The sequence below is a fragment of the Wyeomyia smithii genome, chromosome 3, assembly GCF_029784165.1.
Source record: "Wyeomyia smithii strain HCP4-BCI-WySm-NY-G18 chromosome 3, ASM2978416v1, whole genome shotgun sequence".
Classification (NCBI taxonomy): domain Eukaryota; kingdom Metazoa; phylum Arthropoda; class Insecta; order Diptera; family Culicidae; genus Wyeomyia; species Wyeomyia smithii.
The window spans coordinates 259771187-260870485 of NC_073696.1; the positions used below are offsets into that span (position 1 = coordinate 259771187).

General features: G+C 38.9%; 14 protein-coding genes and 1 long non-coding RNA gene across 21 annotated transcripts; 7 read left to right on the forward strand and 8 right to left on the reverse strand.

The window, feature by feature from the left end:
* The first annotated feature begins 90306 nt into the window (after nt 1–90306).
* Nucleotides 90307–91427, forward strand: LOC129727913 (RNA transcription, translation and transport factor protein). The gene is made up of 3 exons (XM_055686194.1): nt 90307–90520; nt 90588–90920; nt 90977–91427. The coding sequence occupies exons 1-3, from the start codon at nt 90460–90462 to the stop codon at nt 91330–91332; spliced, it is 750 nt and encodes a 249-aa protein (XP_055542169.1). The 5' UTR covers nt 90307–90459; the 3' UTR covers nt 91333–91427.
* An 859-nt stretch (nt 91428–92286) lies between these two features.
* On the forward strand, nt 92287–93972 carry LOC129731264 (NADH-cytochrome b5 reductase-like). 2 transcript variants are annotated; one of them, XM_055691120.1, is made up of 3 exons: nt 92287–92480; nt 92611–92659; nt 92729–93972. In XM_055691120.1, exon 3 carries the CDS (start codon nt 92912–92914, stop codon nt 93941–93943), a length of 1032 nt encoding a protein of 343 aa, XP_055547095.1. In that variant the 5' UTR covers nt 92287–92480; nt 92611–92659; nt 92729–92911; the 3' UTR covers nt 93944–93972. The 2 variants fall into 2 exon arrangements, with proteins under 2 accessions (XP_055547095.1, XP_055547096.1); XM_055691121.1 differs by having other exon boundaries at nt 92299–92422; nt 92611–93972.
* LOC129731262 (cytosolic carboxypeptidase 6) lies at nt 93816–115568 on the reverse strand. The gene is made up of 6 exons (XM_055691119.1): nt 115363–115568; nt 115209–115274; nt 95421–95914; nt 94994–95362; nt 94628–94943; nt 93816–94573 (listed from the first exon to the last, which is right to left on the reverse strand). Exons 1-6 carry the CDS (start codon nt 115421–115423, stop codon nt 93981–93983), a joined length of 1899 nt encoding a protein of 632 aa, XP_055547094.1. The 5' UTR covers nt 115424–115568; the 3' UTR covers nt 93816–93980.
* A 1386-nt stretch (nt 115569–116954) lies between these two features.
* On the forward strand, nt 116955–119365 carry LOC129729219 (ionotropic receptor 75a-like). Its single transcript, XM_055687715.1, has 8 exons — nt 116955–116985; nt 117062–117270; nt 117329–117810; nt 117874–118001; nt 118090–118263; nt 118340–118748; nt 118804–118957; nt 119016–119365. The coding sequence occupies exons 1-8, from the start codon at nt 116966–116968 to the stop codon at nt 119363–119365; spliced, it is 1926 nt and encodes a 641-aa protein (XP_055543690.1). The 5' UTR covers nt 116955–116965.
* A 9813-nt stretch (nt 119366–129178) lies between these two features.
* On the forward strand, nt 129179–131256 carry LOC129729220 (ionotropic receptor 75a-like). The gene is made up of 5 exons (XM_055687717.1): nt 129179–129805; nt 129860–129924; nt 130053–130620; nt 130672–130825; nt 130886–131256. The coding sequence occupies exons 1-5, from the start codon at nt 129179–129181 to the stop codon at nt 131254–131256; spliced, it is 1785 nt and encodes a 594-aa protein (XP_055543692.1).
* A 241-nt stretch (nt 131257–131497) lies between these two features.
* On the reverse strand, nt 131498–133865 carry LOC129729221 (glutamate receptor ionotropic, delta-1-like). Its single transcript, XM_055687718.1, is given in 9 exon segments — nt 131498–131995; nt 132052–132263; nt 132325–132551; nt 132605–132778; nt 132837–132964; nt 133026–133516; nt 133585–133647; nt 133682–133766; nt 133857–133865. Coding segments are annotated over 9 exon segments (1887 nt in total).
* A 9467-nt stretch (nt 133866–143332) lies between these two features.
* Nucleotides 143333–145490, forward strand: LOC129729223 (ionotropic receptor 75a-like). Its single transcript, XM_055687721.1, has 6 exons — nt 143333–143468; nt 143534–144024; nt 144077–144204; nt 144264–144437; nt 144488–144714; nt 144772–145490. The coding sequence occupies exons 1-6, from the start codon at nt 143333–143335 to the stop codon at nt 145488–145490; spliced, it is 1875 nt and encodes a 624-aa protein (XP_055543696.1).
* An 8520-nt stretch (nt 145491–154010) lies between these two features.
* LOC129731810 (dnaJ homolog subfamily B member 1) lies at nt 154011–156197 on the forward strand. The gene is made up of 6 exons (XM_055692133.1): nt 154011–154420; nt 154491–154662; nt 154720–155116; nt 155183–155298; nt 155362–155525; nt 155675–156197. Exons 1-6 carry the CDS (start codon nt 154294–154296, stop codon nt 155782–155784), a joined length of 1086 nt encoding a protein of 361 aa, XP_055548108.1. The 5' UTR covers nt 154011–154293; the 3' UTR covers nt 155785–156197.
* A 24165-nt stretch (nt 156198–180362) lies between these two features.
* Nucleotides 180363–182367, reverse strand: LOC129729873 (intraflagellar transport protein 56). The gene is made up of 3 exons (XM_055688742.1): nt 182227–182367; nt 182034–182174; nt 180363–181971 (listed from the first exon to the last, which is right to left on the reverse strand). Exons 1-3 carry the CDS (start codon nt 182227–182229, stop codon nt 180457–180459), a joined length of 1659 nt encoding a protein of 552 aa, XP_055544717.1. The 5' UTR covers nt 182230–182367; the 3' UTR covers nt 180363–180456.
* A 57728-nt stretch (nt 182368–240095) lies between these two features.
* LOC129731909 (relaxin receptor 2-like) lies at nt 240096–422340 on the forward strand. Of its 2 annotated transcripts, XM_055692281.1 has the most exons (23): nt 240096–240880; nt 269359–269437; nt 269887–270062; nt 270115–270247; nt 306756–307010; nt 307239–307325; nt 307594–307705; nt 331223–331294; nt 332269–332337; nt 344384–344455; nt 344746–344817; nt 344945–345016; nt 345074–345286; nt 345447–345518; nt 345707–345778; nt 345958–346074; nt 346391–346576; nt 346683–347156; nt 368668–368741; nt 398755–398867; nt 398930–399006; nt 401446–401506; nt 418388–422340. In XM_055692281.1, the coding sequence occupies exons 4-23, from the start codon at nt 270172–270174 to the stop codon at nt 418427–418429; spliced, it is 2388 nt and encodes a 795-aa protein (XP_055548256.1). In that variant the 5' UTR covers nt 240096–240880; nt 269359–269437; nt 269887–270062; nt 270115–270171; the 3' UTR covers nt 418430–422340. The 2 variants fall into 2 exon arrangements, with proteins under 2 accessions (XP_055548256.1, XP_055548255.1); XM_055692280.1 differs by having other exon boundaries at nt 269359–270056.
* LOC129729224 (odorant receptor Or2-like) lies at nt 255163–256283 on the reverse strand. Its single transcript, XM_055687722.1, has 4 exons — nt 256157–256283; nt 255849–256087; nt 255576–255785; nt 255163–255517 (listed from the first exon to the last, which is right to left on the reverse strand). Exons 1-4 carry the CDS (start codon nt 256281–256283, stop codon nt 255416–255418), a joined length of 678 nt encoding a protein of 225 aa, XP_055543697.1. The 3' UTR covers nt 255163–255415.
* Nucleotides 256295–256701, reverse strand: LOC129731911 (uncharacterized). Its single transcript, XR_008729121.1, has 3 exons — nt 256568–256701; nt 256420–256503; nt 256295–256364 (listed from the first exon to the last, which is right to left on the reverse strand). It is a non-coding gene; the product is annotated as an uncharacterized LOC129731911 (long non-coding RNA).
* A 13741-nt stretch (nt 422341–436081) lies between the features above and the next one.
* LOC129731910 (uncharacterized) lies at nt 436082–963481 on the reverse strand. 5 transcript variants are annotated; one of them, XM_055692283.1, is made up of 8 exons: nt 961525–963481; nt 826955–826968; nt 770739–770808; nt 706019–706149; nt 641432–641520; nt 593639–593711; nt 495264–495777; nt 436082–440128 (listed from the first exon to the last, which is right to left on the reverse strand). In XM_055692283.1, the coding sequence occupies exons 7-8, from the start codon at nt 495529–495531 to the stop codon at nt 438687–438689; spliced, it is 1710 nt and encodes a 569-aa protein (XP_055548258.1). In that variant the 5' UTR covers nt 495532–495777; nt 593639–593711; nt 641432–641520; nt 706019–706149; nt 770739–770808; nt 826955–826968; nt 961525–963481; the 3' UTR covers nt 436082–438686. The 5 variants fall into 5 exon arrangements, with proteins under 5 accessions (XP_055548258.1, XP_055548261.1, XP_055548257.1 ...); XM_055692286.1 differs by lacking the exon at nt 641432–641520 and having other exon boundaries at nt 593692–593711; nt 706021–706149; XM_055692282.1 differs by lacking the exon at nt 641432–641520 and having other exon boundaries at nt 706021–706149.
* Nucleotides 932642–934015, reverse strand: LOC129729226 (uncharacterized). Its single transcript, XM_055687723.1, has one exon. It carries the CDS (start codon nt 934013–934015, stop codon nt 932642–932644), a length of 1374 nt encoding a protein of 457 aa, XP_055543698.1.
* Nucleotides 963482–1086229: 122748 nt separating the features above from the next.
* Nucleotides 1086230–1087330, reverse strand: LOC129730646 (uncharacterized). Its single transcript, XM_055690152.1, has 2 exons — nt 1087219–1087330; nt 1086230–1087126 (listed from the first exon to the last, which is right to left on the reverse strand). Exon 2 carries the CDS (start codon nt 1087088–1087090, stop codon nt 1086269–1086271), a length of 822 nt encoding a protein of 273 aa, XP_055546127.1. The 5' UTR covers nt 1087091–1087126; nt 1087219–1087330; the 3' UTR covers nt 1086230–1086268.
* Nucleotides 1087331–1099299: the final 11969 nt, after the last annotated feature.

Genomic DNA, 1099299 nt, shown 5'->3' on the forward strand with positions numbered 1-1099299 from the left:
TTGAGATGAGTGGTCGCTTACAAAAACGCGTGTTTAATGTTGTACATCCTTTGAACAACGCTGTCTAGTAAACTAACAGAAGTTGAGAACAAAAAACTAAGTTTTAAATAACTTTTTATAATAAAATGCAGCATAACTCCATACCTTATGAGAACAGAAATTTTATTTATTTAGCAGTTTCAGATTTTTACAAGATTTAAAACAACCTTCCAGATGGTCTCGAGGTACGATGCTGGCCTAACAAGCCAGTCGTCGTAGCTCTCGGCTCGGGGGAGACTGTTAGTGTCAGTAGGATCGTAGCGCTAGCCCCGCAATTGTTTAGTGTACAGGAACTAAACAGTCGGCTGCGAAGTCTGTGTATAAATAAACAGAAGGTCAAGTTCCGAATCGGAATATAGAACCAAGGCTTTGCTTTTCTATAAAAGTGTTTTCAAATAAACCATTTCTTTATCTCTTAACACAGAAAAAATATTTTTTTATTTTCATCATAGAAAGCTTTAAATAACTTTCGACACTTTGAGAATATGCGGGTTATTAATACAAATGATTGTTCCGAAGACATAATTCAGCTAGGATGAATTTAAAAGGTGCTAACGAGTTAAGTTCCTCTTTTTGTTGGACTACAGTGGATTGGTACTGGAAATTGAGGTGACACTTTGACTGAAATGAGGATTGGAATTGAGATTAAGATTAGGATAAAGATTGGGATTAGGATTGGAATTGGGATTGGGAGTGGGATGAGAATGGTAATAGGTATTGTAATACGAATTGTAATCAGAATGGAATGGAATAGGTATTGGGTTGAAGTAAGATTTGGGATTATGAATCTAAGCTGGATTGAGTTTGAATTCGGGATTAGGGTTTGGATTTGTATTGGGACTGAGTCCGCCATAGGGAGCTGCGTAGCCGCAAGGTTACAGAGTCCGCTTTGTCAAGCGGATAGTCATGGGTTCGAATCTTAGTAGAATCAGGCCATCCGATGTCAAAAAGGACTTAAGCATGGGTTTATTCTCAGGCTCTCCACCAGTTACCCTTCCTTTACGCTGAAACCTACAAATACCTTTGCGTGACTTCCTCTTAACAAAAAATAAGTCCCTCTTATGAATAAAACTGGCCAGAAGGACGCACGACGAAACTTCTCCAGGGAATTATAATTGGTGATATTTGGCAAGAGGAACGAGTATCGGTATAGTAGAACAGTAAGCGTGTAAGGAAGAGTAGCGCATTACACACAAGCACTGATGAACAATAATAATAAGCATGCCACTTCTCAATAGAGGTATTGCTATTAACAGAAGTGCGGGATACAGCAGACACCCGGGCATATCTCACAATAGATCTACGATTCTGGTCGCAGTGAGGAAGCCCATACAGAAAAAAAAGAGTCCGCCATAGAAATTGGAATTAGCATTCATATTGAACTTGGAATTAAGATAGGGATTGCGATTTGAATTAAAACCAAAACTAAAATTTAACTGGAATCAGAGATAAGACTAGGACTGGTGTTGGAATGGTGATTATAATTGAAAATACAATTATAATTGGGATTGGAATTGTCATTAAGATTGAATTGGAATTGGATTGAATTGGAATTGAATTCGGAGATGAAAAAAGTGTTAAGATTGGAATGGGGGTTATGTGTGAAAGTTGGATTGAATTTCGATTCGGAATTAAGGTTTGGATTTATAGTGAGACTTGAACTGAAACTGGAACTCGGAGCTAGGACTGAATATCAGTTAGAATTCAAATTTAGATCGGGACTGGATTGGGATTAGGATTGGAAATAAAATTGAATTGGGATTAGGTTGGGTCGAGTTTCGGATTGGGATAAAAATAGTGATTGGAATTGGAGTTTGAATTGTTATTTAGATTGATATTGGGAAATGGGACTTAAAATGAAATTGGAATTGTGAAAAGAAGAACTGGAATTCGGATATAATACACAAATAGAACTGGAATTGGAAATGAACTTTAAATTGATATCGTATTCGATCATAAGCGAAGTTGAGATTATCAATGTGCTGGGACATGGCTGGAAATAGGAATTGATTTTGTGATTCGGCTCGGGACCTTTGGATTGGGATTACAATCGGAACTAGTATAAAATTATAAGATTTGGTGTGAAATCGAATCGAATTTTTGGTAAGCGTTTATATTACATTTTTTCATCTTGAAATTTTTACCAAAATATAATTCCTTTAACATGAAATTCAATTTTTATTTGATAAATTACTAAACTAATAATTTGTATTTAGTCATGAGTCCTGATAAGTGATGGCCCTTATTGAATTCGGCTTTGTAAGCTGCGTATTCTTAAGGCTATTCAAATCATTTCCAATTAAAAACTGACTGGAATCAATTATCTTATTAAATAAAAATCATTTGGTGTCCGTACGAAAACGTACAACAAGAGATATAGTGAACGGACTTGAATAATTCCTTCTGTGATTGTTTTGTATTTTTCTGGGTCAGGTTATTATACCGTAAAAATAACGAAAATCAACCGAAAAAGATGAAAAATCCTTAAAATAAATTTTGGTTTTCCAAACCAAACTAAAAGTAATTGCTTGCTCTATGTGATAAAAACCAGGTCTTTTCAAATTAAAATGTGACACAAAGTGCACACATTTACCAACCAGAACCATAATGTCAAAACCATTCCACACTGACGAGTCATTGAACTGAACGGAATTTTAAGTCTCGCGTCCATAAAGCGACGGGACATCTGACAAACCTGTCACTGGACGAACAAATACCATCAGATGACAAAAGGAAACAGGATTACCATCCTCCCCATAGTTCGTGTCTACCTTCACGAAAACGGGTTTTGTTTATCGTGGCCCTAAACCTCAATTTATGGCTCCTTCCAAAATCATTTCCCGTATTTGTGCCCTTTGATCGGTTTTTAATTGCCTTTACCTCTCACCAAAACACGGCCGCCGTGTTGGTATGCATCAGGATGAGACATCCAGAGATGATCTTTGATGCACGTCAGGATCTGCTGCATCAATTCGAAGACTAGTAAAGTTATACAAATTGATTTTTTTCAACTCTGAAAGATCATTAATTACTGTAGCGCGTTGCGGTCGGAAGATTTTAAAACTTACTTGCGGTTTATGTTTGGTTATAAGCAAATATCCTCCCTCATGTTGCTTAGAAAAGTTCCGCTGTTGATCAATCAATCATAAGCGTGCTTTCGCTTTGATTACTCGAACTCAGCGTGAACGATTGTAAGGTTTTCAACAAACCAAGCATCCAAGGACCACAGGACGGGATTCCGCGTGGGAAAGTAAGCGGGTAAGAATGATTCAACACTGCTTCGGCAATTATCTTATAACAGTGGGTGGCTGTCGACAGTGATGATTGTGTTTATTTCTTTGTTTTAGGGATCGAATTGAAACGGGAAATTTTCAAAATCGATTGATTTGATTTCGCAACGCGTAAAGTAAAACTCGATCAGTCAAACAAAAAACTTAATTGAAAGTGAAAGAGCTAGAGAACAATATTATTCGTTTCGCTTTTTTCAGTAAAGTAAAAGTCGATCAGTGAAACAGAAGGCTCAATTGAAAGTGAACGTTTAAGAACAATATTTTCCATCTTTTCGGTCGAAAAGCAAAACTTTTCCTTTTGGTTTGATTTCGCAATTTTCTGCAAAGCAGAAGTCGATCAGTAAAACAAAGATCTTAATTGAGAGTGAACGCCAGAGAATAATATTTTCCATTTTTTCGCTCGAAAAACAAAAATATTCTTTTGATTTGATTTCGCAATTTTCTACTAACCGAATTCGATCAGTGAAACGAAGGTTTCAATAGAGAGTGAACGCTAGAGAGCAATATTTCCCATCTTGTCGATCAAAAAATAAAACAGTTCGACACTGACGATCGAAGGCACTTAGGAAAACCCATTGCAATGGAAGTACCTTCGAATTGAATCAATATAATTGCATTATCTTGCCTGTTTACCCTTTCACACAATCTCTATTTTGGCATCCAGCCCAATCGCCGTAACTGTCAACACAAAAAGGCCGTAGACTGCTTCTTTGCACCCACCCCCTCTCGATTTGAAATCTTCATAAGCCGCCGGAGACGATGATCTGTGATTTTCACTTTCTTCGCTTCTCACCTTTCTCGAACTGTTCGCAGCGAGGCGCACCGGAATGAGAATTACTAATTGCGACAGGGTGCATTTAAAGGAGAAGAAAACCTAAAAGTCTCAATGACTTTGTTGCGTTTGCTGTCCAACACAACAACCGAAAAGTATTGTATAGGAAAGGAAGAAGCAGTCCAGAAAGCGGAGATAATTAAGCCCACAATCTCATCAACTTATCTTGTCGATCTAGCCTTGGGCCGTTCGATGGTGTGGTCTGTCACAAGTACGAAATGCGGGTGCCCCTGCTAATTGTTTCGTGCAACACGTGCAGTGAGTGGTTTGTTACTTCAGATAGGCCAATCTTCGTTTGTCGATCTACAGTGTTGCGTAAGGAAGTTTGGCTGGTTAATTTGAACGGTAGCGTTAGCAAACGTGACAATGTGAAATTTTTTTTGTATCACAGCCTGCGGCTAATTATGTTATTTTACACTGTTAGTTTGGTAATTTGAACTGTATCTTATTTTTTTTTCGTAAAAGAGAAGCTCTTAATAGGAAATTAATGCTTTGGTAAAATAATGAGAAACAGGTTACTTCACTGCATTTTGCTCATTACTGTTCATCATGAAAGACAGCGAAGCGTATCATGTAACGATATCCCTTTCACAACCTTTGGTTTTTCATTGACACATTTTTGTTCACTAGAGAAATTCGAGAAAATCTTACTTACTTTAGTCACATAAGTCTTATTTAAGGCTTGTAATAATGATTGGTAGAGGTAGGCATTGAAGCGATTACGCTTAATAACTGTACTAATAAATACTAATAAACCAAATCAATAAATGAAGGTTATTTATTTTTGATAGAATTTCTTGTAACTAATTAACATTTCGAATTTACAAATCCCTTAGGAGGATTTTAGCTTTATGGAGTGCTCTGATTTCTGTACTTTACTTGGAGATTTAGTTTCTACGAAAGCTTTTCTCAGATTTGCAGAAAGATTATCATGTTTTATCTTTTTAGCATCATGTTAGTCTATCTGAACTGTGATTTTTCTTCACGCTAGTTGTTCTCAAAACATTCAGTTTTTGAAACACTTCTTAGTTTTCAAACCATCACAACATTTGTAGAAAAGAAATATAGTACTGAATTCATTTTGTTATGTATGAAAACTATATTCTTGCACATTTTCCACGTGCATATAATTTCAAATTGGCCTTCAATCGTATTGAAACACTTCGAAAAGCATCAAAAAAGTAAATAAGGCTTCAAAATTAACTGAAAATGGATTGACGTGGTTCTAGACGATAGAGAAGAGGGGCAAAAAAAGAAACCAAATTAAGTCAAAAAATAACAAGGGCTGCGTGCGAAGTCAAGTTTCTTGATTTCCTGACTGCTGTAGAAAATCCCTGACTTTTCCAGGTTCTTCTGGATAAAACAGTATTTTCTGATAATTCCTGGTTTTCTACGTTTTTCCAGGTGCTAGGCGTAGCAAACCAAATTGATCAGGCAATTCAACCCTATCGCAGTAAAACGTTAACGTCTGTTGCTGTTGTTGTATGAATCAATGTATCGCTATTGCATGTAGCGATGCTATATATTTTAAAATTTTTGAGTAAACAAGATGTTGTGAACTGCTACCGAATTTTAAATTACACCCAAAAATACGGTATCACTGACTGAACAGGAATGGAACAAACACTATAACTATGTTTAATCTTCAATCAATTATTCGTTTTGTCCTGAAAAGAATAATTGTGGTAAAATTTGAATCGAATATGATACACAGAATCCTGTTTTTACGTGATTTTATTTTACACGATTTCTTTGAACCAAGATATAACACACACATACATACACACATACATACATACACACATACACACATACATACATACATACATACACACATACATACACACATACATACACACATACACTCACACGCAAAAATACACACACATACACACATACACACACACTAACCACGTAGCGAAAGATTTTGTCAAAACGACACGATATTTTTTTACACGATTTGTTCAAAATTACATGATCTTTTATTAAAAGATTTGTTCGAAATCACGCGATTTATTCACGCATTTTTTTGTGCGGATGCATCAATCGCGTGAAAAAGAATCCACTGTATACTGATAGCATTTCTGTGGTACATCCCGACAGTGGGAATAAGGCACTCTGACAATACAATGGAAAACGGTTTTCGAACTAAAGACTAGATTGTCAAGATCTAGAATGCTTGTGTTGTTGCCAAAACAAGGCAGGGCTTCACCGAAGGGACCGTTCATCTCACCATTCGATGGCAAAATGATTTGTTCAAGCCTGTGGCTACCCGCAGCTGCTACTAGATACTACTAAGTTAGAACCGTCTTTTTCACCGTCCACTAGCAAAATGATTAGTTTGTGCAGAAGCAGTCTTCTATCTAGCCCAAAGAGTGCATCCCCGCTTAACTAGCTAGAATATCCTGTCGACCGTGTTAGGAAATTTATTTAAAATTCACTTGAAACGACAAACATTCAAATAAGAGCGTTTGCATTAAAAAAATTAACTTTTTCCGGATGGTGATAAAAAACACTAAGACAGATTATTGAGTTGGATGAATTTTTCGTGGAAGGTATTTATATCAGCTTACTTGCGAAAAAGTTCTACGCTGGGGACGTTGGACGGTTTCCCCGACTTGGGCACCATATTGATATTCAGCCGCTTCATCTTCTCCAACGATCGCTTCGAGTAGTGGACAGACGCCAGATCCGGTCAGAACACCGCGTTTTCGCCCTAATGGTATTTCTTGTTGGATGACTATGACGTACTATAAATTTTTTCACTGGTCGTGAAGTTCGGAGCGAAAGAAGCGCGGCTTTAACACCCCGTTTTCGCTGATTGTCAGCCACAGCAGCTTAGGGAACTTGGTGTGTGAAATGAACTTCCCCTCGGAGCTTACTTTCCTTGTAGGAGAAGTAAAATACGAAGTGCCTTGACATGTGGGACTTGACATAAAATGAACATAAAATTTGTATCGAAGCTATTGTGTATGGGTCATTCCATCTCAAGTGTGCAAAAAAAGAGACAAACGTATCACCGACCTCCTCAGATTTTGCTTAAATTTTGTGGAATGGTGGTACATAATGACCTCATTATGTGAAAAAAAATAAAAAAAAAATATTTTGTGAAAAGAAGCAATTTTTCGTTAAAAAGTCTTTTTTTCTGTTAATTATAGCTTCAAAAGCATAATGTCTAGAAATAAATTGATACATGAATTTTGGAGAAAACTAGTTGAGGTTTCCAAAAAAAAAACAACTTTGAGCGACAGTGCACAGTGGTCCAGAAAGACAAGTTAGGCGGACATGAGCTTTTCGATGCAATTTTGAGGTTTTAGAGACATAGTTGCTTCTGAGAAGTTGTTTGTTATAGTTGGGAACTTATTTTGATATCAACGTAAAATAGGGTGGTCCCAAAATCAACGAATTAGAAAAAGTAACTTTTATATTTGAAGAGATAATTATAGTTGATATAGTTGCTTCTGAGAAATTGGTAAAATGTATCTAAATCACTCAAATTTAGAGATAGAAAATTTTTTTTTCAGCAAAGTTGCTTAGAATTTCTTCTGCTACAACTTTGTCAAAGGACGCGTATAATTATCTCTTCTTTTCCTAATTCGTTGCTTTTGGGACCACCCTATTTTACGTTGATACCAAAATAAGGTCTCAACTATAACAAACAACCTCTCAAAAGCAACTAAGTCTCTCAAACTTCAAAATGGCATCGAAAAGCTAATGTCCGCCTAAATTGTCTTTCTGGACCACTGTGCAGTGTTGCCAGATCTGTTGGTTTTGCATTTGAAAAATGAAACTGCATTTCCATCGTGTTGCTGAGAAAATTTTACCCTAAAAACACCTATTACGTAGAGGCAGCGTTGCTAAACGAGCGAGAAGCAAAACATTTCTACTCCTTTCTGCTTGTGATTGAGATGTGTGCTACGCTTCTCCAGTCGTTCGCACACACACTTTCGAGAAACTCTTTATTTTTCACGCACTTGCCAGAGCAGCAGCCAGCATCATCAGCTCGCAAATTCTCTTTTGTCTCATTACTCACGCTTGAAAAAATGTACTCGAAAACGAAAATGCCTTCTTCACCGACTCAGGCATGCGATTTGTTAATTGCTGAACTGATGCCAAGCAGTTTTGCTTCGTGCACCGACAGCCGAAAGTGGGGTAATAAATCTATATAAAATCGCATGCTTGAACGTGTAGGGTATCGGACTACCTACTCGCAGTGATGCCACAATTTCATATGTATTTCGAAGCTCAGAAAACCAGTTTGGTGACATTTCGATCTGTATAAAAATCTGCATACAGTCATGGAGAAAAAAATACACTTGCAGCGCTGGATGATTTTTCGTATTAGCGCAGTGATTTTAATTGTTGTATGATGTTATGTTACGCCATTAAGATCTGCAGACACTCTTTTTGAAAGAAGAACGGAGAAATAACTGGAGAAATTTCTTTGTCGGTGATTTCGAAATTTTTTTGCGAGAGTTAGTGTTTTTAAAGTGGCGCCAAAAATAAATACACTATTGAAATATATATATACATAACAATCCAAATTAGCTTTATTTCTCTACATATTGTTAGCAAAGTGATTTTTTACGTTACAAAACTCAGTTTCAAAATTTTGTGGCCTGTTTTTTGTTTTGTAAAGCCATTTTAAATCTTCGTGGAATGTTTACCCGCAGGTTTTCACGAGTAGAAGCTGAACTAGCATTTCACGCTGCCTGTTCGACGTTCCATAAGTCTGTTTTATTCTTTGGCTGATGCTTTGCAACCTAGACTTTTCCAATCTTTCATAGAATTTCTAATGGATTTAAATTAGGAGTCTGCGCTGGTCAAACTAATAATTTTATGTTTTCGTTTGAAAATCATTTTCGTGTTTTCAATACTGTATGTTTAGTACGAGACTTACGTGATGGGTTCTTAGCATTTTGTTTTTTCGTTTGTGTACGCTGATCCGATAACACTTTGCAGATGAATTTCTCTGATGAGCTGAACACTGTTTTCATAGTTATGGAGTCGATACCAAAAGGGATTGCAGCATGCATAGATCGAATGCCTGGGATCGATGCTGCTTCATTGAACCGGCTTTGTAAGAACATTTTGTTTTGTATTCATTAAGGATGAATACTATAAGAGCATCTATAACGGCTCGCTTCTAAAATAGGAATTCAAATTTAAAAATAAAAAGTTTCTTAAGAATGCTGTAACTCGAGTTTTTCTCATAATACCTCTACATGATAGATGTTTTAGGGTAAAATTTTTTCAGCAACACGATGCGATTGTCGATTTGCCGAAAAAATGCAATTTAATTTTTTAACTGTAAAAATAATATATCTGGCGACACTGCCAGGCAAAATTGTTTTTTTTTATTTCTTGAATAATTTTCTTCAAATTTTATTATTCAAAATGTCTATAATCATGCCAGTTTTGAAGATATTAGCAGAATAATAATAAGAAATGCAATGCGTTATTGCATGTGAGTTTTGCTCATCATACTTCGGGGTGATAGTGTTTTTTATGTAAAATTTTCTCTGCAATACGATGGAATTGTTAAATTTCATTCGCCGAAAAATGTAATTTCTAAACCATTCCACAAAATTTGAGTCAAATCTGAGAAAGTCGCATACATGAGGTGTGCACACTTGAGATGGAATGACCCATATTTTGACCCGGATTATCCTGCTCTGGATGTGACGGTAACTGAGAAAGTGCCTATTGTCCTTGAAATAGCATCAGAATGTCGTGATTTCGATTTTCGGCGGGTTGATTACGATGTGCTGAACGAAGCGTGATCAGCAATTGACCGGTAGTTTTTGAACTCGCAACGGGATCTGACAGATATTGTCGACATGTTCAACACAGAGACACAAAGTAATCGAAGTAGCAATCGAAGCTTTCGTCTCATTCCAAGTAATCACCTTGGACTAATCGACATCTCCGTGAATTGAAGCATCATAGACGAACTGGTCAGTGAAACTATAAAAATCGCACGTTTCCAGCAAAGAATCAGTTCAGAGTTGAAACGATTTCCTGTATTCTCGTTATATTGAGCAAACTCAAAGAACTTTACATCGACACCCAAGAAAGTTCTGATCTTTTGTTCGGTCTAAACGTAATGAACATGGACTAACAGATTGGATGTTTTTCGGTAATTTATCTGCTAAGCTTCGTCCATGTGCGAGCTATTTGCTATTTCGTCTGCAGTTTCTGCACCAGATCGATCGATGTTGAATTACGTGATACTCTGCAAGACAGCTTTAATTGCGAAGTATTCCGAGTCACGTTTTGAGCGCAATACAAAAGCTGAAAAAAACAGACGGGATCCCGCCATCAATGTTGAACAAGTGATCGAACGAACTGGTGGAGCCTCTTGTCAAGTTGTGAAGATTGTTTCCTGTACAATGGAAAAAATCAATGCTCACGCCGATTTATAACAAAAGAGCGAGCAATCTGAAATAGCCAACTATTGTGTGCTTGGGCTAAAGATTTCGAGAGTAGTCAAAACAGTGCTGTTTGGATCTTTTTAAAATTTACATCTTTTTGTGACCAACACGGATCTCACCCCAAAAAATCCGTTGCAGTTCTCCTCGTTGTGTACTCGCTGTATGAATGCTAGCTTGCAAGTAGATACTGTGCCTACAGACATCAAGGCAGCGTTCGATCGTGTAAATCATGACATCCTTCTGCGAAAGCTGAATAAACTAGGGCTCTCTGTCGTGCTTGTGAGATGTTTTCGATCATACCTGACAGACAGAGTTGTTTGTGTTCGCATTGGGTCGTCACATTCTGAGCCATTCATTACTTCTTCTGGAGTGCTGCAAGGAAGCAATCTGGGTCCACTTGTGTTCTCACTTTTCATCAACGACGTTACCGATATATTACCGCGAGGTACACGGCTCTTCTTTGCGGACGGTGTGAAAATTTTTAATAACTATAGCCAGCCTTGATGACTGTCTGGAACTACAAAAGTTGCTTGATGCCTTCGAGGAGGAGGAACCACTACGAGGGAGTCTCTCAAGAGCCGACAAGCAGCTGGAATTCACCTTCAGAATTGCCGATGTTGTACTGCGCCCCGGTACATTCGATGCTTGTATCTGTTGTTGTTGCTTGGTATCCATTGACCAACATTTAGATTGACCACATAGAAACTGTCCTTTGACCTAAAAACGCCACGGAACCGCCTCGTTATGAGCACCGATGCATGCTATTAGGGATTGAGACGTTGGAAAGGAGGAGATCCAAAGCACGGGTCGTTTTTGTTGGGAAAGTCCTCATCAACGAAATTGATTGCCTGCTATTCTCGCGGAATTGAGCGTGTTTGCTCCGGAAAGGAATCTGCGAAGACGTCAGCTTCTGCAGTACAGAATCTGCACACAGAGGCAAGGTATAGTCGGTACGGCCAGTATGGTCCAGTTCATGTTCATTAGGTTCAACAAGGCTGCAGATTTATCCGATTTCAGGTAACCTATCAACACGTTTTCGCGTCGTCTAAGAATCCGATAAAGATAATTGTCTTTTTGTTGATTGTAGTTTTAGTCATTAATTTTATTCATTAAGACGAAACATTGTCAGATGAAATTCTAACTATGCTCTTGTAATCGCCAGCTGACTGACAAACCATGAGTCACCTCGGCTTAAGGCCACATAACATAACATAGCAAAAGTTAAGATCGTACCGAAAATTGAAAAGAAAATACTCCTGAATATAACTTCAATTGACTAAAAACATGTTAAAATATAACTGGAAAACCGAATGACGCAAACTATTCTGAATCGACTAAAAATGTTCGAAAACAGTTTTGGAATATAGATTAAAAAAAATTCTAACTTGGTTCAAATTAATGAAGTAATTCTAACGAGAAAGTGATTTAATTTCGGACTAATGAATAAGAAGGTTTTTAAAGGATTTCCGGGTTAAAATACGCACCTACTCGAGTTGCATTAATGTTTGATCCATTGTGTCAAATTAATTGAAATTTTGAGTAGAGATAGTTTAGCGTGCAAATATCGTAGACATCGAAAGAAAGTTGGGAAACGGTTTCTGGTATCATGAAACGGTCCGAAGAACATCTGACTGCCGATCGGAAGCCATGACCCGGAAAAAGGATCGCAAGGATCATATCCGTTGAATATGTCGTTGAAACTGATTTTGAGCAAGATGCAGGATGCCAAAACTCGAGCTGAATTCCGTACGTTTAGGGTTTAAAAGATCCCCAACCTTGACGAGAAACAGAATACGGAACCTGACGAAACCACACAGCTGCGAAATGGACAACGAGATTTATGTTAAGGTCCTCCACCTTAAGTCCTTAACAGGACTTCAAACAGATCCCAGCTAATCTGAGTGTCACAACCTTTGAAATGTCCAAGCTTCCCAAAAGTTCTTGATTCGGCAAACGATTAGTTCTTGCAGAATACGGAGTACACCTTTCTAGCACCATGAATGGACTGGAGAATTTGGGAGAGTGTCTCCAAAAGCAGCTGCATCCTCTCATGAAGGCTCACAACGGTTCATCGGAGTTGCACCGGAAAAAAATACTGAACTATTATGATTATGAACCTCCTAAAATACTCATCAATCTTTTAGTAGTAGACCCTTCAAATGACAAAACAGGGCAAAGCAGAAATTGATTACAAATTTAGCTTGAAGTGTTTTCATAAATGGATAACACTAAATACAGAAAAAAATCCCACTTTAAATTATAGCTTAATTGAAAGTGCCTCAAAGCATCAAAATAAAGTTAAGGAAAAATGATTTTAAATTTGCCTTCAACAATTAGAAGTTCCTCTACCAATGAGAGGAAACAAATACAAATATCTTATTTTATCTGAAAATTTTGAATGTACAAAACATGCTGAAGAATTTTCAAAAAAAAAAAAAAAAAAAAAAAACGTGGGGTTCACAAAAGAAATGATTCGAAGTTTATCTCGCACACCGGAGCAACTAGAGCATTTTCATATATTTTTTTGCAGACTTCCAAAATTATCGTGTCCACGTGGACTTCTCGTATCAAGTAATAATCATAAACGCCCTTGTTGAATTTGTATTTATGCTCGAGTTTCTCACATTTTAAATCTGCACTTTCGCACTGCACTGCGGAGAGTTGCTTTCAATATTGCATCCCAATTTGCAGATTTACCGGATCCAAATTATTGTCAGACGGATTTAAAAAATGTGCCCACCCATAGTGAATCTGCCTATATTTTACCTTGTGTAGTGCGTCATGCGACACACTTTGGCGTGTTTTTACCCACCCGTCCGAAATAGATGATTCGTCACCCATCGATTTCCCTTTCGTAAGGCATCGCATCAGCTGCCGGATTAAGTAATCTACGGCGTTGGTTCGCATTGCGGTCAGTCAAAAAAACATCCTGACTTTCGCAAGCTCCCACGCAGTGACTATCGCCATTCAATGTTCCACTTAAGCCTAACGATTACGGATGTATGAGCAGCCAATTGTTGCGGGGTGCAATTACCTCAATTTGTACATCCTTGTTGACGCAGCTGTGACCTGAATGTGTGTTACTAGATCGAGAAGTTACAGATGTTACACTCACAATCACAAATTAATCAGTCTGAACACTAAAAATATTTACCGTATTTCATCCTCTCGTGACGCATTGCTGCAACGTTTTCCAAATATCTGCACAGCTGACGGTATCCGGTTTGCTGCCAACTTGAATTATGCAAGTTCCTCCCCGTTGGCGTCAGTTGGTGGTAATGTTCGTACAATTTCAACACTACGGCCTGCTGCTCAGATCCGTGATGACAATTTCAAGGGCGTTCAATGTCTAGCCGCATGGCACGGATGGTAAATTAAAAAAAAACCGCAGCCAGTAAATCTTCGTTTGTGGCTGCCTGGAAAGCTCATCGTTGCGCAGCAAAGGCTCATGATTTGCACTACAACGTGTATTGGAGCTCCACTTGGGGATGGGGAAGAAATAACGAGCGAAAGCATCCGGTTAGCCGAGCGTCTGCTGCATAGTCCAATTAACACCCTCGTATTCATCGCACGGCTCCGAGCGGAACCGGCTCCAGGGAGACACACTTTCCAAAGGTGTACGATTTGACAAAGGAAGTTAGTTCGAATGGTTTAGTAATCGGATCAGAATGCAATCGTTAATGCAGGTTGATTTGTGGGAAGGAACATGTTTCATTTCAGGTTCGGAAGCCGCGGTGAGAAAATACAATTTAATAATTCGTGGAAAAATCGAATAATAATTAAATCAACCATTCTGTGGAGAAATGTTGGCATATTATGTCAGCTTTATCAATAGAAAATAAATGAACGAAAAAACATTGGACTTGAAGGGACCGTTATCATTAAGCGACGAGCTCGTTCCAAGTGCGATAGCATGATTTACCAACAGAGGTTATCGTCTCTCGTATAATGATTATTTTCGACAAATACATGCTCGATATCTGTTCCGTATTTGTCCCGACTATTTGGAGGATGCAACAAGTGCAACTGCACCGGACACAGGCAGCCATTGGAAGAGCGGCGGGCGGAGCGGTTGACTATTGATCAAATGGATCTTGTCTTCGTTTTCACTTTGATTGCTATACGGCATTAAACCACAGCCAGCTGCCGCTTCACACATCGGGAACCGATCCGGTGGTAATTAATACAAATAGTCGTCGCGGTCTGAAAATCAATCAGCAGATGTGAGAAAGTGGAAAATCATTGTGGCTTAATAGTTTTTGTTGGGTCCATTTCGTATCCGTAGTTTTTATCGATACCATGATTAGAGCAAAACCACTCAACAAAGATTCTTTAATAAATTAGAAATTCATTTCCAATTTTTACACCTCTTGACATTTACGTCAGCAAATGTTTAACAGAACTAAAAACGGCGGGTGAAATTTTCTGAGCAATTTGATTCGATTTTAATTGAAAGTTCAAAGCCCCTTGCTTACGTACGGTCATGGCCAAGTAGCTTCTCTTCTCTGGTGTATCATAAAATCGTATTCATTATGCTGGAAAGGCCAACGCACGCCACTGGACCACACCCCAATCCGAGCTGTGCACTTGGCTCTTCTTTTGCGGCTATTTTTCCTCTCCTCCTCAATTCTCCACGTTCACATTAAATGACTTTCAAATTACAAACCTCTCCGGTTGGAAAGACCGCGAAAATGTATTTTCATTGATCCATTATCGTGAAAAATATTGTTTTCACGAGTCATCGATTCCGTCCCCGCTGGGGGGAGATTATTGACCGCGTGCGTCGTTTGGTTGTGTGGTTAGTAGAAACAACAGGAAAAAAACAGCACCACCCGTATTTGTTCGGAGCACTTTCGATTTAATTTCTACTCTTTTAACGATAGAAAAATTTGTCATTAAAATTAATTATTTGTGAGTTCAGAAGCCTTTCTAGCAAGTCGAACTAAAAATGATTCTAATTATTAACAGTAGGAAATCAACTTTTTTTGATTTTTGATCTTGCTTCTCCAGCAATAATCAAACTGGTTTATGCTCCTCACACTGATTTGACTCATCGCTCGTCGGATTCATGCGATGACAGAAGCTCAGAACACTGACTGAATGACGAAAACACACACAAAAAATCTAAACAGTACAATCAGAAGAAAACAGAAAAAAGGACAATTAGATCCACAGAGCAATTAGGTGAACCCTAGAAACCGAATATGATTTACTTTCCTGCCAGGCATTATTGGTTCCAAATTGTTATCCAATTTATGTAATGCCATAATAATAACGCTGTAAAATGATTGGCTTGTCAGAGTTTTTTTGTTTCTCTTCAAATTAAAACAGTATAAGGTAGGTACTGCACTCCGGTTCGTAACACGTTTTGTTCTACGCGGTCCTAGGGTCTGAAATGCGCCGAGAGGAAGCGAACAGGTTCCGATAAGGCAGACGAATGTCAGATTTGACAGCAGGGAAACTTTCGGTCAGGAAATGAATGCCGACTTCCATTTATTTTTCATTTTTTTTCTTCCCTTCGATGCGGTCGCGGCGTTAGGCATGAAAAAGCATTAAGCTTTGAATTCCGATCCGGTTTGTGCTGAACGATTGAAGGGTTTGATTGGGCCAACACGCGGGGAGGGGAATGTCTTTGATAGAATAGTGGCACCAGACAAAATGAGGTCATTGATGTGTGCGTTCCATTCAAGCTATGTATGTATAAATGAGGCGGCTGCTGGTGCAGTTGAAAGGATTGCCCGTAATGTTTACTGATGGAGGTCCAATTCATTGCGTGCTTCCTTTGAAGCAGCTGACCGCGGCCGGAATGCTTAAGTTAGGAATCGACGGCGAAAAGTGCAACCTCACTTTGGGTTACTTACGACACCGGCCACGATGCGAGTGTAGGAATTCTCACGAGTCAAATGAAGCGAAATGGAAAGTTTCTCATCGATTAGGTTGATCGATTTCCTCTGCCGATTCAAATTGACCGATTACGTCAATCCGTGCAGTTCATTAGCATACGGCCTCCGGCCGAAATACATGGTTTTGAAGATTTGACGTTATTTGAAGCTTATTTGTTTAGTGTGAACTGTGTGTCTATTAATATGAAACTAATAATCAATGGTTTGAGAATTTGTAGTTGATTGTTTAGAACCAAATTGCAATTGTAAATTGAAATCCACAATTTTCCAGGAATGTTAGCAAAAACAAACAGTTTATGTTAATTATGACGTAGGACTTCGGCTCACAATTAATCAGATAGGTCCATTGCACAGTGGTTTAATCTCGAAAAATCGTGGTCGTTTTAGATTTCACCATGAAATATTGATTTTATGTATTCAGTGTCTTCAGCAAGTTTATTCTATAAAACAAGGCTTTACTTTTGACGTTTTCCATTCTTTTATCTATCCCCCTAACAGTTAGATATAAAGTTTATTAATTAAATATACTTTCATTCGTTGTCGAGAAAGACTCTGGCAGCACGGATATCGTCAGAACGTGTGAATTATCTACTTAGTAAAAGCTTACATTTCAAGTGTTTCTTAATCAGTTTTCTTGCTGACACTAGTGTGTTTGGTGCTGGAGTTTGCTGGAGGCTCTAGAAGCGCTCGAATTTGCAACAATTTCAATGAATTTAGTAAGATAAGTGAAAAATATTGTTTCGGTTTTGTAATGTGTTGATATTCGAGCTAATATCCAGTAAAAAATATTCGACGCATTATTTTACGTTGCACTGAAAGTGCAGGAAAATTTCGCGTGTGTGGATTGCAATATCCGGTTTTTTTCCTGCTGTTTTTTTTTGATTTTCACCATACAATGCTTATGAAGATAAGTGACAATTCCGGTACATATACTGGCAAACGTGTATAAGCAATTTTTAAACCGGTAGGAAAGGATACACGGTATTTGCTGTTCCATGTTTTTTGTTGAAATTTTATTCATGAATTGAGTTCTGAAACAGCTCGTGGAATGGTTTATAGCCGTGTAGGGTCGTTCCTGTTTCATTCAACCTGTGAATCGTCGCATCTCGGTGCTCCGATTTTTCTGGTTTTTGCGTAAACGTGTGGATGATCTGTTTGAATGACTTTATGCGGTGAATGGTTGTAGAAAAGAGCGATAAATCTGTGCAAGCGCTGCAATGTTGTTGTAATAACTTATTTCAATTCATGTTTTCAGTCGCAAAAAGGAGCCCATATATGGGGCAACTAGACCTTTCATTTGAGAATAATTTTGTGAAAATCGGTCCAGCTATCTCTGAGAAAATCGAGTGAGATTGAAAAGTTGCACATACACACACATACAGAAAATGCTCAGCTCGACGAACCGAGTCGAGTGATATATGCCATTCGGCCCTTTGGAGCACTTTGATACCTTCGGTCTTGCCCGTGATTGCTATACCTTTCTAGGAGAAAGGCCAAAACAACCTGTAGTTAAATTTTGCAGCGCTTCTTCCTGCCAATAAAATTAGCGAAGATAAGCTAAACCACTTATCTCACAGCGCCGTACCTTTCCAGTAAAAAATTAGAACACGGAAAGTGCAATCGACTGCTGGTTCTCGCTTTCATTACTCGGCATATAGATCTATACTCTCGCGAATATGATGGTGCGATGTGTCGCCGCAAGTAACAACTCATGGCCTGCTGCAGTAGCATGTTTGTTAGACCTTTTTATGCAACCAACCACTTTTCCGTTCAATGGCCCCAAATGACTTCAACAACCGCAAAGAAATAATAAAACAAAATTGACAACGATGACGACAGTGAAGTCACTCCAACCGAAACCCGCATCCTCGTCCACGTCCGCGTTGTACCGACAATAAAACAATAGAGCGCACCTTATAGGGCCTCATATTGCAATCTATTGTTTTTGGCCCATTAACTGTGACGAATAAAAGAAAAAGGGAAAATGGTGGCACATGACTTGCACGGTGTCCTAAAGACAATTGAAATTAATGCGTTGATAGGCACGTTTTTTGATACGAAGACAAGCTTCCGGAAACGTAACGTTTGACACTTTTTGTTTAACTTGCGGCAGTAGCGGTTTGATTTTGCGTAATACACTTAGTAATCAGTGCAGTGTCTTTTGATGGCGTTTTTTAATATCAGTATGCATAACTTGTCGGAAAGTCAAACATAATGCCGTTTATGCAATGCTCCAACAACAATCAGGTTGGTTACACAAGTAGAGACAAAGAGTTTGATTTTGGAGTCATAATTTCAACAATTAGCAGCAGCTCTGCTTTGCTAGATGCCCTTCAATGTGAAAGTTTGGAAGAATCGTAACAATAAACAGGAAAAATCTCGCACCTAAATCTATCGCAGCTCGGCTCATAAATTGCATTCCGCTCGAGAGTACTATAAAAATTCAACCTGTTTGAGTTCAATGCACCCTTCACGTCGAACCTCCCGCTGCTAGTCAGGTTGGGCAATTTCCCGGAGCGTTTTGCTGTTTTATTGGACTATTCTTTATTGCTGCTGGTCAGGGTTGTTTATCGCTCATATACTTTCCATTGGGTTTCTAAGTTGCCCGAGAGACGGTGGGTGCGTATGAAACATACAATGAGCTAATGTTCTTCATGGCAACGGTTGTCGTTACTACAGCTGGGACGGATTATAAATTATTTTTAATCGTTTAGCAATTTCTGTTTATTCCAACGCACACTTCGGTGTCGTTCTTTGGTTTGAAATTATTTCACAAACAACTCCGACTCGAAACACCGTCTAGCAAAACATTTTCAACTGTTGCTCCCCTTCTGCAGTCTGGCTGGTTTCTCAACATGCTGGAGAAGCACACCGTGCGGGGGAGAACAGGTTGAAAGGAAAAGTGAAAAGCAAATTATCTACACTTTACTGACTTACTGTTGGCCGCCCGGCAGGCACTTCCCTCGGGAGCTTTTTTTTTGTTTTATTTTGTGCAGGTATACTATTAGAGGAACATTCCTCGCTCGGTGTTACGCTACGATGATTGTGCTGGTGAAATCGGCGGGCGCTCCCCCGTTCGAGAACTGGGGGAAGGCTATCGAAGGTCACTCACGCTTCTGAAGTTGATAAATAGTGGCATTAGATTTCCAGTACGCTGAAGTCTAGTGTTGTGCAACGTGACGATTAACACTACGGGAGGCCGCTTCGTTTGGCTGAAAGTGAAAACGATCTGAGATGAGAAAGAACAGTTCTTTTGTTGATGATAGCGATTAACGCTAACAGCTGAAAGCTGGAACTAATCGCGTTTATTTGGAGATATTATGACAAAGTGCTTGATACGTCAACGCTGAAGTTCTGGTAAATGTAGATTCCTGGCTTGAATTTTTTATGGTTCCGTTTACGTTTATTTCATAGCTATTGTGGATTTTGTGATGTTCTTGCATTTTTTATAATTTACACCCAATATTGAAATCCAATATTAGTCAACCTACATCTCACTTTGGATAGAGCCACAGTTTCTCAACAGAAAACCCTCAGTTATGAAAACCAATCAAAACCTAAAAACTAGCTCTACCAAAGCACGGTTAGCTCAAAGGTAAGATTAGGATTATTTAAAACCATACCCTACACCAGTGCCTGCAACCAAACATCTTTCGGGCCTTTGACCAGACAAGGCCAAACATTCGACGGCTGGTCAGTTTTTTACGACTGCTTTATTATCGTGCTTTATTAGACACCACATGCGGCATTTTATTGATTCAGATAATTAGAAAAATTTAAGATTATAACGGCAATCGTGACGCCAACGAGAAAATATAGGAACGGTAGAATTCGGGTTGATATTTTAATACGTTCTTGACATTTTGATTAACTTGCGGTCTTCTTACCTATATCTCAACAAACTATATGATGAAACTACTCTGAATTAGGATGCTTTTAGATTTTTTTTTCGACGGCAAAATCCTGTTTGGCCGGATAAAAGCCCAAAATGCAATTGTGCAATTGTTTTTGGACTAGAAAACTCCGATTTACAGTAAATGAGCTGCTTGTTTTTAAGGGGTTATATACTCTTTTCTGAAAAGTTTGAAATTTCCTCAAATCGCCATAAAAATTTGAGCGATAGCAAGAAACTTACAGTGTTCACGTTTTTAAACGCGCTTCGTTACCGCCCTATACGCTATATTTAAAACTTTAAACGCGATTATCTTGAACTAGTGTTTTTCAAAATATAACTTTGCCGTTATTATATTTGCAGAAAAGCTACTTAAGTGTTTATCCTTCATTAAAAAGTTCGTTTTACCGTTGTCTGTCCTTAAATGGTGCCTAAAAAATTAGCCTAAAAAATTTATGTTGCTAAAAATTTTTTGGATACAATTTGAAGCACTCAAAAACTGAGTGTCTGTAAAAAAGGGGAATGCAGATATGCGTATGCAGTATGCAGAAGAAACAAAACATTCATACAAATGATCGATCACGGACTCGAAGTAACCGCAAAACAATGAAGTTTTTTTTGGATTTTATGATTTCATCAGCGTGTTTGTATACTTCGTACAACTTAGAATTCATGCATCTTTGTCACACTCCGTTTCCTAGTTTACCACAGAATTCGACGCTAGGAGACACTATGCGCTCGCTGATCGACCTCCTTCTACGTCCACGATTCATGTCTGTAAAGCGCCACCGTGAGGATCAGCGTTCTATAGAGCCCAAAATTTGTTCGGATCTGTAGGTTGCGGAGCCTAAGCTGTTCTTCGTTGGCGTAATTTGTGCCGTCACGTCACGATTAAACTCGTTATCACACATTACGAATGCAGTGAGACAAACACAAAATTTCGAAAGTATCCCTATCCATCACTACCGCAGCATCAAAACCCGTAGGACTTTAAAAACGTCGGATTAGATAGAATAAAAAGTACTTAGAGAAATGTGAAATCGAATGTCTTTTGAGAACTAAATTGCAATTTTCTCTCTGAAATGTGAGATAAACTTGGGTTTTATTGTAAACTGAATTGAACATTGAAGTCTACTCTACAAATTGTTCTTTGACACCAAGCGTCTAACTCTTTTAGTTTGGCTGCTGTTTCACTTCAAAAGCGATAAGCTGCGCCTTCATTGAGTGTTGTAAGGTTCACAATTTTCTGTTCCATTGAGCTCCTTAACACCCTGTATAACATCTTAAAACCGTATTAATAGATTCCTGAAGGCGTCGATACTATATCTAATTCGCAATTAGCTCTCGGTTGACTGCGTCCCATAGCTGAAATTTTCAATTTTTTAACATGGAAAACGCAAAAACTAATGAAAATGTCCGTTATATTATGTTCCCAAAAACAGAGATGAACTTCTTGAAACTACTTCATGACATATCAATTGTTGTTGTTGTGCTCCTAGCAGCGCACACTGGGAAAAAATGAACGCAATAATATGAGTAAAAAAAATGCAGGTCGCAACTTCTCCATGGACACCTCAACGGTCTCGCTTTCCTATCCACTAACAGAAGGCGCTGCGAGCGTACTCTATTCGTCGGTATTTTTTGTGCGTCTCGATTAACCGACTCCAAAACAAACAACATATTTCGAAAATAAAATGTTACTTAGCTTGCTCATAATGTCATGGTGACTCCTTTCTTCACTGTTCCGGTAACCATTAGAACTTAAATCACGAAGCTCACTGAATATACTGATATTATTTGGGGTTAAACAGCTCAAATTAGTTAAACTTCACGTAGAGATAAAACACACACAACACACAGTGGGCCTTGTTGCCAGTTCCCGGTAAACTCAATTCTTGTGGGTGATGATTGTTGAAGCGATCGTGTGATGGAAGAAAACACGGTCTTGACAAATATTTTCGAAAAAATCGTTAGGCACAGTTTCCCAGCACAACTGACAATAGAAGATCAAGGTATATTAAACAAAATAAAAAATACTGATTTTCGGGTATTACAGACATAATAATAATCCCATTCTTGCTATATGATAAAATGTTCCTAAAAAAAATACGTGCCTATTATGGTGTCCTAAAAAATCAATGTTGAAAAATCAAGAGGTTGGCAAATGGCTGGGCACGTGTAACTTGAGACCCTGATGTGGCCATTCACCTCTGTCCAGCAACTCTTATCCCAACCTCCACGTGGTGCCGACCGGAATACGAGTAACCTTAGCGGAGATCGGGTAACCAACCCCGGTGGAAACTATGGTCGTATGCTGACTGGGAAGGGGGTCGTACGCGGCTGTAGCCCCATAGGGGCGGCGTACAACAGCGTCTGACCCGGAGCGGGCGGCTGAATTATGGAATGCTGTATCCCGCCAGCTACACCTAAGATGGCAGCCCCATCAGCAGGATGTAGGTATCGCGACCCTGGTAAGGTAGCATACCGAAACCTTCCATCAACCACGAACAACGATTTTAGCAATACGGAACGGATCAATCGGCAAAGACCTAGGCTACGAACACGGAAAAAGATTAAGGTAAACGATTGGAAATTGGGTACTTGGAACGTCCGATCTCTCAATGAACCGGCGCGGGCTGGCTTGCTTGCTCGAGAACTACAGCGGCAGGGAGTCGAAATCGCAGCGATTCAGGAGGTTCGGTGGCCAAATTCCGGAGAAAGGGAATTCCGTGCAGTAGACCCTATTGCATGCACTTCTTTCAAGTACCACATCTACTACAGTGGCGGCAAAGCAGTGGAACGGGGCGTCGGTTTCGTAGTGCTGGGAAATCAGAAAACAAGAGTCATCCGGTGGGGGCCCGTAGATGACCGTATATGCGTGTTGAGGATTAAGGGCAAATTCTTCAACTACAGTTTAATCAACACCTACGCACCGACAAACGACAAATCCGATGAAGTCAAAGATGAGTTCTATGACAAGCTTGAGCGAATCTATGACGAGTGCTCAAAACACGACGTAAAAGTCGTCGTCGGAGACGCAAACGCACAGGTTGGGAGGGAGGAATTCTTCCGTCCGGTCATTGGAAGGCATAGCCTCCACTCGTCAACCAATGAAAACGGCCTGAGGTTGATAAACTTTGCCGCGGCCAGAGGAATGGCCATATGTAGCTCCTATTTTCCACGTTTGAATATTCGGAAACACACCTGGAGGCATCCAAATGGAGAAGCCTGCTCCCAGATCGATCACGTACTGATTGACGGTCGGCACTTTTCGGATGTTACTGATGTTAGGTCTTTTCGGGGACCAAACATTGACTCTGACCATTATCGTTTATTGTTATTATCGTTTGTAAGATCCGCGCACGGTTGTCGAACGTGCTGAAATCTCGCACAGAGAGGACGACGCGTTCCAACATTCAGCGGTTGAAAGCTGTTGGCGTGGCAGCAGAATACGCCAGAGAGCTGGATCAACGGATCGCAGAACAGAAGGAGGAAGGAGTGGAAGACATAAATGGGCTGTGGAGCAGTATTCACGGCGCCATCGAAACGACTGCGAGAGAGGTGGTAGGTACGACGCGTGGAAGGCAGCCTAACGGCTGGTTCGATGCCGAGTGCCAGAGAGCGACAGATGAGAAGAACCGTGCCAGGAGCCGCATGCTCACTGCGGCTACGCGTCAGAACAGAGAGAGAGGTACAGGGTGGCAAGAGCTGCTGAAAATAGAACCCACCGTCGGAAGAAGCGCGAGTACGAGGAGCAGGTGCTCGCCAGCGCAGAGGACAGCTATGCTCAAAACGACGTGCGGAAATTCTATAGAACTGTCAACAGAGTCAGAAGCAGGAATTTCCCGGTGCTGGTCATGTGTAATGACAAGGACGGCAACCTGCTTACTGATAAACCGATGGTTGCAGCCAGGTGGAAGGAGCATTTTCAGGCGCTAGCGAACGGTGAGGAGCCGGATGAGCAGAGCAGGAACAGGATGACGATTATGAGTGACGAACAAGCTGTGGAGCCACCAACACAGGAGGAGGTGAAAAAGGCGATTAGTGAGCTGAAAAACGGCAAGGCCGCTGGGAAGGACGGTATCCCGGCCGAACTTCTAAAAGCGGGAAGCGAGCGGCTGTACTATGCGGTCCACCAGATAATACTAAGAATCTGGGCGGACGAACAAATGCCGAACGACTAGTTGGAAGGCCTCATATGCCCTATCTATAAGAAGGGCCATCGATTGGATTGTGGCAACTATCGAGGGATAACGTTGCTCAACTCCGCATATAAAGTGCTCTCCCGTATCCTGTTCTTCAGATTGAGACATCAGCCGCGTTCGTAACGTTGGATGGACTGAAGCAGGGGGATGCGCTCTCCAACCTACTGTTTAACATCGCTCTTGAGGGTGCAGTACGAAGAGCAAACGTCGAAAGAAACGGTACGATCATCACAAAATCTCACATGCTTCTTGGCTTTGCGGACGACGTCGATATCATCGGTATCAACCGTCAGGCCGTGGAGGAGGCCTTCGTACCTTTTAAGAGAGAAGCAGCGAGATTGGGACTTGTCATTAACTCTGCCAAAACGAAGTACATGGTAGCTGGCAGAGAGCGTGGGAGTCCCCGTGGTGTTGGTGCTGAGGTGGAGATAGAGGGGGAACGATTTGAAGTGGTTGACGAATTCGTTTATCTTGGTACGCTTGTGACATGTGACAACGATATGAGCCGTGAAGTGAAACAACGAGTTGCAGCTGCGAACGGGGCTTTCTACGGACTGCGTAACCAGCTAGGGTCCCGTAGTTTGCAAACTCGCACAAAACTAGCGCTGTATAGGACGCTGATACTCCCGGTGGCCCTTTACGGACATGAAGCATGGACGCTGAAGGAAGCTGATCGACGAGTGCTCGGAGTTTTTGAGCGTAAAGTTCTGCGATCGATAATTGGCGGTAAACTGGAAGACGGAGTGTGGCGCAGACGCATGAATCGCGAGTTGTACCAGGTATACAAACATGCTGATATAGTGAAGGTAATACAGCGGGGCAGGCTGCAGTGGGCTGGGCATGTAGCCAGGATGCCTGACGAGAGAGCCGCCAAAACTATCTTCAGTAGAGAACCAGGAAGAGGCCGTCGACTCCGTGGTAGGCCTCGCACGCGGTGGATGTGCGCGGTGGAAGAAGATGCACGATCTGCTGGTGTACGGGGAGACTGGAGAACGGCTGCTCAAGACAGAAGAAGATGGACATCTCTAATTCGTTCGGCCCTGGACCGGTGAACGGTCCGTTAGCCAAAAAAGTAAAGTAATTAAGAAAAATCAAGATGCTCAGACTTTCTAAAAAACTGTTTACAGGTTGCCCAAACGTGATTAATATAAAAATTCTTTTTCAAGCAAAAAACCGTTTTTACACTTTCTGTAAAACTTTTCGATTCTCACATTTTTCGTATATTATTTTATTTTTTTAGGAGTATTTTTGAATATGTATTTTGCATGGTTTAGTTCAGCATCTCGTTCAGTTATTTGACTCACAGAGCTCATTAACATCACAAAAAAGTGAAAAAAAAATTTTAGTCAAGAACTGAAACTTTATTGCAAAGCGGAATTCATGACAAAAATTTACATGGATAATGTTTCCTGTTATCTTACCGGGGAGCTGAGATATTGGCATTTTTAGATGTGATGAAGAATTAAGAATTTTCACAAAAATGCTACCAAAGCTCAACATCTGCATTGCATAGTGTTTATTTTTACCGTTTTTGTGCGATTAATTAGATAGTTAAGTTAATTATAGCCATACTTTATGTGTTGTCTATTGTAATAATTTTCAAATCCCATATATGCTTTCTAAAACACAGTCATATCGAATTTCATAACTTGAATAGAAAACTCCAATGTTCAAATTTTAAACTGGTTTCTTTGAACATGTGAACCAGTAAACAACCTATCAGCTTTTGCTAGCGCTTCGAACAGAAAAAAAAAATCTCACGCACCTGAAAAATTGCCCACGGCTAGATCGTGTCTCCAGTAGCGTCGGAGGTTAATAATACTCATCTGCATACCCCTTTTTCGTCCCTGCTGGACCAACAGTCCAGTGAGCCTCGTCCAATCCAGCGCACGAAAGGAAACACCGTTCATATTTTCCCAATAAACTATCACTTTATCAGCGACAAAACATCTGTGATTCGTGCAGCAGGGTAAAGACCCTAAGGTCACCGTGCCGTTGCCGTTACATTTACGGAATACTGGCCCTGGCCCTACGCACAGCAATCGATGTCGAATATTGGAGGAAAAAATTTACTCACATACATGCAGACAATGGTTTTACCGCAGAGCGGAAGGTTACAGGGTGATTCACTTTCTCTTTCGTCGACACTTTGGAATGTTTTCAATTAGGACCCGAAGGGGACCTTAGCCGGAGCGAACAGCTAGGTGGGGAAGCACAGTAATTAACAGAACTTTGCACCAGGGTCTAGGGAGTTTGATTTACTGTTTGCGATAACGATCGACTACAGTGCTAAGCAATAGCGATAGGCTAACCTGTAAGATTTATTAACCTATTGAACCACGATGGGAGGTGAGAAATTAATGACTTTCGCTCGAGCGTAATAAATCAATATGACTTCTGACTGATCCGTGCGCGTGATGCCGAAAGGTCAACGACAGTAGCGTTCGGTCGGATGCTTTGATGAGTGATGTGCTGTCATGTCTATAAGTAATACTGTTTTGTTATGTTGTTAGAATCGGATAAGATAAACAGAATACTTGTTAAATGCCTCTTAGGTTGAATCGTACCGATGGTAGTTTAACAAGTCAGTCGTCGTGTTTACGAAACTCGACTTGGCAGAGATTGACAGTGTCAGTAGAACCGTAGTACTAGGCCATGATACTCAATGCTACAAAAGACACTCAAAAATTCATAACTCTAAGTAATGCATTTTTCAAGCACAGAAAGTTTATTCAAAAAATTCGCACTTTCAAGGTTCCATTCTGATCGCACTCTTCCTGGGCTGTAGTAGATCACTTCTGATCAGATTTTTTATTAATCGTATTAATTACTAAATTTATTTTTTTCTTCGTAACCTGTTCATCTTGCACAAAACATGCGATTTCTGGTTCGTTGGATTTTTTACCGCAGGCATCTCAAGCGGCATTTTCAGAGAGATTATAAGCTATAATTATAATTATTTTTTTTGGAGAAAGCTCCGGTTTTGTTGGCTGTGGCTCGTGTTGTTTTTTTTACGTGTGAGATACGAAAGTGTACGTTCATTCCACGACTGATAATGACATTTACGTGTAAAGTGATAAAATGTTAATCAAGTAAATTGGATATTCGATATCGAAATAATGGAGATAATCTGATAGGCTTTAAAACATAAGCAGATGTGCGCTACAGGAGCCAACTCTTCAAGAATGAATTCATCGGAAAATTGTAATTTTCTTTCAAACCACTCGACAGGTGAAACTCAAACCCGTCAACGGGGAAGAGCAATAATCCCCACCGAGCAACATTAACAGGCTTCACGTTAACACTTGTTACAGCGCCGAAAGAATGCACGATGACTGGCTTATAATATCGCGACGGAATGGGTCCGAGTCAAATCGTGATGGATTATCAACTCGGCTCGGTTGATTGTCCAGCCGATTTTTATTAGGTGTTACATTCTACATCGTCACACTGCAACGGCACAAAAAGGGTAGCCGCTTTTGTATTTTGTTCCCGCTTCAAACCGATCATATGTATAGAAGCAAAACATTTAATGTCATTAGATCTTGTGTTTTGCTTCTTCACCTGCCAACGTCCAGACCCCGAGCCCCTTTCTTGTTGGCCTCCCGCCGACAGATTCTTTCTTGTGGTCGCCTCTTGAAGGTGAAAGTTGTTTTCAACGTTTGCGCAGGGGTTCTCCCCTTCATGTCGGCTCACTCTCCAGCTGTATCCAAACATGGTCAAAGAAAGCTGCCAACTCATTCCGCTTTGGGTAAATCTGACTGCCGGTTCGCAGCGAACCCGTGTCGCATTAGGAGAGCTCGTTTTGGCGGCTTCGAGTAGACCCTGTTTATAACGTACACAGTAAGTAATGCCTAATGCTAATGCCTTCATCTTCCGTCGGAAAGCTTCCAGTTTATTAATAGTTTAGATGCATTCACCTCACACAATGGACCCGAATCGGAAAGAAAAACAGATTTTTTACGGTGTTTCTGAGCGATGATGCTTTTTATTACTATTGATATAATTTCCACAGATTCGTCAGTTTGGAGTAGACCCCATGGATTTGGAGCTGTCGAGAAGTCACACCGCAAGAACTTTATGTATGACCGCGCTCGGTGATTGATGCTCTCATCTTGTGCCGTTGAATGGGAGCAGCCTCGATGAGCTCTGAAGGCGAGATAATTAAATCCGACATTTTTAGCCTTCCATTCTTTCCGCTCTGTTTTGGTGCGGTCGAAGATTCTCTACAAAACCGAAATGAAAAGTGAGCCCTACACGGTTGCTGCCCTTTCCTTTCATCTTTTTCTTCGCAATTGAACGAAAATCGTCATTATGTAAATTTTGGATTATGTTGTAATTGCTTTTTCCTTGTCTTTCAACTTCATTCTTCTATGGGTTTCCGTCTAATTTTCCCTAAAGATCCACCAGCTCATGCGTATCTCCCTTCGCTGTGCCAGAACTCGTCCCATCTGCTCGCTTGGGATCCAACGCGAATGACCTTGGTTTGCACTGGTTTCGCCCCGCATCACCGGGCTGCTGACTGCCGATTCGAGGGAATCGGAGAAATCGAGAGTGTGTTGAACTTGGTCAGGTTTGCCGCTTCTCGGCCTTATCTTCAGCGTTGAATGGACAGCGGCTGGTGAGCGAGTTTTCGAGTGTGTAAAATGGCGCCTTCGGAGACAGATGAAAAGTTTTATAGATTTGTAGAAAGTACCTTAATATTTTTGTTTTTAAAATATTAAAAATTTAGAAATTTAAAGAACTATTTTATTTTGCAATGAAGTAAGTTTATTGTAACTCATTTATTCACAAAATGAGAAAACAAGAAAGAGTGATATAATTTCTTTAATGAATGAAAAACAGACCGAAAACTATATAAAACGCGGCAGAAAAACAATTCGGAGAGAAAGAAATTCAAAACGACAGATGAAGTTGAGAAAAACCACAAAAAAAACAACAATTAAACACACAACAAAACAAAATATTGAAAAGTTAAATAAAATTGAAAAGGCAGAAAAAGTGAAACAATCAAAACAAAAGGTGACCTATTACCAATTGCTGGAAGTGCAAAAGCAAACATCAAATGAAGAAAAGAGCGAGAAAAAGGAACATGTAGACAAAAATTTAATATAAAAATACAAAAGACAGGACAACAGGATGTAATACAAATCATAACAAAATTTAACTTAAGTGAAAATAGAAAGAAAACATGATAACAGAAAAAAGATGAAATAAAGGAAACAAAACAAGGGGTAAAAACGAAAATGCTAAACGATGAATGATCCTAACCCGAATTAAAATCTTAAAATAAAAAAAAAATAAACGAAATCAATTCATTGGATTGCGGAATAAAAGTTAAACAAAAACAAAATAACAGACCCAAAAAACCCAAAAAGCTATATATTGAAAAAAAAAAAGAAACAATAACATAAAAAACATAAAACTAAGGACAATCAAACTAAATAAAAAAACAGCTAAATAAAAACAAATAACAAGTTTAATATCTTTAAAATCAATATGTGCAAAATATTAAAAATCTATCCCAAAATTCAGGATCAGAAGACACGAGCAAAACTAGCAAAGAATTTGAAAACAAAAATTTCAAAAAAAAGAATAACAAACCAAGAGGAAATGTTTTCTTCTCAATATCGTTTCTTTATGAAAAGAGGAAACAAGATAGACTGAAATAATTTCTTTGAAAAATGGAAGATAAATACTAATTTTACAACTGATCAGATATAAAAAAATAAAACGGTAAATGACAGATGAAAAAACCAGATAAAAACTAACAAACGAACAAAATCAGGAAAACATAGAAAAGCTGAATAAAACAGAAAAAGGCAGAAATAAAAGGGAAAACAGGAATGGACCGTATTATTGATGTCGTAATATTTCTGCTAAGGGGTCTTGTAATGTTTTTTGATTTTGTCCAACGTTTCGACACCGGTTGGTGTCTTCCTCAGGGAACCTAAACTATTCAAATAACGTTGGACAAAATCGAATAACTTGTTCTGAAATTGCTAGACAGCTTTACCGTAATATCCCAAAAAAAAAAAAAAAGAATAGGAATTGAACACTAAATTGTGAAAGTGCACCAGCAAATATCATATAAATAAAGGGAAAACCTAATGACAAGGGAGAAGACAAATTAAAGATAATGATTTTTTAATATTTATTTTTTCTTCTATCCATTTTTTTAAACTGGTCTCGGGGTACGATGCTGGCCTAACAAGCCAGTTGTCGTAGGTTTGAGTCTCGGCTCAGGAGAGACTGTAATGTAGGATCGTAGCGCTAGCCCCGCAGTTGTTCTGTACCAAAGGTCAAGTTCTGAATCGGAATGTATCACCAAGGCTTTGCTTTTTTCTAATACTATTTGGAAAACAACGAAGTTGAAAAGATATACCAAGTTATAAATGAAAAGACTAGGAAAATTAAAACGAGTAGCAAAGCAAAGCCTTGGTGCTACATTCCGATTCGGAACTTGACCTTTTGTTATATTTATACACAGACTTCGCAGCCGACTGTTTAGTGTACAGGACAATTGCGGGGCTAGCGCTACGATCCTACTGACACTAACAGTCTCTCCCGAGCCGAGACTCGAACCCACGACGAAAAATACAAATCGAAAATAATAGGAAATAAGAAACAATAGAAGAAAAGAAATCAAAATAAAGACAAAGCAAAATAATATCTAAACAACAAAATATTTAAACAGCAAAAGTATAAGAAGGGAAAGAAACAACAGCAACAAAACGAATTGAAAAAAAAATAAAAGAAAGAAGAAAAGCCAAAATCAAAGCCCAGCGAATATATTCCTCCTGGAATTTAACCTTCTGTTTATTCGACACGAACTTCGCAGCAAACCGTTAGTGCACAGGACAATTGCGGGACTGAATATTATATCATAAATAAAAATAAGTGTTTAAAAAAGAAGTTAATACAAAAATAATGGAAAAATAGCAGAAAAAAAAACAATCGCAGTAAGTTTTTTTACATTTTTTACAATAACATGGTTCACGATTTTTCAAGTACCGCGGTTTTTCTACGACGTTTTCAAAATAACTATTTTTTTGGCCGGGATGAGTAACCAAGGAGCATGTGTTTATACACGAATAACAAAAAAACAGAGAAACCCAGGAGGACCAACTAACAAATAAAATCAGAAAAATACATAAAAGTTAAAAAGATAAAAAAGCAAAGAAAAGGGGTAACGAAAATAAACGATAGCAAATACCGAATAAAAAAGACAAAGCAAAATATAGACCAAGCAAAAAAAAAAAATATCTGAACGAAGCAATAGAATATTTGAACAACAAAAAGTATAAAAAAATAACAACAGACAAAAAACGAGATAAAAAATGAACAGGAAATAAACAAAAATGGTTAAAAGGTGTAAAAAGTAAATAAAAAAAGGAAACAATGAGCGGAGAAGAAAAAAACAACAAAAAGTAAACTAGTCGTAAGAAGGATAAACAAACCGGAAGCGAAAAAAATAGAAAATTATAGAAAAAGGAATCTTAAAATAAATATTACATCATAATCAAACAAAACTGTTACCAAATAAATAAAAGGAAGAAATACTGAAAAACAATTCAAGTTAGGTCTTTTTATCACTTTTGCAATGGTTTTTACGACGTTTTTCTAAATAACGCGGTGATTTTTCACGAAGATTTGTCAAGAGCCGCCTTTTTTGACAATTTTCTCAATGGATGAAAGATGAGAAAACCTGGAAAACAATGGAGAAACAGAAAAAAGGGAAGAACAAAAATAAAAGATAATACAAAAGAGAAAACATAATTTACCCCAAAGCTTAAACTGAAAAAAATTAAGAATCATAGCTTTTTAACCGAAATTCAAAGTAATGGTTAAAAACTACAATTTTTTATTTTAATTTTTTTAATTTGTGCTTAAGGGCCACACCTGTGTTAACCAGTGGAATTGAACATAAAATTGTGAAAGTGCAAAAGTAAATAATATCAAATGAAGAAAATAACGTGAAAATGGAAAACTTAATGAAAAGAGAGAAAACAAATGAAATATATTTGCGTACACACTGAAGTCGCTTTTCAAGCGGGGGGTACGTGCCGCGTACAAAGAAACCACGTAGAAAAATCGCGAAAATTCCGGAATCCGCGTAAGTTCTGGAATCCACGTAAAAAAACGCGTGAATTCCGGATTCCGAGTAAAGAAATTCTGCGATTCGCGTAAGAAAAAATAATCGCGTAAACTCCGGAATCCGCGTAAAAAAACAAACGCGTAAATTCCGCAGCCCGAGTAAAAAAGCCACGAAAAAAAACCCGCGTAAATAGCAACCTTAGTGTATGTTTTTTCTATCGATTATTTTTTTATGCCATAACGTAAGAAAATGAAAAAATTAAACGAAATAATATCATTAGGAAAACCAAAAACTTTGTAATATGCTATCAGAGAAGAAAAGAAAAATTTTAACGAGATAAAACAATAAATAAAACAAACGGCAAACAAAAAATTTAAAGCCAAAATGATAGGAGGTAAGAAATGAGAAAAGCTACGCACTCAATAAAATACTAAAAAAAGTAGAAAGAACAACAGATGTGACAAAAACTGAAACATTGCAAACAAATCGAAACTGAAATAATTTCTTAGGAAAATAAATAGCGTAAAGAAAAATAAAAGTAAAAAAAATCAGTTAACGCCGCCGGAGAAATGGAACAGAAAAAACGAAAATTGAAAATGAAGACCAACAAGCGAACAAAATCAGGAAAATTTGGGCCAGAAAAATATAATAGAAAAAGAAGGAAAAAGGGAAGGAATAGAAAAGGAAGCTAATCAAAACAAAGGAGTGAAAGTGCAAAAGCAAATAGAAAATAAAGGAAAATTAGTGAAGAAAAAAAAAACAAATACAATTTGATGATTTTTTTCGATCGTTTTACTTTCGTTTTTTACAAAGTTATATTGTTGTTATGTATAAAATGAGAAAACCTAACGAAATAATATTGCAAGGATATCAAAAAAATAGTAAAAGTAAAAGAAAAAAAAAAGAAAATTAAAACAGAAGAAGAAAACAAAAAATTTCATAGACGAAAAAAAAATAGAAAAGGAAAGATTCAAAGAAGGTAAGGAATATGAGCTTAAGCTTGACGACCGTAGCTGCTCCTCCGTGATCGATCTGAGTTAGGGAAGTTGGTCACCGTGGTATATGTTAATTCACTGCGGAGACGAACGATAAGTATCTTTTTTGTCAGACCCTGCGATATAGAAGGTTTTTTTACGAGAAGGTACAAGAGAAGGAGGAAAAACCAGAATATAAAAAGGCAAAGTGAAATAAATATCTGAACGAAAGATTAAAATATTTGGAAATAAAAAAACATAGCAAGAAAACAAATTTTAAAAACCGAAAGAACGATATTTAATGTAGGTAATAGAAAAGAGTAATAAAAAAACAAATAGGTAGAATATCGCTTTAGTTAAAGTAAATATTCCAAAATCTTCAAAGTAAAGAAACGAGAAATGTTGTTTTAATCACACTTCGTCTATTATGGTTAGAGTTTTTACAACATATTGTAGTTTGCTGAAACAATAAACTGACTTTTTTATATTCTTTAGCTTAGCAAAACACGTCCACAGAACTCCTTTTTGCTTCTTATCTACAACCTATGTCCTACAAACACCCATTACAGTACAAACGAGATCAAGGTTCTGTTCGGTTATGCAACTCCAAGCCATCTATTCAAATAAAGCCACATTTTTACTGTCCCTTCTAAACCACACCAAGAATGTCTTTCGTAAATATGCGTGTTCGCGATTTGAATATTGCTCGGTAAAGCGGCCAACTACAGCAAATATGCAAGACAACAGAAGTGTCAATATTTATGTGCAAATTACTGCTCACAAGCCGCTGCTGCCATCTCTCTATCATTGCTATAGTATCCCGACTTTCGCAATGTGTTTTTTTTCTCTGCGAAACGACATACAGCGACCACCAGCTGCGCGCGGTGGCTATAAATGAAAGTGTTGACCCAATTCTGAAACCCTGGGTTAGCTAAAACAAGGTACGCTGCCGCGAGCGGATCTTATCGACCCGCGCCACCAGTTCGCTGATTTGCATATTTGTTTTGTTGTTTCCTCTTTCTCATACTTACATGCGAAAGAAAACTATTGACACATCGCTTCCACCGCTTGGATGACTTGACTAGACTTGTTCGCGAAGGTGAACCCATAGCGGTACCTGGGTGATGCGATATGTGCCAATTCCGAAAGATGGATTTTTTGTTAGATTTAACTAAATTATCGAAGATAACTTTTCCCTTCAAAAACCAAAAAGTTTTGATAGTTGCACTTTTCCTCATCATCGGCAATAAACCTACAACAGTACTGGCAGAGGAAGGTGCATTGCGCTGCATCGAGGCTAATTAGAAGGAGCGCAAACTGTTTTCCCACTTTCCCTTTCACCGATTCTTTTGATTGCTGTATTTTCACACACCGTTTCAGAGGAAAAAAAATGTAGACTGTGTTGTCAGTCTGTGAACTGCAACTCTAAACTAAATCAATGAGATTAATGAAATATGGTAGTAAAACCTTCGACCTTCGGTTTGTTGGATTGAGGAAATATAAGCTTCCGTCGACATAATCAATTCAAAATAAAAGCGTAGATAAATGAAAACGAAAGCGGTAAGTACCGGAAGACTTCATTACGAAACAGCCTCCTTATCTGGAGGGCATTTAAAGTGTGCTTGGTTCGCGAGTGGGCCTGTGCTGGACCACATCGAAATTTACATCGAACGGTAACTTCTGCAGTGGGTGATTTAAAGATGTAACGTTAAATCGAGTGCTTGTGGGTGGCTACAAAAAATAAAATCGGATGCGTCAGTGAACACAGTGGTTGATGGTAATTTTTTGAAAGTGGTACGCTGTGCGGAACGAGAAAAAAAAATGCATGATCCGGGTGGAAATCGACAACATGCTAAATTGAATTAAACAGTAACAACATCAGTTGTATAAACGTTGAACCCGAAATATGCCATTGTAAGCTTCTTAACGATTATTGTTCGCCTCACAGGATATTAAATATGAATATATTATCGATTGTCTGAGCCACTTTTGCAGACTTTCAAGTTTTTGAAATGGTAAATAATAGCCAAAACAAGTTTACCTCTATAATCCAGATCAATTGAGTCAAAATTACTATTTTTTGTCGTTGTTGTGTTTACTGTTCAGCCTTCGGGTGACATTTTTATGGCTTTTATATCGAAGAAAGCGAACCATTTCACATACACGGATGTCGACCGGTAACGCAAAACTCGTAAAAATAGCATATCCGGGGCTGCAGAATGAAATCGAAACCATGCGATCTTAATCCTTTTGGAACCGTGCACTCCTCGGACTCGTTTTGCATTTCTGTTTTCTTAAACGACTTCTTTACGTCAAAGAATGGTTGCGATCGCTTACCTAACGGTTTGGAGCTTTCGCTTTCATCACTCGAATCGTGCCTCCCGGATCTGCTCGGTTTGCACCAGTAGCACCGCACACCGCAGTATCTGTTTGTGGGTAGAGGTGAACGGAAGGGACTGCATCGGTTCTGAGCTGGTGGGGTCGGAGCCAACATAATCATCAACTTGTGCTTGGTAACCGATATCAGTTGCGGGTTTGCGTACTTGAGTGAAATTATTTTTACTTTGAATTTTATATGCACATCCACAATTCAAAAACGTTAATAATTGTTGGAAAATGTCAAAAATGTCAAATATATTAAAAGGTGTCGAAGCCACACCAAGGCACAGTACCAGAATATCGGCGTTGTTGCTCCCCTGGGTACTGTTGAAATGGGTAGCGAAAATAAAAAAAAAATCAACCGCTCGAGTTCCGTTTGGCTTGGCCCGCAGCCGGCTGGCGGGCAGGGTGACTCGTACGGAGCCGGGACTGTAATAATACGGGCTTATAATAAAAGAGAAAGTTTTTGCGCAAGGTTTTTTTCTGCTTCTGCTGCTGGCCATGTGTTCGCCACGTTCGAGACCCGACAGATTCGAGTGGCGCTGACTGGCGGCTGGCAGGCGCAGAGGTGAGCTAAGAGGTTATTAAACCGAACAGCGCCGAGTATTAGCTCATTGTTTGCAGCAAAATAGTGGGAGGTATGTAGCAACGGACCCCAGCTACCAGTGCCAACACAGGAGAGCGTGATTTAAGACTTTTGTCTGCCGCGCTCGAATTCACGGGTATCAGGCGGACACGGTATGCTAACCATAGGTTACGAGACGGGTGAAATTGTTATTTTGCCACTTCGTGAAGGCCAACTGTAATCAGTGCGGATGATGACATAGGATTGCGTTCAACTCGCGAATAGAAGCACAAACGAAGGATTCCTGTGTGATGACCACAATATGAAGCGGATATGTTGTAATCAATATTTGAACTTTTACAAATTGAAAGGAAATATCAATCGCATAATCGTCTACTATCAGGCACACTTTCGAGAGTGAGAAAGAATAATTAAACAATAGATTTCTCCCCACCCTTAGACGACGAACCTCCCATACACGTCATGCAACAATGCCACACGTACTGATATCAAGAGGCAGAGCAATCGCAAAAGCTCAATATTAAATAGCCCATAACTCATCTGTGCCACAATTAACCAATCAACCGGGCCCCTGGGGGAACCGTGTTTGATGTTGATGGCGTACACCTTGCCTCACCCGCAGATAGACACCAAATAGACACGTACACGTTCCGGCTGTGCAAGTTGAATTGCATTTTAAACATGTACTGTTTTCTCGCACCCCGATAGTGCGGACGTGCATGTATCTTGGTCATCGAATTTCCACCGTGTGTGCTAGACCATTTTCTTGCCAGATCCAGACGTCGATCGGCGCTCGCCCAACCGGGGATACAAACTCGTTTCCGACTAATAACAAGCAATTAAAAATTACTACAAACTGTTTGGCTTAATTTTTCCGACTCACTGATTATCAGCCAATGGGCTGCCTATTCATCAAAACCACATTTATCTAACTACCGTGGATCTTTCCTAGAAGGACGTCGTTTGAATCCGGAACTGAGTTGGTCTGCACGAACTAGGGAAATTTTGAGTTCTGTTCGTGCACTATCATTGTTTCACTGGCACATTCAGGAGTACTCACGGCAAGCTGTGGCTGATTGAAGCTGGCGTTAATTCCCTTGTGCCAGATAAAATCATTTTCCATTGTTTTCTGACAGTGCTGCTGCAGCCGAAAATAATGCCTGTCTCTTGCCCGCTCCACGCTGGCTGCGGGACTCAATTATGTGGAACTGAAGCACGGCCACCCGTATGTGCGCACGCCGCTGGCTGATGAGCCCTCCGAAGAGATATTTCACTGCCTGCATAACAACAACGCATTGCTACGGTTTTGCGGTGGTGAGGTGAAAGTTTTTCCACTTCACTCGGATGCAACAAGCATACACAATAGCAGCGCAGTATGTACGTAGCTCAAATAGTGCGCATTGCACATGACTTTGGCAGCATGATCTCGCGGGTGACATACCCGAGTGGAAGGAAGATGATTATACGTTTGACGATATGGTTTTAGGTGTATCGTGAAAGTGTCGAGGTGGGTGCGATACTGGAATGCTATTTTTCAATCTTCTAGAATGTTACAATGCATTATTAAAATGGAATTATCTGATTATCCATGCTTAGTTGTCACGAAGCAAAACTGAGAGCGTTTGGAGACAACAGTTCGGAAGTTTTCTCCGAGATCAGAACTGTTGCAATGGCCAGGTTGTTATTACTACAACTAGTATCACTGCTTTTTATAGGCGTTTTTTTGTTTGTGTTTTTTGGCGTAAGTGATGATGCCTTATCTCGCCAAAGCACATACCTTCCATCGACATGTTGAAGAAATGGAAACAATTTTTTTTTCGTACTGGTACGCATCTTTATTGATATTTTTACCACTGGGCTTGAGCCATGATTTTGACAAGAAGAACGAAACCCTTTTTTCTCCATTATTTTGACTGTTTTTCCACCATCTTCCTGCCGGATTATTGTTGAGTTTTGCTGGAAATTATACACAGTGGAAACTGAAAGATTTTCGATTTATAATTGTTTGTCGTGACCTTTTTTTAAGATTTTGAAGCAGTTCAGTTAGAATTGTACAATACGCTTGCGCAATGCTTCTTGTTTCTACAGTATTTAACCAGAACTGAGCATGCATAAACAAAACAAAAAAATAATAGCATCTAAACAGTTTGTTTGATCGGTATAATATCGAAGCCCGGTTACAAAAAGTAGAACGACTGATTGTATACTGTCCGACGTTTCGTCACTGATCAGTGATATCTTCAAGGGAAACTGTAAGGATTTCTTTACCGATTAGAGACTTTTTACATAATAAACTGGTTAAAAAATATGGAATACTAGCTGACCCGGCAAACTTTGTCTCGCCCATTTTTGTGTTTAATTTAATAATTTTAAACATTTCAAATCCATTGATTCCTTGCGATTTGTTTATAGTCTGCAAATGCACCACGAATCGTCCATAGGATATGATCAAAGGCAATAGGCAAATTGTTTGAAATGATTCATGATTCATTCATGATGACATCCTCGACTTTCCATACCACAAAAGATCAACACAATGGTCGCAGTGGTCCAAATCTTACAAAAAAAAATCCTCGACTTTTGGCTTACGTACATCACCTCTTTTCTGAAAATATTCATATTGAGTGGTATTCGATTATTTTCAGTTGTTTTTCTGGCATCAATCTGATTCCGGAAATACCCATATTAGGAGGTATTCAGTAATTTTGTTGTTTTCCAGAAACTGAAAGTGGTCATCTTTGAATCCAAAATGAATTTATTTTGAATTCAAAATTTTTGGCCTCTGAGTGTCATTCTGGCTAAAGAAATACCCATATTGGGTGGTATTAGGTCATTTTCGGCTGTTTCCCAGACACCGGTAATCGTCATCTTAGAATTCACAATGGTGTCCGTGAATGATTTCTTGCTTCTGTGCATCATTCTGGTTCCGAGAGTACTCATATTGGACAGAAATCGGTAATTTTCGGCTGTTTTCCAGAAACCGGAAGTTTCCATCTTACAATTCAAAATGTTGTCTAAGGTAGACTTGTGGCTTTAGTACACCATTACGATTCCGGAAACACCCATATTGAAAACCGGAAGTTTCCATCTTAAATTAAAAAATAACGCCTGGAATCGAGTTTTGGCTCCTGTGCATCGACCCGATCATTGTAGATTGTTTTCCGGAAAACCTGGTTGAAATATCTGTTTATTTTGTATGGGAGATCTGCCTCTCCTTCCAGAGTACGAAGGAGTATGAAACCACCATAGAAATTTATATTTGATTGTTATAAGAGCCCTCCCATCCAGGATTGGGAGGGGTATAAAACCACCACTAAAATATTTTTTGCCAACAAAAACCATCACATGCTAAATTTGGTTCCATTTACTCGATTAGCTATGATTAGTTATGAAAAAAATTGAGTTTCAATTGAAGTAAGGGTGTCAAACTATTATGGACATATTTGTCACCCCTAAAAACATTCACCTGCCAAATTTGGTTTCATTTACTTGGTTAGTTCTCGATATGTGCAGAAATTTGTGTTTAATTTTCATGGAACCCCTTCCTTCCAGAAGAGAGAGGGGTGTCGAACCATTTTGGACATATTTGTTACCACTGAAGACATCCATATATCAAATTTGGTTCCATTTACTTGGTCAGTTTTCGAGATGTGCAGGAATTTGTTTCATATGTATGGGACCCCTCCCTTCCAGAAAAGGGAGGGGTCTCGAACTATCTCAGTCATCTTTCTCGGCCCCTGTAACCCCAATATACAAAATTTCACGCCTATCAGTTCAGTATTTTCCAAGCCAATATGAATCAGATGGACTAAGCTGCTTTTTTATATGTTTAGATGGTTCAACCTATTACCGTAACGGTAGCCACCAGTCGAGCGTACTTCTATTTGTATTTAATTTTCGGTGGAAGCTTTTAAAAGATGACTATAAAATAACTGTCGAGAGTCACCTGTTTTGAATTGCTGTCGTATTATTGTTGTTTATTGCGCCTTCTGCGATCTCATTTCTTCGTTGTATGGAAATTCTATTTTCGTGAACTCTACCATTTTCCTATAAATTTTCCTAGTTTTCACGCCGTAACAATTTGCCTTGGGCGAAGACGAATACAACAAAACAAAGCCAGCTCAAATCAGACATTCCGTTGTAAAGTTATGGGCGGTCGCACATATATGTAACTTTATTTTATATATAAGAAAAGTCTAGCTAATGGTATTTTGTATGTGGTACTCATTAACCACTGTACCCGGACGAACACATAGGATTCGCATGGATTCCCTAGGATTTCTCACATTGGAATCGTGAATCGTCCTTGATAAGGAATCCTGAAAAGAAATCTTCAAGACTGCTCTGTCTATGGGGTTAGGATTCTTGAATGAGAATCGTGTAATGAGAATCTTTCGGATTCCCTAGGTTTCCTCATATTGAAATCGTGAAGCATCCTTGATGAGGAATTCTGAAAAAGGAATCATCAGGAATGCCCTGTCTATGGGGCTAGGATTCTTGAACAAGAATCGTGTTAGGAGAATTCTTAGGATACGAAACCTTTCACTTCAATCATTATGTGCTCGGCGGGGTTCTTGAGTACCCCAAATTAAAGTAACTTTTGCAATTTTCATTCGATACTTGATACTGCTGATTGATTTGCTACTTGTAGCACAAAAAGATTCAGTAACTTATCTACTTGCAAATCAGCGTTAGCAGTGCCCCGAAAAATTCTCTCATAGCCGGATATCCGGTTTGTCAGGGATATATTCCGAAACTGGGGAATTATATGTGTATTTGAACAGAATCTTACAATTAATGGTTCAAAGTTCTTAAAATTACTTCCACAAGCCGTTTGCTAGCTTTTGAGTGTTTAAGTTATATGGCTTTAAAATGGTCCGTTCGGAACAGATTTCAGAGGGGCTTCTGTTGCCGATAGAAACCATTAAATAAAACGAGGTTTTATACCATCCAAGATGAGTATTTTCAGGACCGGGATGATGCGCCGAGACCGGAAAACGACCTCAGACGCCATTCTGATTTCCTTAATGGTGACTTCCGGTGTCTGAAAAATAATAAAATCTGGTCGAATACCTCCCAAAATGAGTATTTCCGGATGCGTAATGATGCCCAGAGACCGTAAATCAACTCCAGACGCAAGTTTGAATTCAATATTCATATATTGAATTGAATTTCAATATTCATATATTTTCAGAATACAAAATGGCGTCTGAAGTCGTGTTTCGGTCGGGGGGCAACATCCCGGTTCCGAATATACCAATATTGGATGGTATTTAACCTTGTTTTATTTGTTTCCATGGCTACCAGGAGCCACTGTGGAATCTATTCCGGAAGGACCATTTCGAGGGCATGTCACCAAAATACCCAAAACCATACAAATGACCTGTTTGAGTAATTTTATGTATCTTGAACTAATAATTGTTAGATTTTGTCCAAATTTTCATGAAATTCCTCAGTTTTCGGAATAACGGATTCGCGGGAATAAGAGAATTCTTGGGCACCACTGACGCTTATTTGAAAGTAGATAGGTTACTGGATCTTTTGGTGCCATCGAAATCAAATGAAAATCACAACAGATATAAGAATTTCGACCACAAAACGGTTAAAGTCAAAAGTTTTGTATCCGAAAAATTCTCATAACACGATTTTCACTCAAGAATCCCAGTCCTATATACAAGGCATTCTTGAGGATTCATTCGTCAGGATTCCTTATTGCGGACGCTTTACGATTCCAATGTGAGGAATCCTAGGGAATCTATGCGAAACCTATTGATGCGACTAACGTATATATGAGTTTATTCTAACCAGGACGTCAATCATGTCGAATAGTCTGTCCTTGTTAGAGTCAGTTGTTCAAATTTGTAATTCTTTATTCGCATATTCAAAGGAGTTTGTTCGCATTCTAATAGGTTGAAACAATTTCGGCTGGATGCTAGAAGGACGCATAGTCCATGTACAGTCGCAGTGTTCAGTTTACCTTGGTGATACATATATATAGGTATCACCAAAGTAAACTTTATTTGATTTCTGGTCTTTCTGAATCATATCATTTGAGGTTCAGTTCAGATGAAGCCAAAAAAAGGGGAATCTAGTTTGGCTGAAATACAATAAATTTTACATTGAACGTCTTAGTAGAATAGAATTAGATATTGAGAATATGCAATGTTTCCATTTAATTCTACTAGTACAACAAAAAATCGAATACCGCTGAAATCGTCCGCAGATACATTTTTCCGTTATTACTTATAACCATCATCAGTGCCTATGTGGACTGATGAAAAAGAATCCTTTTGAGAGAGAAATTTTCATTTGTTAACCATCAGTTACACGATTTTTTGGTCAATATCAATTCCAGACATAGGTTTTGTATACTTTTAAAGTAGAATTACCAAGTTACAGGATTAAATTAGGAAGTAGAACACTCTGAGAAAGAAATAACTAACTTTCTCAAAAACGCAATTCGATCCAAAACGGGAGCAAGTTTACCGTCTCTTATGATGAGTATAATATACTTTATGATGTTGGTTAGATTCTTCAATTTCATCTGGAAAAGAGATAGACACATTACGACACGTTTTCCTCAGTCTTATGCTATACACTCAGATTTTTTACGCTGGGAATACGTACCTCGTAAAAAAACCACGTTAAATACGTGGAAATCAAATCTGCGTTGAAAAACCGCGGTAATTTGAAGTCCTGCGTAAGAAACATGGTTGATTCGAAAATGCGCCTAAAAATACGCGTTCATTCAAAATACCGCGTAAAAAATATCCTCGTAAAACCGCGTAAAAATATTCTGTCCGGATCGCAGAGACGATTCCTCTCACGATTCATTTGGATTCTGTAGGATTCTTGAAAAGGTTTTCCTTATGCGATTCGTGTAGATTTTGTCCGTATCGCAGAAACGATTCCTCTCACGATTCCGTCACCGAGTTATAGGAATCCTGGGAATTCTTACTCAGGATTCTCAGCGTGTTAGTTAGGGAAGGCTAACACATTATAATATTCGCTTCAGTCTATTTTTAAAAGTACACGCAAAAGTTGAAGTGTGCGTAACCATATCATTTATGAGCGAAATTAGCGCATTTACTGATTAAATTTGGAACCAGTACAACGCATGTGCGTTGGGCATAACGCATTTGATGCTCTAGGGTATTTTGAATGTATTGCGTAGCTCCTAACCACTACACTTATAAAGCATCAACCGATGTTCAGTAAGCTGGCATCGTTAAAGCAGTGCAACCAACAAGCAATACTGATAAGTTGGGTACTGACTAAATTGAAGGTATTATCATCTGATCGATTCACTTTCATAAATCAGGTAATTTGAAAACATCATTCAATCATTAACAATAAACAAAAACATTAGATTTGTCCAAAACATTTTGCATTTATTCATGACTCTGATTTCATTCACATGCGTTCGGTTCTGCGTTACTGGCACCAGCGTCAATAACTTCTGCGGCAACAAGGCTTGCTATTGGCTGTTTCGGTTGCTGATGATTTTTAGGGATGCACGAGCCGTTGATACGCACCGGCTCGCGAAAGTAAAGAACGGAGCCGAAGTTTACCGAGACATTACGAGTTTTTGTCTCTGTCAATGTATTCCTTGTACAACGTTTGCGTTATGCGTATCACGCATTGGTTGTGTGAAGTCAGGGCAAATTCTGTGCGAATTGAAAGAACACATTGGATGATTAAAGCTTTAACTTTTGCGTGTAACACTTGATTCATTGAAGTCAAACAATTCAAACACATTATTACACATCCCCCTCTATGGGTTCGTTTGAACCATATTCAGTACGTTTGAATGGAAGGCGCAGGAAGTGTCGTGATCTCAGATTTTTGTAGGGCACATTTTATTTGAATTTCAGATAGAATATTTGAAGCGTCTAATTCGCCGATCAGTAATTTTCCTACAAATACGGCCCTGGGCACATCTTTTCTCTTTACCAGTGTGTCAATACCAAGTAATTGGCATCGATTGGAATATGGTGGCAACTGATCAGGATTCCGCCATGGGAGTGATCTAAAAGCATAACGAAGAAATTTGACCTATACTGATTCAATTCGTTTGATTCAAATGTCAGTGTAGGGACTCCATACTATAGCCAATGTTTCCAGAATGGAATGAACTGGGGAAACATAATAGCGTGCGCAATGATATGAGAGTAGTGGTGCCTGAAGGATAGTTATGAATCAAGCAGTACACCTAAGTCTTTGACTACCGATACTCTTTCGAGATTTCAGATTTCCAGATACATTATAGGTCCACGAAAACGGATTTTATTTCCGCGTGTAGGAAATTGCAAAACATTTTGAAACACTGATTGTCAGTAAATTACGCTTACACCAGACAGAAAAATTATCCAGATGTTGTTGCAGTCCTCTACAGTCTGCTATAGTACGAATTACGCGAAAAAGTTTTAAGTTGTCAGCATAGATAAGTTTACAGCCTGGTGGAATGACGTTGCAAACATCATTGAAAAAAAATATGCAAACAGCAGTGGTCCAAGGTTGCTCCCTTGAGGCACACCCGACAAGTTAACAAAATTATCTGATGCGGTGTTGCCTAGCTTTACGCAGAGTGTACGGTCAACGAGGTACGATTTCAGCCACTTGATGAAATGGTGTGAAGCACCAAGTCGTTCAATTCAATATTGCAGAGAAGCCAAAAAAAAGTATTTCTGAACTCATTTATACCGTTTAATCTTGTGAAACAGGTCGGAACGATCGGAAAGCTAACAGCCTATGGGAAATTTATTGCACTTTTCAGATTTTTGGGTCCCGTTTTGCAAATCGCTGCTCATATGGAGATATTTTGAAAAACAAAAACTATGGAGACGTATGGTGGTCTGTAGTAAAATATTCAGTTTTCTATATTTGAAGTAGAATGATTGACTGGGAAGTATACATGAAGTTTTCAGTAGTCTCAAGCTTTCTTATGTGGACTTGTAAACCTTTTTCGGTACTACAGGATTTATGAAAAGAGGAAAAATTGAGGATGAGAAAAAATATACCGTCTTTTATATTTCCAATGACGGTAAAATAAACTAGAACGTAGAAGAATTTTAAATTGGTCAAATTTTTTTAAATAAAATAATTCAAAATATGTCGCTTTTTCGACCACCCTAATTCACACAGGAGTACCCTTAGAACCAAACACAAAAATACGAGTCTAAAGTGTTTCGATGAAGAACAAGTCGGGGAATCACTGCGATATTCATCGGAGCACCTATATTCATCTCATCGCTCTTATTTGTGTAATTTACCGTTAAATTTTACTATTTTTCTGCAAAGTAAAACTTCCGACTACCCGATTGAATCGAGAGATAAAATTTAAATTGCTATTACTTGGAAAAATAAACGTTATGTTTAAAGAGAATTGCACAAATAAGAGAGTTGAGATGGAATTAGGTATTGAGATGAGTAAGGTTTCATATTCAATTTTAAGGTACTTCTTTGCCGCGTGTCGATAGCTCGCTCCACAAGTACAATTTTGAGAAACAATGTATGACAAACTTGTAGTCCCTAAGTAGTACTACAAGTTTGTCTAATAGTGCAATGCTCTAACTCTTATACCTGAAGTGTGAGGGCCCATATTCAGTGCGAAATTCGGCCAATATATAAAAATATTCACCGCGAGTATTGGCTGAATATCCCACTGAATATTGGCTCTCACACTTTAGGCGTAAGAGTTAGAGAGCTGCTTTCTTCGAAAAACTTGTAGTATTACTTATGGACTGCAAGTTTGCCGTACATCATATTTCAAAATTGTACTTGTGGAACGAGTTATCGGCACGCGGCTAATTGAATGGAATTGACACCCCAAAATTGAACATGCAACCTTGGAGATGAGTATAAGAGCGGCCCCCCAAACCAATTTTATTAAGCATGATCGGAGTAAAAAAACTGATTGTGAAAAAGTCTTACAGCACTTGAGGTGCGTGGACTTTTGTTCAGAGACCTGCCACTGTGCACTGGTGTGACAACAGCAGAAGCTATGTGCAGCTAAACCGCATAGCCACTCGCCGCCGTATTCAGAACAAGAATGAAGTGGAATTGTTGCTGTTTAAGTTTATCTGTCATCTTATGAATTTATTGGATATCTAACATGTCTTTCAATAACTTCACATAACTGTTTTCATCTTTGGTGCGTGTTTTGATTGCTGTTTTACTTTACTTTCGAATCACAGAGAATTTCCTTCAGGATTGTCCACTTTGGTGGCACTTGTTTGAGAAGCGGCTTCCAATTACAACTGTAGCTTATTAAAAAAAAAATTATGCTCTTCGAAATACATGGTGTAGCCTTGAAAAAGGCCGATTAATGCAGTTGATTCATTCAATTATCGCATAAATGCACCAGGGTCATATCGCGTACGATATCCGTACTAACATAATAAAATTGGCCACGCCATTGTTTCATGTTCTCTCATTTCCCTATTTGCGTATAATTTTGTTTCGTATGTTGGAATACTAGTAACACTACACTACTAGTAACAAAAATGTGCGAACAGCAAAAACGTCCGGACAATGCAACAAAAGATCAAAAAACTGCTGGTCGCTGGACCCCATGCAAAAAAATGTACGAAAACTAAATCTCCTTTCATTCTGTTTTAGAGCTATCTTCTGAACAGCTCCGCCTTTATTTCAAGTTCCCACAGTTCCAGTTACGCAATACAGATGTACAAAAAACGATTCTTTGTGGGCATCCAGACGAGCCGGACCGATAGAGCTCTTACGAACGCAACGCTGGAGGGTCGAAGGGCGAGCGTTCTGGCTTCATCCCTAGCGTAGCTGTTTTACAGGTATACCGCGTACCTGCGCTTTTGTGCGTTGGAGAGACGCTTCGCTCTCTCCTTGCGGGGTAGGCAGTACTAGAAGGTGTGTCTGCGTCTGTCTTCTTTGGGAAGCCTTGAAGCGACTCGCTGTCAAGGTTAAACCCTGCCTTCACGTCCTGAACGAGAAGTGTTCGTTCGACCACTTCCTCCTTCTGGCTATTGTAGTTTTTGAGAATGTTTGTTTTGTTTGTATTCCATGTCCATGTGAATCCCACGAGAAGCTTGGGAAATATAGGTCCACTGCGCCAGAGCCACGCTTAACGCAGTAAGAGCAGAAGTACAGTGGAGGGTGCCCTGGTACTCTACTGGCTCCATTCAGAACTGGGACATTTGTTAAACCTCCCCTTCCATTCACGGGTTGGCACGGGTCGCGTGGCACTTTGGATTATGGGTTTTCGTGCATTCTTTTTTCGTAATAGCCATGGATAGTAGCTATTACATCCATCTTCCTTTACAGGGGCTTTGGACCCTTTGCTTTGGTTATCAATAGTTCAAGTTCATTCGTACGAGCACTAATCGATCAATCACAGGCAGGTGCTTGAGCAGCAACGCGCCCAGCCACAAATTGAGCTTTTCTTTCTTCGCCACGATCAGCTCCGTATGGATGAATTTCCAATCGATTTCTGTATGCATGGAGGATATCGGTTGAAAACTGACTGAGTTTTAAACGTTTGAAAGTGAATAATTTTCGTGACGCTCTCGATGTTTTCGGTTTTTAAAATTGGACCCCTGTATATGTTTCCGTAAAACGTATTCTACGTCAAAAGTAAAGATCGTATAATTTCATATAAAAACGTACGCGGAGAAGTGCCAAAAAACCATTATTATTTGTATCACGTGTTTTATAGACTTTTTACGTATTTTATATTATATTATTAATTACTGTTATGTCCAACATCTATTCAGTTCAACTGTAAAGCGGCTATTACACGAAGCAAATATTTGTTATTTTTAATACCGGATTTATTTGCGCAAATTTTTTCTACGAGCAAATATATTTGTTATGGTATTACACTACAGCAAATATTTACCTCAAAATTGCTTGAATGCTAGCAAAGTCTCTTTGTTCACTTTATGGTAAATTTGTTTGCTATGCAATTACACGATGCGAAAAATATGAAGCAAATCTAGTTTTCATTCGCATTCGCATTTCTGCCGGTGGAACGCTAGCTCTCACATTGCGCTTTGTTGCAACAGGTGATAGTTTCATGTCGTTACAATATCTTTTTCGTATCCCACAATCAACAATAATTCCCGAAGTTTGTGACGCAATATACAAAGCTTTGAAGCCTGATTTTTTAAGGTAAAATTTTCTCAAACATCTTTTAGCTCAACAATTAACGATGTTATTTATGTCATAGTTTCCATAAACTGAAGAAAATTAGCTGAAAATTACAACAATAGATGGAATTTTTCTCATTGCATCGGCCTATAGATGGAAAGCACATCGTGATGAAAGCCCCAGGACATTAAGGTAGTGTTTATTATAATTATAAAGGTTAGAAATCATTCCAATACTTTATGAGAATCACAATATTGCTTGCTGCGCTCTCCACAACTAGGTACCTTATGATGCGAAGCAGAATTTATTTTAATCCTACGATGGTCGATCGCTACGACGATCAAAGAAGTGTCATTGATGGTGATTGGCGTAGAGTTAACAATATGATGAATAGCTTTTACCCACTCGAAGTATGTCGCACTTTTGTAGGTATCTGTTACCTAACAAACAAATACGTGATGGATCCCAATATTTTGTACATGAAAGGGGAGGTTAATTTTCAATATGGTCGTATATGAATAAATTATTGAAATTTCGTGTAATAATTGTTTTGTTGATGACTTGTATTTTTTTTTAATATTTGTAATATTAATAATTAGTATTTAAAATACAAAACGACAATAAAACTACCACTAATCTTCAAGTTGACCCGATGTCAAACAAAACTATGTCATTGGCGGACTGGTTTTCGGAATTAATGCAGTCCAATCAATGGCAGCAGTGAATTCAAAATTACAAAATAAACACACGAAGGTTTTCACGTTGCTATCACAGACACAAACCATAGACAATCCCGTAAATTACAGTCTCAAAAATTATTAATTAGTTTTTTTTTGCACATCAACACTATTTATCGTTTTGAGTGCACAAAATTTTTCGTATTAAGTGAATAATTTTTCAAGCATATCATAAAATATCGCACTGGCTAGTCTGCTACGTGATAAACTGATTTGACACATTGATACTCATTTGCTGTAGTTTGCTCATACCCAATTTCAGTTTGACCAAAGAAAAAATTCAACCAAATATTCGCTCAGTCGTGAATTCACTAGCAAAGAAAGACATAAGACGAAGCAAACCTTTGCTAATATTTTATTTAGCAAATACAACAGCAAATTATTTTTCGCAAATAATATTTTGATATAACACGGACAAACAAATTGTCATCGTATGCAAACATTTGATTCGTGTAATAGCCGCTTAAGCAAGGCCCAAAGGGATTGAATAAGTCGTTCACGTAATCATAATCTATATTAACAGCAGTTTTCCTTCGAATTCCTAGACAATTTATAGGTACATACCTCCATTTCTCCAAAGAGTCACTTTCAACCGAAATACCTTCCGGTTGCCGTGATTTTATCTAGCGTACAGCAGCATATAGTGAAAGCAATGCCGAAGACATCGTGACGTCTCTGCAAACGTGTTATTTAATTCGTTGAGGACACGTAAATGTTTTTAAGAAGCACTGCGTGCTTTTCACCATTTTTCTACTCCTCAGTATTGTGACTTTCCTACGACGACTAGTGCGGCCGGTTTTCCGCATTTGCTCTATTTACGGTGCATCCACTATAACTTCTTTCGTTAGCGGTGGTAGCCAGACGTAAATTGTCGCAATAATGGCGTATACTTACGAGAGTTTGGTTGCTTTTAGACCGTTTGGGACTATCGTATCGGTGTAGTGCATCCAGCACTAGCTACTGATTGTGGCGTGGAATCGTTTTTATTTGTTCATTTCGTTTAGTTCGCCTCGTACTGATGACTAATGTTTTATGCATTGGAACGGCCTCGCTTAGCGTTAGGCTCTTTGCTAGGCTCTGCTGGAGACGGGTTTCACGTGAAAGAAAGCATAGTTTATGTTGCACACTCTACCAAGTCTAAGAGTATTATTTATCACAAATGAATTTTTTTCTCTCCTGCAAAATGTTGATAGCAATCGTGGCAGTAGCTTTCTATTCACTTTTTTTTCCTGGGTAGCAGTTAACACTTATTTAGCTCTTCAACTAAAGATAATTTCATTGATTTACTGAAAATTTATGATGATTAGCTTAAAGTCGTTTTTTCGTTAACGTCACTATGAAAAATTATTGCGTCCCATGAACTGCGATGAACTTCCTCTCATCAATCAAGCATTACCTAACCACATGCACTGTGAATTGATTTTCCAACTTGTTTTCCTCTTTTTCGTCTGTTAAACTTTCCATTACCTTAATAACACCACGTAAAATTTCTCCGTTTAGTAACTTAATTATAATCACATTGTTTAGGCGTACACCAATCAAAGTGAAAATTTTAAACAGCTATTATCTAATGAACAACTTACCGCTTATCTAACGTTTGGGCTGCGTTCGGTCTGCTCCTCAGCCGGCACAGCCTTACTTAATCGGGAAAGCCGCGAAGCGCTTTATTCCGAAAATAATCACTGATTTTGGTAAACCACTGGCAAGAGCGCGAGCGTGAAGATGCAATGCACTACACATTGGCACAATTGAAGCGATCCATCAAGCTATTTTTGGAAGGGGCTGTCGTAATCGACCACCTCCTGAGGTGTTGCCACTTAAGTGAATCAGATATGCTTTTACTTTTGTTGTAATGCTGATTAACTACATGCTAGTACACGCAAGGGTGCCTTACGAAGTCGTAACTAAGTTTGGGCCGAAAAAATCACCAGTGTCAAGCGTGCATCATTTTAGCTGAGGTCAAAAGAAATGTTTAAATGATGTCTTATTTACGAGTGAATTAAACTCATGATGAAAATTGTACTCTAAGAGCAGATGATTTTGATTGCAGCAAATATTTGGGAATGACAGGAATTTTCAAAGGTCCTTGAAGAACTCACATCTATTGAGACTTCCACCAGCGCCTAAAAATTGCAGTCTGTATATACAAAATTCTTTCAACAAAGTCCAAATTTTGAGCAATCTTCCGATTGTAGCGAAATTGGTCTCATTCGTCGGCGTCCTACTCGGAAGCGGATCTTGCGTAATAGCAACATTTTCTTTCAGATCCATTAACTTACATTACAAAGTCGAAAGTTTTCCGAAACCCTAAGCCCGTCATGCAGGTCGTGAAATTCAGCCCATATTCATTTTATATATTTGGGAAACCGTTTAAAATATACGCTCTTATTTTTTATTCATTCATCCATCAATTGCTGATACACTGGTTTGTTTTCATGAATGAAAAGAATCTCAAATATTTCCAGTGACAGGTTTTAAGATTTGAAGATGTGGGTTGCCATTTAAAGGTTTACGAAATGAATAAAAAGAATTTAATAAATGAGAAATGGCTAGTTGGATAAAATCACTAGTCGTTTTGTGTAAAAAATATTTTATTATAGAATTTTCTACACTGTAATTTCAGACAACATAACAGAATAAGTAATGTTCCTAAAGCGTCTAAATCCCTGTTCGGAGTTCCGGTTTCGTCCATACTCCTTTCACCATTTATACCCCGTGATCACCACCGGCAACGGTCATTCACCTTGGCCTAGTCTGGCAAAAGCGTGAGTGTTGTGCTAGTCAAGACCCCCAGCCTCATCCAGTTCCGTTCGGAAACGCCGATCACGAAATTTACACCGGCGCAGATAATTATTAGAAATGAAGACGGAGCGAAGTGTAAAGCAATAAAAACAATCTCAGTCGCTTGATTTATACAATAGCACCGCTCATACTCGATCTCGATCCGTGCTCCCCCGCCTCAGGGCATAACTCGACCGACAGCCAGTGAATGTCGCCGCAACTCACGTCACTCATCGGGCACACCACCACCGCAAACACGTAAACACGAAGGCAACCGAGGGTGCTGCTTGCGAGATCGCAACAAGTTCCTCTCTTCATAGGCGAAAACCACATCACCACCAGCTTCAACGCGATGATCCAACCTGGGGATGTGGAAAGGTACAGAAAGAAAGATATTCGGTCAACTTTCTCCTGCCGCGTTTCTCAAGCATAACCAACAAACAACCGGCCGCTGCTGCAGCCCCGTAACGATGACAGCCAGTGCTGCCACTAAGCCACAGCTGGGGAGCTGAGATCATGGTAAAAATGAGTTGAATCCGCCAACGCTGCTACCAAGCTGTTTTTGGGATTAACCCTTTAAAGAATTGTTTATTATTATGACAACAATTGTCAATAGAACAGAACCTTTCACAACTGAACAGGTTTTTAAGTCCTGTCATCTAAACATTCCTGCAAAAAAAAAATGTTTCACTTCATTGACAGCAACCGTCGCGCATGGGTTAACAGCAGAGGGATGGCGGTTCCGGCCGGAGTGTCAAGGCCACATTGAATCCGTAAAGCCGGTCTAGCGGACGATCGCGCGGACTTTTACGGAAGAGGTGATTGGCATACGCGCCTTTCATTGGCGGGATGGTTTATGGTTGTGGTCATGTGTAAATTCACTTTTATTTCTGGTGAGATTTAAACGACACGCGCCCGCATTAATGACACCCAACGCACCGCACCGGAGCCGGAAAGCTGTCAGGGAGAACTAATGGTTTTAAGCTGAGAGTGAGTAATTATGCTGGCATATTGCGCGGTCATCGTGTTGACTTGCTCTCTATTTTGACCTGAAATGTTGGTTGTTATTCGACGGGAATGCAAAACGAATAATGATTGATGGTGGGTACTGTCAAGTCGAGTTGTTTGTTGCATAGTTTGGTCGTGATGATCGTAGAGTTTCAAAACTTTTTAAATATTAAAATACTAAAACTAGGTTAATTACTCTTTAATTTTTTGAAAGGACAATCAGGATTTTTCCAAATCTCAGTTTTAAGCAGTCTATGTGTACTAAACAAGCAATCAAATTATCTGCACGAATGCAAAAATATTAACAGTAAACTTTCACTTTTAAATGTAAAAGGTTATTTCTCGTATAAATAGAGCAGATGCTTACCAAATGTATGACTTGGAAAAACACATGAACATTAATAAAAACACACGATACCTGCTTAAATCAAACATTATCATGTAGTGTCGCTGGGTTTGGATTTTATTTTGGATCAACAAAATTCTCTTCAGGAAAAGCAAATCTTTCACCTTTGCATTTGATTACGGCCCGTAAACACTTGGCTTTGAACGGCATTCCATCCCAGACTTTCACCAAGCGGTTCTTAAAAGTGTTTTAAGTTTCCCAGTCGATGAATAGCGGTTGCAACTTTCCTCTGTTGGATATTGCTTCCCAAACTATCACAGCTGAAGCATTCTGGAATCGTTCCACTCCTGTTTATCGGCTGGAGTATCATGAAGACATGCTCCATATATACGATCATTCTGCTTGATCAAAGCAACCACCAACGTAAACAATTTTTCATCTGAAAAAAATTTGCTGTGAGCAACGTGCGTCTTCAGTAACAATCGAGATCTGGCAACCCTGCCGACAATATTTCTGCGCGATAATCCGTGAATCTTTTGCTACTCGGAAACCCCGTATCCAAGGCCATTTTTGATTAAAAAAAAAATGGACAAAAATTGCCGATTTTTCATGGGTTCACCTTCACACGTACTGATGAAACTACCCATGCAGCATCAATCATAGTAACCCATGAGTCAGCAGAAAAAAATTGACAGCTCTATCAGTCGAACTTTAACTGCAAAAACATTGAAGCTACTTCGTTCAGAAGTGTGCGCGTTCGAAGAACCGTCAAAAACGGACATTGTGCTGCAGTTCGTGGACACCGGATACGCCCGTTCCGGCATCTACAACATCTTGGCACTATTGAACAACAGTCCGAACATCGAAAGAACGTCCGGTTCCGGACGGCCGAGGACCCTGAGCGACAAGAACCTCCAAAGGATGCTGAAGAGGAAAACCGAGGGAAAAGTGGCTACATCGCTGCGTTCGCTTAGCCAGGAGGTCCGTGCAGTAGGCCAAACAGTGACAAAGTATCTGGTGAACATGGACTTACATGTTAAAAAGCGGTAGTCCTGTCCACTGGTCTCGGAGCTGCAGGCAATTACGACACGACAGGACCTAAATAAGATGGTTATGTCGATTTTCCCGGCAAATCACGACGTGGTGGTAGTGATGGACGACGAGACCTGTTTCGTCCTGGGGTTCGCCACAGAAGGCGGAATCACAAAAGGCAGAAGCACAAAAGGCAGAATCCTGAAAGGCATAATTCTGTGGCCGTACACAGCAGGCAGAATATTTCAAAAGGCGGAAATATGAAAGGCAGAATTTCGAAGGGCACGAAAGGCAGAACCACTGAAAGCAAAACCTGACACACGATAGCCAAGTGCGTGATGGCAAATTGGTGCGAATCCTGGTCACGGTACCAAAGCTGCTGCTCTACATTTACTATTTTTTTGGTAACTAGGCTTAATACCTGGACGCAAGCAATGACCAGTTTTGGCGGAAGGTTTGCACCTAATCTGGTCAAGCCTCAATTACACTAAGGTCGCTTTTTACGCGGTTTATTTTACGCGGCTTTTTTTACACGGATTCCGGAATTTACGCGGTATTTGTTTTTGCCCGGATTTTGGTTTCCCTTCACTCGAAATGCAAAATTAACGATGGTTTTTTTTTTACGCGGATTCCGGAATTTACGCGGTATAGATCCGAAACGCGCAAACTGGTTTGGCTTAGGTCCTCAAAACTTTCACTGCGTCACGGAGAGTAATTTTGCGATTCTACACGCAAAAGTTGAAGTCTTGTACAATCATTGTGTCTTCCCGATTCGCACAAATGTTGCACAGAAATCGCACAATAAATGTGTGAAACGCATAACGCAACAGTTGTACTGCGAATACATTGACATAGAATGAAATCAAAATATGTATCATATACCGACACTTCATTTCTCACGTCGAGTGTATTGGTGACTGCTACTCATGGAGCAGTGCGAGCAGCAAGCAACAACTTGTGGACTCACTAGATTTGAATAGCTATAATTCTCGATCGATTTTTTCGATGGATTTGGTCATTAAAAAGTACCATTGAATGATTTGCAAAAAACGAAACAAAATTCTGTTCACAACATTTTGTAGCTTCACCGCAAAACTAGCAAAACCCTGCATTCCACAAAGCCACAAAAGCGTTGCTGATTTTTTATGGCAACACTTGTAAATTGTGAATAATTATTATTTGTCATTCTTCTCTTTCGGTTCGGATTGCGACGCGCAAGGCGATATCTCGTTGCTTCAGGAAATGAGCGAGACACCCGTGCTGTACATACTTGATACCAGTGTTGTTGGTCTCACTCATACTGTCGGTGCGTGCTTGCTGCTATTCAGAGGAATGCATGAAGAAGAAAAAGTATCTCGAAAGCGTGTGTGCAAAAGACTTGAAAAGCGTAGCATATGTCTCGTCCTCAAGCAGAAAGGAGGAGAATGGTTTTGCTTCTCGCTCGCTTTGCAATGCTGCTTGATACCAGTTGTAACTGTTTAGGTGTAGTAGTTTGGAGCTGCCAAATACATTGAAGAAACGCTAGTGCATTAATTGCGTTATGCCCAACACGCAATCATTGTACTGGTTCCGAATTACATCAACAATTGCGCTAAAAACGCACAATTTTGTACTGGTTTCGCATCATCCAACTTTTGCGTGTAGGTATAACTTACACAGTACATAACCAAAATCGAATCTGCCATTTTGTGATTCTGCCATTCGTGCTCTTTGTGATTCTGCCTTATGAAATATTCTGCCTTTCGTAATTCCACTTTTCGTGATTCCGCCTTTTGATTTTGCGCCTTTCGTAGGAGTCCCCTCGCCCTGGATGGCAACGACTGGCAGTGCACATCGCATTGTACTTCCCCCACGAAGGAAGGGGTCTCCTACGAAAGGCAGAAAATCAAATCACGAAAAACAGAATTATAAAAGGCAGAATATTTCATAAGGCAGAATAACGAATGGCAGAATCACAAAGAGCACGAATGGTAGAATCAAAAAATGGTCTATGTTCTTTTTAACAACACACATTCGCGGCCTTTGGCCGACTCTATTATCCAAGTGTATGCTGTCCTTACTCGCTACTGCTCGTTCGGACTACTAATGGATAGAAAACCTGTTTGAATAATCCTAGAAAACCATTAGATCAGTTGTTTGCATGCGAGAGGTCGCCGCTTCCGACGGCGGGTCGGTCGCCGGCTCGGACCGCGGAAACCACGGCGGCTTTGTGCCGCCTCGGTTTCTTGCCCTCGATTATGCGTTTTCGCAGCATGAATTGTTTTATGTTAATTATAACCAACAAGCCGTTGAGACTGGTGTAAGTTATACCTAACATCGAAAAAATACTCTCTGCGATGCCGTGAGAGTTTTAAGGACCTGAGCCAAACCAGTTTGCGCGTTTCGGATCTCATAATTAGGCTTGGTTTGCACCTCCCATCAAAACTGGTCATTTCTGTGTGACCAGTTATTATGTCTGGTTAGCAAATAATATTAAATAATAAATGTAGCGTAGCAGCTTTGATACCGTGACCAGAAATCGCACCAATTTGCCATCACGCACTTGGCTATCGTGAGTCAGGTTCTGCTACCAGTGATTCTGCCTTTCGTGCCCTTAGAAGTTCTGCCTTTCGGAATATTCTGCCTTTCGTGCTTCTGCCTTCTGTGGCGAACCCGAAGGAAGTGAGCACCGAGATGAAGTTCATTTCACATACCAAGTTCCCCAAGAAGGTGTTGCTATGGCTGACAATCAGCGAGAAAGGGATGCGAAAGCCGCTCTTCTTTCGCTACGGATTGGTCGTAAACAAGGAAATTTATAATTCGAAGTGCCTGTCGGCAGTTGCGTCACTCATCAAGAAATACCATAAGCGCCAATTATTATAGCGCCAAGGCTTTGCTTTACGTTGCTCAAGCTAACATAGTTACCTTTCATGGTAAATTTATTAAACTCAATTATCTGTTTTTGTTATTTTTTTCCCACCATCCGAAAAAAGTCCATTTTTTCACCGCTAATGTTATATATGCTTCTTAGGGTGAGTGTCAGGCATAGCACATCATCCCCTTTTATAGAATGATGTAGTGGAATTTAAATGTAACGAAATCATTCATAGGATGGCTGTCCCAGAGGACTTTATTGATTTGGTTGATATTTTTTGTGTATGTTTTTGCAACATTTATTTCTGAATTTTTTTTTAACGGTAAGATCTAACCGGATTTTGCACTTTCTCCTTCCTTATCTATACATTATTTATTTTTGTTCTACTTTAATTTTTTTGTGAAGTAAGCTCTCGTTTTTTTACTTCTTACTTGTTTTTACACGCTTTAATTAATCATATTTTGTTTTGATTAATATAGCTTTTGCGAAACTATGTGTTTTATTTCGCAATTTGGTTCTGATATTGACATAACCTAAAAAGGTTTTATAGGATAGGTATATATTCTTTTTCAGTTCTCATTTTCAATTTTAATCCAATTGCTCTTTTCATTTCATCTAGATTATTTATTTTCGCTATTTTTGTAATTTCTATTGAAATTTAGTTTTATAACCTTCAAAATTATATACTGGATTGTTTGTTTTTTCTAATATATGTTGTAGAAGGTTTAATTTATTCACATCATCATCATCATCATATCGTATCATAAGCGCCATGGAAATCTTTGGAACTATCAACGGTCTACCAGATCGATCCTAACTGTCATTTCTAACAACAAGACGAACAAACGACGAAACCATTTTTCTGCTCCGAAATTCTCTTACCCAGTTACATGATTTCTCTTTCGTGTTGATCTTAATCAAGCCACCCGCCGCTAATACGTTAAGACGATCTTGAAGCAACGTGAACAGATTCAGATTTGTCAAGTTATATATCGATATATCGCGGTGGGGCGTTATTACGTTACGACTCAGGAATGTATATACCAGACACCGAAGCCACTGGCCACATTTTTACCCTCAGACTGCTGGTACTTACTTAAATTTATTTGCGAATGAAACGAATGCGTCGCAATCGTTGCCCGTGCGGAGAAATGTGGATCAATAGACATATTAATTGACAGTATCAATAAAACCACCGACGCGAAAAGTGGAGAAAGTGTCTCAAACTGTTCGCTGCTACCAGCGCTGCTGGCATCCATATCAGCTGGGTTGACCCAGCCTGTAAGACTTGTTATACCTTACTTCGGTTTGTGAAGCAGGCTTGACTGGTGGATATTATATCGCACTGCCAGGTGTGCAAATCCATTAAAAAGAACTACTTTTTAATGGCAGGAAACAACTCGCATATTTTTATTTGCTTAGATTAAAGCGTTCAATAAAACATCGATAATGTCACAAAAATATTTGGTTAGTTTAGTTAGCTATTAGCGAAATTGTATCGATACAAACAATCAATCAAAAACGTTGTGTAATCCTCATCACGCGCTCGATGCTCATGGGTAACATCCAACCATCACGTGCGTACCTATTACTGCATCAAGTCTGACCGGGGCTATGACTAATCACTGTTTCCCACCCAGTAGCTTCCACACGCAATGCCCCTCGCGGTTGAGACTTATCGCATCCTACACCGTGCAGTGCAGAAGAAATCGGGTATAAAATCGAAATTTGATACAGTGTCGAACCGTACCGAATAGCGCTTACGTGCAAGTTGAAAAGCGAAACTGTAATTATTTTTTGGAACATTTAATCGATACTTTCATGCCGGTGCAACAGCATGGCTGCAAAAAAAATAAATGAGGATAACAACAGATCGTAGCATCAGTGGGTAAAGCAGCGCTTCGAAAAATGGAATCTGTTTCGTAATTGTCGATCAATGGTGGCCAATATTGGAGCATGCAACCGCTAGCTTTGTAACCGCCAACAGACGTGACCAACAAAGTGGCCAAAAGCACTACCGGGGCACAAATAAATGTTACCAAAAGTAGCCTTGTTATGGCATTTTGTTTTTTTCTTTTCCTTTGGTGCTCACGTACATGCTGAATATCATTTATAGGTTTTAGTTCAGTTCACAGCTGTCCGCACAAGGGAGGTTTTTGGGGTTGAAATCTCCCCAGAGGCAAAGCTGAAAGAAAAAACGCTGTTGATGAGCAAATGGGGAAGTAGCTTAGGAGAAGCTAATTTATTATAAATAATTATTATAAATATGTACAGGCTATGGCCTGCGACAAGCCTGTCCTAATTGTATGCCTCTAGCGCTTACAATTAGTAAGCAATTCAACACAATTTTTAAAATTCATACGAATCTTCAAGATACTGTGAAATAGAAAGCTGAGACTTAAGTTCGGATGAATAGAATATTGTCCAGTACAAGAATATTTTTGTGAATATTTTGTCCAGCAGTTTTCATCATCTTATTCTGATTTCTGAAAATGTGTTCTTTCCTAGAGACATTTTCATTACATTACTTCATTTTTTGTCTTTAATTTTAAAGGAAACTTTCGTTCCACAATGTCCTCAAATATTCTTCATACCATTCTTCAAAATCGCTGTCGTGCATATCTTCTCAACCAACTTTCGTCATAATTAGCCCATTTATCTCACGCCTAGGCTTTCACTTTCGACCAAACGAGGAAAAAAAAAGATAAAACAAAATCAAACAGAAATTATCGGATTTTGACCATTTCCAAAAGAAAGCGAAAAATTTGTCAGCTAAAAAGATTGCGCGTGCGATGCCCCCAACGCCGTGTGCGTCGATCCATCCGGCCGGGGGCCACTCAACTGGGCCCCGCACGAACACGCTTCGGGTGTTTGCTGGTTTTCCGCTGCCCCGCGAACAGGTGGCCAAAAACGGCAGCATCCTCTCTCTCTCTCCCTGGCTGTCTCTGTCTCAACTACCGCAGCATGCACACTCTCGTGACTTGCCAGATTGATGGCTGTTTGTATTGATACACTTTCTTCGCTTGTAGGAAAACGCACATATCTTATCACGCAGCTTGGTCGGTTTGGATTAGGAGAAATGAAGCTGTCGCTTCCGCGGTTGATGACTGTGGCCTGTAGCATTCGGGCCAATGCCAGCTGGGGGGATGAGGAAGTGCGGAAGCTCACATGCATCGGAGCGAAGTAAAACCTCGAGAAAACTAAGTCAAATATGCAATCATGCTCTGATGCATTTGCAGCCGCCCCGTCAGCTTTCGTTGCTGCTAACGAACGGAAAAAGAGAAAATTCAATCAAGCAGATAAACAAACATGCTTGGTCACTGTATAATGACTTCGCCGTCAGTCGATCGAACTAAAGCGCTCCACCGTCGCAGATCACGGTCATCGTATATGTATAAAACTTCACACTTACTAATAAGTGACGATTGATATTGCATGTCTGACGTTGATTTGACAATAAAAGTTACTTTTGAAATTTCACAATAATCTGTCGGTTTTACTGTCGAATTATCAGAGCTTCGTCGCTTGTTCACATCTTAAGCCACAGGTTGATAAGAGTATAGTGAAAATGTGCAGCTATCGACCGAAAAACCTTGTACCACCGTACTCTTCAACGGCAAAATTTTAATCATTGATTTTAACCACCGGGCAGTACAGTCGGATGATTTACAAACTGCCTAGAGTATTGCTTTGCATCACGGTACTAACGTGGCACCTTGTTTATAAACTGGTGGCGCTACAGGCTCTGGGTATCTGTTTTGCATACGTGGTCCGCCGAGAGGAAACTTTGTCAACTCGGATGTAATTGCTCTAGCAGCCCTTCAGCAACGCGTATCGTTTGCAACAGGATGATACTATTATCACTCCATAATAACCACGGGCGAGTTTCAAGCGGTTAAGTTTTTATGAATGAAACTGACAAGCATGAAGTTTCGTAAAACTTACTATCATTTATAAGATATTATTAATATTTTTGCCTATGCACAGTGGTCTAAACTCGAAAAATCGTGATCGTTTCATTTGCTGTGAAATATTGATTTATGTACCCAGTGTCTTCAGCAAGTTTATTCCATATAATAAGGCCTTTCTTTTGGCGTTTTCGGTTTTTTGATAAATCCCCCTATTAGTTAGATATAAAAACAATTTTTTCTAATTTTTAAAATACCAGATTGCTTTCATCAGCAATCTGGTATTTTGAAAATTTGAAAAAATAGTTTTTATATCTTACTACTTGGGGGGAAAATCTATAAGAAAAAGAATTGCTGAACACTGTAATCTTCTATCTGTACGTCTGATATGACGAAAAAGAGTTTTACGAGGAACACTCCTCAAAATTAGTTTTTCGTTCATAACTTTTTCTGTAATCGTTGAACGCGAACGGACGCAATTTTTCGCTGTGTCACAATTTGCTCGTTGAATATACTTAAATTTATTGTTCTCGGATAGTGTTTCATAAATGTAATCGTAAACTGAATCAAATCAAAGGTAAAGTTGCTAGTCGAGCAAAAATCAGCCCGGAAATTGTGAATTCAGACTTCAAGTGACTAATAAGCAACTAACTGTGACAATTCTGGTCTATCAGCACCAGGAAAGAGGAAGAAAATTGTGTATGTTATGTAATGGTGTCGAGTTTAGTGCGCTGGACAAGGGTGCTTTTTGGTGCGGCCTCAATTTCAGCTGCAGCCAGGAGCCAGCTCAATTCAAGTGTTTGTTAGAAGTTGAGATCGGTTGTGAAATTTCCGCCTAATCAAACACAGTGTCGGTTAAATATTGTGTGAGAAAAAGTAAGGACAGGCAACAGCCTAAACTTATTCCCAATCTGATCCGGATGATATAGGTGAGAGCGTTCCTTTTATATTTAATTATATTTTTCTTTAAATGCTGGAGGATTCGATCAATGGGATAGTGAACAAGCAGTCTATGCGTGTTCGCGTGCATTTAATATTTAGAAGTAGCCATTTTGGGATAAAATTCATGGAGTCGAAACTAAACCACGGTTAGAAGTAGAGTTTGAATACCCGGCTTCACGCGTATTGTTCTACACAAAATAGCGTTAGTGATAGAGCCCCTCATTGGATCATAATTTGTTACCAGTAACTAAACAAAATAGCTAAAGTTGTTTTGGAAAACGTGCACATGGATTATGAGAGTTTGAAATGTAAGTTTTGCTACTAACCAGAATCGATGCTAACTATTTTTCGATTTTTCTAGCTTTTGAATAGTCGTTTTGAATATTATTTTATAATTATGGCTAGTTTGGCGTTTTGTTCGCAAATTTGAGACCAAGTTTTGGCAAATATGTGTACCTGCATTTTTCAAATTATTAGGGCTTTGGATGCATGGAATTTCGCCAAATTTTGTATTTGAAAGGCGACTCTTGCGTAGACAAACAAAAGAAAATCGACGTGAAACGCCGCGTCCATACGCGTCCACATCGGTAGAAAGGAATAGAGCGGTCGTGCATGATGCTTTGGTTCTGCCTTAAAGTCAGGAAATCGCTTTTTAAAAACAGACGAATGTCGTTAGTCGACCTGTTAAGCAGAAAGCCATATCTCCGGGTGACCGAATATCTACCGTTATAATTTTCGGTATAAAGAGGGTCCTTCACGAAGAAACGATAGAAGTGGCGAGACGTTAACGTGGACTCAACTCCAGTAGTTTTCGTAAAATCGTGTAGTCAGCTGAGATAAATCAATGGGAGATACGTTTCGGTAGTTGTATAAGGACTTCATAAACAGATGTCCGAATGTCACGTCGATACCTTCCATGAGTTCGTGTTTTCTACAGATAGATTATCAACGCGATGTAGTTTTCGGTATAACCTCTTGGAGGAAACAATAGAAGTGTCGAGACGTTAACGTGGATAGAACTTTCGTAGCTCTCGTAACATTGTGTAGTCTGCTGAGATACACCAATGGGAGACTCTCTTCGGTAGTTGCATGATGATTTGTTGAGGGAAGGTTCGAATATTTTAGTCTGTATTAATTTAATCGCAGTTCCGGTATTCTCGCGTGCCCTTTTTTCGGTGGTATATCAAACAGAACGAGTTCGAATCGCGTAATAATTTTCGCGGAGGTTAATATGAACTTGTAGGCGCGATATTTGCTATGAATCCGGTACCCGAATTCAGCGCATCGTTTACCAAAACGAAATCTGCTGCAAACCCTACCCTTTTCTCCAACATCCCAGTGATTTCTCGTGGAAGTGCAGAGGTGTTCTCGGCTTCCAATAAAGCGAGTATCACGTCAACATATTCCCATACACACTCCTTCTTTGACCTGCATTCGGATGCGGCCGGCGCTGGTATTGCCTAACATAAAGATAAGATCACCAGTTTTTACACATTGAGGATGAATGTTAGTCCCAAACATCACTCATTGGTTCTCTGTGTGATTACAGCTGATCTGGCAATAACGGAGTAGCAACCGCGGGCGGTCAATCATGCTCATGCTCATGCTCATGCTCATAACTTTTTCTGTAATCGTCGAATAATTCAAGATGTTCTAAGATTTTATTCATTATGCTAAATCTCGCATTTTTGTAGAATATATCGGTTTGATATTTTTAGTTGTTGTAAAGATATTTCTAGTTTTTGCTGAAAATAACCAAAAGTTTGTCAAAAGAACTGCAGAAAAAGAGTTCAACTCAAAAGAGTTCAACTGTTTCTAGTTGTATCCATCCGAGTACTGAATGAAAGAAAAACACCCCTCAAAATTATTTTTGGTCCATAACTTTTTCTGTAATCGTCAAAATAATTCAAGATGTTCTAAGATTTTGTTCATTCTGATAAACCTCGCATTTTTGTAGAATATATTGGTTTGATATTTTCATTTGTTGTAAAGCATTTATCTTCAGATCAGATACTTGAAAACAATAACATATACAAGTAATTTAGAACTAATGAGGAAACCCACAATAATTTTTATCTTTTATTTTATACAGTCTTAAAATATTATTAAATTATTCATTCATGCAAGGCTGTTTTATAGATCTTGTGTGAAATTCCCATTCCTCAAATGCGGCAATATTACCTTTTAGAGGTGTCACAATATGTGAAATATTTTCGACTCTATGCACGTTGGGTTAATTGTAACTGTTTTGAATGTACACCATTCAGAGAGTGAAGTTAAGCAATTTGATCATAACCGAATATCGCGTCGTTTGTTAACGACAATTAGAAGAGAACAGCTCTCTATTGTAATGTTGGATATTCTACGCGATAAATCCAGCTCAGCGATGTTGTCTCCAAGGAACAAACTCGGAACAGCATTCCGTTAGAACTTACGCGTGCTGTTTGTTAAATGAAACCAGATCTGCATAAGCGGCAAGAACTGATTCTAGTTTTTATTTGACTTCCAGAAAAGATTTGATTTGACAATCTGGAGGTGGATATAATTCTGCACAACCGACGATTTTTGTTGTAATCGTGAGGAACCGTGAAAATTATTCTATTAGTTAGTTATAATGCGAGTCATACGTGAGTTGAGAATACACTTTTACAAAACTGAAGCTGTACTTACGTTTGCATTGAAAAAATAGACTTTTTCGGATGGTAATAAAAAAAATTAAGACAGAAAATTGAGTTCGATAAAGTTCCCATGGAAGGTAATTATATTCAGGGTCGGATTTAAGTATTCTCTTTTCTTAAATATTGAATATTGAAATTCACGAAGGTCACGAGTAAAAAAACCACTACCACTCTGTCTTCACGGCTGGCGCAGGACTATGGGGGGGGGGGGGCTCGTGTCGAAAGGCCCGAGGCATTTGCCCCCTTTGCCCTCCCCCCCACAAATCTGGGCCTGATTATATTAGCTAACTTGCAAAAAAAATATACGCCCTTGCGAGCGGCCTTCTGGCGGATAACCAGAACATTCGCCATGGCGGACAAGAACATGCGTGTAGGCATGTTTTTGAGTGTTTTCTTCGTTTCATTTATGAATTCCTCCTCAGTTTTTGTGACAAAATTGTTGGAGTAGGTTTTACACTTCAGATTTGCCAGAAATTCTCGATAGATCGTCCAACACCACCACCACGTCGCGATTCGCCGGGAAAATCGACTTGACCATCTTATTCAGCCGCTGCCGTTGTGTCATTGCCTGCAGCTCCAAGACCAGTGCACGGGACTGCTGCTTTCTGACATGTATGCCATGTTCGCCAGGTTGGCCGCTTGCATCGACCTCCCAGCCAAGCGCACGCAGCGATGTAGCCACTTTTCCGTTGGTTCTTTCAACATCCTTTGGAGCTACTCGTCGCTCAGGATAGTCGGCGGTCCGGAACCGGGCTTTCTTTTGATGCTCTGATTGTTGTCCAATAGTGCCAAGATGTTCTAGATGCCGGAGCGAGTACACCTGCCGTCCACAATAGGCCGCACGATGTTAGAGTTCGACTGTTACAGCTGTCAAATTTTTTCTGCTCACTCCATTGGGGAATTCAGTGACCCTTCGCTCGTCTCGCTTATCGATCCGGATCCAAATGACTTTGCTGACTGACGTACTGTCTACGCTTGGTGTTGATGGTAAAGATGGCGTAGCTTGTAGGTCGATCGCTCGGGGGGCTTGCACGTGGTTAATGTACTACCCCTGCAATGAACATAAATGGCTCAGTTAATTGCTTACAATTGCTAGCAACTCAATATTCTGTCTTAGGTTATACGGAGCTAGATAGGCTTACCTGATTCACTATCCTCATCCACTATCCAGGTGCTCAAACACTAGCCCTTTCTAGGCTTTTCTGGGTTTTAATTTCTCAAATAAACTGAACAGGTCTTATCAAGCGATCAATTTACAATGGCTGTCGATAGCTCGCCAATATCGGATGTGCCTGATGATCCGCTGAACTTCGCCACTGCTTCGGGTTTTATCGGTTTTGATCATATCATCGCTGTTCTGAATATAGGTGTTGCGGCAGTGCGATATTCCAATGCCTCCTGTGGTAACTTTAGCACTTATCTCCGACGGCTTCTAACCGAAACGGTTACAACTTTCATTCCATACAAACCTTGCAGAATTGCCACTGTCGCATGACGAAACAGGAGCCGCATTTAGCTTCAGATCAGATACTTGAAAACAATAAGTTAGTAACAGTGGCGTAGCTGTGGTTTGGTGGGCCTGGTGCGGTAACAAAAATGGGGGCCTCCCATGAAAATGACTGGGCAGTTTTTTTTTTTCATAAAAGGAATTGAGACAAACAAAAAAAAGATTTTTCTACTTATTTATTCCGTTTACCGCAAAATCAAAAATTAGGTTGATTAAGATACTCACTTTCCGTGCTTTTTGATTGGCAAAATCAGAAGTTTCAGATTTAAAATCAATGGAATCAGTGATTTCACGTTCGATTGATAAAATGACAGGGTTTGTTAATCTCAAGTTACTCATCGTTGACCTCAAATAGTTATAGAGTTCATTAATCTGTTGAGAACTTGTGGCAATTTCCTTTCCTCTTCACCTGGCATTCTCTTTTTTCGACGAAGACGTTTTTATGGTTTTGGGCCAAGTTCTAGTTCAGTACACTTTTCTTCTGCATACTTTAGATCACATTCCTCAATTTCTTCTCGCTTATTGGTCAAAAATTAATGTGCCATTAACTTCTTAGCCCACTCCAGTATATAAGAGTGGAGCTCATTTTCAAAAATGTTTGCGGGACCTGTTTTTCCAGGCAAAAAGACCTCCTTGGGGTTCAATGAGCAACATGTAAAAAATTTAACATGGTTAAATTTCATGAAGGTCTAGAGGTGATGCAGAGAGCCTGAAACGAAAGCATTTTTTCTAACAAACGAAGGAACAATGATGCCTGTTGTAAGAATATATTCGAGGACCGGGCGTGTTCACTTATACAGGCACCTTCTGCATTTCCTCATAATCGCATACCCCGAGATTACAAGGGTGCGTACACTGAAATTACGAATATCTCAAGAGCGGTTAGATATAACGCAAAACTGACAAAATTTACGCCCAAAGGGTCACAAAATCACTATGTTTGCCTATATAGGTATATGTTTTGTTGAAAAATTGCTTTCGTATCACATATGACCTTTAGATCTTTTGCGCCGCCAGGTCCCGGAAACATTATTGAAAATAAACCCCACCCTAGTATCATGTTTACTCTGTACGTGTGGAATCACAACCCAAGTAACAATTCTATAGCTACTTGGTTTTCTAACGGTTTTATCACAGCAATAAATATTACCAACGGTTTTATGGCGGTTAAACCTATTGCCAAAAATAGCAAGTCGTAATGAATACTGATAGCTGTCAATAAAATTCTAATAAAACTTACAATAAAACCGGCAAGAGTCAATGCGATTTTGCTTTATTATTGGTTTTATTATTACTATCTATTGCCCCATAAAACCACTCCAGCTTACTGTCAAATAACATAGAAACCAGTTTTATTGCGATCATTCAAAATCTAAAAAACTACTAGTTGACTATGAAAAATATCTCATGAAAATGTAATAAGTGCCATAGGTGTAGCCAGAGGGGGGCAGGGGGACCCTTGCCCCCCCCCTAAATGTTGACATTGGTGCAGAATTTTGTTTTCAATAATTCTAATAGCACAAAACGACATCTTTTTAGCCCATAGAAACATCTGTGTAAAGTAACAGCCAGATTAAAAATAATTGATTGAAATGCTTGCGCGTGGAATTGCACAGGTTTTTCAGTTGATCCACCAAGGATATTGAAGCGGCAAAATTACCGGGCAAATCCGCCTGCATCAACTAACTTGGAGTATTGAAACCGAGCTGTGACAATTCCTTACCTTGATTCTCTTGTAACCTCACTGGAAACACGGTTCGATGAAGATTGTGCACCTGTCTACGCGTTATCCCTGCTTCCCGCTTATCCCGCTAACGTAATACGCATGTCGCTGGAAGAGTTCAAGCGCAAAACCGAAAATTTCGTAATTTTTTATGAAGTTTACAATTTTGTTGGAGAGGTGGAATTTTTGTATTACTATGCAGTAGTATGAGAGCAGATCGTAATAACTTAGAAGAGTTAAAATTGCACTTGCTCTACCATGGAAAAATGCACGATTGAACGCCCGTTCAGCACATTACGTCGAGTGAAAACCTGGCTGAGGTCAACAATATTTGAACAGCGGTTGAGTGCTCTCTGCTTGCTGAGTGTTCATCGGCAGATGGCCTACAACAAAACTGAAAAGACACATGAACCGCTTCCGGAACGTTTGACGTTTGATACCCAAAGATTTTATTGAGAATCTTGACTGTGTCTTCAATCTTCACGTCCTTGGGAAGCTTTGATAGGATGTAGTTGAGATAGCGGCTGTGCGAATGGGTGTCCAGCTTCCGGAGGAGTAAACGTACCTTCGCCGCATCATTCAACTGGCCTGCATCGTTCTCAAAGAGATCCTGGTAGCGGTTAAACAACAACGTCCGAATGTAACTCCGTTTTCTTCGTCGAAGACAAACTCGATGATGTTCGAAGAGAGGGAATCCAAAATCTTCCGTATCAAAATACTACGCTGCTGCTGCTGAACCGCTATCCGCTGTAAAATTTGGGCCATCTTGTGAATCATATCTTGAATTCCCGATTGCGGCTGCTGATCAACTTTATCTTCTGCCATGTTCGTGGATTCTTGAGATCTTCGTCGCCAAAATAATATGTCCAAAGGTTTAAATTAACTTAAGAGTTTTTAAGTGAAGAACATCTATTGTCAAGGACAACTTTTCACTGGTTGCCTTGATGTAACAATTACTAAAGACTAGTATTTATTTCTATTTTTCATAACACACTAAAGTCGCCTTTTACGCGGGGGATACGCGCCGCGTAAAAAAACGCGTAAATTCCGGAATCCGCGTAAAAAAACGCGTAAATTTTGTGATCCGCGTAAAAAAACCCGGTAAATTTCGGAATCCGCGTAAAAAAAATCCGCGTAAAAACAACCACGTAAAAAGCGACCTTAGTGTACCATTTTTTTACTTCTAAAATTTTGGAAAGCTTGCCCCTCCCTATTTGAAATTCTGGCTACGCCTATGATAAGTGCCCAGTTTTAACTATAAACACTATTTATATAGACCTGCGGAGTGGAAGGCAGCAACCGTAGCAACGCTGGTTTTTCATATTGTTGTTATTTGTTTGATACACATTTTTCATTATGTTCATTTTGGCTCGCTGCGATTCAGTCCGCAGGTCTATATATATATATATATATATATACATAGTGTCTATAGTTTTAACCTGTCAAACTTGTAAACAAATATATGTAGGCAATGATATACATACAGGTGGGACAAAACCGGCTTATTCGGTTTAGTGTGATGCAGAATTCTGTCGCAGTCTCCGTAAGATGTGTGTAAAATGCTTTAGAGCATCTTGCAGCGCATTTGTGAACATTTATGACGTAGAACTCCAAAAATCTAATGAAGTAACAGGGCAAACTTAGTACTGTTCGGTAGTATTTTTTAAATTTTATCGCCAGTTTGTCTTGTTTCGGTTGAAAAGAATTTCCTATGTCGTTAAATTATGCGTCGTTAAAAATAAGGTAGGGGCAAGACACTATTGATATATTTCGAAATATATTCAATATTCAATTAAACTAAGTATGTATCGTTGCATTTTTGTGCACCTCTCTATTTATATCAAAGCTTGTTGATTCCTCATTATCGTCGGGGTGATGTCAGATTTTTCATAAAAATAAAGTTGTCTAGGTCCCAGGGATTTACCATATTTTTCTCTAATAATACAGGCATCCAACCTTTGCCGCACCTTACAACATATATATCATTGAACTAGGCTTATTGCGGTTACGATTGATACCAACTAATTACCAACCGCGCCATATTGATCTTTTGAAACTTTTTATGATCTTGAAACGAAAATCGAATCGTCGTCTGACTAACAAGTAAATTGAACATCCAAAGTTGATTTTGATCTATCTCTGTATTGAAGAACACGGCTAGATTTTTTTTCTGAAAACCTGAGCTAAAACAATCCAATTCATTTTTGCTAACAATGAGATCATTTTTGTAAGCCCGTACTATTTTGACAAATTTTCATGCGCATATGCTTGAGAGCTACAAAACCTACCAAAAACCCCTTTTTATTTCTTATCTTTTTACAATATTACCATCAAATGAAATCGATTGCACAATGATAACCAACACAGGTGAAACATTTCTCCCGCGACGAAATATTTCCTTATTAAAAACCTAAATTAATCCACCTAGCGGTCAGACTCAGCCTTTCTCATTCAAACTTATTATTTATAAAAATAGATTTACATGAATGCTTAAATCCAATAAAGGTATATTCACTCTTTGGGTTCTAAAATATTGATGTTGTAATTGAAGTATAAAATATGAAATTTGACGTAATGTTAGTGCTTAAGAAATAGCGAAATAAAATAAATGACTCTCAATTTCGAACAATTTATTCACGAGCGATACCGGGAACGTTCAGATAGTACGATACCACATTTAAATTATGTTGAAGCCACATATATCGATCGAAGCAGGTATAGTTTTGAATAGTCTTTGAATTTCTTTTCTTTCCAAAACTTTTGAACAGCATATCAAATTGTTATGAAGTTGTTATTTGTAAGTTTGAGAAATGACTCGTTTGTATGACACTAGTTATGTTCAAATAAGTCGTGCAATACTTGAGATAATAGACTTTCGTTGTTTTACAAATTAAAACATAACGTTTGCCTAAGTTGGATTACAATCAAATGAGAAGGTAACGTATAGGGCAGCCAAACTTTGAAACCACGTGTTCAATCATAATTCATCAGTTAACCCTTAACTAGCCCGTTCATCTGATATCAGTATTGTTCAAATCAACGTTTGCTTAAGTTGGATTACAACCAAATGAGAAGGTAACGTATAGGGCAGCCAAACTTTGAAACCACGTGTTCAATCATTAACTTAACTTAACCCTTAACTAGCCCGTTCATCTGATATCAGTATTGTTCAAATCGGTTTTGTAGTTTCTAAGATAATGAAGTTTCGTGATTTTCACATTTCGATACATTTCAGACGAAGTTACAGTCCGATTACAGCAAAATTCAGTAGGGTGTTATGAAGCAGCTAGACCTTTCATTTGATACTAATTCTGTGGAAATCGGGTCAGCCATCTCTGAGAAACATGAGTGAGATTAAATAGTCTCCAGAACACGTTTCTTTCCATAACTTCTGAACCACATGTTCAATCTCCATAAAATGCAAAAGTTAAGGGTTGTTTAGGTAGCCCGTTCATTTGAAACTAATTTTGTACAAATCGGTAGAATAGTTTCTGAGATATTGATGTTTCATGGTTTTTACATTTTGATACATAACCTCTAAACTAGAAATCAGATTACAATAAAATTCAATAGGGTCTTATAGGGCAACTAGACCTTTCATTTGCAATTAATTTCATTGAAATCGGTCCAGCCATCTCTGAGAAAATCGAGTGAGATTGGGAGAGCGTTACACACACATGCAGAAAATGCTCAGTTCGTCGAACTGAGTCGAGTGATTAACGACATTCGGCCCTTTTGAGCACTTTTATACCTTTAGTTTTTGCAGTGATTTCTATACCTTTCTAGGAGAAAGGCAAAAAGTGAAATGATAGAAATGACTTTTAATTTCAACTTCAATCCCGAGCGAGGCCGCAAACATTGAAATAGTTCATTATCGAATTTAAATGATGTTGTGGCTATATATTTTGATCGTAGCTATAGTTTTAAACAGTCTGCGGATTGCGTTTCTTTCTATTCATAACTTTCAAACCACATGTTTAAACTTTATGAAATTCATTGTTTAAGGGTTTAAAAGCCCATTAATTTGAATACAACTATGTTCATAGCTTCCGAGATATAAGTGCGTTTTTCACATTCTGACGCAGCGCAAAAACTAAAAGTTTGATTACAATGAAATTCAATAGCAACCTTAGCGGCAAATAGACCCTTCATTTGACACCAAGATAGAAAGAATCGGTCAGACCATCTCTGAGAAAAGTGAGTGCGAAACAAAAGGTGCACATACACACGTACACACCCACACTTAAACATATACACCAGTACATGCATATATGCAGAAAATGCTCGATTCGACGAACTGAGTTGAGTAGTATATGACATTCGGCCATTGGGATCACTGGCTGTAAAGCAAACTTACAGCGGTTATCAGAAGGTTCTGATAGTATTTCTAGTTTTAACAGCAGTTTTGCGAAATTGGTCATGAAAACCGCTAAAAGAATGCAATTGCTTAATAAAAATGCTAGGTTTTGAGAGGCTCTCCAGAGATTTTTTGTTACGTAACGCTGATCTTACCTCCCCCCTCCCCTATGTAACAAATAGTAACGCTCAAGGATACTAGCCCTCCCCCATATGAGCGTTACGTAATTTATGGATGCCGCCTTAAGTGTTGCCTACCCAGTAGCGTAGCTAGGGGGGTGCTGTTGGTGCGGTCCGCACCAGGCCGGCCACTCAAGGGGGCCCCAAAAGCTTGCGAACACCGAACCGGTCAACATGTCCATCTGAACTCAACCCCATGTATTTGTTCTCGCCACTCTGCTCTCGTGATCCACACGTACAAAGTATACGTGATACCGATGCTCATTTTTACCATAATTCGTGATTCGAATGACACCGAAGTTGAATGTTTTGCGATCGCAGAAAACATTCGATGCAACGTGGAAACTCGCAACGAAGGAGCTATTTTTTGCAATGCTGAAAACCAGACTTGGTAAAGCTCGCACCGCACTAGAAGCGGAAAGGCCCAAGCACAATGGATACGTTTGCGTTGCGTTGACGTTAATTTGACAGAAAATGTATGGGCTAACTGTCAAATTGCCGCAAACGCAGCCGCAACGTATCAATTGTGTTTAAACCTGAACAAAAATTGAGCTCTTGCTTGCTAGGTATCTTGCACTTGAGCTGAGTGCTTTGAATACCACCACAGAGCGGATATCTCTTCGTTGGTATTTTTCTAAAGTTACAGAGAGCGCACGGTGTAACCCCGAATCATTTTGCTTGCTGTTTTGCTTCGTGGCATCTCCGTCTGCTTGTACTCTGCTTCTCTTTGCTATGTATATCACACGTTACAGCTAGTGCAGAAGGTGAGCGCTGACGACGTATGCGGGTAAGTGGGTGACTATATATTTGTGTTGTTTTTAAAATAATTGTCATGAATTCAATGAAATGAAATTTAATGTAATGAAGCAGCAAAATATTGCTCTGTTTAATAGTTTCAAAAGAACATACTGTGAAAATTTTTTACTTACAACACTTACAACACTTACAACAATTACTTGGATTTGTTTGTTTTGTTTAAAGAAAGCATGCGTTTCGGTAAATTTTTTCTGTAATATGAGGTTTAAATTGCTTTATATTTTTTTGCCTTCAGCCAGAAAATACAGTGGAATCAAGGCACTATTTTGATTTTGAAAAGCATCACACAGCAAATATCTCTTCACGGATCAAAACAAAACGAAAAAGAAAAAAACGCTCAACGTGCCTCCAGGTGACGAACACAGGATTATCGCACTGCATTCGTAGCTTTTCTAGCCCTTGCGCCGAGCTTATGCTTGCTACGAATGTCACATAAGACGGTAACACGCTCGTGGTGCTTGGTGTCTATAATATGGCGATGTCACCGAGCGGCTCGGAGCGGTGCTTTTACCAAGTCTGGAAAAAGCTGTCTGTCTGTGTTGCTTTGCTGTGGCTAACTTGGAAACATGAAACAGAGCGCGTTAACGCGAGACTATATGCACCCGAAAACAGTTGGCTTTAAGTTAAAGTTGATCAAGTTTCTCTAAGTTTAAGTTGATCAAGAACTATTTGAGGTCAACGATAAGTAACTTGAGATCAGCAAACCTTTTTATCAATCGAACGTGAAATCACTGATTCCATTGATTTTGAATCTGTTATTTCTGATTTTGCCAACCAAACGGACCGGAAAGTGAGTATCTAAATACCCAATTATTATTTTTCGGGTAACGGAATAAATAAGTAGAAAAATCTAAGTTTTTTGTTAGTCTCAATTCCTTTTAAGGAAGAAAAAACTGCCCAGTCACTTTCATTGGGGGCCCTCATTTTTCTTACCGCACCAGGCCCACCAAACCATAGCTACGCCACTGTGCCTACCTCGTTTATTTTGTATGTACCTATGTCTCATTTCGTTTAAAAAGTGAAGCCCAGGTGTTACAAATGAATGTAAAATTCGACCTTTGGTTACTTTGATACAGACTTCGCAGCGAACTGTTAGTGTAGGGGACAAATGGGGGGGGGGGGGGGGGGGTAACGTTCTATTGACTCTAACGGTACTTCCTAAGCGAGATCAAAGACATTACGTTTGGTTTGTTAGACCAATTTATTTTGTTTAAAACATAATCTGTTTAGGGTAATCGCTCCAGATGAATATCTCAACAGCTAGCTGCACGTATATTCATCTTATTTATCTAATTTTTCCATTTACCGTCAAATTTCTACAAATTTTTGGAAGTAAATCTATTTGCTTCTCGATCCTGTCAAGTGGTTGAAAGTTTTTCGTTGAAAATATGGTAAAATTTTAGGATGAATTGATCAAAGAGGTGTGATGAGATGAATATAGGTACTGAGATGAATATAGGAGCGATTCCCCAATTTGCTTGAAATTTTGTAGTTTTCAAGTTGTAACGCCAACTTATATGGTACTATTTTGCCCATCACCCTAACATTGTACCTATATGAGATAAAAAACAAATTAGCGTCGCAATGATTGCTTTTGATCGGGTAATACCGTCACTTCCTGTGCTAGTGATCAACGTTACCTAAAGGCTAAATAACAATGCATGTGTGTCATATTATATATTCCAGTCTCGGGATATACAATTGAATTGAGCACGTTCAAAAAAGGTGTGGCGTGACACACTTTATTAATCGAGATTCTTCTTATAGCCTGAATATTCTACGAGTGTTGAACTTACAAGAGGCTACATTCTGGAGTTGATAACTGCAACCACCAAAAAGTTAGGCTAGCTGATTTTTTATACATTTGATGCAAGAAACATTTCAAGGTGTGAAATATTTCCGAAACATCGTCTATGAGGAACTTGAATGAAATTGAAGCCGATTTTAAAATTAACTTCGTAACAGCTATGTTACTATTGAATTTTCGTTAAATGAAGCTAAAAGAAACTTCAAAAGCAGTAAACAATCTTAATTTTGCACAGCGTCCGAGCCACTCCACACCATCGGCAAAATCGCAACAGTGTGCATCGAAGCGAGTTGTACAATCATCGAATCAGAAATTGCATTCCATTCAATTTACCGCGAGGCGTCTCATCAGCGGATCAATTAAGTTAAAAGTATAACGACCCCCTCGGACGAAAGTGAAAGAATCGAAATTAAATTACGAACTACCTGCGCGTGTGAATTCGCAACTGACCGAGTGTCATTTGGACTGCGGGAGGCGAAAAGACTCGACCACGAGCGACGATGACGACGGCAGCACGCAAGCGGACGCGGACGCATTTATTCAAGGAACCTATCATGATCCCCCCAGCTGCCGAGCTGCAGACCGCCGTATTATCAATGATCATAAAATAAAATTGCTTTGTTTTCACTTTGGCAACATTTCTTCTTTTGGCCATTTCTGTTTTCATATTCATCGTAGAGCTGGAGATGGTTTCGCAAAAAAGGCAGCAAAAGGTCGTGCTGGATTCGGTTATGGTATGGCTTTCAGCTCGATTTTACCCTTAAAAAGTCTTAATGTTATAGTTTCGAGCAATTCGGTTTACGCAAATCGGTCCAATCGTTTATTTGCCAGCAGATGATATTTTTTCTGTTAATGTATTACTACTTTTATTTATCTGTCGTGATTGAGAATTTCCACGCCAGTTCACCAAGCCGTTGATAGCAATTTCTCAAATTTCTTGCATATCTGAGTGGATTTTGCTAACTCCACAGACATGTTGGCATGGAATCCCTCAACTACGAAACGGGAATGCTAGTCCAGTTCAGTTACTCTCGCTCCATGAGCTGCAGTATGTCCACATACTGCATTCCAAAATAAATACGCTCGCGCAACAGGCCTCATTAAGTTGAGTTGATTAACCCCGTCCGATGACGGCAGTCGGCGGAAAAACTAGTACCTATTATATTGTAATGAACTTGACTGCACTCCAAACATGTCCCGAACGCCAACAGTCCCAAACTGGGAGCTCCATTAACGATTTGGTAAACTTTCGCTATTGAAACGCGGCTTAAATCAATGTAACGATAAGTGAATGACGGTAAACTGCACCATGCTGCGAACGACTGCTATCGAGTGAATGCGTTAAACTGTAAGTAAACCTTTGTGCATCATCGCAGAACCTAACATACCTACTCATCTAATCGCGACCAAATGTTAGTGCTACACATATCCAATACTTAGCGACTGCCCGCCCAGACTCCGGTGGCCATTCATTATCTACCGCGGCGGGGATTTCGCGAGCCAGCGATGCCGCTACCTACTAGAGATGGTCGGGTTTCGGGTTTTCAAACCCGAAACCCGAGCCCGACCCGTACCCGACGGGTTAGGGTTTGAAAATTTTTGAAAATGTCGGGTACGGGTCGGGTTCGGGTTTTGTGAAAAAAATATTTTCGGGTTCGGGTCGGGTTCGGGTTTGAAAATGTCGGGTCCAGGTCGGGTTTCGGTATGAAAACCCGAAACCCGACTATAAAATCTATGAAATTTTGGGTTCGGGTTTCACAATTTCGGGTTCGGGTCGGGTTCGGGTTTCAAAGAAATAAAATTTTCGGGTTCGGGTTTGAACGAAAAGAAAAGTTTCGGGCTCGGGTTTCGACCGAAAAAAAATTCGGGTTCGGGTCGGGTACGGGTTTGAAAAACATCAAACCCGACCATCTCTACTATCTACCTACTTGCTCTGGTCGTAATTTTGCAAGCAACCACCGTCATCGAATCGGACTTCAGTTCTTCGCTACTGGACAGCATAAAACATACGAAGAAAGAGAGAGCGAAAATAGACGGAGGAAAGTGAAGAAACTAAACTGGATGATTGAGATAAAACAATAATAAATCTCGACTGTCGCAGTCCAACAACCCCGGTATCACTAAACTGGACGGTCGGACAGATTTCACGATAGTAATATATTTTCCCGACGCCAAATTGTACACGGGTAAGACTAGCACGAAACATTATCGGTCGGAGATCGCGACAACGACGACGAAGACCACGACGCTGTGCTTTTCCGCAGAGATCTACGTAAATATAAATGGACAGGGGTGACTCTTCGCGGCATGCCACATGATGCTCGACTCGAAACGCAAGTTTATCCAGATCTGTCCCAAACGATTTGCGACCATTAACGGAATGTACCACTTGGAAAAGCACACATACACACACGAAAGTGGTCAGGGCAGAGCGTTGGAAGAGTCACTGAACCGCCATTTTTAGTAGTAGTGTGTAGTAGCTGAACTGAAACTAAAAATGTGATATTTTCTATAAATTATTTGTTCTGTGAAATAGTGCGTGCATTGTGATAAATAGCATCCTAATTTCTCTTACAACTGATATGTTTAATGACCAGGATCCAGCGTATAGGCAGACATTTCCAACCGTATTCCTGCTACAAATTTACACACCACATATACGGTTCACTTGGTAGTTGTTATGCTGGGCAATCATTGTGGGAGCAGGCTAATGTACAACTGCGCAGTCTGAAATGAAATTACTGAAATAAAATGAAAAAGGGTTTACGTTCTGATGAAAAACTTTGATAGATTAGCAAGTTAATTCTTTTCAATTCATGAGGTGTGCTGTCGATGCAGTTATGTAACACCTTTTTGGTTTTTTTTTTATTTTGTAAGGAACCGTACACATTCCATGTGGACAACTTAACTTTGTGACAGTTTGTTCGTTATTAGTTTTCTAAAGTTACTGCGAACCAATCACGGGTGCTGTATTTTCTTAGTTTCCACAAAACTGGGGAAATGCCTGCTTGTCGATGGTGCTTCCCACACAGAAGGGGGACCCGAAATCTCGCACTGTGGAAGGAGCTGTTTACTCTATTGGTCCGTTAGAAATGGAGCGATATGCAGCGAGATGTTTGAAATCGTCTTTTTTTTTGCAGCTTCGCTTGCTGCTGGTCGATCCAGTTCCTAGAAAATTATCATTTTTCAACAGTGATATAACGCTGCCGCTGCCGCTACCATTACTGCTACCCGCTGCTGCTACTAAGTTGCGACCGTTCTTCCCACCATCCATTAGTAAAATGATTGGTTTGAGCAGAAGCAGGCTTTTATATAGCTCAAAAAGTGCATTTCCGGTAATATTACCGAGCTATCGCTACCGAGATGTCAGATATTTTGGGTCAGAATTACAGCTAAGTGAACCGAGGTTAAAGAAAAAATGTGATGTGTTTTTTTAACCGAGCACTCAGTGGTGTCGTTCAAAGCAAAAATTACCAAGAACCGGCAATAAATTTAACGTGTGTATAGTAGTTCGAATAATCAAATTACATCTTCTGTATTTGAGCGAGTGCATAGATGATTTTCCAATCGATTGCTGTGAAAACGAAGCAAATCGGTTGGAAACTGACTGAGTTTTAAGCATCTGAAAGTGGACAATTTTCGATGTTTCCGATTTTCCAATTTGATCTCCAGTATATATTGTCGTAAGACGTAATTCTACGTGAAAAATTAAACCTCTCATCACAAAAAATCAAGAAAATGCTGTGTACCAGCTCAAAATGGTCTCGATTTTCCATTTTGGTAATAACGTGAAACTATATTCTCAAGAGAAAGAAAATGGCAGCCGAATCGACAAAAACTGTCTTTCTGTTCTGACCTGACACAGGAATTGTAGTACCTTTCGCTTTCATGAAGCTAATATCCAGCTTTCCACGAGTGGTAATGGCGGACAGGGCACGCAGCCGACTTCTGGAGGTCAGGTAATTTTCTATCGCAGTAATGAAGTAGAAAATATAACAACGTCGTAACGTAGCATAGCAACTAGAGCAATCGTGTGGGTAGTGGAAATGCTGCTCATTTTAAAATTGTTCCCAATATGCTGGCATCTCAAACACTACGTTTAAACGGCATTCTGATCACGATTAAAATGATCTGCTGAAATCGTTAACAAAACAGCATCGCCCTGGGGTAAACAAAGTTATCAGTATCTGTTAATTTGATATGCGTGACGTTACTGTGCGATAGTCTATTTATGGGCGTTTTGTCAATTATGTTTCGTTTTACGCAACAAAATTGTTTATTAAAGTTGCTATGCCTCGTTACAATGTTTTCATGTTTCTCACTACTCGCGTCTACGAAGGTGCTGATATTTGTTTGGTTTTTGCATGAAAAAAAGGAAGGAAATACTTTTGCTTTTGTCATCACACACATTTTGACAATTGCATATAAGAGTTCGCCTAGGTGCGAACAGCCTTTAAAATCTCTTTCAACTTCGTAGTCGCGAACTGTGAGCTTGTTCAAGCTAACGGTTTGTGCGGTTTGTGCCGTAACTATGTTTTTACGTCGTTTGTTGTTGTACCAGCATGTTTATAATATCAGTTGACATAATGGGTGACAACTATGAATTTGAAATTTTCATCTACACGAAAAAAATGTTGCCCTCAAGCTCAAAATAGTTGCCGTCGAAAGATTACAGCTTTTTAACCATTCCTGTGAAATTTTGCGCCTCTAGCTAGTGTAGAAACACATCAACTTATGTCTAAGTGTCGCATATTAATTCGTCCATTCAACGTTATGTTCACGAGAACACTCATTTAAGTCTCTGAAAACAAAAAAACTGATGGTGGCTAGGGGCATTAAAATTAACAGGAATGGTTAAAAAGCTACATATTTTTTCAGTTTGAGCTTCAGTGACACAACTGTGTTGACCAGTATACACTAAAGTCGCTTTTTACGCGGGAGATACGTGCCGCGTAAAAAAAAACCGCATAAATTCCGTGAAAAAAACCAGCGTCAAAAGCAATCTTAGTGTATTAGAAATGTCGCAATAGACGTTTACTATAATATACTTCATTAAAGCTGCAAAAAACGTCTTTTAAAAACAGCTACCTGGTTTGCCATGGTTCGTTAACGCTTCCATAGGAAATGGCTTTAACAAAAACTGTACTGAAATCACACTTTCCGATCAAAAATAATAAGATTTTCGATAAACGGGTAGAAAATAAAATAGATAAGCAATAAATTTCACTAAAAAAATACTTATAATATTGAAAAAAAAAAAAAAAAAATAGTGGCCCAATTAAGGGTGGAAATAATACTGTTTTCCTTATTCCGGCATGTTTCATTTCGAACAAGAGTTATCATCGAAATAACGCCGCGAATCATAGTGACCATAGTTACCATAAATTTGTTATGATCGTGTTATTGTATAAAATTGCTGCTAAAATGGGAAAAACGCCGGAAATTGGTAAAAAATATACTGAAGCAGCTGTTACTGAGTGTCTTCAAGCAATAAAAAGTGGTGTTTCGACTAGAGAAGCTTGCAGGCGCTCCAATGTTCCACGATCCACCGTAATGTTTCGTGCAAGCAGCAAGTGGTCAGGAAAACCACGAAAGGTAAACAAACTGCATTGACTGCCGCGGAAGAGGATTCAATTGTTCGCTGGATAACTCGGATGGCACGTAAAGGATTCCCTATTACGAAAGAACGGGTGCAGTCTACAATTGATCCAGATCCAGAACTCTCAGTGCGTAAGCCAGAGTTAGTTTCATCAGCGGCAGCTACGGTTAAAGAGATGTATTATTTAGACCCTTTAGACCTGGTCCAAATTGAGAAATTGTTGTGGTCCAAATAAGGAAACGGTGGCCCATTAAAGGAAACTGAAACGATGATTTGTTTCTTTTATTATAAGAAAATAGAGGTATTATCTAGTTGTTTTTCATGCAGAAAAGATGATGAATATGTTACTTCATGTTTATACATAATGAAATTATTAATTCAGTTCAGATATTTACACTTTTTCATGCAAAATTTGCAGCTACGCTACTAAATGGTCCATTCAAGGCAGTTATACCCTAATCGATTTTGACGCGCTGCTGCAGTGCCGTTCTGCCGCTGGCTTGGAAAAATGGTTCGATTACGACGACGCTAGAGAAAAATCGCCATTTCGCAGTGAACCTTTGCTTTCGTTATCTCAACTTCGCAGCAAAATCTGTGTGTTGCCACTGAAACGAGCCTTGAAAACCGCAAATCGGAGGAGTTGGTGAGTACTGATGTTGGTAAGTTGTTAATTAAATTTCTTTCTTATAATTGTATCGCATTAGTTCTATTTTTAAGTTTCAATTGTTCTGTTAACGTCACACGCAAAACATAACGTCAGCCTCAACTCGTAGCTTGACGCGGAATGCGGTCGTCACGCGCTCTCCGGAAATTGAGCGGTGTAAATGTTGAGCGGCTTTTGGGGATTTTAGAGTACCCTCCTGATTACGATGTTATTACTTTCATTTCAGCTGAAATCAGCTCTGTCTTAAAACGCCATTAGCTATAGTCAGAGTGGCCAAGAATTTGTTGTCGCTTCTATGGAGCAATCCTTTACCGAAATGCTTGGGGAGATGCAGCAATCACCCACAAATCCTCTACTGGGATTATTTAGAACCGGCTCATTCATGCCAAGAAACACCAAGACTAAAGACGTCGTTTTCGAGAAAGTACAAGACCTTGCAGTGAATCAACATGGAACCCTGAGGAGCTATCTTGATTACAAGGGAAGAAGTCTGCCGACGTCAGCGTACCGAAGAGTTCATCTACCGGCAGAAACAGACGTCAACGTTTCGGATTCTGAAGACAGCTGATAGGAAAAGCAGATATTTACAAGCAGAAATCTTTGGAGAGAAGTGAACAAGCGGCTGAGTAAGAAGTGCGTTAAGCAGCAGGAAGATATTCAGAAATAAATACGTAAGCTAGAGGCCAGAACACTGGGAACGCAAAATTCAAGGACCAACTCGTTCACGCCGTTGAAGAATCGAAGACACACATTCTGATCAGGTAAGTGGTATCTAACTTCTTACGTTAGCATAAGATAGAAAATATAGTGATACCGTAAGGCTTTTTTTCCTTTGTGTGGACTCATCACTGCGACAAGAGACATTTGATCTATTGTGATAATGCCCAGGTGTTTTTTGTACTCCACGGTTCATATTATTGGCAGTATCACTATTGAAGTGAATGATACGCTTTTTCATTTTGTTTTTATATCCGTGCTTGAGTGTAAGAGTTTACCCTTTCGTTTCAAGCTTACTGCTCTACTATACCGAGCCTTTTTCTATTCTACCAATATCGCCAAATTACAATTCCCTGAACTGAGGCTACACTTAACGTTCCTCTCTGGCCAGGTTTATTCTAAGAGGAACTTATTATGTCAAGAGTAAGGGGTCTTATCGAAACCTCGTTCCTCCAGCCAAGACCGCGCCATAATTACAATTCCCTGAAGAGAATTATTATACGTTACTCAGAACTGTCTTATTATATAAGCGGCTTTTTTGTTAGGATGAAAGTCAGCAAGGGTACTATAGAATTCAGCTTGAAAGAATGTATGTAGTGGAGAACCTGAGAATAAACCCATGTTAAAGTCCTTTGACAACCAAATGGCCTGATTCTACCAAGATTCGAACCCACGACCACTCGTTTATCAAATCGGACTCTGTAACCTTGCGGCTACGTAGCTCCCACCGTGAAATAACGTGAAGCCCGTTGTGACATCAAAAACATAATCGTTGTTTTCCAGTTTATTTTGTATTTCCAGCAGATGGCACCACTGCGACCGTTAATTGGTCTATCGTGGTGTAATTAATGGTCATAGAAGATGTTTCAATAAAATACAGCATGATTGGTTCTGATACCCACCTCCACAATCCCACGTCTATCCAACTTAAATATACACCGTGAAGATTTATGAACATTTCTCCAACGAACGACCGTCCATAAAGAACCACCGCCAAACGCTAATGTCCATCTCATCACCCATCCGAGCGCGACGAGCGGTCCGGCGAAAATTTTCACTTTTACTTTCGACAAAATTTCCACCTTACAGGTGTCTCGGCGAGGTCTTTTACCACCCAGCTTCCGTCGCCGTTTCGGACCGGTTCCGCTACAAGAAAACAGAGTGCAGAGAAAAATAACTCCCCTGCATCGACCGGCGCTCTCAGGTTTGCTAAATGCTGGATTTTCTTCCATTATAATTCATATTGTTTTCGGCTCTAAATTGCTTCATTTCGTCCCGATAATCGTCTGCTTTACACGGAGACTTTCGCACTTTCCAATAGGCTAATGGGATTTATGTTAATTTTTACGATTATTATCATTGGGGGATTTGTGTCTCTGCTTGCTGACCGGATGCGGGCAATAATCCGGCGTCACTCGTGAACGAGTTCCGTCCCTGCCGTGCCAACTGAAGTAACCGATAATTGTAATAGTAAACAGCTGATGAAATCTAAAATAAATTCACTTCGCATGCAAATTTCCATTTGCCATCGGAAAATCTCATTAGTGAAAGCGGCACTTGTTTTCTGTGGCGTTGAAGCTGTGCTAGAAGGCCTACGGACTGGTGCGTTTAATTTTCAACTCTTCATTAGGTGATTGTTTATGATAATGAACCTATGAAAACCTTGCACTCAATATTGGCGCAATTCTTTGCGAAAGACGTTGCCATTGATAGAGCGAAAACATATGATAGACTTTTAACAGAATAGATGAATTGAAATTAAATGATCTAAATTTTTGATTGTTGGGTTGTTAATACAATTGATACAAGATGTGAAAAGCTACCAACAAATGTTTGTTTGAAAAGCAAACAAAGCTTAAAATATACCAAAATTACTACCGTTGCTAATGAACACAATAACTTTTACCTCCCAGTTTACCAAGCTGCCTCACAAGAGACAGCTGAACAAATAGTTACTGAGCCGCGGCAACTGCTTCGGAGGACCAAAAATACCGCACCATGAAACATTCGTCAATAAATTTTGCGAAATCAATCCGGACGTAATTGGTGAGATTGTTTACGTTTATTGGAAACGTCTGGCAGCCATTGAGAAAACGGTTCGAAAGCTCGGTGACCTCAATTTCGGTAATTGCCGGCCGCAGAAGTCAACAGCCACTTTCGGTGTCTTCCGATTTGAGTGACAACAATTTTTCATTACAACCGGTACGTGCTCATGGGAATAATTGCATTATTTTTGGGGGACATTCCGAAAAAATGATTCAGATATGAGTTCATAGGCCTTTCAAGCCACACACTATTTGACACTCATCTGCTAGCGTGGGCTGAATCGACTTTAGTCAATTTATGGCACTTTCGTATCATATTTTCGCCATATTATTGTACGTCACTGATTATACGTTATCCGGAAGTAAACAAAAGGGAAGCATTCATTTCCAATAAAATATGGTTCGAAACATATTGACATACAAACTAATAGGGGAGAACCGTACAAGACGCACCAGTTGGGTAAGATGGCCCATGCTATTAATTCCCCAAAATACTTACACATGTGGCTTTTTATGACGAAATTCTTCGCTTTTCTCATAAAAACCCAGCTTCTCTACAGTTCTCATATAAAGACGTGTGCCATAATGACTAAAATACTCAAAAAACTGTGCAATTGGCTGTGGCTCTGTCCAACATGTAATTATTCATGAATTTTATTTAAGCTTTTATGAAACTGACTTGTAAATAATACGAAAAACTATGGTTCCCCTAACCTTTACACTTTTGGCTTTTGTAATACTATGAGTATTTCAAATTATTTCACTAACTTTCGTCAACTTTTACCTAAAAACAATCAAAATTAAAATTGGGGCAGAATGCACTATGAAGAGCTTGCAGGAGATTGCTTGACAACTTAGAGCATGTTCCTTTATTTTTTATTTTACTTTCGAGACTTCAAGCGCTTCTTACTTCGCGTGCTGATTTCTGCTAGTGGCATATTAGCCAACTGCTTTGGAGCATACTGACCTTTGTTGTGGTGCGTTTTGGTCACGAGCTTGTTTGGCGGCAATGGTAATTTTTACCAAAAAAGACATTGAAATCAAGTATTTTATAATAAACTTCGTCATAAACATAAAATAAATAGATACTACAATCATCCTACATGTGCAATGTCGCTTTGAAATGATTTGAAGCGCTGTAAATGGCGCAAATGCTTAACTGGTGCGTTTTGTACAATCCTCCCCTATGTAAGAAACCGACGAAACCAGACGAGTAGGGGGAGCTGCAGCGTTGCCAGGTCATTTTTTAAAAAATCTGGAAAAGGCAAAATAAAAATCTGGAAAAAATCTGGCGGTCATTTCGTGGTGTGAAAGGTTAATTTTTCGGATAAAAGTCTTGAGGTACGCAAAATTTGAGGTGACAAAATTGCAAAATTTCGCGCCAAAATTGAAGTGATGACCTTTTTGCGGAACAGAGAAAATAAAATCTGGATCATCCATGAAAAATCTGGATAATTGGACATCAAAGCTGTCTACCTGGATACATGTTCAAAAATCTGGATAATCCAGCTAAATCTGGATACCTGGCAACGCTGGGGAGCTGTTAAAAACTAATGTCTCCTGTTGTGAAGCGGGTGCAGCCGCCAGTAGCGGTTGTTTGTGGGGGACACGGAGAACTGGAGCGCTGTGCATGTGCAAGAATACATCCTACTAGGTGGAATAAGAGGAGCAGAATGCAAGATGGTTAACGATTCGTCCTGTCGCACAGTGGTTTAAAACGCGAAAATCGTGATCGTCAGCCTTTTGAGTATAAAACTGCCATTTAAATGCTGCATTCGATGAAGTTTTGTAGATCTTAAGGGGTAACTTATAATGCAAATGAATTGATGATTATTTCACCTAAAAGTGAGATAAAAATTTTTTTTAATTACTTGTCAAAATGAAGTTTTCAGCAAAGTTATAGACAATCTTATGTTGATAAACTTTGTTGGAGACACTTTGGTTCTATCTCCTGAAAATCAACCACATACAGGTAGTTTTATATACAAACATTCTTACAATTCCTACAAATCAAACGATACCAAATAACTTTTCTGATGTGATTATACAGGCCTACTATGTAATAAAAAGCGTGCTTTTCGTTTGGAGATTCAACTGTAAGAGAGCCTTTGTTTATAATCAAACTTATATCTCCACTCGATCAGCACTCATTTCTCTGTGGCTGTCCATGCTCTTAATCGATCGGCTCCATTAGGCCATGATACTACAGTTCTATGTTTTTTTGGGATTTCTGATAATATAGAGATTTTCAACTATATGTATATTTATTACTAACGTAAACTTTCTAAATTGAATAGGGTTCGAATGCTAATAATTTTAGCTAGTTTCATACAATGTTTTTACACATTCGCTAATTCGACAGCCTGTGGCCCTGCGGTTGATTGGTTATGTAAATTAGTTTGTTTTTCTATTCCTGCTCGTTTTAATGTCTCTGAATGCCTGACAATTGGGTTAATGATTTTTTTTTGGAACCTTCAGTTGCGTATCCATTTAACGATATGTATGTATGTATGCCTTAAGCGGAGAGATGCTGAATACCATTTTTGCTGTGTTACTTCATGTTTGCAAAGTAGTGTCAGTTTTGAACCAAATATTGTGGAGCAAAGTTCACGGTTTTGAGAGTTAGGTTACTACAGTACGTAACTAAAGTGAAAATATTCTAGGACAAAATGGGCTGTTCGATTTGAGTATTCTTGAAAGAAAATGCACAGCCAGTGTGCTTCGTACATCTCAACAATACTCTAGTTATGAATGAATCTGTTTGGTGTGCCAAAATTCCTTAATATTTGCGATAAACACATAATCACACAAAAAAATTGTCCAAAAAGTGAACTGTTGTTTTGCATATTGTTTTTGATGTTGAGTTACGTCTTGCGGTAATATACATATATAGGGGGATAAATTGAAAAACCCAGAACATCGAGAGTGTCACGAATGACCAGATGCTTAAGACTCAGTAAGTTTCAAAAAATTTCTTCATTCATTCTTATAGCAATCGATTGGAAAATTTGCTGTGTATCCACCAAAATGCGGCTAATTGTGATTTTGTGCTGTCAATTATTGTACTGCTGCAAAATGTAGAGCCTTGTGGAACGCATGTTTTGCTTTTGTAATTGTCCTATCCTCTCTAGTCCACAAAGACACGCCTACCGGAAGTTTAACTCTCAGTAGTCACGTATAAAAGTATGTTAATACCGTAATTGATTCCTCACCGCGTCTCCAAGGAAACTCGTCCGGAAAGACTCTCCCAACCTGCAGCTGGCCAAATAATACAACCAGTGCTTATGTAGTATGTAGTAGTTATGTAGGTTGGTATAAGAGGGTATTTGATCTTTTGGCAGTAGAATTAAATGGAAACATGACCCACAGACTAACAGACGTAACACTGAAACCTAGCTCCAGCATCGTCACAAAAAACGATCAATTCAAATTCCCAATCCAATAACAGTCTTCGCGTGACAACGTATTCAGCGAAGCGTTACTTTGCACCTGTCAAACATGTGTGTCACACATGTAAAATTGCGTTACGTGGGGGTGGGTGGGTATTGAAAATTGGCAAATTCCGCGTTATGTAATATTTGAATGGTTCCCAAGCGCACCAAGAACATGTAGGCCGCAGTATCGATGATGTCCTCAACCATGCGTTGCTTGAGTCGAGTCTTCCACAACACCTGGCAGCTGTCTTTATTAATTTCTGGAGCTTAGATACTTTACGTCTCGCGGGAAGTTAGCTACAACGATTCACATCCACAAACCCGGTAAAGACCCTACCAGCGCTAAAAGCTATCGCCCCATCAGCCTATTATCAATTATCTCGAAGTTGTTCGAGAAGCAGATTCTCAGCCGTTTACTGGAGTTCGTAAGCCAGAATAACATATTCCTCCCAGAACAGTTTGGGTTTAGGCAGGGTCACTCCACGGTTTACCAATTTTGCAAAATATCTGCCATGGCATTGCTGGACGTCGAAAAGGCGTTCGATAATGGCTGGCATGATGACCTGGTGTTCGAAAACACTCCCTCTGATACGTTTAACGTAAATACTGGGGTTCTACAGGCAGTGGAGTAGCGTGACCGGGTGACGTCCGGGGCGGAAAATTTAGGTGTCACCCCTTTTCTTCTGGGTGTCACCCCCACCAGGTTACAGCGAAATCATTTTGTTATCAAAAATTGTGAGAGAAGATTCGTTTCCAATTGCACTAAATCTACCCATTTTTGAAAATTGGTTGAGATTATACTGTTAGGAGCAAATTTATATAATTTTCCAGGGTGAGGGTTTCATCGCGACCTCCACCTACCTAATTGATATTGAATCTCACGGATATCACCCTGTTGAAGGTGACACGTATGGAAATTTCCCTCATGGGTGTCACCGCCCCCGCCGCCTCCACCACGCTACGCCAGTGTCTACAGGGTAGCCTTTTTAGTCCTATCCTGCTCAACATCTTTACCTCAGACGCTCCCCCCCCCCTCCGGGTGGCAGCATCTTGTCTATGTTCGCAGACGATACTGCCATTATCTACTAGGGTTAAGTGATTAGAGCTCTGACGCGTAGACTACCGGAAAGCCTACATGTTCTGCCCGACTATTTCATCAGCTGGAAGATCTGCATCAATGCAGCTAAGACGCAGGCTATTATATTCCCGCACTCGAATTTAACTAGACTTTTCGACTTGTCCACCTCGGTAACACTCTCATCGAAACTCCCTGGACCGAAAGCTCCTATTTCTTTCACACGTAGAGAAAACAGTTACCAAGTGCAACATTTTCATCAAATTCCTCTATCCTCTCATTAACAGAAAAACCACCCTTTCCCTAACCAACAAGCATACCGTTCACAAGAAAATAATTTTACCGGTCATAGAGTACGCTTTACCTGTTTGGGAGGTTTACGCTAGAACCCACCATCTTAAACTCCAGACTGTCCATAATAAAAACTTGCGGATTCTAAGCAGCCATCGTCTGGCTGGTCTTCATGTGCTGGAGGAACGCAGAACAACATCCTAACACTAGCACTGTCTGCTGTCGTGTTCACGCTACGTCATGTATTTCGACATCAGCCCCAGCGTTACTGCATGTGTCAAATGGGGAACTACAAAATATGTATGAGATTGCATAACAGCGCCCAGACGACGTTTTCGCGCGATGACTGTTATTCTATTGAAAATTTGAAATGAACGTTTTTTGTGGCGATGGAGCTAGGTTCCAGTGTTACGTATGTTAGCCTGTGGTTTACGTGTCCTCAAATACAATTTGTACTAGTTTTGCGTATCTCTCAAAGTTAACCCTTGAATTTCCGGAGCAATTTATTATATTTTCGAAAAATTTTAATAACACTCTTCAAATAGAATGCAAATATTTTATGGACAATCAATTCCACCCGAATTATTCCATAGGACTTTATATACTAGTAATTGTTTTATCGAATTTTCGAATTTATTTCATAAAGTCAATGAAAGAAATTTCATTAACAACCATAGGGGATCTCTTGAAATAAGTACAGATCCAGTACTTATTTTAAATATATAGGGTATCGAGCGTCTTGTCAGTGGTTTTCTTCGGCAGTTTTTCTGCAGCAATCTTATGCAAAAGGGGGCCGAAGAAAACCACTGACGAAGACGTTCGATAGCCTACTTTTTAGTAGAATTTTATGAAGCAAGTTTTTTGGCAAATATTAAAATAATATTTACAGTTGAGTAGTTTTTAAGGTTTAAAATGAAAACTCAGCCACTTCCACCTTTTGACACATTCACTGGCAGGTTATTGCGTTAACTGATATATATTGAAATAAAATACCTTGTTTTAACATGCTTTGTTTTTTAGATAGGTAAGCAGCGTGACTAGCGTTACGAAAACTACTACCTACTGAATCACCGAAATCCCCGGAGTCGCTTGCATTGCAAAGCGAACTTCAGATTTAGAACCTTCAAATTGTGAAATAGTGTTTGCGGAAGATAAACAACTTTAACCGGCAGTAATTTGATTGCGACATTTATTACAATAGATCATGTTCGAACGTTATCTGGCTGCCTTGGAGTATCCCGCAGAAGGAGGTATCAACATAGATGGTAACTACAATATAATGTTTTAAATAAGTTTAAGAGGCATGCATTAGTTTTTCATTTCCAATCCCAGATCCGAAGGAATTCCGTAACATTATCCTGTGGTTAGAGGATCAGAAAATTCGCCATTACACAATCGAAGATCGGGCCAACCTTAGGAAAACAAACTCGGCAGCCGAGTGGGATCCGGCCTACGAAAAATACAAGCTAGATTTAAAGTTTCCCAGAAACTTGCAGTCCAAAGCCGAAGAGTTAACGTGGCTTTTTCTATATGCCATAAAACTCGAATATTCGGACAATGTCGATCGTTATCGACCGATGACCGCTGCCCGTAAGCTGGATGAGGAGAAAAAGGCCACAGCTGCACCGGAAATCAAATCCACAAATCCGTTCGACAATATCGATTGTAAGGTAGAAATGATTGTTGCGTTGATTAAAAGTAAATTTTTTTTTTCGAAATAGTCACCAGTAAGGATTTCGAGGAAGGCTCACGAAAGTTGGCGGAAAAGCTAGGAGTCGCGTATCATCCCGATCATTTAGTGTCGCTGAGGGCGTCTGGTCGCGTTATCTCTACCATGTTAAACAAGGATGTGCTGAAAGAACCGATTATCACGGGGAAACCGTTTCCAATTGACGAGGGTATCGGTATGGGGTACGAGAAAGACCCGGACTTGGAGAAGGCAGCCCGCATTCTGCGGTTGTTGCAGATTCAAAGTCTTCGGAAGCTGCAAACTGCTATCAATGAAACAATTGTTTCAGTGCAGAATATCACCGCAGATCCACGGACAGATACTACTTTGGGTAAAGTAGGAAAGTAAGGGGCATTTTCAAATTGATAAGAGCATGTGTTCCTGAGCATCTATTTCTAATTTATCACTGCAGTCATCAACAATAAAATCTATAACTTTATTAATCTTTTTCTGTAACTTTTGGTTTACTAAATGGATATACGCCTAGCAGTCGAGTAATTCCAATAGTACCAGCCACTAAGGAAGAGAATGATTGGTAATCTCTTGCTTTAACACTAAATTAACAAATGTTACTCACCAGCGGCTACTCCGTACATCGCAAATCTGTTGATGGTTTGTGGTCGTTTCTTCGCTTGAATCCAAACGTAGATGCCCATTCCTATCACGCCGGTGCCACTTACTATTCGACAGAGGAGGCAGTCCTTGTGACGCCCTGCGACTGCTGATTCAGTCATAATGGCACTTTGATGGTTTATCGGAGTAATTCACTAAATATTTATTAAGCTACAAAAAATAGGTATGAAACATTCGCGTAGAATTTTGAAACTATCTGATCAAGGGGTTATTTACAGAGCCCGTCAGTATTTTTAGGTTTTCAATCAGTCGTCGTTCCGAACTCTCTTTATGTCCCTTTGCTAATTCAATGGCAGTGTCCGTTCAACCCCACTTTCCAGCAGATGTTCTTTGTGAATGACGCCATACATGATAAACACAAAACTCGCTACGTTGCTAAAAAAATCATTGTGTAGATCAGCGTTACGTTTTTTTTGTACGGTTTGTTTTAAAGTACGCTACTAGATCAATCAAAGAAATAGTTATCGGTTTCCGTTGGGGCTCATTCAAATAATACATAACCCTCTCAGGGGTGGGGGGGTATTCAGCGAAGCGTTACATTGCGTGTGGCAAACATGTAAAATTGCGTTACGTGGGGGTGGGTGGGTATTGAAAAATGCCAAATTACGCGTTATGTAATATTTGAATGGTTCCTTATACTCTACTAAATTTTTTGGAAATATATATTGAAATTCAGTCCGCAAATATATATTTCGACTGTGACATACAGTCTTCCTCAGTGCTGAGAGTATAACGGAAACCGATAACTATTTCTTTGATTGATCTCAATCACTCTGCTAAGACGCTCGTTATAGATTTTCTAAAGGTACGCCACTAGATAATGGTCAAAATCGCGAGTTTGTAACTTTACTTATTGGATTCAGGTTTGTATCGTAGAAATAATAGTTAAAGAAAACATGTCGCTATGAGATGCTACTTGTTTGGAAACAAGCAATATATCTATTTATATATAGATAAATCTGATTTTTCATTAATCAATTTTCCCTCTTTTAGATTGTCTAGATTTCAGAAATGGCCCCTTACCCTGAAGCCTATAGGAAATGTATTACCGTTATTTCAAAATAAAGAAATGAGGTGAATAAAATATATAATTTTCATCCGTTGTAACAAGCTCATGAAAGCGGAACTGTAAATTGTAAAATACAAATCATATGCATTTTTCTTCGGGACATGGATAATGAGAAAGAGTGATGTTCAGAATATTTCGCCTAAAAACAAATAAAGTTACTTATATTAGAACGTGTCACTGGTAAATGGAACATTTTACTTCTGTAATCAGTGCGACAAGTGTACTATGGATACGGAGAGTGAGTCTCCTGTGTGCTGTGGTTCCGGCTGTACAAATTGCATACTCGATCAAGAGAACCGAAAACGGAAAATACCGAGCAACTTCGATGGACCGAATGTACTATCTACTGGACACTACCATCAATTCCGGTGCACCCACATCGAACCGGTAACAAACAGCACCTACCTGATGCGATTCCAGTTTGTTGCTTCGGAAGAAACTACTCAGGAGGTGAAACTTTTAATTCCCCCCGGCAGTCATTTGATGTTGCGTGTAGAGCGAAACTGGCGTAACACGCCTCGACCTGTTAATGAATTATTTTCAAAATGGTGCGTTGAAACGTCTCGAGCTGATGCGCATCAAGCACGTGTTCATCGCCAGGTGAGGCCCACAATTGAAAAGTACGACAAAACTGAACGTGATTTGTATTTTAGTCGACCTTATACGCCAATCGTGGTCAATCAAACCGAACGGTCCTTTGATGTTCTGATAAAGTTCGAAACTGGCGGAGAAATGTCCCAGTATCTGCTAACTTCTAACGTTGGTGACGTTCAGGAATGGAAAGGTGTTTATACTGGATTTTGTTGGACACGGAACCTGTTCAGCCATCTGATAGGTTTTGTACAGGGCGTTGGTTTAGCTCCGGTTTATTCCATAATGAAAAGCATTCTGCAGGACGAGGAAGATTATACTAGACTTTGCTTATGCTCGTGTTTTTCGGACATTAGCGGGATTATATTGAGAGACGACCTGTACAGCATGACGAAGTTTTGGAATTTTGAATCTAAAATATACCTCTCCCGGGAGTCTTGCACCTGTGATGATGAATCCCGCCGAACCTGTTCGTGTTTGTCATCGAGAAAAAAATACAACGAGCAAATATTCAATCACAGATTGGAAAGTATCGACGTAGAAAATTTATTGCAAAAATTCGCTCCGAATTCGTTTCAGGTCCTAATCTGTGGAACCGAAGCTTTTGTGGCGTTTATAGAAACCTGTATTTCGAAGTTAAATGTAAGCAATTGGTATAAATTTTGACAATAAAAAACGAGTTTTAAAAATTGAGTTTCTTAGATTACGCTTTTCTTGAGCTCGAGGCTTTGACCGTGTGGCGCCGAATTTTTTCCTTTTCCCTCTCGAACGATCGCCCGGAAGTTGCCGCTTCGAGGCCACCGCGGGTTAACTGATTGAAGTCTATTATGGTAAGGCAGGGTTTTGGCGGAACGTTCAGAATCTCAATTGGAGGCATCTTATGTTCGACGGTTGTTTTCGGTTTGGATGTAACCTTGAATCGATAGTCGCTACTGAAATCCAGATTGCTAAAGCGAGCCGCCTGGATGCTGGATAGCGAATACTGATCCGGTGGCCCAGGGGGCCGCATACGAAAACCTCCGTAGGTAGAGTACATGTACCGAATGGGCGATCCCTCTGGAGAGCTTGAACTATCGTAACAGATCGAAAGATCTGTGTAGCTTATGGGGGCATAAGTGCGAACCGTTTTTGGGCGCGTGCGCACTTCACTTCGCGTCCTCGAACGAGTTCTAGATCGATGCGTACGAGGTCTTCCCTTGCGAGTTCGCAGCTCGTCTACTGGCGGAATTGGGAGGATGTTCGTAAAGCGATAGTACTCTAGGAACGTTCGTGCCAAGTTCCGCCCGATTCGCATATCTGTAAATAAAAAGTAAAGTTTAGCTGCCACACCATTAAACTTGAATAACTTACATCCATCTTCGGTATACTGCGTTAGAATATTTGTACCATTCAAATAGTACCCGCACATGGACACCTCTAGTGTGTAGGTGTTGACGTTATCGCTAAGCGCATCAACGAAAAATCGTCTTGCCGTCCCGGACTTTCGGTCGTCTGCGTTGAACATCATATGCTCCTGGCAAAAATCCTCGCATTTGGAAGCGAACAGTTTAGGAAACACCAGGTGCCTCTCATATCGGTAGACATTGTCGTACGTGCTGCCATAGATGAATGTTCCCGTTAATGTAGAATGAGCATGAATATCGATCACAAAATCTACCTGATAACACTGAAGAAAAATTAAAGTTAGACGAGAAATGAAGGTATTGTTTAACTTACACTAGAATTATCATACTCCTTCAACATCTTCATGGCAGCCGCCAGTGTCGGGTGTGTGTATTGAGATAATTTGTTCCAGGTTCGGTTCAAATCGTGTCCAATAACGTTACATCGATTATTTCCAAGGAAGACTCCGTCTGGATTGAGCATTGGAATGATTTTGAACACTACATTCTCCCGCAATGCCTTCGAAATGGGTTGATTAGCCGCTGCAAGATATTCGATAAGACCTTGCACAACGTACGAAGCGGGAGACTCGCCCGGGTGTATCCTTGCCAGTATAACAACCATGTGGATCAGGTTTTTCTGATCGACTTTTTCTGGTTTTTTCACGTCATCGAACGTGATGAGCTCCAGTTTGCGATTTTGCTGTAAGTTATAGGAGAAACTTAAAATTAAGTTGTCAATTATCATCTGAAAACCTCACAATAGTCATTCCGAGTGTGGCCCGCTCGAAAGATTCGGGGAACTTCGTTTCCAGCGCATTCAGGTAGGCTTGCAGCTTCGAGTAGGAATACGGAAACGTTAGCGCAAACTGGTACACTTCGTCTTCCTTGTCGAATCCGAACGCGAAGCTCAGCACGTAGTGATTCTGGTGGACAGCCGACTTATAGTAGAAAACTTCACACCGCGGGAGTCGTTGCCATTTGGGTCGGCTGGACGATTTCACTAGTGGCGTCATACCGTCCTTGAACAGGCTGCGGCTCTTGTTGATGTTAACGATGTTGAAAATCACCCGCTGGTCCTGTTTGACGTTGTCTACGGTGAAGTTGAACCAGAACCGGTACCTCGGGTTGCAGGTGTCCGGCCGCAGAAACAAATCGTACTCAAACTCACCCACCAGGTCCACCCGGCCCAGGTTGCCGGTTTCGAAGGCAGCATCGAAGCACAGGTGACCACGTTTCGCTTTGCCGCTGTGGCCTGCAAAAACAAGGGTCACAGTATGATTATTCCTCTTAAAGCAAACAGGTATGTTTTAACACACACCACGTTTTATTTGTATTTTTGTCCAATTTGATTAGGAGTCTAAAATAAATCAGGTAATGGAAATATTTCTTGTTTCTAGGAACGTTATTGAACATGCTCGCGAGTGTGGCTGATGCTTATTTACCGCGCTAAGAGAAGCTCTATCACCATCCCCGCAGTTAAGACCACCTTAAAGCATTGTAAAAAAAAAAACAAAAATTTTCTTTGAACAACATAATTAGGTGTCGTTCTCTCCCTCTTTCATAAAACGTTTTTTTACTCTCTGATCCCGTTTTTCTTTTCTCTCTTTTTCCTTTTCTTCCAATTTTTATTTTTTCCGTTTTGTCTGGTTTGTTCTCTCTTCTTTACTTGGTCGCTTACCCTTCACGGAGGAAAAACTAACTGGTTTGTTTTCAACATATTTTTGGTTGATGTATGAACGAAAAAAAAATGTTGCTTCAAATTAGGATTGTATGATTACAAATTATTATTCTAGTTTGAAACTAATCTAATCAGCCGTTTCAAATTAAGTGCACAGTTTTTGTTGAATCGATATAGAATGTTTATTGTTATTACCTAAGAATTTGTTTATTTTGAATTGAAATTAATTTTGATACAACAATAAAACGGTGTTTTTCAATCTGTTGTAAATAATATCTTTTTTCAGATTAAAACAAACCGTCATTGTTGTTTGTTTTCATTTGGCTTTGTAAGTTACCGATACTAAAATACTCGATATCTTGAAAAAAAAAAAAACACAGGAGGGTTGTGGGCAAAGCCACGACCGCAAGGTTGAAGTAGAATACTTTTACAAGAAAGATAACCCGACTGCTTGCGTGTCAGTCATTTTGAAATCGGATTTGTTTCGTATATACCGCTTGTTAAGCACAGTATCAACAAATCGTAATAAACATCACACTCCTGTGCATTTGCAGCAGCATCAAACCTTAGTTGCAGTTTATTAATAACCATTCATTATGCTCTTCTAAAAACATTTAGTAGCCCTAAAAAAGCCGATTGCTGCAATTGCAATTTTCATTCAATTATTGCATAAATGCTTCATGGTCAGATAGCGTGCGATATCCGCTCTGACATAATAAATTTTTCGAACATTGTGGAATGATATAACTGGAAAAACAGGTGTGGCTAAATTATTTCCAGTTATACCATTCTACAACGTTCGAAAAATTTTATTTCGTATGTCGTAATACTCATGTACGAAAAATACATCTCATTCATTCTGGACCCGCCTTTATTTTCAGTTCCTACAGCTTCAGTTTCGTAAGACGGATGTACAAAAACGATTTCTTGTGGACATTCTGTCGAGCCGGACCGATAGAGCTCTCATTAGGGCAACAAAATAATATGTATTGCGTCGCGTTGTGCGGCTTGGAAGTAAAAAATGTTTCCGTCCCCGTGTCGCATGGAAGCAAATTGTTGCGTGTTTGATATTGCCGATGGTAGACATGAGTATGAAGGTCGAAATTCTGCTGTGATGTCTTACCATAACCGTCATATTCAAGGCGTTACATCCTTGTTAATAAAGTGTTGTGAATTTTTTTAAACAGACTCAGCATCGTGAGCAGAACGTGCCGAACTTTTCTGTTTGAAATCGGATTTGTTTCGTATATAACGCTTGTTATGCACAGTATTAACAAATCGTAATATACATCACACTGCCATGCATTTGCAGCAGCATCAAACCGCAGTTGCAGTTTATTAATAACCATTAATTATGCTCTTCCAAAAACATTTAGTAGCCTTGAAAAAGGCCGATTGCTGCAATTACAATTTTCATTCAATTATTGCATATATGCTTCATGGTCAGATATACCCGCTACAACTGCTACGCTATTCGTAGCCATGCCACAGTTGTGGCCGCTATACGCTGCTATTAGTATCCGCTATCCCTGCATCAGCTGGCCCCAGTGATGCCACATATACAGATTTATCTGCATTTATACAGATTTCTTGCGTATTTTTAATACAGATATCTGCATATACAGATTGCAGATTTTCTGAAAATAATACAGATTTATACAGATTTTTTTTGGTTTTCATGGGGTCGAGCTTCTTGATAGAGATGAAAAACAAAAATTTACTCAAATGCGGTTCAAAGTGTCGGAGGTTTCGCTATATTCATATGCTACGCATAAACGTGTGCATGAATGAGTCACGGGATAAATGTTAAACAAGCTATGATGCATTTTTTTCGAGAAGAATATGTCTAGTACATATGCAAATTTTTATACAGATTTTTTTAAATTTTACCAAGGTGACAAGATTTTTGGAGCTCTTAAATACAGACGAAAATGTGGCATCACTTGCTGGCCCAGCTGCTATCGATGCTGAGATCAGCTGCAACTAGTGCGCTATCCATTGCTACGCCACAACTGTGGCCGCTATCCGCTATCGCTGGTATCCACTGCACTGCTACTGCTGCTGCTAAGGGATGACTGCTGTTGTCGCTGTCTAGAACTATTATGAGCGGCTTCGGCTGAAACAGGCTCTTATATAGGCCAAATAGCATGTTTTCAATTGCAAGCAGAGTTGCCACATATTCATCTGTACTGGGAGCTACAAAAATCTTTTTCATCTGTACAATTTCCGGGAAAAATCTGTACCACTGGCCCAGTTTCATTTTCTATATTTAAAAAAAACAGCTTTAACGTGAATTGTTTAGAGGGAACCGTAACTGCGTTGACTCAGTTTTAATTCCAAACTACTAGCTTGATTGTCAACAAAACTCTTGCACACTTAAAGTAGGGCTCAGTAATGCATACTACCGAGCCATTGCAGTTCAATCTCCTAAATTCAGCCAAAAAACAATGAAGCCCACATTTCAGCAACACTACCGGTATTTTGTGCCAACATTTCAGTTTAGTTAAATCGAGAATTACTTGTATGAACAAAAAAAAATCGAGATTTACGAAAAAATGTAACAGCTGCCATTTTTTACCCAGTAGAGTGGTGCCATTCTCGGCAGCGAATTTCCGAGATTTGGCAGTAGACTAAGTGCGTGTATTGCAAGATCACATTCATTGTATTGTTGCAGAGTCGGTCAAAAAGTTTTGTCTAATCTTTTCTAACCATTTAAAAAATCTGTACTTATCTGTACTTTTTCTCGAAACCTGTAATCTGTACGGTACAGAATCTGTACCGAAAAAAACTGAGAAAATCTGTACATTTCCAGATAAATCTGTACAGTTGGCATCAGTGATTTCAAGGTATATGATTCTGTTGACCGTGCTTGGGAAGCAATCATCTAACGACCAATCAGAGGTCGAATTTTTCGTTTTGACAAGGCTTGACTGTTTTCAATAGTCCAATAGTGTGAATAATAAAATTACAATTATCTTCATTTTGGAAAAATCTTAGAAGATTTTCCAATCTATTGCTGCAAAAACGAAGGAAATCCATCGAACACTAACCGATTTATTAGCATTTTAAATTGGACATATTTTTCACATTTTTCGGTTTTAGATTTTCATTTCACATCCCTATGTAGCCGAACTTCCTGAGAGAAGTATTCTACTTCAAAAAAACCGATACCAAAATTTACGATCTTAGTATCGTCCATCTCTATCTGTCATAACTCAACGTGTTTTTCGGTTTTTCCTGTCTTTTCACAGCGACTTGTGGTGAGTGTAAAAAAATCCTGCCCGGGCTCAATACGACGTAATTTTGCTGGTGTTATTGGTAACTCTAGTGCGTGCCGTTTAACTACACGGATAAAACCAGATATCGACGTCATCAGTGGGGTAAGTTTTTTTTTCTCTGCGAGCTTGTTTCTTTTTCTCAAATCATCTACTGTTCTGCAGTTACGCAGTCTTGCACAATGTCAGAATCGTTTCCATCGGATGTTCCAAAACATGATGATGTCAGTAACAATCAGAATCTTGACATAGAATATTTGGATGCCGATTCGCGATTCATTCACTGGGCTGACAATGAAATTATACAATTGCTACAGTCGTTCAAAGTATCAACGGAAGTTGTTCAGAAGTTCGTGGGTCAGAGTTTGTAAAAGCATTGTTCCTACAAAAACTTACTAAAATTTTATTACAGTCAACGAATACAGTATTATGTAATATAGAGAAGCATAAATGAAATGTAGCAAACATAAACGTTTTGCACAACAGATCAAACATTACGGAATATTCACGTATGTGCAATTATTACAATGTCAATATAGATATGGAAGATGTAATGATTAGGATATGAATAAATATTTTAAAAATTGCACGATGAAAATTTTTAATATGAAAAATGTTGAGAAATAAAAACAAGCAAAACTTTGTTCAGAATAATCAAAAATTTTGGTTATTATTAACAAAAAATGTCAATTATAAACAACAAAATTGATTATTTCCAACCAAATTTTGTTTTCTTAAAAAAACGCTTTGGTTAAAACTACCATAGTTTTCATTTGTAGTTAACGGTGGTCAAAAATATAAACTTTTTTTTGTTTGGATCAACCATGTATTTTGTTGAAACAATCTGCACTTGCTAGTATATTATAAAACGAATAATTTATTTATTTCAAACAACCGCTATGGTGATGTTACCCAAAAGTTTGTTTGTCGCTGTTTAAAACTAAGAATCTGTTTGAGTTAACATGAAATTTGGTTGTTTTTACCAATTTTTTTCTCCGTGTTGAATCTTCGCTATCGATTACGCAAAACACAAGTCATGAAACGTATTCATAAGTCGTGGCAGTTAAAAAAAAAACGTTCAATCAATGAATCAAAGCTGATTTGGCGTTTTGAAATAGATGGAAATAAGCGGATAAAATATGGCAGGTTGCAGTGGGCTGGGCATGTAGCTAGAATGTCGGAAGAACGAACACCGAAGCCTACATTTAGCAGAAATCCCGATAGAGACCGTCGACTTCGAGGTAGGCCCCCCGTGTTGGATGTGTGCTGTCGACGAGGATGCCCGCGAAATAGGTGTTAGGTGATTGGAGGATAGCAGCCCAAGACCGAGTGACATAGCGACGTATACTGGATTCGGCATTGGATCGATAATCGGTCTATCGCCGTAAAAACAAAAGTAAGTACTTCTCTGAAAAGACTTCCACGAAATTCTGAAAATCGCTGCAAATACCAAATACTTGCCGCTATAAGCTTTCAATATGTCGATCCACCTCAGATAGGAACCCTTTTTTCAAATTTGAAAGTCGCCATCCTAGCTTTAAAATTTCCATTTATTTCGATTTGCGCTGCAAACTTTCACTGTCATGAAAGGATTTTCAGTTATCTTTGTATTTCAAATTTCAACGAACGAGCTGAGAATGAAAGAGACTTTCAGCTCCAATCAGTTGACAGTGATAGCAGCTGTGTTGCTTTGGCGATGTTTATGTGGTTGAGAATGTAAATGCTTATATAGCTCATCGACCTCATGCAATGAATTGGCTCAAATAAAAAAAAATCGATATTAAATCTAATTTCTTTCAATAATCGGACTTTCATTGAAAACTGACACCACTGACGCTGAAGGTCGTTTCAACTTGATACAGGGAAAATGCGGTTTTCGTCATTTTCGTTCCCAGTGTCGAAAATTTGCAGTCCTGAAAGGCATCATATCGCGCATGGAAATATAAAAATTTTAAACAGTCGTTCACAACTTTTCCAAAACCGGAAGACGCCTTAAATTTTAAAATGGTGTCAGGCACCGATTGTCAGCTTCTGGGTATAGTCCCAGCTCTAGAAATATTGGTTAGCAGGGCTGGAATTCACCTCAGTGCAGACAGAACCACACAAATTTATACACAACACATTTGCCATCAAACCGTGCGTGCCACTCCCGCTATTTCGTTTGTGTTCTCTTCTCCCCATTCGCTCCTTTCTTCTTTCTTTCGCACCGGAAAAATGCGACTGAGTACACTTTGTATAGTATACTTTGTATACTTTACTTTGTAGTAAAGTATACTTTGTGGCAATGATTATCGGATTTGAAAAACGAACGATTATAGCAGTAATTTTTTCTTGGTTTTTGACACTTCATTTGACTACTATTGAAATAATTTAGAAGCTAATTTTCAGTGCTGCTCAATGGGTTTTGTTTCAAAACTAAAAATGGTTTCTTCCCGGAGGTAGCCGCAATATGTCTCCTACATGAACAGTAGGGTGGCAATAGAATTCGACTTTTCGAATTTCGTTTAGAAGTAGGATTCAATAGTTTCGTCTTCGAAAAAAGTTCCCATACTAAACTTCAGCTAAATCTGACTTCGGAAACACGAAAGCATTATTTTGTGACCAATGAAAAAAATGCGCAGGTAGTTCATAAATTTTTGAATATCAAAAAATTCTGATCCCAAATGTCTTAAAAATACATGAAACATCGAGATCTGATGTTATCCAAAAACAAAAAATGAAAAAATCGATCGGTCAAAGTTTTACTTTTCGACTGAACGAACTTCTAAATGCGACGAAAAACAGTTTTTTTTCCATGCAAGTCACTTTCACCCTAATGAACGGTATCAGTAGTGAATGCATGTAGCGATTGTATATGAATACCGAGACAGAAACATGTCTAGACGTGCGTAATATGTCCTAAGAAACACGTCCACGCCATTGAGAATCGTGTTTAAATGAATTCTCAAAAATGTATATGGTCCTTGGTCTTGGTTCCTTTTTTCTGCTATTTTTTCTAACCGCAACGCAACGCAAACTGCTCAAACTGAAGCTCTTTGTTCTCACGCAATGTGTCACAAAAAGCAGCACAAAGTGTTGTTCCGTTCTCCCTCTTTTGAAATATTTCCCACTTGATGATATCTTTCATAGTCATTTCGTTTTCGCTCTTTCTCTTTGTGCCTGTTTGTTGTCAAAATGTGTGGGTACCGTTCTCGTTGTGCCTTTACGTAAAATTAACACACTGAGCGCAATGAGTGTGCGAATGACAGCCCTGTTGGTTAGTATTTGAACTTTTTTTAGTTTTCTAGAATTTTGCAGAAAACGTAATTCACGAATCCAAAATAGCGTTAGACATTTGATATTTTTAGCGATGTGTTATTACAGAAATACTAACATCGGAGAGTATATCTTCTTCAATTTTACCCAGCTTTTCAGAGAATGGAAGGCACCCTTTTGGATTCAAAATTGGTATCAGTTATACTGCCCATAAAAGCAAAAGAGTCCCATATGACTTTTTGGCAAATTTTAGTTTATGCTGTCAATGTATCTAATTTTGTTCAAATGTTCGTATGCCTTGATAAAATTTGAAAGTTTGTTCTGAAAAATACTGAAAAAATACCAAACCTTGTCTGTCCCATATTGAAAATAAAGGCATACGAGTCCCATCCTTAGTATATATTCGATTGTGCTTAAAAAAACATTTCACATTTGTTATCAATTAAAAGACAAGTGTCCACATAAAAACATCAAGGTACAATTAAAAATGAGCTAGAGATATCAAAACTCATTTAAACTAATGTGTGTTTTCGAAAAATATCAAAAGTTATAGTGAAGTTTTTTCAACTATTTCCAGAAATCCTTCTTAGCATCTGGGATGAGTGGAATTCAAGTGTTCAGGATTGTGGCCTTACGGTCTGCCTAGATTTCTCGTGGACTCTAGAAAAAAAAAATCATTGTAGACTCTTTGTCGAACGAACTTTCGTCTATCAGCTTAAGTTGCCTTTTGGTGAAAAACATACACCGGTTCATGTTGCAATCCATTGAAACTGAATCGCTGTATTGCAATTCGTATGGTCTTAAAATGTTGGACTGAAATAAACTTTGCACATGACAGATTCAATAAGGAATAATAATAAATGTCTTGGCCGTCTTAGAGTGCGTGGAGACTGATATGCGTTTGTTCTTTGTACATAGAGAAAAAATAAAGGCAAACGAGTCCCATCATTTATTTCCAAGCTTGGAATTCAGGCAAAAGTTCTTAGAATTCATGGAAATATATAATGTTCCACCTCATGAACATACAGATGAATAAAACATACTTTTATTTAGTTAAGTCATAGTTATTTGCCTTCAATTCAAGGTTGAAACTTCATTTGCAATTTTCTCAATTGTGAGAATTTCCATATGGGACTCTTATGCTTTTATGGGCAGTATAGATATATGGTATTTGGACGTCAACCCGTTTTAAAGGCCCATATTGGTTAATGTATGAAGGATTTTCACGGATTTCTTGAAGCAGGATTAAGCCGCACTTAAATTTAAAAGGTCACCAAACACCGGTTCCCGTTCTCAAGGTCAAGCTTTCCTAAACCAGAAGTCACAATCTTAGATTTAAATAACATAAATTTAGACATCATCCCCATTCTGAGAATATCCAAATTGCGAGTATAATTTAGTTTTCGCAGATTTCCAGCGTCAGCCTGGGGAGTTTAGTAGCCGCAAGGTTAAAGACTCCGCTTTGCCAAGCGGGTGATCGTGGATTTTCGAATCTTAAAATAATTAGGATGTCAACGGATTTGAGCATTGGTTCATTCTGAGGCTCCCCATTAACTCTTCCTTCACTTCGAATTCTACAAAACCTCGACAAATATCGTTTGAAACAAAATCCCTCTAACAATAAAACTGGTCAGAGGGCCAGAAGTACGTAATACTCCCGGTTTCCAAATGCAATATGTTGACTTGCCAACAGTAGAAATAGCTGAAGTCCACTAGGTGAGTGATATCCCTCCAAATCTGGCGTTCTGGGCCATCAAAATTAACCAGGAAAGTGTTATCAAGGCATGCATAAAAGAAACGTTAAGATTTGGGTGACTCGAGAAGGCCTTAAGGGGTTATAAACCTTTTTGGTCGAGAAAAATGAGGGAAGTTTGAATTTATTTTTAAGTGCATAGCATCATTTTCATTGCATCAAAGTGGTATTTTTCTAAAAGTACAGTTTATCAACAACAAAAAACTACATTTGATTTTGAGATATACCAATTATTACTGGAGTAATGGCCGTTTCCCCGAAACGCTATTTTTTGCAGAGGCTTGCGGTGATCCTGATAGAGACTCAGCGGGTCAACCGAAATTGAAAAACTTATATTATTTCATTAGTTTAGAAGTGTGCCGTGTCCTTGAACGATTGCATTTGTGAGTATTTTGTTTTCAGTGCAAATGGGAACGTTTTTCCCAAAAAATGCACGTTTTAAGCGCTAAAAAGTGCGTTAAATTTTTTTTTTTGCGGAAAAATGTAACTGTATGTTTCAAAAAGCGATCATTCAAGGACCGGCGAATTTAATAACGAAAATTAAAAAAAAAGATGAAGGAAATCGGTTCAGTAGTTTTCCCGCAATCAGGATCACGGCAAAGTCATTTTTCGGAAAACACTATTCCGAGATAATCGCGTGTAAAGTTACAAGTTTAGCTTATGCGGCCGTGAAGAGGCGCGCTGCAAATCGCTCTCACTTTCTTCCATAGGTTGACAGGTAGAGATAAAATTGTCAAAAAAGCCGTTCGATAAAAGACCACTGACAAATAAACTGCCGGAACCCGGATAACTGTCCCATAATGAAAAACAGGATGTTGAGAAAACGGCAATTGAATAATATCCGTAAATTTTCTGATTTCCAGCTATTTTAAGCAATTACATCCAAAACCAATGACCAGAGCAGTTTCATGGCACCACAAGTTTAACGTTGATAACAAAAAATACAAAATACCATGAGTAGAATTGGTTTTACGTTATATAACTTGAAGAAAAAAACAATATGGGACAAAATATTCGGGTACATTTCAAAAGTACTCGCATATTTTGTCCCATCCCATATAAATTCAACCAGCAACCGGCAGTATCACCGGCTACGTAGATTATTCTACACAAAAACAACATTAGTTTAGTTATTTGAATGACATACTTCTATATGCCTAAAATTATCCGATCTACACTAATCTGGAGCAAAATTATATGTTTGCAGTTTATACCACTGTAATGCGGGTACTTTCAATATGGGACAAACACAGCTTAGTATTTTTTCCAAGTTTTTTCATTCTAATGCATCAATTTTAGATTTTTTTCGGAAAATATGATAACAATTAAGGCGATTCCCGATGATAACTCAAAAGTGACAAAAATCAGTATGGACAGTTATGCGGGTACCGGCAGTAAAGACGTTATATTTAAAAGCTCTACAATAGTCCGACGTGGTAAAGTGCAAAAATTGCGAAGTGCCTCGAATTCTTCAATTTAACCTTAAATAGCGTGCTGAAACGATTCAATGAAACTTTAACGCTGGATTGCGCTGATCACAGTAACCACAAAAGTGGAGCGGCTGACAAGCAGTTACGATTAAAAGTTTGCAGAGCAGTTCGGACGCACGCTGGGATCATCCTGCGTGATTTGACTCTTGGCACCGTACAGCAGTGTTCGACGAATCTTTAGGCGTGAAGGTCTGCGGTCGTTCCACGCCCGCAAGCAGAATCTCGTTGCAAAACGCCGCGCTAGGATGCTTCGCCTCGTGGCTGCGTGCCACTAAGGGTACACCCAGAGTGCGTGGTCAACGGTAGTGGAGTTCGGCCTCGCAAAGCACCACCTTGCCAACACGTGGATGCTAAGAGTCGCGAGTTGTCTGACAGGGGAAAGACTACCACAGCCAGTGCGAATCACCCGGACAGTTTGAATTCAGAGGCCCTACCGGGATTCTCCTCAAAAGGTAAATAAATTGCTGCAAAATCATATCTCAATTTTTTTTTTTTTACGAAGATGTGTCCCATTTTGTGTGCCCAAATATTGAATGGAACAAGCTTTGCTTCCTCAGCACCCCTGAGCAGTCGAGGCTAACACAACTGTTACAGAACAACGAATGATTTCTGATATAGGATTGAAAAGTTGGCGTTTGGGATACTTACATGATTCAGAAAATCTTTGAAGACCTTAATGCAGTTAGTAGCCATAGAGATAATGAACATTCTTTCTCATTAAATCCACGTACTCAATCGACATAATCAGTAGTTTTAATTTTTGTCCCGTGTTACAAGACATTATGAATTGTGAATCTGAACATAGAGAAAAGGATTTATATCTGGCTGTTTGGTTCTTAAAGACTTGGAAATTACTGAACCGATCGGCGTGAAAATTGGTATGTCGGAGTTGTTGTGGCCTGGGAATGTTTCCGTGATGACTCGATATCTCTCCCTCTCTGTAAGGAGGGTATAACTCGAGAACTAATCGAGCAAATAGAGCCAAATTTGGCATGTGACGGTTTTTGTGTAGAAGAAATGTGTCTCGGATGGTTTGACATCTCTCTTTTCTCTAAGCGCAAAACTTTTCTTTATTACTTCAAAAGTAATAGCGCAAAATTGCCCTTTAGGTAACAAATCTGTTATTTTAAGGGCAATAAATTTCTTCCCCTATCAAGTAACATATATTTTGCACGTGTTACGGGAATACGACTATCTAATAATCTAATATGTGGCCGTCCTAATTTTTGTTACATTTTGGTTATTACTCTTTGTGTATAATTCGCGATCATCTCATTCCGTCCCGAACGCTCGGCAATAACGGACGCATTAAGTGGTTGTCTGGCTATAAAACCGATATTGTGTAAAAAAATTACAGGAGGGGTGTGTGCAAAGCCACGACCGCAAGGTTGAAGTAGAATACTTTTAAGCCTGTATCAGACTAGCCGTTGCAGCGGTTGACCGCTACCGATCCGTTCTTTTTCGACCAATCAGAGCACAGCGGTCGACCGTAGTTTGTTGCTGTTGGAAAAAATAGAATCTGCTGTCATTGTCACGGCGAAAGCAAACGTGCCTCTTCACACTTACACAAATTCACATTTAGAGACTTGTCAAATAAAAATGTGTGCTTCTCTTTTTGGCACACAAGACAGCCAGTCATAACATTGATAGCACCGGCAACGCTGGTTGGCGATGTCAAATTTCGACCAACGCACACTGGCAAAAATGAACCCAAATTCCCCCTAATTAAAAGCCGCTGGGCTGGATACCTTAAATATAGCATTTCTTATGTTAAATTGGTTAATAAATTGATAGGTGATATTTTCATTATGTGCAGGGCACGGGAAAGGGTCTATATTTCCAAAAATACGCAAAAATAGGGTGAAAAGAGGCGAAAAAGACCATGAGGCGTGGTGATCAACCACAGGGCAAGTAATTTGTTTGATTTGAAGGCAGCCATGCGCATGCGCAACCCGCTGCTATTGTCTGTTACTGCTGAGTGCTGATATCTGCTGCTACTGCTGTCAACGTTGTGGACGGTCCATCCAGCTCACCTTCCGACTAATGAATGTAGCTAGTTTTCCCAGAAACACTTTTATAGCCGAAGGGTGCTACGTAATAGGCCACGCCTTTCAGTTCAGTTTTTCCATTCTCTAATGTTCTTTAGACGAATTATCCCACAATTCGCATATGATTATTGTATTCAGCGAATAAACACCGATGGTGTGCTCACACACGCAACGGTTTTAACCCGTATCTTATTGCGGTTTGTAACATCAAGCGATTTCGTTTGCTCGCTGTTGCGTGTTGCATCATGTTGCAACTTGGCAGCTGGGAGACGACGAATTTCTGTTCATGCTGATTGATTGAATCGACTTCATATTAGTTCTGCATAGTCGAACTAACTGTCTTTGTAAATGCGTTTTAACAGGGCAGTTTGTTATTCAAAGTCGGTTATGCTGATCGCAGCCTTTGCACTGCCCCTACAGTTGGGGGTTTACTGAATAAAGTAAAAATTAGACAACTACAACTGAATTTGATTGCATCCCGCACAGGATGTCTGCTTGTGTTGATGCCAGAAAAATTATTAACCTTCAATTATTTGTTTATATGCCTTGAAAAAGGCATTTTACGGTTCAAAATCGGTTGCTGATCGCAACCTTTGAGCTGCCCTAACAGTGGGGGAATTAAGATACACGGACAACTTGCACTGTGGAAGCTATTTCACATAAAATTAGACATACATACATAAATTAGACGGGTGCGACAGATTTAAATTGCTAGGATCCAACACAGAATTCTTGCTTGCGTTGTCAAAAGTTATTAACTTTCAATGACTTGTTTATTTGCCTTGAAAAAAGCATTTTGATTTTCAAAATTGGATTTCCTGATGGCAATCTTCATGCTGCCCCAACACGAGGGGAATAATGGCAGTCTGGCGACACACGCTGAGAAAAACCGCGCTGCTCCTGAGATGTGGGGACCCGCCACAGGGCTAGTGCTGCTACTAAGGAAGGACGACTGCTGTTGTCGCTGTCTAAAACTATTATGAGCGGCTTCGGCTGAAACAGGCTCTTATATAGGCCAAACAGTATGTTTCAATTCCAAGGTATATGATTCTGTCGACCGTGCTTGGGAAGCAATCATACAACGACCAATCAGAGGTCGAATTTTTCGTTTTGACAAGGCTTGACTATTTTCAATAGTACAATAATGTGAATAATAAAATTACAATTATTTCCCTTTGGGAAGAATCTTAGAAGATTTTCCAATCTATTGCTGCAAGAACGAAGGAAATCCATCGAATACTAACCGATTTATTAGCATTTGAAATTGGACATATTTTTCACTTTTTTCGGTTTTAGATTTTCATTTCACATCCCTATGTAGCCGAACTTCCTGAGAGAAGTATTCTACTTCAAAAGTGCTATTCTTTCTATCGTATTAACCTCCCCTCGATTCCAGGCATCGAAGTTGTCGCATGTCAAATGACAATACAAGGTAAAGAGCTTTGTATTGCCTCAATATATATTCCTCCCAGAGCACAGGTTGGGCAACGGTTGCTCTTTGATTTGATAGAGCTTCTTCCCTCGCCACGTTTGATTTTGGGAGACTTCAACCCTCATGGTGTGGCTTGGGGTTCCCCTTACAATGATAACCGCTCCTCTTTAATCTACAACCTTTGCGATGACTTCGACATGACTATTTTGAACAACGGTGAAATGACACGAATCCCGAAACCTCCAGCGCGCCCAAGCGCTTTGGATCTATCCTTATGTTCGACGTCGCTACGGTTGGCTTGCACATGGAAGGTAATCCTCGATCCTCACGGTAGCGACCATTTGCCTATTCTTATTTCAATTACTAACGGGTCAACTCGCATGCGACCAATTGACATTCCGTATGACCTCACACGGAATGTCGATTGGAAGTTATACGAGGATATGATTTCAAAAGCGGTCGAGTCGATTCAACATCATCCACCACTTGAAGAATACAACCTCCTCGCGGGTTTGATTCTCGACGCCGCGTTGCAAGTCCAAACGAAGAAATATCCCGGCGTAACGATCAAAGAACGGCCTCCCACTCCGTGGTGGGACCAAGAGTGCTCCGATGTCTACACGCAAAGATCCGACGCGTTTTTGGCCTTCCATAAGGGAGGTATACCTGGCGACTATATACGGTATTCGGAGCTTGATACTAAGCTTTAAAGCTTGGCTAAGGCAAAGAAACGCGGATATTGGCGTCGGCTCGTGAACGAGACGTCGAGGGAGACATCGATGAGCACTCTTTGGAACACAGCCCGAAGAATGCGGAATCGCGTAACGGTTAACGAAAGCGAGGAGTCTTCAAGTCGGTGGATATTTGATTTTGCCAGGAAAGTAAAAAAAAATTTTGTTCGCGATGCGTCTCCGTGCCACGACGCGATAGAATCACCTTTCACGATGGCAGAATTTTCAGTTGCCCTCCTGTCCTGTAACAATAACGCGCCTGGGTTAAATAGAATCAAATTCAACTTGTTGAAGAATCTACCCGGCAATGCCAAGAGGCACTTGTTGAACTTGTTCAATAAGTTCCTGGAGCAAAACATTGTACCGCAGGATTGGAGGCAAGTGAAGGTGATAACCATCCAAAAACCAGGGAAGCCAGCTTCTGATCACAACTCTTATAGGCCGATTGCAATGCTATCCTGTATCCGGAAATTGATGGAAAAAATGATACTCCGTCGTTTAGACCATTGGGTCGAATCAAATGGTCTACTATCAGATACTCAATTTGGCTTCCGCCGTGCCAAAGGGACGAATGATTGTCTTGCGTTGCTTTCAACAGATATTCAGCTGGCGTATGCTCGCAAAGAACAAATGGCGTCTGCGTTCTTGGACATTAAGGGGGCTTTTGATTCCGTTTCTATTGACATTCTTTCGGGTAAACTTCACCGACAAGGATTTTCGCCAATTTTGAACAATTTTTTGCACAATTTGTTGTCCGAAAAGCACATGCATTTTACGCACAGCGAATTGGGAACTTTTCGAATTAGCTACATGGGTCTTCCCCAGGGCTCATGTTTAAGCCCCCTTCTTTACAATTTTCATGTAAATGACATCCACGAATGTCTGGCAAATTCATGCACGATAAGACAACTTGCAGACGACAGCGTGGTCACTGTTACAGGAGCCAAAGATGCCGATTTGCAAGGACCATTGCAAGATACCTTGGACAATTTGTCTGCTTGGGCTTTACAGCTAGGTATCGAATTCTCTCCGGAGAAGACTGAGATAGTAGTTTTTTCTAGGAAGCATGAACCTGCTCAGCTTTAAACACAATTAATGGGTAAAACGATTTCTCAGGTTTTGGTACACAAATATCTTGGTGTCTGGTTCGACTCTAAAGGCACCTGGGGTTGTCACGTTAGGTATCTGATGAAAAAATGTCAACAAAGAGTGAATTTTCTTCGTACAATAACCGGACAATGGTGGGGAGCCCATCCAGGAGACCTTATAAGGCTTTACCAAACAACGAAATTGTCTGTGATTGAGTACGGGTGCTCTGCTTCCGCTCCGCAGCAAACACACATTTGATCAAACTGGAGCGAATACAATATCGTTGTTTGCGTATCGCCTTGGGTTGCATGCAATCGACCCATACGATGAGTTTGGAGGTCTTAGCTGGAGTTCTACCATTGAAAAACCGCTTCTGGAGCCTGTCTTCTCGTATTCTTATCAAATGTGAGGTTTTGAACCGTCCTGTGATTGAAAATTTTGAGAGGTTAATCGAACTTAATTCTCAAACCCGTTTTATGACATTGTATTTCAATCACATGTCCCAAAATATTAACCCTTCTTTGAATATTCCACTTCGTGTCAACTTATCAAATACTTCTGATTTTACTGTGTTTTTCGATACATCCATGATAGAAGAAACTCGTGGAATCCTGGATCATTTACGCGTGCAGCAGATCCCCAAAAATTTTTCCAATAAATATCGAAACATCAACTGCGACAATATGTACTACACTGACGGATCACTTCTTGATGGGTCCACTGGCTTCAGTATCTTCAATAACAATTTAACCGTCTCCCATAAGCTCGATAATCCTGCTTCTGTTTACGTCGCAGAATTAGCTGCAATTCAGTACACCCTAGGGATTATCGAAAAAATGCCCAAAGACCATTATTTCATCTTTACGGACAGTCTCAGTTCCATTGAGGCTCTCCGATCGATGAAAGATGTTAAGCACTCTCCGTACTTCCTGGGGAAAATACGGGAACATCTGAGTGCTTTATCCGAAAAATCTACTCAGATTACCTTAGCGTGGGTCCCTTCTCACTGCTCGATACCGGGTAATGAGAAAGCGGACTCTTTGGCTAAGGTGGGCGCAACAAACGGTGATATTTATGAAAGACCAATTGCTTTTAATGAATTTTTCGCACTTGTACGTCAGAAAACGATCATCAGTTGGCAAAATTCTTGGACCAGGGGGAAGCTGGGAAGGTGGTTACATTCCATAATCCCGGATGTCCCGGCTTATGTCCAATCACTATAGATTTGACGCGCATCTCCGTCGTGTTGGGCTCGGGGAAAGTGGTATCTGTGCCTGTGGTGAAGGTTATCACGACATAGAGCACGTTGTTTGGTCATGCCCTGTACACCGTGACGCCAGGTCTAAATTAATAGCTTCCCTGCAGGCCGAAGGTAGGCAGTCGGCTGTTCCTGTTCGTGATGTCTTGGCGAGCCGTGACCTATCCTACATGTCCCTTATATACGTTTTCCTGAAATCCATCCACGCCCCAGTCTAGTCCCATTCCTTTCCATCCACATTCAACAAAACGGCAAAAACACGTCATAGACCTCGATTTTGGAATCAGCAACTTAACCCCACACGAATCCGCTAGGACCTGAGAACCTGAGGCCTTTCGCGATATCTTGGCTTGAACAACAGCGAACAACAACAACGAACCATAACCAGCAACTGAACCCCGCACAATACTTCCAGGACCCGAGGATTACATGCCCCTATCCCAGCTCATGACATCGTGGCTTAGCAGAACAAATCCGTACATGCTGCATATCCATGGCCATTCGACGATCATCAGACGACCATTCAACTACAAAACATTGATTGAAAAATATATGCTAGTTTAAAGCCTGTAGTACACTCTTTGTCTAATGGTCAAATATTTGACCTTCTGACATAATGGTCAAATTTATTCGACATCATGGTTGTTGTTTGCCCCATGTTAAAATTGGAGAGTGACAAATAATTATCTTTGACCAAATTTTTATCTGTCAAAAAGTGACAAATATTTGACGCTCGGTCAAAGAGTGTACTACAGGCTTAAGATAGACTTAATTTCAGCTCGTAGTCGGCAGCGAGGATAAAAAATTTGCTTAAAGATTTTAAGTCATCAGATATAATTGGCGCCGTTAAACATTAAATTGTATTTTGCCGTGTCAAATAAACGATAGGTGAAGAAAAAAAAAAATGTTGCTCTGAAGTAACAAAAAGTTTCCGGTTCGTGTTGGGTGTAGAATATCTCCATAGAAATGAAACATTTCAACCAATTTTTTCAGGAAACAGCCTCGACAGGAAAATGATGATATGGGAGTTCCTGTGGTCGAGATAGCGTTCAGAGGCCGGTAATCGACCCAAGACGCCATTTTGAAAACAGCCGGAAATGACTAAATATCATCCGATATGTTTTTCCGTAATCGGGATGATGCACGAAAGCCAAATACCGACCCCAGATACCATTTTTAATCTTTTCGGGGCCACCGTATTTTTACAGAGAGTTTTTTTATCAGTGTTGGATAAAAGTTATTGACACAAGGATCATATGAAGTAAGGGTCCACCCGCGAAAAATACTCAGATTGCAAAGCCAAATACGTGTGCAAAGTTTCGTGCAAACTAAAATAGGTCGATTTAATTAGAAAATACATATAAAAAAAAAGTTAAGTTATCCGCCAGTCACAGTGAAAACGTAATCGTTCGATTTTAATCATTCCAAATTTTCAGAAAAGTTATAACTCTGAGTATTGTTGGGTGAGGCCTAATTTGGTAAATTCGGTTTGTGTACTATGCATTACGCGACTAGTGATGGATGGGAAAATACCACCCCGAATGAAACCGGCTCCGGAAAGTCTGTTATTGGATCAATTTTGGTGTTTCATTTTGAAAACACTTGATGATTGATTTTTATTTTCCCTTCACCTAAGTAACTGTGAAGATCGTTTGGTGGGATTTTTAGCAAGTTTGATTGCGTGACCATGAACGATGCGTGTGAAATATGTTAACAGAGTATGAGAGCTCATTATAAGGATGATAATTATTCCTTACTTTTAGACTTGAAGGTCTTTTTTCGGATGCTCATTGATTGCTCTTTTAGACTATTTATAGCTAATTGCAGTGTTTTCACTATGGTAATCTGCTTTTCTGGTCTTTTGGAGTACTTTTAGGGCGATTTTGACTAAGTAAGATTTCATTTTTTACCCTTCGAAATGATTTTTAGCGAAAATCAGTATAGCGTGCTAATTTTGTTTGCCATTTCTAGTTTTCAAGATACTTTTATCTGTATTAATTTTTTGTTTTATTCTTGGCTTTGCTATTATCGGTTATTTTTGTAAGTTTAGGATAATTTTTTTCACTTTTCTGATGTTTATAAACATTTTTCGAGTAAATTTACCTTAACTTTTAATCAAGTTAGCCATAACACTATACTGCCAAAATTTTACACCAACTCTAAATGTAGAAAACGTCGATTGAAATTTTCACAGTTTTTCAGTTATTACTTTCTCTCTATTCTATAATCTTAAATATGTAATGTTTTCTGTTAAGTTTCAGAAGAAAATTCCGAAAATTTTCTAGGCACTGATTAAACTCAGGAAAAAGAAATATTTAATATCGTCAGATTCGTGAAATTATCGTCTGGGGACGTCATAGAGGAGTAATCTTTTGCAGGAAGGTGCTTTGCATTACGAAGAACCATTATGCGAAAAATTAACGATCTCAGACCTCATTTACCCCCCTGACAATAGTAAGTAAAACCTGACGATAATAGAGCTGATATCCTATATACATCGTTTCTAATCTTAAATTGATGTTGAGATTTTTTCTTACCTGGAGGTCGAATGATAATCCGACTCACGTTTCCAAGTCCTCCTTCCTCATCACTGTCCTCGCTATCTGAAATTGACGCAGATTTTCATCAAAAACGATTACTGGTGTGAAATGCTTGAATTCACTAATTTAGTTATGTCACATCTTGAACAACCTTCTTCCGCCCTCTCATACATGCTCGTATGCTTCAACGGATCACATGCTTCCGAGAACATTTTGCTATCGTTTCACAGAGAATTTGCTATGCAACCAACTTTTCGAAGTTATTCCTTTTAGAACCAAGCACTTAAATCCGCTTAGCGGAATTATTCTGGTAACTAAAAACAACATCTACTCTTCAGGCAGATGGTTTAATCCCGGCCACAGTCTAACGGCAAGTAACCGCAGCCAGTGTGTTTCCTAGCCCAGGGAACCCTGAAATTCCAACCGCTAAACGATTTCATGCATGTACCTATACCTTAAAGTGTGTGTTCTTTTCGAATGGATAAGCTGTCTAGAAAGGTGAATTCAATTGCGGCTATATGTGGATCTGACGAACATCGCTCCAGATCATGGGAAAGGCGGCGCGTTGGATTCTCGCTGAAGAGAAGCCCTGTATCCGGTACATAACGTCATAACGTCTATAAGGTGCAGTATACAGCCAGTGAAGTGCTTCTTGCCGGAAAGGAGGCGGAAATTCAATGAGTACAGGAGTGCGAACTTCCCAGAGCAGTTACTTCTGCTCCTGCTGCACCTCCTACAGTACTTTTCACACGGGTCACACATGCAACATGGTTGAAAGATGGCGGATTGAGTAGAAATGTAGAATGCAAATAGGGACGTCTACTTGTGATGGATATATGCGAGCAGGAAAAGGCTTTCCATTTATGGCATACGTTTTGTTTCCGGTCATAGAAATACGTTGCATGCGTTGTTTTTTTTTAACGATTTTACCAATCGTTGTTGCATTTGAAACTAGGGTACAGAATATAAATGCCAGTGAGACAAAATTCATTTTTGACTATTTTTAAATATTGCAGGAGTAATTTTGATTACTTAACTTTTACTAGTGTTCCATGAATTCACCGATTACCCTATTGCTCACGAAACGGATAATTATACCCGTAATTTACGGCAGCTCTTGTGTTCGGGAGTGGTTAACCTGCTGGTGGTATTTGCCCACTAACCAACCAATGTTTGTGCTATTGTGTTATGTACTGGAAATTCAACAAACTGCAAAGTAGGTGGAAGGTGTAGCGTATCTTTAAAGTTGATTGGAATTAAAACGCCTCTGCATTATGCCCCTATGTGGAGGGGTGGCAAGTTGTTGATACAAATTAATTGAAAACTTTACAATACCACACCCGATGGATACGAAAACTAGAGCACCATAATCATCGTTACGATCAGTTTTGTGTTCATGGTTTTGCGGTGCAACATTACGAAACTTGACTCTTGTCAGTTTAGCATCATTGCGAAATGGAATTTATTTTGACCTCGTGCAGGATATGAAAAAGACAGCATCGTTTTACTCATGTTACAGTATTGATGCTATCGACTTTTGTGACATTTTTGACATTGTTGGCATTTCTGACATTGTTCATGTTTGTCATACTTTGACACTTTTGTCGATTTCAACAATTTTGACATTTTAAATTTGACATGTTAGATACTGTTAGACAATTTAGACATTATGCATTGAATGGTATAGTGTGCGTTGTAATGTATACATAAAAATTAATAAAAAGAAAACATTAAGCGGTTCAAAGAAACTGAACATGCAAAAGCCCCATCAAAAGTAAGACATCAATCTCGCAATAAACCTGTCCCCGTGGATGATATTTAAATTAGCGTAACAGTTGTTATTTAAGCAGAGTGCCTTTCCTGTTGGTTCTTCTGTGGCTGTCCGGTCTCAATCAAAGGTTACCCTCAACCATGAGCCCATCCATCAATGTTGCGTGCATTCTACTTTCGCTCGGCTTTACCGCGAATGCATTGATAAATCCACAGCTGGCGCAGGAGTTTTTCACACAGCGATCCCTGAAATCGATTACCGTGTTCCACTATGCAGATGATGGTAAAGGTTAGTGAACTTTTTAACCTTGGACTTGAACGGTACAATAACAATTTTCATCCATTAGCTATTCGAACTGTCGTTGATTATTTGGTGGACCACTACCATGGATCAATTCGAATAATAGATTTGCAGCAAAGCAATCAGAGGTTAAACTACGATGAAATCATGAGATCATACCCTATTAGCCTTGGGGTGACCATTGATGTAAACTGTCAGCAAACAAGTGATTTTTTCGGGATAATGTCTGCCCATAATTTCTTCAATGGCTCATATGAATGGCTTCTTTTCGGGGAGATCTCAAACTTGAGACACCTCCTGAGCCAGGAGAATTTAAACATCGACTCACGAGTGACGTTGGCGATTCAGAGCGGCCAATCGTATGAGTTGTTTGATGTCTATAACATATTTCCCAGCAGAGGAGGTAAATTTCACATGAATTCTATTGGACACTGGGATGCACTCGAAGGGTTCAATCTAACCTGGATTGCAAGCGAGTACACCAGAAGAAGCGACTTCGAAGGCGTAACAATAAGAGCAATATTCACGGTGAGTTCTTGAAGCGCTACACGTTTCACTACAAACTGTTCTGAGATTGAAAAATTATCATAGGATTTGAAGGCTAAACATAATGAAACCATCCTGCAACGTTTGGATTGTAACAAGCCGATCACTAGTTACGCTTTTTACCGTTTCGGTCATAAATATATAAACATGGTGAAGCAGAAGCATAATTTCAAGTAGGATGATTAAAAAAATTTCACACCATAGGGGAAAGGATGGATTCAGAAGAAACGTGTCTAAGATTAAAATTTTTGTTAATTTTAGGATCCAGCACATCCACGTACCAACCTGGGGCGTTGAGAGTATCAAGCAACGCACTAGCGTAGGAGTGATTGGACAACTTAAAGACAAATACGTTGATCTAGCGTCTAATGTGTTTTATATCTATCAGGATCGTATCCCTTACATAGACAATTCGGTTATCGTCGCAAAGCACGAGTAAACTTTCGATTATTTAAATAAGCTCGTCCAAATTTGAAAAAGACTTCTGTTCCAGTGTTGCAGTTGTTTTCAGACATCCCAAACGAGCTGTTGGACAAATCGTTTTCTTGGAGCCGTTCGACGCGAATCTGTGGTATGCCCTCTTAGCAACAGGGATCTTCTCGTCGGTACTGCTGGGAATAGCTTTCCGATTGGAACGAAAGATCCTTCGGGCCAAAGCGTATGCAAATGAGTATTTTCTAACCATTCTGGGATTTATCTGCCAACAAGCATTCGAGGGGCAAACATCAACACTAACTACAAGAGCTATCGCTTTTATTGTGTTGCTTTTTTCCTCTCTGATGTATCAATTTTACGGAGCTTTTATTATCGGATCACTACTGACTCCGCCGCCCAAAAATTTGAAGACAGTTCGACAACTTATCGATAGTAACATCCACGTGACAATGGAAAATTTGTTTTACCACTGGGATTTTTTCAATGTAACAAAAGATTACTGAAATAGCTTACAGAAATCGACCAAACCATTTTTTACAGAGAACCAAAGATCCTGCTGCCATTGAATTATTCAAAAAGAAGATACTGGAATCACCGGAAAAACCAACAAATATAACTCACGGTGTTGCACTGATCCGCAAAGGAGGTTACGCCTTTCACTGTGACGTCGGCTATGCGTATCCTATATTGAAAAGTGCGACTCACTTGCGTCAAAAATAAAAACCTTTAACCTAAAACCTAAATATTTTCAGGCACCTTGAGAGACGATGAGATTTGCGACTTGCAGGCAATTTCAATGACGCACTCTAGCCCGCTGCACGTTCCGCTGGCAAAAGGCTCGCCGCTGAAGCAATATTTTCGAGTCACGATGCGAAAGTTGGTCGAAAGTGGCTCCGGGGGCTATTACAATCGGGAGTATTTCAGCTCCAAGCCATCCTGTCCGAAGCGTGACTTCGTTACGGAGCCGATTGATGTGAAGCAAGTTGTCAGCATATTTTATATTCTGGCGTTGGGATTGATGGTCAGTTTGGCGGTGTTGATGATCGAGAAAATCCATTATCGCTACCGCAGTGGTTCAGAAGTGTGGGAGTTTATTAATTAGGTAATGTGAAAAACCAGTTACATAGAAATATCAAACATTTTTAATACACTTTTCATGTACAGTTGACATTAATTAACTAGAAGCACAGTGAGCAAACTTATAAGCTTGTGACAAATAGAAGAACTATGCATGAATTTTGCGCTCTACAGTAAAACATTCAGTGTTAATCTATCAAATCTTTCATATTAAAACTCAATGACTAATCTCCACGAAGTGTTTCTAAGAGGTACAATAACAGACTTCACTATGTACGCACAGTAAGTGTTAGAAGTGTTAGACATAGGAATTCGATCAAAGCACAAAACTAATAGTTTACAGTCATTGAACCTTTTTGGACATATTTTGCAGTCATTGGACCTATTGAGAGCTTGGACTATTATAACTGTGCTAAAAGCATTCAAATTTTCTGAATGTTTGAACCGAATCATGTGTGATGTAAGAAGATAGAAAATCTAGGACAAATAATTGAGTTTGATAAATTTCCCATGGAAGCTTACCTGCAAAAAAAAATCAACGCCTTTGCGAGCGGCCTTTCGGTAAATTACCGGCACATATTCTATGGCAGACGTGAAGGCATGTTTTCGAGTTCTTTCTTTGTTTTATTTATCAATTCAGCTTTCGCAACAAAATTGTTGGTGTAGAACTTAAGTTTCAGGTTTGCCAAGTAATTCTCGATGGGACTCATCTGAGAGACGTTGAACTGGGAACCACACCAATATTCAGCCGCTCCATCTCCTCCAACGATAGCATTGTTGCAGGAAATGGAGTTGTCCAGATCCGGTCAGAACATCGCGTCTTCGCCTTTATGTTATTACTTGATGAACGATTAGCAACATCCGACAGGTACTTCGTACTATAAAGTTTCCCGTTCACAAACAGTTCAAAGCGAAAGAATAGCGTCTTTGACATCCTCTTCTTGGTGATTGTCAGCCACAGCAGCACCTTCTTGGAGAACTTGATGTGTGTGTGAAATGAACTTCAATTCGGAGCTCACTTCCTTTGTGAAGGTCGTAAAATTGCCATCCAGGGTGGATAGGTCTCATCCTTCATCACCACCGCCACGTCGAAATTTGTCAATTAATTGACTTGACCACCTTATTCGCTACCACTGCGTCATTGCCTGCAACTCCAAGACTAGTGGATAGGATTGTCGCTTCCTGACATGCATGTCCGTCTTCGTCAGGTCCTTTTTACTGTTTGACCGGTTACAACGACCATGCCATGCGCACGCAGCAATTTAGCCACTTTTTCCTCAGGCTTCCTCCTCAGCATCCTTCAGAGCTTCTTGTCGCTCAGGCTCGTCGGCCGTCTAGAACCGGTCTTTCTTTCGATGCTCTGATTGTTGTCCAATGATGCCAAGATGTTGTAGCCACATGATGAGCCTGTAGGTACTTTACAGTTTGCCGCGGTAACTGGGAGTACTCTGGCCTGCCATACCTACGTTGCCACGCTAGCAAGAAGCTTGCGCTTGCTGCCACTTAATGCCGCTATAGCTGTAGAAGCTTTCCTACAAACGTAGTCGACGTGGTTCCCCAACGTGAGCATCAGGGATCGCTTTGAAACGATAGTACAGTCGCCGTTCGATAACTGCAAGACTTTTAACTGCAACGCCTTTTAACTGCAAGACTGATAACCGCAACAACTTTGCAACTATCGGACCGCAATCCGTCAAATCTGATTTCAAAGTCAATATGATTGATTGATTGAAGTGACAGATCTCGCGGGGGGATTCTAAATGCATTCGAAAATGAAAATTGTTGAATCTCTAGAAACATTTCTAGAGGACTCTTTCATTTCTCTCGATTATTTTTCGATTTCGTTTACTTGTCTCTTCATTCTAGATTGTGGTTCACTTTCCGTAATTATTATATGTGAAAAAAAAATTTCTTGTGCTTTGTTTGGCATGCTTTTACTACTCAGCAAGGCAGGGCATACTAGATCACGATCAATGTTTTGTGACTTAGCGTTGAATAGACCATTTCACGAACTGACAGGTGTCACGGATCCTGCTGACATTGATTTTGCTTTTACTTGCGTTATGTCAGCGGTTCCGAGTTTTCTGTTAAAATTTCATTCATTAATTGAAAGAAATGGTAAAATGATCTATGATCAATACAGATGAACCTTTTCTTCGCCTACATATCGGTTATGTAAAGTAGTTACTGAAACGCAACATGAATATCAAATTGAGTAATCGAAAAGCATGCCTATTTTAGTCTGCTGCTATTTTTAGCCGCTATTCCATTAAAAATACATATCGACATCATTTAAACAAAAATGGTAGTGACGGGACCCCCTCTAAATTTTGGCATGTGTCAAGTGTTGCAGTTATAGATGAAGAAAAAAAAATGTTGCAGTTGTCGAACGGCATTCGATAACTGCAATGTAAACATGTTGCAGTTATCGAACGACGACTGTACATCTACCAGCACTAGTCAACGCCTCCTGTTCCGATTTATGGTTGTTTTTGGTTTTATGGTGCGCCAACTCCAGTTTCCTCCACTACGCGTATAGACAGCGCGGCCTTCAACTCGGCCTCGATGATTGATTTGCCGTAGATTCCTAGAGTTATACAAGCATAGTTTCAGCACACATACATGGCATTTCATAATACCGGACCCAGGATGAAACTTTGCGTACACCTGCGGTGAATTGGACGCAATTCTGACCCTCATGTGTGTTGTAGAATAGCACTCGATTCGGAAAGTAATTTGCTAGAATCTTTTACATCGGCACCGGCACTCTACGACTCTGAAGCGCATATGCTATAGAGTCTCAGCTGACGCTATTGAAAGGTATTCTCACCGTCTAGCGTGATGATTGCGCAATAGCGAATGTCTCTTCTTTTACGCTGGAGAACTACCACTGAAATCTTGGTGACAGAGAGAATATCACAATGGTAGACCTATTCTTACGGAAGCCGAATTGGTCGCTAACACCGGAAAGAGGCAGTCCTCTTAGCATTCTGTATGACCTTCATGAAAACCTGGGGGCTACCTTCAAGGCCGTCTGAGTAATCAGGTTTGGGATTCCATCTGGTCCAGGTGCCTTGCTAACCTGCAGAGAGGTTGTGATTTTGATGAGTTCGCCATCTTTAACCCTTACCACCTCCCCTGCCTCTACGCGGCTGCCATCACTCACTATTTGTGGTGGCTCAACAGCCGGAGGCCATGGATTTGATTCGTAGCGGATGCACCAGCGGGATGTTCTGGGAACTTCGCAAAGAAGCGAAAGGAAATTCAAGAAGTACTGGAGAAGGACGTGCAGATTCGTGCCCTACCCCAGAGGTGACCATTCAGCCTAAAAACCTATATGTCACATTGCACAAACTTTCGAAAAGGTGTACTGAGTGGATGTGGCTATCGAGGCAATTTGGAGGTAGCCACAACAAAGCTTCCGGGGATGACAGAAACAAAAAAGAAAGCCAAGCTGGAGGTTGGATGGTCGTTATACCGCTTGGCATTTTCCTAGTTTGGAGGGAAGTCGCCGCACGAACCAGGGGGCCCACACTTATAACGACCACCAGTCAGTCAGTTATAACGTGAACAGGAGGCGGCAAGTGATGGGTAGGGCCAACACTTCAAACATTCCGCCGATGTATTTGCGGAAGCAATAAGTGGGGACCACGAATGGGACGAGGGTTTACGCTACGCCTAGGTCTTGTTAGGCTTACGAACGAGTGTGATCGAAAGATGGAAGCAGCATTTCGATGAGCATCTGAACAGCGATGCAGTGCACGAGCAGAAAACAACAGGATACCAGCCCCCGATTTCCTGGAGGTGGAGAAGGAGATTGGTCGTATGAAAAACAATAAAGCTGCTGGAGTTGACCAGCTTCCCAGCGAGCTGTTGAAACACTGTGCTGCCGTAATCTCGCAGACTGACGTAAGCGCCAAAGTGGCCGATTTGTGTTTTTTGAGATAAAACGATAAAACACATCAAACCGGACCTATAGGCACCGAAATTTTATGAAAAGTGCAAAAAAAAGCGTCATTAATTCACGAAAACGCAATGACGTAACCGACATTTCTACTCAACGTGACGTAAATCCAACCTAACTACGTTTGTGATGCTCTTATTGCATGCAACGACTCGCAACTAAACCAAATTTTGCATGTAGATGCTTATAAGAACAGAAAATATTTCCATGGTGGTACGACACCTTTCTCTTCTCAGAAGGGTTCCGAGCAAGTAAAACACATATTTGAAACAATATTTCCGGAAAATAGCTTAAAATGATCGAAATGATGCCTAGGAGTCAAGAATTGCCCCCAATTTAATTTTAAGTTCGCAAATTCTGGTTTCTTAATAACAGAACAAAATGGCCAAATACCACCCAATTTGAGAATTTCCGGAATCAGAATGATACTCAGAGGCCAAAAATTAAGCCTTTTTGAAATCCAAGATGACGACTTCTGCTTTATGGAAAACATTACAATATTATCGAATACCACTCAATATGGATATTTCCTTAAACGGGATGATGAACAGAAGCCTACAATCGACCCCAGAGAAGACCGTGTTAATCTCCGACCAAGGATTCAGCTTAGCGGGGATGAAATTGAGGTAGTTGGCAAGTGCGTGCACCCAGGCTAACTGGTGATTACCGAGAACGACATTGGCAGAGAAATTCGTCGAGGTCCTATGGCGGCGAATCATGCCTTTTTTTGACTCCGGGGGACGCACTGCTCGAATAAAATTCGCCGCAGAACGCTGTTGACTATCTACAAAACTTTGATCATACTGTAGCCCTCTAAGGCCACGAAGCTTGGTCCATGCTCGTGGACAACTAAAGCGCACTTGATTTTTGTACGGAAGAAGTGCAGATGTCTGATGGCAGAGGCCACAAATGCTATTATATTACAAACCAAATTCATTTCCTAAAAAGTATTCTTGAATCGCGATATTTTGCCTGATTATGAAATAAAATGTTGAGCGACTTGTCGCATACTACGATGCATGTACGTCAATCGGTTGTAGAAACAGTGAAATAAAAATCGTTGGTAACATAACTTCAGGTAATGGACAATTTCCCACAAAACATATGTTCGGCAATGTTTTGTGATTATATTAATGCATTATGTCATCTTGGAAAAAGCTTCGTACTGAAAATTTTACTCGCTGTCGCATACGTCAGTCTGCGAGATTATTTATTTATTTATTTATTTCGTCAATCATAGTAGACTACATCTTAAAAACTATTGCTAACATCACAAATATAGTTATGTAATTCTAGTGTTCAATATTTTTCTAAGAGCATTTCGTGACATCGTTAAATCAATAACTTCACAATATTTATTGTAAAGACTCATCATACTATTAACTGGCCCGGCCATGGCATATTCTGTTCTATAAGAATTTAATACGAAAATTTTTCGCGTTCTTAATGAGCGTGTGGGAGCATAAAAGTTGAGTTTTCCAAGCAAATTTTCCGAACTTATGCGTTGTGAAACTAAATCGTTGACAAGAGTTACCGAAGCAATTTCTCTTCTTTTTTCAAGCGTTTCTATATTAATAAGCATGCAACGCGATTCACAACAAGGGAGAGGAAATGAATTCCAACCTAGATATCTTAGTGCATATAACAAAAACTGTTTTTGTACGGATTCGATTCTATTGGAATGGACGTCTTGATAAGGCGACCAAACAACACTACAGTATTCTAAAATAGATCTAACATATGTAACAAAGAGAGTTTTTATAGTGTACGGGTCTACGAAATGATAACTGAACCTTTTTATAAAACTTAGCATACTGTTGGCTCTATTGATGATCGTATTGTAGTGATCAATGAATGTTAACTTAGAATCCATAATTACTCCTAAATCTCTAATTTGATAACACCTTTCTACAACTTGATGTGCAAGAGTGCAACTGGCATGTTCAGGATTTCTTTTTCTTGTGTAGGATATAATATTACATTTTTTTACGTTGAGATCAAGAAGACTTTTTTTACACCAAATGTAGAAAATGTCAACCTCTTGTTGGAATTGTTGGATGTCTGATTTGTGTTTTATTTACATTTTTTATTTATATGTACAGTTTCATGTCATCGGCATATATCAATACTTTGAGACGATTCAACACAAGGGTAACGTCATTAACAAATAAAATGAAGAGCAAAGGGCCTAAATGGGAGCCTTGTGGAACTCCAGATGTCACTTTTACTGGTACAGAAAGGTGTCCCTTAAACCTAACCGTTTGTGTCCTGTTCGTCAAATAAGATTCAATCCATTTAAGTAGGCCTGACTCAAATCCCAGTTTTTTTAATTTGAACATAAGCATGGAAATATCTACTCTGTCAAAAGCTTTACTAAAATCCGTGTATAGAGTTTCCACGAAGTTGCCTCTGTCCATAGACGCAAGAGAGAAATCAACAAATTCTAGTAAGTTGGTAGCCGTAGACCTCCCTTTGTAAAAACCATGTTGGTTACACGTTATGCGATTCTTTACCTGATTAAATATTTTTTGGTTTACGATAGCTTCAAAAAGTTTAGGAATACATGATATTATTGCAATGCCACGATAATTTTTGATGTCAGATCTCTTACCTGACTTGAAAATCGGTATAAGAAAAGATTTTTTCCAGACTGATGGAAACTGTCCGGACGTAAGGGATAAGTTGAAAAGCCAAAACAAGGGTTTTACGAAGGCAGGAGCAAGATTTTTCATGAGTGAGGGTGGAATTCCATCTGGACCTGGTCCTTTTGAAGCGTCCAGTTCTTTTAGTGTTGCGAGGATTTCTTGAACAGTTATTTGCTTAATAGATACGTTATTTATTTGTTCATGCAAGTGCGAGAAATACTCAAAGTCCCTGACTTCGTCGCTATTTTTATAAACGGTTTGAAAAAAAATCGCAAACTTGTTGCAGATTTGCTTTGAGTCAGTACTGGCAAAGTCTTCATATTGCATGCGAGATGGGAAGTTATTAGACTTCATTTTATAGTTTGCAAATTTAAAAAACTGTTTTGGGTCTGATTTAATGTTATTTTCCACCCTTGTGTTGTAGTTCTCATACGCAATAGATATTTTAGTATTCAGTTCATCACAAATGTTCAAATATTTGTCCAAATTTCTTTGGTCTTTAAGTTTTTTGTGAGTTTTATGAGCTTTTTGTTTCCTATTCTTTAAATTTTTGATTTCTCTGGTGAACCAAATGGGATCTTTTGAGCTAACCGTTTTCTTTTTTGATTTTGGTACAGTTGAGTCTAGAACACTATACAGTGATGATAAAAAATTATCAACCGCTTTGTTCATATCTATTTCATTTTTTAGAAGTGATTGCCAGTCGATGTCAGTTAATTTACGATTGATTAGTTCAAAGTTTGCTTTAGTGAAGTCATATTTATATTCAGGCTCATGATCAGAGGGTCGTGATCTCTCGGTATCAATCATTAGCGAGTACTCATTTGCAGTATGAAATTTTTCATTTTTCCATAGGGGATATTCTGCTTTGTCAACACTAAAATCTTCCGTGCAATTGGTGAATAAAAAGTCTAAAAAACAGTTTTGCTCATTCCGGATTGAGTTTACCTGATTTAATCCAAGTTGACTAAAACCGTCAAAAATAAATTGCAGAGTTTCGTTTTCTCCTACTACAGGAAGTAAAAGCGATTCATTATCATCGTTTACAATAAAATCAGCATCATTTTGATTGAAATCTCCATATATATGAATTTTTGAGTTAGTGTGGGACTCATCATTCACTAATTCTACCGTCCTTAAAAATTTTTCATATGATTGCTTTTTGGCAAAGTGGGGTGGAAAGTAAACAGATACGAAAATATGGATTTCACCCTTCAACAGAACTTTAACCCAGACATCTTCAAATTCGGCATGTTTCTGGGTTATGATTTGCTCAGAATCATGCTGAACCCCAACAGCCACAAGCACTCCTCCATGGCAGTGTGGAGAAACACTGGTTAGAGCCGTGTACTGGGTCATTGTCAAGATTTGGGAGGAAAAACGATTACGCAGGAGTAGATGGAAGGTATTGTGTGTCTTATCTACAAAAAGGGCGGCAAGCTGGAGTGCTGCATTTACCGGGCAATCACTCTGCTGAACGCCGCCTACAAGGTACTCTCCCAAACACTCTGCCGTCGACTTTCACCATTTGTAAAGCAGTTCGTGGGGCACTACCAGGCGTGATTCATGGGTGCCCGCGCCACCACGGATCAGATATTCGCGGTTCGGCAGGTTATGTAAAAATGCCGCGAATACAACGTGTCCACACACCACTTATTCATCGATTTCATTTCCGCATACGTCACAATCGATCGAGACCAGCTATGGCAAATTATGCACGACTACGAATTTCCGGACAAACAAACGCGGTTGGTAAAAGCGACGGTGGATCGAGTGATGTGTGTAGTTCGAGTATCGGGGGCACTCTCGAACCCCTTCGAGACCCGAAGAGGGTTAAAACAAGGTGATGGTCTTTCGAGCCTACTGTTAACTGGAAGCCCGTCACCTTACCTCATCCCGACGCATAATAAGAAACCGTCAAGAATGGCACGAATCAGCTCAAACCGTTTTGTTGGGAAACCGTGTCAAGCATTATGTGCCAAAACTCGTTGCGTTCAACTGAATCGTATGCCGTTTTGAAGTCTACAAACAAACGATGAGTCTGCAAGTGAACTTGTCAAGGATTTGACGCAAAGTGTACATTTGGTTCGTTCTTCCCGGAACCCGCACTGATACTTCCCAAAAAAGGCGGTGGCGAACCAGTCTGTGGCAACCTAAATAAAGCAATTAAAAAACTTTCCAACAAAGGCTTTTTGCAACGGCCTCAGTATATGAAACAAGAAGCAGGAGAGAATCCTATAAACAAAATTGAGGAGCCTTGATAGCTGCTGCAATCTTGGCTATTTTTATACGAGGTAGTTTGACTTCAGCCCAAACTTTCAAGATGAACCTATCGCTCTCGACTTCGAAATGTTTGGCTGGGAGGCCGTCCCTTCCAGCTGCCTTGTTGGTTTTCTTCTACAAGAACCAACATCAAAAACCAGTTTTGTCTTCTGTTAAGACAATTAAAAAAGTTTTTCTCATGGATTAAAAAAACAGGAGCTCCGGTAAATATTTTGGTAAAAAAAGTGTTTTTACCAAAATATTTACCGGAGCTCCTACTTTTTTAATCCATGAGAAAAACGTTTTTAATTGTCTAATGGGTTAAAAAATGTAGGTGCTCAGCCGTATATTTTGGCTTGAAAAAGTGCTCTTCTCTTCTCTGTTCTAAACTATCGTGGCACCGACTGCAAATTAATAAAACTAGTAGAATCATAGTTAATCTTCGAATGCGACGTAACATTTTGAACACATTTCTAATGAAATCGGTACATCATATTAGTACTTTTTATTACAAAAAATTTATTATCATTAGTAGCGTCTGTCTTGGTGTAACAACGGCGTAGTCTTCGATTTGATTAAAATTATCACAATCGGTTGTGTCGAGTATAGTATATTGAATTTAACTACAAAGATTTGCTTGAAGCGTTATCAAGCTTACTTTATTTTGCAATCCATTTATTTTTCGAGGTATTAAACTCATGTTTTATCATGCTGTCAGTCATGCTAAATGCACTGAAACTGTTATTGAAGGACTGTAATACAGATTATCGGTGCAATTTGATTCTTTTGTTTAGAATTCCTGCAGTCCTTTCAACGGGTGGCCACCCTTTTATGATTTCAATAATATCAATTACTGTTTGCCTCTGTCGACAGGATAAATGGCTACAATTTGACATCGTAAACCACTTCAACCACCCTTTAAATAGCATCGCGCTGTTGAGTTTAGCATACAGTTTAAACAATCAACATGTTGCTGGTGATATTGTTAAGCTTTGTTGCATCCACAGTGTCCCTCTTGCACCCCCAACTGTTGAGGGATTTCGTACTGAAAGAACACCTTAATGCTGTGATTGCGTTTCACTGCAACTGGTGGAACCTATACGAGCTGCATAGAATGCTAGCATTTGAGTCACCAGTCGCGGTGCAAAGTTTTCTACTGAGCTCGGAGAGCTTCTACTCCACCCATGACCGTGTAATGTACACCCGTAATAATCGTTTTGGTGTTGTAGCGGATCTTGGGTGCTCCGAATCGGAGCACTTGCTGAAGTTTTGCTCGGAGAAGTTCTATTTCAATGCGTCTTATCGATGGTTTTTGATATCTGCGACGAAGGGATTAGATTCCGCTACTAAATTGATCAATGTTCTGAATGTCAACGCTGATACGAGAATTACGTTGGTTTTTCCTACGAGTGATGCGGATGTCAGCGGTAGTTATCAGCTCTATGACATATTTGGAACTGTTCAACGACGTGGTGGTAAGATTCATATGGTACCAGTTACCGCTTGGACGGCTGATGCTGGAACTAATTGGACCACAACTAGCTACAATACGCGCAAAAATTTGGGTGGAGTCCGGCTTAAGTCAGTTATATCGGTATGTTTAGAGTCTTACAGTTTAATAACTTCACTAATTACCTGAATTTGACAGACCCTGGAAGCTCCACGCAATGTTACTCTTGAAGAATACCTTTCGAGCTTGGATGCCCCAACAATGTATTCTTCAGATCGATTTGGTTATTGGATGAGCAGAATGCTCAGCCTTCAACTAAATTTCAAGTATAAAGTCAACGCTAATTCTCGTTATTTTATTCCATTTCTTATTCGGATTTCTTTTCAAGCAGATTTCAGTTAATCTTAGTTAGCAATTCCACAAGCGGAGTAATAGGTCCTCTGAAGAATAATTTGGTTGATTTCTCCAGTACACCATTGGTACTAGAAGCGAATCGCTTATCTGCCTACGAACAGACGGTCGAGCTGGCGGAGGGCAAGTATGCCACAATGTTCATCCATCCGAAGCATCGTCGCTCTGGAAATGCGATATTGAAACCTTTTCAGGGCTTGGTTTGGGTTTCTATTGTCATACTACTATTCATGCTTTCCACGATTCTAACTGTGGTTCTCATTCGTGGACGGCGTATTGAGTCCATCTATAATGGTCGACTGTTACTGACCGGCTGCGAAATCTTCGCTCAGCAGGGCTACTCGGGTCCGAAGTCGTTTTGTTCCTCACGGGTTGTAATCATTACGGCAATACTGTTTTGTCTGATCATTCTACAGTTTTATATTGCTTCCATTTACAGCTCCCTACTGGTTGATCCACCCAAGAATACTCGCACATTGGAGCAACTGTTAACCAGTGAGCTGCATTATTCGATTGAAGAGAACAACCATAACCGTGGTTATTTCAATGTAATTTTCAGACAGTGTAATAGTTTAGATTTAAAAATTTTTTAATTGCAGACCACCACCAAAGCTGTCGATTTGCAGCTCTATAGGCAGAAAATTCTACCGGATCCTTTCGGTTTTACTAACTTCAGTACGGGGATTGCTTTACTCCAAAGTGGGAAATATGCATTTCATTGCGACACCGCCTTTGGGTACGCCTTCATAAAAAGTGAGATAGCAAGAGTATTAAGTAGGTTTTGTAAAAACTTATTCCTGCTGTTATTTTTAGAAACATTCAGCACACAGGAAATTTGTGATCTGCAGGAGCTAAAGTTGTCTGCCTCTCGGTGGTTCCACATTGTGGTCCCGAAGGGTAGTCCACTGAAGGAACTGTTTCGGGTGTCGCTGAAGCATCTACAAGAGATAGGAATAGTGCACTACTATCGCAGAATATTCTACAGTGAGCGACCGGAGTGTCTTATGCAGAATCCCACCTATTTACAGGTTGATTTGCGGGAGATAGTTGGACTTTATTGGTTTCTACTAGCTGGAATCATGCTTAGTGCGATACTATTGATGGTGGAAATAATGCACGAAAAATGGAGAATATTATTGGAGGGAAAACAAACGTTAGCAACTTATCCTGCTTGGTTAGACTAAGAAAGCTTAACCTTTACAATTTCTATAAATAATTCAGCTTTGTGTTAAGGGTAAACTAGTTCACTTGTTTTTTCGGGTATGACAGAAATATTATGATTATTCTTGCTCTGAGTAGACTTTCTTTATTTATCTGCTTTAAAAACATTGGTAAAGAGTGAAAGGGAATGAACAGTGCCCAAAATTTCTACTTGTGTCATTTTTGTTAGAAGTAAAACAGTCAACATTAGTTTTAAAAAATCCTTCAGGGTTCCCTATTCTGTCGCCACTTTGAAACCTGCGAGTGTAGCAGTTCTAACAGCAACACACAAAAGCTACCAAGAATGCTAACAAACAATCCTACAAACAAAGTCGAAACATGTTCCAAATCAACAGCCTGAGTTTCTTGAGAGCTCATCGCGCATTTTGGTTTACCAGTGCCATACCGTTTTTGGTAGGTCTTGAGGACCCCACTTTCTTCCAATTTGCGCAATGTGACACGAAACATTAGCTTGAATGGACTACCTTTGCGTAGGGGCAAATGCAGTATACGTAGTGGGTTTAGGAGCATTTCCTGTAAATCGCATATTTCCTGGTCCGTAAACGTTCTCATTATCAGTGGGTATGCGTAGCCCGTATCGCACTGAAAGGCGTAACCGCCCTTCTTGACCTGGGCGACTCCCGTCGTAACGTTAACGAATTTGTTCTCTCCTGTTAAAATTTTACGTTTGTTTAATTCAACAGCTAGTGGATCTCTGGTTGTCTGAAAGCATTTATTTTGATTAGACATCGGAAGTATTTTGAATTAAACTCTCTTACATTGAGATATTCAATGTTATAGCCTATATCTTCAATTAACACTTTTAAATCGCTGTCTATCAAGTGCCTCAGTGTGTTCATAAACTTGGGCGGAGCAATTAGGAGGTAACCCACGATGTAGGTCGAATAAAATTGTATAATAAAGTAAGAAAACATCAACATAGTGATCAAAGTGGTTCTCGTTGAACCGAGAAATGTTTTGGTAGCGAAACCTGTGTCAATTAAAATCCAAATTTGTACATTTATGAGTTGAGCTACGATTATGTCTCATACCTTGCTGACAAATAATTCCGAAGATAACCAAAAAAGATAATCTTCTGTTATCTTGGATTTTGTTGCTAAAGCGCTTTTTCAAACTTTCAGCCATAAAGTTTCCAAACAATAATATCGAAGCGAACGCCATGAGGACCAGCGTTCCTATCCAGAGATCAAATCGAAACGGTTGTAGGAAAATATTTCTCAAGGAACTTTTTCTCGGATGGCGAAAAATAATCAGCTGTCTAAAATAACAAAAGAACTTTTTTCACCTTGCTCAAACTGGTTGGTTACATACCTTGATACTATAATAGTGATAGTATTATCGAATGAGTAAACTCTGTCCTGTCTATACCCCATACCGTTTAGGCCAAGATCGGATTGTTTAGTAGCCACTTGCCCGACCATGCCTTTAGGCGAGTGTCCGTCTATATTCTCGAAATGCCAGATCCGTGTGCGAATCAACTGCAACCTACAAGTATGCAGTATTATTTTAAGACTAAAACAAAGTTCTATGCATTGATATTCACGTGAAATTATGCTTCTGCATTAGATGTTCCATTATTTGATAGCCAAGTCTATGATAACCGTACTCTTTCAATGGTTTGTTACTAGCTAAAAACTCCCGTAAAGGCAAATTATGAACTTGATCCAAAGTCTACAGCGTGACAAGACATCGAAAGCATTAGCTTAGCGTTATTCAAACACAAGTCTCTTACCGCAATTGCTGCTTTCAACCAGAGCCCTCCGAAGTCAATCCGGCGCTCGTACTCAGATTGATTTACTATGATTTTGAATCCATGACTCGTACTCCAACTTCCCATATATGTTACGTTCAAAGGCGTTCCGCGCCTTCTCATAGGACTAAACACATCATACAAGTTGAAATTTTCACTAGACTCATCCGTTCCGACAGCCAGAGTAATCTTCGCATCGATATTAAGATTTTGCTTATCCAGTAAGCCCGTGGTGGATTTATTTCCAAATATCAGCCAATAATATGATGCATTAAAATATTCATACGCGGAGTTAATTCTGAATAAGTCGACAGTTTTGGCACATGTTGAATCAATTACGGCTCCTAGCGCCGAAAAATCGAACCTCATCACGTGACTATGGTTCCAAAAATTAACAGACAAGTTGGAAATATCCTCATAATGAATTCGTCCATCGTAAACCTTACTCATACGTTGAGATACGCGAAGAATGTCTGAAGTAACATAAATGCAATTAACCATTGTCTAAACACACACACACAGTAAGTAGAATTTTGTATACCATCACTTTGATCCAGACAGTGGAAAATGATAACCGTTCTTAACCGTTGCCATTTCAGGTAATCTTCCATAAGGTAAACATTTAGAAGAGCCACTACCGAATGGGTTAGGAAACACAACACAAATAAAAATCTCATCTTTGTAGTGCTAGTGTTATAAGTAGAATGAAAGTGAATGACTGTTCTAGCTAGCGACAATTTAAATCTAGCCTTTTAAGGAAACCAATATATCTACACCGAGCGTACCTGTCAAAAATGATACAAGATAAATTACCATTAGCATAATTGTGTACGCCTGTAGTATCAATTGTTACAGCAAATTGATTCCAGAAGCTCTTCTGAACTGTTTAACCCACCGATTAGATTCTTACCGCTATCATATAATAAGCTAATTGATTCAAATTGAATAAATGAAACTGCGATGTTGCGACAGAAAAACGCATTTGAAACAGTTATCATCCTCATTTACCAATAAATCCAGGGTACCTCAAGGCAGTAATTTGAGCTCTTGATATTGTTCTAGAAGGCATTTGATAGCTGTTTCCTTGGTCAATGAACAAAATACTCGGAGAATTTTTAACTTTACTATCACTGCAAACGCGCCATCTCTTGCCATTGGACATTTTTTCAGGTGTCCCATTGAAAGATTGTTCATTTAGGATACGCTGAAATTTGCTTATAATTGATGCTGATAAAATTATTATACAGAATTCTGCTTTTCAATCGATGAAAATACCAACTCCAAAAGAGTGCGAAAATAAACTTTGTTTATGCACAGGGCTTCAAATGGTGAGTTGACAACTTGGAAGGAGCGTCAAACTTAGCTCCGGTCCTCACAAGTTCCTATCTCACGCCTCCACGAATCATATGATGCAATAGACTACCAGTTGAAACATGGACAGAGCTGGTTGGCGGTGCCCGGGCAATGTTGTCATCCGACAATAGCTAAGTGAGAAGGTGCAACGCGATCGTTGGCGCGGTAACCATAACTCGGCGGTAGAGGAAATGCTTCGCCAAACTGAGCGTCTGTTCACCGAGATGGTGTGGCTCAAAACAGCGTCTGATACCCATGTTAGGAGCGGCTGATCAACGTCCTGGTATCAGCGTGGGACTCTAAACAGAGGGGGTTGGGGAAGGCCCAACAAGCCGCCCCACAAAACACCAAACGTTGCAAATATCGAAGAAGTTAATACGGATCGAAACAATTAGCACAGACCTAGGCGACAAAATAAGGACTACGATTCGAAACTCGGTACATGGAACTGCAGATCGTTAGTCTTTCACGGCTGCGACAGGATCATATATGATGAACTCAATCCACGCAACTTCGAAATCGTAGCACTGCAGGAACTTTGCTGGTCGGGACAGAAGGTATGGAAAAGCGGGCATCGAGAGGCTACCTTTTATCAGAGCTGTGGCACTACCAACGAGCTTGGGACGGGCTTCATAGTGCTGGGTAGGATGCGCCAACGCGTGATTGGGTGGCAGCCGATCAGTGTGAGGATGTGTAAGTTGAGAAGTAAAAGCCGGTTTTCAACTACAGCATCATCAACGTGCACTGCTCACACGAAGGAAGAGCCGACGATGAGAAAGAAGCGTTCTATGCGCAGCTGGAGCAGCAGCGGAGGACCAAATCGACCACGTTCTAATCGATGGTAAATTCTTCTCAGATGTCATCAACGTTCGCACCTACCGCGAAACACGCGTCAAAGTCGCCCACCGCGAACCAAACATCGGAAAACTATGCGACGTCGAAGTTGCACGGGAGTGCGCGCAGCAGTTGGAAGCAGCATTTCCAACGGAAGAGCAGCTTGGAAGAGCAGCTACTTTTGAAGATGGCTGGAGGGGCATTCGATCAGCCATAGATAGTGCACTGCTATAGCGGCGCTTGGTACTATGGCTCCGAACAGGAGAAACGACTGGTTTGACGACGAGTGCAAACAGTTAGTGGAAGAGAAGAATGCAGCACGAGCGAGATTGCTGCAACACCAAACGATGGCGAATGTGGAGCGCTACCGACGACGCGCACCGAACAGGCAAAACTCGGTCTCACGGAAGAAGAACCGCCAGGAGGAAGATCAAGATCGCGAGGCGATGGAGGAACTGTACCGTGCGAATGACACACGAAAGTTCTACGAGAAGCTGAACAGTTCCCGCAAAGGCTATGTGCCACAAGCCGACATGTGCAGGAACTTGGACGGCAACCTTCTCACGAACAAGTGTGAGGTGATTGACAGGTGGAAGCAGTACTACGATGAGCACCTTAATGACCATGTAGCAGAGGACGACGACGGAATTGTAGTAGATCTCGGTGTACGCGCAGATGACGACAGAATTCCAGCACCTGACCTTCAGGATGTTAGAGAGGAGATCGGCCGGCTGAAAAACAATAAAGGCGCTGTAGCTGACCAACTCCCCAGCGTTCTGTTAAAATACGGTGGTGAATCACTGTCTAAGGCGCTACACTGGGTTATTACCAAGATTTGGGAGCAGGAGGTAGTACCGGAGGAGTGGATGGAGGGTACAGTGTGCCCCATCTACAAAAAAGGCGACAAGTTGGATTGCTGCAACTACCGTGCAATCACGTTGCTGAACGCCGCCTACAAGGTACTCTCTCAAATTCTGTGCCGTCGACTATCACCGTTTGCAAGGGAATTCGTGGGGCAATACCAAGCGGGATTTATGGGTGCCCGCGCCACCACGGACCAAATATTCGCGGTACGGCAGGTCCTACAGAAGTGCCGTGAGTATAACGTGCCCACACATCTTTTGTTCATCGATTTTAAATCGGCATACGACACAATCGTTCGAGAGCTATGGCAGATTATGCACGATTACGGTTTACCGGATAAACTGACACGGTTGGTCAAGTCGACAATGGATCGGGTGATGTGCGTAGTTCGATTTTCGGGGACCCTCTCGAGTCTCTTCGAATCTTGAAGAGGGTTACGGCTAGGTGATGAATTATCGTGCTTGCTATCCAACATCGCTTTGTAGGGTGTGATACGTGAGGCTGGTATGGCTTTGGGGTTTTCGAACGGAAGGTGCTTCGTACCATCTGTGGTAGAGTGCAGATGGAAGATGGATTATGGCGGAGACGGATGAACCACGAGTTGCATCAGCTGCTGGGAGAACCACTCATCGTACAAACGGCGAAAATCGGAAGACTACGGTGGGCTGGGCATGTTGTTAGGATGTCGGACGACAACCCGGTGAAAATGGTTTTCGATAACGACCCGACTGGAACGAGGCCACGTGGCGCGCAGCGAGCAAGGTGGCTCAATCAAGTAGAAGACGACCTGCGGAGCCTCCGCAGACGACAGCCATGGACCGAATTGAATGGAGACGACTTCTTCGAACAGCAAAGGACACTTCGGCCTGGAGCTGACTGGTAAGGTAAGTTATGCACAGGAAGTTTTGGAATAGAAATCGGCAATTCAAAAGAAGTGTCCTCACTCATTTCGTCGTTTGACTCAAGTGCGTATCTGACGACGCTTCCGATCAGGCTTGTAAATGATCACGGTAGAACCACTTTTCACTGCGATAATCGTCTTTTTTTTCTCTGATAGTGGCAAGGCTTGCTATCTAAATACCCACATTCTTGAACAAACATATCAAACGAGTATTCGCCACCACTACGTTTTTTCCTCAAACGTATTTTGACATTTTTTGTAGAGATGAGAATTACGGACGTTGCGTGCGGAGATTTTGGAAATTACTTATATCATTGATCTCGTAATAATATTCCTTAACATAGATAGAACGAAGCAGACAGAAATAGGCCAAAATAACATCGCCAAACGAATGACAGAGTGCAACTTTTTGATGCGCGAGGGTCGAATGACCACCCCGTTCTTTGTTTGAGAGCCGACGGTTGTTTTATGTCGAATTCGTTTTTACGGCAGGACCATACCGTCCCGGACTACTTTTTGCAGCTGAAAAAAAAAAAAAAAAACACTTTCCGAGTAGTTGTAATGGTGTGCGTAATACCAGAGGTAGCTTTCACTTTTGTTTTGGTCATCATCGCCACTGTCTTTTTGTCGCGTTTGTGCTACTGTACGAAAAATTTGCCAGTTTACTGAAAAATGACAAAATAACAGAATAAAATAAATAAAATCCAACCTGATGTTTGACACGCGAAGAACGATAATCAAAGCAAACCGATTTTGACACATTTTTTTTTGATTTTGACACATACGTGTGAATGTGTTGGTGTCTTCAAAACTGCACTCTGTTTCTTTCGCGGACTGGCCGGGACAGAAAAAGGGTAGTCCGGGATAGTCCGGAAAATGAAAAAAAAAAAAAAAAAAACAGCTATAGGACAACAAAGTGTAGTCAAAGTGTAGCGATTCCCGTCGTTTCCTCTTGCGATATGGTTGCTTGGCGTGGGCGAATGGCTAACCAGCTGCTCAAATGAACCGGTTTATAGAAAGGAGTGAACGCGCGAACGGCTTCCATAAATGTATCGGTTATTTGAGTTATTTGAGCGCACTAAAACCGAAACATCACGATCAAAACGGAGTATAGACTGTTCCGAAAATTATAAATACATCTTCTTTCTTGAAAAAAAACGAAAAATACATGATTTTTCGGGTCATTTTATTCTGAAATATAGATAATAAGTGTTTTCTTTCCAGTTTCAATTCAAGTTGGAATTATTCTTCGTAGGATACGCGAGTTCTCTAACTTTTCTCTTAAAACTACTCACAAGCTTTTGCACAGTGTGTTCTCCGACCATTTTTACCACTTTAAGCCAATCTTTTTTAAATTTTTCAACATTGTCCGCTGGTTTGACATATTTCCTTAGCTTTGCCTTGGTCAAAGCCCAAAAAGTTTCAATAAGGCGAATTTCAGGGCAGTTTGGAGGATTCATCTCCTTTGGGACACATGTGACATTATTCGTTTTATACCACCCTAGTGCATCCTTAGAGTAATGGCAGGAAGCAAGATCGGGCCAAAAGATTGGAGGATTGTTATGCTGCTTAACCATGGGTAACAACCTTTTCTGCAAACACTCTTTCACGTAAATTTTACCATTCATTGTGTCAACAACAATATCGCACGCAAGCCTGGGGGGCTTATGCGGTCTCGATCAACTAGATTAGTTGAGAGAATTCGTTATCGATATTGTTTTTGGCACATTTTGCATGTGTAGGATAAGTACAACGATACACCGTGCCCCAGTGCTGAGTCGAAAAAATTTCCAGCTCGAAAAGATCCTCGACCTGATCGGGAATCGAACCCGATATTATTCATTGTGTCATTCGTAATGAATGGACGAGATATTTTCCCACATTCACAAATGGCCATTACCTTCTTGCCGAATTTTTCGGTGTAAATGGTTTTCACTGGTCCAGGGACTTCCTTTCCCTTCGGTGATGTATAAAATTGCGGTCCTGGCAGAGTCTTATAGTCCAGTTTTATGTAGGTTTCGTAGCACACCCCATTTTTTTGGTCAGAAGTTTGTCATAAAGCTTCCGAGCTCTCGGTTTCACAGATTCAGCTTGTTTTGAATTTCGTTTTGGCTGCTTCTGCTTCCGACGGGTCTGCAGACCCATTTTTCCCTTGGCACGCATAATGTTACTCGCCGAGGTTCCAAGCTTCCTCGCCACATCTCGTACTGATACTGAAGGATGCCGCTTGTAGTATTCCTTAACCTTTTTGTCCATTGTGGGATCAACAGGCCCGGGTTTTCTACCACGCCTTGGGGCATCAGTAAATGTGCACTCTTCACAATACTTCCGCAATGCGGTTTGAATTGCTCCGGCACTTATACCTTCTTCTCTGGCTAATTTTCTTATAGAAAGACCACTCACGGTGCCCCATTTGTGCACAATTCGCTTTCTTTGCTCGGGAGAAAGGCCACCATTTTCAAAATTGCACTAAAAGTTAAAAAAAAAGACAGCATCTGTTTCTTTTGGATGTAAACAACAGGACGCAGCCAACGTTTGGTTGAATACTGCACGTTATTTGAAATGACGGTTGATCGTAAAGGCCCGAATACACACACGGCGGAATGACGCCTTCTCCATACAAATTAGAAGGCGGAATCGCGCCTTCCGTTGGGATGCCTTTCATCCAGAACCTTCTAGCTGTGCCTTCTAGTGAAGAAGGTAGTCGTTCGCTGCCTTTGGCTGCGTGCTTGACTGCCTTCCGTGTAGGCGCATTCTGCCTTCTACACTGTCTCGAGTCGCCTTCTTTTGGCGAAGGCGCTGGCGGCGCCGTTTTGTATCATTTTCCGCCTGCTGGTGATTCTAGAAGTGTGTTGCCTTATTTTTTCTTTCAACAAACATAAACAAACAATTGGGTGGCATGACGACAAGCAGGTTGGCACACGGCAAGGTTCGAGACGGCGTGATTGCGCCTTCCGTATAGACGAGTGGAAGGTGATAGATGCTAAAAGGCACATTAGAAGGTTTCAAGAAGGTACTGACAATTTTCGTCAGGAAGGCTTTGTCACACCGTGTGTGTATTCGGGCCTTAAGTGTATTTATAATTATCGGAACGGTCTATAGCTACGGCTTTGGTTAACAATTTATTTTTTTTTTGAAAAGCATATACTGTCTTTAATGTGAGGGTGAAGTGGAATTTGTTTAGAAAATTTGACGGGGGTGAAAAACATATCACTCAATGCCGTATTTGCCAACGATATGGCCATGGATCTAAATTCTGTAACATGGACCAAAAATGCCTCATTCGTGGAAACACTTCACACAAAAAGGTGTGTCCTGTGAAAGAGAGTAAAAATTTTCGCTGTGCAAATTGTAACGGCAACAAACTTCAAAACATATAGCTAATTCTCCAGTTGTTCCAGTTGTACAGCCCAATTTTACTTCTGTACAGAACCGATTTTCATATGCAAAGGTTGTATGCAATTCGAGCGTAACGCCGGCATATCCTGGTAGTTCGATAATGGCCGTGAATGTGGGTTAGCAAAAAGAAGCGGCAAACAAAAATACATTAAATCACTCAACTGACATTGCTATTGAAAATATATTTTCTAATATAAACTGCCTGGGACCTCTTACGGCAGGTTCTTTTCTGCAACAGATAATGTTTGAATTCATGAACGCCATGTTGCAGGATAATTTCATGTTTGAAGCAATTCGAATTGGAAGAAATTTAACTCTTAAAAGCTTCGTTTATAGATTTATGGGAGAACAAAGGAGTTTAGATCAGAAAATCAAGCACACTTTGACAACAAACTAACGGATTTGTAGAAAGCAGAACTAGGATTGATTGTGGCACTAACCTCGTCTAAAATTGAGGGTTAAACTGGGACGAGGTATTGAAGCGTTACGTGATTCCCTATTTGGTGACTAGGTGTGACACCGTTCGAGTTGTTGGTTGGCTTGACGTACCGCGGAATTTTTCCCGGAAATTGGAGCTCGCACGTGAGGGAATTGGATCATAGTAACATTAGTGATCGGGACAGTGAGGCCAAGTTAAAGCAAACATGACATGGACATGACCTGAATCCGATATTGCATTTGGAGATGCCGTACTAATGGCTTAGAAAAAAAAGTCGAAAGTGAACCTAATGTTTCCATTGGACCGCTTCACAGTGATAGCTAGAAAAAAAAACCAAGGTTGTTCAAATAACAATGCAGGAATGCACCAAATACCCCAAAAAATGTTGGAGATGACATAAAAGCCTCTCCTACTCATTTGATGAACGATAACGCTGACACTAAAACACAAACTGCTGTCGAAAAACATCCAAAAAATTACCACGTACATCTGAGACAACGGATAACATCTCTCTGGAATCAATAACAAACGCTAAATCCAGAGCTTACGGAAGCGTGACAACATTGTAAAGCCGATACGATTCGCTGATAACTTTTTATGTACCGTTTATTGTTAAGAGTCAATACACTCTGTCAAAAGTAGAGAGTGAGTATAGATTAAAATGCGAAATAAAAAAAACTGTTTGACTTTTTAAGTTGATTGAACTCAAGTACATTTATGTCAATTGTTTTCATCACATGAATACAAGTGCATATAACCCTAGTCATCAAAAAGGTCTTCTACTTCTTATATGTTGTAAATACCGGCCCTCGTTAACTCTCACATTTTCGGTCTAAGAGAGCACCCACATGTTACTTGGTCCCCGGGCACCTAAAAACCTTAATCCTTGCCCTATGGGTTGGATGATTTTTTGTATGCCTGAACAATGCCCCTAAAAGAGCCACTGCGACCATCATATTGATTATCTTTTGTGGCAGGCTCTGATTGCTGTACACAGATTACGAGGTACCCGTACTCATTGATGGTAGTAATTCTGTGCCCCAATTTGGTATCGCATAGTCAAATAGACTAACGACATTTCTGGGATAAGAATTCCATACCTGGTATGGAGTTAAAAGGTAACGTCCGAAGAAGTATTACCTTGCAAATGTAAGGGCTTCACAATGACAAAGACGTTTCAACTGCAAGGTTGCAGAAGCGACCGATGTTATTCAGGTGGTAAAGAGCAGGACAGTGTCCGGTAATATTTTCCGTGTGGAGACGTAGCTAACCACGCTTGAGACCGAGAAGCCTCTTGGTTATAGCAGGGTTTGGAGAGATAAACTGTTTAGCTTGACTGTAACTCTGTGTATTGTTCCATCGGTTAGCTATTTCTAGCGTTTCCCATGATTAAAGTTCGCGCTTTACGGCGACTTTGGAGGTGCCCATAAATGGCTCAGGTCCAACGAATTGCTGTGCTGATCCTTGTTTTGCGAGGTAGTCAGCGTTTTCATCGCCCTCGATACCACATTGTCCAGGTAGTAGAGTAGAACTTTATTCTGCCGGGATAGCTCACGTAGTGCTGCGCTGCACTCCCAAACTAATTTGGACGCGTATTTGGCGGACCTTAGTGCCAATAGTGCAGCTTGGTTGTCCGAGAAGATGCCGATTTTCGCGTGCTTGTAATCACGTGTTACGGATTGAATGATATTCGGTTCTTTGAGGCTGATTTACGGACATCGGAAGTCGCGGACATCTTAGGTTTAAAATTGGCGTCTAAGGTCGATTTCAGACTTCTGGGAATCGTTTTAAAAGTTTAGTAATCACAATGCCTATTCAAGTGCTGTTTCAGATATTTTGGTTCTACTAGTTCTCTTTGAAAAATGGCATTTACAAATATTTTACGTTTTCCGAAAATATGCTTCGTATAGGCATTCGTATTTGGCCATAAAATTTTACCTACTAGAAATGCACTGACTTGTATAGCAATTGAAGCCAATTAAAATACAATTAAATAGAATGTTTTTTTTTTCTGTATGATAAAGACAGAAGTCGTGTTTCAAATCGTGATGCTTTCGATTGTTGGCTACAACCAATAAATAAAAGTAGGTAGTCCTTTTGCTCAATTTTTAAGATTTAATTAAACATTTTTGCATCAATGGAAAAGTTTTTTTTAACTATCTGGTGTTTGTTCACATTACACTTATGTTTCCGACTTCTTGTTGGCAGGTTTGGCCGATTTACCCTAATTATACTGACAATTTAAATTGCCATCAGGAGGAGAATAGTAATCTGGCCTCTGTTAGAAGAATGATACCGCTGCACCGACTGTATCTACCTGTCAAAAATGATACTGAATAAATCACAAGCATTACCAACAATCGCATTTAAACAATCATTTATAGTCGTATATTATTCATTGGCCGAACTAGACAAAGCACATTTGAAATGTCGGTAATTTAAATTGTCGCTACGACAGTTGTTCATTTCCATTCTTCTAATAAGACTAGTACTACAAAGATGGGGTTTTTGTTTGTGTTGTATTTCCTAACCCATTCGGTATTGGCTCTTCTGAATGTTAACCTAATGGAAGATTACGTAAAATGGCAACGATTAAGGACAGTAACTATTTTCCATTGTCTGGATCAAAATTATGGTATGAAAAACTATATTTATGGTGTATGTTTAGACAATGTTTGATTGAATTTTATTGTGCTTCAGACATTCTTCACGTATCTCAACGTATGAGTAAGGTTTACGAAGGACGTGTCCATTATGAGGATATTACCAACTTATCCGTTGACTTTTGGAACCACAGTCACGTGATGAGGTTCGATTATTCGTCGCTAGGAGCCGTAATTGATACTACATGTGCGCAAACTGTCGACTTATTCAGGATAATCTCCGCGTATGAATATTTTAATGCATCATATTATTGGCTGATTTTTGGGAATGAATCCACCACGTGCCTGCTGGATAAGCAAAATCTTAATATCGATGCGAAGATTACTCTGGCTATCGCAAAAGATGAGTTTAGTAGAACTTACAGCTTGTATGATGTGTTTAGTCCCATGAGAAGGCGCGGAACGCCTTTGAACGTAACATATATGGGAAGTTGGAGTACGAGTCATGGATTCAAAATCATAGTAAATCAAACTGAGTACGAACGCCGGGTTGACTTCGGAGGGCTTTGGTTGAAAGCAGCTGTTACGGTAAGAGTTTGTTGCTCAAGTATCATTATATTGTTGTTCTGTTTTATTTTAGACTTTGGATCACTTGCATAATTCGACACTACGGGAGCTTCTAACTAGTAAAGAACCAGTAACAAAGTTTGCCTTCTACAGACTTGGATATCAAATATGGGAACATGTGATGCTGAAGCACAATTTTACGTGAATATCAATGCTTAGTAATATGATTTTAGTCTCAAGGTAATACTGCACACTTGTAGGTTCCAGTTGATTAAAACATGGACCTGGAATCTCGAGAACGTAGACGGACGCTCGCCTAAAGGTATGGTCGGACAAGTGGTTTCTAAACAGTGTGATCTTACCGTAAACGGTTTGAGCTATAGGCAAGACAGAGTTGGAACATTCGATAATACTATTACTATTTTGATATCGAGGTATGCAGAGATTGGTCTCATATGGAAAAATTATATTGGTGATATTTCAGGCAGCTCATCATTTTTCGTCATCCGAGAAAAGGTTCGGCGAGAAATATTTTTCTGCAACCGTTTCGAATTGATCTCTGGATAGCGGTGCTGGCTCTCATAGCGTTCGCTTCAATATTATTGTTTGGAAACTTTATTGTCGAAAGTTTGAAAAGCCGTTTCAGCTACGTAGCTCAAGATAGCAAAAAATTGTCTCTTCTGGTTATTATCGGAATTGTTTGTCAGCAAGGTATGAGATTAGTAGTGCGATTCATGAATGTATAAATTTGAATTTCAATTGACACAGGTTTTGCTCCTAAAACATTTCTTGGTTCAACGAGAACCACTTTGATTACTATGTTGATGTTTTCTTACTTCCTTTTACAATTTTATTCGACGTACATAGTGAGTTACCTCCTAATTGCTCCACCAAAGTTTATGAACACACTGAGGCACTTGATAGACAGCGACTTTAAAGTGTTAGTTGAAAATGTAGCCTATAATAATGATTATTTCAACGCAACTAAAGATCCACTAGCAATTGAATTATACAAACGTAAAATTTTGAATGGAGAGAACAATTTCGTAAACATTACGACGGGGATCGCCCAGGTCAAGAAAGGTGGCTACGCCTTTCAGTGCGATACGGGTTACGCATACCCACTAATAATGAGAACGTTTACGGATAAGGAAATTTGCGATTTACAGGAAACACTTCTCAATCCGATTCGTCCACTGCAGCTACCCCTACGGAAAGGTAGCCCATTTAAGCAAATGTTCCGTGTCACATTGCGTAAACTGGCAGAAGGTGGGCTGCTGAGGACCTTCCAGAATCAGTTTGCCAATGATAAACCAAAATGTGCAAAAAGCGAGCAGGAAACTCAGCCCGTTGATTTGGAACATGTTTCGACTCTGTTTGCAGCATTGTTTGTCAGCATCCTTGGTAGCTTTTGTGGGTTGCTGTTAGAACTGCTACACCGACATGTTTCAAAAAGGCGGCAGAATCCCAAATGGGGTTTTTCATGAATTGTGTTCTCTGATATACAAAAAAGGTACTAAATTATGCTTGAATGCTTTGTGAAAATAAAATTAGAAACAAAATTTTCTTGAAGTTTTACTCCCAGCAAAGATGAATTCAGTAGTTTCTGAGTTTTAAGCAGCATGACAAGCAATGTTATTACTGTACATCTCTTGTTGATCCATGAACACTTAGGGCGGAAGAAAGTCATTAGCAATAGAAGAATTGAACAAAAAACCAAATACCTACCAGATCCAAAATCCCCCATCTTTTCAGTATAGGCCTGAATTTCACTTCCACTATTGAGCAATGTTTCTCGGCAGATTATGTGCTTCGCATTATTTTCCACTTCACTTTCACTTTTAATTAACTTATCCGTGTTACATATTGGTGTAAGATTGCACTAAATATTTCTAGCGAAATGCGTTTCAAAATTAGTTACAGCTAAAGGATGTTTTGTGAACTTTGTTTTCAAAAGCTGCAGTAAAATGGCTCTTCTTCCGAAAACAAACCAATAAAACACAATGACTATTTGCACTTATCGCGTGAAAAGTTTGGCACGTTCGCTTCAAGGCAGGTAAGAACGATTGCACTTTTTTTCTATTGGTATTTGAGAGTCGAAATTTATTGCAACTAGACATGAAAGCTCTGATCTGTTCCGATTATCCCCTTCGCCAGAGGCAACCGTAATCGGTTCCTAGTAATCTCTAGAACTTTTTCCAACTACTTATAGAACACCACCGCATTGATGTTCAGATGATAAACTGTTTCAAAAGTAGCAGACTCCGACCGTTCAACGCTCGAACAGCTCGCGGCCGTCACTTCCCAAAGTTCAAACACTTCTGCAGGGGACGATTTTTCCGCACAACTTTTCGGGCCCCGTGTGGCAAGGCGCAGTAACCTTGCAACTGCCGAATATCTGAATTGACAAATTACCTTCTGCTGTTTTGGGCCAATGGAAGTTCCATTTTTTTCTGTGTCTAGGTATTTTCGGGCGAACCGATTTGAAGGAATTTATTATAATAAAAACAAATAGGTATAGTCAGCAAGCAACTTCTTTAACGATTTGTTTGATCGATAAGCAGCGACGGGCGTGTACCTTGCGTGTTTCCTGGCGTGATTCGAGCACGTGGATCAAACCACGAAAGGGGCGGAAATGGCATCGAAGTGTCTCGCGAGCGCAATTTGTCTGGTAGGCTAAAAATAGCGTTGTCCTTCCGGATTGGGAATTACGCGACTGTCTGCTTGACGCGTGGCACAATTTGTTCAGTTATCGATTGGGTTTTGTCTTGAAACACTTATTCATTTTGTCGGTTTTATAACTATTTTTCAGCCAGCCACGGAATGATAAATACAAACAGAAAAGTTGTGCGTTTTCAAATTCGAGGTTATTGGTAGAAATATTCTACAATCTACCATTGTGTCATATTTTAATTCCGTTTGGTTTTCATTAACACACAAATCCTAACATTTTGTCAAATCTTACTCAAACTTCTTCGCAGCTTTATTGTTTTTTTTTTGCGTTACGACCATAACAATTCAAACAGCATTGAAATAAAAAATGGGTACTAGAAACAGGGACTAGAAATACTATACTAGAAATAGGTCCTTCGAGCTGGTCAAACCATCGTGCACGCTGCGCTCCGCTATTTCTGGCGCCAGCAGGGTTGCTGAAGAGAAGTGATTTTACAGGGTTGGCGTCCGCCAACCATACGACGTGACCGGCCCACTGTAACCTATTGACTTTCGCAAGGTGTGCAATGGGGTTCTCTCCAAGCAGCGTGTGCAGCTCATGGTTCATGCGCCGTGGCCATTTTCCGTCGTCCGTCTGTACTGCTCCGCAGAGAGTCCGCGGCACCTTCCATTCGAAAACTTCAAAAGTGTTGAGGTCCTCCGCGAGAAGCGTTGTTATCTCGATTCCATAGAGGTCTTATTATCGACTCGATCGAAGTGTCTTTCGAAGTGAAAAATAGGCACGATTTCCAGCTTGGATGCGTCTCTGGATCTCTTTGCTGGTTGAATATGGAGAATAGGTTATGTTTCCATTTAATTCTACTACAGAAAATCGAATACCCTTTAATCGGATACCGTCCTCAGATACGTATTTCGATTACTACATGCAACCATCATCAGTGCGTATGTGCAGGGCCGGTGGTTCATGTGGGTAGTGTGGGTAATTGTACCCATTCGGAATATGTCTCTGTGGGTAATTACCCACACGGAATTATCTTCCTCCATTGCTTACTACCCAGTCAGGAAAATAAAGTGACGCCGGCCCTGCTCATGTGGACTGTCCAGTTCCTCCGTCCGTCTCCTTCGTCGTCGCAAAGTCATCCGCGAAGCCTAGAAGCTGAACAGACTTCATGAAAATCATGCCCCTCAATCATGCCTGACAATGTTAAACAGTAAACAAGAAAATTCATCACCTCGTTTTAACTCTCTGCGTGATTCAGAAGGGCTCGAGTTCATCAGGAAATCCGTTGTCGTGCAAGATCTGCCATAGCTATTCTCGATCGACTGTATCATATTGTCGCTGCAGCACTACTCTGCAATTCGCTGGTGAGTCCAGCGACGCGAAGATTTCTAGCGATGTCATTTTGTATAATTATTTCTCACACAGTACAATGCAGTTTTAATGTTCTTTTATTAAATTGACATAGTTTCGCGACTAGAAAACAATCAAAACTATTAGAAAATAATACAGTCGCATATTTCGGGACATTTTATGTTGAATCAAAGACTGCATTATACCTATTAAAATACTACTAAAGTCGCTGGAAAATCCTTGTCAGACGAGCGACTCGTCGCTTCCGATTTTTCTCTGCATGCACAATAGGCCGCCGTGAAGTCGATGAAGATGTGATGTGTGGCACGTTGTACTCACGACATTTCTGTAAGATCTCTTGGATTGAGAAGATCTGGTCCCTGGTGGCACGGACTCTTATGAAGCCCGCTTGGTCCTGTCCCACGAACCTCCTGGTTAAAGGTAATAGACGATGGAATGGAACAGGATCTGTGAGAGTATTTTGTTGGCGGTAGTGATAAGCGAGATACCGCGGTAGTTGTAGCTTTCCAACTTGTCGCTCATCTCGCAGATGGAGCAGACGTCTCCATCCATCCACTCGTCTGCAGTTTTTCCTCCTCCCATATCCTGGAAGTCAGCCATTGCAGCGCTCTAACCGGCGCCTCTTTCCCATGTTAAAAGAGCTCGCTCAGCAGCCCGTCTTTGTCTGTAGCTTTTTTTGTTCTTCAGCTTGCGGCACATAGCCTCTGCAAGACTGGTTCACTTTCTCTTAGAATTTCCACGTATCGCTGGCCCGGGACAGCTGCTCTAGCTCCTCATGTTACCAATCCTCTTGCTGGCGCTTCTTTCGTCTGAGAATCGTGGTCATGTAGTTCCGTGCCCGTTTGTAATTGGCCTTGTTCTCTCGCGTTCACCTGCCCAGGTATATCGCTCAGGTTTGGTTCTTCTCATTCACCTCTGAGGCAGCGAGGGCACTCCCCGTCATCCCAGTCGCTTCTTCCCCTCGGTGCTTTTACTTCTAGTGTCGCCAGTGGTCTCCCCGATATCTGTGCGAATGCTGCACCAGCGATGCGCCAAGAAAAGGGTTGCCGTGGGTAGTACACACTTAGCTGCGTAATGTTCTCTCGGTAAAGTAAAATACCAAACTACCTGAACACATTTTAGTTTCCCGTTGTTCAGTAAAAAAATTACTGAGAAATCGGAAACCGTAAGTGTTTACCAGAATACCGTAATTTTTTTACCGAAAAAATCCGTAAAACCGGGAATTTCCGAGTTTATAAAACTAAAATACCGAATCTCGGATTCAACCGAGATTTCGTCGAACAAAAAAAAACTCTTACCGAGATTCCGAAAAACTGAACTGTCAAAATAACGAGTGCTTCACTAACGGTTTTTTTTCGTGTTTCGGTGTAGAAAGAAAAGTATCAGGTTTTGCGGCTGATTATTATTATGGAGAAATCTGCAAAGTTCAGATTAACTAAAATATTGAGTGAGTATGCACTATTTTTTCTCAAATCTCGTTTTTCTTTGCTGCAAAGAATATTTGAAGAAAATGATTAATTCTTTCTCCAGTCAATTTTAAAGGTTACCAATTCGCTCGCAGGATGGAAGTTGCAGAGTGATAGATGTTACTTTATTTCCTGAAAGCAATAAAACACTCCAGTTTTTACCAAAGCTGCGTTTAGCTGAATCAGTTGACTTAGTAATTGATAAATTAATTTGTATATTTAATCGTTTTAATCATATTCTGGGTTATCTGACGAACAAATATCGCAAAATACGTACCTCTGTAAATTTTACCGAAGTTCTCGTAATACTTTGACAGGTGAACATTATCGAGAATCTCGTTAAAGTTGACAGATTTTTGATTATTGCTTCTACAGAATCTCAGTGTTTTGATGTATTACAGAGGTTTTAACCGAGATCTCAGCTGTTGAAATCTCGGCAATTCATTTTACCGTACTCGGTGATAAAATCTAAGTGTGGACCGCTCCGAGCTATTGCGTGCATTCCTCCGCAGCCTGAAGGTCCTGGAGCTGCTTGATGCTAAGCCGCGGGGCTTGGCAATGTCGCGTGTTTTATACGGTCGACAGTTTTGAGTGCAGAGATACCGCAGCTAGGTAGTGACCTGAGCCAATATTCGCACCGCGATTGGTGCGTGGGTTTATAATGTCTGAGAAGAACCGGCCGTCGATAAAAACATGATCAATTTGGTTTGCTGTACGTTGGTTAAGTAATGGTTTTGTGGATTTTCTTTCGGGGAAAGAAGATACTTCGGTCTGCCAGTCCTCGGAAAGCTGCGGAGTTGACGTCTCGCTGGACGTTGTCGTTCGTCACGGTGTGCGGGACGTCCGGTCTGATTACCGGCTTGTATATGTCTTCCCTACCGATCTGAGCGTTCATGTCTGTGCTGTAGCAGTGCGTAGGACGCTTCTTCCTCTACATCGGATCTTCCGTCGTGAGCACAGTGAAAATTTAGGATAGTGTAGTTGTAGAACCGGCTTTTAATTTTCAACAAATACTTGATCACACGACTCTTCATCCTGCCCAGCACTATGAAGCCGGTACGCAGCTCACTGGTTGTACCGCCGCTTTGGTAGTACTGTGTTCTGAAGCCACAAATCCTCCGTACCTTCTCTCATTTCCGGCAAAGCTCCTGGAGCACAACGATGTCGAAGTCGTAGGGTTCTAGCTGATCCAGAAAAATCCGGTCGTCACCCGAGCGTTCAGCGATCAACAGTTCCATGTACCGAGCCTCCAATCGTCGTCCTTATATCGTCGCCTAGGTCGTTCCCGATTGTTCCATGTCGTATTCAATTCTTGATTGTTCGTAGTACTTTAACTTTTCGGCATGCTGCCTTACTAGGGCTGCGGATGCCTAGTTTCGCATCGGGGCTGACTTCTTGGGTGTAGCTGGCAAGATACCTTATTTCATAACTCAGGCTTCTGCTCCGGATCAAACGTTATTAGAGCCGCCCCAAATATGAAGAACAGATGCTCAAGCAAGTTGCCCTCCTAGGAGAACAGGAAACACTGTTTTCTACTGTTTAAGCAAACTGCAAAAACTGTACAAAAAGATAAGGGATAAGTGTGTTTCTGTGTGTTTATAGCCTGATAGTTATGATGAATTTCTACTTTGGTTGAAAAATTTAAGCTCTTTCATATGCTTTAATTTTCTCCGAGCCGTAGACTAGTGGAAAAAGCGAAATCTAAATAAACCAAATTTGAATTTTTAAGTCCAGCATTAGCCAGTAAAACGTATCTAATTTTTGATTCTGTTAAAAGATATTTTGAAATTCTGACCAATATCTGTTGTTTTACGTAAATATAATCAAGAGACCATTTATATTTTGAAACTTTCTCACAATCGTATATCCGTGGTTCCCAAAAAATTTTTATGGACTTTATTTTTTCCATGAACCGTGTGAAATTCTGCTAAACCAAAAATAGCTCTGTGTCAATTTATTGTGAATTTTCTGAATGATTTTTTTTCAGAAAAGCTTAATAACGTTTCTTGGAGGATTAGAAGAAGAGACCCTTCCATCAGTAAAATTATACAGTAATGTCTTGTTCAGATTACGCCGCATATCACCTGATATCACCAGATGATACCGGAAATCACTTTGGGTCTTCACACTATAGTGAGATGATATGGTTTGGCATTTACTTTGGTGCACACTTAACTGCATAATGTTTTCTCGGTAAAGTAAAATACCGAACTACTTGAAAACATTTTCGTTTACCGTTGTTCCGTAACAAAATTCCTGAGAAATTGGAAACCGAATGTGTTTACCGGAATAACGTAAATTTGTTTGCCGAAAAAATCCGTAAAACAGCAAATTTCCGAGTTCAGTAAACTAAAATACCGAATCTCGGAAGCTTGACATCATTAAACCGAGATCTCGTTGAACCAAAAAAGCTCTTACCGAGATTCCGAAAAATAGAACTGTCAAAATAACGAAAGCTTCACTATCAATTTTGTTCATGTTTCGGTTTAGATGTAAAAGGAACAGGTTTCGCGGTTGATCATCATTCCGGAGAAATCTGTAATATTCAGAATAACCTAAAATGTGGAGTAAGTATACAATGTTATTTTTAGATCTTGTTTGTGTTTATTGCAAATATAATACTAGAAGAAAACAATTAATTCTTTCCTTACTCGATTTTGTAGGTTAACGACTCACTTCGCAGGATGGAAGTTGCAGTGATGGATGTTGTTTCTACCAATGCTGTAATAAGTTGAATCATTTGACGAAATAATTAATAAAATTATACGGATAATTAATCGTTTTCATCATTTCCTGGATTTATCTGAGAAATCGCAAAATGCGTACTTCAGTAAATTTTACCGAAATTTTTTTAATAATTCGACAGTTAAAATTTCCGAGTCCCAGTAAAATATTACCGAGAATTTCGTTAAAGTTTGACAAGTTGTGAATTGTTGATTTTACAGAATCTCGGTATTCTGATGTATTACCGAGATCTCAGCTGTTGAAATCTCGGTAATTCATTTTACCGTACGCGGTGATGTTATCTAAGTGTGTGATCGAGAGGATAAGAAAACAAAAACAGGTCAAACCCAAAACAAGACTGCTGCCAAACCCTTCTTTATTCGTTTGATTTTGACTTGGCGTGCTGCCTGAAGCGCACCGCAAAATTTGTTAGTTTTAGTCCAACACCGCACGTGCCTAGTGCGTGAACAATTATGTGGCATCTCTCACTTGCTTGCGTCGTAAACCGCGATGTCGTTTCTTTATTTCTCGGTAGATTTGCACTAACCCAGTGGAATATAGAAATTCGCTATAATATTTATTTCTTCCAAACCGCGAGGCATATATCGGGGCCGAATGTACACACTTAAAACTGGATCTCGAGCTCGGCAAAAAAACATCGGAGTTCACTCGGCAACTTTGGATTCAACCGGTATTTCAGCAAAAAAATGCCGGTAGCCGACAGTTGTCAGATCATTTTGCCGAGACTTCGTCCAAAAAACTAAGCTTGACGAATCTCGTCTCTATTTTTTGCCGAATTTATCGTGAAACACTGTTGATGCCGAGGTCAGCAAAAACATTACTGGTATCTCGGCACAAATTTTACTCGTTGCCGTGTTACAAGTTTGGCTGAAATTTGTGCAAACTACAGGTGTTTACAATCCGGTAGCCAAAAAAAATGTAGTACAGTTTGGTGGGAAGTGGCTGGAACTCACAAAGTGTAGTTTCAAATCGTGTGAATACAATATTGTATTTGTTTTAGGGATAGGCATTAGACGCAATTTTAGATTAGATGTTTAGCTCAATACCCTACTGGCAAGCAAGATAAAGATAAGAATTCAAGATTTAGTATGAAAAAATTTCTTTAGTTACTAAAACTCATCGTGCTTACAATTTATCTTTTGAAAGAAAACTACCTGATTCACAGCAAAACTATTTTCTGCGATTGGATTCCACTGAAAAAACGGCTCTTAACAGTGCCGAACATTCAGCTTATATAACCGAAAGGTCGTTAGACTGGTTTGCCGCTTCTCGGCTGGATTTGCCGAGAGCACAGTCAACTGTGTACCGCGATTCTCGGCATAAAATGACATCTGTCAAATATTGGTTTTCCGAAATTCTCGCCAAAAGAGATTCAGCCGAGATGGTTGCCGAGCACTCGGCTGTCCAAATCTCGGCACAAACAATGCCGAGATTCGGCGAAATTTTTTAAGTGTGTATATAATTTTGGAATAGGGAAAAGCCAGCTTGATTAGAGCCTGCATCTTGTTTGCTCCTCCTCAAACGGGTACAAAAACCCTCTCATCTTCTCTCTTTTAAAATACATATCTTTTTAACTACAACTAACAATAACATTGAAGTTCTTCTCTATATGACTAAATAACAAATCTTTTTACTATTCTTTGAAGAATGGTGGGTCCTTGGAAATCAAAAGGTTATACTGCGTTACAAGGCGTTACTAATGATTCATCGTTTAATGCGTGCTGGGAAAAATCGTAGGGCTGACTGGCTGAGTTGTCATTTTGACAACCCATATTTACATTTCTTGAAAAATATTAGATTTTCGTCAGACGAAAATGTCGTTTAAAAATAGTTTAAATTAATATTGCTAGTCTCGAAATCATCGATTGGCGTTTAATTGACATTACAATTAGTGAGGTTTAACCTAATACTTGTTTCATCCTCGTATCGTGGTGACCAACTTTGGTGCGCTTAGTCAAGCAGTACGTGTACCATCAAATTTTCACCTATAGTCCTGAAATATTGTCACCGGAGAGTGAAGGATAAAAATAAAACATGAACAAGGAAGCAGCAGAGGATTGTGTGGAGAGGGCAACCGAATATCTCGCCGCAGGAAAAATCGAAAAGGCAGAAAAGTTACTGACCAAGTCACTGAGCCTTCGTCATACAAAGCGAGCTGAAGGTAAATTATATTTTACAAGGCTGCAGATAAAAAGCCTCTAAAACATTTTGAACATCGTCACTATTCACAGAGCTTTTGGAGAAAATCAAATGCGGAGCTTATACTAAGCGAACGTCTGGAAATACTAGCGATAGCGATGGTGTAAGACAAAGAGCAACCGCTGGGCAAAATGCCAAGTCAGAACCTACCAGTGAAGCGGAATATACTTCGGAACAGCTGGAAGCCGTCAAGAGAATTAAAAAGTGAGTTCTCGCTCTACTCATGATGTGGTTTAATAAACATTTCAAATACGATTACAGGTGTAAAGATTACTACGAAGTGCTGGGTGTTTCCAAGGATGCACCGGATACCGAAATCAAAAAGGCATACAAGAAACTAGCGCTGCAACTGCATCCGGACAAGAATAAGGCACCCGGCTCGGTTGAGGCGTTCAAGGCTATCGGTAACGCCGTTGCTATTTTGACCGATGCCGAGAAGCGGAAGTCGTACGATCTGTACGGTTCGGAGGAACAGCATCAACCCACTCGTCGTCCTCGTGCCCAGTATGAGTACGCGTACTCGCGAGGCTTCGAGACGGAGTTTACCGCCGAGGAACTGTTTAACATGTTTTTCGGAGGTAATATTCCCACGCAGCACGTCTATATGCGGCAGCGAAGATTCCATCGTGCCGAACATCAGCAGCAGCAGTATCGTGAGGTATTTAGACTAATCTAAATAATGCAAATGTGGGTATCTAACGTTGTCTTATTTCGATGGTTCTAGCCTCAGTCTGGATATGCAGCATTTATCAATTTGTTGCCAATTATTTTGCTTATTGGTCTCTCGATGATGTCATCCTTCTTTATATCGGATCCTATTTACAGTTTAACGCCAAGCCAGTAAGTGACATGAAGTTTTTCTGCTGTCTATGTACATCAAACAATTGTGTATTTATTTTGCAGAAAATTCTCGGTCGCCCGCAAAACAAACCACATGAAAATTCCGTACTATGTCAAGGATAACTTTCACTCAGAATATCAGGGATCAGTAGGTCGGCTCGAGGCATCGGTGGAGGAAGAATACATTAATAACCTCAAGCATTCGTGCCATCGAGAGCGGAACTATAGTAAGTGTTGGGAATTGGCTTGTTGCTTTGTACATCAGTCATTGTCACGGCTCTGGCCACTAATCATTGGCATGCTTCAAATTATATTGAAGGTTTTCTAAACGGTTTCCATTTTTCTCTTCTGTTTCTTTGTAATATTTTTTTCGCAGAGGAAACTATGCTGATGAAAGCACGCAACTTTGGTGACCGAGATTTGTATCTCAAAGCGCAAAACATCAACACACCCTCGTGTGATAAACTGCAGAGTTTGCATAACTAGTCAGTCCGTGACAATGTTGTTTTCAGTGCGCAGCTTTCCGCAGCAAAACAGGATATTTTTTACGCGTGGGATTATCGGCATGTTTTTACCTAAACTATTGTAGATTCTGGACAGTCTATCCGGCTTAGTGCAATGGCATTTAAACAAAATACCGCGATAGTGTTTCGCAAACATTGTTGCAAGTTTCGGGGAGTGTTTATATGTAATGTGCAGTAAATTATTTCAGTTTCAGCTTGGATTAAGCCGGTCGGAGAAATATTCATTTGGTTCGACTTTCCAATGACTAGGTTTGAGGTTATGCAGAGCATGAACTCCTATTTATGTATTATTATATTTTTCGTTGAAAATTTCCCTTGATTGTGGTTTACTGACGCGTCAGTTTGTTATCTTGAAACTATACCAAAAAAAATTAACCTGGAGTTAAATTTTGTTTAATGAAGAAGCCCACATCTTTCAGCGGACGAATAACGAGACGTATGTATGATCGGAGGTTGATCACTCTGGCAACTGAACATATTTACATGAGCATCGATTTTATATTTGAAAAGTGAAGGAAGAAGGACGATAACGATTTTTTTGATCGATATTTGACAGTAGACTTTCTGTCTTCTGTCTGCCTGATGAATTTACGTTGCACAGAGCCAAAGCACTAAAATTGTTTTAAGAACCCGAGACCTAAAAACGTGCTAGTCAATGTTTCAAATTTTGGTGATATAAGGGTAGCATTACAACTGTTTTAGCCAATGTTCAGAGCTAACCATTTAAAGTAGTGACACAAAAGAATATTAGTTATCCCTAGAGAGGCATTGAATTCAGATTTATTGAATGTTGCTTTGATTTCTTTTCAAATCATCTCAGCGTGTTAGCGCCTTAAACGGAACTGTTAAGAACAGATTATTGAAAAATTTCTGTCAATGGGGCAAAGATCACAATTACAGAAAAACTGACAATCATATACATTATCATTCTCTTGCCTTCGAAAAGGCAGAAAAACGATGAAAAAATCACAAAATTATAAATATTGAAATATGAATTATTCCTTTATCTGGTGCCCGAACAAGTGAAAAACATAACTAGACTATAACTTTGCGATAATCTGTAACCGTCAAAGCTATCTAAAGCGGCTTCAGTGCCTCTGGACTTTTCCCTTGAAATCGGGACGCGTTTGATCCAAGACAACTGATGGCGTTATGACAGATCCGATACCTGAACAAATTCAAACTAAAACTGACCAAAAACTTCAGAACCCTTGAACCAACTCTAACAAGCAAGAAAAAAACCCTTGAACATAGTGCAGCAGCCATTGGTTGTACCAGGATCAAAAGTAGGGTCTGCCTAGACAACGAGGAGGATTCAGCGTTATTCAGGCTTTTTTCAACGCTGGAATAAAATTTACCAGACGTACTAAAAAGTGGAGGAGGGAGTAAGAAAAAGTGATCAGTTGTGTGATTTTGATTATGTCGAAACTGTTGAAACTGCACCGGCTACCAAAGTTTTACCGAAAGAGTTTGGAGCGACTAATACGAAGAAACCGAGCGTCTCATCACCAAGATGGTGCGCCTCAAAACTGCGTCTGTTCTCCATGTTGGGGAAGGGTGATCATGGTGCCACATGGGACTCTAAACACCACTGACAGATGGTTTTTCGGCGAGACAGGTGGTTGATGAAGGCCCGGCAAGCCGCCCCTTAAAAATAAAAAGTTTTGCGACCAGAGATTAGATCTATTGTGATAGGTGTTTTCTGTACTCTGCACTTCATATTATTGGCAGTATCACTATTGAAGTAAGTGATACGCTATCATTTATGTCCGTGCTTGTGTGTAAGTTTTACCCTCCGTTTCAAGCTTACTGCTCTACTATACCGAGCCCCTGTTCATCCTAACAATATCGCCTAATTGCGATTCCCTGGAGAGAACTTTCATATGTTACTCACGCCAGTTTTATTATAATAGGGACTTATTTTTGTTAGAAGGAGAGTCAACAGGGGGACAGTACCCCTGTTGACTACTTACCCCCTATAAAAAGTTACGAACGATCAAAAAGAACAAATGACCCGGAAAAATTGGCGAAGACCATGGCGACGAAATTAACCTTTGAATTGGAAACTCAAAAAATGGAATTGTAAGTCGTTATGCTTCCCAGGCTGCAATAGCATCATCTACGACGAGTTACATCCACGCAGCTTCGATACTGCAGGTACTTCGCTGGACAGGACAGAAGGTGTGGAAAAGCGGACATCAGGCGACTACGTTTTACCAGAGCTGTGGCTCTACCAACGAGCTTGGAACCGGTTTTGTAGTACCGGGCAGGTTGCGTCAACGCGCGATCGGGTGGTACCTGATTAATACTACGATGTGTGAACTAAGGATTAAAGGCCGTTTCTTCAACTACAGCGTCAACAACGTGCACAGCCCACACAAAGCGAGACCTGATGACGACATGTTTGAAAACGCGGTTGTTTTCATTTTCATTTATAAATGAAACATATTATAGTTTGCATTTTAACGCGAAATGAATGACAAAACATTGCATTTACTTTCGACTAGAAGACGCAGGATTTTTTCGCAGATATTTCGGCCATTTTTTAACTGTTACAAAAAAGAAGTGCATATTTATCAAATTCCTGAAAAACTGTCGTAATTTTGTTTGGAAATTGTTTGGAAAATTTGACTATAATTGATTTGTACGTTGTTTGGGCGTGGTTTTTATACGTCTTTTTTAACGCGAATTTTGGAGTTTTCGCAGTTTACCACGCGGATTTGCTGGAAAAGTCGGATTTTACACTGATCATTTTGGATATATGTATATATATATTTTTTAAAAGAGGCTTTGCCTAATTTGGCATTCGCCTCTGTTTGGATAATATATTTTTCAAGTTGTCATTTAAAATGCCGGTTGAATTTTTTCACGAACCTCGAGAAAAATTCTCGTATATTTCATTGGCCCCAGCTCAAAAGTTTTGTTAGTCACAGGATGTCAAAGTCATAACAACATAACAACAGATTTCGACATTTCATGCATTTCTAGGCCATCTGGCAAAAAAAAATTTCGACAATTTTATGTGTATTTTTTCACTGGTCAGAAAAGTGAAACTTCGATCAATTTGAGCCTTTTTTTTAAATATATAGCAGCTTAATAAGCTATAAATCAAATAAATCAACACATTTTTTTTTGCTGGGTCGAGAATTTGCACAACTCTTGAAAGCTTCTAGATATCTTAGAACTTTCCATTCCAACTATTGAGAAATATTTGCGGTAACCCATGAACTCCAGCTTCTTTGGTTGAATCAAGATGTTCCAACAAAGAACCAACAAAGCTCTGATTGAGCTTTGTTGGTTGCGAAAGCAAGTACTGAAAAATTGACGTTATAGGGTAACGGGGTGTATTTTGGCCACTTTTAGGATGTGGTTGTGCAATGTATTGGAAAAACCTTTCTTTTTTCACAACAAATAACGGTTTTATCATACCACTGTATAATACTAAATGTCTGTTTTGAAATCAATCGTTCAACAATGCAATTTATTCAAAAATAACCTTGAATTATCAAAATTACTACGGAGTGTTAAAAACATATTTTGGTCCACCAAGACTTTATTTTGGCCAGCCAACAAAACTAATTTTGGCCCACCTCCTTGTTTTAAACCGTGTGAGGGAAAGTATTTTATATTATGTTAATTTTTATTCTAGATCATGATTGACCTTATTAGAGTAGAAATAGTGGACATGTGGAAGACATCCGTAATTAACGTGGACACTCAAGACGAGGGGGAGTTGTTTGGAAAGGAAGTAGCAAGATTGCTTACAGAATTTTAAAAAGAGGATCTGAAATTGCCAGAAATCTGTGCCTATTATAGTTTTATTAACGGAAATTTTTTGAATCATTTATTCTGGAGAAACAATCATAGTCTAAATTTAACAAATTATAACAGTCTTTAAATTCAGTTTAGTTCAGTTTTTTTATTTCCTCGTTGCTGTTTTTGCTTATCTGTTCTTTTGTTCTCCAATTTCCGTGCGCTTTCACATTCGCGTTTCCGCTTTTGTTCATCAGCCTTCCTTTGCTTCTCTTCAGCTGCCTTTTTTCTCCTCTTGAAGTGCCTTTTGATATTGAAGTCGTCGACGAGAGGTCAAAACAACAGGGCTTCTACGTTTGTATTTTATGTTGCCTTTTCGATGTGGTGTTTCTGGAGACTCCAAAAACTCGGAGAGCAGGCTACTGTGATGCTGAGAATTATCGCGCGAATGACGAACATAATCAATCGGTACAGAGTTGGTGTCCTTGGCGTAGAATTCGGCTAACTTTTCATCATTTGGATGATTTGAACCTACCGCAGCTGTATCGATTTGATTTTGATGGAATGAGGAACTCAGAGGCTCAAACAGCTTGAAAACCTGAGAAAGTATCAAGTCATACTGCGAATCACAATCGACATCATGGGTTCTATACCTCTCTTGACGATTGTGCCCCATCAAATGTAGAACTCCTTCAGCTTTCAAACGGAATACCTGAATTGTTTCTACCAAACAGATTAGAAACAGCTGATGGTTTCACATCGGAATGGTCGTTGGATGTAGATAGCTGACCGTTTCCATCCGTGGTTTCATCTACCGAATTTACAGCTGCATTTCCAACATCAGGCGGAGACTGGTGACAGCTTTCACCAGCTGAATTTGTAACTCTCATGGGTTCCTGTGTATTTTCACGACCAAGACATTTAGAATAATCGACCCTGTTCTCGTCAAATGGAAACAAACCGCAGCATTCGAATCCGTTTTCTATTACCTTTTTGTTGACGTCCTTCAGTGCTTCCTGAAGGAGCGGGGAAAAATTTTCGGTCTTCAAATATTTGTTGGAGTTGGACATTTTCCATGAGTCAACAACACGTATCCACGCCGCCTCCAACGGTTTAAAAACCGCTACGTCGAGTGACTGGAGAATTCTTGTACTGTTCGTGTACAGACAGACGAGATGGATTCCGAGTCTTCGGCATTCATCAGCTGTTTCCCAAGCGGTGTGAGAAGAGTGACCGTCTACGTAATAGACAGCCGGAAGTGCATCATCTTCAACCAGTTGTGGATGAAGGATATTTCAAACATATTTCGGAAAACATGCCGCGGTCATCCATCCCGAGTCTGTTTTTCCTATACCCCAATCTGCGGGTACGCTCCGAATAACATCCAAGGGGAGTTTCTTGTACGGTAAAACTACCATTGGCGGATATATCTTTCCAGCAGCAGAGCAGGTAAACATAACTGTTATGTTTTTTTAGCCGGACCTTGATCAACTCTGTACACATTCCTTCCCTCTCGCAAGGCAATCACCTTATCTGCAGATGGGTCAAGATAGAAACTGGATTCATCGCCATTCAGCACACACTTTGCCTTTCGTAGAAGATGATCAACACTCTCCTCCACGGCCATTCCATAAACTTTCCGGAACCAATTCCTCAAATCCGGCTCAACAACATTGGCACTTGTGCTGGTGACACTTTCCGCCTTCCGAATTGCAAGATCTTTGTGCCGCTTCATAAAACTTCTAAACCACGAATCACCTGGACAGAAATGAAATAAGTAAGAATCATAAAAAAAAAGAAAAATTGTTGAATTCGGTCAACTTACTTGGCTTACCGGTTTTGAAGTTGCCCTTTTCGGGATTCTGTTCGATATAGCTTAAAACTCTGTTCATCACACGGTACTTTTTTTAATTTTTTTAATCCAAACTACCAGCTCCCGCTCTGCATCCGCTTCTAAAGCAGTAGGTTTAAGAAATTCAAAAGTTGAGGGTATTTCGGGTAGCCCGTTCTTTTGAAATCAATTTTGTTCAAATCGGTTGTGTAGTTTTCGAGATAATGATGTTTCATGATTTTTACATTTTGAACCATAACCTCTAAACTAAAAACCCGATTACAGTGAAATTTAATAGGGTCTTATGGGACAATGAGACCTTTCATTTGCTGCAATTAATTTCATGAAAATCGGTCCAGCCATCTCTGAGAAAAGTGAGTGAGAATAAAAATCTGCACATACAGAAAATGCTCAGCTCGTCGAGCTGAGTCGAGTGATATATGCCATTCGGCCCTTTGGAGCACTTGTATACTTTCGGTTTTGCAAGTGAATGCTTTACCTTTCTAGGAGAAAGGCAAAAAGGCGTAAAATGTTTCCAGGTAGGCCAAAATATGTAGGTGGGCCAAAATACCCCCGTAACCCTACGTTGGTACTTGCTAAAAGCAATCTGGATACAAAGCGGGTGTCGCTGTGCTATAAACATTGACGAAGAAATAAGTTGGCTACTTTGGATGGTATTCTAGGGCTCGCTTTCAATGACTCCACATATTTCCAAAAGGACATCGAATTTTGCTTAGATTCTGCTTTGAATTATGTATGAAAATCCTACAGGTTACAGGTTTCATATTACGAAGACAGCTGCAATTGGCCGTAGTTTTTGATTTAAAGAAACGTTCCCGTACCACACGTACTTAACCACAAACAAACAGACGTACTACTTTGTACAAAATTCTAAGAAAATTGTGGTTCTACTTACTTGTGCGACACCTACTGGACATACTCTGCTGTTCTGGCAACACGGTGCTCGACAACTGTCAACTGAGTTCAAAGAGACAAGTTTTCGGTAGAATTTTCAAGAACTTCGGCAAACAAAATTTCAATACATGTTGGTTCACGGTAGACTGATATACAGGCCTCGTTCGATTTTAGCACGTTTCATTTTTGGCACGGTTCAATTTTGGCAAAAACTTAGGACGTGTTGCCACCAGCAACCAACCAAGCATTGAATTAAATTTTCGCTTCAGTCCGGTAGGCATCGAACAACACTGTTCGGATTGGTTATATAATTGGCTATTGAATTTTCTCTTTAGTCCGGTGGGCATCATAAAAAATTTAAATTTGGACGTGTATTTGCTGAATGTTCGTCGAAATACATTGCTGACATTTGTTGAAAACTTCGCCGAGCTCGATCAGCTGTTGGAAAGCTTGCCGAGATAAATTAAGTGTATACTAATACGCGGAACATTTTCAGTCAAAACTTTTTACGATTTTTCATAGAAGGTAGACACATCCACATCAATTCAATCGACTGCTAAATAATGCCGCTAGTTGGTAGACATGTTTGTTGCTTATTTTCCTCGAGTATGCCACCGTGAACATCAAACTATATGACTAACGGCTTGTGGAGAGGATCGACTCGTGATAGTGATTCTTCAGGTTCAAATACCTCCCTACGCAACCGTTTTTTTGAACCTGGAAACTGCTTGACCTGTGGAAGTCCGTAAGCAAACAGTGATTCAGTGAATTCTAGTTCATATTCGGAAGATCTTCGTCGCTGCCGTATGAGGTTAGGAAAATTACAGTCTTTCAGAACCAACATATCATCAGCATCTTTCAGACGATCAGGAATGTCCAGGACTGGCTTTGGACATATCAAAACACTCAACACACAACTAAGCCGATAACTTTCTACCACTTCAGGGAAATTCTTGTGTGATCAACTCTCGCGTAATTTTTCAAAGGGACCTAAGTAGCAATGACAGATTCTCTCCTCTCTCACTTTGTTCCGTTAATTACGTCGTCATTATATATATTTTCTAAGCTTTCTTCCCCTTAATCGAGAGATAGTAAGACTGTCTTGCTTACTATGCATTGAGTGTTATGAAATATGGAAAAAATAACATAATTATTTATCAAAGAGTAAGTAAACAAGGAAAGTCTCTCAATGTTTGATAGGTCGCTTTGAAAAATTACGCGAGAACTGTCATCATAATGTTGCAATGTCATACGGCGTTGACAGATTTATTTTTACTCGAAAGTTCCAAAAAGATGCGAACTTTTACCCCGTGCCAACCTTTGCTCCACACTACTCTACCTGTTGCTTATTACTCAAGACTGTGTCGTCCCAAAAATGAATTCATAAATCGAATCGAATTGCTGCGTTCCGGGATTTGGACTCCCCGGAAAATTACTTTGATTTAAACAGTATTTTTATTTACCTACCACGAACTTTATGGAATGCAAATTTTGAGCCATTTGATGCTGTTTTTCACTTTAAAAATGATAAAATATATATATTTGAACACATTTGAATACGTGAACATCTCCTGTCATCGTCCGTTATCGGTAAAGTTAATCCTTTCATATATTCGGCATGTTATTTTTTTAATGTCCATTTCGTTCTGTAAAACAGCTCGGACAGCAATTGCGAAGCTATCAGCAACATCCATAAATAATGGCCACGGCATAAATCAGACTTAACGGCCGGGGCGACTTTTGCACGCCATCAATCAAATTACGGAGCAATTTTTTTTTTCTGCCTCTCTCGATTCCGGCGGAATTTGTGGCTCTACCGCACTCACCATAAGTAGGCTCGTATCCGCCCAAATTGTGTCTGCGGTGGAAAACCGCACACAAGGTCCTAGGCATAATTACTTTTCAGCCGTCGTCGTCGCGCGCCTTGTTGGTATGAACTTCACTTTGCAACAGCAGCAGCAGCAGCAATAGCAACATAAATTAACGATTCTGTCACAAGTCAGGCGCGGTAGCCTTCGTGGGTTCCTCCATCCTGGCAAAATCCGTAGTCGGGGGGTACGGCGAGGGTTCCCGTTCATGTGCACAATTACCTTTAAGCTTCATTTAGGACTAGCTAGAGGTTATTTATCTTTGATGATGGTGCCAGCGAGCGTGAGTGTAATGTTGTTGATGTTGTAAGTTGATATAAACGCTTATCAACTGTGCTTGACGTGTCCCAACTAATTAGCCGTCATCTGGTGGTGGCTTATAGAAACATTCAGTTTTATTTTTGGGTGGATTCGAAAAATGAACTCCTGTCATAGTGCCAAAAATGGATAACGAAAACGACCTCTGCCGTCGCAGTAATGAACAGAAGCGCTTGTTGACACTAATAATGTAAACTGTTGTAATTGGAGACATTCAATTTGCTTGCTGTGACAATTTAACAAATTAATGTTCAGTAAGTACTAATAGTCGGTAACTTGAACAATGTTCGTAGAAACTTAGGCGGTAGTTATAGCTATAGTTCTGCAGAACTCAATTAAATACCTGAGTTGAACTATATACGCAGATAAAAAATATAGCTCTTTTGTTTTATGTTCGAATTTCAATCTCGGTCATAATATCTGATGTGGAACTGTATCGGTGGTTGGTTCAGTATTCAGCAGGATCGACTTCCGCTATATATTGTTTCCACACGTTTCCTGTACTCCATTCAATACGTGACTGTTATGAGTACGCGATGCACATATTTTTTGTTGCAACAAATTTTGCAGTCTGCTGCTCTGGTCGTTATTCCGAGTGACTGCGACCTTGATAGGATTTTTTAGATCCCTTTAATGCCTTTCGAAAATAGAACTTCACGAAGGGTTCTTTATTTTATTGTTTTAGGTTCAAAGCCTGATACATCAGATCATTATAATTGCAAACATTCTCGTACCAACAACATCACAAGCCGAAAAACGATACTTTCTGCCAACTCGAATAATTTAAATTCGTTATTTCTACCCACAAGCAAACAGCTCGGTGCACATAAGACGGTCCCTATATAAAAGAGTGGCCAAAATTACCAAAATGCGAATTTTATATTCAGGATGTTTTGAGCACATGATTTTGTAGTATTTAATCTATATTTTCATAATTTTTGAATGTAATTTTGATACGAAAAACGGTTCATGTTGAAAAATGCCTTCAAAGTTACCTATTTCAGAAACGGAGAAAAATAGTTTTTCTGAATCTTTTGGAATACATAAAAACCTACTAAAGCTATCATGGTATGTTCACATATGATTGAAAGCTTATTAATTTAGTTTCCTAAAACAGGATGGATTTCAACCCTACAGAGTCAGTTGCAGGCCACATTGAAAATATGCGTAATTTTCCTAATTTTGACCATCAAAAACATTAAATGTAAGCACAGCACCTGATAGTGTGTCTGAGAGCCCTACTTGTGCCCTTCAAGAATATGTGTTATAAGTTTGCGGAAAATTTGCGTTTTGGTAGAAAAAGATGTTTAAAAATTCTCCATTTTTTTTTGTGATTTTTGAATTTTTGGGTGATTTATCAACAAAGTTTTTCGTATATTATAGCAATTTGGCTCAAAACACACCAGAAAAACGTGAAATTATTAGATTAATTGATTTATTAGAATATACGTTGTTTAAAACATATGTTGAAAGTTTGAGTAAAATTTGCGTTTTTGTAGAAAAAGATAATTTTAATTTAAGGAGTAAATGTAGTAATGAAGATAGAAAATTAAACTAACTCAAAATATGATTGTAGAAACTACGAAAAATATAGTTCAGCAGGTGGGACCCGAACCCACAACCCACCTGCTGAACTATATTTTTCGTAGTTTCTACAATCATATTTTCAGTTAGTTTAATTTTCTATCTTCATTACTACATTTACTCCTTAAATTAAAATTAAAAATAGCATGACTTAGCTTAGAGTCGGAAAAAGAAAAGTGAAATAGATAATATAAGATTTTTAATTTTTTATGTAATTTTTTAGAGTTTTATGAAGACTTGATGATTATTCAGTTGTACACACTTAGTTAAAAATATATTTTCATTTTGTTTGAAAAAAAAAGAAAAATATGGTTAATATTAGCAATAAATTGATTTTCGCGTGTATCTTTGTTATTTTCAAACGATGTTTTTTTATCAACCCAAAGTTTTTTTTCTGAAATTTATTTTTTTAACCCATTACAACATCGCTAAGAGACTTAGCAATTCTTCATGTGAAATCATACTCGACCGAATAAAAAAAATGAATTATTATCCCAAAAATGATTCCCAGTGTTTGTTTTATGAAAACACGGCCATGAAACACCACACGCAAATTTCTCTCACCAAACACAAATATCACTGCCAGAGTTAAACAAATTGTTCGAGTTTGCATTTGGGCATTAACTCGTAAGTTACAGCCGAAGTAGAAGCTGTGTACCGGATATGTCGGCATACAGCATAAACAAATGGAGGTTCTCATGGTCGAACTTGCTAACATTGCAGTCAGGTTTTTCATACACAAAATTCCATTGAGTTAACCGCCAATCTCACAACTACTCCCACGCGTAAACCCGCGAACTCACACATATTGTTATGCTCTTGAATCATGCGGCTCATATGTCTTTTATGGCTGACTGATTCTACTTCATACCTTTGAATCGGTCTGATTGCTTGTGTATGTGGAGGAAACAAAGTTTTATGTGTGCTTTACAGTTCTGAAGTTTTATTCAAGTGTTTTTCGAATAAGCTAGCAATGTCTTACGAGGAAGTTAATTAGATCGATTTAGTGAGTTTGTTCATACAACCTAGAACAGAAAATAGATAACATAGATAGATAACATAGATAACTGTATCAACATTTGGTGGCTCTAAAATCGGGATTTGCTAAATCGTTTCGTCTTTACAACTTTGCTGAAGAAACCATATCTCTTTGATGTTCCTATCAAAAGTTAGATTCGTGCGCCATCTATGCGGACAAATCGCAAACTAACTCTCAGAGCTATAAGAAGCGTTTTACTAATATGTGCATCTTTGTTAAAAACAGTAATCGTTTATCTCGTTTCACTAACGAGTTCCATACGTTTATTCGAAAACACAAGACATTTACCTCAGTTAACGTGGTTTATAGACAACCCCTTGTCAGTACAAAACTTTTCTTATATGTCATAATCATCTGTGGTGGAAAACCAACGATTTAGCACAAAAAAATGAATTTTGGCCGGAAATTTCAATTTTCCGACCATTGTGCGGTGGTAAGCTATGAAAAACGCCCAGCAAGAAGGAAAATCAGCGAGCGAGTGGCTCATCCTCGTGTCTAGCGTTTCTCTTTCTTGGAACCAACTTCGCTTGTAGTTATGTATAGAACGAAACTCAACCGTAAGGAAACTTCAAGATTGCCGGCGCGTGTATTGCAAATGTATGGCAAAGGCAAATTTTCCGTTTCGATGATAATTATATTTATGAGACCACAAGATTGTGGCAATATTTTTTTATTTTTACGTAACATCCAAAGGTCAGCAGTTCTGGCAGTTGAGTATCGATTTCTGGCTGAGGTTATTTTAACATGTTTATGCATCATGAAGAAAAAGAAATCTGGTGGTAAATTCATAAAATAACGTTGACAGGAACATCATTTTACCTCCCATATTTCAATTTCGATAGCCTGTTTTACCAGGTATAGCGTTTGTACTCTCGTTCGGGTGGTCGCTTAGTAAAGCAGCAGTCCAAAAACTCGGTTTTTAGTGGTCTCCCTGCTTGGTTGAACATGTTTTAGGTAGGGCTACCATCCGTCCTGATTTATTTTTTATATTTAGGCATTTGTCCTGATTTTCTTTAGATATTTAATTTTGTTGTGTGGTAATGAGCAGAATTTTTGAAAATTGCTCAATAAGTGTTTTCGATTCCCGGTCGCAACGCTCACTGCGATCGAATTTTTTTCATTTGTTGAATCTCAGCAGAGTAATAAGAAGAATCTTTCACGCGTTGACCGTTACCATTAAGCATCTGGCATTTGTTGAGTTAAGTTGAAACAGTTTACGTTTGTTGAATTTTTGGAATATCTTCTAATGCGTAACAATTTAAGTTGGTTTGATGAAAGTGACTCGTCAGAGATACACTCAGCTTTTTTACTATGTGTTTTTCTACACAGATTTTCGAATTATTTCTTCACGCGGATTTTTAAATTGAAGGATTTTTTAATTACCGCGTCTTTCCATGAGGTACATATCAACGCGTAAAAAACAAAATAAAAAAAATAATTTACTCAATGTACAGTAAATAAAAGAGTTTTATATTGTATGTTAAAAGCTAAATCACATATTATACGTGTTATATTTGCTCATACACCGAAGAATAGAATGGCTAAGTCAAATTTGTGCCGAGAAAAGGTGTCCTGATTTCTAATTTCGACCAGATGGTATCCCTAGTTTTAGGGCCAAATGCTCGGTCACTGGATATCAACCAATGAACCTCTAGAGAATAGTCTTATCGGTAGAAGCCAGCGTTATGTTTACCTGCAGTAACCGATGCAAACTCATAATCGCTTGTCTTTCTATCGCAAACTTGACCGGTCGAGCGAGGGATGTGAAATTTTCAGAAAAGCTGCCTATCAAATTTAACGTTCAACAAGCAGGTTGAGCAACACATTATTAAGTGGGCGATATTATGGCTCCTAAATTGACTGCATGTTGACTGCTTATAGGAAAGGATTGGCGGGTATTATGATCTTACGTTTGTCGGTTGGTTTTATATATTTTGTGATTGGAATGAACAGCATTGAAATTTGAATGCCTCGACATTTTTGACATGTTCGTAGAGGCGTAGCCTCAAATTCACGGAGTCCATTTCGACAAGCGGATGGTCATGAAATCACACATCATGGACACAAAATGAAAAAAAGTCATACCGACCCAAAGTTGAATGAATATCTCTTCTTGGCAGAAGGTTTGTGAAGAAGAGCAGTAAAATTGTGAAATGTTTTGTGAAGAAGAGCAGTAAAATTGAGCGTAGAGGGAAGGGTAAAGGTATGAAAATCCGTCACATACGACGGTGACAAAGTACCTTTTTATCGCCACAATCGTTAGAGGTGCAAAGATAAGCACGGTCTCCAAAAACAACGATTGTTACACCTCCTTCCACTCTCCCAACTGGTCTCGAGGTACGATGCTGGCCTAACAAGCCAGTCGTCGTAGTTTCGAGTCTCAGCTCGGGAGAGACTGTTAGTGTCAGTAGGATCGTAGCACTAGCCCCGCAATTGTCCTGTACACTTAAAAGTTGGCTGCGAAGTCTGTGTATAATAAACAGAAGGTTCAGGTACAGAATGTAGCACCAAGGCTTTGCTTACCTCTTCCTTCATCCGCTCCGGGCTAGCCGTGAAATTTATAGTACGAAATGCCTGCCAGAAGATGCATCGTTCATCAAGAAATACCATAAGGGCGAAGACACGGTGTTCTGGCTAGATTCGGCGTCGGCCCACTACTCGAAGCGATCGTTGGAGGAGATGGAGTAACTCAATTATCTGTCTTAGTTTTGTTTCATCACCATCTGAAAAAAGTCCATTTTTTATACCGCAAACGTTACTATGAGGCATCGAAATGCACAGGAACAGATTGAAAGCTATTACCTTTTTTGGCAACATTTTTTTAGCTTTTGTTTCATTCTAGACCGTGGTTCTTTTCTTTGTGCAACTTCACTAGCTCAGATTCATCACGGAGAAGCAATTATAAAATATGCGGTCGTCTAACTCAAGCTCTTCTGACATTTGTGACATGTTTGCATTTTGATATTTTTCACGTTTTGACATTGTTATCGTATATGACGTTCACGATATTTTTATCATTCTTGACATTTTAGTCAGTTTTGAGGTTTTTGTCATTTCAGACGTATGTAACATTATTACCATTTCTGCTCTTGTTGACATTTTTGATAAAGTATTTTACCAATTCTCGGTATTGTCGCAAATTGGAGATAGCGGTCGAACGAATCTGCCGGGTTCGTGCTGCTCTTCAATGTGAGCTCTTTTCGGCACCCGCCGCATGAAGCGGTTAATCGCCGAAGTGAGCTTGCTCCGCTGTCGCTGTTCATCTTCCTCGATCTGCTGCTTTCCGGTTTCCATCCTGTTGTGTCGTCTACGGCGTTCGACTAAAGAATGAGCTTGTCAGTTTTTTTTAACTCAAAGTATATTTATTCATATTTTTATTTGGTTACATATGGTTTACATAATAATTGTTTAGCCTTTCAAGGCTCTGCATCTTTGTTTTGAGATTTGCTGGATACTAATTTCTAAAGATTTACATTATTTGTGCAGAATTTTACAGTTCTTCCTTTATAGGACTTGTTTTTAATTGAAAAATAATAACCTACTTAACTACGAATAACTAACTCAAAATTAACCTAAAATTAAGGTATCAGCTCACGAATGATCTGGTGAGGTGACCTGGCGCAGGACTCTCTGAACCTAGTCAACGATGTTGTTTTCCGTTCCTCCAGCACCTGAAGACCAGCCAGGCGATGGATCTCCGAGTTTCGTGTCCTTGGAGGGGTGTTTAGGATCATACGTAATATTTTATTCTGAACAATCTGAAGTTTAAGATGGTGGGTTTTAGCGCAGCCCTCCCAGACAGGCAAAGCGTACCCTATGACCGGTAAAATTATTTGCTTGTGAACGGCAAGCTTGTTGGTGAGAGAAAGGGTGGATTTTCTATGAATGAGAGGATAGAGGGATTTGGTCAGTATGTTGCACTTGGTAACAGTTTTCTCTACGTGTGAACGAAATAGAAGCTTTTGGTCCAGGGAAAAACCAAGATAGAAAACCTCACTCGACCATTCGATGGAAGTGTTATTAAGATGGATTCTCACATTGGCAGGTGGAACAAGTCGAGTTGATTTTGAATGCTATATAATAGCCTGGGTCTTAGCTGCATTGATCCAGATCTTCCAGCTGTTGAAATAGTCGGACAAAACATTCAGACCCTCTTGTAGTCTACGCGTCAAAGCTCTAATCACTCGACCTCTGTAGATAATGGCAGTGTCGTCTGCAAACATAGACAGGATGCCACAACCAGAAAGGGGAGGAGCATCTGAGGTAAATATGTTGAACAGGATGGGACCAAGAAGGCTACCCTGTGGGACCCCAGCATCTACATTGAACGTATCAGAGGGAATGTTGTTGAGGAAGACTTGGAATGATCTATTCGACAGATAATTCTTGATTATCTTCACGAGGAAGATCGGCAAGTTGAATCGCTGCAGCTTAAATACCAGGCCATCATGCCAGACATTATCGAGTGCCTTTTCGATGTCCAACCATGCCCTGGCTGATGTTTTACTAACGGACTTGTTCCGCCTTAGGATCTGAGTAACTCTAGTCAGCTGGTGAACGGTGGAGTGACCCTGCCTAAACCCGAACTGTTCTGGGAGGAAAATGTTATTCTGGTTTACGAATTCTAATAAGCGACTAAGAATCAACTTTTTGAATAACTTCGAGGTGCACGATAATATGCTGATGGGACGATAGTTTTTAGCGTTGGTAGGGTCCTTACCAGGTTTGTGGATGTGAATCACTTTCGCTAACTTCCAGCGAGACGGAAAATAGCTGAGCTCTAGACACTTATTAAAGATCGCTGCCAGGTGTTCGAAAAATTCTTGACTCAAGTTTTTCAACTCAAGGTTGAGGACCTCATCGACGGCGGCGGCCTTCATGTTCTTAGTTCGCTTGATAGCAGCTAACACCTCATCAGCAGATGTTTTAGATTCATCGGGAATGATTGATGGAAGATCGACGACTCTAGTTAATACTTTCTGGACGGCAAGCTCGTGCGGGCTAACCATGACATGACCCAAATTGTGAAAGTTGACAAAATGCTGAACAAATGCATTGGCTTTCTCAGATGCTGTTAAAAGAAAATGACCGGGGATTGGTGTTAGGGGTGATAGAGGGGGAAAAGATCTCGGTTTGGTTTTCAAAATACTGGTAAGTCTCCAGAACGACTTTCCACGGACTGAGAGGGAGCGAAAATGTTGAGCAAAATGTTTGTTTCTCTAATCCACCAACCTGGCTTTGATTTTGTTGAGACGATTGATATTGGTCTTCAGGTGAGGCAGGCCAGAGCGCTGGTGCTGTCGTCTTATACTATTACGGAATTGGATATATCGTTTGGTTGTGTTGTCTAGGTTCAGAGAGTTACTCACCAGACTAGAAGCCGGTACATGTAGATCCCGGGTCAGGGATAATGCCTCATCGATGGACTGAAGACACTGGTCGGTGTTTTCTGAAGACTCAAGCTGGACGCTGTAGTCTATTGCGTTGTCCACACATCGCTGGATCCGCTCCCAACCGACTCGATGGTAGTTACGCCGAGAGACTTGGAATCGGTTAGCAGAGGATCCAACTTCGACTACCACTTGGAAGTGGTCCAAGCTGAGTTCTTGGTGAACAACCGGGTTGATGATGTTGCTCATATTGGAGATGAACAGGTCGATGGTTACGTGTACTCCGGATCTGCTCAACCGGGTGGGAGCGGCCGGACCTAGGATGTTGTAGTGGCCTACTTGTAGATCGTTGAAGAGGATCAGGCCGTTTTGGTTGCGTCGACTGTTGCCTCAGGCTTGGTGTTTTGCGTTGAGGTCACCGCAATGATGAACTGCCCCTGCCTCCGAGTCAGTTTGATGAAGTCGCTTCTTAGGTTCGTTGCCGTCCCGTCTCTTACGTTGACTTGCTTGTGACAGTAGGCTGCGATGATGGTAATGGGACCGACTCCAGTGGTTATTTCCAATCCCACGGCCTCAATGACTTTGAGTTGGAAACTCGGTAGCAGATGACAGCTTATTTTACGCTAAAGAGCAATAGCCACACCTCCTCCAGGAGAATATGCTCGATCCAGCCGTACAAATCGGTAATCACCTCAGGTTTGAGATACGTCTCCGTGATGATTTTTTTTTGTTCATCTATAATTTATTTGACACGGCACAAATACAATTTAATGTTTAACGGCGCCAATTATATCTGGTAGCTTACTTTTTAAAGTATCTTAATAACTAAAAGCAAATTTTTTATCCTCGCTGCCGACTACGAGCTGAAACTAAATTTAACTTAAAGCTATAATATTTTGCATTAAAAGCACTGGTTTACTGTATGATGGTTTTCATTGCCATAGGTAAGCACATGTTCCGCTGCTGGGCCAAGATATTACGGACTGGCATATTGGGTTGTCTCCCTCGGGACCTGAGAGTATCGTTCGGGTCTAGTTGCTGTTTCCGGATCCGGGGTCTTAACGTGTTCTTGTCGTTTGGTTGGATGTAGGCGGAAGGGAATAGGATTAAACTGGGGCGTGGATGGATTTCAGGAAAACGTATATAAGGGACATGTAGGATAGGTCACGGCTCGCCAAGACATCACGAACAGGAACAGCCAATTGCAGCCAATTCTGCGACGTAAACAGGAGCAGGATTATCAAGTTATGGGAGACGGTTAAATTGTTATTGAAAATACCGAATCCAGTGGACCCATCAAGAAGTGATCCGTCAGTGTAGAACATATTGTCGCAGTTGATGTTTCGATATTTAATGGAAAAAATTTTGGGGATCTGCTGCACGCGTAAATGATCCGGGATTCCACGAGTTTCTTCTATCATGGATGTATCGGAAAACACAGTAGAATCAGAAGTATTTGATAAGTCGACACGATTTGGAATATTCGAAGAAGGGTTAATATTATGGGACATGTGATTGAAATACAATGTCATAAAACGGGTTTGAGAATTAAGTTCGATTAACCTCTCAAAATTTTCAATCACAAGACGGTTCAAGACCTCACATTTGATAAGAATGCGAGAAGACAGGCTCCAGAAGCGGGGTTTCAATGGTAGTACTCCAGCTAAGACCTCCAAACTCATCGTATGGGTCGACTGCATGCAACCCAAGGCGATACGAAAACAACGATATTGTATTCGCTCCAGTTTGATCAAATGTGTGTTTGCTGCGGAGCGGAAGCAGAAATACCCGTACTCAATGACAGACAATATCGTTGTTTGGTAAAGCCTTATAAGGTCTCCTGGGTGGGCTCCCCACCATTGTCCGGTTATTGTACGAAGAAAATTCACTCTTTGTTGACATTTTTTCATCAGATACCTAATGTGACAACCCCAGGTGCCTTTAGAGTCGAACCAGACACCAAGATATTTGTGTACCAAAACCTGAGAAATCGTTTTACCCATTAATTGTGTTTGAAGCTGAGCAGGTTCATGCTTCCTAGAAAAAACTACTATTTCAGTCTTCTCCGTAGAGAATTCGATACCTAGCTGTAAAGCCCAAGCAGACAAATTGTCCAAGGTATCTTGCAATGGTCCTTGCAAATCGGCATCTTTGGCTTCTGTAACAGAGATTACACTGTCGTCTGCAAGTTGTCTTATCGTGCATGAATTTGCCAGACATTCGTCGATGTCATTTACATAAAAGTTGTAAAGAAGGGGGCTTAAACATAAGCCCTGGGGAAGACCCATGTAGCTAATGCGAAAAGTTGCCAAATCGCCGTGCGTAAAATGCATGTGCTTTTCGGACAGCAAATTGTGCAAAAAATTGTTCAAAATTGGAGAAAATCCTTGTCGGTGAAGTTTACCCGAAAGAATGTCAATAGAAACGGAATCAAAAGCCCCCTTAATGTCCAAGAACGCAGACGCCATTTGTTCTTTGCGAGCATACGCCAGCTGAATATCTGTTGAAAGCAACGCAAGACAATCATTCGTTCCTTTGGCACGGCGGAAGCCAAATTGAGTATCTGATAGTAGACCATTTGATTCGACCCAATGGTCTAAACGACGGAGTATCATTTTTTCCATCAATTTCCGGATACAGGATAGCATTGCAATCGGCCTATAAGAGTTGTGATCAGAAGCTGGTTTCCCTGGTTTTTGGATGGTTATCACCTTCACTTGCCTCCAATCCTGCGGTACAATATTTTGCTCCAGGAACTTATTGAACAAGTTCAACAAGCGCCTCTTGGCATTGCCGGGTAGATTCTTCAACAAGTTGAATTTGATTCTATCTAACCCAGGCGCGTTATTGTTACAGGACAGGAGGGCAACTGAAAATTCTGCCATCGTAAAAGGTGATTCTATCGCGTCGTGACCCGGAGACGTATCGCGAACAAAGTTTTGCGCAGGAACAGAGTCCGGACATACTTTCCTGGCAAAATCAAATATCCACCTACTTGAAGACTCCTCGCTTTCGTTGACCGTTACGCGATTCCGCATTCTTCGGGCTGTGTTCCAAAGAGTGCTCATCGATGTCTCCCTCGACGTCTCGTTCACGAACCGACGCCAATATCCGCGTTTTTTTGATTTAGCCAGGCTTTTAAGCTTGGTATCAAGCTCCGAATACCGTATATAGTCGTCGGGTATACCTCCCTTCTGGAAGGCCAAAAACGCGTCGGATCTTTGCGTGTAGACATCGGAGCACTCTTTGTCCCACCACGGAGTTGGAGACCGCTCTTTGATCGTTACGCCGGGATATTTCTTCGTTTGGGCTTGCAACGCGGCGTCGAGGATTAAGCCCGCGAGGAGGTTGTATTCTTCAAGTGGTGGGTGATGTTGAATCGACTCGACCGCTTTTGAAATCATATCCTCGTATAACTTCCAATCGACATTCCGTGTGAGGTCTTACGGAATGTTAATTGGTCGCATGCGAGTTGACCCGTTAGTAATTGAAATAAGAATAGGCAAATGGTCGCTACCGTGAGGATCGAGGATTACCTTCCATGTGCAAGCCAACCGTAGCGACGTCGAACATAAGGATAGATCCAAAGCGCTTGGGCGCGCTGGAGGTTTCGGGATACGTGTCATTTCACCGTTGTTTAGAATAGTCATGTCGAAGCTATCGCAAAGGTTATAAATTAAAGAGGAGCGGTTATCATTAGAAGGGGAACCCCAAGCCACGCCATGAGAGTTAAAGTCTCCCAAATTCAAGCGTGGCGAGGGAAGAAGTTCTATTAAATCAAAGAGCAGCCGTTGCCCAACCTGTGCTCTGGGAGGAATATATATTGAGGCAATACAAAGCTCTTTACCTTGTATTGTCATTTGCATGCGACAACTTCGATGCCTGGAATCGAGGGGAGGTTAATACGATAGAAAGAATAGCACTTTTTAATCCCTAAAAGTACTCCTCCATATGGGGTGTCTCGATCAAGGCGAATAATATTAAAATCATGGAAGTTGAGATCAATATTTGAAGTAAGCCAAGTTTCACAAAGGGAAAATGCATCGCATTTGTTTCTATTTATTAAAACTTTAAATGAATCCATTTTTGGTAAAATACTTCTACAATTCCACTGTAAGACAGAGATAGAATCCTCCGTATACGCAGATGAATTAGGCATCGAAGGATACAATCGCTGCAAGGAGGGGCCATTGGGCAGTCAACTGCTTCAAAAATGATCTAACTGTTGGGAGGAATGCTGTAAGAAAAATTTTAATTGGATCGGGTACATTGAAAGTTTCAAAATTCCAGTCCACAATGTCAGAAAATTTCACTAATCCAGAGTTTGTTTCATCAACTGGGAGTGCAAAAGGAACAACTGGGGTTTTAGATTTTCCTGGCAGTGCTGGGAACTCCTTCTGGGACTTTAAATTTGTAAGCCCAGGAGGAGTTTGCTTTGGTTTTTCCGCAGCACTGTTTGGTTTGTTTGTAACTTTCATTTCACTTCGGGAAATCTTAGGACCTTTCCGGGGAAGTTTAGGAGAGGAAATATTTTTTCTCTTTCTAGACGCCCCAGGATTGGCATAAGTTGTTCCCGCTGGTGAATCGTCAGAATCGGTTTCATCAGAGGACAACAAATTAAAGGGGTTCGATGTTCTGGTAGAAGTGGTCACGGTCTTCTTCAGCATCTCAGCGTAAGATCGCTTTGAACGTTCCTTAAGTGACCGCTTGATTTTATCTCTGCGCTGCATGTACACCGGGCATGTGGAGAGCTCATGCTGATTTTCCCCGCAGTGAATACATTTTTCAGCATTTACACTGCAAGAATCGTCCGCATGAGTTTCTCCACACTTGCTACATCGTGCCTTATTGCAGCAGTAGGCGGCTGTGTGGCCTAGCTGCTTGCAATTGGTGCAATTCATAACACGGGGTACATACAATCGCACAGGCAGACGAACCCGATCGATCGAGACGTGGCTAGGGAGAGCAGATCCGGCTAACGTAACACGAAACGAGTCTGACGGAGTGTACACTTTTGTGCCGTTGACAAGAGACACAGACCGCAATTGCTTGCAATCTATGATCTTTACTTTTACGTCGTGACACAAAGCATTTTTGAAGCAGCCAAAACCGCTTGCCAAGATACACTCGACCGACAGACTCGAATCGGTTATGACACCGTCGATCTCCACGTCTCGTGCGGGTATATAAACGCGATACTTGCGTGTGAATAGCTCGGAGCGAGCAATAGCGTTGGCCTGTTCCAGGTCGCTGACCACGACACGGAGCTTGTTGGGTCTGACCTTGGAGGTTTCGGTCACGGCCTTGTACCCCTCCGTCAGGTCTTTCGAAATCTGCAGGATGTTTAACGGTTTCGATTTCGGTCCTGCTTTTGGCCGAAAGAAAACAGTAAAGCTGCCCTGGGATCCGTCCGGGTAAAGCCTGGGGCGAGGGGGGACTGGAGAATTAACAGAGGAAGGGTTGGCAGGAGGGACAGGGTCGGAGGGGTTCGGGGATGGTGGCACGGGAGGCGAGGGATCTACATCCATCGCGCTAAATCTAGCGCACTAGCGCCGACAGAACACGTACCTCTTTACTTCTCCTTTCAGCAGGGTTGGTTGTCCGAACGGTCGAAGCTGCAGCCGTTACAGCCAGCAGCACCAATACAGCAGCTCCAAACAGCCAACCAGCAGCGAGCCGGGTGTGTGATCACTCAGCACAGCGACACAACTCGCTGTCAACTGTTGGCTTCTTCTTTTTAATCCTTTGTGTTGAGATTCTCGTCCACTGCTGTAGCACAAATCACTTAGCAACCAAATCGGCTCACGCACCAACAAACAGCCACGATGCGAAACAGTTGCACAAAGGCGGGCGACCTTGAACCTTCACTCGACCAGGCAAACAATGCCAACACTTGCTCGCGCGTCTTTTGTTTTATATTCTATCGGAGCGATCACCAAACACGTCCGATACTGATGCGTGTTCGGCACAGAATGTCTCCGTGATGATTGCAATGTCTATTTTGTGTACGTTGAGGAAGTCAACAAGCTAGTAATTCTTGTTACTGATGGAGCAAGCGTTCCAGTTAGCAATCTTGATGATTCCACGGTCCATATTTGGAAGCGATCATCACCGCAGACTGCAGTTGTTCAGCTCTACTTTTGCAAGTACGAAAAGTGTTGATGCATTCCACGACCAGTGCAACGTATAACTCGATGGTGAGCATGGGCTCGTTGTCAGTTGTGCCAATTGCAGCTTGGGAGAATGTCATTGCGGACGAGTTTCCTTGGAGACCGTGTGGGGGTGAACCGCATTGTGGCCAGCCTTACAGTTGGCGCACACCAGATTGGCGGTCTCCATCAGCTGGCAGGCATCGGGGGCGTGCGTTTGGCCACACTTGATGCAGCGGTACGCCATATGGTAATTTTTAGTCCCGTGTCCAAACAACAGGCAGCTGAAGCATTGGGTGAAGTCATGATGCACTGGTTTGTAGCGCTCCCAGTCAACGATGATGTGAAAAAGTGCTCGGATGGACTGCAAGTCCGCTAGGCACGTTGATTTTTTCTCCAGGTTTACGAGATATAACTGATCACGCTACTTCCGATATGGATCTAGATACTGATCTTATGGATCTAGATTGATTTGAGTCCTTTTGATGTTAGTTCCTCCAACAGGGTATCAACTTTCATGATTAAACGACGGAACCATCAGTTTGTATCCTTCAGTGCACATGCGGATGGTGCATTTCAGTCCTTTGTCAATATGAAACACTATTGCTTCGCCTAGACCTTCCGGGAAGCCTTTCACACAGAAAGGCATGATTTTCTCCTCCTTTACTATTTCGGGATCTGTGGCGTTTTCTAGGACAGCGAATCTGTTGTTGGCCAAAAGCTTTTAAGCCGCAGAATCAGGCGTACTGTCAGGGCGAGGCCGTTTTTCCGTACTGGAACTGGTTTTTGATTCACCCTTGTTAGGGTTCGCCGTAGCGTCGGTTTCCAACGCGAAAACTGAATCTAACGAACGAACGTACAAAGCGAACGAGGCGTAAAATAAACAACTGTACTACTCAACTCGCTAGCAGAGAATAATAATCCTGATCACTGAATTGCTTGAGGAGAAACAGTCTCTTATATAGCCTAAAGAGTGCATTTCCGGCTAAATAGGTATTCCATTCTGTGTTCCTTTTTAGGGAAAGGCAGCAAGCGACCAATCAAAAGTCGATATTTTCGTTTCGACAATGTTCAACAATTTTCAATAGTACAATAGTTCGAACAATCAGATTACAATTTTCTGCATCTGGACGGGTGCTTAAGTGATTTTCCAATCAATTGCTGAAAAAAAGACAGAAATCGGTTGGAAATTGACTGAGTTTAAAAAGTTTGAAATTGGAAAATTTTCGTGACGCTCTCGATGCTTTCGGTATTGAAATTGGATCCCTGTATTGAAGATGGGTCCCTGTATGTGTTGTCGTAAGACGTATTCTACGTCAAAATTTATGAGATACAGACAAATCAACAGAAAGAATCTCAAATAAAAAATGTATCTACTTTTGGTTCATTCACTACTGTATTACAAAACCGCAATTGAAACAGTACTATTTACAATAACTGTAATGTACACGAAACGGCGAGAGAAAGCATAATAATTTTATAACCCATTCGACCCTCTGTGTATGCATTTGCAAATCCACAGTTTGCAAATTGTTTAATGCACTCCAGCGTTACCCCCAGGACAGCAGTAATAAATCCTGCTTCATTGATAACAAATCGCTCCGGAATATATTTAACCAGCCTGATCAACGCAACGGTAGTGTACGAAGCGTGTGCAATGCAGAGTGATAAACTGGAATGAAAACTACTGCACTGACCTTCAAAAGATGTAAACGATTTATTGAATGAAATTCAGTTATATTTGACATGAAAATGAACTGAGAGGTTATTTTATTTGTTTATAAGGTTTATTTGATACTACTCGCGAATCGTCTGATCGTCCGTAGCATGCTTTCCGCCTGAGTGTTCGTGGAGTCACGCAGCAGGGCAATCACTTCGGCCACTCCTCCCGGCGGTGCTCCACTGGAGCGCTTAGCTAGAATAGCTTGGACGGCCCCAGCACAGGCCCCCCGCTTGCCTTCCCAATACTCCGGATTGGGGTCCAATTTCTCAAGCGTATCGAATGCTTTGGCCGCGACCCAAAATTCACCAACCCGATAGCTATCGTTGGCAATCAACTGCAGCAACGCAAAGGCATCCGGTGTCGAGTCCTTGGTTAGGAAAATGTTCCAAGCTTGGTCGGCGTGCCCCGCATGGATGTGACATTTCGCTAGTACCATTGCGTACGTGTGATCGGTTTTGATCGTTATATCATGAATCTGCAACAGAAGTTCTTCCGCTTCCTTGTAATAACCGGTTGCGGCTTTTGCTTGAGCATAATTGTAGTTGAATACGTCATCGTTGACAAAATAGCTGCGAATCGAATTCAAATAAACCAGCACTTCTTCAAACTGTCCATACAAGAAGAAAGCAGATGCCATACTCTGTCGTCCCGGAATGGTATCACACTCGGAAGCCGATCCTCCGACTAGATGAAGACACTGTTGAGCATTCTTCAGGTGTTCCTTGGAGCCTGTTTCTTGACCCAGTGCTGCATAGACAACTCCCTTCAGGATGTACTCCTGTGGAACCGAAGGTTGTACTTCCTTCATCAGCTGATGTGCTTCCTGTATCTCCCCACGCCGGAGGTAATGGATGGCCAGATTGAGTCTAGCTTCCGGGATAATATCGATAAGTTGAGGTAGAACTTGCAGGGCTCCTTCGCCATTGCAGAAAACCACCAAGTTGTGTTTTATCAGGTCTGCTCCGAATGTTCCGTTATCGACGATGTTTTTGATTTCTTGCTCCGCTGCTCTACCGTTGAAAAGACGGAATCGATTACAAGCTTTCAAATTGATTGCGATTGTACTGTCCGGATGTTGGTTCAAGTATAAATCCAATACTTCTTGTGAGATATCATAATAGTCTAACTTATAGTAACAGATAGCAATGTAAACATTCAAAGCCAGCAAATCTTTGTTATCCAGCAGCACTCGCTTGTAGATGTCGATCGCTTCCTGATAATGAGCTCGAAGATAGTGCATTCCTGCCAGGCTTAGTTGATCTTCGACGACATCACGCAGTGATCCATGCAATTCCATGAGGCGATCTTCTTCCCCCAGCTTGTGAGCCAAATGGAACAGCAAGCGAATTTTCAAAGGACTTTCCGGTAGCTCTTCGACCAGTTTCTGTGCCTCTTCATACATTCCTAGGTAGAACATACACACACAGATGTTTAACGCGACATCATTCTGGGTCCGATCTGCTGCGTAGATTTTCTCGTACTGCTGTAAGGAATCTTTGTAGTCACCAATATGGAAGTCGCAAAACGCAATCCACAGTTGCTTTAGTAAATCGGCCACTTCATCGTACTCTTTAGAACACTGCAAAAACGAATTATCACTTGTTACGTCGTAGACAAAATAAGGGTGGAGCTCGATATTACCTGTAAAACTGTTTTCGCCCCTACGTAGTCACGCTTGAGAAGAAACTCCTCGAACTTCGGAACGACGGTCGTTTTGCCGCTGCTGGAACTTGCCGAACCGCGGTTTCCCTTGGCCGATTCCGATTTGGTGCGCGAGAGAATCTGTGAATGAGTAGTTAAGTAGTAGAAAATAATCAAATTTAAAATGTTTTACCATATCGAAGGGTTTCAGCCAAGTGAATGTTTAAATTGCAATGTTTGGCGCAACGGTGATGCCTGGCAACCGCGCGCATGCTCACGCTTGGCCATTCGTGAGGTAACGTTTTTTGTAAACGGTGTATTCGTAACGGCTCAACTGGTAATTGTTGGTATACCTTTTGTTACCTTTTTGTTTGAGAACATTGTATGAAAATACTTTATTTGGCTGTTACTGAAAAACTTCCTTTGTGTAAGGCGAATTTCTGAGAAACTGAAAAGTGTGATTTGTTAGAATTTTAATGATGATTGATCGCTTTATTAAAAGTTTTCTGATGTTGAACAATAAACAATACACTATTTCGATACTAAGGTTACAGCATAAGGTATAGGGTAACGTTTTTTGAAAGTAATCACATCTTTTTCCAGAGAAAAGAGCCAATGACGCCTAATTTTCCAATGATTATCAAAGTTTTCTTTCGTAATCGTGAGCCTATTCTGATATCAATTTTAATTTTTGCTTTCTCTAATATTTACATGAACTCAATTTATGACCGATTCCTAATTTGTTTTCTTTTATAATTTTTAGAGGCGTTTTTCATTCTTCTGATCATAATTTCGGATCATTTTTGATTCTGTGCATTTTTGGTAACGGAAGCATTATTTTGCTTCTCTGACTCAAGTTTGGATTTATTTCCGATTACAAATTTAGCTAACAATGTTTTTCGGCATCTTGAACTGAAGCTTGTTTCTTAGTGCTTTTTTGTTTTTTAGTATCGTTGTTTGTTGCTTTGGTGTCATTGTAGGATTACTTTTTCTAGCCTTCCCTATCCTCTGGAAGCTTTTTTCCTGTTGTCTTTTGAAATTAGTTTGTATTATTTCGAATTCAATCTGAGTTCCATTTTTGACCTTTTCTAATATTTTATTTGGCTTTCTTTGCTAAACTACGGATCTTTTCTTTTGGCCTTTAGAAAAGATCTTTGATATTCTGAACTCATCATAGAATTGATGCTTTTTCATCACATTGCATTACAAAGTAATTTGAGCATTCTGTGTTCAATTTGGAATCAATTTCGGAACAATCTCTTATTCGGTGTTCCGATTTTATAGTGTTAAGGAGGGCTTGTTAGTTATATTCATGGGCGCAACTAAGGAAAATATCTAGGGGGGGGGCTAGTTTTCAGGTATGTAATTTTAAAAAACAGCAAAAGTAGTTTTATTATGCTTATTTAATAACGCCTAAAATCTTGTCGCAACAGCAGAAAAAATCACTTCGGGATAGAATCTCCGAAGATGTACTGAATATCTTGTACACAGCGTCAACGCCAACCTCTTTCAGCAACACTGATTTGATATTGAGGAGAGCCAGGTTTGGTAAACGGCTGGGCAGTGCTTTTCAACAGCATACCCGTACTAGCTGGAATAAAATAGACCCCAGTGTGGTTGCCCTATTCCTACCTCCACGTGTTACCGACTGGGATACTCTTGAAAAAAATGAAGCGTTTGAGAAAACACGTGTAGGCATGCGGGCTCTCGAGGACTCACGAAGTTGAGAACACTCGGGTTTGTGTTTGCCGAATCTTTTGAAGGGCTGTTTTATCTAGAACACTGCGGGTTTATCGTTTTGTATACGCACTGAAGGGCAATCTGAATACCCTCCGTGGCATCGCTTGAAACACACACGCGGGTGGTGTGGTGGGTTTAGACATGCCTGACCGGTGGGAACTTGGTCGTATGCTGACGGGAAAGGGGTACTTGTTCTCCTTAGAAAGCAGCTTGTCTGAACCCCACAGGCTAGGGGCGGCTCAAACAGCGACTGATCTGGACCGAACGGCTGAACTATGAAATGCGGTGTCTCGCCAGCTACACTTAAGGCGGCAGCCCCGTCACGAGACTAGGCATCGCAGCCCTAGTAAGGCAGCATACTAAAACAAACATACTACGAAGAATCAAGAATTCAAAACGAATGGGAGCAAAAGGGAATGACCCAACCGACGAAAAAAGGACGACGATTAAAAGCTCAGGACATGTAACAGTAGATCGCTCAACGCCCCGGATGTCGACTGGATTCTGCTGGATCAGCTAGAATCCCGCCACTTCGACATCGTTGCGCTCCAGGAGCTTTGCCTGAAAGGAGAGAAGGTACGGTGGGTTTGTGACCGCAAGGCAGAGTACCACCAAAGCGGTGGCACAACCAATGAGCTTGGTAGCGGTTTTATAGTGCTGGGCAGGACGCAGAGTCGTGTGATGAAGTGGCAGGTTGTGTTTGTTTAGAATAAGAGGTTGGTTCTACAACTACACTATTCCCAATCTGCACTGTCCTCACGAAGAGAGACCTGATGCAGAGAAAGATACGTTCTACGCACAGCTGGAGAAACTTTACGATAGCTGCTCGCGTAGAGACATCAAGATCGTCATTGGAGGCATGAACGGAAGGAAAGACTCATATAAGCCGGTGATCGGCCCGCACAGCCTGCACACCGTGACGAACAACAACGGCCAGCTATGCACCAACTTCGCAGCTTCCCGCGGACTGGCAGTCCAAAGTCCCTTCTTTCCTCGACCAACGTACAGCAAAACAATTGACCACGTTCTCATCGACGGCCCGTTCTTCTCAGACATTACATACGTACGCACCAATCACAGTGCTGATCGGACATGACCACTTCGATACAAAAAACTACAAAACCCTGATATAACCGGTAGTCTTCTACAGAAGTCCTCTTGGTGTTTTCGAACGGAAGGTGCTGTGGACTATTTACGATGGAGTACAAACGGACGACGGATAACGACGACAGCGCATGAACCATTAGCTACAAGCGCTGCTTGGAGAGAGCCCCATTGCACACCTGGCGAAGGACAATAGGTTGAGGTGGACCGGTCACGTCGTAAGGATGCCGGACGACAACCCTGTGAAATCACTTCTCTTCAGCAAACCCTACCGGCACCAAAAAGTAAGAAGCGCAGCGTGCATGATAACTCGACCAAATCGAAAGAGACTTGCGAGTGATGATAAACACTTTCTAGGGGGGGCTGAAGCCCCCCCTATCCCCCTCGTAGTTGCGCCCATGGTTATATTTGTTATCATTATCTTTTTTCTTTGATCTGAAATCATTTTTTGGCCTTTTCCAGTCTTAAGAAATGTTGTTTCCGCTGCACCAATTAAACTTTATTTTGGGTTTATTTTACTTTGAGTAGTACGTTCTGTTATTTTGAGCTTGAATTACCTTTTTGCCTTTTTCTCCTAGAAAGGTATTGCAATCACTGGAAAAACCGAAGGTATAAAAGTGGTCCCAATGGCCGAATGTCATATACCTCTCGACATCTTTCGACGAACTGAGCATTTTCTGTATGTATGTATGTATGTGTGTATGTGTGTGTGTGTGTGTGCAACTTTTTCTTCTCACTCACTTTTCTCAGAGATGGCTGGACCGATTTTCATAAAATTAATTGCTAATAAAAGATCTAGTTGCGCCATAGGTTGCTATTGAATTTCATTGTAATCGGATTTTTAGTTTAGAGGTTATGTATCAAAATGTAAAAATCACGAAAAGTCAATATCTCAGAAACCACATAACCGATTTCAATAAAACTGGTTTCAAATGATTGGGCTGTCCTCAGAACCCTTAACTTTTGAATTTTGTTATGATTGAACATGAGTTTCGAAAGTTATATAAAGAAAAGTTATCCTGAGGTTGTTTAAACTCACTCATTTTTCTCAGTGATGGCTGAACCGATTTTCACAAAATTAGTGTCAAATGAAAGGTCTGGTTGCCCCATAGGTTGCTATTGAATTTCATTGCAATCGGATTGTAACTTTGTCCGTTGTTTATAAAAATGTGAAATCACATAATGAAAGTAAACATATTGACTTTCTCCTAACGATCACTGGCTAATTAAAAGGTATAAAAATGATTGAAATGGCCGAATGTCATATACTACTCAACTCAGTTCGACGAATCGAGCATTTTCTGCATATATGCATGTATAGGTGTATATGTTTGTGTGTGGGTGTGTACGTGTGTATGTGCACCTTTCTTTCGCACTCACTTTTCTCAGAGATGGTCTGACCGATTCTTTCTATTTTGGTGTCAAATGAAGGGTCTATTTGCCGCTAAGGTTGCTATTGAATTTCATTGTAATCAAACTTTTAGTTTTGGCGCTGCGTCAGAATGTGAAAAACGCTCTTATATCTCAGAAGCTATGAGCATAGTTGAATTCAAATAAATGGGCTTTCAAACCCTTGAACAATGAATTTTATAATGTTAAAACATGTGGTTTGAAAGTTATAGAAAGAAACGAAACCTGCAGACTGTTTAAAACTATAGCTACGATCAAAATATGTGGCCTCAACATCATTTAAATTTAATATTTTACTATTTCAATGTTTGCGGCCTTGCTCGGAATTGAAGTTGAAATTAAAAGTCATTTCTATCATTTTCACTTTTTGCCTTTCTCCTAGAGAGGTATAGCAATCACTGCAAAAACTTAAGGTATAAAAGTGCTCAAAAGGGCCGAATGTCGTATGCCACTCGACTCAGTTCGACGAGCTGAGCGTTTTCTGCATGTGTGTGTGTAACGCTCTCCCAATCTCGCTCTCCCAAATGAAATCAATTGCAAATGAAAGGTCTAGTTGCCGTATAAGACCCTATTGAATTTTATTGTAATCTGATTTCTAGTTTTGAGGTAAAAATCACGAAATATCAACATCTCAGAAACTACACAACCGATTTGAACAAAATTGGTTTCAAATGAACGGGCTACCTAAAAACCCTCAACTTTTGAATTTTATGAAGATTGAACATATGGTTCAGAAGTTACAGAAAGAAATGTGTTCTGGAGACTGTTCAATCTCACTCATGTTTCTCAGAGATGGCTGGACCGATTTTCATAAAATCAGTGTCATATGGAAAGTCTTGCTGCCCCCTAAGACCCCAATGATTTTTTTTTGCGAACGGATTATTACTTTTCCTGTTATGTTTAAAAATGTGAAATCCAGCTATGAAAAGAAACATATTCTGGTGACTACTTGGGCTCACTCACTTTTCTCAGAGATGGTTGACCCGATTTCCACAGAATTAGTATCAAATGAAAGGGATAGCTGCCTCATAACACCCTATTCAATTTTGCTGTAATCGGAATGTAACTACGTCTGTAATGTATCGAAATGTGAAAATCACTTAACTTCATTATCTTAGAAGCTACACAACAGATTTGAACAATATTGATATCGAATGAACGGGATAGTTAAGGGTCAACTGATGAATTATGATTGAACACGTGGTTTCAAAGTTTGGCTCCCCCATACGTTCCCTTTTCATTTGATTGTAATCAAACTTAAGCAACCGTTATGTTTTAATTTGTAAAACAACGAAAGTGTATTATCTCAAGTATTACACGACTTATTTGAACATAACTAGTGTCATACAAACGAATCATCTCTCAAACTTACAAATAACAAACTTCATAAAAATTTGGTATACTGTTCAAAAGTTTTGTAAAGAAAAGAAATTCAAAGACTATTCAACACTATAGCTGCTTTGATCAATATATATGGCCTCAACATGAATTAAATGTGGTATCGTACTATTTGAACGTTCCCGGTATCGCTCGTGATTAAATTGTTCGAAATTAAGAGTCATTTCTTAAATTTCGCTATTTCTGAAGCACTAACTTTACGTCAAATTTCATATTTTATACTTTAATTACAACATCAACAAATTTAGTAAAGCGGGCAATGTACGTAGTTTCGTGGGAATGCGAAGATGAACGGGAATAGAAGAGAGTCAACCTTACCCAGTAGTTTAATTGGCCAAATCACCTTGCCGGAGACAACGGAGATTGCGGGTTCGAGTCCCGTCTGGACGAGGGAAATTTTTTCTAAGTCTAGTCACACCTTCTATTCCCGTTCATCTTCGCATTCCCACGAAACTACATACATTGCCCGCTTTACTAAACTTAAAATGTAAGTCAATTATGACAAAAAATGAAATTAGTTTGTAAAGTACAACATCAATATTTTAGAACCCAAAGAGTGAATATACCATTTTGGATTTAAGCATTCATGAAAATCTATTTTTACAAATAATAAGTTTGAATGAGAAAGGCTGAGTCTGACCGCTAGGTGGATTAATTTAGGTTTTTTTCCTTAACTTAGTTGTTTTATGGCAATTGAAAGTATTTTTCATTATTTTATTATCCTAAGCTCAATTTCTTTTATGTTCTATTTGAGCCTCAAAACTATATTTTCTTCTGAGTTCAATTTCTAATGTTTTTATTTTACGGCCTCGAGGAGTTTTTTGATATTTTGGGCTATTATTTTATTTCCTCTGATAATTCTTACTTTATTTTGCATTAATTTCTTGTTTTATTCTTTCTGCTCTCATGTAGCTTTTTTCACTATAATACTAGCTTATCTTGGAATCAATTCCTTTTTATGCTTTTGGGTCTTCAAGTTTTTTTTTTTTAAATTTTGAGTTAAATTTAAGATATTTTTTGCCTTCAAAGAAATAATTTTTACTTTATTTTAGATTTTTTCCGATTAAATCCAAATCTAGTCTTTTTTGGGCTTTTTTTTTCAAGCAGTGAATTTTGCAGTCTCCCGCGGTATGGTAGTCAGAAGTACCTTCATCCCCCGCAAAGAACTTCACAAAGCCACCTGGAGATCACCTGACTTACAAGTGGAGAACCAAATCGACCACGTTCTAATCGATGGTAAATTCTTCTCAGACGTCATCAACGTTCGCACCTACCGCAGTGCGAATATTGATTCGGCCCATTACCTTGTTGCAGTATGCATGCGCTCAAAACTTTCGAAGGTGCGAAACACGCGTCAAAATCGTCCACTGCGATCAAACATCGGGCAACTACGAAATGCCGAGGTTGCACGGGAGTACGCGCAGCAGCTGGAAGCAGCATTACCAACGGAAGAGCAGCTTGGCGCAGCTACTCTTGAAGATGGCTGGAGGGACATTTGATCAGCCATAGTACTGCTGTAGCGGCGCATGGTACTATGGCTCCGAACAGGAGAAACGACTGGTTTGACGACGAGTGCAAACAGTTAGTGAAAGAGAAGAATGCAGCACGAGCGAGAATGCTGCAACATCAAACGAGGGCGAACGAGGGCGTACCGACGCGCACGGAACAGGCAAAACTCGGTTTGACGAAAAGATACGCCAGGAGGAAGATCGATATCACGAGGCGATGGAGAAACTGTACCGTGCGAATGACACACGAAAGTTCTACGAGAAGCTGAACAGCTCCCGCAAAGGCTATGTGCCACAAGCCGACATGTGCAGGGACTTGGACGGCAACCTTCTCACGAACAAGTGTGAGGTGATTGACAGGTGGAAGCAGTACTACGATGAGCACCTTAATGGCGATGTAGCAGAGGACGACGACGGAGTGATAGTAGATCTCGGTGTACGTGCAGATGACGACAGAATTCCAGCCCCTGACCTCCAGGAGGTTAGAGAGGAGATCGACCGGCTGAAAAACAATAAAGCCGCTGGAGCTGACCAACTCCCCAGCGAGCTGTTAAAACACGGTGGAGAATCACTGACTAAGGCGCTACACTGGGTTATTGCCAAGATTTGGGAGGAAGAGGTAGTATCGGAGGAGTGGATAAGGGTACAGTGTGCCACATCTACAACAGAGGCGACAAGTTGGATTGTTGCAACTACCGTGCAATCACGTTGCTGAACGCCGCCTACAAGGTACTCTCTTAAATTCTGTGCCATCGACTATCACCGTTTGCGAGGGAATTCGTGGGGCAATACCAAGCGGGATTTATGGGTGGCCGCGCCACCACGGACCAAATATTCACGGTACGGCAGGTCCTACAGAAGTGCCGTGAGTATAACATACCCACACATCATTTGTTCATCGATTTTAAATCGGCATACGATACAATCGTTCGAGATCAGCTATGGCAGATTATGCACGATTACGGTTTTCTGGATAAACTGACACGGTTGGTTAAGTCGACGATGGATCGGGTGATGTGCGTAGTTCGAGTTTCGGGGACACTCTCGGACTGGCCATTAACGCATCGAAGACATGAAAGGCAGTACATGAAAGGAAGAGGTTCAAGAGAAGACAGTGTAAACCTCCCACCACGAATTCATATTGGCGGTGATGAAATCGAGGTGGTAGACGAGTTCGTGTATCTGGGCTCACTGGTGACTGCTGACAACGATAACAGCAGAGAAATTCGTCGACGCCTTATGGCTGGAAATCGTGCCTACTTTGGACTCCGGAGGACGATCCGCTCGAATAAAATCCACCGCCGCACGAAGTTAACCATCTACGAAACACTGATCAGACCGGTAGTCCTCTACGGCCACGAAACCTGGACCATGCTCGTGGAGGACCAACGCGCCCTTGGGATTTCCGAACGGAAGGTGCTGCGTATCATATCATCTGTGGTGGAGTGCAGATGGAAGATGGATCAAGGCGGAGGCGGGTGATCCACGAGTTGCATTAGCTGCTGGGAGAACCACTCATCGTACAAACGGCGAAAATCGGGAGACTACGGGCTGGGCATGTCGTTAGGATGTCGGACGACAACCCGGTGAAAATGGTTCTTGATAACGACCCGACTGGAACGAGGCGACGGGGCGCACAGCGATAAAGGTGGCTCGTTCAAGTGGAAAACGACCTGCGGGGACACCGCTGACGACATGGCTGGCGAGTTGCAGCAATGGACCGAATCGAACGGAGACGACTTTTTCGAATAGCAAAGGACACTTCGGCCTGGAGCTGACTGGTAAGTGGTAAGGGTTTTTTCAAGCTTTTAGTTTTTGACTTTTTGTGAGTTCAAAGCTTTAAAAAGGCTTTTAGTTTTTCGAGATTTCAGTTTTGTTAGGCATTGAGGTATGAAATTTCGTGGAGGTTTTGGCTTTGTAGGAATTTAAGTTTTTATGTTCTTTTAGCTTTGTCGAGTTCCATAGAACTTTTTGGTGCTTTTGGGGGTGACACCCATGAGGTAAATTTCCATAGGTGTCACCCCAAAAGGATGACAATTTGAAAGGGGGGGGGGGGTTAATTATAAATTATGTGGAAGTCAAGGTGAAACCCTCGAAATTTATATAAATTTGCTTCTGAAAGTATAACACAGTGTAACATTTTTTTGCCTGGGCTTCTATGTATGATCTTTTATATAGTTTGATGCAACAATAAATTTCCTCGAGTTTGGACCCATTTCACCTTAAGAGGCAACAATGGAGCTATTATGAATTTTTGAGAAATCGAAAATTATCTATCTCTTTTCAATGCCATTTTGTTTTAAAGCCTAATATTAAAATTTAATTTTGTCCACATATTAGCATCTTCTTACCCATCTTTGGAAAAACCGATCTCATACTGAGTAGAAAGTCTCAAAAATCGATTGGTAGGTGTCTGATCTACGAAAAATTTCAGTAACATGTTGATTTTGCCCCAATTCCCCTACAATACTAAAATAGGCTATCTAGACGTTAGATTACCTTATTTGAAACCTGTTTAATGAAATATCACGAGTGTAAGCGATACTCAAAGATACAATAACAATTTGTCTTCACATGACACTTCTCACTTTTGCGGGGAGGGGGTCTCGTTTTTGGCCAAGACTGGTTAAAACATAAAAATTTTGCCTCAGCTATGAGACAGAATCATCGCGTCTTCGATAAAGTGCAATTGAAAACGAACGTGCTAATTATCACAACCTTTGATAACAAGGTGATTTCACCACAAGCTGGTGGAGGTGACACCCAGGGGTAAGGGGTTACGCCCAAATTTTCCGTCCCAGGTGTCACCGGGTCACGCAACGCCATTGCAGTTCAAGAATGATAACTTTTCTCGATTTTACGATCTTTAGATTTTTTTTTTGTTATTCCGGAGTCACTTTTGGATTAATTTGGTTTTTGTATTTTCTGACAATAGAAGCGTATTTTTTGCATTTTTTAGTCTGAAATTGGGTTCTGTTCTGGCTTTAAGAATAGTTTTTTTGCCATTCTGCGTCTGATTTAAGATACTTTACTACTTTTCCTATATTTATCAACGTTTTTTGCATTCTTAGTAGAATTCGGAATCATTTTCTTTTTACTTTTAGAATTTAGTGAAACGATTTTAAAAGGCGGAAGTCGTTTCGTTCTACTTCTTAGTCTAATCTTATATTTTTGTGCGGCAGAACAAGAACAGAAAGTCATTAGTATCATTTTTCGCAGCTCTAAGCTCCTTTTCTAGCCTCGAGGGTTGTTGCTATTTTGGCACTGAGTTCAACTTGGCTTTCTCTCAGCTATGACAACGATTTTACGCTGTCTGGAGCTCAATTTAGGATCCGTTTGAAAAAATCACAAGGGTTGTATGCAAAGCCACGACTGTAAGGTTGACTACATAAGGTTGTTTGTTACATTACTTGTATTGAATATGCTTAAAATTTTGTGCAAAAGACGAGTTTAAGGGCTACCGAATTTCAGTTTGCACATGCATAACTGAACAGGAATGGAACAAACACTATACAACGCAAACAAGTTTCACGAGTCAGAGTGCATGCAGATTAAAATAAAAAGTAAATAATACTTAAACAAAAAGTGAATAAATGCTTTTAATTCTAGCGGAAAATTAGAAAATATTAAATCTTCAATAATTTGTTTGTTGTCGTCATAAGGACAGTAGTTGTTCAATTTCATATCGAATATAATGTTAATCGCATCTGTGTACTACCCCGATAGATGAGGTAAAGGCATTTTTCTAATAACACAGTTCAAAGCTGTTTTCACACTGGAAATTTGATGGCCCATATATTTTAAATGTCAGCATCCCAGAATGTTTGTGCGTTGTCAAAATACGGTAACTCTTCATTAAAGAAAGTGCCGGCTAATGTAAATGCATCTTCTACTGATGCTGCACGCTACTACACTAAGCCAGCTTTTTACTAGAGGACGTGCTGCTACACCAGCCGGAAGGAAGTGCAGCCCCTATCGCTGCTGCTGCTATCCGCTGCCACGGCTAAGTAACGTTTTTTGTAGTCGCTGTTTAGAACTAACATGAGCGGTTACGGCTGAAACAGGTTCTTGTACGGGCCGAATAGTACATTTCAAATTACTAGGTCTATAATTCTGTCGACCGTGCTTGGGAAAGCAATCATTTAACGAACAAGTTTGCGTTTTGACAAGGCTTGACATTTTTAAATAGTACAATAGTTCGAATAATAAAATTACAATTTTCTGCATCTGGGAGGAATCTTAGAAGATTTTCCAATCTATTGCTTCAAGAACCGAGGAAAATTCATCGAAAAATAACCGATTTATTAGCATTTGAAATTGGACATATTTGTCAATTTCTCCGGTTTCAGATCTTCATTTTACATCCCTATATAGCCGAACTTCCTGAGAGACGTAGCTCTACGTCAAAGAACAGATCTTAAATTGAGCTTAAAACAAGCCCAATATCGTTATCAAAGACAAGAGCCAAGTTGAACTCAGCGTCTTTAGAACAGATTTCTCGATATTCTATACTCAACTTAGAAACGATTCCTTCTTCCGGAATTATTTAGCATTCATCTTGAGTTCGATTTGTTTTTTTTTGTTCTTTCTGACCTTTGGAATCTATTTTCTGTTCAATAATTTCTTTTTCGCCATTTTTGGATGAATAAGAAATTATTCACTTCTTTTTTTGGCTAGTTTAATTGGGATTGCTTTTGAGGCTTTTCTAGCCTTTTCGCTGTACAAAGCTACATTTTGAGATTTTTTTTGGTCATTTCAAAACAAACAGGCATGACTCGCTGCTCTGAGTTTAACTTGGGATCATATTCGTATTTTATGTCTGATTCTGATGCTTATTCTGAGTTCAATTTGATATTATTTTCATTGATAAGCGTTTGTTATTCTGAGTTCAATTTCAGTTAGTTAAATCATTTACTTTAATGATATTTTGGAAACTAGAACGAATTCGAACGCAATTTACCATGTTCGTTTTTGGTATTTAAATTTTTTTGATTGTTTTTTTTTAGCCAATTAGTTTAAGAGCGATTTCTGTTTGGGATTTTCGGGTCTTTTGAAGTGTTTTTTTGTTATCAATTCGTCATTTAGTTATTTTGCTATTTTTGTTATTCGTTCATAATATAGATTTTCTGGCATGCATTTGTGGGTTTTAAGCTTTTGATATTTATACTGTTTCAGACTCTTTAGAACATTGAACTTTTTTTGAGTTCTTCTGTTATTTTGACGAATAATTACGTCTCACGGCAACATATATAATGGTACACATTGAAAACCGAAAATATTGAGAGTGTTACGAAAATAGTCCACTTTCGCATGCCTGTAATTCAGTCAGTTTCCTGAAGATTTTCTTCATTCTTACAACAATTTTTAAAAAAATTTGCACTGCGTCCACTAAGACGCGGAGGGAGCTTCGTAGCCGCAAGGTTACAGAGTCCGCTCTGATAAGCGAGTGGTCATGGGTTCGAATCTTAGTAGAATCAGGCCATTTGGTTGTCAAAGGACACATGGGCTTATTCTCAGGCTCTCCACAACATACCCTTCCTTCAAGCTGAATTCTATAGTCTGCCGGTACCCGGATAACTGTCCCATAATGAAAAACAACATGTTGAGAAAACGGCGATTTAATATTATCCGTGAATTTTCGGATTTCCAGCAATTACATTCAGAACCAATGACCATAACAGTTTCATGGCACTACAAGTTTATCGTTAAGAACAAAAAACCATGGATGGAATTGGTTTTACGTTATATAACCTGAAAAAAAAGACAAAATGGGACATAATATGCTGGTACATTTCAAAAGTACTCGCATATTTTGTCCCATCACATATAAGTTCAACCAGCAACTGGCAGTATCATTGACAACGTAGATTGTACTACAGAAAAACAACATTAGTCTAGTTAATTAAATGACATACTTCTATATGCCTAAAATAATCCGATATACACTAATCTGGAGCAAAATTATATGTTTGCAGTTTGTACCACTATGTAGTGGGACTTTAATGCGGGTGCTTTCAATATGGGACAAACACAGCTTGGTATTTTTTTCATACAAAAGTATCAATTTTAATTTCTTTCCAGTAAATATGATAACAATTAAGTCGATTCCCGATGATAACTCAAAAGTGACCAAAATCAGTATGGGACAGTTATGCGGGTACCGGCAGAGTACCCCTGCCAACTTTCATTCTAATAAAAAAGTCCGTAACGTATAATAATTCTCTTCAGGGAATTGTAATTATGGCGCGGTCTTGGCTGGAGGAACGAGGTTTCGATAAGACTACTTCCTCTTGACAAAATATAAGTCCTACTTATAATAAAACTGACCAGAGGTGAAGCATTGAATTGTGATTGTGACGCGGTGTTGGTAGGAGGAACGAGGTTTCGATAAGACTCCTTCCTCTTGACATATTAAGTCCCTCTTAGAATGAACCTGGCCAGAGAGGAACGTAGGTGTAGCCTCAGTTCAGGGATTTGTAATTTGGCGATTTTGGTAGGATAGAAAAAGACTCGGTATAGTAGAGCAGTAAGCTAGAAAACAGAAAGGGTAAATTCTCACACACAAGCACGGATATGAAATGAAAAGCGTATCATTCACTTCAATAGTGATACTGCCAATAATACAAAGTGCGGAATACAAAAAACACCTGGGCAATATCACAATAGATTAAATGTCTCTGGTCGCAGTGATGAATCCACACAGAGGAGAAAAAAGATGCGGAATATTGTGATTTTGTGATGCTGACTTTTGTACTATTGGAAAATGTAGAGCCTTGTTGAACAGGCAACGCGCAGCGCAGCTAGGCTGAGCAGGCGACTCATTCTCTTTTTGGACTTTTGGGTTTTTTTATGCTTCGTTGGGCCCTTGAAATTTTGATTTCTTTTTCAAGCATTTTAGAACTATTTGGAGCTTGAATTTTGAGCTTTCGGATTTTAGGAACTTTGAACGTTTTCTAAGTTGTTTTTAACTCACAAGTTTTTCTGTTATTTTTAGAGTATTTTCAGGTTTTTCGCTTTTTTGGACTCTTTTTTGAGCTTTTAGGGCTTTTGAGTTTGTAGGGCGACATCAATAAATTACGTAACGCAAAAATCCAATTTTTGGACCCCCATCCCCCATATATAACGAAACGTAACGCCAGCGCCTACCCCCCATAAAAATTACGTAAGGGGCCATCCACATACCACGTGGATAGATTTTAAACGATTTTGACCCCCCCCCCCCCGCCCTCCCCGTGAACAACTGCTCATATAAATTCTAAAAATTTTATATGGACCGTGGACATTACACATACACCCCCCCCCCCAATTTGCCCATGATAATGCTCCTCAGACATTTATTGTTACATAACGCTGATCTTACCTCCTCCCTCCCCTATGTAACAAATCGTAACGCTCAAGAATAACCTCTCCTTCCCCCCCCATTAACAATAACAATATCGCACGCTAGCCTCGGGGCTAATGCGGTCTCGATCAACTAGATTAGTTGAGGGAATTCGTTATCGAGATTGTTTTCGGCACATTTTGCATGTTGTAGGATAAGTTCAACGATACACCGTGCCCCAGTGCTGAGTCAAGAAAATTTCCAGCTCGAAAAGTTCCTTGACCTGATCGGGAATCGAACCCGATATCACAACCGTGTGGGAGAGCTAGCCGACCGACATCGCTAACCACAGAACCACGGGGACCAGTTCCCCCCCCCCATTAGCGTTACGTAATTTATGGAAGCTGCCCATGATTTTGTAAGATTTCATGCTCTTTTGAGCTCTTGAAAGCTTCCTAGAGGTTAAGAGTTTTATTGGTTTTCGAGCATATTTGAGATATTTTGAGCTGCTTCAATCAAAAGGCTACTATTGAGAAGCTGGCTCATAAAAGCGCTTTTTAGACATCCTGAACTTAATTTGGGATTATTCAAGTTTTAACAAGAGACTTGTCTACATTTTATTCCGTTGAGAATCCAGGCCATTTTGCTTTTTGCTCTGGCTAAAATCCACAGTTCAACCCAATCCACAATCCGATTAAACTCTGCTAGAGTCGGACGCAGAAATTAAATCAACACTCGACGTGATTGCAACTCATCAAGCCTCCAATTAGGGCAAATCGTTTCGAGACGTCATCAGACGCTCAGGGACGGCTTGCGTGGCCTCCGTTGTTGTGTTTGGTTGGAAAAGTGAAATCAACACGGCCAAGATGAGCGTCACCAAATTGGTCTATCAAATTTCTCTAGTCATTGCGACAAATCGCAGTAGAATGAAAGAGCATACAATAATGTCACAACAATAAGTTACAGCTTGAATCTGCCCTCGTCAAGGCCACGCATGTGCGCCGTTTCCGTGTGTATTTCGATTTTCCAGCGCTTACCCGCGACCGCGACTGCAAAGCTAGCGGTAAAAGCAAATTCCAATCGCATGATTTCAACTGCACAGATCAGGTCTAGTTTTGCCCCATATGTAAAATGTGTTAGTCTAAACTGCGCCCTCTATTATTATTATTATTGTTGTTAAAGGCTCATGAGGACCAATGAACCAAACTAAAATTGCAATTCAAGGCCAACATAGGAGTATAACTTTCAAAATGTGATTCACATTTGCAGCGACGAACAATGATTCACCTTGATCATCTGTTGTACCTGGAAGCAGAATTCCCCGAAAAAAAAAACCAAAACATTGCTAGTCTGCGAAGGCATGGTCGAGCATGCGGGGATCAAGGGGTGGGGGAGAGTGTTTGGAAAATCTATTCTCCCTGCCGACAGGTGGGAGGAGCCGTTTTTTTTTCTGCCGTACTCTGCCGCTTGCGTAAACAGTTGGCTGTCGGCCGTGCTGTAATTGTAGAAAGATAAATTGCATGAGCTTCCTTCCTCTGAGACTGTGTTAGGACAAGTATGCAAATGCGACAGGCTGTTCCAGCGGTATAGATTTTTTAAATTTTTTCCAGCAAAAGTTGTTATGGAAAATTCAAAGCAAAATGAGAACGTTAAATTTAGCTATGCTTACAAGTTAAATTTTAATTATCAAATTAAACGTAATCAGATTTGACTTTGGTTGGTTTGGTTTGGTTGGCGCACGGGTTGACCTGCGGTTGGAATCGTTAGGCATAGATTGATTTACGATGACACAATTTTAGCGGAAACATTTTATCATTTTACCCGAACGACAGCATCCTGCATGCTCGTTCGACGCCTCATTATAGCGCTAGAAGAGGGTCGAAGGCTAGTTGATATAATTGCTTATTTCCAGCTCATCACTCAACCGATAAAATCCGTGTGTTACCACATATGTGTTTATTGAAAGGACAGTAGATCATGACTAGAGCACTGCCATGCTTGCTGTCCAGGTTGTATAATTCCCGCTGCAGGTTGTAGTGAATCTATAACAGATTGATGATCGAGTAACGGACAAGCATTTAACGATGACCGTCATTAAGCACTACATCGCTTTAAAGCATTTAATCAGCAATATTAACGGCTCTACTCTAGTTTAGTTCAAACTAGGACCTTCTAGTTTTTGTCGTCATTTTTCAAACTCACGTACAATCAGATTTTGCATTTACTTTGACATTCACTATGTACGTGACTGATTCGTTTATTCTAATATTTATACTTCGGAATGTTGGCACTATTTGAATACAGCCGCCCTGATTATTTTCAATCTCAACTAATAAGCAGAGAAAAAGTACCAATGGAAAAACGAGCTATCGAGTTCTGTACAGCTATCTTGGAGATTTTTTTCCATCTTTTATGCCATGCCAACATTGTCTCGACCCGTTACACCTCGATCCAGCTCGGAAACTATCATGATATCACTGAAATCAATACCAGCCAACAATCGCGACACATGTGAGAGTTGCTAATCCTTCACTCCTTCAGACTCGTTCAGTATCCGTACAGCAGTGTTGCATTTCGTTTTTCCACTACCATTCATATGCGCGCCCACCGACAAACTAGCAGTTAACGAGATGGAACATTGTCTGCCTTTTTTTTCTTCCTCGAAACAGAGGGCGAACATCATCAGGAATCGTGCGGTGAACAGCTCTTTAAAATGCAATTTATCACACCGCAGGTATTTAACCGTCCGGACAGCGTCAAAACTCTCTGCGGTTTGATGATAAAAAAAAAATACACTACCCACTTACAGCCGCAGTGGATGGTGTTGTCTGGATGAGCATTTTAATCTACGAACCACAAACTCGTGATTCAGATTCAGGGAAAATCCGTTTTTTCTCTTTTTATTTTAATTGTAACCGTGTTCTCCAACGCAGCGTAGCCCACGTAGGTAATTGGGAACAACGAGTTCGAGCTCGAGTTCATTTGTAGCAGATTTAGTCTGCGTAGTTAGTTAGTAGATTGTATTGTTTGAAAGCATTTTACTACCAGATGGTTTGATTCTCATTACTCATACTCATAGCTTGAGTTAAGTTTGGCTCTTTAACCACATTATTTCAGTTATTAAATTTCCATACCTGGTATACAGTTGAGTTAAAACTTTTTTTTGCGTTCAAGTAGAGCAATAGTCTAGCACTTACAGTGCAGACGTGCCAACATCTATGTTCAGAGCTAAGAAAGCAACAGTAATCGGTTGAGACTTTACTAATTTCCGTGTCCTGTTTTCACTAATAGATAGTTTTCTATTTTTAGCTAAATTGGGATTTTTAATGAGTGTTACATTAACTGTTTTGAATTGAAAATTGTTTAGACAGCAACGCAAAACATTATCCACCGAACATTTTTGGCTACATTGTCCCTTTTGACATGTATATACTAGCAAAGAGAAGCAAAGTGATTACAACGAAACTTATTGAGAAATAGGTAGGGGGATTAGGGGCATAATGAGCACACGGGGCGAAATGGGCACCCCTCTTCTATGCGAAACTACGCATTTTTTAATACAATGTGGTATGTGGAACTCTTCCCTAGTTACTACAGTATCTCGTTATGTAGAACAAAAGTGATTTGTCTGTTTAAAATATGGAAATAATTTGAAAAAATCAACGTGTTTCCCGGATGTTGGAAAAATTATTATTATTGCGCACTACAAAATAAGCTTCTACGGTCGTTTAAATGGTTCAATCAAGTATGTATACACATCAATATGACGTATGGGTCGTACCATCATTGAAGTTTTGATTTTAAGCTATTATTAGTGTTAAAATCTCATGTTAATTTTAGCTAATTCGATAGGGGCGAAATGGTCACCTTTAGGTGGGGTGAAATGAGCACACCTTGTCACATAAACTTACCAGAAATTCATCTCGGTAGACTTGTGAGTTTGTCTGTTTCCATAGTCAGTGTTTGTTTACAATGATGGTGCGAACAAATATTAGAAAATCTTTGAGACCGAATCGGTCAGAAAAAGGGACTGCAGCCACCAGAATTGGCCACCATAAGGCGCGACGGGACATTCACGAAATAAGTAGCCAAGTATCACGGCATCCCGCGACAAACGTTGGCCCATTAGTTGTACTTCTACACAGTTTCAAGATATGTTCTATAAGAGTGCTCATTATACCCCGTGGGTGCTCATTATGCCCCAGTGGGGTGCTCATTGTGCCCCACACAACGACTGATTGCTAGTTTTTTATGCATGAATCTAATTTGTGTTTTTCACCATTATACGATAAACTTTCAATTTGTGAATAGTGTACCTTTAATTGTAGATAGTTAATTCAAGTTTTGCACTGAAGACAGCTCAAAATTTTTGTCGTTTTCCATGCTTAAATCAGCAACCAAGTTAGGGTGCTCATTATGCCCCTATTACCCCTACCGTACTGAATCAAATTTAGAACACTTAAGCTATGATGTAACTTCTTGCACTAAAAATTCAACAAAATACTACAAGGTATACAGCCCTAGGGTTGTATGAAATGGTGACGTGGGACTAAACACTGTAATTCGGGGATTTTTTGTTACAAAATATACAGAGCCTGCAGACAAAATCAAGGTGTTTGCTCAGCGACTGTACGTATTTTTATTTTTAGCCTCCCCTGGAAATCAACTTTTTGAAATATATTCAACAACACTCGAAAGAATATCGTATATATTTGGCGATATTAGTATCAGCCTGTAGTATTTTTTGTGCAGACAACATGTATTTGACAAGGCACAAGCATATCATTCTTGTTGAAGAAGCACCAATAATTTCTCGTAATGCGTCAAAGTCTGAATTAACTCTATATCCTCGAAAACCAATTCCAATAATACTTACGTTTTTATAATAAATGATTTTGTCTTATTTAACTCTGATTAAATCAAATCTATAATATGGTTCTTACTCTCAAAATAATATAGAAGCCCTTACAAAGGTTCATTAATTGGCAAACACAAGAAGATATGTCTAACAAAATTATTAACAAGTTCCAGCACAAAACCGTAACAATTAACAATTCCATTTTTGTGTTTTGCTTGACAATTTTATTCATTTACCTACAACTACATTCGCTGTATTACGAAGACAGCTAATATACATACGTTTATTATGGTAAAGCTTTGAATAATAATATATCTTCTAACAATTTTGAAATGTAAAAACAGATTCTAATGAATCTTAGTAAATAAACCAAAAATTTACAAGCATTCGCAAGCTCTTACTCTTCTATAAATGTGTATATGTGGAATTTACTCATTCGATACTATCCGTTCACGATTATTTAGTGAATATCGAAGATAAAATTAAATAAGTATCCGTTGCAAAAATTTACAATTCTTGTTGAATAATTTATGGTAATTATATTTATGAGATTAACATTCAATCACCATCAACAGCAGCATTGCCGTTTTTCCTCGTTTGCACACAAATAGAAATGTACGAACAAAAGTGTACCACTGCAATACGAAGAGTACCGCTGCAGTATGAATTGAAGTGTACGGCTGAAATGTACGAATAGAAGAGTACCGCTGCAATCACAGCCGACGAGAGACGGTTCTTTACTCCACTGGTACTAGTACTGCTTTTACCGGCATGTTTTCTTTCAAGAAATCAGTTTTTATTAGGTTTTGAAAGCAGGTTTAGAAATAGTTCAAGAATGGGGATTGTTTCAAACTGTTCGGAAAACTTTTACCTTCGAAACATCATTTTAGTCTATGCTCATGGAAGCTAAAATAAATTGACCTATTGGGACGGGGAGACTCTGTCAATTTTATATCGATATTGGTACAGAGAATATCACGGGGAACGGATGGTGTTCATTCACGTCGTCTGTGCTAGGAATGCTCGCATGTAATTGGTACATTAATTGCGTAAGTTTCCCTGTAACTTTTTATCAAATTTCACCGTTGAGCAGTGAATTAAAAATGATAACTAGCGTGTTATAAAATTGTTACACATTTTATCTATTCAACAACATATTGGTTATTGTTATCCATCATGTGGTTATGCTGTTATCAACGTTTGAAATCTGACGCAACTTTTGCCAGTTTCATTTCCAATTTTACAAAATGCATCCCAGTATAGTAAACAAAGACGTAGTCCCACGTCAAAAAGAACTTTCTCTTCGATCTTAAAGGTTTAGCATGTTGGTTATTTTATTGTTGTTGCAATTATGTGCTATTTATACATATTTAAACACATTTTGTACACAAAAACAAGGAGGATTTAGAAATCGGCTATGATTCAAACTTCGAACACTTCAACGTAATCGCTCAGAGATAGATAGGCAAACCGTCTGAATACTGACTGTCACTTTTTTCAACGCCTGCTGATTTTTCGGAAGTGGCCCTACAGTAAAGAATTATAATAATAATAATTATAAATAATGAGAATTTTAACTTTTCACTCATTGGTTATTTTCTATTGAACATTTGGGTGAAATTTTTTCAATGTGTATTGTTGATACTGTGTAGGTTGCACTCAGCTGTTTGGCTTGGAATGTTCTCGCAGAGTGGGAAAGAGAAGTGGTGGATTATGTTGTAGCAGTTTAGTTCGGATTTCAAATTGAACTATGGTTTGTTTGGTTGCTACAGTCATGTTTTAAGAGCAAGTTTGAACAACGAATGAAGTATTATCAAGAAAAATTGCTTCCTCCGCTGCTACTAATTTTCCTTTCGAGTACCTCTAGGGGTACGCGTATCCCAGGTTGAGAACCGCTGCTGTGAATGATTGGAGACATACCTTGTGGAGAGGCATTATTTCATACAGCTTAGTAACTGCCATTCCAGCCCATTCATAAGTAGCCCTGTTGTAACTCAAGGTAGCAACATAGGGCCACTGCTACTTAGTTTGTATACAAACTACGCAGCAATACTACTCAACCTAGCTGGAAGACTGTTTTTTTTGAGAATGATTTGAAACTCTGCTTAGTAATTAGGCGTATTGAGGAATGCAAAAAAATAAAAACGACTTTCAAATTTGTTTGGTAGTTAGAGGATGATAATTTGCTTGTTTCTGAGTGTGGAGAAAAGTTGTGTCATCAGCCATTATTGAGCCAGAGCTGTAATCCACATCGACTACCAAATTTCTGAAGAAAAACTGGACACGGTGTCTCTGGTAGAAGAAACTTATCCGAAAAAAACTAGTATCGCTCTTATACTTATCATTCGAAAGCTCAAGGTGTCCCCTTTAATATGCTACTAAAATTGAAATGTTCTATCGGGGAGTCCAGAACAATTTTTTCAGACATATTTTTTGTAATTGAAAAGCTGGTGGAATGGGAACTATGTATACTTATCAAGGGATTTAGGTGCTGGGGGGCCCGATCAGGTAGTGTTGGAACCTTCAAGTTTTGTTTTTTTCATATAATGAAACAATAATTGGCATAATCTTAGATTTTTTGAAAAGGGTAAAGTGGGGTAAAAAAGACTCGAAAATTTTGAGTCCAAAAACTGCCGAAAAGACAAAAAAAAGCCATAACTTTTTGTACGCTTAATCGATTTCTCTAAAAATTGATATGGTAATTCTATCCTATAAAATATACAATGTCGGTTATTGAAAGTTGCTGTCGAGGTTACATAATTAGATATTCACATTTTTCTTCAAAAACATGGTGATTTTTGGAGTTTTTTTTTGTCATCAGAACTAGGTCCTACAATTAAACAATACGTTTTATAAATCAACTCAAGAGTTTTATTGGACGTGTTCAAAAAGTGCACCGTTTAAAAATAAATCGATTTTTTCATAGCAAGGTTTAGGCCATCATTTGAACCTGTTACACAAGGAGCGCAACTCCATTTTGTACCTACATTTAAAATGCTGGTCATAGCTCTATAGCATCCCAGTCTTAAATTGGTTTAAAAAATTGACTCCCAAAAAAAAAATCTCGGGTTCGGGTTTCACAGCTTCGGGTCGGGTTCGGGTTTCCCAAAAATAAAATTTTCGGGTGCGGGTTTGATCGGAAAAAAAGTTTCGGGTTTCAACCGAAAAACAAAATTCGGGTACGGGTCGGGTACGGGTTGGGTACGGGTTTGAAAAAAGCCAAACTCTACCATCTCTAGTAGCCAGTACTTCAAACATTCTTAATGGTACAATAAGCATACCGAATTGCAGAAAAATCGATGCATTCTACTCTAAGTTACAGTAACATTCCACCTAATAATTTTGAGAAAAGAGGCCCTACGAAAATTTCTGTCCCGGGCCTCCAACACCTGAATCCCGCTCTGCATTTCACTCCACTAACTCCTTTCCCAAAAAACTTATATGTACAAATTATTTCATGGATGAACAAACCCAGGAAATTTAAGCTCGATTGGGGGACATCGATACAAAACGTAGTTGCGCTCCTGACACAATGGGTTTAAATAATGATTTAAAACATGTATGAATAATGAAATTTTCTCGGTATTTTCTAAAACGGCGCAGTTTTTAATAACGTCAAATGAAAGTTCTTGAGTTGCTCTATAAAACGTATAGCTTAGATACAGGGTCCAGTTTTGTTGACAAGCAAAAAAGAGCTGTAATAATCACCATTTTTCGAAGAAAAATGCAAATATCCTATAATGAAACCACGACAGCAACTCTTAGCAACCGGCATTTTATATTATAGGATAGAATGTCGATTTTTGAAGAAATCAATCAAATCAATCATCAATCAAAATCAATGTAATCAAAGTCACAACATTTTATTTGTTTTCAGCTGATTTTCGACACCAAATTTTCAAGGGTCTTTTTTACCCCACTTAACCCTTTTCAAAAAATCTGATATTATGTAAAGCTTTGTTTTGTTATATAAATAAAAACAACCCTGATTATTTCAGTACGATCAGAGAACCCTGATAGCTTTTTGTATTTCTGAAACATATTATTTATTTCCATTTCACTAGTTTTTCAATTACAAATATATGTTCGAAAACAAATTGTTCTAGACCCCCCGATAGAACATTTCAATTTTGGTAGGATATTAAAGGGGACAGCTCAAGCTTTCGAATGACGAGTATTAGAGCGATACTAATTTTTTTGGATAAGTTCTTCAACCAGAGACACCGTGTGGAAAGAGTAGACCAAATGGAAGATCTTGGAGTTTTACTTGACGAGAAGTTTTAGTTTTATCTTTAAGATAGCTTAAAAAAATGTTGGTGGCTGGGGGCACTAAAATTCACAGGCGTGGATAAAAACCTATAATCTCCACTTTTTCTAGTTTGAGCATTAGGGCCATACCTGTGTTGATCAGTGTATTTCTTGACCTGGTGGCGATAATAAATTGTAATCCAGGAAAAAGACCACGTGACCTTTTCGTCAACTCCATATCCCCCATGGTCTTTCGTGATCTTTTGCCAGAAACTCATTTAATTCAACCACCTACCACAGAAAACAAAATCCGCGCATTGTTGTAGCCGTATAACAACGGGACTCGTTCAGCAACCAACCAAAGTTTGTTCCATCACTAGCGGACCACTTTTTATTTTAATCACTTAACAAAATCTCTCACTACACTAGGAATACTTTAATCTTTGAAATGTTCACTTCAAATTCCCAAAAACAAGCTTGAATTAGCAGAAATATATAAGATGAATTTATACAATTCCAAAATTTCAACTGTAGGTATTTTTATCTGTTTTCACAGCGTTGAAGAAAATCAAAAGTTGCCAAATCAGTTTCTGTTGATACGAAAAAATCATACTGAAAATGTTGAATTATTCCGACATAATTGACATAAACCTACAGCACTGCAGTGGTTACCTTGGTTACCAATTTTGCACGTAAACAACTACATCACATATTCATCATAATGTGATTCATTCATGATTAACAGTGTGATGAATATGGGGGCGTCGTGAAATGAATAATTGAACAGTGATTCAAGTTTTGAGATGGATATGGATGCGTTGTAAAAAATGGTGTGTTTGACAAAATTCAGGATCAATCTAGCTACGTTTACTAAATATACAATGCTGAACGATTCCATAAGAGCACGTAAGCGTATTTTGTTTATTTGTTAAATGACTTCGTGAAAATTTGGTGTTTAATCCGTGCATTCTTCGTGAGTATCGGCTAAATGAGATGAATAATGGAGCAGTTCCCCTATGCGTTAAAAAATGGACTTTTTCGGATGGTGATAAAAAAATAACTAAGACAGATAAATGAGTTTGATAAATTTCCCATGGAAGGTAATCATGTTTGCTTCCTCGCAGAAAAATTTTAAGTTCTTGCGTGCGGTTTTCCGGCAGCTTACCAGAATATTCGCCATGGCGAACGAAAACATGCGTGTAGACATGTTTTTTTAATTCTTTCGTCGTTACCAATTCCTCCTCAGTTTTCGTGACAAAATTGTTGGAGTAGATCTTACGCTTCAGGCTTGGCCTCCTCACCTCTTTTTCGGCTTTTTGGTATTTCTTGATGAACGACGCAACTTCCGGCAGGTACTTCGTAATAAATTTCCCCGTCCACGACCAGTCCGGAGCGAGCAACTTTGACATTTCTTTCTCGCTGATTGTCAGCCACAGCAGCACCTTCTTGGGTAACTAGATGTGTGACATAAACTCCACCTCGGTGCTCATTTCTTTTGTGGGGGAGGTAGAATACGAAGTGCCCTGCTAGTCGTTGCCATTCAGGGTGAGACAGGTCTCGTAGTCGTTCATCACCATCGCCACGTCGTGATTTGACCATCTTATTCAGGTGCTGCCGCTGCCTCATTGCCTGCAGTTTCGAGACTAAACGGGACTGCCGCTCCCTTACATGTATGATCATGTTCGCCAGGTACTTTTTCACAGTTCAGCCGGTGGCACCGACCTCCTGGCCTAGCGCACGCAGCGATGTAGTCACTTTTCCCTCGGTCTTCCTCTTCAGCACCATTTGAAGCTCCTTGTCGCTCAGGGTTCTGAGTTTTATATATCAGGTAAAAGAGAGTAATTTTCTGAGCAAAACGTGATTTTTTAAAATTTTATATCATTGTCCTTCGATTTTTAAATGAAAAATAAAAAATCGCTCCAAACCGCTACAATAACCGTTGGTATATGGGCGAACTGTCATTGTAGCGATTTGCACGTTTTGCTTAGAAAATGCAGCTCTTTCAAATGACATGAAAAACTGATATAGCTAAACAACCCAATTCTGAGCTCAACTTTTTTTTGAGTAAAAAACGCATTTTTTCTCTGAGCTGAATTTGTAAAATTTTTTGAGCCTGTTTAGGTGAGCCTGTGGTCCTTTTCTGGCCTTCAGGAGCTTTTTCGCCATTCTGAGCTCATACTACGGTTATAAATGTTGCAGCTAAATAGTTTTAATATTTATGATTAGACTTTGCGGCAGCGTGAATAAACATACTACGGAGAATCAAGAATTCAAAACGAACCGGAACAATCGGCAATGACCCAGCCGACGAAATAAGGACGACGATTAGAAGCTCAGTACATGTAACAGTAGATCGCTTAATGACCCGGATGTCGACCGGATTCTGCTGGATCAGCTAGAACCCCGCCACTTCGACATCGTTGCGCTCCAGGAGCTTTGCCTGAAAGGAGAGAAGGTACGGTGGATTTGTGGCCGCAAGGCACAGTACCACCAAAGCGGCAGGCAATCAGCAACAGGTTGTGTTTGTTGAGAATTAAAGGCCGGTTCCACAACTACACTATTCCCAATTTGCACTGCCCTCACGAAGGAAGACCTGATACAGGGAAAGAAGCGTTCTACGCACAGCTGGAGAAACTCTACGATAGCTGCTCGCGTAGAGATATCAAGATCGTCGTTAGGGACATGAACGAAAGGATAGACTTATATAAGCCGATTATCGGCCCGCACAGCCTGCTATGCACCAACTTCGCAGCTTCCCGCGGATTAGCAGTCCAAAGTCCCTTCTTACCTCGACCAACGTACAGCAAAACAAATTGACCACGTTCTCAACGACGGCCCGTTCTTCTCAGACATTACAAACGTACGCACCAATCACGGTGATGATCGGTCATGACCACTTCGATACAAAAAACTACAAAACCCTGATAACCGGTAGTCCTCTACGGAAGTCCTTTTGATATTTTCGAATAGAAGGTGCCTATCGGCGAACAGAAGGTGACTATCTACAGTGGAGCACAAGCGGACGACGGATAATGGCTACAGCGCATGAACCATGAGCTACAAGCGCTGCTTGGAGAGAGCCCCATTGCACACCTGGCGAAAGACATTAGGTTGCGGTGGGCCGGTCACATCGTAAGAATGCCGGACGACAACCATGTGGAATCACTTCTCTTCAGCAACCCTACCGGCACAAGAAATTAAGGGGCGCAGCGTGCATGATGGCTCGACCAGATCGAAAGAGACTTGCGAGTGATGAGACGTTTGGGGAACTGGTGATACACAGCCCAAAACCGAGTAAACTGGCGACTACTTGACACAGCACGAGTTACTACAGCTCTCGTCTGACTGGTAAGGTGAGTAAGAGAGCAAGGGTTGAGAATCGATCCTGGGTGCAGAACTAGTTCTTAGCCAATGAATGACGACATCTCAATTTGTGTTGATTTTGATGCTCTGATAAGTAGTATGGAATGTATATATATTGAATACAGTCATTCTCTGGGAAATTCTAGGAGGGGCTCTCCCTAGCCCCCCCGTAGTTGCGCCCATGTCGATATCCTTTGTGACATCCCCAAGCTACGTTAAAGTTGAGCGTGGCCAGCAATGTCATCATTGTCGGGCCTACTTCATCTAAGATTGATTCAAATGTTACTCCCGAACATTGTACCTCATACAATCCGAGTGGAAGCGTTATTCATCAGTCTGCAATCTACGAAATATACCGTGCTTACGCTACACTCAAAATATTTTTCACGTTATTATTACGTGAAATTTCTTGTACTTATTCATTTTCTGTCATTTTGCATGATTTATGTGAAAAACATAACATCTACGTGAAAATCACATGCTATGTTTTATCGCGTAGCATCTACGTCAACTTGGCAGCGTTAAACAAAATGAAGTATCGCGTGAACTCTCCGTGCGAAAATACATAGAAATCAAAATGGCGAAGCTGTTGTCTGATTGAGTCTTTGAACAAGAAGGAATTCCTCGATGACTTCCCAATAAGTGAGCTTTAGAAAAACCATAAGAATCTGGCATCGAGATTTCACACAGATTCAGTTCAAATTGCGAGGAATTTCCTGAACATAAACAGTTGCAGCCAACAGTGACGATCGCCAACGAATGTCGCAATATCATTTTGCCATTTTGTATGTCGTTTAATTCATTTACGAATTGGCGATTGTGCATGCCCGTGCGACTTATCAAGCAACATATTTGGATAATCAAATGCTTTTCACTTTACCGGTAGTTAAATTCTACGTGAAACTCACATGAAATGCATATGTCTACTGCATAAGATTCATAGGATAAATCATCTCACCAGTTCATGATGAACTCAAATGACAATCACGTAAAATCTACGTGAAAATGACAGTGGAAAATATTCACATAACTTTTCCGGTAATTATAACGTGAAAAATAATTTGAGTGTACGCTACGCTACGCTTAAATCATAATTGTCAGATAGATGACGCTCAAATAAATTCACTCATTTAAATGCTTCAATCTACGGGAAACTGGTTGAACTTCAAATTAGGTCAATAAATGTTCGAAATTCTCATGAATCTAACTGTCAATTATATACATCTGTAAACCCAACAAACAATTTGGTAGTTTAACAGCTTATTAAGCTCTCATTCAGCCGGAATCCACTTAATAATTTCTTAATAAGCTGTAAATCAACAAAATTGTTTGCTGGGAAGCTGCTTGAAAATTTAATTTCACGGCTGCGTGATGTTCAGTAAATTGGAATGAGACCTGGCGCATAGTTTCCGAAAAATTTGAACAAGTTTTATCACGGATAGACCTTCATCAAGCTTTACAACAGCGAGTGAGATCATTTACTAGCTAGTGATATTTACGTTGGAGATATGTATTAGGGTAGTATCATTTCAATGTTTTCATTCGTTTAAGGAAATCCCTTGGAGCATGAGCATGAGCATGAGCATGATTGACCGCCCGCGGTTGCTACTCCGTTATTGCCAGATCAGCAGTAATTACACAGCGAACCAATAGATGGTGCTTGGGACCAACATGCATCCTCAATGTGTAAAAACTGGTGACCTTAATATATTTATCAGGCAATACCAGCGCCGGCCGCATCCGAATGCAGGTCAAAGAATGAGTTTGTATAGGAAAATGTTGACGTGATACTCGCTTTATGGAAGCCGAGAACACCTCTGCACTTCCACGAGAAATCACTGGGATGTTGGAGAAAGGGCAAGGTATACAGCAGGGTTCGTTTTGGTGAACGATGCGCTGATTTCGAGCGTCGGGTTCTTTACAACAAGTGTCGCGCCATTGAGTTCATTACATCCGCCACGATATTCATAATGCGATTCGAACTTATCCAGTTTGAAAATGTAACACCGCAACAATAAATCGTACGCAAGGATACTGGATCTTTGACCGAATCGAGACAACTTCAAATGATCGGATATCTCCTCGTAAGGTGATCCTCTTTATACCGAAAGCTATTGCGCGTTGTTGATCTATCTAAAAATAGGCCACTTGAAATGTATAAACACGGAGTCTCCCTAGGTTCGGTCAACCGGATATTTTCTATATAACAGATCGACTAACGACGTCTCTCGTATTCACTTCGTCTGCTCTAAAAAAAACGATCCCGCGAGAAAGACACCTGAAAAACGGAATATAAAAATGATGCGCGCTTATTACGGAAACGAACCATGAGTATCTTTCTTGCCAAACACCGCGATCCTCTGCGTACGACGCGCGTGAAGTAGCCTTTACCACTTGTAGCAACCAGCTATTTGTTAATCTCGAGTACACGTTGGCCGCGATTCTTTGGAAGGTATACATCGCGTTTTCGTTAGTCACGATATTTATCGACCGAACGAAATCTTCGGTGAGACATGAAAAAGCATCTGGGTAAACTCCGCGAAATCACTTAAATTCGAAAACGTTCATATGAGCAAAACTCTCCCGAACCGGAAACGCGGTTTACACCGAAGCATTACGCACGACCGCTATTTTTCTTTCTACCGACGCAGACGCTCGGGGATACGACATTTCGATGTGAATGTTACCTATTTAATAGAAAAATTGGCAAAGTTTTATGCATACAAAGCCTTAATAATTTAAAAACGAAGTTATCCATATTGACCAATATATAGTCTCAAGTTTATTAACAAAATGCCGAACCAGTCATAATTGGAACGTATTATATAAAACATCTGCCCAAAAGCTATAAAAATCGAAAAAGTGAAGCATAAGATTTTGGCTATCATTACTGCACCATAGTCCTCAAAATCGAACGTATTTTTTTGTTGTTGATAAACTGTACTTTCAGAAAAATACCCCTTTGATGCAATGAAAATGATGCTATGCGCTTAAAAATAGATTCAAATTTCCTCATTTTTCTCGACCAAAAAGGTATATAACCCCTTAAGTCATGAGAATCTGGGTCGCGGCTTAAAGTTATATGCAACATAGGAAAATCGAAAAAAGCAAAGCCTTGGTGCCACATTTCGACTCGGAACCCGACCCTCCTGAACGGGCACATCGCAAGTGAAACGGTGTGAAACTGAATTGTTAAACAGTTCACGTTTGTATACGACTTCCTCAATAGGACTGCCATGGACGACTTTCTCTCACATATGCGCCTGAAATCAAGTTGTCAATCATCGGCAAATATCACTCAAAATGTTAACGATTACATTCCCCCTCCGTCCATAACGAATCATATCATTTGACGCTAACTACGAAATTATCTTTGCTTCGAGTACTTCTTATGACTTTCGGAACCTCATTCACCTGACATTTCTAAATAACAATGCTCCTCTATCTGGATGTTGATGGCGCTTTGAGCGCTCTTTAGTAAGCCCAAGACGCAATCCCAAAAACGATCTTTTTCGACCCCTCTTCAATTCCTTCCAAGTGCGATTTCAAAACAAACAAAAAACAGAGCATTTCAAAAACACTATGAATAAAAATGCCACTTATCTGCTTCATGACGATCCGCTGGCTTCTTTTTGCACATTCCCGGGCAGCAGTAGAACCTGAACCGAAAAACTTGACCAATTACACTAATAAGAAAACAACTTTTTCACCAAAATCACACGTAGAACAAAACCGCACACATTATCCAGCTAGCCTTGTTGTCAGTTTCAAACCACACAGTCATGAGAAGTAATACAGAACCCGCTGCAGACTACGGTGGCGTAGTACCATTCCATATGCCAATTCAGCCAGTTCATCAATGATTCTTCACGGAACTTAAGTGAATATTCCGCATCAAGCACAACACAACAAACATTTCCGAATAAACCCACTTCGCAATAACACCTGTAACTTACACGCACTATCCTATTCTCGTTTAAGGAAATCCCTTGGAAACGAAATACAGCTAATTAGGATGGTATGCCTAATGGTAGGAAAGCGAAAAATTTTCTCCTTGAAAGTTTGAATCTAATTGGAACTGAGCCAATTTTCTTCGATCAAAGTTTTGTAGCCTGTGTTTTAGCAGTTTGAGCCGAACTGGCGTTCTGTCTTCATTCTGCCTACTGCAATGAGACGGAACTGCGTGGAAGCCTACCGAAACTATTAAAACATACATCCACACATATTACACATACACATATTGTTCATTGTTTTTAGGTTCATTGTTCTCTCGAATAGTCTACTCTAGCACTAAATCTAGCATTAGTTCGAATGGAAGAAAAACATTTACTTTAGATTCCTTACGCAATTATGTTCATAACCCAAAACATGCACGTTAATCCTTATCCTATGAAAGTGCAGTTTGATCATAACTTTTCACCAGCGTGCGGGTCTGGCACTTTCTGTTTTTCAGAGAGACTTTCCGGTTCCCAATTTAGAATACTGTCATCACTCACACCGGTAACCGTCTTCTGTCTGGAGCGAAGAACAGCTATAAGGAAGGCCCGTTAATGAACCATGTTTTGTAACAGTTTAATGTTGCACATAAAAGCGCCCAACATGGGCCAAAGCTGTACAATATGAATCACCCTCTCTGGTTGCACGAAGCTAAAGTTTTTCCATCACTTTCGGAATGTGGAGCGCCTGGCAGTTTTGGGATGTTTTAAACCGCCCGATGAAAATCAATTCTCCGAAAAAGAATTTATAGATTATAATTGGGATAGATGAGATTACACTTATTTGATAAAATGGAATTGTTTTCACTCGACTTAATTGCGTGAATTTTCGCAACCCTTTTTTGGAGTGCTGTAAAACCCAAAATGCATCCCTGCATTGAACTTCGAACGCTTTGCTTCGCAGTTCATTCAAGCATTTTTGAGATTAAAAAAAATAATCACGGACAAAATAGCTGCAAACAATAATTTTCAAATTTAATACAATCATATCCTACAAACATTCGTTGTAAAATTCATATCTGTTCATATCACCTGGTAGCGTTGCTGTTGGCATCTCATATCTCGGCCATAGTTTATATTGTTTTGTTCGGCGTTGCACTTCCGGTTCCATTTCTTTTCTCGCGCCGTACAAGCATAGCAGTGTGCTGTTCCGTGTATGTAGTTCACTTCGGTGTTCCGGCCGGTATGAAGATCGTAGTCTAGCGAAAAAATATGACCGGTTCGCGTCTTGCAGCGCGAGAGTGGAACAAAATAAATTCTAAACTCGGCCACAAGTTCCTGATTCATTTCCTGTCAGGCAAATGGTAACGCTTGCATAATATGTGCATATATTTAGTAGTACCTACTTACGACACGCGCGGCTCTCGCCGCTTTAGTTTGAAGTTTTTCACATTTTTCGAGCGCCATTGTTCCTAGTCAGCTGTAAAAGTGGTTAGCGGGTACGGTCTAGTTGAAGCTTCTAAATTAGACTGCCTGCCGTGCTCGAAGGCCGTGTGCCGCGTTGCAAGTCTGTGAATCATCCTGGCCAGATGCATTACTCTCCAGGCGCAGGCATTGTGAAACTGATACCATTAGGATCTAGCACCAAACACGAATAGAAAAGTAAATTGGGCAAAAATAAAACGTTGCATTTGGCACCGTCGGAAATTTCTTTCGTGGGGAAAGTTTCACCATTTCCCTGCCTGCTGAGTATTAACTGGACGCCACACAAGCTACGTCGGTTGTTTTCCCCGAATCGTCTGTCGAGTAAAGTAACGGTCATAAATGCACACAATGCAAACTGTCGGTTGGCAGCTGAGACAGTTCGAATTTTGGAAGTTAGAAACTTTAAATTGCCGTCATTTGAATTTTGATTTTCGCTTACTGGTGGTTTTACTTGAGTGTTGTGCTCGTACTGCTTGTTATTAATCGAATTTTTAATAAATATTTTAGGTTTTTGAGATATTTACAAAAATTGAGAACGTTACGAATGTACATAAGTTTGAAAAATCTATAATGAGCGTCTTAGTAAAGTGATTTAAAAGATCAGAAGAAAGTATTATAAATTTCCGTTAGTCTTCACTAGAAATTTGATAAAAAAATATCGATTTTAGTCCGTAAAAATACGTATTTTGACTGTGACATACAGTCATCATCAGTGCTTAAGCTTATGTTAACAAACGACCAATTTAGGATGTATTCCAAAAACCGGAAGTCACCAAGCTGAATTCTAAATTGGCCTCCGTGGTCGTTTTCCTGCCTCAAAACTTCACCCCGGTTCTGTTTGTACATGTTATGGAGTAAAAGGTCCCTTTTTGGTAAAGTGTAGTATGTGGCCAAGGAGGAAGGGGCGGTGAGGTTGATCAAAAAACAAGAAGAGTCACCCGGGATGTTGGTTAGTTTTCTAAAACTGTACCCTCCCCACACACGATCATGGGCTAAGAAATGCCCCTAAGGAAACAGCCCTATTATGTTTCGTTGTTTCCTGTTTTGTTTTGAGCCTCCCGTTGTATATGATGTAAACCGACGATATCTCAACAAACTTATATTTTATTCCACAATAAAAAACACACAAATGTACAACAACAAATCGTGTCATGAATGAAAAGCAAACTCTCGAAAATGTTGAACGAATTAAGTTTTTATCAGCAAAAACTTTAAATTAATTGAATTCGCTTTTTCATTGCCACTCCGCATGTTTTCTGATTGCTTTTTACCAGCTCGGGGAGCATAGGAAGGTTAGGAAGGCAGCGAAGTAGAAACTTTCTAGCCAAAAACCTCCCTCAATGCTTGACTCGAATTCGCGCGTTTATCGGTCCTATCTAGTATCCAGCTTTATTTTCACTCACCCGCAACAGTTGAGTCGCGCAACAACAACAGAAAAAAAAAACCTCAACCGAAAACATTGACTTGTTGTGCACCTCCGTGATCCCTCCTGCAGGGATAAGTAATAAATTTCACACTTCTGGACCTTTTTGGTCTGGTGCCGCTTTCGCGTACTTTATCGCACCGTTTCCTCACCCGGCTGCCATTGTTGTTAGGCTTCCGGAGAGATCAAAAATCAATTTTAGTCACCAGTGAACGCGCGTGCGATTGTGTGACCCAAATTTATAGATAATCATTATTAAAAAATCAGCAATTGATGTTTTTAAATTTTACATGCTGTCGGTCCCGGAACGGTAGGTACGCTGGTAATCCTACAACTGCACGGACACGATAGCGATGGCGATTCGCGCACTCAATAAAACTGGAATCCCCAGTTGCCTTGTTCTGGTATTGAAGACAAACTCTGATTGAAATGTCGTGACAACCGGTGCCACCAATGATCCCATGCTAGATTATGATGTGACTTTTTGACGTTATCAGAAGAAAAATTGGTAGGCCACTGGTAGACTGACATCTCACTGTAACACAACATGAACAGTAACTACATTACAAACAAAATACAGAACCTTTCTTAATTGGAAAAGTTACACTACAGGATCGCTGTGACGCATCCGTTGGCATTCGAACGCATTGTAATTAGTAGAGCCAACCAGCCGCTATCTGGACAAGTTCCAAATACCCAATCGTTATGCGTATGTTCGGTGGCATGTATAACAAATTTAATTCAAAATTCCTCTCATTTGTGTTTCCCGGAAGCTGACAACTTTGTTCAGCACAAAGTTGGCTCACTTTTTGCCGAGCCTAACTACTGCAATGAAGGTTGAATGAATAATTTGGGAAGAGAATTTACACAGCCTTGAATAAAAAGCTATTCAAAACTATAATAGAGAGAAAAAAATCACAGGAGGGTTGCGTGCAAAGCCACGACCGCAAGGTTCAAGTAGAATACTTTTATAAGAAAGATAACCCGGCTGCTTGCGTGTCAGTCATTTTTTCTAGTAGATAAACGTTGACTAATCAGATTAATCGAATTTTGCGCTTCAACAAGGATTGACCATTTTCAATAATATAGTAAGTTGCTGGTCATGGTTGGGGCTTGACAATTTTGAAATTTTGAGATGAATTTTTTTCGGATGTCGTGCTCATGACTGAAGGAAAAGATAATTCAGAACGTTCTGAGACACGGAAATAAAGTAATATTTGTAACATTTACAAATTTAAAAATGTACATGAACTCAAGAGAAAACATTAACGCTTTAATCATCAGGTTTTTATTTCATCCTGAAAAGGACAATTTGTTGTTCCTTTTAGTATCGAATAAGATGCCGATCACATCTTTGCGTTATCACTTACAGTGCGAATAAAGTATTCCTTGTGATAAAGTAAACAGTGAAATGCTGATATAACACTCAAAACTAGACGGCTCACGTGTTATCAAAATGAGTCAACTTTTGATTGAAAGCATCTACTAGTTCCCACTATCGCACAGAGACTGTATTTCACTAAAGTGCCTCACTGCATCAGCCGCTATCGATGCTGAGATCCGCTGCAACTAGTGCGCTATCGATTGCTACGCCACAGCTGTGGCCGCTTTCCGCCATCGCTTGTATCCACTGCACTGCTAGTGCTGCTGCTAAGGAAGGACAACTGCTGTTGTCGCTGTCTAGAACTATTATGAGCGGCTTCGTTGTTGCTTAAGTTTATCTGTATTTTTATGCTTTTGTAGGGTATAATACATGTTTTTACAAATTTAAGTGATTTACATTACTGTTTTCATCTTTGGTGAGCGAGTTTTGGTTTCTGTTTTACTAAGCTTTCTAATTGTAGAAATTTTGGATTCTGATTGCCGGCATTTTTGGACAAATTTAGATTTACTTTCTGTGATTCTGGCATCTACTTTTAGAGTGGCTGCCTCATGGTGGAGGTCTGAGATTCTGGTGTCATAGGGACAATCGAGGATCATCCGTAAGATTCGGTTTTGCGCAATCTGCATTTTGTTCCTGTGAGTTTGTGCACATGACTCCCACACCGGAGCCGCGTAAAAGACTGCGGGGGCAATTATTTGTTTGTAGACTGCCAGTTTGTTTGTTCTTGAGAGGCGAGATCTGCGACAAATAAGCGGGTATAGTGACCGAACCAAAGCTTAGCACTTAACCAGAATCCTCTCAACATGCGATCGGAAAAGAAGCTTCTCGTCGAATAGCAGCCCAAGATAGGTAACTTCGGAAGACAGTGGTCAACAACCCCGGTACCGTTCATGACCACAACGCATGATGGAGGGGGCTTCAGTTTAGGAGTTTGTCGATGAAGGAACATTATTGTTTGGGTTTTGGAAGCGTTGATCTTAATTTTCCAGGTGTTAGCATATTCGACAAAGGCGTCTAGGCATCGCTGAAGTTTGTTGGTGATCTCACGAGGCATTCTTCTCTTGACGGCAATTGCAGTGTCATCTGCGAACAGAAAGAGCACGCAGCCATCTCCTAGGGAAGGAATGTCGAAGGTGTAAATGCTGTACAGCAAAGGGCTCAGCAGACTGCCCTGCGGGACCCCTGCTGGGATGGAAAAAGTATTTGATAAACAACCATTCAGCGATACCCTGAACGACCTCTGCCGAAGGTAGCTACAGATGATTTTTGTCAAATATGGTGGAAAGTTGAAGGCACAGAGCTTGTATACCAGACCGTCATGCCAGACATTGTCAAACGCCTTTTCGACGTCCAACAATGCCATGGCTGTGGACTTGGATACAGCCCTGTCCCTTCTGATGTTGTTTATCACCCGCACCAACTGGTGCGTGGTGGAGTGACCTTTCCTAAACCCAAACTGTTCCGGGTGAAAGATGTTGTTTTCCTCAGCCACCTTCATCATGCGGTTGAGGATCAGTATTTCAAACAGTTTGCCCAGCGATGAGAGTAGGCTGATCGGACGGTAGCTTGATGCTACCGTCGGATCTTCCCCGGGTTTGCGGATCGGTATGATCTGGGCTATCTTCCAAATGCTTGGATAGTAGTGCAATTCCAAGCATCTGTTGAAGTTAGAGCTCAACAACAGGTGAACCCTGTTGCTGAGCTTTTTTAAGACCATATTGAAGACCCCATCAAACCCAGGAGCCTTCATGTTCTTAGTACTCATCAGCGCTGAGCAAACCTGTTCTGTTGTGATTTTATGTTCTAGAGGAACTGTACAAGGGGAGTTAACTAGATTTCGAACGCACTGTTCGACCTGGTCTTCCATTGGACTTGCCATGTTCGAGCCAAGCAAATGTGATGAGGCAATGTGATCGCCTACCGCATTTGCTCTCTCGACCGGCGCAACTAGAAGCCTCTCTCCGACCCTGAGGGAAGGAACCGGTTTGGGGTGCGATTTCAGTACTTTGGCTACTTTCCAGAATGGCCTGGAGCGGTCGTCCAAACTTTGGACTACGCGTCCGAAATTTTCATTCCGGAGTGAGACCATCCTGGAAGCAATTTGCCTATTCAGATCGGTCACCTCAAGCTTAATCTCCAGATCCCTGGTCCTCTGAAACTGGCGTCTACGCACATTCCGCAATCTAATTAGCAGCCGGGTATGGGAATCAATAGCAAGGAACTTACCCCTCACAGGAGCACGTCGCACACACGCGTCGTAGGCCAAGTTTATGGCTCGTTGGAGACCCTCCAACGCCTGGTCGATGTTTTCCACGCTGTCAAGCGGCGGCGCCTAGTCAATGTTGTTGTCCACCATTCGAGCAAAGCGCTCCCAGTCGACAAGGTGGTAGTCTTTCCGCAGGCATCTGGCAGGAGCAACACCGATCCTCACCTCAGCAACGACAGGTTGGTGGTCTGAGCTAAGATCGTTGCGGGCCACTGGTTTGGAGAGCTCGATGTTGGCCAGGAAGAAGTCCAGGGTTGAAGGGTTCCCCGCTGGGGAGATGAAAGTCGGCTCATCCGGAAACTGCACCGTGTAAAAGCCATGCTGCGAGTGTTCGAAGAGTTGGCGACCGTTCTGATTCTGCCGATAATTTCGCCAGGCCTCGTGCCGAGCATTTAGGTCTCCCCCAACGACGAAGCGGGAGTTGGTCCTGGTGATGGTTGCCAGGTCGTTCTTGAACTGCATTGCTGTACCGTTGCTGATACTACACTGGCGAGGACAGTAGACGACGATGAACCGGATGAACCCGGTAGCTGATTTGACCTCCACACTAAGGGCTTCGATGATGGCGGTGCGGATGTGCGGCGAGATGTTATATTTCATCCCCTTTCTGACGATGATCGCGATACCACCCCCCCTGGAGTTGGTGCGATCAAGACGGATGATGTTGTGATCCGGCAGCCAAAAACTGTCGCCGGATTTCAGGTGGGTCTCTGTGAGTAGACCCACGTCGATGTTGTACTTGCGCAGAAAGTCAGCAAGCTCGATGTTTTTTGCTCTAACAGAGCAAGTTTTCCATGTGACGATGGAGATGGGTTTACGATCCATACTGGATAATAAATTTACCGAGCACATGGATTTGCTCGGGCTTGTTGCGACACGCACGAAGGGCATTGGTCACGCTCGGTGGTGTTGTTGTGGGTGGACGCCAATAGCCAGGGGGGGGGAGGCGACCGTTGACCGGCTAATCCGCCGGATGGTGAGTGTGGAAGGTCAAGTTGCGTACGCGTGCTTGGTTGCCCTGCTTGTTGGGATGAACGCAGAGGAGGAAAATCTTCCGCCCTGAAGACCGGTGGTTTGTCTTTCTTCCTGCTCGGCTGGTTGTTTAACGACGCCTGCATGCGGATATGTTTGAAGCTTTCCCTTTTTGGGCACTGTCGATCAGAGCTCTGGTGATCACCGCCACAGTTAGCACACTTAAACTGTACCGCACCAGCACCGTCCACAGGGCAATCCGACGTAGAGTAGTCCTTGGCGCAGATGTTGCAACGCGGTTTGATGTTGCAGTTCCGGGTACCGTGACCGAAGTTGAGGCACCTCTGACACTGCGTAACGTCTCGACGGCCTCCACGATAGGGCTCCCAACGGATGATAATGGAGAACAAAGAGCGGATGGCTCGCAAAGCGCTCAGTGTAACTGTCCCTTTTGGGAAATGAACCAGAAAGAGGCAGTCCGGGTATTTCCTTTCATTTTCATTCATGCGTTTGATCGGATAGACAGCAATTGGGGCCAATTTGTACCGATCCTTGATTTCGGCACCGATCAGCTTGGGGTCGAAACCTGGCGAGCCTCTGATGACCACCTTGAATAGCTTTTCCCCAGGAATGACGTGGGTGAACAACTCAGTTTTAGAATTTTTCAAAAACTTCGTGGCCACCTTCGTGTGGAGCATAACCTTCGGACAGATGCCGCATAACTTATATTCACGAGCGGGGGCCTAGTGTGGTTGGTAACGTCTCCGCCAACCACGCTCGACGCCTGGGTTCGAACCCCACCGCCGACATAGGTGTCGATGGTTGTGGGGTGGCGTGATCCACTCACAACCAACCCAACTGGTCTAGATTCAATCCTAGCCGACACCGGGAGATTTTCTGAGGCGAAAAATCTCTGGGATCACGCCTTCCATCGCATGAGGAAGTAAAGCCGTTGGCGCCGGTCCGTTAATAAACGGGTCGTGAGTTAGGGACCTGGGTGTGGAGTCGCCTCTCTGGGCGTCGGTAATTGGCCACAACAGTGGCGGAAATAGACCGACGGAAAATAAGCGAGAATAAAAAAAAAACTTATATTCAGCTGCTACGCCCAGCGATATAAAGTCGCTAATGAGCTTGTTGAGATGGACGTTTTTCACTACCAGCGGGGGAAGCTTCACTTTCACCGTATTGGGACTGGCAGAAGCCGGAACATCAGTCGGCCCGCCAAAATCTCCAACGTCGCTAAAGTTTGTCACCGTGTCGCAGTCAGCCACACTTTTCGAAGTGCAACTGCTTCCCACCTGGTTTCTTCTTTTTACTGCCTCCTTCAGCAGCGGAGTTTTGTTTCGCAGGGCTCGAGCCTGCTCTTCTCTTTTTCTTTGTCATCACACAGCGATGCAAGCGACGAACTGTCGCACAAAACGGAAATTTTTTTTTAGCTAACCCGGCTTTTCAGAAATAGAACTGTACTTCTCAACAGTCTGAGAGCGAATGTGATGATGAGCGGCTTCGGCTGAAACAGGCTCTTATATAGGCCAAATAGCATGTTTTAAAAGGCAAGGTATATGATTCTGTCGACCGTGCTCGGGAAGCAATCATATGACGACCAATCAGAGGTCGAATTTTTCGTTTTTACAAGGCTTGACTACTTTCAATAGTACAATAGTGTGAATAATGAAATTACAATTATCTTCTTTTGGGAAGAATCTTAGAAGATTTTCCAATCTATTGCTGCAAGAACGAAGGAAATCCATCGAATACTAACCGATTTATTAGCATTTGAAATTGGACATACTTTTCACTTTTTTCGATTTTAGATTTTCATTTCACATCCCTATGTAGCCAAACTTCCTGAGAGAAGTATTCTACTTCAAAAAAGTTCTACCTAATATCACGACCGTGCATAGAAATTCAAGCACCCTTTAAAGTCAATTGCAAACTTGCCCGCCAATCAGCCTCCAGGAGACTATAGGTAGGTATGAAACGTTTGGTTTTTCTACTTGGCTAGCAGCACAGGCAACCGTTTGGCCAAAAGTGCCGACCAACACATAAAGAAGCACTTCGATTCACTTGGAATCGCTTTTCACACCTGCAGAACAGTAGGACGAAAAGTTTTATTGCTCACCTATTGGGCGCCACAAGTGCCTTTGAGAGGCGCTTTTCCCTCCTGTCGAGTTCACACTCTTCACGCTTTGGAAAGGCTCATTTGTGTGCTACTGGAGCTGGTGTGTGCCAAAATGTACTTTCGGGATCACTTTTTCCAGAAGGCGATTGTGTGAACGCGTTTATTAGGGGTTATAAGGATCGGTAGAGTGCTGTATTACTTAACTACAGACTTGGTAATGGTAAAGAAACGATATTACCCTATTGGCCTTTAAACTGTTTTGTGATTTTTTTTTGAACATCTCACCTTTAATACTTTCATTGCATTTGTGAATTATTTGTCTTTGAGTTTTTTTTCTGTAGAATATGGTCACTAAAGTTTTAAAATAAGGTAATCGATTTCGGAAATATACATAGGATGTGTCGACCACACTTTCCATAGAACCAGTATTTCTCGATTATTTTATTATTCTACGTAATTTAATTTTCGCTTTGCTTTCTCTATGCTGAAACATCTTCTCGGATAGGATCACGGATTTGGGCAACCATTTTTTCATAACTTTTTTGTTGTTCATAGGCCAAGAATCTAAGCCATGAAAAAATATGAAATTGCAAGTACTGTTTTGCTCGAAAATGAAAATAGATTCCACACTGGGTAAAATTTCAATCAGTTAAAATTAAAAATGCATGGCATGAGTCTACATGAATTGTGACGAAAAATGTCGAATGATTATGAGAGCAATTCCACAAAAAATCGTGAAAAAATAGTGAATATAAATGACGAACCATGAAAATGATGAAAAATTGATTTAATTCAAAGCTTACAATACTCATTGTAAGACGATGAAAGAAAAAATAAATTTTGTTACAGTTTCGAAATTTATATTTTTTTTTGGCGTGAAAACTATACAGTTTAACGGAAAATAACAGTTTTCGAGATACCATGAATAATGAGAAAATTTCTTTTTCTTGATTGCTTCATATCGCATGCATCTTATGCGGTACCCAAAGATTAAATGGGTACTTAAAGATTAACCCCAAAATACCTAAAGATTAATCCGTCAAGGAACCATCGAGGTATAAATTATTTAAGTATGGGTGTTGTTTTTGGAAGGTTTATAAAAATGGCATCTGGAGACGAGTGTCCTTTTATCATCTCGATACTTTGAGCTGTTTCCCAGAAAGATGTTGAAATAAGTCTATAGTCATTCCAGAGCAGGGAGGAGTATCAAAACATCAGAAAATATTTTTTTTGTATTTTTAAATCCTCACATGCCAAATTTGACTCCATATAGGGGTTCCTGGGGTGAAACGCACTAGTTAACGCAAGCAGAGTATATTCTTGTTAAAGCTGAGGGATAAAACCAATGTTATAAACTGATCAAAATATAAAAACTCTTATTTATTCGTTCGAACTCGCATCTGATGCTAAAACATTATAGAAAATGCATAATACACATTTTTTAAAGTGAGTGCAATAATTTTTAAAAGTCGTCAATCGAGGCAAAATGCACTTTTGCTGGGGTAAAATGCACTGCAACAAAGGGGCAAGAAGCACCATGCAAATGCGGTAAAATGCACCCTGTCTACGAGGCAGAATGCACCACAATATTGGGGCAGTGCGGCTCATTTTGTCATCTGATAAATAATGGTAAAATGGTTTTCTTTGGAATTCCACATACTCGAGTGGCATGGTTTCTGCGAACCCCGTTTTGGATTGTCTTAGCACCGATCGTAGCTGTTCAACGGTCCATGACCGCCGATTGAACTTCCGTACAATGCTGGATACGAGATGGAATGCAAGTAAAAAATTTGTTTACAAACAGTCCTTTTGCCCCGAGCTACGGGAAGCGTTATGCCCCGAACGTAACAAAAGAATGTTTCTGGTTACATAGCTGTAATTCTCTTCGAAACTTACCGATATTTCATCAGAAATATGTTGCTCGACATATATTCGATGCAATAACACTTTTCGCTGGTGGAAAACAGCAATTGAAGAACTAAAAACACTTAATTCAGCTGATAAAAAAGTTACACCGTATGCAACTAAAACTTTTTTTGTATTTATTTACATTTTCTGACATTGTAGCGCTGCCAAATTGATGGGTGACTATAGAAAACATAGATTCAAATAATAGAATTATTATTTTGTTAATAAAATGTTTCTCCATTGTAAATCGGAGGGGTGCATCTTGCCTCAACGGTGCTTATTACCCCAGGTACCCCTACTTGATTAGTTCTCGAGTTACGCAGAAATTTGTGTTTCAGTCGTATGGCAGCCCCCTCATCATATCAAATTTTGTTCCATTTACTTGATTAGTTCTAGGTATAGGTATAAGGTAAAGGCCTCGTCCGCAGCTCTACGATTAACGATGATATAGATGTCGTCCTCAAAGCTTAGAAGCACTACAGACACCGTGGTTAGGGTGCCGCTTCTCTGCAACTCTTGGTACAGCTTCTTCAAAAGTAATTCAAACACATGTACAGCTAATGCGTCACACTTAACCCGAATCAGTCCTGAATTCCCCGTAAATTTTTCGTTTTTTTCAGCTTTGGATAGCTACTGCGTCTAAGTACAAAACTAAACTAACTTGAGGTGATTTTCCTTGTCAAGCAGCATATATTGGTGTTCATAAAAGTATTACTAAATGATGGAAATATCGTTGAATTTAATTTTAAATCGAGAAATGTGCAATGCGTCAAATGATGCCATATGGCATCAATGAGTTGATTCGAATTAACACTCCAGATGTCGCATCGAATCTTAGGTTTGACAAAATGTCTTCTTCAGAACACTGCGTATGATACAAGTTTAACAACTAGTTTTACAAAAAATCAAGATCACATCGATTGATCGAAATTCATTGTTTATAAGTTATTACTAACCGATTCTAGGATTGTGATATGTGGTTACACTTTGAGCACCGAGATTGTAGGGCTGCTGGAGGTATGCTGGAAAGAAGTGTCGGTACATACACTCAAAATATTTTTCACGTTATAGTTACCGGAAAAGTTACTTGAATATTTTCTACTCTTGTTTTCAAGTAGATTCTACGTGATTGTCTCTTGAGTTCATTATGGTGAGATGAAAATACTGCCCCTCAAAGTTGACGCCTATGTGCAACGTATATATTTTTTTATTTCTATGATTTTTAATAGATCGGAAATGGTTTTCAGAAATTATCGAATAATGTTGCGTAATAAATCGCTCGGGTATGTCGCAAACTCGTCAATTCGTAAATGAATAAAGCGACCTAAAAACTGCTAAATATTACGACATTCGCCGGCGAGAGTTGTGTTCAGGTAACTCCTCCACCTCTGAACTAAGGCAGTGTGAAACAAGTAAGTTAAAGACTAAATGTTATTTAGATTTTCCGAAAACTCACTTATTTCCAAGCCATCAAGAAATTCTGTTTTCACAAGTAACACACAAAATTAGTAGTCATATAAGTGTACTACAAGCGCATTTCGAAAACAAGCTCGTTTTTGATGCTTTTAGAGATGTTTTGAATGACATGAGTTCAACAATAACAATATCCTCACTACGTCGTAAGACATTACGCCATCTCATAACAACACTACATACCTGTGATGCGCTTTTTCTTAGGACAAAGGTAGCAGCCAATGTAAAATTACTTGATCAATTAAATGTTTAAATTATTCAAACGATTTCTATATTTATTCGAAGTGGGTCAAAATGCGCCATCAGATGATAAACCAAACGCTTTCAGTTTAACCAGTAGCACTCTATCTTTTGTTTTCGTATATCTAACAGCAATGTTTTCCCAGTTTGTTGGATTTTATGTCCAGATAACGTTGAAACTATGCGAAAACAATGTTGACATTCAAACGAAAAAAACAAATCATTTTGAAAGGTTGAATATTATTTTTTGTCAGCCATTTATAATCAATTAGAACTGCCACTGATAAAAATGATTGTCGATATAGTTGCACTGCGTGTAACAACACATTTGCGCATGCGCTGTTTAGCAGTTGTCACAGCAACAGATTTGCGCATTGCCGTAGGTTAGTACTCGAGATGTATTTTGCCACTTCATTCTATCAAGTTGGCTTGTTTCCATGCAGTTATATAATACTTCTAATAGTATCGGTACTTGTTCTATTAAATTTATTATTGTTTATGCTATAATAGCAGCCATCAATTTTTGCGCTTTTCTCGTGATAGAGATGTTTGACGTTGTCGAGTTCACGTAGATGGTACGTGATAAACCATGGCATACAAACGATTTTCACGTAGATGTTATGTTTGTCACATAAATCATGCAAAATGACAGAAAATGAACAAGTATAGGAACTTACGTAACAATAACGTGAAAAATATTTTGAGTGTTCGTATACAGGTGACTACACCATCCACAAAAGTATTGTGCCTTGTCAAAAAAAAAAAAAAAAATCACAGGAGGGTTGTGTGCAAAGCCACGACCGCGAGGTTGAAGTAGAATACTTTTACACAGCTCTACCTACGGCTGCACATTAACCTACGGCCGGGCGAAACGGTTCACGCCGCTTTTCGCGTTTAGCCTGGCAGAGGCCTCATGTTCACGGCCAACACAATAGAAAGGTGTTTTCATATTGAAAATTAGACACGGCTTTACTGGAGTAAGTGTTGGCAAATGCATCTACCGCCGCTATCGTACGAAAGCGCTTCGTTTCATGTGGGGAATAATATCAACAACGAAAAAAAGGCGCGCGTCTAAGCACACCCGAACTGTTTCGCCATGCCGCTTCCATTTACTTCCTTATAACATCCGCCTCATGGATGTACCGGCTGCACCTACCGCTGAGGCTGTTACCATACTGCTACTGGTACCCAAAACTATTAATTCCTCAAATTAGGTGTTTTATTTGTCCTCAAAAGAACAATTGTTCAATTCCATATCGGATATAATGTAATCGCAGCTCTGTAATATTACCGACAGTAATATTCTTCTGAACAAAATGATCCAACTTTTCCATTAGAGGAAGTGCCGGCTGATGTACGGCAAAAATCTCGCCCGATCGCTCGCGTTGGCGTTCGTTCTCAGGCAGAGGCCTGAGACGTGATGACCAACCACAGGGCAAGTGATTTGTTTAATTTGAAGGCAGCCATAGGCGCAACCCGCTGATACATTCTGTTACCGCTGAGTGCTGATATCTGCTGCTGCTGCTGTCAACGTTGTGGACGGTCCATCCAGCTCACCTTCCGACTATTGAATGTAGCTAGTTTTCCCAGAAACACTCCATTATAGCCGAAGGGTGCTACGTAATAGGCCACGCCCTATCAGTTCAGTTGTTCCATTCCCTAATGTTCTTCAGACAATATATTCCACAATTCGCATTTGATTTTTGTATCCAGCGAATAAACACCGATGGTGCTCTCACACACGCAACGGTTTTAACCCGTATCTTATTGCGGTTTGTATCATCAAGCGATTTCGTTTGCTCGCTGTTGCGTGTTGCATCATGTTGCAACTTGGCAGCTTGGAGACGACGAAATTCTGTTTATGCTGATTGATTGAATCGACTTCATATTAGTTCTGCATAGTCGAACTAACTGCTTTTGTGAATGCGTTCTAACAGGGCAGTTTATTATTCAATGTCGGTTATGCTGATCGCAGCCTTTGCGCTGCCTCTACAGTGGGGGGTTTACTAAATATAGTAAAAATTAGACAACTACAACAGAATTTTAATTGCATCCCGCACAGAATGTCTGCTTGTGTTCATGCCAGAAAATTATTAACCTTCAATTATTTTTGTATTTGACTTCAAAAAAGCATTTTGCGGTTCAAAATCGGTTGCTAATTACAACCTTTGAGCTGCCCTAACATTGGGGGAATTAAGATACACGGACAACATGCACTGTGGAAGCTATTTCACATTCAGTAAATTCAACGGGTGCGACAGATTAAAATTGCTAGGATGCAACACAGAATGCTTGCTTGCGTCGACAAAAAATATTAACTTTCAATGACTTGTTCATTTGCCTTGAAAAGGTATTTTGATGTTCAAAATTGGAATTCCTGATGGCAATCTTCATGCTGCCCCAACACGGGGGGAATAATGGCAGTCTGGCGACATACGCTAAGAAAAACCGCGCTGCTCCTGAGACGTGGTGACCAACCACAGGGCTAGTGCTGCTGCTAAGGAAGGACGACTGCTGTTGTCGCTGTCTAGAACTATTATGAGCGGCTCCGGCTGAAACAGGCTCTTATATAGGCCTAATAGCATGTTTTCAATTGCAAGGTATATGATCCTGTCGACCGTGCTTGGGAAGCAAGCATATAACGACCAATCATAGGTCTAATTTTTCGTTTTGACAAGGCTTGACTATTTTCAATAGTACAATAGTGTGAATAATAAAATTACAATTATCTTTTTTTGGGAAGAATCTTAGAAGATTTTCCAATCTATTGCTGCGAGAACGAAGGAAATCCATCGAATACTAACCGATTTATTAGCATTTGAAATTGGACATATTTTTCACTTTTTTCGGTTTTAGATTTTCATTTCACATCCCTATGTAGCCGAACTTCCTGAGAGAAGTATTCTACTTCAAAATGGGTGGTGGCCATTCGACAACAGAAAGTTGAGGATCAGAGGCCGTCTCTTCAACGTTAGCATCATTACTGTGCACACCTAGGAAGTAACGATGACGATAAGGTCACCTTTCACGCATGCATACGATAGCTGCCCAAAATATAATGCTGAATCGATATCGGAGATCTTAACGGAGGAGGAATTCAGACCGGTTATTGGAGAATTCAGCGCACACCGGCTCACGTACGAAAACGGCCTTCGACTCATTAACTTCACCGCCTCCAAGAACATGGCCATACGTAGTAACTCTCTCCAGCATGTACACCTGGAGATCACCACAACAGACTGAAACACAGGTCACGTTTCGAAAGACGGAGGGCACTTCTCGGATATTATCGATTCTGACCACTGTCTCCTGATGGACAAAATGCGCTGAAAGATTTCGGTTGTCAACAACATCCGCTACCATCACCCACCACGGTATGATCTGGAGCGACTTAAACTCCCCGAAGTCGCCATTGAGTTTGCGCAAAGCCTTAAGGCAGCATCACCGGATGAGAGAGAGAGCTAACCGAAGCCCCTCTGGAGAACTGCTGGAGTACTGTGAAAGCAGCCGTTAACAACGCAGCGAAAGGTGCTGTTGGATTCGTAGAGAGGAATCGACATAATGGCTGATTCGACGAGGACTGTCAAATGATTTTGGACGAGAAGGATGCAGCGTGGAGATTGATGCTGCAGCAAAAGACCCGTCATAACGTCAGTCGATATAAACAGAAACGAAGACAGTAGACCCATCTTTTTGGGGACAAAAAGCGCCGCGTGGAGTGTGAGGAAATGGAGCAGCTCTATCATTCTCATCACGCGCAGGCTTTGTGCCGCGAGCTGAAATTTATCGGGAAACAGATGAAGAAGTCCTGACGGATGAACGTGAGGTGATCGATAGGTGGAAGCAGCACTACAATGAACACCTGAATGGCGAAGAGGTAGAAGTCCAAGACGGCAGAAGGAACGACTTCGTCAGTACAGCGGATAAGGGAGACATATCGCCCCAACGATAAGAAAAGTTGAGGATGCTATCAAGCAGCTCAAGAACAATAAATCAGCTGGAAAGGCAGGCATCGCAACGGAGCTTATCGAGCAGGTCCCGGAAAGGTTGGCTTCCTGTCTGCATCAGCTGATAGACAGGATCTGGGATATTGAACAGTTACCGGGGAAGTAGAAGAAGTAAGTAATATACAAGAAGGTTGAAGAGTTGGAAGATGAGAACTTCCGAGTGAATGGTTCATCAGCCTACAAAGTGCTTTCCCAGATTATCTTTCGGCGTCTTTTGCCGCTAGCAGGATGGTTTGTGGAAAGTTATCTAGCCGGTTTTGTGGATGGGCGATCGACAGCGAGATAAATCTTCACGCTGCGGCAGATTCTCCAAAAGTGTTGCGAATATCAAGTCTCCACGCACCACCTATTCATTAATTTCAACCCTCTAGTGGCAGAGTTATTTTTCAGACGGACCTCGGTAAAATCATTATGAATCTTTATGACCAGTTTTCAGAAATTTATTGATATTCATAGAGAACGGCTTATGCAGTAGCGCCTATTTCATTCAGTCGAAGAAAACGAGTCACCAACTCCTGAATTTTAATCAATACCGCCAATTTTAATGACTAGAATGAAAAGTCTGATTAACTAGCTGTCTTACGAATACATAAAATACCGTTTAACACAGAAAAATCTACAAATAAACATCAAACGGAAAAAAACCAATCAAAATTGCAGCCATTCAGCTATTTAGGTGTTAAAGAAAATCCCTTGCGAAACAGATACAAACTGCTTAGAATATATTCGGGGTGCTTGGAATAGTGTCTCTCGATTGGGAACTTAATTTGATTATTGTTTATGTTTGCTAACTCAGCTTCATAATCTTAAAACAAGTTCTGACAGAGAAAAAGATAGAGACCAAATTTATATACTCATGTTTGAATTTCATCCAACATGTTTCGAGTGTTTCGTCTCAATACACAGATGGTTACTTAAGCTGCTTAAAAAATGTTCCCTACCTTATATTGAAATCAATTAGAGCAGTGTATAGACCGTTCCGATAATTATAAATACACTTACGATCAACCGTCGTTTTAAATAACGTGCAGTATTCAATCAAACGTTGGCTGCGTCCTGTTGTTTACATCCAAAAGAAACAGATGCTGTCATTTTTTCTAACATCTAGTGCGAAATTTTTAAAATGCGTGGCCTTTCTCCCGAGCAAAGAAAGCGAATTGTGCACAAATGGGGCACCGTGAGTGGTCTTCCTATAAGAAAATTAGCCAGAGAAGAAGGTATAAGTGTCGGAGCAGTTCAAACCGCATTGCGGAAGTATTGTTAAGAGTGCACATTTACTGATGCCCCAAGACGTGGTAGAAAACCCGGGTCTGTTGATCCCACAATGGACAAAAAGGTTAAGGAATACTACAAGTGGCATCCTTCAGTATCAGTACGAGATGTGGCGAGAAAGCTTGGAACCTAGGCGAGTAACGTTATGCGTGCCAAGGGAAGAATGGGTCTGCAGACCCGTCGGAAGCAGAAGCAGCCAAAACGAAATTCAAAACAAGCTGAATCTGTGAAACCGAGAGCTTGGAAGCTTTATGACAAACTTCTGATTAAAAAAATGGTGTGTGTGTGTTATCATGGATGACGAAACCTACATAAAACTGGACTATAAGACTCTGCCAGGACCGCAATTTCATACATCACCGAAGGGAAAGGATGTCCCTGGACCAGTGAAAGCCATTTACACCGAAAAATTCGGCAAGAAGGTAATGGTTTGGCAGGCCATTTGTGAGTGTGGGAAAATATCTCGTCCATTCATTACGAATGACACAATGAATGGTAAAATTTACGTGAAAGAGTGTTTGCAGAAAAGGTTGTTACCCATGGTTAAGTAGCACAATCCTCCAATCTTTTGGCCCGATCTTGTTTCCTGCCATTACTCTAAGAATGCACTAGGGTGGTATAAAACAAATAATGTCACATGTGTCTCAAAGGAGATGAATCTGCCAAACTGCCCTGAAATTCGCCATATTAAAATTTTTTGGGCTTTGACCAAGGTAAAGCTGAGGAAATACGTCAAACCAGCGGACAATTTTTGAAAAATTTAAAAAAGATTGGCTTAAAATGGTAAAAATGGTCGGAGAACATACTGTGCAAAAGCTTATGAGTAGTGTTAAGAGAAAAGTTAGAGAACTCGCGTATCCTACGAAAAATAATCCCAACTTGAATTGAAACTGGAAAAAAGACACTTTTTTTTTTTTCTTCACATAACATTTATTTGACACGGCACAAATACAATTTAATGTTTAACGGCGCCAATTATATCTGATGACTTAAAAACTAAAGCAAATTTTTTATCCTCGCTGCCGACTACGAGCTGAAATTAAGTCTAACTTAAAACTAGCATGGGATTTCCAATCAGTGTTTTGTTGTTCAATGGTCGTCTGATAACTGCGAATGGCATGTATGGATTCGTTCTGCTGAGCCACGATGTCGTGAGTTGGGACAGAGGCTCGTAGTCCTTGGGTCCTGGTTCTATTGTGCGGGGTCTGGTTGCTGGTTTTGTGCTTAAGGTTCAAACGTGTTCTTGTCGTTTTGTTGGGTGTAGACGGAGGGGAACGGGACTAGACTGGGGCATGGATGGATTTCAGGAAAACGTATATAAGGGACATGTAGGATAGGTCACGGCTCGCCAAGACATCACGAACAGGAACAGCCGGCTGTCTACCCTCGGCCTGCAGGGAAGCTATCAATTTAGACCTGGCGTCACGGTGTACAGGGCATGACCAAACCACATGCTCTATGTCGTGATAACCTTCACCACAGGCACAGATACCACTTTCCCCGAGCCCAACACGACGGAGGAGCGCGTCAAATCTATAGTGATTGGACATAAGCCGGGACATCACGCAAATGAAATCCCGACCTACATCCAACCCCTTGAACCACGGGTTCGTCGATACTTTGGGGATTATGGAATGTAACCACCTTCCCAATTCCCCTCTGGTCCAAGCATTTTGCCAACTGATGATCGTATTCTGACGTACAAGTGCGAAAAATTCATTAAAGGCAATTGGTCTTTCATAAATATCACCGTTTGTTGCGCCCACCTTAGCCAAAGAGTCCGCTTTCTCATTACCCGGTATCGAGCAGTGAGAAGGGACCCACGCTAAGGTAATCTGATACGATTTTTCGGATAAAGCACTCAGATGTTCCCGTATTTTCCCCAGGAAATACGGAGAGTGCTTAACATCTTTCATCGATCGGAGAGCCTCAATGGAACTGAGACTGTCCGTAAAGATGAAATAATGGTCCGTGGGCATTTTTTCGATAATCCCTAGGGTGTACTGAATTGCAGCTAATTCTGCGACGTAAACAGAAGCAGGATTATCGAGCTTATGGGAGACTGTTAAATTGTTATTGAAGATACCGAAGCCAGTGGACCCATCAAGAAGTGATCCGTCAGTGTAGTACATATTGTCGCAGTTGATGTTTCGATATTTATTGGAAAAAATTTTAGGGATCTGCTGCACGCGTAAATGATCCGGGATTCCACGAGTTTCTTCTATCATGGATGTATCGAAAAACACAGTAGAATCAGAAGTATTTGATAAGTCGACACGATTTGGAATATTCGAAGAAGGGTTAATATTTTGGGACATGTGATTGAAATACAATGTCATAAAACGGGTTTGAGAATTAAGTTCGATTAACCTTTCAAAATTTTCAATCACGGGACGGTTCAAGACCTCACATTTGATTAGAATACGAGAAGACAGGCTCCAGAAGCGGTTTTTCAATGGTAGTACTCCAGCTAAAACCTCCAAACTCATCGTATGGGTCGACTGCATGCAACCTAAGGCGATACGCAAACAACGATATTGTATTCGCTCCAGTTTGATCAAATGTGTGTTTGCTGCGGAGCGGAAGCAGAAACACCCGTATTCAAAAACAGACAATATCGTTGTTTGGTAAAGCCTTATAAGGTCTCCTGGATGGGCTCCCCACCATTGTCCGGTTATTGTACGAAGAAAATTCACTCTTTGTTGACATTTTTTCATCAGATACCTCACGTGACAACCCCAGGTGCCTTTAGAGTCGAACCAGACACCAAGATATTTGTGTACCAAAACCTGAGAAATCGTTTTACCCATTAATTGTGTTTGAAGCTGAGCAGGTTCATGCTTCCTAGAAAAAACTACTATCTCAGTCTTCTCCGGAGAGAATTCGATACCTAGCTGTAAAGCCCAAGCAGACAAATTGTCCAAGGTATCTTGCAATGGTCCTTGCAAATCGGCAGCTTTGGCTCCTGTAACAGAGATTACACTGTCGTCTGCAAGTTGTCTTATCGTGCATGAATTTGCCAGACATTCGTCGATGTCATTTACATAAAAGTTGTAAAGAAGGGGGCTTAAACATGAGCCCTGGGGAAGACCCATGTAGCTAATGCGAAAAGTTGCCAAATCGCCATGCGTAAAATGCATGTGCTTTTCGGACAACAAATTGTGCAAAAAATTGTTCAAAATTGGAGAAAATCCTTGTCGGTGAAGTTTACCCGAAAGAATGTCAATAGAAACGGAATCAAAAGCCCCCTTAATGTCCAAGAACGCAGACGCCATTTGTTCTTTACGAGCATACGCCAGCTGAATATCTGTTGAAAGCAACGCAAGACAATCATTCGTCCCTTTGGCACGGCGGAAGCCAAATTGAGTTTCTGATAGTAGACCATTTGATTCGACCCAGTGGTCTAAACGACGGAGTATCATTTTTTCCATCAATTTCCGGATACAGGATAGCATTGCAATCGGCCTATAAGAGTTGTGATTAGAAGCTGGTTTCCCTGGTTTTTGGATGGCGATCACCTTCACTTGCCTCCAATCCTGCGGTACAATGTTTTGCTCCAGGAACTTATTGAACAAGTTCAACAAGCGCCTCTTGGCATTGCCGGGTAGATTCTTCAACAAGTTGAATTTGATTCTATCTAATCCAGGCGCGTTATTGTTACAGGACAGGAGGGCAACTGAAAATTCTGCCATCGTAAAAGGTGATTCTATCGCGTCGTGGCCCGGAGACGCATCGCGAACAATATTTTGCTCAGGAACAGAGTCCGGACATACTTTCCTGGCAAAATCAAATATCCACCTACTTGAAGACTCCTCGCTTTCGTTGACCGTTACGCGATTCCGCATTCTTCGGGCTGTGTTCCAAAGAGTGCTCATCGATGTCTCCCTCGACGTCTCGTTCACGAACCGACGCCAATATCCACGTTTCTTTGCTTTAGCCAAGCTTTTAAGCTTGGTATCAAGCTCCGAATACCGTAAATAGTCGCCAGGTATACCTCCCGTCTGGTAGGCCTTAAACGCGTCGGATCTTTGCGTGTAGACATCGGAGCACTCTTGGTCCCACCACGGAGTGGGAGGCCGTTCTTTGATCGTTACGCCGGGATATTTCTTCGTTTGGGCTTGCAACGCGGCGTCGAGAATCAAGCCCGCGAGGAGGTTGTATTCTTCAAGTGGTGAATGATGTTGAATCGACTCGACCGCTTTTGAAATCATTTCCTCGTATAACTTCCAATCGACATTTCGTGTGAGGTCATACGGAATGTCAATTGGTCGCATGCGAGTTGACCCGTTAGTAAATGAAATAAGAATAGGCAGATGGTCGCTACCGTGAGGATCGAGGATTACCTTCCATGTGCAATCCAACCGTAGCGACGTCGAACATAAGGATAGATCCAAAGCGCTTGGGCGCGCTGGAGGTTTCGGGATACGTGTCATTTCACCGTTGTTTAAAATAGTCATGTCGAAGTCATCGCAAAGGTTATAGATTAAAGAGGAGCGGTTATCATTGTATGGGGAACCCCAAGCCACGCCATGAGAGTTGAAGTCTCCCAAAATCAAACGTGGCGAGGGAAGAAGTTCTATTAAATCAAAGAGCAGCCGTTGCCCAACCTGTGCTCTGGGGGGAATATATATTGAGGCAATACAAAGCTCTTTACCTTGTATTGTCATTTGACATGCGACAACTTCGATGCCTGGAATCGAGGGGAGGTTAATACGATAGAAAGAATAGCACTTTTTAATCCCTAAAAGTACTCCTCCATATGGGGTGTCTCGATCAAGGCGAATAATATTAAAATCATGGAAGTTGAGATCAATATTTGAAGTAAGCCAAGTTTCACAAAGGGAAAATGCATCGCATTTGTTTTTATTTATCAAAACTTTAAACGAATCAATTTTTGGTAAAATACTTCTACAATTCCACTGTAAGACAGAGATAGAATCCTTCATATACGCAGTTGAATTAGGCATCGAAGGATACAATCGCTGCAAGGAGAGGCCATTGGGCAGTCAACTGCTTCAAAAATGATCTAACTGTTGGGAGGAATGCTGTAAGAAAAATTTTAATTGGATCGGGTACATTGAAAGTTTCAAAAATCCAGTCCACAATGTCAGAAAATTTCACTAATCCAGAGTTTGTTTCATCAACTGGGAGTGTAAAAGGAGCAACTGGGGTTTTAGATGTTCCTGGCAGTGCTGGGAACTCCTTCTGGGACTTTAAATTTGCCAGCCCAGGAGGAGTTTGCTTCGGTTTTTCCGCAGCACTGTTTGGTTTGTTTGTAACTTTCATTTCACTTTGAGAAATCTTAGGACCTTTTCTGGGAAGTTTAGGAGAGGAAATATTTTTCCTCTTTCTAGACTCCCCAGGATTGGCGTAAGACGCTCCCGCTGGTGAATCGTCAGAATCGGTTTCATCAGAGGACAACAGATCGAAGGGGTTCGAAGTAACGGGAGAAGTGGTAACGGTCTTCTTCAGCATGTCAGCGTAGGAACGCTTTGAACGCTCTTTGAGAGACCGTTTTATTTTATCCCTGCGCTGCATGTACACCGCACATGTCGAGAGCTCATGCAGATTTTCTCCGCAGTGAATACACTTTTCAGCGTTAACACTGCAAGAATCTTCCGCATGAGACTCCCCACACTTGCCACAACGTGCCTTATTGCAGCAGTAGGCGGCTGTATGGCCTAACTGCTTGCAATTCAGGCAGTTCATGACGCGGGGCACGTAGAGCCTCACAGGGAGACGAACCCGGTGGATCGAGACGTGGCTTGGTAGTGCAGACCCGGCGAACGTAACTCGAAACGAGTCTGACGGAGTGTATACTGTTTTGCCACCGATGATCGATGCTGACCGCAATTGCTTGCAGTCGAGCACCTTTACTTCGGGACACGTTTTGTTCTTAAAGCACCCTTTGGCACTTTGCAGTATACACTCGACGGACAGACTCGAATCGGTTATGACACCGTCGATCTCCACGTCTCGTGCGGGTATGTAAACGCGATACTCGCGTGTGAAGAGCTCAGAGCAAGCTATATCGTTGGCCTCTTTCAGGTTACCGACCACGACACGGAGCTTGTTAGGCCGGACCTTGGAAATTTCGGTCACGCCCTTGTACTCCTTCGTCAGGTCTTTAGAAATCTGCAAGAGGTTCAACTTTTTCGATTTCGGTCCTGCCTTTGGCCGAAAATAAACAGTATAGCTGCCCTGGGCTCCGTCTGGGTAAAGCCTGGGGCGAGGGGGGACTGAAGAATGAACAGGGGAGGGGGTAACAGAAGGGTCAGGGTCAGAGGGGTTCGGGGATGGTGGCGCGGGAGGCGAGGGATCTACATCCATCTTAAGTCTAGCGCACTAGCGCTGACAAGAACACGTACCTTTTTATTTCTCCCTTCCAGTAAGGTTGGTTGTCCGATCGTTCGAAGTAGCAGCCGTTACAGCCAGCAGCACCAATACAGCAGCACCAAACAGCCACCAGCAGCGAGCCAGGTGTGAGATCACTCCACACAGCGATACAACTCGCTGACACTGATGGCTTCTTCTTTTTCCTCGTTTGTGTCTCGTCCACTGCTGTAGCACAATCCAGCCAGTAGCCAAATCGGCTTGCGCACCAGCTGGCAGTCACGATGCGAAACAGTTGCACAAAGGCACGACCTTGAACCCGGATTTATTTCACTCGACCAGGCAAACAATGCCAACACTTGTTCACACGTCTTTTGTTTTATACTCTATCGGACCGATCACCAAACACGTCCAGTACTGATGCGTGTTCGGCACAGAATGAAAAAAAAAGACACTTATTATCTATATTTCAGTATAAAATGACCCGAAAAATCCTGTATTTTTTGCTTTATTCAAGAAAGAAGATGTATTTATAATTTTCGGAACAGTCTATATTGGTTGAACTGGCGTGCCAGTGATGTTAATGGAGCATCATTGTAGTCCGTAAACTCTTAATGATGCATAGAATTCAATTTGTGATAATAATTTCGAGCGCATCAGCTTAAGCTTCGCAATGAATACAGCTTGTGTAGCATGTTTAGGTTGTGCTAGAGTTTTGAGTCCCAGTAGGCGTCAGCGTTCTTCGTAAAACGGCAGATATTGTGTAACGTTCCATGATGTCGTAGCGCATAGCGGATGAATTTTTGCTGAATGCTTTCCAATCTATCAATCCAACTTCGGGCGGACAAGCCAACTATACAGTGCTTTAAAGCCTAAGGCAGCGGTTCTCAACCATTGTTAGTCCGTGTACTCCTTGGCGATATTTCCCAAATCGATTGTACCCCCTGGTTTGAAATGTTCTGTTGAGTGGGAGAGAGTAGTGGTAGATCATGTTGTGGTAGTCTAGTTCAGGTTTCAAATTTAACTATGGTTTGCTTGATTGCTACAGTCATGCTTCGTTCGCCATTACTGATTTTTCTTTCGCGTACCCCCTGTAGGCTTTTCAGTACTCCTAGGGGTACGCGTACCCCAGGTTGAGAACCGCTGGCCTAAATAATCAGCGAACTCACGAGTTGGTTCCAGCTATATCATAGTCAAAAAGGACTACATTTTAAGTGCGGTGGTATTTATAAACGAAGCATTTATCTCAATCGATATACATTTTATATAGGGTATCGGCTCTATTATCGTCGGGTTTGTCCAATTATCGTCCGGGGGGTGAATGGAGTCATAGAGAACTAATTTTTTGCAGGAAGAAGCACTGCTTTATGAAGAACCATCATGCAAGAAATTAACGCTCTATAGGACATCATTTACCTCCCGGACCCGATACCCTGGCAGTTGTAAAGCAGATTCAAGAGGTTCTGCACTTTTCGAGTCAGCGGATGATCAGAAATATTTTTAAATCATTGGCAAAAAACAATAAACTGTTACGATTGGTTGGATCAGACATTAAAACAGGAATCACAGCAGATCATATTACTTTTGATCGAAGTAAAAAATATCGGCGAAGATATGACTATTTTATACACAATGTGGTTTTCTCTACCTATAAAGGAGAAAAAAAAATTGTTTTTCGGTAAAGCGAAAAAAACCACTGGATCATGGAAAGAGAGGAGCGAAGATGGGTTAACTGATAAACCACCGTGTGTTACGCAGGTGGAGAGGGTTTGATAAAAATTGACCACGTAGTTCAGAAACGGCCCCCAGGTGCCGTAAAATACTTTAAACATGCAACTCAAATTTAAAATAATGTTATTTACATCATTTCCCATGATCTATCAGTCTCCACTGTCGTATTTTCACAGCCGGTCGAATCTCAATCCGAGAAATATCGACTTGGTTCGTAAACAAAGAAATGCACTCCGTGCAAACTGGCCACGTGTTTCCGTAGATATGTCCCAAAACAAACCGGCATTCTCGCACTCGCAACAGCCACGCATCAGAAACTCTACAAAAGAGCGGGAGAAAAGGCGAGAGAGCTTCGGTTGAGTATTGTGTTAGCGCGCGGGTTTTCCAAACTCTCCACAACGCGTGGCCAGAAGATAAAACGCACCTCATCCCAGCATGCAGTGCGGGAATCTCTTCGGCCGGCGCCGCGGTAGCTAGAGGGTGGAAGCGGTTGGCCGTTTGCCATCAGTACAAGTTTGAATTCCCTACTGTGTTCGGCTTCAGTCTAGCCGTGACCGTGGAATCTGATGGTTCGCTACCCGTTTCCTACTTCCGGTGATAGGACTAATAGTGACAGTAGCAAGTAAAATAGCAATTAGTGAATTAGTGTGTTCGGTGGATTTCCCCATCTCCGTCTATCTTCTCTTGTTTCTTGCTATAGCTGTACTTAGTCTATCTTCCTAGCATAAAAGTTTTAACTTCTTCTAACCTAGTGATAACATTTCTCCGAAACGTGTGAGAACCCGAGCCGCAAATCTTATTCCCAAATATTTATATTGTGAAATGTGGAAATTTTATTACCATCCTACTGGAAGCGCACAAGAAGAAAACTAGGTGCTCAAGATGTGTTTATACAAAGAAAATTTGATCTAGTTTGATCCCAGGGAAAGGGTGTTTACAAAGTGTATCTCCTAACAGTCGGATATTACGCCGATGGAAGAATGGAATTATACCTGTGTCGTAATGCAACTTTAGTACTTCTAGCTAAAAACCGTTAAACCGGTGAAATCAACAGCGAGGAAAAACCATCGTCTGAAAGATCAGCATATTAACAGCTGGAAGTGATATCGCCTTGACTAGTAAGTCGTGCTGGGGATGACTAGTTAAAGAAAAGAAATTAACCTCGACGAAAAGTAATGCTACACCGTTTTTCCCCACTGCTGTGGGGACTGTTGACGCAAAGTTTTTCGCTATTGCAAAGTTTGCACTCCCACGCGATTTGTGTTTAGTTTTGCAGTGATAAGTGAAGCTTTTAATTACTGGATTTATTGGCAGCTACCAGACCGCGACAGATAGGAGTGAAGAAGGTTAGTTGCTTTTGGGGAGAGGTTTTTGGGACACTTAGCTTCGGAAAAGACATTGATATAATCGAGATGTTTCAAAATCTTATATTATAAAAATAGAATTATGGCGATGCTGATTCCTTTTTTCCACACTACTAATTATAAATTGTATTGTTTCACTGTATAAAAATATAAGCCAGCATCTAGGAATCATTGAAAAAAAAAAAAAAAATACTTCATATGTATTTCCAGTCCATATGATGTTTACTGTAAGCTCCTAAAAACTTTTCTTCTTTCAGAGTGTCCACTTTGATTTGTTCTGAAGAGTTTTTGGCAACTAGTTTTCCCTTCTAAAAACCTATTTGGTTGAAATCTGAAATAGTTTTTGTTAGAAAAACTTTTTTTTGCTTCAAAAGTGCCTACTTTGATCAGTTTGGACAGCTTCTTCAGAAGTCATCAATTAAAAACTTTTCTCTATCTTTTGTAATTATATAGATACAAGCTGAATGTACCCGGCCTTGCTCGTGTAAAAATTTCTGCTTTTTCTATATTTCCATATACACTAAAGTCGCTTTTTACGCGGTTTTTTTACGCGGATTCCGGAATTTACGCGGTATTTTTTTGCCCGGATTTCGGTTCCCCTTCACTCGGAATGCAAAATTAACGATGGTTTTTTTACGCGGATTCCGGAATTTTCGCGTATTTTTTACGCGGATTCCGAAATTTACGCGGTTTTTTTTTACGCGTTTTTTTTACGCGGCACGTATCCCCCGCGTAAAAAGCGACTTTAGTGTATTATATTACCCCATCATTTCAAATAATATTTCTATTTTAGTTATAAACTTTCTTATATACAACCTTTTTCGTTGATTCACAATCGATGTGGAGGCATTCCAGTTGGGTCGGGTGAGTTCAAAAATTCCGTTGGAAAATGGATTGCCTCATCAGCATCTTCAACGGTATCGATCAACTTACGATAAACTCAAATTACACTGAAATTACATAATCAAAAGCCTAAGCTCACCTCTGATAGTTGAAATTATTGCTTGCTATGACTTCTCGTTTTACTTTTTTTTGTGTAAACAATATTAATATCATCCTTATAGTTGAACATAAGTATTCATGAATTAATTAACGATTTGGAGAATCGGGGACTATCTTCGCATTTTCTTCAAGTTTTGAATAACTTCCAATGCAGAAAAACAACCCTCACTATACCAAACGTTCGGACACCAATTTTCGGTTTTGGGGAGTCAGCTCTGACCTATGAACCTAATAACAGAAAGTATTTGAATATTTTTCTTTTTGAATTTGAAAAAAATAGCGTTAGACGCCCGTTGTCATTTTCTGAACATAGTTCTCTTTCTAGAAATATTAACATTAGTTAACCATTTTAATTAGTTTTACACAGCTTGACAGAAAGCGAAAATCGCGGAATTGATTTCTAAACAACGTTTCAATATTACGTCCAAGCCTTCTTCTGTATTTTAGTAACCTTTACAGAAAATGTAAGTAGCCATGCACGATTTAAAAATTTGCGCCGGAGTTGAATATTTGGATTCTGGACGTCATCTTGATATCGAAAATATACATATTGCAGAGCATATATTCGTTTTTCATAAAAATGTCGTTGGACTTTTATTTCTGCTTTCTAAAGGTCATCCTGGTTATGTAAATACCAATGTTTGGAGGTTTGTAAACATTTTCTACAGTTGTATACAGCATTCCAGCAACCAAAAGTCGTCAAAAACATCGGACATCATATTTCGGTCCCTAGACATCAACTTCTGGCCATGACCGACCGAGGGCATCAAAGTTATCGTACCTTCCCAAAAAGTTTCCATAGAGCACTAAAAGACCTGATATTCTTATAAATTAGGACCCCAACCTCTTTGATAGCTGCCCCTTTCTCATTTCGACATCATGTTCCTGTCTCTGGAAATCAAATTCCGGTCTCCAGACATGACCAAAGGCCTAAGAACTATCGTATTCATTCAGAAAGTTCCCATAATGCATGAAAAACTTGTTTTTCTAACCAATTAAGACCCCCCCCCCCCTCCTTTGGGGGTTGCTCCTTTCTCTTCCTAATATTTCTATGACCACTTCCTTTATTATTAATTTTCGCAGATTTCCAGAAACCGGAAGTCGGCAACCCTAAGTTTCAAAGTATCGTCAGGCACCGATAACCGGTTCTTAAGAGTCATTTTTGCTCCGAAAATACCAACATTGAGGGGTTTGTGAGCGTTTTCCACAGTTTTAAATGGCTTCCCAGAAACTGGGAGTCGCCATCTTGGATGGAAAATGGCATCGAACATCATGTTTCGGTCTGTGGACATCAACTTCCGGCCTCCAAATATGACCAAGAACCCGAAAATCATCAAATTTCAATGAAAGGTTTCCATTAAGTATGGAAATTTATTACTTTTGACCCCCTCCTTTTTTAAGGGTGACCCCTCCTCCTATCCAATATTTCTGTGACCACTTCCTTTGTACAAAGAACACGTATGCCAAGTTTGGTTGAAATCGGTTCAGGCCTTCGAGAGTTATGCTGGAACATACATACATACATACATACAAAACTTCTATTTTATATAAATATAAATAAATAAATAAATAAATAATAAATAATAAATAAGAATAAGATAAGATAAGATAAGAAGAAGCAGATATTGATTTGAAAAAAATCAGTACTTTTGAAAAATAAGTTTGCATACTTGTTCGTTAGCAGTGAGGCTTACAACCCATAAAGTTTCATTGAATTCTAAAAATGTCAAAAATCTCAAATATATCAAAAATGTCAAACGTCAAAAATGTCAAAAACGTAAAAAATGTCGAAAATGTCAAAAAAGTAAAAAGTGTGAAAAATGTCAAAAATGTCAAAAATGTCAAAAATGTCAAAAATGTCAAAAATGTCAAAAATGTCAAAAATGTCAAAAATGTCAAAAATGTCAAAAGTGTCAAAAATGTCAAAAATGTCAAAAATGTCAAAAATGTCAAAAATGTCTAAAATGTCTAAAATGTTAAGAATGTTAAAAATGTTAAAAATGTTAAAAATGTTAAAAATGTCAAAAATGTCAAAAATGTCCAAAATGTCAACAATGTCAAAAATGTCAAAAATGTCAAAAATGTCAAAAATGTCAAAAATGTCAAAAATGTCAAAAATGTCAAAAATGTCAAAAATGTTAAAAATGTCAAAAATGACAAAAATGTCAAAAATGTCAAAAATGTCAAAAATGTCTAAAATGTCTAAAATGTCAAAAATGTTAAGAATGTTTAAAATGTTAAAAATGTCAAAAATGTCAAAAATGTCAAAAATGTCCAAAATGTCAACAATGTCAAAAATGTGAAAAATGTCAAGAATGTCAAAAATGTCAAAAATGTCAAAAATGACAAAAATGTCAAAAATGTCAAAAATGTCAAAAATGTCAAAAATGTCAAAAATGTCGAAAATGACAAAAATGTCAAAAATGTCCAAAAATGTCAAAATTCTAAAAAATTTCAAAATGCTTAAAAATGTCAAAAATGTCCAAAATGTCAAAAATGTAAAAAAATGTCAGAAATGGCAAAAATATTAAAAATGTCCACAATGTTAGAAATGCCAAAATGTCAAAAATGTAAACAATGTCAAAAATGACAAAAATGTCTGAAACTATCTTAACTTTTTAAAATGCCAATAAGTCAAAAGTTAAACATAATGATCCAGCTTTTCACAGCAAATGTAATTTAGCACTATGAATCCAATTTCAATCCGGCCTGATAATATTTCACGTCAAGCTCGATTTTATGTGAATGCACATTTTCATTAACAGCTTTCAGAAGTATAGCTTCCTGCTTTGGATTCTTACCACACTGTTCTGTTTGAGAGTCACACGAGTGCACAATACCAACATTTGTCTCTTACTGATTGCTTCATGTTGATTTGTTGAAGAAATCAGTAAATAAATGAATAGATTTATTTGCATCACAGTGTTAGTAGAAGGTTTTGTTTATTCTCCGGTGACTTTTCTCTTATCCTGTTGTTAAGCAAAGCTGGCTTAGCCTATGACTTATGACAGTCACATTTCAATGTTGCAGTTTCCCCACTAAATTACATACGTTCTGGTCATATACTAACTTTGCTCATGACTGAAAATAGCTTCATACACAATTTAATCGTGTTTATCATCACACCAACACACGCGCAATACGACGGAATGTGCTGGCAAATTCTAAAACACCAAAAACAGGTTATTATCTTTTTGTTTCCGCACCAGAATACCTTACACGGGCCATTATGCACTTTAACAAAATTGTGCAAATTGTGTTGCGAAGCTCTTCCACCCTGGGGGTGGTCAAAATGATAAGATAAACATTAACAACCTGTTTCATGATTCTTCAATCATCCCGTCTGTCGTCCCGCTTCCACTAGACCACTAGGCAGCGATCGATGAACCGTCCGTTAGACAGGTATCATAGCAGAGGCGGGGGCGAGCGATTGGTGGAAAAACCAAAATTATAGGTGATAACGCATTTAATTGCTTTTTTCTCCTATCCGCATGGACCTGTCCATTTAGAGTGCTACTTTCGACCTGTCACATTATCGTAATGATAATTTTTGATGATTGTGACCTTTTTGGTGACAGTTGGTTCGCTATTAGGTTGATAAATGTTACGTGCACTGTAATTGTGGCAATGCTGATGATTTGGTTTGACACAAATAATTCAAATGGATTAGCGCTAATTGAAGGTACAAGATTACTGCCTTCCCCTAGTAATAGCGGAAATCGAAAGCCAAGCAGCATTTTGTAAACATCACAAGATAGGCAAACTCTTTCAAATTGCCACTTTCGCGACCTTGCCGCGATGATTTAAAAGAATTCCGTTCATATTGCTTGTGTTTACAATCGTTAGAGCAAACAAAACCAAGAAAACGAACTGATGAAGGCATCATCGCGGAAATCACTTTCATCCGAATATTTTTACCTTAGGGGTAGCTTCACGTTGTAGCGACGGGACTCATCTGAAGACGGGTCCACATTTGTACAGTTACCTTTTGTGTAAACTATAGCACGAATGGTGTTTTTGGATGTGCAAATCGCGCCAAACTATAACCGATGGTTTACATCCCGTGCTGTCCAGCCTGAGAGTTTCCCCTTAAAGATGGAGATGCTGCTGCTATGTGCATTGGCATCTGCTTCTATGCCTTTGTGCGTGTGAGTTTAACTTAAATAAAAAATTCAATTATTGATCTTCCGTGGAAGCTGTGTTTGCCTTGCTCCCATATATAGCATGAAAAGAGTTTTTGAATTTTCATTGATTTGGATTTGGCTTGTACGCATCTGTCTGAGCGGAGATTTACATAACAGGATCAACATAATTCAAAGTTCTGTTGAACACAATTTATGGAAGCTGTTATTCGTTTGGTGATTGATGATCGATATCACTTTGGGATTTCCTCATTGAAAGCTAATATTTCAGTAGAAATTTCGAACAATGATTTATTGATTTGGGAAAAGTTTTAGATGTTTCTAAAATTTGACGCGTGGTAAGCTATCGGTTTCGCGTCATGGCAGAAAAAATCGTATGATAATGTATCGAATTATACCGGTTGCACTGTCAATTTATTTGTAAAATTTGTATGTCATTCATACTTGCCTCCTTTCGGTTCTTCGGAAAATAATAATTGGTTTTGATTTAAACTTTTGGAGTACTTTGCTGTTTCAAGCTTCATCCACTATCAAAACGAACCGGAAGGTCAGTTTGTCTCACATTGCTATGATTTTTTGTGGATTTTATTTACTGATATAGAAATTAGGCAGAAACAAGCTGACCCGGCAAATTTGATTCTGGCACAAACTACATTTATTGTAAAGTTATAATTGCATGATTACGGAATTGTCAGTTCCGTTTTTCGTTGATTTTGCATTTGTTCGAATTAGCAATAGAATATTTTCCGGATAGTTTTTATTTCATAGTTTTGCAGTTCAATGACTATCAAGTTTCAAGGTATTACAAGGTATTCAGCCCTGGAGATTGTATGAAATGGTGTCGTTGAGGTGAGTGTTCTAGTCTTGAAATCAACTGACGATATGGTAACCTGCATAGTATACGTCGTTTGTGCTTGTACTGCGGAATGACTACCAAACTCTGCAGTACGTGTAATAAAGTAAACGAGAGAGTACAAGAAGATGACACAAAGCAATGAAAGACAAAAAAACAATGTTCTAGGGCCGATCCAACCTCCGTGCAATCGTAGAAAATATTCAAAAAAGAAATATTCGCTGTGTGGAGCTGTTCTTCATTCGTTGCGTACCAATACAATGACGATCATCAAACACTGGATATATTTTAGATTGGGAGCGTCCACAGTGCTGTGCGTCTTTTACCAAGTTCGCTGTTCCCTGTTCCAGCAGTCAAAAAGCATACAGGATTAGATAACATACACATTCAATTCCAGCGCTAAGCTTCTTGAGAAAATGTTCAATCTTCAATCTTTAATATGATTTATCCAAAAAAGGACAACTGGTTGTTCAATTTAAAACCGGATATGATGCCAATCGCATCTCTGTGCTACCCTGACAGTGGGAATAAGGCATTCTGACAGTGAAAAGCTGTTTTCAGCTGTTCGACGGCTGACAGATTTCGATTGCCAGGGCCTTGCTTCATGCCTGAACAAGACAAAGAGGAGGTACCGCTGATGCTGCAGCTACTGCTACCCGCTGCTGCTAAATTATGCTAAATTATGATTTATTTAAGCAGAAACAGGCTCTTATATAGCCCAAAAAAAGCGTTTCCGGTTAACTAGGTATAATATTCTGTCGACCTTGTTGGGGAAAGCAACCATTAGGCGACCAACCAGAGGTCGAATTGTTCGTTTAAACAACGCATGACAATTTTCATTAGTACAATAACTCGCATAATCAAATTACAATTTTCTGTATTTGGGTGGATACGTGAATAATTTTTTAACCTATTGCTGCCAGAACTGCAAAATCCGTTTCAAACTAACCGACTTATAACTTCTGCATAGGGACAAATTCTGTTCCAATTTCTATTCTTATATTTTCATTTCACATCCATACTGAGCGGAACTTCCTGGAAAACGTAGTTCTACGTCAAAATGAAGTAGCGAAACATAGCAAAGTGAAACTAAAAACTCTAACTGCGAATGATACTTACTTTACTTTACTTTCTTACTTTTTTGGCTAACGGACCGTTCACCGGTCTAGGGCCGAACGAATTAGAGATGTCCAGCTTCTTCTGTCTTGGGCAGCCGTTCTCCAGTCTCCCCGTACACCAGCAGATCGTGCATCTTCTTCCACCGCGCACATTCACCGCGTGCGAGGCCTACCACGGAGTCGACGGCCTCTTCCTGGTTCTCTACTGAAGATAGTTTTGGCGGCTCTCTCGTCAGGCATCCTGGCTACATGTCCAGCCCACTGAGGCCTGCCCCGCTGTATTACCTTCACTATATCAGCATGTTTGTATTCCTGGTACAACTCGTGATTCATGCGTCTGCGTCACACCCCATCTTCCAGTTTACCGCCAAGTATCGATCGCAGAACTTTACGCTCAAAAACTCCGAGCACTCGTTGATCAGCTTCCTTCAGCGTCCATGCTTCATGTCTGTAAAGGGCCACCGGGAGTATCCGCGTCCTATACAGCGCTTGTTTTGTGCGAGTTTGCAAACTACGAAATGATAAAAGCAAACTAATCTTGAAAAGGAATTAATCGGCAAATAAAAATAACAGGGGGAAAAGAGAGAGAAGAAATATACAATAAAGACATGCAAATAGTAAGTGAAAGTAGAGTGTTAAAAGGGACAAAATGAATGGGTCTCCTACGAAAGGCAGAAAATCAAAAGGCAGAATCACGAAAAGCAGAATTACGAAAGGCAGAATATTTCATAAGGCAGAATAGCGAATGGCAGAATAAAAAATAGCATGAATGGCAGAATCAAAAAAATGGCCTATTTTCTTTCATTGCTTGTGACCAGTTATTATGTCTGGTTACCAAATAATATTAAATAATAAAGGTAGAGTAGCAGCTTTGATACCGTGACCAGGATTTGCACCAATTTGTCATCACGCATCATGGCTACCGTGAGTCAAGTGATTCTGCCTTTCGTGCCCTTTGAATTCTGCCTTTTGAAATATTCTGCCTTGTGTGTACGGTCATAGAGTTCTGCCTTTCATGATTCTGCCTTTCGTGCTTCTGCCTTTCGTGCTTCTGCCTTCTGTGGCGAACCCAAATGAATAACCATATGAAATAATACAGTTTAATGTGGAGAATTGTTTGCTCTTATTTTTTTCCTCTCACTTTACGAAGTAAGTAAATGAATGAATAGAACAAAGAACAATAAAAAAACAACAAAATTGAAATATACAAAACACAGAAAAAAAAAGATGTAATCAAACCATGAGAAAATTAAATCTGAAATAAAAGCTTTCAAAATTCGAAAATAAAATGAATGGAAAAAATGGCGAAATTAGACGAAGAAAATAACAAAACGTGAAGCGCGTGTTAAATATGAAATTAGAAACATTAAACAAATAGAAGTAAAAACGACAAGAACCTATTGAATAAATAATAAAATTTCTCGTTCGCAACAGAATGACTGTTATTCATTTTTTTACATCGCTTTTTCTACTATATAAAAATGGAATTCCGTAACGCTTGATTTTATTGATATTATTCCCTGAGGTGTACAGTAATCATCGTCATGTTGAATCGTTCTAAATCAAAAATAATAAGCGGTGACATGTAGGTTTTTAAACATAAAAATGTTCGCTGATGTTCAGAAAAGACATTTGAGAAATAATAATAGGTATCTAATTACTAAAACTTGAGATATTATTCACAAAACTACGTAAAACATGCAAAACTATGACTTTCTGTGCTAAATTTGCCTCTAAATCAAAATTCAAAGCGATGACATATGATTCTTTTTTCACTAAAATGTTTGTTAATGTTCAGGAAAGACATTTGAGGAAAAATAATCTGATCATTAAAACTTGAGATATTATTCACAAAATTGAGTAAAACATGAAAAATTATGACTTTTTATACTTGACCCTCTAGTGCCCAGTGCCGCCTCTAGACGGTCTTCAATCAAACCTCTAAAAAGCTTCAATAAGGACTTAAAAAATGTTTATAAGGCTTTATAGTGATTTTTTCGAAATCCGTCTAAAAATTAATTTGGGTACTAGAGGGTTAATTCGTCTTCAAATCAAAATTCAAAGCGATGACATGAGATTCTTTTTTCATTAAAATGTTCGTTGATGTTTGAGAAAGACATTTGAGAAAAAATAACAGGTATCTGATTACTAAAACTCGAGATATTATTTACAAAACTACGTGAAACATGCAAAATCATGACTTTTATGCTGAATTTGCCTCTAAATCAATACTCGGAGCAGTGATCTGTGCTTTTACTATAATAAAATGTTCGTTGTGTTTAGGAAAGATATTTGAGGGAAAATAATAGGTAATAGGTATCTGATCATTTGAAATTTAAATATTTTCCACAAAACTACATGAAAAATGCAAAACCATAATTTTTTAGGCTCAATTTGTCTCTTAACCAGAATTCAATACGATGACACGTGATTTTTTTCAATTAAATGTTCGTTGATATTCAGAAATGACAGTTCAGATAGAAAAATAGTTATCTGATAACTGAAAATAAAGATATTATCCACAAAACTAAGTAAAGCATGCAATTTGTCTCTAAATCCAAACTCAAAGCTATGATATGTAATTGTTCTTCATTGAAATGTTTGTTAATGTTCAGGAACAACATTTCAGGAAAAATAATAGATATCTCATTGCAAAAGTTGAGACATTACTTATAAAACGACGTATGTTTGCAGATGATTTTTTGCATACAGAAAAACACAATCAAATACTCTTTTTGAAATTTATATATATTATACAGGCCATGTTTGATTTTGGCAACCCGTCCAAATTTAAATTTTCTATGATGCCTACCGGACTGAAGAGAAAATTCAATAGCCAATTATATAACCAATCCGAACAGTGTTGTCCAATGTCTACCGGACTGAAGCGAGAATTAAATTCCACGCTTGAAAGGTTGCTGGTGGCAACACGTCCAAAGTTTTTATGTTGCCAAAATTGAACCGTGCCAAAAACGAAACGTGCCAAAATTGAACGAGGTCTGTATATTTAATACATGAAAAATTTTGACTTTTTGAGCATGAGCTCAATTCGCCTGTGAATTAATTTTTTTTTTCAAAAAAATGTTCGTTTGTTCCTGCAACATCTGCAAATATTTTCTTGCAGAAGAATCTATGTTTTAATTTGCTGGGAGTCGAGCAGAAAAAAATTACATTTCTGATGTTTTCGTAGTTTTGTGAATAGTGACACATTACGGGATTTGAAATACTCTTTTACTTTTACCAAAACTAGATCTTGGGACATTTGGCTGAAGGAAAGACCGCATTTCATTGGTTTAATCTTTTTTTTTTTTGAAGTAGAATACTTCTCTCAGGAAGTTCGGCTACATAGGTATGTGAAATGAAAATCTGAAACCGAAAAAAGTGAAAAATATGTCCAATTCAAATGCCAATAAATCGGTTAGTATTCAATGGATTTCCTTCGTTCTTGCAGCAATAGATTGGAAAATCTTCTAAGATTCTTCCCAAAAGAGGATAATTGTAATTTTATTATTCACACTATTGTACTATTGAAAATAGTCAAGCCTTGTCAAAACGAAAAATTCGACCTCGGATTGGTCGTTATATGATTGCTTCCCAAGCACGGTCGACAGAATCATATACCTTGCAATTGAAAACATGCTATTTGGCCTATATAAGAGCCTGTTTCAGCCGAAGCCGCCCATAATAGTTCTAGACAGCGACAACAGCAGTCGTCCTTCCTTAGCAGCAGCACTAGCAGTGCAGTGTATACTAGAGATGGTCGGGTTTGGCTTTTTTCAAACCCGTACCCGACCCGAACCCGAGAATTTTTTTTCGAACAAACCCGTACCGAACCCGAAAATTTTATTTTTGTGAAATCCGAACCCGAAACTGTGAAACCCGAACCCGACTTGAATTTTTTCTGGGGGTCGATTTTTCATACCCATTTGAGGCTGCCCTGAAGCTTTGGGCCTCGAATGGTATTGAAATGTTAGTGATTTTTACAGTTGCATGAAATTAGACATCATTATCTTATAAAAAGGCTTATTTGATATAGTCGGGTTTCGGGTTTTCAGATCTAAACCCGACATTTTCAAACCCGAACCTGACCCGAATCCGAAAATTTTGGCGGAAAGAGGCCAACTGTGGCGTAGCAATGAATAGCGCACTAGTTGCAGCGGATTCCAGCAACGATAGCAGCTGGGCCAGCTGATGCAGGGACAGTGGATATATATAGCGGCCACAACTGTGGCATGGCTATGGATAGCGAACTAGTTGCAGCGGATCTCAGCATCAATAGCGGCTGATGCGGTGAGGCATTTTAGTGAAATTCAGTCTCTGTGCGATAGTGGGCACTAGTAAATGCATTCAGTGAAAAGTTGACTCATTTTGACAACACGTGAGCCGTCTAGTTATGAGTGTTATATCAGCATTTCACTGTTTACTTTATCACAACGAATACTTTGTTCGCACTGTCAGTGATAACGCAAAGATGTAATCGGCATCTTATCCGATACTAAATTGAACAACAAATTGTCCTTTTCAGGATGAAATAGAAACCTGATGATTAAAGCGTTAATGTTTTCTATTGAGTTAATTTAAATTTTAAAATTCGTAAAAGTTATAAATTTTACTTTATTTCCGTGTCTCAGAACGTACTTTATTATCTTTTCCTTCAGTCATGAGCACGACATCCGAAAAAATTTCATCTCAAAATTTAAAAATTGTCAAGCCCCAACCATGACAAGCAACTTACTATATTATTGAAAATGGTCAATCCTTGTTGAAGCGTAAAATTCGATTGATCTGATTAGTCAACGTTTATTTACTAGAAAAAATGACTGACACGCAAGCAGCCAGGTTATCTTTCTTGTAAAAGTTTCTACTTCAACCTCGCGGTCGTGGCTTTGCGCACAACCCTCCTGTTTTTTTAATTTCTACGTAGTTATGTGGATTAAAACGTTAACTGCTTCTCAGACGTGTTCCTTGGACACCAACAAACATTTCCGTTATAAAAATTCACATGTTATCTCTTTAGATGTGATTTTAGAGGAGAACTAAGCATGAATGGTCACGCTAAATTCTTCTTACTTTGATTTATTTCTTCTAAAAGTTACATAAAAAGAGGTTTTACTGTGAACGATTGACGAATATCCGGTTATCACTCGAGTGTGGTATATTCGGAACTGGGATGACCCCACATAACATTTTTCAAAATAATGACTTCTGGTTTCAGTAAAATAATCTAAAGTGGTATTTGGCCAACCATTTCAATACTTCCGAACTCCATACGTCATTTTGAAATCTGAAATGGCGACTTCCAGTTTCTGTAAAACTTCCCCAAATCACAAAATGCAATCCAATATGGGTATTTCCGTTCTGTGCGTTCTCAGAATGTTAAAGTACTTAATATGATATTGGACGTATAAGATGTGAAATATTTTTGAAGTGAGTTGTGCTAATAATGCAATGAATTATAAAAAATGATTGCTAATTTTGAAACTTTTGGTCCCGAGCATCGCCGGGAACGTTCAGCTAGTAAATGAATAAATAAAAAATAATGTCTAAATCTAACCTCCCAGTTGGTCTCGAGGTACGATGCTAGTCTAACAAGCCAGTTGTCGAGGGTTTGAGTCTCGGCTCGGAAGGTACTGTTAGTGTTAGTAGGATCGTAGCGCTAGCCCCGCAATTGTCCTGTACATTAAACAATTGGCTGCGAAGTCTGTGTATAAGAAACAGAAGGTCGAGTTCCGAATCGGAATGTAGCACCAAGACTTTGCTTTTTGTCTCTAAGACTAAGTATAGAAAAAAAAATTAAATGAAAAAAGAAAATATTCGAAAAAAAAAGTTCAACAAAAACAAAAAAGAGCGAAATAAAAATTTAACAAAATAAAGATGAAACATAGTTCGTGCTCGTCTTTCCACCAGAGCAAACGCGAGAACCTTCGACCGCGAGAACGATTGAACATCGAAATCTGTTATTATATCGATATTGATGTATGTTGTGGTCCGCAAAAATCTACCAAGGGGGGAGTACATGATATTGGAAAAATCGATTTAAAACATAATAAGCATAAAACGTCACGATCTGGTGTTATCTCGAAAATAGTTGATTACTCACAACTCGCTCTAAACCACATGTAAATTATTTTAGTGTTCATCTTATACTTACCTAGATCATATCCGATTGAGCTGAAATTGCACAGTTAATATTTTTCAGTCAATAAACAAAATATACATGGTCGGATGTTTATCATATATGGATAATGAATGTATAAAACTGAACAGTTTAAAAACAAAATTTGTCATAAATGCGCTCGATCAACGCATTCCCAGTTATATAAAATTTTACCCTAAAATTTTTTTTTATTGGCTTTTCTGAGTTGTGTTTCGCCTAGTCAAGCGGATGGTCGTGGTTTCGAATCTTAGTAGAATTAGGCCATTTGATGTCAAAAAGGATTTAAGCATGGGTTTATTCTCAGGTTTGCTTAACACTTACACTTCGTTTACACTAAATTCTTTAACAACTTGGTCACGGCTCTCCCACAGAACGTCATTATGAAAAAAAAAAAGCACCAATCTGAGTACACCATTCGATTCGATTCATTATGACGTCCAGAATCTCTGGTCAAAATTTCAAAATCATCGTACGGTACATTTTTGAGTAATGCCCTTTTGAAGGTCGTAAAGTACAAAAAACTGATAAAACGACGAAATACTCAATGTAAAGCACGTTTTTCAGCCACAATTTTATGAAACAACTCCCAAAATAGTTTCTATACATTCCAAGTATTATATTTCAAGACATTTACATTTGGTGGAAAGATTTCTTTGAAAATGCCACAGTGCACAGTGGTCTAAATTCGAAAAATCGTGATCGTTTTAGATTTGACTATGAAAAATTGATTTCATGTACTCAATGTCTTCAGAAAAATTGTTTCATAGAACAAGGCCTTACTTTTGGCGGTTTTGGTTTTCCGATCAATCCACCTAACAGTTAGATAAAAAAATATTTTTTCTAATTTTCAATATACCGGATTGCTTCTTTCAGAAAAGTTGTGGAAAATTTTAAAATAAAAACAATTGCTGAATACTGCGATGTCCTATCTGTACGTTGAACACGACAAAATAGAGTTTTTTAGGGAACACTCCTCAAAATCTCTCACTCCTTAAAATCAGTTTTTTCTCTATAAAAGTGATTGTGTGAAAAGTATAACTTAATTTTTAGGTGCAAAGAGGTGTCGTAGCTGCATAGGAATTTTTGTTCTGCAGAAATTCGCTTCTCACAAAAACATATGGTTGCAGTACAGCATATGATGACATTAAGATGTCATAATCCGGTTACGGTTTCCGCCAGGGTGCAGTGCACATATTAACCACTCTATTGAAAAAGGTAAAACTTTTGTGCGCGTGACTAGATTTCCTAGTTTTTAAATCGTCTTAGTATTGTGTAGAACGAGTAAGATGCGTTGAGCAAAGATTGAAACATCTCCAGCGTCATTGGAAAGCTGTTGCCCAGTTTAATCTATAAAAAAAAAAACACATTAACCGAACGATATTTCTATCCACAGAATATAATTTACCTCCAACGGGCGCTGGGCTCTGAGGATGATCAGTAAAAGTTTTTGCCTAACGGATTCATCATATTCTGTCCATGGTCCAGCATAGGCACTATCAGCGATCGCAAGACTTTCCTCGCGTACTTCATTGGCATGCCAGTATAGAATAAAAACCTGTGCTACTATGGTGTTAAAGTACACTATTATCAAGACAAATAGGCTTTGATTCTCGGTCTGGAAAAAAAACACTATCATATTTTACGTCATACCAGAACTAGGATATTTGTTCGTTGAAACCGTCGTTAGGAGGTAGAGCAGACCGCACAGCAACGCACCAAACAGTAAGCACTCGATTAAACAGATGTGGGAGATAAGCGAATTAAGGTCCTGCACATGGTCCATTATCCGCAAGTGATTTTCGATGATTTTGTTGACGGTTAAATCCAACTTTTCTGCTCTCTTTCCAATGGTTTTAGTTTTTAGTGTTGCCAGCTGATGTTGTAATATTTTGATTTGAGTCAATGCGAACAAAGTGACTGAGATAAAAAAGTTTGTAAATGGGATATACATAGACTGGCCAAAAATCATCCACAGTCCCTGCAAACCGTAAGCGATTTCATACTGAGGTGAGCTCAGTATGTCGATTGTGGGGATGTAGATATCGTATGGCAATTTACGTGTTTCAGTAAATATCGGATAAATCATGAGGCACACGCAGAAAAGTATTCCCATTACTATGTTCGCCAATGACAGCATTCTTGCCTGTGTAGTGAAACTGGAAAGAATTTTCCGCACTGTGTGGTCATCAATTTTCTGTGGAGAGTAAAAGTAGTAGTGTTATTTTGACCAGTCACAATAATTTTTGAACCTTAATCTCCTCGTAGACGGAGGAAATTCTCTGTAGAAACTGTTCGAACTGGTGGCGCTTGCGAACCACGGTTAGCGTTCTTAGCTGAAGATAAGAATTAGGGAGCAATAAGTAATACGGATCAATACAACACCTTCAAACGACTTACGATAGAATTAACGCACAAAACAGCGATGAATGCACTAGTGATAAACTTATCCAAATTGGTGCCCACGTGGTAAATATATATGAACATGAGCGAAGTTAGTAGAAATAGAGGGCTGATGGTAACGTAGCGCATGGCATCGCATTTCAAAATGAAACTGCAAAAATACCAAACACGGGTGAAAATTGAGATTATCGGACAATCCAGAATATCCATTGTGCTTGTTGTTTGCGTCTGCTAACTGACTGTTTCCCTCAAATGTTTTCACTATATATGCGTTGATTCATTCTTATTACATGCAGCGGAACATGGAAAGTTTTTCGCAAACGTTGTCATAATACCAGCACGGAAAAATATATTGATTTCCACGTGTGGTTGTTTAGTGGTTGTATTGTTAAGGATGCACTATAGAAAATTAATTACAGTTATAATAAAACACCTTGAATCTTTTCTGCACTCTACACACTACCTGCAAATTAAAATTTTTTACGAGAGTTTTTTAATGAGGTGAAACATATACTTTCGATTTTTGCTTTGTTTATAGATGCCTCCAGTTTAGTATGAAATATTTATAACATGGAATTTAACTAGGTACTACTGACAAAGTTCTCTTCATTTAACAAAAACTGCCATGTGATCAAAAGTGGAGCGCTAATTTATAGAATTTATTATCCTAACAGCTTGGTAAATCATACATCGCATTGAAAACACTAAAGCCACCTATCCCTCCCCATTTAAAAGACCTTAGGGTACTGTGAATAGATGTATAATGTATTTCTGATGTTGCTGATCATGACATCTGAAATTGTTCAAAGAAATTATGAAATAATTCAAAAACTAGACCCATTTGAATTTATCTCTCAACTAATATTGAATGCTTCAATAAAATTATTGATTCACGTGCCGTGTACCTTTTGTAACATATTTTTACTGAAACGCTGCCGTAAAATTAGCAATTCTTTGTTACTGAATTTGTTTGTAAACAAATTTATAAAGGTTTAACGCGAGAAAATCCTTAAGGTAAATATATTTGTATAAACCATGGCATCATCAGAATAAGCACACCGTCGATAGATCGTGTACGCTCGCAATGAAAATGCCAGACTGTTAGCTGGATAAGAATTTTACACCCCATTCGGTCAGCAGAGTGCCCCGGAATAGTGCAACATGGAAGAAAAGATCGATTATTCTTGCTTGGCATGTAATTTGTAGTTGCGGATAGAAAAGTAACGCATTCCTCAACTTTAGAAACCACTCTACTAAAATAAGACGTAATTCTACGTCATAAACCCTTGTCAGTGGATAACATGGTACGTAGCCACTCGGAAAAATTATTGTCTACCTGATCTTTAGAGACTTGGAAATTATTGAACCAATGAACAAATGAAAAACCAATTTCTGCATAAACTAATCAAATAAATGGAGCTAAATTTGACATGTGACAATTTCTGGGTACGCGAAATATTTCTATGGTGGTATGACATACCGAACTCCTCTGAAAAGATACGAGCAAGACATAATTTTTTGCACAACTTGAGAATTAATAGAGGAAAAGAAATCAAAATTGAAAAGTGGGGGTTTTAGATTACACTGGGATCTTCTCTTACGCGGTTGATTGTACCCCGTTTAAAAGATTAAATAATTTTTACTTATACTAAACTTATTTGATACCGCGTACAAATTATCTTCCAAATCGCGTAAAAATAATCTGCGTTATTGTTAAAAAAACCGCGTTAAAAAAACGCATAATAATAATCCGCGTAAAAAAGACCCTCAGTGTACAAGAGATCAGGTCTCAACATCTCCGAATTAAGCACCAAAAGGAGAACAGGTAACCCCTTCGTCTCACTCGCTACTACTGATACTTCGAAAGCTCGGTTCGGTTGGTTTTTGTATAGGAGAAAATAAACACTTTTCTTTTTCCACAAAAATATTGTACGTGTAGAGTGTAGAACTACCTTGGATGAAGCACTTCCTTCAGTAGACCTCCCTGGCGAAAATCTGTTTATTCTCTTGATATAAATTGGAATTTAGGGTAGGACTAGAGGAAATCAAGTTACAGTGGATCACTTTTCTGTAATAAACCACCTCAATTTGAGCTTAGGCTTGAGCTTGCACGATCGCACATTTTGTAGTTGCTCCTCCGTAATCGATCTGAGCTAGTGAAGTTGCACAAGGAACAACGTATATGGCTACTTGGGATTAGTTTGTCATCTTCTGTGAACAACAATTCAGTAGCTACCGCTTTGTATGGATCGATAACGGCGCCGGCCACGTCCTTACGACCGTTAGGGTAAGGGAGGATTTGTTAGGAAGGAGGTGTAACAGTCGTTGTTGTCGGAGACCGACTTTACCTCTGCTTCCCCACGACTGCGACGGAAAGGAAGGGTTGTGTCACCGTGGTGAGTGACTGAGCCGGACAGTGTTGCGCGCGAAGTAAACTTATTGCGGAGACGAACAATGAGAATCTTTCTTGTCAGATCCTGCGGGCCTATACGAGCAGCGCGCGCGAATACACTTAGGGACCCGAAGCATCCAAGTGTTCAAATATTTGTTAATTACCATTCCCGAGTACCCTTGAGAAAGCAAACGCAATTCGGCAAACGTGAATTTTGAAAGGTATACGCACTATTATAAAAACAACGGGAGCGATCTGCGGCTAAACGATCAACCGAGTTTATCTCTGCATCATCGCGACTCCGATGGAAAGGAATGTTTGTGTTTTTATTCACCGTAGTAATTGACGGAGTCTATAAACGCGCCTAGTTCGTTTATTTCGAAAACGAACGATGAGTAACTTTTTTGCCAAACACCGCGATCATTTCTATAGTAGACCAACTCGATTTATGCATAAACTCGAGGGATTTTCAAAAAACTTTCATCGGAAAACATCTTATGAGAGAAATAACGCAACAAGTAAGCGGCGCTGCGTAGAAGATGGAATAAAGGAATGTGGAAAAAGGGACGGAATGCGTTGCACACTGTCTGTAGGAGTACAGACGGAAAAAGTACATTAGTTTTTCGTCGTGTATACCGTCAACACGCATTTCGTTGAAAACACAGACAAAGTGACAAGAAAAAAAAGAAGCTCTTTCGGACATTTCGAGTGTCTGCAGCGAAAATGTATTCGATATTTTGTGCCTGAGCAAGATGCCTGCTTAATGGAAGTTATTGCTAATGAATCTATACAAAATGTGAATTCTTTTAAAAGGGAAAAATTTCCACCTATTGTGGTAGCCAGTGGCGTAGTCAAGGGGGGATTCAACTCCCCCTCCTGGAGCATTTTAATTTTTTTTTGTCGATATTCGTATTACCCTCCGTCGCGAGCTCAAGACAAAACACTGGAGAGACATTCGTTAACACGAGAGCCGAGGGTTTTTAACTTCTGCAGCTGAGGCCACCGAGGGCTTGCCGTTTCGGGGAACCCACAAGCATAAGTCGTCACGATGAGATCGACAATGGTATAATAATAGATAGATTGATGGTAGCCATCGCATACAACCACCTACTATTTTTTTTTTCAAACGTACTTTTGAAAAAAAAGGAGCGTTTGAGAAAACACTCTAAGCAAGCGGGCTGTCGAGCGCTCACGAAGTCGGGGACATTCGGGCCTGTGTTTACCGAAGCTTCCGAAGGGTTGTTTTATTTAGAACACTGTGGGTTTTCGTTTTGTACAAGCACTGAAGGGCACTGAAAATACCCTCCGTGGCATCGTTCAAAACACACACGCAGTGGTGTGGTGGGTTTAGACATGTCTGGTTTATTAGAGTGCCATTGAATTTCATAGGAAAAATTTGACCTGCAAAATCAATTTAGCAGTAGGTCTCCTCGAAAAAATGCAACGTTTCAGCTTAATGGGATTTCAGGATGTGTAGCCTTAAATCAGTCAAAGTTTTACGTCACTAAAAATGCACAAAAATTGTCGATATAAAATGATCGAAATCGGTCTGTCTTAGCAATGAATAAAACATTGAGAAATTTTTTTTTCAGAAAAATCGACTTCTAGTTCGAAAACCTACTGACTCGACTATCCATCTATTCCTAGAACATTTGGTATAGAAAAAAATTTTCGATATAAAAAATCTTATGTCTTTTTTAATCGGCTAAAAAAAACCTTTGACTGCTTTGAGTCACGACTCTTTGATGTCTGATTGCAAAAGGCTAAGTTAATCTTTTGAACTTCTACCAGGGATTTGTGATACAGAATTCTCCGTACGTGCGAAGAAAATAGAGAACGCCTGTATTCAACTCTGTTGGTAGGTTGATTTTGTAAAACAAACCCCGGAGGGAAACAATTTTCTTCTGCGATTTTCTCTCTGTCCTTTTCTAGCTTTTCATTTCTTGGCTTTGAAAACTCAATCGCTATTCTTTTTTTGCTTTTGGTCTTCGTTGTTTCTCCCGTGGAAAACAAGGCGAAGGAATGTCGGGAAAATATACTCTTACAGACTATGCAGCAGAAGTCTATATGTGAGAATGGAGTTTTGTGATTATACTTCTGGGAAAGACGCTGCTGCACGATTCAACTGTAATGTTGCGTAGGGACTTTTTTTCGAGAAGACTAAACTTTTGAGTTGATTTGAATGTTGTTTTAGAATTGATCGTTGGCTGAACTGCGCAACGGGTTATTGAAACAGCACGTGCGTTGCACGGTAAGCGGTATCACAGTATAACACTTCTTCTCCTGAGGTGTTCTCTTGTATTCTTTCTTTTCGATATTCTCTCGCACTCATTTCTCTGCTGCAACGCGACCCGGGTTGAGGATGAGTGATAACCACTGTTGTTTCTAATGCCGTTTTCTAACATGATAATAACTGATTTAGTTCATCTATCTTCAATACTTTCAAAATTCACAGTTTTCATCATTGTAACGGCAACCATATGTCAAAATTTAACCAACACCCTGTCCGTTCAGTCATTGTTAAGGCAACGCAAGGTAAACAAAATTCTATTTCTAAATCAAAACCAACTTCAAAACATATGGCTAATTCTTCAATTGTACCAATTTTACCACCAAATTTTCCTTTTTTAGTACAGAACTGACTGTTATATGCACAGGTTGTAGGTAGTTTGAATATAACGCCGAAACAAAAATACATTGGTTAGCTCAGCTAGCATTGCTACCGAGAATATATTTTCTATGATCAACTACCAGGGTCCCATTACGGCAGGTAAACTTTTTTTTTCTGCAACAGGCAATGTTCGGTCTTATGAACGCCATGTTGCAGGCGAATTCCATGTGTGAAGTAATTCGAATTGGAACTTAATTTACCCTTATCATCGCTTCAAATTTAAAATTTAACAATGATTGTGAATAACTCAATCAAAATTTTGAATTTGAATGCCCGCTCATTGAGAGCCAATGAGAATGGGCTTTTTATTTTTAAAAGGTAAATTTTGTGCACATTGCAATTATTACTGAAACTTTCTTTTAACCAAATATTAAATTAAAATATGATCCCAATTACGATTCATAGGTTTCAGGCTTCTGACGGTTGAGTTGCAATTGTATTTTATCGCCAAATCAAACATCGTGCACTTCCCCATCTTAAGACGAAAGTTATAGTTATTAAAATTTTGGGAATAAAGCTTCAAGTAAATTGTTTCATTCCTCCTGTCAAGCACAAATTACAATTTAGAAGAATTTACTTACCTTGCAAATTATCAAAAATTGTTTTTCACTATCATATTTTGACTATCGAGCTTGTTCAATTATGTAAAATGAAATTTGTTTGTTTTTGTGATTGAGTCATTCAGAAATGTGTAACACAGGCTAAACCGCCAGATTGATGCAGCTACATGACTTAGAAAAATCCTTTGATAATTAAGTTAAAAGAAAGATACAATAATTCTTTTTGAATTTTCAGAAGAATATATTTATTTCAAGTAGTTACTGTTACTACTTATAAAAACATTGCGGATAGAAAACGGCAAGGTAGCAAGCAACGACAGACAACGTACATCTCCCCGTTTACAGTCCCGGTAGTCACAAACGGTGAACTCCTTCTGCCACATTAGTCGATCCTTTGCCAAATCAGGTAATTTGTGACAAATAATGAAAGTTTCTACTTTCTTGATGTAAGTCCTATCATCCATGATACGACATCGAGGCTTCGTCAGCATCTAGGTGTACAGTTTCCGGGTTCGTGACTTTCCCACCGTATTTTGCAGTTCGTCACGATTTAGAGCCTTCTGCACTTTGTACGTATGCACTCCCCCAGATCCTTGGCTCTCAGAACGAAAGACTTGGACAGATCAAACTTTTGGCCACATCCCGAATGACCGAAGCATTGGGTTTCTGCGTAGACGCTTTCACAACACGCTTGTGTTTCTGATCACTTTTAGAATATTTTGACCGCATTTCTTCGTTCGATGCTCAGAGTTTCGTAGTAACGTTTAATCACATGACTCAACATTGACTGCACGATTTCGGTTTGTTTTCCGATGTCCCGATGAGAGCGTTGACGATTTTCCAAGGGCTTGCGCAGAATCAATTCGCGACGCTTTTCTAAACTACTTTTACCCACATTCTTAAGACAAAATACCCAATGGGTAATTTTCTGCAGCGTTTTTCCCGTGATGTAGGACACTCGGTACGAGGCTCCTTCTCCAATAAGAGTTTGCTCATATGTATAAAATTTTATCGTCGTGCGTTGTTTGTGTTTAGATTGCATTTTTGCGGGCTAGTGATGGGTAGAACTATATTGAAATTGGATATGAGTTTTAACCACTTTACTATGAAAAAATGTTTAAAAATGGCATGATTTGTTCTCCATCCAACGTTATTTCAATGACCAAAATCCGTCCAGTGGTAGCAATTTTATTGTCGTTTCACTTCATTCTTGATTTTTTGGCAAGCCAACCTGCTAATCTTTACCAGAGGAACCAACTTCATAGAATTATGGGGAAAAATCTTACTTTGCCTTGCCATTTGGAAAAATTATTAGGAAGCAGAAAGAACTTCGATCTCCCCTCCAAAGCTGGCATTTCTGCTCCCCAGTGATTGACAAAATGTTACTCAGCTGTATCTTTGAAAGTTAAAAAAAAGTTTGTTTCTACAAACGTTATTCCTGTCGGAAGCTGGTCAACTTATCGAAATTGTTTTTTCGCTTGATACATGAACAAAATTGAAATCAAAGATATATCATTTGAGCTTGTTGCCGTTTAATGTTTCCCACTTTTATCCGTTGATTGAGTTTCAGAACAAACAACGGAACAGGTGTAGCAGCAATTAAATATAAAAGTTTTCTGGCCTACGGTGCAATTCTCATACCTTCTTACAAGGTGGAATGATGCACTAGCCGGAAGATATCGATTTTTACATGTGAATTTTTTATCGGGATTTTTGTTTGATACTGCAAGGATAAACTATAAAAATTCAATCATTGTTATAACATTGTTACTTCTTTACACCAATCACATCACTTGGGGGATGACTCGATAGAACATTGAGTATGATGGAATCAATCATTTAAAGGGGTGAATGGCAAACTGAATATAAGTTATTTTTTGATTTATCGAACTGAGTTCTGTTCCATTAGGTCTTTTTTCAACATTCTGTTAATAGGTTTAGTACCTATCGGACCCGTTTCAGAAACGAATACCCTGATCGTATCTGCTAAAACTGAAGTAAAGAGAAATGCAGATCAAAATCACAAATTTTTCCCGATCAGATCATCAACTTATTGAAAATTTAAACTCAAAAAATATAATACTTATCATATTCTACAGTTATCCTCAGAATTGTTTTTGGAAAGGCATGTAAACTCGGAGAAAGAAATATTCTGATCAATTATAAAATATTGAGAAGCCAAATAAATAGTAGTCCAACAGGAAACTAGTCACACAGTCCGAGTTTTTTCCTTTCTAGAAATGAATTTGTAGAATGTTGAAGTTTTTTGATTTGCTGGCATCCAATAGCTTTACAGCAGATTTTTAGATTGGACTCGTAAAAGTGAAAGATGATGTCCGTGTCTGATAACTGCGTTGACGATGCTCTCATTGTTTTTTGAATACTCAACCGTTATTCTTCAGCAGGATATCTTCTATCTATTCTATAAATCTATCTTAACTCCTGTTTGAGATTTTGTCATTACGTTGATTGTCTTATCGTTTATTTACTTTAACCTAATCGTTCCAGATCGACTTGAACTGTCCTACAGTACGGTCGCATTTTACCAACAGCTCGAGGCTAAGTCTTGGACTACCGAGAGATATTAAAATTTTGTTTTTCGCTTTCAACAGGCAATCTTTTTAAAAGACTACCTGTTGAAAGGCAAAGTAATAAATTTGTTTTTAAAGTTAACGAGTGTTTAGTGAATTAATTTGGTTTGAGATATTTCTACTCAAATTCTATAGTGAAGTGAAGTTGTCCAGTTATGCCTGGAAAAAATAAAAAAGCTCGCTTTGATGCGGCATCAAGGAAACGTGAGGCATCTCCTCCAAGTGACACTGAAATTTCAACTAACAGGTATGATATTCTTTCTTCTGTTGGGGATCTAGAATTCCAAACTTCAAATACTGAGCATAAAGCCGTTATAAAGAAGGTTAAAGTTCCACCTATTGTGGTATTTGTAGCAAACTTTAAAGCATTTCGATCAGAACTTTCATCATTTCTATCGAATGTGAAAGTTAATTTTCAAATTGGTCGCCAAGGCGAAATTCGTATTTTGGCCGAATCTTTCGATGGCCATAAACATCTTTTACAGTATTTGACTGAAAAGATGTATAAATTTTACTCTTTTGATGCCAAACACGAGAGACCGTTTAAGGCTGTGTTGAAAGGTCTCTCAAATGGTCAAAGTATTGATGAAATCAAAGATTGTTTGTCAGAATCACTTGGTTTTGCCCCCAACCAAGTAATTTTGATGAAACGAAAGGCAAATGCCAAAATTTTTCAAACTGCAATACACCAGGAAAATTACTTAGTACATTTTGATCGTACCAAAGTACATAATTTAAAATGTTTAAAAAAGCGCGTGTTTTATTCAACGTGCGAATAAAGTGGGTAAATTTCAAGAGCCATGGAGGAATCCATAATCTTACGCAATGTCGGAATTGTCAAGCCTATGGTCATGGAACTCGAAACTGCCATATGGCTGCAAAATGTATGATTTGTGGTGACACTAGTCACACGAAAGATATCTGCCCCGTGAAAGAGATCACTAATAGTTTCAAATGTGTAAATTGTGGGGGAAATCACAAATCTAATTTCATTAATTGTCCTGTAAGGTCAAAAATTATTGCTTCTAGACAACGTAGGAATTCTAAACAACCTGTTGTCAATGTGGGTAATCAAAAGACTTTCAGTACTGTTCAGGCAGCACCAGCACTTTCATTAGCAGGTGTGTCTGTAGGTCACAATTTAAATTCAGATAACAAATTTCAGAAAAATAATCCTGTTCAGGCAACACCAGGCTGTTCATATGCCAGTGTCCTTTCAGGTAATATTTCAAATTCAAACAGTAACAAACCATTCGTGTTTGGTGCTGAAAAGTCAGCCAGTACTGATTTAGGTAATCCAACTCCCTAAAAGATTGAATACCTACAACAATCCATGCTGCAGCTAATGTCCGTTTTGTTGAACTGTAACTCGATGTACGAGGCTGTTCAAGAAGGTATAAAATTTACAACTAATATTGTTATGGAATTGAAATTCAGCAATGATTTTAAATAATGCTGTAAATTTTCTAAATTGGAATGCTCGCTCTTTAAAAGTGAAAGAGGATGAATTTTTCAATTTTTTAACAGTCCACGATGTGCATATTGCAGTTGTGACTGAAACGCTTTTAAAGCCAAATATTAAACTAAAAAATAACCCAAATTTTATAGTTCATAGGTTTGATAGAATTGATGTTGCCGGTGGTGGAGTTGCAATAGTTATCCACCGTCGAATAAAACATCGTGTTTTACCCCATCTTGAAACCAAAGTTATCGAGAGTATGGGAATTGAAATTGAAACAAGTATTGGCATTTTATTTATAGCCGCAGTGTATTTGCCTTTTCAATGCACTGGTGAGCGAAAAAATTATTTCAAGGGAGATTTGCAAAAACTCACAAGAAATGAATCTAAATTTTTAATCATCGGTGATTTTAATGCGAAACATCGATCTTGGAATAATGCTCAAAGCAATTCCAATGGAAAAATATTGTTTAATAATTGCTCGGCTGGATTTTATTCAGTTTTATTTCCAAATGGTCCTACATGTTATTCTTCTATTAGGAATCCATCTACAATTGATTTGGTACTAACAAATCAAAGCCATTCATGCAGTGATTTATTAACTCATGCTGACTTTGATTCTGATCATCTTCCCATAACATTTTCTATTTCCCATGAAACTATTTTAAATCCCACTAGATCTGTGTTAAATTATCACAAGACTAATTGGGATAGATATCGTTCTACGATCGAAGAAAATTTGAATGATGATATTATTTTACAAAATAGTGCTGACATTGACAGAGCATTAGATAATTTTAGCAGCTTAGTACTCAATGCCCGGAATTTATCAGTTCCTAAAGCAAGAGCGACATTTAATGCACCAATTATTGACAGTGAACTTTAACTTCTTATACGTTTGAAGAACATACGAAGACGTCAATACCAAAGATCTCGTGATCCTGCTTTGAAAATTATTTATCAAGAATTACAAAAGGAAATTAAACATAGATTCACTCTCTTGCGAAATGAGAATTTCATGAGAGAAGTTGAACAACTAAAACCTTATTCAAAACCTTTCTGGAAGCTTACGAAGGTTCTTAAGAAACCCTCGAAGCCCATTCCAGTCCTTAAAGATGGTGATTGCATTCTTCTAACGAATGAACAAAAATCTCAGAAACTTGCTCAGCAGTTTGAGAGTGTTCATAACTCCAATTTGAACGTAGTAAGTCCTATTGAAAATGAAGTAAACCAAAAGTATGTTCAGATCACCACCCAAGAATTTCTTTCCGAAGAGGTATTGGAGACAAACTCGAATGAGGTGCGAACCATTCTCAAAAAATTCAAAAACATGAAAGCACCAGGAGATGATGGGATTTTCTATATCCTCATCAAAAGACTTCCCGAAAACTCTTTAAATTTCTTGGTAAAAATTTTTAACAGATGCTTTGCACTAGCACATTTTCCTACGAAATGGAAAAATGCCAAAGTCACTCCAATTTTAAAACCCGAAAAGAATCCAGCTGAGGCATCAAGTTATCGACCAATTAGTTTACTTTCCTCTATTAGCAAACTTTTTGAAAGAATAATTCCTAATAGAATGATAACACATATTAATGAGAACTCAATTTTTGCAAATGAGCAGTTTGGTTTTCGCCATGGGCATTCCACTACTCATCAGTTACTTAGAGTAACAAATATGATTCGAACTAATAAATCTGAAGGCTATTCGACTGGAGCTGCTCTTCTAGATATAGAAAAGGCATTCGACAGTGTTTGGCATAAAGGTTTAATAGCTAAAATGTCAAATTTCAGTTTTCCGCTTTACCTCACAAAAATGATACAAAGTTATTAAACTGACCGCACTCTCCAGGTTAACTATCTAAATGGTAAATCTAATAGATTGCCTGTTAGAGCTGGTGTGCCTCAGGGGAGTATCTTGGGCCCAATCTTATATAACATTTTTACTTCTGATCTTCCTGATTTACCACCAGGTTGTGAGAAATCTCTGTTTTGTGACGATACAAGCATTTCCACAAAAGGAAAAAGCCTTCGTGTTATATGCAGTCGGCTTCAAAAAAGTTTAGATATATTTTCTTCATACTTACAAAAATGGAAGATTTCCCCTAATGCTTCAATTAATTATTTTTCCTCATAAGCCAAGAGTTTCATTTCTCAAACCCACCCATAACCACGTTATTAAGATGAACGGTGTGGTCTTAAATTGGTATGATCAAGTTAAATACTTAGGGCTAATTTATGATAAGAATCTTACTTTCAAGGAGCACATTGAAAATATCCAGTCAAAGTGCAATAAGTATATCAAATGTTTATATCCTCTTATCAACAGGAATTCTAGACTTTGTCTCAAGAATAAACTGTTAATTTACAAACAAATATTCAGACCAGCAATGTTATATGCAGTTCCCATCTGGACAAGTTGTTGTGCAACCAGGAAGAAGACACTTCGAAGGATTCAGAATAAACTTTTGAAAAGGATTTTGAAGCGTCCTCCTTGGTTTAGCACGAACGAGCTACATAGGCTCACTAATGTAGTAACATTAGAAAATATGTCACGCCAAATTATCAACAAATTCTGACAAAAATCGTTGCAATCCTCAATTGCAACGATTAGCTCACTTTATAGTCAGTAAGATAGTTTAAAGTTTATTTTAAGTTTCATTTCATTCCTTTTATTCCTTTTTTTTTTCTTGACAAGTAGGTTTAATAATTTTCCTACAATTACATTATCTTAACTGCGAAAGCTAATAACATTCAATAATACTAAAAAGCGTACAAATATATATAATAGTGTTGAAATGTCACCATTTGTGGCAGAACACACAATACTAATTCTGAATAGATATTTTAGTACATAAATAAATCATTACAAACTCCCCCCTATAAAAAAAACCTAATCGTTAAAATGATTTTTTTTAAATTTGCATTTTTTTCTATTTGTTGATTTTTTTCCGCTGAAAATAGGTAATAGTCATTTGGTAACAAAGTAGGATATTCAATTCAAAATTTCAGCAAGTAGTGGCAAACGCTTGCAAAATTTACTCTTTTACTTTTCGTTCAACGGCAGTGTTTATAGAAATATTATTGTTTTTTTCTATCTCTATTATCGTTACAGGCTGTGTTGAAAACAATTCAATCAGTAAGGAGATTCAAAGTGCCAACCATGACGTGATCATTGAAGTGAAATTATTAATGTACAAATCAATTATACACAGTGTTTGGTTAGTGTCTCAAACATTTTTTTTTCTCAAACTGAATATTGCTAGAAAAAGTTGATCCCGAATAACTTACTTCAGACTATAAAATCTAGGCTTCGCTTTAAGGCCCTTTTCGATCGGTAGTTTCACTGCAATCGCAAATGCATTTTTAAAATAATTCAAACGAACAAAGTCTTTCAATGGTCGCTAGCTATTCCAGGAATTGCGGAGCAATGCATAATAAACGCGGCATGAATAATTTAATTTGAGCCTCCTAATTGGGCACTCTTTTGTTTGAAGTGGGACACTAAACTAATACCCTCTGTTTATTTATAGTATCGCTTTGTACCGCCTGTTGGGTGGTGCAGTCAATCGGCTTAGTGAGGCTCAGGATTGTGAAGTACCGTTTTTTTCTCTTCATTTCGTGATAAATTAATTCCATCCAGCGGACTTAGTCGACCGAGTAGTTAGAAAGGCACGAGAGTTAAATGAATTAGAAAATCCACAAAGCAGTGAAGTTGATATTATTCCGAGAACTTGTTGCTGCCTAATTGTCCGTGAGAAAATACGCAGGAGGTGATAGCACGGCTCAAGGATTGGTTCGTTCCGGGAGTGGGTTGGTGTAAATCCGTCCCCATTTCCGGAGTGCTGTGATTATAATTGATCGTTTACAGGAAAAGGGCAAATTCTGCAGTGAAGTGTTGAATTGATCACCGAAACTGGCAACCGGAATGTCGCAGAACTACCGGAAAAACATGGACGCGGTAATCGGATTTCTGGCTTTATCTGTCGTCTGTTGGCGAAGTGGTAAGTGACATCGGAATTGGTTATTAGTAGATAAATTGATTTTATCGATGTACTTGGAAAGGGAAAGCTCTCCATTTCGTTTAGTAAGTCATTGATTGAAATGTGGTTTCACTTGTGTAACGAAAAATTGTCGTAACTGGTATATTCTACAGTTATTGAGTTATTGTTATTGATCGCTTGGTGTAACTGGAAAGGAGCTTTCACATCAAATTTGTTTTTCTGACGATGTAACGCAAAATTGATATACAAGATATTGTGTAATTGACTCTGAAACTAGCCATTTATTCCTATTCTACACACTAAATTTTTTTGCCGGGTCTCGGTTGAAAAAAAAAATGACAGCTGTCACATTTTTTCGTAAATCTCGGTTCAACCCAACTGAAGTCCCGGCACAAAATATTACCGATTTCTATGTCAGAAAAACGGCTTGTTTGTTTGAAATGGTGTCTTAAGCAAATTTGTAGGTAATAAACGTTACGTTATTTATGGATGTCGCCTAAGTCTGGAGAGTAAGATACCGTGCATATTTCCGGGACCTTGCGTGCAAACAGCTTGCATAAAAGTCAACGACATTTGAATAAAAAAAATTGTAATTTTGATCGTTTTTAATCATATCATACTTAAATTTCGTACATAATTTATTCAATGAGAATTTAAATTTTATCGAAAACAACTTACGTTCATTGCATACAACTTAAATCAAACTTTGCTGAACACGCTCGTAAACGTTCCTAATAATTGAAAAGCTGGTCAGTTTCCTATTGAAAATACTGAATGCTTAGGAGTGAAACACTGGTTGCTTCGAACATTATATTTCATCATCGTGCTGATAAATTATTATAATTTACAACACTCACAGCACTACCAATAAGTTATCCGCCTGAAAAATTAAATGGCCATCCAAGCGATTCTTTTATTACCAGCAAACTACAGGCAGAACAAGTTATAATTACCAAGAAACAGTTCCAACTAGGAATGCAATTTCGCATCTGCCGTCCGACCAATATTTAATGTATCAAATTGGCAAACTTTCCGGCTGGTCATTGCTTGTTTACGAGCAGTTTTGAATTGGCTTCTAGCACTCTGACTCTGGCTAGGTGTTGGATCCGGAGGTGGGTTTCTCACGATGATGATGCAGTGTAGTGTAAAGTGTGGCTGTGAGAGACGAAGCCGCTGAAATTAATAATGAATCATAACTTTCAGTTCCGAGACCTGGCGAGCGAATAAACATCCAACTGAAGCCACTGTGTAGAGCCTATATTCTAGGCAACAATGAGAAGTGGTAGAAGCCAGCAATAGTTATTGCGTAGATTGTTTGTATAACGAAAGCAAAACAAATACAGTCGGTGTTGGTATACAGCGCGTGACCAGTAAAATTACTGGGTAAATAATTGCACTTTTGCTGGAAGACTGATGAAGTCTGTTTCTGTGGTAAAACGGCAAGCCGAACTGTTAGAGGAGCAATATTTCATAATTGCTTTGTTGTTAGGGAGATATTATGAATACAAGAGCACATGATACGCTTGCAGACCTTGCATACCATAAATCGTGAGAATGGTTTTCTATGGTCGGCTCTTAACATATGACACAGTTTCTAACAGATTGTTTAACACTGCGGTTGAACACACGAACAAATATCTGAATTTGTTATTTTGCAAAGGGACGAAGGGTCTCAGAGTTGGTTCACTAAATACTAGACGACTTCATTCGAAATAATGGAAATGTTTATAATTTGTTATATTCTATGTCATGTCGCCATCTCATCATCTCAGTTTATATTTTGATCCATGCCTTTTTCAAATGTCAAATGAGACGAAGAAAATGCTATATTTTCGATGTAAATAAGATGACATGACAACAAGTTTTTTTTGTCATCTATTGATGGTTAGAATCCGTTTGTACGCTGCAACCGGTTCGATCCAACCAAACGACATAATTACCGCTAATGCCTACATCACCTGCTGTGCACGCCACATTTAGGAGTTGTAACACATTTTACCACATCGTAAATAAAACGCGTCCACTCTAGTAAATTCAACGACTCACCCTATTACAGCAAAATTAAACTGGAATTAAGTCATCAATTACAAAACCGTAAACCAAATTACTACCATCGCCTCCCCCCCCATATAATCATGGACAACCGAAGGATTCATTGTGGCGACACAGAAGTGATACTGTTTACCGACTGTATGTCATAACGAGCCGGATGTTGATTACCTCCGGGCGCCCGTTAGAAGATTTGAAAGAACGATAGCCACATCCGGGTTCAACGTTATCTACGCTCTCTCGGTACATAATTGCCACCGTTCGGGTGGTCTGGTGCAAATGTTTGTTGCATTCACGGCAATATGATTGCGGACCAAGAGCTCGGATAGAGTACCTAGCAACAATTGTCCGCCGTGGAAACGCGCGCAACGTGTTTGTGATCAAATTAAGTAGCTTCGCTGAATTGGACTTCCAGCAGCGATGGTAATGAAATTATCGGTGAAACTAGGAGAAAGGATGGGTATTGTACTTCGAGGTATAACACGGATAAATATTATTTATTGTTATTTGGGAGCCGTAAAGCTTCGAGCATCACCGCGGGAGCGAATTTCAAAATTGAAAATATACTAAGTTGATTTCTAAACTGAGAGTATAAGAAGTTTATTAGAAAATTTAATCTTGAAATTGTTCTTTGTAATGCAGTTTCTCTCAATAAATTCATTAAATTATTGATATTAGTCATATAAATGAGGATTATTTCTTCTGATTAAAGAAAGACCAGAACGCATCATAATAGGATGTAGCCGTGCGCAAAAGGGGGATTTTGATGGTTCAAATCATTCGTAGAAAAAATTAAAACTGATAGAACTTATCACGATGCTAAAAGAAAATAAAAAAAATCAGCTCTGCACTGAGAAGCGTTGATCAACAACTGAAGTATTCGAATTTGGAATGTATGTACCGTTTTGATTCAAACTTCGAACACGTTACAATAAAAATTGAATTATTATGGCCAGTGTAATATGTAGAAAAAATGATTATTATATTTAATTTCGCTCCTTGGAATGTCCTTCACTCAATAGCTATACACCACTGGGTGAAGGATAAGCAGGCGTTGGAAAAAGTGACAGTCAGTATTCACACGGTTTGCCTATCTATCTCTTAGCGATTAAATTGAAGTGTTCGGAGTTTGAATCAAAACCAATTTCTAAATTCTCCTTGTTTTCATACCCAAAACGTGTTTAAATCTATATAAATAACACTTAATTGCAACAACAATAAAATAACCAACACAAAGCAAAACCTTTGAGATTGATGAGGAAGTTATTTTTTCGTTGATTTTTTAGTGCAAGAAGTTATATCATAGCTTAAGTGTTCGAAGTTTGATGCAGTAAGGTACTTTAAAAAGTTAGAAAATATTAAAGAGTTCTACTTATTCAATTTATTCATACATTGCGTTGATGGGACAAACAGAATTAAAGGTTGCTGTAGGATTCAGTATTGAATTATGTATGTTGTCGATTTCAATAGCCCGGTTAACTGCAGCAAGACCGCTCGCAAGGGTGTAGAGATTTTTGCAAGTAAGCTGTTATAATTACTTCCATGGGAAATTTATAAACTTAATTATCAGCCTTAGTTTTTTTATTACCATCCGCAAAAAGTCATTTTTTTTTAATGCAAATGTTAGTCCCACTACATACACATGCTGCGAGTCTCGATAAATGGTTCCTAATATAGGATCAAGTAAATTAAGGTAGAGCTTTGAACTATAAGTATGTGCATGTGAACGTGACGGTAGTCAAGATGAAGGTTTGGTAGAATTACAATTACTGGACCATTTCACAGTGGTCCAATAAGGCAAAAAGTGGAACTTAATTCCATAGCGCCTTTTAACTTCATCCTAGCTTAATAGTGTCTTCGGAGCAATTGTTTGTATGAATGACCCGCATAATTGCAAATTGTAAAAAAATATTAAAAGTTTACTATACTAAAAATAAAAAAATTAACTTTTTTGTGTTAAGAGATAGAAGAATAGTTTATTCAGAAAAGCTGTAGAAAATTCAAAAATATGAAACTTTGTTGAACAAATGAAAATCCTATCTTTTTTCGGTACAAAGTTATAAAGTACATTACATGGAACTTGTTTAAAAGTTAGTTTTTTGTACTTAACTTTAGTTAGTTGCATTTTATACGAAAGTGAAGTTCGGAGGAATTGTTAGGGCACACAAAACAAACATTTTTGCCGAAGACTATATATCTCCAGGAGTTTTCTTTACAAAGTTATAGCATATTTTAGCTTATTTTTTCGATAACTTCAAGAATGTATAGGTTAAAAAGGGGCAAGTGGAATCATGATGTCAATAGTTTTTCTTGAAGTTAAGCTGAAGTACTATAAACTTCTTTAGGTTCCATTTGTCCCAATCCACCCATTTTAGAGTACAGCGAACATATGTCACAGTAGGTTTTCATATATCAAAAATACTAACTTTTTTGTGTTAAGAGATAGAGGAATGGTCTTTTCGGCAAAGTTTTAGAACGTGCAAAAATATGAAACTTTGCTGAACAAACAAAATTTCTATCTTCATTGGGAACAGAGTTTCAGAGTATTTCATGTAAAAGTTACTTAAAAATTAGTTTTTTGTACTAAACTTCTGTTAGTTACATTTTACAAAAAAAAACGTTGTTCTACAAAAGGATTTTGGCATACAAAATACACGTTTTTGTTGAAGGCTACACATCTCCAGGACTTTTCCTTACAAAGATATAGCATGATTCAGCATATTTTTTCGATAACTTTAAGAACGTATAAAGGAAAAAGGGGCAAGTGGAATCATGATGTCAATTTTTTTTCTCAAAGTTCAGCTCAAGTGCTCAAAACTGCTATAAGTTCCATCCGTCCCAATCCACCTAATCTTTATTCTATACGTTGTTGAAATTATCGAAAAAATATGCTGAAATGTGCTATAACTTTATAAGGAAAAGTCCTGGATACGTGTAGCCTTCAACAAAAACGTGTGTTTTGTATGCCCAAATGCTTCTTCAGAACAAAGTTTTCTTGTAAAATGTAACTAACAAAAGTTTACATGAAATACTCTGTAACTCTGTTCCCAATGAAGATAGAAATTTTGTTTGTTCAGCAAAGTTTCATATTTTTGCACGTTATCAAACTTTGCCGAGAAGACCATTCCTCTATCTCTTAACACAAAAAAGTTAGTATTTTTGATATATGAAAACCTACTGTGACATATGTTCGCTGTACTCTAAAATGGGTGGATTGGGACAAATGGAACCTAAAGAAGTTTATAGTACTTCAGCTTAACTTCAAGAAAAACTATTGACATCATGATTCCACTTGCCCCTTTTTAACCTATACATTCTTGAAGTTATCGAAAAAATAAGCTAAAATATGATATAACTTTGTAAGGAAAACTCCTGGAGATATATAGTCTTCGGCAAAAATGTTTGTTTTGTGTGCCCTAACAATTCCTCCGAACTACACTTCCGTCTAAAATGCAACTAACTAAAGTTAAGTACAAAAAACTAACTTTTAAATAAGTTCCATGTAATGTACTTCATAACTTTGTACCGAAAAAAGATAGGATTTTCATTTGTTCAACAAAGTTTCATATTTTTGAATTTTCTACAACTTTGCTGAATAAACTATTCTTCTATCTCTTAACACAAAAAAGTTAATTTTTTTATTTTTAGTATAGTAAACTTTTAATATTTTTTTACCATTTGCAATTATGCGGGTCATTTATACAAACAATTGCTCCGAAGACACTATTAAGCTAGGATGTAGTTAAAAGGCGATATGGAATTAAGTTCCACTTTTTGCATTATTGTACCACTGTGCATTTGCATAAAGAGAATGGTTTTATGTGGATTTATTACTATAATTCGAACACGTAGTAGAAATATAATATGACGTATATGTGTCTTTTTCATTCAACTATCTTGTTCCAATGCAAACCCAAACCCTCATTGCCAATTTTCGCTGTCTGTATTCTTTTTCAAACCTTACTGATCCTATTTAAGTAGAAAAAATATGCCATACTGTAAAGTTATCACAATGCCTCAATGGATTCCTAGAACCTAGATCTTAGATTTTTGAAGATCCGCTAGTGGCCAAATTTAAAACAGTAACAATGCTGACGCTTGATGGGGCGAAAATGAGGAGAAATTGAGATGATTTGTAAAAAATTCGTGGCCAGCTTTAACATTTTTTCGATAAAATAACGTAGTGCATCAAATTTTGGACACTTAGGCTAACTTCTTGCACTAAAAATATCAACGACAATGAATTTTCTCGTCGATATTAAAGGTTTACCATGATGGTTGTTTTATTTTATTTTGTTGCATTTAGGTAAGTGCTATTTATTAAGATTCAAACATGTTTCGTTTGTGAAATAAACAAGAATTCAGAACTCGGTTTGATTCAAATTTCGAACACTTCAATGTAATCACTAAGAGATAGATAGGCAAACCGTCCCAACATTGACTGTCACTTTTTCCAACGCCTGCTTGTTCCCTGGAAGAGGTCCTACAGTAAAGAGCTATATATTACCTGGTAAAGGGCATTCCAAGCAACGAAATGGTATATAATAATCATGCTTTTGATTACTCTAGCTATAATAATGTGATTTTTATTCTGAAGTGATCGAAGTTTGAGACTGTGGTGTGCGCGTTTTTATCTCGGTGTAATTTAAAGTGTGTTTTGCGAGAAAATAAATGGTGAAATCAACTGAAATTACTAGTGATGGTATTCCAAATAATAGAACTATCGGAACATGCAGCCTTAGGAGGATTTCGTGCGAGATAAGTGATATTATTTTTTAATTTTTTTCTGTTTGAGTTGCTTGAGTTGACATACTTATTAAATTGATTTTTTGTCATGTAGGCGGCGCTGCATTTTTTGCTTTGATCATCGACGTGTAGAGGTAGATTCATACAAATCTGTTCTGTATTTGTGGTTAAGGGTAGAGAATAAAAATAAACTAATTCCGGAATACTTCGTGATTAGGGCGAATCTTACAATGACAACAAAACTCAAAAAAGGCAAACAATGTTTTCAATCACTAAATCAAATCCTAAATAACTATTGAACAATATGTTCGTCGTCTAAATATTCTAATAAAAGCAAAATGGCTCTAGCTTTGTACACGGTAAACCTAAAACTTGAATTTCAGTCGCTTTACATGGTATATTCAAGAATTGATTGTGTCGCCCTTTACTATGCGCCTTTTTCGATCTGCTCGACAGTATCGCCCTATACTTTGCGCCTCATTCTGAACTGCTCGACAGAATCGCCCTTTACTATGCGCCTTGTTTTCATCTGCTCGACAGTATCACCCTTTACTATACGCCGTGTTTACGTTATTGTATCGGAGTACGCCCTTCGGCTTTGATGTTTATTTTGTTGACAACTTTGATTTCGCCCATTCATCAAGATGAAGTCAAGTTTCGCCTTTCACTAACGTAAACAGCAAAAAAGGATTATTCTTCATTCTATTTCATTTTGATATAAAGTAGTTTTCGCCCTTAACAAACATCGAACTGTTATAAAAGAGATACATTATAATCTCGAAGTTTGAAGGTAGATAGTAGTTCACTTCATACGTGTTCGGTATAATCTCATTTTGTTTACAGTTTGTTAGATTCGTCCTTATCACGAAGTATTCCGGAATTATTTACTAAAATGTTTGTAAATATACAGAAGATTTCTTGTTCATGCGAATGCGTCAGTTAACATATAATTTTAGAGGTTCGGGCTTATGTTTCGGAGAACATTGGACTTTGTTCGGGTTTTATTTGGCAATGTTCAACCACAGACAAACGGACGGGCCACTCGATGACGATTTCATCGACCAGAGAAATAAGGATTATTTGGAAATTTTGCTTAGTGGGCAATAATGCCACTAGTGTCACCATAAGCAAGCGTGTACTGTACTACATTCATTATCAAAGACAAAAATGGTTAGTAAGGCCACTGAGGTTCATTTAGACAAGCGTGCACACCCATTCGCAAAGACGAGAAAAAATTAGTAGGCAATAAGCTCACATGGTGGCGCATGAGTGTAACGTTTCGAATAAGGACGAAATTTTTTCAGTATTTTTCTTTGAAGTGGCACGTCTGGTTTTCTGTGGTTCAACTTTCAGTTTAGGGGTAATGGAAATATATAATATGAAACCCTTTTAGGCTGGCTGCCTGAAGGTTAGTTTGCTACTAATGACAATTACCTCAAACCGGTTGATAATAATAAGCGTATAACTAAATTATCGAGACTCTAAACTCTATGTATTTATTCACCCACAACCACAAAACATAAAATAGTAAAATTGCTATATGAATAATCTAAAAATTTAACTGATAAAATATAATTTTATCAGGTAAATTTTAATTTTATTTAAAAAGTCGGTAAATCACAACAGCTTCAGCTCTTCGTAGCTCCCAAAATTCTTATCTGTAAGATAATCAATTGTCGACCCGCAACGTCTAACAGGTGTATCCCAGGGTTTCCTTTTCCTGTTAAAATTTCTCATCTCAGCTAACATTTATGAGGTCACGTAGAGTTCTCTGTGATTCTCTCAGGTAAATGTTGGACTAACATTCCTTTTCCGTTCCACAACAGTTGCAAGGACGTGGCCAGGGCGGTAACAATTCTCTGCAGACATCTGACTTTTGTTTAGCAACATTTGATTAAATCCCAAATATCATGTTGCTGCTCACGAATGAGGGCAATTTGTTCTCGTAAACAGAGTATTGTTGCAACACCAACTACTAAGTTGTGCAGTTGTTTATGCTATGCTATGCTATGCGAAGTGTTCGAAGTTTGAATTAAAACGGTGATTGTGATCTAATCAGAACAGTTATCAAAATGGTGGCTAAAATCAAAGATGACTAGAACAAGATACCTAACTCTTGCAGATTTCATCGGACATGATTGTCGCTGCGCGTGAGTGAAAGTCGAACAACTTTATACACTGTTAATTTGATGTAGACTTGACGAAAAAATCAACTGACGACAAGGCCAAAACATGCCTGCTGAAAGAAACATTTTTTTTAGTATCCATGTGGACGACTGTACGGTGCTGCCATCTTAAAAATGATTATAATGTCACAGAACAGATATGCAACTCGAACAAAACTCTGCAGTAAATCGGTGCCCAAGCTTTCGCATTCATTTTTTGCTGTTCCATCCTACATTGATTTTACAGTGCATCGTTCGAACAGTTCGCTCCAATAAAATCAAGTTAAGACAGGCATTCGAGAGATCTTTAAAGTGGAAATTCAGTAACAATTCACAATCAACGTCAATAAAAAAAAATAAACTAAAAATCTTTCAACCATTCAAACATTGTCTAACAAATTTTCTTGGATCGTACACCTCACGACTGTTAAAACTATTTTAACCTGTTAGTTGATTTACTTGAATATTTTCGATGTACTTGGAAACCGAATTTCTCGATCAACGACAATATTTTTTTCTCATACTGTTTTTTATACCTAACATTGCTAGTAATGCATATCAGACGCGCTGTACCAGCACTGCTTACGACATTAGGTACAATATAAAAAAAATATTGTCGTTAGTCAAGATATTCAGTTTTCAACTTGGGCAACAATAAAATTCATTAAAAATGTATCTACATAAAAACCGTTGCACATATGAGGGTGGTACTGTACGATTATCATGAAAAGGCACCCTCGCTACACCACTACCTCGATGAAAAAGCGACGAAAGCTCATACAGTCCTTTTGTTGAATGAATGGAATATAAGCGTAATGAAATTTCGAGTGTAAAATGCGTTTTCTCCACCGCTAGATGTCGATACTAAAAATAAAGAGATTTTGTCTCGTTTTTGGTTCTTCAGTTGAACAGATGTGATAATGTGTACAAATATTTAGTTCTCAAACATGAAACTTTCCAGAAGAATCAAGTATCGGCGCATCATTTAAAATTAAGCGTACTATCAGAACTTCCTGATAACCGCTATGAGCACACTCTACAGCCAAGTTTTCCACTCTTGCCGAGGTTAATAAAGTTAATAATTAATGATAAAGCTTCTACAAACATTTCCACCAAAAACCAAACGCGAAATTCCTAGGTTGATAAGGCAATCATAATAATAACAATAAAACCGCTTTAGAAGCACTTGTAAATCGTCTCATATTCTATTGGCAGATATGGCATTTCTTTTTTAAGATCGACGTCAAGTCATTGCGCTCTGCTACTAGAAACAATAAATTCAATTTAACTTACATTGACAGCAACCAGATTAGCTAATGTTTATTGTGCTACTTGACACAAATCATAACATTTGCTGCATATTTATATGAATATGTAGCGGGTTTGTACCTATATTCTGTTCTTTTTAACAACAACCGGAAATGTGAGAAAATGATATGTTTATATATGACAATATAGCGTTGACGAGAGTAACACACACAATATCGCACGCTTAGCCTTGGGGCTAATAGCGGTCTCGATCAACTAGATTAGTTGAGAAAATTCGTTATCGATATTGTTTTTGGCACATTTTGCATGTTGTAGGATAAGTACAACGATACACCGTTCCCCAGTGCTGAGTCGATAAAATTTCCAGCTCGAAAAGATCCTCGACTCGATCGGGAATCGGACCCGATATCACATCCATGTGGACGAGCTAGCCGACCGACATCGCTAACCACAGAGCCACGGGAACCGTTGACGAGAGTGTTGTGCATAATTTATGTCCTCGTTACTTTCGAAAATATCATCTACACTACTTTAAATTACAATTTCCCAGGGGCATTTTCTGTGATATATGAAGAAACTCGAGAATTTTAAACGCGACTCCCATGTTACCTAGCTTGCGACATACCAAACTTAAAGTTTCGGTAGAATGAGACCTGGAAATAAATATAACCCCTCAATATAAACCCCCACTCTGACGAGCTGACAAAACTGCTACACCTTTTTCATATACAATCTTGAACAGCTCAACAACAACAGATCGATGATGGACTATGCACGGTAAATCGGTTTTGCACATAGTGGCAATTTTATGAGAATTTAAGTCATCAGATCATCAACCGTCGGAAAGTGGTCGTGTTCGGAATGTATGAAAAATCTGGAAGTTAGGTATCTTGTTTTAGTTATCTTTGCTAAAATCAAGCTCTTCGATTCAACACGTTGCTCTCAATCATTCCCACTTGCATGCAAGTTTTCTATAGTAACTGAAGGTTATGCTACCCTTGAACTTCCATCAAGCACAGGCTGTTATCGCCGTCTTAAAATTCATTGAAACTTTATGGATGTGTATGCCTCACTAAACTGAGCAATTTTGCATCTACTTGATTTTTGAAAAAAAAATATCTAGACTAACATTCGAAAAGGGCTAAAGTTTTTTTTTGAAAGTCGATTACCTGAATAATGATAACATACATTGGAAAAAGCTGTCAAGGGTTGACCACTAGGAAAGTGTCTGAATTTTCATTGAGAGAAAAATTGCGGAAAACGAATTTGAGATCCAAAACTCTTCTGAATAAATCGAAATAGGTACTTTCACAGTTAAAATAGATATTCTACGCCTATGTCTATCTTGGAAGGTAAAAATCTAAAAATTCAACCATGGAAAAAGTGAACAGGATTTTAGCGCTAACATTTTTAAGTCATTTCGAGATATTAGCATCAATCGATCAGTAATTTTTCTACGGTTGAATTCTTGTAACAAAAACAATTTATTGATTTTGATACACTATTGAAAAATTGGTTATAAACTTCTAAACAAACAACATTGTCTAATTCTAACCGAGCAACCAATCACTAACTTTCTATCCCAGCCCAGCCCACACTAATATACGAACGATTCGACTTTGTAAACGATTTGTGGCTATGTTTTGGCTCGCTCGAGCGGCGTTCCCAGGTATCCTGATTTATCCGGATTATCCAGACTCTTGAACATGGATCCAGGTAGACAGATTTGATGGTCAATTATACAGATTTTTCATAAATGATCCAGATTTTATTTTCTCTGTTTCGCAAAACTTTAAATTTGGCGCAAAATTTCACAATTTGGTCACTTCAAATGTTGAGTAGGTACCTTAAGTATTTTGTCCGGAAAAATTACCTCTTGCCTCACAAAATGACTGCCAAATTTTTTACAGATTTTGTTTTTTTCCAGATTTAAAAAAAATGACCTGGCAACGCTGCGCACGAGTGCAAAACGACAAGCTAACCTAAAGTATAACTCACAGTAGTCACGTATAAAAGCTAGCATGCAGGAATTTAGTCTTCATTGTCTATCCGGTCACTGTAGTAATAGTACTCTACTCTACTCTACTCTACTCTACTCTACTCTACTCTACTCTACTCTACTCTACTCTACTCTACTCTACTCTACTCTACTCTACTTTACTCTACTCTACTCTACTCTACTCTACTCTACTCTACTCTACTCTACTCTACTCTACTCTACTCTACTCTACTCTAGTCTACTCTACTCTACTCTACTCTACTTTACTCTACTCTACTCTACTCTACTCTACTCTACTCTACTCTACTCTACTCTACTCTACTCTACTCTACTCTACTCTACTCTACTCTACTCTACTCTACTCTACTCTACTCTACTCTACTCTACTCTACTCTACTCTACTCTACTCTACTCTACTCTACTCTACTCTACTCTACTCTACTCTCCTCTCCTCTACTCTACTCTACTCTACTCTACTCTACTCTACTCTACTCTACTCTACTCTACTCTACTCTACTCTACTCTACTCTACTCTACTCTACTCTACTCTACTCTACTCTACTCTACTCTACTCTACTCTACTCTACTCTACTCTACTCTACTCTACTCTACTCTACTCTACTCTACTCTACTCTACTCTACTCTACTCTACTCTACTCTACTCTACTCTACTCTACCCTACTCTACTCTACTCTACCCTACCCTACTCTACTCTACTCTACTCTACTCTACTCTACTCTACTCTACTCTACTCTACTCTACTCTACTCTACTCTACTCTACTCTACTCTACTCTACTCTACTCTACTCTACTCTACTCTACTCTACTCTACTCTACTCTACTCTACTCTACTCTACTCTACTCTACTCTACTCTACTCTACTCTACTCTACTCTACTCTACTCTACTCTACTCTACTCTACTCTACTCTACTCTACTCTACTCTACTCTACTCTACTCTACTCTACTCTACTCTACTCTACTCTACTCTACTCTACTCTACTCTACTCTACTCTACTCTACTCTACTCTACTCTACTCTACTCTACTCTACTCTACTCTACTCTACTCTACTCTACTCTACTTTACTCTACTCTACTCTACTCTACTCTTCTCTACTCTATTCTACTCTACTCTACTCTACTCTACTCTACTCTACTCTACTCTACTCTACTCTACTCTACTCTACTCTACTCTACTCTACTCTACTCTATTCTACTCTACTCTACTCTACTCTACTCTACTCTACTCTACTTTACTCTACTCTACTCTACTCTACTCTACTCTATTCTACTCTACTCTAGAGTATATTTTTTGATGCTGTGATCTTAAAACCCTAAAATATGTATTCCATTGTATCAAGAAATTCTAAAACATCTTAGTTACAACATTTTTTAAACCTTAAAATCATAAAATCACAGAAAACCCAAATTCTCAAGGATTTCTAAAAGTTTCATATTTTAAAAGGATAAATCGATAACTTCTACTCTTCTCTACTTTTTTTCGTTTTGCCGCTCAAATTTTGGCGCTTATATGTGAAATTTTGTGTGTTCTATCGTTTAATAAGATAAAAACACAAATCAACCACTGTGGCATCTACGTCAGTCTGCGAGATTACGGCAGGACAGACTTCATTATACGCTCGAATCCAACATAGACCGATCAACAGCAGGCAGAGATGCGGCAAGTTATAAAACAAAATGGCGCTTTTTAGCGCCCCTAACAATAATACAATTGAAGTAATTTATATTTTTCTACCACTCGCCAGCTCATTGCAATAGAAATTACGTGATAGTTTTCTGCTTATTATTCTCTTTTAGCTATCGAAAACTTATTTTCCTTGCCATTTCTTAGTCTTCCAAACTTCTACCCTATTCAAAGTTTCTCCCAAAAGAGTAGCATGTAGTAATTTAATAAGTAGTAATTTAATGTAACATTGTAAAAAGATATACACGGCTTCAGTGCGAAAGTTTCTAAATTTTAATTTACAAAAAAGAGTTGAATTTTTTTTGACAAAACTTTTTTACTTAAAAATAAAGTTTTACACAATTTTACAAATTTCAATTATGTAGAGAAAAATCAAATTCTAATGATGTTGACAGTTTGACAGTAATTTCAAATCACTAAGCTCTTGGTAGTAAATTACCAAAATGCATCCGTTTTTGAGATATTTCAAACTAAGTGTGTGAATTTCCAGTTTTCTGTGGAAAAATGCATTTTTATAAGTTATTTGTGGTTGTCCAGCAGCGAACAGAAGTTTATTGAAAAGTACGGTAAATATACGACAGCAAAGAGAATGGATGATCATAAAGTTGCTCAAAAATAGCTCGTAATTCAATCTTTAATTCTTTTTACTGAAAAAAGAAAGTTAGATTTTTGATTTCATTGAAACTTTTGATCTTTTCAATTTGTGATAGTATAAAAATTAGCGCTTTACCATATGTAACAACTTTGTAGAGGAATTCTTTTTTCTCGAATATTGCTATAGTTGCAGATCCAATTCCCCCCGAATTCGTTCCTTAGTAATGATACACTTGGCGTCTCCATCGATTCAACAGTGAAAGGAGGTGCACGGTTAACGTTCGCGTTGAAGACTTTTGACGCATTCCTAGCTGAGCTAGGGGCACTAAAACTCATAGGTCATTTTTTCCAGTTTAATCTCGAAGGCAATATTTTTCGCATTTGTTGACCAGTGTAATATTTCAAATATGTTGATCTAGAATGAAATAAAGTTCTAAATTTGTTGACAACTTTTTTGATTCCAAAGTTTGAGCTCAAGTATCACCCCTCCCAGAAATCGCGTCATTAGTTCCGCCCTGCATATCAACAATTGTGATAGAGTTTGATTTTGTTTTTATAAACTGACCAACTGGACCTCCCACCTCGATTGTCTCCCTGCAGAATTACTGCAAGTGACATCCTGAAATTCATTGCACTTGACCATCAGCGAACGGCAAACCACTTTTAGCGGCCCCCAGTTAGTTAGCTATAGCTATGCAGCCATCAACGATATAGACCTACCTCTGGCAATCACCGGGGCCCGGTCAGTATCTCCAGCATCATCTATTCCCTGTTATTGTCACAGCCAGCACAGAGCGCAGTGGTACTTGGCAATATAGTTACAACAAGATACCGGCACCGCATCCATCCCTGAGGCCTCCAGGCCACGAGCACAAAATCTTTGATTTATGTGACAGTGTTCACATTTCCATTTGCACACTCGATGCCACATTGCACTGCACAAGCAGAGCTTTAACACGTAGAATGGCCAACACCCCAGTACTTCAAGAGGAAATAAGTAGTTGAAAATTTGCATACATTAGAATTTTATAACTTGCAACAAATTGCTTACAGAAAGAAAATAGCAATTTTGCAGTGATTTCTCGTGCAATGCTCTAAAGATGGATTGTGTGAATACACTAACCTAACCTTACGCTTTGTGTTCAGGGTTTCAAGGTCTGCATTCCATCGTTTCTTCAACAGAAAGTTACAGCTCGTGAAAAGTGTCTTTTACTATTAGAACTGGGTGTCGCAGTTTATGGACAAGCAACAGGGTGGAAATGTGAGCAGCTGCTGCTGCAGCTGTCCGGAAATTCAATAGGATGGCAACTGGCAAGGATCAAGTTTTTGATATTGAGTTTAAGCGTTCACAGCGATACCATCCGGCCAGCCAGCCGGGGGCAATGATACTATCTAGAGCCTGCGATGATGGCCCATCAGACAAGCTCAGTAGACGTGCCTCGCTCGGCAAGCAGTTTAGTTAGTGCTAGGGCAATAATAATGAGACTTATGGCACACACACCAGCTTTGTAACTGGGTGAAGTTGGATCATTGACTTGTTAAATAGTTAGTTGCCGGTGGCCATTGCCGTCCGACCCGTATCGGCTTAGTTTGTTACCAAGTGGCAACCAAGAACCGCTGTCGGTGAAGAAGGGCACACACAATATTCTTATTCAAGACAGCATCCGGCAGCGTGTTGTTTATTGTGTCACTCATGCGGATGTTATTGTGACTACAAAGTGACGCATTTGTTGCCATCATCGTCAACCGTCGAATTTTGCCTATTGTAGATAAAGGTTTACATCGCACCGGGCGCTTCTTGCTAGAAACGCATTGAACGGCCAGCATCACGATATGTATGCGGGATGCACTGTATGCAACTAAAATTAATTCAGTAAGGCCGAGCCCTACAGCTTAATTTGAGTGTAACTAATATGCTCGACAACACACGTGGGACGACATAACATGATTAAGTCAATATGAGTACTAAAGCGCATTCAAACAGTTGGGTAACAACAATCAGTTCCCATTCTGTGATTTTAGATTGCCATTGTTGTCGGATTTACTTTTGATTGATCTAATTAGGGTTCAGGTAAAATAACTAGAATTTTTATGGTACTTAGACTTGGATTTTTTCTTGTAGAAGGACGGATTCAATTTGAGAAACTTGCGTCAAGAGTTAACATTGTATATGACACAAATCTTTATGGACAAACATTTCCTCATTCAACTGTGTTCACAATGACTTAAAATGTTCATAAATTGGAAACATTATTCTGGTTTCACAAAAGTTTTTATACTTAAATAATATAATATTTTTACAAAGAGTGCTTAAACTACTAACAGAGAGATCCCCCGTTTTCCATATTTTTACTACAAACTTTACAAGATCTACGAGCAGAACATTTCAATTATCCATTGTGTTTAGTTTGCATATTTATGATTTTTACGACCATTGCACGTTCTTGTTCCCCATCAACCCATCCAGGCAATGGGTTGTTTCTATACTGTTGCTCTATTACACCAGACACACACAAAACTTCAACTTGGGTTGAGTTGTATTGTAATGTTCAGTACTATAATTAGAAAGGACTTTCTGTACGCGCAAAGTTGAACTGGCGTTCACGTTCGTACATGTCGTCCTGTACCATCGCTATGTGAGACGTTTTTCTGTTTAACCGTAAAACTTTCGGGTGTATTATTCCATAGCCCATAACCAACAGTGTGTCTAGCTTCAACCAGTGTACCGGTACCGAGGTGAAGTCAACCGAGAGGTTAGTTATCTTTGCCATGCTTCATTCCATTCGTCGGTTGTGTGGATAAGCGATAATCGTAGCCGTTGTCCTTACTTTTTCTTCCTACCAGAAACCGTGCCTCAAGAGGATACTGCTCTACATAAAACTGGATGGTCGTAGATGACAGCAGAACAGATCGCTGCACCACAGTGAAGGCTGGCGAACTTCGTAATACCAGCATGAGTAAAATCGGCGTTTAAATATTAAATTTCAAAAAGATGATCGTCTGGAGCAGGCAGGCGAGTTGCTGTTAGTGACACACAGTCAGGGATGTAATGACGCAAAAGGGCAGTGTTTTCCGCAATCGCTCTCGAAGGGCGGCAATTTTGTCAATTTAACCCACCATGGGTTGAATGTTTGCGTTCGCTCGATTGCAATTTTAGCAGTGATTGAATTCAAAGAGCCGCATGAGCTTGCTATTTGAAAGGTGCCAGACCTACTAATGTTGTTGATATTTTCGAGTAAAGAAAGTAAATAGAATGTTTTATTTGACTGAAATGTGCTAGCTCAAGTTTTACCTGCCGTGGGTTGAGCAAAAGTAAATTCCTTTGAGCTGTAACCGTAACCATGTTTAATTGGTAATTGATGCCATTCGTCTTCCTAACATCAAAACGAAAACTATAACAGCTGTAAAGTTACAAGCTGCCCACGTTGAAAGTTACATAATGCTTGACGTTTCCTGAATTCCGGGTGAAATGTCAAGCGTGAAAATGGATAGCAAGTGGCACCATCGTCGTTTTATTTTACAAACAAACGACAGCTTGATGTACGAACATTGCACCAATCAATGCAATCAGGACATCTTCAAAGGTTTCTGGTTATGCAAGCGTTGTCATGTACTCTCTGTTGTAACGATGAATTGGTGGAAATTTGTTTATCTGACGCTGAATGTATGACACGACCATGATAGCTGTCGTCAAACATGTCGTTTGCGGTTGATGGTTGCGATATGCATGCAGCAATTTCATATGTTGAGAAAGGAGGTTGGTGGTTTGTGCCATCTTCACAAACGATGTTGGAATGTGATACAACTCTATTTGATTGACTTTGTCAGGTTTTTCGCATGCCACAAAGCTGTATTACGAATCATAGCGTCATGATTTTTTCTTGCGACCAAATTCAATACGGTTTTTTTCTGAATTAGGATAGTTGAACGAACAAACAAGCTTTTACATAAAAGCTAGTCAAGTTCCAGGAATTTTTATTCCTGATATATAATTCAAAGGCGATACTTATTTAAAATTAGAATCTAATTTTAGTTTGGGATTCTTCATTGTTGGTTTCTTTTGATAATATAAAAATAAAATTGACGTCAATTTATATTTTCACATGTAAAATTTCGTTCAGACAAGAGATTTTTGTTGAGAGTGCCATCAACATCTATGTGGACACAAAAAAAAAACGTCATTGTAGACCTCTCCCCTTTCCTCCTAGTGGATAACCATGGACGTTGACCAAACCCTTTTCTCTCCTCCCCTGTTTTTGTCCACGAAGACATCATTTTACAAAGGAAAGTTGTAAAATGTTTATTTCTATGATTTATTTGGTGATTATACATATTAGTCTCGAGATACGATGCTGGCCTAACAAGCCAGTCGTCCTAGGTTCGAGTCACGGCTCGGGAGAGACTGTTAGTGTCAGTAGGATCGTGGCGCTATCCTGTACACTAAATAGTTGGCTGCGAAGTCTGTGTATAACAAACAGAAGGTCAAGTTTCGAATCGGAATGTAGCAAGCTTTGCTATTTTTACATAAAAATTTTCAGCAGAAAAATAACAAAAATAATTTTAAAATCAGCTAGGGAACATACTTAAACGATGTAGCATTTTTACATGACTTTTAATCCCCCCTCCCCCTTTCCTAGCATTTGGTCACAAAACATAGCCCCCCCTCCCCTGAAAAAAACGTAGCATTCGATTACCTCCCCCTCTTCGCTTCTGAAAAAACGTACAAAAATACAAGTAGTAACATACATACAAAAAAATACTTGAAAAAAAAACCGTGTCTAATTCAATTTATTTACAACTTATAGGCTCGCGACTGCATCTCCTGATTCGAAGGGCTTGTGTTTTGGTACTAAGAGTAAAGGTGTTCAAACAAATTAGTATGATCCATGTCTGGAGAAAACACAGAAATTATTCCGGAAATGAAACGAGTATCTTGTAAAAGCCACAAAAAAAGCAACGATTTTTGTATTTAAAACAGATTGTGTGTTTGGAAATCCAAGTGGTTGTTTATGTAGCAGAGCTTCTAGAAGATTTCAGAATGCCACAGACAAAAACATTTCGACAGATCTCGCTGCAATACTTTGTGCAATGTTTTAGTGTATTTTTAGTTTACATTTTTCCTGCAAAAAAATCAGTCTTGAAAAAAATGCTACGTCGATTTTACTACAACACCCCCCCTTCTTGTCACAGCTTGTCACAAAATGATGATGTTTATTTTTGTTCTTCTGGTGCGTCTCTCAGCCTCTCTAGGCTGAATTTGGATGGGAGTCTTTTCATTTGGTCTAAGGGACCATACTTAAATGACGTAGCATTCATGGGGGGAGGGGGATCCCCCATGAATGCTACGTCATTTGAGTATGGTCCCTTAGACCAAATGAAAAGACTCCCATCCAAATTCAGCCTAGAGAGGCTGAGAGACGCACCAGAAGAACAAAAATAAACTTCTAAATGACTTCTACTTAAACAAATTGGAAGCCAAACAGAAAATTGCCAAAACTTAGCTCAATTTTCTGTAATTAATTCCTGAAAATACACAAATAGTCGAAACAAAAATTGATTTCCATAATAGTTTTAAACTGTTCGAAGTAACTGAATAGAACACCAAAAACAAAAAGGATTAACAAGTTATTAGTATAGTGGCTCAATGTGGCTAGAAGCTTCTGTAGATACTGGAGAGGTAAAATATTTCCTGCAATTTAAATTAAAAAAAAAACACCACAAGGTTATTTAAAAATGCATGAAAACGCTCCGAGTAGCAACTGACTGAAAACATCAGGCTCAAAAAATATAATTTCAATTTCTGTTCAACAAGTCCTCAGGAAAATATAAACAAAAATGGACCGAAAACTATATCTATCCAGAATTAAGCTTGCCACTTCGTTACTGACCAGAATCGATTGCAGTTGTAAATCGAATTTAGTGATTACTGCTTGGGATTTAGCTTTTCATGTGCATCTCCAATAACCCCTGCATGCTGATCAGTACCGACGCCTGCCGGTCCAGAACGTAGATCAAAGGAAGGAAGGAAAGGGGTGTTAGTTCGATATTTGTTGTTACTAGAGGCCGGACATACTCCTGCACACTTCACAAGCAGTTGAAAAATCTATCCAGAATTAATCTAAAAAACTTCAGAGGTCGCTAAAAAGCAGAAAAAAGTACACAAAAGTTTATGCTGAAAATATACTTCGAATATAACTCTGAATGACTAAAACACGTTAACGAAAAAAATCGAAGATGAGCGTAATTATATTTTTTTCCCGAATCGGTTCGAACCTTTTCTAGACCAAAAAAAAAAATTGTCTAAATTTATTCTAAAAAAAAATTACTTTTAAAAACAGTTAAGACGAAAAAACAGAAATAAAACACGCATAAGAGAACAGTGTAGTGGTCCCCGTGTCTCTATGATTAGCGATGTCGGTCGGCTAGCTATCTCCCACACGGTTGTGACGTCGGGTTCGATTCCCGATTAGGTCGAGAATCTTTTCGAGCTGGTAATTTTCACGACTCAGCACTGGGGCACGGTGTATCGTTGTACTTATCCTACAACTTGCAAAATGTGTCAAGAACAATACCGATAACGAACTATCTCCATTAATCTAGTTGATCAAGACCGCTATTGGCCTTCCAGGCTAGCGTGCGATATTGTTGATTTTGATGCATGAAAGAAGAATCCAAAAAAGAATCTGGCTCCTCTCACGGAAAATAAAATAATCTCCAACTGCTTTAAGACAAAACGACCAGAAAATCAAAATTCAGCTTTGAAAAACGTAAGGTTACAACAAAAATCAAATCGGAATTGAAAAAAAAAACGTTCGAAGGAGAAAACAAACTTTTATTAACTAATTTAATTTTTTGTCTGATGACTATTTTTTTTTTAAGGGGGGATTTGTTAGTAGCTTAAGTATTTATGATAAATATTAGTAAATAATGAGTATGTGTGTCCAATCACAAATGGTGACTTCTCAACACTGTTAGAAATTTGTAATTTTAATTGTTAGGATTTGTTTGCTTTCGCAATTAGGACTTATCATTCGTAGGGATTTAAACCTACTTGACAGAAAAGGGGAAGTAAACTTACAACTAACTTAATTGCTAACTTATTGGCTATAAAGAGAGCTTATCGTAGCGATTGAGGATTGCAACGATTTTTGTCGAAAATTGTTAGTAATTTTATTTGACATAGCTTCTAATGGTTCAACACCAGTAAGTCTATGTAATTCTAGTGTACCAAACCAAGGAGGACGCTTCAAAATCATTTTCAGAATTTTATACTGAATCCTTTGGAGCGTTTTCTTCCTTGTTGAACAGCAACTTGACCAGATCGGAACAGCATAAAGCATTGCTGGTCTAAAAATTTGTTTGTAAATCAAAAGTTTGTTCTTTAAACAAAGTTTAGAATTCCTGTTAATGAGAGGATATAAACATCTCGTATATTTGATGCACTTGGCTTGTATACTCTCAATGTGCTCTTTGAAAATAAGTTTTTTATCATAAATTAGTCCCAAGTACTTAACCTTGTCGGACCAACTTAAAATAACCCCATTCATCTTGACAACGTGATTATTGTTTGGCTTGAGGAAAGAAGCCCTAGGCTTATGCGGAAAAATTATCATTTGAGTTTTAGAAGCATTGGGAGAGATTTTCCACTTTTGCAAGTAGGAAGAAAAAATATCTAAACTTTTCTGCAACCGACTGCATATGACACGAAGGCTTTTTCCTTTTACGGAAATGCTTGTGTCATCGCAGAACAATGACTTTGTGCATCCTGGAGGCAAATCAGGAAGATCTGAAGTGAATATGTTGTACAGGACTGGACCCAAGACTGAACCTTGAGGTACGCCTGCTCTGACAGGAAATCTATCAGATTTTGAATTCTGATAGACAACCTGCAGAGTTCGATCAGTAAGATAATTTTTTAAAATTTTGATTAGGAAAATTGGAAAATTAAAAGTTTGCAATTTCGCAATCAAACCTTTATGCCAAACACTGTCGAATGCTTTTTCTATGTCTAAAAGAGCAGCTCCAGTGGAATAACCTTCAGATTTGTTAGCTCGTATCACATTAGTAACTCTGAGCAATTGATGAGTTGTGGAATGCCCATGGCGAAATCCAAACTGTTCATTTGCAAAAATTGAATTTTCGTTGATGTGTGACATCATTCTGTTAAGAATAATTCTCTCAAACAGCTTACTTATTGAAGAAAGCAAACTGATTGGTCGATAACTTGAAACTTCAGCTGGGTTTTTATCCGGTTTTAAAATGGGAGTAATTTTTGCATTTTTCCATAATTTGGGAAAATATGCAATTTTGAAGCAGCAATTGAAAATTTTTACTAAAAATTCCATTGTGCTCTCAGGGAGATGTTTGATTAGTATATTAAAGATTCCATCGTCACCAGGTGCTTTCATATTTTTGAAATTTTTAATAATTGATTTAATCTCATTCAAGTTAGTTTCAATTATTTCTGCAGGAAAAAAATTCTGGGAAGAAATTAAATCAAATTGACGTGTGACTTCATTTTCAATTGGACTCACAAAATTCAAATTTGAGTTATGAACACTCTCAAACTGCTGAGCAAGTCTTTGAGCCTTTTGTTCATTGGATACAAGAAAACGTTCACCATCTTTTAAAACTGGAATAGGCTTTGAAGGTTTCTTAAGAATCTTCGACAGCTTCCAAAATGGTTTTGAATATGGTTTCAATTTTTCAACTTTAGTCTCAAAATTTTGATTTCTCAGAAGAGTAAATCTATGCTTAATCTCTTTCTGTAAATCTTTATAAATAGTTTTAAAAACAGGGTCACGAGAACGTTGATATTGACGTCTGCGGACTTTTCTCAAACGAATTAGAAGTTGAAGATTTTCGTCAATTATTGATGAATCAAATTTCACTTGAGCCTTTGGAACAGAATAATTCCTGGCATCAACAATTGCACATTTTAATGCTTCCAAAGCGGAATCAATATTCACTTCGTTTTGCAAATCAAGCTCATTATTGAAATTTCTCTCAATATGAGTTTTGTATCTTTCCCAATTAGCCTTGTTATAATTAAAAACAGAGCTCATAGGGTTTAAAACTGATTCATGGGATAAAGAAAAAGTTATTGGAAGATGGTCAGAATCAAAGTCAGTATGTGTGATCAAATCACTACATACATGACTATAATCTGTTAGCACTAAATCAATTGTTGAAGGGTTTCTTACAGAAGAAAAGCATGTAGGACTATTCGGAGACAAAATAGAATAGTATCCTGAAGAACAATCATTGAATAAAATTTTGCCATTGGAATTACTTTGAGAATTATTCCATGAACGATGTTTAGCGTTAAAATCGCCGATTATGAAAAATTTCGAACGATTTCTGGTGAGTTTTTGTAAATCACCTTCAAAATAATTTTTGAGCTCGCGTGTGCATTGAAATGGTAAATATGCTGCGGCAATAAATAAAATTCCAAGTTCAGTTTGAACTTCAATTCCCAAAGTTTCAATAACTTTCGTCTCAAGATGGGGAAGAGCACGATGTTTGATTCGGCGATGAATAACAATTGCAACTCCACCGCCGAAACCCTGAATCCTATCATATCTATGAACCACGTAATTGGGATCATATTTTAATTTTATGTTAGGTTTCAAAAATGTTTCAGTAATAATTGCAATATGCACATTATTTACTGTTAAAAAATTAAAAAGCTCATTCTCATTGGCCTTCAATGAGCGAGCATTCCAATTTAATATTTTAATTGTTTTATTTAAAATCAGTGCTAAATTTTAAATTAGAAACAATTTTAATAGTAAAATTTGTGCCTATTTGAATGGCTTCAAACATTGATTTTGCCTGCAACATGGCGTTCATAAGATCGAACATTGCCTGTTGCAAAAAAGAAAATTTACCTGCCGTAATAGGCCCCATGCAGTTGACATTAGAAAAAATATTTTCGGTAGCAATATTAGCTGGAGTGATAGGTGTACAATTATTTTCTAGCGTGTTTTGCTTACCCATATTAACGGTCATTTTCGAACTACCAACACTAGGCGGTATAATGTTCGAACTACCTGTAACCTGTGCATAAGTTAAACGGGTATGCAAAGGAGTAGGTAAACTATGCGTCACTGGTACGCTTGGAGAATTTTGTTTTGAAGTTGGTTTTAATTGAGAAATTGAATTTTGTTTACCTTGCCTTGCCTTAACAATTGCTAAACGGACTGGGCATTGATAAAAATTTGACATATGGTTGCCGTTACAATTCGCACAGCGAAAATTTTTACTCTCTTTCACAGGACATGTGTCCTTTTTGTGAGAAGAGTCTCCACAATTAAGACATTTTTGGTCCATGTTACAGAATTTGGAACCATGGCCATAACGTTGGCAAGTACGGCATTGGGTGATATGCTTTTCACCTCCGCCATACTTCCTATAAATTTCCCACTTTACACGCACATTATACAAAGCATGTGCTTTTTAAAAAATATTTAAGTTGTTAACCTCATTGCGGTTAAAATGAATTAAATAATAAACAAGGGAAATTCCAGTTCTCTGACTGTTTTCGCCTCGTGATTTTTGTTTCATTAGAATTACTTGGGTAGGGGCTATGCCAAGTAATTCTGTTAAAGTAAGTTTGATCTCATCAACGGTTTGATCGTTGGTGAGACCTTTCAAGACAACCTTGAACGGCTTGGCGTTCTTGGTGTCATATGTAAAAAATTTGTACATCTTGTCAGTTAAATACTGAACAAGACGATCACGACCCTTTACTGAGTCGGCTAATAAGCGGCATTCACCTCTACGGCCAATTTAATAGGTAACTTTAACGTCAGAAACAAACGTTGAAAGTTCCTTTTTGAATATATTAAATTCAGAAGAAATAGTTACCACAATAGGTGGAACTTTCTCCTTTTTTAAAGATTTTATATTTTGTATAGTTTCATTATTGGTAACTTCCATTTCACCAGCTTCTTGCTCAGGCAAAATATCAAAAGGATTGTCACTTCAGACACTCGAAGTGTCAGAAAGAGATGCCTCTCTTTTCCTCCCCGCAGCGATGCGAGGTTTCTTTTTCCGTCCAGCCATTTCAGGTGATACGAAAAAAGTTAAAACAAATGTTAAATTCAAAAGTAGGTAGTCTTGAGAAAGACTGATGGGAAATAACTTTCAGGTAGTCTTTAAAAAACACACTGACAAAACACAACCTTTGAAGCTATTGGCAGTCAAAGACCAGTCCACAAGCAACCGAAAAAACGTCTGATCTGTAGGACAGTTCAAGACGCACTGTTGTCTGATGACTACATTTTAAGTTTCGTGAAGCGAGCGATGAAAGCAATGGAAAAAGATAATCTCTCAGTTCAGTAACAAAATTTACTCCCCCAAGGCATTTCATGTGGATGATCGAGGCGTGCTAGGAACGAGACACAATAGTAGACGGAAGCGAATAAACCTTAAAACCCCCCAATGCGTAATGAACTCCTGGCTTGGTGCATTGGTTTCCATGAGAAAATCTTATTGCGAATTTCTTTATTCTACCAGCGCACCTCGTTTTGACCTGGAAGCGCACTAACTGCTGTCAAAACCCTTTTTTATTCGCTCGATTTTGACCCAGTTTTGTCCTGCCCTGCTGCCCGAAGCGCACTGTAAAATTTATCAGCTCTCACCCACCACCGCACGCGCCAAGTTCGTAAACAATTATCTGGCATCTCTTTCTCACTTGCGTCTTAAATGGCGATGACGTTTCATTATTCCTCGGCAGTTTTGCCCGCACACAGTGGAATAAAGAAATTTGCTATTAGAAGCGAGTCGCTTGTTGTGTCTTTTTTTTTTCATATATCTGTTGTAAGGAAGAAAGGATAGCAACAAGAAAATGTCATGCTGACTGAGTGGCGCGATGAGAGGGAAAGTGTGCTGTTTTTTCGACTTAAAACCATGATCATGCCAAATGAATGCGAATAGATCAGAATTGCCTGCTTGTTGCACATCGTACGAATAACTGCATATAGGCCGAGTTGTGCACATTGAGAACCACGTGTTGTGGTTTACACTCGCAACAAGAAAGATAGGAAATGAAAGGAAAAAGAGTGTACCAACACCGATATTTATTTACTCACATGCTGATGACGATGTCAACGTATCTTAGGCTTAATATAATGAAAAGTACCGACGGCTAAATGCTAGTTTGTATAAATCGTATGTTCTGGGCGTTCAGGCTAATTTGCAAAGAAACCCAGAAAGTTTTGGAGCTTCGTAAACTCGAAAAGGAAAAGCTCTGCAATTCCGTCGGAAGTGTTTTTCAATGAATCTACCTCCTCAACTGAATCGGATGCTTGCAAGTTGTTTGCCACGTTCTTTTCGTCGGTCTTTGCTTCCGATCCTGTTACTACACAAACCGTTGAGGACGCTGTTCAGAATGTTCCGGCCAATTGTGTTGATCTAGATGTTTTCGAAATTACTTCAGAAGTGATAATTGCTGCTGCAAAAAAAAAATAAAAACGTCTTATTCCGCTGGACCAGATGGATCTCCCGCTGTCATTTTTTGTCGTTGTGCCGTTTTGCTTGCTGAGCCACTATGTTGCATCTTTCATAAGTTCTTCACGTCAGGAAAATTCCCGGAGGTGTGGATAAATTCTATTATGTTTCCAGTTTTTAAAAGTGGTGATCACAGCAACGTCAAAAATTACCGTGGCACTACTAGTTTATCTGCTAGCTCAAAACTTTTTGAATTAGTCCCCTTATTTTCCCGAGTGGGTAGTAAGGAATAGGGAAGGTTCGTGGGTGACAAAAGCGTAGCCAGGGGTGCGACCAACTGATACCTGAACATAATTTTACGAAAAATCGAGAGTGCATCAGCAATGGGGTGCCGAAGGAATGTTTAAGAGAAATTAGATTTTTGAATTTCGTTCAGTAGTAATGTTTGCATTAAAAAAATGGATTTTTTTTCGGATGGTGATAGAAAAAAACCAAGACAGATAATTGATTTAAAGGAATTTCCCCTGGAAGATAATTGAACAGGATCGCTTGCAAAATCAATTCCACGCCTTTGCGAGTAGCTTTCCGGGAGTTTAGCGGAACATTCGCCATGGTGGACGAAAACATGCGTGTAGGCATGTTTTTGAATTCTTTCTTCTTTTTATTTATCAATTCCCCCTCAATTTTCGCGTCGAAATTGTTGGAGTAAGTCTTACGCTTCTGGTTTGCTCAGAAACTCTGGATGGGTAGCAGCTGAGGAACGTTGGATGGGTTGGCCGACCTGGGTACCGCATCGATTTTCAGCCGCTTCATCTCCTCCAACGGTTGCATTGAGTAGTAGGCCGACTCCAGATCCGGCCGAAGCACCGCGTTTTCGCCTCTATGGTATTTTTTAATGTACGACGCAACTTCCGGCAGGCACTTCGTACTATAAACTTCCACGTTCACGTCCAATACGGAACTTCTCGCTGATTATCAGCAACAACAGCACCTTCTTTGGGAACTTGCTGTATGAAATGAATTTCAACTCAGAGCTCACTTCCTACGTGGGCGAAGTCGTTGCCATCCAGGGTGAGATAGGTCTTGGCGTCAACCACTACCATCACGTCGCGATTTGCCGGAGAAATCGACTCGACCATTTTATTTAGCGCTCGACCATATTTTTTACATTGCGTCATTGCTTGCAGCTCCGAGACCAATGGACGAGACTGCCGCTTTCTGATGTCTATGTTCGCCAGGTACTTATCCACTGTTTGGCCGGTTGCACCGACCTACCGTTCAAGCGTACGCAGCGATGTAGCCACTTTTCCCTCGGTCTTCCTCTTCAGTATTCTTTGGTGTTTCTTGTCGCTCAGGGTCGTCGACCGTACGGAACCGGTTTTTCTTTCGATGCTTTGATTATAGTCCAACAGTGCCAAGATGTTGTAGATACCGGAACAAGCATAACCGGTGTCCCTTTTCCGTACGATGTCCGTTTTCGATGCGGCGGGTTCTTTGATCGCGCAAACTTCTCAACGGAGTAGCTTCACTGTTTTCACCATTACGGTTAGAGTTCAAGTAATTTTTTTCTGTTGAATGATGGGTTACTATGATTGATGCTGCATGGGTAGTTTTGTCAGTGCGTGTAAAGGTAAACCCATGAAAAGTCGTCATTTTGGGAGCATGGTTTCATGACTAGCCGCTCGGTGACTACGAATCTTCTGGACTTTACCTCTAGTTGTATTAATGAACTGGAATGTAAAGCACAGGTGGACGTGATATATACGGATCTGAAAGCTGCTTTCGACCGTACTAATCATCGAGTACTGTTGGACAAAATCTTGCGTATGGGTGCTTCGCGACAGTTCGTAAAATGGCTAGGCTCATATTCGTGCGATAGAGTTATGCGAGTAAAACCGGGATCACAATTTTCGCCTCCTTTCACCAATAAATCGGATGTACCTCAAGGCAACAATTTGGGACCTCTGTCGTTTATTTCATTTTTCAATGACGCTGCTGCTGCAAAAATCTATATCAAGTTTTTTTAACCCTTTTCGACCGAGCCCACACAATTGTGTAGATAAAAAATGACGGATAACAAAACCTAACTCGAAGCAATTTTTTCTATAAAAACACTTGCTTTCTCCAGTTTTTTTATTTTTCGTAGCAGCTGCGATGTTGACACTAGCGTTGTGAGCAATAAAACAATGAATAGGACGTTCAAAAAGCGAGACAGGAGGTTTTAAAATGCATAAAAACTCTCATAAACGCAGTTTGAAACATCTGAAATTACTACGAAAGACTTGAAAGGATAAAAAAGAATAAATGTCAAATTCAGCTCAAGAAGGTTGTAAAAAGGTCTAAAGGCTAGAAAAAGCCAACAATGGCTTTAATCAAAGACAACTAGAACAAGATACCTAACTTCCATATTTTTCATACATTTCGAACACGACCGATTTCCGACGGTTAGTGCTGCCATCATATGACTTAAATTCTCATAAAATTGTCACTATGAGCAAAACCGATTTATCGTGCATAGTCCGTCATCGATCGTTGAGTTTTTCAAGATTGTATATGAAAAAAGTGTAGCAGTTGGGTCAGCTCGACGCTTAAGATAACATTCAGATTAATGATATTGTCATTTTTTGCACTTTATGCTATTGCCATATTTTGTGCACTTCAAAGTACGAAAGAAAAGTGTGAAATTGACTGTCAGAGTGGGGATTTATAATGAGGGGTTATATCTATTTTCAGGACTCATTCTACCAAAACTTAAAGTTTAATATGTCGCAAACCAGGTTTCAGAACCGTTGTGCATATAGTCAGATTCACCGGGGCACCCGATTTTTGCTTTATTAACCTCGGCAAAAGTGGAAAACTTGCTGTAGAGCGTGCCCATAGCGGTTATCAGGACGTTCTGATGGTACGTTTAATTTAAAATGATGCGCCAATAATTCTTGATTCTTCCGGAAAGTTTCATGTTTGAGAACTAAACATTCGTACACATTATTATCTTTTTTCGGATGGCAGTACCGTAAAGTCGTCCACATGGATACTGAAAAAAATGTTCCACCTTTCAGCAGTCATGTCTTGGCCTTGTCGTCAGTTGACGTTAAGTATACATCATATTAACAGTGTATAAATTAGTTCGACTTTTGCTCACGTGCAGCGACAATCATGTCCGATGAATTTTGCAAGAGTCAGGTATCTTGTTCTAGTCATCTTTGCTTTAATTTAACAGAAAAGTTAAAAAAGGACTGAAAAATGGTTCTTAGGAACAGGAAAACCAGAAGAAAATTCGTCTACACCTATCTCGAAAATTAGCCTGAATTTAACGGAGAGAGCAAACTAGGTATTCCGAATAAACTGTACAAGCTCGTTTATGCGTTACAAGCTCGAACGTTCCTAGATTAAAATAAAAAAAACAAAAATAAAGAAAATGATCTAAAATTTGGATCAAACTAATGATTGAAAAACGCCATAAGGAAAGTTATTCAAATTTAGCATAATTGTTGAAAAACGATTTTAAATAAAAGAAAAAGGCAAAGTAGAAATTGATTTCAATTCTAACTGAGAATGCTCCCTCAGTTGCATGCAACAAAGACAAAATTGATTCCAAATTAAGGTCACAGCTTAGTTAAAATTGCTTTAAAGAGTTAAAACGATTTTTTTCGAACTAATTTCTTTTTCTACAACGACTTTTTACCAGTCAACATTCAAGTTCAAGTCAATTTAGTTCGAGAAAATTTAGCTTAACAGATCACCTTCCGTTGTTATGTCACGCTTGTAGGCTTTGTTCAGACTGGCTTCGGTCGTGATCACGCAGGTCTATAAGAGTTATCAACGTCATCTATCTTTTCTGTGCGTGATGAGACATTCCTTTCAGTCGTAAACAGCTGTGCGTTACCACCGTCTCAGTAGTCAAACACCATGTTGGTCAAAACACCATGTCGGAGACAGGGAGATTGCGGCTTCAAGTCCCGTCTGTACGCGGTATGTTTTACCAAGTCTGTATCATATTTTCAGTTCGCTTATTTTTTGTTTCCCCAGCTGCACACACTGCTCGTCTTTAATGGAGTTAGAACCAAGTTTACGAAAAGTTATTTTAAATTACCCTAAAATGCGCCTAGAAGTAGCCTCGAAAGCACATCTTCTAACGAAAGAAAAGAAAAAGAAATACAACAAAGAACCCATCCACATTCCCCGTGGAAAGTTTGGTTTTGAGAAGGAGAGGATGGTCTGTGTAATATTCATAGTTCTGACAAAATTTTAAGATTTATCTGGGCGGGAAATGTTTACCATGTGTAATGGTAAAATCGTTAAAGATCTGTCCACGTGGAATGTGGGTGGCCCTTTATTTTTTTCTGTCTGTCTGTCTGTCTGTCTGTCTGTCTGTCTGTCTGTCTGTCTGTCTGTCTGTCTGTCTGTCTGTCTGTCTGTCTGTCTGTCTGTCTGTCTGTCTGTCTGTCTGTCTGTCTGTCTGTCTGTCTGTCTGTCTGTCTGTCTGTCTGTCTGTCTGTCTGTCTGTCTGTCTGTCTGTCTGTCTGTCTGTCTGTCTGTCTGTCTGTCTGTCTGTCTGTCTGTCTGTCTGTCTGTCTGTCTGTCTGTCTGTCTGTCTGTCTGTCTGTCTGTCTGTCTGTCTGTCTGTCTGTCTGTCTGTCTGTCTGTCTGTCTGTCTGTCTGTCTGTCTGTCTGTCTGTCTGTCTGTCTGTCTGTCTGTCTGTCTGTCTGTCTGTCTGTCTGTCTGTCTGTCTGTCTGTCTGTCTGTCTGTCTGTCTGTCTGTCTGTCTGTCTGTCTGTCTGTCTGTCTGTCTGTCTGTCTGTCTGTCTGTCTGTCTGTCTGTCTGTCTGTCTGTCTGTCTGTCTGTCTGTCTGTCTGTCTGTCTGTCTGTCTGTCTGTCTGTCTGTCTGTCTGTCTGTCTGTCTGTCTGTCTGTCTGTCTGTCTGTCTGTCTGTCTGTCTGTCTGTCTGTCTGTCTGTCTGTCTGTCTGTCTGTCTGTCTGTCTGTCTGTCTGTCTGTCTGTCTGTCTGTCTGTCTGTCTGTCTGTCTGTCTGTCTGTCTGTCTGTCTGTCTGTCTGTCTGTCTGTCTGTCTGTCTGTCTGTCTGTCTGTCTGTCTGTCTGTCTGTCTGTCTGTCTGTCTGTCTGTCTGTCTGTCTGTCTGTCTGTCTGTCTGTCTGTCTGTCTGTCTGTCTGTCTGTCTGTCTGTCTGTCTGTCTGTCTGTCTGTCTGTCTGTCTGTCTGTCTGTCTGTCTGTCTGTCTGTCTGTCTGTCTGTCTGTCTGTCTGTCTGTCTGTCTGTCTGTCTGTCTGTCTGTCTGTCTGTCTGTCTGTCTGTCTGTCTGTCTGTCTGTCTGTCTGTCTGTCTGTCTGTCTGTCTGTCTGTCTGTCTGTCTGTCTGTCTGTCTGTCTGTCTGTCTGTCTGTCTGTCTGTCTGTCTGTCTGTCTGTCTGTCTGTCTGTCTGTCTGTCTGTCTGTCTGTCTGTCTGTCTGTCTGTCTGTCTGTCTGTCTGTCTGTCTGTCTGTCTGTCTGTCTGTCTGTCTGTCTGTCTGTCTGTCTGTCTGTCTGTCTGTCTGTCTGTCTGTCTGTCTGTCTGTCTGTCTGTCTGTCTGTCTGTCTGTCTGTCTGTCTGTCTGTCTGTCTGTCTGTCTGTCTGTCTGTCTGTCTGTCTGTCTGTCTGTCTGTCTGTCTGTCTGTCTGTCTGTCTGTCTGTCTGTCTGTCTGTCTGTCTGTCTGTCTGTCTGTCTGTCTGTCTGTCTGTCTGTCTGTCTGTCTGTCTGTCTGTCTGTCTGTCTGTCTGTCTGTCTGTCTGTCTGTCTGTCTGTCTGTCTGTCTGTCTGTCTGTCTGTCTGTCTGTCTGTCTGTCTGATATACCGTAAAACGGGGTATCATTGATCAGCGGGGTAACATTGATCAGTTTTAATCTTCTCATGAATAGTTGAAATAAAACTGCTCCGTGATTACTTTTGCTAGATTTGAGTGTAACATCTTAGTCTTGTGTCGTTCGAGGTCCGAACAATATTGCATTGGTTGAAATGTTTTATTGTTTGGAAGCCCACATTTTGAAATCAATTTGACCGTTATATTGCTTGCTCTCAGTAAGTTCCAAAAAAGCACTTTATTCTAGTCGAATATTGAACATCGATTGCTGACTTACAAAATACTTCTGGCACATTTCGCGACCAACGTTTACGTTTTTCATCATCGAAAGGTAAAATTACATATGGCATAAAAATGACTCGCAGTACATACCGCGGCTAGATGCAAGGACATGACTATCCTCCGTAGTAAGAGCAGTCAAGGTGAACGTGATGTCAATCCGGGAAGCGTCTCTAAACATGTTATCAAAGCATTATCTAACATTTTTAGTTCAAAAAAGTTTCAAAATTGAAACTATTCAATGTTACGAATTTCGAAGGGCTTAAAAAACTGACCTTTCAAGTTCTAAGGATGCCAGTACTGGTTTTAAAAATATGAAACCTGTAATTTCAGTTTTAAAATATATAAATACTCACGAAAAAGTGAAAAAAAAGATCAATGTTACCCCGTTTTACGGTAATAAAAATAAAAAAAATGAACAAAAATATTCAACAATATTTAAAAAATCAACAATGTTAATAATAACTGAAATATAAAAAAAATATCAAAAGAGGACAACAATATTAAAACAGGTTATAACTATAAAAATGTTCAAATATGTTACAGAACATCAAAATAATTAATATCTAAAATGTTGCAAGATCAAAAATGACAAAAAAAATGTTATAAGATGTTAATTTATCACAATTGGGTTGTTTAGCCATACCAGGCTTTTATATCATCTGAAAGAGCTGCCTTTTCTTGACCGATACGTGATTTTCAAAAATTTTCTATCGTTGTCATTCAATTTTAACTCACGAATAAAAACTGCTCGAGTTCTGCTCGAGATCGCTACAATGACAGTTCGCCCATATATCAACTGTCATTGTAGCGATTTAGAGAGAAATGTTTTCTTCGTTTAAAAATCGAAAAACAATAATATAAAATTTAAAAACAGCACGTTTTGCTCCGAAAATAACATTCTTCTAACTGATAGATAGGAATCAGAAATTCGTGAGTAGCTAAACAAGCCAATTATGAAAACAAATGTTAAAAAGGGCGTGTCAAGTAAATATTGTGTGAACAAAAAAAATGTATTAAAAAGTGCAAAACTGTCAAAATATCGAGCAGATCAATATAGAAATAAAAATTTCAAGTACACAATAATGTAAATAAATAGAAGTTAATTAAAACATAAATGGTAAAAAATATGCCAAAAGGAAAAAATGATCATCAACATCAAAACAGACCAAAATGGTCGAACGTCAGAAAAGGTTGATAGTGCAAAAAAAGATTAAATTTTTCGAAAGAGTTTCAAAAGGTCAAGTGAGTTAAAAAAGTTAAAAAATCATAAAAATGGTCAGGAAAGAACTTAATTGTCGAAAAATCAAATTAGATAAAAAAGAATATGGAGTTCGAAATAGGGAGAAAAAGGGTGAATGTGTCATGAATGCGAAATTTTTAATCCTAAAAATATCGAATGAGTCAATTATGCTTCTAAAGAGTCAACTAAAAAGTTAAATATGTTACAAAACCTTGGCAAAATCTAAATTTTTCTGGGATAATTTTTTTATATAAATTTAATATTGAACTGAATATTTGCATACTTGTGTAATTTATAATATACCTCAATAACTACTTTCTGTTAATTGGAACTACCTTATTGAATCAAACCGCTGATCTACGTCACCAGCAGGGCCATTTCCGCTTAGTTGCACGTAAAAAGAAACCGGTTTCAGGTGCACTATCATCTTGTATGAGTGACCAGCTCTCTGCTCCACATAACTTTTTTGTGATACCACTAGGGTGGCCGCAAAAGTGGTCATGACGAATTTCAAAAACCGACCATGCACATTTTGTTTATTGGCCCGAAAATGACCTTTTTTAAATTTCAGCTCAATCAGATATGATTGGGGTGCTTCAATGCGCTCAAAGTATTGATATTATGACGGTCAAAAATGGAACTCTTCAATAGAAAGTTTTAGATGCCTAATAAATTTTAAAATGATTCACCAAAACATATGTATCGCAATTTGCCGACACCATTTTATTTTATACGACATTCACCATAAAAACTAGCAGTTCTATCAATTGTGTTGTTTTCGGAGAGAAACCAGTACTTTTGCTTGCTGCGGAAAAACTAAAGTTCCATCCTTTTTTGAAAGGAATCTTTTTTCCTCAGTCAACAGTTTGTGTAACATGATTGATAAGCGAACTGATATTTAAAAGATGGACGTCTAGTCACGTATCACAAGTTAATGTGATAATAAATAATACTTTTCCCATCATCCCTTATCGACGTTGAACTTATGAATATATATGGTTTCGGGAGTGTTTTCTCATGCTTCCCTGCTTCAGATACACAAACAAGTTGGATTGGCCTCTAGTTTTATGGGCTGATATATGAGTGACTATCAACAATATCCAAAAAATTTCTATCAGGGAATGGTTAGTTTGAACAAATTAGTATTGAACAATTTCAAAGCTTAACGTAATAGACACTCCCACCTCGACTTTTGAAACTATAATTATTCCGTCGATTAACCCCCATCGGGGTTATTGAGAGCAACTTCCGCCAGCTGTTTACTTTCAACAAAAGCTTCATAACTTCATCAGAAAACAGTTTGTTCTGCTGCAGTACCCCGACAGTGTGCTCGATAATTTACACTAATCCATATATAAATACACCCGAGCACGGAGGAACACAAACCCGGTCGGACAGTGTTTGTTCTCGCTAGTACGGCCAATATTCCAGCGTGCAAATATTTACTTCACCGTTTCGTCCACAAACCGGAGCAATTTCATTCACTCTGCGAGTGCTCACAAACAGTGCGCAGCCTTTCCCGATCAGTTTAACGACGTTTTAAAGTATGAGATAAACCGTTTGTTTATTATCGGCCACCCACATCACCTCCGAATGGCGAACTCAGTGGGATTCGAGGGAATCTTGAAGCTCTTGGCATAGTTAATTGTGATTGCGTTCGGGTGCACCACGCTTTGGCGTGTCATCAAATTTGAATAGTTCCCGGCTGGATGGACTCTAGATGGATGAATGCATCCGTTAGTCCGTTAGGGTCGTTTGGTTCTGCTTAGCCATCAATTTTGCGGCATTGGGATGTGCCTTAAATTCGTAGTCAAATATATTCCAAAGAATTTATATTAAAATTTGGTTTCATATCTACTTTCTGTGTACTACATCTTTAGTTTAAAAAATCAGAATTTTATATTGAATTTCAACTTAATGGTCAATCAACAATGACTTCTGATTTGAAGCGGGCAAACAGCGGATTGATTTGCCGATAAGCTGTCACTGAATGCAACCATAATTCGCAGTTCTACTTGAAGCGGACTTCATTACGATCTCGGTGTAATGTCTACCGCCATGTAGGGAGGGCGTCAATTGAATTTAAAATCCAGCTCTCGTGCCTTGAATCTGATGTGAATTTTCGCTTCTCTGTTTCCCAACTTTCAGCACATTCACTGCACGCGTTGGTCTTGCCGGAAACGGATCATCATACAAGCGGTGCCGGTAGTGGTAGTACTGCCGGGGAGGATGGAGTGAATGCCGCCACGATAGTGGTGTTGAGGGAGGAAAAACTGCAGCAAGTGCACTATCGCTGCGAGGATGGATTCTTCCGATGCAACAGTACGGTGCACTGCATAGAACAAAGAAGAAACTGTGACGGATTTGCCGATTGCGACGATGGATCCGATGAGCGCGATTGTGGTGAGCTTACGGTCGGAACGAAGACACGTTCCGGGGTCATTGAAAAGACCCAATAGTTGACGTTATCATTGTGGTTATCCGATTGGTTGCAGTTATTGTGTCAGATTTAAAACTAGTTTTGGTAGCGTTTACTGCTTCTTTTATTGATTTCTAATCAATGGTTTGTCACACATTTACGTCCAGACGATAGCCATAATGTTCCAATTTTTTCCAATCTGTCTTTCACAGATGACGAAGTCGACTCGTCCTTCTGGGATCATTTTTTTCGCAAGCGACCGGCCGCTCTGAACGACCATCTGCCGTTCGCTTCCTGTGGTAAGTGGAATTCATTTTTTGTTTGCTAAATGTACCTATTAGAAACGAGGGATGTTACAAATCACACCGGTAAGCGGCAATCCGTATTGATTATCAAAGCTAACCAGAGTTGGCAGAGAAGTGTGTCTTTCTTATTTCGCTTCACGGCTGGCTGACTCTGTTGCTATTCTCTGTTTTCTCACTTTTTGTTTGCCGTTGGCGACGTTTACGCTTCGCTGTTGAAAATTGGTTGTAATGTTTACATCGTTTTCGTTTGTTTTCTTGACAGCTTGGAATGACTTTAATAATTCCTGCAAATGCCGAGCAACGGAGGTTTTGTGTGATTACAATGGTCTTACCACCCTGCCAACATCGCTGCCGATGGAGAACGTAACGCTGTTGTAAGTAGCTTTCTCGAATAATTAGTTGTTTTTAAAAAATTGATTCTCTTGATGCAATTTGAAAAAAAAAATAAATGAATAAAGTCATGTTGAATTCGTAGCAGGAAATGTTAGCTAGTGTCTTGATGAATTACTTTTGTGTATACACCTAGCTCCGAGCTCGAGGAACAAAAATTTTCTGTTATCAGTTAAAAGTGTTCACAAGCAGAGCTGTGTACAAGGAAGATGTACTGATACAAGTCTTCACTCAATTTCATCGTGCTTTTCGTAGTTCGTTTACATCGCGTCACATTCCAACTTTGCGGGGAAGTAACATTTTGATGCAGCATTTTTTGCCGCCTTATCATGATCATGCATAACGTTGAAGACGGAAGGTACAATCAAGCATTTATTTACATCGAAACAGATTGTTTATGAAGTTTAATAAAATTGATCTCAAATAATCTTTTTTGCTGGGTTATACAGGAAATAGTAATATTAAGATTGTTGAACTTTGTTTTTTGCTTCGCGACTCAAACGGTTACCTTAAACGAATTTTATTCGATTACAAGCAGGTATTTTTTCTCTAAGGATAATTACGTCTTCTGCAAAAAATAAGTTTCAAAGTCTTTCTCGGTCGGGCTTTGAAAAAAGTTCTCTATAACCAATGTTCACAGCAAGTATGATAGAATTGCATTACCAAATGCTCCATCAATGTTATGGAAGCTTCTAGGAAGATTTCCTAAGCATGAAATGATTTTTCGATTTTCCCCTCAAACACAAGATGAGTTAATTCTTCTGCCACAAAATAAGGCAAAAAAATATATTTTTTGAGCTTCTGCTCGTCTATCTTATTCACTTAAGACTTAAGACTAAACTACAATTCTTTTAATACTCTTATATATAGCCCCGCAGCGAGTGTTTGTTTATGCTTCCTGTTTATGCTTTGTATAATCAAAAGATAGTGCTGGTGCAGACTAAACACTACTGGTGAGAAATAGATTATTTTCATTCTGGGAATTCTGCTTTATGCTGATTTGGCGACGATGATGGTGGTCCTGATGAGATAGGTGGCTTGCCGGATATTGGTGACGTGTTCTGCTTAACTCTTCCCCTCTTAAGTAACTTTGTCCTCAAAGTTGAACGGTTCGAAAACGTGATGACATATTGATGAAAGATTCGATTTCCTTCTTTCGTTCTTCTGATAAATCTGTGGTTGCTATCTCTTGGTCCGTGATGATGAGATCATCCTTTTTGGTGGTAGAAGTGTCTATTGTTGTAAGTGCAATGTCTTTGTTCTCGGTGCTTGGTATACTAATTTTTGTGTTGATTATTGTCTTTCTGGAAAGATAGAAATATATCCCTATCACAGAGATGATTGAAATTATCGTTAATCCTCCGAATGATCCGAATATGTTGAGTTTCCATGTTAGTGAATTATTTTCTAGTTTTAATATTTCAAGTTTCTCTCGGTGCTCCAGTGTTAGATTTCGTAGATAAGCTGCGGGAGGTGAATCTAGTGTGTCTGTTTCGGTTACCAATAAGCCAGTTGTGGGGTGATACGGTCGTCCAGGTATAATAGCTTCGAAATTAGAGAACAGTTCTCCGTTGATTTGTATGTCGCAGTCTTCGAATTGGATTAGAAATGAGCCATTCAGCTGCTTATTTGAGTTGCTGCAATTAGATGAAATTTCTACGTGTGCGTCATTGATTAGAATAGAGGCGTCGTTAATTTGTTTGACTAAGGCTCTTGAGTAGACTTTTTCGAAGGTGCAATTGGAATGTTGTCCTCGTATGAGCCGGTCTATGCAGTTATTGGGTAATGTTAGAGAGGTGGTTTCGCACAGGTAGTAGTTGCTTTGGTCCTCGCATGGTTGTTTTGATTCGTAAACATGCGTAAGGTTGCGCATGAGGTAATTTCGTGACAACAAAATTCGTCTGTTGTTCTTAATAATAGAGTCTACATAATCGTATTCATAGACGTCTTTTGAAAACTGTGGTACTTGTAGAATGTATACTATATGAGTATTGTTTAACGTTACTTGTGCTGTAGATTGTGAGAGTAATTCTTCAAACGATGACACGAAAATATCGTACCTGTTTAAGAATGTGGCGATTGTGTTGAAGTCTCGCATGGATAGTAACTTGCTGCTTGGGATTCCATGTTTTGCCATCAAGATCGCTTCTGGTCTTGAAGTGAGTCTAGATTGGATAGGATCATAAGATGATTGATTTCGAGAGAATGGTTTTTTGCTCTTTCTTTCTCTAGTGTAAGCACTTGATTGGTGATATCTGTGACCTCTTGTATTCTTTTGCTGATAGCTTGATTTATCATGACTTGTTTGTTGTTTTGTGTGATGAGGGAGTTGTGCGTCATATTGATGATGCGTAGGTCGTCAGCGTCTGGACTGCCTGCTACCCATTTCCATACTGTTCCTATTGTATCCCATCTCTTGTGTCTTGTTACAAAGGGTTTTAATTTAAAAAAGGTTTCGTACAATTTATAATTTTTGATTTGCATTAGTTCGTATAAAGGATCGGTTGAAGGGTTTGCCTGAATTTTTTCATTGACATTAGCTATCGTATTACCTATCTGCACCAGATCTATTAGATGTACTATTCTTACATATCCTGTTTTGAATTTAGCTTTGCCTAAAGGTATGATTGCTAGTGGATTATTCGTGAGGTCGTGTATGTGGATGTTGGCGTATGCGATTGACACGCAGAAGGCGAGTCTGTGAAAAGAAAGGAGTGGTATTATGATTTTTGTTCTATAGTGTCTCGCCTAAGGTTTACTTTATGAATTTTCCTATTATTAGAATCGATGACGTACGTGTCATGATTTTCCTCAATCTTTATTATATTATATCTACTTTTTCTTTTGTTATTAGAGCTTTTTTTTTCATATGCGTATGTATTTGGTAGAAATGTTTTATAATTATTTGGTGTTATTTTATTTTCCTTATTTTCAAACAATTGTAGTATTTTTTGGTTGTTTTCCTCTTTTTGTTTAGCGAATTCCTCAAATGTTAAGTTATCTGTGTTTTCTCCTATGTAAATAGCCTTAGGTGTTTGTTTGGTAAAGCAGCGTATGGAACTGTTATACTTGTGTGTAGCCTCCTGAATGAGGTTATTAACTGTAATATCTGGATTGAGTGCTTTTATACACCTTGCTATTTCTCTAATTGTTGAATGGCATCTTTCGACTTGTCCGTTTGTTTCTGATCTGTGGACTGGTGTTTTAAAAATTTGAATTCCTAGATTTTTGATGCGTTGTTCTATTACATTTGAGACAAATGAACCTTCATTATCAATAGCAATCTGCGACGGTACGTCCCAGTCATAAAGAAGCTGTACCAGAACGTCCCCTACGTCTTGTATCGACTTTGATTTTACCGGTCTTATTTTTAGAAATTTGGAAAATTTATCTAAGGAAGAAATGAACAAAAAGTTTGCATTGTAAACAAATATGTCGATATGAATAATATCACCAGGGTATTTTGGCATTGGTGTTTTTACTGGTATGTATTGTTGCGGTTTACGTTCGTATTTCTCAGTTTTGCAAATCTCACAAGTATTGACGTAATTTTGAATCAATTTGTTCATTCTAGGGAAGTAATATGTTTTCAAGAGCTGAAGTGAATTTTTTTTGGCGTTACGGTGAGCGAAATTGTGCGTGTTTTTAATTTCTTCAAGTTGTCGTTCTGCCTCTTCTATGTCTTCCACCCTTTTTTTGGGAAAATCGAGCTTTGACAATTTTGGGGTTGAAGTTTTCTTTGTAAATTTCTTGAATTCGACCCATAGTAGGTTCGTCGGTTAAAATGCCGTTAAGAATTCCAGGGATTAGGTATTCTTTCAATTTTTGTGGTAGGTAGTCATTTGTGAAATGGGGTTCTGTAAAAATATGCCTCTGATAGTTTTCAAACGGTCGGTTCTGTTCAAAGCTAGAGTTTCTTCCTATGACGAAAATAATTTGATTGCGGAAGACATTTATCGGGGCGTCTGTTGAGGGTATATAGGAACTGTCATCATCTTCGGCCGAGTGCTGTGTTGGGGTTAGTGAATTTATTTGGATGCGGGATAGGGCGTTTGCTACTACGTTGGATTTTCCAGGTTTATAGTGCATTTCACAGTCATGCTCTTCTAGGAAAGCTTTCCATCGCTTTAGCTTGGCGTTGTTATTTTTGGGTGATAGGGTAAATGTTAGTGGGAGATGGTCAGTGTGAATTTTTAATTTAGCTCCGTATATGAAAATTCTGAGTGTGTGTAGTGCCCAAACGACAGCAAGCATTTCCTTTTCGTTTGTAGCATAATTTTCTTCCGTTCTGGAAAGCGTTCTAGATATAAAGGTGATCGGTCGCTCTCCATCATGGAATTTCTGAGATAGCACAGCTCCCAGTGCTTTATCTGACGCATCGGTGGTCAAGATAAAAGGTTCCTTAAAATTTGGATATGCCAATACATCGTTCGAGGACAATATTTCCTTCAATATTTGGAAAGATTGTTTAGCCTCTGTGTCAAAAGTAATTGGAAAACTTTTCGCTTGATTTTAGGAATTTGGCGATGGCCATCTTCCCCTCTTAAAAGTTTTGTCAAGGGCTTCGCAATTTTTGCGTAGTCTCTCACAAAACGCCTGTAATAGTCAGAGAGTCCTTAAAAGGCTCTCAAATCGTTAAGATTTTTTGGCTCGGGGTATTTTTGTATACATTCCACCTTTTTCATGTTGGGTTTCAGGCCGTTTACAGAAATAACAAATCCTAGGAACTCCACTTCGGTTTTCAAGAATTCTGATTTGTCTGGCTGGATTTTGAAGTTGGCCTTTTGTAGGGTTTCGAAAACATTTTTTAAATTGTCTAAGTGTTCTTCAAAGGTTTTCCGAAAACGATGATGTCATCTATATAGACATGGCAGATTTTGCCAATATGTTCTCGTGGGACGTCGTCCATAACCCTTTGGAAAATTGAGGGTGCGTTTTTCAGTCCGAACGGCAATCGTACAAACTCATATTTGCCGTTATTTACAGAGAAAGCGGTTTTTTCGACGTCTTTCTTTGTCATTGGGATCTGATGAAAGCCAGATGCTGGATCCAATGTTGTAAAATATTTATTGTTTCCCAAGTTTGCCAAGACCGTTGAGGTATCAGGAATGGGATACCTGTCACCGATCGTTTTTGAATTTAGTTTCCGGTAGTCTATTACCATCCTATACTTCTTTTCGTTGGAGGCGTCCATCTTCTTTGGAACGATCCATACAGGGGAATTATATGGGGATTTTGAAGGTTTATTGATGCCATCATTTAGCAATTTTTCTATTTGTTTATTAACTTCTGCTTTCAAGGCTTGTGGGTATGGGTATGTTTTGCTATATACTGTATTTTCGTCGGTGGTGCGAATTTCTGCATTAATTCTTGTTGTGAAAGGCAATTTTTCATCAGGTGGTTGGAATAAATTTTTAAAGACTTTGAGAAGTTTTTTAAGTTCAGATTTTTGATATTCTGGGAGGTGTTCATCTCGAATCTCGATCTGGTTTACCTCCTCGAATTTGTGCTGTAGTAGGTTAATGGTGTGTCGATTTTTTATTATTAGTTTTTCCTTTGCGGTGTCAATTACGGCTTCTAGCTCTTTGAGCGTATCGTTCCCTATAATTGCGTCGAAGGATTTTAATTCTGCAAGATGATAAAACTTTACGTCTATGTCTGAGTATGGTCGGAAAAATTTAGCTTTTGAAAATTTGTCGATTTTCATGTCTCTTCCAACTGAAGAAACGTTAAAAGGTTTCTCTGTGTTGTGGGAGACTCGTGCATACTTTGGATGAACATAATTTTTGTTCGATCCTGTGTCCACTAAGATTCTCAGAGGTGTACTCGCGTTGCCATAATAAAGAAAATAAGGCAACGTGGAATTCATCCTAAAAATTAAGCTCAGCCTCCTCCTCTTCAGGTTCCTCACCTCGTTGGGCTTCCATCATTCTGATGTACCTTTCAAAAGTTTGTGATGATTCGGGGTAATATTCTTCATCTTCTGATGGGGCATAATCTGAGCGTTCATTAATTATGTCTTCAGGCTCAGGTTTTTCGTACCTGTTTGTGTAAAAGTTAAACATTCTCTGTCTTTTCAGTGGGGGTCCTCTGGGGGTCTGACCTTTGTGGTCTGTTATCATAGTTGACGTTATTTGTTCGGATGGAAGTATCTACTTCCATCGGTTCTGGTGTGTGTTTAAATGGGTTGTTAGGTGTTATTGGGGGTTTTTGCTGTTGATTAATTTGCCTGAATGGTTGAGGTTGAAAGGGTTGATTAAAGTATGGTGGAGGTGGCATTGGTCTTGGATGATATTGTGGTTGTGGAATTGGTCGTTGGTAATATTATGGGTTTGGTCTACATGAATTCAAATTGTTAGGTGGTCTTGTTAGTGCTGGAAGTATGGGAGGAAGTCTAGGGGGCAAGAATGGTATCATGTTACTTGGAACCTGCGGAGCTAACAAGCTAGGTCTAATCATTGTGGATCTGAACTCTGCGTTTTGATCCTTAATGCAGTAGCTGTACGCGGCAGCTAATGACGTTGGTTGATAGTTTCTGATGAATTTGCTCAGCTCCCCATCGAGGCCTCTAGTGAAAGAGTCAATAGCTTTCCTATTGTATGACTCGATCAACGCCTTTGATGCTTCTGGATGACTGAATCTTTCATCGGTTCCTATATGATTCGCAATTAGGGAGAGCAATCTATTAACTTCATCGTAAAACTGCTCGAGGGTTTTATCTTTCTGTGTCGTATGCGACAACTGGTAGTCGAGCGTTTCCAAATCTCTCTTCTCTCCATAATAAGTTGTTAAAGTTTTCTTAATAAGTTTCCAATTTATGTTCACGTTTGAGGCTACTAAGGCATCGTTTGCCTCGCCTCTAATTTTTCTTCTTATGGTCTTACAGACCATGTGGTATTTATTTTGAGCCTCTATGGGGCTTTGATGATTAGTCTCATAGAGATTGATGATGCTTTGAACATCGTCAATCCAACTATTCAACTCTCTTGACTCGCCGGTAAACGTTGGCAAATCTTTAACTAAATCTGGGATTCTTTCAATCGAATCCGTGTTTACCCGAGCTTCTTCTCTATCAAAAAGATGAAGCGGTGGGTCGCTGTAGTCCGGTCCCGGAAGGGGAAGAATTGCACTTACTGGCCAAAAACTATTATTATTTCGAACTGCCATCGACATCTCCGGAAGCAGCATCCCGTAGAATTTAATATTTTGAATTTTGGAAAACGGCTTCCAGATGACGAAGTAGAAAAACTTTTGCGCCGCAAAAGAATTAAACACGTTGGGCAACCGGATGAGCCCAGTTTGGAAACAAACATTTTGAAATATATTCTTCTAAGAAACAACCGAATTGTTTTTTTAAATCTAACACGATGAGCATTTCTATAAAATATGTACCATTTAATTTTTTTTTTCAAAATGTTATTTTGGCTTGGCTGAAACTATGCATAGACGTTTCTATGGGCGAAAGATGCCATTTTGTGCTATTGGCTAATTTTTGGAACACGACTCATTTTTGAGAAGCTATTTAAAAATGCTTTTTTGGGAGAATATAGGTCGGACTTGATTATATATAGTCTACGATTTTATTTTACTAAATATAATCGTATTTTATATATACAGGGTCAGAATTCGTGAAACGAATCACTAAAAATCGCGATGTCTAATTTTTTCAAATAAGTATTTCACTCGGGAAGTTGATTTTGTAATTTTTGTTGAATTTGAATAAGTTTTTAAGTTGTTATTGTCATTTAAAATTTAGGTCAAAATTGTTTTTAAATAGACATAGCTTAAAAATAATGCATCGAATTTGATGAAATTTTTACAGCAGATGCATCCTAATTTGTAGTTTACGAAAATATTTTTTTTGGAGAAAAAATAGTTTTTCAATAGTAACTATTCAAAACAATATGTTGAAAATCTATGTTCTGGGGCACTGAAAAATCTGAAAAAAATCACAAGTATTTTTGACGAAATTTTGAAACTTCTCTGAAAATTTCGCGGGGGTGTTATATTTTGATCTAAAGATATGGGCCTTCAAAGTTGGTGCCGCAACGACTAATGACTAGTGAAACTCGAAGTTTTTAATACTTACTTGAAAAAATTAGACATCGTGATTTTTAGTGATCCGTTTCACGAATTCTGACCCATAATCAAATCAGAGAAAGAAAAATATTTTTTTTTATTCTATATAAATGATTTGTTGTTTTCGAATAAATAAGAAGACTTTCATGTTTGACTCATCCCCCTAAAAGTCAAAATTACATTTCTTACAGAAATATATATCTCGAGGTTTTTCCTGGTGTAATTGCAGTCAGATCTAAAGAAAAATTTTGATTAGGGTTTATTATTGATTTGCCAACTTGTTTTTATTTAATTTCTCAAACTTTTAAAAATTTTAATTATTCTTTTATTTTTTAATTTTTTTAAATTTGTTTTAATTTTTTTTTGTATTTTCAGTATGTGTTATTTTATTTGGGTATTTTTTTTATTATGAAATTTTTTTAAATACAGGTCGGACTCGATTATCCGGAACATCAGAATTTTTTTCATTCCGGATAATCAAGTTTTCCGGATAATCGAAATGCATTGGCCAAAGATTGCAGAAGTATCGATACTTGAGTATCGATAATTTCTCCCTGATTGTATCGATGCAGGTTGATATCGCGGAGCATCGATACCAGCTGTATCGGTACTCTGCCTGCTACTTGAAACAGGTCTATGAAAAGCTACCATTTTTTCTTGATCATTAATACGGAAAATCAGAGATGCCAGGTGTTTTTGAAAAATTTAAGCAACTATTAGAAAAACCGACAAAATCTGCTTACAGTCTGTAAAAAATTTGCCTGTGATTTGAAAAAATGCGTTCGCGCAGGCAAAAGTCTGCAAAAATTTTTACAGATATTGAGAAAGTCTGCGTAAACATAAAGAAACTCTGACAAAAATCTGCAGAGACTCTGGAAAAAATATAATTGTCTGCGAATCAATAAAAATCTGCACACCGACTCTAAAAATCTGCGTTTGAAAGACAAATCTGCATATTTTGTATCCCTGCGGTCAATAGACTAATGGTACCAGAATGGGACAGTGGTGACAGAATTATATGTCACACACACAAATCAATGCAATAGCATACGCGCGTCTGCGGCCTTATTTGAAACTAGTTGAAAGCTCCCGGCGATGCTCGGGATCAAAGGTTTTAAATTTAAGAATCATTTTTAATAATTCTTTACTGCTTTAGCACAACTTATTTAAAAAATATTTCACATCTTATACGTTCACATCTTATACTTCAATATTTTGAGAACAAAACACACATAAACTGGAAGTCGCCATATCGGATTTCCAAACGACATATGGAGTTCCACTTTCGGAATTATTGAAATGGTTGGTCAAATACAACTTTAGGTTATTTTTGTGAAGCCGGAAGCCGCCGTTTTGGAAAATGTTGTGTGGAGTCATCCCAGTTTCGAATATACCTATACTGGGTGATATTCGGGCTATTTGACAATCGTTTACAGTAAAACCTCTTTTAGGAAACTAGAGTAAGTGAGAAGAATTGAGCTTGACCATTCATGCTTATTTCTCCTCTATAATGAAATCTAAAGAGATGCTTGTGATTCTTTTCAAAACGAAAATGTTTGTTGGTGTCCAAGGAACACTTCTGAGAAGAAGTGAAGGTTTTCTGATAACTAACAATTGTGCTTCAATCCACAAAACTATATACAAAATAAAAAATGACTTTCAATGCTTAAGTCGCCTCTTAATCTATGTTCAAACCAATGAAATGGGACCTTTCCTCCAGCTAAATGTTCCAAGATCTAGTGTGGGTAAAGGTAAAAAAGTAAAGGTAAAAAGTAAAAATCTACGAATACATCAGAAATGTTTTTTTATGCTCGACTCGCACTGATTCATAACATGGATATCTCTGCAAAAAAAAAATATTTGGAAATGTTAAAGTCATAAAAGTCATAATTTTGCATATCTTACGTAGTTTTGTGAATAATATTTCAAGTTTTAGTAATTAGCTATTGATTATTTTTCCTCGAATGTCTTTCCTTAACATTACAAACATTTTAATGAATAAAGAATCACATGTCATTGCTTTGAATTTTGATTTAGACGCAAATTCAGCTTAGAAAGTCATAATTTTGCTTTTTTCTCGTAGTTTTGTGAATAATATCTCAAGTTTTAGTAATCAGCTATTGATTATTCTTCCTCAAATGTCTTTCTTGAACATTGACAAACATTTTAATGAAAAAAAAATCTCATGTCATCGCTTCGAATTTTGATTTAGAGGTAAATTCAGTATAAAAAGTCACAATTTTGCATGTTTTACGTAGTTTTGTGAATAATATCTCAAGTTTTAGTAATCAGATGCTAATTATTTTTCCTCGAATGTCTTTCCTGAACGTAACAAACATTTTAATGAAAAAAGAATCACATGTCATCGCTTTGAATTTTGATTTAGAGGCAAATTCAGCTTGAAAAGTCATAATTTTGCATGTTTTACGTAGTTCTGTGAATAATATCTCAAATTGTAGTAATCAGATACTAATTATTTTTCACCAAATGTCTTTCCTGAACATCAGCGAACATTTTCCGGTTAAAAAACCTTTATGTCACCGCTTATTTTTCTGATTTAGAACGATTTCAAATGATGATGATTACTGTACACCACAGAAACGGAGGGAATAATATCAATAAGATCAAGCGTTACGGAATTCCATTTTTATTTAGTAGATTATATAGTAGATATAGGGCAGCACGATAATCCTGGCTTCTTATTCTTAATTGCCTGCCTTTTTGCAAAGTGACTTAAATGGTAACAAATATGCCAGAAGGGATGGTAAAGGCAAAATTTCGGAATGAAAATTGAAAACGGACACCAAAAAAATAAAATTCCGGATAATCGAGTCTAAAATTCCGGATCATCAAATTCCGGATAATCGAGTCCGACCTGTATTTTCAAAATTTTCGATTTATCTTAATTTCATTTTATTTTTTTTTCCTTTTCATCAAGCGTAACGTATTTTATAGATGTCCTTTTACGACATATTAGCTCTAGATAAGGCATATTTGAAATTAAAAATTTTTTATTTTGTTTCTATATTTAATCAATATCTCTATGATCGGATAGTTCTCAATGTTTAGGTAATCTTTCGTATAAAATAAAATGGATTTTTAAAAAATGAGCTTTTCAATACTCCCAAGCTCACACATACATACACACACACACATCGATACGCACACATACACACACATCGATACACACATACATACTAACGCACACACATACACGCGTACGCACACACACACACACACAGGCACACACACACGCACAGGCACACACATACAAAGGCACACACCTTTTTTTAATAAAATTGTTATTTGTTCATTGTTCATCAAAACAAACAAAATTAATTTTCGTTTTTTTAAAATGAGGAATCCAAAATGAGGAATCCATTTCATCGGTGTTAAGTCAAATCGAGTGATATAATTATCATTTGGAGGAAAACGAATTTGAAGTCTACTTTTTACTTCGGATTTCGAAGTTTTTCTGTGCAATTTTGATCTTATGGTTCGGTTATTGGTCGACTATGATACTGACACTATGGTAATCAATAATGCTTGACTTATCATGAACGAACAACATTTAACAACACCAATTTATCCGAAGCAAGGTCATTGGAAAAGCAGCACATCTTTTTCATTCAAAAATGGTATATGTAAAAGTAAATGCAGTATGGGTTCGATTTTAAAATTACAGAAAATCGAGATGAGTAAAACACTTAAACAATCGGACCTATACTGTACTTACTTGTACCAAGCACTCACTTATCATTCAGAAATTGAGAATTATTCTCTATTCTTAATTACAATTCGAGTATTTCCAAAATAAAAACAGAGGTGTATTTTAAACTACACTGAGGGCGTTTTTTACGCGGATTTTTTTTCGCGCCTTTTTTTCACGCGGCTTTTTTTACGCGGATTCCGGAATTAACGCGGTTTTTTTAAGCGGACTCTGAAATTTACGCGGTTAGTGTATATAGTACTGGAACTTATTGAATAATCATTGTGGTAGTGCTTTTCAGCAGGGGAATTGTGCCATTAGCCCGAACAATTTTTGGTCATGCTGGCCGATTCAACGTCGGATATCACGGAGAGCAGAAAAGTCTTTGAAGTGATTTCGCAGCGTGTGGTTGCGTGATTAGGTGGAACAATAAAACGAACGAATTATTCGAGAGCTAGAAGATGAATTGCCGCTATTATATCAAAACTTCTAGCGCATGAACATAGTTAATTTAGCACACCCTTTTGGCAAACAGGATTCAATATAAGAATTCTGATTTATAAGAGGGAATGTCCTTTCGCCATTCGGTGATTCTTTGTAAAAAAGAGTCAAACCAAAAGGAAACGATGAAAAAAATAAAATATCACACGTACCCTGAAACTTATTATTGCTAGAAAAGAATTATTGTTATGTTTACTTAAAATCTTAGTTCAATACGACTAAAAAGAAATTGGTTTCAGGAGATAGGTTCAAGCATTTAAATGTCTACTAATTAGCACGCGAAGATGACTATTGCGTTTATTTCGCATCAACGACCCACGATCAATCATGCAAATTATGCCAACCTTGTGTTTTTTTTTAAATTTATTTTATCAGGTAGCCACCTCTTCTCTCTTCCCTCTTAGCACTACCTCTCAAATCAATATGAGGAAAATGTTCCATTCACCAAACCATAACAAAAAAAGAGGCAGATAAATTCTTCGACATAACCGCAAGCTTATCGTAATTCGATCAATTGAATAATAGCAAAGTTTAGTACCTATTCGTTTTTGTATTACCTGCTTGAGCAGCCTTCTATTTAAAATGAATAAAACAAAAAAAATATCCTATTATGTTTCAGACTACTCCAGCAGTTTTTCATTAATTGGTGTAGCAAACCTGCTGAAAACAATCGTTGCCCAAGTAGTCCGATAGCCGAAAATAACTCTCCCTCCCGCCGTCACCATACCACATCATTGCTACTGCGTCACTGTGATGCGAAGGGGACAAGTCAAGTTTATTATTCTCTTTTGCTATCGTTTTTCCTCGTGCGACGAGCCACGTACGGAGAAAAAAACACAACGAGCTGCGCGGATCATTCTCTTCTAAGAGCTGTATATAGTCTAGTTATGTATTGATTATTTTCGAGTGAGCAATGCATCAACATTTTGTTACGTACTGAGAGGATTCAAGTTTATTCATTACTTGAACACATCGCAATCTGTACACTTTGAGACAAAACGACAATCGGATCATAATCGTTTCGTTTCCATCGCTCAATGAGTGAAAGTGAAAAAAAGCATTCATAAACGTTATTTTTTTACAATCCTTTCAGAGTTCTCCCTTCCCGTTTTTTGCATGGAAGTGAACTGTCAAAACAACTCATTATATTTCATGCGATGGAAGCAAGACAACAAAATCAGTTTATCAGTTAACGAAGATTGTCAAGGCATCGGTCAGTGTCAGTGAAAAAGTGTTTCGATGAGGTTCATTTTGGTTGAGTGGACTGTTTGTTTTTCTTTTTCGCTTTGAAGTGAAGATCATTTGGTTGGATTTGTCGTCAAATTTTATTCCGTAACCGTGAACGACGCGCGATCTATTTCATCTGAGTATAACAGCACGTAACTAGGACGAAAATCTAGTGTATCTGAAAGAGTGCTGCGATCATTGGAAGTGACAATTGAAAATGATTGGCTGTAATTTTCGAAGAATTTTTCTGGGGAAAATGGCTTTAATCAGCACTGCTCCCAGCAGCCAGCTACTATCGGCTGTCTGCTTTGCTATGCAGAATAAATCCACCAGCTCTTTAAAAAAGAACAATAAATCACTCACTGACTTTGAGGAACCAGGACCAGTGAGTGGTCCTTGGACATTGCAGTTCTTCAGAGCTCTCCAATTTTTCTTTACCTCGTCCATGGATGGTGGGTCTATAGCTTGTCCATCATTCTAAATATCCATGTGCACACTTCGACGCCTCTGTCTTCATCAACGTTCAACAGTATACTAGAGTGTTGTTTCCAACGCGTGTTCACCTCTGATTTATCGGTAATCAGGTTCCCTTCCCTGTCGTTGCACATGGCAAGGGCTGACGCGTTTCGGTTTCTGGTTTCGTTAATCTTTTTGTTGAAGCTCCTCGCATCGTGCCTGCAGAAGCAGCCCTTCGCCTCCACAAGAACACGCTCTTAATAGAGACGTATTTTCCGGCGATAAAGTTTCTTTTCAGCGCTTCTATCAGCTCGACATCTCCCTTCACTTTGCTGTTTCCATCCTTCACTCTCTGGCACTCAGCGTCAAACTACTGCGTAGTTGTCGCAGCTCTACTCTGCTCTACTCTGTATAGCGATTGATTTTTAATTATTTCCAGAACTTTGATGAGAATTTTCACGTTTCTACTATTTACGTCGTTTGCTGTAGAAATTCTTGCAAGTTTATGGCTCAGGCTTTATTTTGCTTCTCTAATTATGTTCATGCTCATTCTCAGTTTTTATATTTGCTTCTTTAATTCTTCGGCACTTCAGCGCGATAGTGAAATTCAAATCAATTTATATCATTTGGTTTTAGAGACCAACATTTTTTTGCCGAATTGTAAAAATGGTTTTTGGATGACTTTTAGTCCAAGTATCAGAGACGCGATAAAATAAAAGGTCATTGGCTAGTCACCTGAGCAATGTTATTCATCATTTTAAACCTTACAAAGGTTTAATATTTCCCTCTCGTGTGTTGTGAAGATAAAATTTTTTGCAAGAAGCGCTGTAAAGAACCTGGGTTTATCATCACAGCAACATTCCCGTATGTGAACTGCTCGCCTTGCCTTGAAGACATGGACATCAATATGAACCTCAGCAAAGAGTTAAAACGCAATAAATAATCTCATCTCAGAAACAAATATGTAGCGAACGATCGACCAAAAGCTGCTGCTACATGACTTGAGAACGTGACAGCAACTTTTAGGAATATTATTGTGTGTTTGTTTTGTGTATCTCGCAAGCATCACGTTGGCAACTTATATGCTCCGCCCACTAGGTCTATCCAGTGAATGTTAGGTTTTCAAATGCCGTTTCCACGTTTCAACAACAAATCCAACATCGCGAATTACGTTGTTGGTGTAAAGATTTTTGAAGCAGCGATGCAACTTTAGTTGTTGCTTGTATCTTTACAATTTCATCGTAGTAACTAAAGATGTTCCTTGAAACCTCAGAATTTCATTAGTGTAACAAATGATCACAATTTATCGTTTTATTATGTTTCGATTGTTGCTGATTGACCAGCTGAAAGACCTCCCCCCTTCAGTTGATAACTGCTGGATATTCAACCGTATATACGTTGGACAACTGGGCCCGGATCTTGCATACCTCGAGATAGTGATCCAAGTCAACGTTTGGTTCTCTGAACGACCTTACGTAGCTAGCATACCAGCGCGTGTCGGCTCGAGAAATGGCCGACGGGATATCCGGATACCCATAAATTGAAACTGTCGTAACTTTGACATTTTTCATCCGATTTTGCTGATTCCAGTACTAAAAGGTTGAGTAGCTTCTCTACTTCGAAACCAGTGTCGACAGTACCCCGAAAGAATTTTCCTATTGCCGGAAATCCGGTTTTTTGGGGGTTTGTTCCGAAACTGAGGAATTTTATGAATATTTGAATAAAATCTTACAATTATTGGTTCTAAGCTCATAAAATTACTTCTACAGGCCATTCAGTATAGGTATTTTCAGATGTCTTGAGATAGGAAAACTACTTCCGACGCCATTTTGGATTTCAAAATGGCGACTTTCGGTATCTGGAAAAGGACCAAAATTGACCGAATACCATCGAATATGGATATTCCCGGAACCTGGATGATACCCAGAGACCGGAAATCAACTCCAATCGCCATTTTGAAATTGAAAGATAATGACTTACGGTCTCCGGAAAATAGCTAAAACTGATTAAAAACCACCTCATATGAGTAGTTTAGAATCGGGACGATGTCCAGAGATGTGAGAACGACCGTAAAGAACATTTATATTTCCAAAATGGCGACTTCCGGTTTCTGGAAAAGAACCAAAATTGGCCGAATACTAGCAAACACGGATATGTCCGGAATCGGGATGATTCCCAGATGCCGGAAATAAACTCCTGACGCCATCTTGAAATTTGAGATGTTGACTTCCGGTTTCCGAAAAATAGCTAAAGTTGACCAAAAACTACCTCAGATGAGTACTTTCGGAATAGAGACGATGTCCAGAGACCTGCAAACGACCCCCGACGTCATTTTGGATTCCAAATTGGTGACTTCCGGTATCTGGAAAGGGCCAAAAGTGACCGGATACCATCGAATATGGATATTACCGGAATCGGGTTAATGCCTAAGGTCCGGAATTCAACTCGCACGCTATTTGGAAGCTCGAAATGGCGACTTCCGGTTTCTGGAAAACAGCTAAAGTTCACCAAAGACCACCTTATATGAGTATTTTCGGAATCGGGATGATGTCAAGAGACCTGAAAACGACCCTAGCGGCCATTTTGAACATCAAAATGATGACTTCCGGTTTCTAGAGAAGAAAAAATGGCCTAATACCACCCAAGAAGGGTATTTCCGAAAAAGGGATGATACCCAGAAAACTCAAAACGAAACCAGATGAACCGGAAGTCGCCACCTTGAATTTAAAAATGGCGTGTGAATCTGGTTTCCGGGCTCTAGGGATCATTCTGATTCCCGAAATACCCATCTTGGGTGGTGTTCGGTTATTTTTCATATTCTCCAGAAACCGGAAGTTATCATTTTGATATTTAAAATGACCGCTAGGGTCGGTTTCGGGTCTCTGGGTATCATCCCGATTCCGGTAATACCCATATTAGGTATTATTTGGTTCATTTCTAGAAACCGGAATTTGTCATCTTTGAATTCAAAATGGCCTCTGGGGTCGTTTTTAAGTCTCTAGATATCATTTTGATTCCGACACTATTAATATGAGGTGTTATTTAGTTAATTCTACCTGTTCTTCAAAAAACAGGAAGTCGGCATCTTGAATTTTAAAATAGCAGGACTCTGGGCCTCTCTCGTTTTCGAAAATACCCATATTCGATGGTATTCGGCCATTTTTAATTCATTTCCGAAACCGGAAGTTGCCAATTCGTTATTCGAATTGTTATTATACCTTATATTATCAAATATTATAAAAATCCTCAGTTATCCTCAGTTTCGGAACATATCTTCGAAAAAAAAATAGATATCCGGAAATGAGATTTTTTTTTTGGGGTACCACTGGAACTGATTCTAAAGTAGATAAGTTGCTGAATCTTTTAGTACTAAAAACATTAAAATCGGATGAAAATTGTCAAAGTTACAAGAGTTTCAATTTGTGGGTACCCGAGTACCCCGTCGGGCATGTGAGGGTGTTTTTTGTCGGGCACACAACGGTTAACAAAAATTTTTCGTTTTAAAAATGTTTTAAAAAATACCAAGTCTGTTTGTCCACGCAAAACTGTCCCACTAGAGTAATCTCCATAATGAGTTAATTATTTATCGTAGTAGGGTTCAAAATTCTTGAAACTTTATGACGTTAAGAACTTCCTGAGGTGGTAGGGGACGTGGGGAGGTCTTCTTTTGAAAAGGGAAGGGCCTTTTATTAAAATACAACAAAACTATCTTTCGAACAAACTACACATTTCATTGAAATTCAATCATGAAAACGGAGAAAGTTAAACAAAATTACATTGAAACCCAAGAAACAGAGACAATCAGTCGTACTTCATTCCTTTGTAGGCAAGCTTTCAATTTATTTGCTGGAACAACTGTATGAATCGTCGACAGCAATGCTTGCTTACGTTTCGCGTCAACCCCTTGAGGGGACTTTTATAACGAAAGGTGTTGGTGCAGCGTAAAGTTGTTATCAGAGATATTTTTTTTTTTTTGTTTTTTGGAGAATTGGTTGTATTAAGCAAGGTCTTTGCTGTCTACGGACTCTGAGTATGCTATTTCGTATCGACCTTTGTTGAACTGGATGTTTCTGGTATTACCAATATACGGTCGAGGATGAGTCTGGTTCAGGGTATTTTGACTGACTGTTATTTCCGTTTGAAAAAAATCAGTCGTCTTCATATCAAGCATTTCGACTTTCTCCATGGCTTTGGCAACTCTAGACGTAGAAAAACGCCGTTTGCACGAGTTGGGTGGTGCGATGCAAAATCATAGTGGAAGTCCCACTGAACAATTTTTCTGTAAACGACCGTAAATAAAATCGTCGGATGAAGTATATGATAATTTTCAATGTAAATGTTGGCCTTTAACGCAATGTCAATCACAAAATTGCTTTTTGATATGCCATTTGGCAAAAAAAAAATCAAATCTTTAAACGCATTTTTCTCAGTTGTCCTTTCTGGAACATGGGACAGTTATGCGTGGAATGGCAGCTAGGTCCATGCCGAGTATACTGATCCGTATTATTATCTAGTTTGTCTAGTCTTCCGACGGAATTGTCATCATAAATCTTGTCCAATACTCCTCTAAGAATAAGTTTGCAGTGATTAGTGAGATGCATTATCAAATGCTCCGTCAATATGAAGAAATCGGCCAGGGAGCTTGCCTCAGCTTGGAGAGATTTTCAGATTTTCCTACAAAAATAAGGAAAATAAATTTTAATGAATGCGTAGGCTCTTTTAAAAATATTAAAGTGATTGGACTGAGGGCTCGTATTTGCGCTATCCCGTCTTCCAGCTCATGGCATAACAATAACACTAGATTGTCTCCAACTGGTAGGTAAGCGAGTAGTTTCATAATAGTTGTATAGGGATTTCTTATACAATATCCTGGTATTTTCGCAATATAAAAGAGTTTTCTATAAGACTCCCTAAGCCCATCTGGGGCCTGCATACTATAAGCTACATCCTCCAATAACAAAATTAACAGCTCCAAATTATCCAAAATTAACAGACTACTATCTCGAAACCTCTCTAAGGTGGCCCGAATCGAAATCGAGAAACTATGTTGAAGCATGATTTGCCGCAACTCATTTCAAAGAACTGAATCGCACGCTGCTTTGAAGCCAATCAACAATTGACGAGTCAGCAAACTGATTTCTCTAAAGTTATTGAGAAGTTATTGAAAATGATCGGCTTGTCATAGAACGGATTGCACGAAACCAGTTTAGGATGATTCGAAAGACTGCATGAAACATGTTCTTACTTTGGAAATTTGGAGTCAAAGACTCTTTCAAGTAATGTAAAATCTTATTTTTGTCAGTAATCAGCGATTAACAATTTTTTATGTGCTTCTACCAATGCACACTTGGAAAAAAATAACCCAAATTCTCACTAATTAGAAGCCGCTGGGCTGGCAATTGATCAATAAATCGATCGGTAATGGTTTCATTTTGTGCAGGGCACGAGACCTTCTCCCGTTCCCTGCACAGGCTGAAACTATCACCAATCGATTTATTGACCAATTTTACATAAGAAATGCTAGATTTCGGGTTGCCAGCCCAGCGGCTTATAGCAAAGCAAAGCCTTGGTGCTACATTCCGATTCGGAATTTGACCTTCTGTTTACTATATACAGACTTCGCAGCCAACCGTTAAGTGTACAGGACAATTGCGGGGCTAGCGTTACGATCCTACTGACACTAACAGTCTCTCCCGAGTCAAGACTCGAACCTACGACGACTGGCTTGTTAGGCCAGCATCGTACCTCGAGACCAGCTGGGGAGCTTATAATTAATGAGAATTTGGGTTCATTTTTTCCCACTGTGCAATGCTTGTTTACATCGGTTCCGGTCGGTCATTCCATTTTAAGAGTGCAATAAAGTACAAACGACATTCGTAGATTTGACTTAAATTTTGGGGAATCATTCATAAAAGTTCAATTGCAAAAATCATAACTTTGATGCAGATAGACTTACTCCGTGGAGTGATAAAGTGCAATTTTTCGTCGAAAAGCTTCGTTTTTTAAAATTATGTCTACAAATAAGGTAATTGCTCCTATATTTAGCTCAGTACCTATATTCATCTCATCGCGCCTTTTTGATCAATTCATCGTCAAATTTTACCATATGTTCAACGTAAATTTTTCAACCACTTGGCAAAATCGAGAAGCAAATAGATTTACTTTCGAAAATTTGTAGAAATTTGACGGTAAATTAAACAAATGAGAGAAATAAGATGAATATAGGTGCAGCTAGCTGTTGAGATGAATAATGGAGCGGATACCCTACACAATTTCTAGGAATAAATTGATTCTTTATTTTTAAAGAAAATTTTTTAAGCAACTTCAAAAAATCCAATTTTAGGTGGCAGTATTGCCAGATGTGTTTTTTTGCATTTGAAAACTTATGTTGCACTTTTCGTCAAATGCGTATTTTTTATTTCAAACTTGTTAACTTTATCGTGTTTCTAAGAAAATTTTACATGAAAACAATATCACTCAGAGGTACTATAAGCAAAATTCGAGCTACAGAATTTTTAATAAAAAGTTTGCTGATTTTCTTACAGTTTCTATTCTTATTTTCCTAATATCTCTGAAACTCTTTTAATTATGAACATTTTGGATGATACAATTTCATAGAAGTTAGCCAAAAAATTTAGAAAAAATATAAATTTTGACCGGAGTTTTTTTTTTCAAAATAATTTACAATTTTTAGGATTTCAAAAATTTTATGCAAATATATAATAAAAGTAGGAGGGTGGTATCCAAGACGCGACCGCATGACGTTGGACTACGGTATTTTTATATTCCATTAAAACAAATAGTAGACGGAATTGTAGCTCCAGTATTTTCTGCAATTTTATCTAACAGTGCAGTGCTTTATAAACAATAATATATACTAAAAAATGGAACTTTTATATTAGCGCACTTCAGAAAAACTTTTGCTTTAGTTTAGCATATAACTTATGTGTTTTAAGAAATTATGTTTATTTCAATATCTTAAAAAAGTAAGAACTCAATTCCACGCTTTTTGCGTAGTTCTTATCAATGATTTGGCGAAAGACAAGAAAATATGTTAACTTCTTTAATTATGATTCTGAGCATTTCTATATGTTTTGTTATTTTTCATGATTTTTTTTTTCGTAAGATTTGGACCACTGCGACCATTATTTTGATCTTTTGTTGTATATTTTTCATGATAGAAACTAGTTTGTTTTTTTTTCTCTGTGTGTGAGAAACAAAAACGAAAGTTTTATGTATGCTCGTTGAGAAAACTTTATTGATAATTTATGGTACTCCTTTTACCGATAATTTATGGTACTTAAAAGAACCTGTTTTGATCTAAATCATGTTTCTAGCAAATAATTGTTAATCATTCATCGGCAGTAATTTTTCCTCGATGAATACTGGCTGAAGTTTAAATCGCCGCTGTAAAGTCGAATTTACATCCGCGTTCGCTCTGGCATTTAATTATAATAAATGTTAATGAAAAAACGAGAAAACATTAAATCTTTGATAAACACCCGCAATAGTTACCCAAACACGTGCAATAGTAATCCATACATACGAACGAATGAGAAATTTAATTCGATAACGTGCGCTTTTATACGCGACTAATACCTGCCACCACCCGCTTTCTGCTGCTTCAGAAAGAACCGTCCGTTTTGCCGGTCAATAAACAAATGAAAAATTCAATTCGATGGTATGCGTCTTTATAAGCAACCATTATTTGCCACCAGGCTTGTAAACGGTCAGCATTTCCATTTGATCCCGCTTCCTTAGCATGCATCACAGCAGGTTTTCGTTTGTAAATGTAAAACAACTGTCGCCTCTCAAACAAAGAAAAGGATGGTCATTCGACACTCGCGCATCAAAGAGATGCACACTGTCATTCATTTGTCGATGTTATTTCGGCCTATTTCTGTCTACTGCGTTCTATTTATGTTGAGAAATATTATTACAAGATCAATGATAAAAATAGTCTCTAAAATATCCACACCCAACGTGCATTTAGCATTTCTAGAAAAAATGTCAAAATACTTTTGAGGAAAAAAAACGCCGTGGTGATGGTACTCGTTTGACATGTTTGTTCAAGAATGTATTAAGACAGCGAATCCTGGTAGCGTCAGAGGAAGAAGAAGACGATTATCGTAGCGAAGAGTGGTTCTTCCGTGACCATTTCGAAGCCTGTTTGCCACCATGCGCTTTCTGCTGCTCCAGAAAGAACCGTCCGCTTAGCCAGTCAACGCATGAATGAACGATTCAGCTCGATGGCGAAGTTTAGAAGATTTGGGAATGGTAATAAAAGTAAAAAAGCATTGGAAACAGTGGCCTCGAGTAAAACAACAACAACAAATCGGTTACACAGTCAGATCGATTGTATCCATTAGCATCGGATGTGCTTGGGAAGAGAGGTAGTGATTGGTTGCTCGGTATGGTTTAGAAAATCGTATTATTTAACAATTTTTCAATAGTGTATCTGAAATAATAGGTTGTTTTTGTTACGTAAATATAACCGTGAAAGAATTTCTGATCGGCTGATGCCAAAACCTCGATATTCTGAAAAGAAATGACTAATAATAGCTCTCAAAACCTGACTACTTTTCCCTGTTTTTTTTCTTCATCTAATATTTATTTGACACGGCACAAATACAAATTAATGTTTTACGGCGTCAATTATATCTGATCTCTTACTCTCCAAAGTATCTTAATAACTAAAAGCAAATTTTTTTATCCTCGCTGCCGATTACGAGCTGAAATTAAATCTAACTTAAGCTAGAGTGGTTTGTTGTTTGATGGTTTTCCATTGCCATAGGTAAGCAGCATGTGCAATATGTTCCGCTGCTGGGCCAAGATATTACGGACTGGCATATAGAGTTGTCTGTTGCTGGTTCCGGATCCGGGGTCTTAACGTGCTCTTGTCGTTTGGTTGGATGTAGGCGGAAGGGAATGAGACTAGACTGGGGCATGGATGAATTTCAGGAAAACGACTTTTCCCTGGTTGAATTACTAGATTCTCAAATTCAGGTGCCAAAATTCGATATACACGTAAGTCCAACGTCAAAAAAACGTGGATAAAATAGCAAACAAAATAGTATTGAGTAGTAAGATACTACACTTGTATCTGAATCTTGCACACAACCCGCCTATTGCATTCTTACTCGAATGCAAACGCTGTTGCTATACGCTTCGACGCAATCCAGGAGTAATGAAATAATTTGAATGCAAATAGGCCATAATCAGGAGCCTTGGTTCGTACCATATTCTCAAGAATAAATTCTATTTACCTCTGCGAATATTGTTAGTGATGCTAATGGTATTGTTGAAACATAAAAACAAATACAGTTCAGTAGCTCAGTTGGCCTTTATTATTACTGCATCGCATAAATTTTCCTCCAAGTACCTCAAGAATGCAACTGCATTACCAAAATTGAACTATAACTAACGTACGGTAAACCGTTAGACAAACACAAACCGAATCCCCTGCTTGATATATGTAATTCCCGCAACGTTGTTAACTCTTCTTCTTTTATTACCTTCCTATTTTCAGAGATTTGACTGGCAACAGATTTCCCGTGCTTCACATGAATGTCTTCGAGAAGCTGCCCGCCCTCAACACACTGTAAGTAGGTTTTCATTCGGGAAAATGATTTCGCTCTGGCTTGATTCAAAAGTGAAGTGTTGGATGCATCTCTAGCTTGTCGAATCGAATTCAATCAACGGCTTGTGGAGCTTGATTTGTTGTTCCAACGTGACGGATCATTATTTGTGTTTGGTTCTGTCTAAAGCTGGTTTACTCAAGGCGTAAATTGAACCGGTGGGTGTTAATCTTGAAAGCGAATAGAATTCTCGTTAGACGAAGGCATTGCGGAAGTACAATGGAATGAGTTTTCTTTGATTCGATTTATTTTTATCGTTTCGATTTGATGTGTGCAAATAAATGCTTAACCAAAATGATGTTTTTGTTCGAACTAAACATTTATTCGTATGGAAATGAGACTTCTTACTTTCTGCTATAGAAGCTTGATGTGTACATTGCTTCCATTATGTATTGCGAAAGATGATAGGTTCTATATGGAATGTGTTATTCTTCTCCCAGCTCGCACCAGAAAGTTTGCAACTCTGAAACTATTAACACCACTCGCAATTAGTGAAATTCATTAAACCCGTCGCTCTTGCCATCTGTTTGACTCATTTAGCAAAAAAGGATGATTGAAATTCAGCAATTTATTCTAGTTTTATTTTATTTTGTTTGCCAAGTGCCATTTCCTCTTTGATTCTTTCAGCCCTAGTGGCGATAGTTAACAAAGCATTATGAAAAAAAAAAAAAAACTAAGCAAACGTGGTTTAGCGGTTTACCTCATAAACTCATTCCACAAGGTCTGTTTCAGTTCAATAATTCATTGCTGGTGAATTGAAAACTTTCGAAAGCTCCATAAATCAACATTATCATTTGCAGCTGAAGGTTTCGTACGTTTGCTGTTGAAAACCGCACTTCTAGCGATTCTAATTTGATTTTCCCAATTTTACTTTTAACTTATAAGGCTAAAATAAATTGCACGTCATGGTCTTTAACAACAATCTCTCCATTCGCAGGGTCCTGAAGCACTGTTCCATCGAAGAAATCGACCCACCGACGAAAACGCTCAACGATATGTACGCGCTGTAAGTATTACTCCTGAATGGGTAGGGATTTGGAAAATTCCACCGGTCAAGCTGTGTACCTGTGCCACAAACCGACCGACCGAACGACCGGACACGGTCTAAGAATCGGAATTGATTTGCCTGCATGGGTCCCGGGTGATGGCACAAGAAGAAGGATGCAAGCAAACGGTACAAAATGCGCACACTTGCACAGGTGCCGTGATTGTTCGTGAAGATGACAGTTTAATTTGTCCTGGCACATCCCAGGCTTAGGGTAGTGTGGTGGTCAGTTGCAGCCTCCGAATTGATTGGTCTAATTTTATAAATCCACTTTAGCCCCAATAGAGTGGTGCATTGACTCGAATGCCACTATATCAAGGCTTGCAGTTTACATGGTTTTTCACTTCGCTGTAACGTTGCTAATTTAGGATGTTTTGTTTGGAATCTCGCCTTTCCATAGTTTGGGAAAAAAATAATTAAATCTTGTTTTATTGTTAACATTTGATTCACCGATAGGCATTGAAACTAAAAACCTCAGGAGTAGCAAATAATTTTTTTGCGTTTGAAGATTTTTTTTTCAAAGAAATAGTTCCACTTTATGTTCTAGTAACAGTTTCAACAAGATTAACGTAAATAGAAATTGCATCCGGAGAGTGTAGCAGTATGCATATGATTTCATTTACATTTTGGTAGGGTGCATTATTTTCATTTCTTTCATCCTTAACCCTCTAGTGCCCAATGCCGCCTTTAGATGGTCTTTAGTTAAACCTCTAAAAATCTTTAATCGATACCTATGTTTATGAAATTTCATAGTGATTTTTTCGAGTCTGTCTGAAAATTAACTTGGGCACTAGAGGGTTAATATTAGTATACTGGAACTCCGCACTCCAATGAAAACGTTGCATATTATTATTGCAAGCACTGTGGTTATGGTGCAATTGTTCCTAATATTAAAATTAGGAGTACCCGATGTAGAGTGAAATGAACAATTTTTTTAAATTGTTCTCAGACATACACACGAATTTTGTCACTTTATTAGTGCTATCTTTAACATTGACATCATAATCATTTGTATTGATACGAATACTATACTATGTATTCGAAGTACTTCTGATTTTTTATTTGTTACTGAGTTATAACAAAACCACAATAAATGGGCAATTTGAGCAATCCTGTATCAACCCTAAAAAGCGGTTGAAGATTTACTACATTATTTTTTCAATTCTCACAACCAGTTGATGAAAATCAGCTTAAAAAGTTGAGAATATAAAGAGAATCTTCCAATAACAACAATTAAATTTCTGCTCAAGCAAATGGCACATTTTCACTGAAATATTTAATGGAGATATAGAGTATAGAGAAATTGTTCGGTTGAAAAAAAAAACCTTTTGGATTTGTTTTCATTATTTTTATGGTTTATTGAGATAATTCGTAGCGTTTTACAAAAGATGGAAACAAACTGAACAATTTTCAAAATAGATTTTTTATTTTTGAACTTTTTTCATGTGACGACAAATAACTTTTTCTTCCACACATTTCGTCGCGATTTGTCTATTTGCCTCTCCATTCTATATTTGTACTGTACAGATGCCTGCTGTCTCCATCAGCGATCAAAGACAATTTTTAATTGAAAGTCGTCAGGCGATGGTGACGCTGCATATATGGGAATATATGAGACACTGGGAAATAATCAAAACCAAAAGTTTTCAACACTAATATCTTATTCAAAACAAAATAACAAATCATTTTTAAAACGCTGTCTCACATCTTCCGTAATCACATAAGTATCCTAAAAGTTTTTATTAATGCCTAAAAGTAAAAAGAGATGGATCGGTTGAATATCATTGCACAAAACATAGTACATATTTAACTGCCAAAACATCATCAAGAAAACCGTGAATAGCGATTAAATTTTTATAATGTCCAATTAAATGTATAATGCCTTTTTGCCTTTCTCCAAGAAAGGTATAGCAATCACTGGCAAAACCAAAGGTATAAAAGTGCTCCAAAGGGTCGAATGTCGTAAATCACTCGAATCAGTTCGAAGAGCTGAACATTTTCTGTATGTGTGTATGTATATAATGCTCTCCTAATCTCACTGGATATCCAAAATTTCATTTCATGAAACCAGTTAGCAAATGAAAGGTCTAATTGCCTCAAAAGACCCTGCTAAATTTTATTGTAATCGGACTGCAACTTTCTCTGTTATGTATCAAAATGTTAAAAATCACGAAACTTCATTATTTCAGAAACTACCTGGAAGTACGCGAGAAAGAAACACACTGATGACGAACAGTGAATGTTCGAAATAAAATGGTTCAAAAACTGCTACTAAGCTTATTGCAAATTACTTCAGTATCTTTCACAAATCTCTATATAAAAAAAATATCAAGCATCAGAAAAATATAAGGGGTTCTCATATGACTTAGAACATACGGGGTAAGTGGACCAAAAGTGTTGAGAACCGCTGCAATAGTGCAATGAAACTATAAATATCCTATCGGAATGCAGAACAGACGTCATTTAAGTGTATAGTACCAGTACCAGTGCTGATAAAAGTCATTTTCTCCAGCAAAATTCTTCGAAAATTAGAGCCAATCATTTTCAATTTTCACTTCCAATGATCGCAGCACTCTTTCAGATACACTAGATTTTCGTCCTAGTAACGTGCTGTTATACTCAGATGAAATAGATCGCGCGTCGTTCACGGTTACGGAATAAAATTTGAAGACAAATCCAACCAAATGATCTTCACTTCAAAGCGAAAAAGAAAAACAAACAGTCCACTCAACCAAAATGAACCTCACCGAAACACTTTTTCACTGACACTGACCGATGCCTTGACAATCTTCGTTAACTGATAAACTGATTTTGTTGTCTTGCTTCCATCGCATGAAATATAATGAGGTGTTTTGACAGTTCACTTCCATGCAAAAAGCGGGAAGGGAGAACTCTGAAAGGATTGTACAAAAATAACGTTTATGGATGCTTTTTTTAACTTTCACTCAAGAGTGTCAACAAATATCAACCCTGACCAGTACACAACGTAAATATTTGCTTGAAAGGACGTTCAATATTTGCTTGCCGTGTAATATCAAATTAATTGCTTCAATTATTTGTCAAAAATATTTGCTGTCTTATTTAGTAAACGAAAAATGGTGCAACTGTTACTGAGCAACTATTTGTTTGAACTTTCTTTATGTTCATCGATCAAAATTTTCAAAACCTGTAACTTGCTAAAAAATGTTGAAACCCGTAAATTAAATGCGACCAGAAATAAATATTTTGAAAAAATCAAAGTCAGTGTAACATGGGACGTGGCCGCGATTTCAACGTAAAAATCATCAGTTCCAGTTAATCAACTAACATTCTTACACGGAATCCTACTCTCTAATCAATGGTGATACCAACTCCAAAAGAGAAAAAATATTGGAAATAATTCCCGTCGTGTAATGTAATAGGAGGGTGTATTCGTGCAGCAGGGTTGAAAATCAGCTATCACAGAGGTAGGTATATAAAAAGAAATTTTCATCAGCTGTTAAATTTACAAAGGCATCCGCGGCCCCTTTGACGAAGAGCTATTCATAAAACGGTTAATTACATTATATATATCGTTGTTCTCGAGAATGACCGCAAATTTAAACAAGCAAACTTCTTTTTTTCCAGTAATTTATTTAATGATATATGATATGTTTATGTCAATAACTTTATCCAACAACTCACTGGGAATAATGTAATGGCCCGATAAACATTCAAAATGACATCAGGAGTCGATGAACGACCTCTGGATATTATTCCGGTTCCGGGAATATTCATATTAGGTGGTATTCGGCCATTTTTGCTGCGCCTCAAAGGAAACCACCTTGCATTTCAAAATTTCTCAGGTCGAAGACTACCTACGGACTGGTTGGAAGGCCTTACATGCTCGTTCTATTAGAAGGGACATAGACTTGACTGGAGCAACTATCGAGGCATAACCCTCTTCAATACCAGAAAAAAATCTCTCTTGCATTCTGTTACACAGACAGGCTGTTGCAGGAAGCCTTTGTTAGTGAATACCTGTGCAGTTTTTGTAGCGGGACGATCTAAAACGGACCTCATGGACACTATGAGACAGATTTTCGATACGTTTTAAGGACACAACTTGCAGACGCATAATCTGATAGATTTCAAGGCAGCGTACGATTCAGTGAAACGCAATAAGTTACCAACAAAACTGATACGTGCGACTCTTAACAGTTACACATCAAGCGTCAGGACAGCGGTCTAAATTTCGGGCACGTTTGTAACGTTGGATGGTCCGAAGCAAGGGAACTCTTGAACTTGCTGTTCATCAATGAGGTGCTATACGGAGGACAGGCGGCTCCATCATCACAAAGTTTAATATGCTTCTTCGCTATGCGGGCGACGGCTCTTAGAAGGGAAGCTGCGAGAATAATAGCTCACCACTGCCGAATGAAGTAAATGATGGCTGGCAGAGAGCACGGCAGTCCTATAGCGCAGAGCGCAGAATGTTGATGCTGTGGTGGTGATGGATGGAGATACTTTTAAAGTGGTTGATGGATTTGTTTATCTTGGTACACTCGTAACGTGTGATAACAAGGTAAGGGGCCATCCACATACCACGTGGACAGTTTTTTAACGACTTTAACCCCCTCCGTCCCCCTCGACAACTGCCCATATAAATTCTACAAATTTTGTATGGATCGTGGACATCACACAGACCCCCCCCCCAAAGCTGTCCTCTAAGCCGTAAGGTTAGGAGATGGATTGCAGCAGTGAACATGACCGTACGCGAGATGCGTAGCCAGCTTAGGTCTCGCAGTAAACAGATCTGCACGAAGTTTGAGCTTTACAGGACGCTGATCCTCCCGGTGGTGCTCGGACCTAAATCGTACACGTGGAAGGACGCCGTTCGGCGAACGCTTGGGGTTGTAGAGAGTAAAATCCTGCGATCAATACTCGATGGCAGATTAGAAAATGGGTTGTGTTGCAGGCGTATGAATCACGAGCTGTACGAAGTATACGAACACATGTTTTCGGTATATCAATTGTATTATTTATGACGGAATATGACTTTTCACAGAGGTATTTGCAATTCTAGAATGGTCTGAGGATAATGAAAAATAAGACTTCAAAAATTGATTTCTGTAATAGACTCATAAACACCGTATTTTCAAAAGTAGTGTCCTGACCAGGGTTGATATTTGTTGACACTCCTGAGTGAAAGTGAAAAAAAGCATCCATAAACGTTATTTTTTTACAATTCTTTCAGAGTTCTCCCTTCCCGCTTATTGCATGGAAGTTGTTACACTTTGAGATTACGCCGACAAAAATACCGCAACAAATTTTCCCGTGCACAACATAACGCTTAAGGTTGCTAAGAATGCAGCCAATCTAGAGCCCAAAAGCTCATTCTCTCGCTTGAAAATAATCAAAGCAGCAAACTGCTTCCGCTCTCACACCACAGGGCGCTCCTCGGCCGCAAACACGATTGCGAGCAGTCAGTCGCTCAGTATAGTTGATCCAGAGTGGTCGTAGTGTCGTTGGAATCAAGGCACATTTAGTGAAGGCAGCAATCGGATGATTACGCAAGCTCGCTATAGAAAGGATCACCGTAAAATAAAACAAATCGACCGCTTAAAGAGCTTCATATTGCAACACGACAACCACGTGATCACCAGGAACGATTCCGACATTACGGTGCAAAACGGGATCATCTTGGGGACTTGGACCGAGTCATATGCCAGACAAATCACAGGCTCAACTTAAATCCCTTTTGTTCACTTCGGTCACAGGATCAGCTCGTAGGGCCTGAGCCCAAGCAAGTTGTTCGCGCACCCACAAGCACACATAGAAGGCCTTCATAAAGAGGGCCTTTCATTTACAGGCCAAAGCGTGGTTCATCAATCCCCACTCATCAACTGAGTCAACTGCTAGAGGGCGCTGGAAAGGCGACACCTTGGACCACCTCACCAAGTTCCAGCGAGCAATTTCGGTGGCGGTTCTGTCAGCTGGTGAACAGGCGCGAGTCCTCCCGCCTTGAGGGTTCTGTGTGTGACACTCTAGGGCGGTAGAGCACAAAGTGCTGATGCGGCAGCGCAGTGGTGCGAGGTAGTGCCACCGGCGGCAAAGCCTGCCGGCGCGATCGTGCATGGCGCGGCAGCAAATCGACGGTAGCGGACAGCGTGCGGCAGACGCAGCATCACGGGGCCCCCAACGATCGTTTGAGTCAGCTGAAGTTGTCAGATTATACTAGACTACTGTATGTATAACCAATAGATTTAAGTACACAATGATCCCAGTGTTTATTTCTTAAGACGTCCACTCCCGCTAGGTTTATCTTGAGTTGCGTTTTGTTCGATCTTACATTAACAAAGAGTCCTTAGTGTTTAGTGCGTGTTGCGCCTGGATTGCGAACTCCATTCGTATCGAGACGAACGATTTCTCCTAGATAGAGAGGGAAATTGGAACAAAGTGAACTGTCAAAACACCTCATTATATTTCATGCGATGGAAGCAAGACAACAAAATCAGTTTATCAGTTAACGAAGATTGTCAAGACATCGGTCAGTGTCAGTAAAAAAGTGTTTCGGTGAGGTTCATTTTGGTTGAGTGGACTGTTTGTTTTTCTTTTTCGCTTTGAAGTGAAGATCATTTGGTTGAATTTGTCGTCAAATTTTATTCCGTAACCGTGAACGATGCGCGCGATCTATTTCATCTGAGTATAACAGCACGTTACTAGGACGAAAATCTAGTGTATCTGAAAGAGTGCTGCGATCATTGGAAGTGAAAATTGAAAATGATTGGTTGTAATTTTCGAAGAAATTTGCTGGGGAAAATGACTTTTATCAGCACTGGTCCTGACACAGAGATGGCGTTGCCAAGCGAAAATCCTCGAAGTTGTCCGTATTTACTAACTCGTTCTCAGTACGCCCCCTGATGGGGAAAAATACTGCCTAAGCAAATCCATTGCATAATTGCAATGGAACACAGCAAGTTTAACCGCAAGTTAAACTGAGCTTCCTGGACCACTGGCATTTAAAAAAAAACACGTTGGTCATAATTCATGATATTTACACATAACGAAGTTATGTGCGCTAAGGATGTCGCATTTCTCAACAAATTGCCTAAAAAACCAACACGTCAAACTTGTTTCAGAAAGGTCGATTTAGTGAATAATTCACCTAGAAGTGATATCAAAAATTTATTTTTTCAGAACAGCTAGATAGACAGCCAGTGTCTTGGAGAAAGTTGTGGGAAATGTTTTTGTCAGAGACTTTGTCGAAGGTGTAGAATTTCTATCTCTTATTTTAAAAAATGATATAGAAAGTCTTAATTTTCAATATAACTTTTTTCCTGAATTTTTTACATATTTTATACTTTCTACAAAATTATTACCCAAATAGAAATACATATTTTTTCTTACCATATGATTTAGCTATAGTTCAAAATAAAAAAGTTATTCGACCATTAACGGTTTTTCAAGGGTTAGTTCAACTTTTAATTACTCATTCATATCACTCATCATTACTCATTCATATTCTGAAAGTACGTCTATCCTTCTTCCAGAAGTATTTAAAATCTTTTGTCTAATAGTGTCTTTTCGATTGTTTTGATGAAAAAATTTTTTTGCATGAAAACTTGTTGTAACTTTGCTATTTCTGTATATAGAGTTGAACAATCTCCAGCAAAAATATAGGTAAACCCATAAAAATCGTACAACTTTATAGAAGGTCGTAGAAATATAGTAAATCAATTTAATCAATTTAATTTAATACAGCCATACCTCTATATAAGGCAACTTTATTTTTATTTTCATTACGTTATATCGAAGCAAAAATGTTGTTTTTTTAAATTTATGCAAGAATGTTAATGGTTACTCAAAAATGCGCGAAAACCTATTTTCCATAACCTATCAGTACTTTTTAACCTTTCTAATGCCCATTTAGAAATATTTTCAGAAGCATAAAAAATATTTTTTTCAATTGATACAAGAGGTCACTTAAAGATGCGTGAAAACCTATTTCCCATCACCTATCAGTATTTTTAAACCATTCTTATGCCCATTTAGGACAATTTTCAACAAGCAAAAATTTTTTTTAATTGATGCAAGACTGTTAGTGATTACTCACAGATGCGCGAAAACCTATTTCCCATCACGTATCAGTATTTTCAAACCTTCTTTATGCATATTTTGGGCAATTTTCGCATTGGTTTCAAAACTTACTACAAACATTTATTGAAGCAATTTATAGATGTATCATTAATTTTTATTTTCAAAACATTTTCAAAAGTTACGTTATATCGAGGTAAAAGTTGCGTTATATCGAGTTACGTTATATCAAGGTTGCCTTATATCGAGGTATGACTGTTATCAATTTTTCGACTTTATTCTTCGCTGTCTACTTCACTGTCTTGCACAAAGTGAATTAGATGAGTTTTGGCATCTTCTCATAATTCTTTCGTGTTAAGTTTTGGCCAGCCTCTGTTACCATTAAATCCAAAGAAATTTTGTTCGTCTTATTTCTCCCGCGACTTGACTGAGAATTTTTATTCAAATTATCAACGGTTTATATATATTTCCACTACAACATCTGCTCATAAAAATTCCGGCTTCTTTTAATTTGTTTTTACATGATCTAGAGCATATGCACAAATGTTAATCCGGCCTTTCCCGAGCGGACAGTGCACGCAGCTCATTTTGACGTTTTCTGTAGGTCGGGTAGTTTTCAATCGCCGTAACGGAGTGGGAAACATAAACATTTTGTAACGTAGCATAGCAACTTTAATAAACAGTTTTGTTTATTTTGATCCGCGCATGCTTACGACAAAAATCAGGTGACAAAACGCCGATTGTTTGTTGAAGTTGCTATGCTACGTTACGACGTTGTTATATTTTCTACTCCGTTACTGCGACTGAAAATTCCCTGACAGAAAACGTCTAAATGGACTGCGTGCACTGTCCGCCATTGACGCTCGTGGAAAGCTGGATTAACACCTGAGCACAGACTAACAGACGTTAAACAACATGAAGCATTATAATGCTTGCTTTCCCTAACACGGTCGACAGAACATTATACCTAGTTAACCAGACACTCTCTGGACTATATAAAGGCCTGCTTCTGCTTAAACCAATCAGTTTACTAGTGAATGGCCATTAGGACCACAGAGCAGCGGGTAGCAGCAGATAGCAGCGGTAGTGGCTACCACCGGCGGAAGTGATTGCGGCGTCAGCGATAGGTGCAGCGGCACTACTTCCTCTACTAAAAAGCTGTCTTTGTGCGGTAGTAGCATTATCAGCGGTAGGTCTATTGGTAAGCACTTCAGTGAAAACCTCTGCCGTATTTTGGCACCACACAAATGTTTTTGAGAAACGGCAATAAAAGCTTGTCTTTTGTAAAATTTTCGGGGTGAGATCAGTTTTCCACTATGTTATCAGGAGAATGTCTTATTTTCACTATCGGAGATAGCACAGAGATGCAAAGGTGTGGCCAAACGCAACAATCAGCCGGTATTTTCTGGGATTCGCAAGGCATAATATTCGTCAACTTCTTTGGGTCTGACAAGCGATTCCACTCGAATGAAGAGGTATAGTTGGAAACAAACGTCTGTTTCGAAGTTTTTGATACGCAGCACTACAAAACTGGCATTAAAATTTCAAAGGATTCTAGATGGTGAAAAATTTTCTCTATAGAAATTCTCATAGAAATTCTCTATCGAAAAAAAGAATATATAATATTCATATATATATAATAATTTGAAGCCCGTTAGCGTCGCTTATATTTGTGTCTTCAAAACCCTAGTAGCTAATACGTTAAATTTGTAAGGAATTGGACCAAAAACTTTTCACGAAAACTGTGAATTGCTGATGGCATGCAAAAACTGCTTCAAATGATCTGCAACAAAGTTCAATTGTCTCAATGATGTCTAAGGTTTCTCCTTAAAAGACAAACACAAGTTTGTCTTTTGCCGTAAAATGAGATTCGAGAGTATTTAGAAAATTAAACTCGAGATAATCGAAATTAAAGTTTTGGCATGCCAAATATATCTTTAAATTGCAGTGCACCTGAAATAACTGTTACTTAGGACCTGTCAGTTATATTTTAGATTCGAGAAGTATTACTACTGTTGTGCCTTTAGTGCCTTGTTATTCAGGACTTAATTTGTTGTACTTTTCCTTCTGCTGAATTTGATCTATATCCCATGTTGGAGTTAGCTGTGTTTATTGAGTGTTCGAACGTTTACTATGAAAGAAATTATTTACCCATTATCGTTTGCTTTCTCTGGAACAGTAAACCGGCACTGAAAGCACTGTGTGAACCCTTGAATGCGCTATGAGCATTTTGCCTGTTGCTGCATCCTCTATTGCTGTCCTGCTGAGATGAGGCAGAAAACCCAGAGCAAATTTGTCAGACAAGAGAAAATTCAATCAATCTGAATAACGACGAGTACAAAAACGAACAGATATCTTCTCTAAAAATTCGGATTCGTTTAAGGGTTAGACTTGAATAAGGAGAAAGTGTTTCAGACGAGAATACATGACATCACTTAACTGGAAAGAAATTAGCAAACTTGCAAGGTATTGGCAAACCAAGTAGGATGAAAAAAGCACCTCTAATCGGCTGAAAAGTTTTCTCATAGGAGATGAGGAAACAACAATTCTTATTAATAGCTCCCACTTGTTCAATCAGTAGCTACGCAAATACCACACGTCGGTCTATTTTCTGTACGCGCTTGTCTAATCGATCTTCATGTTTGTACTGACGTTGGGAGGAGCCAACTTCACTCTAGCGTATTTCTGGAATCCTCATCAACTTTACCATTGATATTTACTAATGAGCTTAGCAAATTCTACGATCGTTGTGACTGTTTCTGATCTCTCATCTCGTGGTCTTTCAACCTCCTTCGTCACCCTAACCAATTTACTTCTTCAATCTTTAATCACTTACTTCGGGCAGTGAATTTAGTGTCATCACTGAACACAGACTTATTTACAAATCCGGCCGAGGTGAAACAATAAACACTGGGACGGCGCTGGTGGAATGTTTGTCAAAATAAATTTCCGGTAAATTTTAAGTTATTCAGTAAGTAAAAACTCTGAACGGAATATGCTGAGAATAAGTTCAACAGTTTTTTTATTAACCACAATTCACTACCAAATTATAAGTTAACCCACTGTCTGCGGTGTGTTTGTTTTTCCGCCTAAGCCTGCCGGGCAGGAATTATCACCATCTCTAGTAGCCGTCGTCGTTGTTGGACCGCTCATTACAAAGTAAAATGTTTAGCCAACAGAAGCCAGAACCGTGACGGGGCTTCAAGCCCATGAGGTCAGCTGGAAAGCGATTGTACAAACGACTAGAGAACGAAAACAAACGATAAATTGTTGGTTTTTATGGTGACTCTGTGCGGGAGGAATCGCGCTACGTCGACGACGATGACGTTGACCACGACGAGGCAATGGAATTTACAAAGGAAATGGGATAATTTCATTCACAGCAAGCACCCTTGGCCTCCGCGCTGCTGTCACTACTGGTGGATAGAGTGTCGGATTTTGGCACGCGGTTGTCCGCTTGCTCGTGAAGTGGGTCACGGCGTAAACCAACAGCTCGGTTAATTTGAGTTGAGAGATAACCACCATTGGCCGGTTTTTGCGCGCCGGAGATTTTAGTCTAATGAAAGCACCGGATTTGGTTCATGAGAGTGATTTTACGTAATTTACCTCCGGCTATCTTTTTTTTTCTCGGAAATGTTGATTTGCTTAGGATTATGTAAATTTAGCTGAGCACTCGTTTTTCAAAGATTAAATTGTTCGGCTCGAAACTGTTGGTAGTTTGAATAATAACCAAGCGCCTCCATTCAAGTCTGTTCGTATGGAGGCGCTCGGTATTTTATGACTTATGAAAAATGTTACCTAACGGGGTCAATTTAATGAATTTATTTCTATTTTAAAAACAGCTCTCAACTTAAATCTAGTCGCTGTCGTGAAGCGTAGCCATCATATTGCCCCATAACTATTAAGATTATTTCCTCTTCTTTCTCCGCATATTGCTTTCCATCCTTAACAGCTATCTGGATCAGAACAAATTAAAATCGCTTCCGGACATTTTCTTCCCACCAGGGACTTGGCTGCATACGCTGTGAGTATCACCATCCAGAGTACAAAAGAAAAACGCTCCATTTGACGTTTCATATTCCATCGCCATCGTCATCATCAACTTTATTTTCTTCTTCATCATCCCCAACAAAATCGTCATCGTCTCCGGGGAGCAACTTTTCGCAATCGGTTGATCTTCGACAGTTAGTCAGTGGGTTTGCCCTCCGGGACGGAAACACCCTGCGCTTCAGCTCATGCGTTTAATAGCATAACTTTGGGCACGCTGTTTTGATGTTTGATAACTCTTCTCTTCCGTTTCATGCATGCCGCCAGCATCCTGAGCGGGAATCAGATTGCCAGGCTGACGGCGGGCAACTTCCAGAATCTGTTCTACCTCAAAGAGCTGTGAGTATACTTGCTGTGTTGACATTTCACTGATCCGTGGACGAATGGGGGAGGTTCTTGAGTGAAGCCTAATCGGTTTATTTGTTTTTCGTTTCTCGTTTTTCGCCACACATAAACGGTTCAATAGCGATCTTAGGGATAACCAGATTGAATTCCTGGAGGCGGATGTGTTTCGTTCGTTACACAGTTTGGAAATTTTGTAAGTTTTCGAATTTTCAGCTCATGAAAAATATTTTACTTTGCTTTCTTCTTTAAGGTACCTGAACAAAAACCGTCTTACATCCCTGGACCAGGGGATGATACCGCGGCTTAATTCATTGCGAACGTTATCACTGGCGCAAAATCAAATTCGCTCTATTGCAGTGGATGCACTCGATTTACCCATATTGGAGCACCTTTATCTGGTTGATAACCGGCTGCAGTTCATCGCTAATGACACCTTTCGTCATTTACCAAATCTACTAGGCTTGTAAGTAGAAAAGTTCCCTGTTAAATTGACTGTCAGAACATCGTAAATCATTGGCTTTACCGTGATTGCTAACTACAAAACCAAAAGTTAGGAACATGTACAGTAAAACCAAATAACTATTAATTGCCATCACAAATCGTTTGCTTTTTCTCCCCTTTAGGTTTTTAAACGACAACGAAATAATCCACTTCCAGCTTGATTCGTTTGCTGGTATCCATAATCTCACCACCATGTAAGTTTCCACCCTTCTCTCTCTGTTTTTCATTCTCACTGTCGCATTCGACAAATCTCACTCATTCGTTCCGAGCGCTTTCATCTGTCATATGTACACTAGTCAAACAGCCGGAAAGCGAAGGGGACCACAAAATCTTTCGCCTCCGGTTCTAAGCTGTGTTTATGTGCTTTTTTCGGCAACAACAGGAATCTGAAGGGAAATAAATTCACCCGAATCGACAGACGAGTGCTGGAAAATCTCACCAACTTGAACTACATGTAAGTTGACTTCATCCACGCTGACCGACCGAACCAAGTCAAAGCGTTGCGTAGGGGGGGAAAGGGAGCGGTTGAAACTATTTATCGCCTTCCGGCTTGCCGGAATGTAGCTGCTTCGGAGGCGGCCGGCGGGGACTGGCTGGATTCCGATTTAAAATTGCTTGCTTAACTCGTTGCAGACATTTTTCCGAGTTCCATCACTGCAAGGCGGCGTTGCATGTGCGGGTGTGCGAGCCCCGGGGCGATGGCATTAGCAGCAAGAGTCACCTGTTGGACAACCCGGTACTGAGGGCTAGGTAGGTGAGTTTTTGGAAGGTGTGTCTGAAAACTCCAAAATGTAATTTTAAATTAGATGAATAATTCAGCGACGCATCAAAAAATATAAAAAACTGCGATTTTAATTCTCGAATACAAGAGTTTGAGACAAAATAGCCTCATTATAACAAATTGAAAAGTTTAAATTGAACACTTAACACAAACATTTAATTCCGAAGGATGAATCTAACCGATTATCATTTGATTCCGGAAGCAGAGATGATAGATGATGACTATGATTTTCAGCTTGCATGCTACGCTCAAGCTAAATGGCGTTGTTTATTTTTCTTCCCACAGCGTGTGGATTATGGCAGCGGTTGGCATTAGTGGCAATTTGCTGGTCCTGTTCGGTCGGTATGTGGTCGGAACGCGGAGCAGCCAGGCGCACGCCGAACATTCGCTATATTTGAGACATCTGGCGGCCAGTGATCTGCTAATGGGAATCTATCTGGCGATTATAGCCAGCGCCGACATCATGTTTCGGTGAGTTGTTTACTGGAGTTTATGGTTTATTGGCCCCGAAAAGTTGTCCCAGCTGTGGCTAACCTGAAACTAATATTTGTTTCCCACACCCACCCACCTATTGCAGAGGCCAGTATCTGCTGTTCGAGGAGGAATGGCGCTCGAGTGCGGTTTGTGCCTTCTGTGGATTTCTCAGCACGCTCAGTTGTCAGTCCTCCACGTTGCTACTGACGCTGGTTACCTGGGACCGGCTAATATCGGTCACCCGGCCACTGTATCAGCGGTCCAGCAGCAAAACACGTGTCATCATGCGTCTGGCGCTTTTGTGGGGTATTGCGGTTGCTGCGGCGGCCGCCCCATTGTCAGCGACCGACTATTTCGGGTCGCATTTCTACGGCAGCAACGGTGTGTGCCTTTCGATCCACATCCACGACCCGTACGCGGTCGGTTGGGAGTACTCGGCCGGGCTGTTCATCCTCGTCAACACATTCTCGCTACTGTTCATCGGGACGTCCTATCTGCGGATGTTGCAAGCCATTCGGGTGTCGCGTAACGAGACACGGAACACCCTCAATTGTCGGGAAAAGATTGTGGCCAGAAGGTGAGTGAAGATCGAAATCCAATTCTTGGCACGGTTCCAACCCGACACCCGTTATGAGCCCTGTCGGTAGGATGCACTTGAGACGCGATTGGTTTTTGCGAAAGTTTAGCATCAGGAGAGGAGGACGGCCAGTACCGTCATTTCATTTTTCAGTCGGATGATGCGTGGTAACTGGTTTTGTTTCTTCTTTAAGTTGAAACTTTTTATTGCTTGAACAATGGGAATCAATTGGTCAAAGTTTTGTGCTTTATTCTTCAATCCAGTCAAACGATAATACAGTAAAACTTCTTTTCCAAAGAACACACATAATAGAATAAAACATTCTCTGTCAATAAATCTGCCGTTAGCAGTTGTCGAATGTCAAGCGAAGCATTAGTCAGGAGTCAAGAATCAACATGGTTCTCAAGGTTGAAATGAGGTTCAACAAAACCTTTTCTTGAACTATCATGATGAACAAAGAAGTATGGGTAAAATTCCGGACCGAATTTCAATTTCAGGCGTTTTTGAAGTTTACGTGTTAAGATTAGGGATGAGAAAGCAGATCAAACAACTTATCAGAAACTTTCAAACGGAATGAGACTCGGTTGGCTAGTGTAGTGTGCTGTTGTACAGCAAGAAAGTTTCGTGAAACTTAATACGAACTTTATAAGAACTTTCTTGGCTTGCTCGTTAAGTGAAATTCGAACAGGACAGAAGGATAATTTGTAAACTGATAAATTTGTGTCTTTTGACTTCGTTAAGGAGAACAAACTATCGTATTCTATCCTTTGTCCTTTTTCATCCTATCGTTCTTCTATTTACATATTCGACTTAGGCCACGCGGCCGACGTCATTTCTTTTCCATATACTTTGTATTCCATGGGAACTTGAAATACTAGGTGCGTTGAAAGCACTGATAATGAAAAATTGCCTACAGCTACTATTTAAGAGTATGCAACGGAAGATTGCTGAAATGGGAATTGAATGTAAATTGCCTTTTTCCTAATTCTGAGAATCACACCGGTACATCTCCCTCCACTCACAAGCCGTAAGTCATCTGTAGGAGATGACTTACACCTTTCACCTGCTGGCTTAGGCTCGTAGGGTAAGAAACGGTTTAAGCAGTAGCGCCTATTTCAATTAGTCGAAGATAACGAGCGCACGGTGCTCCCACAGACCGTTATTATAAAAAAATGCACCAAAGAATCTGAGTACACCATTCGATTCGTTATGACGTCCAAAATCTCTGGTTAAAATTTCAAAATCATCGTACGGTACTTTTTTGAGTAATGCCCTTTTGAAGGTCGTAAAGTACAAAAAAGTGATACTAAAACGAAGAAATACTCAATGTAAAGCACGATTTTTAGCCACATTTTTTACAAACAACTTCCAAAATAATTTCTACACTTCCAAATATTACATTTACAATTGGTCGGCGTGCGACCAGACCGAGCCAAGCGCCAAACACAATGTTTTGAGTAATGAGAATTTGAAGTTTGACCACCCATAAATTAATCGTGTTTGAACTTATCGTTAATTTCAATGCAAATATGTTACGAACAGGGCTCAATGAATGTCCTTTTATCATTAATACACGAAAAATAGCAATAATTGCTAAAATATTTGGTTTTTATTTTTGACACCTACGCACTCAGTTCACTCTGGTCGAACAAAAATTTTAAAAGTTGGTCTTCAGTTCGGTCTGGTCAAACGTATTTTCTACAACATATCGTCTTGCCTCTTAAACAAGCTAATTTTTCTCACTAGTCAAACGTAATACATAGATATCAACGCTGCTTTATCTCTTAGTCCAATCTGTATAAGAAATTATACAGCTGATAGACAAGTAAAGCTTTATTTCTGTTGCTCAATTTCCTGGTGCCAAAGCGCACCAAGTGCTAAGTGTTAAGATAGTATCAATATGAAATGCTCTGGTATTTTGAAGCGGGTATTGTCTAATTTTATTGATTTAACGTATATTGACCCAGTCCTGACGTTTGTTACAAGAAAAAATTTAATATTATTTGAAATTTATCAAATGGAAATAAAATGCACTTGGTTCGGTCTGGCTCAACAAGATCTTGAAAAAAAGTGATTTGCCCATTGAAACGAAATTCGGCTCTACGAAAACCACCTGGCTGTTTATTTATCTAATTCTGATGACAGTCGTATTAACGAGCTGTCCGAAGCGGAGAAATCAGTTACTGATTAAAATAAATCGCAAAGTTAGCTTTCAAATCACAAACAATCACTTTATTAAAATACCATGTCTGTGTTTATGGTTCACTCTGGTCGAACGCGATTTCGTTCTTTTTACAAAGTGCAACAGAGATTTTTTACTATAACACGCCTATGAACTGTTCAAATGATTTCATTCTTTTATGGAACATAGATCATCAGTTTGCACATCCACTGGTGCCAATAACTCAGTTTTTAAGAAAATGGCGCTTGGCTCGGTCTGGTCGCACGCCGACCAATTGGTGGGAAGAATTATTTGAAAATCCCACAGTGCATAGTGGTCTAAATTCGAAAAATCGTGATCGTTCTAGATTTGACTATGAAAAATTGATTTTGTGTACTCAATGTCTTCAGCAAGCTTGTTTTTGGTTTTTCGATCAATCCACCAAACAGTTACATAAAAAAAACATATTTTCTCTAATTTTTTTTTAATTAAAAAAAACAATTGCTGAATACTGCGATGTCCTATCTGTACGTTGAACACGACGAAATAGAGTTTTTTTATGGAACACCCCTCCTTAAATTCAGTTTTTTCTCTATTTTTTTACTGTGATTGTCTAAACTGTAATATAGGAGGGCTGAAAAAAAAGGTGGAGAGGTTGTTTATTAGACACGACCGCATGCTTAACGTAGAATTACGACAGCCTGTCTTATGTCAAGGTAGTTTTTGCAATAGGTTCAGGAATACACGCTATTGGGGCTTATCAATTTATCGGTGTGGAGTGGTAAATTTCAGTGATAGTTTTCTTTCGACTCTCTTTTTTAGTACCGTAAATCGAGGTGACTTTGATCACTCAACCTCTTGTTTGAATTTGTGATAAAAAACGCTCGTAGAGCTTTGAATTTGTCGTGATCTTCACTGATTGAGTTTAAATATGTTTGCATTGCTACTCTGCATGCAATAAACTGGAATTTGAGCGATTTTAGTTGCACACAAACAATCGGTTCAAGCAGATACCAACAACAACCTGCGATGCTTAAAGTGTTGATATTATTACCAGGTTAGATATTAAGATAAAAAAATATCGTCTTCGGCAGTGGTTTTCTTCGGCAGCTTTTCTGCTGCAATCTTATGCAAAAACCTGCCGAAGAGAACCACTGATGAAGACGTTCGATACCCTATATGAAGCTGATCACCAATAATATTTTTGATTTTTTTTCTTTTAAGGCAATGTTAGGTTCCAATTATTAACTTAATACATATTTTCTTTTTAACGACAACCCAAGACGTCACGTAACATGCAACTTAGGAGTGTTGGATAAGCCCTATTCCACGTGGACTAGTTTTTGATGATTTCAGACCGCCTTCCCTCTCAGTAGACAATCGTTCATATATATTTTGAGAATTTTGTATGAATCTTGAACTTTTGTCATCATAAACTGTTTAAGTAGAATGTGAATGGCTCTCAAATTGTTTCTCATATTTATTAACTCATTAAAGTCGTTTTAGACTGTTAAAGTTTATTAAAGTTAAAAAGTTTCACTAGAAACTCATCAGAACAATGAAATGATCAAAGTCACCCCGGAATGATGATTGATTTAAATTTTTTTTAGAGAATTTTGAAAGCAGCAGAATTGTTGCCAAACTTTTGAAATAGCAACTGGATCTTGCTCAATGCATGCCAGTATTAATTTGTTAAATTCAAAACAATTTTGTTTTCAGCATATTCTTAAAATATTTAAGATATATTCAAAACAGTGATCAAGGTCACCTCAGTTTATGGTGTTTGATTAGGTTACCACCAAAAAGTAGCTTTGATTTTGGATTGCCATTCACCGATGACACGGAATGATTTTAGGTCACTTGTAATTCTCTACTCTGCACATACTTTAAGCAAGCGAACAAAACATAATAACACAGCTAGACCAGCACACTCATAGCTATTAGCAGTGGCTGGAAACGCTGAAAGCAAACGGGATGCGACAATTTTTTTTTTTAATAGGGGGGGAATGTTTGTAATGATTTATTTATGTACTAATATCTATTCAGAATTAGAATTGTGTGTTCTGCCACAAATGGTGACATTTCAACACTATTATATAAGTTATAAGCTTGCAACAATTAATGTTCGGATTGACGTGAGGACGACCTACTACGTTTACGAGTTAAAACAATAATGATTTATTTTACTTATAAAATGTTACACTGCTCGCGATTGTCGTCGTCGCCGTCGTCGTCGTCGTAGCTGTCCAAGGGTCATTATGCCCATTCTGCTAAATCGGCACTCTCGGTGCTATCGCATCGATAGGTAGTACGCTGAGTTCTGCTGCAGAGTGGAAGGTTTTGTTATTGATGATCGCGCCGGGTTGGTTGGCGTGGCAAAGCATTTAACGCAAGAATTACAGGTGGTTTCAACTGTACTTGCTCTCGATACAACTCGCGGGGTGCGAATAATCGTAGCACGTTGTTGTTGTTGTTATTGTTGTTGTTAAACTTCCATCGCAGCCAGGGTTGCTGCGATTTGTTGTTGTTGGGCTTTTAGCTTCTCAATCGCGTTCGTAACTTATATATATATATATATATATATATATATATATATATATATATATATATATATATATATATATATATATATATATATATATATATATATATATATATATATATATATATATATATTTGTACGCTTTTTTATTATTGAATGTTATTAGCTTTCGCAGTTAAGTTAATGTTATTGTAGGAAAAATAATAAACCTACTTGTCAAGGGACAAAAAGGAATAAAACAAAACTTGAAATAAACTTAAAACTATCTTACTGACAAAAAAGTGAGCTAATCGTTGCAATTTAGGATTGCAACGATTTTTGTCGGAATTTGTTGATAATTTGGCTTGACATAGTTTCTAATGTTTCTACATTAGTGAGCCTATGTAGCTCGTTCGTGCTAAACCAGGGAGGACGCTTCAAAATCATTTTTAAAAATTTTTTTTTGAATCCTTTGAAGTGTCTTCTTCCTGGTTGTACAACAACTTGTCCAGATGGGAACTGCATATCACATTGCTGGCCTAAAAATTTTTTCGTAAATTAACAATTTATTCTTGAGACAAAGTCTAGAATTCCTGTTGATAAGAGGATATAAACATTTGATATACTTATTGCACTTTGACTGGATATTTTCAATGTGCTCCTTGAAAGTAAGATTCTTATCATAAATTAGCCCTAAGTATTTAACTTGATCAGACCAATTTAAGACCACACCGTTCATCCTTATAACGTGGTTATGGGTGGGTTTGAGAAATGAAACTCTTGGCTTATGCCCAAGTTACACACGTTGTTATCGAATAGTTAAGATAACCCCTCCAACACAACTTTCGGTTATTGATTTCAGTTGACTTTACTTTTTCCATGACATCTCTATCACCAGAAAAGCGCAAAAATCGAAGGCTACTAGAACAAGTACTGGTGCTATATGAAGTATTATATAACTTCATGAAAGCAAGCCAACTTGCTAGACTGAAGCTGCAAAATACATCTCGAGTACCAATGCGGTAAAAAACATGGAAAACAAGTTATTTTCAAGCTGTAATTGCTAACTAATAAAAACATCGTTGACGCAAGCATAAAACTTCAGAATAAAAATATTGCAGAACAACGCTGCTTTATATTAGGAACTACAAAGGAAAAAAATAGTGATTATGGCGTATCGAATATTCACCAAAAATAAACAATAATATTAGACCAGCTATTTGACGCTTTTAATACAAAGTTCTACGTGCGCGTCAAATTTCATGGTGAAACATTGCATTTTACTTCTGAAAAAATCATGCGCCATTCATTGGATACGGTTTTCTGTTAGTAAATGTTATTTATTACAGAATGATTACTGATTCATTTAATTGCAAAGAGTCTCAATTTAGCCCAACACCGCATGAGTTTAGTTCGTGAACAACTATCTGGCATCTCTTTCTTACTTGCCTAATAAATCGCAATGTCGTTTCTTTTTTCCTGGGTTGATCTGCACTGACCTAGTGGAATGAAAAAACTCGCGCATTCGTGGGTCAGAATTCGCCACACCAGCGCGCATGTGCAAATGTGTTGCTATGACAACATTTACCCAGCGCATGCGCAAATGTATTGTCACGCGCAGTGCAGCTAGATCGAAAATTGTGTTCGTCAGCGGCACTTTTAATATATTATAAATTGATGATAAAAACAATGTTCAACCTTTCAAAATGAATTGTTTCTGTCGCTTAAGTATTAAAATTGTTTTCGTATAGTTTTAACGTTATCTAGACATAAAATAACAAACTAGAAAACGCTGTTAGATATACGGTAACAAAAATTGGCGTGACATTGGTTGCACTGCAAGCGTTTTGTTTACATTTTCATGGCGCATTTCGATCCAACTCAAATAGTTTGAATAAAAATCGTTTAAATAATTTTAATAACAATATGATCAAGTAACTGGCTGCTGAATACTAAGACCAACCAAAGGAAAAGCACTTTACAGGTACGTAAATTATTATTGGGCGTGTAATATTGAACTGGCGCGGCTGCCTCGGCTAGACATTTTTACACAGCTGTTATAATAAAGAAAACATCTGGAAGACATCTTGAAGACAAGTGCCATTTATATCATAGTTTTTGTTTTTTGAACTCATGTTATTAAAAAACATCTCCAAAACTAGAAAAAGGAGCTTGTTTTCGAAGTGTGGTGGAATTACTGATGAAGAACAACTTCTCACAAATGTTTTATTTTAAGTTGTTTTCTGTACTGTTTTGATAACATCATGAACACAACTTAAAGACAAGCAAAAGCAGTTTATATTTATTAATCTATGAAATACACTCATGATATAAAATGATATCTCCAGAGCAAGAAAATAACAACACAAGTTTTCGAATGCTCTAATAGTACTCTTATATGACTACTGTCATTGAGAAATATTTTCTAACATGTTTTGTGTGTTACTTGGGTGAGGAGGGATGCGACAAATTCGAACATGGTCAGCAATGCTACACAGTGCTGCGGTCCGCCGGTTGGTCTGTGTGGATTGCTGCGATCGAATGAGTCGCCTGCTTAGCCTTGCTGCGCCAATATCAGCTGCTGCTCTGTCGGATCAACAAGGCTGCACATTTTTCAATAGTACAATACACATTTCAATATTACGTATATGAAATTTTCTAGTCGATTTCTGTAAGCGTTAAGGGAATCCGTTGGAAACTGACTGACTTTTAAGCATTCGGAAGTGGCTCTCGATATTTTCGGTTTTTGAATTTGTTCCCCTATATATGCTGCAATAACACATAACTCTACGTCAACAACACAATGGTGGTTACAGATTTTAATTTTGAAACTCGTAAACACGCTATTAGGCATTGAATAAACAGAAATAAAAATACTGAACAAATACTAGAAGCACAGCATAGCATATGGGATTGTACACATCGTAGGTGGCAATCCAACAATAAAGTCTTTCATTTAATACCTACGGAGGATCAATGTAGAGATGTTAGTTCAATATTTGTTCGCGAAGGTTAAAACGTATACTACCTTCATAGATGTTACAGGATTACGGGTATTGTATTAGTAGGACAGGTAATATGCAAAGGATTTCTATTCTGATGTAATAGAGTAATGTAGTTCAATAAAAAATATAAAAGCATGTTTAGATATAGAGAAACTTACAAATATTTCCTCCATGAATGGCAGCGCTGCAAGTGTACCTAATTTGTTGGCGTTTTTACGTGTTTGACATTTCCGAATCCAAAAACTTTTGCCACTCAAACTTTACGAAGAATCAGAACGCGCCCAGCTCTTAGTTGGTTTGGGTGTCAGCTCCTGCCAGAAAACTGAAAAAGATACACTGTAAAAATATTAGAAATATTTAAGGCGGAAGTAGACTAGAAATTTCGAAATTGTATTGAGAAACTTGTTCAAGTAAAACCTAAATTATTACACCCAGCAGCGGTCAGACCCAGCCTTTCTCATTCAAACTTTTATTTGTAGAAATAGATTTACATGAACGCTTCTAAAAGGTTCTAAAATATTGATGTTGCAATCTATACATATAAAAATGCAGTCCGGTCTGTCTGTCTGATCCATATAGGCTCGAAAACTACTGAACTGATCGACCGGAAAATTTGTATGTAGAGGTTTTTGGTGCCTTTTCTGGAAGGGAGGGGTCCCATACAAATGGAACATAAATTTCTGCACATCTCAAGAACAAACCAAGCAAATTAAACCGAATTTGGCATGTGGATGTTTTAAGAGGTAACAAATATGTCCATAAGAGTTGAACTACCCTCCCTTTTCTGGAAAGGAGGTGGTTCCATACAAATGAAACACAAGTTTCTGCACTTCTCGAGAGTTAACCTAATAAATGGAACCATATTTGGTAGGTTATGTTCTATAATCGACCTCAGGCAACATTTTGGATTGTAAGATGGCAACTTCCGGTTTCTGGAAAACAGCCAATAATATAACAATATCCGGATCTAGAATGATATACAGGAGCCAAAATCGACCACAGATACCATTTTGAATTCTAAGATGGCGACTTTCGGTATTGGGTGTTATTCGATCATTTTCGGCTGTTTCCCAGTAACATGTGCTTCCAGAGGGAGGGGCGTCGAACCGTTATGGACATATTCGTTACCTCTAAAAACATTCAACCAGAATGACGCTCAGAGGCCAGAATTTGGAATCCAAGATGGCGACTTCCGGTTTGTGAAAAACAGCCTAAAATAACCAAATACCATCCAATATGAGTATCTCTGGAACCAGAATGATGCAATGAGCTAACAATTGACCTCAGGCACTATTTTGAATAGCTAAATGGCAACTTATAGGAAACAGTCGAAAATAACCAAATAATACTCAATATGGATATTTCCGTGATCGAGATGATGCATAGAAACCAAACATTGACCCTGGAAACCATTTTGAATTTAAAGACGACCGCTTTTAGTTTGTGGAAAACAACCAAAATAACTAAATACCCCCCAATATGGGTATTTCCGGTGTCAGATTGATGCCAGTAAGTCTGCTGATAATGACAGAATACCACCCAATATGAATATATTCAGAATTAAGGCGATGTACAGAAGCCAACAGTCGAGGTTGTTGTCATTTCGATAAAACCAATAATTTCAAACGATTTGTTATTCGACTTTGATCATATCCTATGGCCGATTCGTCGTGCATTTGCAGACTTTGAACACAACGCAAGGAATCAATGAATTTGGAAGTTAGTTATTTGTAAATTCGAGAGATGACTCGTTCGTATGACTCTAGTTATGTTCAAATAAGTTATGTAATCTTTGAGATAATAGACTTTTGTTGTTTTATTAACAATTTGATACATAATGGTTGCTTAAGTTCGATTATAATCAAATGAAATGAGAACGTATGAGGCAGCAAAACTTTGAAATCACGTAACCCTTAACTAGCCCGCTCATCTGATAATAATATTGATCAAACCGGTTGTGTAGTTTCTACACGCAAAAGTTGGAGTGTGCGTAACCAGATCATTTATGAGCGAAATTAGCGCATTTACTGATTAAAATTGGAACCAGTACAACGCATGTGCGTTGGGCATAACGCATTTGATGCTCTAGCGTATTTTGAATGAATTGTGCAGCCCCAAACCACTACAACTATAGAGCATCAGCCGATGTTTAGAAGGTTGGCATCGTTAAAACAGTGCAACCAGCAATCAATACTGATAAGTTGGGTACTGACTCCATTGAAGAAATTATTGTCTGATCGATTCACTTTCATGAATCAGGCCATTTGAAAACATCATTCAATCATTAACAATAAACAAAAACATGAGATTAGTCCAAAACATTTTGCATTTAATTATGACTCTGGTTTCATACGGTTCTGCGTTACTGGCACCAGCGTCAATAACTTCCGCGGCAACAAGGCTCGCCATTGGCTGTTTCGGTTGCTGACGATTTTTAGGGATGCACGAGCTGTTGATACGCACCGGCTCGCGAAAGTAAAGAACGGTTTTTTGAGCGTTTCGAAACTGATCGTTCGCCCGAAGCCGAAGTTTACCGAGACATTACGATTTTTTGTATTGGATACATATTCTGATTTTGATCTCTGTCAATATATTCCTTGTACAACTTTTGCGTTATGCGTACCACGCATTGGTTGTGCGAAGTCAGAGCAAATTCTGTGCGAATTGAAAGGACACATTGGATGATTAAAGCTTGAACTTTTGCGTGTAAGATAATGAAGTTTCGTGATTTTCACATTTCGGTACATTACAGGCGAAGTTACAGTTCGATTACAGTAAAATTCAATAGGGTGTTATGACGCAGCTAGATTTATTAATTGACACTAATTTTGTGGGAATCGGGTCAGCTATTTCTGAGAAAAGTGAGTGAGTCCAATTAGTCTTCGGAATATGTTACTTTTCAAAGCTGGATTTCACATTTCTAAACATAACACGCAAAGTAATAGTCCGATTGCAAAACAAATCAATAGGGTTTTATGGGACAACTAGATCTTCCATTTGACACTAATTTTATGAAAATCGGTCCAGCCATCTCTGAGAAACATAAGTGAGATTAAACAGTCTTCAGAACAAGTTTCTTTTAATAAGTTTCCACAAGTTCAATCTTTTTAAAATTCAATAGTTAAGAGTATTTCAGGTAGCCCGTGCATTTGAAATCAATTTTGTTTAAATTGGTTGTGTAGTTTTTGAGATAATTATGTTTTATGATTTTTACATTTTGATACATAATCTCTAAACTATAAATCCGATTACAATGAAATTTAATGGGGTTTTATGGGACAATAAGACCTTTCATTTGCAATTGATTTCATGAAAATCGGTCCAGCCATCTCTGAGAAAAGTGAGTGAGAATAAAAATCTGCACATACACATACACACACACATTAGGGTGGGACAAAAAATAAATGTTAGCTCCCATGCACTTTTCGTGTTCCTTATGGATCCCATAACAACTGTGTAACTTTTCAGATCGATCGGTGAAACGCTCGATTTGCATGCTGCACATTTGCATGCTACAGCAGTATTGCTAGTAAAATTCAATGGTGAGCCGTCCGTCAGACATTCAATCAGTTTGGGGTGAATAGCTGTTTCTACAAGCATCGTAGCGCCTTACGGTCTTCAGAAGAGTTTTTCCCAGGAAAATTTCCTACAAATATCATGTATCGATATATTTTCAGGACCCAACTGGGAATTTATAGAGAATAAGTTTTGAAAAAGTGAATTTTCCCATATAAAATCGTATGGAAACATTAAAAATCGGGCGCAAATCGGGCGTTCCACCGATCGATCTGAAAAATTACACAGTTGTTATAGGATTAATAAGGAACACGAAAAGTGCATGGGAGCGAAAAGCGTCGAGATGAGTCGAGTAATATATGCCATTCGGCCCTTTGGAGCACTTTTATATCTTCGGTTTTGCAAGTGATTGCTATAATTTTCTAGGAGAAAGGCAAAAATGCCAGTATCGGCAAAACAAACTGTAACAGGTGAAATTACCGATAGGTCAAGAATGCCGCGATGCACATGAAAAATTATAAAGGATGACTTAAAATGGTCAAGTAAATCTTGAATCAGTTGCAAGCGGTACTCTGAGCAGTCAGACGTCTACGAGATGCAGCTATCAATTAGAAGACACACTCAGTAAAACGGCCACGGGGGCGGAGGCGAAAAAGCCTTGGGAAATGACGGTGGAGTTAATGGGTGAATCGGTGGAGAGCGTCAGATATTAACCGCCAATCATCTTTTGGATTTGACTTTTAAACAAAAACTCGAAGAGAGAGGTTGTGCGAAAAACTGAATTAGAGCCGAAGCGTTCTTGTGACCATTGTTTCATAAAACTAGAAAAAGTTCGGAAAGTGAACGTGAATTCATTGTGAAAACTAGACTGAGCGTTCATGTAACTCATGTAACGTTATAACAGTTGCTGGAATCCAACCCCATAACCTGGTGAATTACCTCGGCTGTAGCCAGTATTGCCATTAAGTTTAAAAAAAAATCTGGCAAAATGAAAATAAAAATTCTGGCAAAAATACCCACATTTCCACTGAATAATTGCCGCTGGACTAACAACCTGGAATATTGCATTTCTTATGTTAAATTGGTCAATAAATCGATTAGTGATGGTTTTAATTTGTGCAGGGCACGGAAAATTGTCTGTTTTGCCTCTTTTCACTCTATTTTTGCGTATTTTTGGAAATCTAGACCTTTACCCGTGCGCTGCACAGGATGAAACTATCACCAATCGATTTATTGACCAATTTTACATAAGAAATGCTATGTTTCAGGTTGCCAGCCCAGCGGCTTCTAATTGATGGGAATTTGGGTTCATTTTTTCCTAGGGTGCAACGGGTGAAAAACTAAAATTTTGGATTTCTTTTAAGGATCTTTAACTGTACAACAAACACGCTCAGAGAGAATCGAGAGCATGTATATGTAATCTCCCTGGCTACTCTTTATGTCAGTATTTTTGTAATTTTTATGCATGCTTAGTTGTGTATAGAATGGAGTCGAAATGAGAAGCGCAGTGTACAGTTCTAGCTGAGCTACACATAAATATTGGCATATTACTATTATTGAAAAAAAAAAAAAAAATCTAAGATAGTGGCTGCTTTTGGGCGCGCCGTGCCAATTTACCATAACATGCGCCACAAGCGAAATCTAATGCAGTGACTTTTTTATTCTAATACATTCAATTTTCTTCAACACGCGAAAATTTTATTTATTTTATTTATTTTTTTTATTTTCTATAATTTATCTGACCCGAGTCTTAATTAATATAACAATGTTTGAGTGTCAAGTTGATAAAATGTTCGTTCTTTTGACTTTCTGCACGAATTTATCCAAGGATTCATTGAAGTCGAATAGATGTTCAACACGAGTAAAAGTTCTAACAAGGCGGTGATGGGCTCATTATAGCCAAACGATGTACGATGGTATGGGGTCTGCAGAAATCCAATTGAACGCAAAGCGCGTTGTGAAGCTCGAAAGTTCACAAGAGACAAAAGCTTCGGTGAGTCGATTTCTCCACAGAGCAGTTTGGCTATGAACACTGCCTGATGCAATCACCGTCGGTGCTCGAGAGTATCAATACCAATTAAACGGCAGCGGTCTGGATACGGTGGTAAATTAGCGGGATCACGCCAAGGAAGCTCACGCAATGCAATGCGGACAAATCGTTTCTGGATACGCTCAATCCGCAGGTTCCAAGTTAGCTGGTAGGGAAACCAAACCAGGTTACAATTCTCAATCAGTGGACGTACTAATGAACAGTACAGGGCCTTTAAGCTGTGAGGATCCTCAAAATCACGGGCGACTTTACAAATGAAGCCGAGCTGGCGTGTAGCTTTTGAAATCATCGTACTGTGATGCAGGTGGAATTTAAGTCTACTGTCAAGTAGAACACCAAGGTCCTTTACATGATCGACCCTCTTCAGTTCCAAACCGTCGATGCGATAGTCGAAGATAATCGGTTTTAGGATACGATGGAAAGTTATAACTTTGCATTTAGAAATACTAACCACGAGCCAGTTCTTTCGACACCAGTAGGAGAAAACATTCAGAAATTCTTGTAAACGGCGGCAGTCTTCAATAGTCCGAACTTTCAGAAACAATTTCAAATCATCTGCATACACCAGCTTGCAGCCGTCACCTAGCAGCAGTGTCACGTCATTGAAAAACAGTGCAAATAACAAGGGCCCCATGTTGCTTCCTTGGGGAACTCCTGACTTGTTGGTGAATTGCGATGATACACTTGAACCGAGTTTTACGCGTACAACTCTTCCACGAAGATATGAGCTTAGCCATTCAACAAACTGATGGGAAGCACCTAAGCGCAAGATTTTACACAGGAGCATCGTATGGTCCAAACGATCGAAATCAGCTTTGATATCGGTGTAAATCGCATCTACCTGAGCTTTCTGCTCCATCTGCGAAATACACGATGAAGTAACTCTAATAAGTTGGTGCAAACAGAGCGGCCCGGCATAAATCCATGCTGAGTGATGGAGATATAGTGCTTAGTGCGAGAAAGCATGTAACCGCTTACTATGATCTCGAACATTTTAGACCCAGCAGAGAGGCTAGTAATGCCACGATAGTTTCGAACGTTTTACCGGTGGCACAACGACTAAAAACAACAGCAGGAATTCCATCAGGACCTTGTGGTTTTTTATACATGGATGTTTTTCAAAACTATTGACTAATTGTAAAAATGTTCCAAAATCAAACCTAAAAAGTCGGATTTCTACAAAAACAACTTTTCATTCCGGATTTTTCGTTTTTCGCTCAAAGAATGGTTGTTTCTGTGTTTTTCACAAAGCGTTTAGTTCCCTGCAATTCGTTAATTTGCTTGTCGCTTCTCCTCAGAGAATCACTAGCGTGTAGGATAATATCTTTCACCGCGGAAACAGCTGCTCTCATACTGGTGAGAAATTCGACGCACGGGTTTGAAGAAAACCACGAATCGTGTGTACCTGAGAATTGGAGTTGGAAATATCTCTCCTGAGAGATAATAAATTGAGCAAGCACTTTCTCACACGAAAGGACATTATGCACAATAACTACACAACAGAGCTCACTGCAGTGCTCTTTCAGTGAGTTCCTTGTGCATATATCAAATGGGGGGGAGCATCTGGGTAGGAAAATAGATTGCGTTTGCTTTGCGCCTCGAAGCTGACAAAAAAACAAGACGCAACTCGGCATCACATTCCTCTAGAACAGCGGTTCTCAACCTTTTTTTGTTCGCGTACCCCTTGGCGATATTTTTCATATCGATTGTACCCCCTGGCTTGGAATATTTTTGCAGAGTGGGAGGGAGTAGTTTTTTTTTCATCATCTATAGTTTAATTGACACGGCACAAATACAATTCAATGTTTAACGGCGCCAATTATATCTGGTAGCTTACTTTCTAAAGTATCTTAATAACTAGAAGCAAATTTTTTATCCTCGCTGCCGACTACGAGCTAAAACTAAATCTAACTTAAAGCTAGAATATTTTGCATTAAAAGCACAGGTTTGCTGTTTGATGGTTTTCATTGCCATAGGTAAGCAGCATATTAAATTTGTTCCGCTGCTGGGCCAAGATATTACGGACTGGCATATTGGGTTGTTTCCATCGGGCCTTGAGAGTATCGTGCGGGTCTGATTGCTGTTTCCGGATCCGGGGTCTTAACGTGTTCTTGTCGTTTGGTTGGATGTAGGCGGAAGGGGATAGGACTAAACTGGGGCGTGGATGGATTTCAGGAAAATGTATATAAGGGACATGTAGGATAGGTCACGGCTCGCCAAGACATCACGAACAGGAACAGCCGGCTGCCTACCTTCGGCCTGCAGGGAAGCTATTAATCTAGACCTGGCGTCACGGTGTACAGGTGTACAGGGCATGACCAAACAACGTGCTCTATGTCGTGATAACCTTCACCACAGGCACAGATACCACTTTCCCCGAGCCCAACACGACGAAGATGCGCGTCAAATTTATAGTGATTGGACATGAGCCGGGACATCACGCAAATGAAATCCCGACCTACATCCAACCCCTTGAACCACGGGTTCGTCGACACCTTGGGGATTATGGAATGTAACCACCTTCCCAGTTCCCCCTTGGTCCAAGAATTTTGCCAACTGATGATCGTATTCTGACGTACAAATGCGAAAAATTCATTAAAGGCAATTGGTCTTTCATAAATATCACCGTTTGTTGCGCCCACCTTAGCCAAAGAGTCCGCTTTCTCATTACCCGGTATCGAGCAGTGAGAAGGGACCCACGCTAAGGTAATCTGAGTAGATTTTTCGGATAAAGCACTCAGATGTTTCCGTATTTTCCCCAGGAAATACGGAGAGTGCTTAACATCTTTCATCGATCGGAGAGCCTCAATAGAACTGAGACTGTCCGTAAAGATGAAATAATGGTCCGTGGGCATTTTTTCGATAATCCCTAGGGTGTACTGAATTGCAGCTAATTCTGCGACGTAAACAGAAGCAGGATTATCAAGCTTATGGGAGACGGTTAAATTGTTATTGAAGATACCGAAGCCAGTGGACCCATCAAGTAGTGATCCGTCAGTGTAGTACATATTGTCGCAGATGATGTTTCGGTATTTATTGGAAAATTTTTTAGGGATCTGCTGCACGCGTAAATGATCCGGGATTCCACGAGTTTCTTCTATCATGGATGTATCGAAAAACACAGTAGAATCAGAAGTATTTGATAAGTCGACACGATTTGGAATATTCGAAGAAGGGTTAATATTCTGAGACATGTGATTGAAATACAATGTCATAAAACGGGTTTGAGAATTAAGTTCGATTAACCTTTCAAAATTTTCAATCACGGGACGGTTCAAGACCTCACATTTGATTAGAATACGAGAAGACAGGCTCCAGAAGCGGTTTTTCGGGAGGGAGAAGTGGTAGATCATATTGTGGTAGTCTTGTTTAGGTTTTAAATTGAACTAGGGTTTGTTTGGTTGCTACAGTCAAGTTTTAAGAGCAGGATTGAAAAACAAATAAAGTATTTTAAAGTAAAATTGCTTTGTCCGCCATTACTGATTTTTCTTTCGCGTACCCCTTGAAGGCTTTCGAGTACCCCCAGGGGTACGCGTACCCCAGTTTGAGAACCGCTGCTCTAGAAGAAAACTCAAGTTGTCTTTGATGGTTTATCTCAGCAGTGCGTACAGCGCTGTACTTCTGTGACTTCTCACTAGAGTGATTCGTCACTGTTTTTTCGCTTGGCTTTGATGAACGTAGCAAGTGAGTTTTTCAAATGTGCAGTAAATTGGGAAAATATGCTCATGGCTATCCTGGATGTTAAAATAGTTCAACTAGTGATAAACCGGCAAAGTGTTTCTCTGACATTAAGAAGCATTTTTTACTAACACAGATTCATTAAATTATTTCAAAAATTGGATGTGTTTTTCAAAACCAGTTTGTTTTTTGAAATATAACAAAAATCAGACTTTAAAGAAAGAAACCACGGTTATTGTTAGAACCAAACAATACGCCTGCTAAAATTTTTTTTATGGCATCTAAACTTCTCGCTTGTACGAATGTTTAACTTAACTGTTATAATATCTCTTCTACCAGCCTTGCTTCGTCTTATTCGCAAACTGCTATCGATTAATGAGCGCAATATGCCTTTGTTCCTGGTAGTCATCAATATAGGACAAGGTTGTTATTAGAGCTCATATTAAAGATGAAATCTTCTTAGTTATGTGCCGCTTTACAGTACCCAGTGTGCCAATAGTCCGTAGCTAGAAACCTAACTCGCGTATGGCGCCAGTGATTCACACAGCGTTTGTCGATTATACTGACAAAAATTGTTCATATTTCAACGGGGAAATCCTAACACGCGTGGGATGGACACCAATTCGGAATTTCCTGTGTAGTAGCGACACATGCCGAAACTAGGACCGCAGTCATGCTATTACTGCAGCGTCGCTGCAATTGGGTTTCGGTTAGGGCAATAAAAGCAACTTTAGTATCTAAACTATGGATAGCGACTATTAACATCTATTGGTTGGTTTAGTTTCATGACAATAAGCATCTACTCGGGAACGATTTCGTACAATAATGGTATTGCTTACCTGTCCGAATGTTTGTTCCGAAAGTAACAATACACTTCGTTTGTGTAAACTTTTTTTCTCGTAAAAATGCGACCGTTTTCAGATTGCGGATGCCGAATTCAATTTCCTTCAAGACAGGCAATCCGCTTTCGATTTGCCCGATCGGAATCGGCATCTTCCGGTGTTCGTTATTTTCCGTCCTATTGAAGTTGTTTTGTTGTGTTGACTAGAATGAGAATCTCCCGTCCCGTCCACCGTTCGATTCACTGTCAATACTCAGCTGCGAACTTGAAGAGAAATTACTTTTCGTGGAAAACGTGGCGACGAGACAACAACCACTTTCGATTGAAACAAATTGCCTCGAAATGTCCGCCGTCAGCCAGACTGTTGCCGATAAGCAGATTGTCAATGCAGGTAGCGTGCATTGATTCTAGGAGTTCGGACAGTAGGCAGTACGGAATTAAGCATGAACTCGGGTGAAGGCCAACTGTAGCATTCTATGTCTGGCAAAGTTTGATTATCAAATGAAAGTACACAATTACGCATAATTTGCTTTGTTGTGCGCTCACAAACAAATCGTTCTTCAAGATTTGATTATTTTCAAATCAGAATGTAATTTGTGTTGGAAAGTTAGCGCAATAAATATGGCAATTCTATTTTGAATACCAATAGTATCATTAGTATTAGTTTGTTGAATATTTTAAATCCATGAGTTGCTTTAATACGAAATGATAATGGTTTCTTTTGATACTATACAACACTATGCCCCAATGTTTTGGTGAAGGATGCCATAAGTATTTTGGAATTGGCCTCCCTAGCAATAATGGGACAGTGTTTGGATAATTAAATTGACACTAGCAGTTAACTAGACTTTGAGCATGAGCATGAGCATGATTGACCGCCCGCGGTTGCTACTCCGTTATTGCCAGATCAGCTGTAATTACACAGAGAACCAACAGATGATGCTTGGGACTAACATGCATCCTCAATGTGTAAAAACTGATGACCTCAATCTTTATATTGGGCAATACCAGCGCCGGCCGCATCCGAATGCAGGTCAATGAAGGATTGTGTATGGGAATATGTTGACGTGATTTTCGCTTTGTTGGAAGCCGAGAACACCTCTGCACTTCCACGAAAAGTCACTGGGATGTTGGAGATAAGGGAAGGGTTTGCAGCAGGGCTCGTTTTGGTAAACGGCGCGCTGAGTTCGAGCGCCTATGAGTCCATATCGGCCACGAAAGTCGTAATGCGATCCTAACTTATTCTGTTTGCTAATGCACAGCAAAGATAGAGCGCGAGGTTACGGGACATATTACCAATTTTAAACAAACTCAAATATTCCGACATCTCCGTGCGAGGTCATTATACTACTTCCGAGAGATATTATTTATTTATTCCAGCCGACTACACAATCTTACAAAAATTCTATCCACGCTGACGCCTCGCCACTCATATTACAGCCACGTAAGGTGACCCTCTTTTTACAGATATCTGTTGCGCGTTGTTGATCTATCCTTAGATAATACAACCTCTTGGAAAGTATCGACTGTAAAACTCTATACGATCGCATGGATACACACACTCAACAAATATAAATTGCTCTGATCTTAACGTATTTTTCAGTAATCTGGCCTATGGTTTAATTGGTTTTGTTTCATTAATTCACTGAATGTTATCTGAAAAGTTACGAATGATTAAGGAAAAAAAAACAAGTGTAGTCATGAATGCAAAATGAACTAAATTAAGAAAAAAAATGGACGGGACAAAATTAGCTAGCGTACGATCTAACAAATTTTCCTTACCGTACCGAAGCTATCAAGCTCGACGAATTCATAGTATTATCGTAAATGTTAAGCGCGCCATAGACATGGAAACGGCCGAAGTTTTTATAAATCCGTTTATGTCGCGTAGATTGGTGAGTAGAAAATCTGACGAACAATTTTTTCATGTAGACAATTTGTTAGTTTGTCGGGGCCCGAAATATTACTATCAATCACAATCAACATTATCAATTACATTACGAAAACCGGCCCAAGGACAGGGATAGTAACAACGTAGCGGAATCGACGTCGTTTTCTTAGGCGCAAGAAAAAATATTTATATTAAATTGAAAATTTGGCAACATGCATGCATTCAAAGCCCGATAGTTAGATAAAATGCGTATGAGCATAAAAATACAATACAACTTTCGGAATCTATTTGCAAAATGCCAAAGCAATCATTATTCATTTTATCGTTCCGGATGTGTTTCGTGACGAAAATTTTGCATAATTATTAAAAACTAACCGGGGAGTAAAAATTTCAAAAGCTAGAGAATTCACAAAACACGAACAGTATCGCGCAGGCACAATAAAATTTTGCCCATTCCCTATGATGGGTTTCTAAGAGATCTTATTAAAAATAAGCTTCACGTCAATAAAACATTCAAATGAACATATAAAACTATTCGTCATCTCACACACAAGTCCCAACGCAGTAATAACTGGTGGCGTAGTGAACATGAACACCACTACCAAAACACGGTCATAGCAATCAACCTGTGCATCAGTGTTATGTCGGCTGACAGTTTTTTTTTTCGTCAGCCGTCGCAGCACATTCGGGTTATTCGCGTTGAAAGAGGTTTTGAAGGCTGTTCGCACCTACGTGAACACTCATATGTAATTGTCAAAATGTGCGTGATGACAAAAGCAAAAATATTTCCTTCCTTCTTTTTCGGTCGCAAAAACCAAACAAATCTCAGCAACACCGTCAACGCGAATTGAAAAATGCAGAAAATGCAAAAGAAAGGCATAAGATACCTAGCTGATTTTGTCTGTCTCGCTTTCCCTCCTTCATCACTCGCTTGGTCATGTTGCGTGTATTTATGCAAGCTATAGCGTTTTTCACCCGCCTTTCCGCAAAACACACTTGTGCTATCTTTTCCACACCTATAGTTCCAAACCGCACACAAATAGGCTCTAAGTTTGATTGGTTGTTTGATAAAATTCAACCATATAATCCTGTTAGACGAGGTCCGTACATCACATTCGTACACACCACACATAGTTCTACTATAACGTACTATTTTTGCAATTTCTTTTTATGAATAACACTCATAATTTGAAAAATAAAACTACAGCAAACAGGAACCGCGTACTGATTTTCAACCGTGCTGCCAACCGACCACTAGCAGTTAACTAGACTTGTTAAGGAAAAAATATTTTTCTCTGATAGCCGTAGCCGCCTTTTGAGGAGCTGCTCCAATTTAATCGCGCCTCGTATTATCACATCCAATACAGTGAGACTTGACTTTTCATTGCCTTTGGATTATTTCTTCTCATATTGTTAATGGCATTCCTGTCTTCAAATTAGAAAAAAAGCAATATTCATGAAAAGCACTTACGTAGGAAACTTTCACTCAGACAACTGTCAAACTAAGTGATGCCCTTTCACTACTCAGTCGGGCTCCGCGCCGACAGCAATTTAGCCAAATAGGAAAGTAGTAACTTTTTTGTTTCCGCTACATAATATATCCAGCCGAAGAAAATTCACTTTTACTGCCAGCGGATGATAGAAGCATTACAAAGCCCCCCTTGGTCCGTGTATGTGGGAGTGAACGGGCACCCAATCGAGATAAAGCGAGAAAGGCTATGTGCCCTTCATCCGGCACTTATCTTGTGGCCACTAGATTCCTCTTTTTTTTCTGCTAAATATTTCATTTCGAAGCTGCGATTTACTTACACGTGACTTGGTTTCCGTTTCTATCTCATCTCGTTCCAGATTCGCTATCATAGTTGCGACCGATTGCCTCTGCTGGATGCCGGTGATTGTCGTCAAATTGGTGGCCCTGGGAGGTAAGTTTTTGTGATTGCTATAGCAGAGTGGCTGATGGCAAACAGTGACGTAAATTGGTTGATCTTTAATTTTGGGGCACAAGATAGGGAGACCGTTCTTTAGCCTAAGGGATAAACGATTAATTGCTTTTAGATTGCGGTTATCATAGCTTTGACATATTTTGAAATATTTCGTAAAGTTACGGCAACGGTTTGCTAACGCTTGTTTATAGCTATTTGAATCGATTTCTATCAGGGTAGGAAAAAGCGAAACATTTGCACAACAATGGATGTTCTCCTCAGTTGTTAACTGAACCATAAAACGTCAATTGTTTGTAACGTGTACCACTCCTACATGCCAGACTAGAACCAATATACAACACAGGGTGGAAAGAAATGGTTACTACACTAGACGGCGTCACGTACCAATCCGTGCGAGTTGAGTGGTCATGGTCACACAGGCACTGGCCGGTGTCGGTTGCCGTTTCAGCCAAGACGGGCGAGTAAATTGTTTAGCGATAGTGACATTTATTTTTATAGCTCTCCCACTTATCCGGAGGGGTTAACGTGGAAACAGTTTCCGTAGCTTTTTTGTAACGGCTGGTTGCGGCTCGATTTAAGATGTGTTCAAGAATCCATTATCATACAATAATTCAGCCGCAATCGTTTGAACGGGAAAACTAGTTTTATTATTTTTCGGTTGAACTCTTAAACGATTACATGAATTATGTTGCAACGAAAAAGAACTAAAACCAGTAACAATAAAATGCGGAATTCATCGGACGAAAATTAAATTAGAAATTGCATTTCTGCAGTTGATGGTTGAAAGTTCATTCTGTTTAGCAATGCGTTTCAATTCAATAATCGTCTCTGTATGTATTCCTGTTTGTATATTGTCCTTTTAATAAACTCCTTGCTGGCCACATCAGTATTGCAACCCATTTTATGACCAACTCACCATGACCAACACAGAGTGTACGGCTCCATCCATGCCATTCAAGTCTCTGTCTATGATTAAACAACTCAACGGTTTGCCAATGATAGGTTATATTTGTGCTACCTACTTGCAACCCGTAATTAAAAAATGATTTAAAATCTTTCATCACAACTCGCAATTGGCCAACTGGTATTCAGTCCCTACTTCAACGATTTTCGATGCTTTTAGTATATTTTTATCGAAAAATCATAGGGTAGGAGCGCCAGTTATAGCAATAGCACCAGTTATGGCTATACTGCTCAAAAAAATTAAAATTAAAAGACATTGAATATTTAATATCGAAAAAAAAATACTAAACATGATAAATGCTATTTGCTTTTTGATAATCAATCATTAAACATAAATGTTCATAATTATTTTGCTAAAAAATTAAAGTTTTTCAGGCCCTACCTCCATTTCATACGAGTTCTTATCATTTTATTAGTGGACATGCTATTTTGAAATCGCTGGTAGGAACAAGTTAATAACAATATAAGTTTGAAAATAACGTGCTTCGCATTGAAATTGAATTATCCATTCATATAAACTGTTAAATTGTGGTGTTTTTATCGAACTAAACATTTTATCAGTATTGCCACAATCGGTACAAAATAATTAGAAGTTCCCCATTTGGCAACATGCGAATGGATCATAGCACGCGTGGGAAACACCAGTTATCGCCATATCGAAACGAAAGTAAACAAACCATCGGCAAACGTTTTTTCGGAGTATTTAGTGCTTTCGTAGTGATTTCTGTTTGATTTAGGGACAGCATTATCATTTCAGGTTGGTAACTAGCTAAAATTTTAGTTGTAAAAGCTGCAATAGGCGTTTGATTTTAGCTATAACATCAGCTAGCGCGCGAGTGTCCGAGAAGGATCTTCGTGGTTGGTTTGGTTTTACCAGAAGCATTCTTACGAAAAATGACTTGCTCCATAGATAGAGCATTCCTAACAAAGTATGAAATGGGGATGGGACATCATTTTACCTACATCCCAAGTCCAAGGAGGTCATAGCACAGGCCGGGTCTCGCAACGTCTACGAGGTTGAACAAGCATCAGAAAAGCAAACGGCGACAAAATTATAAATTTTACAAATTCGAGAACAAAAACTTCTTCAAGGATTGTACATGAAATTCAACCAATCTGCGAGCTCACCGCTTCCCGTCCTTGAAAGTTTGCTTTTGAATTCTACATTCTAATAGAAGCAGTCAGCAAGCCAAAGCTGGAGCATACTCGACGGTTGTCAATTTTTTTTAAAAAGGCACTAGCTCCGCCGCGTCGCAAAGCCCCGTAATTGTTCAACGTGATTTTTCCCTGTTCTTACAGATTTACAGCAAAAAAAAAAAAAAATTTGATGAAATACGTGAAAAGGATAAGTAAAAGTTATAGAAGCTCGAAGAAACAAAAAGCTCAAGAACGCGTGGCGATGAAATTAAAACGCGATAAAATGAAAGAGGCCAAAGCAGAAGAGTCTGATAGTAAAAAAGCCGAAAAAGCAAGCTCCAAAACTAAAACGAAAAACTAAGCCGTAGTTTTGATGTGATTACTTCTTGTTACCAGATTTTGTATAACTTGTGATATATACCCCGATGAATTTTATTCCTTGAGTGTCAGTTTCTTGTTTGGGACCAAATTGATTAGCTGCTTAATATAAACATAATTGTTAGGGGGAATTCTAATGAGATAAGAGGTCAGACCACAGTTCATGTTTCACTGTTCTAATTTAGTATAGAAATACATCTTGCATAGGAGGGGTCGTCTGTGCGTATTTACTTTAAACAATCTAACGTGGTCTGTAAGCCATCCCTTTGAGCATAATATTTTTTTGCTGATCATTATCTGGTAAAATTGTACGTGACGGATATAAAAACTCAATTCAATGTTTTTTTTTTCGATATGACAATAACTGGTACAGTTCTATGGCGAACAAAAGAACTTTATAGCCATAACTGGGACTCGGTGGAAGAGTTTTTTCTGCGGCGTTTTTTCATTAAACAATATAGAAAATTTCAGTTTCTTAATATATGATGAATTATAATTGTTGTTAACTTAAAATGAACACCATGAACATAAAAATATCCGAATTTTTACAACCAAAATATTCAAAAGACTGATACATCCTTCAAACTATTGCCATAACTGGTGCACTCCCCCTACACGATGTTGTTGATTTTGAAGTACTGAGTGATTCGTGATTAAACCGATTGATCCACTTTGTTTAGGAAGTAAAACAACCGAGAGAATTTTTTTTTCCATACTTCAACAATGAAACGACTTGAAATCATGAAGCTCAACGAAGGACGAAGGTCGAATTCCTGTTAGTTCTGGATGACATGTGGTGGTACGTCATCGGATCCAAACCGACGGCCGGTGAGTGAGTTATGGCAGCCGCGCAGAGGTAATTAGTTAGTTAGCTTTTGGTCCATGTCCGCCGGTCCGGCAAAACAGAGGAATGAAATTAGAGAAATTAGAGACTGTGGACGGTTACCCGCCATGACTTTCATCTATCGCCAGGCAGTGTTGTTACACAGTGGAGAATTCTCCATTCATGCTATTTCTCGTTCTTTCTCGCTTTCTTTCTTGCTCGCATTTGTTCCCGAGATCGTATGCTCCCGAGATCGTATGCACACACTCCCGTCTACTCTCCTCGTGTGTACTCGTGTGTACCTACTCGCGAGAACAACCAGCCGAAGACAATTGTTTCAAGATGCATTGCGATGGGTTGCAGAGGGACAAAAAATAATAGGATATCGGACTACTCGTATTAGACTGCTATAAAAAAACTTACCAAAGCAGTCCGATACTCTACACGTTGCCCCACTGTCGGCTGTTGGTGTGCATGAAGCAAAACCGGAAAGAAAGCATTTTCGTTTTCGAGCACAGTTTTTAGGCACTCCTCCTAGTCGAACAACTTAAGTCGAGTACTCCTACTCGCAAGCAGAAACTCGCGTACTCGTTTACAGTCGCTGAGTAGCAAAACAAAAGAGTTTTTGTGTGTCGTTGCGCGCTTGTTCTACTCAGGGTAATGCATGCAGAATAAAGAGAATCTCGAAAGCGTGTGTGCAAAAAGCTTGAGAAGCGTAGCATATGTCTCGTTCGAAAGCAGGAAGATGGAGAAATGTTTTGTTTCTCGCTCGCTTTGCAACGCTGTCGCCAGGACAGGTTCTCGTCGGCAGCCCGGATGTCGTTGGCTAAGCTGTCTTTTTTGCTTTGTCCTCGCGGAATTCAGTCGAGTGCTTCTCTGAAGATCTGGTGAGTCCGATCCATTTCCACCAACGCTCTTGACGTGAAAGTAGGGATAGGAGTTAGCGACCGGAGGTGGTCGACCCGTTCACGCTTTGCCAGCGCTGAGGTAGGGGAGGTGAGCAAGGAACCGATCCCGGAATCCCGAACCTGGACATTGAACCGGCCACAAAGGTGGCGTCTGGGTTGTTATGGGTGGTCATGCATAAATGCTTGGATGACTGCCTTTTCTCGGGCAAGTAGAAGTGGCAGATGGTATTACTGCAGAAGGCCGGGAAACCACCAGGTGACCCATCGGGATACCTGTTAGACACAGCGAATAAGGTGCTTGAGAGGTGCTTGCGAGCAACCATTTTGGTTTCCATGACGGCAGGTCTACGGTAGATGCTATTCCTTCCGTCACTAAGCCAGAGGATGTAGATCTTTAGCGTAAAAGAAGGGGCATGCTAGATGTGAGAAATGCGTTCAACAGCGCCATACTCTATAGCCCATACCCCTCGGAGTCTTGAAGTGTCGGTTACTTTTAGAATCGACTAGTGGTATACAACACACATGAGGGTCAGAAATGCGTTCCAATCACCGCAGGTGTATCGCAAGGTTTTATCCGGATCCAGTATAGTGGAATGTCATGTATGATGTTATGTTGAAAATAAATCTACCTCCGGGGCAGGGATTGTGGGTCTACGGCAAGTCAATCAACGAGGTCGAGTTGAAGCCCACGCCATACACGCGCGTGGTTGTGTATTGGATACACTCTAGGAAACTGAAGTTAGCGTACCATAATTCGGAGGTCAACGTAGTGAACAACCAGAATCGGTGCTGGTGGACGCACCTCATAGCAATCCTCGAAGCTCTTGAGGATGATGGTCGATAACAAGCTTACCTTTGAGAGCCATGTAGACTATGCCTGTAGAAAAGCTTCCATGTAATGTCGAGTACTCTTAGTTACCGCGGTAGATTTCAAAGTACCTACAGGCTCATGTTTCTGAGGGTCACGTGCGCGTACCGAACCGTGTCCATACGAGGCAATACGTGTCCCGGCTGGCATGATGCCTATCGGTATCATCGGTGAAGAAGACGTAGAGTGCTTCGACCAACATGACACGAGAGGTATACACCAGAAGGTCATCTTCGATGGCCAGATAACAGCGAGAATGGTCTGATTCTACCTCATCCCGGGGAGATCCTGTTAGGTCATGGCTGCTACAGGCTGTTTGTGCACGCGGAGTCCCGCAAGTGTCTAGAATGTGTGGGTGCGAAAAGAACCGCTGACCATGTGCTCTTTGTATGCCCTTGTTTCGAACAGACGAGGAGCGAAATGTTGACAGTTAGCGGACCAGATACCACACCGAATATATATCCCTTTCTGACCGAGCCCACACAAAAAATGACGGATAACAGAACCTAAATCAAAGTAATTCCTATATAAAAACACTTGCTCGCTCCGGTTTTTTATTTTTCGTAGGAGCTGCGATGTTGACACTAGCGTTGTGAGCAATAAAATGATCAATAGGATATTCCAGAAGCGTGAGAGAAGGTTCTGCTTAAGTCTCCTTCTACCTACGCAATTATATGGGCTCTATCGGAAAGGGATATGGCAGAGGATGTGCGATGACGAGGGTATCTGAAGAGCACTCAATACGACTGCTACCCAAATCGTTCTCGAGTTTCAAGGCACCAATCGACGGGTTAACCATCAAATGATTCATGATGCAATGCAATGACGGTCGATTATGTAGCAAGCGCTACGACGGAAGCTGCGCCGTCCGGGCTGAAAGCTGACGGCGAGAAGTAGAAGACGGTGATTTGTTACAATTGTCGAAACCTCGGCCACAGGCAGAAACTGTGCAGGATGGTGACAGGAAAGCGTATCGCATAACAATCATTCGGGTATCATTTCTGAACTTGCTATTCATAAGCTTTCAATCCCAGCAAACCATCGCTATTAAAAGTTACACATTCTCACGCATGCAAGAGACAACTTATAGCAAAGAAATATATGGTAGCTTTCTTTGATGATTTTGTTTCAGTATTGCCTGCTTTAGGGGGAGCGAGCAACATATAGCGAGTGTTTCACGAAAGAATCGTATACGATTGCACTTGAGCGATCGCAGCGATTCTTTCAAATGTTGGTTGCTTGCAGGCGTAATTCGGTTACCCCACGTCGTGCTTTCACCGTGATATACCGCTATGATTCTTAGTGATTTCAAATATTACATGCTAATGCACCATGCTACCATTTCCGTAAGCATTGATGATACCTATTTGCTCCGGTAAGCAAACAGTTAAACGCAATCTAACGTTCATTTGGATTCATAATTTTGTATCACTGGCGATAATACCTCAAAGATTCTCACGATACCGTTGAATGCAAGTGAACTTGGATACAATAAAAACTATCGTGTTTGAATCTTTCAGTCTTCTGCTATAGTATTCGGAACTCTTAGAAGCGAAAAACAATCAGCAGCGTTTCTATGGAAAACTTGTACGCGAGTGGAAACAATTGAACGATACCTGATGAATCAAAGAACACATTTGCATGAAATATTGCTAGTGAGTGTAAATTTCCATGCTTGGTGTCAACATAACAAGAATCAGGTAGATAGAGGCAGGCAGGTAGAGAACCGACGTCTTTTCGGGTTTAAAGTATGCCACCTAATGTGACAGAGCCCTATAGGAACACTGTCAAGGACGCGGGGTGCTGTTACACGTGAAATACCTAGCAGATAACAAGAAGATCACCGCTCGTGCAAACTGATCTGGAAGTCGCCGGAGTATGAACGCTGCAAAATGAGTCAAGCAAGAGTTCGATGCGGAAGGGTGCCGCATCTTCAGGAACGACAAGATAATCGGGAGCGCAGCTACGCCAGCTAGATTGTACGAGTTGCGTACAGTTGATGTGGGACCAAACATAAAACCCTGACACATGACCTCGCATTCCCAGGCATAAGACTGGTTTCAAAGGGATACTGACACATCTATCATTCCCCAAGCAATCCAAGAAGACTCCTTGTTGACGATGAATGACGGCCTTTTTCGCTACACCGTGATATACCTTCTGAAGGAGCAGTCAAAAGATACTTAACGAATCCAGGTTTTTATTCAGTCTGTGCAGAATCAATTCAAGAGGACGAAGTGATTCTATCAGACTAAGGTGATGAATACCAAAACGAAGCTCTGAAACGTTTCTGCTACGACGGGGGCATCAGTTAGAAGTTAACGATAGTCTACACCCCGCAGTAAAAAAGGGTTGCGGAGCGCTTCTTATGAAAATGACGCCCGGTTGAACTCATGACTTAAGACGAGCTCGTATTTTTATTCATGTTCTAGGTAATACCCCAGAAAATGTTGTTCATGGCCTATTCCCTGCACCATAAGACCTACGTAGATCTTGACAAGGACAGTAAAGACCGCTATTGCCTGTCACATCAGGAGGTTCGTCAGGGGAAAACCGAACCTTTGCTACCTTTTCCAACGAATGGTGGCGTTCTAGTTCTAATATCATCCGATGGAGGTAACGACTGCGTTCCGTACGAAGACGATGGAGTCAGTGAGAGCAGCGATAGCATTGGCTAAGATGATGACGAGACGAGCGAGACAGATGTTTACGTTTTTAAGACCGCAACTTTCCACACAGAAGAAGATGACCCCATCGACTCTGAATCTATCGTTACTGAAGGACAAGAGGAGTTTGTTGCTACACAGAATACAGATGTATGGCGCTTGGTAGAGTAGACTGTCCATCAATACCATAAGCCCCGATCGTTCGAGTACGCAATGAGGTGTTTGGAAAGTGTATTTAAGAAAGGTGTCCAAACCTTTTTTTGAGTCGTCCCCACATCCACGGAACAATATCCTTTTCGGCCAGGTATCAGAACGCAGCGCGATGTCCTTGACGATTGGATCCATTTCAATTTTGAAGCTCATTCTGCTAATATCTGCTCCTTTTTTCACCAGCGGTACTACAACTTGTTCAGGGTCATGACATTTCACGCTGTTTTTCAACTGATTCCGGTTTGACACTGTGGTGAATACAAGCTTAGGAAAATGACTGGAGAGCGACACTATACTGACGATTTTTCTCTCTTTTCACTCTAACAGCCTCATGCATGAGCTATTCATGAGAGCTCACATACAGCTACAGCTTACACAAGGCAAAGAAACTGTCTTGTGTTGCGTATGACAGCTCATTCTTGCGCATGTATTTTGTTCGTTCGGACATGACAGCCTAGTTTGATTATTTTAAGGATGTCTTGTTGCTGTTGACAGCCTGCTGATCGGCTGCGGCTGTCATCGACTCGCATTTTTTCGTTTCTCCTTTTTCACAGGCCTGTGGCATATTGAATACAAAGCAAACCGTTTCCATTGTTGATATTGTTTCCCACGTAAGAAAAAACGTCCTTCGCACCATCTCTCTTTCATTCTTTCATCGGCCTTACTGTCGTGAATTATAATCACCTAACATCCCGCTCGGATTCGTGTTGAAGGATGTCGGAAGATTATAGGCTGTCATTTGCGACTACTTGGAAATACCAACAGACATAAGGAGATGAGAAATAACAGCCCGTATGGAGTTGCATGTGTGCTGTCGTCAGTTGCTGTCGGACTGTTTACCGAACGTGTGGGGAGCAGAGAGAGCTGTGCAATACAATGAGAGCCGGATCAGTTGAAAATTTGCTGTCATTGTCTTGCAGTCATTTTCATAACACTGGGTGAATACGTGAACGATAGAACCAAAAGAGATCAGCCACATGTCCTTCCAGACTAGTCATTGCATTGCAATACTCAGAGAACTTTCCCGCCTCAGCAAAGTTATGCTACTTTGGGTACCTGGTCACTGCGGAATCGTAGGAAATGAACATGCCGACAGTTTAGCAAGACAAGAATCTGTTCAGCAATTCATTGGATCGGAAACGTTTCTGGGTATCTCCATATCCGCCATTAAAGGTGAACTAAGTACATGGGAAAAGCTAGAAATAGCATCTCAACGGCAACATACGCAGGATTGCAGACAATCTGAACAGTTCTTCTACGCCCAACCTTGCGGTTACCAAAAGGCTACTTTGTTTAACTCGTAACGAACTACGCATCATCACGGGACTCCTCACTGGACACTATACTGCTTTCTGTTATTTAAAGAAAATCGGAAAAGTTCTAACCTACAATTACTTACAACACAATACTTTTGCGAGACTCTTGCTTCATCGAGGTTAAACTTCTTCGGAAGATACCTCGCAACTCCATACCAGGTATGGAGAATCCCAAAACGGTCACCGGTTTCATCAACCTTGTAGTTCCGAATTGGGGCACAGGCCAACTAGCTCAACTCCATCAATGAGTTCGAGCATCTTGTAATCTGTGTAAAGCAAACGGAGCCAGCCACAAAGCACTTTTGCCCAATGCTCTTCAGACATACAAAAATAGGAACGGTTAGGATCTCAGTCGAAACATTGCCATCACTTGCCACTCTGGTACCTCCGATGAATGGTTTATTAACCGGTGAATCTTCGTCACGACGCCGAGGCGAGATACTTAAGTTTTTAAGCTCAGCTCATGCGATTTCATGTCGCTTTGTTATGGAGATAACCGCACTACCAAACGAAGAGATCGCAGATTTGGATTGAGCACATTTCATCAGCTTAGCACGTTCATCGCACATCCAAAACGAATTTGGGCTAGCATGGACAATACCACAGAACAGATATGCAACTTCGAACAAAACTCTGCAGCAAATCGGTACCCAAGCTTTCGCATTCATTTTTTGCTGTTCCATCCTACATTGATTTTACAGTGCATCGTTCGAACAGTTCGCTCCAATAGTTTGAACATGTACCAAAAACTATTTTTTTTTGCTTTAATGACCAGGCAAAAAGGTGATCTTGAACAGTTGAATCTATCAAAATCAAGTTAAGACAGGATCGCATTCAAGAGATCTTTAAAGTGGAAATTCAGTAACAATTCACAATCAACGTCAATGAAACAAATTAAACTAAAAATCTTTCAACCATTCAAACATTGTCTAACAAATTTTCATGGATCGTACACCTCACCACTGCTAAAACTATTTAAACCTGTTAGTTGAATATTTTCGTTGGACTTGGAAACCGAATTTCTCGATCAACGACAATATTTATTTCTCGTACCGTTTTTTATACCTAACATTGCTAGAAATGCATATCAGACGCGCTGTACAAGCACTGCTTACTTCATTAGGTACAATGTAAAAATTGATTTTCGTTAGTCAAGATATTCAGTTTTCAACTTGGGCAACAATGAAATTCATTAAAAATATATCTACATTAAAACCGTTGCACGTATGCGGGTGGTACTGTACGTTTATCATGGAAAGGCACCCTCGCTATACCAGTACCGGGGAGAACAAAGGATTCTCTCGATGAAAAAGCGGCGAGAGCTCATACAGTCCTTTTGTTGAACGAATGGAATCTAAGCGTAATGAAATTTCGAGTGTAAAATGCATGCTCTCCACCGCTAGATGTCGATGCTTAAAATAAAGAGATTTTGCCTCGTTTTTGGTTCTTCAGTTGAACAGATGTGACAATACTCAACGATGCCTTGTTTGACTTCGTGCTAGTGCATTTTAAATGGATCAATCTATCGCAAAAAAACTCTTCCATGCATGTAATGGAAACTTCATCGTTTTTAGCCCGTTTAGCACATTGATCACAAGCGGTAGACATACTAAAACGATTCGCAACAGAAAAGAAACAAGCAAAAACAGCTGATGGTGTTGCTCCAATGAAGAAAAGTTGGATTCTGCAGCGTGATTTATAAATTCAAAGCTTTGACCCTTTCGAGAGTTGTGCCGGGAATCGATCAATTATGCTAGGGCAACTTATTTTTACAACACTAAAATCAGGGCCGGTGGTTCATGTGGGTAGTAGTACCCACTTGGAAAATATCCATATGGGTACTTACCCACACGGAACTATCTGACAAAACCCAAAAAAAATGTAATGTTGCGAGCGACAGATTTTTTTATGGAAATCAACAGATTCATGTTCTACAGATTTAGTTTCTCAGGGAAGAGGATTTTTTTTTAATTGTATCATTTACGATAGAGATTAGAGAATTTCAGTTACGATAGAGTTCTAAATTTTTGTTTTCTATCGGACTTCGGGAAGTAGAATCTCGAGGCGGTCAAAGTTACAGTTCTTTGGTCGATGCAAGGAATGTTCGAGCTGGTATTGTCTCTTGTGTGTTCTGGTGTAGTTCGAATCTCCAAGCCCAAAAGTTTCCATATCCCTGAAAGTTAATTTTTTTAAACAATTTTTTATGAAATAACATTTTAATAATATTTCGTGCATTTCTAAGAGATTTGCTATGAAAAAAAATCGATTTCGGAAACTTCAAGAACTACTCTTGTGCATTTTTAGACTGGTCAAAAATGTAAGACTTTCACAACTGTAAGTGAAACTTTATCAGAAGTTCGATTAGGCTCAAATTTCAGATGGAGACTTTCTTCGAGAAGACAGGAATTGCTTCGAGTGAGCTTATTTAATTGCTTTCCATGGTAAATTCATTGAAAACAATTATCTGTCTTGGATTGTTGCTATCACCATCCGAAATTTTTTTTTTTTTTTTTTTAATGCAAACTACTGAACAAAATTCGAAATCCAGTTTCTCTTAAACATTCCATTGGCATTCATTGTTGATGCACTGTGAAATTTTCGTAAAATTATGTTCATGTATCTCTAAGGCGCCACCCCCCCCCCCCCCCCCAGCTACGCCTTTGTCACCCATGAGTCTTCCCAATTCCTTACTACCCACTCGGGAAAATAATGTGACGCCGGCCCTGACTAAAAAATCACAGTAGACTAGTTTTACACAGTAAACTGCTTCAACTTCGAATAACCGGCACTCAGATACTTCACTTGAGAACAAAATAAGCCGCAAAATGATAACCGGTGTAATGGTAAATCAATCAAAACTAAAGAACTGAATTATAAAAAAAAAACAATTGGCAACACAATTTTACTGAAACTGACTTAAATTTCAAAGTTTGTTTATTGTAAAAATAGAGCTGGTCGACAAAAAAAAAACCTAAAGCTGAAACTGAAGTTTATTGTTGATAAAAATTTTTACTCTGCCAACCTATTTTTTTTTTTTTTGTATGTTCCGTTTCAAATCAAAGACTCCCATACCGACAAGTTTTACTATCGTTGCTTATAGTGCCACAAGGTTTCCACTAGTTTACGATGTCGCGCGCATTTGCCACATATTTTCCGCCAACAGCTGTACAACATAAAAATTCAGCGGCGACAAACCATCAGAAACGATTGCATTGGCATTTGGTGTCAAACTGTATAAGCTTTGGGTACAAATTGTGCATCGGTTATTTTTTTGTTGTTCCAGAAGGCAAACTGCCTCAAGGCCTAGCAAGAACGATTGTCGACGGCGGATTCGCTGAGCAATTGCACCAAACGAGCAAAAATCGTGCATTTGCAATGTATGTTGGTAATATTGGCAAATTTATGGGCACTTTTTAGGCTGCAATTTCGAGCAATCTTTCCCCATTCAGATGGACCGGCAATAGAAGCTCTTTTTAACGGGATTATGTAGCAGCGGGGGTAAAACGTACCTGGTTGCTTCGGTGCAATGCTAACAACATTTTACCTAGACGTAGGACCCAACAAGGTGCCCAAATCGCAGAAGCTAAGTAACTGTGTTTGTGAAGCAGTCCAGCAGTTTTTCTCAATTCATGTCACCTAGAGGAACGATTCGTGTTACGCCATTCTTCCGCATGTGCAATTCTTATGGGATCCATTTGTAAAAAAATACTTGCTCCGCATCAGTTGCTTCAATTCGAACCGGAACGGGCAGACCGTGTAAAAACGCAATCGTAAGCAACAATATTGTCTGCCCTGGTTAGGAGAAATTTATCCCCAGGTATGGTGCAGTAGCTTCGCTCTACTCATTAGTCATTCTGGTCGGCAACTCTATTAGACCAGCTTCAATTGTAGTTTGTAATTATTTCACAGCACAACACAATCCTCCAGCGAGAAGTTCAATTTTACGTTTTGGGTTACAAGTGTTTTGAGCATAGTCGTGCACAAGGTGGAGCTAGGGTATTGGGGGCTCAAAGCTACGAAAGTTTTTGAGCAGGCCTCCAGTAACTAAGTTGTTTAGAATCCGAAAATATGGGGAGAATAAATGAAGTACACTAGCGGACGTGCCTCTTCGAAGAAAAATCCTGAAAAATATTCGTCTTTATTCGAAACGTTACACTTGTGTGCCACCATTAAGCTTATTGCCTACTAACTTCTTTTCGTAAAACGGTTTTTGTCTTTGCTAATGGGTGTTCGCGCTTGCTTAAATTAACACCAGCGGCATTACTGGCGGTTTTTATCTTTGTTAATAAATGTGCACGCTTGCTTATAGCGACACTAGCGGCATTATTGCCCACTAAGCAAAATTTCAAAATGATCGTTATTTTTCTGGTCGGTGAAATCGTCATCGAGTGACACGTCTGTTTGTCTGTGGTATGAGCTTCTCGTAGAGGCTTCCATCAGCTAGGTACGCCTTAACGCCTTTAGAATTTCAAGATGGTGACTTCCGATCCAGTTTCGGCTAAAATGGCCGAATACTACCTAATATGAGTATTGTCTAAATTCAGTCATTTAAAAACAAATTTAATTATTTATTTTATTTCAATTTAATTTATTTTAATTTTGTTTAAATTTATTCTGTATTTTGGTGATTTTGCTCATCTTCATCACAGAAGTTAGTTGCGCTTGCGCCATCTGTGCTGCTGTCAGCTGTGCCTGCACAAGCTGCAGCTGCCCTGCCGGCATGCGACGGCTGGGCCGCGCTGTACGGCCGCATACTCTACCGGAGAGACCTGTTCATTTTTTAATTTCGCTCCGCAAGTAGTGCAGAACTGGAACAAAAAAAAATATATTCAAAAATAAACAAAAAAAATATTTAAATATATATAGATATTGGGGTGGTGAATCGTTATATGGAAAAAACGAAACTTGATAGCAGAAAGCCAGAACCAAATTTTTCTGACGTGGAGCTACGTCTTTGTATTCTATACTGGTGTAAAATTGGAAATAAAACTGGCAAATGTTGCGTCAGATTTCAAACGGTAATAACAGCATAACCACATGATGGATAACAATAACCAATATGTGGTTGGATAGATAAAATGTTGAACAATTTTGTAATACGCTAGTAACCATTATTTTTTCATTGCAAAGCGATAAAAAGTGTTAAAGACAAATTTACGCGAACAATGAACCAATCGCATGCGAGCATTCCTAGCACAGACGACATGAATAGATACCAACCATTCCCTGTGATATTCTCTGTATCAATATAAAAAAAATGGCACAGTCTCCCCGTCCCAATAGATTAATTCATGTTTGCTTCTATGAACCTAAACTAATTAGATGTCTCGAAGGTATAGGTTTTTCGAAAAGTCTTGAACAATTTCTGAACCTGCTGTCAGAGTGTAATAGATGCTGATGTCTTGAAAGAAAACATGCTGGTAAAAGCAATAGTACCGCAGACTACATGTGGAGCAGAGCGCTGCTAGTTTCTCTTCGCCTATCGTTGCAGCGGGCACGACTTCTGTTCGCGTGCAATCAAAACTGCAATGCTGCTACTGTCGGTGATTGGAAGTTTATCTCATGAATATGATTACCATAAAAACCATAAGTTACTCAGCAAGAATCGAACATTTTTGCAACGGTTATACCGTGACTGCGGGTATTTCCGCGCACTCATGTTAAAAATCTATTTTTCAACAGTAAATTTCACTAAAACACAAATAATTTGGGTGCTTTACCATGTGCGTAGCATAGCCTGTTATGATAGTACAGAAATTAGGTATGTTTTAGTAAAATTTACTGTTGAAAACAGTTTTTTATGATAAGTGCACTGAAATATGTGCTGCGCGGAACTACCCGCAGTCACGGTAAATGATTTTTATTTATGTTTTATCTTAGATATTCACTAAATAATCGTGACCGACATAATATCGAACGAGTAAGTTCCTAAAAACACTAATTTTAGAAGAGTAAGAGCCGGCGAATGCTCGTGGATTTTTTGTTCATTTACTAACATCTATTCAGAAACTTTTGTTTTACGTTTCAACATTGTTAGATGTTTTTCTTATTTTCAACTTTACAAATAAAATAATATACTTATATTAGCTGTCTTCATTATACAGTAAATGTAATTGTTGGCAAATGAAACAAACTTGTGAAGCAAAAAACAAAAATGAATCTTTTTAAACATACACTTCGTTTTAATTGTTGAATATTGTTTGAAAAAAAAAAAAACACTACAGGCACAACATCATTAAGTGTAGAAAAAGTTCTTTCGTGTGTAATTGAATATATTTCTTGAAAAATGTAGGAAAGGCTGAGAATTGAAATACGTAAATCACTGAACAATCGAATTTATTGTGTCTGTAAATACAGTAATTACAGTGTTTAGTCGCACGTCACCATTGCATACAACTCTAGGGTTGCATACCTTGTAGTATTTGTACTATTTGTGGCCCCAAACAACCCTTAATTTACCTGAAGTCGACTGGTTTTGTCTCCGCTTGGCGCATTGCATTTCAAATTTGTATTAAAATTTATATGAAAAAAAAACAACTTTTTCCCATTAACCTTTCTTTGCTGATTTTGCTATATTTTTGTTCCTTAATCGAAAGTTAATATAAAGACAATAAATGAAGTACATGATTGACCATTGCAGAGAGGACAGGCTCTCCTGAACCGAAAATATGAAAATTATGCTCGAAAAACACTTTAATAAACCCCTCCGAAAATGAAAATGGTATCCACGGCTATTTCCTTAAGCGAACTGAAAGAAGCTCAGTTTCCGTATTGATATCATGATCCTACCAATCAAAGACAGTAAGAGCTTCTCGCAGAGGACTGTGACCGGGTTTCTGTTTTCATTTGATTCTATTTGCAGCGCTCCATTTGCACACAAATTTAGCGATTTTTTCTCGGAAGCCTTAAGTCTTGTCACAGTCTAGATTGACTAGAGTGTCATAGCTTTCATCTGCCACCAATAGCCTCTTATTTCCAGCAGATTTCACGTACATTTTTTTCTTACTATTAACCAGCGGAAATCTAGGCGTGGGTTTTCCGGCCGTCAAATTCAAGGATAATTGCGTCCCACTCTTTGACGTGGGTACGGCTCGCGGATTTTAATTCAGTTGATGGAAGGGAATTTTATCAGTCAAAAAAACGAAGCAACTCTGGTAAGGCCAACTTCGACGGTTGTTTGTGTCCCCACCCCCGGGAGTCATAGCAGTTGTAATAAATTTGAAATTTAATTCACTCCATAAACATGTCACCCGTCGTCGGTCGTTGCATCGTTTCGCACTGACAGATGCATTCACGGTGTATTCACACTTTCGCACGAGGAAAAGGTACCTACACCCGTGAAAGCCGATGGCTCCGTTCCGTTTCACAGCTGGCGGGGAATGATTTGCAGATAAAGGTGCTTTTATGCAATGAAATATGATCTTTCAGCGCTTATCGTCGAAGTTCGAGTGCGTAGAAGGAGCCACCACTACGCCATTATTGCAGCGATGACGCCAACTTGGATGAAGTATTGAGAGGGCAATGGCAAACATATCACTTGCTGATTTTATTTCACTTCGAGCACATCAATAATATTGATTTAGATTAGTTTAGTATTAGTTGATCAAATGTTATTATTATCATGACACTTCCCTAATTCCCTAAAACGTAAATGTAAAATACACAAGAACTTTTATAATTTAAACATCATTTTATGTAGCAACACTCTCAATGTAAACCTAACGACCATCGTACAAAGCGGATTTACAATTATTTTTTTCACCTTATTCTTGTAAAAAATAGCGTGTTTCCTGTGAAAATTAATTTCATTAGATTAGTTTGAAATTTGAGATGGGTTGACATTCATACCAATTAAAAAATTTTCGATAATCAACTGCGCTAGGAGCACCGATGCACGTAAGGGTATTTGAGTGTAAAAGTTGGAATAAATTGCTAAACTCAAAATTATTATTGAACCCCCATAATTAATACCACTAGCTTCATAGATAGTGGGGGTATCCCATGACAACTATTTTGCCTTAATTTGTTTGGTTTTTGGCTCACAACAGCTGTCAAACTAGAAGGCAAAAGCAAAGCAGATTATGAATACGAAGTTTTGTGATTTTTTTGGTGGAATTTATAATACAGGTGATTTTATTCGGCCTGTTTCAAATACGGATCATCAAATGAAAGGTATGCATTAGGTTTTGAACATTTTTGATGGAGAGTTTGGTGTCTTGTTGACTGCATACTTTGCATTCCCAATTATGGATATTTTACCTTTCGAATTGAGCTTCGAAATTGTTTTTTTCTATGTTCTGGACGTTTCTGTGCACAAACAAACTCATTTTGAGTAGATACGAGTGTCCTTAAACACGACCAGAAAAAAAAGCTTGCGCATGTTTGCGCGTTTATGATATATCATGATTTTATGCAATCCTATGCAATGTTTTTTTTAATTTATTAGTTTTTTTTAATCGCGACGTGTTTTCAGACATCGAAAAACAACTTTCAGAGGAAACTTCTTTGAAAATGGCTTAAAGAATTCTCTGCCACACCGTGGAATGAAAAATTTAATTTTTTGGGGGCGAAGTTATTCCAAATAATGGATCGTTCTTAAAATCGCGAAGATGCTTAAACAACGAATGAGTGTTTTTAAAACAGATATCATGCGCACCTGGACAGCATCTAATCGACACAAAATCCGCTTCTCAACAATGAATGATGCTTTGAGTCTCTTGGTTCCAGAACAAGTGAATTCCTCTAAGGATGTCGTAGTAACATTTGGGTACGATTTTTAGGATGAGTCTGATATAAACGTTTTTTATATTACTTCGTTTAACTGTATAAAAATCAAATATGAATAAGAATATAATTCCAGCTAAATCTATTATTGTGCAATCGTTCATTTTTTGTGCAGTCTGTATTGAAGCTGTCTGCATAAAAGCAAAACTTCAAAACTGCATTCCGATTCGGATCTCGCATTTTTGTTTGTAATTATTAATCATTACTTCGCGGTCAGCTGTTTGGTGTACAGGTCAATTGCTAGGCTAGTACTACGATTCTGTTGACGCTAACAGCCTTTCCGAGCCGATATATATATATATATGATTTTAAATAACTTGTATAAGAAAAGTTATTTATCACTGATACGTAGATATTATTTATCTTTCAATTATAATTTTCATATTGAAGACATAGAAACTGCTTAATATGAAAATGTCAGCGTTATTGTGCATGAAAATAATGTTTTCCAACTTTTCACTCAAAATACCCCTATGTGCGATGATACAAGCGTGGATATGTTAATGTTATGTTACATTTTTGTACTTTTCTTTGTTGTGTTAAATGAAATGTTTGAGAACATATTAAGAAGGCGTTGCTATTATAAATGCAGATGTATGATAAGCGTTATAAAAGAGGCAACAACTTTCTTTTGGACAATGTAATGAGAGATGTCTGAAACATAGTGGCTGGATGGCAAGAGATTTGGTTGTTCTAGAAGTTAAACAGCTCTAATCGAGGTGTGACGTCGAATGAAAGATTTCAAATGGTAATATGGTGTAACCACATGATGGATCACAATAATCAATGTGTTGTTGGATTGATAAAAAGATGGACAATTTTGTGATTCTTCAGTTATCATTATCACTTCACAATCGAATTGCCGTTTAAATTGTCTTCTTCGTCTTCTTGTTTCGTATAGAAGCAAATGTAAGTATACAATATGATTATCCAAGTGCCGTAATTACGCTGCGCCTCCGGGGACAACAAAATTCTGTACGTGTATGTCGTTAGAGGCAGATAGCAGGGTATTTTAATTTGGTGCATTACACAGTGCAACAAAAATTGACTTTTTTTTCTGCCTTGGTTTCTATATATATTTTTTTTGTGTATTTTTATGCAAAACTTAATTTCCCCGAGTTTGAACATATTTCAACTTAAGGAGCAACAATGGCGCCATTTTGAATTTTTGAGAAACCGGTAATTTTTGATGTTTTTTCGATACCATTTTGTTTTAAGACCAAATATCAAAATTCTAAGAGTTTGCCAACATATTAGCATCTTTTAACCCATCTTTTGAAAAAAACAGATCTCAAATCGAACAAAAACTCAAAACGGTTATTCTACGAAACCGGTTTTTAGTTTTAGTATATTTCACAAAGCAAAATAATATCGATTATTTCTGAGCATTGATGGTAATTCGATAATATCTTAAAGTGGTAGTCAAATTATATTTATTTTGAGTAAAAAAGTCTCATAAATCGAATAGTAGGTGTCTGATCTACGTAAAATATCAGCAGATAGACCTATTTTTGTATTGTAGGGGAAATCGACATTTTGCTGACATTTTACGTAGATCAGACACCTACCATTCGATTTCTGAGACTTTTTTACTCAAGATAAGCTATTATTGGACTACCACTTCAAGATATTACCGAATTACCATTAATGTTCAGAAATAATCGATATTATTTTGCTTTGTGAAATACCCTCCCCAGTTGGTCTCGAGGTACGATGCTTCCCTAACAAGCCAGTCGTCGTAGGTTCGAGTCCGGACTCGGGAGAGACTGTTAGTGTCAGTAGGGTCGTAGCGCTAGCCCCGCAATTGTCCTGTACACTTAACGGTTGGCTGCGAAGTCTGTGTATAGTAAAACAGAAGGTCAAGTTCCGAATGTAGCACCAAGGCTTTGCTTTGCTTTTTGAAATACACTAAAACTATGCCAAAACCGGTTTCGTAGAATAACCGTTTTGAGCTCAGTTCTTGTCCGATTTGAGACCTGTTTTTTTTTCAAAAGATGGGTAAAAAGATGCTAATATGTGGACAAACACTTAGAATTTTGACATTTGGTCTTAAAACAAAATGGCGTCGAAAAAATCATAAGAAGGTTGTATGCAAAGCCACGACCACGGTTGAAGTAGAATACTTTTACAAGAAAGGTAACCTGGCTGCTTGCGTGTCAGTCATTTTTTCTAGTAAATAAACGTTGACCGTTCATTGGCAGTATTGTAATTTAATTTTGTCTGATATTTTGAATGAAGTTCATTGAATATTTTTAAATTTTGTGCAAATGAGAAGTTGAAGTGCTGCCGAATTGTAATATGCACATTTAATGCGACATCATTAAACGGGAACGGAACAAAGGCTACGGTTATGCAGAACGCGAATGCCGGCGCGATGCGATTCGCCCTACCGTGGTGAAATGTATGTATAGCTCTTTTTAAGGCGAAGTAGAGCTATACATTTCAAAAGATTTCGTCTTGCCGAATCGCATCGCGCCGTTATTTGCGTTCTGCATGACCGTAGCCAAACGCTAAGCGACGCAAACACGTAATAATAGTCAGAGTATGCATGTGGATGAAGATAATTAACTGAGCAAGATCGCGCCAAATCACCGATGGTCGAATATCGACCATTTTTGATTTGAATGAAACTTTGCACACGTATTTGGCTCAGCAAACTGAGCATTTTCCACAGATGGAACGATTTTTTACACCCATGAGTTACATTCTAAAAGGGCGTATGCCTTTTGGCATAGGTTTTATTCAAAGCATTGTAGCCAAGAAACCGTTGGTTGTATAGAGAAACTGTCTGAGAATGAGTTGCAGGGAATCAAAAATGCATCATGAAAAAATATACACTGTACAAAAAAAAATTTTTTTGACCAAAAAAAAATTAAAAATAAACATAAAATTTCAATTTAAAAAAAAAAAGAGTTGAATTTTTTTTAATTTTTTTTTTAAAGAAACTTGACGTTAATACGCAACTTTAAAAAAAAATCCAGGATAGAGAAATGAAAAATAATTTCTTTATGGTAGATTAATTTTTTTATGAAAATTCTAATTAAAACATTTTTCAAAATATTTGTATTCTGATGATTTTAAAAGATGCAAAGAGTCATTTTAAATCAAAAAGCTCTTGGTAGTTAACATTCTAAAGGCATTGGTTTTCGAGTTATTTCTAATTTTAGTTCGAACAATTATTAAAATTTAGGAAAATACACGTTTTTCTTAATTTGTCCATGGTTCTCCAGCAAAAACCATACGTTCATTGGAATGCTTGATCAAAAATATACAATTCATTATCTGACAACAAAACGATTGGGCGAACGGTTCTCAAGGAAAGAGTTAAATGTTCTAAGTTATATAAATATATATAAGAATCAAATATTTATTTTCGAGTTTTATTATCTTAGGAACATATTTTTTTATGACATAGATACTTTACAGAACTAGTTTCACCTTATATTTTATATACATCATAAGTAAATGATTCGTCAGCTTTTGAAAACAGCTTCGTTTGTATCTTATTTTCTGAAATCGGAACAAACGAGTGATACTTTTGTGTGCCAGCTATTATTTTAGATTATTAAGCTTCTTTAAAAAAAATAAAAAAAAATTCAACTCTTTTTTTTAAAATTGAAATTTAATGTTTATTTTTAATTGTTTTTGGTCAAAAAAAATTTTTTTTGTACAGTGTATATTTTTTTATGATGTTTTTTTAATTCCCTGCAATTCATTATCAGACAGTTTTTCCATACAACCAACGGTTTCTGGGCTACAATGCTTCCAATAAAACCTATGCCAAAAGGCACACGCCCTTTTAGAATGTAACTCATGGGTGTAAAAAATCACTCCATCTGTGGAAAATGCTCAGTTTGCTGACCCAAATACGTGTGCAAAGTTTCATTCAAATCAAAAATGGTCGATTAAATTTTCGCGTATTTCCAGGCGATTTGAAATGATTTTGCTCAACTTTGGATTATAGCGCAAAACGAGAAAATATTAACTCTTCAAATAATCATTTGTGTTCTTCAAATTTCAGTTGTTCAATTCAATATCCGATGAAATGTTTGTTTATTATCTGATGAAGCTCTTATATAGGCCAAATGATGCATTCCTAATTTACTAGGTTCATAACTCTGCCGACCGTGCTTGGGAAGCAAGCATATAACGACCAATCAGAGGTCGAATTTTATGTTTTGACAAGGCTTAAGAGTTTTCGATAGTACAATAGTTCGAATGATAAAATTGCAATTTCATGCATTTGGAGGAATCTTAGAAGATTTTCTAATCGATTGCTGCAAAAACGAAGGAAATCCATCGAAAACTAACCGATTTATTAGCATTTGAAATTTTTCTCACTTAGTTCGGCAGCGCGGATCCGGCGAATGTTACTCGGAAGGAATCCGAAGGGAGGAATTTCTTCTTCCCTTCTTCGATGGATACTGAATGCAATTGCTTGCAATCCAGTATCTTTACACTTTGCATCAAGGGGTTTTTAAAACAGCCCACTCCATGACGCAAAATGTCATCGACAGTGAGATTCCCCTCGGTAACCACACCGTCGATTTCTACATCCTTGGCAGGGATGTACACGCGATACTCTCTCGTGAAGAGCTCGTAGCCAGCAATTTCGTTTGCTTGCTTCAAGCTACTCACGACAACTCGCAGTTTGTTCGGCCTCACCTTCGTAATCTCGGTTACGGCCGAAAAATGTTTTGCCAGGTCTTTGCCAATTTGAATAATATTCAATGGCTTCTTTATGGGCCGGAAAAAAACAACGTAGGGACCGCCAGCGGCATCTGGGTAAGCTTTTACCCGTACTTCCGGTACTCTTGGTACAGGACTTGGCAAAGGGGAGGGCACAGAGGAAGGTAGGGGTGAGCTGACGGGAGAAATTTCAATTTCTTCCCCGTTTGTTTCCACCTCCAGGAAAAGTTGCACCTGCATGTCGTCCATTTTGCGGGAGCGTTACGCTCTACCGCACACAAACGATAAATATTCGAATATGGGGGGGGGGGGGGTTGAAGTAGTGGATGTTAAATTTTAAAAACAATTTTTCAATCTACAATGGATCAAATAAAAAAAAAGACAGTAATACTAATTGTAATAACAATAGTAATAATAATAATAATAATAATAATTATAGTAATAATATTAATAATAACAATAATAATAACAATAATAATATTAATAATAATATTATAACATAGTAATAATATTGATAATAATAGTAAAAATTCTAAAGGTAATACTTCACCGAACGTCTAAGTCACGACCTCACGGCTGATAGTAGAATTAATCGAGCGTCTCCGCAGAGCAAACAATGACGATCCAGCTTCGTGTTGAGACGCAGTGGCCGTGTCCTACACGCGACCTTGTAGATGCCACTTGTAGTTGACTTCCACTCGCTCGATCGTATGATGGTCCGTGCTGCTAGCGGGGTAACAGCGGTGCGGGAGAATTATTCTTGCTGATATATTAGCTGCGTATCGAATCACTGGCGGGGTAGCCTGCCCCTACCAGTGTGCAGATGTTTCTGCCGATATATAACAGGCTATTGTTATCGCGCAGCACAAGAACTAATCGACAAAAAAACACCCGTACGATAACTCGTGTATTGTTATTTTGCGAACTCAAACGGAGATAAACAATTTGCGTCTAATCGAAACGAAAGCAAAACAAAGAATGACTAAAACAGACTCTTATATAGGGATGAAAATAGGAATGAATTATTTTACGTACGTGGTGGAATGATATAACTTGAAAAATATGTGTGACTTCATTCTGGCTCAGAACGATCATTTGATAAGCTCCACCTCTTTTTTCAGTTTCTAAAGTTTTTCCTCAGTTTCATAGCACGGATGCACAAAAATGATTTCTTGTGAACATTCTGTCGAGCCGGACCGATAGCACTCTCATTGAAGCAACAAAATAACATGCTTTGTGTCGTGTTGTGCAGCTTGGTTGAAGAAAATGTTCCCGTCCCCGTGTCGCATGTAAGCAGATTATTGCGTTCAGTAGACAGTAGATAGTGTATCCAGCGAATAAACACCGATGGTGCTCCCACACACGCAACGGTTTTAACCCGTATCTTATTGCGGTTTGTAACATCAAGCGATTTCGTTTGCTCGCTGTTGCGTGTTGCATCATGTAGCAACTTGGCAGCTGGGAGACGACGAAATTCTGTTTATGCTGATTGATTGAATCGACTTCATATTAGCTCTGCATAGTCGAGCTAACTGCTTTTGTGAATGCGTACTAACAGGGCAGTTTATTATTCAATGTCGGTTATGCTGATCGCAGCCTTCGCGCTGCCCCTACAGTGGGGGGTTTACTAAATAAAGTGAAAATTAGACAACTACAACAGAATTTGATTGCATCCCGCACAGAATGTCTGCTTGTGTTGATGCCAGAAAATTATTAACCTTCAATTATTTTATTTGCCTTGAAAAAGCATTTTGCGGTTCAAAATCGGTTGCTAATTACAACCTTTGAGCTGCCCTAACATTGGGGAAATTAAGATACACGGATAACATGCACTGTGGAAGCTATTTCACATTAGTAAATTCGACGGGTGCGACAGATTTAAATTGCTAGGATGCAACACAGAATGACAAATATTATTAACTTTCAATGACTTGTTTATTTGCCTTGAAAAAGGCATTATGATTTCCAAAATTTTATTTCCTGATGGCAATCTTCATGCTGCCCCAACAAGGGGGGGAATAATGGCTGTCTGGCGACACACGTTGAAAAAAACCGCGCTGCTCCTGAGACGTGGTGACCAACCACAGGGCTAGTGCTGCTGTTGTCGCTGTCTAGAACTATTATGAGCGGCTCCGGCTGAAACAGGCTCTTATATAGGCCAAATAGCATGTTTTCAATTGCAAGGTATATGATCCTGTCGACCGTGCTTGGGAAGCGAGCATATAACGACCAATCAGAGGTCGAATTTTTCGTTTTGACAAGGCTTGAATATTTTCAATAGTACAATAGTGTGAATAATAAAATTACAATTATCTTATTTTGGGAAGAATCTTAGAAGATTTTCCAATCTATTGCTGCAAGAACGAAGGAAATCCATCGAATACTAACCGATTTATTAGCATTTGAAATTGGACATACTTTTCACTTTTTTCAGTTTTAGATTTTCATTTCACATCCCTATGTAGCCGAACTTCCAGAGAGAAGTATTCTACTTCAAAACATCAAAAACTTCCAGTTTCTCAAAAATTCAAAATGGCGCCATTGTTGCCCCTTAAGTTGAAATATGTTCAAACTCCGGTAAATCCATTTTTGCATCAAACTTCATCAAAAAATCAACATGCACTGTGTTATACAGATAAAATGCGTTGTTAATTTTTTAACTCTACACTCTGTTTTTCTCAGATTTATTAAGATAACTAATTATGGAGTATCCAAAAGACAATAGAAAACCAAAATGCTCTGTACAGATCTTTGAATAGGTAAATAATAAATGAATCCAATATGACAATCCTAGTTGCATCCCGCGGTGGCGGTATAGAGGAAAACCAAATTCATTTTATCTTGATATTAGAGTTCTCACATTTTTATTTGTATTTTTCAATCAAAAGCATCTTCAAGATAATATTACTTGTAATTGAACAACACTATGCACATATAAATTGCTGAGGCTAATGTTGTTTATCATTCTAGCCGGTCTTTTTTTTTTTTTTTTGAAGATAACAGACATATGACTTTCAAATATGGCATCTTCGTTGTATTTGATATCTTGATCCTGATTATTTTTTTTAAATTTTGTTAACTGATAAAATGTTTGAATTGATCTGAATTTAATGTAACATGTTCATAAAATTCTATGTCAATTTTAAATTGTTTATTTTTCGTCTAAAAACTATATATCTTTATCGTTATTTTTTCCACGAATAACTGCAGGAATTTTTTTTACGTGAAATCTTTGCCGCATTGTGATCGGTGAGTGAGATATCTTGCACAAGACAAATAAATATAAAGAAAGTTTAATTGCTACTAAATCGTACTCAATTTAGATCTGTATAGACTGTTGCCTTTTCGCGTATTGAAGAAAGTTGACTGTATTATGCTGAAAGGTATTCATGAATGATAAAGAGAATATTTTTGACGTAAAACTACGTTTTACTTTAGCATACCACACAGGGATGCAAACTGAAAAACTGGGACGAAATTTGTCCCTTTTCAAATGCTTATAGGTCGGTTGGTTATCAACCGATTTTCTTCATTCTTGCAGCAATCGATTGGAAAATTATACACGCATCTGACCAAATGCAGAAAAATGTTGTTTGAATCTACGAACTATTGCACTATTGAAAATTGTCAAGTCTTGTTGAAATAAAAATAACGTCCTCTGATTGGTCGCTTGCTTGCTGTGTGTGTATGATATGGTATGATGTGTGTATGGTATGATGATATAGTATGATGTGTGTGTGAGTGTATGATATGATATGATGTGTGTGTGTCTCTATGATATGATATGATGTGTATGCGTCTGTATGATATGGTATGATGTGTGTGCGTCTATGATATGGTATGATTTGTGTGTGTGTGTGTAACAGCAACAATATCGCACGCTTAGCCTGGGGGCTAATAGCGGTCTCGATCAACTCGATTTTAGTTGAGAGAATTCGTTATCGATATTGTTTTTGGCACATTTTGCATGTGTAGGATAAGTACAACGATACACCGTGCCCCAGTGCTGAGTCGAGAAAATTTCCAGCTCGAAGAGATCCTCGACTCGATCGGGAATCGAACCCGATATCACAACCGTGTAGGAGAGCTAGCCGACCGACATCGCTAACCACAGAGCCACGGGGACCACACTGTGTGTGCTGTGTAAGGTTTTTAACTCGGCACGTTCTGCTAACTGCTGAATCCGGTTCACGAAATTCACAACCCTTCATTAGTAGACATTATAACTCATTACCCAAGTAAAAATATTGGTTTTATCAAAGTTTTTTAGCGCTCAATACAGTCAAAAAAGCGCTATGAAACTTTGATAAAACCAGTTTTTTACTAGGGTAATAAAACACTCAATGCATTTGTTAATAGTGTACGTAGTTCTACGTCATTTATGCGGTCGTGTCTTGGATACAACCTCCTACTTTTTCTCCTGAAATAGAGCGCTGCAAATTAATAATCAAAATACAGACTCCGTTCGATTATGGCAAAACGCCAGAATTGTTTCTGTTGCCCCAATCGAACCATGCCAAAAATGAACGTTTCTCTTTTCAAGACTTTTTTTTTACTTTTTAAGCAGCCAAAGACGACATTAACAGTAGATATGACCACCAATAAACTAGTTTTAGTTCCAAGTCGTTTGAGGTGTCGCTTGATGAATTTAGGTTGACGACCTAGATGCTTGATATTACCACCCGAGTAATAAGAGGCATAGAACTGCTTTGATCATGATCGTTATATCACCACAACATGTCCCGGTCATTTTTCAGCAATCGTTTTAACGATTCTGATCATCCGCTTCGGCAATATAAAGAACCAAAATACATTTCCTTTGGAGGATGTTGAGCTCAAATTGGTTGAAAAAATCAAGAAAACTAAAAAAATATGATTAAACATAATCGCTCGTTTTTTGGCAAATTTGTGATAAAATCGAATCGAGCCAAAAGTAAAACGAGCTCAAATCAAACAGAGCCTCAAAAGGATATATAAAACTATTGTAGTCCTACGTCAACTATGCGGTCGTGTCTTGGATACCACCCTCCTACTTTTTGTCTGATGTGTTACTTCAAGAAAAGCCCATGAATTTGTTTGAGGACTCGGAGTTACAATTTAAGGTACGTTTAGACTATTAAACATGTCGGTCTGATTTTGACCACTGTAGAAATCGAAAGTCTGCTCGATTTACCGTTAGACATACTTTGTCGAATCTGTTTGTATGGTCAAATGAATTCTTTTCTCCATTTTAACATTTGCCAGCACACAAGAAATACGTGCAATACGTTTACCAAGTGCAGCGAAAAACATTCATAGTTTGTTGTAGGAACTCTAACGCATTCCTCTAATACACGCGTAATAACCTGTCCATGGAGTGATCTACTCGCTAGTTCTTCTAAGGGGTTTTTCAATAAGAGCGCACAGTACTGTGCCTGTGGATTAAATTTTTCTGCTAGACGCTCAATAGTTGATCTGGCAGGAGGATTATGGCGGCCATAAATTGGACGAAGTGCTCTTAAAGTTTAGACCGCTGACTTCGAATTTCGGTAATAAATTTCAATAATCTCGACGTAGTTGGATCAATTCCATTATAAATGGCAAACCTTACTGAAGAAAAATGTCGAGAGTGGGAAAAAATATGGCATCGTTTGCTGTCCCTATCGGTCTACTTCAGTAGTGCTCTTATTGAAAAACCCTTTATTTGAGAATCTCGAACCGCTGTTGCACTAGTAAAAATTTTTAGGTAACTTCTTTCCTCGATATCTCGTTTTCTCGATGGTCCCTCCAACATCGAGATATGGAGAGTTGACTGTAATGAAGATAAACGTGATACAGTGCTTTTTCGATTTTATCACGGTCAAAAAAATTTTACTGTGAATTTGGCAAAACCGTGAATTTAGCGAAATGATAGAAATTTAATTTTTTGTGTTGGATTGAAATGAAATTTATGATATTTTGAGTAAAATGATGCACTTTCATGGTTGAAGGGGATATAAGTTCAAAATAAAAATGAATAAACAAGAAAAGGTTAGTTCATGATATTGTTCTCCATTGCATTTGCGCGGACTTTCTCCCGATTATTATACATGCAATATCAATATGGTTTGTACTGCCCATTCTTAAGCATAGCTAGCAGAGTTTAATGCTTTTTTATATAAAATGGTGAAGCCGCTAGATTTTATAATTTTTAAATCCACGCTCTATGAGGACCAAACTGTAGGACTATTTAAGTTGTTAACAGTTTTTTTTCTCAACCGCTCTAATAATACGTAATTTTCGCTTCAATGTCAATGAATTTATTATTTCACGGTTCATTTTTCTCAAAATTATGACACAAATTATTTGTAATAGATATGACACTTGGTTGCCTCAGAAAATTGATCAAATAAATTGAGTTCATAAAACTATACACATGGAAGAACACAAGGCTCAAGTGAAAATGATGTTTCGAATGCATTTTCTACAACTGGAAGTACATTATTCTTGATTTAAAGATTTTTTTTAAAAAGCGTGATAAAAACGAAAAAAAACCGTGAGAAGATCGAGCGTGAATTTGGCGAGTAGTGATAAAAACGACTGTTGATAAAAGCGAAAAAGCACTGTAGTGCTTTTCCTAAAGTGCATAGTGACTGCCGAATTAGTCAGTTTTGGGATATTTACTGCTTTTCATTTTACACTTCTTGAAAAACATACATGTTAGCTTAGGTCCAAAATCGGGTAACACTCGACTAGACCTACAACTAACACTAGGGCACTTCAGCAGTTCTTCCATTTTTTCCATTTAGTATCGTGAAATAAATGTGCGATAAAAGCCCAAAATTTTGTTTCTCTTAAAGAAAATTTAACTTAGCAAATCAGCTGATTTTTAAAAACAATTGCATAAAGTTTCAAAGTGCTTGTATTTCTTACAAATTCTTACAAAAATAAGCAGCGAATTTATAAAGTTTAAATTTTGTGTTTTTCAACAAAAAAGTTGAAAATTTTAGGTTAGCGGCCATTCACATTCCACGTGGACAGCTTTGGGGAAGTGGTATTTGTAATGTCCATGGTCCATAACAAAAATTTAGGAATTTATATGACCGGTTGTCCACGGAGGGGAAAAGGGGAGGTTCAAAATCGTTAACAAACTCTTCACCTGGAATGTGGATGGCCCCTTAATTACTCAGAGAAACATTCACGCAAAAAAACGAAGAAAAATACTGAACACTTTAAAGATTTTTCAAGTGTATCTACATATACTTATTTTTCTCTTTCATTCCCCATTCCAGGAGTTCACATATCCCCTTCGCTGTACGCCTGGCTGGCGGTGCTCGTGCTGCCTGTGAATTCGGCCCTCAATCCTGTGTTGTACACCCTAACCACGGCGCAGTTCAAGCAACAGGTAGGTGTCCTTATTTTCGAGCAGTTTCTGGCGATACTTATCGGAACTAATTTCTCTTGCAGCTCACTCGTTTCTTCTACTCGCTACCATGTGGCGCCAGTGCTGAACTGAACGGGTATGATTCGGCGATCGATTCAAGGTAAGTGCTGAACTAGAGCAGTTTTGGGTCGACTCTCGCTGGGGGCTCGTGAATCTGATTGGTAAGGTTTGTTTCTTTGCTACTGGTGGGTTGGATTGTTAAGCAGTGTTGTAAAAACGGTTTGTTTCAATTAGACAGAAAGTATTTTCTAGATTGTTACGGTAAATTAACTTAAATGGCGCCATATCATACCATGAGAAAAAATTGGAAAATTTCCCGGTTGGTTTGAAAACTTTTTGCCTGAAGTAAAGAATTTCAATCAGCGGCAAAGGTCGTATCAAATCTATTTTTGGAAACTTCGACTAACATAAATAAACCATTAACTTTAATGGTCTCTGGGTTTTTTTGTCTGATGTCTATTGATGACAGCGAATATTTTTAGCTCACCAGTGAAATTTTAACATTCCTCCTCAAGCTCATAGCGTCCTTGAGCACGGGTAGTCGCATTTAGATTATTTTAATTATTAATTTTCGCTGGAAAAGGTACAGTCTTTTTTCCACTGGCTGGGAGGGAAAAATAGAAACCAGATAACAGAGCAGAACCACAACAGGTGCACAGGGCTTCCCGTTGGCTGCCGGCGCAATAGCTTGCAGGAAGCATAATTAAAGTATTCGCTAGTCATTAGAAAATCATTAGAGGAAGACCATCGCGTGCGGGAAACTCTATTTTTCCCGCAGTCAGATTCTTTGCTTGTTCCTTTTAATTCGTTTCGGGGGGTTGGGAAAATATTCTTTGTAATTCGGTTACAGCATGGTTACTTGCCGTGGTATCACAGTCTTTGATGGCAATTTAAATTTCTTCAGCCGTTGAATCATTATATTTTTCACCTGAAGCTTCGGGATAAACAATAAAACAAAAAAGGTGTATATTACTAACTGCAAAAATCTGGAAGTGCCGGTAAAATTGCTTGACTAACGAAATCAGAGCGAAATTACCACTTAAGGGTGCTTTCGCTTCAGCGTTCTAAATGTCCATGAAGATGTTAACAAAGGCGAAAGATTAAAATAAGTTATTCGTTTAGTTTGTGCATTGTTGCTGCACTTGCTGCAGCCAGCACCTGTCCAAGTCCGTCCCGATAGGAAGCTCGGGCTTTGTCTATGTTTAAACTGTACGATATTTTACCTCGAACAAGCAGCTTCACGACTAATGAGCTCCCCTGTTGTAAGTTTTCCAATTCCAGCTGGGAGTGAAACAAAAAAGGAATAATAAAACAGAGAAATGATTCCAGTAGGACGTCGGAACTCTGCCCAGAAGGTTGGATACCGGATGGATTCATTGTTAATTTACGAGTTTCGGGCGCCCGACTAAATGCACCCAGAAAAGGGACTCAACAAGAAGAGGTTGAGCGGCGCGATTTCGACAAGCTCCAAAATTGGCTGGTTGTTAGGATGATGACCAGTCCCAGTATTGTATAATTTTGTAAATGGAGTCGAAATTAGCGTTATATTATATTTATGGCGAAAGCTGTAAAATAATTCGTTGGAAATTGAATAACTAGATTCCAACAGGTTCAAGGAATGAAACACAAACCTCAAATGAAAGCTGAAGATCAATCAAGATAAAGAAATCAAAAGTATTGCTGAAAATAATGGTAATTTTCACATTGCAAAAGTAAATCAAATTAGTTCGCAAAACAATGATTAATGGGCTTCGTTTACGATGCAATTAGTCTACCAAGCTTTCATGGTTCTGTAGCGTGATAACATCAGATAAACCAAAACGCAAAAACTAAACACTCCTCATCAGCGGCTGATTACTTTCCGAATCCGGTAATTGTCCGCGATATTGCCACTTTCTGCGCGGCGGTTTTTTTTCGTGTTTGATTTACAAAAAACTACATCGAGACAACGGAATTGGGTATAAAACATGAAAGCACCTCACTCGCTTGTTCGGACAGGCAAAATACATAATAATGTGAAATAGATGATTGTTGTGCACGCAACCAGCGGGAAAAAATCCACCCAGGAAAATCGCAATCCACCGCAGTGTGTTCCGCCGGTCGGGAATCCGCAGCTCAATAGAGGAACCCGACTCAGCTGCACACTGAGATTCGGGAAGGAAAGTGATACTGATAAATTTGCCAATTTCCATTACAAGATTAACATTCCTGAAACAATACTCCGGAAGAGTCCGAAAGAAAGTTCGATTTCCAAACTACGAAAAAAAGGTATCCAATCGAAAAAGCTTAATCTCACTGTGTGGCACTTTGTCCCACTTTCTGTCAATGAAAAATCCATTAATTCTCCATCCCGTCACACGGGGAACAAATTTCTCTGCCGTTTTTTTTTTTTGTTATGTTCCTTCAACGGATGTCATGTTTTTCCGCCCACCAGAATACATTTTCGCAATAGAATCATTTTTCATTGAGTTTTCTTTCTTGTTGTTTTTTTTTCTCTCTGCTTTGCATGCTCTGCACTACCGGGCATCCCCACCATCAGGAACAGTCTCGCGCAATTTGCGTCCAGCAACGGTGGCAGCAAGCGACTGCTGCAGCGAAGGGTAAGCGATTTGTTTTTTTTCTTTCAGCTCCTTATTGGATGATTATTAGATTGTAACGCGATCAGAACTTTGCTATGCTTTTTTACTAAATCAATCCATTGAAATGATTAGTTGTATTGAAAATAGTTCTTTGGCAAGTTTTACCGTGATTCAAAACATGCTTGCATTGGTACAATGCCAATTTCTTGATCAAAGAAGTAGGAGATATGTTTTTGGAATACCTGTGCACACGGGACTGGTTTCTGGGGGTTCAATGTGTCATCAATCTACTGTGTATTAAAAGTTTCCATTAGCTATTAAATTGTGATTATGAAATTATTTGTAACGTTAACGAAGTTTTCTAGAATTTTGTTTTACATTCTTATATTTGATAATTAACGTGCATCATGACTTTTTCCTAGAAGGTAAACTTAGAAAGTGACGTACTCGAAATTTTACTAACTATTGTCTTAACCCAAAGGCTGAATGGTGGATAATTTTTGCTTAGAGAATTTCAAAAAGCAGAACTATTTTCTGAAGAGAAGAGTAAAATAAATTAGAAATTTTAGCCAACGTTACGTCAACTTTCATCATTTTTTCTAGCTCAATGATGTCTATGAATGGGGCATTTTTCTGCAAGCTTTGGCATCTACAATTATAAACATAAGTATTTGGCGTGATTTAATTTGTTGCATTTGTATTACACACTTTAACAGTTCGTGATTTAAACACAATAGTGAAATTCTATCTAACTAGAAGAAATTTTCAATGAATTATCCTGCTTTCATAAATTACTGGAAACAAAAAGCTCGAGTAACACATTTTGAGTTTTTTTTTTTTTTTTTTTTTTTTTTTTTTTTAAGGTGGCGGGGAAATCTGCAAACAGACACCTGAGAAGAGAACTCAGGGTGTGGGGATGAGACTAGGGGAGAGATGCTGGGGTAGTTGCACTCGCCCAGACACCTACTGATCCCTGTCCCGACCCACTAAAACCCCTCCAGTCTCCAGCCCTGGTCTTCCCGGAACGACGGTTAAGTATTACGTCGGGGAGTGGCTTTTGTGCGTGATGCACCCTCTTTACTCTTATAACCTCCTAGCTAACTACCTGGAGACTGGTAATTAGCTACCACTGGCGTGTTGGTGGTTGACCCGCCACACACATTGCAGCTCCAGAACGATCTGAGAGGCGGCCGCACAGACCGCGTTCCAGATGTCCGGGTCGTCGCACATCCTCCGGACTAGATTGTCCGGAGTAGTGCCAGGCCTGCTCACAGCCATCATGTTGCTCCTCGCTCTTACGAAACGGGGGCATACGAAGAAGACATGCTCAGCAGTCTCCTCCTCCTCCACGCACTCGGGACACATGGGGGACACCGCGTGTCCGAACCTGTGCAGATATTGCCTGAAACAACCATGGCCTGACAGGATTTGTGTCAGGTGGAAGTTCACTTCACCATGTCGTCTCCCGACCCAGCCGGATATCTCCGGTATGAGTCGGTGCGTCCATCTGCCCTTTGTGGAGTTGGACCATTCCCGCTGCCAGCGGAGCATCGAGAATGACCTTCTGGTACCTCGTATGCCCCTTGTGTCACGTTGGTCGAAACACTCTCTGTCCTCCTTGATGGCGATGCTGATAGGCGTCATGCCGGACAAGACACAGATTGCATCGTATGACACCGTACGATACGCACTCGCAACTCTCAGGCACATGAGCCTGTAGGTACTTTCCAGTTTACCACGGTAACTGTTAGTACCTAGAGCTCTGGACCACACTGGCCCACCATACCTAAGTATGGACGAAACCACGCTGGCAAGAAGTCTTCGCTTGCTGCCATAAACCGCTGAGCTATTGGACATCATACGAGATAGTGCTGCAATAGCCGATGAGGCCCTCTTACAGGCATAGTCGACGTGACTCCCGAACGTGAGCTTGTCGTCCACCATAACCCCCAAGAGCTTCAGGGATCGCTTCGAGGTGATGGTGCAGTCTCCGACTCTGACCACCGCCTGTTGCTCCGATTTACGGTTGTTCACAACCGTGACCTCCGTCTTATGATGCGCGAGCTCCAGTTTCCTGGAGCGCATCCAGTCCTCGACCTTGCGTATACAGTGCGCGGCCGTCAACTCGACCTCCTCGATAGACTCGCCGTAAACCTCCAGCGTTATGTCGTCTGCAAAGCCGACGATCACAACCCCTACAGGGAACTTGAGTTTCAACACTCCGTCATACATGACATTCCACAACACCGGGCCCAGGATAGAACCTTGCGGAACTCCTGCGGTAATTGGGACGCACTTCTGACCCTCCTCCGTGTCGTAAACAAGTACTCGATTCTGGAAATAATTTTCCAGAATCTTGTACAGCGACACCGGTACATGGATGCTCCTGAGCGCGAGCGCTATGGAGTCCCAACTGGCACTATTGAACGCATTCTTCACGTCGAGCGTGACGATTGCGCAGTAGCGTATTCCCCTTCTCTTGCGCTGGATTGCTACCTCCACCGTCTTGATAATGGAAGAGATTGCATCCAGCGTGGACCTGCCCTTCCGGAAGCCGAACTGGTTACTTGCCAGACCGTGTACACCCTCCGTGTACCTCACCAGTCTGTTGAGGATGATCCTCTCAAGCACCTTGCCCGCGGTGTCCAGCAGGCAGATAGGCCTATATGCCGATGGGTCCCCTGGCGGTTTCCCAGCCTTCGGCAATAAGACCAGTCTCTGCCGCTTCCACCTGTCCGGAAAGAGACAGTCATCCAGGCACCTCTGCATGACTGCCCTGAACAGCCCGGGGGTCGTTTTTATCGCCAGCCTGATCGCCAGGTTAGGGATACCATCCGGTCCCGGTGCCTTGCTCACCTTTAGGGATTTGGCGATCACGATGAGTTCCTCATTCGTAACCCTTGCCTCCTCCCCTGCCCCGACACGGCTGTCGTCGCTCACGGATTGGATGCTCGGCAGGTTGGCCGACCATCTCTGGTCTATGTCTGAGATACTGGAACGTCGGACGTGAGACTCGACGGCCAAGGACTTGGCTCGTGGCGTGGAAAGAGTCCCTCGATGATACGCTCCAGCATCGCTGGTGATCGCTCTGCAGGCACCAGCGCGCCTTTAGTCTTGGCCATTACGATCCTGTAGGCGTCACCCCACGGATTTGTATTGGCACTCGCACATAGCCTATCGAAGCAGGCCCTCTTGCTGGCCTTTATCGCACTCTTTAGCATCGATCTTGCCGAACTGAATGCTGCGCGGCGCTCTGTCCTCTCTTCTTCGTTTCGCGCACGCTGCATCCTCCGTCTTGCACGGAGGCACGCCTTTCGAAGGTCGGCTATCGCGTCCGTCCACCAGTAAACAGGTGGCTTTCCATTCCTAGGTTGGCGAGTCCTAGGCATGGTGGCGTCGCACGCCCGCGATAGCATAGCAACTAGTTGGTCAGCAGTCGGGCGGAGCCAACTGCCCCCCTCGCGCTCTCTTCTCATTGCCTCTTCGAATACCTCGGCATCAAAGTGCGATGTCTTCCACCCGCGAACGGTCGGAGTGTTGGCTCTACCCGTCGCTTGCCGCCTCTCGTTGTTGTCTACACTATAACAGGCCGCCTGGTGGTCGCTATTAGTGTAGCCATCGTCTACCCTCCAGTTCTTGATCAGTCCTGGGCTGGAGAACGTCACGTCGATGATCGACTCCGCACCATTTCTGCTAAATGTACTTTTGTTCCCAACGTTGGCCAGATCTAGGTTGAGCTTTGCCAAAGCCCCCAACAGGATCTGGCCCCTCTGGTTCGTGAAGCAACTTCCTCACTCAACAGCCCAAGCGTTGAAGTCGCCCGCCACCACCAAAGGCGTTAGGCCCGTTAGCTCCATGGATAGGAGGTCGACCATCTGGGTGAACCTTTCGGTAGACCAACGTGGCGGAGCATAGCAACTGCAGTAGAACACTCCGTTCACCTTAGCAACTACGTACCCTTCTTCTGAGGTTGAGACAACCTCCTGAACCGGGAACTTGCTCGTCGTACATATGGCCGCCAATCTGGACTTATCCGCAACCCAGTTACTGTTTCCGGAGGGATGCGGTAGGGATCCGATATGACGGCGATGTCCGACAACGACTCAGTGGCTGCTTGGTGTAGCAGCTGCTGAGCCGCGAAGCAATGGTTCAGGTTCAGTTGCGTCACCCTTACGCCCGTGGTTTCGCAGCCGGCTTTCCGGCTGGGCACCTGGGGCCTCCCATAAAGTGTTTGGCGTCCCGTTTCCCGGAACATACCATGCACTTGGGAGACTCCACACAGTCCTTTGCTTTCTGGCCTGCACCTCCACATCGCCTGCACAGCTGGCTCCTATCGGGCCCCTTGCAGGTCCAGGACTTATGTCCGCCCTCAAAGCACCGGAAGCAAATGTCTGGTTGCTGTAGTATGCCCAGAGGACATACAGACCAGCCGACCTTCAACTTGCCCTCTTTCAGGGCCAGGTTAGCGTCCGCCGACGGTAGTCGGAAGGTAGCTATCTGGGTCCCCGCCGGACCTTTGCGGAGGCGGATTGACTCCTTAGCCACCTCCACCCCGCACTTCGCTTTTAGGGCTTGTGCAATGTCGCACCCCTCAGTGATTTCGTCCAGGTTTTTAAGCTGGAGAGTCACTTCTGAGGTGAGTGCCCGCACTTGCACCTCCTTCCCTAGGACCTTTTCAGCTACCGTTTTGTAGGTAGCCCCCTTGTTCTTGGCGTCCTTCCGGAGCTCAAGTATCATCTCGCCAGTGCGAGATCGGCGGATACTCCGCACATCCGCCCCCAGATCCTTGAGCTGGGTTTCCCCCCTCATCTTCTTCAAGACTTCTGAGTACTTCGACCCATCCGTCTTGAGTATGAGGGCATCACCCCTACTCCGCGCCTTTTTGACCTTTTTTGGTCCTCTGGCCGCTCCGCCATCATGTCGCGTCGCACCTTCCCGACGCTTCCTACCCTCTACGGTAGTCCAAGGGTTGCCCGTAGCCTCCACCTGTGCCTTTTCCGCGGTGGACCTTGAACCGGTTGGCGTGTGTTCCCGTGGGAGTAGCACGACCAATCGTTTCTTGGTTTTCCCGGGGGCCGTTTCCCCCGGGGACTGCCTCGTTCGCTTAGAGACCTGCCCCGTGGAGCAGACCGACGCGAACGAGGGGGCGTCTGTCTGCACCTCTTTAGATGCAGTCGCCCTCCCGGTCCTGGCCGCTTTCTCGGCCGCCTTCACCCGAGCTACGAGTTCTTCGTGCTCCTTTCTGGCTTCATCAATGGTGCTCCGAAGCAGGAGGAGGCTCTGCTTCAGGTCGCCAGCGATGTTTCGCCTGTTCGCCAAGAATTCGATTATGGCATCGAGTTGTTCAGACAGCGCCGCCACTCTTGGCCGCGTGTCCATACACCTTTCGACGGCCTTGACTAGCAAGGGACCGTCTACCGAGATGTCTGGTGTGGACACCGACGGATTCGCCGTTTTTACACCTCCAGACTTCGCCGCATCCGTCTCCGCCTTCTTCTGCGGAGACCGCTGGATGCCACCTCGTGCGAAGGGATTTGGTAACCCCTCCGCACCCGTCTCTTTTGTTTTTGAGTTCAACATTTTTGTTTTTTGGGTCCCCCTACCAGCCGCTATCCTTATCCATAATGGAGTAGTCGCCTAAATGGCCCCAAGGTAGTCTATGCCGGAGCAGTGAGGCCATGGCTAGGGGCGGCTGCCATAGCGCCTTATGGGCAACTATGACACCCCCGACCGGCGCAAGTCAGGAAAAGACATCTGATCCTACTCCTGCCGGGTTCCCACCCGGCAATGGACTCGGAACGTACTGGAAGGCCTGCCAGGTTTTACGGGACGGAGACCCCTGCACCGGTTGTAATCTCGCCGTTTCAAGCCGTTATCACACGACATTACTAAGGGAGCTCGGCGCAGGTGCCAGCCCAAAATCATGGTACGAAAACGAAATCCGACTCTTATCCTATAGTGATGCGACCGGTTGCCGTAATTGGGAACATTACTGGCATCAGTCCCAATGGGCGGTATAGTGCATTTGGGTGGTGGGAGCGGCACTACTCGCTCCGTCGGAGCTGCTTCCGGCCAGTGTGGCTTTTGCGAGAATTCAGCGGCCCAGTGCCTGAATCTCGCCACGACCTAGGCTAGCTCCCGCTGATGGTCCGGGACTGCTTGCTAGCAGTGAGCACTTCCGTGGCCTTCAGTAATCGCCAATTACCGACCCGTGGTGGCATTCAGCTCTGCCATACACATTTTGAGTTGGACAGAAGTATTCGTCAGGTTGCAAAAAAATGCTCATTTAACAATCCCAAAAGATCTGGGAACACTGGGAATGGATGAAACTGACACATTTCATAATGGTTTGTTTACTTGTAATGAAAATCGGTTGTTTTCATATAATTGTTATTTCGGATTAATTGAATGGGCAGGAACGGCAAGGAAACTACGGAGAAGAAAGCAAAACTGTTTTAAATTTGTTCAATTGGAATAAAGCAGTTTCTACAGTTTCAACAGCTATGAGTTTGACTTTAGACTTCAGACGATGTTTTGACAATTCCACAATACTAATTTCTTAATGTAATGCCGTCGAGGCCTTCCGTAATACACTCGAATGAGTGCAAGTAAATAGCATTAACCTTTAAAAAAATTAAATTGAGCAGACAATTGGAAACTGCATAAAGTTAAATTGCCAAAAATTGCAAAATGAATAACAAAAAACCGAACAAAATGTCCATAACAATTATTAAAAACATTAAGTAAAACCGGTTGGAAAACATTTTATTTCAACAAATTGTCATAAGACAATCCTCTATTTAAATCATTTAAAATGTTATTCCGCTCAGAAAGGCCCTCTAACATCGCCAGCGTCTCTAGCCTGTTATGAAAAACAAAAACAAATCACCGCCTTGTCCGCAATGACACGCTTTAAGCAGCTGGACAATCAGCCAGTCAAATATTTATTGAAAGTTTTAAACTCGGGTTCCATTATACTTTCTATTTGCGACCAAGAATCGAGGGAAGCTACCTAATGTTTTCGACAAAGAATGGCAAAAAGTCGCAATAATTCACAGATTGAGGTAAACAAAACAACTTTCACGGCTAGGTTTACCAGCTAGGTGCGCAGGGGAAACGCCACTTATCTTTTCAGGCAAACACATGACGAATGTGTGAAGATCAATAAAAAACACTGAAAAAATCCGATATAGCAATCCACACTGCGACCCCGACCAACCACTCTTCAAGTTTCTTCATTAAACGAGAACGATCGCTATCGATCAGTTTTGAACCTATATCGATTGATTTCAGTTGTTGTCGTTTCATAAAGGTGCATAAAGAGTGGTTGATCGGGACATTTACTCCTACGCTGTCAGTGGGGCGGTAAGATAGGGCGTCGAACACTTTTTTTATTGGGTATGTACTCGAATGTCAATTCAACACGAATTTGAAACCATAATTCGGGTTATTCGCGTTGAAAGAGATTTTGAAGGCTGTTCGCACCTACGTGAACACTCATATGTAATTGTCAAAATGTGCGTGATGACAAAAGCAAAAATATTTCCTTCCTTCTTTCTCGCATGCGAAAACCAAACAAATATCAGCAACACCGTCAACGTGAATTGGCACTTCTTTCACTTGAAAAGTGGAAAACACTTAAAATGAAACTTTTTACTAAGGCGACGTTAGATGTGCTGTTAGAGCCTCATTTTAAGTTAAATTATTTATTACGAAAAATGACGGCGGGTAACCAAAACGTGACCTTTTGTATATTATACACAGACTTCGCAGTCAACTGTTTAATGTACAGGACAATTGCGGAGTTAGCGATACGATCGTACTGACACTAACAGTCTCTCCCGAGCCGAGACTAGAACCTACGACGACTGGCTTGTTAGGCCAGCATCGTACCTCAAAACCAACTGTAAGGTCTAAGCAAATAATTAGGACATTGTTGAATGGAAACTTGACATAATTTACACAATTAGGATCTTAAAAAAAATCTATTTGTACGTTTAATGTAAAATAAAATGGACAAAAATTGCCCATTTATTGTGGGTTTACCATCACATGTACTAACGAAACAACCCATGCAGCATATATCATAGTAACCCATGAGTCAGCAGAAATTTTGATTGAATTGATAGCTCTATCAGTTGAACTCTAAGCTAACCGTGAAGGTGAAAACAGTGAAGCTACTCCATTCAAAAGTGTGCGCGTTCAAGGAAGAGTACCCCGCCGCCTCAAAAACGGACAACGAAGCCGTCTGCATTCCACTCGGTCCATGGCTACAGTTCGCCATTCCTGCAGTCTGCGTAGGGTCTGTCACCTGATCGATGAATCTTGCACGCTATGTACCTTTCCGTCTCGTTCCTGATGAATTGGTCTTTACCGGGCTGTCGTCCGACATCCTTACGACATACCCAGCCTTCCGCAACCTGCCAATCTTAGCGGTGTGGATAATAGAGCCAGCTCCGCAAGGGCGCGTTGGTCTTCCACAAGCATAGTGCATGTCTCATGCCCGTAGAGGACTACAGGTCGGATCAGCGTCTTGTAGATGGTTAACTTGGTGCGGCGACGAATTCTACTCGATCGGAGCGTCCTCCGGAGACCAAAGTATGCGCGATTTCCTGCCATAATGCGCCGATGAATTTCTCTGCTGGTACCGTTGTCGACAGTTACCAGTGAGCCCATGTACACGAACTCATCGACCACCTTAATTTCATCACCACCAACTTGAACTCGTGGTGGGAGGTTAGCACTGTCTACTCGTGAACCCCTTCCTATCATGTACTTCGTCTTCGTCCCGTTCACTGGTCTCGGAGCTGCAGGAAATGACTCAGCGACAGCGGCTTAATAAGATGGTCAAGTCGATTTTCCCGGTAAATCGCGACATGTTGGTGGTGATGAACGACGAGACCTATCTCATCCTGGATGGCAACGACTGGCAGGGCGCTTCGTACGAAAGAAGTAAGCTCCGAGATGAAGTTCATTTAATACGCCAAGTTCACCAAGAAGGTGCTGCTGTGTCTGACATCATCAAGAAGGGGATGTCAAAGTCGCTGTTTTTCCGTTCCGGTCTAGCCGAGAAATTTGCATCCTTTATACCATAAGGACGAAGACGCGTCGTTCTAGCTGGATCTGGCGTCGGCCCACTACTCGAAGCGATCGTTGGAGGATATGGAGCAGCTGAATATCGACGGGGCGACCAAGTCGACGAAACTGCTTAACGTCCCGCAACTGCGTCCCATCGAGAATTTCTAGGCAAATCCAAAGCATAAAATTAACTCCAACAGTTATGTCACTAAAACTGAAAAGAAATTGATAAATAGAACAAAATTTATCAAACTCAATAATCTGTCTAAGTTTTTTGGGTTTTTGCGTTACGTAATTTATGAGTGTCACCTGAGAAAATAAAATCAGTAAATATTCGAGAATTTGATATAGAGTCAACACTTTATATAAACGGCTACAAACCAATCAAATATCAAAGCCATGCCGCAAATCTGCGTGAGCTCAATAATAAAATATCCCGTAAATCCTGTAAGCCACCCGAAAAAAATTTACGTTGTATTTTGCGGTGAGAATAGTAAACGGACAATGTTTTTTATTGTAACCGTAAAAACCCGGTATTTTTACTGTAAGCTTGCAAACGATTGTTGTCATTACCATGTTTCAACAACAGTTTTTGTTGTTGAATCTACCACCGACAATAATTTTACCATGAAAAACATTGTCAGTGACTTCTAAATGTATGGGAAAAATGCCCGAAAAAATGCTGTTAAGATACATAACGACCCCCCTTTTTCATGGTAAAAATGACAAAAACGATGTTTTTTATTGTTCTGGACAATAATATTGAATGTAAAATTGATGTATTTACAATGAAAAACATAGTTTAAATATGGTATAACTATGTACAATTACAGAAACTTTTTAAGTTTTTTAATGTTATTTTTTTTCGGGCTCGTACGAACTGATTTCATTCTTTGTCTCACAACTGTATTTTATGTTTTCGTAAAGCAGGCAGTGTATGTAATTTTTTCGAGAATGAAGAGAACTGAGGATATAAATTAGGCTTTTGAAAATGTTTACCTCATCCGTGTTCGGTGGGAGAACGTCGCCTGTGTGTCTCGATCACATGTAGGCCATATGTAAATCAATCAGGGACAAAAATCAAAACTTTACGATTCACCAAATCACAAAACTGTACCAAACGCCAACACACTCATTCTATACCAGATACCGTTAATCTCTTTGTAAAAGATGTACATTGTATGAAAACTGCAATTTCTATGTTTTACTCACTGTTACATATTGCAAAAGTGACTTAAGCGCAATTATAACGAAGAAAAAGAATTTTTTTAGGTATTCTTTTATGTATTATTTTTTCAAATTATTGTATATGTTTATTTACCAGAGTTACAAAAAAATTGAAAATTCTTCATGATGCATATTATAATATGTTAACAATTCAACTGCAAACTTATAGTTTCCTTTTTTCCTACGTTTTGATTATTGTTCCTCATTCACGATTTGTCTTTACTGGGTGCATCTTCGCCGTTTTTTAGTTCTGGTTGAGCAGCTTTCAGAAAGTTTCTGAGAACGCCCACGGGATGAAATATTGTTGTATTTATGTTCATTATTATCATCGAATCAAGGAAGAGCAAGCAGTGACTCCAATCGAATTTCATGCTTTTCATGAAAAACTTTTTTATTCTATTGCATTTCTCTCCCTTCGAGTTCGACTTCGAACAATATACAGCAGAAAACTTTTGCAAATTTCATAAACTTGCTCAATTGTGTCTTCTGGAAGAGACATGATGTTCTTTTGCTTACATTGCAGTTAACCCACTTCTCAAAAATCCGCCGGTCCACGAGCAATCGGCATTGACCTACGAAAAATAAAAAAAATTGCAGAGTTGCAGGAAGTTGGAGCTAATTCTTATATATATATTTAAACTTTTGATATATGTTTTAGAGAGGAACTCGGTAAAAAACTTTTTTTAAAACGCTAACGAAAGTTTGAAATTGTGTTTTTTCAATAATTAATACCTTCATCAATTCATCATACCGATTAGGCGTCGCACACAAATTACGTAACGCTGAAAACCCGGATTTTAGACCCCTCCCCCCCTATGTAACGATAAGTAACGTTCAACATGACACCCTAAAACCTCCTAAAATTACGGAACGCTTAACCCACAAAAATTGCGGTTTCGAAGAAAAACCACAGTTACGTAACTGTTTCAACTACCCCCCTCCCCCATATGTCACGATAAGTAACGCAAACTCAACCCACTTCCAACCGTCTTCTTGCGTTACATTATTTGTGTACGACGCCTTACGCAATCGAAACTAAGTCTCTCTATCAATGAAACATATTGTACTAATCTTGATTGTTATTTTCCATTTTATTTAATTGAAATACACGAAGTAATTAAGATCAAAACGAGCGACAGTTTAGCATGAAATGTGAAACTAATGATTGCTCTGGTCACTGACGCTTGCTATGCTTGAAATATTATTTGTGATGTTTTCCAAAGCTCACCAATACTTGTTCACAACCCAGGAGGTCTGTTAATACTTCGGGGTACTTGGTGCATCCAAATAAAAAAAAGAGAAAAACCGATTTTGTCTATGACGTCAGCGACGCACTGTGCGTCGTTGATATTTTCTGAGTGTGAGAAACCATTCTCTCTTAGTCAGAAACGTACTCAGTGTGCTTGTTTGATCGAGGCTATCAGAAACGGGATAGGGAGGGTATCCACGGGGAAAACGCTGTAGAAAATTACCCATTGAGTATTTTATCTTGAAAAATTGGTTAGAAGTAGTTTGGAGTGTATTGTTCACACTGTATTTTTATCGCTGTCAGTTTTTAGAAAGTTAGAAAAAGTGTCGTTACCCAAAAAGTAACATCGCAAATTGATTTTGCGCAAGCACCTGGAAAATCGTCAACGGCTTTATCGGGAAACAGGAACTCGTGCAGACAATGATATGCCAATCAGCCAATCATATGACTGATTAAACGTAACTACGAATCTCTGAGCATCGAACAAAATGAGAAATGCGGTTAGAATGGATGTTCCATTAGTGATTAGGATTTCAAGCGCGTTATGAAAGCGTTTACGCGGTATCTTAACGCTTCGGTCGCATATGTGACCAAAAATAGAATTTGTTCAAGTCTTTCATTCAGAGAGCCAAGAACTGCGAGTGACAGCATACGTACAAAGAGCAGACGGCTCCAAATCGTTGCGAATGACAAAATACAATCAGATGCTGACGATGATGAGACTTACGTCAAGGCGGTCTTCCACACTTCACAAGCTTGATAACACTGCACAATGATCCAGATACCAAATTTAGGAGGAAACTTGGGTCAAGAGCTCTATAGCAATGTTTTAGAGAAAAACTTTCTTCTACAAAGTTGTTACATATGATAATGCGCTTATTGAAAAATTATCAAAAATTAGGGTGACCAAAATTTTCAAAGCAATCAACTATATAACTTTTTTGTCTTTGAAGATAGAAGGAAAACTTGTTCCACAATGTTATAGCTCCAATAATTTTAAGTAGCTTTGTAAAAAAAAGTTTTTTCTATCTTTGAAAACAACCGATTTATATTGAAAAAACACATTTTGCGCTCTAACTTCTTTATTTCAAGTTTCACCTTTCAACTGCCTTTGAACGACTTTTAAAGCTTTTTAAGAGAAGCAATTTGCAATTTTGATATCGCCAATATCTCTATTCTACTCAAATTTATTAATGTTTTTCATAAAAAAAACATGCGTTTTTCATTTGTATGTCATTCATTCTGGGGCAAACATAAAAAATATCTCTTGGTCTCATTTTGAAGCGCATACTTGACTCTATAAATGGAGGAACTTTTAGAGATATGTTATTTTTTAAATTTGAGTAAATTCAATTTAAAAACAAGACGTAAATTCCAATAATTTTATACATTATGCATATAAAAGCACCCAGATTTATGTTTTGGTGTTTTTTCTTATAATTAGACGTAATTACCTTTAATTTGACCCAAAAATATCGAAAATCGATCAACTGGTTCAAAAGTTATGATTTTTTTTAAATTTAAATACATCGAACACAGTCAATTTTTATGGTCACCCTATTTCGAAGTTGGTCACGCAAAGTGCTTCAATTGTGCTCAAAATCGCAGGGATGCATCTATGTTGAACATAATCAAACCCGTATTGTTTCGTTGGGTTGTTGAGGGGACCAGCTGCGAAATAGGGTGACCATAAAAAACGGCTATATAATTTTTTATTTTTTTTTCTATTTGAGCTTTTGGAATGCACTTTTTTTTCATTTTGTCACCAGTGTAATCCTGGGGAAGTGAGTAACCAGATATTAATAAATCTACCTCAAGGAGTGTCTACAGAAGCGTCTGCTTCCTTTATTGGAATAACACGAGGGATCTACGATCTTCTGGCCAGTTTAGCTTTTTTTTCTTTGTTTGGACTCATCACTGCGACCAGAGACATTCGATCTATTGTGATATTGCACAGGTGTTTTCTGAATTCCGCACTTCATATTATTGGCCAGCATCACTATTGAAATGAATGATCCGCTTTTTTCAATTATATCCGTGCTTGTGTGTGAAATTTTACCCTTCCGTTTCAAGCTTACTGCTCTACAATACCGAGCCTCTTTCTATCCTACCAATATTGCCAAATTATAATTCCCCTGGAGTGAGGCTTCACCTAACGTTCCTCTCTGGCCAGGTTTATTCTAAGAGGGACTTGTTATGTCAAGAGGAAGGATCTTATAGAAACCTCGTGCCAAAATCGCCAATTACAATTCCCTGGAGAGGATAAATATTCGTATGATCAGTTTTATTATAAGAAGGGCTTATTTTGTCAGGAGGAAGGAGTCTTATCGAAACCTCGTTCCTCCTACCAACACCGCATCACAATTACAATTCCCTGAAGAGGCATTTAGTGCCTTACCTCTGGTCAGTTTTATTATAAGTAGAACATTTCTATTTCAAGCAGTAAATGTGGAGCTGACGATTGAAAAATGTACTAACTGGGCAAATAGTTAATTAGAAATTTACCAAAAAAACCAACCTTGCCCAACCAACCAACCAACCGTCACTTTCGTACCCAAGAACATGAATACCCCCCCCCCCTCTCCGTAACGCACCGGAACTAAGGTCTATCGAAAAATACTGGGCTATTATGAAGCAGGCATTACAAAAGCATCCCAGGAAGGTCAAATTTGATGAAGACATGAAGAAAAATGGGTTTCCGTACAAAAAAAGCTGCAGTCACATCTGTATAGAAAAAATGCCTAATAAGTGGAGTCAAGCGTAAGAAAATTGCAAGTAGGGTGGGGAACATATTTTAAGCAGCTTTAGGAACCGCCTGTGTATTGAGAGGAAACACTCGAAATTTGTTGGGTGAAATTCAAAAAGAAGTATATCAATCTGTTCGCTATTTTTTTCTCTGTCAGAACTCCTTTTCAGATTGTAAAACAAAGTTAGCCAACTTTAACAATAATCAATTAAAGTTACCAATCGAGGGACAGTATTCCAATCACCCCGAAACTATTTTAAGCAGTTTCCATCTGTTTTGCAGGCTTTTTTTTCAGCACCCGAAGTGGCTCCTGAATGGCTGCAATATAGGTCGATTTGTTTCGAATGGTGATTTCTGTGTGATTACTTTGTGATGAACGGTATTTCTTATATTCGTAAGACAGCTAGACAATCAAAGTTTTCGTTTCCATTATTGGAATTGTAGATATTGATCAAAATCCAGGAGTTTAAGGCCTGCTTTCTTCTACTGATTAAAATAGGCGCTACTGATTAAGCCGTTCCCTACCCTAGTACGTAGTAGAAGTTAAAATTACGTGAAGCGCTGTGCAGATTTCGCTTTAAAAAGTCCTTTAAAATCTTTAAAATCTATACGAGGTGTGCTCGAATAGACCGCGCGCTTGTGTATGTGTGGGTGTGTGTGTGTGTGTGTCGAACACAATTTACGTAACGCTAAAAATGTAGAATTCAGACCCCCTCTTCACTCTATGTAACAAAAAGTAACATGAGCAAGCATGAAAATTTTCACTCACTAGCAATATTCCATGCAAATGTGTTCTTTGATTCATCAGGTATCGTCCAATTATTCTCACTCGCGTACAAGTTTTCCATAGAAACGCTGCTGATTGTTTTTCGCTTATCAGTGTTCCGAATACCATAGAAGGAGGCTGAATGATTCAAACACGATAATATTTATTGTATCCAAGTTCATTTGCATTTAACAGTATAGCGAGAATCTTTGAGAGATTATCGCCAGTGATACAAAATTATGAATCTTAATGAATGTTAGATTGCGTTCATCTGTTTGCTTACCGGAGCAAGTAAGTACCAAACAAACAATTTTGTTTATTTATAGCTTGTTAAGCTGCTTTTAAGCGAGTTTCGGCTGAACTAAAGCTTATTCAGTCGTTATACAACATTTGTAACAATAAGTAATACAAACTTAATCCTTCCCCCTCTTCATGCGTTACGTAACGACGCCTAACATGGTGCACCTTAAAACGGGAATTGATATTTCCCAGCATATTTGCACGAAAGTGAAAAATACCTAACAGAAACGTTACCATGTTACCGTGACAAGGAAACAATAAACATTCTTGATTTGAATGAAACTTTGTATTTGCTTTCGACTGAGGGCCCATATATTTTTCGCAGGTATTTGAACCATTTTGTTTCATGCGTCGTTTTTTGAAAGGGTGTATCAGTTTTATTAAAACATTTTAATAGAGATCATAGATTTTGAGATACAATTTTTCAAAAATGTCACCTAATAAAACAGCCTTGAGAATGGTTTGAATATGTCTAAAAAGAGTCCTCTAGTCGAAAATTTATACAAAAAAAACATTTTTTCGAAATGATAGAAAAGCCTATCAATTAAACATCATAACCCTGATTCTTATTCTGATTTCTGACTGATTCTCTGAATTATGCTTCATAACCGAATTTCAAAAAATTCCTGGAGTAGTTAAGAAAATGATCTGAATGAGCTGAACAACAACAACAACGAGAAATTTTTCCTGGTTGTCCGAGTCATTTGCTTTGGATATTCATCACTCATAAACTGTCCGTAATGGACTCAAAGTTAGTAAATAAATTTGCTGTGGAATGTTCACAGGAATTTACAAGTAAAAAGGCCTTTAATAATTTAAAATTTATGGCGAAGGAAAATTTTACAGAAATGTCGGAAAATCTATAAAAAAAAATAATAAAAGAAATAAAAGAAATTTCGGCACATGAGAGGCATTTTTCAAATAAATCTGAATGATAATAAATACGGTTTTTATATAATTTCTCATAGCGAGTTATGATCAAAAATTAAAAATTGAAATGGTTACAGCATTGACTATTTAATAAGAATAGAAACGGAAATCTTCCTCACGTTTATAATCCATTGCAATGATTATCCGTATACAAACAAGTTTCATTGCGTAACTTTGCTATCAACTAAAACATTTTTGTATCGTACTAATTTCCTGTACGCTCAAGTGGAGATGAGCCATTAGAACAGACAGCATCCTTTAGGAGACAGAACAAATTAATTTGATTACAACGGAAGCTTACGGCTCCACTGGAGAAGAGATACTTCTTGCATAGCCATAGATGAGACACGAAGAACAAAGAGCGAGTAATCTTCTGCGAAAATCCTTTATCTACGGCATCAACCGCAAATTGAATAACCCGCACTTCGATCACACGCTATCAGCTAGCAGTAAAAGTAACAAGTTTACAATTTGATTATGATATCGACACGTAGCGAAGCGTAAATTGGTTTTACTATACGTTCCGCATTATGTATAGCCTTTTTGACTCTAGTTTAGATAGTGTGCGCCAAATTCAGTAACGTTTAATTTAACTACCATCCGCAGGAACGTGTTTCAACCAACACCAAGGTGTACGAGTTCAAATAGCGAACAACGGCTGAGGTCGGTCGGCGGCACACGGTAGCGCATCCGTGCCGTCGCACCGGCTTGGCAGCCAATCCGGACCACAGCAACCATAGGCACTGTTTCCTGCCCAGCCAAAACCTGCACCATCACCAGAACCAGCACCACCTCCACCTCCTCCAACAGCAGCAGCAGCAGCAGTCACATCGAATGGATCACTACAGTTGTCCATCAACCGGATCACCGCCGGGTTCTCCGTCCTCACCGTCCGCGATGACCGCAATGACAGGCTCTACGCTGAGCATGATTGAGTCTGGCTCGGTAGTTGGTGCTTCCGGGCTGGTGGCTCCAATCCAGGCACCCTTTCTTCGAAGGGACAGCGCTAAGTTAAAGTCCTGTCTCAGTGCTAACGTCGCAGGGGAAAGCGGAACTGGCGACTCGAGGACGGTGTCTGCACTTGAAATGGTCACCTTCCGTACTCCGCAAAGGCAGGGATCCTTCCAGGTGCTGCTTAAAAAGGACAGCGTTCGAAGTCGAGACAGTTATGTGTGCGAGTTGTAAGGAGTGTCATCCCGGGGGGAAGGCCCAGGACTAGTCGATTGTTATATATTTGTCTGTGATGTTAATTGGTTAGGCTGATGTGATTCAGTTGTGTATAATGGCAAAGATTACACGCGATGAACACAACATGGTAATCAGATTAGGGACTCGGAACGGCCCGACTGCTGCCAGCGATAATTATAATGAAGGGTTGCTTTATTGATTTGTGTGCGCTATACGGTCTTGGGCCGCGGATAGTAAAGTAGCAGAGGATGCTTAAGTGTTGATTTTTCATTGTCGGTGGAGATTCGGTTTGGGTGTAATTATGAGCTATAATTTCTACCCAGGGAGTTATGGTTATAATATTGTAAAAAATATGGCTGTCATATATGTCGAACAGTATTTAGAAAAGATTGTTACTACTATTCGTTGCAGGAAAATGCAACTAGTTGTCTCTGGCCGACGAATTTTTTCATGGATCATTTTTGGTGAAACTTACTTCATTATTCTTGAAATTGGTCTTGTTCAGTAAATTAATTAAAACATAAACAAATAATGTCAAACATTAATAAGACAATTTTTTTGATTTGTTTGTTATCAGAAAGTGATATAAAATCAGGGTATTTCGGGCTGTTTTTAAAATGATTCTGTTTTGTGAAGAATGAAAAATGTAAGGTTTGTGTCAATCATTACACCATTTATAAATGTTTGTTCGGGTATCTTTTTGCTGGCAAACAGTATACTTAACATATATTGAGACTGCTGCTCATTCAAATTGTTTTATGCGACTGATATTAAGGTTTAATAGATACATTTAACTACGCGAGTTTTATGCAAAACGCATTACGATGGCGTTCTGTGGAACAAAAAGTTTTTTTTGACAATATTTCGTGTTTATAAAAAAGTTGGGTTTGTGTTACCGAATTGATAGAGAAGGTGTTTATTATAAGTTCAACAGTAGAAACATGCGTTGAATTTAGTATACACAGACGTTTTGGCTTCGAAAATTTTCGGAAATTGCTTTGGAGTGTTACTTGAGCTTTTCGATATTTAGGTATGTGGTTTAACGACTGAATCTTTTAGTTTCAGATTGTTCGAACAAGTCAATTCTAGCCGGTAAGCGTTGTCATGTGGTTTTATCCCTTATCAATAGTACTATTTTCTTCGACATATGAGGACGTTTTTTAGCATTTATAAATCAATGGTTTTTTACTCCGTGAGTATTAAGGTAATGTATCATAATCGGACCAGCAATCAATTAGACGATTTTTGAGGTACATAGATTTCAGATTCTCGGATAACATAATATGATCATCAAAATATACGTTTATTGAAACAATCTATCTGTCTGGCTTACGGAAACAACAATTAATAACAAATTGAACGTGATTTTATTGAAATTGAACGTGAATTTATTCAAATTTTATATCATGATAGGACCAGTCATTTTATCCTCGATTCTAAATGGATCATTTAAGATTTTTCAAAAAAAAAAAAAAAAACAATTTAGTTGTCTAAAACTCATTTGAACATTTTGCAATGGACGAGAAAAAACTTTCTTTGAATGTACGTGAAACCCAAGTAACACACAAAACATGTTTGAAAATAAGTATCAACGAAAGTAGTCATATAAGTGTACTACAGGCGCAATTGAAAACTTGCGTTATTATAATGTGTTTGAAGTTATTTTTCATCAGTAATACAACCGCATTTCGAAAACAAGCTCGTTTTTTCTGGTTTTGGAGATGTTTTTAATAACATGAGTTCAAGAATGACAATCACTATCACTTGGTCTTTTCGTAAGACGTTACACCATCTAATAACAACACTACGTACCTGTAAAATGCTTTTCCTTAGTACCATAGTCGTAGCATACAACATCCAACTTAAAATTACTTGATCAAATTAATATTTAAATTAAATGAACGATTTCTATATTTATTCGAAGCGGGTCAAAACGCGCCATCAAAAGATAAACAAAACGCTTGCAGTGTAACCAATATCAGTTCAGATTTTTGTTATTGTATATCTAACAAAGTTTTCTAGTTTGGTTAGATTTTATATCCAGATAACGTTGAAACTATGCGAAAACAATTTCAATATTCAAGCGAGAAATAACTCTTTTTGAAAGGTTGAATATTGTTTTTTGTCATCATTTTATAATCCATCATTTTATATGCCACTGATAAAAGAAATTGCCGATCTAGTTGCACTGCGCAGACACAACACATTTGCGCATGCGCTGGTCAACAGTTGTCATAGCAACAGATTTGCGCATTGCCGTATTAGTACTCGAGATGTATTTTATCACTTAATTATATCAAGTTGGCTTGCTTTCATGCAGTTATCGGTACTTCTACTACTAGCCTTCATGTTTTGCGCTTTTCTGGTGATATTGATGTCATGGAATAGGTAACGTCAACTATTCTATACCAACGTGTGTTACTTGGGAAGTGATCATAATATCAAGTACAGGTAAAGGAAGTGTTGGAGTCTTGAAAGTAAGATAATACGACCATGATACAATCTCTTTCTCTCTCTTTCTGATACCTACTGCCTTATTGCACATCTTATGCATTTACTCTCAATCGCGTACCCAGGAGTGCAAGGGAGTAAACTTTAATTGCAGATATCTCAAAAAACGGTTAGGTTTAACGCTAAACGGACAAAATTTACGTCTTGAAAATAGCTTTTTCAAATTCGACCCACAGATTCTCTGCGTCACCTCTAGACCTTAATGAAATTTAACTAATTTTTTATATGTTGCTTGTTGAACCCCATGGAGGTCTTGTTGCTTGGGAAAACGAGTCCTGCAAACATTTCTGAAAATAAGTCCCCTTTCTGATGTATCATTTTTTTAAACTTTTTTACTAATAATGTAACCTAATAAATCCTAATAAAATTTTCTGGACTTCACCAGGAGAAGTTGTTTGATAATATTGGTAACTATTTGCAGTAATTTTTCGGCTAATAGTGAAGCAATCTCGCAAATGAAAAGTTGGTCCGATCATGGTAAGATTTAGGAATCCGATCATGATACATCACCTTATTCCGTACAAATCTCAAAATAAAGACACATTTATTTCCACTGCTAAGAGTAATAGATGAAAAATCACAAGAAGGTTGTATGCAAAGCCACGACCGCAAGGTTGAAGTAGAATACTTTTACAAGAAAGATAACCCGGCTGCTTGCGTGTCAGTCATTTTTTCTTGTAAATAAACGTTGACCGTTCATTGGCAGTATTGTAGTTTCATTTTGTCTGATATTTTGAATGAAGTTCATTGAATATTTTTAAATTTTGTGCAAATGAGAAGTTGAAGTGCTGCCGAATTGTAATATGCACATTTAATGCGACATCATTAAACGGAAACGGAACAAAGGCTACGGTTATGCAGAACGCGAATGCCGATGCGCGATGCGATTTGCCTTACCGTGGTGAAATGTATGTATAGCTCTTTTTTAAGCGAAGTAGAGCTATACATTTCAAACGATTTCGTCTTGCCGAATCGCATCGCGCCGTTATTTGCGTTCTGCATGACCGTAGCCAAACGCTAAGCGACGCAAACACGTAATAATAGTCAGAGTATGCATGTGGATGAAGATAATTAACTGAGCAAGATCGCACCAAATCACCGATGGTCGAATATCGACCATTTTTGATTTGAATGAAACTTTGCACACGTATTTGGCTCAGCAAACTGAGCATTTTCCACAGATGGAGTGATTTTTTACACCCATGAGTTACATTCTAAAAGGGCGTATGCCTTTTGGCATAGGTTTTATTCGAAGCATTGTAGCCCAGAAACCGTTGGTTGTATAGAAAAATCATGACAAAAATATACACTGTACAAAAAAAATTTTTTTGACCAAAAAAAAAATTAAAAATAAACATTAAATTTCAATTTAAAAAAAAAAGAGTTGAATTTTTTTTTAAAGGAACTTGACGTTAATACGCAACTTTTAAAAAAAAATCCAGAATGGAGAAATGATAAATAATTTCTTTATGGTAGATTAATTTTTTTATGAAAATTCTAATTAAAAAATTTTTCAAAATATTTGTATTCTGATGATTTTAAAAGATGCAGAGAGTCATTTTAAATCAAAAAGCTCTTGGTAGTTAACATTCTAAAAGCATTGGTTTTCGAGTTATTTCTAATTTTAGCTCGAACAATTATTAAAATTTAGGAAAATACACGTTTTTCTTAATTTGTCCATGGTTCTCCAGCAAAAATCATACGTTCATTGGAATGCTTGATCAAAAATATACAATTCATTATTTGACAACAAAACGATTGGGCGAACGGTTCTCAAGGAAAGAGTTAAATGTTCTAAGTGATATAAATATATATAAGAATCAAATATTTATTTTCGAGTTTTATTATCTTAGGAACATATTTTTTTATGACATAGATACTTTACAGAACTAGTTTCACCTTATATTTTATATACATCATAAGTAAATGATTCGTCAGCTTTTGAAAACAGCTTCGTTTGTATCTTATTTTCTGAAATCGGAACAAACGAGTGATACTTTTGTGTGCCAGCTATTATTTTAGATTATTAAGCTTCTTTAAAAAAAATTAAAAAAAAATTCAACTCTTTTTTTTTAATTGAAATTTAATGTTTATTTTTAATTTTTTTTGGTCAAAAAAATTTTTTTTTGTACAGTGTATATTTTTTTATGATGCTTTTTTAATTCCCTGCAATTCATTCTCAGACAGTTTTTCTATACAACCAACGGTTTCTGGGCTACAATGCTTTCAATAAAACCTATGCCAAAAGGCACACGCCCTTTTAGAATGTAACTCATGGGTGTAAAAAATCACTCCATCTGTGGAAAATGCTCAGTTTGCTGAGCCAAATACGTGTGCAAAGTTTCATTCAAATCAAAAATGGTCGATTAAATTTTCGCGTATTTCCAGGCGATTTGAAATGATTTTGCTCAACTTTGGATTATAGCGCAAAACGAGAAAATATCAACTCTTCAAATAATCATTTGTGTTCTTCAAATTTCAGTTGTTCAATTCAATATCCGATGAAATGTTTGTTTATTATCTGATGAAGCTCTTATATAGGCCAAATGATGCATTCCCAATTTACTAGGTTCATAACTCTGCCGACCGTGCTTGGGAAGCAAGCATATAACGACCAATCAGAGGTCGAATTTTATGTTTTGACAAGGCTTAATAGTTTTCAATAGTACAATAGTTCGAATGATAAAATTGCAATTTCATGCATTTGGTAGGAATCTTAGAAGATTTTCTAATCGATTGCTGCAAAAACGAAGGAAATCCATCGAAAACTAACCGATTTATTAGCATTTGAAATTTTTCCTACTTTTTTCAGTTTTAGATTTTCATTTCACATCCCTATGTAGCCGAACTTCCTGAGAGAAGTATTCTAATTCAAAATTAAATCTTCATTAATTCATTTGTTGTCCTTATAAGGACAATTGTTCAATTTATCATAGGATCAAGTGTTTATCTTACATCTCTGTGTTACCTTGATAGTGAGGACTAAGGCGCACGGTCAACACAATGAGAAAGGTGTTTTCACATTGAAAACTAGACACGGCTTTACTGGAGCAAGTGTTGGCAAATGCATCTACCACTAATACCACCGCTATCATACGAAAGCGCGTCGTTTCATGTGGGGAATATCAACAACGAAAAATGACGCCCGTCTAAGCATTACCCGAGCTGTTTCGCCGTGCTGCTCCCATTTACTTCCACATCGGCCTCAGGGAAGTACCGGCTGCATCTGCATCTACCGCTGAGGCTGTCACTATACTGCTATTAGCTATTAACTCTTCAAATAAGTGTTTTATTTGTTCTCAAAAGAACAATTGTTCAATTCAAAATCGGATTTACGCAATCGCATCTCTGTAATATTACCGACAATAATATTCTTCTGAACAAAATGATACAACTTTCCCATTAGGCCTCTGCCATAATAGACGCGAAAAGCGACGCGAACCGATTCGCTCGGCTGTAGGTTAATGTACAGCCATCAGTAGAGCTGCAAATTAACCTACGGCCGAGCGAATCGGTTCGCGCCGCTTCAAGCGTCTACTATGGCAGAGGCCTTAGAGAAAGTTGCTGGCTGATGTATTCACTTCATGCGAGCCTGCTGCTGATGCTTCCCGCTACCACACTGAAACAGCATTTTAGTGGAGAGAGTGTCGTTGCATCAGCTGACCCTGCTACTTTCGATGCTGATATACCCGCTGCAACAGCTACGCTATGCATAGCCATGCCACAGTTGTGGCCGCTATACGCTGGCCCGAATGCTGAGCAACTGCAACGCTTATCCGCAGCCATGGCACAGTTGTGGCCGCTATCCGCTATCGATGGTACCCACTGATGCTCCCGCTGCTGCTAAGGGAGGACTGCTGTCGTCGCTGTTCAGAACTACTATGAGCGGCTTCGACTAAAACAGGCTCTTATATAGGGATGAAAATAGGAATGAATTATTTCTCGTACGTGGTGGAATGATATAACTTGAAAAATATGTGTGACTTCATTCTGGTTCAGAGCGATCATTTGATAAGCTCCACCTCTTTTTTCAGTTTCTAAAGTTTTTCCTCAGTTTCGTAGCACGGATGCACAAAAATGATTTCTTGTCGAGCCGGACCGATAGCACTCTCATTGAAGCAACAAAATAACATGTTTTGTGTCGTGTTGTGCAGCTTGGTTGAAGAAAATGTTCCCGTCCCCGTGTCGCATGTAAGCAGATTATTGCGTTCAGTAGACAGTAGATAGTGTATCCAGCGAATAAACACCAATGGTGCTCTCACACACGCAACGGTTTTAACCCGTGTCTTATTGCGGTTTGTAACATCAAGCGATTTCGTTTGCTCGCTGTTGCGTGTTGCATCATGTAGCAACTTGGCAGCTGGGAGACGACGAAATTCTGTTTATGCTGATTGATTGAATCGACTTCATATAAGCTCTGCATAGTCGAACTAACTGCTTTTGTGAATGCGTTTTAACAGGGCAGTTTATTATTCAATGTCGGTTATGCTGATCGCAGCCTTTGCGCTGCTCCTACAGTGGGGGGTTTACTAAATAAAGTGAAAGTAAAAATTAGACAACTACTACAGAATTTGATTGCATTCCGCACAGAATGTCTGCTTGTGTTGATGCCAGAAAATTATTAACCTTCAATTATTTTATTTGCCTTGAAAAAGCATTTTGCGGTTCAAAATCGGTTGCTAATTACAACCTTTGAGCTGCCCTAACATTGGGGGATCTAAGATACACGGACAACATGCACTGTGGAAGCTATTTCACATTAGTAAATTCGACGGGTGCGACAGATTTAAATTGCTAGGATGCAACACAGAATGACAAATATTATTAACTTTCAATGACTTGTTTATTTGCCTTGAAAAAGGCATTATGATTTCCAAAATTTTATTTCCCGATGGCAATCTTCATGCTGCCCCAACAAGGGGGGGAATAATGGCTGTCTGGCGACACACGTTGAAAAAAACCGCGCTGCTCCTGAGACGTGGTGACCAAACACAGGGCTAGTGCTGCTGCTAAGGAAGGACGACTGCTGTTGTCGCTGTCTAGAACTATTATGAGCGGCTTCGGCTGAAACAGGCTCTTATATAGGCCAAATAGCATGTTTTCAATTGCAAGGTATATGATCCTGTCGACCATGCTTGGGAAGCAAGCATATAACGACCAATCAGAGGTCGAATTTTTCGTTTTGACAAGGCTTGAATATTTTCAATAGTACAATAGTGTGAATAATAAAATTACAATTATCTTATTTTGGGAAGAATCTTAGAAGATTTTCCAATCTATTGCTGCAAGAACGAAGGAAATCCATCGAATACTAACCGATTTATTAGCATTTGAAATTGGACATATTTTTCACTTTTTTCAGTTTTAGATTTTCATTTCACATCCCTATGTAGCCGAGCTTCCTGAGAGAAGTATTCTACTTCAAAAAACTTCTGTTTTTTACAAACTATTTTTTTGTTGTTTCAAAGTAGGATGTGGGACGGCTTAATCAGAAGTAACTACTTTAATCAGTCCACGAAAATGGAAGATTATAGCTTTTCAGCCATTTCTGTGAATTCTAGTGCCCCTAGTGAAGATAACTTTTTCAGAGACTCATATGTGTTTTCCCATAAGCCATCGTAGAAGTGACGAACTCGGCGAGCAATTACTCTGTCACACTTTGACACAATTCTGTATACACCAAAAATCACAGGAATGGTTAAAAAGTTATAATCTTTCATTTTTTTCAGTTTGGGCTCCAGAGCACAACCTGTGTTTACCAGTGTTATTGGTAAAGTTCGCTAAATCAGTTTTATATACTGGAAACAAGTGCTGACAGAAGAAAATGTGAACAAGTTGAACGAAAGATTATAGCTTTCTAGCCAATTCTGGGAATTTTGATTTTTTTTTGCAATTAAGGCCGTTACAAATTTTTTTTTCATTTTATGTCACCCTCCCCCTTCAAAAATCTTGAATATTGGAAGGGGAAGAAAAAAAAGCTCATACCGTTTTATTCATTTAATTTGTTTTCCGACAGCATTAATGCTTAATTTAGCAATGAACCAGTCTAGTGACAGAGAGAGTGTCGTCAAAAGGCAAGCGAAATAGATAATAATAATAATAAAGTGTTATTTTTCAACATTTATTTGAGTGCAAGTTACAAACGTCATAACTTGCACACAAACTTTTATCAAAGATATTTCTTTTTTCTTTCGTCTCGGTGTTATTTATTTTTTGCCACCCCCTTTGCTAAGTTTGATAACTTTGGACATAAAAAGAATTCGAAATTTGTATCAGCCTTAACGTAGAAGCGAGGAACTTTTTTTCGAACTAATTTCAATTTTTACAACGACTTTTACCCGTCAACATTTGAGTTTATTAAGTGTTTGCAGACACCTAATATATTAGACGGCCGCGGCAGATTTTGATTGCTAGAATTCAGCACAGAATGCTTGCTTATGTTGTTGCCCAAATAAGGCAAAGCTTCATCGCGGAGGAAAAGGTCAATGCTCTCAAGCGGCAAATCGAAACGTTTGCTGCTACCGCGCTGCTGCTGAGATATGTGACTAACCGGCAAGTGATTTGTGTAGGCCGAAAGCAAATTCTGAATGCCAGCTGATACTGCCGCAATCCACTACGCTACTGCTAATATAGACCCGTACGTCCGTTCTACAAGTACCAAAAGAATGTAATTAGTTTGACTAGAAGCAATTTTCCAACCGATTGCTGCAAGAATGAAGGAAGCCCGTTGAAAACAAATCGATTTATAGGCAGTCCTCTCTCGTAATAGATTTTCTATTTACATCCCTATGTAGTGGGCTGAAGAAAAACGCAGTTCTACGTCAAAAGTTCAAAATTTTCTGCAATAAAGAAACTGAATTACATTCACCAAAATTTATAGGAAAGGTTGAATAGCTATAATCTTTCTTTTTTCCGGTTTGGGCTCTTGGAATGCGTTGTTTTTTTATTTTTTCGACCAGTGTAATCTATCTGTAGAAAATGCGCCCTCATGGAAGGTATCGACGCGGAGTCTCTAGATATCCTGTCACCCGTTCGTCTATTTTTCAAACGCAGTTTCCTATTTTGAGACTGATTTAAAGTGGAAAAACAATAGAATGCTATTGGGGCCACGCACAAGTGCGTGTCATATATCTCAGTAAAATGCAAAATATATACTACACGATGTGGACGATTACAACCAACATATCATAGGATTGAAGCACTCGAAAAACAGAAGTTTTTATATTCTTTTGGAATGTAAGAATGTTGTTGGGGCTACGCCTGAGTGTGGGTGGTTTGTTAAGTAAATTTAATTCTCTCTCTACCATGGTTACTCTAGAGCACCACTGGTTTGGATGCAAAATGCCTTTCGAAATTGTTACTAATGGTAGGTACTCAAAATGCACAAATATGCTCTTGAACATTGTACTGATTGTTCAAAAATATAGTCATGTATTTTGAGTAGGATTGGTAAACGTTTCGAAAAGCTTTTTTGCATTCAAACCGGAGGAAACAATGGTTAAAGTTCATCAAATTCTACGATCTGAAATCCGTTTAAACCAATAGTAAACATGCTGATGGTGCTACGCACGAGTTCGTTATTATCCTGACTGCAGGGATGTTATGGAGGTGATTTTTAGACATCTGCAGATGCGGACGCGGATGCAGATATGTGATTACGGATGCAGATGTGAATGCGGATGTCGATTTTCATACGGATGTTCCGCATTTACGGATGTGGATATCCGTAACATCCCTAATCTGGAAAAACCTAAGACACCTATTGAGTATAAAAGCTGGCAAAGAATAACTAAAAAAAATGCAGATATAAAAAAAATGCAAAGCCTTGGTGCTACATTCCGTATCGGAATTCGACCCAGCTAGTCTCGCGGTACGATGCTGGCCTAACAAGCCAGTCATCGTATGTTCGAGTCCCGGCTCGGGAGAGACTGTTAGTGTCAGTAGGATCGTAGCGCTAGCCCCGCAATTGTCCTGTACACTTAAAAGTTGGCTGCGAAGTCTATGTATAGTAAAAAAATTGCAGATATGCTGGGATCGAATCCCAACGCCGACACAGGTGTCGATGGTTTTGGGGTGGCGTGACTCACTCACAACAAACCCAACTGGTCTAGATTTAATCCTAGTCGACACCGGGGGATTTTCTGAGGCGAAAAATCTCTGAGATCACGCCTTCCATTTCATGAGGAAGTAAAGCCGTTGGCGCCGGTCTGTGAATCAACGGTTCGTAAGTTAGGGTCCTAAGTGGAGTCGCCTTCCCGGGCGTCGGTGATTGGTACAACAACAGTGGCGAAACTTGACCGACGGAAAATAAGCGAGAATACAAACAAACAAAAAAACGAAGCAGATTGTCCAACTTACGGATTTTGGTTTATTTGTTTGCATCGCTTCGTTTTTAACGATACTTTTACTGCCCAGAGCGGTCCGGTGATTCACTTTTTCACTGCTCTAGAATCCGGACTTAACGATTTCACTAATTACACCATTTTATTCCGCGAGAAACAGCCACCATAACTAGAATTAGTTTGCCTTGTTGCCAGCTTCTCAATTACGGTAAATTTTCGAGGACAAAATTGAACAAACCTGAAAAACTTTTTTGTCAATGGAAATCACCTGCGTTTAGCGCAGGCCTTAGACGCGCCTATGATTTTGCACTGGGTTGTATGTGACTTTTTTGTGGCTCCATTTCCTATTCGAACCCGCCGTAGTTCCAATATTTTGCTTGTTATTTTTTGGTCATATAAAAATGGCGTCTTTTCATAGGTCTGATTTAGCGATAGGTATCAAAAGTTAGTATTCTCGAAAAAAAAAAAAACTCCATGAAATTTTCAGCGTAATCGTGCAGTAGCCTTCTTCCCAGAACTAGGAGAAGTCACAAAACTCCATTTTCATAGCCAGGCAGACATTTCAAGCAGCCTTTTGTTGCGTAATCTGGGGCTGGGGATGGATGTTTCCTCGATATTCCTTCGCTGGAATAACCAGCTGATACTAGAAACCTTGTTTCCCGTGGAAAAAACAACGACGTCCGCATGGTAACGAAATACGTGGCGACAAAAAAGAGAGTATTGATGTAGTCAAAAGAATAAGAAGAATTAAAAGGCTAGAGATGGACAGAGAGAATAATTGGAAAATAAAGTTGTTTCTCTCCGGGGTTTAAGAAGATTAGGTTTGAGTATTATTTGTTCAATCTCTGATCTGATGCTGTCTCTAGGGAAATTTCTTCAAAAAATCGTTTTTTGAAACCGAAAAGTTTTTGAGCTGATAAACTGTCCCAGAAAATTGTTTATTTTTGCCCGATCTCGAAGTTTAATTTTTCGATGTAAATTGATGATATTTTATCTGGCCAAAACACATATTTTTTATCGGTATGGTTTTTAAAAGAAATGAAATCATGATGTTATTGAAACATTCGTTCTGGTATATGTTTTGATTGATAGCCAAATCATTTGGTTTAAACAAAAAAAAAAACAAAAAAAAAACAAAAAAAAACCTTTTCTGTTCACTGCTCTGGCCGGTTGATCTTCCACCTTCCTGACGTATCACAGTTGAGGCACAGACAAACAGACGTGCCACTCGATGACGGTCTGTTGATATAAGCAAAAAATAATCGATGTTGAAAAAGTCAAGGTGCTCAGCTCTAAATTGAAAGATAATGTTATTTATAGCATTTTTGTAGAACATTTCGACTTTCTAAAAAAATGTTGTCAGGTTGACCAAACGTGATTTATGCAAAAATGACTTTTTCTAGCTACAAACCCACTCTTTTGCGCTTTTTTCAATTATGCTTGATTCCTAAATTTTTCCATATATTTTTTTTCATTTTTGTGGGGTTGTTTTCGAATATTTTGCATGGTTCAGTTCAGCATTGCATTTAGTTTTTCGACTCCCAGAGCTCATTAAACATCACAGAAAAATTAATTTTGCAAATAATTTTTAGATAAAACCCTTCAAAACACAAATAAAAAAAATTTTTGATCAAAAACTGAAATTTTCATTGTAAAGCGAGATTTACGACGAAAATTTACATGAAAAAAATATCCTTGATTTATAATCGGGGAGCTGAGAAATTGGCATTTTGATATATGACTAGCTGACCCGGCAAACTTCTTCTCGCCTATTTTTGTGTTTAATTTAATATTTTTCAACATTACAAATTCATTGATTTCTTGCGATTTGTTTATATCGTTTGAAATTATTGGTTTTATCGGAATGACAACATCCTCGACTTTTGCCTATAGTACATCACCTCTAAAAAAAATACTCATATTGGGTGGTATTCAGATATTTTCGTTGTTTTCCAGAAACTGAGAGTGGTCATCTTCGAATTCAAGATGGTGTCCAGGGCAAGGTTGTCAATGAGATAGAATATCGTCGACAATCGTCATCGCCGTTACCGATAACGTATGGTACCGTTATTGACGATGACGGTAGCGTCTTCAAACATTAACGTTATCGGCGATGACGATAGTCGCTAGACGTTATCAGCTCACTAACGTCTTATGTCAGTTTTGTTTGCTGTGGTCAGGGGAATGGTATGGTAGCCTTCAAGCGTTACGAACATCTATTTCTGTACCGTTTGTCCCACTTTGCTTTGGGACACAGTTAATGTACTAAATATCACTTAGAATATCACATACCATGTGAAAACCTTAGGAAATTGCTCAAAACTGTCTGATATGCTATTAATAATTGCAGTCAACATTTAGCCGGTTTGCCCGAATCAACATAAGATAAGAGTAAACTGCCCATTTTTCGGGTGCCAGAGCCAGTGATGTTGGTAACGCGTCAAATGTATGGTAGCTGATAGCGATGCCATTCCCGTGGCTGTGGTAGCGAGTGGTGTAACGATTTAACCAAAAAGCAGACACGGGGTGAGGAAGCATTTTTTCACTTCAGAGGGTTGGAGACGAAGCATCACTAGGCAACAAAAAGAAACTTTTCCTTTTTTGTTTATGTTTCGCTTCTCATCAGGAAAATAAATGACTGAGTTTTGATTGTTTTAGCTTTTAAGGCACTTTTTGTAGCACAAAATAGCAAGGCATTGAATATCAAGGTATGTGGCATTGTCATATTTGCGTTTAAAATGCATCTAAATGATATATAATGATGCAAAAATTGGTCTTGCAGTGGTTGTTAATAAACAAACGTTATCGATTCGATACCATCCAACAGTTATCGTATTTGACAATGACGATAATGTTTGAAGACGTAAGCGTCATCGTCGATAACGATAACAAACGGTATCGTTATCGGCGTTTTCGATAAGTTATCGATTAACAACCTTGGTCCAGGGTCAATGCTTGGCTTCTATACATTATTTCGATTACGGAAATATTCATATGTAGTAGTATTCGGTTGTTTCCCAGAAGTTGGCATCTTATAATTCAAAATGGTGTCTGAGGTCAATTTTTAACTCCATGCATCATTCTGGTTAAAGAAACACCCATTATAGGTGTTATTTAATCATTTTCGGTTGTTTTCCAGAAACCGGAAGTCACCAACTTAGAATTCAAAATGGTGTCTGTGGTCGATTCTAGCTCCTGTGTATCATTCTTGTATCGAAACATCTCATATTGGATGGAAATCGGCCATTTTTGGCTGTTTTTCAGAAAGCGGAAGTCGCCATCTTGGATTTTAAAATGATATTTGGAGGCATTTTCCGCATAGAAACCGGAAGTTTCCATCTTAAATTTAACAATGGCGTCTGGAGTCGAAAATTTTTCTTGCTCGCAAAAACCTCAACATATCAAATTTGGTTCCATTTGCTTGATTATTTCTCGAGATGTGCAGAAATTTGTGTGGAACCCCTCCTTACAGAAGAAGGAGGGGTGTCGAAACATTATAGACATCTTTGTTACCCCTAAAAACATGCACCTGCCAAATTTGGTTCCATTTGCCTTGTTAGTTTTCGAGATGTGCATGAATTTGCGTTTCATTTGTATGGGACCCCTCCCTTACAGAAGAGGGAGAGGTCTCGAACTATCATAGTCATTTTTCTCAGCCCCTAAAACCCCTCTATAAAAAATTTCGCGCTGATCGGTTCAGTAGTTTCCAAGCCTATATGGATCAGACAGACAGCCAGACAGGGCTGCATTTTTATATGTTTAGATGGAAAACTATGCATTTTAACAAATATGTTAAATAACTGTTTTATGCTGGGAGATAGAAAAATACAATGTTCAGAAAACAAATGCGTTTTTAGATGGCTGATAACTTAGTAGAAGGTTTAAAAATTCGGAAAAATCTGCGAACAAAATTAGAACGAAAATTGTGATTTATTGCCTACTGATAGAAAACTCAATGTTGCTCGTAATATGTAAGAGATAGAAACATGGTGTCTTCGGTAAAGTTTCTTGTTTTAAAATAACCTGAAACTTTGTCGAAGACACCTTGCGTCTATTATTCTGATTAAAAAGTAAATTTTGTATCTCCCTCATTGGTGGATTGATCACCCATCTTTCTACATTCAAAGATGCATTGTTGAATATCCTGAAACTTCTCCGAAAATAACTTATGGCTATAATCAACGTTTGAATCACAAACGGCAGAATAAAACACTGTGCAATGGATATATTGAGCTTTAGTGGCGTTTTTGACAAAATGCATAGTTTTCCATCACATGTAAAAACGGTAATATCTCAGCCCACCGATAAGATATCAAGGATCTTTTTTCATGTAAATTTTCGTCTTGAATCCCGCTTAGCAGTAAAAGTTTCAGTTCTTGATCGAAAATTTTTTATATGTGCCTTGAAGGGTTTTATCTAAAAATTAAGAGAAAAATTCACTTTTTTGTGATGTTCAATGGGCTCTGTGAGTTAAATAATTGAATGCGATGCTGAACTGAACCATACAAAATATTAAAAAACAATCCCACAAAAATAAAAAAAAATATTTGGAAAAACATAGGAATCGAACAGATTTGAAAAAAGTGCAAAAGAGTGCTTTTGTGGCTCAAAAAAGTCATTTTTCATAAATCACGTTCGGGCAACCTGAAAACAATTTTTTAGAAAGTCGAAATATTCTACAAAAATGCTATAAATAACATTATCTTTCAATTTAGGGCTGCGCACCTTGACTTTTTCAATATCGATGCACACCCATTAGCAAAGACAAAAGCCGTTTTACGAAAATAAGTTAGTTGGCAATAAGCTTTCGAATAAGGACGAAGATTTATGAGAATTTTTCTTCGAAGTGGCACGTCTGTTTGTCTGTGGTTGAGGTTTGCAGGAAATCATACACAATAGAAATCGGAAGATTTTCGCTTTCAAAATGGTTTTCGCGAACTTTTTACCAAAATTGTGGTTCAGTTCATAGCTAACTGTACAATGCGCTTGCGGAATGCTCTCTGTTTTGACGCCATTTTGAACAAAACTGGGTATGTATAAACAAAACAAAGAATACTGGCATAATGAGGAGAGAGAGAGAGCTCTCATGAGCACACTCTCATTTCTTTTTGAGCGTGTTTGTTGTGAAGTAAAAGAACCTCAAAAAAATCCAAATTTTTAGTAGACGTTACTAAACATTGAAAAATTAAAAATTGTTTTTCCGGCAAACGAGAATAAAAAATTTCATATCTCAGGAGTTCCAAGGCCCCGGGAATTCACTGCAAATATTTGCAGAAGAGCAGAACACGCTCACTGTTCGACGAAATAGGCTCCAGGGTCTTCGAGGCATCAAACAGCTGCTCCACATTCGCTGACAATTGTCCGTTGAGCTCAAATAATGCAAATTCCTGCTGTTAAACATTGCTAAAGTTCACTGTAGTATTATTAAATAGTATTCTTGAATCGCCCAAGAGTTAGCATCCTGTTCGGCTGATCTTTCTGCTGCTTAATCTGTCTTGATCAAGTTGCGGGCTTCGGGAACGCGAAATCCCGGGAGTCGAATGTTTCTTGAGAATTCGTTCCCGTGATCCAGGAATCTCGCACATTTTTAACCAAGCCTTTGCGGATTTAATAAATGTTCTTCGAAAAGAATCTTCAAAGAAAGGATCTTGATGTTTTTGTTGAAGCAATAAACTCATCATTGGAGTTGTATATTACTTGAGTAATCAACTAATATTTTTGTATCTCTTTAAATCATTCTAAAGTATACTAAACTTTTTCCGTTAATACAAACCGTTGGTTTAAAGCTGCTCCAAATTATCTTTACCACCGACAGTGAAAAAACAACTCCATCCACCGCTAGAAAGTATGATCCACACCGTACCAAAAGGATTTCCAAATAAGAAACGATACTATACCTAACGATATGCCATTGGAAAGTACTCGTTTGAACCATACCAGAAGAAAGAAAAAAAAAACCTATAAATAAGAACCCGTTTTTTCCATCCAACGAAAGACGCAGCAGCCAAAACCAACCTTCAAATCGATAAAGAAAAATCTAGAACAGTCTAGAAAACTCAGAGCTTAGAAAATGTTTTTTTATTTGTTTAATCTAGTTTGTAAGGAAACTTTGCATTTTTTACCATCAACCAAACCAAAACACCGAAAAAGAAAACGAATCAAATCAAAGAAGTAAAGAATATTTATTTTACTATTGCCAACCGTGTGTTTGTGTGTGTTTGAATTTTTCTTTCCAGTTCATCAAAGAAATCGAACGATCCAAGGTGGGTACACGTACTTTTCCGCATTGTATATGACTTTATTGCGCATCCTTCTCTGTTTTTCCTTTTTGTTTCCCTTGACCCCCGGTTTTACATATTCTTGAAGTTGTAACCGTCACTAGTTTTCATTCGTTCTACAACTCTATCTGTTCTGTTCTTCCAAAAGAGGAAAATTTCTACTGTACACGATTTTTGCTCCTTGCAGTAATGTTTCTTTTTCGTTTTCTTTGCACAGTTGGGGTTTTCTCGGGTGGTGCACCGATAACAATTTATGATGGGTTTTCTTACTACTGATAATGATGACAGTCCTAGTGGATAACTGGTACTTGAAATGACATACGCATTGTGGTATTGGTGTAGTCCTACTACACGCACATCGATAGCGAGCGGGTTTCGAAGGTTTCGAGTGAATTAAGTGTTGAGTTTTCCCGGAGGCGAAAGCTAAACTTAATCAGTGTTTTTTTGTGATGTTGTTTGTTTTTTTTTTTCTGAGTGGAAATTTTCACGTGTTTATTATTGAGTTTCTTTTAAGCTCTAACGCGTGGACGAGAAGCAGAGAAAATAAATTACTTTACAGCTACTACTACACTCAAGGCGGACGCGTCCGACCTATTCGCGTTCACAACTTTTTTTTGTCTCCTTTCTGATACTTACACAGCTAAGTAGACAATAGATTACTATCGCTCATTCTCCTGTACCAACTGCGCGCCCGCAGTTTGTACGGCTTTTCTAGAGTCAGTCTTTAATATATACAGAATACGATTATTTTACATTGGGTATTGGAACATCCTAGCTAAGGTATGTTTTATGTTCTCCTTTTCCGCGCTTCTCCATTTGTAGATTCCGGGCCCCTAGGAAGGTTTGTAACAGAAAGAGCATTTTCTAAATCTGATTTTAGCTTAGCCTAAGAGGGGGAGATGTGGTTTTGCTTCCAGTGAGGAATTGATTTGTCGTCGATTTTTCGAGTGTATTTTTTACACTAATGGTGGCGCAAGTTTTGAATTTGACTATTTGCAGTGTGCCCAAAGTGTTTGTTTTGTGTTTGATTTGGCGAAAAAGTTTATTTGTTTTGTATTTTGTTGTTTCCGATGTTGAATTAACTTTGCACAGTTGTTTGGCTTTTTTAGAGATGCTACTACTGATATTATAAGTTCGTCATTCAAGATCACAATTGCTTTTCCGGACGGGGCTGCATAAAGTATTATGCGTAATGCGGTACAACTTTGTTGAAGGCCTGAGATTTATAGAGCGAGTCATTTAAGTAATAATCTAAATTTTAAATTCATCCGTCCTCTTTGTAAACAATTAAGTCTAGATATTTTTTTTTCAATGAAGACTATTAAATAAGAGCAGTATTCTATTTCAAATTACAAAAGTGACTGGTTAGATTAATGTGGCGTCTTCATCAAAGTTGTATCATATTACAAAAAAAAACATCTGAAGACATTTTAAATTTTGCGCTTTTTTTGATAGCCCTTATTCAAAATTCAACAACTCCGTGCAAAGTTACGACTAAATCTGAAAGCTTACGAACAACACTCTAACTTTATAGGATAATCACTGCTTATATTTGTTCAAGGGCTCGACTTTGAGTGTGAGTGTGGTTGTGTGTGCGTTATAAATTTATTAAGAGTAAGCATTTAATATAAATTGAAAGTACTATAAATGAACATCACCGTTTGTTTTTTTTTTTTTTGTTTCTAAACTATGACTATGCATATGCTTCTATTTAGTTGGGTAGAGCTAACGGGGTAATGGTAAATATTCGCGGAAATTTAACCGATAGCAGTAAAGATAAGGCTAGAAGAAAGGTACGCTACGTGTGTTCAACAAGTGCCCGACGCCGGTTGGTTTTGTTTAAAAATTTCCTAACCTCACATTTTTACCCCAGAGTTTCGCTGCGCGTTAACTGATCCTTTAAAGCCACTAAAGTCAACAGGTATAAAACGTTCATGATAATTTAAGAAGTCAAGTTATTGTTAGTTCAACCTGGCAATCGCGGCACTCGTAGAACCGCTTCTCCAAACTTCAACAAAATCCTTAGGAGGATCTTTCTAGCATTAATAGCAGTAAATACAACGAAAGGCACACCGGCTAATCATTTTTTCGTAAAAAAAAACATTATTTTGTTTCTTCTATCCTATAAGTAGCAATAGTAGTGATCAACCGTAGTTAATAGGAAAAATCGTAGTAAATTACAGTAATAGTAGTAGTTTCGAAATCACACAGCTTCCTGTTTCTATTCCTCCTTACGACAAGACGAAAAACATTGATTTTCAATCGATTCCTGCTAGCGTTATAAATTACTTTGACTTTCTAAGTAGTAATTTGATTACAATTAGTAATAAAATTAATCATGATCATGATGTGAGTGTGGGAAAACAGTTCGTAACGAAATAACACGTCGCAGTTCATTTGTTCGCCGCAAATCGATCGTTCATTTATTCGGATTGAGCCGACGGAGGGCCGCCACCCTCATCGACGACGCAGATCGCAGCACTGTCGCTCTTTTGCGGAGGAGCTTCCGGAACCGCGCCGCTGGTCAACCGAATAAATGAACAAACGTAACTAGAGATTAAACATGTGCCGAAGCTTCTGCAACAATCACCGCTTGTAGAGGGAGTCTTTCCCGCGGCCTAGGCCCCCGGCAGCCGACGACGGCCGAAAGAAGCCCAGCAGATCTAGGGTGCGGCGCGTGCGCTGGATCAGTTCGTCCTTGTACTTCCATATCGTGGTATCGCGCACCTGATTCTCCTTGAACTCCTCGCAGCTCTTCTTCAGCGTTCGAACGCAGTCCGCTCGATAATGCTGCAGCTGGGCGTCATCCGTGCTAACCGGAAATGAATGGCAAGCCCCACCCAAACAGGCAATCGGGAAATGATTGTGCAGCGTTAGAACCCGCTCCGGATTGTGGAAGCACTTGACGTACTGGTTAGGTTTCGTGTAGTTCTTCGCGCGCTGGACGTGCTGCAACATGTGCATGTAACGTGGCGTATCCTTGATCCAGTCGTGATCGTGCTGATCCTGATCGAAGAAGTACACATTGCGCACATTGTAACTCGGATAGGTGTCGTTTTTCAGCTTCATACCCTTCGCCACAACCCGGTCCATCAGATCACGCCACGTCCGATCTTCCACCATTTTCGGCATGATCACCTCGTCTATGTCCAGCAACGCGATAAACTCGTACTTGTACATGTTCTTGTACAAACAATCGTTATACGGAATCAGTTCATTCTGTCGTTTGTGGGTCGTTTTCTTCGAGAGGAATAAATGCTGGAAACCCGGGACGTTCGGTTGTCCTCCAGGTAACGTCAGCGGAGTCACGTGAACTCGGTCCTGTTCCTCGTAGTATCGCAGCACCTTGGATATGTTGGGGTGCACTTGAAGTTCGTAGAAAAAGATCTTATCCGCTCCTAGGATGCCGAGCAGCTCGATCCACTCGACCAACCGAACGGATAGATCGTCGTACAGGAAGTCCAATCCCTTCACGCATACCGCGAAGCCTTTCTTCTTGTCGTCCAGCGGTCGATTGTACAACACCCGCAGGTTGTTCGTTGCCGTATCGCACTGCTTCTCGACAAGTGAAACGGACGCTGGCACCAGCCCCCGAAAGGGCTTCGGAATCTGACAAGCAATCAAATATGGCTGGTAGATTCCCTGCTTGTAGTTACCCCACTTGTTGAACCAGATGTACTTGTACTCGAACGTTTTCACGATGAATGGTTCCTTCTGACCGTCGAACCAGAGCTGACAGAACGTCTTCACCTTCGGCTCTATCCGGTCGATCATGCCGAGAATGCGCACGGCTGGACCGATGCGGGACCGCTTCCGGATGTCGTAGTACGCTCCGAATAGCTGGAAGGTACCGTTCGAGCTGCGCAACGTCTGCCAGTAGATGTTGTTGAACTCCAGCTCGAAGATCGACGGATACTTGGCGCAGGTCGCCTTCTTCTGGACGGCATTCTTGTGCTTGCTCCAGTAGGCGATCGGCAGCGAGGGAATGCGTGACTCCACGTCTCGGACCAGCTGTTCATCGTCGATGACTGTGGGGGAAGAGAAAAAAGGAAAAAAATGCTAGTAAGATCGTGAAAATGAGGGAAGTTATATGCAAAAATACTTGAAAATGTGTAATAATAACTATTTGTCGCATGAAAATATTTTAATCCGCCAAGAAATGATCCTAGTTTCAACCGAAAGGTAACCGAATTTGAGGAAGACAACAGTAGATTGAATCGCAGCTTAAGACAAGCATACAAACAAAAAGCATTACTTGAGGGAAAAAACTGCTCTACTCCAACACAGATTTAAAGAAAATCGTTCATTTAAGCTGAATTACAAAATTCTATCAACACGCGATACAAATAACATAATTTGATACGATTTTGTATTTTCCCATATGCTTTTGATAACAAAATTGAATCTGAAAGAGTAATAAAAACAAATCCTGAAATGATGTTGTTCTGAGACAAATCTCACATTTTTTTCGTCTCTTTAAAAACCTGCTGTTTTTAACAATGGTTGTAATTATACTGCTCTATATACTATCTAATTTTGATAGAAAGCTGATACGTTAGTAACAAAGTTTGATATATTAGTACAATATTTTTTGTTATTTTAACACCTAACGGGTTCGCATTTGAGTCACAACCTGAAAGGTTTTTCACATAACAAACTAACAGCCTCTGTTAAATTTTTGTTTTGTTTTTCTGATCGGGAAACGTCGTATAAGGCCTGAACACAACTTATGCAGCAGTTATGTAACATGTCAAGCGGAGTAAAGCAACAAACAACATTAAACATGAACGGTCGTTGACAACTTTACGGATTGTCACACCAGAGCTTCCCCTAAGTTTTGAAAAAAATCTGGCAAAACGAGAATAAGTCTAGCAAAAATCTGGCACTCATTTTTGAATCAAATTCCCACAAAATTTAAAGTAAAAACCTTTTTTGTCGCTCGCCGAGTGTAGGTAGAAAAAGGGCACCACGGCCCATCTCGCAATGATGACCTTTTGCGAGACGACGCGGATGAAACCTGACAAAAATCTGTCTCATTTTCAAATATCTGGCATATTCTGAGGTTTATATGTTTGTCTGGCGCGCAAACAGAAATCTGGCAAAATCCAGATTTATCTGGCATACTGGCAACGTTGTGTCACACAGCATAACTTGAGCGCAATAGAACTTGCATTCAAGTTTTTGTTAGCGAGAGAAAATAATTTGCTGGTATTGTTTAGCAGGCTTGTAAATAATCACGGTAGAACGACTTTTATTATTATTATTATTATTTATTGATTATTTCATCCGACTTTAGTCTTAATGAAAAATAAATATATATGGCTGGGAAATGCCGCCTTGAGAAGCCATTAAGGCAACTATCAAGCTGGCATAAAAATCCAGCATCTTTCACGAGTATGACATGGCTAATATACAATAACAAAATAATATGAATAAACAAACATCGAGCACAATAAATTACTAAACCTAAAAATTAAAATTATCGTAGTACCGGTTGTAGACCAGAGTCATTCGGCGAACAGGTTCATTCAAGCCGTAGTTAGTGCGGTGCGCATTAGTTTGCAGCAAGGTTGTTAATACGATAGAATATCGTCGATAATCGTCATCGCCGTTACCGATAACGTATGGTATCGTTATTGACGATGACGATAGCGTCTTCAAACATTAACGTTATCGGCGATGACGATAGTCACTAGACATTATCAGCTCACTAACGTGTTATGCCAGTTTTGTCTGCTGTGGTAGCGAGTGGTGTACTGACTTCATCAAAAAGCAGGCATGGGGTGAAGAAGCGTTTTTTCACTTCGGTGGGTTGGAGACGAAGCATCACTAGACAACAGGAAGAAACTTTTCCTTATTTGTTTATGTTTCGCTTTTCACCAGGCAAAAAAATGTTTGAGTTTTGATTGTTTTAACTTTGGAGGTGCTTTCTGCAGCACAACAACGAATAGCAAGGTTGTGGCATTGTCATATTTGCATTTGAAATGCATCTAAATTATATATCTAATGATACAAAAATTACTCTTGCAGTGGTTGTTGCAAAACAAACGTTACTGTTTCGATACCGTCCAGCAGCTATCGTCTTTGACAATGACGATAATGTCTGAAGACGTAAGCGTCATCGTAGATAACGATAACAGACGGTATCGTTATCGGCGTTTTCGATAGGTTATCGATTAACAACCTTGGTTTGCAAAGATGTGTCAGCAATGCGATCGTCGAACAACAGCGGTTGGTTTTTGCGCTGGAAACTGATTACGGTACACTTTGAACGTTTATCAGCATGTAGTCGCGGAGGCACCAGTCATTGAACAAGTTAATCAGCGATTGGAGCCTACGACAATCCTCAAAAGTCTCGATAGGTTGGAAAATTTTTGTGTCGTTCGCGTACAGCAATCGAGTGCCAGGTGGAAGAACTTTTGTAACGTCATTGATGAATAATGAAAAAAGTAGCGGTCCAAGTATGCTACCCTGCGGAACACCGGAGTTGTTGCTAAACCAAGTGGATTGCGACGAGCCCAGCTTAACAGCAATCATACGATTACATAGATAAGAGTCTAGCCACTCTACTATTCCAGTTGCAGCTCAAAGTTTGTCAAACTTGGCACAAAGAAGCCCGTGATCAACGCGATCAAAAGCAGCTTTTAAATCCGTATAGACAGCATCAATCTGAAGGCGATAATCGTCTTCTTTTTGTTGCACCAGCGCATTGTACAGTTAAAAGTAAACTGCAGAAACAAACTGGCAAAAAGTTCACGGCAAACCATTTTGAAAGCCAAAATCTTTCGGTTTCTATTGTGTATGGGTTCCTGCAAACCTCACCAATAATACGCCAGGTAGGTAAGGTAAGATCGGCCGGAGTATAGGATTAAAAAAGACTTTTTCCTTTTTGTTTAATTCGTGGTTCAAGCATAGTGGTTTTGCTATTAATCAAGAAATATACCAGAACGATTGTTGGATCAAAATTTAGATTCCATTTCTTTGATTCTCATAGCAATGAAAGGTATGTTTTTTGGCTAGATGAAACATCATCACATTATGCCAAAAAACACAAACATGTACAATCACTCGACTCCATTTGTGCCCCAAATACGCAACCCAACGAATCTACCTCAGTGTCGCTCAATCGAAGATTTCTTCGGGATGTAAAGTTCCTCCGGTGCAAAAATAACTAGGGATCAACAAATTGCAAATATTTCATTGGTAGAATCAAGAGATGAATACGAAAAGTCGACATGAAGGCTAAACAACGCTCTTTTTTCGGCATCATGGGAAAGCTTCGTCGGAGGCCGATAACAGACTTTTCTCAAATATTCAAATTTTTTGACAGCAGCAGAAAAAAAAATCAAATTTTTTAGTTGTCAACCGTTAAGAGATAAATCATCGTTTTTTTTTTACATTTTTAAGACCGAAAAGCCGAAAGAAACTCCTCTGAACCGGATTTTCACTGAAAATTGACACGGATGACACGGAAGATCAGTTAAAAAGTTGGAGAGATCGTGTTTGAAACACGGCCGCATTCACGAAAGTCTGTCTTGTATCAATATTTTTTTTTGCAATAGGTTAGGAAATAGACTTGATTGGAATTAATCAATCAATCGAAATTAATAATTCACCTTTAACTCTCTGTAACGCTATGATTCCGATAGATTATCTTGTATCAATATATTACAATAATAACATATCTCTGGAAATGATGTGAAAGCCATAAAGAGATTAAATATGGTAGCTGGGGTCGATTTAAGACCTCTGTATATCATTATAGGTTCGGGAAATACCCATATTAAGTGGAATTCGACATTCATGTTAGGCTGTTTTTCGGCTATCGGAAGTCACCAGCTTGAACTCCAAAACGGCGTCTGGGGTCGGTTTCCGACCTCCGTATATCATCCTGGTTCTGAAGACACTCAGATTGCCTGGTTTTTTCAGCACAGAATCAACGATATCTGCATTCAAAAAGAGGGTATACATTTTTTAGTAGTTAGAATTTTCCTATCATAGTTTTCCGTATTTTGGTGGTCGCTCATCTAATCTTCTGATTGATAGCTGCAAGAATGAAAGAAATCCGTCAGAAGCTGATTGAGTTACTGGCATTTGTAATGAACAGTTCCCGTGACACTCTCGACATTTTCGGTATTTCAATTTGCAACCCTATTCCAGAACGGTGCCGTTAGACGTAATTCTACGTCAAAAATACTGTTTTGGTAATTTTCGAATATTTGTCGCCCTGATTAACGCTGCTGGTATGCTTTAATGCAACTCGCTAATGATAAAGGAATTTGAATGCAATGAAGTAATATTGAGATTAAGATTCTTGATGTTCTGTTTTGACGTAGAACTACGTATTACTTTAGTAGGGTGGTATCCGAAAATGTGCCTCATTGCACTGCATGTTATGTTACTATTCCTCAACGGATTCTGAACGCCAATGTCTTGATCGAAAGATAAAGCTTGCCCTATACTGTGGTATACTAGTTGACATAATCAACAACTTACGACTGATAATTGCTTTAGTAAAATTGAGTATATCGGCTTTCCAGTCATCTGCTTATCAAAATAGTAAATCATAACAATTGTTATCTAGATTTACTATTTACAAACATGACTGATGATTTCTGTGTTACTGAGGCACCAGCTCCCCTATGGAAAAACGAAGCGTTTCACACTGCCATTGAATATTCCTTATTTATACATAATAGCACCACACTGCTAGACAGCGAAATGTCCGAATCATACTTTGACTTCAAACAAGCCAACTATGAGCTTATCAAAAGCAAACTGAACTGTATCGATTGGCAAACCAAAATTTATAATTTGAATATAGAACAAGCAGTGGATAAGTTTCACGAAATCATATACGACACATTAGAAAAGACAGTCCCAAAGTGAAAACGAAAACATACAAGCACATCAAAAAACCCAGTGTGGTTCAACAGAAAAATAATCAATCTCAAAAACAGAAAACAAAAAGCCCATAAAGTTTACAAAAGAGACAAAAGTGATAAAAACCTTTCATTCTATCTTTCAGTATGTGACGAATTGAACATGGAAATCAAAGGTGCCTATGATGGTTACAACACTAAGCTAGAAAATAATATAAAGTCAGATCCTAAGTCATTTTTTAATTTTGTCAGAGATAAACAAAAGTCGAGCAACTTTCCATCCAAAATGCATCTAGATAATAGGAATGGTCAAACTAATAGTGAAATCAGTAATTTATTTGCTGGGTTTTTCCAGGATGTTTACACCACTCATGACGACAAGGATCGTGATTATCAGTTTTTCTCATACCTACCTGAGTCACTGAGAGATGTCACAGTTGATTATATAGCTCTTGACGAAGTTTTGGCTTCCTTAAATACGCTGGATGTATCAAGAGGTGCGGGACCAGATGGGCTATCGCCAGTATTTTTAAAATCAGTGTCGAAGGAACTTGCACAACCTCTATTGTGGTTGTTCAATTCTTCCCTAGAAGGCAGCACAATACCACCAATTTGGAAAGAGTCATTTTTAATCCCAATTTTCAAAATCGGCAAGAAATCAGACGTTAAAAGCTATCGTGAGTTGCTCTAATATCGTGCATTCCTAAACTATTTGAATCAATCATCAATCAACGTATTTTTGCACAAGTTAAAAATTTGATTTCTAGCAAACAACACGGTTTCATCAAAGGCCGTTCAACGGCCACAAACTAGTTGAATTTTGTAACTTTCACTATAAACGCAATGGATGAAGGAAATCAAGTTGAAACATTATATACTGACTTTGGCCATATCATGATACACATATTAACCGTATAGAATCAGTACAAAAGCAATTTTTGTTGTATGCTCTACGAAAGCTTGGTTGGACGACTTTACCTTTACCTTCCTATGAGTCGTGTTGTATGTTAATAAATCTGGATGGACTTAAAAAGCGACGAGAGTTCGCAATGGTAGCTTTTGTTAACGATGTAATCACACAAAGAATAAACAGCCCAGAAACCTTGGCGAATTTGAACTTTTATGCTCCTACTCGTTCTCTAAGAAATAGAAATTTGTTTTATATCAGTAATCAACGAACAAACTATAGAAAAAACGAACCTCTGAATAGAATGATGTCATCTTATAACCAATATTGTGAATCAATAGATGTAACAATGAACAAAACCACACTTAGGAAAATATTTTTTTGAGGTTAGTAAGTTAAGAATGAAATGTAATTAATTTGGTCTACTTATGATTAACGACAAATACATAAAAAAAAATAAAATAAAACAAAACGAAAATGTATTTTCTATTTCCAACGTTTCGATTTAATATAAAATCTTTTTTAAGGATTGGAAAGGATATTATTAGACAAAAAACGATATCCTTTCTAATCCTTGAAAAAGATTTTATATTAAATCGGAACGTAGGAAATAGAAAACAAATTTTCGTTTTGATAAACAGATGACTGGAAAGCCATCATACTCAATTTTACTATTTGACATATTTTTTTAATAGAAAATAATAGAAAGTTGAGTTGAAAATCAATCATTTTAAGTTGTTTCGCAGCATTCAACCAATCGACAGCTCGCTTTTATAGTTGAGAACAGGATGGTATAGAGTAAAGTTGTACGTACCATATACCGTTTTGAATGCATGTATTGTTACTTTCACTAAACCAGGCATGCCAAAGGTACAGTCTTTTTTAACTGTCTGCTGAGTAAGGGTGTGCGAAATTTGGTGAAATCTCGAGTTTGTCGAAATTAAACGAAATTTATCGAAATTGAGAACACATTGTTTTAACAAATAATATCAACTTATGATTTCTCAACCAATTTTTTCTGCTGTTATGAGCTCTAATTTTGGTCTGGAGTTGCTTCTAAGTATCAGGCCTTGTAAAATTTAAAAAAATTTAGGGTTCACTATATTTTTCCTAATTTTCAAAATTTTCTTAAAAAATTTTCACTTAAGTGGACATCTCTAAACCTTCTTCTTAAATACGAGTCAACGAAAAAATTTACCTAAAATTCATAAATTTCGTAAACCTCGGGATTTCGCAAAATTTCACACAGCCTTACTGCTAAGGGCTTTCTTCCTTGTTGCTGTTTGTTCGTGATACCTATCGTGCTGACAGTCCGATAGATACATTGAGAACGTATTGGCAACAGAGCATCACAAAAGGAAACGAAAAATGTTCTACGTGTTTCGATTCGGCATCGTTTGAAGGATGTCTTCGGTGTTTGCGAATGTAGAAAAGGAAAGAAGCTGCTTTTTATACAGACGGTCGTGTCCGCACTACACAAACAGTGCGTGTCGGTAACAGTCCGAATCCACCGGAGACATTTTCCCTCTCTTTTTTTTTATTTGCCTATGATGGATGCCGGGTGACGGCTGTTAAAAAAGACTATGGTAAGAAGAAGCGTAAGGCCTGCTCGGCACCTTGCCGACAGCCTTCGTGCAAAGAAAAGCAAACTCGGCAATAGAGCGGCTGTGCACTTAAGGGCGTGTGTAACGCGTACCGAATGTTGTATGTAACCATACATGCTATCGTCGACATGGGAATAGGGTGAACAGCAAAGAAAAAACATCCGTGTATGGGGAACTAGACGGCAAAGTTATAGTCGCAATTTATTTTATCAGTCTGCCGCTTTATTTCGCCAATACCAACACTGTCATAGACGGACGCTCTCGGATGTCATCAAAAAATGGCATCGCTCGGTACATTTTTTTCCCTGTACTAAACCCATCTTGAGCACTAGTGCCTTGATTGATATGAGGAGTTTTCTCCAAACTTTCGGTATCATAATTAGCATACATTTTCAATAGCAAACTAATGACAAAATAAATTTAAGGTCAATTGGGTAAACAGCGGCTAAACAAGCTCGCTTTCTGTTTGCAATATTTATTTTAGACCCATGTTGTGAAAGGCTCCGCTTTTTTTTCACGTTCTGTCAGTTCCCCAGTTTCGCAAAACGCAAACAATGCATTTTGCGCTAACTCGCTTGAGGGACTGACAGCACATTTGAAAACTTCTGAAATTTTTAAACCCCTGTTTTTAGAAATCACTATATCTAAATAATGCAAAGCCTCTGTGCTACATTCCGATTCGGAACTTGACCTCCTGCTTTTGATACACAGACTTCGCAGCCGACTGTTTAGTGTACAGGACAACTACGGGGCTAGCGCTACGGTCCAACTGACACTAACAGTCGCTCTTAAGCCGAGACTCAAACCTACGACAACTGGCTTGTGAGCCAGCATCGTATCTCGAGACCATCTGGGAGTGTTTATACCTAAATAATGACGAGACATAAAAAACCGTTGTTAAGAGATGACTTTTATAGCATTGTCAGCAATTTCTTTTAAAAATATTGAGAAACTTGAATTTAAGATCCTACACTGGAAAAAATTAATCAGTTGTTGTGAAAAATGCTGGACATGAAAATGGTTTTGTAATACAAACTGTTTTTCTTTAATAGTGCTATTTTTCATTTGTTCAGAAGAGATTTAGTTAGTTTGAAACAGAAATCTGTGAAGACCATTTTTTTTAACTGAATTTTTCCATTGCAGGATTTCAAATTTATATTTTTCCTAGCTTTCTCATATCACCGATAGAGTCACTACGCATTTTTTATAACTACAGAATGAGCAGTTCGAGCAGAGTTCGAGGTTACAATAATAAGGTACAGAACTAATTGTTCTGAACAATAACAATTTCTTTTTAAAACAAAAAGCGGTATGGGGTTAGGGAGACGCTCGGGAGATTTTAAAAAAAGCTTAAGCAACCCGTTCGCGAGAGAACGTAATTTAAGACAGTAAGTTTGAGCCAATAAAAATTGTATAACAAAAACAAATGTAACTACTTGCTTAGTAGAGCTAGCCTTTAATATATTGAGATACTGAGATATCGGTTGCGGGTAATTGGACGAACGGGTGTCGACGGTCAAAAGGGGTTAAGTAAAATTTTGACGAGGACAAGGAAAGCGAATCAGCGCAGCTCAAGCTCGAGTCCGATACACGAGACTGTAAGGCGAAGGCAATTCCGCCATAACGTGAAGGTAAATACCACGAAGCAATAAATTATTTTAAAAATTTTCATAGAAAGTTGGAAAAAAATATTCATACCTTGATATCAGTACGACAACAAGCCGATGTAAGTCTTTTTCATTAAGAAGACTGACATCATATTGAAGTGGGGGGGGGGGGGGGGTGAATGTAACGGAAACCCTACTCATCCCACATTAACCTACAGGGTCCCGTTGCTAGTTTAAAGAAGTTGATAAAATGTTAACGATAAAACGATATAATGCAAACTAGTACCATGCTTACACTATATTTACAACAGTTGCACGTTTTGTCCAATGAACAAAAAGAGCCATATAAAAAACAAACGACAAAAAGTAGGTTAGTACGATCACGCAAGACACTCAGAGGTGCGCGGGTAATCTGGGGGTAGTTCAGAGATCGAGAGCACTAATAAGTCGCCGCTATTAGCTCTCCTCGTTACCGAAACTTTCTTACTAGAAGAACAAGGAGGTCTCAGAATGGTTTAAAAAAAGCGAGATAAGAGATGGAAGCTAGGGTTGCTGTCAATCAAATTTGAGTACTAAATCAATTTTGAAGTAGCAAACATTTCGTACGGAGCATTGTGTAGTAGCGCCTAAATTATAAAGTTTTAAACCTGTTTTCTACGTTCAATTAAAAGTAATAGGATCTAGTATTCCCATGAATTACAATGTTACTGCTTTTGTTGAAGGTTATTCGATTACAAATTTAATTGAGATTATTTGATTATATTGAGATTGAGATTATATTGTAGATTGTAATTAGTTTTTTGAAGTAAAGTTTACAAATCGTACGGTTTTGAGACTGTTTCTGGTAGTATACCTATAATTTTTTCCGTAAGGATACTATTCTGTATTCGGTTCAGAAAGAAGAGAATTGACATTGAACTTCATTGAAATTATCATTGTGAATTATAATTAAATGAGCTTCCAAGAGTAAAATATCCGATTCTAGAAGGTTTGCTACTAGGTTTTACTGAGGGAGCTCTGTAGCCACACAGTTACCGCTTTGATAGGCGGGTGATCGTGGGTTCGAATTTTAGTACAATCAGGCAATTTGGTCGTCAAAGGACAAAGGACTTCCGGCTACATACCCTCCCATCAATCTGAATCTCCTCCTAACAAAAATAAGTCCCTATTATAAAAAAAACTGGTCTGAGTAACGTATGAATGTTCTCTCCAGGGAACTGTAATTAGACGATATCGTTAGGATGGACAGTAGAGCAGCAAGCTTAAAACGGAAAGGTGAAACTTACACACAAGCACGGACGGATATGATTGATAAGAGTATCACTTACTATAATAATGATACTGTCAACTATTATATGAGGTGAGGAGTACAGAAAACACACAATCGATTTAATGTCTCGCTGTTATTGCAGCGATGAGTCCACATAGAAAAAAAGTTCTCGTTCAAACGCATCGAGAGTTTGAAAACAATCAAAGAAATGTGCTCTAAGTGATATAACGTTCCGCGATTAGTTCCATCGCTTTCAACACGATAATTTTGATTTTGATGACTGTGAAGGAAGGTGGTCCCCGTGGTTCTGTGGTTAGCGATGTCGGTCGGCTAGCTCTCCCACACGGTTGTGATATCGGGTTCGATTCCCGATCATGTCGAGGATCTTTTCGAACTGGAAATTTTCGCGACTCAGCACTGGGGCACGGTGTATCGTTGTACTTATCCTACACATGCAAAATGTGCCGAAAACAATATCGATAACGAATTCTCTCAACTAATCTGGTTGATCGAGACCGCATTAGCCTCCCAGGCTAGCGTGCGATATTGTATTGTATTGAAGGAAGGCAAAAAATCTTAGGAGTTATCCGCCAAGCCATTTCCAACCGATTGCATGATTTGTGAATGATACAATCCAAGAAACGTAGAGTGTTGTTTTTTTTCACTTGTGAACAATGAAACAGTTGTGGCAGGAAGTAAGAGGTTTCTTCATTGCATCGCAATGAAAAACGGATTCATGACAACAACCCAAAGAAAATAAAAAGATATGTGGACTGTCAACGCTGTACACTGTGTGGACTGTACACGCTGCGAAGATTATTATGTTTATTTGGTGGGACCAGGTCGATGTTATTTTGTTACGAGCGAAAACTTCACTTGGGAACAGGATCTACTTCAAGTAATGCGATTAAGCTTACACTGCGCGAAAAATGGCCACAATACCAGCAAAGGCACAAAAAAGTGATTCTCCTACATGACAACGCTCCACAACTTGTATCGTTATATGGCACATAGTCTGGTTGATCAACAATTCTGCTCAGACGAAGACATCTAAAAATGGTTGAATGTGGATATCCTCTAAAAACTGATGGATAAAGTATTGATTTGTTAGCGTGAAAATTTCTTTTTACCTTTCTCCTAGAAAGGTATAGCAATCACTGGAAAAACCAAAGGTATAAAAGTGGTCCCAATGGCCGAATGTCATATACCACTCGACCCCTTTCAACGAACTGAGCATTTTCTGTATGTATGTATGTATGTGTGTATGTGTGTGTGTGTGTGTATGTATGTGAAACTTTTTTTTCTCACTCACTTTTCTCAGAGATGGCTGGACCGATTTTCATAAAATTAATTGCAAATGAAAGGTCTAGTTGCGCCATAGGTTGCTATTGAATTTCATTGTAATCGGATTTTTAGTTTAGAGGTTATGTATCAAAATGTAAAAATCACGAAACATCAATATGTCAGAAACCACACAACCGATTTTAATAAAATTGGTTTCAAATGATTGGGCGGTCTCCAGAACCCTTAACTTTTGAATTTCGTAATGATTGAACATATGGTTCAAAAGTTATGTAAAGAAAAGTTATCCTGAGGTTGTTTAAACTCACTCATTTTTCTCAGAGATGGCTGAACCGATTTTCACAAAATTAGTGTCAAATGAAAGGTCAAGTTGCCCCATAGGCTGCTATTAAATTTCATTGCAATCGGATTGTAACTTTGTCCGTTGTTCATGAAAATGTGAAATCACATAATGAAAGTAAACATATTGACTTCCTCCTAACGATCACTGGCTAATTAAAAGGTAGAAAAGTGATCCAAATAGCCGAATGTCATATACTACTCGACTCAGTTAGACGAATCGAGCATTTTCTGCATATAAGCATGTATAGGTGTATATGTTTGTGTGTGGGTGTGTACGTGTGTATGTGCACCTTTTTTCGCACTCACTATTCTCAGAGATGGTCTGACCGAACTGATTTCAATGAAATTAATTGCAAATGAAAGGTCTAGTTGCCCTATAAGACCCTATTGAATTTTATTGTAATCTGATTTCTAGTTTAGAGGTTATGTATCAAAGTGTAAAAATCACGAAACATCAATATCTCAGAAACCACACATCTGATTTGATTAAAATTAGTTTCAAATAAACGGGCTACCTTAAAAACCCTTAACTTTTGAATTTTATGAAGATTGAACATGTGGTTCAGAAGTTATGGAAAGAAACGTGTTCTGGAGACTATTTAATCTCACTCATGTTTCTCAGAGATGGCTGGCCCGATTTTTATAAAATTAGTGTCATATGAAAGGTCTTGTTGCCCCATAAGACCCTAATGATTTTTTTTACAAACGGATTATTACTTTGCCTGTTATGTTTAAAAATGTGAAATCCAGCTATGAAAAGAAACATATTCTGATGACTACTTGGGCTCACTCACTTTTCTCAGAGATGGTTGACACGATTTCCACAGAATTAGTATCAAACGAAAGGTCTAGCTGCCTCATAACACCCTGTTGAATTTTGCTGTAATCGGAATGTAACTTCGTCTGTAATGTATCGAAATGTGAAAATCACGAAACTTCATTATCTTAGAAACTACACAACCGATTTGAACAATATTGATATCAGATGAACGGGCTAGTTAGGGGTTAACTGATGAATTATGATTGATCACATGGTTTCAAAGTTTGGCTGCCCCATACGTTACCTTTTCATTTGATTGTAATCAAACTTAAGCAAGCGTTATGTTTTAATTTGTAAAACAACGAAAGTCTATTATCTCAAGTATTACACGACTTATTTGAACATAACTAGTGTCATATAAATGAGTCATCTCTCAAACTTACAAATAACAAACTTCATAACAATTTGATATGCTTTTTAAAAGTTTTAGAAAGAAAAGAAATTCAAAGGCTATTCAACACTTTACCTGCTTCGATCAATATATATGGCCTCAACATGATTTAAATGTGGTATCGTATTATCTGAACGTTCCCGGCATCGCTCGTGATTGAATTGTTCGAAATTAAGAGTCATTGCTTTTATTTCGCTATTTCTCAAGTACTAACATTACGTCAAATTTCATATTTTATACTTTAATTACAACATCAATATTTTAGAACCCAAAGAGTGGATAAACATTTATTGGATTTAAGCATTCATGTAAATCTATTTTTACAAATAATAAGTTTGAATGAGAAAGGCTGAGTCTGACCGCTAGGTGGATTAATTTAGTTTTTTTTTTCAGTTATTTCAGTTTTAAAAGCTTGAGTAGACTATTTGTTTTATTTGTTTGTCTTTCTAGAAAAAAGACCAACTCAAACCAAACTTACAAGATCTCATAATTTTTCATTACAAATTGAAGCTAGAATACTTTACTGCTAAAAAACTGTAGCCTGTAGTCTTTTGCTAGCTTCGTTTGTAATTGTTCTTTTTTAATTAAAAAACAAATGAAAAAATTTGAAATTATGTGATTCAGTTCGCTTCTCCGATATTGCAATTTTAACCAGTTTGTATGCTGTCTCTATACCGTTTAATTCGATAGTCACTAAATTTCGCTTTCTCATGGCTAAATCGCATGGTATGATCACCGGGTTTTTCTATTGTTCAAAAGCCGTATAATATGGAGTGAATATAGGGAGTTAAACGTTTTTCAAAAAGTTTCATAATTCAAGCCTTCTTATTCAAGAAAGATCCAAAGATCTAAAACAAATTGCACAAATCTCGAGCAGTGACACAAAACTGGTACGATAAATTTTTTTCTCATCCTCATCGTGAATTGGTTGACCGATCACTAGTCCCACCTACTGGTTGCTGTGAAGCGGCTCTGCTGAGAAGTGGGTTTTAATTTGGAGTGGGTAAAACTCAAGTGCCTTCAGTAGTGTTATCTTAGTGAAGTGGCCAACAATCAACTAAATCGCGACACTTATCGTTGTGTGACAACATTCTACTGTATTAATAATTAGTAAAATTCTTTTCGAAGTAGTCATTTGTTACAGAAATCGTGCTTATCAATAAGAAAAAATGGTCGAAACTTTGACTGAAAATAGGAAACATGATGGTGCTTTTGATTGCCAGAACCGGTCGAAGATGCTGTTTGTATACTTGAACACTTGTTTGCTTGGACAGCAGCAAGTTGAGCAAGTACATGGCTATAACAAGTTGAATAAACTTGCTCCGTCTGAAGGTTTACCCCCGTGTTCTTCTCTCTCTCTCCCTTCAGGCACACAAACCAAGGCCGGATCAATGTAAATTCGTTGCTCAACACTGCTGTCGAGAAGAAGGTGTATGTAGTTTTGCAGATCAAAGGGCATCTTTGTCGGCAGGGAGTCATTCATGACTCTATCTTCATCATGCTCTCTGAATTGAACCTGAATAAATGAGCAAGTGAACTATTCAGTCCATACCTGGGAGTATAACTAGATTGCGGCTCGCCCTGAGGAAAGGAGCTCTTGTTGGTTATTGGCTCCAATCTTAATGGATAGGAAAATTAAGCAAATGCCAGCCAGGTTTGTGCTGATTTCCTGTTTGAACATGGGTAGACCAAAGATTCTGTTATGAACGATGGCAAAACTCAATTTCGCCTCACTTCCTACCTGGTGGTCAAGCTGCTGGCTGGCTGGACAGGAGAATGTACTGTGTTTGATTAAGTTTACATAAAACTCATTTCGCTAACACACGGAACGACGATCGTATCGAGAGAGTTTGAGTTCGATTTCGTTTGCTTCTTTTTTAGCCTCCTCAGCCTCACCGTCGAATAGAAACATGTTAGCGATATCCCGATTACTGCGGCCGTGGTTGATTGGAGTAATTCGGCGAATCGGCTTTAACGAGATGAACGACCGACCGCCGACTCGATCGTAAGAAAGTTCGTTTGCCGAAGAGGAAGGTCAGCCGTCAGGCTGATAGATATTTCGTGCATTGATTGATACGGGTAATGTGCAAATCTTGGGTGAAAGATATCCGATATCGAGTACCGGAGGTGAATAAATTGTTGGTTGGCTAGATTATCTATTTGATGTGTGTTATTTTATCTGTTAGTAATTTATTGGATGCTATTATGTTGTTGTTTGCCTGTTGCAGAGCTTAGGATTGTTGAATTTGATGATTGCAAATGAATTTATAGCAGTTCAGTCACAACAGATCCAGACAGAATTTTATTTGATTTTGCCACAATGCAGACAAAAAACTCGCAACGCGAAATGATTAGATACCTAGTCAAGAATAAAAAACGGATGATAACATTGAAGCACGGTTCTGCGAATTTCGTGAGCACTTTCGTTATCAGCCATAAACTTTTTTAAAGCTAATTTAAATTGTCGTTATATTATCGCTATATTAGCGTTATATACGCGAATATTTAGGGGAAGGTCATCCATTATCGTTCGAGGAATAATCTAACAAGTTGAAGGCACGATCGTTTGTGCGACGTTGGACTACGGTAGTTAGAAATAATTCCCTCGATTTTTCCACTGATAAAAATAATTCAATATTCCTCGAGCCCAGTTGCCATTTTGTATCATTTCAGGGTCCGTATGATCAGTGAGATCCACATGAGGCTTCCGGAATACGGTTTTTAACCGTTGGGTTTGTATCACCTGAAGCTCTTATAAAGAGGATTTGCAAGCGACCTCCCAAGTTACAACTAGGTACTGGAGTCGTGAGATTATTAATGAGAAGCACAGTGTTTTTATTGTCGTTAAAGGTAAAAATGATGAAACCTTCCTTAGTATACCACAGAGCGATGCTAACCTACGCTTAAGAGACTCTATATGGGCCTTCCAGCTTAAATTACTGTCTTTCGTTAATACGATGAATTCATATAGGGGAACTGCTCCATTATTCATCTCATTAAGCCGATATTCACGAAGAATGCAGGGATTAAACACCAAATTTTCACGAAATCATAGAACAAATAAACAAAATACGTTTACGTGCTCTTATAGAATCGTTCAGAATTGTATATTCAGTAGACTTAGCTAGATTTATCCTGAATTTTGTAAAACCAACCATTTTTCACAACGCTTCCATATCCATCTCAAAACTTGAATCACTGCTCAATTATTCATCTCACGATGCGTCCATAATCATCACACTGTTATTCATGATTGAATCACATTATCATGAATGAACGTAGCCGCAGCCCGTCGTAGTAGGTTACCTAGTTCCGCTGTAGTTGTTTACGTGCAAAATTGGTAACCCAGATAACCACTGCAGTGCTGTCGATTTATGTCAATTATGTCGGAATAATTAACATTTTCAGTATGAATTCATCTCATATATTTCTGCAAATAAAATGCTAGTTTTTGGAAACTTGAGGCAAACATTTCATAGATTAAAGTATTCTTAGTGTAGTGAGTGATTTTGTTTGGTGACTAAAATAAAAACTGGTCCGCTAGTGATGAAACAAACTTTGGTTGGCTGCTGAACGAATCTCGTTGTAGCCTTATAGAATCATGCGCGGATTTTGTTTTCTGAGGTAGGTGATTGAATTAAATGAGTTTTCGAGTGCAGATACCCGCCTATAATATCAAATTCAGAGCTTTTAGAGCTTTTAAGTGAGTTTTTAAGGATTCTACTTTATGAGAAATCTAAAGTGAACTAAGAAGAATTTAGTTTTTATCCCTTGTAGAAGACCGAACCACTGCGACCATTGTTTGATCTATTGTGGTATAGATTGGTTTAGTTAGAAAATATGCGTTTTTTCCTGTTTTCAATTGTGTTTTCATGTTGTATGAGATGAATATATGGGCTGAGATAAATAATGGAGCAGTTCCCCTATATAACTACTTGGTTTTCGATAAGTTCATCGACATAAAATTAGTTTGAAAGTAATCACGCATTTAATTCCTATATAGGAAACTGACGTTTCGTCGGAATAGAGAGGTCATTTTTCATATTAGTTTAACTTGGCCAGATTATTTATGAATAGCTATAAAAATCAGCTCCAAGTTACTACCTTGGGGCACACTAGTCGTCACGGCTCCGGGCGAGCTTTTAAAGTCTCCATTTGATACACACTGGAATCTATTCGAGAGATAGCTCCTTATCAGTGATAGAGCTCTTAATCCATGATTTATTATAACAAAGGCCTTTTTCAAATCCATGAACAGGGACCCTAGTAATTTTCGGTTGTATAACGCACCGTATGTACCTAATACAAGGGCTCGAAATGCGTGTTAGCGTTTCAGGCTTACCTAATGTCGTACTAGTACTCGTAAATGAGACGATGCTAATCGATGACCCGGGTAACGATAAGTTACGATAATTGGTTGAATCCTTCTGATCGCCTGACTCAAACACAGGAGCTACGCGGGCCACCTCCAGGCAATTAGGATATACTCCTTTGGATTTCGGCGTCTCGACTTCAGCGTATTTTCCTCAATTTGAATTAGCACAGTGAACACAGAACAGAAAGCTGTTTTCACACAATAAATTTGATGGCTGATAGACTTTGATTACCAGCAAAATGAGGCAGAGCTTTTCACTAGAAGGAATGCGGGCCAATGCTGCCGCTACCGCACAAAACCAGCTTTTTACTCTAGAAAGTAGTCCCGTTGCACTTTCGGTGACCCTGCTACAACTACCGCTGCTGGTTACCTCTGCTACCGTCCTAGAGGCCACTCACTAGTAAACTGATTGGTTTGAGCAGAAGCATGCTCTTATATAGTCTAAACAGTATTTTCCAGGTAAACTAGGTAGAATATACTATGGACCATGTTAGGGAAAGCGAGCATCGAAATTTGCGTTTCAACTAGACATTTTCATAATTCAGGCTTGATTATGCGTTTGAATGTCGTATGGAACCAGATAACAAAAAAAACGCACTCAGTTATGCAACATTTCATTACGCTCCTGTTGAGAGTTGGATTTTTATTTCGTGCTGAGACATGGAGATCATGCCGAATTTACAACCGTCTTTAGCAAGGCGTCCTAACTGCTATGTGTTTATTGCATGGAATATATAGGTCAGGACTCTAATACTCTATCCAAATCGATTTCGAATCGCCAACAAAGTTTCTCGGTGTAACAAAAGCGTTGATTTGAATGCTCAATTTAGTGTCTTGTTTGGCCGCAGAGATGCAGTTTCGATACCATTCTTTTTCTCTTACACGCCAGAGCTTTGCAGTTTGCGGCTTAATTGTAGATCACAAAATTTTGAGAAATTTTGTAAAAAACACAAGATTTGTATCTCTTCAAATTCTGGAAGTATTTGAGTTTTTGTGAAATTTAATTTGGATATCATACCACGCTAAGTTTTTCAACAAGGTTGCATATTCAATTTTGGGGTGTCAATTACATTAAATTGGCCGCGTGACGATAGCTCGCTCCACAAGTACAATATTTGAACTTGATGTACGAAAAACTTGCGGTCCCAAAGTAACGCTACAAGTTTGCTGAAGAAAGCAATGCTCTTACTTTTATGCCTAAAATGTGAGAGCCCATATTCATCGGGATTTTCAGCCAATATTCGCGGTGCATATTATAATATTCACTGCGAATATTTACTGAATATTATACTAAATATGGGCTCTTGCGCTTCAAGCATAAGAGTTAGAGCATTGCACTATTCGACAAACTTGTAGTACTACTTAGAGACTACAAGTTTGTCGTACATCGTTTTTCTAAATTGGACTTATGGAGCGAGCTATCAGCACGCGACGAAAAAGTACCCTAAAATTGAATATGCAACTTTGTTTTTCAAACAATATGCAAACTAATTTACTACCTAAATAAATGATTGCAGTGTATACAAACGAATAATTGTAAGATTTTACACTTTTTCAATGTGTTTTGGAGCAAACTGCAGCCGCAAGAAGAATTCTCATAAATATATCACAAAGAACGAGGAGTTGGGTAAGGGATGTTGGACGGTCGAGTGTCGGTGGCTGAAGGGTTCAAACAATGTGATGAGGTGGATGACCAATATCAAGGAGGATCTTCAATATCGAGAAGATGAGCTCTGACGACAAGGAAATCAATCACGACATGGCCAAACATCGTAGCTATCGCCAACACGCAACAAAAGAAAAAGTATTGTGAGAAAACAGTAAAAAAAGGCAGTACTTTTGGAAAGCCTGCTGCCGATACACTACCCGGTCAAACGATTATAACAAACGGGTAACACAAATATATCTGAACTTGATAGAAATAACAAAGCCTGTAATATTCTTGATATGCCAGAATGATAAAGAGTACAGGATTATATAGAATTTTGTTATTATACACTTGAATGTTCATAAGTAAGTAATTTTGATAGGAATTTTGATATTTTAAATATTAAATATTAAACATACTTGGTCTCGCCAAGTTTAGAACACTAGTTGATACAAAAAGTTCGTAACAAAATATCAAGATTTGTTATAATCCTGATATTTTTGACATCGGAGTCAAACTAACGGAATTCACAACGGACGAGGAAGAGAAACAAACATGTGATGATCATCGGGTAAAAGAAACGCGCTGACATACGCGATTGACAAGAAGTTCGAGCAAACTGACGATTCCATTACCAGCTGATGAGTACATTTGTAGGCCAGACACGCCCCTCGTGTTCAATTCTTTATTCAAATCAAATCTATAACCCATCTCAAAGCATCGAAGCAACGGATAGAGATCAAGCAGCCGCTTCACGAAGTATATATACGAGGATTATTAGCACGGAAGAACAGAAAAAAAATCATACATAATTAAAAGAATGTCTTTCGAGCCATCTCTTCTAGATGGCTCACTTCGTGAATGGAAGAGATGAACAGGCCTGAGTCCCAGAATCGAAAAAAGGCAGTTTACATTCCATTTCCATTGACATTTCAGATAATCGAAGCAACCTTCCGTTGCCTATTCTGAAATAGTAATTTTTTCATGCTTCTCAGAATTAGAAAAAAATCGCGACAAAAATATATGAAATATATGTGCTTTTAACGCACCTAACATTTCCTCAGTTCCCATGAGAAAATAGACGTCGAGCTCATGGCCTAAAACGAACAAGTTTATGACGGTCGTACGGCTCAAGTATAGAAGTAAGTAACTCCTAATTCAAGTGCAAGTAAATGACGGTCGCATGGACACGACGATTTAGAACAAATGATACCCTTCATTCTTGCAGTTGTCAATTGGAGAATTCAAAATGCGTCCACGAAAATGCGAAAAAAAATCGATTTTTTTGAAGCTAACTATTATAATGATACAAAAATGTATAGCTTTGTTGAACGCAAGTTATGACCAATCAGAGCTGAAACAAGGCCCTCATCCTCAGCACACATCCTAACATTAAATTATACAAACGATTTGTGTTCATAATTAATTTGTTATTGTTGTAATATTACTCGTTCTAGTCCAAAAACACACGCCTACCGGGAGTTTAACTCCCAGTATAGAACGTATAGAAGCTAGCATGCAGAAATTGAGGTTGACTGTTACGGGCGACTCACTCGATCGTAGCGTTCCACAGCAGACGGACCAACCGGCGAACCGCAGGACTGCACAGCATAGATGAACATGCCCGGACATGTTGGTAACTTTGTCCCGAGCCATTTGATCACTGATAATAACTGTGGGTGCATCGTTAGCGTGTGTATATCATCGTAATGTCTTGTTTGCTTGCTTGCAGCGTGTGCAAAGTGGAGAATAAGAAAACCAGAGTTGTTAGTCTCGCTCATAAACAGCACGCAACACTAGGTTCTCGTTGCTATCGATACCACACACTGGAGTACTCTCTATTCAAGCTATTTCTCGTTCTTTTCCGCTTTCTTGCTCGCATTCGCTTCCGAGATCTAATGCACAAACTCTCGCCTACTCTCCTACTCGCGTGTACTCCCCTACACGTGAGCACAACCAGCCAAAGACGATGCACAGTGGTCCAATAAGGCAAAAAGTGGAACTTAATTCCATAGCGCCTTTCACCTTCATCCTAGCTTAATAATGTCTTCGGAACAATTATTTGTATAAATGACCCGCATAATCGCAAATTGTCAAACAATATGGAAAGTAAACTATACTAAAAATAAAAAAATAACTTTTTTGTATGAAGAGATAGAGGAATAATTGATTCAGAAAAGTTGTAGAAAATTAAAAGATATGAAACTTTGTTTAACAAATGAAAATCATATCTTTTCTCGGTACAAAGTTATGAAGTATATTATATAGGTATATATAGGCACACAAAACACACATTTTTGCCAAAGACCATATATCTCCAGGACTTTTTCTTACAACGTTATATGATATTTGAGCTCATTTTGCGATAACTTCAAGAATGTAAAGGTTAAAAAAGGGCAAGTGTAATCATGATGTCAATGCTTTTCCTTCAGCTGAAGTGCTATAAACTCTCTTAGGTTCCATTTGTCCCAATCCACCCATATTAGAGTACGGGGAGCATATATAACAATAGGTTTTCATATATCAAAAATACTAACTTTTTTGTGTTAAGAGATAGAGGAATGGTTTATTCGGCAAAGTTTTAAAACGTACAAAAATATGCAACTTTACTGAACAAACAAAATTCCTATCTTCATTGGGTACAGAGTTACGGAGTATTTTCTGTAAAAGTTACCTTAAAGTTAGTTTTTTGTATTAAGATTTTATTAGTTAAATTTTACAAGAAAACATTGTTCTAAAGAAGCTTATAGGCATACAAAACACACGTTTTTGTTGAAGACAACACATCTCCAGGATTTTTCCTTACAAATTTATAACATATTTTAACTTATTTTTTCGATAATTTTAAGAACATATGAAGGGAAAAGGGGCAAGTGGAATCATGATGTGAATACTTTTTCTTGAATCTTAGCTCGAGTGCTCAAAACTATTGTAAGTTCCATCCGACCCAGTCCACCTAATCTTTATTCTATACGTTGTTAAAATTATCGAAAAATTGAACTAAAATGTGCTATAACTTTTTAAGGAAAACGTGTGTTTTTTATGCCTAAATGCTTCCTTAGAACAACATTTTCTTGTAAAATATAACTGACAAAAGTTAAGTACAAAAAAATAACTTTTAAGTAACTTCTATAGAAAATACTTTGTAACTCTGTACCCAATGGAAATAGGAATTTTGTATTCTTTGTATGTTCTGAAACTTTGCCGAATAAGCCATTCCTCTATCCCTTAACACAAAAAATTTGGTATTTTTGATATATGAAAACCTGCTATAACATATGCTCGCCGTACTCTAAAATGGGTGGATTGGGACAAATGGAACCTAAAGGAGTTTATAGTACTTCAGCTTAACTTCAAGGAAAAGTTTTGACATCATGATTCCACTTGCCCTTTTTCAGCCTATCTCACATAATCAATAATTATAAAACTTGCTTAACAACTGGTTCGGAATACAGTCACAACTGTGTGAGTTATCGTTAAACGATCTGCATTATCATCTGTTTATGGTTATTGATTATGCGGGATGCGTTCTTGAAGTTAGCGAAAAAATATGCTTAAATATGATATAACTGTGTAAGAGAAAGACCTGGAGATATATGGTCTTTAGCAAAAATGTGTGTTTTATCTGCCCTAACAATTTCTCCGAACAACACTTACTTATAAAATGCAACTAACATTAGATAAGTACATAAAACTAACTTTTTTTGTTGTACCGAAAAAAAATGATTTTAATTTGTTCAACAAAGTTTCATATTTTTTATTTTTCTACAACTTTTCTGAATAAACCATTCCTCTATCTCTTGACACAACTTTTTAAATTTTCTGACAATTTGCGATTATGTAAGTCATTCATATAAACAATTGTTCCAAAGACACTAGTAAGCTAGGATGAAGGTGAAAGGCGCTATGGAATTAAGGCCACTGTGCAATGGTTTCACGATGCATTACGATGGTTGCGAAGGGTTGCGGAGGCTGGTTTTGCATTAGACTAACCAACTTACCAAAGCAATCCGATACCTTACACGTTCCAGTATGCGATACTTTTCAAATTCTTCGGTCCACTGTCGGCTGTCGGTGCCCGAAGCAAAACTGGGTAGATGAAGAAAGCATTCTCGGGTTCGAGCACATTTTCGCAAGCACTCCTCTAAGTCGAGCAATTTTTATCGAGTAGTCCTACTCGCAAGCATGAGCTCGCATACTTTTCTGCAATCGATGAGTAGTAACAACAAAAGAGTTTTTGCGTGCCGGTGCAGCAGCAGCAGGTACTCCGCCGAGCGCATGAGGAATTAGAAGTATCTCGAAGGCGTGTGCGCAAACGACTTGAGAAGCGTAGCATGTGTCTCGTTCTCAAGCAGGAAAGAGAAGAAAGGTTTTGCTTCTCGCTCGCTTTGCAACGCTAAAGAGAACTGAGCAATTCCACAAAAAATGTCCCAGATTGATTAATGTTTCGTCATTTTTAATATGGTTGAAACTTTGCATAGACAGGTAAAAATGCCATAAAGCGCTATTGGTTTAATTTGTAGAAACACTCAATGTTGAAAAGCTATTTAAAAATGCCATTTTCGCCAGGTCTGGATGAAAGCAAATATTTTTTAAGCCAAAACGGTCTACGAAACGATGCGACGTCTTCTGCAAAGGTGTAGATAATAATTTTGGCTCTGCAAAATTAAAATTAAAAAAAGAACTGTGCTGTTTTTTGGCAAATATTAAACGATCACCGAAAAATTGAATTGAAAACCGTCAGGTTATGGTGAAATCAAGAAAAATAAAAGTTACGATCTTCTAAAAAAAAATTTTTTTTCACGGGGTATATTTTTTTAGGAAGGACGAAATTTTTATCTACAGCTTTCCCAAAGACACTCAAACAAGCCAATCAAACAAACCGTTTTGACTGTAAAAATACTTTTAAGGCGTCGTACACACTTTACGCAACGCATGAAGGAGGAGGGGGGTTGAGTCTGCGTTACTTATCGTTACGTAGGGGAGAGGGGGGGGGGTAGTAGATACAGTTACGTAACTGTGATGTTTGCTAGAAATTGAAAATTTCGGAGGGGGTCAAGCTGTTCAGCGTTACGTAATTTTAGGGGCAGAGTCATATCGAACGTTACCTATCGTTACATAGGGGGGGGAGGGTGTCTGAAATCTAGATTTTTAGCGTTACGTAATTTGTGTACGATGCCTAATCATCAATAGTGCACTTCAAAATAAAAATCCTGTGAAAAAAATATGAATGATTCTTCCATGACCGGCCAGTTTTCGACGTTTAGGTAATCTTTTGCAGTTTTCATAAAAAAAAAGATTTTAAAAAATGAGCTTTTTAAAATAATTAATTTCAACTTTTTTGAATCTGTTTTTAAAAAAATAAATTTTTTAGGTTGAATATTTTTGTCGGGAAGACAAAATTATTATCTGCAACTTTGCCGGAAACGTCATACGATTGATTTTTTTTTCTATATAACTCAAATATTGTATCGAACGTCTTCGTAAGTTTTCTTCTGCAGTATTTCTGCAGCAATCTTATGCAAAAGCAGGCCGAAGAAAACCACTGACGAAGACGTTCGATACCCTCAGAGCCGGATTTACAATTGTGGGGGCCCGGGGCCCCAGAATAAAACAAACCCGTTTTTTTATCGTACGAGTTAAAAACACTTATTTCTCATTGAAAAGTTACCAAAAATTTGCTAGAATTTTTTCTTACGAGTTTTTTTTTGCAGAGAACTTATTGATTGAATAATCAACATTCAGCTCCTTCAGAATATTGTACTCTCAACTTAACAATGCTAAGTTTGACAGCCTTTCACTCTTCATAGTCGTACGCAACCTATTTTCAATCAGTTTCATCTTAGATAAAGACCTTTCTCCAGTTGCGTTCGAGATCATTAGGCTCAAATAATTAAATGTATGCAACTGCTAGAAATCCGGAATTTTTTTCTTGATATCTGAAAAATAAAAACCTACCGCAATTCGAAAAAAATGCGATCCGCAAGCAAAAATTTGCACACAATTTGAGAAAGACTGCGCAAATATAAGGCTACGCTGGCAATAATCTACAGAACCTAGGAAAAAACTAGGGGTAAGCGGGGTAAGACCGCCCCCTTAAGCAATTCTGTTTATAGAAAAAAAAGTTGCGGCTGCAATTTCATTTTTTCTTCGCTAAGAGGTTCTTCTATTCAATACCCGCATTTAAAAAATAAGAACTGAAATATTTTTGTTTATTTTCCAGTTTTTTTTTCAATTTTTAAAAATTCATTGAAAATGTGCAGATCTTTTTCATGCGGGGTAAGCCCGCCCACCAGCGGGGTAAGATCGCCCACCATTTTTTGAGGATAAACAATATTTTTAGGGCCGAAACGGTTGATTTTATCGGTATAGTGTCTCTGACAAAGTTGTGGATGGTATTTTTTTTTCTTTTTAAATAAAATATACACTGTGAAAAATCAGAAAAAAAAATTTCTTAGTTTCAACGTATTTTATTTTCTAATTATTCAAGTTCAGATCAATGTTTAGGTAACTTTTTTGGTTTTCAAAATAAATAGATTTTTCAGAATTGGGGGTTTTCAAGATATTGAATTCATAATATACCTATCTACAAGCTAAAAATTAAAACTCATTAAACCTGTCTGTATGATTCTTTTGAAGACTTATTATGTATAGAAAAATACTTATAATTATTCTTTCGTTTATTTATATTTTCAATTTTCATTGTTTTTTTTTTTGAAGAACTAAATTATCAACGACTCTATACACCAAACAAACCGTCAAAAAAAAATTCTTCACAAAAATTTAGCTATTAATATTTCTATTACTCCATGATCCAACAACCATAAAATTTTAGCTTACCTTTTGTAGATTTTAAAGGCAAAAACATATTTTTTCAAATAAATTTGAAAAAAATATATATTTTTTATTCTATTTTTATATCTTTTCTTTAAATTTTTTTAGAGTGTGTATTTTTTTCGGAAGTAAAAAAACTACTATTTTCAATTCTGCTGGAGACGTCATACCAATCAAACAAACCGTCATGGCTCTAAAATTATTTTGGTTCATTAACACCATTTTTACACAGGTTTATTTTTTCAAAAATAAGTCTTGTTAAAATATATTACTAGAAAAGCTTCAACCAAATCGAAAATTGTCGATTAACATCGATGTCTTATGTGGCTTGAAGTTGCTTTACTGATCCTGTAAATATTCCCTTTGTAGTGTCGAGGCATTTGGGTCTTGAAGTAAAACAACAAGCAGTTGGATACGTGGCGGTTTTACCCCTTGTATAGTGGGCGACTTTACCCCCAGTGGAACATTTTCATATTTGACCGAAAAAGTAGTCAAAATTACAAGATTACTCACGGCCTTCGATATTCCCGAAAGAAGATAGATTCAGGCAAGCGATTAAACGTATATTCAAGAACAAAACAATAGATTTTTAGACTGAAAAACCTAAAGTCCCGTTGCCGCAAAACAATAGCGCATTGACTGGTTGCCAGCTGAAAGGTTGTTTTTGATTATTTCTGCGACCGTTCGCGCACTATCAAAACAGAAAAACGTGCAAAATGTTATGTAATTATACTGTGATAGACACGTTAAAGAAATTTTTCAATTATTTTATAACTTGGTAGTAAACTACAGTGGGCGGTCTTACCCTGTTTACCGCTACACAATTCTGCAGGTCAATAAAATCTGCACACGGACGCTGAAAATCTGCATTCTGCAACGCAAATCTAGTATCCCTGATTCGGACAGGTAAACTTATTTTCGGAATCAACAGCAATGTATTAAAAAAACTTGTGGATTATCTTCTTTCCTGCTTGATCTCTCATGCGCGCTGGTTCGATTCAAATGGTGTGTTAATGTGTGTCATTCCAAGAGAATCGAAAGTGAAATCTTATGGATGTGGTTGTGATATTGGCGCTCGCGAAAAAATAACACTGAAGGAAAGTTTCAGATTGAAATGGTCTGTTCATATTTTCTTACTGTAAATTGAACTTTTGATTGAATCTCATTTTTGATAGAGAAAAGAACTTTTTCTCGTTTTGTGGGGGCCCCAAAAATGTGGGGGTCCGGGGCCCGGGCCCCCTGGGCCCCCCCTTAAATCCGGCTCTGGATACCCTTTAACATTTTCGAGAGCCTGTAATCATAAAATTTCAAAATATAAATGAGAAAAAAAATCCCGAAACAGTCAAATGATGAGTTTAAAACGAATTTATTCCAAACTGTTCCACTGTTTAATCATAACGGGATCGGGATTTTTTCCGATTCTCAGTTAATTCCCAAACCGATCACCAGGTATTTACTATGCCTGGCATCGCATAATTTATCGACGATTGACGGTCAATACAGTTCAACACCACACGGTTCTGGTGTGCATGCAGAGAATTCGATAATGTCGTTGCTGATTAACACCAATTTGAGTGCTAAATGGCAGTAAGTCTTTTTCGAGTCACTCGTTCAGTCCAGTTCAGGTTCTTTTTTTATACAAATGATTTCTGGCAATTTAGAAGTAGGTCCCGTTGTCCCAACAAAAGATATCGTGCGGAGCTAAAATAAGGCATATTCACTATTCCACGCGAACTACGGAATGGTAAACATCGCTAAGTATAATTTAATCAGATGATCGCTGGCGGAAGTGCTCAATTTATCTGTATGGGAATTTCGGCCATGCGTAGACAACTTTTGCAACTTACGGGATGAACTAGAGCTTAAATCTAGGCCACGGTTGAATGGGTGCACCCATTGGAGACAAACTTCACTGGTGATAATGGCAGAGGAGAAAACGAATGAAATGATTTGTTTCTTACAATACAAAAAGGTAATCGCCAAATATGCTTTCGTGGGAAGACGACACCGCGATGAGCCATTTTCTTCGGAAATTTAGCACATACGTGCTGGATTTAACATCCGACGACAAACAACCGTAAATTTGAATAGGTTTTGTGCCAAAAGTGACGATGAATTCATTAATATTTAAGTTGTGTTCGTTTCACTACAATCGAAGCTCATTAGCTCACTCGATTTTATTTTAAGACTAGCTCATTTGAATGTCAAATTGAGGTAAAAATAAATAAAATGTAGATTATGAGATACGAAAGAGATGTTGGAAAAACCGTTACGTTGTCGTTGTTGCAATGTTCATCTTAATAAAAATTGACCCGAATCATTATAGAAAAAATAAGAAAAAATAGCTAATTCATTAGAGTTTTTACAGCATAGGTGCATCCATCACATTTCTGCTTGACAATCTGATAAGCTAACAACTGAAAAGCACCTTTCTTTCGGCTTGATTCGATTACTACAGGAAAGCCACTTCACAGGGAAACAATACAGGCTAACCCATCACTGTACGACCTCTACCTCGGCGCCCCAGTTGAGCATCGGCTCCCTGAGCCCAAACATAGCGAGAGCGGGAACAAAAAAAAAAGATCCATCCGCCAATCTAAAGGTTATTTACTTCTACCTTCTGCCATTTCTTTCGTCCTTCCACAAGTAGGCAATCTATTTTCCAACGGCGGGTAGCAGGCAGCATTGCGAGTTCACCGATCCGAACAAAAAAACCTAAATTAATCCACCTAGTGGTGCAGAAACCTTTGTTATACTAACTATTACTTTATACATATTCGGCCAGTCACTTACAAATAGTATACCATCATAAGTCCAATTTCAATAATGAATGAAATGAATTTGAAAGATAGTTTTCAGAGAGTTAACCAAAGACCATAATTGAATTAAAGCTTGACGTGGTTTTTGCAAATAATATGAATGTTATCACTGGAGTACATGAGTCTTATTTTTTCGATCACAAACCAATTTTTAAATGCTGGCTAGAAGTAATTGATTTTTTTTTAAGATAATCGAACGTGGGGAAACAGTAATAGATAACAATGATGCTGATTTCACACTAGAATAGCAAACATGTATGTTAGTTTAATACGGTTCTACTTATTCGCTTTATTTTCAGAAATCGCAGGACCTAGATTTATGAATCAGCATCAAGTTTTTTTTTACGAATTGAAGCAAACTTCTACAAACCTACTCTCGAAATATAGTTTAGAATTATACAGGAAAAAAATATAGCTATTGATGAAAGTTGTCAATTTAATTCTATCTCTAATGCGTTCTCTGAAAATGAAGGTTCTGCACGATCTATGAGAATTTTGGATATTCAGAGTGTAGGCGAGAACATTATTGTTTTTGAAGGCCTAGGCTGTATGAAAAAATCCGAAATAAAGACTTTTTAAATCTTGCTGCGATAACGGGCAGTGGAATAACATGGATACTCTGCTTGCACTTAGTCTTGAATTAGAAAGCAATATTTATATTTTACATGAGCATATTGTATCATTCATAGAGATAAGTGACTTTTCACCTGCACACACTAGTAAACGTGTATAGCCATGAAGAGTTGCTTCAACACTTTTTCCTAATTTTGCCGATTACGTTCACCAGCTACTTTAGATTCCTGGTCACAAATTTAATACATAAAATCAGTATTCAACTGAAAAATTTTTTAGCTGTTCAAAACGTAGCATTGCAAACAAAACAGCGATTTATTTGTGTTTTTCTCAACGGGTGGCACTAACACATTCGTAGGTAAATAGGTCTATACATCTTTGGTAAAGCTTTTCAAATTATCTATATCGCTAATTGTGTTACATGTGCACACTGTGGGATCAGATTTTGCTACAGTTCTTGGATCCCGAAAGCTGTAAATGTTTCTTACTCTTTGCAAATCTAGGTTCAACGTACAATTTAGTATATATTTTATAAGAAGTGAGGAGAGAAACTTCGGAAGAAAAGGAGCTAAGTAAGCATTGCAGTTTCTTTTAAAATCTGGTTCAAATTTTCAAGAAAAAGCTAAAGGGTAATTTATTTACACCAGTTAAGACGCACTACGAAGAGTGTAAAGATTATGAAAAGTTGTCGATGATTGTTGGTTTCCTTTGAGAAATAAATAACGATACGAAAAAAAAAGGGATAGAGAAGAAGAAGGAGCAGTGAGAGAGAAAAATTATCCAGAAAGTAAACTATCCCGTGTCTAAAATATACTTTGGTCAAAACTCTACAGTTCAAGCAACCAATAAAAGATCGCACTCAGTATGATTTTCAAAGATCTCTGGGGCTTTCATTTGAGCATGCGAACATCAAAATCGGAATAAGCGTTCTGTAAAGAGAGTTTTTTTTGTAACTTTTCTTTTTTGGGCCGATTTTGATATACTACACATATAAACAACATACATTACACATACATACGTACAGGCACACATACACAAACATACATAAATTGTTCAATTCGTCGATCTGAGTAAATTGGTATACAACACGTGGCTCTCCGTGCCATTAATTTTACCTAAAAAGTTAAATTTTTCTTATATAAAAATACTCTTTGATCAATATTTTAAAATCTAATCAAAAATAGTAGCATTCTGGGGGAGCACAGTAGCTTTCGTTTGCGTATAAGATCATTAAAATCGGATATTGCGTTCTGTAAGAAAGATGCGTTAGTATTTTGCGGCACATACATACAGACAACATACATACACACACACACATACACACACACATACACACGAACAGACATTACTCAGTTCGTCGAGCTGAGTCGAATGGTATATACGATTCGGCCCTCCGGATCATGGATCTATTTTGCGTTTTTCGACCGATTTTATAACCTTTGTTTAGTATAACAAAGGTAATAGTATAACAAAGGTAATAGTATAACAAAGGTAATAGTATAACAAAGGTAAAACATGGAGAGAGTGGATAAAGCCATTCCAGGCCGGACCCCATGATCCGTTGTCTCTTCGGGATGGACTTTTAGTGGCCATTTCCAGTCGAGAACCGAACACTTCTTGGATGCCACATCCAACGGTTGAGTGCTATTATCTTTCTTCCAGGGTTTTATACTTGTTTTGCAACAACAGGAATAACAATGTGGGTAAGGGGGTGTGGTGTGGTGGCGGACTTCAGGCGTCTTGGAAAAAGTTTTATCATTACCATCTCCGATAGAGTTTTTTATGTTTTTGCTCAAATTTGACATGAACAGGGCCATTGTGTGCGCTAAGCTACCACTTAGCTGATAGATTATTTGTCTGGTTTGGCGTTTGGTGGAGAAAAACTTCGTTTATTTTGATTAATATGAATGAGTATTTTTTGTAGACCTTGAAGGCTGACAAATTCACTTTACTGTGCGCTAATTTGCATATTTCGTAAATAATTTTGTGTGCAACAATGTGGCAACATGATAATATATTGCAGCTACAAAAATGATTTATTTGCTTCCTCCTTATGGGTTTCTGCTTGGTTTTAAGCTGTCAATGTTACTTAGTTGAAAGATGTGAGAAAGGATTGATAAATCTCAAAATATTCTTAAAGGAGATATTATTTGTATTTTTGACAAAGAACAACAAAAAAAAACCAACGATTCTTGAAAAATATATCATAATTTTCGTTACGATCCTCAAAGTATTACAGACATTAATATTCATAATTAAAAACCAAAAAAATGACATGCTAAAATCATTCAATCTATATTTCACTAGTAGAAACGAGATAAAAGCGCGCACAGAATGTTGAAAGTGCGACGGCTTATTGACATAAATCTCTTTTTTTTAGTTGGTTTCAGTTTCGAACTGGAGAATCACAACGACGATGTCAAAAGGAAGCTATCGAAAGTACTCGTTGCCAGCCAGATAGAATGTTTCCATTCCAGTACATCCGGTGTCCCGTTCTTTTTTTTTTGCAGGCCACACACTGGCCTCAGCGGACGTTATGATGAGAACAATGTTCTTATAGAATAGTATAAAACCAGGGTTGAAATTCAGTGCTGCTAAAAAGAGTCCAAGCCAGATAACGACAAACGGTGACACAAATGGGTGCTGGTCGACGCAACAATGACCAGCCTACCCTTTTCCGAGCCCTCGGCCTTCGCGCGCGCATCATCGTCATCATCATTGCATGCGGATGGTGCCAAGTTTTAATGGATTTGTAAGTTTTGCTTTTTATTATACGCCCGACCGCTGGCGGGGAATGCGAAATGTCCAACCGAAAGTATCCTCCGCACAAATAGCTCCGGTCCTACTAACCTTGGTACTGGCAACGAATGATAGGGTAATACGGATAAATTTGCATTCTATTGCAGGCGGGTTTCGGTTCTCGCTTCTCGGACACTCGGAATCTGATATGATAATCAGGGCTGCCATTTATCGGGGCGATTGGAGAGGAAGAATCATACCGAGTACTAACGGTGTCACGTAGACTCCGGCGGATGGCCGGAGATTGAATTGGTAAATAGGCAAGTGACCTTTCGCTAGCACACGCAGTGCTGGTTAATGCTAATTTTATTCATTTGATAAAGTTTACACTTTGGTGGCTCTCTGTCTTGTGTGTTGACATGGCATCCCAGTTGCGAATCGATTTACGAGCGCTCCAAATGGATAGAAACCAAAACTGTTTTGTTCATTATTTACGCTCATAAAATCGTACGAAAACCAGAAGCTAGGGCACGTAAATTATGCTGGTCACTCCACTCTGTTGGCTGGGAAGTGTATTGTGCGCAAAAAAGCTCCGCAATCCACGAACAAATAAAAATTCTTCCAGCGCAAATTGAACAGAAAATCAACCCCGACAGATAGTAGTAGCAAATAGTAGGTACGACTAGTGGTACAACGAGTTTAAATCAACAACTTAAGCCAAGCATGAGCTCTCCTTGCTGCGGTGTCATCGTCATTCGTGGAACAAGCTGCTGCTGCTGCTGTTTCTGCATCGCCCACCGCAGAGCTAAATCTAATAATTCCGAGAAGATCACGCTCATAAACAATCGGACTCCTGTGAGCAAAGTCCTTCTCTGTATTTCGATTGCTGGCGCGGTACCACCATTCCCAGTCACCATTCGTTTCCGTCTGGCCTGTTTTCATGGGGTGATGTTTCATGAGTGGACCCCTTTTTTTGCACGCGATGTCTGTCCAAGTTACGTATGAATACAAGGACATAGAAATAAAAAATGTTAACTTGCAACTCGTTCTTTAAAAATGTTGAAGTGGTTGTGAGCATCTTTCAAGAAAATATTTTTGGAGTATAGCCATTAGGTTTTCCATTCCAATACTCTTCGCAGCAATTGATAACGAAAAATTTTTTTTTTAATTTAAAAACTTGACTGCAAAACTGGATTCATCTGGGGCTCCTGAAATAGCTTGAATTACACTCAATTAATCGACAGTAAATGAATCAAAAAAAATTTAATCTGGTTTAAGTTACATACGATGTCCTTCTAGGCTTTCATTTAGGACCGTTTCGTTTTGCATTGCACGTGAACTAATATTTTTTTCTTATTCACAAATTTTAAAAATTATACGAGGGGGGGGGGGGTTAAATCTTTTTTCGGCGAGGTATCATAAATATCTCATACAATCAGCAATGATATGATTTAGGAATTTGAACTTATCAATTTAGCCCACTTTTTCAGCAAACCCGATTTTTTTTTTGGAACGAGGGGATATATCGGTAAATTCTGAATTTCGCGCATAAGATAACTTTAAAATAAGTATATAAAACTTCATTAGTAAAATGTTTTCATTGTTGTTGTTGTTAGGACCTCTTGTATTTATATTCAAGGTGGCGAAAAAGTTTTTTTAAAATAAATTCCCTGATTTTCTCTGAAATTCCCTGAAATACAACATTAATTTTCGTGATATTTTTTAGCATTTAGCGTAACATAAATCAACGGAACTCTAAAATACCAGTTATAAAAGTATTCCATCGGGTACAAAACCAACAAGTAGAGCTTCCTTATAATTTTTTTGCTAAAAATATTCCCCTGACTGACTGTTTCCCTGATATTGTACGTAAATATCATTTCCTTTATTCCCATTAGCGTTGCAAAGCGAGCGAGAAGGAAAACCTTTCACCTCCTTTCAGCTTGAGTACGAGACATATGCTTTGCTTCTCAAGTCTTTTGCACAGACGCTTTTAAGATATTCTTTCTTCTTCATGTACCCACCGGAGTAGCGCTGCTGCACCGGCTCGCAAAAACTCTTTTGCCATGCTATTCAGCAACTGTGACAGAGTACGCAAGTTCCTGCTTGTGAGTAGGAGTACTCGACTAAAATTGTTCGACTAGGAGGAGTGCTTGAAAACATGTGCTCGAAAACGTAAATGGTTTCCTCATGTATCCGGTTTTGCTCCGTGCACCAACAGCCGAAAGTGGGCGAAGAATCTGTAAAGTATCGCATTCTGGAACATATATGGTATGAACTGCTTTGGTAAGTTTTTTGCAGCAGTCTAATTTGAAACCAGCCGAAGCAAACCACTACCGAAGTAGTCCGATATCCTATATTTATTTAAAGTAGAATACTTCTCTCAGGAAGTTCGGCTATATAGGGATGTGAAATGAAAATCTAAAACCGAAAAAAGTGAAAAATATGTCCAATTCCAAATGCTAATAAATCGGTTAGTATTCGATGGATTTCCTTCGTTCTTGCAGCAATAGATTGGAAAATCTTCTAAGATTCTTCCCAAAAGAAGATAATTGTAATTTCATCATTTCCACTATTGTACTATTGAAAATAGTCAAGCCTTGTCAAAACGAAAAATTCGACCTCCGATTGGTCGTTATATGATTGCTTCCCAAGCACGGTCGACAGAATCGTATACCTTGCAATTGAAAACATGCTATTTGGCCTATATAAGAGCCTGTTTCAGCCGAAGCCGCTTATAATAGTTCTAGACAGCGACAACAGCAGTCGTCCTCCCTTAGCAGCAGCAGCCTTAGCTGTGGCGTAGCAATAGATAGCGCACTATTTGCAGCGGATCCCAGCAACTATAGCAGCTGGGCCAGCTGATGCAGGGACAGAGGATACCAATGGCAGCGTATAGCGGCCACAACTGTGGCATGGCTATGGATAGCGCACTAGTCGCAGCGGATCTCAGCATCGATAGCGGCTGATGCAGTGAGGCACTTTAGTGAAATGCGAAATTTTAGTGAAAAAACTTTAGTGAAATTTTTAAATTTGTAAAAGTTATAAATTCAACTTTATTTTCGTGTCTCAGAACGTACTGAAATATCTTTTCCTTCATGAGCACGACATCCGAAAAAATTTGATCTCAAAATTTAAAAATTTTAAGCCCCAACCACGACAAGCAACTTACTATATTATTGAAAATGGTCAATCCTTGTTGAAGCGTAAAATTCGATTGATCTGATTAGTCAACGTGTATTTACTAGAAAAACTGACTGACACGCCAGTAGCCGGGTTATCTTTCTTGTAAAAGTATTCTACTTCAACCTTGCGGTCGTGGCTTTGCACACAACCCTCCTGTTATTTGTCCCCCAACCAACGCAATGAATCTTGAAACAATAGTCTTCGGCAGGTTGTGCTCGCGAGTAGGCAAGTAGACGCGAGCAAAGGAGTAGGCGCGAGTATGTGCGCATGATCTCGGGAACGAATTAGAGCAAGGAAGACTACGAGAAATAACGAGGAATAGCTTGCATGGTGATATATTTAGCGAGTCGACGTTGCTGAGTACAACTTTGGAGTTGGACAATAGCCAGCGCAGAACAATTGGCGCAGAGATTGGAGTTGGCCGAGAACGAGGGCAGATAAAAAAGAACCGCATGCCGCTGCAGAAGTGCCTTCAGAAATTATACAGTTTGCTTAATTTGATCGCGCATTATTCAACAAAGTTCAGTCGTGTGTTCAGAAAATTACTTTGAATTTAGGAGTACGTTAGTCTTAAACAAATATTATGAATATTCAGTGATTCATATTTGCTATATTGAATAGTTGATTTCAAGGTTAAGTTTGACACAGTCATGTAGGATGATCTGCTAAAATTTATAAACTTTACATTTATAATCAGGTTCAACATTATATGGTGGAAGTTAGGTGGCAGATAAAAGTGAACAAGGTATGATGAATATCATCGTAAATTCTAAATTTAGGTTAAAATCATTGCTTCCTACTAGGCTACTTAATAGGTTTATGCAATCACTTCGGAGTGAATCAATTTGTTGTTTGAGTCATAGGAGAAACTTATTATAAGTACTGTTGAAAGCATTAGTTAATTTTATAAAACTGCAATAAATATTTCAGTTCGAGTCACGCAAAACGGATTTCGGAAAACTTTCAACACATGGAGAATACTCCAGTGTGTGATATTGGTAGCAACAAGAACCTTACTTGAGGTGTTGCATGTTGCTCATGAGTGAGACTAACAACACTGATTCCCATTATTTCAAAGAGAACAACACTACATCATCATCATAAATGTTGTGTACCTCAAGGTAGCATTTTGGGATTTGTGTTTTTTTTTTAATTTTTTAAAGACGCTGCCGCCGCACTTGGCGTTGGCTGTAGGCTGTTTTATGCTGACGATCTTAAAATATTTCTGCCGATTCATCGCATCGAGGACGTTTCCAGGATATGTAAAATTCGTTTGTGAATTGGTGTTATTTAAATTGTCAAGCATTGTATAGAGTAGAATACATAACTGATCTTAGCGTGATCTTGATCCAAAACTGACTGATTGCTACCGCGCGATAATTATTTCCAAAATTACTTGTTAGCTAAGATTTATATCGACAATTGGAAGCAATTTCCAAGACCGGTACTGTCTGTATTGTGCTCTCGTCCGCCATTTTCTTAGATTAGGTTTTGTTGACGTTTACTTATAACTTTCGAAAACGACTATAGAGGAGAGTAAATTGCAGCCTCAAATCAATATGAAAAACATTAAAAAAAAAAACAAAAAGTTTAGGTAAAATCAATGAATGTTTGGAAATTTGATCATGAAAATTCAACATAAACTATAAATAACAGATTCGAAAAAGAAAACAAATAAAGTATACCGAGCAGAGACTGCTTTTTGACGTAGAATTACGTCTAACGGCAACATTCTGGGATAAGGAATTGAACTAACAAAAACATCGGGGGCGTTACAAAATTTGATCAAATTTAAATGTCCATAACTTAATCGGTTTTCAACGGATTTTCATCATTCTTGCAACAATTGACAATTGATAATGATTCCTGGTTTTCGAAAAACAGCCAAAAATGGCCAAACACCTCAGTTGCCAAATCGTCTCAGGTACCATCTTAAATCTCTTTAGGTTTATCACATTCTTTTCAAAGAGAAATTCACCCTCCCAGTTTGTCTCGAGGTACGATGCTGGCCTAACAAGTCAGTCGTCGTAGGTTTGAGTCTCGGCTCAGGAGAGACTGTTAGTGTCAGTAGGATCGCAGTGCTAGCCCCGCAATATTCCTGTGTACACTTCAACAGTTGGTTGCGAAGTCTGTGTATAATAAACAGAAGGTCGAGTTCCGAACTCGGAATGTAGCACCAAGGCTTTACTTTCAGAGAGAAATTATTTCATTAGTGTTGGATAAAAGTTTCTAACAAAAACATAACACTACAAGATAGTCTATCGTAGTATTCGCATTGGAGATTGAATTGAAAGGTAATTATCTCTGAAATTTCCAGTTCCAGACCATGGAACAGATTAATTCAAATCGAATGTATTCCGTAAGCTATTCAATGAAACTTGCGGTCGTGTCTCATTCACAACCTCTTCAACTTTTTTTTCAAACGCCACGTGAAATACCATGTAAGAAATGTGTACTTTAGTTACGAAATTACGAAATAGGGTTACCTAAAAAAACAGCTTGGTTCGATATTAAAAAAAATTACAAGTTTCGTATCAGTAAATCGAATTTCGATAGTTTTGAATCAAGTTTAGGGTAATTTTAAGGTAAATTACCAAGGAAATAAATATGTTTGCTTTTGAAAGCAAAAATTTTAAAACTATCATAATTTTTAACAAGGTTTCAAAATGAACTTACCTAAATGTATAAAAAAATATTTTTTAAAAAGGCTCTGAGATTTTTATCTTAAAAAAAAAAAACAACACACAACAAACAAATGAAAATAGCGTATGTTTATGTAAAACATCAATTGCTTTGATAAGGATTAAGATATTAACGATTCCAGCATTGCATGAGGCTGGTCTTGAAAAGTTTTAAAAGGCGTCCGAAAACAGTTTGACAGTTGTGAAAATTTAAAGAGGTAGAGTAAAAGAGGTGTCTAAATTTTCAATTATTTTTAAGGATGAAAAAAAAAAGTTCTTATAAATTAATCGAGCTACAATATTGTAGGTTAATCTATATCTCTATTTACAAAGATTAGAATGCTAGATATCTGATTTCATCGACAATTTCGATCACCTTAGTTTTTAGTAACATAAGCGCTTCATTGTATGTAAGAAATTTGTAGAAGAAAGTTTTTCTCTAGAATATTGCTATTGAGCTCTAGATTAAATTTTTCCCATCATCTGCATCTCCACGACCGTGACGGAAAGAAAGGTTTGTGTTATTATGTCATCGTGGTAAACGAGGGACTTTTTATACTTTAACCCTTCCTTCTACGCTCTACTGAGCCTCCCTATTCCTACCATGTAATGGGAAATTATAATTCCATGGAGAGATTTGTTAATTGTGTTTCGCTTTGAGCTTCTTTCTTTTAGAATTCAGTATGAAGGAAGAGTCAATGTGTGTGAGGGGAGCTCGAGAATAAACCCATGCTTAGAAAGTCTTTTTTACATTGACTAGTCTGATTTTACCAAAGATTTGAGCTCATAACCTCTCGCTTATTAATGTGGACACTGTAAACTTGAGGCTATTCTACTCTCTATTACTATAGTATAACTATAAACTCATTCAAAAAAATACAAATCCAGAACTCAAACCTGATCGTAGTATTGGAATAATCTTCAGTTTACTAAAGAAAGTATTTTCGTAATTGAATAAAAAATAATAGAACCGGAGAATTTTGAAAATTGTGAATTTTTAAATTTTTAAAGTAATTCTATCCGATAGGTCACAAATGAACATTTTCTCACAAATTAACATGATTGTCATAATCGTTTATGATTGATAATTTGTGCTAGAACTTAACAAAGATTTTAAAGGCACTTTAACTTTTGTGTCTTACTTTCAGATGACCACAAAAACATTTGATTCAACTGTGAAGCCTTGAAAAAAAAAATAGGTACAAATTTTGAATCGAAGTAGTGCGGATGTATTTGACACATTATAACGTGCGCTAATCACACATGTAAACAGAAATAATATGCGATGTTAAAAGGTGAATTGTGTTTTGAGTTGTTTTGATTCAATTCTCATAGTTTAGGGATTTTTACGGTTTTCGTTGAAGTCGAGCTTACAAATTCCTTTTACATCGACAGGTTTGATTCTAACATAGCGGACATTGTAACCTCGATGCTCCGTTGCTTCCTAACAATTAACATTACTTCAGAATTCAAAACCGATCTAAGCTTTAAAATACTCTAAGGTCTACTAAAGAAACTTTAAAATGATTTCGAAGGTTCTAATTCGTGTGACAATCAAGCTTTTGCGCTTTGCTTCCATATATACACAAAAACATGTTCTTCATCTTGTGAAGCCCTTGAAAATAAATTGAACCAATTATGATACAACTTTTAAATCGCAATTGTCCGGATTTGCCTTGGCCTTTTGAATTAGACTAGCAAAAACTCTGTTAACACCGCGTGAATTTGACACGTTATAACATACGTTACCCACGAATGTAAACACAAATAATATGATATATATAAGTGGTGCGATGTTGAAAGCTGAGTTGTGTTTTGAGGTGTTTTGAATGAATTCTCACAGTTTGAAGATTTTTTCTAGCAAGTGAAATAAAAAACTTTTGATGATGTTTGTTGAAGTCGAATCAATTGAATAATCCATAGTGAAGCAATAGTTCACTGAATTTTAGGAGTTCGCACTAAGTTTTTACAGTCAGGAGAACAATATTCATTTCAAGTTGTCATTGAATCATTGAATAATGTATTTATAGAAAAATAACCTAGAGAAAATCACCTGTAAGCATTGCACAGCAAAAAGGCTCAAATAACTCTGCAAAAGGCGTTTTTGATTAGAAACATGGGATTGCAAAGCATAAAAATTTTGAGGCGAATTTAATTTTTTTTTACACCAAAATATATTAGTTTCAAAAAGAATTGGATTAATAGTAAAATTCGAAAAAATCTTCTGGTAATCGAACCGTACTTCCCGAATTGTTGTTTTCAATAATTTTGTTGCGAAAGTAATTTATTCCGTTTTTTTGGGCCTTTAAATTATTATATCTGTAAACTTTCAATGATTACTTAGTAATTATAACGCAACATAAAAATCGATGCATCTTGGACAAAGTGTTCCACTCACGACGCATCACCCTACTCACAATGGGATTCAATTTCGAAAAGCCGCGTTCAGTTGTTGTTTGCGATTCAATTTTATTTCATTCTCGTTTCTCGATTTTTTCTTCTTCTTTGTTTCCATTATGTCACTGCATTCGATTCTGTGGCTCGGACAGAAAAAAAACTCGAAGCTCCGGAAGAGCTGTTGTGTCCTGGTGCCACAAGCTGTCAAGAGTGCAAGTTGGGAAATTGTTTCTGTTATCTTGAGCGCCCGGAAGATGAAGAGCGAGTCAAGAAAAAGGATCAACGTTGAGAAGTTTTATTTTGTTTCTTTTTTCCTCCCCGCGGGACGCGGTCCTCCCTCTGAAGAGGGGGGCTCCTTGGTCCGCACATAAAAATGGTCAACCAACGATTTCGCGGGAAGTGCAACGGTAAATTGAAATAGTAAAAACAGAATTTCTGCTACGAGCAGCGCAATTTGCGGGACTGAGTGAAATAAACATGCTCAAGTGGCAATAAAATGGGCAAACGATTTGAGATGAAGATAGATGGGATTGAAGTTCCACTAGACGAAACTTTGTGTGTGTGACAAACGAACTCTTTTTTTGCGCAAAAGAAAACTAAAGCATAATTCAAATTCTCATGAATCAACCTTGAAGCAAGGTTCAATGTTAACCGTACCATCCGACCTCAACCTAACCAACTAGCCGCCGGCGTAAACAATTTCTGTTGTGTGTTCGTTAATGATCCCGCTTTAGCACAAGCAATCTTTCAGACAAGCGCTGGGAAACATCACCCTGGACTGGACAGGAGGAGGCTCTCTAATGAGCAGAACGGTGTTTTTAATATTTTTCCCGTCGCTGTTTACCGTGACTTCTGGATTGGCTAGGAAAATGTGCTTAGAGGTTCGAGCGAAACAATCTCCGCAACAGTACTAGAAGTGGCGAAACTGAACTGAAAAATGCAGTTTCTGACGTTGAAGATCAGTTTTAAAAATCCAATTGCAACCCGCGAAGGTGGAGGAGTTAATATCGCCAGTCACGATTGTCCAAACGTGAACTTTTGGTGCGCTAATTTGTTTCTGCACTGCTTTTTTGTTCACTATAACAGCATAGCTGCCATGGTGGGAATGGCTCGGAATGACGTTGTGGAAATTATGGCACAAGAACGCTTTGAGGCGAATAAGTTCTTTAACGGATTCTCAGAGAGAAAAAAATAATCATGTTTGAAATTCGTGAATGCGATTGTTCTGGTTGGTGTGTTCAACTGCTGTCATAACAAGTTATTTTCTCATACAAGTTTACAAATTTCTGCTCGAAAAACAAGATGGATTGTTTTTGTCAATTATATTGAGAACAATATTCTCTTCTCAACCACCTCTTCTCTCTGTCTTGTATCAACAAACAATAAAACAAATTAACATTCTTTGTGTTTTATAAGTTTTGTTACACAAAGTCAACCATAGTAAGTTTGAAAGGCCCACAACGGGTACAAAAGAGCTCTGTTATCTCCTTTCACCGGAAGCAAAACAGATTGCGCTTCACACTGTCGTGTCTAGTCTGTCTAGACTCTAGACGATGTTTTGATGTTGCATTTGATATAGTGCGGCAGTGTAGTGATTAAACTGCAGTTGAATTTCTAGAAAGAATTCCCGAGAGCCTATTTTCCAAAACGTAAATATAGTCTCATTCCATAATAGAACTTCAAATTTCAATTTCTTTATTTAATAATTTTAATGTTATCGATTTCAATTAGTTTGTTAATATAGTAAGGCAAAAAGTAACCACTTTTTCTAATTAACTACCATAATGGTGCTATTTCCTGAACCACTCTACCAGTCATGTCCGATCGGCTCACCTTTCTTCGGCCAAAAGCTTTTATAATTACTACTTTCGTCTTGCGTCCCCAAACTGTCGAACGATCCCGCACCCTTCGCGCACCCCGCAGGCCAGTCTACCTATAATGATTTATTTGTTCGGTCCGCGGCAGTCGCCATCGCCGCTGTCCGCTGCCAACACACAAACACATACACAGACAAACGGACAGGCAAGGTATCCCGTAGGCTCTCGTTCGGTGGTTTATGGCCTGTCCAGAGATCTCATCAAAAAATAATCATGCCGCGCCGATGTATTTGCGCTATCGCGCGTCTAGCCAACCGACGACCGAAGCTGGAGAGGACAGAGAGAAGATGGACAGCAGGGGAAAGTCAATAGTAAGAAAACATTTTCACGCAGCACTAGATATATGGACCAGATAACTGTAAACCGATACTGCATTCCGGCGGTGTGGCACCCTGGCCTCATCGCGAAGCCTAAGTTTTGCCCGATCCAAGGTGGTTCGATTTGGTGACCTGGTCTTAGCAAGTTGAGCTTAGCTCGAACCGAACTGCTTGGAAGATGATTTTTGTTTTCGGATGCGTAGTGCAGAAAGTGCCGGAATAATTTGCACTTAGTGTCGGCCGGGTGGTGTGGAAAGTACTGCGAGCAGCTGTCACTCATAGCTTGGGTGAAATCGACACTGTCTACAGGTACAGATGTGGGAAGCGTAATGTTAATGGCAGCCGAGGAAATGGTCATAAATTGCAAGTTTTAATGCCGTTTGATGGACTGATTATTAAGCTAGTGACTGCAATTTCTACGCGATATGGTTGGAAACCGTTTCCGACAGCAGTTTTTTTTACAGCTTTGATTGTTTTGTGTCACTTTCAGTTCGAGAATCATTTCTAAGTGCAGAATCTCACGTTTAACAACAATTATTATTACTTCTTATTAGTAAATAAGTAGATGAGTAAATAAAAATAAAGTTTCTCAAGTTTTTGTATGTTTATGATTATATGTTTAGTTTCTTCAGAATGAAGGAAATGTATAAACCCAAAAAAAACCTTCAGGGATGCCAAAAGTGACTTGAGTCGAATTTGAGTTTAGTCCGTTGAATTTTATTAATTGTTGAAGGTTAGTAAAATATTCCTCAAACAATTAATATAAAGAGTAGCGGTGATAAACCGATGTGATCAAATGCCTTCCTGAAGTACGTATGAAAAGCTTCTAGGTGGTTTACATTATCAATTACGTTCATTAAAAATTGACTCTAATAGTTTAGGAATGCAAGTGACAATGACTATTTCACTTCAATAACGTACGTCAAGTTTCCGACCAGATCTGGAAATCAGCACTACAAATGAGCATATCAATTTGTTTTGGGAATCATCCGGATTCCAGCCATGTTGAAGCGTGTTGAAAGCCAAAACAATTGTGATTTCCATAGATACTGGAGAAATTCCGTCAATTCCAGATCCTTCGAAACATCAATTTTTTTCTAATGCTTGCAGTTAACCCACTTTGTTAATTCCCAAAGAACCCCGGATAAAATTCAAAATAATCGCAAACGTCTGTCAAGGTGCATTATAAAGCTCATCAAGATTTGGGGCAGTTCATTTTGGGGCTGGCGGAACTCCCAGTGATCGGATTTGCCAACTTTTGAAAGTGCTTTGTTGTTTACTAACAAATCTACTCGACCAATTTCCAAAAAACTTACATGGTGCCGAGAAAATTAGCATGGAGGAGGAGAGAGTAAAGCAAAATGTTCACAGTCACCATCAGTATCCATCATCGTCAACTAGGGAGCAGGTAAAACTACTGAGTATTGAGTAAAGTACAAATGAAGCCGTGACTATACCAAGAAACTTTGAAGAAGATCGGAAACCGATTGGTCAAACCCTGAGAGCGTTAATGATTTCGTTCCGCTAGATTCCATTCCTGGCCCAGTGTGCACTATATTAACGACTGGTGTTAGTTATACGGATGGGATTATTATAGCTTTCCCAGCCTTTTTTGAAAATTTTATATGACAATGTGTGTAAATTGCCTGACGTTTCGATCGTTTTTAGCAGCCTTTTCTAAGGACAGTTTAGACATAACTGAACTTCCCTTGAAACAGGCCGCTAAAAACGTCCGAAACGTAGGGCAATTTACTCAGATTGTCGCATAATATCTCCAAAAAAGACTACGAAAGCCAGATTAACCCTCTAGTGCCCAATGCCGCCTTTTGGCGGACTACAGTCAAACCCCTAAAAAGCTTCAGTAAATACTCAAAAAGTGTTTATAATTGTTCATAGTGATTTTACCGAAGCCCGTCTAGAAATTAACTTGGGCACTAGAAAGTTAATCCAGGGTGGCCACTCAAAACCCGAAATTAAATTCCCGGTTTTCTCCCGGTTTTTTCCCAGTTCGTTCAAATATTTTTCCTGGTTAATTGTACTTTTGAATTCTGTAGTTTTCCATGCAGTTAAAAAACCTCCCAGCTTTCCATGCAGTTAAGGAATAAAAAGCGTGACTTTCGATTTACATCTCAATATGCTCTAAGTCACTTCTTGACGTGTTCAGCCTTATCGAAATCAAGAGATATAGTCGCAAAAAATCGAAAAATGCGACGGGTGTCACCTTTCCGAGAGGAGATGTCTGATGAACTTATAAACAACGCATATAATACTCATTACCGAGGAATTCTAGGCCAAATTAAGTTTCAAGGAATCGTTTTTACCTCAACCAGATAAGATCCAATATATAAAAGAGTAATATATAAAAGAGTATTTTCATAACACTTAAAACACGTTACTTCAGCAGCTCACGCATCTCCTCATCAATATCAATTTCGTGTCCTCCTCCGGCAACCTGTACTGTATCGTACACCAAGCGCTGCGCTACAAGTCTGTCTTTTTCAAAACTCATGACTGCGCACTCCATGTTCACGGAGAAACCTCGCTCCAACGTGGCATTGCCGTTCGATAGAATCAGAATACTCTTAATAAACACAGTAAAGTTAGGAAGTTTCTTGCCTGCAGCAGCTATCAGATCTCTACAAAAAGTATCAAGGTAGGAAGTCAGCAATGTCTTCGTCGAATGCATACTCAATAGTTGTGAGTATTCTTGGCGACATCTATAGGCGACATTTGCTCTAGGCAAAATTCGAGCCATTTGAATGCTACTTCCGGGGAGCTTACCTTGGTCAAGTTAGCTTCCTTCAAGTTAGTTAGAGGAAGATGAATAAAAACAAAAACTGTTTTATGCACTGTAAGATGTGTCAGCCATCTTTTCCGGGTCACAGGACTAGTCTCTTTTTGGTTAAGTATTCGAGGAAACTAACTTAAGAAATTTTGGTCTTGTGATCGCCATGAGATGGCTGACAAAAAATGGGTTTGTATGGCACAATCCCACCCCGGCTTGTAATGTTCAGTGAAATTCTCGGTTTTTTCCCGGTTTTTCCCGGTTCCAAACGATTCCAGGTTTTTTTCAGGTTCTCCCGGTTTTCCCGATTGGCTGGCCACCCTGCTCTTGAGTCCGCAGAAGCTGACATGCTTGTCAGGGAGTAGCAGTCTCGGAGTCGCAGCGGCAGCGCATGAATAAAATGGTCAAGTCGATTTTTCCGGCAAATCACGACGTGGCGGTGGTGGTGGACGACGAAACCTGTCGCACCCCGGATGGCAACGACTGGCAAGGCACTTCGAATTTTACTTCCCCCGCGAAGGAAATGAGCACCGAGGTGAAGTTTATTTCACACACCAAGTTCGCCAAGAAGGTGCTGCTGTGGCTGATAATCAGCGAGAAGTGGATGTCAAAGCTGCACTTCTTTCGTTCCGGACTAGCCGTGAACGAGGAAATTTATAGTACGACGTGCCTGCCGCAAGTTGCGTCGTTCATCAAAAAATGCCATAAGACCGAAGACGCATTGTTTTGGTCGGATCTGGCGTCGGCCTACTACACGAAGCGATTGTTGGAGGAGATGGAGCGGCTTAATATCGATGTGGTACCCAATTTGGCAAACCCGCCCAACGTGCCCAAGCTGCCTCCCATCGAAGATTTCTGGGCAAGCCAAAAGCGTAAGATCTAATCCAACAATTTCATCGCTTAAACTGAGGAGGAATTGCTAAATAAAACGAAGAAAGAATTGAAGAACATGCCTACACACATGTTTTCGCCCACCACGATTGGTTTTTTATCACTATCCGAAGAAAGTCCATTTTTTTGCCGCATACGTTAGTAGAAACTACAAAAAATTTAGCTCAGCATGTAAGATTTTGTTAAATTTGGTTTGTTTTGTTTTTTTTTTTTAGTACTCTAGCAGAGATCCGAAAATCCAATAGAGTTACTTTACCGCCCTGTAAAATAGGGCTGCCGGGTAAATAAAGTACCCCGAAGGATAGCTGATTGGCTTCTGCAGTTGGCTATATTGGTGTGCAGGGGTGTGCTATTACTTTAAGTAGCAGTGAGAATTATTGTTGCCTTGATCTTACTGACGTAGGACTACCTCTTTCTTCACTATACTGGGGTACAATTTGAAAAATTTAAATTGAACGTGTTCGTTGATTGAACGTGTTCAGGTTGATGAAATTTCCGTCGGTCTAGTTCTGCCACTGTTGTTGTGCCAATCCCCGACGCCCGGGGATGCGACTCCACCCAGGACCCTAACTCACCTTTTGATTAACGGTCCGGCGCCAAAGTTTTTACCTACTCATGCGATGGAAGGCGTGATCCCAAAGATTTTTCGTAATCCAAATCCGATATCGCTGTTGGAATACAGCTCGAAATTGAACGAGACCGAAAGTAGGACATAAATGGAAGCTGTTGGAAGGGACCATTGAAGGGAAGGCTTGGAAGCCGACTGATTACTGCCGTGTGAGTATAGTGTGGGGTATCTAGTGTGTGTATAAACAGCATGTGTGTGTTTTATGGGTATGAAAGAAACAATTTTATATACGCACCGTTGTTCCTGCGTTGAGCTTACTGTTGTGTACTTAGGTACATAACCCTGAACTTTTTTCCACTATTTCTATTCTTAAAAAAACATATAGATTTATAAGAACAGACCCGAGAGCGGAATCGACAGTAGGCAGTGCATTCGCAATGAATAGTAAACCAACTGATTTGGAATCATTTTTCGTCGAATATTTATTCACAAGATTTTATTCTAGAAATAACCAAACTCCACTTGAATGTGTTATGATTCTAAAATGCCATGCGCTAAATCTGTTCCGAAAAATCGAAATTTGAAACTTATTTTCAATAAAATTATTTTTTTTGACGTCTAGTCTAGGTTCATTGCATTCATTCACAATAAATTATTTGGTATCTGAGAAATTTACATATATTTTCACGATATTTTTATGAAATAATGAGCTTCAAAGTTATATTTAAATTAGCTACACGCAAAAGTTGGATGGTGCGAAACCAGTACAAAATTGTGCGTTTTTAGCGCAATTGTTGATGTAATTCGGAACCAGTACAATGATTGCGTGTTGGGCATAACGCAATTAATGCTATAGCGTTTCTTAAATGTATTTGGCAGCTCCAAACTACTACACCTAAACAGTTTCAACTGGTATCAAGCAGCATTGCAAAGCGAGTGAGAAGCAAAACCATTCTCCTCCTTTCTGCTTGAGGACGAGACATATGCTAAGCTTTTTAAGTCTTTTGCACACACGCTTTCGAGATACTTTTTCTTCTTCATGCATTCCTCTGAATAGCAGCAAGCACGCACCGACAGTATGAGTGAGAGACTATCAACACTGGTATCAAGTATGTACAGCACGGGTGTCTCGCTCATTTCGTGAAGCAACGAGATATCGCCTTACGCGTCGCAATCCGAACCGGAAGAGAAGCGAAAGAGCGACCTGCAAATTGTATGTGACGTGTCTAGTCTTGTCGCACATACATGGAAATTCTACGAGCAAGAGAGAAATTTCTCTCGTCGCTTGAGAAAAAAGCGCGTGCAGTCACTAATACACTCGACGTGAGAAATAAAGTGTCGGTGTATGATACATATTTTGATTTCATTCTATGTTAATGTATTCGCAGTACAACTGTTGCGTTATGCGTTTCACACATTTATTGTGCGATTTCTTTGCAACATTTGTGCGAATCGGGAAGACACAATGATTGTACAAGACTTCAACTTTTCGTGTAGAAACAAAATTATTGTGTATGCAAAAGCAACGAATTCGAGATGTTAATGTGTAGCAAAAAGTATCCAAACGGATGGACAAACGGGTTAAAAAAAATCTAAGCTTAGGTTCTGATGTTATCCGGGATAGTAAAACAAGGCGTCAGTGGATAACTGTTGTATTTTTTCCAAGTATGCCACAAACACATATTAGTGCGTGACCCCAACAGCCTTTCTATAGTCCCAGCAAATTAGAAGTTGTGTAAGGATGTTAATTTCAAGTCGCTCAAACATGTCCATTAAGTAAAAAAATAGATATGTCATATAAAATCATAAAATATTTCTCTTCTTTAAGTTATTAAAAATACAATATAAAGTTTTAAAAAAGACCATTTAAGACAGCCTCCGAAGTTATACAAAACCACAAAGAATATTTTTCCTTCTGTATGAATATGGTCTCCAGATTTGTACACGTAGTGCATTTTATGCATCTTGTATGGTCATTTTTTTACCAAATAGTGGGTTTCTCATGGCCTTTTGGATGGTATATTCCTTTGTTTTCATAAAGTGGTTTCTGTCAAAACATACGCAGGTTGATTAGAGTTTTCACGAGAGTGAAAAAAATGGTGTGTTCAATAGGTTGGAGTTTAAAAAGTAAGTGTACAGCTGAACAATCGATCGCACTTAACATCGCGAGAATGGATTTTGTTCAAACTTCGGTCTGGTGTTCAACGTTTGCAAACTAAATGCGGAAGCCATGAAAAACAGTTTGGGCAATATTTCGCAGCTAGACAAAAACAATGCTGCAATCCGCTGAATTGCCATGACGGTGCTCGTAAGAAAATTTTAAAAATCATTTCGTCATGTTTTCATGACAGGTTTCATGAGTATATTCAGGAAATAGTAGAAGGTCGAAAGACATGCATCCAATGTGATACAGCACTGAGAACGGAGGTTGTAAGGATAAATACGCGAGATAGAATGATGGATCAGGAAACAGGTGTAGCAATCGGTAAAAATAGTATACCTCAGCACAAGTAATGTTACAAGCATTATAGTTAACATTCATTATTTCCTTGTTATAAATACTGGTGAGTCATTTAGCTAAAGAATTGAAAACTCCGCATGAGCTGAGTAGAAGGATTTTTCACACTATAATCTTTACAACATGAAAATATTAGAATTGGAATTATTAGCTCACTTCTACGATGTCACTATTGTTTTGTTTTATTTGAAATTGTTTTGAACCTATTTTAATTGTTCACTTGTATAGAAAGACACAGTCGGTTTGCCGTAACACGGTGTTGCAATCTCTTGGTCAATCGCCCGTTAGTTAGTCGAAGGTCCAACGATCGAATAAATACAGTAGAAAAAAACTGCTCAAGGCATCAAAAGCTTAAAAAAAATCTTTTGAGGCTGTTTCTAGTCAGCAAAATGAAGGTCTAGAAAGTGCCGGAGAGGAAATGGTTCGGCAACTCAAAGAAAAGTTTCATTTTTCAATAAAACGAGCGATAAAATCCGCCAGTTGTCAGTGTTGCCAGGTTCGATTCAGTTAAATCTGTTCTAGGAGTCCGAGGAATGCATTCGGCGACATCTCAAGCGGACGCTACCATTCTAATGAAGGCATTGTCAAGCTCTGATCGGGTATTTATTTCAACTTAACTTCAAAAGTTGAACAAAAAACAAACGTTAATTTCTGACAAACTTGTTAAATAAATATAATTTATGAGACGCACGTTGTACTTTAATGGCTGTTAATTCAGGTACCATCAAGTAGAATGTGAGTAACCAGTTTTTGAGATTTGAAGCGGTGATTTAGTTTGGGATGCGTTTTAATTAGGCTTATCGGATTTGTAGGCATATTGTTGGAATTTAACGAACTCGTTATCTTAAAAGTTGAATTTCTCCGCAACGGCGCATATTACATTTTGTGGATAGGTGATTCACATGTAAAATTTTTCGCTGAACACATTGGTGACATCAAATTTACAAAAAATTGGGGGTGTTTGAGATAAACGAAGTTTTAGTTTTCAAACGTAAAAATATCAATATTGGCAACACTGTTTACAAAATCTGCTGATGCCATTCGATTGTAAATTTGATAACCTTCAAAAAGAGTGTCTAATATTGTCTGTAGCTCCTACGGTCTTTGAGATATGATGTTTTTCCAAAACATGGAGAATGATTTTTTGTCAAAAAATACAAAAATGGAGGGCCCCGCAATTGGAGGTGGGTTGTCCGATTGACCCAAAACTCTGGATTTTTCAGTTTCGACCTAAAACAAGTCATTTTATTCATTTTGAAGTGAATCGGAGAGGGTCCTTGCATTTGCCTGATCTCTTGACATGGAATGACCCATAAGCATTGTGGACCAAATTGTTTGCTGAGGTATGCTTTAAACCTGCTCCACATTGTGGTGTAATATAAGATTTTGCATTTCATTAAGATATACCACACACACTTGTGCGCAGCCCCAACGGCAGTCTTACTATCTGTTTGTGCTTTTCTAATCAGCCGGTTGAACAGAGAATAAACCGTAAATAGCTAAATACAAACGGGTAGGATTTATATAATTCATTATAATATATTTGTAAAGCATTGAATTGTACGGTCATAGATCAGACTGGATTAAACAACCCATAGTTCACTCTGCTTATATCGAGGTACAGAAAGTCCTATGTGCGGAGTGATCTTTCACGTGCGTAAAAGTCGCAGCTCAAGCGTTTTAAGTCCCAGTGGCTTCACATGAGGGCAAGTCTGACGGGTTACTCTAGGTAAGCATGCGAAGAGCACATCGCAGATTTTTTTTTTGGAAAGATTCGATTCTAGCAATCGAGTTTGCTTTAAATGGGCACCAGATTGCCGAGCAAGACTCGAGAGTGGAGCGCACCAGCAAACAGTAGAGCGATCGAAGACAGTAAGGATCCTGGAGCTCAGTAGCTATCTAAAAAATAAATCCCAGCTGACGGATTCTTCGAGATCATTTCATTAAAGTGTGAACAAAATGTGAGCACGCAATCAAGGTTTACACCGAGATCATCGTTGCAATATATGATTAAGTACATATTGTGTAATCTAATATGATTAAATTTAGCTTGCGATAAGAAATAGTTGCACGCTGCACTTTTGAGCCCTGAGTGTCAATACTATGGCTCGAACTCGTTGATCAAATGTTGTAGTTCCAGACAGTCGCACGTGGCTTTGATTACCGCGAATATTTTCACATCATCTGCGTAAACTAAGAGACATCCAGGTGGTATTGAAGTGGGGACTTTGTTGATGAAAAGTGTGAAAAGTAAGGGACCTAAATTGCTTCCTTGTGGGACACTGGAGAGATTTGTGCAATATTCTGACTCTTCCGAACCAATTTGAACGTAGAGATCTCGGCCCGTCAAGTATGATTTCATCCTTTCTATGAGATCACCAGGAATCCCAAGTTTTTCGACCCTACGACCCTCAGTAGTATTCCGTGGTCGACCTAATCAAATCCAGCTTTCAAATCTGTGTAAACAGTGTCTGCTTGTTCCCCGTCTCACAGACAGCTCAAACAAAATGAGACGAATTGGGTCTATTGGGAGGTACAAGCAAGCAACGCTTCATGGACGATGATTTCGAACACCTCCGAACAAGGAATTATATGCATTATTGTATCACTTAACAAGGTGAATCCTGATCCAACATACATCTTCCTGTTTATAGAATTTTCTTCATTGTGACCCTGGTTGAGATGTAGAGGTTATTACGATCTTCAAACAGTCATTTCATTTGCCACTTTATTGGAGATGATAGATATATGGAAATTCAATGAATAGAATTCTTACCTTTACAAGGTTTCCGTTTCTATATATTGTCAAAGGAAAGATGTACCTTAGGTATCAGAGTTTACTTTTGAATCAAAGAATTTTTCATTGTCATATTTACCCTTACCATAATATTCTTCAGAAACAGGTATCGATTTTCAATCGTTTTTTTTTTGGCTTGAATGTTGTGTCCTTTAATACATGTTTGAGGACAAACGAAGAAAGGCGGACACTTGATGATTGATTAAAGTAACTATTTTTAATAATAAGTACCGTAAAAGCGGCAAACTTGAATAGTGCGTGTAACATTGATGTAACATGACGACCTGCACATTACAATCAAATAAATTTGTCTCGTTATTTTTTCAATAGCTGTTTTAATACTATTCCGTGGTTTAGGTATTACGTTGCTCATTTAAATCCTGTAAAGTGCTTAGGGAGAACAAAGCCAAAAGTCCCGATTTGCTCTGAACAGTGCACAGTGGTCCAATAAGGCAAAAAGTGGAACTTAATTCCATAGAGTTCTCCAAGCGAAAACATACGAACACTACGACACGGCCCGCTTTACACTGTATATTGAAATTTGTGAGAGCGTGATTTAAACTCGGTAGTTTTCTATTTTTATTTTTAGATGACAGTTCTCACAAGTGACAAAAAATTCTTACAGCTAACAAAGAAAAATCGAGTACATCGCACTAATACAAACGCGTTTAGAAAACTCTATAACGCCTTTCACCTTCATCCTAGCTTAATAAAGTCTTCGGAACAATTGTTTGTATGAATGACCCGCATAATCGCAAATCGTCAAAAAGTATGAAAAGTTTACTATACTTAAAATAAAAAAATTAACTTTTTTGTGTTAAGAGATAGAAGAATAGTCAATTCAGCAAAGTTATAGAAGATTCAAAAATATGAAACATTGTTGAACAAATGAAAATTCTATCTTCTTTCGGTACAAGGTAAAAAGTATATTACATGGAACTTTTGTTAGGGCACTCAAAACACACATTTTTGCTAAAGGCCATATATCTCCAGGACTTTTCCTTACAAAGTTATATCATATTTAAGCTTATTTTTTATAATTTATAAAATAATAATAATTTAAAAAACCTATAGGTTAAAAAGGGGCAAGTGGAATTAATACTTTTTCTTGAAGTTAAGCTGAAGTACTATAAACTCCTTAAGGATCCATTTGTCCCAAACCACCCATATTAGAGTACGGCGAGCATTTGTCACAGTAGGTTTTCATATGTTCGTAATCTTTTTGTGTTAAGAGATAGAGGAATGGTTAATTCGGCAAAGTTTTAGTACGTACAAAAATATGAATCTTTGCTGAACAAACAAAATTCCTATCTTCTTTGGGTACAGAGTTACAGAGTATTTTCTGTGTTTTTGTTTAGCTCGAGTGCTCTGAACTGTTATAAGTTCCATCTGTCCCAATCCACCCATTCTTTATTCTATACGCTGTTAAAGTTATCGAAAAAATATGCTGAAATGTGCTATAACTTTGTAAGGAAAAGTCATGGAGATATATGGCCTTTAGCAAAAATGTGTGTTTTGTGTGCCCTAACAATTCCTCCGAACAATACTTTCGTGTAAAATGCAACTAACAAAAGTTAAGTACATAAAACTAACTTTGAATTAAGTTCCATGTTATATACTTTTTAACTTTGTACCAAAAAAAGATAGAGGTTTCATTTGTTGAACAAAGTTTCATATTTTTAAATCTTCTACAACTTTGCTGAATTAACTATTCTTCTATCTCTTAACACAAAAAAGATATTTTTTTTATTTTAAGTATGGTAAACTTTTCATACTTTTTGACAATTTATAACTATTAAGCTATGATGAAGGTGAAAGGCGCTATGGCATTGAGTTCCACTTTTTGCCACTGTGCAGTGCTTTAAATTTGCACTTTTCCTTGTAATTTCCAATATTTTAAAACAGGCTTCCCCACTTGTAAGAAACAAACAATTAAATAAAATCTCTAAAAACTTACACCAATGAAAAACGTGGATAGTCCCCCTTGGAATCATCGACAAAAAACGTGAACTAGTAAAAAAGATGAAAATTTATGCTAAAAATATATCCTAGACTAGAGTCTAAGAGACGAAAGAGGCCAAATACGATCCAGGCTAATGGATAACCAAATGTTACCTCAAAACTATTAAAAATTTATACTAAAATAAAACCGTTTTACATTTTCCTTCATTATTCCATCATTAAGTTGGTAGTGATAAAAAGCTACCACGTGGTCGACTACGCATTTTCAGGGCCGAAGACTCAGGAATAGTTATCTACGAAAACACTTCCTTATGTTTTTGTCACCTTAACAAACATGATGATATGTTTTCACAAGTGACGTATTAACTATTCGATCTATATTCTCAAAAATTGTACAATATCTTGCATTAATATTATTTTCCATTTTATTTCCAATTATATTGCAGCTTTCAAACGAAGTGATACGCGAACAAATCCAAAATAGTCCAATCCTTTTATTATAAAAAGAGGTAAAAGTAATTTCATATTTAGCATGCAAAAATTCGTCTGACCATGTAGAGTAAAAAGAAACCACCATCGCCGTTTGACGATTCAGCATGAACGAGCGTAAATAAAAGCAGCCGAAATTAGAGGGGAGGACCTCAAGTTGAGGAGTTGAATTGTCCGTAAATTTCCACTCCACTTTTGACATTGAAGTGTGCCCCTATCCAGCTGGATCTAGATTGTTGGCGAGTAGACAAGGGAAAGTGGATCAAACCACCAAATTAGAGGGGTTCGCCTCTTCCGCCGCCAGTCGGTCAAGGGGACTGGGTATAGTGGTAAGTGGTGTGATCACACACGCACCCAAGCAGGCTCGAGAGAAATTGTTTCGAAAAGAGGACACTAGACGGAAACCCTGTCTCGCTTGATAGAGTGTCCGATAATAAATCGTTCCACCAATCGAATTCCCATCATCGGTTGCGCTTCCCACGGAGATTCGGTTGAATTGTTTCACTTTTTGATCCCGTTTCGGGTTGGAATGTGAGCTTTGGAATGTAGTAATTATAAAACGCCTTATCGTTTGCTACTCACCGGCTCGATTGTCCACCAAGACTTCGTCCACCCCGGCTCCAACGGGGGACGCGTACCGGTCGGTGGTCGTGGAGGTCGCCTCATTCCCCGTCCAGCGGTTGTCCTTGTTGAGCAGCAACCGGCCGTTGATTGGTGTCTGCTGGAACTGATGCTGCGTCACCGGATCGCCGTTCAGTTTGAAGAAACCCAGCACCAGGAAGGACCAGATGCCGAGGCCAAAAATGAATTTGAACACTACGCGCGTTTTTGGGGACATCCTGTGGGTCATTTCGTCGTCGTGTGGGTGTTTGTTCGGGTAAAATTGATGACTAACTGTACAGTGTGGGGAAGAGAACCTTCGCTGATAATCTTTTATACTATTTGGCTAGAGTGTGTGTGTATGTGTGACTAAGTGTGGAGACACACTAGCGAGGAGCACTTAATTACTCTACTTTACGATCATATTTTGTTTCGTTTGGGTTTGGAGTCAGAGGTTTTATATGGAGGAAATGCTCGCCGACATGGGGACTGAAATCTGTAAATGAGAAGAAGAGAAAGAAAATTATTAGTAAAGCGAGACAACCCGCAGTGAATATATTAACCTATAACTTATTGGGTATAGATTTTTATTTGGATTTTAATGAACGACATAAATTTCGAGTGGTAAAGCAGTATTGCCTCAAATTAGTTATGGATGCAGTGCCACATAACAACCATTCTAGTAGAAAATTCACCTTTACACCTATACTGATTTCCTGTTTATGCACTAATTCACCAATCACCAAAGCCGAAACAACTCTTTCAAGCTGACAGTTGTCGAACGATAAAATCTTTTCCAAATTTATTTCCGCATCAGCAAGCTTACTGCCCGAGCGAGATACGATAGTAAAATCGTTGTCGAATGATCATTTTGGGATCAGTTAATAACAGAGGTTATGTTTCAAATCCAATCGGGAAGTTTTTTAATGGTCGATATTGAACAAATTAATCAATTTTCATTTTTCTTTTGTTTATTCCCGAGCATTGCTCGGACTGCAGGAACGCCTGAGGCGATGTCGTTGCCCGATCGTTTATCATCAATCACAGCCGAAAGTAAATACAGCCGTGACTAACTGGATCTGACCTGTTGCTGCTGCTGCTGCATGTCAAACCGGTTTCTGATGGTGGTCGACCTAGATCGAAAGGGCATTGATAGTTAAAAGTCAAGAAACTCCAAAACCGTAGGCAGTCTCCGGTCGGGGGTCCAAACGCGCTTTCGTTTCCCCCTTGTATCGACGGTGCCAGCTGACTGGGGTCGAATTCTACGAAACTAACGGAACTTGCTGTCATTTGTGAAAGTTCAATTCATGCACGCACACGTGCCGATTGTGCTCTCTCCTGGACAGGTGATTAAGGATGTTTTTTTTTCGTAGCATTTCTACCCACTCTGACGCAGGTACAGGCCTAATGCTGTCAGCGGTCATAGCTATACAAACAGAAACACACACCGGTTACGGAGGTGAGTCTGCCAGTGCTGCGTGTCCGTCTGTGATGATTCAGTTCCAGATTACTCACGGCTCGTCAGATTATCATTTATTTTAATGTGGTTGGAAACCACACTGGATCTTGAAAAGTTGTTTATCGTTGGTGTTAGCGTGAGCCAATAGACGATCGGTACCTTGGAAAGTGAAAGTTTTTACAATTTTGCACTTGCAATGCAATTACAATCTGAATCTTTCAGCTTGATTAGCAATTAAAACTGATAATCTCAACCTATTAGGGTGCCATAATGAAGCCGACCTGAATTACCATTTGGTGCGTCACAAAATAAAACGCGAACGTTTTATGGTTTTAGATAGCAGTACCAATTTCGCTGGCTGTTTTTCACACATATTCAAAGCCGGTGATTGTTTCGCCATAATATTACCTAAATGACATCTCAGCGACGGAGGCAATTTATGACCCAAGAAATTATGCATACTAATGATTGTGTTGTGAAAGCAATAGCTTTGAATCATTTACACTGTTTTTGTTTTGAAACATTCCGATTTTACCTTCGAAATGTCGATGCTCTTGTCACGTTACAAGCGCGAGCCCATTAGTCGTTAATTATTTAGTTTCAATGATATCCATAAATCCAGAAATGGAACGTTCAACAAGCAAGCCACCCCAAAATAAAAAAAAACCTGCTGCATGCTATAAATTCCAGCTTCATTCAAGACTTCGGCGTCAAGTACAATGACACCACAATGTCGGAAGCGACGATAATGGTGTGCCGGTTCCTAATCTTCAATTTTACTGATGCATCAGCAGTGGTGGCATTTCCTGGCCGTGGCGCGCGATATGCCATGAATTTATAACTAACCACGCGCACGTACACTTCTAGCCGAGAAAATCTCCGCTCTGGCAGCAGCGCCGTATTTGCGCCGTATTTGCATGCCGTGCTTCGGAGCTCACGTATCTCACTCACAGGCAGCCCTGCCAGCCAAACGCTTGACATTGACACATTGATGTATCGATTTTACGCCACCCGACCCTGGTCAAGATTGACTGGAATTGTCACGTTTTCCGATGCCCCAACCACAGCGGTCTCTAATTGGCCTCGACGGCAGCAATTAGCCGGCTTTGCAGTTATAATCCATGCAACAAACAAAACAGAGAGTGAGTCTCTCAAACAAAAGATTACATCATCGCTTTCGCGATTTCGCGAATTGCCGCTGCGTTATCTTTGTATAAGACACAATTACGCGCCGCCCGGTTCTTCTTCCGTTTCCCGCCCGGGGCTTCCGACGGCTGCTGGCTGGCGGCAGGCAGGAAATCATTGCGAACTTGAGCTGCAACCTCCGCGCGTGCTGTTATCTGTCAGCACGCGGAGTGAAAACAAATTACTTTTATTTGCGTTGGCCGTTGCCGCCGCCGCAGCCGTCGATACTGCGGTGTGCGGAAATCTATACGGAATTTTCAGCTCATCACGGAAGAGCCGGAAGCGATGAAATGATACGCGCTAAAATAGGTAAATCCGAATAACTCTATTGATTTCGGATCCACTCAGTTGATTACTATCGCCGTGCTGATATTGTCTCGATTTCATTACGGTCACTGACCTCGCGTGGTGTAAAGGCCGAATTCAAACAAACGAAATTGAAAATTAATTGAAAAATGCAACACTCTTTTTTACTTTACTTTTATGGTTAGACTCTTGTTTTTGAGGTGAGCAAATCCAAAACAAATACAGGATTAGGGCAGACAAAACCCTCTACAAATTATTTAAAATGCGCTACTGGTAAAACAAACTATATATTTTCGACGGTCGCGAAGATACTCCTTTTGGAAGCTAAATGGAGAAATAGTAACCAATAGGTTTTTTTCAAAAAATCACAGATCGAACATTTTTGATTATATAGGCATACAATTTAAAAAAAAGTTGCAAAAAACTGTAATAAAAAATTAAAACCTTTTCTTGTAATATTTATTTTATAGAATTTTTAGGTTTTCAACCTTGATGCTGCATAAACATACATAATAGCTGCAAGCCTAGGTATTACTAGAAAGGAGATAAAAGATGAATTGAGAAAAAAATCTTATCACATCATCACCAAACTTGACTCAAGGTTAATATTCAACACCCACAAACCAGAGGATGCAGGATTCTGAGTGCAGAGTCCTAAATACATTTTCATATATCAAGAGTTTCGATATTGCACTATGAAAATAATGAATCGCACAACCAAACTACAACTAGAACCTCGAAACCTATGGTACTGAATCGGAAACAATGGCATTTAGTGTAAGGAGTTCCCGAATTTTGAATCGAAAGAATCCAACCAAGAGTTAGCGTTGAAAAGAATTAAAATCCAGGTAATGAAGTAAATTTAACAATAATGTCAAAAATGACTGGACTAGATAAAGAAGTCAGAATCCGTTACCAAGAATCATAGAATAAGACCGAAGAACCAAAAAACAAATTTAACATTGTAGAAATCAGCAGCAATAATTTCACTGTTGAAGATATTTTAAAAAGATAGAACCCGATCTTCCAAATACATCATTCAAGAGCCAGTCATGAGAGTTAGAAATCCCGTACTTAACCCGAATAGTCTAAATTCCAGAATAAAAAAATTTTAATCCATATAGACCGAACGTATCATTTAGAATCCATAATCTAGAATTGAGAAAACAGAGTCCAAAGTCTGGAATCTAATAACTGCGATAAAATGTTCTAATTATTCCAAATCGAAAACTTCGCGTTCAACAGCAGGTTGCACTGCGTATACTTCGGTTTCGGTGCTGATGGTATACAGTGGGGATGAGTAACTCTTGTGTGAGAAATAAATCCAATGAGGGATCAAAACTTTTAGTTCGAGGTTCAAAATTAAGGATTGAATCTTAAGCAAAGCAAAGCCTTGGTACTACCTTCCGATTCGGAACACGACCTTCTGTTTATTATACACAGACTTCACAACCAAATGTTAAGTGTACAGGACACGGGGCTAGCGTTACGATCCTACTAACACTAACAGTCTTTCTCGAGCCGAGATTCGAACCTACGACGATTGTTAGACTAACATCGTACCTCGAAACCAGGCTGGGAGATCAGGATTGAATCTTAAGGAGTCCAAAATCGTTATTTCAAAATCCAGGACACAACAATCCATAATCCCCAAAACACGCATAACCAAGAAGCAGGAATCATGTGTCAAATACAGTCATCCCAGTATTATGGGCCAGCTAAGCATAATTGTGATTTTGAATTAACGATTACAAGTCGAAAAAAATAGGATTACACCTTTCTTTTTTCACTGACTTTCGGTAGATACATTGAAGTTTGATGTTGGGAATACATTTCCGTTTTTACAAACCTCATTTAACAAAAAATTCACAAAATGATATGCTCTTCCGATTCCCACTATTATGGACCACTTTTTGACTCTCCTAGTATTATGGGCCAATACTCCCAGTGGCCAGTATTAAGAGATTCAAAGACAGAGACAATAATTCAAAGAGTAATTCTGACGGTGAAGTTAACATCGAGAGGAAGGTTAAAGTATCATAAACACATTGAATCAATTTCGATAAATACATTATTGTAATTTTTCGAACTGAATTTCTATTTTTTATAACGGCTTCTACTCGTTAACACACAAGTTCATTAAACAGACAGTATTAGCAGTAGGGAGAGCGGTAATTAGGCGGACTGGAAATATGATACAGATTTGGAAAAATATACCGCATCCCGATGGGACATTATTGTAATATTTGCTCTTGCTTTTATCAAAGTTTTTGTTTTTCTCATGCTTTGAGTTTGGTTTCAAAATTCAAATTAAAAATTGCTCAAGAAATCACTACAAAATGTTATATACTTTAAACTTTAGAAGCTCAAAAATCCATAATTGAAAATTCATAGAATCATTCCTTTTAAGTTTCCCTATTTTCGATTGTGTATTTTTTCCTCAATTTGATTTTGATTCTCCAATTCCTCTTAGTTGCATTCAATGTGTTCTTATTTGCTTCCTTTCAATTCCGTTTTCGAAATGAAACATCTAGATTCCACAGCGAAGCCCGGAAGCTAAAAGTATAGTGATGTGAAGCAAAGTAACCCCAATAATTTACATACTAAAATCAGGAGTTCTACTTCTTCAGCATTGAGTTTGAAATTTCTAACGCATTAAATTCGAACTCGACCATATTAACAGTTTGGAAAGCATGAATTATCCGACAAAAAAAAACTAGAACCGCACACTTGGATGAGAATCAATAAGCCAGAGTACTAGTACACACTTAAAAACATAAAAATTACATTTCGTCCACACTTCAAAATTCAAATTTAGAAAATGCAAACTACAATAGAGGGTATAAATTCTAGATTCCATAGTCAAGAACCTTGAACGAAAAATTTGGAAACTGCTATTGAAAGTTCAATTCAAAAACCGATGAAACAAAATCAGATTTTTAAAGCAACCCAGAAAATCTTCTAATTTATAAACAGTAACCACAAACTTTGAATTAGAATTTAGAATCTCAAATTCAGAATCAGAGATCTGCAATCTAAAATATTAACCAATATTCAAAGTTGAAGCCGAAATCCAAAAATCTGACAATAAACCAATATTCAATATTCTTGAACCAAGAATTCTTGCATCTTCTGTTATCAGTATTAATATTCATAGTGAATCAAACCTGATGTCGGATATATTCAAAGTTAAGGGTTTATTTCCCAGAACAGAAACAAAAACGAAAAACAAAATTAAAACAGAACTTTAAGACGCACAGCCTTAGATGCTAATGAGAAGGGATACTAAGTTTTAATTTTAAAATTTAGTAAAAAAGTGTTAGAACCCGAACTACCAGTACCAGATCGACAATTCAAGCGACAGACTCTAGATTTAAAAGTTGCACAGAGAAAGCAAAGCCAAGCCTTGGTGCTACATTCCTATTCGGAGCTCGATTTTCTGATTTATTTATACACAGACTTCGCTGCCAACTGATTAGTGTACAGGACAATTGCGGGCCTAGCGCTACGATGCTACTGAGATTATCAGTCACACCCGAACCGAGACTCGAACCTACGACGACTGACTTGTTAGGCCAGCATCGTACCCCGAGACCATCTGGGAGAGTATAAATACAGACTATAAATGCCGAAAAACGGGACATAATAATCCAGCACTCAGAACTCAACATCTGAGTTAAGTAATTAATAAATCTAGTTCTTCAAAATAAATAATCTGCAATCCAAAATCTACAATTTCTGACTGAATGAATCATCACATATTTAGAATTAAATTTTCCTTATTCATGGTTCAGAGCAAGAAGTCAGACGATAAGAAATTGATAAAAATTTTAGATTCTAATTGCAAAAATCCGTGTCTAGAACCAAGAATATGAAAACTGCGGTTCAAATTTATGTTTCTGAAATAGTTGAAGAAGTTGCTTATAAAACACGGCCGCAAGGTTGATGTAAAATCACGATTGCACCCTGAAAAGCTGGGTTGTTTAATTGACTTGAAGGCATTCGGAAATAATGTTGAAGGTTGCGTGGAACCAAAATCCAAACTTCTACGTGTATTATGAAAAAAAAAAAATAGTAGGAGAGTGGTATTCAAGACACGACCGCATGCCGTTGACTACCGTATTCTTATATTCCATTAAAACAAATACACTAAGGTCGCTTTTTACGCGGTTTTTTTAACGCGGGTTTTTTTTACGCGGATTCCGGAATTTACGCGGTTTTTTTTACGCGGCACGTATCCCCCGCGTAAAAAGCGACTTTAGTGTAGTAGAGGGAATTGCAACGCTTCTATTACAAAACTTCGAGGCACCAAAAGGTGCGAATTGCCGATTATATTCTTGTTTTCTGGTTAGTCCGTTCAGAATTCCAACCATTTTAGTATTTTGCAGTAGCCATGTACTACTAACAGCCACCAGCATTACGAGTGAAACCGGCACGAGATGACCGGTACTCTTGTGTCTTTTCTCCTTTCAGCTGCTAACACCTAGCGTCCGTATGTAATCGGTACGGTTTAGTAATGAAACTGATGGGGTGAAATGTTCGAACGGTACCTTTTGTATCGAGGCTTTGTCAGTTAGTTAAGGGAGGGGTTAAGTAGAAAATGGAATGACAAGGAACGTAAATAAGCATCGGAAACAGAAGGTGACAACAACAATAACAACAAAATCAGACCGATTCTATCCGTTAGTGTCGACTGTGCTTGGGAAGAGAGGTAGTGATTGGCTGCGCGGTATGATTTAGACAATCGATATTAATTACCAATTTTTCAATAGTGTATCTCAAACAATAGTTTGTTTTTGTTACATAAATTTAACCGTAGTATAATTTTTGATTGATTGATTGATGCCAAAACCTCGTAAACCTGATTATAAATGACTGGAAAATAAGCGCTCAAAACCTGACCATTTTTTCCTGGTTTTCCCTGATTGAATTATTAGATTTTCAAATTCAGGCGCCTAACTTCGATATAGACGTTAGTCAACGTCAAAAAAACCTAGAGTAAACAGATATAATACGTCCCCTTATAGAAACAACGTTAATATTGTAGTTATGTTTATCACAAACAACAAATCTTTCATGCAATTAGATTTAGTTGGTAATGCACTGCTACTATTTCGTCTTGTAATAACTGTAACACAAAAACGCCAGAGTTTCTTTGAAAAAATGATTAAATCGCATGCTTTTCAAACACCCAAGATGCAGTATAACATGTCCCATGCAGAAGTTTCATATGCCTCTATTACAGCTCAGTGTGCGAAATGAAACAGCGCTTGAAGTCTCAGAAGTAAACGCTCAAGCAAAAAACATATTAGCCTAACTAAAGGTGAAGCGTATCGCCCGGAGCTGTAGTATAGCAGAAAACATTAAACGTTTGAGCAAATTATACAATTCTTACCGTTTCTTACTTGATTTATCTGCTTATAGGCTCACTTGAGATATATGAGGGTAAATACCAGTAAACTAACTTTTCAAACAATTGAAAAAAACTTGCGAAAACGTTGCAAGAAATTACATTTGAAGCAGGTCGAATCAAAATTTATTTTGTTTTTTTTTTTTCTGCTAGTGATAACTATCAAACTTGCACAGAAAGTTGGTCCCGTAAATTGCTTGGGATTCCCAATAGTCTCATATCTTATATTTTGCTTGGTTTCAAATAAAAGGACTGGAGCATTATATCCCGGGGGCATTTTATACATGCTTGCCCTATGTAATTCTCTAGAATACATAGGGAGTGGACTAACGCTACAACAGGCGGAGCAGCGTAGGTGATAGAATGAGGGAATTCGAAAAACAACACGGACTGCACTGCACACTGTTTGTAGGTATACAGACGAACGTTGTGCGCTTAAAAGTGCCACTGTGACACCGGTTTTTTTTTTTTTTTTTTTTTTTTTTAAGGGGGGTTTTGTTATTAGCCTAAGTATTTATGATAAATATTAGTAAATAATGAGTATGTTTGGTTTAAAATTAGTTTATTTGACACGGCACGATACAATTTATGTTTTACTAAGTCAAGTACAATTCGTATTAATTCTACGTTAGCAGGGAAAAGAGGGAGGCCTTTTTTTATTCTCGCGGCCGACTACGAGCTAGTGGGGATTTAAGGTGAGAGGAGGGGAGATACAATTCTTGCTTAAAACTAATTAAGATATACGATCTATTTGTGTTTCTACTGGTGTTCTTTTTTGTTTTTTAAACATAGATTCAGGCTCTTTGTGTTCGTGTCTCCAGCGTCGTATACGGGTATTCTGACAAATAGACAAAAGAATATTAAATTTTAATGTCAGTCTTTTTCAAATAACAGTACAGTTGTGTCATGTACTGAAGATCACCGCTTCCCAGAATGTCTCTAACGGGAACGTTCGGTTGTTTTCCTCGGGCCCAGAGGGAATCTATAAGCTCGGACCTGACATCACAGAATTCGGCACACAACCAAACAACATGCTCGATGTCATGGTAGCCATCGCCACAAACTCAGTGATTACTGTCTGCAAGCCCTATACGAAAGAGATGCGTGTTTAACGTGTAGTGATTGGACATAAGTCTGGACATCACGCGAATGAAGTCCCGACCTACATCCAGTCCCTTGAACCATGCTTTCGTCGATACCTTAGGAAAAATGGAATGTAGCCACCGTCCCAGTTCAGCTGAGTTCCATGATGATTGCCAACTGTTGAGTGTTCTCTGACGCAAAATGCTATAAAATTCATCATAAGCAATTGGTCTTTCATAAATATCGCCATCAAAAGCACCCACCTTAGCTAAAGAGTCAGCCTTTTCATTACCCGGAATCGAGCAATGAGAAGGGACTCACGCTAAGGTAACCCGGTAATTTTTATCTGTTAAAGCACTTAAAAACCGCCGTATTTTCCCCAGGAAATACGGGGTGTGCTTCACAGGCTTCATCGATCCCAGAGCCTCAATGGCACTGAGACTATCTGTGAAGATGAGGTAGTGGTCTATGGGTAGGGTTTCGATGATTCCAAGAGAGTACTGAATAGCAGCAAGTTCTGCGACGTACACGGAAGCAGGAGCATCCTTTACTAAGCTCTTCATCTGCCTGCCCAGTGCCTCGTACTTTCGAAGTAGGTTGACAGTGCCGTACTCCCGGTAGTCCTTATACGCCGCGGACCTTCGCGCGTACAGCTCAGAGCACTCTTTGTCCCACCATTTGCTGGGAGGGCGCTGTCTAATCGTCACCCCGGGTATCGGTTTCGTCTGAGCTTGAGTGGCGGCGTCGATTATCGAGCCAGCTAAGAACGCGTATTCTTCCTCCGAAGGAAGTTCCTCGTGAGTCTCGATAGATTCCGCTATAATAGACTCATAACGCTTCCAATCAATATTACGTGTAAGGTCGTAGGAAATATTGATTGGGTTCGGGGGAGTTGAACCATTAGCAATTGATATAACGATTGGAAGATGATCACTACCGTGGGGATCGTTGATTACTTTCCACTGGCAATCTAACGCTAGTGATGTCGAGCAGAGGGATAGATCAAGCACGCTTTCACGTGCTGGAGGATTAGGTACACGTGTCGCTTCCCCAGTATTCAAAAGTGTCATATTGAAGTCGTCGATCAAGTTACAAATTAAAGAAGATCGGTTGTCGTCGTACAGCGACCCCCATAGTGAACAGTGAGAGTTTAAATCTCCCAAAATCAAAAAAAGGTGCGGGAAGCAATTCTGCTATATCAAGGAGTTGCTTCTGTTCAATCCGCGCGGATGGGGGAATATATAACGAAACAAGGCAAAGGTCTTTTCCATTCATATTCGTTTGAATGGCAACAACTTCAATATTCGAGATCGAGGGGAGGTCGATTCTGAAAAAAGAATAGCACTTTTTGATCCCTAAAAGTACCCCTCCACCGTGTGAGTCTCGATCTCGACGAATGATGTTAAAATCGTGGAAATTAAGTTGGTCATTTGAATTGAGAAAAGTTTCATAGAGCGCGAACGCATCACAATTGTATGTGTTTATCAAATGTGAAAATAAATCAAATTTGGGGATGATACTTCTGCAGTTCCACTGTAACACAGTGACAAAATTCCTAACCTCTTTCGACGTATTAGTCATCGAAAGATACGATAGCTGAAATGAGGGGCCAAGTTGCTGTGAGTTGCTTCAAAAAGGTTTTCACTGTAGGGAGAAGGGCAAGAAGAATGTTTTGAAGGGGATCTGGTATGTTGAATGTTTTAAATATCCAGTCCACAATATCAGAGAATTTTATGAACCCTGTTTCTTTTATGTCTTCTGATCAAGAAATGGGTGCACGAGGGGTTTTTGGTGCCCCAGGAAGCGGTGGGTACTCCTGGTTTGATTTGAAATTAAAACCGGGTGGTACTTGCTTCGGTTTTTCTTCACCGCTTCCTTTCTGTGTTGTCTTATTGGTCATTCCGTTAGGGGTTATCTTACGACCTTCGCGAGAAAGATTAGGAGAGTTGAGCATTCTCCTCTTCCTAGATCCCTCTGGCAAGGCATAAGAACACCCTTCGACGGGATCGTCAGATGTACCCTCATCAGTTGGCAAGAAGGAAAAAAAGTTTCCTGTCGAGGGTGGCTCAGCCCTCTTAAGCATTTCTGCAAAAGAGCGCTTTGACCGTTCCTTAAGGGAACGCTTAATTTTTTCCTCGCGCTGTTTGTACGCGGGACATGCCGGAAGGTCATGCCGAGTTCCCTCGCAATAAAGACACTTTTCAGTATCCTCACTGCAAGCGTTCTCAGCATGATTGCCTCCGCACTTGCTACAGCGTGCCTTGTTGCAGCAGTGGGTGGCTGTGTGACCTAACTGCTTACAGTTTTGGCAATGCATGACCCGCGGTACGAACAGGCGTACAGGTAGACGAACCCTGCCCAAGCGGACGTAGTTCGGCAGCGCGGATCCGGCGAATGTTACTCGGAAGGAATCCGAAGGGAGGAATTTCTTCTTCCCTTCTTCGATGGATACTGAATGCAATTGCTTGCAATCCAGTATCTTTACACTTTGCATCGAGGGGTTTTTAAAACAGCCTACTCCATGACGCAAAATGTCATCGACAGTGAGATTCCCCTCGGTAACCACACCGTCGATTTATACATCCTTGCAGGGATGTACACGCGATACTCTCTCGTGAAGAGCTCGTAGCCAGCAATTTCGTTTGCTTGCTTCAAGCTACTCACGACAACTCGCAGTTTGTTCGGCCTCTAGGGGGGTACTCTAGGTACAGGACTTGGCAAAGGGGAGGGCACAGGGGAAGGTAGGGGTGAGCTGATGGGAGAAATTTTAATTTCTTCCCCGTTTGTTTCCACATCCAGGAAAAGTTGCACCTGCAAGTCGTCCATTTTGCGGGAGCGTTACGCTCTACCGCACACAAACAATAAATATTCGAATATGGGAGGGGGGGAGGTGTGGTTTCAAGTAGTTGATATTAAATTTTAAAAACAATTTTTCAATCTACAATGGATCAAATAAAAAAAAAGACAGTAATACTAATACTAATAACAATAGTTATAATAATAATAATAATAATTGTAGTGATAATAATAATAATAACAATAATAATATCAATAATAATATTAATAATAATATAATAACATAGTAATAATATTGATAATAATAGTAAAAATTCTAAAGGTAATACGTCACCGAACGTCTAAGTCACGACCTCACGGCTGATAGTAGAATTAATCGAGCGTCTCCGCAGAACAAACAATGACGCTCCAGCTTCGTGTTGAGACGCAGTGGCCGTGTCCTACACGCGACCTTGTAGATGCCACTTGTAGTTGACTTCCACTCGCTCGATCGTATGATGGTCCGTGCTGCTAGCGGGGTAACAGCGGTGCGGGAGAATTATTCTTGCTGATATATCAGCTGCGTATCGAATCACTGGCGGGGTAGCCTGCCCCTACCAGTGTGCAGATGTTTCTGCCGATATACAACAGGCTATTGTTATCGCGCAACACAAGAACTAATCGACAAAAAAGTATGTGAGTCCAATCACAAATGGCGACTTCTCAACACTGTTAGAAATTTGTAATTTCAATTGTTAGGATTTGTTTGCTTTCGCAATTAGGACTTATCATTCGTAGGGATTTAAACCTACTTGTCAGAAAAGGGGAAGTAAACTTACAACTAACTTAATTGCTAACTTATTGGCTATAAAGAGAGCTTATCGTAGCAATTGAGGATTGCAACGATTTTTGTCGAAAATTGTTAATAATTTTATTTGACATAGCTTCTAATGGTTCAACACCAGTAAGTCTATGTAATTCGAGTGTACCAAACCAAGGAGGCGCTTCAAAATCATTTTCAGAATTTTATTCTGAATCCTTTGGAGCGTTTTCTTCCTTGTTGAACAGCAACTTGACCAGATCGGTACAGCATAAAGCATTGCTGGTCTAAAAAATTTTTTGTAAATCAAAATTTTGTTCTTTAAACAAAGTTTAGAATTCCTGTTAATGAGAGGATATAAACATCTCGTATATTTGATGCACTTGGCTTGTATACTCTCAATGTGCTCTTTGAAAATAAGTTTTTTAGCATAAATTAGTCCCAAGTATTTAACCTTGTCAGACCAACTTAAAATAAACCCATTCATCTTGACAACGTGATTATTGTTTGGCTTGAGGAAAGAAACCCTAGGCTTATGCGGAAAAATTATCATTTGAGTATTAGAAGCATTGGGAGAGATTTTCCACTTTTGCAAGTAGGAAGAAAAAATATCTAAACTTTTCTGCAATCGACTGCATATGACACGAAGACTTTTTCCTTTTGCGGAAATGCTTGTGTCATCGCAGAACAATAACTTTGTGCATCCTGGAGGCAAATCGGGAAGATCTGAAGTGAATATGTTGTACAGGACTGGACCCAAGACTGAACCTTGAGGTACACCTTCTCTGACAGGAAATCTATCAGATTTTGAATTCAGATAGACAACCTGCAGAGTTCGATCAGTAAGATGATTTTTTAAAATTTTGATTAGGAAAATTGGAAAATTGAAAGTTTACAATTTCGCAATCAAACCTTTATGCCAAACACTGTCGAATGCTTTTTCTATGTCTAAGAGAGCAGCTCCAGTGGAATAACCTTCAGATTTGTTAGCTCGTATCATATTAGTAACTCTGAGCAATTGATGAGTTGTGGAATGCCCATGGACTGTGACACCGGTAAGTTTATCCAATCTACCGTCAATGCGGATTGTCATTTGACATGGGATGACTCTAGTTCTCGTATTATTTCTTCACACACCACAAGCAACCAAACAACACATATTACCAATGAACATTCTCTACCAGCACATGTATAACTAACTGAAAGTGAACGCACCAAATCCGAACTGAATCACTGAAAAGTCTGGGCATGTTCAGCAGTGCTACAGAGAGGATTGTATGACGGTGCTTCACACACAGACGGGAGATCCACAATCTAGCGCTGTGGAAGGTGGTCTCCAAACATCAGTGCGGTGTCTCCCGGTTTCCTCTGCTGGTCTGTCCGCTATGGAAGGTTGCAATCGAATGGGCTGGTGTTGCAGCAAAACCACACTAACATATCATATTTGAAATCGCCGCCTGTTATTGTTGGATTGAGGCCCAGAGAGAAATGATAGTATGTAAATGCTCTAGAGTGCCAATCACTTAAATATATATATATATATATATATATATATATATATATATATATATATATATATATATATATATATGTATATATATATATATATATATATATATATATATATATATATATATATATATATATATATATATATATATATATATATACCGCGTTTTTCCCTTATGGTAATTCTTGATGAACGACGCAACTTCCGGCAGGCACTTCTTACTATAAATTTCCCCGTTCTCGGCCAGTCCAGAGCGAAAGAAGAGCGGCTTTGACTTTGACATCAAGTAAAATACGAAGTGCCCCGCCAGTCGTTGCCATCCATGTTAGCCAGCTAATTTTCACAGTTTGACCGGTAGCACCAAACTCCCGACCAGGCGCACGCAGCCACTAGCCACTTTTCTCTCGGTTTTCCTTTTCAGTATTCGTTGGAGCTTCTTATCGCTCAGGGTCGTCGGGCTATCTTTTGATGCTTTGATTGTTGGCTATTAGTGCCACGATATCGTAGATGCCGAAGCGGGCGTATCCCTGACGTCTACTATATCCGTTTTTGACGTGGCGGAGTGCCGTTTATTGCACGCGCACACTTCGAAATGATGTTTTTTCACTGTTTTCGTTATCACGGTCAGAGTTCGAGTTGAATTTTTTTCTGCTGACTCATGGTTTATTATGATTGAGTTGTTTCGTGATGGCGTGTAAAGGTAAACCTATGCAAAATCAAAAAAATTTGTGCCTTTTTTCAATGCAAACGTTAAGGCTCAACAGATTTGTCAACAAGTCTCCATCCAAAATTTAAACTTAATCGGACTTCTGTAAAGGCTTCGCTTACAGTACCATTCAAAACAATTAAAACATTACATTTTTTGGTTTTGTCCGATAATTCCGTGTGAGTAAGTACCCACAGGGATATTTTCCGAGTTGGTACTACTACCCATACTACCCACATCAACCACCGGCCCTGGTCTAAGTCCGATTGTTTGGTGGCCGATAGAAAGTATGTGTTTTGGCAAGATAAAGTATAATAATCGGTTAATTGGTAGAGTCAAGTGATGCATTCGAAAGATCAACGTAAAGGCCGTACACCTAACTTAGAACTTTAAAAACCCCTGAAGATAAATCCACAAACCGCCAAAATTCTAGACATAGCATTCAGAATCCACAATCAAAAATCAAACTTCTAACACTCAGAACTCAATATCTAGAATTAAAAAAAATCGCATATCGAAATAGAAAATATGCATTCCAGGTTCCACAGTTCAGAACCGAAAAATTCAGAAATCCTTACTATAAATCCAATATCTAGAATAAAATATTATTTGTTTACAATTCAAAGCCCAAACTAGGACATTCGTAGTTGGGTAAGAATTTTAGAACCACAAAAATCCAAAATCTAGAAACAAAAATATAAAAACTGAAGTTTCAAATTCGAATTCTAAAAAAAATATTCCAGTCATCCACAGGTTCTAAGCCAAAAAAGAAATTGTTACAGAAATCACAACAGAATATTACAAATCATACTCTAGAATATGAAATAAGTTTGCAGAAATTTGTAAAAGATTGCTTCTAAGTTTTCCTAATTTTGGTCCAATAACTCTTTAAGCGGGTATTGGGCGAAGCAAACATTTGCTATTTTTGGTACGAATTTTATTTGCACAAAATAAAATCCGTACCAAAAATAGCAAATATTTGCTTCGTCTAATACCTGCATTACTCGTTTTTATTTTATTTCCAGTTTCCAATTCCTTGATCTGCAATGCAAAACAAGATCCGAAAGAATTAACGTAAAATCAAAGAGGGTCGTTCCATACGAAGTGTCCATGCTACTTGTACTTGATTTGGCTCATAGGGAATTATTCATCTAGGTTCGAAAATGCAGACATCTTTACATAAAATTCGGTTTAAATTTAATAATTTCATCGTGTTTCAAGAGAAATTTCACGAAATAACTATCACCTCAAGGTTATACGAGTCAATCTCGAGATATACCATTTTTACGAAACCAGTTTTGATTTCCTCAACTTAATCATATTGATTGGAAAATGCCCGAGAAGAACGACGCAGACGTAGACGAGTCAAAGTAAAACAAATTTTACTAGTAAATGAAATTCATTTTAATATCATTTTAACAAAAACAGTGTTTTGCCAATGGGCTCTAAAACTAGCACAGGAAGTATAGGTATTATCAAAATTAATCCACAAATTAATTTGAATGCTTCAATTTTCCGTGTTATCTCAGCTGGAGCTTTTGTTGTATTAAAAAAATTGGTCCAGCCTTGTATCGTACCGACCCTCATCAAGCGTTTTATAGCTAGATGAAGTTCCGTTTTTCGAAGCCTGTGAACCGATTTTTTTTTATTTTACTGCTGTGAGATTCTTCCGCCTCACGATAAAGGCCGGAAGATAAATGGCTCAAATTACTTTGAGGTCATCGTGAGATGACGCGCTGATGCGCTGATGTAAACTCATTGTTCTAAAATTTACGACTCCAAAATCGTTTGCTCACTTTGATGCGCACTGGAGTCAGTACGGGTTTTCCTTGGTCAATGTTAGCTGCTGTGAGAGAAGAATTAATTTCTGGAAGAACATTAAATGTAAATTACGTTAACTTCAATCAATGAATAATCATTACAATGATATTTTTTCCACAAATACCAGAACTGATTGCTGTTTATTGTGCTGTGGCTTGTCGTTATGAAAATTGGTCTGCTCTAACTGATCGGTATTGTTCTATCCCCCAGTTCAAGTGCTTCTGCAGCAGGAAGAAAATCCTACTTTGTCGGGTCTTAATTGGAAACCTATTCATGGCGGTGTACCTCCTATTGTCTAAAGTTTCTTTCTGCAATTAGCAGCAATTTATGATGGTTTCCCAGCAGCGAACATGCAGTCGATGTTCATCATCGAGAATGAATGAGAAGACAGTGCATATTAGCACAGTTTTTCTTCTATTCCATAATTTTACCGTTTACACTACCCGTAGAGAATTTTACTAGCTACGGCCAATAAAGTAGCGTGACAGGTAGAACTCTGGTTCCCGATGGTGAATTTGGGAATTTTCACAAGCTATAAACGAGCTTGCCGAATTCACAAGATTTTATTACAGTCCCATCTGGTTGTCATCAAACCCATCACACCCGGATTCTCGTAGGTCGGCAAAAAACTCGCAACATTTCTCTGCTTTCCGTCATCATCGAAAAAAAAAAAAAACCCAAACTCTGTAAAATCCATACGTCTGATAACCTGTTGCGTCGCATGCATCTGCTCGAATTCCTCCATCATCGATTGGAACCGGTCCGGTTTGGGCGAGCTGCCGATCGCCCTCGTTTCCGCCCCACCGTCACCAAGCCAAGCTTTATTTTTGTCGCCTCCACCAAGCTGGAAATCGGCGGTGTGTCGAAGATGTTCGATGGCAGTGGTTGGTGACGCTATTTTCGATGGTCGAAAATCCGCTTTTTATGTAATACACGGATTGGTGGAAGAAATCGCGCCATCCTGATGACTCGGTTAGACATTACGAAATTTTTCATTGTCTCAGCACCGCGTGGGATGCTGCCAGACGGCTGCTGATAAGCAGATCGAACCGGACCAAAAACACATAAAGTTCCTCCTAATGGACCCAGAATACCCTTCGAGACGAGACAGAAATTTGCGTTGCAAATGAGGTGGACACCCGATTATGTACACATGTTACGGAAGAGTTACGGAAGGAGGCCAATAGATGGAAAGAAACGGTGGTGAGAGTGATCGAGAAGAGATGAGAGGAATTTGTTTATCCCCGTTTGGTGTCATTCCGCGGTGCGGTTTTTTTTTTTCTGTGGCGGTGTTAGTGTGCACGGAATGGCTCTTTCAGGCTGGTAAAATTAAACATTTGATAACGTTTGATTGCACCATTATTGGCTCGATCCGTTCCGTCGATAACCCGATTTTCACGGGGTACGATTACGACACGCGGTGCGCAGTGGTCCCTACTGCCGGCCCAAGGGCCGTTTATATGCAAAATTGATAATAATGTTAGATAATAACTACGCATTGGGCGGTGAGGCTGCTGCTTTGATGTCTGTAGTGCTGAAGATTGGATGCAAAATAAGCAAAATTGAATCGAAAAGCCTACCAGGCGTAATAGTCGATCGACTTTTAGTTGATGCAATACACGATCAAAAGATTGAAATTTTCAGAGTAAAACTAGTTCATTGCGTTGTTGAACTTACAAGAGACCAAAAATGGGTTCAAATTACGACGCAATTAGGTAGTTGTTAGATTGATCTCACAAAACTTCGGGATCCAAGCCTGTTTCTGTACTGGTTATGTTGGCAACAAGTTTTAAAAACTAAACTGAATATTCGAAATTAATGACTCTGGTCTAGTTCTGGATTGTGTTTCGGAATCCAGAAAACAGATTTTGGAATTGGAAATGAGATTCCGCATTCGGAATCTTAGTTCTTAGAATTCACATTTCAAAATCTTCGCATTATTTTTACATTCTGTTCCATGTTTTGTAAATTTCATCTGATGCTTACGTTCGGAACACTAGATACTGTAATGTTATCCCTCAAATTTATTCTCAATGTGAATTCGGAATGCTGATCTCCAATTTTAGATTCTATGCCGATTGTGTTAGAGATCATTGGATTAAGAGCGATCATTTTACAGATTGAATCTTCTTGATTCTAAATTCTAGATGATTTTGGAGTCTAGTATCTGAATCGATTTTTACTGTGCCTGCCTTCTCATGAAATTTTTTTAAATGTAATGTGGAAGTATGATTAAAAAGAGCGGATTTCAGCTCGTTTCCGTAAATTAATTACCAAAATTCTGGTTTTTAGCCTTTTTTTTGCACTTCGGCCTAATCCTTGTCATAGAATTTTGCTCGACTTTGGAATCGGTAATTTTCTGCCATTCTGCAATTTTCTTCAACAGTCTTCAAGACTTTAGGATGTTTCAAAGGATGCTCCTTTATAATATCCTAATATTTCTCGATTCGACATTATTCACCTTAAATCTCCAGTACAACCTTCGTGTAGTGGATTAAAGCCAAATGAGATCAGCAAAACATGTAGAAAATTATTTTCAAAAAAAGTCCATTTCAATAGACAGATAGAGGAATGGTGACTTCGACAGAGTTGTTTGTTATAAAATCTCCTACAACTTTGCCATACAAAGTGGATTTTTATATGCGAAAGGATTATTTACGAAATAGCAAATTTTATGAAATGGAGAGTCTGTTGAAAAGAGGATATAAACCTTTTATATATTTATTGCACTTTGTTTGGATATTATCAATGTGCTCCTTTAAAGTAATATTTTTATCATGAATCAGCCCTAAGTTTTTAACTTGATCAGACCAATTTAAGATTGCACCGTTCATCTTAACAACATGATTATTGGTGGGTTTGAGAAAACGAAACTCTTGGTTTATGAGAAAAAATAAATAATTGAGTTTTTGATGCATTAGGGGAGATCTTCCATTTCTGCAAATATGAAGATAATATATCTAGACTATTTGCTTATATCAATCACAAAACAGAGATTTGTCACATCCTGGTGGTGAATCAGGAAGATCAGTAGTAGAAATATTGTATAAGACTGAGCCCAAGATACTTCCTTGAGGTACATCAGCTCTGACAGGCAATCTATCAGATTTCAGATTTTTCAAAAAGTGCGGTCAGTAACATTTAAGCTCTCATTTCTCGTTCCTTACGAACACCAAATTGATTAGGATTATTTTTGAATGACCAATGTTTTGTCACAATCACGGTATGATGGATATTTGTTGACATTGCACCCGATCCCAGTTGGGTTCGACTCTATCAGGATCACTTTGCCAAATTTCAAACAACGAAATTGTTTTATCAAACATAGCTCCACAAATGCAGAGTAAACTTTCCGAAGTTTCAGTTTTTAACTGGTAAAAACGGCTCCTGTTGAATGAGTTTTTCTCTTTTTTTTGATGATACCTACTCGGACAGTAACCAGTAGGCTGTCCCAAAAAAAAATTGATGTTGAAAAAGTCAAGGTGCTCAGCCCCAGATTGAAAGATAATGTTATTTACAGCATTTTTGTAGAACATTTAGACTTTCTAAAAGGTCGTTTTCAGGTTGCCCAAACGTGATTTATGAAAAAATGACTTTTTCAGGCTTCAAAACCACTCTTTTGCACTATTTTCAAATCTGTTCGATTCCTACATTTTTCCATGTATTTTTTTATTTTTGTGGGGTTGTTTTTGAATATTTTGCATGGTTTGGTTCAGCGTCGTATTCAATTATTTGACTCACAGAGCCCACTGAACATCACAAAAAAGTGAATTTTCCTTATAATTTTCAGATAAAACCCTTCAAAACACATATAAAAAAATTTTTTGATCAATAACTGAAGTTTTTACTGCAAAGCGGTATTCAAGACGAAAGTTTACATGAAAAAAGATCCTTGATATCTTATCGGGGGGCTGAGATATCGGCGTTTTTACATGTGATGGAAAACTATGCATTTTGTCAAAAATGCCACTAAAGCTCAATATCTCCATTGCACAGTGTTTTATTTTGCCGTTTGTGCGTATAATTTCCTAAATAGTGAATCAAATGTTGATTATAGTCATGAAGTATGTTCAGAGAAGTTTCAGGATGTTCAAAAATGCACCTTTTAATGTAGAAAGAAGTGTGATAAATCCAATAAGTGAGATAAAAAATTTACTTTTTAATCAGAATGAGATAGACACAAGGTGTCTTCGACAAAGTTTCAGGTTATATTAGAACAAGAAACTTTACCGAAGACATCATGTTTCTATCTCTTACATATTACGAGCAACATTGAGTTTTCTATTTGAAGGCACGAAAAATCACAATTTTCGTTCTAACTTTTTTCGCAGATTTTTCCAAATTTTGGAACCTTCTACTAAGTTATCAGCCATCCAAAAATGCATTTGTTTTCTGAACATTGTTATTTTTCATCTCCCAAAATAAAACAGTTATTAAACATATTTGTTAAAATGCAAAGTTTTCCATCACATAGAAAAATGCCAATATCTCAGCTTCTCGATGAGATATTGAGTATCTTTTTTCATGTAAATTTTCGTCGTAAATCCCGCTTTGCAATGAAAATTTCAGTTCTTGCTCAAAGTTTTTTTTATTTGTGTTTTGAAGGGTTTTATCTAAAAATTATTAGAAAAACTATTTTTTTTGTGATGTTTAATGGGCTCTGGGAGTCAAAAACTGAATACAATGCTGAACCAAACCAGGCAAAATATTCAAAAACAATCCCACAAGAATAAAAAAATGTACCAAAAAATGTAGAAATCGAACAGAATTGAAAAAAGTGCAAAAAGTGGGTTTGTAGCTTAAAAAAGTCATTTTTTTATAAATCACGTTTGGGCAACCTGAAAACGACCTTCTAGAAAGTCGAAATGCTCTACAAAAATGCTATAAATAACATTATCTTTCAGTTTAGGGCTGAGCACCTTGACTTTTTCAACATCGATTTTTTTTGGGACACCCTAGTAACCAGTTAACAGACCTGTAATTACCCGAATATTATTTTTCTATGATTCTGAACCTTTTCTTGCTAGGCTTTTCGCGAAGAGCATCAACGGACCGCTCCGGGCAGGATAAGTATCGTTATATTTTAGAAGTGTTTGTTTTTTTTTCTGAGGATCACTTGAGCCAGTCACGAAACTCATCGACCAAGAAGTAAAATTTTATACGCTCGCAGCGCCACCGCCATTCGGTGGCGGGTAAACGAACCAGCTACCATCTAAATGTTGGGCAGATTCGAATCTGTACACTAATAGCGAAGAATTTCTTTAAGGAGAAGTTGGTGTGATCGATCTAAACTGTATTTAAGACATCAATTATTATTAAATACGAGCCACTAACGTAAATTAGTTTGGAAGTGTGAATACAATGTTTTGTCCAATAGATATAACAATGTATTCATGCGGAGCTTAGTGTTTATGAAGGCGATTTCGGAATGTACGTGTATGACCAGGCATTCTTGAAATGGATCGTTGGATGAACACTAGAGCTGTCACCTTTCATCTCCAGGGCTGAAAATATTTGCATCTTTGTATTATGTAATATATAAAAAAAGAAAGTATTAATCATCTTCAAATAGAAATAGATGCAGATAGGTTTTTTCCATAAAAGCACCACCGGCCAGTGGGAGATGAATTGTAAACACACACACACACACGCTAGTTCTCATTGTGTTTTCATTGCAAACCGGTAATAATCGATTAAAAGTTACATGCGAGCATTCCTAGCACAGACGACACGAATAGACACCAACCATTCCGTAATATTCTCTGTATTAATATACAAAAAAAAAATGAGAGTCTCCCCGTCCCAATAGGTCAATTTATGTTTGCTCCCATGAACCTAGACTTATTTGATGTCTCGAAGGTAGAGGTTTTTCGGAAAGTTCAAAACAACCCCTTTTTCTTGAACAATTTCTAAACCTGCTGTAAGAGCGTAATAGAAACTGATGTCTTGAAAGGAAACATGCTGGTGAAAGGAACAGTACCGTAGAGTACACTAAGGTCGCTTTTTACGCGGTTTTTTTTACGTAGCTTTTTTTACGCGGATTCCGGAATTTACGCGGTTTTTTACGCGGATTCCGGAATTTACGCGTTTTTTTTACGCGGATTCCGGAATTTACGCGGTATTTCTTTTTTTTTTGCCCGGATTTCGGATTTTTTCACTCGGAATGCAAAATTAACGATGGTTTTTTTCACGCGGATTCCGGAATTTACGCGGTTTTTTTTACGCGGCACGTATCCCCCGCGTAAAAAGCGACTTTAGTGTATATGTGAAGCAGAGTGCCGCTAGTTTCTCGTCGTCTATTATTGCACGACTTCTATTCACGTGCAATCAAAACTGCAATGCTGCTACTGATGGTGATTGAAAGTTTATCTCATGAATATGATTACAAAACCATGAATTACTTGACAAGGATTGAACATTTTTTCAACGGTAATTATTTCTTCTTCTTATTTTTTTATCTTCGATATTCACTAAATAATCTTGACCGACATAATATCGAATGAGTAAGTTCCTAAAAATACTAATTTGAAGAAGAGTAAGAGTCGGCGAGTGCTTATGAATTTTTTGTCTATTTACCAAGATCTATTCAGAATCATTTTTTTTTACATTTCACCATTGTTAGATATTTTTTTATTTTTAACTTTACAAATAAAATAAAATACTTGTATCAGCTGTTTTCGTAATACAGTGATGTAATTGTTGGCAAATGTAACAAACTTGTGGAGCAAAAAAATGAATCTTTTGAAACTTTAACTTCGTTGTAATTGTTAAATGTTGTTTGTACAAAAAACACTACAGGCACAACATCACCAGGTGTAAATGAAGTTCTTTCGAGTGTAAATAAAAATATTTCTGAAAAAATTAAGGGAAAGTAAAAATTAAAATACGTAAATCACTGAACAAACGAATTTATTGTGTCTGTAATTACAGTAATTGCAGTATTTAGTCCCACGTCACCATTTCATTCAACCCTAGGGCTGTGTACCTTGTAGTATTTAAGTTTTATTCACTACAGTGTGAAACTTACTCTTATCTCAAAACATTCAAGCTCTCAGTTCTCGTTATCCACGAACATAATTCATTTCCTCTTCTGTAGATCTAAAACACATCTGCATCCATTGATTAGGATTATTGTTGGATGACCCATAATTTATCACAAACGACTCGTTTTAGAAATTATAATATTTTACCTGAAATTTGGTTCTAAAGGTTTTAGTAAGCCCGTTTTAAAATAAAGACATCCTCCGATTGAACGGTGCTCCACAATTGCAGGATAAATGTTCAGCAGTTTCAGTTTCAAACTGGCAGAAATGGCTTCTGTTGAACGAGTTTTTCCCTTTATATTTAGACGAGCTTCGGACTTGCAGTCCGAAATCATTTCTTCCAAAATTTAGTAAGGTCTGGGCTTTTATTCGTCTTATAAAACTTTTGGTTTGTATCCATGGCATTCCAGTTTGACAGTGAAAATTTCCCAATTTTTTTTTTCAGTGTTCAAAGCATACTCCGGGACTCCACAAAATGGTCCCGGACTAATGAAATATGACCCTTTACTTTCTCTTGCTAGACTGCACATTTTTGCAAATTTGTGTTCCTTTTTAAACAAATATCCACGCATTCAGTTATAGGATAAATTTCCAACCACGCCTGCTCCAGTATTTTCACTCATTCACGACCCATCGGTGTGAAACACAATGGAATCTGAATGTAGACATGGCCCACCATATTCCCAAAGTGGTTATTTGGTTTCCTTCATTTAACCACTTTCACAGTTTGTCTTCGTTGTCATCGAATCCTCTATTATTTACACACCGAGTTTAGATCCTTTAATGTGATGTTATTTCACTATCTGAAATCTTTCAGCAGCTTGCTGCTTCATAAACTGGTGTAAAGGTACAAATTAGGAAGGGTATCCGAAGCAGCTGAAGGTGTGCTTCTCATTGCCCCAGTTTTCGATGCATAGGCAGCTACCACATTTGGCTTAGGCCATCATATATCAAACTTCCCATGAACTACTACGCCTACATCATTTTGAGTTTTTTGAGGACAGTCCTCAACCGGTCTGCTGGTTACTAGCGTACCTTCAAGGTCAGCTGAATTTTTTCGATATTTTATCATCGCCACTATCCATTCGATAATACAGTTATTCAGGGTTCTGTTTCCATTGTGGAACGCTTCGAGCTATTAGAGCGTTGTCGAATGCTCCTTTAATATCAAGAAAACCGACCAAAGCAATCCCCTTGGCTTGAAGCGATTTCTTGATTTTATGAACTAGTGATTGTAGCGCCGTTATTGTAGATTCAACTGAGTTCAATAAGCTCATCGAGTTAACAGAGTTCACTTTTTTCCACTGTCTGTAATAGAACAGAGCAGACTGATGGGTCAAAAGGCTTTATCGCGCGTTTAATCTGTTCCTCCCGCTTTGGAAACAAAAACTGCTAGAGCCTACCTCCAAGCTCTGAATAATTCGGTCCACAGGGGGATCAGCACTTCTTTCCCTTCTTGTTAAAATAATACTGGAAAAATTGAAATTGAACAAGATTGAACAGAAAATATTGTATTGTAAAGAAAAATTGCTTTGTCCGCCATTACTGACTGTTCTTTCGCGTACCCCCTGAAAGCTCTCGAGTACCCCCAGGGGTACGCTCCACTAGATACAGATATCTACCCAGGAAAGTTAGTTCCTTTCATTATTTCCAGTGTTTCAGAGAGAGGAATCGATGGTAAAACTTCCATCCTATTTTTAAGAATGCCATTTAAATGATCTTTAGAAAGAACTTTATGCATTCTTGTAACTGTTGACAGATCCGTCTCCAATCGATCGGCACGTATTATATCTTTGTTATACAGTCATACCTCGATATAAGGCAACTTTATTTTTATTTTCGTTACGTTATATCGAGTTACGTTATATCGAAGCACGAAAAAAAAATTTTTTTTTATTGATGCAAGATTCTTGATGGTTACTCAGAAGTGCGCAAAAACTTATTTTCCTTCACCTAAAGGTATATATAAATCTGTATTTTGTCCCTTTAAGACCATTTTCGTAGACAAACATAACCAGTTACAAAACATTGAAAATACTACAAGGTATACAGCCCTAGGGTTGTATGGAATGGTGACGTGGGACTTAACACTATAATTAGGAGATTTTTTGTTACAAAATATACAGAGTCTGCAGACAGAATCAATGTGTTTGCTCAGCGACTGTACGTATTTTTATTTGCAGCCTCTCCTGGAAATGAATTTTTGAAATATATTCAGCAACACTCGGAAGAATATCGTTTATTTTTGGCGATATTATGCCTGTAGTATTTTTTTGTGTGCAAACAACATGTATTTGACAAGGCACAAGCATATCGTGCTTGTTGAAGAAGCACCAAGAATTTCTTGTAATGCGTCAAAGTCAGAATTAACTCTGTATCCTCAAAAACCAACTATTTACGTTATCATAATGAATGGTTTTGCCTTATTCTATCAAATCTATAATATGGATCTTACTTTCAAAATAAAATGGAAGCCCTTACAAAGGTTCATTAATTGGCAAACATAAAAAGATATGTTAAACAAAATTATTAACAAGTTCCAGCAAAAAATCGTAGCAATCAACAATTCCATTTTTGTTTGTTGTTTGACAATTTTTTTAATTTGCCTACAACCACATTAGCTGTATTACGAAGACAGCTAATATACGTTTATTTGGGTAAAGCTTAGAATAATATCATCTAACAATTTTGAAATGTAAAAAGAAATTCTAAATGAATCTTAGTAAATAAACCAAAAATTCACAAGCATTCGCAAGCTCTTACTCTTCTATGAATGTGAATATTTGGGAATTTACTCTTTCGATACTATTCGGTCACGATTATTTAGTGATAATCGAAAATAAAATTAAATAAACAACCGTTGCAAAAATTTAATCATTTTTATGAGATAAACTTTCAATCATCATCAGCAGCAGCATTGCAGTTTTTCTTCGAGCACACGAATAGAAATGTACGAACAAAAGTGTACCACAATACCACAATACGAATAGTACCGCTGCTGTACGAATAGAAGAGTACCGCTGCAATCATAGACGGTACTGGTACTGTTGCTTTTACCGGCATATTTTCTATCAAGACATCAGTTTTTATTAGGTTCTGAGAGCAGGTTAAGAAATTGTTCAAGAATGGGGATTGTTTCAAACTTTTCGGAAAACTTTTATCTTCGAGACATCATATTAGTCTAAGCTCATGGAAGCAAAAATAAATTGACCTATTGGGACGGGGAGACTCTGTCAATTTTCATTTCGATATTGATACAGAGAATATCACAGGGAACAGATGGTGTCCATTCACGTCGTCTGTGCTAGGAATGCTTGCATGTAATTGGTTCATTATTTGCGTAAATTTGTTATTTAAACTTTTTATCAATTTTACCGCTTGGCAATGAAATTAGAGTGATAACTAGCATATTTAAAAAAATTACATTTTATCTATCGAACAACATATTGGTTATTTTTATCCATCATGTGGTTATGCTGTTATTAACGTTTGAAATCTGACGCAACATTTGCCAGTGTTTCATTTCCAATTTTACAGAATGCATCCCAGTATAGTAAACGAAGACGTAGTCCCACGTCAAAATAAATGTCAATTTTACCCCATTTTACGGTACTTATTGGTTTCAAAACTTACTTAAAACATTTATTCGGAACATTATACACCCCAAAAATAATTGTTGTACTTTAATTTTGGGAAATAAAAAAAAGTTACGTTATATCTAGGTAAAAGTTACGTTATATCGAGTTACGTTATATCGAGGTTGCCTTATATCGAGGTATGACTGTATTCAGCCTTTCAATTCAAATTTGGGGTACACAAAATCCGCGCAGATTTTCAAATTTTTATTGGATTGCGAATTATAGTTTCTACTTTCTTCAGGATTGTTTTGTTTTTATCTCCAGAAAATGATATGTTGATTCTCGTGCGAAATTAGGATTCCAGCTTTTGAATTGAATTTTTCAGTTTTAGACATAAAAAAAATTAAGAATACGTAATCATAGTCCTTCATAATAATCATTCCGTATTCTTGATTTTGCTTTTCTGATTTTGGAATATGAATTTTTTATTCTTAGCTCCGATCAATGCATTCGGGCTTTGAAATATTTTAAACTCAAACTTCTGACACAATAAAGATGAATACATAGATCACCCGATTTTATCTCACCCTGATGATTTTTGGCGTGATAAAATAGGGAAAGTGATAAAATCGGGAAATTTTTAAAATTTTATTTTTTTTATTGAAGATGTTAAATCAATAACTAAATACGTAAAATCAGCGATTTTAATTTTTTTTTTGGAAAATTCATCTGTACAAACATATGAAAAAAGCTGCAGTTGTTTTTTCATAAATCGAAATATCTGAATAATGACATAAGATAGAGAAAAGTTGTCAAGAAATGAATTTGAGAAAACTGTCTGAGCTTTTATAAAAAAATATTTAAAAAATTCAATTTGAGGATCCTGTACTGAAAAAAAAAATTCAAAAACAAAAAGTGACTATAAAAAATCGATCGACACTATTTTTTTAAAACATTTTTTTGGATAGATAGTTCAGTTGCCTAAAACTTTTCTGAAAAAACCATGTAAAGTTGCAAATAAATTACAATTAAGTTTTTTATTCGTTCATGTTTTTGTTTGAATTGGTAAAATGAATTACTTTCTTTTTTGTAGCGCAGTACCATAAGCAAAATATTAGATGTTCTCACAACACTAAACTTTGCCGAAGACAGCATGCTGATATCTCTCACATATTCCAACCAGAAAAATCTTAAAATGTATATAACGATTTTTAATGCCTTCTCATAGAAAACTTTATGTTGCAATATGTAAGAGATAGAAACAAGATGTCTTCTGTAAAGTTTCTTGTTTTGAGATCACTTAATACTTTGCCTAAGACACCAAGCGTCTATCTTTATCTAACGAAAAAGTAAATATTCTATCTCACTTTTAGGAGGATTGATCACCCAGCTTTCTTCATCAAAAGTTGCGTTTTCAAATATTTGTAAACTTTAAACTTATTAACTCCGAACATATTATGCGGTTATTATAAACATTTGTATCACTATTCAATTATTCGCACGATAACAGCAAAATGTAACATTGTGCATTGGTTGAATTTTTAATGTAAACTGCATCCAGAATGATACACAGAATTATGAAAAATATCTTAAATATTGAAGCGTAATAGAAAATCAGTTCACCCTGACATTTTTTTAATGAAATGTTTTATGATGATAAAATCGGGTGAAAAATGTGATAAAATCAGGGGCTGATAAAATCAGGGGCAGATAAAATCGGGTACAGATATAATCGGGTGATTACTGTAGTAGACTCGAGAATAGGCGAGTTGTAATAGATCCAGTTGAGCGAAATTGAACTGACCACGAGCTCGCTTCCTCTAACTTCGACAGTTTATGAAACATTTACCCCTCTTTTCGTGTTGGCAGTCAAATATCGAGCTTTCAGTTACGCGATGCTAAAATTCGCTGTTTCGTGTTGCAATTCAGTGTGATTTGTAGTCGTGAAATGTGGACAGTCAGCGTGAAGAACTCTCCAAAATGTTGCTTATAAACCGTCTTTCTCAAGACCACTCAGTTTACCGAATGTATTTGATTGATTTTTCTCGTACTAATTTCTGCCATCATAAATATCACTGAAGAGTTTTATGAATAATAATTTGCGTTGTCCAACGTCAATAACGCTGTCGTGTCTTAGACACAATGCTCTACTTTTTTATTTTGGGGTTTAAATCCCTTACTGCGAATACTATATTTTAGGTCTTTAAATCATTCCCAGTTGCGTTACAATAATTGAAAAAATATTGATTCAATTATTTTGAAAATTCTAATTCTTATTTCCAGATTCCAAGTTCTTGTTGAAATCTAGAATTTGTGCCTTTAGTATAGAACAAAACAAGTATTTATATATGTGTTGATAGTATGATAACATAAATGAAAATAAGTGATAATAATCCGGTTGAAAAGTAACGTGAAATCCAATATCTAAACGTGCATATCAACGTGAAATCCAATATCTAAAAAAAATCATATAATTCTGTATGCGATATGTTTTCCTAGTCCTGATTTTATATTTGTAAATGAATGGAAAATAATTGATTCACTACCCAGTAGGTTCTCAGTAGAAAATTAAAAGCTGGGAGGCAGTCAACCAATCTAATGCATTGTAATTCCCAAATTTTTATTAACGCCAGCATTCAGCAAACACATATGCTATGGATGATATGCCGCCACATATTGGATATCATCCCTCACAGGAAGATAACTGCCATTTCGATCGGATTTTCCTCATGAATATTTCGTGAACGTTAATTTCCGCGTATTTATATGATCAAGGATTTATTTCCGTTCGAGAAAATCCCGCACGTTCTCGTCGTACCTGCTGTTGTCTATCATGCATATATTATGCGATGCGATGCCTCGATTCAATATCGAGTTCTCCACCGCCTCCCCCACGCGGTTCCGTTTCGATAGGTGTCAAGTCGATTCCTTTCAAGTCCTTTAGGTATCGGTTGCTGCTAACAAAGACTCGAAAATTCACAATTCACACGATGGGCAAAGCGCCAAACTCGGTGGCACCACTGGCGAATAAAAAACGCCCCAGAACGAAGTGATGGTGCCTTCAAGGGGTTTCTGATTGCGGCAACATCCTCCCGTCAGTCTTGAATATATTTTTTTTGTATTTTGCACTCGTGCTCACGGACGATGACGGAATGACGAAACTTTTACTCCTATTTTTGCTGTGGGCTTCTGGGCTCCGATCACTTTTTTTCTTCTTCTTCTTCTGTACCTCCTTACATACGAGTTTCACTTGAAATCTATGTCAAGATAGAGCTTTTGATTTTCCACTATCGCCCTCTGCTAGGCTACCCATGCATACACAAAAACACAGACCTCATCACTCTCGCTATATGCTTCTTTTTTCATTTATTCGCCGAAACACTCGTTTCACTCGCCATTTGAGCAGCTTCACTATTCACTATTTGCAGCATCCTAGCAAATCGCTCCACTTGGCTTGGGTATATGGCACTTCTTCGGAAATACTGTGAAAAGCAAAAACAAAAATAAAAAAATATCACAAACACTGTAGACGCTAGAGGTATGAGCGGAACGCACGGGAGGTGGGGTGCAATCGCGATCAACACCGCATGCAATTTTCCTATTATTCCACCCCTTTCCTTTCCGGGGCGCTAATGCTGCTACTTGCTAAGCTGCTAGGCCGGATCCGATGCACCGCCAATACAATTTTCACGCTTTCTTCGCACTTTTCCTGCGATGCAATTAGGAGAAAATGAAACACATTTCTCGTTCACACACTTCACTGATTTGCACCGATCATGGTTCAGTTCGCTAGCGGGGAGCAAAGTGCGAAATTACTCTTACTTCTACCTTGAACTTGAAGTGCCGGATAAACTCGAGCGAGGCTCTCAACTTTGTTCGGTTTACGCTGGAAAGTACTTTGCGTAAGCGAGAGCTTACGGCGATGTTCGAAAATGTCAATAAAGGGGCGTTTATTGATAACGAAACAAATTCACATTTACACGCGATGAGTCGAACAAAAAAAAAGAAAAACAAAACGAAATTCACTCGAAATCGCCTAATCTAATCTATCGTCGGTCCAACGGCGGCGGAAGATTTAAGTCGCGCGCGCATCATAGCTAAGTCCGATACTGACTGACGGACTGGTTTTGTACCATCGACAACAACGACCGACGCAACCGATGCTAGAGCAAGGGGAGAAGAGAGGCAGGGTATGCGTTTCAACAACATCGTATGCTTCGACGGAGGCAGCACAAGCAAGATAGTGCGAGTGAACAAATGAATGAGGAACGAAACGAGAGTGTGTGGAGTGGATGGAATGGAACAACAACAGTGCAAAGCCGTTCGGATCGGACCGGACCTGATGATGGTAAGTAAGTAATGAATGACGATGACGATGGTAAAGACGACGATCGGATCGGATCGGATCGGATTCGATCGGGATGGACGTTCGGTTCTTGGGGTTTCCGCTTTGTGCTGCTATTTCTTCGCCTTCGGTAGGGTCGCTGCGAGAGGTCGACCAGGAGCTGATAATGCGGGAGGCTAAGCGCGCACGAGAGTGCGCGGTGCTTCGATGAATGGGTTGATTGTGAGAAATGGTTAGGAACAGAGAGGGTAAAGATATTTGATTATAATCTCTATTGACTTTGAGGGTGATAAGAAGTTCAGAGTTAACAGGAGTCTACGCGTCGATTGAGATAATAATTTCAAGAGTTATGTTTTGACGTAGAATAACGTTTTACGGAAATATTAGAAGGGGACAAATTGAAAAACCGAAAACATCGAGGGGTCACGAAAAATCAAATGTAAATAACTCAGTTTTCAACGGATTTTCAGCAATCGATTGGAAAATTAGCCATTCGTCTACCAACATGCGGAAAATTGTGATTTTGTTATGGTAACTAATGTACTACAATCATACCTCAATATAAGGTAACCTCGATATAAGGCAACCTCGATATAGCGTAACTCGATATAACATAACTTTTTTAAACATCTTAAAATTAAAGTACAGGAATTTCCGTAGGCTATTATGTGTTCCGAACAAACGTTTTTAGTAAGTTTTGAAACCAATAAGTACCGTAATTTAATTTACCCACCCAAATCAGTGTTTGAGAAACATATTTATCATATTCACTGTTATGTTCATCTAGCCCGAAGTAGATTTCTTTCGAACAATCATTGATATATAAAGTCTTCATTCAACAAACAATGATAACAGCCTGAGGCCGAAGAATGCCGATAAATGGTCATTTGTAGCACCTATTTTCCACGTTTAAATATTTGGAAACACACCTGGAGACACCCAACTCTATATTGATAGCATTCTGATTGTGGGTCAACACTTTTCGGATGTTACAGATGTCAGGTCTCTTCGGGACTCTGACCACTATCTCGTCGTATGTAAGATCTGCGTACGGTTGTCGAACGTGCTGAATTCTTGCACAGGGATGCGTTACAACGTCCAGCAGTTAAAGGCGGATGGCGCAGAAGCTGATAACGCCAGAGAGCTGGATAAACAGATCGCAGAACAACAGGAGGAGAGGGTCTAAAATATAGATGGACTGTGGGAAAACATGTAAAGTGCCATTAAACCACCTGCGGGAGAAGTGGTAAGAACAAACAGGGCAGGGGTCGTTTGCAGACAAACGCCGCTCAGCTTATTGTACAAGAATGAACTTATTCATCTGCAAGGAAAATGGTTCCATACAAATGTAACACAAATTTTTATACGACTTAAGAACTAACCAAGCAAATTGAACCAGATTTGGAATGTGCATAATTGTAACTGTGCATTACTGAAAAGTTGCACAATTGGAGTAATTTTGCATAATTTAACTCTGTAGTGTGAACACAATATAATACTTCAAAACTCGGTAAGAATTGCATTATGTTATAGGGCCAAGTAGTGCTATTATTCCAGGTTTTTGAAGTTGTTGGTTATCGAGAGGACGGCAATTGACTTTGAGGAAATTTGGAGATTGGAATATTCAAATCTCGGCCAACTATTCGATCGATTATCATGAGCGATTGGCAAATAACCTCAAGGCAACCTTGATTTTAGCATACTTGTTGTGAGTTCGTAAAGGCTTTTTATACATCTCTATTGAAACACAATTCAACTCTGCAGTGTAAGCCAGACGTTATCGATAACTGTCAATTTGTATTCCGGATACGTTCAAAGATCTTACGATTACCTATTTCGATTCAAATAGGCGTAAAGAAAGTTTGAAACTGGTATTTTCTGTATCAACCGGAGTGAACGAACAATATGTGTTTCTTAAAGTTAACGCATGGATCAATGGCGTTGGAAAACGAAACATGGCAATAATAATATATGGAACAAAGTAATATAATCACTTTTACAGCCATATACCATGAACTTCGTTGACAAGCAGGCGGAAAAATGGTGTCATGAGCGCTACAAAATCCGTACGTTCTTATCTTACCCCAAAAACATCTCCAGAGGTTAACTTGATGGATATGATGAGATTTTCTTTAGTTTGGTCGGATCCTATATAGAATAGGGTGAGGAATCGTTATATGGAAAAACGAAACTTGATAGCAGAAAGCCAGAACCAAGTTTTTTTTGTTCTATTTGGGGCCCCAAACAATCCTGAATTTATTGGAAGTCGATTGGTTTTGTCTCCGCTTGGCGCATTGCATTTCAAATTTAAATGGAGATTTGTATGGAAAAACTAACTTTTTTGCATTTTTCATTCTAAAGAATTCAAAATGGCTCAAACCACAGGTTTCTGACTCCAAATGATAGGTTTTTTGATGCCTAACAACTTGGCCGAAGACACTAAAGAGCTAGGGTGTGCCAAAAAATACTAGAGCTGTTCAAAGTTGAGTATGTCGAAATTTTTGTTGCAAATCATGTTTTCTGCCAACACTGCCAGTGTACCGGCGTCAGTCAGATTTCCATCAGAAGTAACCTCTAAAACACGTTGTAGATTCTATTTACGCCTAGAATATTGATCTTAATTTTTATGCTTAGTCCAGCTGAGTGTATAAACTCGTTACGACAGGTTACTTCTGATGGGAATCCTACTGACGCCGGTACATTGGTAATGTTGGCAGAAAACAAGATTTTCTGCATTCAAATCGACATACTCAATTTTGAACAGCTATAGCTCTTCTTAGGGACATTCTAGCTCTTCAGTGTCTTCTGCAAAGTTGTTAGGCATCTAAAATAATATACTTTAACTTAATGTAGTGCATTATTAGAGCATTATTCAGCTCTTTGGAAAGGTAAATGCAAAAAAGTAGGTTTTCCCATATGAATTTTCATACAAATTTGGAATGAAATGCGCCAAGCGGAGACAAAACCAATCGACTTCAGGTGAGTTTAGGGTTGTTTGGGACCCCAAATAGGACCGAAAAACTTGGTTTTGGAAAATCGATCACTTTTCCCCACCCTAATATAGAGTTTAAAGCCCACCTTCGCAAATCACAGGACAAGGATTTTGATACTCGAATGGTATGGTATACTATGAACAATTCGGAGATTTCGATTCACGGGAATGAGAATAGTGACGATTAGGATAGCAATAAAACGTTTTGAAGGAAAGCGAAGGTGCTTGAGAAACTATTAAAAGATGATCATTGGTGATTATTATTGAATTGATATTAGTGTGAAATTGATAAAAAAATATACAACATACAGGACCGGAGCTACAAGTATAAAAATTGATATGCAAATTTGAGAAAAAGGTGGCATGGACAGATTATAATTCTTGCACGGCGTATTGTCACATTCAAGAGAAGACACATTCCAAATTTGGTTCCATTTGGTTGATTAGTTCTCGAGGTATATAGAAATTTGTGTTTCATTTGTATGGGAGCCCTTTCCTTCCAGAGGAGGGGTCTCGAACTGTCACATAAATATTTCCTTCTCCCAATAGCTTCTGCGTGCTAAATTTGGTTCCATTTGCTTGATTCGTTCTCGAGTTATGCAGAAATTTGTGTTTCATTTGTAAGAGACCCCACCTTTTTAGAGGAGGAAGGAGTGTAAAACCACCACGGAAACATTTCTTGATTCCAAAAAACCTCCAAATGCCAAATTTGGTTCCATTTGCTTGATCAGCTCATGAGTTATGCATAAATTCTCTTTCAGATGAAGGAGGGGCCTCAAAGCAACATAATAACCTTTTTTCGGCTCCAAAATCTTCCACATGAAAATTTTCACGCCGATCCGCTGAACCGTTCTTGAGTTAAATCGTGATTTATGGACTTCAACTTATTTTTATTTTATAGATTGCAAGAATAAGGTGAATTGTGGTAAATTATACCACCTACAAGACCTGGATCTAAATGAAACTATCATCATTCGATTCTCAGAAACTTTTCGCAGACGATAAGTTCTCTCTTAAACAGTAAGCTGAGCGGCGTTTGTTGTTAAATATTTTGAGAAGTATATCGTTTCTAGGACCGGAAACTAAATGGCGTTTGCCGAAGCTTGAGGCACCAGTGCTGATCATATAACATTGACACTGGCTTCGGTGTTTAAAATATCACCCTTCGTGCCACCTGTCTAACACTAACACTGAGTGGTGGTTGCAAAACACGTCATATCGTGTTGCTATGCAAAACCCGCGCTAGGCCAGCACGTATTTACCCCATGGCTGATCGTGGCTACGACAGAGTAAACCTAAAAACACGCAAATATAGGGTGAAAAGGGAAAAATAGACCCTTTTCCGTGCCCTGCACAGGATGAAACCATCACCAATCGATTATTTGACCAATTTTACATTAAAATCTCTATTTAAAGTTGCCAACTCAGCGGCGTTTATTTAGTGAGAATTTGGGTCCATTTTTTCCCAGTATTTACCGGGTTATTTTAAGAATCTGGTCGAATGCACGAATAGGAGAGAGGAAACGAAGTTGGGGCTCATCATCAACTTAGCCAAAACAAGGTACACGGTAGCTGGCAGAGAGCGATGGAATGATAGTGGTGTTGGTGTTGACGTTGAGCCTGATGGGGAAATCTAAGAAGTGGTTGAAGAATTCATCTACCTTGGTGCTGTAATAAGCTAACGACACTCGGAAGTTCTACGAGAAGCTGAACAGCTCGCGTAAAGGTTCCGTGCCACAAGCCGATATGTGCAGGAGCTTGGATGGCAACCTCCTTACAAACGAGTGTGAGGTGATCAAAAGGTGGAAGCAGCACTTCGACGAGCATCCAAGCGACGTTGCAGTCAGCGTTGCCACCAAGTTCTGAATGAATTCTGGCAAAACGAAAATAAAAAGTCTGGCAAAAATCTGTCACTCATTTTTGGATAAAATTCCTTGCAGAATTGAAAGTGATGACCTTTTTTTTTGCTCTCGCCGGGTGTAGGTAGGTAAAGGCCAGGCGCGGCCCATCTCGCAGTAATGACCTTTTTGCGAAACGACGCGGATGAAATCTGGCAAATATCTGGCTCATTTACAAATATCTGGCATACTGGCAACGTTGGTTGCATTATTCCGCGAGGACGGTATGGCAACTGATCTTGGTGCACCAATTGGAGACATCAGGATTCCAGCACCCGATCTCCTGGAGGTAGAGGAGGAGATTGGCCGGCTGAAAAACAATAAAACTGCTGGAGTGGATCAACTTCGCAGCGAACTATTAAAATACGGTGGAGAAACACTGGTTAGAGCCGTGCACTGGGTCATTGTCAAGGTTTGGGAGGAAGAACGAGTACCGGAGGAGTGGCTGGAGGGTATTGTGTGTCCCATTTACAATAGGGCGACAAGCTGGAGTGGAGATAGTCTGCCCTCGACTATTTGCGAAGCAGTTTGTGGGGCACTGCCAGGCGAAATTCATGGATGCCCGCGCCACCACGGATCAGATGTTCGCGGTCCGGCACATCATTTGTTTATCGATTTCAAATCGGCGTACAACACAATCGATCGGACCATCTATGGCAAATTCTGCACGACTACGGATTTCCGAACAAACTAACGCGGTTGGTCAAAGCGACGATGGATCGAGTGATGTGTGCAGTTTTAGTATCGGGAACACTCTCGAATCCCTTTGAAACCCTAAGAGGTTTAAGGTAAAGTGATGGTCTCTCGTGCCTACTGTTTAACATTGCCCTGGAAGGTGTCATTAGAAGAACGGGGATTAACACGAGTGGCACGATATTCCAAAAGTCGGTTCAACTGTTTGGTTTCGCAGACAATATCGACATTGTGGCTCGGACCTTTGTGAAGATGGCAGATACGTACATCGGACCAAAGGCTGAGGCCAAACGGATTGGACTGGCCATAAATGCCCACGAAGACGAAGTACATGAAAGGTTCGCGAGAAAACAGTGCTAACCTCCCACCTCGAGCTCAAGTTGGTGGTGATGAAATCGAGGTGGTCGATGAGTTCGTGAACCTGGGCTCACTGGTAACTGCCGACGACGATACCAGCAGAGAAATTCAACGGCGCATTATGGCAGGAATTCGTGCATACTTTGGTCTCCTGAGGACGCTCCGATCGAGTAGAGTTCGTTAGCCGCTGATCAGACCGGTAGTCCTCTACGGGCATGAGACATGAACTATGTGTGTGAAGGACCGAAGCGCTTTTGCTGTCTTCGAGCGAGAGGTGTTGCGTACCATCTTCGGTGGACTGCAGATGGAATACGGAGTGTGGAGAAGGCGAATGAACCACGAACTGCAGGAGCAGCTTGGGGAGCCATCTATCGTCCACACCGCGAAGATTGGCAGGTTACGGTGAGCGGGGCATTTTGTAAGGAAGCCGGACGACAGCCCGGTAAAGATGGTTCTTGGAACCGATCCGTCAAGGACGAGACGGAGATGTGCACAGCGGGCAAGGTGTATCGATCAGGTAGAAGACGACCTGCGGACCCTACGCAGACAGCAGAGCTGGCGAACTGCAGCCATGGCCCGAGTGGTATGGAGACGACTCTTACGTACAGCAAAGGCCACACAACGGCTTGGAACTGTTTGGTAAGGTTAGTATACTCTTGTTACATGTAACAACGACATAAGCCGCGAAGCCAAACGACGAGTTGCAGCTGAAAATATGATTTTCTATGGCCTACGCACCCAGCTGAAGTCCCAAAGTCTGTAGACTCACACAAAACTATCGTTGAACGTTGCTCCTCCCGGTTGTCCTTAACGATCATAAATCATGCACGCTATAAGGAAATCACTTGGTGTTCATTAGCGTAAGGCGCTGCGTTCTATACTTGGCGGTAAGTCAGTTAAATCTAGTGTGGTTGGTAACGTCTCCGCCAACCAAGTTTGACGCCTGGGTTCGAATCCCACCGCCGACATAGGTGTCGATGGTTGTGAGGTGGCGTGATCCACTCACAACCAACCCAACTGGTCTAGATTCAATCCTAGCCGACACCGGGAGATTTTCTGAGGCGAAAAATCTCTGGGATCACGCTTTCCTTCGCATGAGGAAGTAAAGCCGTTGGCGCCGGTCCGTTAATAAAACGGGTCGTGAGTTAGGATCCTGGGTGTGGAGTCGCCTCCCTGGGCGTCGGTGATTGGCCACAACAGTGGCGAAACTAGACCGACGTAAAATAAGCGAGAATAAAAAAAAAGTCAGTAAAATGGAGTAAAAGTAGTATTGGTAATAAAGATCACTTTTCCACTCCGGAGTAGATCTAGCACCTGGTGGTTGTACCATGTGTGGATTTCGTTCAGTATTATACCACTAGGTTGAAGTGACCAGACATCCCGCGATTCAACAAAAGGTCCCGCGTCCATCCAAAGTATCTCGCGCTTCTTTAAAATGTTTCGTGATTTCAATGAAATTGCTGGCGAAAAGATGACGTTTCTGAGCGTTTACGTTCTGATAGTTCTGTTCGTTTTTCAACTCACTTAAAGTGTAAACTCGTAGATTTCACTTCACATTTTTTTATTTGTCTGTTATTTTCATCTGGCTAAAAATGCGTTAATGAATTTTTCATTATGAGGAAAAGCCCGTTTTGAGTCACAATTTGTTATTAAAAGAGGCATAAAAACTTCCATATCTTTTCTTATTCTACTAAATATTTTCAAAGCATAATCACAAACTAAAACAAGAAAACGAACAAGTACCATGTGCATTGGTCGGCCAGTATAAAGCTATTACTAATACTACAGGTAATGTCAGTGACCCTGGTTAGTTTATTTCGTTAAATTCTCGTCATTGAAGTTCTCGCTTCCTATTCAGAGGCAGACCTCATTAAAGCTGGTAACCATAAAACGGATCGGCTCGTGATGACCGTATTCTGAGAACGGGCATCGAGAGATAGAAAATCCCGCTGCCGTAGAATCTTTTCAGGTGCGTAAAAATTAAGTCAAAATTTGCTCAGAGTCAGCGTCTCCTTTTAGTATTTTTCCAACGACCGAAACGAACAAAACAACGAACCTCCTGTATTCTAGTGTATTCAGACCTACAAGGCTGCACCGGTGCTCATATGGTGGCCAGTTCACTGAATCTCGCCATGGCAAAAGTCGAAGAGCGTATTTACCGAATTTCTTCTGTATAGATTCGAATCTGTTTTCCAAGTGTGCTGATATGGGCACCATACAACTGCGTTGGACTCTAAAATCGAGCGCACTAAGGCACATTACAGCGACCCGATACAATGGGGATCGCAAAATTCGTTTCAGATTTTAAACATAAATCTGAGCTGTTAGTTAGCTCTAGTAATTATGTTGTTATAGTTAAGATGAAATGAGAGACCAGAATCGAGTATTACTCATAAGTCTAGAATGTGGTCAACTCGTACAAGATTGGTTGGTTGGAAATGCTGTAGTTGTAAGTGATTGGGTTTACTTTTCGATAGAACTTTATTGCATTGCGTTTATTGATGCTAATCGTTAGAAGATTTCTCGAGCATCACTCTTCGAAAATATTGATCCATTGTTGGAGCCCATGACAATCATCGATGCATTCCACAGTTATGTAAATACATCATCCGCATTAAAGAGCCGACATCCCGGTGGCAGTGAAATTGACAGCTTATTGATAAATAGTGAGAACATAAGTGGACCGAGGTTTCTTCCTTGTGGTACGCCTGACATGTTGGAGAAGCTTTTAGATGATACGGATCCGATCTTGACATAAAACCGTCTGTCCATGATCAACTCTATCGATCAGCTTTGAGATCAGTATACATTGCGTCAACCTGAGAACCGGCATCAGTACTACGTGGGCAGTATGAAGAAAAATGAACTAGATTCGTGGAAACGAATCGTTTGGAATAAAAACCGTGCTGGTCAGCTGATATATAGTTTTTACAGCTTGAGAACAGTACTTCATTCATAACAATCTTAGATGCATTGGAGCATGCACATAATGACGTTATGCCCCGATAGTTTGTTATATTTTGCTTTTCTCCTATTTTTATGCGCAGGGAACATGACAGCCACTTTCCAGCTGGTGAGAAATTTGTCTTCGTTTCGTTGAAAAGAAACGTCAAAGGCTGGATTAATGAGCTTGTTCATCATTTCAGGACACAGGAAAGTAATCCATCTGAGCTGGGTGTCGTAGAAAATTTCATCTTGGAGATAGCGGATTCTACCTGTTGGTGGTTTACTATAAAGTTCCTCAGTTCACGTTCACTGGTAGGTGTATCTCTACATACATCTGTAGCTTGCTGAGCGGAAGCAGTGGGGCTGTTGAATGCGCTTTGCAAATGGATGGCGAAGAGAAACATCTCCACGGGAAGCCCATTATCTTTCCGTTTGGAGTTGACGAAAGTCTAAAACTGTTTAGGATTTTTACGGAGATTGTCTTGTTCTAAGGGAATAACGTTGATACAGATATCGGTTGTAGAGGCGGTAGTTATTGCTGACACGCAAAAATGGTTTGCTTATGGAACGGGCAATGGGTTCTACGAGGATTACGAGGTGCCCCCTCTTAAACGCTTCAAACGCCGTAAATGAGCATTTCCTCAGGGTGGTTTAGAAAGAGGTCTACAAGCAGGAACATGTTCAGCCAACGCATTGTTCACAAACTGCGAGAAAAAGTCAACGGCCTCGTCAATATTGTCTGCAATATCTGAAACGTCCAGTCCATTCGATAAAAAATTTCGTTCAACGATACGTAGTTAGCTCTGCGGTGATCCAGTGCAGTGTCGTTAAAGTAAGGTTCAAAAACGGTGCCTTCAAATATTTGATAGTGTCCTAAAAGTGAGTCCGATATTAGTATTAAGTCAAGCAGCACTCTTTGTGTGTTTAGACTTCGGTTAATCTGTTTTAAACCATTGTGACTAGAGCCATCGAATAGTGTCGAGCATGCAGCAGAGATATGCGACTCAAAAACATTCACTACGTGTGGTGAGGTTCCATACCAAACCAGGCTGATCACACATGAGGTGTAAACTACAGGCTGGTGAAATATTTGTGTGGTTCACAACAAAGTTTTCAAGACTGGAAATTTCGCTTTTTACTAGTAAAATTTTTCACTTTGCTTGAAACTGTAAAATATGCTTAGAAGCAAAAAAACTATTCAGTGGAAAAATGAACTATTTTACAGGGGTACGACACGCAAGTTTATCTGTAAATATACAATTTTTCATGTAGAAGCATTCATATACTGGTGAATAACTTTTGCGAAACAATTTGAGTAGAAACTTGTGACTTGTTCAGTAAAAATAGAAGTAATAAATTTGTACGCAAAGCATATATTGCTCAAAATTATGGTTGAAACATAGAATCATTGTATGGTTTTCCGCTATGGTCGTTGGAGATGCAGAAGTAAACTCGGTCTTTGGCAACAACGACTTATACGCCTCCTTTTTTCCTTCGATCTATACAAAGCGAAGGCTACTGAATTGTTGTATGTTGAAGATGGCAACTTACTTTACTTTTACTTTTTTGGCTAACGGACCGTTCACCGGTCTAGGGCCGAACGAATTAGAGATGTCCAGCTTCTTCTGTCTTGGGCAGCCGTTCTCCAGTCTCCCCGTACACCAGCAGATCGTACATCTTCTTCCACCGCGCAAATCCACCGCGTGCGAGGCCTACCACGGAGTCGACGGCCTCTTCCTGGTTCTCTACTGAAGATAGTTTTGGCGGCTCTCTCGTCAGGCATCCTGGCTACATGTCCAGCCCACTGCAGCCTGCCCCGCTGTATTACCTTCACTATATCAGCATGTTTGTATACCTGGTACAACTCGTGATTCATGCGTCTGCGCCACACTCCACCTTCCAATTTACCGCCAAGTATCGATCGCAGAACATTACGCTCAAAAACTCCGAGCACTCGTCGATCAGCTTCCTTCAGCGTCTATGCTTCATGTCCGTAAAGGGCCACAGGGAGTATCAGTGTCCTATACAGCGCTAGTTTTGTGCGAGTTTGCAAAATACGGGACCTTTGCTGGTTACGCAGTCCACAGAAAGCCCTGTTCGCAGCTGCAACTCGTCGTTTCACTTCACGGCTCATATCGTTGTCACATGTCACAAGCGTACCAAGATAAACGAATTCGTCAACCACTTCAAATCGTTCCCCATCTATCTGCACCTCAGCACCAACACCACGGGGACTCCCACGCTCTCTGCCAGCTACCATGTACTTCGTTTTGGCAGAGTTAATGACAAGTCCCAATCTCGCTGCTTCTCTCTTTAAAAAGGTACGAAAGCCTCCTTCACGGCCTTTCGGTTAACACCGATGATATCGACGTCGTCCGCAAAACCAAGAAGCGTGTGAGATTTCGTGATGATCGTACCGTTTCTTTCGACGTTTGCTCTTCGTACTGCACCCTCAACAGCGATGTTAAACAGTAGGTTGGAGAGCGCATCCCCCTGCTTCAGTCCATCCAACGTTACGAACGCGGCTGATGTCTCGCCAGCTATCCGCACGCACGATTTGGATCTCTCCAGTGTCATACGACTCAGCTTTATTAGTTTCGTAGGGAAACCGTGTTCCAGCATGATCTGCCACAGCTCATTTCTTTTCACTGAGTCGTATGCCGCCCTAAAGTCCACAAACAGATGGTGAGTCGATAAGTTGTACTCCCGGAACTTATCGAGAATCTGTCGCAGGGTGAAAATTTGATCCGTCGTGGAACGCCCTTGTCGAAAACCAGCTTGGTATTCGCCAACAAAGGATTCCGTTAACGGTCTCAATCTGAAGAACAGGATACGGGAGAGCACTTTATATGCGGAGTTGAGCAACGTTATCCCTCGATAGTTGCCACAATCCAATCGATGGCCCTTCTTATAGACAGTGCATATGAGGCCTTCCAACCAGTCGTTCGGCATTCGTTCGTCCGCCCAGATTTTTAGTATTATCTGGTGGATCGTATAGTACAGCCGCTCGCTTCCCGCTTTTAGAAGTTCGGCCGGGATACCGTCCTTCCCAGCGGCCTTGCCGTTTTTCAGTTCACTAATCGCCTTTTTCACCTCCTCCTGTGTCGGTGGCTCCATAGCTTGTTCGTCACTCATAATCGTCATCCTGTTCCTGCTCTGCTCATCCGGCTCCTCGCCGTTCAATAGCGCCTGAAAATGCTCCTTCCACCTGGCTGCAACCGTCGGTTTATCAGTAATCAGGTTGCCGTCCTTGTCATTACACATGACCGGCCCAGGGAAATTCCTGCTTCTGACTCTGTTGACAGTTCTATAGAATCTCCGCACGTCGTTTTCAGCATAGCTGTCCTCTGCGCTGGCGAGCACCTGCTCCTCGTACTCGCGCTTCTTCCGACGGTGGGTTCTATTTTCGGCAGCTCTAGTCACCCTGTACCTCTCTCTGTTCTGACGCGTAGCCGCAGTGAGCATGTGGCTCCTGGCACGTTTCTTCTCATTTGTCGCTCTCTGGCACTCAGCATCGAACCAGCCGTTAGGCTGTCTTCCACGCGTCGTACCTACCACCTCTCACGCAGTCGTTTCAATGGCGCCGTGAATACTGCTCCACAGCCCATTTATGTCTTCTACTCCTTCCTCCTGCTGTTCTGCGATCCGTTGAACCAGCTCTCTGGCGTATTCTGCTGTCACGCCATCAGCTTCCAACCGCTGAAAGTTGAAACGTGTCGTCCTCTCTGTGCAAGATTTCAGCACTTTCGACAACCGTGCGCGGATCTTACAAACGACGAGATAATGGTCAGAGTCAATGTTTGATCCCCGAAAAGACCTAACATCAGTACCATCCAAAAAGTGCCGACCGTCAATCAGCACGTGATCGATCTGGGAGTAGGCTTCTCCATTTGGATGCCTCCAGGTGTGTTCCCGAATATTCAAACGTGGAAAATAGAAGCTACATATGGCCATTCCTCTGGCCGCGGCAAAGTTTATCAGCCTCAGGCCGTTTTCATTGGTTGACGAGTGGAGGCTATGCCTTCCAATGACCGGACGGAAGAATTCCTCCCTCCCAACCTGTGCGTTTGCGTCTCCGATGACGACTTTTACGTCGTGTTTTGGGCACTCGTCATAGATTCGCTCAAGCTTGTCATAGAACTCATCTTTGACTCAATCGGATTTGTCGTTTGTCGGTGCGTAGGTGTTGGTTAAACTGTAGTTGAAGAATTTGCCCTCAATCCTCAACACGCATATACGGTCATCTACGGGCCTCCACCGGATGACTCTTGTTTTCTGATTTCCCAGCACTACGAAACCGACGCCCCGTTCCGCTGCTTTGCCGCCACTGTAGTAGCTGTGGTACTTGAAAGAAGTGCGTGCAATAGGGTCTACTGCACGGAATTCCCTTTCTCCGGAATTTGGTCACCGAACCTCCTGAATCGCTGCGATTTCCACTCCCTGCCGCTGTAGTTCTCGAGCAAGCAAGCCAGCCCGCGCCGGTTCATTGAGAGATCGGACGCTCCAAGTACCCAATTTCCAATCGTTTACCTTAATCTTTTTCCGTGTCCGTAGCCTAGGTCTTTGCCGATTGATCCGTTCCGTATTTCTAAATTCGTTGTTCGTGGTTGATGAAAGGTTTCGGTATGTTACCTTACCAGGGTCGCGGTACCTACATTTTGCTGATGGGGCTGCCATCTTAGGTGTAGCTGGCGGGATACAGCATTCCATAACTCAGCCGCCCGCTCCGGGTCAGATGCTGTTGTACGCCGCCCCTATGGGAATACAGCCGCGTACGACCCCCTTCCCAGTCAGCATACGACCATAGTTTCCACCGGGGTTGGTTACCCGATCTCCGCTAAGGTTACTCGTATTCCGGTCGGCACCACGTGGAGGTTGGGATAGGAGTTGCTGGACAGAGGTGAATGGCCACATTAGGGTCTCAAGTTACACGTGTCCAGCCATTTGAAGATGGCAAATTAATTCCAAATTAGCCATCTTACGGTAGTTTTTCGTGCAACCTCACTTCTCTCAGATCTGTCACGGAGGAGCAACTACGAAATGGGCGTCAAGGTCAAATATTGTTGCTGTTGAGTTATGCTGCTACGCCTTATGTTTTATCTCTAATCAATTTATTTTTATTACATAAACCAGGGGGTAGAGTATCTGCTAAGGATTTTTCAAATTTAAATCTATTTTGTATTCTTAAATCAGCAATTGTAACAAAGTATTCTTAATGCTTATTATATCCGCGCTCAAGAACAACGTAAACATTATCCTGAAAAGTTTACCACTGAAAAATAAACTTAACTCGGCCCATGGAGAAAAAAGAAATTCTGAGAACCATTAAATCTTTCTAAACGATAGTAAAAACACCCCAATATTAATTCAAAACATCAATTGAAAAATAATTGCAGCAAAATCTTACGATTCAATCACCGCGCCGACGCTGATTATGCTTCCTCCATGGTCATGAATCGGGCGAGGCCGCCACAGTAGCCAAAAGAAAGAGCAGGCAACTTCGATGACGTCTCACATTATGTTTTCCACGTCTGTCTGCCTGCCGGTGTCCCATCGTCTCACCTAGTTCTTGTTCGCATTAACAGTGATGCGCGTCGTCGCCGTCGCCGTCGTCCGGTTTGCCTGCCCGCGGACATGGCAAGCCCAGGCAAAAGTCTTCGATTTCCGTGGAATAGCAAGCAAGAGAAGCCATCTTCACTGGTTGGTACAAAGAAGGAATTTATGTGGCTTGCCACGGAATACGGGGCGGATAGGAGGTACGGCCCCGACTTATGATGATATGTGCGAACCTCTGCTGGGTCTGGCTCGGGATGTTCATCGTAAACACGTAGTCGCATTTTACTCCTCACTACTGATGACGATGATGGTGGATCTTCTTCTTGCCACTTACCGCCTCTCTCGGGAGGAATCGGTCGGTGGTTTTGGGTACCATCATTGATCGGTTGTTTATGATTAATGCTGCCGGGATTTCGATTGCAGCTGATGCGTACTGCTGTACTATTGTAGTACAGCTAGTTGTTGTTATCTTTTACGCTCGATCCGATGGTCATTCATGTGCTGTGCACGGGGCATAATATTGTAAGGTACGTTCCGAGAGACCTGATCGATTTAGGTTCGTAAACATGTGGCACTCCATATGTTGTGTTATGTTGTTATGAGAATACCATTCAGCCGGCGGTTGTTTGTGTTAGCCTGCAGTGCAGCGCAAACAGGACGAGACAAAGGAGAGACCCGAAAACAGGCAGTAACAAAAACAACTGCTTACTCACTTGGCTCATACGAGAGCGTATCCGAACGATCCTCGTCTCGTAGTTGATCGATCCAAAATGAAGGAAAAAAAAACGATTCTTGGGATCTATTTCAACTGTTGGTGTAAGGTTAGGGTGATTCATTTTTTTTATGAAATCTCCTGAAACATTTTGTATACGAAAGAATAAAAAAACAGTAATGTGAACCGTTCTAATCACATACATACTTGACCGTAGTGTGCTTCCTTGTTTCAGCTTGTTTTCATTCCACCCAGGCCCAAACTCTCTTCCATGCCTTGGGTCGCTTTGTTTGCCGCGCCTTGTTTCGGGGCTCGGGCATTTGGGAACTCAAAGCGCGCACTCTACCGTGTTGAGAAAATCCAATTATTTTCTGCTTTTAATTTTCGGCCAATTTAGACGATTTCGCAAACATTTTCGGCCAACGAACGAAGAAGGATTTGGTGCTTCGTCGAACAATGTCTCTTTGTTCTTTGGTGCTTGTATGAAAATACACATGCCTTTCATGGCTTTCGGGTCAATCTGTCTTGCTTGGTTTTCGCAATTTCAGAACACACTCCATTCGTCTTTCTTCAGGAGGTGATGTTTTTGGTGAGTGGAAAGGTGCATCGAGAAGAGAACATAACTTCCTTGTATGCTGTTGGCGAAGGAGAAATTTGTTACAGGACATAGCCGTGCGCAGGATTTTCGGTTAAACATTGCAATTGAATTTGGTAGACTAACTATTTCATGTTTAGCACTTACTGCCCAATTAAATTCTTAGTACTCATAACCAATTTTAAATGATATTTAATATTTTTACTTAATCTTAATTTACATGTTTTTAAACTCGAAATTTGAACTTAGATGAAGAAAACAAAACCTAAATTTGCTAGTCGGATAAATTTATTGCTACGAATTCGAAGCTCCAATTTCTGCTTGGTTATTACCAATTTGTTTTCGGTTTCTGGGGGAAAGGGGTATGGAAATCGCCCCTTTGCACGGCTATGTGTAACAGACTCTTTTCCAGCACCGAACAAAATAGGATAAATTGATTTGATTTATGTTGATGTTTGGTTTAGCGTCTAATGCGTGGCTAAGCTTGTTGTAAAATTGCTTGTGTTATAGTTGAAACACGCAACAACCGTATGCAACAACAAAATACGGGAAAGTTTGTAATCAAACATGTACAATTAATACAACCGAGCCGAGAGAAGAGACGGAGAGAAAAAAAAACTCAAACACAAAAAGCTGTCAATCAGCACAACGGGGGCAGCGGAGTTATTTTGATTTCCAACCATTCGTAGCCGTTTAATAGGCCACCACCAGGCAGCATCTTAATCGTTCACGCTGTTTATGGGGTCACCACAAAAATCGAACACATTTTTTGATGGTTCGTCTTCACAATTTTCGCGATTATCTCGCGCACCGATCACGGCGGCGCTTCAATTTTGTGTTTGCGGAAGAGGAGAACCGAACGAAAAAAAACTAATTAAGAACCTAATTTCAAGGTAAAATCAACAAATGCTTTGACCTCGCGGGAAGGGCTTTGTTCGCCCGGCGAAAATTGAAACCGAGAAACGAGACTCATCAATCTGATCCAGCCCCGAACCTCGTATAGCTCAACAACAACAACAATAGCGGGGATAAACTGGTGGTTCTCTCATCGAGTGGCAACAAAACGGATTATCGCCACTCGAAATTGCCCACATTCAACAGTGCCCATGCTGTGGCGCGGCCGTGGAAGCAAAACGCGCACGCACCCTCCAATATTTATTTTATTTTTCCCGCTTATACTCGCGAGTGATGAGCTCACTATACAGCCTAGAGAGCTCTCATAATTGTTATTTATTTTTTTGTTTGTTAGCCGCCCTAAAACGCACAAAAAATAGCAACAGGCTGGTATGACCGATGATTGCGCAGTTGCCACTTTCCTATGATGTACATGATTTTAACCATTAAAGGCTTTGCTCGAAAGTACAATAAAAAAGGGCGTACGCATACTTGAAGCAGTTGGCAGCTGATTGAGGAAGCGATAGTGTTTAATCGGAAAATTGCATTAAACCAGTTTCTTTTGTTTTGTTTTGCAGCTGCAGTTGCGATACTGCGATTCTTCGGTATTTCAGTGCGGAGAGCTCACTTCCACGGTCAGAGCACAAACATTAGTCATATTCGATTCTGGGTTTCCCATGCTTGCAAGCCTCTGCTTGGGTTAGGTACATGTACAGACATGTTACTATTGATTGGGTGCGGTAAAATTTTATATGGCCGTTATTCTGTTTGGTGTGACAATTCCCATAATGGTGAGCGCCTTTTCATATATATTCTACTAGCTGACCCGGCAAACTTCGTTCAGCCTGTTTTTGTCTTCAATCAATATTCGAAACTCATTGATTCCTTGCAATTTATTTATAAAAATGCACGACGAATCGGGCATAATATATATTCAATACCGAAAGACAAATCGATTGAAATGATTTTATCGGAATGACAACATCCTCGACTTTTGGCTTCTGTACATCACTTCTATTCTGAATTATCCATATTAAGCGTTATTCGGTCATTTTCAGCTGTTTTTCTGGCATCAATCTGATTCCGGAACTACTCATATTGGGTGGCATTCAGTTAATTTGGTTGTTTTTCAGAAACTGGAAGTGGTCATCTTTGAATTCAAAATGGTATCCATATTGAGTAATATTCGGTCTTTTTCGGCTGTTCCCCAGAAGTTACTATCTAATAATTCAAAATGGTGTCTGAGGTCAATTTTAAGCTCCTTGCATGATTCTGGTTCCGGAGATACTCATATTGGGTGTTATTTGAACACTTTAGGTAGTTAGAATCTTAGAATTCAAAATGGGGTCTGTGGTCGATTTTAACTTCTGTGTATCATTCTGGTTCCGGATATAATCATATTGGATGGAAATCGACCATCTTTGTGGCTACTGTGCATGATTACGCTTCCGGAAATACCCATATTGGGTGTTATTTGGTCACTTTCCGCTGTTTTTCAAATTTGGTTCAATTTACTTGATTATTTCTCGAGATGAGCAGAAAATTGTGTTTAATTTGTAAAGAACCCTTTCTTTCCAGAAGAAGGAGGAGTGTCGAAGAATCATTGACATATTAGGTACCCTTAAAAACATTTACATGCCAAATTTGGTTTCATTTACTTGGTTAGTTTCCGAGATGTGCAGTAATTTGTGTTTAATTTGTATGGGACCCCTCCCTTCCAGAAGAGGGAGGGGTTTCGAACTTTCTTAGTCATTTTTCTCTGCCCATAAAACCCCTATATACAAAATTTCACGCTGATCGGTTCAGTAGTTTCCAAGCCTATATGAATCAGGCAGACAGACAGACAGACAGAGCTGAATTTTTATATGTATAGATACAGCGTTCTCTTGGCGTAATCCTTTGGAGCATATCCAGTTCTCTTGTACTGTCAAATGCTTCCAGGTTTCATTTCTGTTCTCAAGGTGCATAGGGTGGCAATGCTTGTATGAAAAAAAAAATTCATCATCGGATTTCAAAAACCGACCATGTACATTTTCTTCATTGGCCCAAAAAAATGATCTATGCTAAATTTCAACTCAATCGGACCTGATTTGGGAGTGCCTCTAAGCGCTCAAAGTTGTGGTTTTTCGACCTTCGAAAACTATCAAGGGGGGAGTACAGTAAATTGGGAAAACCTAAAAATTTTTTCGGAGCTAAATGTCTTAAAAATGCATAAAACGTCGAGATCTGGTGTTATTTCGAAAAAAAATTTTTTTTTGATCGAAAATAGACTTCTGAGTCGTTTTTTAAGCAACCGAAAGCTTAATAAGGAATACATATTTTAAAACGGGCTTCTAAAATGATTCACAACTCGTTCCAAACCAGATGTAAATTATTTTAATGTTCATTTGGTATCTCGAACTTGATTTTCATTAGGATGGTTCATTTATTTTTCTATCAGGGTGGTTCCAAAAACAATTAAAATGAGATTTATTGTTATTGAAAAGGAAAAAGCAATCGTACAGTAGGTTTCCGTTTTTGGCATGCTCCGTTTTCGGCATACTCCAATTTTGGCAACAAAAGGGTTCCATTTTTAGCAACATTTTATAGTACATAGCACATATTCAATGATTTACACAACAAACTGAGCTGATTTTGACATCCGTTCTAGGTTGAAACTGATTCAACTGAAACTGAAAACATCTTAAACATCAACTAGCAACAATATTGATATGCCGTAGACATATGAGCCGTTGAGAGCAAAAGTGCTACATGTGCCATTAAGTAAATTTTTCAGGAGACGCAATAAACGAAAACACTCAAATAGTAAATTATTTTCAACAATTTTTTTCAACATAACTTCACTAAATCATTCCTGGAAAGGTTTCAAAAGACTTTACATGAAAGCATAACCAGTTCTGGTTAAGAAACTTACACAAACTTCAATGGGAAAACATGTACCACTTTTGTTCTATGGGAAAAATAACGACAACCAGAAAACGTTGAGAGCAAAAGTGGTACATGTCCAGTGTGAGCATGAAGCATGCAATACAGCTCTCTAATCTTAGGACATAGAACATTCATGTCTTCAGCAGAGTTGTCCAAGTGATTCAGAACTGAAGATAGATGATCTGTTTGTTGAGGAACTCTGTCTCTTCGTGACGCTAGTGTACTTGGTACCAGCGTACGAGTTGATACTGAAATAGGTAAAATGATTTCTGTTACAAAATAGTCACGGTTACACTAGTGCCACGTAGTCGAAAAATTCCAAAGCAGACAGATCTTCATCTGAAAATACTCAATCACTTGACCAACTTTGCTGAAGACATGATTGTTTTATATCCTAAGATCCTCGACTTACAATTCATCTAACATGCACAGACTGGACATGTACCACTTTTGCTCTCAACGAAATGGTGATTATGTTAATTACCAAAAATTGTGTTGGCTATAACTTTGGTTTAGGTTATCAGATCTCGGTTTTTCTTGGATATTCTAGTACATTATTGCGTTCTGCATCAATTTATGCAAAAAACGCAAAAAGTTTAAAACTGGCACATGTACCACTTTTGCTCTAAACGGCTCATATGCTTGGTTATGTGGGGGCTGTTCTGCCAATGATTTCGTAACGATGGAATTCTTCCGCGAGATCTTCTTGTCTTCTTTTTTCTGTTTGTTTACACGCAAAGTATATGTTTTTCATATTGTATTTCAAATAAGGCAAGCGTGATTAAATGTAGTTCCCCTAGAATGATATATCACGAAGCGCAAAATTCAAATTTTAAAAATCAACTGAAAAATTACCAAGAGACTTATTGGTATCTGTTACTCAAAAATTAACTCAATAAACTGCAACTTTTTCAAAAATGGGTGAAATTTCTCTTTTTAATGGATAACCCAAATTTAACGTGTATGTGTGTGTGTAAACAACGCACTGTCGTATATAACAGATGGTAGCGAACCAGCCTGTGGCTGAAGCTTTGAAATTTGTTATTACACTGAATTCTGTTTTTACGCGGTTTTTTTTACGCGATTTTCTCGAAATTACGCGATATGTGACATGGGAAATAATGTTTATGAGCCAGGATGTAACACACACACACACAAACATACACATACACACACACTTACCGCATAACAAAAGATTTTGTAACGACGCGATCTTTGTTACGCGATTTGCTCCAAATTACGCTATTTTTTTAAGCAATTTGTTCAAAATAACGCGATTTTTTTTACGCGAGGCTTTTTTTGCGCGCACGCATCAATCACGTAGAAAGAGAATCCGGTGTACTGTACGTTTTATACGATGGCCTTTGTTAAAAAACCCATTGAATCATATAAATAATTAATTTTCATCATAATTTTGAAGTCTCAAATTGAAAATATTTATGACAAAAGATTTTTGGGCACGGTTCCAGTTTTGGCAACTGAAATTTGAAATTTTGTTTCCAAAAATGGAAACTTACTGTAGTAGGAAAACTATGTCATTACCGTTGCGTTACTCGTGCCATGACTAGCAATATTTACTAAATGGGAAATTACAAAGAGTTTTGTACAAAACATAACAGTGCGTGTAATAGAGGATTAAGAAGTTTTCGTAGTTCGTAGTTACCACCACCCTTACGGAAAACTAGTTGGTCCATCCTTGTGGTATATCAAGTATAAGATGTCAAATAAGCAAACAAAAATGAGCAATTTTCCTATTAAGCCCTCTGAAATTAAATTTTTATTGTGTCTAGAACCCTAGTGAGAAATGAATAAACAATCCTAATGAAAATCGAGTTCGAGATACCTAATGAACATTAAAATAATTTACATCTGGTTTGGAATGAGCTGTTAGTCATTTTAGAAGCCCGTTTTAAAATATTCCATATTAAGCCTTCGGTTGCTCAGAAAACGGCTATGTCCCAGAAGGTCGATTTTCGGACAAAACTTTTTTCGAGATAACATAAGATCTCGACGTTTTATACATTTCCAAGACATTTGGCATGGGAAAAAATTTCGATTTTCCCAAATTCCTTACTCCCCCAGCAAAGCAAAGCCTTACTGCTACATCCCGATTCGAAACTTGACCTTCTGTTTACAATACACAGACTTCGCTGCCAAACGTTATGTGTGCAGCACAATGGCGGGGCTAGCGCTACGATCCTACTGACACTAACAGTGTCTCTCCCGAGCCGAGACTTGAACCTACGACGACTGGCTTGTTAGGCCAGCATCGTACCTCGAGACCAGATGGGGAGGTGATCCTCCCTTGGTAGTTTTTCGCAGGTCGAAAAATTACAACTTTGAGCACTTTGAGGCACCCCTAAACCATGTCTAATTGAGCAGGAATTTTGCACAAATAATTTTTGGGTCAATGAACAAAATGTACATGGTCGGTTTTAGAAATTTGTAATGATCCTCTTCGCTGCCACCCTAATATATGCATATAGGTATGAGTATGCCTATTTTTCTTAAATTGGAATAGATTTGTACTTCTCAGTTTTGTTCTCACATAGTAATGCAGAAAACAGCAGCATCGCGTATACCATAACAAAGGGAGAGGAGTAGCATCAATTCCATCGGCTGTTCTGCTAGATTTTCAAGACGCGATTATTAATAAATTTTGGTGTTTTCGTTTATTTGAATTAGTGGAATTAGTAGCAGATTGTAATGGATGTGGCATATTAGTGTTTGCAGTTGCAAATGAGTAAATAAGTGATTTGTCCGTTCTGATTTCCGTTGAATGAGGCTTGGAGGATTTCTGGCACATTGAGTGGATAGGAACTATATTTAATCCATCCGCGTTTACTGCCATGGAACTGGTGTGGAGAGGCAAAACAGAGAGCGAAAAGCGAAGTTTTGCGAGTTTTCATCGGTTTTGTGAATCTGCCTGTGTTTCCCTGTATAGTCAGTAGAAATTAAAATTAGAAGAGTGGGAATGGAATTAGAGCGGATAGAAATTTTGACCTGATTTTATGTCCAAGATTATTGAAAAGTAGGGGGGGGGGGACAAAAAACAAGGACTAAAATTAAAAATCTTACCTTCAAGGAGCACATTGAGAATATTGAAACAAAGTGCAATAAATATATAAAATGTTTGTATCCTCTTATCAACAGGAATTCTAGACTTTGTCTCAAGAATAAACTGTTAATTTACAAACAAATATTTAGACCAGCAATGTTATATGCAGTCCCCATTTGAACAAGTTGCTGTACAACCAGGAACAAGATGCTTCAAAGGATTTAGAAAAAACTTCTAAAAATGATATTGAAGCGTCCTCGCTGGTTTAGCACGAATGAACTACACAGGTTTACTAATGTGAAAACATTAGAAAATATGTCAAACCAAATTATCAATAAGTTCCGACAAAAATCGTTGCAATCCTCAATTACAACGATTAGCTCACCTGGGTGTGAGATTAGATTAGGGTTTAATTTATTTTTTTTTTACCACAAAAGATCAAAACAATGGTCGCAGCGGTCCAAATCTTACAAAAAATAGGGTTTAATTTTAAACTCCTTTTTTTTTCTCTTGACAAGTAGGTTTACAATTATATTCACTCAACTGCGTAAGCAATTACACTCTTTTAATGAAATAAAGCTAAAATATATGTAATATTACACATATTTCTGAGCCATTCTCATTGTAGATGGCGTTTGCAGTTGGCGTCCTTTTGAACATAAAATCGTATATCACTCTGTTACATCATATGTAATATTTTTATTTCGACCAGTCAGGCGAGCACCGCTGGTATGCTACCACAACGGCTACCACGCACGGACGCTCCGTTTCCACTGTTCCCACGCACACTGTAGAACCAGAGTGAATAAATAGAGTGACGCAGAGTCTGAAACCAGAAAAACGAAACGAACACTGCAAAGTCGGGTGTTTTCGTCAATGAAATAGTCTGCTGGGAGGCAACAAAAATCCATCCACTGTTTCCTCACAATCGGATTCTTCGGGAACCGAAAAAAACTCACATTCCTTACTGTTTTTTGTTATTACACAAAACGCACTTCATTTTATCTAGCTCTATCAAACTTTATCAAACGAACTTGTTTTAAATTTAAATACAATAACTATCTCTTCACTCTGACAATAACAACACTCCGTTGAAGTCAACTGGGACTTGAGCAAAAAGGGGATGCCAGAAAAATATTTTGGTGGATACATAAAAAAACCGTGTTGCTGTTTTGACTGAATTTCTCTCTGCGTCACTCTATCTATTCACTCTGTGTAGAACTAGTGTAGGTTTCGTATAGGATAGAAACGTCAACATAAATCATTCTACATCGTCCGCCAAAGAGTCAACACCTAAAATAAAAACCTGAAAGTGAAAGTGAAAATTGTTAAAGTCAAAATATATTTTTTTTTAGTTTACAATGAACCCGCAAGATGAAATAGCAACAACATCATCAGCTATCGAAAACCCAATGAGTCATATACCCAAGCATGATGTTGCTGTTTTTGGTGTGTCTTCTGATTTGAGTGATATTAATTTACCAACCGATCTGGATATCTTGAGATATTATTTTTACTTAAGCGAACGTGCAAAACCAGAACAAAAAAAATTTTCTTATAAACAATTCTCTAATCACGTAACAGATAGGTTGGTTGGAATTTGGGAAAAACTTGGTATGGAAATAATTTCAAAAAAATATGTTGCTGTTAAATTGAATAGATTGGTTGACAAATACCAAGCCGAAATTAAGAAGACGAATAGAGACCTTTTAGTGTTTACCGGTACTCTGAACGAAATTTTTTATATTGGAGCATGTGAATGCGATTTGACGGCAGCTCAATGTAACTGCGGTTTGGTTCCAGAACGCCTCAAAGAGTTTATGCACGATCAACATGAACAGAGAAGACTAACAATTGATGCATTTCTGATGGAAATTGAAGAGCAAGGGTCATCGTCATCAATGCCAACAATGCCAACATACGAAAATCCCGATGATACAACATACGTAGACGTACCAAATAAGACTTCAAACAATAATTTTTAAGTTTCTTTCCTATGTTCTGATCGAACAAATTTCTAAAGAGAAAACAAAAAATCCTACAACTTACTCTTAGATCACTTAAGAAGTTCTTGCATTTTTTCTACATTTGTAGCATCGTGAAATAATTGTGCGATAGAAGCAAAAAATTCTGGTTTTCTTAAAAAATATATAACTCAGCCAAATATTCACCGATTTTCACAAAACCATTTTTGTTTGATTCGTCATTGAATATCGTTTCAAAATTTTAGTGTATTTGTAGTATCTTTCTCACAAAAACAGGGGGCAAATTTCAAGTTTGTTTTAAAAATTGGGTGAAAAAGTCTAAAAAATTATATTTAAACTCAAATAACTCAACATGTTTAAGTGATTTTAGTACAAACCTGTATGAATATTTAAAGCTCTGTTTTTCTGCTTTCCAAAATTGCTAAAATGTTGAAAATCGGTCCAGAAATGACTGAGTTAAAAAATGTTGTATGCACTGAAGTCCAAAAAACCGTATTTTGACCATAACTTCAGATTTTGGGGGTGTTTGGAAAACTTCTAGTATGGGCGAATGTTACACTCACCAATACCTACAAGCTACACTAGGTCCCATTAGAAGTTCTAAATCGCTGTACTGCCGATATTTGCATAACAGTCCTATGTAAAAGTCCTATGTTTTCTTGTTTTTTTTGAGGAAATGGGTCCATTTCGGCATGCTCTACAGGAGTAGCCGTTAAAATCAAGGATGTGGGAAACAAACCTCACTTTTTAATGGCTATTCTTGAAAAACATGCCAAAATGGACCCATTTTCGCAAAATTTACACAGGACTCGCAACTTTTACATAGGACTATTATGCGAATAGCGGCAATGTAGCACAGTGTAATCATCTAACAATTTTGAAATGTAATAAGAGATTTTGAATGAATCTTAGTAAATAAACAAAAAATTCACAAGAATTCGCAGGCTCTTACTCTTCTGTAAATGTGTATATTTAGGAATTTACTCTTTCGATACTATCCGGTCACGATTATTTAGTAAATATCAAATATAAAATTAAATAAATATCCGCAAAATTTACAATTCATGTTGAGTAATTTATGGTAATCATATTTATGAGATAAACTTTCAATTACCATCAACAGCAGCATTGCAGTTTTTTCTCGATTGCACACGAATAGAAAAATACGAACAAAAGTGTACCACTGCAATACGAATATTACCGCTCCAGTACGAATGCAAGTGTACCGCTGAAATGTACGAATAGAAGAGTACCGCTGCAATCATAGACGACAAGAGACCTGCAAGAGACCACTGGTACTGTTGCTTTTACCGACATGTTTTCTTTCAAGACATCAGTTTTTATTAGGTTTTGAAAGCAGATTTAGAAATTGTTCAAGAATGAGGATTGTTTCAAACTTTTCGGAAACCTTCTAGACATCATATTAGCTCATGGAAGCAAAAACAAATTGACCTATTGGAACGGGGAGACTCTGTCAATTTTTATTTCGATATTCATACAGAGATTATCACAGGGAACGGATGGTGTCCATTCACGTCGTCTGTGCTAGGAATGCTTGCGTGTAATTGGTTCATCATTCGCGTAACTTTGTCATTGAAACTTTTTATCAATTTTACCGCTTAGCAATGAAATAAGAGTGATAACTATCATATTACAAAATTGTTATACATTTTATCTATCCAACAACATATTGGTTATTGTTTTCCATCATGTGGTTATGCTGTTATTAACGTTTGAAATCAGTCGCAACCTTTGCCAGTTTCATTTCCAATTTTACAGAATGCACCCCAGTATAGTAAACAAAGACGTAGTCCCACGTCAAAAGAAATTATCCTAGCTGGTCTTAATCATATTCTATTTATTATACAAATTATAGAGAGGATATGCTTTGCTAACCATGCGCAATATCTACACCGAGTCAAGTAACAAATTAAGATGTGCATAATTTGCTCAAAAGGTATCTACAAGATATGGTTCGGATTTTGAATGCGTGATTTATTGATACTTTTTCGAATAAATTTCAGGCTTACAGTGACTTGATAATATGACAAATAAACATTACGAAAACAAGTATTTTATCGTCAACTTTCTATACGGAGATTGAACTGAAGCGAAAAATCATTCAACGGATTTAATGGAATGAAAATCGCTTAATTAGTCCATAGAGTTGGCTCAAATGCATTGAACGTGAAATTTATTTCCACTATTTTAAAATTATACGGTTAATACTTTTAGAAAGGTTTCATTAGCCTAGAAATTGTCCCAACTTCAAGAGCTTAAACAAAAGTATCAAGCTTACCTCATCCCAACTTTATTTTCAAGCTCAAATCAATACTCAAATCCTGGCCTATTTTTAACCCAACCAAACAGCATGTTTTCTTCTTATAGGTAAGCAAGCTTGGCGTGCACAACAACAACATCCACTTACACTGTAGCATTCCGGATCAAACTAAACTGCTTCGTCGTAAAGAAGCGTTAGAATACGACTCTAGCCCCACGGTAAGTGTGCTTTGGCAGCGCAAAATATCCTGGCGATCCAAGAGGCGTGAATTCACTTTCTGCTAGGGTCAGCACTATAATAGTGGAAAGCATTTTCGTTTCCTTTTTCCAACATCTGAAAGCTTCTTTCGCATAGAGATGCTAACAGAGCCGATCCGATAGTACTAAGCTCGAAAGAAAGTTCGACTCATTTACGTGCATAAATTGCTTCGATGCTTTATCTCAAGTGCCGCTTAGAGATGATAAAGGAGACTTCGATTAAAATGTTTATAAATAATTCATTCGAGGCTTTCAAGTGCGGCCCTGATTGTTCCAGAAAGCGCTCGACGGGAGGAAAAGTACGAATACGCCCCGGTTTCCTGCTCTGCTGCTGCTCTGTCGCAATAAGAGGGACGCACAAATCGAGTAAATCTTTAAAAATAAAACTCTTTCCCAGCCACATTTAGCGTTGAGACAATTTAGTGCGAATAAAATGGTAATAACTTTATTTTCTTTTTTTCGATTCAACCACGAATTAATCGAGCTTTCGTGCGGCTGCATTGCGGCATATGAGGGTAATTTTTAACTGGTTACTTAATTGTAGTAGACAGAAATGGTTGAAAAAAACCCCTTCCCGTTCGAGATGAGGCTTGTTTTCGAGCGGAAAAATTACCCTTTCATGCTCGCACCGGAAACACGTAATCCAAGGCAAACTTCCTGGACTAAATACCGGTGGCTGCCGGGCGGCTTAAATTCCAATAATTTACTCCAGTTTAGCTTGGAAGATAAATTATCCTACATAATTTGTTAGCTGCCGCTTGTGAAAGTGAAAAATGTTCCTCCGACAAAACGCACCTTTCGACGGAACGTACGATCTTGAGCGTTTCAGATTCGGCGAGGGTGGGGAAGTGGGACGCTGTTTTGAACAGGTTTTCGTCACTCGCTGTATGTGTGTGTGTTTTTTAGAGAGGGAGAGAGTGGGTGGCGTGAAATGTGTTCAAAAATTCTAATGGGAAATTGATGTGCACAGCCGTGTAAGGTGGCTGAGGATGACTAACTGCCTGCCGAGGGGACAGGCGACAGCCGACATCGAGGAAGAAGATTTAGTAAGTCGTTTCGGATGGTGCGTGTAATTTAAACAGCACCCTAACGGGAGAGAGAGAGGAAATCTCCCGTGCTCGTTCCGTCCGGGAAACTAGAAACGACTTGTTTGCTGGTTTTGACAAATGCCTGCACACATGTGCGGAAACGATGTGGGAAAATAGGTTGTTTTTTTTTGTCTTATTTTTATGAACCAGCAGAAAAAAGTTATCGCTCGAGAGATTTTTGGTGTTTACAAATTGGAACATTTGGATCGGTTTAAAATGTGTTGTTGTTGAGTAAGGGATCATGACAAGAACGTCGAGGCGGAAGGAGACAGTAGGCGCGGTTGATAGTCTGGTAGTGGAGGGTGACTTAGTCACGGCGTGTTTGAAAGTGAAGTAAATTAATGATTGTGCGATTGCCGGTTTGGCGAAAATGAAAATAATTCAATTAATTTTAATAAACCAAATAGTTTCTTTAATAAACCAAATAGTATAAATTAGTAGTTGTAGAAATTATCTGGAACAATTGAAAAATGTTAATTTTCAAAATGCAAAAATATATAAATTTTGACCGAAAGTGTTACCAATTGCTTGCACCCATAAAAACAGATCTGTTTTATTGATTTGGAATTTTTCTAATCAGCTATAGTAAGATTAAAAAAAAAGATTTCTTTTCCAGTCAAATATAACTAAAACTAAAACTGGAATGTCTTAAAGTAACGTAACAAAATACGTCAAGCTTAGGAGGAGGGGTTGTCTGTCAAAACATTACAACCCATACTGAAAATTTGATGATCTACACGAAAAACGTATATTCTGACTGCATCTAAAAATAAAATTCCTATTATTCATTCGAAAACTACAAAACATTTTTACAATGCAAACACACAAAAAAATCTGATGCGACTACATACATAATGCAACTATAAGAACTAATTGAAAACAGAAATTATCATTTTTTGTTATATTATCATAATCTTTCTTATGGGTGTTCCTTTACGAAATTTCAGCTTTGAATAAGTCATATTTTAAACATTTCAAAATTTTGGCATTTTAACATTCTAACATTCTGACACTTTGACATTTCTACATTTTGACGGTTTTACATTTTGACGTTCTGACATTTTGACATTTAAACATTTTGACATTAAGAAATTTGAAAATTTTGGTATTGTGACGTTTTGACATTTTGACATTTTGACATTTTGACGTTTTGACATTTTGACGTTTTGACATTTTGACATTTTGACATTTTGACATTTTGACATTTTGACATTTTGACATTTTGACATTTTGACATTTTGACATTTTGAAATTTTGATATTTTGACGTTTTGACATTTTGACATTTTGACATTTTGACATTTTGACATTTTGAAATTTTGACATTTTGACGTTTTGACATTTTGACATTTTGACATTTTACATTTTGACATTTTGACATTTTGACATTTTGACATTTTGACATTTTGACATTTTGACATTTTGACATTTTGACATTTTGACATTTTGACATTTTGACATTTTGACATTTTGACATTTTGACATTTTGACATTTTGACATTTTGACATTTTGACATTTTGACATTTTGACATTTTGACATTTTGACATTTTGACATTTTGACGTTTTGACATTTTGACATTTTGACAGTTTGACATTTTGACATTTTGACATTTTAACATTTCACTATTTTGACGTTTTGAATTTTTTTTTGACATTTTGATATTTTGACATTTTGACATTTTGGCATTTTGACATTTTGACATTTTGACATTTTGACATTTTCACATTTTGACATTTTGACGTTTTCACATTTTGACATTTTGACATTTTGACATTTTGACATTTTGACATTTTGACATTTTGGCATTTTGACATTTTGACATTTTGACATTTTGACATTTTGACATTTTGACATTTTGACATTTTGACATTTTGACATTTTGACATTTTGACATTTTGACATTTTGACATTTTGACATTTTGACATTTTGACATTTTGACATTTTGACATTTTGTCGTTTTCACATTTTGACATTTTGACATTTTGACATTTTGACGTCTTGACATTTTGATATTTTGACATTTTGACATTTTGACATTTTGACATTTTGACATTTTGACATTTTGACATTTTGACATTTTGACATTTTGACATTTTGACGTCTTGACATTTTGACATTTTGACATTTTGACATTGTGACATTTTGACATTTTGACATTTTGACATTTTGACATTTTGACGTCTTGACATTTTGACATTTTGACATTTTGACATTTTGACATTTTGACATTTTGACATTTTGACATTTTGACATTTTGACATTTTGACATTTTGACATTTTGACGTTTTGACATTTTAACATTTTGACGTTTTGACATTTTGACATTTAAATATTTAGAAATTCAAAAATTTCGGCATTTTGACATTTTGGCAGTTTGATTTTTTGGCTGTTTGACATTTCATAGGTTCGACATTTTGAAATTTTGATTTTTTTGACTGATTGTTTTTTGGCAGTTTTTTTTGCCTCTTTAAATTTTCCGAAAATTCTGAAAGATAATATTTTTGACATACATAACATTCGTTTTTGCAATATTCGGGTTAATTATTCCAAGGAGCATTTCTCGCTGAAACTAGGGCACTATGCTTTTAAATCTGAACATATAAAAATGCAGTTCTGTCTGTCTGTCTGTCTGTCTGATTCATATAGGCTCGGAAACTACCGAACCGATCGGCGTGAAATTTTGTATTTAGAGGTTTTAGGGGCCGGGAAAGGTGACTAAGATAGTTCGAGACCCCTCCCCCTTCTGCGAGGGAGGGGTCCCATACAAATGAAACACAAATTCCTGCACATCTCGAAAACTAACCAAGCAAATGGAACCAAATTTGGCATGTGGATGTTTTTAGGAGTAACAAATATGTCCATGTTGGTTCGATACCCTTCCCTCCTCCGGAAAAGAGGGGTCCCATACAAATGAAACACAAATTTCTGCACATCTCGAGAACTAACCAAGTAAATAGAACCAAATTTGGTAGGTAGATGTTTTTAGGGGTACCAAATATATCCATAATGGTTTTACACCCCTCCCTCTTCTACAAGGGAGGGGTCCCATACAAATGAAATACAAATTTCGCACAGCTCGAGAACCAATCAACCAAATACAACCAAATTTGGTATGTGAATGTTTTTAAAGGCAACAAGTATGTCCATAATGGTTCGACTCCCCTCCCTCTTCTGTGAGGGAGGGGTTCATAACAAATGAAACACAAATTTCTGCTTATCTCGATAACTAACCAACTAAATGGAACCAAATTTGGCAGGTGATTGTTTTAGGGGTAACAAATATAATGGTTTGACACCCCAAATACCAAATACCACCCAATATGGGTATTTCTGGAATTTTTTATGATGCACTGAAGCCACAAATCGACTTCAGACAACATTTTGAATTGTAAGATGGCAACTTCCGGTGTCTGGAAAACAGCCGAAAATGATCAAATACCACTTAATATGAGCGTTTCTTTAATCAGATTGACGCACGGAGGCCAGAAATTGTTCCCAAATGCCATTTTGAAATCCAAGATGGCGACTTCCGGTTCCCGAAAAATAGCGGCAAATGACCAAATACCCCTCAATATGGGTATTTCCGGAATTGTTATGATGCACTGAAGCCACAAATCGACCTATCAGCCTCAGACAACATTTTGAATTGTAAGAAGGCGACTTCCGGTGTCTGAAAAACAGCCTAAAATGATCAAATACCACTCCATATGAGCGTTTCTTTAACCAGATTGACGCACGGAGGCTCGAAATTGTTTTGAAATCCAAGATGGCGACTTCCGGTGTCCGGAAAACAGCCTAAAGTGACCAAATACCACCCAATATGAGTAATTCTGGAACGAGAATGAAGCTGAAAATTCCTTAGACATCATTATGAATTGTAAGATGGCCACTTCCGGTTTCTAAAAAAACAGCCAAAAATTGCCGATTTCCATACAAAATGAGTATCTTCGGAACCATAATGATCGACCACAGACACCATTTTGGTTTCTGGAAAACCGCCTAAAATTACCAAATAACACCCAATATGAGTGTTTCTTAAACCAGAATGACGCTCAGGGGCCAGAAATTGTCTCCAAATGCCATTTTTAAATCCAATATGGCGACTTACGGTTCCGGATCACCGGATCCAGAATGATGCAAGGAGCTATAAATTGACCTTAGACAACAGTTTGAATTGAAAAGATGGCAACTTCTGGAAAACAGCCGAAAATAACCGAATACTACTACATATGGATAAGTCCGTAATCGAAATGATGTAAAGATACCAAGCATTGACCCTGGACACCATTTTGAATTAGAAGATGACCACTTTCAGTTTCTGGAAAACAACGAAAATAACTGAAATGCCCCCAATATATATCCGGAATAGAGGTCATGTACAAAAGCCAAAAGTTGAGGATGTTGCCGTTCCGATAAAACCAATTATTTTTAAACGATATAATCCAATCGCAAGGAATCAATAAATTTGTAATGTTTAAAATTATTAAATTAAACACTAAAATAGGCGGGACGAAGTTTGCCGGGTCAGCTAGTTTGATATAAATACGCATACGTTGTTCAGAAATAGGCAAAATAATACAATGAAATCTTTATTTGTTCACATTTGTAGACCCCTTGGTCACCTAGCTGTGCGACAGTTTTCAAGAAAGGTTTCAATAATTCCTCATATTTTCTTCGGGTTATGCAGTTGAAAATTGTTATGGAAGCTCCAACAACCAGCAGTTTTTTGTTAAGAACAATGATTTGGGGAGCTTCGCAGCTGCAAGGTTGCAGGGTCCGCTTTAATAAGCGGTCGGTTGTGGGTTTGAATCTTAGTGAATTCTGCCCATTCGATGTCAAAAGGAGCATTTTCGAGCACCTCGACTGACCCTCCCTTTTCACGCTGAAATTCTACATACGATGGCTTTCTCTTAACAAAATGGGTCCCTTTTATAATAAAACTGGCCAGAAGGACGCTCACGAAACTTCTCTAGGGGAACTAATATTGGTTTTATTTGGCAAGAAGAACGAGGCTCGGTATAGTAGAGCAGTAAGATTGAAACGGAAGGGTAAAATCATATTACACACAAGCACGGATGAATAATAATCATGCCACTTCTCAATTAAGATTTCGCTTATAATTGAAGAGCGGGATACTGCAAGACATCCAAATTTTTGAATTTGCTGATTTGAATAAAAAAATTTTTAGTTTCTTTCAACAATTTATTGCTACACTCATAATTTTCTATAAATTTGTCGCATTTGGCATATAGCTACTACGTTGATCGCGCAGAATTCGTTGATTACCCTGTTCGAAAATTGGTTCAATTGGAGGGTTAACATTAATATGCACCTAAATTTTTCATAGCTTCTTACACATTTTTTTCTCAGTTTTCCAATGCTTGTCTCAGATCAAAAATCGGTAGCTGCCAACATGATGAAAAACGCATTTTCTGATATAATCCAAGATGGCGGCAAAAATATTTATTACTTCAAATTAAAGCCCTATCATTTTTCTATACGATAACATTTCTTATGAATTTATGGTTTCCTATTTATAATTATTATTTGGGTATAAAATGGAGTGCTGTAATAAACTTTCTGCAATATTTAAAGATTGTTCTTAAAGACATCGTTAAGATCGCTATCAGGTCCAGTTTTTACACAAAAATTTGGATGTTGTCTTCTTCTACGACTCAACTTTTTTTTATCGCAAACATGACAGTAAATGATAAGCGTCGCGATTCAAATGAAATTGACATAAAACACGGTTTCAGACAGATTGGAAAAATTTGGATGTTGACTTGTTTGAATTGAAAAAGTGTATTTTTTTTGCGGCAGTTTTGTTATTCTTGCTCGTGCTTTTTTTGACATCGTCAAACATGTGTTATACATGAAATATTCTGCTTAAATTGATACCAGCTTTTAGTACGCTTGTCTTCTTCTACGACTCAACTTTTTTTTATCGCAAACATGACAGTAAATGATAAGCGTCGCGATTCAAATGAAATTGACATAAAACACGGTTTCAGACAGATTGAATTTTGCGTCTAGCCAAAATTTAATATTTGCTTGAATCCAGTTTTACGCTCTGGTCAATGATGCTGTAACTAGAGAAAAGTACCTACTCGAGAACAAGTTTTTCTCTAGGGGTGGAATGGTCAAATTGGCAATTGTGGAAAACCTACTGCATGAGCACATCTGTCGGTTCTGTATTCCGGGCGCTTCGTGCGGGTTCACGGCAGTCGGCAGCAGCAGCAGCAATATTCGGACATTCAACAGGTTAGAGCTGTGGATTTTCGCATAAAACTTCTTCGGCTGGAGTGACCCTCATCAAATCAAGCACCTACTCCTGGCGAACAGAAACCTTTTTTGCTGCTTTATGGAACTGCTGCTCTCCGAGCCGAGTGGAAGGTCATAAAAAGTCATAATGACTGACTGCGAGTGCGACTGGAATAGACAGTGGGAGACAGCTAGCTGAATGGTGGATGGAACGGGGCTTACTCTAATCTATACCTTGCGTACAAGAATGCTTCGGATGATGAGCACCTTCGATGATCACATTCATCCGGAATTCGCACAGTAATACCAACCGACAATGTTCCAGCGATGATGGGATGAAAACCGTTTGGGTTCGAGAGGCAAAAATAACTTCCACGTTCTGGTGAAGTTCAATTCAACCGATGATGGGGTCATAAAAATCTCAACTTTACTGCGCATCGGGACCTCGAGGAGCCTAAAATATTAACGCAGTTACGTAACCCGGCACTTTATCGGTTGCATAGGTGCGAGGTTCGAAGGTGGTCTTAGAAATGATTCTAAATTTTTATGTTTATGTGTGTTGCGGGGTCGACCGGCGTTAAACTTCATAATCAAATTCGCAACCGGCGGGTAGTCAATGTACAGCAAAAACTTAACGGTAACGAGCTTGTCAAGTGTTGCCGGTAAAAAACGTTACTGCCGACAGATAATAAACCTTGTGCTGCTTGCGTCTTTGTTTGATGAGCGGCCGGCTTCTTAGCAACAGATAATTAATTTACCGTGTAATTACTCTCCCGGGAAAGACACGGTATCATGAACTTGCGCTTCGAGGGATGTTTTTGGCTACGACGAAAGCTTGGTTACACTCAATCTACTGTTCAAATAACTGACGAAAAGTGTTCTGCCTCTGGTTTCTAACCATTTTCGGCACTCGGCATTAAATATTCAACCCCTCTTTTAATAGACTTCCGAAGCTCATGACCAGCCTTTCCCCAGCCTGGTTATGCTCTCGTCGTCTATCTTGCAGCTACGACAAATCACATCCTTACCGGTTTTCCCAGGATAAGCACTGCACTGGGCGAGCCCAGTCTCAGCTCAGGCTCTGGTAATCCTTTCCCTAACGTGCTTGAAAATCCCTCCGCAAAGCAGAGAGTTAATTGAGAAACTTCGACCGTACGATTGATCCCGTTTGTTCGATCAAATCACACCGGCTTCGGGACGAGACGGGACGGGACAAAACCCGTACTCGTCGTTGTCAGCTAAGGGTTCACAAATTAATTAAGTTATCTTTCGGACGGCATTCTTCCATGACGAAACATCGAATGGCAGCGAAGAGCAGGGGTAGAGCACGTAGCTCACAATATTTAATTACATTCTACGGTGAATAGTTTGGCTGGCCCGCTTGCAACCGGGCGGAAAAAATGCATCTCGTGATGAGCGTCACAGCATTTTTCGGGCTTCTGTAGGATTCATTAAACGGATGGTTGTTTTTGTCGAGACACTTTTTTTCTTGTTTGCCGTCTTATCTTCAGTACCGTGACGGACGGTGGCCATATTTTGGTTAATTTTTATACCCTCTAATCAGTTAACGGAAAGGTCAAAAAGTTTAGTGCGATTTATACACTGATTCAGACTTCATCGATCCGAAATTGTTAAAGGGTTGACTGGACTGGTAGTAATGATGACCTTGTAGTCATACCAACTCGCTGTTTAAGAAATTTATACAAACTTTGAAAATATTCACAAAAAGTAACAGTTTTCAAAAGCACGTTTCCTAATTTGCCAGAGATTGTCACAAACTTTTCAGACTGTCTAGCGTCTGGAGTCTATGTAGACTCATGGAAGCAAACCCTAATTGTCCAACTGGGACAATAAAATCCTGCTGAATTTTTCTCTGACACATAAAAAGGGGATGCCACAGTAGGCGGTAGTTGTCTAGGCTTGACGTCGGTGGCTATACGTTAGCGAACCTATACATTAGAGAAATGACAAGACACTCACCGTTAAGGCAACTGTCAACATCAAAACGGGCGAGTTGTATCATTTTGCATTGCCGTTATCCGTTTTGATGTTGACAGTTGCCTTAACGGTGAGTGTCTTGTCATTTCTCTAATATACAGGTTCCCTAGCTATACGTGACTGGTTCATTGTATGCTGACATCCGACCTTGAAAGCTTTTATTCAGTTTCACTGCTAAGCAATAATGTACTATGAACCGGGGTGACTTTGATAACTTTTGGGCTAAGGAGACTGGGTGATTTGGTTTTCTGGTGTACACCGATGTGTGATATATCGTCGAAAGGTCTCGGAGAGACAAGAAAGAATTTCTATTGGGCCAAAAAATGTTACGCGGGAAAAAGGTTACAGCCTATCGTTCAAGGGTTTAGCGTCTCATTTTTCACTTTAAATTTTGGTGCAACATAAGAACTAGCGTCTTCTGCAAAAAACATAACATCCGATAATTCAAATCACTTTGAAAATCGGTTTGTGAACTGAGGCACAAGTGTAATATACCAGTAGAGGGTGTTACAGTCAAAAATTGGTCATTATTTATTGAAAAATCAAATCATGCTTCTTTGACAATTCGTACAGAATATGAATATGACGATAGCCCAGTATTTTCCTATATGGTGGAGCTTTGGTGTGTTGGGAGGGTTCATACTTTTTGGCACCACGTTGTTCGTGGCATACAGCTAATTGTCAAATGTAGCCAAAACAGAACGGAACAACTGCGTTTTTGGGTACTCCTGCACATGAATTTCCTGGTTGACGGAACCTTTCACGATGAAAAGAAACAAATGGCCTGCCACACGAGATATTTCATTACAAACTTGTGTGTGTATGTGTATATGTGTGTGTATGTATGTATGTATGTGTGTGTATGTATGTATGTGTGTGTGCCGACCTTTCAAAGACCCTTTGCAGAATGACTGAGTACTTGCAGTACATTCCGGTGTAATTTCCCATTCGGTAAGCTTAGAGATTTTATTATTATTTTTACGCATTAACTATTTCCGAGTCCTGTTCCAATGAAATTTCGTAGTCGAGCACGTCGTGGCTTCTACAACTCTTCCACACACTACAACCTTAATGGCATTTATAGCAGACATTTATTTGCAATGCATTTGCCTCATTTACGGTGGAAACAGCAGCACTGTCTGTCCACTCGAGCCTGCACACAAGCTTTCATGCAAGCCTTAGTGTGGGAAGCAAATGACGCTCCTTTTGATTGTCACTTTCTATGTATGAAGTACAATTTTAGAAGCAACAAAAAGATTTCTTTCAACTACCTCCCGCATGTGCACTATACTTATCTTCAGCAGCATCATTTCAGTGTTCACTTCCACTATCACACGTGATTCCGTAGTCCCAATTACATCACTAAAATTAGTTTTTTTAAGAGCCGATGCAGGATTCACTCTGCACTTTTAAAGGCAGTGTTGGTGAATAATTTCAAACTTCGACAACTTAATGTGTTTGAAAATCTCTGCCATCTTTCCTCTTCCAGTTGCCGTATAATATTCCTGTCCAAGAAGCTGTTCAAAGTCTGCCTTGACGTGAGTTTCATTATCCTGTAGCACGCAATGAAACTTCGTCAGCAGCTTTCGCGATCGTTGCCTGGCCGACTCGTTTTGCTTATCACGTAACGATTTGGAGTCACCACCATTTTGTAAGTCGACAGTCCGGTTGGCTTTTTAGCTCGATTCACAGTTGTAAACGACACTCCCAGCTTGGTTGGAACATCTCGGAGAGAAAGGTTGGGAATCCGTTTGGAACTACGTGCCTTCGTTTCTGCGGCATTCGATCCTGTCTTTCTGGCAGTCATTAAATGTTCTCCAAACACTTTTATTACGTTGATGACGGTTGATTTGGCCACATTCAACAATTTTGCCAAATTAAAGTGCGAGTAATTCGGATTTGCGCGATGCGCGAGCAATACTTTATACTACCCTAACTAAAAAGCAGAGAATCCTGAGTTATAATTCCCAGGATACCTATAACTCGTTGACGGAATCGTGAAAGGAATCGTTTCTGCGATACGGACAGACTCTGTGCGAATCCCATATGGAATCTAAGTGTAGGAATCTTCAAGAATCTAAATGCAGGAATTTTAGGTTCCTTTTCGACAGAATCATGAGATGAATTGTTTTTGCGATACGGACGGAATAATTGTTCGTGGTTTGCTCGCGAGGGTTTTTACGCGGTGTTTGGAATGAAAGCATATTTTTTTACGCAGATTTTGGAATCAATCATGTTGCTCACGCAGATTTTTGAATTACCGCAGTTTTTAATGCGGATTTTTTAATTACGCAGTTTTGTTTCACGTGAATTTTTGAGTCACGGCGTTTTTACACGGGATTTTGAAGTACCGAATTTTTCACGCGGTTTTTAATGAGGTACGTATTCTCCACTTAAAAAAACTGACTGTATAGCATAACACATTTTTGAATTACGGCGTTTTTAACGCGAATTTTCGAATTAAGGAGTTTTTTACACGAGGTACGTTTCCCCCGCGTAAAAAAACCTGACTGTATAACATAACACTGAGCAATACGTATTGTAATGTGTCTATCCTTTTTCCAAATGAAGTTGTAAAACGTAAAAAAAATGTAACCAACATCGTAACGAATAATATACACATTGCGAGAGATAGATTGGTAAATTTACTTCCATTTCTAGATCAAATTGTGCTCCTGAGAAGACGACCCCCAAGTAACCAAAAGTTCGGATAAAAGTAGAATTTATAGACTAACCAGCCAATCTAACGATCATGAATAGAATTCTATTCAGCTCAATTTTTAAGTAACTAACCGTACTTTCAAGTTCGCATTTGTTGAATAAACTTCGAGTAGCATGCAAAGCAGCTTCTAAACCGAACTAGAAAGTTCACATTAAGTTCGGTTAGGTCGCGGAACAGAGCGCTATTCAGCTTGAAAAGAAAACTTCAAAATACTTAAAATAAAAATCAATTTGCAATTTTCCAATTCCCTCACTCATCATTCGTGTTGCTTCATCAATCCCATGATAATCATTTACTGAAGATATTTAGATCAGAAGAATAATGTCTGGCTTCATTTATTATTAAATTTCATAATTTTTTTTTTGCAACTTACTACACAAGCTTCGAACTCAAGTCCTCCCTTTTTAAAGCCTTCATACCACTGCTCCGTTCCCGCTATATGGGATCAGCATCGATTTTACTCGATGTGCTGATTTCTCTTCATTACCTACACGTTCATAGCTAGGAACATACCGGGTCTCTCTTTCAGCTTGAAAGTTCAGACAAAGTACAGGCGGAACCTCATGCAAACTAGGAAGTTCAGAAAAGGCTGACGCGGAACTTTTTCTGAACTTTCAAGTTCAAAAAAAGTACGCGCGGAACGCAATGTGAACTTAAGTCTGACAGTTCTCTAGTTTGTTTTGATTTTGCTGCAGTTTGTTGGTAATGTAATTGAAAAACGTTGTGTACGCAATGTTTTCCTTCCAAACGTTTACTGAAATTTTATTCTGGTGAGCAGTATATACAAAATATGATAAATGTTCAAAATCAATAAAAACTTTTTCAGTCAATAGATATGCTGTGTGCCGCAGTCGAAACGACCAACGCCTTGGAACACAGGGAGCTCTCGGTGGTGTCCGAGAAATGGATTCGGACCTCCAAAACCGGCAAAATCATGCTGTGGCCTACATAAAAACACCCAAGATTTGGGCAAATTGCTCAGGGATGAAAGCATCACGCACAGCAAATGTCTAACGGGAATTCACAGCTTACATAATTTTTCTTTTGCCCTGCATATTCCTGGGTATCTGATTTCAAAATTGATTTCCTGTAAGGTAACAAAAGAAAGTGTTTAGATAGAGAAACCTTTAAGCACCCTAATATTACCTATTGGAATCATAGCTTTGTTTTCTTTTTGCCATTAATTTAGATAATAAAATTACGATGATAATAAAATAAACCACATTTTTGAATGTTTTTGAAAAACTCATTTTTTATCACTAATCCTGAAGCAAACTTCACTTTCGCCAAAGTAGAGTAAAGCACGAGTCAGAACTTAAAATGAACTTTGAAGTGGAAATGAAGTACGATATAGACTTATCCTGAACTTTCGTGCTGATTAAAGGTACGGATAAAATGCTAACCGAACTTTAATTTCCAGCGGCTTTAAGGTTCACGTGTGAACTTTGTGCGAACTTCAAGGTTCCAATGAAGAGGAGCAAGCAGCTTCTCATGAACCTTCGTGCTGATTGAAAGTACGGATAATATGCTAACCGAACTTGAATTCTAAGGGTTTTGAAGTTCACGTGTGAACTTCATGTGAACTTTAAAGTTTCAATGAAGAGTAGTAAGCAGCTTCTACTGAACTTTCGTGCTGATTAGAAGTACGGATAAAATGTTAACCGAACTTTAATTTTCGGGGGTTTTCAAGTTTACGTGTGAGCCTTATGTGAACTTTAAGGTTCCAATAAAGGGGAACGAGCAGCTTCTCATGAACTTTTAAGTTGCTTTCAGGTGTAGACGGTACTTTATTTAGAATGAAGTTCGGTTTGGTTCGGTTTCGGTTGTTGTTCAGCAAGAAAGTTCCGCGGAACCAAATCCGAACCTTATTGTTAAGTGAAATTCGAACTTATGGTTGCTTGGGGGTAGAGCTGATTGAATGATTGATTATCTTTTTCTCAGAGTGTTTTGCTTGCCAATTCAATCCCGGCCACGTCCTTACGTAAGGGTAGGGAAGGATGTTAAAGGATGGAGACGTAGTAGTCGTTATTGTCGGAGACCGAGTTTACCTCTGCATCTCCACGACTGCGACGGAAAGAAAGGGTTTCGTCACCGTGGTAAATGATTGAATCGGACAGCGTTGCGCGCGGATTTAACTCATTTCGAAGACAAACGGTGAGTACTTTACTTGCCAAGACACCGTGGGCCTACACGAGCGACGCGCGCGAATGCAATTAATCACCCGAAGCGTCCAGGTGGTTATTTGTTTATTACTATTCTCGAATATCCTCGAAAAATATATTTCAGCAGGCGCGAGTTTGACAAGTGTACGCTCAATCATAAAAGCAGCGCAGACGATCTCCGGCATATCGATCAGACAAAGTCTGTCTCTGCATTTCTGTGACTGCGGTGGTTAGGGATGTGTTCACCGTGGTGGTTGTTGGAATCAGATAACATTGCGCGCGAAACTGGCTTATTACGAAAACGAACAAGCGAAGCATCCAAGCATTAATCCTGAGTACCTTCAAGGAAGCAGACGCATTTCTACTGACGCGGTTCATTGGGGGGTACACATCGCGTTTATTTAATCACAGTATTTATCAACCGATCGAAGGCTAAACGGCCACAGAATAAATATCTGGGTATACCTCGCGAATCCGCAACAATCCGAAGATATTCATATCAGCAGACTAAAAACAAAACTTATTTAAATTTTAGCTAACAGCCTAGTTGGAAGTGCCTCAAAGAGTTAAAACTAAGGTTATAAAAAATAATTTTAAGTAATCCCCTGAAAATTTTATAGTACTTCTGTCAACGAGAATAAAATGATTATATCTTATTTTATTCGAAATTCTTGAAAGGTTTTCAACATGTCTGAAAAACTTTTCCATAAACACAAAAAGGCTACAAAAAATGATTCTAAGTTTATCATCAGCCCGGTTCCGAAAATTTCCACATTGCGTGGTATTCGGCCATTTTATGTTGTTTATGCAAACCGGAAGTCGCCATCTTAGAATTTAAATTGACGTCAGGGATCATCGATCAAAGTTTATTACAATCCTTTACTGATCGGGATTGCACTCGCACTCCTTCGTTTCTCCTTCTTCTTAGGAAGATGCCATGTTGAATACCAAGCAAACCGTTTCATATATTTTCCCATTGTTGATATTATTCCTCATTTGAGAAAACCCGTGTTTCGCACCGCCTCGCCTTCATTATAGCATCGGGTTTACTCTCGTGAATCATAATAGCTGTCATTAGCGACAGCTTGGCAGAACCAACCGATATAAAGAAATGAAACATAACAGCCCGTTTGGCAATGCATACGTACGCCGTCGTCAGTGGCTTTGCAATACAATGAGAGCCGAATAAATTTGAAATTTGCAGTCACGGAATGACAGTATTTTTCAGAAGGCTGTCCTCAAGAACGCCCGGACCGAATGGAATTACTTCGACTGTGTTGATAAAATGCGCTGCTGAACTGTGCTGCAGTTTAAAGCAACATTCAAGCTGTTTACATCACAAGCACTGCTTCCGAAATGCTGGAAGAAATTGATTATGTTTCGAGTTCTTTAAATAGGTAACAAAAGCGACGTGTCTAATTATCGTGTAGCTACCTCACTTTGCGTTATTTAATGCTACGTTTCTCTGGAGAAAGGTTGAGATTTTGTGACTAAATATTACGAAAGAGGAGGAAAGGTATGAAAATCATGAAAAATAGTACGCCATTAAAGTACTATAGTTTAGTGCGATCCGTTCTAGCAACAGCGGCCTTCGTGTGTAGGCTTTTCGCAGCACTTCGGCTATGATAATTAGATACGCTTTGGGACTGCTTCCTTGGAGAAACCAAGATGCCCTGGGTTCGCCGGCTATCTCCCAAATGGTCTCGAGGTACGATGCTGGCCTAACAAACCAGTCGTCGTAGGTTCGAGTCTCGGCTCGGGAGAGACTGTTGGTGTCAGCAGTGATGGAAACGAAACGAATATGATGCAATCGTCGTTTATTCATCATGTGTGCACTTTACGAAGTGTACAGGCCGCGACTAAACTCGAATCCTCTCAACCCATAATGAAATGATGATAGGGTGCATAGGTTTCTGGGAGAAAACAAACACATGACTAGACTACATCAGCTCTGAGAAGCGATTCGATCGTTGCGTTTGTCTCTCCATAGGCCGGTAGTTACGGGAAGAAAGGATAGCAACAGGAGAAAATCATGTCGCCTGAACAGCAGCAGAGGTGGGGTGCGGTGAGAGGGAATGTGTGGGGGAAGGAACTACTTCGGCAGCGGTTGAGTTTAAGCGGAAGTAGGAGAGCATACACAGTCATTTTCTTTCTTTTTCTGACAAAAAATCATATTCATGAGTCAAAAGAATAAGGATATAACAAGTTCTGATCGCTCTCTGTAACAGAGACGAATAACTTCATATACCGAGTTGTGCACATTGAGAACCACGTATTGTGGTGTACACTAATGAATAGAAATATATCGTAAAGAGAAAAGCAAAAAGAGTGCACCAGCACCGATACTTTGTTTTTCGCATACTGACGACAATGTCAACGCATCCTGAGCTTGTTTTATATGTATTCATTAATCGCTAGAGGTGATTTTTTTCCTTCGCTGGGTGTCAGTAGGATCGTAGCTCTAGCCCCGCAATTGTCCTGTACACTAAACAGTTTGCTGTGAAATCTGTGTATAACAAACAGAAGGTTCCGAATTGGGAGGTAGCACCAAGGCTTTGCTTTTTGAGTCCGCCGGCTGAAGTGGAGGCTGCGGGGAACCCTTGGGCTACCGTGGTGGGTAGAAAGCGTCAAGAAAGTGCGACGCGCCAAGTGGCCAGCCGACCAAGGAAAATCAGGAAGGTACGGAGCAGGGGGGGATGCGCTCATACTCAAGACGGACGGGTCGAAGTACTAAGGACCCAGCTCATAGTTCCAAAGACGAATGTACTTGAGCTCCGGAAGGACACCGAGCACAAAGCAGCTACCTACAAGACGGTGGCTGAGCAGGTTCTAGGAAAAAAGGTGCAAGTTCGAACACCAATCTCAGAGGTGATTCTCCAGCTTGAAAACTTGGACGAAATAATCGAGGAGTGCGACGTTGCACAAACCCTTTAGGAGAAATGCGAGGTGAAAGTGACTTAGCCTGAGTCAATCCGCCTTCGAAAGGAACCAGCGAGAACCCTAGGTGCCTAGCATGTTCTGGAAAATGGGACGTCAAGCACTGAATGGGAGGCTCGAGGTGGCCAGCCGGTAAACCGGCTATTAATCCACGGGCGTAAGGGTGTTACAACTGAATCTGAATCACTGCTACGCGGCCCAGTAGCTGCTATACCAGTCGTTATCGGAGGCCCCTTATCGTATCTCTTAAACAACAAACCAGTAATGGAATCAATTCCTCAAAGAAGCTTGTCACTGGGAAATTCACCCCATTGGACAACGTAATTCTATTCCCCTAACAAAAAAATCTTAAAGGGTGTTCCATATTAAACTGCAACACGGAAAAAAAACGCTGTGGATAATTACCCATCGGGTGAAAATTTGGGTAAAAGTAGTATAGAGTGTATTGTTTACATTTTATTGCCGATCGATGTCAGTTTTTAGAAAAATGGAAAAAATGGCGTCACCTGAAAAGCAACATCGCGAATTAATTTTGTGCAAGCACTTGGAAAATCCTCTCTTACCGAGACATTGGAAAACTTGCCGGAATTGTGGAGTCAACGGTGAGTCGTATGATTAAACGATACTATAAATCTCTGAGCACCAAACGAAAGTAGAAATGCCTTCAGAATGGATGTTCTTTTAGTGATCAGAGTCTCAATTGTGTCGTGAAAGCGTTAAGGTAAAATTCCAATGCTTTGGTCCGGGATGTGGCCAAAAAGTTGAATCTTTTGTTCAGAGAGCCAAAAACCGGGAGGGACTGCATGCCTATAAAGAGCCGAAAGTGATGACGAAACCTCACTGTCTCATCATGGATGATGAGACTTCCGTCAAGGTTAGCTTCCGTTACCACCGCCCAGCACAAGTTTCCGGAGGAAGTGAGAAAGCAGAAGCTTTCAAAGTTTGCCAAGAAATATATGATTTGGCAAGCCGTCTGCTCATGGGGCAAACGGAGTGCGCCGTTCGTGACTGTAAACGGGGAGTTCTACCTAAATGAGTGTCTAGAGACGCTGTTGGAACAACACGAGGGTCCTACGATCTTCTTGCCGGATCTAGCTTCGTGTCACTATACAAATGATGTCCTAGAGTTTGCTTTCATACGCAAGGATGATGCACCCCCTGTTCCCAACGCACCAACACTAAGGTCTATCGAAAAATATTGGGCTATTATGAAGCAGGCGCTACGGAAGCATCTCAATGAGGTCAAATCTGAAGAAGATATGCAGAACAAGTGAGTTTCCATACCGAAGAAGCTGCAACCAGAAGTTGTACGGAGCCAAAGTGGAGTTGAGCGTTATTGTCTGAAAGTTTGAAAAGAATCGGTCAACTTGGTAATTTTCTACAGCATTTTTTCCATGATGCAATTTAAAAAAAAAGCGTAAAGAGTGTCCCTCATAACTTGAAAAGTAAAAGTCTTTCGTCATCTATTGTCAGGTCCCCGTTCGCCGTTCGCACGGGACTTGGGGATCTTTAAAAGTGATTTTATATTATATCTTCATACAAAATTTGTTAGATTTAAGCCACATTATGTACAGTTTCTTCTAGTTGCCGTGCCTTTGAGAAACGGTAATGCTTCATTCGAAAAAGTTTGCAACCTAATGCAATTATTTCAGGCATATGCGCCTGAATTAAACGTGCTGGAAAGGTGCAACTTTTTTAGTCCACCATGATTCCCGGTTGGTGTAGCAAAGCAAACTATTAACATTAATTCTATTCTGTCAACAGCATCAAACAGGAAAAACTTTCTCCTGGTGCGAATTGTGCAGTGTAGAAAAACAACTGCATAAACTTTCGGTACTCACAGATACACACACACATACACAGGCGAAAACTCATTCAACATCCATTATTTCCGCACGTGCTGCCACCGAGGTATCCGAGAACAAGCGAAAGCATCTTAATAATTGTTCAATAAATTTTCTCGCTTCCTCTTCTCCGCAAGATGTTATTCGCATCCAAGTTCGGTTTACCTCCTCGGGAACATAACAAACCGACCAAGAAACTGATGCTATTTTAAAGTTTTTCTCGTTGCAGTGTGCTGGTCGTTTACCGGCTTTTGTTCAGCCAGAGCAAGAAAAAAATATGTTTCTTCCCTCCCGCCGCAAGTTTGTTCGGGCTCAGCCCAGATTACTGCTTCGAGCTCCGGAAAGTTTTCGTTTTCCCAACGCGCCGAAAGCAGGTAATGTTGAGCGAGAAAAGAGAGAGAGAGAGGTGGAAAACTTTCGCCTGCCCCGTGCCCCAATTTGCGAGTATGTAGCGAAATTAGAGTAGCATAATTAAATATTTCTGGCCAGTGAGCTTACGGTGCACCTTAATTTTTCAATGAGCTTGAATTTTTCGCTTCTCTTCTGCTGGCACTTATTAACTTTCTTTCCAATGAAAATCGCGGATTGGAGCATCCTGGGTTCCGCCGCAATAGAGGTCAGCACGATTCCGGCGCTCGATAACTTCTCCGAGACAAATGATGCTTTCGGATTAGCCGCACGTAATTGTGGGTTGCATTTTTCACCGGATTTGGCCGTCTGGTTTGAGTAACGACTTCTCGCTCGGCTCCGGCGGTTGAACCATGCATATTAATTTCGCACATACACACACTCTTCGGTGGATGAGTTTGCCTTTTCAGTTTGTTTAATGGAAGCAAGCTAAATTGCACGGCGGGCTTTTTTTTGTTCTTTATTCAAAGTTTAACGGGTAAATAAATTCTCGGCGGATTTCACGGCATTTGCAGTTGATTCACGATTCAATATTTGCTGGGATTATTAGCTGTTTCTTTCTATGGGAAAACAACACACCAAGATGCGAGGAGGGCTTGAGTAAAAAGCTCTTTTTTTGTCGCGATTTATCAGAATTGTGATGGTATTCAAAAGTCAGCTCGGTTTTGTCTTGATGAAATGTTAGCGTAAATGCTTCAACTTCTCAAGCTTGTTTGAAATTTTAATAGCGCTGGAGATATTATTTGTTTTTTTTTCCAAATTGTCAACATGTTGAAATTAGTCGCCATTCAACCACTATTTTTTTAAACGAATTGAGCAGATCCATCCAGCAGCCCATATCTGTACATAATTAAAGTGCCCATTTTTCTTCAAAACAATCGTCTTTCCGCAACCAAATCGAGGTCTGATAAAAATTCCCAGCACGTGACAACCCGGCAAAACTTTGATACTTGTTTCATAAGATCTTGTGAGAATTTAACATGGCAATTTCTGCTAAAAAAATTGTTTAATTTTCTAGATGACGTTTTGAAATCCAAGATGCTGACCACGATGTATATAGGTGGCACTCAGTTTCTGGAAAACAACATTATGTGACCTTATCCCATCCAAAATAGATATTTTCGGAATCTAAATGATGACCAGAAGTCAATGTTCAACATCAAACGCCATTTTTGGGATGGTGATTTTCAAGTTTTGCGCAGCGGCTCAAAATGATTAAATTTGAATGATTTCCAGAGGTCGAAAATTGATCCCAGACGCCATTTTAAAATACAAAGATGACTGAAGTAGAAGAGAAACATATAAATGGAAACTGATTTTGAGATATTACATCAATGCCAGGTACGTTAGATTAGTTTTATAATCTGAGAATTCGAATGTCTGTCAGTCTGTTTCTTATAGATTCACTGAAACTACTTAACCGATTTTGTTCAGGAAATGTGTTTTTTCAGGGTATTTTTTTTTTTTAATTATTAGCTCTCAATATCTCGGTCTGGATAGCTTTTCCATGCGACCAAAGAATTCTGATTTTAACTAAATTGTGCTAATTTTAGCATACGTTTTTTTTGGAAAATTACTTTTGAGTTTGAAAAAAATCTTCTTTCGCTAAGAAAGCTAAGTACGTGCGTAATATTCTACCTGAATCGAAAACACTCGAAATGGTGGACTCTCTGGCATAAAAACCTTGTTCTGTAACATTTGTCAGTATTCTATAATTTATTCAATATGTATCTTGATTTGAACTTTTAATTCACTTTAAATTTTCTTTCTAGTAAAATTATATAATTATTTGTCGCATCATACAAGAGAATTTTTACATTTTCTTTTCTTTGGTTTTTTTTTCTGAGTTACTAGGCTTTTACATAGAACATAAAGCTGTCAAAGAAATAATAGAGAAATCCGACACAATCAGACAATCAGACTAACTGATTTAAAGAAAATGTATATTCTCCAAATAATTTATCAATGCCAGAAAAATCGGAAAATGAAAATAGGCACATATTACACTCAGAAGGACTAGTTTTTAAAAGTGATTAAAAAACAAACACCACAGAAGGCCAAATCGGAATATATATAGTTTGCTTGTCTTTCAGTCACGCGCACGACAAACGAAAGTTAGTTTTCCCAAGCAAACTCTGAACCTGAGGTACACTAAAGTTTGTTATTTTTTCAAGTGTAGCAACGCAAACACTCATGTTCTGACTACAAGTTACCTTTGCTTTTAGTCCTCCACTCACCTCCTCTCGCCTGATATGAAGCCGGTCGTAAAGAAATCAAAGCTAACTGCATCTTAACTAATATTCGGTACACGTGTTAAAATAGCACATGGCTATGGGTTCTGATGCAGGTGCATCGGCGAATACCGCCAAAATCGTAACAAAGGGCGGAAGGGAATTTTAAGATGTAAGAAAGACATAGTATCAAAGATATCAAGCATGTAAATGAAATCTAAAGTTAGCCAAACCACTGTCAGTTGATTACGAACGTTACTTTATAGTTACATGTTCTACGTAATATGTAATAAGTTCTATGGCATTGCCATCAAAATTAGGTTGTCAAGTGATGGAATAAGGCAGTACCTGTTGTAATTCTTTGAGGATAGACTATGAAAAATTAAAGAACATGATGGGGATTATAAACCTTTTTGCTCGGAAAAATAAGCAGCTTGGATTTTTTCAAGTGTGTAGCAATTTTTATATGCATTGAAATTGTAGTTTTTCAACAGTACAGTTATTCGATAGCAAAAAGTTGTTTGTTAATTGAAAAAATCAATTACGACCGAAGACGTTAATAACGAACATTTATAAAAAGTTGAAGAAAACCGGCTGTAACTCGGCAAAGCCATTTTATGCAAAACACCATATCGAGTTTTAAATTCAGCTCATGGCGCGTGACAAGCCGCACTTGAAATCTATCCAACTTTCTCCCTATTACTCAAAGCTCTAACAAAATTTACAAAAATGTTCTCAAGAAGTTGTACCTAAAGATAGAGCAATATAGTTTTTTTTTCGATATTTTTTAAAAATAGAAAAGACATTTAACCTACACAAGACATGCTGCATATATTGTACCCCAAATTAATTCTTTAAGTATGCTACGACGTTCAAGATGCACGGGAAAAGCGATAATTATTTTGCTGATACGTAAAAATTTTAGCTGTTTCAAAAAATTCTACAGTATAAGATAAACCCATTCCCGACGGGTGACATTCAAACTTTGATTCAAGTTCAACAACCATACTTGAAAATTTTCACGATGAAACTATTCAGTAAGGTTAGAGAACAAAATGATCTTCAATATGCAATACAGTTTGTGCCAATTGTGTATATAGTTGATGAGTAATAAGAGTTTGAAGTTTGAGGTAAAAACTGATTCCTCTCTGACAAAGGTGGTGGTGATGGGATGAGGATTGTTATGTTGTTACGCAACACTAGAAAAGGGTTCTGTGATGGAACGCACAGATGACAGATGTTTCATGCGCGTTATTCCAAGATTTGCTATTGTTAATAACAAATTGCAAAGACGAACTTTTGCATGTGTGAATATTTTTTTGAGCAATCCAGTATTTTTTCATGAGCAATGGTTTTTGTAAATTGTTTTTTTTTTTCAATCACGTTCATTTTTGTTTATTTTGTAAGTTTAGTTTAAATAAAACATATGTAAAAACAATTGAGAAAATCAACTATTTTTCATGTTATGAAATTAAAAAAAGATTAAATTGTTAGAAAACAATTTTTCGAATATAAGCGAATAATGAAGAAAAAGTTTCTAGATGTTGGAGAAAATAGCTGTACAGTGAATCAGTATAAGAAGCGAGATGCAGATTCGTTTGCGGGTAAGCAATCAATCCACGCGTTTTCATGATCTACTGAACGAAGGATTTATCGCAGTTTAGATAATTAATTAAGCTTTAAACCAGCGCTGGCCATCTGCATCGAATTGTCGATATTGTCATAGCTACATCTTGAACTCCAACTCAAAGATTCAAAAAAATAATTTATCATTTTAGATTAAATACCAACTTTTATTAGTATAAAATGCATTAGAAAGTGGCTAGCCACTACGGGCCACCTAGTTGTAATATAATAACATAAATATACCTTTAAAGGTAAAAAAATTGAATTGAACTAACAGTAAAAAATGAAGCTTCGAAAGACCCGAACAACCGAAAAAGGAAATTGATTTCATATTGAGCTAAAATCAGTGAAAAAACATTTATAAGGCATAGAAGAGTAAAAGCACAAATTATTCTAAAATTAACGCAGAATGGCGAAAAACAAAATCCACCAAAAAATCCTAACTTATGCTCAGAATAACGAAAAATATTTCTAGAGACTAGAACAGGCAGAGAGGAAAATCGTCAGAAATTGAGCTTAGAAAAACAAAAAAACGACCTCGACTTGCGCACAGAATAGTTTTAGGAATTAATCTCAAATCTGGCTTAGACTGAAAATAAAGCTCATTATATACAGACGCGGATTTAAGTGGTAATGGGAGGTGAGAGGGGCAAAAACTTTGGGTCATTCGACACATGGGCTCTCGTTAGCTTCCGGAACGAAGCGTGAAGTCATTTCCTCTTAATGTTTTAAGGGCCAACATTACCTCTTAATGTTTTAAGGGCCCAAATCTGGCTTCAATAATATCAACTTGAGGGAGCCTCTTCGTCAGTGGCTTCAAAATAGGAGGTTTTTCTTATTTTTTTTCGATATGGAAAATTGATACAATGAAGACGGATGAGAAGACTAACTTAAAGCCAAATCAACGAAAATGGATTCTGATGAAAAAAAAAAAAGTCAAATTGAGCTCAGAAGAGTGGAAAAGGGCTCCTTAAAGCCAACAGGATGATAAAGGAGAATGATTCCTAATTAAACCCCATATGGTGGAAATCGTTAAGAGAGGTCAGCCAATTCAACTAATAAGATGATTCTTAATTAAACTGAAAGTGGCAGGATATACTTTTGAAGGTAAGAGAATACCCAATAATAACTGCAGCCGCTTCTTAAGGGGTAATATCTACCAAAAAATTATTTTTCTTGTCATTTTGTTTTATTGGCTTAAATCATGCTAAAACTATCCTAGAATCAAAATCTACATCGCCCAAGTACTGATCTGAACTCAAAATTCATTTAAATCAGTTTTTATCGAACAACTTTTATGCTCCAAAATCACGTTTTTCGATTATTTTGACGATGCTCGTTTTTCGAGATTTTGTAAACTAGCAGAAGTTACCTCTGATCGTTATCGTGTTTCAAATTTGAAGTATAGAGGTCGCTGCATCAAGTTTCGATCGTTATAGCGTCTCTACAGCACGTGTTTACTCACAATTTCCCTTTGTTACGTCGATCAGCCGTTCTCGTTGTGTACGTTCTTTGTTTGAGTTTTTCTATACTTTTTAACTGTGAGTTATATTCAAAAGTACTCAAATATGAGTGACACGTTTGAGTTTTGCGTGGGACTGGACGCCACCCACGTCAAAGTCGCTGAGCATCGCATGTCTGATATCGCGAAAGAGGCTAGGCGCAGCCATACATCAGATGACAAAAAGGAAGAAGAGGAAAATAAAACCCAGGAAGGACAACTTTACGGCGCAGGGAATGCTGACTGAAGGTGAAAAAAATTATTATGGGCTTTATTATTGCGATTCTGAAGATTTATAGCAATATGAAACTTTAAACGCGTTTTTCTCAAAACCATGTTTTCAAAATCGGCGAACAGTAGAACTGAAAAAGTATACATCCGATTGACTTGAAATTTTAACTGCAGCTTCTTCATTAGATTATCTAGTGAAGTACACACGATTTTGTCGATTGATTAACAACAACAAAAGTTATAAACAATTAAAGTCGATTTTTTTTGTCGAAAATGAATTTTTTTCTTCAAGCCGTTGCCATTTTGCGAAGAAAAATTCTAAAAATATAATCATGTGTACTTCACTAGCGACACTTATGTAGATAATGAAAAAAAAATGTTTTGGTTACAGGTGGCGTAGGGCACGACTTCTACTGCTCGCCGCGAAAGAACTTAAAAAAAAGCGTTTCACGGCAATCGCTGCACAGCCGCCATTTTGTAAAAAAATAGCAATAATTTTTTTTCTATTCTTCAAGAGTTGCTTAATCCAATGATATATTATTTATATACCTTACATCTCAAATGTCCTTTAAAAAAATCGTTAAAAAATCCTTGTTTTTTGAGCATTTGGTAGATATTACCCCTTAAGGCTAGAAAAAGTTCGAAAGAATGCAAACCCAAGTTAAGCATAGCATATTTGATCGCCCGTGTGTTGCCCGCGATTGACCAGAATCAGCTGAAATTGCACAATGAACCGTCAAAATTGTGCCTAGGAGTAGCAAGCCATTTTCAGTGTACAATTCCTGGTGATCTTTCATTTCACTGGTCAACAACGAAGCTGGCCACGCCCAATGCAGATCAATAGAGGAAGGGATATCGGGAGTGTTAGTTTAATATTTGTTGCTACTAGAGACCGAGGAATCCTCTGCATCATCCACAAGTATCAAAGGAAGGAATTAGTGTTAGTGGAACGGAATTGATCTCCATCGAGGTAGATGGTGCGATCTTTTCTACACAAATTCGCGCACGATATGCACGCAAAAGTTGGATGGTGCGAAACCAGTACAAAATGGTGCGTTTTTAGCGCAATTGTTGATGTAATTCGGAACCAGTACAATGATTGCGTGTTGGGCATAACGCAATCAATGCTCTAGCGTTTCTCCAATGTATTTGGCAGCTCCAAACTACTACACCTAAACAGTTTCAACTTGTATCAAGCAGCATTGCAAAGCGAGCGAGAAGCGAAACCATTCTCCTCCTTTCTGCTTGAGGACGAGACATATGCTGCGCTTTTCAAGTCTTTTGCACACACGCTTTCGAGATACTTTTTCTTCTTCATGCATTCCTCTGAATAGCAGCAAGCACGAACCGACAGTATGAGTGAGACTAACAGCACTGGTATCAAGTATGTACAGCACGGGTGTCTCGCTCATTTCGTGAAGCAACGAGATATTGCCTTGCGCGTCGCAATCCGAAGCGAAAGAGCAACCTGCTAATTTTATGTGACGTGTCTAGTCTTGTCGCACATACATGGAAATTCTACGAGCGAGAGAGAAATTTCTCTCGTCGCTTGAGAAAAAAGCGCGTGCACAGAATGACAAATAATAATTATTCACAATTTACAAGTGTTGCCATAAAAAATCAGCAACGCTTTTGTGGCTTTGTGGAATGGAGGGTTTTGCTAGTTTTGCGGTGAAGCTAGCGTTGATTACAAAATGTTGTGAACAGAATTTTGTTTCTTTTTTTTGCAAATCATTCAATGGTACTTTTTAATGACCAAATCCATCGAGATAAATCGATCGAGTATTGTAGCTATTTAAATCTAGTGAGTTCACAAGTTGTTGCTTGCTGCTTGCACTGCTCCATGAGTAGCAGTCACTAATACACTCGACGTGAGAAATAAAGTGTCGGTATATGATACATATTCTGATTTCATTCTATGTCAATGTATTCGCAAAACAACTGTTGCGTTATGCGTTTCAAACATTTATTGTGCGATTTCTGTGCAACATTTGTGCGAATCGGCAAGACACAATGATTGTACAAGACTTCAACTTTTGCGTGTGGTTACTTCTCGGTCTCTGGGCACCCAGCCACCAGGAGACGATATAAAAAGAACCATGCCACGATAGCTGTATCGGCATACAGGGTAATCGGAGTTACTAGTTATCATCGGCAACATACCAATCGTAAACAGTCTGTATAACACCAAACTTCGCGTTTCATCCCGTGAACTTTTTGAATTTACCTAGAAACGAATGGATTTCGTAAAACACAACAACCGTACGTCGAACGCAAACTACTGGTATCAGTGGCAAACATCGTACCGCGTTGTTTTGTGACATGATGGATAATGCGCTCAAATAACCGATAGTGAGTAACGAAAAAAAAAACGTTATACGATGTAATGGTCATTGACACGTGGCCATTGAACTTCGAAACCGCGGTATTAAGATAGTTACATTGAGCGCAGTCAAAATACCGCGCGCGAAACTGAACTGCCCTCTCCGGAGTCAAACAAGAACGTACCGACCACTAGTATGACGAAAAAGCAAAAACACTCGCTTTAGTACAAACTTTAGTACAAGACAAGAGACATGAACTCAATAGGTCAATTAAAAATATGCTAACATTTAGAAAACATTTGTCCAAAAGCTAGAGAAATCGTAAAATAGTAAAATGAAGGAAACATATATATATTTCCCAATTTCACTCGCGACAAATAAATGTTTGACTACACAATTAAACTAAGTACATATAAGCGAAGCGGATTAACAAACTAAGAGATTTGCAAATTTGGTTTATTCCCCATCTATTTCATGGGCAGCTTTATTGGCTAGTTCGTCTACCCGCCAACGAACGGCAGCGGCGCTGCAAGCGTGACTAATTTTACTTCTCGTTATGTGATTTTTTGTGGCTGGTCTAACTGATCACAAAACAAACAAAAGACTTGCGAAATATAACGATTCTTATCCTGCCCAGAGCGGTCCTGTGATTCACTCCTTCACTATTCTAGATAACAGGGCAACCGGAACTTCCTGATTTCACTAATTACACTACTTTATTTCGCGGGAAACAGGCTTTATGACAAGAATTTTTCATAGAAGCAGTACGCACACAGCACTTAGTTGGCCTTGTTGCCAGCTCTCCCTCGAAAGAATGCAAACCCAAGTTAAGTTCAGAAATATGAACCCAAGTTAAGTTCCGTTTGCAATGAAAACAAAATACTCGTAAAAGCGATCGTTCAAGGACCCGGCACACTTCTAAACTAATGAAATAATATGAGTTGTTTGATTTCGGTTGACCCGCTGAGTCTCTATCAGGATCACCGCAAGCCGCAGCAAAAAAATAGCGTTTCGGAGGAACGGCCATTACTCCAGTAATAATTGGTATATCTCAAAATCAATCGTATTTTGTTGTTGTTGATAAACTGTACTTTCAGAAAAATACCCCTTTGATGCAATGGAACTGGTGCTATGCACTTAAAAATAGATTCAAACCTTCCTAATTTTTCTCGACCAAAAAGGTATATAACCCCTAAATATTACCCTGAAAATAAAAACATGCTCTCAGCGTCAGTCAGGCCAGAAAACGATCTCTAATTGTACCTAAATAGTTAAAAATCGCTTCTGCCAGCTAGAGAAAGCAAAACAAAGTAAGTATAAGGTAGATGATCCAATAGTTGTGGTATTGCATTTGAATTCAGCGTTCAAACTAATTAGAATCGAATTACTTATGCCACATATTGAAGAAACAAATGATTGAATATCAGTACTTATGTAACCATAACAATACATACTGAAAATATCCAAATTACTGGAAAAACAGTGTTTTTCAGAAACTCACCACTCACTGTCCATTTTCTTATTTGTTCTACAAAGTTTTTAAAATTTGTATCAGATTTTTGTACGATTTCTATTCACATAACTATTTTCCCAGAAAATAGTCAATTATAGAAACTGTTACACAGGTGAAGTTCGTTGATTGATTTATAAATTGCTTCCTCCACTATTGGTTCACAGGATACACCATGCTCCTATAGTTGCGGTAGGGGCATACTTAAATGATGTAATTTATTAATGTATAATTTAAGACCCCACCTTCCCTTCCAATCGAGCAATTACCGATACTATAAACATGATCGATCACAAAATCTAAAACCCTCACCCTTAAAATGCTACACTATCAATGTATGACTTCTTAATCGATGCTTGACCACTACCTATGGCCTTTCAATACTTTTAGCGAGCCATCTACAGTGTGTTGGTGTGAAACAGCACTTTTCAAATATGCAACATATTTTTGTTAATTTCAAGCCTCAAAGACAGTTCAAAGTTTATTTTACGATGTAAAATAATCAAGTAGAACCCATTTTAACAGAAAACAGTTAAACGTACTAACTAGACTCGTTTTTCTTATCGAAAACATGGCTAAACATGCACAACTCGTGCTCAGCTTCTCCACTATTCGGGCATTCACCCTAATTGTTGAACTTAAATCAAAAATTGAATGTCAGGTGATGCCATATGACATCACCCGCCGGGAATGGGTTAAAGCTATAAAAAAAGTAAAAATAACAAAGTAGATATATAGATAAATTAATAATACATAAATACACTACCATGATGGCTCAAGGTATTTTAGAAAAATAGTAGAAGGTTGTATCCAAAACACTGACGCGGATATACGCACACTATCAACAAATGCTTTGTTGCTGATGCTAATCGCAGCCTTTTTTTCGCCTTTAATTTTTGCATCCGTGTTTACTTCATCCACAGACAGTTTTTCTGTACAACCAAAGGTTTCTGATTTTGTAAAAAAAATTGGTTGCAACGCGGTTAATGTTCGCAATCGACGTACGAGTCAACGGTTCAAAATGTTTTTCGCAAGATATAAAAAGGGTGTAATTTTTAACCATTAAGCTTTGTTTCTATATTCTATGATTGGCGGGGATTGCGTTTTTAAAAGGATGATCACAATAAGCAATGTAGTGGAGGGCAATTATAACACAAAAGCTCAAATACCATAAAGATCAAAATAATGGTCACAGTGGTCCAAATCTTAAAAAAAAGCAATGTAGTGAAGAGAGAGAAAGAGTAGAAGAGAGAGTTAAGGAGAGAGATAAAGAGAGAGAGTAAGAGAGAACGAGAATAAGAGAACGAGAATAAGATAGAGCGAGAGTAAGAGAGAGCGAGAGTAAGAGAGAATGAGAGAAAGAAAAAGATAGAGAGAAAGAGAGGGAGAGAGAGTGAGAGAGCGAGAGAGAGATTAAGAGAAATTAAGACAGATAGTGAGAAAGAGTTGAAGTGCGAGAGAAAGGTTGAGATATTCTAACATAATGTTTGCTTACAAACTTTTTTCATTTCCTAAATGGTGTGATTAGGTTATACAGCGTGGCAGGCCTCAGTGGGCTGGATATGTAGCCAGAATGCCTGACAAGAGATCCACTAAAACTATCTTTAGCAGAGAACCAGGAAGAGGCCATCGACACCGTGGTAGGCCTCGCACGCGGTGGATGTGCGCAGTGGAATAAGGTGCACGATCTGTTGGTGTACGAGGACTCCGGAGACTGGAGAACGGCCGCCTAAGATCGAAGAATCTGTGTCTTTTAGATAAATATCAAATGAGGGGAGAATCTAGGTAGGAAAGTGTATTGCATTGTTTGCTTTGCATATCGAAACTGAAAAAAAATCCAGCCGTTCGTCACACATGTTTGCTCTTCGAAATCTATTGAATTGATCTCAAAAGTGAACACCGCGGCTTACTTCTGTGTATTTTCTCTAGAATGATCAGCTGTGGTGGAAGCAGCAAGTTAGTTAGTTAGTTTCTCTATGAGCATCAGAAACACAGCACAAAACTGACGGAAAAGTGTGGTGCAAAAAATTGCCACACGTGGAAATTTAGCTTAAAAAAAAGGTTAGCTGAAACAATGCGCTGCGAAACGATACCCGATCAAACGATTATAACAAACGGGTAGCGCAAAAATATTTGAACTTGATAGGAATAACAAAGCCTGTAATATTCTTGATATGCCAGAATGATAAATAGTACAGAATTATATGGAATTCTGTTATCATACATTTGAATGTTCAAAAGTGTGTTTTTTATTGCATATTTTTAACAAAATTGGTTATTCAATTAACAAAATTTTGTACATTCTAACTAGTTCTGATCTTTTTCGGTATATTTTTCCAAATCTGTATCATATTTCCAGTTCGCTTATTTTTCGCTCTCCCTACTTCACATACTGTCTGTTTAATGAACTTGCGTGTTAACGGGTAGAAACCGTTGTTGAAAAAATAGAAATCAAATGTTAGAAAAAGACACGAAACTGTTTAAAAAAATGAAATGTTTACGTGATTGCATGGAGCTACAGAACTACCTAGACACGTTTGTGAGTTGGTGTGGAAGGAACTGCTTAACGCTAAGTATAGATAAATGCAACACAATTTCTTTTAACAGAAAGCGTACGCAAATCGTATTCAAATATTCCATAGAAAATCAGCATCTTCTCAGTGTAGAGTGTATAAAAGACCTCGGAGTAATTTTGGATCGCGAACTGACATTCAAAAACCATGGGCGCAACTAAGGAAAATTTCAAGGGGGGGCTAGTTTTCATGTATGAAATTAAAAAAAAAACGGAAAAAGGAGTTTTAATATGCTTATTTAATAACGCTTAAAATAGTGTCGTAACAGCAGAAAAAGTCACTTCGGGATAGAATCTCCGAAGATGTACTGAATATCTTGAACACAGCGTCAACGCCAACCTCTTTCAGCAACACTGATTTGATATTGAGGAGAGCCAGGTTTGGTAAATGGCTGGGCAGTGCTTTTTAGCAGCACACCCGTACTAGCTGGAATAAAATAGACCCCAGTGTGGTTCAAGGCATAATGCCCTATTCCTACCTCCACGTGTTACCGACTGTGATACAAGCAACCAAGAGAAAACCGGTGAACCGGTGGGAACTTGGACGTATGCTGACAGGAAAGGGGTAGTTGTTCTCCTTAGAGAGCAGCTTGTCTGAACCCCACAGGCTAGGGGCGGCCCAAACAGCGACTGATCCGGACCGAACGGCTGAACTATGAAATGCGGTGTCTCGCCAGCTACACCTATGGCGGCAGCCCCGTCGCGAGACTAGGCATCGCAGCCCTGATAAGGCAGCACACTAAAATAAACATACTACGAAGAATCAAGAATTCAAATCGAACCGGAACAATAGGCAATGACCCAGCCGACGAAATAAGGACGACGATTAGAAGCTCGGTACATGTAACAGTAGATCGCTCAACGCCCCGGATGTCGACTGGATTCCGCTGGATCAGCTAGAATCCCGCCACTTCGACATCGTTGCGCTCCAGGAGCTTTACCTAAAAGGAGAGAAGGTACGGTGGATTTGTGACCGCAAGGCACAGTACCACCAAAGCGGTGGCACAACCAATGAGCTTGGTAGCGGTTTTATAGTGCTGTGCAGGATGCAGAGTCGTGTGATGAAGTGGCAGGCAATCAGCGACAGGTTGTGTTTGTTGAGAATAAAAGGCTGGTTCTACAACTACACTATTCCCAATGTGCACTGCCCTCACGAAGGAAGACCTGATGCAGAAAAAGAAACGTTCTACGCACAGCTGGAGAAACTTTACGATAGCTGCTCGCGTAGAGACATCAAGATCGTCATTGGGGACATGAACAGAAGGAAAAACTTATATAAGTCGGTGATCGGCCCGCACAGCCTGTACACCGTAACGAACGACAACGGCCAGCTATGCACCAGCTTCGCAGCTTCCCACGGGCTGGCAGTCCAAAGTCCCTTCTTTCCTCGACCAACCTACAGCAAAACAATTGACCACGTTCTCATCGACGGCCCGTTCTTCACAGACATTACATACGTACGCACCAATCACAGTGCTGATCGGACATGACTACTTCAATACAAAAAACTACAAAAAAACTACAACTCTAATATAACCGGTAGTCCTCTACGGAAGTCCTCTTGGTGTTTTCAAACGGAAGGTGCTGTGGACTATCTACGGTGGAGTACAAACGGACGACGGATAACGGCGACAGCGCATGAACCATTAGCTACAAGCGCTGCTTGGAGAGAACCCCATTGCGCACCTGGCGAGATACAATAGGTTGCGGTGGGCCGGTCACGTCGTAAGGATGCCGGACGACAACCCTGTGAAATCACTTCTCTTTTTCTCATTTCTTTAGCAAACCCTACCGGCAACAGAAAGTAAGGGGTGTAGGAACTGGTGAAAGACAGCCCAAAACCGAGTAAAATGGCGACAACTTCTTGATACAGCACGAGTTACTACAGCTCTTGTCTGACTGGTAAGATGAGTAAGAGAGCAAGGCTTGAGAAACGATCCTGGGTGCAGAACTAGTTCTTAGCCAATGAATGACGACATCTCAATTTGTGTTGATTTTGATGCTCTGATAAATAGTATGGAATGTATTTATATTGAATACAATCATTCTCTGGAAAATTCTAGGGGGGGCTAAACACTTTCTAGAGGGGGCTGAAGCCCCTCCTAGCCCCCCCGTAGTTGCGCCCATGTCAAAAACCATTATGACAGCATTATCGCTAAGGCTAACCGACAACTTGGATTTATATTCACGATTGCTGATGAACTCCGTGATCCGTTATGCTTCAAATCGCTGTATTGTTCCCTCGTGAGATCAATCCTAGAGTCCAGATCTGTAGTATGGAGTCCTTTTCATGCAAATTGGTCACACAGAATGGAAAAGGTGCAGAAAAAATTCATCCGCTATGCTCTTCGCTTTCTCCCTTGGCGCGATCCACAGAACCTAGCACCATACGAAAACCGCTACCGACTTCTTGGTATTTTACCATTAGAACTTCGATGACAAATCGCACAGGCCGTCTTTGCCGCAAAACTATTGACTGGCCACATTGACTGCCCAAGTATTTTGACCCAGCTTAATTTATACGCTCCTGAAAGACCTTTGCGTCACAGAAACTTTTTTTATTTGGAACCGCGCAGTCGACTTTATGGTTCCCACGATCCGATTCGCACCATATGCCGCCGCTTCAATGAATTTTATGAGTTATTTGACTTCAATATGCCGATCAACTCATTTTGTCAGCGAATTATTGGTGTTTACGAACAACCTGACTATGTTTTTTATTAATTTAATTATTCATTAAGACTCAATCATTGTCAGATGAATATAGATTTTGAAACAAATAAAAAATCAAGGTTTGCTACAATCCTGATAATTTTGACTGATAGGGTATCGTTTACAAATGAAACTATTGCGAATTCACGACGTTCTTTTAACGACTGTATGTTTATGAGCATGCAACTTGCTTCATATGCCAAAGTACTGATTCTATTCCTTGTTTGTGTGTATTGGGTGATCATACAATGCTGCATTATTCCAGAGTTAGTGAAAGAGAGAGAGAGAGAGAGTTAGAGAACGAAAGTAAGAGTGAGAGAGAGATAGGGAGAGAGATAGAGGGAGAAAATAAGAGAGACTAGAGAGAGAGAGAAAATAAGGAGAGAGATAAAAGAAGAGAGAGAAAATAAGAGAAAGATAAAATAAGAGAGAGAGAGAAAACGAAAAAGAAAGAGAATAAGAGAGAAAAATTAAGAGAGAGAAAATAAGAGAGAGAGAATAAAAGAGAGAGAATAACAGAGAGAGAGAGAGAGAGAGAGAGAAAGAGAGAGAGAGAAAGAGAGAGAGAGAGAGATAGAAAGAGAGAGAGAGAGAAAGAGAGAGAGAGAGAGAGAAAGAGAGAGAGAGAGAAAGAGAGAGAGATAGAGAGAGAGAGAGAATATGAATGGCTTTGACTGATTTGAGAAAAAAAATCGATGGAAAAAACTGTTCTTATATTATTTAACCCTCTAGTACCCAAGCCCGCCTTTAGACTGGTTTCAGTAAAATCACTATAAATCTTTCATAAATACTTAAAAAATGTTTATAAACATTTATAGTTATTTTACCGAAGATCGACTAAAGGCGGGTTTAGATACTAGACGGTTAATATTAAATATAAACGTTCTCTATACCCACTTTCAATAGTAAATTGTTCAAGATAATTTTAGTTACTCCTCAAATCAAAGCTAATACTTTGAACTTTTTTTTATTTTTTTAAGCATCAAATTAAGCTCCAAATAAATTTTACTAAAACTGTTCAACAAACCATTTTGTTTTCAATACTTTCAAAACTTTTTTCTTAAATTTTGGCCGAAAACAGCTGCTAACACCAAACGGTGTTTATCCTTCTTTATTTTTAATAAAAAAGAACGATTGAGTATTTCTTACGTCCCTGTGCTAACAGGTCCTTCGAATGTAAAGCCAGTAAATACAGGGAGATTGAAAACGACTGCTTTTGTTTTTGTTACAGGCAATGTTCAAATAATGAACGCTATATTTTAAATTGTATGAAATGTGTGAAATATATCAATAAATTCGCAATCGTTAATTTGCAACAGGAGTTATTTAAGCTTTCGTAGATATTATAGATTTTGCAGTTCTAGTCAAAGCTATGATTAATTCCAATAAAACATTAGTAAGAATTTTAGATAACAGTTAATATTTATACATCCTTCTACAACATGCAAAAGTAGTGAAGATTGTAAGTTTGTCTGGTAGCTATGTTGGCAAAATTTATTTATTCGTTGGCCATGAAAAAGTTCTGATGCAACTATTATTTTAAATTCAGACAAGAAAAAAGCGAAAGCTTCAAGTTATCGGTCAATTAGTATATTTTTTTCTTCGAGTATTAAAATTTAAAGTTTAGTAGATTATTAACATTGGAAAGATATATATAGCAATATTGCCCTTTTTTTCTTTCCATGCGTCGGTTTCTTTCCGGTAATTCTTGATCAATAATGAAGTATTTGAACCTTAATGCTGGTGTTTGTTGTTTATGGATGTGTTAACACTATAATATAGATGGTTTATGAAGAAACTTGCATTTTAAATTATTTAAAAATCGAGAGTCATTTTGACGCATGATTATTCGTTTACCCATACCAATATTTGATTATTATCTTTGCAGGGTGCAGGGTTAACTTGAGTTTCGTCATAGGCATTCCCCTACTTATCAACTACTCAGAGTAAATAATTCAAAACGTTTAAACAAATCTGAATGTGTTTACACTGGAGTTGCTCTCAAGACATAGCCATAGAACAACAAACATTCGATAACGTTATACATAACATTTACTATCATTACTGTTATCAAAAACCTTTGAACTCAAACGTAAAATGTTGAAATTAAACACAAAATGAAATGATTTCAAAAATTCAAGGTGAATCTCAGCTGTAATAATCACTATAATGAAGAATAAACAAAATCAAGTTCCAAGTCGGAACGGTAATAAGTTGTGACTCCCCTCTCATCATCATAAATGAGTTATTGAATCAGCTTACTGATGAGATAAGTGACGGCTTTCTTTTTTTAGGAAAACGTGATTGCTACGAAACAGTAAACAGAAAGCAAGCTGAGACTATGGTTATCAGTTTCTACAAGCATTTACATGACTTATCGCGTCACTCCAGTAGCGCCAGTCGTCAAAATGTCAAGATTAGTTCAAGTTGATAAGAGTTTTCAAACCGATGAATATTCCACTTAAATGTCTATTTTAAGATCGAAACGATCCAAAATGTATTGCTGCTTCTAGCATTGTGTTGCACCTGCAGCAACAGCCCGTAGGTACGTAAAGCAACTGCTGCACGCCACCAGGATTCAATATCCGATGCGACGTGCCGATCAAATAGTGAAAAATGAATTCCTGCCAGAGGAATAAATAATGAGCCACGCAACAGCAAAATATTGATACAAGCCTGATTATTCGAAATATTTATAGCCTGCATTCGGGAGCGGCCGGCCAAGGCAAGTGCATCTTATCTCCGATCTCTGTGCCGCCACCGCGCGCCGCCGTGTTCTCCGTCGCGTAATTAATAGTCACCATCGTCATTACGCTAAACATGTTTGTCGGCTGTGGCCGGTAAAAGCAGCAACGATGACCCCTGCTATAAATAGTCTCTACACTCTAGCGAGCGGAGAACTGCCTTTGACAGCGCTCTCCAGAGTGGCTTCTAAAGTGCTGGTCCTGCTATAAATAGTCCCATTTGCCTGGACATCGTACTCTACGCTGTCAGACTATCTGGATAGAATCTCCACCAACTCATATCGGAGCAGCGCCGGCAGCCAGGATTCAACCGCCAAGCTTGCACTCTTGACTTGGACAGCGAAGAGCAACGTCAAGGACTGCGGATGAGTAAGATGATGATGCTGATCTGAGTAAATTAATTTTATCTATCTGACATCATCTGGCAGAGCGTTTTTTCCTCGCCGCTTTGTTCTAAGGAGTTAATTTCAAGATGTGGTTGTTCTTTCCGAGCCCCACCAGAAAGAAGGAACCCTGCTGTGTTTGGGTCACGTCCGATGATGATGGTGGCTGTAGAAACAAGTGTCGAACTTTGTCGGATGACGGGGAGTACTTCCATTGATTGATGAGGTAATCTTTGCAGTTTGCGAGCTTCACGTGAGGTGAGGATTCGGATGAAGTTGTGGCTAGGAGCAACGAGCTTTCCGTTAACATGTTTCTTGAACGATTGCTCATCCCTACTGCGTAGAAGAACATGTCGATGGAAGCTGATGGCGAATGAAATCCTATCGCTTCTCATCTCATTTAGAGCGTGCGCTATCAGATTGATCGTTGGTTCGAATTTTGCGTCTGTGCTTCTAAGAAATTGAATTTACGAAATGTTTGAAACGTTAATAATTGTTCCTATTTGCTCCTATTTCGTTAATTTTTGCTGCTGAACGACGGTGTTCATAGGTTCACTTTTAAAAATGTTCATGAAAATAGCATGCAAAATATGAAAAATTACGATTATTCAGAAACAGTTTGAAAAACGAAAAATTGGAATTGCAGTTATAATATAATGGAGTTAGACTGATATAATTGATTTATAAGTGTAATCAAATAAAATCAAAATTTCTACTAGAATGTCGAGACTAATTTAAACAGAATCGATACTTTAATTGGTCAAAGTTACCCGTTAATCAAAGACAAAAATCCTTCTAGTTTATTCCGAACTAATTGAATTAAGAAAATTTTTAATCCAATCTCATTGATTACGTCAAATCCACACGCCCGCCGACCCCGAAATCGCAAGAGAAGATTCCGTCACGGCAGTAAAGCACGCAGCCTTCACCGACTCCGGGCGGTGCGATGTTCGCTGAATAATTCAGTAAATCAATCAGCTGGTGAGTTTTTATTCGAATTCCTTTCCGGCGCCGATTGCTGCAGCAACTACTAAGTAGCACGCGACATACTTATATTTTACCTATCCGGGCTCCGGGAGTGCGAAAATTAACTTCGGTTCTAGCGCTACCTTCCATTGGATTGATTGACGCGCTAGGTAGCAGCAAAACGGCCGGCTCTCCTGGCCGATGAGGATCAGAATCATTATTATTCAAGCTGTCACCTTTATTGACTATATAATAAATCGCGAAAGGGATGGGCCACTCTCGTCTCGAATGATCTCTAATGCGCGGGTGCGACCGGCTTGCGTAGGGGGGACAGATTTTGTCTTGCGTTTTTTATCATCGCACCGGAAAGTGAAGTAGAAATAAATCTTTCGGGTTGGTCCTCTCTTTCTCGGCCCTCGCCGACTTGGCAGGCACAACGCAGCCGATTGTTTCCGTCTTTTGCTGGTGCGCGTACGAAAGACGCGTGATTTGGAGATGAGTGAAGGTTTTTTTTATGGGTTTATGGTACCGCGGGGACTGATTCATCAGACCGGGGCCGGATCATTAGCATTTGCGGTGATAATTTAATTTTGAATGACGATATTTTCCTCTCTGGCTTTCGGCTACTGTTTGCTAATTGAGATTTGCGGCTGCCGGGGTTGCGTGCCAAGTGGATTGATAAATTTGTCTGCCCGTGAAAGGCGAACTAACGATGAGTTGTGGCCGCTGTTTTGATAACGTTTGTTGTGATTATATTTTATGAAGCCTGAATTGGAAGTAAGTAGCGGACATAAAAAAACGACAGTCAGCATGAAATTTTTGATGGTCTTTCCGTACAGGGGAAGAATGAACTTCCGTATGGATTACACAATCTCACGTTTCTTGTTGGATAAGAGAGCAACTTGCTATAGTAAATTACAGTAAACGTTGCATCAACTCACCATCGCTGGTTTCCGCTGTATACAGGCAGTCAAATTCGATACATTTTAATTACCAGTAGTGAACCGGTCGAACCTGAAACGACGAACGAGAGAAAAGTAAAAAAATTTTGGTTAGCGGTGCCTTCGTGATTCATGTGCTATCGAATCTGTGCTGGAGGAAAATATGAAATAGTTATGATGTAAGCGTATGAAGCTTGGTAACAAGAGAATCTTTTAACATTTTGAGAGTCATCTCCTTAATTGGAAACCGAGCAGTATATATTCTTAAGTACATATATCTAAGATCGTAGAAACTGAATTTTTCAAACAACATTTTAGCAGAGATTTGCAAATTTGTTCACAAAGCTGTGAATTGATTTCGTAGATTTAATATCCAAACCGCATTGTTTATCGAACAAAATTTATAGGTAGCATAACGTCGTAAATATTATTAAATTATTAAAATATTCTTTCATTAAGATGGGGATGCTAAGTTAGCGTCGCTAACGTTTAAAGTTAAGTTCAGATTTATGAACACACGTGATGTGATAATAGGTTTTTAAGCGTTGTTTGCCCAACCATTTCTGAAAGTATTTTGATGTATGCAAAAATAGTCGGTAATTTTGGTAAAAAATTAATAAAAACCTTGCGCGTGACATGTTTCGAAAACTTGAATGGAAATCTTGAACTCGGTTGTCCTAAATAGTCGCAATGAATGTCGCGAACTTATGTGGAAGCCTGAGCAATATTGATTGGAATAATGTTTTTACGAAAGGTAGGTGGTAGTAATGATTCCTTTCGATCAGTTGGTGTTTATGATGTTGATGCAGGTGATATCTCGAAAGTTAATAACTGGGAGGATTTTATCCTACTGTTTTATTAGTGTTCGATATTTTTTCCCGTCACAGTGATGATCAAAAGAACTGCTCTAGAGCGAATGCGTTGTCCAAGATCAAACAAAAATGTAACACACTATAAACAACTGCTAGGCGCATGTTCAAAGCTGCATACATGAAATATTACACTGGTCGACAAAAGTGAAAAAAATGCTGCCCTAAAGCTCGAAATAGCTGCTCAAAAAGATTATAGTTTTAATCATTTCTGGGAAATTTGGTGCCTCTAGTCACAGCAGAAATGCATCAACTCACGTGAAAGTGTCGTAAAGTAATTGCACGTCGGGTTTGTCTTTTCAACGTTATGTTTACGAGAAAACTCCTTCAAGTCTCTGAAAAAATGTTGGTAGCTGGGGGAAAAGCTAAAAATCTATAATCTTTCATTTTTTTTCTGGTTTGAGCTTTAGGGACACACCTGCATTGACCAGTGTTATTAGGTTTACTCAAATGAAATACAGCGAAATCTGAAAACTGACTCTAAATCTTCCTAGAACTTCGTGAATAGTCGAAGGAAATATTTGGGTATTCCAGAAAATATGAGGTACACAGGCACAAACACTACAGATCCCTTGACAATGGCTAAGAAGTTTTTGAAGTATCTGAAATTGATGTGAAACTTATCACCTGGCCTAGACACAATGAGGTATACAAAGGTGAGTAAGAAGAAGACATTTGTCTGTATTAGTAACGAAAAAACCTAAATTAATCCACCTAGCGGTCAGACCCAGCCTTTCTCATTCAAATTTATTATTTGTAAAAATAGATTTACATGAGCGCTTCAATCCAATTAAAGTGTATTCACTTTTTGGGTTCTAAAATAATGATGTTGTAATAGAAGTATAAAATATGAAATTTGACGTAATGTTAGTGCGTAAGAAATAGCGAAATAAAAGAAATGACTCTTAATTTCGAACAATTCAATCACGAGCGATACCGGGAACATTCAAATGGTACGATACCACTTTTAAATTATATTGTGGCCACATATATTGATCAAAGCAGGTATAGTTTTAAATAGCCTTTGAATTTCTTTTTTTCCATAACTTTTGAACCACATATCAAATTGTTATGAAGTTTGTTATTTATAAGTTTGAGAGATGACTCGTTCGTATGACACTAGTTATGTTCAAATAAGTAATGTAATCTTTGAGATAATAGACTTTCGTTGTTTTATTAACAATTTAATACATAACGGTTGCTTAGTTCGATTATAATCAAATGAAATGGGAACGTATAGGGCAGCCAAACTTTGAAACCACGTGTTAAAGCACGTGTTAAATCACACAAACACACACACATACATACAGAAAATGCTCAGCTCGTCGAACTGAGTCGAGTGATATATGCCATTCAGCCCTTTGGAGCACTTTAATTCTTTCGGTTTTGCAAGTGATTGCTATACCTTTCTAAGAGAATGGCAAAAAGTTAAAAAAATTATTAATTAGGAGTAAAATATTCGTGCTGAAGAAATAGCGAAATGAAAGAAATGACTTTGAATTTCGTACACTTCAATCACGAGCAATACCGGGAACGTACGAATAGCACAATACCAAATTTAAATTTTGTTGATGACATATGTTTTGATCAAAGCAGTTACAGTTTTAAATAGTCTTTGAATTTCGTTTCTTTTCATAACTTTTGAGCCACATATCAAATTGCTATGAAATGTTTTACTTGTGAGTTTGAGAGACAACCCGGGGGAACCTATAGGAAAGCCAAACTTTTCATTTGACACTAAGATTGTTGAATTTAGTCCACCCATTCTTGAGAAAACGAGTGAATTTGAAAAGTCACCGGAACATGTTTCTTTTCACAATTTTTGAACCACGTGTTCAATCACTATAAAATTCATCAATAAATCTTTAACTAGCCCGTTCATTTGATACCAATATTGCTCAAATCGGTTGTGTAGTTTCTGAGATAATGAAGTTTCGTGATTTTCATATTTTGATACATTACAGACAAAGTAAGAGACCGATTACATTGAAATTCAACAGGGTGTTATGAGGCAGCTAGACCTTTCATTTGACACTAATTCCGTGGAAATCGGTTCAGCCATCTCTGAGAAAAGTGAGTGAGTTTAAGTAGTCTTCGGAATATGTTTCTTTTCAAAGCTGGATTTAACATTTTCAAACATAACAGGCAAAGTAATAGTCCAATTGCAGAAAAAATCAATAGGGTCTTATGGGGTAACTAGACCTTTCAAATGACACTGATTTTGTGGAAATCGGTACAGCCATCTCTGAGAAACATGAGTGAGATTAAACACTCTCCAGAACACGTTTCTTTGAATAACTTCTGAACCACACGTTCAATCTTCATGAAACTCAAAAGTTAAGGGTTTTTTGAGTAGCCCATTCATTTTAAATCAATTTTGTTAAAATCGGTTTAGTAGTTTCTGAGATAATGATGTTTCGTGTTTTTCACATTTTTAAACATAACCTCTAAACTAGAAATCCGATTGCAATGAAATTCAATTAGGTCTTATGGGGCAACTAGACCTCTCATTTGCAATTAATTTCATGACGATCGGTTCAGCCATCTCTGAGAAAATCGAGTGAGATTGGGAGAGCGTTACACACATACATTTTTTTTTTCCTGTTGGGTACATTTTCCACTGCGACCAGAGATTTGATCTTTTGTGGCGGGCCCCTATTTGATGTAAGCCTTATCAGGGTGTCGAACCACTATTAGGTTGAATGGTTTCCACTTGCTGAATATAGGCATCGTCCCAATAAGGTATTATTGAACGAATAAAGTTCACTGCCTTATTGGGAGAAGTCATCCAGATATCTAATGGTTGTATTAAGTGTTTATCAAAGAATTGCTTCCTCTTTTGAGAGAGTGCTTCACAGTCACATAATAAATGTTCCGAGGATTCTTTATCTAGGTTACAAAAGCGACAGGCATCATTTTGCAATTTACCTATCTGTTTAAAGTGATATTTACTTGGGCAGTGTCCCGTTACAAGGCCACTGTAGGTACATAAGTCTTTTTTTGAGATACTGAGCAATCGCTGGGTTATTGTTTTTTGGGGTGCAATAAATTTTTTCGATTGTCGAGCTGAATTATTGTTTTTCCAAACGTTTTCTATCATTGATTGTTCCCACTTCTTAAGTTCCATTTTGAGGGCACATTCTGAGATCCCACAAAACGGTTCTGGCCCTATGAACAACTGCATTGATCCATTTCTCGCCAACAGATCAGCTTTTTCATTCCCTTCAATGCCGCAATGCCCAGGTACCCAGAATAAGTTTACTTTACTATTTCTAGCCACCTGCTGTAGCAATTGAATACAATACCATACTAATTTCAAAGAACAGGAAACGGATTTCAGTGCTTTTAGTGCAGCTTGACTATCCGAAAAAATGCATATATTTGTATGTCTATAGTTACGATGCACACACACACATACACACACACATACGCACACACACACACATACAGAAAATGCTCAGCTCGTCAAACTAAGTCGATTGATATACGAGATTCGACCCTTTGGATCACTTTTATACCTTTGGTTTTTCCAGTGATTGCTATACCTTTCTAGCAGAAAGGCAAAAAGGTAAACAGTAGCACGTGTTGGGGTTGTGAAGTAGATCTCGGTCAACGAGTAAATGCCATTTTGGACGGTATTCCGCATTGTTAACGACGCAGGAAGACATTTTCAGCCGTAAACTCTCATAACTTGTGAAAAATTCTTGTAAAAATGTACCGAACATTGATTTTTGGACTCAAACCATCTCCGTACCTTTCTATATTCAATTGGCCTAGACATTCTCTCACAACCACCCAAAACAATTCCAAGGTGAGCTTTGATTTCCTCTTAGTAGTTGAACGCAACACTGGCTTACGCTTGCTTTCCATCAATTGAGAAAATTTCTCACGTCACACCTGAGGGCCTCAGGCTCAGATGTGGGCAATTATTGCGGTATAACAATCCAATCCGCTAATCCTAAGCTCTTCGAACGGCTAGTGTACTGTTCTCTTTATGAGGTAGTCGCTGAACGCATTTCCTACACAGAGGATTTAGAAAAAAGTAATTCGTATCCACAAATCGTTGCGTATTAATTTCACTGGTAACCGATTATATATCCAGAGGATTTCAAGTCGACTGTGTTTACAGAGATAATGATCAACCGAAAAGTGACTCCGGAATTGGCGATCCGCTCTACAACTGGTTGCAAACACATGCAATAGAAATAGTTCAGTATGTAGAAATCAAGAAACACGTATTTGTCTCGGTAAATATAAACATCGGAGTACCTCAGGGAAGTCACTTAGGACCGCTGTTATTTGTGCACGTGATAAATATACTAATATACACTGATGATGTGAAAATTTCTTCAACCCATCAAAACAAACACCGATTGTATTAAATTACAACTAGACATGCAAAGTTTTGGATAATTCTACTCAGATAGTATCCTAAGCATAAACGAGGTTAAAAGTTCAGCTATGACATTTTGTCGTCAGATATTTCCTCTCCATTTGAAATACAAAAACTTCCTATGGAACTGAACTACCTCGTAAAGAAGCAATCCGCGACCTAGGTGTTATAATTAACCGATCAGTTTCGTTTACTAACAATATGGCACAGTGGACAATTTGGACTGAAAATAGAGTTTTGCATACAATTTTGGATTTTTTTTAGCTTTATTCTCCATAGAGAACATGCTTTTTATAAAAAGGTCTACATTCAAATTTTATTTTGTAATATTATTTTCGGTGAAGTTGAAGACCGCTTGATTTCAATCCTCTAGTGCTTAAGCCCGCCTTTAGACGGGCTACACTAAAACCACTATAAATCTTTAATAAATGCTTACTAAAATGTTCACAAAGATTTATAGTGATTTAACCGAAACCAGGGTTTGGGCTCCAGAGGGTTGAGCAACATTGTAGAAATTTTTTCTGTATTTCTTGAAATGGCTAGTTTGGAGTAATTTTGCGCAGGGGGTCTTTAAACCAGTTTGATTGCTCTTTTTTTTTAATTCAAACTTTTAGAGCTTGGGAAGATGCAACTTTCGTTCGTTAAACCTTCACGATATCTTTTACGGGTGAAGGGTTTTATCTAAAAATTATTAGAAAAATTAATTTTTTTGTGATGTTTAATGGGCTCTGGAGGTCAAAAAACTGAACACAATGCTGAACCAAACCATGCAAAATATTAAAAAGCAATCCCACAAAAATAAAAAAATGAACGAAAAAATGTAGGAATCGAACAGAATTGAAAAAAGCGCAAAAAAGTGGGTTTGTAGCTTAAAAAAGTCATTTTTTCATAAATCACGTTTGGACAACCTGAAAACGACCTTTTGGAAAGTCGAAATGTTCCACAAAAGTGCTATAAATAATATTATCTTTCAATTTAGGGCTGAGCACCTTGACTTTTTCAACATCGATTTTTTTTGGGACACCCTACTATTCAATTAATCGCACAAAAACGGCAGAATAAAACATTGTGAAATGGAGATATTGAGTTTTAGTGGCATTTTCGTGAAAATGCATAGTTTTCCATCACATGTAAAAACGCTAATATCTCAGCCCCCGATAAAATATCATGGATTTTTTTTCATGAACATTTTCGTCTTGAAGCTTTGTAATGAAAATTTCAATTTTTGATAATTTTTTTTTATTTGTGCTTTGAAGTGTTTTATTTGAAAAATATGGGGAAAATAATTTTTCTGTGATGTTCAATGGGCTCTGGGAGTCAAATAACTGAATGTGATGCTGAAATGATCCATGCAAAATATTCAAAAACAAGCCCACAAAATTAAAAAATATATGGAAAAATTTAGGTATCGAACAGATTTGGAAAAAGTGCAGTGCAAAAGTGGTTTTGTAGCAGGGAAAAATCATTTTTTCATTAATAACGTTTGGGCAACCTGAAAACAATTTTTTAGAATGTCGAAAATTTCTACAAAAATGCTATGAGTAACATCATCTTTCAATTTAGGGCTGAGCAGGAGCACCTTGACCTTTTCAGCATCGATTTTTTTGGAACAGCCTAATAGGTAGGCTAGCAACTTTGCAATAAAACACCTGTAGAGGAATTGTGGGTAAAATGAACAGGGGTGGTAAAATGGACAGCTGTTTAGATGTTGACTATTACGTTGCAAAATAGTACAAATAAAACTGTTGGTGAAAGCATAAGTGTGTCACGAGTTATGGAACAACATTTTACTATCTGTAATGCGATAAGTAGTTTTCACGCCCGAGGTGCTCATTTTACCCGAACGTGTCCACTTTAACCCCAAAAAACTGGACTATATTTGAGTACTTTTTTTATCAACCATTAGTGGCTCAGTTAATGTGCGCTATCGACTCCTGGTTGTAGTGTTAAATTGTGGAGGAAATTGAGACGTAGCTTGGGGTGTCCATTTTATCACAACTTCCCCTATCTCTTAAATTGTCTGATAAATAGTAACACTACCTGATGGATTCACGATTAGTTCATGTTTCTTTGCTCTACACAGAGAGACAAATGCCTATGTCTGGTTTGAATGATGTTTGACTTATACGTTAAAAAAGACATCGTTTTGTTTGTGGATATTTTCAGAATCCATAGATACCTGTTAGTAAATCAGTGTATTATTTTAATGAAAGTCGTCAATAACTAGAGAAATATAAGAGATAAAAATTAACTCTCTTTGGTGAAATTGTGAATTTTGCTGAAACAAACAATATTGTACAACATCAAAATATTGTAGAAAAGTGCTAAAGCAACTTGTAGAAAAACACTATAAAAAGTTATATTGAAAACATGAATAGAAAACTCCACGAAAGTTCATTTAAACTGGCAGACAGAAATGTGGGGTATTCACAAAAAGTTGTTTCTTAATGTGCTACTACTTCGCTGAACAAAGAAAATTTTTTTTTACCGAAATAAAGAAAATATTTTCTCACTCCGAGGTGAGTTATTCATAAAACTTTAGTTTTATGAAGAATTGTGATAAGAACAATAATTTAAGAACAAAAAAAATTTCGACCTCGCTTTAGTCGCTATGGAAACAGTGTTCTAACTTTGAAATCATATGCGCATACACAGAAACATACACTCAGAATATTTTTCACGTTATAATTACCGGAAAAGTTATGTGAATATTTTCCACTGTCATTTTCACGTAGATTTTACGTGATTGTCATTTAAGTTTATCATGAACTGATGATATGATTTATCGTGTGAATCTTATTCAGCAGACATATGCATTTCATGTGAGTTTCACGTAGAAATCAACTACCGGTAAAGTGACAAGCATTTGATTGTCTGATAGCTACCACGTGTTATGCAACGTGTAATTTTCAATTGTGGTTTCCCAAATTTTTCCAAGTCCCATGTTTTTAGAAATTATCCAAATATGATGCTTGATAAGTTGCTCGGGCATGCAAAATCGCCAATTCGTAAATGAATTGACATACAAAATGACAAAATGATATTGCGACATTCGCCGGCGATAATTACTGTTAGCTGCAACTGTTTATGTTCAGGTAATTCCTTGCCATTTGAACTGAATCTGTGTAAATCTGTAAGCTCAAGACTCGAGGTCGGATTCTTATGGTTTTTCTAAAGCTCACTTATTGGTAAATCACCGAGAAATTCTTTTTTGTGTTCAAAGGCTCAATCAGGCAACAGCTTCGCCATTTTGATTTCTGTGGATTTTCACACGGAGAGTTAACGCGATACTTCATTCTGTTAGACGTTGCCAAGTTGACGTAGATGCTACGTGATAAAACCTAGTATGATTTTCACATAGATGTTATGTTTGTCACATAAATCATGCAAAATGACAGAAAATGAACAAGTATAGGAAATTTCACGTAACAATAACGTGAAAAATATATTGAGTTTAGAATAACGACGTTGCTTTATTATATTATCATTGTAAGACTACCTTCGGACAATTTATTAGTTTTACCGTGCAATGTTGCTGTGAAACTGTGTTGAATTTTTGTGTAATGCGCAAAATTAGGCTTTAAAACAAATAATTTAAATATTATTATTAAGCGTTTCGTCGATTGAGATCAAAAATAGCTTGTGATTTAAACAATCCAATCCGATTTTTTACAAATCCAATCCAATCAAAAGTCTAATTTGATTCCAATTGAAATCCTGTCGAAAATCCAATTTATTTTTATTTGAAATCCTATCAAAAATCCAATAAAAATTACATTCGAAAATATAGTTCGAATTCAATTCAAGTCCAGTTACAACGAAATTTCAATCGAAAATTCAATCCAATTCCAATCCAAATCCAATTTAAATGTAATCCAAATGCAATCGAAATTCAAATCCAATTCCAATCAAATTCCAACCCAATTCCAAACCAAATTTAAACGGAAATCCAATCCAGTTCTAATCCAATTCTAGTCCGAATCCAAACGAAAATCTAATCAAAAGTTCAATCAAAAATTCATTCGGAAATCCAATCAAAACTTCAATTAAAAATCTAATCCAATTGAAATCTAAAGTCAATTTAATTCCAATTCCAATTTCAATTTAATTTTAATTCAGTTTCAGTCTAATTACAATTCAATTCCAATCCAGCTCCAATCCTATTCCAATCCATTTCTGATCGAAATTCCAATCAAATTCTAACCCAAATCCGATCGAATATGCGATAAAAATCCAATCAAAAATTCAATCAAAAATCCAATTCAAATCCTTTCCATCAATGCAATTTCAATTTAAGTCCAAGTGAAAATCTCAACGAAATTCTAAGTTAAATACAATCCAAATCCAATCAAAAGTCGAATCAAATTCAAATCCAGCTCCAATCTAATTCCAATTCTTTTCCAAATCCGATCGAAAACCCCAATTAAAGTTCAACCAAAAATCCGATCGAAAATGAAATCCAAATCCAATTTTAATTCATCCCAAATCTTATAGAAATCTAATCAAATTATACATAATCCAAAACGTTCCTTGGTTGAAAAACCCAATCCTAATCCAATCTAAACCAGTTTAAATGCAATCCAATTCTAATCGAAAGCCAAACTCCATTTAAATCCAATCCCATTCCTTTTCTTACCAAATTCCGAATCAATTACAATTCAATTCCTATTCAATTTCAATCCTATTACTATCATATTCCAAACCAATTCCAATCCAATTCCAATCCAATTCCAATCCAATTTCAATCCAATTTCAATCCAATTCCAATCCAAACTCATTCAAAAATTCAATCAAAAATTTTTCGAAAATTCAATCAAAACTTCTGTTCAAAATCGAATTCAATGATAATCCAAAAGCAATCCTAACGTCAATCATATTTAATTCCAAGTCCAAACAAAAATATTAACAAAATCCAATCAAAAATTCAATCCAAATTCAATCTGAATTCAATTTTAATGAAATCCAGCCAGTCCAAAGCCGATCTAAATCCGCTACAAGTCCAAGCAAAATCCAACCCAAATACAATTCTAATCGATAATCTAATCCAAATCCAATCGAAAGTCGAATCAAATTCAAATCCAATCTAACTCCAATCCAATGCCATACTAATTTTAATCTAAATCCAATTCAATTTCAATTCCAATTCAAATCCAATCGAAAATCCAGACCAAGGCAAACCAGATCCATTTGAAAACCTCCAACTCAATTACAATCCTTTTCCAATCCAATTCCAATCAAAATTCAATCCAAAATCCAATCCAATTATAATCCAAATCCAATCGTAAATCTAAACAAAAATTCAATCAAAAATCCAATCGAAAATTCATTCGAAAATCAAATCAAAAATTCAATCTTGGGTCGAATCCAGTTACAATCCAAAATTATTTTTTTTAATTCAACTCCAATCCCAAAGAGAATCTATACGAAATTTCAATTCAAAATTCAATCAAAATCTAATATTATTTAAATATAAATGCAATCCAAAACCAATTCAAATCCAAATCCAATCCTATTCTAATCCAATTCCAATTCAATTCTTATCGAGGAGAGTTCAATTGTTTTTCAATCTATCTTTAGAACAGGACTGCAGCGTTGATTCATAAATCATAGATTAGTATGAAACCTCAATTAGACTACCACAACATAATCCCATTTGTGAAAACAAGCGAAGCCGGGAAGGTACAATTGATTTTGGAAATATCGCCAAGGGGTACGTGGTCAAGAAAGGTTGAGAACCGCTGTTCTATTCCAATCCAATTCCAATCAAACTTCAATCTGAAATCCAGTCAGAAATTCGAATCGAAAATACAATCCAAATCTAATCTAAATCCGATCCAAATTCAACCGAAGATCGAATCCAATTCAAACCTTATTCCAACACTATTTCAATCCAGTTCCAATTCAAATCCAATCAAACATCAATACAACTCCAATCCCATTCCAATTCTAACCCAAATTCGAACGAAAATCTAACTAAAAAATCAATCAAAATCCAATCGAAAATCCAATCCAAATTCGATCGAGAATCCAGTCCAATTCCAAACTTAATCCAATTTGAATCCAATCCAAACCTTATCGTAATCCAATCAAATAATCCAAAACTTTTTATGTTTCAAAATGTTTGTATCATTAAAAAAAAATAAATTGGTAAGATCTTTATCATCTTAGGCTTCAAATGGTGAGTCGACAACCTAGAAGGAGCGTCAAACATAGCTCCGGCCCTCACAAGTTCCTATCTCACACCTCCATGCGTCATATGATTACACTAGATTGCCGTTTGAAACGTGGACACAAGTGTTTGGTCTTGTCTGGGCAATGTTGTCATTCGACAATAGCGGAGTAAGAAGGTGCGACGCAACCATTGGTGTGTAAACCCTACTCCGGCGATAGAGGAAATAATTCACCAACCCGAGCGTCTGTTTACCAAGATGATGCGGCTCAAAATAGCGTCTGATCTTCATGTTAGGAGCGGCTGATCAACGTCCTGGTGTCAGCGTGGGACTCTAAGAAGCGCCAGCAAGAAGACCGAGATCGCGTAAGCTGAGAACACTCGGAAGTTCTACGAGAAGCTGAACAGCTCCCGTAAAGTCTTCGTATCGCAAGCCGATATGTTCAGGAGCTTGGACGGCCATCTTCTTATGGACGAGTGTGGGGTTATCGAAAGGTGGAAGCAGCACTTCGATGAGCATCTAAACGGCGTTGCGGGGAACGGTGTTTCTAATAAGTCCACGGCGTGTATCCTAGAACAACTTTATTTAAAAAAAATGGGCATCGCCAGAATCTTCACCATTTGAAAATATAGCTTTTTACCTTTAATTTGGGACCCTCCAGAAAATCATCCATCGCGGGCTTTCGAATATTTTTTTTTTCATTAAAAAAGTATTCTGACAGCAAAGCGTCTAACTGCCGAGAGAAAAGTACGGTGCTTCAAATGAAAATAAAAATACAAGGACTTTCGAAGCGACATAGTGAAGGTTGTAAGTTAGTCGAGCGCAACTTTCGCTCATACTGGAAATTTTCCAAACACCCTAAAATTTGAAGTTATGGTCAAAATGCCGATATTTTTACCTCAGCGCATGAAAAGTATTTTTGATTAATTTGTTTTTCAACCGATTTTGAATGTTTTGGCCTTTTTCGAAAGGAGAAAAATAGAGTTACAACCTTCACTGTGTCACTTCAAAAGTTCTTGCTTTTTTATTTTTATTTGTAGCACTGTACTATCAGGCGCTTTGCTGTCAGAATACTTTTTCAAGAAAAAAAAAGTTGTTCAAAAGCCCGCGATAGATGATTTTCCGGAGGGTCTCAAATGAAAGGTAAAAAGCTATATTTTCAAATGGTGAAGATTTTGGCGATGCCCATTTTTTTTAAAATAAAGTTGTTCTTTTCACACGCCGTGTAGTCATTTTCATAAGGCTGACCGGTGAGATTCTGATGAAGGGGACAGAAATTGCATCATTGCATCAACACAAATGTACCTCGCTAACACATGCATTGCGAATTTTCTATAGAAGCACATACAAGCGTGTAGCCGTCATACATTTTGTTACTTTTTGTGTCAAAAAAGTAATAAAATGTTGCCATCACATCTTTTCCGTTTGTGTAGGGTGCAGCAATAAAATTAGATGAAACGAGTATAGCTTCACAGGCTTTGTTTCTCTCTCTTCTACATGAAAATTTGCGAATGGGTTGACAGAAAAAGGACTGTGAAAACATATAATCTGACATAGAATGCCGAGAATTGACAAAAAAACCCTATATGTTTTTTTGTTTATTTTCCTTCAGTTTACGAAATTATTTTAATACTTGCACCACAATATAGAACAGGAAATTAAAACTAAAAGCTCTAGCAGTACAGACAACGTTGTGCGATTGTCAATAGTCTGCTCAGTGAAAGTTAGAATTTTAGGTTTTTTTTTCCATCAATTTTTCAATAAAACTAGTGTGTTTCATGAGAATAGTTACTGCAGGCTGTGGAGGCGCTCGAATATACAATGAATTCAATGGATTCAGTAAGATAAGTACAAGTTATTGTTTCAAATTCCTGATCCGTTGACATTCGAGCACATACCTTGTAAAAAACATATTCGACGCCCTATCTTACCGCCACATTGACAGTGTAGGAATAGATGTTATATGCATGGAGGTGTGGATTGGAATTTCGTCGTTTTTCTAGTAATTTTTTTTATTATTTTTACTCATAGCGATAAGTGATATTTTCTTCAACAGACTGGCAAACTATGTGTAGCTGTGTAGGGTTTCGTTTCCCTCAAACTGTGAATCATCGCATCTCGTTGTTCCGAATTTTTGTCACTTTTTGCCGGTTAAATAAATTACTATAAATACGAGTGTTATGGAAGGTTAACAACCAAGATCATTTTATTCCATGCTGCAGTTTCGTCAGCATTTCAATATTTTTTACTGTGTAAAAAGCAGCTAATGTTACTTATTACACGTTTCATAATGTTTTTTTTTTATAATTTACCTTCTGTGGTAATGCATTAATCGGTTTCTAAACAAAAAAGACTACGTTGCAACATTTCTTGCACATCGTCGTTCGTGCAGCACTTTACAATCTATAATATCAAAAATTATTCTGTCCACCATCTTTACAGCTTTTCGATCCATAACGAACATGGCTGCCGGCATCTTCTACTTCCGTTGAAGAAAGATAGAATTGGACTTGTGATAAATTATTTCGGGAACGCTTTTCATGATTTAGCTTCATACCGAGAGCATTCGGTGGAAGCAAGCTAGCTTTCCCTGGAGGCTGCTCGAAAATGGTTTTCTGGTATCGGCTGCTGCGGGGACCATTCAGGTAACGTGCCTACTGCAGAAGCTAGCATGGATGAGATCTCTGTTTCGATTGTAGTTACATGCTTTTGCAGGTGCTGCGGCTTACGGTTGTCATTACCGAGTAATTTAATCCAGGAAACACATTTGGCAGGCACTTGCCGACATTTGGACGGAAGACCGAAGCCCTAAGAATGGGTTTGTTTGAAACTAAAATTTTACTGAGAGCTCAATTGCAACGTTCCACGTGTAGTTACTGATAGATGTGTGTGTACGTCAAAAACCCACAGGCATTCAGAAGAAGCTTGTTTCGGACCGTGTCTCGTTCAGCCATCCACTGGCGAAACCAGAAAGCAACGACTTAATTTGCTTGCAATAACCTTCCAGTCCTGTAACATTGCACTGTACAGGACCGGAAATTCCTACACGTGGCGATGTCCGTTGTAAGTCAACCTAGCCGGGGGTTGTGTGTTATCATTATCCCTTAATAATGTGCCTTCATGCCATCACCGGTATCAAGTAAAAGCGGCTATGAAGCTGCTATGAAGCTGCACAGTTACTGATTCCTGAAAGAGATCCGACCGGACGCCAGTCTGACACACTTCATAAAAGGCCGCATCGCACCGGCCGACAACGGGCGGATAAAGCGGATGTGACTTTGAATCGTCGTCACAGCTGCTGGCTTTGTACAACATTTCATTGACTGGATTGTAGCCACCGAGATCCTTCTTCCGTCTAGCCATCTCTTTAGTATAGGAGGGGGTTGCCCTTTTACGACCTTATCTTAGCCTGAGTTGGAGATAAAAGCTACAAAAATCATAGACACCCTCCATAAACCCGGCTGCTTCATTCGAATCGAGTGGTTAATGGTGTCGGTGGCCATCCTGGAGGAAAAGCAGCAACACAGGATTTAGGCTGATCGTCGGTCGTTGGCTGTTACAGGCGATTTTTCATCATGATCTGAGGAATAGAGTACGAATGCCCTTCCTCACGGCCCTGTAGTGTAGTACATTGTGGCATCCACGAGTGCACTTTTGTAAGCTGCTACAGCCAAATAAAACGGTTTGCTCTATGGAAATCCTGACTCTGGTAATTGAATGGATGCTTCCATGCAAGCACAGCACACAAAGGAACTCCCAGCCGGTAGACGAATAATGGCCATTGTGAAGAATAGCTGGTTAGCAAAACAGTAGATAGAAGGCGTTGTAATCGGTTCGGGATAAGTTGCCAGAAATACCCAAATGAGTTCCTCGGTGTCGGAATGGGCAGCAAATTTGAAGCTCGTTATTCATGACTGGAGCGACATTAATCCAACAATGTTCGCATCAAAAACGTACTGCACATAATGAAGTCATTCTTGTCTATCTTGATATAGGCTGACGCAAACATTGGAACGGGTAACAATGGGACGCACTTGGTACGTGATAATGCCTAATGGTGTCGGAACCGATTCCAAGATGCTAATCTTTACCGCGGGTTCAACACATTCGCCGGCGCTATGCGCCGCTAATGAGCCAAGGTGACAAATTGTGGTTTGTCAGGTGACGATATTTTTTTTGATGGGGTTGCGGTTAGCAACTTGCAGCCTTAAAGCAAACTTCTATGAATGTTATGATGGATGTAACGCCCAATTTTTGACAACTGGTAATATAACCAGTAACTAATGACAGTTTTTATAATTTTTTCAACCAGTGAATTGGAAAGAAGACTGGGCAAAAATGTATGAAATTTGGTATTCTGCTGTATTATTCACAGACTTACAGAAATAACACATTTATTTACTATGCTGTCCTAACAATCCAGTAGTCGTAAGTTCGAGTCCCAGCTCGGGAGGAAGACCGTTAGTGTCAGTAGGATCGCAGCGCTAGCCTCGCAATTGTCCTGTACGCTTAACAGTTGGCTGCGAAGTTTGTGTATAATAAAAAAACAGAAGGTCGAGTTCCTAATCGGAATGTAGCGCCAAGGCTTTGTTTTGCTTTTCAACAGACATAACGTTTTAAAAAAAGTTAGCTTTTTCTTTTTTTTTTGGCCTATCTACTTAAATCATTTATTTAATTTTTCACCCATTTGTACCAGTTGTGGCTTATTTACCTAGCAATCAACGCACCATTTACCCAATTTTTGGTTCAGAAATCTCATAACTAATTCAGTAGTTCAGCTTCAGTTTCAGCACGGAAATAAAACCAATTTTAACGGTTTATACGAAGGGGCTACGTAACCGCCGTGTGATAGTGCAGTGTAGTTTAAAAGTGATCCTTTTGTTACTTCCAAAATTGTATAGACTGTTCCAAGAATTATTACTACACTCTTGATTAACCTCCGTTTTAAATAACGTTCAGCATTCAGCCAATCTTTGGCTGCGTTTTGTTGCTTACATCCAAATAAGTCTTTTTTCCAACATATTGTGCGATAGTTTGAAAATGTGTGGCCTTTCTCCCGATCAAAGAAAACGAATTATGCACCAAAGGATCACCGTGAGTGGTATTTCGATTAGAAAATCAGCCAAAGATGAAGGTGGGAGTGTCGGAATAGTTCAAACTGCATTACGGAAGTATGATGAAGGGTATATGTTTCCAGGTACTCAGAGACGTGGAAGAAAACCCGGGCCTGATGACCCCACAATGGACAGGAAGATAGAAGATTTCTACACCCAAGTAACACTCGTTGGTATAGAATAGTCGACGTTACCTATTCCATGATATCTCTATTACCAGAAAAGCGCAAAAATTGAAGGCTACTAGAACAAGTACCGATATTATATGAAGTTTTATATAACTGCATAAAAGCAAGCCAACTTAAAAGAATGAAGTGCAAAATACCTACATCTCGAGTACTAATACGGTAATGCGCAGATCTGTTACTATGAGAACTGTTAACCAGCGCATGCGCAAATGTGTTGTGTCTGTGCAGTGCAACTAGATCGACAATCGTTTTTATCAGCGGCAGTTTTGATTTATTGTGAATTGATGACAAAAATAATATTCAACCTTTCAAAATGAGTTGTTTCTTTCACTTCTTTCAAAATTGTTTTCGCATAGTTTCAACGTTTTCTGGACATAAATTTAACAAAACTAGAAAACGTTGTTAGATATATACGATAACTAAAATTGAAGTGCTATTGGTTACACTGCAAGCGTTTTGTTTATCTTTTGATGGCACGTTTTGACACGCTTCGAATAAATATGAAAATCGTTCAAATAACTCAAGTGCCAGTTTGCGAGAGCCGCAAGGCGTCGTACACAAATTACGTAACGCTAGAAACCTAGATTTCAGACCCCTCCCCCCCTATGTAACGATAAGTAACGTTCGATATGACTCCCCCCATAAAATTACGTAACGCTGGACAACCTGCACCCACTCAAAATTTGGAATTTTGAGCAAACATCACAGTTACGTAACGGTCTCAACTACCCCCCCCTCCCTCCTTTGTAACAATAAGTAACGCAGACTTAACCCCCCTTCCCCCCCTTCATGCGTTACGTAATTTGTGTACGACGCCCAACCGCTTTTCTGAGGGACGTTGTTTTGATGTTCTCCGATTGAGCTGAAGTTTTCAGCGTTTGTTTGTTTGTCTTTTCAAGGTAGAAAGTTTTGCAAAATTTGAATTTTTTCATCGAGGTTGAGAGGGGTAAAACGGCTCTTGAAAATGATTTGCCCAAAAACGTCCAAATACTAAAAAGTGTAATAACTTCTGCTGGACTTGATGGATTTTTTTAAAAATTTGTGGTAATATCCTACACTAAGAGTACTTCAAAACGCATGGTCACAATATATGGTAAAGACGAAAGAAACGCATTTTTCTTTTTTTTTTCTTCATCTATAGTTTATTTGACACGGCACAAATACAATTCAATGTTTAACGGCGCCAATTATATCTGGTAGCTTACTTTCTAAAGTATCTTAATAACTAAAAGCAAATTTTTTATCCTCGCTGCCGACTACGAGCTGAAACTAAATCTAACTTAAAGCTAGAATATTTTGCATTAAAAGCACAGGTTTGCTGTTTGATGGTTTTCATTGCCATAGGTAAGCAGCATATTAAATTTGTTCCGCTGCTGGGCCAAGATATTACGGACTGGCATATTGGGTTGTCTCCCTCGGGGCCTGAGAGTATCGTGCGGGTCTAGTTGCTGTTTCCGGATCCGGGGTCTTAACGTGTTCTTGTCGTTTGGTTGGATGTAGGCGGAAGGGGATAGGACTAAACTGGGGCGTGGATGGATTTCAGGAAAACGTATATAAGGGACATGTAGGATAGGTCACGGCTCGCCAAGACATCACGAACAGGAACAGCCGGCTGCCTACCTTCGGCCTGCAGGGAAGCTATTAATCTAGACCTGGCGTCACGGTGTACAGGGCATGACCAAACAACGTGCTCTATGTCGTGATAACCTTCACCACAGGCACAGATACCACTCTCCCCGAGCCCAACACGACGGAGATGCGCGTCAAATCTATAGTGATTGTACATAAGCCGGGACATCACGCAAATGAAATCCCGACCTACATCCAACCCCTTGAACCACGGGTTCGTCGATACTTTGGGGATTATGGAATGTAACCACCTTCCCAATCCCCCTCTGGTCAAGGCATTTTGCCAACTGATGATCGTATTCTGACGTATAAATGCAAAAAATTCATTAAAAGCAATTGGTCTTTCATAAATTTCACCGTTTGTAGCGCCCACCTTAGCCAAAGAGTCCGCTTTCTCATTGCCCGGTATCGAGCAGTGAGAAGGGACCCACACTAAGGTAATCTGAAAAGATTTTTCGGATAAAGCACTCAGATGTTCCCGTATTTTCCCCAGGAAATACGGAGAGTGCTTAACGTCTTTCATCGATCGGAGAGCCTCAATGGAACTGAGACTGTCCGTAAAGATGAAATAATGGTCCGTGGGCATTTTTTCGATAATCCCTAGGGTGTACTGAATTGCAGCTAATTCTGCGACGTAAACAGAAGCAGGATTATCGAGCTTATGGGAGACGGTTAAATTGTTATTGAAGATACCGAAGCCAGTGGACCCATCAAGAAATGATCCGTCAGTGTAGTACATATTGTCGCAGTTGATGTTTCGATATTTATTGGAAAAAATTTTGGGGATCTGCTGCACGCGTAAATGATCCGGGATTCCACGAGTTTCTTCTATCATGGATGTATCGAAAAACACAGTAGAATCAGAAGTATTTGATAAGTCGACACGATTTGGAATATTCGAAGAAGGGTTAATATTTTGGGACATGTGATTGAAATACAATGTCATAAAACGGGTTTGAGAATTAAGTTCGATTAACCTTTCAAAATTTTCAATCACGGGACGGTTCAAGACCTCACATTTGATTAGAATACGAGAAGACAGGCTCCAGAAGCGGGTTTTCAATGGTAGTACTCCAGATGAAATCTCCAAACTCATCGTATGACCCAATTGCATGCAACCCAAGGCGATACGCAAACAACGATATTGTATTCGCTCCAGTTTGATCAAATGTGTGTTTGCTGCGGAGCGGAAGCAGAAACACCCGTACTCAATGACAGACAATATCGTTGTTTAGTAAAGCCTTATAAGGTCTCCTGGGTGGGCTCCCCACCATTGTCCGGTTATTGTACGAAAAAAATTCACTTTTTGTTGACATTTTTTCATCAGATACCTCACGTGACAACCCCAGGTGCCTTTAGAGTCGAACCAGACACCAAGATATTTGTGTACCAAAACCTGAGAAATCGTTTTACCCATTAATTGTGTTTGAAGCTGAGCAGGTTCATGCTTCCTAGAAAAAACTACTATCTCAGTCTTCTCCGGAGAGAATTCGATACCTAGCTGTAAAGCCCAAGCAGACAAATTGTCCAAGGTATCTTGCAATGGTCCTTGCAAATCGGCATCTTTGGCTCCTGTAACAGAGACCACGCTGTCGTCTGCAAGTTGTCTTATCGTGCATGAATTTGCCAGACATTCGTCGATGTCATTTACATAAAAGTTGTAAAGAAGGGGGCTTAAACATGAGCCCTGGGGAAGACCCATGTAGCTAATGCGAAAAGTTGCCAAATCGCCGTGCGTAAAATGCATGTGCTTTTCGGACAACAAATTGTGCAAAAAATTGTTCAAAATTGGAGAAAATCCTTGTCGGTGAAGTTTACCCGAAAGAATGTCAATAGAAACGGAATCAAAAGCCCCCTTAATGTCCAAGAACGCAGACGCCATTTGTTCTTTGCGAGCATACGCCAGCTGAATATCTGTTGAAAGCAACAAAAGACAATCATTCGTCCCTTTGGCACGGCGGAAGCCAAATTGAGTATCTGATAGTAGACCATTTGATTCGACCCAATGGTCTAAACGACGGAGTATCATTTTTTCAATCAATTTCCGGATACAGGATAGCATTGCAATCGGCCTATAAGAGTCGTGATCAGAAGCTGGTTTCCCTGGTTTTTGGATGGCGATCACCTTCACTTGCCTCCAATCCTGCGGTACAATGTTTTGCTCCAGGAACTTATTGAACAAGTTCAACAAGCGCCTCTTGGCATTGCCGGGTAGATTCTTCAACAAGTTGAATTTGATTCTATCTAACCCAGGCGCGTTATTGTTACAAGACAGGAGGGCAACTGAAAATTCTGCCATCGTAAAAGGTGATTCAATCGCGTCGTGACCCGGAGACGTATCGCGAACAAAGTTTTGCGCAGGAACAGAGTCCGGACATACTTTCCTGGCAAAATCAAATATCAAATAAATATCAAAATTAAGCTCCGAATACCGTATATAGTCGTCGGGTATACCTCCCTTCTGGAAGGCCAAAAACGCGTCGGATCTTTGCGTGTAGACATCGGAGCACTCTTGGTCCCACCACGGAGTGGGAGGCCGTTCTTTGATCGTTACGCCGGGATATTTCTTCGTTTGGGCTTGCAGCGCGGCGTCGAGAATCAAGCCCGCGAGGAGGTTGTATTCTTCAAGTGGTGGATGATGTTGAATCGACTCGACCGCTCTTGAAATCATTTCCTCGTATAACTTCCAATCGACATTCCGTGTGAGGTCATACGGAATGTCAATTGGTCGCATGCGAGTCGACCCGTTATTAATTGAAATAAGAATAGGCAAATGGTCGCTACCGTGCGGATCAACTGGAGACTGGAGAATGAACAGGGGAGGGGGTAACAGAAGGGTCAGGGTCAGGGGGGTTCGGGGATGGTGGCACGGGAGGCGAGGGATCTATATCCATCGCGCTAAATGTAGCGCACTAGCGAACTAGCGCCGACAAGAACACGTACCTCTTTACTTCTTCCTTCCAGCAGTGGTTGTCCGATCGTTCGAAGCTGCACCCAAAGCAGCCAGCAGCACCAGTACAGCAGCACCAATACAGCCACCAGCAGTGAGCCGGGTGTGAGATCACTCAGCACAGCGACACGGACTCGACTGTCAACTGGTGGCCTTGAATAATACACTCTTTTGTTTGGCTATTCGTACACACGGACCGGATTGTAATAGAACGACCACTTTGCACGTCCGTTTCTGTCGAGTGTTCGACGCGGAATGCATTTTGCTTTTAAAGATTGTCAATTTTTAGGGTCATCCAACTCTTTCCAACATCACTAGAAAAAATATATGAACATGGCGTTTTGTAGAGCAACACAAGAGCTTTAATGTCATGTATAAGCCAAGTGTGCCAAAAGGGGTAAAACGACCCTAGAACGTTTTTTTTTCAAAAAACCGTCAAAATCACTAAAATCACTCTAGTTCTTGCTAGACCTAATAGTTATTACTGAAAATTTGGATTATCACTGGTGGTGAATGTCTTACGAAAAGTCATAGTGATAGTGATTGTTATTGTGGAACTCATGCTATTAAAAACATTTCCAAAACCATAAAAGTCGAGCTTGTTTTTGAAATGCGGTTGTATGACTAATGAAAAATAACTTCAAACACAATATAGTAACACAAGTTTTCAATTGCGCTTGTAGTACATTTATATGACTGCTTTCGTTGTAACTTATTTTCTAACATGTTTTTTGTGTTACTTGGGCAAGCAGCATCCTTTAGCATTAGTGACGAAAAAACTAGGTACCTCAATGACTAAAGTTATACGTGAGTGGACGGGCCTACAGACTCGTTGAAAGCAAAAGCATCCAAAATGAAGCACCAAACAGGCTTAATCTGAGAAACCGAGAGCTAGGAAGCTTTATGACAAACTTCTTATCATGGAAACGGGGTGTGTTATCATAGATGACGAAATCTACTTAAAATAAGACTCTAAAACTCTGCCAGGACCGCAATTCTATACCGCACCGAAAAGAATGGACGTCCCTTATCCTTTTCAATCCTCGAAGAAAATTTTATATTAAATCGAAACGTCGGAAATAGAAAATAAATTTTCGTTTTGATGAGCAGATGACTGGAAAACCGAAATAACAAATTTTACTTGATTGAAAAGCATAACAATCGTAAAATTTTTCATGCCAATCATGCTTCCTGTCATTACTCTAAAAATACGCTGCTCAAACTGCTCTGAAGTTCGCTCTATCGAAACTTGTTGGGCGTTGACGGAAAGGAAACAAATGAAACCAACAAAAAATGTTGAAAAACTGAAGAAAGAATGGCCGAAAGTGGTGAAAATGGTTGAAGAAAGCACTGTGCAGAGGCCTAACCATGAGTGGTGTGGAGAAAAAAGTAAGAGAACTCACGTACCCTACCAAAAATGATACAAATCGAATTAAAGTTGAAAAGAAAACATTATTATTGAGCATACTTGAGAATACAATGACTAGAAAACTCCTGTATATTTTGTATCTTTAAGAATGAAGTCTATACTTCATACAGTGGAAGTAACAAATGAAAGATACGTCAAGTGGAAAAAAAGAGGTTCATGTAGAGCTTTCACATAAAGTCTTGCATGAAAACTTGTATGCATGGCAGAGTGGACAAACAGTGCTGCTGTTTTCACCGTAAAAGGTGCAAGTGCAATGAAAATGAATATCGATTTTTTTCTTTTGTTTTTTAATTTATTATTATTTTCACTTTATTTTCTTAGGTGTTGCATTTTCAAGATTTACTCAATAATTTATCCATCTAAAAATTTATTCCTGGTTTTCTTCTCATTCTACTGCTCTACTATTCAATAAAAAAACATACTTAGATAGTAAAATACTGGTCAATTTATTTGATATAAATGCAATAAATGAATTGACAGTCTGAAAATAGTTACGGAACTTATAAAATTCTAATATCATTTTGAAGCGGCGTTTACCAAATGGAAAATAACTCTGGAATGCATTGAAGTCCCTAAGTCTTATTCTATAAAGGGTCTTTGGAAATTTGACAGTATTTCTCAAAAATGATGTAACTCGAGTTTCGCTCATAATACCACAGAATCCCAAGTATCACACGTTGCTATAGAGCATTTGAGATTAGTCTTCTAATACAACCTTCAGTTATAGATTTCAGTTGAAATTACCTTTTCCATGACATCTCTATCACCAGAAAACCGCAAAAATCGAAGGCTACTAGAACAAGTACTGGTGCTATATGAAGTATTATATAACTCATGAAAGCAAGCCAACTTGCTAGACTGAAGCTGCAAAATACATCTCGAGTACCAATGCGGTAAAAAAACATGGAAAACAAGTTGACGCAAGCATAAAACTTCAAAATAAAAATATTGTAGATCGACGCTACTTTATATTAGGAACTACAAAGGAAAAAAATTGTGATTATGGCGGAATATTCACCAAAAATAAACAATAATATCAGACCAACTATTTGATGCTTGTAATCAAAGTTCTACGTGCGCGTCAAATTTCATGGTGAAACATTGCATTTTACTTCTGGAAAAATTATGCGCCATTCAGGACACGGTTTTCTGTTTGTAAATCAGTGGAAAATAGATTATTCATTACAGAACGTTGGCATTTAATTGCGAAGAGTCTCAATTTAGCCCAACACCGCATGAGCTTAGTTCGTAAACAACTATCTGGAATATCTTTCTTACTTGCCTAGTAAATCGCAATGTCGTTCTTTTTTCCTATATTGATCTGCACTGACCTAGTGGAATAAAAAAACTCGCGCATTCGTGGGTCAGAATTCGCCAAACTAGTGCGCATGCGCAAATGTGTTGCTATGACAACATTTACCCAGCGCGCAGTGCAGCTAGATCGAAAATTGTGTTCGTCAGCGGCACTTTTAATTAATTATAAATTGATGATAAAAACAATGTTTAAGCTTTCAAAATGAACTGTTTCTGCCGCTTGAATAATAAAATTGTTTTCGCATAGTTTTAACGTTATCTAGACATAAAATATAACAAAACTAGAAAACGTTGTTAGATATACGGTAACAAAAATTGGCGTGACATTGGTTGCACTGCAAGCGTTTTGTTTACATTTTCATGGCGCATTTTGATCCAACTCAAATAGTTTGATTGAAATCCTTTGAAATAATTACGTATAATAACAATATGATCAAGTAATTGGCTGCTGAATACTAAGACCAACCAAAGGAAAAGCACCTTACAGGTACGTAAATTATTATTGGGCGTGTAATATTGAACTGGCGCGACTGCCTCGGCTACCTCGGCTGGACATGTTTACATAGTTGTTATGATAGGGAAAACATCTGGTAGACATCTTGAAGACAAGTGCCATTTATGTCATAGTTTTTGTTTGCTGAACTCATGTTATTGAAAAATATCTTCAAAACTAGAAAACGAGCTTGTTTTCGAAGTGTGGTTGAATTACTGATGAAGAACAACTTCTCACAAATGTTTTATTATATGTTGTTTTCTGTACTGTTTTGATAACATCATGAACACAACTTAAAGACAAGCAAAAGCAGTTTATATTTATTAATCTATGAAATACACTCATGATATAAAATAATATCTCCAGAGCAAAAAAATAGAAACACAAGTTTTCGAATGCGCTTATAGTACTCATATATGACTACTGTCATTGAGAATTATTTTCTAACATGTTTTGTGTGTTACTTGGGATGATAAGTGTTTTTCATGTAATTTTTTTTTCAAAAAACACGATGAAAATGTTAAGATAACACATTTGGCAAAACTGCCAACACCGCAACATGACGGTTGATGAAAAATGAATGCATCACAGCAACTCAAATAGTGAAAGTCGTGAGGACTGTCCTTTCATATTTCTACGTTATCGGCTTGGCCGAATTTACACATTGAAAAGGTTATGGTGTTCATTTAGTGGGACCAAGTCGGTGTTATTTATTATGAGCTATTGAAACCGAACGGAACCGTCACTAGGGAGCGGTATCAACTTCAATTGTTGCGATTAAACCGAGTGCTGCGCAAAAACGAACACAAAACGAGCAGATACACAAAAAGGTGATTGTCCTGCATGACAACGCTCTGCCTCATACAGCCAAACTCGTTGAAACTGACATAGAAATGCTAAATGGAAGGTTGTGAGTCAGAAAAGACACGATATCAGTAAAAAGTAAATCGGTAGAAAAAATTACAGTACCTGATTCCAAATTACCGGTCATAATCAGTATCATAATCATAAAATAATCTGACAAGATATGGTGGAAGATAAAAATAAAACTATTCGATGTCTTTTAAAACCAATATTGCACTTGCTTTTAGCATCTGTGTACAGTAACAACATTCCAGTAAGTGCTATTTTATCCCCAACAAATCAGCACTGTATATGATATTTCGATACAAAAGCAATGAAGAGTCACTCAGGAAATTGCGAAAGCATCAGCAGCGATTATCACTAATAGTGCACTTAGAAGCCAAAGTAATAAAACAGTGACAGTCGACAGTCATCAACCATCAAGGTACGCAAATCATGCATCTAATTCTCGTTGGCGGCAAGTTGGCAAACAAGACGACCTAGGATGATTAGAGTATGCATTTTGCTTGCCCGGAAAACGTCCGTTGCCAAAGGTTCTCGACGACTGGGGTGCCCATTTGCAATCGCCATAGCGACAATACGATTTGCCGTACGAACCTACACGTACGGTCCAATGTGAGATGAGCTGATAAGTCAGGCGAGCGGTCGGTCCAGTGCAGTGAAGGAAGCTCACATGTCTGTTATCGAACGTCACCCTGCTGCTTGCTGCAGCGTCATCGTAGGTAGGCCATAACTAATGGGTTGAAGAAAACAATTGATCACGCGGCTGGAGAGCAGAGGAGATTGTAGTATATAGTTGCAACACAATGTACTTAAGTCTGGCTGTGATTATGTCTAGAGATGTTGTAAGCCGCCTTAAGCCACCGGAAATTATTCGAAGGTGGAAATGGTTTGCGTTTACCTCTCAACTGGCAGGAAGATGATGAGGGAATGTGATAGCGGATATTAGCTGAATTTCAACTTCAAGAAAACAGTTGTTATGTTTGGAATGTATTTTAAACACTTTGACTGATCGAATACCATTTTGAACTGTTTCTAGTTTTACTAATTTATACTGCCCTGTATGAAGGAAAATAATGCAGTTCATGTTGTTCAGCTTAATAAATACACTAAAACGACTAGTTTACATGAAAGTGGCGGCGATGGGAAGAAAGTATCCAACCGAGTGTCCGATGAAGCGCATATGGAGTTGCTTCGCTTTGTTGAGCTTAAAACAGATAAGCGCTTAAGCATCCGATTCTCCAGCCAAGGCACCAAGCGTACGCCCACTGGACCAAATATAGGCCACTGCACATACCGAGTGCATTCTTTCTACCATACAGCACACAATCCAACCTATTTTAATTTGGACTTATCGTACCCCTCAGGGAGCGACTAGACCCCATCATCCTTTTCATCTGCTTCATTGTAAGATCGAAAGGGGAATTCGTACTTCAGCTCTGGTAGTGGATAAGCGTATAAATATGGCAAGTTTGCACAGTCGAAGTTTGAAAGCAGGAAACTGTCGGTTAAGTAGTATCCGGGATTGCATTCGAGATTTCCTGCTGCTTGTCTTCCCGAGATGGTTACCGAAGATAACAAGGGATTATAACTATTATTGTTCGCCTTTTGCTGCATTCTGTGAGTTTTTTCAGCAATTAGCTAACAAACAGCTCGAACAAAAGTAGGTACTTAGGGAGAAAGTTTTTAATTCCTGTAGTTTCTCTTTTACCTTACAGTATTGAAAAATCATAAGGTTTTTTCCTTGGGCATCAAATAAAATTCAAAATATCCCGTAAAAAGCTATCGATGTAAATCACTGTCAAAAATTAAAAGTTTTTTTCGAAAACTGCGTTTTACTCCGTTGTTTGAAATGAAGCAAACCCAATACCTGAAGCAAGATAAACACTAAAGCTACGTTTTTTACCTAAGTTTTTTTTTATAATGATCACGTTGAGTACTACCATAGGATACAGGTCGGACTCGATTATCCGGAACATCAAAAAAATTTTCATTCCGGATAATCGAGTTTTCCGGATAATCGAATCACACAAAAAATACTGCAATTTTGTGATTAACTAACATAAAATAAACATATCTTTTCTTTGTCACATATATGATGCAGTGGCGTAACCAGAAATTATTTCTGCGGCGAAAAGCGATAAAATCTTGATCTCTACATCCATCGAAATTAGCTGTTACGAAACTGTGCAAAGCATATTGGCATTGGAGAAGTTGATAAACATGCTAACACTGTTTAACGCCTCCTTATTCGATATTTAATTAAAAGCGTTTCCGTACACCGATCATTGTGAACCCTTTGCTACTGTTCCGTTCTAAATTCTGTATGTCTTCTTCCATAATCAATATGTAGCGGTAACAGCCGTTTTGCATTGATTATTTTCACTTGATTCGAACATGTCCTAGACGTGCCGAAAGTGACTTAAATGGTAACAAATATGCCAGAAGGGATGGTAAAGGCAAAATTTCGGAATAAAAATTGAAAACGGACACCAAAAAACTAAATTTCCGGATAATCGGGTCTAAAATTCCGGATAATCGAATTCCGGATAATCGAGTTTCCGGATAATCGAGTCCGACCTGTATAATGTATTCACAGCTTGAGTTTGAGCGATTACAAAACCCTCCCCATAGATTAAGATCGATAATGCCTGCTAGAATACAATGACCCAACCGAACAGTCTGACATCATTCGCGGTACATCATCTCTCCTCTAGACACGAAAACATCGTTTGACCCCGCGCTCATCGTCATAAGGTTCAAGATCAAACCGACGATGCCGATGTCTCTGTTCAACCGCATCCAAACAAACCGTATCTAATGTGCCAAATTTCCCGTAATTCAAATAATCAAATTCTCGCTACGTCCCAGTCCTTCCAAGTGCGCAATCTAAAATCACCCTCCGACAGTTTATCATGGCGGCAACATTTCATTGAGCGAGCGGAGTTTACATCATCTCTTCGTTGGTGGATGAAGGAACATTATGGCACCGCATATACGATTCAACCACGATGAAGCGGACTGCGAAGGGAAGGGCAACATAAACACATCATTTAATAAGATGATTATCCGAGATCCGAGGCGTCTGATGCCGCTGCCCGGTGTGTATATCCGTGTAGCGCATCAGACTGAATCACTGAGAAATCATGCAGGTACTGGCTTTATGTCGTTTTTTTTTTGTGAGAATCTTTGATTAGTTCAGGTGAAGCTTTAAAATGAACGCGTAATTTTGTGATAAAGTAGAAGGTTGTATCGAAGATATGAATGTTTTGAAGACTTTCATCGGGTGGGTAAAATTTATTTAGTAGAAGAGCAATGATTGATTATTTTCATTAACTTTCTTGGAGACAAAATTTGAAGTTTTGATACCGAGAGCTTTACTATAAATTTCGGCAGACAGACAGACAGACAGACAGACAGACAGACAGACAGACAGACAGACAGACAGACAGACAGACAGACAGACAGACAGACAGACAGACAGACAGACAGACAGACAGACAGACAGACAGACAGACAGACAGACAGACAGACAGACAGACAGACAGACAGACAGACAGACAGACAGACAGACAGACAGACAGACAGACAGACAGACAGACAGACAGACAGACAGACAGACAGACAGACAGACAGACAGACAGACAGACAGACAGACAGACAGACAGACAGACAGACAGACAGACAGACAGACAGACAGACAGACAGACAGACAGACAGACAGACAGACAGACAGACAGACAGACAGACAGACAGACAGACAGACAGACAGACAGACAGACAGACAGACAGACAGACAGACAGACAGACAGACAGACAGACAGACAGACAGACAGACAGACAGACAGACAGACAGACAGACAGACAGACAGACAGACAGACAGACAGACAGACAGACAGACAGACAGACAGACAGACAGACAGACAGACAGACAGACAGACAGACAGACAGACAGACAGACAGACAGACAGACAGACAGACAGACAGACAGACAGACAGACAGACAGACAGACAGACAGACAGACAGACAGACAGACAGACAGACAGACAGACAGACAGACAGACAGACAGACAGACAGACAGACAGACAGACAGACAGACAGACAGACAGACAGACAGACAGACAGACAGACAGACAGACAGACAGACAGACAGACAGACAGACAGACAGACAGACAGACAGACAGACAGACAGACAGACAGACAGTTTTTCACTAAATTATCACCATAGAGACCCAAATTTCCCCCTAAATTCGGTTTCTGGACCGTTGTGCACTGTAAAATGTCTTGATGTTTTATGTTCTGAAGAACATCACACTACTGCACTTCTGTAGCGGATTTAAGTCAAATGATAACGATCATTCTTGTCAATCATCTTTCAAATATAAGTTCGATCCTTGAAAACGGTCGAATAATGCAATCAATGTTCGTTTATTTATTGCATAAATTTGTCGCATGCGGCATTCGTATTGAGATAATATTACCGCGTTGTCATAGATACTTTGTTGAGGTTTTAACCTTAATATTTGCCATTCACGCGATATTTATTTTATACCCATGTTGTAAATAATCGCGCCCTTTTTCAAATTACGTCATTTTCCCATTTTCGTGATTTGATGTTAGTACGTTTTATTCAATTTGCAAAACTTGCTATTTTTTAGAGCGCCTTACATATTTGGAGCGATTTGTTTGACCGACGTGACGTCTTAATATAATAGGTAATAGTTTTGTTTGAAAATAATACATACTAATATTGTTTTAGTTCATTTGAGCAAAAATAAAATAAAATTAATTATCTTAAAAAGCTCATTCTTGTAGAATTTTTTTTTATAAAATCAACGAGACATAAGCTAAAAATTTTTTTTTAGAAAAATACACAAAATTATCTTTATAAATCTAATCTCTCGCAAACTTATTTTTAAAATCTGAATGTTGTTCTGCAAAAACTACACACTGTAAACTAACCAATTATACTTAACTTAGATCTGAGGAATAAAAATTATGAAAATTATAAAAAATAACTTTGTCAAACTCTCCCAGCTGGTCTCGAGGTACGATGCTGGCCTAACAAGCCAGTCATCGTAGGTTCGAGTCTTGGCTCGAGAGAGAGACTGTTAGTGTCAGTAGGATCGTAGCGCTAGCCCCGCAATTGTCCTGTACACTTAACAGTCGGCTGCGAAGTTTGAGTATAGTAAAACAGAAGGTCGAATTCCGATACGGATTGTAGCACCAAGGCTTTGCTTTGCTTTGCTTACTTTGTTAAACAAATCTATGAGTTATTTTTTTTCTGATTTTTCTATAGTGTTTTCTTATCTTTTTGAAAGAAGAGGCATTCTATGAAAAAATAGGGAAAAGAAATATTTTTTCAGCATGTCATATCCGGTTTCGGTAAAACTTTTCACAGTTGTTTCTTTTTGATAGAAAGGTCATTTTATGATAACCGCTGTTCATGTTAATTCGCGACTGCTGTTTCAAAAGGGTCTAACCAAAACTGACTGATGTATAAAAATTTCTATATGTATCAGAAAAACGGCTTGTTTGATTAAAATGGTGTCTTCAGTAAAGTTGTAGGTAGTAAAATTGCGGTTCTAAAAAGTAATTTTTTTATTGTGTTAAATTTTCCAAATTGTCACAAAATATTAAATATTTCCAAAAGTTCCTTCAATAAAAATTTGATTTTTTCAGACATTGAAGCATCAGTCTCTAAGTTCCCGGTTCTCTAAAACTGGATTACCTTGATATAAACACGTACTGTCTAAATTGGTTACCTTGTGTGTTCGTCTTATTTTCACAACCTTCTGATAACAGGGTTCGTCGGTGAGTTATGCATATTCAATTCCAACAGGGCAATGTAAAAATGATCGATTATGGCACAAAAACAGACAGACAGACAGACAGATTGGAATAATGCTCTCTGTGATAAATTTTAACATTGTCATGTGTAGCTAGAAAAAAACACTAAAAAAAAGTTCAGTGTGAAAATGTCAAAACGTTCATAATTTTTTGTTTGTTTATTTAGCCATCACCAAATTTTTACAGATAGTAGTACATATTGTCACCTTCAATGTGTAATAAAATAGATTTGAGGTACTTTTTGAGATATCTAATAGTTTGTGACATTTTGGAAAATTTGACAAAGAAAAGGATTTTTTTTAACAGTGTATAAATTTTTTTCTAGAACCGCATTTTTATTACTACAACTTTGCTGAAGACACCATTACAATCAAATAAGCCGTTTTTCAAACATTGTAATTTTTATCCATCAGTCACCATTTTGAATAGGCCATTTAGAGACAGCAGTTGCGAGTCTACATGAAGAACTGATTAGGTTTTCGAGTGTACTAAACTTTTGTACTAAATTTACGCTTCTAATTTTTATTAATATCGTCAGCTTTTAACCTTAGTGTCTGTACTTTTGATATTTATGATTTTGTGTTATTTTCCGACGGATGGCATCATATAAAAAGTGAGAGGTTGTATCCAAGACACGACCGCATGATTACGTAAAGCTACGCACATTATTAACAAAAATGCTTTATTGAGAGTGTCTCATTAATGAGTCATAATATCTTCTTTTAACAAACGCTGAGATTCTACTTTATGGGAATAATACATGGATTTTAACGCAGGCATCAAAAAGGTAGACAAGATGTTTCCACGTCTTCAGTCATTGGCCAGCAATTTTAGCCGGTTGGCGTAAGCAACGTGGAAAGGAAGCAGAGCTGCAACCACGTTATTGGTTCTTCCCCCAATCACCCAACTTTTCCAATCTGAGTGATGCTATAAAGGAGAGGAGCTTATTCCCTGGCCGGCCATCAAGGCGAACAAGTCGTATTTATTGGGTATTTTTGGACAAGATTTCAATTCATTTTAAATGGTGGAACCCTAACCACAGACAGTTTCGAATTCGACTAAAGGATTTCAATATGAAATGAAATTCATTGTGGCTTGCGTTCACCAAACCGGGAGAAGGCTAAACCTAATAAAAAGGAGGAGTAAGTTATAAAAGCAGACGTGGTCTCTCAGAACACCAACTAGGGCTATATAAGCGCCTGCTTCCGCTCAAAAGGGTTATTTTACCTTTGGATGGTTCGACTGTCGGGCATATTTCAGCAGCAGCGGTAGCCAGTGATGGCGCCGGTGGCTGCAGCGGTATTTTCTACGATGAAACTCTAATTTATTTTGGCAACAACACAAACCTACTGGTTCCTGGTAATCATAATCTCCTCCACTGTGCTATCAAAGTGCTTTAATCCCCACTGTCGGAGAAGCACAGAGATGCGATTAGCTGTTCAAAATTTCTATTTTGAAATCTGTTTTCTATTAGGACTATCAAATAAGGTTTTGAAGATTGAACATTTTTCTTCACAAGTTTTGCGCTAGTATTGCATTTTGCACCTGCTATTAAAATATTTTAAGTAGATATGCGTTAAACTTGCGGTTTTGGCATTACACACAACTCTTCCGTTTTTTTTTTGCGTTAATTTATGTTACTTTAGCGCCCTTAGTCCGCCAAAATGTATACATTTTTAGAGGCGCTGATGGTGTCTGAAGAAAAAAAACTCAAACCATGGTAAACTTTCCCAGGGAGGAGACAGTTGAAATCAGTTATTGACTTGGATTGATAAAAAGCTAACGTTAAATATTGTTCTGTTTCAAGCGTGCTGACGCATAAAAAAACACTCCAATCCAATTATACGTTTAGCACTTTATTAATGACAAAAAATTTCAAAAAATTTTTTTACTGTCGATTAACGTTTCTATCAATTCCATCTTGATTAAAGTTTTAATTTCAGACACTTCTTTTTAATGTGATGATTGCATCCTACTTGAGCTAATCAACGTATTACATTACTATTACATTAGTACTTCTCTTAATCAGAAATATTCACTACAATTCAGTAAGAACTACTGTCTGAACCAATTCAAAATTTAATTCGTTATATAATAAAAGCTATATTGCACCACACCAACCAGCTGACATGGGAATCGGTTCGTTACATAACGATAGATTGGTATTGATACCAGAAAAGGTTTCCTTTTCCACTAATAGATACGAATTACTTCCGTTCCGTGATGGTTGGCGAGACAAACAAAGCAATTCCCAGTCGGTGCAGTTAACAAGTTTCACAAGTCGTTCTTGTTTTCCTGATGTGCTCCTGTATCAAGAGTGGCAATCGCTGGTTCGCCTGAAGATTGTTTCCGGTTAATTTTGTACTATCTTGGTCAATTCTAAATAGGAATGGAATAGTTCCGATAATCTTGTCTTGTTATGCCTTGTGTTAAAAGTTTCAAAAGTCCTCAAATATCTTATTTTGATCTTTATTTTTTTCAGTAATAAAATTTGCATTGTTGGTTTTAAAGTATAATATTCACATACACTGCTATAGCTTGCGTACCGAATATCGTTACAATGCTGAAATTACTCGAACCGAAAAAGCTAGACACCGACTAAAACACGATCCAAAATGTGTGCTACGGTTTGCGTAGAAAGCCTTTTACCTTTGCAACTCTTCGCTCGGCAGGAACACGCGCGCCGCTCTGCTCAACCGTTAGTCTACGTGCTGTTTACACCATCCCACCTCGGCACGGCAGCAGAGCGCCTCTAACGTCTGCTACGAAACGCGACGGACGGCTTTCACGGTTGACTTACTGGACCCCCGCAGTCATTCAGTCTTACCTACTGGTGCGGTGTGGAACAGTCCATCTGGCAAGAATGCTGCAGAACCGCTTGTCAATTAATGCGCCAGGTCGGCCCACGGTGAAAGAGCGCTGTGCACGAAAGCCGAGAAGGGATTGGCCACAATTGACGTCGGCACCCGGAAAGGCACGGCGGTGGTTCAGTAAATGAATATCAATGCCACCTTGCCGAGTGCAGTCGGTGCAGTGGCAGCCTTGGGAATAGGCATGCAGATACACTGTTTGTGACCTCGACTGCCAAACACTCGTGAAAGGATGGCAAAACGGGTTCACCTGGCAGCAGCTGTGGCGTCTACAAACGAAGAAGTGCGTTATGGCTGCTGGGTCATATTTCACCCATTCAGCCGAGCGACGACTACTCATGCGTTTAGTCACTTCAGCTTAGTTGCGGCCATAAAATGGTTGGACCGAAATATGCCAACAGTTTCACCCGAGCAAGTAACAGCATGAATGCCGCTTTCGATTTGTTCTATAAATGAACTCGCCCCAAACAGCTTTCTTTCGGCCCGAATAATCATTGCCTATATTGCGTTGAAAAGCGTTTGATTTACGATATTTTACACTCATGATGCTGGGTATCGAGCGACTGCGTAATTTCTCAAAATCCACTAATCGTTGAACGTAAATCTAACTCATCTGACACTTGAGTCGAGCAACCGTTGACGGGGGAGAAGATGATCAAGCGCGCCCGGGAACATTATGCGGCAATAAATTTGCAACACATCATGACGCAATCGATTCGAGTGTTTTGATCTTCGGGTCTCGTGGCGTCAAGTGGCTGCTGTTATTTAGCAGTCAATGAGCAGTCAATGTCCAAAGCGATCAGGCGTCTAGCGTGTCGAAATTTGCATCATCTGCCGCGCTAATTCATTAGGGATTGCTTGGGAGTTTAACGGACTGTTTGACCGTAATGGGGGCCGAAGTGGGGGCGTATCGTTGTTTTGTTTTCTTTGACTTATCTGCGTGACTGCACTCTCGAAAAAATCGACACGGACGGTCTTTGTGAAAATATGCCGATCGTTGCCATAAGTCTAGCCCAAATTTGGCAATTAACTGCTTAGTTTTACCAGCGAGCATCAATACAATCGCATGATTCGACATCTTTATCAGAAGTGTTGATTTTTGGTAGCAATTCGTCAATAGGCATCTCGTTTAGGTGAATGCTTTCCGAATTTGGCTACGAATTGATTGGCTAACCATTTAATATCAGATCGACTTTTACTGTAAACACAGGAGTAATGAATCCGTGGTAAGAAAACACTTGTGGCTAGCTAATTGATTAATCCTAAATCTAACATAGAAAGAAGATTTCAAGCACAAAATTCTAACAAAATATTTCAGATATTCTAAAACCATATCAATTGAGATATGCTTATTGAAAAAAGAAATCAAGTGTAGAGAGAAAAATCGAGATAAAAATTGGAAACAGAATAAAAGAATCCTAAATTAAAACTCTGAATTAATGATCCGAAAACCATAATTTGAACCGAGTTATAATATCAAAAACCAAAAATAAGAACTTCAAAATTCAGTGAGCTTTCCCTCGAATAATAAATATATATTGGAAGGTAAAGTTTTTACGCCTAAATTTGGTCATCGAAATAAATAGACCTTACAAGGTAAGTGCTCTGTGTGGTACCTGGGTACTCATCGAAATGAAATGCTTCTAACTTTATCCATTCTTGAACGATTTTGGATCTTGACCCGTCTAAAGATTGGAAAATTTATCTATTTTCAGAACCGTTGGCTTCATATGGTTCCCGAAAATCCAGATCTTCGAGACCATGCTCAAGATCGGAATGGCCATTTCGGAGACAACTCATCAGATGGACTCAAAACGAATGAAAATCGACTACTGGAGTGATTTCATGAATTTTCATACCAATGCTGTTCGGTTTAATTAACAACTAGCTGACCCGGTAAACTGCGTCCCACTCAGTTTTGTGTTTAATTAAATAATTCTAAACATTCCAAATTCATTGATTCCTTGCGATTTACTTATAGTCTGCAAATGTACAACGAATCGGCCATAAGATATGATCAAAGTCAGAGGACAAATCGTTTGAAATAATTGGTTTTATCGTAATGACAACATCATCGATTTTTGGATTCTGTACATACCTGTATTCAGTTATTTTGGTTGTTTTCCAGAAACTGAAAGTGGTCATCAAAAATTTGGAATTCAAAATAGTGTCCAGGGTCAGGCTGCTTCCTAGAAATTGCCATCTTACAGTTCAAAATGGTGTTTGAGGTCAGTTTTTGACTCCTTGCATCATTCTGGTTCCAGCGACTAGTCATGGGTGGTATTTGGTCACTTTAGGCTGTTTTTTAGAAACCGGAAGTCGCCATCATGGATTTCAAAATGGCATTTGGAGACAACCATATTAGAATTATTAGAAATATTAGAAACCGGAAGTTTCAATGTTGAATTAAGAAATGGCGTCCTGAGTCGAGTTTTGGCTCCAGTGTATTGACTTGACCATTTCAGGCTGTTTTCCGAAAAACCTGGTTGAAACATCTGTTTAATTTGTATGGTGGACCTCCCTGCCCTTCAAGAGTAGGGAGGAGTGTCAAACCATCATAGAATTTTGTGTTTGATTTGTATAAGAGCCCTTCCAACCAGAAGTGGGAGGGGTGTCGAACCACCATGAAAATACTTTTTGCTCCAAAAAACCTCCACATGCCAAGTTTGGGTTCATTTACTTGATTAGTTCTCGAGTTGTGAAGAAATGTGAGTTTCATTTGTATGAGCCCCAGCGTTGCCAGGTATCCAGATTTAGCTGGATTATCTAGATTTTTGAACATGTATACAGGTAGACAGATTTGATGTCCAATTATCCAGATTTTTCATGAATGATCCAGATTTCATCCAGATTTTATTTTCTCTGTTCCGCAAAAAGGTCATCACTTCAAATTTGGCGCGAAATTTTGCAATTTTGTCACCTCAAATTTTTCGTACCCCAAGACTTTTATCCGAAGACTTTACCTTTCACCCCACGGAATGACTTCCAGATATTTTTTTGCCTTTTCCAGATTTTTAAAAATATGACCTGGCAACGCTGATGAGCCCTCTCTTCCAGAAGAGGGAGGGGTGTCGAAGCACCATAAACGTTTATTTTGCTGTCGAAAACCAAAACATATCGAATTTGGTTCCATTTCTTTGATTATTTCTCGATTTGTACAGAAATGTGTGTTTCATTTGTAGAAAATCCCTCTTTCCAGAAGAGGGAGGGGTGTCAAACTATCATGGACATATTTGTTATCTCTAAAACCATTCATCCGCCAAATTTAGTTCCACTCAGTTGGTCAGCTCTCGAGTTGTGAAGAATATGTGTTTCGTTTGATTGGAACCCCTCCCTTCCTGAAGAAGGAGGAGTATTGAAACATTATGAACATATTTGTCACCGCTAAAAACATCCACATGTCAAATTTAATTCCATTGACTTGGTTAGTTATTGAGATGTGCAGAAACTTATGCTCCATTTGTATGGGACCCCTCCCTTTCAGAAGAGGGAGGGGTCTCGAATTATCTTAGTCTCCTCTCCCGGCCTCCAATATCCCTGTATCCAAAATTTCACGCCGAACGGTTCAGTAGTTTCCATGTTTGGATCAAACAGACAGACAGACAGAGTTGCATTTTTATATGTTCAGAAGAAGAAGATTGTACCGATTTGTCTCTCCAGATTATGGTCCCGAAGATTCGGATTTACAGGAACCAGATGTGGTCTCAGGTTCTTGTCGGTCTCGGATTTTAAAAATAGACAGATTTTCCAATCTTTTGACGGGTCAAGATCCAAAATCGTTCAAGAATTGAAAACCGGTACCCTACCGAACAGTTATGGAAAAGAAAGATTCAGAGCCCCGTCTTTTGGAGCGACGCTGCTATAAATAGTCTCATAAATAATGGAAAGTACCATATTCCTACTAGTTAGGAGCACTCTATGAGTTTGATCTGCCTGAATTGAGGTTAACCGTGTTTTTTAAAGCAATAAAGTCTGAAAAAGTACCCGGGTACCCTGCCGAGCACATGACGGTTAATCATAAAATCACCCCAGTTACATAGAAAAATGAGTTATTCAATCAATCGTCAGCTCTGCGTGAACATCCCCAAAAGTTATTCTGCTCCATCAACGGCCACTTCCGGTATACCTCAGGGCAGTCACCTGGGACCGCTAATCTTTCTGCTCTATTTTAATAACGCCAATCATGCACTCTATGATCCGTGATTAAGGTTCCATGCAAGCTTTTGAAAAAGACTGCATATCCATGACAGCAAGTTTTCAACTAATTCGGCTGTCATTGCATTGCACAGCTCTCCCTGCTCTCCGTACGTTCAGTACATAACCCGACAGTAACTGACGACAGCTCACACATGCAATGCCAAACGGGCTGTTGTTTTACATCTCCTTATGTCTGTTGGTTCTTGAAATATGTTCAAACTCGGGGGAATTTATTTTCGCATCAAACTTCATTAAAAAATCATACAAAGAAGCCAAGGCAAAAAAATTGTTGCACTGTGTAATCAATGTACAATTTATTTTTTTCGAGTCCGACCTGTATCTAAATTTCAAAAATTCATAAGTTTCGAACCAGTTGAACGATTTTTGATCTTTTTGGGATCAAATTAAAGGTAACTACTTCTAGTGTTAAGAAACATTGATGAAAAATAAATATGTGTGTTTTTACATAGTTGGTAAACAGCTGGGCAGTGCGTACCAGCAGTACACCCGTACTAGTTGGCATAAAATAGACTCCAGTGTGGTCTAAAGCATAATGCCCAGCAACTCCTATCGTTACCTCCACGTGGTACCGACTGGGATACGAGCAACCAAGGGAAGATCGGTGAACCGGTGGGAACTTGGTCGTATGCTGACAGGGAAGAGGGAGCTGCTCTCCTAGGAGAGCAGCTTGACCGAGCGTCTGTTCCCCATGTTAGGGGCGGCTCAAACAGCGTCTGATCCGGAGCAGACGGCTGAATTATGAAATGCGGCGTCTCGCCAGCTACACCCAAGACGGCAGCCCCGTCGCGAGAGTAGGCATCCGCAGCCCTAGTAAGGCGGCATTCCGAGACATTAAAATACTACGAACAATCAAGAAATGAATACGGCCCAGAACAAATGGCAACGACCTAGGCGACGAAATAAGAACGCGACCGGATTGTGCTGGATCAGCTAGAACCCCGCCACTTCGACATTATTGCGCTCCAGGAGCTTTGCCGGAAAGGAGAGAAGGTACGGAGGATTTGTGGCCACAGGGCACAGTACTACCAGAGCGGCGGCACAATCAACGGCTTTATAGTGCCGGGCAGGATGCAGAGTCGTGTGATCAAGTGGCAGGTGATCAGCGACAGGTTGTGTTTGTTGAGAATGAAAAGCCGGTTCTACAACTACACTATCCTCAATGTGCACTGCCCTCACGAAGGAAGACCCGATGTAGAGAAAGAAGAGTTCTACGCACAGCTGGAGAAACTCTACGATAGCTGCTCGCGTAGAGACATCAAGATCGTCATCGGGGACATGGACGCGCAGATCGGTAGGGAAGAAATGTACAAGCCGGTGATCGGCCCGCATAGCCTGCACACCGTGACGAACGACAACGGCCAGCGATGCGTCAACTTCGCAGCTTCCCGAGGACTGGCAGTCCGAAGTACCTTCTTTCCCCGTAAGGACATCCACAAAACCACCTGGAGATCACCTTACTAACGTACAGCAAATCGACGGCCGGTTCTTCTCAGACATTACAAACGTACGTACCTATCGCGGTGCTTATATTGGCTTGGATCACTACCTAGTTGCGGTATCATTGAGGGTGTGATTCGGAGGGCGGGCATCGCCACGAGGGGCACGATTTTCACAAGGTCTGTCCAGCTTCTAGGTTTCACGGATGACTTCGACATCATATCACGTAACTTTGCGACGGCGGAGCTGGACGGATCGGACTGCGGATAAACAACATCAGCCTCCCAACTCAAGTCTTTGTAGACGGTGATGAGCTTGAGGTGGTCGATGAGTTCGTGTATTTGGGGTCACTGGTGACCGCCGACAATAACACCAGCACCAGCAAAGAGACACATCCAGGCAGGAAATCGTGCCTACTTTTCACTTCGGACGACACTTCGATCGAATCGAGTGCGACGACGCACGAAGTTGACGCTGTACAAAACCCTGATAAGACCGGTAGTCCTCTACGGGATCGAGACAACGACGCTTCTCGCGGAGGACCTTAACGCTCTTTGAGTTTTCGAACGGTAGGTGCTGCGGACTATCTACGGTGGAGTACACACGGACGACGGCGACGGCGCATGAATCCTGAACTGCACGCGCTGCTTGGAGAGAATCCCATTGCACACCTGGCGAAAGTCAATAGGTTGCGGTGGGCGGGTCACGTCGTAAGGAGCAACCCTACCGGCATCAGAAATAGAGGGGCGCAGCGTGCACGATGGCTCGATCAGATGGAAGGAGACTTGTGGGTGATGATGAGAAACACAGCCCAAAACCGAGCAACATGGCGACAAATTTTTGATACAGCACGAGCCACCACGGCTCTTGTTTGATTGGTAAGGTAAGTGTCTTTTTACATGCATAATAGGGGAACTGCTCCATCATTCATCTCATTAAGCCGATATTCACGAAAAATGCACGGCTTAAACACCAAATTTTCACGTAATCATTGAACAAATAAGCAAAAACCGCTTATGTGCTCTTATAGAATCGCCCAGCATTGTATATTCAGTAACTTGTTTGTGGCACGAGATCAGTTCAGTGCAAAATTAAAACCGTTGCTGACGAACGGCAACAATTTTGGCTCTATTTGAGCCGGCTAGATCCGAGCCATACTGCTGATGATATTATCGCTATGTCACAAGAATGCCTCGGTATCAGCGAAACGCCAAATGTTGTTAGACTGGTGAAAAAAGATGCTGATCTTACGAAGCTGAACTTTGTTTCTTTCCGGATGGAGGTACCAAAAGAGCTAAGGGACACTGCTTTACGAGCTTCTACATGGCCCACCGGAGTTTTTGTTCGAGAATTCGAGTTTGATTCAGTACGACCAAATAGATTTCGCCAATAACAAATTGGCCCACTCAAACGCTGTGATATTGTTAAGCGAGAGTCAGCCGGCTCTCGCACAAGTTAAGTATCTTCCGTTTTATACTTATGACGACGAATGTTTAGATTTCGATTCGTGTTCTAGCATGCATGATAATGCCCCCGTTTCGACAAGTCCGTCGCTGATCGAATCTAGGACGCCAAATGCTTGCAGAGCCAACTCGCCGATTCAGCTCTATTATCAGAATACTGGTGGCATGAATTCGAACATCGACGACTATCTACTGGCTTTCTCAGAAGGATACTACGACTTTGTTACGCTTACGGAAACTTGGCTGGATGATCGCACTCAATCATCGCATTTATTCGGCTCTGAGTACGAGGGCTTTCGCTGCGACCGCAGTCCTATCAACAGCCAGAAAAGGACCGGTGGAGGTGTGCTTATTGCTGTCCACCGCCGGTTGAATGCGAGCATAATCCACGAGACTTCTTGGAACATTCTTGAACAGGTTTGGGTGTCCGTTCAATTGTCTGGTCGAAAGTTATTCATCTGCATTGTCTATTTTCCACCGGATCGAACACGCGACAAGCTACTGATTGACACTCATCTTCAGTCGTTGTCAACGATATCCGCCAGAGCTAAGCCGTGCGATGAGATTATCGTTATTGGGGACTTCAATTTACCAGGCCTATTTTGGCGTCCCTCCCGCGACGGTTTTCTTTATCCTGACCCGGATCAGTCCACTTTTCATGCCTGCGCCTTGGATCTGTTGGACGGTTACAACGCCGCAGGACTGCAGCAAATCAATTGTAAAGCAAACGAGAACGGCCGTTGTCTAGATCTCTGTTTCGTCAGCACTAATGACACGGCACCGCCCTTGGCTTACGCACCGGATCCACTCGTAAAAAACGTTCTTCATCACCCGGCACTTGTCTTGTCTCTCGACGATCGATTCAAAATCGACTACCGGGAACCTTCCACTCGATTTAATTTCAACTTTCGGCGAGCCGACTTCGACGGTTTGATAAATGCGTTACTATCTGTCGATTGGGTTGGCATTTTAAATTCGACTGACATCGATTCGGCTGTGAACGATTTTTCCGGCATTTTAAACGGTCTGATAGAAGTTTTCGTCCCTAAAACACGGAACCGATCGCAGAAATATCGTCCGTGGCAGACTCCGGCTTTGCGACGCTTAAAAACGTTAAAAAATTCTGCGTTGAAGAGGTTCTCAGCGAGTGGTGCCCTTATACTTCGCGAACACTACCGACAGTTAAACCACGATTATAAGAGACTTCGCCGACGGTGCTATTCTAACTACAGACTACATATGGAAGGTAAACTGCGAGCCGATCCAAAGAAATTTTGGAACTTTGTCAACGAACAACGGAAGAAATCAGGCTTTCCATCCACGATGGAATTCGCTGGTGAGAAAGCGGATAATGTTGCCTCTATTTGCAGAATGTTCGCAGTCAAATTTTCAAGCGTGTTCAGCAAGGATACACCAACGGATAGGGACATTTCTGATGCTGCTAATAACGTTCCTTTCCCTGGCCGCTCCATCGCCTCGGTCAACATTGACGACAATGCTATCCTCGCCGCTGCTAGTAAATTGAAACATTCGTACTCCCCAGGCCCGGATGGTATTCCAGCAACGCTACTTAAAAAATGCATTACTGGTTTGGTCACACCGCTTTCTCACTTGTTTCGCTTATCACTCGCTACTGGTAGATTTCCCACAACTTGGAAACAGGCCTTTTTGTTTCCGGTCCACAAAAAAGGCGATCGCTCGAAAATAGACAATTATAGAGGGATTTCGGCTTTGTGTGCAATTTCGAAGCTATTCGAGCTAGTCGTCCTCCAACCAGTTTTTTCTCATTGCCAATGCTCTATTGCGGACGACCAACACGGATTTCTTCCTAAACGTTCCTGTGCTACAAACTTGCTTTGCCTGACTAGTTACGTGCTTGATAGCTTCGACAAACGATGTCAAACCGATGTGATTTACACGGACCTTTCAGCTGCGTTCGATAAAGTAAATCATCAAATCACTGTTGCCAAACTCGACCGCTACGGATTTAGTGGCAACTTGCTCCACTGGTTCGAATCCTACCTGCGAGGACGAACTCTTAGGGTAAAAATCGGCGACGAAATTTCGGAATCATTTGTTGCTACTTCCGGGATTGCCCAAGGTAGTCATCTTGGCCCGCTGGTATTTTTGTTGTATTTCAATGACGTACATCACTCGCTAAAATGTCCCCGCCTTGCCTTCGCTGATGACTTGAAACTGTTCAATGAAATCAAAAACGTCGAAGACGCCACTCATCTTCAACAACAGCTCAACTTATTTACACGCTGGTGTAAGTTGAATTGCATGATACTAAACCCCGATAAATGCTCTGTGATAACGTTTACCAGAAAGCACCGCCCACTACATTTCGATTACACATTGGATGGGACTCCAATACAGAGAGTCGAACACGTCAAGGATCTTGGAGTCCTCCTTGATTCCAAACTCACCTTCAAGCAACATATATCGTTCATTGTTGCTAAAGCCTCTAGGCAACTTGGTGTGATTTGTCGCTTGACGCGGGACTTTAGAAATATACAATGTTTAACGACACTCTACTGCTCACTTGTACGGTCCTCGCTAGAATTTTGCTCTACTGTCTGGATTCCTCACTACAATAACGCAATTCATCGCATCGAAAGCATCCAGCGCCGGTTTGTGCGTTACGCACTTAGAATGCTCCCCTGGCGACAGCCCATGCGCATTACCCGATATGAGGACCGCTGCCAGCTTCTCCAGCTCGAGACTCTCCAGCTTCGTCGAGAAACAGCACGCGCCATGGTAGTGTCGGACGTTTTGACATCCCGGATCGATTGCCCAGCCATTCTCCGCTTGATCAACCTAAACGCGCCATCTAGAAACCTGCGGAGGTCATCTACGCTGCAACTACCTTTCCGCCGCACTAACTACAGTGCTAACGGTGCCATCACTGGTATTCAGCGAGCTTTCAATCGAGTTTCATCTGCCTTTGATTTTCATCTATCGCATCGAGTTTTACGCTCAAAATTCATTTCTCTGTTTCGTAGTGTTTTATATTATTAACCATTAGGACTAGCTATTTATGTCTGTTGGTAGTTGCTTATAAATAAATAAACTTAGCTAGATTTATCATGAATTTTGTAAAACAAACTATTTTTCATAACGCTTCCATATCCATCTCAAAACTTGAATTACTGCTCAATTATTCATCTCACGACGCCCCCATATTCATCACACTGTTAATCATGAATGAATCACATTATCATGAATAAACGTAACTGCAGCCTGTCGTAGTAGGTTACCTAGATATCCGCTGTAGTTGTTTACATGCAAAATTGGTAACCTAGGTCACTACTGCAGTGCTGTCGATTTATGTAAATTATGTCGAAATAATTTAACATTTTCAGGAGGATTTTTTCGTATTAACAGAAACTGATTTGGCAACTTTTGGTTTTTTCCAAAGCAGTGAAAACAAATGATCAATTGATATGCCAGAATGATAAAAAGTACAGAGTTATATCAAATTCTGTTATCATACACTTGAATGTTGAAAAGAGTGTTTTTTAAAAGCATATTTATAACAAAATTTGTTATTCAATTAACAAAATATCCTATATTCTAACAAATTCTGATCTTTTCTGCCAAAAACCTTACAAAACTTGCTATAATTTGTAATAATCAGTAAGTATTTTCGATAGGAATTTTGATATTTTAACTATCAGCGAGACCAAGTTTAGAACACAAGTTGATACAAAAAGCTCGTAACAAAATATCAAGATTTGTTACAATCCTAATATCTTTGACTGATCGGGAATACATACAGTTGAAATTTAGGATTTTGAGAAATTCATCTCTTATATTTCTGCTAATTCGCGCTTGTTTTTTGAAATTTGAGGTGCATATTTCAAAGATGAAAGTATTCTGAGTATAGTGAGTGATTTTGTTTAGTGATTAAAATAAAAAGTGGTCCGCTAGTGATGAAAAAATTTGGTTGGCTGCTGTACGAATTCCGTTGTAGCCACGTAGAGCAATGCGCGGATTTTGTTCTCTGAGGTAGGTGATTGAAATAAATGAGTTTTCGAGTGTAGATGCTTGACTATAATATCAAACTTAGAGCTTTCAAGTGAATTTTTGAGGATTCTATTTTATGAGAAATCTAAAGTGAACTAAGAAGAATCCATTCCATGGATTAGCAGATTGGTTTAGTTAGAAAATATGCGGTTTTTCCTGTTTTCAATTGTTTTATTCATGTTGTATGAGATAAATATATGGGCTTAGATGAATAATGGAACAGTTCCCCTATATATACAAGAAAATCATGAATTGTATCAAAATTCCAGTGCCATGATGATTCTTGGTTCTCATTTTGTGATCAATAAATCTACTGTGATGTTTCTAGTATTGCTATTTGAAAAAAGCAACGAATGAAATATGTTATTTTGGTTAGATTGTTGGTCTAATTATTTTACCCTGATCTATTCCGCACTACTTGACTACAAACGGGGATAGTATACCGCATCGGAACGCACCCTATTGAATAGTTACTACTTCTAGCGTCAAGTGCATTTGAATATACTCGTGGCTAGGTTGCGGTACACTAACAACAGTCACAAGTGTACACTTGACTTGACTGCAGTTACTTGTTTGGTTGAAAGTATGCGAGTAATTTCTGTATAACGACTTTCCTATGCGATGCAATCCGTTGATGAAAAGAACGAAGGTATTTATTGATGGTAACCTGAGAGAGGAGTTGCGGAGGAAAGCCATACATATTCAGTCGAACCTTTGCTAATGGCGAAGATAACTTCACCAGTCGTCAGATGCAAACTGATGGTAGTGGAAACCGGTCTAATTTGTGATTTAATTGTTATTAGACTCTGAAATGGAAATATTCTAGTGAACACGAATTCCGTTTGTGAGGTCTCATAAATAAATCAATTAAAATTTGCCTTTATGTAACGTCCTTGAGGCGTCTGAATGAGTACTCAATCAATTCGATGGTTGTCCTAGCTTGAGATCTTCAATATACCATCGATTATGCTTTGCAGGTGTTGAGGCAATCTGTCGGTTGTCGCGATGAACTTTCAAACAATAAGCTGTTTGTAAATTTGGGAATGTACTTACATATTTGTGTGCTTTTACCACACCCGTCACGTATGCGACGAGATGTTGTTTATAAGCAAATAGAAAATATTTGCAAGAGTTAGCATTGACATGAATCTCAATACCCTCTCGAAGTAACTGTCAATACGGGAAAGATTAATTGTCACCCATAAGGTCTAACTAGTGAAATCCATGAATTGAACTTTGAACATTCCATACAACGCCAGATGGTCTTTTAAAATTTGGATGGTCAAAGCGTACATCCCAAAGTGGAAAGTCGGACTGAACTGATCGGGAATTAAATCAATCAAATAAAAGCATTCCATCGCTCTACCACCGCGATCGGCATTTCCCAATTAGACAAATGGAACCTTTTCACTCGGAGTTTTAACTGTCAACAGATTTCGTTCTCGCGCCTAATTCCGCTTGATTGCGCCCAACTGGCGAATGGAGGAAAATTGGCCCCTTAGAAGCTGCTTGGTGATGATTATTTCGAACTTTTATTGCTCCGCCGGATGCCAGCCCAGCCAGCCAGCGATGTTGTAGACGATGAAAGTGCGGTGCTGATGAGGTTGACGATAGTCTCCGCAGTATCGAATTTCTCATTGGCCTTGGCGGTTGCTGGCCCCAGCGAAGTGTGATGAGGGCGTACGTACGGGTTTGCGAGAACGGCTTCTGTTGTATTGAAAATGTCAGACTGTTGGTTGTTGACGAAGGAATGTTTCGTTCGTAGTGGGTTCCAAAGCGAAACTTCTACGAATGCCTATGAGTGGGATGTTTCGAGTGGATGTTTGCCATTTTTATTGAGCAATCTAACAAGAGTTGTTTAATTCGAAACTGTAGCGGAGAATTCAAATTTATGTATGGTTTTCGAATTATTGGTTCTAATTCACTTAACTTTTATTGTTTTATTGTAAAACTGATTTCCGTTCTTTCAGTGGCTGCAGCAAATTCAAGTGTACACGGGTTAACATCAGATCGATAAATGAATGCTCAATTCAAAACTTATTGTTGGATATCTCCATTGATAATACTATTTTCTTTATCCCTGAAACTTCGGTTGAATGGAAGCATACAAGAAAGAAACTCTTTCAGGCGATGTATTCAACAGATGCCACTTCAGCCAAAGTGTAGCATAATAAAACAAGGCTAGGGATTTTACTCAAACTTTTTTCTTTTTTTTTCATTTTTTTTGGAACCATCCGTCCGTCCCGTATCGAAAGTTTTTTACTCTCTTCATATTCTGACCAAGTTTTTGCTGTTATTAGGAAAAAATGAAGCACAAAATCAGGGGAGACGAGTGGAAGAGGGAGGTATTTTCATAGCAAAGAAATTAGATTTTCCACCTGGTTGCCCTGCCACTGACGGTGTGTCCGGTTTGTTCTTTTTCATATAGTCCTTTGTCATTCCCAGTGCTGCCGTCAAAAATTTTCCCTCCCTTTAGCGAGTTTTAATTCTTAATTCAATTGTTGCTCACTTAGAAGTAGCTGACTTCGTCCTGTGTGACCTGTCTTCTGCTCTCGGGTTCGCCAAGGCTAGGCAGCACCGTTTTTTGGAGTCGCACTTCTGCAAACGGAAGAGAAAAAGTAGAAATTAAAATTTTATTCATTTGATTTCGTAGATGCTGCTGATGCTGACGGAAAGTCAATTAAACTTTTGCTATGGCAGTGTTTTCTAGCGCTTTTCCTCACGACAAATGACAGCGTGCTGCTGAAGGTGGAAGTTATTATAGGGAAGGAAAAAAAAACAAATTGAGAACCGGATTATGTCGTATCCACCGGGTGATAGATATGAGGGATGTTTTTTTTTCTTCTACGCTCTAGGAAAGTGTCAAAAACTTTTGTCGTGCAAAAAATACCAATTTAAATTACTTTATTTCATCATCCTCCGTTGACGTCAATAAACTCAATTAAACTTTTGCACCTCTGGTTTCACGGTTCACCCGGATGGGAGTTCTTTGCATAGTTTTTGATGGTGCGACTTTTTTGTGCAGAAAATTTGCTTTTATTATCTTTTTATTATTCAAATTTATTTCTTAACAATATGCATCATCATTGATAGCATTTATCCTCATATTCAACATGCACTGAGTTTAGTAACCCTATATTTTTCCTATTGCAACCTGAAACTACAAATGCGATTTTAATGGCACATCCAAACAGTACTTATCATCGGAAACCTCGGTATCTCATTTCAGTTTGATGAAAATTTACCATTAGCATGGGTTTAACGGTTCCTCCTCCCCGCCCTGGTCTCGCATGATGTGTATCTACTTCGAAATCGTTTGGAGTCACATGCCATAATCATTCGCAAGCTAATTAATTTATAGCTGCTGTCCCGGGTAGGAGGTTAAAAGGACTATCATTATTCAGAAAACCATCGTGGCAATCCTTCAAGTGATTCGTATTCGGCGAATGGAGAGGGAATTATGAATACTACCTAGAACAGAACGGTTCGCGGTTTTGCTTTCCAGCTTAAAACGGGGGGAAAATTGCCTCCATTAATTTAATAAATTACACAACTATCCAGGGTACCATTTCGTGTTGCATTCGCTGCTTGATGTTGCAACCTCTAGCGACGGGTTGCGTGTCGGAAGCACTTTAGCCTGCTGGATTTAGACTGTCTGGTCAGAGTTCCCGTTTTCTATCATTCCGATTACTATGCGTAGGCCGAATACGTTCGAAAATAATGGGCGCAAATATTCCAATAAACCACTGGATCCATTAAATAGCGAGATTTAGGTACAGATTAGAAGAACTGAGCCTAAAGTGCCGTGTGATAACTCAAAAATTCACATTGTTCTTATACCTTTTAAAATTATTACCATTTTTTGACAATTTTCTCATGTAGTGCTAAGTTGTTATCTCTGGTGTTGCTCTTTTTATGGATATATTTCAACCTGTAACATTGAAATAATTAAAAAAGTTGTTTATTAGAGACAACCGCAAGGGTAACGTAGAATTACGACAGCTTGTCTTATGTCAATATATTACTTGCAATAGGTTTAAAAACACACTCAATTGGAGTTCGTCAATTTGATGGTGTGAAGCGGTAAATTCCATTTTAAATATTTTGTTCATTTTTATTTTTATTAAATGGCTGGTAGCCTTGAAGAGGCATGCGGCAGTTTTTCGAAAATAATGTTGAAAGTTGCTGGAACACAGCTGTGAGAAGAGTACCACTTCACCGTAAATACAAAACAGCGTGGGTAGAGCTGAAACTTGTGGTCCCCGTGGCCCTTTGGTTTGCGATGTCGATCGGTTAGCTCTCCAACTCGGTTGTGATATCGGGTTCGATTCCCGATCAAATCGAGAATCTTTTCGAGCTGGAAATTTTCTCAACTCAGCACTGGGGCACGGTGTATCGTTGTACTTATCCTACACTACAACATGTAAAATGTGCCGAAAACAATAGCGATAACGAATTTTCACAACTAATTTAGTTGATAGAAACCGCTATTAGCCCTCCAGGCTAGCGTGCGATATTGAATTGGTCGTTCTTAGAAAGACGATTGGTTTAAGTTTTTACAAAGCTGATAATTTATCAAATAATGCTTCCTTTCCCGTTTTCTTCGGAAGCAGAGAAGCTAGGATTTACAGCAGAACACTTCCCTTGGTTATGGTGACACCGGAATAAAGCTTGTTCAATCCCTCGTCGTTGCGGATTGCCAACTGCGGATGACGCGGGAGGATTCGCGGTTTTATTATTATCTCTAGTAGCGTTCTTTGACAATTTCAACATTTCAGCAGGATATTCCGTTACAGCCGCCAGATCGAAAGGTACTCCAGCACCAACGCACATAAGTTTCATTACGCGGCAGACGATGAATTCGGCCAACTAAGAATTAAAACCCAGCACGAGATGAACGAGGCTTTGGATCGAAAAATACTGTTTTTATAAGTGCACAATCGATCCTTCTTCAGTTGGTGAATAAAACAGAATCACGTATGATAGTGAAAAAATTGAACTATTGCTGCTAAAAAGAGGGATGAGAGCGTACTATTTATTTCTATTTTCGTTACGTTATATCGAGTTACGTTTTATCGAAGCAAAAAATTTTTTTTTTTCAAGAATGTTCATGGTTACTCAAATATGCGCGAAAATCCATTTTCACCTATCAGGATTTTTAAACCTTTCTTATGCCCATTTAGAAATATTTTCAGCAAGCAATAAAAATTTTTTAATCGATGCAAGACTGTTGACGGTTACTCAAAGATGCGCGAAAACCTATTTCCCATCACCTATCAGTATATTTTTACCTTTCTTATGCCCATTTAGAGAAAAATTCCACAAGCAAAAAAAAATTTTTTTTCTAATTGATGCAAGACTGTAAATTGTTACTGAAGGTTGCGTGAAAACCTATTTACCATCCCCTATTAGTACTTTAAAACCTTTTTTATGCCCATTTTCGCATTAGTTGCATTAATTTTAAAACTTACTACAAACAATTTTCGAAGCAATTTATACCCCGAAAACAGTTGCTGTATCATTGATTTAAATTTCAACACATTTTCAAATTTACGTTATATCGAGGTAAAAGTTACGTTATATCGAGTTACGTTATACGTTACGTAGTCGGCCTGAGGAGTTTAGTTAGGGCTGTCATCCCCTTGATAGTGTACCCAGGAGACGGTTTAAAATTGTTCTTTCTGTTACTTCAAAATTAGTACTTCATACATTAGAATTAACGAACAGAGAAGACGTTTGTATGCATGGCTAAGTGGATAAACACTGCTGCTTTTTTCACCATGAACAGTGCAATGACAATGGAAATAAATTTCGATTTTTTTTCTGGATAGTAAATTATTCATTTTGCCGATTGTTACGTTCCGTATCTCTAATTTCATGGTTGGTGGTTAGGAGAAGTTTCGGTATGCTACCTTTCCAGGCTGCCTTCACCTACTGTGTTCTGCTAAAGAGGCTGCCATCTTAAAAGACGCTGGCGAGATACACTATTTCAATAATTCAGTCGCCCACTTCGGGTCACACGCTGTTGTAGGCCACCCCTAACATGGGGACACAGCTGCGTACGACCCCCTTTTCAGTCAGCATACGGCCAAAGTTTCAACCGGTGGTTGGTTACTCGATCTCCGCTAAGGTCACTCGTGGAGTTTGGAATAGTAGTTGCTGGACAGAGGTGTATGACCACATTAGGCTCTCAAGTTACACGTGTTCAACCATTTACCAACCGCAGGCATTAGGTTGCTCAACTTCGTATGCAAAGTCCTCTCCCGTATCCTGTTCTTAGGATTAAGACCGTTCGTCGGCGAATACCAGGCTGGTTTTCGACAGGTACGTTCCTTGAGGGATCAAAGTTCCAGCAGTATAACTTGCAGACTCACCATCTATAGATTTCATTGCATAGTGAGAAAAAAAAACGAGCTGTAGCCGATTACGCTGGAGCACGGTTTCCCGACGGAACTAATTAAGCTGAGTTGTATGACGCTGGAGGGATCGAAATCATAGTGCGGATAACTAACGAGACATCAGTCACGTTAGTTATGTTAGATAAGTTAAAGCATGGGAATGCGCTCTCCAACTTACTGTTTAACATCGCCCTTGAAGGTGCAGTACGGAAGAAACGTGCGAAGAAACGGTACGATCATCACGAAATCTCACAGCATCGACGGTTTTGCCAGTGACATGGATATCATCGGTATTGACCGTAGGGCCGTAGAAGAGGCCTTCAGGTCTCTTGAAAGGGAAGTGGTATGGTTGGGACTCAGCTGAAGTGAAGATTCATGTAAAATGATTTAAAGTTGTGGATGAATTCATTATTCTTGGTACACTTGTGACATCCTTACGCAACCATGTGAGCTGTGAAGTGTAGCTGCGTGCAGGGTCTTCTACGGACTACGTAACCAGTTAAGGTCATGTAGTTTGCAACGGATATGAAGCATTGACGTTGAAGGAAGCTGATCGACGAGTGCTCGGAGTTTTTGAGCGTAAAGTCCGGCGATCAACTGACACATGGGTGGTCTTAATGATAAAGTAAATCCAGTGTGTACACATAATAGAAATCACTTTTGGAGAATGTTCAAGCTTCTCGATTTGGATAAAGTTTACCAAACTTGCTGACATAAAGCGAATGAGGTCTTGTTGTCCATTTGGTGCACAGCGTTGGGGTAGAGGAAAACATTTTTTTCGTCTTAATAACATGACCTGAGCAGTGATCAGCATACACCGGATACTGCTGCGGATTTTGCTACGGTAGAAAACGTAGGGTGTATCGTACGAACTTTGGTTGCACGGATTCGATTTTTGATATCCAATTTTTATTGTATGGACATCACACCACGGAATTCAATTCTAGAACAGAACGCACCGAAGAGAGCGACAGTCATCTAAGGCACAGTGGATCGTGGAATTCTGAGGCTATTTCGAAAACCAATGCAACTTGTCGATTTGCCTTTGTAATAATCTCGTTGTAGCGCGCCCTCAATGATAGCGGTGCGTCTAAATCTAAATCGTCAAAATCTCGATCGTCAGCGTTCGGCCAAACATGTTGTAGCTGAACACTACAGGATCATCTACGGAAAGGGATTGCACAACATTTCTGGATACTTATTGTCAGCAGATTATTGGAGCACAACTTATGAAAAATGTCGATGAGCCGTATAATCGTATAATCATCATTAACTTGTCTTCGTAACAAAAAAACATACGGCATTGATCTGGCAGTAATAGCAATGCGTCATTCATAAATAGTGCAAAGAGCAGTGGTCCTAGATTACTGCCTTGCGTGACAGAAATATATGCAGAATGTTGTGATCGAATTTTAACGTACAGCGTTCGATTTACCAAATAGGATCCATTTTACAAGAGCAGGAGCAACTTCCAAATAATGCGCACTTCTCAAGAGCCGTTTTACCTTAGCTATCACCCAAAAACTTGGTTTTGGATTTCTTTTCTCTTACTATTGACTAATGCCCAGAAAAGCCTACGGTTCCGTCTTAGACAATTCTGCACCCGAAGCGTATATCGTTTATACAGATAGCAATAGAAAATTCGGCTGGAGTTGCTAGCTAAACGCATTCTGCAATATTTGCGCAAAGCCAATATTAACCACGGAGGTTTTGATTCCGACCGGTGAGGAGGAACACAGTGAATAAATGCGTTTCGCCAAGAGAAGGGTCATTCTCTGAAAACAGACAACCGTTTTGTGAAATAACAGTGCTCGAGGTCCCGAAGTCGGCTCTGCGGAAATCCAAGCTAGGCCTGCGGGAATAGCAGGTGGTGAACCATTGCAAACTTGCCAGTAGTAGTAAGCTGAAAGATCCCTTCTCCGTACTCAAATAGAGGACCGGGAAATAATGAGGGTAATACAGCATGGCAGGTTTCAGTGGGCTGAACATGTAACCTGAATGCCTGTCGAGAAAGTACCCAATACTATTTCAGTGGAGAACCTAGAGAAACCGTTGTCTCTGTAGTAAGCCTCGTTCTCGGTGGATGTGCGCGATTGAAGAAGATGCATAATCTGTACGAGGTGACTGGAAGCCCATGACAGGAGCTGCAGACATCTCTCAAATCGTTCGGTTCCAGCCCGGTAAACGGTCCTTCGGTCAACAAAGTTGGTAAATTATGCACTAAATATCGATTTTTTTAAAATTTTTATTATTATTTTCAGTTCAATTCAGTGTTGTATTTGCAAGACTTATTTTTTAAATTTTTTATTCCTGGCTTTGTTCTCATTGTCGTCTATTCCAGCGGTTCTCAACCTGGGGTACGTGTATCCCTAGGGGTACCCGAAGGCCTGCAGGGGGTACGCGAAAAAAATCAGTAATGACTGACAAAGCAATTTTCCCTAACCTACTTAATTTGTTTTTCAATCTTGCTCTTAAAACATGACTGTAGCAATTAAACAAACCATTTACCTGAACTAGACAATCACAACATGATCTATCACTATTCTCTCTCACTCTGCGAGAACAAACCAAGGCAAGGGGTGCAAAAAGGCTGAGAACCTCTGCGTTATTCAATCAATAAACATGTTATGATATTAGAAAACCGGGTCGATCTATTTGATATAGATGTAACAAAAGAATTGAACATCTGAGAATAATAGTAGAATTTATAAGATTTTAAAATTATTTTGAGGCGGGGCTTACCGAATGGAACACTCATCAGAAGAACAAGACTTTGTTTCTCTCTTGACTTTACTTCCTGTGCTACGGCCAAACAGTATAACCTGTAAACTCAATTGAATAACACAACAAGCAGGCGTTGCGACGTAGGAGATAGAACGAGGGAGTTTGAAAAAGAGGACTGCGCTGCATACTGTTGTAGGTATACAGACGAACGTTGAGTGCGAAGTACAATAGTTTTCCATCAACTGAATAACCGTTAACAAGCATATCGGTAAAATTGTACCGAAGACAAGCGGCGAAGCAGCCAAGTTCGAACTTCCGTACGTTTGCTTTTGCGAGGAGAAGCTAGCCAAGCACGCTGGTTTCGAAACTACAGCTAAACCGAAGCTATGAAATACATTAATTCGAAATGATTTGTCTTACTTCTCCTGCTCTTGTCAGGGGCACAAAGATGATTTGGTAATGTTGAATTGCAATGTTGAATTTTCTTACCTTGCAAATGACGAAAAGTGGGACTGCAGTTGTACTTTTTTTCTTAGATAAAAAATAACAACGCTAAATGTCCTTGAAATAGAAATGTTACCCACTAAAAGTGCTAGTTTTATTTATGTGAATAAGAAATCTGTGATTGAACCATTTAGTAATACATAACACAGATTGAACCATCAGTTTCATGCAATTACACAATACAGGAAAATCGTTAAATAATTATGTTAAAAGTAATGCTGCCAAAAAAAAAAACTAGATCATCCCACGTCATATGCAAATGATAATACGCAACTACTAGAAAATCAACAGACTTACCGGTTGCTACTATTGCTACAACACCAATGGCACTTTTTAGTGCCCAGAAACAGCTCGGTGGAACTAAATTCTGCTTTAAAAACGGAAACTGTGTTTAAACTGTTTTTTTGTCTTTTTATCACCATTAGCAACGTTTTGGCGAGTGAAAGAAAAATAATAACTATTTCAATTTAATAATTTTGAGGCGTTTTATGCCATTGCACAATAATGATCCAGAAGCCAAATTTAGAGGGAAATTTGAGTATAGAACTCTATAGCAATATTTTGAAGAAAAACTTTCTTCTACAAAGTTGTTACATATAATAAAGCGCTTATTGAAAAATTATCATAAATTAGAGTGACCGAAATTTTCGATGAAATCAAGTATCTAACTTTTTTTATCTTGGAAGATAGAATGAGAAGTTGTTCTACAATGTTATACATCAGTTAGTTTCAAGTAACTTTGTAAAAAAAAGTTTTTTTTTCCTATTTTTAAAAACAACCGATTTATATTGAAAAAAGAAAACACATTCTGCGCTCTAACTTGATTAATTTTACTTAATTTCAATTTAAAAAAAAATGTATTTGAACGACTTTTAGGGCTTTTAAAAATAAACAATTTGTAATGCTGACATGGTAAATATCTCAATTCGAGTTATTAATGTTTAATCACAAAATATGCCTTTTTCATTTGTTTGTCATTCTTTTTGGGGCAAACATAAAAAATATCTCTTGGTCTCAATTTTAAGGGCACATTTGACTCTATAAATGGAGAATTTTTTGAAAATATGTTATTTTTTGAATTTGAGTAAATTCAATTTAAAAACATGGCAAAAATTTGAATTATTTTTTATATTATGCATATGAAAATACACAGATTTTTTTTTACTTTTTCTTAAAACTAAAAGTAATTACCTTTAATTTGATCCGAAAAGATCAAAAATCGATCGACTGGTTCAAAAGTTATGAATTTTTGAAAATAAAATACGTCGTTTTTTATGGTCACCCTATTTCGGAACTGGAACCGCAAAGTGCTTCAATTGTGCTCAAAATTGCATGGGTGGATCTATGATGAAAATAAACCCGCATTTTTTCGTTGGGTCATTAGGGAGACTAGCTCTAAAATAGGGTGACCATGAAAAACGGTTGTGTTCGATCTATTTTATTTTAAAGAATTCATAGTTTTTGAACCAGTTGATCGATTCTCGATCTTTTCAGATCAAATTAAAGGTTGCTAGAAGTTCTAGTTTGAAGAAAAAATACCAACAAAATAAATCTATGTGCTTTTATATACATAATATAGAAAATAATTCAAATTTTGGTCATAAATTTAAATTGAATTTATTCAAATTTAAAAAATAATATGTTTCTAAAAAATTCTCCATTTGCCCAAAAAAGAATGATAAAAGCATATCTTGTGATGAAAAACATAAGTAACTTTGAGTAGAATTAGGATATTTACGATGTTAGCATTGCAAATTGTTTCTTTTGAAAAGCCCTAAAAGTCGTTCAACGAAAGTTTTTAGGTAAGCATTGAAATAAAAAAGTAAGAGCGCAAAATGTATTTTTCCAATAAAAATCGGTTGTTTTCAAAGATAGAGAAAAACATTTTTTCACAAGCCACCTAAAATTAACGGAGTCATAACATTGTAGAACACATTTTTCTTCTATCTACAGAAATAAAAAAGTTAGATACTTGATTTCATTGAAAGTGTGAGTCAGCCTAATTTTTGATATTTTTTGCCTTTCTCCTAGAAAGGTAAAGCAATCACTTGCAAAACCGAAAGTATAAAAGTGCTCCAAAGGGCCGAATGGCATATATCACTCGACTCAGCTCGACGAGCTGAGCATTTTCTGTATGTATGTATGTGTGTGTGTATGTGCAGATTTTTATTCTCACTCACTTTTCTCAGAGATGGCTGGACCGATTTTCATGAAATTAATTGCAAATGAAAGGTCTTGTTGCCCCATAAGACCCTATTGAATTTTATTGTAATCCGATTTTTAGTTTAGAGGTTATGTATCAAAATGTGAAAATCATGAAACATCAATATCTCAAAAACTACACAACCGATTTCAAAAAAATTGGTCTCAAAAGAACGGGCTACCTAGAAAACCCTTAAGTTTTGAATTTCATAAAGATTGAACTTGTGCTTCAAAAGTTATGAGAAGAAACGTGTTCTGAAGACTGTTTAATCTCACTCATGTTTCTCAGAGATGGCTGTACCGATTTCCATAAAATCAGTGTCAAATGGAAGGTCTAATTGCCTCATAAGACCCAATTGATTTGTTTTGCAGTCGGACTATTACCTTGCCTGTTATGTTTAAAAAGGTGAAATCCAGCTATGAAAAGGAACATATTCCGAAGACTACTTCCCGGGCAGGAGAGCATAACAAAATCATGACTCATCAATAGTATATTAAGCTATGAGGACTTATCGTGTTATTCGAAAGATATTCACGTCTCAAACATACATATGAAAATATCATAACATTTTGATATCATATCTCGATATGCCCTAATAAGATATTTGAGTTGATTTTAAATATCTGATTAAAAGTAAATTTTTAAGTGAAAATTGTTCGTCATTGATTATTTATAATATATTCAGTTATGCATTCAGTGTTCAATAAGTTGAAAATATTGAATCGGTCATTTTCGAGATTTTCAATGCAAATTATTGGTTTGTTATTGAAATATCTAGCTTTGTTATTCATATAGTCTTGGAAGAACATTTTACAACAACAATTTTACCAACTATGTAAACCATATTAAGATCAAAATGAGGTGTATTTCCAATATCTGGTTGTGATATTATAATGATATTTTGTCCTGCTCGGGTTGGACCCGATTTCCACAAAATTAGTGTCAAATGAATGGTCTAGCTGCCTCAGAAGACCCTATTGAATTATACTGTAATCGAACTGTACCTTCGTTTGTAATGTGCCGACTTGTGAAAATCACGAAACTTCATTATCTCAGAAACTACACAACCGATTTGAACAATATTGATATCAGATGAGCGGGCTAGTTAAGGGTTAACTGATAAATTATGATTGAACACGTGGTTTCAAAGTTTGGCTGCCCTACACGTTCCCATTTCATTTGATTATAATCGAACTTGAGCAACCGTTATGTATTAAATTGTAAATAAAACAACGATAGTCTATTATCTCAAAGATTACATGACTTATTTGAACATAACTAGTGTCATACGAATGAGTCATCTCTCAAACTGACAAATAACAAACTTTATAACAACTTGATATATGGCTCGAAAGTTATGGAAAGAAGAGAAATTCAAAGACTATTTAAAAGTATACCTGCTTAGATCGATGTATGTGGCCTCAACATAATTTAAATGTGGTGTCGTACTATTTGAACGTTCCAAATTCATTGATTCTTTGCGGCTTGTTTGAAGTCTGCAAATGCACGACGAATCGGCCATAGGATATGATCAAAGTCAAATAACAAATCGTTTGAAATGATTGGTTTTATCTAAATGACAACATCCACGTCTTTTGGCTTCTGTACACCGCCTTAATTCTGAATATATTCATATTGGGTGGTATTCTGGGTGGTCATTTCCGACTGTTGCCTATAAGTTGCCATTTAGCAATTCAAAATGGTGCCTGAGGTCAATTGTTAGCTCCTTGCATCATTCTGGTTCCAGAGATACTCATATTGGATAGTATTTGTTTTCCTTAGGCTGTTTTTCGCAAACCGGTAGTCACCATCTTGGATTTCAAAATGGTATTTAGGATACTGGTTAAAGAAAAACTCATATTGGGTGATATTTGGTCACTTTGACCTGTTTTTCAGAAGCCGAAAGTCGTCATTTTGGACATCAAAATTGCCTGTGAAATCAATTTCTGTCATCTGGGCGTAATTCTGGTTCCGAAAACATTCATATTGAATGGTAATTGGTCATTTCCGGCTATTTGCCAGACACCGGAAGTCACCATCTTAAAATTCAAGATTGTGTCTGTGATCAATTTTAAGCTTCTGTGCATCTTTCTGGTTCCAGAAATACTAATATTTAATGGGAATCATCCATTTCAGGCTGTTTTCCAGAAACCGTAAGTTGCCATATTACAATTCAAAATGTTGTCTGAAGTCGATTTGTGGCTCCAGTGCATCATTACGGTTCCGGAAATACCCATATTGGGTGGTATTTGGTCATTTGTCGCTGTTTTTCCGATACCGGAAGTCGCCATTTTGGATTTCATAACGGCATTTGGATACAATTTCTGGATTTTGAACGGCATACTGGTTAAAGAAAAACTCATATTGGGTGGTATTTGGTCATTTTCTGCTGTTTTCAGAAACCGGAAGTCGCCATCTTAGAATTTAAAATGCTATCTGTGGTCGATTTTAGCTCCTGTGTATTATTCTAGATCCGGATATTATTATATTGGGTGGAAATCGGCCATTTTCGGCTGTTTTCCAGAAACCGGAAGTTGCCATCTTACAATCCAAAATGTTGTCTTAGGTCGATTATGGAACATATTTGTCACCACTAAAAACATTCACATGCCAAATTTGGTTCCATTTAGTTGATTAGTTCGCGAGATGTGCAGAAATTTGTGAAGAAACATGTACTTCCAGAAGAGGGAGGGGCGTCAAACCATTATGGATATATTTGTTACCTCTAAAAACATTCACATACCAAATTTGGTTGTATTTTCTTGATTGGTTCTTGAGCTGTGCGAAATTCGTGTTTCATTTTCATGGGATCCCTCCCTTATAGAAGAGGGAGTCGGGTTTCAAACCATTATGTACATATTTGTTCCCACTAAAAACATTTACCTACCAAATTTTGTTCCATTTGGTTGATTAGTTCTCGAGAAGTGCACAAATTTGTGTTTCATCCAACTATTATGGACATATTAGTTACCCCTTGAAACATCCACATGCCAAATTCGGTTTCATTTGCTTGGTTTGTTCTTGAGTTGTACAGAAATTTATGTTTCATTTGTATGGGACCCCTCCCTCCCAGAAGAGGGAGGGTCTCAAACTATCATAGGAACCTTTATCGGCACCAAAAACCCCTACATACAAATTTTCACGTCGATCGGTTCTGTAGTTCTCGGGCCTATATGGATCAGACAGACAGACAGACTTGACTGCATTTTTATATGTAAAGATTACAACATCAATATTTTAGAACCTGAAGAGTGAATATACATTTATTGGATTGAAGCGTTCATGTAAATCTATTTTTACAAATAAAAAATTAAATGAGAAAGGCTGGGTCTGACCGCTAGGTGGATTAATTTAGGTTTTCAATAAGCGCTTTATCATATTTAAGAGCTTTGTAGAATAAATTTCTTCTCTAAAATATTGCTATAGAACTTTATACCCAAATTTCCCTCTAAATGTGGTTTCTGGACCATTGTGCATTGGTGCATTGCAATAGAGACACAGGAAAGTTCATCGTCATTGCGGATAGCCATTTGCCGCTGACACGTGCGATTCTAGTTCTCTTATTATTTCCTCACACACTACAAGCAAGCAAACAACATTATACCTAATTGTCGACTGTGCTGTGGTTAGTGAAAGTTTCGTCTGTCATTTGGCCTTGCTTTCAACTTTGATTGGTCGAAATATGCATTGAATAAGGCTTTACATCTTTCAGTAATACAATAGTGAGTGTCACAAAACACAACTTTTCGATTTGCATATAATTTGCATTTGCAATAACGGAAATTCATTGATATATGACTGATTTTTAAGCATTTTTAAGCATTTCAAAGTGGACAATTTCGGAACGCTCTCGGTGTTTTAGGTTTTTCATTTTGCACCCCAATGTTGCCGTGATACGTAATTCTGCGTCATAATTATAATTTTACGGTAAAGAACAACCCGATCTAATAAAAAGCAAAGCAAAGCCTTGGTGCTACAATCCGTATCGGAACTCGACCTTCTGTTTATTATACACAGACTTCGCAGCCAACTGTTGAGTGTATAGGACAATTGCGGGGCTAACAGTCTCTCCCGAGCCAAGACTCGAACCTACGACGACTGGCTTGTTAAGCCAGCATCGTACCTCTAGACCAGCTGGGAGATCTAATAATTGCATGTGAAAAAGTCATCAGAAAGTCCTGAAAATTTCATAATCACTAGCACCACATTGTGACACAATTTCGAACTAAACTATTAATCAACCAGATACTCTTGATATTTTGAACAACTTTCCTGAAGACCGCAGCTTGCTGAGTGAGTCCACTCAGAGATAAATTTAGTTAAAAATTCTCCAAACTACATGCACGCTAGTGCCACGTACCATACGAAACTGTGCACCAACCAGAAGCATTTGTCCTCCTGAACAACTTTGCTGAAATCCACAACTTATTAAATGGTAGGATACATGAGAGAAAATACATTTATAATAATTAAAACGCTTTGCACACTAGGCTTGATTTCGAAACAAATAGAAACCCGTAACCTCTGAAATAAATTTGCTGAAGACGACAACTTTCTAAGTTCATGACATACATTGAGTACAACATACTCAAAGCGCTGCATTGCGGCCGAGTTTCGAATTTACACCAATTAAAAACCCTTGACCTTCTGAGCAACACTGTTGAAAATCGAAACTGTTTAAAAGGGGGTTTTTTTGAGATAGAATAAGTTTAAAAAACTCCAAGCTAAGAGCACAAACTATAGCCGCGTCACCATTCAATCTCGAACCATAATGTCAGCCTTTCAACCAAAATCCTCTAACCTCCTGAACAACTTTGTTGAAGACCACAACTCTCCTATGTCGAAATCACAAATGTTGTTGTCATAATCACTAAGTCTTTTCAGAATGCTTCAATGTTCAAACCGGGTGTTGCAATTCTAAGAAACAATCTAAAATAACCAAATACCGCACAGTATAAGTACAGTGATGTGTCGATTTCATCACCCTCGAATTTATAACGAAAGCATTTCAGTTTCATCACGTTCCTGAGATAATTGAAAAATATTATAAAAACACGAATCAATCCATCCGAGATCCAGTTTTGCAAAATTACCTTTGTTATTTGCTGAAATAAACCCTTTAAATCTTAGAATAAATGATAGTGTGTTAATTCTTCCTGGATTTAAGTTTCACTCTTGACAATAAATTTTTTGTAGCCCCAACCCATTTTAGATCAGACTGGAAATTATAAGTGGAATAATGGGCTGAGAAGCATTGGAAAAAGATTTGTAAATTGGATTTTGTTTATCTTGCCTATCAATAGCTAAACTCCATGGCATTATAAGCAGGGATGTCATGTAGAAAACCTCATGTAGTTTTCGACGAGTTTTCTACGTAGAATACCTCTGGTAGAATACCTAACCAAAAACGAATATTTTACGAGTATTCTACGGAAACGGGTTTAAAAATACTATTTATTTTTAATTGTGATGATTATTTTGTGTGAATTGAGAACGAATTTGACATTTAAAATCATTGCTTCTAATCTCCATCGATTGAATTTGTTTTCGATGTGTTTCACAAGTTTTCGGATTAGAAATACCTCCCGTTTGTAAAATATTCTAGGGCTTTCTAGCCAATACAAACAACATACCCAGGTATGTTCAATTTTATCTTCGAAACTCTATATAAATTTGTAAATTAAATTGAGTAGCAACTCAGAACCCACAAAATGAGTAATTACTTAACTCAAAACTGAGTAATACTGTACCCAAAAAGTGAGTAACAATCACTCAGTTTTGAGACGCCTTGTTCCTCAATTATGCGCATTTACGGAGTTACTCAGTTTATGAGTTTATGAGTTCCTTTTTCCACGAAAATACTTCAAAACTTACTCGTTTTAGAGTAGTTTTTCCCGAGGGTGTAAAGAATTTTTCCTGCAACCGTTTAAAGTTGCATGGAATTTTTGGTGGGCTTTTTTATGTATGCCAGGGGAACCATGAGCCATTGAAATGTTGGGTACGCTCTAAATATATGAGATTTGACAGCGATAGTTCTGTAGTAATCAGGCCATAGATGCGCCTTTGCTGTTGCACTGATTTTGTATGTGACTTGTGCATTTTATGACTCATACTGTGAATTTTCGAATGTTTGAGAATTTTCTACTTGCAAGAGGTTTTCTACCGTAGAAAACGTAGAATACCGTTTTCTACGTAGATTACTTACGAGCCCCGAAAATTCGCGTAGAATACCATCTCTGATTATAAGATTGACGTAACAGTTTTTTCAATGAAAATTTTAATTTTCCTTCACTAGACATGTATTTTTTGTGCGAAGAATTTCCACGAATTGAACATTTTGGATCCATCCGACAAAATTTTGACCCATAGTCACATTTAAAAAAAAAAATTAAACTGTGAACCTCAACCAAAGTGAATTGAATAATTTAAAAAGGGAAATTCCAGTTTTGTGACTAGTTTCGCATGGTTATTTTGTTCCATAAAAACTACGCCAAGAATCTCTGTCTCGTTAATTTCGATCTTCTCAACGTTTCAGACACAAACGTTTAAAGTTCCTCTTAAAAACATTAAATTTGGTAGCAATAGTTACCACGACAGATGAAACTTTCTCCTTTTTGAACGCATTTTATTTTGCATCCGTAGCTTTCATTTTGTCGGCTTCCGCTCAAGTAGAATATCAATCACATTTTCACTACAAACGCTAGAAGTGTCAGAGAGATAAACCGCTATATTTTAGGCAAGGCAAAACAACATAGATTCAGCATATATATTATTCTCACGTTAGGTAATAGCCATAAAAATGAAACTACATCAATAGTTATTAGTGTATTTATCTTAAAACCTAATGTAGATAACGTATACGTATCGCACCGCTTGTTGTTTTGTATCTCTCTGAATCAATTACTCGCATGCAGTTAAGAACTCTGATAACACTGGTTAACCCAGATGCACTCCAAAAGCTCAAACCGGAAAAAATGAAAGAATATAGCTATTCAACCATTCCTGTGAATTTTGGTGTCCCAATAGCCAGTAACTTTTTCTCAGAGACTTAAATGAGTTTTCTCGTAAATATAACGCAGAAGCGACGAAGCCGGCGAGCAATTACTATGCAAACTCTCACGTAAGTTGACGCGTTTCGATAATGGCTTGGGGTCAGGGTTGATTTGTTGACACTCTTGAGTGAAAGTGAAAAAAATCCATAAACGTTATTTTTTTACAATCCTTTCAGAGTTCTCCTTTCCCTCTTTTTGCATGGAAGTGGACTGTCAAAACACCTCATTATATTTCATGCGATGGAAGCAAGACAACAAAATCAGTTTATCAGTTAACGAAGATTGTCAAGGCATCGGTCAGTGTCAGTGAAAAAGTGTTCCGGTGAGGTTCATTTTGGTTGAGTGGACTGTTTGTTTTTCTTTTTCGCTTTGAAGTGAAGATCATTTGGTTGGATTTGTCGTCAAATTTTATTCCGTAACCATGAAAGATGCGCGTGATCTATTTCATCTGAGTATAACAGCACGTTACTAGGACGAAAATCTAGTGTATCTGAAAGAGTGCTGCGATCATTGGAAGTGAAAATTGAAAATGATTGGCTGTTATTTTCGAAGAATTTTGCTGGGGAAAATGACTTTTATCAGCACTGCTTGGGGTACCAAAATTCATAGGAATGATTGAAGTGTAATCTATTTTGTTTTTAATTCATATTTTGAAAAACGCTCAACAGCAAGACATGGTCAAATACAAATCAAAGTCATTCCCGGTGTACGGTACACATATTAATAGCATCCACTAACTTGATAAGTTAAGTTATGGCAAGCTGCTCACAGGAGCTATTGCCTAAATTAGCTAATAACTCAGTATCAAAATCACCTGTGGCTTTCAACTCTAGCACGAACCACGAAACCTTTACTCGAACTAGTAATCCTGTTCTAGTGTACTCTGCTCACCTCCCCTCCCATTAATTCCACACATTTCAACCGCAGACCTCAAATCGTTTCCCTTGTATGAAGGTAATTGAATCGCTTACCACACCACAAGCTGAGCCGCAATTGGCGGCTGCTGTTGCGGTTTTGTTTCTGCTGAACACAATCCTGTCGCTTCTGGTGAATAGTAACCTTTGTTACATGTTACTTTCTCTCTCCATTACCTCCGCCCGGGCGTGACAGAGTAAAAACATGTTTTTAATCGTGTGTGCGCGCTCCACCGAACCCCGAAGAGGAGCGTACACAGGGACTCCGATTGTGCCGATGGCGCCGTCTACCGCAGACTTTAGCGAATCAGCGGAATGAATTGCCAGCAATCTGTAAATTTATAGGCAATTAATAATTTCCCATGTTTTACTTGATACCAGTTCGGGTTTTATGCCGCTCGCTGCAACACACTGCTACTCATACCTAGAATTGGGTTTTCCGTTTCAGAACTTGACTGTCGACCCAAACTGAGAGAGCTGGTCCCTATCGGGTGACAATGTACGGTGGATGGAACGGATGGATTGCCGCCGGCACGAGTTGCTGGTAATTTGTCACGGCACAGGATCCATGGCGATGGGAGTAAGGGCACGAGGTGGAGCAAAAAATTTTAATTGGACGAATAGATACACGAGCGCTTACAGAGTAAAATCACTTCGCGTATCCGTTCGTTAACTCAGAGGATGAGAACGATATATTGAAGTGAGGCACGTTCTACGAGTTTCGAGTCACAAGAGGCAGAAGAAAAAACAAGTCAACATCCGCCGTCGTCCTCTAGTGGGACATGTTCGCGAGGATTTGTTTTTGTGTTTTTATCACCGTCTTTTGCCGTTGTTGTCTTCGTCGGTGGGATGCCAAGTTCAGTTTTGTTTTATAGTTCTTCTTTAGAACGGGTGTAGTACGTACACCCGCAGAGCATCACGCTTGATTACGAAAAATTTACGATTTACGCGAAATGACTGCCGGCAAAAGGGTACGAACCTATCTTCTGGGTTTCATTGGAACGGAGCTGCAGGATGTAAAGCTGTCGTTCTCGCTTCCCCCCATGGAACAATTCCACAGAAGTCAACGTTCCCGCGAGCCACACGGACTGAGCACCCCGTCATAAAGGTTGTATTACCTCCCTAGCTCCTCTTGAGCCGCCTAAAGCCATAAGACCGACCGGCTTTGGAATGCTAATCCCACTCCGACAGGGAAATAAATTTCCGACAATTATTACTAATAATAAAATGCAAAGCCTGCCGTCATTACGGGCAGGGCCCCCGATCGTTGTGCCACACCGCAGAGCATGGTTCCAAACGCGAGTCCTGGATTAGAAATTTTAATTTGTCGCAATTAGGTGGCTCATCATAATCATAATATTTTCCCCGGACTGCCTTGTCTACTGGCGCGAACAGTTTGTACTTGCAACCGGGGAGGAAACCACTCGAGCAAGGGGGATTTTGACGTTACATTTAATTGCAGATTTACAGGATGACAAATATCGCTGCCATTCCGGTAATGATGATTGTCAGAGGAGATGTGTGCTTGTGTTCTGATATAAGCATTCTATGAAATTAGCATCAAGATTGTTCTTCTCAATAAAAAAGGGTACTTAAATTGTCCTTCTGGCAAGGTTCTGAGATCTGAAGAGCTGTAAATAGTGCGTTCAGCTTTTAAATATAATTTTACTGGATTTTTTTATTTAGGTATTAGAATAGGCAATACTGAAGTCTGCGCAGCGATTACAGTTGAAGGAACTAATAATGCCTAGAAGAAAAATTCTTAGCGTAGCGTAAGCACGGTATATTTTGTAGATTGCATACTGGTGACAAACGCTTCCACTCGGATTGTATGATGTACAATGTTTGATGATGCGTAAAAACATAGAAGAAAAATTCTTGAACAAAAACAAAAATTTCAGATAAGCTTTAGGGTTTGAATTGATTATAGAAGAATTGATTTTTTTTTTTCGTGGAAACTGAAATCAAACTTTTAGATAGAAGGTTCAAGATAAAAAAAATGTGCAACAATTTTTGAGAAAAGTTTAGACAAATTTTTAAACGGCAAACACTTGACCTTCAAGCAAATATTTGTCCTACACTTATCTATCCCTGACTTACGTAAGTTTTGTTTTTCCACAAAAAAATATAAATGTTAGTCAATTCGGTTGTATTTCAAGCCACAGTCGCGGATGTAACACGGATCAGCGAGGTATACAGTGATCACCCGATTATATCACCCCATTGATGATGTTTGGGGTGATAAAATAAAGAAAGTGATAAGATCGGGAAATTCTTTTTATTATTATTTTGTTATAAAAGATGGTAAACCAATAATTTAATACGTAAAATCAGCGATTTAAATTACTACAAGATATCTAATCATATGAATAAGCAGTTCTATCTGTCTGTCTGTCTCTCTGATCCTTATAGACGTTGAAACTACTGTACCAATCCACGTGAAAATTTGTATGTACGGGTTTTTGAGGCCGGAAAAGGTTATTAGAGTAGTTCGAGACCCCTCTCTCTTCTTAAAGGGAGGGCTTCCATACAAATATTACACAAACTGCGTAACTTGAAAGCTAATCAAGCAAATGGAACCAAATTTGACATGGTGAGGTTTTCAGGAGTAAGAAATATGTCAATGGTAACTTGACACCCCTCCCTCCTCTGGAAGGGAGGGCTCTCATATAAGTGAAACATAAATTTCACTACTAGTTCGTAGGTTAGGTACTAGTGTTTGCATAAAGCTGTGAAGTTGTGCTGTTAGTGTCGAACATATCTCAAGCAGCTTAAAAAAATAATTTCTCGTGATTTTCATCTGTTTCTAAGGTAACGGAAACGGGATCAGAAATTACCCTAAATGTGTATACGTGGTTTACTGATAGCCCTTTCACAAAATATCTCTTCAATACATTTCAAAACACATAAAATTTGAGACTTTTTTTACTTTTTCTTCAAGCAGAAAACAGAAGAAAACAAATCGATGACGTAGTTGAAACCATGATGTATAAAGACAGGTTTAACGGTATGTCAAAAGCAGAATCGGCCATATTGGAAAAAAATTTCCAGCGAGCAGGTTTGTTTATAAATAAAAATAGGTTTATTTATGCATAAAAATTATCGCTTCTAATAATATATCATTGGGATGCATTTAAATTATAAATATGGCAATGCTACATATCTTGCTTCCAATATTCATTCATTTAAGAAAAAATTTCCAACACCTGAATTTGCGGTATTCAATCGTCTAGTTAGTAAGGATATATAAACAAACACGAAAAAGTTACTCGCTGTTGCATAGTGATGCTTCGTCTCCAACCCTTCAAAGTAAAAAAATGCTCCCTCACCCCGCGCCTACTTATTGGTCAAACCGTTACACCATGTTCTACTTATTATAACAATTATAAAAATTTTTGTTTCATTTATTTGGAAACCATTCCTTTCTTCACTATTAAAGTATGTCTTGTTTTCTAATAATAATTACTTATGTCAAATTCGGTCAAATTTTCTCTATTTATGGTCATTATTCCGATATTTTACTTTATGAAAAACAACCCCAAGTGTTATTCTAGGCTATATTTTATTCAAAAAGTTTTAAAATTTGTTGTGAGGCCTACACACACACACATCCACACACACACGGTAGACGGTCCCCTGCTAGTCAAGGCCGTCGAAAGGTGTATGGACACGCGGCCAAGAGTGGCGGCGCTGTCTGAACAACTCGATGCCATAATCGAGTTCTCGGCGAACAGGCGAAACATCGCTGGCGACCTGAAGCAGAGCCTCCTCCTGCTTCGGAGCACCATTGATGAAGCCAGAAAGGAGCACGAAGAACTCGTAGCTCGGGTGAAGGCGGCCGAGAAGGCGGCCGAGAAATCGGCCAGGACCGGGAGGGCGACTGCATCTAAAGAGGTGCAGACAGACGCCCCCTCGTTCGCGTCGGTCTGCTCCACGGGGCAGGTCGCTAAGCGAACGAGGCAGTCCCCGGGGGAAACGGCCCCCGGGAACACCAAGAAACGATTGGTCGTGCTACTCCCACGGGAACACACGCCAACCGGTTCAAGGTCCACCGCGGAAAAGGCACAGGTGGAGGCTACGGGCAACCCTTGGACTACCGTAGAGGGTAGGAAGCGTCGGGAAGGTGCGACGCGACATGATGGCGGAGCGGCCAGAGGACCAAAAAAGGTCAAAGAGGCGCGGAGTAGGGGTGATGCCCTCATACTCAAGACGGATGGGTCGAAGTACTCAGAAGTCTTGAAGAAGATGAGGGGGGAAACCCAGCTCAAGGATCTGGGGTGGATGTGCGGAGTATCCGCCGATCTCGCACTGGCGAGATGATACTTGAGCTCCAGAAGGACGCCAAGAACAAGGGGGCTACCTACAAAACGGTAGCCGAAAAGGTCCTAGGGAAGGAGGTGCAAGTGCGGGCACTGGACGAAATCACTGAGGGGTGCGACATTGCACAAGCCCTAAAAGCGAAGTGCGGGGTGGAGGTGGCTAAGGAGTCAATCCGCCTCCGCAAAAGTCCGGCGGGGACCCAGATAGCTACCTTCCGACTACCGTCGGCGGACGCTAACCTGGCCCTGAAAGAGGGCAAGTTGAAGGTCGGCTGGTCTGTATGTCCTCTGGGCATACTACAGCAACCAGACATTTGCTTCCGGTGCTTCGAGGGCGGACATAAGTCCTGGACCTGCAAGGGGCCCGATAGGAGCCAGCTGTGCAGGCGATGTGGAGGTGCAGGCCAGAAAGCAAAGGACTGTGGCGAGTCTCCCAAGTGCATGGTATGTTCCGGGAAACGGGACGCCAAACACTTTATGGGAGGCCCCAGGTGCCCAGCCGGTAAGCCGGCTGCGAAACCACGGGCGTAAGGGTGACGCAACTGAACCTGAACCATTGCTTCGCGGCTCAGCAGCTGCTACACCAAGCAGCCACTGAGTCATTGTCGGACATCGCCGTCATATCGGATCCCTACCGCATCCCTCCCGGAAACAGTAACTGGGTTGCGGATAAGTCCAGATTGGCGGCCATATGTACGACGAGCAAGTTCCCGGTTCAGGAGGTTGTCTCAACCTCAGAAGAAGGGTACGTAGTTGCTAAGGTGAACGGAGTGTTCTACTGCAGTTGCTATGCTCCGCCACGTTGGTCTACCGAAAGGTTCACCCAGATGGTCGACCTCCTATCCATGGAGCTAACGGGCCTAACGCCGTTGGTGGTGGCGGGCGACTTCAACGCTTGGGCTGTTGAGTGGGGAAGTCGCTTCACGAACCAGAGGGGTCAGATCCTGTTGGGGGCTTTTGCAAAGCTCAACCTAGATCTGGCCAACGTTGGGAACAAAAGTACATTTAGCAGAAATGGTGCGGAGTCGATCATCGACGTGACGTTCTCCAGCCCAGGACTGATCAAGAACTGGAGGGTAGACGATGGCTACACTAATAGCGACCACCAGGCGGTCTGTTATAGTGTAGACAACAACGAGAGGCGGCAAGCGACGGGTAGAGCCAACACTCCGACCGTTCGCGGGTGGAAGACATCGCACTTTGATGCCGAGGTATTCGAAGAGGCAATGAGAAGGGAGCGCGAGGGGGGCAGTTGGCTCCGCCCGACTGCCGACCAACTAGTTGCTATGCTATCGCGGGCGTGCGACGCCACCATGCCTAGGACTCGCCAACCTAGGAATGGAAAGCCACCGGTTTACTGGTAGACGGACGCGATAGCCGACCTTCGCAGTGCGTGCCTCCGTGCAAGACGGAGGATGCAGCGTGCGCGAAACGAAGAAGAGAGGACAGAGCGCCGCGCAGCATTCAGTTCGGCAAGATCGATGCTAAAGAGTGCGATAAAGGCCAGCAAGAGGGCCTGCTTCGATAGGCTATGTGCAAGTGCCAATACAAATCCGTGGGGTGACGCCTACAGGATCGTAATGGCCAAGACTAAAGGCGCGCTGGCGCTTGCAGAACGATCACCAGCGATGCTGGAGCGTATCATCGAGGGACTCTTTCCACGCCACGAGCCAAGTCCTTGGCCTCCGGCGGTCGAGTCTCACGTCCGACGTTCCAGTATCTCAGACATAGACCAGAGATGGTCGGCCAACCTGCCGAGCATCCAATCCGTGAGCGACGACAGCCGTGTCGAGGCAGGGGAGGAGGCAAGGGTTACGAATGAGGAACTCATCGTGATCGCCAAATCCCTAAAGGTGAGCAAGGCACCGGGACCGGATGGTATCCCTAACCTGGCGATCAGGCTGGCGATAAATACGGCCCCCGGGCTGTTCAGGGCAGTCATGCAGAGGTGCCTGGATGACTGTCTCTTTCCGGACAGGTGGAAGCGGCAGAGACTGGTCTTATTGCCGAAGGCTGGGAAACCGCCAGGGGACCCATCGGCATATAGGCCTATCTGCCTGCTGGACACCGCGGGCAAGGTGCTTGAGAGGATCATCCTCAACAGACTGGTGAGGTACACGGAGGGTGTACACGGTCTGGCAAGTAACCAGTTCGGCTTCCGGAAGGGCAGGTCCACGCTGGACGCAATCTCTTCCGTCATCAAGACGGCGGAGGTAGCAATCCAGCGCAAGAGAAGGGGAATACGCTACTGCGCAATCGTCACGCTCGACGTGAAGAATGCGTTCAATAGTGCCAGTTGGGACTCCATAGCGCTCGCGCTCAGGAGCATCCATGTACCGGTGTCGCTGTACAAGATTCTGGAAAATTATTTCCAGAATCGAATACTTGTTTACGACACGGAGGAGGGTCAGAAGTGCGTCCCAATTACCGCAGGAGTTCCGCAAGGTTCTATCCTGGGTCCGGTGTTGTGGAATGTCATGTATGACGGAGTGTTGAAACTCAAGTTCCCTGTAGGGGTTGTGATCGTCGGCTTTGCAGACGACATAACGCTGGAGGTTCACGGCGAGTCTATCGAGGAGGTCGAGTTGACAGCCGCGCACTGTATACGCAAGGTCGAGGACTGGATGCGCTCCAGGAAACTGGAGCTCGCGCATCATAAGACGGAGGTCACGGTTGTGAACAACCGTAAATCGGAGCAACAGGCGGTGGTCAGAGTCGGAGACTGCACCATCACCTCGAAGCGATCCCTGAAGCTCTTGGGGGTTATGGTGGACGACAAGCTCACGTTCGGGAGTCACGTCGACTATGCCTGTAAGAGGGCCTCATCGGCTATTGCAGCACTATCTCGTATGATGTCCAATAGCTCAGCGGTTTATGGCAGCAAGCGAAGACTTCTTGCCAGCGTGGTTTCGTCCATACTTAGGTATGGTGGGCCAGTGTGGTCCAGAGCGCTAGGTACTAACAGTTACCGTGGTAAACTGGAAAGCACCTACAGGCTCATGTGCCTGAGAGTTGCGAGTGCGTATCGTACGGTGTCATACGATGCAATCTGTGTCTTGTCCGGCATGATGCCTATCAGCATCGCCATCAAGGAGGACAGAGAGTGTTTCGACCAACGTGACACAAGGGGCATACGAGGTACCAGAAGGTCATTCTCGATGCTCCGCTGGCAGCGGAAAATGGTCCAACTCCACAAAGGGCAGATGGACGCACCGACTCATACCGGAGATATCCGGCTGGGTCGGGAGACGACATGGTGAAGTGAACTTCCACCTGACACAAATTCTGTCAGGCCATGGTTGTTTCAGGCAATATCTGCACAGGTTCGGACACGCGGTGTCCCCCATGTGTCCCGAGTGCGTGGAGGAGGAGGAGACTGCTGAGCATGTCTTCTTCGTATGCCCCCGTTTCGCAAGAGCGAGGAGCAACATGATGGCTGTGAGCGGGCCTGGCACTACTTCGGACAATCTAGTCCGGAGGATGTGCGACGACCCGGACATCTGGAACGCGGTCTGTGCGGCCGCCTCTCAGATTGTTCTGGAGCTGCAACGTGTGTGGCGGGTCAACCACCAACACGCCAGTGGTAGCTAATTACCAGTCTCCAGGTAGTTAGCTAGGAGGTTATAAGAGTAAAGAGGGTGCATCACGCACAAAAGCCACTCCCCGACGTAATACTTAACCGTCGTTCCGGGAAGACCAGGGCTGGAGACTGGAGGGGTTTTAGTGGGTCGGGACAGGGATCAGTAGGTGCCTGGGCGAGTGTAACTACCCCAGCATCTCTCCCCTAGTCTCATCCCCACACCCTGAGTTCTCTTCTCAGGTGTCTGTTTGCAGATTTCCCCGCCACCTTTAAAAAAAAAAAAAAAAAAAAAAACCCACACACACACACACACACACACACACAAAGTTTTACTGAATTTCGATAGAGTGATGAGAGTCGAGTTGGCGCGAAATGCGTCATATACGTAATGAAACCTCATGACGTCACTTCAGGAGAGAATGATGTGATATGAAAAAAAAGCACAGCTGTTTGCATGATGGGCCTGAAAATAATCGAGGAGCAGAGTAACATCAGTGTGAATGCCATACCGTATGCGATATGACCAACGCATTTATGCGACGATCGAAATGAATGTTTGGCATCATTCAGCCCTCTTAAAAGTTTTTCACCTAAACTTTGAAAATGGTATGAAAGGTTTTGTTACAAATAAAAACGGATTTGTCTGCACTGCAGTAGTGTAATGTCAATCGAAAGTCGCTACTGTACCTAAGAACAGTGGTATAATAGAATTTGAGTTCGATTTCAATTAAAACTGGCGGATTCTGATGAGAATGCGGAATTCGGGTGAAAAAAAAACATTACTCTACGTTCAACATTCAAACGTCAAAATCGTTTAAATTCTGTCCACGTGGAATGTGAATGGCCTCTAAGTAGTTCATGAAATTATCGATATAAATTTTTTTTGATGCCAAATGTCTTGAAAATACATGAAACGTCGAGATCTAGCGTTATCTCGAAAAAAAATCGACTATCTGGGACTTTGAAAATTTTCACTTGGCGCTAACGGAATATATGAGAAAAATCTGATCTTATAATTTCGCCTAGAAGGGACTCAAAAGTTTCGTCTTCTCGAAAAGAGTACCCATTCAAAACTTCAACTCAATTGGACTTCCGGAACACGTTGAGGCACGTGTCCCAGTTTCCCTTTTCCGATTATTGGAGAGAAGCACAGGTAGTACACAGGTAACACCAGATTTCGACGTTTCATGCATTTCCAATACATTCAGCATAAAAAAATTCGATATCGACGATATCATGTTTACAGTGATGGAAACGAAACGAATATGATGCAATCATCGTTTAATCTCCACATGTACACATCATGAAGTGTACAGACCGCGACTAAACTTGAATCCTCTCAACACATAATGAAATGATGATATGGTGCGTAGGTTTCTGGGAGAAAATAAACACATGACTAGACTACATCTGCTCTGAGAAGCGATTCGCTTGTTGCGTTTGTCGCTCCATATGCTGGTCGTTAGGGGAACAAAGAATAGCAGCAGAAGAATATCATGTCGCCTGAGCAGCAGCAGAGGTGTGGTGCGGTGAGAGGGAAAGTGTGGGGGAAGAGACTATTTCGGCAGCGGTTGACTTGAGCGAGAGTTGGAGAGCATACATTGTCATTTTCTTTCTTTTTCTGAGAAAAAATCATATTCATGGGTGATAACATAACAAGATCTGATCGCTCTGTGTAACAGAGACGAATAACATCATATACCGAGTTGTGCACATTGAGAACCATATGTTGTTGTGTACACTAACGACAAGCAATATATCGTAAAAAGGAAAGCAAAGAGAGTAAACCAACACCGATACTTTGTTATTTGCATACTGACGACGATGTCAACGCATCTTAGGCTTCCTTCATATGTATTCAACATCGCTAGAGGTGATTTTTTCGATCGCTGATCATGTATACTATCTGTGTTTTTGTCTTTCTCCTAGAAAGGTATAGCAATCACTGAAAAAACTAAAGGTATAACATTGTTCCAAAGAGCCGAATGTCGTATATCACTCGACTCAGTTCGACGAGCTGAGCACTTTCTGTATGTGTGTGTATGTGTGTGTGTATAACGCTCTCCCAATCTCACTCGGTTTTCTCAGAGATGGCTGGACCGATTTCAATGAAATTAATTGCAAATGAAAGGTCTATTTGCCCCAATAAGACCTTATTGAATTTTGTTGTAATCGAATTTTTAGTTTAGAGGTTATGTATCAAAATGTAGAAACCACGAAACATCAATATCTCGAACACTACGCAACCGATTTGAACAAAATCAATTTCATATGAACGGGCTACCTTAAAAACCCTTTAACTTTTGAATTTCATAAAGATTGGACATGTGGTTCAAAAGTTATGGAAAGAAACGTATTCTGGAGGCTATTTAATCTCACTCATGTTTCTCAGAGATGGCTCGACCGATTTCATAAAATCAGTGTCAAATGGAAGGTCTAGTTGCCCCATAAGACCCTTTTGATTTGTTTTGCAATCGGACTATTACTTTGCCTGTTATCTTTAGAAATGTGAAATCCAGCTATGAAAAGGAACATATTCCGAAGACTACTGGGACTCACTCACTTTTCTCAGAGATGGCTGAACCGATTTTCACTAAATTAGTGTGAAATTAGAGGTCTAGCTGCCTTATAACACGTTATTGAATTTAACTGTAATCGGACTGTAACTTCGTCTGTAATGTATCGAAATGTGAAAATCACAAAACTTCATTATCTCAGAAACTACACAACCGATTTGAACAATATTGATATCAGATGAACAGGCTAGTTAAGGGTCAACTGATAAATTATAATTGAACGAGTGGTTTCATTATTCGGCTGCTCTATACGTTCCCATTTCTTTCGAATAAAATCGAACTTAAGCAACCGTTATGTATTAAATTTTTAAAACAACGAAAGTCTATTATCTCAAAGATTACACGACCTGTTTAACATAACTAGCGTCATACGAACGAGTTATCTCTTAAACTTACAAAGAACTAACTTCATAACAACTTGATATGTGGTTAAATAGTTATGGAACGAAAAGAAATTCAAAGAATAATTAAAACTATACCTGCTTTGATTAATATATGTGGCCTCAACATAACTTAAATGTGGTTTCCTACTATTTGAACGTTCCCGGTATCGCTCGTGATTAAATTGTTAGAAATTAAAAGTCATTTCTTTTATTTCGCTATTTCTTAAGCACTAACATTACGTTAAATTTTATATTTTATATTTCAATTACAACATCAATATTTTAGAACCCAAAGAGTGAATATACTTTTATTGGATTGCAGCGTCCATGTAAATCTATTTCTTCAAATAATAAGTTTGAATGGGAAAGGCTGGGTCTGACCGCTAGGTGGATTAATTTAGGTTTTTTAATCGGTAATTTTCGTGAAACTTTGACCGTGTTCCCGAAATCTGATTGAGTTGAGATTTTGCATAAAGGCTCTTTTCGAGAAGACGACACTTTTGAACACTACTTCTAAGCGAAATTCGGAAATTCGGTTTTCATTGCCACCCTAATACACAGTAGTGTAATGATCATCATAACGCTATGATAAAGAGCAAAGCTTAGATAATAACATTACACTGTCGAAACTTGACCTTAACGTTTATTGAACACAGAATGTTAGGGAGCAAACTTGTGACTGGTTGCATGGACGCGATTTTAAACTCAACTTTTAACAAGTTTAGTACTGAAAGATACAGCAATTTTTAAACAACAGAAAAAGGGAAGATGCAAAACAGGTGGCTTGGCGCACTTGCGTCACTCACCCATAAGAGCGGTTGCGTTGCAGAGAGAATATGAACACTGGAGAACATTAAATAGAGAAAAAATAGAAGCGATTAACGTAAAACATAAGGTGTTTTCTAGTTATCCTTTACGATACCGCAAACCGTGCAACGCACATGCTGTTTAAATAAACCGATGCGTAGCTCAGTCAATGATTAGTTCGAGAACAACATTTGAATTGTTGCTTATCGCATGTTCCAAAAAGGTAGGGTGCCAGTGGAAATCAACTTTTTGAATTTTGTTCAGCGGTAGGGAGCAAAAGCTTCGTTCTTTCTAAAAAAACTCCCTAGCTCAATCGTGCAGCAGCCTGTTTGCTATAACCAGTTCTAGTCACAAAATGAGATTCATTTTCATAGACAGACGGATATTCGATATAACCTTTCGCTACATAGTCTGAAATAGTGTATGCTCCCAACATTCGTTTGCTAACACTAGACACCTTTTTTTCCGTGGAAGGTACGCTGCTGGCCTAACAAGCCTCGGCTCGGGATAGACTGTTAGTGTCAATAGGATCGTAGCGCTAGGCCCGCAATTGACCTGCACACTTAACAGCCTGCGAAGTCTGTGAATAATAAACAAAAGGTCGAGTTCCGAATCGAAATGTAGCACCAAGGCTTTGCTTTGCTTCGCGTTCAACAGAGCTCTGAATTTTTCGATAGAACAATAGTTAGCATCGTGAAATCACAGTTGTTTGGACTTTGGTGGACACAGAGTTATTTTTCCATCCGATTGCTGTTAGAATGCAGGAAATCCGTTGGAAACTAACTGAATTTTAAGAACTTGAAGGGGGACAATTTTTGTGATGCTTTCGATATTTTCGGTTTTTCAATTTTCACCCCTTATATGCTGCCGTAACACGTATTTCTACGTCAAAAAAATATTTTTTTTAAAATCGTCTTTCTGGAAGTAGGAATGTTTTTGAGCTGCAAACTCTCCCAGAAAGTCAATTTCTTCGAATTTTTTGTGACAGTACCAGATCTCCAGGTTTTGACTTAAGAAAATTTACTTATTTCATTGGTTTTTTTCCTGTATGGACTTCATCACTACGACCAGAATCGTTGATCTATTGTAAGATATGCTCGGGTGTCTACTTTATCCCGCACTTCTATTATTAGCAATACCGCTATTGAGAAGTAAGCAATTATTTTTTATCAGTGCTTGTGTGTAATGTGCTACCCTTTCTTTTACACGTTACTGTTCTCCTATACCGAGCCTCGTTCCTTCTGCCAAATATCACCAATTATAATTCCCTGGAGAAGTTTCGTCCTGCGTCCTTCTGGCCAGTTTTATCGATAGGAGGGACTTATTTCTGTTAAGAGGGAGTTACGCAAAGGGTATTGTAGATTTCAGCGTAAAGCAAGGGTAACTAGTGGGGAGCCTAAGAATGAACCCATGCTTAAAGTCATTGTTTTGATATCAAATGCCCTGATTCTATTAAGATTCGAACCCACGACCATCCAAAGCGGACCCTGTAACCATGCGGCTACGCAGCTCCTCTTTTTTCATTGGTTAAAAAGTGTTTTTTTATCGCTTTAACGCTCAACATTCCGAAGTTCAATTAAGCTGAAACTTCGCATATGGACTATTTTTGAGAAGATGAAGCTTTTGAGCTCTATCACTAAACGAAATTCGAAGGTCAAATTCTTTCACTAGATTACATTGGCACCCTAATAAACAGTAATGCCCATATATAATAAAAAAAAATAAGATTAAAGACTTTTTGACCCTTAACCCACTAGTGAGCAGAATCTCACCGAAAAACCTACGGTCGACTATCGACCATTTTTGATTTTAATGAAACTTTGTACACGTAGGGTGAATTACCAATTCTTGCCAGTCTATGTCGTTTGTCATGTTTTAAACTGTCATCCTTCTTTAGTAAGCTGCCCAATTTCATTTATTATTTCTCTAGCATTCTTTCCTACTTTTCATCTTATTGGAAAAATTGAGAGAAGACACAATTAGTTCAACGGAGCTTCTAAATTTAATTGTAAAAAAGCCACTCTCATTGCAGTCAGAATTTGGTTTAGTTCGTCAGTAGCAGAGAGAGTAGAAAGCTTGTAAAACTATACTCGTTTCATCTAGTTTCATTGCTGTGAATTGCAAATAAACGTTCTTCGTTATTCCGCCATTCAAAGTATAGGTAGAATTCTGACGCCACAAGTTGTACGTGCAAATTAATACTAGTGATGTCATATTTGTATTTTTGTATATGTGTTTGCTGCGCTTCTGTACACACGATTGTCGAGGGATTGATACATGTTGTCGTTTACTGTTTGAGAACAAAAGGGATCGGGATATTTGCGCAGTGCGCAGCGTGTGCAGTGGCTTCAAATTTACCGCAAAATATGTTTGTACTCTAAATCTGATTATTATATCTATTTGATCTATTTGATTTTTGTGATGACGGTGAGCATGGTAGCTTGTGTACCACTAGTGTGCTGATTTAAAAGCTATTTTTTTGTGTGAAATCAAGTGCTTTTGGTGATCTAGTGCTAGTGATCCGACGGCATAATTGGATATCTCAACGGATAAGTAGAAGTGTCTTTGAATGCTTTTAATTTATTCTGTTTTTTATCGATTTATTTTATACCAGCGCCGATCAACGCATCTATGTTATATAGACGCTACGGCTGCTGATTGAAATTTCATTGTTGTGTTTTTTCATTGTTCATTTGCCTTTACCCTCCGTTGCTGCTGGACGAGTCCAGCGTATTGGTCTGCAGCAGCTTCGGCTTGTTTGCAGCGGGAAGATGGATTGTGGCAAATGCGGTAATATCATTCGCATTAGCGACGATCCAGTTGTTTGCGTTGGTAAATGCAAATCTCAGTTCCACAGAGCTTGCACGCCCCTTACGAAAATAGCAGCGAAAGTCGTTAATGATAATGATAATATTGTGTTTAAATGTGTTTCGTGTTTATCAGCCTGTGATGACGGTGGGAAAGATGATGTTTTGAGTGAGTTGACAAAGATGAGAGATGCCTTATCATCTGTCTCTCAGTCGCTCACAAATAATCAAAACAAAATTGAAACCCAGATAAATGTTGCTGTTTCTAACGCGATCGAGACTATTTTGAAATCTGTCAGCGATTCTCTTCGTGAGAGTCTGGTAAACATTGAGACCAGTGTTGCCAGAAAGCTGGATGATTTCAAAAACCAAATAGTCTTAAATACCGATCGCGATAGAAATAATGGTCCAATAAACAGAAAAAGGAGTCGAAATGAGAGAACGGTTCACACTGAATCGGACTCTAACCCCAGTAAAAAGATGTTACTAGTACGTGATGACGAGGTTTTTTCGGAAAGTTTACCAACATACGCGAATGTTTTAGCGAGTTCGACTGGGAGTATATCAAATAAATTACAGAAAAAGGAAAACCGTAAGGCGCGGCCGGTCATTGTGATCAAACCGGTCGAGACTTCTCAATCTAGTGAAGATACTAGATGTTTTTTGAAAAAAACTTTAGATCCAAAAATCCACAAAATCAGGAACTTTAGAAACGGTAAGAATGGCTCGATAATTGCAGAGTGTGCAGTAGAGGATAATGTTGAGGTTGTTAAAAAAGACATTGGAAGCAACCTGGGTGAACGATATAATGCTGTTATTCCCACAATCGCGAAGCCTTAGTTGAAGATTGTGGGAATGAGTGATCGATATTCCTCCGATGAATTCATAGACTTGTTGAAAAGTCAGAATGATAGCATCGGCTTTAAAGAAGTTAAGGTTATTGCCGAGTATGAAAATTCACGCTTCAAATATAACAAGTTTAACGTGATAATCGAAGTTGATCAAGACACTTATAACTGCCTAATGAATGCTGGAAAAGTAAGCTTTGGGTGGGACAAGTGTTTTGTACGAGAGGCCATAAATGTATTGCGTTGCTTTGAATGTGGCGAATTTGGTCATAAAAGCACAGAGTGTGTTAATCCTGAGACATGCTCTAAATGCAGTGAAAAGCACAAAACATCGGAATGCGCTTCTACTGATTATAAATGCGTAAATTGTTTAAAACATAATAATGAGTTAAAAATGAATTTGGACGCGAAACATCCAGCATCAAGTTCGCAGTGTCCAGTTTTTCGGAGACTGTTTGAAAAAAGAAAAAGCAACATGTTGTCAAGTAAATAGCAGCTGAAGAAATTGCAATGTGAGAGGAAATTAGAAATAGTTTATCTTAATATTGCTGGTTTATCCACGAATTATGTTGCTTTGCGGCATCTTGTGGAAAAAAAACGACCAATGTTAGTATTGCTGGCTGAAACTCACATAGTGGAAGCTGATGCATTTGATCAATATAGTATTCCGGGTTATAAAGTTGCTTTTTGCCTTTCACATTCCAGACATACTGGTGGGGTTGCTATTTACGCCAAGGAATCAGTCAAGTTCAACATTCTATCAAACGAATCTGTCGAAAACAACTGGTTCCTGGGAATATCAGTTCAGAGAAACATGACGATGGGAAATTTTGGAATAGTCTACCATTCCCCCAGTTCGAGTGACCAGCGTTTTTTGGAAATTTTAGATAACTGGTGGGAAAATTTTGTTGATTTGAATAAATTAAACGTAATTGCTGGTGATTTCAATATTGATTGGCTTGGTGGATCGAACATTAAAGCGCTTTGGTATCGTAGGGACAGCATATAAATGGTTTGAAAGCTATTTGTGTGCTAGAACTCAGAAGACTCGTTTTTATGATTCTGAATCAGTTTCCATTGCTAATACACTGGGTGTACCGCAAGGAAGTGTTTTAGGGCCCATTTTGATTATTATTCATATTAATGACATGAAGCGAGTTTTACGGTTTTGTGATGTAAATTTAGTTGCCGACGACACTGTTCTGTTCATTGCGGCTAAAAATCCAAATGATGTTGAAACACTTTTAAACCAAGACTTACATTATCTGGCAAATTGGTTAAATTTTAAACAACTTAAGCTAAACATTAGCAAAACTAAATATTTGATTATTTCTTCGGCCAACTCCAGACCAGACGTAAATATTGCAATTAATGGTGAGACGATTGATCGCGTGAATGAGTTAAAATATCTTGGAGTAATCATTGATGTCAAGTTAACTTTCAAGTCTCACATTGACAACGTCATCAGAAAAATGGCTAAAAAATACGGCCGTTTAAAAAATGAATTGACTGTTAGTAGTAAAATTTTGTTGTATAAGTCAATCATTTCACCACATATAGACTTTTGCTCATCCATCTTATTTCTTGCAAATAATACACAAATATTGAGATTACAGCGGTTACAAAATAAAGTAATGCGATTAATATTAAGATGTAATAGATACACTTCCTCGAGTTTCATGCTGGACGCGTTGCAATGGTTTTCTGTGAAGCAACGAGTATATTTTTTGACAATGGTGTTCCTTTATAAAATTTTTAATAATATGCTGCCTCGATATTTGTGTGATCGAATTGATAGGGGAAGTGATTTTCATAGGTACAACACTAGAAACGCGGAAGACGCTAGAACAGTGGTTTTCAACCTTCTTCAGTTCATGCACCCTCTTTTGATAATTTACACAAGCTTTCTCCCGCATAAAACGGCTGAATGGGTTTTTTGCGAGCTAATTCATTGGACACTAAAAAAAAGTAGCACCACCGTCAATCACAAAAGCGCATTACATGTGAAATTTTTCCACTCGCAATCCCCCCCTGCAACGAGTAAATTCCCCCCTAGGGGGGAATTCCCCCCCGGTTGAAAACCGCTGCGCTAGAACAACACACTTTTTATTTAGTAGATCACAGAACTCTCTGTTGTATAAAGGAATTAACTTTTTCAATTCGATGCCCAGACAAGTGAAACGTGCAGCAACAATGGCGGAGTTTAAAAGGCTTTGTATTTCACACATAAAATCTGTTTTGTAGACAGATTTCAACGAATTTTCTGTTAATTAATAAAGAAGATTGTAATATTTAAGTATATTTTTTTTTCAAATTTATCTGGTACACTAAGTTATTATGTTCATTGATGATGATGGATTTTTGTTTGAATATAGCTAATAATATTAAATAGTAGAGTTAAAAAAAAATGAGTTGACTACACATGTTTGAGCCACGCGCGCGTAGACTGACATAGACAATCTGGATACTGAGTACATCAGGGTTAAACCCCTGAAATTGAAACAAAAGGCATATCGGGTTGATGAGTTGCTTTTTTGGTTTGTAATATTTTATATATTTTCATTAAGATTTTTAATATTCATCTGTTTCCACGATTTAGAACAAAGGGTTGGGAGAAAAACTGAAAAGGCTTGGGTTTGCCTGTGGACTGTATAGCTCGTATAGCTTCTCGTAGTTTTGGATCGTTATCCAGAACCAATTCTGATTAGTTACAGCTCCTAAATGTTAGGTTCGATTTCTAACCAAATCCAGATAATTTTCGGGTTGGAAACGTTTTGGATGAGCCTTGGATCAATGATGTTATTGGAAAATCGTTTTTTTTTTAATTTTCAAATTATTGGTATTCTTTTGAAGGGTTACTATGTCTGTATTAATAACCAGTCCGTTATTTGTTTGCCTACTGGTTACATTGTATGTCTTTAAATAATATCTTTCTTAAATAAATCGACCAGCTCAAACCGATGTAGGGGTATGAGGTGGGACCATCATCATAAAGTAATTTGACGAACTAAACCAAACTGTTGGATGTGTTAGATAAATTGAAGTTTTATTTATCCCATATCCTCCATCAGTTGTGAGTGATAAAAGTGTATGATTCATTTGCTTTCGATAGTATGACGGAACTAAGGTTATTTGAGGGGGAATGAATTTATATTTCTCGAGAAAAGCGTAACCAAATATCGCTAGTGGCGAAGATGTGTTTCGTGAAAGTTTTCTTCGGCCGGGTGAAATATCTAGATGTGTGAAAGTGGCAGTTTAATTTTTGTCAAAAAACATTAGATATGTTTGAGTTCTTATTGGAGTGATTCATTCATGCGAACAAAAAAACTTCAACGTTCAAGGTAAGTTAACATACATTGAGTTTCTGAGTGAAATATAAGCAGTAGAGCTTAGCAAACTAACAATGCATATCACCTGACGAAGCCGTCAGTTACCCTATATGGCTTCAAAAACTGAGCATTTTTCACAGATGGAGAGATTTTTTAGACTTATTTATAAGAGGGTGTATGCATTTTGGCATAGGTTTTATCCAAAGCATTGTAGCCCAAAAACCGTTGGTTGTATAGAAAAACTGTCTAAAAATGAGTTGTAGGGAATTAATAATGCCATAAAAAACACCGTGTAAAAAAAATTTGGCTAAAAAAAATGAAAATAAACACTTAGCACTAATTGAAAAATAAGAGTTGAATTGTTTTTTTTTATTTATTGACGTAGAAATACGTCTCTCAGGAAGTTCGACTACATATTCGGCTACATAGGAACGTAAAATGAAAATCTGAAACCGAAAAAAGTGAAAAAAATGTCCAATATCAAATGCTAATAAATAGGTTAGTTTTCGATGGAATTTCTTCGATCTTGCAGCAATAGATTGGACAATCTTCTAAGATTCTTCCCAAATGCAGTAAATTGTAATTTTACTATTTGAACTATTGTACTGTTGAAAATTGTCAAGCCTTGTCAAAACGCAAAATTCGACCTCTGATTGGTCGTTATATGATTGCTTTCCCAAACACGGTAGACAGAATTATAGACCTAGTACTATTAAGCCTATATAAGGGCCTGTTTCAGCCGAAACTGCTTATATTACAGCGACAACAGCAACCCTCACAGTAGCAGTGGTAGCGGATAGAAGTAGCAGCTGCAGTGGTATCTGCAGCGATATTGGTAGGACCAGCTTGTGCAGCGGCACTTCCTCTAGTAAAAGCTGCCTTTGTGCAGTAGCGAGCAGCAACATTAGGTACATTAGTCGGCACTTCCTCTAATGAAAAGTTGCCGTATTTTGACAAAACACAAACTTTTTGTAATGCAGGTTTACAACTGTGTTATCATGAAAATGCCTAAACTCCCTCTGTCGGGCTAGCACACAGATGCGATCAACATTATATCCGATATGAATTTGAACAACAGTTTTCTTTATAAGGACAGCAAATAAAATATTGAAGATATAATATTTTTTTGTTTTGCGCTAGAATTAAAAGTGAAACGTTATTTTAAGCTACATGCACTCTGAATGTTGAAACTTGTTTGCGTTATGTACTCTTTGTTCCATTCCTGTTCAGTGATGTATGTGCAAACTGAAATTTAGTAGCACTTCAACTCCTCGTTTGCACAAAATTTTAAACACATTCAATACAAGTCCTTTAACCAACAACCTTATGTAGTTCTATGTCAACCTTGCGGTGGTGGATTTGCATACAATCCTTGTGATTTTTTGAAGTAGAATACTTCTCTCAGGAAGTTCGGCTACATAGGGATGTGAAATGAAAATCTAAAACCGAAAAAAGTGAAAAATATGTCCAATTTCAAATGCTTATAAATCGGTTAGTATTCGATGGATTTCCTTCGTTCTTGCAGCAATAGATTGGAAAATTTTCTAAGATTCTTCCCAAAAGAAGATAATTGTAATTTTATTATTCACACTATTATACTATTGACAATAGTCAAGCCTTGTCAAAACGAAAAATTCGACCTCTGATTGGTCGTTATATGATTGCTTCCCAAGCACGGTCGACAGGATAATATACCTTGCAATTGAAAACATGCTATTTGGCCTATATAAGAGCCTGTTTCAGCCGGAGCCGCTCATAATAGTTCTAGACAGCGACAACAGCAGTCGTCCTTCCTTAGCAGCAGCACTAGCCCTCTGGTTGGTCACCACGTCTCAGGAGCAGCGCGGTTTTTCTCAGCGTGTGTCGCCAGACTGCCATTATTCCCTCCGTGTTGGGGCAGCATGAAGATTGCCATCTGGAAATCCAATTTCGGAAATCAAAATGCCTTTTTTAAGGCAAATAAACAAGTCATTGAAAGTTAATAATTTTTGTCAACGCAAGCAAGCATTCTGTGTTGCATCCTAGCAATTCAAATTTGTCGCACCCGTCCAATTTACTGAATGTGAAATAGCTTTCACAGTGCATGTTGTCCGTGTATCTTATTTCCCCCAATGTTAGGGCAGCTCAAAGGTTGTAATTAGCAACCGATTTTGAACCGCAACATGCTTTTTTCAAGGCAAATAAAAAAATAATTGAAGGTTAATAATTTTCTGGCATCAACACACGCAGACATTCTGTGCGGGATGCAATCAAATTCTGTTGTAGTGTAACACGGGACGGTTTTGGACCGGAGCCTGACTTGGGGATTTGCGGGTGGCTTAAATGCGCCACTCTCTTGCGAGAGACCACCCACCTTTGTTGTTCTTGCCCAGCTAATGAGACCCTCCTTATTTCGGGCGTGTTTTATTTGTTCCAAGATTCCGGCTCTGAAACGGTTCAACCTTCCCGGAAACGACCTTGATATTCCATCAAACCTTAAAGAAAACTACCAGGGATGACAACCCAACAACACGACGAAATCGGTTTGGCCAAATAGATTCTACTGGCCGATTATCATCTTTGGGAAGATTTCTCGCTTCTGCTGTCTTAGAACGCTTCAGACTTGAAGCCAACCTCGCTTGCTTTTCCAAGGCAAAGCGATTAGAATAAAATAAACCAAAAAATATCCGAACGTGAAATTGCCTCAAACCAGAAAAATAACTAAAATAGATTGCGATTGAAAAACTTTATATTATAGCGGCATTTATATTTAGTGATTATAAGGAAAAAAAAATTACATTATCATTTTTCCATTGCGTGGTTCGAACCTCGTTGTTCTCTTAACTTCTAATTATCATATCAGTGCTTTATCTACCTCGGCTATCGCCGCTATCTATTTGGTGCTTTCCCAGAGCGCTATACAAACTCATTACTATCTATCTACTGAGCTTTTAAACGTGCGTGCGGAGACTGCAGCGATCGCATCGCTGACCTAGCTAGGATTTCGATTGGTCAGTTCTATCGGTTGAGCAAACGGCAAAGAAGAGTAGCCGTGCTATTTAAGCATTTTCCACGTGGCTTGAGTTAAGATCAGTACATTTAATCGAAGCGGTACAAAAAAAACTAACCGACGACAACGGGTCTCGAACCCAGACGGGGCTTTCGAATGAGGGGAGTTAACGGTACGATCTACCCTCTCTGCCACCGGGTGATGTGGGTGGAGTTTAATATTTCGAATATCGATCATGCGCATGGATGAAATAATAAGGAACGTACTCACAACCATGGATTCTTTTACGTGCTTGGATTCCTCCTGTAGATTCTACTGATTTAGCCAGGTAAACGGTGATGACACTTCGGCGTGCTGCTTCCTGCCTAGCGCGCTGATGACGATCTGCGCTCTTCCGGCCGCGTGGTAGCTAACCGGGAACTTGTCCTTAGAAAAACGGGATCTCGGGGTCTGAAGCGGGTCCAAACGTAGAATTGGCGGTGCGTCGGGAATCTCCAGCGATGAACCTACACCACAAGCACGCATATCACAGATTTATGATTTTGCACATCGTTATCTTTAAGTTAAAATTTTATTACCTTTGATACGATTCTTGCACGCACGATATTTGTCACGCACTCACTATATCTACTATGGGAATTACTAACTACTCTGGGAAAAGAATCTATTATTAGTACTTCCCTAATATGAAACTTTTTCACGTGGTTTGAATACCTTTTCAACCACACCGCGGCGTACTAAAGAAAAACCGCTCCAACTTCTTTCACGATCCAAGAACAAGTGATCGAGAAATCTAAGGTTCCCTCAGATAAGAATATGGTCCTAGAAATCATCGTGACCGGAACTACGTAATAATTCACGAAATTATTACGAAAGTTCCACCCGAACTCATTGGTGACGGGAGCCACCCCCCTAAAGTATCTACAAGGTATTGATTTCCAACCTCCGAAGTTCGGGTATGACCTTTTTTTGGAATCTCGAACAACTTCTGTCTCCCTAATTCTCATTGCTGTGAAAGGGGCGTCTCTACTCCCCTTAACTTCACCGTCGAACCAACCCGTCTGCGAGTTACAGTGGGCCCAAAGCTTAATCAAACTTTCAAACGCTCTGCGCGAGATAGCCAAAGATGCACACTCACTCTCTTGTTAAGGTGAGAACGAAAAGAAGAAAGCTTTAATATTGAGCGAGCCAAATCTACAAGGGGTTGCTCAATGTAATATTTTTATTTGTAATTGTTAATTTATAAGTAACCAAAATTATGGTAATGCTACAGTAGTTGTCTAATTTTTACTTTATTTAGTAAACTCCCCACTGTAGGGGCAGCGCAAAGGTTGCGATCAGCATGACCAACTTTGAATAACAAACGGTTAACGTTTATTCACTAAAAATTCATCCAATTCAAAACAGGTTTTTGTCTGAGTACAATAATTTCCACAAAAAGACATTAAAAATTTTACCGCATTATTAGACGCGTTTCTCCAGTCATGCCTCCTGAACGTGAAGGTTCCCTATCACAGACATAGATTTCGTACTCCAGCACGTTACAACACGTGGAAATTGTCTTTTTACTAGTCCTGCCCATAATTCAAAAATTGGCTAATATGCCATTTTTGGCAAAATCGAGAAAACAGTTTCTCGTGATGGTACACACCCTCAACAAGGTCCCTACGGAAGCCGATTGTCGAAAAATGCATTTGGGAAGGCAGCAAACGTGAAACAATTTTGGCTAATATCCAGAATAATTGAGAATTTGGCTAATATCCAATATCCAATTTGAACCTGTGGCATGTTCACGAACCAGTGTATTATTACTGAACTGTGTTTCTTCTAACTTTCGAAAGTGTGTTGTAGCTTGGTGGTTACTGGCGACTGGTGAGCGATCGTAAGGCCATTGCATCAAATTTGACTTTTTCACGAAGAATATTTGATGCTACAAGAATTTATTTGTTGTACTGCGAAACCCAATGATCAAAACGTGTGACTGTTTCCTTCTGTCATAATCCTTTACATTTAAAAAAATCATATTTGGCTCTTTGATTAGGAGTATTATTAATAAAGATAAAATTCAGATTTCATTTTGGATTTGATGAGAAAATAGGAAAGTGGATTGTGAGATTACCATGAATAATAATATTTTCGTTATATTATTATATTGCCGCACGTAACAATTGTCTCGTCGTCCTTTTCATCCTCACTTGTGCTTCCGTGTTGTTTTATTGAATTTAAAACCATTTGCATCACCAACGAGTACGATATAATTCACATCGTATGGATATTAGCCGAATTGCACACCGTTTTGTCAACTGACCTTTCGTTTATAATTGAAAAAAAAAAACGGCTACTGTGTTAAAAATACGTGGCGGATGGAATTTTTCTACAGATTTCTCTGTTTCAACTCAACGGCAAGGGTCCAGCATATATGAAGGGTGACATACTCAATAAAAAAGTTGTCATGAGCAGTCAAAATATGTTGTACCGATAAAAAACTTTCAAAGGCGTTTTTCTCGATTTGATGCCTACGGCATATTAGCCAATTTTTGAATTATGGACAGTAGTGCAACATTTCTTTGAAGTGTTTTATTATTCTCGGGTAAGAGACTACGAGTGCATTTATTGCATTTATTGGGAAATCCATCGGAAGTGTATTCAGTGCTATGTCTAAATATATGAACGCCAAATACAAGCGTGATGCTCGGAAACGCGCGAAGGACCAGCATGGGGGAAGTGCATCGAAGAAACCAAGCACCAGTACGGAGGTCAATTTAAAAGCAGCCAGAGGTAACACGTGTCCAACCTCTGGTTGGGACGCTGGAGAAGGGCCTTCTACTAGAGGTAGGAGAAATCGAACCATTTTTAGGACAACCAAACAAATGAATTGAAGATTTAATATTTTCTTGTTCTGAGATTTAACCAAAAGTTAATTATCTTAATTTGAATTCACATGTACATATACTCTGACTGTTGAAACTTGTTTGCGCCGCAAAGAGTTTGTACTTTTCCTGTTCAGTGAGATCGTATTTATATGTGCAAACTGAAATTGAGTAGTACTTCAACTTCGTTTGCACAGAATTTTCAATACTGCCAATGAGCGGTCAACATGTATTTACTAGGAAAAATGACTGACACGCAAGCAGCCGGGTTATCTTACTTGTAAAAGTATTTTACTTCAACCTTGCGGTCGTGGCTTTGCACACAACCTTCCTGTGATTTTTTTTTCCAAAGAAACTTGAAGTTATTGCGCATCTTTGAGAAAAAAAGTCCAGGATGGAGAAGTTAAAATTAAATTTTTGATGGTAGATAGATCTAAAAAAATTTCAACATTTTCCAAAATTTTTGTGTTCTAATGATTTTAAAAGATCCAGACAGACATATAAAATCAAAAAGCTCTTGGTAGGTAACATTTTAAATGCATCGGTGTTCGAGTTATTTTGAATTAATGTTCGAAATTTTTTTTATTAGGGAATATACATATTTTTCTCAATTTGTCCGTGGTTCTCCAGAAAATAACCAAAAGTTTATGGCAGTTTATGATCAATCTTATGCAATTCATTCTTTCACAACAAGACGATTGGGCAAACGATTCACAAGAAAAAGGTTAAAATGTTTCAAATGATATATTCATATATCAATTGAATATTCATTTTCGGGTTTTATTATCTTAAGATCATACCACAGACAGACGTCCAAGCAAGAACAAAATTGATCGAAAATTCCGTGGTAACTTTCAAAGAGAATTGCGTTACAAATCACTTGTATACTAGCGCCGCCTGGTGACCTTATCGCTACAATACATTTTTTTTTCGCTAGTGTATGAGGCTGGCATCACTGGTGGCGCTATCTGGTTAAGAATTGCTACTGCAAAAATCTTTCCACAAGTTTGGAACTCAGCTTGGATGACTGTCTGCGATCATACTTTACTTCCCATTTTATATACTTAAAAAAATATTGTGAAAAAAACTTATGAATTGTGGTTTAGTTTTATTTTCAGAATTTCATCACTCAGAAAACATAGAATATGGGACCAATTGGATTTGTCCATACTATAGCAGACATTAACAGTATCAACATTGATTAATAACTGTCTCTGTGGTTGAGATTCCGATAAATTATTTTTAAAAACTGCTGGCAACAGCAGTAAAAATTCTAAATTCCTCAAGATTACAAGAACATTATGCTGTGAAGTATTCTCGGAAATTTATGAAAATTATGATCCGAGAAAATCTGAAAAAAATGCAGAGAAAATTGTGAAGAAAACGCCAGGATTATTAAACATTCAAATAATATCTCTAAAACTGTGCTAGTTGGAATAATAAAAGGTTATGAATTTGCTGTGAAATTTTTTAAACAATTCGATACATCAGAAGTTCGGTGTTGAAAAGTTTTGCCACGTTTTTCTACATTGCAAGCTCTCCAAAACCTGAAGCCATAGATATATTGTAAAAAAAACGTGAAAAAAAGGTAATCAGTGAAGGAGAAGGAGGCCCTCATTAATAAGCTACTCGGATCAGTTGAGCATTATGGAGATTTTGAATGAATTCGACAATTTACAGGTATTTGGTCATGTCCACAGGCCGAAAGTTGATATCTGGAGACTGGAACATGACGTTCGACCCTAAATTTTTGTTTAGATGGTGAAAAACTGGGAAAAATCGAGGAATCTGTTCAAAAACCCGGTTTTACTGGTATTTCCGGAACCAGAATGTCCGTAAATTGTTAGATCATTTTTTTGTCATCCATCACGACTTATAATAATATAACAGTAATTGTTTGATAGTGGAGAGCCTAAGATACGATAGGAAAAGTTGCCGAACCTGGCGTTATTAAATTGCAATTTGATGGAGAACAATGATCGAACAAGATAAGAGTTTTTACAATTTTTCTTTATAAAAGTGGAGGTATCATTTTTCAACCAATCAGACGTCAGAAACTTCTAAACCACCATAACAGCTGACATCCCGAGAAAAAGGTTTTACAAATCGAGACTAGCTCGGAATAATGACGGTAAAGAAAATTATTCCGTTAACGCATTTATACTATTCTAATTTAATCATGCCAAAAAACCCATGAAGTTTATAGTTCATTAAGACCAGAGTTTTTAATTAGGTCAGAAGGACAAACATTTCTAAGCCACTAAAACTGTATATATTGCACCATACAAGGGGTTTTTTTTTGCTCGAGATCTATATCTCTAAACCTTTTTGTTAGAAATCAACATCTGAAGAACTCCAACAAACCCGAGCTGCAAAGACATTCTTCAATATAAGCCATCTGTTGTGCCACAGCGTCGATCATTTTGCCTTTCAAACATATCGATCGACCACGTAGTTCGACTTAGGCTAGCCACAGACAGTTACAAGCCAAACAGCGCTTGCGAGATTTGCGGTCTCGACTTCCTTATTGTAGTGCGCTTGCAATTCCATTCAATTAATGTCAATTTAGCGCGGGTAAAGCGAGCCTAAAACGAGAGCATAACAACAACAACAGCAGCAGCTCCATCAGTCGGTCAGCCAATTGGCTGGCGCGTTGCATTACTATCTTGGAAATTGAAATAGACTGGTTCATATCAAGCCCTTGGTTCGGGAACGGAGGACAAGAGTTTTCAATTAAGTTGCTGCATGCAGATAGTGCTAACAACCCACTACAAATGAAAGGGAACTGACCCACTTCAATTCTGATGGTAACAGGGTGGGTCCAAGTTGTTATTTTTTTATTCTAAATGTGAAAATGGAAATTGAACAATTGATAAGAATTTTTTAAAGATAGAGACTCGATAAACGCAATACAGTTGTGACATAATGTCGATCGGAAAACCCCGGTCACTTCTAAGATTGACCTGCCCTACCGACCTGTCATGTTATAAGCGCAACGCCCCAAGTAACCGCCCAACTTTGAGAGAGCATAATAAATCGGTCTGTTTGCCGGTTGCCAGCTCAAATGATAAATCATGACAGTGGGATAACATAAAATAAGTACGGTCCAGTCGGTACCAGTCCAATTTGTGATGCATGAGTCGGCAGCTCAGTGAGAATATGGCTGCACTCCGGTAGGAGTGCACTAAGAGATATGCAGAAAAAAAATCCTTTTAGGACGACATTCTATTTGTCATCGTATTGCACTTTTGGGGAAGGGAATTACAAGTGAAGTAAAATTTTCATTTTCAGCTTCAGATACAATTATACCTGGTTTGAGGTGCACATATTTGCCAAATGCAAAATTTCTTCTTATCATCATATTGCATGGCTGTGTGCACCAAACCAAAAGAAAATAAAGCAGGTAGTGTATGTAATTACAAGAATGCGAAATTTTTTCAAACATCCATGTCACAAATTAAGGGAATATTTTAACTGTTTCCTTACAAGACCGTAAGGTCGAAATCTGTTGTAAAAAATTGCTAACAATATAAAGATGGAGCTGCTGATTGTTCTTACAGAATCGCGACGCTTCGCACTGTATACATTGTACCGAGGCCATCCAATCTCGCTGAAACTGGAAAAAAACTATACTGAAAAAAAAAAAATAAAGGTCTTTTTTTGTGCTTGATTAGCCAGGCTTCCAGATTTCTGGGAATTTCGGTACGATGGTCAACGTTAGTAATTATTCATATTTTTATTATGACTTTTTTGCAACTTTTTTCCGTGCAATAAAAAGCACACCAACATTCGATTTGGCGTGCTTTTAGATTTTTCGTTGTTTGCCCACAGCCTATTTACACAGAATACGCAAGCTGCAATCAAGAGTAGCCAGAACTTTATACATATCATTCATGTTGGAAATATGAGTCGGATTACACGGGCTGGTAGAGTGCTCAAAAAAGTATAAATCCGGATTTGCAATTGCCTCTTTTGCTTGAATTTATTTGAAAATCCGGCAAATATGGCAAGCAGTGTGGAAACGGTTTTTTTATTCTTCCGATTTCTATGTTCTGGATTTAGAAACTTTCACACCTTCCAGTATGCTCACCCCTGTTGAGCTCATTTCAAACTGCAATAAAATAATACAATAATTAAACCAACCTCATCTGATAGTGTGGCGTAATTAATTGCAGTTCTAATGGTACCGAACCGAACTCCATCGTTGTGCGTCCTCACAAAAACCAAACAACCGAAGCTCGGTGGCATTTTGTCCCATTTCGCACCCGTCAAAACCGGCAGCAGACAATCTGGCCGGACAGCATAATTGCAAAACCATACGGCGCTGCTTCGCAGTTTGCTGTCGATTAAAACCGCAACAATAAAACCCCGAAACAGTATAATTGGATAGGCTAACGCAAAACCATCCACAGCCAATTACGCGAATGATGCGTTTGAAGTTCAAACGCAGGCCGCACTGTCACGCGATCCGGCACTCGCAGAGCGGCAGTAGTGCGCGGAGCTGGGCATTTAATTTGCCAAACTAATAATTGTGTCAGGCTTGACAACGACAACAACAACAACAACGACAACGGCGCGGTTAACCGAACGAAACGTTCCTGTTGGATCCGAACCTATCGGTGGATATGTAGGGTAACGTATCACGATTGGACCGAATTGGACTATTTTAGAAATGTATTCATGTTGCATTATCAATGTCGCACGTAAAAATAAAATAATCGACGTGAAAAACATAAACTTAGCGCTTATCAAGAACATGAATACAGTCATACCTCGATATAAGGCAACCTCGATATAACGTAAGTTTTACCTCGATATAACGTAACTTTGAAAATGTATTGAAATTGAAAATAAATGATACAGCAACTGTTTTCGGGAAAAAATTGCTTCAAAAAAATGTTTGCAGTAAGTTTTAAAATTAATGAAACTAATGCGAAAATTGTCCTAAATGGGCAAAAGAAAGGTTTAAAAATACTAATAGGTGATGGAAAATAGGTTTTCACGCATCCTTCAGTAACAATTCACAGTATTGCATCAATTAGAAAAAAAAAATTTTTTTGCTTGTTGAAATTTTCTCTAAATGGGCATAAGAAAGGTTGAAAAATACTGATAGGTGATGGAAAATTGGTTTTCGCACATATTTGAGTAACCGTCAACAGTCTTGCATCAATTCAAAAATTTGTTTTGCTTGTTGAAAATTGTCCCAAATGGGCATAAGAATGGTTTAAAAATACTGATAGGTGATGGAAAATTGGTTTTCGCACATATTTGAGTAACCATTAACATTCTTGCATAAATTAAAAAAAATTTTTTTTTTGCTTCGATATAACGTAACTCGATATAACGTAACTAAAATAAAAATAAAGTTGCCTTATATCGAGGTATGACTGTATTCCCAGATTTAAATTCATGAAAAAATAGGTACTAATATTCTTATCAGCATGTTTAATTTTCTTGAAGCTTCGAAAACGTTAGTTAGCTATTTTGAACAAAATTTGGAATAATTTGGAACAATTTGGGCCTTCACATGACGGTCACATCGAGATTTTAACTTTCACTTCTGCATATTACCATTGTCCGTGCAATCAGATGGGAAAAGGGAAGGGATGTTAGTGTGACCCTTGCTATTTGGTGACCGTGTTAACCTCTGCATCTCCACGAATGGTCACAGGAAGGAGGCCTCTTTGGATCAGGTTTTAGCTGGATAAGTGATGCGATCATACATATAATTCATACCCGATTCTATTGAGTTACTTTCGATTTAGTCTCTATTCAGTCGGCTGATTAGAGATGCACACTTAATTTATTTAGATTTAGTACTGGTTTCAACTAACAAACGTTAATAATGCTTAATAATGCTACGCGCAGGTGTGTGATTTATTTCATTAGAGCGCAAAATTGTTCAGTTCTGATTTAAGACCAATTCAAACTAACAGACCACGGTTTGCTGTTAGAGCCACGCCCGAAAAGTGGTATATTTTAGTGAGCTGTGAAATTTTATGCTACATGATGTGGATCTGATTTACATCGATATACTATAGGAAAGATGTTGGAGCCAGTCACAAGTTTGTGGGGTTTACGGAAAAAGAATATAAGTCATATTCATATTTTTATTTTTACAATCGAGTTAAATCTGTTGTTGTAACCACACACACACACACTAGTGTGTGTGGTTAGTTTAGTTAATATTAAAAGTGCAGATTCTATGATTTGAATTCCGTTAACACCAACAAGAAGAGATGGGACCTGGCACATGTGTACGTGGTTTGTATAATAAAATACACAAGTTTTGTCTATATTCGAACGAGTGTTTTATATTTAAGCAAACGAGGAAAAAATACTATAGAAAACGAGAATAAAAGGAGTCACGTGGAATGGTATAATGTAATATTGAAGTGATGAGTTTATATTTCGATTATTTTTCATATTTATAAACCGTTAGCCCTTCGGGACAACACCTTTCATCTTATACAACGTCAACCGTCTCGACAATTATAACGCAGCCATTCTCGTTGACGCAATAGAAAATAGTCCTTCAACATCTGAAATCTTGGCAACATTCATGCATTCAAAACCCGAAAATTAGTCAAAAGTGTATTTACACCAGCACACAAAACAATATATCCAATCCAACCTCAAAACGCCAAAGTAATCATTATTGGTTCTACTTTTTATGTTTCCACTGCATCAATTCATACAATTAGAAGCCGAAAAAAGCGCTTTACGGATCAAAAGATCATCAAAGCTCTTTGAGGGTGACCTAACGAGTCATCTATACAGGGTGTTAGGTAACTTACACAAAATCATTGAAGGGGTGATAGAGCCCTATCACCCTATTTGATTAAAAAATCACAGGAGGGTTGTGTGCTAAGCCACGACCGCAAGGTTGAAGTAGAATACTTTTACAAGAAAGATAACTTGGCTGCTTACGTGTCAGTCATTTCGAAATCGGATTTGTTTCGTATATACCGCTTGTTAAGCACAGTATCAACAAATCGTAATAAACATCACACTGCTGTGCATTTGCAGCAGCATCAAACTTCAATTGCATGATATAACTAGAAAAATAGGTGTGGCTAAATTGTTTCCAGTTATACCATTCTACAACGTTCGAAAAATTTTATTTCCTATGGCGTAATACTCATGTACGAAAATACATCTCATTCATTTCAGTTTATTTTCAGTTCCTACAGATTTTCTCAGCTTCGCAACACAGATATACAAAAACGATTTCTTGTGGACATTATTTCGAGCCGGACCGATGAAGCTCTCATTAAGGCAATTCATTAAGCTATAATATGTATTGTGTCGTTTTGTGCGGCTTGGAAGAAGAAAATGTTCCCGTCCCCGTGTCGCATGGAAGTAAATTGTTGCGTGTTTGATATTGCCGATGGTAGACATGAGTATAAAGGTCGAAATACTGCTGTGATTTCTAACCATAACCGTCTTCTTCAAGGCGCTACATCCTTGTTAATGAAGTGTTGTGAATTTTCTAAAACAGACTCAGCATCGTGAGCAGAACGTACCGAAATTTTCTGTTTGAAATCGGATTTGTTTCGTATATACCGCTTGTTATGCACAGTATCAACAAATCGTAATAAACATCACATTGTTGTGCATTTGCCAGCATCAAACCTCAGTTGCAGTTTATTAATAACCATTCACTATGCTCTTCCAAAAACATTTAGTAGCCTTGAAAAAGGCCGATTGCTGCAATTGCAATTTTCATTAAATTATTGCATAAATGCTTCATGGTCAGATATACCCGCTGCAACTGCTACGCTATTCGTAGCCATGCCACAGTTGTGGCCGCTATACGCTGCCATTGGTATCCGCTGTCCCTGCATCAGCTGGTCCAGCTGCTATCGATGCTGAGATGCGCTGCAACTAGTGCGCTATCCATTGCTACTCCACAGCTGTGCTGTGGTCGCTATCCGCTAACGCTGATATCAACTGCTCTGCTACTGCTGCTGCTAAGGGATGACTTCTGTTGTCGCTGTCTAGAACTATTATGAGCGGCTCCGGCTAAAACAGGCTCTTATATAGGCCAAATAGCATATTTTCAATTGGAAGGTATATGATTCTGTCGACCGTGCTTGGGAAGCAATCATATAACGACCAACCAGAGGTCGAATTTTTCGTTCAGACAAGGCTTGACTATTTTCAATAGTACAATAGTTTGAATAATAAAATTACAATTCTCTTCATTCGGGAAGAATCTTGAAAGATTTTACAATCTATTGCTGCCAGAACGAAGGAAATCCATCGAATACTAACCGATTTATTAGCATTTGAAATTGGACATATTTTTCACTTTTTCCGGTTTTAGATTTTCATTTCACATCCCTATGTATTCTACTTCAAAAAAATCCTTCAACGCATATGACCAAAATTCAACTATTGCAGAGTTACTCACATAGTAAGTTTTCGGTTATGTTTGCCTTTAACGAAGTCTAGCACAAGAAGTATTATAACTAGCTCAATTCTGTTGGTTCCCTTGCAAAACTGCATGCTTGCTAACAAGCCGTCAACTACGCGTGTATGTAAACACAGTGGATAGCACAGTGAAACAGTTAGGAAATCCGAGTCATAATTTGTGATCATTCAACCTTCTCGTAGATTCAATATTTATATATTTTTAGATTTGATTTGAGAAGTTTCACCTTCTCTTTAAATTTTTTGGCGTTTATGAAGTTCGAGAGCGATTCAAATAATTAGATTGGATTAATTGGATTTCCGTATTTTGAATCTCCGTAACTGCTTCAGAATTACTTGCATATTTCTGATATTTATTATTAGTTTCCTAATCCTAAAAGCCTGCGTTCAGCAATGCGATTTAAATCAACTTTGGCACTGTTTTGTTTTTTTTTCCAACTTAATATTTCAACTACAGTTTTCGTTTTCATGGAAGACCAGTGACTTTTTATACAATTTGAAAACCTTTTCACCCTCGCTAACATATTCAACATACCTTCGGAACCTTTTTAATATAACTTTTGACCATTCAGCGGCGTTGGGACTCTAACTTTTTTTCAGTACTTTATTCCAACTCTTTCCAACGTTTTGTAGATGTAGAGTTGAGTACACTTGAACTTGGACAACAGTATCCCGTTGACTTATTAAATCCTTACTGTTGTGTCGCGTGCAAATACGTTCTCTTTTGTCCATTACTTTGATCGTACGAGTAAAACTTATCTCGTGAATTGCTGTTTAGGTTTGCAGCATACAATACCCAACAAACAATTGGGCTGAAAAACAGCTGATAATTTTAAAATAGCTGAAATAGCTTTAATTGTTGGCTGGTTAAGCGCTATTTAAAATAGCTATTAGACAACATCGATTGAACACTGAACAAACTGATTGAATAAACGCTTCTTGATACTTACTGTCTTCTGTCAAAAAATCTATCATTTCTTTATCCGGTGTTTAAAAGTTTGTGAGATATTTTTCAAAAAGCGAATCGTATATGTACATCAAAATAGAGAATTGTACCGAATGATAGAAAAATATATGGTACCAAACGGGGAGAAGTCAGTATGTTATTTCAAATTAATTACTGTTAATTAATTTGAGTACGATAAACTATTTTGAAATGGTTTTAATACTTTCAATGGAGCCGATGAGAATTATTTCTGATAACAGAGCTAATTGGAAATAACTGAGTTTGCAAAGTATTTTCCTTATCATTCTCATCAGAAACAAAAGTTCCTGTCGTTGTCACCTACTTCATAAGTGCCAACTTTTTTTCCAGATCACTTTATAAAGCAGCTCCTGTTTTTACAAACATACTACCAACCCAAGAAACATTTTTTACTAAATAAGCGCTTTCATAACTATGTAATCTTATTCAGCTGACAGCTGAACATAGGTCAAATAATGTATTTCTGAGTGTTTAATCGGCTTTTAATCAGTCTATTTTGAAGAACTAAATGAGCTACTTGTTACATTTGGCTTCCTTAATAGCCGAACAAGGGCTAAATAAGAAATAACTCAGCCATTATATGAAGCCATTTATACATGCTGATCGATTCTGTAGAAGCGATCATTCATTCTTTGTACAGCTTGTAGAAAAAGTCTTTTACAGCCAAAAGTAGCTGAAATAAAGCTGAAAAAGCACTTTTTCAGAAAGACAGAATGTATAATTTTGGCCATGGAATTGCTATATAGGCGCTTATTTAGACTATAAGCCAGCTACCGTTGGCTGTGAAAGAGCTTTTCTACAAGCTCTGCAAAGAATTAATAATCACTTCTACAGAATCGATCAGTCTGTATAAAAGTTGTTCAAATGGCTGAGTTATTTCTTATTGAACCCTTATTTGGCTATTAAGGAAGCCGAATGTAACAAGTAGCCAGGGCTGCAAAAATTCGAAATAAAGATATGAAATTGATTGATATATACTGTCAGTGTAATGATTCCTTCACCCAGTGACTACCGTCCGTAATCAAAAGTATCCATGAATATATGATAACTATTCCATTGTCTTGCCTTTTTTATTTAGATTTGCATCCTTACCCCTGTCGACACACTTGAATCTACTGAGTTCATTCTCAATTATCAATTGACAGCCACTCTAAGTGAAATTGAAAAATTCATATTTCTCGGCAGTGACGTGACATTTTCAACATAGAAGTATTTTCATTGTTTTTTCAGTCAAAAGGTTTATAAAGGGTAAGTTTAACACATGATACTAGAAACATTTATATTATTGAAATTTCAATTTCAATGGTTCAGAAAATATCATGGCTTCGGATCTTTTACGAATCACTTTCGGAGGCAAACTATGGTGATAAATTTGATCGCATTTTGATTGACATCTATGGCGGATCGGTTAACATGGACCACCAGGCAGATGAAACAAATTTCTTGCAACAGATTCAGTCGTTATGCTTAGAGCCAAGATAAAACCACAGTTACAATGTTTGGTGTCATTGGTTGTGACGAAAAGCCCTCAAGCCTTGAGCTGTACGTAGTTGCAATGATTGTGTTAGCCACGCCATCCGACGTGTCCGTGGAAAGAATTTTCAGTGCGCTTGGTTTGGTTTTCTTGAACCCTTCGGACTGGTCTCGGAGAGGACACTTTAGCTAACATCCTATTGATAAATTTAACTTATGCAAAATTCACGTAGAACCTAGCGGGTTCTCTCTGGAACAGTTTTCTGTTTCTGCCTATCTTGATGCGATCAATATGATTTCACACTGGTTTCTTCACTGGAAAAGACGGAAGTCAAATGTCCATGCAGTAATCCTGGCATCCTGATGCAATAGAAAAAAGAGATTATCACGATAAAAATACTGGATTTTGCTGTTGCTGTGTTCCAAACGCATCTTACTTACCTTTCTGTAATCTGCACAAAAGTTCCTCCATCATGTATCAAGCGCGTAATTTGAAAATTAACATTTAGCACAGTATACAAAAAATCACTGCAATCACTTGACTAAAAACGTATTGATTGTTAACTTGTTTCTCAATGTTGTAAAGACACAGGAATGAACTTGATATCGAATTTACGAATGAGTGCTAGGAAGAGTGAAAGAAAAACAAATGATAGATCGGTTACTATGCTATATCAACAATAAAAGACTCGGTTAATTTTTCATACACTATAACTTGTTGATGGATGAATGTGATGTTGTTACTGGTAACGCACATTCAGTTATATGATAGTGAACTTCCGCAGCTCTGCAAGTAGCTGATTCAGTTCGCCAAAACCGACTGATTAAAAACTGATTAAACACTTAGAAATACATAATTCAACCTATGTTCAGCCATCAGCTGAATAAGATTAGTTATGAAAGCGCTTATTTAGACAAAAAATGTTTCTTGGGTACACAGTCGAATCCCGAACAGTTTTCGCTTCTAAAATGATTTAGTACCAGGAACTTTTTGCCAAGATTTCAAAACTATACAATTTACTTGCGCAGTGTTTTTTTGTTTCGACACTACTTTGAACGGAACTGAGCTTGCATTATTAAAACAAAAAATATTAGTATCAAACGGAGAGAGAGCTTGCATATTAATACTGTCATTTCTTTCTGACCGTGTTTGGTGTTAAGTTGAAAGATTATCAAAAATTCCAAAATATTAGTTGTCACCTGTTATTTTTTTTAATAGGGGGGGGGGGAGGTTTGTTTGTAATGATTTATTTATGTACTAAAATATCTATTCAGAATTAGTATTGTGGGTTCTGCCACAAATGGTGACATTTCAACACTTGTCAACACCCAACGCAAACGGGGAACATTTTATTACTTTGGGGCAATTTTTTATTACTTATTGTGTCTTATGACTGCGCATTATACACAATTAGTAACAACTAAAAAGTAACAAAAAATATGACGGCCACACGCTTGTATGTGTTTCTGCAGGAGAACATACAGCCAAGCACCGCAATGCATGTGTTAACAAAACTTCACTCGCTGCATTTGTATTGATGCAACGATCAGATTAATTTTTGTCCTCTTCATCCACACATAATCAGAATCTCAACCGTCAACCTCAAATGTCTAATTAGAAACACTTTCGTTTCGTCCCCCAGTGTTTACTTGAATGAAAATATGTTATACTGTCTGAACAGAGTTGCCGAATTTGCGAATATTGTTCTGGATGGGCACGAATTTTGTATTTTCAAACAGGTGCAAAAGAGTTTCCATGAACCAATGAGTATGTTTTTTGGATAGCTTGCAAGAAAGCGAATGTTTTTGTTTTTCTCTAACGCAGTTTACAGATCGTGATGTCATTTGAAGACGCATTTCAAGTCTTTGAAATCATCAACGTTTGCATACTCTATGACGGGGAAAATGCTGCCTATCAGCTCTCGTCATATTCTTTCTCTACTCCGCATGCATACAACGAGCGAACTAATACACGCTCACCGGATGAATTGGAGATTGAAGAAACTTGTAATATGTGCAACATATGCGACGGTGTGTGATTTTTTTTTCTTGCGATAGAAAGGGAGCAGTTTTTGACAGAAAAAATCGTGCATGTGGTTGAAACGACCATTATTAGATAGTCGTACTCCCGTAACAAGTGCTAAATATATGACAGTATGTGTTGTTACTTGACTGGGGAAGAATTTTATTGCCTTTTAAGTAATAGGTTTGTTACCTTTAAGGCAATTTTGCGCTATTGCTTCTAAAGTAACAAGGAAAAGTTTTGCGTGAAGAAAAAAAAAGGAATAAAAGGAATAAAACGAAACTTAAAATAAACTTAAAACTATCTTACTGACTATAAAGCAATTGAAGATTGCAACGATTTTTGTCGAAATTTCTTAATGATTTGGCTTGACATATTCTCTAATGTTTCTACATTAGTGAGCCTATGTAGCTCGTTCGTGCTAAACCTGGGAGGACGCTTCAAAATCATTTTTAAAAGTTTACTCTGAATCCTTTGATGTGTCTTCTTCCTGGTTGCACAACAACTTGTCCAGATGAAAACTGCATATAACATTGCTGGCCTAAATATTTGTTTGTAAATTAACAGTTTATTCTTGAGACAAAGTCTAGAATTCCTGTTGATAAGAGGATATAAACATTTGATATACTTATTGCACTTTGACTGGATATTTTCAATGTGCTCCTTGAAAGTAAGATTCTTATCATAAATTAGCCCTAAGTATTTAACTTGATCAGACCAATTTAAGACCACACCGCTCATCTTAATTACGTGGTTATGGGTGGGTTTGAGAAATGAAACTCTTGGCTTATGAGGAAAAATAATTAACTGTGTTTTAGAAGCATAAGGGGAAAACTTCCATTTTTGTAAGTATGAAGAAAATATATCTAAACTCTTTTGAAGCCGACTGCAAATAACACGAAAGCTTTTTCCTTTTGCGAAAATGCTTGTATCGTCACAAAACAGAGATTTCTCACAACCTGGTGGTAAATTAGGAAGATCAGAAGTAAAAATGTTATATAAGATTAGGCCCAAGATACTCCCCTGAGGCACACCAGCTCTAACAGGCAATCTATTAGATTTACCATTTAGATAGTTAACCTGGAGAGTGCGGTCAGTTAAATAACTTTGTATCATTTTTGTGAGGTAAAGCGGAAAACTGAAATTTGACATTTTAGCTATTAAACCTTTATGCCAAACACTGTCGAATGCCTTTTCTATATCTAGAAGAGCAGCTCCAGTCGAATAGCCTTCTGATTTATTAGTTCGAATCATATTTGTTACTTTAAGTAACTGATGAGTAGTGGAATGCCCATGGCGAAAACCAAACTGCTCATTTGCAAAAATTAAGTTCTCATTAATATGCGTTATCATTCTATTAAGAATTATTCTTTCAAAAAGTTTGCTAATAGAGGAAAGTAAACTAATTGGTCGATAACTTGATGCCTCAGCTGGATTCTTTTCGGGTTTTAAAATTGGAGTGACTTTGACATTTTTCCCTTTCGTAGGAAAATGTGCTAGTGCAAAGCATCTGTTAAAAATTTTTACCAACAAATTTAAAGAGTTTTCGGGAAGTCTTTTGATGAGGATATAAAAAATCTCATCATCTCCTGGTGCTTTCATGTTTTTGATTTTTTTGAGAATAGTTCGCACCTCATTCAAGTTTGTCTCCAATACCTCTTCGGGAAGAAATTCTTGGGTGGTGATTTGAACATACTTTGGTTTACTTCATTTTCAATAGGACTTACTACGTTCAAATTGGAGTTATGAACACTCTCAAACTGCTGAGCAAGTTTTTGAGATTTTTGTTCATTCGTTAGAAAAATGCAATCACCACCTTTAAGGACTGGAATGGGCTTCGAGGGTTTCTTAAGAACCTTCGAAAGCTTCCAGAAAGGTTTTGAATAAGGGTTTAGTTGTTCAACTTCTCTCATGAAATTCTCATTTCGCAAGAGAGTGAATCTATGTTTAATTTCCTTTTGTAATTCTTGATACATAATTTTTAAAGCAGGATCACGAGATCTTTGGTATTGACGTCTCCGTATGTTCTTCAAACGTATAAGAAGTTGAAGTTCACTGTCAATAATTGGTGCATTAAATTTCACTCTTGCCTTAGGAACTGATAAATTCCGGGCATTGAGTATTAAGCTGCTAACATTTTCTAATGCTCTTGTCAATGTCAGCACTATTTTGTAAAATAATATCATCATTCAAATTTTCCTCGATCGTAGAACGATATCTATCCCAATTAGTCTTGTGATAATTTAACACAGATCTAGTGGGACTTAAAATAGTTTCATGGGAAATAGAAAATGTTATGGGAAGATGATCAGAATCAAAGTCAGCATGAGTTAATAAATCACTGCATGAATGACTTTGATTTGCTAGTACCAAATCAATTGTAGATGGATTCCTAATAGAAGAATAACATGTAGGACCATTTGGAAATAAAACTGAATAAAAGCCAGCCGAGCAATCATTAAACAATATTTTTCCATTGAAATTGCTTTGAGCATTATTCCAAGATCGATGTTTCGCATAAAATCACCGATGATTAAAAATGTAGATTTATTTCTTGTGAGTTTTTGCAAATCTCCCTGTCACCCGTTATTTTCACTTCAGTTTTGGTTTTTATGACCTTTTTCGATGAGTTTTTTTGCAATCTAGAATATTTTTATATCGTTTATAACCTTTCAAAGATTTCTTAACCCTCCCTCTGCGGAAAGAAATACGTTGTTACCCCAAAAACCGATCTTCAATCACATTTTACTCAGCAACTACGTGTACAATTGGTCCAAACTGTATTGCATATTAAAAATTAATCTGTTCTCTAACCAAATTGATCTGTTACATCGCACAAAATTTCAAGCCTAATTGTTAAACTTCAATCATAGTTTAAATATCAGGTTATGCCAAATAACATGACATATAATAGGAGCTGCAAATATTGAGGAGGAGCTGTGGCAGCACGGTTATCGTCAGGACGTGTGAATGCTTAGTAAAAGTTTACATTTCAAGTGTTTTCAAGCAGTTATTTTGATAATTCTAACGTGTTTGGTGTGAGTGGTTGCTGTAGGCTGTAGAGGCGCTCGAATATGCAACAATTTCAATGGATTCAGTAAGATAAGTACAAATTATTCTTTCGGTTTTGTTATGTGTTGATATTCGAGCTCATATCCAGTGAAAAATATTCCATGCTCTTACGCCGCAGTGTAAGTGCAGGAAAATGTCGCGTGTGTCTATTGCAATATCGGATTTTTTTCCTGCTGTTTTTGTTTTCGATCTCGATCATACATTCTTTACGCGTTTGCTTATGAAGATAAGTGACACTGGCAAACGTGCCATAAAGTGGTAGGTTAGGATACACGGTATTTGCTGATATTGATGTTACTTTTACGTGCAGCAGTTCCATATTTTCTGTTAAAATTTTATTCATAAATTGAGTTCTGAAACGTCTCGTGAAATAGTGCATAGCCGATCCTAGTCGTTTCTGTTTCGCTCGATCTGTGAATCATTGTATCTCGGTGCTCCGATTTTTCCACTGTTTGCCGATGACAAGTGTTATTGTGGTAAATGCGTGAACGTGTGGATGAGCTGTTTGGATGACTTCATGCGGTGAATGGTTGCAGAAAGGAGCAACCCGTCTGTGTAAGCGCTTCAATGTTTTAAGTTATATAGTAGGCAATGTATGTGATTTCTTCGAGGATACTAATTATGAACATGGGCTGAGGATGTGATATAGACTTAGAAAAAATTTCCCTCGTTCAGACGGGACTCGAACCCGCAATCTCGGATGTCTCCGGCATGGTGTTTTGGGCATTTTTTTTTCCTAAGTCTATATCACATCCTCGCTTACACAGACGGGTTGCTCCTTTCTGCAACCGTTAACCGTAATTGACAGCGTTTGACATTGAAAAATATTGTCTTTATAGCGATTTATCTTTAATTATTTCCAGAAATTTGTTGAGGATTCAACCCCAGTTATCAATTCAATTTTCTTGTTTTTTCTGTCTATGCTATTTGCTGAAGAAACACTTGCAAGTTTATGGCTCAGTTTTTAATTTGGCTCCCCTTATAATGCTCATGCTCATTCTTAGTTTAAAATTTTGCTTCTTTAATTCATCAGAACCTCAGCGCGATAATGAAATTTCATTTCGTTTTAGAGACCCTCACTGTTTGGACAACTTCTAAACCTATCTCAAAAACAAATATAAGGCAAACGATCGAACAAAAGTTGCTGTTACATTCAAATGCCGTTTACACGTTTCAACAACAAATCCAACCTCGCGAATTACGTTGTTGGTGTGAATTTTTTTGAAGCAGCGACGCAACTTCAGTTGTTGCTTGCATCTTTACAATTTCATCGTAGTAACTAAAAATGTTTCTTAAAACCTCAGAATTTCATTAGTGCAAGAAATAATCACAATTTATTATTTTATTATGTTTCAATTGTTGCTTGGGTTATTAATATGTAAATCGCTACTTTTTATGCTCGTGTTTTGTAAAATTTGGACCACTTTGATCTTCTGTGGTAAAACAAACGAAAACAGATACTGTTTAGAGCTATTTACAATAAGAGAGTTATTGGTGTGCCGAAATTCAATCTAGACCTTGAGCTTGTTCTACAAAATGCTCCTGTGGCTTGTACGATAACTGGACTCCATTCTAGAGTAAAAATACTGACTTGCACTTGTGTCGTGAAGAGAGGAACTCTAGATAATTGAAAGAATAGAACGTTGTTTGAATGAAACATTCGTTCCAAAAGTAACTTTCGCAGTGAAGTATGTTCATATTTCGAAGCAATTTACGTACGCCATCAGCAATTCACAGTTTTTCTAAGTAGTTCTAGTAGTTTGCTAACCAGCTCAAAAATTAGCGAAATCGCTAAACCGCTAACTTAATATTAGCGTCGCTAATTAGCGATTAGTGAATTAGCGGAATGGTGCCCACCACTGGGTGAATGATTGTAGAGAGAAACGTTGCGGTGTTGTTTTCCATAAGCACCGAATTAAATTCAGTTAAATTTACGTGTATTTCAGTGGTAATGCGTCTGTATCATCTTTCAATTCATGTGTTCAGTGGCAGAAAGCAGCTCAACAATGACTACGGAGAGCTAGTGTAGTTGTCTAATATTAGTTTATTTAATTATTTCAGCATAAAACAACGGACACTTTCCATTGCTCATATTTTTTTTCTTCATCTATCATTTATTTGACACGGCACAGATACAATTTAATGTTAAGCGGCACCAATTATATTTGGTGTCTTTCTTTTTTTTCTGTATCTCGATAACTATTTTTTATCCTCGCTGCTAGCATGGATTTTTTAATCACTGTTTTGTTGTTCAATGGGCGCCTTTATGTTTTTCGAATGGCCATGTTTGCTTACAATAGTCTGAATCCTGAATTAGTTTACGAAATTTTCTGGTCTTACAGCGATTTTAGCTGTACTTTCTGACTATTGCACATGTTTATTTCTTCTTTCTCTTGTCGTTCGAATTGAAATCCTGATTTGAGATATTTTTTTTTTGATTAAATTTGTAGCTATCTATAACTCCAGAGGAGAATTTTGGCATCAATATGTTTATTTTTTCTTACTTATCAATCTTCGCCGTTACCCGAAAGTTTTAATTATTTTCACGCATTGCGTTCTAATCATTAATTTTTCTTCAACCTATTCTCCATCTTTTAATTTCTTATGAAACGGTCATCATGCTGAATTGGAAATATCTTCAGAGTAATTCTACCTTCATAAACATCGAAAAATATATTGTGGTTTCAAGCCAACTCTGGAGTCTTTTTGTTTTCTTAGAACGGCCTTTCGAAGTGTTGTTTAATCTGTTATTTTTAGTGAGTTTCGATAGTGTTAGTTAGGACCCAAGGTTTTTCCATAACATTTTGGTTCATTTTTTCTAGCGAAACATTATTTTATCAACGTATGTCTTAAAACCTTCCAGCTGGTCTTGAGGTACGATGCTGGTCTAACAAGCCAATCGTCGTAGGTTCGAGTCCCGGCTCGGAAGAGACTGTTAATGTCAGTAGGATCGTAGCGCTAGCCCCGCAATTGTTCTGTACACTAAAAACAGTTGGCTGCGAAGTCTGTGTAGAATAAACAGAAGGTCGAGTTCCGAATCGGAATGTAGCACCAATGCTCTGCTTTGCTTTTTATATCTTATATCCCAACAATTCAGTAGTTTAGGAAAATTTCCCACAATAGTATCACGCCAATAGAGTATAGTGTTGAAGTCTCAGAAGTAAAAGAGCAAATATATCTTCAATAAACGAAACTTAATATCAAATTGTTCGCTCAAAAACATTATGAACGTGAACAAATATACTGCATTTTTTTTTAGATATTTGCTTCCAAAAAGTATGTATGATAAAAAGTTTATCAATAAAAACAGTTTTGGAAAAAACATGTTAAAACTTCTTGAACATCAACATCAGGTCAAGTTGTTTAACTTATCAACTTGGTGTTAATGAAGTAATCATAAACGCAAAAAATCTTGTCCGATCATGTATATTTTCGGACTGGTCCAGTCATGACGCATAACCCTACGAGATGCGAGCATACCGCACGGGTCCATTTAATAGCTTTGCGCGACGGTGTGGCATGTGGTCTGGTGCGCGAAATGCAATTGGGAGGAAATTGAAAGCGATATCACTCCACTGTGGGACAAACGGATTTCGATTAAAACGTAGAAGTCATTCTTTCCTCCGATAACAAGGTTTTGGTGACTGAGGTGGAAGCTCCCATCGTCCAGGGAAATTGAAATTGGAATCGAATGTTTATTAGTTTAAAAATACAGCGAACTGTCCTAGTTTTCATCGGTCGCGTGATTCTAATTGTGATTCACGGCAGTCAAACAGCATCCCCACAAGGAATAAGATCGTCTCCCGCGGCAAGGAAGATAACAAAATATAATCCACCTTTTTGGGTACTTTTACTTCCCTGCTGCGCTGCGAGGCTCTGTCAAGTGCAGGTGAATTATGTCTCTCACAGCCCATAAACTGCATGCAGCGGTGGAGTTTCAAACAGCGCGTTTCTTCTTAAAAGCCTGAACAGTCTTCATATTTTAAATAAACAAACGAAACAGCGTACAGCGTCTTTGTTGAACGCCGAAAATGAGTTTGTCTGGCATGCGGCATTCACACAGCACTGCGGTGCGGGGTTGGTTGTTCTTTCATTTTCCACCCATTGGCACTGCCGATGCTGCAGGGTGAATGTTTGCGCTCTGTGCGCAATTTGAAACGAACATCAGCTCTGCGGAGAACAGCCAGCCCGTAATGTTACGCACATCAAAACAAACACCCAAGGCCAAATCATTTAAATTTGCCCCAGAATCTTCGCGCGGAGAACCTTGAAACGGTGGAAGGTTGGTGGGCAGAAAGTACGTGGAAATGTATAAAGCTGGCTCGTCGAGTTTAGGCATAAAATTAGCTAGCTGGTTCGGCTGGCAGTTGACTAGACGTGGAAATTGCGAAACGGCCATGAAAGACTTCAAGCGACCTGCAGCGCATCTAGTAGAGTGGGTGGCTCGAAGATGTACCGACAGTGCTTGGTTTTTATGTGCAGCCGAGTGTCGAAATGCTCAACTAAGTTATCTAATCCATTGAATAATTGTCATTGGATGGAATGTCCGTGCTGCCAACGACGAAGAGAGAACTATTGAGTAAGCTTTAAATATATTACGTGTGAATTTTTCTTCTCATAGAAACGAATTCCAAACCCGCAGAGTTTGAAAACTCATTCGATTGAGGAAAATACATTAATATTGACTCACTCGAAAGGAAATCACATCTCGACATCCCGTGCCGGTACAAACAAAATCATCAAACGTAACGAATATTGCCAGTTGGCTGCCAGCCAAATGCAGACAGTCGCTGAAGTGAAGTATCGCAGGCAGCAACAAAGTGAAAGAAACAAGAAAAAAAAACATCGCCAAAAGCAAATTTGCATAACGTATCATATTGCGCGCCCGTCGCTTATTAGGCTATCGGCACGCGGAACAGAGAAAGTAAACATAACAGTAAACCTGCTCCCCCGGCATCGAATATGCTTATGCGTGTGTGTTCTTCAAACAGTCAATATCGGCAGGATTTAGGTTTTCCTTCGGGCGAAACGGTTATCTGGAAGGTTCGAATCGGTTGCCCCCTTAAAAGAGCAAAAGTACTGTTTACAATTCTACCGAAAAAGGAGGAGGGTCATATTTATATGTGTAGCATGATCGCTTTTTGTTTGAAGTTAGAAATTTCGAATTCTTTAGCATTTGAACAATTTACTGTAGTCAAAAAAGTTAGAAGGTTATTTTGCTGGATTGAATGGTGGATTGTCGGTGTCTCCATCCACTTTGTTTAAATGGAGACGCTTAGTTATTTTTAGTTTCAGTTTACTCGGCTTTCAATTCATCTCATGCAACATAACCGGTACGGTACAACCAACTAGAAGCTCTAATTAAAACAACATATTTCGATCTCCAGCACTAAATTTAATATGAACTGCTTAAAGCGGCCACCAGTTTATTGTTCATCGTAATTTTCTCTGTCATTATAATCTACATTCAAAAACAAACAACCGCTTCCCAAAGTAACTAGTAGATAATCTCGCTGCTATTCACAACGGTACTGCAGACTACCCGGTGTGTGCTTCGAACTACACTGTTACTAGCCGAAGTACAACACCGCAACCAACTGCGAAAAACAGGACGGTCGATTTATCGCATATTTGGATTAAAAATACCATGATTATCATGCACGTCCAGTATAAACGTTCGTGTGCTGCCAACTATTCAAACATTCATTTTCCCGGGATTCCCAGAATGTGTATCCTCGCGCTGCTGCTGTGTGGTGGCTGCACACTCTCAGTCCTGACGTGCAATATTTCTGCTTCCCCCTCCCCCTTCCTTCCCTTCAAAGAAGGGCTCCATCGGAATCCTACACAATTTATGTTTAGTTGTATTTATTCAGCATTTTACTAGTCGCAGCAGTTGTATTTACATTCCGGATTAAAGCACGCTCCAGAAGTCTCCGAGTTTCCGTCTAACCGTTGCAGCGCTCGGCAACGGTTGGGTAATATTTCGGACGAAACTCTATGCAAGCGTTTCTGGGCGTGTCTGGGCAGTCAGTGGTTTTGCCTTCCCGGTTCAACCCCGAGGCTATTATCTATAATAATTCAGGTTGATTCAATTTTGTTACGAATTTCCCGGCGGCTCCAGAAAGGCTCCCGGTTATCCGGGCCATCATCGTCCCAGGGAGTGGCTGTTTTTTTTCTGTTCGTGATGCAGCACCCGCACTCGAGCAGCAGCAGCAGCTACAAAGATGGCCATCGCTGGTATCGTTGCCGGGAATCCAAAGACGAACGACACAATTATGTAAATTTATATAAACACATCTGCGAATCCGTTTGTCTCGTACTTGGACTAGCGAGATGGAATAACTGAAAACAAACAGTGAGTCGCATTGTCCAGTCCGCTAGGACTAGAACTGCAGATGGATTTATCGGGATACTAGCGGAGCGCAAGTAAGTCGCTCGTTGAGAACACGCAGGAAGTTTACTGATTTTTTTTATTTATTTTGGAACTGAGTGATTGTTTCCGGGAACAAGGGAATAATGTTGTTGAATTGAATGTGATTTGATGGGTCGAGACCTTTTCACTATTCTAGATACTATTTTCTTTGGACTTACTAGGTTCACATTGACTAAGGATACCGGTGTTTTTCTTTAAATCATTCACAAACCGACAGACCGAAGACGGGGATAAAAATAAATAATGGCGAATGGCACAATCCAACAAAAAGCGAACTTGATGCAGCAGAAAAACATCCAAGCTGTGCCCAGAGTTCACTTCCGAGGATTCCGTTGTGACTGAGAGACAAGATAAAACAGAACAATACTCACACCGGGAACGATTGGAGTAAGATGTTTTTGTCGCGTGTCCTTGCTAGCAGGAAGCTTCGCACAAATAACCGTGTCGCTGTGAAAAGCGAATATCTCCAACGTGTCAACTGCGGGATAACGTTGACTGGGAGCTGCAAGAAAAAAAAAAACGAACAAAACAAGCGCTCGTTAGTGAACTGTTATAAATAACATCTAATAAGAATGGAAAATATCATTTTGGTTTTGCTTTGTTGTTTGTTTGAACACACTAATCAAATTAGTTTCTGAATCTGGAAATAACAATCTCTAAGGGAGTTCAAATTAATTTTAAATCTACTGCCATTTTTGATTGCATTTTTTGATTAGCCATGCATCAAAGTATTAAAAGCGAATGCTTTTCAAAAAAGGGAACATAATTTAAACTTTAATCACACCAGGTTTTTGATGTATGCAGACCACATTTTCCCAAACCACAAAATGATACAATCATCCCAAACAAACAGCTGCAACCCTTCAAATTATCACATCAACAGACATGAAAGGCCTCGCAATTTGATGACAGCGAAATCACATATCGGATATGTGTAACATAATTCTGTTCGATCCTTTTTATTCAGTAAACCGCAATCGCTAGCCCATCGCGAGTGTCAACCCTCATACCGCATTGATAGCAAATTAAACATTTTACAAGCACACACACGTTGTTCAGACTACTTCACAAGCTTCGTATTATAGGTTTGCGTGGCGTACTCTGCACTATGAAGTGGTTAGGTTAGGGTTAGAAATGACCCCTCCTAACCATTTCCACGTGGACCAAATAAAGAACAGAGCGAACAGGTTTCTTTACACGGCATATTTTGATTAACAAGTATTCATGCAAAAGAAGAAAATATATAAATTTATTACAACACGGAAAGTTTTACAATTTTGCACATTGTTTTGAGGGCACGCATATCTCATATTTTCCCTGTGGATAAATCCAGAGTTATCGAGTTATTTGAGTCTTTGCAACTAAAATGATAAAGATCCCAAAAATGATGGTAGAAAAGAGATTTTAACTCTCACATCTTGCTCATAATATGTACATAATTGACACAAACAGGTTAGTTGAGGATGGGAAGTCTCAAAACTAAGAGTTGTTGTGGAAATGGAAAAAGTAATTTTAAACGCTAATTTCCAAACCTGTTTCTCTTGAAACTACGAATTTTAGAGAGTAATCTTTGCTTTTGAGATACCGAGTGTACCTCTGCATCTCTGAAAAACCTTCATCTCTAGTTAACCTTAAAAATCAGAAAAAAAAAGTTTTTATTGTAGAACATGTAAAAAATCTGATACATAAGTTTCGAGAAACATATCGAGAGCGCCCGCTATGTTACACCAGAATAAAACAAATGAACCATCATGTGACAAATTCATGACATGTCAACAGTAATTGTTGTACTACTCTAATAGGTTGAAAACATGAGCTGAAAAATATATCAACGCACTAACACAAAGTTCACTTGCCGTTCTCTGAAATCAATCGCGCGCTGCACTTGAAACATTAGGGTTACCCGATGCTCATGCATAACAACATTGCAACGCTTACCCAGACGTGGTCTCACCTTTCTACAACCGTTTACCAAATAAGTCCTATCGATCATTTAAGTGATGATCGTAATCTAAGAAACTAACATTCACAACAGAGCAGTAATACATTACTTTTTCAACCACCATCAAGATCAAATATTTAGTTCAATAGGTTATGGGCCCAGTGAATCTTCATAACATATTTTTCACGATTTCGGTTCGATTAGAAGAAGAATCGCCTCGATGTAAAAAAGAACAACCAGAACAGTAGTTGGAAGTTCACGATGAACTGCTGTTGATGCGTAAAGATCTTTGGGGCCATCCACATACCACGTGGACAGTTTTTGGGGGGGGGGGGGGGTTGGCTAATGTCCACGGTCCATACAATTTTTTCAAAATTTATATGGGCAGTTGTCCACGGAGGGGGAGGGGGGGGGGGCAAAATCGTTAAAAATCTGTCCACGTGGTATGTGGATGGCCCCTTAGGCGCTTTGTGAAGCTAAACCAGAAGATGCTGCGGAAGTGGTAACATGTTCTTACCTGGAATACAACTTCAGCGGGACAAGCGTGGAAAAAACTTCAAAATCATCACGAGAAAACTATTCTTCCTGCGAACTAGTTATGTGATGTGCGTTACACTAACAATTACAATATCGAGCACACTTTTGGGTTATATTTTGAATTGATTCTGATAGATGATCGGCACTTTTCAAATGTTACATACGGAAGGTCGTTTACAGGACCAAACAATGACTCGGGATCCCTATCTCGTGATATGCAAGAACCACGCTCAGCTTTCCAACCTATTAACCAGAGTAAGAAGGAATATGCAATTGGTTATCCAGCGATTATAAACTAATACTCGCAAAAGTTCTGAGCTGTGGGGACCTGAACGCATAACCGCACGAGAAATGATGGGTACTACTGCAACAATCACGTCCAATGCGATGAGAAAAAACGCGCCAAATTTTACATGTTGGTTACGGCTGTGACGTGTCAGAGCGTAGAGAGGTTCCGAGCACCCAGAATCGTTGGAAAAAGACTTCATCTCCAGAAGAAACGTTAACATTGGGAGCGTGTTCTTGCGGAGGCGGAGGACTGTTTTACCAGGCGTGATGCGAGAAGCTTCTACAAAAAGATTATGGGATCAGGAAACAAGTCGTGTCTGCCCCTGTCATCTGCAACGAACCTGATTACTGATCGGAAATCGGAGGTAGCCAGGCATTGGAAACAACATTTTAGAGTGCTGGTGAACGGTGAGAAAAACAAAGGCGTCCAAAGGAGCAGAATTAATATTCTAGGCCTCATGTGCCCAAGCTACAAAGAAACTACCGCCTGGACTACATCAACTATTGAGACATAACCCTTCTCAATACCGTCTACAAAATTTTCTCCCGTATTCTGTTCCACAGAATGAGGCCGTTTAATGAAATCTTTGTTGGCAATTTTAATGTGGTTTTCGAAACTCCTCGACAAATTTTGAGAATCCAGCTTGCTTGCTGGGCTTTCTGCGAATTCCGAAGTCAGATGAGGTTCTGCAGGTTGCAAACCTGTATAAAAAATAGCACTCTATAAAACACTGATTTTCCCGGTGGCCCACTATGGCATGAAGCATGGATACTGAAAGAGCCTGATCGACAAGCTCTTGGTATTTTTAAGCGTAGGATTTTGCGTTTAATCCGTGCCGGCAAACCTGAAGATGATGTTTGGCGCAGACGTGTACCAAGTACAAGTTAGTGGACATTATGGTGGGGAATTGTTATAGGGGAAGAAAATACCCTTCCTTTACGCAGAAATCTACAATACCTTTGCGTGACTTCCTCTTAACAAAAATAAGTCCCTCTTATCGATAAAACTGGCCAGGAGGACGCACGACAAAACTTATCCATTTGTAATTGTAATTGGTGATATTTGACAGAAGGAAACGAGGCTCAGTATAGGAGAACAGTAAGCGTGTAAAAGGAAAGGTAGCACATTATAAACAAGCATTGATAAAAAATAATAATAAGCATGCCACTTCTCAATAGCGATATTGATAATAATAGAAGTGCGGGATCAGCAGACACCCGGGCATATCTCATAATAGATCAACGATTCTGGTCGCAGTGAGGAAGTCTATACAGAAAAAAAAACATTTTTTTTTATTTTGTCGACCAGTGTAAAAAAAGGTTTCATCTATTATCATCATTTCTCATAAAATTCTTCAAATCTTTATCTGAGATCATTAAGCAAATTATTCATTTCACTTAATCTCTTCTTGTCGATTAGAGGTTTTATGTTATGGATTGATCATAGCAACAGTGATGATCCTAGTCTAAAAAACGAACATTTGCAACAGAGAAAATTAGTTCGTCGACCACTATCAAGATTTATTGTTCAATTGAATAGGTTATGGGCCCAGTGAATTTTCGTATGATATTTTTCCCGATTTTCGGCTGAATAAGAATCTAGATCGCCTCGAGGTGAATTAGAACAACCAGAAGTTTGAAGTTCACCGTTGAGCTGCTGTTGGTGCGTGAAGATCTTTGGCGGTTTGTGAACCCAGGAGAACAACTACGGGAAGTTGCTGCAATAGAAGTCCCAGGCAGTATGTTCTCATCTGGAATACAACTTCAGCGGAAAACTCTTTCTACGAACCAGTTGAGTGATGTGCAGTACACGGAGGACGGCAATATTGAGCAGCATTTCTACGGAGGATTGTTCGATGAACGCAAGAAAGACGAAGTTATTCAGGATCTCATCAGCGAAGCGTTAGAGCAAGAGTTGGTCGGTTCAATTGCTGAAGGTAAAAGACCAGATGTATGTAGAAGAAGAGAAATTATATTATTTTGTGGGTCCAACGCAACAGCGCCTCGTATTATGTCCCACTGATAACGGCCAACGAGATCAACTGTGATCAGTAGGCAGCCCGTCAAAATGCAATTGTCAAAAGGATGAGAAGATCTTTTTATCAAAAGAAGTTGGAAGCCACGAGTTGAAAAAGTAATAAATTTATTATAACTAAATTGGTTTGGCAGAAACCTCTAATGAAACCCAGAAACAGGAGGAGAGCGTCAAGGGCGCAAAATACGTTAAAGCTGGAACTTTCTAATACGTGTACAGGAGACTCAAAAAATTTGTTGGGTGATATGGGGCCACCTGCATTCCACGTGGACATTTCCATACTAAATTTTTAGAATTTCTATGGGCTGTCCACGGAGGTCGAGGGGGGGGGAGGCTGGTTTTCAACATTGTTGAAAATCTGTCCAATTTTTGGATGGCCCCTATTTTGGACTGATTCTGATCAATGGTTGGCACTTTTCAGATGTTACAAAAGAAAAGTCGTTCAGAGGGCCAAGCGATGACTTGAATCACTATCTTGTGGTATTCATGATCCATGCTCGGCTGGCCAACAATTGCTCTCGGACTGATTGGAAGGTTTCATATGCTCGAGCTACGTAAAAGACCATCGCCTGGATAGCAATTATTGAGGTATAAATCTACTGTCTACAAAGCTCTCTTCTGCATTGTATTCATAAACCCTTAATTGGCGAATACCAATGTGGTTTTCGAGGGGAGCCAAACTTTCACCTTGTCGCATCTTCTATAAATTTCGAGAATTCAACTTGCGGACTTACCATCAGTTCATAGATCTCAGGGCAGCGTACGATTCAGTTAAAAGAAAAAAAAGTTTTCCAAACAAAACTAATTGAATTTATACGTTTCACCTTAGATGGTTCCACATTAAGTGTCAGGGTATCCGGTGAGACATCGGACACTTTCGTGACGTTAGATGGTTTGAAGCAGGGCTGTCAAACATATTGTTCAACATACATCGCATTGGAAGGTGCTACACGGAGGGCTAGCAGAGAAATGACACCATCATTACGAAGTCCCACATGTTTTTAGACTTTGCGGACGATATCGACATCATTGGTATTAAGCGTAGAGCGGTGGATGTGATCTCTTGAAAAGGAAGCTGAGAGAATAGGGCTTGTCATAAATCCTACCCAAAAATGATGTACATGGTTGTTAGTCCGTCAGGTATTGATTCTGCAGTGGTGATTAATGGGGAATCATTTGAAGTCGTTGATGAATTTATTTTTTTTTGGGTACTGTCGAACTGCGCCTACTGCGGATTGCGTAGTCAGCTGAGGTTCCGTAGCCGTACAAGAATTGCACTCTATAAAACACTGATTTTCCCGGTGGCCCTTTAAGGCCAATCATGGACACTGAAAGGGGTTGATACAGAATCCTGTCTGTATATGGTATGGTAAGTATATCATCATTTTTAGTTTTCTTATTTGTGGCTATATCGCAGCGTGCGCTTGGCCGGGAGGTCGGTGCAAAGTCTCCATACAAATGCTGGCCAAGCAGAAGAATGTCTTCAAACCAAGGGAAACACATGGTTTTCACATCATTTTGAGCCCGAATTTGATAATGTCTTTGCATGAAAATGCGTACATTGATGCCAGGAGAATTTTTATATTTTTTCATATATTATATGAGGAACCCTTCAAGTCGGTTAAAAGACTTCCATATACCAGAGAAAAGAAAAACCATAAAAATATTATTCAGTATTCGAGAAAACAGAAACAAAAATCAATTGAAGAATATGTTTCGTGTTGCAAATCACCTGTGACTAGTTTTCTTTAAAATAACTTTAATACAATGCTGCTTTTTATCGCATTCTTACTTTTTTCACTTCCATCTACATCTTAATTTATGTGTTCATTTTTAATAAAGTTTTAATATCTTCAGGTAAAATTTTCAAGTTGTAGTTTCTAACGTCAAAATAATAATTGATTGTTTAGTCTGTAGAAATTAGCAGGCGCTGAAGCATGTGTGACGAGACATTTCTTTCAGCCGTATAAATAACGCTTGCACAGCAGTGTGTGTAGTAAGGGATGAGTAATAGAATAAGTCGGCAGTGGAATGTGATACGCATATAGATTGTGGAACAGTACCACCGTCCTAGTAGTTTAATTGGTGAAAACACTATGCCGGAGACAAGGAGATCGCTGGTTTAAGTTCCGTCTGGATGCGGTATATTTTTCCAAATCTGAATCATATTTCCAGTTCACTTATTTTTCGCTTCCTTTGCTGCACACATTGTCTGCCTTAAAGAACTTGAATGTTAACGGGTGAAAGCCGTTGCTAAATATAGAAATTAGTTCGAAAAATGTTTGAAAGCGTTGTTATTATTAAACTAATACGCGCTATTTGTAATTCTGTTGACGGTTTCCAATGCGCAATTAAAATTTACATTTTTTGAAACCGATATATGCCAAGTACTTGTTGTTTCTTTTCGAAAAGAAGGCTTCACTGTGCAACTCTGCGCAGGATCGGACTTGGTGCATTTGATAGCATTGTTTCTAAGCTATCTTTCAAAACTAGTGCCAAGAGTGCCAAACCCTGCCGTCTAAACTTTAAACGCTGTTTTACGTAAAAAAAACGCAATTTTTTCATTTCATTTCATTTTTTCAATATTTCGATAAGATTATACATTATCCAATGATGAGGGTTTGTTATTCACTATTTTACAGACAACTTTTCCTTAGACGTCATCAAGATTCATGTAACCCTTGAGGCTCCAGCGAATTTCGTAACATTGCATTTTTTTTCAAAAAAAGCTTAAAAACGCTGACTCAAAACACTTTAAAAACCATGTCGTAATGCCCCAAAAATTTGGATTCTAACACTTCAATAGTATACACTAATAGAAAAAATATAATGGAAAGGAAATTCGCATTTTCATTTTTGCGTTGATGGTCAGCGATTCCCTACTGAGCACTGGTCTCAAAGTTTTAGGCAATGACGCAGTGATAGCGCCTGAATAAGATGGTCAAGTCGATTTTCCCGGCAAATCGCGACGTGGCGGTTGTAATGGACGTTGAGACCTGTCTCACCCTGGATGACAACGACTGGCAGGGCACATCGTACGAAGGAAGTGACCTCCGAGGAGAAATTTATTTTACATACCAAAATCCACAAGAAGGTGCTGGTGTGGCTGGCAATCAGCGAGAAGGGGATGTCAAAGCCGCTCTTCTTCCGTTGCGGACTGGCTGTGAACGGGGAAATTTATAGTACAAAGTGCATGCCGGATGTGGCGTAGTTCATCAAGAAACTCCATAAAGGCGAAAACGCAGAGTTCTGGCCGAATCTGGAGGCGATGGAGCGGCTGAATATCGATGTGGTACCCAGGTCGACGAGCCCGCTCAATGTCGAATTTCTGAGCAAACCTGAAGCATAAGGTCTGCTCCAACAATTTCGTCGCGGAATCTGAAGAGGCATCGATAAATGAAACGAAGAAAGAACTCAAAACCATGCATCCACAATGGCGAATGTTCGGGTTTATTTCTGAAATAACGGCATAGAATTGTTTTGTAAGTAAGCTAAAAAATTTACCTTCCATGAAAAATTTATCCAACTCAATTATCTGTCTTAGTTTTTCTTTTCATCATCCGAAAAAAAAATCTATTTAAGTAACCATCAACGCGGTGGAGGAGTTTCAAGTGAGGTTAAAGTTTCTCTGGAATACAAACTATCTTTCTCAGCTGAGTTGAGGTAATTTACTGGTCTTCGTTAATGAATCAAAAAGTCTCGAGCTAATTGAACCCTCCTCAGCTCTCCTCAGAATTGACAATCATCACATGCCATTTGTACTTCGCATCGACGTTGTTGATACTATTATACCGATCTCCGATTATCCAAACCAAACTGACGACTTTGACTTCACAGAGCTAAATATTACTGCTTCTGCCGTTGTCTGGAGAATGATATTCGGGGGTTAGATTCCAAATGAAAGGCAGGTGCATTTCATAGCACTTTGTACGATATCCTTAACGCATACGTTCTGCATAAACGGGGTGTCGTCTGCACCTCCACAAGAATCCGAAAACCGTGAGAATCTTCGTGCAATTGAGTCCCACTACAGCGAATATCAAATTGTGGCGTTTTGTAATTACATTGCTCGTATAGAGACGGCTGCTAGAAGAGATCCCACTTCGTTTTGGAGATTCTTACGAAATAGTGAACTCTCCAATGGCTTTCCTTCCGAGATTACCCTGAACGACACAACTGCAAATACTTTTGTTAGCTTAGCAAATCTACTTGCCGACTTTTTTGAATCTATTCACAGAATACTCTTACCAAAATTCTTGCCCGACAGTCTTAGAATCCTCCAGTCGCAGAAATATGCCAGTATGATGGTTTGTCTGCCTTGAGAAAACTAGATACTTCCAAGGTACCGGGAATTGAAAATCTTCCACCAACGTACCAGCGCTGTATTTCTGGAAGTTCCGTTATCAATTATTTCCAATTGCTCACTGCGACAAATAACATTTCGTAGCTCATGGAAAATTGTTTCAATCTGTCCGAAATCAATCTTTCGATTTTGTGTTGCCTGGCGAAAATCTTTGAAGGATTAGTCCACGACGTACTCTACGCTACTTCCCTAGCATTAATATTCGAATCTCCACAAGGATTTGGAAGGAAACGGTCAACAACTACAAATCTCATGACGTTCACTAGTTTTCTTTCAACTGAAATCGAGAAATAAGCATCAAATCGACGCCATTTATTTCGATTGCGCGAAGGCGTTCGACAATGTGCCACACAATATTTTTATAGCTAAACTCAATTACTTGGACGTTTCATACTGGATTACGGATTGGCTTCGCTTCTATCGGACAGAGCAAAATGCTTTCGTCAACGTCAACGGTTCGCATTCTCATATCTTCTCCATCGTATCTGATGTTCCACAAGGAAGCGTTCTAGGTCCGCTCATATTTATATCAATTCTCAGCGATCTGTGCTTTCATTTGAAATATGATAAACTGCTGTACGATGACGATTTGCAAATTGACGATTTGATTATCGCATTGTAGAGACTCCCCTTGCTAGCTACGCGCCACAGACGGATGTAGATGAGCTTCAACGTTTGTGCTTTGAAAACGGGACGGAAATGAACATTGAGAAATGTAAATCCATTACATTCTCTCGCTGGCAATCTAGAATCGATTTCAATTATTCTATTGAAGTGAAGATTTTGCAACGCGTCGCTTCTATTCAAGATCTTGGAGTCGTCGTTGATAGTAATTTGGAAGAGCACATCTCCAACATTAATAAAAGAGCGTTCGCAGCTCAATAATTTATTCGAAGTACCACCAAAGACTTTATCGACATTTACGCTACCGAGGCGTTGTATTGCTCGTTGGTTCGAAGTATCTTGGAGTATACGGTATGCGTATGGTTACCATGTTTATACAGCGCAAATTATCCGATTACAGAGAGTCTAGTGTAGCTTTACCCGATTTTCCCTTTGCTAGTTGCTTTGGTCGGTGCCAGCTTATATGCTTTATTATGAAAGCCGCTGTCAACTTAACGCCTAGGAGACGCTTAACTCGAGACGTACTATTTTTTAGAGCATTTTTGTGTTTGACCAAATTTAGGGGAATTTTGTTGTGTAATGTGTCGTTTTATGTTCCTTATTTACGATTGGGTGAGCGTGACATATTGTATATATTATATTCTATATTTTTAGAAAGATAATTTAGTTGCCTAAAATTCTTTTGAACATTCAAAGAAAATTCAAAAGGGAAGACAAAACCAAAAAAGTGATGAGGTTTTATCGTATCACGGGACAAATCTGCACCCTGTGTAGCTTGATACCGAATACAATTATACGTATATAATATTGGACATGCGGCAACCTCTGGAGACAATTTACTCCTAGAGCGCTCAGGCTTTTTCGAATAAAGATAGAGTTTTTGGTAGCTGAAAAAATAAAGGTTTCATGAAATAAATTATACGAGATCCGTATTTTTGTTCCGATGCTCAATATTAACAACAAATCAGGAAGTGGTCAACAATATTCGTACATTGTACTCTACATTAGGTATGTATCCTCCGAGCATCCAATTAAACACATGTCGAATCGTTCAATAATTGAATAAACAATGATGTGGCGCTTCTCGAGTGCTGAAATATCCGCCAGCCGAATGAAGCTTCAACTCAAATGCTTATGCGTTTATTTAATAAATTAACAGATCAGACCAGATCAGTCTCACATGGGTGCGATTGAGCCCGCTAAGCAAGGTAAACACACATCATAATAATCCTACGCGCTACAGCTACTAATTGGCAGACCGCTACAAATTGGAAGCGTCAGAAAAAAGTTGATTGATTCAGACGGAAGTAGAGCTAGCTTCTTTTGTGTTCGCCTTGAATCAACCGACAGATTGTTGCCGAATCAAATTGAAATTTTCGACTGATATTCTTCCTTGTAGAAATTATTTCAACTCGTTCAACGTTTTTCATTCACTTTTACACATAGTGCTTTTTATGAAGACTAAATGCCAGAAAATGCGCCAGTCAAGGTATTATCCTTTCGAGACATGCAAATCGTTCTCACTGAGCAGAATTTCCTTACAAAATTCCCACTAGCAACATCCACCCGAAGTAACGCTGTACAGTTCTTTTCTGCTAACTCCATTCTGAAGGGGCCACAAAACAAAACAGCGATGGAAAACATTCGAACAATTCCTACTATGCATAAATTCATAAATAAAATTTTAAATTTAAATGCTTGGCTTATGGGCTAGTAACAGGAAGCTCGAGCTACAAAGCGATCATCGGCTCGTGGTCTGTTCCGGAGGCGGCAGAACGGAATGCAAACCGGCTAAGCTGCGGTTGACCGACGACGGCGGGCGGTAGAATTTTCGCACCCGTCTCGATTTATGCCACCCCTCCGGATGCCGTTTTCATGTTCATGGCAGGCGAAAAAAAATGAAAAAATCCGATACTAAACAGGATGAAGAAGTCCACAACACTGTATTCTATTGACTTCGTTCGGTAGAAGAATGCAATCGTTTTTTTTGCTTGTGAAAAATGAGAGTGTAGTACCGTCATTCCGTGTGGCAAAGTTGGAAGTAGAAATATGCTTAAACGATTTATGAAATAAAAAAAATAAAATGTTCGTGTTTACCATCCATCTGTTTTTTCCTACAATTTTGATGATGAAAAGAAGAACTGAACATTATCGATTTTTTTCCCTTGATGCATATAGCCCCGTTGCCCTGATGAATAAATTTCAAGCACCAAAAATTTAACGCCAGCCCCTCGCATTACGTAACCACAAGCCTGAATGAGGAAAATATTCCTAGCACGATAGAATGCCATAACAGTGGCGTGCTATTTTTTGATGGATTTTTTTTAATAAGGCTTCAGCCGAGTAAATTGAGATCAAAACCACACTCGGCAATTATCCGGCCGCTCTCGATTGGAGGCTTTATTTCTTTTGATTTCTGATTATAAATATTGAAACTTCAGCGAGGGCCGGAAGCAGCACAAAGCACAGCACGTGTTGCGTGATAATTTAAATAACTTTTTTCGCTTCTGCGGGAATTTCAGAAGGAAAATTTGGAAAGAGCATTTGTGGAAATTCAACTCATTAATGAATATTATTTAAAAAAATATTACTTCGGCAGTGCCATTTTGAAAATTTATGTTTCGTTGTGGGATTATTCAACTTTTAGTTACAGAGCCGGAGACTGAATCAAAAACTGCTAAAAGCAATTTGTAATTATTTATTCTGTGAAATGAAAATTGAAAAGTAGTTTTAAAAGCTATTAGGATCGAAATTTTCTGTTTTTAATGCAATTTGAAATCTCTAAAAAGTTTTTCTACAATGTATTGAATCGAAAATGCGAGCGTTCATATTTTTCCACTAACCGAATAATTCTTTAGCCCGCAAACTAAAACAACTCCACGCTCCATTTCCTACCACAATTCATTTTCATTATCCTGTACTCCATCTGATAGTGCAACCGCCACCAGCTTGTTCCTCCGGAGGAAATGACCGGCGGTAACTTACTAGCACCAGGCAGCGCTGCACTTTGCACTTCCCTAATGATCCCCCAATCGCGAGGAATTTATTTAATGACGGAAAATGCATTTTAAAATACCATTTTAATTAGATTAATGCATCACCAGGCAACATCACATTCTCCAGCATCCAGCCGTTTGAAATAGCGGACCCCACGGAGCACGGAGCCACGTGCACAGTGCTGCCCGGAAGTCAGGCGAAAGAGAGATGAGTATGTGTGTGTGCACCGTGCACGGAAAGTGGAACGTGAAACTATTTCGGACACAGTAATCACTAGCGCTGAAAGCAAATGCAATGGGGTAGCAAAATCATCGTAACGATCGTTCGCCAGCAGCTTGGAACAACAAATAATTACTCCCCCGGATATGGCGTGTCGGGGAGCGGTGGGTGAGTTTGGCACATGTACTACCGCTCGGAGTGCATCCCGCAACGCCAGATGTTGTGGTTTTTGTTTCCGAAGGGTTTTTGTTTTGTGGGAAGCTGAGAGGAAGAAGCGCTGTGGTTCAGTAATAAATTATTGACCAATTAGATAAGTTTCATTGAATTAGGGTACTATTAGTGTTGATTCGTTTACAAGTTCCTACGTAAAGTTGTAAATGGAAAAAATCGAGGAGAATTGATACGTGAAATGATCTCACCACCATAAATGCAGCAATTTTCGGACTACCCTGGCACGAAGTGCTTAGAGGCCAAACTCTCTCTCAGAATCCTTCTGCTTTGTTTTAATGTTAGCGAATTGCTTACTACCCTTCCGGATGTCATGTTCTAATGCATTCAACGGATGGCTAAAACCTCCGTGACAAACCAACATACAAAACAACTCCCACCCACAATTCCAGCAGCCGGTTTTAGAAAGCAAACGACTGTAACTCGAAACGAGGCATTATTTATACCGGCGACAGTAGTGGAGGACGAGTGCCGATACGGTTCCACTTGTTGACCTTGCCCGTGTTGCTCTTCTCTGCGACCGCCTTCGCCGTCGTCATTGGTTCCTTTCCTACCGGTTCCAGCAAGTGTGGGAGGATGTCCTCCGACAATTACGGTAACAGAGACGATAAATACGAACTGAGCGACGGAGGCGGCGGCGACGGCGAGAAAGTTGATGCATGGTGACCCTGTTTCGCTTTAGGGCATCCGTAAGTGCCTTCTGTTCGCCTTGGCCGTAGATGAAGTCTAACACGTGTGCAAGTTGCTGATTTTGCCCGACAAACTTCATGAGGTAGGTTGTTGCTGTTGGTTTTCGAATTAAAGTTTCATGATGCAGGTGTCACAGTTCGTCTCTGGTCGGAGGCGTCTTCAGCGGAAAGATGGCTGATTTAAATACTTTCAATATTTTTGCATATTCTGAGATATTTTCAATATCAGTAGCAATAATTCATACTAGATTTCGAGTAGATTTGTTGAAATAATACGCTGAATTTTTCAAAATTATGACTTGTATTTTGATATTATGACTAATCCTCGAGCAAGACTATGCACGAAAAAGAGATGTTTGTTCTCTCGTTTTAATACGATGTCATGAATTTCGATGATTTCTTATTCTAATTCCAAATTATTTCAGAAAGTGCTGTCGATCATTCAAATATGTGTTACAAATATACGACGATTGCCAAATATAGAGTTTGTAGGGATCAGAGCACTGAAAAAATTTGAACTTAAAGTCGATAACAATTTGTCACTACGTTTGTATTGACCAAGCTGAGATTTATGGTAAACAAACCGCTTAAACACCGTAGTGATTTTACTGTGGCATCATATGCTTGTAGTTGTGTGAGAATATCTGACTTTGTGCCAAATAATCATCATTTGTGGGAAGTATTACTTTTCTCATTTCACTCAAATGAAATGACAGCGAAGGCGCATCGAAAGTTGAAAAAAGTTTACTCAAAAGCTGCTCTAATTGAAACCACCTGCCGTGATTTGTTCCGTCGCTTTAAAGACCGTAATTACAATATTGACCTGTCTGCATGTAGTAAGACTAAAAATCTTCGAAGACACTGAATTGAAGGAATTGATCGACGAAGAACTATGCAAAACGCAGGAACAGCTTGCTTTGGTATGTGAAATTACCCACCAAACAATTTCCAAGCGATTGTATGCTTGGAAAATGATTCACAAGAAACAAGAAATTTGGGTTCCTTATGATTTGAAATAAAAAGACATCGAGTGTCACTTACCGTTTCCAAAGCTGTAAAAACGGGATCGAAATTATTTAAACCGAGGAAAAAATATTTTAAAGCCATAGTGTCCTCAGTAAAACTGTTCTTTTAATTATCCTCCATTTTGTGAACAATTCACTTGAGAGCGAAACACGAGTTTTACTTTTCCAATTTATGAATATAAATTCTCTTTGTTTAGTGAAGTTGTGGCACATTTTATAAGAAACAACTTTGTCGAGGACATCATATTTCTCTCTGTCTATTTAAACCAGTGGTTCCCAACCGGGGGACCGCGGCCGGCAAGGGGTCCGCGATGCTCTTGGCAAATTTCACAGGTAATAAAATTTTGTTTTCTGGATACTTCTGTGAAGCAGATTTTCAATTCATTTGCGTATTAGGACTAAAACGTGAAACAAATTAAACTTGCAGAACGATATGAGACTGAGAAACGCAGTCCCATATAGCAAAACTGGTATCTGAAATTCTTCTGGGGGGCCGCGAAGCTTTCTTAGCTTCGCATAGGGGGCCGCGGACCTCTTGTCTTTAGCGAAAGGGGCCGCGGAGCCAAAAAGGCTGGGATCCACTGATTTAAGCTAACTTTTGTTGCTCAAAATCACCTTTTTCTAATTCTATTTTTTCATATTAATTTTCTACTTTTCTCAATGTTCCACAATGCTGCTTAATATAACAAAATACACAGGTTTATTTTTATTTCCTATATTTTTTTAGTTATTGAAGATTTTTCCTAAAATAATGAACCTTTTCTAACAGATAATGAATATAAAATAATTAAATATAAAAATGGATCTGTCTGCGAATATTTAAGGTTTTTGTACTTATCTTTTCGTTAAAAAGTGGAAGATTTTAATAAAAATCTTCAATAACCCAAGAAATACAGGAGTAGAAATGACTGTCGTTCGTAAAATTGTGTATTTTGTTTTAGCAAACAATATTGTATAAAATCACTATTGAAAATCATTTTATCAAAAACTCCGCAAAAATCCATTCAAATAAGCAAGTAGAAGTCAACTTTCATATGCTAAAAATGAGAAAAGTAAAATTCGTTCTTTACTTTTAGGTGAAAAAGAAAACTGAAAATAAAGTATAATTTAATGAAGCAACTTTGCTGAAGACACTATGGCTCTAAAATAAATTTTTTTGATCAAAATAATTTCAACTACGTTTTTGAAACTTCGAAAACAGTGTGCGTCGTTTTCGACAATTGCTCCAGTAGTATTAATGAAGGGTCTTATTTATACCATCTTGACAGGTGAAGAAAAATGTTTTCATAACTGCAATCCAAAGAAAAGAAAGTCATAAAAATTGCCCGATCATGCTTCTATGTCATTGTTCCGGTCAAACATATACTCACCAGGTGTTATTTATTATAGACCAGTGGTTCTCAACCTGGGTTACGCGTATCTCTTGTAGTACACGAAAGAAAAATCAGTAATGGCGGAAAAAGCAATTTTTCTTTATAATACTTAATTCGTTGTTCAAACTTGCTCCTGAAACATGACTGTAGCAATCAAACAAACCACAGTTCAATTTGAAACCTGAACTGGACCACCACAACCTTATTTACCACTACTCATTCCACTCTGCGAGAACATTCCAAGCCAGGGGCCATAATTGAATTGGAAACCGCCAAGGGGTACGGGGATAAAAAAGTTTAAGAGCCGCTGTTATGAACATGCTTGTCATTCTCCTCAGTATGTGAAAGGAGAGGAGAAAAAATTTACCGCGCACTTCCTTTCCAGTATGTGCCTGCGTGTAGCAAATGCTTTCACCACACTGCTTCTTTCTCCACTCCAAAGCGTCTCAACCAGCTTACAGAGAGACAAACACACTTCCAGCTCACCCTACATCTGATAGAAACAAGAGGGGTGAATCACTCTACAGAGAAAACGCAGAGGTACACAACAGTGTGCATTGGCGAGTAGTCCGGAAGGTGAAAAAAAATCTACCGGGCAAAAATGTAGTCCTCGTGTAGCTACTCTGCGAAAACGGATTCCACCAGAGTAAATTCGACCGGCACGAGCATCGCAGTCTATTTTTTTTTCTCCCAATCTCTTTTCCTCTTCTGCCATGCTCAAGAAACCAACTGTGAAACGCACCACAGATAGCTCTGCAGTGTAATTATTGTGCGTGATGTCCTCACGTGTGAGAAAGTACACCATAGTTCATTGTCTCGCAAGAGAGAGATTTCAGATTTCACCGCAGTGCGTTCAGGAAGCTCAGCAGATAAGAACCGTTTGTCGCTCTCTTCTAGCATGAGCGTTGATTTGCTCTTTAGTGTGACAGCAGTTGTTTTCGCAGTGCAAGATGTTCTCCTGCACTCTAGAGGCTTTCTGAGGAGAAAAGACAAGCATGGTTATGACCTGTTCAAATTGAACGTAATCATCACTGGAGAAAGGTATCGACTTCAATTGAAGCTATTAGGGCAAATACTGCGCGAAAAACGGCCACAATGAGAGCAACGGCACGAAAACAATGTTTTTGCTGCATGACAACACTTGGCCCCATACTGCCATTGTCGTTAACAGTTACATAAAAATACTCATGGTCTGATGGATCAGCATCTTTGCTTATATGAAAACATCGAAAAGACGAACACTTTTATCGAAAAAATACTTTCTTAGAAGGGTTAGAGGTTAGAGTGAAAAAGCGAAGAAATATAGAAGTGAAGGAATATTAAAGCGAAGAAATAACTATGAAAGTGAAAAAATATAGAAGTGAAGATATATAAAATGAAGAAATATGAAAGTGAAGAAATATAGACGTGAACAAATATAAAAGTAGAGATATATAAAAGTGAAGAAATATGCAAGTGAAAAAATATAAAAGTTAAGAAATATAAAAGTTAAGAAATATAAAGGTGAAGAAATATGAAAGCGAAGAAATATAAAAGTAAAGAAATATATAAGTGAAGAAGTATATAAGTGAAGATATATAAAAGTGTAGATATATAATAAATGAAGGAATATATAAGTGAAGAAATATAAAAGTGAGGAAATATAGAAGTGAAGCAATATAAAAGTGAAGAAATATGAAAGTGAAGAAATATAAAAGTGAAGAAATATAAAAGTGAAGAAATATAAAAGTGAAGAAATATAAAAGTGGAGAAATATAAAAGAGAAAAAATATAAAAGTGAAGAAATATAAAAGTGAACAAATATAAGAGTGAAGAAATATAAAAGAGAAAAAATATAAAAGTTAAGAAATATAAGAGTAATGAAATATAAAAATGAAGAAATATGTGAGTGAAAAATATGAAAGGAAAAAAATGTACATAAAAGTGAAGAAATGTTGAAGTAAAGAAATGTTGAAGTAAAGAAACGTAAAAGTGAAGAAATATAAAAGTAAAGAAATATAAAAGTGAAGAAATATAAAAGTGAAGAAATATAAAAGTGAAGAAATATAAAAGTAAAGAAATATAAGAGTGAAGAAATATAAGAGTGAAGAAATATAAAAGTGAAGAAATATAAAAGTGAAAAAATATAAGAGTAATGAAATATAAAAATGAAGAAAACTGTTGAAGTGAAAAATATATAAGTGAAAAAATATACTTAGAAGTGAACGAATGTTGAAGTGAAGATATGTAAAAGTGAAGAAATGTAAAAGTGAAGATATATAAAAATGAATATATATAAGAGTGAAGAAATATAAAAGTGAAGAAAAATAAAAGTGAAGAAAAATAGGAGTGAAAATATATAAAAGTGAAGAAATATAAAAGTGAAGAAATATAAGAGTGAAGAAATATAAAAGTGAAGAAATATAAAAGTAAAGAAAAATAAAAGTGAAGAAAAATAAAAGTGAAAAAATATAAAAGTAAAGAAATATAAAAGTGAAGAAATATGAAAGTGAAGAAATATAAAAGTGAAGAAATATAAAAGTGAAGATATATAAAAGTGGAGAAATATAAAAGAGAAAAAACATAAAAGTAAAGAAATATAAGAGTGAAGAATATAAAAGAGAAAATATATAAAAGTGAAGAAATATAAGAGTAATGAAATATAAAAATGAAGAAAAATGTAGAAGTGAAAAATATAAAAGTGAAAAAATATACATAGAAGTGAACGAATGTTGAAGTGAAGATATGTAAAAGTGAAGAAATGTAAAAGTAGAGATATATAAAAATGAAGAAATATAAGAGTGAAGAAATATAAAAGTGAAGAAATATAAAATTAAAGAAATATAAGAGTGAACAAATATAAGAGTGAAGAAATAAAATAGTGAAGAAATATAAAAGTGAAGAAATATAAGAGTAATGAAATATAAAAATGAAGAAAAATGTAGAAGTGACAAATATAAAAGTGAAAAAATATACATAGAAGTGAACGAATGTTGAAGTGAAGATATGTAAAAGTGAAGAAATGTAAAAGTGAATATATATAAAAATAAATATATATAAGAGTGAAGAAATATAAAAATGAAGAAAAATAAAAGTGAAAATATATAAAAGTGAAGAAATATAAAAGTGAAGAAATATAAGAGTGAAGAAATATAAAAGTGAAGAAATATAAGAGTAATGAAATGTAAAAATGAAGAAATATGTGAGTGAAGAAATATAAAAGTGAAAAAATATACATAAAAGTGAAGATATGTTGAAGTGAAGAAATGTAAAAGTGAAGAAATGTTAAAGTGAAGAAATGTAAAAGCGAAGAAATGTAAAAGTCTAGATATGTTAAAGTGAAGAAATGTAAAATTAATAGAGTGAAAAGTGAGAATCGTGAGAAATGTGAAAAATTAGAGAAATGAGAAAAGTGAGAAAAGTGAGAAAAATGAGAAAAGTGAAAAAAGTGAGAAAAGTGAGGAAAGTGAGGAAAGTAAGAAAAGTGAGAAAAGTGGGACAAGTGAGAAAAGAGAGAAAAATGAGAAAAGTCAGAAAAGTCGAAAAGTGAGAAAAGTGAGGAAAGTAAGAAAAGTGAGAAAAGTGAGAAAAGTGAGAAAAGTGAGAAAAGTGAGAAAAATAAGAAAAGAGAGAAAAATGAGAAAAGTCAGAAAAGTGAGAAAAATGAGAAGAGTGAGAAAAGTGAGAAAAATGAGAAAAGTGAGAAAAGTCAGAAAAGTGATAAAAGTGAGTGAGTGAGTGATAAAAGTGAGTAAATGAGTGAGTGAGTGAGTGAGTGAGTGAGTGATGATGATGATGATGATGATGTTAATGTTTACCTATGATTATGACTGAGTTTCAAAAACAAATGTGCTCTTTTAAGTAACCGTTTTGTACAATTTCATATTTGTTCAATAGCGTTAGTGAATCGTGACCAATTATGTAATTTGAGACAGCATTTCCGTTTGAGACTTTGCTCATTGGAAGCATTGGGTCATTTAATTTTGAATTGATGACATCGATGGATAGATGCTGCCTCACCTTTTCCCGCATGATTTTTTTTTTCCAAAATATGTGGAACAAAATTTCTTAACGTTTTCCGATGTCAACAGCTCTTAAGCTAGTTTATGCAATAAATTCAGCATTGTTTTCCACTGTTTTATAACCATGTTATGATCATGTGTCGTACTTGACCGGAAGAAGCGCATTCGTTCAGTGAACTCTGCACGCTCCAGAAAATTCGACATCCCGTCTGGAGTTCCACAGGGAAGCGTATTGGGACCACTGATTTTTGTCCTCTTCAATCAACGATTTGTGCCAACAAATTTCTTCTGGTAAGCTGCTGTTCGCCGACGACCTAAAAATCTTCCGAGTTATTAAGTCCACGTTGGATTGCATATGTTTACAAATGGATATCGATATTCTTTCACGGTGGTGCAAGCAGAACGGGATGTACGTGAACATCAACAAATGCAAAGTGATCAGTTTCAGTCGTTGTCATAATTCGATCAATCATCTGTAAAATATCGACACTACTCCACTGGACCGTGTGCAGTCTATTCGCGACTTGGGTGTCATTATCGACTCTAAGCTCCGTTTCAACCAACACATCTCCGCCATTAGCGCCAAAGCTTTCTCGATCCTCGGATTCATTCGCCGCAATGCTTCACAATTCACTGATGTGTACGCGCTCAAGGCACTGTACTGTGCTTTAGTACGCAGTGTTCTAGAATACGCTGCTCCAGTATAGGCCCCGTACCATACCTCTCAGGTTATTCGGATTGAGCGAATTCAAACATGTTTTTTACGTTTTGCTCTTCGTCGTCTACCGTGGAATAATCCTGTACATCTGCCAGACAACCCGCAACGATGTCGCTCAATTGATCTGGAATTACTCTCAACAAGGCGTCTAAAACTCCAAAGATTGGTCGTATTCGACGTCCTAACAAATAATACTGACTGCTCAGAGTTTCTCCTGCAAATTCAATTAAACGTTCCCCAGCGCCAGTTGCGATACAGAACAATGATTTCCATAGCCGGCCACAGGACATGCTATGGCTTTAACAACCCGCTCAGTTCCTGCCTAAGAGGATTCAACGACGTCTGTGATTTTTTTTATTTTAACATGACCGAATATAGTTTCTAAAATAGAATTAAAAATGTAGCAAAAAACCAGTCTGTACGAAATTATCGAAGATAAAGGACAAATATACAAAATATACAAAATTGGTAAGTTTTTTTTTGTAATTTAATAATGTAAATTGGTAATTCGATTATCAACAGAGTTTGTCTTTATTTGTTTTATTTTCATGCAATTTATGTAGAGTTGTAAGTTTACTTTGGTGTTGACATTTTTTTTTTGTTTCATTCATTTGGAGTATTAATTTAATGTTATTTTTTTTCTTTAATCAATTAATTTAAACAAATTGGAACTTAATATACATTGAATTATGTATAGTGACAAGCTCAGGCCAAAACATTAAAACACTTGCGCCACAAAGCGGTAGAATTCCTCACTTGACTTTCCACTATCCAGAAACCCATTATCTTCTGAACAGCTTTGCTGAAGACCGCAACTTTTTGAACTATTGAACCCAATATTTCATTTTCAATTTAATTGAACTAATGTAATTTTTTCGTTGTTGTTTGACTAACTTAAGTTTTATCAGTATAAAAAAGATTAAATCTAAAATTTACGTCATTATTGGCAATTTAAATCTGCAAACACACCAAAGTCGTTTTTCACGCGGGGAATACGTATCGTGTGAAAAACACGTAAATTCCGAAATTTACGCAGAAATAATCCCTAATTTGTCGCTGGCGATTTAAAAAAAACATTTCTGCTTAATACTTTTGAAAAAAAAAAGTAAATAGTAGTGTTATTTGCATCTGCGAATCGAAGCGGAAAATTTTATTGATAATTCTTTCCGTTTTTTTTTGTGAATTGATTGTAAGAGAACCATTGATTTTGAAGTGCACGTTATATGCTTTTAGAGTGAAGAAAGTTGGTTACTAAATCTGAATGAGAAGACAAAAAGTACTATAACTTCCCTCCAGAATTTATAACCACTGATCTAACGCTTCGATAATATCATAGACTATAGCACGTTATATGCTTTTAGAGTGATAGCCTGCAGGAGGATATGATAAGGTCGATAAGGAAGGAAGTAGGTTACTAAGTATGAAGGAGAAGACAAAAAGCACTATAACACGGAACAGGTTACTTCTCAATTAGTAGCACTGCAAAATGGTAAAAAAACAGAAAAGTGCAAACAGCTAAAACCTCCGGACAATGCCACAAAAGATCAAACAACTACTGGTCGCAGTGGGGTCCACACAAAAAAAAAGCATCACAAAATCACTCTTTTCCGCATTTTGGTGGACGCATAGCTAATATTCCAATTTTATTAACTCCCTCGATGTTTTTGGTTTTTCAATTTGTACCGTTATATATGTTGCCGTAAGTCGTAATTTTACGTCACTAATAAGGTCAGGTCAAATCAATAAGTAGTTTGTAAGCACATCGAACGCTCAAAATAAGCGGTGTGAAACTGGAGAACTATTAAAAACATGCGCATAAAAAGCCACTTTTCTGAGAATCTGCGTAAAAATAATACGTAAACTCGGACATCTGTATAGAAGTAGGCCGCGTGAAAGCGACTTTATTGTATTTAAAATAATAGTTGCAAATGTATCTAGTGAATATTATTTTCATTTTTCTAACGCAGGTATATTAGATTCCTTCTGGTCTTTATAACGTACAACCTCTGACATCCTTCTGAATTCATTTGGGTCAGGCATAAAAAATATTAGTCAAGAGCACAAGACGCTAGAGTTTTTTCCTTTTGATTAATTTTCACCAAGGCCTTCTTAGTTCGAGTATCTCGGGCTAAATTCCAATTAGTTGATTTATTTGCTTGGTTGCTACCCTGTATTATTATAAAGCTCCCAGGAATATAATTATTTTTTCAAGACTTTCTGATAAGCAAGGCCGACTGCTAGACATTTTGAGCTAGGCAGTTCTTCAATAGATTGATGATTTATTTTTCATTGCGGATTAAACACCACGCTGGGATACTGACGGAGTTTCAACAATTTTATTATCCTTATCCTGCAGAAACCAATCGTCTTAAGTTGTAATTCGAAGTGCCAGAAGCATTTTGTCTGCCAGAATAAGGAAAACTGCGATCATTTCTCGCGTAATTTTCAAAGGGACCTATCCAACATTGAGAGACTCTCTTTGTTTACTTTCTCTTTGATCAATAATTATGTTATTTTTTCCATATTTCATAACACTCAATGCATAGTAAGCAAGACAGTATTACTATTTCTCGATTAAGGGGAAGAAAGCTTAGAAAATGTATATAATGACGACGTAATTAACGAAACAAAGTGAGAGAGGAGAGAATCTGTCATTGTTACTTAGGTCCTTTTGAAAAATTACGCGAGATTTATTCGAAGAGTTTCTTAAAAATTGTCTCAGGAGCACAGAGGCGGTAAACTAAAATCTTTCAGGCTATCAAATTAAGGTTCTAAGACTCTGATTTATAGGTGATATTTTCATGCAAACCGGTTCATAAACTGGAAGCAATGATAGTAGAACATTTTCGAAATAAGCTACAAAGACTGTATGCCAAAATCACAGCACCAAGAGCAATTGAGATGTAACGATGTTAGCTTCTCCTCTCTAGAATATCCTCAGCTTTCGAGAGTAAATCGTTGAGAATTTTCAACAGCAACAGCAATGTACACAATGTACCGTTTCTACGAAAGCTAATCGCAAATGCTATAGTTTCCATCCATCCTGCTGGTTCCATAAACCTGCTGTGACGGGAACGTATGCACTATTTACTCTATAGAAAATTGAAATTGAGGGCATTCTCCAGATGAGGGAAAATTAATTTCAGCTCCATCGTTTGAAAATTAGTTCAGATATACGGTAACAAACTTGACGTGAGCGTATACGGAAAAGCGCCTCCGGGTTCAACAGTTATGACACGCAGTGTTACTGTCTTCTAAATCCCTGACTTCATGGATATTCAAAATTTAAACGAACATCACCAGAAGCAGTTTCGACTACCGGTCGTTTGTTGCGTCCCGTGCTCTAGAACTGCACTATTCATTGTAAGTTTATTCGTGCCTGTTTGTAGACAATTTCCGACGTCACTCACCTGGAGGTAAACTCGGGTGTGTTGCGTTGCGTTCCTCCCTCTTGATCTGTCTGCACATTCTGCCACAAATGACACATGAACGAAATGCTTTTTACCTAGCAGGAATTTTTAATTAATTCAACCCATTTCTTGGGCCCCCTTTCTGCACGTTTCACACGACCCAACCTAGCTAGCGATGGTAGTGGCAAGCAAAATGACATCACCTTTGGAAGCTGTAAAGCTATCAGATTCGAATTCGAATCTCTATCCCCCCTAGTCACATTCCAAACAATTTGCAAAGACCTGCCCGCACGGTCTCGAGATGAACAATTATCCAAATATCATTACCGGGGAAAGGTTCGCCGGTTATGCAACTGAAAGAGCACTGTCTTGAGGCCGGTTAAACACAGAACGAAATGCCGGCAGCAGTTCCGAATTCCGAAGCAACCCAAGAATTACTGTTTACTTAAGCGTCTTACTGTCTCAGCAGACGGGGCGAAAATTTCCCGCTTTCCCGGCCCCGCAGCGTAGCGTAGTTGAACTAAAGTTTGGTTCGTGACTGAAGAGCAACCCCCGAGCTGAATCTGATGCGGCATCTTCGCCCGGTGTGTGTGTGTGTATTTGATGATTGCACAACGTGAGATGAAACGAAAAAAAAAAAATCGTTCAAACGACGAACGGTGGGAAAAGTTTGCCCTGCCTGCCACAATCGTCGGTTTTTACTGTTACAACAGCGTCGCTAGATTTTCGGTGTTAAACCAGTACCTACACTGTACTCTACTGTATGCCGGATTCCAGATCTGCCGGATAAGCAGCAATTTTCTATTTATCGAACGTGACCGAGAGCAGAAATTGGACGCGATAATGACGGCACGGATAGTGCTCCTTTGTGGCTAGTAATTGCAGGTTATAAAAAAAGTTTAAAATAGAAGCGTGAGCATCGCTGCAGTGATTAGAGAAGAAAAGGTTCTATGTGAAGACGAGATCACTTTCGTTGCAATTGAATGTTCGGAATACAGAGGAAAAATAGTAAAAAAATAATGAATCTTGTACACTATTTTGTGTTTTTTCTTTTTCATGCTTTTTGTCTGTATAGGTTATGGAACAATCAATTGAAAAAAGTAGGTTTATTGGCGAATTTCAAACGAGTTCGCATCACCTTTACTTGGAACTACTAATTGCCTGCGATGTGCTAAATATGTTGCAAACGTTATAATTGCTATAACGATGATTGTAAATTCCAGAACTGTTTTTCATTCGAGTGAACAAAAACTTCAAGTTCATTTATCTTCAGTTATGACTATGGGGCGTAACCTGTTGGTATCATAGACTGAAATAGTTTTATGGACTAACACTAACGACCAACGGGTAAAATAATTACTCCAGAAAATAAAGGAAATCCGAATAGTTAATTTATAATGTGCAGTTTATTAGTTTTACATAGCTCGAACAATCGGGCTATAAATCGACAATCAAGGCACTGAACGCACGGCTTCTGTTTATTCAAGTTTGAATTGTAAATACAATTTCAATCTGTGATCCTTGTCGAATCAATTTAAATTACATTTCCTTCACAAAAAAATTAAATTACATTCATTTGTAGGAAGAATTCTCTGCTCTTGAATGTTCACCTTGTCGTGTGTCGAGACGCTATCGCTTTTCATCTCATGAATAACTGAATATTCGTTCATTCAAAATAATATTGGAAACCCGACCGAGCATCGTCTGTCCTTACGGCTCATTTTCCGGTCTGTTGCGAAGAGCCCTCCTCATTACTGAAAGAATGTCTCTCTGTCTCTCTCTTTAATGAATGATTCAAGAAGCACACCGTCGAATAATGAGCGTGAAAAAAAAATAAAAATATAATGAATCACAGCTTGGCTTCACTGGGATTTTCCTGTTCCCAGAAGTGCTGCGTTGCGGCGGTGTTGGCATGTCCGACTTCGAGTATTTCGAGGCTTGGTTTGCCAGCCGGCAATCCGCAGTAATCCCCATTCATCATTAACGTGTGGTAAAAACGCGAAATGAATGTTTCTGCGAACTGGAATCGTTTACTGCAGTGGTTACTGTCGGGTCGAGTCACACCTGAGGTTGATTTGGTGACAATCTTCAGCTCGAACGAGCTTGCGAAAAACCCTGTGTGCTGAACCAGCAAATGATTACATTTTCAAACGCGACTTTCATAAAGCGAAAAGCGAACGTCTTGTGCTGTCTATCGCTGAGATGGAGTGTCTCTTTTTTTTTTTGGCGCAATAAGTTCGCGTTCAACTAACTGGAAAAAGATTCCCTTTGGGTCCTGGCTGTTGCCTGTTCGGATACGCGAAGCTCGTAACGCACGGATTGCGGTCTGTACTGTGTGCGGTGTCAGACGATTGAATCAAACGCTTTCGAAGGAGTGATTCCATTGTCACGCGCAATATCGAGTCGAATTTCACGCTCCCACGCACCGTTGGCAAGGAAGTACGCAATGGGAGGTAAAATTACCGTATATTGTATGATTCACGAATTCTTCTCTGAAGTGCTTGAGCAAGAGGAATGAATTTGTTATATCGGGCTGGAAGTTGATATTATTCTTGTCTTTGGTTTTTATTTCTTTTAGAAAAAATGCAATCTACTTTGATTTGTACCTGAGGCTTCGAGAAGTTCAATTTATGTAGATCAAATATAACTTTAGATCTCGTAGATTGCAAACTTATGTCTAAGTGAGCGTGAATGTCTACAAAACTTTGCTAGAAACAAATCTTTTCCAAATACATTTTTGTGATGCTCGTTTTTGTTATAAAGTTTGTACGGTTTTGTTTTAAAGTTTAAAACTAACAAAACGCGTTTATAGTTTTTTGTTACTTTTTCCGCTATTTCCCATGCGTTTTTCGTTATCTTTTCTCCCATTGTTTGTTCTTCCTGTGTCTTTCTATGTCTTGCTCTTTTCATATTTTCTCTTTTTTTTGTCTACTCTAAACATTTTGACTTTTCTCCTATTTTTAACATCTTCTTATATTATTTAAGTCTATTCTCAGTTTTCTTTGTTTTCCGTCTTTCTCTTGTTTTTCTTTCCTTTATCAATTTTTTTTTTCTAAAGTTTCTCTAATTCCTAATTTTTATAGTTCCTTTTTTTCTCGCGTATTTACTGTTCCTATCTATCTATCTTTTCAATGTTTTTCCATTTTTCAATGTTGCTCCTTCGTTTTTCTTCCATTTTTTATGAATTTTCCGTTATATTGCTTTCTGCTTTACTCTTCATCTTCTCCACAACTCTCTCCCGTTCCGAACTGACACCTTCTCCATCTTTCTCTCTCATTTTCTTCGCCTTCTCTTCACCTCGCTCTTCCTTTATTTTCTATTTTTTACTTTGGTTATTTATTGATCCTCAATAAATTAAAATATATTCTTGTAGAGCATATTTACATACCAATGCTCTGAGTTTAAATTTTGAAATTAAAATAAACAAAACGTGCTTACCATTTTTGTTCCATTTTTGCCTTCGATTTTTCTTTCTGATGTTTTGGTCCATTGTATTTTATCCCGTCGCTTAACATGTTTCGCTCTCATTTCTGTTCTTATATCGTCTCTCAATACCTAGCTTTTTCCAATTTACACTTTTTGTCTTCTTTTTTTCTGTCACTCTGTCTTGATTATTGCTATTTTAGTGTACTCTTCCTCCTACTGTCATGTTTTTCATATTGTTCTGTTTTTTTCTCATATTCTTTTCTCTCATCTTCTGTTCTTTCTTCTCTCGTCCAATTTTTTTCTTATTTATATATTTTTGAAGACATTTATTTCCAATTTTTTCCTCCAACAACACCTTACGTCGAAACACAATGTTAGATTTCCGAGCATAAACACTGAATGGTAAAAAAAAAAACAAGCAAAACATGCTCGAATATATTTTCGTCACCCTCATATCTGCAACCCAATTCTACGTGTTTGTTTTGTAGTTGAGAATTACTAATCATGCTAACAGTTTTCAACTTCTGTTTTTCGTTAGCTCTTCTATCATTTTTTCAATCATTTCTCTCACTTTCCTGTTCTCTTTCCCTTCTTTCTCTTTCAAGCATTTTTTTCATCAATTTTTTCTCGCTTCCATATTTACATTCTTAAATTTTTTTGCTTTGCTTTTGGATATCAGATCTGACAGAGTGCAACAAATGCCTCCTTGACGTTTGAGCTTGAGCTTAATAATGTCACTCTATTTTCTAACTTGAGTGATTTTTCCCTGATTCGAGTGTACGACCGACTCTCCAACTCTTGGATTCAATATTTCTCCAAAAGCTTCGCGTTCTCTTATTTTCTAACTATACTATCAAATTTTTTTCTTTCTCTCAAATTCTCAGTATCTTCCCAAATCGTTTTATCCTTTATTGTCTTCTCTGGTTTGATATTTCTCATCTTGATTTACCATTTGCATCTTTTCCTTAACACTCTTCCCTATTCCCTGTTCTGCAAAGTAATCTATTCACTCCCTCATCTCTCTATCTCTCGGTCTCTTTGGTTTTGTCTCTCTCTCTATCTCTATCTATTTTTCTATCATTCTCTCTTTTTCTCTCTTTCTCTCTCTATCTCTCTCTCTATTTCTCTACTCTCTTTCTCTCTTCCTCTCTTTCTCTCTTCCTCTTTTTCTCTCTCTTTCTCACTATCTATCTCTCTTAATCTTTTTCTCTATCTTTTTTCATATTTCTCTCTCTCTCTCTCTCTGTCTACCCCCCTCTCTTCTTTTCTCTCTGTCTATCCCCCTCTCTTTCCTTCCTTCTGTCTCTCTTTCTGTCTGTCTCACTCTATCCTCCTCTCTATCCTTCTCTCTGTCTCTCTCTCTCTGTCTCTCTTTGTTTGTCTCTCTCTCACACAAAAAAACTACTTCTCTCTTTTATTTTGCTTCCCTGTTTCTATTTTCCTTATTCATTTTTAACAGTTTGCCTTTTTTCCTATTTTGCACATTTCTCTTTTTTCTTCCCACTTTCTTTTTCTACATATCCTCAGCTTTTTTTGTGTCTCTCCTCTTTTTCGCTTCATTTTCTCTTTTTTCTATTAATTTTTTCAATTTGTCTCAAATTCTATGTTTCTGTCCTCCTGTACATTTTTTCGAAAAGTTATCTATTCTTCCTAGAACTCTTTCTTCTACTCTCTTTATGTTTCCAATGCTTTTTTATCTTCATCTCCATCTTCTTTTTTTTTTGTTTCGTATTTCTTCGATATCACTTTTTTTTATTCACTTGGTCTTTTCTGCTTAACTCTCGCTCTTTCCTTCTGAACTGTCACTTTTCTCGCTTGTTCTCTCTAAAAAAAATTTGTTTCTGGTTGTCTGTGCCACTCCGTTTATTCCCGATTACCCATTCCATTATTTTTTCCTTATTTTTCTACTCTTTGAATTGTTGTCCCTCTTTTATCTGTTCTTCACTTTTATCTTCTGTTCGGTCTGTTTTTTTCTTCTTTATTTTATTTTTTTTTAATTAGTTCACCTTTTTTGCCAATTTTTCCTATTCTCTCAAATTCCTTCTCATTCGTATATCTTCTCTTTTTCCCTAGGTTTCTGTTTCCCTGATATCCTTCTATTACTCAAATTCTTATCCACCCAAAGTTTCGTTCTTTCTTTACTGTTCATTTTCTGTTTTTCTCCAACATGACGTTAGGTCAAAACATATCAATGTTAAAAAAACTAAAAAAAATCAAATATGTTTTTTTGATGCATATTTTGCTATTTTATTTTTTTTCCCTGCCACTTCTCTTAATTCATTGTTTTTTATATCTCGTCTCTTGTCGTTTCTTCTCATATAGTGTTTCTTCTGTTTCTTCTTTCTTTTCCTTAGACCTCTGTTTCCCTCGCTTTTTTTCTGTTTTTTTTTCTTTCTGATTTTTTTTTTCAACAAGGTGTTACATCAAATCGTAACAATGTTAAATCTAACATCAAAAGTTAAACACATAGTTCAAATTGAAAATACAGGTTAAGATGTATTTTTAAGGTGCCTTTTTTGCAACTTAGTTCTGCGAGTTTGTATTAAAGTTCAATTTATTTGTTATATCATCCTCCAAGACTTTCGATCCTTTCTCTTACTATCTTTCTCTCCAATTTATGCTTTTTCATTCTCCATTTTTCGTTAATCTCTGTCTTTCCCTCTTTATCTGTCTGATTTTTTTTGTACTTTTTAAATTTATCTGCATCTCAATTTGCCCTCTCGCTCCTCTATTTTCCTTTCCTTCTGATTCTCTATTTCAACATTTTCAGACATTTTTCAAACTATTATTGTTTCTTTTTGCTTGTGTTGCTTTCTCTTTCTCTCACAATTTTCTCTCATTTTGTTCTCTCGCTTTCCTGTTCTTAACTTCGAAACGATACAAGGATTTATATTGTAGAGTAGTTAGCATATGAGGACGGGTAAAAACATATACGCGAGCATGGATAAAAAATAAACATATCACTTACTCTCAATTGTGATTCTGATAATTACAGAAGTGCGGGATTCAGAAGACATCCAAGCAATATTACAATATACTAACTCTTAGTTTTTTCAATTCGTTTTGTCTTAAAGATAGATATTTCTTCATTCTTGCTTTAGTCTTGGCCTCTTCTGCTCAACTCATTCCCGTTGTAATGTCATTTTTTCTTTTTGTGAAATGGAGTCATCTTTTCTCTTCTTTTCTCTCTGAATGGAGTCACTTACCATTTCTTTTTACCATTCTCCTTCTCTTCTTAATGTTTGTTTTCTTTTAATTTTTCTCCTTTACTTTTTTACTTTTTACTATATTTTTCTTTCTCCCCTGTCCTGAACTTCTTTCTTCTGGTTTTTTCTTTTGCTCCTTTTCCCTTTCTTTTTCTCATCTTTCCCTTTTTTCTTCATCTTTTCCTCCTATTGTCCTTCGCTTTTTCTCCTCTTTTCCTTCTCTTTTCCTTCTCTTTTCCACCTTTTTTTCTTTCCTCTTTTTTCCTACTTTTTTCCTTCTTTTTTCCTCCTCTTTTACTCCGCATTTCCTCCTCTTTTCTTTCTCTTCTCTTCTTTTCCTCGTCTTTCCCTTCGCTTTTTCTCCTTTTTTCCTCCTTTTTTCTTCTCTTTCCTCCCTCTCTTTCTTGCCTTTCACTCCTTTCCTCTTTTTCTTTTTTTGTCCTCTTTTTTTCTCATTTCCTCCTCTTTTCCCACTTTTTTTCCTCTCTTTTCCTCCTGTTTGTCTCCTATTTTCTTCTTCTGTTCTTCCTCTTTTCTTTCTCTATTCCTAATCTTTTCCTTCTCTTTTTCTTCTCTTTCCCTCTTCTTTTCCTCATCTTTTTCTCCTGTTTCACTCTTGTTTTCTCCATTTTTTCTCCTCTTTTCCTCCTCTTTTCTTCCTTTTTTTTCTCATCTTTTCCTCCTCCTTTCCTCCTCTTTTCCTCTTCTCTCTCTCCTATTTTCCTATTCTTTTCCTCCACTTGCTTTATCTTTTCCCTCTCCTCAACTCCTCTTCTTCTTCTTTTTCCCTCCTTTTTCTCTCCTCTTGTTCTCCTCTCTTTTCCTCTTTACCTCCTTTTTTCCTCCTTTTTTCCTCCTTTTTTCCTCGTTTTTTCTTCCTCTTTTCCTCCTTTTTACCTCATCTTTATCTCTTTTTTCATTTTTTTCCTACCGTTTTCCTCCTCTTCTCCTTTTTTGCCTCCCTTTTTCCTCCTTTTTTCCTTCTCTTTCACCCCTCTTTTTCTCATGGTTCCCTCCTCTTTCCATCCTTTTCCCTTTTTTTTGTCTTCTTTTCCTCTTCATTCCCTACTCTTTTCTTTCTCTTCTCCTTTTTTCCTCCTCTCTCTCCACCTTTCATCCTCTTTGTTTTTTCCCTTCTCTTTCCCTTCTCTTTCCATTCTCTTTTCCTTCTCTTTTCCTTCTCTTTTCCTTCTCCTTTCGTCCTCTTTTCCTCCTTTCCTGCTTTTCCCCCGCTCTTTTTCTTCTCTTTTTCTTCTCATTTCCTCATTTTTTCTCCTTATTTTCCTTCTTTTTTTCCTTCTCTTTTCCTTCTCTTTTCCTCCTCTTTTCCACATCTTTTCCTACTTGTTTCCTCCTGTTTCCCTCCTCTTTCTTCGTCTTTTTCTCCACATTTCCTTCTTCTTTTTTCCTCCTCTTTTCCTTCTCTATTTATTCATTTTTGTTTCATTTTTTCTTGTTTTCTACCAAATTTGTTTTTTCTCTCTATTTCTCTAATATTTTCTCTTTTTTTAGCTTTCTGTTACTCTGATATTCTTTCCTGCCCAAATTTTTTTTGCCTGTGTTGCGTCAAAACCTTACTATATTATAATCCTATATTCTATACAGCTGTCATGAAAAAACTAAGAAAACATGTTCAAATTTACTTCCGTGATAATTATTTTTGTAACCAAATTCTACATTTCTTCATTTGAGTTCCAAATCAGCAAAATATGCTTGCAATTTTTGTTAATACTATTTGCAGTTTTTGTAATCTCCTAATATATTTTTTGTAATTTTTCTCATTATATTTTTAACTCATAGCTTTTCTTCTTTTCTCACTCTATTTCTCCGCAGTTGCTCTGATGTTTCCTTTGATTATTCCTCTTTCTCCTCTAATTTTACTGTTAGCTTCTGATCTCTCTCTTTTCTCTTCCCCCATTTCTGTATCTCTTTCTCTCTCTCTCTCTTGTTAAATCTCTTTCTTTCTTTCTTTTCTCTCAGCAAGTTTGCTCTTGCTCAATAAAAGTTTCTCTTTTTCTCAATTTCTTTCTTGCTCTTTTTTATATTCTCTTTCTTCTTAGTTCTCTGATTCTCTTGCGACCTCTTCCAAGTTCCCTGTTTCTGTTTTTTTCTTTTTTTCGTCGACAAGTAATAATGTTAAATTTAATATCGTCGTGTTGTGGCTAACAATATTTAATATTTTTCTCCTGCTCTCATGCATTTCGCATTATTTTTATTTTTCTCTTCTTCTGTGTTCGTCTTTTTCTCTACTTTTTACATTTTTATCAATTCCCTCATATTGAACCAAATTTTCTCTTTTTCTCTTATGTTTTCTATTTTTCTTTCTGTTTCTCTGATATTCTTTTCTACCCCAAATTTTCTCTTTGCCTTGAAATGTTGGGAAAATAAACTGAGTCATGGAAAGCATTTTAAAAAATAAACTTTTGTAATAAGCATTTATGTATGATTTTACGTTTATAAATTTGAATTACAAACTAAGAAAATGTAAACAATTCACAATACCTTTTTATTCATATCAAATTCAGCTATTAACCTTTTGGTTTTTGTAAACTTCTAATTAATTTACTTGTTTCCCTTCTTATCATGTTCTCTTTCCTTCTTTCTACCTTATTTTATTTCTCTCACTTTAGTTTTTCTTTATCTTTTGCTTACATGTTTTTCAAAATTTTACTATTTACTTATTAAATTTTCTCTTGCTCCACCAATTTTCTCTCTTTCTAAAACTCTGCCTTGTTTCCAATTTTCTCTCTCTCTAAAACTCTGCCTTGTTTTTCAATAATCTGTTTTTCCCAAGTTCTATTTTTCTCCTGTAAACTCTTATCTTTTTCTCTTTGTCTTCCGAATTGCAACAAAAATCTGTAAAATTGTCTTAAAGTAAAAGTTCATTAGTTGAGCGTATAGGTTTCACCTCCTGTTTCCGATTTTAATTTTTTTTTAATTTTTTGCTTCATTTTGTTCTCCTATCATTAAATTTTTCCTATCCTGTTTATTTGTTCAGCTCTTGCGAAAATTCCTCTCTCCATCGCTCTCCTTCTCTTGCCCTTTAAATCAACTCTCCCATTTTTTGTTTCTCTTAACTATTCGTGAAATGGTTCTTCCTTAATTTCTCTTATTCTATACTTTATTCTTTTTTCTTCCCCTATTTTGCTTTTTCTTCTAGTTTCTTTTTTCTCTCTTCTTTCTTTTTAGGATTTCCACTTTTTTGCGTATCAGATTCAAAGCTTTTTCTTTTATTCTATTGTTTGAAGACATTTTTTTTCACATTTTTTCTCTCTTTTTAATTTGTGTTTTTTTCAACTCCCTGTCTTATCATTTTTTCGATTTCTCCTTCCTCTCGTTTTACTCTTTGATTCTTTTTTTCAACTCTTTCCTGTTTTGAGCTGTCTCCTATTTCGCTCTTTCTCTGGATGGTATTACGTGCTTTTTATTTCTACCGTTTTTACCGTCCCTTTTTGTAAACTATATTTTCTTAACTCTTTGTTTTCTCATCTTTACTCTTTTCATTATTTATTCTCTCAATTTTCTTCTCTTTGTCTCTACGTCTTGCCTAAGCTCGATCGTAAACACCTAATTTTTTTTTCTTATCTTAATTTCAGCTAATATTTCATCACAGTAAAATCACTGTTGTCAAAAACGATGAAATAAACATAATATTTTGAGAAAACCACTAAGTATTTCTTTTCTTTGCTTGGCACTTTACTCCTTTTATTATCTAAAAACTATTCACTTTCACTTCTGAAAAAATTAATGTGCTGAAGATACTAGAATGAAAAATTGCATATAAATTTTGCGAACCTTATGAAAAAAAGATTACGATGTTTGCTGCACAGTCTGCCTGCGGAGAAAATTTGAAGAGAAAATATGTGCCTTCAACTCGAACACGGAACTATCGGAACATAGGAACCAGAATAAGATCGACGGTAAAAGTGTCCATTTATCTACAGTATAATTTCTCAACATTAGTCCACTCTCGCTGCAAAACGTTTGGCCATCGCGTAGGTCCTTCATCTTCCCACATTCACCAAAATGAAATTGAGAGCTCCCATTTCTCAAGTACAGCGTTCAAACGACAATGCCCCGGAGACACGGAGGAAGCAATTTTCCCTTGATTTCCCTTCCCGGCGCTGTCAAAACTGTACGAGCAACTCGGTAAATTCTATTGCGTCAGCGACAGCGTTTTTTTGTTTCGAACCTACGTTCTCGGGACAGAGTGGCAGTAGCTTATCAACCTCGGGGGCACACGATGCGGTGCAAACGTTTGACATCCGGTTCCGATTTTTCCTTGTTTTTATCGACCATCGTCACGGCAAGGAAGTGCCTTACTAGAGCTCTAAGTGGGGCCGTTTGGACATCGGTCCTCCGTGCCTCGATGGCTCAATCGTGAACGGAACGAAACCATTATTCGTCCTTGGATTGCTCAACTAAGACGATCTTATCAATTTTAAAGCAACGGGCCATGGGTCGTACCGTTGGAAACGAAGGCTACATACACACCCTTTCGATGTTCAGATCAGAACCTGACTTTTGCTGCAGCTTTTGCCTGGTTTCCCGCCAGCGGGTCAGGAGTTCAGGTTGGCTCGGGTTTTCACCCGTGCTTCCGTGTATAACGAACGGTGAGAAGATTTATTGGCTATCAGATTACGACTATAGCTGCTTCCCGTAATCTTTGACCCTAGAAGAAGCCTTTTTTGTTCTTTACACTAACAATACATGCTGGTTCGTTCGCAACGCATCTGTGAACTTGATTGAAATTGAAATTTGAATAACTATTTTACGATATATTTGCTATCCGGTGTAGATAACACTCACGTGCGAGGCAGTAAAAAAACTTCAATCAAATGTCGCTACAGTTGAAAAATTTCCACACCGAAACTTTCGATAGCTTCATTAAACAAAAACTAAATATGCATTCAATCCACGCGCATTGCGATAATCCATTTGCAATCGAGACTAAATTAATTGCATTTGGCCAATGCAATCAGCTGCGAGAGCTCTCACGTCCAGATTTCGGTGCTTCCATCAGCGGGCTAGGGTGGATCATATTCTACCAGTATCATATCAAGCCAGAAAAAATCGGATTCATTTTTTTTTGTTGCCTGAACCTATTAGCAAAGAAAACAGTAAAATCTATTAAACTTGATCTAGATTTAAAAATTCACAATAAAATATTGTTCTTCGACACATTCTACGCTGTATCGCATATAAATATGCAAAATCCAAAACCGGTCGAAAGAGAATAAATTCGAAACGGTGTGAGCATTCGCACGTGCATTTAGCTTCATCGGATGAAAAAGTGTCAGCTGAAAATGATTCCCGTTTGACGGCAAAAAAAATATAATAAGCGACAGGAATGAAATGGAGCCGTAGTAAGTTTTGCATTTTTTTGGATGGGAGCGAATAGTGTGCTGATTGAAAATAGAAGTGCAGTTTCACAGAACGGCATATGAATTTTTTTATTAAGAGAGTAGCACTTTACCAAGGTTCAGTTACATTTTTTGATACTTTTCAGTTAAAGAGCCACTGATAAAGGAAATATTTGGAGTGAAGTTGACAAAATAAGCAAAATTTTTTCAGAATTCATCGTTAAAAAAAAACTTTAGAAACCAGTTAATATCAAAATCAATTTAATACCACTAAATGCTTTTCAATAAATTGCTCTGATGTCTTGTCTTGATCTGTAAAACATTGAACCCGTCATATAATTTCGTTATTCAGAGTGAGCTACTGTAGAGTGATGGACGTTGCTTGATTTCTTGGAAGTAACACAACTTTTTCGTTCGATGTCGGCTAGAATCCTCAATGTATTTGCCATTAACTATGGTAAGCATTCAATATCAATTATAGCAGTAATATACAAATGGGTTTAATGATTAATTTATTATTTACTTATATTGTACACTTCAAAGCGTTCAGCTTATTTCGGTATTAATTTACAAGTGTTAAAGTATCGTTGAACCTGGAGAGTTTTTCATTTGACCGTAATCGATGCTCATATAAAACCGTGGAAAACACGATATACAGTATAACTGAGCACAGAGAAAAAATAAACAAAGCGTTTACAGTCAGAACATGAACGAAACGAAACGGGCTAGCAATAATTTTATAAATATCTTGAAACTGAATTGAGAACTTTCAGGGAGGAAATAATTTATTAATCGAAGCGAAGAAGAAATCCCGCAAAAAAGTCCCGAAACTTTGTGCAAGTAAACTTTCAGCAAAGACTGGCAAGAAAAATTCAAATATTAAATGCAAGGCAATTAATATAAATGTTTTACTTTCTGTTACGCGTAGATCCAAAAAACGCAAAAGTAAATCGTCAAAAGTAACATAAAAATGAATCAGACCAGCGGCACTCAAAAAATTACATCTAAACTTGGAAAAACGCAATCCATGGAAAAACGGAATAGTGGGCTGTACATACTAAAGACACTGACATGATTTGATATGACTTGACATGACTTGACATGACTTGACATGACTTGACATGACTTGACATGACTTGACATGACTTGACATGACTTGACATGACTTGACATGACTTGACATGACTTGACATGACTTGACATGACTTGACATGACTTGACATGACTTGACATGACTTGATATGACTTGACATGACTTGACATGACTTGACATGACTTGACATGACTTGACATGACTTGACATGACTTGACATGACTTGACATGACTTGACATGACTTGACATGACTTGACATGACTTGACATGACTTGACATGACTTGACATGACTTGACATGACTTGACATGGCTTGACATGACTGAACAAGATTTGACGTGACTTTGTTCAACCTAAATTTGCTTCGGCTTAACTTGAATTCTTTTAAACATGATTTCAATTTGATCTCGACTAGAAATTAACTTTTTTTCGCAAAACTTGAATTTCTCCGAAACTTGAGTTTAAGTTCACTTAAACTTGAACCTGTTGCTAGAGCTGAATTTGATATTTACTTGAAGTTATCTTGAGTTACAATTGAGTTGGTCTTGTATTGAACATACCCTAAATTTCGCCTAAACTTGACATGATTAAACTTGATTTGACATTACATGGCTTGTTATGACTTGACATGACGTGATATGACTTGACATGACTTGATTTGAAATTAACTTTGATTAATTTATGAGAGTTACCTTTGTCTTACATGGTTTTTCTTAATTTTTTTTTCGACGGGCAAAAAAAGCCACAGAAATCATAGAAATTTCGGAATATGAACAATCTCGCATAGAGCACATTATTTCGCGAATTTGTACGTATTTTGACCCAAAAGAAGAATTTCTGGGCTGTGGGGTCCACAGCAAAGCACCGTTAATTACACTTGTCGACAAAAGCGGTAAAAAAATTGCCTCCAAGCTCAAAATAGTTGCTTTAAAAAGATTATAGCTTTATAGCCATCCCTGTGATTTTTGGTGCCCCTAGTCAGGTTATAAGGTCGTTAACCCTAAAAAGATAATCTTATTTGGATATGCGTAAAAGGATAATCATGCGTCCAATTGACTCCCGACTTTCAAATGATTGAAAATGCAACTTTTTCTTTATGAATTATCGATGAATGGTCATTACGGTGTTAACACATCGATAAATAACATGAAGTAGAAGTTAGGTTTTAATATTTCTTTATTGGTTAGGAAAAACGAAGAAAAAAATGATGCAAAAGAAAAGAGTGCAACATTGCTGGAAGTGAGGAGTCAAAGTGACGCAGACTATCTTTCCAGGGTTGAAAGACACAACAATTAATACGATAGAATATCGTCAACGATCGTCATCGCCATTACCGATAACGTATGGTATCGTTATTGACGATGACGATAGCGTCTTCAAACATTAACGTTATCGGCGATGACGATAGTCACTAGACTTTATCAGCTCACTAACGTCTTATGTCAATTTTGTTTGTTGTTGTAGCGAGTGATGTAACGATTTGACCAAAAAGCAGGCACGGGGTGAGGAAACGTTTTTTCACTTCGGAGGGTTGGAGACGAAGCATACTAGGCAACAGAAAGAAACTTTTCCTTATTTGTTTATGTTTCGCTTCTCATCAGGAAAACAAATGTCCGAGTTTTGATTGTTCTAGCTTTTAAGGCACTTTTTGTAGCACAAAATTGCAAGGCATTGAATAGCAAGGTATGTTGCATTGTCATATTTGCGTTTGAAATGCATCTAAATGATATATTTAATGATGCAAAAATTGGTCTTGCAGTGGTTGTTAATAAACAAACGTTATCGATTCGATACCATCCAGCAGTTATCGCCTTTGACAATGATGATAATGTTTGAAGACGTAAGCGTCATCGTCGATAACGATAACAGACGGTATCGTTATCGGCGTTTTCGATAGGTTATCGATTAACAACCTTGGTCCTTATTAATTATAATCGGCCCAACAGGGAAAAAAAGGGTTAAAATACCGCAGAGTAAGTGCTCACCGGGTTCGTCGCTTCTACGTTAGCCTACGGAAAATTAGGTCTTTGAAAAAGTTATCTTTGTTAGGGGCACCAAAATTCACAGAAATGGTTAAAAAGCTATCATTTTTCTTATATTTTTTGTTTGAGCTCTAGGGCCTAGGGCCTGTTTATCAGTGTTATTCTTCATCTTAAAAAAGCTGTCAGTTATTTATCCACCTAAGAGTGAAATAACGAAATTTACTCCTCTTCATTAACAAATAACTTAACCGAAGACACCTCCTATCTGGTTATTTAAAAAGACTTTTGTGGAGTTTTCTGTAGAATGCTGCTTAGCTTTTTTTTTTTTTTTCAATAAAACTTTTTATAGAAACTTAAAATTTGTTCACTAATGCACTAATTAACTAATTGATATCTACAAAAAACCATAAACATTCGCAGACAGAACCATTTCTATATTGTAGTAAAGTCAGTTCGTTTTTTCTTGTTGATATCTGTTAGTAAATATGTGCATTATTTTGACAGAATAACTTAAGAAATGGGTTAATGAAAGGCAGACAGTGTGTGCAGCTGGGAAAGCGAAAAATACGCGATTATTTTTCCAAGTCTGTATCATATTTTCAGTTCGCTTATTTTTCGCTTTCCCAGCTACACGCACCGTCTGCCTTCAATAAACCTGAATGTTGAAAAATTGTTGTAAAAATAGAAAAAAGATCGAATAAAACACTAAAGAAATATAAGAGATGAAAATAAACTTTCTTTGGTGCATCTGTGTGTTTTGTTATAGCAAACAACATTGTAGAATATTAAAAAAATTGTAGAAAATCCTCCAAAAAAGGTATATAAAAAAATTAGGAAGAAAATCTTTCTGAATAGGCAAATAAAAGCGAGTCTTTGAAAAAGTTGATACTTATTAGAAGAGAAAGGGGGGAGGAATATGTAAGTATGAAATAGGAAAAAAGTAAAATTCATTACTCACTTTAAGATAGATTAATCATGGACTTTAAACTTATATAAAATGGAGAATAATTAATAGAACAACTTTGCAGAAGACACCACGGTTCTGAAATCTTTTTTCGGTCAAGTGTTTTCGATTACGTTTCGCCACCTTTGAAAACAGTGTTCGGCAGCTCCTGTTGGAAAGCAAATAGTAAGACACGACCGCATGATAGACATGGGAGCTACGTAAAGTATGAAATTTGCAATTGCATTAATCAACCTTTTTTGAAGGCTGTTACATATATTTGGAAGAACTTAACGAAAATTATCGTATTAGAAGCCGCTGCTGATGCGCAGTAGTATTTTGATGTTCATCACAATTTTAAGATACTGTGCATAACTAGCGAATTACATGAAACTGATCCGATATTGAAAAGCTCGGCATGATCAGCTAACAATGCTGAATCCGTTTTACAAAAAAAAAACAATTAAAGTATTTTTAGCCCTCCCCCTTAGTTTCATTCTTGATTCTCATATCTTCTTATCCTTCTAGTTTTTGTAATTTTATTCAAGTTTTTTGTTTCTCTCTTTCAATTTTCTTTTTGTCTTGCTTTGTCACATTGCTTTTCTGCCTGAGCTGTTATCTGTTTCTCAATTTTCTTCTTTTTCAAGCTTCCCCTCTCTAATTTTACTCACTCTCTCTTGTTTTAATTTATTTTATTTACTTCTCTCGATAAGTTCCATTTTATTCTTTTTCCCGTTCCTTGCCATTTTCCTTCCTCTCTCTATTTTCATCCAATAAAATATCCTCGCTTCGCTATTTTGTCTATTTCAGTTCATTTTTAATTTTTATCATTCATTGTACTGCCTGTGATCGCATAATTGTAACATTCGACATTTTATGGATTTCGTGCTTTTTATTGGGAAATGCTTAGAATAGTATGTACTTTCTACATCTGGAAAAATATGCTTATGTTTGTGTGAAAAAAGTCGTAAAAAATACCAAGTTGTTTTGTCACATAGCGTAAATAACAGCATAATTGTCACACTACTTAACTTTTTCAACTGTTTTGTCGAAAAAGTTTCCATCCAAATCCACATCTGCATCCTTTGGAACTCGGAAGTTATTCTGGTCCGGTAACCAACCACCGGTGATCCGTTTCTGATGTTCAGCTCATGCTTGTTGAATACACGAAAAACTTCTTTTTCCATGTGATATATTCCAAAAGTAGCTTGAAAGTGACGGCATAAATGTATCATTGCAAAAATTTCAACCAATTTGACTTCAAAAGTAATATTCAATGTATACATAGTGTAAAGTAGTGCTTTCTTCATGATACTAAGTTTAGTTAAAGTGTCTATTTGCGAGAATATATTAGTAACAATGCATTTAAGGTCAAAATATAAAAGTGCGAATTGCTCGAACAACCAATTTTGCAAATGTTACAAATATGCGATTATGGGCAGTGTAGTTCTCTTTCAATTTTCTGTGAATTTTCTTTCACTAGTACTTTTTTCTCTCACTTGCTTTTTCTCTTAATCCAACACCCTTCAATTTTTTATCTCAATTTATCAACTTGTAGGGTAATCGCTCCATTATTCATCTCAACAGCTTGGTGCACCTATATTCATCTTATTTCTCTCATTTGTCCAATTTACCGTCAAATTTCTACAAATTTTTGTAAGTAAACTTATTTGCTTCTCGATTTTCTCAAGTGGCTGAAATTTTTAAGTTCAAAATATGATAAGATTTGACGATAAATTAATCAAATAGGCGTGATGAGAGGAATATAGGAGCGGTTACCCTATCTATCTCAATTTTTTTGTGTAATGTTTTTCTCTCCCTGCTCGTTTTTTCATTTCTTTTAATTTAGTTTTCTACTCTTATTCTACTTTTCCCATATTCCTTATTTTTAACCTCATTCCCTAAAAAAGTTTTTTCTCCCTTTCCCTTGTTTTGTAAATTGATTTGCAAAAAAATTCCTATTTCTAATTATTCATCTCAAACTTGCTATGAAATTGTGCTCTGTAACATATTTGTTTTTTTCAAAAATATTTCGCTCTCTCTCTCTCTCTCGCTCTATCTCTCTCTCTCTCTTTTCTCTTTGCTTTTTCTACTTCATTCTCTCTGTCTCTATTTCTCTCTCTTTCTTTCTCTCTTTCTCTCTTCTCTCTCTCTCTCTCTCTCTCTCTTTCTCTTTCTTTTCTATTCACTCTCTTTGTCTTTATTTCTCTCCCTTTCTATTGCTCTCATTTTATTTCTCTATTTCTCTCTCTCTATTTTTCTTTCTATATTTCTCTTTCTCTCCCTCCATTTCCCTCTCTATCTATTTCGCATTCTCATTGTCTCGCTCTGACTCTACCTCTCTATGCCGGTCTGTCTCTATTTGCCTCTCTCTCTTTTTCTTTTTCTCTCTCGCTTAATTTCACTTTATAATTGTCCATCTTTTGCCGTCTCTCCCTCTCAATTGCATTATAAATTTCACTTCGATTTTATTTCAGCTTTTCTTTCTTTCTTACGTTTTACTTATCCTTGCTGTACTCTACTTTTCTTTACTTTCTTTTACAACAACTGCGTCGTTTTCAGAGATGCAACAAATTCATTTTCTTCGAAACTATGTTATCCTTTCATGTTCATTTCTCAAAATGCCTGTCTTTGAAATATCGAGTTAGTCAGTTGAGTATCGTTTTATCTCATTCTCTCTCTCTCCCATTCTTACTCAATAAATCTCAGTTTGAAACTTCCAGTTTTGCTTTCTGTTACTATCTGCAATTTTTGCCTAAACTTCTTTTTGCTCTACTTTTTTCTACAACGATTATTTACTTGTTCAATCTTCTCTATGGGTTTCTCTCGATTTGTTTTTCTTTTCATGTTTCTTCTCTAATTGTTTTTGTCGCTCTCAATTACACCAGCTTTCAATATTTCGCACTTCTTCATTTTCTCTTCAAGTAAATTCTAACTTTTAATCTTTTAATCTTTTAATCTCGGTTTAGCTTTTCGATTTTAAACTATGTGTAATCCCAAGAAAACAGCGAAATGAAATCCGTTTACACATGAGCAAATTTATTTAGTATATCAGAAGTTTCTGTTCATAAACACTGCAAATTTTTTGGTTTTTGTATCTTCAGATTCTGCTTATCTGCATAGCATTTGTTTCTTTTTCTCTCTCGCTTAATGAAGAAAATTTTATTCTTTCTTCAAGCGGAACTGTATACTGATTCAAACATATAGTCTTTACTTTTTCCCCCAATCTAACCTTTTCTTCTACTCTTCTTTGATATTTATATTCTGTTAACCCTCTAGTGCCGAGTTCCGCCTTTAGACGGGCTACAGTCAAACCTCTGATAAACTCAATAAATACTTGAAAAATGTTTATGAAGATTCATAGCGGTTTTACCGAAGTCCAGTTTTAACTTTGGCCCCTGGGGGGGTAATGTTTCTTTTTGCAATATTTCCTTCTTTTGTACTTTAAATCATTCTTTCTCTTATTTCCTCAATATTACTCTCACCAAGCGTTTCTTGTTTTTTATTTTCTTCTATCTTAATATTTCTTTCTCTCAATTCTCTATCTGGTACTCTTTCTCTCTGAATCTTCCACTTCAAAAATTTAGTGTGTAATGAAAGCATGATAAATTCCTCGTTCACATCTGGATTTCTTTGTGTTTGTAGGACACATTGATATACATTTCCAATTTTATTTTGTTTATTTCAACAAAATCCAGCGGTAATGTGAACAGTTTTGTATGATCCGATCGGTGAGCGTGCTAGAACATGTAACAAGCAAAGAACCCGGAAAAAAAACTTAACGCTCAACCTATATCATGAGTCATCTAAAATGAAAAAGTGAGCAAACCTGCTCTAGAATATTCTCACGGTCGAATGACCTTACCAATTTCGGATGCACATATTTGCATAAACCACCACAGCGTGAAACTGAATAATAAATATAAGCTTCGTTTAAAACAACTGAAATTCGGTTTCTAAACCAGAGAACAAACCAGCGAATAGCGACCATGGCAATTTGAACGAAACTAGGTAAAATAATCGTATTGTGTAGTACACCAACCCAGAGCTTTCGCCTCTCCCTGAAATGTAAACTGACTAAGCGTTTGCTCAAACTTCTGTTCAGGTACGTATCGGAAACACACCTGGAAAGTCTCACTCGCAGTATCAAAATTTACCCAAACGAACGTCGGAAGGAAAAATGATCGCAACAGATAATGCTTTTCTGTTGTTGTTCTACGTTAAATCCTTCCTACCGCACAACCCAAGCCGACACCGAAGTGTGTTTGAGAAGCACTTTGGCCGCGGATAAGTTTGTTTGGGCTTTTTCCGCCGCCCCACTTCGATGCGAAAGATTGCAAGCCTTGCTTCGGCACCGCCGTCGAGGCGCGCACCCACGGGACTTTCCGTGTGCGGTTTTTGTGCGATACAATTCCGTTTGCGATCTTTAGTTTATGGCGGGGTCCGCGCAGAGTTTGCACAGCATCTGTATGCAAATTGCACTGAAAGCTAAAAGCAAGCAAGCAAGCAGTGTGGGTCTTCCCTTTAGTGCAATGTCTGCAATTTAAATTTTAAGCAATGCAATCGAAATTGAACTAACAAAATGAAAGCTTTTTTGCTTTGCTTCGATAGAGACGGATGGGGCTGTTTATCTTGTCGTCTTATTCAAGAATCACGTGTTTTCATTTTCTTGACTGCATTCTACTTTCGTATCAGGATGAAAATATCAGCACCATCTGCCACTCAAGAAAAAAATTGAATCCTTCCAAAAATAGAAAAAAGTTTCTAATATATCTAATCTAGGCTATGACGTTGCTTGGTGATAACTCACTAAATTTAATCAAGATTCTTTCGAGCATTTTAGCAATGCTTGAATAATTCATTTCCTAAAAAGGAAAATCTTTTAAAACAAATGGAACAAATAAAAGCAAAACCCGGCTTGTGCTAAACTTTTCCTCCGGGTTCCCGAAAATGGCTCCTTCCATTTCGTCGCTACGTGATTCTCCAACTTCAAGGCAAACAACATATGTGTGACCAGCATTCAACATATCATCTTGTTTGGGGGCCATTACCGGCAAGGCGATTTGCTTCTGTGAGGTAATCATCCTACCGAGAAAAACGTCACTTTTCCCAGTGTCAGCAAACGACTCGTCACGTCGTACACGATGGGGGGGGGGAGGATTCGTTGCACCCAAAATAGCCCAATGTTGGGTAGAGTAATCCGGTTAGCTCGGTGCGATGGACTGCTCCGGATGATGATGTTCCGGAAGAGATCAAAATGAAACATATCAGCAGAGATTGGCCGTCGCCGGTTTGGAAATCGGTATCCCCTCTGCTCGGAGGTGATTAGTGTTTCAGTGAATATCACCGGACGCTTGCTGAAATAAGGTAAAATCTGCTCTTTGATGTATGAAACTGAGTTGTTTGCTACACACTGAACAATAGAGATGAAAAACTGAAAATTTAGAAACCTGAGCTGTACTACAGTGGTAAACAAAACCTGAAAAATACTTGAACGTTTCTGTTAATGCAACAATGAATAAGGTGACTGAAAATTGTGAAGAAAAAAAAGATGTCTGAAAAGGAATCAATGACGCAGTTCAACGTGAAATAGTGTTGGATACACTCACAAAGTTTCATTGAATTATAAGAGGGTGCTCGGTCGAGTTGGCGCGAAGTGCGCTAGTTTTCAAGTAACTATTCATTTGTTCCTTCTTTTGATTTTTTGAACGCAAGCCATTGTTTTCTTCGCTATACTCGAGTACCGGAGCTGTGAGAGCTAAATGAGCACGTGACGTTAAGAGGAGCACCATAAAACCAAAGAAAATTATTTAGAAAAAAACTAATTAAAATAGAAAGAGGAAGAATAAGATCGGTATAGAATAACAGAGGAATAAATTGAGCTAAAAAAGAGAAAAATATTTGAAGAAAGGTATATAGTATAAATCAATTGATAGATGAGAACTAAATTAAGAGAAAAATTTATAGACAGCAAGACAGAATGAGAGAAAACATGTAAAAAATAAAGATTGTTAAAAAATATTTGAGAGAGAAAAATGAAAATTCAAACAAAACAGGCAAGAGAGAGAGTACAAATAATAAGAGACGATATAAGAGAGGAAAAATAAGTAACAAGAAGTAAAATTCAAACGGAATAAAATTTAAAATACAATTGAGAGGAAGAGAAGCACAAGAAGAAAATTAGTAGAGTAAGATTAAGAGAGAAAGAAAGAAAAAAAACTGAAAAACAGGGAATCTAGAAGAGCAAAGTCACAAGAAAAGGAAAAAACAAAGAAAAGTTGTGAGAGAAATAAACTTGATAACGCATGCAAATTGAGAGAAATAAAATTTGATTAAGAGGAATATTTACTAACATGTTAAATGAAATAAAGATTTAAAGAAAACAAGGTAGGATGAAAAAAACTTTGTAAGAAATCATGCTATGGATGGAAACAAGTTGATATTTTGAGCGAAAAAACGAAAAGAAGTATAATTAGGAGAGAATGTAAGTGAAAGAGAGAAAATTGTGGCAAATCTAATATGAATAATATAAAAAATATGTTAAAGAGAGAATATTTTATTGGCTGAAGAGAGAGAGAGAAGAATGAAAATGGTGAATGTTGGAAAATAGAGTGATACCAAATAAATGAAAAGAAACATGCCAAAAAAAGCAAACTAAAAAGAAAAAAAAACAAGAGAGAGTGAGTAAAGTTTTTCCAACTTGAAACTTGAATATGAAGAAAATTGAGAAAGTGAAAATATTTTAAAAAGAAAAGAAATATAAAAAAACGGGAGAAAATTAAGAGAGAGTACGAGAGAGAGAGAGAGCCCGGAGGAAATTGACGGAGGGAAAACTTAACTGGGAGAAAGAAAGATTTAGACCAGGCAGATGAAGTGAGAAAAACACGTGATTGGGTTAGTTGAAAAGGAAAAAAGTGTGAAATTAAGGGACAGGACAGAAGTGTGCAAATTGCGGCAAATGAATTAGAACGAAATTATTGAAAATGGTTTTAAAGCGAGAGAGGAGAAGGAAAAACAGCTGTCCTAAAATAAAATTATGAATAAAATTGAGAGGAATACTTGAACTAAATAAATAGAGAGAGAGAGAGAAGAGAAAAGAAAAAGAGAGCGAGAAAGCGGAAGAAAGAGAGCGAGAGAGAAAAAGAGCTAGAGAGACAGAAAGAGAGCGATAGAGATAGGAAGAGAGCAAGAGGGAGAAACATAAAGGGATTGAGAGAGAGAGAGAAAGAGAACGAGAACGAGTGACAGAAACAGAGCTGTGATAGAGACAGAGCGTGATAGAGACATAAAGATAGTGAGAGGGAGATAAAAGGAAAAAAGAGAAAGAAAGAGGAAGAGAGAGCGATTGAAAGGGAGGCAAAAAGAGAGCGAGAGACAGAAACAGAGCGAGAAAGACAAAAAAAGAGCGAGAGAGAAAGCAAGAGATCGAGAGAGAGAAACAGAAAGCGAGTGAGAGAGATAGAAAGAGAGCAATAGAGAGACAGAAAGAGAGCGAGAGAGACACAGAAAAAGCAAGAGAGACAGGAAGATAGCGAAAGAGAGAAACAGAAAACGAGTGAGAGAGAGAGACAGAAAGAGAGGAAGAAAGAAACAGAAAGAGAGCGAGAGGGAGAGAGAGAGAAAAAGAGCGCTAGAGACACTGAAAAAGAGTGAGAGAGACAGAAATAGAGCGAGAGACAGACAGAAAGAGAGACAGAAAGAGAACGAGAGAGAAAAACAGGAAGAGAGCGAGAGAGAGAAAGAGAGCGAGAGAGAGACAGAAAGAGGCGAGAGAGACAGAAAAAGAGCGAGAGAGACGGAAAGAGAGCAAGACAGACAGAAAGAGAGCGAGAGAAAGAAACAGAAAGAGAGTGAGAGAGAGACAGAAAGAGAGCAATAGAGAGACAGAAAAAGAGCGAGAGACAGAGACAGAAATAGAGCGAGAGAAACACAAAAAAACAAGAGAGCCAGGAAGAGAGCGAGAGAGAGAAACAGAAAACGAGTGAGAGAGAGACAGAAAGAGAGCGAGAGGCAGAGACAGAAAGAGAGCGAGAGAGACAGAAAGAGAGGGAGAGAGAAACAGAAAGAGAGCGAGAGGGAGAGACAGAAAGAGGGCGAGAGAGATAGAAAGAGAGCGCGAGTGAGATAGAAAAAGAGCGAGAGTGAGACAGAAAGAGAGCGAGAGTGAGACAGAAAGAGAGCGAGAGAGAGAGAAAGGCAAAATAAAATTCAAGGGGAAAACAAAACGGATAACGAAAAAATAACTTAAGCACTAGGAAATAGAAAGTAATAAAAAGTAAAATCGGCATTAAGTACAACTGAGAAATAAATTTTGAGGAAGAAGCCAGAGGAAAATTTGAAACGTAAGATTGAAGGAAAGAAACAAAACAGAGATTATACAGGAAAATAATGAAGCAGTAATTTTGAGAGGCTCATTTATGGTTACATGTTTCAGGAGTTTTAATTTAACGGAAGGAAAAAACACTTAATCGTTTAATTCCCCTTCTTTTGTGAATATTGCAAGCGCTAAAAGCTACAATTTTTCAGTTTTTCTATTGTTTTCTAATTTCGTGTCCTTTACCTGCATTTAGTTGTTCCTTACTATTCTTCCGCCAATTTACCGTATTAATTCCTTCTAGCAGGTAACTGAAAGTTTAATCGGTTTATAATTGCAGCATAATCTAACCTCTATTTTATTTTCTTACTTGCAAAACAAGTATCAGCAGCTTTATCCACTTTTTCCTGTGGACCCGATGACAACAAATCAGGCCTTTACAAAGAATTAATTATTTAGAGCGTCAATTCCGCTTCTAACAATTTACTTTTAATATTTTTTACTTTTTAATTCGATAGCGTGTAATCAACCGCTGCTCACTCTTGACTTGACTGCTTCTTTATCTCAACATCTTCTTTCTCTTCATCTCTCTTTATCTACACTTCCGTTAGCCCTGTCAACGGACCGGCATTGGACTGTCAGCTGACCGCGGGGTCTTACGATTGTTTCGTTACCCCGTTACAGCATCAAAATTGATAAAATATTGGGTTTTCGAAAAAAAAAACTGCACTAAATAGATGCGTTGATTCAATCCTTCACAGGTGGAGATATTGAAATAAATGAAATTTGCTCATCCTGAAGAGAATTATTCTTCTTTATATTTTTGAAAAGGTTTAAGGTATACAAAAGAAACCGCAGATACTAAGAAAAATCTAGAGAGTAGAAAGTTGAAAAATATGCGAAGATTTAAACGTTGAAATAAGGAATATTCAAAAGAAGAATAAAAAGAAGCAAGAGATAAAGGGAAAAACATCATAAAAATCGAGAAAAAGAATAACGAGGAGGGAAACAAAACATGAAAATTGGGAGATCTTAGAAACACAAGACACGAAGAGGAACGAAATGACAGGATAATACGGAGAGTGCAAAATTGACAGAAAGTTGTGAGACTCAAAATTTTGAAAAGGTGTCGTATACAAATTACGTAACGCATGAAAGAGGGGGGGGGGGGGGTAGAGTCTGCGTTACTTATTGTTACATGGGGTGTAGGGGAGTAGTTGAGTCAGTTACGGTAACTGTTCGCTCAAAATTGAAAATTTGGAAGGCGTTAGGTTGTTCAGAGTTACGTAATTTTAGGGAAGGGGTCGTACCGAACGTTACTTATTGTAACTTAGGGGGAGGAGGGGGTCTGAAATCTTAATTTTTAGCGTTACTTAATTAGTGTAAGTGTTGTTAGTCTCACTCATAAACAGCATGCATCACCTCAAGTGAGGTCCTCGTGGCTGCCGATATCACACACTGGAGAATTCACCATTCAAGCTATTTCTCGTTCATTCACGCTGTCTTCCTTGCTCGCATTCGCTCTCGAGATCATATGCACACACGCGTGCCTACTCTTTTATACGCGTGTAGTCCCCTTCTTGCTAGTACAATCAGCCGAGTACAATTATTGCAAAATGCGTTACGATTGTTGCGGTGGGACATAAAAATTCCAATAGGGTAACGGACTACTTCGGTAGCGGTTTTCTTCAGCTGGTTTTGCATTAGACCGCTATGAAAAACTAACCAAAGCATTCCGATACCCTACACGTTCCAGTATGCGATACTTTACAGATTCTTCCCCCACGTTCGGCTGTCGGTGCACTAAGCAAAACCAGGTAGATGAAGAAAGCATTTTCGTTTTCGAGCACAGTTTTTTCAAGCACTCCTTATAATCGAGCAAATTTAGTCCAGTACTCCTACTCGCAAGCAAGAACTCGCGTACTCTTTTATAGTCGTTGAGTAGCAATACAAAGAAGTTTTTGCGTGTCGGTGCGCGCTTGCTGCTTCCCAGCTGGTCTCGAGGTACGATGCTGGTCTAACAAGCAGGTTCGAGTCTCGACTCGGGAGAAACCGTTAGTGTCAGTAGGATCGTAGCGCTAGCCCCGCAATTGTCCTGTACACTTAACAGTTGGCTGCGAAGTCTGTGTATAATAAACCGAACCGGAATGTAGCACCAAGGCTTTGTTTTGCTTGCGCGCTTGCTGCTACACAGGGGAATGCATGAAAAAAAAAGAGCATCTCGAAAGCGTGTGTGCAAAAGACTTAAGAAGCGTAGCAAATGTCTCGTTCTCAAGCAGAAAGGAGGAGAAATGTTTTGCTTCTCGCTTGTTTTGCAACGCTGATTTATGTACGACGCCAAAGAGCAAAATTGAGAGAAAGAAAATTTAAAGTCGAGGAAAACTGAGGCTAAAACTGATAGAACAGAAAAACAAGGGAGTAGGATACAAGGGAAGAAAATTGAGAGATAAGATAACTGACAGAGAGAAAGAAATTTGAAGAAACATTGAGAATAGAAATATTGAATGGCAACTGGTTTAGGAGAAATGAAAATTCCGATAAAGTTAGATAGAGTGGTATGAGACTTGTCGATAACAAAAAACTGAAATAAGAAAATTGAAAAACAGTAAAATTTTAAGACAGAAATTTTGAAACGGATAAGGATCAATTCGAAGAAGGAAAAAAGAAACTAAAAAAATTAGAGCGAGAAGAAATTTAATACAGTAAATACGGAAGTATGAGAGAAGTATAGAAAGTGAATAGAGGTACATAATAGATAGAGGAAATAAAGAAAAACAGGAGAGGAAAATCTCAGAAATGCAAAATTGAAAAAATGTAAAATTTAAATTAAAGAAAACTGCAAGACATCAAATGACATCAAGACATTTCGTAGGAAAGAGAGAAAACTAGATAGTCAGGAAAATTAAGTAAAAGGAACATAGAAAATTAAACCACAGCTGAGAGAGACAATTGAAAGAAAGTCAAGTTGAAAGAGAGGGAACTAAAAGTGAAGAAAAGAATTTAAAAAATTAAGAGAGAAAAATTGAGAGCAAAGAAAAGCTATAGAATAGAACATTATTGAAACAAATCAAAAGAAAACATAGTAGGAGGCCACAATCGCATGACGTAGATCTACGGTATTTTTTCATATTTCGATGCTTCGGAGAAATCGTCTTCTGCCTATCCTTCGCATGTTTCTGAGAATTGCGCTTATATGAGACATTGCGAGGATTCGTTTATTCACTAAACGAAACTGCTTTGCAAATTGCTATCGGTATGAAACTGTAATACGAAAATCTGGCGTCCGTATGTCACGGGTACGGAATGAAAATAATGGTAAAATGTTCGAATGGTTCATTTTATATCAAGGTTTCGTCAGTTACTTGGAAAAAGGGCGGAGCGCAGCAGAATAGGAAATGGCAAGGAAAGTTGAACATTTTTGAAAATTGCACCGGCCCAGTCGAAAAACTAACACTAACTAAACTAACCCTAAGCTTTTACCGCTATCAGCACGTTTGTAAGAGAAAAATAAACTACCTACTCCAATTACATAACTTTGGGGCACCAAAAGGTGCCAATTGCCGATGATTTTTGTTCTCTAGTTATTTCGGGCCGAAATTCCAGCCATTTTTGGCACTTTTGCAACTACCAAGTACTCCTTAACAGCTGCCAGATATTCTGGTAAAACCCGGCACGAGATGATCGGTACTTTTTCGCCTTTTCTTCCATTTCGCGATCAGTACCTAGCATCTGTATGATATCGGCACAAGTTTGGAATGAAAATGATGGTAAAGTGTCTGAATGGTACCTTTTTATAAATTTTCAGTAAGCGTAGCGTGTGTACCAGAGCGAGTGAAACAACAACAACAACAAATCATTCCAAATTTAGATCGGCTGTATAGTGTAGTGTCGGCTGTGCTTGGGAAGTAAGGTAGTGATTGGTTGCTCGGTATGATTTGGACAATCCATGTTATTTACCTTATTTTTCAATAGCGTCTCAATGAAATGGTTGTTTTTGTTACAACAATTCAATCGTAAAAAAATGTGATCGATTGATGCCTAAACCTCGATAATCTGATAAAAATGACTGAATTATAAGCGCTCAAACCCTGACCACTTTCTCCATGTTTGAATTTCCTGATTTTCGAATTCAAGCACCTCACTTTCAGATAGACGTAGTCCTACATCAATACAAATAATGTGAGAAATATTGTGATAAGAAATTGTCGACAAAAAACTTCTTAATGAGACAGGAAGGAATAACGACAAAAAGAAAGGAAGCTTGTAAGAAATAGCATGAAATATATGCACTGTACCTCTCTCTGTCCACTCTGCTTTATTTGGAAATTCTCAATAATAGATGATAAGAAAAAAAATAAAGTTTATAGAAATATAATTCTATGCTAATACGCAGAACAAATGTTTGATGCCATTTTGCTAAGCCTCCAAAATCGAATTTCTTAAATCTGCTCTGTAGTCGCACAATAATTATACAATAAACACGTTTTTCATGGCAACCGAATGGCTTTCTAACCCCTTTCATTTGTGAATATTGCCTTTTCAAGCAACCATTCTTTACATACCACCACAACGTTTCCAGCATACCGCATCTTGGTCTTGTCATAAATTCTCCATTTTCTTAACCAAATATCCTACCAAATTACACATTGCGACCCCGCTACAACTTGAACCCCGATCGTCTGCAAACGTGCAAACGAAAACCCGGAATGTTTCATAAACCACTAATCGTGGCACCCAATGGAACCGCACCCTCCGTGTTTGGTGGCCGGCATGGCAGGGGCCACATGCACACATCGTATACCCGACCGGGCGTTCAATAAAACTCTGTTTTAAACTGTACGGAACGCTCCCTATTCAGGGGCTCTCCGAGGTTCCTCACCGCAAGTTTTCACATCTCTCTTATGCGGTGAACACAGGGTCAGTATTTCGGCCTTGTACAGGGGACAGGGCAATCGTTATACCAGCACACTAAACTCGTCTATTTTATTTCAATATCGGAGGTCCGGAATTCTCCGTTTCCTCCCAACTTTTTTTATCTGTGTACCTACAAACGAGTATCAAACGGAAGGCTCAATTGCCGTAAGGTTAAATCTCTCATCATTATCAAGCAAGAAGAAATAAAATTTCTAGATTATATTGAAGCGACTATACTGCGCGCCACCAGGAACGGTCACAGGAAGTCGGGAATAAAATCATATTCACGGCACATAAAGTAACGTGAGCTGAGGAAAGAAAGAGAGGACAAAAAAAAAAAGAAAAGAAAATAACGCTGCTCTGCCGGGTCGTGCCCCGTTCCGTACCGTGTCGAAGTGGATTTCGGATGAAGGATGATAAACACGCGGTAATAACGTTGATTATTTCATTGGATGGCATGAATCGAGAAGTGCGAAAAAGATGATACCCGACTCGAAGAAGCAAATTGGCATCCAACCGGTTAGGTATATGTAATGATCACCGAACCGTCCGTCCGTTCGACGTTGGATGGCGTCGTCGTCGTCGAGTGAGTGAGTGTGTGTGTGTGTGTGCTTTGAAGTGGTTCATATTTTTTTACGCTTCGTTTTTGTGAGTGGCTCTCGAGTGTGCTTCGGCGACTCAGAAGTGATGAAGGATGCCCCGGTTGGCTGATGGGAGCACGTTGACGTTTAAACGCTATTGCTGACGGTTTATGGGTGGAGAATTTCCTTAGATTCGTGGGAAAAAAGGTTTATCGAAAGGAGGGGAGTTTATTTTTGCCCAGGGACTTTTCTTCTTTGTGGACATTGAAAGGTCCATGGAGTATCGTGAAAATGAAGGTAAGCATAGGAGGTTCTTTTTGTTGGGTTGATGCTTAGATCAAATTAATGTCCATTTATTATAGCATCCTCAGTCAGAATTATTATTATTACACCCTAATAACAAGAAAATTTAATTGTTAATTTTCATTCAGGTGGCCCTAATAACTAATTCACTGTTTGGCTAGACTCAATTATCATTCTACTGTTTTGCTCAAATTATAAAAGAAATCCTTCGTAGAATCTGTTTTCTTGATAATGATAGCATCATCGTTAAGTTAATGCTTTAAACAACTTAAAAGTCATACTAAGAGCATTTTTACCAGCAAACGAGAAAACAGTTTTTACTTTCAAAAATTCCCTTCAAACTCTTATTACTTATCAGCTACATGCACAACTGGCACAAATTATATCGGCATATTTATGATCAATCTGTTCTCTAACCTTAATAAACTTTTTCATCGTTCAAAATTTCAAACATAATTGATGAACTTCTGTCAAGGTTGTAGGATTTTAGGCATAATGGATGTATGCTTCGTACTGCCACAAGGCATACAGGACGCGAGGCCGAATGGACGTGAGGCTGAATGGACGCGAGGCCGAATACGATGTTGTATGATGGCATGAGATCCAATTATCGTGACTATGTGTTCCGGATTTGCAACATCCATTCCGCATCAGAATGTCTATTGAAAAATATGTTGCACATTCGATAATTTACAAAAAGTGTCATTCGATGAATAGCATATTCAACTCAGATATTTTTTACTCTACGTATATAGTTCAAGTGTAAATACATTCATAAAGTGTTAAGGTTGGGCATAATATTTTTTTTAATCATGTGGCGTATATGCATAATCGGGGTTCAAGGAAACGATGCGGCACTAAGCCGCCGTGCTTTTCACAGTCCGAGCCAGCCACCGACCCGCCGTCGGAAGCGGCGGCCTCTCGCACAGGAACGACCGATCTACTGGTTTGCTAAGTCTACTCAAACAGTTTTTCTTTTCCTCAGTTAAGTCCGAACGAGCGGTAGCGAGTAAAAACAGCATACGCTCGAACAGCGAGTCGGTCGCAGACCTTGCTTTCCAAATGACACACTGAAAGGCGAAATAAATGCTATTGTGTCGGCCTCGCGTCCATATGCCTGCCATCCATTATGCCAAGCGTATTATGCCTTGCGTGCGTATGCTTCGCGTCTGTATGCTCAACGGGGTGTCATCGTTTCCTGCCCCTACAATGTTATTTTTTCCCAGTTCGTCGTTATAATACAACTTATAACAGTCATTCCCGTCACGTTTCATAGTTTTTGGCGTAGGATTACGCTGACGGCAACATAGGGGTGTAAATTAACATCGAGAGCATCACAAATATTGTTCACATTTAAATGTTTTAAATTTCGTCCTTTCCAACGGCTTTTCTTTATTCTTACAGCAATCGATTGGAAAAATAGCTTTGCTTCCAACAAAATTCTTAATACTTGCAGAAATGGAAGATTTGTTCTAATACATCATAAACACAATTATTTATTTTTCCTTATAAGCTCAGAGTTCCATTTCTCACCTATAACCACGTTGTCAAGATGAATGGTGTGATTACAGAAAAACTGACGTGCCTCTTCGAACAAAAATCCTGAAAAATCTTCGTCCTTATTCGAAACGTTACACTTATTTTTGAAAAACGGTTTTTGTCTTTGCTAATGTTTCCTAGAAATCGAAAGTCGCCATCTTACAATTCAAAATATTGTCTGAGGTCGATTTGTGGCTTCAATGCATCATTACGATTCCGTAAATACCCATATAGAGTGGTATTTGGTCACTTTACGGTCTTTTCAGAAACCGGAAGTCGCCATCTTGGATTTAGAAATGGCATTGGGAGACATTTTCTGGCCTCTGGGTGTCATGTTAGAAACCGGAAATTTTCATCTTAAATTTAAAAATAGGCGTCTGGAGTCGAATTTTGGCTCCTGTGCATCGACTCGATCATTTTGGGATGTTTTTCGGAAAACCTGGTTGAAATATCTGTTCAATTTGTATGGGCGAACAGGGAGGAGTGTCGAACCACCATAGAAATTTGTATTTGCTTTATATAAAAGCCCTTCCATCCAGAAGAGGGAGGGGTGTCGAACCACCATGAAAATTTTCCTTACTCTCAAAAACCTCAAAATGTGGTTCCATTTTTTTCATTATTTCGTTTGATAAAAACTGCTGATAGAGCCTGCTTTTGTTCAAACCAATCAGTTTACTAGTGCATGGCCATTAGGGTGGGGAAAAGTGATCGATTTTCCAGAACCAAGTTTTTTTGGTTACTTTTGGGGTCCCAAGCAACCCTAAACATACCTGAAGTCGAGTCGATTGGTTTTGTCTCCACTTGGCGCATTGCATTTCAAATTTGTGTGAGAGCCACATGAATTGGGAAAACCTACTTTTTGCCTTTACCTTTCTAGAGAACCCAATAATGATCTAATAATGCATCACATTATGTAAAAGTATAGTATTTTAGATGCCTAACAACTTTGCAGAAGACACTGAAGAGCTAGAATGTCCATAGCAAGAGCTATAGCTGTTCCAAGTTGAGTATGTCGATTTAAATGCAGAAATTCTTGTTTTCTGCCAACATTACCAATGTACCGGCGTCAGTAGGATTCCCATTAGAAGTAACCTGTCGTAACCAGTTTATACACTCAGCTGGACCAAGCAAACAAATTTAGGTCAATATTCTAGGCGTGTTTCAGAGGTTGCTTCTGATGGAAATCTGACTGACGCCGGTACACTGGCAGTGTTGGCAGAAAAAATGATTTGGAATATAAATTTCGACATACTCAACTTTGAACAGCTCTAGTATTTTTTTGGCATACCCTAGCTCTTTAGTGTCTTCGGCCAAGTTGTTAGGCATCAAAAAACCTACCATTTGAAGTCATGAAACCTATGGTTTGAGCCATTTTGAGCTCTTAAGAATGGAAAAATGCAAAAAAGTTGGGTTTTCCCTACAAATCTCCATATAAATTCAAAATGCCATGGCCATTTAGACAGTTCTAACTAAGTAGCAGCGCTGCAGCGGCACCGGGCAGCAGCAGCGGTTATACTAATAGCGTCAGTGGTAGGTGCAGCGGCACTACTTCTTCTAGTAAAAACATTATCTTTGTACTATAGTGTTCAGGCCTGAAGGATTCCATAGAAAACGAATTAAAATCCAGATTTTTTCAACATGTCATTTCCAATTTTGTTGAAATTTTTCACAGTTGTTCATTTTTGATAGAGTTTTTCTATGAAACATACGACTGCTGTTTCAAAAGGGCCTCCAAAAATTTTACTGATGAATAAAATATTCTATAGCAAAAAAGCGGGTTGTTGGATTGAAATTATGTGGTCCCCGTGGTTCTGTGGTTAGCGATGTTGGTCGACTAGCTCTTCCACACGGTTGTGATATCGGGTTCAATTCCCGATCAGGTCAAGGATCTTTTCAAAGCTGGAAATTTTCACGGCTCAGCACTGGGGTACGGTGTATCGTTGTACTTATCCTACAACATGCCAAATGTGCCGAAAACAATATCGATAACAAATTCTCTCAGGTAATCTAGTTCATCGAGACCGCATGAGCCCCCCAGGCTAGCGTGCGACATTGTTTTTTGATTGAAATTGTGTCTTAGGCAAAGTTATATATAATTGAGTTGTGGTTCTTAAAATACTACACAGCCCTAGAGGCTGTATGAAATGGTGACGTAGGACTAAATATATATCGTCAGTTGAATTCAATACTGGCACAACTCAAAATTTTGCAGTTTTGAGTTATTGATGGCAAACGATGCCCAATACTATAAAGTTTCATCTCACAAAGACCCGTTTCAAAATTCATAATATTTCTAGAAATATAAGTAGATGTGCCTTTATTGCACAAAGCTAAAATGTCCCTAAAAGGACGAAAAAATGAGGTTCCAACTCTTATCACTTACTTATTACATGCACATGATAGACCCGAACAAGTTCAATTAAAATAGGAAATCTTAAAATTGGAATTTTTCACGAAAATGAACAAAGAAATTTTCGGCGCAAATTTTCAAACGCGTTTTTCTTGAAACTATGAATTTTGAGTTGTGCCAGTATTGAATTCAACTGACGATATTATATGCTGCGCTAAACTGTTCATTGGCAACACTACCGTTTATTTTTAATAGTGGTTATTTTAAAACTAACGATGCATGAATACATGAAAATTTGACACTAGTAGTAGTTGCGAAAATTCTTATAACTCTTATCTTCAAGCATCTATAGTTCTGAAAAGAACCGATTCCATAATATTCAGTTGGAAATTCGTGCTACAGAACGCTGATAATCGCACCATGAATATTTTGCTTGACCGCGCATAATAAAGTTTGCTCTCTGCTGTGCCCTCCAGTAGCTGTCTGTGCCAGCAAAATATTCTGCAGCGTACGATGGTTACTGATGCTGCCGTATGCAAAAAAAAAGGTGTAACATGTTCCGCAGTGCCTGAAAGTTGACTCGTATGCAGCTCTCGTTTCACAATGTCGCGTACCTCTAGCAGCTATACTTCACTCGCTATTGTGTAACCAACTAAACTGAAGCTAAATTTTCTACACGCAGTCTTTTGTATCGAGTTCAGAGTAGATTTTTGCAATTAGAGCGTGGCTACGTAGCTTGGAGAAAGAGGAACAAACCAAAACACCTTCGATGCTACTGAGTGATTTTCATAAGCATCAAAAGGAAGTGTTTACTTTCCTGATGCGAAATTCTCTCTGGTTCTTAGATTAACTAATTTTCGTTTCTAATATTTGACTGATAACAGTGTTCGAGTGGGCACAAACATACAATTAAACCGGAAAATCACTCAATTTAGCGGTGAAAATTCTTGAAATGAGGGTTATGTCTTGTGATAAACTGTTCATAGGCAACACTACCATTTATCTTTGGTGCGCCCTGGTCGTTATTGTAAAAATGATTATTGAGCAATATATGAACATTTCACACTAGTAGTAGCTGTGAAAATTCTCATAACTCTTATCTTCAAGTATTTATAGTTCTTAAAAGAACCGATTCCATAATCTTCAGCTCGAAATGTGTGCTACAGAATGCTAATGATCGCACCACCACCGGTTGCATTGAATATTTGTTGGCCGCGCATGAAATTTGCTTTTCGCTGTTCTCTTCAAAATATCATGCAGTGTACGATGGTGCCTGTTGCTGCCATATGCAAAATAAAACCAACCCAATTCCATAATCTTCACGTCTGCTACAGAACGCTGATGATTGCACCAACGGTAGCTTTGAATATTTTTATTAATGGCCCATATAATAAAATTTGCTCTCCGCTGTGCCCTCCAGTAGCTGTGCCAGCAAAATATCCTGCAGCGTACGATGGTAACTGTTGCTGCCGTATGAAAAATAAAGGTAACATGCTCCGCACTGCCTAGAAGTTGACTCGTATGCAGCTCTCGTTCCTCAATGTCGCGTACCTCTAACAGCTATACTTCACTCGCTGTTGTGTGACAAGCTAGACCGAAGCTGAATTTTCTACACGCAGTCTTTCGTATCGAGTTCAAAGTAGATTTTTGCCATTAGGGCGTGGCCACACAGCTTAGAGAAAAACAAACAAACCAAAACACTTTGTTGAGTCAAAATATGTAGGCAGTGGAATTTATTTCGTCCATTTTATTGTTTTATGTGCTCGGGAAGCAAGCCAACAAGGAGGGAAATGTATGGGTAAGCTTGACCTTGGAACTTTTCACCTTTTTCCACCATTAAGCAGTGAAGCAACAGTGTTGAACATTATATCAAACAATTGTTACACATTTTATCTATCCACCGACATATAAATGACTAAGATGCATTAAGTCGTTCGCTCGCTATAATCGTTTGAAATCTGACGCAACATTTGCCAGTTTCATTTTTAATTTCAAAAAGTGTAATCTAGTATAGAAAACAAAGACGTAGTCCTACGTCAAAATTTTTTTTCCAGTTTAAACAGCGTATTTTTTTTTTTGAGATTATCATCAATAGACACGCGACGCAGGAGATTATCTCTAAACTTGATGTCCCGGGCTTTGTACTGAATATAAACTTGTTGCAGGATAACTTATTTTTTATTTTTTATCCTTATTCTTTTTCTTACAATACATAGACGTTAGATGTCTGAAAAATACTGATAGATGTTTTTTGAATAAATTTTACCAAGAAATTCAGGAAAAATATTATATTTGACCAAAAGTTGCCAGATTGGTTAAAGATCATTCCATACGAACGCCACTTAAACACGACCATTACAGATTTTGCACAAAGTTGGGGGAGTTATTCACCAAGTGTCACTTATGAAAAATTCCGTGTCGATTTGAAAACCTCTTGCTCTGTGGGACTCCCCTCTCAGTTGAAGACAACGCATTTTTTTTTATCTAAACCACGTCTTTCTATTGCCTACAATTTATAGACGTAAGACGTCCGAAAAGTTCTGAAACGGGGTTCTTGAAGAAAACAAACCAATTAATTAAAAAAAAAATGGTTTTGACAGGAAGTATTGCCAGATAGATTATTTTTGTATTTAAAAACTATATTTGCATATTTAGACATATGTAGCCATTTTTTATTTTAAATTTGATAATTTCATCGTATTTCTCGGAATATGGGTCAATTTCGAGATATAACATTTTTACGAAAATAGTTGTAAATATGATAATTATTTTTTTGTAATTTATAAAAGTTAAATGCTCGAGAAATACTGATAGGTGAATTTTGAAGAAAATAAACCACGGAATCCACAAAAAATATTATTTTAGACAGGAAGTGTTGCCAGATAGATTCCTTTTTTTAAATTTGAATTTTTCAGTAAATTCGACTAATTTTATTGTGAATTTGATAGTTCCATCGTTTTTTCGGAAAATTTTACGAGAGAAACACTTAACACCCCGTGGTAATATGACCCAATTTCGAAATATAACATTTTCACGAAAAATTCATTACGAAATTCTAAACTTTTTTTATAAAAACCTTGTATCTCGAGGTTGACTCATAAAACGACTTTTAAGGACTTTGAAAGATTTTCAGTTCAAAAAAAAAAATATATGATGTTATAAATTGGAATTTTTTTTTCAAAAAAATCATATTTTTTTCAAGTTTTTATTTACTGTTTGTACCAGAATCAATGGTAAACTAGTAGTTTTTTTAGACAAGATCAGAACTTTAAAAATTGGACTTTTAAAGATTTTCAGTTTATAATTCATATAACTTTTTCTCAAATAGGATTTAATTCTTCATACAGTGTATATTTTTCCTAGAAGTTATGAGTGTTTTTTACGTAAAATTTTTCGAGAAATACGATAAGATTATCAAATTTAAAATTAAAACAGTGACATTTGTCGAAAAATGCACATTTTGTTTTTAAACACAAAAATAATCCATCAGACAACGCTTGCGGTCAACAGTAATATTTTTTCTGGATTCCTTGTTGTTTTCTCCAAGAACCACCTTTCAGTATTTTTCGGATGTTTTACGTCTATAAATTGTGGGAAATAGAAAAACGTGGTTTTGATGGAAAAACGCGTTATCTTGCAACGAAGAGTGGGGGGTATTCCAACTGGGATTTCTTCAAAGTGAAACTAGATGTCAAATTGCGCCAAATCAGAGCAACGTCTATAATGTTCATGTCCAAGTTTGTGCTTTTGCGTGGTCTTTCGTATGGATTAACCCTTATACATGTAATTAAAAAATAAACTTACATTTTCGGCAAACGCGACCATCTTTTTCTTAAATTTGACAGTTCCATCGTGTTCCTTGAGGTAGTAACATACAAAAGTATTTTTACTTTTCTGGTTAGTAGGGAATCCAAAAATGTCTTTTTTGCAGGCAAAACTGCAAAATTATTTCAATGAAACATTTAAAAGACACCAAACTTAACTTGCTGTTTCGTATGTTTTTTATTTCATTTCCATAGTTTGTCATTCTGTTACGACGAGAGAATTTGAATAATTATGTTTTCAATTTGATGTAACTGTAGAATAAAACAATATACAGTCATACCTCGATATAAAGCAACCTCGATTTTACGTAACTTTTTTAGATGTATTTAAATTAAAAATAAATAATGAAGCGACTGTTTTTGGGATATAAATTGCTTCAAAAATATGTTTTAGTAAGTTTTGAAACCAATGCAAAAAATGTCCTAGATGGGCATAGGAAGGTTTAAAAATACTAATAGGTGATGGGAAATAGGATTCAACACATACTTCAGTAACAATTCACAGTCTTGCATCAATTACCATTGTTACCATTTTCTTTAAATGGGTATAAGAAAGGTTTAAAAATACTGATAAGTGATAGGAAATTGGTTTTCGCGCATCTTTGAGTAACCTCTTGCATCAAATGAAAAAAAAATTTTTTTTTCTGAAAATATTACTAAATGAGCATAAGAAAGGTTTAAAAATACTGATAGGTTATGGAAAATAGTTTGCTTTGAATAACCTATAACATTCTTGCATAAATTAAAAAAAAAAAATGTTTCGATATAACGTAACTCGATTTAACGAAACGAAAATAAAAATGAACCGACTAAAGTGTAATTAAGAGAGGAAAATAAGAAAGAAAAGAAAGAGAGTTGTAACCATAATTTTTAATCGGAAAATTTAATTGTTGCAAAAAATTTGAGAGAGAGAGAAATGGTTACACTACATCAACAATAGAAAAAATATACAAATCGAATTCGATTGTCCGGATTTTAATTTTTGGTGCTCGTTTTGTTATTTTTTTTCCGAAATTTAACTTTTACCATCCCAGCATGTTTGTGACATGTTCGAATTAAAGTGAAATAAACAATATCTAGTTTTTTAGCTTCTCAAGATTTTACTCCTTTTTGCCTTAGAAATCAATTTTGTATTACGCAACTGCATCATACAAGGGAGATAAAAAAAGTATTTGTTTTATGTTCGTTAATCGCAAATATGAATATTTTTTCTGTGATTCGATTATCCGAAAAACTCGATTATTCGGAATGAAAAATTTCTTGATATTCCGGATAATCGAGTTCGACCTGTATTTGGATTCCTTGATAGGCAGAAAAATCCTTAAAAATTATTTGTAGGGTTGATCATTGTTTCTTACGTGAAATTTCCGCGATGAAAATATCAAATACAAAATGCATTTGTCTAAAAATGTAAATTCAATTTTAAAAGTTTTCTGGCAACACTTCAGATCAAAAAATATATTTTTACTGTATTCCTTAGTTTTCTTTGAAAATCATTTATCAGTACTTATCGGACATATTATTGCTGAGAATTGTAAGAAAAAGAAATAGAAGAGGTGCTTTTGCTCAAACCAATCATTTTCCTGAAGTATGGCCACTAGGACGGTCCTGACTTAGTAGCAGCAGTTCAGTATACATCACGATTTTTATGTGTATGATACATATTATAATTGCGATCTCTGTCAAAGTATTCATTGTATTCTTGCTCTATGCAGTTCGAACATTTTCTACGCGAAGTCAGAGAATTGTTATCCAAAATGAGGTTGAACTTTTGTGTGTAGATAGAACTGCACAATAATACACAACAAGTCATTCTAGGCCTTAGATAGAACACAGCATTTGCTTAGCAATCATTTCATATTTGGTGGTACAATGTCTTTGTTAACTGGTTAAGCGAACGAATGATGTTGTTTACCAACAAAAAATTGATTTGTTGTGATTATGATGGAATATGGGGCCACCCACATTCCACGTGAACAGGTTTGAAATATTTAGGACCACACGCAGGCGTGTTCCCAATACTTCTGTAAAAAAAAGCTCTCTTATGATTAAACCAATCAAGTGCTTAAGATAAAACTGGACACTTGCAGACGTGTTCCAGATTTCCTGAGTTTTTCACTCGAACCAAAACTCAAAATGCAACTATTTAAATTAACAATAATCTAGAAACTAGCTCAACAAATGGCAAATCAAGAAGTCAGATCCACTGTTTCACTTCCAGACATGTTCCGGATAGCCTTGAGGAAATTATCAGTTTTAAATTTGAACTAACCCCATGCTACTTTTTAAATCTGAATAAAAAAGCTTTTCTTCTCCACACTTATGAAAATAGAACTCGAATCAAGAACTGACAGCCAAAATAACATGTTTTGGACACTGTTATAGATGTGACTAAAATAACTCAGGATGTAGGGTCGCCACGGTAAAAAAAAAACTAATTTTTATCTATTTTAACAGATAAAGCAAGAAAGAACACTTGTTGGTTTTGGATATAGATTAGATGGCAGTTTAAAAATTCGGAGGATCAATACAATATATTTCTAAATGTGAAGATTGAAAATAATTAAATAAATCAAAGCCATAACATATCACGAGTATGTACAACCCTTTCTGATTAAAGCAGTGATTTTATCATGTCAAACGAAATTTATTTGCGGCAGTACGGAGTTCACCGGGTCAGAAAGTTTAACTTAAAAATTAGTAAAACAATAAACCCTTACATACATCCCTCTGTTAAGAAAATCTTCCACTATCAGACATTGTTGTCTCTTAAGCAATTAAAATGCAGCTTTTGCGTATCTTACCTTTTTTGCTATGATGACTATAACCATAAATTGACTAACTTGAATTTCGTCTATAGTCTCCTTCAGTTATCTGCAAAAAAAAATAATAAAAAAAATCTCTTTATTCAACTGATTGTAAATATTGCTATTTGCCATTTTTATTTGAATTCGCATCTCTCAAAGTAAGAGTTTCTTTTATTCTACACCAAGCATGACAGCAGATAAAATAGGGTTTCCAATGCAGTATACGGCTTCAAAGTAGCCAATAATTGGCAATTACCGATAAATAAAGTTTTGAATAAAATATGAGGAACGGTGTTACCCAATAAATACCCAATTTCGAAGACTTACATGTGTTCTCAATCTAAAGCCTCTAGGGGATAAACAGCTAATTTATGGTGTACCCAGAGTGTAGTGTAGTTATTCTCCAGTTATTGCCTGGTCTGCACAACCGATGCCTATCGCTACGAGGATAACATCCAAGGCTTTGCATCGACATAAATTTGATGCGATGTTATGTGATTGCTAGTCATTATTCGTTGGACTACGGTTTTTACTTCATAGCCTGTATGTTTATAGCCACAGCCACGGTACTAGCTACGTACGCAAACAGATTAGAAGCAAGGATGCAAAGATCGTGCTGCTTTTTTGCTTCTGGAAAAAACGCTGTCTCTGACGGTCGATGGTGCCGAGAACTGTTCACCAAGTTTGATGGTGCACAACATATTTCACTGTGCAGACCAATGAAAGCAAACATAAAGTGCAAAACGAAGAGAAAGGGGTTTTCTATTATATCCACCTAATAGGGCATGAACTAACGTCATCAGAACAAACGATTCGTTATTATTTAATGCTAGTTTTGCTTAATGTCAATTTCTTCCGCTCGACTAAAAATCATGTCCTGCAGGAAAATCATAAAACTGCAGCCTTAGCACCGCTCTAGCATTCACTAGCAACAACACCGGCGACGACGATGACGACGTCGACGGAGACGGTTTTAGGATGGGTGCAAGAAAAATCCCATCACTGGCAGGATATTGACAATAAAGGAAATAATCGTGCAGAAATAAGAACCGGGATGGCGGCAGTGAGCTGCGAAAAAAAAATTTATATCTATGCATCCAAGGCCATAAACAAATCAGCAATCCCACGAGCGAACAGGCTGGCGTCGATGTAGCCCAGGGCACATAAATGTTAAGAACCTTGACTAAACGGGGAAAAAATCGGTGTCCAGCTAGCGCGGTTGATGGTTTCATAAAATATCATTCGTTTCGTTGTTTCATAGCCAGGACTAGCCACATTCAACGAAACAGGTTTGGCGACGTTCGCCACCAGTTTTTAGCTTCGTTACACAATTTAGGTGATATTTTTATTAAACCTGAGCAGAGTGCCTCTAAAGATCAATAATAGCAGTTTGAGACAAATTACCACGGAATAATGCCACCTAAGTGCCGTCATGAAAATAACGCGAATCGTTACAAAAACCTGACATTTCCTGTCAAATGGCTAAGCTGCGGAATGACCTTCTTCGGCGGGGGGAAATCCAATTATGGCAATAATTCAGCGGTTGTTCCCGTTCTTACGAACTCCCAGCGGAGGTGGTGACGTGAAACCGCCGCCAAAGTCGTTTAGGTTTCCATACCAAACCAAAGAGACCGCGATAGTACAGCAGTAATTATCTAACTTCTTCCGCGAATCTGAAACCGGCAGCATTGTGAGAAGATGTTGGGGTGAATTCATTATCGAGATGGTGGGAGGATTGTCTATCGGCCGGCAATGAGGAGGGCGTTTTTCTTCGCAGCTTAACGGCGTCAAGAAGTGGTATATTATACGATATACATTATCGTTTCATTGGGGCGAAGCGTTTTTTGTTTCACCTAACGAATTAATTTCGAAGTTAGGACGCGATTTAGCTTTATGTTATTGCACTTTTTTGCCGTAATTTTCGTTGATTTCATACTACCTTACAAGTTTCACTTCTCTATGGGTAATAATTCAATGGTTTGTAAAATGAAATTATAAACAACGATTTTTCCCCGCAGCCGCTTAATATGCTCTGCCATAAAATAGAGCTGCTGCCGAATTGGAGCGAAAAACAACCAGCTGCGAGTAATTTTTGGCAGAAATTAGATGTTTGCGTCTCGTTTTTTGCTCTGCAGAAAGTGAACCTCGAATTAACAGAAGCAACATCATATCACTCATCTTTAATATTCTACTATAAAAAACTGCCAAGCCATTTTTTTGGTTAAAGTCGTTTTGTCGAAAAGCGTTTGGAAAAAATTGTCGCTTTGTTTTACATGACTTTGAAGAAAGTTTCATTAAACAAAATCACTGGCAGAAGTAAAACGCATCTATTTTGAAATTGGGGTTCTTCTATTTTTGTTCACACTGGTTAACAACCTCGTTAAAAATAATCAAAATGATAGACCTGAACAAATGAATACAATAAAGTCCGACAATCATTTTTTAATCTTTGCTTCAGATCAGTACAGGAACATGCTAAACGACTGCCTGGGTCTAGCAACAGGGAAGCCACCCACTAAACCGGGACCAAGAGAATGCTAATTCTGCATAAACAGCCGTCTCATTTGCATACAAACAAACACACATACACACATTTCTAGTCACATTCCAGAACCACTATATCACTGAGTTGCACGGTAGAACCGGTCCCGAGTCCATGCAGAAGCCAAGCCCCCAAAGATAACAATCGCTTTTTCTTGTTGCCTCTTTTTTACGCCACTGCATAAAGTAGTTATCTTCATTTCCCTCGATTTGTTTTTCCGTCACGCCACCGGACCCGGGCTTCCAAGTTCTGCTCCCGGCCGTCGTCGGAGCGTCGAAGGAAACCGTTCATCATGCTAATTGTGTAAATTTGCAATTTACCAATAATTGCATGGAAGTACTCGCAAACAAACGGTGCCTAAACCCGCCGGCGGCGGGCGGGTTCTGCGTCCCCACATTTTCACAAAGTCTGTCGGCAGGCCGACGGCGGCGGCCGACTGCCGGGTTGACGAATGTGCAGTTAGCGGTGGCCAGCCCATGCATCACATCGTTTGACGTTGATTGTACGTACTGGCTTCGTGGGTTTTCTGTAACTCACTTTTGTACTCCTACATATTTGCATGCGTGGAGAGCAGAGTCGTCCATTTATTCAGAAAAGTTTCGTGCCACACTTACATTTTCGAAAGTGATCAAACAAAAACCAAAGGCGAGCAAGTGGCAAGTGGTGAAGAGTGATCGGATAGACAAGCAAGTGGTTCTTGAATGAGAAACCTATCGAATAAGTTTAAATTTGAGCTGAAAATGCTACATTGTATCACCCTAATTGCATCCCTGGAAAGACAAAGTGAGTAAAAAACCACAAGAGCGGAGCCAAGTAAAGTGTTTTCCCACCCATTTGAAGCTATTGTGTTTAACTAGTCTTGCTGCGGTAATCTTTCCGGTCGCCACTCCGACAAGGGCGAGGCGAAGGGTCGATCCGCTTCCACGTGGGATTCCAGGGACTAGGAAAGCTCTTCAAAGCCGTACACAGGGACAAAAATAAGCGTGAATCCAGCGACAGAAGAGTTATTGCTATTATCGCACTACGAATATGCAGCGTTTATATCAAGTCGCACTGCTTATTTTGTTGTCTATTTCTGACGCGGTTTCTCCTTGCCATCTTGTGCTGCTGCTGCTGCTTGTGATTGCAATCGCATATTTGCTCGCAGCCGGTGGAACGCAGTGATGCAGTTTATTGTGCACTATTCTACTGTAGGTGACTGCTGCATTTTGAATGAGATGAATAATGCAAATCGTGGTTTGCTTGGCAGAAGAACCGAGGGCAGGAGTTCTTACGAAAATTGTGCCATTTTGGTCAGGAGAAGCTGCAAAACTGATTCATACGAAGAACATTACGAATGAATTGTAGATTGGTTTGCCTCTAGCTTAGCTTCTCATTAGATGAACATGATTTTCTGAAAGTCTATTAATTCAACAGACTCACTGAAATACTTTCTCAACAAAAAATCTGAAATAGGAAATTTTTAATTCAAAATCATCGCTCAAAAATCGTAATCTAAACAAAAAAAAAAAACAGAAAACCGAATATCGGAAAAATAGAACAGACGAAAGAAGAACATAAAAAATAAGAACAGAAGAACAGAAAAACAGAAGAACAGAAGAACATAAGAACATAACAACATAATCACATAAGAACATAAGAGCATAAGAACATAAGAACATAAGAACATAAGAACATAAAAACATAACAACATAATCACATAAGAACATAAGAGCATAAGAACATAAGAACATAAGAACATAAGAACATAAGAACATAAGAACATAAGAACATAAGAACATAAGAACATAAGAACATAAGAACATAAGAACATAAGAACATAAGAACATAAGAACATAAGAACATAAGAACATAAGAACATAAGAACATAAGAACATAAGAACATAAGAACATAAGAACATAAGAACATAAGAACATAAGAACATAAGAACATAAGAACATAAGAACACAAGAACATAAGAACATAAGAACATAAGAACATAAGAACATAAGAACATAAGAACATAAGAACATAAGAACATAAGAACATAAGAACATAAGAACATAAGAACATAAGAACATAAGAACATAAGAACATAAGAACATAAGAACATAAGAACATAAGAACATAAGAACATAAGAACATAAGAACATAAGAACATAAGAACATAAGAACATAAGAACATAAGAACATAAGAACATAAGAACATAAGAACATAACAACATAAGAACATAAGAACATAAGAACATAAGAACATAAGAACATAAGAACATAAGAACATAAGAACATAAGAACATAAGAACATAAGAACATAAGAACATAAGAACATAAGAACATAAGAACATAAGAACATAAGAACATAAGAACATAAGAACATAAGAACATAAGAACATAAGAACATAAGAACATAAGAACATAAGAACATAAGAACATAAGAACATAAGAACATAAGAACATAAGAACATAAGAACATAAGAACATAAGAACATAAGAACATAAGAACATAAGAACATAAGAACATAAGAACATAAGAACATAAGAACATAAGAACATAAGAACATAAGAACATAAGAACATAGAAAACATAAGAACATAAGAACATAAGAACATAAGAACATAAGAACATAAGAACATAAGAACATAAGAACATAAGAATATAAGAACATGAGAACATAAGAACATAAGAACATAAGAACATAAGAACATAAGAACATAAGAACATAAGAACATAAGAACATAAGAACATAAGAACATAAGAACATAAGAACATAAGAACATAAGAACATAAGAACATAAGAACATAAGAACATAAGAACATAAGAACATAAGAACCTTAGAACATTAGAACATAAGAACATAATAACATAAGAACATAAAAACATAAGAACATAATACAAAACACAAAATACAAAATACAAAATACAAAATACAAAATACAAAATACAAAATACAAAATACAAAATACAAAATACAAAATACAAAATACAAAATACAAAATACAAAATACAAAATACAAAATACAAAATACAAAATACAAAATACAAAATACAAAATACAAAATACAAAATACAAAATACAAAATACAAAATACAAAATACAAAATACAAAATACAAAATACAAAATACAAAATACAAAATACAAAATACAAAATACAAAATACAAAATACAAAATACAAAATACAAAATACAAAATACAAAATACAAAATACAAAATACAAAATACAAAATACAAAATACAAAATACAAAATACAAAATACAAAATACAAAATACAAAATACAAAATACAAAATACAAAATACAAAATACAAAATACAAAATACAAAATACAAAATACAAAATACAAAATACAAAATACAAAATACAAAATACAAAATGCAAAATACAAAATACAAAATACAAAATACAAAATACAAAATACAAAATACAAAATACAAAATACAAAATACAAAATACAAAATACAAAATACAAAATACAAAATACAAAATACAAAATACAAAATACAAAATACAAAATACAAAATACAAAATACAAAATACAAAATACAAAATACAAAATACAAAATACAAAATACAAAATACAAAATACAAAATACAAAATACAAAATACAAAATACAAAATACAAAATGCAAAATACAAAATACAAAATACAAAATACAAAATACAAAATACAAAATACAAAATACAAAATACAAAATACAAAATACAAAATACAAAATACAAAATACAAAATTCAAAATACAAAATACAAAATACAAAATACAAAATACAAAATACAAAATACAAAATACAAAATACAAAATACAAAATACAAAATACAAAATACAAAATACAAAATACAAAATACAAAATACAAAATACAAAATACAAAATACAAAATACAAAATACAAAATACAAAATACAAAATACAAAATACAAAATACAAAATACAAAATACAAAATACAAAATACAAAATACAAAATACAAAATACAAAATACAAAATACAAAATACAAAATACAAAATACAAAATACAAAATACAAAATACAAAATACAAAATACAAAATACAAAATACAAAATACAAAATGCAAAATACAAAATACAAAATACAAAATACAAAATACAAAATACAAAATACAAAATACAAAATACAAAATACAAAATACAAAATACAAAATACAAAATACAAAATACAAAATACAAAATACAAAATACAAAATACAAAATACAAAATACAAAATACAAAATACAAAATACAAAATACAAAATAAAAAATACAAAATACAAAATACAAAATACAAAATACAAAATACAAAATACAAAATACAAAATACAAAAAAACAATAAACAGAAATTCAAATATATAGCAAACAAAAATAGAAAAGAGAAAGTCAGAAAAACAAAAAAATAGATTAACAAAATAACAGAGGAAGAGGTAAACAGCGATTTATAACTAAGGAAAACCGAAAATTAGAAAAAAAGAATAACAAAAATATATAGAAAAACTGGAAAACAGAAGAACAACAAATAGAAGATCAAACCAGAAAGACAAGAAACACACAAAAAAAGAGAAACAAAAATAACAGAAAGTCAGAAGAAAGAATCATAGAAGAACAAAAAGACAAAATGTGGGAAAAATAGAAAACCTTAAGACAAAATTAAATTTAAACAGGAAAACAAAAGTATAAAAAACAACCAAAAGAACAGGAAAATGAAAAGACACAAAAATAAAAAGAGAAAGAAAAACCAAAAAGAGGGAAAAATAGAAAAATAGAAAAATGAAAATTAGAAAAGGAGACAAACAAAAAACGAAATTCAAAAAAAAAGCATAAGAGCAAAGCAGAAAAACCGAAAACAAAAAACAGAAAAACCGGAAACAATGAAATCGGACAAACAGAAAAACAGAAAAAAGAGCATGAGAAAAGAGAAAACAGGAGAGGCGACATCCATAAATTACGTAACGCAAAAAACCCAATTTTTTTACCCGCACCTCCCATATGTAACGATACGTAACGCCAACATCTACCCCCCATATATATTACGTAACGCTGTAGAAGAATTTGCTTAATAAAACTGTTCGTTTTTAAAGAATCTCTTCAAAGATTTTTCGTTACGTAACGCTGATCTTACCTCTTCTCCTCCCCTATGTAACAAATCGTAACGCTCAAGGATACTCCCCGTTCCCCCTATAAGCGTTACATAATTCATGGACGCCGCCAAATGTGAAAACAAAAAAAAAATAAAAAGCGGTTAAACAGAAAAACTAAAAATAAGGATTAACAAAATAACAGACAAAAGAAAACCAGAAAATTGAACAAAAAATAGGAAAACCGGACATTAGAAAAATAAAATAACAAAAAAAAATATGGAAAGACAGAAGAACAAAAAGAAGAACAGCAAACCAGAAAGACAAGAAACATACAAGAGAAAAAAAACAACAAATAAAAAACAAGCAAACATAAAGTCAGGAGAAAGAAGCACAAAAAATAGAAAAACAATAAGTCAAAATGGGGGAAAAGTAGAAAACCTGAACGACAAAACAAAATTCAAACAGGAAAACAAAGTAATAAAATAACAAAAAAAAAACAGGAAAATAGAAAGACAAAGCAAGAGAAAAAAAGACAGAATTACAAAAAAAAGGAAAAATAGAAAAAAAAAGATTCAGAAAAATAGAATGTGAGCAAGAAGAGAAAAGCAGAAAACCCGAAAAACAGAAAACAGTTAAACCAGAAAACTTGAACTCGGACGAACAGAAAAACATAACATAGAGCATAAGAGAAGTTTTCTCTTTGGAAATGTGAAAATTTAAAAAAAGAAAACAGAAAAAAAAAGATTAACAAAATAACAGAAAAAAGAAAAACGGAGAATAATCAAAATATAGCAGCAAATATTAAAAAAAAGATAGAAAAAAAAATAAAAAAATTGACAATAACTGAAAACAGGAAAACAAAAAAAACTGCTAACCAGAAAGACAAGAAACACACAAAAAAAGAAAAACAAATATAAAAACAAGAAAACAGAAAGTCAGAAGAAAAAAGCACAAAAAATAGGAGAACAAAAAGACAAAATGGGGGAAAAACAAAAAACCTGAAGACAAAACAAATTTTAAACAGGAAAACAAAAGAAAAAAAACAACAACAAAAAAACAGGAAAATAGAAAGACATATAAGAGAAAAAAATAAAAAACAGAAAAGCCAAAAAAAGGAGCAATAGAAAACTGAAAAATAGAAAAGGAGACTAACAGAAAAAAAAGAAATTCAGAAAAATAAAAAATAAGCAAAAGAGAAGAGCAAAAAAAAAACGAAAAACATAAAACACAAAAACCAGAAAACATGAACTCGGACAAACAGAAAAACAGAAAAAAGAGCATAAGAAAGGAGTAAACAGAAAATGTGAAAACAAAAAAAAAGAAAACAGCAAAAAGCGGATAAACAGAAAATTTAAACAAAGATTTACAATATAACAGAAAAAAAAAACAGAGAATCAAGAAAAAAACTCAGTATTAGAAATATAAAATAACAAAACAATTAGAAAAACTCAAGACAGAAAAAACAAAAGAAAGAACAACAAACCAGAAAAACAGAAAAAAACACACAAAAAAGAAAAACAAATAAAAAACAAGACACAGAAAGTCAGAAGAAAAAAGCTAAAAAAAGAGGAACAAAAAGACAAAACGGGGGAAAACAAAAAACTGGAAGACAAAACAAAATTTAAACAGGAAAACAAATTAAAAAAAACTATAAAAAGAACATTAACTAGAAGGACATGACAAGAGAAAAACAGAAGGACAGAAAAAACAAGGAAAAATAGAAAATTGTAAAATCGAAAAGGAGACTAACAAAAATAAATGAAATTTAGAAAAATAGAATATAAGCAAAAGAGAAAAGCATAAAAAACCGAGAAACATAAAACAGAAAAACCAGAAAACATGAACTCGGACGAACAGAAAAACAGGAAAAAGAGCATAAGAAAAGAAGAAACAGGAAATGTGGAAACAAAAATAAAAAGAAAATAGCAAAGAGAGGATAAACAGAAAAACAAAAAAAAAGATTATCAAAATAACAAAAAAAAAAGAAAAAAAAGAGAATAAAAAAAAATTGGAACACCAAAAATTAGAAATATAAAACAACAAAACAATATAGAAAAACTCAAAAACAGAAAAAAAAACAAAAAAAAGAACAACAAACCAGAAAGACAAGAAACACACAAAAAAAGAAAAACAAATGAACAGAAAGAAATAAGAAAGAAGCACAAAAAATAGAAGAACTTAAAGACAAAATAGAGGAAAAACACAAAACCTGAAGACAAAACAAAATTTAAACAGAAAAACAAAAGAATATGAAAACAAAAAAAAAGAACAGGAAGAGAAAAACACATAGCAAGAGAAAAAAAGAAAGACAGAAAAACTAAAAGAAGGAAAAATGTAAAACTGAAAAACAGAAAAGGAGACTAACGAAAAGAATAAAATAAAAAAAAGGAAATAAGCAAAACTGAGAAACAGAAAACAGAAAAACCGCTAAACATGAAATCGGACAAACAGAAAAAAAGAACATAAGAAAAGAGAAAACGGAAAATGTGAAAATAAAACAGCAAAACAATAAACAAAAATTTTGAAACAGAAAAGAAGAGCTTTGGAATTATATGAAAATGAAGTTCAAATTAAAGAATCATGAAATTAGGAAATCAGGAAATCAATGCATTTAGATATCAGGAAACAACTAAGCAAGAACAAAAAATTATTGAGTTATAAAATGAACAAATCGATTCAGCAAGGCGAAAAAAAAAATCATGTGAAGAAGAGATTAAGCAATCATGAAGTTTAGAAATTAAAGCTTTAAGAAATCTGTTACCATGAATTTGAAAGCAGAGAATATATAATAAAATAATATTGACCTTCAATAACCGTGAAATCGAAGCCGAACTCCAAAACTCGTAGTAAAAATTTCACAAACGAAAATCGTAAGCAATCAAAGGTTGATTGAATAATATAATGGCGTAAAAATTTTGTATTTTAAAAGTTAAATCAAGAAAATTTTCTTCTGTAATGATACCAAACTCTGTCCAGCTCTGCTCATAACCCGAAGATTTCCATCCTCTTCTAGTTTAAAACAAAATCGTTCCTTCAAAAATTGAAGAAAATCGACTGCGCATTTTCACTAGTAATGTATACAATTTCACGCTCCATTTGCTGCTTATTGGGACTCCTCGTTAAAACTTTTTCCATCGTTTCATCGTTCACATTATTGCACCGGTTATTTACCGTCCAGAGCCACCATCGTGTGTTTCACAACAATGGTACAAATTACTTGACTACAAACAGGAAAACAAAACTATCTTCCCGAGGATAACTGCTTATTAGCTATTATTATTTTTACCGTTTTTTAGTAAGCATTATAAGATGATAAAAATATCTGATCCAATAAATTAAATTTGAGATAAAATCTTTTATACAATATCGCAATATCGCACGCTTAGCTTAGCCTTGGGGCTAATAGCGGTCTCGATCAACTAAATTAGTTGAGAGAATTCGTTATCGATATTGTTTTTGGCACATTTTGTATGTGTATGATAAATACAACGATACACCGTGCCCCAGTGCTGAGTCGAGAAAATTTCCAGCTCGAAAAGATCCTCGACTCGATCGGGAATCGAACCCGATATCACAACCGTGTGGGAGAGCTAGCCGACCGACATCGCTAACCACAGAGCCACGGGGACCACAAAAAAAATCTTTTATAATAAAAGGTAATTAATATGACAAATTATGGTGATGGCATCTGCCGAATAGTTTGTCCATACTAAAAATTGAATATTGATTAGATGCTGATATTTGACTATTTAGATACTCTATGCTGAAACCCGTCAACAAAACGTGAATCAATAATTAAAATTCATGAACTTGAATCATTCTGTTGCATGCCCGTCAACGGCTCCAAAACCACCAAAAGTGGTTCGCTCTTCTCAACAAGTTTCGTCCCATTCTAATTGCTAATTAATCCAACTTCCAAGCCTTTGAATGGATCTTCTAGAAAACTCTCGTCGCTCCACCAGCTGATGCGACTTTAATCAACGCGAGCCAGAAAAGACAAAAAAAACTAAACAAGCTTTAAAAAAGCAATTTTCGTTTGCCCCAAAGTTTCGCAGGTAGGTATACTACCGTGCCGTGTGCCATGTTTTCGCGCCTTGTCTAGTCCCACCGGATGTGAGTCCGGACAGAAGAATGGAGCACCGGCAAAAAATCTGCTCCAACAAGCTTCTAAAAAGAGTCCAGCCGCAAGGCACACAGAGGGTTGAAAACCTCGCTGCCCCCCAGTCGAAACTCGACTGAGCCCGAGCCCGAGCTGAGCGATGGTGTTTTTATAGTCAATATTTTCTTTCCAAAGTTGTTATTGTTCACCCATTTCATCCGGTCGGTTGAAAACTCCCACGTTTCCTGCTTTTATCGGTTGGGTCCCGGAGTTGGTGGCAGTTTTTTTTTTCTGTGCTCCTTTTTGATGTGTGGAAGGGACGGAGAGTGAAAGCGAGAGATAGAAAGCTCTGTTTCAGTTGATAATAGTATAAGTTTTTACAGGGATCGGCCACGATGTTTTTTATACTGTTGTTATATCCTTGCATGGATGGCTGACTAAAAATGCACACTGATAGAACTGCCCGACCGCGAAAGAATAACAAACAGAGGTTCGTTTCGTGGCCGCCTGCCGTGAAAATGATCCAGCTGAAACTGTTCTACTTCGAGACGGGTGTGTTAACTAGAATTGCAAACTAAAACTGTTCTACTTTTTATGTTCACAGTGCATACTCGGGAAGTGCCCTTGCAGTGAAGAGAGTGGAAAAATCTTTTGGCAAAAGTTTCTTTTTTATTCGTTACTCCACAGCTCTTGTTCGCACCGCACATCGGCGGGTGTTTCGAATGCTACTGCAGCCGGTGGAAAAACCTGCGTTCGTTGTTGTTTATTTACGGATGCGTTGTGTTTTTCCTGTTCCATTCTGATACCTTTGAAAATAGACAGACAGCCGGAACGAGACGAATCGAGCCGGGAGTTGCATGGAACCGGGGGTGCTGTCTTTCTTTTCGGTTTGATAAATTTAAGTTGTTTGCTTACTTTTTTATTGGTAGATGGAAAACTTTTTCGTTCGGTAGATTTTTCTGCCTCTCTAGTTCTGCGGGCCCTAATAGAATAGTTTTTTTTGTATCTCGTGCTGTCGTCGGTGCTGCTGTTGTTGTGATGAAACTAAACTAAAATGGGAGCACCTGTGTTATTGTTTATATTTGCGTGCAGACCAAAATGGTCTTCAACATTTAATAAATATTTTTTTTGGCTTTTTCAAAAGCCTAAGAAATATTTAGATTTAAGTGACAATATGCTGCTCGAGAAAAGGATCGAACTTCATAGAACTTTGTTAAAATATTTTTATAAAATTTTTATAAGAGTCACAACCTGTTGAGGTCATTTTAAATATTTTTATCGTTCGTGACAGCTTTTTGACATTGAAGAAAGCTCACACAAAAATTACCACTGTTACTGCACTTGAGTAAGGGTGCCACGAAACGCTTCGGTAGTTTTGTATAACCGGATTCGTTTCACACCAACTCGTAGTTTTTTTTTCTCTGTTATTCATTTCATGCACGAAAGCAGTTTTCCGGCGGAAGTTTATCGACTCTCGCCGAAAATGAAAATGCGATAATAATAAATACTAAATGACCCGTCGTTCGACATATCCAATCTAGAGAAAAGCCACCCAATTACCATCCATCCAATGTCTCGTGAAAATAGCAATAAGCGAATACTAACAAAAACATACTTCCCCAGCCGGGCAACGCGACAAACGCGAGGAAGGTTAACTGAAACTGACCGAACTCAACCGGATAAAAATGAATGCGACGAGATTCGAGTTTTTTTAATTTCCATTTTTATCCCTTTTCAGCCCCAACATTTACCACCACCTTCGGCCTCTGCATCCGTTCTACGAGGGGTGAAAGCAATAATTATGTTCTGCTGGGTTGAATCCATTTTTCAGCGAGTGTCCCTTTCCGGCTCAGCATGTTGTCCAATTTGACCTCGTGTAGCCGGTAGTACGCTTTCGCGGGAAATACCCTGCTATCTGCTGTCCGCCAAGAAATAGTATTCCAGCAATTTTCCAGAACAAAAAAATTGGAATTCATATGACACCCAGCCCCAGAGTGGTTGGTATTCATCCCGGCTTTCACAGTGACACGATAAGCTTTGCGAGCTGGGAACAAAACCCCGAGACCTTCCGAGCTGGCATCCTTCCGCTTGTTGATGCTGGCCTACCGCGGGAGCAGCCGGTTGTGACTTGTTAAGCGATAGCAGTTATTATTCCATTCTCGTTTTGCCTGAACTGGGAAATTCGCTGCGGTCGTAGTGGTGGTATAAATTAAATTTTCGCCTGTGAAATCGCGCTTACACTATGCATACATTCCCCCGGCAAACTCCCAAAAGAGGGCAAGGAAGCAAGCGCGAAAAAAAGAGGAAATAAAAGAGACAAAATAGGTTCCACCAGGCGAACGACTGTCAGTCAACTTGGTTGGTCACTGGGTAGGTGGTCCTCGTCGTGTGATGTGCACATGAGCAGGAGCTGATACGTTTCCTTCCCGTCGGGCACGGTTTGCTCTACGGGTTACCAAATTCGGTTCTACTGCAGCACCGGCATCGTCGTCGTCGTTGTCGTTGTCGTCAGAGTGCAGCGTTGCAACGAGCTTGACGCTGTTTGCACACGAAAAACAGCTGAAAAGTTTTCCACGTCAGTTGCGAACCGAATGCGGAATTGGATGCGTCAGAGCCGCAATGGCAATGGATGTGCTTACTTCACAACGTGCCATCGGCTGAGCTGAGAGTAATCTTCCCAGTAGGAACGAGTTCGAGTTTTCACGCTGCCATGATGTGTATGCATTTGAAATGGCCTCATGCGATAACAGCTCGAGTGAACCATAAACATGTTGCAATACTTCTCTGGTTGATCTTAATTTGCATTGAACTGGGAAAAGTTTGCTATAATACGATTATAGTTGAACGATCGAATCACATAGACTCGAAAAACAAATTCCTTTTTAAAATGTTTCGATGTTATTAGTACGTCACTAGCATATCAATCGGTTGAACAACTTTACTAACGAGAACCAAACGCAGTTCTGCCCAGCGTCGAAGGACGAACTATCCAAACAGTGGCCATTTCACTGCCTTTCATTCCCCGTTGCATTTCTATTCGTTGTATAACCAGGTCACGAATCGTTTTATATAAATATTTTTGGTTGCATTTTGTTTTTTAACTCCCTAACTTTATCGGGACCAGTTATTCAACTTCTGCTTTAATGCAAAATTCCCATCAAATTCGCAACTAACAATTTTATAGATATTTGGCCTTATTAAATTATTCTACCTTCTTTATTTCAGCAACGAATATTATTATAAGCTATGAAACAAATTGAGTGGATCTCCAAAAACAAGCGATTTAAAATGGTATTCCCCATCGGAAAGCAGTGCAAGAAGGCATTCTCTGCTGAAAAATGTCAAAAAATGTGAACATCTTTTGAAATCTACCTATAGTAATGAGTTCCCCTTGCTGCTGCCACACTATTTTTTGGAGATTTACGTCATTAATGTTAACAAACAAAGGCCTTTTAAACACTTTTCTGTACCTATTTAGACTTTTTAGTAGTCAACTAAAGTTACGTCCTGATTACTCTTCTCCTAGGAATCAACCGTGATTAATCAAATGTAACATCAGGAATGTGAGGACATTTCTTCACTTGGAATACATATGAGCTCGTGTGAAAACTTTTTGAAAATATTTATGTTGATTTTTTTATTCTTTTTTATATCATTATATATTAATATACTAGCTGACCCGACAAACTTCGTCCCGCCCGTTTTCGTGTTTAATTAAAAATTGCTAAACATTCCAAATCAATTGATTCCTTGCGATTTGTTTATAGTCTGCAAATGCACGACGAATCGGCCATAGGATATGATTAAAATTTAAAAAAAAATTTGTTTTTCTATTTCTTTATTATATTTTTTTCTAATTGGAAAAGTTGACGACCGCAAAGTTGACGTAGGACTACGATAGTTTCATATTTCATTTTGAGACCATAGGCTATATTTGTTTTAAGCGCGTTTTACTTTTGACACGGATCGATTTTGGCACACATGTGCCAAAAACGAGCGAATATGTTTAATCATATTTTTGAAATTATTTGTTTTATTTTTACTAATTGATTCCTCCAACAGAAAGGTATTTTGATTCGGACCTGTCCCCGTTGACTTCCGGTTACTCCCAAATTATTGAGCTTAAATTCATCAAGCGAAACTTCTATCGACTTGGAACTAAAACTAGTCCAATAATGGCCATATCTCCTGTTAAGGTCGTCATAGGCCACTTGAAATGTATAAAAGCGGCGTCTTGGCAGAATCGAACGAGGGTCTGTATTTTTATCATTTATTTGCAGCATTTTAGAAGAAAAAATATAAGGGTTGTATGGTTGTATGCAAAGCCACAACCGCAAGGTTGACGTAGAGCTAAATAAGATTGTTTGTTGCATTACTTGTATTGAATGTGTTAGAAATTTTGTGCAAAAGAGGATTTGAACAGTCAAAGTGCATGCAGATTAAAATAACATTTTACTTCTAATTCCAGCGCAAAACGAGAAAATATTATATCTTCAATAATTTGTTTGTTGTCCTAATAAGGACTGTTGTCGTTCAATTTCATATAGGATATAATGTTGATCGCATCTTTTTGCTTCCCCGATAGAAAAGATTAACGCATTTCTCTTATAACACAGTTGAAAGCTGTTTGCACACTGAAAATTTGACGGCCCATGTACCTTGAAAGCCAGCATTTATAAACCTTTGTGTGTTATCAGAATACTTTTCTTTAGAGGAAGTGCCGGCTAATGTAGCAACTATTGATACTGATCACTACTGCACAAAAGCAGCTTTTCCTAGAGGAAGTGCCGCTGCACCAGCTAGCCCCAATATCGCTGCTAATACCACTGCTGCTGCTAATGCTATCCGCTGCCACAGCTGGTACTGTTAAGTAAGGATTATTGTAGTCGCTGTCTAGGACTAATATGAGCAGTTTCGGTTGAACAGGCTCTTAGATAGGCCAAAAAGTGCATTCCGAATTACTAGGTCTATAATTCTGTCGACCGTGCTTGGGAAAGCAATCATATAACGGCCAATAAGATCAATCGAAATTTGCTTTTCAACGAGGATTGACCATTTTCAATAATATAGTTGCTTGTCATATTGGGCTTGACAATTTTCAAGCTTTCATAATGCGATAACATATTTTTTTTATGCAGATAATAAAAACTTTCCGGTGTTGTACTCATAACTGAGAGAAAAGATAATTCAGTACGTTCTGGGACATGGAGATGAAGTCAAATTTATGACTGTTCCAACATTTGAAGGTGTAAATTATTTTAGGAGAAAATATTAACTTTTCAATAAGGGGATGATTTCATCCTGAAAAGGACAATTTGCTGTTTAATTCAATATCGGATATGATGCCGATCACTTCTCTGCGTTATCACTGACAGTGCGAATAAGGTATTCCTTGTGATAGATAACACAGTGAAAAGCTGCTACACTCAAAATTAGACGGCCTCTGAATTTCGAACGCCAGCTTTCCAGAACGTTTGTGCAGTTTGTGTGTTGTCAAAATGAGACAACCTTTCCTTGGATGCATTTACTTGTGCCCGCTATCGTACAGAGACAGCATTTCACTAAAGGAAGTTCTTCACTGCATCAGCTGCCCTGCTACTATCGATGCTGAGCAAGGATGGTCAAAATCGTATCAGATAATTATCATGAGAAAATCTTATTGGATTCTGATCACGCATAACACGCGATTTTTGTATCGTCTCTCGACCTTATGTGAAAAATAAATTGCCGAGAGAATTCTCCGAAAATTTCATAGCCTATTAACTATATGCGAATTTGTCGTCGTTTGTTCATACGCTGTTTCGTTTCTCTCATCGGCTCCAATCGGTAATTCATTATCGTCTCCCGAGCCGATCGAGCCGTGAAAGGAAAATCTTGGGTTTGAATTTGTGAATATTTGTTTTTACTTTTTCAATTTGCAAATATTTGTTTCTTTTTCGAATCTGTTTATATTTGCGCATTTTGTTTCGAAATGTGTGCTGGTTTTTGCTTGTTTAAACAAAATTGCTTATTTAAATAAAGACATCGACTAACATACATCATTGAAAAATCAGTGAAACATGAAAAATCCTTCTATGCAAATAAAACCGACGAGAAAGGTACATTGAGTTGACAATAACAATAGCAAGCAACATTTTGTTAAACGATGAAAAATCTATTTTACTGTCAACACTTGCGACTCAGAAAGAAAGGGGGATAATTTTCCAAGCGATCGCAATCATTTCCCTCTTCCGATAATTATCGCCTCGCGATTCTTCTCCTTTGTTTTGACACTTCAATTCCATCAGTGAATAGTGAACCATCGGTTTGTAGAGCTATTGGAAATTCAATCACTGAGAGAGAATAAATTATTTCAACGAATATCCGAATTGACTTACTTGGACTGGCAATCGTACGATAATTGTTACAATCGCCTGAGAGCCGAAGTTGACTCACACGCTAAAAAAGATCGAATGTTTTTCGCCGATCACCATCTTTGATGCTGAGACCCGCTGCAACTGCCGCGCTGTTCGTTGCCTTGCCACAGCTGCAGCCGCTATCCGCTGTCATTGGTATCCGCTGCACTGCTGCTGCTGCTAAGGGAGTACTGCTGTTGTCGTTGTCTAGAATTAATATAAGCAGGTTCGGCTGGAGCAAGCTCTTATATAGGCTAAATAGCACATTTCAAATTACTAGGTTTATAATTCTGTCGACCGTGCTTGGGAAGCAATCATATAACGACCAATCAGAGGTCAAATTTTGCGTTTTGACAAGGCTTGACAACTTTTAATAGTACAATAGTTCGAATAATAAAATTACAATTTTATGCATTTGGTAGGAATCTTAGAAGATTTTCTTATATATTGCTGAAGTACGAAGGAAATCCATCGAAAACTAACCGATTTATTAGCATTTTAAATTGAACATATTTTTCACTTTTTTCGGTTTTAGATTTTCATTTTACATCCCTATGTAGCCAAGTATGTAGCCGAACTTCCTGAGAGACGTAGTTCTACGTCAAAATTTGGATTGTAGTAACAAAAAAGGCTGGTTCTACAATTCTCAAACTGATTAAGCATGTATGCCGATGGCATTCAATTAAGCACGAACTCAGAACAAGTTGTGCGAGTCTAACAGTTGTTCACTAGTTTCGAAGTGATAGCAAGAGCAAAATTGAAATACAAAAAAAAAATAATGTAACAACCAATGTCTTTCTAATATTATAAGAACAATGTGATCAATTAAAGCATATATTACAGGTTAAAAAGGCGAGCAAGGCCACATGGGTTGACTTTTAATAAAAACAGCGAAGAAAATCAAAAAGAATGAACAACTTGCTGCGTTCTATGACCTAAATTGAATAAATTTTTTCTTTCACCGAAAATGTTCGGGATCCGGAAAGCATTACCCGGTCCGTTCCGAAGTTCGGATGGCTCCGTTCCGGTCCGGTCCGGAAAATAATCGGACTGGACTTTGAAGGTTCCGGGCCGATCGGACTGCGGACCGGACCGGACTTTTACCGGACCCTACCCGGTCCTATGTCGAACACTATTCAAAATGATGGCTGAGGTAAATTTTTTGTTCCTTGCATCATTCTGGTTCCGGTGATAATCATATTGGATGGAATCTTGGATTTAAAAAAAGCACTTGGAGTCCAATACTGGCCTTTGAGCGTCATTCTGGTTCTGAAAATAACCATTTTGAGTTGTAATTGAGTTGTTGTGCGGAAATTGGTGTTTCATGTGTATGGTATCCTTCCCTTTCTGAAAATAAGGGGTTCCGAACTATTATGAAAGTATTTTTTGTCCCTAAAAGTCATGCCAAATTTGGTTTCATTTGCTTGATTAGTTCTTGAGTTGTGCAGAAATTTGTGTTTCATTTGTATGGGAGTCCCCCTTTCTAGGGAAGGGAAGGTGTCGCTTAGGGATGTAACGGATATCCTCATCCGCAAATGCATCCGCATCAACATCTGCATCCGTAAACATATATCCGCAACCGCATCCGCATCTGCAGATGTCTGAAAAATCACAGCCGTAACATCCCTGGTGTCGATCTACCACATTAATATTTCTTGCTCTTGTCAACCACCTCACGCCAAATTTGGTTTTATTTGCTTGATTATATCTCGAGCTATAGAGATATTTGTGTTTCGTTTGTATGGGAGCCCTCCCTTCCAGAGCAGGGAAAGGAGTCAAACTATAACAGAAATATTTCTTGCTTCTTTATACATCAACTTGCCATGTTTGGCTTCATTTTCTTGAATATTTCTCGAGCTATGCGGAAATTTGTGTTTCATTTGTATAGGGGCCATCCCTTTCAGAGAAAGGAGCACGTATGTTTTATATACAAAACCTTTTGTTGTTTTCTGCAACGAAACCAATGCGTATCAATATGAAGGTACTTTCGTGAGAACTGTCAAAACTGTTACAGATTTCTATTTGTATACGTAACGAAAGGTTTTAAAAATAAACGCAATCAATCGTACAAACAAAGGCTGCATAACGTAAATTGTACGAAAAATTAGTGAGCCTACACAATAATGTATACATTATACGAAATCGAAAATAAAAGAGAGCTTGATTGATCATCACCGGTTTGCCACAACGCGATTCTAGTTCTATCGATTGCGAAAAAGCGACGACGCGCGCCTTCCAACTTAACCCCAGAGACGTACAAATGTTCACGAAAGTTATTTCAATACGAAACCTGAGCGAAGGGTATGCGGCGGTTCTATCGATGCGAGAGTGCGGTTGTTCCAGAGGCGTATAAATGTTCTCTACCTCATCGTGGGAAAGCAACGGATTCGGACCAAATGAAGGAGTGGAACTCACGACAAAATGGTTGCAGATCTCTTTTCGTATACGTAACGAAAGGTTCAAGAAATGAACACAATCAATCGTACAAACAAACGCTGCATAATATAAATAGTACGAAAAATTAGTAAGCTTACGCAATAACATATACCTACATTATACGAAATCAAAAATAACAGAACACACAAATTTCGTTCAAGTAAATATTCGTGCTTCCGTTTTTTTTTTGTTCGTTGTTATCCACGTTCGTATGAAAGTACATTCGTGAATTTTACAAATTATGCGTGAAGTTGCAAATCTATTCGATAACTTGCAGTAAGAATGTTCTATACATCCAGCAAAAGTGCTATACAATCTACGAATTCCATGTTTACAAAATGTGCGTGCAGAGAATAACGAAAATATATTTACAGTGAGGAATCTCAAACTATCATAAAAACCTTTCTCGGCCCCAAAAAGCCTTACATACAAATTTTCATGTTGATCGATTCAGTAGTTTCCAAAAGTAGTTTCTATTCATATAGAATAGACAGACAGAACTTTATTTTTTAACCCTTAAAGGCGCACGACGTTAAAAAATCATTTAAAAACATAAAATCTATGCTTAACATCTATGCTCCCTCTTTTGAAAGGGAGGGGTCCCTTACAAATGAAACATAAATTTCTGCACAACTCAAGAACAAACCAAGCAAATGAAACCGAATTTGGCATGTGGATGTTTTAAGGGGTAACAAATATGACCATAATGGTTCGACACCCCTCCCTATTCTGGAAGGGAGGGGTTCCATACAAATGAAACACAAATTTCTGTACATCTCGAGAACTAATCAACTAAATGGAACCAAATTTGGCAGGTGAATGTTTTTGTTCAAATAGCACCCAATATTAGTGTTTTTTCAACCAGTATGACGTTCGAAATCCAGAAATTGTCTCCAAGTGCCGTTATGAAATTGAAAATGGCGACTTCCGGTTTCAAAAAAAAAAAAAAAGCGGCAAACGACCAAATACCACCCAATATGGGTATTTCTGGAATCGTAATAATGCACTTGAGCCATAAATCAACTTCAGACAACATTTTGAATTTTAAGATGGTAACTTCTGGTTTCTGGAAAACAGCCTGAAATGAACGATTCCCATTGAACAGCCGGAAATGACCAAATACCATTCAATATGAATGTTTTCGGACCCAGAATTACGCCCAGATGACAGAGATTGATTCCACAGGCAATTTTAAAGTCCAAAATGACGACTTTCGGTTTCTGAAAAACAGCCCAAAGTGACCAAATACCACCCAATATGAGTATCTCCGCAGCCAGAATGTTGCAAGAAGCTAAAAGTTGACCTCAGACACCATTTAAAATTGTAAGATGGTAACTTCTGGTTTCTGGAAAACAGCCAAAAATGGCCGATTTCCGTCTAACATGAGTATCTCCAGATCTAGAGAAATCGACCAAAGACCCCATTTTGGATTCTAGGTTGGCGACTTCCGGTTCCTGGGAAACAGCCGAAAATGATCGAATAACACCCAATATGGGTGTTTCTTCAACTAGAATGACGCCCAGAGGCCAGAAATCATCTTAAATACCATTTCAAAATCCAAGATGGCGACTTCCGGTTTGTGAAAAACAGTCTAAAATAACCAAATACCATCCAATATGAGTATCTCTGAAACCAGAATGATGCAATGAGCTAACAATTGACCTCAAGCATCATTTTGAATTGCTAAATGGCAACTTCTAGGAACAGTCGAAAATGACCGAATAATACTCAATATGAATATTTCTGTAATCGAGATGATGCATAGAAACCAAACATTGACTCTGAACACCATTTTGAATTTAAAGACGACCACTTTTAGTTTCTGGAAAACAACCAAAATAACTAAATACCTCCCAATATGGGTATTTCCGGTGTCAGATTGATGCCAGAAAATTTGCTGAAAATGACCGAATACCACCCATTATGAATTTATTCAGAATTAGGGCGGTGTACAAAAGCCAAAAGTCGAGGATGCTGTCACTTCGATAAAACCAATCATTTCAAACGATTTGTTATTTGACTTTGATCATATCCTGTGGCCGATTTGTCGAACATTTGCAGACTTTAAACACATCGCAAGGAATCAATGAATCTGGAACGTTCAAATAGTACGATACAACATTTAAATTATGTTGAGGCCACATATATCGATCAAAGCAGGTATAGTTTTAAATAGTTTTTGAATTTCTTTTCTTTCCATAACTTTTGAGCCACATATCAAATTGTAGTGAAGTTTGTTATTTGTAAGTTTGAGAGATGACTCGTTCGTATGACACTAGTTATTTTCAAATAAGTCATGTAATTTTGGAGATAATAGACTTTCTTTGTTTTATTAACAATTTTATTAATAACGGTTGCTTTATAATAGTTAATAAGTTTATAAGTTCTATTATAATCAAATGAAATGGGAACGTATAGGGCAGCCAAACTTTGAAACCACGTATTCAATCATGATTCATCAGTTAACCCTTAACTAGCCCGCTCATCTGATAATAATATTGATCAGATCGATTGTGTAGTTTCTGAGATAATGAAGTTTCGTGATTTTCACATTTCGGTACATTACAAACGAAATTACAGTTCGATTACAGTAAAATTCAATAGGGTGTTATGAGGCAGCTAGACTTATCAATTGACACTAATTTTGTGGAAATCGGGTCAGCCATCTCTGAGAAGGTGAGTGAGTTCGGCACATGTTCCTTTTCATAGCTAGATTTCACATTTTTAAACATAACAGGCAAAGTAATAGTCCGATTACAAAACAAATCAGGGTCTTATGAGGCAACTAGACCTTTCATTTGACACTGATTTTATGAAAATCGGTTAAGCTATCCCTGAGAAACATGAGTGAGATTAAACAGTCTTCAGAACACGTTTCTTTTCATAACTTTTGAACCGTATGTTTAATCTTCATAAAATTTAAAAGTTAAGGGTTTTTAAGGTAGCCCGTGCAATTGAATTCAATTTTGTTGAAATCTGTTTTGTAGTTTTTGAGATAATGATGTTTCATGGTTTTTATATTTTGATACAGAACCTCCAAACTAAAAATCTGATTACAATAAAATTCAATAGGGTCTTATGGGGCAACAAGACCTTTCATTTGCAATTATTCTAATGAAAATCGGTCCAGCCATTCTTGAAAAAAGTGAGTGAGAATAAAAATCTGCACATACACACACACACCTACACACACACACACACACACACACACACACACACACACACACACACACACACACACACACGTACATACATACAGAAAATGCTCAGCTCGTCGAGCTGAGTTGAGTGATATATGCCATTCGGCCCTTTGGAGCACTTTTATACTTTCGGTTTTGCAAGTGATTGCTATACCTTTCTAGGAGAAAGGCAAAAATCATTTTGGCAACATTCTTGATTCCGGATGGTCTTTATTTACTCCGCACGTACAGAGAATTGTGTATTAAAAGTCTCTGGCAAAGATCTAAAGGATTAACTTAGCCTCTGCAATCGAATTTCCGGAAGTCGTGTTTCAAAGCGGTTAAAGTTTTACTTTTTTGGCCGAAAAAAAAGCGCAAAATTTTTGATATCGAAATAGTGGTTTATGCCAAATGTCTTAAAAAAGGATGGATCGTCGAGTCAGCTGGTTTTCGAACTAGAAGACAGAAAGCCGATTTGTTTACTACAACAGATCTTGAAGCTTTTTTGAATTCCCAAGGCATTTTGGTTGGCAAATAGCTGGACACGTGTAACTTGAGACCCTAATGTGGCCATTCACTTCTGTCCAGCAACTCCTATCCCAACCTCCACGTGGTGCCGACCGGAATACGGGCAACCTTAGCAGAGATCGGGTAACCAACCCCCGGTGGAAACTATGGTCGTATGCTGACTGGGAAGGGGGTCGTACGCGGCTGTATCCCCATAGGGGCGACGTACAACAGCGTCTGACCCGGAGCGGGCGGCTGAATTATGGAATGCTGTATCCCGCCAGTTACACTTAAGACGCCCCATCAGCAGGATGCAGGTATCGCGACCCTGGTAAGGTAGCATACCGAAACCTTTCTCCAACCACGAATAACGAATTTAGAAATACGGAACGGATCAATCGGCAAAGACCTAGGCTACGAACACGGAAAAAGATTGAGGTAAACGATTGGAAATTGGGTACTTGGAACGTCCGATCTCCCAATGAACCGGCGCGGGCTGGCTTGCTTGCTCGAGAACTACAGCGGCAGTGAGTCGAAATCGCGGCGATTCAGCAGGTTCTGTGGCCAAATTCCGGATAAAGGGAATTCCGTGCAGTAGACCCTATTGCACTTCCGTCCGGTCATTGTAAGGCATAGCCTCCACCTATCAACCAATGAAAAACGGCCTGAGGCTGGTAAACTTTGCCGCGGCCAGAGGAATGGCCATATGTAGCTGCTATTTCCCACGTTTGAATATTCGGAAGCACACCTGGAGGCATCCAAATGGAGAAGCCTGCTCCCAGATCGATCACGTACTGATTAACGGTCGGCACTTTTCGGATGATACTGATGTTAGGACTTTTCGGAGACCAAACATTGACTCTGACCATTATCTCGTCGTTTGTAAGATCCGCAGAAAAAAAAAGATCCGCGCACGGTTGTCGAACGTGCTGGAATCTCGCACAGAGAGGAAGACGCGTTTCAACATTCAGCGGTTGAAAGCTGATGGCGTGGCAGCAGAATACGCCAGAGAGCTGGATCAACGGATCGCAGAACAGCAGGAGGAAGGAGTAGAAGACATAAATGGACTGTGGAGCAGTATCCACGAAGACCTCGAAACGACTGCGAGAGAGGTGGTAGGTAAGACGCGTGGAAGACAGCCTAACGGCTGGTTGCAGCCAGGTGGAAGGAGCATTTTCAGGCGCTATTGAACGGCGAGGAGCCGGATGAGCAGAGCAGGAACAGGATGACGATCATGAGTGACGAACAAGCTGTGAAGCCACCGACACAGGAGGAGGTGAAAAAGGCGATTAGTGAGCTGAGAAACGGCGAGGCCGCTAAGAAGGACGGTATCCCGACCGAACTTCTAACAGTTGGAGACGAGCGGCTGTACCATGCGATCCACCAGATAATACTAAGGATCTGGGCGGATGAACAAATGCCGAACGACTGGTTCTTCCAACCGCATATACCCTATCTATAACGTTGCTCAACTTCGTATATAAAGTGCTCTCCCGTATCCTGTTCTTCAGATTGAGACCGTTAACGGAATCCTTTGTTGGAGAATACCAGGCTGGTTTTCGGCAGGGGCGTTCCACGACGGATCAAATCTTCACCCTGCGACAGATCCTCGATAAGTTCCGGGAGTACAACTTATCGACTCACCATCTGTTTGTGGACTTCAGGGCGGCATACGACTCAGTGAAAAGAAATGAGCTGTGGCAGATCATGCTGGAACACGGTTTCCCTACGAAACTAATAAAGCTGAGTCGTTTGACACTGGAGAGATCCAAATCGTGCGTGCGGATAGTTGGCGAGACATCAGTCGCGTTCGTAATGTTGGATGGACTGAAGCCGGGGGATGCGCTCTCTAACTTACTATTCAACATCGCTCTTGAGGGTGCAGTACGAAGAGCAAACGTCAAAAGAAACGGTACGATCATCACAAAATCTCACATGCTTCTTGGTTTTGCGGACGACATCGATATCATCGGTATCAACCGTAAGGCCGTGGAGGAGGCCTTCGTACCTTTTAAGAGCGAAGCAAGGAGATTGGGATTTGTCATTAACTCTGCCAAAACGAAGTACATGGTAGCTGGCAGAGAGCGTGGTGTTGGTGCTGAGGTGGAGATTGATGGGGAACGATTTGAAGTGGTTGACGAATCCGTTTATCTTAGTACACTTGTGACATGTGTCAACGATATGAGCCGTGGAGTGAAATGACGAGTTGCAGCTGCGAATAGGGCCTCCTACGGACTACGTAACCAGATAAGGTACCATAGTTCGCAAACTCGCACAAAATTAGCGCTGTATGAGACGCTGATACTCCCGGCGGACCTTTACAGACACGAAGCATGGACGCTGAAGGAAGCTGATCGACGAGTGCTCGGAGTTTTTAAGCGTAAAGTTCTGCAATCGATACTTGACGATTAACTAGAAGATGGAGTGTGGCGCAGACGCATGAATCACGAATCAGAATCAGGCTTCAGTGGGCTGGACATGTAGCCAGAATGCCTGACGAGAGAGCCGCCAAATTATCTTCAGTAGAGAACCAGGAAGAGGCCGTCGACTTCGTGGTAGGCCTCGCACGCGGTAAATGTGCGCGGTGAATGTGCGCGGTGGAAGAATATGCACGATCTGCTGGTGTACGAGGAGACTGGAGAACGGCTGCCCAAGACAGAACAAGCTGGACATCTCTAATTCGTTCGGCCCTAGACTGGTGAACGGTCCATTAGTCAACGAAGTAAAGTAAAAGTAAAGTAAGTCTAATTTGTTTTTAAACGTTAAAAATTACATAAAAGGCTGAAAAAATAGAAATTTTTGCTTACCTGTGTGCCTTTCATCAAAAGTTTCACATTTTAATACGACCGTAATCCTGTCGAATTTCTCTGTGATGCCATGGCAGGTTAAACTTAAAGATAAATGCCTTTGCTGGGATCGGACCAAATATCAGTTATAAATGACTTATACAACATTTCATCAATAATCTTTCGAATTTTGTCACCTAGCTTTCCATATAATAAATTACACACCAAATCTGAGAAAATGCTCTACTGCGTATTTTGGCGCTACGTGTTGAATCAACCTCCGAAACCCAATTCCCTCAACAAAGTTAAAAGGAAGATCCAGAACAGCAATTATTTCACCAATATATTTGTCAATTTCCTTGGATTTGGAATCGCTTTGGCTCCATTTCATCGATTTTGTGAGGGTTTCTGCCAATGTTAACTGGTTTTTAGTCCGTTGAATCGGCGTCAACACGGTTGTTTCTTTTACGATTTTCCACTGTTCGATTTTCTTGAACGAATGGTATTCTTTCGGGTGCGTCCTTTCCGAGAATACTCTTTCGCACATATTTTGCACCTTGCGTTATTAACGTCAACTGATTCAAAATATTCCCATATGTTAGTTTCTAACGGTACTACTGCTTATGTTCGAACACTACTTCTGTCATTTTACCGGAGAAAAAGAGAAAAAGAAACATCTTTGAATTGAACATGTTTCCTGTTGCTTTCGCATACACATCTGTTATCTCTAATACAGCGGAGATTGACTGAGCGAGAGAGACTTACTACAGTGCGTGTTTTACTTCGTATGACATATCGAACCCCACACAAAATTTTGATCGATTGACACAAAATTTTATGAATCGATATTTTTACTAACATCCGCAATGGTTTCACAACATCCGCATGATATCTCACGATGCATAATGCGGATGCATATGCGGATGCGGATGTCAATTTTCATGCGGATGTTCCACATTTGCGGATGCGAATGCGGATATCCGTAACATCCCTAATGCTAATATATATTAGGCAAACTTTTCGTGAGTCATAATATCAAAACTTCGAGCGCTCTGAGATACTCCGGAATCATGCATGATTGAATTGTAATCTCGACCTACCATTTTTGAAAATGCACATGGTCGGTTCTTTGAAATTTGGCATGACCATTTTTGCGTCTATCCCCATTGCAGCCATATGAAGACATTTTTTCGTGAAACGTGAAAACATGTGAAAAAAAACCTGCCATCTCTGGTGTTCAAATCAGGCCTATATTAATCCGCAATTGTTTCATAACGTTACGTTTTGAAACCTAACGGCGAAGATTTTTAAACACATAATCAAATATTCTAAAATCCTTACAGTCAAGTGCTTCATGAGCTTTTGCGGTAGTAAGTCTACAGCTTCGCTCAAAGCGATGCTTTCTCTGTTACAAACGCGGTGGGTCCGAAGCGAAAACAGGCCTAAGATTTATGTCTCATTATTATTTACAACTTTGTCGAAGATATTATACCTATAAAACGAACCGTTTTGGCTCATGGAACAATTTAACAGTCATTAGTCTCTCAATTTTGTGCTGAAATACAAATCATTTGAATTCGTTGTGCTAACAAAAATGTAACTTCTTGAACCGAGAATATAATAATGATGACAATATTTTTAAAGCCGAAACAGTCTATTTATTTGATATATCCACTGTATACACCGTCAATAAACCTAAATTATTCCACCTAGCGGTCAGACCAAGCCTTCCTCATTCAAACTTATTATTTGTAAAAATAGATTTACATGAACGCTTCAATCCAATAATTGTAATTAATTCACTTTTTGAGTTCTAAAATAAAGATGTTGTAATAGAAGTATAAAATATGAAATTTGACGTAATGTAAATGCTCAAGAAATAGCGAAATAAAAGAAATGACTCTTAATTTCGAACAATTCAATCACGAGCGATACCGGGAACATTTAAATAGTACGATACCACATTTAAATTATATTGTGGCCACATCTATTGATCAAAGCAGGTATAGTTTTAAATAGCCTTTGAATTTCTTTTTTTTTTCATAACTTTTGAACCACATATCAAATCGTTATGAAGTTTGTTATTTGTAAGTTTGAGAGATGACTCGTTCGTATGACACTAGTTATGTTCAAATAAGTCGTGTAATCTTTGAGATAATAGAATTTCGTTGTTTTATTAACAATTTAATACATGACGGTTGCTTAGTTCGATTATAATCAAATGAAATGGGAACGTATAGGGCAGCCAAACTTTGAAACCACGTGTTAAATCATAATTCATCAGTTAACCCTTAACTAGCCCGTTCATCTGATAATACTATTGATCAAATCGGTTGTGTACTTTCTGAGATAATGAAGTTTCGTGATTTTCACAATTCGGTACATTACAGACGAAGTTACGGTTCGATTACAGCAAAATTCAATAGGGTGTTATGAGTTAGACCTTTCATTTGACACTAATTTCGTGGAAATCGGTTCAGCCATCTCTGAGAAAAGTGAGTGAGGTTAAGTAGTCTTCGGAATATGTTGCTTTTCAAAGCTGGATTTCACATTTTTAAACATAACAGGCAAAGTAATAGTCCGATTGCAAAAAAAATCAATAGGGTCTTGTAGGGTAACTAGACCTTCCAAATGACACTGATTTTGTGGAAATCGGTTCAGCCATCTCTGAGAAACATGAGTGAGGTTAAACACTCTCCAGAACACGTTTCTTCAAATAACTTTTGAACCACACGTTCAATCTTCATGAAACTCAAAAGTTAAGGGTTTTTTAAGTGGCCCGTAGTTTCTGAGTAGTTTCTGAAATAATGGTGTTTCGTGATTTTCACATTTTTAAACATAACCTCTAAACTAAAAATCCGATTGCAATGAAATTCAATAGGGTCTTATGGGGCAACTAGATCTCTCATTTGCAATTAATTTCATGAAGATCGGTCCAGCCATCTCTGAGAAAATCGAGTGAGATTGGGAGAGCGTTACATACACACACACATACAGAAAATGCTCAGCACGTCAAACTAAGTCGATTGATATACGAGATTCGACCCTCTGGAGCACTTTTATAGCTTTTGTTTTTCCAGTGATTGCTATAGCTTTCCAGGAGAAAGGCAAAAAGATATTTGTTTCTTGGATAATACTGTTTTAAAAGTTTACACAGCTATGTTTAACTAACATTGTGTAGTTTTGCCTTTCTCCTAGAAAGGTATAGCAATCACTTGCAAAACCGAAAGTATAAAATTGCTCCAAAGGGCCGAATGGCATATATCACTCGACTCAGCTCGACGAGCTGAGCATTTTCTGTATGTGTGTGTGTGTGTGTGCAGATTTTTATTCTCACTCACTTTTCTCAGAGATGGCTGGACCGATTTTCATGAAATTAATTGCAAATGAAAGGTCTTGTTGCCACATTGAATTTTATTGTAATCGGATTTTTAGTTTAGAGGTTATGTTTAAAAATGTGAAAATCATGAAACATCATTATCTCAGAAACTACACAACCGATTTGAACAAAATTGATCTCAAAAGAATGGGGTACCTAGAAAACCCTTAATTTTTGAATTTCATAAAGATTGAACGTGTGGTTCAAAAGTTATGAAAAGAAACGTGTTCTGAAGACTGTTTAATCTCACTCATGTTTCTCAGAGATGGCTGTACCGATTTTCATAAAATCAGTGTCAACTGGAAGGTCTAATTGCCTCATAAGACCCTATTGATTTGTTTTGCAATCGAACTAATACTTTGCCTGTTATGTTTAAAAATGTGAAATCCAGCCATGCAAAGGAACATATTCCGAAGACTACTTGGACTCACTCACTTTTCTCAGAGATGGCTAACCCGATTTCCACAAAATTAGTGTCAAATGAATGGTCTAGCTGCCTCAGAAGACCCTATTGAATTATACTGTAATCGAACTGTACCTTCGTTTGTAATGTGCCGACTTGTGAAAATCACGAAACTTCATTGTCTCAGAAACTACACAACCGATTTGAACAATATTGATATCAGATGAGCGAGCTAGTTAAGGGTTAACTAATGAATTATGATTGAGCACGTGGTGTCAAAGTTTGGCTGCCCTACACGTTCCCATTTCATTTGATTATAATCGAACTTAAGCAACCGTTATGTATTAAATTGTTAATAAAACAACGATAGTCTATTATCTCAAAGATTACATGACTTATTTGAACATAACTAGTGTGTATACGAACGAGTCATCTCTCAAACTTACAAATAACAAACTTCATAACAATTTGATATGTGGCTCAAAAGTTATGGAAAGAAGAGAAATTCAAAGGCTATTTAAAACTATACCTGCTTTGATTGATATATGTGGCCTCTACATAATTTTCTTCTTGAGTTGTGCAGAAATTTATGTTTCATTTTATGGGACCCCTCCCTTCCAGAAGAGGGAGGGGTCTCAAACTATCATAGGAACCTTTATCGGCACCAAAAACCCCTACATACAAATTTTCACGTCGATCGGTTCGGTAGTTTTCGGGCCCATATGGATCAGACAGACAGACAGAATTGACTGCATTTTTATATGTAAAGATTACAACATCAATATTTCAGAACCTAAATAGTGAATATACATTTATTGGATTGAGCGTTCATGTAAATCTATTTTTAAAAATAAAAAATTGAATGAGAAAGGCTGGGTCTGACCGCTAGGTGGATTAATTTAGGTTTTTTATAATAATTTCAGGTTTTTTCCAGAAATCATGTTGCATTCAAAATTCAAATTATTTTTTCTTACACCGTATTGTTTCGAAAAACAAACTTATCATCTGCCACTTTACCGAAGACTTTAAACTGATTAAACAAACAAAAAATAATTAATAGCACAAAACGGCATATCTAGCCCATAGGAATATCTGTGAAAATTTTCAGTCAAATAAAAAATAGTCTATTAAAATGGTTGCCCAAAGTTGCATGGAATTATACCAAATTTAATACCAAAACTATTTTTTGGGGTTTTTGCAATTTTAAAATTAGAGCATCGAACGTCTTGGTCAATGGTTCTCTACGGCAGGTTTTCGCATAAGCTTGCCGCAGAAAACCTGCCGAAGAAAACCACTGACACAGACGTTCGATACCCTAAATAGAAAACATTCATATTAGATCTTCAAGAAAGTATTGCGCGTAGGTACGGCTATACGTACCACAGTGACTCTGAAATGCATGGATGGTCAATCCTCCAATTTGTCGAAATTGAGTAGTATTATAAAGTGTGCCTGAGGAGAACGAATGTGAAAGCTAAGGATAGAGAAAATGAGTTGAGGAGTTGCTTACGACCCCTTAGAGTGTAAACAATTCCATTGGTATTCCACGAACTTGCGAATCACCTTTTTAATGGAAAAGCCCATCTCAACCGAGCAGTTCATTGTTTTTCGTGTCTTTGTTCAGAAGAAAAAAAATATTTTGTGAGCCTATTTCAAGAGTCGACTCTTTAGTTTGCAACATTTCAGAAAACAGTGCTTATCGGGTTATTGGAACATTATGCCATCAATGCGAACAATGCCAACAAATTACTCCAAGCCAGTAAATTCGATCGATCGAAATCAATCACTCCGCTAGTCCACAGAAATCAGAACCAAAACAGTAAGACCAATCAGTGCACGGGGAGAAAATAGCGATTGCCAGTTTGCAGTCCGTCTCGACTGAAAACTGCAGAACTGCAAACCGGGAAGATTCCCCATTTGGCAGAGTTTCCACGGCGGACTCACACTCTCGGGCGCCTGTTGCTTTTTAGTGCGGTCCGGGACCCTCACTCGATTTCCACCGACTGTACCCGTAGATACCTGTTTGAACATTCGAAGCATCCGACAGACAAAATAATCTTGATTTTGCTCGGATGGCGCAATTTGCATTCGGTCGCTGGCTGAGCAAATATTCATCTATGAATGAACGTACATATAACACACATGCAAACATTCTATGTGCAATCAGAGCTGTGCTTTCCCTTGTCCTGTCTGGCTATCTGAATTGGGATCAAAATTAGCAATCGAATTGAGAATTGTTGGGATTCTGGTACCGCTCCAGACTGGAATGAAATACAGTCGCCGTAATTTATGAGCTTCCTTTTTTCGAAGCAGCTTCATAATGATTTCCAATTGCTGCCGGCGGTCCTTCATTATTGGTAGCTCTTCTATAATTACCGAGTAGAACTCATCATTTAGCTATGTACGTATCGGGAACTTTTCTCCAGATCATCACGTTTTCATTAATTATGAAAAAGACAAATCGAATTTTATCCCAACACAGAACCATCATCATTGCTCACAACGACTACAGTACCTACAGCTACCGAAAGAAGCCCAGTTTTGTGAACGACTGGAAAAAGTTAATCTTTCATCATGCTTTGCGATGATGACCATCGAATGGCCACAGATGGTCTCCACTCGCACGAAGCTTTTCGCCTGCACGACTGCTACGGGCTGTGTTATGCTGGGAGAAAACCACCGCAACCGCCCGCGTCGACCGGAGCTTTTGACCGCACGCCGCTCCGAATGAGGAGAAGATCAGTGTTCTGCTTTGCCTCTCGTAGACTCGTAGCTTCCATACAGGGGTGTTGTTTTTAGGTGCCTTTTTTCATCTAGAAAGGGATAATAATCACTCAGGATATAGAGTTTCCAAATGATCATGATAATCAAAATGTTAAAATAATTAAATGGTATTTTCTTATAATAGACGATTTAATTGAATATCTTAAAGGAAAGCCTCATTGCATAATAACTAGAATGGAATGATGTTGCCTGTGAAAAGATAGTTTTAGAAGTTTTTCCAGCTGGAATGTTTCGCATATGCAAAACTCAAGGGTACTCCCCGACCCATTTCATGCGTTACGTAATTTATGGATGCCGCCTGAAAAACTTTGATAAAAATACTCTTATTTTGAATAAAAACTAAACTTCAATATAAACAGGAACCGGAACAGAGCTGACTCTGTACTCAGCTCTAGTCAGAATTTTTTTTATAGGAATAAGCCTTCAAAAATTTTATAAGGTAAGTTTGAATTGGTTTGTTTTGAATAAACGAGAAAAAAAAAAATTTCTATCAAAACGAATTACTAGAATCAGGATAATTCCTTAAAAATATGAGGAAATTTGATATTCCATTAAATCAAATCATTAATATTCCGCTCTATTGTCGGGAACCAGGAAAATCGTCACTCCTCTTTGATCTTCTTGGCTACGTCTACGACTAAAACTGAAAAAATACCTGTACTAATACTTGTACCACAGACAAACAGACGTATCACTCGATGACGATTTCATCGACCAGAAATATAACGATTATTTTGAAATTTTGCTTAGTGGGCAATAAGGCCGCTAGTGTCGCTATAAGCAAGCGTGTATAGTTATTATCAAAGACAAACACTGTCAGTAATGCCGCTGGTGTTGATTTAAGGACGCAAAGCCAAAAACCGTTTTGCGAGAATAAACTAGTAGGCAATAAGCTCCCGTGGTGGCGCATGAGTGTAACGTTTCGAATAAGGACGAAGATTTTTCAGGATTTTTCTTCGAAGAGGCACGTCTGTTTGTCTGTGCTTGTACTGAGACTCAAGTGAAACTCAATTCAAACTAATTGAAATTAAATTTAAACTGAATTGAGACTAAGCTAAAACTGAATTAGAACTAGACCCAAATTGATCAGAAACTGAGCTGATATTGGACTGAAACTAAACTACAATTCAATTGAAGTTGAACTTAAGCCAAGTTGAAACCGAATTTAATCGGAACTTAACTGAGACTAGAATGAAACATAACTGGAACTGAACTGAGGTTTAACTGTAACTAAAACTAAACTAAACAGAAACTGACCTAAATCTGAACTGACACTGAACTGAGACCTAAGCTGAAAATGAACTTAAATTATACTGAAACTTGAATGAAACTGAGCTGAAACTAAACCTACACTGTATTTAAACCGAAATTGAACTACAACTAAACTGAAACTCAGCTTACGTTGATCTGATACTGGAATAGAACTGAAATTAAACTAAAACCATAACAATCTTGGAACTAAATACTAAGCCATTTCAACTGAAACCGAACTGGAACCAAACCTAACTGATCTGAAACTTAGCTGATACTGAATTGAATCTAAACAACGATTGAACTGAAATTGAACGGCAGCTGAGTAAAACTGAACCAAAACTAGACTAGAACAAAACTGACACTGAACTGAAATCATACTGAAACTCAAAAAAAAAACTGAGCTGAAACTGAACCTGATCTGAAATTGAATTAAACCAGAACTAAACCTGAACTAAAACTGAAGTTAGTTTTGCAGCTTAATTACAATTAAACTGCAATCGAACTGAAACTGACTAAAACTAAACCGTTTCCAAACTCAAATGAAACCTATTGATCTAAAACTGAATTGAAGCTGAGCCTAAAATAAAACAACACTAAACTGGAATTGAACCATATCTGAACTGAAACTAAACCACAATTGAACTGAAACCGAACTAAAACTGAAAAGAAACTTAACTGTAGCTGAAATAAAACTTTTTTGAAATTGAATTGTATCTCAACTGAAACTGAACTGAGAAGGAACCGATATTGAACTAAAACTGAAATGAATAATGAATTGGAAATGTACTTGAATTGAACTGAAAATGAACTAAAACTGAACTGCTGCTGAACTGTAACTAAACAATAACTCAACTGAGAACGAACTGAAACTGAACTAAACCGAGCTGAAACTTAACTGAAATAAAACTTAAGCTTAACTACAATAGAACATAAATTAAATTAAAACTCAAATGACACTGTGCAGAAACTAAAACTGAATTGAAACTGAAATAAAACTGGAGCTGAAACTGAAACAGAACTAAAGCTGGACTGTGACTGAACTAAGTGAATGTACTTAAACTGCAGTCCTATTGATCTGAAACTGAACTTAAACTAGAGTGAAACTTAACAAAAAATTGAACGGAAACTGAACTGAGACTTAACTGAAAATGATCTGAAACAGTACCAAAACTGAGCTAAAAACTCAATGAAGCTGGACTGAAACTGAACTAAATCTGAACTGTAACTGAACTTTAACTGAACCGAAATTTAATTGGAACTAAAACTGCAGTTGAAGCTTTCTGTATCTACAGTAAAGAATATGTTCATTATTCAACACATAGTAGGTTGGGTGTTCTGGAAAATACACAAATATTTTTTTTGTAAGTTTCAATGTCAGTATTTTTTAGGAACAGGTATACTGACGTTCCAAGCATAACTGTTTCTCCAGGAAATACAGGGTGTGCTCCACAGTCATCGATTGCAGAGCGTCAATGACACTGAGACTGTTCATGACCTGCTGTACTCGAAAGGAACCAGAGACAGAGATCTCTTCTTCCCTTCTCTGATGCATACTGATAGTTGTTGCTTGCAATCCAGTATCTAAACATTTTGCATCACGGGGTTCTTGAAACAGCCCACCCTGTGCCGCAAAATGTCATCGACGCCTCGGTAACCACACCATCGATATCTACATCCTTAGCAGGAATGCAAATGAATCAAAACAAAACTGCAATTGAGGTGAAATTGAATTGTGAACCCACATAAAATCCAAACAAATCTAAAGTTGACCGGAACCTGTGCTGAAACTCAAATAAAATTGAGCTAAAGCTCAATCAAAACAGAACTAAAACTGAATTCTAGTTGAGCTATAACTCAACTCATATTGATCGGACACTTAACAGAAACTAAATTGAAGCTGAACTGCAACTGAGCTGAAACTGAACTGAAATGGAACATAAACTTCAATTGAACCGAAATTTTGTGTAAAATCGTAACCGAGCTGAATCTCAACCGAAACTAAACTCAAACTGATCTGAAATTAGTTTCAGATTCTTTAGATCTCACTTAAATTGAACTGAAACTGTCATTCGTTTCTATGCTATCGTCGAAACAGGGTGCATTCTTTCAAAGTTCCGTTAGCATTTTGCTAGTTAGATAAAACAATATCGCTTTTCGTGTTTTTTTGATACCGGTGCGGATTAGACAATGGCTTTCCATCAGCTGGAGTGAAGATTTCATGCATTGTATGAAGACGGTATACGTACAAAAGACGTCCAGCCGTCGAAGAAGATCCCCCCGCTCCCAGGCGCTGCCTTCGGAATCCAGTAGTCTGAGTATTTTTTATTCTGGCACGTCGCTCATCGCAGGCTAGCGTGGTCGTGGAGACATCAGCCTCAGAAGTCCGGTGAAGTATTGTGGTTCAAATGTTATGAAAAGAAACGTGTTCTGAAGACTGTTTAATCTCACTCATGTTTCTCAGAGATGGCTGTACCGATTTTCATAAAATCAGTGTCAATTGGAAGGTCTAATTGCCCCATAAGACCCTATTGATTTGTTTTGCAATCGAACTAATACTTTGCCTGTTATGTTTGAAAATGTGAAATCCAGCTATGCAAAGAAACATATTCCGAAGACTACTTGGACTCACTCACTTTTCTCAGAGATGGCTAACCCGATTTCCACAAAATTAGTGTCAAATGAATGGTCTAGCTGCCTCAGAAGACCCTATTGAATTTTACTGTCATCAAACTGTAACTTCATTTGTAATGTGCCGACTTGTGAATATCACGAAACTTCATTATCTCAGAAACTACACAACCGATTTGATTATTATTATCAGATGAGCGGGCTAGTTAAGGGTTAACTGATGAATTATGATTGAACACGTGGTTTCAAAGTTTGGCTGCCCTACACGTTCCCATTTCATTTGACTATAATCGAACTTAAGCAACCGTTATGTATTAAATTGTTAATAAAACAACGGAAGTCTATTATCTCAAAGATTACATGACTTATTTGAACATAACAAGTGTTATACGAACGAGTCATCTCTCGAACTTACAAATAACAAACTTCATAACAATTTGATATGAGGCTCAAAAGTTATAGAAAGAAGAGAAATTCAAAGACTATTTAAAACTATACCTGCTTCGATTGATATATGTGGCCTCAACATAATTTAAATGTGGTATCGTACTATTCAAACGTTCCAAATTCATTGATTCCTTGCGATGTGTTCAAAGTCTGCAAATGCACGACGAATCGGCCATAGGATATGATCCAAGTCAAATAACAAATCATTTCAAATGATTGGTTTTATCGAAATGACAACATCCTCTTTTTTTGGCTTCTGTACATCGCCTTAATTCTGAATATATTCATATTGGGTGGTATTCTGTCATTATCAGCAGACTTACTGGCATCAATCTGACACCGGAAATACCCATATTGGGAGGTATTTTTGGTTGTTTTCCAGAAACTAAAAGTGGTCGTCTTCGGATTCAAAATAGTGTCCAGGGTCAATGTTTGGTTTCTATGCATCATTACGTTTACTGAAATATCCATATTGAGTATTATTCGGTCATTTCCGACTGTTGCCTATAAGTTGCCATTTAGCAATTCAAAATGGTGCCTGAGGTCAATTGTTAGCTCCTTGCATCATTCTGGTTCCAGAGATACTCATATTGGATAGTATTTGTTTATTTTAGGCTGTTTTTCACAAACCGGTAGTCGCCATCTTGGATTTCAAAATGGTATTTAGGATACTGGTTAAAGAAAAACTCATATTGGGTGATATTTGGTCACTTTGGACTGTTTTTCAGAAGCCGAAAGTCGTCATTTTGGACTTTAAAATTGCCTGTGAAATCAATTTCTGGCATCTGGGCGTAATTCTGGTTTCGAAAACATTCATATTGAATGGTATTTGGTCATTTCCGGCTGTTTGCCAGAAACCGGAAGTCACCATCTTAAAATTCAAGATTGTGTCTGTGATCAATTTTTAGCTTCTGTGCATCTGTCTGGTTCCAGAAATACTAATATTTAATGGGAATCGTTCATTTCAGGCTGTTTTCCAGAAACCGGAAGTTGCCATCTTACAATTCAAAATGTTGTCTGAAGTCGATTTGTGGCTCCAGTGCATCATTACGGCTCCGGAAATACCCATATTGGGTGGTATTTGGTCATTTGCCACTGTTTTTCCGACACCGGAAGTCGCCATTTTGGATTTCATAATGGCATTTGGAGACAATTTCTGGTCGCCTTCTTAGAATTTAAAAAGCTATCTGTGGTCGATTTTAGCTCCTGTGTATTATTCTCCTGTGTATTATATTGGGTGGAAATCGGCAATTTTCGGCTGTTTTCCAGAAACCGGAAGTTGCCATCTTACAATCCAAAATGTTGTCTGAGGTCGATTATGGAACATATTTGTTACCACTAAAAACATTCACCTGCCAATATGGTTCTATTTAGTTGATTAGTTCGCGAGATGTGCAGAAATTTGTGTGAAACATGTACTTCCAGAAGAGGGAGGGGCGTCAAACCATTATGGACATATTTGTTACCTCTAAAAACATTCACATACCAAATTTGGTTGTATTTTCTTGATTGGTTCTTGAGCTTTGCGAAATTTGTGTTTAATTTTCATGGGATCCCTCCCTTATAGAAGAGGGAGTCGGGTTTCAAACCATTATGTACATATTTGTTACCACTAAAAACATTTACCTGCCAAATTTTGTTCCATTTGGTTGATTAGTTCTCGAGATGTGCACAAATTTGTGTTTCATCCAACTATTATGGACATATTAGTTACCCCTTAAAACATCCACCTGCCAAATTCGGTTTCATTTGCTTTGTTTTGTTCTTGAGTTGTGCAGAAATTTATGTTTCATTTGTATAGGACCCCTCCCTTCCAGAAGAGGGAGGGGTCTCAAACTATCATAGGAACCTTTATCGGCACCAAAAATCCCTACATACAAATTTTCACGTCGATCGGTTCGGTAGTTTTCGGGCCTATATGGATCAGACAGACAGACAGACTTGACTGCATTTTTATATGTAAAGATTACAACATCAATATTTTAGAACCTAAAGAGTGAATATATATTTATTGGATTGAAGCGTTCATGTAAATCTATTTTCACAAATAAAAAATTGAATGCGAAAGGCTGGGTCTGACCGCCAGGTGGATTAATTTAGGTTTTTTTTTTTAATTTAATTTCTTATAGATTGATACCTCATCTTGTCGCGGTCTTTTACCGTTAGTTCGCGGTAGAGCAAATTGCTCCCGCAAACCTGAATAGCATTACTAATATGAAGATGGAAATATTTCTGGATGTTGAAACAAACGAGATAGAGATTGAAATCTTCCCCATCAGCTTCCCTCTACCGTCTCCTGTACCTAGCCCAGTACCAGAAGTTCCGAAGGTACGAGTAAAAGCTTATCCAGGTGCTTCAGGAGGTGTAAACGTTGTCTTCTTCCGGTCCATGAAAAAGCCTTTGAATGTTATTCAAATTACAAAGTTTAGAATGAACAAACGGCAAGTTGCCGTGAATAGCTTGAAGCAAGCAAAAGCGATAGAACCTGTGAGCTCTTCACGAGAAAGTACGGTGTGGTTACCAAGGGAAACCTGACTGTCAATGACATTTTGCATCACGGGGTGTTCTGTTTTAAGAGCCCAGTGATGCAAAATGTATAAATACTAGATTGCAAGCAATTGTACTGCGTATCCATCGAGGAAAGAAAAAAGAGATTGTCTCTCTCAGATTCCTTTCGTGTGACCTTTGCCGGGTTTGCATTGCTGAACTACATCATTTTAGATAAGGTTCGTTTGCATGTACGCCTCTTTGTACCGCGGGTCATGCACTTCCAGAACAATCTCAGAGGCTCTGCAATCGATAAAGACTGTTAAGCACACCCCGCATTCCTTGTGGGAAATACGCTGGGATAATTGTGCTTGGAACGGCAGTATAGTGTTTTAGTGTACACAGACAGTACAAGGCCAGCATCGTACCTCGAGACCAACTGGGAAATTTAACGGCAGTATACCTTTTTTTAAAAAAATTCCGGCATTGAAAATAAAAAAAAAATTAAATTAGCTCTTCAAAAACAAATGCAACTCCCAACCTAAAAAATCACAACGAGAAAATGACAATGCCATACTAATCCCAAAGAATCGGGCGTAACGATCACTTGTTCTAACAAAATTAGTTTTTTTCACATTTCAAAACCAATACATTTGTTCAGTTGCCATATGTGAGCTAGAAAAGGAATAACTTTAAAACATAACTGGACTGAAACTGAATAAAATCTGAAGTGAACTGAAACTGTGATGAAATTGAGCCGAAGCTGAACCCAAACTTAACTACAATTGAACTGGTACTAAACTACAATTGAACTAAAATTGAATTGCAAACAAGCTGAAACTAAACTCGCACTGAGTTAAAACTTAAAGAAAAAATAACATTTACCTGAAACTAAACCCACACTAGGCTCAAACTTATCCGGGACTGAATTGAAACTGAACTGAAGCTAAAGTGCAACTGAGTTGAAACTTGAATGAAACTGAACTAAAACTAATCTGAAACTTACCAGAAAATAAACTAGAACTGACCTAACCTATTAAAATCAAACTGAAACTGAAATTGGACTGAAACTAAAATGCATGGGTTCTTGAATAACGCGAAATTTGGTTGGAGCATACACGAGAAATACTCAAAAGGCAAATTCGAATGAAGATGGCGTCGGTATCAGTTATGGATCACTCCATACGAAGTGACAGCAAAAAAGCATCGAGAAACTCGGCATCGCCCATCACAGATTTTGTTCAAAATTGGGGAATTAATTATCTCGTCAAAAAATTACACATTTTGTGTCGACTGGAATACCTCCCGCTCTATGGGAACCCTCTCTTTGTTTCAAAATAACGCATTTTTTGTTCAAGACCTTTTTTTTCTCAAACTCTCTCTCTCTCTATCTCTCACTCTCTTTTCTTCACAAGATGTAAGACGTTCGACAATAGAGGAGAGAGGATTTTTGAAGAAAAAAAATCAACGTTTTGAAACGATCTGAGAACAGAGCTCTCGACGAACTACGTAACCAGCTGGTAGTTTGCAAACTTGCACAAAACCAGCGCTAACCCTCTCGGTGGCCCTTTACGGACATGAAGCATGGATGTTGAAGGTAAAGAGCGTAAAGACCTGCGATCGATACTTGGTGGTAAATTAGAAGATGGAGTGTGGCGCAGGGGCATGAATCACGAGTTGGACCAGGTATACGAACATGCTGGTATAATGAGGCAGGCCTCTGAGAGCCCCTCTAGCTTCCTTCAGTAGATAACCAGGAAAAGCCGCCGACTCCTCGATGCGCGGTGGTAGAGCCTCCTCAAACTTCTTGTGAGCCGAGATACTTTTTGAAATAAAAGGGACAAAAACAACGCCATATGAATTTAGAACGCTTGCAGAAGTATCTCTCAACGTGAGTTTGTCGAGAAATGAATTAATACTGTATGATTATCAAATTGGTTAATAAATGTGTACCGCCCTCCGTAAAGCAGCATGGAGAATAAGAATACTGTGCGTATGCATCGTACTTTGTGAAATAAGATGAGCAGAAAAAAGATGGCTAACGACTCGTCATGTCGTGATTGGAGAGATGCTGAGAAGATAAGCAAATTGTTGTTTCGTTTGTTATTTTTATATTTCTTTTTCACATTTATTCGTTCTATTATTACGAAAACAACTATTGTTTTCAATTCAGTTTTACCAATGAATAAAACAATATAAAACAAAATGGTGACAACAGTGTAATAGAAGAACTGAAATGAGAAAACCCCATAACTTTAAATTAAATGATTTAGGAGTTCACTGACAGAAAAAATCTGGCAACACTGCTTCAAAAGATGAAATTATTTTTGATCAACCAGAAAAATGTGTGTGATAAAAATTGAATATTTTGAACTATGTTTTCGTCAAAATGTTGCAACTCGAGATTGACTCATTTTACCTCAAGAGAATAGGGGTTCTTTACGTAAAATTTTCCAAGGAACACAATGAAACTATCAAATTGAAAGCATAATTGGCTACATTTGCAAACAATGTGAATTTTGTTAAAAAAAATCACTGATGAAAGATCATCTATCTTATTATTTCTGGAGTTTTTGACCGAAAATGCGTTTTAAGCATAAAAAATAACCCTCACAAAGGAAAGGAATAGTCCCATTCGATACCAAATCAGGATTCCGGCGTAGAAACCCCATATGATTTACGCCAAATCCGTGAGAGTCGTGTCAAATTTGTTCGGACTATATTCCTGAACCTTTTCGAGAATTCATCGAATTGTTAAGCAAAAAACCTCAAAGGTAACAGGTGAAGGTGCAATATCATTAATCAACAGAAGGAAAAAACTTTTTTTGGCGTCGCTGAAACATGGTTTGACAAAATATCAAAGTTGAAAAGAAATAAAACTTCTTGAAAAATATTATCAAAGTGACATTCATCACATCTTTAAATGTTATCAAGAGGAAAATATAGGTACTGAAAAGCTCATCTAAATCCAATGATATTTAAAAATTTACGTTCCTCTGTGAACCTTTGCGCAGAAGTAGTAGAATTGTTATTCATATTTCTCAAACTGGATTGCTTCTTGTGATTTTATAAATTAGCTGTCATGCGAGAGAAGCTTAATCACACCACCACGTGGATCATTGCTTTGTTTTTTCCTTTTTTGTAGGCACTACCCACATACACCCGACGGTATTGAGAAACAGCTGATGCACTCCGAACTTCGAAACCACGCTGCCAAAACCACAACGTATATGCAAGCGGCCGAATGGTGGAGTGGAGGCAAATGAAATTACTTATTCATAAAGTCTTTCATTTCATTCCCAACGCGAGAAGAGTGGCGTTTTTTTTTTTTTTTGTTTCGTCTTCAGGCTCGTTTCACTTCACTCACGTCACTTCTAGTTGGGGCTTGTGCCGAAATGAAGTTTTACGGTTTGATGTGTGAATAATAGATACATTATTGTTGATTAAGATTGACGCGGATACGCGGAAGCAGTTTCTGGGGGCCGACAGCCCGTTGAGTGATTTAGTGCAAGTGTATGTTAAGTGTGTTTTGTGTGGTGACTAATTATCGTGTACGATATGTGAAATTGTTTTTTGCCAATTCCGGATGAGCTTTTGAATGGATTGCTTCATTACGGATAATGAAGGCCATAAACAAAGCCTCATAACAAAGCCAATTTTCACAACTCGATCTGAACTAGATTGCTTGAGACGGATGCTTAAAATAGTTGTCTTTGTTATTGACTTTCGGGAATGGAATTTTAACTATTGCTCTCATAGGGACATTGCTTCTGATGATTAGTCATTAATGCAACCCCATCGAGTTATAGACCAATAATCGTAATTAAGTCGTTTTTGCAGCCCAAAAAAGTAGAACGGCAACAGCAAACATAGATTTCAATCTATTTTATTATCCTCGTTATTATCCTTACCGTGACCAAACCCAGTTCAAGCCCAATTAAATTGCAGCCAATTTACGTTTAATTATTGGAACGACAAAATCGTATCAACCGGTAGCGCTAACACTTCTAACAGTAAAAACGATCATTATCGCCACTGGCTACTGGTTGCAGGGATTCCCATTCAACACTTCTTCTTCCGATAATTCGAGATTGATCGGCATGATTGGGATAGAGCGATTCTTTTTTGCTTCCCTTCTACTGTTAATTTTTCCTCCGAATACACCGATGATGTGGATAATGCGGATGTCGGAACAGGAACTTCTAGCGTACCGGACGAGGGTTGTAGTAGCAAAAAGCGACTGTCAGCGGCAGGAGAAGCTCGTACGTGGATTTGCCACACTTCATTTGGGATACTGTGTGTAGTAGGTACTATTAGCCAAGTATGCGAGAAAAGGAAATGCAAAGAAGCGTGTCAAGTGAAATGAAGAGCTGTTCAGTTTTGGAGTGTACTTAGTCGGGCACGGGGACTCTTGTCAGGAGTTCAAATCCGAACAAAAACAAATTCGACTCCAGCGGATGCTTTAAATTTATCAGCACGACTCGAAGGTCTGCCGCTCTCCGGATGGCCGCTGCAGACGAAAACGTAAAAATCATCGTCCTGGAAAATGTTATGGCAAATCTATTGAACCGTCATTTGTGTATTTGGTCCGAAATAAAATAGAGTCCCCCAACAACAGGCATAGCTTCGCAGCGACCGGGCGACTTATGGCTGGCTCACGTATAATCGAATCTAGCGAAGCATCAAATTGGTACAGCAGCGTTTTTGCCCGAGCAGCCGAATCCGAATGATTTTTATCAGACGAAAAAAAATACAACATGTTGATATGATGGACCCTTTCGTGAAAGGGTCTGTACAGATGAATGCATATACATAATGTTAAATATTTCTACAGCAACCGAGCAGAAGAACCGTAACCTTGCCGTCGTCAATGAATTGCGTACTCTGCCTTGTTGAGTGTCGTTGAGCGCTCGACTGTGTTTTGGTCGGAAATGTAAAGAGTAGATTGATGAAGTAACGCTTTGAAAACAGAAGGAACCAAATAATGGTGCAGAATCATCATCATCTGGCAAGGCTGGGGTAGACGATGAAGCAGCACTAGTGTCTTTCATCTTGATGGTTTTGACGTTGACTAACGTCTATATCGAAGTTAGGCCCCTGAATTTGAAAATCTAGTAATTCAACCAGGGAAAACCAGAGAAAAGTGGTCAGGTTTTGAGCGCTTATTCTGCAGTCATCTATAATCAGGTTTTCGAGGTTTTGGCATCAATCGATCAAAAATTCTTTTACGGTTAAATTTATGTAACAAAAACAAACTATTGTTTAAGATACACTATTGAAAAATTGGTAATTAATATCGATTGTCTAGAGCATACCGCGCAGCCAATCACTACCTCTCTTCCCAAGCACAGTCGACACTAACGGATACAATCGATCTGACTTTGTTGTTATTGTTGTTGTCACTTTCTGTTTCCGATGTTTATGCTGCTGCTAGCGGAAAAAACCTTGCAAATATGCATCTTTTTGTTGGTGTTAATTTTACGACAGCGGCCGGCGCCCCATCATTCTGATTCCAAAACCGCACCAGTGACATGCGGACGCTAGGTGATAGCAGCTGAAAGGAGGAAATACAAAAGAGTACCGCTCATCTCGTGCCGGTTTCACCCGTAATGCTGGTGGCTTTAGTAGTAAATGGCTACTGCAAAACACTTAAATGGCTGGAATTCTGGACGGACTAACCAGGAAACTATAATCGGCAACTGGCACCTTTTGGTGCCTCGAAATTTTGGTACAGAAGCGGGTAATTGAATTTTCTGTTTACCAAATGCTGCTGCTAGCGGAAAAAACCTTGCAAAAATGCATGTTTGTGTTGGTGGTAATAGGGTAACGGGGGTATTTTGGCCATCTTTGGGAAGTGTTCGCACAGTTCATTCAAAACAAACACATTTTTTCAACATAAATACCTACTCTATCATACCATTGTTAAAAGCTGAGTGTCTATTTTAATATACACCGTTCAACAATGCAATATATTGAAAGATATCCTAGAAATATCAAAATATCTACGAAGCACTAAAAACATATTTTGGTCCACCAAATTTTTACTTTGGCCCACCTTTATATCTAGAGACGTGTATGGAAATAGTTCGGACTAATTATGTTCAAGATCATCATCGGTATTTTTAGAGTAAAAATAGTGGGTTTGAGAAGAACATCCTTCTGCTGTGATTTTTTGTGAATTGTAGGCATTTAAAAATGAAATGATTTGGCTTATAGCGGTTTGACAGGCATTCTCATCCAATTTCATTTTGTTAAATGTGATAAATTAAGGAGTAATTACCTGTAAATTGTCACAAGCTGCTTCTTTGTTCACGTGCAACGGCCGGACGGTAAACAAAGAGATGTCAAAACTTGGCATGGTCAAAATATGTTCGCTTCAGAAAAAGGGGAAACTTATTTCGGCCATGCATTTAACCACTTTTTCAACTTTTTCCAACATGTTAGAGTATACAAACTGTTTCTATGACATTTCATTGATGTTACTACAACAACGAATTGTTTCAAAAGCATACATATTTGTTACAATAGCTTCCGGACATTGACTTGTATATTACCACTTCCTCTTGACTTTGGGTTGACTCAGCCATGACTTTGAATATGTATGAACTGATTCCAAAATAACACTACCTAGAGCCCGTTTTTCGCCGAAAATTATAGTTTCGTATGATTCTTAGGTGTATTATTCAATGTTAGTTATGCATAGTTTTCTAATATTCATTGAAATTATCAGATAAAATGGGTAAAATGTTACCGGGTGGGCCAAAATATGCATGTGGGCCAAAATACCCCCGCTACCCTATTACGACAGCGGCCGGCGCAGCTTTCAAGAAACATTAGTCTCTACCATTCCATCATCTATGTAGCCCCTCCTTCTTTCTAATTATCTGACGAAGCCTTGGTATAAAACGTATCGTTCGAACATTTCACCCCATCACACATCATTTTCTGCTAGAGTGTTGAGCAGTATAGTCGATATAATTTTGCGCTGCTTAGTACGTTCGTTTTCCGTATTCCATTTTGTAAGTTTCTTTTCTTCTGGATCTCGCCAAGGGTACTTCCATGGCTGGCAACAAGCCGCTCTTTCCTGTTCCATTAGAGGATATATCCGACAGTGACTGCGCGGAGCAGTCGACCGATGGTTTCCACCAAGTGAAAAAGAAGAAGAAGACAATGGACAGCCAAAATTCATCTGCTGCAGAAACGTCCACCGGTTCGAAACACAAACGCAAGCAGGCCGTGCCCCTCGGTTCGTCGGACACAGAAACGAATCGGCTGCTGCAAAATAACAAGTTTGCACTGCTGCCGGTAGAAAATGGTAACAACGAACCCATCGCTAAAAAAGAGCGGGTCCCCCCGCTATTCACCCCCCTCCGGGATATGCTGAAGCTACAAGCGGAGCTTGCCAATTTATCGCTGGAATCTCTCTACAAAAAATGTAGCAAAGGTACCAAAATCCTGTGCTCCAACATGGAGGAGTACAACAAAGTGAGTGATCTTCTAGCCACGCACCAGGTGCCCTACTACACGCATGACAACCCAGCAACGAAGCCACTGAAAGTGGTACTGCGTGGTTTGCCTGCTTTGGCCGCATCGACAGTGTGAGCCGAGCTAGAGCAGGTTAGCCTTAAAGTGGAAGCGGTTTTTCCGATGAATCGCCGATCCCAAACCGTCAAGGACGACCGCTTCCGAGATGAGCTGTTCTTGGTACACTTCACTAAGAGAAGCACGTCTATCGGTACACTGCGTAATATCAAACATCTGTTCCACACCATCATCCAGTGGGAACCGTATCGTCCTCAACACCGTGACGTAACCCAGTGTACCATCTGTTTGTGGTTCGGCCATGGTACACGAAACTGCAGAATGATCCCGCGCTGCCTTCAACCTGATGACTCCGAGCCTAAATGCGCCAACTGTGGCCAAAACCATCGTGCCACCAGCCGTAGCTGCCCGAAGCGTGCGGAATTTATTCGCATTCGTAAGGCAGCGTCAACAGCCAACCAGAACGGACGTCATCGGAAGCCTCCTCCGGCTCATACACCAGATCAGTTTCCACCGATCCGGACCAGACATGTGGTCCCCGTGTTGGAGCCGCTTCCGCTCCCGAATAACAGCCAACCGAATCGTAGCACCCCCGCTGCGAAATTTTCTGCGCAGCCCCGTTTCGCCGCCGCTGCTGCTCTCTCGAACCAAGGACCCACCCCGCCTCCTGGATTGTCATACGCTGGCGTTACCTCTGGGACGTTTGCTGGTTCTACTGAAGATGACCCTCCACTATCAACAGAGGAACTAGTCAAAATCATCTCCGCTGCATTCGAAATCCAGCGTAAATATAAAACCCGCAGCCAGCAGCTTGCTGCAATCGTCGCCCTAATCTCCAACAATGGACCATAAGCCCTTCGTTATTGCGAATTGGAATGCTTGTTCCCTTAGGAACAAACACGTTGAGCTTCTTGATTTCCTTGGCGAGAAGGAGGTCAATATTGCCGTCATTACGGAGACTCATCTTAACCGGAAATTAACATCTTTCTACCGGGCTTCCAGCTGGTACGACTAGACAGGATCAGTGCAGGGGGCGGAGGAGTTGCTATTGCTGTGAGGAGCAACGTCAAGCGTCGCCTGCTGCCGAGTTTCCAACTAAAGACTATCGAAGCCATCGGGGTCGAAGTTGAAACCTCGCTCGGCCCAATCATCATCATCGCAGCGTACTGTCCCAAGCAAACCACCACCCGAGACGGTACTGCTGCTAAACTACGAAACGATCTGGCCAAGCTGACTCGGCGGCGAGCGAAGTACATCATTGCTGGAGACCTGAACGCTAGGCACGAAGTGTGGGGCAACCGAAGACGAAACCGGAACGGCATCATCCTGGCGCAAGACCTTGAGACCGGGCACTACAACATCTTGACACCGGAGTGCCCTTCCAGAATCTCCCGGACCGGGGTTCACTCTGTTCTGGACATATTCCTGTCCAACATGGCAATCTTCGAGGTTCCAGTGGTGTTCGAGGAGCTCTCGTCGGACCACTATCCGGTGGTGCTTACCTCGGGTGCCACTGCAGAGACGGTGGCCAATCAGCCTAGGCGAGATTACCATCGCGCCGACTGGGTCCGGTTTCAGCGTATCGTCGACGAGAACACCATCACCGACCACCCCTTGAACACTCCAGTGGAGATCGACCAGGCGTTGGACACCCTCCAGCGTGCGATTGCCGTCGCACGTGTCTCGGCGGTCCCCGTACAGCAAACTCAGGTGAGTACCGCCATCCATATCGACAGCACCACTAAACACATCATAAGGTTGCGCAACATCTATCGGCGCCAGTACCAACGAACTGGTGACCGATCCAAGAAGACCATGAGCAACCGACTGAACAAAGTTATCCAGGAACGCATTCAAGATCTGCGGAACCGCGAGTTTGGCCAAAAGCTCCGCCAGATTCCACCAAACTCAAAACCTTTTTGGTCTCTAACCAAAATTTTGAAAAAGAGACCAAAACCCATTCCTCCGCTTGTTCCGTCCGGGGAGAGTGAACTACTCATAACACCTGTTGAAAAGGCAAACGCGCTGGGGCAGCAGTTCGTGTCGTCACACAATCTGGGGCGAAACATCGTCAGCCCTTTCGAGCTGGCTGTTTCTGAGGGAGTTTCCATGGTCGACAATTCGAACAGTTTGGTCCCAGAGGAAGCACGAGTGACGGCGGATGAGCTCATCGGTCTAGCGAGGGGATCTAGGAATATGAAGGCCCCCGGCTTTGATAACACATTTAACCTCGAGCTCAAGCACTTGAGCCACGGCTCATTTGCTTTTGTAGCACAAATTTTCAACCGGTGCTGGGAGCTTGGCTACTTCCCTTCAATGTGGAAGTTAGCTAAAGTCATCCCAGTTCCGAAGCCGGGGAAAGATCCTTCTATTCCTAAGGGCTATCGTCCAATCACCCTACTCTCTGCCCTCTCCAAGCTGTTTGAAAAGTCGATCCAGAGCCGCCTGCTTTCATTCACCGATGAGAATGGTGTCCTCCCTGAGGAACAGTTTGGTTTCCGCAAGGGCAGGTCCACCATCCATCAGCTCAATCGAGCTACGAACATCATCCAGCGGAACAAGCCGGTGTCCAAGACGAACAGCAATGGCGCTTTTGGACATTGAAAAGGCTTTTGACAATGTGTGGCATGATGGCCTGGTGTACAAGCTACATCGACACAATTTTCCGCTATATTTGATAAAGATCATCAAAAGTTATCTCTCGGACAGAGCTTTTCGGGTTTCCTTGCACAATGTGTGCTCAGAGCAACTCAACATCGATGCAGGAGTGCCCCAAGGTAGTATCTTGGGACCACTCCTGTATAACATTTACACCTCGGACATCCCACCTCTCCCGGGGGGTGGAGTGTTGTCCCAATTCGCGGATGATACCGCGATCATGTATAAGGGTCGCATCATCCGCGCTCTGACACGCAGGCTGCAAGGAGGCCTGGATGCTCTGAATGAGTACTACGCCAGCTGGAAAATTGTGATCAATGTGGCTAAGACCCAGGTCATTTTGTTTCCACATTCGAGATCGCCCAGGCTTGTTCCTGCTGACGATTGCAAGATACGGTTCGGTGGCTCCCTCTTAGAGTGGTCCAACGTGGTTGTTTATCTTGGTCTGTCTCTGGACAGTCATTTGATTTTTCGGGTACATGTCGATAAGACTGTGAACAAATGTAGCATCCTCATCAGGACATTATACCCCCTGATTTGTAGGACATCGACATTGTGCCGGAGGAATAAGATGGCTACAGACTACAGACAGATTATTTACCCCACGTTGGAGTACGCAGTACCAGTTTGGAAGGGCTGTGCCCAGACACACAGGCTGAGGCTCCAGCGCGTGCAAAACAAAATTTTGAAGATGATATTGAACCTATCCCCCTGGACGCGAACAAGCGAGGTACATGAGCTTGCAAACCTGGATACCTTGGCAGAGCAATTCGACCGCTACTGTATGAGATATGGAGGGAGGTGCTCCACTTAAGAACATGCGATTATTCGAGAGTTATAGTTTTTACGTTTGTACATAGTAGGATTAAGTAGTAATAAGTAGGTAGGTTATTTAAAAATTCTTAAATTTAAAAACACGATGTAAAACATCACAAAAATTACCAAAATCCAATCAATAAGCAACAATTATTGAAAAAAAAGAGAAAATCAAAACTAAAGATGAAATGCTTAGACAGCAAAACACTTACACTGTTAAACTATTGTTCCATAAAAAAAACACTGAAGAAATATATTGTAATTTAGTCAAAAAAAAAATTTTCATCCCATCAGTTTCATTATTAAACCGTACCGGATACATACGGACGCTCGGTGTTAGCAGCTGAAAGGAGGAAAGACAAAAGAGTACCGGTCATCTCGTGCCGGTTTCACCCGTTATGCTGGTGGCTGTTGGTAATAAATAGCTACTGCAAAATACTAAAATGGCTGGAATTCTGGACGAACTAACCAAAAAATAACAATATAATCGGCAACTGGCACCTTTTGGTGCCTCGAAATTTTGGTACAGAAGCGGCTAATTGAATTTTCTGTTTTACCAAATGCTGCTGCTAGCGGAAAAAACCTTGCAAAAATGCATGTTTGTGTTTGTGGTAATATTACGACAGCGGCCGGCGCAGCTTTCAAGAAACATTTGTCTCTACCATTTCATCATCTATGTAGCCCCTCCTTCTTTCTAATTATCTGACGAAAAATTGACTCGGATCACTATCTCGTGATACGTGAGATCTGCATTCCAGTTTTGATATCCAGGAATGACCAGGTGTTTTTTTTAGTCGTATAATTTATTATTACCACCATGTCAAGAATTAATCTTTTGCAATTTTTTAATCAATATATTAATTTGACACGGCTCTATAAGTTATAAGTTTTACGGAGCGTTCACGATTTGTCAGCAATTAGCCAATGTACTCAAAATATTGAGGCTTTGTCTAATGTGGCATTCGTCTCTAAGGAATAATAATTGTAATTTGCAATGTGTAGAGATTTGTGACATTATTCCTGATAGTATATTTTAATACTCAATGACTGGTAAAAATCAATGTCTGGGTCTTAAATACAATAGATGGCATCTGGACGTTGAAAGTAGGATAAACCAAACATTTTCAGGGACCTAGTGATGATAATGTCAATAATTTATTTTTTAAATTTCAGGGTTCAGAAACACTACGAAACTAGAAATTTGATCGTTATTTTTGCCCAACTCACGTCATTCAATCGTTTTATTACCGCTACTTCAACATGCTTTTCTATTATTTGAAACATTTTAAGCTCGGAACGCAGAAAAAACTTTATATTTTATTCAACTTTTAAATCTTTTGTAAATTATTTAAGATTACGAATATGTTCGATATGATGAAAAACATAATTGTAGATACCTAAACTATCACTTTACTACCAGTGTACTAGTTGTAGCTACCTGAAAATAACTAAAAGTGAACATCCACTTATTATCAACTAAATATTTCAAAGATGGCACCAACTTTTGATTTTTTAGATGGGTATACAATTTACCATAACCATTAGAGTAAAAAGTATCACAGATGATCATGCTATTATTGGTTGAAAATCATTTTAAATATACTCCACATATCATCTTATAAATTACTTTCAATTAAGGAAATTATTATATCCTTCAAAGATAATGAAAAGTTATTTAAAAATAAACAACAATTATCTATCCGTTTTTTAAAGTAATATCAGCTAACTTACGACCAGGTGAATGGAGGATGTACTGAAAATTTAAAAACAAAATTGTAAAAATCATCGAGAAAAAGTGAAAAAAAGCACGTGGTTAAAGTCGGCGGGGGAAGGGGGGCTCTACCAAAATACCACGAAAGACCACGGGGTGGTACGGGAGGTATAAAAAGTGATCAAAATATAACCACGTGGTTTAAGAACGGCTCCTGAGATAAAGTAACCAGGTAGGGTTCCGCAGTCTGCAAGTTCATAGAAAACTTGCACTCTATAAAACACTGATTGTCCTGGTAGCTATCTACGGTCATGAAGCATGGGAACTTATAGAGGCTGATCGAAGAGCTCTTGGTGTTTTTGAGCGTAGAATCATGAGGTCAATTCTTGATGGCATATTGGAAAATGGTGTCTGGTGCAGACGCATGAACTTGTTTTATGTGTGTCGACAAAGATTCTCGCGTACATTCTGTGCCGAACACGCATCAGTATCGGACGTGTGATCGGTGATCGCTCCGATAGAATATAAAACAAACAAGTGTTGGCATTGTTTGCCTGGTCGAGTGAAATAAATCCGGGTTCAAGGTCGCGCCTTTGTTCAACTGTTTTGCATCGTGACTACCAGCTGGTGCGTAAGCCGATTGGGCTGCTGGCTGAATTGTGCTACAGCAGTGGACGAGACACAAAAGAGGAAAAAGAAGAAGCCATCAGTTGACAGTGAGTTGTATCGCTGTGTGGAGTGATCTCACACCTGGCTCGCTGCTGGTGGCTGTTTGGTGCTGCTGTATTGGTGCTGCTGGCTGTAACGGCTGCAACTTCGAACGATCGGACAACCAACCTTACTGGAAGGGAGAAGTAAAAAGGTACGTGCTCTTGTCGGCGTTAGTGCGCTAGACTTAGCGGGATGGATGTAGATCCCTCGCCTCCCGCGCCACCATCCCCGAACCTCTCTGACCCTGACCCTTCTGTTACCCCCTCCCCTGTTCATTCTTCAGTCCCCCCTCGCCCCAGGCTTTACCCAGACGGAGCCCAGGGCAGCTATGCTGTCTATTTTCGGCCAAAGGCGGGACCGAAATCGGAACAGTTGAACCTCTTGCAGATTTCTAAAGACCTGACGAAGGAGTACAAGGGCGTGACCGAAATTTCCAAGGTCCGGCCTAACAAGCTCCTTGTCGTGGTCAGTAACCTGAAAGAGGCCAACGATATAGCTTGCTCTGAGCTCTTCACACGCGAGTATCGCGTTTACATACCCGCACGAGACGTGGAGATCAACGGTGTCATAACCGATTCGAGTCTGTCGGTCGAGTGTATCTTGGCAAGCGGTTTTGGCTGCTTCAAAAATGCTTTGTGTCACGACGTAAAAGTAAAGATCAAGTGACATGGTGACGAATTCTGGATTCAGTACTGAATCAGCTGTAAAAGCGAGTAAATCATCAGAGAAAAAGGTAATATCGTATTATCAAAAAAATTGCGAATTAATGTACATTGTGAATAAAATTTGCCCCAACACACTTCCTTGAAGTGCAACAAAAAAGTTTCATATGGAACCAGATGTGGAATCGAACAAGTAGTTGTCCAACCATTCGCATTAGTTCACGAAATACCAAAGAGGCCTAGGAGCTAAGTTCAAAATCTTAAATTGATGAGATAATAGCTTCTTTACACCCAATGTTTTGCCCCTCCTTTGATAACATAAGATTCAAGGAAATTTCACAAGTACGGTTGCAGTAACTTTTTCCAATAGAGACGCATGGTGGTTCATGGATGTGGTCCAAAAATAAAGTGATATCAAAAAATAAAAATCTATCAATGCAAAAAAAAACTACGCACAAATTTCTGAGGAATCCAAAAAAAATCGAGCGAAAGGATCTTCTGGGTCCCAAACCTTCCATAACGACAAAAACCGGTTTAAGTAAAAAATTTCGCATAGCTGTTGTAATGTGAAATACAGTTAGGGGCCATCCACTTTCCACGTGGACAGCTCTAGAGGGGGAGGGGTGTCTGCAGGGCCGGATTTGGGTGATGGGGAGCTCGGGGCAGATATCGTCGGGGGCCCTCTTTTCTTAAAACATTGAGTGGTTATTGTGAAAGGAAAGTGATGAGGAAAAAAGAAGTAATCTCCTTGGCTTTCATCTGGCCTAGGAATACGGAGGCCCTCTAGAGTCGGGAGGCGTCGAGAGGCATTGCTCCTACCCCTCAAATCCGGGCCTGGGTGTCTGTATAATGTCCACGGTCCATATATTGGTATATTTCTTTGAACGACCAACTAATTACCTTCAATTCAAGCTCGAAAACTCTAAATCGCTCAAATAATTCGAAAGCTTTAATAGCTTACGAAATGAGTTGTTTTCTTGGGCCAATCTATTTGAAAAAATATCACTCTTATCACCCAAACAAAACTATGGATCAGCAGAAATTCAGATAAAACTTTTTTTTATATTTTCATTTATATTGCCTCACGCCATTATAAAGTTATTGAATTTTCAACAAGGAGTTATTTGTTTTTTAGTAAGTTTTTTTTAAATTTTAAATTCATAATTGTAAGCTTAGCATACAGGTTGCGAGTTCAAAAATAGAAATAGCGATTTTCAGCACGCTTCTTGAATTTTTTTCTCCGAAATTTTTACTCTAGAAGCCTTTTTCACCAAAGTTCAAATCATTTTTTATATACTCCAGAGCATTGATTTACTGATTCTTGATTGAGGATAATTTTAAAAATGTTGAGTATATTGGGTATTCAATTTCATTTATCTGCTACCTGATATTTCGAGATTTTCTATCATTTCCAGCAATGAATCACAGTTAGCGTTCCTTGTTTTAAATATGCTTTTTTGTTCAGTTCTGTCATTATCACAAAATGTCACAAACACCGATTTAAGGCCTTTTTTCATTTTCCTGCCGCGAATTTTTTCCTCTAATAACTTAGATAATGAAAGGAAAATTGCTAAAAAATGACTCGGACGTTTTGTCTTAATTTTTTGTATTTGGTACGCAATTTTGATGTGAGATAAGGGGAACCTGTTTCTAGTTTATGTTTTTTAAAATACGTTTTTAAATTGCTTGCCTGTTGATTGCACGATGGAAACATAGCATGTGGTGGACGATAGTACCTGTTTCAGGCTGCCTGGAAATAATCAGAAAAAAAATTAACATCAGTATCTATGTTAAAAATAGTAGTATTATGATTTTGATATGATTGAATATACATTGCCAAAAGTATCACAACAAGCCAAAGCTTAAACGAACTCAATACATGTGAAACTCAATACATGAAAAACTCTGGTGGTAAGAAAAAAAGCATTGGTGGTTCAAGGTCGGGTTTCCTTGACACCAAAACACAAAAGCTCAAAAAAGCACAAACTGATTGATAACTTTATCTTGTTTTGCTGTATGGCTTATGGTATCCGAGGGAGGCAGACGTTGCAGATGTACTAACTTGTTCCGTCCGAAGCGGATGGAAAACTTGTTCTTTGTTTTGCTTTACGCGATGGGTGACTTCCCACCCCCCAACTGGGTGGTATTCTAATGGTTCGGATGTTCCATCTTCAGTCAGTACATTCCCTTGTGGCGAAATAGACTTTGCAAGATGAAGCACTTAGTTCCTAGAGCTGCTTGGAAAGAACATTCGCGAAGCCATGATATGTAGAAATTCGTGGAATTTCTACTCTTAAGCAATGAAAGTAAATGATTGTGATATATTTTTTTGGGAATTGTTAAAGTGATATACAAATCAAAACTGAAAAAGTCTTCATTTCTGCCAGTGTATAACAATGCTTTCTGATAAAAATTGATCGGAATATAATAGGAATTTAAAAAGAAAAGGTTTAAATAAAAGACACACATTGAATTTGTTTATTCAACCCAGTTTACCAAGAAGTTCTCGGTTTTTGGTTCGCTGAATAAAAATATCGAATTATGCTTTCTTGCTTACTTGTCTAGGACACTTCTTCAATTTTCTAGGAAGAAGAAAGCCATCGTATTTTTTCAACAGACCAAAACTACTGCGGCTCACGACCGATTTTTGCGAAAATTAAATTAAAATAAATCATTGCAAGGTTTCCATCGAGTGGAACATTTTCACAGCACCCAACATCGGATGAAGCAGATAAATTGGTATGCTATGGTGACAACGACGACACCGCTTCGAACACCCGATAACGCTACAACAGAACCGAACTCCAACGGAAGCAAGACACGACTGTAAACAGTATTTATATATATCGTAGGTGGACTGTCAATAAATTTGTACCAAAACGGATGCCCACTCATCACATCCTCGCACGATCCATTACCGAAAAGGACCGTACGTTTTGGTTTGCAACCCGATGGTGCCGTGCCGTCCTGTGAACGGATGCAATCCGGTGGATAAATTAATGCGGTAGCATTTCGATATTTTGTGACTGTGAACAGGACAGTGCAAGCCACCACACTGGAGAGGGAATTTTATGTTGGCTACCGGTCCTGTTCCGTATATTTATTTAACCGGAAGGCGAAGGTTGTGGTCCATCGCTGAACGAACCTCGAGCAGCACCCCATTCTGGTCAGCCAGGCCCGGCAAAAGTGCAAATAATTACATCGCTCGAAAGCCGAAGGGGGGACGAATCATAATAATAAAATGCGAAAGGCTTTTTTTGTCGACAGTAAAATATACGCGAAAGCACTATTCGCTTCCTGTGAGTGGAACAAAAGAACGAATAATTGGGGAGACCGTGAAGAGAAATGAGTAAAATCAAGTAATACATTTTCCCTTGATTGAAGAGCTTAACAGTAGGAATAAATCCGAGAACGGTAATATTTCGCTTACAGTATCGTATAAAACATTGCCTGGTAATCAAAAAGAGTTCTACCCGTGTATATTTCATCAACACTTTCACCGAGAACAGTAAAAAAATGCCATTTCCTCCAAACGGAACAAGATAGGGTATAACAACTCCGCTTGCTCGAGTTGTGTCGAAACGGAAGCTGAAACAACCAGAACAAGTCGACGCACAACCATCAAAACTTACTGCCAGCCAAAACAACATGACACCGGCATCCTGTTCTATAGATGTTATTGTTGTTGTTATTACTGTCGTCATTGTCCGCATCGGCACAACGACCTTCCCATTGAAAAATCTAAATTTATGCAAATTACGCTTAAAAAGGCTCTAAGGCATTGGCTATGTGAACGAACTCACGCACTCGGTCTCGTCGGAATGCTCACTGCGTCATTAACCGAGAAAGGGGTGGTGGTGACTTGAAAGAATGACAACCTTGACAGCTAACCGGAATTGTTCGGAACCCTGCGTCACGTTCAGCCTATTAAAGAGTTAATAAAATATAGTTTCCTGAAAATAGTTTCGATCCCACAACGACCAAACGACCAACACAAAGACAGTGCGGGCCAATGGTTAATGGTTCAACTTTCGGTCGTCTACCGTCGCTTCCCCATAAGCCCCCATAAGGATAGCTCGTGAATTGTGCCATGATCCTGCCTGCCAGATGACATGGTTTATCTCTTTACCGGTTCTGGCGAAACGCTCGAACCAACAACCCGCCTGTGGACTGCGAACAAGTTTTAACTTTCCGTCGCTTGTGTACAATGTGGTCAGAGGATGGAGATGGCGGTGTGACGTTCCACTATAGGATTTCAGGCGGACAAAAATCGGAAAAGTGACTGTCGCCAATCTATTTCTCTATATTTTTTATAGAAAGTAGACACTCTAACTAAGAAAAGTTCCAAATTTCAAGACTGTAGCAGGTACTATGCCTGAGATATCGAGATATGAAGATGAAAAATGTAAAAAATGCCTTTTTCTTCGAGAAAAAGTAAAATATATAAAAACAATATTTCGCACATATTAACAGAATAACTATTGAGTGTACTATATTTTTGTAAACGTTTTTGATTGGGCTTTCAGAAAAATGTGTGGTTATGTGGTTTTATGAGTGAAAAAGAAGCACAACAAGAAGAAGAAAATGAAAAAAAATCATCATTTTCAACTTTGTTGGACGGCAACTTTTTACTCCCAAGAGCTCCCGGGCTAGGTCCCTGTTTTTTTCAAGTTTCAGGTGTCTACTAACGAATTAAGAAGAGTCTAGCTGCGACCACCTGCGACCAAGCGTTTAAAACCAGCTTAAAAATTTTTGATTTTCATAGGAAGTATTAAAAATCTGCAAAAAAGTATTTTGATCATAATAACATAATTACTATTGAGTGTATCATATTTTCACTAACGTAAGTGATTAGGCTTTCAGGAGAATGAGTGAAAAAAAGATAAGCAATAATAAAGAGAATAAAAAAAGAAAAAAAATAGTTACTCTCAACTTTGTTGGCCGTCATCTTTTTACTCCCAGGATTTCCAATGCTAGGTCCCTGTTTTTATTCATGTTTCAGGTGTCTACTAACAATTTCAAAAAAGTTAGCTGCGATTACCTGCGACCAACCGAATAAAACCGTTTGACAATAAGAAGAAAATGGGAAAAAATCTTTATATCATTCATCAGGCTCGCATTGCTGATGTTATCCTTTACGTAAGAGCAGATTGTCGAGTGTTTTAACGAAGTTAAATCCCTCTGCTCCGGTGATTTTACGAGGCTAAATCCCCCGACTTGTGTGTTGCCGAAGTTTAACCCTCTAGTGCCCAAGCCCGTCATTTGACGGGGTTCAGTGAAATAAATAAAAGACTTTGATAAATACTTTACACATGTTTATGGGGGTTTATAGTGATTTTAAAAAACCCGTCCAAAAATTGACTTGGGCACTAGAGGGTTAATGTACGGTGCAGGGGATATAGCATTGCACACGCCCACCGGTGAATTGGCTTCTACACTTTGTGCGGTCGTTCTTACACATCACGCAGTGCAAGTTGCTCATTGCTCACAATGATATGCGTACGAGATTGATGAATCGTGATGTTTCGGCAAACTTCGGTTTTTCGCGAATCAGTTTTGATGCGCTCAAAGAACCGTTATTCATATCCTTGAGCCGTTCGCTCTTTTGTATGAATCACTATCATAACCTAACTCACCTGTTATTTCCTACACTTATAGTTTTATTGATGTGCCGTAATGCAGCAGCCATTATCAAGTAAGTTAAGTGCAAGTGAAAAGATGGACAATCGAAATATTGTTTTATTGTGTGAAGCGAATTTAAATACAGCAGAAAATGTGGCGAAAATCTTAGAATTCGTGTGCGGAAGTTATACAATTAACGTGGATAAATATAAAAGTCTTAGTGACAAAATAAGGAGGGCGGTATTAAGGTATAAATCAAAATGGCAGGAATCTTTCCGCAATAAGACGAGATTTAACGCAAGTTTTGGAACTTGGCTCGACGGAGACTTTGGCATCGAGGAATTCATCGAAATGGATCACAACGATAACCCAGTAGCATGTTCGTCTTCGAGCTCAGCGGCAAAACGGGGACGGCCTTTGAAACCTTTTTTGGAGCTAAGCGAAAGAGGAAAACGCCGCATCATCGACAATGAAACAATCGATCCAAAAGTGGACAGCATTGAGAAGGCATTACTAGTAGCCAGACGAACGGCCTATCATCAAAAAGAAGTAAATCTGGTTAAAGTCATTGGCCACATCTTAAGAAATCAAGAAAGTTCTAACAAGATGTTAGTCCAATTGACTGATCAACGTGGGAAAATGTCACCATCGAGGTTTCCTTCTTACTCGGTTATAGGAGCAGTAAAGAAGACATGTAGCCCTCCTGCAGAGTTCATCGAAGAAACAGGGTCAAAAATAAAAGTAAAATTGCAGGCATTATTGGAAAACACAGTGAACCGAATAATTAAAATAATCGACGAAGAGATCAGTAAGTACCTGGACTCCAACGAGCTAGATTCTACAGAATTGGTTCTTTTAAGTAGCTGGGGCATGGATGGTTCAACTGGATATTCACAATACCATCAAGCGCTCCCAGAAGGTTGTAAGGATGACTCAGATGTGTTTTCATCAACTTTAACTCCCATTCGGTTATATGTACACAATAATCAGAAGCAGATACAAGTCAATACTTGTAGATTTCGATTTTGTATTGAGTGTGATCGACGGAAAGGTTCTTACCTACATCACAGGAAACTCATCGATGTCGAATTGTCCAATTTGTGGAGCGACGCCCAATATAATGAATAGTGCAGAAAAATTAGATGACAGCTTTATATCACATGAAGGTGCATTGTATTATGGAATATCTCCACTTCATGCATGGATACCGTTCCTTGAATGCCTACTACATATATCATATAGAATGGATGTAAAAAAAATGGAGAATTGAAAAACCATTGAGACCTTTGTATGACAAAAGAAAAAAGTATGTACAGGTACAGCTGTACGAAAAATTTGGAGTAAGAGTAGATCAACCAAGATCGGGTGGAGCTGGAACTAGTACTACAGGCAATATTTGCCGACGAGTATTTTCCAATCCTAAACTTTTAAGCAGCGTCCGATGAAGAGTTGGTTATGAGATTTCGCAATATTTTGATCACTATCAACTGCCAAGAGGCTATAAACCCGGAGAAATTCGATATATACTGCAAGGAAACATATCGACTATACCTTCAAATGTACAGTTGGTATAAGATTCCAGCAACTATACATAAAGTTCTTGCTCATGCTGGACAAATTATTATGCATTCTCCAGCACCACTTGGTACATTAGCGGAAGAGGCAGCAAAAAGTCAGCATAAGCAATTGAAAAAATATCGAACCCATCATGCAAGGAAACGATCAAGATTAGACAACTTACATAATGTTTTCATTCGTGCCATGAATGAATCGGACCCATTCATCAGTTCAATTTGGGTAGCAAAAAGAAAATAGAAAAAAGTATCCCTGACTTATCCAGACGTCGTTAAAGGTTTTTTAATATTCGAAGATTCAGAAAGCTGTTCAACAGAGGATATCAACGAATGCAATGCACTAGAAGAACTTATGGAAGCTGTGGATGAAATTGAAGAAAATTTCGTAGAAGACGTTATTGAAAAATATTCTAAAGAAGATGAAAGTGAAGAAGATTGAAACAATATACGAAAGAAATTAAAACAACTATTGACAAGACTTGTTTTATTTTCACAATAAAAATAAAAACTTTGGCGTTTTATTTCATTCCTTCAAACTGTGTATCCATCAGAAAATTATATTATATTATCTCTGTCACATAGTTGAAAATCCCTCAAATTTTAGATTGCTGCTAAAAATTTTACAAAATAAAAAAAAATAATATGTCGCTTTTTCATTGTCACCCTATTGCAAGACTGGCAAATAAAATTATACGGATATAACTTTTCTGGCAAGTGATCAATCTCTGCTTTTTGGAGCATAATTGAAGCACATTAGAAAAACCGTGTTTTTCGCATATATTTCACTCTAGAACGCCTTGATCGGTATTCACCAAACTTGACACACATGTTCCTTACACACTAGAGTCTATTAGAAATGGTGGGGCAGCCACTGAAAGGGAGAAGCGCTGGATTCCAAACGAATCCATCTTTTATTTCCTCTTTGCATATAAAAAAATACTCCCCTCTATTTAAATTTAACCGTAATATAGTCACAAATGATCCTAAGTAGCTTGTTTTGTTCATAACAAGTAGAAAAAATACCAGAAGTGTAGAAAAAATGATGAAAATATTTTTGTCCGCCTGCTTGTATGGAAACGTCCCATAGTGCGTTCGCTGGCGGGTGGAAACCGTCTGAGGTTGAGAGCGAGAAAAGCCGCACTGTGATCCACGCTTCCGGAACGAGCTTTTCTCGGGATGAAGAGAGCAGTGAGTGGGGCAATGTTGTGTCTATTCTTTGCGGACCATTACAACGAGAAGCATAAAGTTGAATTTTTGTTTTTGCGCGAAATATCTCGCACAGCGGAAAAAAGGATAAAAAGCAACAGAATACAAAAAAAAAACTATAGTTTCCGACGACTTTCGGAACCGCTAATGGTCGCAACCTTCATGTAGTGCTTTTGGCAGTCGCTTTCATTCATCCAGAAAGCGATGAATTACAGTTTTTTTTTTTGCTACTATGAAACCTTTTCCAGTAGAGTGTGATTACATCATCAGATACTTTGATGTTTCTTTCTGGGCACAGCATTGACTAGAATTCTAGGTTTCTGCTTTATTTACTCCGCACTATCAACAGTTGCTTTTCTATTCACCAGAGAGTCACAGATTGAAAAGGATTACTCTTTGACGACGCGGCCTTTGATCGATCAACCGGATTTTTCTGCAGGACGGAGAGCCAATTGTCCTCGTGGAGTGCGTGCTAGGCATTTTTCAAAGGAATTTTTACCCCTTTCTGAAATAACTGCTTTCAATATGCATGACAAAGCTGCTGGTTAAGTGGATAATTCCAGAGTGAAGGTTTCTGATCCGACTAGGCACTGCGAGACGTTTCGCGCGAATTCGCAAATCGATCTGTACCAAGCTTTTTTAGTCCTTACGCACTACGGAGTTTATTCTCCGATTATAATTTGTGTCTCTGGGGTTTCGACATTATTTTGTAAAATCTACTGTATGAAATTAGCCTCGAAAAAATAGTTTAAAAGATAAAACATAACACGTAAACACGTAGTGTTGGCTGCAGTAACAAAAATGAAAAAGTTAAAACTATGATTGTAAAGTTATTATATTGGCTTGAAAATCAACGGTTTTGATATTTTAAACATATATCTTACTGGCTGACTCGACAAAAATCGTTTCACTCGTGGTTTTCCTTCTTAATCATTTAAACTTTAAAGTCAAATCATTCGAAATGATTGGTTCCACCGTTTTTAGATGCTTTAGGACCAATCTTGGTTGAGGTTTCTTAGCATGATCCGTTGGTTGCTAAAGGATCAGGCAGAAAGCACTCCATTTTTATATATAGAAGAAATTTCATATAACCCCTTCCCCAACTACGCAACTCATTAATTTTTATCTATTTATTTCGTCAATCATATATGTAGACTGGTTACATTAATTTCTAAACTATACACGAACATAAAACAAATTAATGTTGTGTCCTCAGCCTCAAGGACTTGAAATACTGTTTCAGTTTATACCGGGACATCGTAAAGTCAATGGCTTCGCTGTGTTGATTATAAGAATGCATCATACTATTTATAGGTCCATTTTTTGCGTATTCCGTACGATGATGGTTAAGAGCAAATAAACTACGGTGTCGAAGTTGTCGAATGGGTGCATAAAAGTTCAATTTAGAAAGTAGTACTGCTGAGTCAACATTCTGCGAAACGATATCGTTTACAAATGAAGCCATCGCGTACCCTCGCCGTTCTTTTAATGTTTGAATGTCAATCAACATGCAGCGTGCTTTATATGACGGAAGACGATGTGCGGTCCAACCTAGCTTACGAAAAGCATATAGTAGAAATTGCTTTTGTACTGATTCAATTCTTTCTTCATGTACGCCAGGACGAGAAGACCACACAATGCTACAGTATTCCAGTATTGACCTCACATAGGCAATATACAAAGTTTTGATAGTGTACGGGTCTTGAAAATTGTAGCAGAAGCGTTTGATAAACCCTCACATGTTGTTTGCCTTGTGTATGATAGTGTTATAGTGGTCGATAAAATTAAGTTTAGAATCTAAGATTATTCATAAATCCCTAACTTTATCACATTTCTTCACATTCTGATCCCCTAATGCAATTACAATTTTGGGCATTGTTACTTTTCTGCTAAAGGATATTACATTGCATTTTTTACATTTACTTCAAGTAGGCTTTTCTTACACCAGATATAAAATGTGTGTGGAATCATTCTGAAATACATTGATGTTTTCTTGATTTTTTATTTCCAAAAACAGCTTCATGTCGTCGGCATATATTAGAACTTTAACATTTTTGAGGATGAAGGAAATGTCGTTTACGTACAAAATAAAAAGAAGTGGTCCTAAGTGAGAGCCTTGGGGAACACCTGAAGTAACTTGAATGAGATTTGACTTTTTTCCATTAAATTTTATTATTTGTCGCCTGTTTGTTAAATATGATTCAAGCCACTTCAGGAGACCAGACTCAATTCCAATTTTTTGCAGTTTAAAAAGTAGCTTTGGTATGTCAATACGATCAAATCCTTTGCTAAAGTCTGTATAGAGAGCTTCAACATGGTTCCCATTATCCATTGCATTCAATGAGTAATCTACGAATTCAAGTAAATTTGTGGATGTAGAGCGGCCTTTGAAGAAGCCGTGTTGTTTGTCAGTTATTCGATTTTTGACTTGAGCAAATATCTTTTCATTGACAATTGCCTCAAAGAGTTTAGAAATGCAAGAGATAATAGCGATTCCACGATAATTACGTATGTCAGATTTACGCCCAGATTTGAAAATTGGCACTAAAAATGAGCTTTTCCATTTATTTGGGAAGACTCCAGTTTCCAACGACATATTGAACAGCCAGAACAAAGGAGATGTAAGTTCCTTCGAAAGATTTTTCATGAGTGCTGGAGGTATTCCGTCAGGTCCAGGTCCTTTGGAAAGGTCCAAATTTCTCAGACCCTGCAAAACATCCTGTACCTGAAGTTGATTGACACCAACGTTTCTTGGATATTCTGGATAAAATGCAAAAGAATCGCGGTCGCGATTTTCTTCGGAAAATGTGGTATAGATTTCCTGGAAAAAAATTGCAAAGAGATTGCAATTTTTCTCCGAGTTATCATCAACATGTTCATCGAGTTGCATTATTGATGGAAAATTGTCTGACGTAATTGAAGAAGTTCTTTGGACAAGACTTAATTTCTAGTTCAGTTTTTGCATTGAATTCTTCAAATGCATTACTGATTGCAGAGTTCAGTTGATCACATATTTCCAAGTAAATTGCTAGATTTTCACTGCTATTGTGTTTTTGAACATTTTGTGGGCTTTTTGTTTGCGGTTTTTTAAATTTTTTATTTGTTTGTTAAACCAGACTGGATGTTTAGTGTTAGCGTGGCGTCGTTTTTTCTTCAATGGAATCTCTTGATAGATGATGTTGTACAGAATTTTGTAAAAGACGCTAACAGATCAGTGCCGTTTCTGCTTTCGTGGCGAAAAGACGTTGTTTTTTCAGTCAGCTACGACTCGCACTTAACAATAAACCACACGAAATACTGTACGGTGCTTTTTTTTTCGGTTCGTTTTGTGCTGTGGTGACAATAGCCTGCACATTAGAAGCAGTTCAACTTCCCCGCAGCGGCGGGTGCTGGATACCCCGCTACCAGCACCGAGAAGCAGCTGCTGACACCGATAGCAGCAGAAGCAAATCCCCTCTCCTCACCGCCGGGATCTGGATACCCCGCTAGCAGTACGGATCAGCTACTGGATAGTGATCATCCTCTGACATCCACAAGGTTGCGTGTAGGACACGGCAGATGAAAAATAAAACCGACCTGGATATTCGGTGAAGTATTCTGTTTTTATAATTTTTATTCATTCATTCTTTGCCCATTTATACGAGTGACTTTTTTTAAATTTTAATTCATCTTACTTGGAGAAATTGTTTTTTCATTTAATCACTTCAACTTGGTACCCCATTTATACACGGTTGTTTACCGTTAGTGTGCGGTAGAGCATATTGCTCCCGCAAACATGAACGATATGGACAACATGCAGGTGGAATTGTTCCTAGAAGTTGAAACGAATGGAGATGTGATTGAAATATCACCCCGCAGCTCCCCGCTTCCATCTCCACTGCCATCCCCTGCACCTAGTCCACCAAATCCGAACGTGTTAGCTAACGTTCGTATAAAAGCTTACCCGGATGAATTTAAGGGCCCGTACGCTGTCTACTTCCGGCCCATAAAGAAACCATTGAATGTTTTGCGCATTGGCAAGGACCTGACAGAACGGTTTTCGGACGTAACCGAAATCACCAAGGTGAGGCCGAACAAACTGCGAGTTGTCGTGAATAGCTTGAAGCAAGCAAACGCAATTGCTTGCTGCGAGCTCTTCACGAGAGAGTATCGCGTGTACATCCCTGCCAAGGATGTAGAGATCGACGGTGTTGTGACCGAAGGGAATCTCACTGTCGATGACATTTTGCGTCATGGGGTTGGCTGTTTCAAGAACCCAATGATGCAAGATGTAAAGATATTGGATGTCAAGCAATTGCATTCAGTGCCCATCGATGAAGGAAAGAAGAAATTCTTTCCTTCGGATTCCTTTCGGGTAACATTTGCCGGATCTGCACTGCCGAACTACATCCTTTTGCATAAGGTTCGTCTACCTGTACGCCTGTTTGTACCGCGGGTCATGCACTGCCATAACTGCAAGCAGTTAGGTCACACAGCCACCTACTGTTGCAACAAGGCACGCTGCAGCAAGTGCGGAGGCAATCATGCTGAGACCACTTGCAGTGAGGATACTGAAAAGTGTCTTTACTGCGAGGGAACTCGGCATGACCTTTCGGCATGTCCCGCGTACAAACAGCGCGAGGAGAAAATAAAGCGTTCCCTTAAGGAACGATCAAAGCGCTCTCTTGCAGAAATGCTTAAGAGGGCTGAGCCACCCTCGACAGGAAACATCTTTTCCTTTTTGCCAACCGATGAGGGTACATCTGACGATCCCGTCGAAGGGTGTTCTTATGCCATGCCAGAAGGATCTAGGAAGAGGAGAATAGTAAACTCTCCTAATCTTTCTCGCAAAGGTCGTAAGATAACCCCTAGCGGAATGACCAATATACCTACGCAAAAAAGAAGCGGTGAAGAAAAACCGAAGCAAGTACCTCCCGGTTTTAATTTCAAATCTAACCAGGAGTACCCACCGCTTCCTGGGACACCAAAAACCCCTCGTGCACCCATTTCTCGATCAGAGGATAAAAAAGAAACAGGGTTTATAAACTTCTCTGATATTGTGGACTGGATATTCAAAACATTCAACATAACAGATCCCCTTAGAAACATTCTTCTTGCCCTTCTCCCTACAGTGAAAACATTTTTGAAACAACTAGCAGCAACTTGGCCCCTCATTTCAGCTATCATATCTTTCGATGACTAAGACGGCGAAAGAGGTTAGGAGTTTTATCACTGTATTACAGTGGAATTGCAGAAGTATCACCCCCAAACTCGATTTATTTTCTCATTTAATAAACACTTATAATTGTGACGCTTTTGCGCTTTGTGAAACTTTCCTAAATTCAAATAATCAACCCAATTTCCACGATTTTAACATAATCCGTCGAGACCGAGACTCACATGGTGGAGGGGTACTTTTAGGGATCAGAAAGTGCTACTCCTTTTTTAGAATCAACCTCCCTCGGATCTCGAACATTGAAGTCGTTGCCATTCAAACAAATATGAATGGAAAAGACCTTTGCATTGCTTCGATATATATTCCTCCATCCGTGCGGATTGAACAGAGGCAACTTTCTGACATAGCAGAATTGCTTCCCGCACCTTTTTTGATTTTGGGAGATTTTAACTCCCACTGTCTGCAATGGGGATCGCAATACGACGACGCCCGATCTTCTTTAATTTGTAACTTGATCGACGACTTCAATATGACACTTTTGAATACTGGGGAAGCGACACGTGTACCTAATCCTCCAACACGTGAAAGCGTGCTAGACCTATCCCTTTGCTCGACATCACTAGCGTTAGATTGCCAGTGGAAAGTAATCAATGATCCTCACGGTAGTGATCATCTTCCAATCGTTATTTCAATTGCTAATGGTTCAACTCCCGCGAATCCAATCAATATGTCATACGACCTCACACGTAATATTGATTGGAAGCGTTATGAGACTTTCATAGCGGAAAATCTCGAGTCTCACGAGGAACTTCCTCCGGAGGAAGAATACGCGTTCCTTTCAGGCTTGATCATCGACGCCGCGACTCAAGCTCAGACGAAACCAATACCCGGGATAACAATTAGACGGCGTCCTCCTACCAAGTGGTGGGACAAAGAGTGCTCTGAACTGTACGCGCGAAGGTCCTCGGCATATAAGGACTACCGAAAGTATGGCTCGGTTATGCTGCTTCGAAGGTACGAGATACTGGACAGGCAGATGAAGAGCTTAATGAAAGCGAAAAAACGCGGATACTGGCGGCGGTTCGTAAACGCGTTATCGAGGGAAACAGCGATGAGCACTCTTTGGGATACCGCCAGGCGCATGCGGAATCGTAACGTTTCGAATGAGAGCGAGGAGTATTCAGATCGCTGGATACTCGATTTTGCCAAAAAGGTCTGCCCGGACTCTGTTCCGGAACAGAAGATTTTTCGCGACGCGTTTTCAGTAACTACGGAAGAGCCTCCATTTTCGATGTTGGAATTTTCGATGGCTCTCCTTTCGTGCAACAATAAAGCTCCAGGGTTGGATAGAATAAAATTCAACTTGTTGAAGAATCTACCCGATTCTGCAAAAAGACGCTTGTTGAACTTGTTCAACAAGTTTCTTGAGCTAAACATTGTTCCGCACGACTGGAGGGAGATAAAAGTCATTGCTATTCAAAAACCCGGAAAACCTGCCTCTGATCACAATTCATATAGGCCGATTGCTATGCTCTCTTGCCTCCGGAAATTAATGGAGAAAATGATCCTCTTACGGTTAGACAAATGGGTCGAAACAAAAGGTTTACTTTCAGATACTCAATTTGGCTTTCGCCGGGGCAAAGGGACGAACGATTGCCTAGCGTTGCTTTCTACTGAAATTCAACTCGCCTTTGCTCGAAAAGAGCAAATGGCTTCTGCATTCTTGGACATTAAGGGGGCTTTTGACTCTGTCTCTGTAGAAGTTTTAACCGAGAAACTTCATTCGCAGGGACTTTCACCAAATTTAAATAATTTTTTACTCAATTTGTTGTCAGAAAAGCATATGTATTTCTCACATGGTGATTCGACAACTTCCCGAATTAGTTACATGGGTCTTCCCCAGGGCTCATGTTTAAGCCCTCTCTTATATAATTTTTACGTTAATGACATCGATGAATGTATTGCCAATTCATGCACGCTACGGCAACTTGCGGACGATAGCGTTGTATCCATTACTGGTAGCGAGGCTAGCGATCTGCAAGGACCATTGCAAGATACCTTAGACAATTTGTCTGAATGGGCTCTCAAGCTGGGTATCGAATTTTCTCCGGAGAAAACTGAGCTGGTCGTTTTTTCGAGGAAGCATAACCCAGCTCAGATGCAGCTCCTACTAACGGGTAAAACGATCACTCAGGTTTTAGTCGCTAAATATCTCGGGGTCTGGTTCGACTCTAAATGCACCTGGGCTTGTCATATTAGGTATCTGACACAAAAATGCCAACAGAGGATTAATTTTATTCGTACGATTACCGGAACCTGGTGGGGTGCCCACCCAGGAGACCTTCTAAGGTTATACCAAACAACGATACTGTCAGTTCTTGAATACGGTTGTTTCTGCTTTCGCTCCGCTGCGAAAACACACATTATAAAACTAGAAAGAATACAATATCGTTGTTTGCGTATTGCCTTGGGCTGCATGCAGTCGACCCATACGATGAGTCTTGAAGTGCTAGCGGGTATTCTTCCGTTGAAACATCGCTTTTGGAATCTCTCTTACCGGTTACTTATTCGATGCACGATCATGAACCCATTAGTAATTGAAAATTTCGAGAGGTTGGTCGACCTTCAATCTCAATCCAGATTTATGACTTTATATTTTGACTATATGGCTCAAAATATTAATCCTTCTTCATACGATTCCTCTAATGTCGCACCTTTAAATACTTCAAATAATGCTATATTCTTCGACACCACCATGAAAGAAGACATTATTGGTATCCCGGATCAATTACGACCGCAAGAGATCCCTAAGATTTTTTCCAATAAGTTCAAACATGTTAGTTGTGATAAAAGGTTTTTCACTGACGGATCTAATCTAGATGAGTCCACTGGCTTCGGTGTTTTCCACGAAAATTTTACCGCCTCCTACAAACTCGATGCTCCTGCTTCCGTGTACACCGCAGAACTTGCTGCTATTCAGTACTCCCTTGGGATCATCGAAACCCTACCCATAGACCACTACTTCATCTTCACAGACAGTCTCAGTGCCATAGAGGCTCTGCGATCGATGAAGACTGTAAAGCACACCCCGTATTTCCTGGGGAAAATACGACGGTTCTTAAGTGCTTTAACAGATAAAAATTACCGGGTTACCTTAGCGTGGGTCCCTTCTCATTGTTCCATTCCGGGCAATGAGAAGGCTGACTCTTTAGCTAAGGTGGGTGCTATTGATGGCGATATTTATGAAAGACCAATTGCTTACGATGAATTTTACAGCATTTTGCGTCAGAGAACACTCAATAGCTGGCAATCATCATGGAACTCAGATGAACTGGGACGGTGGCTACATTCCATTTTTCCTAAGGTATCGACGAAAGCATGGTTCAAGGGGTTGGATGTAGGTCGCGACTTCATTCGCGTGATGTCCAGACTTATGTCCAATCACTACACGTTAAACACGCATCTCTTTCGTATAGGGCTTGTAGACAGTAATCACTGTGTTTGTGGTGATGGCTACCACGACATTGAGCATGTTGTTTGGTCGTGTTCCGAATTCTGTGATGTTAGGTCCAAGCTAACAGATTCCCTTCGGGCCCGAGGAAGACAGCTAAACGTTCCCGTTAGAGACATCCTGGCAAGCGGAGATTTCCAGTATATGTCAGAGCTTTACAGCTTTCTGAAAAACGCCGACATCAAAATTTAAACTCTTTTATCTAATTGTTAGATTTATCATCCCACTACACGAAAATTTATGGCCATACCTCATACTGAAGACACAAAAACGACAACCTGATTCGACTTTAGCGGTACCCGTAGAGGAAAAATTTCCAGATTCAAACAAACGGAATACGCAGTGCAATAATAATAAAAGAAATAATAGTTTACTAGCTAGCAATACTAGTAGCAATAATATTAAAAGAAATAATAGTTACTAGCAATAAGATATCAGTCGATAACAATAATTAAGTTATAAACAAACTCAACTCCCAACCCAAATATCCCTCACCAGAAAAATTGTATACATACTAACCCCAGTAAATCGGGCGTAACGATCACTCTCACTAACAAAGTTTGTTCTTTTTTTAAAGCAAAATTGATTGTAAACACTGCTCCGTTAAGCTACCGCAGATGAGCTAGAAAATAAACAACTTTAAAACTAAAAAAAAACTAACGCTAACAGATGATTCGACATTTCCTTCATCTCTAAAAATTTGTTGCCAATTGACACAGTTTAGTTTATTTTTAATATTTGCATAGTTCGCGAGTTTGAAATCAAGGACTTCCTCATACTTACAGTTGGGTCTTTGATATTCATGTGAAAATAAAGAATATTCAATTGCTGTGTGAAACTCTTCGTTTTTCCACAGTGGGTTAAATGATTCGGTCACACAGAAATCTTCATGGATATTCGTTAAGAGTAGGTCCAAATAGCAATTTTCATGGTTTCTTACATGGTTAACCTGGTTCAAACCTAGTTTAGCAATTTCGTCAAACATGAAGTGCAAAGTGATGTTATCTCCAACGACTGGGAGTAGGATGCTTTCGTTTTCAGGGTCCAAGATGAAGTCAGCGATGTTTTGATTGAAATCCCCATAGATATGAACTTTCAGATAAAATTTTTTCTGTGCAATTAAAAAACTTTTCATACGTAATTTTATTAGCGTTATGTGGAGGAAAGTACACAGAGGCGAATACGTGTGTTTCACCTGCTATGTGCGATTTTATCCAAATGTGGTCGAATTCTTTGAATTTAGGTGCAGCAACAGTTTCTGAATTAAAATTCATAGAGACCGCTATGAGGACTCCTCCGCCTGAATTCTTTTCGGATTCTTGAAGATTCCTGTCATTCCTGAATACATTAAACATAGTTCCAAAAATCTCTTCACTTTTGACACTTTCATCCCAGTTTGTTTCAGTCGCCAATATGAAAAGGATGAGCCTAAAAGATTGTTGTAAATTTGTTTCATTTTGGCTGGGCCTTTTATGCGATTGAAATTTTGACAGTAAACCAAAATTTCAGTCGCATTTTGTGTTGGTGAAGAAATTTTTGGGGATATGGTGGTTGACGATGTTTGAGGGTTGGTGAGTGTTACCTGTAAGTCTTCTTATTTCTCATCGAAAGGGGTCGTTATGTTCGAAAACTCGGTTTATAAAATTTGTCGGTGCTTTCCCTTAGTTGTTGTAGGCGGTGAGACTGGATGAGTTGGATAACGATATCCGATGAGACTGCAGGTCTGCTAAAGCATCGTCATCGCGTGATATTCCCAGTGCTTCATGAACGTCCAGGAAAATTTCAAGTAGAAGGTTTAAGTCAGTTGGTAGTCCTTCAGCCGCCAGCATCACCGATGCACTAATTTTGGTGAATCCTCGAATGCATACCGTTATTGGCTGATCATGCAGGAAAGCAATGAAAGTTCGAACCGTATCCATAATTTTGTGATCACGCAGCCGTGCTTTCAGATAGCGTTTTTCACCAGCAGCGGATGAAACTTAAATTAGCTACTATATATTCTTTATACTGAATTCAGTGATGATCGGTTCAGTGGCTTTACAACACTAACTACAAAAGTGAAAAAATACTGCACCAAAGCTCAAAATAAAGGGTGATTTTTTTGCTATTTGGTTTTTCGTGTATTCAGGTTTGACAGTTCACGCGGGAATTCTGACAGCTGTCAAAGTCTAATGTACTCAGTTTGGTTTTCCATTCCACCATGAACAGACTTACGCCTGAACAACGCTTACAAATAATCGAATTTTATTACCAAAATTCGTCCTCTGTGAAAAATGTTTTTCGCGCATTACGACCATTTTATCGTCGTCATAATCGACCTACTGAGCAAGTTATTCAAGCTATTGTGACGAAATTTCAAACCAGTTTTACTCTTTCGGACATAAACCCACGAGCACGTATATCGAATTTTTGGTGAATGGTCCTTAGAAGAACTTGCCGAAAATCCACTTTTTTACCGAAAAATTGTGTTCAGTGACGAAGCTCATTTCTGGTTAAATGGGTATGTTGATAAGCAAAATTGCCGCATTAGGATCGAAGAGCAACCAGAGGCAATACAAGAGTCGCCAATGCACCCAGAAAAATGCATGGCTTGGTGCGGTTTACACGCTGGAGGCATCATTGGTCCGTGTCAAAGTGTCTCATAGTAATTGCTCCCGCATTCTATCCTTACTACGCCATTGAACAGACAGACAGACAGAAGCGGCTCCGAGAACACGAAGGTTGTACTACTCCCGCGAAAAAGATCCGCCGACATCCCGGCCGAACTGGAGACTGCGAGGAACGCTCGTTCTACAATGGTTGATAGAAAGCGTCTAGAAGGTGTGACACGCTAGGACAGCGAAGCGGCCAAATGACCAAGGAAGATCAGGAAGGCCCTGAAGGCCGAGAAACTCAGAAGTCTTAAAGAAAATGAGGGGCGAAACTTAGATCTAGTAGTTGACGTGCGAAGAATCCGTCGCTCCCGCACTGGCGAGGTGATACTTGAGCTCCAGACGGACGTCAAAGAGGTTCAAGTTCGGACGCTCACTTCAGAAGTGAATCTCAAGCCTAAAAATCTGGACTGTATCACTAAGGGGTACGACGTTGCACAAACCACTTTCCGACTAGCATCGGCAGACAAACTTAGGGTAGGCTGTCAATATAACCTCAGGGCATACTTCAGTAACTGGATGTTTGCACCAGGTGCTTTGAAGGAGGCCCTGAGCCTGTATGGGGCCTGACAGAAGCCAATTCTGCAGGCGTTGCCGCTGGTGCAATTCGTAAAGTGTGAGACTGCGGGGAGCCCCCGAAGTGCCTAGCATGTTCCGGAAAACGGTACGACAAGTACTTAATGGAAGGCCTGAAGTGCCCAACCGTTACTAAACCCTGGGCGTAAGGGTGACGTAAGGGAGACGTTGTCGGACATAGTCATCCGACTCCTACCGTGTCCCTCCCGGAAACGGTAACGGTATGGCGGCCATATGGACCATGAGTAGGTTCTTGGTTCAGGAGGTTGTGTTAACCTCAAACGAAGGATATGCTGTTGCCAAGGTGAAGGGAATGTTCGACTGAAGTTGCTCATCTCCACCACGTTGGTCTATCGCAAGGCTCGTTCATATGGTCGAACTCGAAACCATGGAGCTGACGGGTTTTACATCGTAGTGGTGGGTGACTCTAACGCTTGGAATAGACATGGGGATATCGCTGTACGAACCAGAGGGGTAAGATCTTGTTGAAAGCTTTGGCAAAGCTTAACTTAGACCTGGCCAATGTTGGGATCAAAAGTACATTAAGAAGAAATGGTGCGGAGTCGATTGGTAAACGGCTGGGCAGTGCGTACTACCAGTACACCCGTATTATATGGCATAAAATAGACCTCAGTGTGGTCCAAAGCATAATGCCCAGCAACTCCTATCCCTTCCTCCACGTAGTACCGACTGGGATACGCGCAACCAAGGGAATATCGGTGAACCGGTGGAAACTTGGTCGTATGCTGACGGGGAAGAGGGAGCTGCTCTCCTAGGAGGGCAGCTTGTCCAAGCGTCTGTTTCCCATGTTAGGGGCGGCTCAAACAGCGTCTGATCCGGAGCGGACGGCTGAATTATGAAATGCGGCGTCTCGCCAGCTACACCCAAGACGGAAGCCCCGTCGCGAGACTAGGCCCTAGTAAGGCAGCATGCCGAAACATTATAATACTACGAACAATCAAGAATTGAATACGGACCGGAACAATTCGCAAGGACCTAGGCGACGAAATAAGGACGACGATTGGAAGCTCGGTACATGGAACTGTAGATCGCTGAACGCCCCGGGTGGCGACCGGATTCTGCTGGATCAGCTAGAACCCCGCCACTTCGACATCGTTGCGCTCTAGAAGCTTCGCCGGAAAGGAGAGAAGGTACGGAGGATTTGTGGCCGCAGGGCACAGTACTACCAGAGCGGCGGCACAACCAATGAGCTGGGTACAGGCTTTATAGTGCTGGGCAGGATGCAGAGTCTTGTGATCAAGTGGCAGGCGATCAGCGACAGGTTGTGTTTGTTGAGAATAAAAGGCTGGTTCTACAACTACACTACCCTCAATGTGCATTGCCCTCACGAAGGAAGACCCGATGTAAAGAAAAAAGAGTTCTACGCGCAGCTGGAACAACTCTACGATAGCTGCTCGCGTAGAAACATCAAGATCGTCACCGGGGACATGAACGAGCAGATCGGTAGGGAAGAAATGTACAAGTTGGTGATTGGCCCGCAAATCCTGCACACCGTGACGAACGACAACGGCCAGCGATGCATAAACTTCGCAGCTTCCCGAGGACTGACAGTCCGAAGTACCTTCTTTCCCTGTTAGGACATCCACAAAACCACCCGGAGATCACCTGACCAACGTACCTATCGCGGTGCGGATATTGGCTAGGACCACTACCTTGTTGCGGTATCATTGCGCTCAAAACTGCCCAACTAACAAAACTGGTTTTATAAAAGTTTTATAGCGCTATTTTGGCTGTATTAAGCGCTATAAAACTTTGATAAAACCAATATTGCTACTAGGGTGTCGACCGTATACCACGCGCGACACCGCCGAACCCCGCGGCTCATCATTAAGCAGCTCCGGAACTCCCAGGCTGCGGAGGAATACGCGCAACAGCTTGAAGCGGTGCTACCCACAGCGGAGGGGCTGGGCGCATTGCCTCTTGAAGACGGCTGGTGCAGGGTGCAGCATTCGCACAGCTATCGGGGAGACCGCAACGGCGACACTAGGAGTGGAAGCACCGAGGGGCAGAAACGACTGGTATGACGGGGAGTGCGAGGCAGCGGTGAATGAGACGAACCGGGCCTGGGCGATATATCTGGGCAGATCAACGAGAGAGAACAAGGCCAATTACAAACGGGCACGGAACGGCATGACCACGATTCTCAGACGAAAGAAGCGCCAGCAAGAGGATCGTGAACATGAGGAGCTGGAGCAGCTGTACCGTGCCAGTGAAACGCCGAAATTCTATAAGAAGGTAAACCAGTCCCTCAAAGGCTATGTGCCGCAAGCCGAAGTGGTCGACAGGTGCAAGGAGTACTTCGATGGACACCTGAATGGCGAAACAGAAGCGGAGCAGGAACTGACCTAGGGGCACCAGCAGCGGATGACCGAGTACCAGCCTCCGATATTCAAGAAGTTCTTCGTGAGATCGGGAAGCTGCAATAGCCGCTGCAATATAGCCGCAGCCAAGGACGGACTGCCAAGCGAGCTCTTGAAATATGGAAGAGAGGCGCTGGATAGAGCGCTGAACAGGGTCATTTCCAGGATTTGGGAGGAGGAAAAACTGCCAGACGAGTGGATGGAGGGAGTCGTCTGGCCCATCTAGAAGAAGAGCGACAAGCTGGGGTGACGCAACTACCGCGGTATCTCGCTTATCAATGCCGCCTACAAAATACTCTCACAGATCCTGTTCCGTCGCCTATTACCTTCAACCAGGAGGTTCGTGGGTCAGTACCAAGCGGGTTTCATGGGAGCCCGTGCCACCACGCACCAGATCTTCTCAATCCGAGAGATCTTACAGAAATTTAGCGATTACAACGTGCCCACACATGACATCTTCATTGACTTCACGGCGGCCTATGATACAGTCGATCGAGAACAGCTATGGCAGATCATGCACGACAACGGATTTGCGGATAAACTGACTCGATTGATCAGAGCCACCATGGCGCAAGTGATATGCTACGTGCGTACTCTCGAGTCCCTTTGAATCGCGCAGAGGGTTGAGACAAGGTGATGGACTTTTCTGTTTGCTGTTTAACATCGCCCTTGAGGGTGTGATCCGGAGGGCGGGCATCGACACGAGGGGCACAATTTTCACAAGGTCTGTTCAGCTTCTGGGCTTCGCGGATGACTTCCACATCATATCACGTAACTTTGCGACGGCGGAGGAAACTTACGCCCGACTAAAAGCCGAAGCTGGACGGATCGGACTGCGGATAAATGCGTCGAAAACAAAATACATGCGAGCGAGAGGCTCCAAGAAGAACAACATCAGCCTCCCAACTCAAGTCTCTGTAGACGGTGATGAGTTTGAGGTGGTCGATGAGTTCGTGTATTTGTGGTGACTGGTGACCACCGACAATAACACCAGCAAAGAGATCCAGAGACGCATCCAGGCAGGAAATCGTGCCTACTTTTCACTTCGGGAGACACTTCGAGTGTCACGACGCACGAAGTTGACGCTGTACAAAACCCTGACAAAACCGGTAGTCCTCTACGGGATCGAGACAACAACGCTTCTCGCGGAGGACCTTAACGCTCTTGGAGTTTTCGAACGAAAAATGCTGCGGACTATCTACGGTGGAGTACAGACGGACGACGGAAAATGGCGACGGCGCATGAACCACGACCTGCACGCGCTGCTTGGAGAGAATCCCATTGCACACCTGGCGAAAGTCAATAGGTTGCGGTGGGCCGGTCACGTCGTAAGGATGCCGGACGACAACCCTGTGAAATCACTTCTCTTCAGAAACCCTACCGGTACCAGAAATAGAGGGGCGCAGCGTGCACGATGGCTCGGCCAGATCGAAGGAGACTTGCGGGCTGTGCTGATAAAAATCATTTTCCCCAGCAAAATTCTTCGAAAATTACAGCCAATCATTTTTAATTTTCACTTCCAATGATCGCAGCACTCTTTCAGATACACTACATTTTCGTCCTAGTAACGTGCTGTTATACTCATATGAAATAGATCGCGCGCATCGTTCACGGTTACGGAATAAAATTTGACGACAAATCCAACCAAATGATCTTCACTTCAAAGCGAAAAAGTGAAACAAACAGTCCACTCAACCAGAATGAACCTCATCGAAACACTTTTTCACTGACACTGACCGATGCCTTGACAATTTTCGTTAACTGATAAACTGATTTTGTTGTCTTGCTTTCGTCACATGAAATATGATGAGGTGTTTTGACAGTTCACTTCCATGCAAAAAGCGGGAAGGGAGAGCTCTGAAAGGATTGTAAAAAAATAACGTTTATGGATGCTTTTTTTTGACTTTCACTCAAGAGTGTCAACAAATATCAACCCTGCTTGCGGGTGATGAGACGCCTGGGGAACTGGCGGAACACAGCCCGAAACCCAGCAACATGGCGACAAATTCTTGAAACAGTACGAGCCACCACGGCTCTCGTCTGATTGGTAAGGTAAGTAAAACCATTTTGGCGCCCAAAAACCAGTTGCTTTCCATTCGACACACCCTCTCTACAACATTCCCATGATGAACGAGTTTACCAAAAAAGAAACCTTATTTATAAAGCGACTGAAATAAACGTATATAAGAAGGGGTTTACCGACAAAATATTGAAAAAAAAAACATTAACGAAAAAAGCATCAATCAAACATTGCTACACTACATCTGTTTTACCCGAGGATAACAAACCCAAGTCAATCTACATTCAAACGACACGGTCTGAAGGAAATACATAAAAGTGAAGGCTTTTTACGAGAGCTTCTGTGTAACTTAAAGGATAGGGTCCTCCTTGACGAACAGTCCGAATGTTATCGAATTCCATGCCAGGACTGTCCTTCCGTTCACATTGGTCAAGCTCGTCGAAGAGTGAAAGCTCTCCTGAAGGAACATAGAAAATCTGTAGAAAATAGGAAACATAACGAATCAGCAGTAGCGACTCACACGACGACTTGGTTTTCTCCTCCGGACGACCGAAGAGCAAGGTGTATTTTTCACTTGCACTACACGAGAACACTACACCTGACAAGCAGCTGCTCACTCCTATTCATTCTGCACGGCAAAAACGAATCGGTTACACTTCAGTAAAGGAGGAAGCCGAAGTTCTTCACCTAAAACCGAAGTTTTGCTCCGCAAAGCCGAACGATGGCACGCGGCATCTGCCATATCATTGACATGGCTAGTGTGATTGATTTTCAAAGCCAAGGTATTTTTTTCAGCGTTCAGAGTTTTTTCTACCTGACAAGACGAGCCGATAGTGCAAAATGACTCCGGAGATTTCCTGACCAAAGCGCAACGGGCATAACATGTTGAGCGCAAATGCAACTGATGTACGACAATGTAAAAAAGCAAAGCCTTGGTGCTACATTCCGATTCGGAACTCGACCTTCTGTTTTATTATACACAGACTTCGCAGCCAACTGTAAAGTGTACAGGACAATTGCGGGGCTAACGCTACGATCCTATTGACACTAACAGTCTCTCCTGAGCCGAGACTCGAACCTACGACGACTAGCTTGTTGGGCCAGCATCGTACCTTGAGACCAGCTGGGAGGTTGTATGTACGACAATGTATATATGACAAATAAGTACTGAACTCTAATTAGCCACTCTAGTTTAGCAGCTTTCTACAGCCTTTTGCAAACGACCGCAACTTTTCTTTGTCAGTTCTTACAACCCGTGACTTGTCAGCCATCTCTTCCGGGTCAGAAGACTAGTTTTTCTTGGTTTAATATTGGAAGAAACTGATTCAAGAAAGTTTGGGCTTGTGATCGCCATGAGATGGCCGACAAACAATGGGTTTGTATGGCAAATACTCACCCCCACTAGCACAATCTTACCGCGGCTTTCGAAAGTCATAGTTCAGCATCATTCATGTCTAGTTCCTTTGATTCAGAATACCACAAACTGGAACATAGGTTTGTATTCCTCGGACCCTGAGGGTATCCAAAAATAACAATCTGGCACCACGGAGTTCAGCACTACCAAAACCGCGTCCTCATTGTAATAATGGTACAATTTTCAAACGCAATGATTACTATCCGTGAGCCCAATTCGCAGTATATGTGCGTCTAACCCGTGGTGGAAGGACAAGTTCTGCTAGTTTAGAGGCGTACTCCGACGAGAAAATGGCAAAAACTCATTGTAGGCAATTGATCTATCATAAATATCACCGTTTGTTGCGCCCACCTAAGCCAAAGTGTCCACCTTCTTATTGCCCGGAATTTTACAATGAAAAGGGATCCACACTAAGGTAATCTGAGAAGATTTTCCGGGTAAAACACTCTGATGTTTCCATGTGGAAAGTGCTTTGCAATTTTTATCGACGAAGAGCCTGAATAGAACTGAGACTGTCCGTAAAGATGAAATAATAGTCCGTTGGAATTTTTTGCGGCGTAAAATCTCTGTAATTTTGTTTTCTAGTCATTATCGCACAAAAATTAAGTACTCAACATGTGTGACTGAACCATTTTTTCCCAATATAAAAGAGACAAAGCGTAGATTATTAGTTTTCCCGTTTTTTTTATTCTCGCTTATTTTCCGTCGGTCTAGTTCCGCCACTGTTGTGGCCAATCACCGACGCCCAGGGAGGCGACTCCACACCCGGGACCCTAACTCACGACCCGTTTATCAACAGACCGGCGCCAACGGCTTTACTTCCCGTTTGGTTTCATTCATCTACACGGTGCACCCGCCGTGTACTCGAAAAATAACACGCGCGCACCACCAAACTAATGCGTGTTCACGGCGTGCGAAAAAAATTCTCTTTGCGCGAATCGAGTAGTCTGCTCCTCGTGCGAGTCGACGGGTACACCTGGTGCAGAGAAATACCAAGTCGACGAGTACACATTATAGATTCGAACAACGCTAAACGTCTTAAAACTGTAAGGTAACACACCACTTAAACGTATGGGAGTCTCTCCACATCATCAATACTACGAGGGAAACATTGATGAACGAAGATGACCATAATAAATAAATAAAGTAACCTCTCTTCTCTCTTGGACGAGTACGTGAAAGCGTACGAATGCCATCGTAATCAGTTGGACACGGGAAACCTGATGATTGGCAACACGTTGACCTTCGAAGGTAAATTTTAATATGTTTATTAAATGTAAGAACGATAAGTGTTGTGTCCTGTAACGCATCGCGCCTTGTTAAGTGTCGTATAGTACTTACGATAACACAAACCCCATAATTTTAGGCTCGATGAAGTGTTCGAAATAATTGTTTACATAATTATTAACAATGCCACAAAAAACTAATTCAAGAAGTTTGACAAATCCTAGTACCCATTATATCGACGAGAAAAAAAGAACCAACCAAAAGAGCAAACTTCATCCCATCCCGTGCCATCGAACCGCATCGATATGGAAATGTGAATCGAACAGGTATGAAGTTCGATTCACACGCCCGCTTCACTCTCGCTCTTGGTCGGCTACTTTCCAAACGAAAGCGAAACTCGTTCTTCATAACTGACCCGTCTGTCTAGTGGTCAACAGCCCAAACTCCACCCTTTCCAGCTCCTACCTGCCATCATCTCCTTCCTAAGAGGTTTTTTTTCCGGTTTCAATTCCATACCAATTAAAACAGACAATTAGGAACAATCCGCGCAGCTGTTTCGATTTGCAATCGGCCCTCAAGTTTTGCCTCTTTATTTTCCGTGGTAGTGATGCCATAACCGTTGTAAGTCGAGAGGGGCGTCTGAAAAATCATCATGCACCAAATGATTGATATTTTAATAAAACGTGTTCCCCTTCAGCGTTGCTCTCTTCACTCGAAGATCAAACCAGTGAGATCTTACAGAGTTGTGCAAAGAGCCAAACGAGCCACTCTGTGCATTTCACCTTCAGCTTCGTTTTTCTGCCATGTTTCAGGGCCATTTTGGCATAAAACCTGCTGATGTTATTATTTAATTTGCTGGATTGCTTCCTTCGCGTCAGGCAGTCTTTCGTGGGTGGTAAAGCGTTTGAGATACAAAGTTGCCAAAAGACACTCGGGAGGATTAGTGGTTACCGGGTTGTTAAAATTATTTCCTCCGACTTTCAGTGACTGATAAAGTAATTAGGAGCATCTCGGTAATATGCTTAAATGTTCTATCAAATCGAGTTAGTCCGCTTACACTTACATGATTTTATTTACGCAAAGCTATCGCGATTATCCAATATGCAAAGATACGTAAATTTAACCGAGCGCCATTTTACGCAACACTGCAGCTACAATCGAAAGAAACAATAACAAACTAAACATTTATCAGTTCCATCCAGTGCAGCACAAACTCTTTATGCACCCGAAGCTTTGTGAACATTGCATTATTGCAAACGATTTGCTCAGTACCCCCTTTCCTCCCTCTGCTTTCTCTTTGCGCATCCGTTAGTTGCCAGCAATGTAACTACTTAAATTTACCTTCTATTTTTTCTCTCCCTCTTTTCTCATTACAGGTGCGAGGTTTTTCGCCAATTTCTTGCCATCGTTAGATGAAACAGTTTTGTCCGTTCACCCATTGGATCAACCAACACGGATTTGTTTTCACTATCGTTCGTTACACGATCGAAAAGAAGGCAACAAACAGTGCGGTCAGTGGCTGCCCTTAATGACACTCACTCCGCCAGCTCCTAGCACCTTCTCTTCAACGGACGCTCCGATGGGTGAGTGAGATTCGACGATGTTTTGTAGCCTCGAACCCCGGCCAGGCCAGAGATGAGGTAAAGTGTTTGTTTATGTGGCGCGATCCAGCGCGCGCGAAGGATTATGTCATACTGCATGTTTCGATATGATTTTGGTTCATCTCCCTTGGCGGCTAGGAAGTTGCTCTCATATATCTGTCGTCATATGTTTCGTCTGAATGGGATTGTCGGGTACGCGTTCCGTTTGTTTATTATTGATTGCCCGAGAACAGTGGGTACCATATTGTTGTTGTGCTGTACGAAAAGTTATTCAAGTTATCATAAAATAAGAAGGTTGGACAATTCGGTTTAGATACCCGATAATCTTTTACAGCGGTAACAACATTTGAAATGAGCTTTTCACTGGCAAGTTTCGATTCGAAATTTAAAATGTGGAACTGCCAAAAACAGAAACTTTGTTCGCTTTGAGCAACGACAGAATAAAAAAAACTCTATCAACTTTTCCTGAAATGGAAACTGGGAAACTTCACAAGCTTATCTCCACCCACTTCAGAAGAATGGAATCCCGTATAATTGTAGCCCGTAGAAGTTACTTCAATCGTGTCGCATCGCATCACTACTCGGTGCATCGTGCTTCTTCAGCCCCGGTAAAAGACGGTAATTAAATTTAAAGAAACCGTCGTCACACCCGCAGGAAATGTCGAGGTTTCTTATGTCTGCGAGGAGTTAGTGCATAGTACATAATTGCGTTCCACTTCGGGCAAGAGTTTACCCGGAAAAGTTGACGCAAATTGACGGTAGTTGAAGAGATTCAAAGCACCCTATTGAAATATGTGTAAGTTCAGGGTTTTCCTCTTACTTACCGTTTCAAGTGGCAGCAAGAATGTGCATCGGGGTAAAAATAAACTTAGAGAATGTTGAGTAACTGTACCATTCTAAACTTCATTCTAGTAATTGTCTGAGCTCAGAAAAAATATAATTTTGAAGCTTCCGTTCTTATATTTTCTCCCAGTTCACCATGTATCCAATGTCCCGCTATGCCATATTAATGCCACAAAGCGCGAAACTTTTCGAAACTTATTAAAACTTGCTGCATCACAACAGCTCTTTAGGATGCATCCCTCGGTAACGAGTCATTATGGTTGCTGGCTCTGTGTCACGTAAACTCTTATAGCTCGTCGAGAAACTTCTGAAGTGTGCACCGCAGCGAGGCGCTGGACCAAAACATTCGATCCGAAGAAACCATATCAAATACATTTCTCGTTCGATCATCGCAAATGCACAAACAAAATTCGCTGCCAACCCAAAGCATCAGCCCATGCCAGTGCCCAATTGGCCGAAATTGATTGGTAAACAAAGTCCGTGGCCACAGCGCAGCGGCTTGCAATCGAATCCGACCGAAAAAAGAACGCACCAATAATTAGTAGCCTCCGGTACTGAACGTACGAAAACGCGCAATGCCGGTGAATGTTCCGGTTGTAACTTTCTCCCTCCAGGGTTGGCCATTCATTGGATGATGCACATGCCAATCGTGCCGCCGACAAACAGTCGATGAAACAGCATCCATCCATCCATCCATCCATCGATTCATTCACAGCTGAGCTGCCTGCCCATGGTTGAGGTAAGCTTAAAACCCCACAATGGGGAAGGCATGCCGAAATGGTGGTCAGACGAATTGCGATGCGAGGTGTTCCACAATTATGGCACGGTTTCCAATTCGCACGACCGGCAGCCGGTGCCAATGCCAATGGTAGAGCGCGTACGTGGTCACAGTAAGCTCTCTCGATACTGTCGCTATTTAGCGGGCCTAATCGGATCAAGTCCGCAGCCGCTGCTCGATTGCTGCGGTTCAACTTCTTGATCGTGTTGCGCTGAGCCGTGCGACCGAAAGTGTAGTTACCGGAATGGAAAAACGAAGAGAGAGGAAGTGAAAAGACAACGTGGGGAACCTTCGCGTCCGGTTTTTTTGGATTGAACAAACATACGAGGAGTTATTGTTTTTATCGTATTGGTTAGGGTGAAGAACCGCAGAATTTATTCTTACATATTTTTTCAGAAGGTGAAGTTGATGATCTAATGAATGAAGGCCTTTTACACTCTACGGGAAATATTGGATGGTGCGAAACTACATGCGAATTTAATTTATGTCGGCAAAAAGAATTTTGTGTTGACATAAATCAGATTTGTTGTGCCGAGTGTCTATATTGATGCAAAAAACTATTTTTAGGGCCAAAATGGGTAGTTTGATCGGTATGGTATCTTCGACATAGTTGTAGGTGTTATTTTTTCTGTCCAAAATATATCATACTCGTAAAAAAGTAGTGAATAAGTGATATTTGACTAGCATTTTCTTCAAATAACTGCTCAAAATCAAATAACTACAGTTTCGTCGCACTAGAAGTAGCAAATAGCGGAAGCATTTTGAACATTTAAAATTAAAAAAGCTGCGGAATAAATACCAGAATAAAATTTTATTTAAATTTTATCAACTATTATAACAACATCAAATAAAATTGACAAACAGCGGGGGCCTAGTGTGGTTGGTAACGTCTCCGCCAACCACGCTCGACGCCTGGGTTCGAATCCCACCGCCGACATAGGTGTCGATGGTTGTGAGGTGGCGTGATCCACTCACAACCACCGATGGAAAAAAAATCGCTTCTAGCGACTAATGAATACGTATAAACCAAGCCTATGATGCGTTGACATCGTCGTCAGTGTGCGAGTTATTCTTATTCTTCGCACATTTGCAAACAGACCTCCATGGTAGGTGAATAACGAAGATCACAAAAGAGCACCATATAAAAAAAATCGTTACTGGTGCACTTTCTCCGCCTTCCTTCTTACGATGTACTTTTCATCGTGGGAGCACGCAATATATGTTATTCTGTATGTGCACAGCTGAGAATATAAAGTTAGTCGCGTTATGAACAAGTAATGAATAAGAGAAATTGGATCGTAAATATTTACTCAATGATGGGGAGAAAGAGAGTTCGTGTTTTCCTACTCTCACTCAACTCAACGGGGTTTTTTTTTGGTGGTAGCTGGTAGATGCAAGCGCAAGTGCAAATTGCTAGTTGGTTAGAAGCTTTTGTCGATATAAGGCGTCAAGATGGACAAAGGGCTAAGAAAAAAAAATGTATCCGAAAAAGTTCGGCAAATGTTTGTGGCGGAGAATGGCAATTTCCGATGCACGACGGTGGAAAATTGTAACTATCGGCCAAAATTCATTAACGTTACGAACTGCCATCGTAACTTTTTCCCTCTCAGTTTGCTATGATCAGACAACAAATATTGAGCTAACCGTTTATAGTGTTTTCATAACAAAAAACGAGATTTCGGAAATATTAACTTAAACAACTTTTTTAACAATTTTAAATTTTGTGTATTGATAATGTAAAGCAATGCCTTGGTGCTACATTCCGTCTTGAAATTTGAACTTCTGTTAATATACACAGACTTCGCAGCCAACTGTTGAGTGTACAGGACAATTGCGGGGCTAGAGCTACGATCCTTCTGACACTATTAGTTTTCCCCGAGCTGGAGAGAGAGAGAGAGAGACTTTTTTATTTCAAATAAAGTTGTTCCTTGATCATTGACAAAATTGATTTTTTTGACGTAGAATACGTCTTACGGCAGCATATATAGGGGTTCAACTTCAATACAGGGATCCAATTTCGAAAACCGAAAACATGGAGAGCGTCACGAAAATTGTCCAATTTCAAACGTTCTAAACTCAGTCAGTTTTCAACCGATTTCCGTCATTTTTGCAGCAATCGATTGGAAAATCATTTAAGCAACCGTCCAAATGCAGAAAATTGTAATCTGACTGTTCGAACTATTGTACTATTGAAAATTGTTGAACCTTGTCGAAACGTAAATGTCGACCTTTGATTGGTTGCTTGCTGCCTTTCCCTAAAAAGGACGACAGAATGGAGTACCTAGTTAGCCAGGAATGCACTCGTTGGGCTATATAAGAGACTGCTTCTCCTCAAGCAATCTCAGTTTACTAGCAGCAGGCAGCAGCGGCGGACAGTAGCAGCGATGGCAGTGGGCAAACGCGGCGTGGAGCAGCAGCGGGCAACTGCGGCGGCGGTAGTGGTTAGCTGCAGAACCTAACTTTTTCAGTTCGGCTCCCTTTTGATCTGAGTTGGACCCCACCAGTGGTAATTCAATTCAGATATCGTTGGGTAAATACAGCCAGAAATTAAATGAGACTCGCACCGCCAGGTGGTTTGAGAAGCCACCATCTTCCAGGGTGTATATATATAGGGTGTGTGCACATATATAACGTGTGTGAATATTTATAGCGTGTGTCGCTAGCGTGCGTGGCTAGCTATATAGCGTGCGTAGCTTGCGTGTGCATGGTTATATAGTTTCTGTGCTTGTCTATAGCGTGTCTGTGCATGTCTTTAGCATGTCTGTGCATGTTTATAGCGTGCGTGGCTAGCTATATAGCGTGTGTGCATATCTACAGCGTGCGTGGCTAGCTATATAGCGTGCGTGACTAGCAGTATAGCGATGAAAATTATCATATATAGTTTCAGATAAATCATCTCATGTTGATTTTACACAGTAAATCATTCAGAACTAAATCAAAAATTTGCCATGTCAAAAAACAATATTCAGTTGTCAATAAATGGCATTGACAAACATTGTTAACCTCTTTTGACTTCAGCTAAGCCTCAAAGTTTACTGAGTGTATTTTAACATTTATTTGAAGAATGCTTGCGCGCCAGTGAACCTGAATCACATAATTTTTCGCTCAAGTCCAACTATTTGCAGCGATCAGTTTTAAAGTTATCTACGCTACTGCAAACTGCAGAAAATTGTTCGTATTAAACCTAGGTAACCGGGAATGCACTATTGGCCCTCAGCGTAGCCACTGCCTAAATTACGCTTTTTCAGTGCAACTTGATACAAAAGACAGCCACAAAACAATACAATTTCATTCTTGTTTTGGATATGGCGTCAAGTGAAACTGCTTAGCTGCACATAGCTTCTGCTGTTGTTCTTTTTCGTTACCGGTGCCGTCTGTAGAGGTAAACGTCATCTGGAACAGAGAGACCATTAAATTGATTAACCCTATTGAGTGTATTCCCAAACCTATTGCAAGAAATACATTGACTTAAGACAGGCTGCCGTATTCTAGGTTAACTCTGCGGTCGTGTCTAATAAACAACCTCTTCAACTTTTTCACGATGGGTAATTCCTTACATATAATTAGTTGGTGTTAAGTCAGATTAACATTTTAATATAAACAAATTCTAGATTTACTACTCTTTGAATTTCGGAGTTTTCAAGCTTTTGTGCAATTTTGATGTTTTTCCTTACTGTTACAAGTGTATACAAATTTTAATACCAGTTCGAATATTTACAAAACAAATAAAAACAAAGGTTCAAACTGTAACTGTTTTCAGTACAGAGCATATAGCTCTGAAACTAACCTTATAATCGTTGTGGCAATGCTTTTCGGTCGGAGGGCTGTGGAATGAGCGCGAAGCCTTTTAAGACCACTATTGTTGGCCCTAACTAGTTTTTCTTGAACTGGTATTCCGCGAACATTCGACTAATTGAAATCAGACCAATCAGGAAAAAAGCTTCGATGAGCTTTTTATCATACCAATTGTTTCTCCTCTATGTTTTTCGAACTGTTGTGAAAGATAGAAAAAGTTTTAATGATTTGCAAAATATTGCAGATTTTATCAGGTATTAATCAGGCATTAGACGTAAAAAACACTTGCCATATTTTGTTTGGATTTAAGTTGCATAGCATTTTTACTAGAGTAAATATGTTTTTTTTTTAAATTAGCCGTTACAAATTTGATCTGTAAATACTTTATGTCATTTGTACTCAGAAATATAGAAAATTGAAAAGGAAGGGAAAAAAAGATCTGAGTTTTTATGCTTATATTCCAAGTTCCTTGTTGAATTTAGTATGAATAAACAAGTCCAGTGATAATAAAAATGTCGTTGCCAGCATATGTTTAATAAGAATGATAATTCTACAAACCTCTACAAATTTTTGCTAAAGATTTTGCTAAAGAAGCCTTATTTTACCTCTCGGTGTTATTTCTGTACTTCTGTACAAATATATTCGGTTCAACACAATTGGCATACAGCACTAAAACCCGAAAATCGCAGCACTGAAACGTGAAAACGCAGTATCAAAATCTGCAATAATGCATCCAAAACCAGTTCAAAAGCAAGTCAAGCATTATTCAAAGATTTTCAAAACTCCATCCACTCTCACTCTTCCATAACGTTACTACCCAAATTAGTATAAGGAAAATATTCCATTCACTAATCATAACAAAAACTAGTGAGTAATGTCATTGACGAAATCGCAACGCAATACAACAAACGTATGATTTCTCGGTAACAAACATAGCACATTTTGGTATCTGTTTGGCTGCTATAGAAAACCTGCTGAAAAAAATACCATCCGAACTACTTACTCTCCCTCCCATCATCACCGCACCGCATCATCGCTGCTGCGTCACTGCGATGGAGATGCAATCCAACCAACATTTATAGGACTCTCAATTATTCTTTTGCTTGTTGCTATCGTTTTTTTCCTACGATGCGCCACGTACGAAGAGAGAATTACAACGGAGCAACGCGCATCACTCTATTCAAAGAGTTTTATGTAGTCAACTGTTGTATTTGTCATCTCCGAGTGACCAAGGCACCAACATTTTATTACGTATTGAGAGGATACAACTTTAGTCATGAACTGTGCACTTCATGATGTGCACAACTCAAGATGAAGAAACAATCAGCTCAAAATCATTTCATTTCCTTCACTGCTCACAACCAACCTAACTGGTCTAGATTCAATCCTAGCCGACACCGGGAGATTTTCTGAGGCGAAAAATCTCTGGGATCACGCCTTCCATCGCATGAGGAAGTAAAGCCGTTGGCGCCGGTCCGTTAATAAACGGGTCGTGAGTTAGGGTCCTGGGTGTGGAGTCGCCTCCCTGGGCGTCGGTGATTGGCCACAACAGTGGCGGAACTAGACCGACGGAAAACAAGCGAGAAAAAAAAAATTGACAAACCAGTGCAAATGTGATAGCATGAGGTTGTCATATAACCAATAGACCTATTCAGTAGAGATGGTCGGGTTTGATGTTTTTCAAACCCGTACCCGACCCGAACCCGTTTTTTTTTTCGGTCGAAACCCGAACCCGAAACTTTTTTTTGTTCAAATTCGAACCCGACCCGAGCCCGAAAATTTTATTTCTTTGAAACCCGAACCCGACCCGAACCCGAGATTTCATAGATTTTATAGTCGGGTTTCGGGTTTTCATACCCAAACCCGACCTGAACCCGACATTTTCAAACCCGAACCCGAAAATAGTTTTTGCGAACCCGTCGGGTACGGGTCGGGCTCGGGATTCGGGCTTAAAAACCCGAAACCCGGCCATCTCTACCATTCAGCAGCTCTCGTATTGATGAGATAATTTTCTTTGTTAGCTGTAAGAATTTGTGGTTTACTGCAAAAGTCTCGAACAAAAAATATATAAACACAGGGAATTGCTACGCATATTCTCTTAGATTGCAATTGTGCTAATATTTTCGAAATGCAGAAATCTATTGTTTCATCTGTTTATCTGACGTAAACCTAATTGACAAGTTGCTCTCCGTTTTTTTCTGTCTAGCATACAGTGAAATGCTCATTCTGTTGCACCGATTGAACCTTAAAAGACCATAACTACTGTGTGTGTGTTTTTTATTGCAACGTTTGTTATTGTTTGCATACCATTTTATTGGTTCAACCTTCATAATCAATTAGCATAAAACCTGCCAAACAACTAGGCCGAGATATACTCTCAACTGTATGAGTTATCGTTACACCATTACACTGGACAACAAAGGTGCACTCCAGAATCTCAAACCGAAAAATTGGGAGATTAGTTATTCAACCATTCTTGTGAATTTTGATTTTCTCTAGCCATTACAGTTTTTTCAGAGACTTGAATATGTTTCCTCGTAAACATAACGTTAAAGCAACGAGCCTGACACTCTCACGTAAGTTTAAACGTTTTGGTAATGGCTGGGAGCACCAAAATTCATACGAATGGTTGAAATACTATAATCTATCATTTTCTTCCGATTTAAGCTTTTGGAATGCCTTTTCTTTTTCATTCTGTCGATCAGTGTAATTTACTTTATTTTGCTTAAATCCAAAACTAACAATGGCAGTGAAAAATGCAGGATATTTGAAGAAAATAGATCTTGAAAAAATAAGAAGTGCGCGAGTTCCGAAATGCAGGTAAAGTCTGTTACCCGCGTAAAAAAAAAAAACACGCAAATTCAGAAGAAAGCGTAAGAATCGCATAAAAATAACTATCTAGGAATTTGATTCTGGGAATTTTCTAACACTGTGAAATAACGATTTGTAAACAGAAAGAACAATATAAACATATTTTTCTTATTCTGGAAAATCTGCACGAAAGAAAAAGTGTGAATATGAGGCGAAAAGAAACAAGAAAAGAGGAAGGAGGAAAAAGAAGAGAGAAGAGAGGAGAGAGGAGAGGGGAGAGAGGAGAGAGGAGTGAGGAGAGGTAAGAGAGAGGAGAGAGGAGAGCGGAGAGAGGAGAGCGGAGAGAGAAGAGATAAGAGAGAAGAGAGAAGAGAGAAGAGAGAAGAGAGAAGAGAGAAGAGAGAAGAGGGAAGAGAGAAGAGAGAAAAGAGAAGAGAGAAAAGAGAAGAGAGAAGAGAAGAGAGAAAAGTTAAAAGAGTAAAGACAGAAATGAGAAGGGAGAATGGAGAATAGAGCAGGGCAAAGAGAAAAGGATAGGGAGTTTTGAGAAGAGAGAAGGGAGAAGGGAAAAAAGATTAGAGCGAAGAGATAAAAGAAGGCAGAAAAAATAAGAGAGGAGAGGGAAGAGAGAAGAAAAAAGAAAGAGAGCATGTATGTCTGTACTGCAAAGAGTTATCAAAGATAGCCGCTTCTACGATACGAGAGGAACGCATTAAATCTATGCAAAAACAAATTCCTCTTGTACGTCTTTCGAAAACTAAATTGAACAGGATTTTCATCACCTTCTTACGAAACACATTTTATGTAGTAAAACGGCTCTGAATTGTTTTGCTTCCGTCAATCGCGGATGGAAAAAGAGACAAAATCAGAAAATTACCAAGATTCAATGAAATCAAAAAATCACTATAACAGCAAGAAAGTTTAAAAATAGAACGAAATAATAACCAACAATTCGTATTCGGGTTGAATTTAATAATTACGTTTTCTTTACAAATAACATCATTGTAATGGATAACCAGTTGTTCTCATTTGTTGCCAACTCGTCCAGAGGTTTAAGTGTAAAACGCCATTAATATTTACCTGAAAATGAGGAAATAAAACATATGTTAGATAAAGTAGAAAGGTTGCAAATGCATTTATAGTTCAGTTGAGTCTCTAGGAATTGCAGGTTAATATACAGAAGTGTTGTAGCAAAGCACGTGTGGCGTTCACGTGTAGCGCTCGAAACTGATCTAAATCGATTAAAATAGAACAAAAAACTGTCTAACGAATGAACAAAAAACTAGGTATCCACTGATCACTGAGACAAAAACCAATCATCTGGATACCGGCTGTTATTCATATATTCAGTAGATTGATTGTATTTTAATTACTTTTCCTAAGAACATTAATTTAAAGTAAGCTTTTATAAAGATAGTCCTACATAAGCCAATTGATTTTTGTATCCCTTATTTCAAAAGCAATTGTTCACGATCCTTCATTGTTCAGGTTCAGCAAAAAATCAAGGCATTAGAAGCAGGCCTCTAGCATTCGTCCCAGTGTTATGCGAATGGAGTAAATGTACTATCATTTGCCCCCATCATTGGAGCCTTACTTCAGTGGTTCCACAATACGGCGTACGGCGGCGGAACGATCCAATAGTGTAAAGTCAACTCAACGACCGAGAATGTTTGCCACCGCACGGTACAACAAAAGCTTCTTTAAGCTGATTGATTCTTCTCGTGAGAAGCCACCAACCGTCGCTCGGACCGACCGACCGTCCTTTGTTGCACCTTTGGTTACGCTCCGGTATCAGAAGCACAGAACCGTAGCACCTACAGAGGACTTCGTGCAAGCCAACAGAAAATCAAAGCCATCCCGAAACGATGTGACGGGAATATGAAATTAGCTTCCGTGCAGAATTTGCTTCCCCCAATCCTATCAATTTCGCCTCGTTTGAAGTGTGTTGTACTTCGAGCGCAAGCTCTGAGCCACTGGACGAACTCCCTCGGGTGCAATTTGGATGGCAAATCGAAGACGAACGAACGAATTTTCCGTCACAATCATACTCTCTACACGTAGCATGCGATATCGCCCAATAATTGAATCTTGATCAGCAGATCTTCCTTCTAACTATAGTATTCCGGGTTCCAAACCGGATAGCGCCTGCTTGACATCTACGGTGGTAATTCAATTCCGAGAAAGCTATAGAATAGGCTGCTCCACACGGCCATCCATCGAGATAAACGGAAAAGCGAAGGAGTCAATCTCCTCGGTCGGTGCACCGATCGGGTATGATTAGGGGGAATCTCACCTCTGCCAATCCGGAAGCCAGGGCAGAGGGCTTTCAAGTGGCAAATAAAGGAGTGCTCTTTTATGATAGCATCAGCCGTTTGATGGAATCAAGAAATTGTTTCACTGGCCAATTTAGCTGAAATGCACTTTTCCCTGATTGTTTTACGCTAACGAATGTGTTAGAGGGTCTGGCAGCAGCAGAAAATGGAATATTCAAACAATTATTCGGTTGAAAATTGTGAATTTACTTGTTCAAATAATAATCAAAGAAAGGCTAGAACAGTTAAATGTTTTGATGCGGCTGTTTTTTGCCTTTTAGATTTATTCTTTTAGCAGCAATAAAAAGTAATATTATTTAAATTAGTAATTTCATCAAAGTGTATTTGATTTTATTTCGTTCTCTAACGTACCTTGAGTAGTTTGCTTAAGAGCGCAATAAAAAGTGCTCCGTCTAAACCCGGGGAAGTTGTGTGACTCTCAGTCTGTCGGTTGTAATTAAAAAAACACTTTTTCGCCGCTGAACAATAACCTACGAACACCTGTCTGCACGGTGTATGAATAAAAGATCAACTATGAATCAACTGTCGAAGCGCAGCGGTAAACAGTTGTTAAACAAAACAGCCGCCCGTTGTTGCTGTTGTTGTTGTTGTTGTTGTTAGTACGTGAAACTAGAGGCGAAGCGAAGACAAAGTTGCCTTAGCCGTGGCGGAGTTTCCGATTTATGCCGAGACAATTAACAATGTTATTGTGCGTGGTACGGAGCGGAATTTTCTAATACTGTACATTACCCCTGCGAAACAAACTGAACCGCTACGAGGTTCCCACAAATTATCTCTCTAGTAACTGTGTCCAATTTCATTAACCATAATATTTATCTTCATAAGCGTTATGTGTTTTTAAACGTAGAAAAGTGGGAAAATAAAACCAATTTTCTTCTGTTTAAAATATTAGATTATCAGTCCATTCGAGTTCTACGCTTCTAATTTACAAAATCGGGGCACACGAACATAACACAGGCAGCGTGTAATGCATGTCGGCCGGTGCGCGGTGTATAATTACCGAAATAAATAATACACCATCAGCGCCCTCGCCCGTAATCTCCGTCATCACCATTAGTTTTGGCGGCCGAAAACTAATGAGTTAAGAACGTCAGCTTGGAAGGGATCTCGTGAATGATCCAGCACGCTTTTGCGTCTTTGGCTATGCTACGTGAGGTCACTCCTAATGGGTCTTTTGTTTGTTGTGGGGAGCGCAAAAACGGTAACGCATTTTTCAGCACGAAATATCTATAAAATGGGGGCAAAATGGAAGGTATAGTGTTTCTAATGTTCTTGAGCATTTATTTTCAATCAAACGTTGCCCCATTTTGGTTCAATCTGGTTTTTTTTGGAGTGGTTGCAAATCTAGGATCGAAGTTTATTACATTTATCATTTGTAATCATCTAGCTTTGACCTGTTTAGTTCTAAATGAGCAGCAAGTTTCTCACTATTTTTTTAAATAAAAATGCGACTTTAACTTTAAAATAGTTTTCTAGATTTCCCAATGACTCAAACTATTTTTTGTTTGGCCCATCTTTCTGGCAGAGTTCGAATACCGTTACGATATAAGGGTTCGTTTTTCGAAGCTGTCCACGAATCAAACCATTTTTTGATAGTACTGCTGATCAGCCAGACCATGTGCCATTGCACGGGACAGGTAACAATCGGACGGTGCAAAACTTCCCATTAGAGCGTTTCTTTGTAAGTTTGGTAGACTTTGACAGTATGAGGCCGAGCGTTGTCATGCAGAAGAATTTCTTTTTCGTTCCACTACTTGTATTGCAGTCGTTTTTTGTGCAGTGTTCGGTTTTATCGCATCAGTACTAGTCGATACCGTTTACCAGTGATGATTTTATTTGGCACAGCATAACCTTCGCAGCCTGAATATTCCGCCAAGTCGACGACGCGACGTAGAAGTATACCCTGACATTCCTCATGACATTCGTTCCTTTTAGTTGCCATGATAAATTGATTTTTCATCACCCGTCAAGATGACATGAAGTAAGCCTCAAATTTATCGTCTCCGTCGAACTTTTGGCCTTCCTTCACGGAAGCAATTATTGACATCAAAACATCGACAACAGCATTCCCGTAAAATCTTTTATAAATCTCGATGCGCTTCAGTAGCCGTTTTCTTTGAACAAAACGAAAAAAGCAACCCTTTCCGCAAATAAAATAAAAAATAAATAAAATCATATATTTTCACAGAGTTTACAGTTTGTGACGCCACAATAAAATCTGTAAGTGATTCGAATCAGTGCTTGAGAAGGGATCGAAATTTGATTGTGACTGCGATGAATGCACATGCTTTTTTCGTTTGAATTGAACGGCAGAAACGATCGGGCGAACGAAAAAAAGTTTTTCTCTTTCTCTCGTGTGACGATTTTTTTTCTAACGATAGCGACCGCAGTTACGGAGAAGTCGATTTTAAAACTCTCTCGCTCGATCATTTGAATTTATGTTGCACGGAGCAAACTAGAGTATGATCGGCAGCATGTGGCGTGTTTTATTTTTGTTTCTCTCGTTCTCGACTGGTTCTTGACTGGCTGTCTGAACGGTCAAAAAACGGTCGATGAATGCTTTTTCGCTGCATCGGATGGGATTGGGGCACTGCTTACAGATGCACGTTATTTTTTGGTGGAGAAGTTTAGCGATAATTGCTCGAGGACAAATGAGGTGGAGATATAGTTTGAATATTTCTTCATGCGAAATGCTGAAGTCCGTCGTTGTTATGCGTCGCAAAGCGCCGACAGGCACAAGTAGTGTTTTTACTTCTGCCTACGCGGCTAGCATTATACCATATGTTGCGTTGCGCGCGGCTGTAATTTATATTTTTCCGAAGCTTATTCAGATTCTTGCTTCGCTTATATCATTGGCCCAACAGATAAGCCGATATATACTCTATTCTTTTTATATCCATCGTTATCAGTAGGCTAATTTTTCAGTCAATTTTTTTTTCTGATTCGTTATGCATAAATAGTGGAAAAAGACAATCCTTATGCCCTGACAAATCACGTTCTACAATTGAGTTGATAGTTTTGTGATGTATTGGTTGATAACCGTCTTACAAACTGTGTTTTTTTAGATGCAAAAAATTAAAGGTAGATTGCAAATCAGCAGAAACATTAGAGGCCACCTAAATTGAATTGTTGAAACTAGCTCAATTTTAGTTGTGAGTTGTTAGTTGTTTCTGGTACCCAGGAGTGGATTAAGGCGAAGGCGAAGCAGGCGGACTTCAAAATTGATGTTTGATGCATGAATAGGATCATCAACAATGTATGGAGAACACTATTAATGTATAACGAAAAAGAATTTCCCGCATACAAATTGACTTGAAAAATTAGCCTCCTGATAACTATCGAATTCAAAAGTATCTATCTGTTAGGCCGATGATATAAAGGTCGGATTCGATTATATAGAGACTCGATTTTATATTGACTCGATTATATGTATATGATTCTATTATATATAATTTCAAACTCGATTATACTGCCGTTCCAAGCATAGTTGTCCCAGCGTGCATAAGAACGGCAGTATATATAGTAGCAAAAAAATTTTTTTTAAATTTCAAATGTGATCTAGAGCGAACATTTCGTAAAAGAACATCCAGAAAATACGTTACGCTTGATAGAAAGGGAAAAAATTAAAAAAATAATCAAAAACAATGAAAAATTTTGGTTTTTGGAATTTAAAAATTAAAAGAAATTGAAAAACCCTAAATAAAATTACTCTAATAAAAAAAATTTCAAAAATAAAAAAAAAGAAATTAAAAAAATTTAGGAACAAACGAATAATTTGAAAATTTTCAAAAATTTGAGAAATTAAAAACGAACGAGTTGACAAATCAATATATACTGATCTAACTTTTTCTTTCCATTTGACACCAGGAATAACTACAAGAATAACTACAAGATATGTGTATAATTTTCATAAGAACTGTGTTTGCTGACTTTTAGGGGGATGAGTCAAAAATAAAATTCTTCCTATTTATTCGAAAATAATAAAACATTCATGTAAAATGAATAAAATACATTTTTTCTCTGATTAGATTATATATAATATTCGATTATATATAGTGGAAAAAAATCAGAGACTATATATAATCGAGTGTGACCTGTACTTAGCGATGCGAAAATCTAAATTAGCTTCGGACAAAGTACACCACCGCACAGTGGGGAATCGCTGGCCACCGACCCAAAATTGAAAATGTGAATTTCATTTCAATTATATTCTTCCTATAGTTGTATACTATTGAAGTGACAGGATCCAAATTTTTAGAGCATTACGACAAAATTTGAATTTTCTATGATTTTTCAAAGTGTACTGAGTCAGCGTTTTTTAGCGTTTTTCTTGAAAAAAAAAATGCAATGTTGCGAAATTTGCTGGAGCCCCAAGAGTAACTTGAATCTTGATGACGTCTAAGTAAAAGTTGTCTATAAAATAGTGGAGAATAAATCCTAATCATTGGATAATGTATAATCCTCATCATTGGATAATGTATGTATGAGTAAATTGACGGAATCAAAAAATTACGTTTTTTTTTTAAAAACAGCGTTTAAAGTTTGAACGGCAGGGTTTGGCACTATTGGCACTAGTTTTAAAAGATAGCTTGGAAAAAATGCCTTAAAATGCATCTAGTCCGATCTTGCGCAGAGTTGCGCAGAGTACCTTTCTTTCGAAGAGAAACAACGAGTGTTCGGCACATGTCGGATTTCAAAAATGTAAATTTGAATTGTACACTGCAAACCGTCTACATAATAACAAATGGCTCATATTAGTCTGATAATAACAACGTTTTCGAACAAGTTTCAGTATAATTAATCACACTATTTGCATATTTACAAGTTTAACTGATCTATATTTCGATAATTTAGAAGTATCAAAAACTAGTCATTGTTTATGTTTTGGATCACCAGCACTGACTACCAAAATCATGTTTTAAGTTTATATCATACCAGTCACATGTAAAAACAATCGTGTAAGCATAAACCATGACATAATACATCACCTGCTAATTTCTACAGAGCAAATAGTAAATAGTTATTTTGACGTTAGAAACTGCATTTTGAAAACCCTTCTTGAAGATATTAAAACTGTATTGAAAATGAACACAAAAATAAAGATGAAGGTGAAAGTGAATGGAAAAAAATGCAAATGGAAAAAAATGCGAATGCGATAAAAAGAATCAATAGTCACTTTGAAAAAAAAAAAACAAGTCTTAAGTAATTTTCAACACGAAGCATATTTTTCATTTTTTTTTCTTTTTCTTGATAACTGATTAATATTTAATGTTTTTTATGGCATATGAAAGTCTTTCAAGCATCATGCATTTTATTTTCCAAAAGATTGAAGCCGACGTAAAATTTTCCTCATATAATATATATAAAAAACATGAAATTTTCCCTGGCGTCAAAAATACGCATTTTCATGCATAAATAATATCAAATTCGTACTCAGCGTCCCAAAATTATATAAAACCATGTATTTTCCATGATTTGAAGATAATTTTTCGCTTGGCCAGCATTTGTATGGAGCCGCCCCACTGTGCACCGCCGCGACGCGAGCTGCGCAACATAAAGTGCTAGCCGCGTTGGCAGATGTAACTACACTACTCATGTCCAAACGCGATGCTTTGATTTCCATGGATGCTTTGAGAGATGTATGAAGAATTAATCAAACAGCTTCAACACCTTACTTTTCCATAATCGCTAAACATTAACAACAACAACAACAAAAACAAGCGCCTCCAGCCACCAAAACGCTGTAACAGAACATACGCATCAGAAGCATACAGCGACTGCCGGTCAAATGATTTTTTTTCCGGTCGTTCATTGCCACTAAAAATCAATGGATATTGAACAAAAGGAAAATGCGAAAAAAATCGTCATAAAGTAGTGCGAACAGGATTGCGAGGATTCTACACTAGAGAGGAAAAGAGATGATCGTAATGCCCGTTCGTTTTATTTTGCAATTGGAAAACGAAATTGAACGCGACAACTCGGAGAGACGAACGGTGTACGAAGTCTCGCACAAAACGGATAAGATGAAATTGAATGACTGATATTTTTGTGTTCGGTAGAAAAAAGGATTGATCAGAGCACTGATTCGAATACTTATCATTTGCAATAATTACGTCCTTCCGAGGCGAATATGGGCACAAAAATTCACAGAAACTTTCCTTTTAAACGTAAAATTACGTCCTGCGGCCTGGTTGGCAAATGGCTGGACACGTGTAACTTGAGACCCTGATGTGGTCATTCAGCTCTGTCCAACAACTCGTATCCCAACTTCCACGAGGTGCCGACCGGGATACGAGTAACCTTACCGGAGATCGGGTTACAAACCCCCGGTGGAAACTAAAGTCGTCATATTAGGGGCGGCGTACAACAGCGTCTTACCCGGAGCGGGCGGTTGAGTTGTGGAATGCTGTATCTCGCCAGCTACACCTAAGATGGCAGCCCCATCAGCAGGATGTAGGTATCGCGACCCTGGCAAGGTGGCATACCCAAACCTGTCTTCCAACCACGAACAGCGAAATTTTAAATACAGAACGGATCAATCGGCAAAGACCTAGGCTATTAACACGAAAAAAGATTGAGGTAAACGGTTGGAAATTGGGTACTTGGGGCTGGCTTGCATGCTCGAGAACTACAGCGGCAGGGAGTCGAAATCGCAGCGATTCAGGAGGTTCGGAAGCCAAATTCCCGGGAAAGGGAATTCCGTGCAGTAGACCCTGTTGCACGCACTTCTTTCAAGTACCACATCTACTACAGTTGCAGCAAAGCAGCAGAACGGGGCGTCGGGTTCGTAGTGCTGGGAAATCAGAAAACAAGAGTCGTCAGGTGAAGGCCCGCAGATGACCGTATATGCGTGTTGAGGATTAAGAGCCAATTCTTCAACTACAGTTCTATCAACACGTACGCACTGACAAACGACAAATCCGATGAAGTCAAAAATGGGTTGAAGTCGTCATCGGAGACGCAAACGTACAGGTTGAGAGGGAGGAATTCTTCTAACTCGTAAACCAATAAAAACGGCCTGAGGCTGATGAACTTTGCCGCGGCCAGAGGAATGGCCATATGTAGCTCCTAATTTCCACGTTTAAATATTTGAAAACACACCTGGAGGCATCCAAGTGAAAAATCCATCTCCCAGATCGATCACGTACTGATTGACGGTCGGCACTCTTCGGATGTTACTGATGTACAAAGTGCTCTCCCGTATCCTGTCCTTCAGATTTAGACCGTTGACGGAATCCTCAGTTAGCGAATACCCAGCTGGGTTTCGGTAGGGGCGTTCCACAACGGTTCAAATTGTCACCCCGCGACACATGAGTTCCGGGAGTATAAGTTGCAGACTCCCCATTTCTTTGTGGATTTCAAGGCAGCATACGACTCAGTGGAAAGAACCGAGCAGTGGCAGATCACGGTTTCCCGACGAAACTAATTAAGCTGAGTCGTATGACGCTGGAGGGATCGAAATCATGCGTGCGGATACCTGGCGAGACATCAGTCGCGTTCGTAACGTTTGATGGACTTTAGCTCACTATTCAACATCGCCCTTAAGGTGCAGTACGAAAAGCAAACGTACAAAGAAACGGTACGATCATCACAAAATCTCACATGCTTCTTGGTTTTGCGGACGACTTCGATATCATTGTTATCGACCGTAGGGCTGTGGACGAGGCCTTCGTGCTTCGTAGTGAAGCAGCGAGATTGGGGTTTGTCATTAACTCTGCCAAAACGAATTTACCGTGGTATTGGTGCTGCGGTGGAGATAGATGGGGAACGATTTGAAGTGGTTGATGAATTCGTTTATCTTGGTACGATTGTGACATGTGACAACGATATGAGCCGTGAAGTGCAACGACGAGTTGCAGCTGCAAACAGGGCCTTCTACGGACTACGTAACCAGCTAAGGTTTCGTAGTTTGCAAATGCGCACAAAACTAGCGCCGTATAGGACGCTGATACTCCCGGTGGCCCTTTACGGACATGAAGCATGGACGCTGAAGAATGCTAACCGACGAGTGCTCGGAGCTTTTGAGCGTAAAGTTCTGCGATCGATACTTGGCGGTAATTTTAAGGATGGAGTATGGCACAGACGCATGAATCACGAGTTGTACCAAGTTTACGAACATGCTGATATAGTGAAGGTAATACAGCGGGGTAAGCTTTAGTGGGCTGGGCAGAGAGCCAGACTGCCTGACGAGAGAGCCGTCAAAACTATCTTCAGTAGAGAACCAGGAAGAGGCCGTCTACTCCGTGGTAGGCCTCGCACGCGGTGGTGGAAGAAGATGCACGATCTGCTGGTGTACGAAGAGACAGAAGAAGCTAGATATTTTTAATTCTTTCGGCCCTAGAACGGTGAACGGTCCGTTAGCCAACAAAGTAAGTAAAAGTAAGTAAGTCATGTATAAAAATTAGCATGCAGAAATGAGGCTCACATTGTCTGTTCTATTACTGTTGCAAAAGGATGATTTACCGAAAAAAAACAAGCCATCAGTGACACAAGGTCTTTGAAAATGTTTGTTTTTGTATTAGTTGGATTAAACGCATTAAAAATAATTTCTTTTAAATTGATTCTAGTGGGTGGACCTCTCGGTCGTCAAGAATTCAACAAGTTTTTAGAAAAGTGGAAATTCAATATTTCCATCGAGCTATGTATCCAAATTTTGCTTCAAAATTTCCCGCAACCAGTACGTCATTTTGCAGGAAACATTCAGGGATTTCATATAAAGTGTTCAAAGTTTCGGTCGCCATCTTGAATTTAATCAGTGAAACAAGTTTTTCCACATCATAAGTTAGATTCTTTTTCGTTAGTAACACAACCAATTTTCACTCAGTCTGTTAACCTTCCGTCGAAAAAAAATACGTCAGAATCATTTGACTTTACCTATTATTGTGAGAAGATGTCCACTCGTAGCTCACACACACATCAACTACATAACCACACAAAAAAATGTGTAGGTACTCTGCGCACATTCAACGGTCGATTCAATATTGAAACTCGTTACATTTAAATGCTGGTCTAAAAATCAAATCGGTGGCTGCCACTTTGTTCAAAAACGCGTTCTACTGGTCAAATGCAAGATGCCGCCAAAATTTTGAACATTTAATATGAAAGCCCTAGATGTTTTCAGTAGCTTGTAGAGAGTTTTGGAGCAATATTTCGTAGTATACCTCAATAAAAATTTTTAATTTTTACATTTCTAAGAACTTGGGTCCACCAACTGAATCTATTTTAAATGCAAGTATTATTTTTCTACTTCGTTTAATCAAACTAACACCAAAAACTTTATTTTTAAGATTTCGTTTCCCTAGTAGTCTGGTTTGGGAAAGAATTTCCCAAATTTTTTGTATGGTTCATGTTTCAACATCCGCACATTCGATTGCAATCTTCCATAGCGGAAGGCCAGGAGATAAAACCGGTGGTCCGCTCTGGTGTTTGAAAATCACTTTCCACTGCGCTAAATTCTGGATCTCCCCTCTGTGTGGGAAGCACCGCCATACAAATATGTCTGTAGCACTGCTTAACATGTCCGGACATTTTAATGATTTCAGTCGTTTGGGCACTGCTCAAAGTTAGTCGTGCGTGTGCTGGTAGCGTGTGTTCACTTGTGTTCGCTTGCGTGCAGTGTGTGAGGAAATAACGTTGCTAATAATGATGAAAAAGTTATTTTTGCAAAAAAATCCATTTTCAGGAATTAATTTCATCCCACGCTGTATTTTAACTTCAAATAAATTATTTTGGGACGCTACGAAGTGCCATTGCATTGCACAGTGGTCCAAAACGCCAAAAAGTGGAACAAACATTTATAGCGTCTTTCATACTTATACTAGCTTAATAGTGTTTTCAGCACAATTGTTTGTATGAACGACCCACATAATCTCAAATTGTCATCAGTTAGTAATAGTTTTGTGTTAAGAGATAGAGGACTAATTTATTTGATAAAGTTGACGAAAATTTAAAAATATAAACTTTGGTGAACAAACGTTTTTACTGCCTTCAATGAGTATAAAGTTATTAAGTATATTTTATGGCAATTACTCAAAATTTTGTTCTTCATACTTAATTCATTAGTTGCATTTTACAAGTAAACCTTGTTCCGAGTAATTGTTGAGGCTAGCAAAACAAATATTTTCATCAAAGCCTACACATCTCCATGAACTTTTCATTGCAAAAAAATATTATAATAATAGCATATTTTAGCTTATGTTTTAGATTACTTTTAGAATGTATAAGAAAAAAGAGATAGAGGTCCTCTTCTTCGAATCCCCTTATTTTTTCACCTACACCACTCCACCGCCCAGCTTGTTATAGCAGTTTTCTTCGTAGGTATTCGAGACAATCGCATTGGTTTTCATACAGGTAGCTATTTTGTTCAGCGTCACATCGCTATGTCATTCAATCGAATTTACAATGTCCGGTAGCAAAGAAGTAATGGAAATTATGAGCGTTGGTGCTGGATTATCTGACGGCTGCATTTTTGTAGAAATGTTGAAATTCGCGGGGAACGCTGCTACAGGTAAATGAAAGCAATGAGAAGGAATTGAACAAGCTTGTATCCTGCATCACAAACTGTTCTGATTCCAAAGAAATTAAAAGTAAAAACTCATACTCACCATCCTTTTAGGACATATTTTCAACTGATGCAGTAAAAATGAGTTTATTTTCTCTTATTAAAGGGTGTCCCGATGAAATTGCCACACCATGAAATTGTTCTAACTTTTTAACCGTTGGGTAGAATTTAATGAAAATTGGGGTGGATTTAGTTCATAGTGCATTATTTACATCCTGCAAGTTTTTCAGTCCTGTTATCAAAACTCGCGGGAATGGAGTCGAAAGAACAGCTTGTGCGTGATAAAATCTTGCGCAAACATCACGAGAACCAGGATCTCTCGCATCGTTCCATCGCTAAAACGTTGGGAATCGCGAATTCCACGGTATCGCGAGTGATTAAGCGGTTCGAGGAACGATTGACCATCGATCGGAAGCCCAGAAGTGAAGGAAAAAGTATTCCGTACAACACCAAAAATCACAACCGCGTAGTTGGGGCCTTCAACCGAAACCCGAACGCCTCCGTTCAGGATGTGGCTAAGAAGAAGGCCAAAACTAAGGCTGGGCTTCGAACGTTCAAGGTACACAAGGCCCCTAATCGCGACGAGGAGCAGAACAAGTCCGCCAAAACCCGTGCCAGGAAGTTGTACCTCAACATGCTGACGAAAGTTGAATGCTGCATCATGGACGACGAAACATATGTGAACATATGTGAGACTTCAAACAGATCCACGGCAACCTGTTTTTCACGGCCAAGGATAAGTTCAGCGTTCCGGAGCATGTCCGCACTCAGAAGATGTCCAAATTTTCGAAGAAATTCCTGGTTTGGCAAGCCATCTGTACGTGCGGGAAGCGGAGTGCACCTTTCGTGACCCAGGACACGATGAACGGACAGGTTTACATGAAAGAGTGCCTCCAGAAGCGGCTGCTTCCTCTCACAACGTCCCTACAATCTTCTGGCCGGATTTGGCCTCATGCCACTACTCCAAAGACGTGCTGAAATGGTATGCGGACAATAAGGTCAATTTCGTGCCGAAAATGTTCAACCCTTCCAACACTCCGGAGCTCCGCCCCATCGAAAAGTACTGGGCGATTATGAAGCAGCACATTCCTAAACAACCTAAGGTAGTGAAGACAGTCGAGGAACTGAAGAAAGTATGGGTTTACATGCAAAAAACGGTTGATTCACAGGTTGTGCACAATCTTATGGCCGGGGTTAAGGCCAAGGTGCGGGCATTTGCGTATGGACTGTAAATAAAATACGAGTTAAATGGTAAAATGAAGTTTAATAGTTATTTTTCAATCCCTGAAAAATTGATGGCAATCGGATGAAAACTCGAATTTTGCGAATCAATTTTGTGTGTGGCAATTTCATCGTGGACACCCTTTATTGACCAATTCTTCAAACGGTCGAGCTGCTCACAATAGATTGCTCACAAATTGAGGATCTGGCCATAGTTGAGCAGCTTATAGTGGATGATTCCCTTCCAATCCCACCAAAGACACAGCAAAACCTTCCTGGCCGTCAATCCGGGCTTGACGATGGTTTGGGCCGATTCACCGCACTTCGACCATGATTTTTTCCGCTTGAGGTTGCCGTACGTGATCCACTTTTCATCACCAGTCATCAACCGCTTAAAAAATAAGTCGAGTTCGTTCCGTTTCAGCAATGCATCGCAGGCGTTGATTCGGTCTAAGAGGTTTTTTTGCGTCAATTCGTGTGGCACCCAAACATCCAGCTTTTTTTGGAACCCAATCTTCTGCAAATGGTCCCTAACAGTTTGACGGTCTATACCCAGTTTCTGGTAGACTCCATCTTTGGCGCGCTATGACTTGAGACTGAAACGTACGATCACAACACTGTAAAAACGTCACTCGTAGCACAGATTGTCGTCTCTAAATAGCCACAATAATAATATTTCACAATAATATTTAAAATATTTATCAATATCATCGAACAACTTCTCCTGACGATGAAAATGAAAATGTCCTTAAATTTTTCGAGTAACACTATTAGTTAAAATATTTCAAAATATGATCCATTTTTGAGAACAATTCGTCCCTACCATTGCTATGCTGCCTTTCTCTTAAGTAGTAATGATAGAATCAAATATTCAAAAATTTCCAAATATTTTACAGTAAAATGCTTCTGCAACATTTGAAATTCATGTAGAAACACATCTTGTGCGTAATATTTGCTACGAAACAAGAATTATTGGTTAAATGCGTCATGATAGGATAAGCTTACTTCCGAGGCTTCATCATGTCACTTGATTAAATGACACATGCTACCGTGACGTAACAACGTTTCGATTATTTTTTTTTTCAACTCCAGCTTGATTTTTTTCAAGGTACCCTTCAATATTAATACAGATTCGAAAAGTACACCAAAATTCCTATGAGAATGATGTATAAGACTTTTGTTTACTTTGTTCATATAACTTTGGGTAGTGATAAAGCAGCGTGACATTCCAACGCGCGAAAAATTGAGGTGTCGGGCATTCGAATAGTCAAAACTCTGCTCTGTTTGGAATTTTTAACGATTTGTTCTTTCACGATTCGATTACACATTTTGCCGTGTTTAGAGTGTCGGTAACTGGCAACGTAAGAAACGTTTCGTGATGTTATAACGCTCCATTGTAACGTCACGAAAATTTTAATCAGTCGAAATCCATTATTTATCGCATTTTTCTTCTACATTCCTATTCCTACTTTTTGCACTTGGTTCAAGGGTGGTCCATAAACTACGCAACAAAATAACTTTGGCGTTAAATGCTTGGGAATGCAGAACAAAAATTCAAATTTGAGGAGATTTTCTACCGTCAGTATCGAAGTCCCTGCATTTAGTAGCAATAAACGACAGATCAAAAGTTGAAGGCAATTTCATCAGAAAATCGCTTCATAGATTTGTTAGCTAATCGAATACAAATCCCAAAATCTTTAAATAATATTTGATGAACACTATGAAAAGGTCAGAAAAATAAAGACAATATGGTTCAATTTTTAAACCACTCCCACGTAGTCTTTTAACGTCTTTCGATATATCTCCTCGTCTCCCTTTCTCTTAATAACCACGTGACTTAGAAACGACCTCCAATGGGCAAATTAATCACTCGAGCAAATCCCGATTAAAATAGGGTGGCGTCATGCAACTTGCTGCTATACATAACTAAGCCGCATCTGATTCGCACGCAGAAGAGAAAAGATTCTCCCACGAAAACCATACCTAAAGTGCGAGTCCGATCGATCACGGCTGTCGACTTACAGTCGGGCTTCAGTCGACAGGTTTTGCATTCACCGGGGACCATATGAGCCCCCGTCCAGTTGAAGGTGAATGGCATTCTCATGTTTCACTAAACTCATTTACGTTGACTGCTGACACGGTGCACGAGACGGGGGCCATAATGGTCAACGGGAGTGGAGTGGGTGGGAAAAAGGCCATTAGGCCCCAAATTGGACTTTCGCTGATCTTTTCACTCAATGGCTAGCCATTAATTTTCAATGCATGCGAGCTATCATACTCGAATATAATTTAATGTGGAAGGGAGGCGCTAACCGGCGAGCGATGGGAACGAGGTTACTGCTACCAACTCCTGATGGATTTTCGATGAACCATCATCGGCCCTGCCGATGGCAACAATTTGCATTTTCCTCATCAAGCCTACGGGACTGAAAGAACAACCATTAATGACCGGCTGCCTGTCGGCGATACTTTACTACAACCTAAACTGCACTGGAAATCATATTTCATGGATCAAATTAATATTAACTCACAAACGATTCCAGTGCCGGTGCAGCTCTTGTGTAATACAAAATATAGTCAACCTCGCAGCAGAGATTCAAACTCATCACCTGCTGCTGTAATGTTGAAAAATTTACACTACCCAAACAAGGTTTGTCGTATTACCTTTCGCTGCTCACTTTTAAGCCCCACTGAAGCTCTCGTTTGAAAAGCATTCTAGTGTAATGTATACACAATTGTTTATTGATAAACAACGGTACCACTTTTCCCCTGCTTACTTTGACAGCCACCCACTGAAACCTGTCTCTCGCTCTCTCGCTCGCCACACTGAGCTTGCTATTATATGCTTGATTGCAGTGGCTTTAAAACATTCAGTGGTTATGCCATCCGCCATTTCGAACCGGCGCAGTCAGTGTCTGTCTATCGTCAACGTGCATCTCCATCTCTAAACCCTCGCGGACGCTGCACCGTAATACCTACCTACTGTGTGGCAGTAAAGGCTTCAGTTACCATCATGTGACATGTACCGACACGAACTGTGATTGACAAATGGAAATGCACACGTAATGTGGACCGTCGATCGTGAGATTTGCCAACCATGATGGTACACGCTTTGTGTTTGGAACGTGCATTCACTTGCATTGACAAATTGGAGCAGATGCTGCAGTGAGTGCTGTGCTGCTTGTGAGTTGCCGGGGAAGCTTGCCTTCCCGAGATTCCCACCTGATTTGCCACTACCAAATTCCATATGAGAATCATGGCAGGGAATACAATGGCGGCTTTGAAGGGGTACTTTTGTAAAGGAAATAAATACGTTTGCGATGGTATTGAATCTTGTTGAGCTAATGGAATGAGCTTTGGGCAAATTGGGTAATTTATCAGGTTTCATTAGGGTTGCATGTTAACCCTTAAATGCGCAATGTTGTTGCAAAACAACATTACGAATAACGTTTCAAAATCAATGTTTTCTATTTATTTTAGAAATATAATTAATTGGAACAGTTTTTAGGCTTCAGTGAAGAAAATAAAGCAGCTGGAAGCACTGTATCGGAATGTTTTGTTTTGATTTTCGCTGTCAACATATCGGAAACGGCATTCACGAGAATTCCGAGTGAAGCAGGTTTTCTTTGAGAATAAATTTAAAAAATAACAGGTAAACGGTAAGTAAAAATATCTAAAATATCGGAAATTATACTAATGACAGTGAATGACTGCTGTTTTGCGCATCTCACATTTTCCTTTAGGTAAACATGTCACGCTCTATTGACGAACATATTCGACGATACTTAGAGAATCTCGACGACTCTGAGGATGGTTGTGAGCAGTCGGATTTAGATGTTGCAGATGAGCATGAATACTACACAACGGTACACCAACTCATACAGGATCTTGAGGACTCCGACCACGAATTGGGAGATGACAATGATGCAGCATCTGTCCAGGACGACCTTCTAGATGAAGAATTACGTTTGAACCAAAGCGTTGGGCCTTCGGCCAAACCTGCCAAAAGAACTACTAACCCTGTCTGGAAGAACGGAAACATTGTCTTCGATGAAAAAAAATCGCTTTCAGGGTGATATCGACATGCCCAGCGAGTGGATGAATTGTGTTACCCCGTACGATTTTTTTTCGTATTTTTTCACAACGGATCTAAAGGATAAGATCGTCGACGAAAGTAATATTTATGCAGCTCAGAAAAATATCTCCAATCCCATAAGCATCTCCAGTACAAATCTTAATAGTAGTATTTGGGAATTTTGATATTTAGCTCGGTTGCTAAGTTTCCAAATACAAAATCTTTTTTTTTTCTTCATCTATCGTTTATTTGACACGGCACAAATACAATTTAATGTTTAACGGCGCCAATTATATCTCGCTGCCGACTACGAGCTGAAATAAAGTCTATCTTAAAACTAGCATATATTTTTCAATAAATGTTTTGTAGTTGAATGGTCGTCTGATGATCGTCGAATGGCCATGAATATGCAGCATGTATGGATTTGTTCTGCTAAGCCACGATGTTATGAGCTGGGACAGGGGCTTGTAATCCTAGGGTCCTGGAAGTATTGTGCGGGGTTCAGTTGCTGGTTATGGTTCGTTGTTGTTGTTCGCTGTTGTTCAAGCCAAGATATCACGAAAGGCCTCGGGTTCTCAGGTCCTGGTGGATTCGTGTGGGGTTCAGTTGATGATTCTAAAATCGAGGTCTATGACGTGTACTTGCCGTTTTGTTGAATGTGGATGGAAAGGAATGGGACTAGACTGGGGCGTGGATGGATTTCAGGAAAATGTATATAAGGGACATGTAGGGTAGGTCACGACTCGCCAAGACATCACGAACAGGAGCAGCTGGTCCTCTACCCTCGGCCCGGAGGGAAGTTATTAATTTAGATCTGGCGACACGGTGTACAGGGCATGACCAAACAACGTGCTCTATGTCGTGATAACCTTCACCACAGGCACAGATACCACTTTCCCCGAGCCCAATACGACGGAGATGCGTATCAAAATACAAAATCTTATTGGAGTAACAAGTTTGGTTATGATCCTATTAGGACAACTATGCCACAGAATACCTTCACCAAGATTGGGTCTGTTATTCAATTCAACAATAATGACGGAATGTTACCAAAGGAACACCTACAACATGACAAACTTTATAAGATACGTCCAGTTATCGAATCTCTTAGAGATCGTTTCGGTAGAATACCAATGGAACAGAAGCTATCCATTGACGAGCAAATGTGTGCAACGAAAATGGCTCATTACATGAAGCAATATTTACCGAATAAGCCACATAAATGGGGCTTCAAATTGTATCTTCTTTGTAGCATGGAAGGATTTGCCCATGACTTCGAAGTTTATTCTGGTAGCGGTAAACAAAAAAACCTCTTACCAGGAGAATTAAATATGGGTGAAACTGCTAATGTGGTTACAAGGCTGATTCGAACCGTGCCGCGCAATGTCAACCATATTTTGTACTTCGACAATTTCTACACTTCACTTCCTCTAGTGACACACTTAGCAAAAGAAGGCATTCATTCTCTCGGAACAGTGAGGATTAACAGATTGAAAAATATAAAGCAACCAGATAAGAAAGAGATAATGAAGAAAAAAAATCCTAGAGGCTTTTACAAGGAGTGCCTTACAACTGTCGATGATGTCACCGTAAGTGCAATAGTTTGGAAGGACAACAAACCCGTCAATTTGCTGTCCACATATGTTGGAGCGGAACCAATCAGTACAATCACTCGGTATGACAGGAAAACGCATGAAAGAGTGTCTATACAATGTCCGAAAGCAGTACGGGAATACAACGCACACATGGGTGGAGTGGACCTTTTGGATAGCCTCATTGGTCGTTACCGAATAACTGTTAAAAGTCGCAAGTGGACCAACCGTCTATTCCATCACCTGATAGATATGGCGGTCGTCAATTCGTGGATAATTTACAAGAAAGTCTATCTTCAAAAATATTTAGATCTTCTGAATCTTCGAGAGTTCAGGCTACAGTTGGCTGATACTCTTTGTAATATTGGATTACCTTCTGCTAAACGTGGCAGACCCAGCAGTTCAGGAATAACAAGGAATCTTCAACAGAAGAAACGCAAAGGCCCTGCTCAGCCAGTACCAACTACAGATGTTCGACTAGATCATGTATCTCATTGGATGCGGTGGACAGATAAGCAATACCGTTGCAAGTATCCTAATTGTAACGGTTTTACGTATAACTGCTGTGAAAAATGTGGAGTTTCTTTGTGCAACACGAGAAATAAGAATTTTTTCGATGAATATCATCATAATTTGTAACTAACTGGTGATCAAATAAGCAAATAGAAGTAAATACTTGTTCTAATTTTTAAGATTTTTTTCTCCGAAAACGTCGCAGTGTTGTTTTAAAACAACATACTCATATTTGCTCAATACAAAGAAAGTTTTTATTTTTTTCTTGTATAACTGTTAGTTTTAGAGCAATATAACAGGTTTATTTAGATTTTATTTTTTCATATGAACGTTTGATACCGTGCGCATTTAAGGGTTAATTATAAATGTGTATACCGAAATTTTTTTTGCTTACAACACTGTATGGCAGAAATTTTCCTGCTCATAAAGCTCTAACTTCACCCAAATACAAAAGAATATGCGCTTTCGAGAGTTAATATTAGGTAGAAGTGCGAAGGTTGATTAGTGATAAAACAAAGAAATAACGAATGAAAACATCTTCCAACTGCTAAAGGCCAAGACCATGGGTTAACCTTCACTGCTGGCGCTAAAACCCGGAAACTACTGACTCTCGAATGTGGATACCGTCAACCATAAGCCGCGCGCACTCTATTGAAATGTCACTCAAATTTCGACCCGTAACCATTGTTCCACTCAAAGCCAAGTCGCCAATCAATCCACTTTCACGGTCATTAGCTCGATTAATCGCCGCTGATCTGAGGAAAACTGGTCTTCGATATATGCTAGTTCCGTTCCCAAACGGGGTAAGGGTCGTGAAAGCCTAGGCAGGTAAACTTAAACCAATGGTCAATCAATAGGCAGACTGGCGCTGCACAACCGCGCCTTACCGGTCGTCTCACCTTGACGAGACATTATTGCGCTTACGGCACCTTTCCGACATCGCCTCGGTAAGCTCCAAGCTCCTACCTCAGTGATTAATGACTGCAACCAAAACCTGCAGAGATCAGAAAAAAGCGAGACATACCAATAACAAATTATCGAATGGCGACCGCTGAAATAATGCCGAACTGTGAGCGCACGTGCTAATGGAGATCGTTTTCAACGGGTTTGCGTTGCATTGCGAACATGGCGCAAAAACACGCGCTCCACTGACGGTTTAGGTCGAATTAAACTTCTAGCGACGGTGACTCAACAGACAAAACTGAAGCGAAACGGAGACTGAGTAAACACACGACCGAGGGATGTAAATTTGGATTAACATGCAGCTTAAACCTGGCCTCCATCGCAGTGTCCCCATCAAATCTGCATCGATGTACGCGTTTTTTTTCTCTCGCTTGACTTACGCGCATACATATGGATGACAGTTCGGAACTTGACCCGTTTTCGGCCGAGAGCCCGAAATGATGTCAAGCTGATTGACATGCACACAATAATTCCAGCGACAGTTTATTTCCGACTTGTTTTTCTCGCTTCAATGTGCTGTTTTGTAATTATTATTTCGTGCTTTTCTTTTTCAGGTCAGTTCCTGTGTTCCTTGCCATCAAACAGCCAGCAATCACACAGAACAAAGCGGAAAGGTAAAACCTCACTCGACCCAGAACTGGACGTCAGCCAGGCCGCGTCAATGTGTGGCGAACCCGCCGGCTGTGATTGTCAGCTGTCAGAAACGTTACAATCGACAATCGACAGGCCAACCCAAAGCAACGCGTCTTGCGTGGAATTGGAATTGTTTTTTTTCCGCCAGTTTGGTTACAGTTTTCTTTCGCTTCCGCATTGTTTTGTACCACCTAAATAGTAGCACATAAATCAATTATTTTGTTGAAGAATTCGCACGCGGTGAGTGGCTTTCATTTTCAATTACGAGTAAACAATAACGTAACGGTAGACGAAATCAAAAGGTGCTCGAGGCGAACTTTTCGAGCACGGTTTTTCGCAATTTCGACTTTCCAAGGTCTTAAGCTTCCAGCCAGCCAGCGGCTGTAATGAAACTTGGTTAAGTGAGCGAAAAGAAAGAAAACAAACCAATATCCCACTATAAACATTCAATCTGCGGTTTTGTTTTCACAATTTTTATGCCTATCTTCCCAACACCCGATTCCGCTGTTTTGTGTGCCAAATGCATCGTCCGTTACATAAATCCACGTGTGCGTAAGTATTTTGCAACCCACTGCTGGCGCCGTCCTGTGCGCGTTTCCCAGTCCATCTCCCGTTACGTCTTCGTCACGGTCGCCAATCTGTACCGAAAAATAATGAAGTGAATGTGGTAGAAGGCCGTAAACGGCTTGTTAGGCGGAACGTTTTCCAATGTGATGACAACGTTTTTCGGATTTTCTAGTCGGTCGAACCCGTATGCGTAGGATTGCGCTGCTAATTTTGACATTGAATGTTCACCTCTCGGTATCGTGCCCCGCGAGAGTGCGGGAAATGCTTTCGCATTCGCGTCGCTGCGCTGCGTGGAATGCGCGAACCACACGGTGAGGGTCATGCACCCGAAAGGCGGCGGCTAAGCCATGCGTGAACATTTCGGGCTGAATTTTTAATCGCTGCGTTGTCAAAACTGAAGGCAAAAATGCTACGAGCTCCGGAAGTATCGCGGTGTGGAAGGTTGTTCACCTTCTTTCGTGGTGGTTTTAGTAAGAAAATGAGCGAAAAAAATGCGAAGTTGATTTAATGTGAATTTTGTCATTAATGTTTACTTTCGCGGCGTACGGTGTTTATTTTAGCGAAGGTGATTTATCGCCATAGAGAAGAGAAATGAATAAATAAAAAATATTTTTCGAGTGTTTTTTTTATGCATTACAAACTGTTTTGCGTGTATAACCTTGCTCCGATTTTATGTAACGCAATTTCATTCCCAGTCCTATAAATCTTTAACTAACTGTTACAAATTTTATTTTTATTTCATGTCACTCCAAATCTCTAATGGTATTTATTTATTTCATCTATTTTCACAAATTTCTTCCATAATATCTTCGAACTTTGACGCAATTGTCATGTTATATACATCAAAACTTTTTTCAGCTTTACGAAGAACTGTGTCGGTAGATTTCCTGGGAAACGAGGAATCTAATGGATTCCGGTCCAGATAGCTAATCCTGTTCCTCTTCCATGTTGGTTACTCCGAAACGCAACGAAAATGACAGCGATGATGGTATTCATGTTACCATAAGACCAGTATCAGCTAGTGGTGACCCTTCGGGAAACGAAGAGCTTTTAATCGATAGTGAACATGACAATAGTGGAGAGAAGCCCGACTGGCTCACATGCTATTTAATGGAGGAAAACTGTACAAAACACACCAGTTCAGCATTTACGCAATTTACAGCGCTTCTGCTTATTTTCGAGAGACATTAAACGTGTAGGATGACTTTGGAATCTATATAAGGTATGTCTATGACGAATCTTATTCTAAAATACTCGATTTCTATGTTATTTTTGATAGAAATTACCATTGTTACCAAACAACCTCGTGGCCAAGATGTACCACAACAAAGGCAAAAAACAAGCAAAGCCTTGGTGCTACATTTCGATTCGGAATTCGACCTTCTGTTTACTATACACAGACTTCGCAGTCAACCATTAAGTGTACAGGACAATTGCGGGGCTAGCGCTACGATCCTACTGACACCAACAGTCTCTCCCGAGTCAAGACTCGAACCTACGACGACTGGCTTGTTAGGCCAGCATCGTACCTCGAGACCAGCTGGGGAGGCAACAACAAAGGCCAAAATGATCCAAAGCAGAAGGCTAATATTCCCTTAGACTGGATCCATAAATTACGTAACGCTCATAGGGGGAGGGGGGGGGGGGCGATCCTTGAGCGTTACGATTTATTACACAAAGGTGGAGGGGAGATAAGTTCAGCGTTACGTAACGAAAAATCTCTGGAGAGACTCTCCAAAAACGAGCATTTTCATCAAGGAAATCTTTCTGCAGCGTTACGTAATGGTTATGTGGGGGTAGATGTTGGCGTTACGTTTCGTTACAAATTAGGGGTGGGGGGTCAAAAAATCGGGTTTTTTGCGTTACGTAATTTATGGATGTCGCCCTAACAGAAATCAGTACAGGAAGTGAAAAGCGCTTGAAGTCTCAGAAGTAAAATCAAAAGCAATTGAATGGGATATCAAGTTGTCAAACAATCTTCTGCAGTGCTTTATTGTGCACTGTACCCCAGTTTCAATTTGGATCATTTTTATATGTAAGTTGATAGAAGTTGGTGAAATTATTGAAATATTCATAGTATTATAAATTCCAAAAGTGTGAAAGTTAGAGGAACCACAGTTTTATTTCATCATGCAAGTCCATTAACCATAAAAACTTATATAAAATATAAAAAGAATGGAAGCTGAACAACAATGGAAGCAACAACAGTGGAACCAGAGGCGTCCAAAAACGGCCTACAAGTTCAGCGGGCAACTCCCACTCAGATAATGACTTCTTCAGGAAGATAGGTAGCCTGGTGAATTTTGGGCTAATTCTCGAAGGGTTTCCTAGCAGTCAAATGACAACAGCGAATATGGATGCTGTACAAGATGTTCGCCTCCTTACGATCAAAGAGTATAGACACGAAGCGATCAAATTAAAGTTTTTAAAATGTAGTCGTAAGAGCGGTTTCCTGATTCTTTACTGTAAGAACCAAGAAATTGCCATCTGGCTGAAGGATGTTACTCGATCACTAGTGTCTTGGAAAAATACTGAACTGACAACCATGGACCGGAAAGATTTTCCTAAAGCGGAGCCCGGATTTCAGTAATGAACGATAGGGAGGTCTCATAGAGAGTCAAAATAATGGAACCGCTACAGGTTTTAATCAAGCGCAACTTCATACTCATTTTCCGTTTCGACGGAACGCTAGAACAACCAACGACCACGTCACACTGCACAGTGGTCCAATAATGCAAAAAGTGGAACTTAATTCCATATCGCCTTTTAACTTCATCCTAGCTTAATAGTGTCTTCGGAGCAATTGTTTGTATGAATGACCCGTATAATTGCAAATTGTAAAAAAATATTAAAAGTTTACTATACTAAAAATAAAAAAACTAACTTTTTTGTGTTAAGAGATAGAAGAATAGTTTATTCAGCAAAGTTGTAGAAAATTCAAAAACATGAAACTTTGTTGAACAAATGAAAATCCTATCTTTTTTCGGTACAAAGTTATGAAGTACATTACATTGAACTTATTTAAAAGTTAGTTTTTTGTACTTAACTTTAGTTAGTTGCATTTTACACGAAAGTGTAGTTCGGAGAAATTGTTAGGGCACACAAAACAAACATTTTTGCTGAAGACCATATATCTCCAGGAGTTTTCCTTACAAAGTTATATCATATTTAAGCTCATTTTTTCGATAACTTCAAGAATGTATAGGTTAAAAAGGGGCAAGTGGAATCATGATGTCAATAGTTTTTCTTGAAGTTAAGCTGAAGTACTATAAACTTCTTTAGGTTCCATTTATCCCAATCCACCCATTTCAGAGTACAGCGAACATATTTCACAGTAGGTTTTCATATATCAAAAATACTAACTTTTTTGTGTTAAGAGATAGAGGAATGGTCTTTTCGGCAAAGTTTTAGAACGTGCAAAAATATGAAACTTTGCTGAACAAACAAAATTTGTATCTTCATTGGGAACAGAGTTACAGAGTATTTCATGTAAAAGTTACTTAAAAGTTAGTTTTTTGTACTTAACTTTTGTTAGTTACATTTTACAAGAAAACTTTGTTCTGAAGAAGCATTTGGGCATACAAAACACACGTTTTTGTTGAAGGCTACACATATCCAGGACTTTTCCTTATAAAGTTATAGCACATTTCAGCATATTTTTTCGATAACTTCAACAACGTGTAGAATAAATATTAGGTGGATTGGGACGGATGGAACTTATAGCAGTTTTGAGCACTTGAGCTGAACTTTGAGAAAAAAAATTGACATCATGATTCCACTTGCCCCTTTTTCCTTTAAACGTTCTTAGAGTTATCGAAAAAATATGCTGAATTATGCTATATCTTTGTAAGGAAAAGTCCTGGAGATGTGTAGCCTTCAACAAAAACGTGTATTTTGTATGCCAAAATCCTTTTGTAGAACAACGTTTTTTTGTAAAATGTAACTAACAGAAGTTTAGTACAAAAAACTAACTTTTAAGTTACTTTTACATGAAATACTCTGTAACTCTGTTCCCAATGAAGATACAAATTTTGTTTGTTCAACAAAGTTTCATATTTTTGCACGTTCTAAAACTTTGCCGAAAAGACCATTCCTCTATCTCTTAATACATAAAAGTTAGTATTTTTGATATATGAAAACCTACTGTGACATATGTTCGCCGTACTCTAAAATGGGTGCATTGGGACAAATGGAACCAAAAGAAGTTTATAGTACTTCAGCTTAACTTCAAGAAAAACTATTGACATCATGATTCCACTTGCCCCTTTTTAACCTATACATTCTTGAAGTTATCGAAAAAATAAGCTAAAATATGATATAACTTTGTAAGGAAAACTCCTGGAGATATATAGTCTTCGGCAAAAATGTTTGTTTTGTGTGCCCTAACAATTTTTCCGAACTACACTTTCGTGTAAAATGCATCTAACTAAAGTTAAGTACAAAAAACTAACTTTTAAATAAGTTCCATGTAATGTACTTTATAACTTTGTACCGAAAAAAGATAGGATTTTCATTTGTTGAACAAAGTTTCATATTTTTGAATTTTCTACAACTTTGCTGAATAAACTGTTCTTCTATCTCTTAACACAAAAGAGTTAATTTTTTTATTTTTAGTATAGTAAACTTTTAATATTTTTTTACAATTTGCAATTATGCGGGTCATTCATACAAACAATTGCTCCGAAGACACTATTAAGCTAGGATGAAGTTAAAAGGCGCTATGGAATTAAGTTCCACTTTTTGCCTTATTGGACCACTGTGCACTGTGGCCCAGAAATGAAAAAAGGTGGTCAAAAGTCATTTTCTCGTAAACGTTACATTTTAGAGCAATACTGTCTTCGGGAAAGTTTTCGAGTAAAAAAAGATCCTTCTTTGGACATTAACAGATCCGTGATTAATCCCCCTACAAGTGAGATAAAAAAAGTATTTTCTCTAAAAATCAATATTTTTTATCGTCGTCTTTGGCAAAGTTTTCCAAAATAATATAACAAAAAACTTTGCTGAAGACACTAGGTAGCTATTTCTCAATCTTACTGAGCTATCTTATTATGATCAATGATGTTTTAAAAATAAAGTTTTTGCCGTTAAAATTCATATTTTAACCTACTATACCTGTGATATTCTCACTGAACTTTTAAAACAACATCAGACCTTTATTTTTTATATGTTACAGCAGACTTTAATTTGTGATATTTAGGTTTCTATCAATATTTCCCGCCAAAAAATTTACTTTTGACAAGTAATTTTCGATTTTCTGCCGTTTCCCAACACATCCCACGGCAAGATTACCACCAAATGAATTGTCCATGTGCTCTGCACGCACGGCAGTTAAAATTTTTTGCAGAAATTTGCAGAAACTTGTAAAATCATGGAACAAAACAACTTTAACGTAAGTTTATTTATGTCATGTTGATCAATAGCGGATTTTTTTTGCGAAAAACATAGCAAGCTTTGAATTTTTACGTTTTGATGCATCTTTTGAAGTATTATCAATGCATGTAAACAATAACTAATTATTATTGTTGCCTACTAAAGATGAATGATATGAACGGTGCACCTATTCGGAAGTATTTGAGCTGAAATTTGAATGAACTTACGTTAAAGTTGTTTTGTTCCATGATTTTATAAGTTTCTGCAAATTTCTGCAAGAAATTTTAACTGCCGTGTGTGCAGAGCACATGGACAATTCAATTGGTGGTAATCTTGCCGTGGAATGTGTTGGGAAACGGCAGAAAATCGAAAATTACTTGTCAAAAGTAAATTTTTTGGCAGGAAATATTGATAGAAACCTAAATATCATAAATTAAAGTCTGCTGTAACACATAAAAAATAAAGGTCTGAAGTGAGAATATCAGAGGTATAGTAGGTTAAAATATGAATTTTAACGGCATAAACTTAATTTTTAAAACATCATTGAACCTAATCAGATAGCTCAGTAAGATTGAGAAATAGCTACCTAGTGTCTTCAGCAAAGTTTTTTGTTATGTTATTTTGAAAAACTTTGCCAAAGACGACGATAAAAAATATTGATTTTTAGAGAAAATACTATTTTTATCTCACTTGTAGGGGAATAAATCACGGATCTGTTAATGTCCAAAGAAGGATCTTTTTTTACTCAAAAACTTTCCCGAAGACAGTATTGCTCTAAAATGTAACGTTTACAAGAAAATGACTTTTGACCGCCTTTTTTCAGTTCTGGACCACAGTGCGTCAGACCTCTAAGCCGATGGACAATAAGCCTGAACGTACTGAGCACGCTAGCCTACCTCCCTGCGACTAGAAAGCAGAACCTAGTGGTGTTTAATTGGTGGCTCCCAGATCAGGTCCTAAGGATAGAATCGTTGGCAACGACAAAAATCGACTAGCGGAAAAAGCTCACAATTCGCCTCGGGAAGGAAATGCTGGCTGCTCTGCTCCGTCTGAAAGACACGAGAGCAGATTCTAGAAAACTATTAAACCAATTAAGTTTCTACAGGAGAATCTCCATAAAGCTGAAGATGCTTCCGCTGTGTTGTGTAGGAGGTTTAAAAAAAGAGGAGTGGACATGGCTTTCTTACAGGAATTATGGTCTAATAAGGATCACTAATGGAAAGACTGAAAAGCTCTCTTCCTAAGATCGAAGCGGTCGTCTAATACTGTCACGACCAGGCTTGTTAATACGATAGATTTTACGTTGATCAGACACCTACCATTCGATTTCTGAGACTTTTTTACTCAAAATAAGATATAATTTGACTACCACTTTAAGATATTAGCGAGTTACCATTAATACTCAGAAATAATCGATATTATTTTGCTTTGTGAAATATACTAAAACTATGCCAAAACCGGTTTCGTAGAATCACCGTTTTGAGCTCAGTTTTTGTCCGATTTAAGATCTGTTTTTTCAAAAGATGGGTAAAAGGATGCTAATATGTGGACAAACTCTTAAAATTTTGATATTTGGCCTCAAAACAAAATGGCGTCGAAAAAACCACAAAAATTACCGATTTCTCAAAAATTCAAAATGGCGCCATTGTTGCCCCTTAAGTTGAAATATGTTCAAACTCAGGGAAATTTATTTTCGCATCAAACTTCATCAAAAAATCATACACAAGAGCCAAGGCAAAAGAATCGTAGCACTGTGTTATCGTCGATAATCGTCATCGCCGATACCGATAACGTCTGCTATCGTTATTGACGATGACGATTGCGTCTTCAAACATTAACGTGATCGACGATAACGATATTTACCTGACGTTATCAGCTCACTAACGTCTGTCAGAGCAAGTGCACCAGTGGCAACCAAAAGCTAGAGCTGGCTTGATAACCAGCGAAATAACCGCACCGAGTGTTGCTATTAACTTTTAAAAAAATAACAGCTCAAGGAAGGGAAAAATCTCGAATAGCAACGAATTCATAAGTTTGACAATGCAATAGCAACGAACCGATCCGTTTCTATTAAACCAAATGCTGCATTGTTTGTGTTGCTATCCAAGACAGCAGCCAAAGTGAAAACAAACTGTGAATTCGTTTATCAGACGTTATTGATTCGATACCGTCCAATAGCTATCGTTCTTCGCAATGACGCTAATGTCTGAAGACTTTAGCGTCATTGTCGATAACGATAGCAGACAGTATCGTTATCGGCGTTTACAATAGGTTATCGATTAACAACCTTGGTCACAACACTAACAGGTCCTTCATAATTTCCTGTGACGCCAATTAAAAATAAAAACACAAAAATTGCCAATTTTTCATGAGTTTATCTGCACACGCACTGACGAAACTACCAATGCAGCATTAATCATAGTAGCCCATGAGTAAGCAGAAAAAAATTGACAACTCTATCAGTCGAACTCTAGCCGTGATGGCGTAAACAGTGAAAGTACTCCGTTCAGAAGTGTGCGCGTCCAAAGAACGGAACCCAGTCGCATCGAAAACAGACCTCGTGCGGAGCTTTGTGAACGCCGGATACGCCCGTTCCGACAAGAAGATTCAAAGCTACTGATGCTTGGCCGAGAGGTTGGTGCAACCAGTCAAACAGAGAAAAAGTACCTGGCTAATATGGACATACATGTCAGTAGGCGGCAGTCCCGTCCACTAGTCTCGGAGCTGCAGGCGGCGATAGACGACGAGACCTATTGCTAGATGGCAACGACTGGCAGGGCATCGAGATTAAGTTCATTTCACACACCAAGTTCCCCAAGAAGGTGCTGCTGTGGCTGAAAATCAACGAGAAAGGGATGTCCAATTCGCCCTTCTTTCACGCCGGACAGGCCGTGAACGGGAAAGTTTACAATACGATATGCCTGCCGGGAGTTGATTAGTTCATCAAGAAATACCAAAGACGCGGTGTTCTGGCTGGATCTGGCGTCGACCCACTACTCGAAGCGATCGTTGCAGGAGATGGAGCGACTGAATATCGATTCAAGTCGGTGAACATGCCCAACATCCCCCCTCCTGCTATTATAATTCCATGGGAAATTTAACAAACTCAACAGAAAGTTCATTGTTTCAAGCAGACATTATTACCGAGTAGGTAAATCCAGTGAATCATTCTCGGTTTTAGTCTTCACTTGTTACTAAATGTTTTGCTGCAGGTCCAACAAATTGTTTCTGGAAAAGAACTAAAAATAGCCGAATACCATCCAATATGGATATTTCCAAAATCGGAATAATGGCCAGACACCGGCAATCAACTCCAGACCCTATTTGAAATTCAATATGGTTACTTACGGTTTCCGGAAAACAGTCAAAATTAAATAAAATTAAATACCATCTCGTATGAGTACTTTCAAAATCGGGTTGATGTCCAGCTTCCAAAACAAGACCAGATGAACCGGAAGTTACCACCTTGAGTTTAAAAATTGGGTGTGGAGTTGATTTCCGGTCTCTGGGCTCTCATCCGGGTTCTGATAATACCCATGTTGAATGGTATTTGATCTTGTATTATTTAATTGTTTCTATGGCCACTAGAAGCCCCAATGAAATCTGTACCAGAAGGACCATTTTGAGAGTATATTATCAAATCATCCGGGACCATAAAAATGGCTTATGGAAGTTAGTTTAGGAACTACAACAAAAGATCAAAACAATGGTCGCAGTGGTCCAAATCTGACGAAAAAGTTTATGAACTGTGAAGCAATAGTTTATTTTTTAATTTTTTTTTTCTGTAAATATAGAATTTCACAGCACTATTGAGTATTTCATAACCCATATTAATTGAAGGTTTCTTTCCTCCATTTTATAATCAGAAAATAAGTTAAAGGTTAACTTAGAGCTAAATATCCATTTCCTCGTGAAAATCTTGTTAAGTAGGACGAACAATGACTATTCCTTTTTTTGTTAGGGAATTAGAATTACGTTGTCCGTTGATGTGAATTTTTGTAATATATCCCAATCAATTGTTATGCGTGTCCCCTTGCAAAATACAATGACCACTATTGTTGAGTGATCAGGTACCTGCACCGACACGCTCCCAGTCAGGTAGGTAAAATTCAAGGACCAAATCTCTTTGGGCTGTAAACAGCCTCTGCCAAGAAACTTTGATCTGCGTTTAAATAATGCACCACAACTGCACAGGGGATGCTTCGATGTCTCGCTTTCCATATTACAAAAGCGATAGATATCATCCTGAATCCGGCCAATGTTTAGCTCTAGGAGCTTTTTTGTCCTTTTTTGTTTAGCTCTAGGAGCTTTTTTGTATGGTTTTCGTTTGGTGTTATAAATCTTTTAGATTGGGAACACTTTTTGACAACCAACCAATTGGTTATCACCTCTTGTTCCTCCCAGCGTTTAAGCTCCATTTTCACTGCACAGTTTAATATACCGCAGAAAGGTTATGGGCCAATAAACTGTGAGTTAGATCCTTGTTTTGCAAGTTAGTCTGCCGTTTCATAATTCTATTTATTAGAACGAGCAATTATTCTCTAAACACCAAATCCACCAGATCGAGTCTCAATGATACCCAATACAAACTACCATTCACATCCATAAAACATTGTCAAACAAAAGTACCATCAGTTTTTGCTCGAAAGAATTAATGAAAAATAATGCCACATTGTTTTTCAAACAAAGTGTTTTTCTTATTTTTCGAATTATGAACTTTTCGAGAGGTTTAGGTTTGAGATTCGTACTTGAAAATAACATAAAGGCGGTTAATATTTACGTCATCTTTGATAGAACCTTTTGTTAGCTTTTTTCTCCTCACTCAAACCAACAGTCTTGTAAAAAATCCTTTGGATTTTGCAACGCTGCTTTAAGCCAAATGATGACAGTGATCTCGTCCGCCTCGCGCAAAGCTGTCAGATCTGTTTACTGTTTCTGTTCACTGAATTTGCTTCTCGTAATACTTTCATCAATTGTAGCAGGCCGATCAAAATTATACAGACGGTTTAAGGAGGGGAAAGTTGCCTGAGCATCGTACCCAATAAATGGGAAACGGATGGAACTTAACATTGACCGAAAGAAACAAAAGGGAAAGCTGTGAAGCTATCACTCCAGAAGGATTCCTTGCCCGCTGACAGTTGGCCACGAATGAACTGCATTAAAAGAAAGACAGTTACAAATGTACGAAGAGTCCTGCGAAGAGCTCGACAAGATGGACAATAAATATGCTACGGAGATGTGCAATGTAGAATGCAGATGTCAATCCTACGCTGAACAGCAGATTGCCGATTTTCCAGAACCACAACGAGCAGCAAAATGAAATATTTTTTCTAAATAATTAGGAGATAATTTATGAATATTGTTTAATTTACAGTAGAATGTACAGCGATTTTCAGAACCTTGAATGGTACATGACAACACAACGGGTAGGTCTATTACAACTGCTGTGCTTCCAAATCTGAATCTGATTTTGACGAACCAGTCGAAGATCATGCAAGTTACAGCGAAACTTATGAATGCAATAGAATACATGTTTGCAGCTTTTAGTGAAGGAGTAGCTTATCAAGTATCATATTTTTCTACCAGTGCACTGGTTTGGAGGATATAGTTGATCCGATACGTTCTTTTGAGGAATTCGACTTGCTCGAAGAGAGCCTGAGAGATGTTCGTGTTAAGCAAAAATATATTAGTAATATTAGTTTTATATGCTTAGATTAGATAAAAAAATGTTTTGTTTTGAATAGTCCAAAGAGTTGTATGATTGGTTCAAACTATCCTTGTCTAATTCGTAACGGTTTTGTCGATAGCAAAAAATATCTTCGTTAGACTTGATAATGAAGTTTTAATAATTTCTATTGGATTAGATTAAGTTTTATTGTACGTCTAATATTATTTCAAAAATTATTCAATTTCAAAGCTTTATTGAGATCAATTACTCCTTAAATCCAAACAGTAGCAATAAAATCCGCGCTCAAATTAATTTTGTTTCTGGACTGCTTTGAAAGTCCCTCAACGATCGTTCGCAACTTTTCTGGACAGTGATCCATATTCGTCATTGGCCTTTTGATTTCCGACATCACGACTCGGTTTGCTGTGGTGCTCGCTCTCTGGACGCGTCTTCTGGCCCTGAGCCAACTAGCTCGGAATATGTCAAGTTGCTCGTTCCACCAATAAGCTGGCCGTCGTTTGTTTCTCAGCTCCAGTTTTCTTGCTATGGCTGTATCGCACGCCCTAGTCAATACTTTCATTAGCTCATCCGCATTTTGGAAGGACGGCCCAACGAACAGATCCTTATCGGAAGCCTTTGTCCTCCACTTCCGATCTTGTACTCTGTACTGTTACCAGGTTCTTTTGCCCGATGCAATACCGAATCGCTTGGTGATCGCTTTGAGTAGGGGAACTGCTCCATTATTCATCTCAGCCCGTATATTCATCTCATTCAACATGTAAACTCAATTAAAAACAGGAAAAAACGCATGTTTTCTGCTTAAACCAATCTGCTAATCCATGGAATGGATTCTGCTTAGTTCACTTTAGATTCCTCATAAAGTATAATCCTCAAAAACTCACTTAAAAGCACTAAATTTGATATTATAGTCGGGCATCTGCACTCGAAAACTCATTTATGTCAATCACCTACCTCAGAAAACAAAATCCGCGCATCGTTCTACACGGCTAAAACGGGACTCGTTCAGCAGCCAAACAAAGTTTTTTTCATCACTAGCGGACCACTTTTTATTTTAATCACTAAACAAAATCACTCACTACTCTAAGAATACTTTAATCTTTGAAATGTTCAATTCCCAAATTTCAACTGTATGTATTCTCATCTGTTTTCACTGCGTTGAAGAAAATCAATTCTGTTAATACGCAAAAATCATACTGAAAATGTTGAATAATTCGTACATAATCGACACTGCACTGTAGTGGTTACCTAGGTTACCTATTTTGCACGAAACTGCACAACTGCAGCGGATATCTAGGTAACTACTACGATGGGCTGCGGCTACGTTCATTCATGATATTGTGATTCATTCATGATTAACAGTGTGATGAATATGGGGGCTTCGTGAGATGAATAATTGAGCAGTGATTCAAGTTTTGAGATGGATATGGAAGCGTTGTGAAAAATGGTTTGTTTTACAAAATTCAGGATAAATCTAGCTAATTTTATTAAATATACAATGCTGAACGATTCCATACGAGTACGTAAGCATATTTAGCTTATTTGTTCAATGATTTCGTGAAAATTTAGTGTTTAATTCGTGCATTTTTCGTAAACATCGGCTTAATGAGATGAATAATGGAGCAGTTCCCCTATACCCTCAGTATACGCCCTCAAAGATGGGCTGCAGAAGGTGACAGATTCCTGTCCATCTTTATGAAAAGCGCCTACAGCACCTTCATTACATAGCGATACTTCTAGCATTGTAAGAGCTGTACTCTTTATCGTTTGTTGAACCCAAGCGTTGAAGTCCCCGCCTATGGAAATCGGTTTTCGACCGATTTGTTGGAACTGCTCCAGTGTCCATCTCAAAGGTGCATAGAGGCAACACATAAAACATCATTGGTTTCGGCAATCACAAAGCCCTCATGGAAGCTGAAAATCCCTTCTTCGATAGGGATTTTTCCTATAACGTAAAACGCAGCGATTGTTGCTCTGTCCGCCACCCATTTACCGTTATCGCAAGAAACTCGATAAGGCTCTGAAACCATTGCAACATTGCATCCAGTTTCTGCTATATGTGTGAGGGTGTGTGTATGTGTGTGTGTGTGTGTAATTAGTTGAGCGGAATAAAACTAATTCATTCAAACCTAATCACAAGTCAGTAGGTCACATATTTTGAAAAAAAAAAATACGTTTGAGAAGAAGTTTGAGAAGAATATGGTCACGAGTAACCATATTCACAAGCATGCTTCTTAAAAATAAAATCTAGACTGAGATGTTTCGAAGGGTGGACATTGTTGTGAAACAATCGCGTTTTCTTATGAAATCAGTGTTTGGTTGCCGAAGATTATATTGAATTAAAATGTCGATTATTTCTTCAATAAAGTAACTGTCTACTGAAGGAGCAAATACTTTTCTAAGCGAGAAGTTAAAACCAAACCGTGAATGGATTCCTATCAAATTCTTTGGTATCTATCAAATTAATATTCGGGAAGCTAATGATTAGTGGAAGAGTTCAAGAAAAGTTATGGTTAGAGTTGCTGAGCATCTGCCTATTTTTTCTCCGGCAGAATTATTCATTCCAACTACAACGAATTTGAACTATAACCTTGACTTCAGAACAACTGCGATGGTATTTAGCAACCAATCCTTGGCCACTAATGCCTTGACTGATTTGCTGCGTTCGCTGTTAGATGCTATTGAGGGAACCTCAGTCGAAATTACGACACCATTTACCATACCAATCGGCACACGATCGGCATATTTAGTAAACCAAGCGAAGGTATGCGGCACTCGATGATGTGCGGTTTATTTTCGTGCACTAGATGCAACCAGTCCGAATCACGCACTGCTGCTTAGCTTATACATACCATGTGCCTCAAACAGTTGAAGTACTTTTCTAGGTTACGCCATTTGGTGAAAGGCACACTAGTCGGTACTGCTGCTGGGCTAATGAGTCGACCAGCTCGAGTTACCACCAGTAGCAGCATCTCCTGGCTGAATGCAGCGAGAAGGTTTTCAGGTTATGAATGTTCTTCACATTCTAAATTGTTTCTTCTGTTAACCTGAAGCGAATTGTTGGAATCTACATTAAAGACTAATATTACGAATCATGAAATTTTATTATGTCTAGAACCAAAACACAACTCATCAAATTATTCCTTTATCTTAAAAACGCGCCTACATGGTGCGCCTAGACGAGCCTAGACGAAATTGATGGTAATCAATTGCTTGGACTGAGTTGAATCAAGATTGGTATAATTATCGATCTTCGCAAACCGAATACATAGTAAGGAAATCGTACATACGCTTCTTGGTAGTGGAGTCAGGTCAAACTGACAGGGACAACTTTCTCGGTGACTTATTTTTCTCTCTCAAAACCGAAATTCAATTGTATTTTAAATAGAACTGAGTGTTGCTTTCATTCCTTTTTCACGTTTCTTATTGGTAGAAATTATATAGAAATCCAGAAGACTGCTCACATCTCTCAGTAACCATTCTGAATAACAACGTGAAATATTTCAACATCAATTTAGTATACGAAGGTTTGGAACTGAAACATTTCACATTGGATTGACAACTTTCCAAGCAAGCTTACCGTTTGCGTATTCACTGTTTTTGAGAAGGATGAGCCTAAAAAAAATATTTTATATCCCAAGTGGTAAACAAATTCTGATTCTAAGCCGGCAGATATTAAGCAAGTGTTAGATTTATTAAGAAAAATGTCTGAATAATTGTGAAATGCCACAGAAATATGTTGATTATACACAAAACTTAAATATACCGTAAGAGAAAAATAAGCCTGCGAAATTGCAGAGTGTCAAATATAGGCCACATTCCCTCTAGTTAGGGTTGTCTCTATAAGAAGACGAAACCGACATTTACCGGAAAATTAACGTTTGTTCATCTCTCTACCTTGTGGCATTGCAAAAGATGGTTGCCGCTTTGATTGATCGTGAAGATCAATCGATTGATCGATTGATCTTCTGCCTATATCATTTTCCATCCCTAAATTTCACAACCTAGCACTTGCTTTAACCGTGTTCTAGTACTCGGAGAACTGTTTTCCCGAAATTTTTCAATACAACACGGGGAAGACGATTTTACTTTGATTTTCTATTTTCGGCATACTAATAAAAGCCTAATAAGCTACGAAACGCTAGTCTAGTGCGAAGGTGAATGGCGTAAGAAGAAGCCAACAGGCAAAATCAAGCATCATTCAGCATAATGACGCGACGGCATACAGACAGAGTTCAACCGAGTGAACAACTGGCTCCGTGCTTGAACGGTGACTGTATAATAAATTAGACAGCTTGAGATTGATGAAATTCTTCGCAGAAGATCTGACGAGTTGGATGCTGCTCTTATTTCATTTTGGAATGCGTGAATTTTATTGCGATTGCTATCAGTTTGATTTGAAGTCATCACCATTTAGCATCATAACAGGTACGTACGTGCCATCAAAGCAGTAATGAAAGTTCCAGCATCGCGATGTATCGTGAAATCTGTTGAAAAAATATGAAGTGGCGGTCGCCATTGAATGTGAGTGTTGCGGGCTTGCCGCTTTATCTGCAAAATTGAATATTCATCACTAATAGTAATGCTCTTTAGCGCGGCATGAATGCAGTTGGTAGTTATGAGCAGAAAACTCCAAAACCAACCTCCGGCTGTTGCTGTTGACAAATCGCGTCGAATATTTTTCTTCCATCATCGATCACGGCGAAACAATAAGCCACCACTTGCTGCGGGGCGTAATGTTAGCACATACCGCGAAAACGGCGATGCCACGTGCACACAGCTCAAGCCTAGGCTGATCGAACATCTTGGCGGTAAACGCCAACCGCAAGATTGCTAAACTGCGATCGCAGAAAAATTACGAGCGGTTCCTCGTTGATCGGTATGCAGCTATTCAATAAGTGCGATTTTGTAATCGATTCGGGGGAATAAATTTTCGCAGTAAATGCCTTGAAGCTACAAATTTTAAATTGATGATACTGTCTGGAATTTAATAGATAAATATATTGAAACATAAAAAAAGAAATTCATGTTTAAAGTATGTACTTATTCAGCCATTTGTGTTGTACATTACATTCATATTCTACGCCAAACGGATGGTGCCGCCAGACAGCCATAAAGTGAGTCAACACGAAGCTCATTAATCCATATCTAAGACGATTACCATGCGACATGCTGTCTACTGACAACTGATGCTGCTGTACAACGAGCTGAATAAAGTGTGTATACGCGCGCCGCTCAGTGAAAAAAAGGAACCCGAACTCTCACTAATTGATCGCAGGTGGGCTGGCAACCTAGAAGAAAGCAATTCTTATGTAAAATTGGTCAACAAATTGATTGATGATGGTACCACGGGAAAGCCTCCAGTATGCCCTTTTTTCCCTTATATTTGCAAGTTTTTGGGTTTCCTCTGTCGTAGCTACAATTGCCGCTGATTTTTTTGATTTTTCAAAGCATTGTACATTGAAGAAGTTCATGTTTAAGCAGAAAATTCATTGTATATTAATGTCTTATGGTTTTATAATAAACATAACAATAATAACATCCAACTTGATGGAATGATATATGATGACAATAGTCAAATGTTAAAGTCATAAAAAATAAAGAGCACGTGATTTAGAAAGCCTCGTTCTTCATTGCAGACCAACCAGACTGAAAGGGCTCGCACGGCACTTACTTTAACTTTCAGCTGACTAATGGCTAAAATATTGAAGTCCATTCGATGTAGCACCATTATTGGTTTCGAATGCAAATAGGTGAATGCTTGCTGACTATCTGCAAACAAAACCTATCCATATAATTCGTAGGTACCGTACAGAATGTAGCAACTATCGTAACAGCAATCAAGTATCCATCCTACGCTCTGGCTGCACAACCAGCAGGACAAAGCATTGACAGATATCGATGGGTTTCTAAATAATCCAACTTGCAAAGTTGCATTCTTCTTGCTGGAAACAGTCCATTCACACTATTAAGTCTTGAGTGTGCAACAATTGTGCCGACAGCCGAAACAACTGCACTTCCGCTACGAAACACAATCCAGCATAAATCTCCCTCCTCTACAGTCAGTCGTCGGTAGAAGATCAGTTGCGTATCTAGGTTCAAGCGATCTGGTTATAAACACGACACCATCGGCATCAAATTCAACAGCCGTTACATCCTCTCTAGTCGGTTCGGTTCGGTTCAGTCTGTCGGTAGCAGCAGCAGTTGTTGAGTATGTGCTAACTTCAACAACCACCGAGCAAGAGAAACTATACGTTCTGCAGCCCCACCTTTTTGGTGGCACAGATTCCACCTGACACATAGGCTTCGTGATGGAAACGTGTCAATTACCTGCCGCTTTGTTCCCATCGTGTTTGGCTAGATTCGCGCCTCAAAAGCGCTTATCCGGCGAGCCATCAGTGCGCGCAACATCACACCGTAAAATCGACCGTTTTCGCGTGCATCGAGCCGACAGACAGCTCGAAGATATTTCGGTGACAGCAAGCGGTTGTCTGGTGTGACCTTTTCTTACCACTCATTCTTCACCGAGCGATACGAGCGTTCACAAGCTTCGTTTGTTGATAACAATAACAATTGTAGCCGCATTCGCGCCGGCTAATCAAGTCGGAATTTCTCGCACGGTATTATGCGATGCTTGCGCAGAGTGCGAACAGTAGGAGGCTTGAATTGCCGCGACAATGTTGTTTTGACCCTGCCGCAGGCATAATTTAGTCATGAGCACGGGTCGTCATGACGAGCGGGGGCCGATCGCGGTGAAATCTGGAACACAGTTTTTCTTTCAATTAGATAACGAGAGTGAATCAAATGAGTGCATAGGGCAACTGCTCCATTATTCATCTCATTAAGCCGATATTCACGAAGGATGCACGGATTAAACACCAAATTTTCACGAAATCATTGAACAAATAAACAAAATACGCTTACGTGCTCTTATGGAATCGTTCAGCATTGTATATTTAGTAAACTTAGCTAGATTTATCCTGAATTTTGTGAAACAAACCATTTTTCACAACGCTTCTATATCCATCTCAAAACTTGAATCACTGCTCAATTATTCATCTCACGACGCCCCCATATTCATCACACTGTTAATCATGAATGAATCACATTATTATGAATGAACGTAGCCGCAGCTCGTCGTAGTAGGTTACCTAGATATCCACTGTAGTTGTTTACTCGCAAAACTGGTAACCAAGGTAACCACTGCAGATTAGTGTCAATTATGTCGGAACAATTCAACATTTATAGTATGATTTTTTTGTAATAACAGAAACTGATTTGGCAACTTTTGATTTTCTCCAACGCAGTGAAAACAGATGAAAATACATACAGTTGAAATTTAGGAATTGCAGAATTTCATCTCATATATTTCTGCTAATTCAAGCTTTTTAAGATTTAAGATTAAAGTATTCTTAGTGTAGTGAGTGTTTTTGTTTAGTGGTTAAAATAAAAAGTGGTCCGCTAGTGATGAATGAAACTTTGGTTGGCTGCTTTTTTAGTTCTAAGCCAATGGTTCAAATAAAGGCTATCCCAAAACGGTCAAATGATCCCAATTTAAAATAGAATAAATATTAGGAATTTAGTTTCTGTTTGAATTAGATTAGTAAGTTCGGTATTCTTATTTAGGACAATATTTTTTATCAAATTTTCCAAACACAATCATTAAAAAAATGTTTAAAACAAAGTAACTTATCATAGCTCATCTTGTTTGTATAACAGATCATTGAATAATTCAAGCAGTTTTTTGATTTCTGAGAATAGTTATGCCTTAGATTTGATGCTTTTCTATAAATTCTGTCTTTGTGCACTTCTGAACGCTACTAACAAATTTTCCTTGAACTCTATCATGTCCGAGGATAGCGTATTTTCTCTTGTATATCCGCTTCAAAAGTGCTCAGTAACATCCGAGAGCCACTGTATTAAGTATATTGGAAGTAATGAGTCAAATAAAGGAGGAACGTAATTATTTCTATACAGTGTCTTTGCAGTTTTTTTGAAGTAGTCGTTCAAATAAATTTGAGAATTTATTGGTCTTTTAGTAAAAAAAGGAGAAGAACGCAAACCAAATGTACAAATGACTTGTCAGACCAGCAAACTAGGGAAATTGCAGAGTTCAATATAAAACAGGATAAAAGTGTGTACATTACCTTTTATAGTAACAATCTGTTTTCTGAACACTACTTGTGTACTATGATATTATACTGAGATGGGACGTATTTTTGTAAACATTCCATGGAAAATGTGCTAATTTTACTTTTCTGTTTCTGTATTCTTATAGGATAAAAAAAATATCATTTAGAGCTGTTAGTAATATATTTTGTATCACGACTAATTTTTGAAAGAAAAATATCGAATTTATTTTTTTCTAAGATTTGAACCACTGCGACCATTGTTTTGATCTTTTGTGGTATGCCTCTTCTTTAGTCTAAACGCAAAAGTTGGAGTGTGCGTAACCAGATCATTTATGAGCGAAATTAGCGCATTTACTGATTAAAATTGTAACCAGTACAACGCATGTGCGTTGGGCATAACGCATTTGATGCTCTAGCGTATTTCGAATGTATTGCGCAGCTCCAAACCACTACACTTATAAAGCATCAGCCGATGTTCAGAAGGTTGGCATCGTAAGAAAAGTGCAACCAGCAATCAATACTGATAAGTTGGGTACTGACTCCATTGGAGAAATTATTGTCTGATCGATTCACTTTCATGAATCAGGTCATTTGAAAACATCATTCAATCATTAACAATAAACAAAAACATGAGATTAGACCAAAACATTTTGTTTTTAATTATGACTCTGGTTTCATTCACATGCATTCAGTTCTGCGTTACTGGTACCAGCGTCAATAACTACCGCGCCATTGGCTGTTTCGGTTGCTGACGATTTTTAGGGATCCACGAGCCGTTGATACGCACCGGCTCGCGAAAGTAAAGAACGGTTTTTTGAGCGCCTCGAAACTGATCGTTCGCCCGAAGCCGAAGTTTACCGAGACATTACGGTTTTTATGTATATGATACATATTCTGATTTTGATCTCTGTCAATGTATTCCTTGTACAACTTTTGCGTTATTCGTATAACGCATTGGTTGTGCGAAGTCAGAGCAAATTCTATGCGAACTGAAAGGACCCATTGGATGATTAAAGTTTGAACTTTTGCGTGTAGGTACTTGTGGCAGACATATCACTATTGATAGAAGTGTGTTCTCCAAATTTGGCACTGAATTTCGTATGAAATGTATTGCCTCATTAGGATTTGCAGACCAGACCTTGAAAAACTCCATAGTTCCTTCTCCAAAGGCTCTTATTCTGCGCTGTATTAATGCACTGCATTGGCAGAGCAAATGTTCTGCGGTTTCACAATCGAACCCGCAGAGGCGACAAATCTCGTCATCTGACTGACCAATTTGTTTTACAAGGTGATGCTTACTTGGACAATGTCCGGTGAACAGACCTGTTACTGTGCTTAACTCCTTTTTGTTTAAACTTAGCAGTTACTGGCTTTTTTTCACGTTTGGTGTTATAAAGCGTTTCAACTGGCGTAGCCCTTCAGAGCATATCCAGTTCTCTTGTATGGTCCGATGTTCCCAGGTTTTTAATTCTGCTTTCAAGGCGCTTGATGACACCCCGCAGAATGGTTCTGGGCCTATAAAATCGGAGCATGACTTCTGTCTGGCTAACGTATCGGCTTTTTCATTACCTTCCACTCCACAATGACCCGGAACCCGGAACCCAGAATAACTTGACTTGGTTCCTTTGTGCCAGTTGTTTTAGTGAAAGATGCACTCCCATACTAGCTTAGAGGTACATGTGAAGGCTTTCAATGCGTTTAGTGCTGCTTGGCTATCGGAGAAAATGCACATATTGGCTTGCTTATACTTCCAAGCCAAACAGATTTATGCACATTCAAAAATTGCAAATATTTCAGCCTGAAACACTGTAGGCCAACGACCTATTAGTATCGAAATATTTATTCCTGGCCCATTTATACCTGCTCCTAATGAACCGTTCATTTTTGGGCCGTCTGTGTAAAAGACGACAGAGCCTTGTCAAATATTTGGGCCTCCTTGTTCCCAAATTTTTCGTTCGGTCTCTATAATTTCGAAAGGTGTTTCGAAGTTTGATTTAGTTTCCATCCAACCTTCGTTCCCTAGTATAAGTTTGTTCAGCTGAAAATCTTTAAGGATTGCTAGCTGGCCTCTCTGATCTCCTTCAGATACTTATTTGAGGCGTGTAAGTTTCAATACGTAAGTTTCGTTTGTAACGAAACATAACGCCAACTCCAACCCCTCCAAAAAAAGTCGTAACGCTGTAGAAAAATTTTCTTAATAAAAATGCTCAGTTTTGTAGAGTCTCTTCAGTTTTTTTCGTTACCTAATGTTGATCTTACCTCCCCCCCTCCCCTATGTAACAACACTTGTTGAAACAAAGTGTAGATGAATATACGTGTATTTCCCAGCGGAGTAGAACTTTGATTGACCATGTTTATTGCAATTTTGATTCGATTCGTTCAGTTACGAATTCTGATATGAAAATAACCGATCATGAGACATTAGTAATTAATGTTCTAGAAAACTTGAATAATAATAATGATTCAATAAAATTGAAATGCTGGAGAAAATATTCGAAACAGGCTGTTTCGAACCTTGTTGAGAGAAGCTTGGGTTTTCCAATCGCGACCGGTAGTTTAGATGAATCTGCAGCTGTTCTTACTACATTTTGAAGACGTGTACGAATCAATTAGTTGAACATAAATTTGTTTCGCTGAAAAACTCGAACATCTGGTATAGTTTGGATCTTTTGCGCCTAAAGCGCAAGAGAGATAAACTGTACAAAAAGTTTTGTAGATCAAACAATCAGAATCATTGGATTGAGTACACGTTCGCGCGTAATAAATATTCACAAACGATTAAAAAGAAGCGTTGTGAATATATCCAGAGAAAGATTGTTCAACATCAAAATAACAGCAAAGAGTTATGGAAAATTTTGAAATCTTTGTTGAAACCTAGTAATTGTAAACCGCGGTCCATAACTTTTGATGGCACATTAGAACATTCAGAACAAATTATTGCATCTAGATTTAATGATTATTTTGTCAATAGTGTTTCATTGATCAATCAATCCATTGAATTGGTCGAGGAACCCGACGAAATAAAACAGCCGATTAACAGTAGTTGTACATTTGATGGTTTTCACCCAATCACGTTAGATGAACTGAGAAAAATTTTCATTAGGTAAAACGGCTGGAGTAGATAATGTAAATGCTAGAGTCATTCAAGATTGCTTCAATGTCATTGGTCACACTTTGCTGGACCTCATTAATGAATCGTTGCAAACAGGGCACGTGCCTTTGGTGTGGAAAGAATCGTTGGTTGTTCCGATTCAAAAGGTTGCTGGAACGATTAAAGCCGAAGAGTTTCGTCCCATCAACATGTTACACACATTAGAAAAGATATTAGAACTAGTTGTTAAAGGCCAGCTTCTAGAATATTTAAATAGTAACTCGTTGCTAATTCCGGAACAATCAGGCTACCGGGAAGGCCACTCATGTGAAACCGCGTTAAACTTAGTACTAGCAAAATGGAAAGATAACTTAGAAAATAGAGACGCAATATTTGCTGATTTTTTGGATCTAAAACGCGCTTTTGAGACAATTTCTAGGCCCTTATTGTTGAACACAATCAAGCGCTTTGGAATTTCGAATACTGCATTCAGATGGTTTGAAAGCTACTTGTCTGACAGAACTCAACGGACTGTTTTTAATGATTCCGTTTCTAGTCCCGTGGAGAATGATCTTGGAGTTCCACAGGGAAGTGTATTAGGGCCCTTTTTGTTCATTATGTATATAAATGACATGCGACGAGTTTTACGTTTTTGAGATATTTATCTTTTTGCCGATGACACCGTATTATTCATTGCAGCTAAGAATGTAGAAGAAGCCGTTTCACACTTGAACGAAGATTTACGTTCTCTAAGCAGATGGTTGAAGTATAAGCAATTGAAATTGAATATTGATAAAACTAAATTTATGATTTTCTCGCGCACCGTTGTAAATGATGATGTCTCTGTTTTAATTGATGATGAGGCAATTGGTCGCGTTCGGGAGATTAAATATCTTGGCGTGATTATTGATGACAATCTAAAGTTCAACGCTCACATTGACAATGTCATCAAGAAAATTGCCAAAAAGTATGGAATTCTATGCCGTCTGAAAAACGAATTAACGATTAGTAGTAAAATACAGCTATACAAGTCAATCATCTCTCCACATTTGGATTTTTGCCCTACTTTTTTATACTTAGCCAATAATCCACAACTATTGAGGTTACAGCGTTTGCAGAATAGAATAATGCGTTTGATTTTAAATTGTGATAGATTAACTTCCTCTGTTTTCATGTTGGACGCTTTGCAATGACTATCTGTGAAGCAGCGAGTTGTTTATTTGTCTATGGTGTTCATTTTTAAAATAATTAATGGTTTGCTACCTCAATATTTGAGTGATCGAATTGAAAGAGGAAGAGATTTTCATAGATATAACACTAGAACCGCGGATGAAATAAGAACACCTTTCTTTCTAACGAGAGCTTCACAAAATTCATTGTTTTATAAAGGTATAAATTTTTTCAATTCGATGCCAAGACATGTTAAACGTGCACCAACACTTGCGGAGTTCAAGAGACAATGTATTTCACACGTGAAAGTTTCTATTGTATAAAACGATACTAAGTTTTACAAAATGATGTAGAGTTTACCTGACGAAGTTTGAACAAACGGATCTTAAATGACGAAGTTTTAACAAACGGATTTATTTTGGATTAACTATTTGTTTTGGTTTCTATTCATATATTGATTGTTTTATTGAAGCTTGTAAATGACGAAGTTTTATACGAACGGATCTGACTGTGTTGTAAAATTTTATTTATATGTTTATTTTAAATTGGACTTTTCTAAATTTATAACAACAAAACTACTGTGTTCGTCACGGTGATGATGATGGATTTTTTTTCTTTTCATTATTGTTGTTGTAGCTTTAAAAATAATAGAAAGAGACTACAAAAGCTTGAGCCTCGCGCGCGGTTTTCAGATATAAATGATTTCTTTTAGCAAATTAAAATTGTTATTTGAATGCTTAGAGAAAATCATGAAATAGTTGTGGTTGGTCTGGCTGAAGGTCATGAAAACCCTGTACTAGTTTTGTGTGCTCTATGAATCAAGTATACAGTTTTTGAAGAAGTTTATATCTGGAGGTAAAATCAGTTCGTTTTTTTTTGTTTTGTATAACGGATTAAAATGTGATCACATTAATTATCTATAGATAAATCGTCCAGCTCAAACCTTTGTAGGGGTATGTGGCGGGACCATCATCATCATCATCAACAAATCGTAACGCTCGAGAATTCCGCCCCTCTCTGCTTTGAGCGTTGAGTAATTTATGGATGCCGCCTAGCAAGACTGAACACAAGGAAAGCTATTGTAGATGTTTTTCCCTTGTGTGGACTCATTACTTTGATCTATTGTGATATGAGCCGTTGCGGAACAGAGTGGTCTATGTACCATCGAGCAAATTGTTCAGGAGAAGCAATTTTCGAAAAATCTCTGAATAAAATTCTGTTCAACGGGTTCTTTCAAACAAAATGTTCTAATGTAAAGGTTATGAAGTGGTTTAACATTGGGATACATAAAATTAACAGTTTCTTTGCGAAATCGGTGATTTTATCTCACCAATGTTCATAGACCACTCTGACTTCATATATATATATTCACTGGAATCCTCGAATCGTTTCGACACAGAGTAGTCTATGTACACAAACCTGGTAAATGACAAAGAAAATTACGGTAAATCGTATAAAATGGCTAGTATCACATGTTATATGATACATACAGCATGTCACATGTAAGATGTCACGTGTACATTACATGTAACAAAAGATGTTACATATTACATAATATATTACATGTTACATTTTTCGTGTTACATTACGTGTAACATGTTACATATCACGTATGACATGTACAAAACAAGTGGCATGTTCATTATCACATGTAATAAGCTACATCTTACGTGTTACATGATAGTATTACACCGATTTATGTACATAGACCACTCTGTTCCGAAACAGAATGGTCATTCTGTTTCAGACGAAATTTCGACACGGTATAAATCGGCTTTGAAGTTCGATTTTTCGAAATTTTCTTTATTTCCCAACTTCAGTTTCTTGAGTAGATGTGGTTTATGCAAAAAACTCATTTTCGGAAAAAATGGTCTAGACCACTCTGTTCCGCAACGGCTCATATTGGCCAGGTGTTTTCTGTACTCCGCACTTCATATTATTGGCAGTATCACTATTGAAGTAAATGATACACTTTTTATTTATATCCGTGCTTGTGGGTGAGGTTTTACCCTTCCGTTTCAAGCTTACTGTTCCACTATACCAAGCCTCCTTCAATTCTTCTAATACAGGTCGGACTCGATTGTCCGGAATAATTTTTTTAGCTGTTTGTTTTTAATATATATTTTTAAATTTTACCTTCACTATCCCTTTCAGCAAATTTGTTACCATTTCTGTTCTTCTGTTTGGGACGTGTCCGAGTTAGATGAAACCAATCAGTGTCAAATTTTTTTTTGTTTCTCGAGAATTTACTTCTTCACCCCCTGGATGATGTTTGGGGTGATAAAATAGGGAAAGTGATAAAAACGGAGTTTTTTTTAATAATATTTGGTTATGGAAGATGGTAAACCAGTAATTGAATGCATAAAATCAGCGATTTAAATTTTTACAAGCAATATAATCATATAAAGAAGCAGTTCTATAGACTGTTCCGAAAATTATAAATACATCTTCTTTCTTGAATAAAACAAAAAATACAGAATTTTTCGGGTCATTTCATTCTGAAATATAGATAATAAGTGTTTTCTTTCCAGTTTCAATTCAAGTTGGGAGTATTTTTCGTAGGATACGCGAGTTCTCTAACTTTTCTCTTAACGCTACTCATAAGCTTTCGCACAGTGTGTTCTCCGTCCATTTTTACCACTTTAAGCCAATCTTTTTTAAATTTTTCAACATTGTCCGCTGGTTTGACATATTTCTTCAGCTTTGCCTTGGTCAAAGCCCAAAAAGTTTCAATAGGGCGAATTTCAGGGCAGTTTGGAGGATTCATCTCCTTTGGGACACATGTGACATTATTTGTTTTATACCACCCTAGTGCATCCTTAGAGTAATGGCAGGAAGCAAGATCGGGCCAAAAGATTGGAGGATTGTTATGCTGCTTAACCATGGGTAACAACCTTTTCTGCAAACACTCTTTCACGTAAATTTTACCATTCATTGTGTCAACAACAATATCGCACGCAAGCCCGGGGGGCTTATGCGGTCTCGATCAACTAGATTAGTTGAGTAGTCGTTATCGATATTGTTTTTGGCACATTTTGCATGTGAAGGATAAGTACAACGATACACCGTGCCCCAGTGCTGAGTCGAGAAAATTTCCAGCATGAAAAGATCCTCGACCTGATCGGGAATCGAACCCGATATTATTCATTGTGTCATTCGTAATGAATGGACGAGATACTTTCCCACATTCACAAATGGCCTGCCAAACCATTACCTTCTTGCCGAATTTTTCGGTGTAAATGGCTTCCACTGGTCCAGGGACATCCTTTCCCTTCGGTGATGTATAAAATTGCGGTCCTGGCAGAGTCTTATAGTCCAGTTTTATGTAGGTTTCGTCAAACATGATAACACACCCCATTTTTTTGGTCAGAAGTTTGTCATAAAGCTTCCGAGCTACGGTTTCACAGATTCAGCTTGTTTTGGATTTCGTTTTGGCTGCTTCTGCTTCCGACGGGTCTGCAGACCCATTCTTCCCTTGGCACGCATAACTTTACTCGCCGAGGTTCCAACCTTTCTCGCCACATCTCGTACTGATACTGAAGGATGCCGCTTGTAGTATTCCTTAACCTTTTTGTCCATTGTGGGATCAACAGGCCCGAGTTTTCTACCACGTCTTGGGGCATCAGTAAATGTGCACTCTTCACAATACTTCCGCAATGCGGTTTGAACTGCTCCGACACTTATACCTTCTTCTCTGGTTAATTTCGTGAAAACTACTGTAACGATCGACGTGAAAATTTGCTTGGATTTTTGGGACCGGAAAAGGTGATTAGAAAAGTTCGAGACCCCTCTCTCTTCTTGAAGGGAGGGCTCCCATAGAAATATAACACAAGCTTCTGCATAGCTTCAAAACTAATCAAGCAAATGGAACCAAATATGACATAATGAGGTTTCCTGGGAGCATGAAATATATCGATGGTAATTTGACACCCCTCCCTCCTCTAGAAGGGAGTGCTCACATATAAATGAAACAGAAATTACACTACTAGTTCTTGGGTTATGTACTAGAGTTCGTATAAAGCTATGAAGTTGCGCTGTAAGCGTCATACTATTCTAAACTGACTTAAAAAATAATTTCTCTTGATTTTCTTTTTTTAAGGTAACATAAAAGGGACCAGAAATGGCCCTAAATGTGTATACGTGATTTATGGCCCTTTCACAGAATATCTTCTTAATACATTTTTAAATAAATGAAAATCAAAACATTTTTTTACATTTTCCTCCATCATTCTAGCATTTGAGTAGTGAGGGGCAAAAGTACGCATTGGCCTTTTCGAAACATACGAGCGAAATAAACTGGCAACATTGTATGAATTTGCAGTATTATAACGTCAGGCAATCACACATGTAAACACATAAGATTCCGTTTGAATGGTGCAACGCTATGACGAAAATTGTGTTTTTGAACTGTTTTGATCTAATTTTCATAGTTTTGGGAACTATGAGTGACCTATTGTAAAACTACAGAAACTCGAAATCAACAGAACCCAACAAACTCTTGTATAATTGTGGTTTGTAGTGTTCTGCCGAAAATATTTCGAAGTTTGTCATAAAACTCAAACCAGCTGAAAAACTCATTGTGGGGCAAAAGTACGCACTAAGTGCCATTAACCGTTATGAAAAAATGCGTTTAATAACAATGTTTTTGTACAGAAATTATTCAAGAATAACCAGTAGGGTGAGGCAAAGTGATCGATTTTCCAGAACCAAGTTTTTTTTGGTTCCTTTTGGGTCCCCAAACTTAGCGGAAATCGATTGGTTTTGTCTCCGCTTGATGCATTGCATTTCAAATTTGTATGAAAATTTGTATGAGAAAACCTACTTTTTTGCATTTACCTTTCTAGAGAGCTTAATAATGATCTAATAATGCACTACATTATGTTAAAGTATAGTATTTTAGATGCCTAACAATTTTGCAGAAGACACTAAAGAGCTAGGATGTCTCTAAGAAGAGCTATAGTTGTTCAAAGTTGAGTATGTCGATTTAAATGCAGAAAATCTTGTTTTCTGCCAACATTACCAATGTACCGGCGTCAGGAAGATTCCCATTTGAAATAACCTGTCGTAACGAGTTTATACACTCAGCTGGATCAAGCAAACAAAGAGATCGAAGCAAGCTGTGATCAAGAACGGACGTGAAAATGTTTCTCGTCGGAATTTTTCATCGTTTTTTCAAGTTTTTATAAGTTATATATTTTCTATCTGGAAAAGTGATGTGTCTACGTTTATTGAATGAAGGCCGCTGTTGTTTCGGTGTGAATTCCGGGTGTTTGATTTGAATCGCGATGAAGTGTTCCGAGGATTGTCGAGTACGGTTGGGGATAGTGCAATAATGTCGACGTATTTTATTTAGCCTTCCCGTCGCGTAATCGTTGTATTTTAAGTGCAAAGGGTGGAGTAAAAGGTTATACGAAATGTGGCGGTTTCGTATTATCGTATTATAGAGTGACGTCAATGTTGAAATCCGTGAAAGATTCGTGCAATTTTGTGGCTAATTTGTGAGAGCTGCATTTCTTTTTCGGTGGCGGAGCACGTTTCCCGCTAGCCCTTGCCTTGTCATAAGTGTGTGTGTGTGAGTAAGTGCAAGGTGAACAAGGAAAAGCGAGAGAAGTGCGAGTGCAGGATGACCGTTGCTCTTGCGTGCGGCACTTTCTCGCACTAGCATGATAGTTCAGAGAGGACGCGGGAATTAAAGGATAAGTATTAGTGTTGGTCAACCCGGTGGCATCACTGACGTTTACGTACAACATAAGTGAAGCCAGCATTAGCTGGATCACTGGATCAATTTTACATGCAATTTGACTGCTGATTCATCGAAACAAGAAAAAAAGCATTGTTCATACGTGCACACAGTGTCGGTGTTCAGCGGCAGTGTACTTACGTGTTGTTTTCGGATGATATGTTTATTACACACTAGTTGAACGTTCCCGGCGATGCTCGGGATCAAAAGTTTCAAAATTAGGAATCATTTTTTATAATTCATTGCATTATTAGCACTACTCACTTCAAAAATATTTCACATCTTATACGTCCAACATCACGTTAAGTACTTTAACATTCTGAGAACGTACAAAACGGAAATACCCATATTGGATTGCATTTTGTGATTTGGGGATGTTTTACAGAAACTGGAAGTCGCCGTTTCGGATTTCAAAATGACGTATGGAGTTTGAAAGTTTCAGAAGTATTGGCAAAATACCACTTCAGATTATTTTCCTGAAACCAGAAGTCGTTATTTTGGAAAATGTTATGTGGGGTCATCCCAGTTCCGAATATACCACACTCGGGTGATAACCGGATACTCGTCAATCGTTCACAGTAAAACCTCTTTTTATGTAACTTTTAGAAAAAAGAAATCAAAGTAAGAAGAATTTAGCGTGACCATTCATGCTTAGTTCTCCTCTATAATCATATCTAAAGAGATAACTTGTGAATTTTTATAACGAAAATGTTTGTTGGTGTCCAAGGAACACGTCTGAGAAGAAGTTAACGTTTTAATCCACATAACTATGCAGAAATTTAAAAAAAAAAGATTAAACCAATGAAATGCAGCCTTTCCTCCAGCTAAATGTCCCAAGATCTAGTTTAGGTAAAAGTAAAAAAGTTAATCGAATACCGTAATGTATACCGTATTCACAAAACTCCGAAAACATCACAAATGAAATTTTTTTCTGCTCATAAACATAAATTCTTCTGCAAGAAAATATTTGCAGATGTTGAAGGAACAACGAACATTTTATTGAAAAAAAAAATTACCGGCGAATTGAGCTCATGCTCAAAAAGTCAAAATTTTGCATGTCCTATTATATGTAGAATATATATAAATTTTAAAAAGAGTATTTTAATGTGTTTTTCTGTATGCAGAAAATCAATCATCATTCATCATCAACTTTCAGCAATAAGATACCTATTAACATTAACAAACATTTCAATGAAGAACAATTACATTAAAGTCGCTTTTTACGCGGGTTTTTTACGTGGCTTTTTTACGCGGATTCCGGAATTCACGCGGTTTGTTTTTACGCGGATTCCGGAGTTAACGCGGTATTTTTTTTGCACTGATTTCGGTTTTTCTTCACTCGGATTGCAGAATTACCGCAGGTTTTTTTTTCGCGGATTCTGGAATTTACGCGTTTTTTTTGCGGATTCCGGAATTTACGCGGTTTTTTTTACGCGGCACGTATCCCCCGCGTAAAAAGCGACTTTAGTGTACATATCATAGCTTTAAATTTCGATTTAGAGGCAAATTGAGTTCAAATATTCATGATATTGCTTGTTTAACGTAGTGTTGTGAATAATATCCCAATTTTCAGTAATCAAAAATCTGTTATTTTTACTCAAAAGTCTTTCCTGAACATAAACAGCCATTTTAATGGAAAAATTAATATATATCATAGCTTTGAATTAAGATTTAGAGACAAATTGCGCCAAAATATTCATGATGTTGCATGTTTTACATAGTTTTGTGAATAATATAAATCACGTGTCATCGCTTTGAATTCTGATTTAGAGACAAATTGAGTCTGAAAAATAATGGTTTTACATTTTTCATGTGGTTTTGTGGAAAATATTTAAATTTCAAATAATCAGATACCTATTATTTTTCCCTTAAAATATCTTCCCTAAACACAACGAACATTTTATTACAGTAAAAATCACAGATCACTGCTTCGAGTTTTGATTTAGAGGCAAATTCAGCATAAAAGTCATAATTTTACATATTTCACATAGTTTTGTGAATAATATCTCGAGTTTTAGTAATCAGATACCTGTTATTTTTTCTCAAATGTCTTTCTTAAACATCAACGAACATTTTAATGAAAAAATAATCGCATGTCATCGCATTGAATTTTGATTTGGAAACGAATTAATTATAAAAAGTCATAATTTTGCATGTTTTACGTAGTTTTGTGAATAATATCTCAAGTTTTAGTGATCAGATACTAATTATTTTTTCTCAAATGTCTTTCCTGAACGTAACAAACATTTTAGTGAAAAAAGAATCATATGTCATCGCTTTGAATTATGATCTAGAGGCAAATTTAGCACAGAAAGTCATAGTTTTGCATGTTTTACGTAGTTTTGTGAATAATATCTCAAGTTTTAGTAATTAGATACCTATTATTTTTTCTCGAATGTCTTTCCTGAACATCAGCGAACATTTTCATGTAAAAAAACCTACATGTCACCGCTAATTATTTTTGATTTAGAACGATTCAAAATGATGATGATTACTGTACACCTCAGAGACTGAGTGAATAATATCAATAAGATCAAGCGTTACGGAATTCCATTTTTATATAGTAGAAGAAGAAGATAACGTCGAGAGGTTTACTTGATAAAACAAAAAATAAATGCGTTGCATTGTTATAGAATGTACACAACGTTTGCTCTTGCCGATTGCGAATGGCGGTGTTTCTTGCAGGTAGCTAGCAAAAGTGCGATGACTTAAAGAATACCATCTCAATGTATGTGTAAAAGAGAAAGCGTATCAATGCCTGTGTGTTTCAAATTTACAAAGCTAAGCCAAGCTATTTTTTAATATTTAAATTGATTCAAGCCGCATATCTCTCTACAACATATATTATGCTTTGCTCGTCACGCTTACACTGCTGTGTGAACAAACCTTCAAGAACATAAATGAGACTAGCGCCACTGTCTTTCACGGCAGCTTCAGGAAACAAAACCGATGCCACCGGGTTGGTGTTGGTGACGTTTTGCCTGTGTTTTTTGTTTGATTTGCATGGCAAAAGGGAACCAATGTTTTTTGTTTTTTTCTCTGCTTTCATTTTGAGCAGTTTTATGCCCTTGTTTTATGATTTTTCTAGCTTTTGAGTAAATACTGAAACACATAGACAATTTTTAATTTAATTAAGTAGAAATCTTGTCGGTTAGCATGGCAAATAAATTTGATTGCGATTATTTTTGCATTTTGTGAATCTAATTAGTACTCGGTCTTGTTAGATATGCATATTTGCATTTTTTAAAATTTTCTAGCTATGAATGCATGAAACTTTGCCAGTTTTTCATACTCAGTAGGTATCTTCGCTTCATTATTCAAGAAGTAAGTGGTAATCAACGCGAAATACCGTGTCTCCGCGTATGCGTCGGTAAGAGGGAATAGAGCGGTCGCGCATAACTTTCCGGGGTAAACGTGTTTTCGGCCCAGGTGAGCTTTGCTCGAATATGGATTTTCGGTGTGTTGTGACTTCCGAGGTGTACCAAACCATTCATCCGCAGACTGTCCACCCGTAGGTTCTATTCCAGCACGCAGTGATTCGGAGTAGGTTCCGTTCGTTCGATAAATATCGTAAATAATTAATCGCGACAAAACATCGTAATTAATCGCCACCAAATATCGCAATTATTTGCAATTAATATCAGGATTATACGCGACTCGTCTGTCAACGCACACATCCTTTTTTTTCTTTTTCTTTCTTTTTTCGTTCGTTTCAAACGGCGATGGCCAAGCAAATAGGCCATTTTTGAAGTTCTCTTGCTGACCGCTTGCAGTATGTGTTGAGGGCCTATATATTTACTTTTTTTCTTGTTTTTGGTTAATGCATATATGGTTGCCTCGTAACATTGTGTAGTCTGCTGAGATAAATCAATGAGAGATACGTTTCGGTAGTTGCATAATGACATCATAAGCAGATTTTCGAATATTTGAGTCTGTCTTGATTAGGTTATAGGTCCGGTATCCTTGCGTGCGCTTTATTTTTGCGGTGTTACAACATCAACCGGAATGATTTCGGATCGCGTTATGGTTTCCGTAAAAGATATAATGAACTCGTACGCGCGATATTTGGTATTATAAACCCGGTACTAGAACTCAGCGCATCGTTTACCAAAACGAAACCTGCTGCAAACCTTACCCTTTTCCCCAACATCCCAGTGATTTCTCGTGGAAGTGCAGAGGTGTTCTCGGCTTCCAATAAAGCGAGTATCACGTCAACATATTCCAATACACACTCCTTCTTTGACCTGCATTCGGATGCGGCCGGCGCTGGTATTGCCTAATATAAAGATTAAGGTCACCAGTTTTTACACATTGAGGATGAATGTTAATCCCAAGCATCATCTATTGGTTCTCTGTGTAATTACAGCTGATCTGGCAATAACGGAGAAGCAACCGCGGGCGGTCAATCATGCTCATGCTCATGCTCAGCTGGATCAAGCAAACAAATTTATGTCAATATTCTAGACGTAGGTAGATTACAACGTGTTTCAGAGGTTACTTCTAATGGAAATCTGACTAACGCCGGTACACTGGCAGTGTTGGCTGAAAAAACGATTTGCAACATAAATTTCGAAATACTTAACTTTGAACAGCTCTAGTATTATTTTGGGACAACATAGCTCTTTAGTGTCTTCGGCCAAGTTGTTGGGCATCGAAAAACCTACCGTTTGAAGTTATGAAACTTATGGTTTAAGCCATTTTGACTTCTTAGAAATTGTAACCGTTGGCTACAATTCTTAGTTTTTATAATTATTTGTTTGCATGTTTCGAGCTTTCACGTTTCTCTCTGATACAGAACATTTCCACACTAGCTAGAGCAAAATACCGCTGCAACGAAACGACTTGCTGTTTGGTCGATGAGGCTGGACTCAGCATGGCGCAAACTGCTTCAAAAATGAAGATTTGAATGAAGCGCAAAACTCTTGGAGGAAATACTACTTTATGAAGCTATAAAAGGGAGCAGATTGGAAGGCTCGCGAGATTTTTTATACAACAGGCGTCCGTGTGCTGTGCAGTGAGTAAGACCTAGGATTGGACCCGCTTGCAGATTGATCCGCAGCTACGAAGAAACTGCGCAGTACACGGTTCGGCCCGCGAACCTGGAAAGGTTCCGCGCCTAACCCGTAAAGCAGCATCGACACCCTCGGACATTATGTCCTAAGCGTTAAGGAGGGTCCCCTCTCGGTTCTGGTCATTGCGGTCAGCCGCGGTCAGGCCGATTACGTCAAGGAGGGAAGACGCCTGCAAGATTCGGTTCGAGATAACTGGGTTCCCGCTATCCGCCATCCGCTTGCCGCCTCGTACCGGTTCGGAATCGGGTTGCGCAGCCTAAGCAGCAAAAGTAGTAGGTAAACGTTACACCATCATTTGTGATTACACACGCAAACACCACAATTAGACGAAATAAAATTAGAAAAGTGTAAGTTCTTGGTACTTGTTCTTTAATTCGCGATATCATTGATTACCCGGTTGCTAGCCGACCCTGCGATACCAGCAAAGGGGCCTGCTCTGCCGCAGCATTTGCCAGCCGTAAAGTGTTGGAAAGTCAGTCGGTTTCAAAATGGAAAATGCAAAAAAGTTGGTTTTTCCATACAAATCTCCATATTAATTTGAAATGCAATGCGCCAAGCGGAGACTAAACCAATTGACTTTCGATAAATTTAGGATTGTTTGGGGCTCCAAATAGGACAAAAAAAAACTTGGTTCTGGCTTTCTGCTATCAAGTTTCGTTTTTTCCATATAACGATTCCCCACCCTAATGGCTATAGTAAACATTTGAATCACTATATAATTCATCGAACGAAAACGCCAAAATGAACGCTGTGCAATGGTTGAGTTTTCAACATAAACTATATCTAGAATGATGCCATGAAGCGGATTTTTGTCTTATTTACAGACTCTATTAGAAGTGGTACATTGTAATAGCTAAAATCGCTCAAACATGAAGTGCTTTTTAGACCATGGAACATAACAAAACATAAAAAAGCTTTAGCCATTGAGTTGTTATTACTGCTTCGATGCTATTCTTTAGAGGTCTAGAGATCGCTGGATAAACCGTACGAATCACTGCGTATGAAGTTAAAATAACTGAACAGATCATTCTAAGTATAAGTTTATATTACTTCTTCACATGTTCACCGTTTTATCGACGCAATTGTTCTCGGTAACCGTGGCGTGACGGATCGTACCTTTCGTTTCGGAATCTGCTGCTCCGGATTTGTCTTTTTTCCAACCGTTAGAAATTAGATTGACGCTGTGGAAGAATGTTTGTCTTTACCGCTACACGTAGTTTAGTGGGAATTTAGAGACAAATGAACTTATGTTTAGGTAAAAAAAAATATATTGATTGCGAATTGTTTCATGTCTCTAACTAGTTTCTTTCCTCTTTCCTCTTGATAGGTTCGTTCGAAAAACTCCCAAGCCTACAAATTTATTGATTGATTATGAAGTCATGAATTTTTTACGAGCTTGTCAAACTGAGTCATTATTTTCATGAGACATACTCTTTCATTTTCTACGATGAAGTAAAATTCCAAACCAAACCAGAAGTGCAGTTGTGTCAAAAAACTAACCAACAACGGTACAAGCCGGATTAACCTCGACCGCTAATTTTAGCTGGTGGGTTCTTTTTATTTCACTATGCAAGTGGCATATTTGTGACTCGTTCACGGCGAGCCAAGAGTATTTAGACACACCTTCGCCAGCTCTAGCGAGAGAGAGGGTAGAACTTGCGCTAATGGAACTGACGTGACGCGACGCTGCCATGGTATTGCACCCAGACCACAAGCAACGCCAATCTAACTCACGGCCTCCGCTCAGCGGCAGCGGCTCTATTGGAGTCATGGACCGCACGAACCAGTGGAACCCTCGGTCGGTATGAATTTGGGTCTTAATTAGACGCGAACTTCAACTGTCGGAGATTGCGGCTCGTGATTTTCGCGAATTATGCCGCGTCCAATTATATAGTTATTCTTGCAGTTAACTCCAATATAATATCTGTTTTAAGCGGACAAGGTAGTGTCATAACCTTGTTCGAGAAAGAAAAATCCATCGGTTGATGCTTGTGGCATCCTGTTGAGTAGCTGAATTGTTATGAAGGCTAATCAAACTATCAAAACCCGTTGGCAGTTCACGACAACGGAGCATTTTCCTTGCTGTAATCGAAAAAGAAAGTCCCCGAAACCGGTTGTTTCGTGTTTCGAGAAGCTGCAATTTTGCTGCATAGTTTGCACAATTTTTCCGCGCGTTGTGGGCGCACTTGCATAACCGTTCAACATAGGAACGGCGCCGCCGTTGCGGCGGCTTTTTGCTGCATTTTCATCCCTGAATTGCGCGCGGGGAACGGAGTAAAAGCGGTACGTAACAGCGTCAAACTTTTACTATTACGATCAAGATGTCTCCCACGCTTCTGTGAGTTGGAAATATTAGATCGATGATTAATCGTACTTTTATAACAAGGTGCTGCTATTGAAATTTTGAGGTTTCTTGTTCCACTCGAAAGACTTGAAACATAATCGTAATTAATTGTGTTCTTGAGTGTATGTTAAGTTCAAATATTTATTTTCGATCGCATCCTCCGCAGTTTCAACACTGAAAGAATGCCTCAGCCTTCGTGGTGCAAACGAAGCCACCCAATAACCCCAGTTCAATCGCACCGCGTTCGTCAACTTTTGTAAAAGTAATTAAAAATCTGCTGCGAGACTGCACGTTAAACAGCCTTCCTACCCCGAGTGAAGTCGCTCCGGGGCAGCCGATGGTGGCGTGCTGCTCTGCCTGGCGAACCCGATTGCATAGTTTCCATTGCAAAATTTAATTAATTTAGCACACAAAGCGCAAGACGATTGCATTCCCTTGGTGCGCTTCGGCATCTCTCTGCACACCGACCGGCCGGATTGCAGCATCCCTTTCCAGCAAACGGTCGCGAAATTGTCGGTATTCGAGAAACTTTTGCTTTCAATTATTTACATGGTCTTGACTGACGGAAAGGCGAAAGAACGTCCACAACGTCTTTGTTCCATCTGGCAAGATTCGAGGGCTCCTCACGCTTGGCGCTATTCATTAGCCGGCCCACTTAGGACTTGGCTGAGTTTCGACTGGAACGAGAAGATGGATCGTCTACAGATTCGAGATGCTTTTTGCAAGTGCTGTACCAAAGAGAATTTTGACTTCCACTGTAATAATCCGAGGTTTAAACAGTACGATGCCTTCGTGTTAACCTGTCATGATTTACCAATCCATTCAGCTTATATTTCTTCAGGTTTTCTGCACATCAATAAAAAATCACCTTGCATAGCAAATTACCTTCAAACAATACCATTTACGCTTTGCACCAAGAGTGAACAAAGTTTTTTAAAGCCTTTTATCCTATGCCGGAGCTCGTTCCACTTGGTGCAGTGAAGCTTTCAAGATGGTGTCTTCTGATAGTTGTCATGTTGACAACTATGTAGCCAGCCTGTGCACACGAGGACTGTGCAAGATTAAACACCCAACTAGGCAAAAAAACTGTAAAGTAGTCTAAAATGATTAGATCACAGCACGGCATTAAGTAATTAGCAAAATCTATGAGTAGGATACGAGACGTGACCGAAGTATTGACGTGTGGAATTTCGAAAATGTACACTCTCATTCAAATTGCTTATCTCAATTAGGAACTAATCTAAATTTCAATATTATGAGTCTTCTGGAGAAAATTAACATAACAGCGTTTGTTAAAAAAATCACTATTGAGAGTAAGTGACATGCTTATTATTTGTCCGTGCTTGTGTGTATGTAGTTTTAATCCTTTCTTTAAACGCTCACTGCTTAAAATCTCGTTTCTCTAGCTCCGCTTAATACCATTTATAATTCACTGGAACGGTTTCAATTAAATGTCACTCTGACCAGTTCTATTGTTTTTGCCATGATGAAGTTCTCTGGATTCTGTAGAATTCAACGTAAGGGAAGAATTGAAGGGGAGTGTGGGAGCAAACCCTTACTTTAATCCATTGACATCCAATTTTTTTTCTGCTAGTCCTTGAACATCCGATTTTTAAAGCGGAGACTTTATAGTAGAGCTCAATGAAAGCCTATATTCATGTAATTTTCCATTATTATGGTTAGAAGCTCCTTATTTTTTTTTTTATTTTTTCCATCCAGTTTTAATATTTATAATACCTAAAGCATGATTATACTTATGGATAAGATTTGTTCATACAAATTTGTTCAAAACGTAAAAATTTTTAGATGGTTAGACTCGCTTCTCGCAAATACTGTTACACTAGTACTGAATCCCTTTTCCTCCTGAGTATATTTTTCCTAAAATAATGATATATACGACACCAACATGACGCTACGAACTAAAAAATTGCTGCCTGATGCCATTTTGATATCCGAAATGGCGAGTTATTGCTTATGGACTAAAAATTTAATATATTCCCCAATTTATGGGCAAGGTCCCTCCAGAAACGGAAAGTCGATGTTCGGTGCCATTTTGAATTTCAAGATGGCGGCTTTTGGTTTCTGGAAAGCTAATAAAGCTTGAGAAGATTTTCAAATACTACCCAACATTAGTATTTCTAGAACCGGAATGATGCCATAACATCAAATATTTCGTCCGACGCCATTTTGAACTTTAAGATTCAGTTTCTACTTTACGAACTAATTTCATTTTTTGTCATATTGACTTACATTTTAAGTTTAGTAAAGCGGGCAATGTATGTAGTTTCGCGGGAATGCGAAGATGAACGGGAAAAGAAGGTGTGACTAGAATTAGAAAAAAAAATTTCTGGACGGACGAGGGAAAATTTTTTCTAATTCTAGTCACACCTTCTTTTCCCGTTCATCTTCGCATTCCCGCGAAACTACATACATTGCCCGCTTTACTAAACTTAAAATTCAGTTTCTAGAAAGCTACAAACACTCAATTATCGGTAGTTCTGTAAACAAAATGACATTCAGAAACTGGAAAATGATGTCCATTAGATTGATATAGCAAAATATTGGACCAAAAATTGCTCGAAAAAAGGTTTTTCTTTAATCGATATTATTTACATATAGTGTCCAAGCAGGCGTTTCGAGCGTAAAACACGTTGAGGAAAACAGTTTAAGGTAAACTGTCGGCAAAAGAAGTTGATTGGGCTAATAGATCGAAGCAGACTGAACCTTTATGAATTTTTGTATTTAAAAGTAAAAGTATATATGTATCATCATCCTTCCAGAATGGATGAACTAATTATATCATACTTGGCATAAGTGTTTCATGATATGAGAGAACAGTTTTAGTGCTATAGGGTGTATTTCTTCAAATTTTTGGAGCTATCTTTGCATACGTGCATGAAATAAGGCTACAGTACAGTCTACTTTGTAAAAAGGGAATTCCGTAACGTTTGATCTTATTGATGTTATTGCTTCCGTTTCAGTGGTGTACAGTCACCACCATCATTTGAAATCGTTCTAAATCAAAAAAATAAGCGGTGACATGTGGGTTTCTTACATGAAAATGTTTGTTAACGTTCAGGAAAGACATTTGGGGAAAAATAAAAAGTATCTGATTACTAAAACTTGAGATTTATTCACAAAACTACGTAAAACAAGCAAAAATATGACTTTTTATGCTGAATTTGCCTCTAAATCTAATTTCAAAGCGATGACATTTGATTCTTTTTTCACTAAAATGTTTGTTAACGTTTAGGAAAGACATGTGAGGGAAAATAATTAGTATCTGATTACTAAAACTTGAGATGTTATTCACAAAACTACGTGAAACATGCAAATTTATGACTTTTTATGCTGAATTTGCCTCTAAATCAAAATTTAAAGCGATGACATGTGATTGATATTGTTTTTAGCACATTTTGCATGTTGTAGGATGAGTACAACGGTACACCGTGCCCCAGAGCTGAGTCAAAAAAAAATTCCAGTTCGAAAAGATTCTCGACCTGATCGGGGATCGAACCCGATATCACAACCGTGTGGGAGACAATCGACATCGCTAACAACAGAGCCACGAGGACCATATACAGCATACAGAACACAGAAAATCACTTGAAAATACTTTTTTTTTAATTTATACGTATTATACGTATACATGCGAAATCTTGACATTTTATGCGCAATCAAAATTCAATTATTTGTGTTTTTTTTTTAATACAATGTTCGTTGTTCTTTCACCATTTACATTTTTTTTTGCAGAATAATCCATTTCTCAAGCATAAACATTTTACATTTCTGATGTTTTCGTAGTTTTGTGAATAGTTACATATTACGGCATTCGATTTACTTTTGTACTTTTGAATTTGAATTTGATTTTTATTAGAGAGCTTTTAACCAGAAGGTCATTCAGCTCTCAACCTTAGGCGTCGTACACAAATTACGTAACGCTAATGATCTAGATTTCAGACCCCCTTCCCCCCTATGTAACGATAGGTAACGTTCGTTATGACTCCCCCCCCCCTAAAATTACGTAACGCTGATCAAATTTTCAATTTCGAGCAAACATCACAGTTACGTAACTGTCTCTACTACCCCCCTCCCCCCTACGTAACAATAAGTAATGCAGACTCAAACCCCTCCTCCCCTTCATGCGTTACGTAATTTGTGTAAGACGCCTTACTGTTTTACTTTTTTTACGTTAATCCAAACTAGAACTCTTGGGACATTTAGCTGGAGGAAAGGTTAAGATTCATTGGTTTGAATATCAATAAAGAGGCAGCTTAAGCGTTAAAAATCTTTAATTTTCTTATTTTCTACGAAGTTTTGTGGATTAAAAAATGGCGACTTCCGGTTTCAGGAAACTAACCTAAAGTGATATTTGGCCAACAATTCCAATACTTCCGAAAGTGGAACTCCATACGTTGTTTTATAGCGATGACACGTGTTTTTTTTTCATTAAAATGTTTGTTAACGTTCAGAAAAGAGATTTGAAGAAAAATAACAAGTATCTGATTACTAAATTTGAGATATTATTCACAAAACTACGTGAAACATGCAAATTTATGACTTCTAAAATGATATTTGGCCAACAATTTCAATACTTTCGAAAGTTGAACTCCATACGTCATTTTTAAATCCAAAATGGTGACTTCCAGTTTCTGTAAATCAGCCCCAAATCACAAAAAACAATCCAATACGGGTATTTCCGTTCTGTGCGTTCTCAGAATATTGAAGTACCTAAAGTGATTATGGAAGTATAAGATGTAAATTATATTTTTGAAGTGAGTTGAGCTAATGCAGCAATGAAATATAAAAAAAACTATCTTTGACACCTTTGATCCCGAGCATCGCCGGGAACGTTCAACTAGTTTTCAATAACTCGAAAACGGTACCTTGGAATGGGGTGAAATTGATCACCGGAAAATTCGTGATAAAAAATACTAATCAAAAGATATTGCTCTTACAACACTAGGCAATGTTAACGTGTCCTTAAACGCAACTTTTGCAGGATTCACATACCTGTCAAAGTTAACCCTTGCATGTCCGGTGCAATTTTTCATATTTTCGAAAAAATTTCTAACTCAATCTTAACTCAATCAAATTTGATCAAACAAATTTCTAAATAACAAAAAAAAGTATTGAATTTCCATAAAGTAATCTTAGTTGAGGGTTAATTACGTTAAATTTGGAGAAGTGAGTACAGTTTGATAAATGCTCAAAAAATGTAATTTTCAACAATGATCATTCCATACCATTAAAGAAATACTGATGAATTCGCAGGAAACCAAAAAGTTTTTTAATTTCAGAGCTAGTTTTTGAGCTTTTGCAACAAACCCAATTGAAATCGGTCTAACGACGATCAAATAAGAGTAAATTTAGCAACAAGCAGCTCGTGAGCCAAAATTAACAATTTTAACCTGACATATCGTTATTTTCGTTTCCAAAAGAATGTATGGATTTCAATGGTGATCAATTTCACCTCAATTCACCTCATAGTACCTTACAGAATTATCGAATTTATTTCATGAAGTAGACGATAGAAATTTCACCAATAGCCATAGTGGTTTACTGGAGCACATACCAGTACTTGTTTCAAAATTATACTTTTTCGGGAAAAATGTACATGAAGCTAGTTAATTGGAAATTGTTATAAAAATTGATCAATTTCACCCCGTTTCATGGTACAAGACATCGACTTCATTCCAATCACGTTTTCCGTTTTGGGACACAAGTAATTATATATCAGTTTTTAAAAACAATCCCAATTTTTTGTGTGAATAATGAATAATTTATAACAAAGTATTTTAGCCTTTAGAATGACCACTATCATATTCAGTCAAAGTTCAAACGATGAGGGACGGTTTTCTTCCATATTTTTCCATCTCAATGCAGTCATTACAAATCGAATTAATTGTAGGTAGTCTTGAAAATAATTTGAAAAAAAAATAATCTTTTTGAAATAGGTTTGATTCCTCTCTCTCTCTCTCTCCTCAAAAAGGCATCGTAAGTTTTCTCACTACCCCAACCCCAGCCCCCAACCTTATTCAAGATTTGCTATCTGAGGAATTGAATTTGACAAAATGTTTAAATTTAACAAATAAAAGAAAAATCGCAAATCTTTTTAGAATTTGAAAACCAAACACGTTAACCAATTCAGTTTACATCATGTAATCATTCAACTGAATAAAATTCGCCGATTGCCCGAGGTTCAACTTTTAAAATTTCAGCGAGATATTCTTCAACTGATTTTTATTTTTCTATAGAGTTTTTGCTTTGCATGTCACGTTTTTTATCGGTGATTCCATTTCTTGTCTTCTCAATGTTCAGTTGACTTCGTCAATAAAGAAGAGACCTTGTGAAGTTGGTTTTAATAAATTGTTCATTCCAAATAAATTGAAAGGTAACAAATTCTATTACACCACACCTGATTTTTCAAGGCAAAAAGTACTAATAATGTAATTTCTGTAAATATGCAAGATGTGCGAATTCTTTATGAGAAGTGTACCCTATCTCTTTACTGCATACAAGGTGCCGCAACCTCTTTTTTTTTGAGATTTGGACCACTGCGACCACTATTTTGATCTTTTGTTGTATACCTATTCTTTAGTCTAGGTACTCGTGGTAGACATATCACTGTTGATGTAAGTGATCGTCGTTGTCATTTTGCACCTCATTAGGATTTGCAAAGGCTCGATAGTTCCTTTTCGCAATCTCTTGGTTTCAACTCAGCCTGTGACGGTTCTCTTCAGTTTTCTTTACCCTGTAAGAATAGACATAAATTATTGAGAACTGGAGCAGAGTGTTCAAAGCCCCTGGAAAGGAGGATGGTTGTAATAGCTCTTATCCATGGCTGTTACGTAGTATCTAATGATTATACCCATAAGGTAAGGTGTAATTCAGCTTGTATCGAGAGGAATGGTAGGGGAAGAGGGGTAAGGGGTTTAATAAATCCAACCACTAACGGAGCCTATGAAATACCTGGCAACTTCCACAGTACTTTATCTTCACTGCATTAGGCTATTTGTGTTACGCACCGGACCTTTCTTTCGTGGCAATCTCGTAGGATCAAAAATGGACTCAATCAATAAAAATGCATTAATTTCAAACCCGGGCTCCGGCAACTTTACTCTGCCAGAACAAATGGAGTCAAAAAGCTCCATGGGCAGCCGCGCGCAACAGGCAGAACCTGGCCTTCGGTTTTATCACTAGTCCTTGGTTCACTTAGCAGGAAAGGGGAGAGCCCGACGGTCTGTCTTCCTGATCCCGAGTCGAAACCGGAGGGCGGCGCCTGATGAGATTCGTACTCACGCAAGGAGGCCACTGGCTTGTTTCGTCAACCAGTCAGCCAGACTGACTGCTTAGGTCAGGTCACAACCAAGCGACAACGGTCGACTGTGACAGCGTCGCCAAAAAACCTCAGGTTTTTGCGTAAGTCAAAAACTGTTCGCGACGCCATTCTGAACTGAATCCTTCGCCAGCAATCACTCGCTAAACTGGGGGAGGAAGCGCACATTCATGTATTTTACACAAAGGACCTGCCAAAAGCCCTAAGATTGATAGAGCAGTCCCCGTACAGTGTGGATACCATAAATGAGAGAATTCTCTGTCTACTCCATAACCAGACGTACATGGATACATGGCGAGTATGCCATCGTAACGTTACTGGAAGGTGGAGCTGAACCAACAGTCTTCCAACGGTATAAAGCTTCCGGCTGAACTACAAGTACGACAAGGCACGCATGCGGTAGGTTGGTAGGAAGTCTTCGAACACAGGCGTGAAAAGCTCTGTTGCAAAAGCAGGAAAGGTACGTTCGAAGACTCCTTCAGAGAGTGCACCGCTCGCGAAAAAGGTTCCGCCAACAAATCGAAAGAGGAGTATGCGGGAGCATCTAACTAGTCGCAACCCTCAGAGCCGAAATTCGACAAACGTCCAGAGTTCTTTGCAAGTGACCTATAGGAGGATCAGGAAAGCTTTTACGTCAAACTGTCTGTCGTGATGTGCCCTGTTCAACAGGGCTAAAATCACGTCAATCCGGGAAAAAGCGATGTCCAAAGATCATACCAATGGTCTGGGGCAATCGAAAAAGGAAGATGGAAGTATGACTGTTACGCCTAGAGAAACACTGTATGTTCTTATGCACTTTCACTCTCCTGGCTCGACAGTGGCCTCCGAGTCGAATGCTGAAAAGCTACAGAGTCACGGATCCAGACGCATGACGTCACGTGACTCCACAGGGCTCGTTTGTCGACTGTTCACGAAGACTTCTATCAAATGGGCACTAAGTTCTTTGGAACCTATGAAGTGACCAGGACCGGATGGCGTTCTACCAAGTTTTCTGCAAAAATCAGACGGAGTCATCATGTCCGAACACATCAACTTTTTTCGAGCTTGCTTCACTCTGGGAACGTTAAGGTGGTGTTTATACCAAAACCAGAAAAAAAAGACAAAACATTGCCCACAGCTCTCAGACCTACAATTCTGACGTCAACTCTTCTCAAATTGATGGAGAAAATTACGGATAGCATCAATACGCAGTATCTACTGAAACCGCTTTGCATTGCCTTGTGACGAGGATCGAGAAATCACTGAAATATAAAGGGACTTTTCTTGATATTGAGGGAGCTCTCGATAACACGTCCTTTCCATCAATTTACACGGCTTTACAAAAAATAAAGGAGTCAACAATGCTACAATGAGCTGGATCCAAGCAATACTTTCGAGCAGAAAGATAACAGTTGCATTCGGAGATACGTCCGTCACAATAGAGGCAGTGAAAGGGTGTCGTCAGGGGGAGTTCGCTCTCCACTGTTATGGTCACTTGTGGTAGACGTTCTCCTAACCAAGCTATCGCAACTAGACTACGAAATCCTTATTTTTCGGGGAAAATATGATGCACTTTATCTAGTCGTATACAAATGGCTCTTAACCAGGGCTGCTGAATATCACTTCGTTGCATTCGTATTCATTCATTATTACCGAAGCACAACAACACGTGGCAACAGTGTATTCACTCAGCAATGGAAACAACGCCCATAGTGAACTGAACTGTTATGAGTGGCTTGTGGGCGATGAATAGTTATTAAAACGTAATATGATTACCTTCGTGTTTGATTCGTATTGGCTACGATTTACTCAAGTCATCCGAAGCGATATTGAGCGATCGGATGGGAATACATCGTTTCAGAAGCCTTTGTGACTCAGATCAATGCCGTGCCGCAATGATGCTTCGGGGCGAATCCAAACGAAAAATGAAAATTGCCGAGGAAGAAGCTTATACTGGCGTGGGCTAGGATTTTGACGTAAGCGCTAAAAGCACAAAATCGCTACAGATCTAAATCGTTTGCAAAATAACAGAAGCGCTTTATTACGCAAACTGATCTGATAGAATCTGAGTAAATATGATGAAAAACATACCCCATTGCTTTAACACGTTTATTTATGTAAACGCATTGAGTTTTAATGCCAACGTCACTTCTCTTGCAAAACAGCAAAACCATTTCAAAGTTTTGTGTGTGTGTGTTTGTGTGTGTTTTTACAATTCATCTCCCACTGGCCGGCAGTGCTTTTATGTAAAAAACCTATCTGTATCTATTTCTATTTAAAGCTGATTTTTTTTTATTGATTTTTTAATATATTACATAATACAGAGATGCAAATATTTTTAGCCCTGGAGATGAAAGGTGACAGCTCTAGTGTTCATCCAACGACCCATTTCAAGAATGCCTGGTAATACACGTACATTCCGAGATCGTCTTCATAAACACTAAGCCCCGCATGAATACGTTGTTATATCTATTGGACATAACATTGTATTCACACTTCCAGACTAATTTACATTTGTGGCTCGTATTTAATATTACTTGATAATACAGTTACAGTTCAGAACGATCTTACCAACGTCTTCTTAAAGAAATTCTTCGCTATTAGTGTACAGATTCGAATCTGCCCACGTTTTCCATGGCAGCTAATTAGTTTACCCGCCACCGAACGGCGGTGGCGCTGCGAGCGTATCAAATTTTACTTCTTGGTCGATGAGTTTTGTGGCTGGTTCAAGTGCTCCTCAAAAACATAACACTCCGAATATATAGTGATACTTATCCTGCCCAGAACGGTCCGTTGATGCTCTTGTTCACTTTTCTAGATATCAGAGGAACCCGAACTTCGCGATTTCACCAATTACTTCATTTTTATTCCACGGGAAACTGCCTTCATCACTAAAATTTTACGTTGAGGTAGAACGCGCACAACACTCAGTTGGCCTTGTTGCCAGTCCCACTCAGCAAAACCATTTCAAAGTTTTGCACTGAAAGTGACGTTGGTACGCCTGAATAGTCTAGTTTGCCATGCGTACTGGTCGGTAGTCAGCAGAGAGGATATAAATAAAATTATGCACTCCACAAGCATGATACACTATCGTATTCGTACCTCAACGTCACTTCTATGTAAAGTGGCGCTGACGTCACTTCTTATTCTTGATATTTCTCAGTTATTTATCAAAATTTTTGGAAACGGCAAGGTGATTTTCTATATTATAGTAATATGTAAAAAAATTAAATTCGAAAATTTGGCGCTTACGTAAAAATGCAAGCCCACGGCATATATATATATATATATATATATATATATATATATATATATATATATATATATATATATATATATATATATATATATATATATATTTATTTATATATATATATATATATATATATATATATATATATATATATATATATATATATATATATATATATATATATATATATATATATATATATATATATATATATATATATATATATATTGTTGTTTCGGATTGTAGAGTAAGAGCCCTCACTGATGTTTGTAGCAGTTTAATTATAGAAAAAGCTTCAAAGCTATAAATATAAATTTATAAATGTTGTGTGCTGTGTCGAGTGGAAGTGAGTACTTACAAATCAGTGAGCCCTACACACGTGTATCCGAGAAACTGTATTGATTTTATATGACTTATCTGCGCTATCTTTAAGGAAATATACGTTATTCATTAATAAGGATGGTAAATTAATCATTCATTTACCTGCAGAATAAATTCTAAGTTATTCAAATATATTTCACTACACGAAATCTCGAATAATTTCTCTAAGCTAACCTACTCTACTTTCACATCTGACGTTGTCTTCTCAAAGGCCAAAGAGATAAGCTGATCCTCCATCAGCGATCACGGCATTAGCCGTTTATTAACGGCGAGCAAAGTTGTCAGTTCCTTTGCTTCCTTGGTAACATTCTCCCCCCGATGGAACTGGCGAGCATTCCCGGTTTCATCAGACACATCCAAAATAGCCAACTTTGCCACAGGCCGACGCAAAATGCCTTTGGTAGTCATAATCTCCGCTTGCCTTGCTCTTCCATCTGCAGCGGTGATCACTTTCAGAATGCGTCCTCGCGTCCATTTATTACGTGTCGTATCGTCGATGATAAGAACTAGTTCGCCCGGTTGTATGGCTCTACTTTCCTCGAACCACTTCGTCCGTTTAGTTAGAGTTGGTAAGTATTCTAGGACCCACCGTTTCCAAAATCGGTCCAAAAGCTTTTGGATTCGACCCCACGATCGTTTCAATAGAGAACATTCATTCGCTGCAGCTGCTATCGGCTGGCGTATTCCTGATGAGCTACCGAGCAGAAAGTGATTTGGCGTAAGGGATTCTTGTTCTGCCGAATCTATGGGTAAATACGTCAGCGGACGGCTGTTTACTATGGATTCTGCCTCGATGACTATGGTTGAAAGGTCTTCATCAGAAATATTGTCATTATCACACGTAGCGCCAAGTGCTGTTTTGACGGAACGAACCAATCGTTCCCAGGATCCCCCCATATGGGGGGCTGAGGGAGGATTGAATTTCCAATTTGTTGTCGTACTGGTGAACGTTGCTTCCAGGCCCTGTTCAATTTGTTCTCGCAGTAATCTTTCTGCGCCTTGAAAATTAGTTCCGTTGTCGCTGTAAATTACGACCGGGAACCCTCTGCGACAAACGAATCTGCGAACAGCCAAAATACACGATTCCGTGCTTAAGTTGCTTGCTACTTCGACGTGTACCGCACGAATAGTTAAGCACGTAAATAACGCAATCCAGCGTTTTACATGGCTGCGTCCAAGCTTGACAGTGATGGGGCCGAAATAATCAAGCCCAACGTAGCTAAAGGGTCGGGCGAATGCAGACAATCTAGCTTCTGGCAGGGGCGACATCAGCGGAACTTTTGGTTTCGCTTTGCGTATTCGACAAAGTTGACAACTCGTACTTCTCTTCTTAACTAAGGTCCGAAGCTTCGGAATGTAGTAACGTTGACGTAGTTCGTTCACTACCGTCTCGTTGTTACCGTGGTGTAATTTTTTGTGTTGTTCATCTACGATCAGAGCTGTTAACCGGTTGTGGTAGGAAAGAATGATTGGATACTTAACGGTAGATGGTGCTCGTCGAGCCGCTCCAGTTCGACCATCAACTCTCAGGACACCATTCTTATCCATCATTGGAGTCAGCGTATATATGCTGCTGGACTTTTCGATCGGCTTCCGTTGAGTTGCTGGAAGAGTCATGTTGTGTTTCAACGTTGCAACTTCGTCTGGGTATGATTGCCACTGGGACATTGCAAATAAAGATTGCTCGGCTTGGCGTAATTCTGCTGAGGACAGGTGTATCGATCGTTGGCTCTCTGATGGCTTCTGTCTTCGAGTATAATTTATGAACCGGTGCACATATGCCATTGCCCTGAGCAAACGATTGTATTTAGAAAAACGTTGAAAGTCTATTACTGACACCCGTCCGATCAATCCTCTATGAGCGTAGCACGCTCTAAGCTCCTCCTCAATTGGAACGGGTTGCCTTTGTTGTGGCCATTCTGCTTCATGTTTGTACAGGAATTCTGGGCCAGAGTACCAAATGCTGTTAGCCTTGAAGTAAGGACCAGATCCCCACTTTGTCGCTTCATCGGCGGGATTTTGTTTAGAAGGGACCCAGCGCCATTCATTTCTATCAGTCAACTCCAAAATTTCTGCAACTCGGAAAGACACATACGGTCGGAATCGTCGAGGGTCTGAATTTATCCAACTCAGTGCGGTGCTCGAGTCAGTCCAAAGGAAATGTTTGGATATCTTTAGGGAATGCCCATCCTTCACAAACTGACTTAGACGTGCTCCTTGTGTGCACGCCTGAAGTTCTAATCTCGGTATCGTGACTGGTTTTAAAGGCGCAACCCTGGATTTGGCCATGACCAACGCCACTTCGACATTTCCTTCTAAATTCACGACTCGCAAATACGATACGCTGCAGTACGCTAATTGGCTAGCATCTGTGAATGTATGAAGTTGAACTTTTTCGAAATAGTTAGTGTTTCTAAAATAGCACCTGGGAATTCGAACCGTGTCGATATGCTTTAACGTTGCAACCCATGTTTTCCAATGTTCGAAAATATCATCGGTCACGCATTCGTCCCAGCCGATCCGCGCGCACCAGGTTTCTTGAACTAACATTTTTCCTAACACAATGTATGGTGCTAATAAGCCTAGTGGATCAAATAGAGTCATCACGCAGCGTAAAATTTGTCGTGAGAGGGCTCACTGATTTCTTTGAAGAGTGTTGTTTCGGATTGTAGAGTAAGAGCCCTCCACACGTGTATCCGAGAAACTGTATTGATTTTATATGACTTATCTGCGCTATCTGCAGAATAAATTCTAAGTTATTCAAATATATTTCACTACACGAAATCTCGAATAATTTCTCTAAGCTAACCTACTCTACTTTCACATCTGACGTTGTCTTCTCAAAGGCCAAAGAGATAAGCTGATCCTCCATCAGCGATCACGGCATTAGCCGTTTATTAACGGCGAGCAAAGTTGCCAGTTCCTTTGCTTCCTTGGTAACATTCTCCCCCCGATGGAACTGGCGAGCATTCCCGGTTTCATCAGACACATCCAAAATAGCCAACTTTGCCACAGGCCGACGCAAAATGCCTTTGGTAGTCATAATCTCCGCTTGCCTTGCTCTTCCATCTGCAGCGGTGATCACTTTCAGAATGCGTCCTCGCGTCCATTTATTACGTGTCGTATCGTCGATGATAAGAACTAGTTCGCCCGGTTGTATGGCTCTACTTTCCTCGAACCACTTCGTCCGTTTAGTTAGAGTTGGTAAGTATTCTAGGACCCACCGTTTCCAAAATCGGTCCAAAAGCTTTTGGATTCGACCCCACGATCGTTTCAATAGAGAACATTCATTCGCTGCAGCTGCTATCGGCTGGCGTATTCCTGATGAGCTACCGAGCAGAAAGTGATTTATTTGACTATGTCCGGCGGGTTGCTTCTGATTGAATAAGTAGTATGTTCACGGCCTTAGTCATTTGCTTTGATCCGTAGCTTATCTAGTTGGCTCTTGTTATGCCAGGACGTGGAAACAGTCTCCAAGAAGATACAGGTAGAGGGTATCAAATTGTTCCGTTTAAATAAATAGAAAAGATTTTTACTTTTGAGAAAGGGTTTCTTCTTTTGATTTTTTGAAGTAGAATACTTCTCTCAGGAAGTTCGGCTACATAGGGATGTGAAATGAAAATCTAAAACCGGAAAAAGTAAAAAATATGTCCAATTTCAAATGCTTATAAATTGGTTAGTATTCGATGGATTTCCTCCGTTCTTGCAGCAATAGATTGGAACATCTTCTAAGATTCTTCCTAAATGAAGATAATTGTAATTTTATTATTCAAACTATTGTACTATTGAAAATAGTCAAGCCTTGTCAAAACGAAAAATTCGACCGCTGATTGGTCGTTATATGATTGCTTCCCAAGCACGGTCGACAGAATCATATACCTTGCAATTGAAAATATGATATTTGGCCTAAATAAGAGCCTGTTTCAGCCGAAGCTGCTCATAATGGTTCTAGATAGCGACAACAGCAGTCATCCCTTAGCAGCAGCAGTAGCAATGCAGTGGATACCAGCGATAGCGGATAGCGGCCACAACTGTGGCGTAGCAATGGATAGCGCACTAGTTGCAGCGGTACTCAGCATCAATAGCAGCTGGGCCAGCTGATGCAGGGACAGCGGATACCAATGGCAGCGTAGAGCGGCCACAACTGTGGCATGACTAGGAATAGCTTAGCAGTTGCAGCGGGTAAATCTTACCATGGAGCATTTATGCAATAATTGAATGAAAATTGCAATATCAGCAATCGGCCTTTTTCAAGGCTAGTAAATGTATTTGGAAGAGCATAATAATGGTTATCAATAAACTGCAACTGAGGTTTGATGTTGCTGCAAATGCATAGCAGTGTGATGTTGATACTGTGCTTAACAAGCGGTAAATACGAAACAAATCCGATTTCAAAATGACTGACACGCAAGCAGCCGGGTTATCTAAAAGCATTCTACTTCAAACTTGCGGTCGTGGCTTTGCACACAACCCTCCTGTGATTTTTTTTGAGATGTTTTCAAGCGACACAAAGAAACAATCATTTGTATTTATTTAAACGTAACTTAAGAGTTAAGAAAAAAATATCGACAAGAGAAACATACAAAATGGCGGACATATCCACAATTTCGTAATCATGCAATTCATAATCATTGTGAAAATCTGTCTGTCTACTATGCTATTGCTACTATGTAGCAATAGAAGTATTGAACGTTGAAATATTTTTTCTCAACTGTGGTAAAATTAATTGTCTTCCCGGTCAAAAGAGCACAACTAAAACATTACAAAACTCTATCAACGTGAGATACAAATAACATATTTTGATACAATTTTGTATTTTGATTACAAAATTGAATTTGAATATATATAATAACAAAACGTGTAATGAAGTAGTCCTGAAACAAGTCTAACTAACTTTTCGTTTTTATCAAAACCTGTTGTTGCTAACAATGTTTGTTATTATATTGTATTATATACTATCTTATTTTGTTAGAAAGCTAATATGTTAGTAACAAATTTTAATATGTGTTTGATACTAGTAGAATCATTTCTGTTATAATTTCTGTTATTTTAACACCTAACGGGACCAAATTGAAAACACAGCCTGGAAGGTTTTTCCCGTAACAAACTAACAACTTCTGTTACATTTTTGTTTTTTCTTTCTGATCGGGTTTGCCACAAATGTAAATTTGTATAAATAACTTAAGTTATTTTTCTATACACTAAAGTCGCTTTTTACGCGAGGGATACGTGTCGCGTGAAAAAAACCGCGTAAATTCCGGAATTCGCGTAAAAAACCCGCGTTGAAAAAAACGCCTATGAAGCAACCTTAGTTTATTTATGCACGCCAATCCAGCACACAAGATTGTTAAAATATGCCATTTTGCGTTTTTCTTAATCAACATTTATTTTCCTATGCCCAAACCTATCTTTAAGCGTTTGTCGGACACGAATGCACACAATATGTGTAAAGTGTCTTTAATAAAATTAATAATAATAATAATAATATCTTTAAGCGTATGCAAAAGATTATTTCGCTGTATCGCATTTTTCACCCCGAAAATAAAACTAAGAAAAACCACCTCCGAGCAATGAGAACACTTTAAAGAGAGCGCTATACCTTTTAAATAAAATCTGTTGGTTGCAAATTCGTTTTTTCATCTCCAAGATAAATAAATTAACCCTCTAGTACCCAGTGCCGCCTTAAGACGGTCTTCAGTTGAACCCCTAAAAGCTTCAATCAATACTTAACAAATGTTTATAAAGTTTCAAAGTGATTTTTTCGAAGTCCGTCTGAAAATTGATTTGGGCACTAGTGGGTTAAAGCTACAATTTAATTATTTACCGTATATTGCAAACATCGATTAAAAAATAATTTTTAAACATTTATGTAACCATATTTACCTAGTACAAGAATTATTAGTAAGCACACTAACTGTTCGGTTATTTCAAAAATTTGGTTATTCGGATTGGAATATTTTTAAAAATTTTAGATTAATGAGACAGACCTTGCAAATTAAGCAAATGATTAGTTGTATTAATTTACAACACACCTAACACGGCGCTGCCATGCATCTTCAAAAACCGAGAAAAATATGAACAATATGTTCCCCGTCGTCAATCATAATAAATTCAACTAAATTTTGTATGATTTCCAACATTAATTGTTTTCTTAAGAAACTATGCTCGCTGTTCTATTGAATCTTCACGACATAGATACAAAAATAAAAACTTTTTTGATCCCGGCCGTATGAACAAAAAAGTTTGTCCTGCTTGTCTCTTAGTATTTGCAGCGGCGAATAAAGCCAACGCTTTAAGGCCGTGAACATACTAGCGCTGTAGGCTAATGTACAGCCCTAAGTAAATCCCTGCCGCAGGTTAATGTACAGCTAACCCACGGCAAGGCGAACCGTCTCCGCAGTGCAAGACGCGCCAGTATATTTCCGGCCTAACTCATACGGCCTATTGTCTCATAGCACCAGCAAATGTACGAACAAGCTCAGAAATTCTGGTAAGCTTCAGTGAACGGGCGAATTCGAGGCGAATGCTATTTTGTCTTCGTCCCGATTTTATTTGCCATGATGAATCTATCAATGTCACGGTGAACCGATACAAATATTTACTGAGTTGCATCGATGTGATTTTGAACCGTATCCAATCGGCAAATAATGAGAAACAGCAGGAAAAGGGAAAGACACGAATCGATCGTTTCAGTTCATCCGAACACATGTACGCGCCCGATGAAGTATGCGTTCGTGTTACATTGACATTAGTCCACAGCGAACGGTTCACGAAGCAAATGAAGATTCAATGCAGGAATCAGGAGCCCTGCTCTAACACCGTCTTCCAGTAGTGCTTTTAGCAGTGGTTCCTACCGGGGGTCCACGGCCGGCAAGGGATCCGTGAAGGTCTTCGCAAATTTGACAGGTAATTTAAATTCCTTTCTAGACACCTCTATAAAAGCGGGTTATCAGCTCTTCTGCGTATTTGGGCTATGAGGTGAAACAAATTAGACTTTCAGGACGATTTAAGACTGGAAAACGCAGCCTCGTATTGCAAATCTCGTATCTGATTTTTTTTTCGGGGGGAACCGTGAAGCTCTCTGTAATTCGCATAGGCAGCCGCGGAGCTCTTTGTGTTTAGCAAAAGGGGCTGCGGACCCAAAAAGGTTGGGAGCCACTGGCTTAGAGGAAGGGTCGAACATTGAACCCGCTAAAACAGTCATCATACCCTTCACCAAGCGAAGGATGTGTTTAATTACTCCTTCGCTATTGAATTGTTGTTTCAGCAATGAGACCGAATATTGTGGAATCATTCTGGATTAGGAGCTGAACAGGACTGCTCAGCTGGACTACGCTAACAAGATGGCAGAACACTGTGTTACATCACCATTGCTCGACTACGTATAACCTACGCAGCCCTTGTACGGTAATCTAAGGTTAATGAAACGACAGCTCAGGAAAAACTCAACAAAGTTCAACGACTGGCCTCTCTTCCCAGTGTTAGCAGTGCCCTGCGCACAACCCCGACTGCAGCCATGGAAGCCATGTTGTGCTTACTGCCTCTATGTAAAGGAAGAGTGTTTGGCGCCATGAGGAGGCAAAGAATTACAACGATGCTCGAAGATGACCTAGTGGGTCACCTGGACATTCTGAAAATCGAATCCCAGACTCAATCAGGGTATAAAGACCACTATCTTTTTGGGTAAGTGGCGAACCGTCTTTCAAGCAGAGGTATGCGCAATATACAGTAAGGTCGCTTTTTACGCGGGTTGCTTTCCTCCATTACTCAAAAACGGTACAAGATATCGACCTAATTTTAATCACGTTTTCCGTTTCAGGCCACGAGTGATCATATATCAGTTTTCAAAAAAATTCACAATTTTTGGTGTAAATACTCAAAATTTAAAATATTGCATTTTGGTCTCTAGATTGGCCACTATCATATTCAAACGAGGTTTGAAAGTTTTAGGACGGTTTTCTTTGCTATATTTGCAACTCAAAAAAGTCGTTTTTTACGCGGGCCCATACAAATTCGGAACGCATACCCCGCGTAAAAAGCGACCTTAGTGTACTTGTGAGCTATGATATGTCTAAAGCGCAACTATAGAATCTTTTCAGACAGTTCGCTCGACTGGCATCAAAGTCTGCCACATATGTTTCCAGACTAGTTTGGGAGAGCATTGCAATAATCAGGGAACTTTCCCGTCTCAACAAAGTCATGCTACTCTGCGGAGTCGTAGGAAATGAACATGCCGACAGCCTAGCAAAACAAGGATCTGCTCAGCAACCGTTTCTGGGTACCTCTACATCCGCCATTAAAGACGAACTAAGTACATGGGAAGCGCTAAAAAATAGCATCTCATTAGCAACATGCGCAGAGTTTTAGACAAGCTAAACAGTTTATCAACCCCAATTCTGTGGCTACCAAACAGGCTTGTTCAGTTCTCTTGAATTTTGCCCTAAATTTCCCTCTCTACCTGCCAAACCCCTTGGAGAACTTGAGTCGCAGAGTTCCTTTTCACTCTTAATCATCGCGTGTGAGGGGTAAACATTTGTTTGCTCTCTCAGTTTAAGAGGGAGTAGTTTTCGTTAGCTTCTCCTTTACTAGACTAGAAGATGGCCAAATATCAAAACATTTAGGTTCACTTTGAAGCCACATCCTAACCGTTTTCGAATTTAATAATAATAGGAAGATAGGAAGATTTACAACTCACCATGGATGCGTATTCTACAGAAAGTTCGATTTTATACTGTTTTTGTCGCACCCCAGAGCGATGAGAACGGTAACGCAATGCTGTTGATCGCCGAGCAACTCATTTCACTTTTCTTGCGTGCGCGGATGAGCAATTTACAAAAGTTTCTCTGGGTTTTTGCTCTGTCAAATTAGGAGCGTTTTTTCGTCAGAGAAACTATTACTCTGCGCTCTCTACAGCAGATGGTGTGATGCACATTGAATGTAAGCTCACAGTTGTTAAGAGGGAGTAAAACTGTTTGCTCTTTGAGATGAAGATTAGCAAAACAAAGCCTGCTACCAAAAGACTACTTAGGTTAACTCGTAGTGAACTACGCATCATCACAAGACTTCTCACTGGACACTGTTCTGCTCTTTATCATTTAAAGAAAATCGGCAAAACCTAAAAGAACCTTCATCGGAAATTACCTCTAAACTCCGTACCAATCCCAAAACGGTCACTAGTTTCAACTTCATCAATGAGTTCGAGTATCTGGTAAAGTAATCGAGACCAGCGGGGTAGAGGTAATGTAAAAACTTACTAAGCCTTGTTATGGGGGAAAGCATCGAAAATTTCGAAAAAAGTCCTTACAAAATTTATGGATGACGCCTTAGCATGTAAGAAACTCGGAACATACGAAGTTTTATGTCATTTTTGCAACTACAAAAAAGTTCCTTTCAATTTCGGGAACTGAGTCAAAAAGCTTCCAACAGTTGTTTGAAGTTGAATTTTATGATACCCTACACGCAAAAGTTGGAGTGTGCGTAACCAGATCATTTATGAGCGAAATTAGCGCATTTACTGATTAAAATTAGAACCAGTACAACGCATGTGCGTTGGGCATAACGCATTTGATGCTCTAGCGTATTTTGAATGTATTGCGCAGCTCCAAACCACTACACTTATAAAGCATCAGCCGATGTTCAGAAGGTTGGCATCGTAAAAAAGTGCAACCAGCAATCAATACTGATAAGTTGGGTACTGACTCCATTGAAGAAATTATTGTCTGATCGATTCACTTGCATGAATCAGGTCATTTGAAAACATCATTCAATCATTAACAATAAACAAAAACATGAGATTAGTCCAAAACTTTTTGCATTTAATTATGACTCTGGTTTCATTCTCTTGTATTCGGTTCTGCGTTACTGGCACCAGCGTCAATAACTTCCACGGCAGTAAGGCTCGCCATTGGCTGTTTCGGTTGCTGACGATTTTTAGGGATGCACGAGCCGTTGATACGCACCGGCTCGCGAAAGTAAAGAACGGTTTTTTGAGCGCCTCGAAACTGATCGTTCGCCCGAAGCCGAAGTTTACCGACACATTACGATTTTTGTGTATATGATACATATTCTGATTTTGATCTCTGTCAAAGTATTCCTTGTACAACTTTTGCGTTATGCGTATCACGCATTGGTTGTGAGAAGTCAGAGCAAATTCTGTGCGAATTGAAAGGACACATTGGATGATTAAAGCTTGAACTTTTGCGTGTAGTTGTTAATAACTAAACTGTTCCTAAAAGCCTGAATTTCCTGCTAAATTTTGTGGCAAAATAATGGAATCAGTTGGAAATCAGTTATAAATAGTCGCGAGCCTCTAAGATGTGTTTCGAGAAGATTTTCTACAGCATTAATATGCGTTTTCGGTTGGAAATGAAGGTTGATCTTTCAAGGTTTAGGGTAACATATTCAATCACCATCTGAAATATCCAAAAAGTAACGGCATAACGTACTGGGTGTTTATTTTTCTTAGCTTTCACGACCATCAAATGACTGATGTAAACATTATACACCAGTCAAAAGTTGATCATTTCATCAGCGCTTGCGCTAGTAACAGCGACTGACACTAAGTGACGGGTGCATTTTACACTTTCACACAGTAAATTGTTCGTGATGACTGTGTTTTACCCATCAAACGGTTAAGTGCTCGTTATATTGCAGCTAACCTCAACTACCAGCAGGCAGGCAGACTAGTAGGAGACAAGATAATTTACCCCGTGAAAGCTAGTGGGAACAAAAGTAATCCCCTGTGGTAACGCCAGTGGACAAACTTCGTACTTTATCACTGGGAACTTGATGGAAAGCATACAAATCCTGTCCCGGGTCCTATTACGCCATGTTCCGACAGACAGATGCTACTGACAGAAATAAAACACGGTAAAGTACGATATCGTTGACTAATACCACTTCCTAGAGGTGGCCATTGTGGGTCATTTAATCGGTGTTATTTGATTGTAGCTCCGGCAGCAGATGCCTCCATGGGATGTACGAGTTTGCGTTTTGCATTGCCCAGTAGCAGCTAGTATAGTTGCGCCTCTGCTGATGACGCAACCGGGCAGTGATGAAACAGTCTCATGATGCTGGCATAACTTTCCTCCTCTCACAGAGTGAACACTCTAGCTGCAGTCCGCAGCGGGACGGGGATCCCAGTCTCGGGGTACACAGAGAGGAAAATAACAAAGTTTGTAACTAATTTAATGTATGCCGGTGGGGGTTTTGTTGGCGAAGTTTGAACCAAACTGTACACTTTGTGGTTTTGTTTTAATAATTACTAATTACGTTGTTTGGTGTCCGATGGACGAAACTTTTGGGATGTGTAAAAGTGTTTCCTGAAGCTATCATTTAGCCAAATTTCGTTCGACTAATTGCAAGTAGAGATGGTATCGTAACAAGTGGTCAATTTATTCGATATTTTATTGAGTAAGTCAATGTTGGGATTGATGAAAAATTTGAAGGCACTTTGGGATTGTTTCGTCATTATTTAATCATCTTATGATCAGTTTATAAAAAAACAATTCTCGAAAAAAGCCACTGCTCGAAATATGGAATGAAGTTGATTGACAGATGAAGAGTAAAGGACATTATTTTTCGTGGCGTTCCTAATCGTACGCCACCTTAAAATCTTTCAACAGACGATGAGTCTGCAAGTTTACTCGCTCGCGGTTAATTCATTTCTATATCTTCATCTCTACGTTTGCTGCTTAAAAGTAAAACTGAAAATTGCAAGATTAGTTTCCGTATCCTTATTAAACTTAAATTGGAGCTCAAACTGTATCATGATTTCATACAATGAACTTAAAATGATACTCAGCATAACCGCGAAACTCGTGCAGCCACTATTAGGTAATGAAACTTCTCACTGATGATGACGCCGACGGAGGCAGCGAAATGCCATCTCAACAGCCAGTAGAGTACGCTGCCCTTTAGGCTGCGACCGACTTAAAAATATATGTCATACCTTGACCTTTTGTTCGAGACTAGCCGTGACCGACAGTGTTGCCGGCACCACAATGAACCATATCGCCTTATAATGGTTGGTATCGCTTTTGTTTTATGGCGCTGAAAACTGGACTTGATTTTCGAATCAGTTCTACGCCTCATATAACATGGTAGATTAAAGTTTGAGTGGTTTATAGCGGAACGCTACCCAAACTTGTGGTTGACACTGATCTATTCTGGTCGTCATGGCGGCAAGCTAGAGCGATAAAACCGGCCACATACACGTTACGTGGCGACCGGTTCACCCTGTAAATGGCATAAAACAGTCATTTCAGTTGCAGAACAAGCCAAACAGACTCGGATGAAATAGCTTCGGACCGCCGGACCCAGCTTTTCTCGTGGCTGGAACGATGGCACTGCAAAAGACGTGTAATTATCACGGCCGGATGAAAACAAGCTCGGTGCAAAAAAATTAATATACATATAATGGAGTTTCGGTGCTTCAGCAAGGATTGGCCATTACGGACGGTCCATCGGAGGGCGTGCAACGCTGCTCTCGCTGCAAAGCAACAGCACCGCGTAAATATTCTGTGTACAGTGTCACTTGCGGTGCTCCGCCACAAACATGATGAGGCGAGGCGTGCCATCCTTTGAACCCATTTTCTACTATCTCGCTCGCCAACATGACGATATTCAGGTCCAGTTCGCTTCGAGGGAACTGACAGATGAGTCACGCGTTTAGTCAGAAAATAGAGAATGAGAAAAGGTTGAACTTAATCAATTTCTTGACACCGCACCACCCTGCATCCCGTATGCTGAAGCGATGGAATTGAAATATATGCCGGACATCTACGCCAATTCAGCCAGTCAATTACCATCGCATCAGGATACTCGTTAATCATTTCGCTAGCGATCACTTCGTCTGTAGTCTCCGATGAGCCCACAGCTTGAACCACGCGGCTCGGAAAGCACTGGTGGTTGTGGTTGTTACAGCGCTGCCACACTTCCCGCAGGGGAATGGAAATGAAACAGGTTGTGTCTTTGATGTGGAAAATGCCAGCTGAAGTGACCTTTTAGCTCATTTCAAGTCATTTCGATAGCATCATCGTACCTTTTCTTTACTGTTTTTTACGAGTCCTCGCACTCGCTGGGCCCTTCTTCGTGCTCCACCGTAGGAGATAGAGGAGTTATAGCAAAGCCAATGTAACTTTTTCAATTTGTTACAAATCATTGTAACTTATCTGTTTAATTTGGCTGATCTTTTGAAATTATTTGTGATAGAAGTTGGACAATATGGTTTAACCCGCTTCTCTCCTAGATGTGCGCAACTGAAACGATGTGCATACCTCTACCTATTCGGATTGGGGATGCAATTTGCATCAGCCGTTACGTTACCGGTGGTGCCAGGACGGCAGCGTGTGTGTTGTGCCTTCTCAGCCGATTGTTCTCTTCGGCTATGTAACGCGCGCGCGACATGTTTGTTTATCGTAAATGTCAACCTCGTGAGGGTGAATCAACTTGCGTTGACGTTCGGTTTGCGTTTTCGGGTACCATCTCCTTTGGTTTGGTTAGTTGATGAAAGATTGAACATGCACAAGGTGTACATGGTAGGGAACCTATTTTAAGCAGCTCGTACGGCCTGTTATGTATTGAGACGAAATACTCGAAATGTGTAAATATTACTATGAAAACATCAACTTGTCCACTAACTTTTTTTCTATCAGTACTTGTTTTCTAATTATAAAATTGATTTAGCAAATTTTAACAATGATCAATAGGAGTTCCCAATCAAGAAACACTATTTCAAGCACCAGACCCTATTTTAAACAGATAGCACCTGTTTTGCAGGGGGTTTTCTTTAGCACCCGAATCGCTCCTGAATAGCTACAATTTAGTCTGATTTTTGTATGATTACCGGTATTTTATGTATTCGTAAGACAGCTAGAATATCAAAGTTTTCGTTGCCGTCATTCAAATTTTCGATATTGATCAAAATTCAACAGTTCGAGGCCCGTTTCCACAAGGCTTTAGTCAAAAGCAAATTTTGTTTCATTGATAACAGAAGTGATTTCTTTTCGATTGTTACAAAACATTGAGTGATAATTTATCTCATATCCCAAAAATAACTGGGGTATCGAACGTCTTCGATAGTGGTTTTCTTCGGCCAGTTTTTAGCATGACTGTTGCAGAAAACCTGCCGGAATAAATACTGCCAAAGACGTTTGATACTAACTAAGATATTCGATTCGGTGGTGAAAGACTGACAAACTGCCACCACAAAAAACTATTTACATCTCTTGCAGAGGAAATTTTATAATTTTTTGGTGAGAAAGTGTCTTATAAACTAATTACAAGATAAATTATCGCAGTAGCAGACCTATTGGAACCTTCTTTTGATCGCATTCGAATTTAGTTTACCACCACTGAATTCTGATTTTTTAATTATGATCAAATTTTATTTCAACATAGCATGAATTCACGATAACTGTAGTAGTTTTTGGGCTTGATTGCATGTAAGTTTTTCAGTTTATTATATTGTTTAATCGCCTCCTAGTTTACTCTCATAGAGAGCAACTTACCAGAGATTTCGTACGCGCGCTATTATGCCTGTGCCAAGTGTTACTTTTTCGATACAACTGCTTTAACATTCAATAATCACGTGATATAAAAATGAAACTTGAGACTTCCTCCGCATTATTTTGACTTTCCCAGTTCCCCGAACGAAGAGCGAGTCGCGGGATACGTGCCGCGTAAAAACCGCGTAAATTCCGGAATCCGCGTAAAAGAACGCGAAAGAAACTCGCGTAAAAAACCCGCGTAAAAAAACCCGTGTAAAAAAAACGTGTAGTAAAAAAGTGTAGTTGAAGAGGTTCTGTATGAGACACGACTGCTAAATGAACCTGGAACCACAGCCTGTCTCATTTCAATGTACTTCTCCCAATATGTTTAGAAACTCATTCGATTTTGAGTGATCAATTCAAAGGTGTGAACCGATAAATTCCAGTAATGATTCTCTTTCATTCTTTATTTCAAATCATCAATGACCTTGAAGAACAGCGTTGACTAATTGGTTTGAAGTCATTCGAAAATGTTGGAGGTTGCAGAAACACAGTCTGTTCTGTTGATCAACTGTTCAGGAATGAAGGAAATCCGTTGAAAACTGACTGAACATCAAGCCTTTTATTTTTCATATATTGAATTTCAAGCCTTTGAAAGTGGACAATTTTTGGGACGCTCTCGATGTTTTCGGTTTTTTAATTTGTACCCCTATATTGTTTTTGTGTTTTTTTTTTCTCTGTGTGGACTCATCACTGTGACCAGAGAAATTTGATCTATTGTGATATTGCCCAGGTGTTTTCTGTACTCCGCACTTCATATTATTGGCAGTATCACTATTGAAGTGAATGATACGCTTTTTTTTCTTTATTTATATCCGTGCTTGTGTGTGAGAGTTAACCCTTACATTTCAAGCTTACTGCTCTTCTACCGAGCCTCTTTTCTATCCTACCAATATCGCCAAATTACAATTGCCTGAACTGAGGCTACACCTAACGTTCCTCTCTGGCCAGGTTTGTTCTAAGAGAGACTTATTATGTCAAGAGGAAGGAGTCTTATCGAAACCTCGTTCCTCGTGCCAATATCACCAATTACAATTCCCTGTAGAGGGTAAATATTTCTGAAATCAGTTTTATCATAAGAAGGACTTATTTTGTCAAGAGTAAGGAGTCTTATCGAACCTCGTTCCTCCTACCAACACCGCGTCACAATCACAATTCCCTGAAGAGGCACTCAATGCTTCACCTCTGGTCAGGTTTATTATAAGTTGGACTTATATTTTTGTCAAAAAAAGGAGTCGTATCGAAACCTCGTTCCTCCAGCCAAGACCACGTCATAATTACAATTCCCTGAAAAGAACTATTATACGTTACTCAGAACAGTTTTATTGTAAGAGGGAAGGAAGGGTATGTAGTAGAGAGCCTGAGAATGAACCCATGTTAAAGTCCTTTGACAACCAAATGGCCTGATTCTACTAAGATTCGAACCCACGACCACTCGCTTATCAAAGCGGACTCTGTAGCCTTGCGGCTACGAAGCTCTCGTTTGTTTTTGTTTTAGAATTGTTTCAGTTTCTTGTTTTATTCATTTATTTTCTGTAGGTCCCATCCGTCAATACTCTGTCAAATTTGTTTTAATTTTAGACCAAAACCAGATCAGATCAATGAAGACCTTGAAGCCGAAATGCGACTTTGCTTTGCTTGCATGTTCTAATTTTCGTAAACTTAGTTTCATTAAATCCTATTTTGAGTAAATTTTATATTTCTCCCGAAAACTAGGTTGCATTGCTCGTTTTTCGCAATCATTCACTTTTAAGTTCCTAGTTAAAATTTAAGCAGGTTTGGCCTTAGAGCTCAAACTGGAAGAAAATTGAAGAATTGCTCGCCAGGCTCGTCGCTTCTACGAAAACTTCATTTAAGTCTCTGAAAACCCTTAAAACTTCCGTGTCTAAGGGTACCAAAATTCACAGAAACGAAAAGAAATAATCTTTCATCTATTTCCAGTGAGCGCTCTAAGGCCTGTGTGGATAATTGGTGGACAAAAGCGAACAAACAAATTCATTTAGAGCTCAAACTGTAAAACATGAAGTTTTAAAACTTTTGTAACTGTTTCTGTGGGTTTTGGCGCTACTAACGAAATCGAAAGTGCGTAAAGTCCTTGGAGACTTGAACGAAGTCATCCTGTAAGCAAACGAAGAAGAGACGAACCCAGCGAGCAATTACTCTTCGGCCTTTTGCCGCACTGCCGAGCTGACTGAGGACTCCAAAATTCACAGTATGGTTTGAAAACTATCTTCCTTCATATTTGCAGTTTGAGCTCCAGGGCCGAATTGGCTGCACATCCACCCAACTGCAGAATTTAATTATGTGAACTTTTGTACTACTGAAAATTTTCAAGCCTTTTGAAACGCAGATTTCGACCAATCGAAACTGAACTGCGCGCATGCCGGTAATGTGCACTTTGGACAATTTAAAAGCCTGCTCCGACTCAAAAAATTAATGTTACTAGCGAACGATGCGACGGACGGTCACATTCTAGCAGAATCAGCATCAGACTATACTATGAAATATTACTCAACAAAAATCTTGGAGCTCGCAGAGATTCGTCGATTGGCTTCGTTCATACTTATCTGATGAAATTCTACGAGACTTTAATTCCTACACTCTGGCGTTCCACGAGGTAGCAACACAGGACATTTGCTGTTCACACTGTTCTTCAATGACATTGGCTTACTGCTGGATGTTGGCTGTAAACTAGTATACGCAGACGATCTTAAGCTGTATTTGATAATTCGCTCTGTCGAGGACTGTCGGGAGCTATCAGGGCTTTTTGATAAGTTTGTATATTGGTATCGCAAACACTGGTTTGCAGCAAAGTTGCTGATTATTATAATCATCATTGTCGCTGCTCACTAGTGACTTGCTACTATAGCTGCAGGCTATCGTATCATCAAGTGCAAATCACAGTGCTCAAAGATCTATTTGGGTGTATTCTATTCTTTACGTTTTCTCCTGCTATTGTATTTCACTGAGTTACCACATTCGGCCACCCGAAAAAAAGTTACTCATTAGCAATTCGACTTACAGCAGAACGAAGCGAACGAATCTAACGAAGCGTCGGGAAAGACCAATGACGTTTACAAAGGATATTGGAAAAAAACACCGTTGGTTTTTTAAGGAAATAATTTAGATGTTCGCACGTATTGTTTGAGATGTTTGAAAAAGAAAAAAATGACATTCTTTCAATATATGTTTTTAGATTATGTTTCTTGGAGTCAACTTATTATAGTTTCCTGGAATTTAAAATGAATTTAACAAAATTGAAAACATCGGCAACATCAGCCTTTTCCTCCACATCTTTCAATTTTTTTTTCGCGCCGTGGTTCATTACTTTATTTTTTAAAACTACAGCTACACAGCACTGTTGGACAGAAAAAGCGGTTCGGTTCACCCAGAAAAAAATACCCAAAGAGTATGACTGATGCGAATCGCACGAATGGTGCGAACGATGCAAATGAAGTGAATGATGCGAATCATTTGAATATTCTGAGTGATGAGATTACCACGAAAAAAAACCTCTGTCTTCCACTCCTATTGATCTGATCGGGTCCGAAGCGAAGATAGTGCGAAGAGAAAAGAAACTTCTCATACCTAAGTTACTCACCATGGCACGAGACAATCAACACGTTCGTTTCATTTATGAGTGTATGCTCTGTTGCCACTGTACTGAGTACCGTAAACTGGGGTGACTTTGATTACTTTTTTGATTGTATCTCAAATATTTTCAGAATATACTATGAAAAACTATATTCTCTGATATTTTTAAAATAAGTACTGGCATGCATTGAAAAAGATTCAGTCACTACTTCAAAAGTTTAGCAACAATTTTGCTGTTTTTAAATATGCTTTAAAAATTTTACTCCAATAAACATTCCGGGGTGACTTTGATCACTTTATTGTTTTGATGAATTTGGAGTAACACTTTGCTACTTTCACTAAATTGAACAGCCTTAAACGACTTAAACGAGTTTATAAATATGGAGAGCAATTTGGGGGCCACTCGCATTCTACGTGAACAGTTTATAATGGCGAATGTCCAAGATTCATACAAAATTTTTAGAATATATATGAATGATTATTCACTGAGAGAGAAGGTGGTCTAAAATCGTCAAAAACTAGTCCACGAGGAATATGACTTATGAAATTGTCCAAATTTGTATGTTACTTCACGTCTTGGGTTTTTGTTAAGAATAAATATGTAATACGCTGTGGAGAAAATTGGGACTCAACATTGCCTTCGAGGAAAAACGTGCAAAAATAACAATAAAATGTATTGTTATAATATTTGTTCATCTTAAGAACTAATCTGGGAACAAAATAAAAACACTTTACGTATTGCAACTTGTTGTTTTGAATTTGCTTGAACCGATTGTTTGTATGCAACAAAAATCGCCAAAAATACACTTTATTTTCAAATAATATTTTAGCTCGAAAAACACTCTTTAAATAGCAGGAAATGCATGAATAGTAGCAATGGGAACATATATCCACACAATCAGTGAAGATTACGACAAATCCCAAGTACTACGAGCGCTTTTTTACCACATTTTCAGAACAGAGGTATAGTGATCAAAGTCACCCCAGTTTACGGTACTTCTGGTTGCACAGCGTATTTGAGTGTAATGAAGCGATATTCAGCAACACTGGTTTGCAGTAACTGTCAAGTGATGAGTGATGACCTTCCTCCGTAAAATGAATCCAGTTGTATTCATCTATCAAATTGATAAACAAGAACTAACAAGAGTTGACCACGTTAGTAACCTTAGAGTTTTGATAGATAGTAAACTTACGTTTAATCTACAGCATACTAACATAATCGCCAAAGCCACGAGACAACCTGATTTTATTTCGAAAATTGCTCGCGGCTTTATGGATTCCCATTGCTTGAAGGCGTCGTATTGTGCTCTTTTTCGCTCACTCCTCCTTCATCGTGCGCAACAAACAACAAATGACAGCAAGTCGACACCGGACGCGTCGGTTAGTTAACCTATATATGAGGCTAAAGCTGATACCAATACCAATACACAGAATGCCCATGTTGCGCGCCCACACAATGATGAAGAGTAGAATAACTTATTGAACACCCTGTAAAACTCAACCTTCAATACCCTGAAGGTATTGTTTCATCCCTCCATCTTAGACTTTCTATCGAAAGTTTTGTTATAATTTAGAGATATTTAAAAAAACTTAGATAAAAAACACAAGTCATATTTTTCTGAAATAAATTTCAACTTTGTGTTTAATTTCTTGTGAAAGCCAAAACTCATTGATGTTGAGTCTTAACTTATTTTTTCGGCATTATTTACTGGTACGTGCACGAATGAGAGGAAAGGTTCCAAGACTCGAAAACCAAAGTATGAATAAAACTTCTTCTATCCTACAACATATCACTAATACGGCTTATTAAAGGAAAAATAAACCCGTTTCATAGGTTGTTTTCAAATTTGAAATTTTCTAATGTTGACTGTTTTTACCGGATCATTTCAGTTCTTTCCAAATTTTTATTTTGAATCTCAAGCAGAATAAACCCTTTATTTTCAATCTCCGCATGTACCTAACAGATGACAACTAAAATTTTGAATTTATTTGGCGCTTTCTTACTATACAACAAACACCCTCGGAGAGAAATGAAACTATTTTTAAATAAGCTCTCTCTCGCCTCTTTATGCCAGTATTTTTCGTTCTGCCTATGCATGCTCAGTTCTGTTCGAATTGGCATCGGAACAAGAAGCATTGGGCAAGCGCACTGTACAGTTCTTATTTGTACTTTTTATACATTTTTTAATTTGTTTCGACAACTTTTCGATTTTCAAGACTTCTCCATTTTCGTACAAGTACATTTTCTGTGCTATGCAAAGTTTTTTTTCTCCGAAAAATATTAGTACAGGTCGGACTCGATTATCCGGAGCTCGATTATCCGGAATTCGATTATCCAGAATTATAGACTCGATTATCCGGAACTTTATTTTTTTTGTGTCCGTTTTCAATTCCGAAATTTTGCCTTTACCATCCCTTCTGGTATATTTGTTACCATTTAAGTCACTTCCAGCATGTTTGGGACATGTTCGACTTAAGTGAAAATAATCAATGTCGAATTTATTTTTTTTTTTTGCTACTTAAGATTTTTCCCTTTTTCGCCTCAGAAATAACTTCTGGTTACGCCACTGCATCATACATAAATAAAACAAATATTTCTTTTATGTTCGTTAATCGCAAAATTTCAGTATTTTTTGTGTGTTTCGATTATCCGGAAAACTCGATTATCCGGAATGAAAAATTTTGTGATGTTCGGGATAATCGAGTCCGACCTGTATAATGAGTAAATGTTTTAAGTTAAAGTTTTGCTGCTAAGCGAAATAGTGAAAAAAGGAATCTCCAAATCATTCTTTCTATTTCAAAAATTTAAGAAAGTTTAAGAACGCAATCAAAGTTGTGACATACAAAGAGCCAAATCTATTTCTGCGTGAGCCTATTCATTTGTTTATTCATAGCTTCGATCACAAGTATGGATAAATGATTTGAAGACTCGAAAATCAACATTTGAATTTTATCTTTTATTCTTCCACATGTCACAAACATAAATTATTATAACTAGGGTAAGGAGCGGCTTAAGCAGTGGCGTCTATTTAAATCCGTCGAAGGAAACGGGCTTTGAACTCACGAGCTTTGAATAATACCAACAGTTTCAATGCTAAAAACGAAAACTTTAATTAAGCTAGCTACGAATATATAAAATACCATTCAACCAATAAATCTTTGAAAAAACAATAATTTTATTAAAACTAATCCCCTGCAAAACAGATGCGAATTGCTTCAAATATGTTCGGGTTGACTAAATTGCGTTCCTCGATTGGTAACTGTAGTTGATTCCCGTTGAAGCTTACTAAATCAGTTTTACAATCTGAAAACAAGTACTGACAGAGATAAAGGTAGTAGATAAATTGATACAGTTTTGTTTGTATATTATCTTACACATTTCGAGTGATTCGTCTCGATACACAGGAGGCTCAAAAAGCTGTTCAAAAAGGTTCCCTATCCTATTTAGGATAACTAGTGTTAAATTTATTCTGAAAGTTTGCTATATAACACTAGTCAACACAGGTGTTAAAGCTCAAACTGGAAAAAATGAAAGATCAGAAAAAAAAATTCAAAAATCGAGCGCGCTCTTTCTAAAAAATCTCAAATAAGTTGTGCTTGATCTACTACTCAATAACGGTACACCGTAGAACCAAAAGTATTACACGTGATTTTTCTAAATATAAACGTACCAAAATAAATAATCTGAATATGAGTTTGTCGTAAAATATTCTCAATAATTCTAAGTACTATAATCTGGGAACAAAAATTTAACAAAAAACCTAAAAACTGTTCGATTTTGACATATCTAAAACGTAATGAACCAAGCTGAGATGTAAGGTAAACAAACCACTATAACAGGTTAGTGATATTATTGTGGAGTTATATACTCTTAGTTTAGTTGTATGAAGTCTGATTTAGTGCCGAATAATCGTTATTTGTTGGAGATGTTACTTTTCTCATTTCAATACAAACGACAACTGGAGCGTATCGATAGTCAACAAAGTTCACGGAAATGCAGCTCAAAGTCACTATGAAGACGTTTATTTTCTATGTTGACGACTGTCGAAGACGTTGAATTGAAGAAATTGATCCATGTTAAACCCAGGGACAGCTTGTTTTAGTATTATTAGTAACGCGCCAGACCATTTCCAAGCGGTTATATGCTTTTTCAAAATAAAGTTGCATTTTTGCTAACAAAAAACAACGAGAACTTAGCTACGCACCTAATAAGCCGGAATCATTTTCACGCATCCTTTTTTCGCGGTTTCGGCATTTTTGCGTTACTTTTTTTACAGTAATTTTAGAATTTGCAAGGTTTTCCCACGCGAATTGCGAAATTAATACATTTTTGAAGAAGTATTTCCCAGAAATGTCATCTTTTTTTCACGAAATGTTTAAGGTGAAACGGTTTTAACACCACATATAACCGATTTTTAGCTTGCTGCAGTGAAGCAAACATAAAATAGCGTTTTCACAGGGAACGTATTAACTACTTCCGAGTCATGCGCTTTTGAAAATTCGAAGCAGTGGTTCGAAGTCGGCTTTTTGTGGGTATTGATACCATTTCACCTCAAATGATTTTTATTTCCTGAATCTTTTGTCCAGAATATTGGTTGAATCTATCATTATTATTGTTTCCGAAGCTTTATTTTGATTCCCAAGTAACACACAAAACATGTTAGAAAATAAGTAACAACGAAAGTAGTCATATAAGTGTACTACAAGCGCAATTGAAAACTTGTGTTATTATATTGTGTTTGAGGTTGTTTTTCATCAGTAATACAACCGCATTTCGAAAACAAGCTCGTTTTTTTCTGGTTTTGGAGATGTTTTTAATAACATGAGTTCAAGAATGACAATCACTATCACTTGGTCTTTTCGAAAGACATTACACAAACTAATAACAACACTACGTACCTGTAAAATGCTTTTCCTTAGTACAGTAGTCGTAGCATTTAACACCTAACTTAAAATTACTTGATCAAATTTTTATTAAAATTATATGAACGATTTCTACATTTATTCGGAGCGGTTTTGACGCGCCATCAAAAAATAAACAAAACCCTTGCAGTGTAACCAATATCACTTCAGATTTTTGTTATTGTATATCTAACAACGTTTTCTAGTTTTGTTAGATTTTATATTCTGATAACGTTGAAACTATGCGATAACAATTTCAATATTCAAGCGAAAGAAACAACTCTTTTTGAATGGTTGAATATTATTTCTTGTCATCATTTTATGATCAATTAAAACTGCCACTGAAAAAAGAAATTGCCGATCTAGTTGCACTGCGCAGACACAACACATTTGCGCATGCGCTGGTTAACAGTTGTCATAGCAACAGATTTGCGCATTGCCGTATTAGTACTCGAGATGTATTTTGCCACTTAATTATATCAAGTTGGCTTGCTTTCATGCAGTTATCGGTACTTGTTCTACTAGCCTTCATGTTTTGCGCTTTTCTGGTGATATTGATGTCATGGAATAGGTAACGTCAACTATTCAATACCAACGTGTGTTACTTGGGTTCGAAGAAGGAATTAACTCTGCTCTTCGGTATTATCCTTATTCTTTGAATCCGCTCATTATAAACCGTTTATTTAATTTACTGCTAGTCAGTAATTTTTTAACTTTGAAAATTTGTATTCGGTGAAAAATCTGAAAATGCAACATGTCACCTCAAACTATAATCTTGGGCTTACAGAGTAATTACAGTACAGATTTTTTATACATTTATTTACTCATTTTTTTCAGAGTTGTACTCGAAGAAAGTGTGCCTAACAATACGCAAACTCTCGGGTACCCGGGGAAAAAAAGCTAGTTACAGATAACCTAGTTCGGAACCAGCAATTTGTAATAATCCAAAAAGAAGGTAATGAATTAGTGTCAACAGCTGAGAACTATAGCGAGCAAGGTATCGGTGAATTGTTAAAAAAAAATTACGTTATAATCGTTACTTGTTAATGGCACTCCTAATCCAAATCTGAAAGTCATAATTGGCAAAATAAAATCACCTCAGCGTTAATCACCGATAAAACTACGTAACAGTAGCAAAAGGTGCAACTGACGAGTTCAATTTGGTTGACTAATCCATCTTATTTTCGATTTGATGAGAAGCTCAAACCACATTACTAAGTGCACTTTTGTTTTGTCTAAAACTAAATGGTTCGATAACAGCTTTTGTTAATAATAAAGCAAGCCAATTATGTCATAACAGCGATTAAACGCCATACTGATTTATTGGTTGAATTTCGAAGGGTTTTAGGAAAGTTGATCGTAGACCGATAAAAGAAGATTTGACAAAATCAACTTGTAGCATGAGGATGGTCGTTTTAAAACCTCTGCAAATGAATCAAATGCTAAAAACTGTGAGATTGTTCCGTGGGATCATAATATTTACCATTAAAAAGCAATGGCGAATGATAAAACTTTATTTGTTCTCATATAATCGCCTTCAATGCCAGCTAACAACTTATACTTTAAATTACCTTTTTCCGCAACAAAATTGTTTTGATGTTGTAGGAATGAGACTAGCGTAAACTCAACCAAAATTTTGGCACAATTGCTGATAAAATTTATCTCAGCCAAAAACTTCAATACATTATTCATTCATCTCGGCTTAAATTTATTACCAAACAACCGAAAGCAAAAGTGCATCACGGCGTGTATCGTAGAACAACTTTATTTTAAAAAAAATGGGCATCGCCAAAATTTTCACCATTTGAAAACATAGCTTTTTACCTTCCATTTGCGACCCTCCGGAAAATCATCCATCGCGGGCTTTCGAACAGCTTTTTTTTTTCATTAAAAACTATTCTGACAGCAAAGTGTCTAACTACCGAGAACATAGAATGGTGCTACAAATGAAAATAAAAATGCAAGAACTTTTGAAGTGACGCAGTGAAGGTTGTCAGTTAGTCGGGTGCAACTTTCACTCATACTAGAAATTTTCCAAACACCCCTAAAATTTGAAGTTATGGTCAAAATGCCGGTATTTTGACCTCAGCGCATGAAAATTATTTTTAATTCATTTGTTTTTCAACCGATTTTGAATGTTTTAGCCGTTTTGGAAAGGGGAGAAATAGAGTCATCAAAATATATACAGATTTATACTAACTTCATTAAAATATGTTGAGTTATTCGAGCGTAAATCTAATTTTTTTAAATTCTCCACGCAAATTTTCATCTTAACTTAAAATTTGTCAGTTATTTTTTTTATAAAAGTACTACAAGTACACTAACAGTTTGAAACTATATTCAATTACGATATAAAACAGGAGCTTTTTTTTGTAAATCGGCTGATAATTCACTGAGTAACATGTTTTTTTATGAAAATCAGAGTTTTTGACTTTCATGGAACAATAATATTTGGCCTGTTTATTCCACGGTGCTACAAATGGAAGAAAATGCAACAACTTCTGATGCCATTGTAACAAATTATAGACCATTTAAAGTACATTTTTATAAAGATGTGTGAAAATTTGTTCTCGAATTAAAAAAAAAACATAATATATTTTATTTTTTTTTTCAAATTACTCATTACACGTACACCTAAGTGAAATTTATAGATTTATCTATACATTTTGAAAGCTCTATTTTTCGCCTTTGGGAACATTTATAAATGACGTAGCATTCGAGGGGGGAAGTGGGGTTTGCAGTTTTGTGACGAAATGTGACGGGGGGAAGAAGATACGTAGCAAATATGAAACTAAGAAAACTGCTACGATGGGGGAGAGGATTCAAAAAAAGCTACGTCATTTATGGATGTTCTTTTTCCAAAACGATCTATATATAAAAAATTGATGGAAAAATAACAGAGTTGAAAATAAACATATAAACCACGGACCAAAGGCGGAGTTTTGACAATAACTTCAAATTTTATGGGTATTTGAAAAACTTCAAGTTTGGGCATAAGTAACACACGACTAGAGCTACAATCTACACTTGGTCACATTAGAAGTATGTACTTGCATTCTTTTCCATTCATAGTACCGTAAAATAAACAGTCCAAATATTATTGTTCGATGAGAGTGAAAAATTCTGATTTTCTTAAGAAACATATTACTCAGCGAAATATCTGCCGATTCACATAGAACAGCTTCTATTTTATTTGTAACTAGTTGAACGTTCCCGGCGATGCTCGGGATCAAAACTTTCAAAATTAGTAATCATTTTTTATAATTCATTGCATTATTAGCACAACTCACTTGAAAAATATTTCACATCTTATACGTCCATCATCACTTTTAGTACTTTAACATTCTGAGAACGCACAGAACGGAAATACACATATTGGATTGCATTTTGTGATTTGGGGATGTTTTACAGAAACTGGAAGTCGCCATTTCGGATTTCAAAAAAAAAAATAAACCAATGAAATGCGGCCTTTCCTCCAGCCAAATGTCCCAAGAACTAGTTTTGGTAAAAGTAAAAAAGTATTTCGAATCCCGTAATGTGTTACTATTCACGAAGCTACGAAAACATCAGAAATGTATTTTTTTCTGCTCGGCTCGCACCAAATTACAACATAGATTCTTTTGCATGAAAATATTTGCAGATGTTGAAGAAACAACGAACATTTTATTGAAACAAAAGTTTAATTCACAGGCGAATTGAGCTCATGCTCAAAAAGTAAAAAATTTGCATGTATTTTATGTATAATTTATATAAATTTCAAAAAGAATATTTTAATGTGTTTTTCTGTATGCAGAAAATCATCTTCAAACATACGTAGTTTTTTACGTAATATTTCAAATTTTAGCAATAAGATACCTATTATTTTTTCTCAAATGTCTTTCCCGAACATTAACAAACATTTCAATGAAGAACAATTACACATCATAGCCTTGAATTTTGATTTAGAGGCAAATTGAGTTCAAATATTCATCATTTTTCTTGTTTAACGTAATGTTGTGAATAGTATCTCAATTTTCAGATTTAAAGCGGCGACACGTGTTTTTTTCAATAAAATGTTCGTTGATATTCAGGAATGACATTCGAGAAAAAATAATAGTTATCTGATAACTGAAAAAAGAAATATTATTCACAAAACTAAGTAAAACATATCATGAATATTTTGGCTCAATTTGCTCTAAATCTTAATTCAAAGCTATGATATATGATTTTTTTCATTCCGGAATCCGCTTAAAAAAGCCGCGTAAAAAAAAACGCGTAAAAAGCGACCTAAGTGTATTCAGATACCTAGTATTTTTCCCTAAATTATCTTTCCTAAATACAACGAACATTTTACTATAGTAAAAATCACAGATAACTGCTTCGAGTTTTGATTTAGAGGCGAATTCAGCATAAAAGTCATGATTTTGCATGTTTCACGTAGTTTTGTAAATAATATCTCGAGTTTTAGTAATCAGATACCTGTTTTTTTCTCAAATGTCTTCTTTAAACATCAACGAACATTTTAATGAAAAAAGAATCACATGTCATCACTTTGAATTTTGATTTGAAGACGAATTAAATATAAAAACTCATAATTTTGCATGTTTTACGTAGTTTTGTGAATAATATCTCAAATTTTAGAGATCAGATACTAATTATTTTTCCTCAAATGTCTTTCCTGAACATTAACAAACATTTTAGTGAAAAAAGAATCATATGCCATCGCTTTGAGTTTTGATTTAGAGGCAAATTTAGCACAAAAAGTCATAATTTCTCATGTTTTACGTAGTTTTGTGAATAATAGCTCAAGTTTTAGTAATTAGATACCTATTATTTTTTCTCAAATGTCTCTCCTGAACATCAGCGAACATTTTCATGTGGAAAAACCTACATGTCACCGCTTACTATTTTTGATTTAGAACGATACAAAATGATGATTACTGTACACCTCAGAGACTGAGGGAATAATATCAATAAGATCAAACGTTACGGAATTCCATTTTTATATACTAGATTGAATATAGTTTCAAAGTGTTTGTGTACTTGTAGTACTTTTCTTACAAAAATAACTGACAAATTTCAAGTGAAGTTGAAAATTTGCGTGGAGAAGCTTAAAACATTAGATTTACGCTCGAATAACTCACATATTTTAATAAAGCTAGTACAAACCTGTATATATTTTAAAATCTCTATTTTTTCCCTTCCCAAAACGCCTAAAACATTCAAAATCGGTTGGAAAACAAATGAGTTAAAAATAATTTTTATGCGCTGAGGTGAAAAAAACAGCATTTTGACCATAATTCCAAATTTTAGGGGTGTTTGAAAAAAAAATCTAGTATGAGCAAAAGTTGCACTCGACTTAACCTACAATCTTCACTGCGTCTTTTCGAAAGTTCTTGCATTTTTATTTTCATTTTTAGCACCGTACCATCCTCTCGGTAGTTAAACGCTTTGCTGTCAGAATACTTTTTTAAGAAAAAAAAATTGTTCGAAAGCCCGCGATGGATGATTTTCCGGAGGGTCCCAAATGAAAGGTAAAAAGCTATATTTTCAAATGGTGAAGATTTTGGCGATGCCCATTTTTTTAAAATAAAGTTGTTCTTTCTACACGCCGTGGCATCGTTGCTGAGATTTTCGCTAGTTAGTAGCTTTTGTTCAAAACAAGCTAATTATAAATCATAACTTTATTACATAATCAAAACACAGTCTGAAAAACACCACAAGACACAAATCTTATGCGCTCCGCTCAAGGCTCCACTGTTTATCCGTAACAAATCAATCAGCCATAACGATTGATGACCGATTTAGTGTAATAAATACCCACAGTAACGCTCGTTCCGCTTTGCCGGCTAGCCCTACTGCTGGCGGTGGAAGTCACTAGATGCACTTTCCGCTGTCCCACGGGTATGGAACATGGCAAACTGCGTGATCACCCAGCCCAGCCGTCAATGGCCAGCAGCGGCCGACCGAGCGGCACATACTTATTATCGGTCATTATCAACCGTGCACGCGGATCCGGAGCCAGAAGCCAGGACTAATTAAAATTGTAATGCGATAATTGTTCATTCCGAGTCGGTCACCATCGGAGAGTTTGGGGCCTACCTTTGGAAGCAGTCACGTATGAAAGACTGCAACAACGACGACGATGGCAGCAGCGGCGGCGTCGACTTCTCTGGCAGCCAGTTTGCAAAAAATCGCTCGCTGGCCGACTGCCTTGAAACGAGGAAGAGAAAGGCCAACTCCGGTCGCTTTAGTTGACTATGGTTTGGTTGGCTTGCTGGCAGGCTCACCTACGAGATTTATGTGTTCACTGCTTGGGCCGTTCCGTTGAATCGGCGGAACGTGCTATTTTCCTCTTTTACTTCACTTTATTGAATTTTATTTCTTCTCTGCCAGCACGAACTGACCGGGCGGGTACACTTTCCAGAAAAAAAAACACTGTGAGGGAGAGGAATCGGCGCGGTTCGACGCTTGCTTCCCGGCAATTTAACTCGCTCTTCTTGTCCTCCCGCGGACAACTTTCTGCATCGGTTTCGGCGCTCGGCTAAAACCGGTTTCGCAAAATCCAACCCGCGAGCAACGCAGCCAGCCTGTTCAGTAAACTTTGCACCGTGCTTGCTGCGAACTCACAAAACCGCATCAAAATTCACCACAATTGCAAGCGGATCCGGCGGGGCCGATCGAACCGAAAATAACACTCCAGACACACTTATTCTCTGCACTCGAAATATTTCGCACTCCAAAATTGCTCAATGCATTTTGCCAGCACTAGCGACTGTGAAATAGGCAAGTGAATTACAAAATGCGATCGTTCTCTGCCTTCTCGTAGCTCTTTCTTATTTTGCCTCAGCTGACGTCGGTCGTCGTAAACAATATTTCCAAACCCCGCACGTCTGGCTCGGGTAACCGAAAATATATCTGAAATCGCACACTCACTTGCCGCTTTTTGACTTCTGCTCTCCGCACTCGGACCGAACGGTAAGATTACCACGCTGTCTACGGCTTTGTACGCCCGCACTCAGCACACCCATCCGTAAGAAATCAAAACAAAACCATCACGAACTTCTTCGAAATCATAACCGCACACACCCGCCCAGCGATCCCCGTCTAGCAGCAATTTCTTGTCTTCTTCGTACGCCTCAAAGTTACGAAAACTCTTGAAAAGCTTGACGACTGAGCGGCTCGAACTCTTCTATTATCACTTGAAATTGTTCGCTCCTCTTGTCCACCCGCACCCAGGACGGAAAAATTGATCTTCTATGTCACGGTTCCTGCTGAACTCAACCAACTGTTGAGTTTCCGTAACGAACAACCATCGCGTCTCACTCGGCTAGAACTTTGTCTTTGCGTTCTTTTGTTTCTAAAAGCACCACTACAAATTTCAAATACTGCAATCCTTTCTATTCATCGCATAATGATAGGGAAACATCTCAAAAACTTTTCAACGGTTCATGTTCCGAGAGACAGATACACAAAGAAGTGGAGCCAGTGAGCGTGACAAAGAGGGTGTTGAAGGGAGAGCGGGAAATGGTAAAACACTTGGAAACTTTTCCCGTGAATTGGCGTAACAGGTCGACAGTCCGTTTCGGCGTTATCAGACAGCGGTGACAGGACCTGTCCAGAAGCCTCCCTCCATCGGTGTGGGACAACACGAACACAAAAAAAACACGTTTCACTCTGTACAAAACCGGACCGGATCTTCTCGCTGCTGGATACTTTGTTTTTATTACTCTTATCTGCCTTAGTTACAAAAGTTCCACCTCACCAGCTTGTTCGTTCTCACTATGTTTCCGCACTTATTCAAGAACGTTAATTATTTATTTACAGCCTTCCGCGATGCCGAAGAATGCCGCGATCCTTTTACCGGGAAGAAACATCGACGGCAAGAAAAACAAACGCAATACCGGCGCGTAGGTTCCGGGAACCGTTCGTTCCGCTAGTATTTTCCGCGAAATTTACCGCACGTGCCAAAACACGAAACCAACAGTGCCCCCGGTGCTGCTGCTCGAGCGCGCGCGAGAGAGAGAGTTGATTTGACCGACCGTAAGAAATGCCGGAATACGACTAATGTTGCCCGCTGCAGCAGCAGAACCAGTTAGCCAACATGAAAAACAGCCGGTCGCAGCCAGCAGTAGCAACAACAGCAACATTGGAGCGAGCACGAGATTCGTGATGGGAGAGTCGCTAGAGTGGGTGGTGGCGTTGTTGGTGCAGCGCGCGGAAAATCTCGATGAAACTGTGTGCAGCGCAGGGCTGCCAATTTGATGCTCAGCGAGCAATGTTTTGACGATGACTAAGGGGAAGAAAGTGAACAATACAGTTTTGGATACGATTCATATACAAAATGTGAGGATCTTAATGTTTGTTCCTCAAGGTTTTCAAATCAGTTTTATGCAATGTACACTGTTTCCGAAGCTGCAAAAACGGGATCGAAATTATGTTGACCCCTAAATAATTGTTTTTGAGCCATAGAGTCTTCAGCAAAGTTGTAGCATAAACTATTTCCGATATTATAAAAGCTGCATTTTTGTGATTATTTCACCTAAAAGTGAAAATAGAATTTTATTTTTCTCATGTTTGCTTAGAAAAATCTACTTTGTTCGACAAAGCTGTTACATTTTATCAGAAACAACTTTGTTCAAGACATGATATTTCTGTCTGCCTATTTAAATGTATTTTTGTGAAGGTTTCTATGCAATTCCGCTTGAAATTCAGTCTTCTCCAATCGCCCCAGCACCCGACGATCGGACGTCATCATCCACACCACACATCCAACGAGTATGCGGGAAGATGCTGCGGGATCTCTGCTGGCTACGTAAACCGTAAAAGGTCCTGTTTGCGGGTGCTATCCGTTCCCGTGGCACAGTGGTCGAAGGCCGGAAAAACCTCGATTTTTCATGTCAATATTTTTGATGTTTTGCATTTTTCCGAAGATTCTAAAAGTGTAAATGACCTTTTCCCAAAGTTTCATGACAATCGGTTGAGATATCAAATTTTAATCATACTTTGAATGTTGCTATATCAGGCAATTTCGATGATTTTCATGTTTGAAATCACAATTTTTAGCTCAACTTCAAACACCTGAAACTTCCTCAGTTTTGATCCGATTTTGATTCAACAAGTTTCATTTTGAAGGGAAATTCATGTACTTTTTGGTTGATTTTCAAGGCTTTCCAAAAATAAAACCAATTTCTCAATCAAGGTAAAACATATTGAAGGGAAGCCAAAAAAACATGTATTTCTAATTTCAATTCTACCGTACAATCTTGTGAAACAGTTGAAACAGTTTGAATTTTTGACGTAGGACTACGTCTTACCGCACTATATCGAGATACACTCTGAGAAAACTAAAAACCAAGGTGTATTGTCGGAATGAAAGATTTCAAACGTTAATACTTGTGTAACCACATGATGGATTACTATGATCAATATGTCGTTGGATTGATGAAACGATGGACATTTTCGTGATACTTCAGTGATCATTATTACTCAATTGTTCAATAGTGAAAATTAGTGAAAACTTTCAAGATCGAATTTCCTCTACAATGAACCAATCACGTGCGAGCATGCCTGGCACAGACTTCATGAGTAGACACCCTAGGGGGTCTCCCATACAAAAATATAAAAAAATATCAAAAAATCACCATTTTTGGCACTTTATATGACAAAAATCAGTGAAATGGCTATTATTTTTCCGCACAAATGAAGTTTCTAGGAAAAAAATGTTTTTTTTTGTTTTTGGATTTTTGTTTTCTCTTTAAAAATTTATTCGATCAGAACATAGGAAAGAAACTAAAAAATTATCGTTTGAAGTCGTTTTTGGTACGTCTACGTATGTTGTATCATCGGGATCTTCGTATGTTGGCATTGTTGGCATTGATGACGATGACCCTTGCTCTTCAATTTCCATCAGAAATGCATCAATTGTTAGTCTTCTCTGTTCATGTTGATCGTGCATAAACTCTTTGAGGCGTTCTGGAACCAAACCGCAGTTACATTGAGCTGCCGTCAAATCGCACTTACATGCTCCAATATAAAAAATTTCGTTCAGAGTACCGGTAAACACTAAAAGGTCTCTATTCGTCTTCTTAATTTCGGCTTGGTATTTGTCAACCAATCTATTCAATTTAACAGCAACATATATTTTTGAAATTATTTCCATTCCAAGTTTCCCCAAATTTCAACCAACCTATCTGTTACGTGATTAGAGAATTGTTTATAAGAAAACTTTTTTTGTTCTGTTTTTGCATGTTCGCTTAAGTAAAAATAATATCTCAAGATATCCAGATCGGTTGTTAAATTAATATCACTCAAATCAGAAGACACACCAAAAACAGCAACATCATGCTTGGGTATATGACTCATTGGGTTTTCGATAGCTGATGATGTTGTTGCTATTTCATCTTGCGGGTTCATTGTAAACTAAAAAAAATATATTTTGACTTTAACAATTTTCACTTTCACTTTCAGGTTTTTATTTTAGGTGTTGACTCTTTGGCGGACGATGTAGAATGATTTATGTTGACGTTTCTATCCTATACGAAACCTACACTAGTTCTACACAGAGTGAATAGATAGAGTGACGCAGAGAGAAATTCAGTCAAAACAGCAACACGGTTTTTTTATGTATCCACCAAAATATTTTTCTGGCAGCCCCTTTTTGCTCAAGTTCCAGTTGACTTCAACGGAGTGTTGTTATTGTCAGAGTGAAAACATAGTTATTGTATTCAAATTTTAAACAAGTTCGTTTGATAAAGTTTGATAGAGATAGATAAAATTAAGTGCGTTTTGTGTAATAACAAAAAACAGTAAGGAATGTGAGTTTTTTTCGGTTCCCGAAGAATCCGATTGTGAGGAAACAGTGGATGGATTTTTGTTGCCTCCCAGCAGACTATTTCATTGACGAAAACACCCGACTTTGCAGTGTTCGTTTGGTTTTTCTGGTTTCAGACTCTGCGTCACTCTATTTATTCACTCTGGTTCTACAGTGTGCGTGGGAACAGTGGAAACGGAGCGTCCGTGCGTGGTAGCCGTTGTGGTAGCATACCAGCGGTGCTCGCCTGACTGGTCGAAATAAAAATATTAAATATGATGTAACAGAGTGATATACGATTTAATGTTCAAAAGGACGCCAACTGCAAACGCCATCTACAATGAGAATGGCTCAGAAATATGTGTAATTGTGTATGTATGCGCTGAAGACTCAGGACCGAATCCCATGCGGAGCAGGAGAAAACAAAAATCCAAAAACAAAATAAAAACATTTTTTTCCTAGAAACTTCATTTGTGCGGAAAAATAATAGCCATTTCACTGGTTTTTGTCATATAAAGTGCCAAAAATGGTGATTTTTTGATATTTTTTGATATTTTTGTATGGGAGACCCCCTAGGGGGGTCCCAGGGGGGTGACACTAGCATGGGTGGGTCGGCCCTCCAAAGTTAGTGGGGGTCGGTCATACATTTGGACTCGATTGGGGCACTCTAAATGGGTCAAAACAGGATTTTTTGAAATTTGACCTTTTGGGTACCTATACGTTAGTACAAGGGACATCAGAATTCATTTTAGAGGTATGGTTTTTTGAGCAAAGTATCTTATTTTGATCCCTAGAATCCGAAAATCATATGTGCCTGAGCGATTTTTTGATCCCCTACAAATCGAACCGCCCTATTATACATTCCTATGAGTTTTATGAACTTTTGCATGTATTCCAGGCTTGGAAATAAATGATGGGACTCGTTAGCCTTTAGTTTTCCTTTATATACAAAAAATAAAAGCATAACAGTCTCCACGCATTCTAAGATGGCCAAGGCATTTATTATTATTCCCCATCTTGTCCGTCATGTGAACAGTAATCCAACATTTTTGGATCATACGAATTGCATATAACGAACTGGTTTCAACGGATTGCAACATGAACCGATGCATGTTATTTACCAGCACCTCCAGCTGAGAGACGAAAGCTTGTTCGACATAGAGTCTACAATGAAATTCTTAAAGAGTTCACGAAGAATTGATGCAGATCGTAAGGTTACACTTCTGGAAACTTTAACTCCACTCATCCCAGAGGCTAAGAAGGATTTCTGGAAACGGTTTCCAGAAAAAACTTCACCTTAACTTTCGATTTTTGTGTATTTTCTAGTGTATTTTCAATTTAACCATGTAAACATGAAGTATGTTTTAATTTATTAAAGTCAATGATTTTTTATGTGAACACTTTTCTTTTAACTGATAACAAATGTGAAATGTTGTTTTGAAAAAGATAATTGATAATATACTTATGATGGGACTCGTATGCCTTTATTTTCAATATGGGACAGGCAAGGTTCGGTATTTTTCCAGTATTTTTCAGAACAAACCTCCAAATTTCATCAAGGTATACGAAAATTTGAACAAAATCAGACACATTGACAGCATAAACTTAAATTTGTCTAAAAGTCATATAGGACTCTTATGCTTTTATGGGCAGTGCAGTTGATCAGTTACTGGATGAGTGAAAAACAATTTTCACTAGCTCGAATCTCGCCTTCGTTCACAAATGCATTTCATATAAGCACTGACCATTTACATTGCATGTAAATGTAAAATTGATTGTTGAAATGCCACGTCGTGATTGATTTTTTGTTACGCTTTTGGGACATTTTAAACAACCATTCCATTTGAAATACAGCTTCGAAAAAGTATGAATATCCTTCGTTGGATGAAATTGAATTAACTATTCTTATACATTTTTCAAGTATTGAAAAAGATTGTTTCTAAACTGCGTGATAAAGTTGTGTGCTGGGCCGCGGCCGATACCTTCGCTGCAGCAAATTTGTTTACTACAGGTAGCCTGTCGACAGCTCATCACTTTTATCACAACTATCTCCAGCTCCAGTGTTGGCGCCATGAATCAATCAAAGGATTAGAGAGCTCCTTGTCAAATCCAAACAGAAATGCTGCGACGCACACAGGTCTAGCTCAAAATGCGAAATGACTGATCGCGCGGACGATTCTTTTCCTTTTATACTCGCATACTGGCAACTAATAAGCTCCGCCCTGTTTGATTTTTCTTTCATTTCCTAAGCTGCATATGTTCCCGCAATCACACGCAATGAGCAATTTTCTCAAGCCATCTGCGGCAGGACAAATGAATTCAATTTGAGTTTTAATTTATGACGGCTAGCCACTGCCCGGGTTGATATTTGTTGACACTCTTGAGTGAAAGTGAAAAAAAGCATCCATAAACGTTTTTTTTTTACAATCCTTTCAGAGTTCTCCCTTCCCGCTTTTTGCATGGAAGTGAACTGTCAAAACACCTCATTATATTTCATGCGATGAAAGCAAGATAATAGAATCAGTTTATCAGTTGACGAAGATTGTCAAGGCATCGGTCAGTGTCAGTGAAAAAGTGTTTCGATGAGGTTCATTCTGGTTGAGAGGACTGTTTGTTTTACTTTTTCGCTTTGAAAAGAAGATCATTTGGTTGGATTTGTCGTCAAATTTTATTCCGTAACCGTGAACGATGTGCGCGATCTATTTCCTCTGAGTATAACAGCACGTTACTAGGACGAAAATCTAGTGTATCTGAAAGAGTGCTGCGATCATTGGAAGTGAAAATTGAAAATGATCGGCTATAATTTTCGAAGAATTTTGCTGGGGAAAATGACCTTTATCAGCACTGGCCACTGCTCGTCAAAACCTCCAGAAACGATTTTAAAACACTAATAAAACCATGGAATTCGATTTCGGTCTAACATTACAACAGTAATGCTACCCGTTAAAACAAGCTAGCGCACCGTTTGTGAAGTAAATCGAATCTGTTATTATTGTTCACTCACTAGGCTTGAAAAATTACTCAACAAAGAATTGAATTAACTATTTATATACATTAATGAAATCTTGAAAAGACTGTTTTCAAACTACGTGATGAAATTGTGTGCTAGGCCGCGGCAGATGTGTTTCCGCATCGAAAAATATCACACGCAATGATAAATAAATAAATAAATAAATAAATAAATAAATAAAAAGACTGAGCTGCGAGATAAAGTTGTGTGCTGGGCCGCGGCCGATACCTTCGCTGCAGCAAATTTGTTTACTACAGGTAGCCTGTCGACAGCTCATCACTCTTATCACTACTAGGGACGTTGCAATACCTCCAATACTAATTTGGAATCGATTCTTTTCCTTCCGATACTCGATCTTTGGTATCGATGTTTGACGAGCGATCCTTCGCTAATATCGATACACTACTCTCAGTATCGAAAAAAAAAACGAAACAACGTTGCTGCAAAAATTGCTGTTTCTCTCGTGATCTCTACACTGCCTGTAGAAATGCATTTTGACATAGAATAACGTCCTATTTTAGCTGGATCGCATCCCAAAAATTTAGTATGGAGTGTAACGGTAAATTTCTCAAAAATTTATTAAATTGGCCGGATTTCGGTTATGGTTATGAGATCATTTCTTGAAACATTTTTTATAGTAAAGTAGTTAAAGTGAGTTGAGTGTAACTTCGTCTGTGCAGTCTCGAAGAAGTAGAGCAACTTATTTTTATTATCCGACATTTCATCACTAATCAGTGACATCTTCAGGGGAAACTGTGAGAATTTATCACGGGTAGCGGCTTGGAGAATATGAAATTTGTTAACAAAATCTGTGACTCACTTATATCTAGTTCGTTCCTTGTCAAGATATAGTAAATTTCGGTGCCCCTAGCCACAGGAATGCATTAGAGCTACAGCCTTTCATATTTTTCCCGTTTATGCTCTAGGGCAAAACCAAGACAAGATTACTAATTATTTGGTAGAAAAGAAAGTTGGCAAAGAATCATAATTAAAATTTCCCTTTCCATATCCTCAAATGATTAACCCCAATCGAATATATTCCTAAACTTATTGCAAAAAGTACATTGCGGAAATAAATCGATAAGCACCAAAATTTCAACTTATCACAGGAAAATAGTATGAGGGTGGTATCCAAGACACGACCGCATAGTTGACGTAGGACTACAATAATTTTATATTTTTATTTTGAAGCTATGTTTGATTTGAGCTCGTTTTACTTTTGTAGTTTGCTTGATTTATTTTAACCAATTTAAGCTCAACATCTTCCAAAAGGAAGGTATTTTGGTTCGGGAGGTAATATCAAGTATCTAGGTCGCCAGCCCAAATTCATCAAGCGACACGTCAAACGACTTGGAACTAAAACTAGTTCATTGGTGGCCATTTCTACTGTTAAGGTCGTCTTTGACTATTTTAAAAGTCAAAAAAGTCATGAAAAAAGAACCGTTCATTATTGGCATGGTTTGATTTTGGCAACAGAAAAAAATCTGGCGTGTTGCCAAAATCGAACGGGATCTGTATCTTGATTATTTTTTTTCAGTACTATATCTTAGAAGAAAAAGACTCTCTGTAACATTCACAAAGGTCCACCAGAAACCAAATTTAGGGGGAAATTCGGGTCTAGAGCTCTATAGCAATGTTTTAGAGAAAAACTTTTTTTTTACCAAGTTACTTAAAATTATTGGAGCTAAAAAATTGTAGAACAAGGTTTTCTATTTACAAAAATAAAAAAGTTAGATACTTGATAGCATCGAAAATTTTGATCACCCTAATTTTCGATACTTTTCCAATAAGCACTTTATCATATGTAACAACTTTGTAGAAGAAAATAATATAAAAAAATAGAAGAAGAAGTCTCTAAAATATTGCTATAGAGCTCTAGACCCAAATTTCTCCCAAAATTTGGTTTCTGGACCATTGATGAACACCTTTCATTCTAATACAGCGAAGTTTCTTCAATACACGAAAAAGGCAACCTTCTATAAAATATTCAATTGAGTACGATTTAGTAGAAATTAAACTTCATTTTGTATCTATTGGTCTTGTTAAAGTTGGCTCACTCACCGATCACAAAGCGGCAAAGATGTCACAAGCTCGTGGAAATAATATCGATAACGAATTACAGTTTTATAGACCGTTCCGATAATTATAAATACACTTACGATCAACCGTCACTTCAAATAACGTGCAGTATTCAACCAAACGTTGGCTGCGTCCTGTTGTTTACATCCAAAAGAAACAGATGCTGTCATTTTTTCTAACATTTAGTGCGAAATTTTGAAAATGCGTGGCTTTTCTCCCGAGCAAAGAAAGCGAATTGTGCACAAATGGGGCACCGTGAGTGGTCTTTCTATAAGAAAATTAGCCAGAGAAGAAGGTATAAGTGTCGGGGCAGTTTAAACCGCATTGCGGAAGTATTGTGAAGAGTGCACATTTACTGATGCCCCAAGACGCGGTAGAAAACCCGGGCCTGTTGATCCCACAATGGACAAAAAGGTTAAGGAATACTACAAGCGGCATCCTTCAGTATCAGTACGAGATGTGGCGAGAAAGCTTGGAACCTCGGCGAGTAACGTTATGCGTGCCAAAGGAAGAATGGGTCTGCAGACCCGTCGGAAGCAGAAGCAGCCAAAACGAAATCCAAAACAAGCTGAATCTGTGAAACCGAGAGCTCGGAAGCTTTATAACAAACTTCTGACCAGAAAAATGGGGTGTGTTATCATGGATGACGAAACCTACATAAAACTGGACTATAAGACTCTGCCAGGACCGCAATTTTATACATCACCGAAGGGAGAGGATGTCCCTGGACCAGTGAAAGCCATTTACACCGGAAAATTCGGCAAGAAGGTAATGGTAATGGCGAATCGCGTCGTGGCGGTGATGATGGACGACGAGACCCATCTCATGCTTGATGGCAACGACTGGCAGGGCACTTCGTATTTTACTTACTTCATGAGAGAAGTGAGCACCGAGGTAAAGGTCTTCTTTCGCTCCGGACTGCGGCCGTGAGTGGGGAAATTTATAGTCCGAGGTGCCTGCCGGAAGTTGCGTCGTTTCTTAAGAAATACCAAAAGGCCGAAGACGCGGTATTTTGACCTGGCCTGGCGTCGACCCACTACTCGAAGTGATCGTTGGATCGTTCTGGCTAAGCCTGAAGCGTAAGATCTACTCCAACAATTTTGTCGCAAAACTGAGGAGGAATTGATAAATAAAACGACGAAAGAATTAAAAAACATGCCTACACGCATGTTTTCGTCCGCCACGGCGAATGTTCCGGTTAACTGCCGGAAGGCCGCATGCAAGAACATAACATATTTTTGCGAGGAAGCTAACATGATTACCTTCCATGGGAAAATTATCATACTCAATTATCTGTCTTAGTTATTTTTCATCACCGTCCAGAAGAAGTCCATTTTTTTTAACGCATACGTTATTTGGGTTAGTTCCAGGTGTGCTTACGAATATTACGGCGTACAAAATCTGTGGGCGCATTTGTTTCTCCCAGAATTATCTTGATGTCATGTCCTGGGTACTCAGTGTACGTCTTCTCGATGTGATCCTTCTCGTCATCGGGTTTATCATTAGTTGGTGCGTACATACTGAATAGGCTGCAACTGAAGAATCTGCCACTATATCTCAACACCCGGTCACTGAATGACCTCCATTTAATATCACGCTTCATCTGTTTTCCAATTAGCATGAAACCCACTCCACTTACTGCTTTCTAGCCGCCTCTGTAGTAGATGTGGTACCTGAAGGAAGAGTCCGCAACAGGATATATTGTCCCGAATTCACGTTTTCCCGATTTTGGCCACCGGATAGCACCTCCTGGATAACTGCGACCTCCACATTCACCTTCCTCAGCTTTCTAGCCAGGATACCTGCGCGTGCCGGTTTCAGTCCTTTTTTTTTAAGTACCGAGTTTAATTGTTTCCCCTTTTTCGATCGCCTAGGTCCATGCCTTTTGTTCCGTTCCATATTATTATTTGGATAGTTCGTAGTAATTCAAATTCGGTATGCTTCTTTACTAGGGCTGCAATATCTGGCCTCGCGACGGGGCTACCGTCTTTGATATAGCTGGCGAGGCAGCATTCGACCAAAGTTTCCACCGGGGGATGGCTACTCGATCTTGACTAAAGGTTACTCGTATCCCGGCGGGCGGCTCGTGGCGGTTAGGATAATCATAAGAATTGTCAAAACTGGCAGAAATCTCAAAATTTTCAAATTGTCCCAACTACTTGTCAAAATTTGTCAAAATGGTGGAAAATTTTCAAACTCCAGATTCTAAGCCAGCTCGATCAGATGTTGGCAAGACGTTCTCAGAATTCAATGAAATTGGTTGTGTAGGCCTAATAAACAAAGAAAATTTAGAACTTTCATTTTTCAAAAAGTTTTTTATAGAGTAACATTTGTATCAGGCTGAAGTTTTTGAAACATTTTTCATATATCAATTTATCTGAAGCATATCAAGATATAGAGCAAAGTTGACAAGGGATGACTTTTAGACAATTATCAAAATTTTCATTTGCAAAACATTTGACATAGAACTCCATCTTTCAGGAAGTTCTACTTTATAAAGAAGTGAAACGGAAATTTCAATATTTTCAAATTTCCAATTCTTATAGGACGGTTAGTTGTCAACCGATTTTCTCCGCTCTTGCAGCAATCGATTTGATAATGAGCCAGGGCTGCCAAGTATACAGATTTTTCTGTATTATACAGATATTTTGACCATGATATAGAAATGATACAGAATACAGAATTCTTACAGAATTTCTATTTTTAATACAGATTTGTACAGAAATTCAGGGACGTTTCGGTTTGAAACTGTGATGTTTCACAAAATGTTCGTACTGAAAAGCTCTAGCTCTGCCTCACAAACATTTTATCGAACATCAGATTTCAGTTTTTTGAATATGTTCCCTACATAGCCGCCAAACTGGCCGACTCGCATAAGACAATCCACGGGTGACGTTTCACTATATGTACGTTTGTTATTGTTGTTGTTGAATGTCGGAGAAAAAAAAACCTAAAGTAATATTTCATTAAGCCGTATGAATAGAAGCGTTTGCTTTACTCATCCCGTGCAAATCTTATGGGGGAAGCAGAGTAAACTCTTTTATTCATACGGCCTATTGTTGTTTAAAGGATTGCCACTTGCAATACTACGGCAACCGATAGAACATTTGTTTTTCACGCATTTCGATCCGGATTGAGTCCAAGTTGTGATCTTTCGGACGTACATGAGGCTGTCAAAAGTTGAAAAAACAAACTGAATTCAGCTGATCGCAACTGTCTCGTGGATTGCCTCATTCACAGTATGTAGTGTGTGCATTGCGGATAATTTTGTGTGAGAGAAAAAGAGAGCAATATTTTTGCTTTGTTTTATCGGTTTTCACAAGCAGTCTTACTGTTCCGATAAGAATTTGCATAGGTGCGACTAGGCTTTAAATTCTATTTTTTTGTTCAACGTGGAATATTTGCGGCTGATTGTATTTGCGTTGACGACAACCAACGCTCTTCTTTTGCCTTTTTATTATTTATGTTCGACTTCTGCTAGGCGTTCAGCATTTAACTAAGAGGGAAATTGCTTTTCTTTGATTTCTTCTGAGCAACCGACATTTGGCTAAGCGGGAAAACTTTGCAACAAAAATACTTAATTCGATTCATAGGAAAAACACGGTTATAGACCTGAGTTTCGTTCCAGGAATTTAGCCAGCCTTTTTGAGGTTTCAGGCGAGGTTTAAGATCGGATTCCAAGCCCAATACTTGTAGGCACACGAACAAAATACAGAAAAATACAGATTTTTTTACAGGTGCATACAGATTTTTCAAAATACAATCTGGCAGCTCTGGTTTGAGCTTCTGCTCAAGCAAATTATTTTACTGTCGGATGGTGCGACCGACGGGCATAATTTAGTAGCAACGGGTTGCGGCACTACCTTTGGTGAAGTTCTGCCTATTTTAGTAACAACACGAGTGTTCTTGATTCTGGCAGGGATGAGAAAATTGCAGCGCTTCTGCAGAAAGTGAAAAATAGCCAGTGCTTTTTACGACCATCACAAGGAAATGTTTCGCTTTCATGCAATATTCATTCTCTCTTTCACCGATTTTTCAGTAGTCGTAAAAAAATGAAGCCACGTCACACGTCAGGCGCAGTGGAAGCGTCTTCGTTTGATATTCGATGTTTCAAATTTTCTGAAAATTTACTTCACTGAGTTTCATTGTATGAACTGTTATGTTGTGAACTCGGTTTTTGTGCTGTACATTAGCATCACGCGACTAGTGATAGATAAGGAAAATACTACCACAAAAGAATCTTTAGCGTATCATTATGATAACGACTGCAAGTCAGTCACGTTGATAACGTCATTTTCGCTTTACCAAAGAAACTGTGAGTTTCTTTTGATGGGACTTTCAGAAGGTTTTATTTCGTGACCAGAGTATGACAGCTCATTTCAAGAATGAAATTCCAGTGTGATTGATAGGGTGCTCCGTACATTGGAAGTGAAACTTTTTTCAGCTCTTATTCTTGTAATCCGTTCCAGCCAGCCGTTTAATTGTCCCCATATCGTCACACATTCACTAAGGCCGGTAGAGCACAAACGATCTGAAGTAGTGAGTTGGGTTTTCATCTTGCATCGTCGCTGCCTATGGGTGATCACCATCGCTGTTACAATTTTATGAATGGACCATCAATATCGCTAGAAAATTCCTTTAATTTTGAAAAGGATTTTTTGAGAACCATTTTGCCGCAGGACTTGAATTAGAAAAATATGACTGATTTTAACTTTCAACAATTCCCATGAATATTATGCCCCTACCCCACTCGGCAGAGCCCCCAAAGGTTCGTCGCTTCTTCATTTGCTTATGGGAACTGCATTGAAATCTCTGGAGACTTCGGTATTTACGAGGAGGCTACGAGCACCAAAGCTCACAGGGATACTTTAAAAATTATAATGTCTTATTTTTCCAGTTTAGCTCTAGGGCCATTTTTTTTAATTTTCACGACCGCACTGGGCTAAGAATGAAATCTAACGGAGCGAAATTTTTGGCGCTCTCAAGGGTTATCTAATCGGTTTCGATCTTCTACAAAGTTTTTTGCTATAGCTAAGGCTTTGCGGTCCTCGACAAAGTTGTAGATCAATAAATTTTATAAAATTTGCAGAACAAATATCAAGTTTCAGAAATCTGCTGATTTTGGTGACATCTGTTTGAATTTCACGTTTTTTCAGTGATATTGCTCAGATTTTTTTATATTTACTCGGTTTAAAGTTAAAAAGCTAACTAGAGCTATGAAACAAAATTTGAATAAAAAACACGGTTTTGTGTATTAGTTATCCAATTTATTACTAAGTTTTAGCAAACCATAATCGTTTTCGAATTTGAAAATTAAAATTATAAAAAAATCTTCATTCTTTAACATTTTGAAAGATGTGTTTTTTGTATTTTTGTGAATGCAGTGTGCAGTGTTATCTCTCCAATAAACATAAGTTGAAATTAATCTGAGATGACTGTTCTTTTGAATCACTTTTTTAAATCTTTTTTTCTCAGTGTAAGTTCTATACCTAAGCTTTCGCTTTCGCTTTAACAAAGAATTTCATTTTAGTTTGCATAATGATTGTAAACAAAAAACTAAAGACACCTTACTAAAAATTTCCAAAAATATTTTATTTAGAAAGTAGTTTGGTGTGAAAATAATTGTTGCATTGTATCATTGTTAGTTTCGGCGTGTTACACAAATCACGCAACGCAAAAAAAATATTTGTGCTAGTTAGTTTTCTAACAATGTTTTTACAGTGCACATCCAGCAACCAGCTGTTGAAAGCATACCAAATACCCGAAGGATTCACATGCATACATAGGCATCGATTCGTCTCCCAGCCAGCATATGATTCGCACGAGCATAACTCGAAACTCGATGAAACAATCATGCCGCTCTCCATCGCTGCAGTCGCTCTGCGTGGTTGCCATATGAAGAAAAATCTCTCTCTACTTATTGCGCTCTTCTCACGGCTACAGAGAGATCGGGAAATCTGCTCGAATCGAGCAAATATTTGCGAAATTTGTTTTGTTTTGTTTTGGTCATTCCCTTCGTCTGCGTTTTGTGTGTTGCGGTATAACAGACTTCGGGTACCGGTAATTTCAAGTAACGTGCCGCCTCTAGCACCAAGCGGAGGAAGAGAAAGATCGTAATTTTAGCATTAGCTCAATAGCAATTGCAACGCGATGCGGTGGATCGAAATAAGAAATTTTCCCTCCCTCTCCACACCACTTTCGCCGCAGGGGCAAGGGTTCCAGCCAGTGTTCCCGCTGGCTGTTCAAGTAGTGTAGCTGGAGTGTGTGAATTCGCTAAAGGAAACGTGATGATGATGGTGATGAGAAGTCGTGCCAAGATCTCTATACGGTCTCTGTGCTCCCACATCTTTGATTTGACTGCGGCGAGAATCATTGCAGGTCCTCCCACATGGGACCATTCATGTGCAGGCACGTAATAACTTCAGTATGAGTAATCTAGAAAGAAACGCTTCTGTTCAGTGCGTCTTGAACTGTCCTACAGATCAGACGTTTTTTCGGTTGCTTGTGGACTGGTCTTTGACTGCCTATAGCTTCAAAGTTTGTGTTTTGTCAGTGTGTCTTTTAAAGACTACCTGAAAGTTATTTCCCATCAGTCTTTTTCAAGACTACCTACTTTTGAATTTAACATTTGTTTTAACTTTTTTCGTACCACCTGAAATGGCTGAACGGAAAAAGAAACCTCGCATCGCTGCGGGGAGGAAAAGAGAGGCATCTCTTTCTGACACATCGAGTGTCTGTAGTGACAATCCTTTTGATATTTTGCCTGAGCAAGAAGCTGGTGAAATGGAAGTTACCAATAATGAGACTATACAAAATATAAAATCTTTAAAAAAGGAGAAAGTTCCACCTATTGTGGTAACTATTTCTTCTGAATTTAATATATTCAAAAAGGAACTTTCAACGTTTGTTTCTGACGTTAAAGTTACCTATCAAATTGGCCGTAGAGGTGAATGCCGCTTATTAGCCGACTCAGTAAAGGGTCGTGATCGTCTTGTTCAGTATTTAACTGACAAGATGTACAAATTTTTTACATATGACACCAAGAACGCCAAGCCGTTCAAGGTTGTCTTGAAAGGTCTCACCAACGATCAAACCGTTGATGAGATCAAACTTACTTTAACAGAATTACTTGGCATAGCCCCTACCCAAGTAATTCTAATGAAACAAAAATCACGAGGCGAAAACAGTCAGAGAACTGGAATTTCCCTTGTTAATTATTTAATTCATTTTAACCGCAATGAGGTTAACAACTTAAAATTTTTTGAAAAAGCACATGCTTTGTATAATGTGCGTGTAAAGTGGGAAATTTATAGGAAGTATGGCGGAGGTGAAAAGCATATCACCCAATGCCGTACTTGCCAACGTTATGGCCATGGTTCCAAATTCTGTAACATGGACCAAAAATGTCTTAATTGTGGAGACTCTTCTCACAAAAAGGACACATGTCCTGTGAAAGAGAGTAAAAAATTTCGCTGTGCGAATTGTAACGGCAACCATATGTCAAATTTTCATCAATGCCCAGTCCGTTTAGCAATTGTTAAGGCAAGGCAAGGTAAACAAAATTCAAAACAAACTTCAAAACAAAATTCTCCAAGCGTACCAGTGACGCATAGTTTACCTACTCCTTTGCATACCCGTTTAACTTATGCACAGGTTACAGGTAGTTCGAAAATTATACCGTCTAGTGTTGGTAGTTCGAAAATGACCGTTAATATGGGTAAGCAAAACACGCTAGAAAATAATTGTACACCTATCACTCCAGCTAATATTGCTACCGAAAATATTTTTTCTAATGTCAACTGCCTGGGGCCTATTACGGCAGGTAAACTTTCTTTTTTGCAACAGGCAATGTTCGATCTTATGAACGCCATGTTGCAGGCAAAATCAATGTTTGAAGCCATTCAAATAGGCACAAATTTTACTATTAAAATTGTTTCTAATTTAAAATTTAGCAATGATTTTAAATAAAACAATTAAAATATTAAATTGGAATGCTCGCTCATTGAAGGCCAATGAGAATGAGCTTTTTAATTTTTTAACAGTAAATAATGTGCATATTGCAATTATTACTGAAACATTTTTGAAACCTAACATAAAATTAAAATATGATCCCAATTACGTGGTTCATAGATATGATAGGATTCAGGGTTCCGGCGGTGGAGTTGCAATTGTTATTCATCGCCGAATCAAACATCGTGCTCTTCCCCATCTTGAGACGAAAGTTATTGAAACTTTGGGAATTGAAGTTCAAACTGAACTTGGGATTTTATTTATTGCCGCAGCATATTTACCATTTCAATGCACACGCGAGCTCAAAAATTATTTTAAAGGTGATTTACAAAAACTCACCAGAAATCGTTCGAAATTTTTCATAATCGGCGATTTTAACGCTAAACATCGTTCATGGAATAATTCTCAAAGTAATTCCAATGGCAAAATTTTATTCAATGATTGTTCTTCAGGATACTATTCTATTTTGTCTCCGAATAGTCCTACATGCTTTTCTTCTGTAAGAAACCCTTCAACAATTGATTTGGTGCTGACAGATCAAAGTCATGTATGTAGTGATTTGATCACACATGCTGACTTTGATTCTGACCATCTTCCAATAACTTTTTCTTTATCACATGAATCAGTTTTAAACCCTATGAGCTCTGTTTTTAATTATAACAAAGCTAATTGGGAAAGATACAAAAATTATATTGAGAGAAATTTCAATAATGAGCTTGATTTGCAAAACGAAGTGAATATTGATTCCGCTTTGGAAGCATTAAAATGTGCAATTGTTGATGCCAGGAATTATTCTGTTCCAAAGGCTCAAGTGAAATTTGATTCACCAATAATTGACGAAAATCTTCAACTTCTAATTCGTTTGAAAAATGTCCGCAGACGTCAATATCAACGTTCTCGTGACCCTGTTTTTAAAACTATTTGTAAAGATTTACAGAAAGAGATTAAACATAGATTTACTCTTCTGAGAAATCAAAATTTTGAGACTAAAGTTGAAAAATTGAAACCATATTCAAAACCATTTTGGAAGCTGTCGAAGATTCTTAAGAAACCTTCAAAGCCTATTCCAGTTTCAAAAGAAAGTGAACGTTTTCTTGTATCCAATGAACAAAAGGCCCAAAGACTTGCTCAGCAGTTTGAGAGTGTTCATAACTCAAATTTGAATTTTGTGAGTCCAATTGAAAATGAAGTCACACGTCAATTTGATTTAATTTCTTCCCAGAATTTTTTACCTGCAGAAATAATTGAAACTAACTTGAATGAGATTAAATCAATTATTAAAAATTTCAAAAATATGAAAGCACCTGGTGACGATGGAATCTTTAATATACTAATCAAACATCTCCCTGAGAGCACAATGGATTTTTTAGTGAAAATTTTCAATTGCTGCTTCAAAATTGCATATTTTCCCAAATTATGGAAAAATGCAAAAATTACTCCCATTTTAAAACCGGATAAGAACCCAGCTGAAGTTTCAAGTTATCGACCAATCAGTTTGCTTTCTTCAATAAGTAAACTGTTTGAGAGAGTTATTCTTGACAGAATGCTGTCACACATCAACGAAAATTCAATTTTTGCAAATGAACAGTTTGGATTTCGCCATGGGCATTCCACAACTCATCAATTGCTCAGAGTTACTAATATGATACGAGCTAACAAATCTGAAGGTTATTCCACTGGAGCTGCTCTTTTAGACATAGAAAAAGCATTCGACAGTGTTTGGCATAAAGGTTTGATTGCTAAATTGCAAACTTTTAATTTTCCTAATCAAAATTTTAACAAATTATCTTACTGATCGAACTCTGCAGGTTGTCTATCAGAATTCAAAATCTGATAGATTTCCTGTCAGAGCAGGTGTGCCTCAAGGTTCAGTCTTGGGTCCAGTCCTGTACAACATATTCACTTCAGATCTTCCTGATTTGCCTCCAGGATGCACAAAGTCATTGTTCTGCGATGACACAAGCATTTCCGTAAAAGGAAAAAGTCTTCGTGTCATATGCAGTCGATTGCAGAAAAGTTTAGATATTTTTTCTTCCTACTTGCAAAAGTGGAAAATCTCTCCCAATGCTTCTAAAACTCAAATGATAATTTTTCCTCATAAGCCTAGGGCTTCTTTCCTCAAGCCAAACAATAATCACGTTGTCAAGATGAATGGGGTTATTTCAAGTTGGTCCGACAAGGTTAAGTACTTGGGACTAATTTATGATAAAAAACTTATTTTCAAAGAGCACATTGAGAGTATACAAGCCAAGTGCATCAAATATACGAGATGTTTATATCCTCTCATTAACAGGAATTCTAAACTTTGTTTGAAGAACAAACTTTTGATTTACAAACAAATTTTTAGACCAGCAATGCTTTATGCTGTACCGATCTGGTCAAGTTGCTGTTCAACAAGGAAGAAAACGCTCCAAAGGATTCAGAATAAAATTCTGAAAATGATTTTGAAGCGTCCTTTTTGGTTTGGTACATTCGAATTACATAGACTTACTGGTGTTGAACCATTAGAAGCTATGTCAAATAAAATTATTAACAATTTTCGACAAAAATCGTTGCAATCCTCAATTGCTACGATAAGCTCTCTTTATAGCCAATAAGTTAGCAATTAAGTTAGTTGTAAGTTTACTTCCCCTTTTCTGACAAGTAGGTTTAAATCCCTACGAATGATAAGTCCTAATTGCGAAAGCAAACAAATCCTAACAATTAAAATTACTAATTTCTAACAGTGTTGAGAAGTCACCATTTGTGATTGGACACACATACTCATTATTTACTAATATTTATCATAAATACTTAAGCTACTAACAAATCCCCCCTTAAAAAAAAAAAAAAAAAAAAACGCTTCTGTTGATTATATTACGCCTGATATGGTTATGGATTGTGACGGGTTGCAATCAATTTTTTTCTATTGATGGCTTCTTTACATTCTCGGAATAAAGATATTAAGCGTTTCATGGAGCGAAACAGTTTCTGCTTTTTAATGCAATGGGATAAAGCAGAGATAAGTTGCTAGATTTCAAACACGTAACGCCTGCACAATTTGTCCCGACTGCCAATTGCTGCGCTAATCGGCCCCAGAGACACCAACCCGGAAGGGCATCCAGAAACCGTCGATTGCACGTCCCACTCGGTAGCAACCGCCGCCATCGGTCTGTCTTCTGGCATGTTTTCGATTTTTCCCTATTCGCAGGGTTCGTTAGAACCACTTCACTGGAACACTTTTTCCTTGGACGCTTTTTTTATTGTGATACGTGATCCTTGTCGCTACGTGATTCGGTGCGATACTTGCATCAATATCTTATGCTGTTCTACTGGAACCGTCCACTGATGGGTGTAGGTGGGAATGCTTCAAGGAATGGACCCCTTTCTGGAAGACGGTAAGGAAAGAAAGAGAAGGTTAGTGACAGTTTGAAGACGGTTTCACTGATTTACTAAATTAGATAACTGCTATTGTCCAGAGGTACTGTTCCTGTTCCATAGGAATTAGCTTTACTTTTGATTCTGTTTCAATAGAACTGAAAATAATCTATAAACAATATACAGGAAAAAGTAATTTTTGGGACAGATTACAGCAAACTTCTGACAAAAGGTTGGGAACCTCGAAGTCCTTGAAACGAAAAATTTGAAAGTTGCACGACACGATATTTTGCGTTAATAGGTTAACCAGGTTTTTTACTCAAAAAGTTAAAATACTGGTTGATTGAATCAGATCTCCACCTGCGACCCAATTTTAGTTTTAATATCACCAAAGTTGCTGTTATTTCAAAGCAAACGCACAGCACTCACATCTGTTCCAGAATTCGCAGAATTTGCAATCATCATTAGTGCCTCTGTGACGCACACACACCTGGCTTCGCTACCGTGTTACTCGGTGTGACCATGAATGCTCGAAAACGCATAGCAGCACCACAAACCAACCAGTTGTGTTGTGCATAGAGCAGTTCGCAAGCTCTGGCCTGCGGGTACCGATTCACCTTCAAGATAAAGCAAAGAGCAAACTTCTGGAAATCTTATCCCCATCTCTTCCATCACACGGGATCCGCTGTGGGTTGGTTGTGTTCATTCCGGCAGATTCCGAAACGCGAAAGTTGTTTTACACCGAAAGTCTGACATACGTTACGACACTGATATTTTTCAGCAGCTGATTAGGGAAGTTTTAAAAAGGTTTTTTCCTTTCCACAGATGCTGGCAAAAGTACCATATTAATCGTGATGGTTCCACTGTGGCAACAACGAAAAAAAAAAACCGCTCGTCATGGAATGGAATAGCTTGCAGCGATTCAAGCTAGTAGACGCGCTACCTTGAGTGAGTTGCATCCGAGTGCATCGTGCCTCAACGGAACCAGCAATGCTGCCGAGGTGGCGTCATTGGAACGTGTCGGAAGGTGACCAACATAGACTTCAACCGCTTCCAGCAATTCTGTCTGATGGTGCGCTATGTGATGCGATGCGGAGCATTCGACCTACAAGCGTCTCCCGTATATCGGTGCTACCTACATGCAGTACCGGTAACCTTGCTTTTTCGGTTTAACTTTTCCAGCTCTCTGGTGGTTGATAGGTATCAGAAAAAAAAATCACAGGAGGGTTGTGTGCAAAGCCACGACCGCAAGGTTGAAGTAGAATACTTTTACAAGAAAGATAACCCGGCTGTTTGCGTGTCAGTCATTTTTTCTAGTAAATAAACGTTGACCGTTCATTGGCAATACTGTAAATTCTTTTTGTTCGATATTTTGAATGAAGTTCGTTGAATATTTTTGAATTTGTGCTAATGAGAAGCTGAAGTGCTGCCGAATTGTAATATGCACATTTAGTTCGACATCATTAAACGGGAACGGAACAAAGGCTACGGTTATGCAGAACGCGAATGACGGCGCGATGCGATTCGCCTTACCGTGGTGAAATGTACAGCTCTTTTTAAGGCGAAGTAGAGCTATACATTTCAACACATTTCGTCTTGCTGAATCGCATCGCGCCGTTATTTGCGTTCTGGACATATTTCTCACTTTTTTCAGTTTTAGATTTTCATTTCACATCCCTATGTAGCCGAACTTCCTGAGAGAAGTATTCTACTTCAAAAGACAATTTCCACGTGTTGTAACGTGCTGGAGCACGAAATCTACGTCTGTGATAGGAAACCTTCACGCTCACGAGGCATGACTGGAGAAACGCGTCTGATAATGCGGTAAAATTTTATATGTCTTTTTGTGCGAATTATTGTACTCAGACAAAAACCTGTTTTGAATTGGATGAATTTTTAGTAAATAAACGTTAGCCGTTTGTTATTCAAAATTGGTCATGCTGATCGCAGCCTTTGCGCTGCCCCTACAGTGGGGGGTTCACTAAATAAAGTAAAAATAAAAATTAGACAACTACAACAGAATTTTATTGCATCCCGCACAGAATGTCTGCTTGTGTTGATGCCAGAAAATTATTAACCTTCAATTATTTGCTTATTTGCCTTGAAAAAATCATTTTGCGGTTCAAAATCGGTTGCTGATTACAACTTTTGAGCTGCCATAACATTGGGGGAATTAAGATACACGGACAACATGCACTGTGGAAGCTATTTTACATTTAGTAAATTCGACGGGTGCGACAGATTTAAATTGCTAGGATGCAACACAGAATGCTTGCTTGCGTTGCAAAAATTATTAACTTTCAATGACTTGTTTATTTGCCTTGAAAAAGGCATTTTAATTTCCAAAATTGGATTTCCTGATGGCAATCTTCATGCTGCCCCAACACGGGGGGAATAATGGCTGTCTGGCGACACACACTGATAAAAACCGCGCTGCTCCTGAGACGTGGTGACCAACCACAGGGCTATTGCTGCTGCTAAGGAAGGACGACTGCTCTGCCGCACAGTGGTCTGAAATTGCATAAAGTCGGAAAAAAGTCAATTTTTTAACTTGATGCATCGAGCAAGCCCTTTTCGGAAATCATTTTCGCAGGGTTTTGGCTATTGAAAAATTACTAGAATGTTCGGATAATTAATGTTGTCATACATTTAACTAAGTTGAGAAAGTAGGCTTCTCTGCACTCACGACTTCTCCATTTTCAAGTTGTTTACCCAGGTGATTTGTTACAGAATGCAGAAGTAGTAATGAATGTTACAGTAGTGTCGAAATGATTATATGGACTTACTCTAGTATTCTAACAACTTCAGATATCCTTTTTATAGTTGTTCCATGGAAATAATCTCTCAACAAAATAAGTATATTAAAATACTTGTCATTCCAACTTTATGTAGATTTTTAAATAGTATCCCCGCCTTTACCCGCGCTTATTCAAAATCTAAAATGTTCCCTCGTGTTCATAGAGACAGGAACAACAAAGTTTTCTGGGCAATTTTCGCCGAAACGTTCACAATATCAAAAAAAACGACCGTGCGACGCGCAAGCAGCCATTTTTTAGCAAGCAAAGCTAGCTTGGGGCGCCACTCATAAAATTAAAACTTATGCTACCTACACATTAATAGCCGTTACGCATACCTAAACTTTTTTTGATATATCTGGCTCGTAAAATTCGAGATTTTTCGTGGTTTTCTTCTTCGACATGCTATAGGTAGCCGTAAATCCTGTTTTTTAAGATTAATTGCTAAATTACTCAAAATATACATCATGTACTAATTTCATATCCGAGGAGGAGTTTTTCAAAATACTATTCTCTACAAACTTTCTTTAGACATTATCCTTCTTTTTTGCTTCCCTGAGAAATTAACGACAGCGCCGCTCTAGCGGTGGAATTTTGAACTACCTAGCCATTATCAAAAGTTGGCCAATAGTTTCAGGATCAAAATTCCAGAAGACATCGTTAATCTAGGAGGCAACCCTAAGTAGTTATCAATTTCGCCCTGATTTCAGTCTTTACCGACCACTGTGTGCCGTAATCTCGCAGACTGACGTAAGCGCCAAAGTGGCCGATTTGTGTTTTTTGCGATTTAACGATAGAACACACCAAACCGGACCTATAGGCACTGAAATTTTATCAAAAGTGCAAAAAATAGCGTCATTTATTCATGAAAACGGAATGACGTAACCGCCATTTCTTTTCATCGTGACGTAAATCCAACCCAACTATGTTTGTGATGCTCTTATTGCATCCAAAGACTCGCAAATTGAACCAAATTTGGCATGTAGATGCTTTTGGGAGCAGAAAATATTCCTATGGTGGTACGACACCTCTGTCTTTTCAGCAAGAGAAGGGTTCTGTCCAAGTAAAACACATATTTGAAACAATTTTTCCGGAAAATAGCTTAAAATGATCGAAATGATACCCAGGAGCCAAGAATTGCCCCCAAAGACTATTTTGAATTTTAAGATGACAACTTCTGGTTTTTAATAACAGACCAAAATGGCCATATACCACCCAATATGAGAATTTCCGGAATCAAAATGATACCCAGAGGCCAGAAATTAAGCCTTTTTGAAATCCAAGATGACGACTTCTGCTCTCTGGAAAACATCCCGAAATTATCGAATACCACTAAATATGGATATTTCCTTAAACGGGATGATGAACTGAAGCCTACAATTGACTCCAGAGAAGACCGTGTTAATCTCCGACCACGAATTCAGTTTAGCGGGGATGAAATCGAGCTGGTTGGCAAGTGTGTGCACCTAGGCTAACTGGTGATTACCGAGAACGACATTAGCAGAGAAATTCGTCGAGGTCCTATGGCGGAAAATCGTGCCTTTTTGGACCCCGGATGTCGCACTGCTCGAATAAAATTCGTCACGAAACGAAGTTGACCATCTACAAAACTTTGATCATACTGTAGCCCTCTAAGGCAACAAAGCTTGGTCCATGCTCATGGACAACTAAAGCGCACTTGCTTTTTGTACGGAAGATGGCAGAGGTCACGAATGCGATTATATTCCAAATCAATTTCATTTCCAAAAAAGAATTGTCGAATCGCTACTATTTGCCTGATTACGAAAAAAAATGTTGGGCGACTTGTCGCATACTACGAGGGATGTACGTCAATGGGTTGTATAAACAGTGAAATAAAAATCGCTGTTTCTACAACAAGATGACGTTTTTCCTTGAAACATACGTTCGGCAATGTTTTGTGATTATATTAATGCATTATGTACAGATCAGCTAGTTGAATTTCGTCCTAACACTCATTATACAAACGTTTTTGGGAAAAGCTTCGTACTGAAAATTTTACTCGCTGTCGCATACGTCAGTCTGCGAGATTACGGCAGTGCTGTTGTCGCTGTCTAGAACTATTATGAGCGGCTCCGGCTGAAACAGGCTCTTATATAGGCCACATGTTTTCAATTGCAAGGTATATGATCCTGTCGACCGTGCTTGGGAAGCAACCATATAACGACCAATCAGAGGTCGAATTTTTCGTTTTGACAAGGCTTGACTACAAGGCTTGACTATATTACAATAGTGTGTATAATAAAATTACAATTATCTTATTTTGGGAAGAATCTTAGAAAATTTTCCAATCTATTGCTGCAAGAACGAAGGAAATCCATCTAATACTAACCGATTTATTAGCATTTGAAATTGGACATATTTTTCACTTTTTTCGGTTTTAGATTTTCATTTCACATCCCTATGTAGCCGAACTTCCTGAGAGAAGTATTCTACTTCAATTGAAAATATATTGAAAACGAATCTGGTTCGTGCTAGAGCAGGGATTTTGGACCTTTCTGGTACTTCCTTCTTTTCTACAAGTTTTCGAGCTCTTGCCATAGCTTTGACTGAGGGGTCGTTCATAAATCACGTGGCTTTACTTATGGTAAATTTTTATAATCGTTCGGTGAGAAAACAGATATACTGCCCATAATCGTTTAATTGTAACATTCGACCTTTTATGGATTTCGTGCTTTTTATTGGGAAATGCTTGAAATAATATGTACTTCTTACATTTGGAAAAATATGCTTATATTTGTTTGAAAAAAGTCGTAAATAATACCAATTTTTTTTGTCACAGTGCGTAAATTACCTTCATTTCCACTGTGATATATTCCAAAAGTAGCTTGAAAGTGAAGGTATAAAAGTATCATTGCAAAAATTTCAACCAATTTGATTTCAAAAGTGATGTTCAATGTATACGTAGTGTAAAGTAGTGCTTTCGTCATGATACTAAGTTTAGTTGAATTGTCTATTTGCAAGAATATATTGGGGACAAAGCATTTAAGGTCAAAATATAAAAGTGTCATTTGCTCGAACAACCAATTTTGATGCGATTATGGGTAGTATATTCGGTGTAAGTTGCTATATTCGGCGTATGAACAGACACTCTTTCTCTCAGTTACAAAAATAACTCACACAAGGCAGTGTGTCTGTGGCTGATCGACGCGTGCTAAGAACAGGACACAATAGTATAGAGTGATTCGATACTGGTCTTAGGGGAAATTACCTTCCCAGTAGTTTAATTGGTGAAAACACCACGTCGGAGGCATCGAAAATCGCGGATCTGAACCCCGACTGGATTAGGATTTTTTACTAAGTCTTAGTGAAACTTTCTGTTCTCGTTCCTGTTTCCCCACCTCTATTTTTGTGATAACTTAACCCTCTAGTGCCCAAGTTAATTTCTAGACGGGCTTCGGTAAAATCACTATCAATCATTATGAATACTTTTTAAGTATTTATTGAAGCTTCTTAGAGGTTTGACTGAAGCCCGCCAAATGGCGGCATTGGGCACCAGAGGGTTAATTCTTATTTCGAGGATAGATTTTAAAATGTTTTAAATCGTTTTCTGGATGTATTTGGCAGACATCGTAAAAAAGTGTTGTTTTTCAACAAAGAATTCTGAGCTGCGTGGATTTCAAAATGCACGCATTTTCGTTTACACAAATGCCGAAATTCACGACTACATTTCCTCGTGTAAACAGCAGCTCTAAACCCAAAAAAAATAGGGAAGATTTTGTTGGTTCGGGCTAATGTTTTTACTTTTCATGTCTCATAACCGTGCATTAGACAAAAAGTACTAAAAATAAATAAAAAAAAACAGCCACGTGCATGTTTCTGCAGGGAAGCAAACAGTCAAGAACCGCGAAGCATCGGTTAGTCAGACTTCACCCGCTGCATCCTTCAGTCCTCTTTACCAACTACATATGGAGAATCTCTCACATCGCGTCCCAGCTTAAAATGTCTAATTTCAAACGCCAGTGATTTGTTCGTTATTTCCCTTCAAAGTTTACCGATTGGAAATAAAAAGCTATTACGACCAGAATTGCCGGAGAAGATTGCAAAATCATCGAAAAAATGAATATGGGTTTCCTAGATTGCACAATGCTCCAGAAATGTAGGGGGAAATTTTGATCTATAGTTCCATATCATCCTACTTATGTGGTCGAACACTACGAGTAAAGCTCCTGTTTATCCTCAAAATTTTCAAGTTGAGCGGTGTTTGACCAATAAATAGTTTATACGTTCAATGATGGCAATTTCGGTCACGGGTTTCTTTAAAACACGTTTTACTATGTCAAAGCCGACGTTTCAAGGATGTATTTCCTCGTCCTCAGGGCAACTACGATTAACAGTTTACAATTTACAGAAATTAGTCACACGAATAAAGTTATTACACACACAACTTACAAACAAAACAAACGAGTTCTCGTCAAAAATTGGTGCATTGGTGTAAAATTGCTTTGGATTAACTATACTACACTGTTGAATGTACAGGATGTAAAATATGTAAAATATTAGTGACTTTTCATATTTAAAAGACCAACGGATGAGCTCCAATTACACAGTACTTTCCAACACACATCACACACGATTAAAGCCGTCGGGAAATGCTGCGTCAAAAACGGAGAGAAATAATGTTGCAAGACAGAGATAGAGTGTGCTAGAGACTGTAGTAGTCTGCATCAACATGTGAGAGATCGTTGCGTGCCGGAGTAAGCGATGCTTAAATTGTTCGTGTCCGTTCTGTAATTTATTGCGGATCTGTCACAAGCGATGTAACACATTTCTAACACCTGTAATGCTTGAATCCTGTCATCAAAAGTTAAAATTTTGGTATTGGCAGTAATAAAACTGTGGTTCTCTTCTATCGCATGCTTCATTAACGCCGTCTTTTTAAACTCATCTTCCCTTACCTCCCTCTCAGTGCTAGAATCTTTGTACTGTTCGTAGCGTTTCATGAGAGAGCGGTGCGCGGCCAGACGGTTGTTTAGTTGCTGGGTAGTCATACCAATGTATGAGCTATCGCAGTCTGCACACGGGATACGGTATATTACGTTTCTTTTTGAAAGATGCGAAGAAGAGTCTTTAAGTTTCGTGAAAAGTAGTCTGTTGGTTTTGACGCATTCGAAACTCAGACTGATGTTTTCATGGTTCTTTTTAATGCTGCGTGCAAGTGCGGATGTGAGGCCGTCAACATGATGCAAAGATCGATATACTTTTGGTTCCGAGTTTACACACTTAGATGATATCACCGAGTACGGTAAAATGAATTACCGAGATTTCAATAGCTGAGATCTCGGTAAAAATCTCGGTAATACATCAGAATACCGAGATTCTGTAAAATCAACAATTGACAACTTGTCAAACTTTAACGAGATTCTCGGTAATATTTTACCGGGACTCGGAAATTTCAACTGTCGAATTATTACGAAAATTTCGGTAAAAATTACTGAAGCACGCATTTTGTGATTTCTCAGATAAATCCAGGAAATGATGAAAACGATTAATTATCCGTATAATTTTATTAATTATTTTGTCAAATGATTCAACTTATTACAGCATTGGTAGAAACAGGAGAGTTGTGTTGCTTCCTGGAAATAAAACAACATCCATCACTGCAACTTCCATCCTGCGAAGCGAGCCATTAACCTACAAAATTGAGTAAGGAAAGAATTAATTGTTTTCTTTTAGTATTATATTTGTACACAAACAAGATCTGAGAAATAATATTGTATACTTATTCAACATTGTAGGTTAATAAGAATATTTCAGATTCCTTCGGAATGATAATTAACCACGAAACCTGTTCCTTTCACATCTAAACCGAAACACGAACAAAACTGAAACTGAAGCTTTCGTTATTTTGACAGTTCTATTTTTCGGAAACTCGGTAAGAGCTTTTTTGGTTCAACGAGATGTCGGTTGAATGATGCCAGGCTTCCGAGATTCGGTATTTTAGTTTACTGAACTCGGAAATTTGCTGTTTTACGGAATTTTTTGGCGAACAAATTTACGGTATTCCGGTAAACTCATTCGGTTTCCGATTTCTCAGTAATTTTGTTGCGGGACAACGGTAAACGAAAATGTTTTCAAGTAGTTCGGTATTTTACTTTACCGAGAAAACATTATGCAGTTAAGAGTGTACTTCCTCAACAACGTTATGCGTGCTTTGGTTGATAAATCTGTAAATCATATAGGTTGTCGAAATATGTCGGGCAAATAATACAGGCATCCATCAAGAGCGACTTTAACATAAAAGATTCGTTTTCATTTTGTAGCTATATTAACTCAATTCGATTACCAGAAGACTATTTCCTTGTATCGTTTGACGTTACATCGCTTTTCACTAGCATTCCAACGTACATGATTCCTGGCATTATCATTAACAGATGGCAGGATATAAAGCAAAACACGGATATATTCTTAGAGATAATAGATTTTTGTCTGAATGGAAGCTACTTTTCATACAAAGGAAAGTTTTTCCGTCAGATCCACGGAACAGCCATGGGTAATCCGCTCTCACCAACAATAGCGGACTTAGTGATGGAATCGCTTCTGGAAAACGTCGCTAGAAAAATTTACTTCCCAGTACCAGTTTTAAAAAAGTACGTCGATGACTTGATTCTTGCTCTTCCCCCGGACCGAGTCACAGACGTTTTGAACATTTTTAACAGTTTCAACAACAATATTCAATTCACTATCGAATTGGAGAAAGATAGAAAAATACCATTCCTTGACATGGTACTAATACGGCAAACTGACCAAACCATCCGTACTGAGTGGTATAGCAAACCGATGGCATCTGGTCGCCTCCTAGACTTTCATTCATGCCACCCACTTCATCTAAAAATGAATACCATCGCAAACTTTATCCAAAGAGTCCGACAGTTCACCACAAACAGTCCGAAGGAAGCAGCTAACATAACCATAAATGAACTGTTGAGGCGGAACCACTACCCAGCGGCGCTACGACATCGGCTGTTGAATGGCAACATCCGAAACACCGAACAAAAGAGGAGAAATTCGTCCGACGATGGAGGCACGGTTGTGTACAAACCGATGCTGTTTGTGAATGACCTGACACAACGGCTGAGTAAGGCATTAAAAGCGGCCTTCCCCAACATAACACTAGCGTCAAGATACGGGAACACCGCCAGCAGAATTTTCACCAACATGAAAGACACTATACCTCCACAGATGCGACATAACGTGATTTACAGGATTCCCTGCAACGATTGCGAAGCCAGCTATGTCGGGTTAACCACAACCCAACTGAAAAAACGCATAAGCAGCCACCGATCAACAATTAATGAAATGGAAAGACTCCGCGGCAAAAACGATGACGATCCCAGCACACAATTCGATCTCGAACGACTTTAAGAGAAGACGGCACTCCTTTACCACAGCATCGTAGCAAATCATAACTTCAACCTAGAAAAAACAAAAATTATCGATCAGCACACACGAAAATTAGCTCTCCCGATTTGAGAAGTCTGTCATATTGTTAACACCAAACATGCAGTCAACAAACGGTCCGATGTTGATAATCTCAGCTCCATGTATGCAGGCGTACTACACACACTTAACAAACAGATCCCAACACAGAACACGCACACACCAGCAAACGAAACCCAATAGCAAACTGTAAGAGCTAATAGCTAATACCCAATATATATTGCACCCACTGTTAGTCCACACTTTTTCGCTCCATTTTGAATCGAATTTGAGTTAGCGGTTGAAAGAGTAGTGCAGAAAGTTTGTGGCAGAGTTTATTTGTTAAGTTTAAATTAGAGCGGGTTTGAATGTAAGATTATTGTTTTTCGTGCTACAGTTTTTGAATGTTTACATGTTATTTTATAGATTGACACAATAGTAGCTAGTAAATAGGACAGGAATGCTGATGCCGAAGCTTGTATGACAAAAACGATTTATGCTCTGTAAGAGTTTTGTGATTTCATTTGTTGTGTAAATTTGTAATTTTATATTGTCTTGTCTTCTAAATTCAGGATTCCCTGATGAAGGTGCAATATACACCGAAACGTTGGTGAGAGAGCGATATTAATTCGTTTTATTGCTGAAAGACTGCGAAGCCGAAAAACACCCCCTGATAAATCTGTTGATTAACCGGTTTATCAGTGAGCTCGGATAGTTGTTGGTAAGCAAGTGCTCGAGCGCTATCTGCTTATTTTCCGTGAGCGATTTGTTCGTCGATAATCAAAATTTTCTAACACTTCTGGAGTACCACAAGGCAGTAATATGTAGCCGCTTCTTTTTCTGCTTTATTTTAACGACGTGGCATTGCTATTAGGAGTTTGGTGCAAGCTGGTTTACACCGATGATTGTGGGAATTACAGAGACTGCTGGATGTTTTTATTAATTGGTGTTGCAGAAACTGGCTCATAGTAAGTATTGCAAAAAGTGTACCAGAAAAAGTGTAAATATCTAAGCTGGATTAAGTATTTCATTATGTATAAACATGAAGTAACATGTTTATCATCTTTTCTGCATGAAAAACAACAAAATAATACCTCTATTTTCTTATAATTTGAGAAATAAATCATCGTTTCAGTTTCCTTTAGCGGGCCACCGTTTCCTTATTTGGACCACAACAATTTCCTAATTTGGACCAGGTCTAAATAATACCTACATCTCTTCAACCGCAGCTGCCGCTGATGAAAGTAGGGTATAACTGCCTTTAATGGACCACTTAGTAGCGTAGCTGCAAATTTTGCAAAAATGTAAATATCTAAACTTAATTAAGTATTTCATTATGTATAAACATGAAGTAACATGTTTATCATACTTTCTGCATGAAAAACACCTAGATAATACCTCTATTTTCCTACAATAAAAGAAATAAATCATCGTTTCAGTTTCCTTTAGCGGGCCACCGTTTCCTTATTTGGACCACAACAATTTCCTAATTTGCACCAGGTCTAGATAATTCATCTCTTTAACCGTAGCTGCTGCTGATGAAACTAATTCTGGCTTACGCACTGAGAGTTCTGGATCTGGATCAACTGTAGACTGCACCTTTTTTTTTCGTAACAGGGAATCCTTGACGTGCCATCCGAGTTATCCAGCGAACAATTGAATCCTCTTCCGCGGCAGTCAATGCAGTTTGTTTACCTTTTCGTGGTTTTCCTGACCACTTGCAGCTTGCACGTAATATTACGGTGGATCGTGGAACATTGGAGCGCCTGCAAGCTTCTCTAGTCGAAACACCACTTTTTATTGCTTAAAGACACTCAGTAACAGTTGCTTCAGTATATTTTTTACAAATTTCCGGCGTTTTTTTCCATTTTAGCAGCAATTTTATACAATAACACAATCATAACAAATTTATGGTAACTATGGTAACTATGATTCGCGGCGTTATTTCGATGATAGCTCTTGTTCGAAATGAAGCATGCCGGAATAAGGAAAACAGTATTATTTCCACCCTTAATTGGGCCACTATTTTTTCAATATTTTAAGTGTTTTTCTAGTAAAATTTATTGCTTATCTTTCAAAGACACTATTATCCTACCCATTTATCGAAAATCTGATTATTTTCGTTCGGAAAGTGTGATGTCAGTACAGTTTTTGGTAAAGCCATTTCCTATGAAAACGTTAACGAACCATGGCAAAGGTAGCTGTATTAAAAGACATTTTTTGCAGCTTTAATGAAGAATATTATAGTAAACGTCTGTTGCAACATTTCTAATGAAGAACATTATTGAAATTGTCAAAGCACAAATCCAAATAAGTATATTTATAATGTGTCATTTGGTGTAAGAAGTTCAGGTGGTCCACTAAAGGAAGTGGTCTATATTAGGCAGATCTACCCTATCTCATAAGCGTAGGCAAGGCGGGGGGAGGGGGTGAATTTGTGGTTCATGAACTTGAAAACTTCCTCCCCGATAACCGTGCAAATTTATATCAAGAATGTTTTTGTGTCTAAGATGTAGTCTTGCCTATGTCATGTTAGACCTTCGTGTATCTCAGAGGCGTTGCAAGGATGAGGGAGGAGTGGGGTGTGAACAATGTAAACCATTGATGATTTTAAAACTGCTGGACCGATCAGCATTAAGTTCGGTATGTGGAATCTATAGTAGCTGATGTATCTCAACGACTTTGAATTTTGTATATTCCATTAGCGTGGGGCGTAAATTTGTTATTTGTAACCTTCTCAACACATAACTCAAACACCATGCCAATTTCGATGAGTGGGTATGATTCTATAACATTGATGTTTCTGTATCTCAGTGGCGTAGTAAGGAGGGGGTGTATTGAATTTCATTATTTGTAAATTATGAAAAAGTTCTGCATGAATATTTATATAGGGTAGTTTGGGGTAATTTGGACCCCCTAAGGAAAACTCCTGTTATTTCGTAACCTGTTTTTTTAACCCATAAACGTAATGTACTATAGTAATATTGATCTGTTTTCTATGTTTCTGCACGAAAAAACCTTGATATTGAGGTCAAAAGAACAAAAAAAATAACGAAACTAAAAATTATGATTTTCGGACATAAAAAAATCGTTTGGGGTGAAAATGGACAGCTATTGGGGTAATATGGACAGTGTTTGGGGTGATGTGGACAGGGTAAAAAATGTGAGTTTTATAGTATCAATAGTTGCTTAATACACAGTGGTATCAGGCATACGGAATGATAACTGCAATTCTTAGGCATTGCACAGTGGTTCCACAGTAGGCCAAAAAAATTTCCCTTCTCCAATTATTCATACTAGAAACTGAGTATGCGATCGTGTGTCGCACACGCGCGTTTGTGTGTGTGCATGTGTGTGCGTGCGTGTGCGTGTGTGTGTGCATGTGTGTGCGTGCGTGTGCGTGTGTGTATGTGTGTGATCTGAACAAAAAAATAAATCTGATAATAAGAAAGGATTGGGGGAACAACATTTTCGGACATCAGAAATGAGTTCAGCACTCAAAAATTGGCATTATACGTCATTTTCAAGCATTTTAGAAAAAAAAATTAGGTTTTTCCAACTTTTGTTCAGAAACCCGCCACTCTGCGGGGCATTGAAAACACTTTTTGTACAGATAAATCATCCCAGATTGCCTGCAACACTTTTTACAGTTCATTGTTTGTACACCGCCGTCTATCAGTTCGTTTTTATTTGCCCGCAGCATCAGTCCGACAAAAGAATTTACTTTAAACTCGCGACCATATCACCCCAAAAAAACTGTCCATTTTACCCCAAACAGGACGCATTTCTAAAAACTCAATTCCTTCCACTATTTTCGATCAAACTTGTCGCAATCTTTCATTAAAATGTACTCTTTTACTAGACAAACACGGCTGCAAAGCTCATTAGACTGAAAACATCGAAGGAGTACTCAAAAAACATTAAATACTCGAGCGTAAAACTTACAGTAAAATCAACTTTTGATGTTTCCTTTGTTTACATTGGCACTGTGGTGCATCTGTCACAGCAAACCATGAAATTTTTATATTAGTTAGGGTTTAGTAGTTCAAGGAAAGGATGAAGTAGTACATGGAACCCGAAAATGTAATACTTTCCAAGATAAAGCACCTGTCCATTTCACCCCAGGGGTCCAAATTACCCCAAACTACCCTACAGGTGTTTTCGGATATGAGACGTGGTTTTGAAACATACCTTTGTCATTTGAAACTTTGCAATACTCAGTAGCATAGTTAAGAAGAAAGAGGGGGAGGGGGTATGAATGTTGATAATTAATTTCAAAACGCTCAAACGATTATCATTTAATTCGGTAAAAACAGGTCGTGTAGTAGCATATATGTTTCAATAATAGGGATACCATCTGGTCGAAGTTAGAAATCAGGACACCTTTTTTTCGGTACAATTTTGAGCTAAGCTGTTCTTTGTTAAATGTGATTTGCACCTCAAAAACACCAAAATACTTCTTTACTTGTTCAACATACTTCTCAAACGATCCAATATTATTATGCAGTTTTGAATTTATAGACAGATGTTTAGCACATGTAAACTGTTTCAAATTAAACTAACCGTTTAGAGGGGACTAACTGGAACATCAAAAAAAATTTATTTTATGTACGAAGATGTATTTTGTGTAATATGTGCAAATATAGTGAGTATTACGCTATTGCATTGCAATAGCTATGTAACAAGTTAGGTAATCCATTCTTACATGCTAAAAAAAATCAGTACATGCTGAGAAAAACTTACCACCGATTTAGTGAGGGCGTGTCTGTCTGTCTGTCTGTCTGTCTGTCTGTCTGTCTGTCTGTCTGTCTGTCTGTCTGTCTGTCTGTCTGTCCGCTGTCTGTCTGTCTGTCTGTCTGTCTGTCTGTCTGTCTGTCTTTCTGTCTGTCTGTCTGTCTGTCTGTCTGTCTGTCTGTCTGTCTGTCTGTCTGTCTGTCTGTCTGTCTGTCTGTCTGTCTGTCTGTCTGTCTGTCTGTCTGTCTGTCTGTCTGTCTGTCTGTCTGTCTGTCTGTCTGTCTGTCTGTCTGTCTGTCTGTCTGTCTGTCTGTCTGTCTGTCTGTCTGTCTGTCTGTCTGTCTGTCTGTCTGTCTGTCTGTCTGTCTGTCTGTCTGTCTGTCTGTCTGTCTGTCTGTCTGTCTGTCTGTCTGTCTGTCTGTCTGTCTGTCTGTCTGTCTGTCTGTCTGTCTGTCTGTCTGTCTGTCTGTCTGTCTGTCTGTCTGTCTGTCTGTCTGTCTGTCTGTCTGTCTGTCTGTCTGTCTGTCTGTCTGTCTGTCTGTCTGTCTGTCTGTCTGTCTGTCTGTCTGTCTGTCTGTCTGTCTGTCTGTCTGTCTGTCTGTCTGTCTGTCTGTCTGTCTGTCTGTCTGTCTGTCTGTCTGTCTGTCTGTCTGTCTGTCTGTCTGTCTGTCTGTCTGTCTGTCTGTCTGTCTGTCTGTCTGTCTGTCTGTCTGTCTGTCTGTCTGTCTGTCTGTCTGTCTGTCTGTCTGTCTGTCTGTCTGTCTGTCTGTCTGTCTGTCTGTCTGTCTGTCTGTCTGTCTGTCTGTCTGTCTGTCTGTCTGTCTGTCTGTCTGTCTGTCTGTCTGTCTGTCTGTCTGTCTGTCTGTCTGTCTGTCTGTCTGTCTGTCTGTCTGTCTGTCTGTCTGTCTGTCTGTCTGTCTGTCTGTCTGTCTGTCTGTCTGTCTGTCTGTCTGTCTGTCTGTCTGTCTGTCTGTCTGTCTGTCTGTCTGTCTGTCTGTCTGTCTGTCTGTCTGTCTGTCTGTCTGTCTGTCTGTCTGTCTGTCTGTCTGTCTGTCTGTCTGTCTGTCTGTCTGTCTGTCTGTCTGTCTGTCTGTCTGTCTGTCTGTCTGTCTGTCTGTCTGTCTGTCTGTCTGTCTGTCTGTCTGTCTGTCTGTCTGTCTGTCTGTCTGTCTGTCTGTCTGTCTGTCTGTCTGTCTGTCTGTCTGTCTGTCTGTCTGTCTGTCTGTCTGTCTGTCTGTCTGTCTGTCTGTCTGTCTGTCTGTCTGTCTGTCTGTCTGTCTGTCTGTCTGTCTGTCTGTCTGTCTGTCTGTCTGTCTGTCTGTCTGTCTGTCTGTCTGTCTGTCTGTCTGTCTGTCTGTCTGTCTGTCTGTCTGTCTGTCTGTCTGTCTGTCTGTCTGTCTGTCTGTCTGTCTGTCTGTCTGTCTGTCTGTCTGTCTGTCTGTCTGTCTGTCTGTCTGTCTGTCTGTCTGTCTGTCTGTCTGTCTGTCTGTCTGTCTGTCTGTCTGTCTGTCTGTCTGTCTGTCTGTCTGTCTGTCTGTCTGTCTGTCTGTCTGTCTGTCTGTCTGTCTGTCTGTCTGTCTGTCTGTCTGTCTGTCTGTCTGTCTGTCTGTCTGTCTGTCTGTCTGTCTGTCTGTCTGTCTGTCTGTCTGTCTGTCTGTCTGTCTGTCTGTCTGTCTGTCTGTCTGTCTGTCTGTCTGTCTGTCTGTCTGTCTGTCTGTCTGTCTGTCTGTCTGTCTGTCTGTCTGTCTGTCTGTCTGTCTGTCTGTCTGTCTGTCTGTCTGTCTGTCTGTCTGTCTGTCTGTCTGTCTGTCTGTCTGTCTGTCTGTCTGTCTGTCTGTCTGTCTGTCTGTCTGTCTGTCTGTCTGTCTGTCTGTCTGTCTGTCTGTCTGTCTGTCTGTCTGTCTGTCTGTCTGTCTGTCTGTCTGTCTGTCTGTCTGTCTGTCTGTCTGTCTGTCTGTCTGTCTGTCTGTCTGTCTGTCTGTCTGTCTGTCTGTCTGTCTGTCTGTCTGTCTGTCTGTCTGTCTGTCTGTCTGTCTGTCTGTCTGTCTGTCTGTCTGTCTGTCTGTCTGTCTGTCTGTCTGTCTGTCTGTCTGTCTGTCTGTCTGTCTGTCTGTCTGTCTGTCTGTCTGTCTGTCTGTCTGTCTGTCTGTCTGTCTGTCTGTCTGTCTGTCTGTCTGTCTGTCTGTCTGTCTGTCTGTCTGTCTGTCTGTCTGTCTGTCTGTCTGTCTGTCTGTCTGTCTGTCTGTCTGTCTGTCTGTCTGTCTGTCTGTCTGTCTGTCTGTCTGTCTGTCTGTCTGTCTGTCTGTCTGTCTGTCTGTCTGTCTGTCTGTCTGTCTGTCTGTCTGTCTGTCTGTCTGTCTGTCTGTCTGTCTGTCTGTCTGTCTGTCTGTCTGTCTGTCTGTCTGTCTGTCTGTCGATTACCGTGAAAATTTGTACAGAGGGGTCCTCGAGTACGGGAAGTAACACTAAAATATTAGTTTTGTTCTATCTCATAAGCGTAGGCAAGGGAAGGTAGATTGATGGTTTATGCCCCTGAAGACCTGAAGACATCCTCCTCGATAACCGCGCAAACTTATGCTCTATATATGTTTATAGTCTGAGATGTACTTTTGCAAGGTTACTGTATGATCCTCTATCGCCGGACGTTGCAAGGATAAGGTGGGAAGGGGGGTTTAACGATGTTAACCTTTAATGATTTTAAATCTGCTGAATCGATCAGCAATAAATTCGGTATTAGAGTCTAGGTAGCTGTTGTATTTCAACGACTTTGAATTTCATATATTCCATTAGCGTGACAAGAGGGGGAGGGAAAATTAACTATTTGTAAGCTCCTCAACACCTAACTTGCTCCCCGTGGCAATTTGATTGGTAGGTGTGTTTTTATAACATTGTTTTTTATGTATCCCAGTGGCGTAGTAAGGAGAGGATGTACTAACTTTATTATTTGTAATTTATTGAAACGCACATCGTGAAAATTTATATACAGGTGGTTTCGAATATGAAAAGTGGGTCTGTGACACTCTGTCATCTGAGACTTTGTTATATTTCAGCGGCGTACTTAGGGGAAAGGAGGGGGGGTAGATGAATCTGGTCAATCTTTATTAATTTTTAAACCGCTTATCCGATTGTTATTTAATTCGGATAAAGCGGGTATGAGGGGGTAGCAACTACAAATTAGTTCATTGTAAACTCTTAAACGCCAAACATGAACACTTCTAAACACCAAGGATGATCATTGTGTTGTTCTCTACAAATACGAGTCCCGTGATATTGACTTTTCTGTATCTCGGTGGCGTAGTTAAAGGATTAGGGGGGGGGGGTTATTGCCCCAATCAGGGCCGGATTTACGGTTGTGGGGGCCCGGGGCCCAGCTATAGTGCGGGGCCCCAAAAAAAAAACAAAACCATATTTTTATCGTACAAGGTAAAAACATTTATTTGCTATTGAAAAATTACCAAAAATTTGTTAGAATTTTCTCTTAAGCCCTATTTAGAGTTCCAAGCGAGGTGAAAATCTCATGCAAAACGTTCATTTTTTCACGCTCGTGAAAAATGCAACCTGCAAAAATTTCACTTCGCTTGGAACTGTAAACAAATTCGATCCAGCGAAATCAAAGGTTGTGGATCTCATCTTTTTCACTTGGGTTTATTTTTTTTTCCCGGATGCAAACGCTAGTGAAAAAAGCAGCAGCAAGCGAAAACTTGCGTGCGTTTCTATTCTGTCAGTTGCAGCCAATTTTCACTCAGCGGGGGCCTAGTGTGGTTGGTAACGTCTCTGCCAACCACGCTCGACGCCTGGGTTCGAATCCCACCGCCGACATAGGTGTCGATGGTTGTGAGGTGGCGTGATCCACTCACAACCAACCCAACTGGTCTAGATTCAATCCTAGCCGACACCGGGAGATTTTCTGAGGCGAAAAATCTCTGGGATCATGCCTTCAATCGCATGAGGAAGTAAAGCCGTTGGCGCCGGTCCGTTAATAAACGGGTCGTGAGTTAGGGTCCTGGGTGTGGAGTCGCCTCCCTGGGCGTCGGTGATTGGCCACAACAGTGGCGGAACTAGACCGACGGAAAATAAGCGAGAATAAAAAAAAAAGAAATACCTGCGTGTTCCACAAACGGGTTTCCACGACAGATTTCGCAAGCGAAAATTTACGCTTTTTCACTTGTCAAATGTTTCACTTCGCTTGGAACTGTAAACTATGCTTTACGAGTTTTTTTGCAGAAAACTTATTGATTAAATAATCAACATTCAACTCCTTCAGTATACTCGTACTCAAAACTTAATAATGCTAAGTTTGACTGTCTTTCATTATTCACAGTGGTACGCACTGTGCGGTATTTTTAATAGATTTCATCTTCGATTTTTTTTTCTTGATACTTTAAAAAAAACTACTGCAATTTGAAAAAATTGCGATCCACAGGCAAAAATTTGCACACAATTTGAGAAAGACTGCGCAAATATAAGACGACTCTGACAATAATAGAAACTAGGAAAAAACTACGCACATCTGCAGGTCAATAAAATCTGCACACAAACTCAGAAAATCTGCATTTTGCAAAGCACATTTGGTATCCCTGATTCGGACAAGTTAGCAAAAGCAATGCATTAAAAAACTCGTGGGTTATTTTCTTTCTCTGCTTTACTTCCCATGTGCGTTGGTTCGATTCAAATGGTGTGTTAATGTGTGTCATTCCAAGAGAATCCAAGGTGAACTCTTATGGATGTAGTTGTGATATTGGCGCTCGCGAAAAAATAAAACTGAAGGAAAGTGTCAGATTGAAATGTTCTGTTCAAATTTTCTTGTTGTAAATCAAACTTTTGATTGAATCTCATTTTTTTAAAAAGAAAAAATCTTTTTCTTGATTTGTGGGGGCCCCAAAAATGTGGAGGCCCTGGGCCCCCCCATAAATCCGGCTCTGGCCGCAACCTTCATTATCGTCTAATAGTTCATCAATTTGAATTTTTTGTATTGCAAAGCAGAGATCGTTAATTTTAATCATCATTTAATTTGTTTGTAGGGTGTTTTCATGTCGTTAGTTTCCAACAGATTATCTTCGTTTTCGCAATAGTGGATTGGGAAATCACTTTCGCCTCCATCAATATGCGGCAAAGTTGTAATGTCATGACGGGAACTATTGAGCTATTAAAAATTGTCGAGACTTGTTTTGAACTCAGATTTCGACCAATTAGAACTGAAGGAAGGCCAATGAGGGTATTTTCGAAACCGAGGTAATATTTAGAGGCCGTAAATCGACCCAAGATGTCAAGATGTCATTCTCTGGCTTATGGAAAACGTTCCAAAATGGTCCGATATCACCCAATATTAATGTTTCTTAAACCAGAACAGCGCCAAAACTGTAAATCAAATCTAGACGCTATTTTGAAATCCACGATGAAACTCGAAGCTGAAGGACCTCCTTTAGAAACGGCAATGTTCGTCACTGCCCCTCTTACTTCAGATTCCAAATCCTTCAACACCGAAATCTATGAACTACGAAATCTAAGAATGTTTTGTGGGTTCCTCCAGTATTTCGAATCAGCACGCAGGGTGTGGAAATTTTCCATAGTCGTGTCCATTCGAATTTATTATTTTTTTAATCTAAGCGTATGCTATAATACATGCAATTTATACACAAATACAAATAATGAAACCAATGTTCCAACCATTTGAAATACTTTTTTCTTTCAAACGGTTCGGCGCGACAGTCTCCGATAAACAGAATAAAACACATTTTTCTGGAGTTTCTACTACATAAGAGTAGTTTTTTTTTTTGAAGGAACTTTTAAAAAACTATCAAGACGACTCTGAAAATAAAATTGTAATATTTTTTAAGCTCTTTTGAGAGAAAACCCCTCATTGCCATCCCACCGCTCCACCTTCCTCTTTTTCCATTTGCGTTGTTTTTTTTGCGAAGCCCTCAATTGATTGTTAACCTAAATCACGTAGTTTAGGGACTCCCCTTGAACTTTTAAGCTATCAAGACCCAACGTCGTTAGTGTCAGTGTCTTGAAATTAGAACATAGGGAATGTTTCTATCGTGAACTACATAAAAATCATTAGAATGCCGTTCCAATCACTAAAACAGCATTTCGGTGGAAATCAATTCCATTAGAGATATTTATACGCTTCAATATTTATGAGTTATCCCAAGTTTGCCTTCAGCTCTGGGATCCACTTCATTGCGCTATTGCCATACTAAACCTTTCGATAAATCGAATCTGCAGGATAAAACATATCTTGAACTAGGGCGAAATGAATCCCGCAAAACAGGCTGCCCTTCCATTACCATAGAAATACGAAGAAGAAGAAGCAAAAGAGCAGATTTATATAACGAAATCCATAACCGGCCTGTCATTCTCCTCCTGTGGCCGACGCAAGACGACTAGTGGTCGGCCTTGACGCTGGTTTTCTCAGGCGGTAAACCGGTCAGGAAACTTTACCGGTAGAATCGATACTTTTTTCCAACGAGTTATTATGCTGGTCAGCAAGCAGAACATTCGACATGATAAAGGATGCGATACGATTTTGCTCCCGGCTGTTGTGACAGGTTCCAGCCGTGCTTGAATGCTCATCGCTAGACGTGGCCGTCAGGCCCTATTCAGCCGACCGAATCGCCAATCTGTGGTGACAATCGGAAGATAGGTTTGTCGCATGAAGCACAAAGGATGAAACAAACGGATGTCAATATTTAACGATTGAAGGAAGTTGACGATCCGATATACGAGTGTCGCAGTGCCGGGTTTCCCCAGTTTTTAAATGGAAATTTGATTATGTTTGAATTGGACCAATGTCAGAGAATTAAATTTCAGAAAATTCCTTCGAACGTATGCTAGCCCTAGAGGCAAACATCGTCTCAAAAACCCGATCCAACCTTTCCCCGACACAGTTGCTCTACTTTTGAAAATGTCAACCTCAGCAAATATGAGCACAAAGTAGGTACTTCATACTTCAAAACTGAACCTGGTACTTTGCAAGTGTATTGTGGAACGATTACCCCACGGGTTGTTTTTAAAACAGCGTCCCTTTCAATTTTTCGCTTTGTACCCGAGCTGAACAGCAATTACAACAACAATTTAAAAATAAAAATCCCCTTTCTCATCTGAGGGTGATCTGTAATCCTTTCCGTTTATAACAACGGTTTCAGCAAAAAGAATTGCAAAACCAAACATTCATGTAATCCGATTACTAGCTTGTCACATGATACTTTAATTTTCACGGAAAAAGCGACAACCGGTAGCAAACAGCTGAGTTTTAAATCCTAGTCACTCCGCAAGAGAGCGAGAGTCATTCTAATAAATCATTTCAAGGTTGTTGAAACTGTGAGCGGTTCGCTGCTGCGCTGCGCTGCGCTGCTCCAAACAGGGAACGGTTTTGCCTTCACATCATTGTGCTGAACTGAAAGAAAAGGCCCGAACCCGGTGGTAGGTACGTGAATACCACCACCTTTAATGACTCCCTATTCAGGCTTGCCGATTGAGTGATGAAGTGCGAATGACAGTTTTCGGTCGGCTTTCGAGGGTACACCTAGAGACGTAGTCGTATGATTTAGGGAAGCCTGCCTGCGAGTTCACGTTTGTACAAAAGAACAGTAGGTAGGAAGTTGACGAAATAATAATGCGTATCAAGTGGGTTTGCCATGTTTGCTTCTGGCTTGGAGGCGAGTTAATGTAAGGGCATGATTTATTGAGGGAGTTGCTTGGTATTGTGGCCCAAATGCTTTGATTGCTTACGAGCAGTGACTAATGTGTTGTAATTAATTTTATTGAATTTTCAATACATCATTCATTGATTGTTGAATTGTTAATAGATAATTTATCACATGTTTCAGGTTCCAATTCTTTGATTAGTGTTTAGAAGGGGCCTCACCCCCTTTTTTCATCACGCTGAATTTATTTAAAACAGTTAGCATTTCGCAGACGACTTCTTCGGCGCCTAAATGGCACCTGAATGGTTACAATTTCGGAGGATTTTTTCGATTGATGGTTATTCGAAGATTTTTCGGTAATTTCAGTACTTAACCCTCTAGTGCCCAAATTAATTTCTAAACGGACTTCGATAAAATCATTATAAACCATTATAAACACTTTTTAAGTAATTATTAAAGCTTTTCAGAACTTCGGCGGGCTTCACCAAATAGCGGCATTGGGCAGTAGAGGGTTAAGATTCCTGAACACCGAGCTAATAATGTACAACCCCCCGAAAGTCTCTTGATACAAGAGCGTGTACTATTGCAATATTGATTATATTGAGCGTGTACTATTGCGATATTGTCATACACTGTAAATAAAAAGTACTTTTTCTAAGGTGGGTTTCATGCACACAGCAAAGGTTGTGGAAATGGAGGAGGAGTTATATTTGATAAAAATGTTACCCTAAGCCCATAGGCATCTCGAAGGAACGCGTTAGTCATATCATTTATGGTTACACATGAAGAAGCTGTACGCGCGAAGAGTGCCGCGTTTCTTAACAATTGAGCATGATTAATCGCCTGCGGTTGGTACTCTGTTATTTTCATGTCAACTGTGTTCACACAAGGAACCACCGGATGATGTTCGGGATTAACATTCATTTTGACGAACAGGGCGTTTTAGTCCGGCGTAGACCGAGCTTCTCGTACCATATCACCCTCTTATGACAAGCACCGACGACCACGATATCTATAACATCTTCAGCAGGTTGTTATAGGTCCTGGGCTACACATCGCAAATTTTCTATGCGTTCTGAAAATTACACAGTGGAGTTCGCTTGCTTGTGAAGCTTGCCTCCTCGTCTGGGTGTTTAGCCTTTACGGAATTAGTTTACCTTCTCGTAAAACTTGCACGTGACATTTGCCCGAAACAGTTGCTCCAGCTCCTCACGCTCTCTGTCCGTGGTCAACTCATTGCGAACTCGTCGATATTTGGCCGTGTTCTCTCCCGCGGCGATGCCTCGATTGCTTTCCCAAGCTAGTATTTTCTCTCCCTCGCTTGCTGGCATACCGATAGGCTGTGGGTTGTACAACTGGTGGCTAATTGGCCGAGGAATACGGCTTTGTTGGGTATGGAACTGATATTACTAGTAGGTAATGATCTGAGTTTATTTCTCCGGGAAAAGCTCCGGGCATTGTGGGTATCTTTGCGTGGAAAAAAGGCGCTTCCAATCACGAGGCTTCGAAAAACTGTGAGGATGTTGAATCGTTGGTCGCTGTCATTCGTATCGGTGTGTCGGCTGTGAGACCCTACCTTCTATACATCACTTTCCTACCAACCTTGGCGTTAATATCCCCAATAACAATCTCGATGACCCGTGGCGAACAACTGTCGTATGCTGCCTCTAACTGCACGTAAAGCTATTCATTCTCGTCGTCAGGTCTACCTTCGTGAACGTTGATGATACTGTAGTTGAAGTAATGACCTTCAATCCTCAACAAATACAGCCTCTCGTTGATCGTCCACCGCGATCCTGTCTTATGCCCAGCACTCAAAAACCCGTTTCCAGCTCGTAGATTGCTCCACCGCTCTGGCAAAACTGCGCCTTGCCGCCACTGATTCGTCATGCCTTCTCGCCTTTGCGACCTTTAGAGTCACGATTCCGAACTTGCGGAGTAATAGGCCATTTCTCATCAGAACATATGTGGCCCTGACTCTTACAGTCAATACTGGCACGATTTGGTGGATTTTAATGTCACTCGATCCGAGCGACATTTTGGGCGAGGCACGGTTATGGCATGGGGAGGATTTTCTTATGACGAAGAGATTCCTATCTGCTGGATCACCACCAAAATGCATTCCAGCAACTACTGCGAGCTTCTGGAAGACGTTTTGGTTCCATACTAGGAGATCATATGGAAAAACCTGTTGTATTTCAGCAAGACAACGCTTCTATTCATGTTTCCCGACAAACCAAGGCCTGGTTTTCTGTTAAAGACATGACCGTACTTGATTGGTCAACATGTAATTCGGATTGCAACCCGATCTAGAACCTCTGGGGTATATTTACTGCAGACTTGCCATTTCTCTGCACCAGGTGTACCCGTCGACTCGCACGAGGAGCAGACTACTCGATTCGCGCGAAGAGAATTTTCTTAGCACGACGTGAACACGCATTAGTTTGGTGGTGCGCGCGTGTTATTTCTCGAGTACACGGCGGGTGCACCGTGTAGATGAATGAAATCAAACGGGAAGTAAAGCCGTTGGCGCCGGTCCGTTGATAAACGGGTCGTGAGTTAGGGTCCTGGGTGTGGAGTCGCCTCCCTGGGCGTCGGTGATTGGCCACAACAGTGGCGGAGCTAGACCGACGGAAAATAAGCGAGAATGAAAAAAAAACGGGAAAACTAATAATCTACGCTTTGTCTCTTTTATATTGGGAAAAAATGGTTCAGTCACACATGTTGAGTACATAATTTTTGTGCGATAATGACTAGAAAACAAAATTATAGAGATTTTACGCCGCAAAAAATGCCAACGGACTATTATTTCATCTTTACGGACAGTCTCAGTTCTATTCAGGCTCTTCGTCGATGAAAATTGCAAAGCACTTTCCACATGGAAACATCAGAGTGTTTTACCCGGAAAATCTTCTCAGATTACCTTAGTGTGAATCCCTTTTCATTGTACAATTCCGGGCAATATAAAGGTGGACACTTTGGCTTAGGTGGGCGCAACAAACGGTGATATTTATGATAGATCAATTGCCTACAATGAGTTTTTGCAATTTTCTCGTCAGAGTACGCCTTTAAACTAGTAGAACTCGTCCTTCCACCAAGGGTTAGACGCACATCTACTGCGAATTGGGCTCACGGATAGTAATCATTGCGTTTGTGAATTGAACCATCATTACAATGAGCACGCGGTTTTGGTGGTGCTGAACTCCGTGGCGCCAGATCGTTATTTTTGGATACCCTCAGGGTCCGAGGAATACAAACCTATGTTCCAGTTTGTGGTATCCTGGATCAAAGGAACAAGACATGCATGATACTGATTTATGACTTTCGTAAGCAATCACACTAGCCATGGCAATGATATGACGGACGCCGCGTGCCATCGTTCGGCTTTGCGGAGCAAAACTTCGGTTTAGGTGTAGAACTTCCGCTTTCTCATTTACTGAAGTGTAACCGATTCGTTTTTCCTGTGCAGAATGGAAATGAGTGAGCAGCTGCTTGTCAGGTGTAGTGTAAATGAATCACGCGCGCGGAGTTCTTTGATTCCCGCGTAGTGCAAGTGAAAAATACACCTTGCTCCTCAGTCGCCCGGAGGAGAAAACCAAGTCTGATTGGCTGCAAGAGTTTACGCCAATGGATGCCAGTTCAACACAATAAACGACCTTATCATGCTCACGTACATGCTGGCAACAAATCTCTGTAAATACTCTCAATAACCTTGTCAATTCAATGTCCAGAAGAGTATTTGTAGTTATTATGAGTAAGAGAGGAGCTACAAAGCATTAGCCAACTGATGGACTCAGAAAATTTGAGCTTTCACTACGTTGACTTGAGGTGCGTCTGAACTGATGCATCAGCTTATTTTTAATTTTTCGCTTTTTTAATTCTATCAAGTGCACTTTTTCTAAAGAAATGATGCCGTGTGTTTTAGTTCATGATAACAAATAAAAATAAGTGATAACATTCAAAATCCAAATAGTTTTGAAAGAAAAATCTATAAAAAAACATGGTGCGTCTAAACGAACGCATGTCACTGTAGAAAATATTTTTACAGCCAAAACGGTTTGTTTGATTGACGTAGTGTTTTTGGCAAAATTGGCAAATTATTTGACCATCCAAAAAAATACTCAGAAATATGTAACTTTTTTTCTTTTTTTATCCATGATCAGCAAAGAGTCTCAATGTCAATGTGATCAAACAAACCGTTTTAGCTCTAAAAATATTTGTAATCATCAATACCTTCCCAAAATAGCATTATTCAATAGCCTCTCAAAAATGAGACGTGTTCCAAAAAATTAAGCCAATAGCACAAAATGGCATATTTTGCCTATAGAAACGTATATGCAAAGTTTCAGCCTAATCCAAAATGACAGTTAAAAATAATTGAAACTGTGACATTTTTGGTGGAGCTGCTACATATGCATATGCATTAGGGTGCCAACCAGGGGAAAAAATGTACTAAGTGATGACAGTTTTTTGATGACTATGACAGTAGTGGAATTGGCGAAATAAAGACAGCTGACAGATTAAATTTATTGACTAGGGTGGTGAATCGATATATGGAAAAAACGAAACTTGATACCAGAAAACCAGAACCAAGTTTTTTTGTTCTTTTTGGGGCCCCAAACAATCCTGAATTAATTGGAAGTCGATTGGTTTTGTCTCCGCTTGGCACATTGCATTTTAAATTTATATGGAGATTTGTATGGAAAAACCAACTTTTTTGCATTTTTTATTCTAAAAAGCTCAAAATGGCTCAAACCATAGGTTTAATGACTTTAAATGCTAGAATTTTTTATGCCTAACAACTTTGCCGAAGACACTAAAGAGCTAGGGTGTGCCAAAAAAATACTAGAACTGTTCAAAGTGGAGTATGTCGAAATTTATGTTGCAAATCATTTTTTCTGCCGTGTACCGGCGTCAGTTAAATTTCCATCAGAAGTAACCTCTGAACACGAACATTCTATTTACGCCTAGAATATTGACCTAAATTTGTTTGCTCCAGCTGAGTGTATAAACTCGCTACGACAGGTTACTTCTGATGGGAATCCTACTGACGTCGGTAAATTGGTAATGCTGGCAGAAAACAAAATTTTCTGCGTTTAGATCGACATACTCAACTTTGAATAGCTATAGCTCTTCTTAGGAAAATTCTAGCTCTTCAGTGTCTTCTGCAAAGTTGTTGGGCATCTAAAATACTATACTTAAACATAATGTAGTGCATTATTAGACAAAACCAATCGACTTCAGGTAAGTTTAGGGTTGTTTGGGACCCCAAAAGGAACAAAAAAACTTGGTTCTGGAAAATCGGTCTCTTTTCCACTTCTTTTCTGTCTACATTCGGAATCCCGAAGACATCTTCCAAACAATGCAGAATCGACACACGGAGTACATTTTTTGTTTCCTTTTGTGGTGCTCTGTTGCCAATACGTTCTCAATATGACTATCGGATTCCAACGTGGTGCATGAAATTTCGGTTTTCGATTTTTTTGTTGAGCCAGTCGTCGACGATGGTATCATCTGAAGAAAAAATTCATGAATTTTCAAATTTCCCAAGGCCAAACTTCAATCGCTTTTCGCTGAACCCCCCCCCCCTCCCTTTTTTTAGTGCGATAGAGCTAAAATTTTGCACAGGGTGTTTTTTTCGAGTTGGTGACCTTTTTTTTCAATTTTCTGGTTATTTTTTCCAATATAAGTGATTGGCACCCTAATATGCATACTGCACATGCAAATATATAGAAGTTTATATGTTTAGGGGAATTGCTCCATTATTCATCTCATTAAGCCGAAATTCACGAAGAATGCACGGGTTAAACACCAAATTTTCACGAAATCATTGAACGAATAAACAAAATACGCTTACATGCTCTTATGGAATCGTTTAGCATTGTATATTAAGTAAAATTAGCTGAGCTCATCCTGAATTTTGTGTAACAAACCATTTTTCATAACGCTTACATATCCATCTCAAAACTTGAATCACTGCTCAATTATTCATCTCACGACGCCCCCATATTCATCACACTGTTAATCATGAATGAAACACATTATCATGAATGAACGTAGCCGCAGCCTGTCGTAGTAGGTTATTATTATTATTATTATTATTATTTATTTATTTCCATCTGACCCGCAGTGGTCTTAATGAAATGTTGATACACTAACAATAACAAACAAAGAACAAAGTGCAACATTAACAAACAGATTTCCAGCAATACAAACTATCTAACAAGCACATGAAACATTTTTAAACTATCTTATGCACTACATGAGTCGTCTTAACCTATTCTTGAAAACGTCTATGGTTACATTGAAGTCAAAATAGTCAAAAAATCTATTGAATACGTCACACATCGCCCTTATAGGTTCGTTCTGGCCGTAGTTAGTACGTTGGTAGTCAAGTCGTAGAAAGTTCCATGATCTCAGGCTTCTCGCAGGCACATAGATGTTGAGTTGAGAGAGAATGGCCGGGGCATCAATTTGTCCAGCGAAAAGTTTTCCCACAAAAACAGCTCTCGATATATTTCTCCTTTTTGCTAAAGTGTCCATATCCAGTAAACGGCAGCGATCAATGTATGGAGGAAGCTCACTCGGGTTACTCCATGGTAGAGTACGTAGTGCATAACGGATGAACCGGCTTTGCACTGACTCAATTCTGTTTTTTCAAATCTCCGCATTGGGGCACCAAACAACAGCAGATGTTTCTAGCACCGACCGCACCAGGGAAAAATATAATGAACGCAGGCAATATGGGTCGGAAAATTCTTTGGCGATTCGAATTATAAACCCTAGGTTCCTATTCGCTTGTGCAATTATGCTCGTGTAGTGATCTCTAAAGGACATTTGATAATCTAAGAGCACACCAAGATCCTTAACTACAGTGACTCTTTCAAGCGGCTGACCAGAGATTGTGTAACTCCATAGGATTGGTTTTTTTCTACGGGTGAATGAAATCGCAGAGCATTTGGAGATACTAACTGTCAGGCTATTGCGTATGCACCAGTTATAGAAAGCATCAATATACTGCTGTAGTTCCTCACAGTCAGCTGTAGATCTTACGACGAGGAAAATCTTCAAATCATCGGCGTAGATTAATTTACATCCTGGCGGAATGACAAAACAAACATCATTGAAGAACAAGGAAAATAGCAGCGGTCCAAGGTTGCTTCCTTGAGGCACGCCCGACAAATTCACAAAACTGTATGACTCGCTGTTTCCTAGTTTCACAGACAGAGTACGACCAACTAAGTAAGATCGAAGCCAGCCGACCAGATTCGATGTTGCACCCAGCTGCTCAACTTTCGCCAACAAGATGTTATGATCCACGCGATCGAATGCTGCTTTGAGATCCGTGTAAATAGAGTCTACCTGAGCACCATCTTCCAAATGTTTGATGCAATGAGAACAGAACTGTAGCAGATTCGTTGTTGTAGATCTTCCAGGAAAGAAACCATGTTGGTCTACCGAGATGTACGCTTTGCTTTCGCGAAGCAGGACGCTTCCTACTAATACTTCAAAAAGTTTGGACCCAGCGCATAATGAAGTTATCCCGCGATAGTTAGCTGTATTTTGTTTATCCCCTTTTTTGAAAACTGGGAACATTGTTGATTTTTTCCAGCGCTCTGGAAATACTCCTTGCGCCAGCGACTGGTTAAATATTAATTTTAATGGAGCACAAAGGGCAGTAGCACATTTTTTAAATACACTGGCAGGAATTCCGTCTGGACCAGGTATCATAGATGACTTTAATTTCTTTATTGCAAGCATGATATCATCGTCGATGAATCGAACATTGCCTAGATTCATTACATTGTTTGGAACGTTTTGAAGAGCATTTTCTACCTGTACAGCGCTAGCAGGGGATGCGTTGAATGCACTAGAGAAGTGCTTGGCAAACAGGTTGCAGATGCCATCGCGAGTGTTTGCAACTTCTCCTTCTAAAAACATTTGCGAAGGGAGTCCGCTTTCCTTACGTTTTTCATTCACAAAAGCCCAGAAACCTTTGGGGTTTCTTCTGAGGTTTGACTGTACACGTAGGATATGCTGTGAATAAAGGATACGGTTATATGCTCTGTAGTTATTACTGGCCTGGGTGAAGTCTCGCTTTGTCAAGGGATTCCGTTGATGTGTGTATCTGCGAAGTGCTTTTGCTCTCAAACGTTTTAGTTTTTTCAACCGCTGATTAGACCAGGGTGGTTTCGGTCTGGGACGAGGAGCTGGAACGTGAAGACTGAACAGCTGAAGTAAAATAGTTGAGAGTCTTTCTACAGCAAGATTAACATCCATAGCATGATTTAGTGCCGTTTCCCAGTTGATTGCTTGTAACGAATCCATTAGTGCAATAAAATCTGCTTTTACAAAATTAAATTCCCTATCTTCGGGCGTATCATCAAAATCAACTGGTTGCGGAAATGCTTGAGTGACCAATAGAGGAGGGTGATGCGAATCCATTTCTAGTAGAGGCTCACAAGCTTCAACGACAGTGCAATCCGGTGCCGATTCCTCATTGACGAATAAGAGATCTAACGTTCGATTCCTATCGTTAGTGACAGTGCACATCTGTAACATATTCAGCAGCGACATACCATCCAGAAGAGCAGAAGCAGTTCCAGAAAACGTAGACTCGGAAATGTTTGGAATAGCATAGCCCGAGCTTGTACGTGTCCAGGTAATACCAGGCTGATTGTAGTCACCAAAGAGCAAATGAGTTGCATGCGGCTGGAGCGAGCACGAAATTTCAAGTGTCTATATGTTTTTGCACGGTAAAAGAATCATTGGAGCAATCGGTAGAAAGATATATGACGCCAATGCAAATGCTGCTGCCCCGACAGTTAATATTCACCCAAAGCTGTTCAAGTTCGTCATGAGTACACAAATTGCGCCTGGATGCAAATCGGTTTGATACAGCAATAAGGACACCACCACCTCGCATTTTTCCAGATCTAGCTGCATCACGATCAGTGCGGTATACATTATATTGTGTTCCAAATAGCTGCACTGAGTTTATTTCACTGTTCAGCCATGTCTCGGACAAAACAATAACATCGTGTTCCGAGTCAAGCGTCGCCAGGAACAGATCATCTATTTTTGGTCGTAATCCCCTCACGTTCTGCTAGTAAATTTTTATATTACCAATCACAGCAGTCCTAGAAGCGGAAGTTTCGTCAGCGGTGAAAGCGTTCAAACTAAACGGGTACTTGCCGTTTACAGCGAGTTGGAGAACCCCTTCACCACACCCACGCACTGGACCGGGACGGCTGATGATCGCTGGCGGCAGCGGCTCGACAGTGGAGGAGAGCTTGGGGGTTTCCATAATGCTAACTTCGTTGCGTCCCAGTATCCGATAGGCAGAAGTAGACAAGGCGGATGAAAATAATCTTGATGACATGGTACTGGAAATTTCATCACATGGCACTGTTTCGGTCTCCGTAAATCGCGAATTAAGGGATGAAGCAACACTGCAAATTGGATGAAATTCAGGACACGAAGAAGCTCTAATAAAATCATACTTGCCTAAGCGAGCAAGTTGGATAGCCTCTTCACCAACTCCGAACACAGGAACGGAACGACTTGGATGGCCGGAACAGACTGCTGAAGACGAAGAAGAACGATAGTTGTCGACTGTGTCGGGTGGCTCAGAGGCTTCCATCATGCGATATGGCGTGCGTTCCGTTGTCGTCAGTTCTCGGTGGAAGAAGGAATTTAATGTTGCGTTGAAACTGCATCGATCCGGGGGGTCCCAACGTCGATTCGTGGAATTTTCGCAGGTCCCCAAAAATCCCGCTCAGCTTTCAAATTTTCAAATTCTCTGAAGAAAATTCCTTTCGGCCAAACAGATGGGTCAAGTGCTCTATCTTTCAACTCCTCTTCTATTCCTACTTTGAATGAAATGAAGACATACTGATTCAAGTCAGCATCTTTACGCACAAGCTTCCGAACATCGACTGGCTGTTGAGTTTCCAAGCATTGTTTTACTAGCTCGGAAATATCTGCTTCTGAAACATGACGAGCAATTCTGGAGAAATAAAGCCAGAATTTTTCGGCTGGTTTTGCAACAGTTGCTACTATTTTGCTTCCCATATCAACCGATTTTGTTCCTCCAACAAGCTTCAAATCAGGGCGAGATTTAGGTGTCGTATCACGAGTGCGCTTAATGCTTGGCCAAGCAGTGCGAGTGCGTCCCAAAGCGGCGGAATCATTGGACTGATGTTTGTCGACTAATGTCTTAGTTAGCTCTTTGGTTTCTTGAAGCTCTATCTTTAATTCACACAGTGACTCGCGAACGGCATCCGAAACAACTGCTACAACATCCTGGGTCGATTTCATGGGATTTTGTTTTATGTACTCCAATTGAGCAATACAGTGGTCACAAAACCACAAGATATTATTTTGCTCATTCACGAAGTCGACTTGAGGTCTTTTCAGACCAACGCATTTTAAATGCGCAGATTGATGACAAAAACCATTACATTGGATCACCTCAATAGTTTTGATCGGCTTAGAGCACTGGTAGCAGTTTGAATCCATGGTCCGTTTTATATGAGGTGTGTATCCGTGCTGTATATTTCAGTTTTCGAAAATAACCACAAGATGTCGCTTCAATCGAAAAAATTGAGCGTGACGGTAGTGCGAGAAGCGAAAATACAAACAATGCACTGCACTTTCACCGAAACTAAAAACCGGCAAAACACACTTGGATTGTCTTAGCAAGGCACTTCGAGTCGATCAAACAGACACGAATCACAATATTGCCGTTTGGAGAAACACTTCGGCGGCTTGCAAACAATATAACACTCGAAAAATAGCTAATTCTTAGCACTGTAAACAAACGCGATGTACAAGTACACGGAGTACACGGGAAAAAAAACCTAGATATCCGCTGCAGTTGTTTACGTGCAAAATTGGTAACCTAGGTAACCACTACAGTGCTGTAGATTTATATCAATTAGGTCGGAATATTCAACATTTTCAGTATGATTTTTTCGTATTAACAGAAACTGATTTGGCAACTTTTGATTTTCTTCATCGCAGTGAAAACAGATGAAAATACATACAGTTGAAATTGAAGAATTGTAGAAATTCGACTCATATATTTCTGCTAATTCAAGCTTGTTTGAGGAAATTTAAGGTGAACATTTCAAAGATTAAAGTATTTTTAAAGTAGTGAGTGATTTTGTTAAGTAATTAAAACAAACGTGGTCCGCTAGTGATGATAAAAACTTCTCTCGAAACGAGTCTCGTTGTAGCCGTATAAAACAATGCGCGGATTTTGTTTTCTGAGGTAGGTGATTGAATTAAATGAGTTTTCGAGTGCAGATACTCGACTATAATATCAAATTTTGTGCTTTTAAGTGAGTTTTCGAAGATTTTAATTAATGAGGAATCTGAAGTGAACTAAGCAGAATCCATTCCATGGATTAGCAGATTGGTTTAAGATGAAAATATGCGTTTTTTCCTGTTTTCAATTGTGTTTTCATGTTTCATGAGATGAATATATGGGCTGAGACGAATAATGGAGCAGTTCCCCTATTTATTTAAACCACGCACACGTGTACCCCGCCCCTAAATAAGAATTCAATAATATGATGAATAATAAATTATAATAAATTTTTGTTTTGTTTTTCTAGTAACCCATTTGCGCGTGGCCGATAGCCTCGATTGCCATTCTATGGTATGTTGGTTCAAAACGGTTTCTAATCAAAAAGTTAAACAACTTTGTGCTCTATTGAATTTCACTGTCTGATGGTCTGAGTATAAACAAGCTAATTGCATTTCTTATCATTCGATTGAACAGAATGTAAATCGGAAGAAGCTAAACAGAGACGGCTAGGAATTGCACAATGAGAATGGTCGGCCCCATTCAATTGATTCACCGTGCATTTTTACTGATTCTGATCAATCACGGACGTGCAATCATTAATATGTGTAATCAATCAAGCTAAGCTAACTAATTGGCTGGTAGACGGCGTACCATCGGTGCCAAGCGCTCCTACAGGAATAAAATAGACCCCACACATGGCCTTAGCCTCTTATCCAGCTACTCCTATCCCAACCTCCACGCGGTGCTAGCTGGGATACCAGCAACCAAGGGAAGATCGGGTAACCAACCCTGGTGGGAGCTTGATCGTGCTGACAGGGAAGGAGAACTCTTTTGAGTTTCCGAGTGTCTGTCCTCCATGTTAGGAGCGGCTCACAACGGCGTCTGTACTCCAGGTTAGGGGCGGACGATTACCGTCCTCGTGCCAACGTGGGACTCTCAACAGTGTTGCGCACGATGGTCCTCCGGCGAGACAGAGGGTTGGTGCGCAGGCCTTACAAGCCACCACCGTGAAACACTCACAAGTAATGAACGAGGAACAAAGAAATTCGGACTGCAACAATCGGCACAGACCCATGCGACGCAAACGGACTAACGATTGGAAACTCGGGACGTGGAACTGCCGGTCTCTCAATTTCCAAGGGAGCAAACGAGTGCTTTCCGAAGTATTGAAATCTTGCGGATTCGACGTCGTAGCGCTGCAGGAGATGTGCTGGAAGGGCTCAATGGCAGCGAAGGAAAAAAATCACCTCTAGCGATTAATGAATACATATAAAACAAGCCTAGGATGCGTCGACATCGTCATCAGTATGCGAAAAACAAAGAATCGGTGCTGGTGCACTCTTTTTGCTTTCCTCATTACGATATATTTCTATTCATTAGTGTACACCACAACACGTGGTTCTCAATGTGCACAACTCGGTTTATGAAGTTATTTGTCTCTGTTACAGAGAGCGATCAGAACTTGTTATATCCTTATTCTTTTGACTCATGAATATGATTTTTTGTCAGAAAAAGAAAGAAAATGACAGTGTATGCTCTCCTACTCTCGCTTAAACTCAACCGCTGCCGAAGTAGTTCCTTCCCCCACACATTCCTTCTCACCGCACCACACCTCTGCTACTGTTCAGGCGACATGATTTTCTCCTGTTGCTATCCTTTCTTCCCGTAACTACCGGCCTATGGAGAGACAAACGCAACGATCGAATCGCTTCTCAGAGCTGATGTAGTCTAGTCATGTGTTTGTTTTCTTCCAGAAACCTATGTACCCTATCATCATTTCATTATGGGTTTAGAGGATTCGAGTTTAGTCGCGGCCTGTACACTTCGTGAAGTGCACACATGATGAATAAACGACGATTGCATCATATTCGTTTCGTTTCCATCACTGCTCAATGGTACGTACGTTCCGGGATGGCCATGCCATCTACCAGAGCTGCGGCAACACACATGAGCTAGGGACAGCTTTTATAGTGATGGGCGAGATGCGGAAACGAGTGATTGGTTGGTGGTCAAGCAGCCCTTGAATGTGCAGGTTGATAATCAACCGCTGATTTTCCAACACAAGCATCATAAACGTGCACAGCCCTCCCCTCGGAAGTACCAATTTTACGCGCAGTTGGAGCGTGAGTACGACCACTGCCCAGAACATGATATCAAGATCATCATCGTGGATTTCAACGCCCAGGTCGGCCAGGAGGAGGAATACAAACCGGTGATTGGAGGGTTCAGCGCGCACCAGCTGACCAACGAATTGGGCCTAAGACTCAGCGGCTTTGCCGCCTCCAAGAACATGGCCGTGTGTAGTACCTGCTTCCAGCACAACCTCCTACACAAGTACTCCTGCAGGTCACCAAATCAGACGAAAACACTAATCGACCACGTTCTGATTGATTGTCGTCACTTCTCAGACATCATCGACGTCAGATCCTATAGGAGCGCTAACCACCTACCTGGTGATGGTTGAGATGCGCCCAAAACTCTCCGTTGTTAACAACATTCGGTACCGACGCCCGCTCCGGTTAGATCTCGTGCGACTGAAGCAACCTAACGTCGTCAAAAACTACGCGCACTCGCTCGGAGCTGCGCTGCTGAAAGAGGACCAGCTGGAGGAAGGTCCTCTCGAGGACTTTTGGAACACAATTAAAACAGCCATCAACAGCGTACAACAACAACGGAAAACGTCATCGGGCATGTGGGACGAACCCAACGGAAGTAGTGGTTCGACGACGAATGTAGGAGGGTGATTGATGAGGAGAACGCTGCGCGGGCGGCGAAAATGCGCAGTGCCACTCGTCAGAACGTGTAAAGACATAGACAGAAGAAGATGCAGCTGGAACAGCTGCATCATTCTCAGGAAACGCGAAAGTTCTACCAGAAACACCACACATCCCGCAGAGGCTTTGTGCCGCGAGCCGAAATGTGCCAGTATAAAGATGCTAGTATTCTGACGGACGATCGTGTGGTGACCGATAGGGGGGAAGCAGCACTTCGACGAAAACCTGAATGGCGCTCAGGCAGAGGACCATGGCAGCGGAGAAAGTGATCCCGTCGGTGCGACAAACGTAGAAGACGTGCCAGTCCCAACGATAGGTAAAGTTAAGGATGCCATCGAGTAGCTGAAAAACAATAAATCGGCTGGGAAGGATGGCCTCGAAACGGAGCTTATTAAGATGGGCCCGGAGAAGTTGCTTGCACTGCACAGTGGTACAGAACGACAATTTAGGCGGAAATGGATTCGATACATTTTTGTGATTTTAGAGCCATACTTTATATGGCGAAGTTGCTTATTATAATTTGGTCTACATTTAAACTGAGGTGAAAATTAGGGTGGTCCTAGCACCAACGAAATAAAACAACTAAAATTTTTATGTTGTGAAAAAATAAAATTTTATTTTCAGTAAAGTTGTAGATCACTTGATTTTAAGCAGCTTTGTTGAATACTGCTTTCTTGTAGCTCTTAAATTAACTGAATTAGAGCAATTTTGCCTAGGGTGGCTCTTAAAAAACGATTTTTTCGCTCTACTTTGTTTAATTCAATTTTCTCAGTAAAATTATGTTCAGACGACTTTTAGAGCTTTAAAAGACGCAACTTTTGGTGGCTATACTTCAACGATATCTTTTATGGGTGAAAAGCTATTAAGCTTTTAATTTTTAAAATACACCCTTTTCAACTGTTGATATCTCTGAATGGGGCAGATGAAAAAATTATCTTCTGGTTTCATTTGAAGTAGCAACTTTTGTACTTTATCATAAAAAAAATTGGAGATGAGTTATTTCTTAAAATCGAATAAAATAAGTTAGAATATGATCATTTTCAGACGAAAAAGTAAGGTTTTTAAAGCCTAGTTTTCGAAGTAGAATACTTCTCTCAGGAAGTTCGACTACATAGGGATGTGAAATGAAAATCTAAAACCGAAAAAAGTGAAAAATATGTCCAATTTTAAATGCTAATAAATCGGTTAGTATTCGATGGATTTCCTTTGTTCTTGTAGCAATAGATTGGAAAATCTTTTAAGATTCTTCCCAAAAGAAGATAATTGTAATTTTATTATTCACACTATTGTACTATTGAAAAAAGTCAAGTCTTTTCAAAACGAAAAATTCGACCTCTGATTGGTCGTTATATAATTGCTTCCCAAGCACGGTCGACAGAATTATATACCTTGCAATTGAAAACATGCTATTTGGCTTATAAAAGAGCCTGTTTCAGCCGAAGCCACTCATAATAGTTCTAGACAGCGACAACAGCAGTCGTCCTTCTTTAACAGCAGCACTAGCCCTGTGGTTGGTCACCACGTCTCAGGAGCAGCGCGGTTCTTCTCAGCGTGTGTCGCCAGACTGCCATTATTCCCCCCGTGTTGGGGCAGTATGAAGATTGCCATTAGGGAATCAAATTTTGAACATCAAATTGCCTTTTTCAAGGCAAATAAACAAGTTCTTGAAAGTTAATAATTTTTGACAACGCAAGCAAGCGTTCTGTGTTGGATCCTAGCAATTTAAATCTGTCGCGCCCGTCTAATTTACTGAATGTGAAATAGCTTCCATAGTGCATGTTGTCCGTGTATCTTAATTCCCCCACTGTTAGAGCAGCTCAAAGGTTGCAATCAGAACCGAACCGCAGCAGATATCAGCACTTAACAGTAACAGAGGATAGCAGTAGGTTGCGCCTGTGGCTGCCTTCAAATCAAACAAATCACTTGCCCTGTGGTTGGTCACCACGTCTCAGGCCTCTGCCAGGCTAAACACCAACGCGAGCGATCGGGCGAAATTTTTGTCGTACATCAGCCGGCACTTCCTCTAATGGAAAAGTTGGATCATTTTGTCCAGAAGAATTTTACTGTCGGTAATATTACAGAGATGCGATTGCATTATATCCGATATGGAATTGAACAATTGTTCTTTTGAGGACAAATAAAACACTTAATTTGAAGAGTTAATAACTTTGGGTACCAGTAGCAGTATGGTAACAGCCTCAGCGGTAGGTGCAGCCGGTACTTCCATTAGGCCGACGTTATAAGGAAGTAAATGGAAGCGGCACGGCGAAACAGTTCGGGTGTGCTTAGACGCGCGTCATTTTTCGTTGTTGATATTATTCCCCACATGAAACGACGCGCTTTCGAACGATAGCGGCGGTATTAGCGGTGGATGCATTTGCCAACACTTACTCCAGTAAAGCCGTGTCTAATTTTCAATGTGAAAACACCTTTCTATTGTGTTGGCCGTGCGCATTAGGCCTTTGCCAGGCTAAACGCGAAAAGCGGCGCGAACAGATTCGCCCGGCTGTACGTTAATGTACAGCCGTAAGTAGAGCTGTACATTAACCTACGGCCGGGTGAATAGAATAGAATTCCTAACTACGATGCCGTTCCTGAATGTGAAACCACTATTTTCCTGCTATCGGAGCATCCTTGCCGGATGAGGGTTTCGGCCTTCCTCCGGTGAAGCTCTGCCTTATTTCGGCAACTAAACAAGCATTCTAGATTTTGGCAATCAAAACTTCTGTTGGCTGTCTGATTTTCAGTGTGAAAACAGCCTTTAACTTTGTTATCAGAGTGCCTGATTACGATTTGGTAAAATTGTTTGAATTAAATGTTTACAAAGTATTACAATATTCCTCTTTCTCCCATTCAATAAAACAGGTAATACGATGCCGTCGTCATACGCAAGTTCACCACTCCCGCTATCGGCGTAACACAAAGATGCAATCAGCGTCATATCCGATTTTTTTTTTCAACAACAAACTGTCCTCTTCAGGACAACCAAACAAATGAATTAAAGATTTAAAATTTTCTCGTTCTGAGCTTTAACCAAAAGTTAATTATTTTAATTTGAATTCACATGTACATATACTCTGACTGTTGAAACCTGTTTGCGCCGCAAAGGGTTTGTACTTTGCCTGTTCATTGAGGTCGTATTTATATGTACAAACTGAAATTGAGTGGTACTTCAACTTCATTTGCACAGAATTTTCAATACTGCCAATAAGCGGTCAACATTTATTTACTAGAAAAAATGACTGACACGCAAGCAGCCGGGTTAACTCTCTTGTAAAAGTATTCTACTTCAACCTTGCGGTCGTGGCTTTGCACACAACCCTCCTGTTTTTTTTTTTAGTTTTAAATTAGTTTATTTGACACGGCACGATACATTTTCTGTTTTACTGAGCCAAGTACAGTTCGTTTTAATTCTACGTTAGCAGGGAAAAGAGGGAGGCCTTTTCTTTATTCTCGCGGCCGACTACGAGCTAGTGGGGATTTAAGGTGAGAGGAGGGGAGATACAATTTTGACTTGAAACTATTTTGGAACTTTGTTTTTCAACTGGTAGAGCAATTGTATTCTTGTTTGTTGTGGGTTCAAAATATTTGTGTAAGCATAGTTGCGGGCTCTTCGTTTCCGTGTCTTCAGCATAGCATATTTGTATCCTTAATCTGACAAATAGACAAAGAAAATTTTAAATTTTAATGTCAGCGTTTTTCAGAAAGCAGTATAACTGTGTCATGTACTGGAGATCACCGCTTCCCAGAATGTCTCTAACGGGTACGTTCGGTTGTTTTCCTCGGGCCCGAAGGGAATCTATAAGCTCGGACCTAACACCACAGTATTCGGTACACGACCAAACAACATGCTCGATGTCATGGTAGCCATCGCCACAAACGCAGTGATTACTGTCTACAAGCCCTATACGAAAGAGATGCGTGTTTAACGTGTAGTGATTGGACATAAGTCTAGACATCACGCGAATGAAGTCCCGACCTACATCCAACCCCTTGAACCATGCTTTCGTCGATACCTTAGGAAAAATGGAATGTAGCCACCGTCCCAGTTCATCTGAGTTCCATGATGATTGCCAACTGTTGAGTGTTCTCTGACGCAAAATGCTATAAAATTCATCATAAGCAATTGGTCTTTCATAAATATCGCCATCAATAGCACCCACCTTAGCTAAAGAGTCAGCCTTTTCGTTACCCGGAATCGAGCAATGAGAAGGGACCCACGCTAAGGTAACCCGGTAATTTTTATCTGTTAAAGCACTTAAAAACCACCGTATTTTCCCCAGGAAATACGGGGTGTGCTTCACAGGCTTCATCGATCGCAGAGCCTCAATGGCACTGAGACTGTCTGTGAAGATGAAGTAGTGGTCTGTGGGTAGGGTTTCGATGATTCCAAGAGAGTACTGAATAGCAGCAAGTTCTGCGACGTACACGGAAGCAGGAGCATCGAGTTTGTAGGAGGCGGTAAAATTTTCGTGGAAAACACCGAAGCCAGTGGACTCATCTAGATTAGATCCGTCAGTGTAAAACCTTTTATCATAACTAACATGTTTGAACTTATTCGAAAAAATCTTAGGGATCTCTTGGGGTCGCAATTGATCCGGGATACCAGAAATGTCTTGTTTCATGGTGGTGTCGAAAAATATAGCATTATTAGAAGTATCTAAAAGTGCGACATTGGAGGAATCGTATGAAGAAGGATTAATATCTTGAGCCATATAGTCAAAATATAAAGTCATAAATCTGGATTTAAATTGAAGGTCGACCAACCTCTCGAAGTTTTCAATTACTAATGGGTTCCTAACTGTGCATCGAATTAGCAACCGGTAAGAGAGATTCCAAAAACGATGTTTCAACGGAAGAATACCCGCTAACACTTCAAGACTCATCGTATGGGTCGACTGCATGCAACCCAAGGCAATACGCAAACAACGATATTGTATTCTCTCTAATTTTATAATGTGCGTGTTCGCGGCGGAGCGGAAGCAGAAACAGCCGTACTCAAGAACTGACAATATCGTTGTTTGGTAAAGCCTTAGAAGGTCTCCTGGGTGGGCTCCCCACCAGGTTCCGGTAATCGTACGAAGAAAATTAATCCTCTGTTGGCATTTTCGTGTCAGATACCTAATATGACAAGCCCAGGTGCATTTAGAGTCGAACCAGACCCCGAGATATTTAGCGACTAAAACCTGAGAGATCGTTTTACCCGTTAGTAGGAGCTGCAGCTGAGCTGGGTTATGCTTCCTAGAAAAAACGACCAACTCAGTTTTCTCCGGAGAGAATTCGATACCCAGCTTAAGAGCCCATTCAGACAAATTGTCTAAGGTATCTTGCAATGGTCCTTGCAGATCGCTAGCCTCGCTACCAGTAATGGATACAACGCTATCGTCTGCAAGTTGCCTTAGCGTGCATCAATTTGCAAGACATTCATCGATGTCATTGACGTAAAAATTATATAAGAGAGGACTTAAACATGAGCCCTGGGGAAGACCCATGTAACTAATTCGGGAAGTTGTCGAATCGCCATGTGAGAAATACATATGCTTTTCTGACAACAGATTGAGCAAAAAGTTATTCAAATTTAGTGAAAGTCCCTGCGAATGAAGTTTCGCGCTTAAAACTTCTACAGAGACAGAGTCAAAAGCCCCCTTAATATCCAAGAACGCAGAAGCCATTTGCTCTTTTCGAGCAAATGCGAGTTGAATTTCAGTAGAAAGCAACGCTAGGCAATCGTTCGTCCCTTTGCCCCGGCGAAAGCCAAATTGAGTATCTGAAAGTAAACCGTTTGTTTCGACCCATTTGTCTAACCGTAAGAGGATCATTTTCTCCATTAATTTCCGGAGGCAAGAGAGCATTGCAATCGGCCTATATGAATTGTGATCAGAGGCAGGTTTCCCGGGTTTCCGAATAGCAATGACTTTTACCTCCCTCCAGTCATGCGGAACAATATTTAGCTCAAGAAACTTGTTGAACAAGTCCAACAAGCGTCTTTTTGCAGAGTCGGGTAGATTCTTCAACAGGTTGAATTTTATTCTATCTAACCCTGGAGCCTTATTGTTGCACGACAGGAGAGCCATTGAAAATTCCAACATCGAAAATGGAGGCTCTTCCGTAGTTACTATAAACGCGTCGCGAAAGGTTTTCTGTTCCGGTACAGAGTCCGGACAGACCTTTTTGGCAAAATCGAGTATCCAGCGATCTGAATACTCCTCACTCTCATTCGAAACGTCACGGTTCCGCATGCGCCTGGCGGTATCCCAAAGAGTGCTCATCGCTGTTTCCCTCGACAACGCGTTTACGAACCGCCGCCAGTACCCGCGTTTTTTCGCCTTTACTAAGCTCTTCATCTGCCTGCCCAGTGCCTCGTACTTTCGTAGTAGGTTGACAGTGCCGTACTCCCGGTAGTCCTTATACGCCGCGGACCTTCGCGCGTACAGCTCAGAGCACTCTTTGTCCCACCATTTGTTGGGAGGGCGTTGTCTAATCGTTACCCCGGGTATCGGTTTCGTCTGAGCTTGCGTCGCGGCGTCGATTATCAAGCCAGCTAAGAACGCGTATTCTTCCTCCGGAGGAAGTTCCTCGTGAGTCTCGATAGATTCCGCTATAATAGACTCATAACGCTTCCAATCAATATTACGTGTAAGGTCGTAGGAAATATTGATTGGGTTCGGGGGAGTTGAACCATTAGCAATTGATATAACGATTGGAAGATGATCACTACCGTGGGGATCGTTGATTACTTTCCACTGGCAATCTAACGCTAGTGATGTCGAGCAGAGGGATAGGTCAAGCACGCTTTCACGTGCCGGAGGATTAGGTACGCGTGTCGCTTCCCCAGTATTCAAAACTGTCATATTGAAGTCGTCGATCAAGTTACAGATTAAAGAAGATCGGTTGTCGTCGTACAGCGACCCCCATAGCGAACAGTGAGAGTTAAAATCTCCCAAAATCAAAAAAGGTGCGGGAAGCAATTCTGCTATATCAAGGAGTTGCTTCTGTTCAATCCGCGCGGATGGGGGAATATATAACGAAACAAGGCAAAGGTCTTTTCCATTCATATTCGTTTGAATGGCAACAACTTCAATATTCGAGATCGAGGGGAGGTCAATTCTGAAAAAAGAATAGCACTTTTTGATCCCTAAAAGTACCCCTCCACCGTGTGAGTCTCGATCTCGACGAATGATGTTAAAATCGTGGAAATTAAGTTGGTCATTTGAATTTAGAAAAGTTTCACAAAGCGCGAACGCATCACAATTGTATGTGTTTATCAAATGTGAAAATAAATCAAATTTGGGGATGATACTTCTGCAGTTCCACTGTAACACAGTGACAAAATTCCTAACCTCTTTCAACGAATTAGTCATCGAAAGATACGATAGCTGAAATGAGGGGCCAAGTTGCTGTGAGTTGCTTCAAAAAGGTTTTCACTGTTGGGAGAAGGGCAAGAAGAATGTTTTGAAGGGGATCTGGTATGTTGAATGTTTTAAATATCCAGTCCACAATATCAGAGAATTTTATGAACCCTGTTTCTTTTATGTCTTCTGATCGAGAAATGGGTGCCCGAGGGGTTTTTGGTGCCCCAGGAAGCGGTGGGTACTCCTGGTTTGATTTGAAATTAAAACCGGGGGGTACTTGCTTCGGTTTTTCTTCACCGCTTCCTTTTTGTGTTGTCTTATTGGTCATTCCGCTAGGGGTTATCTTACGACCTTTACGAGAAAGATTAGGAGAGTTGAGCATTCTCCTCTTCCTAGATCCCTCTGGCAAGGCATAGGAACACCCTTCGACGGGATCGTCAGATGTACCCTCATCGGTTGGCAAAAAGGAAAAGATGTTTCCTGTCGAGGGTGGCTCAGCCCTCTTAAGCATTTCTGCAAAAGAGCGCTTTGATCGTTCCTTAAGGGAACGCTTAATTTTTTCCTCGCGCTGTTTGTACGCGGGACATGCCGGAAGGTCATGCCGAGTTCCCTCGCAATAAAGACACTTTTCAGTATCCCCACTGCAAGCGTTCTCAGCATGATTGCCTCCGCACTTGCTACAGCGTGCCTTGTTGCAGCAGTAGGTGGCTGTGTGACCTAACTGCTTACAGTTTTGGCAATGCATGACCCGCGGTACGAATAGGCGTACAGGTAGACGAACCCTGTCCAAGCGGACGTAGTTCGGCAGCGCGGATCCGGCGAATGTTACTCGGAAGGAATCCGAAGGGAGGAATTTCTTCTTCCCTTCTTCGATGGATACTGAATGCAATTGCTTGCAATCCAGTATCTTTACACTTTGCATCAAGGGGTTTTTAAAGCAGCCAACTCCATGACGCAAAATGTCATCGACAGTGAGATTCCCCTCGGTAACCACACCGTCGATTTCTACATCCTTGGCAGGGATGTACACGCGATACTCTCTCGTGAAGAGCTCGTAGCCAGCAATTTCGTTTGCTTGCTTCAAGCTACTCACGACAACTCGCAGTTTGTTCGGCCTCACCTTCGTAATCTCGGTTACGGCCGAAAAATGTTTTGCCAGGTCTTTGCCAATTTGGATAATATTCAATGGCTTCTTTATGGGCCGGAAAAAAACAACGTAGGGACCGCCAGCGGCATCTGGGTAAGCTTTTACCCGTACTTCCGGTACTCTTGGTACAGGACTTGGCAAAGGGGAGGGCACAGGGGAAGGTAGGGGTGTGCTGATGGGAGAAATTTCAATTTCTTCCCCGTTTGTTTCCACCTCCAGGAAAAGTTGCACCTGCATGTCGTCCATTTTGCGGAAGCGTTACGCTCTACCGCACACAAACGATAAATATTCGAATATGGGGGGGGGTTCAAGTAGTTGATGTTAAATTTTAAAAACAATTTTTCAATCTACAATGGATCAAATAAAAAAAAAAGACAGTAATACTAATACTAATAACAATAGTAATAATAATAATAATAATAATAATTATAGTAATAGTATTAATAATAACAATAATAATATCAATAATAATATTAATAATAATATTATAACATAGTAATAATATTGATAATAATAGTAAAAATTCTAAAGGTAATACTTCACCGAACGTCTAAGTCACGACTTCACGGCTGATAGTAGGATTAATCGAGCGTCTCCGCAGAACAAACAATGACGATCCAGCTTCGTGTTGAGACACAGTGGCCGTGTCCTACACGCGACCTTGTAGATGCCACTTGTAGTTGACTTCCACTCGCTCGATCGTATGATGGTCCGTGCTGCTAGCGGGGTAACAGCGGTGCGGGAGAATTATTCTTGCTGATATATCAGCTGCGTATCGAATCACTGGCGGGGTAGCCTGCCCCTACCAGTGTGCAGATGTTTCTGCCGATATATAACAGTCTATTGTTATTGCGCAGCACGAGAACTAATCGACAAAAAAACACCCGTACGATAACTCGTGTATTGTTATTTTGCGAACTCAAACGGAGATAAACAATTTGCGTCTAATCGAGACGAAAGCAAAACAACGAATGATGATTTTTGACACAACCCTCCTGTGATTTTTTTTTTATTTGATAAAACTGATGTACATATTCTTCGGTAAAATTGAAGATAAGCTAATTTTCGAAACTTTTTACGTAGAATTACGTCTCATTTGATTTTCAATAAAATTTGTATACGTATCTTCAATTAAAAAAATTTCAAAATATTAACATTTATATACGACACAATCTTTAAAATAACTTTCGGCAGTTACAAAACGATGAAATTGCTGTAAGCAATGCAAAAAAATACTTTTCTCTTCCGTTTATGCATCATTGGCAAAATTTAATGTTCGTTATTTGGAAAAGAAAGTTTTAATGTTTAATCAATTTTCGTGCTTTTGTTGGTAGATGTGACAAACTTTCGCATTAGGCAGTACGTCGGTTGTTTAGCGAAATGACGGGATCGGATGTCAGCAGAAGTCTCTTGAAAACGTCTTCAATGTTCACGATGCGGCTGAATTTTCTTGAGTGGTGTTTTGAAACTTTTTGATGCACTTGTTGCGGGTCTCCTGGGCTTCTTCACTCAACATTCCCAGTGGCAATGCAGCGGTTCTCATTATATTACTACTGTGTAATAAAAGTTTATGCACTGTAGGAGAAAATACATACCAATCATATAATTCACGATAAATTTCGTGAGTTTCCCTGACAAAAGCTTCGAAAGCCTCAATGCCGATTTCTCTGTTGCTATTGACTACTGTGAGAAGGATCCAAAATCTGAACAGAATATTTTTATTTAGTCCTGTTATTTCAGCAACTGCGTCAACCTCGCTAAAAAAGCGACGGGCAGTGTTGCCGTCGTTCGAGTTACCTCCCCCCGGAAGCGGTTCGTTTAGCCTCAGCCCTAACTGCTCTTTAAGAGCCAGTCGGATAGAAGCCTGACAGTCTTTCAGTATGGTATTACTCTTGCTGATACGCCATGAAGGTTTTGGCAGTGTCAAACGATAGATGATATTTAATAAAAGCTCCATAGTTCGAATTCGAGCGTGGAGTGGTGAAAAGACATACTTCAATACATCGGGAAAGCTTGAGCAACAACAGCGTTGTTCAACAACTTTCCTGATCGTAGGCAAATGTAACACTGCTGTGAGTGAGTGAGACACGTCATTGACCACCTTCGTATCAACTATTGATAAAACGAGCTTTGCTGCATTTTTTAAACCCACTCTTTTAACATTTTTTTTTTTTTAAAGGGGGGATTTGTTAGTAGCTTAAGTATTTATGATAAATATATGTAAATAATGAGTATGTGTGTTCAATCACAAATGGTGACTTCTCAATACTGTTAGAAATTTGTTATTTTAATTGTTAGGATTTGTTTGCTTTCGCAATTAGGACTTATCATTCGTAGGGATTTAAACCTACTTGTCAGAAAAGGGGAAGTAAACTTACAACTAACTTAATTGCTAACTTATTGGCTATAAAGAGAGCTTATCGTAGCAATTGAGGATTGCAACGATTTTTGTCGAAAATTGTTAATAATTTTATTCGACATAGCTTCTAATGGTTCGACACCAGTAAGTCTATGTAATTCGAGTGTACCAAACCAAGGAGGACGCTTCAAAATCATTTTCAGAATTTTATTCTGAATCCTTTGGAGCGTTTTCCTCCTTGTTGAACAGCAACTTGACCAGATCGGTACAGCATAAAGCATTGCTGGTCTAAAAATTTGTTTGTAAATCAAAAGTTTGTTCAAAGTTTAGAATTCCTGTTAATGAGAGGATATAAACATCTCGTATATTTGATGCACTTGGCTTGTATACTCTCAATGTGCTCTTTGAAAATAAGTTTTTTATCATAAATTAGTCCCAAGTACTTAACCTTGTCGGACCAACTTAAAATAACCCCATTCATCTTGACAACGTGATTATTGTTTGGCTTGAGGAAAGAAGCCCTAGGCTTATGCGGAAAAATTATCATTTGAGTTTTAGAAGCATTGGGAGAGATTTTCCACTTTTGCAAGTAGGAAGAAAAAATATCTAAACTTTTCTGCAATCGACTGCATATGACACGAAGACTTTTTCCTTTTACGGAAATGCTTGTGTCATCGCAGAACAATGACTTTGTGCATCCTGGAGGCAAATCAGGAAGATCTGAAGTGAATATGTTGTACAGGACTGGACCCAAGACTGAACCTTGAGGTACACCTGCTCTGACGGGAAATCTATCAGATTTTGAATTCTGATAGACAACCTGCAGAGTTCGATCAGTAAGATAATTTTTTAAAATTTTGATTAGGAAAATTGGAAAATTAGAAGTTTGCAATTTCGCAATCAAACCTTTATGCCAAAGACTTTGAGGCTTTTGTTCATTGGATACAAGAAAACGTTCACCATCTTTTAAAACTGGAATACGCTTTGAAGGTTTCTTAAGAATCTTCGACAGCTTCCAAAATGGTTTTGAATATGGTTTCAATTTTTCAACTTTAGTCTCAAAATTTTGATTTCTCAGAAGAGTAAATCTATGTTTAATCTCTTTCTGTAAATCTTTATAAATAGTTTTAAAAACAGGGTCACGAGAACGTTGATATTGACGTCTGCGGACATTTTTCAAACGAATTAGAAGTTGAAGATCTTCGTCAATTATTGATGAATCAAATTTCACTTGAGCCTTTGGAACAGAATAATTCCTGGCATCAACAATTGCACATTTTAATGCTTCCAAAGCGGAATCAATATTCACTTCGTTTTGCAAATCAAGCTCATTATTGAAATTTCTCTCAATATGAGTTTTGTATCTTTCCCAATTAGCCTTGTTATAATTAAAAACAGAGCTCATAGGGTTTAAAACTGATTCATATGATACAGAAAAAATTATTGGAAGATGGTCAGAATCAAAGTCAGCATGTGTGATCAAATCACTACATACATGACTTTGATCTGTTAGCACCAAATCAATTGTTGAAGGGTTTCTTACAGAAGAAAAGCATGTAGGACTATTCGGAGACAAATTAGAATAGTATCCTGAAGAACAATCATTGAATAAAATTTTGCCATTGGAATTACTTTGAGAATTATTCCATGAACGATGTTTAGCGTTAAAATCGCCGATTATGAAAAATTTCGAACGATTTCTGGTGAGTTTTTGTAAATCACCTTTGAAATAATTTTTGAGCTCGCGTGTGCATTGAAATGGTAAATATGCTGCGGCAATAAATAAAATCCCAAGTTCAGTTTGAACTTCAATTCCCAAAGTTTCAATAACTTTCGTCTCAAGATGGGGAAGAGCACGATGTTTGATTCGGCGATGAATAACAATTGCAACTCCACCGCCGGAACCCTGAATCCTATCATATCTATGAACCACGTAATTGGGATCATATTTTAATTTTATGTTAGGTTTCAAAAATGTTTCAGTAATAATTGCAATATGCACATTATTTACTGTTAAAAATTTAAAAAGCTCATTCTCATTGACCTTCAATGAGCGAGCATTCCAATTTAATATTTTAATTGTTTTATTTAAAATCATTGCTAAATTTTAAATTAGAAACAATTTTAATAGTAAAATTTGTGCCTATTTGAATGGCTTCAAACATTGATTTTGCCTGCAACATGGCGTTCATAAGATCGAACATTGCCTGTTGCAAAAAAGAAAGTTTACCTGCCGTAATAGGCCCCAGGCAGTTGACATTAGAAAAAATATTTTCGGCAGCAATATTAGCTGGAGTAATAGGTGTACAATTATTTTCTAACGTGTTTTGCTTACCCATATTAACGGTCATTTTCGAACTACCAACACTAGGCGGTATAATGTTCGAACTACCTGTAACCTGTGCATAAGTTAAACGGGTATGCAAAGGAGTAGGTAAACTATGCGTCACTGGTACGCTTGGAGAATTTTGTTTTGAAGTTGGTTTTAATTGAGAAATTGAATTTTGCTTACCTTGCCTTGCCTTAACAATTGCTAAACGGACTGGGCATTGATAAAAATTTGACATATGGTTGCCGTTACAATTCGCACAGCGAAAATGTTAACTCTCTTTCACAGGACATGTGTCCTTTTTGTGAGAAGAGTCTCCACAATTAAGACATTTTTGGTCCATGTTACAGAATTTGGAACCATGGCCATAACGTTGGCAAGTACGGCATTGGGTGATATGCTTTTCACCTCCGCCATACTTCCTATGAATTTCCCACTTTACACGCACATTATACAAAGCATGTGCTTTTTCAAAAAAAATTAAATTGTTAACCTCATTGCGGTTAAAATGAATTAAATAATTGACAAGGGAAATTCCAGTTCTCTGACTGTTTTCGCCTCGTGATTTTTGTTTCATTAGAATTACTTGGGTAGGGGCTATGCCAAGTAATTCTGTTAAAGTAAGTTTGATCTCATCAACGGTTTGATCGTTGGTGAGACCTTTCAAGACAACCTTGAACGGCTTGGTGTTCTTGGTGTCATATGTAAAAAATTTGTACATCTTGTCAGTTAAATACTGAACAAGACGATCACGACCCTTTACTGAGTCGGCTAATAAGCGGCATTCACCTCTACGGCCAATTTGATAGGTAACTTTAACGTCAGAAACAAACGTTGAAAGTTCCTTTTTGAATATATTAAATTCAGAAGAAATAGTTACCACAATAGGTGGAACTTTCTCCTTTTTTAAAGATTTTATATTTTGTATAGTTTCATTATTGGTAACTTCCATTTCACCAGCTTCTTGCTCAGGCAAAATATCAAAAGGATTGTCACTACAGACACTCGATGTGTCAGAAAGAGATGCCTCTCTTTTCCTCCCCGCAGCGATGCGAGGTTTCTTTTTCCGTCCAGCCATTTCAGGTGATACGAAAAAAGTTAAAACAAATGTTAAATTCAAAAGTAGGTAGTCTTGAGAAAGACTGATGGGAAATAACTTTCAGGTAGTCTTTAAAAGACACACTGACAAAACACAAACTTTGAAGCTATAGGCAGTCAAAGACCAGTCCACAAGCAACCGAAAAAACGTCTGATCTGTAGGACAGTTCAAGACGCACTGTGTACTCCTTTAACACTGAGTTTTGTCGGTACCAGCTTTTGAATTTCTGCTTCCATTTTACTCACTTCGGCCCTTGTTAACTGCGCATTTTCTTTGGAAAATATTAGTTTAATTGGACGACAAAGCGATACCGAAGAAGGTATATCGTTGTTCCAGATGATTTCCTCTTTTCCATTTTCAAACTGTCGTCGAATGATTCGGATCGGAACCAAGGACATCGCAAATATATAAGCATCACTGTATTCCTTAAGCTCATTATCGTTCTCCTCAACAAAAAACACCTGCTTGAATCTTTACATAGAAATAGGAAAAAATTAAAATGCATTTGATTCTACTATTTCCGATTTACTATGTACCTTGAATGGTTGGAACACCCAACACAACCCCATTTAAAAATCACTTGTACCCAATCTTCCTGCAGAATGTCTATATTGAGGAACTTGATAAGGCGTAGCACTGTATGGTCTATTAAAGACTGTAGAGATATTTCAGCACATGACGGTTTGATAGTGATACCTTGAAATGTTTTGAATTAAACAAAATATTATAAATATTTTAAAAGCTTCTGGCATCTAGGTTCTCAATAAAGATCAGAAAAATAGTATTTACCGTTTGGATAACTATCTTGTTTGGCCAATAAAACCTTGTTGTAGCTAGGATACAAATGAACGCCCCTTTTCAAAGTAGTCATCCGAATGTCATGGTACTGCCTTTTGGAGAAATTGTTTCTGCAAATAAACGCTATGGCTTCTTCCGCGGTATATTCTTCAATCTGTGGTACGTTTTCGAAAGACTCTGTTACTGATTCCGGAGATCGTGCGAGACTTTCAATTCTCTTTCCAACCGAACGAAATCCACAACGGCTAACACATAGAGCAGAGGCCATACCTAGCTCCTCCGGTGAATGATTGTTAGTTAAATCATGCAAACGGGTTTGTTTGCTTCTTCGGCCCAACTCGGAAAATGGTTTCAAAGTAGCTTTTTTCCACAACAGTTTGCTCAATTTTGAACACCACATTTTCACTTAGCCACGTTGAATTTACGGTGAGAAAACGATTCTTCGAACGATTACATTTTTCCCACAATTTCCAGAACATTAAACTAAAAAGTCTTAATTTTTTACGTGAGGCGGCATTATCCGTATCGACACTGGGAAACCGTTGACTAACGAAATCAATCAAATCACTAAGTTTCCTTCCTTCAATAAGAAGGTTCGCTAAATCGCTTCGTGGAACTTCCATCTTGAAAAGTCGTATTGCAGTGATTGTTCCTCAGAATCAAGCAGGTTCCCAGGCAACACACGTTGTTAAGGAACAACACAATTTGCGCATGCGCAAATGTGTTGCTACGCCTGCTTGAATGTGTACTGTGGAGTTAGGTTGTACTAGTAGTGAACGCGAGTATGAGAACGTTGTCTGAAAGTGAACATGTTGCTATTTCAGGATTTTTAATGAAAACCAAGTATATCCTGCACTGTATTGACGAAAATTCACCAACACATCTTTACTTCAAAATGTACATCTTCAGAAGTTTTGAAAACAATATATTGAAAGTTTTGCCGAAAAATTAGACGCGAGGTTAAGCGTAAAATACTAGTCACATGAAAAATCGTTAATTTATCAGATATGGTAATGCTACTATCTATCAGTCAGTTCAAGAGATACAAATTTTTTTATTGCAAAGTTATCTTAAATTGATTCACTTTCAACTTTACCGAAGCATATGTACATCAGTTTTATCAAATATAGTTTTTTTATTTGAACCTGTAAAAACCTTACTTTTTCGACTGAAAATGATCATATTTAAACTTATTTTATTCGATTTTAAGAAATAACTTATCTCCAATTTTTTTATGATAAAGTACAAAATTTTACTGAGAATATTGAATTAAACAAAGTAGAGGGAAAAAACCGTTTTTTAAGAGCCACCCTGGGCAAAATTGCTCTAATTCAGTCAATTTAAGAGCTACAAGAAAGTAGCCTTCAACAAAGCTGCTTAAAATCAAGTGATCTACAACTTTACTGAAAATAAAATTACATTTTTCCACAAATAAAAACTTTAGTTGGTTTATTTCGTTGGTTCTAGGACCACCCTAATTTTCACCTCAGTTTAAATGTAGACCAAATTATACTAAGCAACTTCGCCATATAAAGTATGGCTCTAAAATCACAAAAATGTATCGAAAACTCCATTTCCGCCTAAATTGTCGTTCTGTACCACTGTGCACTGGCTGATTGCCAGAATTTGGAATACAGAACAGCTACCGGAGGAGTGGATCTGTCCCAAATCATTTTCCGCCGCCTCTCACCCCTAGCCAACAGATTTGTGGGAAGTTATCAGGCCGGCTTCGTGGAAGGACAGTCTACGACGGACCAAATCTTTACCATACGGCAGATCCTCCAGAAATGCCGTGAATACAGAACCCCCACGCACCACCTATTCATCGACTTCAAAGCCGCGTATGACACTAACGACCGAAAAGAGCTATGGAAGGTCATGGACGAAATCGGCTTTCCGGGGAAGCTGATTAGACTGATAATGGCTACGGTGGATGGGACGCAGTGCTGTGTGCGGATTTCGGGTGGATTGGCGGGTCCATTTGAATCCCGCAGAGGGCTTCGACAGGGTGATGGTCTCTCCTACCTGCTATTTAACATTGCGCTACAGGATGTAATGAATCGAGCGGACATCAACACGCGGGGTACGATTTTCAACAAATCCAGACAATTCGTTTACTTTGCTGATGACACGGACATTGTCGGCATAAAAACTGCGGCGGTAACAGAACAGTTCACCAGACTAAAACGGGAAGCAACGAGGATTGGGTTGCAGATAAATACGTCTAAAACGAAGTATATGCTAGCTGGCGGAAACGAAGCCGACCGACAACGCCTAGGCACAGAGCCGGCGGTTCATGTGGGTAGTATGGGTAGTATAACCCACTCGGAAAATATCCATGTGGGTACTTACCCACACGGAACTATCTGACAAAACTCAAAAAAATGCAAAAAATTGCGAGCGACAGATTCGGATATTGTTGAGCGAGAGGTTATAAATCTACAGATTTATGTACATTTGTCAAGTTTCTCAGGGAAAGGATTATTTTTTTTAATTGTATCATTTACGATAGAGAATTTCATTCAAGATAGGGTTCTAAATCTCATTTACGATAGAGTTCTAAAGTTTTGTTCTCTAGTTAAAATTTCCCGTGCCAAATTTGAGCTCAATCGGACGTCGGGAAGTAGAGCCTTAAAGCGGTCAAAGTTACAGTTACAGTTTGATCGATGAAAGTAATGTTCAAGCGGGGAGTGTCTCTTGTGTGTTCTGGTGTAGCTCGAATCTCCCAGCCCAAAAGTTTAAATGACCCTGAAAGTTAATTTTTTTAAACATTTTTTTATGAAACAACATCAGATCTCGACATTTCATGCATTTCTAAGAGATTTGAAATGAAAAAAAAAATTGATTTCGGAAACTTCAAGAGCTACTCGTGCATTTTTAGGCTGGTCAAAAATGTAAGACTTTCATGACTGTCATGACCTTATAAGAAGTTCGATTAAGTTCAAATTTTGGATGGATACTTTTTTTCGAGAATACAAAATTGTTTAGCCCTAACGTTAATTAAGAAAATGCCTAAAAAATGCCGATTTTTCATAAGTTTACCTTTACACGCACTGACGAATCTACCAATGCAGCATCAATCATTGTAACCCATGAGAAAAAACTGACTCGAACTCTAACCGTAATGGCGAAAACAGTGAAGCTACTCCACTCAGAAGTATGTGCGATCAAAGAACGCTACCCCGCCGCGTCGAATGCGGACATCGTACGGAAAAGGGATACCGGTTACGCTTGTTTCGGTATCTACAACTACAATCAGAGCATCGAATGAAAGACCGGTTCTGGACGGCCGACGACCCTGAGCCACAAGAAGCTCCAAAGAATGCTAAGAAGGAAGACCGAGGGAAAAGTGGCTACACCGCTGCGTACGCTTGATCGGAAGGTCGATGTAACCGGCCAAACAGTGGAAAAGTAGGCAAACATGGACATCAGAAAGCGACAGTTCCGTCCATTGGTCTGCAGGCAATGATGCAGTGGCAGCGGCTGAATGATATGGTCGAGTCGATTTTTTCGGCGAATCGCGATTTGGCAACGACTGGCAGGGCACTCCGTATTTTACTTCGCCCACAAAGGAAGTAAGCTCTGAGGTGAAATTTATTTACACACGAAGTTCCCAAAGAAGGTGCTGCTTTGGCTGACAATCAGGGAGAAGTTCCGTACTGACCGTGAACAAGAAAATTTATAGTATGAAGTGTCTGCCGGAAGTTGAGTCGTTCATCAAGAATTACCATGGGAGCGAAGACACTGTGCTCTGGTCGGATCTGGTGTCGGCCCACTACTCGAAGCAATCGTTGGAAGAGTTGAAGCGGCTGAAAATCAATGCGGTACCCAGGGTGCGTCCCATCCAGAGTTTCTGAGCGAACCTACTCCAACAATGGTAAATTCATTGAAAACAATTATTTGTCTTGGTGTTTTGCTCCGGTAAACTCCGGCGTGGAATTGCTTTTGCAAGTGAGCTTATAAAATTACCTTCCATGGTAAGTTCATTGAAAACAATTATCTGTCTTGGTTTATTGCTATCACCATCCGAAAAATTTTAATTTTTTTTTAATGCAAACATTACTACTGAACAAAATTTGAAAATCCAATTTCTCTTAAACATTCCATTGGCATTCACTGTCGAATTTTCGTAAAATTATGTTCAGGTATCTCTAGTTCGTCCCTCCGGCTACACCTTTGTCACCCATGAGACTTTTCTATTCCTTACTACCCACTCGGGAAAATAATGTGACGCCGGCCCTGACTAGGCAGTAGCATTAAGATCGACGGCGATGAGTTCGAGGTAGTTGATGAGTTTGTCTATTTTGGCTCACTGGTTAGTAAGGACAATGATACCAGCCGAGAGATCTGGAGGCGTATTATCAGCGGAAGTCGTGCCTACTATGGGTTCCACAAGCAATTACACACACACACAGTGGCTAAGGCTGGACGGATACGCTAGGCAGGGCACCGGACAACTACCCTGCGAAATTGGCGTTTGCCTCGAATCCGGTAGGGAGAAGACGACCAGGGGCGCAGCGAGCAAGATGGGTATACTAGGTGGAATCAGATCTGGCAGAGAGTACACGGTGTCCCAGGGATTGGAGAGCGGCAGCTAATAACCAAGTGAATTGGAGAAACTTTGTGAATCAGGTCATGTCATTATGACGGAATGCCAAATAAATAAAGATAAAGTAATAAATAAGCTAACTAATTAAACTGACTCGGATGACACTTGAGAGAACATGCATGTGAAGCCGATATAGTCAGGGATACACATAGGAGATTACAATATTTGGATATGGCTTAGCAGAGACTTATGAATAGGGTAATGTATCTTGATCCGACCAATTTAGACTATTTTCAAGGTACATCGCTTTTCATGTCACATTTTCACCATCAATATTACATGGAATCCTAAATATAATACATTGATCGGAAAAGTCTATCGGTCTAGTTTACAAAAATAACAATTTATAGCAAATCCGACGTAAATTCATTTAATTATATCGTTTTTCCTGATCATAGATTTTGAACCATGATCGGACCAGGGTGAATCATGATCGGACCAAAAAATGTATCATAATCGGACCAGTGTGCTTCTGAGACTTCAAGCGATTTTCCGCTCGGCGTGCTAGGCTTTACTTGCGTGGTGTTTGGTTTGGGTTTGATAAATTAGATTTTATCAATTTTGTTCGTGATTCTTAAAAAATTTTCGAACATTTTTCATATTATTTCGAAAACGTTGTGAATTATATTTGAGGTTCAAATACGGCATGTTGGCCTATTCAATTTCTGGGAGTTTTTTCGGTTGCCGTTTCTATATACCGATAGCTTACTCCACCACTACAATTTTGAGAAACGATGTATGACAAATTTGTAGTCCCCAAATAGTACTACAAATTTGCCGGATATTGCAATGCTTTAAATTTCATGTCTGAAGTGTGACAGCTCATATTCAGTGCGATATTCAGCCAATGTTACTTATTACGGGAATTACTTCGTATCTATTTTAAAATTTGTTCAAAAGAATAAAAGCTATTATTTCATACTGCTTAATAGTTCAATCACAGTTTAAGGTTAATTAAAGGAAGTTATCGGTGCTATGTCGTAGAAACCTTAGTCATATTCGTCATTGTATTTGGTATCTCCGAGCGTTTTTATAAAGCTGAGACAGATGCTTTTGAGATGCCTCGATGAAAGCTATGACAACCAATCATTCACAAATATAAACTTTCATGTATTTTCATATATGAGTCTCTCGTAAACTTGTCGAAAATTTGCGGAAAGAAGTGCTTCTTAAATTGGGTTGACACTGAGTTATATTTTCCCTGTTTGAAGTATATATGGGCTGTTTGTAGTGAAGTGAAGTGTAGTGTAGTGTAGTGTAGTGTAGTGTAGTGTAGTGTAGTGTAGTGTAGTGTAGTGTAGTGTAATGTAGTGTAGTGTAGTGTAATGTAGTGTAGTGTAGTGTAGTGTAGTGTAGTGTAGTGTAGTGTAGTGTAGTGTAATGTAGTGTAGTGTAGTGTAATGTGGTGTAGTGTAGTGTAGTGTAGTGTAGTGTAGTGTAGTGTAGTGTAGTGTAGTGTAGTGTAGTGTAGTGTAGTGTAGTGTAGTGTAGTGTAGTGTAGAGCAGTGTAGTGTAGTGTAGTGTAGTGTAGTGTAGTGTAGTGTAGTGTAGTGTGTAGTGTAGTGTAGTGTAGTGTAGTCAACCTTACGTCGTTTTTGTGAGGTTTCATTCTATAGAAAATAAGCTTCATCATTTACGTTCTGTTCCAAGGAATTGAACGTGAAATCCTTCATTGGGTATATCAAGCATAAGCAAAGTGAAACGGTGATGTCTCAGAAGTAGGCTGGTCCGATCATGATACAAAACAGGCCTTCGCGTTTCACCAATAATTCCAATTTTAAAGCAAATATTTCATATAAAAAGTGTTTCTACATTGAATTGAGATGTTGCAGAAACATATCACTGGAAAATATACTGCAATAATTAAATATTTGGTTCTTAAATCACTGCTTGAAAACAAGCCTTGATGACAATTGTAAGGGCAAATTGTGCTCGAAAATAGTTCTTTTTTAAAACATTTTTAATAGTAGTAATACTTATGCAACCTGGATGAAACCTTCTGAACATCATCAGAAGAAGTTATTTGATGATGCTGCTGCATATTCGACACATTTTTTCTGTTCGAAAGTTAAGAAATCTCGCATATAAAAATATGGTCCGATCATGGTACATTCTCTGACTGGTCCGATCATGATACAACACCCTATAATCTGAATTGCTTTCTTGTACTAAATTAAAAAATTGCTGAGAAACAGCATTTTTGCGAAAGCACATTAAATGTTTTGCTTCAAAATGGCTGTTTATTTCAAATAAAACTGCCAATCTCTGTATGAAGAGATATCCAAAATTAGATTAGATGAAGTGATACCCACAATTAGATTTTTTAAAATAAGACTGCAAATCTCAGTACGAAGAACGATCCACAGTCACGACACTGCAAGTGAATCGCAACGCTTCGATTATGGTAAAGCATTTTTTTCCGCGACTCTTGGCCCCGATGACGGTGATCATGATGATGATGCAACAGATAGCGATGATACACCGCGCCCGGATGCAAATTGCTATGGGCTGAGGAAGGAAAAGAAAGGGCAGAAGGAAGCAAAAAAAATGTAGGTATTACTTTGCAACGAGGTATCATTTATCAAAGGCTTTACCCACCTGGGTATTCATCGCTGCTTGTATACACACGGAGTCGTTCATTGGGTTGCCGTTTCCGCATTGGGGCAGGTCAGGGCAATGCCGTTTGGTGGATGGATTTACGTATGGCATGTATGGATATTTTTTCCATTCGAATGCAAAAATTATTTCAGTAGTCGATGCGTTATGGGATGAGGCAGCCAGTTTCTGACTCGTAAACTAAGTACCTAGAGGGCTTTTTGGAATGCGGATTGTGGCATCATAGCTGATGATGATAGATGGGATGATTGTGTAATATTGAATAATCGTAAAAGGATTGTATTTTTGGTCTGACCGGTCAACGTGGATGCGCCACTGTCGACTGACAAACACGATGCTCCACAGAGAAATAATAATTTCCTCTCGGTTTATTTGCTCACGATTTTCCTATCGATTGGGCTTCGGCAATGATAGGTTGCGCGAATAGTTCCTTGATATGATTTATTTTCAATCAACGATTGTAGTCATCAAGGGGAGGGGGAGGCAAAAATCGTGCTGGATCGACAGAGAGATCAGTAACTGAAATACACTTCAAATTAATGGTTGGTTCAATTGAATTCTGCAGTCCAGCACTTTATTTGTCTTGTACATATTACGATCTTTTTTTTCTATAATACTTCGGTATCAGAGTATTCAAACTCTGATTCAAAAACGTAACGAGGTAGCGGATGAGTAAAAATAATTTTGTGGCACTGTTTTCGCATCTTTTGTAGAAACAGTTTTAATTCTAATTGATACTCCAGTTAACATGAAACGTCAACATGCCAATTTCACAGACTCGCATTCGTTCGCACGGCATTCAGTTTATGGAAGCATGTTGTATAGCATTTCACCATACAGTCGTTATATCCTAATCTGAAATCTGCTCCATTCAACTCGACCGCACAGCAACGGAACAATCACTGAAATCCTCACCTACACACAACAATTCATAACTGTTGTTTATTTGTTGCTATTGAAACTCATCATTGCTCAACTCTGCGGGTGTCTAACCAAACCACGGTTCAGCCTGTTAGCGACCTGCTTTCAGCAGCAATCAACAGCAAAATTACTCTCGTATAAAGCGGGGTTCTATTCATCATACGGCAAGTGTCGCCAGGTGGGACAACTTCCCATCACCACCCACCAGCAATTTTTTTGCTCCCATTTCATGACAACTTTGGGTCATAACTCAAATGGTAAAGAGAAAACTTTTCCTCTCACCTACGGGTGGACAGGAAAACATCGTACGGAAAACATCGGTCATAATCCGGAACTGGAACTAGTAATGTGGTGTTGCCCCAAAGTGCGTCTCTGTATGTGCCACAAAATATTACAAATACTTTCGACTTTTTCCCTCTATACCATATTACGGTTTGGACTGAGTACAGAAATGCTTAATTTTTAATTCATTTGTGGAGTACTTCAAAGACGATGATGCAAACATTTTTTTACGTAGGATCATGTCTAACTTTGTCGGTTACATTTTTTGCAATTTTCAATAAGAGAAGTCAAGCTAAGAGTGAGAGAAAAAACTAGAGAGCGGAAGATTTTTTCATGAACAACACTCGTTATATGGAAAAAATATAACATCAAATAATGATTTCAAAAATTCTAACCTAAAATAAATAGGGTGTTGAGGTGAGTTTTGTAACACCTCATAAAACATACAAAACCATCAAGTCCCTTCCCATTTCTAAAAATCGTAGTTCTACTGCGAAGGTGTGTCTCTTGAACTCCACCTTCCAATTTTTTGGTGCAGTTAGACATCTCGTTTTTTCCAAATGTTCTTCCAAATGCAGCAATTGTATTCTAAGGAAAAGACTACAAAGACAAGTTCTCAAAGCTACCTGGGCTTAAGTCGTACTACTATGTGGGAGTTGCACGGACAGATTATTTACATACCTGATAAATTGTTAAACTGTTTTCAAAAAGTGATAGATTTCAACCATCGAACCGCCGTGTACAATAATGCAATCTGCAGGAAACAGAAAAACAGCAAAATGGAACGTATCAATAAAAACGGGTAGTAAGTATACCATATTGATTGCAAATATTACCTGGGGATAATTCTCAGTGAATTTATTTAGGTGCCATTGCAAATTCGGAAATATCTAATTGTGGAAACGAGACAGAAAACTTCTACCTATTACGAGGTTGAACGTATATAACCGCACTGTCCAAAACAAAAAACTGTCAATCGTTAACCATCATTAAACAGTTGCTCTTGCGTTTGCTTTCTCGTGTTGCAAAGAAAAAAACAAAATCATCAGACATGAACCGTACTTTGGCATTGGTCCGTCTTCGTAAGTTCTATGGAAGAAAGTCAACTTTTACCCACTCGGAAGTGGCAGATATGAACGAGGAAAATCCAATGGAAACAATCCCACTTGAATCATCGAACGTTCAACGACTGTCGGCATCAACACTAGTCAAAGCACCCACAATAGAAGTGAAACGACATAAAGTCTTAAAATCTGTTCTTTTGAAGATAAAACAAACTTGTATAAAGCGATTAAGTAGTTTATAATCTGTATCCAGTGTAGTAAATTAAGCAACAAAGTATATAATAAAAATTTTTATGAATGAAGTGTAAATTATTGCCTCGTTCTAATTTTACGTCACATTTCTTCGAACGAACCATGCGAAACTAATCTTATCCTAACTCTCGGACATTCACTAGAAGTAGAAACCCCTTCGAAATCAATCCCTCTTTGACAGGTGTTCCATGCATCGCCATCAAGTGAAACTATTCCCGGCAACATCCATTTCATCCGATTGTCACGTCCAAGAAAACGCTGTAGATTTCCACTTTTCTTCTGCCACCAACTAAAAGTGACAAACGCCACCACCACCGCGTCGTAACAGAAGTGCCGTACTTCCATTCAACCTCCTGCCGGCTGCTGCAGGCGGACCGATTTTCCTACACCCCAGCATCACGTGCAGCCCGTTTACGTCCAGATGGAGTGACAAACCGTCGTGCTATTTTCTCGTTTGCATCACCTGTGGCACACCGGGTCACAGCGACATCGATTCGTGCCATCGACAGGTGTACCTACCAGGAAAGGTACCCGTCGATCCATGCCATGCCAGCCAACATTCGTAATTTAAAAGTGTGAAGATTTACGTCCTACTTAACCTACCCCAATGTGGCAGAGTGTTGCATAAGTTCCCGTTCAGCTTGAAGTTTGAGCTAAACCAGGGAACATCTTCTTCTCAACGCGTGATTCGAAAAGAATTGTTGAAACTTTGGCGTTGCATTCCTTTCGATTTCCAGTGAAGACAAAAATACTCTATTTATGACACTGCTAATATCAGTCAAGTTATTTATGGCATAAACATTTTTTGGGAATGACAACATAGGTATATCGTTATGTCATTATGTCGTTTAAAAAATAAGCAATATTTGAATAAATTCTCGACTAGAACAATCGGTTTTTCCATTTTCGATTTCGAACTTTGACTTTCAATTCTTCGATATCGAATCAGTATACGACTGAAGAGAATTTTTTTGTTTCAAATTTTTTATTTATGAATGCCTTCTTCAGATTCTGTAATTTTTGAGTTTAAACTTCATTCTTGAATTGGTCAGGATGCGACCAAGGCGAACCAAGCGCTCATTTTTAAAATTGAGTTTTAACCATAAGCAGCTGTGGAACTGACTGACACTGGTCGACAAGAGCGAAAAAAAGTTGCCTCAAAAAGTTTATAACAAAGTCAGACAGACGTGCCTACTCGTAGAAAAATCCTGAAAAAAAACTCCATCTTTGTTTGATATGTTAAATTTATGCGCAACCATGTGAGCTTTAGCAGCATGCTGTAGCAGTGTTGCTGGAAAAAATCAATGGTGAGCCGTTCGTCAGACATTCAATCAGTTCCAGGTGAATAACTTTTTCTAGAAGCATCGTAACGCCTTACGGTCTTCAGAAAAGTTTTTTCCAGGAAAATTTTCTACAAATATCATGTATCGATATATTTTTAGAAGCCAACTGGACATCTCTAGAGAATAAGTTTAAAAAAAGTGGATTTTCCCATATAAAATTGTATCACATCTGTTCAACTGAAGAACCAAAAACGAGGCAAAATCTCTTTATTTTAAGTATCGACATCTAGCGGTGGAGAGCATGCATTTTACACTCGAAATTTCATTACGCTTATATTCCATTCATTCAACAAAAGGACTGTATGAGCTCTCGCCGCTTTTTCATCGAGAGAATCCTTTGTTCTCCCCGGTACTGGTATAGCGAGGGTGCCTTTTCATGATAAACGTACAGTACCACCCGCATACGTGCAACGGTTTTTATGTAGATGTATTTTTAATGAATTTCATTGTTGCCCAAGTTGAAAACTGAATATCTTGACTAACGACAACCAATTTTTACATTGTACCTAATGAAGTAAGCAGTGCTTGTACAGCGCGTCTGATATGCATTTCTAGCAATGTTAGGTATAAAAAACGGTACGAGAAATAAATATTGTCGTTGATCGAGAAAATCGGTTTCCAAGTCCAACGAAAATATTCAACTAACAGGTTAAAATAGTTTTAGCAGTCGTGAGGTGTACGATGTACGGTGTACGTTGAAAGATTTTTAGTTTAATTTGTTTCATTGACGTTGATTGTGAATTGTTACTGAATTTCCACTTTAAAGATCTCTTGAATGCGATCCTGTCTTAACTTGATTTTGTTAGATTCAACTATTCAAGATCACCTTTTTGCCTGGTCATTAAAGCAAAAAAAATAGTTTTTTGGTACATGTTCAAACTATTGGAGTGAACTGTTCGAACGATGCACTGTAAAATCAATGTAGGATGGAACAGCAAAAAATGAATGCGAAAGCTTGGGCACTGATTTGCTGCAGAGTTTTGTTCGAAGTTGCATATCTGTTCTGTGATTGTATGGAAACTTCAAAAATCGGGCGCAAAAATATAGTTCCAACGATCGAACGGAAAATTTACACGGTTGTTATAGGACTCATAAGGAACACGAAAAGTGCATGGGAGCGAAAAAATAACACCTACCAGCCCCCTGGTAGTGGACACTAACTAATAGCAAAAAGAATAACAATACGCGGAGAATTTGACAATAAGCAAACAACTAGATCAGCGGTTTGGTGGGCCTGGTGCGGTAGCAAAAATGTGGGCCCCCAATGAAAATGACTGAGCAGTTTTTTCTTTCATGAAAGGAATTAAGAGAAACAAAAAATTTAGTTCTTTATACTTATTTATTCCATTTTCCGCAAAATCTAAAATAAGGTAAACTCACTTTCCGTGCTTTTTAGTTGGCAAAATCAGAACGAAATCTGCCCATTACTCTATACGGCTACAACGGGATTCATTCGGCAGCCAACAAAAGTTTTTTTCATCATTTGCGGACTACATTTAGTATTAATCACTAAACAAAATAACTCACTACACTAAGAATACTTTATTTTCAAAATGTTCACCTTGAATTGTCAAAAACAAGCTTTATATTTGAATAATTCCGACATTGACATAAATCGACAGCACTGCAGTGAATACCTAGACTACCAATTTGCGCGAATACCTAGGTAACCTACTACGACGGTATGCGGCTACGTTCATTAAGAAAGTGATGTCGTGAGATGAATAATTAACCAGTGGTTTAGGTTTTAAGATGAGTATGGGAGTGTTGTGAAAAATGGTTTGTTTTACAAAATTCAGGATAAAACTAACTAAGTTTACCAAATTTCCATTGATGGGCGATTCTATGAGAGCATGAAATCATATTTTGTTTATTTGTTCAACGATTTCGTGTAAATCTGGTGTTTACCTCATGCAGGTGTGACTTTAGCAATTTTTACTGACACTGCAAACTAAAATGACAAAAACTGCATTTTCACTGTCTCAAGTTGAAACGATCTTTAGCGGCCTTTAGTTGGTGTCAATTTTAAATCAAAGTCCGATCATTGGGTGAAATAAGATGTTTGATTTGATATAGGTATTATTCGATTTGAGCAAATTTATTGCATTAAGTCGATGAACAAAATAAGCATCTACATTCTCAACCGCATAAACATCGCTTTAGCAACACAGCGTGTGCGAAATCACAGAAATGCTGCTAGCCAACAATCACTGTCAACTGATGGGGATTGAGAATCTTTTCAATTCTCAGCTCGTTTGTGGAAAATTGAAATTAAAAGATTTCAAAGTTGGCAGCGCTGGGTTGAGGTCGATTTGTGGATTCAATGCATTATTACGGAATTTGGTCACTTTCGACTAAATTTCAGAAACCGGAAATCGCCATCCTGAATTTAAGAATGGCATTTGGAGAAAATGTTTGACCTCTGAGCGTCAGTCTGGTTTCGAAAACACCCATATTGGGTGGTATTCGTTCATATTTCGCTGTTTTCCAGGAACCAGAATGACTTTTTGAGTCGAATTTTGGCTTCTGTACATCATCCCGATCATTTTAGTGTGTTACCCGAAAAAACTGGTTAAAATATCTGTTCAACTTGTCTCGGATACCTCTTCCCTCCTTCCAGAGTACAGAAAAGTGCCAAACAACCATAGAAATTTATGTTAGATTTGTATAAGAGCCCTTCCTTAGAGAAAAAAAGAGGTGTCTTACCACCATGAAAATTTTTCTTGCTCTCAACAACCTTAACATATCGAATTTGGTTGTATTTGCTTGATTGGTTCTCGAGTTGTGCGAAATTTGTGTTTCATTTGAACAGGACCCCGTTGGAATATATTTTTTCATTTAAAAACATCTACATTAGACCATCCCTTATTTTAGAAAAACGGGCGAAATCATGAATTCAACCTCTCAAAATGTTCGTCTTGACAAGCTGAAGAAAATGATATCTTGTTTAGGTCCCTACGATAACGCTAAGTGGTTCCCCAACGGACCTTAAGATATGGTAGTATGAGCGACCCCCACGTGATGGTAAGCGAGCTACTATAGTGTACGAGCTAAAATTACCAACAAGCCGCTAAGTGCCAATCTGTCAATCGATGTTGTATGTAATACAGCTAGTGCTATTTTTATATATAAGAGTTCATTCACATATTAGGTAACGATTTAAGGGGAGAGGGGGAGGTTTACCATGGAAGTTTTTTAGATTACTCATATTAAATTTTTTTACGAAGAGGAAAACTGAGGAAGAGGCTAATAATTGCCAATTCAAGCATTACGTAATATTTGAATGGTCCCTGAGTTCATTCATAAGTATGAATGGTTTCATTGTATGTGTAAATTAATCAAAATATTTTCGAAGATTCAACAACGCGCTCACTAATACAAGTAACAACGCATAGTCTTACTTTTGTTCTAACAGCTGCAAATAGTGGAAATGGCGCATAAGCTAAGAAGTGTAAGTATTGTTAAATTTGTTGGACCAGAATGTGAATTCATAACTGGAGCACGCCTCCCAACGATACGCCAAGTATTGGCTGCGTTTTATTACCAGCTTCGATCAGCAAAGCTTTCTATAAGAATTAGTGCAAGGAATATCGTTGAACAAGTGTTGTGCTACTAGCGGAAAACAAAAATACCCATAATCCAGGAAATACATTGCATTACGAAAGTCGAATTACTCCATGCTGAACTATCTGCAATTTGTAAACATTTATCACGGAAAAATAGCAAAGCGCAAATGAAAAAGGAAGCTCTCTTCTGTAATAAGCTTGATAACCTTTTCGATGTGTCTAAAAGTATGGCGAAGGAAAGGGATCCGATAGTGATGAAAGCTCTTTTGGAAGAAATACAATTTTTCAAGGACTAAAAAGGTCCCCGAGTAAGCACCTTCGCTGGTATCGATGGAGTTCTGTCTGGCAAAATCCAGAAAAAACTGAAAGCAGACCGGCGAAAGAAAGAGAAGCAAAAGCTATTGGAGGATCGCCGGAAAAAGAGTGAATTTCAGTCGAAAATCGGTAATATTCGTTTTAGTTGCATAAAATATTTAAAACCAATAGTTTTTTTTTTTTTTTGCACATATATAGCCAACGCCGTAGAATTCGGCTTACCCGGTGAAGATTTTGAGGATACAGATAAAGACGAGGAATATCAACCATCGCAGCGCATCTCACAGAGAATCAGACAAACACAAAACGTTATGACAACTGAATTGCTACAAGCTCTTGATGCTGCAAAGGTCAGTGCGGATTCTGCCATAGTAATTTTGGCAGCAGCGAGCAAAAAATTTGGAATCGACTATTCATCGTGAGCGTGACAAACACCGATCCGACTTAGCTCAACATTTGATTAACTATTTCGATCCAGACGATAATCTAACGGTTCACTAGGATGGTAAAGTGGTAAATTCGTTGACAGGACGAGGTCTAGTTGACCGACAAGGTGTACTTGTGACGGGCAGAAACACTACCTAGCTACTTGGCGTTCCTTTTCTTGAAAAAGGCAAAAGCAAAGCCATTGCCGAATCTGTCGTTGAACTGTTAAAAAACTGGAACATTTCTGATCCTATCAAAGCAATGTCCTTTGATACCACCAGTGTGAATACAGGTAATTCTATGCCATTCAAATAACATAACAACAATGTGATAACTAACCTCAATATGAATATTCAACACAGGAAGGAAAAATGGGGCTGCTTCTTTTGCTGCTTCTGCACCACGCAGTGACCTCAACTTCGTGGCTGATCTGATTAAATTTGAATCTTTCCATCCGGAAGCATCTGCTGCTGCACAGCGAAAATTCCTGGGCCATTTGTGGTATTTGAGCGAGGAACTACTTGGCTAGGCTGTATTTGATACAGGTCTATCGTTTGAGGTGCGAGAGAGTGTTGTCAAGGTTTTTTGTCTATTACCATTAGACAAGGTGATGATAATCCAGCTAAAAAACGAAGCCTCACTGAATTAAATGCACCGCTGCAAGAATTGGTTACGACCAATACTATGAAATTTTTCAAAGTATTAGGAATTGAAACGAATTTCTTCGAACTACCGGCAAAGAACTGGGATATCAATTGTATCAAAGGGGAGTAGAAATTGTCAATAGTCTCACAGTAGTAAACGATCATGCTGAAAGAGCTATTAAGTTGATGCACTGCCGGTACCCGCATAACTGTCCCATACTGATTTTGGTCACTTTTGAGTTATCATCGGGAATCGACTTAATTGTTATCATATTTTCTGGAAAAAAATAAAGATTGATACTTTTGCATGGAAAAGCAAAAGACAACCCTGCAGAACTTTGTTGGATCATAAAACAAAATGACTAAATTGGTTTTTATTTAAAAACAGTTTTTTTTCGGTAAACCGACACATGTGATAACCGATCTACTTGCTTCCTGGTATCTGTATAGCGCTTACTATAGTAGCGTGCTCGCCACCGCGTGAGGGTCGCTCATACTATCATATCTTTAGGTCCGTTGGGGAACCACTTAGCGTTATCGTAGGGACCTCAACAAGATATCATTTTCTTCAGCTTGTCGAGACGAACATTTTGAGAGGCTGGATTCATGATTGCGCCCATTTTTCTAAAATAAGGGATGGCCTAATCTACATGCCAAATTAGGTTTCATTTACTTGATTAGTTCTCGAGATGTGCAGAAATTTGTGTTTTATTTTTATGGGACCCTCCCTTCCCCACCTTTTTCTGGCTCCTAAAATATACAAAATTTCACGCCGATCAGTTTAGTAGTTCCCGAGCCTATATGGATCAAACAGACAGATTCACTGTGTGCGAGAAACAAAAACAAAACCGCGCACCAAGAAATAAAAACGTATATAAGACGTATGCTCATTGAGAAAACTTTACCGATAATTAATGGTACTTAAAAAATTACAGGAGGGTTGTGTGCAAAGCCACGACCGCAAGGTTGAAGTAGAATACTTTTACATAGCTCTACTTACCGGCTGTACATTAACCTACGGCCGGCGAATCGGTTCGCGCCGCTTTTCGCGTTTAGGTTTTACATACTGGCGCGTTCTGCGTTGCGGAGACGGTTCGCCTTGCCGTGGATTAATGTACAGCTGTACATTAACCCGCGGCAAGGCGAACCGTCTCCGCAACGCAGAACGCACCAGATGTAAACGGCCTCAGCCTGGCAGAGGCCTAATGCGCACGGCCAACACAATTGAAAGGTGTTTTCACATAGAAAATTAGACACGGCTTTACTGGAGTAAGTGTTGGCAAATGCATCAACTGCTAAGGTGTCAATCCACATACCACGTGGACAGATTTTTAACGATTTTGACCCCCCCCCCCCGCTCCCCCTCCGTGGAAAACAGCCCATATAATGTATGGACCGTGGACATTAGCCAACCACCCTCACCCAATGCTGTCCACGTGGTATGTGGATGGCCCCTAACACCGCCGCTGTCGTACGAAAGCGCGTCGTTTCATGTGGGGAATAATATCCACAACGAAAAATGACGCGCGTCTAAGCACACTCGAACTGTTTCGCCGTGCCGCTTCCATTTACTTCCTTATAACATCGGCCTCATGGAAGTACCAGCTGCACCTACCGCTGAGGCTGTTACCATACTGCTACTGGTACCCAAAGCTATTAACTCTTCAAATCAAGTGTTTTATTTGTCCTCAGAAGAACAATTGTTCAGTTCCCTATCGGATATAATGCAATCGCATCTCTGTAATATTACCGACAGCAATACTCTTCTAAACAAAATGATCCAACTTTTCCATTAGAGGAAGTGCCAGCTGATGTACGGCAAAAATCTCGCCCGATCGCTCGCGTTGGCGTTCAGCCTGGCAGAGGCCTGAGAGGTGGTGACCAACCACAGGGCAAGTGATTTGTTTAATTTGAAGGCAGCCACAGGCGCAACCCGCTGATATTGTCTGTTACTGCAGAGTGCTGATATCTGCTGCTCCTGCTGGCAACGTTGTGGAGGTCCATCCAGCTCACCTTCCGACTAATGAATGTAGCCAGTTTTCCCAGAAACATTCTTTTATAGCCAAAGGGTGCTACATAATAGACCACGCCTTTCAGTTTAGTTTTACCATTTCCTAATGTTCTTTAGACGAATTATTCCACAATTCGCATTTGATTTTTGTATCCAGCGAATAAACACCGATGGTGCTCTCACACACGCAACGGTTTTAACCCGTATCTTATTGCGGTTTGTAACATCAAGCGATTTCGTTTGCTCGCTGTTGCGTGTTGCATCATGTTGCAACTTGGCAGCTGGGAGACGACGAAATTCTGTTAATGCTGATTGATTGAATCGACTTCATATTAGCTCTGCATAGTCGAACTAACTGTCTTTGTGAATGCAGTCTAACAGGGCAGTTTGTTATTCAAAGTCGGTCATGCTGATCGCAGCCTTTGCGCTGCCCCTACAGTTGGAGGTTTACTAAATAAAGTAAAAGTAAAAATTAGACAACTACAACAGATATTGATTGCATCCCGCACAGAATGTCTGCTTGTGTTAATGCCAGAAAATTATTACCCTTCAATTATTTATTTTTTTGCCTTGAAAATGGCATTTTGCGGTTCAAAATCAGTTGCTGATCACAACCTTTCAGCTGCCCTAACAGTGGGAAAATTGAGATACACGGACAACATGCCCTTTGGAAGCTATTTCACATTCAGTAATTTAAACGGGTGCGACAAATTTAAATTGCTAGGATCCAACACAGAATCTTGCTTACGTTGTCAAAAATTATTATTTTTCAATGACTTGTTTGTTTGCCTTGAAAAAGGCATTTTGATTTCCAAAATTGGATTTCCTGATGGTAATCTTCATGCTACCCCACCACTGGGGGAATAATGGCAGTCTGGCGACACACGCTGAGAAAAACCGCGCTACTCCTGAGACGTGGTGACCAACCACAGGGATAATGCTGCTGCTAAGGAAGGACGACTGCTGTTGTCGCTGTCCAGAACCATTATGAGCGGCTTCGTTGTTGTTTGTTTAAGTTTATCTGTATTTTTATGCATTTGTTGGGTATCTTACATGTTATTACAAAGTTCAAGTGATTTACATTACTGTTTACATCTTTGGTGCGTGAGTTTTGGTTACTGTTTTGCTATCCTTTTTTAATTACAGAGAATTTTAATCCAAATTTGACCCCTTTGGTGGCGTTTGTTTGAAAAGGAAACTACTTAAGACTACTATTTACAGCTTAAATCTAACTTAACCTACTATTTACAAGCCGCTTATTAGAGCGTATTCTGAGTGCTGACATTTATGTACAAATTTAGTTTTGGTTTCTGTAATTTTGGCATCTACTCTTGGAGTAGCTGCTTCTTGGTGGAGGTCTGTGATCCTGGTATCATAGGGACAATCGAGAATCATCCGCAATATTCTGTTTTGTGCCACCTGGATTTTGTTCCTGTGAGTTTGTGCACGTGACTCCCACACCGGAGCTGCGTAAAAGACCGCGGGGGCAATTATTTGTTTGTAGACTGCCAGTTTGTTTGTTCTTGAGAGGCGAGATCGGCGACAAATTAGCGGGATGAGCGGCTTCGGCTGAAACATGCTCTTATATAGTCCAAATAGCATGTTTTCAATTGCAAGGTATATGATTCTGTCGACCGTGCTTGGGAAGCAATCATATAACGACCAATCAGAGGTCGAATTTGAGAAATTTCATTCGATGGCGTGCGCTTTTATAAGTGTCTAATATTTGCCACCACCCGCTTTCTGCTGCTCCAGAAAGAACCGTCCGCTTTACCGGTCAACGCACGCAACGCAACAACAAATCGTTTACCAAGTCAGATCAGTTGTATCCGCTAGTGTCGGCTGTGCTTGGAAAGGGAGGTAGTGGTTGGTTGCTCGGTATGATATAGACAATCGATGTTATTTATCAATTTTTCGATAGGGTATCTCAAACAATAGGTTGTTTTTGTTACATAAATTTAACCGTAGAAGAATTTCTGCTCCGCTGATGCCAAAACCTCGATATTCTGGAAAGAAATGATTGATATATAGGCGCTGATCACTTTTCGCTGATTTTCCCTGGTTGAATTAGGGTCCATCCACATACCACGTGGACAGCTTTGGGGGGGTTTGGCTAATGTACACGGTCCATACAATTTTTTTTATAATTTCTATGGACAGTTGTCCACGGAGGGGGAGGGGGAGTCTGTCCACGTGGTATGTGGATGGCCCCTTACTAGATTTTCAAATTCAGGCGCCTAACTTCGACGTCAATAACGTAGCTGTCCACGCCCATTTCCATTACACTTTACTCTTGTTGACTAACACTTACAGTTATTTTCAGTAGAATTGTGATTGTTCCGTACGATTTTTTCAGTTGCTTCACGTAACAGATTTATCTTTTTTCAACGCAGCTAAGATTCTTCTTCTACAATATAAAAAGGCAATCGATAAGCTTTCTACGAAACTGCCGGAACGCTGTAAAACCGACAATTGATTTATCCACAGCAATATAGTAAATTACCCAAAGTGAAGTAAATGATGCTATCGTAATGAAAATTTCGGCAAATTGAATGATCATCAATTATCGACAAAAAAAAATCGTAGACTTTCTCCGGTGGGATTTTTACTTTCCTCCCCAGTTCGGTTTGTTCATCGTCTCCGGCGGAAAGCGAATCCACGAAGCATATCGTGGGAATAAAGCACACAGGCCAATATATTTTACCCCATCGGGTCGCTGTAGGAGGCGGTATATCACAGCTCTCCTAACTATCAATCACCAATTTATGATTTATTTTCAATTGTTTCATGCTGTCGGTTGGCCGGGCCAACAGCAAACCGTGGGTGGCAACAATGTTTACAGCTGCTTTGTTCTCTGCGGGGATATGCAGTTCCCAAGAGCTTCTCCAGGAAAAGCATAAACTACATCAGTGAAGGGGAATTCATCTGTGCATGCATGTAGTTCGAGTGAAAATGGAAGAAAGCAGTAAGAACGGTGGAAATTCCATTATTGACAGCCAGTAATAGAAAATCTCGCGGGAGCATTAGAACTATTTCAATCGAGATGCGAAATGAGAGTTGAGAAATTAGATTTTCATCAATTGAATTTGACATAAACAACTCAACAGTATGTTGATAAAACGAGTAGCAATTTACATACTTTGCTACAGATTTATTCGATTTTGAGTGTTTTCTGCATTATTCAGTCACTAATGATCATTAAAGTGGAGTTCACTGGAGTGGATCAAGCAAGCAAATTAGTTGTTCAATAATTCATTAACTATCGGTTTCAGAGCGTGATAAAGTCTTTCAATTGGTGTTTAATGTTTTTCTCACATGATAGAGTTAAACGTGGTTGGGGACTGGCAACAAGGTCCGCTGAGTGTTGTGCGTGTTAAGTTTAACTAATTTATGCTGTTTTCCCTCAAATAAAATTAGTATATTCAGTGAGTTTCAAAGTTACATAGTTGCTGGTTACCGGAGCAGTGAAAAAAGGAGTGACTAGGACATTTTAAGCAAGCTAAGTAACATTTTATTCTCGAGATTTGTTGTTTGTTTTGGAGTCGGTTAATCGAGACGCACAAAAAACACCGACGAATAAAGTGCGCTTGCAGCGCCGTCTGTTAGCGTATAGAAAAGCGAGACCGTAGAAGCACATACATAAGACATACGTAACACTCAGAAAGACATTTTCCAAAAAAGTGAACTACTCGAAAGTACCAACCTCTGTAAAAAAAACCTTTGTTTGAGTAGTTTATGGAGATTGTGTATATGCGCAGCCCTGCATTTGTCTCGTTCCCACTCGAAAAATGCAGCATTGATTTCGTAAACAACTTTTTGACAGTTTCGTAAGGGATTTTGTTGAGGGCTCGAGTAGAGCCGCGATGAAGAACATTCATTCCGTTCATTTTCGTCGAGCAGTTCATACTGGTGTTGGTACCGGGTGATGTGGGGCAAATAGTACCAAAAAAAATCGCCAGTGTTACGTATGTCTAAGTATGTGGTAGAGGTGTGCATAAAAAAGTTGCGCATATAACTCACACATATTCTCAGTGGCGTAGCGTGGGTGACTGGGTGACACCATGGGCGGAAAATTTGGGTGTCACCCCCCTCCAGCTTGTAGTAAAATTATCTTTACCCAAATATTAGGATTTATTATATTTCTAAGTAGAAAAAAAATCTAATCACCACATAAACAACAGCATTTATTCAATTCGATTCCAAAACATGGTTCAATCAGATTTGAATACGCCTTGATTTAGCAGCAGCAAATCTTCTGATAACATCGTCAAAATCAGTAACGTTAGCTTGTTCTCCTTCAATTGACAACAAAGCTAATTCATTTAATCGTAATTGCCCCATTTTGGAGCGCAAGTAGCTCTTAATCAGCCTTAGTTTCGAAAAACTTCTTTCACACGAGGCTACTGAAACACAAACTGTTAAAAATAGTTTCAAACTTATTGTGAGGTTTGGTAGCGTTTCCTGAAAATCCCCTTCAACGATGAACTGCAGCACATCTAGCGCAGTCCAGTCGTTGGCATCATCCATATTGATTTTGGCCGCAATCAAGTGTCTGCGGAATCCGAGTATTTCCAATAAAAGATCAGCCTCACAAATTTCGTCGTTAAAATTTGCGAGATTCTTTACCACCTGTTTCTCATAATCTTCATATGCCGATAGTAGATTTTTAATCATAACCGCTTCGAAGATTTTGGCTACCTCCTTTACTGATTTGGAACGTTCCTGCAACTCACGGTAAAACACATCAATGCATTCCATTATTCCTCTTCTGATTACTTCTTCTAATGTTGGTCCAGGCTCTGAAGGTTTGTCTCCAAATTTCTTTTTTATGTATCGTATCCTCCTATCTACTGGTATGTCATACTCCTTCGACTTAGAAACAGCCTTTTCAATAGCTCTCTCAACAAGATTACTTCGTTCTAACATTAGAAACACTTCAAGAGCAACCAACTTTGTTATAACCTTGTCGAGCGGCAATCCCTTTGACTGCAAATAGTTTTGTACTATATCCACTTCCTGTAGCACATCGCACCAAAAGTATAAGTAGCAGAGAAATGCGAAATCACATACCGCAGGTAGAAGAGTACGCGCACTTGCTCTGGTATTCAAATTTTCTTCTGGATTGGACAAGGTTTCGATAGCTGCAATAAATCCATCGAAGTTTACACTGATTGGTTTAACTGCTTCATAATGCGCGCTCCATCGAGTTTGCGATAACCTTTTTACTGACACACCTGTATGCTGCAGAAGTATGTCCCACCGATGAGTAGAAACACTGGAAAATGTGTAAATTGCTTCGATAGTTCCAAAAAACGTCACACACTGCGGATTTTCGACAAAAGCATGCTGTCCACAAAGGTTCAATGAATGGTCCACGCATCCTATGAATATTGCTTTTTCCTTTAGTTTCTTAGCAAAACCTGAACTCCTCCATGTGGTCCTGACATTGTTGGAGCGTTGTCGTAGCACTGTGAGCGACATTTCTGAAAATTTAGTCCATCATTTTCGAGTTGATTGAGAATATCGGTACTCAGATCAACAGCTTTTTTTTCCTTTTAAGATGAAAAAGCCGAGAAACGACTCTTTTACTTCCACTTTTCCATGTTTAATTTGGACGTACCTAAAAGTTCAGTTATTTGCTTCAGCAAAAGATTGAATAAGGCTAGATTTATTTCAATATAGCATACCTGGTTATTTCGGACATTTGATCATCGTGCGACGCATCAGGAGTGCTATCAAACATTATCCCATAGTATTTCGATTCTTGTATGTCTGACAGAATCTTCTCTTTCACGTGGTTTGCTAATGTCTCAATAAATTCGTTTTGAACTTCCGGGGAGAGCTATGAAACGAGCGTTCGTGAACGCTGTTTCAAGCTCATTAGGTGTTCCATAAGTACTGTGTCATATCGAGATAGCAATTCTACTATTTAATATTCAATATTCGAGAAAATTTCCCTTATTTATATATTTTCCCTTACGACGGTTCATTCTCTCTATGCCCACGGAAAGCCAGATTCTGTTTAGCCAGAAACGAAGTAATATCCAACAAACGATGTAAGATATCATACCACTTTTTGATTTCAATCTCTTGCTGATTGATGATGTGTTGGTCGATATTTGATTTGAGTTTCATGTTTGTTGCCATCGTTTTCCATTGCTCAAGGTATCGAATGTGCTCTTCGGATCTTTCGTGAGTTTGAACTTTTGGATTCAACTTCCACCAGTAATCGAAACCCGTGACAAATTTTGAAGTTGTTTCCGACACGTGAACATTAAACAGCCTACAGCAAAAACAAAAAAGTTTTTTGCTAACGACTGAATACACCATCCAAGAACGTAAAATTCGATCTCCATCCGGAGTCAAAATGTAGAACCAATCCTTTGTTAATTGGCGTTGTGCACCCTTTACGCACTCCCCAGATCTAGACGAAAATTCAAAAGGTCCCTCCTTATTCTGGAAAGGTACTCTTCCCATCTTAATCAGATCTTGCCTTATACTGTCCGATAGCGGAATGTTCCAAAATGAAACATCGCGAACGTAGTTATGGTCCTCATCCACGCTTTTTTCGGCTTCATGCTCAACGTCATTGTCACTGTCGGTATCAGAGTAACTCATATTCTCACCATTTTCTGCTGCTTCTTCGCGTACCTCGTCTTCGGCTGCTGGTGGTGTTTCTGCGGCATCAGATGTTCGATTAGGAGTAGCCGCAGCTGATGAATTTGCAAGGTTCACGAACCTTAACATCGATCCTGACAATGCTCTCACAGTATCATCTTCCAGTTGTTTTGCTTTTCGTTGCTGAAATCCACTTTTTCGCTTAGTTTTGTGCTCTCCGCGCGGCATGTTGATCTAGGAAAAATACCACTAAATATGAAAACGTGTTGACGTTCAAAGTAATGTTTAATGTTTACCGGGTAAGTTATGTTGATTACACTCTGTAGTAAATCTACTCATTTTTGAAAAACTGGTTGAGATTATACTTTGAAGAGATCGAAAAAAAAATTACAGTGAAAATAAATATAATGTTCGTGAAAGGTGACACGCATGATAATTGTTAATTATTCTCGCGGATGTCACCCTTCTAAACGGTGCTTCGTATAAACATTTTTCTCTTGGGTGTCACCCCAATGAGGGTGACACCCGGGGCGGACCACCCCCCCCCCACGCTACGCCAGTGCATATTCTGCTTCTGCTTCACTCATATTATGCATATTTTCCACTCATATTATTGCGGGCGCGTTAGGCAATATCATTTTACCATTTTACGAACTGCTAAGGTAGGATACACGGTATTTATTAACCTATTTCAATTCATGTTTTCAGCCGCTGAATGGAGCACAACAACAACCATTGATATGTCATGAATTAGTCTAGAAAACGTTCAACAATTCTTTTGGGAACACAATATAACGGACACTTTATATGTTTTTCGATTTCGTTTTTATTATTTTTTTTTGCGTTTTCCACGTTAAAAATTTGAAAATTTCAGCTATGAAAGACAGTCAACCGAGATCGTCATTACACACCTCTTGTTGTATTTTATAATTCATTTTCATTAATATCACATTAAACATGATCATATTTACAATGTTTGGATGACTTTATCAATGGTTGCGCTGCAATGTCGTTGTAATACCTTATTTCATTAATTATTTCCAGCCGCTGAAAGCAGCACAATAACTACTATGGAAATGTCTGATATATGTTCATCTATTCTATTTTAGCACAACATGACGGATAATTACCATATGTTTTTCGAATCTATTCTTAATGTATTTATTGCGTTTTCTGCGTTAAAAATTCAAATATTTCAGCTATTGAAGGCAGCCAACCGAGATCTTTTTTACATTCCATATTACTTCTTATTGTATTTTAGAATTCATCTCTATTAATCTCACTTTATATGTATATGATCATATCTTTATTGTTATATTAAGGGGGGACCCTACTCTAGAAAGTCGAAAAATCATGGCTATTGATTAAGGTATATTTGAAGATGTATTTTCCATGTCGTGAATGTAAATATAGTGAGTATTACACTGTTGGCAGCTGGGAACGTGGATGCTCTCTCTAAATCAGTACCGAACTGGTGGTAAGCTTTTCTCAGCTTCTAGTAGACCGATCGGGCTGAAATTTTTTTTCAGTATATAGAAACATATTATCTATCTTGTTACGTAGCCGTTTTTGAAAATTCCAAAAATTGCCAAAATGGCGGCCATTTTAGTAGAAAAATTGTTTTTTTTCATGAAAAATCACTATTTAAAAAATCATAAAACATTGAATATTTTTGTTATATTTGTTTTATATTTGTATCCAGAACGTGCAAAATATATCTTCAAATATACCTTAATCAATAGCCACAATATCCGAACACATCACTCTACTCTAAGCATCAGAAAAAAAATACTAAAATTTATTATTTTTCGACTTTCCAGAGTAGGGTCCCCTCTTAATCCAATTAAATCATGGTCATATCACTTATCAAAGTGAATCCTGTTTAAAAACCCACCCCACTAACAGAAACTCCCTTCCGTGGTCCTTGTAGGGATGCAGAGGTATACTCGGTCTCTAACAAAGCGAAGACTACATTCTAACACTCCTTCCTTATTGTGGGTTTCGTGCGTCACTGGCACAACTCGAAATTCCTAGCTCCAAGTAAAACGGGATTGAAAAGTTGGAGTTTAAAATTAACCATGAGCAAGTTCAAATCTATTTTTACTATCTTTGGAGCATGTTTTTGATTTGAAATCCAAAGACGCATCAGCTTATAACTCAGTTTTTTTTGTAAATTTTGAAACAAGTCTTTGTGGAATAAAACTTAATCATATTTGTCATCATTTGACTGCAAAATGAAAAATTTTGAGTTGTGCCGGTGTTGTACGAAACCGACGATATCCCCACCTGACTGTAAGGACGTGGCCGGCGCCGTTATTGGTCTATAAAATATCGGGTCATTGAATGATGCACAGTGAGAAGGAATTACCACTCCCAGTCTTTCTTTCAGTTGATTCATTGTGCATCTTGAGTGGCTCGGACCCATCACGGAGTAGCAACCATTGATATGTACAGTCAGAACTAAGCAGAGCTTAGCTAAGCTAAGCATGATAGAGTTGAACGTGGTTGGAAAGTAATTTTGCTCACCTATTTTTTTTTTCGAATATTGTCCAAATAGAATCCGTTAGGTAATATCCGTGTACGGTAAAGATTTCGTAAAAAGTGTAATGAGAAAATAATATTCAATTTAGATTTCATGAAAAAACACCGAATGATGTTGTATGCGCTGCCGAATACAAAACGTCAAACCCTTTCAAAGCAATCAGATAACGTGATTAAGCTGAACATGACAAAATTGGGAAAAAAGTACAATTTAACCAATTAAGCTTAAAGCCTCCAGAGAGTTGCCTTTTCTCTGTCAGCCAAAGTGCCTTGAGAATGTTTACTAGACTGTGTCCTCCGGGCTTCCCCAGATCGATTTCTTTACCAAGGTTACTGTTAACAAAGGTACGAGAGAGAGCACGTGTTTCCGTTCGTCCCTACCTTGATGGAGCGCGCCCGCCAGGAATTGTTCCTTCAGCAGTTTGATTGGATTGAAAATTGTGCAAACTGTGGCAAAATGGGAAATGCTTCCAGAATAAGCAGTTCAATATCGGAAGGTAAAATTTATTGAACCCATAAATCGCAATTGCTTCGAAATCAGCAACAGTTTTATGAGACTTTCGCTACAGTAGAACTCGGCCAAGCAAGCAATAAACTGGTTTCAACTTGATGGGAGCTTCAAGTAGAGGCATAGTTAGAAAAAAATGGAGTGACAAGCAAAGAGATAAATCCTAAGCTGCAACATTTGATATTGAACAGCTGTCAGTCAGACTGACTAATGAAATGTTAACGTCTATTTGATTTTGTTCAACAGAACGAGTCTTAAAATCAAACAAATGATTCGCACTGAAAAGCATAACTAATTCACAATATACACTGGTTGATAAATAACATAACACAAATAATTTAGCAGTCAATTTGTGTATATCACCAGGACGGCTGTCATGGGAACTGAAACGAGTTGTAAATCGGCGTCGCAATTCCATCCTGCCAGCCGTCGTTGGAAGTTTGCCAGCAGAGTGACAATGAACCGTAATCATATTGGATAAATTTGATGGCATTGATGGGACTTTAAATGCATTACGAAATGACAGTGCACTGATGCACTTGCTCGATAGTATCGGATATGATGATGAATTGCATAATCTGTAGTTGGATACAATCGACCTTCGCTTGTCGGTATTCGAGAAAAATCGTTTATTTTGTCGCATGCCAAGTACCAAGTCACACAGTAGCACCATTGGCAAATAGATGCAGAAATTTACGTGTGAAATTGCTCGCACTAAACTCAGCTAGTAAAACAGTGAAAGGGGTGAAGCTGAACGGCAAAAAAAATTGCCATTATTGTCCACCCCTGCCCTTTCCCGTACATGTCGTAACGATCGCTGTAACCGTTTTGTTACCGCAATTTATATGAAGTGCCATCGTTACAATGTGGGAGCATGCGTTTATGTGCAAAACTGCCGCCGCCGGTTGTGTCGCCACGCGTGCTGTTGCAATGAGTGCGGCACGTACCACCTACCCTACCCCGGCAATGTTGCATCAAATATGCAAATATGTGCATACGAACTCTTGTGTCAACCGTCAATGATGATGATGGCAGGATGATAATGTTGTTGTCGGTGCTGTCGTTGTCATTGATGTTGAGAAACTGTACGATATCGGAAAATTAGAGGTAATTTTATGTTGATTGATGTGTTTTAAACTTTCAATAACTCGCAGCACAATTGCATTCGCTGTAAACACTGAATGTTTGTTCGGTGTTTATTATGCAATTCAGTGCGCAAATGTGTAGTTTCATTGCTTTACTTTTTGAATATTTGATGTACCCATAGAGATGAATAGGGAAAGTTAACTCAATTTGCATATCTTCCCGCTCTTGAAATGTCAGTTGTGTCAAAAAAGCATCCAGTAAAAAGTTAAAAATGTAAATTTTAAAGTCTATAGTTACGAATTTCGAACAAAAAGTTTCACAAATAAAATTTCAAATCTAACATTTGAGACACAGATCCAACCATTTCCCATTAAATGACCTATGACATAGCAGATGGGATAGTACACATCGTAAGGTGCTATCCAGCTATAAACTTAGAAAAAATATAGTACCTAATAATAATTTCACAATCATCTGTTGTTACGAAAAAGACGCTTGGGAATACAGGTCGGACTCGATTATCCGGAGACTCGATTATCCGGAAACTCGATTATCCGGAATTCGATTATCCGGAATTTTAGACTCGATTATCCGGAATTTCATTTTTTTGGTGTCCGTTTTCAATTTTAATTCCGAAATTTTGCCTTTACCATCTCTTCTGACATATTTGCTATTATTTAAGTCACTTCCGGCATGTTTGGGACATGCTCGAATTAACCGTTATGTACTCGGCAGGGTACCCGGGTACCTTTTCAGACTTTATTGCTTCAAAAACCAAGTATAACGTCAACTTAGACAGCTGAAACTTATGGAATGCTCCTATCTAGTGGAAATAAACCATTTTCCATCATTAGTCTGTTTGTAGAAACAAGGGGGGTCGAAGGGGGGGGGGGGGCTTCGAAATTTTTTACCACGTAAGTACTCGGCAGGGTACCCGGGTACCTATCAAAAGATTGGAAAATCTGTCTACTTTCAGAATCTGGGATCTACATGAACCTGTAACCACATCTGGTTCCTGTAAATCCGGATCTACGGGAGCATGTTCCGGTGAGAAAAATTAGTACAATTGTCAATAAAACCGAACAACATTGGTATCAAAATTGTTAAAATCACTCCAGGAATCGATCTACATCCATTTCGAATCCAACTGGTAAGTTGTCCTCGAAATGGTCGTACCGGAGCAGATTCCCGTGGGGCCCTAAATGGCCACCAACATACTAGCAATATGCATATGAGCAAGTTATTGGCAAAGAACTCGGATCAACAACTGCAGCTGATACATCTATCTCGGTCAAACGAGACTCAACTGGAAGAGTCCCACAAGCTGGCGTCTGCCACATTTGCAAAAATTTGGACAATAAACGCAGGAAGACAAGGAAGACGTGTACAGCATGCTGCAAGCCAATATGCAACGAGCACAGCAAGGATATTTGCAACGATTGCTAATTTTGTTATTTGTTATTTTTTTTATTCATATTACTAAGTTTTTTTATATTTGTTATGTTTCAGACTTAAAACGACTTGTTATGCGTGCAAAAACTTGAAATAATAAACGATTTGCAATGGGCCAGAAAACTCTAAATAAAAATATAAAGCCTTTATCATTACATTCTGAACTGAAAAAGCTTCGAATAAGTTTTTGAAATAGCCTTCTGGAGACAAATTGACAGATGAACTCAAAAAAGATTCCTGGAGTGATTTCAAGACTTTTGATATGCATATTGCTAGGGTTTCTATCCACTCATGTTGGTGACCATTTAGGGCCCCACAGGAATCTGCTCCAGAGTGGTCATTTCAAAGATAACTCGGAAAATGGACTCAGAATTTATAAACGTCAACTTCTGGAGTGATTTCATGGATTCCGATACCAAAATTGTTTGGTTTTATTGCCAATTGTTAAAATTTGTCTCGCATCTTGAACCTGGCCCCGGAGATCCGGATTTGCAGGAACCATATGGGGACCAATGGCTCTTTAGGTCCCGTATACTAAAAACAGACAAATTTTCCAATCTTTTGACGGGTCAAGATTGAAAATCGGTCAAATATTAAAGAAGTAAGAAGCATTTCATTTTGGTGGGTACCCGGGTCCCCTGCCGAGTACTTACGTGTGTTAAAATTGCCGAGTACATAACGGTTAAGTGAAAATAATCAATGTCCAATGTTGGTTGGCGAATGGTTGGACACGTGTCACTTGAGATCCTATTGTGGTCATTCACCTCTGTCCAGCAACTCCTATCCCAACCTCCACGTGGTGCCGACCGGGATACGAGTAACCTTAGCGGAGATCGGGTAACCAACCCCCGATGGTAACTTTGGTCGTATGCTGACTGGGAAGGGGGAACGTACGCGGCTGTTTCCCCATGTTAGGGGCGGCGTACAACAGCGACTGATCCGGAGCGGGCGGCTGAATCATGAAACGCGGTGTCTCGCCAGCTATATCAAAGACGGCAGCCCTGTCGCGAGACTAGGTATCGCAGCCCTTGTAAGGCAGCATACTGAATATTAAATACTACGAACAATCCAGATATAAATACGGAACGGAATAATCGGCATGGACCTAGGCGAACGAAAAAGGACAACGATTATTGGAAACTCGGTACTTGGAATGTAAGGACTCTACTCGAACCAGCACGCGCAAGTATCCTGGCTAGAGAGCTGCGGAAGGTGAATGTGAAGGTTGCAGCTATCCAAGAGGTGCGGTGGCCGAAATCGGGAGAACGCGAATTCCGAGCAGTAGATCCTATTGCGGACGCTTCATTTAAGTACCACATCTACTATAGTGGCGGCGTGAAAGCAGTAAGAGGAGTCGGTTTCGTGCTAATTGGAAAACAGATGAAGCGTGTCATTAGATGGAGGCCGATCAGTGACCGTATGTGCGTGTTGAGAATTAAGGGCAAATTCTTCAATTACTAATAAATGTGTACGCACCGACCAACGAGAAACCCGATGACGAAAAGGAGGAGTTCTATGAGCTCCTGGAAAAGACATACAATGAGTGCCCAGGACACGATATAAAGATTGTCATCGGAGATGCAAATGCACAGGTCGGGCAGGAAGACTTCTTTCGCCCCGTAACTGGTAGGGAAAGCTTCCACTCTACTACGAACGACAATGGCCTGAGGCTTGTTAATTTCGCTGCAGCTAGGGGGATGGCTATCTGTAGCACTCATTTTGCACGCCGGAACATACGTAAGCACACCTGGATGCACCCGAATGGAGAGCTTTGCTCTCAAATTGACCACGTTCTGATTGATGGACGGCACTTTTCAGACGTTACAGACGTGAGGTCGTTCAGAGGACCGAACGTTGACTCGGATCACTATCTCGTAGTAGCCAAAATCCGCGCCAGGCTGTCCAACGTGCTGAAATCCAAGGCAACGAGGAGGATGCAGTTGAACATCCAGCGCCTATCAACTGAAGGAGTAGCTGCAGAGTACTCGCAGAAAGTTGATGAACGGATTGAGGAAAGAGCTGAAGGGAACTTGAATCTGAATGAACAGTGGAGGCACATCCACAGTTCGATCAACACTACAGCGCGAGAAGTGTTGGGTACAACTGCGGCAGCTGCGCCCAATGAGTGGTTTGACGCTGAGTGCCAGCGAGTGACGGAAGAGAAGAACCGCGCCAACCGCGTCACATTTTGGCCACGGCTGTGACTCGTCAGAGCATGGGTAGATATCGAGATGCAAGAGCCGCTGAAAAGAGACTCCACCGCCGGAAGAAACGACAGCATTGAAAGCGTATTCTTGCGGAGGCGGAAGGTTGCTTCTCCAGGCACGATGCGAGGAGCTTCTACAAGAAGGTCAACGGAATCAGGAATCGAAACGTGTCAGCCCCTGTCATGTGCAACGATAGGGAGGGGAACCTGATAACCGATAAAACAGAGGTGGCCAGGCGTTGGAAGGAACACTTCAGTGTGCTGTTGAACGGTGAGGGAAACAGTGGAGTCGAAAGGAGCAGGATGACTATTGAGAATGATGGTCAAGCCGTGGATCCACCATCCATGGACGAGGTGAAGAAAGCAGTGAAAGAGCTGAAAAACTGCAAGGCAGCTGGGAAGGACGGCATTCCCGCCGAACTCTCCAAAGTCGGGAGCGAACAGCTGTATCGTGCCATCCATCGGAAGCAATTATCGGAGCATATCGGAGCATCGGAGCATGTTCCACAGACTGAGGCCGTTGCAGGAGACCTTTGTTGGCGAGTACCAATGCGCTTTTCGAGGGGGACGCTCCACGATGGACCAAATGTTTACCTTGCGACAAATCCTCGATAAATTTCGAGAATACAACTTGCAGACGCACCATCTGTTCATAGACTTCAGGGCAGCGTACGATTCAGTCAAGAGGAATGAGTTATGGCAGATTATGATGGAACATGGCTTCCCAACAAAGCTGATTAGGCTGATACGTGCCACCCTTGAAGGTTCTACATCAAGCGTCAGGATAGCCGGTGAGTTATCGGACTCGTTCGTGACGTTAGATGGTTTGAAGCAGGGTGACGGGCTGTCGAACTTATTGTTCAACATCGCATTGGAAGGTGCTATACGGAGGGCTGGTGCGCAGAGAAGCGGCACCATCATTACGAAGTCGCACATGCTTCTTGGTTTTGCGGACGATATCGACATCATTGGTATCAACCGTAGAGCTGTAGAAGAGGCCTTCGAACTTCTCAGGAGAGAAGCTGCGAGATTGGGGCTTGTCATAAACTCTGCCAAAACGAAATACATGGTGGCTGGCAGAGTGCGTGGTAGTCCGTCGGAGGTTGGTGCTGCGGTGGTGCTAGATGGGGAAACATTTGAAGTAGTCGACGGATTTATTTACCTGCGCACATTAGTGACATGTGACAACGAGGTTAGCCGTGAGATAAAGAGGCGGATAGCAGCCGCAAACAGGGCCTTTAACGGATTACGTAACCAGCTAAGGTCCCGCAGTCTGCAAATCAGAACTAAACTTGCACTCTATAAAACACTGATTCTTCCGGTGGCCCTCTACGGCCATGAATCATGGACGCTGAAAGAGGCTGATCGGCGTGCTCTTGATGTTTTTGATCGTAGGATTTTGCGTTCAATCCTTGGCGGCGAACTAGAAAATGGTGTTTGGCGCAGACGCATGAACCATGAAGTGTACCAGGCATACAAATCGGCGGATATAGTCAAGCGGATAAAACACGGCAGGCTTCAGTGGGCTGGGCATGTAGCGAGAATGCCGGATGAGCGTCAAACGAAGGCTATATTTAGCAGGAATCCCGATAGAGGTCGACGACTTCGAGGTAGACCCCGCACTCGTTGGATGTGTGCTGTCGACGAGGATGCACGCGAAATAGGTGTTAGGGACGATTGGAGGATAGCAGCCCAAGACCGAGGGACATGGCGACGTATTCTGGATTCGGCATTGGATCGATAATCGGTCTGTCGCCTTTAAAGTAAGTAAGTAATCAATGTCCATTTTTTTTTTTGCTTCTCAAAAATGCCTCAGAAATAACTTCTGGTTACGCCACTGCATCATACAAGTAAAATAAAGAAAAGAAATATTTATTTTATGTTAGTTAATCACAAAATTTCAGTATTTTTTGTGTGATTCGATTATCAGGAATGAATTTTTTTTTGATGTTCCGGATAATCGAGTCCGACCTGTAGTATCTTTCTTCTAGATCAGTGGTTCCCAACCTCTTTGGCTCCACGGCCCCCTTCGCAAAGCACAAGGAGCTTCGCGCCATCCCCCCCAGAAGAATTTCAGATACAGGTTTTGCAATATGAGACTGCGTTTATCAGTCTCATATCGTCCTCCAAATCTAATTTATTTCACGTCTTGGTCCTATGCAACAAAAATCGCTCAAAAACCACTTTTTTTTTCAATTCATATTTTAGCATGCGAAACACTCTTTAAATAGCAGGATATGCATGAATAGTAGCAATGTAGACATATCTAAACACAATCAGTGAAGATTATGACAAATCACAAGCTCTACGAGCGTTTTTTAATCACAAATTCAAAAAAAAGGTAGAGTGATCAAAGTCACCCCGCTGATCAAAGTCATCCCAGTTTACGGTAATTGAAGAGTTAATATTTTCGAGTAGTTGCAGCGAGTACCAATAGCGGCAATGTTAGTGGTAGATGCAGCAGTACTTCCTTTAGTAAATAACAGATGGATTGTGTGTAGAGATGCAACGAACAATGGGGCAGGGAAAAAGTTGTTTTTTAAAATTACCGAAAATTTGGATTATCGAGTAGTGATTTAAACTAGACCTCACTAACTCACTTTAATTCGTGAGTAATTTGGTTTTCAATTTTTCTCTTTTAATCATCATGTTCTGTTGATTATTCGGCTGACGGCCGAATATTCAACGAAACATGATAATAACATGAGAAAAATTATAAACCAAATTATTCTTGACTTAATGTGACTCACCCTAGTCAAGCTCAAGTTAAAACCATTATTCTGTAAACTGAAAATTCGGTACTTTCCACAAAAAAACTTTTCCCAAGCCCTATTCTTCGGTGCAACGCTAGTTGTGTGCAAACCAACGACCGTAAGGGACCATCCATTAATGATTTCACGCATTTAGGGGAGGGGGGGAGGTGGTTTAGATTATTGTGAAATTTTGTGACATATGAAGGAGGAGGGGTTAGCTTGAGTGTGACATCACATTTCAACTAAAAAAATAATAAAAAAGACATTACAGAGTTCAACTCAAAACTGCATCATTCATTAATAGTTTCACGATAACTATATTTTTGCTCAAGATTCGCTTGAAATATTGTCATTTATGACAATTTTTTACGTTTAAAAACCTAATGTTTGTCATGCTTGTCTTTCTCCTCAGTATGTGGAAAAAGCGGAGAAAAAATTCACCGCGCACTTCCTTTTCAGTACGTGCCTGCGTGTAGCAGATGCTTCCACCACAATGCTTCTTTCTCCACTCCAAAATGTCTCAACCAACTTCCAGAGAGACAAACACACTTCCAGCTAACCCCACATCTGCGAGAAACAAGGGGGGTGAATCACTCTACAGAAAAAACGCAGAAGTACACCACAGTGTCTACTGGCGATAGTCCCGAACGTGAAAAAAAAACCTACCGGGCAAAAGTGTAGTCTTCGTGTAGCTACACCGCGAAAGCGAATTCGACCAGAGTAAACTCAGCCGGCACGAGCAACGCAGTCTATTTTTTTCTCCCAATCTCTTTTCCTCTTCTGCCATGCTCAACAAACAAGCTGTAAAACGCATCGCAGATAGCTCTGCTGTGTAATTATTGTGCGTGATGTCCATAGTGTGAGAAAGTACACCATAGTTCATTGTCTCGCAAGAGAGAGATTCCAGATTTCACCGCGGTGCTTTCAGGTCCGTCGTTCTCTTCTAGCATGTGCGTTGATTTGCTCTTTAGTGTGAGAGCAGTTGTTTTCGCAGTGCAAGATGTTCTCCTGCACTCTAGAGGTTTTCTGAGGAGAAAAGACCAGCATGATGTTGGTTAGTTCTATTTTAACTTGCATGTTTATTTATGAATGATAGCTTGATTATTGTAACATGTGGAGAAAATTTGGACTGCAAATGGATCGAAGAAGAGGAACTAGATATAGATGGTCCTTTAGCAGGGCTAGTAGCGAGTCACTTTTTAGTGACTTTGTCACTATTTTGAGCCTAGTCACTAAAAAGTCACTATTTACGCTGCAAAGTCACTAAAGTCACTATTTTACGACAAAATTGTCACTAAAGTCACTTTTTTAGCTTTAAATGTATATTAAATGTATTTAAATGTATTGCAACATACTTTAGAAAGCTTGCTTCTCATTTACAGAATATTTGGACAGTTCGGTTTGTAAGGCATTTTTGTTAACTTTTACATCAATGAAGTTTCATGCCAGGCAATGTTTTCAAATTTCTCATCGAAGTGAACAGTGCAGAATAGTTACGAACGAATTGTCTAAGAGTTACAAAGGAATGTAAAGGTTTGTTCTACAAGCTACTCGCGTCTTAAAACAGTGTTGTGCGTGAAACTACGTTTGTAGTTTGATTTGCTTGTCTCAAATCAACTGTTCCTCCTGGTTGAAGTGGATTCAAAAATTTCGAGCTATATGTGCATAGTCGTGTAGAGGTCTCAATTCGTAGGATTTTGCTTTCAATCATCCGAACCTACCGGTGTTTACCAAATACCATTTCGAAATTCCATAATGATAACCCGTTCTACGCATATTTGTCCCATGCTCCAGATCAAACAAACGAGTGTTTAGACGAATTTGATTAGAAAATGTCAAGTGGGTTAAATATGCGTGGAAAATCATTGATGGGACAAACAGGCTTAGTATTGTTTTTGCAGATTTTCGGAACGAACAATGCTATTTTTAATATATTTTGAAAAACCCCTCCCTTAGTTAGCTTAAGCAACTTCAAACGCTTTTCGAAGCTGTCACAGGCGGCACGGTTTCCCAGATTTTCTGGATAACCGCTTTAACCGCTTTACAAGTTGGAGATCTTGTAAAAAAAGTTTATTGAGTTGAGATCAGGTGAACTTAACGGCAATTTATTCCTATTCAAAAAATCCCTCGAATTGTCCCTATACCAACCTTGAAGCAAGTTCGCAGTATGCGCTGATGCACCGTCTTGCTAGAACATATAGTAATTAGCTCTGAAGAGTTTCCGAAGACACGGGGTAACGTTTATTTCCAAAACTACCGTTTCATAATAAACAGCATTAAATACGGCGTCTTTAGAAAATGAAAATCAGAGGAAGTTTACTTGCTTGGAAATTGCTCTCGAGACCATCACTAAAACTGTACTCTGCAATCGAGGAACACTCTTTTAGAACTCTGAAATGTTATCTCTTGCTGCTGCCCACATTCGATTGTTTTGTGTAACCAGTTACACTCCAGGCCCAATGGTTTCTCATCAGAAACAATGAGCTCGCGAACAGCGAGTTGTGAAAGTATCATTTTCACTCTATCGAGCCTCGTTTTCTAAAAGAATCGGCCAAAATATTGTGGGCCGATTCAATAGTTATACTCAGATGGGTGGGAGTTACAAACTGAACGTTATTATTTCACCGGACACGCCTATTCATAACAGTCACAATTTTACGACTTGCGGCATCCTTACAGATCGTGGTCGACAGAGTTTTCAACGATCTCCCAAAGAGAATGTTTCCTTGTATTTTTCGATGGTTTAGTAAACGAAATCTCGCCTAGCTTCACATGATTTGCGATGTTTGAATATTGTGCAAGGGCAGTCACTGACCAAAAATCGTTGTACTATGACTTTCCGGCAGAGCCGGATTTACGATTGTGGGGGCCCGGGGCCCAGTTTACAGTGGGGGCCTCAAAATAAAACAAAATCGTTTTTTATCGTACGAGTCAAAAAAAAACATTTATTTGTTATTGAAAAGATACCAAAAAATTGTTAGAGTTTTTTTTTCATAAAACTTATTGATTAAATAATCAACATTCAACTACTTCAGAATATCGTACTCTCAACTTAACAATGCTAAGTTTGACAGCCTTCCATTCTTCATAGTCGTACGCAGCGTTGCTAAACGAGCGAGAAGCAAAACATATCCACTCCTTACTGCTCGAGACTGAGATGTGTGCTACGCTTCTCCAGTCGTTCGCACACACACTTTCGAGAAACTCTTTATTATCCATGCATTTGCCAGAGCAGCAGCCAGCATACAGCCGCTCGCGAATTTTTTTTTGCTTTTTTACTCACGCCAAATACGCGAGTACTCGAATAAGAGTACTTGACTAGGAGTGCTTGAAAAAATGTGCCCGAAAACGAAAATGCTTCGTTCACCGACTCACGCATGCGGCTTGTCCATCGCTAAACTGATGCCAAGCAGTTTTGCATCGTGCACCGACGAGCGAAAGTGGGGTGATAAATCTATATAGAATCGCATGCTTGAACGTGTATGATATTCGACCACCTACTCGCAGTGATGCCACAATTTCAACTGTATTTCGAATCTCAGAAAATCACCTTGGTGGTATTTCAATCTGTATAAATATCTGCATATGTACTGGACATATCCCTTAAAATAAAAAACACAATTATGCACACGTTTATGCGTAACATATAAATATAATGAAACCTCCAATACGCTCAATAGCATTTGAGTTCTTTTTCGATTTTCAACTATATCGAAAAGTTTGTTTCGCGATCCACGAAAATCAAAAAAAAAAAAATCTGTATAGTTCTGTACTATTTCCAGAAAATCTGTAATCTGTATATACAGATATCTGTATAAAAAATACGCAAAAATCTGTATAAGTACTGAAAAATCTGTATATGTGGCATCCCTGCCTACCCATCGAAATATTTTTTCGCCACTCCGCTTTGTCGTACCTTGTCACTCCGTATCGTCATAATGCGTCTTGACGGTTGTGCTCGCGAGAAAGGGAGGTACACGCGAGTGGGAAAGTACGCGAGCGAGAGTGCGTGTCGGCCTATGAGAAAACTCGCAAGCATCAACGCTCGGTAGTGTGAAATGAAAAAAAGGAAAAGAGAATGAGAAACAGTACGACAGGAGTATCTCTAGTGTGAGATTTCGGTAGCGGCGAGAACGCCACTTGGAGTATCGCATGCTTTTTGCGAGCGAGTTTAACAACGCTGGTCGTACGCAACCTATTTTCAATCATCTTCATCTTCGAAAAAGACCTTTCTCCAGTTGCGTTCGAGTCCATTATGCCTTGTTCAGACTACGCCGCATGTCACCTGATATCGCCAGATGATATCGGATATCACTTCGGGTGTTCACTCTACAGTCAGATGATATGGTTTGACATTTACTTTGGTATTTGAAAAGAGAAGAGAACAAAAACAGGTCATGGCAAAAACATGACAACAAGGGCAATGTAATTAGGATAGAGATGTCAGCTAGTTGGCTCGCACCAACGCGAACTCTCATATGCAATTGTCAAAATGTGCGGGATGACAAGAGTAAAAATATTTCCTTACTTTTTTTTCGCATGCAACGCGAATTTCGAAATTTGTAGGGTTGCGTCAAATGTCTTTTGACCGTGTTGCCAATTGCTGCAAATCTGGTTTTTATTGGTTTTCGAACATGATATCCGCGATGTATCCGCTTGCGAAAAGTAGAACCAAAGTTGTCATGATTTCAAGCGCATTGTAATTTACAAAAGTTCTTGGTGTCTTGAAAATTCAATCTAAGCCTTGAGCTTGTTCATCAAAATGCTCCTGTGGCTTGTACGATATCTGGAACTCCATTTAGGGTAAAAAGACTGACTTGCACTTGTGTCGTACAGAGAGGAACTTTAGACAATAAAGACAATTGAACGTTGTTTGAATGAAACGTTCATCTTTCGAAGCGATTTACGTACGCCATCAGCAATTCAGTTTTCCTAATAGTTCTATCGTCTCTTCTCTACAAAGTTTAGCGAATTAGCGATTAGCGTTTCGAAGGTCAAATTTTTAGCGACGATGACAGTTTCGCTAACCAGCTCAAAAATTAGCGAAATCGCTTAACCGCTAACTGAATATTAGCGTCGCTAATTAGCGATTAGCGAATTAGCGGAATGGTGCCCACCACTGGATATCAGGTGATATGGATGGTGATATGGCCTCGACAGCACGAATCGTTTGATATCATGCAATATGCAGTGTAGTATGAACGGGGTATTAGGCTCAAATAAATCCTTAAATAAAATGATTTTTGCAAGGCACTAACGAGTTTTTGATTTTTTCCTGCATGTAATCTTCTTTATTTAACTCCACTGTGCTATAAACGCGGGGCGATCGCACATTTTGAACAAATGTAGGGTAATGTATCATGATCCGACCAATTTAGACTAATTTCAAGGTACATCGCTTTTCATGTCACATTTTCACCATCAATATTACATGGAATCCTAAATATAATACATTTATCGGAAAAGTCTATCTGTCTAGTTTACAAAAATAACAATTTATAGCAAATCCGACGTAAATTCATTTAATTATATCGTTTTTCCTGATCATAGATTTTGTACCATGATCGGACCAGGGTTAATCATGATCGGACCAAAAAATGTATCATAATCGGACCAGTGTGCTTCTGAGACTTCAAGCGATTTTCCGCTTCGCGTGCTAGGCTTTACTTGCGTGGTGTTTGGTTTGGGCTTGATAAATTAGATTTCGTCAATTTTGTTCGTGATTCTTAAAAAATTTTCGAACATTTTTCATATTATTTCGAAAACGTTATGAATTTTTTTTGAGGTTCAAATACGGCATGTTGGCCTATTCAATTTCTGGGTGTTTTTTCGGTTGCCGTTTCTATATACCGATAGCTTACTCCACCACTACAGTTTTGAGAAACGATGTATGACAAATTTGTAGTCCCCAAATAGTACTACAAATTTGCCGGATATTGCAATGCTTTAAATTTTATGTCTGAAGTGTGACAACTCATATTCAGTGCGATATTCAGCCAATGTTACTTATTACGGGAATTACTTTGTATCTTTTTGATAAAGTTGTTCAAAAGAATAAAAGCTATTATTTCATACTGCTTAATAGTTCAATCACAGTTTTAGGTTAATTGAAGGAAGTTATGTCGTAGAAACCTTAGTCATATTCGTCATTGTATTTGGTATCTCCGAGCGTTTTTATAAAGCTGAGACAGATGCTTTTGAGATGCCTCGATGAAAGCTATGACAACCAATCATTCACAAATATAAACTTTCATGTATTTTCATATATGATTCTCTCGTAAACTGGTCGAAAATTTGCGGAAAGAAGTGCTTCTTAAATTGGGTTGACACTGAGTTATATTTTCCCTGTTTGAAGTATAATGGGCTGTTTGTAGTGAAGTGTAGTGTAGTGTAGTGTAGTGTAGTGTAGTGTAGTGTAGTGTAGTGTAGTGTAGTGTAGTGTAGTGTAGTGTAGTGTGTAGTGTAGTGTAGTGTAGTCAACCTTACGTCGTTTTTGTGAGGTTTCATTCTATAGAAAATAAGCTTCATCATTTACGTTCTGTTCCAATGAATTGAACGTGAAATCCTTCATTGGGTATATCAAGCATAAGCGAAGTGAAACGGTGATGTCTCAGAAGTAGGCTGGTCCGATCATGATACAAAACAGGCCTTCGAGTTTCACCCATAATTCCAATTTTAAAGCAAATATTTCATATAAAAAGTGTTTCTACATTGAATTGAGATGTTGCAGAAACATATTACTGGAAAATATACTGCAATAATTAAATATTTGATTTTTAAATCACTGCTTGAAAACAAGCCTTGATGACAATTGTATGGGCAATTTGTGCTCGAAAATAGTTCTTTTTTAAAACATTTTTAATAGTAGTAATACTTATGCAACCTGGATGAAACCTTCTGAACATCATCATAAGAAGTTATTTGATGATGCTGCTGCATATTTGACACATTTTTTCTGTTCGAAAGTTAAGAAATCTCGCATATAAAAAAATGGTCCGATAATGGTACATTTTCTGACTGGTCCGATCATGATACAACACCCTAATAATAAATTCGGTTCTTGCTTACTGTTTACAGCCAGATATGACTGTCGAATGATTTGGACCAGTGGTGCCAGCTGTTTTTGAAAGATATCTGCAACTGCTCGAGATCCGGGAATGTTATCTTGTTATCTGGAAAATACCTACCGCAATTTGAAAAAAATGCGATCCACAGGCAAAAATTTGCTCACAATTTGAGAAAGACTGCGCAAATATAAGGCGACCTTGGCAATAATCTACAGAAACTAAGAAAAAACTACACACATCTGCAGGTCAATAAAATCTGCACACGGTTCTAAAAATCTGCATTTTACAACGCACATCTGCTATCCCTGATTCGGACAAGTAAGCTTATTTTTATTTGGAATCAACAGCAATGCATTAAAAAATATTGTTTTGACGTTGGACTAACGTCTATATCGAAGTTAGGCACCTGAATTTGAAAATCTAGTAATTCAACCGGGGAAAACCAGGGAAAAGTGGTCAGGTTTTAAGCGCTTATATATCAGTCATTTCTTTTCAGAATTTCGAGGTTTTGGCATCAACCGATCAGAAATTCTTTTACGGTTGAATTTATGTAACAAAAATAACCTATTGTTCGAGATACACTATTGAAAAATTGATAAATCACATCGATTGTCTAAATCATACCGAGCAACCAATCACCACCTCTCTTCACAAGCACAGTCGACACTAACGGATACAACCGATCTGACTTTGTAAACAGTCTCACAGCTTTCAACCAATAACGAGCTCGCTTTCGGTAGCTGCAACAGGTGTTTCAACACCGTTTTAAAATGCTTCTTTTATCATTACCACTGAACAGATTCTAAACACCAATGGCTTGATTGATAGGGGAAATATTGCGCAAGATTGTCATATAATAACTTAAATATGTTTTCGATACTAAACTAGTTAAAAGTTGTGTTAAAAGTCGTGCACATTCAACCAATCACAAGCTCGCTTCTTGTTCGCTCGCGGATGGATTTTTGCTTTGGGCTATATAATAGCATGTGTCGTCTCATAGCAGTCATCAGTTAACAAGTGAAAGGCCACCAGGCCGGTCTTGTATAATCAGCAGCGGTGGCTGATTCCAGCGGCCAAACTGAGCTGCAGCAGAACCAGAGCGGTGGTATCAGGCAGCAGCGGCGGAGGTAGTGGGAAGCTGCATTTCTTCATTCAGTTCGGTGCTCCTTCGATCTGAGTTGGACCCCACCAGCGGTAATCCAATTCAGATATCGTTGGGTGTGTGTGCAGTGTGCACATATAGCGTATGTGGATTTGTATTGCTATGACATTTGCGATGATAGGGATGGCGCTGTTGCGTGTGTATGGCTAGCTATAGCGTGTGTAAGACACTAGCATGTGTAGCATATTATGGCTATTGCGTGTATATCTTCAGCGTGTGTACGGATAGTTATAGCTTGTGTGTGGATAGCTGCTGCGTGTGTAATGATTAGTAATAGCGTATGTATGGATAGTAATAGCACATGGTTGGATAGCTTATGCGTGTGTATAGATGGTTGTATCGGATGTATGGAAAGGAATAGCGTGTGTATGGATAGCTATAGCTACAGCGTGTGTATGAATAGTTTTAACGCGTGTTTAGATAGTTATAGCATGTGTGTGAATAACTATAGCGGGTGTTTATCGAAGATTATTATTGTCATTGAAAATATTAAAACGTCCTAACGAACACAGTTGTGAATTTGATTTTACAGCAGCGATTTTAACTTCTTCAGCCAGGGAAAATTTACTACCTATGAATGATCAACACTTATTTACTAGAAATTTGATTTAGATCAAAACGGGTTCTTTTGAGTATCATAAGTTATTGGTGAAAAGAGTTGCAAGTTTTCTCAATGAGCATTCATTAAATTTTCGTTTTTGTTTCTCGGTGCGCGGTTTTGATTTTGTTTCTCGCACACAGAGAAAGAAACAAACTTGTCGCTATCGTGAAAAATAACAAAACAATTAGAAATGCTCTAAATCACAACTGAAGAAGTTAAGATATTTTCCTGTCACTCGCCCAAACCTTGATAACAACTACCGAAAAACGTGTGATTGAGCTCTTGCTATATTGAGTTATTGAACCAAACGTTTATTTTTTTTTTCAAATACATGAAGTTATATGCTGGGCTGGAACTAACCTAGCATGAGTTTTATCGATTAAATGTCAAACAATTTTCAAATTTAAAATTTTCGGTTGAATCGTTCTGGGCTCCAATTTCAGATAGTTTCGTAAAGTTTGCTTTTTGCTTAGATAGGAAAATTTTACCAATTCGCTCAATTAAATGATTGTCTTGGTAGTGCAGCGAACAAAGGGTTGATTCGAATATGTATGAAATGACAGCGATTAAATAAAAGATATCCATTCTTTTAGTATATATTATTATTTATAACGTTTTAACGTCTCAGCATCCAGAAATGCACTGTTAGATAAAATTGCAGCAAATACTAGAGTTGCAATTCTCTCTATTATTTGTTTTAATGGAATACAAGAATACCGTAGTCCAACGTCATGCGGTCGTGTCTTGAATACCACCCTCCTACTTTTTTTTTTTTATTCTCGCTTATTTTCCGTCGGTCTATTTCCGCCACTGTTGTGGCCTATTACCGACGCCCAGGGAGGCGACTCCACACCCAGGTCCCTAACTCACGACCCGTTTATTAACGGACCGGCGCCAACGGCTTTACTTCCTCATGCGATGGAAGGCGTGATCCCAGAGATTTTTCGCCTCAGAAAATCTCCCGGTGTCGGCTAGGATTGAATCTAGACCAGTTGGGTTGGTTGTGAGTGGATCACGCCACCTCACAACCATCGACACCTATGTCGGCGGTGGGATTCGAACCCAGGCGTCGAGCGTGGTTGGCGGAGACGTTACCAACCACACTAGGCCCCCGCTATAAAAAAAAAAATTGTTGATTATTTTATTTCTCTACTTTAATTCCCATGCGCGCTGGTTCGATTCAAACGGTGTGTTAATGTGTGTCATTCCAAGAGAATCGACGGTGAACTCTGTTGGATGTAGTTGTGATATTGGCACTTGCGAAAAAATAACACTGAAGGAAAGTTTCAGATTGGAATGGTCTGTTTAAATGTTTTTGCTGTAAATTGAACTTTCAATTCATTGCACATCATTGCACATCCTATGTTCTAAAGATATAAATTTCTGATAAAATTTAATTCATTTATGGTTCAACAATAAATTTTAAAACCCTCTTTTGTATATTTTTGGTCACTATTTGGTCACTATTTAGTCTCTATTTAGTCACTTTTTTAATGAAAAAAGTTACTAAAGTCACTATTATTTTGCTCCAAGTTCCCTTCTAGCCCTGCTTTAGAAATCAGCAATGATGCCTCGGCTTTCTATGTCGTCGATATGCGACTCCACCAGCAGAATCTTTGGATTGAAGGATTAAACACTTTTCTAGTTATCTTTTATAACCTTTTTTTTTCTTTCAGTAAAATCGTTCTAATTTAAAAAAAATTTATATTTTACAAATTTCTCAATTTTTAGTCAATTATAACCAAAGAAGGGGGAGAGGAGGGACGTGATTGAGGGGGGGAGGACAAAGAAATTGTGACAGTTTGTGACACGTGGGAGGAGGGAAGTTTGATTTCTCCAAATTTTGCGTGACATCATTAATGGATGGTCCCTAAGGTTGACGTTGAACTACATAATGCTCGCGGTAAAAAATGGACAAAACTTGCCGATTTTTCATGGGTTAACCTTCACACGTACTGACGAAACTACCCATTCAGCATCAGCATCAATCAGAAGCAGAAAAAATGACTGCTCAATCAGTCGAACTCTAACCGTAATAGCTTATGTCGAATTTGATATAATTCTTGCATGAAAATGCGGTTTTTTGACGCCAGGGGAATTTTTTTATATTTTATTGTTAAGAAAGTTTCACGAGGTTCTCGAAGTTTGAGAAAATAAAATGTTTGATGTTGATGTAACAAAAAAAAAAATCGATTATTGTGTAAATTAAAAAAAAATCAATCAAAAATTTGTTCCGTGTTGCAAATCACCTATGACTTGTTTTCTTTAAAATAACTTTATTACACTGCTTCTTTTTATTGCATTCTTCTTTTTCATCACTGCCAAGTTTTAAACATAATTTTGGTACTCAGTGCTGTTTATCGTAAACATAAACAATGAATAGTTTTTTATTCTGCGTTGAATATCGAAGTATAGATGAGTTAAACTTGTAAAAAAGTGTAATTAATTATATTGACACATGTTTGCAACGTTGTTTTTATTGAACTAATACGAGTCATATGTTATTCTGTTTACGGTTTGCAGTGTGTAATTTAAATTTACATTTTTGAAATCCGATATGTGCCGAACACTTGTTGTTGCTTTAAAAAATAGTAGGAGGGTGGTATTCAAGACACGACCGCATGACGTTGACTACCGTATTCTTATATTCCAAAGCTTCTATAACAAAACTTCGAGGCACCGAAAGGTACCAGTTGCCGATTATTCTTGTTTACTGGTTAGTCCGTCCAGAATTCCAGACTTTTCAGTATTTTGCAGTAGCCATGTACTACTAACAGCCACCAGCATTACGGGTGAAACCGGCCCGAGATGACCGGTATTTTTTTCTTTCCTCCTTTCAGTTGCTAACACCTAGCGTCCGTATGTAACCGGTACGGTTTAGTAATGAAACTGATGGGGTTTGATTGATTGATTTCTTTTGAAATGACTTTAACCCCAAACGGTCATTCGTGACGAATGACGAATGATTCGTCCCTCTGCTATGCTTGAGGAGAAACAGTCTCTTATATAGCCCAAAGACATACGCTGGATGATGGTGGCTTCTCAAACCTGGCGGTGCCACACGCAGTGATGCCACATTTTCATCTGTGTTTTGGAGCTCAAAAAATCTTATCACCTTGGTAAAATTTGAAAAAATCTGTAAAATAAAATCTGCATATGTACTGGACATATCCTTCTCGAAAAAAATGCAATATAGCTTGTTTGACATTTTTTTCCGCGAATTCATTCATGCACACGTTTATGCGTAGCAAATGAATATAATAAAACCTCCGACACGTTCCACCGCATTTGAGTTAATTCATAAAAATCTGTATAAATGCAGATAAATCTGTATATGCGGCATCACTGGCCACACGCGCTATAAACATACACACACGCTATATAGCAAGCCACACACGCTAGCCACACGCCTTATATATTAGGGACACACGCTACAGATATTCACACACGTTATGTGCACACACCTTATATATACATACGCTGGATGATGGTGGCATCTCAAACCACCTGGCGGTGCGAGTCTCTTTCAGTTTCGGGTTGTATTCACCCAACGATAACTGAATCGGATTACCGCTAGTGGGGTCCAACTCAGATTGAAGGGAAGCCGAACTGAAAGAGGTAGGAACTGCAGCTAACCACTACCACCGCCGCTGTTGCCCGCTGCTGATCCACTTCGCCTGCTGCCATCGGTGTTGATGTCCGCTGCTGCTGCCTGCTGCTAGTAAACTGAACTGATTAGGTGCAATGTTCAAACCTTTTATACCAAGGCTTCGTCAGTTACTTAGAAAGAAGGAGGGGCTAAGCAGATAATGAAATCGGAAAGAGAAAGTGACAACAACAATAAGAACAAAGTCAGATCGATTGTATCCGTTGGTGTCGACTGTGCTTAAGAAGAGAGGTAGGGATTGGCTGCGCGGTATGATTTGGACAATCGATATTAATTACCAATTTTTCAATAGTGTTTTCAACAATAGTTTGTTTTTGTTACATAAATTTAACCGTAAAAGAATTTCTGATCGATTGATGCCAAAACCTCGAAAACCTGACTATAAATGACTGAAAAATAAGCGCTCAAAACCAGACCACTTTTCCCTGGTTTTCCCTGGTTGAATTACTAGATTTTCAAATTCAGGTGCCTAACTTCGATACAGACGTTAGTCAACGTCAAAAGTTAGATACTTAATTGCATCGAAAATTTTGGTCATCCTAATTTTTGATAATTTTTTAATAAGCGCTTTATCATAGAAGAATGTTTTTCTCTAAAATATTGCAATAGAGCTCTAGCCCAAAATTTCCCCCTAAATTTGGTTTCAGTGCACTGTGCACTGGTCTCGAAGCTGCAGGCAATGTCGCAGCGACAGCACCTGAATAAGATGGGCAAGTCGATTTTCCCGACAAATCGCGACGTGGCGGTGGTGACTGACGACAAGACATGTCTCACCCCGGATGGCAACGACTGGCAGGGCCCTTCGTATTTTTACTTCCCCCATGAAGGAAGTGATGGTCCCCGTTGTTCTGTGGTTAGCGATGTCGGTCGGCTAGCTCTCCCACACGGTTGTGATGTCGGGTTCGATTCCCGATCTGGTCGAGGATCTTTTCGAACTGTAAATTTTCTCAACTCAGCACTGTGGTACGGTGTATTGTTGTACTCATCCTACAACATGTAAAATGTGCCAAAAACAATATCGATAACGAATTCTCTCAACTAATCTAACTGATCGAGACTGCTATTAGCACTTCAGGCTAGCGTACGATATTGATTGAAAATGAAGAAAAAAAGGAACCAAGGAAAAGTTCATTTTACGGACCAAGTTCCCCAATAAGGTGCTACTGTGGCTGACAATCAGTGAGAAGAAAATTTCCGGTTTACTTGGAAAGAATATTCACAATTCACAAGTGTTCATTAGATATTAATACTTTCTTCACGCGGCTGCCCTTTCCCAAACGTAAGCAGAAAGCTTGACTCAATGACTCTTCAGCAATCATACAGCAGCAGGAAGTAAGCATGGTAGTCTTTCTCCGTTGACCCTTAACACCCTTAAATTACGAAAGGTTTTTGTTAGAAAAACTTTTTATTGTTAAGAGTTCGATTTGTTCAGAAGAGTTTTAAGTAACTGAATTGTCCATCTCAAAAAATTTTCGAAAAAAAACTAGATAGCCGCGCCGTTCTGTAGTTTTGGTCGTTCGTGATGTTAAAGTTCAAATTCACATTCCTTGGTGCACCCCACAAATTCGAGCGTCCGTCCAATCACTCGTGATTGAGAGCAGCTTTTGGGGCCTAACCTTCGAATGCGGAAAGTAAACCCATAATTAGTAGTAAATCAGCTTATTAGTCTATCTGAAGTGTGTAGGAACCTATGTTTGTTCTAGACAAACACCGAAAATCGAACCTAATTACATGCATTGAATTGTCCCGAGCATTTACAGCTGTCTGGTAGTCATTTGGTGACAATTACGCGCATCAGCGCGTTGCATTTATGATGTAGTGGATCAGAATGTTTATGCATAATAGAATTCATAAACGAACTTGTAGTGTACACATAATGGTTTTTGGCAGAGGAGAATCTTGCAGTCGCCAATTACTAACATGCTGAGCATATCAAATAATCCAATTCATACCATCAGAGATGCGATGATTTCAGCTGAATGCATTAATGTTGAATGTGAAATCGAAATCACTAGAATTTGTGTTTGTGCAGGACTGTGTAGCGTTCCGTCATGACAACTGTTATTAACTATTCACGAAGTAGCATCAGCAGCAGGCCAATCCGGTTGAATCTTCCATTCATTCGATGACTTTAACAAGCTATCAATACGCCAACAGTCTGAGCCGGTCCATTTAGGGACGGTTGTCCGTTCCATCGTATGCTACTGGAAGATCATTACCGTTTCATGAGCCGCTGCTGTGGCACTCCTGTCGGTGCTGAAGTGAAGAGAAGCTGCAAATATGTCCAGACACACCTGCCCTGGGTTTATGGCTTGAATGGTTCGAAGTATGTTTTATGGTGTTGAACTACAAAGAACGTGGTTGTGGCAAGAATGCTAAAAAGAGAATGCTTCGCATTTGTATAAAACAAAACGTCTAAAAAAACCCGGATTTTTTTTTTGAGAATCAACTTTCAAGCTACATGTTGCAATAGTGTCAGAATAACAGGCCTATCTACATAACTAGTTGGCGTATTTGATAACTATACTTGACCACAACCGCTTCAATTAGAAGAACGTAAACTTGAGTCCTGCGTAATTATCAGGCTTATTAGCGGAGCCAAATTTGCATATATGCAGCGGGTCGGTTTACCTCGGTGCGTCACCGGGCTGCTGTGCGGTGGACAAGTCAATCGAGTCACTTATTCTCGCATACCACTCTCTACTAGCTAGTAGTGGAGGTGCGATAAATTGACCGGCACCTTTAATTACTGCATTCACTTCGGTCGCCTGTCCGGACAATCGCACGTGATTGCGTACGGACTGCGACCTTGACGAAGAGAACGAAAGCGCCATCAACATCGGCTTGGAATAAGCTTATCAGAAGTGGAACGATAATGATGGGGTTGGAGAACGACTAGCAGGGTTTTAAAAAGAAATTAAGTATTAGGAATTTTTTTTTTTTCGTCAAAGAGCTTCTTAAAACACTTCACCAAATTGTTTAGGCAATTGCTGATATATAATCTTGCCGGTGCGAAATCGCGGAGAGATACTGTCTCTAACGAAGCCGGTCAAAACCTAATCTCAATTAGTAGTCGAAACCAAAGCCATTATCATGCTTGATTAATTGTCAGAACCCAGCAATTATGCGATGGTTATGGTTTGACCCAGATAATGATTTAGATGAGCGACAATGATCGAAATCTTTGAAGCCAGATGAAATGCTATGAGAAGTTTATTGCCCAAGAATCTTGATGATGTTTTCGAAAATTGAAAACTTAGAATGATTTTTGAATGAAACACATCGGCATGGAAATATAACAACACCTTTTTGAAATATAAAGTCCAGTCTTAATCTGTCATTAGTCAAACCGCTTTTATAAAAACTGGTTGTTACAATCATATGTCTTGTGAGGCTTAAAGCCACGTTACTTAATATGGATTTTGTTCACTTCTCTCAGCTGACGTCAGTGCTAGGTGAGAAGAACCGGAATGCCACTTTGATACTTTGAATCAAGGATATACATAGTGATAATATTAACACGTTAAGTTTGTTTCGAATAGTAGTAGAGTTCCAACGACCTTTCTGTGCATGTAGGAGTTTTCAACCGTCGTCGTTGACAATCAACATTAGGGTGGGTCGATTTAAAAATCGCTTAGGCACATATGATTTTCGGATTTTAGGGATCAAAATAAGATACTTTTCTCAAGAAACCATACCTCTAAAATGAATTCTGATGTCCCTTGTACTAACGTGTAGGTACCCAAAAGGTCAAATTTCAATAAATCCTGTTTTGACCCATTTAGAGTGACCCAATCGAGTCCAAATGTATGACCGACCCCCACCAACTTTGGAGGGCTGATCCACCCATGCTAGTGTTACCCCCCTGGGACCCCCCTAGGGGGTCTCCCATAGAAAAATATAAAAAAATATCAAAAAATCACCATTTTTGGCACTTTATATGACAAAAATCAGTGAAATGGCTATTATTTTTCCGCACAAATGAAGTTTCTAGGAAAAAAATGTTTTTTTTTTGTTTTTGGATTTTTGTTTTCTCTGTAAAAATTTATTCGATCAGAACATAGGAAAGAAACTAAAAAATTATTGTTTGAAGTCTTTTTTGGTTTCAACACTGGGCAATTTCGCACGGCTCTCTAATGTCGCCTCCATAACAGCCTCTACATTTTCCGATATTACTCGTTTGGAAACGCTAGCTAGCAGTTGAACGTGTTGTTCCGTTTCTTGTGTATGTAATGGAATATGCGGATCAGTAAATGGTGAATCATCTTCATTTAAATATGCTATCAATGTTTCATACGGAATGATTCGCGTGAATGGTGGTTCAAATACGTTATTTTTATCAGTCAAATCGATCATTTTCGTGTAATCGAAGCAATGGAAGTTTATATCTGGTTTTTTATATTCACTAAGTTCCGATGGGTCTTCAACATTGTCTCGATATCGTAAAATTTTCTTGATAGCAGAGTCGCGCACCTCTTTCCTATCATCAAACAACATTGATAGCAAGATATTTTCCGAATGTGCAAAATATGGATTATTTTTAATTACATGATTGACAACAGTGCGTAAATTTGGCTCCAGAAATTGTGCCCAAGTAATGTACTTGAAAAATAATACACTACCGTACACGACAGAGCTGTAATACTTGATATTAAAATACATTGGCACATAAACCTTAATTATAAATTCAACCAGAATTCTTAAATTTTTAGGTGGTTTTTTCATTGTCACATATAATCGTAATAATCTAGCGGCCTTGGTGAGCCAGCGAGAATGTACAATTTTCCCTGGTTTTATGTTAGCCAGATCCACAGAAACCACGCCATTAGAAATTGCATGTGCCATGTCGTATAAGTACTGCGAATCGGTGGAATATTCGTGCTGTTCTGCAACAGAAGGCATATTTTCCAACGCAATTCTCTGAAAGTCGCTCACCACCTAAAAATATATAATAATTAAATAAATTTATTATGATTTCACCATTCAAAATGTTAGAAAATTATAATAAATGAGTGATAGCAATGACTTACCGGAAGAGCTTCAGAATTTTCAATTTGCTTGCTTAGTTTCCCGGTTGTTGATGTTGGTCCAGTGGTGGATGATTTATCCAAAACCCCAAACAAATGCCGAAACGGAAGTTCGTTGAAGTGTAGAAGGCAAACAAACCAATGCAATGGTCTTTTTAGCAGCAATTCGAATCTTCGTATAATTCCACCGTGTGTGCCAGTGTTTGTTGGCTCACCGTCAGTGCATATGCCAATCAATGCATCCAGAGATATGTTTTTATCGTTGAAAAATTCATTCAATTTTGTTGTTTTGTATTCAGCACTTTCCTCTACCAGTCTTGCGTAACCAATCAATCGAGAATTCGGTTCTCTCAAAATAACAAGGTGAGGTTCTTTTACCATCCTACTATGATACTTACCATCAATTTTTTCTCTCGAATATGTATCATCTTTTCTGCCGTCGAATGAAAACGCTATTGAACTGGAATCATCAAACCTTTTGCGGAGCACTAATCGTCTGCATTTCTCTCTTTCTCTACGAACTTTCGATTTATCCATGATGAGAGGTTCGCCATGCTGATCTTTCATTTCAAAATTCTTGAAAATACTGGTTGCCAATGCTGACGCTACTCTATCAGACACACCAAATCTGTCACACATCAAGGCAAAGTTAAAACAATCGTATCTTTCTGTGTACTGTGAACTTGTGCTTCTATTCATAACATCTTTATCAACCGTCATCGGTACGTCTACGTTTGTTGTATCATCGGTATCTTCGTATGTTGGCATTGTTGGCATTGATGACGATGTCCCTTGCTCTTCAATTTCCATCAGAAATGCATCAATTGTTAGTCTTCTCTGTTTATGTTGATCGTGCATAAACTCTTTGAGGCGTTCTGGAACCAAACCGCAGTTACATTGAGCTGCCGTCAAATCGCATTTACATGCTCCAATATAAAAAATTTCGTTCAGAGTACCGGTAAACACTAAAAGGTCTCTATTCGTCTTCTTAATTTCGGCTTGGTATTTGTCAACCAATCTATTCAATTCAACAGCAACATATTTTTTTGAAATTATTTTCATACCAAGTTTTTCCCAAATTCCAACCAACCTATCTGTTACGTGATTAGAGAATTGTTTATAAGAAAACTTTTTTTGTTCTGTTTTTGCACGTTCGCTTAAGTAAAAATAATATCTCAAGATATCCAGATCGGTTAGTAAATTGATATCATTCAAATCAGAAGACACACCAAAAACAGCAACATTATGCTTGGGTATATGACTCATTGGGTTTTCGATAGCTGATGATGTTGTTGCTATTTCATGTTGCGGGTTCATTGTAAACTAAAAAAAATATATTTTGACAATTTTCACTTTTACTTTCAGGTTTTTATTTTAGGTGTTGACTCTTTGGCGGACGATGTAGAATGATTTATGTTGACGTTTCTATCCTATACGAAACCTACACTAGTTCTACACAGAGTGAATAGATAGAGTGACGCAGAGAGAAATTCAGTCAAAACAGCAACACGGTTTTTTCTATGTATCCACCAAAATATTTTTCTGGCAGCCCCTTTTTGCTCAAGTTCCAGTTGACTTCAACGGAGTGTTGTTATTGTCAGAGTGAAAAGATAGTTATTGTATTTAAATTTAAAACAAGTTCGTTTGATAAAGTTTGATAGAGATAGATAAAATGAAGTGCTTTTTGTGTAATAACAAAAAACAGTAAGGAATGTGAGTTTTTTTCGGTTCCCGAAGAATCCGATTGTGAGGAAACATTGGATGGATTTTTGTTGCCTCCCAGCAGACTATTTCATTAACGAAAACACCCGACTTTGCAGTGTTCGTTTGGTTTTTCTGGTTTCAGACTCTGCGTCACTCTATTTATTCACTCTGGTTCTACAGTGTGCGTGGGAACAGTGGAAACGGAGCGTCCGTGCGTGGTAGCCGTTGTGGTAGCATACCAGCGGTGCTCGCCTGACTGGTCGAAATAAAAATATTACATATGATGTAACAGAGTGATATACGATTTATTGTTCAAAAGGACGCCAACTGCAAACGCCATCTGCAATGAGAATGGCTCAGAAATATGTGTAATTGTGTATGTATGCGCTGAAGACTCAGAACCGAATCCCATCCGAAGCAGGAGAAAAAAAAAATCCAAAAACAAAAGAAAAAAAAAAAAAACATTTTTTTCCTAGAAACTTCATTTGTGCGGAAAAATAATAGCCATTTCACTGATTTTTGTCTTATAAAGTGCCAAAAATGGTGATTTTTTGATATTTTTTGATATTTTTGTATGGGAGACCCCCTAGGGGGGTCCCAGGGGGGTAATACTAGCATGGGTGGGTCGGCCCTCCAAAGTTATTGGGGGTTTGTGGGGGCACTCTTAATGGGTCAAAACAGGATTTTTTGAAATTTGACCTTTTGAGTACCTACACGTTAGTACAAGGGACATCAGAATTCATTTTAGAGGTATGGTTTTTTGAGCAAAGTATCTTATTTTGATCCCTAGAATCCGAAAATCATATGTGCCTAAGCGATTTTTTGATCCCCTACAAATCGAACCGCCCTAATCAACATTGAACAAATAGTCCAACAGCCGCAAGCGTTGCTGGTAGTTTCATGTCAGTCGTGAACCATATGTCCATTTCCTGTTATTCTCGTCGTCGCTCTCAATCACGTTACTTGAAACGAAGTTTCACACAAAATAAAGCTACTTAGGCCAGAGGCGTGACAACTTTTTTTTTATTCGATTCGCATTAAATAGTCATATGCAAGAAACTGCGAATAAAGTACCGGTTTGGTGCCACTTTTTCGCAAGCAAAAGAAACTGTATCTGCTTTACTTTCATTTTTTACTGATTAAAACGACAAAATGTTTTGGAACCACTTTTCACGCATCAGAGAACTATGCTACTCGTTACTCTGACTACATAGCTCCGACATATTAATTACAATATATCCACCGAGGTGGATGTTGGGGAAGGCGAACTGCTACTGTTTGATTACAAAAAGAAGATATATCGCAATATAGAGCAAAAAAGAGATCATCGACATAGATCGGGTGCATGGCAAACGTAATTCAACCGGAATGCCACCTCCACCGACCGCCATTGCAACTAAACACATCGTATCATAAATGCACTGCATGTGTAAACCCGATACGCGGATTAAATAAATAAGTGCACATGTGACTGGTGTTATGCGGAATAAAAAAGAGCTTGATTCGATTCAGCTAATGGTGGAAGGTACCTTTGTTACACAGTTATTCCTTGTAAGATTCATCTAATCTAAATTATTTAGGCTTCGAAATTCAAGTACCTATGTAACTTAATACTCAAAAGAAATTTTAGCTCTTAATTCAGTTATGTTTGGAGCCCTATATTTAGGTTTTGCACCAATTTGTCAAATTTCTACATTAGCTTCGTAGTGAATTTCGCATAGTTTTGATTGTGCATAATTACCCATCTTGATTCCATTTGTCTTTTCTATGCTTTTCTTAGTGCTTTATTCGTTTTTTTTTGCTTCTAAATAGTAGCCTTTGAAGGTTTTTTTTTTCTGCAAGGTGGGTCAAAATAGTACGGCTTTTTTTTTTATTTTTGATTTGCGAATATTTATACAAATTGCTGATTTTTTTTTTCGAGTCTCATTATATTTGCGCATTTTTTTCTACAATATGTGCAGATTATTGCATGTTTAATCACATTTCTCTCGACATCAGCCTACATAACGTTTGCATGGAAGAAAAGGTCTTTTTTCGGATGATGATTAAGAAACTTGAACAAAAATTGTGCGCCTTTGGGAACGGCCGTGCGGCAGTTAACCGAACATTTGTTATGGCGGACGAAATAATGCGTGTACCCACAGTTTTGAGTTTTTTCTTCGTTTTATTCATCAATTCCATCTCAGTTTTCGCGACAAAATTGTTGGAGTAGATCATATGCTTCAGGATCGCCGAGAAATTCGCGGAGGGACGCAGTTGGGCGGGTTTGCCGACTTGGGTACTACATCGATATTCTGCCGCTCTATCTTCTCCAACAATCGCTTCGAGTAATGGGCTGACACCAGATCCGACTAGAACACCGAGTCTTCGCCCGTATGGTGTTTCTTGATGAACGGTTTAACTTCCTGCAGGTACTTCGTACTCCAAATTTCCCCGTTCACAGCCAGTCACCGAGCTCACTAATTCATGGTGGAAGTAAAATACGAAGTGCCCTGCCAGTCGTTGCCATCCAGGGTGACATAGATCTCGTCGTCGTTCACCGGGAAAATCGACTTGACCATTTCATTCAACCGATGCCTCTGCGTTATTGCCTGCAGCTCTGAGACCGGTTGACGAGACTGCCGCTTCCTGACAAGTCCATGTTCGTCAGGTACTTTTACTCTGTTTAGCTCGTTGTAGCTCGTCGTCGGCCGTCCGGAACCTGCCTTTCTTCAGATGCTCTCTTGTTTTCCAATTGTGCCCAGAAGTTGTAGATGCCGGAACGGTTGCATCCGGCGTCCACAACGTGCGGCACGATGTCCGTTTGCAACGCGGCGGGGTACCGTTCTTCGAACAGCGCACAACTCTGAACAGAGTAGCTTCACTGTTTTCGCCATCAGGGTTAGAGTTCGACTGATAGAGCTGTCAAGTTTCCTCTGCCGACTAATGGGTTGCTAGGATTGATGTTGCATGGGTAGCGTCGCCAAGGCGTATAAAAGATGTAGAGGTAAGCTTCAGCAAACAATGTGTATCGTTCACACCGCTAATATTGGCAGGTTACGGCAGGCTGGGCATGTCGTAAGGATGTCAGAGTACAGCCCGATAAATATTCTTGAACCCCATTCGGGACGAGACGAAGAAGTTCATAGCTACTCCGTGTTGCGTGGTGGGGCACAGGAATTTCACTGACGTTTTTGTGTTAAAGAAGAAATTTAAAAGTAATACATTTATCTTAAATATACAAAAGCTAATCTATAATATGTGAATAGGTAAAGCATTCGCTTTATTCATACGAAATAGAAAAATTTCGCTAGGGGCAATGCAAACGCGTGGGGGGGCTAAGCTACGGCCCTGGCGGGCGAGTTGAATCGATCAGATGTAAGATGACATACGGACTCTACGCATACTGTAGAGCTGGCTGCAGCAAGTTTTCCTAGCGTGTTTTTAACTTAGAATGCTAAATTGGACAATCCGCTATAAAAATGTATAAAAAATATGTCATAAAACGGGTTTATTAGTCGTGCCGGGTTAATAAAAATAATAATTTTTTGCAGATTTGAATATTGCAGCGCCACCAGCGGACCACTGTCTTTTGCAATGAATCACTCCCAGAGATGTTGCGCGCTGGGATTTGAACTCAGATCACCAGCGCGATTGACTGAGACCATGTAGAGTTGACTAGAGCTCTACCAAGACCTGTGATCACTTAGAAATGAAACACACGAAGTCCTGTACGCGAACATTCCATTCGCGGAATCACCTCTTTTGGATTATAGATAAAGATGATTGATTTTATTAAGTTACAATTTTGCTTAAACATTAACCTGTGTAACTCAGAGCGGAGAGACTCTTCTCCTCCGACCTGAGTTATCGCCTGTCTAGCGGTCCTATTCTAACCTATAGTATTTATTACTCTGTTTCGTTTTCGAGTTGAATTTTAGTACATATTATTATACCGCGGGCGTTAAAGAGCGCATGCATCGGAGCATGTGCGAGAGCGTACGGTATTGGTTCGCGCGCTAATTGTGAGTATCCGAGAGCGCGCAAGCTCTCGGTACCGTGCGCAACCGTGAGCGCCTAAGGGTAACCGTGAGTGACGCTGTGCCTCCGGCTTCTGTTTTGCTTATAGTTAAATTGAAAAGGTAACCATGGTCGTTAGGATATTTACATTTCTTAAGCCACCGGTCAGTTGGCGACTCATAACTAGGAAGTTTGGTTACTGTTCTGAAGGTATCATAATAAGGATGTTTTCCTTCGTCGTTTTTTCTAGAATGTGCTGTTATTGAAAGGTGTTGCGTGTTAAGTAGACCCGGTAGCAAGCTAATGCTCCAGTTTATGTTGAAATCCAGAATATCCTGACGTTGCACAGTGGTTTAAAATAGCAATGTCGCGAACTTAATTCTAAAGTGCCTAATTGCTTTACTTTAGGACTATAGTGTCTTCGAAGCAATTGTTTGTATCGAAATTGCCCACATGATGGTGCTATGCAACAATAGCCATAGCCTACTATGAAAAAAATAAAATTTCTAAATTTTTTGTTTCTGCATTAAACTAAAAGTTGCCTTTGGCAAAGTTGTAGATAATTTCGTTACAAAAAACTTTGCTGACAAGACTTTTGCTCTATATACTGTACATTTTATCTATCTATTGATTTATCTATATACTGTGACTATGTCCGTAAAATTTTTTTTATAAACACACTGTTCTAGAGAATTTTAGGCCTTATCATGCTTTGATAATTGCATGAAGACACTATGCTAAAATTCCTATTGGTTCAAAAGATAAAAGCAATATTAACAATAATTTACCCTATTTTGAACTGTGGATTAGAGAAAAGGGGGGACGCCCGGAAGTACACACTCACTGCCATTTTGAAGCTTCAGGTTAGTACTACAAAATGGTGCAAGAGTTACTCGTCCGACTCGTCACAATTTTGAGAAAGAGCGTTAAACATTTTCGTAGTTTTGCGTACTTCTCCTTCAGCAGAACGAGATATCTTCATAGTAACATGGTTTTGGACATTTTGTATATGTATATATGATTGCATATGTAAGTGTGTGTCTCACCGGCAACACGCTTGTTGTCACTCAGCTCGCCAGCTGCAGTTATGCTGCCGCTGTGACAGAGCAAAACGCTGATGGAAAGTGACGAACGACCATCTGTCAGTTAGCGAGAGAGTCCGAAGCGGTACAACGTTTTAATGTGTTATATTTCTTGTAATAAATAAGATATTTAAGTTGTTACGCCGCGTGTTTCAGCTCTTCTCTCAAGAGAAAAGAAAGGCCACCTCCCGTACAATAAGGACGAAAAATATTGATTGCTGGCTGCACTCTGGTAAACACCAGTTGATATTTTATAAGTGTAGTGGTTTGCAGCAGCCTAATATAATTAAAATACGCTAGAGCATCGAATGAATCATGTCTTACACACATATCGCACCATTCATTTATTGCGTGTGAACGCATTCTGATTTAGAAAACACCCATATTGCAGGGTACCGATTTTCGTAATTTTTTTAAAACCGAAAGACACCATTTTGAATTTAAAAATGGCGTCGACCTTCGATTTTTGGTTTAAGGCTTTTTTTATCTTTTCACAGTTTTATATAGCTCTCCAGAATCTGGAAGCCGCCTATCATGTTCAGGTCCTTTAATATACCCATACTCATCCCATACTTATTCAGAAAGTTGCCACAAAAATCTTGACTTCTTCCCTTTCTTTCCAAGGGTTGACCCTACCCCAAGTATGATGACAGTTCTACAAGGTATGCTACATTTTTGTCAATCCACGCACTTAAACTAATCTCGTTATGAAAAATTTCGTGTTTTGTATGGAATTCGGAACATTTTTGGAAATTTCTCGTTTTATGTTGTTTTATGTTTGATTTTTTTGGTTGGAGAGTGAATCTCCAATTGAAACACACTAGAAATTGATATTAATTTAGATTTAGTGTGAAAAACTGCGATTATATGTCGAAATAAAATATATAAAAATGCTATATTTCTAATAGTTAGAGCATAATCTTAGTCATTGTCATAGCTCATGACTTTTGTTACTGTATGAAACATAAGCGACTCTATTTAGAAGCGCTATAAGAGTACAAGAAAAAACGAAAAGTGCAAAAAGGTTAACGGCAAAATGATGAAAAAGAGCATATTTTACCTAAACCGCAGCATGTTTATGTATTCCCCACAAATAAAACATGTTTCAACATCATTTCTATAACTTTTCATGCAAGTATGTTTTATAAGTTTAGTTATATATATATATATATATATATATATATGTATATATATATATATATATATATATATATATATATATATATATATATATATATATATATATATATATATATATATATATATATATATATATATATATATATATATATATATATATATATATATATACATATATATATATATATATATATATATATATATATATATATATATATATATATATATATATATATATATATTTTTTTTTTTTTTTTTTTTTTGTTTCAGGTGGAGGGGAAATTTGCATCCAAACCCCTGAGGTGACCAACCTCAGGGAGTGTGGGGTTGGTTTGAATCAGTGACCGGACCCACTAAAACCCACCCCTCCAGTCTCCAGCCCATAATACTCCCCGGGACCACCGCTAGGTATTGCTTCGGGGAGCGGCTTTTGTGCTCTGTGCACCCTCTTGGTTCTATAGATCTCTTTGCTAACTTAGCTAACTAACCTGGAGACTGGCCGTTAGCTAACACTGGCGTGTCGGTGGTCAACCTGTCGCCTGTTTTGCAATTCTAAAACTATTTGAGAGGCGGCTGTACAAACCGCCCTCCAAATGTTTGGGTCTTTACACATCCTCCGAACTAGGTTGTCCGGAGTGGTGTCTGGCCCGCTCACTACCATCATGTCGCTCCGCGCATGCACAAAACGCGGGCACACGAAGAAGACATGCTTAGCAGTTTCTTCCGCATCCGCGCACTCGGGACACATGGGGGACCCCGCATGCCCGAATCTGTGTAGATACTGCCTGAAGCAACCATGACCTGACAGAATCTGTGTCAAGTGGAAGTTAACTTCTCCATGGCGCCTCCCGACCCATCCGGATACGTCCGGAATAAGTCGATGCGTCCATCTACCCTTTGCGGAATTGGACCATTCCTGCTGTTATCTGATCATCGAGAATGACCTTCTGGTGCCTCGTATACCCCTTGTGTCACGTTGATCGAAGCATTCTACGTCCTCCTTAATGGCTATGCTGATAGGCATCATGCCGGACAGGACGCAGATTGCGTCGTATGACACTGTACGGTACGCGCTCACAACCCTCAGGCACATGAGCCTGTAGGTACTTTCCAGTTTTCGACGATGACTGTTGGTACCTAACGCTTTGGACCACGCTGGCCCACCATACCTAAGTATGGACGAAACCACGCTGGCAAGAAGTTTACGCTTGCTGCCATATACCGCTGAGCTATTGGACATCATTCGAGATAGTCCTGCAGCGGCCGTTGAAGCCCTCTTACAGGCATAGTCGACGTGACTCTTAAATGTGAGCTTATCGTCAACCATAACCCCCAAGAGCTTCAAGGAACGCCTTGAGGTAATGGTGCAGTCACCGACTCTGACCACCGCCTGTTGCTCTAATTTGCGGTTGTTCACAACCGTAACCTCCGTTTTATGGTGCGCTAACTCCAGTTTCCTAGAGTGCATCCAGTCTTCGACCTTGCGTATGCAGTGCGCGGCCGTCAACTCGACCTCTTCGATCGACTCGCCGTAGACCTCTAGCGTGATGTCGTCTGCGAAACCGACGATCACAACCCCTACAGGGAACTTTAGTTTCAACACCCCGTCATACATGACATTCAACAACACCGGGCCCAGGATGGAACCTTGCGGTACCCCTGCGGTGATTGGGACGCACTTCTGACCCTCCTCCGTGTTGTAAACTAGTACCCGATTCTGGAAATAATTTTCCAAAATCTTGTACAACGACACCGGTACGTGGATGCTCCTAAGCGCGAGCGCTATGGAGTCCCAACTGGCGCTATTGAATGCATTCTTCACGTCAAGCGTGACGATTGCGCAATAGCGAATGCCCCAACTCTTACGCTGGAGTGCTACCTCTGCCGTCTTGGTGACAGAGAGAATAGCATCCAGCGTGGATCTACCTTTCCGGAAGCCGAACTGGTTACTTGCCAGACCGTTTACACCCTCTGTGTACTTCACCAGTCTGTTGAGGATAATCCTCTCAAGCACCTTGCCCGTAGTGTCCAGCAGACAGATAGGTCTGTATGCCGATGGGTACCCTGGCGGTTTCCCAGCCTTCGGCAACAGCACCAATCTCTGTCGCTTCCATCTGTCCGGAAAGAGGCAGTCATCCAGGCACTTCTGCATGACTGCTCGAAATAGATCGGGGGCCACTTTCATGGCCGTCCTGATGGCCAAGTTCGGGATTCCATCCGGTCCCGGTGCCTTGCTCACCTTTAGGGAGTTGGCGATCACGATGAGTTCCTCATTCGTAACCCTTATTTCCTCCACAACCTCTGCACGGCTGCCGTCTCTCACGGATTGGATGCCCGGCAGGTTGGCCGACCATCCCTGGTCTGTGTCTGAGATACTGGAACGTCGGACGTGAGACTCAGCAACCGGAGGCCAAGGATTTGGCTCGTGTCGTGGAAAGAGTCCCTCGATGATACGCTCCAGCATCGCTGGTGATCGCTCTGCAGGCGCCAACACGCCTTTGGCCTTCGCCATTACGACTCTGTAGGTGTTGCCCCACGGATTCGTATTGGCACTCGCGCATAGCCTATCGAAGCAGGCCCTTTTGCTCGCCTTTATCGCACTTTTAAGCGCCGATCTTGCAGATCCGAATACTACACGGCGCTCTACCCTCTGTGCATCGGTACGTGCACGTTGCAACATCCGTCTTGCACGGAGGCACGCGCTACGGAGGTCCGCTATCGCGTCGGTCCACCAGTATACCGGTGACTTACCATTCCTAGGTTGGCGGGTCCTAGGCATGGTGGCGTCGCACGCCCGCGATAATGTGGCAACTAATTGGTCAGCACTCGGGCGGAGCCAACTGCCCTCCTCGCGCTCTCTTCTCATTGCTTCTGCAAATACCGAAATGCGATGTCTTCCACCCGCGGACGGTCGGAGTATTGGCTCTACCCGTCGCCTGCCGCCTCACGTTCTGGACTACGCTATAGCAGACCGACTGGTGGTCACTATAGGTGTAGCCATCGTCTACCCTCCAGTTCACGATCAGTCCTGGGCTGGAGAACGTCACGTCGATGATCGACTCCGCACCATTTCTGCTGAATGTACACTTGGTTCCAACGTTGGCCAGATCTAGGTTGAGCTTTGCCAAAGCTTCCAACAAGATCTGACCCCTCCGGTTCGTGCGGCGGCTTCCCCACTCAACAGCCCAAGCGTTGAAGTCGCCCGCCACTACTAAGGGTGTTAGTCCCGTCAGCTCCATAGATAACAAATCGACCATCTGGGTGAACCTTTCGATAGACCAACGCGGCGGAGCATAACAACTGCAGTAGAACACTCCGTCCACCTTGGCAACCGCGTATCCTTCATTTGAGATTGACACAACCTCCTGAACCGGGAACTTGCTGGTCGTGCATATGGCCGCCGTACTGGACTTATCTGCAACCCAATTACCGTTTCCGGGAGGAATGCAGTACGATACGATTGCGATGTCCGACCGCGACTCAGACGCTGCTTGGTATAGCAGCTGCTGTGCCGCATAGCAATGGTTCAGGTTCAATTGTGGCCGCCTTACCGGCTGGGCACCGTGGGCCTCCCATAAAGTGCTTGGCGTCCCGTTTTCCAGTACATACCAAGCACTTGGGAGGCTCCCCGCAGTCTCAAGCTTTATGGCCAGCACCACCACAACGCCTACATAACTGGCTCCTATCGGGCCCCTTGCAGGTCCAGGACTTGTGTCCTCCCTCGAAACACCTGAAGCAAACGTCCGGCTGCTGGAGTATGCTCAGGGGACATACTGACCAGCCAACCTTAAGTTTGGCTGTCTTCAGGGCCAGAGTTGCATCGGCCGATGCAAGCCGGAAGGTGGCCACCTGGGTCCCCGCTGGACCCTTTCGGAGGCGAATTACCTCAGTGGCTACTTCCACTCCGCACTTCTCCTTGAGGGCCTGTGCAATATCGCACCTCTCGGTGATTTCATCCAGGTTTTTGAGCTGGAGAGTCACCTCTGAGGTGAGTGCCCGAATTTGCACATCTTTTCCGAGGACCTGCTCGGCTACCGTCTTGTAGGCAGCGCCCTTGTTTTTAGCATCCTTACGGAGCTCAAGGATCATCTCGCCGGTGCGAGAACGACGGATGGTCCGCACATCCGCTCCCAGATCCTTGAGCTGGGTTTCGCCTCTC

Excerpts from the sequence above, each read along its gene's own strand:
- LOC129727913 (XM_055686194.1), top strand. The coding sequence starts at position 90,460 with ATGTTCGAACGTTATCTGGCTGCCTTGGAGTATCCCGCAGAAGGAGGT. Across the intron at positions 90,521-90,587 it reads AGGAGGTATCAACATAGATG|ATCCGAAGGAATTCCGTAAC; the intron begins GTAACTACAATA and ends TTCCAATCCCAG. Across the intron at positions 90,921-90,976 it reads TCCGTTCGACAATATCGATT|TCACCAGTAAGGATTTCGAG; the intron begins GTAAGGTAGAAA and ends TTTTCGAAATAG.
- LOC129731264 (XM_055691120.1), top strand. The coding sequence starts at position 92,912 with ATGGATACGGAGAGTGAGTCTCCTGTGTGCTGTGGTTCCGGCTGTACA.
- LOC129731262 (XM_055691119.1), bottom strand. The coding sequence starts at position 115,423 with ATGTTCTCGGAAGCATGTGATCCGTTGAAGCATACGAGCATGTATGAG. Across the intron at positions 115,275-115,362 it reads GTATGAGAGGGCGGAAGAAG|ATAGCGAGGACAGTGATGAG; the intron begins GTTGTTCAAGAT and ends CGTCAATTTCAG. Across the intron at positions 95,363-95,420 it reads CCACACTCGGAATGACTATT|CAAAATCGCAAACTGGAGCT; the intron begins GTGAGGTTTTCA and ends TATAACTTACAG.
- LOC129729219 (XM_055687715.1), top strand. The coding sequence starts at position 116,966 with ATGCAAAAGCCCCATCAAAA. Across the intron at positions 118,749-118,803 it reads ACCACTGGGATTTTTTCAAT|AGAACCAAAGATCCTGCTGC; the intron begins GTAACAAAAGAT and ends CATTTTTTACAG. Across the intron at positions 118,958-119,015 it reads TGCGTATCCTATATTGAAAA|GCACCTTGAGAGACGATGAG; the intron begins GTGCGACTCACT and ends AAATATTTTCAG.
- LOC129729220 (XM_055687717.1), top strand. The coding sequence starts at position 129,179 with ATGTTGCTGGTGATATTGTTAAGCTTTGTTGCATCCACAGTGTCCCTC. Across the intron at positions 129,925-130,052 it reads AGCTTGGATGCCCCAACAAT|ATTTCAGTTAATCTTAGTTA; the intron begins GTATTCTTCAGA and ends CTTTTCAAGCAG. Across the intron at positions 130,826-130,885 it reads TGGGTACGCCTTCATAAAAA|AAACATTCAGCACACAGGAA; the intron begins GTGAGATAGCAA and ends TGTTATTTTTAG.
- LOC129729223 (XM_055687721.1), top strand. The coding sequence starts at position 143,333 with ATGGGGTTTTTGTTTGTGTTGTATTTCCTAACCCATTCGGTATTGGCT. Across the intron at positions 143,469-143,533 it reads TTGTCTGGATCAAAATTATG|ACATTCTTCACGTATCTCAA; the intron begins GTATGAAAAACT and ends ATTGTGCTTCAG. Across the intron at positions 144,205-144,263 it reads ATGCTGAAGCACAATTTTAC|GTTCCAGTTGATTAAAACAT; the intron begins GTGAATATCAAT and ends GCACACTTGTAG.
- LOC129731810 (XM_055692133.1), top strand. The coding sequence starts at position 154,294 with ATGAACAAGGAAGCAGCAGAGGATTGTGTGGAGAGGGCAACCGAATAT. Across the intron at positions 155,117-155,182 it reads AGCAGCAGCAGTATCGTGAG|CCTCAGTCTGGATATGCAGC; the intron begins GTATTTAGACTA and ends CGATGGTTCTAG. Across the intron at positions 155,299-155,361 it reads TACAGTTTAACGCCAAGCCA|AAAATTCTCGGTCGCCCGCA; the intron begins GTAAGTGACATG and ends TTTATTTTGCAG.
- LOC129729873 (XM_055688742.1), bottom strand. Across the intron at positions 181,972-182,033 it reads GGGCGAAAACAGTTTTACAG|TGTTCTAAAGAGTACGATGA; the intron begins GTAATATCGAGC and ends TCGTTTTTGCAG.
- LOC129729224 (XM_055687722.1), bottom strand. The coding sequence starts at position 256,283 with ATGGGAATACTTTTCTGCGTGTGCCTCATGATTTATCCGATATTTACT. Across the intron at positions 256,088-256,156 it reads TCAGTATGAAATCGCTTACG|TCACTTTGTTCGCATTGACT; the intron begins GTTTGCAGGGAC and ends TTTTTATCTCAG. Across the intron at positions 255,786-255,848 it reads TGCTCTACCTCCTAACGACG|ACCGAGAATCAAAGCCTATT; the intron begins GTTTCAACGAAC and ends TTTTTTTTCCAG.
- LOC129731909 (XM_055692280.1), top strand. The coding sequence starts at position 270,172 with ATGTCGCAGAACTACCGGAAAAACATGGACGCGGTAATCGGATTTCTG. Across the intron at positions 270,248-306,755 it reads TGTCGTCTGTTGGCGAAGTG|CACATTCACTGCACGCGTTG; the intron begins GTAAGTGACATC and ends CCCAACTTTCAG. Across the intron at positions 344,818-344,944 it reads CTGTTCTACCTCAAAGAGCT|CGATCTTAGGGATAACCAGA; the intron begins GTGAGTATACTT and ends ACGGTTCAATAG.
- LOC129731910 (XM_055692286.1), bottom strand. The coding sequence starts at position 495,531 with ATGACCCACAGGATGTCCCCAAAAACGCGCGTAGTGTTCAAATTCATT. Across the intron at positions 440,129-495,263 it reads CTTGGTGGACAATCGAGCCG|TCATCGACGATGAACAGCTG; the intron begins GTGAGTAGCAAA and ends CTTCCCCCACAG.
- LOC129729226 (XM_055687723.1), bottom strand. The coding sequence starts at position 934,015 with ATGACTCTTCCAGCAACTCAACGGAAGCCGATCGAAAAGTCCAGCAGC.
- LOC129730646 (XM_055690152.1), bottom strand. The coding sequence starts at position 1,087,090 with ATGCCTTCTGTTGCAGAACAGCACGAATATTCCACCGATTCGCAGTAC.